Consider the following 1,153,433-nt stretch of genomic DNA (forward strand, 5'->3'; position numbering starts at 1 on the left):
TTAGACCAGACATCTTCAAAAGATTTGTTTGCATACCCACTAAAAGAATTTCGAAAAACTGCTCTTTTAAGATGACATCTAAATTTCATCATATTAAATTTAGATCATTATAAAGGATGTCCCATCTGGCCATTTATGCACTTTCTCTACTTGTGCTTTAGCTATGTTTTCATCAAAATCTCGTTGCAACAGATTTAGGTCATTCGTTTATGGAAAATATCTGCCATTTGACCTAATTGGCTGGGCACTTCTTATTGTCAATTCAATTAGCCAAATCAGACTCACTTTCTGATGGAGAAATCCTAACTTCATTTTCAATTTAAATAAATGAGTTCATATGTGTCCCCACACCAGCTAATCCATTTCTTTATTCTAATTCTAATAGATCCATAGATGAGGAGACAGATGATAGATAGATAGATAGATAGATAGATAGATAGATAGATAGAGATAGGTAAGTACGTAGGTAGGTAAGTAGGTAAGTAGGTAGGTAGAGACAGGCAGGCAGGAAGACAGGCAGGTAGACACGGAGACTTGCCATGAGTTTGTCATGGGATAAAATAATGTTCTGTCTCTTTCAATATTTAACTCCAAAACTTTGTTCTCCTGGGTCTCTCTTAGGAGATTTCTTAGGAGATTTCTCTTAGGAGAAATGCCTTCTGAAATTATCCCATTGTAGTGACCCAGAGCATATTCAACCCTGGGGCAACTCCCCATAGTGAGATTGAGAGAGAGAAGAGGGTACCCTTTAGATTAAAAGTGTGAGAAGAGCAATTGTGGGGAATGGTAGGAAAGGAAAACTAGAGGTGTATTTTCAGGCTCAGTTAGGAAGGAGTGCACAAGGAAGTTGCGCATCTGGAAATCAGTGCTGTTAAAGGGATCTGTATCTGCATACCCCCTGGAAAACCATCAGGTAACCCCAGAAGGATGCATAGCACAGTGCGAAGATGGCTTTCTTCACCAAACTCACAAGATGGGGTACATCTGGGGAAAAGCCTTGAGAAGTCCCTGCTGTACCACCATCTGCCTCTGTCACTCCAGCCGACTTAAGCAAGAGGTGTCACCAAGGACTCCTCATTCATTTATTCATTCAACAAACATCTTCTTTGTAAGAGGCACAGTGCTTTGTATGCTCTCTCAGCATTGTGTCCCAGGGATAATCTTGAATGATAATTGTCAACTAAATTTGGAGACTCCCAACAGCCCTCAATTGTGATAATTTCATAACATAATAAAACCACAGTGTGTGTAGAGAGCAACTAGCTCCTTGGTTAGGAAAAGCTGCCTATTGTATTTCCAGACCCTTGAGGCCTCTAGATTCCAGATCCCAAATAAAATAAAATAAAATAAGTGGGAGGGGTGCTGGAGGAAAGAGGTCATATCCTAAACTCATCGTTAAATTGCCGGAAAGTGTGAGTGATGAAAATGGCCAGAATATATGATCCTTTTGTGAATTGGGGATCTCAATAATGTTTAATTGGGTCTCCTGTGAGACATTTAAATCTATAGGCAGCTATCAAGGGTGAGAATTCTACCACAGTGGTCCCCAAATGATTTCACCTTCACTTTCATTTTAGCAGTGGAGGAAAGACAGGACATTTGCTACAACATTTGAACTGTGGGTATGTGTTTTAAGGTCTGTATGTGTGTGGTAGTCACCACTGAGGAAATTTGGTGTTCGATGATGTCTTTCAGCAGGTCGGTCACCTAAACCCAGGGCAGCCACATGGAGTTCTGGTGCTCTTGTACATGCCCTAGATTTCTCAGTTTCCCAAAACAGAGTTTTTGCCTTGTCTGGTCTACAGCTATTAAGTTAATTCCATCAAAGCCTCCAGATATGATGGACATTTAATGCAGATGGAGAAAGAGTTTGGTGGCCAAAGGCAGATGATGACTTCATCAGTACTTAGGTGACTAAAGGGGGGTTACCCAGCCACCCTAAAGGATTCTGGGCCAAGCAGGGAGATTTTTCAAGAAGTATGGCTTAGAAATGACCACATTTAAAATTTTTTCAAGTATTTACGAACGCCATAAGGCTGAAAGCTTGGTACTCCCAAATAAGCAAAAATAGTTTCAAAGCACTCCATAGCCTCTGTTCTCTCACCCCCTTCAAAACAAACAAACATAATACGCTGTCATTTTCTTTTATATTCTGTCTCATCATTGCAGGTCTGGGGACCTGAGACAAGTAGGAAGATCACTGGGCCAGAAGGCAGGAGACTGAAATTTTAGTCTCTGCTCTGGAAGGTCTAAGGGGGACTCTGGAACAGGACTATGAACCTCAGCCCCATGCTTCCTCGCGGTGTGATCTTGGACAAGTTACTTAACCACCCTGTGCCTCAGTTTCCTCATCTGTGCATGAGAAGCCTCCCTCACAGTGGGTGGTCAAGGATTAATGGGACGATATACAGAGACTGCTTAGCCTAGCACCTGGCACATAGTACTGCTCAACAATGTTTACTAGATTGCTTGTGGCATTGGGCAAGTCACTTAGCCTCTCTGTGCCTCAGTTTTCTCTTCTTCACTGGCCATGTGGGAAAAAAAAAGCCTATTTCATTATTTTTAAAGTGTAATTTTTACTAAAAGGCAAATGGATCAAAATCCAGGTTCTTTCTCCATTAAATCACAAATGTCTTGAGGTCTACAGGATCTTGTTTTGTATTCCACCCCCAGCTCACTGCCCTCTCCACACATGGCAGGAATCAATAAATGTTAATTAACTTGAATTATTCTCTAAGTTTAACTTTATGATATGGGAGTAAATGAGGGAGGAGGTTTTGGTGGGGGTGTTAGAGTGAATCTGGGAGACACTGTTTGAGTGAGGGTAGATGAGTTTATTAGTGATTTAGTGAGGGGCAGGGGGTGACTGCATATGGGTACAAACGTTTCTGTAAGTACTGAGAATGCTCTAATTAGACCCAAAGATTTAACAGGAACATAAATCTCTGGCAGACAGACATACTATCATTTAAAAAGAGAGGGGGGCCACATTGTATCACTAAAATGAATCAGATTTTGAAACTGATCTTCCAAAGATAAGTTTGTAAGGGGAGAAAATGAGTTGCATGTTTTCTGTCTTTGCCTTTTCTTGCCTTTGTTCGTCTAAAATATCACCTGTGAAAAGAAGAGGGCTCTTCTACTTCAAAAAGCCACTAAAATCAACTCTTGCTTCTCCAGGGCCTTCATCCATCCCCATGCTCCTCTGTGAATAATACCAAGTAGAAATGAAATCCTTCAAGACAAGCTTGGGTATCTATCTGATGCTCTACTTTGGAAAGCTAAAATTAAAAACGAATCTTAAAAGTGGATATTAATTTCTTTTATTTTTCTTTTAAAATAAAGGGAAGCAAAAAAAAAAAAAAACAAAAAAAAAAAACACAACCCACCAAGTGTTTTACCTGGCATGTGTGTGTGATGACTCATTTCAAGACTATTCTAGGGGAAAAAACCCACCTCACTTCTACCTCCAGGAAATTCCCTTTTCATGGGAATGAAAATCCCTGCTCCCACACCCTGGTATCTGGAGACCCTGGTGTGGGGAAGTGGGTCTGTCCCCTTGCCTTCAGGCTATAAGCCCCAAGGCAAGCCAATGCTTTTTCTCAACCTAGATCATATTTTTCGATCTGAGAGATTTTATGGTGGGGGTTTAAGTGACTTCCTACCTTCCCGTTGTTGCTTTTAATTTCTTTTGCTTGGAGTGAAACCCCTACAGGGAAGCTGTAAAGAGAATAGAAGATATAAAGGAGAAAGAAAATGTTTCTCTTCTCTTTCCTCCCCAAACCCCCTCATAAACATCCCACCCAATGTCACAAAAGGCATGGCAGCGCTAAGCCCCCGCAGTATTTTGACACGGGGCACAGTCCTTTTTTCCTCCCCTATTCCTTTGAGGTTCATCTTGCAGCCCAGGGCTCTGTTCCCCTGCCAACTTGGTGGGAGTGTTTAGTGACTGGAAGGCTGTGGGCTGCTCTCCCCAGAACTTCACACTTCATTTTTCCATATCCCTGAGAGCAGCAGCAAATATTTCACCAGCCTGGTTTGCCGGCTACTGCCATAAATCAGACTTAGGCCCCAAAAAAATATCCAGGCCTGTCAAGGCATTAAGCTTTTATTTTCTGACTCGATCCAGTGGTAAATGAGAGCTTGTATTTTCCTTTAAAACTGTAAAGGGATTTTTAAGGATTGTCGCTGGATGACTGCCAGCTCTGAAAGATACAATACAGAATGTAACTGGTTAGGAGAGATTTGAGAAAGTCTTAAGTATGAAAAATGGCTTTTCTTAAAGGTTTTTCAATGAAATGAGAAACGGGGCTTAAGTTTCATAAAGGGTTTTTTTTTTTTTTTTTTTTTTTTATTTTTTTTAAAAAAGACCTGAACTATTCACGAGAAAAGCATTAGGAAATGGAAGAGTCACACTCTTCTAGAAATATGAGTTATATCTGTTCTGCGTGCTCTCCCTCTCTCCCCCCTTTCTTCCTCTCTCTTTCTCTGTGTACACAGATACTTGGGCTGGTTCATTAGTCAGTTCCTGCCATCATTACTGACGATATGACAGCAAGAACAAACAGACTGGACAGTTTTATATGCTGTATATTAATTGCTTCATAATTTAGGCCTGCAAACCAGGACAGTGAGGCAAGTCCACTTGGAAAAGCCCCTGCTTAAAATTCTAAACAAATTTGCAAGGTGCAAAATCAGGCCTGGGAGATCATTTTTTACTGTTGCCCCTGCTTGAGTAATTAAATCTTAATCCCTAGATGCTGAAAGCCTCCTTGCAGCCGTAAGAGCAATGGAGTTAAAGCTGGCAGGTATTGCACCAAAGCACCATGTCCAGGAAATCTGGGAAAAGGTGCAAGGAACCAGGCTGAGATCTAGTACCAGGTATAGAAAAACAGTCTGCTTACATTTTGTGACGTGCTGTGTTCTGTTGAGGTACATACTCAATTTCAGTAATTAAATGAGAGTAAATGTCATCATTCCTATACCTAGTCCAGGTCACTGCATGTACTTGCAGCCCAAGGTGTGTAAAGGGGAAGGGAGGAGTCAATAACTAAGGAAATAATGAACTCCCATTTATGAAGATTTCAGAGTAGGATTTAAATCAGGATAAGACTGAACAAGAAAGTAGTAAGGCAATTTAGGCAATCTCTTCTGATTTTATGGTCAGGAGAGTTGAGGATGGGGTGTATGGGCCTAATGGGAACCCAGCAGCTATGGAACTAAGAAGAGGGGATGAGAAGTGTGCAGGAAAGAGTGTCATTATAAAGAGGGTGGGGGAAGACCTCCTGGGCTGAGCTCGCAAGGATCCCATAGATGATCGGCCTTACTTGTGTAGTTATTTATGTCTGCATCTCCTACCTCAGCCTCAAGTTGGTCAGTTGCATTTAAATCTTGGGTATCCCCCAGGTGGAGCATTGTTTTTTTCTTGAATGTTGTTTTTTCTTCTTGAGGAAATTCAGAAGAGAAATTAGCCTTTCTGGCTTAAAGTGGATGGAGCAATGGCTTGAATTTTGGTGCAATCCCAGAACAGATTCATTTCTAAAGTGCATTCCACTGAGCTCACTCCACTACTTCAAGCCTTCAGTAGTGCACAGAGCCAAGCTGTCCCTGGCTGAAGGCTCTCCAGCCACATCCCTCACCTCCTACCTCCCACTCAGCCATCTATGACAACCTTGTGTTGGTTCTTTGAATTTGCTGAGCTTTCTCTTGCATCTGGTCTTTTTCCTCTGCCTGAAACACTACCGCAAGGATTGGCAAACTATGGTATAAGGACCAAATCTGGCCTGCTACCTGTTTTGGTATGGTCCACAAGCTAAGACTGATTTTCACAGTTTTAAATGGTTTTAAAAAGTCAAAGGAATAATAGTTTGTAACATGTGAAAAGTACATGAAATTCAAATTGCAGTGTCCACAAATAAAGTTTTATTGGAACACAGCCACATTAATTCCTTTATGTATTTTCTATGGCTGCTTTCACAGTAGGACAGATTTGAGTAGTTGTGACAGAGACCATATGGCTATAAATATTTACTATTTGGTTCTTTGCAGAAAAAGATGGGTGTTTGTTCTGTGACTCCTTCCTTTACATGCACACACACACACACACACACACACATATACACATACTGAGCCTGGCAAACTCTCCTGTTCCTTCAGATCATCCTTCCAGCGGACCACAAGCTGTCTGATCCTGCCTTCGCTGCCCTGCACCTCTGCATAGCAAATCTTCTGCATGCTGAATCATTTTTAAATGCTGTTTTTTCATTAAAACTGCAAAATGGCAGAACTAGTAGATGAAAAGATAGAGACTCCATCAATCAATCATGTATGTGAACACATACACACATATACTAAAAAAAAAATAACTCTAATTGAAAACCGGAATAACAGACCAAAAATTTGGTAGCCATAAGTAGTGGGATTATGGATGAGTTTAATATCCTTTTGATTGTATTTTCTAAATTTCCCATAATGTACATTTTCTAAATTTTCTCTATAACACACATTTTCTAAATTTCTCTAATGGACATTCTATAGTGTGTCAATGCTATGTTCAGTGGGACTTTTACAAAAAATATAGTTTTGAACACCTTTTACATGCAAAGCACTGAGCTAAGCATCATGGAGAATGTAAAGATACATAAGAAATAGCCACTGGCCTTAAGAAAATATAACACCTGATAATTTAAAAAAGAAAAAGAAATGCATAGTGATAATATGTAGATCTTGCCAATTTTGGTTGAGTATTTGAGACAGCAGCTATTATTTGCTGAGGAAGTGTGCTTAAATATTATGGGATAATGTGTGTGTCTATGTCTGGGACCCCCCCTTTCATTCCCTGCCCCCAGGGCACCTATTTATTTGATATAAGTCCTGGAATATGTCTATATCCTTTTAAAACCAGAGTGTACATGTTTTAATTTACATTAAAGATATTCTGCTATAACAGAATTCTTTTACCGTTAATGTCCTTTGAAAGAGTTTTAAAATTTTCTCTAAAAAAGTTTTAGGCAGCCTTTGAGAGCCTAATTCCCAGATATGTTGTGGGTTTAGCTGTGGGTGGTTATTGCTGGTGCTTTAATGAATCTTGACTATGGCAGCCTTGCTGGGAAGGAAATAATAAGCAAAACCACAGAGGAGCCTCTCACAGACTACGATGCCATAAACTCTGGAGTTTGAGTAACTCTGCACCTGAGACGGAAAGGACTAGAGGCAGGGTTGGGGAGGAAGACCATCTCTATCTGCCACTGCTCAGTGTGTTTCATGTGCTTCGTAACTGAGATCCTGTACGTCTGCTACACGTGCCTGGCGTTTCTGGACACCATGCCACCACCACACTGATAATCCAACCTCACTACAAAAGCATTGGCCTCCAATGGCACATTCTTTCCTTAGAAATCACCAAACTTCCTTGTTTCTTCCCTGCAGAGCCTCACTGAGGCTCTAAGCCCATAATCTCTACAAGAAAGCTATTGTCAAGAAGCAGCACTGGCAGTCTCCTCTTTCTCTGTAAGTGGCATCTGTAGCCTCCAAGCTATCCTGGTAGGTTTAACATGGCCTGCAGCATCCAACAGATAACACTGGGTGGACCTCATTATTCTAGGGCACAGCTACCAGCTCAATAACTCGGAAGAATTCTGGAAGGATTTGAGCACTGTAGGTTTTGGTTCTTGGCTGGTCCCTCCTCTTGCCATGACCACCCAGGCTGAGTCATAACTTCCCAGTTGTCCCAGAGAGTGTCATTTTTTCAGGTATAAAATGATCTGGCCAGTGCGTCTTTTGCCTACGTATGTGAAATGCTGGGAATAAGTGTTGGGGACGATTAAGGTAGCATGTATAAAATCCACCCTCAGCGATGCCGGAGATATGCAACATGACCGTTAGGGCTGATGCAATAGTGGCTTAAGTTGCCCTCAGCCTTCTATGGAAGTGATAGCCGTTCGCGCCTAAGATTCGCGCCTAGAGTGCTAGCTTTACTACCTGCCTTCTACCCCAGCAACAGTAGCCACCAATCCTGTGCTAGCCTTACATCTGCCATCCGCCCTAGCAACAGCAGCAGCCAATCCTAGACCGCCACCCGCCTTTGCAGCCACCAATCCTAGGCCACCACCCGTTCGTACTAGCCACTCCCTCTACCTTAGAGTATATATACCCTGCCTCTTCAATAAAGTTTTGCAGCTTGATCAGAAACCTGTCTTGCTGTCGTTCTTCGTGTCTCTTGTCCCATACCATTCTTCCCTCGCAGGAGCTGGAGCCTCAGTTGATCGTCCCGCGGGCCGGGACAAATAAGCTCTTGAGGGGCTTGTTAAAAGACTCAATGAGACCATCCTCTGCTAACCTTTATGCAGGAATAAGCAACGCTAACTCTCACCATGACCAGGCCCACTTTGCACCAGTGACTTGCCTTCTGAGTGCTGTGAGTCATGCTGATTCTTTCAATACCTAAACCAGTGGTTCTCAATCACCTGCGAGCTTTTAACAAATACCAAAACCTAGGCCCCACCCCAGAAAAACTGAATCAGAATTTCCCCATCAGCTAGGCCAAGAGTCTCATTCTCTGGTCTCTGAGACCAAGTGGGACACTTCTGTGTGAAAGAGGTAGAGGAGTGGGGTTGAGAGCTTGTCCTGTGACCCCACCTCTCTCCAGCCACATCTAAGTGAAAACCACAAAACCAATTAAACAGGCAAGAGAGGGTTGATACAGTGATTGCAAAGAAGGGGGTGTGGTGGGGTGAAGAGGATGGATGAGGAAGGGTGGCCAAATTTCATTAACAGAGACCTCCTCAAGCTCAGAACTCAAGTGCCATGGTTGATGTCATCTTTGAACCCAGTGACAAAGAACCCTGCTGATGCTAGAATGGGAATGACTATGCCTCTCCAGCGCCTGCACCGAGGAGGGCTGGGCCTTGGCTGATGCCAAGCATTGCTTCCCTTGCCTCCCTGCAGCCTCCATGGCCGCCTGGCTGCCTGCTGGCCCTCCACCCTCCCTGCACTTCCCGGATGCCCCATGGGCTCACACGCACTTCATCATCCACTGCTGCTGCTGCTGAGCTTCTTGGGTGTTCCACCCGACTCTGGCCCCCGTGTGAGGGAATTAATTTCTTACAATACCACAGCCTCAGCAGGCCATTTTGGGAGCAGGCAGCAGGGTGGGCCACGCAGCTCAGGAAGATGTGCAAACAACAACTAGGGATGCTGAATACTCATCCGGGGGCATTTGGGGCAGAATTTGCTCACTGGGTATAGTTTTTGAGAAAGGATATCGGTACTCTGAGGCCTTGTCTGACACTTTGACTATAGTTATGAAGAAACAGAAGAAGGATTGCTTCCACCTCCTTTTTTCTTTTAAAATGATTTTTCTTTCCCAGCCCAGGCCCTCTTTGCTTTCTCTCCATAATAATAAGGACCTTTTACTGAATGCCTGCTATGCACCAAGCATTGCACTAAGTGCTTTGCATGTAGATGAAGAAATTGGGGCCCAGGAAATTAAATAGCTTGCCTCAAATCACACGACCAGTAGTGGCAGAGGAAGGTTTGAACTCAGGTCTGCCTGAGACCCCAACCATCACCCATAGCTCCCCTGCCATGCTGTGAGTTTGCAGGCCAGAGACGGTTTGTCAGTCAAGTCAGGGTTGGTGCTCAGGGGCTTGATTGCCATTAACCCAGAGGCACATGGTCAGCTCTTAGGAGAGCTGAATGAGCTGGTGTCTGGAGTACCCACAGGCTTTGGAGTGCAGTACTTAGCTCTCCAAGCTGCAATTTCATCATCTGTAAAACAAGACAATATATCTACTTCAGAGTCATTGAGGGAATAAAATAAAATAATGTATGGAGAATATTGAGTATGGGGCCAGGCATAGCGTAAGAGCTTGATAATGTAGTCATGTTAGTACCAATAGTACTGATAGTAGAAATATAACTTTCAAACACATGTATTCACTCATTCAATGAATGTTTATAGAAGGGCTCTGAACCGAATATAAAACGCTGCTCTCAGTTGATGGTTCATTCTCTCCCCAGCTGGAAAGTTCACTATGGAAAGCAAATCACCATCTGAAAGTTGCCTGGAAATTGTGGAAATATCAGAGAATAATGATGAGTGTCTTTGACTAGTGGGTGCTTCCTTCAAGCATCTTTGAGTCTTGGAACCAGGGCTCAGGAGAGCCTGTCCTTTTGACAGGAGGGCTGTGGAGAGGGGAGAGATTCAGCCTATCCAGCACCTTCCAGTAAGATGCCTATAACTCATGGTCCCGGAAATGCTTTTAGGCAGCACCTGAGATGCTCTCAGGGGGCATGAAGCCATAGCCTTAAATAACACTGAGTCATCAAGTGAGGGAAGGAATAGCACTGTGGTGAAAAACTCCAGCTCTGAGGTCAAATCACTTTTGTTTCCAATGTGTCTACATCTAAACTTGCTTTAAGGAAGTGATTTCTTCTCTCTCAGCCTTGGTTTTCTTGGCTGAAAAAGAGATGGGAATAACAGGAGTACCTATCTCTTCTGATTGTGGAGACATTGGTGGGAATATATTTAAAGAGGGACTCAACAATTTTTACTCATTACTGTTTTTCTCTGTCAATCTTAAAACACCAAGGAGAAAGTCCCGGTTGGGTGTGCTGGTAAGTCACACATTTGCTAATCACCCCTTTTAACAAAAACAGAACAGGCCTCAGGCCCAGAGACTTCCATAGGGAATGGTACTTAGCTGGAACTTAACAACATTGCTTTGTTTTCTGTGTGTGTGTGTGTCACCAGTTCTCACAATCTTCTGATTGTGGCAAGTCATAATGGTTTTTCATTTCTGATGGTGATAGAAAGTTTCCCTTTAAATAAATGTATTTCAATAAAAAGGAAAGCAATTTAAATACAAATATTAAGGAAATAATATGGCAGTTGGATATGGCAAATTTCTTGACTGTGGCATTCAGTTGATTGAAGTTTGGGAAACAATGGCAGAGCATCCCCTCCATGTCAATGCCTTAGGTCTCCAGTTGGAGGTGAGGGTCTTAGGCGTGTAGAGCCAGGCTTTAAACCTAGTTCTATCTCTCTGTATTGCCTCTGTCCTTTCCCAATACATCCTGTTGATAGAAATATGTCTTTTCTTTTGAGCCACCAATTTTCAGACTCCAAAGAGGCCCCTGCCTTTTCGCCATGACCTTTTTCTAATAGGTCACACACCATCGCTGCAATTTCATCCCTGGAGTTGCATTCCAGACCCAGGGGCATGGCCCAGTCCCCTTGGCAGGATCATGTTGCTTCTCAAGTCTTCTTAGAAACACAATTACGAACTGTCTCTAGGTGTGGCACACAGCTAACCTCATTCACAGGGTATCAGTTCCAACTACTTCCTTCCTTAGATAGCAACTGTGGCCCTTTGCTGTAGCCCCTTATGTTCCAACCACACATCAAGGACAGATGAGCATCTTGTCAAGCAGAAGAGGCCAAAGCCACATGAAGTATTCATTCTGTTTCTATTGTGACTCTGATTACTGTTTCTCATGTTAGAGAACTGGTGACTCTGGGCAGAATGTATTGGATAAACAATGTTCTTTAGCACAACTGTAGTGGTGGGTCTTAGAAGTTAGTGATCAAGGAAGGCCAGGAGATATGGGTTAAGAAGAGATGAGAAGCAAGAATCTTAGATGGAGAAGTTCCTTGAAATACACAGTCCAGCTACCCTGCTTTACACACAAGGGGAATGAGGCTGGGAGAGGTTAACTGACATCCCAGTAGAATTCAACCACGCTCTCCTTTTGGCTTCTGAACCCAGTTTGACCCTGGGCTTCATTAAAAATTCTTTCCATATCTTCTTTCTTCAGAGGATAATTTAAAATAGAAATAATAATAAATATAACACCTCATTGTATATGTGTAGCACCTTTCTTCCAATAAATGGTGTTCATTCAGCTTGCCCACCCATGCTGCACAGAATGGAAGTGTTTCCACTGTGGATTATGACTTTGGTTACTGACTGGAGCCTAGCTTCCAGCCCACACACATTCCCCTATCAAAGGTATAGCTCTGGGTACAGGACTCAGTACTGCAGGGAGATCTATAATTATTATTTAAAGATGGTGTCTTGTTTTTTTAAAAAGCTCACACATATAATATACAGGAAGAATATGTCTAGAAAGCTAAAATTTTAACTACTTTAAAATTTAATTCATTTTCCTTTTAACCATCTATTCCTTGACAAATTCTTCATGGAATAGCCAAGCCCTTTTGTGTTGTTGGTGGTAGCTGGAGGAGAAGGAGGCAGAGGAAAAGAAGTACAATAGTAGCAGTAGTAATAGTAACTCCATATTTTATTAAACTCCTACATGGAAGGCATTTATATATGGTATCTTATTTAACCCTCCCCCGAAATCTTAATGATATAGATATTATTCCATCCTGCTAATGAAACAAACTTAAGCTCAGAGAAGTAATTTGTCCAATCTTAATGATATAGATATTATTCCATCCTACTAATGAAACAAACTTAAGCTCCGAGAAGTAATTTGTCCAATATTGCAATGCAAAAAAAGTGTCTTTTTAACAATAGGGTGGATTTAATTTTTAGAGGGTCCCTAAAAGCACTAAGCAAAATATACAAAAAAATTTAAAGTATGACAGAGTTGGCTAGCAAGTGAGCCAATTCCTTAGGCCTCAGAAATGACCAGAAAGCCCAAATCCACAGAAGTCATCAAATGCTCAGGTCAGTATTTCTCACACATTAGGAGTAAGACATGAGGCCCAAGATAAGTAAAAGGTCAGAGCAGAGACACGCACCACAAACAAAGCCAAGATCAATGAAGAGCTACACTCCCAGCGAGCAAACTAGAAAAGCATCTGTCCCTCAGAATAAGATGATAGAGATAAATGCCTGGCTTGGCCTTAGCTCTGGGTGGAGCAGAAAAAAAAAAGAAGGAAAAACTCCTTCCTACAGATCTGAACTTATATGGACCTGAGGCTTGAATATACACAACCAGTGAGGCTGAAAAAATAAAAACTGAAAATTTAGTTTAAATTCAGTCCAAGTTGGTGATACCCTCAGGCACCTGGCAGAAGCAACATCTTCTCTGGAAGAATATGCTTTTAAATTGACCTCAAAGATTTCCCACACATTAAGTTCCAAGGAAAATGAGCTTATAACAAAAAGAAAATCACCAAACACACAAGGAAATAAGCCACCCAGAGTGAGAGTCAGCAGAAATGATAAAGTCTAGAATAGGACCTTCACAGACTACAGATATTAAATTTAATTAAACACAGAATATAAAGTTAAAATGTTTAACATGTTCAAAAAACATGAGAAGGATTGAAAATATAACAAATAAAAAAGAGACTATCATATCTGGACAGATTTGGAAAAGAACCAGATAGAAACTCTAGAAATGAAAAATATGATAAATGAAATCAGAATTTCAACGAATAGGTTATAAGAGAAAATAGATAATGAACTGGAATACTGAAGAGATTACACAGCTTCCAGTAGTAGATAAAAGCAATGGGAAACGTGAAAAATTTTAAGAGACCTAGAGAATGGAGTAAGAATGTTGAATGGGAAACAATAAAGAGAATGGGGAGAAGCAATATTAAAAAGGGATAATGGCTGAAAGACACGGGGCCTTAGATTGAGGAAACCCAGAGAATGCAAAGAAGATAAGCAGAAAGAATCTACTCCTAGGCATACCAAGGTGAAACTGCAGAACAACAAAGCCAAAGAGAAGATCTTAAAAGTAGGCAGAGAGAGAACAGGAAGATTAACTAGAAAAGAATTACAAACTGACAGTTGAATTCTCAAAAGCAGCAAGGAAAAGTAGATGTATTAATATCAACCAACTAATATCAAATAACCAGCAACCTAGAATTCTAAACAAAGAAAGCTATCTTTCAAAGAAAAGCACTAAAGAAACATAATGCCCAACTAACACAAACTGAATTTACTATCAGTACACTCTCACTCTAGGAACTTCTAAAGGACATGCATTTCAGAAAGAAGGAAATGATGCCAGAAGGTAGGTCTGAAATGCAAGAGGATCAGTGAGCAAAGATAAAGGTACTCATGAGAATAAATCTACATAAACACTGTATAAAACAAAAACAATATCTATTGTTTAAACCAACTTATGGGTTTAAAAAAAATTGAGAGAGAATTACAATCCTGGATAATGAAGTCATATAAAAGTTGGAGGTAACAGATTTCAAGAAATCTTTGCTTCTTGTATTGTTCAGCTTAAATATAGTAATTAACTTTCGATTATGTTAAATATGCATATTAAAATTTCTAGTGTGACCACTAAAAGAACTAGACTAGAGGATTAAAAATGGAATAGGGGAAGAGGGTAAAAGGGAACCAATCAATGCAAAAGAAGGACATAAAGGAGAAAAATGAAAAAGAAACAGAAAAAAGCATGATAAATATCACTAGTAAGTACAAAATAAGATGGTAGAAATGAACCCAAATAGTTCAGTTATTACAAGTAATGTATATGGATTAAACGTGCCAGTTAAAAGACAAAGACTGTGAGACTAGAGTCTGCCTTGGAGGGAGTAGTTGGTTCAAGTGGAGAAGAATGGAAATAAGGTCCAGGGGTTAACTCAAGCAGCATTCACTGAAGGCCTTAGTCTAACTGAGACCTTTGACTTTGATCAATCGGCTGTGCTAGTGGGAAGCATGGGACAGGAGACTGTTGTTTTTCATTATTGTTTGAATGAATTTTTGTTTAGTGTATGCATGAATTACACTGATAAAAAAATCACAAATTAACAGAAGAAAAAAATCTCAAAATAAAGAACAACCCTTGGGCTTGAACCTTTATATAAGATATTTTCCTTAAAACACTTCTATATTGTTTGAGTTGGGGAACAATACTGTTTGCTTTTGAATCAGGAGGGACTTGAGAATGGAGTGCTATCTGGGGAGTAGGGTATGAGTTGAATTGAGGGATCAGGAGAAAACAACTACAGTCAGAGAAACAGGTGAGAACAACTAAAAGATTGTCTAGAGTAGCTGATAAATGTGGGACGGAAGGAAAGGATAAACCTAAAAAGAATGAAGACAGAACTTGTTGACCATTCTTGTTACTGTAGGTAAGGAATAGTAAGAGCAATTGAGTGAAGACGCAGGAAAAGGCAAAGATTACTTAATGCTGATAACAATGTCTGGCTCTAGTCTTCTCCTGCAGGAGCATTTATTTAGAAATAAATGCATTTAGAAATAAATAAATAATTCACCTCCAGAGAATCCCTGATTTAGAGAGGAAAAGACTCAGTAAACAGTTTGGACGGTCATACCGAATAGCGACACCCCCGCCTTCCCAATATCATTCCTTGAAGTGGTTTGACACAGCAGGGAATGAAGCACCACTATGATTCTGAGAGCCTCCTAAAACACAAACCAATTTGACTAGAATGAAAAAAAAAAAAAAAAAAAAAAAAAAAAAAACACAGGTGCATGTTCTTCAAGGACCCTTCCCTATCCCAGTCCACAACACTGGAGGATCTGGAATGACCTTGGAATGTCAGATAAATTGTTGGAAGGGATAGGGATGTAGCCCAACCAGGCCATGCATCCCTGCGTGGGACTGTCAAGCACACACTCTATGCCCTAGACCAGGTGCTTCCTGAAGCCACATTATATAGTGGTTAGAAAGGAGATCCTAAATGCCCAAAAGGCAAGGAACCTGTTACCTGAAAATGGAGGCACCTTTGTCATCACTTTTAGTTGTTTCCAAAGTGGTATCCAAACTGGCCATTCCTGGGGCCTTCTAATACTCCACCTGGATGACTTGGACAAGTTATTTAGCTTCTCTGAGCCTTAGTTTCCTCATCTGTAAAATGGGGGTGGCAATAATAGACTTCTGAAGGTATGCTTGGCCAATGTACTAACATAATACTTAGCTTTTGAAATTAATTTTTAAAATATAGAACTTAGAACTTTTCCACTTCTGAAGTACTGGTACTAATGTAAATGAAAGAAGAGAAAGGAAAAACAGAGGAAAGGCAGGATCAATAGGACTGGATAGAGGGAAAGGAAAAGGTGAAATCCTTATGCATTCTGAAAATATAAGCCTGGTCTATCATGACAGTTATGATGATCAAAATAAGGATCCCAGGAGGGGAGGTTTTGTCTCTGCAACAAGATTGTAAGGTCTTTGAGGCAAGAAACTGCTTCTTTCCCACAGCATTGAGCACAGGTTAAAAATTATTTTATTTTAAAAACTAAATGTATTTGTTGAATGAATAAGTGAAAGAGTGAATGAGTAAGGGGAAGAAAGGGTATAGAGAGATAGAAGGGGGGGAGGGGGAAGGAGGGATGGAAAGAAGGGAGAACAAACCCTAATGTGAGGCAGCTGCCCTCTCCTAAGACTAGATTAACAGCTCTTGCATCCCAAGAAGCTGCCATTGTGACATCCTCCGCCAATATTTTATCTGCTCTGAACTAAGATGGAATTCTGAACTTTAAGGCCATTTGTACATTCTTAACCAGAATCCTTTCCAAGTAGCCAACGTTATTCTTGAGCTTCATCCCCTGCCTCTTTAGAGCATTTCCTGAGGCCTGAGTCCTGAAAAATGACCTAAGGGCTAGAGGTGCACTCAATACAACGTGGCCTTCATTCGCTTTGCTGGTTACAAGTGCAGAGGCATGTCCAAGCCTGAAGCTTTTGTGCCTGCCCGGCTCCAGCCCAACCTCCCCGCAAGAGCCTGTCTGCTCCAGGAGCAGGAGCCGACTTCCCGGCTGGCTCTCATCACTGGTGAGTAAAGTGGTATTCAAGAACCTTGTGTATGGAGTCAGGAAGTGGAAGGAGTTATTTATTTCCCCTGAAGATAGTTTGCTCTTTTGATAAACTACAGTTTTGTTTCGTTTCGTTTTATTTTATTTTATTTTATTAATGTCAATAGTGGATTGTGTTTTCTCATGATTAAGCTTTTTTTATTCCCCTCTTTCTAGACTTTGGTTATAAATAGGAGCTTCTTTGTTCTATCTCCCTGGGCAATAACTGCAAACATAAACTGGGGGAGACGCCCTCCTGTCTTTCCGTGTCCCTCGGTTGTTTCTCCACACGTAGGCAGTCGCACAAATAGGCTGCTTTGTTAGTGTTTTCTCTGAAGTTGCAATTTCTTCCACTAAATGTTTATGCATTCCAGCATCTTGAGAACTTCAGGACCAAGATTTATGGTATTTTAATATTCGTTTGAACATGTGCGTTTAATGTGTTAATTGGAGTAATTAGTAGTCTTTTCATTCCAAGGTTGTTGTTGAAATTAAAACAGGGCTGTGATTTCTTTAACGAACTAACTAAAGAATTTTTATTTTGAAAGTGAATCAGGATTGGCCGAAATGAAGCTCTGCCCTGCAATGGAAGAGGAAGGGACTCGGGTTCTGAGAGTCCAGTGGTCTTTTTGGAGAGTTCCCAGCCTCATTTAGTCCCTCCAGATTTTGATCTGTCAGTCATCACAACAAGGTATACCAGATCATCCAAAAGAGAGTGTAAAGGAGCCCCATGACTAATTGCACCAGGACAACATTCCTAAACCAGGGCCGCCTTGGACACACCAGGAGTACAGTCACCCTACCAACACCTCATGTTTGTGCAGCTCTTTACACAAGCCTTTCACTATTTGATCCTATCTGCTCCTCACACTTGACCCTGAGGGAAAGATCATTTCCATTTAACAGATGAAATAACTGAGGCTGAAAAACTAAGTGGCTTTCCTGCCCCAGGCTTCCCAGACAATGGATAAGGCCATGCTCAGCCCCAACTTCTTCCAAGCCTTGTTCTTTGTCCACCACACTGACCCACATTCCTTCTGGTCATCCAGGAATGGCCACGGGGGTGGGGCAGAACTAGAAGATGATAGGAACTGAAGTGTGGCAGAAGGAAGAGCTGTGTTAGAGAGCAGGTAGAAAGTCCTAGCCAGGAAGGCTTAGGGGTAGGGGGTTGAATTTCTGAAAGAGGCCGAGCTTCTCTAGAAGTCCAAAGATGGCTTCTGCCTTTGTGTTCTGGCCCAGTGTCCCACGCCTCAGGCATGGATGTGGCTCAGATGAGCTCCAGGGGTCCTGTGTGGCCAAGGGAGTTCAAATTGTAAAGGTACCAGCTGTCATACAGAATATGCCAGAGGATAACTTTTGACAAATTTCAGGACTGACAGGACTAGCCATACGCAGCCGTGGTCTGTGGGCTATCACGGTTACTCTCTGTGTCTCCCTCATCGGGGACTCATCCACCGGGCAGCAGTGACCCTCTCATTTCTCCCTGTTGCTTCTCTGCACCTCCATTCTCTCTTGCTCTCACTGCTTCTGCTTGGAAAAGGCAAATGTACTCCGCTCTGTTTAAATGATTCCGTCTAATCTTGGCATTCTTTCTTCACAATTTCACATCCCTGTAAAGTTCCCCTTTGTACATTTTCCTGTTCCTGTATTTCCATTATTCAGGTATCATCACTCAATGACCATTTGGCAGCAGTAATGCTTTTCACATGGTAAAAATTGGATTTTTATTGATGGCAAATGTTGTGATGAACTTCCATGCCCATGTGGAGCCAGATGAATTTTTTACTGGGTGAACTGCACTAAGATGTGGCTCCAAGAAATGTCTTTGGAGCATGGACTGAGATGTACTTTTGGGAACAAGTCCTGTGGTGGGGGTAGCAGTGGGAAGAGCCTTTTCCTGGTTTCACATTATCAAAATCTCATCAATCACAATGTATAATAGCAACATTATTAATAGCCCTATAGTTGCACAGCTCTTGGTACTTTTCCAAGCTCTTCCCTTGAATCCTGAAAGGAAGGCAGGCAGATATTATCACTTCCATGTTGCCAGTTAAGCAATATTGTAACAGGCCTGACTGACTCCATGAGTAAGGAGTCAGTTGGTAAGTGGATAAGTGCCCCATGAAGGACACTTTGAAGAGGGCTGAAAAGCCTTCTTTGGGGATCCCGGATATTCTCTGAAGATCAGGAGTCCTTTCAAGGCTAAACTCTTCTCAAGGCCCCCCTTTTCCCAGTCCAAATATAAGCCATCTCATCCAGTCTTGGGTTTCATCTCAAACACATGCCCGCAATGCAATTAAATGTCCTGACACCTAATCCAGGTGCAGTGGGAAACTAGCGATTATTTAGCAATATATGTCATTGATATATGGTGCGGCAGACAAAACGTGAGTGGCACATATTGACAGTGCCCAGAATAGGCTGTAAACAATATGGATAAAGGACATGAGCCACTCTCCACTGGACCTGACAAGAGAACAGCAAACACTGGATAATGTGTCTGCCATCCATATTAGCCAGTTGGCTAGTTTGGACCTTAGTCCACTCCTCAGATGCCAGCTTTGGTGACTGCCTTGGTGAAATAAGAGAATTATGGGACTAGGCAAGAACTTGGACACTATTTAGTGCTGCCACTCTCACCAATTTTTTAATAAGGAAGCTAAGGCCTCAAGGCTGGGAGGTATTTGCCCGAATAGCAAGGTTAACCAGAGCTGAGGGTGCTAAGAACCCAGGACCCTGACGGACAAAGTGACTCCCTTCACTCACCCTCCTACATCAAATTGCGGATTTCTAACTCACCATGATTTCTCTTCTTCCTTAACATTGACTTTCCCTCATTTACTTGTCTGCAGCTAGTACTCTGGGACTCATCAGTCTATTTGAATGAATAAAAAGCTTTTTCCTACACATTCAGCTTCCCCGTGCTTGTTCCCAATTTCTGTTGCATGTTGCATAGTGCAGCAGGTGTCCATACCCTCATTAAGAGGGAGTACCCACCCCCAGAGCAAAGCTCCCTGAGCGGCAGGTTGTGCAAGGATCACTCAGGCTGGTGTGATCCAGCAGGATGTTGCAGCTCAGTATGGGAGGCTAACGCTCAGTATCCACCTGGAATGCCCCAAGGGTTTTGCTGTGGGGTGTGTCCTGATAGCTCAGCCTCAAGTTTGTCCTGGTTCCAACCCAACTGATTATCCAGGAATACGTTGGGAGGAAAGGTGCTTTTGTCTCCAGGCCACTGCATCCATTATTCATGGATGTCCTTCACCAGGTCCACAGCCTTGTTTGTGTTACTAATTGGCTCATAATATAACACTCAGACTCTTTGGAGCTCAGGTCTTTTGTCATTTCAGACCCAACCTTCCTTGGCTCCTGTTTCAAGGGATGTTTTCTGTCTATTCTTTTTTTGGCTTTCTCTAGATCTTCATCTGCTTTTTGTTTTGCTTGGCTTATGAAATGTCAGACTTCACTCTAAGCCAATATGCTGCTCTTCTATCAATCTATTTCATTCAAAGGATATTTATTGGAGAGAGGGCCTAGACCGTGATTAGCTTCTATAGACTCCAAGATTGTAGAAAATTCAATACAATCTATCTACAGCTAAAGAACCATGCTACATGTGGAGTTCTTACTGTATATTTTGCTTGGCAAACAAAGCAACTCACTTTGGGCATCTCTCTTCCTCCTTCATACAATGACATCTCCTCAGAAATCAACCATTGCTACCAGATGGAGCAGTGAGGACTGAAAAGGTCCTGTGCTCATGGAACTAATGGTCTCTCAACTGCTGGGCTTGCCACACTGTTCCATCTTGTCCTCTGTCCTTTCAGCATCTGTTGCTGCCAGGTCTTCTTCATTCCACCTTCTTCAGTTTGGTTTCTCTTAGGCTCTCTTTAGATGTCAATGAGGATTGCTTAAGAGTTGATTTTCTCATACACCCATGGCCCATTGCTCTTTACAAGAATTAAGTAACAGGTACTTTATTCTTATTTTCATACTTCATATACATTACCTCATTTAATCTTCACCATGATTCTACAAGGTAGATATGAAAATCAAGCTTAAAGACAGTAACTTATTTGCCCAAAGTCAATGAACATTTCAAGTCATAGCCACCTAATTCCATAGGCTATGCACGCTCCAATATTGCACCTAGTTTTCTTAGCAAAAGGGTTTTTTATCAGTGACCCTTAGCAGAACTTTCACCATAAACCAAGCTCTCTCCTTTATTTAGCTCATTTATTTTTTACAGCTTGCAGCCAGGGCTCTGCAGTCAAGATCACAGGGACACTGACCATTTATAATAGTGATCGGCATGCTCATCCCAATCAACAGTTATAGCAGCATTACTTCATTTCGTCCTCTGTTTATGACCTCATTTTATCCTCTCAGAAACCCAAGAAGGAGGCATTTATTAGCCCCACTTTAGTGATGAGGAAACTGAGGCTCTAAGAAATGATGGTGGTTAAGAGTTTGGGTTTTAAAATCAGATACGCCTGGGTTTAAATGTGGGCTCTGGAGGCTAGACCTCTGAAATCAAGGTGTTAGCGGAGGCCATGCTTCCTCTGAAGTCTGTAGAAAAGAATCTGCTCCTAGCCTGTCTCCTGGCTGCTGGTTGTGGCTTGCTGGCAATCCATGGCATTCTTTGCCTTTCATCACATGACGTTCTCCCTCGTCTGTCTCTCTGTGTCCAAATTTCCTCTTCTTATAAGGACACCAGTCATATCGGATTAAGGAGCCACCTACTCCACTATGACTTCATTTTAACTTGCCTAATTCCATCTGTAACAACCCTATTCCCAAATAAGGTCACATTCTGAGGTACTAGGGATTAGTACTTCAACATATCTTGTTGGGGAGGTGGGGCTGGAGGGGGGTACAATTCAATCCATAACAGCCCCCTAACTTATGGTGTGACTTTGGTCAAGTTTCTTAACCTCTGGTCTCTGCCTCCTCATCTGTAAAGGAGAGATAATAGTAGTGTCTATCTCATAGAGAATTAGATGAGATCATATATAATAAGAACAGTTAGCAATCATTAGCACTCTTTAGCAGTCATTAGCACTTTCACCACCAAACGTTACCAGCTCTGCACTTCCCAGGCACATGGTAGGCTTATACTTGCCCCACCCATATAAAGCTGGGCATGGTCATGTGACTTACCTCAGCCAATGAAATGTGAAAAGAAATAATGTGTGTCACTTACAGGCAGAAGCTTTAAGAACCAGTTTGTGACTCGACACTTTCTCTTCCCACACTGGAGTGATTATGGAAGAACATGTCTCAAGGAGGCCTCTGTCAGCCTGGGTCCCTGAACAACTGTGATGCACAGGGCACTCCAGTCACCCTGTGTTGGGCATGTAGCAGGAATAGGAAATACACTTCTGTGGCATTGACTCAATAAGGTCTGAAGGTTTGTTACAGCAGCATAAGCTAGTCCATCCTAACTCTACAGGTTATCTAATGTTACATTCCCACTAACGGGACAAATTGACCTTGGGTGCCTCCTGATGTGAAGCAATGGGAAGGGCACAACATCATCTATGAAATATTTTTGTCAAAAATGTCTGACCTGAATTTAATAATGAGAAGATAATCAGACTAATAAAGGATTTGGGACAGTCTAAAACCACTGGTCTAGAATCTTTAAAAATATCAGTGTTATGAAACACAACAAAAATAGAGGACTATTCTAGACTAACAGAAACTAAAGAAGCTGAAAGTAAATGCAATATGTGACCCTTGATTAGATCCAAGAATTTAAGAAAAAAACCTATTAAGAATATCATTGGGACAATTTGAGAAATTAAATATGTTACTATTTAGTATGTTTAATATATAGTTGATAAATTAATATATGATCTTAATATTTAAATAGTAATAGATTATATTATTTTATCAGCATTAAATTTCCTGGGTGTGATCATGGTATTTTGGATATATATGATGAAGTATTTAGGTGTCATGAGATCTGTAGCATATTTTTAAATGGTTGAATATATATATATATTTATACACATAGAGAGTAAATACGGTAAAATGTTGACAATTGGTGAATAATCTAGGTGAAGGGTATTTATTGCACAATTCTTTCAACTTTTCTGAAGGTTTGAAAATGTTCAAAATAAAAACCTGGATTAAAAATAAATAACTAAATACACAAGGAAAGAAAGAAACAAATACATAAAACCTAATGTAGCTCATGCCTTTCACCCACCATCAGCAATGGCTTCCTCAGTCACCTCAGAACAAAACCCAAAATCCTTCCTGGCTTACCAGGCCACCACCATCTGACTCTTGCCACCTCCCTGACCTCATCTTCTACCGCTACCCAACTCCACCGTATTCCAACCATGAGCCTCACCATTGTTTCTAGAGCCAAGCATGGACATTTGAACTGCTGGGACAGACAACACATATATAATAGAATAAAGACTATAAGATTAGTTTGTGTTAGTGAAGAAGAAAAACAAAGCACTTGCCTGCCTCAGAGACTTTGCACTTGTGGCTCAGGTTGCTTGGAAGAGTTTCCCCCAGGTCATGGCTCCCTCCCTCACTTTCTTCAGGTTTCCATTCAAGTATGTCCTCTTCAGAAAGCTCTACCTAAAACTAGCCCCACCCACCCCACTACTCTCCACCCTCTTACCTTGCTTTATGTTTATGCGGTGCGCTTACCATGACCTGAGGTTATGTTATGTACTTTATGATGGGTTTACTGTCTATCGGCCTTTATTATTACCTCCAGTGTCTAAAACAGTGTATGGCACATATTTTTCATTAAATAAATGAGTGAATGAATGAATTACTCTTTATATACTAATTTGACACACATCATGCCCAACTAGGTATTGTTGATTATCTTTCCATGTATATGCATTCTCCAACACCCCTTGTTCTGGTAAATTACTTTCGATTTAATAGTTTTGCCTAAGAATCATTTCTGGCATCAGATACACAAATTCTCCCATGGGGACAGTGTATAGCAAGAGAACTTGTTTTTTGAATCCTGGCTCTACCCATTTACTGTTTATAGACCCTTGGACAAGAGACTTAACCTCTCTGAACCTGTGTTACTTACCCTGTAACAACATTCCCTACCCCCGCTTTGCAAGGCATTGTATTAAATAACGTGAAATACATGAATGCAGTTTGTAAACCACAAGGTACTGCAAAAATATATTATTTTGTCTCTGAGAAACATTTGGAAAAAATAAGTACCCTAAGTTCTATTAAAAGTACTAATAATACTAGCAATAGGCTAGTTATTAAAAAAAATGCAATTCTGCCAACATTTATTTAAGTGGCTCTGTCCAATAGAACTTTCCTCAATAATGGAAATATTCTATACCTGTGCCATCGAATGCAGTAGCCATTAGCCACATATAGCTATTGAACACTTGAAATCTGGTTCTAGTGTGACTAGGAGACTGAGTTTTAAAATTTTTATTAAATTTCATTAATTTTATTTAATTTCCTTTAAATTTAAACAGCCATTTGTGGGCTAGCGGTTACCATATTGGATAGCATAGCTCTAAGGCATTATTTCTTCAAATATATTTCGCAGAAAATGCCTTCTTGGCCCTAACTGTGGCTGGATTAAGTTCTGAAAGCATCAAGCGAGGAACCAGGGTGGCTGAGAGTAAAGCACAAAGGGCAGAAAGGAAGGCAGACTGGAGAGATGGGGAGGAGGGGGAGGCTCCTTGCCCTGTTGCCATGGGGATTCTGAAAAGGCAAACAGAACCTGCCCCTTGGGATTCCAGCATCTAGCTTCTCCTTTCATGTGCTCTGTGACCTTGGAAAGACATTTTATCTCTCTGAGCCCCAGTCTCTTCACTGTCAAATAGGGATCATAACGCCTTCCTCATAGGATTGCAGTGAGGATTAAATGAGGATTAATGTGAGGTTAATGAGGCAGGCAGAGTGCCTACCACAGTGGCCAGCACAAAGCAAGCTCTGAACCTTCTCTTTCTCCCCACCACCCCCACCCTTCTGCTATTCTGGAGGCACAAGGAGATGGGGGCAACACAGTGATTCATGTATCTTGCCCCAGACAGCACATGAGCAGGGCACCGCTGCAGCTCATGTGGCCTCAAAGAAGCCTGGGCTGGTGCACGCCCAGCCGCCCTCCCTCCATTCAGTCCTCCTGAATGCCCTGACCTCACCCAGTGCTTTGCTCTGAAGATCTCTGAGGGCTTCAAAGACTCCTCTTTGGACTCAATACAATGTTCCCTCTGGATATGTACACAGGTGGGGGGAAGGCTGAAGGGTGGGGCCCAGCTACCTCCTCAAAATGAGGCCACAACTCCCACTGCTCAGCTGTTCGGGAGATTTCCCTGTACTGCCGTTTCTCCTGCTGTCTGTGGACAAAGGCAAAATCTAATCCATCCCCACACAGGCTCTTGGGTGAAGGCCATGGTGTCCTCTGGAGGAGCCCCACTCCATTAAAAAACAGGTGTGCTTCCCTTCCTCAGGTGTGGCAAATGGAAATCTGAAGCAAATTGCTTGAAAACCATACTTTCCCCTAAAGATTACCACAGATAGTCCCACTTTTAATCATTCCATCTCCACAACCCTTCAAAGGGCCCCAGACACCCAATACTTCAACATTGAAATCTCATCTCTTAGGTTTCCTCTCACTCCTGGACCAAAATCCTTTGTTAGAAAGCATGGTCACCCTACCTGGTGGTTTAAAAACGTGGCTGCAAATTATTTGACACTCTTCCCATGGGGAGGTTGGGGCCCCTGTCCTTGTGCAGGCTTGTGACCACTTCAATCAACGGCATATGGCAAAAGTCACACTCTGTGACTTCTGAGACTGGGCCACAAAAGGCCAGGTGGCTTCCACACATGTTTTTGCAACCAGAGCCACTACATGAGAAGTCTAACTCCCCTGAGAGCGCCATATTGGTAGGCCCCACGTAGGTGCGTCATCCCAGGTCTGTGAGTGAAGGAGCCTTAGGTGATTCCAGCCCCCAGCCATTTGTGTCTTCCCTGCTGAGGTCCCAGACATTTGGAGTGGGGACAAGACATTCCCCTGTGCCTTATTCAAATTCCTGATCCACAGAATCTGTGAGGAAAAGAAAAGAGGACTTCTCATGTAGTGGCTCTGGTTGCAAATGTTTTGGGGTGATTTGTTGTGTTGTAATAGATAATGGGACCCCAGTACAATGTCTTGTAGAACCCAGGCCCCCTGACTCCCAGCCCATTTGGAAAAGCAAATTCCATACACTGAAATGCCCTGACTCCTTGTCCATGGACCAATGCTACTTGTTGATACAAGGGAGTCAAGGATGGACATGTGCAAAAGTTATCTGGAGTAAAATTGGCAAGAGTTGGGGTGGGAAAAACTGGAAGAAAGATGATATTTTATTTTTTTACTTTACTCTAATTCTGAACTCTGATATCTAAAAAAAATTTTTTAATAAAAAAGAAATTGATAGAAAAAGAAGCAAGGGCTTACTAATGTGATTTAAGTGGATGGCTTTATTCAGTGATTTTCACATTGAAATTTGCTGGTGTTTTAGGATTTTTTGTTTGTTTGATTTTCTGTTTTGTTTTGTTTTGTTTAAGCTAGCATTTTCTCATCTGGTCACCCCATGTTCTTCAGGGTCACATGAAGTACTCTGCCCAAGAAGAAAAGCAGAAAGTTGCCATTATTAGTTGTGTTGTTGCTGAGATGAAAACTTGTTTTATGTCCTTAGTGCAGCTTACACATACATCTATGCAACAGAAAGAAGAGCCCTAGGCCAAGAGGAGGAAACACAGATTCACCAAAGTGTTGTTTACTTTTGGGAAAATCATTTTAATGTAACTGAGTCTAAGTTTATTCATTCATAATTTGGATTCAATGATTTCTAAAATCCCTTCTCTAACATTTTGGAGGAAAAGAGTTAATATTTATTAAGTGCTTACCTTGTGGCAAGCTCCATGCTAGGTCCTAAATATAGATTTTATTTAAGCTTAAGAAAATAATCCTGAGAATCACCATTCCCATTTTGCAAATGAAGAAATCAAGGCCCAGTGAAATGAAGGGTTGAGTAGTTGGTAGGGGGAGGAGGGGAATTCTAGAATCAATATGGCTGCCCCCGGGGAACACTTGCTCACTTTCTACCCCCTACAGTGTTTCCCACACCTTATGCCCAGAGGCTTCCAGAGTCTGGTTCTTCAATCTCTAACCCTCCACAGTTAATACAAAGAAACTACTGCATTCCTTTGTAGTTCCATCAGCTATTTAAAGTGGCAAGAAACAATCGCCTCTTTCTCTGAAAAGTCACCACTCTGCTTTCCTGGAAGGGTGGCTCTTTGGATCCGACTAAGTTGCTGAGTGACAACCACTCCCACCCCAACCAGCCTGGCTGCCCTTAGGTGCCCTGGGCAAGTTAGAGGAGTCTTGCCTCTGGGATCTTTCCTGCAGGTCTTGAGACTGTTATGTGGATGAACTTCTATTTTCCCCTTAACAAGAGTCCTTCAGCTGTAGGTTTTCTGGTATTTACTCAGTCCAACACAGGACTCAAGGACTCCTTTTACAGAAAGTTAGGGACTCATCATTTCTTGACAAACATATACCTTCTCTACCCTCATAATGCCTCTCATTCTTGTGTTAGGATGGAAAGGTATCTGCCTCTGTGGGACTGCTCCATGCTAAAAATCTCTTCTGCTTACATAACTGTTACTTCTGCCTGAATTCTGAAATAATCACTAAATATTTACAAAGTCCCACTGCAGTCGGCACTGAGACGGATTGTTGAAAACTGTAATATCTAAGAGGAATGACTGCAGAGTGGTTAAGATCATGAGCTTCAAAGTCGTATGCTATAGATTTCAATTACATTGTGATAGTTCAAGAATAACCATAAATCCTTTGCCTCTCCTCTTATTGAGAGTTTGCCCCATGACTGGCTTTGACCAACAGAATACTATAGAAGTGGCCCTGTCCATCTCCTCTTCCAAGGCAGACCTTGAAAGCTATGCAGCTTCTTCTTTGTTCTTCTTAGAGGCCAGTGTCATGTATGAATTCTGACTAATCTGGGACCACCATGCCGGAAGGAAGCCCAAGTTAGTCAAATCAGGAGAGAGAAGGACCATGTAGAGGAGCATCAAGAAACTAGGCCCATAAGTGAAGCCTTCTTGGACCTTCCAGCCCAGTCCAGCCCCAGTTGAGTGCAGCCAATTGAATAACCCAGGCTGACTCTACCTGAAGCAGGACTTCCCTGCTGAGCCCTGCCTGGATTCCTAACCCACGGAATCATCAGAAAATAAAATGGCCATTGTTCTAAAGCCCTAAGTTGTGGTGTAGTTTGTTAAGCAGCAATAGGTAACTGAAATAGAGTGTAAGAAAATTAGAGTGCTAAACTCATAGTACACATGCTGTCATTGAGCAGTTGGGTCAGAATGGTAAGCAACATCCTCACAGAGGAGGTGGACCTGAAGGTTTGTAGGAGTGGATGGAGTTGAGCGACTGCAAGGGCAGGGTGTGGGGGGAAGGAATTCTACAAGAGCCAATTACTCCACAGGCCTCTAGGGAAATGCCCGGAACATGGCCAGACTCCTCAGCCACCTAACTGCAGAGATCAAACACTTAACTCTAGGGAATCTGCCTGAGTTTGCCCCAGAATGACCTCCTAAGAATAGAACCCTTCTTCAAAGTCCTGTTTTATCTTTACCATTCCTATGACTTCTGTATTGTAGTCCATAATTTCTTAATCTATGTTTTAATATATAAGTAGTTAAATTACTTACCAGGTAAATTACCTAATTTCACCTCCATCCTACCCTCTGCAAGGAAAATAGATACTCCACAAAGAGGGATCACAGTTAAGCTTAGAATCTGTGTACTCCCAGAACACAAAACACCTTGAGGGGTTAGTCAGCCTCACTCTCCTACTAATGTCAGAGGCTTGGGAATTTTCTTTCAAGGTCTTCTCAAGCATCTTCAGCAGCCAGAAGTGACCTCTGGATCCCCCACTCCTCTCTCTTTCCCAGCTTTAAGCTACACTTAGATACACAAGGGAATCTACTCAAAAGAAGCCACCTGCCATCCTCTCCAGATGCAGATTAAAAACTAAAGTCACTTGACAATCTAGTTCTTATATCTCCAAACCATGCTCCAGGTCTGTCTCGCACAGAGCATTTGAAAAGCAACCTGAGATAATTCCCAGTCTTCCCTGGACTTGCTCAGATGCTCCCCAAACTTCCTTTTTTTTTTTTTCTTTCTTAAACAATTTGCATACACATCTATAGCCTGTGTAGATACATTGACACTTGGAAGCAAAATAGAGAAAACTTTTTATTACTATTTGGCATTTGAAAATTATTATCCGGTGAGATGATGTGTATTGAAGGAGACGACTTGCAGCTAGCATCCCAGGGATAGCTCACTCTCTAGACCTGGGTGAACCTACTACCTCCTGGCTTCTACAGTGAGGACTGGCTGGTGCCAGACTTGGATGGCTGCCAACACAAATTAGAAGTAGGATGCCTCCTAGACGGGGAGACTGGCCTCAGTAGACAGAGAATGCTGAGAATTTCAGAGGGATCATCACCTCAGCAGGAGACCAAAAGTTAGCTTCAGAAAGAGCAGCTACCCCAGCAGACGGTCCTTTCCAGAAAGTCTTTGATTCTGTTACTCTGTGAGTCTAGACCCTGTCTTTTCCATGTCCCATCCCCAATCCCACTCCATGACTCCGGTCCTTTCCCACAAAATAAACCCTCTCTCTCTCTTCCTAGTTCTATACAGAAATACAGTCATGGGTTATTTAACATTTTAAAGCCCTAACTGACACTCTGTAAGAACCAAGCTAACCAGGGCAACTTATATTCAAAAATGGATCTATCAAGAAAGGTAGATCCTGTCAACTAGCACATATTTGACTCTAGATCTCAGTCTCCTTGTTTGCTAATGAGAGCCGTGGAAGAAGAAGCAGTTTTGACATTCTGTGATTGTTTCAATTCGTAGCAGGGCAAGGACTTCAGATGATCTCAGGACAGAGAGAAAATAAGATCAGCAAGCTGCCCAGTAGGCTAAAATTAACTGACTCTCCACACTCTGGATTTGGCAAATAAGTAAACTTCTTTTCTGTTCCTCCTCTGAGAGCTCAAACATATCTTATGAGACTCCTGAGAAGGACCCAGAAACATTATTATAAGACTCAGTGCCAAGTGTGGGGAGCTATACATTTGAATCCTATAACCTCATTCTTTCTCAGCCACCAGCTAGCAGTCTACAATTGGTCCCTACATCAGGCAATGCAGGGTTTTTCTTAATATATGATTTTAATCTACAACAGTCCCTGCCAATTCAAAATAAAGAGAAGAGAGGGTGCTGGGAGCATATTCCCTACAAATGTAAAAGGAAAATGAAAGGGGTCCCATCTTATACTTCAACAGTTGATTTGATACTTGGAAAATGATCCTTTGGGCCAAAGAATATTTTTACACTGTGTGTCTATATAAACATAGTTGTTTTTTTTTTTTTTTTTTTTTTTAATAGAAAGCACATCACTAGTCTCTAAAAACAAACGTGGTTTTGATTGAAGCAGACTTACATTTATATCTGAAGCTCATTTGCTAACAATAGAACCAGCTTTCCCATTTGCCAAGATCAATGTTGACCTGTTTTCACCTAAATTTTATAGATGTCAGAAAAAGAAACTGTTCACTACTCAGTGGCATACCCTGGCCTTTCTCAGCCACACTTGCTTGCATTTTTGCAGCTCCTTTAAATTCCCCTTGTCACAAAAACTAACAATAAGGTCAAGTATTTCAGTAAGAAATATTGAATTATTATCCAACTTTGTCAAGCAGCCAAGAACCTACGAAAGCTAACTACGAACTATAGAAGAGAACAGCTTAACCTCAGGCCTCTCAGCCCTGCTTGCATTGTACAGGGAAAGATTTTTGGCACTGGGGGGCACTGGGAAGGTTGGGGAGGAAGGGGGGTGGGCAGACGTGATGGCTCGCCATCACGTCCAGGCTCCTGTCCCTTAGGAGTGTCTTATTGCGCTCGCTTGCCGCTGCAAAGAGCCAGCTTTGATTTTTCTTGGAGAGGGCTCCAGGCACCCTAACATCTCATCCATGCCAACACCATGAGGCTGCCGAGCTCTCCTGATCCCCTGGCTGTATCCCTGTCCATCAAGGCTAATTTCTGTGACAACATAAACTTCACTGTGTAGCCAATAAACTCAAACCCGATGGAAATTGATGTGGCCAGGAAGGAGAATGACAAACTGGCAAGATGTCAGTGCTGGAAATAGCACTCATTTCACCGGCCAGTGATTTGGGAGGGGTAGAAATGGAATTATGTGTGTGAATGTGTTTTGTTTGTCCTAATAACTCTAATAAAGAGTCCATTAATCAATAAACTAACTCTCACAAAGATAAAAATAAATGCAAGGCATTCAAAGTGAGCTTCAAGTGGAACCATAACTCTCCTTCATTTTCACCTTAACTCTTAAGGGCACAGATCCCCTATTGCCTCAAAGGATCTGGGCAGGGTAATTGGGCAAGAGAGAGAGAAGAGTGAGGGTTGCCTTTCAGCTGGGCAGGGAAAAGAGCAGCCTGCAAGGAGGCAGCAGTCCCAGGATAGGATGTGAGGGATGCCAAGGAAACATCCCAAAGGATTCCTGCCCTTTGAGCAGGTCATGGGGCCTTCCAGGTGAGGTTTTAGTGGTTCCAGAAAACCTCCCTTGAAATGCAAATACACTGACTCCTCAAGGATGCAAGGCAGGACAGGTACATCTTCTAAAAGGGGAAGTCCACAGTACAGGGTTAGTTGGTGCGGGGTTGGGGAGAAGCAGAGTCCACGTGAGGTCCAAAGGATAGGTTTGGAGGTGTGGATAGAGAAGACCCCAAGATTCAGCTTTAAAAGTTTTCTTAGAATCAGTCAGAGGCATAGTTCTTGTAAGCTCTTTGGATGTGTGACCATCCAGAGCATAGACTTAACTCAACCATTTGTGCTTGTCACCCTTCCCTATTGAATGTTGAAGGGTCCTATGTTCCAAAATTATCCCTCACTACCCCATAAAGACTCCAGTTCACCTGGTAGTAAGTGTTAGGCAAGCAATGTGGTAGAATACATCTGCACTCTACACTAAAAATTTGATGCTTTGTCCTGTTGTCTCAACATTTTTAAAATTGATGCCCTCTTGTCAAATATTAAAATCTCAGATTCTTTATTTCATGTGATATATTTTGGTAAAATAGACATTTCTTTGAGGTTATAATTATTAAATTCTAATATTGAATATGATTTTCCAAATTATTATTCCCATCTCACAAAAATTCTAATATTGCTCACACTTCCTCGCCCCCACCACCATACCACTCCAGTCCCTTTGAAAATCCCTTTTGCTCATCTTATCAGTGGAAGTGTGATTTGGCATGCTGAAGCATACCGTAGAGCCTGGGGTTGCTATTTCTCTTTTTCTTTCTGGAGAGCCGTAAATGGGATTTATTCGCAGTTATTGTACTACAGGGTGGATGGGCGGGCTGATACCAGCTCAGCTTCAGACCCAGCTCAAATATCATTTTCCTTCCTTTTCCAAGAGTTTCTGTCTCCTTGGGGCTCCTCTGCCCTTGATTCACATCTCTTTTATGGCACCTGTGGCACTGTATTGCAAATTATAAGTTTATATTTCTGTCTCTATGAGCAGATGGTAAGAGTAGGGATGTGCTCATTCATTTTCATTTCCACCATTTCTAGTAAGTGTTCAATCAATATTATTGAATGAATAGAAATGCAGCCCTTCCCTCAAGATCAGCCAGAGTTGGGGATTGTGAAGCAAGGCAATAACAATTATCCTCTCAAGCAAGGGGGAGGGTGAAGCTACAAATTCTCCCTCCACGCAGCCCTTTACCTCTTTCTGTCCTCTAAATGGCATAGCATTTGTGTCTGATAATCATCTGGTACAATAATAACTGTGACTATCATTAAAAGGGGCCAGGTGATTCACTATGCTCTAAGATTTGTCTAATAACAGTATACCTTATATCTATGTGTGCCATCATTGCCCCAACAGTATGGTATTCCCCTTGCATTTTTAAAATTGAGGAGAGATTGGTTATACTTAAGTCAGTAAGCAGTTAAAAAGTACAATTGAGATGAAGAGTCTATCTTGTTTCAAGATTAGCTGTCATGTTTTCATTTGTTTAGGTGGCTAGGACATGATGCTGATGATGTCAAGAGTATGACCCTGTCTCTACAGCCAAGAACATGTGAACAACAAATAGAAAGACCTTCCCATGTAAGTCTCTACACTTAGTAGCGAGGACAAGGGGCCTGGCTGAGAAAAGTAAAATCAACTTGAAGCATGTTGCCAATGGATCTTTGTCCAGGAAGGAATGGCATGGATGCTCTTAGACTGAATTCCTCACTCACTAAGTCAGGCCTGGTACACTAACTTTATCTATGTTTTTATAAAGTATCATAGAGCAGGTGTGTTTCAGTACAGTTAGCTGGAGCATGATATATGGAATCACTATGTTGAGAATTAATTTATATAAGAAAGTTTTAATAGAATCTCTTTGCCTAAGTTTATAATAAATGGAAAAAGTTTCATGAGAGCTAGAAAACTAAATACATATAAATACTTAATGAAAAGATAATGCAGAAGATGCTACTATTTTTTACAAAGGAAGGAAATTTTCTTCCAGTGAGTGAGTATAGGAATTGCTAGGAAATACATTTCTAACCCTTGATTCCCACTCGTCTATCTACAGGATGATCTTGCATAAGTGATTTGACCTGACCCTCTCTGTGACACCATTTCTTCATCTTCTGCAAAACGGCCATTTTTGCCAATTCTGTGAGAAACTATGGACTGCTTTCTCCCTCATAATGCTAGGGAGACTCTTAAAGTTCTTCATAATTTCTCCATTCTAAAAGCCATTTGAAATCTATAGCTAAGAGTTGCATGGTCCCTCAACAGACCATTAGGCAGGTAATTTATTATTGTCCACATTTAAGAAGAAGGTCAAGAGAGGTTGAGTGGCTTGTTCAAGGTCACATATCGAGTTAGTAAGGGTTAAGGATCTGGAACCCAGATCTTTTTGCCCCCTCCTGCTGTTCCCCTTTCAATACACCAGTGAATCCCTTAATACAGAGTTGGCTGCATGGCTGCTACAACAGGAAAGAGAAAATGAGACAGTAGCTTTCCCCTTGAGTATATGAAAATTACCCATGTTTTAAACACCAAGTGTCCCATATATGGTGGTGGGGGTGACAGGCATGTATGACTAAATTAGACGTCAAGTACCTTACAAATACTTGAGTGTTTTAGGAAATGAGAATTGGGAAGTGAAATTGACTATAAGCAGAAATCAAAACTATCTAAATTCACTCTACAAACTAATTGCTAACTGTTAATCTCAGTTTTTAGCTATTTAAAGCATTTATGAATTTGCTTAAATGAAGAATAGCATGACAAACCACTCATATGGCATGGCTTAAACTGAACAGAGATGTTTTCCAAGATAGTTTTTAGTGATGATGTGCCTTACAGCATATTGCTCTGGCTGCACTAGGTGTTCATTAAATATTTGCAGAAAGAAGAGAGAGAAGAAGGTAGAGAGGATGAGAGGTCATTTCTATTCTCTGGGCTTTGAATTGGGAATTTAATTCCATATAAAGAGGATTTAATGAAATCTTTAAGATACTCGGGGAAAAGCCTACCTATTCATTCAAAGTAATTCGAGTGATCTAGGATAGGGAGCAGCGATGCCCCATTCCTGGTTGCTCCAGGTCCCAGCATGCATGCACCAAGCCTTGCACACATCAGGCATTCCAAATTTCCTCAGGCCTTGGCCTCCCAGATTAGCTCTCTCCACCACCCAGCGCTGCTTCTTAAGGCTGCCAGCTCAGAGGTGGGTGACCCGAATGCTGCCTCTTCATCAGATGACTAGGAGGACCCCACAGCCACTTATGGAAAGGCAAGAGTTGAAGTTCACAGGAATTTCTTGGCTCTGGTCTTTCTCTTGTTAGGCCAACTGGGCCAAATTAAGTTCAGTAATACCTTTTTTCAGTAGCAACATTTACACAAATGTCAACATGCCTAAATGGAAAACCTTGGATGAAACTACAGATTAGGGAATAGGGTCAGGTTAAAGATTTCTGTTTTGAATGTGTCAATATGTTTCATATAGTTATGGTTTATGTGCTGCGATGTCTGAGTTTCTTCAGGGAAGGAGACCACAGTAAGCCAATCGCCTAACTTAACCTTAATGTTCAATAGAAAAGTCATTTATGAAATATACAGAAAATATTACTTTCAAAGAGCAATGTTTTAAAAAATATTAAAATACTTAAAAAATATTTTCCCTTGTGTCTCCAGCTCTATTGTAATTCAAAGTAATTAAAAATTTTATTTCTGCTTTTGTAATAATCATCTTAATTATTATAAATAATAATAATAATAATGAGAGGTTCCATCTATTTTACACCTGTTGTGTGCCAGACACTTCGCTTGCCATTTTCGTATCTCATCAACTCCTTTACTTCCCATAACTTTCATTACGTAGCTTATCAAGGAGACTGTGTCCAAAGTTTTAGCTTAGGGACATGTCTTTAGAATCAGGCAGCTTTAGGCTTGACTCTTAATAGCCATGATATCTTGGGCAAGTCACTAAGCCTCTCGGAACCTCAGTTTCCTCATCAGTAAAATAGAGATAAAAACAGAACCAACTTCTTCACAGTTTTCTGGAAGATTGAAAAAATGCATGTGAACTATTAAGCAAAGTGCCGGGTGCATAGTCAATTGTGCAATGAAAGTTAAATGTTATTAGTAGTATTATTATTTGATTGTGCTACTGGTATCAGACCTGACTTTTCCCCCAAAAGAAATAAGATGACAGCCTTCAGTGCTCTCCTTAGTGGGGAAGGAGGAAAATCGTCTCCATTCCCTTCTCCCCAGGATGTTCATATGCGTGAGATCGGGGCCAAGTGAACTTCAAGGGCATCTTTGGAGAAATAGTGAGAAAAAGGGTAGTGGGCCCTTTCTGTGATGCAGAGGAGGGAGTGGCAGTTGGGGAGAGGAAGGCCCTGGGATGATGACATGAAGTGGAAAGATGTCAAAGGGAACTTTGGGGAATTGGTTATTGCTATGAGTCTGTCCACTTGCTCCTAACACGCCTTCTTTCTCTCGCGCTCATTCTCCTGCAGGCCTTGGGAGTAGAGCCCCAAAACGTAGGCTGGAAGAGAAGTCTGTCCAGGCCCCTCCCACAGGGCACCCCTGCTCTCCAGGAAGCAACTTCTGGGCAGCACTCTGAGACGGCCCGAGCACTGTGCAGCCTGATCACTTTCTGCTTTGCTCAGCCTGCCCCCACGGAACCCCACACTGGCTCTGGTAGCTCTCTGGGAAAGAAGAAAGCAACACTTCTCATGTGTGGCATATTCTAATAATAAAATAATAACTGAGAGATTTGATGGACTCTGACAGGGGAAGAAGGGAGAGAAAAAGATGGAACAAAGATGCCATTTTAAGACTGTTGGCTCATGTTCAGGATTTCACTATTTTCTATGGCAAGGAGCAAGTAAAAAAATCCCCCTATTGATGAGCATTTTTCTACAGTCATTGAAAGCCAAAGGGCTCAGGGCTTCTGACTTTCCTTCTGGGTAACCTGTGACCCTGTCTCCTGGATAACTTAGAATAGGGCAGGGTGGTGAAATCGAGAGACTTAAAGGCCCCCGGCAAGCAGCTCAGACGAGGAAAGGGTACAGGAGGACACACTGTATTTTCAGTTTGGATTCTGTGATCTTTCTGCCAAACAGGGGTTTACAAAGCAAAAACCTCCAGAGCCTTCTCATACTTTCTGGCTTATTCTTCTGGTGTTCATCTTAACAGGAATCAGCTGTTTGCCTTCTCACTTATACAGCATGTTGCCGAGGAGAACTTAGCATCTGGTCTGGCTATTAAAAACAAGAACATCCTGCTCTGTTGGGAGAACAGCACCACTGGCAATAAAAGGACAGAGATCATTTGCATTCAGGATTCTAGAGATGTGTTTTGGTTCAATATCTGCCCCCTCCTCCTTCCTACACGGCTTTCATTTTAATATTGTCTGATGTATCCATCATTTGCATAGTGGTCTCCCTGTTCTGACAAAGAGAGACACAGAGAAAGAGAGCATATACTTTTTCCTTTCACCAGGAGGCAGGAATCAGTGGAGTTGTTCAAACACTGATCTGCTCCTGCAGTGTGATAAAGTGGAACTACCAGAGGATTTTTTTTTTAGAACTGCGGAAATGAAAAAGTAAACAAGACAGAGACTGCATTAGTATTTAGGCTCCAGCTTTTTGTTGTTGTTTTCGTCTTTTTTCTTTTCTTAAGCACTGGGATAGGAGCCTGGAGGAACCATATAATATGAAAAATTCTGAAAGGTTTTATTAGCCAATAAAAAAAACTTAGTTCCTATTAACTACTTCACTCCTTGCTAAAGTTTGGTACTTGCTTCCTTCTTGGATCCCTCTCTCCTTCTCGTGCCTACAAGGAATGAAAGTTGGTCCACCAATCTTTCTCTGCACAACCTGATTCACAGATTATGTTCCAGAAAAGTGTGGCTGAGAATTATATTCCATAAGAATCTCTGCATTTCTCCTCTGATCACCAGTGAGAAACTTTTGATGAGTCATTATTTTCTATGCCCCTAAATTCACATGCAAAGACTCTTTAAGCATCCTCCTAAAAAGGAGGTCAGGTCATTGTGATGTACATGATTTTAAAAATTAAATGAATTTTAGAGAAAACAAAATCAGGTTAAGGCATTACTGGGACAAGTGATGATCCTAAAGGGGACTGCACCTCTTGGTTTGGGGCAGAAGAATAAAGCGAAATGCTCAGAGAAACAGAAAGTGAAACTGGTCAGAGTTATTTCAGTCGCTGTCAGAGATGGATAGAGTTATAAAAAATAAAGAACCTGAATGAGGAAAGAAAGGATGTCAAGGGAAATTTAAATCATAAAACCATTTTAATAGTGCACCCACAATTATATTTTTCACATGATTTTGTTTGTTTTGTGCTCTTATTAATAGAAATTCACATATTTGCTTCAATCCGTCATCCAATTGTGTTTAGGGGGGTTCTTGTTACTCCCTTTCTCAAAAGCACCCTTAAGCTCTGTCACTATATCCCATGTATCTTAATTCCATTAAGCCTACTAAATTCTACCTCCATTTCCCATATTCAGGCTAACTCTAGTACTTTGGGTGCTCCAGGAGAAATTTCCCAAGGCTTAAGGAACACAAAGACATATGAAACCTGGCGGTGAGTTTGACTGTGCTCTGGTCCCATTTAATGTTACTGCTCTAAGAGCTATTCCTTTCCGGATCTATGTAGAAGTTTGCTTGCAACTTATTTTTTTATTTTTAGCATTTTGCTACCTGGTCTTGATTTCTTTATGAGAAATGGCAGGTGGAGGAAAATTCTTCCCTTTCTATTGGATACAAAGTGGGACAGAACGATACTGGAAGAAAAAGTAGTAAACAAGAAGTGAGCTACATTTGCAATGCTAAAACATAAAACAAGTTTTTCAGAAAACTCCACTCAGTGGCCAGACATCATTGCAACAAGATGATGAGAAAATGAATTAAAATAAGTTTTAATAAAAGTGGGTTTCCAGAAACTTGATCCCTTTGCTTTCCAACAGGCTGAGCACATTTGAACAACAGGGCTGGAGTGAGTCACAAGAAGCTTTTGAATAAAAGCTTTACAAAAATTAATAACCACCTCTTCTTGGATGTTAGCTTCACCAGGCTCCCTTAACTGATATCTCAAGGAGCATCCAGTGTCTCCTGTTCCCTCTATGTAACCTGTTTAAGGAAGAGTGCTTTGCCATGTGTGGGATGAAGACCATGTTTTTTTTTGCAGAATTTGTAGGAATTAAACAACAGAGACAAATAAATACTGCATTAAGGAACATGCCTGCATGTGTGTATGTGGAGAGTCTCATCTTTCCCTGAATGGCTGCTCAGGTATCCCTTTGCATCTCTCCTCCCTCTCGTCTTAGAGGTGCACACACACATAGCCTTGGTGTATTACCCTTTGCATCTGCAGTGGATCCTTTCCTTTACTAAATTTTGATTCACTACTTCTTTAAATTTCATTTCTAAAGCCTTGTGACTGAATAGCTACTGCTGAGAACCCCCTGGGAAGTCAAAAAGAGGCTTCCAGGGTACACAGGAATGGTGGGGAGGGAGAAATTCCCTTACCTTGGCCCAGAGGCCATAATTTAAATACAGAGCATCAAGTGTCCATGCACTGGTTCCTGCCTGGCCTTTCTTCAGCAACTTCCCCAGCCCCGAGGAGACAGCCAACAAAGGAAGAGCAGACATGGGTGGGGAAAGAGTTGGAATAAACCTGGCCGGTGCACCACGGTATAGTGACCAGGCCAGACTGTCTTACCGCCTGCATATTCAGTGCTCCAACACCTGGACATCCCTGGCATTGCAGACTTGCACAAGAAAGCGTCCCTTACCCATAAGGAACTGACTTCAGGAGCAAATGCATATGTTTGCCTAGGATTTCACAGGTGACCTAGCCCTCACTCACTAAAACTGAGACAGTTGAGTTGTACTCCACTTCCCTAGAAAAACTTAGAGGATGTGACAAATAGTGTTATCATAAGCCCCTTACTTTGTACATGCCCCCAAACCATTGTTTCCTAGGAATGATCTCTAAAATGATTTTCAAATAGTTGGAACAGAGAGGCTAATAGATTGGATTGTCTACTATAAACCTGAAAATCTAGGTAGGGTTGTTTACTTAAATCAGACAAGCCAGCCCCTCCGTTTCTGCCGTGGCTCTTGGCTATGTAGACTTGTCATTTACTGTTTACCACCCATTTCCAAGTGGGGTTGAAAAATCAATTCATGAAGATCTGTAGGATCTGCCCCCACTGGCTGTGAATGAGTGCTTTCCCTGCCTCCTTCCTTGCCTTTTCAGACTGTTTTCAAAGCCCATCAATAAAAACATGTGGCTCTTCAACCGCATTTGCAGATAATAACTTCAGGGGGCTTCCTGTTTACATGGCAATACCCATTTCCCAGCCAAATAAACTCCGCAACAGAGAGCTGAGGTGTTTATTGGGCCAGTCTCGGCTGGGATTGAGTTAACAGGAAACACCCACTCTCACAGAAATGTCTGATGATTAAATATTTGGGGGGCAGGGAGCATGAGGGGTCAAAAACACTGGTGAAATTGCTTTCTTCTTCTGCCTGTTGTTTCCAGTGAGTAACATTAGCAGCCATGATAAACATGGCTAAGCAGGTCAGACCTCATAATGCCCTCTAGCTTTGCTGTTCACTGGCTGAACCTCCTGTGAAGCCGGGAGGAGGGGGGGAAGAGTAGATGGAAAGCCAGGAACCTCCCACACAATAACACCCAAACCTCAGGGCACCATCAGGTGAAGAAATGAACAGGCCACTTAATCATCCATCATTGGGAAGCCTGTCTGGCTACCCTGTTTTAGGAGCAATATATTCTCACATTGGCTCCATCAGTGAAGCTTGAGCAAAGAGTTTAGAAAGAGCCTTTAGACTAGTGGCTCTCAATCAGGGGAGATTTGGCAATATCTGGAGACATTTTTGGTTGCAGGGGACTGAGGAGATGATACTGGTATCTAGTGGGCAGAGGCCAGGGATGCTGCTAAATATCCTACCCAGGATGGGACAGCACTCCCTACACACACAACAAAGAATTATCTGGTGTGACATGCCGACAGTGCTGAAATCTAGCACAATGCCTTTTCATAGACCAAGAAACCAAGACCCAGAGGGGTAAAGTCACTTGCCCCAAACCACACTGCTGGACAAAGCCAGAGAGGGAAAGAAAGCCATTGTGCCTGTCTCCCATGCAGATGCATTTTAAAGTCACACAGACATTTAATTTTTAAAATAAATAAACACTCTCGAATTTTTGCAAACAAGTTCCCTGTCCAAAGCTCACTCAAGTGCTTTTAGGATGTCTCCTATTCTTAGAAATTAGCTATTTCTAAGATTTCTCAAAAACAGTGCCAAAGGGTTAAGATTGAGCAGATCCTCTTAAAGGAAGCCTCTAATTCTTAGTGTGCTGTGGGCCAACTTGGTCAGTGACTGACCTCTGCACCACGGTTTCCTGGGTCCCTCTTTTAGAACTGTGGTAAGCCAAAGTGTTCCAAGAGCCCAGGACATAAAGAGAGCATCACTCTTCCCCTAGGCCCTCAACTTTATCGCAGAGGAGGGACTTACCAAAATAAACAGTGGCCAAGAAAAAAATTCTCCAAATTATAGTTATGTTCCCTAGTAGAATTTTTCTGAGGCTAGAGCCTTTCAGGCAAACGTCCATTTTTCCTCATCCTTGGGCTTTGGTTGGCTTTCTTTTTAAGAACCCCAAAGAGATGTGGGAAGGAAAAGAGATGAGCCCCTGTGGCTAGGCTGCCTGCGATCTTCTGACTACAGTCAGGTGTTCACTTGCTGGCCCCAGAGATGAGAGTCACGGAACTATTGGGACTGTCTTTATATACTATGACTGGTCCCATAGTTGGAATAAAGGACTATGAGGTGAGCATTCCTTCCTTCAGACACAGGCTGATAAGAAAGTGAATTTACTGCTAGATTGTTCTCCCATCCCTGTCTAGGAGTAGGACAAAACAAGGAGACAGCTCTTACCAAGATTTTTTTTTTCCTCACCAGTAGTATAGGATCTCTGCTCTCACCCAGCCCTGACAAATCCTAAGAACAGTAAGTGCCTAAGTGTAGGAAGGAGCAGGCATCAGAGTATAGAAGAAACCGCGGATGAGAAAAGACCCAATGTACACACATAACAAAACCAAAAAAGCCATTTTATTGAAAATTAAATTCAAACTTCAAATTAATATTACAATCATGAGAAAAATGCCAAATAATTCAATTTACAGTTGCAACATACAATACAAATAGTCCCTCTGAAATTAAGAGTAAACTCATCCACAATCATGATCTGGGCACAAAGCTGAATTTGTACAATATGTGCATGGAAAGCAAATCTCGGGCAACAGCAATTGGAAAAATAAAAATAAAAAGCTTGTATTTACACAAAATGCTACAAATATTTTTGTTCCACAGAAATGTAAGAATGGTAAAGCATATCCAAAAAAATTGAATTTTATTCAGAATACCTAAGAAATTACTGTAAGTTTGGTTTTGGCTGATATATTTTAAAGTATGGCATTAAAAAGCAAACAGTTATTTGTAAACATGAAGTAAACAAACATCTAAAAATTTCTCACACAGAAAATATTTTTAAATGCATTATCATTTTAAGAACAACAAATTCAAGGTGTGGAAGAGTTGCCTTGTATTTTGCTATTTTTATTTTCAATATTGTGGGTATACTCATTGTCTTGGCTAATGCTTTGTGTTTCCCTGTATTATTATCCTAGATTCTGGGTCAGTTCCTTTCCTCAGAATGAAGGGAACTCTTTAAGCCAGCACACACATCTCCTCCCCTCTGAATCTACTGATGGTTCCTAATGGTGTGGATTCTCTGCTCAATTTTTAAGGGCCTTGTGGGTGAGACAGTCTAAAGAGCAAACAATAGTTAATCTGTTTAGCCTCTCAGTTCCAGGCTGGATGTCATTCCACTAATTTAAAATCAAAGCTGTGATATGTGTTCTGGAACTCTGACATGGGTTAAAATTCGTGAGACAACTGAAATGGGTAAAAAATGTGGCTTCACTGGTCACTTCGTCAACTCGAGCAATGGTTGTGCTACCTAAAGAACCATGCTACTTTAACCCCAAGGAAATAGGGTGCTGAGGAGTACATGGTTCCACTGTAGGAATAAGGCTTTGCTTTGGTCTTAAAATCACAAATCATACACATGACCCAGTGCAAATTAAGGGTTTAATTAAATGAAGGGAAGGGAAAGGGAAAGCGAGGGAAAAAGGGAAACAGAAAGGGAAAGGGAAAGAGAAAGGGAGGGAAGGGAAGGGGGAAGGATGGAAGAAGGAAGGAAGAAGAAATTGATCCCCAGGCCAAAAGAAAGGGTAGAATTTAATCTAATAAATGTGAATTACACCGGGGTGGTTGGGGTGGGGAATAGAGGGAAGAAGTGCTTGAATTTTTCCAAAGGAAAAAAACTTTTAAAGTGTTTCTGGGTTGCTGCCTGCAGCCACTATAATAACATTTCAACACAAAAACATCCCTAAAATCACTTAGTATGTGTACTGTAAACTTAAAGAAGCCCATTTAACATTAAAAAAATAATGTACAAATATAGTACCTTTTTTTATTAAATAGGGTGCAGCTGGTACTGGTGGTAACATTTTTATGTCAATTAATTAAAACTGAAATGTTTAACCAGACACTGGCTTTTTTAAGTGCTGCCGAAACAAACACACATATTTTACACTTAACAAAAAAAATGGACAGTGGTATGCTTCAAGCTACCACACACAAACAATAAATAGTATCAATTACTACTCCATCTTACCTAAGTAACAGAAAAGTGGCTTATTTATCTAAGCATACTTGGTATACAACCTTTAGAAGGCAAAGTTTTTTATGTTTTATTTTCTCGTTAATTCTCTTTAGAAGGAGTCAGGATGAATTCCAAGGGAGACTCCAAGGCAAAAAGCACAGGCCCCACAAGGTCTCCTGCAATGCTTGGCAGGCCACAAAGTAGGCTTGAGAATGACCAGAAGGCATGGGGTGGGGACTGGGGCAAATCTCTGCAGAAGGAGCCCTGATCTGTCGGGGCAGAGGCAGGGATTGGCCTTTAATGGTGGTTGCCATTAAATGATCCTGGCTTGGATTAAGGACTCCTACTTGGGGATTTGCCATGTTGCTACTAGGAGGGGTCAAAGTGCATTCTACAGGACAGCTTTAGATCAAATCCATACACAGCACTAAGCACCAAACTCCACATATCCTTGTCCTCCTTTTACCCTCCATTCTGAGAAACAAGAAAGGCTGTATGTAGGTCCTCATAGGCTGTATGTTCTCTCAGATCAGCTACCTGCTGGAACCTGCCTGCTCCCATAGGACAATGACTTATTCTGCTCCTTTAAATGCAAATTCTGTGGCAAGCTGCCAACGGGGCCTTGGGTAAAGGAGATTTGGGTTCCCCTGATTTACTGTTTGGTAAGGCTGGTTGGTTAAGAATCCTTGGTGCAATTTTGTTCTCGTATCCTATGCATATCATGACTGATTCTTTAACCACATGTGTGGCTAAGCTGACTGTATCTTCACTATGAAGCCTGGCGATTTAAAGTTTTGCTTAACTCTGAAACCACAAAACATTTTTCTGCAGTTCAATGATTAACTTGTGCTTGCTTTTTTGATATGACAAGAGTCATAACTATTTGAAAGAAATTAGGAAACTGCATCATTCCAGCATTTTGTGCTGAGAAAGGGAAACATAAGTGATAAAGAGCTAGGAGTTTTTTTTAAATCCCTAATTATTGCTTTAAAAGGCAAAGCCATGTCGGAGGCAATCAAAGATCTGAAAGAACTAAACATAACATTTCCTTCATACATCAAAAAAACAAAAACCACCCACATTTAAAATATTTGGAGATGGAAGTATTTTTTAAAAATCACATTGTGCCTGGAGGAACTGAAATTGCTTAGCAATGTTTCAGATATGGCTCTAGCCCACTGAAGAAATTTGTTACATAGAAAGCACTTTTAGAGACCGAAGTCAACATATCAATACACTAAAAAATGTTTCAAGGGTCCAAATGTCATTAAATAATTATAAATATATCTTTAAAGTTATATGACCATTCACGTTAGCAAGTTACCTCAGATTTTACACATATTCATAATTTAAAAAAAAAAAGAAAACAAATAACAAACAGCCAAACGCAAACACTATCTATACCATTATGGCCATAATAAGATATTGCCATTTTCAGTTTTGCATAAAAGGAAAGAAGAAATTTTAGGGATGGGATTTCTTTTTGGTTGAATGGGAAAAGGGAAAAAAAAGGATTAAAAAGTAAAATAAAATAATCTATCCTGATCAGTATTTTTGAAGTCACTTTCTTCGAGTCAGGGAGAAGAAAAAGAAAAAGAAAAAGAAAAAAACACTGAACCAAACAGTTGAAATGAGTACCTGCGGCAAGTCTGAAAGCAAAGTTTGGAACAGTTATTCTGAATGGATCGTCCTGTAAGGGAGGTGTCCATTCTACCTCTTCCCCCTTTACGCACCGCGACTGGCTTTGTAAGCTGGTCTGCAGAGCGCACTGGTCCGTACACAGTTGCAACCATGAGGGTGTGTGGTTTCAAAGCACAGGGAGGAAGCGGCTTTGCTCTTCTTCCTCCTGAACCTGGAGTCCACCTCTCTGAATTGGCATGTGAACAGATTATTTATAAGAGATCAAACAACAACAGCAACAGAATATCTTTTCCTTGGTTTTGTAAAAATACATTTTAAATAGAAAACAATCTGAAGCCTGATTATGATTGTCTCTCTCGGGCCTTTTGCTTCTCAATATCTACCCTCTTATGGTTGCAAGATCATGACTGAGTGAGTGAAGGAAAAAACTTCTAAAAAATAGGCACTTTGTAGATAGCTAATTGATATACATATATATGCACTCTATATATATGTATATATTGATACACTTGGGGTGTGGCTCCCAGATACCGCTGGGACACTGCTGAGGAATTTCAATATGGTCTCCAGACAGATTCATCCATTCTGCCACTAGAATTCAAAACAGTTGGGGAACTGCTGTGGCTTCCATCAGCGTCAACACCATCATTCTGGTTAGGCAAATTTGGATTTAATAGCGTGCTGCCATTCGAGGTGGTGGTGCATGGCGGAAGCATTCTGGAAGGAGAGCGGTCTCCCCCCGGCACCATGGGGAACTGATAGGATCCTGACGAAGTGCCATAGTAGAGATATGGAGTGCTGCTGGTCTGGAAGGGTCCACTCTGGCTTTGGGAGGAGCCGGGGTAGGGTGGTGGCAGGTAGGTGTGGTAGTGAGTGGTGGCGGACATACCGAGGGACATGCCTGAGGTGACTGGCGGGGTGTAAGTAAAGGTGGCTGGATAGTGCATTCGTGGGTTGGAGAAGCGGCTCTCAGTGAGGGATGAAATGCTTGGGAACTGCCTGGGGTCTGAAAAAGGGCCCAGTTCTGAAGCACCTAAAAATTATAACAGAAGATGGGGGAAAAAAATCTGTAAATATCAGTTAAAATAATGATAGAATTTTTACAAGAAAAAAAGAAAACTTTAGCTCTCCCAAAAAGGAACAAGCCACAAACAGACCTTCAAATGCACCCATTGCTTTACAGTCTTATAGCATTTATCCTTAAGTTCTTCACCCCCAGAGAATCCCAAAGGGTTTTAAAAACCCACATGTGTGCTAGGTCATAAGTGTAAGCCAACCCAACACTCTAATCATAGATGTTCACTCAACAAACTTTAAAATTGAATCTTCATTGATTTTTTTTCCCCTTTTTATTTCTCATTGCACTTCAGATATTTGAAGTGAAATTTTTGCTAAGTCAGAAAAGTTTATTTTTCTCAACCCAGTATAAAGAAACCCCAATATGTCTAGTTATGTAATTGGTATTTTTGGTAGGGCCCCATCATCAATAAAGAAACCTCAAAAAGATGCCCTAACATGTGACTTTACTCCTCCTCAACCATTAAAATAATTCAAAATTTGGTTATATCCTTCATTTTAGTAACATTGAATCAAACCAGATTTCAATGTAAACTGGAACTATTTTCCTTATCTCAGGGTATATAGGCAGAGATTCTACGAAGGGTCATAAACTAAATTATGTGGGTTTCGAAGGTGAGGGGAAAAAGGACTCAGTACTTTAGGAACCATTTCATTTCAAGTCTAACTGGGAGATGAATAACCTGATTTGGGCCAGGTGCAGACAGTAACTTTTTTTAAAAGGCTAACTGCCCACAGAAGGACATAAGGGGATGGAACCTTACCGCCCAACTAACAGGCCCCTGTAACACATCCTACAGAATTAGCTTCAAGTTAATTTGAACCAGTAACCTAGAAGTAAAGATGGTTTTCCTCTAAAACTAAAGTCCTTTTAACTTCTAAAGCTAACAGGAGGCCTCCTGAATATTTTTTGGTGTCTAATGTAATGAAACCGCATTACAAACCATTTCACTTGGAAATTAGTTTTTTGAAATGCCTAAAAACTTACAGCTGTGATCTTTAAAAATTGGGTTAATTATGATTTTTTAGAATTGATAGAATTGTGACAAGTCCTTTTGCATTATCCACGTTCTTGTTAAAATTTTGATTGCTTCTAAAATCTTCCAAATCCTTGTATCTCATATACTTGCTTTTCCTAGAACATTTAGCTATAAGGGAAAGCACTTGGTAAAATTTAAAGGCCTTAGTGAAGAGATACTTCTTCAGCCCCATTTTTATTCAACTTTTGTTCTTGGGTACTACTATATTTCTAATTAAAGGAATTATCCTAATACTTTTCTTTGCTAGTTTTTGTTAAAATGCACACTGCTTGTGATATTCTTAAAATGCTAGGGGTAAGTGCCATGATGTACATCTGTAATAAAATGTGACTATTTAAAAGCAATAGATAGTTAACAAAACTTTTGCTCACAAATCAGACAGTACCAATCAGATAGCCCAGCCCAGCCCAGCCCTGCCCAGCCCAGCAATTGTGAAAAGTCTCACCTGCCTGGCTCTTCTTACTGAGAGTGGAAGGCCAGAGGCAGAAGTCAGAGGTGGCAGTGTCATCATCTGTAAAATGAGGGGGATGAGCTCTAAGTTCCCTTCCAGCTCTAATGTTCTATGACCCTGAATTCCAAGATAGGTGGAGAAGCAAAAGCCTTAGGGGAGGGGTAGACAGAAAGGTTCCCATCCCTCAGCACTTCCCCCAAATTCACAGGCCCATTAGCAGAGGATAAAAAGCTGATGAGCAGCTTCTAATACCAGAAGCAAACTTTCAAGATGACAAACCAAAACTAACACAGTTCAGACAGTTACTCTTTGCTTTTTACAAATTCTTCCATCCTCAACTGCCTCTACCTAAACCACCAGCAGCAACCCCAAATACAAAATTATGATAAGCTTAAGTTTAAAAATGTAGGAATAGGGATTATAACAGAATCAGAAGTGGGAGTAGATGAGAGTTAATGTCTGCCCTGCCTCATGCTTACGCTCTGCCTTATACAATGCAGACACCAGCGAGCCTTTTCATTGCAGAGCATCTAGGTGAACTTGAGTTGGCAGAGCTAATAGTTATAGGCAGGCTACTTCTGTGTACATTAAGTTCAATGCTCTGATCTTATGAAAGAAACCAGAATACATGAGCAATTTTAAAAGGATTCACACTTAAAACGTCACTATTAGCTCCCCAACAAAGCACAGAGTTCACAAAGGCATGCTAATGTAAAAAAATGCTTCTCGTGCATTTGTGCTTAAAATACACTGTAGTAATAATTAAAATTCCATGTGGTTTCATTTATTTTGATGCAGAAGCCTCATTAAAACCCTTTATGTGGGGCCCTGCCTGTTAACTCTAATACGGTTTTGAATTTATCACTACCCTCAACAACTTCTCTATTTTACCTGATACATTTTGCTGATGTTTTTATTACCCATCACATGCCTGGATCACTGTATCTTTTGGGTTTATAGATGTTAGCTAATGCAAATTGACATTCATTTTTCAATAAATGAGCTCTGGTGTGGTTTATAGAAAACAATGCAACAAATTTCCGCTAGGTTACAGTATTTTGACCAATCACTCCTAGTCATTTGAGACTGTAATGTCTTGGGAATTAACCCCTTCTGGGCAAAGAGACTTAATGTGGACTTTAAAGGGATTATAGGGTAATTTTATAACTTACAAACAATACAATTTTCTTAGTCATTTTAAAGTTACCATGTTTCTGAAACATACTACAATGTTTGCTTGAAGAAATATTAACAACTTGCTGTAATATAACACGAGACCCTCTACCTAATAATCTATGAAGGGGAGGTTGTAGGAATCCTTAGCTTGCAAAGGAGGACAGAACCCCTTTCCTAGCCTTCAATGTATAATAATTGTTGCAGAAACAAATAACATAATTAAATTTTCTTTAATTGGATAGTGTTCTGTCTATACTTCTAATCTTTGTTTTGTACATGCACTCAGGTGTTCATTTTACACCCCCTTCTTGGGTTATTCTGACGTTGTGCCCTCAACTATCCACACCTTGTGTCACTAACCACATTATATCCACAAACAAACCAAAAAAATAGAACTGGCTATTACATCAACTAAAGTAAATAAAATGTAAATTTTACTTATTAATATAATCCACAAGATGGAAGACTTGAGAGTTCTAAAAGTACTATTACCCCAATCAAATTTTATAAATATAAAGTCAAAGCTCGGCAACCATCCCAGGGATGTCCCTCGGAGCTCACCAGAGCCGTTTAAAACTCCAGACCTTGACTCTGGGACCCACAGATTAAATAAAGCCATAGGTGGTTTGGGAACTTTTTTTAAAATGGCAAGGACCAACCCTCACAAATCTATTCTTTTCATTGTTATCCTTGTATCCATTTCACGTACAAAATACATTAAGCCTTGCTGAGCCGTGGAAGTCGCTCAGAAGTTGATGGTGCTCCAGTCAACGCTCCATCATCTAGCTCTGAGAGCCTGAGTGTGGCGAGTGCCTACAGTCAGGGCCATGTGGTACACCACCAGGAGTACTTGAAACCCAACCTGGTTTTACTCAACTTGGGGGCAAAGGGTACATCATACAGGAACCATGAATATAATATGGAATAGAACACAACACAGGCAAACCTTTGGACAAACAGATAAACAATGACTTAGACAAAATGTGCACTTGTGAAGCTTTAGGCTATGCCCCCAGATCCCTTTAGGTACCCATTTACTTTCCTCTGTCCAAACCCCTAACTTACTGCTTAAATAATTTTAAAACCCCTGTTTGGCAAATAGGGAAGCTGAGATCCAGAGAAGGGAAGGCTTTTATTCAGTATAACATAATCACATCGCTCAAGAGAGGCACAGCCACGACTGGACAGACATTTTCGACTTCTGACAAAAGATATGCAATCCTAGCCTTAGGAATTTGGTTGATGTGAGCAAAGATAAATATATAGATATTGATATTATATCAACATAGACATATCTGCTATTTTGGAAGGCTATTTGCCCAAATGAAAAATACTGAAGTAGACTCTTACACAGTGTTGCCCCAATGAGAGTTACGGTCTTTGGGACACTAGTAAGTCCTTTATGTCTTGTTGTTGATCCAATCTGCGAAATAATGGGTAATTAGTTCAGGGCATACTGTGAATGAAGCCAAAGTCAAAAGTTTCATCTCTTTAGGACCTGCTGGCTTCCTGCAGATGTGTGTCATGCCAAAGCTGCTGTGTGCACCCCAGGGAACAGGCAGACAGCTTGCAAACCAATGCAGCTGCCATAAAGAGAGCTGCAAGAACCTTTGCTCATTAAAACCGCAGCAGCAGCAGCAGCAGTTTTTCACAATTGAATATACATGGGGAAGAATATATTAATAAAATGCCCATGTAGTGCAAATAAAAATAAAGTCAATGTTAAAAGTAAAAACATCTTTCCCTCCTCCCTGAGGGTCTATGTGGAGAAAGAAAATAGTCTCTCTCTACCCAATCAGGAATTTGGCAAGTGAAAACCGGTGCAAAAGAGTGAATCCAAGGTAAGGAAGAATAAAAGAGAACCTGTGATCTCCTTCCATGTCCTGAAATACCCCCTTAGCATCTTTTGCAAACTGCTTTCTAATTCTGGTTATCTTGGGTCATGTGTGACTCCCAATCAACTAGTGAGCTGTTGACGGCAGAGATCTGTCTAATAGTTGTTTGTCTCCCCTTCAGTGCCTAATAACACTAAAACTTGACATTTGTAGGGCTTTACCAAGCAGTTTGATGTACATTTTCTCATTTAGTAAGCCCCAATAAATAATGGTTGACTGAAAATGGGCAAGGAGATCCTCAGAATGAAAAGAAATGGGAGTTTAAGAACAGACTGGGTACTTGCCACTTAGGGCTGTCACCTGGAAAACATTTTACCAGCATAGCTTCCCCTCTAAATAATGAAATTGACACATCCCAGCTGAAGAGGCAGGGAGGAGAAGAAAAAAGACTAAATCTATGTTGGCATACTCAGAGTCCTCTGCCCTATGTTTTTAAAGCAAGGGCATAAATGTACAGAATGAAAGCCATCATACTTCTCTGCAATGAGGTGTGAACTTCAAAGCTTCATTGGGGCCTTTTAAATGGTAGCAGTTATTGCTTCAACAAATCCCAAATAAAACCCAAGTACTTTTTATTAACCCCCTCATGGCATTCTTTTGGAATATATAACATGCAAGATCTACACAGAACTGCTCTCCTCTGGTAATTAACAATCTTCTTCCCCTTTCACAAAATTTTGGCTGCCCATTCCCAGCTGCTCTATAAGTTCCTATTTCACTCCTGTTCCAACAGCATTTATTTTTCATATCACTCTTTGGGGATTTTAGTCACTGCTTTATTTAATTATTAGCCATTTCTGTACTCTATTTCCTCCAACTATAGAGTAAGCTTTGGATGGTAAGGGTCATGATTTATTTCCTTCTCAAATCCTCCTCAGAACCTAATACACAGTACCCATCAGCTTAGAATGAAAAAAAAAAAATGTAAGTAAATGAATGGATGGAAAAATAAGCTATTAAATGAGTCTAAGGATGAGGAAATCTATATAACAGCTAATGCATTTTTGACACACTAAAAAAACAAAACAGATATAAAAAGCAGCAAATCTTAAATGTAATTCAAAAAACATTCCACACCTATAAACCTTGTAAAACTATCTTCAAAGAGTGTACAAAGCTCTTCCTGAGCATCATTACATCACTTGACCTCACACTGCAGACAGTGACCTGCAAACAGCAGTTGCCACTAGTAGATGGGTGCCTCTGATTTGCAGCCAGTGTTACTCCCACTTCGTTCCCAGCACCTGTCCTGCCTCTGAACCACTATCTGTGTAGATCAACATTAGAGAGCCTTGAGGAGAAGAAACAAAGAAAGAAGATCAGGCCATAAATGCATGGCCTCAGGAAGGTTAGCGCATTTGTCTTCCCTCATGATTCTGGGTTAACCATTGCCACTAAGGTCATGATATTTATTTGGAGTGACTAGTAAAGTTAACACAGGGTAAAACTCACAGCCTATCTTAATTTCTAGAACCATATGTAGGACCAGTAGGCCAGAGTCATCAAGGACCACAGATGACCTTCAGAGATGAAGAAATGGAAGACTGGGAGAATGGAGGATCTGAGTGACAATATGAGATTAAAATTTGGTTCTCCTGTCCCAGTCCAGCGTTCTGCTGCCCTGATAAAGCATTCCAGTGGGAAAATGTAGAGGATATGCCTTGACTTCCCTTAGATCTGCATTCTAAGAAAACACACAGGAAAGGGGAAATGCTTCCTTTTGCATACCACCTTTTTGAGCCACACGTGTGAGTACCTTAAAACCAGAGTGTATCACCCTCTACCCAAGCACAGGTCAGCGACAATTTCACAAAGCATGACTGAGCAACACTGCAACGAAGCAGTGAAAAATAAGGAGGAGGCTGTTGACATATTCAGAGTCCTTTGCCCTAACTTCCAACTTCATTTCCCACTACTCCCATTGTGACGCCTCCTCCTCACGGGATGACATATACTCAAAACCCTCACTGGGGCTTTGCTCACGTCTCCACAGTGCTGACGCTGCCCTTCTTCTCTCTGTGACACCCAGGTAAGCACAGCTCTTACTGCTCACCACAACACAGGGACTTCCCAGGTGTGTGGATCCTTATCACAATCTTTTCTTTACCATACATGCCTCAGATACTCGTTCATAAAAATTTTACCACTCCATGCATTTTAAAGTGTTATAATTGGTTTTAGATAAGTATTTTCATTGTCCAACTAAAGGGAAAGGAAATTAAGAATACAAATCTCATATCCTTCTTTTAGATACTACACAAGACACAGTATGGTGCTGAGGAAAGACTAGGCGCTTATTAAAAATTTGTTTAACAATGAATTGTTAGCATAGTGTCAAGTAGGCAATATGACAGAAGCAGAAATATTATGTAAACATTATCTGAAAGTCAATTTTAGAGTCTTTGTAGAGTATTACTTTGCATTTTCCACACTGAGGTTTTCAGAAATTTTATATAAATTTTCTTAATCTCTTTGAATCCCTTCACATTAAAATGATCAGTTATCTGTAATTAAATTAGTTTCTCTTTTAATTTTATTAGATAATAATTGGGAAAATATACCAGATAGGGAGGAAGTGCAATGGCTCATGCTGAAAAAACAATATATGGAGAATAAATCAGCAAAATGCGAATTTTGAATCAATTTTTTTAAAGATAATGGGAGGTCCAACTAGCAAACTCCATAGTTTTGCAAAAGAGAGGAAAAGTGCCTCAACTATCCAGTATAAATATTTATTTTCCGTGTTGTAATGAATTGTACTTTTCCACTGCATGCTCACAAATTCTGAAAGACCAGCTGATCTTACAGCTAAGAAAGTATGCTATGCTGAAGGAAAGAGAGGGGAAAAAACCTGGCAAATTTCAGAAACGCCAACCATTCTTTAAACCCACCGAAATTTTGAGGATATTGTCAGAATAATATATTTCTTTTTTGTGAAGGGAAAGGAGGTAGGAGATGTGTGTGTGTGTCTGTGTGTGTCTGTGTGTGTGTGTGTATAAAGGAAGGGAGAGTAAGAGAGAAAGAAGGAGCCCAAGGGGGTGAGGTGGGAGGGAAAGGGGATGGAAAAAAAAAGAGAGAGATCTTGCTAGGCCTTGATTAAGAACTTTTTAAAGGCTAGGAAGGGTGGATAGTCTTTGAAACCAGATCTGCCGCAGGAAGGAGGCCAGCACCCAGGACACCGTGTCTTTCAGAAGGGACCACCCACGGTGCCGTGGCAGTCATATGACTGCTCTGTCACATCCTGAAGCCATTTCCAGCCCATGCACACGTCTGTGCTCCCATTTAGAGAGGATGGGATATATTGGGAACACACATATGGAAACACTTTCAGAGAATCAGTTTCCATGAAATTCATAATGAGCCAAGCGGCTTCAGATGTGGTTGCGTTCCTCCGATTAGCCAGGAAAAAAGGAGGAAAAACGGGACAAATCCACCCTTTCAGACCTTATTTCAGTTTCAGAAAAATTAAAAACCACTAATGACTTATGGCTACCAAAACATGGAGCCACAATTAAGAAAGTAGGAACTAGGAAACGAGGGAAAGAGGTTTAAAAGCCATAGTGTTCCCCTCCTAAAAGTAACAGCTTCAGGATCAGTAATCGTATCATAAATAAGGAGGAGGTGTTCCTGGGATGGCATCTGCCTGGAGTGGCATAATTAACTTTCTGACATCCTGACAGCATGTAGTGTGCGCGTACAGAGGAGGGGAGGGCAGCAGAGACAGAGACCAGAGGACCAACTCTGATTCAACAGCATATGTGGTCAATTAAGATTATTTTAAAAATTGCAACTAAATGATAAATTGTTCCTAAGTAAATCTTTCAAAAAAGCCCGAATCCAGAGGGGACTGCCTGGTATTTTCCTGTGTCCTGTGCTAGTAGTAACTTGGACTACATTAAAGCAGAAATTAATGAACTGGTTCAGATGTTATAAAGTGGACACCAATGCTTAGGTGATGAGAAGGCAATACAAGACGGGGACAAATGGAGGGATGATTTTAAAGAGGGAATTTAACTGTTTTAGTAATATACAACATTATGTGATATTAAAACGAAGACAGGCACGTTATAGAGTAGGAAGCAAAATTCACATGAACATTAAGATAAAACAAGAGACTTGCAAATATTTCTCCTTGTGGGGTTGGGGTTGTTTTGGGTTATGCCAACAGACTGGAGAGAACAGGAGCAGCGAAGGAGCCCCTGAGTTTCCTCTGCCCTTTGGGGTACTGCAGTGGAAAATTTTGAGTAGCATTTCTTTCAAGCTTGGTAGCAAGCCTAAACCCACTGTGCAGGAATGCTCTGACTTGAAGTTGCTTGATGACGGGCTGGGAACTAGCACTGACTGTTGTTTAACAGACCAGTCTTTGCTTTTTCCCAACCATATGAATCCTATAAGTGATTTAATACCCACAGTATCCTGTGGTGTTAGCAAAGATTTACTAAGGAAAGAGTGGCTAAACAAATGACTGAGATTCAATGGCTCAGATCTGCATGGCATCTTTACTCTATCGAAGCACTTCTACTTATATTCTGTCATCAGATCCTCAGAACAGCTGTGTGAGGCCAACAATGTCACTGACCCTGCTTTACAGATGATGAACCTAAGCCCAAAGAGGCTGATTTCCTCAATGTGACAGACCAGTAAATGGTGGCCTGGGACCTGGCCCCAGACCTGCAGGCTCTGCTGCTACAGTCTCCTCCAAGGTATAGGGATTCTGTGTCATTTTTAGGCGAATCCCAACAGATTGGTCACGGCTACTTGGAGGGCAACTATGAAAAGGATTTTGATCAATTATCAATGACAGCCCTAGGGATGGAGATGGGGATGGGATGTGGAATGGGGAGGCTGATGTGTGCCCCTTATTTGCCATGCTTGACCAGCCCTGGAATTTTGATATTGTCTTTACTACTGATGTTTTATATTCCTTAGGTTATCTCACCGGATAAGACTCTTAGAAGTGGGAATCGACAAAAGTACCCAGTGAATAGCAAATATCTCAGTCCCAAAATGACTGTCCTTACTGGTACACGTGAACTATTAGGGCCAGAGAAGAAGGAAACTGAAAAGGCTGGGTCCAAGCTAGAAAAGACATAAGTAGAGAAGAAGGGTCATGAAATTCCTGATTAACTTCACACAGCCAGCTCTAGGTCCAACCAAACTCTTCTGAAAAAAAAAAAAAAACATGCCTGAGAAGATAGATTCCTGTTGCCGTACAAGATCTATGAAAGTGAACAATCTTCAGAGACACAATCCACCATCCCTTGAATGCACACACTGTATCTTCAGATAGAACTTCAATTCCTGGCTTCTTTAAGCAGGACTCGATCTGCAACTCTAAATCTAAAACCAGTCTAGTTGCAGACTATCCCTATAACCTAGTCTAGCACTGATCCAGAAGAGAGCCCCAGGAAAAGGAAAAGTTGGCTCCAGGGGGCAGCTGCCCCTGAGGCAGTATCACTCAAAAATCTGGCAAGGCTGGGTCACATATATTTTCCCCAAATACAATCCCCAAGATATTTCTTAAAAGGCTGAGGGCTCTGGGGGTGGTCCAGTAGCCCTGAGGCCACCTTGAATCTTGTGATTCAAACTACTCCATATCCCCAGGCCCAGAACTTGAACCAGGCTACCAAAGCGCTGTTCGATATCTTTAAGTTAGCACCAAGAGGTATAGCTGCCCTAGGCCTAATATAGTCCATATTAATCTAGGATCAAGGCCACAGGCTTTGTGTCAAAGGGTATCTTGTAGGACCTATTTTTATCTTTTCTCTCTCTCCTTCTAGAGCCAGATGCATCTACTTAACCTGTGTCTGAACACAGGCCTGGGCTGATCATGCCCACAGACTGGTTCCTGCCCCAGAAGGAAAGATACAAGAAGCTTCCTGGTTATGACAGAAGGTTGCCTTAGAATCAAGGCCTACTTTTGTTTGCATGTTGTGTCTTCTGCCCAGATGGCTTATCTGGGTTCCTTGTTCATGACTGCCTATCTGTTCTGTGACTTCATATCATGCTTTTTACTCAAATATGTGTACATTTCTAAATCTCTGTATTAGGCACATAAACATTCACTGGAGCAACAATCTTGTCCCAACTTACCTTCCCAGTCTTGTCTCTTGTTTTACTTCTTTGTAAACTCTGCAATCCAGTCAAATTGCACCCTTCTCCACTTTCTGTACTACCCTACATTTCCCCACCTTCATGCTTTGGTTTACATTATTCCCTCAATCCTTAGTGTCCTCACCCCCATTTCAATCCCTTGAAATTCTAAGTAGCCTTCAACATCCAATTCACAATTCCCCTCTGCTTTGAAAACTTCTTTGCATGTTCTTGTTTCAGCCTGTAGTAAACTCTTCTGTCTCTGCCCTTACTTAGCTCTACATCATAGGCATGCAGAAGGAGCAACAATCATGTTATCACCTCTACTAGCCTATAAATTCCTTGAGAACAGGAACTCTATCCTACTTATCTTGAAATACTGTGAACTCCTCTCAGAGTGATGTATATTAAGTATTTAAATATGTGTGTGAGGAAAAAAATGATGACAATATCAGATTTGACCTAAAACCCTTGCCTTGCACTGCAGTTGGTGTGTGTTCATCTGCCTGTCCATCTTCAACCAACTGCCTACCTTGACCTACGTATATACCTGCATTTATCTTGACCCAAAGGTCTCAAGTTAGCAGCAGATCCACAGCTCTGCTCTGACTACCAGATTTGGGTGCATCTCTTGCTCTAACCTGTTCCATGGTTTGTGCTCTTAACCTGTGAACAAAAACTCTTTTTGGCTTCTTCAGTACCAGGAAAGTATCTTATCCCACTCTTGTCCCACACAAACACTGACACTTAGAAATAATAATTAAATAAAACAATAGCAGCTCAAATTTATACACTGCTTTCTAAGTTTTCAGTATTTTTACACCATTTGATTTTACACCTTGACAAAAAGCTTCTGAAGCAGGCATGACAGGTTCCAACTGATAATGAAGTTCAATCAAAGAAAGAGACACCATCTCAAGGACGTTAGAGCTAATTAATGGCAGAGCCAAAATGAAATTGTTGGGTCTCCTAATTTGTGTACCTTTTTTCCCCTAGATTTGCCTCATTAGCATCTACTACTTTTAATCTGAATAAAGTCCTGACAGACAAAAGGAAAGTATATCTTTTAAAATGGGAGACATTCCTGTTGAATTTTTCTTAAAATCCAGTAACATCAGGAACCAAACTACTACCTTTCATTTAACTGAAAAACTGACTTATATTTAAAAGAAATTATCTTTGTTGCTAGGATTTAGCCTAAAACTATGATAGGAGTCTTCATATTATCCTAAGACAATGCTCCTTATGTAACTACTGAATCCAAATGTAGTAACTCGTTCCTCTGACAGTCCCAGAGTTTTTCCACTCAAGCCCTGTACACAGAATTAACTCAAAACTTCTGCAAGAAAAATGTCCCTTTTAGAGTTTGATTTGGCATCAATTTCAAAGAGCTGTTTGTATATTTTAGAATATGTAGAATTTTCCTTTGATTGAAACCTCTCTTTTAACAATGGACAAGAGATGATTTCTCTTTTGAGTGATTTAAACAAAAACAAACACATCTGAGTTACATACAGCCTTGTTCTCAGAGTGGTTTTTCTGAGAAATCAAACCCTACAGATTGTTAAACATTTGGCAAAAACCTTCAAACACCAAAGCCAAATAGTGAAATTTTTCTTGTAGGAGATAAAACAAAGACTAGAGAAAACTAAAGGAAAAATAAATAAATAAATAAACAGGACCGCCTTTCACTTTCTACTCTGCTCAGTAATGGTCCTCTCTCAGCGCGTGCGCGCACACACACACCCATCAGAGGGGTTTCATTGACAATGTTTATTTCTGGTGCTACAGTAATAAACTTGAAACAAATGGACATTTTCAACATCTGTTTGTGGCTGCTCCCAGGCTCCTTGTATTTCTGTGGGACATGAAGCCCTCTGTCTCTCAAGTGTAAACAGACACACTTAATTATGTATTAAGGTGTCTGTGAAAAACTGCTTGTTTTGAAGTCAAGAGAGAGAAAAAAAAAAAAGGAGGGACTGGTCCATTCAGTCTGCTGTGGGACAAGACACACAGTAGTGCACAGTAGTAGCTCCTCAAACAGTGGAAGTTCTCTGCCTGCCAAGAAGACAAAACCCAAGCCCTATTTTTCCCAGCCTGAGAATAACGTCCAAAGTCCACTCCAGATGTGGACCAAAACAGCTGGTGACCATGCACAGTCAAGAGAGATAGGGCCAGCAGCGACCCAGGACAAAATCTGTTCAAACTTTTCATAAGAACCTAAGTTTAAGGTATAATAAGGAAATGAACAAGGAAGGAAATAATTAATGGTTATGTACAGCAATTTAAAACAAAAACAAACATGCCAGCAGCCTTATGAGAAATGCAGCAAGAGGAAATTATTCCAGTGCATTGGAATAACAGGCAGAGATGTGGGTTCTGGTCCTATCACTGCCCCTAACAGGGGAATCATGGTGGAGTCTCATCCCCTCCCTGATCTATACTTTGCTTGCCAGTATAATGAGGAAATCTGACTTAATCATATCCATGGTTTTTCCAGCTTTAAAATTCCAATTCTACTGCCTATTAGATAAACTCAGAGAATTCCAAAAATACCCTCAAACATTCTACTAGAAATACTGTTTCAGTAAGAAAGGTTCCCCCATTTATTAAAAAACAGTACTAGAGTTTTAAAAATGAGATAACAGTACCTATTTTGCAAAAAAAAAAAAAAAAAAAAAGAAAAAGGGTTCTCTCTTTAGATACAAAATGCCAGTTAGAAAATTTAGAATCTTTTCCCACAAAATAAAGAACATAATCATTAACAGCTCACAACAGTGGCCAAAAGAAACTGGGAACATCATTGACTTTTTAAGAAAGGCTTTTATCATTAAATTTAGCAGTAAAGGGGGTTAAAACTAACTTGAGGCTCACACAATCAATGGGAGAGATGTTATGTGAGCTATTTCTCTGTTCTAGATTCTTCAAGTGAATTATTTTGGTCTGAACTATCTGATGTTAAAGTAAATATTTTATATCAATCTTTCCAACTCTTTCTGATCAGGATATATTGTAGTGCATAGTTTAAGTAATTTCTGTAAGTTTCCTAGCCCACATATCACAATATATATTTGAAGTTTTTAAGATTTCATTAATATGGATATTTTTAACTTCTAGGAGAAAATCTAAATTTACAAAATTGAGAAGTAAATTATTTCCACTATTATTTCTGGCTGGGAATTGGTGGGTTTTACTTTTTTTGGGTCCTCTAACCTGCATCAAGTAGGAGTATTAGCTACTTCGTAAGGATTACTGCTGTTATGTCCCCAGGTGTTGCATGGAAAGACCAATATGATAAAAATCCCTCTTAGGATGATACCCAAGAGGTTTTTGCAGCAAAGTCTGTTTCTGATATGGAGACTCATGACAGAGCATAGTGAGAAAAGCACACTATTGGAGCCAAATGACTTAGAGTTGAGTCTTTTCTCTCTCCCTTTCACTATGTGACCCTGGACAAGTCTGAATGTCTCTGAGCCCTAATTTCCTTTTGGCAGAATAGGAACCATAATATTTATACTCTAATGAATTGCGAAGATTAAATGAGATAATGCCTGTGAATGTGTTTTCTGTATATTTAAAGCTCTATGTAAATATTACTGGCATTATTAGGACTCGGTCTTGCTATGCACTTATTTTTACTATACCTGTGGACTCAGTTGCTATCACTTTTTCCCACGTTCTTCTGTACTTAGTCTTAGGCTCTCACATGGTGTTCTTTATCTGGAAACTTTAAGCAATTCCTGCTATCAGAAAAGCCATTATTACAGATGTCCCGAGTGTCCTGACTCTTTTAAACTTCCTCACTCTCTGAAGCAGGGCAGTAGACTTCAAGCTTTCCTCAGATGACTCCATCCTGGTTATGTCTTCATTTTTATCTACAAGCTCTGTTGCACCTGCTTGAGACTCCCCCTCTCTTGGCTAACCCAGCACCTGCTGCCAGAGTCCCCACTTGTCCTCTAACTGCACCAGGCCATGGGCCTCTTTATATCCAATGTGATGCTGCAGGGAATCCAACATTCCCAACTCACAGATTTTATTTGTTCAAATATCTTTATTCTTCCCGTTTCCCTCAAAGCTAACCTGTTTATTTGTTCTATTTGCTTGCATGTTTGCCATGTTTGCCACATTACCTCAATGCGAATGACTCCGGTTTGTCTTCTATATAACCTCAAGTGATAGTGCTTATTTGATTTTTACAAACTTTTAGAAAGATTTCTTTCAAATTTTTAACTAGAAGTTTATTGAAAAGTTCGTGGGAAGAGAGCCTTGGGTGGAGCTCACGTTGGTGAAATAGTTTTTATTTTTTTTATCCTAGGAATAAAAAAGGTACCAAGGAACATCATAAAGAAGAGCAGGGCAAGGCAACTTAGCCATCTGCAGGTACCCACGGCATAAACCGTGGCTTTGCAAGTCCAAAGCTAGCACTTCAAATATTAGCTTGGAAAGTCTGCAAATGGGCTGAAACATAACCATATCTCCAGTTTTCTAGATTGAAGTTCCTTAAAACTAGTTATCTATCTTCTTACCTGCTTTTGCAATGATTTTCAATATTATACTGTAGTGTTATAATGAAAGAGAACAGCACCAAAGCCTTAAGACTGAAGGGGATCTTGAGTGTGAGCAAGTCCAGCCCTCACCTGACAGAGGAAGGGAATTAATTATATACCTGTCTGTACTGTTAGGACTCAAACCTCTTGATCCATGGAAACAACCCTCTTTCCAATAAAGCACACTGTCTTTACATTTTATTCCTTTTAAAAATAATTATTTTTTTCTGTGGCTTATTTATCTGTTGATTCTCACTCCAGTATTGTATCCTCCTCACATTAAAACTTTGACTTCCATTCCTCAGTACTGTACTACCCTAAATGAAAAGGCAGAGAGGACGGTTAAAAGTCAGGTCTGACAGCCAAAGAAACAGTCAACCTGTCATCCAGAGTTCTGCTATGTAGCATTTTCAGAGCACTTGGAATTTTTTTGGATTCCCCATCCTGTGAGATGTTGATACCCTTGAACTGTATCTTCTTTTGAGTCCTTTGGGCTTCTAAAACTTAAAATAAATCCATCAAATACATTTTAAATAGATGGGTCACTGGGGAAATGTGCTCCCCAGACCCAGATTTTACCACTCTCCTTCTTTCCTTTAAAACAAACCAGCCAACCTCTGCACTTGGGGGTTCTAGGGAGAAGAGGAAGCTTATATCACAGGAGAGTAGGGCTCTTGTTCCTTTTCAAACAGGAAATGTAAGAAAAACTGCATATATCTTCATAAGATCTTGACTAATTTCTAGAGCCCCAAATTGAAGGTTTGGGGGAAAGAATCTCTTATTAGAACATGGTTAAAGGATCTAGAAGGGAGTGATAGCTTACTACAACTGCTATGCTGACGGTCTTAGCTATTTAAAACTTTCTCCTTTAACCTTAGCTTGTGCTTAATGAGATTGTGCTTGACAAAGTTTCTTATCCCTTATCAATTCAAGTTCTTCAAGTTTAAAATATGCCCTAATTTTTCAGTCCTCTGTGAAGACGCTGTCCAGGGTTTTGACTCCATGCACAGAAAGGAAGCATTGTGGTGTCCTCCGGCCCAGCTTTACTTTTCTCAAATGCAGGATATTGGCTTCAAGTCTGACCTCAAGGCTAGTCCCTTGCCCAGTGGTCTCCTCACTTCGCAACTGTTGCACCACACTCCCTGCTGTGGTCATTGATCAATGGGCACCTGCATAGTCAGGTTGGTCACACCAGTGCGGTAAGTTTTATTTCATCCCATCTTAAAAGAAATAACAGGTATTGGTGTATATAAAGGCTATGAAAGATACAAAAACACACCACCTGCAATTTAATAGGATGAGTAGACAATATAATGCTGGTTCAGTCTCCAAAATTAATCTCATCATTACACTTCACTGCACTGCAATCTGGAGTTGCGCAGTGCCAAGGAAGGGGAGCTACTGGAAATAATCAGATTAAAGTGTCAATGAAAACAACCAAACATTTCAGCTCACAAACAGGATTACTAGACTGAATTTTTCAGGCTGGCAGTTCTGTTTCAACTAATAAATTAAAAAATCAATTAATTCCTGAGTTACCACTTCACTTCGGGGTACATCAACAGTGTTCAAATATTAACTAAAATTTTATAAGATGTGTTATTATTCATTTTAAAGTACACTAATAATTGGAGGGAAGCATTACTAAACCATTTTAATTATATAGACAAACTACTCTGTTACTTTCTCCAATTCAGAATATCTCCATCCCCATCACCTGCAGGTAAGCCAAAGCCACCCACCTCTCAACAGAGTGACTGCCATGGCCTCACAGCATTCCTTGATTCCTCCTTCACCATCTTACACTGCTTCACCCAACAAACAGAGTGACCTTCTGAAAACAGAAATCAGGTTATATCATGACCTCCCTTATAATCTACCATGGCTTCACACTGCACACAGTGACAAATCCAAACCTCTGACCCTGAGCAGTAGAAGCCCAACAGGACCCTGAATCAGCCTCTCTTGACTTCATCCCATCATCTACACACTCCAGCAACTGGGTCTTTTTCCTCCAAATCCCCAAATTCTTCCCACCTGAGAGCCCTTGCACCAACTTTTCCCACTGCTTAGAATGCCCTTCGTTTCCCCTGATCTTCTCTCAGAGCTAACTCTCTCTTATTTATATCTCAGCATAAATGTTTCCTCCCCATAACATCACCCTTTTTTACTTTCTTCCTAATGCACATGCCTTATTAATATTTTCTTATTTTTGCCTATCCTTCCCCAGTAATAGCTAACATTTATTGAGTGCCAGGCATTATTCTAAGGGATTTACATGCATTGACTATCCTTTAATCTTCATAACAACCTTTTGAGGTTAGTATTCTTATTATATAACCATTTAACAGATGAAGAAACTGAGTTACGACTGGTTAAGCAACCTCCCCAAGATCTCGTAGCTGGTATGTGAAGAAGTCTGAATTTAAAGCCAGAGAGGCCAGCTCCAAGCATTTAAATAATCACTATGCCACACACCAACAGAAAAGGCTCCATGAGCTTTCTGTCACTGTATTCCCAGTGAGTATAACAAGTAATCAGTGAATGAGTGAATTTAATGTTGATAACATATATTTATAAAGCTTTTTATCAGATGGTCATAAAACACTATGACAGCAATATTTCACTAAAAGGAACTTTGTTATTATTCAAATAATATTTTCTCTAAATATATCTAATTTCTTTAATATGAAAAGCCTAGTCCCCTCTTCCATTTATTCTGTTACTAACACAATTCACTTATTCTTTTGTTTCAGTAACACATAGCTTGTAAGATTTTCATTTCTTCAATAAGATAAATGACATTTCAGTGTAATCATTCTCAGATAAAGAGTGTAACAGAGACAAGTTACATAAAATCAAGCAAGGGTATGTAATATGTCAACAAAACAAATTCCTTCATTTTAAATTGAATTGGGGTTTCAAAATCTATCTTACATTATGACTTATTAATAAGCACATATAAAAGACTTCCCCTTAAACAGAAGTTCAGCTGTGGTCAAGTGTCAAGATGTAAATGTAAAGTTCTTTGGCATTAATTGACTTGATCTCAGGTTGCTTCTCATCAGAACCAAATGAAGCATATCAGAATCAAATGAAGCACAAAGTAAAGCTTTTCATGCCATCTAATAGCAGTTCCTGCTAATTTAGTTCATAAATCAAATGCCATACCAGCCTTTATTGTCACTATGGATAATGGTATTTAGTTTTCTGATGTGCTGATAACTAAATCTTTTCTGTGAGAAAACCTACCCATTCAGGCCTCAGTTTAGAATCACAGACCTTCAAAGCTTTATGGTACGTTGGAGACCATCTAGCCCAGAGGAGTTCAGTCATCTGGCGCAAGAACTCAGATCACATCCCAAATTAGAAGACAGTTTCCTTAAGTCCCAGCCAAGTACTATTTCTAACATAGTGCAAACAGTGCTGAGTGTTTAATCACTACACCATATGCCTAGGCCTTGGAAGACATATTTTCCTGATAAAACAGATCAATTTAACACAATGATTGAGCAACCACTATTCTATCAGTTTGCATTCAATCCTGTTGGATGCATGGCCCAATTTAAAATCTTCAACCATTTGCTAGATTACAGAGGTTATCTCAGATTTTGTTAACCCTTCAAAGGGTACTGATACCTGCCCACCTCTAAGATAAGAAACAAGTTTAAATTGTTCTATCAACTACTCAGCATGTCACACTTTCCCTTTTGAAATCTTTTAGGTCAACTCTCCACCACACCTTTAAGCCATACTGAGAATGTAATGTTTTCCTAAGGTGTAGTCTGAGAGCTTATGGATTTGTGTGTTGTTGTTTTTTAAATGATGTGTACCACAGTACTATTATCAGAATTTTCCCTCTTTTCCAAAGCCTGTTTTCATTTCCTTTGTAGTATTTATTTAGAAAGGGCTCTTCTTAAATAATGTATGGCTTTACCATGACCACATAAACGGGTTTATTATTGATTTATTATGAATCACTGCTCTCCTTGGCATAAAGTGAAGGTGTTTATAACCATCATTATATTTGTTATTATTATTCCATTAACTATAACATTATTACTAATTACAACAGGCAGCTGGAACAGTGACGATTTTGGTTGGAGAGAGAGGTGAGCCTTGGATTCAGAAACACTGGTCTTATTCTAAGTCTACCATGCTTGGCTGCATTTCTACGTTGGTCAATTAAGGTCCCAGTCATCCTGGAACAGGTATGACACCTTCCTGATTAAGAAATCCTTTGAGATATTTAGGGACATGTTGCTTGGATAGCATTTGTTTTTTAATTTACATGACTTTCATGGACTTGAGATTCATAAATTTCTTGCAAGTCACAGAAAAACAATAAGTTAGACAGTATAGTCAAATGGGATCCTAGATTTACCTCAGACAAAGTCACTTAAATTCTGACCCAATTTAATAACAAATACCTTCCTGTTCACTTTGTAGGAAAATAAATGAAAAGAAATCCAAACATGACTATGTTCATAATAAAGTGATGTCCAAAAATGACTCTGAACAATTCAAGTTAGTATTGTCATTTGTTCTTTTCATATAGGATTTCTAAAAACTTCACACTTGTTTAGTTACCGTTTTTAACTACATCTTTCTAATTTCTCCTTATAACCATTTATAAGTATTAGCAGTCCTAAAAACTAACTTAAACTAATCACACAGTTTCTCTTTTCCTTTTTTATCAGCGGTGATCAGTTAGTATTTCCAAATCAATGCTCAATGAGGCAACAAAATAATACTAAAACATAGGGGTTGCAGTGGATTTCAAATTTTTCCTGAAAAAGTAATAGACCTATTAAGAATATTTACATGTATATCTTCTCTAAGTGTAGTGAAGAAGTAAATACATGCCTACGTGCATGTATATGTTAAAGCATAGAGCTAACAGTGCTGCTTCACGTTATCAGAGATTTGGCAAATTCCATAATCTATCACACACTAGGACCATATTTGTGTATATGGAATATGAAATTAAAGACAATGGCAACTGCCAATTCCTAATGCCAGTCACAGCATACGTAACTCAGAAGCATGCTGCACTATTGGGTAGGTCTTTCTGCTACATGCTAGTACTTCCACATTAAAGTAGGAAATATAAAGAGAGACAGCAAATGTTTAGAAGGCGAGGCCCTTGGCCTAGGGCACTTTCAATCTACCTGGGAAAAGATCAGCACTTAAACATTTTTGTCATCTTAAGAAAAATTATGAAGCCACACTATTCAACAAATGCAATTTTTTAAAATGCAAAAATGTAATTGTTGAAGTAGTTCAGAGTAGAGGTATAATATGAGCAGAATGGAACTTTTTTTTTTACTTTTCCAAAGAAGGTAGCTGTAAGTTTTTGTGGACACGAATTAATAGGGCAGACAGACAAAAGAGATCTCATTTGTCTAAAATCCAGAACAACCTTTTTATATTTTGGCATCTACATTGTCTGGTATCATGACATTAACTATCACATCTGCATTATATTGTCTCCTAAATGAGACTGAAAGATCCCAAAGGGCAGAGACTATGTCTTTTACTTCTTTTGTATTCACTGCCTTTCTAAGCACATTGAACTATGTACCAAATATTTGGGGGTTGACTTAAAATGATTGAAATAATTGAAGAAAGGCATTCCATGCAAGAAGAAATGCAAGAGGCTACGAATACAAATACACTGGATAACATTAGTACAATCTAAACAGTTCTTGACAGACAGAAACTATTTCCTGAATTTAATAAAGTAAAACCCAACAATAATAACTGTAAAGTACCATAGTTGGATCTAAAAAAACAACTGTAAAAGTGAAAAATGGGGGTGGGCCTGCTCCAATTAAGATGGTGGAGTGAGACGCTTCAAGGTTCTGTTCAGAAGCTTTGAACAACCAGCAAGAAGTGGGAGAAACATCTTTCTAAAAGCTCCAAAAAAACAGTTAAAAGATTTCAGTAACAGGGCAAGAGCTGAATCAAGAAAAACACCACTTAAAAGTGGCAGGATCTTGTGGCACCCTGGCTGGCTGGCCCCTCCACCATCCCCTCACCTGCTTGGTGCAGAGCCAGCCCACACTCCCTCTGTAGATCCCTGGTCCTGATTCTGGAGGGCATAGAGTAACCCCCTGCACATACTGGGAGCATGTATGTCTGGCCCAATCTGTCTGGTGGTGGCCAGACAGACTCACTGTCTCAGAACTTGCCCTGCACATAGAAGACAGCTCACTGAGTTCCTGTACAAAACACTGTGGGAGAGCGGTCAAGTTGTACTGCCTGGGGCAAGGGATTGCTGGCTGTAGGACACACATACAGTAAATTGCTGGGCACTGTGAGGAAACTATTTCCTAGGAAAGAAGGGACATTTGTATCAGTGTAAATGGGGGAATTCCTAGGGCTGTAAGCCCACATGCCCAGACAAGTGGCATGCACAGAAAGGTTCAGGGAGGCCCTTAGGCCTTGGCCTGGAGCTATTCTCCAGACTCATTGTATGGACAAGCCCTGAAGGAAAGTACTCACACAGGTCAAATCTGCAAAGACTGGGAAAGGTGTTTTCTCTTTTTCCTTCCATTTTATTTATTCATTTATTTTTGTTAGCTCCTGGTATTCAAGGAAAGCTCTGTCATAACACTAGCTGGATACAAGCTTAAGGAACAGATGACTTAGAGTCTAAATTCTAATGACAAACACACTAAAATATCAATATCAGGTTTCAACAAAAGATTGCAAAACATATAAAGAAACAGTAGTGATGGCTCAGGCAAAGAAGAAGATTAACACATTAGAAACCGTTTATGAAGAGGACAAGACATGAGATATATCAGAAAAAGACTATATAAAAATAGCCCTAAGTATACTCCCAATGAGCTAAAGGGAAGCATGAAGAAACAATTAAAGAAAATCAGGAAAACAATAGATGAACACAAAGATTATACCAACAGAGAGAAGGAAATCATGAAAAGGAACCAAACAGAAGAACCACAGTAACAGAAATTAAAAATTCCCTAGAGGGGTTCAATAGTAGACTGCAACTGGCAGAAGAAAGAATCAGTGAACTTGAAGATAAGACAACTGAACTCATCCAGTCTGAGGAGGAGAAAGAGGAAAGAATGAAGAAAAATGAACAGAGTCTGAGGAATCTGTGGGACACATCAGGCATACCAATATATGCATTGTGAGTGGGAATACCAGAAGGAGAAGGATCAGAGCACGGGGCAGAGAAAATGTTCGAAGAAATAATGACTGAAAACCCCCCAAATTTAACAAAAGACATGAATGTATACATGCAAGGTGCTCAACAAACTCCAAACAGGATAAGCCAAAAGAGACCCATAACATGACATATTATAATCAAACTGTTGAATACCAAAGAGAAAGAGCGAATTCTGAACTCTGCAAGAGAGAAGCAACATAACATGTACAAGGGAGCTTCAATACGATTAAGTGTCAATTTCTCATCAGAAACCTTGGAGACAAGAAGGCAGTGGGAAGACATATTAAAGGGCTGAAACAAAAAACTTCTAACCAAGAATTCTGTACCTGACAAAACTGTCTTTCAAAAAGGAGAGAGGAATTAAGACATTCCCAGATAAACAAAAGCTGAGGGACTTTGTCACCACTAGACTGGCCCTACAAGAAATGCTAAAGGGAGTTCTGCAGGTTGAAAGGAAAGGACACTACAGTTGACCGAAGCTACATGGAGAAATAAATATCTCCAGTCAAGATGATGATATGGGTAAATATAAATACCAATACTATTGTATTTTTGATTTGTAACTCTGCTTTTACTTCCTACAGGATCTAAAAGTCAAATGCATAAAATATAATATTAAATCAATGGTTTTGGACTCATAAGGAATAAATATGCAATTTGTGACAAGAATGACATAAAGGTGGGGTGGCAGAGGGGTACAGGAATATAGTTTGTGTATAACATTAAAGTTAAGTTGGTACCAAAGCCAATGTGATTGTTATAGACAGGATATTAAATCTAAGCCCCGTTGTAACCACAAAGAAAATGTCACAGAATACGTAAAGTCATAGAGACAGAAAGTAGAGTACAGGTGACAGGGGTGGGAGGCAGGGGCAATGGGGATTTAAAGCAAAATGAGTTTAGGGTTTCTGTTTGGGATAAAGGCAAAGTTATAGTGATAGATGGTGAAGTAGGTACGGCAACCTTGTGAATGTGATTAATTCCACTGAATGGTATGCTTGGGAGGGGCTGGGATGGGAAAATTTATGTTGTGTATATGTCTCCACAATTAAAAAAAAAGAAAGATAAACGAAAAAGATAATGAAAATTGAATTTAATTGTCCATTCCATGATACTGAATGGAATCTAAGAACGGAGAAGAAAAGGCTCAAAAGGATTTATTAAGTAAAAAGAAAACACTGGAATATAGAATGTAAGCTTTATATCAACATTAAATTTCTTGAACATGATAATTGCACTTAAGGTGATTACATAAGTGAATATCCTTGTTGTGTAGGAAATATACATGGAAGTATTATGAGTTCAAGGAATATGATGTGTGCAATCGGCTCTCAAATGTTCAGAAAACAGATAGATAGACAGACAGACAGATAATGGAAGGAAAGAAGGAAGGAAGAAGGGAGGGAGGGAGAAACAGAGGGAGGGAGGAAGGAAAGAAGGAGCTATAACAGTAGCAAAATGTTAAAATTGGTGGATCTGGGTATCTGGTGGTATGGCAGTATGCTGAAGTTCTCTGTATGGGGTTGTAGTATTTTTGCAGCTCTCCTGTAAGTTTGGAAGTATTTTAAAATAAAAAGTTTTCTTAAAGAAAGTAAAGAATGGGAGAAATGCACCTTGAGAGCAAGTCATAAATATGAGAAAACAGTGTAACATGGCTACCAAAAGAACTAAGGCAATTTTAGCTTGCATTAACAGAGGCCATAAATAAAGGGGTTTCTGGGTGCCAGGTATTAAGAGGGATACTGGCAATCTGTAGTGTGTTCAGAGATCACTGACCAGGACAATGAGGTGACATGAATCTGTATCATACAGAAAGGGTGAGAGAGACAGAGAGAGAGAGAGAGAGAGAGAAGAGGGAAGAGAGAGAGAGGAGTAGTATAACACAAATTTATCTTGAAGAAGATAAGACTTTGTGAGACATGAAAGTTGTCAAAAACAGATCTTTTGCTTTGTTTCAGAGGAATATCTTTGCTTCAGTTTACAACTTAGTGAATATAATTTCTTTTATTTTCTCAGAAAAGACTTTGACACTTTATTACATAATGGCTATAATTAATGTCAGACCCTAAATTAGAAATCAAAAATTATATTTGGTCATTTGATTTCATCAAGCTAAATCTAAAGTATGTTTTGGCATTATTACTAACTGTTAGCAGCAAGTTCTGGAAACAGATACAGTCTGATATGGATTCTCAATATGAAACACATTGCAAAAAGACTTGGAGATAAACATATACACTGCTTATGCAGACTCTTACTATGCTATTTCCTGTCCTTATCAGCAATAAAAGCTTCTCTTCTTTTGCCCTCTCTTTGTTATTCCAGGTGAACAAAGACTTCCTTCCTTTCCCCTTTTTTCTTCCACGTGCCTTTCTGCCCCTTTTCTTCCTATCTTCTTTTCCATTAATATTTGTTTCATTAAACATTTACTGAGCACCTACTCTGTGCCAAAAACTGTGCTAGGTTATAAGAATTCAAGAATACATAAGACATAATCACTATCTTTGCGAACATTACAAAAGGAGAAAGGCATGCAAATTATTGTACTAAAGGAAGATGTATACACATTCAAGGTGTGTCTAAACTACAGAGATGGGATACAGATGCGTGTAGATGAGAGAGTGATTCATTTTGAGGAAAGGGGTGGTTGGGGAAGACTTCCCAGAGGAAACGATGCAGAGAAGTGGGCTGGCATGGAAGTGTGAAACAGTACAGCATACTTAGGGAACTATAAATAGTTCCACAGTCCTCCTCAATAAAAAGTGTGCTTTAAATTATAGACACCCCTGCCAGGGGTTCTCAGGAGAAAAGGAGCACCCTTTACCTTGGAAAATCAAATATTCCGGGTGACAGCTAAGTAACCACATAAACGAATTTTTATTTTTAGCTTGGGTCTAGTACACAATTAAATTGATTTGAATGACCACCTAATGGTAAATATTTAGGCATTTGTTTATGGGCAAAACTAAAGGAAAAAAATTAATAAAAATGGATCAACGATACAGAAAACCATAATCTGGACCATTCAGTGATAATTTCAGAGGCAGAGAAAGTGCTTCCCCAGGAAGGAATGCATGAAATGTTTTCTAACAGGAACTATCACTGACAAAGTCAGTGACAAAAGAAAATGGGGAGATGGTATTCCTAGATGCAGAAAACCCTCTTAATGTTTTAAAAATATAACAGCACACTTTTGTTTTTGAAGCTAATTACGCAAAGTAGTTTTTCTGTTAGCATTTATCTAATAAAGCAAATTTTCTTTACTGGAAGTCCTAAACCCAACAAATCCCTGAACAGACATCGTCTTCCTCCTTACAGAATGAGATATGTAGATAGGCAATTTCAAGCAATCTATTTACACAGGACCACTGAGGTACAATAAATTAACTGGCTTACCTGAGAATAGTACAAAGGATCTTTAGTGACAGTGAAACTAAAACTCAGTTTTCCTAAGTTAAACTGCCCCCACCTTCTTTCAGATCCCAGTGCACCATGGAAGCCATTGTGCCATTAGAAAATTAGCTTTAATATTTTTGGTGAATCAAGGCTCAAATTTCCAAATTTTCCACAAAGAAAAGAAGGAGATTGCAAGAAACTCTTTTGTTAAAATTTACAGCCATGTCTCTGCCATCCCTGGATAGGCATGATCCCCTTTCATTACTAAATCTTTTCTTTGTGTGGGGGTGGTTGTACATGTGTTGGAAATAAATCCTCACGGTTGTCACCCAAACAACTGATGAGCACTGGTATGAAATCAGAGACAAATCATGTACAAAGGTTTCATTCTGAGCTTTGGAAATTCAGTCTAGCTACTAATACTAGTAACTAAGAATAGAACCCACTTCTTTGGTCCTGGGTACCTAAAGTCCAGGTATGCCCTGAAGCTGAGCCCTCAGCAACAAAGTAAATATATCACCACTACTAGTGTCAGAAGATGGACTATTTTTAGGGAAAGCAAGATGAATTTCAATTTATAGAATGCAAAGATAACCCACCCAATCACAGTAGATATAATAGGGAAGAATATTGAACACTCAATTGTTAACATAGGGCTTGCCTTTGTTTAGGGTCCATTAAATTTAATAACTTCCCCCTCTGTGGCTTTAAACAGAGAACTTCTTCAAAATAAGAGCAGCTCCTATTAAACTTAATTACTTGCCTGTGGCTGCCATGGCAGAGGTATGTCTACCAAACAGGTGGCTCTTAATAAAGGAATAGTTCTGAAGTGAAAAGTAGATGTTCTAGTGTTTTATTATAGTTGCTTTAACTTTCTGGTTTATTAGCATTAATTGCTGGAGTTTTCCTTTTAACCTTTCTTATGGGGTTGCTCCCTCCTGTGAGTTAAAATATTTACATATACTTGGCACATTACTGAAGCTGCTAGTTTCAAAAATTTCACTCAGGGGGCTTTTTAGAAACTTGGCTATAAAGGGCATTTAAAAAGGAACTATATCAAATACGACTGGGTTTGAAATTACATGAAAAAATCATCCTGAGTGATCAAATGAGTATTTTCCAATGGCAGTTTCTAGATTTTGTGGTAGTGATAAAATAGTTTTTAATAACTTCATTTATTAGACCAATGTCTATTCTGCTTACCTTTGGAAATATCAGAGTTTAGCAACTGAGAGTCATAAAAATGGAGACTTCTTCAATAGCCCTATGCAGTTAAGTAAGTGGAAATTTTTTATATTTAAATATTTAGAAAGAAGAAATTTAAGGGTAAAAAGAATCTTCAGAAAGATTATAGTTCTTAACTCTGTCCCATGCAAAAAAAAAAAAAAAAAAAAAATTCCACAAGCACAGAGAAAAATTCTCCAAACAACTAGTGTGGCCTCCTGCTGAGCAACTGAAGCAGCCATCTATAACCTTTCCTTGTGCATCTCTAATAAATGTATCCTAAAATTCTAGAGACCTCCAAGAAAGCATGAGGGAGATCCAGGGGCACCATGACTTAAATCACAGAAAAATGTGTACATCTTTTCCACTTCATGTATGCAAGAAAGTGGGACATATGGGTGGGGAAGGAGAGGAGTTATTTTCAGTACTCCTGCCCTGAATAAGTATATGGTGGATTCTTTTGGAGGCTGTCAATAGCTCATACTCTGACCCACAAGTCAAAAATTAGATCGAATAAATAGTTGTGCTTCTTTCCATAGGAGGGTAATTAAATAAAATACACTCTGAAGATCAGTAATTATTTACTTATATAATATTTTGTAAAGACCTCCAGAAAAGTAATTAAAATCTTTGTGTCTAACCTTACAAATACTTTGAACAACAAAAATGCCATGGAAGTGATAACATTATTACAAGTATAAAGACACACAACAGTTTGGATTGCATAAGACTTGCCAGTCATCACCCTGCCACTCCCTGCTCTTTAAAACAATCAATGAGAAAGAACTTTGGCTATCTCTGAACAGTGAATACTCTTTTAGGACCATATAAGATGAAATGAGATAATGTATAAAATCACTGAGGGGTGAGGGTCCTACTCAATTACAGATTATTAAATGATAAGGCCATACTTTGGTCGGGGGGGAGAGGGACCAACCTTTACAGGGCACTTTTGCACTGTTACTCACTAGACTAGTTTCTGATTGGTAGTGCTTGGTTTTTATAATTCAGCTGAATTTGATCCAAACTCATTGTAACAAGGTAGAATCTGTATGTCAATTACATGACAATAACTTATTGTTCAGTTATAAGCCTGTAACTGCTATTATTGTTGTTGTTATAATATTTAAGGCTGCCCAAGGTTAAGGAAATATTTTCTGAATCTTGGTATTGAGTTGCACCCATGAACTTCAAGACATCTGGTATCGTATCTTTCTCTGCAGTACAATAAGTATTGTGGGTAGCATACCTTTATCATTTTACTGTATCTTATTTTTTAAAACCTTGCTTCCAAAAAGGGTTTGAGGAAGACTAAAGGAACTAAACAATATAATATCATTTTCTATTAGTGCAATTCATTAAGCTCTAGCATTTATAGCCACACTTGAAAAATTACTCAGAAGAAAGGATGCCAATAGGAGAAGCTGTAAAATTGGATTCTCTGAAGGTCATTAGATAGATTAAATCTTGGTCTTTCTTTGGAATGGTCTCTAAGGATGAAATGGAATTTCTTTAGGAACCATCCTTTCTGAAGGAGCTTTCTGGTGCTTTTATTTCTGTAATCCTCTGGAACAGAATGTTATGATGCCTGGTTACATACAAGTGCAACCCAATAACATTTTCTACTTTCTGACATTATAATTGAATAGTTATTTTCAATTAATATTTTAGTGACATTTTTGTAAGAATGGCTCCCAATACTTTTAGCTCTGTATGTATGTCTTATATCTATAGAATAATAATAATGATGAACATTTATTGAAACTTCTGTGTGTTAGGCACTGTGTTAAGTGTTTCAAGAGTGCAATATGAATACATGTGAGTATTAACTCATTTGAAAATTCAAATATTCCAAGGGTTTTATACGTTAACTATGTTCTATGGTGAGCCACTCTTTATGTCTGGATTTTTGTTTATTTGATTCATTTAAGCCAGGGCTTGACTTCAAATTCTATGCTGATATAAACTACTGTTAGAACAATTTAAGCTTCTTAACATCAGCTACAATCATTTCAGCACATACTGTGTGCCAGGCCTATTCTAAGCATGTTAAATCTAATATCTCACTTGATCCTCCTATAACCTTAAGAAATTAAGTATTATATCCCCATCTTACAAATAATAAAACTAAGTTTCAGAGAAGTAAGAAACTTGCCTGGTAAACATATGAGCTGAGATTCAAACCTGAGTCTGAACCTCCAATTCTACTGCCTAACAGTCAGGAATTTTACTCTTTCACCCACTTTTATGTGAGACTATTTTGCGGATCCTTGTAGATAAGAGACACGAGACTGATTTCTCTACACAGCACATGAAGTGTTCTGAAAAGCATCTCAGGAAGGAACCACAGAACTGCTTGGGGGTAGAGATGGGGGTTAACACTTTAGCTGTCCATATAACTACAGGGAAATGGCATTATTTGGCACAGACAGAACATAATGAAGACTAGAGGTACAGGAATAGACTCAATCCAGAGGGTTTTAGCTACTAGCACACACATACACATCAACAACAACAACAAAAATCCTCATTATTAGGTTTCACTTGGATGGCTGTTTGCCATAGACCCTAGGGACAGCTTTAGATGAGGGGATTAAGACAGTAACAATGCTGCCTGGCACTACAGAACCTATGAGACAAGCTCCTCTCTAAGGAGATTCCAAGGACCTGTCCCCAGGGAAGTGCAAATGGCTCTTACTCCAAATGCCTTGACCCTGCGGGCCCATCAGTGTTGTGTGTGTGCTGCCACAGCCCACACCCAAGGACAAGGTCAGGCAAAGCAGGGCTCCTCCAGTTCCCTGACACTCCACGTCTGTTTGTTTCTTGCTTCTTCCCTACATGCTGACAAGAGGGATTTTCTGTTCTCTTCTCTTTACTGTTTACACAAACGTCCCACCCTGGCACCACATTAGTTTACCAGTAACAACTCACAGAAACATTTGAGGTGGGAGGAAAAAACTGGACTAAAGTCAGTTTTAAACCAGTTTAAAGCAGAAGCTCCTTCCTACCTTTGGCCTCAGATTGATATATGGCTGAATAGAACAACCAGTTTGTGCTCCTACCTCCTCCGCTGTGGAACGGGAAGGGTTTTGTGGCATTTATTTATGGAAATGTTTTAAGTAATCATCAGTAAATTGACTCAAAATAATCTGGCTGGTCTAAATTACCACATGAATGATAATAATGACTACCCATTTATGCAGCAGTTTCCAATGTTTTTTGCTAGGTTCCTTTTATAATGCTTTAGCTAAGTGTCACTAAAGCTACAATCACTCCCTCAGCTTTTTCCTCTAGGTACTGCTAAAGGACAAAAAGCAAAATCTGCTTCAGCCACAGAGGGTTGGGCAGATGGAAGCCCCAGGGGACCCCAAACAGAAGCAAGTTTGTACAAGTCTGTTCTGTCAAGGTGTCATCTTGGCATTATGTAAAACAAAACGGATTTTCAGTATGAAATACGGAAGAAATGACCAGAACTAACTCAACAGCATCTAACACTGTGCCTTTAATCCCACGTCAACCCTCATAATCCCGTGTGCTTCACTTATCCTTTTCTGTGTCTTTAACTGATGTTTGCCTAAAGGAGATAGTGATTCCAATCAAGGAAATGATAACTAAAATTCTATACTCTGCATAATTCCCCAATAAATATCATGTGAATCATAAAAATAATAATAGCAGTCATAAGGAAAAGTGGTAACATGGTTTTACAAAGAATCTTGCAGTTCTCCCTCCACCCCTCTTCTTTCCCTACTCACCCCCACGGTAGTCCATCTGCTGCAGAAAATATGAAGGCACTAGGACCAGAGAGCCCTTTCCTGCTATTTGCTTGAGAAACAAAGCCTTCCCTCCTCCCAAGTTGAAAGAAATAAAGGAGTCTGAACTAATCAAAACCTGCAAGCCTGCTGGTGGAGCTTCAGCTTGTCAGTGATGCAACTCAGCGGAGTGAGTAACGGCTTCGAGCTTTTCAGAAAATGAGAGAGGGAGAAAAACAGAGACAGAGACACAAAGAGAAAGAAAGAAAGGCATTAACCTGGCCAGGAGTCAAACAGGTGCATGGGGCCCGAACGCTGACAAATATGGGATCCAATGGAGTGTGTGTGTGCCTCTGTGGGTCTATGTCTTTATTTCTTAATGGAGGACAATGTTGTAGTTTGCATGTTAGGGACGTAAAGAAGTTTTTATTCACGAGATTCATGTGGTTGGCCGAAGCCCTTTAACTTTTCTCTACTTGTCAGTCTAAAGTCTTTAGGGACACTTTCTGGCTCTCTGTGATGAATTCTCCACGATAGAGAGGGACAGCCAGGTTATTTAGCACACATACTTACACCATGAGACACGGAGTTCTATGGTGTCTTTCAACAGTGGAGGTCGGAGCACTGGGGCCTGCCGTGGTGAGAGTGACAGCGGCATGCTATATATACGTCATGGAAAGGCTATCACTGTCCTGAGTCGACCAGAGGTCACATGTCACCTTTTAGGACTCTTTAAGGCCTCAATGTACTTTAAGTGATCAATTTCTAATAAGGATCTTAAATTTACAGGTGCTGTCTCTTGGAACTGGCTAGCTTGGAATCCTGGGATTTAAAACAATAAGCCTTCAGAAATGGAAGGCTGTGCCATCAATTCGTAATCAGGTTTACAAGCAGAAGTTAGGAAAAGAAAGGAAAACAAGCAGAGGAAGGCCTGGCCTAAGACCCTCAGGAGAAGGCCGTTATGAGAGGTGTCCAGCACAGGGAACACAGTTCAGCATGGCAAAAACTAGTTGGCATAAAATATCCTCTTAAGAAAATTGTGCTATCTTTGGTAGATTTTTAGCGCAACTTAAAATGTTCAATGTTCGATAACCCTGTAATTCAGAAGACCTGGTTTCCCAGTTGTCATACCCTTGCCCACATCCATCTAATGGAGAACTACTCTGGGCATAAATAAGACAGCATTGGCCCATCCCGTTCCCTCCTGGCCCTTGTACGGGAGTGGAAAGGAGTGGGAGTTAGTTAAAGTGCGATCTTTACCTGAAATGCGCCTGGGGACGTCGGTGATGGCAGGAAGCCCAGTGCCTCGTGTGGAAGACAGTGGGGTGGTAGAGTGAATGGATGGGGAAGTCATCTGGCTCAGGTAGGAGGGATAAGACTGGTCATAGGACCACGGCGGGGAAGACTGTGCCTGCCTGGGGTCTAGGAAAAAGAAAAAACAAAAATATTCAGTATACCAGCTGTTGAAGCCTTAGAAATATGCAACCCAAAACTTAGAAAGGTTAAAGCAGAAAAAAATGAGAATTCAAAAGAAATGACTATTTCATTCCTACAACCCCACCCTTCCTGGCCCTGTATAGCACTAAGCTTTCTAGACTTTGAGTCTCAGTGAACACAACAAAATGGATCATGCGTAAGACTATTTGTCTCTCCCTCACATAAATATTTCTATTTGGAAAGTCTAACAGTCATTTAGAAAATGATCTGCTTTGGTTATCTTTACAAAATGGAATTATGTTTTATTTATTTTCTGTATTTTCTAATACCATTCCAACAAACATGTATTACTTTTTTTTTTTTTTTTTTGGTTAAAAAATTTGTTTGAATGATTAACCTGGTAAAAGAACACATAGGCTGTGCCTTTTATTCCTACATGCCCAGATACTAACTTTCAGGTGTGCTTTTTGGTTTCTAAATCACATAATTTCAGTACAGTGCATTTTCTCCCCAGGCAGGTCACTGAAATGGGGCTCTAGCATGAGGGGTGGGGGGTGGGGAGACAGGGATGGGAACAGAAGAAGCAGCAAGTAACAAGAATAGAAAGGAGAGGAGGCTACATTTTTATCATGCTAAAGCTAAACCAGAAACTAAGCTTTCAGAAGAAAAGAATGACTGAATTTTAAAGTCAACTACCATTAAGGACTGAAAAGCTTCAGCATCATTCAGTTTCAGTGGAAGCAAATGAGTTTCTGACAGTAAGAAAAGGACCCAAAACAAGAGAATGGGGAAAGTTTTATAAACCTATTAGAATTTCTTTAAAAGATGTCACCTATATGGAATGTGGCCTAGTGTTACCTACCAGTCACTGTAATAATAAAAATAATGGGCAGCCAACTGATTGAAGTTAATATATCTTTTGATATATTGCTGTGGGGTTTCTTAGAGGTACAAACTTAAGGCCTAGTAGATTTATCAAAAGAACTTCAGTCTGCATAAGGAAAAGGTAAATTTGCTGTATGCTTCCAGAGTGAAAAAGTATGTGTTTCAAACTATTTTGCTCTTATCTGAGGGCTAATCAAACAGAATCATAAGAAAATTTCTCTTAAATGTTTCTATGCTAATTATAAAAGTTTTATGCTACTTTTAAAAATTTCAATTAATAAGACTGTTTCACAAGACAGGCTTGTATACTATTACAATCTGTATGATCTTGAGATTATTACTGGGCAGCTCTGAGCCTCAATTTCCTCATCTGTAAAAGGTAGGGTACGAATACCTGAATCACAGGATTGTGAGAATTACTTTAAAAAACCATGAAGAAGGGTCTAGCACAGAGAAGGCACTCAACAAGTGTTGATTCTTGTCTTTAAAAAAAAAAAAACTCCTGGTGCCACTGGGACAGTTCCATGGTTAAACAAATCTGAATTGTAGTTAATACATTTGGCATGGGTTTTAAATTATTCCCAAATCACCTATCACTCTTTGAAAATGAAAAGCTTAATCCTCTAAAGTATTAACATATTTTAACACCAATTCAGAGTTCTCTCTAAAACTAAAAATGAGTATAATAAGACAAGGGTTTTTCTGAGATAAATCCTGTTTTAAAACTTCTGTTTTCTATATAGTCAAAGCTGCTTAGTTTCAGCTTTTTCTTGTTTATTTGTTCAATTCAGAAACAATTTATTTAAAGACTGTCTAAAAAGGACATACTTCCTTGGGTCAAAATAATTAAATACATCTGGGTATTTATCTGATGTTTATAGACATTCACAGATACATAGAAAACTTTCATCCAATTCAATTTTAAGAACATTTACCTGGGTTTACAATTTGAATAAAAGTGTAGCACTATAAATAGTTAACATAAATGTCTCTTTCAGAAATCTAACAGATATCTGACCATTAAAATAATGAACTTTTGTGCTTTAAAACTTTCAAGGGTTAGATTGTATAGATTGGAAACATTTCAGATCTGAGTGACTAGACCTTGATATATCTGATATTGACATACTTCCTAGCCTTGCACCATTAATGCAATTCACTATTCAGAGAAATGGTAAATGATCTTCAGATGGAAAAAGATTCATTCCTTACAGCACCGGAAAGCAATCTCATGGAGGCAAGGCCTTCTCTCAAGCAACATTTTCAATAGGTAAAAAGGACAAGCACCACTTGGTTAAACAGGACTCAGATTTGGATTTGAGTTCCAATCTGATTTTACCAGATGATTCATGAGCAACTATTTTAATGTATATACCCATTTTCTACTGTAACATATCATTACTAGTAATATGTAATATAGGACTCCCTGCCTAAAAATGAGAAAAAATACAAAGATATAAAAATGATGGAAATAATATGAGTTTAAATATATCGTAAAGGAATTAGGGTACTTCACATGGACATAAGATAACAGATAACAGTACAGAAAGGCAGCCCAGTAGAGTGGGAAATAAATGGGCTTTCTAATGAGGACATCTGAGTTGGAGTCCCAGTTCTGCTCTTTATAAGCTGTGTGACCTCAGCTGAGTTAGCTAACTCTCTGAACCTCAGTTTCCTCATCTGGAAACTATAACATGATAAAGTAAATATAGCAAAGTGGGCAAGCATAGGAATCACAGCTAACCACTATGCTGAGCAAATCACTTAAACTTTTAAGGCCTTAGTGGTTCATGTATAAAATGAAAATAATGATACCTATTAGGGTTTCTGTGAGCATTACATGAACTAGGCCTTATCTGAGAAGGTATCTGATACTGTTAACACATATTAAGTACACAATAAATAGCAGTGTTTATTGTTATCTACAAAACAAATACAACAATAATAATTACCATCATGTTTCCTTGGAAAATTAAATGAGATAATGCAAATGAAAACATTCTGATAACTATAAAGTACTATATTAAAACTATCATTCTCTTTAGGAATGTGCATGGTCAAAGCCCTGTTGTGTGATATGGGGTATGACTCTTAATGTGGCTGAGCTTTAATTTCCTTATCTGTAAAATGGGGCTATTAATACTATCTCAGAGTTGTTGTAAGGATTGAATAATATACAGTGAGTGGCAAATCATCATTATCATTCTTCAGAAAAAATAAAAATCTGGCTCTAAATCATCTAGAACAGCTAGATTATCTAGGGTTATTCTTGAAGATGTCCCAGATTGATGCAACACAATCTAGAATAAAGCCTGGCCTGTGGTAAGGTAGGTGCTCAGTAACAACTACTGAATGAACTTTCCAGTGTGGCTTGAGTGAAATAAAGGAATATCATAATGAAGTAGTAATCAGTCATTCTCTAATTTCCCCATAGGCTATAAAAGAAGAAATGAGTTTAAGTTACATCAGTGAAATTTTAGCTTTTACATAAATGTCCTGACTGCTCAAATATACGTACTACAACAGTCTAGTAAAGAACAGTTTCACTTTTGGTGTAGGTTCTTCCCTGAAGATAGCCAAGATTAGGAAAAATAACTTCCCACTGTCCCTAAATAAGTAAGATCTTTCTTGTTTTCTCTCTCAGAGGACAGACTGCAGTTCAACCAATCTCTTTCAAGGTCTCCATTCTAAGATTCTATGATAGCGACTTACTTAAGAAAGAGAGTTACCAAGAGAGAACTGCCATATGAGAATTAATAGACTGGTATAATTTTTAAAAGAAGACAGCAACCTTAAAAAAAAAAAAAAAAAAGCAAGGTCTCCAAACACTCCAGGCCTTCTCTAATACCCTACCCTGTGGATGAGAAACCAATCCCAGCATCACCATTTCTGGGCTGTGTGATCTTGAACAAGTTACACAGCCTCTCTAAAATTCAAGTTTCTTCATCTCTCTGATGGGGATAAACAAAAATACCTCCTTCATAAAGCTGTCATGAAGATTAAATGAGATACCTGCAGTAAAGAGCTTACCTCTTCACATTTACTGAGAAAAAAGCAGTAAATGTCTGCCAGAGTTAAACCTCTACCTTTACTGAAACTTCATTATGTATTTATGTTTCTAGTCTGTAACCTCTTATTCTGAGTTCAATAATTTTTCTATCTGTGATACAATGGCAGAGGACAATTTTTAGAGAGCTTCCTGTAGCTTTCAAGTCCACAATTAAGAGAATATGTACATGTTAGTCAAATCCAATACCCCCAATGATCGTTTAACCTTAATCATGTTCCTTCTTAGACTTGGTATCTCCCAAACCAAGAAATCCTAGCCTTTTGAGTGTATTTTCAAATACTTTACACTTCAACCTTTTCAATATTTTAGGGGGAAAAAGATGATTGTAAAACGCTTTGTGTGCCTAAATGCTCAATCACCAAGAAAATATAATCCTATCATAAATAAGAGTAGAGTATATTTGCTTTTTTGAAGACAATTGCTAATGTTTATGGCAGAGAAAAGTCACCTTAATGTGATCTCACAAACAATTTCTTAACTCAGCTTCCTGAAGAAACCTGAGACCTCTGAGATTTGCTCCTTACTTGGCTGGGTGAGAGCAGGTGATAGATTTTTAGGCACCACCAATCAATCTTAAGGTTACTAACAGGGAAGGATATAAGACCTAGCTCTGAGACTACCTACTAATTACCCACTAACAAACAAGAAACTGTCTCTATCTTAACCTCAGGTCTCTCAAAACAAGTAAATTCCATTCTTTTTCTCTAGCCCATCCAGAGTTATACTGATTTCTCTTATCTTGTCTGCAGATACCTGAAGGGAAGTACTATGCCCCAGCACTCCAACACAGATAAGATTATCCTTGTTTCCTGTGTCTCTGAGGATAGAGGGGCCAGACATGCCTTGAGGTTAGATCCTGGGTGTCCTGTAACTACCTATAAGCACCCACAAGCTTTCAGAATATAATTGAACAAAAACATTTAAGAAACGAAAACTAGTGTGGAACTTAAAATAGTTTAAGGTGTTTTTAAAAACTATAATTCATTATTTCAATATGGCAATCTTCAGAAACTATAAATATTTTTTTTCTTGCTGTATTACAGAAATTCAAAGGATTGACAAATGTTTATATTGATATAATGATATAAAAACAAAACATTTGATGTTGGCTTTTTTTATGTGCACACATACTCTTCATAGTTTGGAAAATCTGAAATACTAACTATCACATGAATATTTAAATATGATCCCACCCCTCTTGCCCCTCAAACTTCTTTCCTGCCACCTGAAAAAGGGGTGGTAGAGGGAAATTATAATCAAATTTGACCTGCAGCATAAATTTGAAAGAGAAAGTCAAGTCTTCCTTATACAATGAGCCTACTTCACAGGCAGGATGTGACTAATCCAAATGACTAAATGGGAGAGAAGTGAAAAATGCAGAGGACCTAAGTTGCTCCTAGAAGCCCTGGAGATGAAACCCATGAGAAAACAGTTCCCAGTGCTAACTGTCAAATCAAACTAGCAGGCATGTAAGATCAGGCTATTGGACCCCTCGGATCTGTAACTGCATCTTTCCAGAAGAAATCAATGGTTTCCTTTTTGAGAGTAGACCAAATCCAGCTCTTAAGAGTTCAGGTTAAACTTCTCTTTCTTGAAAGGCATAAAATGGAGCTAGTCATTTCACATAAGGAATCCCCTCAGCATTCATTTCAACTGGAGGAAAGTCTGTCATAGATATAGTCACTACCAAACTGCATGGCATCACTCAATAGAGTTTGTATTTTAATCCAGAAGTGTGTCCGGATGCCTGCACACACTTTGGAGATAAACTCTCCAAACTTACTGAATCAAATGTAAGGTTCACCTTTAGCTGTCCCTTTTTCATCTAGCCAGCATAAATGGCCATTACTACCACCTGCTACCTTAGCAGGGTTTTTGAGGTAAAAAGGGAATTTTTACTTGCTGTGCTGGTGAATCAGCAAATTATACATTTTTATTGTGATAAACAACTACTGCATGTCTATGTGCCAGTACAATGGTTTGCAGGATATGTAAGAAATAAAAGACATTTCCTATCTTGAAAAAGCTTACAAGCAATTGGGAAAGTAAGACTAACAGATATAAAACAATAATTTTTAAATGTTCAAAGCATGTGAACAAAGCATTCAATAAAGCATGTGTTTGCATTTTTTAAAAAGCTCTGAAGCTAGAAATGAACCAAGGAGTACCGATGTCAGAGTTTACACTTTAAGTTCTTCTAGGGGATGGTGTTCTTTCAACTTAGGCTTCTTGGAGGGGATTGGTTGTATCTGTTTTGCATTCCATAAACCCCTAAACATAAAAGTACCTAGATGCTCAAAAATGCTAATTGGGGGAGGGATGTCTCAAGTTGTCTTTGCGTCAGGCAAAATGAAAGCAATCATTTATTTAGATCTGTGGATATGAGAAAAGCAAACTCGCTTCTATGAGCTGGACCATAGCTTCCGGGTTTTGATAAGTGGTATGAGGGTAAGGAGGGAGTGGTCTTGCACTTCCTAAAGTGCTATGTAAAGAGTCTTGGTCTTTAAGAGTCTTTATACTTTCCAATGATATTTCATGTCTGCATAGTTGAACTCTAAACACCTGGGGTCAAAATAAGAGAAAACAGAGTAGGGCAGGTGTTTAGAAAAAAGAAACTCTAGGAAAATGAACTGACTCTTGGAAAGCAAGTATAATTCTTCTTTTGTGCATAAGTTTGAGGGCAAGGAAGGAGAGCAGGCAGAAAGCTTTATCAAAGCCCAGTAAAGGGTATGCATGGAAATTCAGCAGTTGCTAATAGCAGGCCTCCTTTCGTAAGAATTGCTCGTGGCAGGGCACACCATGGGCAAGGTTCTGAACTTCACGCAGAGAACGGAGGAAACAAGTCAACAGGGACAAAGCCTGAACCAGCACATGAAGAGCTTCCTGTTAGCGCTGCCAGGCTGGTTTCTGTGAAACATGAAACGTCGACAGCCAGTCATTTCTTCCAAGGCTCAGTGCCTCTGCGTGAGTACCTACTAAGTTTGGGGAGCAGGATACAATTAAAGATCCTCACATTCTCATCCCTTTCTCCTCTACCCATTTCCTCCCTCATTAGTACTCAAATCAGGCTGTGTAAACCTCAAGTATTTTTTTTTTTTAAAAACTGGAGTATTTTAAAGGAATGGAGCCTAATAATGAAGCTTACTTTAAGACTATGCCTCTCAATTCTACCAGGGCCAAATAAAGAAAATCATTGCAACTAGGAAAGGTGCATCATTTATAATTTCCTGTCCTAGACTAATTCTGTCATGTCACTGTCATTCATAATACAAAACATTCATTCATACATAAATAGATTTCCCACTTCAAAACAATTTAAATACTAAACGTTAAATTCTCTTATATGCTCTTAATTTTTGACTAGATTGAAATATTTAGAATGAGCTTTCCCACACACATCTGGTTCTCTTGACTAACAGGAAACATTGTCTTAAAAAAAAACAGCCTCTTCCAGGCATCAGAAGAACCCTGGACAGGAAGCTTTGGTACTGACTGTGTACAGTTGCAGACCAATAACTTTACCTATCTTCTCTGAGTCTCACTGTGTTTGCCTATAAGATGAGGGATTTGGATGGATTATCTATAAGACCTTTCCCAGCTGTAAATGCTCCCATTCTAACCACTCAGAAAACTGGACTCCTATGTTCAGTCTTTTCTGGAGACAGCAGTTGCAAGAGAAATTACTGAAGCCACGAGCAGCTGATTTGCGGCAGCTGCAAAGGTAGCTGACAGGTCCTGACACTTACTATGCCTGCTATCACAGAGCACTTTGGCTCATACCAGCAGAGAAGACCCAAAGGCAGGACTTTGCCTCCCTTCTTGTCCCTACTAGGGGCCTTCTCAAATTGACCAAGGTAGCTACTGAATCATCTCATAGGAAATGGAACCCCCTCATTCAGAGCTCTTTAAACTGATATTTGAGGAAAAAAGCAGCAAACTTTTTGGATGAAACTTGATTCCATGTAGCGTGCATCAGGAATGACAATAGGGATGTACAGTGCAAACAATGGCAGAAGAGGAATTAGAAAATCCTGGGAGATAATAGCAAGGAAGAGAATGAGAAATGATACATGTAGGCATAAAAAAATTGAATTAAGATAAGGGGATGAGAAGTGCCTTCTAAAGACCATTAACTTTGGGCTGTATGGAACTCAACTGTCTTACAGAAAAGGAGGGGCATAGCTTGTTTAAAAGAAAATCTAATAGAAGAAGCATGAGGCTATGGCACATGTTACACCTAACTGAGCCTTTGCCTTGACATATACTGGACAACAATAATGAAACAAGCAGAGAAAAGGAATAAGTTACAGACAAGCAGGACCAGAACTCGAGATATAACTGGGATGTGGTAATGGCATGGAGGAGTGACCCTTAATTCAAATCATAGGATTGAAGAAGGTGTAGTAAACTCAGGTGCAAATCAAGCTGCTGTCAACAACCAGGGGTGAGATATAGCCGTTGGGGTATTACAGAAAGTTCCCAGGCATGGCGATACCTAGTGTGAGATGGGTGATGATATCAATGGTTCTAGGAATTGTCTCCTGGTCATTTATTCATTCAAGAAATATTTATTGTGTGCCTGTTCTGGTATGTGCTATGAATAGTGACACTGGGTAAAGACAGACCTAACCATTGCCCTCATGGAGTTTACAGTTTGGTAGTGGAGACTGACAAACAATCATAGAACTGTGCTAAGTGCTAAAATGGAGATGTCTATGGCACTAAAGGAAGGTACTGTGGGGGACTCCAACCACAGAGGGTCAAGGAATGGTTCTCTAGGGAAGTGATGATCAAGCCAAGACCTGAAAGATAAGCAGAAGTCCAGTAGATGAGGAGGAAAGGTAAGATGGTTTTAGGCAAAGGGAATAACATGTATAAAGTGCCTAGGCAAGAAGCAGTATGGCTGTTTTGAGGAGCTGAGAGAAAGCCAGTGTGTTGGAACACTGACGACAGGTTCGTAATAGTGGGAGATGAGTCTGGAGAGCAGGCAGAGAGAAGCCAGGCTACGCAGTACCTGCTGGGCCATACTAGAGGTTTTGGTCTTTATCTTAAGTGTAATGGAAAGTCACTGAGGTATTTTTCAGTTTGGGGTGACTTAACCGTATATGCATTTTTAAAATCTCCCTCTGACAGCATTTTAATAGAAGCAGGGAAGAAGTCCAGTCTAGGACCAGACACTAAGCAAGGGTATGTAGGGAAATGGCAGATGAAGGGTGGAGTCCAGGACCTGTGCTCAGGACACTGGGACGCATTGAGCCACCTCCAGGCCAGATCAGGATTGGCTCCAGAACAGCAAAGGGAGCCTGGTGTAACGGGCCTCAGGCCTGCAGCTGTGAGTGATCTGGACAGGCTCCACTTCATACACTCTGATTCAGGGATAAAGCCTGGGAATCTGTATTTCTGATGAGCTCCCCAGGTGATGCTAACATACACCAGAGTTTGAGAACCACGGGTATAATTTTTTCTGATCACAATTTGAAAGGAAAATTACTTCACACTATTTTGATTTAATCTTCCCTATCAGGAAGAATGATCTTCGAATAGAAAGAACAGAAAAACATGCTTAAGAGGAAACTAAGGCCCAAGAGAGGTGAGGAGATAAGGGAGAGCAGCTTGCTGCTTTAAATGAATTCAAGTATTCACTTCAAGATAAATTATATCACACAGTATTGCAAGACTTTCTAGGGAATGGTAGGTGAGGAGCTTCTACTTGACTGAGAAGGATCTAAAAGTTTCTTCTATTCATCTTTGTTTTGCTCTTGAGGACTACTCTTCCACATGACAGCCATCAAATTATTTGAAGATAATGCCTTTAAAGTTTACTACATGATAAACAGTAGTTTCACATTCCCTTACCCTATTTACCTTATTCAGAAAATGATATTGCTATTGGTGAAATCTAAGTGTCATCTAGTTTTATGGAGCCGTCATTGGTGTTGACTTGCTTGCAATCCTTTAAAAACACTTAAGTCATTTTAAACAGCCTGAGTCCAAAGAACTTTTCACATTTGATCTTCACGGTGAATATCAGAAAGCAGAATGGGTTCACTAAAAACTTGTTTCACAGGCTTATTAGAACAAAAGATTAAAAGAAAGTTCATCTGTCTATTGTGTATCTTGAGTTCAGCAAGATATATGCTATAACTCTTTAGCCAGTCTTGTGTGCCAGATGACAATATATTTAACGTGCTAGTTGAAAGGCTGTTGATACAGGTTATGATTAGCTTTGAGAGAGGTGTACATATTCAAGGGCATTTTATCCTAGTTCTGTCCAACATCTTCATCAAAGTCTTGAAGGCATAAAAATAATCTTTCCAAGCTTCAAGATGAGACAAAGTTGAGAGGAATAATCAACAAACTGGATGAAGAATCAGAATTATAAAATAACCCTACAAGCTGAAGACATACGGTAAAAGTTACATAATGAAATTGACTAAGAGTAAAAGTAAAGTCCTGCATTTGTTCAACTGCAAGACAGGAGAAGCCTACATTAGAGTAGAGTCTGCATGAACTGCAAGCCAAAGTATGAAGGGATGACAAAAATCAACACACTCTTGGGATATATTGGATAATATTAATAGTTTCTTAGTGCCCTGGTCAGACAAACTAGAGGTGTGTGTTCTCTCAAGGCAGCATCAGAATGAAGCATTTGAAAAGATGGAACAAGATACAGGACCTGCTTAATAATTCTCCTCTATGCTCAACCTTTCTATAAGACACTCCTTTTTCCCATCTGAACTCAAACTTTGGGATTTCCCCAGATGGTAGATACTTCCTCCTTACCCTTTCACTTTTTGGCTGCTCATTCTCCAGGGCCACAAGATGGGATCAACTCCGCCTCTGAAGTTCTTCCACCTTTACTATAATCTACCAGCCTTTGGGACCTTCCCTCACATTGGTAACTGGCTCAACATCTTCCCTGTTAACCTGACTTATACCAAGTCCTAGAGATATCATCACTCACATTGACGATCCACCACCTCATATTCCACTCCTGTTCCCAAACTGCAACTGCTACTGGAAATCGTCACATAGTTGTGTTGACTGGCTTTTCTAGTTAACTGTATCTTCAGCTGCATCCTCAGTGATGCTCATCCAAAGTCATTTTCCTTTCCCACCATTCATCCTGGTGACAGCACCAAACCTTTACCACTCTTATTAACCCTTTCCCCTACACCCTCACCTCTCCTCGACTGTCGAATTTCACCTTCTTGGGACACTGATTTCTAATTTCACCTCTAATTTGACTTCAGAAATCTCCTGGTGACTCGGTTTTCTTATTCACTAAATGTGGTTCATAATATGACTCTCTTTATTTAAATCTGTCTTTTAAAGACTACTAAAACAAACTGCTTTTAAACAATTAAAAAGCAAGCCCTGCAAAAAATAAACAAAGCCCTAGAAAGAATCTAATAGTCATAACTGTAGTGTAATACAATTCCATTCCTAGAATAATTTTGCATATATTAAAATGAAACAAGGGAATGAAAATAACTTTGTAAACTGATAATACCTGTAACATGTTACTATTGCTATTACCACATAGTCAATACATATCACCCTTGTGTTTGAAGCCTCAGATGCCCACACATGATTAAACATGAGTATACACCACCAGAGCATCCACTGTACCAAACCACATGCCTGACTTGCCCTCTCCTGCATTAGCTCTGCAGGTTGAATATTTCATTCAAAGTTAGTCTTCTATTCTGATCCTTGTGTTCACAGTCCATTGCACAAGATAAAAGGGGGCAAGAAAGGTCCCTAGGCAGCTAGTAAAGGGGGAAGGTATATATAAACTATAACTAAAAAGAGATGATGGTGCTTTAGAAAAAATGGGAGAAAGAAACCAAGACTTCCCTGGGCAGAGAACTAAAGTTTGGCTAGTAATAGAAAAGTATTGGTGAAGAATGATGAAGTGAGACATTATGTGGGAGATGATTCTTTTTAAACAGTTTGGTACTAACTATGAATCTTCTATTCCAGTAGAAGAAAATTACAAAGGCATGTTAGTGAAATTTAAGGAATGAGTTCTTCTTAGAACATTACCCCTGTCTATTTTTCTAAAAGTACAGTAGAGCCAGAGCATCTTCAGTTAATCAGGGAATACCAACCAAGAGAAGTCAAAAAAGAGCCCTTTGAGGAAGCTAATCAATGGATGCTGCTCAATAACATGACATGTTGACCCCCAGCCCTTCAAAGGGTTCTACTGAGCTTTATCTTCCTAAAGACCACTCTGGCTGGGCCTGAATTCTGCTCTTCCTCATATGGTGGCTGCCAGGGCTGACTAACTATGAAACAGTGTTTGCACACAGGATTTGTGCTCTTTTATCATAAGTATTGTGACCATCAGCCTCCTCTAAGAAGATTTCCTGCTCACACATGTACACAGCAGCAGCAAATTTACCCGGCTATCCTGGCCAAAGGATCTCAAAGGAAGAAGACAGGGCAAGATTTGCCAATAACTTCAGAAAATAAAACATAGCACCGCCAAAGTAAAAGAAAAGTGCTTCCAATAACCTGTCTTTGAGGGTGGTGATTTCGGTTCCTTAAGTCTCGGGTGCCTCTAGATCACAGTGGTGGGACACGTGAGCCCTCACGCTCCACGCCTGCAGTACTGCTGGCACTGACAGCACCCTACAACCGTCCTTCCTACTCACCAACAGTCACTGAGCCTCTATGGGTTCATCGTCCTCACACAGCCACCACCACCCTGCTCCATGCCCACTACACCTCCCAACTTGTTTCACACTGAAGAATCATGTGGTCACTTGAATAGAACAGTAACTTGAGACACAAGCTAGTCAGCTGTACTTTCCCATTTCTCAAAAGATTATGCTAATAAGTGTTTCAGTGCAAGCACAGTGGACACAGACCTGGGACAGCCAAACATACACAGGCTAATCCCACCTGGCCTAACTGGCCAAGAAACTCTTAATTTTTAAAGAAGCCTTGTTTGCCAAGGGATTATAGAATCAGACCGAAGAAGTTTGGGTGGTAACTATTTAGCTTTGTTGATAAGATTATTATTATCCTATGTGATGTCTGATAAGTTGTTTTTCAAAATATTCCTAAAAATGTTAGCTTTAATATATGCCTCATATAACTGTAATTTAATCATTAAAATGACAATCATATTGCATTTTAAAGTATAATTTAAATATTCCTAATGCATCCCTTTTATGGAAATATTGTCTTTGAGGATCCTAAATAATATCCAATGGGGAGAAGGAAAAGAAACTAGTCCCTTAAGACACATGTCACTTAGCCCGTCAGGAACATGACCACTTAGTTGGGAATAAGGATGACTGTCCTGCTAGGAATCTGGAACTCACAATCAACCGTAATAGTCGAAGAGACCTTCAGCAAATTGTTTCTTGAAGAATTAATTTCTTCCATTTGTAAAATAAGTACTTTTCAGAGCTGATTTAAAACTTTAATAAGAGCTTTGTACAAAACTAGTTTGTACGTGTAAAAAAAAAAATTAAGTACTGAAATGAGGGGAAGCTGAGCCATGATGGAAATATATTTCAGCCTCCCTAAGGCACATGGGATTAAGGGCACAGGCCCTGAAGCCATGTGGACCTGGCTTTAATTCCTGTTTACCTCTTACTAGCTGTGACTGGGACTTTGGGCAAGTTATTTAGTCTCTCTGAGCCTTAGTTTCCACATTTGAAAATGGGCTTAATACTAATCTCACAGAGTCATTATGAGGAGTATATGCCATAAGCTCTTATAACAATGCCTGGCACATAATAAACATTCAACAAACGGTATCTCATAGGAACTCAATCAAATAAGTGCTAGAAAAATAATGGACCACACAAACTGAAGAAGTTAATGACCATTCATTCAGTCATCACCTGACCAATGTCACCAAGCACATTCTATGAAGTAGGTACTTTGTAAGACACTGGGGACACGAAGATAAACAAAACATGGTCCTAGAGGTTGCAAAGCTCAAAGCCAGAGGAGACAGACATGTAAACAACTGTTGCCATGTAGTATGTGATATAATCAAGGTTTGTACAAGGTCGTATAGGAGCCTTACTCAGCTTGGGTAAGTTGGAGGAGGCCTGACAGAGGTGGCAGCATTTGAGCTGAATTTTGAAGAAAGAATAGAATTGTGATTGGAAAATCAATATAAGAAAGGGCGTCCAGAGAGAGCGAAAAGCATGAAATAGCATGACACATTTTAGGACCCAAAAGAAACAGCAGATTGAACTTCAAATGAATTGGTTGTACATTACAAAAGGAGAAAGTCACTGTAAATAACACAATGGACTATCTAACAGTCTATCATAAAGGATCAAGAATCTACTCCTGGGTGAAGGGCCACTGTTAATGGGGATCTGAAGCCAGGACAAACCTTTCTATGTGCTTCCTTCCTGCTTTTACATATAAGGAAAAATAACTTTTACTAAGTGTGTTAAAGAAACAACCAAAAGGAGTATTTTTTAAAGAACTGAGAATCCAGAGCAATCTTTAAAGGAGAAAAGAAATCATTAAAGGGAATCATGCAACCTGGGATGGGACAGAAGGGGAAGCCCCCCTCGGATAGCTTCAAGGGAAGTTTTACGAGCTGTTGTAGGAGCAAGAATGTCAAGTCTTTTTTCCTAGCATCCTCTTCTTTTCTCCACATGACTGCCTTTCTGAGTCCCTCTCCCGCTACAATTTCATCCTCCCTGGGTCTTCTCTATTTCAGTAAATGGCACCACCATCCTCCAGTTGCCCAGGCCCAAAACTCCTGTCTTTCTCTCACCATCAGCAAGAGCTGTGGGATCTCGATTCAAAAAACAAAAACAAAAACATCTAGAATGCTTCCACATCCTTCCAGCTCTATTGCTACCACCATTAATTCTCTCTCTCACTACACTGCAGCAGTTTCCTGAATGATAACCCTGCTTCTACCACTGCTTTCTTTTAATCCATTCTTCATGCAGCCTCTAGAATGATTGTAATTTAACTTAGATAATGTTATGCCCTTGCTCCAAACTCTTCAATAGCTCCCCACTGCAATCAAAACAAAACCCAAGCTCAGACTCTCCATAATGTAACCCCTGCCTATTATTTTCTTTATCATTTTCCTTGTTCACTACATTCCAGCTACACTGACCTTCTCTTCCTGTCCGCAGAACATACCGCATTCATTCCTTCCTGAGTGCCACTGGGTGAGTTTTCCCACTGCCTGAGATGCCATTCCTCAGAAATCTTCAAAGTTCTTCAAAGAACCTTTCCCAACTTTCCAGGCAAAATTAGCACCTCCTCCCACCCAAGTTCCTCCCTACCACATTCCCCATTTCATCTCCCCATTTCATTTTCTCCTAGCTCTTATCATTATCTGAAGTTACCTTGTATGTATGCTTATTTACCCATTTGTTTATTGAATGTATCCCTCACTAAAATGTAAATTTCTTGAGAGCAGAAACTATGTCCATCTTCTTCACTTACATTAATGCCTGGCAGATAGTAAACACCAATAAATATTTTTGAATGAATGAAGAATTGAATAGTAGTACATGATCCTCCCAGAAAGGTTAGATGAATGTCCCAATCCACCAAATGCAAGTGCCTGTATCAGCATCTACTTTTAGGTGTAGCTGACTCCTCTAGAGGTTGCTGAGTTTAAAACAGGGACTACTGTGGGAGATATCTCCTAACATAGTATCCTTACTCCACTGTTATCACCACATTCTAAATCAAAAGAAATGGATGTTTGTGACAGACGAGGTGTCTCCTGGCACCCAGAGACAGGCAGCAGATGTCTGGATGATAAAGAGAGGTACAGAGGAAGCAACTTCCTCAGGAAGCTGTGGGGAGGCCATGGGCCCACAGGCAGTACACCAGTCATTAGAGACTTCAACTCCACGAGAAACCAGCCCTGAGAAGAAGCCAGCCTACACAGGGCAAGAACCTCTGGCCCTAGGAATTGTGAGAGACACTGGAGAAGGCTAATTATGAAACACTAAATTCTTATGACTTCTTCCATTTATATAAATTTATGTAGTGAATTAGAGCGGTTAATTCTAATTTCATTTGGCTCTTCTGGGAGTGGAACTCGCCTTTAATGTTGGCAAGTGGGACTATTAGTGGTGACTAAACAACTGTGATCATTATCGGCAGTTCTGGAGTAAGAGCTTGAGATATTACGAGTGCCAAGCCAATGAGAGGTAACTTGGCACTTCCTGTTACAAACGTCTTTGTCCAAAGGATTACATGAACTAAAATGCAGATGTGGCATATTGCAAAGAAGTTACAAAATCCATTGTAGTCAAGCATCATGTGCAGAATTTAAATTTAATCATGCACTTATGTAGACCCTAAACTTGAATAAATACCAGTGGTTTAACTATATAAGTGTTATACTGAAATGTTATTTCTGCTGTTATTATTCATCACGAGGGAACAATAGCAGCCTGGGACAGTAATTTAGCATGATTAATGCCAATATCAACGGTGTGATATCTCAGCCTTTTTGCACTGATTTCTTCTCATCTGAACCTCCATTCCTTCAACACTTCTTGAGAAGATACCACTGCGCTAAGCACAAAAGAAAAAAAATTCCTGTAACTACTCCCTCAAAGATTTCGCAGTCTAGCTGGGTGGAAAAGGCCAATATACAGACCCTATAAAATAAGAATATCCAGTAAGCAACTTGATAGGCAACTTCTAGATGAAGGTTCTAGGAATTTTTCCTGAAGAAAGTAACACATAGCTTGACTTTGAAGGGTGGGAGGAATCTTGTAAACAGACAGAGATGACCATGGATGGAATAAGTCTAAGTAAAGGGGTCCAGAGAGAAAGCATGGGGTGTTCTCAGTGGACAATAGCATTATAGTCTGGGCACAGTGTACAGAAGTAGGAGGGTCGAGAAGGATACCTGTCTCTTCAATCAGACTTTAACTGGAGGACAGCACTTTTCCTCTCTCCTCCATATTACCTAAGACCCAATTTTCTACATGTGGTAGACCCTAAATTATGTTTATTTAAATAAACAAGAACATTAAACTAGAGATAGATAAATTATGAAATTTTCCTAGTAACCAAATAATTTAGTCATGAAACTGGCAAAATATATGCAAGTCATAAAGGAAATTATTCAATAGATTTAAAAAACATTAAATTTATTCCATTCACTTTAAAGTTGCTGCTGCTACAGGTATTCTTGGGCTTTCCTAATAATTTGGGTCATGAGAGAATAATGCATGTGGTTGGCTATGGGAGGTACATGTTATCTCACTAACAATATGGGAGCATTTAGAGAAAGCTCACACAGGTGGCACAAACATGTGTGTGCATCTGCAAATTTGAGAAAAAGTTTGAAAAAGTCATTGGGTTCAATGCCTTGTGGATGCTTAAAAATTTTAATATAAGAAGAACACATCCACAAAGAAGTTCTACTTCTATAATCCCAAAATGCAGAGCTAATACTCTTGTAATATAAAAATTCTATGACACTATCAGTATTGAGAAATTAATGTGTTTTATATTTTTATTTTTAGAAATATACCCAGTGAATCTGTTTACTGGATATAAAAAATTAACATTTAAATATGATCAGGATGGAATTGCAGCATGGTATTGTATACGAAAAAACATACTGAATTAGAAGTCAAGACACTTAATTCTGCTCTGACACTAACTTGCTGTGCAATTGCAGAAAAAGAGTTTAATATTCCTCATTCTCCTAAATATTCTTATTCTTCAGTCTCCCAAAAGGAGGAGAGTGAAGCGAAGCTGACAACCCAGAGGAGAGCATCTACTCAGATGCTCTTCTGAGATCTACACATCCCTTACCTCCTCAGAGTCTCACTCTCCATACTCTCATCTCGGATGAAGAGGTGGTGCTACAAAATAGACCCTCTTCACAATTTTTAACAGGATTTGGTTCAATAATATCTAAGGATACCTTCTGGTTCTAAAATGTCCTCTGTTATATTTTATGGTCTCATCTTTAGGTTTGCAGACAAAGCCTTGAGAAAAGCATGTTCTTAAGTAAGTCCAGCAACACTTGTTCCAAAGGCCATTTTAGAAGCATTTGTCATTATCATAAAATAATTACTAACCAGTTAAAGATTAGAATATAGAAATACAGAAATCAAACATTTAAAGAACCTGCTGGTTAACAAATCATAGAACATATATTTTGATTTTATGTATTGTAATGAGAAGTTCATTACAATCCATGTATAAACACATTTAAATATGGATACATATATTTCTATACAGACACATACACAGCCTAAGGATTACTATAAAGACAAAAATAACAGTTATTAGGAATCCTAATCAATGAACTAGATCTAAAGTCCACTACCTAAAATGCAATAGCACCTATGGTTACAACCTTAAAATTCACAAGTTAGTCTGAGTTTCACCCCTTCATTTTATCAAAGACATACAACTAGTGAGCACATATAGCCTTTTGAACCCTACAAATCAACACTGAGAATTTTATTTAGGCTAACACATGGCCATTCTTCACATAAAACTAAAGTTCTTCCCTACTACAGATATCTGGTTCTCTTCAATGTTTAGATACTTCATTTTTATAAATCTATATTATTTTTTAAAATATATATTTGTGCATACCCATATAGCCGTACTAGAACACATATACCCAAGAGAGTGAAACTTACTCTAAGTAAACATCCAAGAACATATTTACCTGATATGGGCAGGAGAGGAGAGATAATTTTTGAGTTTATAAACTATTTTGTTTTGAAACCATTAAAGACCCTCAAATCTAACCACCATAAACAAAAAACTAGCCATTAGGAAATAATGTTTTTGTTTTGAGTTATTTTTCCTCTATTCTAGTCCACCTCTGCTACATGATAGCACTTAGATGACATGTAGAGTTCCTTTCAGCTCTCAATACTTGTGATCTGGTAATTAAAGATCTATGATGATTAATACTCTCGTCACCATGACCTAAAAGCAGTCAGACTAGTCCTCAAATAAGATATTTTTGCACAAGTAGGGCAGAAACAAAAGGGGTGGGGATCTTAATACACCAAAATGTGAATTATAAGTCTGTAATGTAATGCTGATGTTAGTTTTTAAGAAGAAAGGTAAAGTAAGCAGCTTACCAGAATATATAGGGATATGTCACATGAAGCACTGAAGCTAAATGTGAATCAGAAGTGAAGTCTGTATGCCTGATGAGCTGCTCAGTGACCTTGCATTACAGCTAACATTCAAGGCTTCCTGTTAGTCCTGGGCAATTTTCAAGCAAACTTAATGAAACAGTTATAACATGCAAGAAATTTAAGCACAAACCTGAGATGCTAACACTAATTTTCTAATAGTAAGGGTGTGATGTTTTGCCCTGTACAACCTGGACACAATAAAGAAACTTATAACAAACATTCTCCCAAAGAACAGTTATTACCATTCCACCAGTGTGCAGACTGGCATTGCTGAACAGTATAGCATTTGTAGAAATTTTCCCACATTTTGATCCCAAAAGTATATAGGAATTTGTTTTTACAAAAAAAGAAGAAATCAGTATCTTCGAGTCTTGATTCTTTAATAATAAGCCATTTCACAGCTCCAGGAGTTTTGAAGTGAACACATCTCATCTGGTAGCCCCTCACCCCCAGCCTGCCAGAGTCTGTGCAAGTGAAACCTATGAGTCTGTCTTACCTGTAATCTGACTCTGTCCTTGTGGATTAAAAGGACTTGGTGCAGAGTTCAGGGAGGGCCGTGGGTTCTGAGGCGGGACACCTACTCTCATACTGGGATGAGGAATGCGCCCTAAATCACTGAGGCGGTCAGAGAACAAACTAGGTTTAGAGTCATCAAGCTTCTGTCTGTGCCCTGGAAACAGCAAATCATAAAATAAAAGCATATTAATTAACTGAACAATTGACCATGCTAAATAGATATGTGAACATACATACTAGGGGTTTAAGCCAAGGAATTATCAATACAGATATTTTTAATAGTGTGTGTATATAATGCCTTCTATTTCAAATTGCTTTATAAGCATTAGCTGGTGGCAAGCAATCCTAATTCTGTTCCACAAACGGAGAAGATGTGGTTCCCAAAGAGTGACTTGAGAGCAGTGGAGAGGTCGGGATGCAAGGGTTTAAGAGGAGCTTTCGGGGAGCCTCCTCTAGCCCTCTGGCCCTCTGAGTGAAAGGGTGGGAAAGGTAAGTGTGTATTGGCGATTGTCTGCTTGTTTCATGAACGAGGAAACCTCTAAAAGTTCAGAGTCTGTGCATGTGAAGCATACGGTCCCACCACTAGGGCAAAAACGGAGACATCTGTAACGTTATGGATCAAATAGTTTGTCAAAGAGAAATTACCACGATGACCATAGTGAATTTTTTTCTTTTTTATGTTGCAACTATACCTTACTGAGAATCTTTTCTAAAAAAAAAATCAAAACTCAAACTTAGAACCCCTTTAAGAGAAAAAAATATATATATTGCCTTTTAATTTTCAGGCAAAGAAAATTCTCACAATTCTCATTGTGACATGCATGCCAAAGCCTGAAAGTGTATGATAAAATAAGTTAAATCTGAGAGAATCTTTTTTATTTTAAATCTAGTACTGTGGTTCTGTAAAAAAAATTGAGAAATATTCTTTGGGTTAATTGTGAATGTGCAAATTCATTATTAAAAAAAAAAACTTTCTCTTCGTTTATTCAAGTCTAAAAATTTAAGGAAATTCTGAATATTAAAGAGATATGTAAATTAAAATATACCCAAGGTATTAAGACTATCTAAAAAATCATTAAATCTTTCTTAACAAAGGACAATAGTATTGTCACAGTGTAAGTATAACAGGAAAACATCTGAATCTCGGTGGGCATTGATTAAGTAAAAATCTGTAGGGTGGTGTTACACGAAGAGAGTGCAATGCCTAATGCAGAAACAGAGATATACTGTGGATTTCTTCCTCCATATTCTGTACCAGTGAGGCCCCAGTATGGAATCCCAACATTTTAATAAAATATTAAGTAATTAAAGCCAATTCAAACAAGAGCCACTAAAATGAAGACTGGGTTTAGAATTTGCCCATTCAAGAAAAGCTAAGGGAATTAGGATTATCTATAAGAGAGAAAAAAAAAAAGAAAACCTTGTAAAAGGATTATTAGAAGCCTTCAAGAAAATGAAGGTACATCTATGGGTAGTGAGAACAACTCATCTTCCACTCAATACAGAATAGGAGGAAATGTACCAGGCTAGGGTTAAGTTGAACATTAGAATTTCCCAACTATAAGCTGTCTTCATAAGACAAATTCCTTATTTTATTTGCCCCAAAATGTATTTTCCTGTCTCCTTTTTCATTGCCTACTCAGCCCAAAGAAAACAGACAGGAAGCCAAGGCTTGGTAATACGAGTGTAGCTGTCTCCACAGCCAAACATGTTCCAACGAGGCCCATTAACTGAAATGCTCCCACCACCCTATTTCCTGCCAGTACAAGCTTTGGGCATCTGCTATATAGTACAGGGACTGGAGAAAAAATGATCTGAAAAATCAGGGAAACTCACTGTTCATTGATGATGGTTTTTCCCCCCACTGTTTATCGATGATTGTTTTCCCCTCCATTTATGACTTTTTATCCAGATTACAAATGGGTTTTAGAACTCTAAAGGACCTTCAGAGATTGCCCCAAGCAGCTTCTAGACCCAGGGCAAGTAAGTTGTTCAGAGATGAAGCAACTGAGGCCCACACAGGTTGACCAACTAAACTGTGGTCCTCAGCTGTTGACTAGCAAAGCCTGGCTTAGGATTTAGACCTAGTCCTACTTGACTGAGCTGTCCACTCATCATGAGGCCTCATCAGTGTTGCAATTCTACATTTCTCTTCTTCTCCTCTCCCAGTTGCTATAGAAGATTGAAAATAACCAGACAGAGTAAGAAGCCTAAGAACTAAGCACAGTGAGGTGCCAAGGCTGGTTTCCTAAGCAAGCAGCAACAGCAGCAAGGAGTCAATTATAAGAGTAATAGCTCACTCATTACCCTGAACAAATGGCTGTAGCCTAACACACCAAACTTCCATCAACACAGCTTGCTGGGCCTAACTAGTTTCATGATTAGGTATTATACAGTACTTGTCAGTTAGATCCATGGAGTCTGTTCCTCACACACACTCAAAAATAGTATTGGTGTGGTGTTGATACAGCTGTAAACATTAACAAGAAAGCTTATGGAATTGTCCCTGGAAGTTATTTTTTTAATAGGCCATATTTTTGGAATGGCAGATTCCCTGAGGGCTAAGGCTCCTAAAGCTTGCATGGTTCCTTTATTCACTGGGGCTGTATATGCGCCATAGGTCACAAGAACATTTAAAAAGCCTTGCCTCTGCTTTCTACAGTCTTTTCATTAGGTTTCATGGAGATCGTATGAGAAGTGACTTCAGTGAGTGAATGTACAAGTACACTTTTATTTTCTCCTAGCCCAGATTTCAGGGAAGAATAGAAGGTTGTAGGCAAGAATAAAGAACTTGGAATAGCACTGGTAAGGTGAAATTTTAAAAGCCTCAGTGACCTTTTGGAAATTATCTTCAAGGTGTGTTATGAGGTATCTACAGACACCCTAGAGGAGCTCAAGGAACATTTACCTACGGGTGCATATACACACACACACACACACACACACACACACACGTTTTTTTCCTTGTAGAAATCTTGCCCTTCACAGCCACAACTACTACAACAACACTCCTATACTACACTCCTATGATACAATGAAGAGCAAAAGCAGAACAGGTTCATCATCTTTCCACTGTGACAAATAACCTCTACCACTAAACCACAACAGGGTAATAATTGAATGATAGGCTTAAAGAAGATGTACTTAAATCCTCGGCACGCAAAAAATCCCTTTGGAAATCAAGAACATGGGCCGCAAAGGGCACACTGACTTAGGTTAGGGACAGGGTGCTCTGCCACGGTGGAGGGAGGACTAAGCTTCATCCAAAGGGCCAAAGAGTGGCATTTCCAAACAGGAGGAAGGTATAAAGAATGGAAACACTTGGGTTATATTTGAGACTCTTTTTATGTAAAGCTTGGTCCTTGGATCCTCTTCCCCAGCTGGACTTTCTCCTAGATCACTGGTTCTCTGACAGTGAACATTACAAAGTTTTGAAAAATGTGGATGCCCAGGCCCTACATCAGGTTAATTAAAGCAGAATCTTTGGGTATGGGTCCTGGGGAAGATATTTTAAAAGCTGACCACATGCTCAAATGTGCAGCCAGGGTTGAGAACCACTGTCCAAGATGACCTCACAGTTCCTTGCATTAAATGCCACCCACTCACACCTACAACTACACTTTTCCAAGTTCAGCCTGGACTTCAGTCCGGAGTTCCAGGCTTGCGTGTCCCACTGCCTATTTGATATCTTCCCTGTGATGTCTCAAAGATATCTTAAGTGCAGTATATTCCAGATAAAATTCTTGATTTTTCTCCCACCCCCAACAAAAACCCTATTCCTCCCTGAAAGGTCCCTCATTTTAGAAAACAGCACTTGTCACTGAGTTGTATAAGCCAAAAAATCTAGGCATTTTCCTTGATTTCTCCTTAGAAATCAAATTTACCACGTCCAATCCATTACTAAGTCTTGTCATTTCTATCTTGGAAATATATCCCAAATCTACTCCATTCTCTCCATTTCCACTGGCACAACTCTTGTCCAGGACACCATTAGTTCTCTCTGGAAATCTGCCATTGTCTCCTTTTCAGTTTTCCCATATTGGAGTCTTACCATATCCCTGAAATGCTTTCCCCTGATTCTTTGTATAGCCCTCTCCTACTCACCCTTCAGATCTCAGGGTGAACACTGTTCCCTCTGAGAGGCCTTGCCTGCCCATCTAACCAAAGTACATTCCCAGCCCTCTTGAGCATCCCTCTGTTTATTTCTTTTATAGCAGTTACCACATCTGTAATTATCTTGTATTTGTCTGTCTCCCTTGCAAAACTCTAAGTCCCATGAGAATGAGTGCTCAGCTGTATCCTCACAATCTAGTTCAGTGTCTGCCATATAGTAGGTGCTCAATAAATGTTTGTGTGATAAGTAGATGAATGTTCACCTCTTTTAGAAAAATGCCTTCATTGAGAGAAAAATTTTATACCCAAGTATGATAATACTACAACACTATCATTTCCACAAAAACACTCCTTATTTTGCAATGTAGTGAAACCAGTGGGCAAAGCTTTCTTTAAAGAACAAGATCGTATTGGTGCTTCCTAAGAAATTTTACTAAACACTCATTTGAGTGAAAGTTTTCTTTCACAGCGCATAGAGGGCTATAAGAGACACTAAATTTTAGAACAACACTCATATTTTATAGATGAGGGCCCTGGGTCCCTGAAAGGGAAGGTAATTTGCCTAAAGTCACATAGTTGGTGGCAGGACTAGAACTCAGGTCTCCTGATTCCTAGTCCGGGGCTCTTTTCCCTCTCATCGCTAGCCAGCTTATTTTAGATCCTAACAGTGTAGCATCAGTCATACATGGAAAAGCATGATCAGAAGTGAATGTAAAATGGAAAATAAAAGTAGTTTTCAGGAAAGATCTCTCTCAAAAAGTTTAGTATGTTTGGCTGAATATGACTTTTGTTGCAATAAACTCCGGGGCACAAGAAGAAAGCATGATCAAAAAGTCACAGCATTCATACATCCTGAGCAACGATTTATGAGGAACTATTAAGAAAGACTAGCCAATCACCCCATTCTTCCCTACACATCTCATTTAGTCCAATGCAACTCTTGATGTTAAAGGTTTTGAAAATAACTAAATGGCACAACCAACTCACAATGAAAGTTAGTAACATTGCCATTATCACCTGCTTTCAAAAATCACACACCTGAAACTCATATATGAAGACCCTGAAAATGTGCTATGCGAGCTATGAACATAAACTTTTGCCTCTGTGATGTGACTCATTTTGCCCATTTTATAAATTGATTGAGAAATGTCTAACAACTTTAGAGAGCTATGTGGCCCCCCAGCCAGAGACTACATTCACAACACAATGCACTGCACCAGCTAGAACACTCCTTCTGAAGGATGCCACAATGCACTTACCAAAAACAAAACAAAACAAAACAAAAAAAACACTACCTTTCACAAATGTCAAGCCTACCCTTGTATGGCATAGCAGGGTCACTGCTGATCACCAGGACATGATGTTTACAACTCATCTTTTTACAATAGTATTTTTAATCTGTTTTAAGCACTCATTTCTTTTATTAGGGAATTACAAGGATACAATTTTTAAATAAAATAATGTTGAAAGATCTTCAATGGAACATCAATAAGGAACCTGTACCATGTTCACATTTGGGTCAGTTAGGCTAGTGCGTACTGGAGATCTACCTGTGAGTAGCACTAGACATTGTAAGTAGGAGGGAATAGAAAAATACATAAGAGAATGTTCTTGACCTTGTCTGCTAGGGGAAAAAAGGCAAGCAATTAAATATAATCAAAGAAAGAGTGTGGTGAGGGCAATAACTAAAACGTTATGGTTTGGGGATCAACTGAGAAATCTTGAATATAGCTGAGTATTTTAAAAATATTAAGGAAGTAGTGCTTTTTTGTGATTATGTAAGAAAACGTCCTTATTTTTTAGAAAGACTAACTGATATAGTAAGTGGTTAAATGACATAATGTCTGGGACTGGCTTTAAAACATTTCAGCAAAATAATGGATGAAACAAATGTGGCAAAATGTTATTAATTATAAAATAAGGTGATGGGATATACATGGAAGTTTATTAAACATAGTCTTGATTTTCAAGTTTGAAAATTTTCACAATAAAAAATTTAAATAATAATAAAGTGTTATAGAACGTAGCAAATGATTTTGACTAGAAGGAAAGAGGAATCCTTCACTGGTGATACCAATATGCCTATCCTTCAAAGCTGAGTAAGATTTTAATAAGCAGAGAAGGAAAAATTTGGAGGGCAAATGACAGAGACATGAAAATAAATGTCTTGTGATACAAGATGATGCTAAACATATATGTGACATCAGTCTAAAAAGAGGCACACCATACTTCAAATCTCTTGATAACCTCTAGTTTTACAACTACACATTAGCTCTATGCAAAGCATATGGGGGTCTGCCCTTTCAAGAAAGATCTTTTTATTCACTGACCAATAACAAGATACTTTGGCAGCTCATGAGCCTCCCTGCCATGCATTCAGGCTTCCTTAGAGGAGTGGGGTGACTGGGGAGACATTTGCTAATTTTGCTGTCACCAAGGATGTGATAGAATGAGAGATCTGGTCCAAAAGTCTATGGTTCAAGTCACAGAATATAACAGTTTAAGAATGCTATGACCATGGTCATAACATCCTTGGAGTAAAAAGGAAGAGAAGAGATGATTTACATCAAAGTTAACATTTTTCAGGGTAAATTACTTATATATCGACAAAGCTGCCATTTCACAGCAGTTCTGGGAAAAGAAAAAAAGAGTTATTCAGTTCTGATCTCTCTATCCTGAAAGTGGGGCATGGAGGAGTCTGTTTGTAGGGAGAGGGTAGGGAACAGGGTTTACTAATTTTAAAGTCAGAGTTCAATTCCAACTGAAATTATTTGGAATTCTACTAAGGATGAACTTTAATATATCTTAAGGAGTTCAGTTTAGATGGTTTCAGCAAAAATAACAGAACGGGAAAGATTACAGACTCAAGTAAATTCTTAGAGAAGACATGCAAAGTTCTGATTACCAAATACTTTGTAGCTTTTGAGGCTCTAGATTAAGAACCTTGATTTTCTGCATTCCTCAATACCTGTGAGAATAGAAAATACAATTGAGAAAACTGAAACTCTCCTCTGTTTGCATTCAGATGACGACATTTCACCGGTGGTTTGTGAAAGTCTAGATATCAAAGACGTACAAATGTACTTTAGCAATGTTTAGTTAAGCACCCTGTCCCTCTCCAACACACACAAACAATCCCAACCAGACTCTCCTCTGATTTACATGTTACCATTAATATCACTATTTTTAATCCCCCCCAGAATAAAAATTCAGCTTAGGTATATATTTCCCACCTCCCTTTTCCAGACCCCATAATCCACACTCCTGTAGTTTCTACAGGATGAACCCCTGCTTTCCATTGCACACTAACCACTCCTACGCTCTCACCTGTGCTAATACACCGAAGGAGCAGCCTGACATGTTAGAAGGGGCTCCAACTACTCGCATGATCACAGGAGGGAATGTAACGAAATTCTCTGGCCTCAGTTTTTTCCCCTCTACCAAAAATGAAGGGTTAGTTTCCGTAAATTCTAAAGTCCTTTCAGTCCCCAAATCTTAACATTCATGTTACTTACCTGACCAAACGTCTCCCTTGTCTTCCACTGTCTACTGAATTAAATAGAGCCTCCTCAGCCTAGCAAACAAGGAAAATATGGTCCCAATGTGCCTCGTCATTCTCATTTCCAATGGCCGCAACTATACCTAGGCGCTGGCTATGCGCTAGTCTCACTGGACTAACCATGGTTCTTCAAGGAGGCTCTGTGCCATCGCCTCTACTTGGAACACCCTCTCCCCATCATCTCCATTTGGTAAAATCCCTTCCCTTTTGTTTCTCGGGCCTTAGTGATCCCTCTGGTTTCTATCTCAGGAAGTTCAGAGCAGCTATAATTTGTTTTTTTTTTTTTTTTTTTTTTCTACTACATGTGGTTGTGCTTAAGTACAGTACGCATTCAGTGTGTATTAACTTACTATAAATTGACAAAATATTTATACAAAAGTTCAAATCCTATTATCTTAGATTCTCCTAGACTTGACTGTGAACCCCTTGGGGACAGATGTCATGTCTTATGTTGAGCATATAACTCAGTGCCTAGGTATAGAGAAGGCACCCAACCAACTGGATGAATTGACAAACAAGAACATGGGTAAATTTAGTATTATCTCTTCTTTTGTCCAGTAAAATACAGAAAGGAGGAAAAAAAAGGCTGGTTATTGGGAAACATTTCCCACAGTAAAATTGATGAGTCTACACTCTTTGCTGGGAAAGGCTGCTGAGTCATCTTTTTCCTAAGAGTATGCTGTCTGTTTCAGGTCAAAAACTATTTCTGGACTAGAATAATGAAGTGGATCAAGAAACTGTCTTCATGTTTAAGGCCTCTGGCTCCTCTGAGCCACTGGAAACTAATAACCAAACAATATGACATGTGAGGGGCCCCAGAGGGCACACAGGATGGCCAGTGTGAGGAGGCAGCCCTCGGGCAATAGTCATGTGTGGCTACAGAGGACCAGAGATCACAAACAAATCTCCTTCCAGGAGATTCTTCTCTGGTGGCATTTCAAAAATGAGCTAGCAGAGCTTCTCTCTAAGGGCCCCTCTTACTATATTAACCAATTTCTAAAGGAAAAAAATCGTAATCACTACCACATATCTTCAAGAGCCTCTTTTCGGCCCTTGAATAATGAGTCAGGCATGTAGGATTCAGTTTATCAAGGAAAAAGAGAGGAAGAACAATTCCACCCAAGAGAGCAGGTCTGCAGCCTTTCCAGTCTCTTGGGTAAAGACATAATTGTGGAAAGAAAAATATAATCTACTCAAGAGACATAATTACATAGTTGAGCCATAGACTCCATAGAAATATTCTAGGAACTCCAGTTCATAGAAAAAATGTTAAAAGCTGAATTTGTTTTCTTTTAATAATAAAAGGCACCAGTTTTAGATCAGTGACTAAAAAGTTCAGTCTCCCAAACTCATATGTAGTCATTTCTTAAACACAATCAGATGGACAAGGGAGATTATTGAAGGCCAGCTCCTGTCTAAATTTATAATTTAAAGGTTAAAGAATTCAAAATCTTTCAATAAATATACAAATAAAAGAATTGTGAAATAATAATTTTCATGTATATAAATGCAACATACTTTATAAGTTTTGGGTTTTAGGCTATGGCAAATCACAAAGATAAAAGAATAAAATATCGGGAAGAAAGTACAGAGCTATCAGCCATGACAATATCAGTCACATGGCAGGCATTAAATTCTAATGAACAAATGCTTAGAGTGTAAGTCCTTTTCTTGACTCAAAAAACTTGAGGCATCTGAAGAAAAAGAAACTCATGGAATGTGAGGATAAAAAAAAGGATAAAAAAAATTTAAGAAAGACCAGATGAAAGCATAATGGAAATCTAAAGAGAAGATACAAGTAATACTTTTTGCAGGCAGGGAAAAAAGAGCTAACAGGGCATCTGGCTGACTTCACCGTAGCCCCTCTCATCTCTCTGTACATCCCTAATCTTACTGTTGCCTCTTTATCTCCAACTTCTCCAACACTTTCTTTCTAGTTCCAATCCTATTATCTTTGAGTTTGTCTGCGTGTTATTTCCAGGAGACCTTCTTTCCCTCCTGACTCCCATTCAAAGTAAAACAATATGAATTAGAATTTCTTAGAGCTAGAAAAGAACATGGATTTCACCAGACTAAGTTCTTCATGTTAGAAAAGTAACTGATGCCCAGAAAATCACTGTGACTTGCTGGAAGTCATGGAACGAGTCAGTGACACTGGAAGCCAGTCCCTTGGCCTGCCTCAGCCCATTTTTGTATACCACAAAAGAAGAAAAAAAAAAAGAAAAGTTGAATAAAAGGTACCTACAAAAAAGAGAGTAAGAAAAAGCAGACTTGCTTAATTGAAAGATTTTATCACATTATTCCTGGTCTTTCTGACTCCATTTTATCACAACACATCCTTTTCTCCTAATTACAACCCAGCCTCCACAACCATCCTGAGTCATATGAATCTTCATCTTTCCCGTCACACATTCTAGTAAATGAACAAAAGATCTCTCTTTCTACATCTAAATTATGCTTACCAAAACTTAGTATAAAAGTTGAGTGTTTTAGTTCTGAAAACATTTCCTTTGCTTTCTTTTACTGTAATATGTTCACACACACCATGATTCCTTGTGTTACTAACACTTATAGATACCCCACTAAGAGAAGTAAAGATTATTTTTGTAGTAATGTTTTTAGCAATGGAAATGATAGTTTTCACAGATGAACAAAAAGCATCATCAGCTGTGTATTTGCCAGTAAGCCAGCTAAACATGGTTGGCATTATCCTTCAAAGAGTCGAACAACAACTAGCCTACAAACAGTCACGCAATTCCTGGATCCTCGCTGAATTTCCTTAGCATGCTTTCTGCTTCTGTTTCATTATTATATTTTGTGCAAGTGTTACGTGAAACAGAGAGAGAGGGAGAGAGAGAGATTGTTAAGCAAAGAGAAAACACTACACAGGGATAATTTAAAAGTGCAAAGGGCTCCTTTCTTGACATCTGCTGCTACAGCAGCAGAACATCTTTCTCAATTTTCCAGTTTCGTGACAGGAAGAAAATGTTAAAAAGTAATAACCAAGGAAAAAGTCAGCCAGCTCCCAGAGCCTGGTCTTGCTGTGCTGAATGGCAGTGAAGATCACAGAGAAAGAAAAAAGAAAAAGACAAAAGAGTAGAAAAAATTTCTTGCTTAAACTGGACTTAGTCCAGCTGGCAAGAAGAGGTGGTTTTCTTAACGCTTGCAAAACCTGACTACTTTTTTAGAGGAATGAAGAAGAAGATGTAAACACAGCCATTAAAATAGATTTAAGGTACTTAGGTTTAATCTAGTTTAAGGCCTTTCCAATCGTATGCCGCTGTACAATTCTCTGCTTGCTAGACATTAATACGGCGCATTTCAGTGCCTTCACAGCAAAGACTGTGGTCTGAGGTCTGTGGTTACCCTCTCAGGTCAGGCATGGAAGGAACAGCAGCTTAAGTAATAATGGATGGATGTCTGTTATGTGTTGTGTCTGTCAGAAGTCTGTTTTATGACATTAAAGGACTATTGTGTTTATATCTACACAACAGGTCTTAAACAGATTGTTTAAACATGATTAAACAAGAGATGTTTTTGAAATAACTGCTTAATAAAATTCAGATGGGTATAAGGAACTGAAAAATGCCATCAACAATATAAAATACAAGATCATTTCTAAGTTACAAGGGTAATAGGATATAAATTCCAAAATAAAACAGTTTTTACAAGTTAAACTCCATGGATTACCTCATACAGCAGCACGCTTTTCTGACTGGAATAGCACTTATCCAACTATCCACCTACCCTTCCTTTAAATGATGTTGCACAATTTACTGTGGTCTTGATAGACAGATGATTGCTTTATTCAGCCATGTGTAATGAACAGAGTCTATTGTGTTAATCCCAGTACTCTTCTGTGAACTCTGGATAAGGAACTAAAATGCTACCTCTTCATTGCAGAACAAATGGAGTTTACTCACATTTGGATCTATTACAGTATTCTCACATTCCACTTTGTCTCTAAAGGTGCCAAGTATTTTGAGTAGGATCAAGCTATTGTTATTTGAAGAGGAATCTAAAATAATGTTAAATGAAGTTAGAACATAGTAAGTTTTACTCTTTTTGACAAGGCACAGCAGATTTTAAAAAGTGCATTATTTTTAAGTCAAAGGAAGTGGGTTGGTGCCTACTTTGTAGCTTTCAACAACAGCCCCTAACCTCAATTTAAAAATACTGTGGAGACACCAGCTCAATACCGTTTTTCCGATAAGAAAAACCCCTTCAAGTGATTAAAAAGAAAGCTTTTTTTTTTGGTTTTTCAAAAGTAAGAATAGTGTTAAGTTTTACAGATTTCTGTCTGCAGGCAGAAATCATTTAATTGGTAAGAACAGTTTGGTGAAACTTTCCTTTTGTCCATGTGAAATGTACAAAGTATTGGCTTTTCCACATATACATACATATAGCTGTAAACTTACCTCATCTCTATTTTACATATAGAGAGAGGGGGGGGGACAGGGAGACAAAGTCCAGTCAGCCAAAGAAATAGCAGCACTATTAACATGAGTTCAGTGTCACTTTCCAGGTAATTAAGTAATTAAGGTTGCTGTCCTCTCAAGAGGCTCAACATTCTTTTATATTCTATTTGCACCATGACACTAAAACCCGTTTGACCCCAGGACATACCTTTCCTTGCAATGGAGACTTTATCCTTCAGCCTAATTAGATGGCTTTGTTTGATTTCAAAATGTACATGCTCAAGAATCAATGAAGCTAACTGGAAGAGAAGTAATGTAATATAGAAAGTAGAAAAGTGGAGTTACCAATGAAAGAGCATCATTTGACTCTCTTCTGGTTCCCATCTCTTTCATGGACCTTATACTGAGAATGTCCACACACAAAAAAAATGATATTCTTTCTGCTCAAAGGACAGGCTCTTCCTGAGAACTAACTGTCCTAATGGCTAAACAAATCCCACTAACAACCCTTGAGATACAACAGTAAAACTCTGCCCTACAGAACCAATTATTACCCAAAGGGTAGTAAGAAAGATAATATATGACTGAAAGTCAGAAGATAGGGATGCTGCCACTACTGGCAAGTTGCAAACTTCTGAGGTACAAAATTTTCTCATGTGTAAAATGGACTATCTAATTTACACACACATACACACATACACAATTAATGAACATAATGGAATACTTAAAAGACCAAATTGGGTGTCTATGACTACACAGGAGAGTCCTGTATCTGAATCTGGGCCTGATTATGCAAAGAGTAGGGAAACTTAGAGTCTATTCCCAGCTTTGCCACTAACTTGGTTGTGAAAATGTAGGCAAATAATCTGTCATCCCTATGACTCAACTTCCTTCTGTAACTCAACTTCCTCATCTATCAAATGAGGATCAAAAAATCTCCATCACAGAGATGTCATCAGGATGTAATGTAACAGAGAAGAAACAGTCCTACACAGGTAGAATCACTATGCAAAGATAATGTTAATTTATCTATTACCATCTTCTAAGCCCTTATTGTGTACCATGAACTATGCTAAACTACAGGCCTCGCAGTATACTGGGGAGGGGGAAGAATCAGAAAAACTAATATTTACAACAATGTAAAAAACAGCAGCATAAAGGTATGAATAGGAAAGCAAAGGGAAACTGAAGAATAAATGCTTAGCTTCTTAGAGTGGTCATGACGGGCACCTAGAAGAGATGACATCTGAATATACTTCAAGGCTAAGTAGAAGTCAATCAAGCAAACACAGAAGAAAACAACATTCCAAGCAAAAGGAACGGCAGAGTTAAGAGAGTGTAGAGTGAAGTCATTGGGCTTGGCTGGAGCTCAGCCACGGGTGTGTGTGGGAAGCAGTCAGGCAGGTCAGACAGTGAGGGCCTTGCCCACTAGGACACAAAGTCTGAACTTCATCCTGTAAATAAAAGGAAGCCACTGAGGTATTTTAAACAAAGATGTTACAGGAGTTGGTTTATCTTTTAGGAAGACCTTTTTACTTCCAGAGGAGGACAGATTTAAAAGGGAGTACACTTAGAGGCAAGAAATCAGTTAGGAAATTACAACGATACACATAACTCAGAAGATACATAGTTTAGAGTGAACTAAGCTAGAGCAGTACTAACGGAGATGATGGAAGGCATTTGAGACATACAATAGAGATAGGCAAGGAAGAAGGAAGGCAGAAAGGATGAATCTCAGGTTTCTGGTTTGGTCAACTGAGTGAATTGTGGGGCACTCAAAACTGAGAAAACTGAAAGAGGTTCATGTTTGGGAAAAGAAGTTTGGTTGAAATGGAGTTGGGGACACCTGAATGTTGTTTTGGACATAAGTTTGAAGTATCCATGGGACATATTCAGGTGGGAATGTCCAGTAAGCAAACTATAAATATAAGTGTGACATTCAGGAGAGGCTAGAGGTACACTTTCAGTAGTTATGGGAACTCGAAGCCATTGGTGTTGATGAGGGCCCTCAGGGAGTGGGTATGGAATAAGTGAACAAGAATGTCTAAAAATAAACCCTAAGAAGCACCAATATTTACAGGGTAGGCAAGGAAGATGAACTGGTAAAGCAAGCTCAGAAGGAGAAGAAGGAGCAAGTGGTGTCCCGGAGACCAAGAGGGAGCAACACTCCCCCCTCCAAGAAGAAGCAGCAAACTGTGAAGTGGCCACTGAAGCTACTGATGCTGACCCTCTGCTGCTTCAGGATCCCAAGGGAGCTTGGCAGGAGAGCAGCATCTCCTTCTATTCCAGGGCCAAGGGCACAAAGTTAATTCAGTCATAATGGTAAAAAGGGTATCTCTCCCGCACTCATTCTATCCCATTCCCTGAGGGACCTTATCAGCACCAATGGCTTCAAGTGCCTGTAACTACCAAAAATGTACCTCTAGCCTCTCCTGAACTTCAGGCTCATATTTCTAGTTGCTTCTTGGGCGTCTTTTTAATAAGAATACCTCTAATGGTGACCATAAGTGATGCATAAGAGTGCCTTCTGAGTTCTATCTTGGTCATATTATTTTGAAGGAATGCCAGAAGTACCTGACCTAAAAGCCCTCCCAAATGCCATGTCAATCAGCCCTTTCTGGACCAAGGCACAAATGAGACCTTGCTTCTGTACCTATCACCTGGACAGGTCAGAGAGTAAGCAAAATTTGTAAACTGGAAACAAGATCAAAGTCAGCATGAAAGGTGAGGGAGAGAAAAAGAAAACACAAAGCAACAGCAAAAACCTCTAAAATTAACCAAACCATTGTCCCCATCACACCTTCTCAGCAAGGTTACTCCTCAAGGGCTCCCTGAATCTCATGGGGCAGTATAATTGTCCAGTTCTCATTCTATCATATACTACTATAACAAGCTTAAGAGAAATATGGAAACTAAATACAACAGACTCCATCCTTCTTCTCTGCCCTCCTACTTTCTGTACTCTCGCTCTGTCGTCTATCAGAAACAAAGAAAGTACATAGGAATGGAAGAAAAGAATCCATCTGTTATGGATGGAGATATGGAAGAGATCCAAAACAAACAGTATGAGTAATATCATTGCATAGAACTGCAAACTTAACTAATAAACACATATGAAAGGACTTTGAAGAGAGTCTTGAGGCACCAAATTGGCCTGAAGATTTTGACTTCTTCCTTTTCCCTATATGAAAACTGAACTCCAGAAGTTGCTAAAATCAAGTGCAATTTAGAATCTCCCTTTGAAACACACAATTATCACCTCTGCTCATTTTGTAATAGGCTTATTTTCTATTAATTCAAAAGTAGGTCCTAAGCTAGCCTAGAATTTTCTGTACCAGTTCACGGTATAAATTTTATTTCTTAACATTAATCTGAAAACAAATCAATATATATAAAAGGAGTTAATTCAATTACCTGATCTGTTTTTATTCAACTGAATTAAGTCCAACTGAATACCTATAATGTGCAAGATATTATCTCATTGTTACTGGTACAGGTCTCAGAGGATATGGTTACAGAACTAAAAAAATAGCAGAATGATTAAAATCCTAGAGGAGGTAGCATATGAACTCAGCCCTGACTGTTGAGTAGTCCTCAAATTAAAAGAGACGACAGTAGAAGACAATTGAGGCAGAACTACCTGAACCAAAGCACTATGGCATGCGATCTTAGATCTCTGTTCTGTAACTTCCATCAATGGATCTGCAAATGGGGATAAGGTGGAGTTTTTTCCCACCATAAAAATGAAAGAAATGTAGTATTATCTTCTGGAAGTTGCTTTCTAACCACCTAGAATTTGATATTCAAAAATTTCTGCCAATAAATTTTAATTTTTGATCAAGCTTCAGCTCAAATGGCTTTTCTTCCATGAACGTTCCCTACTCCCCCAACCCCTTGCCAAACAGAAGCAAAACTGCTTCTTAACTTTCATGTCACTTCAGCTATCCCTTTCTTATGCCCTTTCTCTAATTTTCTAACACTTTCTGTCAAATCATCACAGTCATTAATGTCCGCGCCTTATCTCTGTCATTAGACTGAGCTCCTTTCTGGTTCATATGCATGACTAAGCCTCTCTGAACTCTCACATCATAGGTACCCAGTAAGTAACTGTTGAATAAATGAATTCATCGCTCCAGAATGTGGATCAGTGACTGAAGGAAACTACAAGCTAGCAAACATTCTACCAAGTTAAGAAAGTTTTCACTACAGTAGCACTTAAGGCAACAGAAGAAAAAAAAAACAAGACTTCTCAACTATTCGCAGCCATAGGATATCTTGCCTTCTTCTCCTAGGATATGAAATGAAAAGCTGGGCTTCTTACCTGTTAAGTACTCACTTGGAGTCTTGTACTCACAGAGACATTTTAACTTCCTAGAATTACCAACAGCCAAACTAATCTCCACAGATCCTGATAAGATTCCAGGCTGATTAACAGGAGTGAACAAATATCAATGGTTTGCTTATATTCCTTCCACAGCAAAGACTAAGCAGGAAGACTGCCCCCCTCAAAAAAATATGAATCCACAATGATTCTCACAATGTACCCACTGTATCATATACTTAAATATTTAAATACATATATATAGCAAAAAATATTGTGTTATTTAATAGATTTGCCTAGCTTAGTTCACCCTCAAATATTCCCTAGCCATTATACAAACTGCACTCATACTCACTTCACCTGTCACTCTAATATGACTATCTCTGGGGCACACGAGCACTGTGAGAAGTAAGCAGTTCAGAGGATGTTGGCACTGATGTTGGGCAAAGGAAGAAATTAGCAAAGTCAACTGAATCTGCATTAAGGGCTTGGCAGACACAATGAAATTATCCTGACCTTAAGGTGTGTTTTCAGTGTTGACAAATCACATTTCACTGAATTAAGGGAAAATTTTCTTTTCTCTAAAGAACAAAATCCCTTGGCCCTGCTAATAATTCAGAACATATATACCTGAGACGGCTGTGCTGCTGCAGCTCAACCTGCCTCCTCCCAAGGACTTTACCAGGTGACCATGGTGACATTTGTGAAAAAGGCAAGAAAACATCTGACTTTCACAACTACAACCAAGGAAGAAAACTTGACATTCATTCTCACACATATGTCACTCCTTTTAAGAACTTCTGACTCAAAATTTCAGAGGGAAGTGGCCCTGTAATAACATCTCTTCTGAGAATAGTGCCATATGGTTTTAACAGAGGTTTATTTCCTGAACCCAAAGAGGACTGCTGATTCTCAATCCAATGAAAATAATTATGCAGACAATTTCACTCTATTACTTTCTGTGAAACCCATTCTGTGTGGTCCACACATGCCTGCTGACACCTTCAAAGAGACATTAAGCCATTTTTATGTGCTGTACCCTTAATGGGTGGAATGCAAGGTAAATTTCCTTGAAGATTAGCACCTGCCATCATGCATAAGGTACCCCCACCCCGACCTTTGATTACCACATGTTAATTCCATGACTGGGTCAAGGGAGAGGGGAGAGATGAACTGGACTTCCAAGTTGGGTAACAACTAATTGTCAGATATTAAGACAAATAGGAACACACACACACCAAGAGCCAGAAATACTGCATCTCTAAAACTCAACAGCACTGCTGGAAAATTATTTCAGACACAATTGGCAGGTGGGAAGACTCGCAGGGGGCGGGCAGAGCATTGTGGCAGGGGAATGATGGGGAGCCAAGTCCCTTGCATAAATTCCAACAACATTCAACTGCTAACCTTAAAATAATCAAGAGAATAGGAAAATAAAATCCCTTATTGCAAAAGCTGAACAACACAATTGCTGTAAAAATAAAGATTTAAACCAAAGAATACAACTATTAAATAGTGCTTTCAAAGAAGACCACCCTTTAAGCCTAAGAATATTCCCTTAAGAACAGAATAAGCTGACCCACTGCCAGGCTGCCCCTGAATCTGAATTTTATTACAGTAGCTAGCTATGAAATGAACTAGATCTCCCTTTCAAACTATTAAGATCAAGTTTGAAAATGACCCACAAAAACTGTTTTTTTATTTTGCCAATGGACCTGGTACATTGCAGAAATATCCTCTTTTCCTTCCATAAGGTCTTTGCCTTCCAACACCTACCCACCACCCTTTGAATCAGCAGAGAAACAAACAAAAAAAGTAAACTTTCTTTAGATGTCCACAGGAATCTCACTACATCGCACCAAAATCACAAATACTCTTTAAAAGAGAGAGACTCTAAGGAAAGCAATGTCCAGGCCCACCAGGTCAGGGCAGGAACCAGATACAAGCCAGCACAGTATTAACCACCAGGCAGGCCCAAAGGCTGCTCCAGGACTGTTTTCTTTAGACTGCCTAAAAGTCTTGCCAAGGAACAGACGGATGCTGCTGAAAGAATATCTTCCACAGCTGGGCATCTGGGTTCTATGACCGACAGCCCTGCTCCTGTGTGTGTGGCCTGCAGAACATATCTAAAGCTTGGGAGGGAGTACTTGGCAGAATGGGAGAAAACCTAAGTTCTTTTTGGGAAGAGAGAACTGTAATTCCAACATTATACACATCTGATTGAAGCTTTGCCTTTGTTGCCAACACCCCAGACTTAGATCAAATTTTGTTTCTCACTTTTGCTGTCTGTTTCTGATGTCTCCTCACTGGCTGGGCAGAGAAATCCCTCTGCTCGCTTTCATTTCCAGTAATATTTTTACATTTAGTTTTTGTACCAGCCAAAACTAAGGTTTTTTGTTTCTAACAATCCAGGGGAATGTTTAAATAAAAAACAAACTGAAAATCTCTAAATTCTTAAAAACAGAAACAGCTGGAAATGGCTGGGCCAGGCATAAGAACTATGTTACCAAACAGGTTTTGGGTGAATTTTTTAAATTAAAAAAAATTCTATTTACTTCTTTTATCAGATTTATTTTCATAAAACGCTAGTAGTAGCAAAGTTTAACTCTGATAATACATTGGTTGAAACAATAAAGTAAGATCAGAGCTCTATTAAAGAAAGGAAACCAGCCTCTACCATGTGCCCTCAAAGTAAAAAAATCAGAGCTCCACAGAGAAAAGGGAGGGTAAGGCTTGAAAATTAACCATTAATAAAAAATACCTAGTTTCCAATTTTAATTTATAGGGCCCCATCTTCTTAACTATTCCATTTAATGTAAATAGCTTTGAAGATGCCTGAGGTGAGGTGATTAGGTATTGCCTGAGTTCTGCAGGGGAAAAAACCATACAAAACATAGCCCCTGCTTTTCAGAAATTTAAAATTAGAACAGTTCTCTGATTAATATGCATAAACTTCACCTGAACACTAGTGTTTTGTAAGAAAGCTATACTCTTGCATCTAGAAACTCCTCTGTTCTGGACTTGGTTTTGGATGTAACAAATCTAGTGAATCCAGATAGTGGGACCCACCCTACCAAATTCAAAGGTTGAGGCACTCCTTGCTTAAAAAAAAAGTGGCCGGTGGGGGGGGTTGGGGATGTGGTAATCTCCCAAACTTCCTCTCCCAGTGTCCTTGCTTGATAGGATCAATCCTAGGGTGGTTTACTTCCATCCCTGGCTCTGACAAAACTGAAAAGGTATACCATTATTATTACCACAAAATCATTATTATATAAGTTTTGTTACATCTCAAGTTTTGGGACTTAGATCTACAAAGCCTAAAAAAGTTTCCCTAAGGCAGGGTGGTGGAATAGGTTAAAAATGAATCAGTTTAATTTCTATGGAAACTTTTTGCCCTCCCCAAAGCCACAGTACCCACCAGAGTCTTCAGCTAGTAAATATAAGAGTTACCGAGTTTGGGGCAAGTCTTCAAAGAAGTGTATTACTGAGGGAAATGGGCCTGGGTGAGACATTTTAATGCTCAACCTCAGTGCTTCAGAAGGCAGTTTCTGAGCCCCAAGGCAAGTTCATGGTGACCAAGAGAAGTACACTGGGTACTGGAGAAAGGAAAATCAGATCAAAAGACAATTTTGGACTCAGAGGAAGGCCAGGAAGCTTTTCCTAAGTATCAGGGTCTCCACAATCTCTTCATCCCAAAATCTGTTGTACTCTCGACTATACCACTCATCTGACATTTATCACACACGGTTTTGTAATCTCTGGCAGGTATTTCTAAACTCTCCTGATCTATGTAAGTTCCTTGAAGGCAGAATCATACTTAAGACTCCATTTTGTCTCCCGAACTACAAGAAGAGCTGGTTTTTAATTGATCCCTTCAAAGTCCTGAGCTGTTGTCTAACAAGCTGGGGTCTGGGCAAGGCTCAAATGCATCTGAGGCAAGAGATGGAAAGAAAGCAATGAAAATTAATCGTGTCATTTGGCCATCATTTTCTTAGATAACTTTATTTGGTTTCTACACAGAAAGACAAATAATTTCTACTTCAAACAAGTTATAAACAAAGAGCAGTTAAGATTCTCATTATTCTAAATAGTAACAATATTCTTGTTGATGAGTACCTACAGTTTGACTAATTATTTAATACTTGAAGGCACAACCATCAACACTACACATTGCCAGAGTGCTGCAGCTGGATTGACAGAAAAAATAATTTCTACTTTTCCAGAGGCAATGGTAGTGTGCAGTAGCTTAAATGTGTTTTTCATTGTTGAAGAGGTCTGATTTCCTTCATACGGATATTGTTAGGAGGCTGAGGACTGGTGATGGAGTTAAGATGACAGAAAATGAAGCCATGGCAGGAAAGACTGCACAAATGCTTCATGCTCCCCTAGTCAGGGATGAAAGGTGTGTGGAGTGAACATTGGGCTTTCTTAGCTCATGTCATTGGTGGGGCCACTCAAAAATGTTGAAAGCATTCAGTTCTTGGAAATCTTACTTACTCTTTAGACTGTGTGTGTTAGAAGTAGATCTTGAGGGAATTACCCAGAGTGGTTTTGAGGTTTTGAATAAAGGGGGAAAATAGGGAAATCACACAGGCATCCTTATTGACTTCAAAAGTTGATTTTACCTGTACATTTCAAAAAAGAGTCACTTTATCCACATTTATCCACATTTTCTCTACAACATTTGAATGCTGGTTTAATTCTGTTCCAAATTCTTTCTATGAGTAGAAACTAATTTTATATTTAATAATAATTCCCAACAAATACATATTCATGAATACATATATAGACCAAAGCATAAACTTTTATACGTACTTTTTGGTTATTTGTACTATTAGAAGTTTACGACATGAAGATAAAATGAAAATATCATAAAAACAAAAACAATTTTTAAATTTTAAAATCAGAACTAGCCTTTCCTTTTGCTTTTCTCTACAAATTTTCTTTAAAAACTAGCCATTCATTTGCCAACAGACATTCATTGTGTACCTATTATATACAAGGCACTCTGCTAGAGCATTAGGGTATATATACTCCTATAATATATGTTCTATATCCTCAAGAACCTAACAATCTTACAGGTAAGATAAGACTCTACACAAATGACTAAAACACAAAGCATTATGTTTTAAGAATTGTAAAGTGTCACAGCCAAAGTACTGCAAGATATTAGGTGGGCAGACATCACTTCTGAAGGACAGCTTGATGGAGTATGTACCATTTGAGCTAGAGAGATGTGTATGGGCTTAAGAAGTAGAAATGGAAGACACATATTTAGGCAAAAGGTACAGCATGAAAAGAGATGTGCAACTGAGAAAGGGCAAGGCATGTTCAGGGAACAGGCAAGAAGAATGGTTTGGCTAGAAGAGTAGTTCTCAGCAGAGAAAGTGCAAACCAATGGAGGAGTTTTGGAAATCGGTGGAGGTGGTTTTGACTGGGGGTGGCGCACGACTGTAATTAGGTGAGCAGAGGCTAAGGATGCTAGTTGCTCTGCAATGCATGGATTAGTCCATGGAATGAAAAGATTTTCCACATCCCTCAGAACTTTTGGAAAATCCATCAGACATTCAAGTAGGTGAAAAAATCTGGTTATAATTATTTGAACCTAGACCCTAACTCTATTTAAATATAAACATAGAGTATTTATTCTACAGTTTTACTACAGGAGATTTTCTAGGAATAAAACTCTCTAGCAATCAAGAGAAGAGTATACTTTGTTTTATTAGGAACTTTACCAAGAATTGTTCACCATTTCAGAAAATCCTCACCAACAGTAATGCTGCTCTTGGAATTTAAGTCACTGATACACACCTGCACCAATCTCAATTTGTGGTTATCATATTCAAGGTGATTCTATACATGTTCAAGCATCTGGTTAGTTCATTATGTTTTCTAGCATAATCTTCTCCAATTATTTATTAATATGTAAATACAATTTTGTTTAAATTCCTTTATTTTTCCTTTATACTATAACCATGGCATTATATTGATCCTCTGGAAATGATGTGGATTGATATAAAAAAAATCTATGGATTTCATTTTAGGATAGCAAAGGGGAAATTATTAAATATTTGTTATACAAATACATTTTTATACTAACACATTTGAGAACCACTGGACTAGAATTTGTGTAGGATAGTGACTGGAAATGTAAAGATAAGATGGGGCTAGTCATGGTGGGCTTACAGTAAGAGACTGAGAAACCTGTAACTGATTTGGTAACATCTAGGGCACCACTGAAGTCTTCACAACATGAAACCCTATGTGGATATGATCAAAGCTGAGCCTTAGCAAGACTGAACTACAGCACCATGGAAAGAAAACTTTAAGTGGAAATAGATTAGTGACTGGAGGAATAGTTAGGAGAGTATAGATGTTAATTCTGGCTTGTGACTAGAGTTCTCAATATTAAAGTAAAGGAAGGACAGCTTTTACAGATATATCTTTTAAAGACCAAGAGGAGTTTCAAGGATAAGAGAGATGGAGTAGTTGAGGATAGTTAGGATGACATGTAAAGACTTGGAAGTTGTTCATAAAATCAAGGTGATTGCTCACGTGATATGCTTTAAACAAGCAAGCAAGGAAACAGGAAGAGAATACAAGTTAAGAACTTTTGGTGATGCCCCGTTTTAGGGGAAGGGTAGGGATTTAAAAGATAAAGTGAAAGAGTAGTCAGGCGGGCAAGGGGAAATAAGAATATGATACAGCAGAAGCCACGCACTGAAACAGAGGAGGTAATCAACAGGGTTCCACGCTGCAGAGAGGTCGAGGAAGATGAGGACTGAGACGAAGGCTGCCAGAGTCAGGCTTGGGTCCTTGTTAGAAACCGTCAAGACAGCAGTCTCAGTCAGGTGGAGGCAGCGGAAGCCAGACTGCAGGAGGTTAAGGAACGAGTGGGCGATAAGGAAGTGGAGGCGACAAGTCTACGTGACTCTTTCGAGAAGTTTGGTGGGTGGAGAGAAGCGAAATAAGATATTAGATCAAAGAAGTGGTAAAGAGAATGGATGTTTTAGGAGGGTACATCTGACCAAATAAATAACAAAATATTGCAGAAGTTGTTTGTCCATTTCCTTATCTGTCAAATAAATGAACAGAACCGCAGTGGCCTTTGTTACAACTCTGATGAGCTATTCAGACCTGAAGTTTATATTGGTTTAGAAATCAAGCATTTCTAGCAAAAACCTGATTAATGGGATCAAGACTGAGCTCTTCCAGAGATTTAAGGAGGGAAATAGGTAAACTGACCACTTATAGATTTCTACTACAAACTACAAAGGCTACACTAAGGTCATCCGTGAAGAGATGCCTGAGTCAGACGGCCTGCCCTGAAAGAACACTGGACAGCTACACTGAGAGACACGTTTCCACTGCACAGGTTCAGACGTTTCCACTGCACAGGTTCAGACATCAGTGTTGGACTCAGATCCTGGCTCTGCAACACACTGGGTGTGAGAACTTGGGCAAATTACTTTTTTAAGCCTCTTTCCCTCAAAACTAAAATTGAGATCATACTAAGACCTACCTCATAGTGTTGTCATAAATATTATATAATGGTAGCTATTATTGTCGGTATTCTTATAATACCTCAAGATCAGAGTTACTGCTGCAATCTAACTGATATAGTATTGAGACGTGGAAAGACGAAGTGTCTTTCCTAACTTCCTGCAGATATAAAATGAAAAGCAAGTTTCTATACTAACACAGTGACTGTGTCAACTAGACTAGGCTGCCTTATTAACTAAATAATTCAAACTAGCTCGCATAAGTTAAGTATTTAAGAATTCGTATGCATTTTACAAGGTAAGTGTGCTACTAAAATTAGAGTCCTTGAAGAATAAGACTCATGATCAATAATATTTACCTATTGCTGAATATATCAGGCAAATCCCCAAAATATCATATAGACAACCAAAAACGATGTTCCAGAAGAATATACTAAAATTTGTCATATGTCCATTCCACTCCCCTAAGATGATTTTGCTGGACAATGTCTCTGAAAGATCCCTGGGATCATAATAGGAACTTAGAGCTTTCAGAGTATCTATGGAATGCCCACAAAAAATGGCTTGGCCAAAGCTTATAAATATGTCACAACAGAGGTGACCTTATTTCAAAAGCATATTGCTCTCCCCAGAGCCACTGGATGAGTTAGAAAGAACAATGGTAGAGACAAAAGGAAGAGAGTTACGTATAAATTCTAAAGCATTTTCCCTAGCTTATAAATATTTATCTTACCCAACACAAAAGATGGCAAATATTGTATATTCAAGAATCAACATCACTCCCTGTGGACATCCCTTATGTCTGAAAGCAGTAAAGCAGCCATGCTATAGAGAAGTGTTCCAGAAACTTAAGAGGTTGCCACAATCCCACTGTGAATGAGAAATATTGTGATTCATACCCAGCAGAGGCTTTGTCCAGACAACCGAAAAAGTGTGGATCAGACTAAGACACAGTCAGGTGCCTATGGCTACCAAAATGACAACTTTTGATTTAATTGATAATTTAGGGATATCATTAGAGTAAAATGAGAAAAGTGAATGAACAGGCTACATATCTATTCAATCATATGCAGATAAAGCTGGATTCTGAAGGAGGAAATTCTTCCATTTCCTGTAAGAAAGTAAGCACTGGATAATGTGACACTGGCCTAAGCTGGTTTTTCCAGCTCTGTAAAGATGCAAAAATCTGGTCTCAGACAGCTCATGCCACCCAAGGGCCACTGTAGATAGAGCTTTAGAATGCTGAAAAGTCAAAATAAAATAAAGGATTTATGTTTGATTTTACCTTATCCTCGTGTCATCATCCTAGACCACTAAAGGGAAGAGGAAAAAATCACATTTATATTTAGAGTAGTTCTTGGGTTTAGCAATCACTTGCCATTCATTTACTCATTCAAAAAATTTAATGCCTTCCAGTATACTGAGCTCTACACTCGTACATTAGAATGAGAGTACATGCTGAGAAAACCTAAAAATATTCATTTAGAAGCCCATTTCCATTGTTGTGAACAATTTTCCAGTTTTGAACAGAATCCAATCTTGGAGGGCCCAACTCATCACTTAATTTGTCTTATATGTTTAATATAGATATTAATATTATATTTAATATAGATGAAAACATCCCTATTAATTTACGTATTTACAGGATAAAGTGAAGAGCTGGATGCAAATAATTCATTATACTGTCTCAGAACAATATGATGCAGCTCAAGAAGAATAACAAAAAAATTGAGCTACCCTATTCTTGTCAGGGAAAAGGAAACTGAAAGAAAAGAAGGAACTGATGAGGGAGAACTGACGTTTAAAAAAAAAGCACAACATTTAAATAAATTGGAGCATCACTGTATAGATTTTTTGGTTTACTACCATGAAATTTATGCTGAGAGAATCCATTCAATTTTAATTCTTTTGGTAAGACAAAAGAAAGAAAACCAACATTTACCAAATGAAGTAAAGATGAATATGAGAAAGAATTTCTCTCCTCAACTAGAAAGGAAATATCTCCATCTTTTTGGAATAATAAGGGGACTTAAATGCCTTAATGGTAGCCTTTTAAGCAGATTACTTTAATATTTTATGTCTTAGTCAATTCACTCACTTTTTAATATTCCTCTTGCTGATATAAATGCTTCCTTGTACATACCTTTCCTCTTGCTTCTGTATGGAAAGATTTTATTTCCATTGGAGAGCTATGGTATGCATTTTATTTCTGTTGGAAAGTAGCAGCAAGTATTTTTAGTTCCTGTGCTCATAGGACCAGAAAAAAAGACAGAGAAGTTATCCAAGAACTAAACCATTTGATAAAGACTCCTTCCCTTCAAAAATCTCTGATCAGTATTTGGTGGAAAGAGAAATTAGCTGCAGCATGCTCCTGCTTCGGTTCAGATGCACAAGTGGCTGCTGCTCCGAGAAGCTGCCTGTGTCATCGCGTGCATCCTTCACACGGATCCAGATGGGGATGAGTTCAGCCTCAGACTCTGGCCAGCCGGCACAAGTCTGCAGTTAAACAAGCAACTTACTGCTTTTCTTACAGGAGCACAGAGAGGCAATATTACACTACAGCTCATAAAAGTATGCTAATTGGTGATACTTTCCAGACATCCATGTCAAAATTAACTTGTAGTGGATAGCCACTTGCTTAAGTTTCATTCGAGTTCAAATTATTTGCTCTGAAAGAGAAATGTTTACTTTTGAACATATTTTAGTTTCAACCTCCAAAACCATTGCTAGAAATTAATCTTAACCACTGAATGTCTGCTTCAAAACCCAAACCTATGTCCAACATTTTAATGGCATCGATTACATATATATTGTTTTTTAAAACTCTATTGTGAATAGTGGCATGCCATCCTATATGTTACCATGCAAATCATTAAAACCAGAGTCCTAGGCCTGATGAATTATTCAACAGTTGACAAATTAATGAGCACTCATTACTTTGTGCTTAAAGTTAGTTTTTAGCCAATTCGAGAGCTCATTTTTTTATATACGTGTCTGTTCTTACCTAAATCTCCAGTTACCTTGTTAAGCGGTCTTCCTGCGCATCCCTTCCACAGATCTACATAGGACTGTGAGACCACCAATCAAGGAAAAACAATAGCAGAACTGCCACACCCATGGTGGACCAGACATCCCTCTTCCTATTCCCCTGTTAAGGATCCAACTAACACTTATCACAGGATTAGAAAGAGAAACAGGGGTTCCTTCCCTGATATATAAATAACTCTTCAGTACTCTTCACTGATTTTAAATCCTTTACTGTATTTAAACCAATTTCCTTAGGATAGATAGTCAGAAATAAAATCTTTTTTTCCTTTATTTTTAATCAATGTCTCTTTGTATGTTTTATCTGATTCATCTTAACATTTCTCTTATTTTGGTTGAGTATTTATAGGAGTGTCACATGAATGGCTGGGGGTGTGGATGGATGACAGTACTCTTTATCAGTTGGATGAGCCAAATCTGGTCATGTGCTCTAGCCACAGCTGCTCTGGGAACATTTTTAAGGCTAGTGACATATATTGCCAAATCACATTTAAAAAAAAAAAAATAAACAACTGTAGCAACAGATTAAAATTGCTAATTCATTTAATAAACATTACTAACCCATTTAGCAAATTATGTGACAGGCATAGACGAATATACAAAATTCAGTAAAATATGATTCCTCACAAAACAAAAAGAAAAGAGAAAAAGATACAAGCCTAGTTTTGTCACAGTTTGGCTTCCTCCCACACATTTCCTTCCTGTCATTAAGAGTACTGCAGTCCATACTTAGAACAGAGCTTGGAAGAGTGCCCAGAAAAGAACCCAGCAGTGGCACACAGTAGGTATTCAATAAATACTTCTTGACTGACTGACCCAGAACACTCACTTCATGATTATTTCCCCTTCTTGAGACACTCCTTCCTTCTCCCTGATGCTAACACTGACTTTAATAGCACATAAACTTCCTAGCAATAAGGTTCAATCCTGAGTCTCAACACACTTGGGTTATGGAAATACCTTTCCAGCTGGTGTCTTGATCTCCTGTTTCTTCCTTACCTCTGGTTCTTCTGCCAAACAAAAATGTTCTGGTTTCATCATAACACTGGAGCACTTCTATACTTTGGAAATTGAGGTAAAATTTGCTCCACCCCTGGCAATTCCACAAAATGTAGAAATCCAAAGCCTTCCGCTTTCAACTGTCTTGCTAGAGAACCTTCTGGTCCACCCTACTGCCTGCCCCATCAACTCAGACTCTTTTGAATGGTCTTTGTGGCCCTACATCATTAGCCCAATCCTACCCATCCAACTTGATTTCTCTCTTCTTCCCAACATTCATCCTCTTTCCAATCTGGCCTCTCTCCTTACTTCCTCTTCACATTCAACAGTCTTTTCCATTCCTGTGTCAAATGCCTTCAATCCACCCAAACACTCATATGCATTTTCTTCAACTTAGCTTCCTCAAATTCTTTCAGGCCACAGTAATTGTGCCCTTCTTTTAGAATTTCTGTTATATGTTAATGATAATATTTTATATTTCTGTTGCAGTTCACAAATGAAAACTCTTATGTACATTACCTCCCATAAACACCATTAGCATAGGTTTTATGACCCTCCCATCTGTTGAAGATGCTGACGCCTTGAGAGATAAAGTGACTTGTCAAGTTTCCCTCACTCTTGAAAGGTCAGCACTGGACTCCAGTTTTATAACTCAAAATCAAAATATTCTTTCATTTATGTCACATCCCCTTCCTGTTACTGCCCCATTTCTCTGCTCCCCTTCAGCAGACACTCTGAAAAAGTTACCTAAACTTGTTGTCCCCACCATCTGTTCTCCATTTTCTCTCATCTTTCACCAGACAAGCTTTTGAACCTATCCTTCCATGGACATTTCTTTTGTCAAGGCCACCAATGGCTTCCACATTGCCAAATCCAGCAGCAGTTCTCAGCAGAAATTTACACAACTGGGGACACTCTTCTTGAATACTGCATCCCTTGCTTCCAGGATACCACATTCTTCAGGGTCCTCCCACCCCACTTACTGCTCCTGCTCAGTTTCACTTGCTGGGTTCTCCTCCTAATCCCTATTTTCAAAAGACAGAAATTACTCAGGGCTCTGTCCTTAGCCTTCTTCTCTTTTCTATCTAAAATTATTTCTTCTAGTCCCGTGGACTTTTAATACCACTCCAGCCTTGACCTCTCACCTGAATTCCAGACTCAGGGTCTAGGTCCTACATGATCTGGCCCTCCAGCAGCCCCACCCCCACCCTCAACTACCTCTCTGGCTTCCCTGCATACCACTTTTCCATTCACTCTTTCTTCTACAGCCACGCTGAACTCCTTGCTATTCCATAAACATGCCAACAAACTTCACCTCAATATCATTGCTTTTGACATTCCCATGGCCTGGACCCTTCCCCAGATATCTATAGGTGGTTTACTCCCTCACTTAATTCAGGTCTCTGCTCAAATGTCACCCCATCAGCAAGGCCTGCCTGACCACCCTACATATAAAGAGCACCTACCTCCCCTCCATTATCTCTATCTCCTTACCCTACTTCATTTTTCTTTAAATCACTTACTATTACCTCCATCGTTGCATATTAAACATTTATCTCTTTGCTCATTGTCTCTTCCAATAGAATGCAAGCTCCATGAGGGAGCTTTTATTCAAGGCTATATCCCTTAACTCCTAGAAGAATATCTGGCATATAGTAGGACTCAGTAAATACTTGTGGAAGGAACATGTGTGATAACATCATACAACTGAGTAATTTCCATCTAATTGTTTATTAATTATAGTGCTCTCTCCTGAACCATAGTTTAATTCCTTAAGGGCAGAGCTACATGCCTTATATTCCAAATTTGTGTATAGTTGGCATAGCTGTGGGCACACAGTAGGTACTCAAAAAAAGACTTGTGGCTGTCTGATTTGAGCAATGCAGAGAACAGAGAAAACCAGGATCAGAATTTCAAAGATATTCAACAAGTAGTTACTTTTAGGTAATTCTAGATGTAGAGAATTTTGCAAAGAAAATTAACTGATAAGAGTCCCTGACCTTTTGGCATATAGTTTTATAATATTGAAAGTGTAAAATCATAATGCATGTGAACATAAAAAGGTATACAAATAAATATAAACATGTCAAGCCAGGAACCCAAGCTGAAATGAATTCACCTGAAAGAGAGTGAGGATTGAGAGTAAAGAGAGAATATGCTTTTTTTAACTTAGGAAATCCAGTTAGAAATAAGAACTCAATAATGTTACTGTGCAGAAAGAGAAAGGGGGATTGATCAAGAGAATGGAAAGGAAAAAGGTAAATGGTCCAAAGCTACAGGTTACTGTCAGGTTTTAGAAACAAAGAATCCAGCAACACATCTCTATTGACAAGTTTGTTCTGAGAGGATGGAATATGGACCTTGGAATTCAACATCAGTATTACCCACTACCTCAAACCAGAAACATTAACAAAATAGCAGCAGCTCTGGAATTTCAGAGTGTTGGGAGGTTCTGTCATATTTCCAGATTATCATCTTTAAAACCAATTTCTTTCTCTCTCACCTGCCACAGATTATGACTAATTTTTAAAAAAATGTAATTAATAAGTTTTATTTACAGTATAAATAAGTGAAACTTGACCAGTTCCTGGAGCTAACTGGGAGATTCTATTAGGAATGTGCTGTTCATATACTTTTAATGGAATTTTTTATAACAGAAAGGAGGGAAAATCAACAAATTCTTCTCTGTTGACTTAATTTATTTACATGGCAAAAAGGAATAGAACCTGAAGGAGTTCACATTGTATTTGCCATTTAACACCTTTTTTGGCACTGAATAGATGTTTTATTATTTATTTAAGTTATCAAACTTGATTTCTTAGTGACCCAACATTTCTTCCCAATTTTTCCTTGTTACAAAAGTGACTCTAGGTAGTTGCATCAATAATTTGAGTAACAAATACCTTCCACTGACTATAAGTTAGCCCTATTAGTGTTTTTAATTTCCTATCCCAGAACATGTTGTTGCATTTGTTTAGATTCTATATAATCATTTAAGAACATCTTTATTTGTCCTAGTCTATGCCTACGGGCCTCCATGTCTTATTAATGGGAAAAACGGCCTTTGGAACCATCTTTGCACACTTTCCACAAAGCGTCTGACCACAAGGGTCTCCATCAAAGACCCTCTTCAGCCAAGTCACCATTGATCTTGCTTACTTCTTCTGCATTTTAAGATGCCCTGTTAAAGTGAGGAAGTTATAGTTTTCAGAATTTTCTAAGGATCTTGAATCTATACCCTACCATCTTTCATGTTTTTAGAACTCCAGAAATAGGAAAGGGCATTGTCTGACATTGAGTCTTTCTTCCATTTCCCACTCACTAGAGACCTTACTTCCTATAGAGATGGGCCAAAAGAGAGGAGCTATCCATGATCTGCAGCCTTTTTTCTGTTGGAAAAAGTTAAGCACCACCTTTCTCTTCTATCCCTAGTAATGAATAAGTAGCTACATTGAAGAGGCAATCTTTTTTCCTACATATATTTTATCTCCCTTAATTCCCCTCTTGCTTAATCATCCACCAAAACAAAACAAAATAAAATGCCAATATATAAGCCCCCCAAACTGATTTAAATTATGTCACTTCACTTATACCCAATTGTTACTTACTTTCCAAACAAAAAGCATATAAAATTGGTTAATTTCTAAAGTAATCTGAAGTTATTTTGGTTGTGGGAACTAACTGACACTTCTGCAGTTTTCTTTAAATTCTCACCTGGAACCTTTACTCCTCTTGGAATAGGTTTGAGTTATACTAGCCAATTTTAAAATTTCAGATGTTCAATAGAGACGTATGACTGTGGGCAAGTCCATTAACTTTTCAAGGCTTCTTCCTCACTTATAAAGTGCCGTCTTCTCTGCCTACCTCACAGGATTATCGTGATCTCAAGAGTTGATGCAAACTTTCTAAAATCAAAAGAACTACACAAATATAGAATATAATATTTTTTCAAAGGAAAGACCACAGCACAGGTCTGAGACTATTATACAAAGGCACACAAGGACCTCTCCAAAGGATGTAGATGCATATGTAGATGAAACCTTGAAGAGGTTTGAAGAAAAAGACCCAAGAGACCCTCAAAGCATGATTATGGGGTCCAGCATAGGATATCCTTGGTGGTTTGGCATACCAGATATCATGCAAGCACCTATACAACAGAATGAAGATGAAAATAAAAAAAGAGGAAGGAAAGCAAGGAAAAGAATGTACAATTAATATAAGTTATATTCTGAGGCAAGCAACTGTGTCAGGAAATGACTAATCCCATGGTCTAATAGTTTTAAAGAAATACAAACAGGAAACTTCATTCCAATTTTTGTAAAGTAATTTGCAAAGTGTTCATCTTTAACAAACAGAGGATTTGCCATTTTGAAATTAAGATTTGGGGTGTAGCCCAATTCCTTCTAATTAAAAAATAAAATCAGTTTAAAGATATGAGCAAAATTTTATGAAATAAAAAGTATGTAAGAATATACAGTACATGTAGACAGATACAAATATGCACTTAGGAAAAAATATTAAAAGGAAATACATCAAAGCATTAACTGGGTTTATCTTTATTGCTGAGCTTTCAAGTAACTTTCACTTTCTTCTATATGCTTTCTGAATTTTCTGGAATTTTACAACAAATATTTTTCTTTATGTAATAAAAAATAACAATATATCTTATTTTTAAATGTAATAAGAAACAATTGGCAGCGCTAAACATCAGATGTATGCTTTTATAACTTATCCTACAAATGTTATATTTTCATCAAAAATATTTTTCTACATAATCTAAATTATAAAAAAATTAAAATATTACTATTTCTCTAGAGTAGCAGAGCATTTATCCACAATGACATTAAAGACTGAAAAGTAAATACAAATCCTGTATAGTAGGAGAACATTCCTTATTTATTTCTAAGAATAATTCCATTTTCTCCAAGAAGGAAAAGCAGCTTAATAAAGGTAAGCAAAGCCCCAGAGGAGTCACAAGTTGTATTTCTGATTGTCACAAAAGACTCTCATCAGCCTGTTCCTTTGCCTTGCACCTCAGTCCTTCACAATTCATGCTGCACCAAGGACAAATGCAAGGACTACAAATAATACTGAAGACTCTAAATTATGTGAGATTAGTCTTAACTTCTGATAGGGATGAAGTTCTATATGTTTCCCCCCAAATTATTCACAGATACTCAAAACCTTTGTTACCATGCAGTAGAAAGAGTACTGACCTGAAGTCGGAAAATAGAGCTGACTTTCCTGTTGTGAAGGACTTGGGACAGCTAATGCCCCAGTTTCTTCATTTGTAAAAGAGAAGTCAAAGCATAAAAGCATCCAGCAGAGCCTCGTGCACTAATGGACATTAGTTTTCATCTGCACTCCTCTCCCGAACCACACACACTTCAAATTAGATGAGTGTTTGTTATACTCTATTTAGCCCTGGAAACCCTTTCTTTGAATCCAAATGTACTTGGGAGCCCATTTTATAAGGAAGAGAAGTGCTCCCCTGTCCTGGTGGAAGTAGGTGATACAGAAAGCAAGAAGCTTAAAGGTGCTGGTGAGGAAGTAGGTCTAGGGCCAAACAAAGAAGTAAAGAAAGTAAGAATGGAGTGACGTGATAAACTGAGATAGAGTGGTGAGTTGAGGGTCTGGAGTTTTCCATTAGGGCAGAGAACGAGCAGGTGTAGTGGGACAGGGGGCTGAAAGCTGTAAGGAGATGAGAGTGTGGCCAGAGAACGGACAATTGACAATAAGTATGATTTACTAGTCATAAACATTTATAAGTTATTAGAAGTAAAAGCTGGGAAACCTGTTCGTTTTCCCTACAAATTAAGCCTTTTATGTCCTGATAAATTCAAAATAACATTGAGTACTAATCTTGGCTTTCTTCCTGATTCTGCTGAAACCCTTTCAAGTTAGACTCTCAAAGTTAAGCTATTTCATCAGCACGAAGCATAAAGAGTCTCTGACACAGAGCAGAACATTACGTTTGCTGAATTAATGCAGAAATAAAGGATATCTGTATGATAGTAAGGCTGATTTTCCTTCCTAAGTTTAACTTGTTTTAATTATCAAAGCCACTGAGAACAAAATTGCTACAGGTAACTTGTGTGTAGAGGTCTTAGAATTTAAGCTCCTAATATATAAATAATAATAATTTAAAGCAGCTATTTTAAGTAATTTACAAACCATGAGTCTTCTAACAGCCCGGCTAAATGTGGAAAAGACCAGTGTGACTCCATTTTCCTGATGAGAAAACTATCAAAATACATTCCAGAAACTGGCCAAATAACAGCCAGGATAGATCTAGTAGCAGAACTCAACTGTGGTTCAGCTTCAGGACCTCTTCACAGTAGCAAAAACTGGTTTTTCTTCTGATGGACATTTTGGTGCAACTCATTCCAATTTAGAAAAGAATGAAAGGAGACATTCATAAATTAGCCAGAAGTGCCGTCTATTCCTTCAAGCAGGATGATTTCTCCTCTCAACATAAAAGTCTTTATTTACAACTATGTTTGACTCATCCTGTTGAGTTCCTAGCATAGAAGCACTCAGCAAAAATGGTAATAACCCAGAGGCATCTATCTAGATCATCAGATTTCCTTCCTCTGGTCAGTTTGTGCCACAAATCTCATGCTACAAAAGCTACACTTCATCCTTCAATGTCAGATTTTCCCAATTCAGTTGAAAATGTTTATTTACTTACATTTCAGTTCTCCTAACAAAAGAGAATGAAGTGGTGGCTCCATACCACATACTGGTTTCTCCTGAGCTGTAATGGACATTGGATGGTTGGTCCTCTACTAAAATGGATGCTTAGCGCTGTTGTATCTTGATAAAGTCCCTTTCCATTAGCTAACTTCCATTCAAATGCCACCACTGGGCTAATATGTGACTGTAATCAAATTAACCATAATCAACAGTTTCTTCATCCACCATCCTCAGCATAGCTCCCCAAGAGCTCTGGATGAGAACAAAGGGAAGAGGCATCTCTCCTGTCTGTGTGATTCAGTACCTGGTCTACCAAGGAACTGCTGCTCCAGGTCTCACAATTCATAAAGCCAGTATATATCTATTAAAAAGGGGGCAAGAGTATGCTCTGTAAAAAAATACAAAATGAGCATACATCCTGCATTTCGGACCGTCTACGCTTTCCTAATTATAGAATCCAAAAACTCCTGAATACTAGCCCCAGCAAATTTCCTTGCCATGTGTGATATGTGCCACTAAATATACAGTTCTATAAACACCCAAAGAAAGTCCAGACAGAAATCCTCTAAGAAGGCACCAAAGCACAGGATATTCCACTGACACCCTATCCAACCAAATCACTCACTTTTGTTCCCTTTGAATCCTTGAACTTTCATAAAAACCTCTGTCCTTGTTTGCCCTTTATACATTGTCATGCCAGTGTGTCCAACGTTCTATAATGCCTGGCCACTGGAGGCTCTCACTCTTTCTCCCTCTATCGTGGCTTCTCTTAAGGAAAGTGAGGCTGAGTGAGAAGTCTTAAGCAGAGTCTCTGGGAATACAAGGAGCTCAGGGAAGAACAGACAACCAAACAACTTTTGTGGGTGCATTGATAAGTCTCCTTTTGTTTCAGATAAACCAATATATGATCAGTTTCACAGCTTATTCCTCAGGGAAATACAACCAGCCTCAGTTCATGGTATTTCAAAGGAATTGCAGAAAATAAGGAATGTTAACCTTCCATTGCCCTGTATGTATAATGAAAAGACTTTACCTTTACAAAGTATTCAGGAAGACGGTTCCTCTTTATAGAGATTAACAATAGGAGTAAACCAAACCTCTTTTCAGCTGATTTTCCTTTCCACTCTCAATCCCATGGCTTCAAGAGCAGAAAGGGAGGTCCACTAAAACCCTTTATGTTGCCATTTCCTACAGAAAAGACAACTGTAATTTTCAAGAATTTTTACAAGGGGTTTTGAAAATAAAATTTCTGGGGGTGGGGGAAACCAAATGAATAAATGATCAAAAGAACTAAATAAAGACTAAACGTGCCAAGGCCACTAAGCAAATATTGCAGATGAGAAAGAAAGGCAGGCAGTAAAAGGAAGTGGGTTGTGACTTCTGACACAACCATGGACTGTGGGTGGCTCTCCAATGGTGATGAAGATTTGGAAAGGTAAAGTGTAGTGGCTCAAGGGTCTAAATGTGCTTAATAAATCAAGGAGCCCAGGTTATTTTAGGAGGAAAGAAAAATATGTTTTCTGAGTATTTTTCCTTTCCCTTAGCCTAACACCACACCCACTTAGCCGTCTTTCCAGTCATGTCACCTGCTTTAAAGTCTGTTTCTTTGGTCTCACTGATTTGTTTTTCCTTTAGAGAAAACTGTATCCACTTAGTTAAAAATAACGAACTCATCTGAGAATACCGCATATGTGTGTATGCTGTTTTTCAAAGTTTCATCAATGAACTATCATGCATGCTTAAAGCAAACCATCTGCAGGTGTGCTAATTTATTATTATAACAGTTGTTCAGACAGGTATTTAATAAGCAAAAGAATCAATTAAAGAATAAACAACTTAAAAATAGAAATGCCGATGCTTGGCTTTGCTGCGAAAGGTTAGCCCAAGAAGTAGGGCTATTCACTCCCCTAGCTCCAAAGCCAAAAGGAATAGCGAATTCAGCCAGCTTTTCTCAGGTTTGCTCTGTTCAACTTCTTTACAACTGCCAACTTTCAAATGCATGAGGCTTTCTGTTTTCAAAAAATAAACCCTACCTATTTCCTCTCTCCTTCTTCCTTATGACAATAAATTCCTTGAGGGTCATTTTTGGATTGCATCGCTCAAGTTCCAGGTTATACTAACTTTGGTGTCACCTGGAAATGTTTTTAATGTCTCCCACTAGAGAGTAACAGAGAAAAATGAATCAACTCCATAAAACCCTACTTTCTGTATCTGATATATACAAGTTAAATAAATCTGAGTCTTTCTAACCATAAATAGTCTCACCATCTTCCCACGATTCTTAATAATTGTATCTATTTTGATTATCAGTAACAATTTTTGATCATTTAGCAGATGGTCCTCTTTTTGGTCATATTTTTCCCAACTAAAGATCCTAATGGACATTGAAGCAAAACAAATTACCCTCATCATTTATTTCTACAAACCTCTGTGAATCTGAACTTCATAATTATAATGGGAAACAGAAATCATGCCTTTGATTTTAAAAGTAGAAAGGTGGCATGTTGTTGCACTTCATAAACACACGGAGAATCGCTGGAATGGAAAGAAGCTCCAAAAGTCCTCTGGTCAATCCCTCAACCTTCAGTAGCCTGTTCTATTCAACAATTCTTATAGTCAAGAAGTTCTTTAAATCTAACCTCTATCTATCATGCTTCAGTTAAAATCTATTCTTCTTTTCTGACCACACCAGAAACACAACAGCTGGTCACCATACACAGCTTAATAACGCCTCATAATCCTGAAGTCTGTTATTAAGTCATTTTTCAGTCTTCTTTTCTCAAAGCTAAATAATCCTAAGTCTTTCAACTTACCTTATAGGCTCAATTTCACAATCCTTTAATCATCATCAATGCTCTTAACTAAACATTCTTAAGTTTTCCATGTTGCTCTTATGTTTTGAAACCCAGCTCACCTTTGGAATCGCTTCTCATTGTCCATAAAAACCCAAGACCTCATAGGGCATTAGACACATCCCTAAGAGAATCTATTTGATTAGGCAGCCTACTAATTTACATTATTTTTAGTACAAGCCCAGTGCTATGGCTCTTTCCCTAAAAAAAAATATGTCCTTCAGGACGCAATATTCTTACCAGCACTGGCTACAGAGAAGCCATTCTCCCTCTACCTATTCCCAGTCAGTTTTCCTTACCAGAGCTCCTCAAGGTCTTCTCAACCCACTTTCCCTACCAATTTGGGTCTTTTACAAAATGAGTAGTTACTTAATCTTACCTGACCTTCTTATTTAAATCAAGTTGTTAATAATCAAAGATGGTTTAAAATACATTGTCCTTTGCAGATAACATCTATGAAGGTGTCCTCAAAGCCCTAACTCAATTAAGAATCCAGTCACCTTGGTGAGAATTTGAAAGAGGTGTGCAGCCAGTGGTGTGGGACAAGAGTCCATCTGTGTTCCTCAAATCACACCACACAAGGGCCAGCCTAGAACACAACTGTAACTTTGGGCTGTGTTTCTATTCTACCCCCCTTTTTCAACCTTTCCTGCTTTTCCCACCGACTTCTGGCATTCCTAGTGCCCTCTATTCTATAAAAATTATATCCTAGATTCTAATACTGATCATATTCAGGGCTTTGCATGTGATATCTCTTCCCCCCTGCTCTTCCTAGAGCTGGCATTTTCTCGCCTTTCAAGAACTCCATTCAAATGTTATCTCCTCAGAGAAGTCTTCCTTGGACCACTCTAGAATAGGTGCCTTTCTGCTCCAGGCCACCCCATTATTCTTTATTAGTATATTCAGTTCCCTTCACAGTACTTATCACAATTTACAATTATATATATTTATAGATAAATGTCTATTTACTCATTTCTGGCCCATCTTCCCTATAAAATGTAGGATCCCCAAAGGCTGGGATCGCGTCTGCGTCACTTTATATGCCTGGCACATAGCAGTCTCTCAAAAATAATTTTTTGAATGGATAAATATTCCGACTGCCAGAAATATTTAAATATTTAAATGTACCTCTATTTGTCACCTATTATAAAGGGCATGGTGTTTTTAGTGATGTGACAGGGTGGGGGAGGCAGAAATCCTTCTCAGATTCATCTAGTCTTATATTATTCAGGCAAGAATGGCCTTCTCGAAAATGTTCAGAGATAGATTGTGGTGACGAACGCATAACTATGTTATCATACTGTGGACAGTGGATTGTATACCATGGATGATTGTATGGTATGTGAATGTATTTCAATAAAACTGAAATTAATAATAAAAACAAAAAAAAACACAAAAAACAAAAACAAAAACAAAAATACATAGTTAAGGAAAAAAAAAAAAAAAAAAAAAAGAATGGCCTTCTCCATAACAGAGGCAGCTGCTGCCTCTTCCAAGACATTAACCGGAAACTGCTGTCAGTCCTATTGTCATGCTCCTTATCCTTAGAGCAATTATTCTGGCTTCAAGTTATTCTCTCTCCTTTTGGCTTCAATGTAATAATGCTAATCTGGAACATTCCATCATTGTCCTGATGCTATTTCCCCACTACTATTACCTTCATAAAAGTATACTAGTATTATCATGCAAAAATATTTGGGAAGCTATACATCAAAGAATTAATGGTGGTAATCTTGGGAGATGCAATTAGGGGTGATTTTTATTTCCTTCTTTTGATTGACATTTATTTTCTAATTTTTCTATCATGTACTATGTACATTTTCTGGTTGTGTATGTTTTTAAGCTGATTTTTTTTCCAAATACTTTATTTCTCTGGTATTCAAAGTGAATTCCTACTGAGAGTTAACTTACACAATGTGTTACTTTCATCTCCAAAAATTCAGTGTTTCTAACTCTGTTAAATTTCCATCTTAATGAATTTAATACTCATTCAACAAACATATTATGCCTATATATATATTATATCTATATAACATGCATGCCTACTGTGTGCCAGGTCCTGTACCTTGGGTCTTATTTACTATGTATCAATCTACTGCAACACCAGGCATGCTTCTCAGGTAAAACTACTTAGTAAGATCAACAAAGAGTATCCTGGACTCAACACCAGGAGCTACCATAACTTTAATTACAAAGGCATTGGGGAGTTTTAGTAATGAATAACTGAACTGGAAGAATCCTGGCTCCTTTCTCATCTCCATAAATCATCTGCTAACTCGCCAAATTACAGAGAGCAAATGAGTTTTCAGGTGTCCATGCCTCAGTTTACCTACCTGTAAAATGCATAACGCCTCCCTCAAAGGAATATAAAGAGAACCAGTGAGGTAATGTCTAAGGGTTTGGAACTCCTTGGCAGAAAGGCGCTACATAATTACTATTTGATATTTAAGTTGCCCTTCATGTGTGCCAAATACTTTATGATCATTCTTTAGGAAATATTCCTCCCAGCTACTCTGTGAAGTTATCTTCAGGTCTAGTTCCATTTAAAAGATGAAGAAATTGAACCGGAGAGAAGTTTAGTGATTTGCTTAGGGTCACTCACTAAGTTGGCACTGAGATCTCAAAATAGAAATTTACAAGTCCTCCAATACTCTTAAACCATAAGTGAACCCATACCTTAAATACAAACTACCTTTACAGATGAATTCCCTGTTAAGCTGTTTTGAAATAGCCCTCATGGTGCAAAACAGTGTTACTTGTTTTTGCAGGATGGAATGAATCGTGAGGAATGGAAACAGAATGATATGTCAGTTGAATGAAAGCTAAAGCTCTACAAAGACCAAAGCTCTAGAATTAGTAACCCAGACTTCACAATCACCCTTCTTTTCACACATCTATATTTCTCCTCACTTCCTGTATAACAGCTTGCATTTCATAACCTCTTTGAAGGGCCCATATATTTCTGCTAATAAGTTCCAGGGCCAATCCTAAGGAGGATTTTTACCCAGGAGTCTGAGGGTTGATGCATATGGAGTCTGAGAGATGATGGAAAGGCAGAAAATACCAGCTTGCTTCAGTGTCACCCGACCTCTTCCCCATCAGCCATTTCCTGCACAAGTCCAATGAGAGGTGCAACAGAGCCAACACTGGGGTCACCCCATAGACTGTGCTGTCTAGTCCACACAGCAATTTTCTTCCCTCCACTTCATTCAATAAGTCATTTGCCGAACAAAAAAGGCATCTTTTGGTTCTGAGCCCTACATTCTCACTAAAATGGCAGACAATGTCTGGATAGCAACATCTAAGGAATGCCCCTCAGGTTGTTCAATGAGAAACAGCCAAATGACCACCGAGGATTAAATGTAATGATGGTGAGGCAATGTCAAGCATATATGGCTGGGGAGTTCCTTAATATAAATTTGGATGGAAAGTTCCAAAGCACTTTAGAGCCTGCCCAAGGCAAAACTGTGAAGTAGGGGGTTTAATTTCCTCATCCTATAAGCCCCTTCCTCTGCTTTCTCCTTCTCTCCAGGACCATTCCCATCCCACTTCCTCCCTCATGCTGGCACAGGGCTCTTCAGAGCTCTCCATGATGACAAGCACTGGGATCCTGGCCTTACTCACTTGCCTTCCTCCATCTCCCATAAAAATGCATCTGTCCTGTGTTCCATTCCCTCAAGCACTTCTCCAACTAATCTGCCAATATGACCCGAAGGCCTTAACACAAAGGAATGCCTAATAGTGTGAATCTCAGGCTCTAATTGCATTTATGCTCTAAGCAGGGTGCCTCTCCTATTGCATCATGCTGGCAGCAGCCAATGTGTAGAAGTGCCAACAGGTCAGGCAACCAAAACCCAGAGTTTACCACTAACAGGCTCTCAGTGAAGGGGCTCCTAAAAGATATATGTCAAGTAAAAGGAAACTAAACCCAGGGGGACAAATTGAGGTGCAAGAAGCAATCGTAAACAAATACATCAACAAGCATGTGGGTAAATATAAAATAAGTTTAAATCACTGATGATGACTAATCCAGCAAGTATAAAACAAGAATAAGCTAAAATACCAGACAACAACACTAAAAGAGAGGGAGTACTTTAAAGTACACTAAAGGTTTTATATTATTCAACCGGTAGAGGAGGAATCTAGCATATATCTAAAATAAAACTAGATAAGGACTGTGAAAGGGAAGTATTTACAAAAGGAGGACAAATGGAAATATAGAAATTTAAAGATCTCACTTTAAAATTACCAAATCTGCACCCTGAATAGTACATGACAACTGAAATGCATCAGGATTCCACACTGTCAGGGCTGAGCTACAGCAAAAGTGTGATGGCTGAAGTAGGCAACAACTGCCTTTAAGGCCGGCAGAGGCCCTGGAGGCACAACTTCACTCACTGGTACTTTCAGGTACCCAGGATTTTGCTGATCTCTCTCCTTTTGTCTCCACCAAAACTTGCCCCCAATAAAAGATTTTATATCACCTGTTTTTACCAATATGAAAGTTTGAGTATCTTTTCTAAAGGTGCTTGGATTTAAGCCTTACTCCTAATTTTTAATGAAGGGCTTTTGCCTGGTAGCAGTTGAATATAAGCCAACAACGCACAGTAAGAGAGAAATTTTGAGAGAAAATTCTCAAATTTTCAGAGAAATTCCTCTGCTACTTAAACAGCACATCGCAAACAGTCTACTACTTTGATGCATATGATCTTGAATTAATATTTTAGATCTAAAGGGGTTTTAGTCTCTCTTTATTTCCAAAAATTACTTGAAAAATATGAGCAATTATTTTCCATACCAACCTAAAGAAAAATTTTTGAAATTTTATGTGAAGACCAAAGATGTGCCTTAGCTTACATCATAAATGTATCCTATAAAGATGCTAACTAGGGACAAGTACGAATGTATAAAGCAACACAACAAATCTTTTATTCTCCATTATTTTTAAGTATATCCTATCCTCCTCTGGTCTGGTCCTCCTTTAAAGAAAATGCTATAATACAAATAAAATAGAAATAAAAGGAATACTTCAGTGGTCTATCAGGAATTCTCTTTCTTGGGAAGGAAAAGTCATTTTCAAAAAGAGAAGGAAGGAAGGAAGGAAGGGGAGGGAGGGAAGGAGAGAGGGAGGGAGGTAGACCAAAAGAAACAAAAAAAAAAACAGAAAAACCAACTCTCAAGTCCCTGACACTGTTTTAAGAATGATTTCTGACTTACACCAAACTACAAACTACTGACACATTTGGATCAAGTAAATATGTGTTTTTAGAATACATATCACTTGAAAATCTGCCATGCTATATTTAGTTAAAAGTAAATATATCAACTGGAACACATGCATGTGGAAAGTGTGCTCTGGTTGTGAAAGCTACAGCTCCTTGTTAACACAAGCCCAATACAATGAGAAAGCACATTTAGAACTCGGAAGCCAGGGAAGAGTGCAAAGGAGGGACACGAGCATGTTTTAACGGCTGTGATAATTTGCCATGAAAGGATGTTAAGGCCACAGCTCCTTGCTGCAGCATGCCATGTGCTGCTGAATTAAATTACTGCCATGCAGTCTGCTAGCAAAGGAATGTGTAAACAGGCCATATATCCTTGCATCAGTTCCACAGAATGTTGCACAACACAAAATGCCTCTCGATGTGTCATTTCCTTCTTGGCCATCTTCCCAGCTCCTGACAGTCAGTCAACAAAAAAAAGTACTGAGATTTAAAACTGCTCTTCTCAAGAGCACATTCCATCAACCACCAGACATAACCTCCACCAGTGCTTCTGACCCCTCCCCCTCCATCCTCCTTGAATAAAAGGAAAAGAACAGGTTTGTTTTTTTTTTAACTGTTATTACTCTCTAAAGTCAACGATTTTCAACAATGTTTTATATACTAGTGACCAAATGGTTAAAATCTATGATAATTAAACTTTTTGTATTTGTCAGCTTATAATTACCAAAACATGGCATTTACCCATAACTTCCAACCCTTGGACACTTGACAGACAGTGCAGAAAGCAGGGGGAAGTCTGTAAGTCAAGAAGTTACGGGACTTTCTACTAATGCCTTGTGTTAAGAACTAAAACTCAGGCCTGTGATCAAGAGTGTGGTACAAGGCCTATCAGTGTTTTCTAAAACTGTCTTCACAGGCAGCAAGAAAATGAATGCAAGTCCTGTGTCCAGAGATTATTAAATTAACTTAAAAAATTGTGCTGTCCCTCCAACCAATGCATTTTTACATGTCATCTCCTTTCTTTCACATGTGATCAACCTCTAAACAAGCATCCACCATTGATAAATAAGCAATCAGCCAGCCACCATGGTAAGCCTATTCCTTCACCCAACCAGAATGAAAAGTCATGGAGGATAAAAGTGAGCTGCCATTGACATCTGGAATGAGGAAGAGAAAATACCAAGCCCTCCATACTTTCCACCCTTCATCAGGCTAGAAAATAAACCCAGAACTGGGTAGATTAGCATGAGTTAAAAACGAGAAGATGCCTGCCCAGACCACCCTGGGCAATTTAAAGTCTGCTACCTTAAGTTTGTTAAGGTAAAACTTCTGCAATCTTAAATGCCTCAGTAATACACAGAAATAAAAAGTTCTCTGAAGAATTATAAATATGTTGATGAATTGGGCCCAGAAGAACATGGGCAAGCAGGAAAAAGAAAGCTGCCTTCAGGACTAAGCCTAACAAGCCAGGTGAGTCAGGGTGCTAAGGCAATCCTGGGAATACAAAGATTTCCCTGTACTTCTAGATAACCTCTCACTCACCTAAACCCCAGTGCCTGAAGTCATGCATGAAGCCCAGCCAAAGGACTGCTGCAGCCCAGGTATGTTAAGCCTGCAGGGAAAGGAGCTAGATCACTGGGAAAGAAAAAGCAGAGCCTCTCTTTTCTCCCACCAGGTCAAGACAGGTAGTTGCTCAGCAGTGAACAGTAGTGCCCTGGCAGAAGCGTACAGATGAAGACTTCTGTCTTGTCTCTCCTTGAGAGTAATAAGGGTTTACTTTCCCCAGGGCACAACACAGAAAAACTCTTAGAAAGCCACTCACATGCACCAAGTATCAGGTTTGCAGACATGCCGGCAAGTGAGAATCTTCAAAGCAGGATGATATAAGGTATAAAACTTCCAGGCTTGTTCATTTGATGATTCCTAAAACACTTCTGCTACAGACTTTAGCCATGTTGCCAGGCAGCGCTTATAACATCTTTTTGTTCAAATACCTAATGTTCTTATCTTATATGAGTATTGACCTCGCTCAACTTGATCTCAATTTGCTAATACCAAGCACCACAAGGACCTACCTCTAAATTCATCTGTTATTTGCCAAATTTGTTCAATTCAGAACAAAGCTACTATGATTGAAACTTTGAGTCATCTTGTAGAACTTTAAATTTCCCCTGAATTAAAAAGTTGAGATCTTTCAGAAGATATTACCTTGAAAAAAATTACTTCTCCTGCCTAAGTATTTGTGGGAGTTGATGATACCGGTGGTTCTCACGAACCCCTCTTCCCATTATTCACACTGCTGTGTGGTTCATTCCCCTGTGTCTTGCTTTAACCAATAGAATACAGAGGAAGTAACTCTGTACCAGTTCCAAGCTTAAGCCTTAAGGAGGCCTGACAGCTTTCACTTTTGCGCTTCAGGGATCCTTGAGCTGCCATGTAAGAAGTCAGATACCCTCGTGGAGACAGCTCATGGAGAGGCCATGTGTAGAGGGAAAGTCATGAGGACTACATGGAGAGAAAGAAAGGTCCACCTGTCCCATCGTGACAGCTGAACCCAACCTTCCAGCCATCCCTTCCAAAGCGCCAGACGTGAGTGAAGCCATCTTGGATGTTCCAGCACCAGCCACTATCTGATTATAGCCTTATGAGAGTCTCCAAGAAAGACCAGTGGAAAGACTATCCAGATGAACTCCAGTCAACCCCAGACTTAGGAGAAATAATACATTGCTTGTTGTTGCCATCTACCAACAGATAACTGAAAAAGCAATAAAAGTTCCGATTGTATCTGTACAGTCAATAATACCCTTTGCCATTAGCTCTCTTCCCTAAGTCAGAATCGCAACTTTAGAATATTTCATTGCAAACCAAGTTTTAATCTTCCTGTAAAAATTCTTTAAATGAGACTGGAGTTGGAACCAATGTATAAATGGAATCTAGGATCCTAATAGAAGCTGATGTTTAAAAGGGTTAGGTATCCAAATGCATTACTGTTGCTGCTGCTGCTACACTGACTTCTGCTGGCGAACATACGGCAGTTATTCTTCAGCGCTAACTTGCCAACAGAAGGTCAAAATGCCTAGCCTGAACACAAGACTTACAAATTTGGGATCTTAAGCATGATGTCATGTCTTAAAATGATAAGCTGGCAAAGAAAAGAAATGGCATTTTGTAAAGATGTGCACCATTTTCATGTTTACGCTACTTAAGATGAAGGTTCTAATAAGTCATCGGCTATGTTCCTTTAAAGGGAAGTTTTATAACTGAGATGAATCACGACTGCAAAAGATCAAAGTTAAAAACATCAATGATGCCATGGGGTACTTTTTAATCTTGTAATGAGTGATGATCATGTGCTCTTATGAAGTTAGTCCAACTACCAACGCCAGATGTGTATATTAAGAAAAGAAGCTGTTTGTGATGTGACAGCACTGGTTCAGCTGCCAGAGACAGAAAACACAGAAGGATGAAACCTTTCAGATTTTTGAGTGAAAAGCAAGTCTTGGCAGATGCGTTGATAGGCCAGGCCTCAGAAGGGGGCACTAGCGCCATGCATCCTCTCAGCGACTTCTTTGCTGCAAAGTATGATATGATCATCATCAATTCTGCACAGCTCTCCCTAGGTAGCATGAATACCTGCCCAAGGCACCACTTATAACACTGATTAGTGTCATTTACTAATGAGCAAAAATAAGTAAAGTCATCCCCAGAAAAAAAATACACTAGAGGAAAGAATCTAGATGCTATCCGTTACCCGGAAGCATACAGTAAGCAAAACTTTACACTGAAGGAAATTCATCTAATGCTAACACTTAGCATACACTTTCTACATAATAGGCACTGTGCTACACACTGCATATATGACATCATTGTACATCTTTGCAGCAACTGATTAGGAAGATACTACTATTATTCCGGCTTTAACCAGGCAAAAATAAGTTAAGTAACTTGTCTACTACCATACAGCTAGTAAAGGGTGGAGCTGGGATTTCAATCCAGTAAATCTGATACCAAAGCCTGCATTCCGAACCACTATACAAACTGAATGAAGACCCAACCAGTTAATCCAGGAACCTGTCCTTGTTCAAATAGTTCATCTACCAGAAGTAACATTTTCAATATATGTTCAGACCTTTAGAGGAAGCAATGAAATTCCACTAATAGGAATCTATAGTACAAAATCTTCAACTTCAAATCACTACAGTAACAAACAGAATTATACTATTTCTATGGCAAATAACCACTACTTAAGGAATTATAAATTTGGGGGCAGACGGGATCAAAGCAATTGTACTTTTTTTTCTGCCCTCAGGAAAGTCTTTTACTAAAGCACTTCTCTTTTAAAGGCCCACAAAATGAGCCACTTTGACTTCTAGGACAAGCATCAGCAAACTATGGCTTGCGGACCAAATCTGGCCCACCAATTGTTTTTGTAAATCAAGTTTTATTAGAATACAATCATGTCCATTTGTTTACATGTTGCATGTGGCTGCTTATTTACTATCTGGCACTTTATAGAAAAAGTTTGTCCACCCGTGTTCTAGAACATTCCCCATTTAACATTAGATACACAACCATTCAATCAAAATCTACTATATGCACTGTTGGTAGTCTCAGAATTCAAGAACAATATTGAGAAAAGTGTTATGATACTAATGCTCAATGGCCAGGATGGCCAAGATCAGAAATAATCCAGTCAGGTCATAGGATTAAGATTTTTCTGATACCAGACCCATCTTTATACACAAAAACTGAGTTTGGCAAGTCACTTCATGATGTCAGGAAAATGACACCACATTTTCAAAGATATTTTTGGCTCCCAAGAGATGTCACTCAGGCTGATCTAGGGCAGGTGGTCTGCCACTGACAGATCAGTATCTGCTCCTCCCCAGCTACCCTCAGCACCCTCAGTACCACCCCAAGCCTGAACTCAAGATACCTATGGGTCATCCACCAAACCATCCTTAAGACCAGCAAAGCACTTCTCTGCCTTTACAGGGCAGTGAGCCTATCGACTAACTGATTCTGCCAACAATCTCTTTGAAATGAGGTTAACACTATCCCCACTTGAAACAGAAACAATTTTCCCAAAGCTCCCCTGACTTGTTGCCTTTTGTCACATCTTTCAGAATGGGGCAGCACCTACCTTTCCCAGTGTTCTCTCCCAACTTTGGAACAGCAACCCTTTAGAGTACACACACACACACACACACACACGTACACACACACACGACAATGGTGGTTTTTCCAAGAACTGAGAAAAGCAGTGGAGATCAGCAGGAAACATCTTTAAAAGATAAGTATTACAGGGTACTAAATATTAAAAGACTACTAGCCTGCTTTGTGCACTACTAAAATGGACATCCCCACTTTTTCAGGAACTCGAGGACTAGCTAAAAGTTTAGAAGATGTCTTCCATCATAAGGTATCATCTCCGATTAATGGCAATTCAGAAAAGTCAGGCAAAGCCCCAGACCAGTCAAGACAGCCTGGTCTGTTGTGTTCACCTGCTCTGCATTCTCCTTTAGGATAGCAGACTTGGGGCTCACACAGATGTGTACAGCAACCACCTAACAAGACAGTCCCAAACTGAACAGGTAGGGCCAGCAATGACCCAAAGCTGTGAGCCTGGAAGAATGCCATGCACATGAAAGGAGGAGAAACAAAAATCTAGAAGACTTGCTCTTGAGGCAGGAAACCTCCCTAGTTCAGGCAAGCAGTCAGCCTTTCCGAAAAGAGACTGCGGTCAGAGGAACAGGAGCCACCATGGGTCTGAACACCACTACCAAAAGAGATGCCACCTAGGCAGAGGGACAGCTGTACCATCTCTTTCCTCTCATTTTAGGGGAAGAAAAGACATGCCACTCTCACTGTCCAGGCAGGTGTTTTGCTGGATGACAAACACTTCAGTTGGCTGTACCTCCACAACAAACCAAATCAAACTCTCTAAATGCCATGCATAGGACTCCAAGGTATTCATTCATCAAAGACAGGGTTCTATACAATAGTTTCCATTGGCACAAATTTTATAATGTTTATATATCAAATAATCTTTAATCTCTGAATATATTTAAATACTGCTATGCTGAGTTTGTTCAGATCAGTTTGGGGGGGGTTAGGGAAGCAAACATGTCTCAATTTAGATTTAGGAGGAAAACGCATTTTGACACAAATGGATTATGTGTACTACCTTAAACTGCTGGTTAAATGTTCTGGATGCTCAGACAGACAAATAAACCAAGGTGGATTGACCTGGTTTGACAATATCTGTTAAAAGAAACTATCTATAACAATTACTGAAACATGACCAAACAACAATGTTGTAACAATCAAGCAAGTTATCATTTGCAAATAAATTCTTTGTAATTAAGCAGTGTGCTCTTCATAAAGGGAATTGAGTGGGCGAGCTAAAGAGTTAAAACACATTCTTAGGCCATGGGAAACATACGCAAATGCTTTTTGACTAAGCTCAAGATTTTTAAGCTTTTTGTTTCCTTCCTCAGCTCTCATGGGTCTATTCTACCCTGTCTATTGTGTACAGTGGATGAGCAGAAATTTTTAATAAATAGTTACAGTGACTGAATAATTATTCATTAGTTTCCCAAAGTTACGGAGGCTTTAGTAATCTCATGGCAAAGGTTAAAACTGTTATTTTATTTTCTACTAACTGTGAAGTTCTACCAATTGTGTCTCAGTGAAATTATATGTACATAGCAAACTCTGCAAAGAAACTGTTTATATGAAAGTTATATTAACTCATGGGGTCTCGGCAAACTCTATCATTTCCAGTAGGAAGGAAAGTACTTACTTCTGGGTTCCCGGGGTCCATCCACTGTAACTTTAATTGCTCTGTGATAGGTGGCCACTTGGGGAGGATTTGTGAAGACAGTTATGGTCAAGGTGAAACTCTTGCCTGCAGATGTAAAAGGAAAAAAATCCATAGTGAATATAAAGATATGATATTGATGACGATATAGCAACATAGATGTCCAAATTTCATTTAAGCATCTCTGAGGAGGTAATGAAACAAAGACTCAGGACTCATTCTAATTGGAAACCCTCAGAGCACTTTAGACAGCTACAAAACTTGTTGAGTGATAAGATAATCATCTTCACTGCAGTACTATCACAAAAGGCTCCAATTTCTACCCCCACCGCACCCCTCAAAGTTTCTCAGTAGCAACAGTTGCAATAAAATTTAAAATCCTGGTCCTCTTGAGGAGTATTCTCTTTCTTTCAGTTTTCTCCAACATTAGGAATACATCCAAGCACAATTTTAGGTCTTTATTTAGGATTAGGTCATGACCTCATGAGAGAACAATAGTAAATCACTGTTGATTATATTATTTACTTCACATGGCTTTAGGATTTCATTTGCTTAACTGCATTACAATAAGAAGATGAAAGAGAAAAGTTCTTATGGGAATTATTTTAACAGGAGCCAGTGTCTCCCGTCCTGGGCTTAATGCGCCTGTGGTATGATGATGATTTCATCATTACTGGAACAAAGTTTGTCTCCTCCCTGCTCACCCCTCCCCTAACATACATCCCTGCTGCTAAGTCTTGAAATAACTCCCTGACAGTGACTTATTTTCTGCTAAATGTACATGACATCTCCCAATATAAGTATGAATTTTTACTTTTAACATAGGGTGTGCTTCATTGAAATATTACATCTGACATTTCAAATTAATGAGCTAAAGGAGATGAATGGGGGGAGGGAGAGGAGACAGGGAAAAAAATTTGATAGATTTGGATGTTTGCTTTCACCAGAAGAGACCAGACTCTGTTAAACAGACTCACTGACAGTTGTAATCAGTTAGATTTGCAACGGTTAGTCATGTCAGATAGTCAAAACTGCAAACTGTTACAAGACAGGAAAAGGTGGGCGTGAAACAGTGACTCAATAAAACATTCAGCAATCTCAGGCCAGAGCACTCATTTAGTCTGCTCTTCTAACAGACCTTTAAAAAGCTCATTTTGTTTTGCTTTGTTTTTTGGTCAGAGACTCTTTTTCCCTTTACTGAAAACTGAGAGTATTAAATCAAAACACAAATCTTAGACAACATGTAGCAATACAAAAGTTTAATGCAATCTTTTCAAAGCTTAATACGGAACAGGTTATATACAAGGCTTAATGTAGAACAGGTCTTTGGCTGTCAAGTCTAGTGAATGGGTTTTCTTTTCAACCCAAACCATGGAAGTTCCTAAAATCTGTTTAAGACACACATCATTTGTTACTGAGTATATATAGTTTTAAGTCTCCTTGGCTATACTTTTCCAAGGTCATGAGAAAAAAAAAAAAATAGGGAAAGAAAAGAGAGAAGAGGAGTAAAGGAAAATGAATATTGACTAGAAACCTAGTAAGCGCAAGTCACATCATACACATTCTTTAATTTAATCCTTGCCAGTTAGGTTGATCACTCCAATTTTACAAATGCAGAAATTGAAGCCCAGAGAAGTTTAGTAATTCACTCAAGATCATACCAACAAATAAGGAGCAAAATTAGGATTTGAACCCAGGTCTTTCAGACCCTGGAATTACAGTTTGTTTTGTTTTGTTTTATCTGCCACATTGCCCAAGAACATAAAAAAAAAAAGTTATTTCTAGATGTGTCCCAGTCAGCAATATGAGCCCAAGAAACAGTAAATATAAAATGGACTAATGCAATTAATACCTTGGCCAGGATGGTGAAAGCATCTATTCTTAACATGTCATTGATACATAATGTTTTATCTGTGATATATTGGATATTACATGAATTTAAGTAATTTAATTGTCCAGTTGGAGAACAGAGAATTTATTAGAAACATGAAGATTAACCAGAAGATTAAGAGAGCCAGGAATCTAAACTAGTTACAGAAAACTGAAAATCTAAAGAAATGGAGATTAGAAACCTAAATAGGAGGCCACTGGGTACAGAACAGGTCATCAAAATAATGGAAAATTCTGGAGGAGCCAAATGGTTGAATCCCTAGATTGAAAGTTAATTTATATTAAAACATTAAAAATAAATATTTTTAAAAACCCTACATTCTGGGCAGGATCAGTGGTCCACAGAGACCGGACTGGGTTTCTAACAGTGGCTCCAAAGGCAGTGTTCATAAGGCCACTGTCATCCATGATAATGATGTATATACCCCAATTATCCTTAATGTCTCTAAATAATCTGTTCTAGATACCGTTTATGAATTTATCTAAACTGGCTCTCGGATATTTCCATTTTAAACATTTATAATTTAATTAGGATGTTAAAAGTCACCTATGCTTCCCTTAAACTCAGAGAAACTTCTCATGAAGGAACAAAGGCCAAATATTGTAAAATTCACCCTTCAAAATATAAAGCATCCAAATGTTCAAAGTGGAACCAGTTTTCTATAAAGACATTTTTTTAAAAAGAGGTAGGTTTTTGGGGAAACACGTATTTAAGTATAACTGCAGTCTTCTAAAATTAAATCCTAAAAATCAATATGTACTTTTACAACTAAAACAAAAATCAAGGAGGTTCCTTCCACTTCTTACTGCCCTTTCCGAAGAAACATGTACTTAATGCCGGAGAAACATTCAGAAACTATCACCCAACTCAATAATTAGTTCTCCACCTTATAATAATAATGTCTTTCTTAAGTCAAGTGTTTATGTGGGTATTCGTGATTTCCTTAAATTAAAAAAAAAAATTCCAAACTCCATTTTTATCACTTTACATAAAAAATTAAAAAGCAGGCTCTTAGGGAACTAACACTCACTAGATAACTAATTGCATCATCCATGGCTTCATCTAGGAACTAGTTCTGCAAAATGTCCTCAAGTCATATATTTTCTAATATAAACACAGGGAACTGTCATTGATAGCAATTCCTACTTAGCCTGAGGGTCTGCCAGGAGTAGTGGTGGGGGGCCAGGGTGTATGACCGTAAGCAGGAATCGCATCCAAAATTGACCAAGTGCCATGCCCTCCAAACTGTAAGTGTTTAAAAATGACTATAAATTAAAAGCAGCATGCTTGATATCAAAAGAGAGGAGAGAGGAAGCATACCAAGAAAACGCAGGGACCAAAATCATTTTTAAACACTTTTATATCAAATGAAAAAGAGAAAAAAAGACACTTAAAAACAAAACAAAACATGAGCCACTCTTAATGCAAGCTTCAATGATGCTCTACTTTTATTCCAAAACACTTCTAAAAGTTGTGGTCATCAAACAACACATAAAGCAAGTAGTGACCTGACTCCTTTAAAAGAACATCTAAGAGTATTTTTTAATTTTTGAGAAACATTTGAGGAACTTAGTGTTTTTTATTTTTACTACAATTGTATTGTTGAAAAACATAATACAAGGGTGTTGATGCAGACTTAATAAGTAAGAGAAACGCAGAAAACTGAAAATCAAAAAGGAAGTTGGAAATAGGATGTTAAAAAGCAAGCCAGGTACACAGGCAGGTTAAAGGGTTTCCTGCCCCCGAAAAAGTGACCCATTTTTTTAAGAGTGATATCTCTTATCACAGTTCTCTATCCTTTTTTGCCTCTTTATTTCAGTTTGATATTACTGTTTCCTTTGATACAAAGTAGTAATAAAAAAATCTATTATTAATGATAATTCAATTTTTCTTTCTTTCTCCACCCACTCCCCCAGCCCCCATTTAAGTCTCGAAGACAAGTCTGGACCAATTTCTCCATCCTGCCTCTGGCAGCAGACTGTAGCATTTCAGATCCTCCACCAAGTCCCGGCTGCTTCAAAGGAAAAATCCTACTTTCTTCAGTTAAGATCATAAGAAATATAGGGGGAGGGGGTCAGCTCTGTTTGGACATAATTACACTTCATCAAAAGAAGCTTTCTTCATCTTCCATGCGTGAAAAGTCTGCAAGCAGTTAAGTCTGTCTTTTTTTTTTTAAATATAAAAATTGCTATTTGGGAAACCAGCCAAAACTCAGAAAGCCAATATAGTAAAACACTGCACACCCTTTGTTTCTCTTTGAAGTTGCTTAAATAAATATGTTGAGGGTTTACAAAGTACACTATCACTTTGCCATAGCTTTTACTCAGATTGATCAGAGAAAACTTATGCAGCATCTATATAACACAAAAGCAAGATAAATGAAAACACTAGCTTGAATCTGTTAAGTAAAATAAAGTATAACACCCAATCCTTTAAACGCTAAAATTCATTACTCTGGTTAAAAAGAAAATAAAATAATGTAAGATGGTAGATGCATTTTAGAGCGCACAGGTAAATCACGTTCAAATTCTTATTGATTCTTACTAGAAAGGAAAGAAACTTTAATTGTAATATGGACCTGTACCAGTAACTGAGGGAAAAAAAAGGAATGAATGCATACACGTATGTATATTTCAAATCTAATCAGTCAATAGTGAGATAGGATATGTCATTTTTTCTTTTAATGAAAGCAAACTAAACCGGATGCAGAGATAACCCTAGTTTTGATTCTACCAGAGGCCATAAGCCTCATTTTATTCCAAACAACCTTTCGGTGAAGGTACTTCATTAGCATGTAGCCTTTTTTTTTTTTTTTTCGTTAAAAAGCACAACTTCTTGGCCCCGTTCCTAGAAAGTAAACTAAAACTACTCATCGGAAACAGTCTTGCTTGAATTTCCCTTATCAAGTTTTTACAATGGTAATAATTTGACATCTGATCCAAACTAAAGAGCAATTATTGGACATGGTTTAAAAACTGGTGCTTCTCATTTCCTAATTCAAACCTGGGTTATAGTGATTCCATAGGGCTTTATAATTTTATTCCACTTCGGTCCTAACTACAGTGGTCTATTTTCTCTTTTCTTACTGAAATACTTGAAATGGAAATACTAGATTAAATAAATAAATAAATGTAATACTTCTAATAGATTAGTAACTTATTAAAAATCCCCCTGTAGAATAAGTAAATAAAGACCAAAATATTGGTTTCCTCAGAGATTTTTAAAAACATTAACCCTATTTATGAAGTAGCTGTGAAAACCCTAAAAGGGAATGGTTTCTATTTTATGAACATTCTAAGGATTCCTAGTATTTGAATATGGATTCAGATGGTGGAAACCCCGAAACTGTGTGGAAATTAGAATCCTGATCATCTGTCTGGGCACCTTTATATAAGTGTTCTAACATAAATAATACATTATTCACTTACTCGCATGAAAAAACCTTCCATTAAAAAACATGACTTTTTCATTGATTATTGAGAGTAAATTAAATCATATAGAGGTAATAAATGTGGTAAGTGAAGAGCATTATGTTAGCTGTCCTTGCTATAACTTAGAGCAAAACTGATATGAGGAAATTTGTTCAATGCATTCATTTTTCTTTCTCTTTGCTACTCAACTTATTCAGTTATTTGACTTCCCCTAATTCAGAACTTGATCCTCCACTGTTCTTCCTCTCTATCTTATATACTCACACCCAATGAAATCAGGAACTAGCTCTTTTGAAAATGTTTGAATTTTCAACATCATAAAACAGATGAAAAAGTCTTTATTACTCAGAAGATAAAACATTCAATTTCATCTGGACATACTGAAATAAAACCTTCAGTAATTCTGCTTGGTAAAAGAAGGTGCTGATTTGTATACAGATTAGTCTATATTTCACCAGGGGATCCTAATGTGTTTATTCCATTATCAATATTAAAAATCAGAGACCTACCTCGTCCACTCCGGCCCACAAATCTCAGATCGTTGAACCTTGCTACTTGGTTTTTCATAACAGCAGAGGCATTTCGGAGCTCAGCAGAATAATTTTCATCGTTACCCGCCATGACAGTAACCACAGTGCCATCTGGTACCTCTCCGAGGGCTACCACCTACATTACACAGGAAACACAGCAGCAATAATGGCACATCAGAAAAGCTTAAAAACTGAGAATATATTCTAATTGTAAATGATGTATCTTATCAGGACTTAGTTCTCCAGTCTAGTAACGGCAGACAGGAATGAAACATCTGTATATGGGTTATGATGCCACTTCAAACAAACCAATGTATCAGTGTCCACCCATTACAAAGACAGGCAAAAGTCTCCTTCATTTGCTGTTGGATTTTTCACAGAATACATAAATATTTTTACTAAATCCCCATGTTCAGCTGTCCAAAGAAATTAGGCCACAGAGGGAAAGCTGATACCCACATCTGCAGATTACATTATACATATTAAGGCAATGCCTGTCTGCAGCCTGGAGAGCCCTGAGGTGTGGTCTCATCCAGGTCATAGGCTAGAGAATAGAAAGTCCGGTCAGCTCTATAGGAGACGACTTCTAGGTGAAACCTTGGGAGTTCCAAACTATAAGCAGGCTCAGACATAACTTGGTCTCCAGAACTACCTTCCATTTCCTTACTTTGGGTTAGATATTCAGCTTTAGTCACACCACAAATATTTACTAAATGCCCACTCTGTAGTGAGACACAGTGGAATATCCAAAGCCATCAAGTACTTTAAAGTCTAAGTGTAAAATAAAGATAAATACCAGGCTGAAAAGCAATCAATGACAAATGAGTGGTATAGACAGAAAGAACACCCTTAGCCACACTTCTATTCTGTTCTACTTGTATTCCATCTGCGTCTTGAAATGACACCCTTACTGCCTAATCTTCAACAGTTAGTCTGAGGCAGATTAACTCAGTCAAGTAAAGATCCAGATTATTCAGTCTTTGAAGCTAACAAACATTTTTATTGCTCCAAGGCTAGAGACCACACTTTTAAACTAGGTCAGCTAACTTGCAAATGTGTGCCTCTAATTAACAGGGAACTTGGTAAGGAAATGCTAGTGCAGATCCTTTGATGACATATATAAAGCATACTATTCTTAGTCCATTACCACGATCCTTCCACTGAATGGCATCCCTTTCTCCCAATTCACTTCTAGGATACTATACTCAGATTAGTTCCATCTCTTCTTCATTCAGCTTCTAGAAGTTCCCATGGTAACTAAGCAATGACTCCAGCTACAGTAGCCCACTACTCTGTGTGGCAACACCACCTATGTATGCTTGCCTATCTGGCAAACATCCCACTTACCCTTCTTTCACCTCTAGTGCTACTCCCTCCCCTGTCAAGGTTTTCATAAGGCAGACCTAAGTATTTAATCCCATGCTCCCAGTACATTTTGTACATACATTAAAATGGATTTCTCACAGTGTGATGAAGCAGACATTATAACTATACTTTAGTGCTGAATTTCTCCCCATCTATAAATTCTATCCCAACACCCATCCACTGTACCCTCTGCTCCAATCAGGAAAACAACTAACCAAACAAAAGATTTCTCAATATTTTGTTCACCCTCACCTTTCTCTTAGGCTGCTTCTCAGTTCCCTTCCTTCCTTTGGTACTTTGTTATTCAGTTCAAATTGCAAAGCTTTCCTTAAATTAATCTAAAATCAGTCTAGAACCCACATTCAACAGCATCGCACTGTACTCAAGCAATCCTTTCAATGTGCTTACATTAATGACCTACCTATTCCTCTTGCTAGACTAGCCCAAAGCTGAGGGACTCACTCCCAGGAGTCCAAAAAATATCATAAAACATCTGTCTGGTTCACCAATACATCCCCAGCTCCCAAAACAGTGCCTGGCATTTATATGCTCCTGATAAATATTTGTGAAACAAATAAGTGAAAGCGCTCCATAAAGAGCACTACTTCCCACAGCCAGCAGACCGTGGGGCTATCAGCTACCGCTCTAAGTGAGGGAACCAGTTAAAAGTTGAGTCAGCATCCCTTGCTTAGCAGCGATGTGCTCCTGCTTCAAACTACTTTTCTGAAAACTTTCTCTGTCCCAGAGGAGGGCGAATCATGCTGACTATCCTTTACCTGGAGCATAATTATTCTATTCAATATGAGATGTCTCCTAGGTCAAAGGTAAGTCTCTTGAGAAGAAGACTTCCTCCCAAGAGTCCAACAAGCCCGCATACTTATCTAGTGCTTCGAGTAGGTACGGAAAACAGGTATTGCTCTACCCCTGATGGAGGCAATGTGCTTTCCAATATTTCAAATTCACAATGCTAAAAATGTAAACATTTGGAAGTACTGAAATAATTGACAAAGTTTGCTAGTATTCATCTAAAAGTTGGACATTTTGTTTGCTCAGCATGTTGTGTTTTAACACCCACTGTGTGGCTTTCTATATCAAACTAAATATGTAACCCGTAAGCATATTAATGAAGGCAGAAGAAGAGATGCACTGTTTTAGAAGAGAACGAATGCACCTCTGCCACATATCTGCTACAGCCTCACATGAGTAACTTCATCTCCAGGAATCACAGTTTCCCAATCCATAAATTTTAAATAATAAAAAAGTCTAAAATTAAGAAGATACTTTATAAATACAGAGTGTAATTACAATGAGGTACTTTTTGTAAGAAGAGGAGGCTAACATAATGTTCTGTTGGAAGTCTGATGCGTGTTAAACATAGGCTTTTATTTCTAAGCATCCCAGTAGGGTTCAATTGAATATGTACTTTTTCATTTCATGTCCTGAGATGTTGTTTGGGATAGAGAGATAGAGGATGACTGCTGGAGTTCACTCCAGTCTGGCTAAATTTCAGAAAAAAAGTAAATCTGCCCCAATATAAAAGTTTTTAAGAGCTCTGGGACATTATTATTTTACTGCATATTTTCAACATAATGGATTTTTTCTTTAGTTAGAAGAAAAGGAAAATTGATTCAATATGGGAAAAAATGAAAGAAAAGAGTCTCTAAGAGTGAAATACATAAATCCATTTTACTTTGCTTAAGCAGCATAATAATAGCCATATTAAATATTAGGTTTTACATATTACATTTAATAACAAAACAAATAGATAATTATAAGTTGTGTGAGCCTTCTAAGAGGCTTAGAACTGGGCCTGAAAAAAATGCTAACTAACATGATATAGTGATAACCTTTCCTGTTATAGCTGAACTCTATTTTAATGGCTAAAGACATTGTTTTTTCTGCTGTTCACTCTACCAAATCAGATTACCCAATGTTTTTCTGAACAAAAATAAAGGGGGTGGGAAGTCCTATATTTGACTTTATATCAATGAGAAGCATAATTATATGTTTCAGGGTATAAAAGAAAGTAAATCTCTGAAACTAAAAAATTTGGCTTGGAGATTCTCAACTGTATTTATCTAAAAGAATCAAGAAATTTTACACGTTTCATCTGTACCAAACCCAAGCAAAGGAAAAAACATTTTAAGGGGCAGAGAGCAGTCAAAAATCACTCTTTAACTAGTTAGGAGTAAGCAAGCATTAAAATCTGTTACCATACTATCCAATACAAAAGTTCTACTCTGCAAAGAGTAATTTGTGATAAAATCTTAAGAATTAAATTTGTGTTTTAAAATACTAAATCTACAAATTCAAGAAACTTCATGGGAAAGGGGGAAGTAATTTTCTGTCCTGACACCTCAGAATAAAGAAGTTCCTTTATTTAGCATACCTCACTGTAACTAGCATTTAGAGCACACCATATGAGGCTTGTACAAAATAAAGCGAATGGATATTTAACCCTAGAAATGTTACTGAAATTTTCTATGAGACTGCTTATGAATGAAACTGTGAATTACTGTGAAAGAGAAATAAGGAGAATTAACTCAGACCCTTAAAACTGTTTTTGTGGTCTCAGTATATAGAAATTAAAATTGCTCATGACATTTCCATGGACAGAATTCTAGTCTTAACTAATCAATGACTCCTACAGGCCAACATTATTTGGCACAGCATACTTGTAGAAAAATTAAATTATAATTATTTTTCAAGATAGAATCTGATCAAATCTTTCTTTGTATTAAAAAAAAGGTGAGTCTAACTGCGAAAGGCAAAAATTTATTCCTATGGTAATTATTTAAAGGTAACTTTAAATAAACTATCAATAGTCATTAGTTAATTTTTAGAATTTATCCCAAAATTTAGGAGAAGTCTATTGAATTCCAGAGAAAAAAAGGAAATACAGTAATATACTGTATAATTTCATAATTAAAAAAATAAATGTCAAAGAAATTTTGATGGAAATTATTTCAATTTAAGCCAGGTTTCAAGCTGATTTAGAACATCTAATGACAGAATATTCCAGAATTTTGAAAGGATACAAACAGCAATGACACGGGAAAAAATTACAAATGATATTTTAGAATAGCTGTTTTCAAATGTGAGCGTTCTAAAAATTTTTAAATATTTATTTTCCATCTAAAATTATTTGTTCTGACTGCCTTACCAATAATTTTTATATATTCAATCTTAAAATTTTTAACTGTAAATAATTTTTATTGCAATTAAAGGCACAACACAAGACATAAAACTGTCTTCATCCAACTTGCAATCTATTACAATTTGCATAATTTTGTATAACAATAATAAAGTTTTTACAGGTCTAATAACCAGTTTTCTCTTGTTTAGGTATAATTAGATTTGAGAAGACACAGACATAAAGTTTGATCATTCAACATGAAGGAAAAATACAACTCAATTGCATCAAGTACTTAGTTGCATACTTTTTGAAAAGAGAAAAAGGCCAATGAAGTAGAAAAAAGTATTTTCAAATAGAAATTGTTCAGTCATTTTGAAACCCTTCTTTTGACAAATACTGAAAGGCTATCATTAAAGTTATGGAATTAACTACAAATAATAGGTCATATATCTAAAAATGTGTTTTCTCTCTTTAACACTGCCAGAAACATACGATGCTGGTAAGTATATAGTCCAGTGTTCTCTTAAAACGGCACAATAGGCTTGCACCACTTTTAGTTTTAAAATATACATCTGGACTTCAAATTTCTGCAAAATGTTTTAACTTGAAGCTATTTAAAGCAACTGAGTTATGAACCCTTAACACCAGGCTTCACAGTGGAAATGCTGACAGACCTTTAACTATAAGGGAGCCACTGGCTTAACATGTTCTCTCCACTTTCTACCTGACCATTAACTAATGAGCTGAATTTGCAAGGTACTTTTTTCACTAGAATCATTTAGGACAGAAAGAGCCTGGGATCCTCTAATAGTACATCTTAACTATTTTAAGCTTTCAGTGAGATACCCCGGCAAGAAATGTTAAAAATATTTATTTCCATTTCCTTGACACCTGGGGGACTGAACATTTCAAAACAGACCTTTGTTAAAAATACTGTGCTAATAAACAACTTTACATGTTTTAAAGTATACTAGCTGTTTTTGCAGTTTTACGTGTTGAGTGGGTATAAGTGAATTAAGTATTTTTATACAATCCCAAAACAAGATTAGATTAAAAACACTAATATATTAAGTCCTAATATCTTGTCAAATCATTTTGAAGGACTATTTTAAATTAAGACATCAAAATATACAATCCTTTGAATTCATTTCTGATTCTCTACAGGGACAAACTCAGTGTCACAGACGTAAAATATGAGCTCAAGAAAGAGTTGTTGTATTGATTTGAATGTCAGACTTCTCAACAGTTCTCTGTTTATGTGTGCTTTTAAGTGTGTTTACCTGTCTGCTATCTACCCAACAACAGTACAATTTTATACATAGCTCTAAATATGATAGCCAAATTGCTGTCATCACTTTTAAAACTGAGAGGGCTTTTTATTATTTCTTCATTACAGATGGATTTGATTATGTTGCAAAAATTTAGAAATCTACTCTTCTCAGACTACTATCCAGAAAGTAAAGAGAGGTTGTTTTTACAACACTTAGATTAAAACAATAAAATTTGTAAAAATCTGGATGCTCCAAACACCTGTGCATTTTTTTAGCAGAAAGACAAAACTTCTATACTGAGTGGAGCCCAGTTTTCATCCACTAGTTGAACTCCATTAAACACAGCTGTAGGGGTGGGAGGATATTGAGAATCAGATTTAAGTCAATTTAATTTATTATTCAGTTAATATGAATTAACATATTCAATTTAGTATGGCTACATGTCATGTATGGTTTTATTTATAATTAAAAGTAAAATAACAAAAATGTACTTTGCATAATTAACAATAAGTATGATTTATAGAAAAGAAAGCAATTTGTTTTCAAAATAATTTTAAAAAGGTAGTAGTGAGAAAACCCAAAGATAACCAAATTATCTGAAAATATAATAGCTCAAACTAAATGTATTCTCTCTGTATGCCAAAAAATGCCCTTTACATCCAAAATACTCAAGCTGGATATCAATTCAGCATCCTAAGTGTAAAGGATTACAGACTTAAACACGCTTAGCAGAACAAATAGTATATAGAATATCAAACATCTAAATGATATATTTAAAAATATAGGCACTTACCCTTATATTTCCACATATCCTAATTTGTGGCACTATTTAGACAAAATGTCAACTTATTTGCATTCTTCGCTGTTTTTATTCAGGTGATTTGGGAGGCTATTTTTGAATTTCCATTCTCATTTAAAGCTAATTGGGAAATGCTGGATCCTTAACAATGAATATTGTAAAAGAGACCTCTTCTACGGAAATTTAAATTTCTACAGTTCACATATATTGAGCTTTTCATATTTCAAGGAAAAAAAAACATTAACCTACAAAATGGGCGATTTATAAAAGGAGAAATGTGGCGGTTAAAAAAAATTTCTTTTGCCAACTGCAAAATGAAACTTGCCCCAGAATGCAACATCCCCTTTCCACAACAATTCATTCTGATTTCTGTTCTGATATAAGACCTAGCGAGATAACCAGCTCTAATTGACCTGGACTCCTCTTTTCTTTCCACCCCACCCACACACGGAATCTGAATTGGCGCGTGGGGTGTATGTGTGTGTGATCAACAAGTGGGAACTGCCAGTGGCCCTTGGGAATCTGGTTGGCCCCAGGGTCCACAATGGAGGAACTGGCACGATTCCTCCCTTTTTTTCCTTCCCCAGGGTCTTGATTATTACCCTGCTCTCCACAGACTCCAGAACCCAGGTGACCCGGGCCCAACTTTCTCAAGTTCTGAGGGGTGAGAGGGGCAGAGGCCCTCTGTTTTGGGGAGTGTTTATCTCCCTGTCTGGCTCACTACCCACTCTATCCCTGGCATCTAGTCCAGAGTGTAGACAGCCCAGTAACCCGTTTCCCCACCAACCCTGTGCGCGCTCTCCGCCCTGGGGGCTCCGCGTCTCTGCCTGGCGAGGTTTGCCAAGGGAAAAACCGATCGCATTATGGAGACCCCTAGGGTTACTGCGGGAGGTTCCAAACCAATTCGGTCAACCTGCTTGCCGGCGATTCTAGCTGTTGACACCCGACCTCAAACTAACGGGTCTCGTGGGCGGAGAAGGCCGCGGAGCGTGCGGCGGCCACTCTCCGGTCCCGGAGTCACTCCCTCCGGCGCCCAGGCCATGGGCAGGAACCACACAAGACCTATGGGATTTAAATTCTTAATAATAACAAAACAAAAGTAGTAAGACAAATCCACAAAAGTTCACCTCAGTTTTCAAGTTGGGCGAACCGGTTAAGTTTCACAGGTTTCCCTCATCTGTCCCCGGAGGGCCGAGGCGGACAGGTCGGCCCGGGCTAGAAGAGGTAGTCCGAGCCCCCGCCCCCTCCCCGGGCCAGCGCCTCCCCGAACTCCAGGGTCCAGTGCCCCGAACCCCGGAGCTTTCCAACCTCGGGGTGCGCCGCGGCCCCGGTGGCCCCGCCTTCCTCGCTGGTAACGGGAACTAACGCGGGTCAACGAACCTAGAAAACGCTCCTGTCCTGCCCACTCCCCGATTCCCAAGTCCCCAGATTGACCCGGGACCCTCTAGGACACCAGTAATGAGGGCCGCTCACCGCGGGCCGGCAACCCTCACCCAGCCCCGGGCGCGAACGCTGGGCGCCGGCCCTCTCGTGAACACTGGCCCGAGAGAAGCCGGGAATGCTGGGGCTTAAGCGGGTCAGAGACTGGGGCGCCAAGACTGCCGGAGGGGGGTTCGTAGGGGAGCGGAAAGGAGGAGAGAGGGTGGGAGAGAGCAAGACCCGGGAGAGGGGCGGCGCGAGCAGTCTGCGGTGCCGGCCCAGTAGTGATGTCCGTGGAGGGGGCGCGGGAGTTCCGGGCCAGAGTGCGGGTTATCCTTGCCCCTGGGGAAGGAGACTGGGTGGAGCAAGTCGGGGTGGCGGGCAAAGAGTGGGCACCTGGGGTTCCTAGGAGGAGGGAAAACGGCTCAGGGGGTGGGTTAGAGTGGTGACCCCGAGGTTTGAGAGGTGACGAACGGGTAAGGGGGACAAGGTCTGTGGTCGGGATGGCTGCGGGTACAGGTGGAATGAGAAGCGGCATCGGCGCGGAATGACTGCGGCGCGAGCCCGCCGGGGAAGCCGAAGGCAGAGGGCCAGCTAGGGGTCCCTCGGGTCAGAGCTGCTAAGACAGGAGGCCTTGGAGGCCATCCGGGCCCGGGTCCCGCGGGTGTGGAGACGCCGGCGGGCAGGTCCCGCAGCGCCGGGCCGAGTGCGGGGGGCGGCCGCCACCTCTTACCTTGAAGGCCACGGGCAGCGTCTTGTTACAGCGCCAGTGCGAGGGCAGAACGGAGCACAGGAAGTTGGGGCTGTCGGTGCGGACAAGCTCGGCTGGGTGGTCGGCGATGATCTCCACCATGGTGCGGTTGTCGTGCGGCGGACGCAACCGGGGCACCGCGGCTGCCGCCGCCGCCGCCGCTGCCGCCGCTGCAGCCGCCGCCGCCGCCTCCTGCTGCTGCTGCTGCTGCTGCTGTTGCTGCTGCTGCTGTTGCGCAGCCACCACCGGGCTCACGTCGCTCATCTTGCCGGGTTGCAGGCTGCTGGAGGGGGGGCTGAAGCGCCGGCTGGTGCTCGGATCTACGGGAATACGCATCACAACAGCCACAAGTTAGCGAAGTGGCCGGGGGAGGGGGAGGAGGGTGGAAATGAGGGGCGAGGAGGAAATTGGGGGGGTGGAGGCGAGACGGGGGGAAAGGGGATGGAGGTGATGGGGCCGAGGAGGTGAGAGATCAAATTCGATGGAGCCGACTGCCAGGCGGAGTCTGATGGGGTACAACAGTGGCGATGCGGGGCAGTTGGTTTGGTGGGTAGGGAAGCCCCGGAGACACAGATGTTTGCCGGAGCCTTTGGAGCACCCGGGCGCGAGGGTGTGTTTGGCCCGGGGAGGCGGGGAGCCTGAGTTTGCAGCGTGGAGTAGGGTCCCCTGAGGCACCGCGTCCTGGGTGTGCTGACGACCCCTCCCAGTTCGAGTCCGGCGGTGGAATAGAATGGGTTCAGCAGTCCAGCCCCGCAGCCCGCATAGCCGCTCGTTGCCTGCCACCGCCGCGCCGCGCGCAGCTGCCCAGCTGCAAGCGTCCGCGCCGCCGCCCGCCCGCGCCGCTGCTTCCTCGGAGCCTGCCGCAGCTCCCCCGGCGCCGGCTGCACGCTCAGATTCCTGCCGCGGCGACTGCCAGCCCGGCTCCCTGGCTTGGCTCCTTCCTTTCCCTTCTCTTCTCGCGCTATCACCGCCACCTCCTAGCATCCACTCCCTCTTGCTCTTTGCAACGCTCCCCTGTCCCTCGTGCTTAAAGGTGCCAGGAGGTGAGACGCGGGCAGCGGATCTCTGGACCGCGGAATTAGAGCCTACGAATCGCAGCCGCTGCCGCCGCCCGCCGGCGAAGAGAAAGAGCCCCCCGGATGCTGCGCGCAGCTTCCAAAACCGAGAGTGGCGACCCCAGTCTAGGGGGATATCAGCTCGTCGCGTCCTCTTGCTCCACACTACCAGCAAGACAAGGGACCCTCTCTCGGTCGGACAAGGTTGAAGTTGAGACGCCAGAGGGCCGCAGGCTGATCTGACTGTCGTTATTTTTTGTTGTAACTTCAGGAGAGGAAGGAAAATTCTTGAGCTTCTCTGCTGACTTCTCAGCACGCTTCACCCTCCCCCCCCTCCACCTCAGCCGGGGCGGCTTGTGTGTGGGGGGGGGGGGGGGGGAGAAGATCTTGCAGAGCGATCTTGGGTTGTTTTTTGTTTTTTGTTTTGTTTTGTTTTTGTCTTGAGGGGCACAAAAATGGAGGGGGGACACTTGTCAAAACAGTTTTAGAAACTCAAGTGGCTTGGACAATTCTTTTTTCTTATAATTTCAAACTTGTCATTCCTAGATACTGAGGGTGAGTTTTTTAAAGTACTGGAAAACTGTCAATTTGGTGATTAAAATAAGTTGCAAAATCCCCTTGCAGGGTGAAAAAAAAAAAGCAGTTTTCCATGAATTTCAATCTTTTAAGTCTATTCTGCATCTAAAACTAAGTCTAGCGTTTTAAGCTTTCTTCCCCACCGCTCCTGCGGAGGTGGGGAGATTAAAAATAAATTCGAAATGTTTCAACGACTGTTTATTTGTGTATTTATTTCCCATTATGGGTTTAAAAAGCGACTTTGGATCCCCCAAAAAGTTGTGGTCGAAAAGGATGAAGGAGCGCCGAAAAAAAACACGGCAGTTTTACCTAAAATGTGGTTTTTGGAGGCTGGGATTTCTAATGATTAGGTTTTTGTGGTTTATATAGACATGACTCTGGCGAAGGCGATCATTACGGTGATGAGAGTCAGAAGCACGTGGGTGTCTCCAACCAGCCTCAAACTCGGAGCCTTCAAAACAAATAAAACAATGCGCGGCGCCCGCAGAAGCCGGGAAATCCCGCTTGAGGCTATTACACCCCCAAGAAGGGGACACAGGGCTGTTTTCCGACTGTATTGTCTATCACTAGATTACTTGCTTTTTGTTAAACTCTTTTAACCTTCCAAAGCTTGAAAACGTCATTAGTTGCCAAAATTTTAAAGACTGCTGATAGGTTATCTGATACACCATTACGTGATTTTATAAAGTAATTGAAAAATTATAATGCCTCCCCCTGGGAGTATTGAAGAAAGAGGGTTGAGTCATGATTCACCACCCCCCCCCCCAACTTATTTAAAGTAAGTCACGTATGTCGTTATTGCTCAGCGCAAAAGCCTCCCTCACCCTGGTAACGACCTGTCCCGGCCCTCCCTTGGTTTTTAAAGCCCAATTCAAGCACAAGTTGAACTTGGAGGGCTGTGTTTGCATGACATGGAAAACAGGATTGCCCCTCTGGAGAGATGTGCCTGGCATAGAGGGGCTTCCGGAGGACAGGAGGAGCTGGGCGTGCGCTCCCACTGGGGAAAAGGTAGACGGGGACACTGATCTGTCCTTCCCCTTCGGGGAGTTATTTTTAACCTTCTTTTTCTCCATTCACGGGTCCACAGCCCTCGTCCGTCTTTCAGTTTCCCACTTTTCTTTCCACGTTCCCGCCTCTCCCCGAAATTCCCCCATACACTCACGCCTCTTAGCTTCGCCGCTTCCGCCCCTTTGGCCTTACTTTCCTCGGCCGTCTGCCACCTCCACCCTCGTTGACAACAAGAAGCGATTCTACACCACTCCCTTTGGCAACCCCCTCCCCAACCCCCTCTTGGCCCAGGGCCAACAGGCCTCCTGGCCCGGGGGCTGCCGAGGTGCCAGAACCCAGTTCGACTGAACAAACGTGAAAGCGCAGTGAAGAGTTGAGCTGTCTCGTAAGCGTGCGATTTTTAATTATCTTTTCGGTCACAGGGGAGAGCTCTAACCCCGGGTACTGCCGCGCGGTCTTTGAGCAAAGGGGTTGAGTCTCCCTGAGCCGCAGGCGGCCGGCGAACCCCGGGACTAGAAACCAAGCTTCCCACTCCAAAAAAGTTTTTGGGGGGGAGGGGGGACACCTGCAGCTATTCCTCTCCTACCTTACGCACACACACTCTCAGACATCCACACACAGACGTTCTTTAATTACACATACACAACTCACACATACTCACGGGTGTTTTTTTGTCGTTGTCGTTGTTTGTTTTGCTTTTTTGAGAGAGCAGTTTTATCTGGGGCATGTTCTGCCACCAACAGAGCTCTCTGACTTGTTTTGTTTTTAAGTCGTGGGGGCTGCAGAGGAGGGGAGGAGCTACCGGAAGTCTATTATTTATGTGGTCCTAGGGAAATAGAAATTCAGTAACTACTGTGGTGGGTGATATACCTGTCCCGCTTTCTTTGGGGTTTTCCATCTCTTCCCAAGAAGTCCACAGAAATGGAACTCCCAGGAAATTTTAAGATGCTGAGAAACGCTATCAATATTTCAAAATGGGAGACCAGAGGAACGTGTTTGAATAGGAAATTCTAGGGCAGTTTGAATTTAAGTAATCATCTTGGGGTTTCCTCCCTTTCCCCATCGCTGTTTTGTCCTTTCTTTGTTTCACTTACTGCAATACAAATATTGGAATGGGTAGCAAAATATGCAGGCCTCTTAGGACGGGTACACTGACTGAGGGTTAAGAGCTATTATAATCAATGGAATATTATTTATGGTAATTAATCACATAGGTGATTCAGCTTTATAGCCTTCCTCCTTTTTCTCCCTCCATTTCACATGTCAGTGGAGCTAATATAAGCAGCTCTTGGAAGTTACTACTCTTGGATCCTTTAAAATATCCTGGTTATTTATAATGTGGAAATGAAATTTTCCACTGAATACCCTAACAAAGTTTCAGGTATCTGGCACAGCAAATTTTCAGTCTCCTTTAAAAAATATCCTTTTGCTGAACATTTACACTCTTAACTGGCACTGACTGAGCCTGGATGATGTCTTGGCTCAGAGTATTATATTTAAAGGAAGAAAAAAAAATTTACAGACCCCTAAACTGAACCTCTCCGGTAGTAGTAGACACATAGGAAAGCCATGAAATTTTACATATTTTGTGCTATAGTTTGCATGATCTCACCCTTGAGTTTAGATTTTTTTCTACCCCAAAATGTTTGGAACAAATCATCTAGATTCCTCCTTAGAAATACTGATCTTTTCAATTCTATATTATGTCATAAAAAAGAACATACATTTTTTTTCTGAAAATCTGGCTACTCTGGAAGATATAAGCACAATTTCCCCCTCCATGTGCTTTAACATTTAATATAACTGTTTAGTAACAGCACCTGACAATTCTGACTTTCCAGACAAAGAAAATGAGATGTGAAGGGGTCAAATTATTCACCTAGTCAAAGAATTGAGTCCCCAAAGTGGGAACAGAACTGATGCTTCTTTCATCCAGGTTTCCTGTACTAGCCTTTATACATTGTTTTATATACACTTTCTCATCATGGAAAGTGAAAAATTCACTGCAAAATCTTAAAATATTTTTTAATGGATGGGCTAATAAAGTGGGACAACCTTTCAGATGAACACTGGAAAATAATGGAGATATTGACGATGTCTAAAGCTTTGAATGTGCCATATGCTAAAACTTTATAAACAGAACCATTTGTTTTAGAGGGATCTCCTCTGGACTGTTAGAGTGAAGGTTACTCAGCACTTGAAGAAGCACCATTGCCACTAGACCAAGGGTCTTCAAACTATGACCAATGGGCCAAATCTTAGCCTGGTGCCTTTTTCCAGACAACTCACAAGCTATATTTTTAAATAGTTGGAAAAGATCAAAAGAAGAATAATATGTTTTAGTTTCCTAGTTGCTAAACCAAATATCATACAATGGGTTGGCTTAATAACAGGGATTTATTGGCTCACGGTTTCAGAAGCTAGAAGGTTTGCTTCTTCCCAGGGTCAGTATCTTCTGAATGGCCAGTAATCTTTGGGGTTCCTGACCTTTTTGTCACATGGCAATCAATATTCATGGCAGCATCTTCTCCCTTTTCTTCTGGGTTTCATTGACTTCCATCTTCAGCTGCTCTCTCTGTGGCCCTCTCTGTAAGGCTTCCAGTAACAGGATTAAGACCTATCTTGATTCAGTTGGGCCACACCTTAAGTAACCTCATCAAAGTTCCTATTTACAATGGGTTTGCACCCAAAGGAATGGATTAAGATTAAGAACATGTTTTTTCTGGGGTACACAACTCCAAGCCACCATATATGACACATGAAATTATATGAAATTCAAATTGCAGTGTCCATAAATGAAATCTTAGCGCAACTCAAGCTATGCTCATTAATTTACATATTGTCTATAGCTGCCTTCATGCTAAAACAGCAGAGTTGTTCAGGTGCAACAAAGAATGTACAGCCTGCAAAGCCTAAAATATTTACTATTTAGTTCTTTACACCCCTCCCCCAAAATGAAGTGAAAGGCATGCAGGACCCTGATGGAATGAGACAACAGTAAAGAGTAGAAATTAAAGAGGATATTGGGGTGGAGTGTGTATGAGGTCCAGATTAGTTCTTTAAAAGTGAAAAACCCATCATTTAACTTATTCTTTTCTGTATATGAGGCTAATCAGTTAGACTAATATTTTCTCTCAGTAATCTGGGATGCGCCAAATAGGAGAGAAAGGAATTAGGAGTTAATGATTTATCATGGAATCTTAAGAACGACTGTGCAGACTCCTAAACTGAACCTCTCATTAACTGCATAGATGAGAAAAGAGTGAAGAAACTTTGGTATAGTCTGAACATGAAAAAAACAGCAAAATCTCAATAGGTTTATTCCATCAAGATTGTTTTACAGATAATTACACACACAAAAATGAGCATACTGAGAATTTTCTGGTATACAATATTTTCACAAGTCCTATATACACTTTTAAGACCGTTAGCATAATGATTTAAGTGATCCCAAAGCTTTGTGACCAATTTTTCCATTTTAATTTTATACAGTTAAATACTGTCTGTTTTATTTTAAACTCAGTAATTTTTTTTCCCATTGTCAGTAGACCTATAATAATTTGTATAACTGTAACAAGAGATGAAATGTTTGTAGTGGAGGGCTTAGCATCATAAACCTTTCCTTGCTGTTCTAGTTAGCTTTCTTATGGATAATTTTCAGACACTTATAAGAGAGTACAGGGTTGTCATAAAAAGGCTGACACCCACCATATGACCTTTCAGAACCACGTTTATGGAGCACCTGTTTAACTGCTCTTCAGGAATGGCACTGGCTAAAGAAGTTCAAATTTTTGTTTGACTAAAAAACCAACTTACCAAATGACATCTTAGTTATGTGAAGAGACAATGTAATTTCTAAAAGGGTCTAATTTATTACCCAGGAATAGGAGAAATAAACCTGATCTTTCCAAATCAGCCCTCTGTTATTTTGGTGTACACAATTTTATTGTGGCATTAGTAGCTATCTTTGAGTAGTGGAATGCTTTATATAAAAGTTTACAGAGGTATGTGATGAAACATCTAAGACCACCCTCAAATTAAAGGTTAGCAATAGTAATTCAACTATTCTTTATCGACCAAGGAACCAAGGAAAGTGCCATCCAATACTGATCCCACTGCCCAGGGTTCTATAGTTTCATTGCAGACTTTGAGATGAGGCCTGAACCTTTTGTGCCCTCTCTACACTGCCATGAAGGTGAGAAATATAAATCATAAGACTCTCTGTCCATCTAACAAAGTGCAAAAAAAAATTGGCATTTCTGCAGTGTGAGAAATTTAAATTACAAACTAGATAGGTGGGGAGAATAGAGTTTAAAAAAAATAGAATGGCAAGAGTTCAACTTGGTTTTATTAGCTGCAGTCCTAGGGGAAGCCAATTCTAGGTCACCATATTAAGTGTTTTGATCCTCTGGATTTCATACTCAGAAACTCTTCCATCAATGTTTTTCTTCAGGCTTTCCTGAACTAGATTTTTCTCAGAAAAAGTCTCTGAGATTTTCTCCTTCCCATCTTGCCTTGATCAAGTTCTATAAGCAATGATTCTTTCAGCCTCTCTGCCTTTAAATAATTCCTCTGATTTCTTTGTGTTGGACTGAATTTTTTCCTCAATCACATTCCTATCAGTCATTATTTTCCTTGCAGATCATTTTTCTTCCCTAGGTATGCCAATTATCAACTTATTGCCTCTCAGCTCCAAATTCACCCTTTTTACCTTCTTTGTGGAAATGGATCTGGGCCCTTTAAATATTTTTCTTTACCAGCTGACCCTGAAGTTTTGTTAGTGGGGCTGTTGGATAGTGATTGCAGGAGGAAAGAATTTTGCCTCCTGGTTCCCTTGTGCTCACTCAGCAGGCTTCTTCAGCTTAGGGCATGCATATTCTCCAGCTCCCGGCTCCCACAGTACACACTTTCCCAGGGACCAGCTGCTGCAGCATGGGTGGCTTCTCCCGTGCCAGGCTCCTGCAGTCCACAGCAGTCAGCAGCACCCAGAAGCCAGCAGCTTCCCCCAACACCCACCCCCTTTAGGTAATTTTTTAGCTGAGTGCCTCTGGTGGACACCAATCTGTAAACAGCTTTCCCTAACACTTTAGAGGGCAGATTTCAAGTAGGTTCTGCCAGTGCAACGTTTCTGCCATCTAGTGAGCCAGTGCTATGCCCTCTCCAAAAAAGTCTGGATCTCAGCCCTGGGCAGGGAGAGGTGAGAAGAGCTCCTTCTTGGTTGCTCTATTTTAGCCCTAGGAGTAGTGACTGCTCTTATTCCTATATTCTTTATAGAGTTCTCTTTGCTTCTTCCCAGCCAATTCCTCATTACTTCGATCCCCTGTTATAGTCAATAATTCTTTATATTAAACTTTCCTTGTTTGAATTACTGTATGGTTTCTCTCTCCTCTTTGGACTCAGATTTCAATATTCTGGACCCCAAGATGTTCTTATTTAGGGTCAGTCCATTTTGGGTCATTTTAGGTGAGCATTTCTAAATTACGTCGTATCTATTAAATGACTTATCTCTACCTGTTAGGCATAACAGGGATACATTTAGAAGACATATATTCTTAAGAAAGGAAGTTGTAGACAGAGAGTAGAAATTTTTTAAAGCACAGAGTAAAATCGGTTAATATTTTCTACCCAGTGTCCTCTTGACATCTTCCACGAAATGTGATAGCCCAAACTTCAATTAAGATATTTATACATCAATAAAATCACATGCAAAAATTCCAGACCTGCTCCATGCCTACCTCTGAATAAAAGCCCGAGTCAGGAAATGTGGATAGACATTTTGCAGGATCAGAAGAGCAGAATGCTACCACCAAGGAAAGAAGGGAGGAGGATTAGATGAATGCTGCCTTATTGTACTTAAAAGTGAGAGATTAAAATGAAATTGGGAAATACTTGATTGAATAAAAGAAATAGAAAAGTACAATAGAATTGTACTGCTGATTTTCTCCTGCCTTTAATATGCTATACGCACCTTGAATCTCCCTGAGAAGAACCTAGAATACAGCATTTCGTAAATGTATTTAATTGTTTCTAAAAGGATTTAAATGCCTTTGAAATATTTTTAGAAAATACCAAGTTAAGTCAAAGTGGCAGAAAATTGTGTTGAAATATTAAAGGGATCATCCTGTCTAGAAGGGAATATTGTAATTTCTGGGGAAATATGAAGGCCACTTGTAGCTGGGTCACAGAGGGCCTTGGTACCATGATTCCCACCTTTGTGAACATTTACAAGAGGGAGAATAATCAGGTTGCTTCTAGAAGCCGTGTTCTTTGTTCTTGCCTCACTATCTTTGCCAGTCATTTTCCTTGGTCTGAACAGGAGAAGTAAAAGGGAACTGTGCCCTGCAAGGCTGGGACTAGGGTGAGGCAGATAAGTCATGCAAGCGCTGGGTCATATCCTGTCTTTATTTAAAATTTTATTATTTTGTTCAGCATGGATTTTTTTTTTGGTATTAATTTTGATTTGGAAAGTATTTCATTTAAAATATTATCTTGATTAATGGGACCCCCAGCCTTAAATTTTGCACCCAAGCTCTGTGGGTACACAGAACTTACAGAATGATTCCTGCCCTCCCTGCTTCATCAACAAAATCTTACCTTTATTAATATACTCTTAAAGATGTTGCAAAAATTCTATATACTCCCACAAAAGAACTCATCCTTGTAACTTTCAGTGCCTAAATTTCAATTGCAGATATGACAAATACGTGCAGGTAACTGTATGTATGTGTGCAACACGTGTGTTTACCTGGTTATCACTCTTTTGCGGCAAAAATGCAGATCATCTGCTTTACAATTATGTAATTTAAGAAAGGCAGAAGATGTGCTTCCTTTATTGTTTCTATCCCTTGTAGTAAGAACTGTCTTCAATTTTATTTAAATAAGATACCTTGCAAACACAATGCTTGTCAAGCCTGTTATAATCTTTTAAGTATGTCTTCAATGTTAAATTAATTAGACTCTTTTTAAATAAATTTAATGAATTACATTAATATCTACAAGGATTTTATAAACGACAATCCCCACTAGTGCTACCATAGAAGTAAACTTTCACCAGAGTGGAAAAAAAAAGACAGACATAAAACAAACAAGCAAGCAAACAAACTAACAAAACTCAACTCACTTGACTAATGTTCTTTTTCCGTCAATACAGTTATTTTTCTATATTCACATCTTTGCTTAGAGAATATATTTCTTCCTGTTTCCTACATCTAACCTCCAACTTTCTGTAGTTTTGGATGACCAGGTTTGAGTCCTAACCATGACATGTTGATTGTTTGACTTTTAAAAGTAGGGATTTTTCTCATGCCTTAAAATCAAACTCCTTACTTGACTCCTCATAAATACTAAAGAGTCTTAGTAAGTTTTAACTAGAATTTTGACCTCAACATTTGGGCCAGATTTATATGTACATGGCTAATCAACGAATCTAAAATCCTATTGGATGATATTACTCCCATTGTTTTTTCAAGTAAAAAAATCCAACAGTAAATCATACTGATGAAATGTTCCAGATCTTCATCTGATTTGCTTAGCTTAAAACTTATTCTTCTCCTGCATTATCGAAAAATGTGCATTGCATCTAGTAGTTTCATTGGTTGTAGTCTCTTTTCTGTTTTTGAACTTGCTTCCCTGCTGTTTATCCTTACTGAAGGGTATCCTTACAGTGTAACCATAACTGTAAACATAGATACTAACTGAGATGTTATGTTTTATTTTATATTATTCACAATTTAATCATGTTTTTTTTATGCTAATGGTATTGGGTCATAAAAAACAGTCTGAAAATAATGTTTTCAAAGGTATCTGAGATGAAGTTTTAACTGTGAAAAATAAATGTATAAGGACAGAATTACCAAAAGTATCCTATATAAGAAGCATAACCCATCTTACAGTCAACCTTGAAAATTGAAAGCCTTTCAATTTTCAACTTTGTTTTGCAAGTGTTTACAAACTCAACCAAAAAAATTCCCGCTAGGCAGAGATCTGGCAAAAACATTTCAGTTCAAAGCCAAACTCTCTATAGAATGTTTCTGTCAGTGTGAAAATTATGAAAGTGGAAGAAAAATAGTTGAAAAGTTGCTTTGTGCTTGTCACAGAAAAAAAGAGGGGTTTGATATATATAAATAAAGCCATGTTCCAAACAATCCATCAGTAATTTTTATTAGACATCTATGAAAAGAAAGTAAATAAGTTTTAATTCATTCACCTTATCCTTTATCCTATTCTAAGTGAAAAACCTATGCAACCTTGATAATTTTAATATGAGTTGCTCAGTTTTCTGAAGTTCTCAGTGAGAGAGTATGCAATTTGGGAGCCATTAAAAGAAAAATCTTTCAGAAGGTTTATATGGGAGTGGCAACTTGGTCTCTTCCCTTTGAACTCCCTTCCAAGAGCAAAGCAACAGGACCACATGTGAACTAAATTACTTCTCAGCACATCCCAGAAGAGGGGTAGACCTGCAAAATGGGAAGTGCACTGAGAAACCTTTTTAACTAACTAACTATGAAACCTTGAATAAGAGCTCCAGACCAACATGTTCTATGACCTGATGGAACTTTCCATTTAAAGATTCTATAGACCCCTCAAGTTCAATATGCCCAGTATGCCCAGTTCTGTTTCAGGCAGAAAGAGAGACAAGGGACATTTGTGTTCCCAAGGCCCAGTATCCAGTCTCTCCCAGTTTCCCTCTCCATCTAGGTTAATAGTACCACTGAACACAGGATTGCGACTTCCATAATGGTCTGGACAATGTTTGTGTGGTTCACATATAATCTGAAATCATGCCATTGTAGAAGACCAGGGAACACTATTTCCACTATATTCCATGTGTGTGCAATGTGAAGAGTGTCCCCTGGAGTCATGCAACATGGTGGGCCTAGATCTCCCCTGCAACCCAGCATAGGGCCTGGCATATAGTGTGATTATATATATTAGTTGATTGGATGAATAACTGTATCCCCTTACCCAGAAACTTGGGTATCATAATAGACTAATCTTCTCCATTAATTTCCACATCTATTCTTTCATTTAATTCTATTAATGCTACTTCCTGAATATCATTCTATTCTGTTTTCCTCTTATCTCCATTGCCTCTGCTTTAAGGCAGACCATGATTTTGAATCTCGATTGTAATTGAGTCCTAACTTCTCTCCCTGCCTCCATTCATAACTATCTCTATTTCAATACATTGCCATCAGAGTTTTCTTTTTAGAATACAGTTTCAATCATGTCATTCCACTGCTCAAAACACTTCAGTGGTTCCATATCTTCTATCATACAGGCTAAAACCTCTTTGTGATCTGGCCTTCTGAAGCACAGGGTTTAAAAGATCAGATATAATTTTTATCTCATATGACACAAACCAAATTTGAAAACAACATCTTATGAAAAACCTCAACCGACGCATGTCCTAAATGCTTTGTCTCAACCTCAGTCACATTTTTATCTCTCTTCCTCATTAGTGCCATAGCAACTTCCATTCACTTCCATTATTGCACGTATCACCTGAATTATCTGTTCACATATGTCTCCCAAATAGAGTATACTTAAGTTACTTCAGATCAGGGATTTGTCTTACTTGTTTTTTTATCCTCAGCACTTAGCATAATGCTTAGCCTACAATAAGTGTTCAATAAATGTTTGTTAGGATAAATCAATGAATAAAAAACTTAAAATTCTCTTTTGACCTAATTTTCTGTCCTTTAGAACAGGAACTTTCCATGTTATTTAATTCTATGATTCAGTCTGAAATTATCAAATATTGATAAGGATGTGGAGCAACGAGACATTTTATTTGGGAATTTGAAATGGAGAAAAAATTTGGGATACTACTTCAGCATTATCTAGTAAAGTTGAAGCTGTATATGCTCTATGACTTAGCAATTCTGCATCAAAGTATTACCCTAGTGACAGAACGAATTGAAAATGATAATATTGTTATGTCATATTGGAGTATAAGAAATGAGAGCTTGTTCTTGGAGGCAAGGAGACTGCAACTCTGGCCACCCCAGCCCTAAGGACTCAGGGGATCACTCTTTCAGCACTTGTGCTGTAGTGGTGGTTTTCAAAGTAGGTGTAATATGGTTTGCTGTATTATGTGAAAATATAAATTCTGCTTTAGGAAATAGAACAAATAAGGAGGATAAATGAAACTAAATATAGAAGCAGGTAGCTTGTGAGACATGTTAGACATAAAGGAAATAGAGCATGTGTGAGCCTAACATCAATAGGAGAAGACAGAAGGGCCAAAAGAACCAAATACTTGTGATGCATTAAATGCATATGAGGCACAAAAGGCAGTCGATATTCCTAAGGTCTTAAATTGGCTCCCCACTGATGTCATCCAGTCAAGCTTATGTGTCCCCTGCCAATCAAAACCCATAGCTGCTCATCGGTCTAATTGGGAAGCTACCGCTGTAGCCGAGTGTTCCATAGAGCGAGTTCAGCTTCCTTCTCTTGAGCCCCTTGCTCAGTGCTCAACCCCAGGGGGAAGGCTGATGTATCAGACATTGAGACACGATACATGAACTTTGCAGAATTCAGAATACAGCTCATGTTGTTCTTCCACCCTGCCTGCACCCTATCCTAATTGCATTAATTTATCCCATTTCTATTCTCTTGCTTTTTCCTGTGCCTTTTCAATTAATTCAATAAACTGCATGATTTGACCATCTTAATTTGGTATGTAAGTCTTTTGTTCAGTGATCTCTAGGATATTTTGCGTGTAATGTTCTTAGAGGATACCCTTGCACCAAGATAATTTCCCACATGACCCTCAATTACATGTACCCCTAAAGGACATGAAGACTTTCCATAGACCCAGATAGTTTTAAAGGAATCAATTTCCAAATCCTTAAATTTATATATACTCTTTCCCAGAAGTGATATGCTGAAGAACTCCTCTGTGGTTCCCCTTTACCTCCTATGTATTTTGCTTTTCCACTTTGTAAAAGAAAGGATACTTCCTGTTCACTTTTCCTTACTATTGTGCATTGCCTCAGGGTATAAAAATCTTCTGGCTGCCACATTGAGCCTCCACTAAACAAGGAACCAAAAGTACCACTTCACCCAACTCCCTAAGAGACAAACTTCCAAAAAAAATTTAATTTTCATGTTTAATAATTATACACAATTATAATACATTTATATTGTTTATCAATTATATAATATGACAATAATAAAACTATACTAACTCAAACCAGAAGAAATATTTTAATAATTAGAATTGTATGGACCTAGAAGGCTTAACAATTTGCAATTTTAATTTATGTACCTAAATCTTTGCTATTGAAAAATATGATAACATGATTAACTGAAGACTTTCAAGCATAAAATATATTACATTAAGACTACATTCTGTAGGGGAAGTGGAATAGAAGTGTGATAAAAAGAAACAACATAAAATTTCTGACTGATGAGAATCTTGTTCATGTATTTTTTAAAAGATGAAGGTGGTCTCAAATCACTATGGTATTTAGCTGAATATATGGTATTCCACTGAATATATCTGAAAGAGGGATATATAGGTTTATGTTTAAATATCAATAATTACAATACACTGGAAATGACATCCTTTGCCACTATTTAAACATATAATGAAAAAATGTTGGATGTTTTATCAATCAGAGTCAATCAACAAAATAGAAATATTTCCAGGAATCATTTTAACAGAGAGAATGTAATAAAGGTATATACAGGGTATGGAAGGGCTGAGAAGTCAACAAACAGTCCAGAGATTAGCAATAGCTAGAGTTGCTCCCAATCCAGGACTGCAGGAACAACACAAGTAGGTGCTGTTCCCAGAACTTAGAAAACAGGGGCACCTAGGAGCTACAAGCAGGTGGTGATCCCTCTGGGGATCTGAGAACCACAGAGGGAAGAGTTATTTAGTGCAAGACAGAGCCACAGAGGCAACAAAGCCGCTTCTGGAGGCACCACCTGAAGCAGAGTGAGAAGGGGAGAGATTCTCTGGCTTCCCTCCACCTGTCTTCTAATCTTGTACTAGTGCTTCCATTGGTTGACCCTACCTGGAGGTCAATTTGCAGATGTAAGTCCCTGAAATTCACAGCAGAACTGGGGAAGGGCTGGTGATAGGCCTGAGGGCAGACAGACAAATGACTAGAATATGGGTAAGGAGGGCCCCGCGCAATCAAGATTGCAGAATGAGATGCTTCAGGGCTCCATCCTCTCAAAGAAGGTTGAATAACCAGCAAGACTGACAGAAACATCTTTCTCAAAGCTCCATAAACAGTTAAAGGACTGCAGTAACAAATCAAGAAAATGTCTACCTAAAAGCAGGAAGATCTCACGGTGCCCTGGGTAGGCCCCTCCCTCACCCCTCACCAGCTCAGCACAGAGCTAGCCTACATTCCCAGTGCAGGTTCTGCTACTGGAGGGAGCAGAGTAACCCTCATGTACATCCTGGGAGCTTGTATGTCTGGTACAAACTATATAGTGGTGGTCTGAGGGACTTGCTATCCCTCAGATATTGCATATAGAAGGCAGCTGCACTGGTTTATATATATTATGTCCCCCAGAAAAAGCCATGTTCTATGATGCAATCTTGTGAGGGCGGACATATTAGTGGGGATTAAGTTGGAACGTTTGGATTATATTGTTTCCATGGAAATGTGCCCCACCTAACTGTGGGTGATAACTCTGATTGGATAATTTCCACGGAGGTGTGGCCCTGCGCATTCAGCATGGGCCTTGATTAGTTTACTGGAGCACTATATAAGCTCAGACAGAAGGAGCAGGCTTGCTACAGCCAAGAGGGACATTTTGAAGAATGCACAGAAGCTGAGAGAGTAGCTGCAGATGAGAGGCAGTTTGAAGACGGCCGTTGAAAGCAGACTCTTGCTCTGGAGAAGCTAAGAGAAGACAAACACCCCCAGAGCAATGAAGAGTGACATTTTTTAGGAACTGCAGCCTAGAGAGGAATGTCCTGGGAGAAGGCCATTTTGAAACCAGAACTTTGGAGCAGATGCCAGCCACGTGCCTTTCCAGCAAACAGAGATTTTTCGTACACCATCGGCCATCCTCCAGTGAAGGTATCTTTTGTTTGATGGGCACTTTATGGCCTTAAGACTGTAACTGTGGAACGAAATAAACCCCCTTTTATAAAAGCCAATCCATCTCTGGTGTTTTGCATTCTGGCAGCATTAGCAAACTAGAACAACATCTCATAGAGCTTCCTCAGAGAATGCTGTGGGGAGCAGTCAGGTCATGCTGCCTGAAGCAAGAGATTGCTGGCTGTTTCCTAGGGAAGACGGTGCATTTGTATCTGTGTAAACAGTGGGTGGAGGGAGTTGCCTATGGATTCCTAGAGCCACCTGCATGTGTCAGACAAGATATTGCACAGAAAGATCAGGGAGGCCTCTCTACTTTGGCCTGGAGCTATACTCATTGTGTGGATAAGCCCGAAAGGAGAGCACATACACAAGTTACTATGCAAAGACTCTGAGAGTTGTTTTCTTTTTATTCCCTCTTTTTCTTTTTTTCTTTTTTGTTAGCTCCTGGTATTCAAGGAAAGCTCTGTCATAGCAATAGCTGGATACAAGGTAGAGAACAGATGCCTCAGATTCTAAATTCCAGCAATGACACAGTGAAATATCAAAATGGCAAGCTTTCAACAAAAGATTAAAAACATATGAAGAAAAAGAAAGTGATGACACAGAAAAAGGAGATTAAAGTATTAGAAACCATCAATGAGGAGGACCAGACCTGGGACATACCAGAGAAAGACTTTTAAAAAAATGGTCCTAAAATTACTCAAAGAGCTAAAGGAATATATGAACAAAGAACTAAAGAAAATGAGGAAAACAATAGATGAAAATAAAGGGACTATCAATAAAGAGATGGAAATTGTGAAAAGGAACCAAACAGCCTGAAGACTAAAGTAACAGAAACAAAAAATTCTCTAGAAGGGTTTGATAGCACATTGGAGCTGGCAGAAGAAAGAATCAGTGAACTTAAAGATAAGACATAATGATTCAGTGAACTTGAAATCACCCAGTCTGAAGAGGAGAAAGAGGAAAGAATGAAGAAAAGTAAACAGAGCCTGAGGCACCTTTGGGACACCATCAAGCATACCAATATATGCATTGTGGGAGTTGCAGAAGGAGAAGAATGAAAGAAAGGAGCAGAGAGAATATTAAAATAAATAATGGCTGAAGACTCCCCAAACTTAACAAACGACATGAATAAACACATCCAAGGTGACCAACAAACTCCAAACAAGATAAACACAAGTAGCCCCACACCATGACATATTATAACCAAACTGCTGAATTCCAAAGATAAAGAGAGAATTTTGAAGGAGTTCTGAAGCAAGAGAGAAGGAACATGTTACATACAAGGGAGTCTCAATAAGATTAAGTGCCGATTTCTCATCAGAAACCGTGGAGGCAAGAAGGCAGTGGGATGACATGTTTACAGTGCTGAAAGCAAAAAATTGCCAAATAAGATTTCTCTATCTGGTAGAACTATCTTTTAATAATGAGGGATTAAGACACTGCCAGATAAACAAAAGCTGTGGGAGTTCAACACCACTAGACCAGCCTTATAGGGGATGCTAAAGTGAGTTCTGCAGGTTGCAAGGACAGGAGAATAGACAATAGATCAAAGTCATATGAAGAAATAAAGATCTCTGGGAAGTCCACACATGGTTAAATATAAATGCCAGTACTATTTTATCTTTGTTTGTAACTACCCTTTTTACTTCTTACAGGATCTAAAAAGTAAATGCACATAAAGTAACGATGAATCAGTGTTTGGACTATAGTATATAAGCACACTAATTTGTGACAAGAACTACATAAAAGTGGGAGGGAAGAAGGGGCATAGGATCATAGTTTGTGTATACTAATGAAGTTAAGTTGGTACCAATGCAAATGAGCTTGTTATAGATTTAGGTTGTTGAACTGAAGCCCCATGGTAACTACAAAGAAAATATTGGAGAATATGCAATCTCATAGAGACAGAAAGTAGCATTCAACGTGCTAGGATGGGGGCAGGGGTATAGAGAGTTAATGCATAATGGATTTAAGGTCTCTGGGGAGATGAAAAAGTTTTAGTAATGAAAGATGGTGAGGGTACCACAATATTGTAAATGCAAATAATCCCATTGAATGGTATGCTTGGAGTGGTTGAGTGGAAAGTTTATGTTGTATATATGTTCCCACAATTACATAGAAAAGAAAGAAAGAGTGTTTAAACGCAAATGACAATTAAATGTAACATATGATCCAGGATGAGATCTAATAAGGGAGAAGAAAAGGCTCAGAAAGATATTATTGCAACATATGAAAAAATTGGAATATAGACCATAAGCTTTATATCAGTGTTAAAGTTCTTGAACTTGATATCTGTACTTTAGGTGGTTACATAAGTTAATATCCTTGTTCTTAGGAAATGTACATGGCAGTAAGAAGTGTTCAAGGAGCATGATGTATCAACCTATACTCAGGTGTTCAGAAAATAGATTGGCATATAAATAGAAGAGAGAGACAGAGAGGGAGAGGGAGAGGAAGATGAAGGGAGAGAAAAAGAAAAAAAAAGAAAGAAAAAGGAAGGAAGGAAGGAAGGAAGGAAAGAAGGAAGGAAGGAAGGAAATAGAAAAAGAAAAAGAAAAGGAAAAAGAAACAACATATATGGCAAAATGTTAAAACTGGTAGATCTGAATGTCTGAATGGGTAGGGTTTTGTTGAATTCTCCATATGGGGTTAGTATTATTTTTGTAACTGTCCCATAAGCTTAAAATTATTTCAGAATAACAAGTTTTTAAAATATGGGTGAGGAGCATGCAAAAGGAAAGCTAGACCCCTATTCACACCATATACAAAAATTAACTCAAAATGGATCAGAGGCTTAAATGTAAATGCTAAAACTATAAAACTCTCAGAAGAAAACAGGTCTATATCTCTGTGACCCTGAATTAGGCAATGGTTTCAGATGGGACCCCTAAAGGGTAAGCAACCAAAGAGAAAATAAATGCATTAGACATAATCAAAATTTGAATCTGTTTTGCTTCAAAGGACACTATCAAGAAAGCAAAAAAAAAAAACAAACCAAAAAATGGGAGAAAATATTTGCAAACCATTTACCTGATAAGGGTCTGGCATCCAGAATATATAAAGAACTTCTGCAACTCAACAATAAAAAAACAAATAACCCAATTTAAAAATGGGCAAAGGATTTAAAAGACATTTCTCCTAAGAAGATATAAAAATGCCCACTAGGCATATGAAAAGGTGTTTAACATGATTAGATATTAGGGAAATGCAAATCAAAACCTCAGTGAGCTACCACTTCACACTAGGATGTCTATAATCAAAAGGAATGAAAATAAAAAGTATAGGCAAAGATGTGGAAAATTGGAACCCTTGTATATTGCTGGTGGGAATGTAAAATAGTGCAGCTCCTCTGGAAAAGAATTTGGCAGTTTCCTAAAAAGTTACACCAATTTACCATACAACTCAGCAATTCTATTCCTAGGTATATACCCGAAATAAAAGAAAACATATGTTCACTCATAAAACTTGTACAAGAATATTCATAGCAGCATTATTCATAATTGCCAAAACATGGAAATCACCCAAATGTCTATCAACTGGTAAATGGACAAACAAAATGTGTTATATCCATTCAATGAAACATTATTTAGTCATAAAAAGATATGAAGTATTGATACATGCTACAATATGGATGAACCTTGAGAACAATAGGCTAAGTGAAATAGCCAGACACAAAAGACCATATTGTATGTTTCCATTTATACACAATGTTCAGAATAGACAAATCCAATGAGACGGAAAGCTGAATAGTAGTTGCCAGAGGCTGGAGGGGAGGAAGTAATGGGGAGTGATTGGGTTTTATTTATGTGGTGATTTATAAAAATGTTTGGGATTAGATAATGTGGATGGTTGCTCAATCTTGTGAATATACTTAAAAAAAAAACCCACTGAATTGTACACTTCAATAAGGTGAACTTTATGGTATAGAAATTATATGTCAATTTTTTAAATGAAATTAAAATTTTAAAAAATGGGGGAGTGGGCCCATAGTTTTTAGAACTCTTTTAGGGGGTTCAGAAGCCATAGTACTTCAACTGGGAAGTTATTCCACACAGAAACTGTGCTCATGTGCTCTCAGAAAACATATGTATTCACAGCAGCACTAGAAACCATCAACAGTAAAAGGATAAATACATTGTGGAATATTCATGCATTGGAATACTATTAGTAAAAATGAATGAACCACAGCTTTACCTGATATGATGAATGATTCTCAAGAACCTAATGTGCTAAAACAACAAATTGCTTGAATATGAAGACATGTATGAGCAGTACTCGTAATAACCAAAATGTCCACCAATATTAGAATGGATAAATAAATTGTGATATATTCACACAATGGAATGCTACAAACAGTGAGAATGAATGAACATATGCAACAATATGGATGAATCTCACAAACATAATGTTGAATGAAGAAGCCAGAAGGGAAAGAGTGCATGTTACATGATTCTCTTTATATAAAATTCAAAGAATACTAATTTATGGGGTTAGAAGTCAGCATAGTAGTTACTCTGGTCAGTAAGGAGAGTAATAACTAGAAGGTGGCTGGCAGGAGACTTCTGGGATGCTGGTACTGCTCTATTTCTGTATCTTGGTATAGGAAAAATGGTGTATTCATTTGTGGAAGTTCACCAAGCAGCACACTTATGATTTGTGCACTTTCCATATGTAGGTCATGTTTCAATTAAAAGTTCAAAAAGAAAAGACAACCAATTGCTAAGAATTAATGAAATATGATTCCATTAATACAAAATTGAATAACATGCAAAAGGAAATAACCTGCTGAAGAAACTAACAGTAGGTAAAATTATAAGGAAAATCAAGGGAATGATAATCCCCAAATTCAATCTCTGAAATGGATCAGAGATCAGATTAGGGTTTCACAGGTATCAATAATGTTTTATTTTATATACCAGGTGGTAGGTACACAAGTATTCATTGTATTGCTATTCTTTGCACCCAACAAGATTTTATAAATATTCTTTTCAAACTACTTAATATTTAATGAAAAGCAATTTTTAAAAACTCTATGAGTCCTAATACCTATGTCTATAACTCAAAGCACATGTATTTTCCAGTGCTGGCTTACCCTGGGGATTGGTTTGTGAAATCTAAGTATTTTAATACATTTAAATACTATTAATTATTCTATTGGCCTAGTCATGGTATTAGGGAAGCAAAAGTTTTTGGTTACATCCCAAAGTAAACCAGTTAACTAAGAAAAATCAATCAGCTAGTTTATTTACAAGTATAAACAGGTACCGATTCAGAAGGTTTGCATTCCCCAATTTTGTTTTCAAAGGGATTTGGGAGAATTAGGAATGCTTTTCCCCATAAAACAATATTATAAATATTATTTAAATTCACAGATGGCCCGAAAAGTCTTTTTATTATATAATATAATTGAATTTAATGCTAAGAATTGTATAGTCTTCCATCGATTCCATGGAAAATGGGACCTAATTTCTACTTGAGAAGTCAAGAGGCCAGAACATACCACCTGCTACTTTAGCCATAGCCTCTCAGTTAGTGGTCATTTCTACTGTATCTTGAGAGAGGGATTTCTATCCCATGGTCAGTTTCCTTCATCATAGGGGTAGGTGAAGAGGAGTCTATTGAGGCAGCAAAGGATGTGTAGTGGTGAATTGTGGGAAACAATGGTGCATAAATCAAGTGTGATCACATTGTGGACTTCCTTGAAAGCTTTACAGAAGAGTTGAGATTTTATAACATAGGTGGAGGGATGACTTAATAAAAATTAAGTTATTGGTTATTGAACATTTACTATGTAGTGGGATTTTTCTAAGTAGTTTACATGTATAAATTCATACACTCCTCAAAAAAACTTCAAGAAGTAATTTATTATCTTCACTTTCAGATGAAGAAACCGAGAGGCACAAAAGTATCTAACCAAATGTCATATAAAGGGTAAAGCTAGATTTGAACCCAGGCTCCTGATTTTCAGCATTGTTCAATTTCTGTGGTGTAAATATTCCCATTATGGCTGATTTTAAGGTACAACATGACGTGACCAAACACTGAATTAGAAAGAGATATGCACAATTGGCTCTTATAACCTGGTATAACCAGACTCTAATGCACCATTAAACAAAGATTTATCAAATGCTTACTGTATACAAAAAGTACTATGCTAAGGCAAAAAGAAGTTTAAGCTCCAGTTCTTGCTGTTATGGTAGTGATAGTCTGAATGGAGAGAGAATACTTGCAGTTATGAAATATTACATAACACATGTATGTAACTGTAAAACAGAAATGCTAATTCACATTTAATTGCCAAATGTCATAGATATGACTTTCTGGGTGAAAAAGTTGCAGTGACTTCTAAGGGAAAGTAAGGTTTTGTGGAGTAGCAATGATGAGTTATTAAATCATCGAAGAATTTTCATGGGTGGAGAGGAAGGCATTCCAAACAGTAGTAAGAACATGGGCAAAAAAGTATACTTTAATAAGTGAGGTAATGTTCTTTGAAATCAGTTGTTTGATTCAGAGAAATTGTAGGACTTCTCACAATGAAAATTTTTCCAGTAACTTGAATCAGTACAACACTGATCTGCCAAGAGGCAGAAGGGTGAACCAGATGACATTTTGAAATCTTTTCCAGGTTTGCTGGTTCTTGGTCATAACTCATTAGCCTACCTGATTATGTGCTACTTTTCCAGATATGCATTTATGAAGAGAGTTTTGAAACTCATACATTCAACTTTCAAAATGGGATGTTCTGGTTCTAGAGTGCTGAGAATCTCTAACTAGCTAAAATAGTAATTTTGTATCATTTCTTTGTTAAACTGTGAAGTTTGGCCATCTGGTCTACTTCCCAATAGCAATCAGTTGGTCTGTTCTCTTCATATCTAAAATGTTGTTGAGAGACACCCTGAGAATTGTAAATTCTGTTCAATCACATAGATATGTTTTAGAATCAATTAATAATTGACACTACCGAAATAGACACTACTGAAAAAGAATGATGAGTTACCAGAGGGAAAGGAGCAGAAAGCTATTTCCATGCAGGCTGTTTCCAAAACTAGGAGAAGGAGGAGGTACATGACTGAAGGACAAAGAGGAGGGAGGGTACAGTAGAGAAGAAAGGGGGCTTGGGATGTGGAGACATTTCAGAGGAAATGAGTTTCCAGAAGGTGGGTCCTTTGCATCTGTGGTTCCCTATGCCTGGAATAATTTTCTCCATAGTATCTATCTGGGTCACCCCTTACTCTTGGAAATGTCACCTTCTCAGTGAGGCTTTTCAAGACCATATATGAAATAGCAACTCACCCACTACCAATTCCAGTTGGCTTCCTTATTCCCCTCCCTCTGCTTTTTTTCCATTTCTCCAGTAGTTCACTATTTGATATATATTTACCTGTTTGTTTGTTTATAGTCTGCCTCCTCCCTGTCCCCAACTAACACAGCTCCAGGAGAGCTTGTCTGCTTTGTTTACTGCTGAATCCTTTGCATCTCACAGTCCTTACATATAGTTGGCACCCCATAAACACTTGCTGAATACAAATGAATGAACAAGGGGCAATGATATGCAGTAGAAATGTCCTAGTTCCTTGAATGAATGGCATGTTTAACACTGATCAGGTAGATTAAACATATCTCTATGATCATAAGGAAAATCAAAATGATTAAGTATGGAAGAAAACAGTTTAAGTCCATTGTCAACTGCAGAAGACAAAAAAAGATACCCTTAAATCTTACTTTTGTGTTAATGACACAGTTGATGTAATAAACTCGGACCCTTAAAACATGGTTGTTGTGTTTGTGCTTTGTAGTCTTAAGCAGAAAAATGTACTGTGAGTGTAGGTTACTTTTTTAAACTGTATAAGACTTCCAAAAGTCTTGCTATTTCTGAGTTAATGGTATTTTTTAAATGGCCTACATTTATGCATTTCCAAAAAATGACTATTGTTGATTGTCTTAGCCAAGATTTTAAAAATTGTCATATCACTGATTAATATCTATTGGCATTTTATAAGAAGTGCTACAAAAATTCCTAAAATATGCACTGAGAACTACATAAAATATTAATCTGTATTTAACCAATGTGGGTGAAATCATTCCAAAGCTCTTTAAACATCTTTTTGAATTATTCTTTTTAAATGTTGGTTTCAAATGACTTGCTGTGAAATAAATCCTGATATTAACTGATCTTTCACAGTTCAGTTTGTGGTAAATGACTTTTGCAACTCCAAGCTTGGTATGAGGCAATTTGCAAAATTTGCCAGTTTCTAAGGAGAAAATTGTATTTAAATACCCACTTATATTAGCTTCAACCAAGGAAATAGAAAAGAAGGATAAGGGATGCTTAAATTATTTTCAAAAAAGTGAAGTAATAAAGAAATACTTGAATGGGTAAAGAAAATTTGGAGAGAGGAATATGAATATTCACAGTGAAATACTATTATGTGATCTATGAGATAATTAACCAGCATCCTTTTTGCATTATTTAATTTATTCTCATAGTGTATCAGGATGTTAAGTGGGAGCATTTCTTGATGATCCAGAAGTGGCTATTAGAACCCAAGTCACTCATACCCAAAGCTAAAGACAAAAAGAGTTTGGCTTGACAAGATTGCATGACTTTTGTTTGTGCCAAATGAGCACCGCAGAAAGTAGCAATACTGGAGCCATCTTGACAGCGGCTCCTTTGAGGGGGCTGCCACTAGGGTTGGGAGCTGGGAGTGGGAGAAGAGAGGTGGTTGGAAGAGGTAGGAAAATGTGCTGGCATTTGAATGCCTGTTGCTCATTAGCCAGCAAGTCAGGGACCTCAGTCACACAGCCCAGTCACATAAATAGGTTTTGTCCTGTTTTCATTATCCAATTATTCAGTTATTGGTTATAATCTTAAAAGTCCACATTATCCAATTTAATTCTCCTGGAAGTTACATGAGGTGGGCATTAAAAAAAAATCATACCTCTTTTTCAGTTTAGGAGATGGGGAAATGGACTCAGAGAAGTTATGCAGCTAGTCCAAGGTCACACAGCTAGCAAAATTGCGCTGACTTAAACCAAGTTTTTTGTGCTTCACATCTCCTTCTTATTCCCCTGCGCAACACAGCCTCAAATATGTATTCAGTCTTTATTATGGAAAAAGAACTATTAAATACATTAAAGAGTATACAAATAGGTATAAGATGGTTCATGCTCTTAAAGAACTGCTAAGGAGGTTTTTGTTTAGGAGACGATTTTAAACAGTTTTGTTGACAAGACAAGGGAATGGTTAGTAGGAGATAATGCAACAAAGAAAGCTAAACTTCTCTTAATAGAAATGAATAGAACTTTGGCAGTGGTTCCCCCAGTGGACATAAAACCAAAAATGGGGAAAGAGAAGGATGGATGAACAACTTGGAAGAGAGAGAGTCATGGGAATTTTGTTTTTTGTTTTATTTTCCTCATTTTATTATGAAAATTTTCAAACAGCAAAGTTGAAAGAATTTTTACAGTGAACAGCCATATACTCACCACCAAGCTTTGACATTAATATTTTATTATACTTGCTTTATCACACATCCATTCATCTCTCTAGCTATCCATCAATTCAGCTTTTTTTTCTTTTAAAGCGAATTTTAAAGTAAATTGCAAATGGTACAGCTGAAGTGATTTTTAGGAACAGGGATGCATTATATTCAATTTTAAGTTGTTTATGTTGCTGCACTGTAATTCTTCATCTCTTCATACCTTCAGTAAAGTTCACCACACACAGAGGCCTTGTGAGAGTGGTGTTTTTAAATAATTGAAATCAAGGGAAGTGGCAAAGTTCCAAATGTAAACAGATGCAGGGATTGAGATAAAAGAATATACAAGACTTGGAGGGGAGAACTGAAATTTGGAGAAATCAGGAAGTCAGAGCAAGAGGTAACCAGAAGACTATAAACTCCCAGTAATTTGGAGAAGTCCTGCAGAGGGCATCAGATTTTGCACAGGTGAGACTAGGGATCCAAGCCCATTTTATCTAGATCCTTTTCGGCACAGGCAAATAACACTTGACAAGTGGATTACCACTCCTTTCCCAGGTACCATTTACTGAACTAGAGGCGTTTTCTCACCAGGTGGCAACACCTGTGGTGGAAAGGATGAAGAGGAAGGAGGGGGCAGGAAAGGGAGGAAAGAAAACCCTGACTTGTACCATAAGATCAGCCATTGCCAATGGTCCTTTCCTCTTTTCTCCACCCCCCTCACCTCCATCACTTCATTTCATTTCTTTTCCTTCCTTCTTCCTTTTCTCTTTACTTATCTCTCTCTTCTACCTTTCTATCTTTAAAGGGTGAAAGAAAGAGAAGAACAGGGTGAGATAGGAAAGAGAAAGGAGAAATAGGAAGAAGAAGAAGGAAAAAGGGAAAAGGAAAAGGAAGCCATTCGGGGATCTGGGCACTCGCTTCTGCCCCTAATGCCGATATTGCCTGATTTCTGACCCTGCCTTGAGACCATTTATTATCACAAAGATGAAGAGAGGAGGAAACGAATTGGGGGAGGTGTGGAAAATGGGAGAGAAGAAGAGGAAAACATATTTGGGGTATATCACTAATTTTTCTAAGCGTCATTCCTGTCCACATAAATCCAAATTCAGTGCCGGCAACTCAATCCTCACACCCTGGGGTAGCCCAATGACCTTTTATCCCCAATTAGAAATTTCTTTACAGTTTGCTTTTGTAAACAAAAGCTTCAAACACCTCTTTTGCAAGAGGAGAGATATCTTGTGAGAGTCAGACAGACATTGGATTAAATACAGGGTCTTCATTCACTGACTGTGTGACTTAGGAAAATTATATAACCAACCAGTCCCAATCTCCTTGTGTCTAAAAGGAACCAATAATACCTATGTTCTTGGGTTGTTGTAAGGAATAGAGATAAGGTACATAAGAGCACATGCCACATAGCAAGTGCTCAATAAAAGGTAGCTATTGATATTACCCTAAGTAAATGGTTAGTTGGAACTCCAGATGACAAATTGGTGTGACGGTTAGAGGAGCTCTTTTGGGCAACTGCCTGATTGCAAGATAAAGATTTAAAGTGAGTTAGAAAAATGTATACAAGCTTGGGAATGACACTAAAGTATGGTAAAATAATATTTTTTAATATTTAAGAATTTGTCATAAAGATACCACTTGTATCTAGTTGTCAATTTCTTTAAAATTTTGCTTTTCAAATATCATCTTTTCTTGCTAATGTTTATTTGTATATATCTTATCTGTAATGTGTTAAGTGTATTGTTTTGAAAGATGCTATATATACATATACATTTTTTAAAGGGATAATTAAGGGGAAATACATAGTTAATCTACCTCTCTGTTTATAAGACCTATACCTGAAGTCTGGTTGTTTAGACTCTAACAACCACAATGATAATACCTGATGTTTTTGACACTTATTGTAGCCAGGCACTGTGCTAAGAGCTTTTACATGGATAGCCTCCTCTACTCCTTACTACAATTCTATGAAGCAAGTATAATTAATAGGTGAGGAACCTGTGGTCTAATAAAAGAGGTTAAGCAACTTTCCCACACAATTAAAGAGTAGTGAAGCCAGGCAATCTGACTTTCTATCTTGCATGCTTCACTACCGCATTATACTGCAGTGTCCCATAGCTAATGAGGCAGCTCAATGGAAACTTCATTGGCAAAATTCCAAGGAAGAAAATAACTTCACAAGGTCTGGATTTCCAATCTTGAGTGTAAATCATTTGATGAGCATGTACCTACTGAACACCCAAAATGTTTTATGCACAATGCTAGGTTCAATATTAGGTTCAGGGAATATCAAGATGAGGTAGGGTCAAACTTTTGAGCACCTCAGAAGATCAATATTGATATTTTGTTGTGTTTTTCTTATTTAATGTTACAAGTTCAAAGGCAAATTCTTGCACTACAACTACATTAAATGTATACTTGCAATTCTTGAATAAAAAATCAAATTAATATAAAATATTATGTGACTGACAAAATACTTGAATAGATATTTAATGTAAGAAGATATATGAATGGCAATATGCCATTCTTGAAATATTAACAAGTATCACTTTACCAAGTCTGGAATCATTAGTCATTAGGGAAATGTAAATTCACAATAAGATATTTCACATTACTAAGACGACTATAATCAAACAGGAGATAATAACAAATGTTGGCAAGGATGTGGAGAAACAGAAACCCTCAAAAGTTGCTAGCTGGAATATAAAATGGTGACGCCACTTTGGAAAACAGTTTGGCAGTTTCTTAAAACATTAAATATATAGTTACCATATGGCTCACCAGTTCCAACCCTAGGTTTATACCAATGAGAAGTGAAAACATACATCTACACAAAAAATACGTACATGAATATGTACAAGCATTATTCATAGCAGAATTATTCATAATAGTCCCAACATGGAAACAACCCAAATGTCATTCAGCTGAAAAATAGATAAATGTGGTATAGCCATACAAGGGGACACTATTCAGCAACAAGAAGGAATGAAGTGTTGATACATGCCACAATATGGATGAACCTTGAAAATATGCTAAGCAAAAGCTGCCAGACACAAAAGACCACATATTGTATGATTCCATGTACATGAAATTCAGAATAGGTAAATCTATAGAAGCAGCAAGTAGATTAGAGGCCACCTCGGGTTAGGGGGTGGGAACAGGAATTAACTGTAAATGGTCACAGAGGATCGTATTGTGGTGATGAATACGTTCTAAAGCTGGATTATAGTGATTACAATTTGGTGAACTTACTAAAAGCCATTGAATTGTACAATTAAAATGAGCAAATTTTCTGACATGTATTGTGTACCTCAGTAACAATTTTTAAAACACTAAAAATTATTATGAAAAGTTACAGATATTTTAGTTATTAACATGGAATCTAGTTCTGCTTTATCAAATATTTATTCCAACAAATGTATTCTCCAGTATCTATCAAGGGAAGTTTCTACACTTAAGCTTTATAATTGCCTGTTACCAGGACATACCTAATCAGGTTTAAACTGTCTTAATTTTAAAGCAATTCCTCGATTAAGAAATCTTTTCATAAAGCAAAGAATCTTTTTTGTAATTAATATAGTAGTTTTAAAGGTTGTAATGTAAGGTAAAGAAGCATAGAAATTGCCTCCTCTTTTCATTGAACTTTTGTGACAATTCTTTCTTTTCTAAATGTTTTTCGTACATTCTTATTTTAACTTCCCACTAAGTCTATGATTTAGGAACAAATAGGTATTACTCTCATTTTGCAGATGTGTAAATATCATCTCAGATGGGTTGGGTGATTTAGCTAAAATAACCTACCACCCAGGGAATTTAACAACTAGATCTGAGCATAAAACAGTGTGTCGTTCTACTACTGAAACTAGAGTGGTTTCAACTGATAGATATTAGGATTGAAATAGTCATTAATTGTTACTATATATGAGGTTGGAGCAGGCATGCAAAATATAAAATGTGGGTTTTTTTTTCCTCCAAAATTAACATTCACTTTCTTGTTCTCTGTTCTTTATCTTTTGACTCCCCCACTTAAAGTCTCTCTTGTCTGGGAATTCTTATAGAGGGCTCCAACAACCTAGTTCCCCTTTAAAAAGGAAGACTATATTTTAATATAAACAGTAGAAAATAAAATGTTTTATTAGTTTTATCTCCCCAAATGGACTGCAAATTTCATGAAGGCAGGGATTAGGTATTATATAATTCTGAGAGCCCCTAATACTGCTAATATTGTACAAGCAAATGATATGTATATTGGCTTATCTGATTGAAAACAAGTGTAAAAGCGTAACTGTTACAGCAGTTCACACATTATGACTGGAACTTGGTGAAGAGAATGCCACCAATCAAATGGATTAAATAGTTTTGAAATATCGTTTAAATATTTACAAAGTAAAACTCATTCCCTTTGTGCTCCCATAGTACATTGTACATAAGACCTGCAATGATTGGTTTACCTGTCCTTTCTCCTGTTACACTGTAAACTCCTCTAGGATAAGGATCCCATCTTCCTCTCTGAATCGAGAGAAGCATTTAATTCATAATTGGTAAATGAGTAATGCATATAAAGGTGAGATATACTTGATCAGAGAGAAAAGAGATCTATACTAATAAAGTTATGCATTTGAAACAAGCACCTACATTATATCTCAGAGGGATTTTAAGGCAGTTTCCACCAGGAGAAAATATGTACTCCCTTGCCCCACAAACCCAATCTTCTCAGGGAAATTGACTCCCCACTTAACCCCCTTCTCAACGCCTTTCATACCTCTATTTCCACTGACTCTCTTTTATTCTGATATAGTTTCCTTTTCATGGGAAAACCAAACCAAGCCAAACCGAAGCTCCTCTTTCTATTTACCCAGCTACCGTTTCCACCTTCGTTACTTTAACTGCTAAACTTCTCAAATGAGTAATCAGGTCAATACATTTGACATTGCACCCCATCACACCACTAAGACTAGTTCTATCAATGTTAACCAATTTCTGACTCAACTCAGACGTCATTTCTCAGTTTCTCATCCTCTTTAAGTTCCCTGGGTTTTTAAATCTTTTCATAAAGCAAACAACTTTTTTTTATGAAGGGAATAAGCACATGCTAATTTGTTTCCGGTAGTTCAGAAGAAAAGCAGGTTTCCAAGTTAGTTGGAGTGCTGCCAAAGAGGCCTTGCCTGACTCTCTGAGTGGAGTTCACGTCTGCGGTTTAACCCTCCCCCCCCCCGCCCCTCACTAGCCAACATTATCACTGTCTCAGAGCTGACTCACTCTAACTCATGAGACTGAGCATAATACCCCCAAACACTGAATTATTGAATGGCATTGAGAAAATATAACTGTTGGGTAGAATGAACCTTCCTATCAAGTGATCTTCATATTTATGTGGGAAGCTCTATGGAAGCCAAAATATCTGCAGACTGCATGATCACAATAGAATCAGGATAAGGGGAGTTCAAAGTACTCTATACTTTGAATTTTTAAACGATATTAGGACACTGACAGCCCGGCCCATTTTTCAGTTGCCCACTCACATCCACAGTATTGAAATATGCCATGTCAATTTGTTCTAATTCTACTTTTTCTATGCTTTGTGGCTAAGCAACTTCTTTACACACACTGTTTTAATCAGGTTATAATAAAAGCTTGCTGGATTGGATCTATATCCTACTGTGATCCATTATTTGTTTATTTTATAAATTAACTTTCAAGAGTTAGTCTTATTTCTAAGTTATTGGGGAATATCTCAGGGTCATCTGCTACTTGCACCTTTGGTGTATAAATGTGAATTTCTCACATATTATGACATATTCCTTAAAGCAAGTCATACCTGGATAAATCAGCTTGATTACTCATCCACCTACAAACAAAACATTTCCAAAAGGCCTCTGGCCATTTAAAACCATCACATTCTGTAAAATAAGTCTTTAAAATCCAACTAGACCACGAGTTGGATTTTCTATTGTTTTCGATATTGAAAAGAACACCTCGAGATCCTGAAGGTAGTTCCAAAAGTTAAGTTCCAAATGTTTGAGCAATGACAACATTGCTGCAACAATAGTAAGTGTATGTAATAACAAAGTACAATCATAAATAGGCATTCAATTAACCAGAAACTGTTAGACTAAGCATGATTGGCTAACTTCAAGTTTCCATTAATATTCATATATGATTTGTTCATTTATTTTGTTATCTATTAGCACTTGTTGCAAGACAATCAGTAGCAAGGGCCCAAAGTTTAAGAAAAATTTATGGTAGAATAACTTATAACTGAGAAAATTCAATTCATGGATTTTTCCCCCATGAGCTGAGGAATGATGGCCATTATTTAGTTAGAATGGGAAAATACCAGTACAGGGGCATAATTTAAGAACTAGTACTTTAGGATGAGTCACTGAGCAACAAGTTTATTCTTTTTCTATTATAAATACAGAAATTGAATATTAGAGGCAATTTTTTTTTTAAACAGTATTTGCTTTGTAAAACTTGGAAGAACAGAAAGGAATCCTTTCGTTCAGATTGTTAAATCTTGCGTGACACCCATTTCCAGAGAGAAACCAGCAGGATTTTTTAAATCCTTAAGGGTATTGTTTCAAATAAAGATATTTTACTGTAGTATAGGAAAGATTACTAAAAAATTACTAGAATGTGGTCAAGTAGCATAGTTTGTGTTTTATCATTTGCTTATTAGTTGGGGAGGATCACAGATTCTGTAGAAGCTCTGGTGCAGTGTTTCTCAAACATTAGCATATATCAAAATTACCTGGAGGGCTTATTAACACAGATGTCTGAGCCTGGTCCTCAGAGTTTCTGATACAGTAAGTGTGGGGAGGGGTCCAAATATGCATTTCTAACAAGATGCTAATGCTAGAGCCACAGTTTAAGAATCACTGCTTTATAGTTTTATAGGCTATCTTCAATTTAACAAGCCTCTGGTTATACCTCTCACATTCCCCATATTGGCTCAAAAAAACCTGTCGCCTTTAATGCTTTATACCTGTTTTACCCAATCATCCCCATTTCTCAATAAAACAGTTTCTTTCCTACATTACAGGGAAAATTAGAGTCATTGGGTATGAACTGCCTTTCTTCCAGTATATTTCTGTTTAAGGATCATCCCTACTTTCTGGGCTTTTTATGAAAAGCCTTACCATCTCCACCAGGATATAATTCCATCTTCACATCTCAGCAGTTTTGTCACTGGCCCTCTTCTATCCTGAGTGCTCAATGCCCTTTCCTCTTTACCATCTTGTTCTCCAAAGCCTAGAAACAATCTATCCCACAGCCCTCCATATTTCTGTAGTTACTTTCTTTTTCCTTTATAAGCCAAGCTCTTGAAAATAATCAAACTCAGTTCTGGTCTTAGTGCTAATTAATTTTTCTATTTGAACCTCTCTACTCTCCTGGTTTCTGTGACATGACTACCTTGTCAATGTTCTTTGTAGGCTCTTCTTCTCCCTCTGTCCTTTATATGGATGTTTAGGATCCATTCATTGGCTCACTTCTTTCCATTTCATGATGCACTTTCTTGAGCTCTAATTGTCTCTCTTGGTTTCAGCCATATTCTATATGCTATGGGCTTCTAAATCTAAATGTCCAGCTACATTCCTGAGCTCTAATTCTAGTTTCTATTTTCATGATTTTGTCCAAATATTCCATTTTGCTACTGGTTACACAGACCTAGATTTTGTACAGTGACCACAAAGTAAAAATGTCTAAATTTGTTACTTCTACTAATATTGCTTGTCTTGATGAAATGCACTCAATAAGTCAAGAAACCTTGCAATCATCCTTCTGTTCCCTCTTTGCCTCACTTCCATTCTCGTATCTTATCAGTAACTAAATCCTATAAATTCTACATCCTCAGTGTTTCTCCTGTCTGTCTTCTTTTATCCTTTCCTATTCCATTGACTTAGCTCCAGCCCATCATCTCTTTCCTGAACTGTTAACTCCTTCCAGTCTTCGACCCTTCCAAAGTTTCTTCCACATTATTGCCAACTTGAACTTTCTGACAGGCAAATTTAATCACTTCATTACCTCAAAAACAAAAACAAAAACAAAATTCTTCCAAGGCGCCCCTTTTCTTATTAAAGTCCAAATTCCTTAACAAAATACATGAGACTTTCTTTGATCTTATTTCTGCCAAATTTCTGGCTTCCCTTCTTATAGCCTATGATCCATCATGTTGCATAATTTGCAATTCCGTCTAACACACTGTGACTATGCTCATGCTGCTTTCTTTGTGTAAATTATCTTTCCCATTTTGTTCAACCATTACTCATTTTTCAAGACTGAGTTTTTGAGTCATCTTTTCAATAATGAAACAATAATAATGAAAAACATTTTTTAAGTGCTTATTATATGCCAGGCACTTTACATACATTCTCATTTAATCCTCACAGTAGAACTTTGAAGTTCATATCAATATTCTTTATTTAAATGAGGCAACTGAGGTTCAGAGAAGCTGTCTTTTCTTGACATCTTTTTCTGCATTAGTCAACTCTTAGTGCCTTCAAATAATTTCTATTTCATGTCTCACTTATAATCTATGCATATTTTTATAGGGAGGTGTGCTGGTTTGTGTATATTGTGTCCCCCAGAAAAAGCCATGTTCTTTGATGCAATCTTGTGGGGGCAGACATGTTAGTGGAGATTAAGTTGGAACATCTGGATTAGGTTGTTTCCATGGAAATGTGTCCCACCCAACTGTGGGTGATAACTCTAATTGGATAGTTTCCATGGAGGTGTGGCCACACCCATTCAGCATGGGCCTTGGTTAGTTTGCTGGAGCACTATATAAGCTTAGACAGAAGAAGTGAGTTTGCTACAGCCAAGAGGGACACTTTGAAGAACTCACAGGAGCCGAGAGAGGAGTTGCAGATGAGAGACCATTTGAAGACGGCCGTTGAAAGCAGACTTTTGCTCCAGAGAAGCTAAGAGAGGATAAACGCCCCAAGAGCAACTAAGAGTGACATTGTTGAGGAACTGCAGCCTAGAGAGGAACGTCCTGGAAGAAAGCCATTTTGAAGCCAGAACTCTGGAGCAGAGCCAGCCATGTGACTTCCCAGCTAAACAGAGGTTTTCCAGATGTCATTGGCCATCCTCCAGTGAAGGAACCCAATTGTTGACGTGTTACCTTGGACACTTTATGGCCTTGGGACTGTGGCTATGCGACCAAATAAACCCCCTTTTATGGAAGCCAATTCATTTCTGGTGTTTTGCATTCTGGCAGCATTAGCAAACTAGAACAGGAGGTGAAATAACCTACATTAAAGCTGAGAGTTTTGAAAGACATGGTCTTCAAAAGGTTTTAGAAAATACATTAATAAGCTGCCCTCAAAGATTGGGGCAGCTGGGATCTAAGAAACAAAACTGCCAAACTACTCATCAATAGAAATAAATAGGGATTGGATTGGGGGTGCGGGGTGGGGGAGAGATCAAGAAGAATAGAATAGAAAGAAGAAAGTGGGGGATTGTGGGAAACATGGTGGTGTGGCAGGAGGAAGGCTTATAAGAACAAGAATGTTTAATATTTACTTTTAAGTTGTGTTTCTATAAACCTCTTTATCATCTCACAACCTTAGTAAAACCTGTTGTGCCAACACAGAGTCTTGTGAGAAAGCTTTTGGGAAAAATCTAGGAACAGGGCTATCTCTGAGTGAATACATTGGAATAAGGACAAATGGAAGCTCAACCATGAACTTCATAAATTCAGCATTAGTGGTTCAGAGCCAGAGGGACCATGAGAACATTAACTTCCCAGAAATTTTAAGAAATCATGGGTTGAGCATTTGCCTTGCAAATAAAATCGAATGGAGATTCAAGCCAATCTTAACCTAGAGCTTAAAAGACATGGGGAGAGAGAAAAAAAAAAAGAAAAAAAAGGAAAAAAAGGGAGAGCTCAATTATCTGAGCTACATATTTTCACAGCATGTTTGCTCTTTTGTCCCTCCTAAATTCATCAGTAAGAAGTTAATTCATCTTTATATCCCCAATACCTAACAATGACTGGTACACTTAGTGGTTCCTCAGTAAATGTTAGTTAAAAGAATTATTGTCACATTGACATATATTTATTGAATTAAGAAAAAATAAAACCCTAATACTTGAGATATGCTTTTGTTTAATTTATTTCTATGTCTAATGCCTTAAAAATATGAACATTATAAAAATCACTCATAATAAAAAAACAGGAAATCAACAATTTCAAATTACTGAGCATTTTCAATGTGTCAAGAACTTTCCATTTAATCCTGCTAACAACCCTACCACATAGGTATTATTATCCCTATTTCACAGTGGAGGACACATTTTCAGAGAAGTTGAAAAATTTGTCCCGGGTATTATGGCTAATAAGTGACATCACAGCCCACATTTTTTTTTTGCACTATACCTGACTGGGTTAATGAGGTTGCTTTAAATATATTCTGGAAAGAGAAAAGTCAGTTTATGCTGCATCTATAAAAAGCTAAAAATAAAAACAAAGCAACTTGGTCAAACCTGTTGGTACAGTTTCCTGATAACTAGTTAACAACTGATCTGAACATTACTTAGTCAAAATAGCTTTATTGCACCCAGGGTCAGAAATAGCAGGTTACATTAGCCACACTGTATTTTATTCTACTTATGGCATCATTTAATTTTTGGTCCTGTTAATATTTGTAATTTGAAATAGAAAATGGAGGAAGTTATTCAAGTAACTCACTGAAAAAGATCTAGTTTTACATCTAAATATTTCAATGAAAATACTTTGAGGAACCGAATGTTTCTGCCTATTTGTCCCAAATGAATTTTCCACTTTACTTTCTAGTATTGATAGTAAGCCCTTCCTTTCCCCATCAAAAAAGGTTATTTCTTTTTTCTTTTTTTTAACAAGGGGATTTTAAATTTTCTCACATTTTTTTTAAAACAAAGGTAAAATATTCCTTGACATATATTAGACATATATAGACAGGTATCTAGTATATGAGCAGGATTAGAAATTAATTAAATAATTATTATAAAATGTTAGAAAGCCAAACTTTTCATTCCCATAAAAACTTATCTATGATGGCAAAACATTAAAGATAACACAAGCACTGTAATCGATTACATATTTATGCCCAAAACTGATTCTTGATCTATCCTATCCACCCAACATACTCAGTTGATGGCAAATCGATTTTTCCAGTTTCTCAGAACAGACACTTTAGTCATTCTTGACTCCTCTCTTTCTCTAGAATCTCAAATGCAATCTTTCAGCAAATCATATTTGTCAGCAAAACATATTGGTTTTGAAAATATATCCAGACTCCAACAAGGCCTTAAGGCCTCTACTGTAACCACCCCAGTAAAAGTCACCATCATTTCTTGCCTTGGTTCCTGCAGTAAGATGTGTCATGATATACTATTCTCAACCCTGCAGCCAGAGTGACTTTTTACAGCCTAAATCACATCATGCCAGTTCTCTGCCAACAGCCTTCCAGCTCCCGTCAGAGTAAAACCTAAAAATTCCTTACAGTGGCACACAAGACCTTCTCCATCTGGCCCCCTACTACCTCTCTGAACTCACATCACACTTCTTTCTGGGTCACTCAGTTTCAGCTAAAATGAACCTGTGGCTGTTCTTTCAACTTACCAAGCTTGCTTCCAAATCAGAGCCTTGGCACTAGTTGTTCTTGCTGTTCTTCAGTTATCTGCAGATATTTCCTTCACCTTCTTCAAGTCATTACTCAAATGCCACTTTCCCAGTGAGGCCTACCTTAATTACCCAATTTTTAAATTACACCATCCCCCCTTTTCCCTCATTCCATATTCCTTCCTTGACTTATATTTTCCCCCACAACATTCATGGCCTTCTAACCTACTATATGTTAGGTATTTATTTTGTTTATCATCTAACTCCTTCTAGTAGAATGTGAGTTCCATGACAGCATGGATTTCTGTCTCTTCTGTTCACTGTTTTATTTGCAGCCCCTAGAATAGTGTCAGGCACATGGTAGGCCCTCAGGACCTTGTTGAATGTCTGAAATAATTGGCATCCATCACTCACACTCAACTAACAGCTCTTATGTTCAAGGGAACAAATGTTTGCCACTTTGAATGTATTATGTCCCCCAAAACGCCATTATCTTTGATGTAATCATGTGTGGGCAGACATATTAGTGTTGATTAGTTTGTAATTCTTTGATTGAGTGCTCTCATGGCTATGCAACCCACCCAACTGTGGGTGATAACCCTGATTGGATAATTTCCATGGAGGCGTGGCCCTGCCCATTCAGTTTGGGCCTTGATTAGTTCACTGGAGCCCTATAAAAGCTCAGACAGAAGGAGCAAGCTTGCTACAGCCAAGAGGGAAACTTTGAAGAACACACAGGAGCTAAGAGAGGAGCTGCAACTTAGAGAGACATTTTGAAGATGGCCACTGAAAGCAGACTTTTGCTCCGGAGAAGCTAAGAGAGGACAAAACACTCAAGAGCAACACTTTGAAGAATGCACAGTTGCTGAGAGACAAGCTGGAACACAGTCCGGGATCAGGAGATGCCAGCCACGTGCCTTCCCAGCTAACAGAGGTTTTTGGATGCCATCAGCCATTCTTCAGTGAAGGTGCCCTTTGTTGATGTGTTACCTTGGACACTTTATGGCCTTAAGACTGCAATTGTGTAACCAAATAAACCCCCTTTTATAAAAGCCAATCTATTTCTGGTGCTTTGCAAAAGGGCAACATTAGCAAACCAGAAAAAAATGTAAAAGTTGTTTGTTCACATTACAAGAGGTATTAAATATTGGATTCCATGGGAATGGGAGCAAATAAGTTTCCTTGTGCCTAGAGGGTTCAGGGGCCCTTATTCTATAAACCCCATACTATTTTGAGTCCTGAAAACATGATCATTTCCTCAATAGCCAACCACTATTTTTTTTTTTATTAAATTCAGTTTTATTGAAATACATTCACACACCATACAATCATCCATGATATACAATCCACTGCTCACAGTATGATAACATAGTTATGCGTTCATCACCACAATCTATCTCTGAACATTTTCCTTACATCAGAAAGAACCAGAACAAGAATAAAAAGTAAAAGTGAAAAAAGAACACCCAAATCATCCCCCCATCCCACCCCATTTGTCCTTTAGTTTTTATCCCCATTCCTCTACTCATCCATACACTAGATAAAGGGGGTGTGATCCACAAGGTCTTCACAATCACACTGTCACCCCTTGTAATCTACATTATTATATAATTGTCTTCAGGAGTCCAGACTGCTGGGTTGGAGTTTGGTAGTTTCAGGTATTTACTTCTAGCTATTCCAATACATTAAAGCCTAAGAGGTGTTATCTATATAGTGCATAAGAATGTCCACCAGAGTGACCTCTCGACTCCATTTGGAATCTCTCAGCCACTGAAACTATTTCGTCTCATTTTGTATCCCCCTTTTGGTCAAGAAGATACTCTCAGTCCCATGATGCCGGGTCCACATTCATCCCCGGGAGTCATACTCTGCGTTGCCAGGGAGATTTACACCCCTGGAAGTCGGGTCCCACGTAGGGGGGAGGGCAGTGAGTTCACCTGTCGAGATGGCTCAGTTAGAGAGAGAGAGGGCCACATCTGAGCAACAAAGAGGTACTCAGGGGGAGACTCTTAGGCACCATTACATACAAGTTTAGACTCTCCTTTGTGGTAATGAGCTTCATAAGGGCAAGTCCCTTGCTCGAGGGCTCAGCACATCAAACGGCTAGTCCCAATGTTTGTGACAACATCAACACTAGTCCAGGTGAGGATGTCCAACACATCCGCACCTTCCCCCAGATCCTCGGGGCTGGGGAGGGGGAGGCTGTAAATATATTTTTTTATTATCTGCCCAAATTACTCTAGGATGTGTCACTATTTCACTCCAGCCTATACTAACCTACCGTATCTCACTTCCTATTCAAAGTTCCATGCAATTGTGGTGTTTGAACAAATCGACTGTAGAGTTGTACCGTTTAGAAAATTTAGATCCTGTACCAAATAGATATCTATTCCCTTGGTCTCATATGAAAGTTGAAGTTTTAAAACACAATCAGTTTCAACCTTTACCCTTTGGCCTGGCTTGCCTTGGTCTTAACCAGACCTGCTTCATTCATATCACTAATTGAAGTCTGGGCTCTTTTTCAGCTTTTTTTTTTTTTTTTTTTTTTGACAGTGGCTGTATGCACTAATACTGGCATTCATATCTGCCGAGCTCTAGCTCTGAGTTTCAGGTGTCTCAGAGATATGCATTGTTCCAGAGACCAATCAGGGCCAACCACTATTTTTAAAAGATTCTGGAGTGTTAAGCCTTCAATGAGAAGTCTCTAAGAGGGTGATGATGATTACAACTCTGCAAGCTTCCCAGTATTGCAAGTCAACATTTCTTCTCTTCTCACTTAACCAGTGTTGTTCTTCTTACTTTGAAATACATGAATACAATCTAAATGGAGGGGAAGCTAATTTGATTGCACTGTGAATAATTTTGTGAGCACTCCCTCCAGTGTTATCAGGTTTGATTAATATGTATTGTTTCATGCTAGTCTTTCTCTTGAAATGCATATCATTAGTTGTGCATCTGAGTCTTCCTAAAGCAAGAGCCTTGGATATTCATGTAATTTTTGGTAGCACAAAAGTGAATGGTGAAATTATGCTGTACAACTTTAGAAGCCATCTTTTGTTCATTCTTATTTTAAAGTAGCATAGAATTTTAGGCCTCAAGGATTTTTTGTTTTTGTTTTTGTTTTTTCATTTGGGTCAAATACATCATTTTACAGATACAGAAACTGAGGCCCAAAGATGTTAAGTGACATGCTCAGGTAGCACAGAGGTGAGTAACCTTTTTGGTAGGAACAACCTCTTCTAAAAATAAAATAAGGTACCTTTGAAATTGCAAATTGAAAGAGTTCTCAATGTCAGAAAATTAATTGAACAGAACAACAATTTCTAATATCCAGTTCTACCCAGTTTATTTCCATAGTGACCATTTAAACTTTAGAAGTAAAAGGCCAAGCTTAAAATAATTGATAAAAACAAAAATAAAAAGTCTCCACAAGCATTCTAATAAATAAAGAGTCATGAATCACAAGAGTAAGAATTTTCAGGTCACCTGAAGTGAATTGTCCCTGTGGCAAACATAGGAAGAGAAGAAACCACTTTCCACACAGATGGTTCCATATTGGCTGTGGCTTCTGCTATTCTTTGGGGAATGGGTATTTCTTTTATTAAAGAATCTGTTCATTTTTAAGACACCAAAGGCATTTTTACTTAGATTTGTGTACTTTCTCTTTGCATTAGTGAGTCTATATGAAAGTTATTATGCCAGAGGAATGTAAAAGTGTACAGTAACAATGCTTCATTTTCCTCTAATGACTGCCAGGGGATGGAGACATTTTTGTGGTGATGATTTTGCTTGGTTTCTTGATGCCTTTTCCCACAGGCTGTGGAAATCATTTATTTTTTCTGAGAGGCAGTAGTCATTAACACCTTAATTTCAGCAACAGCTTCACTGTTTCGGCTTTGTTGTAATTAAAAGACACTTCAGTGGCATTAATAGTTTAGGATGCTTGATATTAATCTAATGGATTAACATTTTGACTCTTTATGTACAGCAGTGTTTGTCTCAAACTACAAACAAGGCATAGGTTATACACCAGTAGTCTGAGAGTGAGAAGAGCTGGGTTCTATGAGGTTCTATTCTGAGAAACCATCAAATCTGGCCTCCATCTGATGCAGATGAAGCACTTTTGCCTCAAGGACTACTATGACAACATTTATTGCGATTTTAATTGAAATGATTTGCTTGGGGCTAATTTCTTTAGATGATAACATTTCTCTTAATTCTTCTCTTAACCTATGTTCTTGGGTTTTCAATGATTGCATAAAAGTCTTCCTTTGTAAGGAATTATGACAATTCTTTCCCTCTGTAACTTTCCCCTGTTCTTCACACTTTGTCTTCTGTTGAATTGAGCCCTGAGCTTTCACATCCTAAATATCATCCTTTTGGAAATTTAAGTATTTGGCAAATATTGAAGTGTTAGGGAGATTAAAGACAAAATATGCAACACAAATTAACAGAAGACAACTACAGCCCACACAGGAAATAACCAAGTATTTGCTATTTGCTTATATTGCTATTTAAAGCAATATAAGCAAATAGGAGGAAGGAAGTGATTAAGTCACAACACATATATTCATAGGCAAGAAAATAACTGTTAAGCAGTAATACTTAAAACAAACTGGTGAAAGAGCAGCCTATCTTGATCAAGATGGCAAAAGTGAAAAATATCAGGGCTTCATCCCTCCACAGAAACTTTGACCAACCACAAAGAACTGGCAGAAACATCTTTCTCAAAGTTCCAGGGAAGTTAAAAGATTGCAATTACAGGGTGCGTGCTGACTCAAGAAAAAAGCAACGTAAAAATGGTAGGAGCTTCTGGGTGCCCTGGCTGGCCCCTCCTCCATCCCCTCACTGGTTTAGCAAGGAGACTACCTGTGCTCTCAAAGTGGACACCTGGTCATGGTTCCAGAGAGAGCAGAATAACCCTTGTGCATATTCTGGGAACACGTATGTCTGGCCCAATCTGCATATTGGTAACCTGAGAGACTGAACCAGGACACTCATAGCAGGCTCACCATTCCAGCAGTTGCCCTGTGTGTAAAGGCATCTCACAGAGCTCTCCTAAAGAACTCTGTAGGAGAACAGTTAAGTTGTACATGCATGGGGCAAGGGATGGCTGGCTGTATTACATATAGTACAGTGCCCAGAAACTCGAGGAAACTGGTTCCTAGGGAAGAGAGGGCATTCATATCTACATAAAGGGTGGAGGGGGGGAGGATTCCTAGGGATACATGCACTTGCCCAAGACAAGACAAGATGTGTGAACAGAATCAGGGAAGTCCCCTATGCTTTGGCCTGGAACTATTCTCTAAAACTACTGTATGGATAAGCTCTAAAAGAGAACACTGGGCACAGGTCAGTCTGCAAAGACTGGAAAAGATGTTTTCTTTCTTTTCTTTTTTTTCCCTTCCTTCCTGCCTTCTTTTTTGGGGGGGCGGGGGGGGGTTGCAGGGGGGATTTAGCTACTGGTATTCAAGGAAAGTTGGATACAATCTTAAAGAATAGACAACTCAGAGTCTAAATTCCAGCGATAACACAATGAAATATCAAAATGTTCAGGTTTCAACTAAAGGTCACAAAACATTCAGAGAAACAGGCAATAATGGCCCAAGGAAAGGAGAAGATTGGAGTATTAGAAACCATCAGTGAGGAGGACCAGATCTGGGACATTCCAGACAGAAACTTTAAAAAAAATGATCCTAAATCTGTCCAGAGAGCTAAAGTAAAATATGTACAATGAAGTAAAGGAAATCAAGAGAATGATAAATGAACACAAAGGGAATATCAATGAAGAGATGGAAATTATGAGAAGGAACCCAACTGAGCTGAAGACCCCAGAAACTACAGATTGGAACTGGCAGAAGAATTAGTGAACTTGAAGATAAGACTACTGAAATCATCCAGTCTGAGGAGCAGAAAGGGGAAAGAATGGAGAAAAGTGAAGAAACTGTGGGACACCATCAAGCACACCATTACATGTACCGAGGGAGTCCAGAAGAAGAAGAAAGAGCAGAGAGAACATTCAAAGAAATAATGGCTGAAAACTTCTCAAATTTAGTGAAAGATATGAATATATACACCCAAAAGGCTCAGCATACTGCGAACAGGATAAACCCAAATAGATCCATACTGCAACATATTATAATCAATGTGTTGACTGCCAAAGATAGAGAATTCTGAAAGCTAAAAGAGAGGGTTTTATGTACAAGGGAGCCTTTATGTTGTACATATATGTTCCCATAATTAAAAAAAGAAAGAAAAAGCAACTAAAGAGACAGTGACAATTAAATAAAATACATGATCCAAGATGGGATCTAACAAAGATGGAGAAAAGGCTCATAAGGACTAATATGAAAAAACTGGAATATAGACTAGCTTCATATCAGTATTAATTTCTTGAAGTTGATAACTGTACTTAAGATGCTTACGTAAGTGAATAACCTTGATCTTATAAAATGTATGACAGGATAAGTGTCCAAGGAGCATGATGCATACAAACTACACTCAAATGTTCAGAAAATGGATTGATAGATGAATAAAAAGAATGACCCTGCAAACATGATAAAATTTTTAAATTAGTGGATCTGGGTATCTGAGGGGAATGATAATATGTTGGAGCTCTCTGTATGGGGTTTGCATTATTTTTGTAACTGTCCTGTGAGTTTGATAGTATGTAATTCAAATAAAAAGTAATAAAAACCTGGTGAAGGTTAGTAGATGCTGCATTAACTATAATTTTATATATGACATGGCAGGAGTTACACAAGCATGGGTAATCAGTTGTCTTTCCTAAGCAGCTGAAGAGTATTAAAAATACAAATACGAAGAAGACTCAAGTGACATGAAGAGTGAAAGCAATTAAATCATTGTCTTAAGACTGTATTCTTTAAAGAACCATTTAACGATCGAATGATGTGAGAGATATACAGTTTAAAAGTGAGGGTGCAAGATTTAAAAATAAGAAAGGACAGGCCAAAATCCTAAAGAAAAATAAACTTGAGCAGATTGTCCATAAAAAGCCGTAGAAGAAAAAAGTTTCAATAACAGAAACGTCGTCTTTTAAGGCCTATGCATGATAAAGGATCTGGGGAAAAAAAACTTGCCGACTATTCTTCCCGGCCTAATGATTTGGTTTATGGACAGGGTGGGGATTGGGGTGTGCGAAGGTCAGTGGAAGAACTGGCGATTCACTGTTCCAGAAAGAGTTCACTATCCACACTGGCTCGTTCATTCATTGCGGTCCATTGGGGGGCCGGTTCTGTCTAATCTCTCCATTTCCCTACACCATTCTACAGGAACAACCCGGCTAACTTTCCTGTTCATCCCAATTCCTGAAGAGAAGCTTTCATTGGCCAATCTCTGCCCTGATGTTGAATACACACTTTCAATGTTAGTCACCGAATTCCTCGAAAATCCTACACCTCTGCGCACCATTCCCAAAGAATTCAGTCTGCACACCTTGTGGTTCCCAGGTCAACCCCACTCTCTCCCAGCAGTCCCGCTTTAAGGTCCGCTGCCTAGCCCAGCGCGATCCGCCCGGCGGTACTAGCGCAGTGCACCGTCACCGCGGGAACGCGAACGCCTGTGCGCCCCACGACGCCCCGCCCCTACGGAGCGTGGCGGAAGTAGCCTGCTCTCAGTAAAGGAGGACGCGCACCACCTGGCCGAGCACGCATGCGCCAGCGCTGGCAGTCCTAGTGGTGGGGTCTGTCGCGTGGCTACCCCTTTCTTCTCCCGGGCTCACGCCATCTTGCTCCCCCCGCCCTCCAAGCCGAGTCACCTCTACTCTTTCAACACTCTTTGCCCCTACCCCGCCCGTTTCCTAGAGTATCTTGGGCCGCCGCAGCAGAAACCGCTCCTTCTCTGCCCCCACATTCTCCACGCGGGACCCGCAGCCGTGCCTACAAGTGTTCTAAAAGCAGAGGTTGTAGGGGGCGTGGGGGGCGGTGCGGGAAACGGGCGAGGGAAAGGTCAGGAACCGGGAGGGGTGCAGCGCGGCCAGCCTCGCTTCTCTAGGCCCTCTTCCCCCAGCCCATCGGTCCTTTAGTGGGCCGACCACTCCCGGTCCCGGCCGGGAAGTTTCTGTCCGTGAGTAACTGGCATTTAAGCTGAAGGGCTGAAGAGAGGGCGGTTGTGTGAGACACCGGCTAGGGGCTGCGCCCGGGTTCTGTGGAGTGTGGCGTTGACTCCTGACTCCTCCCAGTCGGCGGGTGGGCGTGGGGCGAGAGGGCCCCGCGGCGAGCCAGAGCTGGTGTTGCTAGGATGTGTTAAGAAACACCTTCCTCCTGTCATCTCGGCTTTGTTTTTTTGGGAAGAATAGTTCCCAAAGAAGGAAAACGATGCTTTAGGGGCAGGGTGGAAGAGGAGCGAGGTAACGGTAGTAGAACTGTGGCATCCCAGAAAAGGAAAAGATCGACTCTATTGTACGTGATTGAGCCCAAATCTTTGAGCCTGGGGAAATTATTTATTTAGCCTGTCTGTGGCTCGGTGTTCTGTTTTGTGAAATGGGGATCGTAGTAGCGTAGCTCAGAATTGTGAGGATTACATGCCATACTACATGTTAACGCTTACAACAGGGCTAGGCACTGTATAATATATTAAAAGTGACTGGACCTTATTTTCTGAATTAAAAATCAGGACACATGTTTGGACAAGTGAGAGTGAATTTGTGAGGTCAGTGGAATATGATATCTGACATTCAGAGGCGATCCTGGGCATATTGTACACGTGGACAAATTAGTATATCTCCATGATGGTGATAGATACTTTAAAGCATTTCCTTTGAAAGAAACGTGTCTGGGAGGAGAGAATTTGGTGTCAATATATGTGAGGGCAGAACCTTGGAAAAGAAGTTAAGTCTGTAAAGATATACTTGAAGACTGCATTGAAGGCAAAAATGGTGGAATTTCTGGTGATTGTTCCAGAGAGGCTGGATTTGATGGGATGTGAAGAACAATTTACTGATCGTTGTACTTTGCAAAAATAAAATGCACCTCATTGTGCTGTTGCAGATTTCTTGTGGAGGTATTCAAGCAGTGTGCCTACCCCTAGAGCAGCACTATCCAGTAGAATTTTGTGCCATCATGGGAATGTTCTATAATCTATGGTGTCCAGTATGGTGTCTGCTAGCCACATGTAGCTGATGAGAATTTGAAATGTGGCTAATATGACTGAGGAACTAAATTTTAAATTTTATTTGATTTTAATTAATTAAAATTTAACTGGCCACATGTGGCTAGTGACACAGCATAGATCCACAGTCTAGGCTACTTTGAAACCCTTCCCATTTTTTTCTTTTTTTTCTTTTTTCTTTTTTTCCCATTTTTTTCTTGATTTGGTCCAGTTTAAATCAGAGAGGCCAGTGCTTGCAACATTTGTTGCCTTAGGGAATTATAATTATGTTCAAATAATGCTTTTCATTTGAATACTGTAGAGTTCAAGTGTGGTCTTTTAGTACTTATTTACAGCTTTACAAATTAAAGCATTCTCTTGACTCCTACGTTGTACAGTTAATGCTATATCCAGTTGGGAAGTCAGAACACTATCCGGTTTTCTTTAATTATTATTTTACTGTATTGTGATCATGAGTTTCCACTACCTTTTATCATTTTGTTAGTTTTCAGTGAAAACTTTTAAAGTCTTTTAGCCCTGATTTTTTTTTCCATTTGAAAGATGGTGCTTTTTCTTTCATTTTAGCCTTTTGTATAATAAAGCAATTTGATAAATGGTATAGTACCATTTGAGCATTGTACTATTTTAGAAATAGTTTTGTGGATATTGGTATTTTTAGATTGTGCTCTTAACTCTGACCTGATATCTGTAAAATGGTGCTCTTGGTTTCAAGACTGAAGCTTATCTTAAACTTAAAGCTCATGAATTAAGTTATATACAGAGAATAACCTGTAACATACAAATCAGAATGGGTTGTTCTTATGTAGGTGATTGTGTGCCTCCATTAATCTGAGACAGTCATGGTTTAATGCCTGTTCGCCCCAGCTTAATTTTTAATAGAACTCATTCCACTATCAAAAATGTCCCAGTTGGGACCATATAATTATGTGGTCACCCTACTTTTAGGTTTGTTGAAATAACATAATATACTATATTACCATAAATGTTAGGAGGATTAACTGTATTGCAGTCTTAGAAATGTAGACTTTTAAGTAGTGACAAGTTACTGCTTTTATGTCTAAGTAATAGATGAGATATCTGAAATAAGCTCACCAAGTGACTTGTCCATTTAAAGCAGCTGTAATTTTAAAAATGTGCTTTTTTCTTTATAATTGGATAGAAATCTTGGGCAGGTTGATTTTTGGTTCTCTAAAACAAAATGATCTTTCGGTGTAGGAGGCTGCAGAGAAAGCTAGGCCATGCCAGTCAAATCAGAAGATGGAGTATTGTTGAAAATAACACCATTTTTATTTTATCGAAAGGTCGAACAGTGGAATCAGTTAGAAATTTGCTTAATATGTATTAGAATATTGAAGAAGGATTTTGCTTATAGTTCAAATAAGTAAAGAGAATTAATTCAGTCACATGCATTATTGTATTAATTAAATTTATACTGTAGTGTTTAAAATATTTAATTGGGAGTCAAACACTTAATTTGAGTCCTCACTCTGCTCCTACCAATCATGAGATTTGGGACAAGTTATTCAACCTTCTATGACATCATCTCTGTTTCCTCACTTATAAAATGAGGATAGTAATAGCACCAACTTCCAGGTTCATGGGGGTTAAAAGAGGTAACCCTTGTAATGTGTTGTCTGCAGCACAGCACATAAGATGTAAGTACTCAGTAAATATTTGCTGCTATAGCCTTATGTTTTCTTGAATAATCAATATGGAAGAGAGTTCTGAGATGCATTGAGGGTAGGTACAAAGAACTCTTAAAATTAATTCTGAAAACCTAGGTTTTGTTCTTTTCTGATATGTTCTCCTTTTGTAATTTTGGTTAAGGAATTTACCTTTTCTGAGTCTCAAATGGAATTAGTACCTGACCTTGTCCCACTTTTTTTTAAACTGTAGTTAAATATGGCAGAATTGTTAGTGGGCAGCAAATGAGGATTGCATGTATAAATTGTTGTCTTATTTTACAAACATTTTCATACTTAGGTAGTTTTGTCTCATCTTGTCTACCTACCATCTCCAGGAAAGACTGACCCTAAACCTACAAAAAATTGTTGTATATTTTAATTTGTAAGATAATGTAGAGTGTAATAGGCACCATTACAGAAGACAGTTCTATCTGACAAATTTTAAGTCATAGTAATGAGCTCTATTGGTCTGGTTATATTTTCTCTACGGATGACAACTCCATACTACAGCCAAGGGACCAACATTTTTTTCTTGATTTGGTCCAGTTTAAATCAGAGAGGCCGGTGCCTTGGGCTTGATCTGTTCCATCCACTGTGCTAAATATTGTATTTCATTGAGTTATCCTAACATGTCATTATGTCATTCTCATTTGACGTGATACTGATGAGGGTCTTAATATCAGGAAATGATTTGTAACCTTTTTTTTTGTACTTATACTACTGTCTGATATTATCTGATAATTCATGGATATTGAAGCTATAATAAGACATAAGATTACGAATATGAAAATAGTATGCTCTCTGGCATCTGGCATATAGTGTGTGGTCAGTGCTGAAAAATGTTATTCACTGAATTCAGGGGACAGTACTTTTAAAGAATTTATGTAAATATGCTTTATGAACTGTAAAATACTATACAAATACATAGCATTTAAAAAATGGTGTACTTTTACTATTTTAAATGCTACAGAGATTTATGACTGAATCCTTGCATGTATCATTTTATTTATATAATTTGTTTCTGAGTCTTTAAAAGAGTACTCCCTTATCATAACATTCCATCTTTGAGAATATAAAGCATATTTAATATAATTCTTTGTGGTATAGTTTCAAGAAGTTATACTTTTGGTTGAATTCGTAATCATCATTGTTGACAGGAACTGAGTGCTTTCTGTGTATCAGGCACTGTCCTAATGCTTTACATACATTATTTTGTGTAGCCTCTGAGAGCAATTTTTTTATTCTCCATTTTAAAGGTGAGGGAACTGAGGCAGGGAGGTGCTGTGACTTGCCTAAGGTCACATGACATGTGAAGTGTTAGTGACTGTATTTGAACTCCAGACCTCAGCTTTTACTTCTGTACTGTGGTTTGACAGAGACACATGGTTCATAACAAAGTTGACTATGACAGAGACATTGTGGAGGTCTTGTAAGTTGATTATGATAAACTTTTATTTGTATGTTCCTCGTAGTGTAGTAGAAAGAACTCTGGACCAGGAGTCAGGGAACCTCAGTTTTAGTCCCAGCTGTATCACTAAATAGTGATGTATCCTTAGGTATACCGTTCAAGAAACCCCTCGGGACTTCAGTTCCTCACCTGAAAAATGAGGGATTTGGATGAAATTAGTGATTTTCAAACTGTAGTTTTGAAGCCTGCTCAGATGTCTTTGGTCCCCCTCCTGCCAATTTACTTAGTTCTACTTTTGTCTGTTTTAGTTGTTTATCTGATGGCTAAGAGTTTCTTTTAAACAGAATTCCTGAGCTTAATGTTTAAAGTTACCAGTCTCCAGGATGATTTAATGACATTATAAGTCCCCTGACTACTATGTGTACAACTCCTCAGTAATTCCACTGAGCACTAAAATGGGAGAGGATTGGTGAATTTTAGTTAAAATAATGTAACTAGATGGACTGAACATTTCAGATTATTAGATACCTGGGATCAGAACCTGCTTTTCATTAGATTCATGACCTTTTTTTTTTAGTGGTATTTTTACTCTTAATTTCTTTATTGGTAGAGGGAAAATACTTGCTTTGTAGGATGATAGTGAAAAAGTGTGAGGTAATTCTGGGGAAAGACTCTTACAAACTATGAATGCTCATACAAAGTCATCTATTTTTCACATGCCTACAATAAATCTTCCATTCTTTTTCTTTTTTAATCATATAAACTTTTTACCTACAGCTGATAATTTATTGAATTGTTTATGTTTAATATGGAATTCTCATAAGGTTTATTATTTCTAGAATGTGAATTTAGACTGGAATAGAACCTTGATCTTTAAGGGACTTTGGAGGGCATTTAGTCCTATATCTTGCTCCTTTTTTGACACCTTTGTCAAATATTCTTAACCTTTAGCATTGGGAGTGTAATTGATTTTGCACATATATGAAAAGTTATAAATGACCATAAGTCACTCAAATATATAATTTTATATTAAAACAACTGTGTTTTAATGTTGGGAAAGTAAGCTTGCCATTTTGTCAGGATGCTATGGATAATCTGGTAGGAATATATATGGATTTTTTTTATTAGAAAAGTTGTAGGTTTACAGAAAGATGCAGAAAATGCAGAGTTCTCATGTACCTGCCCCCATTGTTAACATTTTGCATTAGTGTGTGGTACCTTTGTTATTACAGTTGATGAGATAATATTATTATCGTTGTACTTTCAGTGATAATCCATAGTTTACAGAATTGTTCACTGTGTTGTACAGTCCTGTGGTGTGTTTTTTTTAATTTTTAATTTTTGTTCTAGCAACGTATATACTGCTTAAAATTTCCCCTTTTAACCACATTCAGATGTATAATTCACTGGTTTTAAATGTATTCAAAATGTGTTACCATCACCACTATATGTTACCCAAACTTTTCTATCACCCCAAACAGAAACTCTGCACCACCTGAGAATTAACTCCCCATACCCAAGCCTTGGTAACCTTTTTTCTAGTTTCTGACTCTTATGTTATAGGAATATTTGCATTGTACTTTGGGGACCATTTTTGCAAGAAAGTGTGTGTGTGTGTGTGTGTGTGTGCGCGCACGCATGTATATGTATTTTTAATTCAGTACTTTTGTAAGAGAATACTGGATACCGAAACACATGGAATAAAGACCTACATTAAAATGAGCCTAAAGTAGAAAAAAATATAATAGAAAAAAATTGCAAATAGGATATGTCAATATACAGTTTCTCCCTCTCTTTCTCTCTCAAATTTTCATAGTTTACAAGGTGTTTTGATATTCTTCTCAATTCAAATATATTTTTTGAGTGCCCATTATAGGATAGGTACTGTGTTCTTCATAACATCCCCGTGAGGCAGGCAGAAATTATTCCTGACTTGTAAACAGCTTGAAAGATTAGTTAATCCTTATTAACAGGGTCTACTCTATTTATTAATTATCCTTTTTAAGAAAAACCCTATGGCCCTGACTTTTATTTCACTTTTCTGCCTTACGACATCTGATGTTAAAAGGCTCCTGCAGAATTTCATCTCCTCTTGAATGTCTAATGGATGTCTCAAACTGAACATGGCCCAAACTGAACTTTTGTTTTTCTTTTTCTTTCCAGTCTTCTTGGTCTTAGTAAATGGCTCCATCATTCAACCAATTGCTCAGGCCTCAAACTCCAGTCATCCTTGACTGTTCTCTCATACCCCATGTCTAATCCACCTGCAAGTCAGATCTACCTTCAAAAATATTCTAGAAATCTGACCACTTCTCATCATCTCCACTTGTTACACTAATTCAAACCACTGTCATCTGTTGTCTGGTCAGCTTCCTCAGTTCCTAACTAGTCTCTTTGCGTGCTTACAGTATATACTCATAACGCTGGAGTTATCTTTTTAAAACCTAAAACATTTCAAGACACTTCCCCTTGAAAATCCTCTAATAGTCTGATATTATATTCAACTAAAATTTAACCTCTTATGGCCTACAAGGCCGTATATGATCTGGCCTCTTGCTATCTCTCAGGCCTTATTTTCTACTGCTTGTCTCCTTTGCTCACTTAACTCTAACCACCTTGGCCTCACGATCTTTGTACTTGCTGTTCATTTTGCTTGGAAGCTCTCCTCCAGAGCTCCCTCCTGGACTTTCGTCAGATCTTATATTAAATGTCATCTCCTATTTGAAATCAACTTGTTTCACTTTTTTTTCTGTAGAATTTACCACTACCTGAGGTTAGATTATGTTATGTGTATATCTTATATTGTAATGTATTTTTGTCTGGCTTAGTCACTGCTATATCCCTGACTCTTGGAATACTTTTTAGCCTATTGCAAGTGCTCAGTAATTAGTTATGAATCAATAATCCGAAGCACAGGTGGAACATTGGCTTTAAATAAGAGGGTACTTTTATTATAAGAGGAGAGGGTAAAGAGAAGATACAGTGACTTTGGTAGCGGAGAGTGGAGGGAGTTACTAAATAATGACCTTTTATTTCTCTGTGAAGTAGGAGGTGCCATCATCAATAGAGGGAGGGATTGGGTGCAGGGCAGTAGTATGTTATTAAACTAAATTCATATGCACTAAAATAATTGGTTAATAGTAAACCAAAATAATTAATAAACTAAAATGGTGAGACATCAGAAAAAGGAGAATTCCTTATGGTTGTGTATCTGGGAAGGCTTCTTGGAGATGTTGAGGTTAGGTTGTATACTTCTAGACTTGTGGGATTTGTACGGATGGAGAGGAGACAAAAGATCTTGCAAGCCACAAGACTGTAGGGGTTAAGGTTTAAAAGAGCATGGGGTGATTTGGGACACACTGAGTGTTTCATTTGACTGCTATAGAAAAAGAAGCTGGAAAGGTTAAGTGGGACCGATTTTTAGATAGGTTTGTCCTCCAAGCAGAGGTGAGATATTGGAGGCTTCTGAGAATAGAAGTAACAAGTTTTGGAGGAGTGTTCTGAAGGGTAATATGTAGAAGTAGAAAGCTGGGAGATGGGTTTGAAAGGTATTTATTAAGGTGAGATTAAAAAGAAAGGAATTGATTTGGGATTGCTTTTGTTGAAGAAAAATCGCATGGATCAGAGTGCCTGGATGTAGGTAGGGATGGAGCTGGAGAATCAAAAATGCCCTGAAAGTTTTGATCTTACATGATAGAGGATTAATGTTGCTGTTATAGAGCTGGGGAGGTTGGACAGGGAAGCAGATTTGGTGGGGAGAAATATACCAGGAAATAGTGTAATATATTACAGAGAAGAGTACTTCTGCCTATGAATATGAAGTCCTTTGTAATTGTATCAAAACAGTGGTTTTCTTTCTGTTTACAGTATAGCTAATTTATCATTTCGATCATTAGGTGTTCCTTATGAATAGCTATAGCTTCTTATCCATATTATAAAATTAAACTGTGACTTTGATTAGGAAGTATTTCTTGTAGTTTTTAAGAAAAATAATCACTCAGTGAATGGTAAGGCAGAATATTTCCTTAGATCATATATTACTCTTATGGTGCTTCATAATTTTCAGAGTACTTTCACTTCTGCATATGTTTCATTTGAACAGTATCTCGTAAGATATGGGTAGTTTGAGTTTGCTATTCACTTATCTTGGGTTTGTTTCTGAACTATAGTTAAATATGGCAGCTGTTTATTATTTTTATGGTTTATTTTCAGATTTTAACAAATTTTAAATCTCAGTACAGTTTTTCCATAATAATTGAGTGGATGTGATGGTCCTCCTGTTCTCATGATATCCTGTGCATTTTTTCCAAACTCATTCTTTTGGGTATGTCTGTTAACTGCACTACGCTATGAACTACTAAATGGCAAGGATGTGGCTTTTTTATTCTTGTATTCTTTATTATTCCATTCAGTCATTTGTTCATTCAGCCAAGATTTACTGAGCATCAGCCATGACAGCAGAATATTAGGTGCCAAAATTACAAATAAAACAGTGTCCTGTCCTTAAGGAGTAAGCAGTCCGAAGATAAGCGAAGTTGTAGTCACACTACAGTGTGAAAAGTACTATGACAGATGCGGTTTATTTCCTTGAACTCATTTGGTGTATGGAAAGTGAATAAAAGTGATTTTTTTTAAATAAGTTATGAAAAATACAGGTAGCATTGGTTTCAGATAAATTGCTATTGATTTCAAAATAGATATAAATTATTTGTTAGTCATCTGTTCTTTGGATTATTTATGTTATACTTCTCTTTCAGCAGATACTTGAGTGAGCATTTAAGTTTTATACCTTCCACAGTCCATTGAAATGGGACATATATTAATGTTGTAATTGTCATTCTGTTACCTCAAACACTAGATTTAGATGTTTGAAAACTTTGTGCATTTAATTGTTACTATTTTTTTGTATTCTCAGTGATTGAATGGACATTCTGTATTATATTTCACAGCAGGAGAAATTCAGATGATGATATAATTTGAGTGTTTTTAAAACAAAACTTTATAATAATGTTGACTTAACCATAATTGCTTCCTGCCTTTGGAGTTTTATGAAAATGAAAATATTCTTTTTTTAAAAGTTTATATTTTTATATTATGTGGGATGTTCATGTTTTGAATGATTAGAATTGAGAGACTAGATGTTCAAAATCTGTACATAGATCTGCTGAAGTAGTTTTCCTTGTTAGTGATATAGTAGAAGAAATAATATAGTTTCCTTTTATCTATAGATTTGGTTTTTTTGTTTTATTACTAGGTTAAAAAAAAATCTCCCTAGACATTTTCTTTTTTCAGACATAGACTTAAATATCTTGATTCTTAGTAGTTTAAAAATTGGGAGAATGAAAAAGTATAACGCTGCAGTTTTGTATCTTCTGTGTTTTTTCATTAGAGCATTTGTAGGTTTACAGAAAAATCACACGAAAAGTACAGAGTTTTCAAATATCCCCCTTGCACACACAGTTTTCCTTATTAACGTTATGTGTTAATGTGGTACTTTTGTCACATTGATGAAACAATATTATAATTATGTTATTGACTTTAAAAATCCCATTGTTTTTAAATAAATGGGTAGACAGATAAAATTTCACAATCCAGTTATTTTTTGTTGTTTTGAGGGGTGTAATAGTAATGTTTCTCAACTTTTTGAGGTCTTTTAAGTTAAGGATGTTTCATGGTATTTCTTTGGTCAGTCAGTCACTAAAAATATAAGATATAAATAGAAATTCAGTAGCATGTTCATTGCATTTTTGCTTAGCTTTTTGCGATATGTAACTTTAATACAATTAGAATTTTTTTTTTTTTTGGTAGCAGTGTTTTCTGAGGAAAAGGCTACATTCTTGAAATTTATTGTTTTAAATTATATTACAAATGTAAATGTTTCTTCTTTGGAACAGGATTTTACAAGTGTGACGTATTTTTTTGGCTTACTGATCAGTTTTAAGTAGTGTTAATCAGAAATGAACTTATTCCACAGGTTCACATTTAAACTGTGACATGTTGAAATAATATAGGTCCCAATCTGCACATCTGAATTCATTTTGTAAAATATGGCAAACAGCTGCATTTGGATTGAAAGCTAAAACAACTGCAGGACATTAACCCACTGAGAAGATTACAGTAGGTTTTCAGTTCCATGTTAACTGTATTTATTAGAGAAAATTGACTTGAGTGCTTCTGCTTTTAACCGACTTTTTTTTTTAATGTCTGGAAGAAAGGAAGTAAAGCATTGGAATGATAGGACTTTGATGTGTAAAGAAGTTAATGTCTAAAGAAGTTAATTATCGAAATCAAACAAAATGTTGCCAGGGGAAATAATATTTTAAAGGTCTAATGAGCTATCAGCTCATCATGTCAAGAAAAATGTTATTCGCCTATTTGATTTAAACATTAAATAACTTGACTGTGAAAGGATGATCATGGTTATAATAAGCTAGGATCGGGACCTTTTACCTCTTAACAATAAATAGTCTTGATGTGAAACATTTGCACTAGGGGGACAACTAAAGAAAGCTGTGGCTTTAATATGAATTTACTTTCTAAAATGTCTCCTGTTCAGAGTGAGCTAAAGCAGAGTGACTGGATTTGCAAAATGACAAAGGGGCAGATTGCTCCACCAGTGTCTTAAGACATTTGGCCATAGGATAATCTCATAGCATGGCATGTCTGTCAAACCTGACATGAGTCTACTCAAATCCCAACTGTGTTTTGGGAGGCTGGGGTTAATACATAATCTTTTGAATTTATCATTTTCTCCAGGTTGCCTCTGTCAGTCTTCTTTTGGGACAACAGGGAAAGCATTTTCTGTGGTTTTTGAGAAATCCAAGTTCCTTTTTTAGCACTTTGTCTTGACAGTGTAGGCCTGTTTGTGGAAGTCCTTGGTTTCCTGTCTATTTTCGCCTGGTCTTGGACTGGTGATGTGATTTTTTTTTTAGTCTGAGTTTGAAATTGTAATGTTTCTATTCTTATACCATTTGTAAGGGGGGAAAACATATTCCAAAAGTCTTTGTACAAAAAAAATAGGACAAATTTAGACTTAAAAAATGCAGTGGCCTTTCTTAGCATTAGGTTCTTTAAGTGTTTTAGAATTTTGGTTTTCACACTCAATTTGAGTGGACCTTTTTTCTTTTTCCTTCTATTTCTCTCTGCTCTTGCACTCTCTATCTAGTGGTTTTGGCCTAGCCTTTAGTGCCCTCAGACTAGAGAAAGGACTTGTTGGTATGTAGTTGCTTCTGCCAAAGACAGATATTGGGATATTCCATACATATTATATATCTTGCTGCTTGTCTTAAATCCCTGTTGCCTTCTAGAAAGGTTCTTACAAGGTATTCCAGTTTGCTAATGCTGCCGGAATGCAAAATACCAGAAATGGGTTGGCTTTTATAAAGGGGGTTTATTTGGTTACAGAGTTACAATCTTAAGGCCATAAAAGTGTCCAAGCTAAGGTGTCAACCATAGGGTACCTTCACAGAAGAATGGCCAATGGCGTCCAGAAAACCTCTGTTAGCTCAGAAGGCACTTGGTTGCTCCCAGGTTGTGTTTCAAAATGGCATTCTCCAAAATGTTGCTCTTGGGTGTTTTGTCCTCTGCTAGCTGCAGCTCTGCTTCAAAATGTCACTCTCAGTTACTTTTTACAGTGAGCTCCTTCTGTCTGAGCTTTTATAGGGCTCCAGTGAACTAATCAAGGCCCACACTGAATGGGCGAGGCCACTCCTCTGTGGAAGTTATCTAATCACAGCTATTACCTACAGTTGGGTGGGTCACATCTCAATGGAAACAACCTAATCCAAAGGTTCCAATTTAATCAACACTAATATGTCTGCCTCCACAAGACTACATTAAAGAATATGGCTTTTTCTGGGGGATATAATATATAGAAACCAGTACATTAAGCCTATATTTAAGCAATGGTCTGTACTAGCTTTTTTTTTAGCCTTCTTTCATGGGGTCCAGCCCTTCCATCTTGGTGGGTTATCCTGATTCATGTTCCCTGTATTAATTTTAGCCTCCATTACCTACAGGACTGGTCAGATTAGAGGGAAGTATTAAAAGGATAAATTTTGCAACAATGTGGAGAATGAATTGACATGGGAAGAGAGGATGTAGGTGGAGCTCATAGAGGGCCATAGCAGTAGAGCAAGAGGGGAAGGATGTAAGAACATAAAGTTTCTTAAAATTATAGGTTGCAGAAGAAGGAGTCAAAGATAATGACAGATTTTGAGCTTTGTTGACTAGTACCTGCTAGTAGTGATATTAGTAGTAAAAACTGAACTTATTTTATAAGGAGATTACTTAATATTTGTTCAATTGTATTGAGGTCTTGTGAAAATATTCAAATTATTTAAACTTGTGTGATTATGAAATAAGGTAGCAAGTCTAAATTTATGGTATAAAAGGTTTTAGCATATCAAAAAGGGAAAGTTCTTAAGGTTTTTCTGTTTATAATAATAATAGCTAACCTTTATTGAGCGCTTACTGTGTACCAACTACTGTTCTGAAAGCTTTGTATATGTTGATAAGTTTATTTAATCCTGTTAACAGTCTTAAGAGAGAGAAATGTCATTCCCATTTCACAGGCCAGGAAACTGAGGCATAGAGTTGTTAAGTAACTTGCCCAAAATCCTAATGAAGCAGCAGAGCTGGGATTCAAAACCAGGCTGTCTGACTACAGAATTTGCCCTCTTGATTGGTTTTATATACTTCCTTAAAAGTTCTCTGTACTGCTTTATTTTATCATATATTAATTCTAAATTTGTTATATTCATTTGTAGAATTTGCAAAGTATTTTTATTTTAGGGAGAATTATTGATAGTATTGCAAAGTTTACATGAACATAACTAACATTTCTTGAACATTTGCTGTGTAGTAGTTAAGGCTTTTATCTGCTTTCATAAATTTGTTTTGATGTTATTTTGACTTATTTTTGTTTATAATACTGCCACTAGATTAAATAAAATGGTATACATTAGGATTGGCATCTGGTTTTCCACTGTGCATCAGTTTGCTTTTATTGGGAGATAAAATATCAGGTTTAAATTGAATGAATTATTTATCTATAAAATTATAAAACATCATAGTGCTTGCTTCTCACCTACTGATTAACTTTATTTGTATTATTTGTATTTTTATTTTAGGATTTGGTTCAAATGGGAATTAGATTATGCTGCAGTTTTCTAATTTTCTACCTTACAGCTGTGCATCTCTTACTTTGAATGAAATCTTACTTGGAACCCCAATATATAAAATAGAAAAACCAGAGTTGTTCTGGTATTCTGGATGAAACTGGGCTAGGGTATGCTTGAGGGCCATTGGGACCTCCCTGAAGTATTGCTAGTGAACTGTAGGGCTCCCTGAAACACATTTTGAAAACCACAGAGCTCTATTAAAATATTTCCATGAGTATTTTTCTTCTATTACTTCTGCAAAATAGTTACTGAGTGTTTGTCCCTCAAGTGAGTAATTCTTTGGTATCTTGACCAAGCAGTTTTTTCAACCTTTTTCTTTTTTATAAAGAACATTACGTATGAACAAATCAGATTTACATAAAACAGAATTAATCAGAAATATAAAATGTTCTGTACTTTTTGAAGTAGTTTATAATTGCTTCCTTTTTTATGCATTTATTTATAATTAAAATACATTTTTTAAGCTTTTTTTCTGTTTTCTGTTTAGATGACTAATACTGCATCTAGTCCAATGTCCAACACCGCTTCAAGTAGTGGAAGAAGTGCAGGGAAGTCTATAAGCTTTGCGTTTGAATTACAGAGTATGATGTAAGTATGTCTCTGCATCTCGCTTAGTATTATTTTAAACTTATTGTTATTGAAAAAAGACTATAGAAATAAAATCTGTAAAACTTAATTTGGAAATAATCATTTCAAAATGAAATAATTTCTTATAACATTTTAAATAGAAGAGGCAAATTGGTAAAAAATGCCAAAATCTGTGTTGTGTATAATTTATTACTGTTTTAGTTTTAAAGTTAGAAAATTGAGATTGATTATCTTCCTGAATAATTGAACTGTTTTTACAGAGAAGTTCTTAGTTTTTTTCAAAGTCGTAATTATATGAGCCTCATTTAAATTAGTTTTTAGGTTTGGTAAAACTTGAAATCACTGTATTTTAGAACGTTGGTAAAAAACTTAGAACATTTAAAGACCTATTTCCTTAATCTTTGAGAAATTCCATGTTCAGTTATTAAGGTTTCTTTCCTAAGTGTCTGCTAAACCTGATTTGTGTCTTCTTACATTGACTTAAGACTGAATATCTTGATTTATTGGAAGGTAGCATATTTATTAGAAATGATATTTGCTAGTTCTTATTAGTTTTTTTTGTTGGTTCAAGAGACAATTATCTGCAGAAGGGGAGCCAACACTTCAGGGCCCTTCTTTTCACATAGATATATTTATTCATGACTTACTAGGCAGTTTAAAGAGAACCTTTCCTGTCGAGCCTTAAGTGTCTCTTGTATTAAATGCCTTCATAGTAGATTAATTCCATTATGTGATGATTATTTTTTAAAGATAAAATGAATTTGAGCATATACCTAATATACTTTAAACAACAGTGAAAACATTGGTGTCATAGTTTCTCAAAATTTTTGGTCTCAGGATCCCTTTACACTCGTAATTATTGAGGACTTTAAAGAGCATTTGTGAGTTATGTCTACTAATATGGTTCAGAAATTAAAACAGAGTTAAAATTCTTTATTAGTTCATTTGAAAAAGCATAAACTCATTACATGTTAATATAAATAATGTATTTCTTATAAAAATAATTGTATCTTACTGTACTTTATGCATGATTTTTCTGTAAACCTACAACTTCTCTAATAAAAAATAAAATAATTGTTTTTTAAAATAAAAGAAATTGGTAACTCCTTTTGTTAGATAAGATGGGAATAAATTAAACTCATTCATTTGGGAACTGTATGAAGTGGGCCTTGTTTTAAATTGTGGAAAATTTTTAAGGTTTATACTTATACACATTTGTAGACTAGTTTAAGTTTTTTCTTTATGGATACGTTAGTGACATTACATTAAGAATATTTTATGTGTTGTGTTAATTATGTCTTTTTAAAGCATGTTCTGGAAGGTTTATAGCAATGTGAAGAAATTCATTTTCCTGTAAAGCTCATTCTCTGATCTACCTTTTTTTTTTTTTTTTTTGAACTTTTACTTTGGAAAATTTCAAATTTACAAAATTGTAAGAATAGTACAGTGAACCCCACATATCCATCATCAAGCTTTAACAATAATCATATTTTGCCAATATTGTCTAACCTTTCTCCCTGTTCTCCACTTTTCTTTTTTATGAAGTGTTTTAAAGCAGATTCCAGATACTTTAATTCAAATTTTTTGATATTTAAACAATATATTTGTTAATAGGTGAAAAACATGATCTATAGTGAGCTTTCAGCAAACTATGGCCCTGGGCCCATGGGCTCTGTGCTTGCTTTTGTAAATAAAGTTTTATTGGAACAAATAATGCTCATTCATTTACCTATTGTCTGTGGCTGCTTTCATGCTGCATGTCAAAGTTGAGTGTGACAGAGATCATATGGCTTGCAAAGTGGAAAATATTTACTATTGGGCCGTTTACAGAAAATGTTTGATGACTCCTGATATATAGAAACAGCTCTCTATAAAAAGAAATCTGTAGAGTAGTATTTCCTTTTGTCTGTTATACTTAGGAGAGGCTCTACTTGGTGAATATGATAGACTGCACACCATGTAAGAAAACAGAAAAAATTAAAAAAAAAACCTAAATTCAGCACTTTCTTGTTAAATATTTTTGCAAGTATCTTCCTAACTAATGTGCTTAAGCTGGATCCAGAAAGCAGAAGTTATTGTTGGCTACAGCTCTGGAAGAAATGTACATTTTACTTCCATTTCAGACCTCATAGAGAGGCCAGTCCTAATAGTTACATTCATCATTTAAAGATTGCAGTTATTTTTTCCCCTTATGAATTAATTGCTTCTTAGAATAGGGAACTAGGACCAGAATTGAGAGAATCCTTTTTAATTTATCAATATTTTTTCTTGGTATAAGATTTGCAGAGTTTTGATTGTATAGAATTAGAATCCAGTATATATTTGATCCTTGCTTGTGTGCTTATTTCACATAAGGAAGAAGTGCATAATTAAGCTTCTGTTATTTTGTGTTGCAGGAATTTTATTCTGTGAATTCTGCTTTACTGCTGGTTTTTTACATTCTTCTAAGTCTGTCTATATTGCTGTTTTTCAGTCCTCTACTGCTACTGTCTTCCCCATCCATTCACTACTAATGAGCCATTTTTCTCTTGGCTCCCTGCCCTCTATCAGTATTGTTGCATCATTTCCAGGGAATAGTTTCACTGAAAGGTTGTCACTGCTAGTTGTCAAACAAATGAAATTGTCATGATCTGCTATTAAACATAGAACTGGCAGCCATCTGTTCTACTATTAAAGCTTTGATAGAACTTACACTATTTTAAATTTGGGTGGTAAATATCAGTGAAGCATTCCTTTCAGAAGTGCTTTAAACAAAAGGAGTAGTCATCAAACAATTGAAAGTGGGTTGGGGATGATGACATCTGTCCATTTCATAGCGAAAATTGTTGAACAAATTTGCTGTATGATCCTCTTTGAATAACATGGACTGGAAGGGTCCAGAACCTTTTTCATTTTCAAGTTATTGAACTCAAACAACCTACAAGTAAGAAAAGTAATGTCTTTCAATCCATGTTGCAATAAACTTCTTAATAATTTTAATTTAAATTCACTCTTAAGGAGTCTTCATTGGGCTTGCTTCTTTATTTTAGTCATTTGTATATTTCTTGGCTTGTTCTGTTGTTCTTTTTCAGATATATAGGTCTGAACACAGTACTTTTAATGTGATTGGATTAAAAAAAAGATTTTGTTTATGTGTTAGGTATATATTTTAAGAAATCTTCCAAATGAAAATTTTATCCCAATTTAAAATCAACATTTTTTTTTCAGGATTTTCTTTCCACACAGTAAAATTTACCTTTTGAAGTGTACAGTTCTGCAAGTTTTGCTCTTTTAAAAATCAACATTTATTGAGCCCTTATTATATGGCAGGACTAAATTCCCTCAACAAGCATATAGTGTGGCAAGAAAGAATGGTGTGGAGACACATAATTGCCATGAAATGGGACATGAGAAATTCCAGAGTAGTACAAAGCAGGGTGTGATGAACTCTCCTGAGGGTGAGTTCCCTACCCTTAGATCTGACTTGTGTTTCCTGGACATTGTCATTAAGTATTTCATGAGCATCTCAAACTCAGTTTAGAATGTCTAAAACTGAACTAATCATTTTCTCAGTAAGGGACAAATAGCAGCAACTGTTTATCCATTGCTGAACTAGAATAGGAGACGAGGGCTTGTTGTATATGTAAAATAGTATCATTTGGCTTTTTAGCATTATGATGTTATGAGTTGTGAAAGAATATGTTCCAAGTTTTAACCTCACCTTAACCTGGCTTTAAAGAGAGCTAGTATGTAAATATCTGAATTATTAGTAGATGGTTATTAAACTGACACAGGATTCTTTCAAGTGTTGAGTTTCCTTAGTGCATTAAAGTTTTTTAGGAAACTGGAGGAAAAAAATTCTGTCTATGCTAACATAGATATACTGTAATATTGTAATTTCAGTGATACTTTAATAATACCAGTAATAACAGCAAATGCTTATGTAGAGCATAGTGTGTGCTGGGCACTCTGTCTAGGACTTCTGTATACCATTTCATTGAATCCTTGCAACAACCCTATGAGGTAGATACTGTTATTCCTCTTTTAAAGATGAGGAAATTGAGACACCAAGATTTTAAGACTCAACAAAAATTACCCTGAAAATCAGTGGCAAAACCTGGAATTTAGCCATGAAGTTTGAATCTAGAGTCTGTCTTCTTGACAATTATGCTAAACTGCATTTCAGTCAATAAAATTTATTTTGATTTATACAATTTAGTTTACAAATGAACTTTTACCAGTTTATATATGACTACTGTGTTATAATGAAGTAACAGTGCAAAAGCTAAATAATTGTTCTGTTAATTACATAGGTATTAGTAATGAGGTCTTATTTTTATAAGAATATTAGAGTATGGTGTTATATTCATATTATTATAGCATTTATTTCACTTTCCTGTACATAACCATCAAATCTTTTTAAGCAAGGGCAAATCAGTAGAGAAGTCTAATTTTTCACAGAAGTCATATGCTTATTATATCCTTATTGAATGTCCATATTTGTGATATTTCATAGTTTTGAATATAAACTTGGCCATATTATTGTTGAATATTTAAATGTCCTACTTTTATATTTTATCACTATTAAATAATATTTGATTTTAATTCCTGGTATTAAAATTACACTAAATACAAGGGTAAACGTATCCCTGTGCTTTTTGTGAAATACACTGTTTGGGATATAATATAAAAATTTGAAAAATTTGTAATACAAAATTGATCATAGTCTTTCCTGAAAGAGAATATGTATAAAAGCAAATTGAGAACATAAAATTATTGTGTAACAAAGTTGCCTGTACTTTTATTTCTTTCAAAAATGAAATAAGTAAATGTTTAAGTTGCTAGAATCCATCTAAATTAAGTACCTACAGTGAAAAAATGTGGCATTTTGTATAAATATGGCAAAAAACAATTTTGAATTTGTACTTAAATATCACTAGCAGTTCTTTCATAAAAAGGAAATAACTTGTTTAGGATGTTTTAGGATAGGATTTTCCCCCAGAAGGAAAATCATCTTGTTTACTCTTAGAAATGAATTCTTGAAATCCAGGGAGATAGTCATTTGAGTAACTCTGTGATGAAAATTCTTTGTTATATAGGGAAAAATTGGTAAAAATTGACAGGCTCATCATTCAGAATTGCAGTGTAGTTACACATTATCACACTGAAGAACAGAAATACCTGTTCTGAACCAATTTGATGGCAGAACCTGACCTTAATTAATATTCTGCTATTTACAGTCTTCAGTTTTTCTTAATGTGAATATTCATACATTTCACTGTGTTATCGTAGATCCTCCTGGGGGTGTTACATAGCTTCTGGTTTATGTAGGGCAATAAATGTCTAAAATCTAAAAACTTCTGAATTATGGGAAATACATATTTCATATAGGGGGTTGTAGACTTGTATCTCACTCACAATGTTAATATAAAGATTAAATGAGATGTCTAAAGCTCATAGTATTGTTCCTTGCTCCATGTTAGGTATGATTCTGTTAACTGTTACTGTGTTTTAATGCCTAACGTATTAATTAGGAAGTTTGAAAAAAGTATTTCAAATGCAGGGGGAAATGTTTCTAATTTTATGGGAAGAATTTCATAATGATAGAGAAAAAATGATTTGTCTACATTGCAGCATGCTGTCTAGTAGAACTTTATCAGTGATGGAGCTTTCTGTTTCTGTGCTGTCCAGTGTGATAGCCACTAATCACATGTACCTGTTGAGCAAATGAAATGAAGTAGATGACTTAGAGGCAGAATTTTAGATTTTATTTATTTTTAATTAATGATATTTAATTTAATGGTAGCACATGGCTACCATATTGGAGAGCACAGGAGAAATATAGAAAATATAAATTATACATAGAAGATTTCTTTTCTGGGTCACTTATAGTTTTATGGAAAAATACATTTTATCTGTTATATATATTGGTTTTATATTTCACTTGTAACAAAAGACCTTGACTTGCACTTTTTCTTTTTCCTATTTTTAGTTGTCATTGTCCTACAGTTCCTTAAATGTTTGGTGATGTTAAATTTTGGCTTTTTGGCAGGTCGTATTTGGAGCTTTAATATTATATTCATGTTCTGTTTTGTAGAAAGTATGAAAAAATATTTAAGTTTGTTCAGTTTCTTAGAAATGTTCTTTTGTGAGTATACATAATATCTTCATACTTAATTTTCCTGAATATTCTCTTGTCTATACCCCTGTATATATTGTATTACACTTGATTATCATGCTAGCATGTATAATTGAATATGTAATATTATTGTGAGTTTTGGGTGCTTATTTTGTGTAGCTAAATTTGCAAAATTTCTGGTAGCTGTAAAGTTAAGAATATGTTGTGTAGCATTTTGCCAGTTATTTTTATTTTTATCATACTGTGATTTTGACAACTTGTTAGTTTTAAAAGTACAAAGTTCAAAATTAATCTTTAAAAAAGTACTGGCTAGAAATGTATTCTTCAATACTGGAAATGTATTAGAAAGTGGTTAGTAATTTTGGTAGGAAATTAAAATTTGATATCAAGGATTATGTGTAGTCTTCTTACAATAAAATTCTATTTATAGAGAATGTAAAGAAACTCCCAAAATTAAAAAGGTGTAATTTTAAAAAGAACAGTAGATTGTTAATACAGTTAGGAATACTATTGTTTTTGACTAGTCATTGGTACTGAAGGCCAGTGGCACTTTTTAAGCTTGCTAAGACACAGTTTATTTCTCCCTAGATGTGAGAATGACAGGCAGTTTTACATTCTATCCAATGAAGTAGGCACTGAATTATTCTGTGATTTATTTTAATATAATCTGTTAACATATATATGTATATGTATATGCTTTTTTTTTTTCATTTTTAGAGAAGTTGTGGGTCTACAGAACAATCATACATAAAATACAGGATTCCCATTTACTATCCCATTATTAACATCTTGCATTGATGTGGAACATTTGTTACAGTTGATGATAGCATATTTTTATAACTGTACTATTAACTATAGTCAATGGTTTAACTTAGGATTCACTGTCTGTAGTGGAGTTCCATGTTTTTTTTTATTTTTATTTTTATTATGTTACTATATATACAATCTGACATTTCCCCTTTTAATCACATTCAGATATGTATTTCAGTGTTGTTAATTACATTCACAATGTACATCATGTAAAATATATATTGCTATGAGTATTTATACTATCTTTTGCAAATATGTTTTTTTTTGTACATCTATGCGTAGATATTTTCTTACCTTAGTTAAAACAACATAAGCTTTTTAAAAAAAAGTTGCAATGGTTATTAGAATGTTTTCTAACTGGCATAAATTTTTTTCCCAGGACAGAGTAAATAGAGAGTTCACAAACCACTTTTCTCGTGAAGAATAGTAACAACTAATCCTTAGTCTGTTATCTTTGATTGCTTTCTTCCTCCTTTACTTTTCATAGTTTTCTGTCTTAAAACAACTAGATTATGATCAGATTTTGCCTTTTCTGGGAAAGTGTTGATAGTTTTTTTTTGTGGCTTTCTCCATATTCCTGTGTTACGCTGATTGATAATGTATGTTCAGTAAGGATGGCAGTATATTGATAATATTTCTCTGCCATATTATGAGTTAAATTTTGTGGGCTGGCCTGGAAATCATTAATATTTATTTATTAAATAATTGCAGCATCCTTTCTGCCTGGAATTACTTTCTAAATAACCAGTCTTGGAAGTACAACCCATTTCTAAGTTAAACACTGATAGTATTTTTTATTCTGCCTCTTTCAATCTAGAATTTGAGCTTAACAGTGTCCTTTATACACCTCTAATTCTTTCGAAGGATATGAACAGAGAAAATGTTTGTTTATTCAGTAAAACTCCACTTATCTGGAATTTGTAACAAAATATAAATATTTTAAAGGGCAAATTGATGTAGAAAACAATAATGCCACGTGTAAATGAATGATTAAGGTAGCATGATATGGAGTGGGAAGATCGTGGTGCACTTCTGTATTGGTGGATTTTATATGTTAAGGATGAAAAAAAACAAATGGCCTCCCCCCCAAAACTTGGAAATTTCATGGGTAGGGGATTTATTATATCACAATTTTATTCAAAATTAAATGCCTTTTAATATTTCCTTATTATAGAAGCAGTTTGTTATTTTACGAAAAGAAAAAAATCAGAAAATATAGAAAAATCATAAATAACACCTAAACTCACTAAGTTAAGTCATTAGTGCTTTGGTATTTATCTTTCTGGATCCTTTTCACTGCATATAAAAATTTAAATATACCAAAAGTCCATAATATAATTAGCATTGTGTATGTTGGTTTTTTTTTTTTTTTTTTTTAACCTAATATATATTATTATGAGCCTTTTCCACTTTGGTAAATACTTCTACAGCATTATCTTTAAAGCTGCAATAGCTGACATTCTGTTATGGTGTCTTCAAGCAATCTTGTTAAAATACATTAGGTTGTTTATAATTTTTCGGTGCTTAGGTAGCATTGTAATGGACTTCCTTTATATATAGATCTTTAAACATGTGAATGGACATTTCATTAGGAATGATTCCCAAGACTGCAGAGGGCATGCTTAATTTTTAAGGCTTTTGATGACCTTCCATTAAAGCTTTAATAAGTTAGAATCCCTTTGAGAGTATATGTATGCCTTGCCAACATTGAGTAAAGCAATATGTCTGTATTTTTTGGCATGCAAGAATTGTTTTTAATTTAGTTTTTAATAGGTAATACATTTGCATATTTAAAAATAGGTATACAGTAAAAAAATCCTTCTACCTGTTGCCTGGTTTCTCCCCTTTGAGTAACAACTTTTGTTCTTTCTTGTGCATTCTTCCAGAAGATTTTTATCCATGTATAAGCTAGTATGAATATGTTCTTAATTTTTCCTCTTTATTCACAAAGTGCCATGCTATATACATTCTTTGCATGTTGCTTTTTTAAAGAAAAATTATATTTTTAAAAATAAATTATTTCTCCATAACGACTCATGGGGGGTATGTGTCTATGTCTGTGTGTGTGTGTGTGTGTGTGTGTGTGTTTAAATTTAGTCTTTCTGATGTTTGGTGGTTGAATTACTGTTTAACTTAGGAGGCCTCACTTAACACAAGGAAGCCTTTTATTCAGGGAAACTGAGACAACTTCTAAAGGGCTTACTTCAGTCATAGAAGTAAAAAGATCCTCACACAGATAAGCAAAAAGAAGAAAATAGAAACTGTCTGTAGTCCTCTACCAAGACAGTCATATACACTTCAGGGTGTGTGTAGGTGTTTATATAATATATTGTGAACATCTTTCCATGTCGTTAGACCTTATTGTTTTATTATATGGCTATCTGTCATGTTATTAATCTCATGTTTTGAGCCATTAAGTTATTTTCAGTTTTTCACTAAATGCTTTAATGAAGTCTTGATACCTATTACTTTATATAAAAGTCTCAGATAAGGAATTTTGGAGTCTGAAGACTTTTTTGATACTAATTCTATCATTTTGCCTTTAGGAAAGTTGATGTGATATACATTTCCATCAATATTTATGACAGTTATATCTCCCTCTATGTTTCTCTCTTTGACAATTTAGCAGTAGAAATACTGTGTTGTTTTAGCTTTTCTTTGACTACTGAGCTTGAAAATATTTTGGTCATATGTATTTTTTCTTTTGTGAATATCTATTCATGTTCTTAGTGCATTTTTACTGAGATCTTGTTTTATTCCTATGGTTTATTAAAGGCTTTTAATATATTAAAAGTATTGACTCTGTTGATCATATTTGGCAGTCCTCCCCAGCCCTCCATTTTTTGGTTTTCTTAAGTTTTGTTTAGTTATATTTTTAATATGGGAATTTTCATTTTTATATACTTAAATCAGTCTTTTTGTTTATCACTTCCAGCTTACACAGGAACTCCTATTCCTTAATTACTATGTATATTGTTCTGTACTTTCTTCTATTTCAGACTTTTAATTTTCACAGTTAAATATTTAATACATTATTTTGTTGTATGGTGTGAGGGAGAGTTTTAAGTTAAAATAAAATTATTTCGAATTGGTTTACCAGCAGTCTCACTGGCACAAATTAAATAAACCTTCCTTTCCTCTAAGAACTGAAATGCTACCTTTATCAGATAATAAATTATTTTTGAGTTTTCTGTTTTAATTCATTGAATTGTCTATTCCTTGGCCAGTAGTGCATCATTTTAGTTATTGTTGTTTTTTAATATGTTTTAATATTTGGTATTATAGTTCAAGTCCATCCTAACTCTTCTTTTTAAAACATCTCTTGATTGCCTTCCTATTTTTATTCTTCTAGACCCGATGAGTTTCTAGAAATCATTTTATCAAGTTCCAGTATAAATTCTAAGTGCAAATTTTAAGTAGTTTCAATTTTCTTTCCCTTTTATGCTTTTTGTTGTATACTCAGATTTCGGGCATTGGTCTGTGCAATTATCTTACTTTTAAAGTTGATTAATGAAATTGTTTTACATTTAGAATGTATTCAAAACAATAATGAATAGAAACAGCAAAAATAACTGACTAATAAGTGGGTTGGTTAACTAGTGCTAGTGTACGCTTAGAGGCTCTGAAGAACTTCTCCATTTTCTTTAATATTTGTTTTTTTTGCTTGAATGTAGAATTGTGCTATGCTTGCAGTATGTAAAAATCAGCGAAACTATCCCCTCAATTTTAAATCATTCATTTATTCTCTTATTTTTGAAAGATTGTACATAGCCTGAAACAAAAGACCAGTTTAATTTTTTTATAGATATATAAAATTGTAAAATTGTATTCTGACTAATGGAATTATAGACATGGGTATATATGTGATATAATACATAGATAATAAATATATCTAATATATTTATTTTATAAATAAATGAAGCTTATCTTTTTAAGTGATCAGACTAGTATTATTCTAGTCATTTAAATGAAAATATTTCTACAGTAGGTTATGCACATTTATGACTTCTTATAAATAGAATACCAGGCACAATTTAATCTTTTTTTTGTAAACTAAAGTTTTACTGTAAATATCAAGTGTTGCACTCTGCTTGTACTCTAGTGATGCTCTTAGGGACACTTGAGGCATAAAGTATAGTTTGCTCCTGTAAGTGGTCCTCCTTTGCTATGCTGTTTTGAGTTTTTATATTTATTTGTGTAGTTTTTATGTTTTCTTCCCCCCTTGGCAGCTGCTTATTCTATTGCTGTCATTATGCCCCCTTTTTAAATGCTGCTTCCAGTCTACTATAAACTAGTAATCAAATTTATTAGATTAGTATCTAAATTATGAGTACATAAGCTAGAAAAGCCAGATCTACTTTCTTTTTTTAGAAAATCACTTGATTTCATACACTTGATATCAGTTTTGAGAGTTTAGTTTGCTTATATTTTGGTTCTGATTTTTGGCTGTATTTTCAGTAGCTGAAATTGTCAAGTAGCAGGTTAAAATTTATTTGTAAATCCTTTGTTTAGGGCTGAATCTGTTCTTGCACTGAAACATGGATTTCAGTTAGGTGTACTGGATTAGTTCAGTATGCAAAACTTTTTTTTTTAAACCAATTTTAAAAATATCTGAAATAGTGCTTATTTTCAACTATGCCTAATTATCATTTATACCATTTTGAAGTACGTGACCACTGGCTGGGGGTAGGGAAGCTTGGGATGGGAAGTAGTGAAGCTTGAGGTGAGTGGTGAAGGTTTGTAATGGCAACTGTGGAATGAAGGAGAGAAAACCAACTAGGAATATGCTTGGTATTGCCTAGTGATGTCAAGGACTTAGCTGGGGTTAGTCAGTTTAAAGGCACTAACAGCAAAGCTGTATAATTTTCTGTAGGAGTGCTAAGCTTTGGGGGCATAGGGCTACAATCCAGAGATTACTGGATTGATTTAGGGATTTGAAGGGCAGATGTGGCAAAAAGATATTGAAGTCTGAGATGTTGGAGGGGTTGAATTTAATAGAATGAATAGGAAATTCTGTTCACAGTGGGATAGTATCATTTAGGAGGATAACCTCCATGAAGTTGCTGAAGTTGAGAAGAGGTTGAAAGTCTTCAAAATAGAAGAGGTAGGAAATAGCAGCATGGGTAATCTGTCTTCATACTCTTTATCCATATTAGAAATGTGAATTACTGCTTTATTTTGGCCTTCCCTTGATTTCTTAAGCATATTTACATCATGATTCAGTTTATTTTTCTTCTTTATTGCTAATTTTATAACTAAAATTTTACCAATCCCATTATTCTTTTATCTTTGGTTTCTTCTTCATCTTAGCTGGATGAAAAACATTTTTAAGTGTAAAGTTCTATATTTAGAGTATCTTTGATTTACTTGAAACCTGTCCCCTGCTTCCTTAGAGAATTGTGATATATATGCAATGTCTGGTTGTGGAAGGAAGAATGGTCTGATGGAGTCATGGAAATATGAATGAATCCCATTAGTTCTGTTTTTTGATATTGCTGTAAGACCTTTATTATTTATAAAGTTTGAATAACAATATCCGTCTGTCAAGTTTTTTATGGGGAGTGCATTAGATTATGTATGTAAAACAATTACATATGAGATAGCAGGTGTTTGGTGCAGACTTCTATATAAATTGTCTATGCCTTTTATATTAGTTTAACTTTATAGAATTTCAGGTAGACTTGAACCTCTGCATATTCTTAAAGGACTACTTACTTACCTACCTTCTTTCAGGAACAAAGGAATCTGATTGGGTAGTCTTTAAACATTCTTTAGGCCAACCTTTTTATTCATTCATGACAAAACTGAAGAGCAGAAAGATGAGGTGAATTGCCCTAGGATGTGACTGATTAGAGATTACATACTATATACTTGGTCTTCTAAATATCAGCCCTGTGTCTTTTCCCAGTTTCTCTCTGCTGTAAAAGTTAGTTCCCCCACTTTTGTTTTTTAACTGCTGGCATTTATTAAATTCTTTGTTTTACTTTTATATTTGAGATGTTGCTACAATATTGGACTCACTTTAACGTGGTGAGTATGATATATACTTGAAGTGTTTTCATTAATTCAGAGCATAACTTTGTGTACCTTAATTATTAATATTATAAATCGCTTTGAAAATGTAGTCTTCATTCGTTTAGACACTACTGAGATGTCTAAATTTCTTGATTAGGACCTAGCTTTTAGCTGATAAAAGAGCTTATTCTTGAAAATGTTTGTTGCTCTTAGGTTTCTCAAGCTTCCTTTAAAAGACACAGTGACCAAATTATCACATTTCAGCAGCCAGACATTTTTTTTTTGGCTAATTTTTCTTTGGTAGGAAGTTAGTTTTTTTTCTTTTTTTTTTTCTCATTTCAACTCCTAACATTTAGTCTAAAGCAGTTCTGCTCAGGGTAGCCAGTTGTTTTTGGTCTTCTGGGAGATAAGTAGCTTGAGTCAGAATTCCCTGCTTCCTTCGTTGAAAAAGTTTTGCTATGATAAAAGCTGAAGTAAATGGTGTGCATAGTGATGCAATTGTTTTACATTCTGGTGCAAACTCCTTATCTCATTGTGGGTTTGTAACAAACAGTTCCTAGATTAGCACCTGATGGCAGACCACATTTGATGTAGAGGATTATTGTATGCCAGTGCTTTTCACTCATTCATTCAAGGCTGTAGGATACAGCAATGAATAAAGCAAACAAAAAAATACCTAATCTCATGAGTTTACATTCTAATTCTATTAGAAATACTATTGTTACTTATTTCTCAGGAAAAATTTACTTTTGTTGTAGTAAACTATATTTTGGTAGTTTATGGTCTTGTGCACTAGAAATCTTTGACTTAATTATATGTATCTTTACACTTGGTGGTAATATTTCTTTTAATTACTGTTTAGGCTTAGATCCCCCCCCCCCCAGACTTATAAAACCTTTTGAAAAAGGTTTGAAAAAGTAATTTTCATTTTGAATCACCTTCCAGTTTTATTTGAAATTAGTGTTTCTGAAGCAAAGACTTTTTTTTATCTAGAAGGAGATGTAGGAATTAATTTCCAATAAAAGAGAACAGTGATAACATGAATTAGTTAAGCAACATGTGTGCATGGAGTAATTTAAGCAATCATTTTCTGGTTGCCTTTTTTATATTGCTGACAGCCTGTTTGTCAGACTTAGAGTACTTTAGAGGTTATGCTGAAATATTAGTATTTTAATGAAGAAATTAAAAGACTGGCAAATTAAATTGATGAAAATCATTGAAACAGCCTATGACTTAAAAATGTAAATCACTAGTGCAGTGGTTCTCAAACTTTAGTGTGTGTTAGAATCAACTAATGGCCGTGTTACACCACAGACTGCTAGGCCTTACTCCCAGTCTTTCTGATTCAGTCAGTTTGGGGAGAGCCTTAAGAATTTGCATATCTAATAAATTCCCAGGTGAAGCTGATGCTGCTGGTCCAGGGACTACACTTTAAGAACCAGTGCTCCAATGTTATCTAGCAGTGTCCCCTGCTTTATCAATTAACAACTGATGTAAATTAATCAGAGTTGTAGCAGATAGTGATTTAAAGAAAACTCAGCAGGTAAACTAAAAGCCAAGGAAAAAACTTAACGATTTTTCTTAATCCTTATTTTAGTAGGGTGTTTAATGGAAGATTGAGGGACTAAATGTAGAGAATTACTGTGAGCCCATCTTTGTGATTTTAAACATAAAGTAGACTCAAATACTTGTGATTTTCCCTAAGTGTAGTTGTTCCTGGAAATACTAAATTCAAATTTGGATGCCCCTTGCATATTATAGGTAATAACATTTATAATCAGGAGCCCACTGGTTAAATAGAGGCAAAATTTTATGTTACCAATGGAAAGATATAAACCTCTTTCTGTTCTTAAATTCATTCATTAATAATTTACTGAGTATGTATGGTATGCAATGCACTGTTTATACTTTGTATTTACACAAATAAATAATTATAAATTGCGACAAAGGACTATGAAGGAAAAAGTAGAGGGTACTACATAATAGTGTAATGGAGGAACTTAATTTAGGGAAAGCCTCTCTAAGGAAGTTTATTTAAGTTGAAACCTGAAGGTAAGAGTTTCAGCTACACAAGGAGTTGTGTGAAGAGGAAATATTACCACCATCACTGAATAGGCACAGTACTCTAACATCATATACTATTTCATTTAAAAGCCCTGATAGTTGGATGATATCATACCCAGTTTTGGGTAAAGAAACTGAGGATTAGAGAAATTAAATAACTTTTCCAAAGTCAACCAGCCATTAAGTGGTAGAGCTGGAATTTCGTTTGCTTTTTCTTACTCCAGAGCCATGCTTTTAACTATTGTGTTATATTATGAAGATTTGAGAATATTTTCTTAATTATTAGATAACATGTTACCCTTCTATTTAATTTTTTTCTCATTTTGCATCAAGGCCCTGCTTTCAATGTGAAAACTTACACATTATACATAAAAGTAGGCCAGGTGGGGGGATTCACACATATATACATATACACATACCCACACAAGGACGTATTTATTTATATTTATATAATTTTAAATAACTTTTTTTGATTGTAAAGGTAACGCATGTTTATTTGAGAGGTTTTGTAATCTCTAGAAGATGAAAAGGCGGAACCCAGAGGTAACCGTATCGACATTATATTGACATTTTTTTTTCAGTCCTTCAGTATTTAAGCATTTATTATTTTTCTAAAATTCTAGTTGTATGTTACATACAAATCTGTTTATTATTATAGACATATAGTAGTTGGATGAAATATAAATCTGTTTTTGGAATACTGATCATTTTTTACACTATCTTTCACAGTATATTGACTTTAGTCTTCATGTAGTTAGTGGGAAGGAAGAAGTTTAATATTTCTCATGAAGTCAAATGAAAAGCATTCAGTTACAGTCATTTTTGAAAGTCAGATTTGGAAAATCGTTCTTTAACCTTGCTGTTCTGATAGAACAATGAAGTTTTTATAAGAAATGTCTGTAATCTCATTTCTGTTCTGTTTTTATCATTTTTAAGGATTGTAAATAACTTTAAGTTGACTTGCAGCTTACCTTTACTTCATGACTATTGTGCTGATAGTCACTAGTTTTATTATGCCATTACTTTGCATTTACTAATTTTCAATATCACGGGGAGTTATTTTTGATTTTTTTTTTTTTTTGGATACAGAGAAATAAATCATTTGGATTTCAGCCTTCTATTTGAAAAGACAATCCCACAGGATTATGTTTCTGTTGCTTTTGTAGACAGACTCCAAGGATGCTGGAAGAGATTTAAAATCTATGAACTGTAAGCCTTGCTGCATTTTATGTTTATTAAGTAATTTAAAGAAATATTGAAGATCAGATTTTGTTTTTATCAAACTTACATCTTGCCTTTAATGATATATGCCTATTCCTTTGGGTTCATTATGTGTCATAGTGATTTGTGTTGAGGTATTTCTTTTGTGAACAGCTACCACCAAAAGCTTTTAAATAACAGTTGCAGAACTTTAAATTTGTAACTCGAGAAACAAGGAAACACATCTGAAAAAAAAATCAGTATACTGTTCTGTAACAGTCATACATAAATCAGTGAAACAAAATTCATTTTAAAAGAACATGTTCTTTTATTGTTCACTGTAGCTTAAATTACAGCTTTTTTTCTAAGCTGTTGAATGTAAACTGAGTTTAGATATTAGTCAGATATCACATTGTTAGCACTTACACCTTAATATGATGTGTGCAAATAATTCTTTAGTCTTAAGTTCTTTCTTTGACAGTAAACACACTTATTTGTGAGATATTTTATTGAAATTGTCTCCAATTTTTAATCATATAAAATACCATCTTTCCTTTTTTTCATTTATAGAAAGTTATTTTAAATTATTTTTCCTGTATAGTATTTCATGGGCATGTCTTTTTTTTATGTTATCAAATCCTTTTCTAAATCTTTTTGCTTTTTTTATAGACATCTGTTTGTTCATTCATTCATCCCTCCATTTATTCTTATTCATTCACTCAAGAGATGTTTATTGAATGCCTACTATATGCCAGCATTTGGCAAGATGATGTGGGAAAAAAGTAAGGGGAGTAGATTGGAAATGGGAATTCTTCTGTACCTGTGCTGTTAATACTATGCAGTATGAGTTTTATATGTTTTATCTCCTGCTGTCACCACCACAATGAGAAAAGTTTTACTATTTCCATTTTACATATGAAGATTTAGGTTCAGAGAAAGACCAAGGATTTGCATGGAGAACATAGTTTATAAATGGCAGAGCTAGGATTTGACCCCAGGAATGTCTGATTTTATACAATCTCTATGTAGAAGACAGATAAAGTAGATATACTTTTTGTCTTCTTAGAATGTGTACTTTCATTTGCTGTAGCCCTGTGCTTTATGAAGAAGACTGAGGGGCTGCTCGAGACTACCTTCTCACTTTCAGCCAGAGAGGCCTTTTTAAAATGTTTTATTTATTTGGCTTTCTCTCAGCATTTCTTGTGAAAAATGGATTGTAAAGTTAAAAGAGTCACTGGTCTAGTAGAACAGCAAATGTGTACATATATATATTTATAAGTGTATATATATGTGTGTGTGTGTAGATATGTATTTATAAGTGTGTGTATATATATATATATATTTATGTCGATAGTCTCCTACACAGTAGAAAGTGAGACAGAATGGCAGGTGGTAGATGGTGATAAACATTCTAAAATAGTTAAAGATACGTTACTGTGGGAATACAGAAGTAGGCAAGAGGATTTTCTGTTTGGAGGATGAAAGCTTGTGAAAATCATGCCACTTGAGCTCTGCCTTCAAGGATAAGTATTATTTGGTACTGTAGGAAATGGGAGTAGGGGTAGTGAGGGTAGGGTGGGACCTTGAAACAAAGGAAACAGCATGATCAAAGCCCTAGAGTCAAGGATGAGGCATATGGGGTAAACAGTTCAATTTGTCTGGAGATAAATTTGATTGTAGTAAATACAGATAAAATTGTTGATTGGTAAAAGGATGTGGCAAGCTTTAAATATGGACTAAGGAGTTTAGTCTTTTCCATAGTCAATAGTATACCTTCAAGAAGTGTTCGGAAAGATAATTATGTGTGTTGATACTGATTAAAAAGGATTGATTATAAACAGCATGTAAAATGTATTGGTGATGGGAAGAACTATTGTCTAGGTGAGAGGTAATGGCAGTGGGAATGAAGAATAAGAAACAAATTTTAAGTAATACTGCAAAGACTAGATTGTTAGATTTTGGGGACTGATGGGATTAGTGGATTACACACCAAAGATGACTTCAAGGTTCCTATTCTGGAGGAATGGGAAGCTGATGGTACCATTAAGCTGTGAGTTTGAGTATTGAGTTTTATTATTTATATCTTAGCTGATTCCAAAAAGATTTGAACAGTCTAACATAGTTTTTTGTAATAGAATAGGATAGGAAAAACAAAGGACATCAGGGTGAAGCTTAAAAGGAGTAGGGCTACAAAATTAATCCAGCTGGTAAAACTGCAGAGATAACATGCAATAAAGTCCCTCTCTGGTTGCTGAGATAGAGCCAAAGATTTTTATACTATACTGTCTAAAAATAAACTAGATTCACAGTCCTATGAAATAACACATAGCACTTATTACTTATTAAATCATTTTTGGTACTGAGGCCAGAGAGAATTTTATCCCATGGAACCCATAAAACACTTTATTGTGTAGACAACAGTAACATCAACTTTATCTCTACAATAAATATAATGTTGAGTGTTCAACTGAATCTTATAACATCTTTGACTTGAAACTGAGGAAATAGCACTAGTAAGTAAAAGTAAATTTTTTTAAAAAGAGACCAACGGAAATTCTGATTTCAAGATTAGTTGTTTTCAAATTGTGCTTACTAGAAGCATGGGGTTTTCACCATTGGCCTCCAGACCTCCCTTCTGTTGTTCCCACATTAATCAAAGCAGCTCTACCTTTGCTCTTTTATAGATTGGGTTTGATTTTATAATTTGGTGTTTGATAAGAGAGTTCCACAGCTTAAGAAGGTTTGAAATCACCAATATACAGCAGTGGTTTCCAGAGTGGAGTTCAGGAAGAAAATATTAAGAGTTGTATTTATACATCTTTTTTATACTCTAAAGATTTCTATTTTCCTGAGTAATTTATAAGATAAATTATGTTAGAATGGCAATAGATATATATGTTTTATTAATAAATATATATACAGTGGTGGTAGTTACATGTATTTTTTTTTACTGATGGGGTCCATGATAAAAAGGTGAGACTCACTGAGCTACAAGAAATAAAGTAATTATTAGATTTTTTTTTTTTATATAATATTATTTCACAGAGTTCAGTCTTTGAAACTAGTTGATCTTCAGAAGATTTCAAAGTTTTATTCTCTGGAAAAAAAATGACCAACGGATATCCTGCATTGTCATTTAAAGGGACAACCATATTCTTTTACAATTAAACAGAAGTTTAAACTTTTGTTTTTTAATAGTACTAAATTGTAATAACTTACATTTGATATACTTGATTTTTTTATAAGTGCTTTGACATCTTTTATCTCATTTACATTTAAAACATCCATGTGAGGCAGGGCAGGTGGATAGTTTTCCCACTGTTTCACAGATGAGAAAACTAGGGCATGGGGAGTTGATGTTATTTTTCTCCAACACATGTAGGAACTTTCTCCCGTTCTGTGCCTTTATCACCATCTTGTTACCTCTTATCACTGTCCTGATGGTGCTTTCTTAAAACATGGATAGAATAGATACAGCAGAAACATAAAATTTGAAAAAGCCAGAGGAAGTATTAATATAGTTCAGTAATGGTACGTGATTAAATTGAAGGTCAGAAAAGCTAAGTGTTTTGCCTCCTTATACCATGATAGCTCTGTAACAAAATTTTAGATCTTCTCACTTACAGTTTATTTCTTTAAAAGTCATACCATACCAAAAAGAATGGAGGTAATTTGCAGAGTTTGGAGAAAACCAGGAAAACGAAATGAAGTAAGGGAAAATCAAGAGGAATAATTTATTAAGACTTTGACCTGTGACTAGAATTAATGTCTTTCACTTTGACTTTCTGATTTCCTGGCTATCACATTTTTTATTTTTAAGTTTGTTTCCTTTGTAGAATATCTATTAGATATTTGGGTGCCCGGTGCAGATAGATTTTGGCCATGAGGAACATTTTAACATACAGCCCTTTTTTTTTTTTTTTTTTTTACATAAATCAGTTTACTGGATTCTGATTCTACTGAGAATGGAGCCTTTTTTAAACATACAAGAATGAGAGCTTGACTTTAGAGAACAGTATATTGCAACTACTGAACCATCCTGCTTATATATAGTCCTTTATACTTCAGGCATTTAAAAAAAAAAAAACCTCTACCTTCCATTTGTTTTATTTTCTCCTTTGCCTTAGTTGAGTCTTGGCTAATTGCATTCTTTATTTCTGAATTGGCCTTTCTGTTTCTCTTTGTCTTAAAGGTAGGCTCACCTTTCAAATTCAGATTTCTTTTGCTGAAAACTTAAGAGTGATGTGCTGATTTACACAACTTTTTCTCCAGAAGTTGACATGCTTTTCTTAATTTTTAATGGATTTTAGATTTGTTTAAGCACATATTTCTCTGGGCTCTTAATAGTTATATTGGTGTGCCTATCGTAAAGCAATTATAAAGTGCTTATTTGAGTATTGCACTAAAATAGGTGATTTTCAGAGAAAAATAATCTCCAGGGCTGTCTACTCAAAGCTTAGAACCTAAGGCAGTGCTCATATGGACCATGAATGAAGAGAAGGTTCAGATAGGAGAATGAAAAGAATAAATAAGTGCGTGAATGGACAACAAAGTATATTATTTTCAGCTAAGGGCCAATCTGTTTTAAAGATGCGGAACAAGAATATGTGCATAGGTAAGAGGAAACTTAGGAATGCAAATAAGGGCATTCATAACTATGAGAAATAAAAGAAAGTTGAAAGTTCTGCTTAAAGCAGCCTAAGATCCTTTCAGAAGAGATAAACCTGAAGAAGCTCTATAGTGATCTAACTCTTAGCATACTACTGAATCTGGCAGATGTTCTTTTCCCTTGGTGTATCTACTGCATATCACCTTTCATTTATCTAAATAAGGCAATTGGAAGTATCCTGTTTGGCCTGACAGTTTTCGTATATAGCAGTTGTCTTTCATATTTCCTGTTTTATTTACTCAGAAATCATGGAGAAGATCAAAGGCAAGAATAGGTACCTGTGATTGTGAAATGTTTTACCAGTAAAAAATTAGTATAGAATATCAAGGATGGGAATCCTTGGCAAAAAAAGTCTGTAGACTGTCAACTTACAGCCTCTGCTGGCTATGATTTTAGAATGAGTTAATAAAGGGATGATTTGTGAGCACCTAGAAGGTGATTTCTAGGGACCAAATGGTTTTACTCAGTAGCAGCCATTCTTCACAAACCCTTTGCTGTGACAGGGCTATGAGATAACTGTTTCAGGAATGTGGGGCAGACGTAGGATTTTTAAACACTAGCAGGGTATTTGATAAGTCTGTGATGAGACATCAGTGACAAGATGGAGAAATATAGCTAGTAGCTAGTTAATACAGTTGTTCAGCTTACTAATTTATAGCACCTCAAATTATTGAAGACTTAATGGTTTTACAACAGGGAGTTAGGTACCACAGGACCCTGTCTCTTGTTCAATCCTTGTGATTAAATTGAGGTGTGACATGAGAGCTATCTTTCAGTTAGAAAAGTTGCTGTTTGGAAGTAGATTTAGGTTAGACTCCTCTGTCAGTCTCTTAGGAGTCCCTCAGAATTAGGAATTAGGTGTAAACTACAGGGAAACTGCTCTACATTCAGAATTAGAAAGAACTGTGGAATAGAGATGAAGAGGACAACTTGAGGGAGCTGGTAATAAATACAGAAGTTGTACATCCCCTTAGTTAGGATGTGGTTTTGAGCAGGGCTTTTCAAACTTTGTTTTTCCTGGGGATCTTGTTAAAGTGAAGATTCTTATTTAGAAGGTCTGGAATGGGGTCTGAGATTCTGCATTTTTAACAAGCTTTCAGATGCTGCTGGCTGCTGATCTGTGGACCACATAGCTGGTTTTAGATTCTTAAGAGAATTTAACGATTGGAAAATTGAGAACTGATTTTGTCCAACCTGGTATAGGTACTTTATATGTATTACCTGATTTAATTTTCACAGAAAACTTCAAGGTAGTTGGTAATATTTTTACAGATGAGGAAATTGCAACACAGGAGCTTAAGTAGCTTGCTGAATGTTATATGATACTTGGTGTAACTGGGATTTAAACTTAAAGGGTATCAAAACCTTTGCTATATCTGTCATGTTTCCATGACATTCTATGGTTTTTTGAAAATAATTCTGCCACTTAAAATAGTTTATAGTTGGAGGAATTTGCTCTTTCTTACAGCTTAAACATAAGAAAAAAAATTGTCCCCTGCACCAGATTTGTTGGATGAGTTCAGGGAAAAAAAAGCTTTTTAAACAGAGCGTATTATCAACTAAATTTTAAAAACTGTGATAAGTGTTTATTTTTTTAGTTGAAAAATATTGACAAGTTTAAAAAAATGAAAGAGTCTTCTGTAATCCTACTATCTAAACACAATTATTACCGTTTTGAGTTCCTCACATTTATATAAAACCCCTATTAATTAAAAAATTGAGATTGTTTTAATTTATTATCCTAGCCCCCCGCCCCCAAAGCACAACTTTAATAATGACAGAGACTGAATTCTTTCCATTTACACCCTTTCTCTTGTTCCTCATAAATGTTGGCAACATCACCATTCTTCCTATGCTGCAATCTTATTTTTCTTATTCTTTGCCTATCCCAATTAATTCTACTGCCAAATTCTTCTGTGGGTTTCTTTGTAGTATCTCTTTGCCTTGCCCATGATTTTCATATCCAGGCTTAATGTTTTTAATTAGATTAATGACTACTTTATGGAATCACCATGTTATCTTAAATTTATTCTGTTTTTCATTGGTTGACTGTTCTCACCATGTTTTAGTGGCTTCTCGTGAAACAAGTGTGAACATTTCTGGAGTTTAAAGGCAATAATTATCTTACCCTATTAGCTTTATTTCTAAACAGACCTTTTTCTAAATTCTTGCCTCCGTTCCCAGGTTAGGGTACCAGAATCTGAGAACTTGTAGTCATATCGCAACCATAGGTACACTACATTTTGCCCCTTTCTGTGCTTTCCTTCTTTTACCTTGAGTCTTACCCTGTTGTGTAAGACAACACAATGCAATAGTTTTACCTTACTCCTAAAAAAAGTTTTTCCTCATCTACTAAGTTACCAAGACAAACTTAACGTTCAGTCTTTTTCCCTTTATCTTTTCAATTAAAACTAACATGAAAATTTATATATTGTCTCCTTTTCTAAAATGTGTGATTTTATATTTGCCTATGTATTTGCTCAATTCTAATAGCTTATTCTATTTAGACTTTAAGTTGTTGGCTTGAAGATTAAAACATTACTATCAAATAAATATGGGTGCAGAATGATTGGAGAAGTCTGTTGACATTTGTAGATCCTCAGGCAACTTTTTTCTTTTCCTTAGTTCTTTATTCTTTGCTCCTCAGGGAACAACTCACCTACCCACTATCGCCTGGTTAGGGCCTCTTTTTTTCAGTGGATCCGTGTAGACTGAGAAATATAATCTGACTGCTTGATTCCTGCTCTCTGCCAGAAAAAAAGCAGCTAGAGCTCTGTGGTGGCTCTCTAAGAATTTTTGTTTTGAGTGATAATGGAGAAGTGCTTGTGGAGGAAATTGGGGCAAATATTAATGTGAAAGATTTACTCCTTTGGTAGGCAAAGAAAGAGAAACATACCCTTATTAATGGATTTTTAGGAATATCAGAGGTGAAGAGAATTAGTTTTAAGATATCATTAGAAGTTTAGGCTTAGAAATTGATTGTCTTGGCCACTTAGCATCAGTGTGGCGTATAGACCCTTCTAGGTGGAATGCTGAGACCATGACATAGGCAATCTTACAGATAGTACAGTAAGCAGGATAGGACTCCAGATCTGATACCAAAGCTTATGATTGTAACCACCCCTTTTTTACTTGTATAAGTAAGGAGGATTGTAAATTCTTTTTGTTTAGTTTAAAAGTTTAATTTTTAACTCCTAAAATGAGCTATTTTCATATCACTTAGTTTGTACTGTGTGGTATGAACATTGACTAAAATTGTTGATTATAATGATTGATTAAGCATTATCTAGTTCATTGGAACTTTTGTTTCCTGATCAAATCTGACCTAAATCTTACCCCTTGGTATAATCTAAAGTTTTATTTTATCTTCATCTTTTTGATTCTCACAGATCAGTATTACTTAAGGATAGGCTTTGGGTAAATTTCAAGACTCAAATTATCTCAGTTTAACAAATTTAGAGTAATTATGTTTTTGGGAGCTAACACTTCTACAGTGAAATTGAGGACTAGGAAGTAACTTCATTGAGGCCATGTGTAATACCATAGGGTAAATAAGAGTTAGAAGGCTTGAATTTGAATCCCAGCTCTTCAATAGTGTGACCTTGGGCAAGTTTCCTTACTTCATTCTGAGTTTTCTTGTCTCAAAATAATTAAAATACCCGTTTCATATAAGATGGTTGTGAGGATTAAAGGAGAGACTGTTTATAAAGATTTTAATTAGTGCCTGACACAGTAAACGTGCAAATCAAACACTTAACTCAGATTTTGTTACTGTTTTAAGATATAAAAGAATATACTTTGAAATGTGTGCTAAATGTTGTTAGCTTTAGTAGTAAAATAGTAAGCTCATATGATCATATATTCATCAAACATTTATTGAGTTTTTCTTATATGCCAGACCCTGTGCTAGGCCCTAGAGATAAAAAGGTGAATATGAAACATTCATTCTAGAAAAGTATTCTGGTGGGTAAAGATGTCGTATTTCTGGTAAAACCACCAACACTACCACCAAGAAAAGCTGACATAAAAACAAGTACAGTTTCAATTAAGGTGTACTTCATAAAAATCATGGGGCTATGTTAGGCACACTGATTTTTAAAAATATGTTAATGAGCCTAATTAATTTAAAGTTTAACCTTGCTTTTGGAATAGATTCATTGTGTACTTAGAACAGTATTTGACTAACAGAAAGGTAAAAATATTTTTGTTTGTCTTCATCATATTGATTATCTATGCTTCTGACTTTATTTTCCTTGTTAATATTACTTGTTGGACACATCACCATTCACTAACATCTCTACTAGAAGAAAGGGAAAGAAAGGAAAAAAACTGAAATCTTAATGTTGTATTTTTTGTGAACAAAAGTTACAAAATGTTTAGTGGTGAGAAAATTTGGAAATTAATAGATTCTATATATCCATTTTGGTCTTTTGCTTATTTCTGGGTGTATTAAAAGTTGGTTATCTAATGGCTCCTAAACTTGGCTGATTTACCTGGGGAACTTTGTTTAAAAAAATCCCCAAGCTTGCCCTCTACCCAGCCCCCTTAAGGTGATTCTGTTGATCAGCAAGGTTTGGATACCACTGAATTATAACAAGACATGTATAGCCCTCTGAACTTTTTAATGGAATATACTTGCTCAGTCCTTTTTAAAAGCCTTATGGCCAAGTGATAAGGTCACTAAGTTTACTTTGCAAGATATTTATAGCAAATACAAGGTATACTTTGAAGAAAATATGTAAACTGTTTGTGCCATCTCAGATCTCTTAAAGAGTGATTAGAATATTAAATGAAAATATATTTTTTAATGTTTATTAACATTTAAGTTTGATTGTTTTTTAAAGAAAAATATAAATCAACTAGGCTGTTAAAGCATTCTTTTTCCTTTTTATTTTTCTTATATTGTCATATTTTTGTGTTTTATGATACCCTGCCTACTATATATCTCATTAAATGGTTTATACTGATGTGTCTCAGCAGGATGGGGACTAGATGGGGTCTAAGCAAGTGAGGTGGTTAGGGTGCAAAATACAAGGAGGCACTTACTTTCCGAGTTGGGCAATAGTAAGTACCTCTTTAAATTTTGTGCCCTCAGCACCTCACTTACCTTACCTAGTGCAGGCCCTTGTTCCAGAGAAGCAGGCTGTGTAGAAGTTATTTTGATTTTAATTTAACGCAATTTGATGCATGCTTGAATGTTTTATAAAAAAATTGAAAAGACAGAAATAATGTAGTCAAACCCAAATTTATGATACCCAGTATAAAAAATTACTATTTTTAAAAGGTGGCAGTATGATATTATTCTTGCATGTTCAATAGTGGTCAGATATTCAGAAACGCCAGCCAATTCAGTAGAATCTTATACTGAAAAATGCTCAGTTGTTTTACCTACTGACAGCCACCTGAAATCAATTCTCTTATAGCTATCATAAGTTTCTTATGAAATAATAGAAATTCAGCTCCAAATCTAAATTTATGGATGATAATTGAAGTAATAAGTCATGACTCCAGTTTTATTACATTTTTTATTCATAATTTCAGTATTCTTTGGGGAAGATTTGCCTATGATTTTTTTTTTCTTTTTTTTGAGTTGTACATCTGGAAATGCTCAAAAGTTGTTTGGCTTTTTAAGAGAACAGTCTACAGTGAAAGTATAACTTCTTTAGAGATGAAGTTCAAGTTAACGAATGATGAGCCATAATGTGAGGAAGCATAATGTGAGTTATTGTTTGGCAAGCATAACTGATGCAGGTATTAGCTGCTGATACCTTTTATAAAGTACCACTTACAAAAAGTTAGAGAGATAGGCTACACAGAACTTTCTCTGTTAAGTTCTCAAAATGTAAACTAGAGTACAGCTTTGTTTATTCAGTAAGGACTAAATTCTGTAGGTTTAAGTTTGCTACATTTGTAGGTTCCATGATTAATGTGTAACTAGAATATGAAATGAGCAGAATCTGTTAAAATGTGTAGGTGTGACTTCATTATCTGGTCAGGCATTTTATTTCTTAAAGTTAGGATTTATTTAAATGCTCTTTTTTTTCCAAAATAAATTTTTATTTCATCTTATAGTGGTGCCAAAGTAAGGTTTGCCAAATAGAATTATTTAATGTTTAGGTCTGTTGATAGTGTTTAAAATATGCAAAAATAAATCCATAACGACTAAGGATGGAGGGGTGTCTAGATTTGTTTTTAGCTTTCCTTTTCATGGCTTCTCAGAAGTGTATCATATTATAAATACATTCAAAATGTTTTGCTCTGAGGATGTGTAGCATTCCTATAAAGGTTAAATCAATAAAAATGATTTGGACACATTCCTAAGCATGGCTAGAACAGGTAGCCCGTTGTTTTAGGTGCTCTTGAGTTTCTGGAGCAGATCATTATGGCGTAGCAAGAGAACTTACTAAAAGTTGCTTTCTATGTGTAGATGCATCAATTTAAAAAAAAGTAATACTTTTCTGGCTTTCTAGAAATGAGTATATTTAAAGTAGCCCTGTGTATATTGATTTAATGATGTATTTTATACTTAAAGTTTTGAAGTTTTTTTTTTCCTTTTCTCCGAATGCTGAAGCTACACCATAATTGATAAGGAACAGGTACGTACAGGACAAGATGCAATGGGCAAACCTTTCCAGCCAATTTTGAATAAATTGTAGTCTTATGATTAAAGAAAGTATCACACATTATAATTGCAAAATTAGGAATTAGATGTGATTCTGTTTAGTCTTGCCTAGTTTAGGAGAAAATTCTGTAGTCACTGGAATGTTATTCTGTTCATTTGAACAGTCCAAAAGGGAAGCTTCAATTTGAGCGTTTATTTTAAAAAGCATTTATATATGTTCAGGGGTGACTTCTCAGTATGTTATTGTTGCTGGGTAGGGTTTCATTTTATGCATTTGTTTGCTGTTGTCCTGTTGATTTCATGTTTTAAGTTTATGAGCTTTCATATGTAAGTTTTCAGATCACACTTTTCACAACTGCTTTTCAAAAACTTTTTAATGAATAAGGTGCCTTTTATTAAAGATTCCTTTAAAAAAGTATTGAACATATTGGATGAAGTTAGATCATAGAAACATAATGAATTGACCATATATTTGGCTGAATAAAGTTTAAACCAAAGTAGAAATTTTATGAATTATATATATTAATGTAGTTTTATTAGAAAATCTCTATCTTTTTGTACATATGGTACATATTACTTTGTAAATAAATATTTTATCAAAAGTATGTTATTTGTTGAAGCATATGATTTTGTTTCATAATCAAGAAAATGGTTTGAACATGTCTCAGTAAAATTTTTTTACATACAATAATTTTATTTACTTGTCTCGATACATTTTGATTTAGTAGTATTTTTTAAAAATTAAAAATATGGAACTAGAAATACTTATAATCAACATATAGCTCTAAATTCTCTTTCTAGTGACTTGTGAATGATAATTAAAATATCTTTTCATGTGTTTCCTCAATTAAAATATCTTTTCATGTGTTTTCTCATATTGGTGCACTTAAGTTCTGAAATGTGGTTATGCATATTATAAGGAAATACATTTTTATATGATTCAAGAATTGAATTCTTTGACAATATTGATTGTCCATATCTAGCTTAGATAATAACTTTTCTAAAATGAGATCTCTATTAGTGGTAAAAGGCTTTAAAAATGTTATGAGTTTTCCTACTAAATTATAAAGACAGAGTATATGTGTATGTGTATTTAGTTTTGACAGCTGGGGGAATGTAAAGAATTCTGTGTGAACATCAGAGTTTATAGTAATAAGAAAAAGAGGAGTTTTTAGTATGGAAAGAAGGTTGGATTAATGATTAAAGGTTGGATTATGTTGACATTTATGTTCACATTGCTTTACAAATATACTATGATACATTGTCTTTTAAGTAGTATCTATTTATGGATTATCTTAATATTCCATTTTCTGTTGAACCTTATATCTGTTAGAGTATTAGATGTTTTTTTCTACCTTTTGTCAAAAGCTGAATTACCTAAAGCCTAGGTTAAAATTAATCATACTAGATTTTAGAATTGTTTGTTTAGGTCCTTTGCATGAAATGCTTACATACTTTTATTAGTTTTATGGAAAAGACAATGATTGATATAACGTAGGATCAATAGTCAAAAAAGTTTTGTTTCTGTGATACCATAATGTTGCAGATATCTGTAACCTGATAGAAGTTTAAGAAATAAAATGAAAATCCACTGCTCTCCAAAAAAAGTTTTGAATTTTAAAAAATTGAGCTGTATTCACATGAATACATCTTAAAATTATTATTATTGATTAAAGGAAACTGCAGTGTACCATTTGGATACTCATGCATCTGTTTTCTAAGATCCAGTTACTGTGATACAATAAAAACAAAAGGTTGAAATGTTGATTGTAAAATGTAGCACTTTTTACATGGTGAAATAAGGTAAAAATGATGATCCATTCTTTTCAACTCCAAAGACAATTCACCTTGTTTAGATTTGTTTAAGTAATTTTTAATTGCTTGGTACAAATGATGATATATTTCATAAAGGTTATCCTGAAAATTTGAAGTCTTACATTGGGAACTTCAGTAAAGAAATTTAGTAAGATTAATTATAATTTAGTTTGGAAACTAAATAATCAGGAATTGAAAATAAAAGTGCATAATTTTAGTTTTTTTTTACCCAAGTCATGTGGACTTTGGGTGAATATAGGGAAAATATACCTGTTAACTCCAAGCCAGAGTTGCTTTTAGGTATAACATTCATAAATAGGTGTCTATTAGCAGATTAATTGCATTCATATTTGCCCTTGTAAATGGCAATAATTTATCTTAACTGACATCAGTTTTTAATTAGTTTTATTTATGTTTATAGCTGGAAAATATGACTTGGATTTTGCAAGTATAGTATTTGATTATTTTAGTCTTTAATTTCCTAGTAGGTGCCTAACCTATCTTACTAGTTTTATAGGTTGACATTTCTCTTAGTGGACATGAAAAATAATTGATTTTCCTTCACAAAAGATCAAAAAACAGTCACAAAAGATCTAAAACAGTACCTCAGTTAAATAATTTGTATATTATTCCATGTTCTCTAGTCACTCATATGTTTGCCTTCACACACACATGCATATGTATATGCTGTGTATAAAAATTTTAAGTTGACTGTTAGTCAAAAGAAATTTAATATATATGGCAAGTATTTTGTTTCTATATATAAAATATATCAATGTCCAAATAAAGTTCTATAGAATACCACAACACCATAATTCTAATTTTTCCAAAGAAAGACTATACATATATATGTTTATAAAACTTTACTGATGGTTGTAATTGCAATTTGGTTAGCTTTTTCCTTTTTACTTAATTTTCTTTTACTGAACCACAAAATGGATTTGTTGTAAGATATCTGACCATAAGAGATATGTAAAAAATGGTTTGGTACACTCGTGGGTCTTACAGTTTTAGGGGAACCTATAAGATATTTAAGTTCTTGAATTTTTAACTTAGTTTTTTATGTAAATGTATTTTTATAGTTGGTGCTGTGATAATTCCAGAAGAAATCATTGATGTAAAAAAAATTCAACAATCTAATTGAAAAATAAAATAAAATTAGTTTATTTGACTTTGTGGTAAAAATTATTTGTTTTGCATAGGATGTTTAGTTGTGCCTTATTAGGAATGTCGCTAATTTCATATCTCTTATGTATTATTTATTAAGGGATGACAGTGGAAAGTATAGCGATTAAAGAGTCTTTAAACTAGTTGCCAAAATAATCTTAAGTACATTTCTGAGAATTTATTAATTTGGTAAGTTATAGCATCAGTATAATAATTTTCAATATCGTAAACATTTTTGAAAATTGCCATTCACTAATATGTCTATGTGGTGCAAAATTCCTTGTTTGTAGGCAATTGATTTAAAAGATGAAAATTATTTAATCAACGTAAACTAACATTTGTCATCTTTTTATAAGAGACCAAATCATACTTAGTATGCTTTTATATCCTTCATTATATATTGGGTATTGGATTTACAAATAGTAGCAAGAATATGGAGCATTAACGGGGGGTGTGTAAATAAATTTTTTTTTCACTGCAAGTGTTAAGTGTTTATGTAGCAATTAGCTTTTAAAGAGTCTTTTTAATTCCTCAGATGTTTTACTGGAGATTGTTTTTTTACGTTATATTAAATGATGAAGTTTCCACTTATTAGTAGAAGAAAGCATATTTATTTAAAAAATGCTTTAGAATTCAACTGTTCTTCAACGATAACAACAAAACCCTGAAATGCTCTATATGACTTTGCTTACATCCAACATTGTTCCAAACCCTGACTCCTATATCCTTAATAAATAGTATAAAGGGGAGGAAATTCTTAAGAGTTTGACATAAGGTGAAGATATTGTACATGGTATAATAAACGATCATTTAATCTCAGTTGCTGTATAGATCCTAAAATAGTCCTGTGGAATGTATGGTCTACTTTATGTGTGTTTGCTGTTAAATGGACAAAGGCTTGTAGTCAATTGTGGTTACAAGTGTAAGGAAAACCCTTTAAATACGGTGCCGAATTTCCCCCATTAATTTTTTGAGTTATAACACAATCAAAATACTTATAAAATTATCCTGGGCCCACCGAATTCCATAATCTTTTTGAAATGGCAATAGATTGTACTGATATATATATTTTCATTACATGAGGCTTTCTTTTCTAAGGATTTGTGTTAAAATACTAAACATGTCAGATTTCATGAAGAATTTCCTTATACTATAGGCAGTTAACTTAGAACATTTTATATTTTAGAATATGCTATTACAATTTATTGTTTTCCTTATTGCAGTTTATTTAATGACAGGTTTTTTATTTTTGTTTGGTAGAATTTTATCTTCAGTGGAAGTTACAGGGTTCATTACAGAAAAAAAAGTGCATTAAGGTTACCTTTTGGGACATCTCTGCCTAAATTTACATCGATGCTTCTAGCACCCATTTAATAATAAGTCTTGCATGGTAATGACTAGAAAAAAAATAGTTATGCTTTTATCCACATTTATAATTTTAGTATCTGCAGGATTTTTTCATATTGACTTGATATTTTCTATTTGGTCATATGTATAATGTTTTTAAAAAGACACTGTGGAAGTTGACTGCTACAGTGAACTCTTTATATAAAAATATCTCTGAAGACTTTTGTTAGTTAATAGCATTTGCAATCTTAGCAATTTCGAGGAGCTTTTGCATGACTTCTCTATTGAGTTAGAGTTGTCACATCTTAGTATCCTGGAACAAGAGTTAGAACAGTATGGAAGGTTGGTATTTGTATGCTTTGGAGAGGAATTTGAGATGTTACCCTGTTTTGCCATCCGTTTTCAAGTATGCACGAGTGCACAATTAATCATAGGAAATGCAAAAATAAATAATCCAGTCCCATTGGACTTTTTTATATGAATACTTACCTTTTCCTTTTTTCATATATACAGTTGAGGTATTTAGGTAACCCCTAACCTTTTGCTTCAACAAAGAAGTACAGTATAAAAATATTACCACAGTTTTCATGTGAGCAGCTCTTGAGAGGGGAAAAAAAACCTCTAGATGAATATTTCTTAAAAAAAAAAAAAGTTGTGATACAGAATGTCTTAACTGAGCCCCAATACAGTACTTGAGGACCACCAGTGTATAAAATTGAAAGCACATGAGGTTTGCAGCACTAGAAAAGGTTTGTAATTGATTAGCGCTGCTTGAAAGTATTGAAGTATAGTGAGTTTTGATTTGTGAATGGTTCTATTCAATAAAGATTAATTCTGTTTGATAAAATCTTAGTGCCTTCAATGAGTTAGCTTTTTCTCCCCTCTGCAGTTTATTTAACCATCACATATTTCAGTGTTCTTTTAACAAACTGGAACATTTCTATCTGACTGAATTTAACTTTAGCGTGACTGATTTAAACAAGTCAGACTATCAGTGATTAGCTTGAAGGGTGTAATTGAGTAGATTAATTTTTGTTCTTTTAAAAGGACTAAAATATATCATAATGTAGTCATGTATATTTCATGCCTTTCTTGTAATTTAGAGACTATCAAGAGGTTCACATAAACTAACAAGATCCTTTCTATGATTTCTTTTGTATTTTTAATACATTTAAAAATATTTCTAAAATTTAAAAGTGAATTTTTAATAATTTTCCATGTAAAATTGGGAATATTTATTCTAATTCAAAATAATTGTAATACAAGTCTTTGAGAATTACATTGACATTTTTAGCATTTTATATATGTTAGAATGGTCTTTATGTATATTTTGCCTTTTAATCCTTCTCCCTGGAGTTTGGAATCTGGCTGTCTTATTTTAGAAGCAAACTAGGACACTTTGCCGCTATTAGAGCTTGAAACTGTAAAATTATCATTATATGAACCACACCTATTGTTTTGAAAATTGGTGTTGACATATTATGTAGTCAGTCAGTTACTATGGTCAGTGACAAATGTTTCATCTAGACATTTAATCAGTCAACTGTTATAGTTTCATAAATAAGTTTTTATTTATGAGATGATCCATGAGTCACATCTAAAGTTTTCAACATCGTTTATTTATGATAAAAGATTTTGAATAGTGCAGATTTTGAAAATTTCTTGATTAATTCAAGGTAAATGGTAATCTGAAAGAACAAGGGCACTGAGACAGAATCACTGTCTTTCAAACACACACACACACACACATATTTCACTCATGTTTGAGGGGAGACAGTTGGTTAACATGTGGCTTGTTCCTCGCCTCGGAAAACCTTAAACTTTCTTTTTAACTATTTCACAAATTTGGGGCACATACTTTTGACATTACATTAGATGGTGGTTATAATCATCATTTTAGAATTTAAAGCCTATTTTAGACTTTAAATAGACTATAGAAAATGGAGAAATGTTTGCAATGTGATGATAACCTATACATAATGTCCAGTACCCACCTGTAATTAGTTTGATGTAGTGAGTTCATGTTAAGTTCTCTATTCAGGCTCTAAGGTACTATGGACGGTGTTTGAGGGTTGGGAAGGTGTGAAATCCACTTTTCAGAAGAGGAAGAATTAGTTATAATGTCTAATAAAAAATATAACATGCAATAGAAGGTGATCTTTATCTACTTATTTCACAATTATTCCTTGTTCAAAAACTTGGTCATGTTTCGGAAATCTTAACATAAAAATGGTTATTAAGAACGTCAGGGAAATATAAAACCCCTGATATGATCAAATAAGGAGCATTTTAATATACTGTTTGTGCCAATATTAATAGCTTTACTTTCAATTCTGAAGTATTCTTGAAGCTTGTGTTATTCCTCATCTGGTTAGAAAATGTTTTTTTTCAGAAGAGTAATATTGTTGAATAGTAACTTAACTGCTTGATTTGCCTGTTCAAGTTATCCCTCTGTATGACAATCATTTTAAACAACTTTGTTTTTCTCATCTTTTGGTAGTAATGGCAAAAGTTTCCGTGTATAAGCTATAATTATAATATGGCAGTCTAGTTGTATTTGTTATGCTTTCTTAATTCAGAAATTTTTAGACTAATGTATAATACCCACCATTAAGTTTTTAAAATAATCTGTGATTATTATATTGCACATGTTATAACTGATGGGATTTACTTACTGCTATTGAGGGAGCCACTACAATAATTTAAGATTTTTTTTTGTAAAATACGGAGTACATTTCCTCATCCTTTAAGAGAAACCTTTTTCCCCCTTCAGGTTTAATTGTTTCTCTTTGACCTAAACTAAGACTGATCTTTCAAGTATTAGCCAGTTAAAATGTGTGAAGGAGGAGGAGTAAAGGAAACTCCAATCATTAGTTGTAAGTTACAAAGCAAAGTTAAAATAGGTATACACAGCAAAAGGATATGTTTTAAAGGATAAATAGGATATTTTAAAAACTTGCTTTGTATGTGGAACATGTTGAACATCATGAAGAAAACCTTGTAAGTGTTTAGATGTTTTTACTATGATACCATATGTCAGCTGATGAAGGTTGGAGTAGTTTGCCTATCTATATCAACACTAACTTGAAATTAATTAAGGGACTGTATTATGTCTGTTTTGTTTTAAAAGTCCAGCAGAATTTAATAGGTGTGGCTCTTTTAAATCATGCAGGGTATCCTTATGGAGCTTTATTTTTCATGAGATTAAATGGTATTCATTTGGGTAGGTCCAAGAATGTTATTAAAAGAATCTTAGAGGTTTCAATATTTGTTATGTGTTTACAGCAAGTTCTACATATGGATAATAGTGTAAATGTAAAATTAAAATTAAATAAGAAAATATAGTTGCATGTTAGTTTTTAAAGACTTGTGTGAATTTTTAATATCCTAGGCAACTTTAAAGAGCTTTTAAAAATGGCTATGATATACTTATTGTAATTTTATTTCAGTTGAATGTATGGTTCAGTTATATAAAGTTGTTTAGAAACAAACTTGTGTATGTATCTTATGATGCAGTTTAAAATTATAAATAGATTTCTTTTTAGTTGAGCTGGTTCAAATGCTGACTGTACCGTAGGTTTGTTTCTTTCTCTGTTTTACATGGTAGAGCATAATGTTGGGATAATTCTGTGCTCTGCTGTTTTGTAAAATTGCTCCCTTTTTGAAGTTTTTGCTTAAATATTGGGAATTGCCGGAGTCAATACTTGATAATAGTTTGATGAATTTAGTATTTAATTTTGTTCCAGAGAGAGTTAAAAGAGAATATTAAGCTGTTTCTTTTACTGTTTTAACATTATTTCTATAACCTAGAAAACATTTTGATTAATGCAAAATAATATATTTTTGTCTGTTTTAAGTTATTATTCAGGCAATTAGATAAGTTACAGATGCCAGATACAAATATGTACAGCAATTTCATTTTCAGTTGTTTAATTCAACAAAATAGCATTATTGTTAAGATCTTTAATATACTGTTATCCTAAAAAGCTAGCAATTTATCTGAGAAACATACCTTTATGCTTAACAGGTTCATCTCTTATAGGATTTTAAAAATGATAACACTTACCCCCAAAAGAAGTTTTGCTGACATGGTGTCACTGTGCTGAAGAGGCTGTTTGATGCCATAGTCCCTCCTTTTTTTTTCAGATAGAACTTGTACCCTCTGTTGTAAATACTGCTTGCAGCCTTAAACTGAAAATACAAACCATACCCAAACCTTGTTTTAGTTTTACAGTATGCCTGGAGTACATAGACTTATATTTATTTTTTTCTGTCAAGAAATTATGTAGCTGGTAACATGTGAAAAGCAGGGAAACAAAACAAAAAGAGAATGAGCAAATATTTGAAGGGACCCACTATTACTTGCATAGACTGTGGTTAGAGAGCACTCACTGACTCTGTTGGTCTCGGTGGCTGGTAGTGACCTGCGGAGATTAACCATTAAAAACCAGAGACTTCTTGCTGTCCTCCTGGAGAAAGTTTGCACCGCACTTGTGGTTCTGTGGTTGTTTGTGAGGCGAATGAAGCATTCACACAATCCAAAAAAGCAAAAGCTTTAAAAACTCCTTTTTTTGCAAGCACTATTACTGGAGAGACAGAATCATGTGGTTTGTGACCTCACAGTACTCAAAGTAAAGTGGGACTGCCTACCACTGTGGCTTTTTCCCCCTTGCTCTTGCTCTCTCTCTCTCTCTTTCTCTCCCTGACAAAAGGCTTGTGGTAAGGCTCTTCCTGGCATCCAGAAGGATATAGCTTTTTAATTTTTGTGACTCATGAGGATTTGGATAGCATACAAATGCTGAAGGAGCCCAAACTCCTGAAGGTTAAGCATTTGTAAACAGAAGTCTGCAGTCTTTCCTTCTGTCACCTTCCCCCAACCACCTTTTTTTGTCTCCTCCTTTTAGTTCATTATTGTGTCTATGGAAAAGTGAGCAAAATTGGCTCAAGTGGCTGTGCGAAATCTGAACAACAGTGATGATTTTCAGTAATTTACATCTTTGGATTGTATCACATTCTGGGGTCTGCTTCATATTTACTGGGTGGCTGGGTCCTAGTTTTTCTTTTTCTTGTCTTCTTAAACTTGTGAATCTGTAACTCATTGTAAAAAAGTTTACCTTTCTTAAGGTCTGGTGGCAAACTGCTTGTTGGGCTGGACTGTAATTGGCTGTCATGAAAGTGTTAGTCTGGGGATTCTTTTACAAATATTAAATCATGTCTCTAGTTTATGTATTATCTATATTAGATGGCAGGACCTACTATAAAGCTTGAAAGTAATTTTTATATCTTTTATAGTACATATACTTTTATGTTTTAACTAGTTTGAGGGTCTTACACAAATGAATGGCAAAAATTGTAACATAGTTTATTGGACGTGTTAGTTTTCTTTATGATTGTAATAATTTTTATCTTTCAAGGAAATGTGTTCAGTTGTATAATTCTTTAAACAGTTTATTTGGCCATTAACTTAAACAGAGCCTTTCATAAGAACTTATGTACATATAAAGTAAAATTCTTATGTTGTAAGTTAGATTGTTCAATATTAGATTTTATAAGTTCAGGATGGAGTGGGTTAACAGAAGCTGTATTTTTTGTTTATAATGGAAGCTTTGAAATAAATTACAAAATGCTGCATGTAGTAAGAAATAATGCATAGAGACAGTATGCTAGTGGTCTTGATTTGCTAATTCTGATTCTGAAAAAAAAAAATTGGAAACATCTTTGGGAAACTATCTCCTTTTTTGCCCCTTTGGACATTTATGTGTAGAAGTCATTTTCTTATTAGGATGATTATCATAGGCAGTGAACTTTATATTTATGAATAGAGGCTTCCTGTTTTCATTAGTTGAGAGTGATGGGGTATTTTTCAACAAAAATTATAAAGCCGAACAGTGCAATTTTCTAGACGTTTTTGCCATTTATCCATGCCACTCTAAATTTGCATGTCTTTAGTTATTAAACTTCTTCCTAGTGTGATATTAACTAGGAGTGGCGTGAAGTAAATGACTGGGAGGGTGGGTGGAGACAGTGAGTTACAAAACATTTTTTTAGTGTATAAGGCGGTAAGGACTGGGGAAACACTTTTGAGGGTGTTAAAGCTAAAATATGGTCTTCCTATTACAATTCATTATATGCTGTTTATATTAAAAATAACTGTACAGACATGTTCAAACATTTCTTTATAAAAATTTGATTAATCAAAACACATTGGGAAGACATAGTATTGATTTTAATCCTTAATTATTGAAATGTCCGGAACTTGTTCATAATTAACTTTTAGTGATAAACAGAAATACCTTTTAATGTTTTATTTTAAATGTAGATTTGTCATGTCTTACTGTTTGTATGAACAAATTTTACACTGAAAAGTAAAAAACATTCATTTAACATGCACTTATTTATGCAAAAGGGAGAAAAGAAATTATTCAGTCATTCTGATCATAAATAAGGTGTGGTGGTATGATATACATGTCTCATTGGTATGCAAAGTACGTAAAAGGAGAGTTTTGTCCATGTAATTGGTATAATTTCCAAACATAGTTCCTGACTCTTCTGCACATAAAATAGCAGTAGAATTAGACAACTGAAAAAAATTAAGTATCTGTTGTAGTATAGTAAGTAAATGGTTTCCTTCTCTTAGAATGAGTTTTGTAGGTTTGCATCAGGATTCTCTGACATTCTCACAACCCCAACTTTTTGCTGAATATTCTTAAATTTTTTTTTGAATTATGTATGCTTTGTTCTCCACTCTCCAAATTGACTCTGTAGGAATTTGAGTAATTTTCAACATCTTTGTATCTTCTAACTGCTTGTTCTCTTTTTGCAGGTTACCCTCCTGCATGTAATTCTTTGAGTCAGGATAATCATTCTTATTGCTTAAGAGTTCAGTAGATACTGTGGGGTATACCCTTTCCTTTCTGTCCTTTGTGAGGCCCATCACATTTTGGCAGCAGAAAGATAGTGAAATCATATGCTTTGAAGTCTGCATATTTATTTTCACATGTGTTTTTTTTATTTTTCTAAGTTGGAAATGTATCCTCTTCGGAGCCCAAACATCATGTTGTATTAAAAATTTTAAAATGACAGTGATAAGTGGTGCACATTTAATAATTGACAGTTTGTTTCATTAGAAATAGCTTACTACATGTGATTAAGAGAGACTGGTTCATTAAAGTCCCTGTGCAAATAAAGCTCTTGATTATAGATTTATACCATACTTAGAAATGAAAACTTCTGGTCTTTTTCTTTTAAGACCCTCAAAATTTTCTCCTTTTGGGGATATGTTAGTGCCTGATATGCTAAAGTAAGTAGCAAGTTAAGGTCTACTGTATAAATCATGTACTTTAATGCCACGGAAATGAAATATACCTTTGAACCTGAAGTCAATAGCGAAAAGTCAAGAAGTTAGTATCTTGCTTTCCCATTACCTTGTATTTAATAAATTTTTTTTAGAATGGATTGAACTTTTTAAAATACCCAAACATTTAGAGATGATATAACAGTATAAGCTGTTTTCAGTGCTGCACATATCTTCATTGTTGCCTTTTGAGTTATATTTTATGTTCTGAACTAATGATAGTATTATTAATAGAGTAGTTTTACCTTATCAATATTGTTTTCATGTCTATGTTTTTATTTTGTTTTATTTAGGGTTGTTTTAGAGTTCTGTTTGCTGCTAGCCTGTTTTTCTTTTAATTGTAAACAATAGGAGAATTTGATGTGGGATTATAAACTGTAGAAGTTCTAATTTGGCTTAAAATGTTCTCACAGAGTGTGAGGATTTAACAAAGAACTTTTGTAATTTATTGTTTCCATTTAGTATGTGGAAATTTATTTTTTGAAATTTGATCTGTATGTAGCTGTTCAAGCTTACATAGCATTTATTGGCCTTTATATTAATGACTTAAACTTTTTTTGTAGTAGTAAATATTTATAGTTTCCTTAATATTTTAAATTACGATGATTATGAGAGATTAGTTCAATTTCCTTATTTTGTGTATTTATACACACTACATGCGTATGTATGGCTGTGTGTTATGGTAACAGTTTTTGGTACTTTCTGTAATGAAAGTATTTTTGTATTTTTTTGTTTTTTTGTTTTTTTTTAGTTTTATTCAGTTAAATTATGTGAAAACCCAAAGCAACACCATTTCTTGATTGTTTGAACAATCTGACTTGCTTAGTATAACCAGCTACCTAAATGTGAGTTTATGTGGACTTTGGATGCAAAATAGAAAATAATAAACTCTTTCTATTCCCCCTCCCCCCTCTCCCTCCCTCCCTTCTCCTGTCCCTCCCTCCCTGCCTTGCTTCCTTCCTTGCTCCCTCTCCCTTTCCTTCTCCCTCTCTTTCCACCCCCCCTCACTTACTTCAGGCTTTTTTGGTTTTTCTTTCTCTGTTTGACATTTATAAAATCTCAAAGTAGATTCTTAAAGTTTTAATAGGGGATATTGACATTAATTCTCACTAATGAATACCTAGTAGGTTTGAATCTCGTAACATTCATTGCAAATCCTAGTTATGTTCTGATACATTACACCTTGTTTGTTAGATAGTGTTGGCATCTGGTCACAGAAATTTTCATTCTGTTAATAGTTTTTAGTTGTTCCTTTAACCTTCCTTGATATTAATTTACTTTAACATTGTTTCATATGTCATTAACACTTTATGAGGATTACTTTTTGTCTTTTTTTCTTTGTCTCTTTGGTGTGCAGAGTGATCCATACTTGTTTAATGTAGTTATGTAATTTATGTTTCTTATAATAATTCATCTTCTAATGCTGTCATTTTTATAAGAAGGAAAAATGGGGGGAGAACTTGCAAAAAATATGGGAAACATGCTCATATGACAGCTGAGGATGTGGCTAGGCCAAATCAGGAAACTACTACCCACAATGCAATGTTACATACACTACCACTTAAAATTTATATCAAACATGCTACTGACAAAACCAAAGAAAAATATCCCAACTATGCTAGTTAATGTACTAAATATATCTAGGGGAAATTGAAACTAATCTTTTTAGAACCTTTGTACTTCTAGAATTTAGTAAATGAAACTGTGGGGCGTCATAGTATATTGGAGCCCTGTTGTAACCTTTCCTCAGGGACTTTGCCTGTGGGACTTGGTTGTAGGTGAAACTGTCTTTTAATGAGAACCTTTTGGGAATTAATTTTCATGGGAAAAGGTACAAAAGGGTACTCCCTTTCTTTTTCATTTGAACTGTTTCAGTGTTAAATAGGGTTAGAGGAGGTTGCCATCTTATAGAAAAAACAAATTAAAATTTGAATTATTCATTGTGATTACTAAACTTTTTACATAGCTAGGTATATTTCCTTACATTTTGTTTTAAGCTGTCTTTTATTGCCAGGCTTGTGGTGGGGAGGCAGCTTGAATTGTCCACTGAGGTATGTTTCTTTTCAAAGTAATCATTTTTCTTGCTCTTTTTCTTTATGTTAACCTATCTGTAGCTTTCCCAATCAGTCCATATGCTTTACAGTAGGAAGGTTAATTTAAAACAAAAGTGTGAACTTCTTTTATAATGTAGTTGAAAAAGATATGAAGGTATCTTCTTAAAAGTCAAGTTTTAATAAATATATTTAGGGTTTTCGTTGATAAATCTTAATTTACCATGCTGTTAATTGTCAGACTTCAGTAATTTTAATGAACTTAGTACCTTAATAATTTAGATGAATTAATGGTTTTCTGAGGTTTAAATAAGAGAACATCATAGAATTTTTGACTTGATAAATGTATAGAAATTTTATAAGAGCCAGAATAGAAAAGACTGTAAGTTAGCGTTACTTGTGAAAGATTGCCTCTGAGTTTTCCAGTATATGAATTGTCAATATTTTATCTCAGAGCTGGTACAGTATTTGTCATCTCGTCATTTAAACATGAGTATCATTGTCTGCCTATATCCCTATTAAGGATGATTTACTTAATTGTTTGAAGTATTTTCTCCTTTAGTTAGAGAGTGCTTATCAATAACAGCTGTAGCACTGTGGCTTTTCTGCATGGACTCATGGTGGTCTGTGGAACAACGTTCTTCAGCTTTGACAGGTGAGACAGAGGCTCTCCAGTGCCACTGCTTTTGGATGAATCTAGCTGTGGTTGGAGAAAGTACATCTTGCCAAAATATATGGGTGAGACCACACATGGCCTTTAAAATAGTTATTGTAAGCTTATTTTTAGGAAATACATGTCCTGACAGTTCTTTTATTTGCATGCCAGTTTCATTGCTGTGTATAGATTTTTCATTGGTTTCAGTAAAGACGATTGCTGATTTATGTCTCTATTTGTTAAGGCTTGTGTATGCTTTATGCTACAAAATACTCGAGTTCAGCCACAATTAACAAAATAGAAAATATATTGAAAATGAAGCACTGGAATACCCATCTTTTGTTTTTATAAATTTGACAGTATTCCCTTTGGAAATCTCAATTTCCTAGACAGTTTAGCACTGAAAAATTGCTCCAATTTGAAGTTTAAGGTTAAAGAAGTTGGGAGAGACTGTTACAAATGTTCATATACTTTAATAACATTCATATTAAGAAAAAATTTTGGTTCTTGTCATTTAAAAAGTGTATATTTTTGTAATACTGCTGTATAATAAACTGTTGTTCAAGATATGTTTTATGCTTTAGAAAAGCATAAAAGTCTCTTTATGGGATGATTAAAACTTTATTCAATTTAGGGAACTATTAAATTGACTGCACATTTTCCTAAAAAAGTGTCTTCAGTCTTCTAAAAATGGCTTTTTCAGCAACCAGTAGAGACCACTCTCTAGAATTTAACTATATTGATTGTTTCTTTTTATAAAACGATATATTTAATTTTCATGATCCTTATTAATCCATTAGTGATAACAATATTAAATTGCTTCTTGAGCCCTGGTAGATGATAGTCACAAGGCTTTTCACATGATGGTAAGTGAATATTGCTTAGGTATATTACTTAAAATAAATTGTAGCCAACTCAGATAAGATCATTGTAGATAGTTGCATAGTGAAAACCAAATCGACATAGATAATTGGAACTCCAATTTTCCCTTTACAGGTATCACAGTTCTATTATGTTGCTGTGGTTCTGGCAGAAAAGTAATGGGGATATTGTGTTCCTGCAGCTTTTCCAGAGAACAAATTTATGGGAAGAAAAGAAACTAAGTTTTATAAATAGATTGTTTATTAATAAAGGTTTGATATTTGCCTTTCAGAAATTGGACGTGTAAGTGAACCTTGATTAGATGTTAGAATGAAAAGAAAAACTACAAAAGTGATGTTTAGGATATTTGAAGAAACTTGAATATGGACTGGATATGGATGACACTGGGCTATTTATTAAATTATTTGGGCGTTATAATGGTTATGTAGGGAAATATTCTTAAAGAAGATGCATGATGAATTATTTAGGGATGTAGTATCATAAAATCAGTAACATACTTTCAAATGGTTCAGCAAAAGGAAAAAAAGGTATTGCTGAATCTGGGTGAAGGATATACAGGTGTCCATTTTACTATTCTTTCAACTTAAACAGTGAATTCTGAAATGTGAAGCATTTTTGTAGATAAAGGGGTATAGGAATTTGATTTTAAATTGAAACCAAATAGATAGGAAAAATTAATTTTATGCATAAATGATATGATTTTTAAAATGATTGACTATGAATAACCTGGCCTTTACTTAAAAGTTTATATTTTCATTGGAAGCTTTATTTTTTACATTTCGCATTCACAATAAAATATAACTGATTCTCAGTGGCAAATATAAATTAGAGATGGTAAAATATTTTTATAAATACCAACTTTTTAAATTTAAAGTTTGTATTATGCTAACAGGCTAGACCCATAAGCTAGAGAATTTTAAAGGATCAAACTAATCATCCATTGTTAGCGTGTCATTTGTTTATTCTTTGCTGAATGCTTCTGAAGTATAGAAAAGTGCCTTTCAAAAGTTCTTTCACTTAAACTTTTAACTTTATACTACTAAGTGGTACTCTTTCTACAAGTATTTTAATGAGCAGTAGCCAGCATCTCACTATGCAAATCATTGATTCTGAATTTATATTATACTAGTTAATACCTTACCAGGAGTTGATTCACTTTTTCTATAGAAGGCCAGATGGTAAATATTTTTGACTTCGAGGGTCTCTTTCACAACTGCTCAATTCTGCCATTGTAGTCAGAAAGCAGCCATAGACAGACAGTAAGTAAATGAATGGATGCTGTGGCTGTGTTCCAGTAAACTTTATTTACAAAAACAAGGAGCTGGCCAACTGTAGTTTGTCTACTCCTGCTACCTGTACTATATATATAGAATGTTGTGGGCCAGTGGATATCTTCTCTTTTATAGAACAGGAGAAAATGTTTTGTAGTAGTGATCAAATTCTGTTCTTTACATATTATAATGTAATTATTTATTTCTTAAAGTATCTACAAAATCTGGGATTGTTTTTTAATAGTTTAATGTTTGTATGAAAGACCTTGCCTGTGGTATTTTTGTTGAATTGAAGAGTACAAATTTGTCTTGATTCATGTAGTTATTGCATTGTACATGGTTTTATCAGCCACTCCCAGATCCTTTGAAGAATAAGGTAGGGATCCAAATAAATAGTCTTGATTATAGTCTACCCTCAAATCATCATAAATCTCAATATTTAATTTGTAATATTATTAATTTATTACTAATAAGAAAAATACTGAGATTCCTGTATCCCTCATTCACAGAAATGTTTGATCTTTCAGAATTCACTGGCTTTAATGCCTCAATATAACACATTTAACAGAAATCTTAAGTGATTGTGATGATCTAATATCCCTCTTTTCATCCGTATTTGAATTTCATTCTGTGTAAAAATGAAAATAGTTATTTTTGTTATTACTTACCAGAAACAATCATCGCATTTACCATTGGACATGATATTTCAAGTTAAGTTTCCTGAGAATTCATCTATATTTCGTAGGCTTTGAGTATTACTAATTTGATGATGGTGACAATTGAACAGGAAAATAACCATCTTTATGTATTTTGATTCAAAAAACGTAAAAGAACCCATTCCGATCTGAAATTTCAGACCATTAGTGCATTATTACTTAAGATTTTAAATAAATGATATATATATATATAGATGAAATAGCTTTAAGCAAAAGCTTATGGTTCTTACTAATGTATACTTTATCCATGATCTTTTTTATAAGCAATTCTAATTATTAGAAATATAGCTAGGGATCAGACAGTCAAAAAATAATTATTTTATAAATCACATATGAATTAGTCATGAATGAGAAATCTTCCTGCTTTCTTCTTCCCTGTAAACTCCAGCGATTGGCTGTTTGCTCTCATTTATGATAAGGTTCTAACATGATTGTTTTCACACCCTCCCCCATATTTAGTTATAAAACACACACATAAATCATTGTTAAGAGGGATAGCCTCTCTGGGAGGGAGATATAGGAAAAACTATACACAGAAACTCAAAAAAATATCATCCAGGGTCTTTTATGAGGGCAGATTGCCCTGTCTACCTTAATAGAGTTAAAAAAAAAAACCACTATGTAACAATTTAATAAACTAGTTGACAGGAGGAACATTTTATTAAACAGTTTTGGCATTTAAAGTTATAGTGTTCACTCAGTAGGGTCATTAACTTTTGAGGGATAAACCTTGCCTAACAATAAAATGGTTAAATACAGTTTTATTTTAAACATTTTGGTATATGTAGGTACTGTTTTAAATCTCAAGGAGATTTTTATTTATAATTTTTTTTTGAAAAGATTGACTAAAGATTACATATTTCTGAAAGAAGTTTCAGGTTATTCAATATAATTTATATATACTATATATACTGCCATATTGGCATATAGTTATTTATTGCATGAAATCTTTATAAAGTTTGTTGCTGAAAGTGTCAAAAGAACCTTTTTTTACAGCATTTTTATTTATAGCAGTGCTTGCAATATGGTGCTCAAAAGGTCATTATTCATTCATTTGTTCAATTTTATTGAACACCTACTATGTATTAGGCTCTGTGTCAGTCCTGGGAATAGGACTGACAGAGTTCATAGGTCAAATGAATTCATAGGTCAAATGAATTCATATTTAAGGTCATTATTCATTCATTTGTTCAATTTTATTGAACACCTACTATGTATTAGGCTCTGTGTCAGTTCTAGGACTAGGACTGACACAGAGTTCATAGGTCAAATGAATTCATATTTAAGGAGCTATTTGGAGCATACAAATAATTAAAAAATGAATTTAATACTATAAGGTAAATAGTGTGACAGAAGTACGAACATGGTACTAGGAAAGAGTAGAAAAGGTTAGTTTAAATCAGGCTGAGGGTTCAGTGAAAGTTACTTGGAATTGGTGTAATTTAGCTTAATTTGAAGGGAGAGAGGGAATGCTATGTACAGAGGCAAAACAGAACAACATGTACCATTTTAAGAATTATAGTCAGTTTGAAGATGGCTCCAGAAAAGATTGAATGGGAAGGGGCTAGAAGAGTTTGGAGAGGTAGGTAGGGGCTAATCATGGAGAACATTCCTTTCTTGTTAAACTACGAAATAAACTGAACTTTGTCTTGAAAACTAAGGGGACCCCGTATTGGATTTTAAGGAAGAAGTAACATGCTGTATGCTTTAGAATGATCTGTCTCATAACAGTGTGGAAGATGTATTGGAGGGGTCCAGGAGGCTTTTGTAGTGACAAGTTCTCAGGGCCTGAATGAACTAAAATGGTAGAAAGAAATGGAACTTTGAAAACCATTCCTGGAAGTTGGCGGTCTGTGTGGCATGCAATTCTGGTTATAAACTTGACAGAGCACTTTGTTAAACATTTTAATAGATAATTTAGGTAAATGAATTTGCCTAGCTAATTTACGTAAATGAATTTTCGGAAAATATTTGGTTACCTCTTGAAAAGTTCAAAATGTGACAAATCATGTATGTTTTCTGCCTGTAAGTGCACTGATAAGTCATAAAGGATTGTAGATAGTGAGTGGAAACAGTAAATATTGTAGTTGGTATACAAAGACCATGATAGTCTGTGGTTTTTATAGTTATTTGTAAATATAGGGGGTAAGATGAAATGAAGTATTATGTTTCAGTAATGTGAAAGCTGTTGGTTTGTATTTATAGGTAACAGCTATCCTTTTTTTTTTTTTTTAAATCAAGTAGCCTAGTATTTTTGAAGTATCTAAGAACCATGGTTATCCTATTTTTCAGATTTTTTATGCTTTAAGAAAAACAATGCTTCCATGTCTTTGACTTTTCTCTAAAAAGCAAGCACAAAAATATGAAGAAAAAACCTATCACCCCTCCGTCCCCCCCCCAAAGAAAACTTATCTACCAGTGATTCCTGTTGAAACATACATGTTCAGAAAAAGGTCAAGACAATGGATTTAATAGAAATGGGAATCAGTGCACCTTGTTCTTGGCTGAGTTTCTGTAATCAACTATTTCTAGAAATAAAAATTTGAACCTGTTAATTTCTTCTGCTATGTACTTTTAGAGCGCAAATAGGTTTTAATCCTAAGGACATTATAGACTGGTAGTAATTTTGTATTCTTTTGTTGCTTTAAAGAAAAAAAATGGAAAACAAGGTGTAATGGCATTGTTCATGCATTTTTAAAGACCTTTTGGGCTTTCTTACTAAAATACTGACAAAGGAAGCCATTCTTCTCATTTTATAAAAGTTGTATTTTTCTGCTTTCATTTTGAATGTTATTTCTTTCATTTTCTCACCCTACATTCCTAATTACCTTCTACCTCCTAGGCCTTTCTTGTTAGGAAAGGTTTTTTTTTTTTTACTCTTAGAGGTCTGTTTGCATGACTTTGAAATAGTGTGTGCTAATAGTGTGTTTATGTTTGAGTTTGAGAAAAATGATACTAGCTTTTTAGATCACTGGAATACTTGGCGATAGGAAGAAGTATCATTAGTGCCAAACATGTTAAAATTGTGGAAACATTTACTGTACATTTAATTTTTTGGATTCAGTTTCATTGAAAACTGTCTATTTTTGAGCATAATGATTGAATAATTATTGAGGTAATTTATCTTTCCTTTTGATTATTTAAAATAAATAAAATTCCCCACTATGCTAAATTGTTTTTCAAAATTAGAGCACTTGAATTTGGATGGATCTGCAGCATTTTCCTTTAGGAAACAGTTTTAAATGTCTTTTAATCTATTCTGAGTGAAAAGTAATGATCACATATTGATATGAATACATTTAAATGGATAAAAATGTATTATTTTTCCATTTACAAAATGCCTACTTAATGAGAGTGACTAATCTTTCATCGATCTTGATTTGTGGTGGTCAGTTCCATCTACTAGGATATTTAAGCAGTCTGTCTAAAATATATAGTCAGTCCACTTGAATAAAAGACACTGATAAAATACAGCTAGAAAAATTGTCTTTTCTTTTAGTTCCTTTTTAGTTATATTAAAACAAAGTAGAATTTAATTCAACAGACTTCTATTGACTGCCTCCTGAGTGTCAGATACCAGTAATACGAAGATGAATAAACCCAGTTGATCCTTGCTTTCAAGTACATTATACTTTAAAGAGGACTCTCATAAACATAATCACAATTTAAGGCCTATGAAAAGGATTTTGAGGGAAACAAATGAGAGCGACTACTTCTGCCAGGTGATATGACATGAACTAGGAGTTTGCTAGGGAGGGGATCTGATGGCAAAGGTCAGTAGTGCACAGGAACCCTCCCTTTACCCTCTTGGCACAAAAAACAAATACAAATTGAAAAAAATGCAAAAGTCAACCAGACAAACAGATACCCAAAACCAAAAATAAGGAGAAAAATCATAAAGCTATGAACAATGAAAAATGAACTCACCATTATGGTTTTTTAAAAATAAACTTTTTTAGCACAGTTTTAGATTTAAAGAAAAATTATGAAGATAGTATAGGAATTCCCTTATTCCCCACCACCTAGTTTCCCCTGTTACTAACATCTTGCATTAGTGTGGTACATTTGTCCCAATTAATGTATATCATTGTGTTTTGTAGGTTGAAGCTCTATGCAGAGCTAGAGTGGAAACAAATAGGAGCTGTAAGGTCAAGAGAGTGAGTTTAAAGTTCTAGTTGTACTTTCTGTGTGATCTTAGATAAATCATTCAATTTTCTGAAGCCTCAGTTTCCTCCTTTTAGTTGATGCTGTTGATGCCCCATGAAGATTCTTTTTACCATGGTGGTGTACCGATTTGTCCCTCACCTGTACAGTTGGTGACTCGGATGTAACCTACTCCACAGAATTGCTGGAGCTGCTGGGGCAACTCGGTGATGCCATTTAGATTCCAGAGCTTACTCGGGGATCAGTACAAGGCTAGACTTCATCTGAAACCACAGCTTAGATTCTTTTCCGTCTCCTTGAACTTTTCATTTAACAGCACTTCCTCAATCACTTATAAAAGAATTGTCATCTTAGGCTTTGTTTTTCAGGAACCTGACCTAACACATGCCTCTTTTTTTTTTTTTTCATTTAATTGTCATAAAATATACCTAACATGAAATTGACAGTTTCAACCATTTAAAAGTGTACCATTCAGTGGCATTAAGTATATTCACAATGTTGTGCAGTTCCATAACTCATTCTTCACCCTAAAAGGACACCCTGTACCCATTAAACAACCACTCCCCATTCCTTTCCGCCCCCGCCCCCAGCCTCCAACAACCATTAATCTAATTTTCTGTCTCTATGGATATGTCTATTTTGGATATTTCATATAAAATGGAATGTACTATGTAGCCTTTTGAGATAGCTTCTTTCATATAGCATAATGTTTTCAAGGGTCATCCATTTTGTAGCGTTTATCAGTACTTAATTTCTTTTTTATGACTGAATAATACTTCATTTTATGGATATACCACATTTTGTTTATCCATTCATCAGTTGATAGACGTTTGGGTTGTTTCCACCTATTGGCTGTTGGGAATAGTGCTGCTATGAACGTTTGTGTTCAGGTTTTTGTTTGAACACTTGTTTTCAATTCTTTTGGGTAGATCCCTTGGAGTGGAATTGCTGGTCATATGGTAATTCTATGTTTTACCTATTGAGAAACTGCCAAACTATTTTCCAGAGCACGGCACCATTTTATAATCCCATCAGTAATGTGTGAGGGTTTCAATTTCTCCACATCCTTGCCAATACTCGTTATTTTTGTTTTTTTTCTGTTTTGTACGGCCTATTTAAGTACTAGCCCTCATCTTAAGATTATTGTGGATAAAATGTAAGGCTCAAACAGAGTATTTGGTGTATTACAAAGCACTCTACAGATGCAGTTACTTTTTGTGTTGTGATATATGGTTTGAAGAAAATTTGGTTTAAATGATAGGTCTGTTCTATCTTTTTATAAGATTGCATAGAAAGAAAATCATGAAACTGAATTGTGATATAACATGGGGCAGGCTATTGGAACACTACAGTGTTAGCTTTTGATCATTCCTATTAATTTTTTTTTTTTAATCTTCATTTTATTGAGATACATTCATATACCACGCAGTCATACAAAACAAATCGTACTTTCGATTGTTCACAGTACCATTACATAGTTGTACATTCATCACCCAAATCAATCCCTGACACCTTCATTAGCATACACACAAGAATAACAAGAATAATAATTAGAGTGAAAAAGAGCAATTGAAGTAAAAAAGAACACTGGGTACCTTTGTCTGTTTTTTCCTTCCCCTATTTTTCTACTCATCCATCCATAACTAGACAAAGTGGAGTGTGGTCCTTATGGCTTTCCCAATCCCCTTGTCACCCCTCATAAGCTACATTTTTATACAACTGTCTTCGAGATTCATGGGTTCTGGGTTGTAGTTTGATAGTTTCAGGTATCCACCACCAGCTCCCCCAATTCTTTAGAACCTAAAAAGGGTTGTCTAAAGTGTGCGTAAGAGTGCCCACCAGAGTGACCTCTCGGCTCCTTTTGGATTCTCTCTGCCACTGAAGCTTATTTCATTTCCTTTCACATCCCCCTTTTGGTCAAGAAGATGTTCTCTGTCCCACGATGCCAGGTCTACATTCCTCCCCGGGAGTCATATTCCATGTTGCCAGGGAGATTCACTCCCCTGGGTGTCTGATCCCACGTAGGGGGGAGGGCAGTGATTTCACCTTTCAGTTGGCTTAGCTAGAGAGACAGGGCCACATCTGAGCAACAAAGAGGCATTCGGGAGGAGGCTCTTAGGCACAACCATAGGGAGGCCTAGCCTCTCCTTTGCAGCAACCGTCTTCCCAAGGGTAAAACCTGTGGTAGAGGGCTCAACCCATCAAACCACCAGTCCCCTATGTCTGTGGTCATGTTAGCAACCATGGAGGTGGGGTAGGCGAATAACCCTGCATTCTCCACAGGCTCCTCAAGGGGGCACTGCATCTTTTTTTTTCCCTTGTTTTTTTTTTTTTTTTTTTTTTTTTAACTTTCCCTTCTTTTTAAATCAACTGTATGAAAAAAAGTTAAAAAGAAAACGAACATAAAATAAAAGAACATTTCAAAGAGACCATAACAAGGGAGTAAGAAAAAGACAACTAACCTAAGATAACTGCTTAACTTCCAAAATGTTCCTACTTTACCCCAAGAAAGTTACCTAATATAGCAACATTTCTGTGAACTTGCTCCTACTATATCCATCAGAAATTAACAGACCATAGTCATTCCTGGGCATCCCCAGAACGTTAAATAGCTTATCTGTTCTTCTTGGATTATTGTTCCCCCTTCCTTAATTGCTCTCTATTGCTAGTTCCCCTACATTCTACATTATAAGCCATTTGTTTTATATTTTTCAAAGTTCACATTAGTGGTAGCATATAATATTTCTCTTTTTGTGCCTGGCTTATTTCGCTTAGCGTTATGTCTTCAAGGTTCATCCATGTTGTCATATGTTTCACGAGATCGTTCCTTCTTACTGCCGCGTAGTATTCCATCGTGTGTATATACCACATTTTATTTATCCACTCATCTGTTGAAGGACATTTGGGTTGTTTCCATCTTTTGGCAATTGTGAATAACGCTGCTATGAACATTGGCGTGCAGATATCTGTTCGTGTCACTGCTTTCCGATCTTCCGGGTATATACCGAGAAGTGCAATCGCTGGGTCGAATGGTAACTCTATATCTAGTTTTCTAAGGAACTGCCAGACTGACTTCCAGAGTGGCTGAACCATTATACAGTCTCACCAACAGTGAATAAGAGTTCCAATTTCTCCACATCCCCTCCAGCATTTGTAGTTTCCTGTTTGTTTAATGGCAGCCATTCTAACCGGTGTTAGATGGTATCTCATTGTGGTCTTAATTTGCATCTCTCTAATAGCTAGTGAAGCTGAACATTTTTTCATGTGTTTCTTGGCCATTTGTATTTCCTCTTCAGAGAACTGTCTTTTCATATCTTTTGCCCATTTTATAATTGGGCCGACTGTACTATTGTCATTGAGTTGTAGGATTTCTTTATATATGCAAGATATCAGTCTTTTGTCAGATACATGGTTTCCAAAAATTTTTTCCCATTGAGTTGGCTGCCTCTTTACCTTTTTGAGAAATTCCTTTGAGGTGCAGAAACTTCTAAGCTTGAGGAGTTCCCATTTATCTATTTTCTCTTTTGTTGCTTGTGCTTTGGGTGTAAAGTCTAGGAAGTGGCCGCCTAATACAAGGTCTTGAAGATGTTTTCCTATATTATCTTCTAGGAGTTTTATGGTACTTTCTTTTATATTGAGATCTTTGGTCCATTTTGAGTTAATTTTTGTGTAGGGGGTGAGGTAGGGGTCCTCTTTCATTCCTTTGGATATGGATATCCAACTCTCCCAGCCCCATTTGTTGAAAAGACCATTATGACTCAGTTCAGTGGCTTTGGGGGCCTTATCAAAGATCAGTCGGCCATAGATCTGAGGGTCTGTCTCTGAATTCTCAATTCGATTCCATTGATCTATATGTCTATCTTTGTGCCTGTACCATGCTGTTTTGGCAACTGTGGCTTTATAATAAGCTTCAAAGTCAGGGAGTGTAAGTCCTCCCACTTCGTTTTTCTTTTTTAGAGTGTCTTTAGCAATTCGAGGCATCTTCCCTTTCCAAATAAATTTGATAACTAGCTTTTCCAAGTCTGCAAAGTAGGTTGTTGGAATTTTGATTGGGATTGCATTGAATCTGTAGATGAGTTTGGGTAGAATTGACATCTTAATGACATTTAGTCTTCCTATCCATGAACATGGAATATTTTTCCATCTTTTAAGGTCCCCTTCTATTTCTTTTAGTAGAGTTATGTAGTTTTCTTTGTATAGGTCTTTTACATCTTTGGTTAAGTTTATTCCTAGGTACTTGATTTTTTTAGTTGCTATTGAAAATGGTATCTTTTTCTTGAGTGTCTCTTCAGTTTGTTCATTTCTAGCATATAGAAACATTACTGACTTATGTGCATTAACCTTGTATCCCGCTACTTTGCTAAATTTGTTTCTTAGCTCTAGTAGCTGTATCGTCGATTTCTCAGGGTTTTCTAGATATAAGATCATATCATCTGCAAACAATGACAGTTTTACTTCTTCTTTTCCAATTTGGATGCCTTTTATTTCTTTGTCTTGCCGGATTGCCCTGGCTAGCACTTCCAGCACAATGTTGAATAACAGTGGTGACAGCGGGCATCCTTGTCTTGTTCCTGATCTTAGAGGGAAGGCTTTCAGTCTCTCACCATTGAGTACTATGCTGGCTGTGGGTTTTTCATATATGCTCTTTATCATGTTGAGGAAGTTTCCTTCAATTCCTACCTTTTGAAGTGTTTTTATCAAAAAGGGATGTTGGATTTTGTCAAATGCTTTTTCAGCATCTATTGAGATGATCAATTGATTTTTCCCTTTTGACTTGTTAATGTGTTGTAATACATTGATTGATTTTCTTATGTTGAACCATCCTTGCATGCCTGGAATAAACCCCACTTGGTCATGGTGTATGATTTTTTTAATGTGTCCTTGGATTCGATTTGCAAGTATTTTGTTGAGGATTTTTGCATCTATATTCATTAGGGAGATTGGCCGGTAGTTTTCCTTTTTTGTAACATCTTTGCCTGGTTTTGGTATTAGATTGATGTTAGCTTCATAAAATGAGTTAGGTAGTGTTCCATTTTCTTCAATGTTTTGAAAGCGTTTGAGTAAGATTGGTGTCAGTTCTTTCTGGAAAGTTTGGTAGAATTCCCCTGTGAAGCCATCTGGCCCTGGGCATTTATTTGTGGGAAGATTTTTGATGACTGATTGGATCTCTTTGCTTGTGATGGGTTGGTTGAGGTCTTCTATTTCTTCTCTGGTCAGTCTAGGTTGTTCATATGTTTCCAGGAAATTGTCCATTTCCTCTACATTCTCCAGTTTGTTGCCATACAGTTGTTCATAGTATCCTCTTATAATTTTTTTAATTTCTTCAGGATCTGCAGTTATGTCACCTTTTTCATTCATTATTTTGTTTATATGGGTCTTCTCTCTTTTTGATTTTGTCAGTCTAGCTAGGGGCTTGTCAATCTTGTTGATCTTCTCAAAGAACCAACTTTTGCTGATATTTATCCTCTCTATTTTTTTGTTCTCTATGTCATTTATTTCTGCTTTAATCCTTGTTATTTCTTTTCTTCTACTTGGTTTAGAATTGGTTTGGCGTTCATTTTCTAGCTTCTTCAGTTGATCCATTAGTCCTTTGATTTTGGCTCTTTCTTCGTTTTTAATATATGCGTTTAGTGCTATAAATTTCCCCCTTAGCACTGCTTTTGCTGCATCCCATAGGTTTTGGTATGTTGTGTTCTCATTTTCATTCGTCTCTATATATTTAGCAATTTCTCTTGCTATTTCTTCTTTAACCCACTGATTGTTTAGGAGTGTGTTGTTTAACCTCCAGGTATTTGTGAATTTTCTAAGTCTCTGATGGTTATTGACTTCTAATTGTATTCCATTGTGGTCAGAGAATGTGCTTTGAATAATTTCAATCTTTTTAAATTTATTGAGGCTTGTTTTATGTCCCAGCATATGATCTATTCTGGAGAAAGTTCCGTGAGCACTAGAAAAGTATGTGTATCCTGGTGATTTGGGATATAATGTCCTGTATATGTCTGTTAAATCTAATTCATTTATCAGATTGTTTAGGTTTTCAGTTTCCTTATTGGTCTTCTGTCTGGTTGATCTATCTATAGGAGAGAGTGATGTGTTGAAGTCTCCCACAATTATTGTGGAAACATCAATTGCTTCCTTTAGTTTTGCCAGTGTTTCTCTCATGTATTTTGTGGCACCTTGGTTGGGTGCATAGACATTTACGATTGTTATTTCTTCTTGCCGAATTGCCCCTTTTATTAGTACGTAGTGGCCTTCTTTGTCTCTCAAAACATCCCTGCATTTGAAGTCTATTTTATCTGAGATTAATATTGCTACACCTGCTTTCTTTTGGCTGTAGTTTGCATGAAATATTTTTGTCCATCCTTTCACTTTCAGTTTCTTTGTGTCCCTGTGTCTAAGATGAGTCTCTTGTATGCAACATATTGATGGTTCATTTTTTTTGATCCATTCTGCGAATCTATATCTTTTAATTGGGTAGTTTAATCCATATACATTCAACGTTATAACCGTGAAGGCATTTCTTGAATCGGCCATCGTATCCTTTGGTTTATGTTTGTCATATTTTTCCCCTCTGTCTATTAATATCCTTTATTGTACCCATACCGAATCTCTTTAGTACTGAACCTTTCTCCAAGTCTCTCTGTCCTTTCTTTGTTTCTCTGTCTGTAGGGCTCCCTTTAGTATCTCCAGTAGGGCAGGTCTCTTGTTAGCAAATTCTCTCAGCATTTGTTTGTCTGTGAAAAATTTAAGCTCTCCCTCAAATTTGAAGGAGAGCTTTGCTGGATAAAGTATTCTTGGCTGGAAATTTTTCTCACTCAGAATTTTAAATATATCGTGCCACTGCCTTCTCGCCTCCATGGTGGCTGCTGAGTAGTCACTACTTAGTCTTATGCTGTTTCCTTTGTATGTGGTGAATTGCTTTTCTCTTGCTGCTTTCAGAACTTGATCCTTCTCTTCTGTGTTTGACAGTGTGATCAGTATATGTCTCGGAGTGGGTTTATTTGGATTTGTTCTATTTGGAGTTCGCTGAGCATTTATGATTTGTGTATTTATGTTGTTTAGAAGATTTGGGAAGTTTTCCCCAACAATTTCTTTGAATACTCTTCCTAGACCTTTACCCTTTCCTTCCCCTTCTGGGACACCAATGAGTCTTATATTTGGACGTTTCATATTATCTATCATATCCCTGAGGTCCATTTCGATTTTTTCAATTTTTTTCCCCATTCTTTCTTTTATGCTTTCATTTTCCATTCTGTCATCTTCCAGGTCACTGATTCGTTGTTCAACTTCCTCTAGTCTTGTACTATGAGTGTCCAGAATCTTTTTAATTTGGTCAACAGTTTCTTTAATTTCCATAAGATCATCCATTTTTTTATTTAGTCTTGCAATGTCTTCTTTATGCTCTTCTAGGGTCTTCTTGATTTCCTTTATCTCCCGTACTATGGTCTCATTGTTCATGTTTAGTTCTTTGAGTAGCTGCTCTAGGTGCTGTGTCTCTTCTGGTCTTTTGATTTGGGTGCTTGGGCTTGGGTTATCCATATCGTCTGGTTTTTTCATATGCTTTATAATTTTCTGTTGTTTTTGGCCTCGTGGCATTTGCTGAACTTGATAGGGTTCTTTTAGGATTTGTAGACCAATTGAAGTCCTTATCTCTAATTTATCAGATCTACAGCTTCGTGGAGTACACTTTCTCTAACTAACCAGCAGGTGGCATCCACGAGCCACCTGTTCTCCACAAGCCAGTTCTCCCCTGCTTAGCCTTTTTGGTGAGTGGGGGAGTGAGTCTTGTGGGGTCCAATCGGTGTACCAAGCTTGCGTGTGTAGTTGGTGTTGCCTGCCCTGTATATGGGGCGTGTTTCTGGGCAGTCAGGGAGGGGGGGGGTGGCTCTCACAATCAAATCTCCCTGCTGATCCTAGAGTTTTAAAGCTGCTGCAATAGTCTAATCCTTCAGTTCAGTCCTGCCACAGTTTGTCTCTGCCACTGACCCACAAGTCCTTGGTATTGGCGTATGGCTCCTGAGACTTGCAAGTGGGCCCCTCTTCCAGGCCGTGCACCCCGGGTCCTCTGTTGAGGGATGACTGTGCTATGTCACAGGTGAGTGCCGTCCCCCCAGGGCAGTTCTGGGCTGCTGGGCTGTGTAGGGAGGCTCCCAGTCTGCTGAAATGATGGCTGAATGGGGCTTTGTTAATTCACACTGCTCTACCTTCCCAACTCTGGGACAATCAGCTGAGGTTTCAGGGAAGGCTAATGTCCATGCCCAGTTTTGTGGTGTGTGCCTGTTATTTGAAGCACTTCCGTCACACTGGGTTGTCTGGGGCAGTTCTGGGCTATGGGGCTGGCGATGGGCAGGAGTGTTTCCTGTCCACCAGGATGATGGCTGTGAGCGGACACCCCCCTTTTCTTGGGAAGTTGTGGTGTTTAGTGAATTTTCTCAGCCACTGGATTATTGCCTTTTGTCTCAGAGCTCTCCTAGTTCTGCTCTTGACTTGACCTGCCCAAATTGCAAGTCTTTGAAGCTTTCTGTATTGGTCTTCTTAGAGTAATTGTTTTAGAAAAAGAAAAAAGGATTAAAAAAAATAATAATAAATAAAAAATAAAAAAAGGGCCCTCCTCAGAGATCTAATGGGTTATTGAAATGCTAAGAGACAAAGCCACCAGGGCCATTAAGGAACGGTCCACAGGGCAGAGAGATCAGCTTTTCTTCGGGATTTGCATATGCGCCTCAGGGCCCTTCCCCTTTCTATGTTCACCAGAACTCCAAAAATCCTCCGCTTTTATTTTGGAGTTTTTCGTGTTGTTTTTTTTCTATGCCTGTCTCCTCTCTGCTGGGCTGGCTGCTCTCAGATTCTCTGGTGTCTGGTCTCAGTCTATCTATGGTTGGAGTTTGGATCAGCAGAATGAGTTTCCGATAAGGGCTGCCACTGCAGTTCTCCCTTCTCCTTCCCGGAGCTGACAGCCCCTCCTCCCACGGGACTGAGCCTGGCAGGGAGGGGCGCGGGTCCCCTGGCCGCAAAAACTTACAGATTTCGCTGATCTCAGCAGTTCCACGTTTTCATGAGTGTTGTATGAAGTATGCCCAAAGTCAGATTGCTGTGTGGTGTCCAGTCCACGCAGTTCCTGGCTTTCTACCTACTTTCCTGGAGGAGTAACTAAAATATACAGCTCAGCAGTCTGCCATCTTGCCCCGCTTCTCTCCCTATGTACTTTTAAAAGATGATGTTCTGAATACAGTTTCAGAGTAAGAAAAATCTGTTGGGAGATCTATTTCGTTTTTAATGCTATGTTTATTAGTTAAATGGCCACTTTTGCCAGAATCTGCCATTGTTATGTTTTGTTTTAAATAATGTTTATATACTAATTTGGAAAAATTGCAAAATACTGGATAATACAAAGAACATAAAAATCACCCATAATTCTTTTTTTCTAGAGATAAACATTTTCATTATTGCAGAAAAGAAAGCAAGCCAAAAAAAGGAAACTAAAATCCTGCCATACCCCTTAGCACCACCCCCTCCATTATTGACTCATAGTATCTGTATACTACATAGTATTTGTATAGTGCATTTGAAGAAACAATGTTAAAATACTAACTATAGTATATAGTTTGCAATAGGTATATTTTTTTCCCTATATGCCCCTCTATTATTAACTTCTGGTTATAGTGTCACACATTTGTTCTTGTTCATGAAAGAGATTTCTAATATTTGTACAGTTAGTCAGGGACATATTCCACCACAAGATTCACTGTTCTATACATTCCCATCTTTTAACCTCTAACTTTCCTTCTGGTGACATACGTGACTCTCAGCTTTCCCTTTCCACCACATTGATGCACCGTTCAGCACTGTTATTCTCACAATGTGCTACCCTCATCTCTGTGCATTTCCAAATATTTAAGTTCAACGTAGTTGAACATTCTGCTCATAATAAGCAGCCACTTCCCATTCCTTAGCCTCGTTCTATATCCTGGTAACTTATATTTCATGTCTATGAGTTTACATTTTATAATTAGTTCATATCAGTGAGACCCTGCAATATTTGTCATTATGTGTCTGACTTATTTCACTCAGTATAGTGCCCTCAAGGTTTCTTCATCAAACCATTTTTTTAAAGCCAGTTTTCTTCACACGCCATACATTCTGTCCTAAGTAAACAATCAATGGTTCCCTATATAGTTACGTATTTATGTATTCACCACCATCACCACTATCTATATAAGGACATCTCCATTTCTTCCACAAAGAAGGAGGATAAGTCAAAGAAGGTAGAGAGACAAAAGAAAGAGAAAAAAAAGAAAAAAAACATGACAGCTAGGATGCAACAAAAAGAAAGACAGAATTAAACTAAAGTAAAATAAGGAGTCAGACAACATCACCAATGCCAAGAATCCCATACCCCCTCCCTTATGTCCCCTTCATATATGCATTTAGCTTTGGTATATTGCCTTTGTTATATTAAAGGAAGCGTAATACAATGTTTCTGTTAATTATAGTCTCTATTTTGCATTGATTGTATTTTTTCCCCCAATACCACCCTATTTTTAACACCTTGCAGTGTTGACATTCATTTGTTTTCCCTCATGTAAAAACATACTTGTACATTTTATCTCAGTTGTTGAGCAGTCTAGTTGTCACTGAGTTACACAGTCCCAGTCTTTATTTTTCCTCTTTCCTTCTGGTGTCCCACATGCTCTTAGCCTTCCTCTTTCAACCATATTCATAGTTATCTTTGTTCAGTGTACTTACATTGCTGTGCTACCATCACCGAAAATTGTGTTCCAAACCTCTCACTCCTGTCTTTCCCTGTCTGTCTGTAGTGCTCCCTTTAGTATTTCCTGTAGAGCAGGTATCTTGTTAACAAACTCTGTCATTGTCTGTTTGTCAGAATATTTTAAACTCTCCTTCATATTTGAAGGACAGTTTTGCCAGATATAGGATTCTTGGTTGGTGGTTTTTCTCTTTCAATGTCTTAAATATATCACACCACTTCCTTCTTGCCTCCATGGTTTCTACTGAGAAATCTGTACATAGTCTTATCAAGCTTCCTTTGATATGATGGATCACTTTTCTCTTGCTGCTTTCAGGTTTCTCTCTTTGTCTTTGATGTCTGATAATCTGATTATTAAGTGTCTTGGTGTAGGCCTATTCAGATCTATTCTGTTTGGGGTACGCTGTGCTTCTTGGATCTGTAATTTTATGTCTTTCAGAAGAGATGGGAAATTTTCATTGATTATTTCCTCTATTATTGCTTCTTCCCCTTTTCCCTTCTCTTCTCCTTCTGGGACACCCAGGACACGTACATTCATTCGTTTCATGTTGTCATTCAGTTCCCGGAGTTGTTGCTCATATTTTTCCATTCTTTTTCCTTATCTGTTCTTTTGCTTGTAGGATTTCAGGTGTTTTGTTCTCCAGTTCCTGAGTGTTTTCTTCTGCCTCTTGAGATCTGCTGTTGTATGTCTCCATTGTGTCTTGTGTTGGGCCTTTCATTTCCATGTATTCTGCCAGTTGTTTTTTTGAGCTTTCCACTTCTGCCTTACATATGCCCAGTGTTTTCATTATGTGCTTCATCTCTTTTGCCATATCTTTCCTAAACTTTTTGAATTGATTTAGCATTCGTTGTTTCAATTCCTTTATCTCAGTTGAAGTGTAAGTTTGTTCTTTTGACTGGGCCGTAACTTCATTTTTCATAGTGTAGGTTGTAGTTTTTTGTTGTCTAGGCATCTGTTTTCCTTGGTTAACCCAATCAAGTTTTCCCAGACCAGAACGGGCTCAGGTCCCAGAAGGGGGAATATTCAGTATCAGGTTTCCGTGGGGTGTGTCATAGAAGATTGACACACCCTGTGAGGCCTCAAGTTGCTGTGCTTTTCCTAACCTGCCCAGCAGGTGGCGCCTCTCAGCCTGTAGGTCCTGACCGGTGTAAGGAGGTGTGGCCCGCTTAGTTTCTGTTTTGACTGTTTTCGCCCAGGCTCTGGGGTTTGGTTCGGAATGGAAGGTGGTTAGTAGAGCTTGGCACCACCTCCTTCCTCTTAGGGAACATACACCCTCTAGGGAGTTATCATCTGCATTTAAACAGGTTCTTTGTTTCCCCAACTCTGCTATTTCCACCTTTGTCTGGGTCAGAGTGCTGCAAAGGGAAAATGGCTGAGGCTTTCCCCACTGAGCTGCTTACGTTGAGAGGGAGGACAAGGGACAGAAGGCCCCCTTTCAGGACCAGTCCCCTGCCATGACCCACAGTTTCACCCTTCGGCCAGAAATAGCATCCTGTCCTCTGGGCTCCCCCTCCTGGGATAGAGAAGTCCCCTGGCTCTTCAAGGTCAGTCGTCACTAAGGGCCTCTGTCTGCTTATTCGGGATTTGTAGCTTGACTTGAGCAGTCCACATTTGCTAGTTGAAACCTCACTTGGAGCTGGACTGAGGTATATTCACTTGTTCAGAGAGTGCTGCTCTCTCTCACAGTAAGGCTTTGCAGTTTGGGCTGCCGTGGGAGGAGGGGGCTCCTGGCTCAGGTCCATAGTTTCTCCTCACAGATTACATGCTTCTATCTCAGGCATTCCTCCCAATCCAGGTTGGTGCATGATGTATGGACAGGCACGGTTGTCCCCCAGAAGTTATTCAGGTCAGTTACTAGTTGTGCCTGTTTATTTATTAGTTGCTCCAGTGGGACTAACTAACTTTCACTCTTCTCTATGCCGCCATCTTCTTCCATTTCAATGAATATTGTGAGCATTAAATAAGAATGTTTGCAAAGTACCAAATACAAGTTTTCTGGTGAACATTTTATGTTGAATAGTTCATTCAGTGTTACATGTTAGATGTCTACTATATGCTGGGCTTTGTCTAGGCAATGGACTGCATAAGGAAATAAAATGTTTAAGTGTAAAATTTTTTGTATCATTACTAATTTGAGGAAGGGGAAATATAAAGGCGAAAGAAAGGCCTCTTTTATATTTTTAATAAGTAAGAGCCAGAGATCCTAAGCCTGAGTCTCAGGAAGTACTTCTCCTTCTATGAGTAATAGTGCTACTTACAAGGTTATTTGCAAAATGTTTGAGAACATATCTTTTTTCTTTTTTCTTTTAAATTCGGTTTTATTGAGATACATTCATATACCATTCAGTCATCCATGGTGTACAATCAACTGTTCACAGTACCATCTTAGTATTCGTCACCCCAATCTAGTTTTGAACATTTTCCCTTCACCAGAAAGAATCAGAATAAGAATAAAAAATAAAAATAAAAAAGAACCCCCAAATCACCCCCCCCATCCTACCCTATTTTTCATTTAGTTTTTGTCCCCATTCTTTTACTCATCCACCCGTACACTGGATAAAGGGAGGGAGTGGGATCCACAGGATTTTCACAATCACACTGTCACCCCTTGTAAGCTACATTGTTATACAATTGTCTTCAAGAGTCAAGGCTTCTGGGTTGGAGTTTGGTAGTTTCAGATATTTACTTCTAGCTATTCCAGTATATTAAAACCTAAAAATTGTTGTCTATATATTGCTTAAGAATGTCCACCACAGTGACCTCTTGACTCCATTTGAAATCTCTCAGCCACTGAAGCTTTATTTCGTTTCATTTCGCTTCCCCATTTTGATCAAGGAGATGTGGAGAACTTATCTTTAGAGTCTGTTGGACCTGGGGTTCCTTTGGGATGGTGCCATCTTGGGTAAACCTTTGTGTCTTCGTCTATTAATATATCCCCTTTGTTGTACTTTTATAAGGATTAGATTAGATAACGCATGAAAAGAATTCAGCACGATGTTACCTGCTATTGCTATCATCACCATCATCACCACCATCACCACCACCATCATCATCATCATCATCAGTAAAAGCAGTAGTAAAGTAAAACTCTGAAATAACTTCTCAGCTTATTTTGTGGACACTGTTCTAAGGACTTTATGTGAATTAACTTATTAAGTCCTCACAACAACCCTATGAAGTAGGTACTATTATTTTCCCTTTAAGAGATGAGAAAACAGGGGAGAGAAAAAAGCCCCAGGGAAGCAAGCAAGGACCCACAGGACTCACAGAGGAAGCCTGTGGAACCAAAAGATGAAAGCAGTGAAAACCAGGAGTGAAGGATCAGTAGATGCTCACCATGTACCTTCCCATGTGACACAGGTGTCCCAGATGCCAGCAGTCTGTCTTCAGAGTCCAGATATTATCCTGTTGATACCTTAATTGGGACATATTCATGGCCTAAGGACTGTAAATTACCAACAGTCCTCTTGGTGAGGACAACTGAAAAAGGTGAACAAAGTGTAATAAAACATCCCTTTGAAGGCATCTGAGAGTTAAGAAGTTCCTGAAGAATTATTGAATAAAAATTTTAGAAGAAACAGAAATCTGTAGATGTGAGCTAAGCCTTTTTGGGCCCTTGCCAGTTATTGAAGATGCAGCCAAGAGGCTTTACAGCACTTCTGACTGACTGTAGGGCTAAGAGGACAAAAGTCAGAGCCCAAGACTTGGCAAGGAAGGTAGGTGTCATGTATGGGATCATCCCACAAAGACATGTACAAGTCCTAATCCCAAGTCCTGTGGATGTGAAACCATTTGTAAATAGGATCTTTGAAGATATTTATTAGTTAAGCTGAGGCCAAAGTGAATCAGGATGGATCTTAGTCCAGTATAACTGGAGTCCTTATAGGCAGAGGAGATTTGGACACGGGGAGGAGGGAGGAGACGGAAAGTGTCGAATGGTTGTGTGATGGAGGTAGAGATCGAGTTATGCCGGCCAGCACCCAAGATGCTACAGGCTTCAGGAAAGACAAACTCCTGTGAATATCTTGATTTTGGACCTGTAGCTTCAAAACTGTGAGAAATTCCTATTGTTTTAGCAAAAAGCCATCTGTGGTATTTGTTATGGCAGACCTAGCAAACTATGACAGGATGCCTGGTAAACAACTAAACCTTAGGTTTGCGCCCTGAAGGGCTACTCCTTAGAACTAATGTAGATGAGGCTTCACAGATATAACTCTAGCTTCAAATGATTTCAAGTCTTAAAAATGGGAGAAATCCATTTCCTGGTGTCCACAGATGCCTGGTGACAGCTTCTGCCTCTCTAGAGGATGAAAACACTATTCTAAACTGCAAACAATTTGCAAAAACAGTTTTTGAAAGACAATGTCTAACACAATAAAAAAATTACCATACACACAAAAAATACGACACAAGGATGAGAACACCATCATCATCAACAACAGGTATAACAATAATAAAAAAAATGAACACTAGAAACAGAGTTATGGCGCTCCAGAGATAGGAGTTATCTAATATTTTTAAATAACAGTACATTCAAAGAGATAATAGACAATGTATAGAATTGCAAAAAATTGGAATGTACAGAAAGGGTACGGCAGACTTAAAAAAAATTCAACAACAGGAAAATAAAAAAAAACTGAAATTAGCTCAATAGATGAGTTTAACTGCAGTTTAGATATAACTGAAGAGAAGTTTGGTGAAGTAGAATATAGGTTAAAAATATTAGAATGAAACTCAGATAAAAGATGAAAAATACAGAAGTAAAAATAAGAGACATGGAGGATACAATGAGAAAGTGTAGTATACATTTATTAGGAACCCAGGAAGAGAAGAGATAATAAGATAGAAGCAATATTTGAAGAAGCACTGACTGAGAAATTTCCAAAATTGATGAACTATGTCACAGATTCAAAATTACTATGAATCCCAGGCAGGATGAATAAAGAGAAATCTGCACATAATATCATCATCATAAAACTGCTGAAACCAAAATCCAAAAAACAGTCATAAAAGTGAAGACATTAAAGACAGTTTACCTTCAAAGGAGTCATATTAACATTGATAACTGACTTCTCAAAAGAAATAATGGAAGCTTGAAAATATACTTTCAAAATGCTGAAAGAAAATTACTTCCAATTTTTTTTTCATTTTATGAAAAATTTATTTATAGTACACTTATGATTTGTACACTTTTCAGTATGTTATACTTCATACTGAAGTTTACCCACCCCCCTCTGAAATTTGTTATTGAAGGGGATTCCCTTGGGAATCAAAATGTCTTCCTCATATTTGCATCATAAACTACAGACTTACATTTCAACTACTTATAAAATACTTTCATTCCTTTATACTATAGGCAACTCAAATGAAGATCTCCAAATGGAAAACCTGTTCCTACTCTTTTATGTCCATTCCAATTTGAAATTATATTTCCAATAAAAATATCCTACAAGATTAAAGGTGAAATACAGGCATATTTAGACACTAGACTTAGACACATATTTAGACACCTTAGTCTACATAAGTCCTAAGGAGTAGCTGCTGATGAATTCAGCAGCAGACCCTTGTTAACGAAAATAACAAAGGGTATTTTTCAGGCAGCAGAGAAATGATCCCAGATGGCAGCTCAACATTGCAGGAAGAAATGAAGGGAAAAGAAAGGGGAATGTCAGCCTCTGCCCTGGTGGTCGTCCAGAGGAGAATTTTGTCTTAGGACAAACCACACGTGTAACTGATTTTGATAAGACTTTGTACTTATCTGTTATTACTGAAATGATTTAGGCTTTTGTGATATTGTGATGGAATGAATGTTTTTTGCATATGGAAAGAACATGTCTTTTCGTGGATAGTTTAATAGAATACACAAGCTATGTTCCAATCCCCCTCTTCCCCAACCTTTATGTAGATCTAGTTACAAATTACATGTCTATACCTTATGAGCCCCAAAACACTGATTTATCATTACATTTTATGCATTTACCTTTTATATCCTGTAGGAACTAAAAAGTGGAGTTACAAATCAGAAATGGCGATAGAACTGGCATTTATATTTAACCACATCATTACCTGTGCCGGTTTGTATATATTATGTCCCCCAGAAAAAGTCATATTCTTTGATGCAGTCTTGTGGAGGCAGATTGATTCATCTTTTTGATTAGGGTGTGACCTTTTGATTGGATGTTTTCATGGAGATATGACCCACCCACCTGTGGGTGATGACTTTGGATAATTTCCATGGCGATATTACCCCACCCATTCAGGGTGGGTCTGAAGTAAATCACTGGAGCCATATAAATGAGCTGACAAACAGAAGGCACTCAGAGCCACAGCTGAGACAGGATGGTTGTTGAAAGCAGACTTGCTGATACTTTGCCCCAGAGAAGCTAAGAGAGGACAAATGCCCCAAGAACAGTTAAGAGTGATGCTTTGGAGAGCCTGCTAAAAGTGACATTTTGGAGCTGCACCTAAGAGAGGACAAAATGCCCCAAGAGCAACATTTTGGAGAACACCATTTTGAAACGCAACCTGGGAGCAAGCAGATGCCAGCCACGTGCTTTCCCAGCTAACAGAGGTTTTCCGTATGCCCTTGGCCTTTCTCTAGTGAAGGTACCTTATTATTGATGCCATACCTTGGACACTTTATGGCTTTAAGACTGTAACTTTGTAACCAAATAAACCCCCTTTATAAAAGCCAATCCATTTCTGGTGTTTTGCAAAATGGTAGCATTAGCAAACTGGAACATTACCCTTACTGGAGATCTTTATTTCTTTATATAACTTCAATCTATTATCTATTGTCCTTTCTTTTCAACCTCCACAACTCTCTTTAGCATCCCCTTCAGGGCCAATCCATTGTTGACAAACTCCTTAAGCTTTTGTTTATCTGGGAATGTCCTACTCTCTCCCTCATTTTTGAAAGACAGTTTTGCCAAATATAGATTTTTTGGTTGGCAATTTTTTTTGCTTTCATCACTTTAAATATGCCATTTCACTGTCTTCTTGCCTACATGGTTTCCAATGAGTAATTGGCACTTAATCTTATTGAAGCTACCTTGTATGTGACATGTTCGTATTCTTTTGCAGCTTTCAGAATTCTCTATTTTTCGCATTTGACAGTTTGATTGTAATATATCTCGGTATCAGATTATTTGGGTTTATCTTGTTTGGATTTTGTTGCACGTTTTGGATGTGATACTCATTTTTCGTTAAATTTGGGAAGTTTTCAACTTTTGTTTCTTTGAATATTCTTTCTGTCTCATCCTTCTTCCAAGAGTCTCAAAGCGTGTATATTTGCACACTTGATGGTGTATCACAGTTTCCTCAGTCTGTATTCATTTTTCTTCACACTTTCCTTTCTCTGCTCTTCAGATTGGATGATTTCAGTTTTCTCATCTTCAAGTTCACTGATTCTTTTTCCTTGCAGCTCCAATCTGCTGTTGAATCTCTCTAGGGAAATTTTAATTTCTTTTACTGTGGTCTTCTGCTCTGTTTGGTTCTTTTTCCTAATTTCTGTTTCTCTATTTGTTTTAGTTTGCCAAGCTGCTCAAAGCACATACCATGAAATGGGTTGGCTTTTAGCAGTGGGAATTTATTAGCTTACAAGCTTATAGTTTTCAGGCCAGGAGAATGTCCAAATCAAGGCGTCACCAAGGTGATATCTTCTTCCTGAAGACCAGCTGCCAGTGATCCTTGATTCCTCTGCCATATGGTAAGGCACATGGTGGTGTCTGCTGGTCTCTCTCTTGTCTTCTGTGTTTCCTTACTTTCAGCTTCTTGCTTCCATGGCTTTCTCTCTCTGTCTGAATTCCATTGTCTTATAAGCAACTCCAGTATTAGGATTAAGACCCATCCTGATTGAGCTGGGCCACACCTTGACTGAAGTAACCTAATTGGAAGGTCCTATTTATAATAGGTTTACATCCACAGAAATGGATTAACTTTAAGGACATGGTATTCTGAGGTACATACAGTTCCAAATCACCACACTGCTCTTTGTGTTCATCTGTTGCTTCTCTGGTTTCCTTTAGTTCTTTGTACAGATTTTCTTGTAGCCGTTTGAGCGTATTTAGGATGTTTTTTAAATATGTGCCATATCTGGTCCTCCTCAGTGGTGGTTTTTAACGCTTTAATCTTTTTCTTTGCTTAGGCCATTGCTTCCTGTTTCTTTGTATGTTTTGTAATCTTTCGTTGAAACTAGATATTTTGATATTTTAGTGTTTTATTGCTGGAATTTAGACTCTGAAGTATCTGTTTCTTAAGCTTGTATCCAGCTATTGTTATGGTGGAGCTTTCATTGAATGTCAGAAGGTAACAAAAACAAACAAAAAAATAATGAAGGAAAAAAGGAAATCACCTTTCCCAGTCTTTGCACATTGACCTGTACAAGTGCACTGGTTCTGGGCTTACCCATTAAATAAGTTTAGAAAATAGTTCAAGGTGAATGAGTAGAGGCCTCCCTGATCCTTTCTGGGCATGTGTCTTGTCTTCAGCATGTGCATGTGGCTCTAGGAATACCTCCCCTTTACATGGATACAGATGTTCCCTCTTCTCTAGGAAACAGTTTCCTCATTGTTCAGTGCACTGAACTGGGCCAGCAATCCCTTGCCCCAGGCAGCACTAGTTGACTGCTCTTTGTAGGAGAGCTCTGTCAGATACCTTTTATATGCAGGACAAGTTCTGGGATGGGGACTCCCTCAGATCACCACCTGACAAATTGGGCCAGACATACAAGCTCCCAATTTGTGCACAAGGGTCACTCTGCTCCATCCAGGATCAGGGATTCTCAGTGGGAGTGTGGGCTGACTTCTTACTGTGCTGGGGCATGGTGGAGGAGCGTCAGCCAGCACACAAGTAAATTCTACCACCTTTAAGTAGCCTTTTTCTTGATTTGTCTCTCATCCTGTTACTACAGTGCTTTAATTGTTTTCTGGAGTTTTGAGAAAGATGTTTCTACCAGTTTTTCATTTCTCAAAGCTTCTATTGGATGATGAATCCCTAAAGCATCTCCTGCCCATCCTGATTAGGGCAATGCCATCTGGAAACTTTTTAAAATAATTTTAAGTATTAGGTATTCGCATCCACAAAGAAGGTAAAATTTTAGCCATTCTCAGCCATAGAAAAGATTAAATTTTAGGAAAACAGTATTCAGCAGATCTAGCCCTTAATAATATGTTTTTCTAGTCAATCTTTAAAAAAGTTATAAGATAATACAAGTAGCTAAGTTTGGTAACTTGCCATAAGTAATTACTAGGTCAGTCAGTTAAAGTTGGGAAGCTGAAGCTTAATTTTGGAAATATGAATAAAATTGTTTTAAATTTATTAATGCTCATGTACTCCTAAGTCACAACTTTTTAAGGATCCTCAAAACTAAAACTTAATCTGATATAAATTTCTTAATTTGAAGTGAGTTTTCTCAGCTAATTAGCTACTTGTCCTTTAGAAAACATAGATAATCTAGATCTGGTTACACTGAAGTCCAATTTTCCCATTCCTTTTTATTTTGGTTAGCAATTTTTAATTGTAGTTTAGTTTTTATGGACTCCTAACCATTTTAGGAGGTCATAAACATACTTAGGAAATAAGGCATAAAATAATGTTATACATTAGCCCATATCTTTAATCCCCTCTTGCTACCATTCTATTTTAAACCACTAGGCCTTCCTCAGTTGGTCTCTTCTCATCCACTCTGTGCCCTTTATAACTTGTTGATATTTTAAGGAGATTAGTAAATTGTATTCCTTCTCTCTTCCATATTCAGAATAAATTGGAAATATATGGGAAATAAATGAATGGTGATCAAAATGTCAGCTTTTTTTTTTTCTTTGAAACTGATAAGCTCATTTGAGAATGCAGATCTGTATCTGTAGCCAACATATTTTGCTGCTTATATTCTTGACCTGTCCTCACTCTTTTTAGTTTTTGAGAACTATTTCTGATTTGAGGAAAAAATTGACTCCCAGTAGATAAACTTATCTAGCATTTTTATCTTATGAGAGTTTGAGGATAAGAGGAAAGAAAGAATAAAAATTGTCAGTGCTTATAGCCTCTTGATAGAGTAGTGCCATCCAATCCAGAAACTGTAGTCACCTACTAATCAAGAATATATGAATAAATGGTGGGCCAGAAGGCTTATATTGCTACCTGAAAGGTCTTTTCAGGTGCTAACCCACTTTTTAAGAGCTCTGCTACCCCTTCACCTAGTTTATTTCTCATCCTTCCTATGGCACTTTCTCTAGGGAGAGGGTAGGTAGAGCAAATCAACCCCATGGAGTTTGATTGTCAATGGTTCATTTAGATAGTTTAAGAAATCAAGCAAGGATTATGAACTTCCTTGTGCTTCTGTATATTTCACCATAAAGGTAATATAAACCTATGGTTCTTAAGATGCTGCTAGGAAATGAATGTAATTTTAGAACATATTCTTTCTTTTTAAATTGTAGACTATAATTTAATAGTATAGATGAGGTATCTAAGAGATGTATTTTAGAGTAGCCCCAATCAGCCCTGATAATAAGGTTGCAGTCAGTGTTCCAAGCTGTATTCTAGTCTGAGTCATGCCCAGGGGAATAAGGTAGTTTGTGTTCTAGCTTTACTTGTCCTGTCTCTTTGGCATCTGACTTCCTGTTTATTGGGTCAAGGCTAGTCTGTGTGGCACCTTTCTGTGAATTAGGAAAAGGTGCTCTTCTGGGCCAGTTAATTAGAAGAAGATACCTTCTCTGAGTCAAAGACCCTTGGCTGCACAGACAGTTGAGGAGATGGAACCTTTGAATTTAAAACAAACAAAAAAGGGATACCTTTGCCTTTGTGCACTTTGCCTCTCATCAGGATGCACAGTTAGGTGATTCACCCCTACCTAACTTCTAAGCCAAGTGCCTCTGTGCAATGTACAAATCCTATAACCATGCTTCGTAGCTCTGCTCATTTATATTCTTCCTATATTGGAAACTGTTCTTTGAATCATTTCATCTTTTATTTCATTTGTTCATTCATTCATTATTCTGATTAAGTATACTTAATCAGTATACTTACAGTTAAGTATAATTACTGTGTGATAGACACAGGGTATTAGGTGATAAATGGATGAGCAAAGCAACATTATAAGGATGACAGAGGATGGGTACCCAACAACCTCATGTGTTAACAGTTGGGCCAGACTTGATAATTAAGCAGAATCTTAAGGAAAGTGATAATAATTATAGCTAATAATTAAAGTTTACCTTATGTGACTCATACTCTTTTTAAACTTTATGTATATTAACTCATTTCCATCTCATAACTACCCTATGAGATGGGCACCATTGTTTTACACAGTTTACAGATAAGGAAACTGTGGCACAAAGAAGTATGGAATTTGCCAAGTTGATGCAGGATTTAGTTCAGTTTGGAGTGAGGATTCAAACTCAGGCAGTTTGGCTCCAAAATCTCTGTTCTTAACCACATTTCTACACAGTATCTCAGGACTTCTGGGGGCCAGATTTGGGGATAGGGGAGATTGTTGGAGAAGTGGTGGTAGTTGTGACACCAAGGGAGACAGATTAGAAATTCCAAAGAGATGGAAAATCACATGCAATACTGCAGAGACCTGAGAGATCATGGCCCTTCTGAGAGAACCACAAGTTGTCCACTTGGCTTGGCGATTGGCCAGTATGTGTGGACAGTTGGTGGGAGAGGAGGCTGGGATGTAAATGGGTCTAGGTTATCAAAGACCTTTTATTACCATGCTTGCATCATCCTGAAGTCTTCAGTGGTTTGAGGGCAATAGTCTGTGTATTACTTTTCCATAGTGTACCTTTAAGACATGAAAATTAAACCCCACATTTATCTTCATTAATCTCTGTCCTAATGGAGTAAAAGGGGGTGGAGTAGGGAGTATAGTAAAAGATGAGGTTACAGAATTATTAGGCGCTCCATCATGTAGGACACTGTAGATCATTGTAAGGACTTTGATTTTATTTAGGAAAGTGGGGAGTCATTGCAGTGTTTTAAGCAAAGGTGTGACCTGAGCTGACTTCTGTTTTAAAAGGATCATTCACTGTCACGTTGAAAATTGACTGCAGGGTTGCAAGAGTGAAAGAGAGAGACCTGTTAAGGAAGCAGTTGCAGCAGCCAGTGTGTGAGATGGCTTTGTCTATGTTGTTGTAGTAGTAGTGGTGAGACATGATTAGATTCTGGTTATATTCAAAAGGTAGCATCTAGAGGATTTGCTGAGAATTGATGTGGGATTTGAAAGGAAGAGGAATCAAAATCAAAGATGATCCTAAGTTTCTTGGTCTTAACATTGAAAGCATAGGGATTGCTATTAGATATAAGGAGTGTAAGTGGAACAAGTTTGGATGGTAGATTAGTAGTTGAATTTTGGTTATGTTAAGTTTGAGATCTCTATTAGACATCCAAGTTGAAATATCAAGTAGGTAGTTGGGTATGAGTCTAGAGATAATACTCGTATCACTCTGAAAGCTTTTATATATGTACATGTACACACATACATACACACACACATGCATAAACTATCTGAATGCTTAACCTGATTTTTTTCTTTGAACCTTGTGAACTTTTTATGTTGTCCATGCAATTTAATGCTTAATGGTTACATGGTATTCTGTTGTGCTGATGTACCATTATTTGGTTTAATTGATCATTTTTGGTCAAGAGATATTAGATATTTAAGGTTATTTTAAAACTTTTTAATGACAAGTGATAAGAAACACTGAGAAACAGAACTCCAAGAGAATTTCAACTGGGATAGTTTTTTCCACAGTATTTGGAATCTGAATGTCTTAAATTTCATGAATTATTTAATTTTTTTTTCTAGAAGGAGCATTCAAATTTATTTTATCTGTTTTTCTTTTGAAATAAGTCTGTCGAAAATTGTTATATCAATTAAATGATTTTCATATTGCTTGAAGTTGGAAAAAGCATTTTTGTGTGTACTGTCATTTCATGAATGATTTACAGAGCTCCAAAATATGTCTACTCATCCAAGAATGCTACAGTCAAGTGTTTTTTAACTGATTGTTCTGTCATTCTTTATAACCATCTTTACTGAACAAGTCACAGACTTGTCATTGTACTCTTCTTCAATGTACTTCTTGCTCATAAATTGTAGTGCTTTGAAGAAATCATGCAGTACTTTTGAAATGACATTTAAACTGAGATCAACATTTAGTTGTTAGAAAAAGTAACAGCTGTGACTTTGTAAGCTACTCTTAGTGGCTTTGAAAGCTAGTTGGTTAGCTAGTTGTCATAATGAGGTCATTTTCCAAAAGAAGGTGAAGTCATTTGCCATTTTGTTTTGGTCATAGTGGGCTTTTTCTTTGACCAAAAATTTCAGATTACACATTCCCACCCATTTATTTTCATAATTGCTAGTACTCTCATGGAATAAGATGATAGAACTTTTGAAAGGCAAACAGTTTATACTTAACATGTTCAACATGTGAATTTTATTCTGTAACATAGTTAGACAAGGGGGTCTGTAAACTTGAAGTATTATTAATTTATATTTTCTAAAGGGAGAGCTAAGTAGTATGTAGTAGTCTATATGTAAATCTTAGCCCACATAGTATATGGAATTCTTTCAATAATTGTGTTCTCACGAATCCTGGTAGGGTTATGATCTAATCAGAGCCATGTAATCCCTACTTGCTTAAATAACTTGCTTTACCATAGAATACTCTTCAGTTCTTTCTGGTCTCTGGCCCTCTAAATCCACTAATGTTGGAAAGTTTATGGGTAGTAGAGGTAAGGAGTAAGCATCCCACTGATTACCATCTGTTTTTACCGGCAGTCTGAATTCTCTTTTCCTCTGGATTGTATCCCATTTAAAACTGTACGCTTATTTTATCCTTAGGATTCCAGGCATATTAGAAGGGCTAATGTTGGATACCCTTCTGATGTAAGCCTCCTTATCTTTGTAAAGGAAAAAGAATTAGTACTGTTATCTGATAATATAAAAATAGGTGTGTCTAGCCTTGATTCTTGAAGATGATTGTATAACTTTATAGCTTATACAGTATGACCATGTAACTGTGAAAGCCTTGTGGCTCACACTCCCTTTATTCAGTGTATGGACAGATGAATAGAAAAATGGGGACAAAAATGTAAATGAGTAATGGGGGATATGGGGATAGGGTGTTTTGGGTGTTCCTTTTTATTTTTATTTTTATTTTTATTGGAGTAATGAAAATGTTCAAAAATTGTGGTGATGAATGCACAACTATATGATGATACTGTGAACAACTGATTGTACATTTTGAATGATAGTATAGTTTGTGACTATATCTCAAAATTGCAGGAAAAATAGTTCTATAAATACAAAAAACTATATGAGGAATTATAATTTATCTTATAATAATTAACACAATTTAAGATCAGTGGGTTGAACTGGAGAGTCCTGAAATAGAGTCATTTGCATCTAAGAATTTAATATAAGAATCACAAGACAAGAATAAATAATCATTAAATAATGTTACATTGGATTAAAAAGTTTAATATGATAAAATCATAGAACTTACAGAAAATAGAAATGTGTTTATATTTGGAATACTGTAATTAAAAATAATTTTCTGATGACAACAGTACTGGTGTTCAAAGTAAGAGATGAGTAAACATTTTGTATTAATTTTCTATTGCCACAATAATGCTGTATCACAACTCCAAAACCTCAGTGGCATATAGTAGTGTTTATTATTCAGGTGTCTAGGAGGGTCAGCTACGCAGTTTTGCTGATCTAGAATGGCCTCAGTTGGAATAACTGTGTGACTTGGTTTTACTCTGTTTCTTTGATCATTCAGTAAGTATGTTTTTGTGATAATGGCAGAGGTGTAATAGAGGGCAAAAAATACAATGGATTTTGAAGCCTGATCCTATAGCTGGCACACTAAAACTTCTATGTTAACTTGTTGGCCAAAGTAAATCACAAGGTTAGCTAAGATTCCGGATGTGGGGAATACACGTTATCTCCTTAGTGAAAAGAACTGCAAAGTCACATTGGGAAAGGGCATGGATATAGAGAGGATTGGAAAATTAAGGCCATCATTGTGATCTACTTTACAGCCTGGACAAAAACAAAAACAAATGAACAAATAATGTTTCAGTGGATTGCTTTTTTTCTTTTCATGATATTTGATTATATTGTTTATTTTTGTAGCCAAGGTTTCTATCTTTTTCTTTTTTAAACCTAGTATGACTTTCTTTTCTGTGCCAGTAAATGTATTTCTATATCATAATTTTTAAGAGCTACATAGTATTTTTGACATTGATTTTTGAATGTTAAATGATCTTTGCATTTCTGGAATATTATCCTATTTATATGTCTGCATAGTATGTTGTGTGTGTTTATTCAAACACTGTTGTTTATTCAACTTTTAAATTGTTTTATGTGTGTGTGTGTGTATGTATAAATAGTGAAGCAATAAATATATCCCTATAGCTGAATCTTTAAGTGCATTCCAAGCATAAATTCTGTGACTGAAATTGCTGTATGGAAAAGCTGTTTCTGGGGGGAAAATAATACACATACCTACCCATATATGTATTTGCTTGTATATCTGTAAAAAATTTCTGGAAGGACATATAAAACTTATGATATTAGTTGCCCCAGGTAAGGGAACTGGATAGCTGACAGAAAATAGTAGGAGGGAGAATTTTTAGTCTGTATTCCTTTTTGATTTTTAAACCTATTGAGTGTTGAGCCCTATGAATGTATTACTTATTAACAAGATAATGTTTTTAACTTTTTGTTTCAAAATAATTTTAGCCTTTCTGAAAAGTTTCATAAAAATATGGAGGGTTTATGTATACTCTTCATCCAGCTTACCCCAATGTTAACAACTTACTTAACTAGAGTATAATGATCAAGAACAGGAAATGACATTTTTTTTTGTAATACTGTTAACTAAATTACAGACTTTATTAAAATTTCACCAGTTTTCTCCTAATGGCCTTTTTTTTCTGTTCCAGGAATCAATCCAGCATCTCCATTTGTATTTAGAGGTTCTGACTTCTTAATCTCTTATCTGTGACAGTTCCTCCTTTACTTGTCTTTCAGAACCATCACACTTTTGATTAGAACTGGTCAGTTATTCTGTCGAGTGTCTAATAAGTAATTTTTAAAAAGAGCCTTTATAACAAAAATTTAGAAATATGTTATACTGGTATTTTCCTTTTTCTAAAAATATAATGAAGTAAAACATGCATAGAAAAGAACACAAATCATAAATGTAAACGCTCAATGAATTTTCACAAACTGAGCACACCCCTGAAACCAGCATGCAGATCAAGAAACAGAAGATTGCCTTCACCTTTTAAAAGCCTCACTTGTGCTCCCTTCCAATTACTAATCCCTCCACTTCACCTTACAATTCATTTTATGAAACTAGTGTTACCTTGACGGCAAAACTGGACCAAAGAGATCACAAGAAAAGAAAACTACAGGCCTATCTCTTAGGAATATAAGTGCAAAAATTCTAGACAAAATACTAACAACCTGAGTAAACCATCATATAAGGATTATTCACTAATACCAAATGGTATTTACTCTAGAAATACAAAGTTGGTTCAACATCCAAAAATCAACTAATGAAATATACTATATCGTAAGATTAAAGAACAAAAACTACTTGATCAGTAGATGAAGAAAAAAGCATTTGACAAAGTCACACACACACATACACCCTTTAATAATAACACTCAACAAACCAATAACAGAAGAGAATTTCCTTAGCCTGATAAAGGGCATCTATAAAAACCCTCAACTTACATCATATGTAATGGTGTAAGACTGAAAGTGTTCCATCTAAGAGCAGCAAGAAGACTAGAATGTCCCCTCTTGCCATTTCTATTTAATATTGTACTGGAAGTTCTAGCTTTTAATCAAGAAAAATAAAGTCAACCCAGTTTGGAAAGGAAGAAGGAAAACTCTATTTTCAGATGACAAGATCTTGTATATAGAAAACCCTAAAGACTTCACAAAACAACTATTAGGACTAATAAATGAGTTCTACAAAGTTGTAGGATACAAGGTCAGTATACAAAAATCAAGTGTAGTTCTATACACTTGCAATGAGCAATATGAAAATGTAAGAAATAAATACCGTTCACACTGATATCGAGAAGAATAAAATATTTCTGAGTAAATTGATCCCAAGAACTGTAAGACTTGTACACTAAAAACTACAAAACAACATTGAAAGCACAAAGAACACAATGAAGGTAGTGAAAAGGCAACCCAGAGAATGGGAGAAAATATTTGCAATCATATCTGATAAGGATTTAATATCCAGACTAAAGAACTCCTACAACTCTAAACAACAGACACATAATCCAATTAAAAAATGGACAAAGAACTTGAGTAGACATTCTGCTAAGAAGATATACAAATAACCCATAAGCACATTAAGAGATTCTCAACATCATTGCTCATTAGAGAACTGCACATCAAAGTCATAATGAGATAGCTCTTCACATCTACTAGGATGGCTATAATGTAAAAGAAAAAAAGCAGAAAATAAAAAGTATTGAGGATGCTGGGAAAATGGAATCCTCCTACATTGCTGGTGTGAATGTAAAATAGTGCAACCACTTTGAAAAAATTTTGGCAGTTTCCCAAAAGAGATTTATCATGTGACCTAGAAATTCCACTCCTAGTGAAGTGGAATGAAAAGAAATGAAAACATATGTCCACACAAAAATTTGTACATGAATGTACATAGCAGCATTATTCAGACTAGTAAAAAAGTGGAAACAGTGCAAATGTTCACCAACTGATTAATGAATAAGTAAAATGTTTAATAGCCATACAATAGAAAATTATTTTGCTTAAAAATGAATGAAATACTGATATATACTAAAACATGAATGAAAATTGAAAACATTAAGTGAAAGAAGGCAATCACAAAAGACCATATATTATAGATTTCATCTATATGAAATGTCCAGAATAGGCAAATCTATAGAGAGAGAAAGAAAATTAGTGGTTGCCTAGGGCTGGGAAGTGGGGAGGGTTGGGATAGGAAATGACTGCTCATGGGTATGGAAGTTCTTTCTGGGGTGGTGGTGATGTTCCAAAATAGATTGTGGTGATGGTTACACAAATCTATGAATATACTAAGAACCATTGAATGGTACACTTTAAATTGTATATTATGTGTATTATATCTCAATAAAGCTTTTAACAATAGATCAGTATTCTTTGCCTTTTAATGTCTGTTAAGTGTGGGAGGTAGATATATAAAACAGTTAAATTTTATAATGTGATGAATGCAGTAAATTCAAGATATTGCTAAGCTTAAAGTTTAACTGTTTATCTGGCAGACCATGGAAGAAATTCTTTGTAGATGTTTTTGCTAAGCACACAGGTGTGAAAGGGGATAATGCTTTCAAGAATAAACAGTTCAGTTTAAGTAGGAAATAAAGTACAGGTATAATGCTCAGTAATTAATAGACTCTAATGTTAGCTGTCATAAGTACGATTAGAAAACAATACCGATGACTTACTTTAATGATTAAAATGGTATAGTCTGAGGAACTATTTTTTGTCTACAGTAGGATTTTCCAAAACATGTTCTGCATAAGACATCCCCTCAGTTACCTTTTTGTTGTTGTTGTTTTCTTTTTTTTTTTTTTTTTCATTTTTATTGAGATTGTTCAGATACCATACAAGTATCCAAAGATCCAAAGTGTACAATCACTTGCCCCTGGGTACCCTCATACAGCTGTGCATCCATCACCACACTTAATTTTTGTTCAATTTTTAGAAACTTTTCATTACTCCAGACAAGAAATAAAGTGACAGATGAAAAAAGAAAAAAAGAAAAGGAAACTAATCCTCCCCTATCCCTAACCAACCCGCCTCAATTGTTGACTCGTAGTATTGGTATAGTACATTTGTTACTGTTTATGAAAAAATGTTGAAATACTACTAACTGCAGTATATAGTTTGCAATAGGGATATATTTCTTTCCTATATGCCCCTCTATTATTAACTTCTAATTGTATTGTCATACATTTGTTCTGGTTCATGGAAGTGATTTCTAGTATTTGTACAGTTGATCATGGACATTGCCCACCATAGGATTCAGTTTTTTTTTTTTTTTTTTTTCCATGTGAAACCTGTAACATTTTATTTTTCAAAAATGAACAGCTTCAGAATAGATCTAAATGTAACTTTTCCAAAAAACACCAAAAAGTACAGTGTAAAGCACCTCCTCATTAAATACAAACTTTTGTTTTGTGATGCACTGCATCACTGTTTTGGATACATCTTGATGCAGAGGAAATTTTAAGTTGCAACCTTAAAATTTGTTTGTTTAAAAACATAAAAACAAAAAACTTTAAGAACTAAAAAAGACTACAACCACATTAGCAGCTAAACTTCCAAGAAAGGAAATTTTTCCTCCAACAAAGCATATTCTTTTGTGTATATACAACATATTAGCAGTGTTTTAATTTAGTTGTACCAAAGGCAAAATTTTATATTTAAAAAGAAAATTAAATTACAGATGCACAAAGAACAAAAGTTTAATATACCAAATTTTGTTGTTTGATGCACTTAGTTTAGTGTCAATATTTTGGGCAATTTTTAAGGTTAAAAAAAAGGCATTAATAGCTCTGTACAATTATATTTAACATAACTCAACAGGACAATGGAAAATACCTTCACAGCATATCTTCACAAATTGTTCTAAAGACAGCAAACTCATGTTCAGTTTTATCCTTTGCTTTGAAATAAGCTACCAATAATTCTAACCAGTCTAAAATGTTTTGTTCTTGGACCAAATACAAGCATTCGTACTTGCAAAAATGTTTTGCAATGGTACCTTGGCCTCTACAAAAAACATAAATAGCTAAGTAGAGACCAGAGTTTACTTTCAAATACTGCGACTGATTTCCAAATAATCCCTTCTCAGAAGTATCTGCAAAATACCAGATAATTAGATCAGATTTAATTCTTTGGTATAAGCATGAAACTGTTATTGACAGCTTTCCATGGCCTCTGAATAAACCAAGAAGAAACCCAAGGGGCATGAGTGACAATGAAATCTAGTATATAATGCAAGACAGGCAAGAGTGATAAAGTAATTTTTTTTTTAATAGGAAAAGTAAATACTAATATTATACTCTAGAGAAAATAACACCTATTTAGAGATTTTAATGTTATAGAAAACCAAAAGGTCAAGCTTCATAGTGACCAAAATTATAACTTACAGCTGGAATATTTTGCTGCATTTTGGCATTATACCACAATGTAACTTACAGTATACTATAAGTACTAATGTAACGTTTAGTATACTACAAGTATTACTGTAACTTATAGTATACTATAAGTACTAATGTGACTTATAGTATACAGCTATCTGAGGACTCTTAGATCTTGGCTTAACAGAAAATTCCTCGCACCACCTCAGAAGGGGGAAAAACCAAATTCTTTTCACCCCACAAATGCCTGAACTTTATACCATAAATTAAATCAAAGTGAGAGGTATAAAGCAAGGTTATAATGCAACTCTCATCACTTTTGCCATTTTTTGTTTTTGGAGTTGTATACTGCTTAATTTAGCAAGCTTAAAAGCTTATAGAATCAACTTTTTGATTAAGAAGAAAGTCTAGGACTTAATGGCTATCAATTTTACTACCAAAATATCTAAGGGACTCAATCCATTTTAATAATTATAGCTCCTCTAAATATCATTTGAAAAATTCTTTGTGGACACTAGACCCAAGACTACATTATATCCAAACAGAATACCTATGAGCTGGGTTTTGAAGTTTTTCACTCAGTTACCTGTTCTTCAACCAGCTACTTCCTCTCATGCTTTATTCATTTACTAAACACAAACTGTGAGTTTTTTACTTTGAACCTTCTCCTACAAGGCCCTAGCAGATACGTTTGTAAACATGCATTTACAGTCTTTGAACACCAACATCTTAAACTGAGACTAATGCCTAGAGCCACATTTCTTATTAAAAGTTTGTCACTTAAGATTTACCATTCGGGGGGATTAACCTAACATTATCCGGGGAGGGGGGGGAACTGAGTTACAGATATTCCCATTAATCTTAAAACCCCAAACTGAAATTCTAATGAATTTTTTTTAAACATTTCTACTGAAGAAAAGGCAACTGCACTTATTACATGAACACTATTAAAGTGTAAATAACAGCAACAAAGGGACCTACTCATATTTCCAAAGACCAAGATTTACCATGGCAAAGTCTAAAAAATAGGCAAAGGAGATGAGATGCTAAATACCAGTATCATAAAAATAATCGATTTCTATCTTTGTCTTTCTTCTGCTGCGTGAGAAACTAAAGGAGTCAAATAGAGGATTGTTCTGCTGAGCCAACCATGAAAATTTTAAGGATAGGTATATATACCCTGTTATTCTTTCAGGGCATTATTTTATACACATTAAAAAAAAACTTCAAAAATAAAAATAAAGCGTTATTTAGCCTTGTGAATATTTTGCAATAAAGTTCCTTGAATTTCTATGACAAACTCTTTAAGCAATTCAACTTTTCAAATAGTCGTCACTCAGAAGTCCCTTTGCCATGGGATCTATCCCACGGTTACAAAGCGGCTTCCTCCTTTGGTGAATGTGAGAGTGGCTCTTTGTTCCTTCAGGATCCCAAATCGCTCATTCAAAGTCATCCCTGTCTGTTTTCCAACACTATTTATGTCAAATTGTAGGGGTACACCTTTAGGAACTTTCTTTATATCCGATTGCTCTTGCTTTGCCAAGAATGAGGGTACAGCAGTACGAGTTAATCGTGGTTTCTGAGTTACTGGGCACTGCACTGCTCCAGGATTGTCAATGGATACAGTTAAAATTCCTCCATTTGTGGTGGAAGTCCGCCATTGACGAGTTCTCTTTGCTACTACATCATCTAGCAGTTGTTCTGTGTTCAACTGGGCCTGAACCTTCAGGCCTCTTCTGAAAAGAAAAGTTGCCTGACGAGTGTCTTTCTGATGGCTTAATTTATTTCCACTTCTAGTAAAATTGGCTGGAATGTTATTTTTTTCTGTTTGACTGGTTAGGTCTCTTGAGAACAGCAGCTGGTTTCCTCTGCACTTCATTTTGTCTCAGAAGGTTTGTCTTCCTTTTTAACACTGGAAAATATCGCTCTATATTCTTGTCACTTAGAGGCGGTCTATTCATAGGACTAATTCCTTTTTGAATTCCAGTTGCTTTCTTAGCTGCAAGGCCAGTGATAATCCCATAAGGACGTCTCTTTCCAGGCATGACTCTTCCTCTACGGCTCAGACTATTCTTACCAAAACCAGAATTCTGTTGGATTCCCCATTGTATTCTCATCCTGAATTGCCGGGTACCGCTTTGTTGGAGTCTTCTATTTAGTCTTGGAAAATTCTGCTTTTTTCCTTCCTTTCAATTCAATTTGATTATATCATCCAAAGACATATCGATTTTGTTGAGGTTTTCATTGCTGTGGGTTTTCGGCGGCGGCGCTAGAGCCGCCGTGGCTCCCACCAACCGGGTACCAAACCGGCTCATGACTTAAGGCGTCGCGCTGGAACACTCAGTACAGAAGGCCTAAGTCTGGGGCCTGCCACCTCCCACTCATGCACGCAGACTAGCTCAGGATTCAGTTTTATACATTCCCATCTTTTGACCTCCAACTTTCCTTCTGGTGACGTATATGACTCTGAGCTTTCCCTTTCCACCTCATTCACACACCATTTGGTGCTGTTATTCTCACATCTTGATACCAACACCCCTGTTCATTTCCAAACATTTAAGTTCATCCTAATTGAACATTCTGCTCATACTAAGCAACCACTCCCCATTTTTAAGCCTCGTTCTACATCTTGGTACCTTATATTTCATGTCTATGAGTTTACATATTATAATTAGTTCCTATCAGTGAGACCCTGCAATAATTGTCCTTATGTGTCTGGCTTATTTCACTCAGTATATTGCCCTCGAGGTTTTGTCATCAACCCATTTTTTTTTTTTTTTTTTTAATATGGTTTTGTTCACTCATCATACATTCCATCCCAAGTAAATAGTCAATGGTTCTCTGCATGGTCATACATTTATGTGTTCACCACCTTCACCACTATCTATATAAGGGCATCTACATTTTTTCGATAAGGCAGGAGGGAGAGTCAAAGAAGGTAGAGAGGCAAAAGAAAGAGGAAAAAAAAAATGACAGCTAGGAAGCAGCAAAAGGAAAAATAACCTTAAATCAAAGTAGAATAAAAAATCAGACAATACCACCAATGTCAAGTGTCTAACATGCCTCCCCTATCTCCCCCTCTTATCTGCATTTACTTTGTTATATCACCTTTGTTACATTAAAGGAAGCATAATACAATGATTCTATTGGTTACAGTCTCTAGTTTATGCTGATTGCATCCCTCCCCCAATGCCTCCCCATTTTTAACACCTTGCAAGGTTGACATTTGCTTGTTTTCCCTCGTAAAAGAACATATTTGTACATTTTATCACGATTGTTGAATACTCTAGATTTCACCAAGTTACACAGTCCCAGTCTTTATCTTTCCTCCTTTCTTCTGGTGTCTCACATGCTCCCCACCTTCCTCTCTCAACCGTATTCATAGTTATCTTTGTTCAGTGTACTTACATTGTTGTGCTACCATCTCCCAAAATTGTGTTCCAAACTACGCACTCCTGTCTTCTATCACTCTGTAGTGCTCCCTTTAGTATTTCCTGTAGGGCAGGTGTCTTGTTCACAAAGTCTCTCATTGTCTGTTTGTCAGAAAATATTTTGAGCTCTCCCTCATATTTGAAGGACAGCTTTGCTGGATATAGGATTCTTGGTTAGCAGTTTTTCTCTTTCAGTATCTTAAATATATCACACCACTTCCTTCTTGCCTCCATGGTTTCTGCTGAGAGATCTGCACATAGTCTTATTAAGCTTTCTTTGTATGTAATGGATTGCTTTTCTCTTGCTGCTTTTAGGATTCTCTCTTTGTCTTTGACATTTGATAATCTGATTATTAAGTGTCTTGGCATAGGCCCATTCATATCTCTTCTGTTTGGAGTATGCTGCGCTTCTTGGATCTGTAATTTTATGTCTTTCATAAGAGATGGGAAATTTCATTAATAATTTCCTCTGTTATTGCTTCTTCCCCTTTTCTCTTCTCTCCTCCTTCTGGGACACCAATGATATGTACATTATTGTACTTTGTTTCATCCTTGAGTTCCCGGAGACGTTGCTCATATTTTTTCATTCTTTTCTCCATCTGCTCCTTTGCGTGTAGGCTTTCAGGTGTTTTGTTCTCCAGTTCCTGAGTGTTTTCTTCTGCCTCTTGAGATCTGCTGTTGTATGTTTCCATTGTGTCTTTCATCCCCTGTGTTGTGTCTTTCATTTCCATAGATTCTACTAGTTGTTTTTTTGAACTTCCGATTTCTGCCTTATGTATGCCCAGTGTTTCCTTTACAACCTCTATCTCTTTTGCAATATCTTCTCTAAACTTTTTGAATTGATTTAGCATTAGTTGTTTAAATTCCTCTATCTCAGTTGAAGTGTACGTTTGTTCCTTTGACTGGGCCATAACTTTGTTTTTCTTAGTGTAGGTTGTAATTTTCTGTTGTCTAGGCATGGTTTCCTTGGTTATCCAAATCAGGTTTTCCCAGACCAGAACAGGCTCAGGTCCCAGAGGGAAGAAATGTTCAGTATCTGGTTTCCCTGCGAGTGTGTCTTAGAAAATTGCTCCACCCTGTGATACCTCAGGTCACTGTGCTTTTCTGCCCAGCAGGTGATGCCTGTTAGCCTATAATTCTTGACTGGTGTGAGGAGGTATGGCTGTGTTTCCCCAGGCTCTGGGGTCTGGTTCTGAATGGAAAGGGCCCCACCCCTTTCCTCCTAGTGAAGGCAGACCCCCTAGGGGGAGGTCATTAGCATTTCAGTGGTCTCTCTCTCTCTCTGCTTGTACTGTCTCCACCCTTCCCTGAGTCACAGCTCTGGAAACTGAAAATGACTGGGGCTTTCTCCACTGAGCTGAAAAAGAAACATAGTCCCCTTCAGACCCAGTCCAAGGTTACCCTCTGGCTCTCCAAGGTCAGTCGTCACCCAAAGCCTCTGTCTGTTTTTTGGGGGATTCGTACCTGTAGTGAGCAGTTCACACTCGCTATTTAAAACCCCAGTTGGAGCTCAGCTGAGCTATATTCTCTTGCTGGGAGAGAGCTTCTCTCTGGCACCACAAGGCTTTGCAGCTCAGGCTATGGGGGAGGGGGTCTCGCTACTTGGATCCACAGGTTTTACTTACAGATTTTATGCTGTGTTCTCGGGCATTCCTCCCAATTCAGGTTGGTGTATGATGAGTGGATGGTCTCGTTTGTCCCCCCGCAGTTATTCTGGATTATTTACTAGTTGTTTCTGTTTTTTTTGTAGTTGTTCCAGGGGGACTACTTAGCTTCCACTCCTCTCTATGCTGCCATCTTGCCCCCACCTAGGTTACTTTTTGACAAAATGCTGCTAAAGTTAATTAAGTTTGAGAAATTTGGTATTTTTGCTACTTGATAGTATACATATTGCATTACAGCTCCTGAGTAGTTCTCCAATAAAGAAATTGTTTACTTTTGTTTAACTCAAGGTTTCCCTGAATTAAATTGATCCAGGAAAGGAGCCCTATGTTTTGACTGCACCTATGAATTTGTTTTGCAATTTGCATTCCATGGAACATATTTCTGTAAATGTTGCTCTTTCTTTTCTTGTCTTGTCTTTTTTGTTTGTTTGTTTGTTTGCTTTTGTTTAATCTTATCAGCTATTTGTCATGGGAGTATTATATACTTGGGCTTTATTTATTTGGGTCCTTAGGTGATTGACTTTATATAACAGTACTTTCAGTTATAATGTCCACTTTTCTCTTACATTATGCCCTGCATAGATAGTTGTGATCTAATTTCTAAAAGAATATTATTTCAGGTAATCTAGGCTGGGTTCTGCTTTTCATGCTAGCCTAGGTTAAAAGGAAAGCATTGCGTTATATAGCTCTCATTGTCTTATAAAATGAAGCAGAACAAATCAAATAACTTGTTTCTTAAGTTTGAATTTCAAAGTGATATTATGAGGGCTAGTCAAAGGATAGGTCTTATTTTTTTTTTTCCTGTGATGTGATTACTCTTAGGATTTTATTTATTTTTGCTTATAAGCTTGGGAGTCAAGGTCTTTGACTCTATTGGAAGTGTTTATGTCATTGAGGTTTGAACATTTGCATCAAAGAGAATGAAGTACCTTTAACTTATTTTGCTATTGCAGCATAGCAACTAACCCAAAACTCAGTGGCTTAAACCAACAATTATGTTTTCCCATTTTTTTTCATAGAGAAGTTGTACGTTTACAGAAAAAATCATGCAGAAAGTACAGTGTCCCCGTATACACCCCGCCACACACACACTATAGCCAAAATAATGGTTTTCCCTATGATTAACACTTTGTATTAGTGTGGTATCTTTGTTACAATTTATGAAACAATGTTATTGTAATTATACTATTAACTGTAGTCCATAGTTTACATTAGGGTTCACTCTGTGTTGTACTGTTCTATGATTTTTAAAAATTTTTATTCTAGTTACATATGTGCAACCTAAAATTTCTCCTTTTAGCCACTTTCCAATATACATTTTGATGGTGTTTATTATTTTCACAATGCTGTGCTACCATCACCACCATCCATTACCAAAATGTTTCTATAACCCTAAACAGAAACGCCCTACAAATTAAGCATTAACTCCCCATTCCCTACCACACCCCAGGCCCTGGGAACCTATATTCTAGTTCTAACTCAATGAGTTTGCTTATTCTAGTTATTTTCATATCAGTGAGATTATAGAATATTTGTCCTTTGGTGTTTTGTTTATTTCACTCGGTATGATGTTTTCAGGGTGTATCCATGTTGTAGTATGTATCAGAACTTCATTCCTTTCTATGGCCAAATAATATTCCATTGTATGTATATACCATATTTTGTTTATCTTTTCCTCTGTTGATGGATACTCGGGTTGCTTCCATTGTTTAGCAATTGTGAATAATATTGCTGTGAACATCAGTGTGCAAATATGTGTTCGAGTCCCTGCTGTCATGATTACCATGGGGCTTAAGTTTAATATTCTAAATTTACATCTATCATGTGATTTGATACCAACTTTACTTCAATTACGTATACACACACTTTCCTATACCCCCCATCTTTTTCTTGTACTTCTTAGAAATTATGTCTTTATACACTGTATGTCCAAACCATAGATTTACTGTGACTTTTTATGCATTTGCATTTTAGAATCTGCAAGAAGTAAAAATAGAGTTGCTTACCAAAAAATACACTACAGTAGTACTGGCATTTATAATTACAAATACGGCTACTTTTACTGGAAGTCTGTATTTCTTTATGCTACTTTAAACCACTCTCTAGTGTCCTTTCCTTTCAGTCTGAAGAACTCTCTTTAGCATTGTTTGTAGGGCATGTCTACTGGTAATGAACTCCCAAGGCTTTTGTTTATCTGGGAATGTCTTAAGATCTTTCCCTTATTTTTCAAAGAAAGTCTCACCAGCTGTAAAATTCTTGGTTGCAATTGTTTTCTCTTAGTACTTTAGTATTGCAAACCTGCTGCCTTCTTGCCTCCATGGTTTTTTGATGAGAAATCAGCCCTTAATCTAATTGGTAGTCTCCTGTACATAGCATGTTGCTTTTCTCTTGCTGCTTTCAGAACTCTCTGCTTGTCCTTTGCCATGACAGTTTGCAGTATGTGTTGGGGCATGTTTCTCTTCAAGTTTATCCTGTTTGGGGGTTGTTGGTCTTCTTGAATGTATATCTCCTACAGCATTATTTTTTGTTTTCCTGTTATCCTTTAGTTCTTTCTCTGTAGTTTCCTTCATCTCCTTGAGTATACTGAGGATCATTTTTTTAAAGTCTTTATGCGGTATGCCCACAATCCGGTCGTCTTCATTGATGTTTTCTGGATTTTTATCCTTTTCTTTGGGTGGGTCATCGTTTCCTGCTTCTTTGTTTGTTTTATAATCTTGTTGCATACTGTACATTTTAATATTTTAAAATGTTAGCTCTGGAACTTATTTCTTGAGTTTGTATCCAGCTTGTGATATAACAGATTTTCTTGAGTGTGAGGAGCTAACAGAACAAAGCAAACCTAAGCAAAAAATACCTTTCACAGTCTTTGCAGATTGAAGGAGTCTCCTTCAGAGTTCACCCCTCCTATCAGGAAGGTGAGCCCTAGGTGAATGCAAAGTACATTATCTTTCCTGTCTTTTCTGGCCCTGTGTCTTGTTCTGTGCTTGTGCTTGCTAGTTGCCTTAGGAGTTCCCCTGTTTACAGGAACTTGAATGCTCCTATTACTCCCCAGGAAACAGACCTTGTACTGTGTAATAAGTTTTAAAATCGGCAAGTGTGAGTCCTCTAACTTCATTCTTTGTCAAGCTGATTTTGGCTATTCAGGACCCTGAACCCTTCCACATAAATTTGATGATTGGTTTTCCATTCCTGGAGAGAAAGCTGTTGGAATTTGATTGGGATTGTTTTGAATCTGTAAATTGCTTTGGGTAGAGTAGACATCTTAACAATATTTAGTTTTCCAATCCATGCCCTTCTGTTTGTTTAGTTCTTTGATTTCTTTTAGCAATGTTCTGTAACATTTTGCATATAAGTTCTTTAGTTCCTTGAATAAATTTATTCCTAGATATTTGATTCTTTGAGTTGCTATTCTAAATGGAAGTTTTCCTTTATCCTCTTCCAGTTGTTCATTAATAATGCATAAAGTACAACTGATGTTTGCCGTTAATCTTGTATCCACCACTTTGCTGAATTCAATTATTAGCTCTAGGAGCTTTGTTGTTTTTTTTTTTTTCTGAAATATCTATATACAGGATCATGTCATTTGCAAATAGGAAAAGTTTTACTTCTTCTTTTCCAACTCGAATACCTTTTATTTCTTTTCTTTCTTTTTTTTTGCCTAACTGCTTTGTCAAGAACTTACAGTATAGAGTTGCGTAACAGTGGTGACAGTGGGCATCCTTGTCTTGTTCCTGATCTTAGAGTGAAAGCTTTCACTTAGAGTGAAAACCATTGAATATGATGTTACCTGTGGGTTTTTCATATATGCGCTTTATCATGTTGAGGATTTTCCTTCTGTTTCTAATTTTCTGGATGTTTTTATCAAGATGGGTGCTGGATTTTTTCAAATGCCTTTTCTGCATTGTTTGAGATTTTGTGTTTTTTTTTTTTCCTTTTGTTCTATTAATGTGGTGTATTACATTAATTGATTTTCTTACATTGAATGTCCCTTGCATTCTTGATCATGGTGTATAATCTTTTAATGTGCTGTTTGATTCTGTTTGGTCATAATTTTATTGAGGATTTGTGCATCTGTATTCCTAAGGGATATTGGTCAGTAAATTACTTTTCTTGTGATATATTTATCTGGCTGTGGTTAAGGGTGATGCTAGCCTCATATAATGAGTTAGGAAGTGTTTCCTCCTTTTCAATTTCTTGGAGAAGTGTGAGCAGAATTGGCATTAATTCTTCTTGGAATGTTTGGTAAAATTTACCTGGGAAACCGTCTGGTACTGCTCTTTTCCTTCCTTGCTGGGAGGTTTTTGTTTACTGTTTCAATCTCTTATTACTGGTCTGTTCAGATCATCTATTTCTTTGTGAGTCAGTGTAAGCAGGTTGTGTGTTTCCAGGAATTTATCCATTTCATCTAGGTTATCTAACTTGTTGGTTACAATTCACGGTATCCTCTTGTAATTCTTATTAGTTCTGAGAGGTCAGTAGTAATGTTCCCCCTTTCATTTCTGATTTTAGTTATTTGTATCCTCTCTTTTTTTCTTTGTCAATCTTAAGGTTTATTGATTTTATTAATCATTTCAAAGAACTACATTTTGGTTTTGTTGATACTCTGTTATTTTTTCCTTATTCTCTGTTTCATTTATCTCAGCTCTAATCTTTGTTATTTCCTTTCTTTGCTTGCTCTGCATTTAGTTCGCTAATCTTTTTCTAGATCCTCCAGTTATGAGGTTAGGTCTCTAATTTGGGATCTGTCTTCTTTTTTGGTGTAAGTAGTTAGAGGAATAAGTTGACCTCACAGCACTACCTTTGCTGCATTTTATAGATATTGGTATGTTGTGTTTTTGTTTTCATTTGCCTCAAGATATTTCCTTACTTTCTTTGTGATTTCTTCTTTGACCCATTGGTTGTTTAACAGTGTTTTTTAGTATTTGTTGTTAATTTTCCATTGCCCCCTGTTATTGATTTCTAGCTTTGTTCCATTGTGGTTGGAGAAGATACATTGTATGATTTCAATATTTTTTAATTTATCAAGACTTGCTTTGTGACCAAACTTATAAATGGTCTATAGTAGAGATTTACCCTTGTTCACTAGAAAAGAATGTGTAATTTGTTGTTGTTGAATGAATTTTTCTATATATGCTTGTTATATCTAGTTGGTTTATACTATTGTTCATGTCTTCTATTTCCTTATTGATCTTTTCTAATTATTCTGAAATTATTTTTCTAGTAATTTTTTTAATTATTGAAAGTTCTAATTCTTATTGAAAGTTCTAATTATTATTGAAAGTTCTCTGTCAAAGTCTCCTACTATTAATGTAGAACCATCTATTTCTCCCTTCAAATCTGTCAGTATTTGCTTGAGATATTTAGGTGCTCTGCCATTAGGTGCACATATAGTTACAATTGTTCTGTCTTCCTGAAATGACCCTTTTATTGGTATATGGTGACATTCTTCATCCCTCATAACAGTTTTTTAATTTAAAGTCTATTTTTCCTTATATTAATTAGCTAAGCTACTTCACGTCTGGGGTATATATTTTTAACCTTTCATTTCAACCTACTTGTGTGTTTGAATTTAAAGTTTGTCTCTTTAGACAGCATAGAGTTGGGTCATGCTTTGTTTTTATCCATTCTGCTAATTTCTGCCTTTTGACTGGATTGTTTTCCCTTTTATATTTAAAATAACTGTTGATAATGCAGGACTTTCTTCCACCATTTTGCTGATTAGTCTTTGTAAATCTTACACTGTTTTTGTCTTTCAATTCTTCCATTAGTGCCCAGTTTCATATTTCTTTGAATTTTTTCATTGCATTGCTTTGAGTCCCTTCTCATTTCTTACATTTTCTAATATCCTAAATCTATAGCAGTCACTTTTAATTTGATACCAATTTAACATCAATTGCATGCACATATACTGTTCATATACCTCTCTGTTCCCCTATTTTTCTGTTGTATGTGTTACAGATAGTATCTTTGTACATTGTATGTCCAAAACCATCGATTTATCATTACTTTTTTAGAACCTGCAAGAAGTAAAAGTAGAATTACATACCAATAAATATAATACAATAATATTGGCATTTATAATTACTCCTATGGTTTCTTTTACCAGAGGTCTTTATTTCTTTATGTTGCTTCTATCCACTGCCTTGTATCCTTTCCTTTGTGTCTGAAGAGCTCCCTTTAGCATTGCTTGTAGGACAGATCTGGTGGTGATGAATTCCTTCAGTGTTTGTTACCTGCGAAAGTGTGAATCTCCCCCTTATTTTTGAAATACAGTCTCACTGGATATAAAAATCTTGTTTGACAGTTATTTATTGTAGCACTTTACATCTTTAATCCCACTGCTTTCCTGCCTCTGGTTTCTGATAAGAAACCAGCAGTTACTCTTATTGATATTCCTTTGGACATGTTGCTTTTCTTTTGCAGTTTTCAGAACTCTCTCCTTCTTGGCATTCGACAATTTGGCTACTCTTTCTAGGTGTGGTTCTCTGCTAGTTTATCCTGTTTATGGTTTGTTGGGCTTCTTTAATGTGCATGTTCATGTCTTTTGTTAAATGTGGAAAGTTTTCTGCCATTATTTCTTTGAGATTTCCTTCTGCTCCTATCTGTTTCTTCTTCTGGGTCTCTCATAGTGCTTATATTGGTATGTTTAAATATGTTCCACAGGTCTTTTAGGCTCTGTTGAGTTTTTATAAAATTCTTTTTTCTTTCTACTCCTCAGCTTGAATTATTTCAGTTGTCTTGCACTCAGGGTCACTGGTTCTTTCTTCTGCTAGCTCCAGTCTGCTGTAGAAATCCTCTGGGGAATTTTCCATTTCAGTTATTTTGGTCTTCAAAACCAGTATTCTGTTTGATCCTTTTAAAAATTTCTCTATCTTTATAGAAAATCTCATACTGCTCATTCATCATTTTCTTGATATCCTTTTTCTTTGTGTTTTCTTTCATCTCTTTGAGCATATTGAAGATCATTTTCTTAAAGTCTTTTTCTTGTATGTTTCATGTCTAGTTTCCTTAAGTTTGTATCCTGCTAGTGATATGACAGAGATTTCTTTGGTGACAGGGGCTAATAGTAACCAATGCACTAATGTAAAAAACACCTTTCATAGTCTTTGTAAATTGATTCTGTTGGCTGGTACTCTCCTTCCGAATTTAGCCCTCCTGTCAAGAAGATAAGCTTAAAGCGAAAAATGGAAAGTTCTCTCAGTCTTTTTTGAGCCTATGCCTTGTGCTAGGCTTGTGCTCCTGGGTTTAGGAATCCCCCTCTTTAGAGGAACCTGAGGGTCTGCTTTGTCCTCTATCAAATAGACTTTACCTCCCTCATAGGTTTTCTTTTATGTCTTAAAGGTAGATAATCCTTTGTCCCAGGCCACTTTGATTTAATTGTTCTTTAAACTGTTTTAGCTGTCCGCAAGGTGCTCCTGGCTGCAGGGCCAGTTCTGGGAATGCTAGCCAGAGCTTTGTGTCCTGGGTCAGACTTTCAGGCTGACAACTGGTAGACTGGCATTGACAGACAGCCACTCCAGTTTGTCAGTTTATCATTGGCAAAAGGAATTCACCTCACAAAGTGAAAAATCAAGAGGTAGAGAAATATGCTCCACCCAGAATGAATCCATAGCAGGGTTGTGGAGTAAGTTGTGGATGGACAAATGGAGCCCATAATGTAATTTACCACAGCAGAGAGTTCAAAGGAGATATAAGGCATTAGAAACTGTAGAATGACACTAAGTAAATGAATGTTAATTGACTTCCCCTTTTTCATATCTCGGTTTTTTTCAAATATGTTTTTAGTTGAATATATATTACTTGCCCTGGTGAAAAACAAGTAGTATTGATGTTAACATCATTTTAGAGCTTAAAATAAATATACTGCCATTGTATGCCTGTGAGAGAATGTGGGCATCAGTATATTTGCATATAAATGTGGAGAGACGATTATAGAAAATATTTCCTTTGTTTCCTTTTCATTCTATGTATGGAAAGGAATAGATTGAAGAAATGGGGTATATTAGATATTGTGCCAGTCTGGACATATTATGTCCCCTAAAAAGCCATGTTCTTTAATGCAGTCTTGTGGGGGAAGACTTATTAATCTTTTCATTAGAGTGGAAACTTTTTATTGAGTTTTTCCATGGAGATGTGACTCACCTAACTGTGGGTGAGACATTTTCATTAGATTATTTCCATCGAGGTGTTACCCTGCCCATTTAGGATGGGTCTTGAGTAGATCACTGGAGTCCTTTAAGAGAAGAAGCTGAGAGAGACATTTTGGAGAGAGAAGCTAGGATGTGTGAGCCAAAGTTTTCCCCTTGGAGAAGCTAAGAGCTGACACAGTCCCTGATGCTTGGAGATGCTTGGAGATGCAGACAGAAGAAGTTTGGAGAAACTAAGCTAAGAGACGAAGTCCAGAGTTTGCCCCAGAGATGCTAAGAGAGAATTCCCAGATGCTTACAGAGAAATGTCCTGGGAGAAAGAAGCAAGAGCGCACAGGAGCTGAGAGAGAGGAGTAAAGACAAGCCTAGAGACATTTTGGAGAAAGCCATTTTGAAACACAGTCTGGGAGCAAAGGACCAGCAGATACCAGGGACATGCCTTCCCAGCTGACAGAGCTGTTCTGGATGCCATTGGCCTTTCCTCAGTGAAGGTATCCTCATGTTGATTTCTTAGTTTGCACACCTTTATGGCCTTAGAACTGTAAATTTGTAACCTAATAAATCCCCTTTATAAAAGCCAATCCATTTCTGGTATTTTGCATAATGGCAGCATTAGCAAACCGAAACAGAAATCATTGTAAATTTCTTATTAATGACATGAGTGTTAGATCTTAAAATGCATAGTCTCTAGCCATATTTTATTAAAGTCTGAAATACGCATAGCATAGTTAGCCTTTCATTACTACTACTTTATTAAATATGTCAACATAATTAGTAAAGAGATCTTTTCTTAATGGCTATTTCTGTTCATGGTTGAAAATATACTTTTCATCTTATACTTCTAAGGTGCTCTATATGCCTGAATATAAGCAATTTCCCTGTCAGATAGGAAGATTAAAAAAATGTTTTTACTTACTTGAATGTAAAAACCATTAAGGATATAGATGTCATCACATCTACTTACAATATTTAATTAATTAATTTACATAATTTAAATCACATTCTATAAACAGAATTTGTTAGAAGTATTATTTTCCCATTTAAATTTCTTGACCCTTCAAACATTTTTCATATGCACCTGACTTCAATCTCTTAATAGTATAGTTCTTTTTAAGATATCAAGCGCAATTTTCCAGAGTGTGATTTCTATTCCTTCCTGACTGTTTGAGCTATATCATTGTAATGAAATCATTAGAAATTTTATTGCAAGCCCCGAGTACCCAGCATTATAACTGTTTGATAAGTTTGTTTCCAATGTGTGTTTTTTTTTAAAGTTTGTTTGCAGTAACATCTACCATTTGGAATTTTAAACCAGTTGTTCCACTAAAAATTACTGAAACTTCGCTGAATTTCTTTGTGTCTCTTATTTTTTATTTTTTAATCTCAATTTTGTCAGGTAAGGTGTATAAGCCTCTAAAACAGCTATTGATTGAGGCTGGTTGATTTAGGTTAGTGTCTCTCCCAAATTTTACTTATTGGTCCAATAGGAAATGTCTGTGGGAAGTGCTCTGTAATATGAGACTCTTTGTCAGGTTTCTGCTATGAGAACGTTCTCTTTTTCTGAAAGATGATTTTGTGGAAAAGAAGTTTGACTTATATTTGACCAAAAGGCATAAATAAGTTCACTTTTGATCACCTTTTTGTAGTTAAATTATAACATATTTCCGTCTTTCTAAAATATTTTAGTTTAGTTTTTCAGTGTGGTCTTTTTATCTTCTTTCAAGAGATTAATTGATGAAACATAATATTCTTGTATGCATAATATATTTAGAACCTCTATTCAAAGAAATGATATAATTTTCATTGGATTGCTGCACAGACCACACAAATTTTGTGTGGTTTTTCATGGCCATGTGATATCATTAGTACTTTTTCTGAAGACTTATTTTCAAGAACAAGAGGTGAAAACCCTAATTTGATTTGCTCTTTATATTTAAGGAATTTTCAAAAGTACTCGACTTTAATGTTTTTAAGGGTAATTGGCAGTGTTGTTCAAAGTACTGTTCTTTCTGTGTGTCACGAAGTTGTGACTGCTAACAAGAATTACCTCCTAGGAGGTATAACTGTTAAAATTAAAAAAAATATGTATAATTTAAGTCCTAGTCCTATTAAAATCACAGTAAATATCGCTGCATTGGCCAAAAAAATACTGATAATTGATTGTATTTCATGGGACAGTTCAGTTTCAATCTTCTAAATCCCTGGAGAAGTTCAGAAGAAAATGAGGTTTCTTTTGTAATATAACAAAATAGAATTGAAAGTTGATGCGTGGAAAAAAACAGATACAGGCCTTACTTAAGAAAATCTTTCAATTAAGCCAATCATGTTTAATATGGTTTTATTAAAATTTAGATAATTTATAATAAACTGACAATGTTGGGCATCCTCTTTTGTATTGTATGTATTTAATTCACTTCCAAAGGAATTGAATTTATCAGAAGAATCAAAATTTTCTTGCGGAAATGTACTAGTTTTAAATTAATCATATATATTTCAAAGAAACTTTAATTATAGCTATTATCTTCTCTACCAAACATTTTGTAAGAGGCATTTCAATTCAGATTTAACGAAATTAGGAAGGTGGATTTTTTTCTAATACATGAGTTTATTTTGTTTGTTTATTTTTTTGACATATTTGTTTTTTTTCTCATTTAAAAATAGTTTCTCTGATCTCTTTTTTCCTGATTTCTGTGTTTTCTGTATTTTGCTCATTCTCTCCTCTTTCCCTTCTTCCCTCCCTCTTTTTTCCCTCCCTCCTTTCCTCTTTTCTTCCCTCTCCTTCTGGGTACCAAATTAAGTAAGAATTAGTCTGGTATTACACTTGCAACGAAAACCTGTAAAGCAGTGGCCTAAACAATTAGGTGTTTCATTATTCCTTTGTTCCTCCCTTACTTAACAGGGAGAGCCAGATAGGCAGATCAAGATTGGTCTAAGTTTCAAGACAGCAGATTGCTCCTGTCTTCTTGCTTCATGATGAGATCAAAATCTCCATTAATTCTCTGGACCACCAACCTCCACTGTACTCCCTTCTGCTAAGCTATCATCTCTTTTTTGTTAGAATAGCTTTATTGAGGTATAATTTACATACCATAAAATTCACCCACTCTAAGTATACAATTCATTGATGTATAGATTTGTGCAACCATCACCAAAATCTAGTTTTAGAACATTTTCATCACACCGAAGTATTCCCTTCAGCCAGTTTGTAGTCAATTTCTGCTCCCACCCCAAGTCCCAGGCAACTACTGATGTATTTTCTATCTCTATAAATTTACATTTCTGGACATTTGATATGAATGGAATCATTCAATATGTAGTCTTTTGTGTCTGGTTTCTTTTTCTTTTTAGTCTGTTTTTGGGTTCATGTATATGTGAGAATGTAGCAGTATTCTGTTCTTTTTTGTTGCAGAATAATATTCCATTGTATGCCTGTGTCACATTTTGTTTGTACATTCACCATTTGATAGACATTTAGATTAATAGTTTGGAGCTATTATTAATAATGCTGTTATTAATGTTTATGTACACCTTATAAAATGAATATAGCTACTACAGCTTTCTTTTGATCAATGTTAGAAAGGTATGTATTTTTTCATCTCTTCACTTTTATTGTGACTATTCTTGGTCTTTTGCATTTCTGTATAAAATTAGGATCACATTTAGTCACTTCCTACAAAGGTGTTCTGGGATTTTAACAGGAATTGTTTTGAATCTATAGCGCAATTTGTTGAGAATTGCCATCTTAATAATACTGAGTCTTCCAATCCCTGAACAAGGATGGCAGGTATCTCCATTTATTTAGATATTCTTTAATTTATCTCAGCAATTTTTTAGTTTTCTGTGTAAAATTTTTGTACTTCTTTTGTTAAATTATTTTCTAAATGTTTTATTATTTTTATTGCCATTGTGGTTAGAACTGTTTTCTTCATTTCATTTTCAGTTTGTTCATTTTGAGCATATAGAAATTTCATTGAATTTTGTATTTGGCTATTGTAGCCTACATCCTCACTAACCTGTTTATTAGTTCTAATAGACTATTATAACATCTGTGAATAAAGATAATTTACTTTATCCTTGCCAATTTGAATATCTTTGTTTTTTTCTCCTTACTGCACTTGCTAGACCCCTCAATACAATATTGAATAGAATTGATAAGAGTGGATATGAATTCAGTTTGCTGTTTTCCCCCCCTGCAGCATCACAGATGGAGCCATTTCCCCCATTTTTTTTTCCCTTTTAATGAGAAATTTACAGGTAGGGATTGAATCCTGTACGCAACAAAAGACATGTTCAAGTCTTAATCCATGTTCCTGTGGGTGTGAACCCATTATAAATAGCACCTTTGAAGATGTTTTTATTAGATAACGTGTGGACCCATTTGTGAATAGGGTCTTTGAAGATCTTATTTAGATGAGACCAGGGTGAAACAGACCTTGACTGGAGTCCTTACAAGCAAAGGAACTTTGGATGAAGTCAGTCAGAAGAAGCTGGAAGTCAGTGGAAGTGAGGGGAGCAGATAGAAGAAGAAAGAAATCACCATGTGATGGAGGATTGTGGGAACATTACAGATTCTAGGAGAAAGCAAAACCTGTCAATACATTGACGATAAACTTCTAGTCTCCAAAATGGTGGAACAATAATCCAAAAACTATGTGGCATTTGTCACAGAGCTTAACATGACATAATGTAAAATTTCACATAATGTGAAATTGATCGTTATAAAATTTTTAATTCAGTGTTTAGTGCATTCCCAAGGTTATGCAACCATCATCCCTGTCCAATTCCAGAACATTTACTTCACCTTAAGAAACGCCACATCCATTAACATTTACTTTTCATTATTCTTTCCACCCATTTATTTATAAACCATTGTTATAGATTGAACTGTGTACCGCAAAAAGATATGTTCAAATCCTTGCTCCCAGTTCTGTAAATGTGACCTTATTTGGAAATAGATCTTTCAAGATGTCATGTTAAGATTAGGCTAAAATGGTTTAGAGTTGGCCATAATCCAATACAACTGATGTTCTTATAAGAGGAGGAAATTTGTACATAAGACAGAGACGATGGCCATGTGATGGAGGCAGGGATTGCATTATATCACCAGCGAAAGAAAACCATGGATTGCCGGGAAGCCGCTGCTAGAACCCTACAAACTTCAGAGAAAGTATAGCCCTGTGAACTTCTTGATTTCATACTTCCAGCTTTCAGAATGGTTAGATAACAAATTTCTGTTGTTTTAAGCCTCCCAGTTTGTGGTACTTTGTTTTGGGAGTCCTGGGAAAGTAAGACAACCACTAATCTATTTTCTCTTTCTGTGGATTTGACTATTGTGAATATTTCATATAAATGGAATCATACATTATATGGCCTTTTGAGTCTGGCTTCCTTCACTTAGTATAATGTTTTCAAGGTTCATCCATGTTGTAGCATATACTAGTGGTTCATTCCTTTTTGTGGCTGAATATTTTATTATATGTATGTACCACTAGCACGTTTATCCTTTCATCATTTGATGGCCATTTGGATTGTTTCCATTTTTTGGCTAGTATTAATAATGCTACTGTGAACATGTGTACTAGTTTTTTAGTGGACATGTGTTTTCACTTCTCTTGAGAACATACCTAGGAGTGGAATTGCTTGGTCATATGGTAACTCTATGCTTAACATTTTGAGAAACTGAGAAGCTGTTTTTCATAATGATTGCACCATTTTGCATTCCTACCAGCAATGCATGAGGATTACAGTTTCTCTGCATTCCTGTTAATACTTGTTTTTCTACTTGCTATTCCACCTCCCTTTTTTGATTATAGTTATCCTAACGAGTGGAGGTGACATCTCATTGTGGTTTTGATTTACATTTTTCTAATAACTAATGGTGTTGAGCATCTTTTCATGTTTTTTTGGCCAGTTGTATTTCTTCTTTAGAGAAAAGTCTGTGCTAATCATTGGCAAATTTTAAAGTTTGTCTTTTTATTGTTGAGTTGTAAGTGTTCTTTATATATTCTAAATACAATTACCTAATAGATACATTGCTTGCAAAACTAATTTTCCATTATTTGGGTTGCTGTTTCACTTTCTTGATACTGTCTTTTTTTTTTTCTTTTTTTCTTTTTTTTGTTGAGATTGTTCACATACTATACAATCATCCAAAGATCCAAAATGCACAATCAATTGCCCACAGTACCATCATACAGCTGGGCATCCATCACCACAATTAATTTTTTTTCCAATTTTTAGAACATTTTCATTACTGCAGAAAAGAAATAAAAACAAAAAAGAAAACTTGAATCCTCCCATACTCCTCACCATGCCCCCTCCATTAATGACTCATAGTATTGGTATAGTACCTTTGTTACTATTGATGAAAGAATGTTAAAATACTACTAACTGTAGAACATAGTTTGCAATAGCTATATTTTTTTCCCTATATACCCCTCTATTATTGACTTCTAGTTATAGTATCATACATTTGTTCTAGTTCATGGAAGAGATTTCTGATATTTGTACAGTTAATCACAGAATTGTCCACCACAAGATTCACTGTTTTAAACATTCCCATATTTTAATCTTCAGCTTTCCTTCTGGTGACATACGTGACTCTAAGCTTCCCCTTTCCACCACATTCACACACCATTCAGCACTGTTATTCTCACAATAATGTGCTACCGTCACTACCTTTGTCCATTTCCAAACATTTAAGTTCAATCTAGTTAAACATTCTGCTCATAATAAGCAACCGCTCCACATTCTTTAACCTTGTTGTACATCCTGCTAACTTACATTTCATGTCTATTGAGTTTACATATTCTAGTTAGTTCATATCAGTGAGTCCATACAATATTTGTCCGTATGTGTCTGACTTACTTCACTCAATACTGTGCCCTCAAGGTTTCTTCATCAACCGTTTTTTAATTTTTAATACAGTTTTGTTCACCCACCATACATTCTGAACCAAGTAAACAGTTGATGGTTCCCTGTATAATCACATATTTATGCATTCACCACCATCACCACTATCAGTATAAGGACAACTCCATTTTTTTTTTCCACAAAGAAGGAGGATGAGTCAAAGGAAGGTAGAGAGACAAAAGAAAAATAAAAAGAGAACAAGAGAAGAAAAATGAACAGCTAGGAAGCAACAAAAGGAAAGATAGAATTAAAACTAAAGTAGAATAAAGAGTCAGAACAACATCAACCAATGCCAAGAGTCCCATACCACCCCTCCCATTATGTCCCCCTCTTAAAGGCATTTACCTTTGGTATATTGCCTTTGGTACATTAAAGGAAGCATAATACATGTTCTGTTAATTATAGTCCTCCTAGTTTGCCATTGACTGTGTTTTCCTCTTTCCTCCCCCAATCTCACCCTATTTTTAAACAACCTTGCAAAGGTTGGGGCATTCATTTTTCTCCTCATGGTAAAAACAATATGTTACATTTTGTCGCAATTGTTGAGCACTCAAGGTTTCATGCATTCACTGAGTTATACGCCCCAGTCTTTTGTCTTCTTTCCTTCTGGGTGGTCCACATGCTCCTAATCCTTCCTCTTTCAACCATACTCACAGTCATCTTTTGTTCAGTGTACTTACATTGCTATGCTACCATCACCCAAAATTGTGTTCCAAAACCTCTCACTCCTGTCTTTTTCCCTTCTATCTGTAGTCCCTTAAGTATTTTCCTGTAGAGCAGGTATCTTGTTCAAAAACTCTGTCCATTGTACTGTTTGTCAGAGAATATTTCAAGCTTCCCTCATATTTGAAAGACCATTTTCCCAGCATTATAGGATTCTTGGTTGGCAGTTTTCTCTTTCAGTATCTTAAATATATCACCACATTTCCTTCTTGCCTCCATGGTTTTCTACTGGAAAATCTGCACATGGTCTTAAATGAAGCTTCCTTTGTATGTTATGGATCACTTTTTCTCTTGCTGCTTTCAGGATTCTCTCTTTGTCTTTGACGTTTAATAATCTAATAGTAAGTTGTCTTCGTGTAGACCTGTTTCAGATCTATTCTGTTTGGGGTACACTGCGCTTCTTGGATCTAATTTTATGTCTTTCATAAGAAGATGGGAAATTTTAATTGATTATTTCCTCTATTATTGCTTTACTGCCCCTTTTCCCCTTTCTCTTTCTCCTTACTGGGACACCCATGACATGTAACGTTCTTCTTGTGTTCATGTTGTCATTCAATTCCCTGAATATTTTTTCCATTCTTTTCCCTGTTTCTTTTGTGTATAGGCTTTCCGGTGTTTTTGTTCTTCAGTTCCTGTGTGTTTCCTTCTGCCTCTTGAGATCTGCTTTGTATTGTCTCCATTATGTTTTTCATCTCTTGTGTTGTGCCCTTTCATTTCCATAGATTCATGCCAGTTGTTTTTTGAACTTTCGATTTCTAACCTTAGGTATGCCCAGTGTTTTCATGATATCTTCATCTCTTTTGCTGTATCTTGCCTAAACTTTTTGAATTGATTTAGCATGAGTTTGTTTCAATTCCTATATCTCAGTTGAAGTGTAAGTTTGTTTCCTTTGACTGGGCAATAACTTCATTTTTCTTAGTGTAGGGTTGTAGTTTTCCATTGTCTAGGCATCGGGTTTCCTTGTTTGCCCAGTCAGAGGCTTTCCCAGAAAAGAACGGCCTCAGGTCCCTCAGAAGGGGGAATGTTCAGTTATCAGGTTCCCTGAGGGTATGTCATAGAAAGATTGGCACACCCTGTGAGGCCTGTAAACCACCATGCTTTTCCTAACCTGCCCAGCCAATGGCAATCTGTCAGCCTGTCTCTCCTGACTGGTATAAGGAGTATGGCCCCTTTAGTTTTTGTTTTGGCTGTTTCCTCCCCCCAGCTCTGGGGTCTGGTTCTGAATGTAAGGCGGGTAGTAGCCTTGGCAACCATCTCCTTCTTTTCAGGGAAGTATGCCAGTTAGAAGTGTCTCAGTTTTTGTTTACCTGGGAATGTCTTGATTTCATAATCATTTTAAAGATATTTTGCCAGATGTAGAATATTTCGTTGACAGTTTTTTCTTTTCATCACTTAAAGTCTGTCATCCTACTGTCTTTTGTCTTTCCATGGTTTCTGATGAAAAATCAGCTTGCTATTTCCCGTTGAGGATCCCTTGTATGTAATAAGTCTCTTCTCTCTTGCAGCTTTTGAGTTTCACTGTCTTTGGCCTTCTATTGTTTGATCATGAATTTCTAGGTGTGACGATCTTTCAGTTTATCCTGCTTATACTTTTTGATCTTCATGAAGTGTAGATTAATAATTTTCATCAAATTTGTGTACTTTTTCTTCTTCGATTATGTCTTCAAACATATTTTTCTGCCCCGTTTTTCACTCTTCTTTTCTACACCTCCCATTATCACATGTGGTATGCTTTGATAGTGACTCACACATCCTGAAGTTCTGTTCATTTTTGTTCTTTTTTTTTTCTTTTGATTTTCAGACTGGGAAATCTAAATTGACCTGTCTCCAAGTTTGTTGCTCTTTCCTCTGCCTCCTCGGGGCTTATATGCGAAGCCCTCCAGTGTATCCATGTTTCCCAAAATGATGATTTAAATTCTGGTGTCATGGTATATGAAGTGGGGAAAGTAGAATATAAGATAAAGGTGGATAGATAGATAGGAGGGATATAAATAAGGGCCATGGTACTATAATCGAAGATCTTAGATTTTAGGGGGCACCAACAAGCATTTTTAAGCAGAGGATCGATTTTGTCAGTTTTATGTCTTATGAAGTAACTATTTGGGCAGAATGGAGGTTGAACCAACTAGGGATAAGCTGCAGAGCAATGTGTTTTAGAAGGCTCTTGAAGTGTTAGAAGTGACAGATGAAGTCTGTTTGGTAAAAATCTTGGTCCTCCAAAGAGAGGTCTGGCCTGTTGTTTCCACTCCTGGGCATTAATCTTTTGGAATTTCCTGAAGTGACAGAGGTTTCTTTGTTATTCATGTGTCCCCCCCCCCCCCCCCCCGCCCCACCACACTTTATTGTTTTGCTAAGGAGGTGACTCAGAATGGGGCTGGCCATACCAGTATTCTTAGGGTTGGGCCTGGTAATGCTGGAAAGACCAGCCATGTTTAGAACCTTGGGGCTTTTAACTTATTGGAATAACTGTAATATGCTAATTCATAGAGACAGAAAGTAGATTACAGGTTACCAGGAGTGGTTGTAAGGTAAATGTTTAATGAGTACAGAATTTTAGTTTGAGGTGATGGAGTAGTTTTGGTTATGGATAGTGGTGGTCGTGAAGCAAGTTGCTACAATGGTGAGTGTGGGAACATAGGTTCAGGGCACAACAGAAACTCAGCAAATGGCCTCTTTATTACTTGCACAGCATAAGGAGTCTAGAAGGGCAGATAACCCATTATGGAAACTTTCCCATCACCCAGAGACCCTGCACCCATAATATATTTCTCCTCATTTCTACTTCCACTGTATTTTAGATTCCTAACTGCTAATACATAGCCTGATGGATAAACCTGAAGGTTGAAAGGAAGCAATGAGAACTCCAAACTCCAAAAACAACATTTAAGTTGCAAGTCACTTTGTATTCTTTTCTTTTCCTCACAGTTTTTTTCCTCCAGTCCTCAGAAATGTAATTGGCATGTGCATACTTAATAGCTTTTCACCTCTGTTCTCTCCAAAATGATTCCCACTTTGAAGGATTCTTCTTCCAACATAAAGGTGGTGGTGTAGAGCAAGGCTTAGGAGCTCATATCATTTTTTAGATTGAATAATAGGTGATGGTTTTTATTCATATATATTTAATAATATATAGAACATGCTTATATCATTAAGATATATTTTAATGTATAAATTGATAGCTATTTTTTTGATTTTCAAAAAACCTGGGCTTTCTTCCCTTTTGCTACTTACTTGCTTTGTGAGGCTGTTAGAAGTTCTATTACTTCTTAAACATCAATTTCAATATCTGTAAAATGGTGATAAAAATACTTATTTCATATGTGATTGTATTGAAATAATGTAAATTACACACACACAAACACAATATAATTAACAGTTTCTAGCACATACTAGGTGTATAAAAGTTCTTTTTTTCTTTTCCAAATTGCAGTTTTCTTCCTTCCCTTACTTCATTTCTTCTTTTTTTCCTTGTCTTCCCTCTCTTCATTATCTCCCTTCCTTTCTTCCTCTCTTCCCTTTTTCTCTTAATTGAGTAAACAACCCTAGAGATAGGAAAGTGACTTGTAAATGATGCCTAATTTAGGACAAAATCATGCATAATTCTTTTTTAGAAATAGTTTAGAATTAAAATGTCTGGTTGAATCTATTTTTTTTTTTAAAATACTGTTAATTCTTTACTCTGATTTATATTCAGTTATAAACATTGGTTGACTCATTTTGTGATGCTATGGACCATTTCTTCTGTTCAGATAAGGAACTTATAATAAGGAATTGAACAAGGGTTGTGTGACACAGCCAGGTCAAACGTTTCTCCCACTAATTCTCATTTTGATGACTTCTCCTGCATCTCAGTGAAGGCTTTCACATATTTCTTTACTGGGAGAGCAGATATCTGGTTGGGCTGTGTGACATTTTGTTGGTGATAATTGTTGAGGGCTAATCTTTTATATAGTTAATCCATGTAAGGATATTTGAAAGCTATATTTTTAAAAAATTTACCTTTACTTAAAGTAAGAAGGATTCTTCAAACATCTTTACACTACTGCCCCCCAAGAAATTTACAGAATCTATTAAATATTCTTATGCATTTGAGGTTAATTTGTTGTTTTATTGGTCAAATTAAAATGCATCATGAAATCCCTAAATATTATCAAAATTTGACTTTTCATTAATTTGAATATACTTACAGTTTTGTAATGCAGTTATGATTGCCATTCAATTAACAATGCTGCTGGAAAGCTGTTATTTAACTTGACTTTTTCCTAAATCTGAAAAATTTTTTTAAGGCAAATTGATTTTTGATAGGAGTAAGTTGGTTGTGCAGTGACTATGGCAGCTTTGGCCATGGTTATTTAGTTAAACCACAGCTAATTCTTAACGTGCTGTGGACCCTTTAATACCTACCCAAAGTGAGCAGGTTGTCCATTTGGAAGTCTCCATCTAAAACAAACTGAAAAACTCTACTGTGGTATCCTGCATGGAACAAGTTTGTTTACTAAGAAGGAATCATTGAGTCAACTCATAGGAGATACATTGGTGTTACAAGTCTGATTTTTAAACCATACACCATCTCCCTCTTTTGGTTTATTTTACTTGATAGTAAGTAAATTTTACTGATGAAACCAGGAGAGGTCATTTGAAGATATTTTAGATTTCTTTTCCATGAAGAAAAACAGTGCTTTCATTAGGAAAAACAAATTTTATCATCAAATTCAAAAGCTTTTAGAAGGAATTTAGGTTCTTCATTTAATTTTGTATTAAGACATGAGAAAGGTAGCCATCCACTGTTAATTTATGATTTTTATAAAGGTTAATTTACAATGTTAGTTGTAATGTCCACTGTCACCTTACATCAGATTAAGTAATAGAAATTAGCTTGCCATTTCCACATCTTGACACTGCCTTTAATGGAGGGGATCAGTGTATGCAACATCTAGGTTCCAAGTATGACCGAGGGTAGGCATGAGAATTACTAGTCTTTATATGGTTTGATTAAAACTGAGGAGGTTACTGTACACTGAAATTTTCTGTTTTAAAATGGGCACATTTCCCAGCACAAATATGATACTTCTATACTAATCAGGATGGAGTCTTATCCTGCAATGGGACTCACAGTTTGGATTTTCACCACATCATTGCTGTTTTCTATGTGGTCAAAAATAGATACAGAGTAAACCAACCTCAAAAGTCAATTACAGGGTTTTATAGTGATGTACTGTGAAAAATTTGGTCATGTTTTTCATTATACAGAATGTTCTTTCCAAAGACATAAACAGAAAAAGCACATATGTTTGATTTTAAAAATAACGCTGCTTAGCTCTTTAAAGTACTGGCGACATTTTGTATACTTTCAAATGATCACCTTTTCAATTATATGATAAAATCTCTATCTAAAGGCAGGCTTGGCTTTATTATTATTTATTCAATTGCTACCCACCCATTTGATGAATATTCAAGATCAATACTTTGAAAGTATTTCTGATGCATGTTTGAGTAATCTGGTAAACTCATCTTATTTTCCTATGCCTTACCAAGAAGCAGATGCTAAAATATCACTTTTAGAGTATACATTCTAATTAAGAAATATTAAATTCTACAATTATGCAAAATGAAAAATCATTTATTCATTATGAATTAATACTATGCTTAAAAGAAATTTATGAAATCTAATCGTTAGAACATTTGCTGGAGAAATATAAAATAGTACTTAAATTATTTTACATTAAACTTAAAATTATTAAGGTAAACTTATATAATAGCCTCACAAAAACGTTAAAGTGAATGCAAAGTTTTGTTATAAGGATATTTTATTGGATTATTTTATTTTATTTATCTTGTCTTTTATTAATGATTATTCGTCATTTTTCAGTTTTAAACCCCAGTAATTTGTGTTTTGGTGAATTAGAAAATGTACAAATAAATGCTCCTTATTTTAATGCTTTGCTGCTACAGTCAGCATTCAGTCTTCCGTAGGCAGATTTGAAGCCTGTATCTTTTTTTTCCTTGCAATTTTATTGAGATATAGTCACACACCATACAATCATCAAAGTGTACGATCAGTTCTCAGTTGTACATTCATCACTACAATCAATTTTTGAATATTTTAATTACTCCAAAAAATAATAATAAAAATAAAATAAAAATAAGAATAAAAATTAAAGTAAAAAAGAACAACCAAAACATCCCATACCCCTATCCCTCACTATAATTCATTTACTTTTTGTCCTCATATTTCTACTCATCTTTCCATACACTGGATAAAGGGAGTGGAAGCCACAAGGTTTTCATAATCACCCAGTCACAAATACACTCCTCTTTAGGAATCAAGGCTACTGGGTTGCAGTTCAACAGTGTCAGGTATTTCCTTCTAGTTAATCTAATACACTAAAAACTAAAAAGGAATATCCATATAACCCATGAGAATAATCTCCAGAATGACCTCTTGACTCCATTTGAAATTTCTCAGCCACTGAAACTTTGTTTATTTCTCTTCCCCTTTTTGGTCAAGAAGTCTTTCTCAATCCCATGATGCCGGGTCCAGGCTCATCCCCGTGAGTCATGTCCCGTGTTGCCAGGGAGATTTACACCCCTGGGAGTCATATTCTACATAGCGGGTGGCCAGCGAGTCCATCTGCCAAGTTGGCTTAGAGAGAGAGAGGCCACATTGAACAACAAAAGAGGTTCTCTGGGGGTGACTCCTAGGCACAATTACTTGGCTTAGACTCACCTTTGCAGTAACAGTTTTCATAAGGGCAAGCCCCAAGATCGAGGGCTCAGCCTACTAAATTGGTAGTTCCCAATGTTTGCAAGAATATAAGGAATTTCCCAGGTGGGTAAATTTAGTATTTCCACCTTTTTTTCACCAATCTATCAAGGGGGCTTTTCAAATACTTTTTTATTCTCTGCTCAAATTACTCTTGGAAGTATCAGGGCTTCACACTACCCTGTACAAACAAACCAGATCTCACTCCCTATTCAAGGTTCCATGTAATTATGGTGTTTGAATAACCTGAACATACAAGTTAAATTATATAGTGTGTTTCAGAAAATATTTTCCACCAAACATGCATCTCTACCTTTGGCCTCACAAAGAAGTTGAAGTTTTAAAACACATTATCATCCTTTACCCTTTAGTCTGATTTACCTTAGTCCTAATCAAGGCCATTTCATTCATATCTCTCATTGAAGTTTGATGTCTTTTTCAGCTTCTTTAACATTTGCTGTATGGGGTAATGTTGACATTCATAGCTACCGAACTCTAGCCCTCAGTCTCAGGTGTCATACAGATACCTGAAGTTCCAGGGACTGACCAGGTTATACACAAGAGCTCAGCATCTCAGAATCTAGAAATAACTGTTACAACTCAGGAATAGAGGTAACTGCTGTAAGAGCAAATACATGGAGGCTGAGCATTACACTATTAAACAATTGATCAAGGAAGAAATTAGAAGAGAAATTAGTAAATACCTCAAGGCAAATGATAATGAAAACACAACATATCAAAACTTATGGGATGCAGCAAAGGCGGTGCTGAGAGGGAAATTTATTGCCCTAAATACCTATATTAACAAAGGAGAAAGAGCAAAAATCGAGGAATTAACTGGAATTTACCTGGAAGAAATAGAAAAAGAACAGCAAGCTAACCCCAAAGCAAACAGAAGGAAAGAAATAACAAAGATTAGAGCAGAAACAAATGAAATTGAGAACAAGAAAACAATAGAGTCAACAAGACTTCTAGCTAGTTCTTTGAGAAAATCAATAAAATCGATGGAGCCTTAGTTAGGCTAACAAAAAAAAAAAAAATGCAAATAAATGACATCAGAAATGGTAAAGGGGGCATAACCACTGACCCTGCAGAAATAAAGGAGATAATGAGAGGATACTATGAACAACTATGCGCTAATAAACTAGACAACTTAGACAAAATGTACAACTTCCTAGAGAAGTATGAACAACCAACATTGACCCAAGAAGAAGTAGCCTCAACAAATCAATCACAAGTAAGGAGATTGAATCAGTTATCAAAAAGCTCCCAAAAAGAAAGAAAAGTCCAGGACCAGATGGCTTCACATGGGAATTCTACCAAGCTTTCAAGAAAGAATTAGTACCAGTACTGCTCAAACTCTTCAAAAAAAATTGGAGAAGGCTACGTAATTCATTGTATGAAGCCAACATCGCACTAAACCAAAGTCAGACAAAGATACTTTATTCTTTTTTAATGCAAGGAATTCTACCTATAAATTTCCCTCTCAGCACTGCCTTCGCTGCATTCCATAAATTTTGGTATGCTGTATTTTCATTTTCATTCACCTCCAGTTATTTCCTAATTTTGCTTCTGATTTTCTCTTTAACTCATTGGTTGTTTAAGAATATATTGTTCAATTTCCATATATTTGTGAATTTTCCGTATCATATTTCTAGGATTGTAATTTGTATTTTAACATTTAAATTAAGGTTATAATGTGTTTACTTAGATTAAAGAATTTAAAATAAACTGAGAATTTAGAGCTTCATAGTTTTTAGATTTAGTAGATTCTAAATTTGATTTTTTTAAGTATAATTGTAATAATTTACATTATCATGCAATAATCATGGTAAATGAATTGATAAAGTTAAATATATTTGATAATTTTAGTTTCTATTCATTTGGAATTTGTGGAATTTGATATAGGCTACAAGTTGGTTTTTTTTTATTGTTGTTTTTTTAAAATTCAGTTTTATTGAGATATATTCACATATTATACAAACATCTGTGGTGTACATTCAACTCTTCACAGTACCATCATATAGTTGTGCATTCATCACCCCAATCTATTTTTAAACATTTTCCTTATACCAGAAAAAGTAAAAATAAGAATCAAAAATAAAAGTTTTATAAAAAAGAATAACCAAATCATGCCCTCTCTCCCACCCAATTTTTCATTTACTTTTTGTCCCCATTTTCCTACTCATCCATCCATACACTGAATAAAGGGAGTGTGATCCACAAGGCTTTCACAATCACACTGTCACCATCTTAAAGTCAAGGCTACTGGGTTGCATTTTGACTGTTTCAGGTATTTACTTCTAGCTATTCCAATACATTAAAACCTAAAAAAAGGGTTATCTATATAGTGCGTATCCTAGCCAGCATTTTGTGTTCCCAGTTTTTTTTTAATTAATTTTTTTTTTAAATTTTTACCTTTTTTATAGTTGTGTAGTGATGTCCCATTGTGGTTTTCATTTGGATTTTCCTAATGGCTGATGATGTGGAACATCTTTTCATGTGTTTTTTCCTCATCTGTACATTTTCTCTGGCTAAATGTCTTTATATGTTTTGTATGTAGTATGAGCTTTAGTTAAAGGTTTATATTTTTGCCTATGGTTGTCTAAATGCTCCATCACCATTTGTTGAAACGCCTATGCATCCCCCATTGAATTACATTTATATCTTTGCCAGGATTCAGTTAGGTATTTTTGTATTTTCTGGGCTCTTTATTTTGTTCTACTGATCGATGTGTCTATCCTTCCATCAATTCCATACTGCCTTGATTATTGTAGCTATATAGTAGGTTTTAATATTGGGTAGAGTGAAGCCTCCCACATTCATCTTTTGTAAAGATTTTTTTAGGTATTCGGTAGCTAAAATCTAGAATAAGCTTGTGTTTGTCTACAAAAAATGTTGCTGGGATTTTGATAGGATTTTCATTGAACCAAAAGATGAATTTGGGGAGAATTGACATCTTTACTGTGTTGAGTCTTCTAGTCCGTGAACAGAGTATGTCTTGCTCTTTTATTTAGGCTGTCTTTGGCTTCTTTCATCATCATTTTATACTTTGTAGCATACAGATCCTGTTCATTTTTTTTTTTAAGATTACATTCAAGTTTTTCATTTTGTTTGGTGTGATTATAAATGGTATTTTGTTTTAATGTCTATATCCCTGTGTTCATTGTTAGCACTTAAAAATAGCTTCATTTTTGTGAGCTGGTTTTTTATCCTGCAACCTTACTGAACTTGCTTATTAGTTCTAGTAGGTTTTCATAGAATCCTTGGGACTGTCTATGTATACAATAATATCTGTAAGTAAGGATATTTTTATTTCTTACTTTCCAATCTGTATGCCTCACGTTTCTTTTTCTTGCCTTATTGCAGTACCTAGAACTTCCAGTACTGTGTTGAATAAGAGTGGTGACAGTGAGCATCCTTGCCTTGTTCCTGATCTTAGGGAGAAGGCATTTAGTCTTCTGCCATTAAGTATGATGTTAGTTGTATGTTTTTTCTAGGTGTTCTTTGTCATGTAGAGGAAGTTTCCCTCTGTTTCTAACTTGCTGAGAATTTTTATCATGAAATTATGTTAGATTTTGTCAAATGCATTTCTGCCTCAATAGATAAGATCATATAGTTTTTCTTCTTTAGTCTGCTGATATGGTGGCTTTATTTTTGAATGTTGAACCACCTTTTCATTTTTGGAATAAATCCCACTTGGTTATGGTATATATATATATTTTTATACATAGTTGGATTTGATTTGCTAATTTTTTTTTAGGTATTTTATGTCTATATGAGACAAATTGGTCTGTAGTTATCTTTTCTGGTAGTTTCCTTGTCTGGTTTTTGTATTAGGGTAATACTGCCCTCATAAAATGAGGTGAGAAATCTTGTCTTCTTTTCTATTTTCTAAAAACAGATTGTCTGAGATTGGTATTAATTGTTTTTTAACTGTTTGTTAGAAATCTCCGGTGAAACCAGCTGGGCCTGGAGATTACTATTTTGGGAGCTTTTAATTTATAAATTCAATTTCTATTGTTTTGGAGCTATTCAGTTGTCTGTTTCATCTCTGTTGTGTTTTGGTAGTTGTCATTTTGAAGGAATTGGTTCATTTCTTTTATGTTGTTAAATTTATAAGCTTAAGTTTGTTTGTAGTATTCTTTATGATCCTTTTTAATGCCTGCAGGATCCATAGTGATAATTTCTTTTTCATTCCTAATGGTTTGTGTCTTTTCTTTATTTTTCAGTCTTCCTTGAGGTTATCAATTTTATTTATTTTTTCAAAGAACCAGCCCTTTTGTCTTATTGATTGTCTTTTGTTTTCCTGTTTTCAGTTTCTCTCTCTCTCTCACTCTCTCTCTCTCTCCCCTATTTTCTTCCTTCTGCTTGCTTTTGCTCTATTTTCTCTTCTTTTTTGGTTTCTTGAAGTAAAACTTACTAATTTTGATTTGAGACTATTCTTATTTTCTAATGTACATTTGTAGTGCTGTTTCTGAATTTCTTTAGCTGTGTTAAAGGTACTCTGATATGTTATATTTTTATTTTCAGTCAGTTTTATGTATTTTTAAATTTCCTTTGTGACTTCCTTTTAAACCATGGATTATTTTGAAGTGTGCTGTTTTATTTCCAATTGTGTTTTCTTTCTGTTGTTGATTGCTTGTTGGATTCCATTATGGTTATTTTATGGTTAGATGATACACTTTGTATGGTTTAATTTGTTTTAAGTATGTTGGGATTTGTTTTATGGCCCAGGATATAGTTTATCTATCCATGGGTACTGTTGTTGCGTGGAATGTTCTATATATTTTACTTTTATCAGGTTGGTTGAGTATGTTGTTTATATATATATACATACAGACATATATATACATATATATATGTATATATATCCTTTCTGATTTTCTGACTCATACTTCTATTAGTTGCTGAGAGAGGATTTTGAAGTCCCCAGTTATAATTGTAAATTTATCTCTTCTTTCAGTTTTATTTGGTTTTATGTATTTTGAGACTCTGTTTTTGGGTGCATGACCATTTATTATAGGATCATTATATCTTTCTAGTGAATTGATCCCTTTTATCATTATGTAATATCTCTTTTTGTGTCTAGGAATTTCTTTGCTCTGAAATCTATTTATTACTAGTATAGCCACTCTGGGTTTCTATTGATAAATACTTGCATTGTATATCTTTTTTCATCCTTTTATTTTTAACTTATGTCTTTAATTTGAAGTTATTGTTTTTTGCAAACAGCATTTAGTTGGGCCATGTATTTGGAGACATTCTGGTAAACTCTGCTTTTTAATTGGTGTATTTTGACCATTTCCATTTAAATTAATTATTGCTATGTTATCGTGTAACTATCCCTTATTCTTTTCTCTCTTTTTCTCATTTTTTTGTCTCCTTTTCTTGACTTTCTTTGGGTACTTGAACATTTTTTGGGATTCTATTTTGATTTATTTGTAGTGTTTTTGAGTGTGTTTCTTTGTATAATTTCTATAACAGTTGCTCTGGTTATTACCATGTACATGTGTGACTTACCACAGTCTATTGCTATCAACTTTTTATCCCTTCTAGTGAAGTGTAGAAACCTTAATTCTTTGTAGGATACTTTAATTTCCTCTCCTTTAAATATCATTGCCTTTAGGATCAGATGGTGTTAAAGTTTTTTTCCAGTCATCAAATATGATTTATAAAACCCAGGGGAAGAATATACTATTGTAGGTACCCATCTTCCTGCTCTTCCTGTTTTTTCTTCCTTCCTGATACTCCAAGATTTCCTTTTTCATTTCCTTTCTTTTTGAAGAACTGTCTTTAGCCATTCTTTAAGCATAGATCTGCTAGCAACAAATTATTTTCTTCTTTAATTCCCTTTCATTCCTTAAGGACTGCTTCACTTGTATAGAATTCAGTTAACAGTTCTTTTCTTTTAGCAGTCGAATAATACTGTGTGATTGCCTTCTGGCCTCCATGGTTTCAGAATAGAAATACTCTGTCATTTGAATTAGTGTTCCACCATAGGTAATGTCTCATTTCTTTCTGGCTTCTTTCTAGGTTTTCTGTCTATAAAGTTTTCAAAATTTTAATTATAATGTGTTTTAGAATAGATTTCTCTGGTTTTATCATACTTGGAGTCTCTGAACTTCTTCATTCTGTAGGTGTTGGTTTTATTTTTTTTCCAAATTTAGGAAGTTTTCGGTTATTGGTTTTTTGAATACTTTTTAGCTCAATTCTCTTTCTTCTCTTCTTCTGAAACTCCTGTGGTATGAATGTTGGGTATTTTTCCATTGTTGCTTAGGTCCTTGATGCTTTGTTAGTGTATTTTTTAAAAATATTTTTTCTCTGTTGTTTAGATTGGGTAAATTCTACTGCACTGTTCTCCAATTCACTGATTCTGTCTACTCTGTTATTGTCACTCTTCTATTAACCCATAAAGCGAGTTTTTAATTTGTTATTGTATTTTTCAGTTGTATAATTTTCGTTTGTGTTGCTTCTGGATGCACTCATATGACCAATTCCTGAGACACCAGGGTTTCAAAGAGAAACAGTTTATTGCTAGACATGAAGGGGGAGATCAGATGGCCTATTGGTCCAAAAATCTGTCTAAGGAGTTCAAGGATTTTATGGATTCAAACAAGGATAGATGGAGTATTACCAGTTCAATACAAGTATTAGCAGAAACAATTTACAAATGTAAAGGACAAGGCTGTGCTAGAACCATGTTAATAGTTAGTTCTGAGCTGATTCAAGTTCCTCCATTAGCATTAAGGGGGTTGCCCTTGTGATTACGAGTTTCTAAAGTTAATAAATGGATAAAGGGAGTACAAGTGAGGATCAGCCACCAGGTTTTTTTTTTTTTTTTTTAATTAAATTCAGTTTTATTGAAATATATTCACATACCATACAGTCATCCATGGTGTACAGTCAGCTGTTCACAGTATCATCATATAGTTATGCATTCACCACCCCAATCTATTTTTGAACATTTTCCTTACATCAGGAAGAACCAGAATAAGAATAAAAAATAAAAGTACAAAAGAACACCTAAATCTTATCCCCCATCCTACCCTATTTTTCATTTAGTTTTTGTCCTCATTTTTCTACTCATCCATTCATACACTAGATAAAGGGAGTGCGATCCACAAGGTTTTCACAATCACACTGTCACCCCTTGTGAGCTACATTGTTATACAGCTGTCAAGAGTCCAGACTACTGGATTGCAGTTTGATAGTTTCAGGTATTTACTTCTAGCTATTCCAATACATTAAAACCTAAATGGTATTATCTACATAGTGCATAAGAATGTCCACCAGAGTGACCTCTCTACTCCATTTGAAATCTCTCAGCCACTGAAACTTTATTTTGTTTCCTTTTGCATCCCCCTTTTGGTCAAGAAGATGTTCTCAATCCCATGATGCCGGGTCCAGATTCATCCCTGGGAGTGATATCCTGTGTTGCCAGGGAGATTTCCAACCCTGGGAGTCAGGTCCCATGTAGGGTGGAGGGCAGTGAGTTCACCTGCAGAGGAGCCACCAGGTTTTTACAATCACAAGGACACAAGATGAAAGCTATACAATCATTTTCAGAGATTAAGGCACTGGATTATAGTTCAGAGATTTCAGGTATTTCCCTCTGTTTTATATTCCAGAAAGTAAAAAGGAATATCCATATAATGATTCAGTAATCAAATTCATCCCCTAAATCCTAACTTCTCAGTTATATTTGGTTCCTTTTTGCAACTCTTGTTTGTTTGCGGACATTTTTTAATTTTCTCATTTCTTTCAATAGAATTTGTATTTGCTTGTTGAAGCAATTTTTTGATGGCTGCTTATCATATAAAGCCAATGTCTGATTTACCTTGCTTTTGACATTGTTGATTTTCTTTTTTCATTCAAGTTAATTTTCCTGGTTCTTCGTATCACAGGTGATTTTATGTGGTATCCTGGACATTTTGGTTATTATGTTAATTCACTCTGGGTCCTATTTAAATGTTTCATTTTAGTAGGCAGGCAATCTGTTTAGATTTAGAACACAAGACCTGGCCTCTTTTTTTTGGGCCATTGTTCTGTTTACAGTTTAATTTAGAGACTTTGCAGGGCTTGTTTTCTTTTCCTGGTTTATCTCTTGCTGATGGGTCTCCCACTAGCCACTGCTTGTGCTACCCGAGGGGGTGGAAGTGGTTTCACCATGCCTGGTCACCTGGTGCCTCTAGGATAGGAAGATAGCCTCCAGCTTGTGTTGAGGAAGAATGCTTATTGGGCCAGGTTGCTTGTGTAATTCTCCTTGTATAAGCTCCTCAGTCTCTGGGTGCCTGTGGGTTGGGGAAGGAGAGTCTCAGGTCTGGTCTGGAAGGAGTAGACTTCCCCTGGTCACTTATTTCTGGTGGGGCTCCTGATTCATCCTCCTTTCTGGTGCTGCTGGGTTAGCCTGGTGTTGTAGGTGGGACCTCCCATTCAATCCAAAAATGCTATGGGCCTACTTGGGCCATCTTCTTGTCCTAGATCTGTTGCTAGATCAGGAAATGCTGAGCCTGTGTAAATATTTTCTTTTTGGTGGTGGTTCATTAAATGCCCTGCTGCTTTGTTGTTCCTCAATTCCCTAACCAGTTCACCTACCTATTTCCACCTTTCAGAGTTCTCCTTTGGTTGCTTCTTGCGTTATTTACAGGGTTTGTAGTACTTAGTAGGGAGGAGCAGAGAGAAATGAGTCTATGCCATCTCAATGGACTATTTGTCCCAGTATTTGTTTTGGGCTCCCCTAAGGGTTTAGAAGACCAAGAGGAGAGAGAACATAAAATCAAACAGAAACAGGGAGTTCATCTTCTTCAAGTTTGATATGTTATAACAAATGAAATAGTACTAACAGTCAAAACTGAATACAAATTTTCCTGAAATGAATAGAAATACGAATCTTCAGAATGTAAGGGCTTATCATGTTGCCAACATAATGACAGAAAACATCTATGTTTGTTCTTCTCAAACTGTTTCATTGTACATTCATTCTAGGAAATGTTAAGAAAAAATAGGAATCACTGAATACTCTTTTTTCATTCATGAAATGTTACAGTATACATTGGATTATTTGAAAAATTATACATCGAGGAACCAAATGATTTTGGAAGCACACATTCTTTTTTTCTCCGGTAAACACATTAAAATTCTAGTTTATAGTATTTTGTAGTGACCCCAGTTTTGCAACAATGACTTAGAACTGTCTTGTTATATTTTGAATATTCAAGGATGAATAAAAAATTCTGCAAATGGTGAGATTAAGAAACTAGAAATAACTGTATCAAAATCTGTCATCAACCTAATTATCCCCAAATTATCTGCAAAAGGAATGAACTGATTTCAGACTTTTCCTCAACAACATTAAATTCTAGAGGATAAAAGGGAAATGTCTACACTGATCTGAACATTTTATATAAAATTTTATACTTGGGTATGTTCACATTTATTAAAATAACACAATGATATTTTCAGGCATTCAAGGTGTCAGAAAAAAACCCCATTGTTCACAGGATTAAATATGGTTATAAAATAATGCAAATACCACAAATATTTTTAAAAACACATTGTTGAAAAAAGACATAGAGTGTAAAATCCCATGGTAAACCAACACATTCCAAGAGTGTGGACTGAGTTTTGCAAATCAGTTACAAGTGTGCTTACTTTGCTTTTCTTACATGGGGTAAGCCAGTAGATACAGGTTTATTTCTGATGTTAATAATTAGAGAAATAGTTTTCAGTTGTTTTTTACACATTTAAAATGAACCCACATAAGAATGAAAAGCATTATGTATTTTTCAAATCAATAGTGAAAGAGTAATTCAGTAAACATGGTTGGTATAGAACAAAATAAAATCATGGAAGGAATGGGGTTGCATCCTAAGCAATGTCTGATATATAATGACAGAAATAAATAAACTATTCTCTAAAGACAGAAACTCTCAGTTGGATTAAAAATCAAAATCCAACCATGTATTATCTTTATTGCACATAGCTGAAACTGACAGAAGAAGGTTGACTGTACTATAAGGAAAGATATATTAGGCAAATGTAAACAGAAAGATTCCTGTAAGTGGAAAAGAATCCTGTATGCAGCCAGAAAAAAATTTGGTGAACTGAGTTAACTAATATCAAAGCAAATTCTTTTTCCTAGAATTTTATCATTTTCTTTCAGAGAAAATATTTTGAATCATTTTGTTTATTAAAGACATGTAACTATTTTTGAAGACTTAAAAATTTGTAAGTGTTGAAATGAATATTAAAATGTTTATGTGCCAATAATAGCAGTAAGCATTGAGTATTATTCAGACATGAGTGCAATAACAGATTTACTTTAAAATGTTTCATTAACAAATTCCTCAGTTCATTTTATTACATGATGTAAAGTTTTAAAAGTAACTTTAAATGTGCTATATACTAAAGACATTATATGCCTTCAAATTTTTTTTTTTTTTTTTTTTTTTTTTTTACAGATAGCTGTTTTGTAGTTTATTGGAATGAACAAAATATTGTTTGGCCCTTGGTAATTCCTGTAAGAACATGACTGCTTATACTGTCTAGCTTTGAAGTAAATGATGATAATATAACAATACCACAGAACTAGTTGCCATACTTTTTTATTAATCCCAAATGGAATATAGAACAGAGCAAAAAATTTTGAAGATTGAAGTATTGTAATTAATCTGCAGATTAGTATTTTTATCAGTGCTGATTTCTATAATAATAATAGTATGCTATATTATTATAGACATTTTATAACATTTTCTACCAGTTCATATTATAAGTGAAAGAGAGTAATACTTTTTAATTGGTTGGGCTGTTGAAAATTAATATAGTTTTTAATAAAGGTCTGCCTTGTTTTGACATTTCTCATATCAACAGAAGCTCTGTTACCTTGATAGTATACCTACATAAGGTGACGGCACTTGACATACATGAATTTTGGTCCTTTGAAGAAAAGAAGTAAAGTGAGAGTTGCATAAGCTGTTGGTAGTCTTCTATGTGAGTTTATTTGACTTCTGTTCAGATTGGTAAACAGATACAAAAAGTATCTAATGACTATTCTTAATGTCTTCACAAATACATTTTCCCTGTCTATTCGTAAATGGCTAGAATGGAATATCACTGTCTTTTTTTCTTTTTTAATCTATGCTTTTTGATCCAATTTTAAATCTTTATATATTTTCAATGTCATTAGCAAATTTTTTTTGTATTTATTTCATATGAAGCTGATTTCCTTTCCCCAGCTTTTGCTGTCTTCAGTTTTTTTGAATGCTATCAATCATATGACTTTCCTATTTAGCATAATTTGTATTTATTTCTTCATTTTTAAATCTCTTTCTTTGTTATTTTCACTACTCTCTGCACAGATTGGAACTGTGTGGACAGATATTTAAATTATTTTCTAAGTTGTACAAAAACCGTTTCTTCCTTCTGAGCTGCTATGTACTTGGGTGGTCATTGAATCATTTTATACTATAGCTGTGAGTTATGCTTGCTCATTTATACATTACTTTATTGTTTAAAATCTCTTCCTGGAGTTAATTGCTTTCAGTCTTTTGACTCCCCACCCCCCACCCCCTCAGTTTCACAGTCTCAGAATTCTTTTGAATGCTATTGACATTATTGACATGGTTATTTACTTTTTTCTACTTAGGCATCAACTTTTAAATGGTGAATTATGTGTAATTAAATGAATTTTAGAAATAACTACTTAGTATCACTTTCAAAATTCTCCACAATATATTGACTTCTAAATGAGAATTCAGTAGAGCTTATGGTTTAAATGATATGGATTTGGTAATAAAGACTGTTTTCTTAATTCTGCGCTTTAACAATTTGATAAGATTTAGACTAAAAGCTTAGTGACCTAGGAAGGGTGTTTGCTGAAAGGATTTTGGGTGATTTTTTTTTCTTTTAAGCGTTTCTTTATTATAGGTGTATTTAATATGAGTTGTAGAATTACCTTTATAATCATAAAGATTAATAAAACTTTTTATATTGAAAATAAGGACATAAAACCTCCCTTTTACACCTTTCAATATGTTGTGGACATCTCTTTATATCAGCACTTTTTGTTTTTTTTAATATCAACATAGTTTTGTTATTTATTCTAGGCAGTTTCCTATTGGAGGACATTTATTTTGATTCTAACTTTTCAGTATTTAAACAACACAATGAAATCTTTGTTCTTTATAATTTGCTTGATTGATTATTTTAGGTTATATTCCTAGAAGTGAAATCACTGTTCAATAGGGTTGGGCATTTAAAGTTATGATTAATATTACCAAAAATTGTTTTATGAATGTTCCTGTTCATACTCCCATTAATAGTAGCTATGAATATTGTTTCTCCAACAGCTATACCAACACTGGATTTGATCTGTCTGTTTTATCTTTGACAACGAAGATGATATCTTATTTAATTTACATTTCTCTTAGTTGAACTTAAAAACTTTTTCAAATATTCTGGTAATTTAGATTTGTTCTTTGCATTACAAAGTTCATTTTTCTTTTGGGACATTCCTCCTTTTCATGTAAAAATTTAATGGCTTTTTATATGTTAAACATTTAAACCCTTTTAATATATGTTTGCTGAATTCTTCCTCTAGCAGTTTGCTTTAGCTTCGGTTGAACACCAGATCCCTTGTGTTTAGGAGCCCTCTTGTTTGAAAAATGCATACTCCAACTCTGGAGGCATATTCGGTGTGGTAAGATGATCAAACTAAATGAAACTTGGGGGAGCTGAATGAGAATGCAGCAATAGATTCATTTCTTTCTTCAGGGCATATGCTAATTAGTCCAGTGGCAAACAGAACTGTTTTCTCTTTCTGACTCTTATTTTACAAGATGGGAGGAATGGCATTTATGTAGCTAGACTGGTATATTTTTGTATTTACATTCAAAATTAGTTTCTGCTTTTCTTGTGCTGCCTTTGCTGGGTTTTGGTATTAGAGTTTTGTCATCCTGGGAAGATAATTTGGACTTATCTGGAAACAACTCTGTGTAATATTAGAACCCTTAAAAGCATCCAGGATGGGAGGGGAAATTACATCTACAAAGAATTGAGATTCAAAGTGGTATCATCAATATGAATCCTAAAATATCACTGCCTCAGAGTTTTGAAGGAAAGTAATTTTTACCTAGAATTCCATACCCAACAAGTTATCACTTAGTTGCAGAGACGGAACAAAGGTGTTTTCAGGTATAAAGCATTCAGAGTTATTACATTCTGGATACATTTTGAAAATTTCTTGACGATGTTCTCAAATAAAGCAAGGGAGAAAAAAAAGAAAACTGGAGTCCTAGAACGCAGTGGAAGCTCACACACACACACACACACACACACACACACACACACACACACACATACACACACACACGGGAAGCTTTGAGAGCTGAGGACACAGGAAGAATGGTGTCCAGGAAATTCCTTGTAATATATCAGTATGATTAACAGAATGGAAAAACTTGAGGATTTTGGGATAAATACTTCTTTTTCAACAAGAAAAATGAAAGCCAGTTAAAAATGCCAGCTCAAAAAATAAGAAATTCAGGTTCCCAATATGAAGTAAAGTAAAATGAAACATGATTTTAAGCATTTTAAGGAATTGATGGATTATAAGAAAAGTAAATGTATTTGATCTTGCTGCTGGAAGAATTCTCCTCTAATTGGTCTAGTGAACATGTTATTGGACAAGTAATGAAAGAGGTGTAGCCTAGTCTTCTGTTTGGCTCAGCACAAAGCATAATAATAATAGTCATAATGTTTATTGGTTTCTAGTCTCTAGAGTCATTTTGTGGTCAAAACAAAGGTGACTTCATTGATTTAAGGAATAGAATACAAATGTCAACAACCTTTACAATATGTAATACACAATATTTAGATGAATGAAGAAGGACTCTGAAGGGGCAGGAAAGAGTAAAAGCCTTATTATCCTCATCTTACAAATATGGGTATCAAACGATTGTACAGAATTTTAAGAAATAGAAGTATTCAAATTTACAAAGATTAGGTTTTTCTAACCAATATAAGTGTGTTTGTTTAATTTTTATATTTATCATCATTCTCAGTGAGCATTATTTATGTTGGGAAATTATGACCAATTAAAAATTTTTTTCTTCATTGTATCTGTATAAAAATGCCAAAATAATAAATGGAAAACATTAAATGAATAAATAGTTTTACAAAGGTAACAGATGCAGAAGGGTCAAAAATATAAAATATGAGGTGGGTGGATGGGAAAAGAGGTTTAAAAAATAGGCTAAATTCTCATCTTTTATTTAAGTGGGATGTCAGTAGATTTAATTAATAGTTGATAAATCAAGAAAGCCATGTTAACATTTTATTTTGAGTTATGGAAGTAACCTCCAGAAGAAATATACGCAAAAATAACTTTGATCTCTGGGGAATGGGATTTAGAATTTTAGGGAGTAGTGGAATGGTATGTTGTTATTTTTGTCGTATGCTTTTCTGGTATCATTGTCATGTATCATTTTGATAAAATGTATGGATTTATTGCCTAACGATTATAAAAATGAATGTTATCACAGTTTAAAAGGATTAATATTTTGTTTGTAAATTCAATAACTTCACATCCCTAATTAAGGTGATAAAATTAAAAGAAAAAAAATTAGATTATTTCCTAGTATTTATCTGTAAAACCACTTCAAATCTGGCTTTTTTTTTTTTTTTTGAGGTGCCAATTCTTTGTAACTTTTTCATTTTTTAAAGGTGGTATTACTCTTTTTACATTTTCAGCCTTTTTGTGTATAGTTAATTTATATTTTTCTAGAAAATTTCTCATCTCATTTATCATAAATGGAAATTGTTTAGCTATCAGATTAGAAATTCAGAGTCTTTCACATTCATTCTGAATAGATGTCTGAATTAATTTATTGAGCATAGCAGTAGAACTGAGAGTGTCACTGGCTTTGGAGTTAGAAATAACTGGGGTTGAATCTTGGCATTGCCCCTTATACCACTTTGAGACTGTTGTGTACCCCAGGGAAAACTATGTTCTTTTAATCAACTCTGATGGGTACACACTTACTGTGGGTGGGGTCTTTTGATTAGGTTGTTTCCATGGAGATGTGACCCACCCAAATGTTGGTGGGATCTTTTGATTAGATTATTTCCATGGAGGTGTGGCCCTGCCCTTTCAAGGTGAGTCTTAGTTTACTGGCATCCTCTATGAGGATAAAAGGCAGAGATATTTTGAAGAGAGTTCAGAAAGATACTTAGAAAATGCCCAGAGACATTTTGGAAACAGCTGTTGAAACAAAGTCAACACAGGCCTAGACATTTGGAGATGCTAAGTTATGAGATGAAACCCAAAATTTGCCTTGGAGAAGCTAAATGAAAACCCACAGACGCTTACGGAAAAAGCCACTGGAATCGGAAGCTGAAAGCAAAGCAACCCAGGTGCAAAGGACCAGCAGATGCCAGCCCTGTGCCTTCCCAGCTGACAGAGGTGTTTTGGATGCCATATGCCTTTTCCTCAGAGAAGGTATTTACCTCTTGATGCCTTAATTTGGACATTTTCATAACCTTAGAACTATAAATTTGTGAACTAATAAACTTCCATTATAAAAGCCAATCCATATCTGATATATTGCATTTCTGGCAGCTTTAGCAAACTGGAACACTCCCCAATTTATATATTCTATAGTTGGGTTTGCTGATATTTTATTTTTCACATGTATTCCTAAGTAAGAATACTTAAGAATACTTTTTCTTAATGTACTTTTCCTTTAGTTGGCTAGTTTGCTTTTAGCCACAGAATATTGAGTTGGGTGGTATGGATGAACATGTGTTTTATCTACTAAGTATTGTTCCTCACCTTCTTCCTTAGTAACACAACTGAATTAATTGAGGGTGGAAATAGGTCCTTTTGAAAAAATAGATTTTTCCTCATACTCTCTTGAGGAAGAGTCGGTGAAAGTGAAAGTCACTGGGTAGAGGGGTTCAGTGTGAACAGTATTTAAAAATTGTTTACTCCACTGGAAGCTGACCTTTGTTCTGCTCTCTTTTCTTCCCTTTTCTTTTCTGGAACATGGGACTGGTTGCTAGAGTTATAGCAGCCATCTTGGAACCAGGAGGGAAAGGCCAAAACTACTGAAACACCTAGGCACTGAAATCCTTGAGTCACTGTAGTCGATAGAATATTGCCTCCTAACCTCTAAAGATGTCCGCATCTTAATCCCTGGGACCTGTGAATACGTTACTTTATGTGGCAAGGGGAGCTTTGCAGATGTGATTAAGTTAAGGATCTCGAAATGGGGAGATTTTCCTGGCTTACCAGGGTAGGCCCAGTGGGAACTTACAAGAGGAATGCAGGAGAGTCAGAGTCAGTGAAGGGGATGTGATGATGGAAGCAGAGTAAGAGAGAAGTTTGAAGATGCTATGCTGCTGGCTTTTAAGATGGAGGAAGGGACAATAAGCCAAGGATTAGAGCTGGTTTCTAGAAGTTCGAAAAGGCAAGGGAACAGATTATCACCTCAAGCATCTGGAAGGAAGGTAGGCCTTCTAACACCTTGATTATAGCCTAGTTGACATACATTTCAGACTTCTAACCTCCAGAACTATAGGATAAATTTGTTAAGTCACCTATTTGTGGATTTTTGTTATAGCAGCAGTAGAAAGCTAATAGAGCTACTAAATGAATACCAGCAATCACCTACGTTTGGATTTCTCAGTATAAGAAATGTAACCAACCAAACCCCTTATGTATTGAAACCTCTCTCTTTGGGGCTCTATAATCAGCCATATACAAATCCTAGCTGATAAGACCAATATTCCCCCCCCCTTTTTTTTTAAATTTTGTTTTGAAATAAATTCAAACTTACAGGAACAGTTGCAAAAACAATACAAACCCCATACACAGAACTCCAGCATACCCTGACCCCCCTTCCGCAATATCCCAATCCATCAACTTGATCAACCTATCACACCACCATTTCTTTCTTTCCCTCCCTCCCTCCCTATCATCCATCATCTACTGCTCTGTCTTCTGAACATGTGAGAGCAAGCTGCACACATCCTTGAACAAACAATATAATTCACATATACATTTCCCATGAACAAGAACATTCTTTTATGCACTCCCATTAAGCGCAGCTAAGAAGTTCAAGAAATTCAACATTGATACAAAGCTTACATTCTGTATTTCCTTTTTTTTTTCTTATGTCCCAACTGTGAGCCTCCTCTCCTCCATCGTCAGATCCCATCCAGGATCATCCTTGGCGTTCAATTGTCATTATCTATTTAGACTGTCGTTTTTTGTTTTTTTTTTTCCAATTGTGGAAACATATAGACAGCCTAAATCTTCCCATTCCACCCCCTCCCTGGCATTCCATCAGTGGGATTAATCACATTTAGAATGTTGAAATGCCATCACCTTTCCGCCATCCATTACTAGAAGTTTCCCTTCACCCCAAACAGAAACCCTACACTCATTTCTTAACTTCCCATTGCCCCTTACCCTACTTCTCGTAACCCATGCTCTACTTTTCATCTCTATGGTCGTATTCTCTGATACTTTCTTTGTGTTTACCGTAGGGCTTAAATTTAATGTCTTAAATCTATAACAATCTTGTTTTTCTTTGGTACCAACTTAACTTCAATAGGATACATAAACTATGTTCCTATCCTCCTCTGTTCCCCCACCTTTATGTAGTACTTGTCAAAAATTACATATTTTACATTGAGTCCGAAACCTCTGATTTATGTATTTTAGATCCTGTAGGAAGTAAATAGTGGAAGTACAAATAAAAAATACAGTAGTATTGGTATTTATATTTACCATGTGATCTTTACTGGAAATCTTTATTTCTTCATGTGGTTTCAATCAGTTGTTTAGTGTCCCTTCCTTTCAGCCTGCACAATTCCCTTTAGCGTTTCTTCTAGGACTGATCTACTGGTGATGAAGTCCCTCAGCTTTTGATTATCTGGGAATGTTTTCATCTCCTCCTCATTTTTAACCTCCAGATGTTTGTGAATTTTCTAAGTCTCTGATGGTTATTGACTTCTATTTATATTCCATTGTGGTCAGAGAATGTGCTTTGAATAAATTCAATTTTTAAAAAAATTTATTGAGGCTTGTTTTATGTCCCATCATACAGTCCATTCTGGGGAAATATCCATGATCACTGGAGAAGAATGTATGTCCTGGTGATTTGGGATATAATTTCTATATATGTCTGTTAAATTTCTCTCTCTCTCTCTCTCTCTCTCTCTCTCTCCTTTGTTTCTCTGTCAGTAGGGCTCCCTTTAGTATCTGAAGTAGGGCAAGTCTTTTATTAGCAAAATCTGTCAGCATTTGTTTATCTGTGAAAAATTTAAGCTCTACCTCAAATTTGAAGGAGAGTTTTGCTGGATAAAGTATTCTTGGTTGGAAATTTTTCTCTCTGAGAAGTTTAAATATGTCATGCCACTGCCTTCTCGCCTCCATGGTGGCTGCTGAGTAGTCACTACTTATTCTTATGTTGTTTCCTTTGTATGTGGTAAATTGCTTTTCTCTTGCTGCTTTCAGAACTTGCTCCTTCTCTTCAGTATCTGACAGTCTGATTAGAATATGTCTTGGAGTGGGTTTATTTGGATTTATTCTATTTGGAGTTCGCTGGGCATTTATGCTTTGTGTATTTATATTGTGTAGCAGGTTTGGGAAGTTTTTCCCAACAATTTCTTTGAATACTCTTTCTAGACCTTTACCCTTCTCTTCCCCTTCTGGAACACCAATGAGTCTTAAATTTGGACATTTTATTTTATCTGTCATATCCCTGAGATCCATTTTTATTTTTTTGATTTTTTTCTCCATTCTTTCTTTTGTTCTTTCATTTTCCATTCTGTGGTCCTCGAGGACACTGAGAAGTTGCTCAGCTTCCTCTTGTCTTGTACAATGAGTATCCAGAATCTTTTTAATTTGGTCAACAGTTTCTTTTATTTCCATAAGATCTTCTATTTTTTTATTTACTCTTGCAAGTTCTTCTTTATGCTCTTCTAGGGTCTTCTTCATGTCCTTTATATCCTGTGCCATGCTCTTCTTCATGTCCTTTATATCCTGTGCCAGGCTCTCATTGTTTGTCTTTAGTTCTTTGATTAATTGCTCCAAGTACTGTGTCTCCTCTGATCTTTTGATTTGGGTGTCTGGGTTTGGGTTATCCATATCATCTGGTTTTATCATATGCTGTAAAATTTTCTGTTGTTTTCGGCCTCTTGGCATTTGCTTTACTTGATAGGGTTCTTTTGGAATATGAAAAACACCAATCTCTAATTTTTCAGATCTATAGCTTGGTGGCGTACACTTTCTCTAACTAACCAGCAGATGGTGTCCGCGAGTCACCTGTTCGCCTCAAGTCAGTTCTCCCCAACTTTGTGATGTGTGGGGATCTGATTCTTGTGGGTTTTAATTGGTGCACCATGTTTGGGTGTGTTGTTGGTGCTGTCTGCTCTGAATAAGGGGTGTGTGTCTAATCAGTTAGGGAGGCAGGGCAGCTTTAATAATCAAACCTCCCAGGTGTTCCCGGAGATTTAAGGCTGTTGCAAGAGTCGAAGCCTTCATTTCAGTCTTGCCACAGAGTGTCTCTGCCACTGACCCACAAGTCCTTGGTATTGGCGTAGGGTCCCTGGGATTTCCGAGCAGGTCCCTGTTCTCAGCCGTGCTCTTTCAGGACCTCTGATGAGGGAAGGCTGTGCCACATCACAAGTGTGCGCCGGCCCACCTGGGAAGCCCTGGGCTGCTGGGCTGTGCAGGGGCATTCCCAGCCTGCTGTAAAGATGGATGTATGGGGCCTGTTAATTTCCCCCTTTTCGCACAGCTCTGCCTTCCCAGCTCCAGGACAGTTAGCTGTGGGTGCACTAAAGACCCCTGTCCATGGCTGATACTGTGGTGTGTGCGCGGTGCCATGGGAAACACCCCCCATCACACTGGGACCCATGGCGCAGCTCTGGGCTGTGGCTCTGGCCCCGGGCAGGAGCGTCTCCAGCCTGCCGGGAAGATGGCTGCAAGGGGCACGGTTTCTTTCTCCTTTTGGCTCCCCTCTGCCCTCCTGGCTCTGAGACAGTTAGCAGTGGATGTGGGAAGGGCTATCTTTCCAGATATTGAGGTGTTGGCACAGCCCGTTCCTGCCGTGCTTCACTGCTCGGTTCTCGCTGCCGTATCCAGAGCCACTCCCGGGTTTTTTTTTTTGTTTTTTTTTTTAAGAACCAGTCCATCTCCAAACGCCATCCCACGGTTTCTCCACACTGCAGTGCAGCTGCTAGACTTTCAGCCGGCTCACTCACTCGTTTCAGAATGCAGACTCCTGGTTTCACCAAATTCACGGTCCCTGTGGATTTAGTAGACCTTGTCCAGCTAGTGCATCTCTGGAACTGGTGTTCTGGGTCACTTTCTAGCTTTTATCTAGTATTTTTCACGGAGGTCTTTTTTTGCCCTCTCTCACCTAGCCGCCATCTTAGGTTCTCCCAATGTCCCCTTTTATCTCTTCTCTAGAACAGTTGGTATTTGGTTAATATTATCTCTTAGTAGAATGTTTTATTTAACTCAGCTATAAAACTGTCTGGGCTTATTGGGTGTGTGCATGCATGTAAAAGATGAAGGTATTTTTTAAACACTACAGATCTTAAATGGTTATAGATCTATTCAGGTTTGGTATTTCTTTATTACAACTCTAGGAACTTGTCCAGTTTATCTTGTTTTCATATTAATTCCAATAAAGGTATTTTCTCTGTTTGTGGTAATGTTGCCCTTTCTATTCCTAATACTGTCTTTCTTTTGATGATAGATCTTGTCTAAAGTTGGTTTATTATTATTTTTAAAGAATCTTTTAGTTTTGTTGATTTTTTTTAAAAAAATAATTTTTGAGTTCATTGTTTTCTGCTCTCATAATTACTGTTTCTTTTCTTTTCCTTTCTTTGGAATCCCCCCACCCCACCCCACATCTTGAGTTAAACACCAAGTGCATTGATTTTTATTCTTCTAAAGTATGATTTTATCTTTTGTTGCTTTAGTTGTATCCTGCAAGTTTTAGCGTCTTGAACTTTCATTGTCATTCTATTCTAAATACTCTCTAATTTCTATTGTGATTTCTTCTTTGAGACATTTATTTGGAATTGTATTTTTTATTTTCCCAATATTTGAGAGTTTGGATTATATTTTTGTTACTTATTTCAAATTTAATTGCACTATCATTGGAGAGTGAGGTTGACATCTAATTGGTCAAATTACCTAACTTGTCTGAACTTTACTTTGCCCAATCATGAAAAAGATGAGGATTCCCTTACAGGGTTGAAAGTCTGGTGAGGTTATAACTCTATGAATGGTTGAATAATACATAACTAGTGTTTCGGTTTGCTGAAGCCACCAGAATGCAATATACCAGAAATGGATTGGTTTTTACAATGGGGGTTTATTACTTCACAAGTTTACAATTCTTGGGCCATGTAAATGTCCCAATTAAGGCAGCAACAGGATGATACCTTCACTGAAGAGAGGCTGATAGCATCCAGAACCCTGCTGCCAGCTGGGAATGCAGGTGGCTGGCGTCTGCTGGTACTTTGCTTGTGGCTTGTGTTGCTTTCAGCTTCTCATTCCAGTGGTTTTCTCTTTAAGCATCTGTGGATTCTCATTTAGCTTCTCCAGGGCAAAATCCAGGCTTCATCTCTTAGCTTAGCATCTCCAAGCGTCTTTCTGTCTGCATCTCCAAGCATCTGGGTCTGTGTTGGCTATGGGTTCTCTTTCTCTTTCAGAGCTCTCTTAAGGACTCCAGTAAACTAATTAAGACTTACCTTGAATAGGCTGGGGTCACATCTCCTTGGAAACAACCTAATCAAAAGAGCCCACCCACAGTAAGACTGCCCCCACAAGAGTGAATTAAAAGAGCATGGCTTTTCTGGTCTGTAACAGTTTCAGACTGGCACAAATAAATGTTTTCATTTTCTCTGTGTAGTTATGTTCTCTTTTCATTCCCAATATTTTATATTAATGCTTTTTGGTATTATGGTTAAGTGGAATTATATGAGAGGCAAGAATTTGGTTCTGATTTTTTATTCATTAAATATTTATTAAAATCCTCTTGTGTTGTTGGGAATGAAATATGGTCCTTTTCTCGAATTTACCATTAAATAGGGTAGACATGTACAGCAGACAGATTACAGATTACAGTTTGTAATATATGCCATACAAAGGGCAACATTAGATAACGGGAGTTTTACCTAACCTAGGTCAACTTTTAAGGTTGAATTGGAGTTTGCTCCTCAGACAGCATAAGGAAGGACATTCTTGATGGACGGAAATACATATGCAAAGCTGAGGAGGTATAAGATAGGGAATGGCTAATTTTTCAATGGGGGCTGGATTATATGAAGCAGAAAGAAACAAAACTGGCAAAGTAAGCATAAGCCAAATGTGGAATGACCTTATGAAGCTCAGGCTTTATTTTCCCATCAATGTGCCACAACACCCTGGAGTTGTGAATGAGTAACAGTTGTTCCAGGACACTGGTCAGTTCAGCTCTTAGGGAAATAAGCTGGAAGGCTTTCATGATTGAAAAGCATTGCTAAAAATGATGACAGGAAGTAAGTATTTAAGTATTTTTACCTGGGAAAATGGAATGCTCAGGGTCTGAATTTCTGGAGTAATTGCTCTGGCAGCAACATACAGCTCATGGATTTTGAGGCAAGAAGACCGTTTAGGAGACTATAACCAACAGCTGGGTGAGGCATGCCAAGGGTTTGTGCTAAGCCAGTGTTAAATATAATTCTATATTACAATTTCTCTGTATTATAATATAAAATAATTCTATGTTATTCATAGAATTCTACTGTGCCATGTCTAATGTGCCTCAGCAACTTAGACCATGCATCTTTGCTTTTGTGGTTTAGAAAGTCACAGAGGATGGATGTAGAGCATCCTTCTTGAGTGATTATGAGGTACTTTTGAGAAAACGAAAAAACAAACCTGAGCAAAGAAGGTTTGGGCAAGTTGTGGAAGGAAGCCTTAAAGGCAAAGAGGGTAGTTTGGTTTTGTTATGATAAGAAACTAGAATTCTCCCAAGATTTTTATTATGGAGAAAACAAATATTGTCCATTATAAATGTGTCCAAACTGGGTGTTTTGAGGAAGTGGAGATTGGAGAAAGCCACTTAAGAAACTGCTCTAGTAATTCTAGGAGTGAAAAGGTTCTGAGTTTGTTTCAGGTTAGTAGCAGTGGGAAATGGGAAGAAGGGATGGAAGTGAGAGTGGAGGAATACCAGGATCTGGTGATTGATTAGATGTGGAGAAATCAAGGAGTCAGAGAATTAAGATGATTTCAGCTTTCAGCCTGGGTTACCCAGGGTGATTTCTATCAGTATGTTGGGAGTAAGCAGGAGGAAGGGCTCTTATATGAAATGATGGACTGAAGATCAGGATTTAGGAAGTTATTCAGCATAGAAGCTTTCAGAGCTTTTATTTTCTTTGCAAATGAAATATTATGTGAAGACTCACTGTGTAAAAACACACAGGAAAGCGAAGCTGCTCTGGTAGGAGCAAGGACAGAGAAGATATTTGGAAGATAAGACTGGCATCTTGCTGGCTAGCCCCCCTCCTGTTCTCTGAGGCACGTTTTTGAATCTGAAGGACACCAATGAGGGTAGTAAAATACTAGTACAGTAGATCATCTATAAATGCTTTTCCAGATTGAATATTTGGTGACATGAGAGTCTTTTATAGCTTCTGGGTGACCAGGTCTGAGCTGAAGTGGTTACATCATCTTCCTTGTGTCTTCTTGCCTCATGAGCTAGCTAATATTTGTTTCAGGCTCTTGTCTAGGCTCTCGGGAATGGCAGAATACAGAAGAGATGTAGTGCCAGCCCCAGTTGAATTTATAGTTTATTATAGAAAGCCACCATTTAAAAAATAACCGTAAATGATTAAATAATTGTAGGTATAATCCGTAAGTATTATCTGGGATGGAGAAATACCAGATGCCCTGGGTTTATAGGAATACCTAGCCTATTCTATGGGAGTTGGAAAAAGGGCTGATCAGGGAGGGCTTCATTGGAAAAATTACAATTGAGCTGAGATGTGAATTGAGTAGAAATTGATGGAAGAGGGTTTTCAGGGAGAAGAAATGACCTGAGGGAGGGCCTGGAGATGAGACAGAGTGAGTATGTTGGATCTGAGGAACTGAGAGAAGTGCTTTGTGTTAGGGGCAGAAGGCGTCACATGACATTGGAGAGGTACAAGGTAGAAAATATAATAACGAAAACAATGCATGGCACGTGAAGGATTCTGGGCTTTATTCTGTAATCATTGGTAATCCACTGAAAGGTTTTTAGGGAGGGAAATGAAATGACATTACAGGTATTTATTTCAGAAAGACCAATCTAGCAGCAGAGTGGAGAATGGGTTTCAGATGAGGATGAGGTAGAGATGAGGGCCAGGTGATGAAGGGAGAGTGTCTAGGAAGCCAGGGAAGTAAGTAGTTCAGGTGTGGGAGGTGGTTTGCCTGAACAATGGGTGATGTTAATAGGGATATAGAGATTTGAAGTGATTCAAGATATATTTTGTAGGTAGAATCAACAGGAATTGGTGATTATTTAGCTTTGGAGTATAAGGGAGAGGAATGTATCATTGATGAATCCTCAAATTTAGACTTGACCAATTGTGTAAAAATGTGACATTTCTTAACTTTATGGCATGTACCACTTTTTACTTCCATTGTTTCTCATGTTTTCTTCACATCATTTTCTATTCCCTCAATGCGTTATCATCTCCTCCATGCCTTCCTGTCTCTTAAAATGAGCCTTTTCCCCCTTTCTTTCTTTTTTTCTTTTCTTTCTTTCTTTCTTTTTTTTTTTTTTTCTCTTTTAGTTCAAATTGAACCCTTCCTCCAAACCGTTGTGCAAGATTTCCTTCATGGAATCTACCATCAATAATCTCATCCTTGATTGTTTTCTCTACTAAATACTCTAGAAATATTTGTATTCTTTATCTATCTTGTATTTGATATTGCTTTTAATTGTTCTCGAGCTGTTTTTCTATGTATGTCCATACATTTATAGGCTATCCCCAATTTATATTGTAATCTCCTTCTTTGTTTCTGTAACCCCTAGCACTGCCTAAGAAAAAGAAAGAAGGAAAAAAAACAAGTTGGTTGAATACCTGTACCTGAAAATCAGAGTTAGAAAGAACAAGTACCCCCTCCATTATATTAATTCATTCTTCAGTTTATTAATTAAAGTTTTAGGTTATTAATAAATTTAAGACACATTATTGAGAAGCATTTGTTGCCTCTTTTAGCTAAATACTGTACGTGAATTGGATGACAACAATATTTAAAAATAGGGTTTTTGATGAGAGGAGTGGTTATGGTATATGTTAGATATTAAGAAAGGTATGTATGGATTTAGTTATTAAACATTCTTCCTAAACTGGTCATTTCACTGACAAAGGATCACTGGGTAAAATCAATCTGATTGTTTCCAGTAACTTTTGCAAATGCTTTTGAATTTGCTGTTAGGTAAATAGCTGTCTGATGTTTTAGTTATTGTACATTTTTGCTTTTTAGTTTTCACCAAGAACTACTTATGGTTTTGATTATTTTCCTATCCTCTCCTTTCCTCTTTTTTTCCCTTTTTCCTGTAATTATTTTTAATTCACCCTTGATCTGATATTTCTAACTTATTTCATAGTTTTCTGAAATCTTGTAATTTTGTAGAAATTCCAACAGTGGAATTGTAATTGATTAAAATATTCTTAGGATATATCATATTTTAATAGTGCCCGATTTATTTTTAATTTCTAATTGTTGGATAAGTCAACAGAAGAGTAAAACATTGAAAATTAATAAATCAATTTTGATGTTTGATTTAAAAAACTTGACTACTTAGTTTGGAAGATATATTCAAAGTGAAATTAAAAATGAATTCACCTTAATATTAAAAAGACAAACATATACTATTTATCCCATTTAGGAAGTTGCATGTACATCAGTCAAAAAAAAAAAAAGTCTCAAAAACTTAGGAAATCACTGCTGTAAAATATTGATTAGGAGAGTAGGCATACTATATTTTTTAGCATGTTAACATAATTTATGAGCTTAACTTGTATATTAAAACAAAAAATACTACTACTATATTTAAAAAACTAAGCATACAGCTGTTTGGTAAAGTTAGGAACATAAATGTTTTAGTTGGAACAGATGTGAAAAACATTATTTTAAAGGAAAATGAAGTCTACAGCTATCTGTTAAGAAATGGCTCTCAATTACAGTGGCGTCCACGAATGTTGGATTTGAGTGAAGATTTGGCTAGAACTTCTCTATATCCTATTCTGTATTTCCTTTTGAATAAGGAATAGCATGTGTGAAATACATTTACTATAATCCATTCCATATTGGGTAATAAAAATTCTGTGAAGAATGATTACACAGTATAAAATTATCCTTATTATATGTTCTTTTCACTTTTAGCTAGCTAGTATTTTTAAGTTTATATAAATGTTATAGAGTGTGTTGATACATTAATTTATTTTTCAAAATGGGAATATGAAATAACTAACTCATTATAGATAATAGCATTCCTTTGGTGGTGTAACTTTCCTGTATTTAACCAAATATGAAACACTGTTTGCTGAAAAAGAAATAAAATACTTTCCTTAGTGAGCAATGATCCAAGCAATTACAAATGAATTACTTGCATTTTAAGTTGGGAAATTGCTGAATGAGATTATTTGCATTGACCAATTCTTATTAAACTCTAGAATGGCCTTCAACTTTTTCCAGTTAAGAAAAGGTAACTTTTAGTTCTCATTGAAAGTAAAATGCATGATTACTTTATATTATTATTCATTTAAATGTCAATAAATAAAATGCAATTAAATATATGCATTTAATTATCTTATATAAATTATTAATCATATTTTCTGTTTGATTTTAAGAAATGTAGTTATATTGAAATCCTCATATTGTTCCCACAAGGATGTTACATATATGTGTGTATACGTGCACAATGACTGTTTAATTCAAATTAAGAGTATTCAAACTTTAGAATAGGCAAACATTAATTTGACTTTGCTTCTTTGAATATATAGGGTAATAAATATAGTACAGAATGGTAATGTTTTACAAGTACAATAATTTTATGTAAGGCTTTATGGTATTTATGTATGCTCAAATAAGATTGCTTTATATATTTGATCCAGGCATTTATGTCAGTGAATGTCACATTTTTTCAAATTTTTGTAAGTCATATTTTACTATGATGCTTATAAGGGTAGGTCTTAAGAGGATGGAACCAAACTGCCTGCCACTTAATAACTGTGTGATATCTGGCAACTTATCTAACCCTGTGAGACTCGTTTTCCTCATCTATAAATTGAAGTGTCGTTTTGAGCATTAAGGAGGTTCAAAAGCATTAAGTGTGTACAAACAGTACCTTGCATATAATATTACTATTAGCATATAATATATGTGAGATTATTATACCAGCTACACTTAAATAAATATGTGATCTTTAGGATATTGCAAGTTTGTTAATTTTTTTAAAATGTGAGTTGACATGGGATATGCTTTAACTGTTTTACTAGACATTTTGATTGTGGGTTAATTTTCATTAATTCATTAATATGTACTTATTTTCATTTAAATCGAGTAACTTAAATTTTATTTAATATTAGTAACTTTTCAGAAATAGGTAGACAATAAAATATGTGGGGCAATTATATGAAGAATATTTCAGATGATAAATATTATTAGATAACAAATTTCCAGATGTTGACTATATGGGAGCCCTTGTCATCCCATCAAATATGATGCCTACTTTGTTTTAATATTCACATATTGGGTTTATTAAACATTTGCTGAATTGAATAGATGTTACATAAATGTAATCTGTTTACTTTTAGATTGTATTGTTACTGATTAATTTTTAAAATTATAAATGTTTTATTTCTTCTCCGGTTTGCTTTTCGTTTTTCTCTTGTGTTGCACAGAGTAATAGTTCTTACAGTCTCTGATTTGGTTATCGACAGATATTACATTTGCCTGAGTGCCTGTCCCACAGATGTCTATATGAATTGAAGCTAGATTATGGTATTTAAGGTACAAATTGACTTTCTCTGAATCAGAAAAATATCTTCTCAGTTGAGCCACAGACTCACATAAATAAGGCTTTGGAGTTAAACAATGTTTAATCCTTGAAAATCTGAGTTCAGTGTCATGCATTACAAAAAAGGAAAACATTTCTGAGTTATGAATGTTTTTTTGTGCTGTTGACAGATAAAAGATATTCCTTTTAGAATTCAAGATAGAAAAAATATCCATTGCAAAACAGAAAATGTGTTATAGGTTTAACAGTGGTTTCAAATAATGTGAAAAATTAGGCTACTGTAAACTACTGAAGAATCATCATCTAACTATTGAATTACCTACGAATGTCAATCTTTAATATTTGGGAGGGTTTGTTGCCTGACCACAATGTAGGAAAAATAGTCTTATTGGATTACCAAGTATTTTTGTTATATTCTTTGCTCCAAAACGAGTGATTATTCTCACTATAAGAAGCCCATAATATGATCTGAATGCAGTTAAGGAATGAATGTGCAAAAATAAATTTTTAATAAAATTATTTTATAAGGTGGTGCTTAACCATGAAGATTCATGCTTTTCTTGGTAATTCCTCAGAGGATCTGTTAAGAGTAGGTCTTAGGTTACATTATTGTACGTAAGTTCTGAATGGTGTGGTAAAATTGTTAAAAATTGTGCTGAATTATTGTTTTCTGGCAAGGAAAAACAGATTTAATTCATCCATATTAAAACTGTTTATAAGCTGTGTATATAATGTAATCAACAGCAACAACATGTTAAAATAGCTTTTAAAAAATGGTACTTTTTTAATCTTTGGTATAATAAGTTTGAAGTATAAAATTGTTTCCATTTTAGTTTTAAGGAGACTGCATCCTTAAAAGATGACAATAGCCTGTGCAAGCAGTAGTAGAAGGTGTAATTATTTCTATTCTTAAGATTTTTTAAATGTTACAAATTAACAAAGCACAAATATTTGTAAAGGAAATAGAAGTATGTGAATAAAGTGTTTTAAACTGTTTGTAGCTGTTCTCTTACATTGTTTACAACTGCACTCTCATAATTTAGTTCTTTGTTATTTGGAGCTTAAAATACCAGATATGATTAGAAATTAATGTGTCTGTTAAAAAATAGGTAACTATGTTGTGGAAATAACATAGACATTAGTGTTCCATAGATAATAATTTCAGATAGTGTTACTTAATTCAAAGTAAGTCAAGGAGTATGTATATAGAATTAAAAGTGGTATCATTTTACATAATCAAAGCCATTCACATCAGCTATTATAATCAACTGAGGATCAAAATAATTTTCCTCAGAATCTAATTTGTTTCACCACTCTAAAAATGGAAGTTCTTTTAAGTGCTTCAGTGTTGTTATAGACAGAAATTGATTCATTGTGAATATTCCCAAATTCTGAAATTTGATTTGTTTTCACAAGTGAATTTTGCAGCAAATTACTACAATATATTGGGACTGATTCTTTTCTCTCTCACCATTTTTCTTACAGTTAGTTATGAAAAAAGTATTTTAACCAAAAACTACTATAAGGTATTGTGAGAAAACATTTTAGTTTTAAGTTGTAAGATTTGAGTGTTCCATTAGTTGCTAGTGTTTAATTCTGTAATTCTTTCCATCTCAGAACTTTTGATTATAGCAAATGATGTAGACATTTACACCTTTTTTCTCTTTTTTTCTGCTGTGGGTGAATACAAAATGACACTTGGTTTTTGTTAAACTGATCATATTTCAAATCAGAAAACTGCATCACTTAGGATATATATTCCTGTTTTGAAAAAAGCCATTAAAAGATTGTTTCTTGTTTTCATATTGGTTAGGCCAGCTCTTATTTTAGGAAAATATTATTAGGTATAATTTTAAGTAATAATGAGCATTCAAAGTAGCTGACCTTTTAGATGATAGCTTGTTTAACTGACCAAAAGATAAATTGAGAACTTTGAGAGACTTTTAGACAATCTCTAGAAACACAGTGATGAAGTATTACCAAGTTTGCCTTGTTTAAAACAACATTCAAAGTAGCTGGAAAGTATGTCTGAATACTTTTTTTAAGTTAATAATAAGAATAGTTAAGATGCTAGCTGAAGATGAGAAGAATACATCTATATGTATCTTAATTTATGATGTAATTTGGGTATTTTTTGAGGTGTTATTTGGCATTTAGGCTCCATTTCTAGTTTGTAAGTTCAAAGAGAAGCAATTTATCTGGCAAAATCGAATGCCTGTTAGAAGACATGGGGAAAGAAGCACTGTTTATGTAACATGCATGGGTATTTAATTTTACAAAGCATAATTGATTTTCTTAATCTTTTCAGTAAACTAAAAAATATAATACAACCAGATTATTTTTTTTCAATTTCCTTAGAACATTTGTCTTTCTCATTCAGTTTACCTTAATTTATGTTGCTGTTTTAATCAGGTTTCTTCCTTATATTATATTTCATTAGTTTAAAGAAGTATATGATATAAGCCATATAAAGTATTTATCCAATCCACTAATTCAGTAAATTTTTGAAAATGTTTGTTAATCATGCTTGCCTGAAATGAATGCAAAAAGGAACAACCTTGAACAAATAAGACCACTTAAAAATATCTTGGTAGTTTTATTTTCCTTTCAAGTCATTTAAGTAATGAGATCATAATATGGACTAATTGTTCACCAGTTTTTGAATCATTCATTTTCAGAATCTCATTAAAAGCAAAAATAATCTGAAATGACCAAGTGTCATATTCTCTCAATTCATTTAATAATTTTTTCAGTCAGTGTTAATTTAGCAACTTTTTAATTGAGTATGTCAAAAGATTTAAAAAAAATAATCTTTGAGTATTCCTAGCACTGGCCTCTCACCCTGAGATTCTTAAGAAAAAAACAGCATAAATATGCAGCTGTAGGAATTGTAATAGTGAAATGGGAACTAGGATCTTGGAAGAATTTTTCCTAAAGACAAAACTTTTTTTTTCCATTATGAATTTAATATTAAATACTTTCTCATCTTTTTGTGCCAGTAATGTTTTTCTTCTTCCTCTGCAGAAGCTGAGGGTGTATTATTTTAGATACACCATATCAGGCAAGATATCGCTAAATCCATGTTGTGGCTTTTTACCAATTTTATAAAAAAAGGTTTTTGTTTTTTGTTTTTGTTTGGTTTTTTGTTTTTTAATTTATAGCAACAGAGTAAATCAATCTTCTGTGCTACCCTGGATCACTTTCTTATTCTCGTATTTTAGCAGTAGTTTTCATGAGATTTTTATGGAACCAAGTGCCTACTAATTAAAACACAGACCCATGGTCTTTGAGATCTCATGAAAATACAATTTTTGTGTTTAATGATATCCAGAAAACATAATATTCTGAAAAAATGACCTTCAGTCAATTTAAAATTAAACACTCTAATGCGAAAGGATATCTAAGGTGAAAGATGTTTGTGAAATGCTAAACATAACCAAAGAAACTGTGGTTTTAGCAAAGGTACTATTGCTCTATTTTATCAAGTGCCAGAAGTTGCATAATGAAAGTCTTTCAGTTGGTGAGAATATAAGTAAAAAAAACATAAAAATACCACCCAGCTGGTAGAGATCTTCCTAATTTTTACCTGATTGTATTTCTGAAGAAATATGGCAGGGCTGTCATAAATTTTCAACATGAACTGCATTTTTGTTGCCAATTTCCATATCCTTTAAAAAGTGCTGAAGCATGCATTTGCTATTTATGTTTGCAGTAGACTGAGTACACTTTTACTATTTGTGGTTTTAGAAATTGGAAACAACCAAACAGTGGTGCTATGGTTTAAAAAAATAAATTTTAAACAGCTGCGGGACAGTATTTTTAGAATGGTAAGAGTCCTTCTGAAGCAATCTAACTGGCTTTTTCTTTTTTTTAAGATGGAATATGGTCACAGATATGATTTAAAATTAGGTTTCCATTTTTTTTTTTAAATCTTTGATGGATTAGAGAAATTAAAACTAAAAGTGTTCTTTTGATAGATGTGAAACACACTTTTAACCTCCTAGAGTCAGTTTTCTTCACTTACCTGTGATAATCATTTTATAGGCATTGAATCCTCAGAAAGACCCTTTGTAGATAAGAATTATTATTTTCCCTTTCTTACAAATGAGAAAACTGAGACTTAGAAGATAAATAACTTGTCCAGGGTCAAAGGTTTGTAAGTGAGAGACTTGAGATTCAGGCTAGTTCTCTCTGAGTCCAGACCCAGTAATCTAAGTGTTTTTCAACCTTGTGGTTTGTGCAGAGCACATTTAAAGGGGAAAAGAAATCTTTGTGGGCCCCTGTTTTAACTTAAATCATTTTTATACTAGTGTTCTATTAAAATCTAGATAGCAATTCCTTATTGCTTTTAATTTGATTAAACTATGAATGAAATTAAAACAAATTTAGAAATTAAAAACAAATTCATAATATCAGTAACATTCAAATTAGTCATCTTAATTTAATGTGACAGACTTCCCACTCCTGAATATAAATCCCCTTTCTCAATGTGACATCCTGGTATAAGAGTTTGATATGTTTTCCCAGTGGTTTGCAATCTTTTTCACATCATTGCATAAGTAAAAATCTTTAGTATTCATAGGGCCATTGGATGTAAAAGGATGAGAGTGCTCCTGACGGGAACCAACAGGCCAGGGGTCTCCTGAATGCCTCTGGGACTTGCCAGCCACTCCAAGAGCTGAGAGGGTCTATATCTATACACCTGTACCTGGTTGGTGGCTTTAGTTCCAAGTGACACAGGTTTGAAAACCCTGATCGTTGCCGTTTTCTCCTTATGATAACTGAATTCTTCAAAACTTCTCTGTATTCCAATTATGATGAAACCTTTGTATATTATATCATAGCCATTATGTGTATATTTAGCTAGCCTCCTTCCACATCCCCTTTCACCTCACCCCACCCCCCATAATCTCTCATTATCCTGGTCACAATTAAAGAGGTTTTGGCTGCCAATGTATTGTTTCTTATACAAAATTTAATCATATAAGAAGTATTACAGAAAACTTGCCAACTCCCAAGAATTAGATCTGTAGTCTCTAATAAAGAGATACTTTTCACTGCCATTTATAGTTCCTTTCACAATAGTGTAATGTAAACATTTTAGTAGATGTATCTTTTTTATTTGGTATCCTGGAAATAAATCTATTTGCTAAAATTGTAGTCAACCTCTATTAGAGGAAAAATTCTTAGTGTGGGATTAGATGAATACCACTCAGAATGTGGTTGAGTTTGATTTAAATTGGGCTGATTTAAGTCATTGTAATATGAAAAAAAATCAGAGCAGTCAGATTCAGTTCAATTTTCTTTTATTGCAACTGCATTCTTTCTGTTGCATGCAGCCAAGGTTTATTTTCTCTAGAATCAAAAACATTTTCATATTAGCTTTGATAGTGTATGTATGTGTGTATTTAAAATATATTACTGCATTAATGCATGTACTTACAAAAGCATTATAAACAAAACCATTTTTATTGAATTTAATCATTGAGGGTTGAGTGATAATTTTGCTGTCTAGTTTTTGGTGAAAAACAGTTATCACTGGTAAAATAGGCACTTGTTTGGTTTTCTTTAATTGAAATACTAAGCTAAAGATTTTGGGAATTTGTTTTAAACAAAACAATTAGTTTATACAACAAATGCTTTTGTATTGATAGATGAATATGAGAGGTGTGTGTTTTCCTTATACCACTGATAAGACTTTTAAGTAATGTTTCGAGTGTTGAGTTTTAGTTTCCTGTCAGTCAAGGACATAAAGCAAGCTTCTACTGGAGGTTAGGGGAGCCTGTGTATTGTACACAATATAGTTATCGTAGGTTGATTTGCTTATTTGCAAGAAAGAAAAATGTACATATTTTTGTCATGCAGGCTATAGACAGTAAAGCGTAGCACAATCTTCTTGAGTGGCAAGGCATGTCAGTTGTGAGATACTGACATAGGCCATGTAAAGACATACTGATAATCAGTAAGAACTTGTTTTTAATTTCTAATCAATGAATGAACTAGAAAATGAAGATGAACACCCAAATTCCTAATTTGATGTTTTAAATTTGTAATGTGGAATGAATATATTCTGTTTATCTGTTTAAACAATGACAGATTTCACATATATAAATAAAATAATTAAAATTTCAAAAGCCATGTGTTCAATTATAGAACTAAAGCTAATTATCTTTGATTTTTCTTAAGATCTTTTAGTCTGCATGAGGGTGCATTTTCTCTAAGAATTCTATCTAATAATCTTTGGGAACCAAAGTTATGACCTGGTGTGACCTATTGATAGAACTTTGTTAACAAACATACAAGTATTTATTGAACACCAACTCTTTGCTGGGCTTTAGGATGTAAAAATGAATTTGATACAGTGTCTTTACATTTAATTTGACATTATAAAACCTGTTTTTCACAATATAATCTTAAAATATTAAAACATCTTTAATAAAAATGCCAAATATTCTTAATGAAAAATGTCTGTTTTCAAATTTAGAATGACATTTTAAAACATCGTATCCTATTTAGGTCTTTTAAACTTTGCTGATCATAATCCGTTGTAACCAATGAATTCTATATTAGGAATGAATGTACAAGCTTATATATGTGTATACCTGTGTGTGTGTGTGTGTGTGTGTGTGTGTGTGTGTGTATGGTAGGCACTGATATTTCAAGTTTTAAAAAAGTGATGGCCACACCCTGAAGAATTTGAAAGACATAATCATAGAAGGTTCTTTGAAACTCTAGAAGTGCTGGTTGTTTTTATGTCCTGGTTTCTTTAAGTCCTTCATCAGCCTAGAAAATTTGGGCTGGTCATGACACCACCCTTTTATCTGGTACAAAGAATGAAAGGGTAAGAAACATATTCTTACAATTTTGCACTGTTCATCTCTGTTTTGAATACTAGAAGTCAGAGTTATGGTTTTTGATACTTCAGCCTTATGGTGTTTTCTATTTTTGACTTACCACATATGTTGTAGCTAAAATCTCTGCACTAGAGATCTAGCTTGTTGTGATGTGATAAGTCATAATCAAAAAATTGTTCAGTTTTTTGGTACCTTTTATTCTTGGAACTAACCATTTTGTTTTGATTGGAAATATTAAATCAGAAACACATTGAATGAGTTTTGCTCTCTTGTGTAATAACAGCTTGTATAATATGCTGTTTTTTTTCTTTTCTGAGACCTAAGAGTAAATAGTTTATTAATAAAGTTTAAAGAAAAATACACAATAAACAATAATTATTCATCTTTCTTAGGCTGACTTATTTGAGATGTAGTTAAACATACCTTGTTAAAAAATAAAATTAAAGTCAAATAATTTATACTTATTCTTTGGAAGGAATCAAAGTTCACATGATCTCAACTTCCCATTCTCATTTAAATGCACATAATTCACAGATGTTTAATCACATTTTTATTTTTCAAACAATTTTGTTTTAATAAATTAAAATGTTATGGATATGGCAGATTATTTTCCCTCCTATTCCCTGGTATCTTTTCACAAGGTCAATTTCAGAACTGGGACCTGAATCAGAATCATAGCAGAATTAGAAACTTGACCTTTCTGTTCATAAGATATTTCAGATAACTGCTTGCAAAGGATATTAGGTGTATCCTGGGAACACCAATTTCCAAGAAATTAAATTAAAGGGAATTAGGGAATGGGAGCCCTGGACTAAGAGACAGGAGAACTTATTTCTTGTCATAGCTTTCTAAGTAACTGATGCTCTTTTGGACATAATAGTCTCTCTGGCATCAGTTTACTCCATAAAACATGTGCTATGAGGTGGTTTCAATAGAAATTTAAAAGATGTCAAATGAGGTGTAAAATTTGATGACTTTTCAATTTAAGAACCAAGGTATATTAATATTTTTTGCTTCCATGACCTGAATTGTTTTAAGCCATGGTCCCTTGTTGTACTGGAATGATATCTTCTCTATGTCTGCTAGGTTAGCTGACATAAGGATTTCATAATTGTTTTTAATGTGGAATTGTGAATATTTTCATAAAATAAGAATGTAAAGTTTTTTTCATTTTCTCTTGAAACCCTCACATTTATTTTTAAAATCTTTCCTCACAGTCTATCTAAATTTTTAAAATCCCTTTTTAATTCTGACCTAAAGGGTTCACTTGCAACTCAATTTAATGATCCAAATGAGAATAACCCAAGAAAGTCATCTAACTACTTAAATGAAGTGTTTTTCCACATAAAAGATACAACACAAAGAACTGGCCTGTTTACAGAGTTTAAGTATGTAAAAACATATTGAAAATCCTAATGGCAGATTTGGAAGTCAAGGCATTTGGTAAATAGTGTGTTTGGCTTTGGGTAGCATTGCATTGAACCCATTAATTTCTGTGGGCCAATTAGAAGTCCTTGCCTATTTTAGTTTCTATTTCTAATAACATTTCCCAAACTGTGTTCCATTGAATTTGAATATTTTCAAAAATGTATATAGATTTCTACCCATTAAATTTATATTAGTCACAAATTTTGGGAAATATTCATTATATTAGCTCAGCATTTGGAGAGTCACAATACATATTATAGCTTTAATAAACTTTTATAGTAAAGAAGCCAATTTTGTTTAATCCAGTGATCCCAGACTTCTTTGGGGATGGAACCTTTTCTTTTGGAACATCTATTAACATGCGGAGAATGCCATTATGCAGAACAGTAGTGGGGAAAGTTGTGCCCTAAGGCTGCATGCAGTGGTAAATTCCCTTGGCCTAGTGCTGTAGGGAAGGTAAAAATTTAGAAAGTTTAAATTTTTACTATGAGTATAAAGGAATTTTCTGTGGTAACGTTCAGAAAATTATTCCAATCCCATACTTATTGTAAGTTGCCAGTTGTGTTGTATATAGCTTGGGATAACAAAGAAGATGGAATTGCTACTTAATGGCATTCCAATTAAAATAAAATCATATGCTCTTCTCCTGTAAGGTCTTTGATTTGTCTCACAAATAAATTCCTCTGGAAAGAGTCTTGTTTTCTTTGGTGGTAAGGATTTCCTCTTTGATTTTCTAAGCTTTGACCAGTGAAATGTCTTTGGGTGGTCTTGTAGTCTGGGGGATTGAGACAAAAATCTGACTTTACCTTTTCTGATAAATAGCCACTACAGTTCTCTTTATTTAAACCCCATCTTTTGGTTTCCTCTTTAGTTCTGGCCACATAAGTAGGATTGGCTTGTGAATTTTTTTTTTGAGACTTGCTTTTTAAAAAAGGAACGATATTTCCCTGAAATCTCACATTGGTGTGAACCTTCACATTTTTTAAACTAATTGAACTGAAATGAACAAAAATACATTCACATTACAAGTTATATTTTTCATTGTTTTCAATTTATACTAATATTTCAAAGATTTTGTTTCTGATTTAAGACTCTGAAACTTTAATGCAAGGTTATGTTTATAAACTTTAATGCAAGGTTATATTTATTAACATGGCAAGGAGAAAATAAAAAAGAATATCTTCCTTTTATTTCATTCTTAAAGTGTTTTATACTTTTGAAACATACAGATTAATTTTCTACCTATCTTTGTTTGCATTTCAAGTATTCCTTGAATGCTTTTTTTATATAAATTTTGTCAGTATATACATGACATACTTCATTGTCTTCAAATAATTTGGAGACTATTAAGGGTAGTTTGTGGTTGATTGGCTTTAAAAGTATTATTTTTTCAATTGAAGAAAGGGTTTTGGAAAATGGAGAACTGTGTTTATTTCTAACTAATTCTTGTAAGAAAAAATGAATACAGAATTGTATATAATTCTGTTTTACATTTTAAAGAATTACGTAAGAGAACTGATAGATACAGTGATTGTCAAAAAATAATTTTAGCTTCCTAGTTTTTTAACATACAAAGTTTCCTTTTGCTCATTATGATTTCACTTGTTTAGGAAATAAGACAAATTAGGTGATCGTTCATGTTTACTTTTTAATAGTTTTCTTTTGAAGAAAGTGCTAATGATATAGCCGTTTTAAAAAGGAATATTAGATTTGAATAATTCTCTGTACATGCGCTTAGAACAAAAATACTGAGGTGAGGTAAATTTACATTACTTCTAAGAAGGATAACAGATTTAAGAGTGGTAGCTGCTGAGGTACATAATGTGGTACAGTAGAAAGATATCTGAATTAGAAGGCAAGAAACTTGGTTTTTAGATTCTCAATTACCCCTGGCATACTCCCTCAAAAGGCCTTTACACTTGCTGCTTTCTTCTTCTGGAAGGCTCTCTCTAGCACACTCCTTCCAGTATTTGCATGATCTCTATCATTTTACTCAAGTCTCTCCTAATTTTACCACTTCTGAGACTGCTTGCCAGACTACCTCATCTAAAGTTATATTCATCACTCTATTCCTTTCCTGTTCCAGTTTGCTGAAGCTGCCACCATGGAAATACCAGATTTGGACTGTCTTCTACAAAGGGGACCTATTAGGCCACAAATTCACAGTTCTAAGGCCACAAAAGTGTCCAAACTAAGGCATCAACAAGAGAATACCTACACTGAAGAATGTCTGATGGTGTCTGGAGCACCTCTGTCAGCTGGGAAGGCATGTGCCTAACGTCTCCTGTTCCTTTGCTCCCAGGTTGTCTTTCAAAATGGGTTTCCCCAAAATGTCTCTGAGTCTCTCAGATTCTTAAGCCTCTGTGCATCTAAGCATCAGTGTCCTCTCTTAGCTTCTCCAGAACAAACTTTTGGCTAGCATCTCCAAATGTCTCCAAGCATTTCCAAGTACCAGTGTCAGTGTCAACTATTAGCTTCTCTCCAAATTGTCCCTCTCAGCTACTCTGAGTTCTTTCTGTTTGTGAGCTCTTTTATAGGACTCCAGTGATTAAACCAAGACCCACCCTGAATGGGTGGGGTCTATATATCCATGGAAATAATTTAACCAAACTTTCACCCACAGTTGATTGAGTCACATCTCCATGAAAACAGTCAACCAAAAGATTCCAGCCTAATCCACAGTAATATGTCTGTCTCCCCACAAGATTGCATTAAACAATATGGCTTTGGGAGGTGGGGGGAATATATCCAAACTGGCACACTTCTTTACCCTGTTTTGTTTGGCTTCATTTCATTTATTCCTTCCTGTCATTGTAATATATGGTTTTCACTTTTTCATTTTCTCTGCTAGATTGTAAGTTAAAAGAGTACCAGGGCCATTGCTTTGTTCACTGCTTTATCTGCAAGGGCCTAGAAAGTCACCTGGCATTTAAATAGTTGTTGAGTGATTTAATTAATCATGTAGCTTCTTAGGTTGACGTTTCTAATCTCTAAATTATGTCATCAAGTTCCTCTCCAGCTTTCCATCTCACATATAAAATCTGTTAGACCTCCTGTCTTAACTAATAAAGTATGTTATTTTCCTCTTTCAAACACCATAAACGTTTTTTCTTTATAGCACTAAACAATGTTCTCTTGTATTGTGGTTATATTTACGTCTCTTTTGCTCTAATATATTGTGAGCTTACTTAGCTTCTTATTCTCTTTGGCCTCTGGCACAGAATTTCACATATTGAGCACATATTTTATTTATTACTGATTCCATTAACTGGCAAGATCAAGAAAATAAATATTCTGGTTGAAAGATGTTTCTTACATTGGACATCTAATATTCAAAGAACTACAGTACAATAAGGTGTATTTGGCATTAACCTTAACATGTGCGTGTGCACACTTTTTTTTTTTTTTTAATTGTGGAATATAACATAAATACATAGAAGTGATAACTTTCCAAGTACAATTTAACAAGTAGGGAGCAAATATCAAACCCAGTGTTATCGGTTACAGTTCCACAGTTTCAGTTATTTCCTTATTGTGAAATATAACATACAAGCAAAAAGGTGATAACTTTCAAAGTACAATTTAACAAGTACTTATGTAGGAAATTTCCAAAAATGTTATGCGTTTCAGTACCATAGTTTCAGTTTTTTCCTTATTGTGAAATATAGCATAGAAGCAAAAAGGTAGTGACTTTCAAATTACAATTTAACAAGTAGATATAGATCAAATTTCAAAGAATGTTGTGGGTTATATTCCACCATTTCTGTTCTTTCCTTCTAGCTATTCCAATATTCCAGCAACTAATAAAAAGAAAATTATATAGAGATTCAGTATTCATAATCCTTGTGAAATTCCATCTTGCCTGTTGCCCTTTCTCTAGTTTAATAACTTTCCCAATCTTCAGGGATGCCTGGGGAGTGACCACCCTAACTTGTTGATGTTGAAAAGGAGTTGACATTATGGAAAAAGGGGACACATCTGGTTGATGTTCTTGAAGAGGCCGTTGCCTTATTTTGTTGCCTTTCTTTTCCCCCTTTGGTCAAAACGGCACTCTCAACCCCTTGATACCAGGGTAAGGCTCATCCCCGGAATCCATGTCTCACATCGCCATCATTCATCCGGGGGGTCTTGTCATGTTGGCGGGGGGGGGGGGTGATGAGTTATTTGCAGTGTTGGGCTTAGAGAAAGTCCACATTTGAGCAAAAAAGAGATTCTCTGAAGGTGACTCCTAGGCATAATTATAGGTGGGCTTAGCCTCCCCTTTATGACCATAAGTTTCATAAGAGCAAGCTTCAAGATTGAGGGCTTAGCTTATAAATTAGGGGGTTCCTAAGTTCACATAGCATATGTTCTGTCCATGATAATCCATCCCTATCTCATATTATCATCACCTACTTGTACAATCCTCATCACTCTCCACTTTAAATGATTCTCATGATCCAAAACACCCCATAGCTCTTTTCAGCCCTTAATTATTTGTCCCTAGTATATGGGTGGTACTAGAAAGGTATTCCTATTAATTATTGTCCCTAGTATGCAGCAGATAGATTTTTCATGTATGCCATTCTGTTGTCAACTCTATACTGGTGTCATACCTTAGAACTTCATCATGCAGGCACCTGTCTGTATTTGTAGTGCTGATCCATGGACTATACACCTTTAAACAATACCTTCCTTCCAATTTGCCTTCAATAGAGCTCTGATACTTATATTCCCACTAACAAACAATCGTCATCCCTATCCATTCCCATACCTTTGAATTTACCCTCATTAACATATCTGAGCATATTAGATTATCATTCCTGCATCACTAGCCTCTGTCTATCACTAAATCCCCAAAACCCTACATTATAAGACATTGATTTTATGTTGTTCAGGAAGTTCATAACAGTGAATATAGTGAATAGTTATATGCCTGACTTATTTCACTCAGCATTGTATCTTCAAGGTTCATCCTTGTTGCCAAATGTTTCAGGATCTTGATCCTTATTTCTGCGTAGTATTCACTCGTATGTATATGCCACATTTTGTTTATCCACTAGTCTGTTGAAGGATACTTGGGTTGTTTCCATCTCTTGGCAATTGTGAACAATGCCGCTATGAATATCCATGTACAAATGTCTGTTTGTGTCACTGCTTCTAGATCTTCTGGGTATATACTGAGAAATGAAATTGCCAGTTCATAGGGTAATTTGATATCCAGTTTTCTGAGAAATTGCCAGACTCTCTTCCACAGCAGCTGTACCATTATGTATCCCCACCAATGATGAATAAGAGTTCTAATATTTCCACATCTTCAACAGAACTTATTGTTTCTTATTTGTTTAATGGTAGCCATTCTTATTGGCGTGAGATAGTATCGCATTGTGGTTTTGATTTGCATTTTCCTAATAGCTAGTGAAGATGACCATTTTTTTTCATGTGTTTTTTAGCCATTTGTATTTCTTTGGAAAAATGCGTTTTTATGTTTTATGCCCATTTTATAATTGTGCTGTTTGTACTACTGTTGTTGAATTGTACAATTTCTTTATATATCCAGGATATCAGTCTCCTATCAGATATATGGTTTCCAAATGTCTGCAGTTGTGCTTTGGATGTAAGATCTGAGAAGCTATCTGCTACTACTAGGTAGGTCTTGAAGATATTTCCCTGTGTTATCTTCTAAGAATGTTGTTGTGCTTTTATATTGAGGTCTTTGATCCACTTTCAGTTAATTTTTGCATAGGGTGTGATATATAGGTCCTCTTTCTTTCTTTGGGACATGAATATCCAGTTCTTCCAGCCCCATTTGTTGAAGAGACTGTTCTGTCCCCAGCTCAGTGGGTTTGGGGACCTTTTCAAAAATCAGTCGACCATAGATCTGGGAGTCTATTTCTGAACTCTAAATTTGATTCCATTGGTCAATATGTCTGTCTTTGTGCCAAAACCATGCTGTTTTGCCACTGTGGCTTTATAGTAGGCTTCAAAATCTGGAAGTGTAAGTCCTCCCAAGTCCTTCATTTTTAGAATGTTTTAGGCAATTTGAGTCCCCTTTCCCTTCCAAGTAAATCTGATAACTAGCTTTTCTAAGTCTGCAAATTAGGTTGTTGGAATTTTGATTGGAATTGTGTTGAATCTCTAGATCAGTTCTGGTAGAATTGGCATCTTAATGATATTTAAACTTCCTATCCATGAGCATGGAATATCTTTCCACTTATTTAGGTTCTTATTTCTTTTAATAAAGTTTTGTAATTTTCTGTGTAGAGGTCTTTTACGTCCTTGGTTAGGTTTTTTCCTAGGGACTTCACTTTTGTAGTTGCTATTGTGAATGGAATTTTTTTTTTCTTGATTGCCTTTTCAGTTAGGTCATTACTAGCATATAGGACCATTACTGACTTATGTGCATTAATCTTGTATTTCTCCATTCTGCTGAATTTGTTTATTAGTTCAAATAGCTTTGTCATTGATTTCTCAGGATTTCCCAAATATAAGATAATATATTCTGTAAATAATGACAGTTTTACTTCTTCCTGTTTAATTTGGATCCCTTTTATTTCTTTGTCTTGGAGAATTGCTCTGGCTAGAACTTCTATCACAATGTTGAATAATAGAGGTGACAGTGGACATCCTTGGCTCATTCCCGATCTTAGGGGGGAAAGCTTTCACCATCTCACCGTTGAGTACTATGCTGGCTGTGGGTTTTTCATATATTCCCTTTATCATCTTGAGGAAGTTTCTTTTAATTTCTACCCTTTGAAGTGTTTTTATCAAAAAGGGAAGTTGAATTTTGTCAAATGCTTTTCAGCATCTGTTGAGGTGATCATTTGGTTTTTCCCTTTCTATTTTTTAATGTGTTTCATTGATAGATTTTCTTATATTGAACCATCCTTGCCTGCCAGGAATGAACTCCACTTGGTCTTGGTGTATAATTCTTTTAATGTGCCTTTGGATTTGATTTGCAATTTTGTTGAGAATTTTTGTATCAGTATTCATTTGGGAGTTGGCCTATAGTTTTCCTTTTTTGTGGTATCTTTACTGGTTTTGGTATCAGAGTAATATTACTTTCATAAAATTAGTGTTCTTTTTTCATTAATTTTTTGAAAGAGTTTGAGCAGGAATGGTGTCAGTTCCTTTTGGGAAGTTTGGCAAAATTCCCCTATGAAGCCATCTGGCCCTGTGCTTTTATTTGTAGGTAGATTTTTGATGACTGGTTGTATTTCTTTGCTTGCGATTGGCTTGTTGAGGTCTTCTGTTTCTACTTAGGCCAGTCTAAGTTGTTCATGTGTGTGCTTGTTTGGATATATTATGTCCCCCAAAAGGCCTTTTTTTTTTTTTTCCACATTGATTTTTTTTTTTTATTTTGAAATAAATTCAAAGTTATAGGAACAGTTGCAAATAGTAACGCCATACAAAGAATTCCATCATACCCTGATCCCGCTCCCCCGATAGCTCAATCCACCAACCTTAACATGCTGTCACATCGCTATTTCTTTCCCTCCCTCCCTGTCTATCATCCATCATCTATTGCTCTGTCTTCTGAACATATGAGAGCTAGCTGCACACATCCTTGAACATACACTATAATTCATGTATACACTTCCCATGAACAAGAACATTCTTTTATGCAATCCCATTAAGTGCAGCTGAGAAGTACAACAGGTTCAACAATGATATAAAGCTTACATTCTATATTTCCTTTACCTTATGTCTCAACTGTGTCCCTTTGAGCCACCTGTCCTCTATCCTCTAATTCCACCCAAGTTCATCCTTGGCATTCAATCATCTATTTAGACTGTCTTTTTTTTTTTATAGTTGTGGGAACATATATACAGCCTAAATCTTCCCATTCCACCCCCTCCCTAGCCTTCCATTAGTGGGATTAATCACCTTTAGAATGTTGTAATGCTCTTTCCCACCATCCATTACTAGAAATTTCCCTTCACCTCAAACAGCAACTCCACCCTCATTTCTTAACTCCCCATTGCACCGTCCCCCATTTCTATTAACCCGAACTCTACAATTCATCTCTATGGTTACATTCTCTGATAGTTTCTTTGTGTTTGCTGTGGGGGTTAAAATTAACCTCTTATATCCATAACAATCTTGTTTTTTTTTGATACCACCTACACTTCAATAGGACACATAAACTATGTTCCTATACTCCTCCATTCCCCTACCTTTATATAGTCTGAAATTACATATTTTACATTGAGTTCAAAACCACTGATTTGTCATTAGAGTTTGTGTAATTTATATCATGTAGGAAGTAAATAGTGGAGTTACAGTTCAAAAATTATTGACTTCTATTTGTATTCCATTGTGGTTGGAGAATGTGCTTTGAGTATATTCAATTTTTTTTTTTTTTTTTTAATTTTCTTGAGGCTTGTTTTATGTCCCATCTTATGGTCCCTTCTGGAGAAAGATCTGTGATCACTAGAGAAAAATGAGTGTCCTGGTGCTTCGGGATGTAAGGTACTATATATTTCTGTTAAAATTCTCTGTATCTCTTTCTTCTTTCTGTTGTTTCTCTGTTGATAGGGTTTCCTTTAGAATCTGAAGTAGGGCAGGTCTTTTATTGGCAAAGTCTCTCAGGATTTGTTTGTGAAAAATTTAAGCTCTCCCTCGAATTTGAAGGAGAGTTTTGCTGGATAAAGTATTCTTGGTTGGAAATTTTTCTCTCTCAGTATTTTAAATATGTCATGTCACTGCCTCCTCACCTCCATAGTGGCCACTGAGTAGTCACAACTTAGCCTTATGTTGTTTCCTTTGTATGTGGTGAATTGCTTTTCTCTTGCTGCTTTCAGAACTTGCTCCTTCTCTTCAGTATTTGAGAGTCTGATCAGAATATGTCTCGGGGTGGGTTTATTTGGATTTATTCTTTTTGGAGTTCTCTGGGCATTTATGCTTTGTGTATATTGTTTAGAAGGTTGGGGAAGTTTTCCCCAACAATTCCTTTGAATGCTCTTTCTAGATCTTTGCCCTTCTCTTCCTCTTCTGGGACACCAATGAGTCTTAAGTTTGAAAGTTTTATTTTATCTATCGTTTCCCTGAGATCCATTTCGATTTTTTTTAATTTTTTTCTCCATTCTTTCTTTTGTTCTTTCATTTTCTGTTCTGTGGAATTCTAGGACACTGAGATGTTGTTCAGCTTCCTCTAGTCTTGTATTGTGAGTATCCAGAGTCTTTTTAATTTGGCCAACAGTTTCTTTTATTTCCATAAGATCTTCTATTTTTTAATTTACTCCTGCAATGTCTTCTTTATGCTCTTCTAGGGTCTTCTTTATGTCAGTTATATCCTGGGCCATGGTCTTCTTGATGTTCTTTAAATCCTTTGCCATGTTTTCATTCCTCGATTGTGTTTCTTTGATTAATTCTGCGAAGAACTTCGTTTCTTCTGATAACTTGATTTGTGTGTTTGGAGTTGGATTCTCCATATCGTCTGGTTTTTTCATATGCATTGAGATTTTCTGTTGTTTTTGGCCTCTTGGCATTTGCTCTGCTCAACAGGGTTCTTTTAATTTGTAAAAAAAAAAAAAAAACCTATCTAATTTTTTAGAAACACTGTTTGGGACATACACTTTCTCTAACTAACCAGCAGATGGCGTCTGTAAGTCACCTAAACCTCTGAAGTCAGTTTTCCACCTTGTCCCCACGTTATATGGGGAAACGATTCTTATGGGGTCCAGCTGGAGAACTCAGCCTGGGTGTGCTGCTGGAGCTGTCCGCCCTGAATGCGGGGTGCTTGTACGGGTGGTCGGGGAGGAAGAACAGCCTCAATATTCAAATCCCCCCGGTTCCTGGAGATTCAAGGCCACTGCAAGAGTCCCAGCATTCATTTCATTTCAGCCCCAGGCCCTCTCTCGATGTCCCACAGACCACCGGACTGGAGCAGTGTCTCTGGGATCTCTGATCAGGTCCCCCTGCCCAGCCACGATCCTCCAGGACCTCTGCTGAGGTAATGCTGTGCTACGTCATCAGCGCGTGCCGTCCCTCAAGGGAAGCATCGGGCCACCGGGCCGAGGCGGCTCGCTTTCAGCTTTATGCAAAAATGGCTGAACTGGGTGTCTCCACACCCCCCTCCTCACACAGTTCCTCCTTCCCAGCTCTGAGACAACTGGTGGGGCTCTGGGCTGTGGGCATGGCCGCAGGCAGGAGTTTATCCAGCCCTCCCAGGAGCGAGCTGCTAGCCTCGGGAATTCTTTCAGCTTCTGGCTCTCCGCTCCATTCCCCTGGCCCCAAGGATATCTGCAGTGGGCTATCTTCCAGGCCAGACACTGAGAGACCGGCCCAGCCCCCTCTTGCTGTGTTTTACTGCGTGTTTCCCACGATCGCACCTGCAGCCGATTGCACCTGCAGCCGCTCCTGGCTTTTCTCCTTTTTTATTTTATTTTTTTTTATTAAAAGAGCCCGTTGGTTTCCAGACGCCAAACCCTGGCTTCCCTGGATTGCTGCGCGGCTGCGGGACTTCCAGCCAGCTTACTCACTCATTTCAGAATGCAGACTCTGAGTTTCACCAAGTATACAGCCCCTGGGAACTAGCAGATCTTGTCCAGCTGGCACATCGCTGTAACCGGTATTCTGGGTCACTCTCTGATGCTTATCTAGTGTTTTCTACTGAGGTGTTCCTTAGCCCTGTCTCACCTAGCCGCCATCTTGGTTTCTCTCTAAGGCCATGTTTTTGTTTGTTTGTTTTTTGTTTTTTTATTAAATTCAGTTTTATTGAAATACATTCACACACCATGCAGTCATCCATGATATACAATCCACTGTCCACAGTATGATAACATAGTTATGCGTTCATCACCACAATCTATCTCTGAACATTTTCCTTACATCGGAAAGAACCAGAACAAGAATAAAAAATAAAAGTGAAAAAAGAACACCCAAATCATCCTCCCATCCCACCCCATTTGTCCTTTAGTTTTTATCCCCATTCCTCCACTCATCCATACACTAGATAAAGGGGGTGTGATCCACAAGGTCTTCACAATCACACTGTCACCCCTTGTAATCTACATTATTATATAATTGTCTTCAGGAGTCCAGACTGCTGGGTTGGAGTTTGGTAGTTTCAGGTATTTACGTCTAGCTATTCCAATACATTAAAGCCTAAGAGGTGTTATCTATATAGTGCATAAGAATGTCCACCAGAGTGACCTCTTGACTCCATTTGGAATCTCTCAGCCACTGAAACTATTTCGTCTCATTTTGCATCCCCCTTTTGGTCAAGAAGATACTCTCAGTCCCATGATGCCGGGTCCACATTCATCCCCGGGAGTCATACTCTGCATTGCCAAGGAGATTTACACCCCTGGGAGTCGGGTCCCACGTAGTGGGGAGGGCAGCGAGTTCACCTGTCGAGATGGCTCAGTTGGAGAGAGAGAGGGCCACATCTGAGCAACAAAGAGGTACTCGGGGAGACTCTTAGGCACCATTACATACAAGTTTAGACTCTCCTTTGTGGTAATGCGCTTCATAAGGGCAAGTCCCTTGCTCGAGGGCTCAGCACATCAAACCGCCAGTCCCAATGTTTGTGACAACATCAACACCAGTCCAGGTGAGGATGTCCAACACATCTGCACCTTCCCCCAGATCCTCGGGGCTGGGGAGGGGGAGGCTGTAAATATGTTTTTTATTATCTGCCCAAATTACTCTAGGATGTGTCTCTATTCACTCCAGCAAGGCCATGTTTTTTAATGCAATCTTGTGAGGGCAGATTTACTAGTCTTTTGATTAGGGTGGAAACTTTTGATTGTGTGTTTCCAATGGAGATGTGACTCACCCAGCTGTGGGTGATATTTCTGATTAGATTATTTCCATGGAGGTATGGCACCATCCATTCTTGATTCATTCACTGGAGTATTTAATAGAGAAGCTAAGAGCTGTCTCAGACCCAGATGCTTGCTGTTGCTTAAAGACACTTGGAGATGCACGCAGAAGGATGTTTGTAGATGTTACGAGTGGAAGCCCAGAGTCTGCCCCAGAGAAGCTAAGAGAGCACCCCCAGATGCTTAGAGAGAAATGCCCTGGGAGAAAGAAGCAAGTTCATACGGGAGCTGAGAGAGAGGAGTGAAGACAGAAGCCTAGAGACGTTTTGGAGAAAGCCATTTTGAAGTATAACCTGGGAGCAAAGGACCAGGAGACGCCAGGTACGTGCCTTCCCAGTTGACAGAAGAGCTCCTGATGTCTTTGGCTATTATTCAGTGAAGGTGTCCTCTTGTTGAAGCCTTAGAACTCTTAATTTGTAACTTAATAAATATCCTTTATAAAAGCTAATCCATTTCTGGTATTTTCTAAATGGCAGCTCTAGGAAAACTGCAACAATGTGTTTCAGGAAATTGTCCATTCCTTCTAAATTGTCTAGTTTGTTGGCATACTATTGTTCATAGTTTCCTCCTATGATTTTTGTTTTTTTTAATTTCTTTGATTCCATTGTAATTATTCTGCTCTCATTTCTGATTCTGTTTATTTGGTCTGTTTTCTTTTTGACTTTGTTAGTCTAGCTAAGGGATGGTCAATCTTCTCAAAGAACGAACTTTTGATTTTATTTATTCTGTTTTTTTTTGTTTTCCAGCTCATTTATTTCTGTAATAATCTTTGTTATTTCTTTTCTTCGACTTGCTTTAGGGTTAGTTTGGTGATCATTCTCTAGCCTCTTCAGTTGTTTAGTTAGATCTTTGGTTTTAGCTCTCTTCTGCTTTTTTTAATAAGGGTTTAGAGCTATAAATTTCCCTCTCAGCACCACCTTTGCTGCATCCCATACATTTTGATATGATGTGTTCTTGTTTTCATTCATCTCTAGGTATTTATCTATTTGTCTTGAAATTTCTTCTTTCGCCCACTTGTTTATGTTTGTGTTGTTTAACATCCGTGTATTTGTGAAATATCTGGTTCTTTGGGGGTTATTGGTTTCTGGTTGCATTCCATTATGGTCAGAGATTTGAATAGTTTCAATCTTTTAAAATTTAATTCAGCTTCTTTCGTGCCCCAGCATATGATCTGTCCTGGAGAATGTCCCATGGGCACAAGAGAAGAATGTATACCCTGTTCCTTTGTCATGTAATGGTACATATATGTTTGTTAATTCTAATTTATTTATCATATTGTTTTCAATTTCTTTATTGGTCCTCTGTCTAATTGTTCTGTCTATAAAAGAAAGTGGTATACTGAAGTCTCCTACTATTATTGTAGATATGTTTATTGCTCCCTTCAGTTTAGGCAATGTTTCTCTCATGTACTTTGGAGCTTCTTGATTGTGTGCATAAACATTTATGATTGTTATTTCTTCTTGGTGAATTGTCCCCGCTCTTAATATATAGTGTCCTTCTTTATCTCTTATATTTTCATTGAAATTCTATTTTGTCTAATATTAGGATAACTACATGTGTCAGTTTGGATATATTATGTCCCCCTGAAAAAGCCATATTCTTTAATGCCGTCTTGTGGGGACAGATGTATTAGTGTTGATTAGGTTGGAATCTTTGGATTAGGCAGTTTCCATGGATATATGACCCACCCAAATGTGGGTGACACCTTGGATTAGGTTGTGACATGCTGATTGACTGTTTCCATGGAAATGTGTCCCCACCTATTCAGGGTGGGTGTTGCTTAGGTCAGTGGAGTCCTATAAAAAGAGCTCACAAACAGAGGGACCTCAGAGCAACTGGGAGTGACATTTTAAAAAGGAGCTGCAGCTAAGAGAGGACAAAATGCCCAAGGAGCAATATTTTGGAGAATGTCATTTTGAAATGCATACTGGGAGCAAGTGGATGCCAGCCATGTGCCTTCCCAGCTAATAGACGTTTTCTGGACATCAATGGCCATCAACATGCCCTATTGTTGATGCCTTACCTTGGACACTTAATGGCTTTAAGACTGTAACTTTGTGACCAAATAAACCCCCTGTATAAAAGCCAGTCCTTTTCTGGTGTTTTGCAAAGTGGCAGCATAAGCAAATTGGAACACTACCCCTGCTTTCTTTCAGTTGCATCTTGTGTAGGATAGTTTTTTCCATCCTTTTACTTTCAGACTTTGTGTCGCAGGGTCTAAGATGTGTCTTGTAAACAACATATCGATGAGTCATACTGTTTAGTCTATTCAGCTAGCCTGTATCTTTAAATTTGACAGTTGAATCCACTAACAATCAAAATTATTACTGTGGAGGGAGTTCTTGAAACAGTCATCTTATCCTTTGGTTTTTATGTTTCAGATCTATTTGTTCCCTCTTTTTTTCCTTTAAGTTACCCTTACTAATACTCTTCAGTTCTGTGCCTTTCTCCAGACCTCTCTCTCCTGTCTTTTTTTCTCAGCCATTATAGCTCCTTTTAGTATTTCTTGCAGGGCAAGGCTGTTGTTAACAAATTCTCTGAGCATTTGTTTGTGAAAATTTTTAACTCTCAAGTTGGAAGGAGAACTTTACTGAATAAAGAATTCTTTGCTGGCAATTTTTCTCTTTCAGAATCTTTAATATGTCATATGACTGCATTCTCGTCTCCATGGTGCCTCCTGGGTAGTCAGTACTTAGTCTTATGTTGTTTCCCTTTAATGTGGTGAATTGCTTCTTCCTTGCTGCTTTCAGAACTTTCTCCTCTTCAGCATTTGACATTCTTATCAGAATATGCCTTGGAGTGGGTTTATTTGGATTTATTCTATTTGGAGTTCATTGGGCAGCTCTGATTTGCATATTTATGTCATTTAGAAGGGTTAGGAACTTTTCCCCAACTATATCCTTAATACTCTTCCTAGCCCTTTACTCTTCTCTCCTTCTGTGACACAAATGATTGTCATATTTGTTTGCTTTATGTTCATCATTTTCCTGAGATCCATTTCAAATTTTTCGATTTTTTCAACATTTGTTCTTTTATATGTTCTAATTCAATTGTTTGTCCTCAAATTCACTTATCCTTTCTTCTGCCTCTTCAAATCTGTTATTGTGTGTTCCTAGTATAATTTTTATTTGATCAACAATATCTTTTATTAACATAAGACCTGCTATTTTTTTTTAGTTTAATCTTTCAAATTCTTCTTTATGCCCTTCTAGAGTCTTCTTGATGTCCTTTATATCTTTAGCCATCTCGTTGAAGTTGTTTTGGAGATTTTGTTTGTACCTTTTAAATTAATTTCTCCAAATTTTGTGACACTTTCAGGTTTTTAGTTTGTTTGACTTGTCCATGTCTTCTAGATTCTTCAAGTGTTTTATGATTTTCTGTTTGCCTTGGGGCATTTAATTGTCTTGATAAGGCTATTTTGGGAAATGCAGGATTATTTTAGAATTTATATGTAATTTGGCAGAGCTACAGCTTGCTGGAGTGCAGTTTCCCTATCCTATCAGCAGGTGGCACTATTGAACTGCCTTTTACTCTTAAGCCAGTCTTCCCCAAACTTCTCTTATGCTGTGGGTGGAGTCCAAACCATATGGAGAACCAATCAGTTCACCAGTTCTCCATGTGCACTGGGACTGCCTGCCCTGGGTGTGCGATGTGATCCCTGTGCAATTTGGCGTGGAGTCTGCTTAAATGCACCTTCCAATGAAAATGCGACCTGCTACCTGCCTGCCTTTCTCCCATCAGCCTCTGAGGTGTGGGAGGTGCTCTGGATGTGTCAGTATGGTGCCCTCTTTATCCCTGCTTCTTGCTGGTTTATCCCCCCGGATTCCTGTGGGGATAGAGTAAATGCTGCCTCCCAGCTTCTCTCAGGGTAGCTGCTGGCTATATGGATTTGGTGGATCACCTCCCCAGCTTATTGCCAATGTGGGTGCATGGGAGTGGTAAGCCGCTGCTTACTCCCTTGCCCCATGGCTGTTTCGCTGCTGCCAGCCCCTGGAGGTGGTCCCGTTCCAAAAAAACTTACCCCATGCGACAAGGCACCACCTCTCCATGTTTTTGTCCGCTTCTCCGCCACGTACTGTAGGGTTCCTTCTGTGGCCAGTTATACCCCAAATCTATAGTCCCAGGCATCCCCTGGCTCCTCTCCAGTTTTTTTTTCACAGAGAATACTGCTTTGCCTCACCCACTTTGCCATCTTCTGGGAATCCTTTCCACACATGTTTTTTTTAAGGTATTATGGAGGTTTGCTTTCCTTCTGAGATTTTTGCTACAAAATTTCAGGAATTTTCTGGGACACTGTGTAATGGAGAGAGTAAGGACTTTGGTGTCAGAAATATCTGTGTTTAAATCTGGACCCTATTATGTGATAATGGAGATATTTATATGCTCTTGGCCATCACTTTTCCAGTCTATAAATTGGAGGAATTATCTTTATTCTTATCATTATATAGACCCTTATTAAATATTTCCATGTGTTCAGCTACCATAGTAAGTACTTTCTTGATCATAACCTATTCATCTTTTATAATAATCTATGAGTTATGGGAGTATTATTTCCATTTTACAGTTGAAGAAATTGTCCTATAAAGCGGTTAAACACCTTGTCCATGTCATGCACCTATTAAGTGGTTGTATTAGTTAGGGTTGTCTAGGGAAACAAAATCAACAAGAGATATCTATAAATATAAGATTTTATAAAAGTGTCTCACACAGCTGTGGGGATGCACAAGTCCAAATTCCATAGCCAGGCATTGAATTGGCAACTCCAATGAAGGTGTTCAGTGAACTCCTCAGGAAATGCTTCGCTGGCTACCCGAAGAAGAAGTGAAGATCCTGTCTTTATCACTTAAAAGTCTTCAACTGGTTGGATTAAATCCAGCTGACTGAATTCTCTTTGTGGAAGACAGGCCTTTCATCTATGTAATTGTTAGATCCAGAAGAAAAAACTAACATGTACAAGGAGTTTCTGACCCAAGGGCCCTGCAGCTTATCTCACAGAAAACAGGTGCCCCATAAACTAAAGAATGAAGGCTGTTCAAGGCTGTTCCAACCACAGTGGCGCCTCAAAGGCGGATAAGGCAAGATCGGATATGTCCATAAGATGAAAAAACCAGAAAGGCCTGCTCTCCCTAGATAAATAACTTAGAAAAGCAGCTGCTTTTCTAAGGAGAATACTGTGTCAGAACCCTAGCAACCAATCAGCCCAAAACTTGATAGGCACTTGCCCAATCGAGGGACAGAACACCACAGCAGGCACCTTTCCCAACATGGGTTCCTTTGTTCGTTAAAAAATGCAGCTCCCACTAGGGAGCTCGGAGCCATTTTCTTTCTTTTTGCTGGGTCCCACCTGCTTTCTTCCTCTAATAAATCTTAAATTTTATGCTTAAAGTTTGACTTGCTGCATTGTGTGGATTCTTGAACAGCTCTGAACCTAATAGTAATCAGTCATAGCTACAGTCAATTGACTGATGATTTAATAAACCAGCTGGTTTATTAACAAGCCACAAATATCCTTGCAGTAGCGGTTAGGCCAGTGCTTGCTTGACCAGACGCCTGGACACCATCACCTGACCAAGTTGAAACATGAACATAACCATCACAGTCCACCCCTTTTCAACTTTGCAGTTATACACATCACCTTGAACCATACTTTATTTCTAAGTAGCGAACAATAGCAGACATATATTTCACCTAACAATACTCAACTGTCCTGCGTACAACCAGTAACAAACTAAATTTCTCCAGAATAGGGTGCAATTCCTTGGGTGACATTGACTTTTAAACTTCATTTCCATTAACTTAAATACTGAAAAATGAAGAATACAGCTTATTCATATGCTAATGGGATAAGATAGAAGAAAACAAAGATATTTGCTTTACAGACAAATACATACTCAAAATGAGGAAATATTCATGCCATCACAGTCCTCGTTTCTGTAACTGGTCACATGGTTGTAGTTCATATTTCTGACTACCTTCTTCCCTTTACCCTCAGCAAGCACTTCAGCTGGCAGTGGTTCTTTGCCTGGTGGGCTCACTCAGACTTTCATTTCTGAAGTTTCCCTAACTGGGGAAATAAGCACAGAATGTGTCCGGAGACCCAATGGACACATTATGAGATGGACGTGAGCTAAAACTCCATCGATGACCTGACCTCCATAAGCCCCAACTCTGACTTGTGGACCAGAGTGATGATTTCAGTCTCCTTAAATCAGCATCTCTTCTGAACCAGTTGCTAATAATCCACGAAATATCTGATCATTTCCTTTTCCCCAATACACAGTTACCCTGGTAAAAGCCTGTAGGGGACCCTGGGGAAGGCTGGGAGGAAGATTAACAGTATAAAATTTGGGGCAGTGTAACAGGGTCCTTCCCCAAGGGTACCCGCCTTCTCTTCATTCAGAGGGCTCTGGGTCTGTAAATTGTCTCAAATCTAGGAATTGATTTAGGGGCCATGGCACTCTGTTTTTGTAATTTAAGGTAGACTTTTGTTCACTTGACCTAGAGTTCTGCTTATGGAGATCAAACAAGAATTTAGTACACTGCCCATCTATTTTAACTTCTAGGTACTCCATGATCTACTACCGAAGGCCGTAAGTCTCTGTGAGTCAGATAATTTTGACTGCTGCTTTGAGCCTATTTTCCATTATAGTAGCCCTGCCAACCTTGTGTTTGGCGATTAACCGTGGCCATGTGGCTTCTGCCGACTCAGGATCCCATTATCCCCATCGTGTTTAAGGATTCTAGCTCAGTGACAGCAGTTCCACAGTAATATCTTTCCTGCAGAGAAGGGCGACTACAGAGCTCTTCAAGAGATGATAGAGCTTGTCTCACAATTTTATTCCTCACTGTCCTTGTCAAAGGAGTGTCCTCTGGAGATTCCAGGGATGTGTGGGCAGGTTTTCCATGATAAATCCACTCTAACATTCCAATCTCTAAGCCTTTGAATCCCCTCCTCTACATTATACCAGGGCAGTTCTGGCATTTCAACCTCAGGTAATGTTGGCCACCTTTGATCTGTGTTTCAGTCAACCACCCAAACTGTTAACAGTTTGTAACCTTTGAGCTACAACATTGAGTGTAATCTGTGCTTAGTGGGCCCATGTCAATAAATTCAGCCTGATCCAACTTTATATTCCTTCCACCACTGTTGCCCACCCTAAATATCATTCTCCTGATTTCTGTCTATATAACTTGGAAAACTCATGCAGTTCTTTTGGAGTATAGAGAACTTCCTCATGGGTCACACTTTGTACCTCAGCCTTTGGTGCCTGTTGGGACTTTAGTCTAGTTATAGGTCCTGAAACAAAGACTGATGGTGGGTGTCGGTCATGAAAAGAATAAGTATCTCTCAAGCTATTTACCTCAGAACATTCTGTTGCAGTTTCAAGTTCTGAAACAGGATTAATCTCTCCAAAGGAGTGAGGGCTGCTTACTCAGGGGAGGTTTGATTATAGGTTTAGCAGGCACTGAAGGGTTAATCTCTTTAGGTGGAGGTTGCATGGCAGGCTCTTCAGGGCATACTGGAGGATGGGTAGCTGTCTCCTCAGGGCACACTGGAGGTAGCATGTTTTGTTTAGGCCGAGGATCCATTTTGAGGTAATTTTTATATAAGATGTGAGGTTTACATTGAGGTTCATTTTTTTTTTTTTGGATATGAATGTCCAGTTGCTCCAGTACTGTTTGTTGAATAGGTTATCTGTCCTCCATTGAATAGCATTTGGAACTTAGTCAAAAATCAGCTCAGGATATTTGCATGGATCTATGTTTTGGTTTTTATATTCTGTTTAATTGTTATGTGTTTTTTTTCTCTGTCAGTATCACACTGTATTGATTGCTGTAGCCATATTGTAAGATTCAGTATTTGTTAAGAATGATTACTTATACTTTATTCCTTTTCCTTTTTACTTTATTCCTTTTAAAGATTATTTTAGCTCTTCTAGGGTGTGCCTTTCTATATGAATCTTAGAATAAGACTATATATCTACAAAAATATTTGCTGGGCTCTTGATAGGAATTGCAATTTGGTACAGTTGATATCTTTACTATAGTGAGTCTTCCGGTCTATGAACATGTATGTTTCTCCAATTTATTTGGGTATTAGTTGATTTCTTTCACCAGCATTTTGTAATTCTCAGCATATAGATTGTGTATATGATTTGTTAAAATATCTGAATATTTCATTTCAATTGGAATGGCTGTAAATGGTATTAACATGTAAAAATGTGTTTCTTTTTGTTGTTATGTGTTGATCTTATATCCAGTGGCCTTGCTGGCATCACTTATCAGTTTTAGGAGTTTGTTTTTTGTTTTTTGTTTTTTTTTTTTTGTAGTTTCCTTGGGATTTTCTTTACAGACAATCATGTCATCTGCAAATAGAGATACTTTTTTTCCTCTTCAATTTGTCTTCCTGTTATTTCTTTTTCTTGTCTCATTGCAATGGATAGCTCTTTCATTATTAAATTGAAAGAGTGATGATAGTGGACATCCTTGCCTTGTTCCTTATCTGAGGGGGAAGGAATTCAGTCTTTCACCATTAAGTGTGATGTTTGCTGTGGGATTTTTGTAGATAATACTTTATTACATTAAGAAAATTTTCTCTGTATTCCTAATTTTTTGAGAGCTTTCTTTTCTTTTCTTTTCTTTTCTTTTCTTTCTTTCTTTCTTTCTTTCTTTCTTTCTTTCTTTCTTTCTTTCTTTCTTTCTTTCTTCTTTCTCCCTTTCTTTCTTTCTCTCTTTCTCTCTCTCTTTCTCTCTTTCTCCCGTTCTCTCTTTCTTTCTTTCTTTTTTTCCTTTCTTTCTACCATGAAATGATGTTGGATTATGTCAGATGCTTTTTTGGCATCCATTGATGTGCTCATATGATTTCTCTTCTTTATCTTGTTGATATGCTGGATTACACTAATTTACACATGTTGTATCATCCTTACATACCTGGATTAAATCCCATTGGTTGTGATGTATAATTATGTTTTATATATTGCTAGGTTTGATTTACTAATATTTTGTTGAGAATTTTTACATCTAAGTTCATAAGAGATATTGGTCTGTAGTTTTCTTCTTTTATTTTTGTATTGTGCTTGTCTGGTTTTGTTATCAGTGTAATACTAATCCTAAATTGAGTTGGTAAGTTTTCCCTGCTCTTCCAGCCTGTTTAAAGTTGGTGTTTGTTCATTTTTAATGTTTGCTAGGATTTGCCTGTAAAACCATCTAGGATGGAGATTTCCTATGTCATTTCCACTGTAGCATTGAGCCCACCCAAGGAGTTTTTTATTTTGGTTATTGTATTTTTCAGTTGTATAATTTCTGTTTGGTTTTTTTTTTTTTTTTCAAATTTTATTTCTTTGCTTAAATTTTCTGTTTTATCATTTGTTTTAAGAGAATTTGAAATTGCTGTTTGAAGCATTTCTATGATGGCTGCTTTAAAATCCTTGTCAAATAATTCAAACGTTGGATTCATCTTGGTGTTGGCATCTATTACTTGCAGTTTTCCTGGCTCATGGTTTAAGAGGAGGTATTTATTTGATTTTATCCTAGGTATTATATTAGGAGACTCTGCATCCTATTTAACCTGTTTTTGTTTGTTTGTTTGTTTTAGCAGCCACATCCTTTTTTGAGGTGTGGCATGAGGGCTTGGAGGATGTTTATGTTTAGCTTCCCACTGAGCTTGCCACCACCACCACTGTGGCAGAAGTGGGGCAGTGACTAACATTTCCTCATTGTAGATGGTGTGTGTGTGTGTGTGAGTGCTACTCCCCCTTTAGCGTGCTGACACCATCCCTGCAAAGCACAGCTTAATTGCCTCTGATTTAAGTTGTAAGATCAGTTCCTCAGTGGGCCTGCTGCCACCATGGAGGGTGGAAGCAGAGAGTTGACTCATAAAATTTTGTTGCTGCATGGTGGAGACCAAAGCTCAGCTCCCTGTTGGCCTCTGGTAACATCAGGGGAGGGCTGGGGGTAATTGGTATGCCAACTAACTCTGCCTCCCTCCACTTTGTTCTGCCTCATTAATGCAGGGTGGGGTTTGTGCTCTCCTTTCTCAGGGCACTGACTGACACCAGGAGTGTGGGGAATGGGAGAGCTGACCAGCTTTGCTTTGTACTGCCTGTTCCCTTTTGTTATTGCCAAGTACATCTGGAGGTCAAGATCCCCACTGGGCCTAAGTAAACCTGAGTATGGAGCAAGTAAAGTGCTTACTAGTGCTGGATTAATAGTTAGTGAAAACTTTTCCCATGGAGATTTTCATCGATTTCTGTGTCTTCTGACTATGACTCACTTTTGTTCTTTTTTTCGCAGAATTACAGAATTGTTTTCTTATAAAGTAAAAAGTACCTGTGACTTTTTTATTCAAAGTAAAGTAGGTCATCAGAAAAATAAATACAGCTATCAACCCTATTCTCTAGATAAGATGCTTCATGTTGTTTTCTAGAAGAAATGTTATAGCAATTCCATTTAAAAATGGAAAATTTTATTATATTCAGAAAGAAAGTGGATTTGTTTTCAGCAACTACTGTGTTTGTGATGATACAAATAGCACTTCTTTTCTAAGCATACTTAATCACTCTCATAAGCAGTTTTCTTATACAAAGTATAGCTTTAACCACCAATCTTGGATCGATGTGAAAATCTGATTGAGTTTGCTACTTGTTATGAGATACAGAATATTCAAGATATCCATTAGGGATGAATTTGTGACACCCTCTTCCCAGACTCTTATGTAATTCTGAGGAAATCTACTAGTGTAGCTGTAAGCTAGTTATTTTCACACAAGGCTAATTGGTATCTACAGACAGAAGTCTGACTCATAGATCTGTTTTTCGATGTTTGTTGACTTTCATTACAGTTCAGAAGATTCTGAATATTGTTGCCTAAAAGTAATAAATAAGTTGGCCAATTTATATCACTTATATGTCTTAATACTTCAAAGACTAGCATCATGGTAATCTTGTAGGAGGCACTCAAATATCTGTTGCTTTTTTCAGTGAAGTCATGAGTGCTAACTGCTCAGGATAAGAAGATACGTAATGTTCCAGTTTGCTAATGCTGTTGTTCTGCAAAACACCAGAAATGGATTAGCTTTTATAAGGGGGTTTATTTGGTTACAAAATTACAGTCTTAAGGCCATAAAGTGTCTAAGGGAAGGCTTCAGCAATAGGGTACCTTCACTGAAGGATGGCCACTGGTGTCCAGAAAACCTGTTAGCTCGGAAGGCATGTGTCTGGCGTCTGCTTGTTTCCAAGTTGCGTTTCAAAATGGCATTCTCCAAAATGTTGCTCTTGGGGCATTTTGTCCTCTCTTAGCTGCAGCTCCTCTTTAAAATGTCACTCCCAGTACGTCTCCAAAATGTTATTCTTACCTGCTCTAAGCTCCTTCTGTTTGTTAGATCCTTTATGTGGCTCCAATGATTTAATTCAGACCCGCCCTGAATGGGTGGGGTAACACCTCCATGGAAATTATCCAATCAAACATTTCACTCATAGTTGATTGAGTCACATCTCCATGGAAACACTCAGTCAAAGGATTTCAATCTAATCAACACTAAAATGTCTGCCTCCACAAGATTTCATCAAAGATAATGGCATTTTGGGGGCCATAATACATCTAAAGCCACAAAGAATTTACTCAGAGTTCTTCAGTGTGAAATTAGATGGTTAGCATTTGATTGTTTATATGTACTTTCATTAATACTTGGAACTCAATATGCTTTGTGTTTGTTCGTATTTCTATTATCCCATCTAAAGACCAAAAAGTTTTGATAAAGGAACTTTGTTTCATTGATAATTTTAGATTGCTTCTTTTATCAGTGTTGAAGTGTTTATGTTCAGACCTTTTTGTGGGGGTGGGGGTCATGAGGTCTGTGATACATTGTGTTTGTCATTAATCATAAGAAAATTGTGATCCATGGTTAAGTTTAAAAGCAGAGATGAAGAGGATTATTATAAATATATACAAGGTAACATAAAGATAATAGTTTATATACAATAAAGATAATCAAATATAATTGACCATATTTTATTAGAATCTCATTAAGAAAGCAAATAGATTTTTATGAATATCTTGCCAGGAGGTGATGATTTCAAAGAGCCGTTTACAATTTTTGACAGCTAGGTGTTGGTATTACATTAGATCATGATCTTACTTTTATCAGTCTTGAAGTGACTCATTATTTGAGTTTGGGGCACTGGTTTGAAAGGTCCTGTTCAGTAATAAGCCATAAAAATGTCATAGTGGTTTGGGGTTTTCATTAAAAATAGCATGTGCTGATTTCTGTGTAGGTGTGCTTACCGTATTCGTTTACATTTATTCAATGTTTGTATTTCCTTTTTTTCTAGCAGATATTTTTAAGTGTATTTTTGTCTTGTTTGTGTTTTCAAACACAGAAAAAGCAAAACTAAGGGTATAAATTCATACATTTTATAACATGTCAAATAAGGTATTCTTTTTAAAAAACAGTGTCAGAAAATTTGCCTTTTTTTCTTTGCCTCTTTCTGTATTTTTCTCCTGATAAATTAGTCCTGAGATTAATCAATCCTTGTTGTTTTCATCATGTTAATGCTGATGCTTAAAACTACTATAGATATAAAAAATGAATATTTTTCAGAAATTTAAATTGCTAGAAACATGAACTGTTCTACTGGAGATCTGAACAATCAAGAGTCATAGTCCATTCATACGTGGCAGGCGTGGGCTTAGTTGACTACCTTTGAGATTTGAGGCAAATCTGTAAGAGCCTATTGATAATCTTCACTGGTCAGAGACAAAGGCTCTCACGAATTTGCTTGGGAATATAAATTTAAAAACACCATTAGCTGACATGCATATGATACTTTACTGTTTACAGAGCCATAGGTGTACAAGATGTCATTCTGATCCTTTCATAAGTATGATGAGGGGATGTTTTTTAAGAGAGCTTAATTGACTTACCCATGATCATACAGCTAGTTAGTGACAATGCCAAGATGTTAGGCTCTAGATTCCATGTTCTCTTCTGCATTCTGTCTTGATTTTGAAATTAACCTTCAAGAATATTGACCTAATGATCTCTTAAAATTATTTTATATGATCTTCCATTGCATTTTGGAAAAAAAAAAAAAAAGTATTTAAGCCTGCATTCTTATGTTACTAGTCAGAAATTCTTAAGTTATTAGTCAGAGCCCAACTAGAGGTGCTGGGGAAATGTTAGGCCCTGTGGAAATGAAAGTAACATAGGATCCAAGTTAAGTAAAAGAAAAATATTATATTCATATTCTGAACACAGAGCCAGGTTAGAATTCCTGATTCAGAATTTTAATTTGAAAATAAAACAGAGAAAAGTAACCAAAATACCCTTTCCCCCCTTGTAGCTAGTCATTTAAAAGGTGCACTAATACACATTTTAAAGATTATAATAAACTATGCATATGTACTTGTTTCCCTTAAACTGAATTTCATAGAACTGATTTCACCTACAAGCGAATTGTGGACTTAGTCAACAGTCAATGAACATAAACATTTCATTTGGCTGAAGAGGGCAGAGATTTTTCCATGGAAAAGATGGAAAAAATACTCTGTGTATGGAGACTGGGGAATCTTTCATTTATGGTTTTGTTCTAATCAGACAAAAACTTAAAGCAAAAAGTACCACTTAAAAGTCCTCAATTGCCATTAATTCAGCAGTTTCACATTTGCACTCGATGTAGGATGACTGCTATAGAATTGTTCAAAAAAGAACTTTCCTTCTTCTATCAATCTCAGGAACAATAAATAACATCTCTGTAGCTAATGCAAACATTGCCAGGATGTCTTATAAAATAGTAAATTTCCTACCCATAAGTCATTACCATGAATCTTTTCTCCAAATCACAGCCTTTCCTAAATCAAAGTGAAGCAACTGTTAACTTCCTTTGTTGAAAGGGAGGAGTGAAAAGTATCAAAAGCAAGCTCCAGGAATCTGTTTTCATGTGTAACTATTCCCACCTTCTGGGGATTTGCCCAGTGGTTCTATTTTGAGCTGCCAGATTCAAAGTAAATAATAATTTTATTTAGCGTCTTGTTTATATACTGACTTTCAGCTTAAGTTTGTTAATTAAAAATAAATTACATTGCAAGCAGTGTATCTTTTTTAACTGATTTTTATCACCTTTCATGTACGTGGCTAGAGTCAAATATGTGAAACATGATGAGTCTAATTCATTAAGAAATAAAGTATTTTATGGTGTGACTGTGTAATCATGAAAACCTTGTAACTGAGATTTCCTTTATCCTGTGTATGGACAGATAAGTAAGAAAATAAAGACAAAAAAATGAATAAATAAAAGTGGGGGGTAAGAGGTATGGGATGTTTAGGGTGTTCTTTTTAATTTTATTTATATTCTTTTTTGTTTTCCTTTGGAGTAATGAAAATGTTCAAAAATTGATAATGGTGGTGAATGCACACAGCCATATGATGATACTGTGAACCACTGATTGTTCACTTCAGATGATTATCTGGTATGTGACTATATCGCAATAAAATTGCATTGTTCTAGTTTGCTAATGCTGCCAGAATGCAAAACACCAGAGATGAATTGGCTTTTATAAAAGGGGGTTTATTTGGTTACACAGTTACAGTCTTAAGGCCATAAAGTGTCCAAGGTAACACATCAGCAATTGGGTACCTTCACTGGAGGATGACCGTTGGCATCCAGAAAACCTCTGTTAGCTGGGAAGGCATGTGGCTGGCATCTGCTCCAAAGTTCTGGTTTCAAAATGTCTTTCTCCCAGGGCACTCCTCTCTAGGCTGCAGTTCCTCAAAAATGTCACTCTTAGTTGCACTTGGGGTATTTATCCTCTCTTATCTTCTCCGGAGCAAGAGTCTGCTTTCAACAGCCGTCTTCAAACTGTCTCTCATCTGCAGCTCCTGTGCTTTCTTCAAAGTGTCCCTCTTGGCTGTAGCTCCTCTTCAAAATGTCACTCACAGCTGCACTGCACTAAGTTCCTTCTGTTTGTCAGCCCATTTATATGGCTCCACTGATCAAGGCCCACCCTGAATGTGTGGGACCACACCTCCATGGAAGCCATCCCACCAGAGTTATCACCCACAGTTGGGTGGGGCACATCTCCATGGAAACACTCAAAGAATTCCAATCTAATTAACACCCATAGGTCTACCCACACAATATTACATCAAAGATAATGGCGTTTGGGGGACATAATACATTCAAACTGGCACATGCATAAAAAATAGAAATAAAGTAAAGAGATTTTAAATATATTGCTGTTCTTACTAGAAAAAGAAACTACATCACGGAATCAGTTAGAGTTAGAAAGAATTTTAGAGAGATCACTGATCAAAGAGCCACCTCAGAATAGTCTGAAGAGCTTTTTCACAAATTCCCCTAGATATATAAGCTTCATGGTATCAAGGATCCAGGCTCAGGGATTGTAAATAATTTAAAAGCTTATGCAGTCCTCCCCAAACCATAAATACTTGTAAAATCGTGGGCCCAATGCAAATTCTCAGTTAATAACAAAAAGCATGGGGTCATAAAAGTTGTTAAACATCTGCCCAAAGACAAATTTTAGATATGCAAGGGCAGGTCACAAGTTCTGATCTCTGTAATAACTGTTTCTTCCTAGAACAAAGAAGACACCTGGTTTTCAAAGTTCGAGAGAAGAGCACAGTAAAACTTTCCTATATAACAAGCCAACCCGCTCCCACTCAGCACATGCTTCTCCCTGAAAGATGCCCACGTTATCTCTTTAACATGTCTTTTTCCTCTCTTTCTTAATTCTTTAGTAGACTTTACTACTTATTTCTTAAAAAAAAAAAAAAAAATTCAGTGTACTTGGATGAGGCTGGTGAGGTAGGCAAGAGACAATCAAGCAGAGCCTTGTAGGCCATGGTAAAAATATGAATTTAATTCTAAGAAAAATTAGAAGTCATTAAAGGGTTTATAGCCAAGAAGTGACATGACTTGATTTAAATCTTAAAAATAATCATTCTTACTGTTATAGAAAGAACACATGTCTCTTTGAAGATAAGGTTCAGGTACATAAGGTGTTAAAAAGTGGTTTAATCATTGCTGCAAAGGAGAGGCTAAACCTGCTTGTAATTGCACCTAAGAGTCTACTCCTGAGTACCTCTTTGTTGCTCAGATGTAGTGCTCTCTCTCTAGCTAAGCCAACTCGGCAGGTGAACTCACTGCCTTCCCCCTTACATGGGCCCTGACTCTCAGGGGTGTGAGGCTCCCTGGCAACACAGGATATGACTTCCGGGCATGAGCCTAGACCTGCCATCCTGGGATCAAGAACATCTTAGTGACCAAAAGGGAGATGCAAAATGAAACAAAATCAAGTTTCAGTGGCTGAGAGATTTCAAATGGAGTGGAGAGGTCACTCTGGTGGGCATTCTTATGCACTATATAGATTTCCCTTTTTAGGTTTTAGTGTATTGGAATAGCTAGAAGTATATACCTGAAACTATCAAACTGCAACCCAGTAGCCTTGACTCTTGAAGGTGATTTTATAACTATGTAGTTTACACACTGTGATAGTGTGATTGTGAAAACCTTGTGGCTCACACTCCCTTTGTCCAGTGTATGGATGGATGAGTAGAAAAATGAGGACAAAAACTAAATGAAAAATAGGGTGGGATGGGGGGGGATGATTTGGGTGTTCCTTTTTACTTTTAGTTTTTATTCTTTCTGGTGTAAGGAGAATGTGCAAAAATAGACTGGGGTGATGGATGCACAACTATATGATGGTACTGTAAACAGCTAATTGTATACCATGGATGACTGTATGGTATATGAATACATCTCAATAAAACTGAATTAAAAAAAAAAAAAAGCTTATGCAGTGATGGATCCAGAATTTCACCTAAAGTTTTATTGATTTAATGACAAGGTCTAACAAGCTCCCAGGTGATACCGGTACTGATTGTCTGTGGACCACATTTTGAGAACCTTTGTAAATGATGTCTCCTACAGAGAGCCTTTAGAGGATAACCATCTGAAATTCTTGAGCCCTACCTCTGGCTTACTCAGTCAGAAAATATGGTAGTGGAGCCCAGAAAATCTGTGTTTTTAATAAATCCTTAGGGTGATTCTGATGAATCCTAATGTTGGAGGACCACAGCCATGCACAAGAATATTGTTTACTGCGTCATGTACCATTTTTCCATTCTACTCTGTCTTTAGCCATGTAGAGAAAGAATCGCATTCTTGCTTCACTTGGTCCTCTGTTTCTTCCACATCCTGAAAAATTTTAATACAGTTTAGACTCCTATAAAATATGTCAGATTATTTAACATGTCTTTTTTCTCTTTCTTAATTCTTTAGTAAACTTTACTGCTTATTTAAAAAAAAAAATTATATGAATATTTCCTTTCTTCATTCCTTTTTCCCTCCTTTCTTTCTTCTCTCTCTCTCCCTTGTTTTCTTTCCTCCTTTCTTTCTTCCTTCTCTCCCTCCCTCCTTTCTTCACCCTTCAAACAGTGTTCCAGTTTGCTAATGCTGCCTTTTTGCAAAACACCAGAAATGGATCAGCTTTTATAAAGGGGGTTTATTTGGTTACAAAGTTACAGTTTTAAGGTGATAAAGTGTCCAAGGTAAGTCATCAGCAATCAGGTACCTTCACTGGAGGATGGCCAATGGCATCTGAAAAACCTCTGTTAGCTGGGTAGGCACGTAGCTGGCATCTGCTCCAGAGTTCTTGTTTCAAAATGGCTTTCTCCCAGGACGTTCCTCTCTAGGCTGCAGCTCCTCAAAAATGTCACTCTTACTTGCTCTTGGGGAATTTGTCCTCTCTTAGCTTCTCAGGAGCAAAAGACTGCTTTCAAAGCCATGTGCAAAATGTTTCTGTAAGTTTCAGCTCTTCTCTCAGCTCCTGTGCATTCTTCAAAGTGTCCTTCTTGGCTGTAGCAAGCTCGCTCCTTCTGTCTGAGCTTATATAGTGCTTTAGTAAACTAATCAAGGCCCATGCTGAGTGGGCAGGGCCACACTGCCATGGAAATTATCCAATCAGAGTTATCACCTACAGTTGGGTGGGTCGCATCTCTGTGGAAACAAAGAATTCCAATCTAATCAACAATAATGCATCTGTCCACACAAGATTACATCAAAGATAATGGCATTTTGGGGGACATAATACATTCAAACCGGCACATTCCACCCCCTGAACCCCAAAATGACATGATCTTTCCATATACAAATACATTCATCCCATCACAATATCACAAATACTTAAATCATTTCAGTAACAACAGATAAGTACAAGATCCCATCAGAATCAGTTAAAGGCATGGTGTGTCCCAAGGCGTAATTCCCCTCTAGCTGTGGATCTGTGAAACTTAGAATAAGTTATGTACTGCCAATATACAAAGGAGGGACAGTCATAGGATAAACATTCCCCATGCCATCAGGAGAAACTGAAAGGAATACAGGGTTATCAGGACCAAAACAGTTCCTAAAACCTGCAAGGCAAACTCCATTAGATTTCAAAGTCAGAGTCATTTATTGAATGATGTTCATTTTATCCTTGGGGCTTGAGAGAGTGGGAGTCTAACCCTTTCTAAAGGCCTTTGCGGCAATGCTTTTCTGTCCAAATGCTGGGGTGAGTGCTCCAACATATCCACACACTGGGGAGACCACCTTCTCGGCTCCACCCTCCTCAGACATCAGGGCAGTACCCGGATTCTCTTCCATCTCCAGGGCACACTCTCAACCCCTTCAGAACAATGGGGTGACAGCCAGACTCTCCCCAATTCCCTGGGAATGTGCTCCACCTTCTCTGAGGCCTGGCGTGACAGCACTCCTCCTGAACATTGAGGTGGAAGGCCAATTTCCATGCTTGTGGGCCACTCCACTGTCCCAGCCTGAGACCTCTTGACTCCAGATCTCAATCTCCATGGCTCTGTCTTTGAAGAAATTTTTCCTTCAATTTGTTCCTTGTCTGTCTCCTCCAGTCCAGACCAGAAGTGGCTCTGTCTATAAAGATCTTGCAAAAATTCTGTTGGCTTCCTATGAAGCACACAGGGGTCAAAGCCATCATACAATAGGACTTTCCACAAATCCTTTCTGGATAACTCCATCTCCAATCCTGGCTTGTACTGAAATGGCGGCTGGCTTCCATGTTTGAGTAAATCCTCACATTGGGCTGTAGCTTCTGGGGTCTCACTTTCTGGAAGCCTGAGATTTTCCATATGATCACTTTCTGATTTCTTCATATCCAAGAGTTCAGTTCTTAGATTATCTTTCTCTGCTCGCATTTTACTGTAAGCTGCAAAGAGAAGCCATGCTATACCTACAACTTTTAGTCTTGAAATCTCATCAGCCAGGTATCCCAGCTCATCACTTAGAAATTCTTCCTTCCTTCTGGCACCAGGACTCAATTTTCCCAAGTTCTCTGCCACTTTAAAACAAAGGTTGCCTTTCTTCCAGTTTGCAACATCACATTCATCATTTCTTTTCAAGCCCTCATCAGAAGTATCTTTAGAGTCCATATTTCCACCAACAATCTCTTCAAAGTATTTTAGGCCTTTTCTATCAAGCTCCTCATGATTCTTCCAGAACCTTCCCCTTAACCATTTAAAAAGCTGTTCCAACATGTTTGGTATTTGCAAACTCAGTAGAACCAGCACCCCACTCCTGGTACCAAGTTTTATTAGTTAGGATTCTCTAGGGAAACAGAAGCAACAAGAGATATCTATAAATATAAGATTTATTATAAAAGTGTCTCGCACAACTGTGGGTATGCACGAGTCCAAATTCCATAGGGCAGGCAGCAGACTGGCAACAGTCAATGGACATTTGGATTCTTTCCAGTTTTAGGTTAAGAATAAAGTTGTTGTACACATTAATGTACTGGTCTTTGTATGGATACATGTTTTCATTTCTGTTGGGTAAATATATAGGAGTGGGATTGCTCAGCAAAATCGTATATAAACTATAAAAAACTACCAAAGTGTTTGAGTTTTAGTTCCTTCACATCCTCACTAGTGCTTGGTATCACCATTATTTTGAATTTTTGCCATTCTATTGGGCATGTAATGGAATATAAATGTGGTTTTAGTGACCGCTTATGTTGAACATCTTCTCCTGTGTTTATGAGCCATTCAGAGATCATCTTTTGTAATGTGTCTGTTCAAAGCCTTTGCTTAGTTTTTATTGCTTAAATGATTGATTTTTTGGTCTTATCATTTAGTTGTGTGAGTTCTTTATATATCTGCAATACAAGTCTATCAGATATTTGTTTTATAAATATTTTCTTATAGTTGGTGGCTTATTTCTTCTCCTTCTGAGATTCCAATTATATGTATGTTATACCATTGAATATTTTCCCACAGCTCTTGGAGCTTCTGTTCTCTTTTATTCATTCTTTTTTTTTTTTTTTCTGTTTCTGTTTCTTTGTGTTTCAGTTTGGATAATTTCTGTTCATCTTTCTTCACATTTACTGATTCTTTCTTTAGCTGCATCCTTACTACTGATGAACCCATCTGAGGAATTCTTCATCTCTGATGTTCTGTTTTTAATTTCTGGCATTTCCATTTGACTTTTTGCTTCGGTAGTTTCCATCTCTCTGCTGCAATCCCCTTATGTTCATGCATTTTGTGCCTTTTTCCACTAGAACGTTTAACATATTAATCATAGTTATTCTGAAGTTTCTATATAATATTTCTAATATCTAGTGCATTTCTGATTCTGGACTGGTTGATTGCTTTATCTTTTGATAATTGTGTTGTGTTGGTTTTTTTTTTTTTTTTTTTTGTATGTTTTTCATAATTTCTGATTGAATGCCACATATTTCCTGGAGAAGAACAGTATAGTTGTGCCTAATAGAATTTATTCCTTGAAATAGGCAAACTTCTTCCTCTGTCAGGCATGGGTGGTTGAGTCTATCAGTAGTTTAACTGGGTTTAGATTTTATTGTTGCCACAGTCCCCTTTAATGTACTAGACTACAATTTCCTCCAGTAGTTGGTGTTAACTTGTGTTTAGTGTGGGGTCTCTGGTGCTGAAGGGCTTTTTTCAGTGTTCTTGCCCCTGCCTCAGCTTTCAGCATCCTTGCATGCCTACATCACAGAGAGGGATCTCTCTCCATGCCCTTGTTCTTCCAGCAGCAGTAGAATGCTGTTGCTTGTTACTGGGTTTGAGGGACATGGTGGAGACAGGTTGGAGATTTCTTGGTTCTCCTTGTCCAGCCTTAGTCTTCGGTGGGGCTTGTGCACATGGACCTCAGGGGCATTAATTTCTTTGTGTTCTGCCTTACCTCTCTGTGGCAATCAAACTTTTCCTTTTATCTGTAGGGGTCTTGGACTTGAACAGTCTTCTGTTTTATATGTAGGATCCTGGGCCCATGAACATTTTCTGTTTCTTCCCCAGAGACTTAAGCCTTAAGCCTTTTAGTATGAAAGAATGATCTGGGGAAGTGAATGAGGCTTCATTTGTGTGCCACCAAGGGAGGTGCTCTCTCATGCTGCCCACGTTCTTAATTATGAGAACCCAAGAAGTCCTGTGGAAAAGATCATTCCATTGAGTGTGGATTCCTTTTATATGTTGAAGCTCCTACTTATTTTTAAATGTGACATTAGCCCATGATTTCCCTTTAAAATTTTTTAAGATTTTAGCTGTGTTCTTCTTACCCACTTTTATGGTGGCTACCTCTTCCATGCTCTATCAATGATGAAGCAGTTGGTTCATCCAGTCTATCCTGAGAAGTTTTTATTATTCTTTGGAATTTGTTTACTTATTGTCTTATAACCTCATCTCTCTGATGGTCTCAGGAAATGTTAAGATTTTATAGCTTATCTGGATTTTTCTCATTGTTAAGAGTGGAACACCATTCTCTTTTGGTTTTCTGCATCCTAAAAGAGCAACAGAACTCTCCAATAATTTTTATATAATTTTTAAAATATGGAAAAAATAGGGGTGAATTTTTATGATAAAAACATGGATCTGCAAAGAAATATCTGTTTATGGCAAGATGCTTTGTGGCATAGTCCTCAGACATCTGGCATACATATTCCTTTCTTGTCACATCAGGGGATCATGCATGGAAAGTTTGAAACGTACTGAACCTGAACGCCAAGCAAAAATGCATTGCTGGGTCATCCAGTAATGAAAGTACTTGTAAGTTGGCTAACGTTTACTCCATCCCATATTCCTTCCTTGTCTACCTCAATACAGAGCCTGGAAAAGCTAAATATTTAGTCTTCAGATATTCTTGATAGCTAGGTGTGAGTATATGGCAGAGTTTTGGCTAAGAAGTTACTAAAAGTAAGCTGGTGGGCTTTTGTGTTTCTTGATAAAAGTGCCAGGAGTGAGGGATGCTGTATCTTTCTTTTCTTTCTGATTTGAATATTGATATGAGTTGGAAAGTGCAGCAGTGATCCTCAGACAATGAGGTGACAAGCATGAGGATGAAAAGCAGAGCTATAATGTAGAAAGAGCCTGGCCCTTGGTGGTGATGATGAGCAGCTAAACCCCTGCCTGCAGACTTCATAAGTGAGGAAATTAACCCTGTGCATATTTAAGTGAGTAATTCAGTTTTTGCTTAGGTAGTTTTTTTAAAAAGGGAAAGTAAACTAACATATATTGAGGGTTGATTTTGCATACCACTTTAAATATGTTCTATTTATAAATATAAATGTTCTACTTATATTAATATTTATATTAATAACTGGCTCTATTCATGTCTAGGTTTAAGTAATACATCCTAAGGTTTAGGTAACACATGCTAAATAGCTAAATATACTTTGCCCTAGTGCACTTCTTTTGATAATCACAAACAACAAAGCAATAGTCGTGAAAAGCATTGTACCAACTTGGGCTTTAGCTTTGGTGACGTTATTACGTTGGCTCAATGGTAATGCTGTGCAAAACTTATTAAGTTGTAGTTATAAAGTTCCACTTATGTCTGTAGTTCACCTAGAGAGGTCAGAAGTATAGGGACTACTCCTCAAGAGTTCGGTTTTCTGTTTTAGATAAGGAATCCCCCTATATCTCTCCCAATATGTCTGTTGTTCTGTGATTTCCTAGGTCAGGAAGACATTGAAACAGTTGTTCCTGTTCCCAACCTTGAAGTGGGTATCAAAACAGGAAAACATTTCTCAATTTATACTCTAAGTTCTCTACATATAGAGAGTTTTTGGAATATACCTAGTCTTTCACTCCCTAACTTATTAGATACACTTGTAGTTAAGTGAAATCTCTCCTTTTACTCTTAAATCAGTTTCCCCTGAGTTGACCTTCATTGATTATAAATGATTCATTATTCTTGCCATAAAAATCATTTATATATTATGTCACTATGAACAAGTCTCCTGATTCTCATGAAGAATGAACACTAAGAGACTTGGGGTCTGTTGCTGGCATTGTCCCTTCAACTACCTGGGCAAGTCCTTGGATATATTATGAACACCTTAAGGTCAGGAGGCATATCCTACTCATATTTATATCCTTAGCTACCAGTGCAAGGCCCATTTGTTGAGTCAAATTATCTTTAATTTGGATATAATGTTTCAGTTTTTTAAAAAGAGGGTCTTATTGTTAAGTTATAGCCAAGTTACATAATACGGAGATATTTATGGCAAATTATATGATCATTTGTAAATTTGTATGGCAAAGATCATGCATATTGAATTAGGGCTGGGGAAAATGAAAAATGTCCATGCTCCTTAAAAGCAAATAGTGATATTGCCTTCATCAGTCTCATGTTTTTCTCTGTTTTATATGCACTGAAGAGTTACACACATTCCTATATAATTTCTTGGAATACTGTAGTTGTTTTTAACTCTTTATTGGGTACTTGCTATGTTTAAGTGACTGACTGTTATAGAAAAGGAAGCAAAAGACCTTACTGGTCTTGCAATCTTGTTGAATGAAAAGACTATTGAAGTAAATAGAACATAAAATGTATTTAAATTAAGTAGTATAAAATAAAATGTCTACCTGGGTGATACTGAAAAGAAACTGAAAGTTTAATAGTGTAGTAGGTCTTCAGTAATCAGATGTTTTTTGATTGCCAGCTGTGATCAAGGCACCAAGATAGATTCTCCTGTATTAGGGGTCAGCAGCTATGGGGTAGGAAGGAAGGGTCAAAGTCATGTGAGATACAATTCATGACTCCAGGGAACTCGGACAATGAAGTGCAGAGGCTCATAGCACAATGGTGCTTCTGAATGTTAAAAATGCAGTTTGTGAGGGTCCCACCCTGGGCGTTTGCATTTTTAAAAAACCATAAAGGTGATTTTGAGGCAGGTCCCTGGCTGAGAACTGTAATCCAGATGGCATTTGCACACCTAAGTAGAAAAAAAGTAAAAGTCTTAAGAGGGGTACAATGAAAATGCCAGGGAAGATCAGAAGAGGGTAATAATAATTCTTTTAGCTGGAGGAAAGACTGTATTTGTAGAAAAAGTATAGTGTGGGTCAAGTTTTCGAAAGTCAAGATGATTTTGACAGAGACTGAGGGAAAGGGAGGGAGGGAGGGAGGTCTTTGTAGCAGAAGGGATGTTCTGCCTGGAATTAGGAAAGGCGCGGAATTAGGAAAGCCTGAAGTATTTGGAAATGCAAATTTGTTTTCCTGGAGAATGGGCTGCATGAAAATTAATGGTGGGAAATTCAAGCAAAAGTATTTTTTGTGGAGAAGGGAAAAAGCAGTAGGAGTCCAGACAACTGAGAGACTTTTCTGGTTTCTTTCCTTTTAGAGACTTCTATTCTAGAAAAGTATTGCCCTGCTTAGAGAGCAGGTCTTGTGAGGTGGGCAGAATCAACCCCAAACTTTAAATGTGGCTGTGAACCAGGGTTCCTTTTTCTAGGACCCAAGAGGCACTTTAGAGGTAATGTTTCCTTCTAGATACCGTAATTTATCAGTTAAAATATTACCGTATTTCAGAGGCAGGGAAATTTGTGGGTTAGTTAAAGGATTTTATAGAAGGAGCTTATTATTAAGATCTAGAATAGATCCTTAGGGTCTCTAGAGTTTTTTCTTGACAATAACAAAAGCATTGTATCTGCTACAAATTATACTTTCTTGGCTTCTCTGATTAGTCTCACTATGCTTATTTATTTTTTTCCCTGTTCTTTAATTTCTCATTCTACTTTTCCCATTTCAACATTCAAATTTTATAGATATTTTTGTTGTTTCAATTCAGTATGCATTTCAGGCAGTTAGGAAACTCACCATAATTCACTTACATATAAAAATTGTTTTTGCCAGCTAAAACAATATTTTTAGTTTTAGATTTTGCTGTACTTGCAGAATCTATATATGTTGTGCTCATTCCAATTATGGAAAATCTTTACATCTCTAGACTAGATGTAATACTTATATTTTTGATCATCTTATTTTAGACTAATTTGCAAGAAAACATTTGGTCATGTACTTAAAATGTTTTTTCTTCTACTCAAGCCCTACTGTTGCTATCCCTCCAAATACTTGTCACAGGTCTCTCTTTTTGTAGAGTCCCTTGTAACATTGCAGAAAATTGCTACACACACACACACACACATACACATATTAGAGAAGTTGTAGGTTTACTGAAAAAGCATACTGGAAATAGAATTCCTCTATATCTGCACCCCCTATTATTAATACTTTATGTTAGTGTGGTACCTTTGTTACAATTGATAAAATAATATTATAATTGTACTATTAATTATAGTTCATAGTTTACAGTAGAGTTCACTGTTCATAGTTTACATTAGAGTTCACTGTTTGTGTTGTACATCTATGCTTGTTTGTTTTTTCATCACACTCCAGAAACATTTAACTGACTTGTTTCTAGATCTGCTTCACATTAATGATTTTTCAAAATAAATAATAAGATAGTGAGTTTGTATCTTAATTGACCACAACATAAATGTGAGTCACGCCTCAGTCTGGCAATTCACTGGTTAAGAGAGACACATTGGTATCCTTGTTAATAACCATGGTTTTAACCACATGAAAAGTACATAAGATACTTTATAGTACCTTATAATATGTTATTTTAAAGTTCTGTTTCATTTCTTTGATGACTGTATCATAAATTAATCTTTTGGACCCAAATTTGTTTTTTTAGTTTATATTCCACCATTAATTTTTGGGATGTTAGACCATGTTGCTGGTGTGTGTGTGTGTTTGTGTGTGTGTGTGTGTGTGTGTGTGTTTAACTGTGGCTTTCAGTTTGTACTTTTAAGAAAAAAGTTCAGACCATCTCTTAATTGTTTTTGAAAATTGCTGACATTACTGAACTGAACCGAAATGTATTAATATTTTACTCTTGTATTTTGAAACAAAAATAAAATAATTTAAGAGCAAAGCACAGAAATATCTAGGGAGTTGCTAACTTAATATGGATCTCACTGTTAATAGCTGAACAAAGAAAGGAATTTAAATGCTTTAATTTAAAAATCATGAAGTTTTGATAGTGTTGTAAAGAAAGTAAAAATCTGCAGTCTGTTTAAAATAGATTGGAGAACTGATTGCTTGGTCATGCTGTTCAGTGGGGATTCAAGGATGGAGTTGTAGGGATAGGACTTCCAACACAACTGCATGGCTCTTTTTGACATAATCTGTTATGGATTGTGGAATGCAGCAATAGGGATGGACACTCAATTGAATTGAGGGGCCTATTCCTTGCCACTTGTCTTTCGGGCCCCTTGTCTCTCTCTTATTTCTTTGATCAGCCACCTTTCCCAATGAGCAAGCTCCACTGGGTAGCAGGAACCATTTGCCTCAGGGTGACAAGTGGTGGTAGAGGATCTGCTTTTTTTCCCTGTTATCTACATATGTTCTGGTACCAGGAGTTATAGAACTTGTTAATATCTGGATAGGATCTCTGGTTCTGTACTTCCAGAGCATATATAATACAGGTGAGTTAGCACAGTGGGTGATAGAGATGGCTTCCAGAAATACTCCTGATAGCTAGCAATAATCAGATAAAGAAGTGCTGTTAACCACTAAATATATCCCACTGACCCCAAACTAACAGTATTCCTAATTCATTCTTCCTTTAGTGAGATTTCAAAAATGCCTGAAATCACTCCCAAGTCTCTCAGTGTGAGGGGAAATGTGATGGAGGGAAGTGTCAGTATGGAAAGCAGCTTTCTGTCTCTGACTGCAATGAAAAATATCATGTAAACACATTTAGACCTCTCCGGCCATGGAAAGGGTGGCTAAAAGCGAGGAGACCAGAAGCTTAAGTTTCATCAACTTCATGGTAAATCCACTTGTGTGTGTTTAAGTGCATCTGTGCAAGATGAACTTGAAAATAATTGTAGGACCAAAAACACACAATGGAAGTGGATGAAAAATGTGAGTTAATCACTATTATACTGTGAAATAGTAAAATCTGTTTTCTGGTGTTTACATCAATAATTTGCTGAATAAACTGTGTTAAAAGCTCAGAGCTGACATTTAATTTAAATCGAGTATTTTATGTCTATTCTTTCTTCAGCCTTATGCTGGGTTCTGGTGGTATTATAAAAGAAATCCTTATCTTTTTTGGAATTCACAAGTCTTATTAGGAAAATCAAATAAATTCATGTATAAAAATTAAAGAGTAATTTATGACATTATGATAATTATGTCTAACAACTCTGTGTGTTTATGTGTGTATGTGCATGTGAATAATGCTTTACAACAACTGAATTACCCTGGGAAAAGAGGTCATTTTAATAGATGAGGAAACAAAATCCTAGTAAGTAAAATACTTGGGTGAGTAAAGCAGAAACTTTAGTAACCTAGGACCAGGATCCATGTCTTTTGCTTCCTCCTGACCTTCTTTCTTGTTTTCTGTAAGTTTCTTGTCATTACCCTCTTTGCTAAATGCTGAAACATTTTTTTAGTACTATTTTTACATAAAGTAGAATTATAGCAAGACAGCTTATTATTAGACATATCTCATTTTTCTTTCTGAAATTCTGTTAATGGAGAGGTAAGACAGTTCTGGATTTGGCCACAGAAGCCACATTACTTTAAGCAAGTCATTTAACTTCTTGCATTAAAGATGGGGTAACCCTGTCTTGTCTAACTTGTAGTGTGGCTTTAAAAATTAAATGAGACACTATGTTAAAAAAAATACTACCATTCACTTTATTTGTTAATCGCTCCTCATAGCTGCACTAGTGATGTGCCAGTTTGAATGTATTATGTTCCCCAAAACGCCATTATCTTTGATGCAATCTTGTGTGGGCAGACACATTAATGTTGATTAGATTGTAATTCTTTGATTGAGTGTTTCCATTGAGATGCAATCCACCCAAGTGTAGGGATAACTCTGACTGGATAATTTCCATAGAGTTGTGGCCCTGTGCATTCAGTGTGGGCCTTGATTAGTTTACTAGAGCACTGTATAAGCTCAGACAGAAGGAGCGAGCTTGCTACAGCCAAGAGGAACACTTTGAGGAATGCACAGGAGCTAAGAGAGGAGCTGCAGCTTACAGAGATATTTTGGAGATGGCCTTTGAAAGCAGACTTTTGCTCCAGAGAAGCTAAGAGAATACAAACGCCCCAGAAGCAACAGAGAGTGACATTTTTGAGGAGCTGCGGCATAGAGAGGAACATCCTGGGAGAAAGCCATTTTGAAGCAAGAACTCTGGAGCAGATGACAGCCAAGTGCCTTCACAGCTAACAGAGGTTTTTCGAATGCTATTAGCCATCCTTCAGTGAAGGTACCCAATTGCTGATGTGTTACCTTGGACACTTTATCACCTTATGACTGTAACTTTGTAACCAAATAAACCCCCTTTATAAAAGACAATCCATTTCTGGCAGCTTAATGGCAGCATTAGCAAACTGGAACAAGTGGCAATCTCTTTAGAGATCACACCAGAGCATAGTAACATCTTTAAATCAGCCCATTAGTTTTAATCTGCATCTCCTCAACTTCTTTTGGTTTGAACCACTTCTGAACCTCTTGGTACAGGCTTTGAATAAAATCATATTGGATATCAGATTCACAGAGCTGTGACTTCAAAATTCAGCCGTTCATGTTGTCTAAGCCAGTGTTCAGTTTTCTCTGCCATCCCTTAAAATCTGTTGTGAATGGGATGCCTCCCTTTTTATTAGTTTACCTTTGATGGGGAGTAAGAAAAAAAAGATAAAAGAAGATAAAATTAACTTCTCAAAGTTTTTTTTAGTTTCTTTGTCACCACACACTTGTGTATATGAATTTATCTCTTTTTCCCAAAAGGAAATGGTATATTTAAGCATTAAAAGATTTCCTTATTTTTACCTATGCAATGATGACTTTAATCTGATTTCTTAGTTTTGTTTAGTTGTAAGCCCTCTATAGAACAAACTGTTTTCAGTTGTTTTTACCACAAAGAACAACCTGTGTACAGTCATCAGATAAACAGCCTGGACCAAGGTTTCTAGGTTTTGTTATGTGGTTAACTTTTATCAGTTCTTACATTAGCTTTTTATCTCTGCATAATGAGAAGTTTTTGTTCTCATTTAAAAGCCTGGAACTTGAATATCATTGCTCTTATTAAAAGAAAATACAGAAAATACATATTGTAAAGAATTAAAAACACTAGGTTTAAAAATTGTCCTTTGAGCTATGCAAAGCATAACCCATCAAGTGGATCTGATACAAATCTAATGAGAATTTGTGTCAAACTGAAGAAAATTTATGAGGTTCTTTCCCTGGCCATAATGCTGTGAGTCTATGACTGTACATCTTGTACATGATCTTCTCATGTCTATTATTTGGCTCTTTTTAAAAGTTTTTTTTATTGCAAATGTACTTTTTATGTTGTTATTTCACATCATTTTGAATTTTGGTAGGTTATAGTAATAAATAAATGATGTTTAAGTTAACAGTAAAATAAAGTAAATACAAATTATGCAAGAAAATTTCCACCTTCCCATAATTTGGCCAGATATTGATCCTTCTCTTTATGTCATACAGGAGAAGACTGCATAGTATCCTGAGACACAGTCTTGTGTATAATAAATAGGGCCTCAGAACCTATATAAATTACCAGTGGGTGCATTGGCAAATAACAGTATGCTTGCCTGGTGTTTTGGAATCAGCTTGAGATACAGAGGGGAAAAGGGAAAAAACAAGATCTGCTCACAAACTAAAACTAATTGAGAAAGGAAAAAGAAAATATGGATTCATATGGTATGTACACTGTGGTCTTATAAACAAGGAATTTAAAACAAATTATTGGGACCGTGTTAAAAGAATAAAGTTTTTTTTTTTTCCGTTTTTGGGAGAAATGAAAGACGTAATGGATAGACACAAAGGATTGAACAATATTCAGAAGAATTAATAGATTAGATAAGAGGAGAAGAATGGAATGTACATGGAAAGAAAAGATTTTGAAGAATCTCTCTCTATTCCTGAAAAACTTTTTGAGTAGAAGTTACAAATTAAGTATTGAGGATAAAACTGTGACCTTACTTGATTCTGACAAAGAAAATCAAGGAACTGGATACCACCCTATGTGTGTGAGTCTCTCAGAAGTTCCAGAAGAAGAATGAGGTGATACAGCAGGGAGAAAATTAACTGCAAGGAAGGAGACAGACATTAAGGACAGGGATTTTTTTTTCTTAAACAGGAAGAAAGAGGAGAGGGAGGGCAAGATAGAGGCAAATATAGAAGTATATGAAACATGCAGAAGGAAGGAAATGCAAATAGAAAGAGAGAGAGAATAGAAGAGAAAATCAATAATTTCCAAAGTTGAGAGACAAACTGCCTTCATTGTTTTGTGTTGAGAGTTAAAAATAAATGCTTATTAAATATGGTGTTCCAGTTTGATAATGCTGCTGTTATGCAAAATACCAGAAATGGATTGGCTTTTATAAAGGAGGTTTGTTTGGTTACAAATTTACAGCCTGAAGGCCATGAACATGTCCAAATTAAGGCATCAACATGTGTATACCTTTACTGAAGAAAGGCATTCAGAATAGTTTCCTCCCAGGACATTTCTCTCTAAGCATCTGGGGATGTTCTCTTAGTTTCTCCCAGGCAAACTCTGGTCTAGTAAAAGTCTGCTTTCAGCGGCCATCTCCAGATGTCTCTCTCAGCTGCAGCACTGAGCTCCTTCTGTCTGAGCTGTTGTAGGGCTCCAGTAAACTAATCAAGACCCATGCTGAATGGGCAAGGCCACACCTCCATGGAAATAATCTAATCAAAAGGTATTAACCATAGTTGGGTGTGTCACATCTCCATGGAAACAACCCAATCCAAAGATTCCAACCTAATCAACACTAATACGCCTGCCCCCACAAGATTGCATTAAAGAACATGGCATTTTGGGGGACATAATACATTGAAACTGGCACATACGCTTATTAATGAAGTAACAGTGTTCATACCTCTTGGCATCATCTTTACCACCTTCGGTTTTCCAGTTTAGAGTGTTTTTCTATGATTGAGACAACTTTAGATGACCACGCCTTCCCAAGTGACCTTGTTAAATGTTGCTAGCAAATATTTGCTCACCTAAATTTTTAATGGTTGTTGAGTAGGCTTTTCACAAAAGATAGTCAAGTTCACTCAGACCTTATTGAACTACTTGAGAGGTAGGGACAGTGTTTATATTTAATGGAGATTTCTAAGAGTCCTTCTAAAAATGTTGTATAAAAGTATATTTTATATATAATATTTGGGGACAAATGTACTACAGACAAAGAAGTTCAGGAAAGCCCAGTTTAATGCTACTTATGAGCAACAAAGGTGAAGGAGAACCTCCTATATCAGTCCTCCCTGAGGGTCTTCCCCCACCCTCTCCATCTCTCTGCTGCTTTGAAAGCTCTCATTTCTGTATTAGTGGCATCTCTCTCCTCTTGTCACCTCCATCTTCTGTTGCTGGTACAAGGATCTGACTAAAGTGTGTACAGGATGTGCACTTTTTCAAAGTTGGCTTTAGGTTTGTTTTTAGTTGGGTAGTAGCTGTGGGGACTGTGAAGCAGTTATCTTACTCTGAATGGGAACCACTCTGAATGGGAATGCAGTGATGACAGTCATTTGAAGTTGTGTACTTAGCCTCAAAATGACAGTGTTCCTGTATGTTTAGCTGACTATGTTTTGTTCTTTCTCTCTCTTTGTCTTTCTTGGATGCATCTTCTGTCTTTCTCTATGCCTCTGTCTCTGCCCCATCTTAAATTTCTTTTCATGCCAGTGTTAACCCTGTAAGATGGAAGGCACTAAAAACAATCAAACAAAATCTTAGATTCTAATATGCAGTCAGAACATAACTTCCATTTTCAATCTGTGTTGGTCCAGATAGCTACTAATTAACAGAACTCCAGGTGGGTCTGGAGCTGGTTTAAGTTACCTGGAGGAGAGAGCCAAGAAGATTTTCTTAGCAGGATTTTTAGAGTATCTGATCATCTTGATCATATTAAGAAAACAAGAGAAAAACTATTAGCCAGCCTGGGCATTTGAGGTGTCATTTTTGAATTTAGATATAATTTGTAGAAAGAATGACTTAATAATCATGCACTAATTTAGTTGAGTTTGCTGACCATGAAAACACCTCTTCATGATACAAAAATTAAAACAACACACATAACACGCAGCCTTCTTCCCTGTAGATTCTAATTTATTGGTCCAGGGAAAGGACTTATCTGTGTTTCTAAGAAACCCTCTCCCTCTAGTGATTTACTATCAGGCAAATTCAGGAAGCCTTATGCTAATTGAGACAAAAAGCCATGGCTAATAGGAAAGGACACAGGATTGGGAATGAGGAGACTGAATTTCAGGTCTGCCACTTAATTCATTGTTTCACTTTGACTGAATTTCCTCATTTCTGAATCAGGGGTTTGTACCATTATCTCTGAGTTCCTTACCAGCTATTAAATGCCCTGATTCTATAGCTTGTATTATATAAATTACCACCACTAACCCATTACATCTCTTTGGTTATGGAAAATAAGATCATGGGCTAAGAATTTAAGTAGGATTGCGTTCCACTATAAACTGCAATGTAGAAAGGAAGGAGGAGAATGCCCACCAGCCAAAGGCTGGGGCCATCACACACCAGTTCCTTCACAAAATTATATGCTTTCTTTAATTCATGGGGTACAAACTTGGACTCTGTCTGAGAATTTCCTTGTGATCAGCAGGGAAGGACAGGACCTCATAGCACTTATAACAGGGGCAGGAAGAATGCTAATTTAGAAAGTATTACAGTATTTGTCCATGAAAAATTAAATATCTGAAAGATATTTGTCTAGGGAATAAAATATTAAAGAGCTATAAAAGGGTCATAGCATTTGTTTCCCCAGTGAAATATTAAGCATCTTTTATTTTATTAAGGCTTTAACTTTCTGTAACTATTGATATGTAGTTATGAAGGGTCTTTCCATATATTGTAGGATTAGAGTTATATTACTGAGGAAAGTTTTAGTGGTATTATGACTTAAATGGTTTTGGAAACAATTTTATGTGAATGTTTTAGAACTACTTTAGATATATCAGTGTATGTACTGTATAAAGTGATTGAAAAGGATATTTGGAAGATACCTTGTGCAACGTCATTTATTTGATAAAGGGAGAAAGAAGGTGGTAGATCAGGATTTGGGAGAAAGAGACTGAATTAGAGGTTGAAATTGTGAAATAATTATAATAAAGAGTTTGCAAAAATTATACTTTAAGATATTTAATTTTTAAAATGCTGTTCATTATCTAGAAGAACAGTGATTCTCACCCAAGACTGCACGTTAAAATTACTGAAAAAGGTTTCCAAAAATACTGATGGCTGGTCCCCAACCCAGACCAGTTGATTCAGAATCTCTTAGGAGTAGGTTCTAGTTTTTGGTATGTTTTGCAAGCTTTAGGTGATTCTGATGTGCAGCTGGGATTGAGAATGAGAGATCTAGAATGAAGGGCTGATACATTATAAATGAAATATTAAGTCTCATTTATTTTTGAAGACCAACTTTTAATTACAGCGTTTTAAAATAATGACATTTTAAAGTATAAAAATCATAATCCCTTTTCATTAATCATGGTTGATTTTTAATCCTACCCAATTATTAAGACAATATTGATAGTCCTCTTTTAAATACAACTATTGTATACAAACATAATAAAATTGAATAATATGCTATGAAGTTGAAAGGACAAAGACAATTAAGGAACTGGCTACCAGCTTTGTGTGTGTGTGTAAGCCTCTCAGAACGTCCAGTGGAAGAACATGAAAAGGGAAGGCTTCGCCAGATATGTAACAGGAAAAAATCAAATATTTGCAAATTACATTTTCATTGAAAATTATTGGAAGTTGCATTCTTTGTATTTGTTATTGTTCTTTGATCAAATCAGTATAGATCAGGTATAAGTTGTGGTGTCGTTTTTCGTTACATATGTATCTTGACTAGTTTATCAGAATGCCACTTCTTTTTCACTAGAGCCATTGAAATTATGGTATTACTATACAATGGAATTACTTCTTTATTTCTTTTTATCCAAAACCATTATAAACTATCTTTTAAAAGTTTGTTCTTCCAAAATCTTTCTCATCATTGAAAAAAAAAAAAAAAACTGTTTTCATCATTTGAAAATATTTATTTTTAAGAAAAGACCAAGGTCTTTTTTATTTTACATGTTTTCCCCTCACTGGTTTGTGATTACAATCACAATTGCAGCATTAGAAAAAACAATACTTGTTTCTTGTTTCCTGTAAAATTGTTAATATTTTCTTTGAGCTGACAGATAAATACTGCAGAGCTGGCATTGATTTAAACATTTTTATAAGCAGAGAACCCATAACTTTTTGAAATTATATTTAGTCATATGAGTATCAGAACAGAAAATAAATGAATGAAAAGGAAACTAGTGTTTTGAAGTTTGTGTTAGGCATTGAGCCTATCCCTTTAAATGTAGTGGCAAAAGTTATCCTAAGAAGTGTTTGCATTGAACCTTTTGACCATGGTAGAACTCAGGAAGGATGCAACAGTTTTGTTAGTTAAAAAACGCTATACAAATGTTGAGGATGTCTGCATGACATTAGGGGTTGAAAGCATTTTGTCATCCTGTGATAAGAATGAGACCAGGTGGCTCTAGTCTGTGGCTTAGGATGTGGGTTTCTTTGGTTCTGCTAGTCTCAGACACTGAGGGAAACAAGTTACATATGCAAAATAAGCTGTTCTTTTTAAGCTCCATATAGCTTGGTAACATAACCATTGACCATGTAATGTACTAGGGACCATTTTTATGTCACGCTATTTTCTTTTTTTTTCTTTTTTGTTTTCCCTGTAGTGTAAATGGGTCATGCTGAGGAATTACAAATAAATTGTTTACTCAAAATAGAAGTAATGATTTTGGCTTTATTCTTTTTGTATTTGAATGTCAGGTGTTTTATTTGCTGTAGACAATGCTCCAACATTAGAAATTTACCCATTTGTGGATCAAGTGGCCTATGATGTATATATGTGAGAATTTTTACTGGTGTTCAGCAACAGAATGCCTCATCCCCACCTCTACTTCATTCCATTGCCCTAATCCACAGGGTTTTTTTTCCCTCTATACAAAGACCCTAAAATCTCCATCTTGCCTCTTAGTCCTTTTTTCCGCTCTAACTTTGCTGTGATTCATTCAGACAACATTCTCAGTCAGTTGTTTATAATGCAAAATCTGCTTACTATTTTCTAAGAAAATTTATGGTTCAGCCTATTTTTACTAATAGAAAATTAGAAGGAACCATTTTAATCATAGATTCTAGTCCTCCATTAAATTTATTTTTTTAGTTCCCACTTGTTTCACAGTAATTTTGGTGACTGTTTTTTTAGACCTACCTTCTTTCTTTCTAAGATGACTTGGTTACACTTTCCAAATTGTAGATCAAAACTACCTGCTCCACATAAGTCATATATTGAATGTCCGTATATCAGACACTTTGGAATAAATTTGAATTTCTTAATCCTGATGGGTCTTGTAAGCTTTCTTCACTATGTTTTTCATCCGTTTAGTCATTCATTCATCCAACAAACATTTGCTAAGCATTATCCTGTTTTAGGTACTTTGCTAGGCATCAGGCATCTGCCTTTTAGTCTTTTTGATAGTAGCTGTAAAATGAGTTTCCATAATGTGTCTGTTAAGTAGTCTCATACTTGAGATGAAATTTTGTCTATGATGAAAAGGTCCTCTTTACAGGACTCAGAACTTAGGAAATCAATAGTCTATTTGCAAATGGCTAGGTGGATCATGTCCAAATGCAGCAAAAAAGAATTTAAAAATCATTTATGATCTCTATGAAGGCAGAGACTATGTTGTTCACTATGTTTCTAACACTTCCAAGAATCTTTGATCTATGGTAGGTGTGAAGTAAATATTTTTTGAATGAACGAGGTTCAGGTTACTTGTATTTTGAACCAAGTAGGCAAAGCAAAAGGGGTTGTTGACTTTCAGGCTTTTTCCTTCATCTTAAGGTAAATCAAAGTTAGAAAAGGTCCTCAGGTTAGACCCATTATCCTTCATTATTTTGAATAGACCTATGATTTTTTGTTAGCAGGTGTCTTCACATGGATTGTATCACAGAAAAGGCAGATTTTCAACAATATTATTCCTCTTATTTCAGTATGACCATTCCCTTAATTGTAAGCATCAGTGATTAAGAAGTTTAAAAGCATTTTAGACTTTTACTTTTAGACTTGCTATTGAGTTACTAAACATGATGTCCTTTAACATATTTCAAACCTAATTGCACTGAAAAATACTTACGGCATTTCCCTCAACTTTTAAGCCATTTGATGGTTAACATTAGGCAAAGCCTTTAGTTTGAAAGAAAAAAAAAATGGAGATAAAATTCCTTAAGCCACATATTCCAAACATTAAATGAAAATATTTGAGCCAAATACCTAAAAACAGATCTTGGCTACAGTAAAGTAATAATGATCACATTTGTGATCATTTGAGACATTTTTTTTTCTTTGTAAATACCTTATAGGTCAATTAAATTAAAGTGAATTCTTGATAAAGTCATTAAATATAACCTTTAATTCTTTACATTTCCCTCTCAGTTACCCAAATATACATAGTACTTACCATAATTTGTCTTTTAATTGTGGTATTATACTTTTGCACTTCACTTTGTTTTTGGGCAGAGGCATATTGTATATCTCTTACATATCTTGAAATGTAACCAGGCAAACTGGCTGCAAGGTTAGTTGACCTTGGTACCATCGAGTTAATTGAAATCTAATTTTTATACATAGAAGAATATAGTAAATTATGAATCGTTTTCAGACTTTATAGAGAAAGTGATTCCTTTTTCCAAACTAAATGTCAGGACATGTTTGACAGGTACAATAGAGAGACATATTTGACAATGTACATAGAGTGGGATGTATTGTCACAAAAATGTTTTACCACTGTGATTTTGGCTCTAGCATGCTAAATAAAAACTCACATTTTATATTTCTATAAATTAAAGAACCAAAAATTACTTCTCAACCCTGAAAATGATTTTGTTCAGGAAATAGGATTTGTTTTATAAACCACACACAATGCCTTTATGCAGTTGAATGTATTGTATTTCATCTTCACTATGAAGTGACCAAAGACAGTAAAGTCTTGCAGACATCTTTGTGGTCTTCATTTCCTTGTCTGTTAGATAGGACTTTGACTTGAACAGTCATTTTCCTCTTTGAATTCTGAGGAGCCCTAAGAGTTCCCTAGAGATATACATATTAAATGTTGAATATTAGGGGGATAAACAGTTAGGACTCCATCTTTTTCTAGACCCACTCTTTGACTTCCACTGTTACTGCCAAGATTATCTGTCTCAGTGATTTAAAAATACTTTCCATTTTTTCTCAAGCAGCTGGAATCTTGTTCTTTAATGAAATCTTATAAGAAAGCCTAATATGTAAAATTTAAGTCTCTTCTTTCCCCTCCTTCTCTATTTCTTCAAAATAAAAATTCTGTTATTCTGAGGTGATTCTAAATATTAAAGTAAAATCTAATTGAATTTTCTAGAAATTTAACATCATATAATAGATATACTCTTCCATATTATTTCAACTTAAAACAAGTAGATGTATTATAAAAAGTATTTTTATGTTTACAAGTAACTGTGAGTTCATTTTGTGTGATGAAGGGTGGTTCATGGAAATACATGGTTAGACAGGGTGGGGTTATGGAAAAATCCCCATCTCATGTTAGTAAGAAAAAACTAAACCTAATGGGGTGAATGAACTTTTATAACCTGTTTTAATTATAGAACCATGGGCTTGGCAACTTAAACAATATAGTACTTTGTGAATGTTTAACAATAATATTTGACTTGTCTTTGGTAACACAAACATACACAGTCATTTTCCATTTAATTTTTAATAATATATGATAGTTCCTAAGCAGGTTTGGTCATCACTTAATTTTCATTGTTCCATTATTTTACTTTATTATTGAAAGTTGTTTACGGAACATGAGAAATATATTCTGATGTCTGTTGCTTGTCTTCTATTAAACGAATTTCAGTGGTCCCTGTTAATGTCCCTATTAAGGGAATAACCCATTCAACAAATTTGATTGTGTGCCTACCAGGCTTCAGGCATTTTTCTAGTTATTGGGACTACAATGGTGAACAAGATGATGTATCTGTCTTCATGAAACTTACATTCTAATGACAGAGATAGATAGCAAATAAATAAATACATAATATATCTGATACTGATAAATCCTAAGAAGAAAATTAAATTAGGGTAAGGGAATAGAATATGATGAAAGCTGATTATTTTTAATATGGTGGCCAAGGAAGACCAATCTGAAAAGGTGATATTTGAGCAGAGAGCTGAATGAAGTTATGCCAATATATGGGGAAAGAGCATTCAATTCTGAGGGAATAGCAAGTGTAAGTCTTGTGATGGGAATATATTTGGTGTGTTTGAGTTACAGAAGACTGATTAGAAAGGATAGAAGGAATATGGTAGATGAGGGCAAAGAAGCCAGACCTTTTAGATTTTGGAGAACACATTGAAGAGTTGTGATTTAGAGGATTTTGATTAGGGGAGGAACATGATTAGATTAGATTAGAAAGGGTTGCTCTGGCTTCTGTGTGGAGAAAAGATACTAGGTGGGATGAAGTTGGAAGGAGAGAGACCAAATAGGAAGTTGTTGTTATAGCCCAGGTGAGAGATGTTGCTGGCTTGGACTAGGGCAGTAGCAGTTGGAAATGGTAAAAAGTGGTTGAATTCTGGAAATATTTTGAAGGTAGCTAGGAACATTCGTTATTAGGTCAGATGTGGAACATAAGGAAAAGAAAAAAAAAGTATTGGGTGAATGATGGTGCCAAATAAGATAGTGAAGGAATAAGTTTGAAGAAGAAAATTAGAGTTTGAGTTTGGATATTTGTGAATTTATGTTTGTGATACAAAATTAGCAGTTGGATCAGTCAGGAGTTCTGTGGAAAAGTCTGATACAAGTTTTGAAGTCACTTTATATAAGGTATGTAAAAGGTTGGGACCTTTTAAATACCACAGAGTAGGAAGTTTGTATAAGTTAAGAAGGGAAGTGGGTCTGAAAACTGAGCTCTGAGGCACTTTAAGTTAGTGTTTCAAGAAAAGAAAGAGAACCAAATAAAGAAACTAAGATGCTGCTTTTGAGATAGAAGGAAGAAAACAGCAGAGCATGGTGTCCCAGAAGCCAAATTAAGCAGTGTTTCAGGAAGGAGTGATTGAACTGTATTAATTGCTAAGAGCATCAATCAGTAGGCAACCAGCTAGCCTATTGATAGATAATACCCACCTTGAAAGCAGAAAACCTGATAGGAATTAGTGTTAATTTTTAAAATACTTTAATTTGGAAAACAGTTAAAAATTAACTAGAGGTGTGGATCTAAGATGGCGGCATAGAGAGGAGTGGAAGCTAAGTAGTACCCCTGGAACAACTAAAAAAAAACAGAAACAACTAGTAAATAATCCGGAATAACTGCAGGGGGACAGACGTGACCGTCCACTCATCATACACCAACCTGAATTGGGAGGAATGCCTGAGATCACAGCATAAAATCTGTAAGTAAGAACTGCGGATCCAAATCAGGAGACCCCTCCCCCCACAGCCGGAGCTACATAGCCTCGTGGTGCCAGAGAGAAGCTTTCTCCCAGCAAGCAAATATAGCTCAGCTGAGCTCCAACTGGGGTTTTAATTAGCGAGTGTGAACTGCTCACTAAGAGGTATGAAGCCCTAACAAGTAGGCAGAGGCTTTGGGTGACGACTGACCTTGGAGAGCCGGAGGGTCACCTTGGACTAGCTCTGTTCCCTTTTCGACTCAGTGGAGAAAGCCTCGGCCATTTTTAGTTCCCAGCTCTGTGACCCAGACGAGGGTGTGGCACAGGCAGAGAGAGACCATTGAAATGCTAATGACCTCCCCCTAGGGCACCTATCTACTCTAAGAGGAAAGGGGTGGGGCCCAGCTCTGCTACCTGCCTTCCATTCAGAACTTACACCAGGCAAGAATTATAGGCTAATCTTTGCATCAGGCGGGGAGTGCCCCTGCACGGCCCAGCGGCCCAGGGCTTCCTTTGAGGGACGGTGTGCACTAGTGACGTAGCACAGCCTTCCCTCATCAGAGGTCCTGGAAGATCACAGCTGAGAAGGGAGGCCCACTCAGAAAACCCAGGAATGCTACATCAATGCCGGTGCCGGTGGTTTGTGGGTCAGTGACAGAGAAAAGCTGGGGCAAAACTGAAATGAAGGCTTAGACTCTTGCAACAGCCTTGAATCTCTGGGAACACCTGGGAGGTTTGAATATTAAAGCAGCCCTGCCTCCCTAGCCACCAGGACTCATGCCCCACATTCAGGGCAGTTAACTCCAACAGCAAACCCAAACTGAGTTCACCAGCTGAACCCCACAAAAATCATTTCCCCACACACCACAGAGACAGAGTGGGGAGAACTGACTTGAGGGGTATAGGTGACTCACAGATGCCATCTGCTGGTTAGTTAGAGAAAGTGTATGCCACCAAACTGTGTTTCTGAGAAATTAGATAGGTGTTGTTTTTTTTTTTTTGTTTACAACTTGAAAGAGCCCTGTCGAGCAGAGCAAATGCCAAGAGGCCAAAAACAACAGAAAGTCTTAATGCATATGATAAAACCAGATGATATGGAGAATCCAACTCCAAACACACAAATCAAGTTATCAGAAGAGACAAGGTATCTCGCACAATTAATCAAAGAAATACAATCGAGGAATGAAAACATGGCAAAGGATTTAAAGAACATCAAGAAGACCATGGCCCAGGATATAACTGACATAAAGAAGACCCTAGAAGAGCATAAAGAAGACATTGCAGGAGTAAATTAAAAAATAGAAGATATTATGGAAATAAAAGAAACTGTTGGCCAAATTAAAAAGACTCTGGATATTCAGAATACAAGACTAGAGGAAGGTGAACAACATCTCAGTGTCCTAGAAGTCCACAGAACAGAAAATGAAAGAACAAAAGAAAGAATGGAGAAAAAAATCGAAAAAATCAAAATGGATCTCAGGGGATACGATAGATAAAATAAAACGTCCAAACTTAAGACTCATTGGTGTCCCAGAAGGGGAAGAGAAGGGTAAAGGTCTAGAAAGAGGATTCAAAGAAATTGTTGGGGAAAACTTCCCCAACCTTCTACACAATATAAATACACAAAGCATAAATGCCCAGTGAACTCCACATAGAATAAATCCAAATAAATCCACTCCGAGACATATTCTGATCAGACTCTCAAATACTGAAGAGAAAGAGCAAGTTCTGAAAGCAGCAAGAGAAAAGCAATTCACCACACACAAAGGAAACAACATAAGACTAAGTTGTGACTACTCAGCGGCCACCATGAAGGCGAGAAGGCAGTGGCATAGCATATTTAAAATTCTGAGAGAGAACAATTTCCAACCAAGAATACTTTATCCAGCAAAACTCTCCTTCAAATTTGAGGGAGAGCTTAAATTTTTCACAGACAAACAAATGCTGAGTGACTTTGCCAATAAAAGACCTGCCCTACTTCAGATTGTAAAGGGAGCCCTACCAACAGAGAAACAAAGAAAGGAGAAAGAGATATAGAGAATTTTAACAGACATATATATAGTACCTTACATCCCAAAGCACCAGGACACTCATTTTTCTCTAGTGATCACAGATCTTTCTCCAGAAGGGACCATAAGCTGGGACATAAAACAAGCCTCAAGAAATTAAAAAAATTAAAAAAAAATTAAAAAAATTGAGTATACTCAAAGCACATTCTCCAACCACAATGGAATACAAATAGAAGTCAATAATTTTTGAACTGTAACTCCACTATTTACTTCCTACATGATATAAAATACACAAACTCTAATGACAAATCAGTGGTTTTGAAATCAGTGTAAAATATGTAATTTTAGACAACTATATAAAGGTGGGGGAATGGAGGAGTATAGGAACATAGTTTATGTTTCCTATTGAAGTGAAGGTGGTATCAAAGAAAAACAAGATTGATATGGATTTAAGAGGTTAATTTTAAGCCCCACAGTAAACACAAAGAAATTATCAGAGAATATAACCATAGAGATGAAATGTAGAGTTTGGGTTAAGAGAAATGGGGGAAGGGGCAATGGGGAGTTAAGAAATGAGTGTAGGGTTGCTGTTTGTGGTGAAGGGAAATTTCTAGTAATGGATGGTGGGAAAGAGCATTACAACATTCTAAATGTGATTAATCCCACTAATGGAAGGCTAGGGAGGGGGTGGAATGGGAAGATTTAGGCTGTATATATGTTTCCACAACTGAAAAAAAAAAAAAAAAAAGACAGTCTAAATAGATGATGATTGAATGCCAAGGATGAAGTTGGATGGGATTGGAGGATAGTGGACAGGTGGCTCAAAGGGACACAGTTGAGACATCAGGTAAAGGAAATATAGAATGTAAGCTTTGTATCATTGTTGAACCTGTTGTACTTCTCAGCTGCACTTAATGGGATTGCATAGAAGAATGTTCTTGTTCATATGTGAATTATAGTGTGTGTTCAAGGATGTGTGCAGCTAGCTCTCATATGTTCAGAGGACAGAGCAACAGATGATGGATGATAGATAGGGAGGGAGTGAGGGAGGGAGGGAAAGAAATAGCGATGTGACAGCATGTTGAAGTTGGTGGATTGAGCTATCGGGGGAGGGGGCTCAGGTTATGATGGAATTCTGTGTATGGGGTTAGTATTGTTTTTGCAATTGTTCCTATAGCTTTGGATTTATTTAAAAAAAAATAACATTTGGTCTATCAGTTTGGTAAAAGTGTAAAAGATTGTTATAGTTTTATTAGGTGGAGGAAAAGGTCATGAACCCTCTGGGGAAGTGGAGGGCATTTATACAATATTTACTGAAATTTGCAGTGTACCCACTTTCAACCCAGGGAGTTCACTGTGCCATCATTTGTAATAGCAGAAACTTGGAAAAAAGCAAATTGTCTTTCAGTAGATTATTTGTTTTTCTTATTTCTTTGTTTGGATAGGGTTTATTAATTTTCTTGGGGTATAGTAGGAACATGTTGGAAGCAAAGTAGTTATTTTAGGTTTTCTGTTTTTCTTAATCTTTTGCTTTGTTTTGTTTGAAATGTATGTCTTTTGTTGCTTGTTTTAATTTTTTTATAAATAAACTTTAAAAAATTAAAAAAAATTAACTAGAATTATTGTTTTAACTCTAATAATCACCTTTAAATTTTACTGCCCATTGTTTGAGGAAGGTTTAAAATTTCTAACTTTTTCAAAAACATAATTAAAATGACTACAGTTAACTGTTTCTAAAGTCCTGATTTAAGCTTCTCTTTTAATGGTTCAGTTTATTTTGCAATAATCCAGTTTTTGTGTATGAATCTTAGCATATATATAGGGCTAAATATTTCCAAGAATATAAATTAAGGTAAACAAACTTAATTGCCAATAATCTGAAAATGCTTTTTTCAGTATGAATGCTATATATTGTATTTGGGCTCTCAAACTTCTTGTTTTAATTTGTATTATAGAGGATATTTCATAATACATTTTAGAATAATGTTTGCAGAAGTTAGAGTAGTTCTTTTCAGACTGAATTTTAAATTTTAGGTAAAAATAAAGCTTTACATGTAAGTATGGAAGTTTATTAAGAGTTTAGTTTGAGGTCTGTTCCGGTTTGTATATATTATGTCCCCCAGAAAAAGCCATGTTCTTTGATGCAATCTTGTGGGGGCAGATTGATTAATCTTTTTGATTAGGGTGTGAACTTTTGATTGGATGTTTCCATGGAAATATGACCCACCCAACTGTGGATGATGACTGATTATATTGTTTCCATGGAGGTGCGGCCCCACCCATTCAGCTTGGATCTTGATTAGTTTATCAGAACCCTTTAAAAGCTCAGACAGAAGGAGCTCACTGCTTGGTGCAATTGCAACAGACATTTTGAAGACAGCCATTAAAAGCTGACACCGACATTTTGGAGAACGCCATATTGAAACGCGACATGGGAGCAAGCAGATGCCAGCCACGTGCCTTCCCAGCTAACAGAGGTTTTCTGGATGCCAATAGCCTTTCTCCAGTGAAGGTACTCTATTGTTGGTGCCTTACCTTGGACACTTTATAGCCTTAAGACTGTAATTTTGTAACCAAATAACCCCCCTTTTTAAAAGCCAATCCATTTCTGGTATTTTGCATAACGGCAGCATTAGCAAACCGGTTCAAGGTCATTTAATTTACCTTTTAGACACCCACTTTTTGCCAATAATTCTCTGTCACAGACATTGTGATGGCCTTAAGGTTGGAAAAATAATGATATATGAAATTCTTCTTCTTTTGATTACAGGAGGCTAATTTCTTTGCATCTGTGTCTTTGTCATTGCATTCTTTGAGATTAGATTAGAGATTACAAGAGAATCTTTTCTTAGGTTATATTTAATGCCAAATGTTTAAAGGAAAATGTTCAATTTTGTCATTTTTTGTTACCTTTTCTAATCAGGTGTGTCTGACCAAGAGATTCCTGATGCATTTATATATTCATATGATAGCTCTAGAAAAATAAAAATTTTAGAGAGTGCACATTTGTTTTATCATACATTATTACCATGTCTGTTTGTCTGATGACCTGTTAAGACTTGACGAATAGGGACCCATATGTGGAGCTATATCTGAATGTTACATACATTTTAATAGAATAGAAACAAAACTTTTGAGTTTTTAGTGTTTAAAATGTGTAATTTTTGCATATTGTAAATTATTCTTTTGATTTGAGCACAATTCCTGGAATCAAGAGAAAAAGAAGTTAGCTTCTTTTTTTACAATTATTATTCTAAAGGAATGGTTCGCAACCCTGAGTGCACGCATTTAGAATTATACTGATGCTGGTTCCCCAGCTCCAAAGATTCTGATTCTTTTTATATGAGGTGGAACCTAGACATTGTTCTTCTTTCTTTTTTTTGTAAAGTTTTTTTCTTTTATAAAGTTCTCCGGTTGATGTACCAATATTTTAGCTGTGTGAAGATAAACATATAAATATTTGGAAATTGTTTCTTTAGGGTTTTTTTGCCCAGATGGTTAAGATTTTTCAGATGTTGATTAACATTGGCTAGAGAGTAACTGTCTAGGTATAATCTTTCTTTGATTCCTTAGTTTGAACTAGATTCAGATATATTGTTGTGAGGCTGAGTATCTATCTAAATGTAGATTTTACATGGTTTCAGATTTTCTTCCATTTAATTATGTAAGAGGTAATTTAAAAATCAGTTTCATAACTCACAAATTTATTTCCTCTGAAACGACTTCACAGTGATGATATTCCTTACAGTAAAATAGCTAATAAAGAAATTGTAGAGAATTCTCTTCAGGATTTCCAGTAGGGGATTCCCTTTCCATTATGAACTTTCTACTGCAGACACAGTGAAAATTAGAATTTGAAAGTGTTATGCAATAACATTTGTGCAAGTAAATTCTTGTTCCATATCTTTCTGTTGTTGTTTTGTTTCAGTATTCTTTTCAACTGCCGTTAAGTCACAGGTACCCAAAAGTAGGAATTTGTGGGCAGTTATTGGAATGGGAAATGACAGTTTAAAGCTTTACTTCCACTTTTGACAATGTTTATAATTTGTAACTCATGGCATGGTTATTCTGATGTATAGACAATAGTGTTTATACTACATGCATATTTTTCACAGTGATCTACTATAATCTTTTTAAAACCACAACATAATAGTATGATTTATTAGTCCCAGCAGTTCATATCAAAGAGAACTGGAAGTTTAAGATGTCCCAAAAGACAGTGTGTGGTAACAGTTTGGGATGACTACATAAATAAATTTGGGAGACTATAACTTAAGAGCATGGGATCTGAAATCAGCAATCCTGAATATCACTCCATACTTAACAGTCAATTATGCTATAATATATCTTCTCCTAAAAATCACCATACTATGCAAAATTGTCATAGTATGCAAAATCACACAATGAATACCACAGGATTCATGAGAAAATAGGATTGGGCATACCTCTCAAAAACTTTGTCAGTAACACATTAAAATAAAGATAGAAACCTAATAAAATTTGCCATAGTTTCAAACTTAATAAATATTTAGGAAATAGAATACCACAATAAATATGGCACTTCATTTTGAAAAAGACATGAAGTATCCTTGTGGAAGTGGGCATGGGAAGGGTTGCAGCTTGTGTGAGTTATTGTGCAGTAATGGAAGGAGGATTATCTGAAATAGGAGGAAAGTTGTAATAACAGATGTCAGTGGGTGTGGTTCATAACTTGGTGGACTGAGGTAACTGGTAGCTGTTTGAAGTGTGTGCTTTTTGTGTGTTCCTACATGGCTCAGTTCAGGTAGGTACAGTTATCTGAATTCACTTGTTGCAGATGGAATCACTCATAAGCAAATGCAAAATTTGAGTTAATGCTTAAATTGTTCCCTAGTATATCAGTTGTATTGGAACAAATTTGCATTTTAAAAATAAGCCTTTGCAGGAACAGAACTGACTGTACTATCTATCTAGTGACCTTTGGTATATTACTTAACCTTTCAGAATCTCTATGTCTTCATATACAAATAGGGATAGTAATTTTGGCCTCATTAGCTTTGGAGGAGGTTTAATGAAATGTATACATGTTAAGTATTTAGAATGGGATATGGCATATATTTGTTTAAAATGAAGCATATTTCCTATGACCTCTATTTATAAAATTGCCCATCTGGAGAAGTAAAAAAAATGTGAAAATATGTGTTCTTGTGATTTTTATTTCTCTGGGTATACATAGATGTAATGTATAGATTAAGCTATTTATAGGTGATTTAAGTCTATGCCTGTAATACAGTTAGTTGCTACTAGCAATAGTACCTTGCTTTACCTATGAGAATACATGGTAGAAAGTTAGCATGTAATTATTGCTTACCTTTTGTTTAATGATAAATTTCTTTATTAAAATAGTGTAATTATTTAACTGCTTGCTAATTGACACTCCATCTTTCATCTTCTCTTCTCTTTTCCTTTTATTTCCATTGTCTCTGTTGAGCCATTACTCTTTTACCTTTAGTAGTACCATAATGGAATGAAATTCTTCTGTCTTCTGCCCCTTTCTCTGCCGCTGGTACTAAGCTGTTCGTCTTTCTCCATGGCCCCAATTCATCCGTCCTCCACAACCGCTGCCAAAGAGACAAAGCAATCAGGTGGTTTTCTTGCTAAGAATTCTCACTTCACCTCCCAGCCATGTCTTGCTATGTCATGGTGCACCGCAGTCATCCTGGATGATTTTGCTCTTGCCTGTGCTAGTGGATATGTCTAGAGATGTCTCGTCCAGTCCCATCAACCCTTTCTTTTTGTGTGTATCCCTCTTTTTACAACAGTTACACTTCTGTAATTCTTTTCCAAATTCATGGCATCATTAAAATCTAAACCTCTTCATGTTCAGAGATTTTGTATTTTCCTGTTGTTCATCCTTTGGATCTAGCACTTCTATGTTCTCAATAAGTATTAACTGAATAAATGTAGGAATGAGCAATGAGCCAAATGTAGACTGAGATTTTAGAAAAAAAGAATTCAAAAATTAACTCCAGATTTCCTTTTTTTAAAAAAAAAAAAATCTGAAGAAAATGTTTTTAATATCTTGGCAGTCTTTGGAGCCAGACAACCTTAGTTAGATTCCTGGCTCAGCCACTTACTAGCTTGGTAACCTTAGTCAATTTAGCCAACCTCTCAGTGCCATAGTTTCCTTCTCTGTAAAATGATAGTAATAATAGCATTTCCATCATAGGCTTATCGTGGTGATTAAATGAACTGCTGCTGATAAAATGTTTAGTATTGTAGATGGCACTTGGTAAATAGTAAATGCTAGCTATTTTTATTTTTCTCATTTATTTCTTATGAACTAGTCTATCAACAGATGCTCCTACCTTCCTTAAGAACTTAATGCTTCTGGACATTGGAGTCAGGATATTTTCTGAGCTGTTGGCTTTTCCAAGTCCACAGATTTTTCACATGCTATTGCTTCAGCCAAGGTTTCTGATTGTCTAACTTGCTATTAAGTGTCAAGGACTCTTTCTTTCCCTTAGCTCTAGAGTTTCTTTCCCCTGCCCTTCAAAACCAGAACAGTGGCATGAATGTATTCCGGCCGTGTCAAGATGTCTTGATTTTTGGGCACTATAAAGTCCTTTCCCTGGTTCTTTTTCCCATCAGGAGGAATGCAAATGAAACCAATCAAGTTCCTTTCTCTGCTAACTTATTTCCACACTGATGCTCTGCTGGGCATATTTCTTTGCATAAAAACATAAAGATCACTATTAAATCATTGTGGCTGCCTATCTTTGTGTTCTTTTGGTTCCCCTGTTTGAAGGTTTATACTTCGAAAGGGACAATACACTTTTTTTTTCCTGAGTATTTTTCAAAACAGATGAAGATATGCAGAGTTTTAAACAAAAAGACAAGCATTCTCACACCATTCTCTCCTATTTACTTACGATGTTTCTTCCCAGTTGAATACAGAAAATCTGACCAGATTAAGGTGTCAGTTTGTGATTGGTGTTAATTAAGACTAAATTCAGTTCACTCAATCTTGAAAACTTTAAAGGCAAATCACTTTTTGGGTGTTGACAGTATTATGACTACTTGCATTCTGTACCTAACCTGTTCATCAGTTAGCTGTTTCAGGTACATTAGAAACAAGAAAAACCGTGTTTTTAAACAGAAAGTGACCCTATATTGTTTATTCAAAATTCTTGGCACAAAAGTATAATTGTTTGTTAAATATAAACAAAGCTGTTTTATAAAATTAGAAAAATTTTAATATGTATTTTATTGTAGATTACTTAGATTTTAAGTGTTATTTCCTTATATAAAGATATGTTTTAAAATCATTGCAAACTATCTTTAATATATAATAATAATGTAATAAAAATGGGTGCCTTCATTGGAAAGTTAGGATATAGATTATATTACAAGCTGATTGAAAAGGGGGAGGAGATTTCACATGCATTGTGTTTAGATGTTGTAGATAATTAGGGTTTTTTTTGTTTTTTTTTTTGTTTTCTGGCGGGGGGGGTACTTTCTTCTAAAATTTCAGAAGATAGCAACAGTGCCACCAAATCTTGTTGATTACTAGGAATTGGAGTGTTATTCTCAACTAGAGTTGAACTTAATGTTGCAGTAAAAACTCAATTGACAGTACTTTTTGCATTTTTTCAGCTTTATGGAGATATAATTTATGTAGTATCTAATTCCATCTTGTAAGTATACAATTTAATGATTTTTAGTAAATTTATAGAGTTGTGAAACCATCACTACAGTTTTAATAAAACATTTTCCATCTTCCCCTAAAATTCTTCTGATCCGTTTGTTCTGGATCCTTGCTCCTACACCCAACTCCAGATAAGCATTGCTTTGCTTTCTGTCTCTATAAATTTGTCTTTGATTGGACATTTCATGTAAAGGAAATCATATAATATGTAGTGTTTTCCATCTATTTCTTTCATGTAGCATAGTTTTTTTTGAGGTTGACCTATGACTTTACATGTTTCAGTATTTTCTTAATTTTTATTGTTGAATAGTATTCCATTGTATAGACATATTCCCTTTTGTTTATCCTTTCATGAATTGATGGACATTTGGATTGTATTGACTTTTTGGGTCTTATGAACAAAGCTGCTATCTGTATTTTGTAAGTTTTTGTTTAACTTTTTAAGAAACTACTAAACTGTCTTTCCAAAGTAACTGTACCATTTTACATTCCCACCAGCAATATATGAGGATTACAATTTCTCCGCATCTTAGCAAACACTTCTTATTGTCCATCTTTTTTTATAGCCATCTTAGTAGATAGAAAGTAGTACCTCATTGCGTTTCTTTAATGGCTAATGATATTGAATATCTTTTCATGTACTTACTAATTTTGTATATCTTTTTTAGAGTAATGTCTATTCATGTCATTTTTTCAGTTTTTAATTGGGTTGTGTGGTAGGTTGAGTGATGTACCTCAACAAAGGACATCATCTTAAGCTTAATCCATATTCTTGTGGGTGTGAACTTGTGTAAATAAGACTTTTTGAAGGTATTCTTTTTAGTCAAGATGTGGTCAATAAATGAGGGTGGTTCTGAATCTATATTACTTAGGCCTAACAAAGAGAAGAAATTGGAAGCCAGAGTCAGAGAAAACCACTCAGATAGATGCTGGAAACCAGAAGAGCAGACTCAAGAAGAGACAGTTTGCTATGTGACAGGAGGCAGAGTTGCAAGGTGAAGGACCACAAGGACTGTGACAAGCCAACTCCAGAGCGCTATACACCCCAGGAGGAAGCAGGCCTTTCCTGCACCTTGAAGGTGGACTTCTAGCCTCTGAAACCATGAGGCAATAAATTCCCATTGTTTAATTCAACACATCGTGTGGTATTTATCATAGCAGCCTGGCAAACTAAGGTTGTTTGTCTTCTTATTGTTGAGTTTTAGAATTCTTTAAATTCTGAATACAAGTCCATCAAGTAATCTCTTGTAAATATTATCTCCCTAACCGTGGCTTGCTTGTCTTTTCATTTCCATAATGTTGTCTTTTGAAGTACAAAAGCTTTCAATTTTAATCAAGTCCAGTTTATTATTTGTTTTTCTTTGGTGACTGTGAGTTGGGTGTTGTAGTGGTTTGGAGCTGCATGTACTCCAGGAAAACATGTTCTTAAATTTAATCCATTCCTGTGAACCCACTGTTAACAGGACCTTTTTATGAAGGTACTGCAATTAAGGTATGATCTAACTCAGTCAGGATGGGACTTTATCTTATAACTGGAGTACTGTATAAGAGAATGAAATTCAGATAGAGAGAGAAAGCCACAGAGGTAGCAGCTAGTAGCTGAACATCAGCGGAACTTGAAAGAGAAGGGAGCAACTAGGAGATGCTGCCATGTGCCTTGCCATGTGACAAGCTAAGGAACAAGGATCACTGGTACCCAGCCCCAGAATACCACATCACCTTTATGATGCCTTGATTGAACTTTTCCCTAACCTCACTACCGTGAGCAAATAAATTCCCATTGTTTAACCCAGCCCATTTCATGGTATTTACTTGAGCAGCCCAGAAAACTAAAACAAGTGTGTAGTATGTTCACATTTAATGTAAATATTGATATTGTTAGAGTCACAGCTGCCATTTTGTTGCTTCTTATTTATCTCATCTTTTTTGTTTTGTTTTTTGGCTTTATTTCTCCTTTAGTATTTCCCATTTTCTTTGAAATTTTAATTTCTGTTTATTTTTTCACTATTTTTAAAGTTTTTTTTGTGGTTGCTCTAGAAATTGTAATATGCCTTTTTGCTTTTGATAACTTACTTCAGAATAATACTAATTTAATTTTATCAAAATATAGAAACTGTTCAAATGTATTTCCTTGTCTCTCCTTTCTGTGTTCTCGTTATATATATTGCATTGCTACAAACTTAAAATAGTGTTATAATTAATATTTTTAAAATATTTTGTCTTTAAAAGAAGTTAAAATAATTTGAGAAAAAAATTTGTAAAGTTCTTTATAGTTACCATTTTTAGGACTGTTCTTTTCCTCTGTTGGATTTGAGTTATCCTATCATGTCACTTCCTTTCAAACTGACGGATTGCTTTAGTATTTATACTAAGGTATGTATGCCAGCAACAGATTCAGTTTTCATTTATCTGGAAATACCTTTATTTCTCCTTCAATTGTGGAAAAAAATGATCTTACTAGATTTAGAATTCTTGGTTGGCTTTTTCCCCCCTTTTCTTTCAGCACATTGAATGTCATTTCATTGCCTCATACCTCCAGCATTTTGTATGAGAAGTCACTTGTTAATCTTATTGTGGTTCCATAGTGTGGCTGAGTCTTTTTTTACTATTTTTTTTTTATTTTGCTGCTTTTAAGACTTTTTATTTGTCTGTCGTATATGCTATCTTTAGGTGTAAATCTCTTTTAATTTATCCTCCTTGAAGTTCATTGAACTTGGATATGTAGATTAATGTTTTGTTTTGTTTTGTTTTTTTCTCATTAAATTGGGGCCTTTTTTGTCCTACTCTTTTTTTTTTCTCCTTTACTTTTGGAACATTGTTTACACAAATATTGGTGCACTTTTTGTTCTATGAAACTGTTATGACTGTTAATTTTTTCCAATAATTTTTTTCCTCTGTTTTTCAGAATGGACAATTTCTATTGTTCTGTCTCCAAGTTTAATATTCTTTCTTTGGCACACTCAACTGGTGAATTATTCATTTCAGTTTTTGTACTTTTCAGTATCAGAATTTCTTTTTATTTATTTAGTCTATCTCTTTATTGCTATTCCATGCATTAAATCATTGGCATTTTTCTTTAATTGTTTAAGCATGGCTTCCCTTAGTTCTTCAAACATATTTCTAATAATTGCTTTGAGGTTTTTATCTGTTAAATCCAACATGTGGGGACACTCTGAGACAGTTTTATTGATTCTTTTGTTTCCTGAGTAAAAGTCATACTTCTGTCTCTCTCTTTTTTTAAAATCAGTTTTATTGAGATATATTCACATACCATACAATCATCCATGTTGTATAATCAACTGTTCACAGTGTACCATCATATAGTTGTGCATTCATCACCCCAACCTATTTTTGAACACTTTCCTTATACCAGAAAGAATCAGAATAAGAATAAAAAATAAAAATAAAAAAAGAACACCCAAATCATCCCCCCATCCCACCCTATTTTTCATTTAGTTTTTGTCCCCATTTATCTACTCATCCATCCATACACTGGATAAAGGGAGTGTGATCCACAAAGTTTTCACAATCACATGGTCACCCCTTGTAATCTACATTGTTATACAGTCGTCTTCAAGAGTCAAGTCTATTGGATTGGAGTTTGGTGGTTTCAGGTATTTACCTCTAGCTATTCCAATACAATAAAACCTAAAAAATGTTATCTATATGGTACGTAAGAATGTCCACCAAAGTGACCTCTCGACTCCATTTGAAATCTCTCAGCCACTGAAGCTTTATTTCATTTCATTTCGCATCCCCCTTTTGGTCAAGAAGATCTTGTTTCTTATATGTCTCAAATTTTTTTTGCTGATTGCTGAAATTTTTAGATAATATATTTCTGCAACCTTGGATCCTATTTTTTTTCTTCCTTGAGAGTTGTTATTATTGTTCTGTTTATTTGTTTGGTAGTTGCTTAGACTAAATCTTTCACCTGAATTGTGTGGGTTCTGATGTCTCTGTTTAGAGTTTTTGTTTTTTCCCCTTTGTTTTTTATTTTTAAGATTGGTTTCCTAAGGGTTTCTTCTGTGTAGGCATTGCTTACTGGTCAAACAATGACTGGTTTAGAGACTGTTTTCAGATACCTTGAGCCAGTAAGCCTTCTTCTCTCTGATAATGAATCAGTGTGTGGGCTGGGGGTATCTTCAGCGTTCAGGCTGTTTTTAAGTTTTTCTCTAGTTCTTATTTTCCACTGTATCTAATCTGTGTGTGAGCTCAGATTCTTTTGGCTAGAGGTGTTTGGGTGGTTTGCACCCATTCTGGTTTCTGCCATGCATATATCAACCTTTCACCAACACAGAATATTTGGATAGCTCCTCAAGTCCAATATGGCTGACTTACCTACATATTGCATCTATGGATTTTCTGCCAGTCTGTTGCTTGTCTGAAGAAGGCCCACTACTTCAGGCTATAAGAGGTGCTGGCCATTTCTGTTCACTTGTAATTAAGGCCATCACTTTAACTGACAATACTTTAAATCACATGAGTTCCTTTTTGGTAGTAGCAGCAAAACTTCTGGTTATTCTAACCTGCCTTGTCTTAATTGAACTAGCACATATATTGAGCTGGGAGCTTGACAGCAGCCCCAGGAAAATCTGCCACAGACACCCAAAGTTGAGTGATTTTTATGAATAAACAATTCTCAGTTTGTTGTAAGTCTGTAATCAATTTTCTGTGTGCTTAAATGATTGTTTCTGAAAATTTTGCAAGCTTTATAGTTTGGAGGAATGGGAGAGGTTTTATTGCCCATCATGCCAGGAGTGAATTTGCCTTATTTAGCATTTTAACTAAGTATCTGGGTGTTTTTAGTTTTCTTTGCTTTTTCAAGCAAATACCATACTATGGGTTGGCTTAAACAATGGAAATATGTCATTCATAGTTTTGAGTCTATAAAAAGTCCAAATGAAGGTGTCATTAAGGCAATGCTTTCTTCCCAAAGACTGGCGTTCTGGGGCTGGCTGCTGGTGATCTTTGGTCCTTGGCTCTTCTGTCATGTGGCAATGCACATGGTGGTCTCTCCTGGCCTCCCATTTCTCTTCCAAGTTCTGTTGAATTTCAACTGTTTACTTTCTGTGGCTTTCTGTCTTTCTGTCTGAATTTCATTCCCCTTATAAAGGACTCCAATAATAGGATTAAGACCCATCTTGACTGAGTTGGGACACACCTTAACTGTAGTAACCTTATCAAAAAGTTTTACTTACAGTGGGTTCACACCCACAAGAATGGATTAGGTTGAACATGTCTTTTTCTAGGGTACAAAGCTCCAAACCACCATACCAGGATAGTTTATTTTCTGACTTAAATAATTGAAATATAGCAAATAATCAGAAATTCAAGTTTGCTTTGCTACCCTGTCTCCCTCCTTGAATATTTTAGATCTGAAAGAAAAATATCACTGGAGAAGGAAAGGAGTCCATTTATTCACATTTCAAAACACTTTTTGAGGTTAGGACTGTGGGAGACTGTATATCTGGATTCCAGATCTGAACAAGTGGTATGGGGTTTTAGCAATAAGTAAACAACCTGTGTAGAGTTAGTCATTTCTCAAGTTTAGAATTTTTATACTGCCTCCTTAATCTGTGTGTGGCCTAACCTTCACAAGTAAGTAGGATTGGGAAGAAAATAAGGTCAAGGTTATAACTATAAATTTATGTGTGTGTGCTTACTTTTAAAACATTAAAAGTAATCTTTTAATCACTACATTATTATTCAAATAGCATTTATTAATGGGAGCAATATTTGCACTGATTAAGAGCTCAGGCTGTGGAGTCAGGAGTACCTAGTCAGTAAGACCTTGGATGAATCACCTGACCTCTGCAAGTCTTGGTTTTCTTTTTGTAAAATAGTGATAATAATATCATTTTCATATTTTTCGATGATGAGTGAAATAGATCATTCCTATTGTGGTTTTAGTTCTGTTAGTTTCAAGATCAACACTTCTTTAGGCAGCCAGTGTTGAATCCTTTCTCAATGTAAAGAAAATTTCTGTAAGAAAATAGTCACTTCCTAAATTTACTTTTACAAATTCAAATGGATTATTTTCCATTGGGTTGTTCTAAAGCATAGTGCACCAGCATATATGCATGTTTTCCCAGAAATAATCATCATTAAAAAATAATGAAATGGTAATCTCCTGAGTCTTTTGTAGAATTATTACTGAAAATTTCAATCAAAATTTAACATACCCTATTTCAGATCATTTAAATGCATTGGTGTCAGGAAAGGTCCAATCTTCCAAGAGAAATGTAAGAAAGTGAAAAGAGATTCCTTTCTTTTATTTTATCTTGTCATTTATTTCCTTGACTGGATTTTGGACAGGTATCATATAACAGAGAAAACATTTGAAATCAGGTGAACTCAGTGACTTTTATGGGCTTCTTTGCTTGTGAAATAGATTCAGACTTTGAGATATTTGAAGTCCTCTTCTGCAGCAGCTTTGAGTATGAAAATGGAATTTTAAAATGCCTAACTGTTATCTGTCGGCCTGATTTATGGATAAGAGGCAGTGAAAGGTTTGTGAACAATCGGAAAGAGGTAAACCTTCCCATCCTATAGTTTGGATGGCTTCTACTTCCAGAGAATGCAGAGAACCAATTTTAGAGGATATTTGGAGTTACCAATCTCTGGAGCAGTAAAATAAATCCATTATTTTTCCAACTAGCCTGCAATGTCTGGTCACTGTAATTACAATGAAATAATAATTAATTAAATCTATAATTTCCCTGTTCTCTTCCATTCCAAGTTGATTCTTTGGAATGATATCTATTTTGTATGCTTAACTAGGTCACAGTAGTTAAAAAGGAAAAATTAAAATAATATTGGATTTTATTCATTGCCCATACATATTTTTACATTGACAATTAGATCTTCTGTCAACCTGAAGATATTTTTATCTATGATGTAAGGTAGGGCTCCTCTCCTCTTTCTCCTCCTCCTCCTCCTCCCACATTGCTGTTAAGTTTTTATTACCACTAGTTGAATATTCATTCTTTCCTCATTGACTTGAGATGCCATGTATTATTTTTACAATAAATGTTTATATTTTATTCTATTTTGTTTCATTCTTTTTTTTTTTTTCCATTTATTCTGTAAATGTCTTGAGCACCCACTATGTATCAGGTGATGGGTTAGAAAGTAGGAATAAAATACAATAGAGCAGATGAGGCAGCGATGAAATAAATGGTAAGACATATCGTAGAAAATTTCTACTTTTGTAAATGCTACAAAGAGAGGTGCTTAATGCTATGACAGCTTATTACACAAAGATTTTGTCTATTCCTGAATGTTACAATCTTAAATTTAACATTTTGATATCTCAGAAGACATTATCCTCCTCTTGGTTCCTTTTTCAAAGTTTTTTGACTAGTTACGCACATTTTCTCTCCTGGGTTAGTTTTAAAATTTGTGTTAATTCCTGTCAAGTTTGTATTGAATCCATGGATTAATTTAGTGATGATCATAGTATTTTTAATAATGAATCTTCCTATCCATAAGGATAGTATGTTTTTCCATTTCTGGTATTTTGATTTTGTTATTTTTTTCAGTAAGGTTTTTTCCTGTAGAGATTATACATTTCTTGTGAGGCTTATTCCTAACTAGTTGCTATTGTGAATGAAATTTTTTTTCTATATAATTTCTAATTGTTTATTGACAAGAAAAAGAAAGTTATAGCTTTTGTTCATTGATTATTTATACTTTCTTCTTCCTTCTTATTTTTTTTATGGCTGAGAACTTGTCAGTTGGCCCATATTCTTTCTCTCTTAAGTACAATAATTTATCATATGCAAATATTGACAGCTTTGTCTCTCACCTTTTATTTCTTGTCCTTGTCATATTTCATTGGCTAGACCTATAGTAACAGTGTTGAATAGTAATGGTGATAGCAGCCATAATTGTCTTATTCCTGACTTCAGTGGAAATGCTCCATGTGTTTCACTATTAAATACTATTATAGCTGCATATTTCCTATTATTTATTGATTTTAGGAAGTTTTTGTTATTGTTTTTGTTTTTTTCTTAAATTTAGAATGGATACTGAATTTTATTGTCTATTTTTTTTAACACCTATTAAAATTATGTGTTAGGAATTATTCCATATACCCACTAAACCGCTTTCATTTTCTTCCTTAGTACCCAGCTGAATTTCCCATAATATCCATCTTTTAGATTGGGTCATTTGATTTAATTCTGGTGAATAGAATATGGGTATGATACCACATGAGGTGTCCAGTATGTTATTTCCATAGTTTCTATAATATTTACCTTATCCTCCTATTAAATTCTACATTTTACAATAATAATGTTTCATTTGCTAGACAGTCTTAATACTTAGAAAGCGCTTTCAGTCATCTCATGTGATTTCTCACAAAAATGTTTATATAGGAAGAGGATAAATATTAATGTCTTTTTATTTTTTAGTAATTAAATGATGACCCCTAAAACATCCTTTCCCATCCATCATGCACCCTCTTGTCCTCCGTTTGAAGGCTGGATGGCAACACTTAGGTTGAACTCAGGTGCTACCTGTTGATGTTGGTGAGTCTCTGATTGCCTTGAATTAATGTATCAAGTAGAACTTCTGCCCTACTCCCCCCCCACTCCTAACTGTCACTTGAACAAGACAAACCTAGATTCTGGGATTGCTTGTAATAGCTTCTGTCATTAATTTCCTTACTTACATTCCTGCAGCTTCTTCTATGGCCATCATGTAATTTCTTCTGAAATTAAGGGACTTTGCTGGCAGAATGCTTTTTTTTTTTGCTTTTTTTTTCAAACTGTGTCATAGATAAAAGTCTGTTGTTTGGAATCCATTGAATTCTGTGATATTTTCTTTGTGTCGTTATAGGCATCCAGAGATTACTTAATCATTCTGTACCCTGTATTGTTTAGGCTATACAGAGATTTAAATATCGCCTCAAATCTTCCCTCCCCACTCTACGTGTTTCTTTTTAATATAAGTACCAAAATGAATTTCCAGAGGACCATTTTGAAAAATAAGTAATCATCTGTGTCAGCTATGCTAAGTAGTCTAGGTAGGAAGTCAATTGAGTTACATATTTAAAAAAGAGTATTTTGGAGAAATAAACTTTTTGGTAAGAATATGATTTTTATTCAGTAATGTTTGTCCTCAAACAATGGATGCTTCTTCTGATAATGGTGGAGGTTGTTTGTAAAGCCCTCCACAGGTTACAAAGCAGTTTGAACTTTACATAAGCCCTGTAAGATAGGCAGGATGGGCTGTTTGTTTTTTGATGAGAAAACTAAGGCTTAGTCATTTAATAAATATATTTCATTTACTGATGGAAAACATCTGGAAATGATAATTGAAAGAGCAATACTCTTATTGTCTATCATTAGACAAATTAGCTTGGCTAAGTCACTTTAATGTATCTGAGCTTTAATTACTAAAAAATAAAAGACGTTAATATTTACCCTGTTCCTATATAAACATTTTTGTGAGAAATCACATGAGATGACTGAAAGTGCTTTCTAAGTATTAAGACTGTCTAGCAAATGAAGCATTATTATTAACAGGTAAAATATAGAATTTAATAGGAGGATAAGGTAAATATTATAGAAACTATGGAAATAACATGTTGGTCACCTCATGTGGTATCATAAGCAGAAATTCCATCACACAGTGTGCTTAAGAAACAACACTTTTCCATTTCAATGCAATTGAAATTAAGTGTACTCATTAATAAAACACTTAATCTCCAAACATATTCGTGTTAAACTAACCAGTTCCTGTGACTAGTATGTAGTGATTGAATACCCTATTCGTTTGTTTTAGTTTAGTTCCATGACTCAAATGCTTAGTCTGTTTCTTTCAAGGTTAGCTTTTTTGAAAAAACAGAAAGGTTCTGAAATTGAATAGAACTATTTGTAGTTTTGGCTTACATGTAACAAGTTGACTTTAATGGCTTTTATCAGAACTGACATGTAGGATGTTAATATGTGTGTTTTTATTTTGACCATGTTATTAAAAACCCATGTATAGTTGAGGGCCAGTGGTTACATTTAGGCTTGAAAGTATATTAAGTTATGTTGAAACCTGCATAGGATATTTTATTAGAGAAAGAATAGATTCTTAATTTATTGTTGACTTTATGCTGTGAATCAGAACATTTAGGTAAAAAATAGTGTTTATTTCTCTTGCCTTTGTTCACCACATCTGGATGAGTGAGACATTAACTTTAAGCCGTAATACTTCAGAATATAAACGACCTTCATTATATTTTAGTCCAGTGCCCCTCCCTCATTTACACATGAGGAAACTGAGGTCCTAACAGGGAGAGTGACCTAATCAGGATCATATCGCTGATATTGGTAGCAATGAGAAGAGAGGTCAGGTTTTAATTCTTGATTCTTAGACCATTTCTCTTGACTGGTATTTACAACTTTTTCTTCTTTTTTTAACCTGGCTTTTTCTCATGTAAAGTATGCATCCATTAAATAGACCCTTTCAAGTTGTGAGATTAAGAGACAACCTCAGATTATGTCATGGACCCACCATCACAGCAGCTACAGAACTAGGTTTTAAAATGAATGGGAGTAAACTTGTACACAGTGTTCATGAACATTGTTCAGGTTCATAGCAGCATTATTGCTCATTGCCATCAGCAGTAGACATCTCTTACTGGCATATAATGTTGATTTTCAATTTTTGATCATGACAGAAAATTTCTTTTAAACTAAGTTTATTAAAATAGAAACAATAATTGACTATAAAAAGATAACAAATAACAGCCCAACTAGTACATAAAAACAGTACAAGTTATGGGGTAGTAATCAAGTGAGTGACATTTGGTCCACACTTGTTTAGTATATGGAAAACTCTTAATAAGTGGCCTTTGGTATTTATGTTCTCTCTACTCTAAGGATGAAATTATTGTTTAAATATCTACCAAGGAAATGAAGAATTTGACATGCAAGGTCACAAAGCTAGAAAGTTGCTGAGCAGAGACTTGATACCAGATCTTCAGTATTCTGTACTGTAAGCTTTTTTCATTATTGAACACCATTGTTCAGATTGCCACACTTAACGCTTCTTTACCCTCCAAAGAGCCTGTTTAAAACTATATCAGTAACGAGTAAAACATGTTGCCTTATACCTAGCAGTTTTCCTAACAATGCAAAGACAATGAATTTGAAGGGCTTTGTTCAGTGGAATACCAAGTGTCTGAGCAAAGAATAATTTAAGTGAGCCTTTTTAATGTTTTTGGTCCTGTAAAAATTGTTAATGTGAACTGCAGTGTCCACTTTCAAGTTATTCACACATGTGTAGGAAATGTTCCTCTTTTTTTTTTTTTTATCTTTTGCTTACTAGAGAAGTTTAATGATATATTTCTTGTAAAGATAGAGAAATGTGACAAAGAATCTTTTTTTTAGAAACATCAATATTTTAGTTCTATAGAATGATTCTAAGATAGTTTGTCAAAGCTCTTGAGATATTTTTATAACTTCTTCATTAAGAATACTCATTTGAATTTCTCAAGCATGTAAATTGTCCCATCATTAGGATTGGGCAAGCTGGTATGTTATATTAATATCATACAAAGTAGACTTCAGGATAAGACACTTTTCCAGTGATGAAGAGGGGTATAATGATAAAAGGCTAGTTCTTTAAGAAGAGACAATACTCCTAAATATGTGTGCACCTAATAGGAGAGCTTTAAAATGCACTAAGCAAAACTGATAAAACAGTAGGAAGAAATAAAAAAATCCAGGAATGAACACAACATATCAGAATTTATGAGATGAATCTAAAGCAGTGCTTAGAAGGAAAATTTATAGGTCTCAGTGCTTATATTAGACATTTAAAAAAAGGTTGAAAAACAGTATTCTAAGTCTCTACTGTAAAAAGTTGGAAAAACAAGTGCAAATTAAAACCAAAGTAGAAGAAGAAAATAGTAAACATAAGAATATAAATCAGTGAAATACAAAACAGTAGAGAAAAAATAATGAAAATAAAAGCCAGTTCTTTGAGAACATCAAATAATTGATAAACCCCTAACTAAATGAAGAAAAAAAATGAAATGTACAAATTACCAGAAGAAGGAATGAAAGATAACACATCACTACAGATCCTACAGACATTAAAAAGATAATAACAGTACATTGATCTCTGTAATGGCACTGTGAACCATTGATTGTATACTTCCAATAGATTGTGTGGTATGTTAATATATCTCAAGAAAATTGTATTAAAAGTATTCCTTAAAAATTCCTTAAAAATCACAAATCACCAAAACTGAGGCAAGAAGAAATAGAAAAATCTGAATAGTCCTCTTTCAAATAAAGGCAGAATTACTGATTAAAATCTTTTGCAACATGTAAACTCCAGCCCAGATACTTCTTTTTATGAGACCGGCATTACCCCGATTTCCCACATCAAAGGCATTACAAGAAAAGAAAACTAGGCTACTATCCTTCATGAACATAAGATGTAGATATCCTTAATCAAATATTAGCAAATCTAATCCAGCAGTATATTAAAAAAATAATATATAATGACTAAGAGGAATTTATTGCAGCATTCCATGGTTATTTCAACCTCAGAAAAACCCACCAATGCAATTCTCTCTGTTAACAGAATAGAGGAGAAAACCACATTTCTTTTAGTAGTTGCAGAAAAGGCACTTGATAAAATTCAGTATCTACTCATAATATAAAAATTCACGGAACTGGGAATGGATGGAAACATACTCAAGCTGATTAACAGAACCTACAAAAAACCTACATGTAATATCATCAATTAATGGGAAAACCAAACTCTTTCCCTGTAAGATCGACAAAAAGGCACTTCTTAACCACTTCTGTTCAGTATTATACTGGAAGTCCTAGACAGTGCAGACAAGATAAAGAGATGATAAGCATTCACATTGGAAAGGAAGCAAAATTCTTTTATTCACAAATGACACAATCTTGTGTCAAGAATGTACTAAAGAATGATAATTAAAGGGAAAAACAAAATCAGACCTAATAAAAGAATGTATCAAGGGCATAGAATACACAGTTAATAAGCAAAAATTACATATTTCTATTATAAGCAGTGAAGAATTGGAAAATGAAATTTAAAATAATGCTATTTACAGTAGTCTTAAAAATATAAAATACTTAGTAATAAATTCAACAAATTGGACAAATATACAGTAAAAACTACAAAACATTTCTGAGACAAAGATGACCATAGTAAATGAAGGCATATACCACTTTAATTTATCGTAACTTATTCCCAAATTGATTTATGGATTCAGTGAAATCCCAGTCAAATTCACACTAGGCTTTTTTAAAATAGAAGTTGACATGCTCTGAAATTTAAATGTAAACACAAATAACATAGATTGGCCAAAGCAAATTTTTAAAAGAATAAAGTTGGAGACTTTATACTATCTGATATCAAGACTGTAGTCATCAAGACAGTGTAGTACTGGAACAAGGATAGGCATCTAGATTAATGGAACTCAGGAGAATTGGACCCACGTATATGGTCAAGAAATTATCTACAAGGTAATTTAATGATGAAAGGACACTTTTTTTTTTTTTTTTTTAAACAAATCATGCTATATCAGCTGAATATTCTTATGGGAGACAATAAACAGACATACCATAGTTTGGGAAAAAAATGTTTGCAATATGTATCTGACAAAGAATTTCTGTCCAGATTATCTATATAACTATTGCATTTCAATAACAAAAAAAAAGCAAACCAATAAAAATGGGTAAAAAACTTGATCTGGCACTTCACAGAGAAATTTATATGTGACTAGCCAATAAGGGGATGAAAAAGTATTGCACATCCTTATTTATCAGGAAAATGCAAATTAAAACTATAATTAGATACCATTATACCCATCTCCAACAGTTCAATATTCTTGAAATTCTTTTATTTCTGGTTCTCCTTGTACTTATCGCTTCCTTCTCTGCCTCTATATTTCTTCTCTCCACTGTCCTTTTTTCTGTCTTTTGGCTTTTGCATATTTGGTCTTCTGTTACCTCATTGATGGAGCATACTGCTTTCTCTCTGTGTGTTTCCTTATTTCTGCTGAACCCACTTATTGCCCACTGTGTCAGTTTTCCAAGAGAATAACTATAATCAGGTAATGTCCTCCTGTACGGCAAAGCTGTGATATTGGTCCACTTCATTATCTGCTGGATACTAATAAATAGATGCCTTTAGGGTAAGCATTCATACCTACTCTAATGGGTAGGGGTATTGAGTATTGAGAGGCATTGGATATTTGGTTTTGAGTTTATGAGGGTAAGGTTTTTTTTTCTGTTTCTTTCACTTTTTTTCCCAGGTGCCTAAACCAGTGCTGTCAAAAGAAGATGCACGTTAAGTATTTGTCAAATGAACAAAGTATCTTTGAGGAAGAGGTTGAATGTTGTTGCTTTGCTTGTAAGGGGACATGAATATGTCAAGTTCAGAATATGATCCTTATAAAATGCACTTTCAGGGAGCTACATGAATTCTTGTTCTTTTTGATGCTCTAGAATAGCCTAATACTTTAGAGCACTGATTCTGGAACTGGAGTCTTAGTCTGAATCACAGTAGGCAATTTTACTAGGTTTGTGGTCTTGGGCAAGTTATTTAATCTCTTAGTGCTTTAGTTTTGTTAGCTGTTAATGGAGATAATAACAGTACCTATCTCATAGTCTTCTTATACTGGGGATTAAATGATTTAAAGGTGTCACAGGCCTAGGAACAATGCCTGGCACATAGTGCATGGATGTATTCATAGATTTTTTTTTTAATTATTGATTTTGGAGGGGAAAACAGCATTATTCATGTCGGAATGGAAGTCAGTAATTTCTTTGATCAAAAATTACATTTTTGGGCAATGTACTCCCCACCTTTCTTCAAGAAGGGACTAAATTACAGGGATATTTAAACATGACGAATCACCTTGGAATCTTACAAAAACACTTTGATTTCAATAGAGCGAAAAAAACAAAATCATAAAGATTTGCTCCATGTCGGTTTCATCGTAATTTCATTTTGTGGTAACTACTTTGTATCTTTTATTTTAAATCCCAAGTCCCTCCCTCAGAGGCTAGACATACTCAGTGCCCTTAACCCTCACATCTCTGATGCTGTCATGCATAGTTTTTTGGGGGGAACCTTTAATTACCAATCTCAGAACATCCTATAAATCTTCATTAGAAAATTCCTTCTGAACTTTTGCTGAAAAGTAGTTACTGTGTGTGCACTGTGTGTGTAGCAGCTGTTTACCTAAGTTTAGAAAAAAAGGTTGACCATTTTAATTTGCTTTAAAAATATCCACTGGCAATGGTTCTCATTACAGATGTGTGGTTGTAACATTTCATTTTTTAAATGTGTATCCATCTTTTTTAAGTTCTAAAGGAGTCCAAAGAAACCATCTAAAACCTTAAAAATAACCACTAAACCTACAGTGTTTTTGGTTTTTAAAAATTCTCAAGGGAGGACATTTTTTATCTTGGACTTAAGCTTCATACAGGGTGGCCCATTTAAAAGAGGCCCTGTACACAGCCACATTATTAAATGTGAACTGTTTTAAATGGGCCACCCTGTAAATCAGTCTTTTTTTTCTTCAAATGGATATTTACTTCTTTGTACACTTGTGAGTTTGGTGCAAGTTTTCAATGACCATGCTTGATAAGCACCCTTCAAATTTAAATGTGTGAACCCAGGTGACATTGAAATGCACAAATCTGAGTTCAGAGACATGCAGGAGCTTGTAAGTTCATATTTTAAGAGATCATGTTTGGATCCCTTTGAAAATTTGGCCAACATTCTATGTGAATCTCCTTTTTCAAAACATTTTTTTTTTTAATGGATGAAATACAAATAAACTGAAAATGGAAACTTTTAACATAAACAGTAATACAGCCTTGGACTTTCTTTTACTGGAAATCTTAAAAAACAGGAAAGATGCCTATTATTTTGGAGTAGTTTAGGGTCAGTTGTTCTCAATATTTTTAATCCAGAACTTTCCAAACACAATACTATTCTCTTTCAGTTATCAAAAAATAAATCTGTGATAGAAATGAAATAGACATGCACGTATAATTGAGCCGTTAACCATCTGATCAGGTTTTGCTCAAATGTACCCCCAAATATTTGCAGGGCACAAAGCAAGAATGTATATGGAGGCCCACTTAGAATATGTCATCATACGTACCTGTGAAATCACATATTAGAACAGGAAGAGATCAAGAAAGTGGACGCTTGGCACTATTTAAAAGCGGTACTTTTTAAGGCAAGAATCTTTTGCCTTCATGTTGTCTGAGAGGAGGATTTGAGAACCTAAGCATTTTCACCAGTTAACACCCCCCCCCTCACTCCCCAGAGTAGTGTGCATTGCTATGTCAGTAGTGACAAAACCCACAAACCTTTATGGCATTCTGATCTAGTTGCCTTTTGTTTTGAGAAATGTGAAGATTTTCCCTGGGGCCTGAGTGGTGTTAGTCAAGAGAATGATTGTTTTAGGCCATGGGTCATGCTCTGCTATTGATAAGTTTTGATGGTGTTGTGTTTGTGACATTTGAGCCCCAGACAGAGTTCCCACTTTCCCACTTCTTAAGGTGATAGTGTTAAGGCCGAGGTGTAAGTTTAGTTCATCAGTTATAGAAATCTCAACTTCGGCTTTGAAAAAAAATGGAATCTGTGTTGCCAAATTTGTACTTAATATGCCTCTATTAACTAATTATCAAAGAGGTCTTTTAATACATTTCCGTAAATCTAGGTAATTTTTCCCCAAGCCAGTTTTTCTTATCTTAGAACATTATAATCTTGGGACTATGGCTAATGGTATGGATTTGAACCTGCCGTCTTATTTTAACTCTACACATTATAGAAAGCAGTACTTTGGGGAAAAAGATTAGAAAAGATTCCAGATAATGTATTTGTATAAACGGAAAACTGAGAAGAAAAAAAACAAAACAAAATGAGGAGTTGTGATAGCTAAATATATCCTAGGTCAATGAGCTTCCTTTGAGAGACTGTAAAGAAATTTAAATTAAGGATAAATCCTTTTTAACATTCCTAATAAGCTCAGATTTTCAGAGTTGTGCTATCAAAATAAGAATGAGGTAACAAATATCTTGAGTCCTAACTAAGAGTCTTAAAATACCCTAACTTGTATTAATCATAGTTAAATAAATGATTAATGAATACTCTTAAAATAATAACAACAACAAAAGGCAGTCTAAAAACTCTATAGTATCCTTGAATGTTGCTGACTTACATTATTTCTTACTGAGTGGCTTTGACCCAAGATAATGACCCCATTATCCTTTTTTTAACTAATGAAATGAGGCTGTATTAGTATTTAAACCATTAATAGACCCACTTGATGAAAATGCAATAGCATGACTACTGTAAAAAAGAGCTTTTGGGTAAAGTAGGTAAGCTTGCTATAGGGAAAATATGGTTTCTTTTATCCCTTAATGTGATGCTCCATCATGAAAAAGAAAAAAAAAAATGACATGGCTCTAAATGAATTACTGGTTGCTTATGTTTGGACTGAAGGTGGCCTTAGTAGTCATTACTTGGATAACTCAGGAATGCACTAGGCTTAATAAGCAGAGATACCAAATGGACACTGAGGACAACAGGATCTAGTATTGAAGGCAATCTAATTAAATATTCACCCCCTCATTCAGGAAGTTTTCACCTGACGCCAACAGGCAACAAGATAAGTATGGTTCTGTATTTCCTTCTACCTGTTAGCTGTCTACCCAGCCAAAGAACATCTGGTATGAGGTAAAGAGGAAAGAGACAAGGAATGACTTGTTCAGTAGCCATATTATGCATAGAAAGTCAATTTAATGATAATTACTTTTAATGCACAGTCAATTTTATTTTGGAATTTTAGTGTTTTACTTGTTCATTAAATAATGACATGTTATTTGAATACTGTAGTGATATTCTTAAAAACTGGAAAACATTCCTAATACTTTGGAATGTTTGTTTTTGTATAATTTTAAATATGAATATATATTCAGTAATTCAAAAATTGATAAGCTGTGCAGTACTGCTTAAGCAAGAGCATGGTGGTTTAATTGCTTGTTGTTTTCTACATGCTTTGGCAAAATGTTATATTCAGACAGTGAGACTATCTTTCATACACTAAAATGACAGCTGCAATAAATGAATTCACGTAATCTAAGATCGACTCAAGGCCTAGCTCAAGTACATCTTCAGAGAAGTCTTTCATGATTATCCTAACTTATTTTCTTCTCTCTCTGCTCTGAACATGAGAAGCTATTATAGTTAGTACCTGTTAGAGTCACTCTTAATTCATATATTATTTGTTTTGGTGTTTGATTACACTAGGGGTTGGGAAACTATGGTCCAAGGGACACATCTGGATAGATGCCTCTTTTTGTACAGTCCATTAGCTAAGATTGGTTTTTACATTTTTTGAATGGTTGAAAAAATCAAAAGAAGAATAATGTTTCCTGATTTTTGACAATTATGTGAAATTCAAATTTCAACTGCCATAAATAAAGTTTTACTGGACACAGTCACGCTTATTCATTTATCCATTGTCAGTGGCTGCTTTCGTGCTACAGTGGCATATTCAATAGTTGTGACAGACCTTATGGTCTGCAAAGAGGAAAATATTTACTATCTGACCCTTTACAGAAAAGTTTGCAGACCCCTAGATTGCACAGTTTTTTCCTAACTTGTTATCCTACCTCACACATTAAAATAATTTAAAAAATCAATAAAACTTTATTAGATTGACTAAAAGGGAAAATTGTACTCATTTGTTGGTATGCTCATTTTACCAAGTGTGCTATACTATTTTTAGCATTCACAAGGACTTGATGTTATTATTCATGTTTGTATTCCTCAACCTTTAGAAGAGGTCTTTCATGTTGGTTGATGCTTAATGAATATTGTTAAACCAAATTGAATTTATATTTAATATATGTTTAAATTAAGATGTATATGTATGCGTGTGTTGGGCTTTTCTTCAATGAGAGAATAAGACTAAATTTATTTAGTATTACACTTAGATGCCAACTTTTGGATCTAACCTCTATTAACTAATAGGGCACCTAGAATTTTTAACTGATGTTAACAAATTTGAGGTCAGATGGTCAGATCATAAAAACTGTAATGATAAATCTGCAAATAGAACCTATAGACCTTAAGCTCCCACCTTTTGTGTAAAGTGTATAACACGTAATTAAATAATTGAAAAATTTTCAAATGAATATTACTCTTGTTAATTGATTCTAAGGGTATAGTATTCAGTGTGATTTAAACGTAGGAAATACACATGAAGTCTTCTTCCTTATTAATATGGAAATCCTCTTCAACAATATTCTCAATATGTTTCTTTCTTACAGAAGTAAGAACTCAAAATTATTTCACGGGGATAAGAACAGCCCTCACTATCTTTGCTGCTTTAATCCATGTGTATTTTAATATTAAGGCTTAACTTTGCTAACAAAACATTAGAATAAAGTCAGTTACCAAAATAAAATTAATGATGGTAGGTTTAGTACCTTTTCAGAATCCATTATTTTGTTTTCTTATCAAATAGATGAAAAGAAAAAGAGACATGGATATCTTATAAAAGTCTTTTTCTTTTTCCAAAGATGCTGCCAAATTATTCTTTAATTAAGTTTTCTAGAGAGAAAGTGTATAGGGTTTTAAGTAGAAGTGTGTCTGTGATTTTAAGAAAAATGAGGTTGTTATACTAAATTGGATTAAGACTTTTCTGTTATGTTTTATTTTTATGATGTGTACTAAAAGCTACAGAAAACTTTGTACTCTCTTCACCCACCCCCATCTTCCATCCAACCCCCCATGTCTGAAATATTTTACTGTAGGCTATTGCATTTTTTAAAATTGAGATTGTTCACATACCATACAATTATCCAAAGATCCAAAGTGTACAATCAATTGCCCATGGTACCATCATACAGCCATGCATCCATCAATTTTTAGAACATTTTCATTACTCCAGAAAAGAAATAAACAAAAAAAGAAAACTCAAATCCTCCCGTATACTTAACCACCTGCCCTCCATTATTGATTCGTAGTTTTGGTATAGTACATTTGTTACTGTTGATGAAAGAATGTTAAAATACTACTAACTGTAGTATATAGTTTGTAATAGGTCTATTTTTTCCTGTATGCCCCTCTATTATTGACTTCTAGTTATTTTGTCATACATTTGTTCTAGTTCATGAGAGGGATTTCTAATATTTGTACAGTTAATCACAGACATTGTCCACCACAAGATTCACTGTTTTAGACATTCCCATCTTTTAACCTCCAGCTTTCCTTCTGGTGACATACGTGACTCTGAGCTTAACCTTTCCACTACTTTCACACACCATTCAGCACTGTTAGTTATTCTCACAACATGCTACCATCACCTCTGTCCATTTCCAAACGTTTAAGTTCACCCTAGTTGAACATTCTGCTCATAATAAGCAACTGCTCCCCATTCTTTAGCCTTGTTCTATATCCTGGTAACTTATATTTCATGCCTATGAATTTACATATTATAATTAGTTCATATCAGTGAGACCCTGCAATATTTGTCCTTATGTGTCTGACTTATTTCACTCAGTATAGTGCCCTCAAGGTTTCTTCATCAATCCATTTTTTTTAAGGAAGGTTTTGTTCACACGCCATACATTCCATCCTAAGTAAACAATTGATGGTTTCCTGTATAGTCATGTATTTATGTCTTCACCACCATCGCTTCTATCTATATAAGGACATCTCCATTTCTTCCACAAAGGAGAAAGAGTCAAAGAAGGGAGAGAGACAAAAGAAAAAAAAAAAAGAAAGAAGAAACAAAATGTGACCGCTAGGAAGCAACAAAAGGAAAGGTAGCATTAAACTAAAGTAGTATAAAGAGTCAGACAACATCACCAATGCCAAGAGTCTCATACCCTTCCCCTATGTCTCACTACCTCCCCCCATGATATGCATTTAGCTTTGGTATATTGCCTTTGTTATATTAAAGGAAGCATAATACAATGTTTCTGTTAATTATAGTCTCTAGTTTGCATTGATTGTATTTTCCCCCCAATCCCCCCCTATTTTTAACACCTTGCAATGTTGACATTTGTGCCAGTCTGAATGTATTTTGTCCCCCCAAATGCCTTATCTTTGATGTAATCTTGTGTGGGCAGACCTCTCAGTGTTAATTAGATTGTAATTCTTTGAGTGTTTCCATGGAGATGCGCCCCACCCAACTGTGGGTGATGACTCTGATTGGATAATTTCCATGGAGGTGTTGGCCCACCCATTTGGTGGGTCTGAATTTAATTACTGGTGCACTATAGAAGAGCAGACAAAAAGAGTGAGCTTGCTACAGCCAAGAGGGACGCTTTGAAGAAAGCACAGAAGCTGCAGATGAGAGAGTTTGAAGATGGCTGTTGAAAGGAGACTCTTGCTCCGGAGAAGCTAAGAGAGGACAAATACCCGAAGTGCAATGAAGAGTGACATTTTTGAGGAACTGCAGCCTAGAGAGGAATGTCCTGGGAGAAAGCCATTTTGAAACCAGAACTTTGGAGCAGATGCCAGCCATGTGCCTTTCCAGCTAACAGAGGTTTTCCAGACACCATTGGCCATCCTCCAGTAAAGGTACCCAATTGCTGATGTGTTACCTTGGACACTTTAGGGCCTTAAGACGGTAATTGTGTAACCAAATAAACCCCCTTTTATAAAAGCCAATCCATCTCCGGTTTTTGCATTGTGGCAGCATTAGCAAACTAGAAGAACATTCATTTGTTCTACCTCATATAAAAACATATTTGTACCATTTATCACAATCTTTGAGCATCCTAGGTTTCAATGAGTTATACATTCCCAGTCTTTATCTTTCCTTTTTCCTTCTGTATCCCACATAGTCCTAACCTTCCTCTTTCAACCATACTCACAGTCATCTTTGTTCAGTGTATTTACATTGCTATGCTACCATCACCCAAAATTGTGTTCCAAACCTCTCACTCCTGTCTTTTGCTTTCTGTCTGTATCTTGTTTACAAACTCTGTCATTGTCTGTTTGTCAGAGAATATTTCAAGCTCTCCCTCATATTTGAAAGACAGTTTTCCCAGATATAGGATTCTTGGTTGGCAGTTTTTCTCTTTCAGTATCTTAAATATATCACCACATTTCCTTCTTGCCTCCATGGTTTATACTGAGAAATCCATACATAGTCTTATTAAGTTTCCTTTGTATGTGATGGATTGCTTTTCTCTTCCTGCTTTCAGGATTCTCTCTTTATCTTTGATGTTTGATAATCTGATTATTAAGTGTCTTGGTATAGGCCTATTCAGATCTATTCTATTTGGGGTACCCTGCACTTCTTGGGTCTGTAATTTTATGTCTTTCATAAGAGATGGGAAATTTCCATTGATTATTCTATTATTGCTTCTGCCCCTTTTCCCTTCCCTTCTCCTTCTGGGACACCCGTGACATGTACATTCATGCATTTCATGTTGTCATTCAATTCCTGGAGATGTTGCTCATATTTTTCCTTTCTTTTCGCTATCTGTGCTTTTGTGTGCATGCTTTCAGTTGTCTTGTTCTCCAGTTCCTAAGTGTTTTCTTCTGCCTCTTGAGATCTGCTATTGTATGTCTCCATTGTGTCTTCCATCTCTTGTGTTGTGCCTTTCATTTCCTTAGATTCTGCCAGTTGTTTTTTCGAACTTTCGATTTCTACCTTATGTACGTGCAGTGTTTTCATCATCCGTTTCATCTCTTTTGCCATATCTTCCCTAAACCTTTTGAAATGACATAGCATTAGTTGTTTAAATTCCTATACCTCAGTTGAAGTGTAAGTATGTTTCTTGACTGGGCCATAACTTCGTTTTTCTTAGTGTAGGTTGTAGTTTTCTTTTGTCTAGGCATCTAGTTTCCTTGGTTACCCCAGTCAAGTTTTCCCAGACCAGAACAGGCTCAGGTCTTGGAAGGAGACATTAGTATCCTGTTTCCCTGAGGGTATCTTAGAAGAGTGATACACCCTGTGATGCCTCAAGTCACTGTGGCTTTCTGCCCAACAGGTGGCACTTATCAGCCTGTAGCTCCAGACTGGTGTAAAGAGGTGTGGCCCGTGGCTGTTTTCCCCAGGCTCTGGGGTCTAGTTCTGAATGGAAGGCGGGTAGTAGAACTGAGGCCCCACCTCTTTCCTCTTAGGGAAGATACACCCCCTGGGGAGATATCATTTGAATTTGAATAGTCTCTCTGACTCTGCTATCTCTACTTTTGTCTGGGTCAGAGAGCTGGGAACTGAAAGTGGCTGAGGCTGTCTCCACTGAGCCGAAAAAGGGACAGAAAGCCCCCCTTCAGGCCATTCCACTGCCACCCTCAGTTTCACCAGTTGGCCAGAGATAACACCTGGTTCTCTGGGCTCCCCCTCCCTCCCAGAGATGTCCTCCGGTTCTCCAAGGTTAGACATCACCAAAAGCCTCTGTATGCTGATGGGGGATTCGTAGCTTGTACTGAGCAGTCCACATTTGTTAATTAAAACCTCAGTTGGAGCTGGGCTGAGCTATATTTGCTTGCTCAGAGGTGCTGCTCTCTAGCACCACGAGGCTTTGCAGTTTGTGCTGCCGCTGGGGGGAGAGAGCTCTTAGCTTGGATCCACAGTTTTTACTTACAGATTTTATGCTGTGATCTCAGGCATTCCTCCCAATTCAGGTTGGTGTATGATGAGTGGACAGTCACGTTCCCCCCCCCCACAGTTATTCCAGATTATTTACTAGGTGTTCCTCATTGTTTATTAGTTGTTCCAGGGGGACTAACTAGCTTCCATTTCTCTCTATGCCGCCATCTTCTTCCGCCTCCCTCAGGCTATTGCATTTTAACTGCATAATAAAGATGACACCTATGTGAAAATATAGTATGATAAACAAATTAGTTTTGCAGTTTCTTTTTTAAAGTTAAAACTCATGTATAGAGGAAAATACTTTATTTTCTTCCTTTTTTTTAAATTAATCTTTTTGTCTCTTAAAGTCTTTAGGAACACATCTGTGAGTAGAAATGAGGGTCTCTGAATTTGATGAGGAATTGTATAGTCCAATATAAACCATGCTTTAATTTGTAATGCCACATATTGTTTGAACTCATCCTTGTGAGGATGTGTTTTGACAATCATTTCAACATGATTTCAGAAGTTTTTGGAATTTTTAGGACATAATGGAAGCAGGAGCTTCCTGGAGCTTAGAGAACTCAGTTTCTTTATCTAATATTTTAATTTCTTACCAATACTCAAGGAGGCAAATTGTTTATACTTGTTTAAATCTTGTAAATCTCTGGGTCTCAGGGCACAGGGCATGACACTTTCTCTTTTTCCCTCAGAGTTGCGAAAGGATTCTTTTTGTAAAAGCTAAGGGGAGACACCCCATGGGATTTGAGATATGAAATTTGTTAACAATTAAAAAAGTCCTAGCTGTTACTCTTGTAGGAGCCTGAGGCTATGAAAATCAGAGATTCAATTCCTGGAATCATTTTCGGGTTGATTTTTCTGAAAGTTTTCTCTGTTTATCAAACCCTCTGTGTGTGGTACATGAATGTTTTTTAGTGTCTCTAAGCTGCAAGGAACATTTCACTGTCAGTGTAATTATTATTACATATCTGTAAACTGTTCCCAATCTGTGTGTAATATCTGTATTATAATACATTTAGTTTCATGAAGTTCACCATACGTTTATTGTTCTAGAATTGTGCAGCTAAGAATAATTTTTACCAAGTTTTAACCTTGGGAAATTTCTGTTTTGTTGAATAGAATGATTTCTGAACTTTGTCCCAGAACTGGATGTCTATGTGGTTTATACATAAAGGCTCTATAGATTTTCCCAGATACAAAGTTTTCAAATTTACAGTTAATTCTTGAGTCTTAATGGCAAAGTGAATTTCATGTGTTAAACTCAGCCATTTGAAAGGATAGAGAGGAAGCCATTGATTTACATTTGATTTGAACACTGTTTTTCATTATTCTAGTAGATTTGTTTTTCTGGCTATTGATATAAAAAGCATTCAACGTTATAGTTCTCCGAATTTTTTCTCTTAGTCTTGTAAACTCAATTACTCTAGCCTTTATACATTGTTTTGCGTTTCTGCATGTCTCACACTTGGTTGTCAAAGAATTTTTTGCAGTTTTATCCAGTACCCTTTTGCAGCCACCCTGGTTGAATATATGTTTATATCGTCATTTTTTTATTTTAATTTTATTCTTTATTTTGTTGGAAGTTGAAATAAGTTACATCTGAAGTCTCTGCAGTTTCTGTGAAAGACAGCGTTATAAACTTTTAGAGTTTGGAACCAGAGAGGTAAGAGTTGGAATCCCATTTTTGCCATTTGTTAATTATGAGAATTACTTTGAGTAAACTAGTTAACCTCTTGAAGCCTAAAATTGGAAATAATAATGGTACCTACCTCACAGTGTTTTTCTGACATTTATATCAGTTCAATTACATCTAGAAAATAGTAAATCTTCAGTAGATATTATAAATCTCGTTTGCTGATGGACATTTTCCTTATCATTATTATCATCATTACTAGTAGTATTATATTGATTCTAAATCTTGTTCCTTTCAGATTCATTAATTTGTTTTCTTTTTGTATCTGTGCCTTAATAATAAATATAACTAATAATTAAAGAAATCCAAATAAATATACTAAATCAATTCAAGGAGACAAAGGAATGTATACATAAAGAGTTAAAGGATATTAAGAACACAGTGTGTAAGAATAAAGAAGAACTTGGAAGTATAAACAGAAATTTAACAGAAATTATGGGAATGAAAGGCACACTAGAAGAGATTAAAAATACACTAAAGGTATATAACTGTAGATTTGAAAATGTGGAAAGAAGAAACAGCAAACTAGAAGATGGGACAATTGAAATCATACAGTCAGAAGAACCGATAGAGAAAATAATAGAAAAAATTGAGCAGAGTCTCAGGGAGTTGAGTGACAGCACAACGCATGCAAACATACACATTATGTGTGTCCCAGAAGGAGAAGAGAAAGGAAAAGGGGCAGAAAGAATATTTGAAAAAATAATGGCTGAAAATTTCCCAACTCTTACGAAAGATATTAAATATACACGTCCAAGAAGCACAACGTACTCCAAACAGTATAAATTCTAATAGACCTACTCTGAGACACATACTAATCAGAATGTTAAATGCTAAGGATAAAGAGAAAATTCTGAAAGCAGCAAGAGAAAAATGATTTGTCACATTAAGGGAGACTCAATAAGACTAAGTGCTGATTTCTCATCAGAAAGTACACAGGCAAGAAGGCAGTGGTATGATATATTTAAGATACTGAAAGAAAATCTAGCCAAAAATTCTTTATCTAGCAAAGCTGTCCTTCAGAAATGAGGGAGAGCGTAATATATTCACAGATAAACAGAAATTGAGAGAGTTCATTAAGAAAAGACCTGCCTTACAAGAATTACTAAAGGGAGTTCTGCAAATTGAAAGAAAAAAAGAGGAGAGAATGGCTTGGAGTAGTGTGAAGAAATGAAGATTATCAGTTGAAGAAATGAAGATTATCAGTAAGGGTATATAAAAGGGTAAAATAAGCAAACTCATAGAGTTAGAATCTAGAATATAGGTTATCAGTTGATAGATTGGGGTAAGAGAATAGGGAGTTGATGCTTAGTTTGTACAGAATTTCTATTTAGGTTGATTGTAAAGGGTTAGGAATGGATAGTGGTGATAATAGCACATTATTGTGAATGTAATTGACAGCACTGAATTACATAGGTGAATGGGGTTAAAGGGGGAAGCTTCGGGTTTTATGATAGCAGAATGAAAATTAAATGATAAAACAGAGTGGTATAACACAGTGTGCCGCTTTGGATGTATTATGACCCCCAAAACACTATGTTCTTTAATGTAATCTTGGGGGGGCAGACATATAAGTGTTAATTAGGTTGGAACCTATTGAGTGAGTGTTTCCATGAAGATGTGACTCAATCAACTGTGGGCAAGACCTTTGATTGGATAACTTCCATGGAGATGTTACCCCACCCATTCAGGGTGTGTCTTAATTAAATCACTGGAGCCATATAAAATAGCTGACAAATAGAAGGAGCTCAGAGCTGCAGCTAAGAGAGGAGAAAGCCATTTTGAATCCAGAACCCCAGAGCAGATGCCAGCCATGTGCCTTCCCAGCTAACAGAGGTTTTCTGGACACCAATAGCCTTTCTCCAGTGAAGTAAACTCATGTTTATGCCTTAGCTTGAACACTTTATGGCCTTAAGACTGTAACTTTGTAACCAAATAAACTCTCTTTATAAAAGCCATCCATTTCTGGTATTTTGTATTCTGGCAACATTAGCAAACTGGAACACACAGTGAACCTCATTTTAGATGATGAACTATTGTTAATAGTACAAGTCTAAGGATGCTCTTCATGAATTATAACAAATGTATGACAGTAATATATGGTGTGAATAATAGGGTGGTATATGGGGGAAATACAGCTAATGTAAACTGGAAAATAGTTACTACTACTATTTTAATACTCTTTCATGAATTGTAACAAAGGTAACTACTGTTAAAACTAATAGTACAATTGCAAAAAAGTGCTGTCATAAATTGTAACAAATGTTCCCCATCAATACAAGTTGTTGTTGGTGGGGCAGTGTATGGGAATCCTATATTTTATTCATGATTGTTCTGTAAACCCACAACTTCTCTAATGAAATTTTTTTAACAATAATAAATATACCATTAATCTGTTACCCTTTTGAATAGCTTTTACTTGTCCCCCAAAGCATATCAAGTATAATAAAATTTTCCTTATGCTTTTATTTCATTCAGTAAACATTTATTGTGTTTTCACTACATACTGGGCACAGGGAATATAAAAATGCAAAAGACCAGGTCTCTACCATCACCCAATTACCACTAATGTAGTAATCTTATGTTATAAATTTTGCATGTACAAATTTTTGATTGTATAATTAGTTCTTTTTGGGGTACAGGATAGGAAAATTTCATGGAAGGGAGAAAATTTTGGTCAAGATTTTAAAAGATATGTTATTAGTTAAACAGGTGATGAAAGGTGGCGGCAGCTTGAGGAGGTACATTTAAGCCTTCTAGGCAGAGGGGAAGGCACAGAAGCAATGATATACAGAAAATATGTATGGGATTATGGGAGAAAAAGAGAAATGTGGGCCCTCTCCCTTTGGCATCTTTGCCTATTAACTTGGCATGGGAAAATGTTACTCTTTCTAAGGATATACCCTTTGGTATTTTCTGCATAACCTAATGCCAGCCTAAGTTCTTGGCCAAAAATGCTATGATTATTGGCTCATTCCTCCTAATATTGTGCCCCCAGGTCACATGACTTGTAGATTTTTTTTCCATCTAGTAGACAGCCTTAAGTTTTAAGTGCCTTAATGTTTATATCTGTTCTACCAGTATCTGTTTTGTATGTCTACTGGAGTTGCATACCATGGGGAAGACTCCCTGTGATCTGATATCACAGTGGAATCAGATGGCTGATGAATCCCATCTCGATATCTGTTTTTTTCATCACCTGTATGTCTTTCCTTAAGAGTCCTTTTCCTTTTTAACACTACTCTCCTTTTGCTTCCTCTTTCTCTCACTTGCTCCCTCCTTCAAACATATATTGAGTGCCTACATGAAACTGATATTGTGTTAGGTGCCGAGAATATGGTTAAATAAATCATACTCTCCTCTAAAATCAAGTAGGTAGATGAATAATTCATTATAAAAGTACATGTGATACATGCTGTGATAATGATATGAACAGGGTGTTATGGAAGCCTCTAGAAAACTGGATCTGTTATTTATTGCCACAATAATGATGCATAATAGAAAACCAAAATCCTCAATAGCATGCCACAGGGACATTTATGCTTATATGTCTAGGATAGTATATTAGGCAGCTGCACAAATCTTGACTGAGGGTCAGCCAGCTGTCAGCTCATCTAGGATGCTGCAACTGTGATGACTCATGTGACTCAGCTCTGTTTCATGTGTCTCTAATCTGCCAGTAGATTAGCCTGGGCACATTCTCATGGCAGTGGCTTAGTGCAAGAGCACAAGTTGAAATAGTGCTTCTTAGCCTTGACTTGTTAACATCTGCTAGCATCCCATTGGCTAAAGCATATAACAAGCTTGAGATCAGACTTATGGTGCCAGGGCACTTAAGTTACTTGGCAGAGGGAATAGAGATACTATGAGTTGAAGAGTTAGAGCCATCAATACAACTTACCACAGAGGAGCATCTAAATTAAACAGGGGATTAGAGAAAATTTACCAGTGATGGTTCCCTTTGAACTAAGTTTTGAAGGCATTGTCTGAATGAAAGAGGAAACAAAGGCGTATTTGCCAGTGAGAACATCACGTATAAAGGCCAGAAGGTGTAAGAAATATTACATGGTCAGCCATCTACAGGTAGTTTGAATGTTAGGAACAAAGGGCACTTGCTTGGAAATAAGGCTTGAGCCAAAGACAGAAGCCACAGTTTGGAGACCTTTATATAATAAACAAAGGAGTTTGAAAGTTGTAGTATTCTGTGAAGGTTCTAAGCTTGGGTGTTAACTACCATTGTCACTTTTATTGATATTGTTACTGGTATTTTATTTGCTACCAAGAGCTAGTGCCTATGAAGATACTTAAATCACATACAGGCTGGTGGCTGATAGATACATAGATACATGTTTTTATTAATATTTTTAGTGCATTTAGAAGGCACTATATTGTTCATTTTACATTTCTAGAAGTAGACTAAGCTTTTCATATTAACATGTATAGTTTAAAGATTAATAGGAGTTTCAGTGATATTAATACACTTACGTACTTTTAACTTACCCTTATTTATAAGTATAAAAATTTATAAAAGCTCCTGTTTTACAAATGTCAAAATTTTGAAGTTGTAAACTAAAGTAAAAACAAAAATTACTCAATATATCCTATATTTTAATTCTCAGTTTGACTGTTATATATAATTATATGTTGGCAACTTTTTTCTCGTTTCATCACCTTTTTATCCATGTTCTGGAGAAAAAACTGAAAATCCATTGCATCTGGGCATGCTAAATTCCATTTCTCTTTGAGTAGCATTGTTGAGACTAGAGACAGACTTTTTCTTAGTTTTCTCAGGGCTGGAGTGACTGATCGCTGTCCAGTTTACATACTCTAAAAAGACAGTTGTCTTGTATACTTCCTGATTTGAACTGAAGCCCTTTGTGAAGGAACAAATGGAATGTATTATGTGTTAAAACTGGGATATATTATATATTTCCCTGTGGCAGTCATGAATATTTACACAAATAATTTTTGAGTTGTTTAATGGGTAATATAACAATTTTGAATTATTTTCCATGTTTTTTAATTTACACATTTATATAATCAGTATTATTGAATAGGAGACTAAAACCATTGGTTTGGTGACAGATTAAATCCCTGGAAATACGGTACTTAGGAGAAAGCTTATATACAGCAGTGGTCTTAATTATTGCCAGTTGGTTTATCTAGAATACTATATAAGTAGGTGTAATTAAGTTATAACTTTGGCATGAGTTTGCTCCATTTTATAAAATTGGGGGGGGGGGCGGTAGATTCTAGTCACTACGCCCTTGTGAACATTACATCAATTTCAAGAAAAATCCTGAGGTCTCTAATTAATTGGAGCTTGCATGAGTTCACAATTCGTATAGGAGTAAAACAATTTCCCTTTCAGACAGGGTAATGCCATAACAGTTGAGTACAAAATTTCAGCATGGCATTCAACATCATCCCTCATGATGTTCTTGTGGATGAGATGGGAAATTAGACTAGAAAAAGAATAAAAATAAGAATAAAAAACAAAAGTAAAAAAGAACACTCAAATCATCCCCCCATCCCACGCAATCTTCATTTAGTCCCTGTCCCCGTTTTTCTACTCATCCATCTATACACTTGGTAAAGGGATGGTGATCCACAAGGTTTTCACCATCACATTTATACTGTATCATTTTAAAAACCTGACTTAGGGAATGTCTTTCTTCTTCTTTGAAAGAGTCATATAAAGTTAAAATACCCTGTTATGGGTAAAGGATGATATTTTCTGTATTTTAACACTTCAAATTCTGTGTGAAACCAAAGGAAGAGATGTTTATTAGGTCCAAAATTTAAATTTTCTGTAGCACACTATCTAATTTAACCTGTCTGGTCAGTTTATTTAAACACCCCAAATAGATGGAACCTAGAATATGGAATGAGATCCTATTATTCTGTACAGGTTAATGTAACACCAGGATTCATTCCAGAGTATTTTGGGCAGGAAAAAAAACCAAAAACGACGATTTCCAAAGTCTACATGAGACACTGGGTAAAAATGTGGAAATATTAAATTCCCCACCTGGGGAATTGCTGATATTTTCTCAGGCACTAGGGAACCACAATTGATTAAGCAAAGCCCTTGATCTTGACACTTGCCTTTATGAAACTTTTTTCTGCAGTGGCAAAGCTAGGCCTGCATATAATTATGCCTAAGAGTCACCCCCAAAGAGCCTCTTTTGTTGCGCAGATGTGGCCTCTCTCTTTAAGCCAACTCTGCAGATAGACTCACTCCACTCCCCCCTAACTGGGACATGACTCCCAGGACTATAAGTCTCCCTGGCAATGTGGGACATGACTCCCAGGGTGAGCCTGGCCCTGCCATTGTGGGATTGAGAATGCCTTCTGGACCAAAAGGTGGGGGAAAAAATGGAACAAAATAAAGTTTCATTGGCTAAGAGATTTCAAATAGAGTCAAGAGGTCATTCTAGAGGTTACTCTTAGGCAAGCTGTTGCCAGATATTGCAAACTACCACAGTATGCCAACCCCCAGTCAACAGTATTCCTGAAAATCCTGGGGATTTTTCTTAGTAAGTTTATTTTTTCAGAAACTTAATGCCTCCATGTTGATCCTATGCCAGATAAGCCTTGAACTCTAGAGGTACCAGTCTCTCCAAGAACGTCAACCAGTTTCATGCTTCTATCCCATAAGGTCAACATGCCTTTCCAGCACAAGGAAGTTAAAATGGTCATTGCCCAGATATCCCTGAAGAATGAGAGAAAGGTCAAATGAGAGGGAGGAGGTGTTATTAGAAAAAGGTAACTTGTAAGTTAGTTCCACTCTTCCCACCCCCAAAAACTTTTGATTATTGCTTCTGTTGTCTTCAAGGATTTTTGTTTGTTAAAGGATGTTATCTTTGGTTCATGACTTGTTCAACAGTTAGATTAGAGGTTTTCATTCCTTTTGTTTATTTAAAAGTTTTGGAACATTTTTCTTTCAAATGAAATCTTGTGCAGACCTCAATATATAAACCAAATAAATATTAAACCACTGTGATTCAAGTGAGGACTAAAAATGATGGTAGTTAGGGACGGTATTTCCAAGGATATGCCATTTAAATTGAGATATAAATGATAAGCGGTGGTGGGCTCTTTAGCCTGAAAATACTAAAGGGGGTGCATACTTTCTTCAAGTAGATTAGTGGTTGCTTAGGGATGGGAATTGGGATTAATCATAAGTGGGCATGAGGTCTCTTTTTAGAGTGATAGAAATGTTCTAAAACTGGATTGTGGTGATGGTTGTACAATTCTGTAAATTAACAAAAAATCATTTAATTGTATACTTTTAAAAAGTTATTTTTATGGTGTGTATGATGGTTAAGTACATGTGTCACCTTGGCTAGGTTATGGTTTCCAGTTGTTTGGTCAAAAAGCACTGACCTGATTGTTACTGTGAAGATATTTTGTGTATTTAAATCATCAGCAACTTGACTGTATCTGTGGCTGATTACATCTACAATCAACTAAGGAGATAGCCTTCAACAATGAGAGAAAAGTCTCATCCAATCAGTTGAAGGCTTTAAAGGGAGAATTGATGATTTTAGCAGTCAGAAGGAAGAATTTCCATCTCTACTTCAGCCAGCCAGCTTCTCCTGGGGAATTTATCGAAAACTTTCAGCAGAGTTCTCAGCTTGTGGCCTGCCCTAAGGAATTCAGACTTGCCCATCCCCACAGTTGTGTAACCAATTCCTATAATAAATCTCATAATATTTAAATTATATATATATATATATATATATCCCATCAGTTCCCTTTTCCTGGAGAGCCTTTACTAATACAGATTGTAAATATTATTTCAATAAAGCTGCTTTAAATACATTCCATTTAACAATATATATATAAAGAGAGCAATTATCTTAATTTAATTCATTATATTCCATAGATGCTCAAAACATTCAAATATTTCTCCTTCATATGATTAAACAAAAGCCCTATAAATTAAAATGTGGAGAACACTATATAAAAGAATTCCCCAAAAAATTACATTAGGATCTTTTTTCACCAGTGAGCTTTGCTGGAATGATTTAGCATCAGCCCAAATGCATGTTCTTCCTTGTGATGACCTAAATGTGTAAGTCACAGCAAAAATTAAAATTTTCATCTTTAATAAAATAACTTTTGGACAAAATATATCTTTCCATGATACCAGCACAACAAGTTTTTGGAGTCACATTAAAATACACAGAATTACATTGGTAACTAATATGAATATTTATCTTTTAAAAGCAAGACTTCATCTTTTAAAGACCTGTCATATAAAAGAAAGGTTTGATATTTCATCTAGTTCCAGAGGACAAAACTAAGCCCATTGTGTGGAAGTTAGCAAAGAAGCAGTTCAATATGGGAGGAGTAGACATAGTGATAGTGGGTTATAGAGTCACTAAAGGTTTAAATGACATAATATATGTAAATGTGCCAGCCACATGTAGAGCACTCAATAAATGGTTGCTGTTCATAGAAAAATAGATGTAGATAGTCACATATAGATAGGGAGGTAGAGCAAATGTGCCAAAATGTCAATAATTGGTGACTCTAGATGAAGGATATATAGTTGTTTATTGTACTATTCCTTTGATTTTTGTGTAGTTTTGAAATCCTTCAAAATAAAAAGTTAAGAGGGGAGAAAAGAAAGTAGGGACTAGATTTACAGGTTTGATTGCAGTCCTCATTACTGTGTGAAAGCATATACTGTGAGAACATCATTCAGTATCTCAAATAAAAAGACAAAGCTGAATTTATTGCATACTATAGTAAGGAAGAAGTAGTCTTTTAGCAAGGAAGACGGTGATATGTAGAGTTTTACCGAAGTATGAAGTTCAGGGATTGGTATTCTTCTGGAGGTTGACGTCATCTGTGTAAGAGGTTACTCAGATGACATTCTGTTTTGTTGATTGGATGGCACTCAGAGGTGTGTTTATTGGAGAGAATGTATTCTTTATTGATTGACTTTCAGAATTGAGAAGCTGCCATTGTTCATTGGCAAGTTCATTAATGTGAGTTGTGATCCAGTGAACACAAAGCTGGTTCTGGTGGCTACTTGTTTCCATGGCTACAGAAAAATCACTCATTTCCTTAATATATGAGAATGTTAAAAACTCTCAGCTAGTGCAAAATTCAGTGCCAGACATATAATTTAAATCTCAATTAATGGATGAGTAAATTTTTAAAAATCTCAAATGTATTTATTTCATTGTTTAACTTTTTACAAAAAAAAGGACAAGACAGAAAAAGTTTCTTTTTTCAAGGGAATGATTGAATAATGAACAAATCTTCTATATTTGTTTTCAAACATTACCCTATTATTTCAGTTCTAGCATATGAAGACAGAGAAACAAATACCATATGGGAAAATAGTTGATAGTTTTACGTGCTCTGAGGTTGAGAGTTAAGCTATGAATGTCAGTGGCTGGATAGCTAGCTGGTCAGTTCCCATTCAGGGAAAGAAATAGCACTGAGCTGAATGAGTTGCTGGAGATATGCAGAAAAACGTTCACATGACAAGTATTCAACAAAGAAGATTATAGTAACACAGTTGAAAGTTCCACTGTGCCTGGCCATCAGCTAAAAAGAAGGGGGAGTCAGTAATGATGAAAAGAAATTACACTGGAAGTTAGATGATCTGGTTCTAGTTTCTGCACTGCATTAAGTAGTACTACAGGTAACTTCTCTGCTTACCTAAGTCCATCAACCATAAAAGGAAGGGATTGGATTAGATGATTTTAAAGATGCTTTGGTGGTTTGGAACTGTATGTACCCCAGAAAATAACGTTCTTAAAGCTAATCCATTCTTGTGGATATAAACTTATTGTAAGTGGGACCTTTTGATGAGGCTACTACAGTTAAGGTGTGACCCACTTCATTCAGGATGGGTCTTAATCCTATTATTGGAGTCTTTAGTAAACAGAATGAATATATATAGAGAGAGAACGCCAGGGAAGTAAGAAGCTGAAAGCTGTGAAACACCAAAGGATAACATGGTGCTTTCATTGGGAATATTGTCATAGGATTTTACATTATTCCTTTTTATATTATTCTTTGTCAGTTTATTTAGCAGGGTGCACTGTTGAATACAAAACACCTCTTTTCATGATTTTAAGCCCTGATTTAAGAATAGAAGAAAAGGATCCGATTTTACTTTAAAGAGATTCTGAAAAAGAAGCAAGATGGGGTAGGGGAGGGGTATGTTTGGTAATAATCTGTAACAGAGAGCTTCCTGGACCAGTCACCAAGAATACAAGTCCCACAGGCAGTTTGCTCATAAGACATCAAGGAACCAAACAGAAAAGTGAAGACAAAGAGACGTTTCTTTATTGCAATGTGTGCATCTTCTTGGATGCTGAGTTGCTTTTGGTACTTACCATTGTCTACAAACTCTTAATGTGGTTAAATTATTCTGGATGCCATGGTTAAGTAATTGCTGTGGTCTTGGAAACTCTTTTTTTTAGCTCTAGTTTTTTGGATGTTTTCTGACCTCAGGTAATTGACATTAGTTTGGAATGGACACTGGGTGACTACTACTCAGTTTAAGAAGGCCCTGGGTGACTTTCTAACCCCAAAAGAGAGTCCTTTTTCCCTTCACCACTTATTTGGTTGTATTTTTATAGGCTAGGTATTATTATAAAACCCAGGAATTTCTCTTAACTGGAATTAGAACAACAGTGAGCTAGAGCCCTAACATACACTCTAGGTAAGCTAACCTGGCAATAAACAGTACCTGCAAACACAGACATCACATTGTTTATATCACTCTTACCCAATATTTATTGTAAGTTGTAAAATTGTGTTGAGAGCAATACTAATGATCAAAAAGAGGGAGGAGTAAGGGGTATGGAATGTTTGGGGTCTTCTTTTTTCTTTTTATTTCTTTTTCTGGAGTAATGCAAATGTAAAAAATGATCTTGGTGATGAATATACAAATATGTGATGATATTGTGAACCACTGAGTGTATACTTTTGATGGACTGTGTGGTATGAATATATCTCAATAAAATTATGTTTAAGAAAGAAATGACTGTTCTTTGAATGTTTGGTAGAATATTACAAATGAACAGAGGCTTTTTAAACTGTTGATTTGATTTAAAAATTATAGGACTATCCAGATTTTCTATTTTTTCTTGAGTCAGTTTTGGTCATTTATATTTTTCTTGATACTTATCCATTTCATCACAGTATCCATATTTTTCACATAATACTGATCATAATATTCTGTTATTATCCATGCTGCAATATGGGCAATTTTATGTTGTCCTGAACAGTAGTTCTATTTTTAGATGCACCTAGTCTGCTCTTAAATCATTGTTTTTAGGTTTTTTGTCATAGTTTTCATTTGTATCTCCCTTTGGGGTGTTTTCAAATGTGACTAACCAATTCTGATAGTTTTTTCCCCCAAGTACACTCCCCCCATATATTTTCACTTCAAGTTTTAAAAAAACATGAATCACATAGTTAATATATGTTTATTATATGATTATTCTAATATCTGCAGGTTTTTTTTTTTTTTAGTTTAATTGTTCTTTTTCACTTAATTTTTATTCTTATTATTTGTGTGTGTGTGGTAATGAAAATGTTCAAAAATTAATTTTGGTGATGAACGCACAACTACACAATGGCACCATGAACAACCAAATGCACACCCTGCACGACTGCATGGTATGTGAACATATCCCAACAAAACTGAATTAAAAAAATCCAATTCACCAAGAATTGGTTTGAAACATAAAAAACAAACAAAAAAAACCATGAGTGAGTATACATATGTACACCTGTATACCGATATACATATATACACCTACACGCATATATACCTGTATATGACACAAAGATTGTCACAGTCTCTGCATAGTGGGATAATGTGTCTTTTTTTTTTTTATTAATTTCAGTTTTATTGAAATACATTCACACACCATACAAACACCCATGATATACAATCCACTGTCCACAGTATGTAATATCTGCAGGTTTTGTTGGTCTCATTCTAAAGTTCATTGATTCTGCTCATTCTCACTCAAGAAGATTTGTTTTCTTGTATTCATAGTGAGTTTTTATTGTAAAGTCCTTGATATTTTGTCCATGGGCATTCTTTCAGGTCTTTGTTTAACATATGTTCTTTAAGAGATAATTTGCATTTGTTTGTACCGGGAACCCATAGGGACTATCATCATAGAATCACTTTAATTTTTGCATAGATTTTTTTTTTTTCTTTTAGCCTATGTGGGTAACTAGTGTTCTGACAGCAGTCACGAATGTGAATTTGTGGTTAACAATTCTCAGGGAATAATTTTTTTTCTATTTTTTCCCTCTCTTCTACTCAGGATTGGCTGAGATACACGAAGTTCCTTCTGTTGCCTGGGTATTTTCCTAGTTTGCACAAGGAAGTTATCAACATCACTGGGTGTCAGGTTTCCCAACTTGATATTGGGTTCCTCATGGCTGACCCCTTTACCTTGCTTGGAGTCTCAGCATTCTTTCCTGTATGCTATTTCAAATTCAGGATCTAGGCTGTTACGAATAAGCAGATGCCTTCAGAATAAATTTGAGCTCCAGCGCTCTTACTCTGTAGAATTGAATTTTCTCCTGTTATCTGACATCTGTTTGTCTTCTTATTGCTAGTTAAGGCATGCTTTAAAAATAAGTGTTTTATATATTATAGTCCATTTTCAGATGTTCGTTATCAGGATGGTAAATATTCTCTATAAATAGAGTTGACTATATTGCCAGAAAGGAAAGTTGGGAATAGGACTTTTCAGATCACTTTTGCAATCCATTCTTCATAATTTGCTAGTATGTTGATTACAAATTATAATTTAAATGGCATTTACATAAATTTTTCTTTTAGCAGTTTTCATTTTGATTACTCATGTGCCTTTTATAATTTTATGGCTATTGCCTTGTTCTTGTATTGCTAGTTTGGAATTTATTGCTCATGTAGGAAAGATATATTTTCTTTATATTTCTTTATTAAGCTGATTCTTATATTAAATCTTTCACTTTTTGCCTTTCTTAATTTCACAATCTTTAATATTGGTGTGTTTAATTTTTTTGTAGGTTTTCTTTAGGCGATGCTAGGAGGCCTCTTCATGAAACAGCAGTTTTGGTAGAAGATGTGGTGCACACTCAGTTAATTAATCTGGTAAGAATATACATATTCTTATTTTGTATCTCTCCTCTGCATTCAGATACTTTAAAAAATATTTTTACATCTGGATTCCTTTTTTGTCAGCTTTATTGAGGTATATTTTATATATATAAAAAATTCAACAGTTTAAGTGCATATTTCGATAGTTTGACAACTGAATATAGTTTTGAAACCACAAACACAATCATGATATAGAAAATTTCCGTCATCCAAAAAAGTTCCCTTCTATCCCTTTAGAGTCAGTTCTCTTACCCCACTCCCCGGCCACATATGCTTTTTGTCATTGTATTTTATTCAGAACTTTTAAAAAAACTTTATTTTGAACTAATTTTAGATTAGCAGGAAGAATACACAAATAGTATGGAGAATTCCTATATTCCCTTCACCCAGCTTCCTCTAATGTTAGTATTTATGTAATCATAGTACAGTGATCAAAATCAGAAAATGAACAGTAATATAATAATAATAAGTAAATTACAGATCTTATTTGGGTTTTATCAGTTTTTCCACTTGTTTCCCTTTTCTGTTTCAGCATCCCATCTAGGTTACCATGTTGCATTTAGTTATCTTGTCTTTGTAATCTCTTCCTATCTATGACAATTCCTCAGTCTTTCCTTTTTTATGAACTTGACATTTTTGAAAAGTACTCATTAGTTACTTTGTAGCATGCTCCTTTATTTGGGTTGCTCTGATGTTTTCTTATGATGAAGATGAGGTTAAATGTTTTTAGCAAAATTACCACAGAAGGACCACAGATGCTCTTTCTCATTGCACCATACCAAGGGGTTCATGTTCTTAGGTCTTGTTATCTGTGATATTAACCTTGATAACTTGGTCAGAGTTATGTTTGTTGAATTTTTCCACTATAAAGTTACTATTTTTCATTTTGTGGTTAATAAGTATCTTGGTAGGATACTTTGTGACCATGCAAATATTATTTCCCAATTTTTTTTGCCCATTTTTAGCATCCATCAGATTTTGCCTAAGAAATTTGATACTGTGGTATTTGCTTACTGATAATTTTGTTTTCTTCTTGCCTTTACATTTATTTTTGGAATTCTTCTGTAAGGAAAAGCTGTCCTTTGTTCCCATTTATTTATTCAGTTTTCTATGTATATCTATATTGACTAGTTGATGTTTAAATTTTATTCTTAGGATCATTATCCTATGTATATATATATATCAATTTTTTTTAATGCTCAAATTATTCTATTTTGGCCACTTGGAACATTTGCAGGTTGGTTCCTGTGTCCTATCAACAAGTTCCCTTCCTTTTATGAGCATTTCATTACTTTCTGAAACCATAAGATGCTCTAGACTCATGTTGTATTTCCCCTGTCCCAGCCCTGGAATCGACCATTTCACCACAGAACCCTGTTTCTTTGAATGTTTGTTTTTGTTTTTATCTTTGTTTTTTGGGAATGTGGTATTTAGAAACCAAGATCTGGGTGCTAGGTGTGCTCACTGTTACTATAATGTGTGTATGCTTACTCAGGATACATACATATCTATATTTATTGCTGTATTTCTTTAGGTATGTGTGTGTATATTTGTGTATATAAATATCATGATTTCAAACTGAAACTTCCAACTCTAATCCCGTTCTACAGGGTTAATTCTTGCATTCCCGTAAGCTTTGCTTCTTATTCAGATGGTAAGAAACATAGAGCTCATTATCTGCAATATACTAACCTATGTGTTCTGCCCTAACTTATATGTAAAGTAATTTCAAAATTATTACTCCATATTGCTGAGAAACAAATTTAGCGATGAGAATAATGTTTATGTATGCTTCATTTTGTCTTTAACGTCACAGTATTCAGTCAAAACTGTTTTCCAAAGTTATGTATATTTATTCTGTTCTTCCCCATCCTCTTTAGTGTGGTTGTGTTGTATATATGTTGAAATACAGTTAGGCTCATTTCTTACTATTTATATTCCATTTTGGGTTCCACCTATATTTTTGTTGGTTTTGTTTGTTTATTTTTGGGTATGTGAAACATTACTGTGATTCCAAAAGTCAGAGATATATGAAAAGATATGCTCAGCAAAGTATCAGCCATTCTTTCCCATTCTCCTTTCCTACTACCCCTTTCCTGTAAGTCCACTATAGGTAAACATTCTCTAAAGTTGCAGTTATCTTTATTGTGTTTCTTTTGTACATATGGGGAGATACCTGTGTATTTTGTTTTATCTGTTTCTTTCTTTCATGAAGTATAGCATACTATAGACACTCTTGCATTTTGCTTTTGAACTTAACAGTATGTTCTGCCTGTCACTCCATTTCAGTTCATATAGATCTTCCTCAGTCCTTGTCACAACTGCATTGTACTTCATTTTGTGGAAATACCAAAATAGATTCAACAGCTCTCCTATGTGTGGGAATTTAGTTTGTTTCCAGTATTTTGCAAATATTAACAATGCTGCAGTGAATATATTATGTGAATGTATTTCCATATTGTTCAAAATGTATCATATGGAAAAAATTCTAGAATTGGGATTAAAGTTTTTATAGGTATTGCCACATTCCTTCCTCCCCCGGAAGGGTTCTTTCCAAATGCATTCCCACAAGCAAACTATGAGACTATATATTTTAAATTTTTGCTTGTCTGTTGGTGAGAAATTGTATATACGAGTTTTTTAATTTACCTTTTTCTAATTATGAGTGAATTTAGCATTTTTCATGTGTTTAAGGGCCTTTTTTTGTTAATCTTTCATATATGTGAATTGTCTTTTTATACCCTTTCCCCTTTTTTCTATCAAGGCTTACTTCCCTGTTGCACAATTTTGGTATATGGTACAACTGTATCCTTCCAGTGTGTCAGTTGCCTTTTGTCATTGTTCATGACATTTTTATGCCATGCCGATTTTTAAACTTTAACATAGTCAAATTCATCAGTTCTTCTTTTACTGCATTTAGATTTTGAGTCATAGAAAGCTTTTCCCCATACCAAATTTAAAGAGGATTCACCCATGTTTCTTCTAGTACTGTATCACTTCAGTTTTAAAACACATTTAGATCCCTAATACATTTGTAGTTTATTCTTGTTATTCTGTGAAATATGGATCTAATTTTGTCCTTTTCTAAATGGATACATGGTTATATCATCATTATTTATTAAAAAGTCCATTTTCCCCTAATGATTTGAGATGCCTCCTTTATTGTATACTAAATTGCCATATATAGTGAAGTCTAACTCTGAATTTAATAGTTTATGGATTATTTGTCTATTCATGTGATAGTATGGCATTCTTTAAATTGCATGGGCTTTATAGTATATTTTAATGACTGTCAGGGATAGTGTCCCCCTGTAGGTCTTCTTTTTCTGTGTGTTCCCAGCTATTCTTCTTCTTATTATTATTAGAGAAGTTGTAGGTTTACAGAAAAATCATGCATTAAGATACAGAGTTCCATATACTGTTTGTTCCAGTTTGCTAAAGCTGCCATTATGCAAAATACCAGTAATGGATTGGATTTTATAAAGGGGATCTATTAGGTTACAAATTTACAGTTCTAAGGCCATAAAAGTGTCCAAGCTAAGGCATCAACAAGAGGATACCTTCACTGAACAAAGGCCGACAGCATCCAGAACACCCCTCTGTTAGCTGAGAAGGCACATGGCTGGAATCTGCTGGTCCTTTGCTCCCGAGTTCTGGTTTCAAAATGGCTTTCTCCAAAATGTCTCTGAGGTTCTGCCTCTCTTGACTTCTGTCTCTCAGCTTCTGTGCATCCTTGTTTGTTCTCCCAGGGCATTTCTCTCTAAGTGTCTGGGGCACCTCTCTTAGATTCTCCGGGACAAACTCTGGGCTTCATCTCTTAGCATGGTACCTCCAAGCATCTTTCTGCCTGCATCTCCAAGCATCTCCAAGCATTTTAGTCTGTGTCAGCTCTCAGCTCTCTTAAGGGCTCCAGTGATCTAATTAAGACCCACCCTAAATGGGTAGAGTCATACCTCCATGGAAATAATCTAATCAAAAGATCTTACCCGCAGTTGGATAGGTCACATCTTCATGGAAACAATCTAATCAAAAGGTCCTATCACAGTACAATAACTCTTCATCCATAAGACTGGATTAAAAGAACATGGCCTTTCCTGGGGTACATAACAGTTTCAAACCGGCACAGTATCCTATTATTAGCACCTTGCATTAGTGTGGTACATTTGTTACAATTGATGAAAAAACATTTTTATAATTGTTCTATTAACTATAGCCCACAGTGTACTTTAGAGTTCACTGTTTGTGTTCTACAGTCCTGTGTTTGTTTTTATTTTTTATTCTATTAACATATATATAACCTAAAATTTCCCCTTTTAACCACATTCACCTGTATAACTCAGTGTTCCCAGCTACTCTTTTTTTTAATTCTTGTTCTGTAATTTTTTTTTTTTATTAAATTCAGTTTTATTGAAATACATTCACACACCATACAATCATCCATGGTATACAATCCACTGTCCACAGTATGATCACATAGTTATGCGTTCATCACCACAATCTATCTCTGAACATTTTCCTTACATCAGAAAGAACCAGAACAAGAATAAAAAAATAAAAATGAAAAAAGAACACCCAAATCATCCCCCCCATCCCACCCCATTTGTCCTTTAGTTTTTTTTTGTTTTGTTTTGTTTTTTTCATTTTTATTGAGATTGTTCAGATACCATACAATTATCCAAAGATCTAAAGTGTACAATCACTTGCCCCTGGGTACCCTCATACAGCTGTGCATCCATCACACTTAATTTTTGTTCAATTTTTAGAAACTTTTCATTACTCCAGACAAGAAATAAAGTGAAAGATGAAAAAAGAAAAAAAGAAAAGGAAACTCTAAACCTCCCCTATCCCTAACCAACCCCCCTCAATTGTTGACTCCTAGTATTGATATAGTTACGTTTGTTACTGTTTATGAAAAAATGTTGAAATACTACTAACTGTAGTATATAGTTTGTAATAGGTATATAGTTCTTCCCTATATGCCCCTATATTATTGACTTCTAATTGTATTGTCATACATTTGTTCTGGTTCATGAAGTGATTTCTAGTATTTGTACAGTTGATCATGGACATTGCCCACCATAGGATTCAGTTTTATACATTTCCATCTTTTGACCTCCAACTTTCCTTCTGGTGACATATATGACTCTGAGCTTCCCCTTTCCACCTCATTCACACACCATTCGGCGCTGTTAGTTATTCTCACATCTTGCTACCAACACCCCTGTTCATTTCCAAACATTTAAGTTCATCCTAATTGAACATTCTGCTAATAATAAGCAAGAGCATCTACATTTCTTCCACAAGGCAGGAGGGAGAGTCAAAGAAGGTAGAGAGGCAAAAGAAAGAGGAAACAAAAAAATGACAGCTAGGAAGCAGCAAAAGGAAAAATAACCTTAAATCAAAGTAGAATAAAGAATCAGACAATACCACCAATGTCAAGTGTCTAACATGCCTCCCCTATCTCCCCCTCTTTTTTTTTTTTTTTAATCTTCATTTTATTGAGATATATTCACACACCATGCAGTCATACAAAACAAATCATACTTTCGATTGTTTACAGTACCATTACATAGTGGTACATTCATCACCCAAATCAATCCCTGACACCTTCATTAGCACACACACAAAAATAACAAGAATAATAATTAGAGTGAAAAAGTCCCCCTCTTATCTGGATTCACCTTGGTATATCACCTTTGTTACATTAAAGGAAGCATAATACAATGATTCTATTAGATACAGACTCTAGTTTATGCTGATTGCATCCCTCCCCCAATGCCTTCCCATTTTTAACACCTTGCAAGGTTGACATTTGCTTGTTCTCCCTCGTAAAAGAACATATTTGTACATTTTATCACGATTGTTGAATACTCTAGATTTCACCAAGTTACACAGTCCCAGTCGTTATCTTTCCTCCTTTCTTCTGGTGTCTCACATGCTCCCCACCTTCCTCTCTCAGCCGTATTCATAGTTATCTTTGTTCAGTGTACTTACATTGTTGTGCTACCATCTCCCAAAATTGTGTTCCAAACCACACACTCCTGTCTTCTATCACCCTGTAGTGCTCCCTTTAGTATTTCCTGCAGGGCAGGTGTCTTGTTCACAAAGTCTCTCATTGTCTGTCTGTCAGAAAATATTTTGAGCTCTCCCTCATATTTGAAGGACAGCTTTGCTGGATACAGGATTCTTGGTTGGTGGTTTTTCTCTTTCAGTATCTTAAATATATCACCCCACTTCCTTCTTGCCTCCATGGTTTCTGCTGAGAGATCCGCACATAGTCTTATTAAGCTTCCTTTGTATGTAATGGATTGCTTTTCTCTTGCTGCTTTCAGGATTCTCTCTTTGTCTTTGACATTTGATAATCTGATTATTAAGTGTCTTGGCGTAGGCCTATTCATATCTCTTCTGTTTGGAGTATGCTGCGCTTCTTGGATCTGTAATTTTATGTCTTTCATAAGAGATGGGAAATTTTCATTAATTATTTCCTCTATTATTGCTTCTGCCCCCTTTCCCTTCTCTTCTCCTTCTGGGACACCAATGATACGTACATTATTGTACTTTGTTTCATCCTTGAGTTCCCGGAGACGTTGCTCATATTTTTTCATTCTTTTCTCCATCTGCTCCTTTGCGTGTAGGCTTTCAGGTGTTTTGTTCTCCAGTTCCTGAGTGTTTTCTTCTGCCTCTTGAGATCTGCTGTTGTATGTTTCCATTGTGTCTTTCATCTCTTGTGTTGTACCTTTCATTTCCATAGATTCTACTAGTAGGTTTTTTGAACTTTTGATTTCTGCCGTATTCATGTCCAGTGCTTCCTTTACAGCCTCTATCTCTTTTGCAATATCTTCTCTAAACTTTTTGAATTGATTTAGCATTAGTTGTTTAAATTCCTGTATCTCAGTTGAAGTGTACGTTTGTTCCTCTGACTGGGCCATAACTTTGTTTTTCTTAGTGTAGGTTGTAATTTTCTGTTGTCTAGGCATGGTTTCCTTGGTTATCCAAATCAGGTTTTCTCAGACCAGAACAGGCTCAGGTCCCAGAGGGAAGAAATGTTCAGTATCTGGTTTCCCTGCGAGTGTGTCTTAGAAAATTGCTCCACCCTTTGATGCCTCAGGTCACTGTGCTTTTGTGCAGGTGATGCCTGTTAGCCTATAATTCTTGACTGGTGTGAGGAGGTATGGCCATGTTCCCCCAGGCTCTGGGGTCTGGTTCTGAATGGAAAGGGCCCCACCCCTTTCCTCCTAGAGAAGACAGACCCCTCAGGTGGAGGTCATTAGCATTTCAGTGGTCTCGCTCTCTGCTTGTGGTGTCTTCACCCTTCCCAGAGTCACAGCCCTGGAAACTGAAAATGACTGGGGCTTTCTCCACTGAGCCAAAAAAGAAACAGATAGTCCCCTTCAGACCCAGTCCAAGGCAACCCTCCAGCTCTCCCAGGTCAGTCATCACCCAAAGCCTCTGTCTGTTTTTTGGGGCTGCGTACCTGTAGTGAGCAGTTCACACTCGCTACTTAAAACCCCAGTTGGAGCTCAGCTGAGCTGTATTCACTTGCTGGGAGAGAGCTTCTCTGTGGCACCACGCGGCTCTGCAGCTCGGGCTATGGGGGAGGGGGTCTCCCGACCTGGTTCCACAGGTTTTACTTACAGATTTTATGCTGTGTTCTCGGGCATTCCTCCGAATTCAGGTTGGTGTATGATGAATGGATGGTCTCGTTTGTCCCCCCGCAGTTATTCTGGATTATTTACTAGTTGTTTCTGGTTTTTTGTAGTTGTTCCTGGGGGACTACTTAGCTTCCACTCCTCTCTATGCCGTCATCTTGCCCAAGTCTGTCCTTTAGTTTTTATCCCCATTTTTCTACTCATCCGTACACTAGGTAAAGGGGGTGTGATCCACAAGGTCTTCACAATCACACTGTCACCCCTTGTAATCTACATTATTATATAATTGTCTTCAGGAGTCCAGACTGCTGGGTTGGAGTTTGGTAGTTTCAGGTATTTACTTCTAGCTATTCCAATACATTAAAACCTAAGAGGTGTTATCTATATAGTGCATAAGAATGTCCACCAGAGTGACCTCTCAACTCCATTTGAAATCTCTCAGCCACTGAAACTATTTCTTCTCTATTTGCATCCCCCTTTTGGTCAAGAAGATACTCTCAGTCCCACGATGCCAGGTCCACATTCCTTCCCGGGAGTCATATTCTGCATTGCCAGGGAGATTTACAACCCTGGGAGTCGGGTCCCACGTAGCAGGGAGGGCAGTGAGTTCACCTGTCGAGATGGCTCAGTTAGAGAGAGAGAGAGGGCCACATCTGAGCAACAAAGAGGTACTCAGGGGGAGACTCTTAGGCACAATTACATGCAAGTTTAGACTCTCCTTTGCAGTAACGAGCTTCATAAGGGCAAGTCCCATGATCGAGGGCTCAGCACATCAAACCACCAGTCCCGATGTTTGTGACAACATCAACACCAGTCCAGATGAGGATGTCCAATGCATCTGCACCTTCCCCCAGATCCTCGGGGCTGGGGAGGGGGAGGCTGTAAATATATTTTGTATTATCTGCCAGAATTACTCTGGGATGTGTCACTATTTCACTCCAGCCTATACTAACCTACCGTATCTCACTTCCTATTCAAAGTTCCATGCAATTATGGTGCTTGAACAAATCGACTGTAGAGTTGTACCGTTTAGAAAATTAAGATCCTATACCAAATAGATATGTCTTCCCTTGATCTCATATGGAAGTTGAAGTTTTAAAACACAGTCAGTTTCAACCTTTACCCTTTGGCCTCCCAGCTACTCTTGCATGTTTATTTTTCCATGTAAACTTTATATCAAGTTGCCTAACTCCATAAAATAGCTGGTTCGTATTTTTTATTGCGGTTGCACTAAATTTATAAATTAACATGGGAAAAACTGCATCTTTAGAATTTTGAGTCATTCTATCAAGAATAGAGGATGATGTTACATAAAGCAGTATCTTATTTAATGGAGAATAATTGGAAGTATTTCAACGAAGATCAGAAATAAGGCAGAAATGCCCATTATATTCACTACTTTCCAGCATTGTACTAGAGGTATTGTAGGCAGTGCAATTATGCAAAATAAATTAATGAGAGGAATAAACATGGGTAAAGAAGTAAAACTCTCTATTTGCAGATATAAACTCTCTATTTGCAAGTGTAGCAAACCCCAAAGAAGCTATAATAAAACTAATTCAAACAATAAAAGAATTCAGGAAAGTAGTAAGATATAAAATTAACATACAAAAATAATAGTTTCATTTGTACAAATAATAAATGATGGATGTAATGATAGAGAAACCTGTTTACAATAGCAACAAAGAAAATTACATACTCAGGAATAAATTTAACAAGAAATGTGTGAAGTCTATAAAAAGAAAATATTAAAATATTCTTTCACAGTCTTGAACACAATTGCTAGTATGTGATTGGAAATTATAATTTAACTGAATTTACATAAATTTTTCTTTATGACTGATGTGTGTGTCTGTGTGTATACATGTACACATGAGTATTTTATTATCATGTAAGGAAAATATCCCTCAAGGAGTAGCTGGGAACACTGAATTATACATGTGAATGTGGTTAAAAGGGGAAATTTTAGGTTATATATATGTTAACAGAATATATATATATGTTAATAGATGTATATATGTTAATAGAATAAAAAATAAATACAGGACTGTAGAATAAAACAAAACAAAATAAACCGGATTGTAGAACACAAACAGCTTATTCTATGGATAGAATAAGCATATCCACTTATGTCCCACTTAAATGCAACTATAAAACCTAAATAGAATGAATGGAGCAGCTATTTGAGGATTCTAAGATGTACATAGGTGCAGGTTGATTGGGGCAGAAGGCCAGAATTTGAAATAGCACTGAACCACTATTGAATTTGCTGTTTTTTGCCTTGGATATCCCCTGACTTATAGTAGCGCAGCCTAAAACCCAGAGTAATGTCTGTGTGGACAAATAAAGCACCAGGGACAGCCCTCAGTTCTGGGCTTAGGAGTGGGAAATGGAACTTCTATTTCTTAGACTGAGTGGAATTCCCCTCATTTTTTTCTCCTCCCTCTCCTTCTTTCATACCTTACTCACCAAGTAATCCTTTAGCATCAGGATTGAGACCATAATGGAGCAGAAGTCTGCAGAAACCAGTACTCTGATGGAAGGAATCTTTCTCTCTGAACAGTAGAGCTGTCATTCCAAGAGGGGCTGGTGACAAACCTTCATTGCTTTAAAAAAAAAAAACTCGCTGCCCACCCACACCCTCCCTCACACTATTGCCTAGCCCTAGATGCAGACAAAGTTGTGGAACCATGTGGCTCAGCTAATGTTATGGCTGGTAGATCAAAAAGGGAAGCCCCAGAGAACTGGAAATTACTGACGAGATCATGGAGTGGGGGGAATTTGGGAATATGGCGCCATAAAGTTGTTTAGAAATTTTTGTGTTTGCTGCAGAGCTTGTGATGAGCGGATCTGATACTATTCACCATAAAAAAGACTTTAAGAAGTACAGCAACACATAGTTCAAGCACTCAGATCCCAGATTGACCATTCACCCAGTGACAAATATGAAGGACAGGTCAGAATAATGCTGCAGAGTCTTTAAAAACTGAACCGATATTAAAATCACAGCCCACAGAAGACAGATTGGAACTTGTGGCCTCTGGTTTTCTTATACTATCTAACAGTGTTGATTGCTTTCTAAAACAAAAATATTAGCATTTTTCCATAGAATTTAAACAAGGCTCAGAGGCTTATAACATCATATTAAAACACATAACATCATATATAAATGCCCAGGATGCAATCCAAAATAAAGAAACATGAAAGGAGAGGCGGGGCAAGATGGCGGACTGGTGAGCTGTATGTTTTAGTTACTCCTCCAGGAAAGTAGGTAGAAAGCCAGGAACTGGGTGGACTGGACACCACAGAGCAATCTGACTTTGGGCATACTTCATACAACACTCATGAAAACGTGGAACTGCCGAGATCAGCGAAATCTGTAAGTTTTTGCGGCCAGGGGACCCGCATCCCTCCCTGCCAGGCTCAGTCCCGTGGGAGAAGGGGCTGTCAGCTCCGGGAAGGAGAAGGGAGAACTGCAGTGGCAGCCCTTATCAGAAACTCATTCTACTGATCCAAACTCCAACCATAGATAGACTGAGACCAGACACCAGAGAATCTGAGAGCAGCCAGCCCAGCAGAGAAGAGACAGGCATAGAAAAAAACAACACGAAAAACTCCAAAATAAAAGCAGAGGATTTTTGGAGTTCTGGTGAACATAGAAAGGGGAAGGGCAGAGCTCAGGCCCTGAGGCTCATATGCAAATCCCGAAGAAAAGCTGATCTCTCTGCCCTGTGGACCTTTCCTTAATGGCCCTAATTGCTTTGTCACTTAGCATTTCAATAACCCATTAGATCTCTGAGGAGGGCCCTTTTTTTTTTTTTTTTTTTTTTTAAATCCTTTTTTCTTTTTCTAAAACAATTACTCTAAGAAGCCCAATACAGAAAACTTCAAAGACTTGCAATTTGGGCAGGTCAAGACAAGAGCAGAACTAAGAGAGCTCTGAGACAAAAGGCAATAATCCAGTGGCTGAGAAAATTCACTAAACACCACAACTTCCCAAGAAGAGGGGGGTGTCCGCTCACAGCCATCATCCTGGTGGACAGGAAACACTCCTGCCCATCGCCAGCCCCATAGCCCAGAGCTGCCCCAGACAACCCAGTGTGACGGAAGCGCTTCAAATAACAGGCACACACCACAAAACTGGGCGTGGACTTTAGCCTTCCCTGCAGCCTCAGCTGATTGTCCCAGAGTTGGGAAGGTGGAGCAGTGTGAATTAACAAAGCCCCATTCAGCCATCATTTCAGCAGACTGGGAGCCTCCCTACACAGCCCAGCAGCCCAGAACTGCCCTGGGGGGACAGCACTCACGTGTGACATAGCACAGTCATCCCTCAACAGAGGACCCGGGGTGCACAGCCTGGAAGAGGGGCCCACTTGCAAGTCTCAGGAGCCATACGCCAGTACCAAGGACTTGTGGGTCAGTGGCAGAGACAAACTGGCAGGACTGAACTGAAGGATTGGACTATTGCAGCAGCTTTAAAACTCTAGGATCACCAGGGAGATTGGATTGTTAGAGCCACCCCCCCTCCCTGACTGCCCAGAAACACGCCCCATATACAGGGCAGGCAACACCAACTACACACTCAAGCTTGGTACACCAATTAAACCCCACAAGACTCACTCCCCCACTCACCAAAAAGGGTAAGCAGGGGAGAACTGGCTTGTGGAGAACAGGTGGCTCATGGACGCCACCTGCTGGTTAGTTAGAGAAGGTGTACTCCACGAAGCTGTAGATCTGATAAATTAGAGATAAGGACATCAATTGGTCTACAAATCCTAAAAGTACCCTATCAAGTTCAGCAAATGCCAGGAGGCCAAAAACAACAGAAAATTATAAAGCATATGAAAAAACCAGACGATATGGATAACCCAAGCCCAAGCACCCAAATCAAAAGATCAGAAGAGACACAGCACCTAGCGCAGCTACTCAAAGAACTAAAGATGAACAATGAGACCATAGTACGGGATACAAAGGATATCAAGAAGACCCTAGAAGAGCATAAAGAAGACATTGCAAGACTAAATAAAAAAATGGATGATCCTATGGAAATTAAAGAAACTGTTGACCAAATTAAAAAGATTCTGGACACTCATAGTACAAGACTAGAGGAAGTTGAACAATGAATCAGTGACCTGGAAGATGACAGAATGGAAAATGAAAGCATAAAAGAAAGAATGGGGAAAAAAATTGAAAAAATCGAAATGGACCTCAGGGATATGATAGATAATATGAAACGTCCAAATATAAGACTCATTGGTGTTCCAGAAGGGGAAGAAAAGGGTAAAGGTCTAGGAAGAGTATTCAAAGAAATTGTTGGGGAAAACTTCCCAAATCTTCTAAACAACATAAATACACAAATCATAAATGCTCAGCGAACTCCAAATAGAATAAATCCAAATAAATCCAAATAAACCCACTCCGAGACATATTCTGATCACACTGTCAAACACAGAAGAGAAGGAGCAAGTTCTGAAAGCAGCAAGAGAAAAGCAATTCACCACATACAAAGGAAACAGCAGAAGACTAAGTAGTGACTACTCAGCAGCCACCATGGAGGCGAAAAGGCAGTGGCACGATATATTTAAAATTCTGAGTGAGAAAAATTTCCAACGAAGAATACTTTATCCAGCAAAGCTCTCCTTCAAATTTGAAGGAGAGCTTAAATTTTTCACAGACAAACAAATGCTGAGAGAATTTGCTAACAAGAGACCTGCCCTACTGGAGATACTAAAAGGAGCCCTACAGACAGAGAAACAAAGAAAGGACAGAGAGACTTGGAGAAAGGTTCAGTACTAAAGAGATTCGGTATGGGTACAATAAAGGATATTAATAGAGAGAGGGGAAAAATATGACAAACATAAACCAAAGGATAAGATGGCTGATTCAAGAAATGCTTTCACGGTTATAACGTTCAATGTGAATGGATTAAACTCCCCAATTAAAAGATATAGATTCGCAGAATGGATCAAAAAAAATGAACCATCAATATGTTGCATACAAGAGACTCATCTTAGACACAGGGACACAAAGAAACTGTAAGTGAAAGGATGGAAAAAAATATTTCATGCAAGCTACAGCCAAAAGAAAGCAGGTCTAGCAATATTAATCTCAGATAAAATAGACTTTAAATGCAGGGATGTTTTGAGAGACAAAGAAGGCCACTACATACTAATAAAAGGGGCAATTCAACAAGAAGAAATAACAATCGTAAATGTCTATCCACCCAATCAAGGTGCCACAAAATACATGAGAGAAACACTGGCAAAACTAAAGGAAGCAATTGATGTTTCCACAATAATTGTGGGAGACTTCAACACATCACTCTCTCCTATAGATAGATCAACCAGACAGAAGACCAATAAGGAAATTGAAAACCTAAACAATCTAAGAAATGAATTAGATTTAACAGACATATAAGGACATTACATCCCAAATCACCAGGATACACATACTTTTCTAGTGCTCACGGAACTTTCTCCAGAATAGATCATATGCTGGGACATAAAACAAGCCTCAATAAATTTAAAAAGATTGAAATTATTCAAAGCACATTCTCTGACCACAATGGAATACAATTAGAAGTCAATAACCATCAGAGACTTAGAAAATTCACAAATACCTGGAGGTTAAACAGCACACTCCTAAACAATCAGTGGGTTAATGAAGAAATAGCAAGAGAAATTGCTAAATATATAGAGACGAATGAAAATGAGAACACAACACACCAAAACCTATGGGATGTAGCAAAAGCAGTGCTAAGGGGGAAATTTATAGCACTAAATGCATATATTAAAAAGGAAGAAAGAGCAAAAGTCAAAGAACTAATGGATCAGCTGAAGAAGCTAGAAAATGAACAGCAAACCAATCCTAAACCAAGTACAAGAAAAGAAATAACAAGGATTAAAGCAGAAATAAATGACATAGAGAACAAAAAAACAATAGAGAGGATAAATATCACCAAAAGTTGGTTCTTTGAGAAGATCAACAAGATTGACAAGCCCCTAGCTAGACTGACAAAACCAAAAAGAGAGAAGACCCATATAAAGAAAATAATGAATGAAAAAGGTGACAAAACTGCAGATCCTGAAGAAATTAAAAAAATTATAAGAGGATGCTATGAGCAACTGTATGGCAACAAACTGGATAATGTAGAGGAAATGGACAATTTCCTGGAAACATATGAACACCCTGGACTGACCAGAGAAGAAATAGAAGACCTCAATCAACCCATCACAAGTGAAGAGATCCAATCAGTCATCAAAAATCTTCCCACAAATAAATGCCCAGGGCCAGATGGCTTCACAGGGGAATTCTACCAAACTTTCCAGAAAGAACTGACACCAATCTTACTCAAACTCTTTCAAAACATTGAAGAAAATGGAACACTACCTAACTCATTTTATGAAGCTAACATCAATCTAATACCAAAACCAGGCAAAGATGCTACAAAAAAGGAAAACTACGGGCCAATCTCCCTAATGAATATAGATGCAAAAATCCTCAACAAAATACTTGCAAATCGAATCCAAAGACACATTAAAAAAATCATACACCATGACCAAGTGGGGTTCATTCCAGGCATGCAAGGATGGCTCAACATAAGAAAACCAATCAATTTATTAAAACACATTAAGAAGTCAAAAGGGAAAAATCAATTGATCATCTCAGTAGATGCTGAAAAAGCATTTGACAAAATCCAACATCTGTTTTTGATAAAAACACTTCAAAATGTAGGAATTGAAGGAAACTTCCTCAATATGATAAAGAACATATATGAAAAACCCACAGCCAGCATAGTACTCAATGGTGAGAGACTGAAAGCCTTCCCTCTAAGATCAGGAACAAGACAAGGATGCCCGCTGTCACCACTGTTATTCAACATTGTGCTGGAAGTGCTAGCCAGGGCAATCCGGCAAGACAAAGAAATAAAAGGCATCCAAATTGGAAAAGAAGAAGTAAAACTGTCATTGTTTGCGGATGATGTGATCTTATATCTAGAAAACCCTGAGAAATCGACGATACAGCTACTAAGAGCTAATAAACAAATTTAGCAAAGTAGCGGGATACAGGATTAATGCACATAAGTCAGTAATGTTTCTATATGCTAGAAATGAACAAACTGAAGAGACACTCAAGAAAAAGATACCATTTTCAATAGCAACTAAAAAAATCAAGTACCTAGGAATAAAGTTAACCAAAGATGTAAAAGACCTATACAAAGAAAACTACGTAACTTTACTAAAAGAAATAGAAGAGGACCTTAAAAGATGGAAAAATATTCCATGTTCATGGATAGGAAGGCTAAATGTCATTAAGATGTCAATTCTACCCAAACTCATCTACAGATTCAATGCAATCCCAATCAAAATTCCAACAACCTACTTTGCAGACTTGGAAAAGCTAGTTATCAAATTTATTTGGAAAGGGAAGATGCCTCGAATTGCTAAAGACACTCTAAAAAAGAAAAACGAAGTGGGAGGACTTACACTGCCTGACTTTGAAGCTTATTATAAAGCCACAGTTGTCAAAACAGCATGGTACTGGCACAAAGATAGACATATAGATCAATGGAATCGAATTGAGAATTCAGAGATAGACCCTCAGATCTATGGCCGAGTGATCTTTAATAAGGCCCCCAAAGTCACTGAACTGAGTCATAATGGTCTTTTCAGCAAATGGGGCTGGGAGAGTTGGATATCCATATCCAAAAGAATGAAAGAGGACCCCTACCTCACACCCTACACAAAAATTAACTCAAAATGGATGAAAGATCTCAATATAAAAGAAAGTACCATAAAGCTCCTAGAAGATAATGTAGGAAAACATCTTCAAGACCTTGTATTAGGCGGCCACTTCCTAGACTTTACACCCAAAGCGCAAGCAACAAAAGAAAAAACAGATAAATGGGACCTCCTCAAGCTTAGAAGTTTCTGCACCTCAAAGTAATTTCTCAAAAAGGTAAAGAGGCAGCCAACTCAATGGGAAAAATTTTTGGAAACCATGTATCTGACAAAAGACTGATATCTTGCATATATAAAGAAATCCTACAACTCAATGACAATAGTACAGACAGCCCAATTATAAAATGGGCAAAAGATATGAAAAGACAGTTCTCTGAAGAGGAAATACAAATGGCCAAGAAACACATGAAAAAATGTTCAGCTTCACTAGCTATTAGGGAGATGCAAATTAAGACCACAATGAGATACCATCTAACACCGATTAGAATGGCTGCCATTAAACAAACAGGAAACTACAAATGCTGGAGGGGATGTGGAGAAATTGGAACTCTTATTCATTGTTGGTGGGACTGTATAATGGTTCAGCCACTCTGGAAGTCAGTCTGGCAGTTCCTTAGAAAACTAGATATAGAGTTACCATTCGACCCAGCGATTGCACTTCTCGGTATATACCCGGAAGATCGGAAAGCAGTGACACGAACAGATATCTGCACGCCAATGTTCATAGCAGCATTATTCACAATTGCCAAGAGATGGAAACAACCCAAATGTCCTTCAACAGATGAGTGGATAAATAAAATGTGGTATATACACACGATGGAATACTACGCGGCAGTAAGAAGGAACGATCTGGTGAAACATATGACAACATGGATGAACCTTGAGGACATAATGCTGAGCGAAATAAGCCAGGCACAAAAAGAGAAATATTATATGCTACCACTAATGTGAACTTTGAAAAATGTAAAACAAATGGTTTATAATGTAGAATGTAGGGGAACTAGCAATAGAGAGCAATTAAGGAAGGGGGAACAATAATCCAAGAAGAACAGATAAGCTATTTAACGTTCTGGGGATGCCCAGGAATGACTATGGTCTGTTAATTTCTGATGGATATAGTAGGAACAAGTTCAGAGGAATGTTGCTATATTAGGTAACTTTCTTGGGGTAAAGTAGGAACATGTTGGAAGTTAAGCAGTTATCTTAGGTTAGTTGTCTTTTTCTTACTCCCTTGTTATGGTCTCTTTGAAATGTTCTTTTATTGTATGTTTGTTTTCTTTTTAACTTTTTTTCATACAGTTGATTTAAAAAAGAAGGGAAAGTTAAAAAAAAAAAAAAAGAGAAACAAGGTAAAAAAGATGTAGTGCCCCCTTGAGGAGCCTGTGGAGAATGCAGGGGTATTCTCCTACCCCACCTCGATGGTTGCTAACATGACCACAGACATAGGGGACTGATGGTTTGATGGGTTGAGCCCTCTACCATAGGTTTTACCCTTGGGAAGATGGTTCCTGCAAAAGAGAGGCTAGGCCTCCCTATGGTTGTGCCTAAGAGCCTCCTCCCAAATGCCTCTTTGTTGCTCAGATGTGGCCCTCTCTCTCTGGCTAAGCCAACTTGAAAGGTGAAATCACTGCCCTCCCCCCTACGTGGGATCAGACACCCAGGGGAGTGAATCTCCCTGGCAATGTGGAATATGATTCCCGGGGAGGAATGTAGACCTGGCATCGTGGGACAGAGAAGATCTTCTTGACCAAAAGGGGGATGTGAAAGAAATTGAAATAAGCTTCAGTAGCAGAGAGATTCCAAAAGGAGCCAAGAGTTCACTCTGGTGGGCACTCTTACGCACAATTTAGACAACCCTTTTTAGGTTCTAAAGAATTGGGGTAGCTGGTGGTGGATACCTGAAACTATCAAACTACAACCCAGAACCCATGAATCTCGAAGACAGTTGTATAAAAATGTAGCTTATGAGGGGTGACAATGGGATTGGGAAAGCCATAAGGACCACACTCCACTTTGTCTAGTTTATGGATGGATGAGTAGAAAAATAGGGGAAGGAAACAAACAGACAAAGGTACCCAGTGTTCTCTTTTACTTCAATTGCTCTTTTTCACTCTAATTATTATTCTTGTTATTTTTGTGTGTGTGCTAATGAAGGTGTCAGGGATTGATTTAGGTGATGAATGTACAACTATGTAATGGTACTGTGAACAATCGAAAGTACGATTTGTTTTGTATGACTGTGTGGTATGTGAATATATCTCAATAAAATTAAGATTTAAAAAAAAAAAAAGAAGAAACATGAAAGTTTGATAGATTTGCAGTGGAAAAGACAGTCAGACAAGACTGACATGCTACACATACTGGAATTTTCTGACAGTGACTTTAAAGCAGCGATCATAAAAATTCTCCAGCCAAACAATGCATGTCTCTGAGATACCTGAAACTCAGAGCTAGGGCTTGGCAGATATGAATGTCAGTATTAGTGCATACAGCCACTGTCAAAAAGAAAAAAAGCTGGAACACAGCCCAGACTTCAATTAATGATATGAATGAAGCAGGTCTGTTTAAGACCAGGGCAAGCCAGGCCAAAGGGTAAAGGTTGAAACTGATTGTGTTTTAAAACTTCAACTTCCATATGAGACCAAGGGAAGAGATATCTATTTGGTGCAGGATCTAAATTTTCTAAACGTACAACTCTACGGTTGATTTGTTCAAACACCACAGTTGCATGGAACTTTGAATAGGAAGTGAGATACGGTAGGTTAGTATAGGCTGGAGTGAAATAGTGACACATCCCAGAGTAATTCTGGCAGATAATACAAAATATATTTACAGCCTCCCCCTCCCCAGCCCCGAGGATCTGGGGGAAGGTGCAGATGCGTTGGACATCCTCATCTGGACTGGTGTTGATGTTGTCACAAACATCGGGACTGGTGGTTTGATGTGCTGAGCCCTCGATCATGGGACTTGCCCTTATGAAGCTCGTTACTGCAAAGGAGAGTCTAAACTTGCATGTAATTGTGCCTAAGAGTCTCCCCCTGAGTACCTCTTTGTTGCTCAGATGTGGTCCTCTCTCTGTCTAACTGAGCCATCTCGACAGGTGAACTCACTGCCCTCCCTGCTACGTGGGACCCGACTCCCAGGGTTGTAAATCTCCCTGGCAATGCAGAATATGACTCCCAGGGAGGAATGTGGACCTGGCATCGTGGGACTGAGAGTATCTTCTTGACCAAAAGGGGGATGCAAAATTAGGCGAAATAGTTTCAGTGGCTGAGAGATTTCAAATGGAGTCGAGTTGTCACTCTGGTCGATATTCTTATGCACTATATAGATAACACCTCTTAGGTTTTAATGTATTGGAATAGCTAGAAGTAAATACCTGAAACTACCAAACTCCAACCCAGCAGTCTGGACTCCTGAAGACAATTATATAATAATGTAGATTACAAGGGGTGACAGTGTGATTGTGAAGACCTTGTGGATCACACCCCCTTTACCTAGTGTACAGATGAGTAGAAAAATGGGGATAAAAACTAAAGGACAAATGGGGTGGGATGGGGGATGATTTGGGTGTTCTTTTTTCACTTTTATTTTTTATTCTTGTTCTTGTTCTTTCTGATGTAAGGAAAATGTTCAGAGATAGATTGTGGTGATGAACGCATAACTATGTGATCATACTGTGGACAGTGGATTGTATACTATGGATGATTGTATGGTGTGTGAATGTATTTCAATAAAACTGAATTTAATTAAAAAAAAAAATTCTCCAGCTAGCAGTGTTGTACACTCTTGGAAAAAATGGAAAGTAGAAACCCTCAGTGAAGAAATAGTTGATATAAAGAAGAACCAAATAGATTTTTTAGAACTGATAAATATAATAACTGAAATTAAAAATTGCTCTGAATGTGTTTATTAGAAGATTGGAAATGAAAGAGGAAAGAATCAATGAACTTGAAGATATGTCAATGAAAATTACCCAACAGATTGAAAAATAAAATTAATAGAGCTTCGGGAATATGGGAAGACAGTAAAAGAATGGCTAATGCCCGTGTCCTGAGCACTAAGCACATAATATAAATCTTAAAAGCAGTCAGGAAAAAAAAAAACGTATTACCATAGGGGAACAATGATTTGAAAGAGCAGATTTCTCATCAGAAAACATGAAGACTAGAAGGAAATAATTCAAAAGTATTAAAGTGCTGGAGAAAAATTACTAAAACCAGAATTCTATATCCAGTGAACAGATCCTTCATGAATGAAGATGAACTAAGGATAACTAAGAGAATTCATAGCCAACAGACCTGCTCTAAAAAGAGTAAGTTGATAAAGGAAGATCTTGAGACAGAGTGGAAATAATACCAGAAGGAAATTTGGAACATCAGGACTAAACAACGCTATAACAGAAATATTAAATAAATATTTGAGCTAATATGACAGTCTCTCTTCCTCCTCTTTTGTTCTTTAAATTGTTTTCATGGTTGAAAACAAAATGTGTAAAATTTTCTGATGAGGTCTCTCGATATATGTAGATACAATACTTAAGAGAACTCTAGCATAAGGAGTTAGGATTAAGGGACCTATATGGTAGTAAGGTTTCTTCATTCCAGTTGGAGTTATTAAATAGTGATTCTATGTAGACTATGAAAAGCTAAATATGTATTTTGTGATTATACATTTGGAGAACAACCACTAAAAACTTGTACAAGAATATATTCAAATTCACACAAAAATTTTAAATGTAATAGTAAAAAATATTCAAATTTTCCAAAATAAAGCATGAAAAGGATAAATCAAAGAAAACAGAAAACAAATAATAGAATATTAGACATGAAATCCAGACGTATCTATAATTATATTAAATAGAAATAGGATAATCTTTTCATGAAATAGTGTTGAAACAATTAGGCATCTATCCAAAACATAAGCGTCAGTCTAAACCTCACTTATTAAAAATTTAAATCAAAATATATCATAGCTATAAACATAAAACTATAAAGCTTTCGAACGAAAACATATGAGAAAATCTTTATGACATGCGTTAGTAAACAGTTTTTGCACAAGACATCAAAAAAAACAACCCATAAAAGAAAAATTAGAAAAATTCGATTTCATAAAGTTTAAAAATTTTGCTCTGTGAGAGACACTAACAGAACAAAGAGACAAACTACAGGCTACAATAATGTATTTGCAAAATCACACATCTCCTTTTCTTTTTACCTTTTACTCCCCAGAACCTAAACATTTTGAAGACCACCCTTTTATATCATGCTTGCTTTGAAATTTCCTTCCTGTAATCTTTGTGCCAAGTTCTTTTGTTATATTTTCAAAATCAGAATGAACTTAGTCTTTTAGCCATAGTTGCAGATCAAAACAGGACTGTGTATGAGCTTCCTTCTTCTGTCTTCCCTGCAGTGTTTCTCTGTCTGCTTTTGCTTGCTACAAAGCCTTGTAGCAAGGTGGAATGCAGGAATGTGGTTTGGGAGTAGGAGCATGAAAGATGAAGGCCTGGGATCTAGTGATTTTTCTCATTTTACTCTCATTGTTTTACAGTTTTGACATGCTTTTTCTTCAAATTATGCTGAGGGCATGATTTTGTGCAGAATTTAATTTTCCCTTTTAGTTGTTTTATATCATTTGTGGAGAACATTTTGGGAAATGATTTGCTACAACAGCCATTGTTTATCCTCAGTTACTCCAATCTAACATTCTTGATGCTGACTTTTTAATATACCACCATTGTCTTCAGGTTTGTGAGAAGGTCCTCCTTCTAAGAAGAGTAGGCACTCCTATTTTCAGACACTTAATTATAGCTCTGGAAGAGCTTACTCTCTCAATATATTTCATGGCATTAAAATGCAAGGCAAAGTTATAGAATCAGTGATGTGTGTCTTTGGATTTTGTTTCTTTGGGTTAAATTCAACTTTATTGAGGCATGCTTTATGTGAAATACACTGTACATTCCAGTTGCACAGTTAGATAAATTTTAACAAAGTATATACTAATATAACCACCACCAAGTCAATATACAGAGCATTTCCATCACTCTTTGCAGTCTTCCACCCATCTGTTCTGACCTTACACATCCCCTGGTAAACTTTCCATCACCATAGATTAGTTTGTATTTTCCAGAATTTCATGTAAGTAATAATTATAGTATATTCTTTTGTGTAATGCTAATCTGAGCTTATGGTTTTTGTGACTCATGCATGTTGCTGTATTTATTAGTAGTTCATTCATTTTTATTCAGTAGTATTCCATTGTATGTGTATATCCCAAAGTTGGTTTGTCCATGCACCTGTTGATAGACATTTGCAATGCTTATAGATTTTTCTATTATGAATAAAGTTTCTATGAACATTTGTGTATAGAGCCCTTGGGTAAATACTTAGAAATTTAACATTTTGACTTGTACTTTTAGATCTGTGATCCATTTTGAGTTAATCTTTCATGTTTATTATGAGGTAATCATCAATGTTTTCCCCATCTCCCAAATTGGATATTTCTTTATTCTAGCGCCATTTATTGGAAAGTGTGCCAGTTTGTATATATTATGTCCCTCAGAAAAAGCTATGCTCTTTAATGCAGTCTAGTAGGGGCAGACGTATTAGTGTTGATTAGGTTGGGTCCTACTGAGTGTTTCCTTTGAGATGTGACTCAGTCAACTGTTGGCAAGACCTTTCATTGGACAATTTTCATGGGGTTCTTACCCCACCCATTCAGGGTGGGTCTAAATTAAATCCCTGGAGCCATATAAAAAGCTGACAAACAGAAGGAACTCGGAGCAGCTGTGGGTGACATTTTAGAGAGCAACTGAGAGTGACATTTTGAAGAGGAGCTGCAGCTATGAGAGGACAAAACACCCCAAAAAGCAACATTTTGGAGAATGCCATTTTGAAATGCAACCTGGGAGCAAGCAGATATCAGCCATGTGTCTTTCGAGCTAACAGAGGTTTTCCAGATGCCAGTGGCCATCCTTTATTGAAGGTACCCTAATGTTGATGCCTTACCTTGGACACTTTATGGCCTTAAGACTGTAACTTTGAACCAAATAAACCCCCTTTATAAAAGCCAATCCATTTCTTGTGTTTTGTGCAATGGCAGCATTAGCAAACTAGAATAGGAAGGTTTTCCTTTCTCTTTTGAATCACATTGACATATTTTTCTAATGTTAGTTGACCATATATGAGCATATTTCAAAACTCTCTGTTCTATCCCATTGATTTATATGCTTATCCGTTTGCCAATACCACACTGTCTTGATTATAGATTTCTAATATGTCTTGAAATCAGGTAATGTAAGTCCTCCAGTTTTGTTTTTCTTTTTTCAAAATTGCTTTAGCTCTTCTAAGAATGTCTGTTTTTCCAAATAGGTGTAGAATCATCTTGTAAATTTCTGCAAAACCATGTGCTGGAAGTTTGATTGGAATTGAATGGAATCTCTAGGTCAGTTTGGCGAGGTTAATATCTTTTTTTTTTTTTTTATCTTTTGATCCATTGACATGATATAGCTGTTCATTTATTTAAGTCTTCTTTAATTTCTCTTAGCAGTATTTTATATTTTTCATTATAGAAGTCTTGCACATATTTTGTTAAATTTTCCCAAAGTATTTCAGTTTTGAATGCTGCGTACTAATTTCTAAATTTTATTTTCTCCTTATGTATATTATCTAGTACTTACTGATGCAATCATTTTTAAAAATATTGATCTATATCCTTCAACTTTGCTAAATTTTCTTCTTAGCACTAGTACCTTATTTGTACTCACTTTAAGATTTTCTATGTAAAAACATTCATGTTGTTTGTGAATAAAGACAGTTTTATATCTTCCATTCCAGATTCTATGCCATTTTTTTTCTTCCCCTATTGTAATGGCTAGTACTCTAGTTCAGTTTGGCATAGAAGTTTTAGCGGGTATCTTTGCTTTGTTCTCTACTTAGTGGAAAAGAATTCAATATTTTATCTTTAAATATGATGGTAGTTATTGGTTTATTGTGGGTGTCTTTATCAGTTTGAAGAGGTTCTCTTCTATTCCCAGTTTAGTGAGAGTTCTTGAGTGTGTTTTGAATTGTATGAATTTATGTTTATTGAGATGATTATATGTGTTTTCTCCTTTATTATCTTAATATGGCCAATTGTATTGATTTTCAAAGTTTAAACCAACTTTGCATTACTGGGATAAAATATACCAAATTTTGATATATTATCCTTTTTATGTATTGTTGGATTCAAATTGCTGGAGTTTTCTTATTTAACATCTGTTTTCATGAGTTATAATCCTCTGTGGTTTTCTTGTAGTATCTTTTGTTTTGGTATTAGATTAATATTGGCTTCCTAAAATGAATTTGAAATTATTTTCCACTCCTCTACTTTCAGAACCAGAATAAAACTGCATTTATTTCTTCTTCAAATATTTTATAGAATTCACCTGTGAAGTCATTTGGACTGTTGCTATCTTTGCAGGAAGCTTTTTAATTATTCACTGAATTTACTTACTTGATATGGGACTGCTCAGATTTTCTGTTTCTTCTTGAGTCTGTTTTGGTAATTTATATCTATTCCGGTTTGCTAATGCTGCTGTTATGCAAAATACCAGAAATGAATTGGCTTTTTTAAAGGGGGTTTATTTGGTTATAAATTTACAGTCTGAAGGCCATGAAAATGTCCAAATTAGGGTATCAACACAAGTATACCTTCACTGAAGAATGGCCAATGGTGTCCAGAAAGCCTCTGTTAGCTGGGAAGGCATGTGGCTGGCATCAACTGATTCTTTACTCCAGGGTTCTGGTTTCAAAATGGCTTTCTTCAAAATGTCTCTGGGTCTCTCTTAGCTTCTCGAGGGCAAACTCTGGGTTTCATCTCTTGGCTTAGCATCTTCAAACAGCCTTCTGTCTTCATCTCCAACAGTCTCTAAGTGTCAGCAAGCATCTGGGCCTTGCTTAGCATATCTCACACATTTTCATGTCTCTATTCTCTGTGTGAGATCCCTTTAAAGGACTCCAGTAAACTAACGAAGACCTACCCTGAATGGGCAGGGTCAATCTCCATGGAAACATTCAATCAAGAGGTCACAACCTAATCAGAAAGATTGCATTAAATAATATGGCTTTTGGGGGAACATAATACATCCAAACCAGCATAGTATCTTTCAAGAAATTTGTCCATTTCTTCTAAATTGTTCATCTTTTTTCACATAAACTCATTCAAGACATTTCCTTGTTATTTTTAATAATTGTAGTATCTGTAGTGGTGTCTGATATTGATATTTTTTGCTTTTTAAGTGTGTTTCTTGATCCGCTGGCTAGAGGTTTATTGATTTTGTTGATTCTTTCAAGAATTCAGCTTTCAATTTTGTTTTGTTTTTATTGATGTTCTTTAAAATGTGTCTGATTTCTAATTCATTGATTTAATTTCTTCTCTTTATTATTTCTTCCTTCTACTTGCATTAAGTTTAATTGGCTTTTTTTCCAGGCTTTTTTAGAGTGGAATCTTAGATCATTGATTTGAGATCTTCATTTCTTATATTAGCATGGAGAACTATAACATTCCTTCAAAGCACTGCCTTGGTCCCATCCAATAATGTTTGAGTTGTTTTCATTATCATTCAAAGCAAAACATACTCTAACTTCCTTTGTGTTTTATTTATTTTTATCAAGGATGTTAAAAATGAGTTGTTTAATTTCAGACAGTTGGGGCTTTTCATAATATCAAGTTGTCTAGTTTTATTTGTTATTTTTAGAAAACATACTATTGAGCTGTTTCATAGCCTACCATATGGTCTGTCTTGGAGAAAATACCATGTGCCTTTGGAAAGAATGTACATTCTGCAATTTGGGAGCATGATTTCTATAAATCTCAGTTACATGTTGATCATTTTTTCTATGTCCTTACTGAATTTTTTTTTCTTTTTTTTTTGTAATTATCCCTTCAGTTACTAATGGATGTGTTATAATCTAAAATTGTAGATTGTGGCGATGCCTACTTCTTATAGTATTGTCAGATTTTGTTTCATTCATTCTGAAACTGCATTACTAGGCACATATACATTTGTAATTGTTACATCTATTTGATTTATAGACACTTTTTATTATGGCCTTTCTTCTCTAGTAATACTCTTTGTATTAACATTTTTTTCTGGTATTAATATAGTCATTTCATCCTCCTTAGAATTATTTTTTGCATGATATAGCTTTTCTGTCCTTTTACTGATAACATGTTTTATACTTAAAATGTCTGTTTTCTAGTCAGCATGTCACTGGTTCTTCATTTTTAATTATACAGATTTACAGTCTATAACTTTTGAATGGACTATTTGGTCCTTGTACGCTTAATATTATTATTGATATGGCTGTGTTTATATTTGCCTTTTTTTGGTCTTAACTTTGCTTGTTCCTCTGCTCCCTCTTAACTGCCTCTTTGTTTTTGTTGTTGTTGTTGTTGTTGTTAACTGCATATCTGATAGTGTATTCCATTTTAATTCCCCTATTGGGTCTCTGGCAATTATTTTCATGGTTGCTCTAGTGTTCATTTTATGCACTTTAGTTCATCCCAATACACCCGGAGTTAATATTGAATTATTTCATGTAAAGTTTAGAAATCTTGCAATAGTATATTTCCATTTAGCCCCATCTGTAGTACTATTCTTACCATATGCAATAAATGTTTTATAATCTTCACATTACAATTTATAACTTTTCCTTGAAGAGTCATATGTCTTTTAAAGGAATTAAGAGAAAAAGAAGCATATATAGTCTTTTACACTTATTCATGTATTTACCATTTTCTGTATACTAATCTTTCCTTTCTTCATATCTGAGTTGCCATCTGTGTTATTTTCTTCAACCTGAAGAGCTTCCTCTAACACTGCTAGTAAATAATGTTACTAGTAATGCTGGTGATGAATTCTCTTGTTTCTTTCATAAGACCATATAATTTTTTCCTCTTTATTTTTGAAGTATATGTTTTCCCTACATGGATTTCTAGGTTGTTAATCTTTTCCTTTCAGTACTTTGAATATCTTATTCGAGTACCTTCCAGCCTATTAGTTTCTGATAAGAAGTCAGCTGTAATCATCTATTCCCCTGTTTACAACATGTTGCCTTTCTCTGGCTATTTTCAGGATACTCTCTTTTATCTTTGGCCTTCAGCAATTTGAAGTGTCTAGGAATGGTTTTCCTTGTGATTGACTTGTTTTGAAAGTATCTTCTCTGACCCATAAGTTAATGTTTTCCATGAAATTGTGGAATTTTTTTAGCCACAATTATTTTCTTCCCCTTTTTTTTCTGGTATCTCCATTATATGTTGTTTGGAAAATTTCTTATCATTTTTCATAAGTCTCTGAGGACCTGTTAATTTTTCAAAAAAAATTTTCCCTCTGATTTTATTCGTTTTGTTTGGCTTTTGTTTTGGGCTGGGTACTTCCTATTGATTTATCTTTAAGTTTACTTGTTTTTCTGCCATCTCTGATCTGCTATTGAGTCAGTCTAGTAAATTTTTCATTTTTATTTTAGTACTTTGTATTGTACCATTTGCTGTTTGATAATATATTTTATTGGGTTATAATACCCCTTTTTTGAATTATAGGTACACACTTTCTATTTTTTCCCCATTTTAAATATAGAAGTTGAACATTATCCAAGGATGAGCATTAGCCTAGTATAAGCAAGAAATAGTGTGGTTCTTTACAAGATATGCTTACCTCTCCTAACCCATGTACTTATTTGAAGGAGCATTTGAATCCCTATGTGTGAGATTGACCCTCATCAAATCCAACTAAGTGTAAAGTTGTATGAGAGATGTTGTTAGATGAAGGCCTTACTTTGTATTCTCTACAATATCCAGGTTTGTTACAAAGTTTGAATTCTTCAGAGAAATTAAGAATAAAAGAGAAATGGTTCTTAAAATGTAGGTACTTCTTTACTATAGAATATTATGCAATTATTACTAATTATATCTCTGTGTTTTTTTTAAATACTCTCCATTTCTCATGTAATTCTCTGTTTACCAATTAAAGCCAGAATTTCCTTAAATTCTTTGAACATATTTATAATAGCTTCTTTGAAATCTTTTCTAAATTCCTTATCTGGACCATCTTGAAATCCATTTTTACTAACTGCCATTTTTACACAGTAAATGTTAGCCTATGGTTTCTTTACATGTCTTATAATTTTTGGCTGAAAAGTAGATATTGCTGAAAAAGTACTATAACCACTCTTTTAAATATTTTGTTACTTCTAATCTAGTTAATAGAAAACTTGCCTGGACTTAAAAATGTGAACATTTCTCTCTCATATTTTGCAGCAGTTGATGTTTCTGCTTAGTTCTCATAACTTCCTTTGCTGGCCACTTCCAGTTCTCCCCTGAGCCTGTGTATATTGTCATATGTTAGATTTTGAGTTCTCAGAGGAAAGAAAAAACAATAGGAAGGTGGTTTTTAAAATGCTTTTACTTCCTTTTCATGGAATATCATACTGCCATTAGAAATCCTGTTGATTTAAAATTTTGTGTTAGTTTTATTTTTTGTATTTTACGTTAATTTTTAAAATTTCATGCAATAAAATATTCAGGGTTTTTTTGGTGTTCATATCTATGTGTATTTTCTTTTAATTTGTGTTTATTGAGATATATTCACATACCATGCAGTCATACAAAACAAAGTGTACATTCAATTGTTTACAGTACCATTATATAGTTGTACATTCATCACTAAAACTAATTTTTGACACTTTCATTACCACACATACAAAAAGAATAAGAATAAAAATTAAAGTGAAAAAGAACAATTAAGGTAAAAAAGACACTGGGTACCTTTTTTTTTTTCTTCCCCCATTTTTTTACTCATCCATCCATAAACAAGACAAAGCAGTGTGTGGTCTATATGGCTTTCCCAATCATATTGTCACCCCTCATAAGCTACATTTTTATACAATCATCTTCAAGATTCATGGGTTCTGGGTTGTAGTTTGATAGTTTCAAGTATTTACTGCTAGCTATTCCAGTTCATTAGAACCTAAAAAAGTTGTCTATATTGTGCATAAGAGTGCCCACCAGAGTGACCTCTTGGCTCTTTTTGGAATCTCTCTGCCACTGAAGCTTATTTCATTTCCTTTCACATTCCCCTTTAGGTCAAGATGTTCTCCATCCCACGATGCTGGGTCTAGATTCCTCCCCAGGAGTCATATTCCACGTTGCCAAGGGGATTCACTCCCCTGGGTGTCAAATCCCATGTAGGGGGGAGGGCAGTGATTTCACCTGCCAAGTTGGCTTAGCTAGAGAGAGAGGGCCACATCTGAGCAACAAAGAGGCACTTGGAAGGAGGCTCTTAGGCACAATTATAGGGAGGCCTAGCATCTCCTTTGCAGCAGCAGTCTTCCCAAGGGCAAGTCCTGTGGTAGAGGGCTCAGCCCATCAAACCACCAGTACCCTATGTCTGTGAGCACATCAGCAACAATCAAGATTGGGGAGCCCAACACCCCTGCATTCTCCATCAGCTCCTCAAGGGGACTCTACATACTTTTTTCATTGTTTTTTTTTTTTTTAATTAACTTTTTTTAAAATCAACTGTATCAAAAAATAAAAATAAAAAAAAATACAATAAAGAAAAACATTTCAAACAAAACATAGCAAGGAAGTCCAACATGTTCCTACTCTACCCCAAGAAAATAACCTAATATAGCAACATTTCTGTGGACTTGTTCCTACCATACCCATCAGAAATTAACAAACCATAGTCATTCCTGGGCATTCTCAGAACATTAAATTTACCCACGATAGCTTATCTGTTCTTATTGGGTTATCATTCTCCCTTCATTAATTGCTCTCTATCGCTAGTTCCCCTACATTCTGCATTATGAACCATTTATTTTAGGAGTGTGTTGTTTAACCTTCAGGTATTTGTGAATTTTCTAAGTCTCTGATGGTTATTGACTTCTAATAGTATTCTATTGTGGGTCAGAGAATGTGCTTTGAATCATTTCAATTTCTTTAGATTTATTGAGGCTTGTTTTATATCCCAGCATATGGTCTATTCTGGAGAAACTTCGATGATCACTAGAGAAGAATGTGTATCCTGGCGATTTGGGATGTAATGTCCTATATATGTCTGTTAAATCAAATTCATTTATCCGATTGTTTAGGTTTTCAATTTCCTTATTGGTCTTCTGTCTGGTTGATCTATCTATAGAAGAGAGTGATGTATTAAAGTCTCCCACAATTATTGTGGCAACATCCATTGCTTTCTTTACTTTTGCCAGTGTTTGTCTCGTGTATTTTGTGGTACCATGATTGGGTGCATAAACATTTATGATTGTTATTTCTTCTTGTTGAATTGCCCCTTTTATTAGTATGTACTGGCCTTGTTTGTCTCTCATAACATCCTTGCATTTAAAGTCTATTTTATCTGAGATTAATGTTGCTACTCCTGCTTTCTTTTGGCTATAGCTTGCATGAAATATTTTTTCCATCCTTAAACTTTCAATTTCTTTTTGTTGCTGCATCTAAAATGAGTCTCTTGTATGCAACATATTGATGGTTCATATTTTTGGATCCATTCTGCCAATCTATATCTTTTAATTGGGGAGTTTAATCAATTTACATTCAACATTATTACTGTGAAGGCATTTCTTGAATCAGCCATCCTATCCTTTGGTTTATGTTTGTCAGATATATTTTTTCCCTTTCTCTCTTATTGTCCTTTAATGAACCAATATTGAATCTCTTTAGTACTGAACCTTTCTCCATATCTCTCTCTCCTTTCTTTGTTTCTCTGTCAGTAGGGCTCCCTTTAGTATCTGAAGTAGGGCAGGTCTTTTATTAGCAAAATCTCTCAGGATTTGTTTGTCTGTGAAAAATTTAAGCTCTCCATCAAATTTTGAAGGAGAGTTTTGCTGGATAAAGTATTCTTGGTTGGAAATTGTTCTCTTTCAGAATTTTAAATATGTCATGCCACTGCCTTCTCGCCTCCATGGTGGCCGCTGAGTAGTCACTACTTAGTCTTATGCTGTTTCCTTTGTACGTGGTGAATTGCTTTTCTCTTGCTGCTTTTAGAACTTGCTCCTTCTCCTCAGTATTCGGCAGTCTGATCAGAATATGTCTTGGAGTGGGTTTATTTGGATTTATTCTATTTGGAGTTTGCTGGACATTTATGCTTTATGTATTTATATTGTGTAGAAGGTTTGGGAAGTTTTCCCCAACAATTTCTTTGAATACTCTTTCTAGACCTTTACCCTTCTCTTCCCCTTCTGGGACACCAGTGAGTCTTATATTTGAATATTTTATTTTATCTATCATATCCTTGAGGTCCATTTCAATTTTTTCAATTTTTTTCCCCATTCTTTCTTTTGTTCTTTCATTTCCCATTCTGTGGCCCTTGAGGTCGCTGATTCATTGTTCAGCTTCCTCTAGTCTTGTACTATGAGTATCCAGAATCTTTTTAATTTGTTCAACAGTTTCTTTTATTTCCATAAGATCATCTATTTTTTTTTATTTACTCTTGCAGTTTCTTCTTTATGCTCTTCTAGGGTGTTCTTCATGTCCTTTATATTCTGTGCCATGCTCTTCTTCATGTCCTTTATATCCTGTGCCATGCTCTCATTGTTTGTCTTTAGTTCTTTGATTAAATGCTCCAAGTGCTGTTTCTCCTCTGATCTTTTGATTTGGGTGTTTGGGTTTGGGTTATCCATGTTGTTTGTTTTTTTCATATGCTTTAAAATTTTCTGTTGTTTTTGGCCTCTTGGCATTTGCTTTACTTGATAGGATTCTTTTAGGATATGTAGGATTGTTCAAAGACTAATCTCTGATTTGTCAGATCTACAGCTTGATTTGTTAGATCTACAGATCTAACCAGCAGATGGTGTCCGTGAGCCACCTATTCGCCTCAAATCAGTTCTCCCCAACTTTGTCTTTGTGGTGTGTGGGGGTCTGATTCTTGTGGGGTCCAATTTGTGCACCAAGTTTGTGTGTGTTGTTGGTGCTGTCCGCCCGGAATGTGGGGCATGTGTCTGAGCGGTTAGGGAGGGAGGGCAGCTTTAATAATCAAACCTCCCAGGTGTTCCTGGAGATTTAAAGCTGTTGCAAGAGTCTAAACCTTCATTTCAGTCTCACCAGATTGTCTCTGCCACCGACCCACAGTCCTCGGTATTGGCATATGGTCCCTGGAATTTCCAAGTGGGTTCCTCTTCTAAGCCATGCCCTTCTAGGGCCTCTGCTGAGGGAAGTTTGTGCTACGTCACAAATGTGCGTCATCCTTCAAGGGAAGTTCTGGGCCTTGGGGCCTTGTAGGTGCGTTCCCAGCGTGCTGTAAGGATGGCTGTATAGGGCATGTTGATTTCCCCCTTTTTGCACAGCTCCGCCTTCCCAGCTCCGGGACAATTAGCTGTGAGTGCGTGAAAGGCTATTGTCAATGCCCGATATTGTGGCGTGTGCAAGTGTTGCTGGAAACTCTTCCCCTTGCATTGGGTTTTTTGGTGCAGCTCTGGGCTGTGGCTCTGGCCCTGGGCAGGAGCATTCCCAGCCCGCCAGGAAGATGGCTGCAAGGGGTGTGGTTATTTTCCCCTTTTGGCTCACCTCTGCCTTCCTCTCTCCAAGACGATTAGTACCAGGTGCACAAAAGGCTATCTTCCATGCCAGATATTGAGGCATTCGCACAACCCCTTCCTGCCGCACTTCACTGTGCAGTTCTCGCTGCCATATGTGCAGCCATTTTTGGGTTTTTTAAAAAAGAGCTAGTCTGCCTCCAAACACCAACCCACAGTTTCCCCACACTGCAGTGTGGCTGCCAGATAGTCAGCAGGCTTACTCACTTGTTTCAGAATGCAGATTTCCAATTTCACCAAGTACACGGTCCCTGTGGATTTAGCAGACCTTGCCAGCTGGTGTGTCACTGAAACTGGTGTTCTGGGTCACTTTCTGGCTTTTATCTAGTATTTTTCACAGAGGTGTTTTTTTGCCCTGTCTCTCCTAGCCGCCGTCTTAGGTTCTTCCCATATCTATGTGTTTTGAACAATGCATAGAGTTTTGTAAGCACCAATAAAATTAAGATTCACCACAGTTCCATTACCTCCCCCCAAATTACCTTGTTCTACCCATTTTTATTCAAATCCTTCCCCACCCCAAACTGCTGTCCCAATGGGGCCCTCATTCCTTTGTCTTGGAGCTCTTTTTGTCTGTACTTGGTAAACAGTTCCTGGATTTGTGCTTCCTTTAAGGAATCTAGACTAGGCAGTATGACTGGAAAGTAAAAACCATGAAACTCGCTACATTTTCATAATTTAAGTTCTGGTTTCCTTGACTAGTCTGCCTGCTACCATTTACTTATGAGAATCCTGTAGTAATCACTTCATAAAGTATTTCAAGGATTTTTAGTCACATTCCATGGGAGAGGCAAGGTGGAGTGTGCTTACTCTGTGTTAATGGCTGTTATATTTTCCATATTCTAGACATTGTTGGGTCACTTGATCAATTAATCCAGCTTCTTCTGGTATTTTTCTTTCCTCTATTGTCCCCCCACATCAGAAACAGGATACATTTTTTTTCTTAGCACGTTTATTCCACAGTGTCATCTAAAAATTCCTTTTTCTGATATTGATATCATGTCAAAGTATATTTCTTCCAAGGAGAAATTAATTTACAATTATGTGAAGTTTTTTTTAAATTCAAGATTTAAACTTCTGATTTAAAGTAGAAATTGCCTGTATGGATAACTTTGATGGTAGTCTACTAATACTCTTGAAGCTTATATATGTGTTACTCCTAGTTTAAACACATATTCTCTAATTTTTTTGGTTTTTCATTTTAATTGTATTTACTTATTGTTTCAAATGACCATATTATGGGTTTTTTTTCATTTTTTATTATAGAATATAACATGTATACGTAAAAGTGATAACTTTCAGAGTACGATTAAACAAGTAGAGAGCAAATTACAAAGAATATGTTGGGTTACAGTTCCACAGTTTCAATTATTTCCTTATTGTGAAATACAACATATATACAGAAAGGCGATAACTTTCTATGTACATTTTAACGAGTAGCTATAGAACAAATTTAAAAGAATGTTATGGGTTACAGTCGTACAATTTCAGTTATTTCCTTATTGTGAAATATAAAATATGTACAGAAAGTTGATAATTTTCAAAGTACAATTTAATGATTAGCTGTAGAGCAAATTTCAAAGAATGTTATGGGTTACAGTCCTGCAATTTCAATTATTTCCTTCTTGTGAAATATAACATATATGCAAAGATGATCAATTTCAAAGTATAATTTAACAAGTAGTTATATAGGAAATTTCAAAGAACGTTGTAGGTTACGTTATCATAGTTTCAGTTATTTCCTTATTGTGAAATAATAACATATATACAGAGAGGTGATAACTTTCAAAGCACAATTTAACAAATAGCTATATAGCAAATTTCAAAGAATGTTATAGATTACAGTTCTACCATTTCAGTTCTTTCCTTCTAGCTAGCAGCCATTCTTATCGGTGTGAGATAATATCTCATTGTGGTTTTGATTTGCGTTTCCCTAATAGTTAGTGAAGATGAACATTTTTTCAGGTGTTTTTTAGCCATTTGTATTTCCTTTTTGGAAAAATGTCTTTTGATATCTTTAACCCATTTTATAATTGGACTGTTTGTATTATTGTCATTGAGTTGTAGGATTTCTATATATATGCAGGATATCAGTGTCTTATCGGATACATCATTTCCACATATCTTCTCCCATTGAGTTGGCTGCCTCTTCACCTTTTTGACAAAGCCTTTTGAGTTGCAGAAGCTTTTGATTTTGAGGAGTTGCCATTTATTGATTTTTTTCTTTTGTTGCTTCTGTTTTGGGTGTAAGGTCTATGAAGCTATCTCCTATTACTAGGTCTTGAAGGTGTTTCCCTATATTATTTTATAAAAGTTTTATGGTACTGTCTTTTATATTGAGTTCTTTGATCCACTTTGAGTTAATTTTTGCATAGAGTGTGAGATAAGGGTCCTCTTTCATTCTTTTGGATCTGGATATCCAATTCTCCCAACCCCATTTGTTGAAGAGACTGTTCTGTCCCAGTTGAGTGGTTTTGAGTACCTTATCAGAAATCAGTTGTCCATAGATCTTGGAGTCTATTTCCAAGCTATATTGATTCAATTCCATTGAATCCAACAGCATGGTGTTTCGACCACTGTGGCTTCAACTAGGCTTTAAAGTCTGGAAGTGTAAGTCATTCTTCATTTTAGAATATTTTTGGCTAATTGAGTCCCCTTTCCCTTCCAAATAAAATTGATAACTAGCTTTTCCACGTCTGCAGAAGGTTGTTGGAATTTTGATTGGAACTTCATTGAATCTTTGGATCAGTTTGGGTAGAATTGACATCTTAATGATATTTAGCCTTCCTATCCATGAACACAGAATATCTTTTCACCCAATTAGGTCCTCTTTGATTTTGTTTATTTAATTTTTTATCATTTTTTTATTGTAGAATATAACATATATACATGGAGATAACTTTCCAACTTCAATTTAACAAGTAGTTAGCAAATTTCAAAGAATATTATACGTTACAGTTCCACAGTCTCTGTTATTTCCTTGTTGTGAAATACAACATAAATACAAAAAGGTAGTACCTTTCAAAGTATGATTTAACAAGTAGTTATATAGGAATTCTCCAAAGTTGTTATGAATTATAGTACCATAGTTTCAATTATTTCCTTATTGTAAAATATAACATGTATACAAAAAGGTGATAGCTTTCAAATTACAGCTCAACAAGCACCTATAGAACAAATTTCAAAGGATGCTGTATGTTGCAGTGCCACCATTTCAATCCTTTCCTTCTAGTTTTCTAATACCCTAGCAACTAAGAAAAAGAAAATTATGTAAAAATTCAGTACTCATAATCCTTTGTTATATTCCATCTTGTCTGTTGCTACCCCTTTCTCTAGTTTAATCACTTTCCTGATCTTCAGGGATGTCTGGACAGGGACCACCCTAATTTGTTCATGTTAAAAAGGGGTAAAAACTCTATGAGAAAAGGGAACACATCTAATGGATGTTCATGAAGAGGCTGTTGCCTCTGGGTTTTGGAACCTAGCTAGCATAGGAGTTCTCTGAAGAATTTAAGTTTCTGAAGAATAAATTAGTGAATGAAACCGGATCTGGGTATTCTTTAAGGTTTCTGGGACGATTATTGACTTGGGCTAATCATACTGTGGTTATTTGGCATATTTAGGTGAAGCTTGCATAGGAGTAACCTCCAGGATAGCCTCTTGAATCTATTTGAATTTTCTTAGCCACTGAAACCTTGTGTTACCTTTCTTTTCCCTCTTCTGTTCAAAAAGGCATTCTCAATCCCTCAATACCAGGGTAAAGCTCATTCCTGGAATCTGTGTCCTACATTGCCAGGAAGACTCAGTCATCTGAGGGGTCTATCCCATGTAAGGGGGAGGGTGATGAATTTATTTGCAGAGTCAGGCTTAGAGAGAGAAAGTCCACATTTGAACAACAAAAGAGGTTCTCTGGAGGTGACTCCTAGGCATAATTATAGGTGGGCTTAGCCTCCCCTTTATAACTGTAAGTTTCACCTGAGCAAGCCTCAAGATCGAGGGCTTGACTTATAAAGTAGGGGGTTCTTAAGTTCACTTAGCATATGTTATGTCCATATAATCCATCTGTATCTCACATTATCTTCACTTAGTAGTATAATCCTCATTTCTCTCCATTTTAAACAATTCTTATGACCCAAAACATCTTGTAGCTCTTCTCAGACCTTTATTATTTTTTCCTAGTAATTGTGGAGTGCTAGCATGGTGTTCCTATTAATTATAGTCCCTAGTATGCAATATGTAGATTTTTCCCATATACCCTTCTGTTGTCAGCCCTCTGTGCTAGTGTCATACCTAAAAGGTGTGTCATGCAAGCCCCTATCTATATTTGTGTTTCAGGACCTTGTGCCTTCTTACTGCTGCATAGTATTCCATTGTATATATAAACAACTTTTAGTTTATCCACTCATCTGTTGAAGGACACACGGATTGTTTCCATCTCTTGGCAATTGTGAGCAATGCTGCTATGAACATTGATGTCCAAATGTCTGTTTGTGTCTCTGCTTTCACATCTTCTGGGTGTATTCCAAGAAGAGGAATTGCCAGATCTTAGGGTAATTTGATATCCAGTTTTCTGAGAAACTGCCAAACTGTCATCTTTTAGTAAAGTTTTGTAATTTGTAATTTTCTATGTAGAGGTCTTTTACATCCTTGATTAAGTTTATTCCTAAATACTTGATTTTTTTTAATTTTAGTTTTTAGTTTGCTACTGTGGATGGAATTTTTTTCTTGACTGCCTCTTCAGTTAGGTCATTACTAGTGTAGAGGAACATTACTGACTTATGCACGTTGATCTTGTATCCTGCCACTGCTAAATTTGTTTATTACCTCAAGTAGTGTTGTCAGTTTCTCAGGATTTTCTGAATATAAGATCATATCATCTACAAATAATGACAGTTTTACTTCTTCCTTTCCAATCTGGATACTTTTTATTTCTTTGTCTTGGTGAATTGCTCTGGCTAGAACTTCTAGCACAATGTTAAATAATAATGGTGACAGTGGACATCCTTATCTTTTTCCAGATCTTAGGGAGAAGGCTTTCAGTCTATCACTGTTGAGTACATTGCTTGTTGTGGGTTTTTGTTATCATATTGAGGAAGTTTCAGTTCCTACCTTTTGAAGTGTTTTTATCTAAAAGGGATGCTGAATTTTGTCACATGCTTTTTCAGCACGAATTGAGATGATCATTTGATTTTTCCCTTTTGATTTATTAATATGTTGTTTTATGTTGGTTAGTTTTCTTATATTGAACTACTGTTGCATGCCAGTAATGAATCCCACTTGGTCATGGTGTAGAATTCTTTTTATGTGCCTTTGGATTCAATTTGAAATTATTTTTGTTGAGAATTTTTGCATCTGTATTCATTAGGGAAAATGGCCTGTAGTTTTTCCTTTCTTGTAATATCTTTATCTGTTTTTGGTATTAGAGTGATCTTAGCTTCATAAAATGAGTTAGTGTTCTTTTTTCTTCAATATTTTTGAAAGAGTTTGAGCAGGAATGGTATCAATTCTTTTTTGGAAAGTTTGGTAAAATGCTCTTGTGAAGCAATCTGGTTCTGGGCTTTTATTTGCAGGTAGATTTTTGATGACTGATTGGATTTTTTTTGCTTGTGATTGGTTTTTTGAGGCCTTCTGTTTCTTCTTGAATCAGTTTAGCTTGTTCATATGTTTCCAGGAAATTGTCCATTTCCTCTAGGTTGTCTAGTTTGTTGGCATACAGTTCTTCATAGCATCCTCTTATGATTTTTTTTTTTTTTTATTTCTTTGGTACACCTAGTGATGACCCCCCTCTCATTTCTGATTTTGTTTATTTGGGTCTTCTTTCTTTGATTTTGTCAGTTTAGCTAAGATTCTGTCAATCTTGTTAATCTTCTCAAAGAACCAACTTTTGGTTTTATTTATTCTCTCTATTGCTGTTTTTTTTTTTTTTTGGTTCATTTATTTCTGCTTTAATCTTTGTTATTTCTTTTCTTCTTCTTGCTTTAGAGTTCATTTGCTAGTCATTCTCTAGCCTCTTCAGTTGTTCAGTTAGGTCTTGGTTTTTAGCTCTTTCTTACTTTTGGATGTATGCATTTAGAGTTATAAATTTCCCTCTCAGCACCACATTCATTGCATCCCATAAGTTTTGATATGTTGTGTTCTCATTTCCATTTGTCTGTAGATTTTTACCTAGTTCTCTTCCAATTTCTTCTTTGACCCACTGGTTGTTCAGGAGTATGTTGTTTAACTTCCATATATTTGTGAAAGAACTGGTTCTTTGGTGGTTATTGGTTTGTAGTTATATTCCATTATGGTCAGAGAATGTGTTTTGAATAATTTCAATCTTTTAAAATTTATTAAGACTTTATTTGTGTCTCAGCATATGATCTATCCTGGAGAATGTTCCATGAGTGCTAGAGAAGAATATATATTTTGGTACTTTCAGATGTAATGATTTATAATGTCTGTTAAGTATATTTTTTTTATCACATTGTTGAGGTTGTCAATTTCTTTACTGGTCCTCTATTTTATTCTGTCTATAAAAGAGAATGGTATATTGAAGTCTCCCACTATTATGGTAGAAATGTCTATTGCTTCCTTCAATTTAACCAATGTTTGTCTCATGTGCTTTAGAGCTCCTTGATTGAGTGTATAAACATTTATGATTGTTATTTCTTCTTGGTGAATTATCCCTTTTAATAATATATAGTGTCCTTCTTTGTCTCTTATGACATCTTTGCATTTAAAGTCTATTTTTTCTGATATTTGTGTAACTACCCCAGCTTTCTTTTGGTTGCAGCTTGCATTGATTATTTTTTTCCATCCTTTCACTTTTTCAGTCTGAGTCATAGGGTCTAAGATGAATGTCTTGTAAACAGCATGTTGATGGGCCATACTTCTTAATCCGTTCTACCAGTCTGTATCTTTTAATTTGGGAGTTTAATCCCTTCACATTCAAAGTTATTACTGTAAAGGCAGTTCTTCAATCAGCTATCTTATCCTTTGGTTTTTAATTGTCAGGTCTATTTCCCCCCTCTCTTTTTTCCTTGAAGTTATCCTTGCTAATATTCTTCAGTTCTGTGCCCTTCTCCGGACCTCTGTTTCCTTTATATTTTTCTCAGCCAGTAGAGCTCCCTTTAGTATTCCTTGAACGGCAGGTCTCTTGTTAACAAATTCTCTCAGCATTTGTTTGTCTGTGGAAATTTTAACAACTCCCTCAATTTTGAAGGAGAGCTTTGCTGGATATAGAATTCTTGGCTGGCAGTTTTTCTCTTTTAGAGTCTTAAATGTCATACCACTGCCTTCTCACCTCCATGGTGTCTGCTGAATAGTCATTACTTATTCTTATGTTGTTTCCCTTGTATATTGTGAATTGCTTCTCTGTTGCTGCTTTCAGAACTTTCTTGTTCTTTTCAGCTTTTGACAATGTGATCAGTATATGTCTCTGAGTGGATCTATTTGGATTTATTCTATTTCGAGTTTGTTGGGTATCTTTGATTTCATATTTAAGTCATTTTGAAGGGTTGGGAAGTTTTCCCCAACTATGTCCTCAAATACGCTTCCTAGCCCTTTTCTCTTCTCGTTCTAGGATACCAGTGATTTTTATGTTTGTACACTTCATGTTTTCCTTCATTTCCCTAAGATCTATTTCACATTTTTCAATTTTTTTCATCATTTGTTGTTTTGTGCATTTGCATTCAATTGCCATATCCTCTAATTCCCTTATTCTTTCTTCTATCTCTTCAAATCTGTTGTTATGTGTCTCTAGTATATTTTTAATTTTATCACCAGTATCTTGTATTTCCATAAGATCTCCTGTTTTTCTTAAATTTAGTCTTTGAAATTCTTCTCTAGGCTATTCTAGAGTCTTCTTGATATTCTTTATGTCTTTCGCCAACCCATTGAAGTTGTTTTGGAGATTTGCATGTACTTCTTTTATTAATTGTTCTAGATTCTGTGTATCATCTGGCTTTTTAATTTGGTTGCTTGGCTTGTCCATATCTACTTGTATCTTCATATGCTTTGTGATTTTTAGTTAACTTCAGGTCATTTTGCTTATCTTGATAAGGTTATATTGGGATATGCAGTATTATTTGAGCATTTATGTAGAATTTGGCAAAGCTACAGCTTGCTGGAGTGCACTTTCCCTGTCCTCCCAGAAGATGGTGCTCTTGAGTCATGTTTTACTCTCATGCCAACTCTCCCCCAACTTCACCTATGCACTGTGTGCTGTACAAACCATGTGGATATCCAGTCAGCACACCAGATCTCCATGTGCACTGGTTACTGCCAACACTGAGGGTGGTGATTTGGCCCTGTGCAGCTTGGCAGGGAGTCCACTTAAGGGCTCAGTGAATCTGGTAATTCTTGTGCCTCTGAGTGGACTACTCTTGAGCTGTGGGGCCCTGGACCCTGTCCACCATGTATCCACTAGCCTCTGGGGTTAGGGAATGGTTCCTGATGCTTCTGTGCATCACCTTCTCCTCTCCCCTCCTTTCACCCATGCACACTGCAGGTTTCCATAATGATAGAGTAAATGCAGTCACCAGAAGTCCACTTAATCCTGAGTTTCTTCATTGGAGCTCCCAGCCGTGAGGCTGTGAAGGGTTATCTCTCCAGCCAACTGCTGAAATGGGTGCATGGGGCATAGAAAGGTGCTCCCTCCCACACTTGGCATCCAGCTCCATCCTCCAGTTCACAGTGTGGTTCTATTCAACACAGTCACCCCATCCTTTCAGGCACATTCTCTCTGCCTCTGCATGCAAGTCCCCACCATGCATCATAGAGTTCCCTCTCCAGCTGGTTGCACCTTGGAATCACTGTTCTGGGTGCCCTCTGCCCCTTTTCTAGTCCCTTTCATGGAATAGAAGTTTGCTCTGCCTTTCCTATTCTGCCATCTTCCCAGAAGTCCCATATGATATTTTGATGTCACTTTTTAGTATCTGGTTGCAACTTAAACATGCCTAAAGCTGCTATATATAGAAGAGACTGTAGGAATTGCTATTCATAAAGCTGTGGTGTTCTCCATGTCACGATGTCTTTTCACATACAGCTCTCATAGGATCTCAATGTATTCACCATATATGTATTGTTACTGGTTTGTTTGATATGTGGGACTTTCTGTGTCACTAAACATGACCCACACAGTATCTAAAATAATATGTAAATGGCTCTCTCATATTTTTAAAAAACTGTTCTAGAAACAGAGGTATAAATGAAGCCATCACTTAGTTTTCTGTTTTGAACTGCTTCCTGTTCTTAATGAATCCATAGGCATTTTATATTTCATTTATGTATTCATTTCCTCTCTTCGTTCATTTATTTATTCATAAACTGTTATTGAGTGACACTAATTGGAAGTATGATGCTAGTGAATGACTCTAGTGATGGAAAGATGAATAAAAACTATCTTTACCCTTGAGAAATGTATACTTTCCTCAAGGATGTCAACATATAGGTAATGATTTAAAAACATTGAGTTGGGGTACTTGAGAAGATGTACCTAGCCCAGCCTGAAATTCTTATTTACTTGTCTATTTAAAATCATCTGCTAAGTGACCTCAACAAAATGGTGATAGAAGACATCCCTGAAAAATCTCCCATCAGAATCAACTAATAAAAGTTTAGATCACATTTGCTTGGAACTCTGGAGGAAGATAGAGTCTGAAGAAAAATTTCATAAGCTCTGAATTGGAAAAAAAAGCAAATTTATCTCCAAGATCAGGTAATTTCTGTTTCAGATTTGCTCAGGACAGGTCCCAGAACTGAAAAATGTAAGGAAAAGGCAGCATTGACTGAGGAAGGGAATTGAATTGAAACAAGTCATAGGAGCTGGGGAGAAAATTCTGCACAAGAACCAACAGAACTATCCAAGATTCCCAGAGAAGGAACAGAAGAAAGGAAGCTTTCTCCTCAAGGTGAAATTATTGCACAAAAAAATGCAAACTTAAAATTGTACCACATATCCAGGGCAAGAATCAGATGTAAAGAACTGAGAAAATACGAACAGTTAAATACAGGCTACTCTTCAGGTCCAGAATAAGTTGGACCAACCATGAAAGAAGAGCCTTAACACAAAACCAATCAACAATAAAGCCCTAAACAAGAGGGATAAATTGGCATTCAGAGTTAACACATGAAAATAATCAGGTATCCAGACCTCAGCAAAAATTACAAGCCATATTAAGAAACAGAAAGACATGGCACAGCCAAGAGAACAAATTAAAATTTCAGAGGAGTCACATTTGGAACAAATAATGAAAAATTCACATGTATCTCCTAAACAATTCTAGGAGGTGATGGTAAAAATGGATATAGCACGAAAAGATGTTAAGAAGACAGTGTGTGAGCATAAAGAAGAACTCAAAAGTTTAAAAAGAAACAGCAGAAAGTATGGAAATGAAAGGCACAGTCATGGAGATTAAACATATAGTAGAGGCATACAACAGCATATTTGAACAGGCAGAAGAAAGATTCAGGAAAACAAAGCAGGACAATTGAAATCATGTGATCAGGAGAACAGACAGAAAAAAGAATAGAAAAAATTAAGCAGTATTTCAGGGATTTGAATGAAGTATGAAACATAAAAACTTATGCATCATGGGAGTCCCAGAAGAAGTGAAGGGAAAAGGAGCAGAAAGAATATTTGAGGAAATAATTGCTGAAAATTTCCCATCTCTTATGAAAAAAAAATATACATGTCAAAGAAGTACAACAAACTCCATAAAGAATTAACCCTATCAGTGCTATTCCATGCCACATACTAATCAGAATGTCAGATGCTAAAGCTAAAGAAAGAAACTTGAAAGCAGGAAAAGAAAGCAATTTTTCACATACATGCATACCTCAGACTGAATGCTGAATTCTTATAAGAACCCATGATAGTGATGGGGCAGTGTTATGGCATATTTAAAATATTGCAAGAGAAAAACTGCCAGCCCAAATTCTTTATCCAGCAAAGCTCTCCTTTCAAATATGAGTGATAATTTTAAATGTTCACAGATAAACAGAGAGTTTATCCTATAAGAATTACTAAATGGTGTTCTACAGGTTGAAAGGAAAAGACAGGAGGGAATGAATCAGGATAGTGTGAAGAAATGAATATCTTCAGTAAAAGTAACAAAAAGGGTATGTGCCAAAACTTTTAGTACTGTATCCTTAGAACACAACTGTACTCTTTAATTCCTATAAAAGTCAGAATACAATTGAACAAGAAAAAGTCATAATTCCTGGTAAAGGACATGCAAAATATAAAGACATAATGTGGGACAAAAACAACATAAACAGAGGAAATAGAGGGTTATGGGAGCCAAGAACATGTATGCTTTAGAATGTAAGTTGATATCTTTTCAAATTACTAGGATATAGATGTAGGTTGAGTAATACAAACCCTACGGTAATCACAAAGGAAGTATTTCAAAAACATACAAAAACAGAAATGAGAAAGGGACTGATCCGATACAACACAAAAGATAAACTGTACAGAAAAGGAGGTTGAAATAAAGAAAAGTAGATACAGAATAAAAAGATATGTCTTAAAAACCTAAGGACAATATTGCTGAAGTAAGTACTGTCTTTATAGTAATAACAATAACAAATGTTAATGGATTAAATTCCCCAGTCAAAAGACACTTATTGGGGAATGGATTTAAAAAGAAATAAGCATGATCCAACTATATGTTGTTTACGAAAGAGTCACCTTACACTGAAAGACATAAATAGGTGGAAATTTTAAGGATGATAAAAGATATTCCAAGCAAATTGTAACCAAAAAAGAGCTGGAGTACCTATACCACTATCAGACAAAACAGACTTTAAGTCAAAAGCTATTGCTAGAGACAAAGAGGAAACTATATATTAATAAATGCATCAGTCTACCAAGAAGAAATAATAGTAGTATATATTTATTCACCTTAATCATAGTGCCCCAAAATATATAAGGCAAGCACTGGCAAAACTGAAGGGAGAACTTGACAGCTCTACAATAATTGTTGGGACTTTGGTACACCACTTTCATCAATAGATAGAGCATCTAGACAGAAGATCAATAAGAAAACAGAGAACTTGTGTAATATGATAAAGGAACCAGACCTAACAGACATATACAGAACATTGCACCCAAAACGGAAGGCTATACATTCTTCTCAAGTTCATACGTATCTTTCTCTTGGATAGACCATATGTTGGGGCACAAAACAAGTCTCAATAAATTTTAAAAGACTGAAATTTTACAAACCATCTTCTCTGACAATAACAGATTGAAGCTGGAAATCAATAACAGGCAGAAAACTGGAAAATCCTCTGATATCTGGAAGTTAAATAGGACACTTTTAAACATTCAGTGAATTGAAGAAAATTACAAGGGAAATCTTGAGATGAATGAAAATGAGAACACAACATATCAAAACACATGGGATTCACTGAAAGCTAAGAAGGAAATTTATAGCACTAAATGCTTATATTATTAAAGAAGGAAGAGCTAACATTAAAGACCTAAATACACACCTGGAAGAACTAGATAAACAATATCAAACTAATCCCAAAGCAAACAGAAGGAATGAAATAACAAAGATGAGGGCAGAAATAAGTGAGATTGAGAATAATAAAGCAATAGAGGGCATTACTCAAACCAAGTAATAAATGCATCAGTCTACCAAGAAGAAATTTTGAGTTCTCTCAAAAGATCAATGAAATTTACAAATCCTTAGCTGGACTGGCAAAGGGAAAAAGAGACAAGATAAATAAAATCTGAAATGAGAAGGGAGACATTTCCCCTGACCTCACAGAAATAAAAAGCATCATAAGAGGATATATGAACAACTGTATGCCAGAAAATTAGACAACCTAGATTAAATGGACAAATTCCTAGAAACACATGAACAATCCATATGGTAGAATAAATACAAGAACTCAACAGAACAATTAGAAGCAAAAAGATTGTATCAGTCTTCAAAAACCACCAACAAAGGAAAGCCCAGGAACAGATGGCTTCACAGGTGAATTTTACCAAACATTCCAAGAAGCATTAATACCAGTCTTGCTCAAACTTTTCCAAAAAATTGAACAGGAGAGAACAATTCCTAACTTATTCTGTCAAGCCAAATTCACGCTAATACCAAAGCTAGATAAAGAAACTACAAGCAAAGAACATTTCAGACCTTTTTCTCCTATGAATATAGATGCAACAATCCTCAACAAAATACTTGCAAGTTGAATCCAACAGCATGTCAAAAGAATTGTATACCATTATCAAGTATATTTTATCCCAGGTATGCAGTGGTAGGTGGTTCAACATTAGAAAGTCAATTATGATTTTCAACATAATAAAATAAATTTTCAATGAATGGAAATAAACACATCATCACTTCAGTTGATGCAGAAAAGTCATGTGACAAAATCCAACATCTTTTCTTGATGTTGAAAAATAAGAATTGAAGGAAACTTTCTCAACATGATAAAGGTCGTATAAGAGAAATCCAAAGCCAACATCGTACTTGATGGTGAAAGACTGAAAGGTTGCCCTGTAAGATCTAGAACAAGACAAGGATGCCCACTGTCACCACTATTATTCAAAATTGTTCTGGAAGTTCTAGCAAAGCAGTTAGGAAAGAAAAAGAAATATAAGTCATCCAAATCACAAAGGAAGAAGTAAAACTTTCACTATTTGCAGATGACGTGATCTTCTATATAGAAAGTCCTGAATCTTCAAGAAAGCTACTAGAGTTAATAAATGAATTCAGCAAAGTGTTGTGGTACAGTATCAACCCCTCAAAATCAGTAGTGATTTTATACACTGGTAATGAGCAATCTGAGTAGGAAAGCAAGAAAAAAATTTCCGTTTACAATCTCAACTAAAAGAATCAAACATCTAGGAATAAATTTAACCAAGAATTTATACACAGAAAACAACAAAGCTTTGCTAAAGGAATCAAAGAAGATATAAATAAATGGAAGGATATTCCATGCTCTTGGTTTGGAATACTAAATATTGTTATGATGGCAGTTCTACCCAAAATGATTTACAGATTCAATGCAATCAAAATTTCAACAGCCTACTTTGCTGAAATGGAAAATCCAATTGTGGAATTTATTTGGAAGGGTAAGGGGCCTCCAATAGCCAAAACCTTCTTGAGAAGGAACAAAGTTGGAGAACTCATGCTTCCTGATTTTAAAGCTTGTTACAAAGCTACAGTGATCAAAACTGCATGGTTCCAGCACAAGGACAGATACATACACCAATGGAATAGAATTGAGAGTTCAGAAACAGACCCTCACTTATATAGCTAGTCGATTTTTGACAATGCTGCCAAGTCCACTCAATTGGAAAGAATAGTGTCTTCAACAAATGATGCTGGGAGACCTTGATCTCCATTTGCAATAGAAAGAAGCAGAATGCCTATCTCACACCATATACAAAAAAATAACTCAAAATGGGTCAAAGACCTAAATATTAGAAACAGGTCTACAAAACTTGAAGAAAATGTAGGGAAGCCTGTTCAGGATCCTGTGGTAGGCAATGGTTTCTTAGATTTTGCACCCAGAGTACAAGCAACAAAAGAAAAAGTAGATAAATGGGAACTCATCAAAATTAAAAATGTTTGCACATGAAATGACTTTATTATGAAAGTAGAAACACAACCAACTTAATGGAAGACAATATTTGGAAACCACGTATCTGATAAGGGTTTAATAACTAGAATATATGAAGAAATCCTACAACTCAGCAATAAAAAGACACCAAACTATTAAAAAGTGAGCAAAAGACCTGAATAGACGTTTTTCTAAAGAGGACATACTAAAGGCTAAAAACCACACATAAAGGTGCCCAACATCTTTATCCATTAGGGAATGGCAAATGAAAATCACAGTTTTGCTATTTCGCACCCACTGGAATAGCTACTGTTAAAAAAAAAAAAACACAGAAAATTACAAGTGTTGGAGAGGATGTGGAGAAATAGAACACATCCGTTTTTGATAGCAATGTAAAATGTTGCAGCTGCTTGGCAAGGCAGTTTCACAGTCCCTTAGAAAGCTAAGTATAGAATTATCATATGACCCAGGAATCACGTTGCTAGGTGTATTCCTAAAAGAATTGGAAGTAGGGACTCGAACATAAATTTGCACACCGATGTTTATTACAGCATTATTCACAACTGCCAATCTACCCAATCTACCCAATCTACCCAATCTACCAATAAATGAATAAATAAAATGTGGTAAATAACGGGAAATTTTAGGTAAAATATATGTTGTTAGAATAAAAATTGAGAGAAAACATAGGACTGTACCATATGTGAACCATATTGTACACAAGAACTATAGTTAATAGTACAGTTACAAAAATCTTCTGTCATGAGTTATAACAAATGTACCACACTAACGCAAAGTGCTAATAATAGGGTGGTATATTGGAAAAAAATACACCCTAACATTATCTATAGACTATGGTTAATAGTACAATTACAATATTTCTATCATCAGTTATAACAGAGTTACCACACTAATGCAAAGTGTTAATAAGGGGGTTTGGAGTATGGTGAATGTTTTATTTTTTGCATTATTTTTCTGTGTACCTCCTCCTTGTCTAAAAGAAAATTAATTTAAAAAAACTCTAAAAATCATGCCAATTCTTTTATGAGTTTCAACACATATTTCTAGAATTCAATTTAAGTAAGCATCAGAACTGACCCAAAATTTGGCACAGAACCATGTTTTATTTCAATTGCCTTATTTTTTGAAATTTTTGTTTTGAAATACTTTCAAACTTGTAGGACAACTGCAAAAATCATAAGCAACTCATTCAGAGAGCTCCAGCATGTCTGCTGTTCAGATAATCAGATCCATTAACATTTAACATTTTGCCACATTTGCTGTATCATTCTATCTATTCCTCTAACTATCCATCTATCTATCCACCCCCTCATTTGTCCATCCATCTACCCATCCATTTTTCTATCTATTTTCTAAACGTTGGAGAATGTGACCACTTATTACTTGAACTAAGTACTTAGTACTTGAACATGCTCCTTGAACACAGTTCTTCAATGTACATTGTTTAAAAACAAGGATATTCACTGATGTAATCACATTGAGTATAGTTACCAAGATATCTAACATTGTTAAACACCTTACAATCTGTATTCTAATATTTTCACATGTTGCAGTTATGTCCTTTTTATCATTTGCTACTCCGTTTGTAGACTCATTCTAAGATCTGTTTTTGCATTTATTTTCATTAACTCTTATTGTGGAAACATATATATGACATAAACTTCCCTGTGTCAACCATTCCCAAGCAGAAAGTTCAGTGGTATCAATCACATTTACAATGCTGTTCCATCACTTACCATCCATAACCTCAAGTAGAAAACCTACCCTCATTATACATTAACCTAATACCAGCCACCCCCCAACAACACCTGCCCTATAACTAGTATTCTACTTTCTGTCTCTATGAATTTGTGTATTCTAGCTATCATATAACTGGAATCATATATCTGTCTCTGTATGTAACGTATTTCACTCAACATGATGTCTTCATGGTTCAACCATGTAGTAGCATGTATCAGAACTTCATTGTTTTTAAGACTGAATTATATTCCTGTGTGTGTGTGTGTGTGTGTGTGTGTGTGTGTGTGTGTGTGTATTCTGTGTTTTATTTATTTTAATCTGCTGATGGACATTTTTTTCCTCTACCTTTGGGCTATTGTAAATAATGCTGCTGTGAGCTAAAGTGTACACATATCTGTCTGATTCTCTGATTACAATTCTGTTGGATATATACTTAGAATTGGGATTACGTCTAAGAAGTGTATTTGACTTTTTGAGGACCCATCAAACTGTTTTACACAGTAGCTGTACCATTTTACATTCCTAAAATATACTAAGGTTCCTATTTCTCTGCTTCATTTTCCTTTTCTTTCTTTTCTTTTCTTTTTTTTTTTTTTCTTTTTTTGGAAATGAGTCTGAGGTGATATCTCATTGTGGTTTGATTTGCCTTTCCCAAATGTCTAATGATTTTGAGCATCTTTTCAGGTATTTATTGGCCATTTGCATATCTTCTTTGTAGAAATATCTATTCAAGTCCTTTGCCCATTTTTTAATCAGATGTTTTGTCTTTCTGTTGTTGAATTGTGTGTGTTCTTAATATATTCTAGATATTAAAACCTTATCTAATATATGGTTTCAAATGTTTTCTCTTGTTCCTTAGTCTGTCCTTTCCTATTCTTAATAATGATCTTAGATGCTTAAAAGTTTTTAATTTTGATGAAGTCCTGTTCATCTATTATTTCTTTCAATGCTCATCCTTTTGGTGTAAAGTTCTAAGAATTCCTTGCCTAACACAAGGTTCTGAAGATATTTCCCTATTTTCAAGAGGTTAATCATTTTAGCTCCCATATTTAGGTTGCTAATCCATTTTGGGTTAATTTTTATATGTAGTATGAGGTAGGGGTCCCTATCATTCTTTTGCATGTGGATATCCAGGTTTCTCAGGACCATTTCTTGAAGACACTATTCTTCCCCTGTTGAACTTGGCAAACTTGTCAAAAATCAGTTTGACATATGTTTGGGTTTATTTCTGCATTCTCAATTCTAGTCCATTGGTCTCTATGTTCTTTTTTTTTTTAATTAAATGACTAAATTTATTGAGATATATTCACAGACCATACAATCATCTATGGTGAATCAACTGTACTATCATATAGCTATGCATTCATCACCCCAATCTATTTTTTTATTATTCATTTTATTGAGATATATTCACATACCATGCAGTGATACAAAACAAATCGTACATTTGATTGTTCACAGTACCATTACATAGTTGTACATTCATTACCAAAATCAATCCCCGACACCCTCATTACCACACACACAAAAATAACCAGAAAAATAATTAAAGTGAAAAGGAGCAACTGAAGTAAAAAAGAACACTGGGCGTCCTTGTCTGTTTGTTTGTTTGTTTGTTTCCTTCCCCCACCTTTCCACACATCCATCCACAAACTAGACAAACGGGAGTGTGATTCCTATGGCCCCCCCAATCCCACTGTCCCCCCTCATAAGCCACAATTTTTATACAATTGTCTTCAAGATTCATGGGTTCTGGGTTGTAGTTTGATAGTTTCAGGTATCCACCACCAGCTACCCCAATTCATTAGAACCTAAAAAGGGTTGTCTATATTGTGCGTAAGAGTGCCCACCAGAGTGACCTCTCGGCTCCTTTTGGAATCTCTCTGCTACTGAAGCTTATTTTATTTCCTTTCACATCCCCCTTTTGGTCAAGAAGATGTTCTCCATCCCACGATGTAGATACAATTATCTACAATGTACATTCAGTTGTTCATGGTATCATCATGTAGTTGTACATTTATCACTACAGCCAGCATTTGAACATATTGATTACTATGTAAAAGGTTTTTTGTTTTTTTTTTTGTCAAATAATAAAAAAGATAATAAAAAGAAAAATAAAATGTCATACAATACAATATACTAATAAGGACAGAAAACAACACCACTACCAAGAATCCCATATCCCTCCTTATGCTCTCCTCTCATACACATTTAACTTTAGTATATTACCTTTGTTACATTTAATAGAAGCATATTACATTACTGCCAACCACAGACTCCAGTTTGCTTTGATTATGTTTTTTCCCAAATACCATCCCTTTTTCAATACTTTGCATGGTTGACATTCATTTGTTCTCCCACATGTGAAAACATTTTTATATTGGTACATTTAGTAACGGTCATTGGCCACTCCAGTTTTTGCCAAGTTATATAGTCCCAGTCTTTAACATCTATCTTTACCTCTGGTGTCATACATTCCCCTATCCCACCTCTTTCAGGTTTACTCACAGACATCTTTCTTCAGTGTACCCACAATATTGTGCTACCATCACACAGTATTATGCTATCTATTTATGGATCTATACAATCCATCCTGCTGAACACTCTGTAGTCCTTCAGCATCAAATATCCAATCTCTATCCACTTTCTATCTCCTTGTAGCCTGTGTTATCAGCTTCTAACTCTCAAAGTTTGCTCATTAATGTTAGTACATATTAGTAAGACCATACAGTATTTATCCTTTTGTTTCTGGCTAACTTCACTCAACATAATGTCCTCAAGGTTCATCCATGTTATTATATGCTCCATGTCTTTGTTCTGTCTTAGAGCTGCATAATATTCCATCATGTGTATATGCCACAGTTTGTTTATCCACTGATGGACATTTAGGTTGCTTCCATCTCTTAGCAATCGTGATAATGCTGCAGTAGACATCAGTTTACAAATGTCCATTTGTGTCTTAACTTTCAGTTCCTTTGAGTATATACCTAACAATGGAATAGCTGGGTCATATGGCAGATCTATACTTAGCTTCCTGAGGAACCTCCACACTGTCTTCTAGAGTGGTTTCACCATTCTACATTCCCACCAACAATAAATAAGTGTGCCTCTTTCTCCACATCCTCTCCAGCACTTTAATTTTCTGTTTTTTTGGACAATGGCCATTCTGGTAGGTGTGAGATGATATCTCATTGTGGTTTTGATTTGCATTTCCCTAATAGCAAGTGAAGTTGAACATTTTTTTCATATGTTTTTCAGCCATTTGTATTTCCTCTTCAGAAAAGTGTCCATTTCTTTTGCCCATTTTTTAATTGGGTTGTTTGTCTTTCTGTTGTTGAGTTGTGGGATTGCTTTATTTATTTGGGATATTAAACCCTTATCTGATATGTGGTTTCCAAATATTGTCTCCCATTGTGCAGGCTGCCTTTTTACTTTTCTAACAAAGTCATTTGATGTACAAAATATTCAACTTTGAGGAGAACCCATTTGTCTATTTGTTCTTTGGTTGCTCCCGCTTTGGGTGTATGGTCTAGGAAACCAGCTCCTATGACGAGATCTTAAAGATATTGCCCTCCATTTTTTTCTGAGAGTCTTATGGTCTTAGAACTTATGTTTAGGTCTTTTATCCATTCATGTTAATTTTTGTATAAGGTGTGAGATAGGGGTCCTCTTGCATTTTTTTGGAAATGGATAGCCAGGTCTCCAAACACCATTTATTGAAGAGACTGCTCTGTCCCAGTTGCTTTGGCTTGACTGCCTTATTAAAGATCAAATGTCCATAGATGTAAGAGTCTGTTTTGAAACATTAGTTTGATTCCATTGGTCAGTATCTCTGTCCTTATGCCAGTACCATGCTGTTTTGAGCACTGTATCTTTGTAATATGCTTCAAAATCAGGTAGTGTGAGACCTCCCACTTTGTTCCTCTTTCTCAAGATATTTTTGGCTATTCGAAGCACCTCGCCCTTCCAGATAAATTTGGTTATTGGTTTTTCTCTTTGTGCAAAGTAAGTTGTTGGTGTTTTAATTGGTATTGCATTGAATCTATAAATCAGTTTAGGTAGAGTTGACATCTTAATTCTATTTAGTCTTCTAATCCATGAACATGGTATATTCTTCTGTTTTATAGGTCCTGTTCGATTTCTTTTAGCAGTTTCTTGTAGTTTTTTTTGAATAGGTCCTCTGTGGACTTCATTAAGTTTATTCCTAAATACTTTATTCTTTTGGTTGCTATTGTAAATGAATTTTTTTTTATTTCTTCCTTTTGTTGCACATTACTTTTAATATGTTTTTGAGCCACACTAAAGATTTTTGCATGTTGATCTTGTAGCCTGCCACTTTGCTGTATATATTGGTTAGCTCTAATATCTTTGCTATAGATTTTTCTGGATTTTCTACATATAGAATCATGTCATCTGCAGACAGTGAAAGTTTTACTTCCTCTCCAGTGTGGATGCCTTTTATTTCTTTTTCTTGCCTAATGCTTTAGCTGGAACTTCCAGCACAATGTTGAATAACAATGGTGACAGTGAGCATCCCTGTCTTGTTCCTGATCTTAGAGGGAAAGCTTTCAGTCTCTCCATTGAGTACGATATTAGCTGTGGGTTTTTCATATATTGCCTTTATCATATTGAGAAAATTCCCTTCTGTTCCTATGCTTTGAAGTGTTTTCATTAAGAAAGGATGTTGAATTTTGTTAAATGCCTTTTCTGCATCAATCGAGGTGATTATTTGGTTCTTCTGCTTTGATTTATTGATGTGGTGTATTACATTAATTGATTTTCTTGTGTTGAACCAGCCTTACATACCTGGAATAAATTCCACTTGGTCATGGTGTATAATTCTTTTAATGTGATGCTGGATTTGATTTGCACGTATTTTGTTGAGAATTTTTGCATCTGTATTCATTAAAGAGATTGGTCTATAATTTTGTTTTTTTGTAGTATCTTTGATTTTGGTACTAGGGTGATGGCTTCATAGAATGAGTTGGGTAGCTTTCAATTTTTTTGAAGCTTTTGAGCAGGATTGGTACTAAATCTTTCTTGAATGCTTGGTAGAATTCACATGTGAAGCCATATGGTCCTGGGCTTTTTCTTTTTTAGGAGCTTTTTGGTGACTGACTCAGTTTCTTTACTTGTGATTGGTTTGTTGAGCTTGTCTATTTCTTCTTGGGTCAGTGTTGGTTGTTATGCTTTTCTAGGAAGTTGTCCATTTCGTGTAAGTTGTCTAGTTTATTAGCATATAGTTTCTCATAGTATCTTCTCATTATCTCCTTTATTTCTGCATCGTAAGTAGTTATGTTTCCTTTCCCGTTTCTGATTGCATTTATTTGCATCTGCTCTCATTTTTTTTTTTTTTTTTTTTTTTTTTTTTTTTTTTTTTTTGTTAGCCTAGCTAGGGGTTCATCAATTTTGATGATTTTCTCAAAGAACCAGCCTCTGGTTTTGTTGAGTCTCTCTATTGTTTTCCTGTTCTCCGTTTCATTTATTTCTGCTCTAATCTTTTTATTTCTTTCCTTCTGTTTGCTTTGCAGTTAGTTTGCTGTTGTTTCTATAGTTCCTCCAGGTGGACAGTTAATTCCTCAATTTTTGCTCTCTCTTCTTTTTTAATATAGGCATTTAGGGCAATAAATTTCCCTCTCAGCACCGCCTTTGCTGCATCCCCGTGAGTTTTGGTATGTTTTGTTTTCATTGTCATTTGCCTCGAGGTATTTACTAATTTCTCTTGTAATTTCTTCCTTTACCCACTGGTTCTCTAAGAGTGTGTTGTTTAATCTCCATATTTTGTGAATTTTACAATCTTCTGCCTGTTATTTATTTCCAACTTCATTCTGTTATGATGCAAGAAATTATTTTTTATAATATCAATATTTTTAAATTTGTTGAGATATGTGGTCTATCCTAGAGACTGTTCCATGAGCCCTTGAGAAAAACATGTATCCTGCTGTTGTGGGGTGTAGTGTTCCATAAATGCCTGTGAAGTCTAGTTCATTTATCATGCAATTCAGCATCTCTGTTTCCTTGTTGATCCTCTGTCTAGATATTCTATCCATTGATGAGAGCAGTGTATTAAAGTCGCCAACTATTATTGTGGAGTTATCTACTTCTCCTTTCAGTGTTCTCAGTGTTTGCTTCATGAATTTTGGGGCAATCTGGCTGAGTGCATAAATATTTATGATTGTTGTTTTCTTGATGAATTGGTCCTTTTTTTAATATATAGTGTCCTTCTTTGTCTCTTAATTGTTTTACTTTTGAAGTCTACTTTGTCTAATATTAATATAGCTACTCCTGCTTTTTTCTGGTTGCTGTTTTCATGAAATATCTTTTTCTAACCTTTCACTTTCAGCCTATTTTTGTCCTTGTGTCTCAAGTGAGTTTCTTATAGACAGCATATAGTTGGGTCCTGTTTTTTAATCCATTCTGCCAGTCTGTGTCTTTTTATTGGGGAGTTCAGTCCATTAACATTTTATGTTATTATTGTAAGGGCAGTACTTTCTTCTATCATTTTGTCTTTTGGATTTTATATGTCACATCTTATTTTTTCCTCTCTCTCTTTTTACCCTTCCTGATAATCTTCATTTCTACACTCTTCTCCAAACCTCTGTCTCCTGTCTTTTCCTATCAGCCTGTAGCACTCCCTTTAGTATTTCTTTTAGCACCAGTCTCTTATTCACAAACTCTCTCAGTGTCTGTTTGTCTGAAAATATTTAATCTCTCCCTCATTTTTGAAGGACAGTTTTGCCAGATATGGAATTCTTGGTTGGCAGTTCTTCTCTTTTAGTATCTTAAATATATCACACCACTGTCTTCTCACCTCCATGGTTTCTGTGGAGAAATCTGTGCATAGTTTTATCGAGCTTCCCTTGTATATGATGGATTGCTTTTCTCTTGCTGCTTTCAGAACTCTCTCTTTGTCTTTGATATTGGACGATCTGATCAGTAAGTGTCTTGGAGTAGGTCTATTCTGTTTGGGGTGTGCTTTACTTCTTGAATCTGTAATTTTCTGGCTTTCATAAGAGTTGAGAAAGTTTCATTGACTACTTCTTCTGTTATTCTTACTGCCCCCTTTTCCTTCTCTTCTCCCTCTGGTACACCCATAACACATATATTTATGCACTTCATGTTGTCATTCAGCTCCCTAAGACGCTGCTCATATTTTTCCATTCTTTTCACCATCTGTTCTTTTGTGTGTATGAATTCAAATGTCTCATCTTCCAATTCACTGATCCTTTCTTCTGCCTGTTCAAATATGTTGTATCCCTCTATTGTCTTTTTCATTTCCTCCATTATGCCCTTCATTCCCATAAGTTCTCCTATTTGTTTTTTCAAGTTTATGAATTATTCTTTTTGGTCATCCAGTGTCTTCCTTATATCCTTCATCTCTTTTGCTATATCTTCCCTCAGTTCATTGACTTGATTTTTGAATTGATTTAGGAGATTTGTTTGAACATCTTTAATTAGTTTTTCCTTCAGTTCACTGAATTGATTTAGCATTACTCATCTCAACTCCTGTATCTCGGTTGAATGATTAGTTTGTTCCTCTGGGTGTTCCAAATTTTTGTGTTTCCTAGTATGGCTCATTATTTTGAGCTGTCTAGGCATCTGACTTTCTTGATTAGTTTATTCTGGAACTTGTTTTCTCTCTTTTACCTAGGGTTTTCTTGCTGGTTGGCTTTGTTCTGTAACCTCTAGTGTTTAATTCAGCTTATTCTAGGCCTCTGACTTAGGTTATATTTAGTTGAGTGGAGTTTTTTTACCTCTTGTGTTTCTGTTTCTTGCCCTGCCTCTATGTAGCCTTTTTATGTGAGCGTCTCCTCAGATATAGTCAACCCCAGTCAGGTTTTCCCAGCCCAGAGCGGCCCATGTCTCAGAAGGAACGTATTGAGTTTCCTTGAGAAAGAGACCCTCCTATGAGGCCTCTAGACTCGGTGTTTTTCCTATGCTGTCTTCAGGTGGCGCTTGCCAGCCCTCAGCTCCCCCACCAGTGTAAGGAGGTGTGGTGCCTTTAGTTCTGGTGACCCTGACCCTGTCGTGGGTGTGGCTGACTGAAGCTGGTTTCTGAATTCCAGCCCCTGGGATCTGAGTTTCCGCAAGGAGGGCTACCACTGGAGCTGGGCCACACTCCCCTTTTCTTGGGAAATTATGGTGTTTAGCAAATTTTCTCTGTCACTAGACTTATTGCTTTGTCTCTCAGAGCTATCTTAGTTCTGCTCTTGCCTGGGCCCAAATTGCAAGTCTTTGAGGCTTTCTGTAATGGGCTTCTTAGAATAGTTATTTTAAAAAAAAAGAGAGAAAAAGTTTTTAAAAAAATAAAAAAGCAAAAGAAAGGCCTAGCATGGACTATTTACAGTCCGTGCAGTTCTGATTGTGTATTGAAATGCTAAAAGACAGGGAGTTGACCGGTGCCCATTGTGAGGTGGGCGGGAGGCAGCGTAACTTGCGCAAGCACATTGCAAGGACCCGCCTGATGTCTAGGCAGCTTTTGGAACCTGGGCTGACTCTGTCCTCTCCACAGGTTCTAGCTGCAATGAGTTTTCTTTCCCCAGGTTTCTTAGTGCTGGGATTTCCTGCTGTGTATTGTGCACCTCTTGGTACAGGGATTGCTATTTGGAGAGATGGGAAAGATTCGATAACACTTGATGTTGTGTGTAGCTGATTCTGCACATAGTGTTCAGCAGAGAAGTCTATATATGAAAGTGCATATGAGTGATATGAAGTAGTTCATATGTAACTAGGAGAAAAGAGCGGAATATAAGGAACATAGGAATGTGCAGCAATACACAAGACCCGTAAGAAAATACATAGCCTGAATTAACGGTACAGTTTGTAAGATGAGAAATGTTCTTTAATCAGCTCCATTGAAGATACCACATTATTGCAAACCTGGAACATAATGGAAGCAAAGTAGTTATTTCAGGTCATTTGTTTTTCTTACACTTTGCTTTGTTTTGTTTGTAAGGTGGTGATTTTTGTTGTTTGTGTGTTGCTTTAATTTCTCGATAAAGTTAAAAATGAAATAAAATGAAGGGAACTAAAAATAAAAGTTAATATTAAAAAAAAAAAAAAGACGAGGAGTTGAGGGCGATTAAGGAACAATCAAGAAAGCAGAGAAACCGGCTTTCAGAGAAGAGCCCTGGTCCCCTGGATTTGCATATGTGCTTGATTCTGTTTGAGCCCGGCCCTTGTCTGTATTATTTTCACCCAAGCTCCAAAAAGTGTCTGTTTTTATTTTTTATTTATTTAAGTAATTTTTTCTAATTTTTTTTTTTTGCTGTTTTTGCTTGCCCTATCGCCTCTTCACCAGGCTAACTGCTTCCAGATTCTCCAGTGTCTGGTCTCAGTTTATCTGTGGTTGGAGTTTTTGTTCAGCAGTCTGACTTTGTTAATCAGTGCTGCAACTGCAGTTCTCCCTCCTGGTTCCCAGCACCTGTGGCCCTTCCTCCCTCGGGATTGTGCCTGGCAGGGAGGGGTGCGGGCCCCCTAGCCAGAAGACTTACAGATTTCGCTGATCTCAGCTGCTCAAGCATTCGTGAGTGTTGTATGAAGTATGTCCAAACTCCAATTCCTCTGTGGTTTCCGGTCCACGCAGTTCCTAGTTATCTACCAAATGCTCAGAGGAGTAACTAAAACACACACCTCACCACTCTACCATCTTGCCTCGCCTCTGGTCTTTATGTTCTTTTGCCAGTACCACACTGTTTTGATTTCTGTAGTATTGTAACAAGTTCTCAAATCCAGATTTGTGAGTCCTGCAACTTTATTCTTTGTTTTGTTAGCAGCCTAACTGCAGTAGCATATGCATACTATGTTCCTTACTCCTCCTCTCCCCACATTTATGTGGTTCTTGTCACAATTTACATATTTATACATAATGTTTCAAACCACTGATTTATCATTAATTTTCATGTGTATGCATTTTAGATCCTGTAGGAAATAAAAAGTGATGTTTCACACCACAACTACTGATTAGTACATTTATATTTACCCGTGTTGTTACCTTTGCCAGAGATATTTATTTCTTAATGCAACTTCATTCTTTTGTCTAGTGTCCTGTCCTTTCAACTGGAATGATTCCCTTTAGCATTTCTTTTGGGGCCAATCTAGAGGTGACAACTCCCTAGCTTTTGTTCATCTGGTAAAGTCTTAATCTCTCTCTCATTTTTGACAGACAGTTTTGATAGCTATGGAATTCTTGGTTGACCTCTCTTTTTACTTTCAGCATTTTAAATATGTTCTCTCACTGTCTTTTTCCTTCTATGGTTTCCAATCAGAAATTGGCACTTATCTTATTGAGGATCCAGTCTGCATGACACATTGCTTTCCTCTTGTGGCTTTCAGAATTTTCACCTTATCTGAAGCATTTGACAGTTGATGTAATAAGTCTCGGTATGGTCTATTTGTATTTACCCTGTTTTGAGTTTGTTGAGCTTCTTGGATATATATTCATATCTTTTATGAAATATAGGACATTTTCAGCCATTATTTCTTTGTATACTCTTCCTGCCCCTTTCTGTATTTCTCCTCCTCCTCTGACTCCCAGCATTCATATATTTTTATGGTTGATGGTATCCCACATGTCTCTGTTCACTTTTCTTCATTCTTTTTTCTTTCTGCTCCTCGGACTTAAGAATTTTAATAATCTTATCTTCAAGTTCACTAATTTTTCCACCAGCTCCAATATGCGGTTGAATTCCTCTAGGGGATTTTAAATTTCTGTTTTTTTGGTCTCGAGCTCTGTTTGTTTCCTTTTCATCATTTTTTTCTCTTTATTGATATTCTCTGTGTTCATCTATCATTTTCCTCAGTTCCTTTAGTGATTCTTCCATGTCTTCCTTCAGATCTTTGAGTATTTGGGGACCATTTTTTAGAAAGTCTTTGTCTTATATGTCCAAGTTCTGGTCTTCCTTGATCATGCATTCTACCGCTTTATCCTACTCCTTTGCATGGATGGGCATTTCATGTTTCTTTTCATCTTTTATAGTCTTTTTTTTCTACCTAGATATTTTGATATTTTATTGTTTTGCCCCTGAAATTCAGACACTGAGTTATCTGTTCCTTAAGCTTTTATCTAACTTGTGCTATGACAGAGGTGTCCTTGAATTCCAGGAGCTAACAACAACAACAACAACACAACAAAACAGAAAGAAAGAGAAAACACTTTTCTCAGTCTTTACAGATTGGCCTGTGTGAGTGCTTTTGAAATTTAGGCTGCCTAATAGTGCATCTAAGGCATAGCCCAAGGCAAAAGCATAGGGTCTTTTCTGCACATGTGACTTGCCCTGGGCCTGCTCACTTGGCCATTATCTTTGATGTAATCTTCTGTGGGCAGGCTATCAGTGTTGATTAGATTGTAATTCTTTGAGTGTTTCTGTGGAGATGCGCCCCACGCAACTGTGGGTAATGACTCTGATTGGATAATTTCCATGGAGGTATTACCCTACCCATTCAGGGTGGGTCTAAATTAAATCACTGGAGCCATATAAATGAGCTGACAAACAGAAGGAACTCAGTCAGCTGTGAATGACATTTTGAAGAGCAACTGAGAGTGACATTTTGAAGAGGAGCTACAGCCAAGAGGGACACTTTGAAGAATGCACAGGAACTGAGAGAGGAGCTTCAGCTTACAGAGACATTTTGGAGACAGCCTTTGAAAGCAGACTTTTGCTCCAGAGAAGCTAAGAGAGGACAAATGCCCCAAGAGCAACTAAGAGTGACATTTTTGAGGAATTAAAGCCTAGAGAGGAACGTCCTGGGAGAATGCCAATTTGAAAGCAAAACTCCAGAGCAGACACCAGCCATGTGCCTTCCCAGCTAACATAGGTTTTCCAGACACCATTGGCCATCCTCCAGTGAAGGTACCCGATGGTTGATGGCTTAACTTGGACACTTTATGGCCTTAAGACTGTAATTGTGTAACCAAATAAACCCCCTTGTATAAAAGCCAATTGATTTCTTGTGTTTTGCATTCTGGCAGCATTAGTAAACTAGAACATGTACCACCACTAATTTTTACACAGTCCTTCAAGCAGGCTTACCCTCCATTTTAAGAAATTTCTCCTTCCTCCTCTGGATTCTACTTGTTAGTTTGTGAATGGTTTAGGCCCTCATTAACTCTTCTTTATTGATATTATGCATGTAAATTATAGAACAGGTTAAATAATAAAAATATGTATTTTAAAATCAATATAAAGGTTTTAACTTAATTACCATAAGAACAGATTAAAACAATAAAATCATGTGTTTTAAATAGACTTAATTTTTAGGCTTTAAGTTTACAGAAACCTTCTTTTAGTGGGGGGGAAAAATGTGTAGGTTTACAGAAAATTGTGCCAAAAGTACAGAGTTCCAATATACCCACTCCCCTGCCCCATACTTTCTCATATTATTAACATCTTACATTTGCATGGCACATTTGTTACAATTGATGAAACAATATTGTTACATTATTAACTAAAGTTCATAGTTTACAACCTTTGTGTTGTACAGTTCTATGGATTTTGACAGTTGTGTAATGTCAGTTATCCACCATTACAGTATCTTGTTGAATAGTTTCAGTGCCCTAAAAATCCTCTTGCTTCACCTATTCATCCCTGCTCCACCCTTCTGAACCCTGAACCATGGCAACCACTGGTCTTTTTTCTATCTCTATAGTTTTGCCTTTTCCAGAATATCATGTAGTTGAAAGCATACAGTATGTAGCTTTTTCGGATTAACTTCTTTCTTTTAGAAAAATGCATTTAAGGCTCCTCCATATTTTTTGTAGCTTCAAAGCTTGTTTTTTTTTTTCTTTTTTTAATTGCTAAATAATTCTTTTCATTGATATACCACGGTTTATTTATCCATTCACTTATTGAAGGACATTTTGGTTGCTTCCAATTTGACAATTGTGAATAAAGCTCCTATAAACATTTGTGTGCAGGTATTTGTGTGGTCATTCTTCTTCAGCTTATTTAGATAAATACTTAAGAGCACAATTGCTGGATCTTATGGTAAGCCTATGTTTAGTTTTTTTTGTTTTTTTTGTTTTTAATTGTCACAGTGCTTTCTATTCTTTTAAATTCAATTTTATTGAGATATATTCACATACCATACAGTCATCCAAAGTGTACAATCAGTTGTTCAGTACCATCATATAGTTGTGCATGCATCACCCCAATATATTTTTTGAACATTTTCTTTGCACCAGAAAAAGTGAGAATAAGAATAAAAATTAAAGTTAAAAAAAAAAAAAAAACACCCAAATTACCCCCCCCCCCTCTATTTTTCACTTAGTTTTTTGTCCCCATTTTTCTACTCCTCCATCCATACACTGGATAAAGGGAGTATGATCCATAAGGCTTTCACAATCACACTGTCACCCCATGTAAGTGCTTTCTCTTTTTTTTTTTTCTTTGTCCCACCACCATTTCTTTCTTTCCCTCCCTCTCTCCCTACCTGTCATCCATCATCTATTGCTCTGTCCTCTGAACATATGAGAGCAAGCTGCACATATCTTTGAACAAACAATATAATTCACACGTACCTTTCCCATGGACAAGAACATTCTTTTATGCAATCTCATTAAGCGCAGCTAAGAAGTTCAAGAAATTCAACATTGATATAAAGCTTACATTCTGTATTTCCTTTTTTTTTTCTTGTGTCCCATCTGTGTCCCTTTGAGCCTCGTCTCCTCCATCCTCAGATCCCATCCAGGATCATCCTTGGCATTTAATTATCATCTATTTAGACTGTCTTTTTTTTTTTTTCCCAATTGTGGGAACATATATATAGCCTAAATCTTCCCATTCCACCCCCTCCCTAGCATTCCATTAGTGGGATTAATCACATTTAGAATGTTGCAATGCTATCACCTTGCCACCATCCATTTCAAAAAGTTTCCCTTCACCCCAAACAGAAACCCTACTCTCATTTCTTAACTCCCCATTGCCCCTTCCCCTACTTCTCGGAACCTCTACTCTACTTTTCATCTCTATGGTCATATTCTCTGATAATTTCTTTGTGTTTACCGTGGGGCTTAAATTTAACATCTTAAATCTATAACAATCTTGTTTTTCTTTGATACCAACTTAACTTCAATATGACACATAAACTATGTTTCTATACTCCATCATTCCCCCACCTTTATGTAGTTCTTGTCAAAAATTACATATTTTACATTGAGTCCAAAACCACTGATTTATGATTACAGTTTATGTATTTTAAATCCTGTAGGAAGTAAATAGTGGAGTTACAAATCAAAAATACAGTAGTAGTGGTATTTATATTTACCATGTGATCTTTACGGAAATCTTTATTTCTTTATGTAGTTTCAGTCAGTTGTTTAGTGTCCCTTCCTTTCAGCCTGCTCAACTCCCTTTAGCATTTCTTATAGGACTGATTACTGGTGATGAAGTCCCTCAGCTTTTGATTATCCGGGAATGTTTTCATCTCCCCCTCATTTTTATCCTCCAGGTGTTTGTGAATTCTCCAAGTCTCTGATGGTTATTGACTTCTATTTGTATTCCACTGTGGTCAGAGAATGTGCTTTGAACAAATTCATTTTTTTTTAATTGAGGCTTGTTTTTATTTCCCAGCATACGGTCCATTCTGGAGAAAGTTCCGTGATCACTAGAGAAGAATGTGTGTCCCAGTGACCTGAGATGTAATATTCTATGTATGTCTGTTAAAATTCTCTATATCTCTCTCTCCTTTCTTTGTTTCTCTGTTGGTAGGGCTCCCTTTAGTATCTGAAGTAGGGCAGGTCTTTTATTAGCAAAATCTGTCAGCATTTGTTTGTCTGTGAAAAATTTAAGCTCTCCCTCAAATTTGAAGGAGAGTTTTGCTGGATAAAGTATTCTTGGTTGGAAATTTTTCTCACTCAGAATTTTAAATATGTCATGCCACTGCCTTCTCGCCTCCATCGTGGCCGCTGAGTAGTCACTACTTAGTCTTATGTTGTTTCCTTTGTATGTGGTGAATTGCTTTTCTCTTGCTGCTTTCAGAACTTGCTCCTTCTCTTCAGTATTTGACAGTCTGATCAGAATATGTCTTGGAGTGGGTTTATTTGGATTTATTCTGTTTGGAGTTCACTGGGCATTTATGCTTTATGTATTTATATTGTGTAGAAGGTTTGGGAGTTTTCCCCAACAATTTCTTTGAATACTCTTTCTAGACCTTTACCCTTCTCTTCCCCTTCTGGGACACCAGTGAGTCTTAAATTTGGACATTTTGTTTTATCTATCATATCCCTGAGATCCATTTAGATTTTTTCAATTTTTTTACTCATTCTTTCTTTTGTTCTTTCATTTTCTGTTCTGTGGTCCTCAAGGAGGCTGAGTTGTTGTTCAACTTCCTCTAATCTTGTATTATGAGTATCCAGAGCCTTTTTAATTTGACCTACAGTTTCTTTAATTTCCTTAAGATCTTCTATTTTTTTATTTACTCTTGCAATATCTTCTTTATGGTCTTCTAGGGTCTTCTTTATGTCTTTTATATCCTGTGCCGTGCTCTTCTTCATGTCCTTTATATCCTGTGCCATGCTCTCGTTGCCTGTCTGTAGTTCTTTGATTAATTGTGCCAAGTACTGTGTGTCTTCTGATCTTTTGCTTTGGGTGTTTAGGTTTGGGTTCTCCATATCTTCTGGTTTTATCATCAGCTTTAAGATTTCCTGTTGTTTTTGGCCTCTTGGCATTTGCTTTACTTGACCTTTAATTTCTCAGAATTGCAGCTTGGTGGCCTACACTGTCTCCATCCAACCAGCAGATGGCGTCTGTGAGTCACCAATCCCCTGAAGTCAGCTCTCCCCAACCTTGTCTATGTGGTGTGTAGGGATCTGACCTCCATGGGGTCCACTCGGTGCCATTAATTTGTGTGTGCTGTCGGTGCCTTCCGCCCCGAATGATGGGTGTGCATCTGAGCCGTTAGGGAGGAAGGGCAGCTTTAATAATCAAACCTCCCAGGTGTTCCCAGAGATTTAAGGCTGTTTTCTGCCGCTGACCCAAAAGTTCTTGGTATTGGCATAGGTTCCCTGGGATTTCTGAGTGGTTCCCCCTTCCCTGCTCTGCTCTTCCAGGACCTCTGCTGAGGAAGGGAGGGCCCTGCCGTGTCACAAGTGCACGCTGGCCTCCAGGGAAGCCCTGGGACCCCGGGCTGTGCAGGGCCGTTCCCAGCCCACTTCAAAGATGGTTGAATGAGACACGTTAACTTCCCCCTTCCGCACAGCTCTGCCCTCCCAGCTCTGGGACAATCAACTGTGGGTGTATTCAAGGCCACTGTCCACGGCCAATATTGTGGCATGTGAGCAGTGCTGCAGGAAAGACTCCCTGTCACACTGGGTTTCTTGGCATGGCTCAGTGCTGTGGCTTTAGACCCGGCAGGAGTGCCCCCACCCGCCAGGGAGATTGCTGCAAGTCGTGCATTTTTTTCTCCTTTTTAGCCTGTAATTCTTGACTGGTGTGAGGAGGTATGGCCGTGTTCCCCCAGGCTCTGGGGTCTGGTTCTGAATGGACAGGGCCCCACCCCTTTCCTCTTGGAGGAGATAGACCCCCTAGGGGGAGGTCATTAGCATTTCAGTGGTTTCTCTCTCTGCTTTTGCTGTCTCCACCCTTCTCTGAGTCACAGCACTGGGGACTGAAATTGGCTGGGGCTTTCTCCACTGAGCCAAAAAAGAAACAGATAGTCCCCTTCAAACCTAGTCCAAGGCGACCCTCTGGGTCTCCAAGGTCAGTCGTCACCCAAAGCCTCTATTTTTTGGGGATTCGTACCTGTAGTGAGCAGTTCACACTCGCTACTTAAAACCCCAGTTGGCGCTCAGCTGAGCTATATTCGCTTGCTGGGAGAGAGCTTCTCTCTGGCACTATGAGGCTTTGCAGCTCGGGCTATGTGGGAGGGGGTCTCACGACTTGGATCCACAGGTTTTACTTACAGATTTTATGCTGTGATCTCGGGCATTCCTCCCAATTCAGGTTGGTGTATGATGAGTGGACAGTCTCATTTGCCCCCCCCCACAGTTATTCTGGATCATTCACTAGTTGTTTCTGGTTTTTTTCAGTTGTTCCAGGGGGACTACTTAGCTTCCACTCCTCTCTATGCTGCCATCTTCCCTCTCTCTCCCCTATGTTTAGTTTTAAAAGAAACTTCCAGACTTTCTTCCAAACTGTTTGCACCATTTTGCATTCCCAGTGGTAATAAGTGAGAGTTCATGATTCTCCACATCCTTGCCAGCATTTGGTGTTGTCAGTGTTTTGGATTTTAACTATTTTAATAGTTGTGTAGTGATATCTTGTTTTCATTTGCAATTACATATGACGTTGAATATTTTTTCACATACTTATTTGCCATCTCTACATCTTTTTGCTGTAGTGTCTATTCAGCTTTTTTTTTTCTCACTTTTTAGTTGGGTTGTTTGTTTTCTTATTGTTGAATGTTAACGAGTTTTTATGTATTTTGGATAGAGGTCATTTATTGGGTATATGTTTAGCAAATATTTTCTCCCAGTCTCTTGCTTGTCTTTTCATTCTCTTAACAATGTCTTTCACAATGCAGAAGTTTTTAAATTTATTGAAAAGCCCAATTTACCAATTTTTTCTCTTGAGAATTATGCTCTTGTTTTTGTTTCTAAAAAAGTCATCACATAATCCAAGTTCACCTAGATTTTCTATTCTTTTGCCAATGCTTCTCTGTCCAACTCACTGTAGCTTTAGAATAAGTCATTAGGTTAGGTAGCATTAGTCCTTTGACTTTGCTCATCTTCAGAATTGTGTTGGTTATTGTGGACTTTAGCCCTTCCATGTAAACTTTAGAATCATTTTTTCCTTATCCACAGGTTAATTTTCTGGGATTTTGGTTGGAATTGTTTTGAATCTATAAATAAAATAGGAAAGAACTGACATTTTAATAATTATGTCTTACTGTCCATGAGCATGGGACACCTCTCCATTTATTTAGATTTTTATTTTATTTTAGTCATCAGATTCAGGCTTTGTTTTTTGCTGTAGTTGTAGTTGTCAGAGTAAAATTTCCTCTAGTGTTCTTGTTTTTGTCTCCCCTTTGTCTTTGGATTTCCTTAAAGATTCTTTCATAAATAAGATCTGAGCCTTACAGTGCTCTACATCTTTTGTCCTCTCTTATTATTCAGGAGCCCTGTTATTGTGGTACTAAGATGAGGGAGGGGCGGAAACATTGTATAATACTATGATTATGTGACTTTTTTAATGAGTCTGTCTGTGCCCCTGTGCTGTGACCTTCACAAGTGCTTCTCCTGCTTTTCTCTCCTTATGTGAGAGAGGATGGCTAGAGGGGGCTGGAGTTGGGTATTTCCTTTCTCCCACTTTGATTGGGCCCTGGTAAAATCCACACTGATAAGGTTCCATTTAAATAGTTTCCTTGAGGGCAGTCCTTTGTTAAGGAAAACAGAAATCTTTGGGAACATTTCAAAATGGTTACTTTTCCTCTCTCCTTATTTAAGGGGGATTTTTCTCTGATCTTCACAGTTGTAACCTTGTGGAGCTCCTGGAGTTAAACTCATGAAAGTGTGAGGTCCTCTCAAAGGCTGGTTTCTAGGAGTTTTATTTCTGAGGCTTGCCCACAGTACTTCTCAATAATGACTCCAGTGGCAGTTTCTTCTCCCAAAAGACTGTGATTGCCCACACCTGCCTCTCACTGCAGTTTTGGGGTGGGGGTGGATTGTCCTCTGATTTAAATTCTCTCATGGATTTAAGGAGATTTGTTGATTTTCAGTTTTCAGTTTAATTCTTGTTTGGATAAGAATGATGACTTACAAGCTCTTTACATGTTAGACTATAACAAGAATTCCCTTTACCATTTTTTATTTGTGAAATCATTGGATTTTTAATTTTGAATTGTACTTCAGAAATTAAGCTAACTCTGTGAGTTTGAACTAAACTTATAAGTCATAAATGGTAGAATACTGGCAATTATATATGATTCAATACAATGCAAATTAGATGTTTTCTCTAGAGGGAACCTTCAGACATAAAAATTTCCTTATTTTGTAAAATACTTGCTCTTTACATTGGCTATAAATGGTTGTAAAGATTATAAATAAGGTATATGAGGGACATCATGTCATTCTTAGGACATAGTATTCCTTCTGTAAATTATAGTAATAGTGTAAATTGTTATTATTGTTGTTAAACCTGATAACAGGGCTATTTAATGACATAATTTATATTAGAAATGAATTGAAAAATTCCTAAGGATTTCTTATTTAAGAGAGAGCTGTAAACCTTTCTGTACCCTAAACTTTCTCCTCCTTACTCTAAAGTTTGGCCTACATCAGTTATTCTAAGTAGGTATAGAGTTGTGACAACTGGAAATTGTGGGACTGAGTTGGTATTATGAGGCTGGTATAATGATAATAATATCCTTTCAAGTTCAAAAATTTATGATTTCTGACAGCTTTATAGCTGATTTCTCTATTCATTCAAAGTTAAATATCAGAAAAATCTCTTCATTTTGCATACACTATAATGACCCACCATTTAAAAATCATATTCGCATTCGCCATATGGATCTACTAGACAATAATAAGCTATTCAGTCTATTGTACTATGTTTTCACAACAGAAACAATTTCTCAGGGTTATTCTAATAATCTTGAATTATGAAAATTAATACAGAACACATTTTTATGTGTGAATGTATTTGCTCAATCTCTATTAGCATGCACTGAGTTATCACTGTCTACTACCCCTTCTCCACCAGCCCTGTTCTTAACTTCAAATGCTTTTTAATTTGACTATCTCCCTAGTAGAAGGAAGCAGCCTGTGCATGGAACTGTTCAGTCCTCATCACCAGTACTGTAAGGCTGTCACTTTTGTCAGCTCGGTAATGGTTTTTGGGTACTTTTTAAATGGTAATAAAGTTTCCTATGCAGACCTTCAATTAGAAGGGTTGTCAAAATAGGACAAACTAACATAATTTGTGATTGTACAAAATAAAGGAAGTGGAGGTACCATGGGGGGCTAATGAATCATGGGATAGAAACAATCTTCTTGCTAACTAAAGATTCAGACTTTGTACTAAGTCAAAGCATGTATATGTAACAGTACACCAGAACACATTCTGTGTTTACATGAATGGGATAAAGGAGTCCACAGATACCATATGGGAAAAAATTCTTGGCCTGTTCTATCTGTTCCTACTGTAGAGTAAATTAAGTACCACATAGTTAGCATAAACAGACTAAAACACACCTGCTTTGGGGAAAACACACACATGCATATACACACACAGAGGAGTCCAAGATATAGAACATTGTGCTTCAGTTCAACCTGATTCATAGTCATCATTTTTACTTATAACATCCTCTTCTTATGCATATATTGTGGAAAAATTACTGTTTCTGATTGTTTTTAATATTTTCTATTTAAGTAATTTTGTTTCCTGTTGTATTGCTACCTCATGGCTCAGGAAATGAGTATTGCATCTCATCTTTTTAAAAATTAAGTTTGTATCATTTTTGATGAATTTTTAGTTTTTAATATGACACAAAATGGACATTTTCTAAGGAGAATCCTTCTTTAGCTGTGTTTTCCAAACCAATTGTCCTAGGTAATTTTTTATAGGCATAACTTAGAGGACCTACTAGGAAGGAATTTCTGTCTTTACCCACTCTTTATTTATTTTTTCTTTATTAGAGAAGTTGTAGGTTAACAGAACAATCATACATAAAATACAGGATTCCCATACACCACCACCACCACCAATACGTTGCATTGGTGTGGAACATATGTTACAATTGATGAAAGCACGTTTTTATGATTGTACTATTAACTATAGTCCATGATTTAACTTAGGGTTCACTGTTAACTGTTAAGTTCATTCTGTTTTTTTCTTGATTGCTTTGTCTATTCAGGACCCTTTACCCTTCCATATAAATTTAATGATTGACTTTTCCATTTCTGCAAAGAAGGTTGTTGGAAATTTGATTGGGATTGCATTGAACCTTTAAATTGCTTTGTGGAGGATTGACATCTTAAAGATATTTAGTCTTCCAATCCATGAACGTAGAATGGTCTTCCATCTATTTATGCCTTCTTTGGTTTCTTCTAGCAATGTTTTGTAGTTTTCAGTGTACAAGTCCTTTACATCCTTAATTAGGTTTATTCCTAGATATTTGATTCTTTTAGTTGCTATTGTGAATGGAATTTTTTTCTTGATTTCATCTTCTGATTGTTAATTGCTTGTGTTTATAAGCGTTACTGATTTGTGGGTGTTGATCTTGTACCCTGCCACTTTGCAGAATTCATTTATTAGCTCCAGAAGCTTTGCTGTGGAGTTGTCAGGATTTTTTATATTTAGGATCATGACTTCTGAAAATAGGGACAGTTTTATTTCTTCCTTTCCAATTTGGATGCGTTTGTTTCTTTTTGTTTGCCTAATTGCTCTGGCAAGTTGAATAGTGCGATGTTGAATAGCAGTGGTGACAGTGGGCATCCTTGTCTTGTTCCTGGTCTTAGAAGGAAAGCTTTTAGTCTATTACCATTTAGTAGGATATTAGCTTTCGGCTTGTCATATATGCCCCTTATCATGTTGAGGAAATTTCCTTTTATTCCTAGTGTTCTAAGTGTTTCTAATCAAGGAGGGGTGCTACATTTTGTCAAATACTTTTTCTGTATCAATTGTGATAATGTGGAGTTTTTTTCCTCCACCTATTCTTTAATGTGGTGTATTATATTACTTAAGGTGAGTCTCTTGCACGTATAGCTGGGTCATACTTTTTATCTGTTCTGCCCATATCTGCCTTTTGAGTGGAGAATTTAATCCATTTACATTTAAAGTCACTGCTAATAATGCCAGACTTTCTTCTGCCATTTTTCTTTTTAGCTTTTCTATGTATTATACCTTCTTTGTCCCTCAGTTCTGTTGTTAATGGCTACTTTTATATTTATTTCATTTTTGTTGTTGTTGTTGTTATACTATATTGAGTGCCTTCTCTTTTCTGTCTGGAAGTATTTTTCACCTATGTTCCTTGGGGATACCATGAACATCCCAAAATATACAACAACTAGGTTGAATTTTAATCTGTGGAAATGGACAGAGGTGATAGTAGCACATTATTGTGAGTATAATTAACAGTGCTGAATGGTGTGTGATTGTGGTTGATAGGGGAAGTTTAGAGTGATTTATGTCACCAGAAGGAAAGCCCAAGGTTAAGGCATGGGATTGTATAACACAGTAAATCTTGTGATTGAGGATGACTGTGATTAACAATGCAAGTATAAAAAATTTCTTCCATGAACTAGAACAAAATATGAAATGATTACAAGAAATTAATGATAAAGAGTGGTACATGGGGGAAAAAGCACCTGTTGCAAAATATGGACTATAGTTAACAGTTAACAGTAATATCTTAATATTCTCTCATCAGTAGTAACAAATGTACCACACCAATGTTATGGCTCAATAATAGGAAGGGATAAGGGCTATAGCATGTTTTGGGGTTTCTCACTCTCTTTTTTTTTTTAGAAATTAAAATGTTCTAAGATTGATTGTGGTGATGAATGCACAACTATGTGATGGTATTGTGAGCCATTTATTGTATACTTTGTATGGATTGTGTGTTGTGTGAATATATCTCATTAGGACTGAGATAATTATCGCAACGTGTTTTCTAGCTCTATACATAGATATGTATATAAATAATTTTAAATAAATATCTCACTATGATCATTAAAAAAATGCCTTTTTAAAGGGGTTTTTTTCCTTTTCTATTTAATTCTTCCTTTGCATCCTTAATCCCATGTTACGTTCTAGTTGTCTTTCCTTATTTTCTCCACATTTTAATATTCCTACATAATATGAGAGTTTGATATCACAAACTTTGTCAGCCACTTTGCAGGTATAATTTTTTTTCACTTCAGTAAACTTAAATGCAAAAATGTCAATTAACAGCAAACAGATAATAAATTTGTAAAATAGAAAATGATACAGCAGTGAAAAGGAGGGTACTATAGCTACATACTTCAGCATGAGTGAACTGCATTGACATAATGTTGGGCAAAAATGGTATTTTCATAAAAATACATATACAATATAATTCCATATATGTTAAGATCAAACATATATGGAAATATGTTTAGCCAAACTAAACAACATATTTCTTTAAGGATACATATATAAGAGGTAAAATTATAAACAAAACCAAGGGTACAATTAACTCAGGATAGTGGCTTCCTTTGGGGAAGAAGGAGATGGATGCACTTGGAGAGCAACTTCTAAAGTATTACTGATGTTCTGCTTCTCAACCTGGGTGATGGCAACATGCAGGTTTTTTTTATTATTATCCATTAAACAGTACATATATATGTTACACATTATTCTGTATGTGTTAATTTTCCATATTGAAGTTCTTAAAAATAAGACATCTCAAGTAGAAAATAAAGAATAATATATATAGGAAATTTTAACTTTAAAAAATAATTAATATATCAGTGCAATTTAAAAAACAAAACAAAACTAAGCACGGATGGCAATAGGACTATCAAATCATATATATTCAAGAGAAAAACCTTATGACAAAGCACCAAAAAGAGATAGGAAGATTACAATAGATGAATCCAATTTATGAAAATAAAACTTTGCATATATAATTTAGTATAGACCCTACATCAACTCTGAAATACAGATGTCATTGTGACCATGTGAAAAATGGGGAAACTGAAGGTAAGAGATGTTAATACCTAGGACAGAGTCTCAAGGCCAGTGTCAGATCTAAAATATCAACTAATAACTTTGGATTTATTTAAACTCTTAATAGCATGTAATGTTTATAGAAATTTATCAGAGACTTTAAAAAACTTCATGACAACTATATTAAGCTGCTAATTCTGGCTACATTTTATAAAAAATGGTGAATGTTGATTGGTCAGTGTTTTAGTTTGTTAAAGTTGCCAAAATGCAGTATAGCAGAAATGGGCTGGCTTTTACAATGAGGGTTTATTAACTTACAAGTTAATAGTTCTGAGGCCATGAAAAGGTACACATCAAGGCATCAACAAGAGGATACCTTCTCCCCAAAGATCGGCTACCAGCGTTACATGGCCAGGCACATGGCCAAGTCTGCTGCTCTTTCCCTTCTCTCCCAGGTTTCTTCGCTTCCAGCTTCTGGCTTTAGTGGCTTCCTCTCTAAGCTTCTGTGTATGTCCTTGTCTCTCAGCTTCGCTGGCTTTTCTCTGTGAGCTTCTCTGTCTTTTTACTGTGTGTTCTCTCTGCCTTTTATCTTCTTATAAAAGTCTCCAGTAAGAGGATTAAGACCCACTCTGAATAAGGTGGATCACATGTCAACTTAAGTTAAGATCCCACTCACCAAAAGATCCTACTTACAATGGGTCCACACTCATAAGAATGGATTAACTTTAAGAACATGGTCTTTTCTGGAGTACATGCAGCTTCAAACCAACAAGTCAGCTTAGTAAATTTTACATTTTCAGACAATAGTAGTTTAAATGGGAAAACGGAAAAGTTAGCTGTCTGCTAGCTGTGGGATACAGTGGAAACAGGGAATTATTGTCTGACAGACTTCTACAAATCCCATCTTAGTTGCTTAAATGCTCTGAACTACTGTTTCCTTATCTATAGTATGATACTGTTATCACCTTACCCATAGAATATTTTACAAGGATTAAAAGAACTTCATTTTTTTCTTCCCTGACCTGAGGAACTTATATTCTCTGACCTAGGTGAGGCCCTTCTAGCTATTTGGATCCTGTGCCATGCTTGGATAGCTGGTCTGTGCTGAAAGTTTCAGTCTGGCTGAAACTTCTCAGCAGTGCCTAATCTATAGGTGGCAACAACTTCAGATTTATTAGAGAGATGCAATCTTTTTATAAAACTCCCACTCTTCAGTTAACTTGCATCATTTATTTGAAATAGAGATTTGTGGACAACTCAAATTTATTTGATTGAGTTTGTATTATAATGTGTCAGTACTATCTTTTAGATATTATCCAATTTTGTAGGAAGTTTAAAATCTGTCTTGATTTCTATATAGCAAAAAAATAATTTTTTCATTCTCTTCTCATTTTAACCTTTACTCCCATCATAAATGTGGCCATGTCTTACTTTATTCTATTAAATTATTTTGACTATGGAAGTTTTATAAAATTGTTCTTTTTTTCTAAATATGCAAGCATTTGATTTCATCGATAAGATTAAGGAATGCTATGGGTTCTTTCTCTTTACTAGGAGGTTGATTTTTTTTTTTTTTTTTTTTGCTTTTCCATTTTAAAAAGAAAAATTATAAACTCTTTCTAAATAACTGGAATTCTTTATCATGTTGGTTATAAAATAAAGTATTTTATTTTCATATAAATTAGATATCAGATGGTGATATAGTTAATATTTTCAAATGGCTTTCTTGTGGAAATAAAGAAAATACTGGAATTTAGTTTCCCAGTTCTAATATATCTAATTTATTTGTTCTCTTCTTATGTGAGTCAGGAAATGAAAGTTTCTGGTATGGCAAGAAGGAAGTTATTCATCTCTGTCACTAGTAAAGACCAAATGGCTACTCTCCAAAACAGTGACTGATAATTAATAAATTATCCTTTTATTTACACTTGAGTTTCAAAACCAATTGTTTCTTTGTTTTAACTAAGTCTTTATGCTTAGATAATAAGCTACTTAGTAATCATTAATAACTAAACCTATGTTTGGATTTCAGAATGGATTTGAATGATGTTGTCAAGAGTATTTTTAAAATAGATAAATTGCATAGCTTTTGCATTTCATGCCAAAAAAACAAATTTAGCCATTGTTTTTATATGAAATCACTTCTGATCAAGCCATATGGGTTTCCAATTGGAGTATAAGTAATGTTTCTTTAGTATACTGGAGAAATAGATGAAAAAGAAGCTTGGGATCAAATTTTAAAGGCCTTTCAATTACATACTGGGGAGTTTATATGTACTTCTGTGGAGAGTAGAAGGCAGTTAAAAATTTTAGAGTGGCAGAGTCAGCCCTACTTTCAGGAAAGTGGGAAGAACAACCTAGCTATTTTTTATAAGATGGTGAAAGACTCAAGATGTCACTTCTGGAGAGGTCAATTAGAGGGAGGCTATTGGGGTATTTATGCAAGAGATATGACCAGTTGTAAGTTGCATGGTGGCAGGTTCTGAACTCAGGGAGAAAGGTCGTAAATTAAATAAACAATATGGAGCTTCTGGAAAGAGCAGGATTTCGTGGTTGCAGGATTTCATGACAGGAGGTAAGATCAGGGACAATGAATCAAAATGAAATCAAAGATGATTTCTAAGCAGTTGAGAGAATGGTAGTGCCATGAATTGAAATGGAATGAGCAAGAAGAGGGATGAGGTTGGGAGAAAAATAATAGCTTTAGACACATGAGTTGGAAGCTCTGATGTGAGACTTAGAGTTCAAAAAGAACTTTGGAATAATTGAGAATAGAATTTCAGGAGGATGTTTTGTTGGTCTGCAAAGGGGGGCTATTTGAAAGTGAAGTGGTGGTATCACTCTCATCAAAGGCAGACCCAGAAAACATGGGGAGGGAAAAATTGAGTCCTAATTGTGAGAGGGAGGGATGAAACATAACATGTAGATTAAAATTTAATTTTATTAGAATGAGGCAAAAATTTTCTTCTATTTTCAGAATTCTTACTTTTTATACCTCAAAATGAATAAAATTTTCCTTTTTGTTTTAAGATAGGCTATAAGAAAATGTTGTAGCCTGTTTTTTGGCAAGCCTTTTGCCATAAATAACATATTTCTGGTATGAGTAAACAGAAAGCTAAATTGCATATATATGTTCCAATATTTTCTATTAGTGTGATTTTTGAAGTACTAGAAACATCTTGAAGTACTATATTCAGCTTTCCTTCAGATGAATGCGGCTTCCCCTGCTGAAGGAGGATATTGTGGCAAATTTGTAGAATTAGTATAATTTTTACATATTATCTTCTTTTGTTTCCACTTTAGCTCCTTATCTGTAAACAACATCTGTAAACAATTGTCCATTATGGGTGTAAATTAAATATTGTATCACCAAGAATAAAATAATTCAAAACCATATTACAATCAAATTTATCATGGCAGCTGTCAGTGTTTATCTGAGTGAGAAACTAATAGAGGTACTGAATTGTAGTAGATTTATATTATCTCAGCTAATTTGACATATGCTCATCTACTAATCATGATTCTAAATGCAGCTCCCCCACTTACCTTTGCAAAGCCCCCAATGGTTTATGAATCATCAATTGGGAAATTTTGGTGGAGTAGAAGTCTCCAAGCTCGTAGAGAAAAACAGTCCTGGGTTTAGATTTTGGCTTCATAGCTTGCTAATTTTGCAACTTAAAGCAAATTCCCCAGTATCTCTGAATATCAGTTTCTTTGTAGGAATTTACGTGCCTCATAGACATTATATGAGATAATGGATGTAAATGACTTAGCTTTAACCCACACTATCTACCGTGGAAACATGATTGTAATCGACAGCCAAATCTCCGAACAAAGTGACAAGAGCAAAGACACTCAAGAGCCAGGAAGAGGGCTTGAGGATACGCAGTACATATTTCTGGAGCCACTTTTCTGCTTTAGAATGTCACTATCTCTATTTCTCCTACTTCTACTCCTTATTCCCAATACTCTTAGGTATCTTGAAATTCTCAAATATCAGTTCAGATATTTTACTATGTATGAATTTCCCTATTCTTTCCTTGTCTATTCTCATCTGACTATATCTTTGAGAAGAAATCTACAGACTTTGAGGCTTATCATTCATCAGTACTTTGGCCACATATTTAGAGCTTTAAATTAGTCTAAATTACCTTTGTTAATTTGTTTCAGTTCTGGGTCTTGGAAAGTTTTTCCGAAATTGCATGCCTTCTCATTTTATAACTATCATTGAAATTGAAACAAGGTCACAGTATTGACTACAAGTATTTATTTTTCTCCAGCAAATCCACCTCTTTGAATAATTCTGAATGATTCTTTGAATCCCAGTGTTTTGTATTTTAGTGATGACTGCTATGTATAATTTTGTTCCTTTCCCAAACATGAATGCCTTTCAGAATATTGTATGAAAAAATTTCTCAATATGGTACTGAAAAACGTGAAAACATTTATAAAGTAGATACTGATGTGGAGTTTGAGTGAGAAGGAACAGAGAAATGGATAAATAGGTAAGAGGGTAGATAGAAGTCGTTCAAGCCCCACAAATGACCCTGTGCTAAATGAATATAGATTTATTAAATATCTATATCTCAAGATTTTTAGCCTTACATGAAGTATTTACTATGAAAGCACTTTATAAAATATGACACTATTGTGATGTTAACTTTTCCTTTTATTATTTTTGGGTAATAGTAATTATCTTTTTTTTAAACCTGTGTTTAAAAGTCTTTATCCTGAAAACTCTATAGAGAAGACTTTTTTTTTATCTTCATTTTATTGAGATATATTCACATACCACGCAGTCATACAAAACAAATCGTACTTTCGATTGTTCACAGTACCATTACATAGTTGTACATTCATCACCTAAATCAATCCCTGACATCTTCATTAGCACACACACAAAAATAACAAGAATAATAATTAAAGTGAAAAAGAGCAATTGAAGTAAAAAAGAACACTGGGTACCTTTGTCTGTTTGTTTCCTTCCCCTATTTTTCTACTCATCCATCCATAAACTAGACAAAGTGGAATGTGGTCCTTATGGCTTTCCCAATCCCATTGTCACCCCTCATAAGCTACATTTTTATACAACTGTCTTCGAGATTCATGGGTTCTGGGTTGTAGTTTGATAGTTTCAGGTATCCACCACCAGCTCCCCCAATTCTTTAGAACCTAAAAAGGGTTGTCTAAAGTGTGCGTAAGAGTGCCCACCAGAGTGACCTCTCTGCTCCTTTTGGAATCTCTCTGCTACTGAAGCTTATTTCATTTCCTTTCACATCCCCCTTTTGGTCAAGAAGATGTTCTCCGTCCCACGATGCCAGGTCTACATTCCTCCCCGGGAGTCATATTATAGAGAAGACTTTTTATCTAAAATATTTGTGAAATTAATGGATGGTAATTTTAGTAGTATTATTAGTATTCATATTTTAGAAATAATCTCTAGGTACCAGAGTTTTGGAGGCCAACCATTCTTCTCAAGTTCATGTACTCCTTTGTAAATTAATGTTTTAAGGATTTTACTTCTAATACCTTGAAATTTATTTGGGAGATTTCTATTCTGGGTAAAACTTAAAATCCAGTATCCTTTAATAATCATCCAGCATTACTATTTTGAAAAATAGATCTTATCTACTAAAATTACATGGCATAACACTTGTGGACTTATACATACATTTAACACCATTCTTCAAAATACGTATACTTAAAACTAAAATGAATATTTATGTCACTGAATTCAAAAGAATTGTAACTTCTAATTATCAGCTTAATCTGATGTTAAACTCTTGAGGGGTTTGAAGCAGGAATTTTTGTTTGAAAGACTGACTTGTTAACTGAATTATGCAATTGTAAGTAAATGCAGTCACAGCTGCTTTTGATTTCTTTGTTATACACCTGATTGGAAACAACAGGTTTTTGAGTGTTTTTCCATTTCTTACACTGACACCTAGTGTTCACTCACCCTGATATTTTTAATATTGAATTTTAGTTGCTAACACCTATGGAAATATATTTACATTACACATTGTTTTTTAGCAGTGCACCTGTTCAACAACTTCCATTTTCAACACTGGCCATACATGATTTGTCCATTTGTTTATATAAGTCCATTACAGATCAGTTGCTGAGGCATTTTGAATGCAACAAAACCCAAGAAAGATCAGCATTTTAAAGGTGGAAGAGACTTAAGGGAATTTTTAAAACCATGATCCTTAAAATATCAGTGCTTTCTCATTTCTGTACTTCCTCTAAGTCACAAGTGCAAGTGGATGACTTGGTTTATGCAAGCATGGTCCTTGAATGATGGAGGTAACAAAATCACATTTAAATCATGTGAGCATTAAAGGTTTGATATTATTGGTTGGCCAAGAATAAAGCAATATTGAGTTGTTTCTAATTTTGAATGGATGACCTTGTAATTTTTACCATTCCTATGTAATGATTTAAGTGCCCCAAGTTTTATAGTAATAGTTTCAAGATCTAGACTAAGGTTATCCACAATTAAGTGAAAATACATATATATAATTTGAACAAATGTATTTGAATAATAAGCATTTGTTGTAATAGAAATACATGTTGCTGACACACGTGACAGAATTTGTTTCTTTTTTTATATTTCTCATTAAAATGGGAATGAAATTTTTAATTTAGTTTGGATATTGTTTATGTTTAAGTATTTACAGTATCAATGAAAAAGACTAAATTTCAAGTCTCTCTTTCCTAAAAGAATTGCTACAAACTTTACAAACTTCAAAGTATTTGAGAATATCCAAACATATCATTCAAGGGAGTAGGATTTTTCTCATACCTAAAAATCAAACATTTTAAATATAGCAGACAATAATAATTAAATTAATTTTTTTTAATAGTAATTGTGATGTTTTTAGTTGATCTCAGAGCTCTGAAAGGGGAATCTAGTGCATAAACTATTATTTCATAATTCCTGTTATGCCTTTTTTCCAGATAATCAAAACTTTGTCATCCACCCTTCCAACAAATATCTGTTGAGCGTCTGCTATTTGATAAGACACTATTTTAGATTCAGGAGGGAAAGTGTCAAATTAGGTCTTCATATTATCTGGGTTAGCAGAAAAGATAAGAATAGAAAAATGTATACAAATATAAAAAAAGATATATAGAAATGAATTTTTATTATCATTCCTTCATTTTTAATAATTTCTACTATATTTCTCATTTGATCCTTTTTTTGAGGTTAGGTTTCAGTATATTTATTAATTATGTCTTCAAAATTATCATGTTAACCCAGAATTAGCCAAGTTCTTAGAAAAGAGTTGCCCAGTCTTTTTAATTATATTCCTAGCACAAAGTGACATAAAAGGTCTGAAAGGAACCTCTCAGATATAATAAAATGTTAGTAATAATGTAGTGGATAATAATTTTGGAACACATAGTTTGTCCTTGGCTTAAATGGTTTGAAATTTGTAATTCAGGAAGGTCATATACATTTACGTTGAATAGAAAATTGAAGCAGTAGTAAATAATGTAGGAACAATTATGTACATAAATGTGGTGTTCCTATGTGTGTATAGATACTTCTGTATATTCAAACAATTATTTAAGCCTCCCTGTTAAAAGACAGAATGAAATTACAAATCACTTTTTCCCCTGTCACTTAATAAAATATGTAGAAGTTCCTTTTTTTTTTTTTTTTTTTTTTTTAATTCACAAGTTGACTGGCTTCTGTTTTTTTCAAATTGCATATTTCATTTAGGCACCCAAATAAACTAAAGGAGAGACATCACACTTACATATAACAAGTAAAAGTTCACCTGGCTTTTTTCCCTTTCTGTTCCAGGTGCAAAAATTGGCTGAAACTTCTGGGCAGGCAGTTATTTTAGAATACTTTCTGGTTTAATGTTTTATAAGGCCCAAGAGTAAAATAATATGCTACAACAACTGCAATTTTGTATTTCTACTCTTAAGTCAGAACTCTGTTAGAAATGGTGTTTAAGTATGTGGATTCAGATATGGTATAAGTAAAATCCTGTCTCTTTAATTATTCTGTGTATACAAGTGGTGGAGTTAGATTGAATGATGGTTGTTAGCCACAAAGAGCTTCCGTCATTTCACTCATTCATCAAAGATTTATTGATAAATGTGCCAAGCATTGTTTTAGGCATTTGGGATATAATGGTATAGAAGAAAAAGTCTCTGCCCTCATGAAGTTTATATTTTTGTATGCAATAGAGATAATGAATAAGTAAATGGATAAGTAATTCATTATCAGATAGTATTAAAGGCTATGAAGAAAATAATGCATGCTGAGGAATGGAACTGATAAGTTTATGTTACCTCAGAGGAGATGAGTATTTGAGCAGATTTAAATAATGTGAAGGAGAATGCTATGCATAGATCTAGGGGAAGAGCATTCCAGGGAGTGTAAAGGCCCTGAGACTGGAATGTGCTCCAGAAACAGTGAGAAATATCAGTGTGGCTGGAGTGAAATGAGTGATGTGACAAATGGTGGGAGATGAAAGTTTAAAAGGTAGACAGGGGCCAGAATATGCAGGTATTGCATTTCTGTGTGCTACTTTCAACTCTGTTAGGCTTTCTGTAGGAGAGAAGATTTAAAAGGTTTCGTGTGCATTGATGGGCATACAATGTTAAAGTGGTGAATTTCATTTTAAGTCTGATAGGAAACCTCTAAAATTCTAGACAAGGGAATGACTTGTGCTCTGATTTAAGGTCTTAAAAAGATCACTCTGGCTACTTTGTGGCAATTAGGCTTGTACAGGGTTCAGAGTGGAAGGAGGGAAGTGGCTCTGATAGTGGAACCAGAGCTCACACTGGTGTGGTAGTGGTGATGGTGGTGAGTCTGGCTTATTTTGAAGGGGCAGCAATAGGACTTGCTAGCAGATTGTATTCCAACATTCACAGGTTGGAGAATAGCAGATCCAGACAAGATGATGGAGGGATCTAGGGGAATGTGGTATCCTGGCACCCAGATGAACAGGGTATTTCAAATCCTGTTGAGGTTGACTAAAATGAGGACAGAGATTCACTACTGCATTTAAGATTTAACAAGAGTAGTTCCGGTTTAATAGGGAGTCAAAAAATCTTTTGAGAATTGATCAAAAGAGAATACAGAATGAGATAATAAAGGTAGCCATGATAGTCAATCTTTTAAGGAATTTTTGCTCTAAAAATAAGGTGACCACATGTTGTAGATTGCCCAAGACGGTCTTGGATTATGCCCATCATCCCAGCATAATTATTGTTAATGCCCTTGTTACACCCAAAGATCTGACAGAAGATATGTCAAGGGAGGATTTTATTGAACCTCATATGTCTTATTCTAATGAATCTAGCAATATAATTTTTATGTTGTAGACTTTAAACTCTGGAGATATGAAGAATTCTAAAAGGCAAAATAAAACAAATTTATCCCTATTAAAATACTTTTTTTATGTATTTCCCCTTTCTGAATATGATTGTACATGTACTATTTCAAATGCATATTTTAGCTGCAACACTCCCAGGAATCTGCAGAGTAATAAAGATACTTACTTTTTCCTTGTGTTAGTAAACCTTTTTAGTGTAATAAAAACACAGAAAAGTGGACAAATTATGAGTATATACAACAGGCTGAATTTTCACAAAGTGAGTGGACCTGTGTAACCAGCCTCCAGCTCAGTAAACAATGTATAACCAGGGCCCAGGAGCCCCCATCATGCCTCTTTCTGCTTACCACCTGCTTTCCCAAGTGTGTTAGAGTTCTCCAGAGATACAGAACCAACAGGATGGATGGATGGATGCATGCATGCATGGATAGGTAGTTTGGTATGGGTATGGGTAGGGGTATGGGTATGGGTATGAGTATGAATATAGGTATGTAGATAGATATAGAGTAAATATTAAGAAATGTATTATAGGAATTGGCTCACACAGCCATGGAGATTGGGAAATCCAAATTTTGTAGGACAGCTGCAAGTCGGAAACTTGAAGAAGGTGAAGTTGAATTCCCCAGTTGAAGCCATAAGTTGGAAACCTGGGAAGGTGTTGAATTCCCAAGGAGAAGCTGGGTGACTACAGTAGAGATAGAAAAACTTTCTGAATACTAAAATCCTTGGTTCTTGCTTTAAGATCTCCAACTGATTGGATGAGGAGACTCTCATCATTGCCTTTGTTGATTGTAGATGTAATCACCCATAGATACAATCAACTGACTAATGCTGTCAATCCGTCTACAAAACAACTTCAAAGTAGCAATCAGGCTTGTGCTTCCTTAACCAAACAATTGGACACTGTAATCTAGCCAAGGTGACATGTGAAATTAGCCATCACAGACTATCCCTTGTCAATTTGACACCCATGCACATCTCCTTAAACTGTATTTAATCTCTAAATAAAGATAATAACATAGTCATACCTACACCTAACATAATTCAACTGTCCTGCATATAATTGGAAAAACAATAATACTTTCCGCAGAAGAGAATGCAAGTCCTTGGGTGGTGATATTCACTCTTATTCTTTATATCTTATAACTTAAATACTATGACATAAAGTTAATACAAGTTATGTTATATGATAAATGGGTAAGAGAAGAAAGAAAACAAAGATATTTGCTAAACACACACACATACACATAAACATATAAGAAAACAAGGATACAATACTTACAACCATTGCAGTCTTCATTTCTGCAACTGATCATGTGATTATAGCTCATATTTATAACTATCTTCCTCCACTACCCATTCCATATTCCCTTTACTCTTAGCAAGCTGGTCATGGGACTTTGCCTGGTGGGTTGAACCAAACCTTCATTCATGAAGAGTATGGGCCTTTAGTAATCCTACCTGGATTAGGTTGTTGTAGTTTTCCATTGACTTTAATCACAGGCCATGATAGTACTAAGCAACACCCTGAGGGATCTCCTTTATTCCTCCATTGTGTGATAACAGTCCAATTTGCCTTTGATAGGCAGGATCAATCACTCTAGCCAGTACACTCACTCCCTTCTTTGCCTGTTGATTCAGAAGCATGAGGACCCAAAAGTGGAGAAGTGACAGTCATAACTTCCAGTTCAATGGAATCATTGTTGTTGTTCCTGGTGGGAGCTCTTCCTTTTGAAACTAAGACTCCTGGACCATCAGAGGGTAAAGTCTCTGGGACAGGAAGCAGAAACTTTGCTGGTGGATCACTAAGAGTGATAGTGATGGCGCCACTCCCATTCCCACCCTTTGACTCTTGGACCTATGAATCTTGGCTACAGGAGAAACACCACCATATATTGGACACTGCCTCCTGGCAAACATTGTCCCAGCCTTTCAAGATATTGCCACCCAGTTGGTGCTGTAATTGATTCTTCAACAGCCCATTCTATCAATCCAGCTGTTTCAGGATAATGAGGAACATGATAAGACCAGTGAATTCTGTGAACATGGGCCCACTGCCTCACTTCATTTGCTGCAATGTGGGTTCCTTGATCAGAAGCAATGCCATGTGGAATACCATGACAGTGGATATGGCATTCTCTAAGTCCATAGGTGGTAGTTTTGGCAGAAGCATTACAGGTAGGGAAGGCAAATCCATATCCATAGTAAGTGTCTATTCCAGGAAGAACACAACACTGCCTCTTCCATAATCAGAGGGGTACAATATAATCAACCTGCCACCAGGTAGGAGTCCAATCACCTTGGGGAATGGTGCCATATTGGGTACTGAGTTTTGATCTCTGCTGCTGGCATATTGAGCACTCAGCAGTAGCTGTAGCCATGTTGGCCTTGGTGAATGGAAGTCCATCTTGCTGAGCCCACACATAACCTCCATCCCTACCATCCTGACCACTTTATTAATGAGCCTATGGGCAATGACAGGACTGGCTGGGGAAAGATGCTGGCTGTTATGCACAGATAGGTCTTCTAATCCACTTGATTATTAAAATTCTCCTCTGCTGAGGTTACCCTCTGGTGAGCATTCACATGTGGCTCAAATATCTTCATGATTTTTGCCGATTCAGAAATATCTATCCACATACCTCTCCCCCAGACTTCTTTGTCACCAACTTTCCAATCATGTTCCTTCCAAGTCCCTGACCTCTCAGCCAGACAACTGGCCACAGTCCATGAATCAGTATATAAATGGCACTTCCATCCAGTTCTCCTTCCAAGCAAAATGAACAACCAGGTGCACTGCTCAAAGTTCTGTCTACTGGGAGGGGAAGGTTTTCTTTCACCGGTGTCCTTCAGGGACATCTCAGAAAGGGGAGATAGTGCTGCAGCTGTCCACTTTCAGCTGGTACCTGCATATCATGCAAAACCCTCTGTAAACCAGGCCTGAGTTTTCCCTTCCTCAGTAAACTAATCATAGGGAACTCCCCAACTGTGGGCTGGAAAAGAGAAGATAATGTGGCAGGAGTGAGTACCATGGGCATTTGGGCTACTTTCTCATGAAACTTACTTGTGCCTTCAGGGCCTGCTTGAGCTTGATCTCTCACATACCACTTTCATCTGCTGTGTATGCACAACTTTATGGTTTGGTGTTTCAGACAATACCCAGTTAATGATGTACAACTCAGGTCTCATGGTTAAGCATTCAGTCTTTCTAGGCCCAGTGGCAGGCCAAAGCTGTTTCTCCAACAGAGAGTAGTTAAATCTCGGAGGATGATTGGGCCTTGCTCCAAAATCCTGATGTCCTGCCAGAGGCTCCAGACAGCATCTCCAGTTTCCACTGGCACTTCCAGCACTGTTGGATCTGCTGAATCATAAGGCCTGAGTGATAGAGCAAGTTATATAGCAGCCTGGACCTATTGCACAGCCTCTTCTTGTTCTGGTCTCCATTTAAACACAGCAGCTTTTCTGATCACTTAATACATGGGCTGGAGAAGCACAACTAAATGAGGAATATGTTGCCTCCAAGAGGCCAACTAAGTGTTGTACCTCTTTTGGTTGTAGGAGGGGCTAGGTGCAGCAGCTTATCCTTCACCTTAGAACGTGCTCCATACCACTAGAATCCTAGATACTTCAGCCTCCAGAATTTTTGTTGGATTTATCTCCCACCCTCTGGCATGCAAATTCCTTACCAGTAAGTCTAGGGTAGTTGCTACTTCTTGCTCGCTAGGTCCAATTAGTGTAACGTGTTCAATGGAATGAATCAGTGTGATGTCTTGTGGAAGGAAGAGGCAATCAACTTCCCTACAGACTAGATTATAATATAGAGCTGGGGAGTTGATATACTTTTGAGGTTGGATAGTCAAGGTATATTGCTGGCTGAAAGCAAACAGCTTGATAACAGGTTATCAAGAAAAAAAGCATTGTCAGATCAGTATCTGCATACCAAGGTATATGTTATTCTGCTGAAGTGATGATAGCACCCACATCTGGGACAGCAGTTTCAATTGGAATCACCACCTGATCATGTTTGTGATGATACATTGTCATCCTCCAAGGTCCAACTGTTTTCAGCACAGACACAATAGGCGAATTGAATGGGGACGTCATGGGAATCACCAACACTGTTTCCTTCAAGACCTGGATAATGGCATTGGTCCCTACAGTCTCAACAGGAATGCAGTATTGCTTTTGGTTTAATATTTTGCTAGGTGGAGACAGTTCTGGTGGCTTCTGCTGGGCCTTTCCTACCATAATAAGCCCTTACTCCACAGGTCAGGAATCCAATATTGGGTTTCAGCCCAGTTGCTTGGTTTGTCTATTCCAAGTATTCAGTCCAGAACTGGGGAAATAACCACAGAATGGAATAGGTCTCCTATACAGATCAAGTAAACATTTAGTGGAGTGATCGTCTATTTCCCTTCTAGTACCCCAAGATGAATAGCCAATGCCAGAAGTCAGGCCATTCTGATCACTGCCTTTATTGAGCTGACCATTATAGTAGCTATACCCACCTTCTCTTTGGCAATGTAGTACTGCCACTTGGCTTCTGCCAACCCAGGATCTGATCATCCCATTGTATTTAAGGATCCAGACTCAGTGTCAGCAGTTCCTCCACTAATATCTGACCTACAGAGAAGAGTGACCACAGAGCTCTTCAGGGATGATAGAGCTTTCTAACAAATTTATTCCTCACAGTCATGATGAAAGGTGAGTCTCTGCACCTTCCAAGGGTGGATGAGCAGTTGTTACATGAAAAATCTACTCTAGCATTCCAGCCTTTGCATCCCTTCATCTACATTACACCAGGGTAGTTCTAGCATTTTGACTTCATTTCCTGTAGGCCACCTTTTAGTTCATGTCTCAATCAACCCAGCAAACAAACTATTAGATCCTTTACTAACCCCTTGAGCTACAGCATTGAATCCATTATCTCTGCCTTGTCAGTCCGTATCAATATATTCAGCCTGTTTCAAATTTATGTTCCTTCTACCTTTATCCCACACCCTTAATATCCATTACCATATATATTACCCTGATTTTTTTCTGTAGAAATAAGAAATATCATGCAGTTCTTGGGAGTGTAGTACACCTCTTCATGGGTTACACTTCATACCTTCCCTTTCAGGGCTTATTGGCACTTCCGTCTATTTATACTAGGTCTGGAAGTACAGAGAATTAGTGGGGGGTTGGAGTTATGAGAGGAATTGACAGTGTCTTGCAAGCCAGCTACCTCAGGGCATTCCATTGCAGTTCCATGTAGTGAAATGGAGTTAATCTCTTTGAATGGGAGTATATGGACTGTTTCCTCAGGGGAGGAGGCAATTACAGGTTTATCAAGCAAAGCAGTGTTCATGAACTGAGACCAGAGGGGGCTGACTGATTACTCAGGTTAGATCATTACAAATTTATCCAGAAAAGAAGACTCAACAAAATTTAGGGGTTCCATGTCACCACCATCATCATGTTCAGCCCATGTATCCCCTTTCCAATATTCAGGTTCCCAATCAATTCTTTCACCTTAACAGCAGACACTTTGCAAGGTTGGGAATTCAATTTGCATTACAATTCATCTTCTCACAGGATGAGATGCTGTATCTGGTTTTCAGAAATCTCAAGTCTGCTGCTTCAAGAAACAAGAGTTACCATCAGGGATATGCAGAAGCTTTCATGTCATTCACGTAGTAATTGAGCTGGGAGTTTGAAGTCCTGAGCTCAGCCGTTTCTTTAACTACTTTATACAGTGCATTTAGGAACAACCTAAACAATGCCATTATTCTTTTTAACGTCACAAAATTCTGCTATGGTATTAAATACACTGTTACCTGAAACCTTGCCTCTTATAAACATTGGGATATGAGTATCCATTGGTGATATTTTGGATATCTGTATTACCTATTCATGCCATGGACTCTCAGCACCCTCTTGATCACTGGAAATAGAGTCATTAGTGCCTTTTAATCTAATAATATTAGAGAACCAATTTTAAAAACCCAAGATCCAACTCAGAAATTACATCCTAAATATTCTCCTCCTCAAGAATGACTCCTGGTGCTGAAATCTGTATTAGTCAGGGTTATTAAGAAAAGCAGACGAGCCAGTGTATACACATGCTGCACACAGATATTGAGAGATTTAGTATAGGAATTGGCTCCTGCAACTGTGGGAATTGGCAAGTCCAAATTCCACTGAGCAGGCCATAAGTTGGAAGTTCAATGAAGGTGATGTTGAATTCCCCAGGAGAAGCTGGCTAGCTGTAGTAGAGATAGAAATTCTTCTATTTGACTTCTGAAATACTCAGTTTTCACTTTAAGACCTCCAACTGATTGGATGAGGAGACTTCCCTCATTGCTGAAGGCAACTTGTTAGTTGTAGATGCAATCAGCCTTAGATGAAATCACCTGCTATTGATGTAAATCCATTTGCACAGTATCCTCACAGTAACAATAAAGTCAGTGTTTGCTTAGCCAAATAACTGGACACCATAACCTAGCCAAGTTGACACATGCAATTGACCACCATACCAAGGTTAATCACTGTTATGACTTCTTTTTGATGCTGTTGTTAATTTTTAAATTTTAAATAATTATATATTCATAAGATGTTGTAAAAACAGAGCAGAGAATTCCCATGAACCCTTTACCCAGTTTCTCCCAATAGTAACATCTTAAACAACTAGTAGATGTTATCAAATCCAGGAAATTGACATTGTTATAATACTATAACAAACTATAAACCTTATTCAGATTTCTCCACACTTAAGTATATGTATTATTTGTGTGTATGTGTCTGTGTTTGTGTATGAATTCATGTAAGCCCCACCACAGTAAAGATACAGAACTGCTCCATCACCACAGAAGAAGCTCCCACATGCCACTACTTGATAGTTACACATTTCCCACCAACCCTGGTCCCTGAACCTGGCAACTGCTTATCTGTTCTTCATCTTTATAATTTTATCATTTCAAGAATGTTACTATAAATGGAATCATACAATATGTAAACTTTTGAGGTTGGCTGTTTACATTCAGCATAATATCCTTGAGATCCATCCAAGTTGTTGCAGTTACCAATAATTATTATTTTTGTCTACCTGAGTTGTTTTTCTTTTAATGGATGTTCCTTAGTGTGTTTATCCATTCAACTGTTGAAGGACATTTGAATTGTTTCTATTTGGTTTTATTGCAAAGAAAGCTACTATGAACATTCTGTTACAGATTTTTCATTTTTCTAGGATAAATGCCCTGAAATACATTTGCTGAGTTGTATGGAAAGTGTATTTTAAATTCAGGAGGTATAATGCCTCCTGAATAATTCTATAGGAAACTGCCACTGTTTCCTGGAGAGCTCTGCCACCTTTCATTTTCCCCAGCACTGTATGAAAGATTCAGTTTCTCCATATCCTTGGTATTTCCACTGTTGTTTATTTTATCCTTTCTTATGGTGGTGTAGTACATTTCCTAAATAGCTAATGATCTTATACATCTTTTTATGGCCTTACTTACCAAACATATATCCTCAGCATGAAGTATCTGTTCACGTCTTTTAGCCTTTTGTTGTTGTTGTTGTTGTTGATCTTTTAAAAATTGAGGTGAAATTCATGTAATGAAATTTATCATTTTAAAATAAGCAATTCAGTGGCATTTATTACATTCTCAGTGTTGTGCACCTGTCACCTCTATTTAGTTCTAAAACATATTAATCTCTCCAAAATAAAACCTGGTACTGAACAAGCAGATATTTCCCATCCCCCCAACCCCCATTTTAAACTTTGGGGGGTATATATCTAGGAGTGGAACTGCTTGGTCATATAGTAATTTTGTTCACTGTTTTGAAGAACAGCCAGACTGTCTTCCACGTGGATAAACTATTTTAAATTCTCAACAGCAAGTACAAGGGTTCCAGTTTCTCCACATCCTCACCAACACTTGTAGTTTTTCCATTTTTTTATTATAGCCATCCTCATGGGTGTGAAGAGGTATCTCATTGTGTTTTTTATTTCAATTTCCCTGTTGACTAATGATATTGGGTATCTTTTCTTTTGCTTATTGTCAGACATTTGTTTATTACCTTTGAAGAAATGTCTTCATGTCCATTGCCCATTTTTTACTTGGGCTGCTAGTTTTTTGTGTGTTGACTTTTAAGAGTTTTTTTTAATATAATCTGGATACTAAACTATGTGGGAGGCCTATGTGGGAATACAAGGATATTTGTAAACATGAAGCAAATTTAGACCTGGAAATAAAAGAGATCAAATGAGTTGAAATAGGAAGGAATTAGCAACAAAACTGAAGATAAGGCCACTGTATACCTCCCCCAAAATCATATACCCGAATTTATCAGTCTTTTCATTCTTACTTCTGTATTTCATGTATCTCGTAGGAAGGCCATACCCACTTCAGTAATATTAAAAAAAAAGTTCTCCTGTAGTTTTCTATAGTACATTTAGCACTTTCATTATTTAAACATCTTTATACCACCAGTCTTTTTTTTTTTTTTTTTTTTTTTTTTTGGATATTGTGAGGTAGGGTCATTTGTCCCAAACACTTTATTGACTAATTCATCCTGATTCCCATATGAATTTGCCAGCTTTATCATTTGCTGAATTACTATTAATTTCCAGGTATTCCCACAACAATTCTTCACCTTTTCATGTGTGACATTGTCACAATGTTGTTTAATATCTGTAGTACAAGTCCCCCTTTGCCTATATTCTGCCTTTGTCATTCCTCCTGATGGTGGCACAATAGTCAGAACAGCAATTGCAAGAGTGAGACAGGGATAGGGGACACTATTTTGGAAGCGCCTCTGAACTCTTATGGTTCATTTCTCTGTGCCCCTCTTGAGCTTCCTATTTTCATTATAAAGCTGTTGGAGAAACACACTAGACTTTCATTTTTGTGCAGAACTCAAGTTTAGAAGTAAGATGATAAGCTGACATTTAAGGCTTTTTCATACCTTGCTTCTTTCAACTAAATTTTATTCAGTAATTCAAGTATTATTGAGATCCTTTTATAGACTTGTTATTTTATTCCATAAGGATACTAAATATATGTGAAAGCTGTTTTTAGGTTGATGTGTTTGGTCTCTGTAGGCAGTTTTGTAGCAGAACATCAAAGAATGTCATCAGTTTTCCTAATTTCATTCGTTCAATACATATTTACCTATACATATTTTTAATACAATTATTTTCCCTGTATGTATTTTACCTACTTCTCAATGTCATAAAGGTTTCTTAGGCCTCCTACAGCAGTGCTGGGTACACAAGTGCTAATTAAGTGCTTAGGAATAAATGAATGAATCAGTCAATCAATGAATCAAGATTCATTTGCTACTTTTAGAACATTATTGATCCTTTTAGTAATGTTCTCAATAGTCCTGTATGCTGTGCCTATATCTTCATATTTACATAATTTCCGCAATTATACATTGTGGTTAAACTAATTTTCTTGTACTTGAGCACTGCCTAAAATCTATTTAAATATAATTTTCTAAAGTTAAGGTTTTACTCCATTGATTCACATAATTTATATTATATTTAAATAGTATTGTTACTGTTAAAAAACATACTTATTATCATAAACATTACAATTGTATGAATAATATTTGCTCAATCCACAACAGATTTTTAATGTTTGCAAAGATTTTTACATGCATTACTGTGTTTATAAGTAATACGCATGTGTACATCAGTAATATATTTTCAGTTTGTCAGTTTTTGAATACCAGTTGACAGATATAATGCTCCTTATAATAACTTGTTTTTGAAAATTTTTCTTTTACCAAAGCAGTGTTTCACCACATAACTTCAGCACCTTGTTTAGGGACTCCATTCCTCTTTAGATGCGTGTGCCACTGGAGAAACGACAAGTGTTGATGATGGCCTAGTGCCAGTTGCCAGTATAGCTATGGTATTTCCTTCTCTTTGTTCCACATCTGTCTTTACTAATTTTTTTTTTCCATCACTGCTGTTGGCTCTTATGTGTTTCAAACAGTGACCAGTGTGATCATTGACATATGAAGTCCTGTGTTGTGTGAGAGAACTATTTTTCCTATCATTTCTTTTCATCTTCCCTTCTCATCAGAGCAGATTTCTGCATCGGTGGCAGAAACTGATTGTCTTATTTGCTATGGAAGATCATTGTGAATTCTGAATTTCCCCTACATTCTGTAAAGAAACCAAAATAAGAGTGGAAAAAGTACTTGGTTTGCAGCCATAGCTATTACTATGTAATCCATCAGTTCATGTCTGATACTCCTTTTCTTCTTTGGAACAGCAATCCTGGGGCTGTTTTGAATTTATTGTGAGTTCTAAGTCCTGTTAATATGGAAGTGAGTAAATACTAACCTTTGTATTTAGTTGATCAAATTCATGCCTCTTTTATTTCATCTGGGAAAAAAAGTTTACCCACATTGTAGCTTGTGAGTGAAAGCTGTCCAGTTTCCAAATGATCAGCCCTCCTGCTAATTGGCATATGGAAGTTGCATAAACCCACATAACTGCATGAACTAGGACTTAAAAATAACAAGTGAAGATCAGAGAAAGCCGGAGTCATTGTATGGAAACCCTAAAATTAAAACTGTTAAATTTCATTTAATCTGTATTAGCCTACCAAGCTTTGAACTTAAATGTTTAGTAATTTCTCTGAGACTATTCTACAGCATGATCTCTTTTTCTGAGCTCATCTGACACCTATCTTCCTTCTGTTTTTACTCAATGGAAAGAGATTTTCTTTTAAAATTACATAAACAACATGTTTCTTATAATATGTGTATAACTAGGGAAGAAATTAAAAATCACCTGAATTCCAGCTGTTATCCATTGTTCATTATTATCAATATTTTAATAACAAATATAGGATGTTTGTTATACAAAACATTCTTTTGCACATCTCTTTATGTGCACACATAAAAATTCATCATTTTAAATAAATAGGATTATATCATATATACAGCTTGGGGCCTCTTCATCTTATCCTACCTCTCTTTCCTCCCCCATTCCTTCCTACCAAGTACTACTGTTAACAACCATTCCAAAGCGTTTTCCCTAAATGTACAGGAAAAATCTACAGCTACATAATTCTTGTTTTATTGTTGTTTTACAAATTTTAGGTTTTGTTATTTAATTTGTATATTCTTTTCGGCTGCTTACTTTTCATACTCAAAATCATGTTAATCTCTCATTCTTGTTCATTGTTTTATTATATTGCAGGGTATGGATGTACCACAGTTTGTTCAACCATTCCATTGTTGATGGACATTCACTTCTTTTTTTAAAATTTATTTTATTTTTTATATACATTTTTATTGTGAAATATAACATATATACAGAAAAGTGGTAACTTTCAGAGTATGTTTGTGCCGGTTTGAGTGTATTGTGTCCCCCAAATACCATTATCTTTGTAATCTTGTGGGGCAGACGTTACTTGGAATGTGCCCCACCCAGCTGTGGGTGATGATTTTGATGAGATGTTCCCATGGAGGCATGGCCCCGCCCATTTGGGGTGGGCCTTGATCGGTGAAGCTATATAAATGAGCTGACTCAGAGAGAGGGAACTAACTGAGTGCAGCTGGGAGTGATGTTTTGAAGAGGAGCAAGCTTGCTAGAGAGGAACGTCCTGGGAGAAAGCCGTTTTGAGGCCGGAGCTTTGGAGCAGACGCCAGCTGCCTTCCTAGCTAGCAGAGGTTTTCCAGACGCCATTGGCCGTTCTCCGGTGAAGGTACCCGATTGCTGGGCTGTTACCTTGGACGCTTTGTGGCCTTAAGACTGTAACTGTGTAGTGAAATAAACCCCCGTTTTATAAAAGCCTATACATCTCTGGTGTTTTGCATTCTGCAGCATTAGCAAACTAGGACAATGTTTTAACAGGTAGTTAGAGAGCAAATTTTTTCAGAATGTTATGGTTCCAGTTCCACAATTTCAGTTATTTCCTTATTGTGAAACATAACAGAAAGGTGATAACTTTCGAAGTACAATTTAACAAGTGGTTATATAGGTAATTCCAAAGAAGCACATTCACTTCTACTCCAGTTTTTTGCTACTTCAAACAAACAATGCTGCAGTAGTTATTTTTGTAACACATAACATCTTCTAGCTTCTACCGGATTCTCCAGAGTACAAATGCTGATGATCAAAGGGTATATGTTAATAAATATTACCAGATAGTTCTTCAGAAATACTATTAACAGTTTTTATTTGCACCAGCAGTATTTGCCCTTAGGTGTTATGACTGCCCTGTATTTTGTCTATCTGATGATGGCCTTTAGAGCTGTTTCACAGCTATGTTTATTTGCTTTTCCCTACTACTGTGAGGCAGAAGCACTTTTCATGTCTCTTCAACCACTCAAATTTGTCATTCTATGAATAGCTTATTTATAGCCCACATCCATTTATCTATTGAGTTATTTGTATTTTTGTTATATATTTGTCCTATTATAGTTTATTAGGAAATGGCTTTACTATCTGTTGGGGATTAAATCATGTCCCCCACAAAGGGCATGTTCAGGTCCCAAACCCTATTCCTTATAAATAGGACCCTTGAAGACATTATTAGTTAAGGTGTGCCAGACTGAATGAGGGTGGGCCTTAATACAATATGGCTGAAGTCCTTATGAGCAAAGGAAATTGGGCACAGAAAGAGAAGCCACAGGAGCAGCCAGAAGGTGGAAGTCAACAAAACCTGAAAGAGAAACAAGACCCCACCATGTTTATTGCCACGTGAAAGAAAAGCCAAAACCAAGGATCATGGACAGCCAGCTCCAGAATGTCATTCTTCGGAGAGAAAGCATCGTCTTGGAAACACCTCAAATTTGGACTTCCCCTAGCCTCAAAACCATGAAACAATAAATTTCCATTCTTTAAGCCAATGTATTTATGGTATTTGTTTTAGTAGCCAGGAAATTGAAACACTTATCTCTCCATTTAAAATGACTGTTTGCTGCAGTTTACATTAATCAGTCTTTATTATATTTAAGTAGTTTGCTTTTATTTTGATAGTACTTAGAGGTTTTATTAAAAAGAACTGTTGAATTTTATCAAATTCTTTGTCAGGATCTGTGGATATGATCCTTTTTCCCTCTCATCTTCTTATGTTTCAGACTGATAGATTTTCTGATATTGAAATTTTCTTCCATTCCTGGAACTAATCCTGCTTCAGCGTAGTATGCATTTATTTTGATATAATGCTGGATTATATGTGTCAATATTCTATTGTCTTTTTTTTTTTTTTTGCAGCTTTTCCTGGTTACCATCTTTATCAGATGTTGATTTTTAAGGTTATCCTGGTTTCGTAAAATGAGCTAGGTAGCTTTTCATGGTTTCCTTGAGTCTGGAATAGTTTAATTAAAATTGGAATTATCTGTTCTCTAAAGGTTGGATTGAAATAATATGTGAAAGCTTATGGCACTGGGGCCTTTTTTAATTCTAGGAAAACATTTATTTTTCTTTGGGTTTCCAAATTCTAGTAGTAGCAATTAATATTGCTTATTCCTACATCTACTCTCTTTTTTCTTTCTATAGAGAAAGAGCTTTCATTTTTGGCACAGTCCTGCCCCAAATAAAATACTTCATTTTCTACCTCCCATGTCAGCTTAAAAGGAGCTGCCTTTTCTCGTTCTTTTGATGTTTATCTCATATGTGATGGCTGGAACTCCAGCAGCCACGCTGTTAAGAGATGACTTGAGGATGAAAGCCATCAGCTAGAATGGTGGAGCAGAGGTTTAGGTCGTTGTCATAACAGAACCGGTCTAGCCAGTTTGGGATTTGTTTTGCATGAGAGAAAAAAATTAACTTCCATTTTGTTTAAAATGCTTTAATGGTGGGATATTCTGCAATATACAGTTGAACCTAATCCTAACTAATACAGTCGCCATAGCATTTCATTTAGTTCAAGAGTATCCGTCACTCTCCAAATCAATTCAGTTCCTGAGTTCAGATAATGAGAGGTCAGACAAGGAGTTTTGGTAACTAAGGATACCAATGCTATCAGAATCTGCTTGTTTTTAAGTTTCTAATAGTAAAGCATTTATCAGAAAATTAATCCCAATCGATTTGGTTACTTTGTTCACACTATGCAAGTTTAGAGAAAGAATTATTTTCTTTTCTCCTATACCTGTGGAATGATCATTCCTTATGATGTCTATGTACAATCTCTTTCTTTTATTCTTTAATTAGTCTCCAAAGGAGTTTATAGATTTTGGTAGTCTTCTAAAAGAATCAGCACTTGGATCTATTTTTTATTTCTGCTTTTTTGCCCTTTGTTCTCTTTCATTAATTTCTTCTTTAACTTTAGTCCATCTTCCTGGTTTATTTTGGTTCATTTTACTGGTTTTTTCCCCCCTAATTTCCTAAGATTAGGACTAAATACATTTATGTTTCATCTTTTTACAGTGACTCTATTTATAGCTATGGATTTTATTTACAGCTATAAATTTTCTTCTAAGTAAAGTTTTAACTCTGACCAATAATTTCTTTTTTTCATTGTTGTCCATGTCATTTTCAGTAAGAGGTTTGGTTTCTTCTTTGCTCCATGGAAAGTGTACCAAGTATTTGAATGCTTTTACAGTTATCTTTTATTTCTAATTTTGTTGCAATATGATCAGAGAATATAGCTTTTACATTTTATACATTTAAAATTTGTTCAACTCGTGTGTGTGCATGTGTGTTTGTGTCTTGCCAAACACATGGTCAATTTTTATTAATGTTTTGTGGATGTAAGAAAAAAATGAAGATTTTTCATTCAAGGAATATAAAGATGGACATACATACACAGACACAGTTACATTATTCAATTAATCTATATCCTTCCTTTTTTTTCCTAATAGGTGTGACTCATTTTGAGAGAGTATATTGATGTTTTCTTCAATTGTTTTTTTTTAACTAAACTTTTCTTGAATTTGTAGATTTTTACATCTGTATTAATTGTGACTTCTTTCCTTCCATAATACCATATTTCTGATATCAGTATTGTCACGCTGCTATCTTTTAACTCATATTTACCATCTTTTTATTTATCTCTCTGTTTTAAGAAGGTTTCTTTTAAATAACATGTTCTTTATTTTTTTAACCCAAATCTGACCATCTCTTTCTTAATGAATTAAACTCTCTCAAATTTTATTTAACTTATTTTTTCTTTCCAGTTACTTTATGGCTATTATTAATTTTATTTATAGTTTTCTCATTCTCTTTTCCCTTATTTGCCAGGTTTTTTCTAGCAAATTTCAGTTAATTTTCCTCTACCATTATGTTCCAATAATAGTTGCCTTTCCTTTCTTGGTTCTCACCATTTTTTCTGCCATTTAAATAAACAGAAAATGCTAACTATTGCTCCCATCAAGATGCTTTATTCCTTTCCTACTTCCTGCCTCTCTCCATAAGATAAGACTTTAAGAATGTTTTTATTTCTTTGTTTTGCCTTGCCCTGTGGAACGTTTAGAACACTTTTATTTCCCTTTTATTCCCCTGAATTTCTACATTTTACTGAAATACTTAAGTAGTTTTAATTCCATGATTGCTAGCAGTACATGTCTACTTTAAGAATTTTAATTATCAATTATATTATACCATTCCAGCCTCTCTAGCGCTACCTAATTGGATTTAGTCATATTTAATCAGTTGTAGCAAATTTCAATTTTCACTCCTGTTTTCTCTGTTCTGCTCCACTTCAGAGGTCTCTCTTTTCTGATTAAATGTCTAAATATTTAAAAGTTATAAATCAAGCTAACAAATTGTTATAAAAATATGTTCTGTCCCCTACCTTGACAAGCATCTTCCTAACAACCTGTACTGCATGTTCAAATTTAGAATTCTCTGACTTCACAGAGTTTCATGCTGAGAAGTTGTGGCAGCCTGTAGTCTATCCCTCTTTTCTTCCCAACCCTGGTTCCATGGTAAATTGTCTCTCACACATATGTGTGGATACCTCAGCCTCCCAGGCTAAGGCTTAGGGTACACACACTAGAAGCAAGGTCTGACCTTGAGAGCTTATATTCTGTGAAGAGTTTACTCAGACCTTAGAAGTAGTAGACTTGAGACTGAACAGGAAATTCTGAGGTTCTGGAAATAGGGCACAGCCCCACCCTGACCCAATGGGCTCTACTCTCCATGGATTCCATATTATTCTACTGATGAAAATCCTGATTGTTTTCTAAGTCACTACCTTCATTAATCACCCATTGATTGTCCCAGTGGTCCGCCTTACTCTGTCCTCTTTGAGATGGAGCCTTCCAGGAATTGCTGCTAGCTACCTGGCAGTCCTGTTTCTAATGCTTCGGATGTGGTTTTTTCTCAACTGTCTTCTGTCCATAAGATTCTATTTTATTTCTATCTTTTAGGAATTCCTCAAAGTTTTGACTCACTAATCCCATTTTTTATTTTCCAGTATAAGTTTTTATTTATTCTTTGGTTTTTTCAAAATAAACATGTAAAAAATTTATGAAATTTTAGGTAAAAAGAAAAGTTGAGACGGGCTATCATTTTAATCTATCTTTTTTTACTTTTGTTTATTATCGGATTTTTCTACTGATAATATAAGATTTGATTACACACAAGAAAAATGGTTTTAACATCTACCATTCCACCATTGCACTTGGCCCTGCAGAAATACACTTTTTCTTATTCTTTTAAATATTCCTTAAGCACCAACAGTAAGCAAAAGCCTGGGTACTAGAGAAGATGACTTCTGCCTTAATGGAGAGGTTATAGTCCAGTAGTGGACAAGATATGTTCAAAAATAAATATACTGCTAATAAATATGTGATGCTGTATAAAGTGTCACAGTTGTTCAAAAGAGAGAAATTACTTCTTCCTCTGAGAATCAGGGAAAGTTCAATGAAGGAAATAATATTTATGCTGAACTGAAATGCAGCAGGGACTCTAAAGAGGGTTGAGAAAGTAGAAGGTACAAGTAGGAGAACAGTTCTAGAAAGTGAGTTCAGTTTGAAGAGAATATAGCATACATGAAAGGAAACAGAGAAAAATAGAAAAGCTATCAGACTATATTCAATAGAAATTGAAAGCCATTGAAAGTTTTCAACTTGGTTTTCAGCTGGTGTTTTTAGAAGGTAATCTAATGTCCATACACAAAATATTCTGGGGGCCCTGCTAGAGACTCGGCATATAGATTCCCAGAGCTTGACATAGGTTAAGATGGTTATGCAACATGTGGCAGAAGGGTGGCATATGCAGTAGGAAGGAAGAAAACCTGTTTTTCTAAGCTGATTAAGTAATAAATCATTAATGCAGCAGGCTACAGCTTAAGCATTTTGGCAGGCAAAAGGAACTAACATAAAGTGTCAATTTAATTTCATGAAATGTTTGTGCAAGCTGTGTATGTAAGATTATATTTTATTTTAAAATTCAAAAGCATTTGGTGCTATAGAATCTGTGACTTTTCTAGCCAAAGTTGGGAAATGCCTATCTGTACCACAGAAAATGTCAGGATCTCTGCCTAGGTTGGTTTTTCCTCCCCTCTTACAGCATATTCTTTATGCTATCAGACACAATAACAAGAACATCTCCATCCGGTAATCATTACCTGTAGAATGTGTAGTTTGTATGAGTCTTCTCTAAGTTAACTTTTAATGTTAAACAAAGGAAGCTGATCAAAACCAGCTGTAAAACATTTGCATAGTTCATATTTTATACAGTCAGCATTAGGTTGCCATTCGCATGACTGCATGTCTGAAGGGGTAAAAAAAAAAGGTAAATCTTTTCCTTTTATTAAAATTAGTGTAATCCTGATTTTATAGTTAACACAACTTTAACTGTTTCCTTGTTTGGTAGAAGAATTTAATGCAGTTGACATCACTGTGTATGTATTTTACACACCTTGGAGAAATAATGGCTCATTTATTAACTTTATGTGCCACTATTAATATATTTTGGATGGAGTCAAAATAAAAACAGTAGGTTAGAATATAATTTTCTAATTTAAAATTATGAGGTTAGCAAATGTAGAAACTTGCCAGCTAACCATGTAATAGGCCATTAAATATGTTATGTGAACTAATTATACTAAATATCATATTATATATGCTATTGAAAATTACTCTAGTAATACCCCTTTGACAGAGGGCATTTATTATAATCCCAGGTGCACACATACATAGTAATTAAGCTATTATTATATATGATAAGAAATGACTCATAATTTTAAATCAAGAAGAGTCTCTTCCCTGCCCCCCTGCTTAATTTTGAAAAACTGTGGAATTTGAAGAACTGGGAATCCATTTGGGGCAATGTTTTGCATACTGTCAGTACAGTGTATACATTTAATAATAATAGTTTCTTCTGCCTGGAACTTCCAGTTGTTATATAAATAGCAATTTTGAAATCACAAAGAAACACATGAATTTATAATAACAGATACTTTTGAAAAATTTGCAACACCAATATTGAGGATTTGCTATCATGGGATGGAATTTCATGACCAGAAAATGTGCCAGATAATGTAATGACTCAGGCATAGCTATCTAGGCAGAAGACAGTATTTTTCTCCCGAAGAAATATTTTGAAATACAGTGGTTGTTTTGCAAATGATTAACACTGTTTGTTGGAAATGTTCTAGTCTGGAGAAACCTAAGTATTGCCACAAATGCCACATTGGAGAGAAGCCAAGCACAGTTCTGATCATCCAACTCTAGCATATTATCTAGTGTGACCATATCTGTATTAGTGTCTGCTGTTGCAAAGGTGCTTTTCTCAGGCCTTGGTTAATTATAAAGCTTTAGGAGGGTATTCTAAACTGTAGAAACATACAAATGGAAACTTATTGGTAGCAAACATAAATAATTTTTAAAATAATGTAGTTTTCATTTCTACAATTAGTGGCATATTCTATTTATAGAAGATTTGGGATATCTTAATTTGTAGGCTGAAAAGATACCAAACCATGTTATTGCTTGAGAATTGACAAGTTTTATTCCTGAGGTAAAAGATTTAAAGAGTATTTTACTCTTAATCATGTTAGTATTCATGTTGTAACTTTTAAGTCAATTTAAGACGTTTGTTTCTAACACAAGTAATTTCTAGCACCTAGCAGGTACTAGGAACTCAGCATATGTATATTTATGGAATTACTTTTGGTTCAAAGAACACCTAGTTAATTTAACCCTTTTTCTTTAGACTCTTTATATATGAGACAAAAATTGACACAAAAAATAAACAGTTTTTAGGAGCTCAGTTAGTGAGTTTTCACAATTCTGCACACACGTGTAACCACTACCCCCACAAGGAATAATTAACATTTCCATTACTTTTAAAGTTCTTCCTTTCTAGTCACTACCTCCCATTGCCCTCAGGTGATTTCTGCCATTATAGATTCGTTTGTCTGTTCTTGAATTTCATATAAATGGAATCATATAGTGTACTCTGACTTTTTGGGGTTGTTAGTAGTCTTTTTTATTTTGATTCTTTTAATGGGTAGGTGGTATTATTTCACCATGGTTTTAACTTCTATTTCCCTGATGATGAATGATTTTGAGCCCCTTTTCATGTGTTTATTAGCTGTTCAGATATCTCAGTTTGCCCATTTGTATTTGGTTGATAGTATTTTCCATGTTGTTTCCAAAAAGTCTTTGTATTCCCCAAGGCTTGCTTTCTTGCAGAAGACTAGTGAACTGGTGCTGGCTGCCGGCAATCGTTGGGCCTCCTTGGCTTATATCTCTGCTTCCTGTCTCATGGTGATGGCCTCCCCTTTCTCTTCTGAGTTCTTGTTGAGTTCCAGCTTCTCCCTGTGACCTTCTCTGACCATGGCTTCCATTTTCTTCCCTTTGGAAAGCCTCCAGTAATCCAGATTAAGGCCCACCCTGCTGAACTGGACTGATTAACTAAAAATAACATCTTCAAAATGTCCTATTTCCTGTGGGTTCATACCCACGAGACATGGATTAAGATTAAGAACATGTGCTTGTTAGGAGTACGTAATTTACATACCACAGTCATTAAGATATTCTTATGTTTTTGTTACCACCTATCTTGGCTCCCAAACCAAAAAACATTCCAGACACCGAGTTAGACATTAGTTTAATAGGAGTTACTTACAGGAGTTATGGTTCTGCGGCGGCAGCCAGCTGGGAAAGATGGAAGTTAGTGCTCTGCAAAAGCAAGGGGTGCCAGAGAGTGGTTTATAAGGCAAGGAGGGTATGAGAACCAAGTTTCAGTGGGGTCTTGTTACACAAGGGTGTGGAGATTTGTGAGGAGGGGAGTTTCAGCATTCCGTTTACAATACAGTACATTTTTTCCTCCCTTGAGGAGGTCTCATGACTTTAAGGTCTATCTAGGTAAAGTAGGCAGCCACATGAAATCTCTGTGGTGGAGAGGGTCCCAGGCCTTGGGTCCCCACAGTTTTTCACTAGTATATTTTAGGTTTGTGGATTTTATGCTTAAGCCTATGATCCACCATGAATTAATTTTTATTATGGAATGACATAGGTATTGGAGTTCATTTTTTTCCATCCATTTGTTTCAGCAACATTTGTTACCCATGTTCTTGCAATATTTTTGTGCATGGATAAAGGACCATATGACTTTCAAATTATTTGTACAGTTCATCAACAATTCTATTCTCTTAACTCCTTTGAATTTAATTTGCAATTTGTCCACAAGTGAAATCACTAAAGTGTGTCTGCCATACACACTAGAGCTGCCTCTGCCTAGCAAAGTAGTGAACCAGAAGCAATACCGGATTCCTGGAGGGATTGCAGAGATTAATGCCACTCTTAAGGACTTGAAGGATGCAGGGGTGGTGATTCCCACCACATCCCCATTCAACTCTCCTATTTGGCCTGTGCAGAAAACAGATGGGTCTTGGAGGATGACTGTCTGCCATACATTTCAACACTGTGAGTGAAGGATCTCTGTATGTGGTAGGGCATACATTGAAAAGTCAGGCAGTTTACATGTCTTTGATTTTACTTCCTTACAGTCAGCTATGGATGGATGCACACAGGGATCCATAGTTAGCTAGGGGATCCTTTGGTCTTTCTTGAACTTGCACTTAACCCCAGATATGTGTAAGCCTTCCAAATCTCCAGGAATATGTCAATATTTCAAAACCCTCTATGGGTGTCTTGTTCTGCAGATTTCCATTTAAAATATTTGGCTGGACTTTCGCTTGCTACACTAGGTTTTGTAGGCTCAAACCACTATGATGCTGGCTTTTCCAGTAATTTGCCACGAATTGCCATTCTTTTCAACAATGCCTTGGATTTGAGGCTTTTCCACAGAGCCTTGAAAACAGATCATCCTTCTTCACCAGTGGCAAAGCTGCTGCTGTACCTTGCGGTAGAGCTGGGGGGCGTGATGGGGCATGAGAGCTAATGGCTGCAGACCCAAATTAAAATGTTCTTACCACTCTTTAGCTGTTTTTCTTGAATAAACGTTTTTCAATTTATTGTATGCCTTTGGTTATTTTTCCAGAGTTCTGAAATGGTTGTTTTTTATAATTTTGCCAGCTTTATCATTTCTTCTTTTAGGGGAAAGTATTTGTTGAGGTCCTCAGTCCATCATTCCTCAAATACTGTTAATTGCTTTTAATATTAAGAAATTTTAAGGTCACCTAGAATGCCATGAAAAAGAGTGTTGTGAAACCTTTTAATCCCTAGTTTCACTTTGTATTATAAAAAGCTAATTTAATAAAACTTCCTGGGGAAAATATTAGCAAGTAAGTTCATTTGCAATCAAAGACAGGTATGAGAGAATGGCAGACTCTTTTTTATGGAATTTTTTAAAATGAGCCCTTCTGTCACATATATCATTATGATCTAAAGAGGAATAACTGAAATATTGTTTGTTATATGCTTGATTAAAGGAAAATTGCTCAGAGAGATTTCCTAGTACCTCCTTAAGAAATATGATAAAGGATAACAGAGTACATCAGCAACTAAGCTTTAGTTTGAGTATATAATGCATCCACCCCCCCAAAAGAATGAAATGCATGATCTTTGAAATACTAAATATTGCACACCTAAATTTTTAGGATTCTAGGACATGTGCAAATCTCTTAGTATCTCAATTCAGTGTAAGAAAAGTGGGTTATTGTAATATTGATAACAAAAACTGCTATTCACTTATTTATTCATCCATTCATTCAACAAATATTTGAACACCACTACATACCAAACATGTTCTAGTTCCTTTGATGTATCGCTGCAAACAGAACAAAAATCCTCGTCCTCTTGGAGCTTACATTCTAGTAGCACTAACATTTTTTTGAGAGCTTACTATGTGCCATTTTAGGCATTTTATAAATATGAACTCATTTAATCCACACCACTATCTTGAGGTAGGCACTACCGCATATTTCAAATGAAGGAAAAAAAAATGAGGTAACAAGATATTAACTAATATAGTTTGGGGAGTGGTAAAATTGATGTTTAAACAACCCAGGCAGACTGGCTTCAGCATCCATGTTCTTCCTTACTAATTTATATTGCCACTGGGACAAATTAAAATCATCATATAAACTCACATGTGTATTGAGTCCAGTCAGATAACATAAATAACTGTTGGAACCAGGGGGTTTAAAAACATTGAATAATAGGGACTGTGGCAAATGCTGTTACTCAGCTAAAGTGGATTGTTGCCATGTAGCCCGAGAGTTATCTATCAGTTTTTTGTTTGTTTTCAAGAAATTTTGGAATCCTGGATTTCATATGAATCTCTGGATTTTTAAATATTACCAAATAATGAAAAATTTTGGCAACTCTATACAAGTCAAATAAAATATATTCGTAAGATGGATTTGAAGAAGGGCTGCCATTTTGCATACCCTCCTCCTATTTTTAAACAGCAATTATATTAGGATGGGTCTAAGTGTCTCTCCTTAGCCTCAGATACTTGAGCACCTCAGATATGCATCTGAAACCCACACTCCTTAGGTCATCCCTCAAATTCTTGTTTGCCTGCAAATGTTTTATTTCTCTTGTGGGGACACTGCCTTCCAGTTAATGGAACTAAAAACCAGGAAGTCATCCTTGACTTCTCATTCTCTCCCCCTCCCTGCCTCCCTCGTTCCCTCCCTTCCTCCTCCTCCTCCTCCCTCTCCTTTTCTTCCTCCCTTTCCACCTCCTTCCCCTCCTCCTTCTTCTTCTTCTCTCTCTCTCTCCCCTCTTCCTCTCTGCTTCCCTCTCCTCTCCCCTCCCTCCCTCCTTCTCAGTCATTCACTCGCTCTTACACACATGTACCTTTTTCTTGTCTTCTGCCTTGCTTATGCTACCTTCTGCCAAAATGCCCTTATCTTCCCTCATACTCTTGTCCCCCCATTCCTCCTTTCCTGGTCTGTTCTGCCCATTGAAATATGACCTATCTAAAAGTGAGGACCACATTTTAAGCATTGTTACATTCCCAGCCTCTGATGTAGTGTCCAATACACAGGAGATGCTCTTAAGGAAGTGGGATACAGTATATAATAACTATGGATTTATTTCCTGTGAAAGTAAGGCTCAGGTAGTATCTGTATTTTCCCAGGAGCTGTATTTATGTAGGAGTTTTGTTTTACTATTGCTTTAAATTTGGTTAAATAAGAGTGTCTGAGTCATAGGTGTTTAATTATATTTACAATCATCATCCACTGAGAAATGCAGTCAGTATGAAATTCCACTCTTTGTATCACTGGAATTTTTGCAAAGCTGTTGAATGGTAGTCATGTCATAGTTTGAAAATTGTATTCAGCCCATTCCTAGAGAACCTTTCAAAGAAACTCAGTATGTGTGTATCTGTTTATAACCTTTCATAGCTCTTGTCATCATCTGATAAACAAAAATCCCATGCCCTTATTTATATGAATTTAAATATAGAATGACTTAAATGTCAAACAGAAACAATTCAAAGTAACCTTGTTTCAAATATCCTCTTTCAAACTCCTAACTTCATAATGGCATAGTCCTCTCTTCCCTTTAATTATCCCATTTCAGAAAATATGTTTTAAATCTTCTACTATCATTGCCTCTCCTCAAAGGAGATTTTTTGTCCACCTCTTTGTTAAATAAAATATCATTCCATCAGACAGTAATACCAAATACCTAGGTCATTCTCTCTAATTTCTCACTGTGCTTTTCTCACTAGTCCTGTTATAATTCTTGGTTATTATCATTCTTGGTAATTTCAATAGCCACAAAAATCACCCTTCTAGTACTTTGACCTCTCAGTTTCATTTCCTTTCTTCTAATGATCTTGTCCTCCAGCTTAGTTCAGCCATTAATTCCCTTGTCTTTAACAATTACCTCAACCCCTTCATAACCTCCATCTTAAGTATTCTTCTCTCCAGCTACCACCTCCCATTTTGCCTCACTTAATTTTAGATTTCATGGTCAATTATAACCACTCCCTTGCCTATGTGCTTAATTCCCTTGGCCTCTTTCCCTTTGTCTTAATCACCTGGCAAATACCTAACACAGGTATTTCCACCGGCTTTGAGCCTATACCAATGTAGCTGGTCACTGCTAGAGAAAAGCAGTCTGATCTCTTATTAAATTCATGACCAGTAATTCCAAATGTGTTGTTAATGCTGCTTGTGATACATTTACATATATATATATATTTACATGTATTTTTACATATATATATATATATATATATATATATATATATATATATATCATTCACTCATTCACTCACACTCTCCCAGATAACATGGTATGACTTTTTCTTGTCTTTCAGATCTCTAAATACTTATTTCCCATCCTCATTCTCAACTGACAGTTGTGCTTCTTACTTTCCTGAGAAAATAGCGATTAGAACAGGCTTTCACATGCTGGCACCATACTGCCGTTTTCCTGCATGTATGCCCATATCCTTACCTTCACTTCTGTTACTACTATGGCTTTACTGTCCATTCTCCTAAGGCCTCTACACTTAAGCTTTAGGCCCCATCTCCTCGCACCCAGAAAAGGACTAGCACTCGTCTCTTCTTCTGCCTCATCGATTTCCCACTGTACTGGATTATTCTTACCAGCATTAAAAAATGCTCTTATTTTTCTTGTCTGAAAATTCATTTTCTGTTGACCCTTCTTCTTTCTCTAGCTGCCATCCTTAACAGTAAAACTCCTCAAAAGAGTTGCCTATATGGATGATCTTCATTTCCGCCTTCCCTCACTCTCTTTGTGGTATTTACTAATTTTTTAAAAACAAATTTCAAATCCTCGGGGAAATTTCAGGAATAAAACAATGAATGCTTTTATAAAATTTACCTAGATTCATGTCAGTTGTTAATTTTGCAACATTTACACATACATACACAGACCCATTCACATTCACACATACACATTATATCATTCAGGGCTCTCCAGAGAAACAGAACCAATAGGTTATGCATACAGATATGGAGAGATAGAGAAAAAGAAAGACAGAGTGATTGACTGATTTTTAAGGAATTGACTCTCAGATTTGTAGGGCATCCTGGAAACACAGCCAGAGTTTATGTCACAGTCTTGACGCAAAATTTCTTCTTTTCTGGGAAACCTTAGTTATTGTTCTTACAGCCTTCCACTGATTGCATGAGGCCCACCCAAATTATCAAGAGTAATATCCTTTACGTAAGTCAACTGATTGTAGATATTAACCACATTGACAAAATACTTTCACAGCAATATCTAATTAGTGATATTTGAAAATAGCTGGCTACAAAGTCTAAATTGACACGTTTCGGATTGCTACAGCTGCCATTATACAAAATACCAGAAATGGATTGGCTTTTATAAAGGGGATTTATTAGGTTACAAATTTACAGTTCTAAGGCCATAAACATGTCTAAACTAAGGCATCAGCAAGATACCTTCACTGAAGAAAGGCCGATGGTGTCCGGAACACCCCTCTATCAGCTGGGAAGGCACATGGCTGGCATCTCCTGGTCCTTTGCTCGTGGGTTCTGGTTTCAAAATGGCTTTCTCCAAAATGTCTCTGGACTTCTCTCTCTTAGCTTCTCTCTCTCAGCTCCTGTGTTTCCTTGCTTGTTCTCTCAGGGCATTCTAAGTGTTTGGGGATCCTTTCTTAGCTTCTCCAGGGCAGACTCTGAGCTTCATCTCTTAACTTAGCATCTCCAAGCATCTGGGTCTGTGTCAGCCCCTGAGCTCTCTTAAAGACTCAAGTAAACTAATCAAGACCCACCTTGAATGGGCGGGGTCACACCTCCGCAGAAATAATCTAATCAAAAGGTCTCACCCACAGTTGGTTTCCATGGAAACGACCTACCCAAAAGATCCCATCCATAATAAGTCCGTAAGATGACATTAAAGAACAGAGTCTTTCCTGGGTACATAACAGTTTCAAACAGGCACAACACATAAAATCAATCATCATAGTCTATCCCTTGTCAACTTGGCATGCATACACATCTCCTTAAACTCCAACTAAAGACAGTAACAAAATCATACTTCTGCCTAGCATTATACAACTATCCTGTGTACAACTGAAAATGCACCAACCCTTTCTCCAGAAGTTGAATGAAATTCACTCTTCTCCCTGATGCCCTGTAACTTAAATAACATGATGTAAAGTTAACAATACTTATCTCATTTTATGTTATGTGATACAGGGATATGGGAGGAAAGAAAACAAAGATACACACACAACGTATTTGTAATAAAATAAGGAAAAATACTCGTAACAATTACAGTCCTCATTTCTGTAACTGCTCACATGATTGTAGTTTGTTTGTAACTACCTTCTTCCACTACCTGTTCCATATTTCCTTAGCCCTCAGCAAGTACCTCGGCTGGTCTTGGTTCTTTGCCTGGTAGGGTGACCCAAACCTTCATTCCTGAAGGGTCTGGGTCATTAAAGTCCTGATTGAATTGAGTTATTGTAGTTTTTCATTGACTTAATTAAGGACCTGGTATTACTAATAGATGCCTTAAGGGAACTCCTGTGTAGTAGAATGAATTATATACCATGATTTAGACATTTTCTTGGTCTTCATCCACATCCTTGTAGTTGTAAAGCCATTGTATATATGATCTCTTGAAGATGTTATTTTAGTTAAGGTGTGGTCCAGCTGAATAAAGTTGGACCTTAATCCAGATTACTGGAGTCCTTTATAAGCAGAATGAAATTAAACACAGTGAGATAAAGCTATGGGGAAGAGTCGGAAGCTGGAAATCAATAGAAACCAGAAAAGACAGAAGAGGACATTACCATGTGCCAGGAAAGCCAGAACACTCAAGGATGGCCAACCAGCCAAAATTCTACCAACCCCAGGAGGAAGCAAGTCTTCTAATCTGTGAAACAATAAGCCAATAAATTCCCTTTGTTTAAGCCAACCCATGATGTAGTATTTGTCATAGCATCCTGAAAACTAAGATATCCTGTATTGCAGACATTTTCTTCCTTACCTCTATTGTGTAGTAGCAGCCCTATTTCTCTTTGGTAATCAGGATCATTTTTACCAGTCAGGACAGTAACTCCCTTATTTGTTTGTTGAAGTACAGGCATAAGGAATGCAAAGTGGCAAGGTGGCAGTCTTAACTTCCAGTTCAATGGAATCATGTTGTATCTCCCGGTAGAGGCATTCCTACCTACAGACCAGTGCAGTATAAGACTGCAGGAACAGGAAGCCAAAATTTTGCTGGTGGATAACTAAGGGTAATAGTGAGTGGTGTATTCCCATTTCCTTCTTAATTCTTAGACCCATGGATCTAGCTGTGGAAGAAACAGCCCCATACATAGGACGCAGATTAAGAGCATATACGTACTCCTGGAGAACATTGCGACATCCCCACAAACTATTACCACCTAGTAGTTGCTGTAATAGAGTCTTCAAAAGACCATTCCACCATTCCATCAAGTCAGCTGCTTCAGGATACTGGAAAACATGATAAGACCAGTGAATTCCATGAATATGGGCCCATTGCTGCACTTCATTTGCTATGAAGTGAGTTGCTTGATCAGAAGCAATGTTTTGTGGAATACCATGAGTAATAAAGCATTCTGTGAAGTTACAGATGGTAGTACTAGCAGAAGCATTGCATGCAGGCAAGGCAAATCCATAGTCAGAATAAGTGTCTATTCCAGTAAGAACAAAATGCTCCCCCTTCCATGATGGAAGTGGTCCAATGAAATCTGCCACCAGGTAACTGACTGATCACCCTGGGGACTGGTGCCATATTGGAGACTGAGTGTTAGTCTCTACAGAGGACAGATTGGGCATTCAGCAGTGATGATTGCCACATTGGGTTTGGTGAATGAAAGCCCATCTTGCCAAGTCCATGCATAACCTCCATCCCTACCTCCAAAGCCTCTTTATCCATGAGCTCATTTGGCAATGATAGAAGTGGCTGGGTGAAAGTGGAGAAAGACTGACTGAATCCATAGAATGGGCCATCCTATCCACTTAATTATTAAAATTCTCTTCTGCTGTGGTCACCTTCTGGAGAGTATTCACTTTGGACACAAATATCTTCACGTTTTTAGCCCATTGAGAAAGGTCTATCCAGATACCTCGTTCCCAGACTTCCTTGTCACCAGTTTTCCAGTCATGTACCTTCCATGTCATTGACCATCCAGCCAAACCATTGGCTGCAGACTATGAATTGGCATACACTTTACCTCAGACTATTTCTCCTTCCAAGCAGAATGAACAACCAGGTGTACTGCTTGAACTGCTGCCCAATGGGAAGGTTTCTCTTCACCACTGTCCTTAAGAGACATCCTGGAAAGGTGCTGCAGTGCTATAGCTGTCTACTTTCAAGTGCTCGCATATCATGCATAACCATCTGTAAACCAGGCCTGAGTTTTCTCTTCTTCATTCAGCTGATCATAGGGAACTCCCCATAAGGCCATGGTTATATGCTGGAAGAGAGCAAGTAATATAGCTGGAGTGGATGCCATGGGTATATGGCCACTTTCTCATGTAACTTACTTATGACTTCCAGGCCTGTTCAAGCCCAGTCTGGTATACATCACATCTATTTGATGATGGAGTGCTGCTGAGTTGGTGGATCAGACAACACCTAGTTCACAATGGGCAGTTTAGGTCATGTGGTTCTTGGTGACTCATAGTTATTTTTCAGTTTCTACTAATATCCAGCAGCAAGCCAAAAGCCATTTCTCAACTCTGCAGTTTTTCCAGGAATGCAGTATTGCTTTTTCTTTTGAAGCAGTTTTATTGAGATATATTCACTTACCATACAATCCATCCAAAGTGTATCGCTGACTTTTAATGTAATCACAGAGTTGTGCATTTAGTGTCATCACAGAGTTGTGACCACAGTCAATTTTAGAACATTTTCATTACTACAAAAAAAAAGAAAAAATACTGACCCCTTAGCAGTCATCTTTCAACCTCTCTATGCTTCCCAGCCCTGCATAACCACTAATCTAATTCTGTCTCTATGTTTGTTTATATTTACATTTTATATAAATGGAATCATAACAATATAGTACCTTGTGTCTTGTTTCTTTCACTTTGCATGTTTTTTTAATTATCATTTTTTAATTACAGAAATTGTAGTTTAACAGAAGAGTCATATAAAAATTACGTTACCATATTCCCTCTTATTGTTGACACTCTGCATTAATGTGGTACCTTTGTTACAATTGATAAAAGAATATTAAAATATTACTATAAGTCTATTCCATAGTTTACACTAGGTGTATTTTTCCCATATACTACCCTATTAGTAAGATCATGTAACCATCATACATTTCTTAAAATTCATGAAAGAACATTATTATATTTGTACTATTAACCACAGTCCGTAATCCACAACATGGTTCACTGTTATACAAGCCTATGTTTTGTCTTCTCACTTTCCTTCTAATAACATACAGCACCCAAAACTTCCCCTTTCAACCACAATCACAAACAGAATTCAGTGCTGTTAATTACATTCACAATAATGTGCTACTTTCACCATTATCCATTTTCAAACATTTACAGTCAACCTAAGTAGAAATTCTGCATAAAGTAAATGTCCACTCCCCATTATCTATTCCCATTCTGTCCCCTAGTAACCTATATTCTAGATTCTAACTTTTCAATTCCTTATAATTAGTTCATATCTGTGAGATCATACCATATTTGTCCTTTTGTGTCTGGTTTATTTCACTCAACATAATGTCCTCAAGTTTCATCTATGTTGTCATATGTTCCAGGACTTCATTCCTTTTTACGGCTGAATAATATTCCATCGTTTAGGTATATACCATATTTTGTTTATCCATTCATTGGTTGATGGACACTTGGGTTGCTTTCATCTTTTGGCAATTGTGAATAATGGCACTTTGAACATCAGTGTGCAAATGTATGTTCAATTTCCTGCTTTCAGTTCTTTTGTGTATATACCTTGTAGCAGGAGTGCTGGATCATATGGCAATCCTATACTTAGCTTCCTGAGGAGCCACCAAACTGTCTTCCACAATCGCTGGACCATTTTACATTTCCACCAGCAATGAATGAGTGTCCCTATTTCTCTGCATCCTTTCCAACACTTGTAGTTTTCTGTGTACTAATCCTTTACATCCTTGTTTAAATTCATTCCTAGATATTTGATTCTTTTAGTTGTTATCATAAATGGGATTTTTTTTTCCTCATTTTCTCCTCGGATTGCTCATTATTAGTGTATAGAAACACTACTGATTTTTTTTTTAAATCTTCATTTTATTGAGATATATTCACATACCATGCAGTCATACAAAACAAATCATACATTCAATTGTTCACAGTACCATTACATAGTTGTACATTCATCACCTAAATCAATCCCTGACACCTTCATTAGCACACACACAAAAATAACAAGAATAATAATTAAAGTGAAAAAGAGCAATTAAAGTAAAAAAGAACACTGGGTGCCTTTGTCTGTTTGTTTCCTTCCCCTATTTTTCTACTCATCCATCCATAAACTAGACAAAGGGGAGTATGGTCCTTATGGCTTTCCCAATCCCATTGTCACCCCTCGTAAGCTACATTTTTATACAGTTGTCTTTGAGATTCATGGGTTCTGGGTTGTAGTTTGATAGTTTCAGGTATCCACCACCAGCTACCCCAATTCTTTAGAACCTAAAAAGGGTTGTCTAAATTGTGCGTAAGAGTGCCCACCAGAGTGACCTCTCGGCTCCTTTTGGAATCTCTCTGCCACTGAAGCTTATTTCATTTCCTTTCACATCCCCCTTTTGGTGAAGAAGATGTTCTCCATCCCACAGTGCCGGCTCTACATTCCTCCCCGGGAGTCATATTCCACGTTGCCAGGGAGATTCACTCCCCTGGGTGTGTGATCCCACATAGGGCGGAGGGCAGTGATTTCACCTTTCAAGTTGGCTTAGCTAGAGAGAGAGGGCCACATCTGAGCAACAAAGAGGCATTCAGGAGGATGCTCCTAGGCACAATTATAGGGAGGCCTAGCCTCTCCTTTGCAGCAACTGTCTTCCCAAGGGTAAATCCTGTGGTAGAGAGCTCAGCCCATCAAGCCACCAGTCCCCTATGTCTGTGGTCATGTTAGCAACCATCGAGGCGGGGTAGGCCAATACCCCTGCATTCTCCACAGGCTCCTCAAGGGGGCTGTACATATTTTTTTCCTTGTGTTTTGTTTTGTTTTTTTTAACTTTTTTTTTTTTTAAATCAACTGTATGAAAAATTAAAAAATTTAAAAAAAAACATACAATAAAAGAATATTTCAAAGAGACCATAACAAGGGAGTAAGAAAAAGACAACTAACCTGAGAAAACTACTTTACTTCCAACATGTTCCTACTCTACCCCAAGAAAGTTACCTAATATAGCAACATTTCTGTGAACTTGTTCCTACTATACCCATCAGAAATTAACAGACCATAGTCATTCCTGGGCATTCCCAGAACGTTAAATTTACCCACGATAGCTTATCTGTTCTTCTTGGACTATTGTTCCCCCTTCCTTAATTGATCTCTATTGATAGTTCCCCTACATTCTACATTATAAACCATTTGTTTTACATTTTTCAAAGTTCACATTAGTGGTAGCATATAATATTTCTCTTTCCATGCCTGGCTTATTTCGCTCAGCATTATGTCCTCAAGGTTCATCCATGTTCTCATATTTCACGAGATCATTCCTTCTTACTGCTGTGTAGTATTCCATCGTGTGTATATACCACATTTTATTTATCCATTCATCTGCTGAAGGACATTTGGGTTGTTTCCATCTCTTGGCAATTGTGAATAATGCTGCTATGAACATTGGCGTGCAAATATCTGTTCGTGTCACTGCTTTCCGATCTTCCGGGTATATACCGAGAAGTGCAATCGCTGGGTCGAATGGTAACTCTATATCTAGTTTTCTAAGGAACTGCCAGACTGACTTCCAGAGTGGCTGAACCATTATACAGTCCCACCAACAATGAATAAGAGTTCCAATTTCTCCACGTCCCCTCCAGCATTTGTAGTTTCCTGTTTGATTAATGGCAGCCATTCTAATTGGTGTGAGATGGTATCTCATTGTGGTCTTAATTTGCATCTCCCTAATAGCTAGTGAAGCTGAACATTTTTTCATGTGTTTCTTGGCCATTTGTATTTCCTCTTCAGAGAACTGTCTTTTCATATCCTTTGCCCATTTTATAATTGGGCTGTCTGTACTATTGTCATTGAGTTGTAGGATTTCTTTATATATGCAAGATATCAGTCTTTTGTCAGACACATGGTTTCCAAAAATTTTTTCCCATTGAATTGGCTGCCTCTTTACCTTTTTGACAAATTCCTTTGAGGTACAGAAACTTCTAAGCTTGAGGAGTTCCCATTTATCTATTTATTCTTTTGTTGCTTGTGCTTTGGGTGTAAAGTCTAGGAAGTAGCCGCCTAATACAAGGTCTTGAAGATGTTTTCCTACATTATCTTCTAGGAGTTTTATGTTACTTTCTTTTATATTGAGATCTTTCATCCATTTTGAGTTAATTTTTGTGTAGGGTGTGAGGTAGGGGTCCTCTTTCATTCTTTTGGATATGGATATCCAACTCTCCCAGCCCCATTTGTTGAAAAGACCATTATGACCCAGTTCATTGACTTTGGGGGCCTTATCAAAGATCAGTCGGCCGTAGATCTGGGGGTCTATCTCCGAATTCTCAATTCGATTCTGTTGATCTATATGTCTATCTTTGTGCCAGTACCATGCTGTTTTGGCAACTATGGCTTTATAATAAGCTTCAAAGTCAGGCAGTGTAAGTCCTCCCACTTCGTTTTTCTTTTTTAGAGTGTCTTTAGCAATTCGAGGCATCTTCCCTTTCCAAATAAATTTGATAACTAGCTTTTCCAGGTCTGCAAAGTAGGTTGTTGGAATTTTGATTGGGATTGCATTGAATCTGTAGATGAGTTTGGGTAGAATTGACATCTTAATGACATTTAGCCTTCCTATCCATGAACATGGAATATTTTTCCATCTTTTAAGGTCCCCTTCTATTTCTCTTAGTAGAGTTATGTAGTTTTCTTTGTATAGGTCTTTTACATCTTTGGTTAAGTTTATTCCTAGGTACTTGATTTTTTTAGTTGCTATTGAAAATGGTATCTTTTTCTTGAGTGTCTCTTCAGTTTGTTCATTTCTAGCATATAGAAACATTACTGACTTATGTGCATTAACCTTGTATCCTGCTACTTTGCTAAATTTGTTTATTAGCTCTAGTAGCTGTATCGTCGATTTCTCAGGGTTTTCTAGATATAAGATCATATCATCTGCAAACAATGACAGTTTTACTTCTTCTTTTCCAATTTGGATGCCTTTTATTTCTTTGTCTTGCCGGATTGCCCTGGCTAGCACTTCCAGCACAATGTTGAATAACAGCGGTGATAGCAGGCATCCTTGTCTTGTTCCTGATCTTAGAGAGAAGGCTTTCAGTCTCTCACCATTGAGTACTATGCTGGCTGTGGGTTTTTCATATATGTTCTTTATCATATTGAGGAAGTTTCCTTCAATTCCTACCTTTTGAAGTGTTTTTATCAAAAACGGATGATGGTTTTTGTCAAATTCTTTTGCAGCATCTATTGAGATGATCATTTGATTTTTCCCTTTCGAATTGTTAATGTGTTATAATACATTGATTGATTTTGTTATGTTGAACCATCCTTGCATGCCTGGAATGAACCCCACTTGGTCATGGTGTATGATTTTTTTAATGTGTCTTTGGATTCGATTTGCAAGTATTTTGTTGAGGATTTTTGCATCTATATTCATTAGGGAGATTAGCCAGTTGTTTTCCTTTTTTGTAGCATCTTTGCCTGGTTTTGGTATTAGATTAATGTTAGCTTCATAAAATGAGTTAGGTAGTGTTCCATTTTCTTCAATGTTTTGAAAGAGTTTAATTAAGATTGGTATCAGTTCTTTTTGGGAAGTTTGGTAGAATTCCCCTGTGAAGCCATCTGGCCCTGGGCCTTTATTTGTGGGAAGATTTTTGATGACTGATTGGATCTCTTTGCTTGTGATGGGTTGTTTGAGGACTTCTGTTTCTTCTCTGTTCAGTCTAGGTTGTTCATATGTTTCCAAGAAATTGTCTATTTCCTCTACATTATCCAGTTCGTTGCCATACAGTTGTTCATAGTATCCTCTTATAATTTTTTTAATTTCTTCAGGATCTGCAGTTATGTCACCTTTTTCATTCATTATTTTGTTTATATGGGTCTTCTCTCTTTTTGATTTTGTCAGTCTAGCTAGGGGCTTGTCAAACTTGTTGATCTTCTCAAAGAACCAACTTTTGCTGATATTTATCCTCTCTATTATTTTTTTGTTCTCTATGTCATTTATTTCTGCTTTAATCCTTGTTATTTCTTTTCTTCTACTTGGTTTAGAATTGGTTTGGTGTTCATTTTCTAGCTTCTTCAGTTGATCCATTAGTCCTTTGATTTTGGCTCTTTCTTCGTTTTTAATATATGCATTTAGTGCTATAAATTTCCCCCTCAGTACTGCTTTTGCTGCATCCGATAGGTTTTGGTATATTGTGTTCTCATTTTCATTTGTCTCTGTATATTTAGCAATTTCTATTGCTATTTCTTCTTTAACCCACTGATTGTTTAGGAGTGTGTTGTTTCACCTCCAGGTATTTGTGAATTTTCTATGTCTCTGATGGTTATTGACTTCTAATTGTATTCCATTGTGGTCAGAGAATGTGCTTTGAATAATTTCAATCTTTTTAAATTTATTGGGCCTTGTTTTATGTTCCAGCATATGATCTATTCTGGAGAAAGTTCTGTGAACACTAGAGAAGTATGTGTATCCTCGTGATTTGGGATGTAATGTTCTATATATGTCTGTTAAATCCAATTCATTTATCAGATTGTTTAGGTTTTCAATTTCCTTATTGGTCTTCTGTCTGGTTGATCTATCTATAGGAGAGAGTGATGTGTTGAAGTCTCCCAGAATTATTGTGGAAATATCAATTGCTTCCTTTAGTTTTGCCAGTGTTTGTCTCTTGTATTTTGTGGCACCTTGATTGGGTGCATAGACATTTACGATTGTTATTTCTTCTTGTTGAATTGCCCCTTTTTTTAGTATGTAGTGGCCTTCTTTGTCTCTCAAAACATCCCTGCATTTAAAGTCTATTTTATCTGAGATTAATATTGCTAGACCTGCTTTCTTTTGGCTGTAGCTTGCATGAAATATTTTTTTCCATCCTTTCACTTTCAATTTCTTTGTGTCCCTGTGTCTAAGATGAGTCTCTTGTATGCAACATGTTGATGGTTCATTTTTTTAATCCATTCTGCGAATCTATATCTTTTAATTGGAGACTTTAATCCGTTTACGTTCAATGTTATAACCATGAAGGCATTTCTTGAATCGGCCATCTTATCCTTTGGTTTATGTTTGTCGTATATATTTTTCCCCTCTCTATTAATATCCTTTAATGTACCCATACTGAATCTCTTTAGTACTGAACCTTTCTCCAAGTCTCTCTGTCCTTTCTTTGTTTCTCTGTCTGTAGGGTTCCCTTTAGTATCTCCAGTAGGGCAGGTGTCTTGTTAGCAAATTCTCTCAGCATTTGTTTGTCTGTGAAAAATTTAAGCTCTCCCTCAAATTTGAAGGAGAGCTTTGCTGGATAAAGTATTCTTCGTTGGAAATTTTTCTCACTCAGAATTTTAAATATATCGTGCCACTGCCTTCTCGCCTCCATGGTGGCTGCTGAGTAGTCACTACTTAGGCTTATGCTGTTTCCTTTGTATGTGGTGAATTGCTTTTCTCTTGCTGCTTTCAGAACTTGCTCCTTCTCTTCCGTGTTTGACAGTGTGATCAGAATATGTCTTGGAGTGGGTTTATTTGGATTTATTCTATTTGGAGTTCGCTGGGCATTTATGATTTGTGTATTTATAGTGTTTAGAAGATTTGGGAAGTTTTCCCCAACAATTCCTAGACCTTTACCCTTTTCTTCCCCTTCTGGAACACCAATGAGTCTTATATTCGGACTTTTTATATTATCTATCATATCCCTGAGGTCCATTTCGATTTTTTTTATTTTTTTCCCCATTCTTTCTTTTGTGCTTTCATTTTCCATTCTGTCATCTTCCAGGTCACTGATTCGTTGTTCAGCTTCCTCTAGTCTTGTACTATGAGTATCCAGAATCTTTTTAATTTGGTCAACAGTTTCTTTAATTTCCATAAGATCAACTGTTTTTTTATTTAGTCTTACAATGTCTTCTTTATGCTCTTCTAGGGTCTTCTTGACATCCTTTGTATCCCGTACTATGGTCTCATTGTTCATCTTTAGTTCCTTGATTAGATGCTCTAGGGACTGTATCTCTTCTGATCTTTTGATTTGGGTGTTTGGGCTTGGGTTATGCATATCATCTGCTTTTTTCATATGCTTTAGAATTTTCTGTTGTTTTTGGCCTCTTGGCATTTGCTTAACTTGATAGGGTTCTTTTAGGATTTGTAGACCAATTGAAGCCCTTATCTCTAATTTATCAGATCTACAGCTTCGTGGCGTACACTTTAACTAACCAGCAGGTGGCGTCCAGGAGCCACCTGTTCTCCACAAGCCAGTTCTCTCCTGCTTTGCCTTTGTTGTGAGTGGGGGAGTGAGTCTTGTGGGGTCCAGTTGTTGTACCAAGCTTGCGTGTGTAGTTGGTGTTGCCCACCCCAGGGAGGGGGTGTGACTTTAACAATCAAATCTCCCTGGTGTTCCTGGAGTTTTAAAGCTGCTGCAGTAGTCTAATCCTTCAGTTCAGTCCTGCCACAGTTTGTCTCTGCCACTGACCCACAAGTCCTTGGTATTGGCGTATGGCCCCTGAGACTTGCGAGTGGGTCCCTCTTCCAGGCCGTGCATTCCCTGGTCCTCTGTTGACGGATGACTGTGCTATGTCACAGGTGAATGATGTTCCCCAGGGCGGTTCTGGTCTGCTGGGCTGTGTAGGGAGGCTCCCAGTCTGCTGAAATGATGGGCTGAATGGGGCTTTGTTAATTCACACTGCTCCACCTTCCTAACTCTGGGACAACCAGCTGAGGGTACAGGGAAGGCTAATGTCCATGCCCAGTTTTGTGGTGTGTGCGTGTTATTTGACACACTTCCGTCACACTGGGTTGTCTGGGGCAGCTCTGGGCTGTGGGGCTGGCGACGGACAGGAGTGTTTCCTGTCCACCAGGATGATGGCTGTGAGCGGACACCCCCCTTTTTCTTGGGAAGTTGTGGTGTTTAGTGAATTTTCTCAGCCACTGGATTATTGCCTTTTGTCTCAGGGCTCTCTTAGTTCTGCTCTTGTCTTGACCTGCCCAAATTGCAAGTCTTTGAGGCTTTCTGTATTGGGCTTCTTAGAGTAATTGTTTTAGAAACAGAAAAAAAAAAAGATTAAAAAAAAAAGCTTCCTCCTCGCAGATCTAATGGGTTATTGAAATGCTAAGAGACAAAGCAATTAGGGCCATTACAGAAAGATCCAGGGGGCAGAGAGATCAGTTTTTCTTCGGGATTTCCATATGAGCCTCAGGGCCTGAGCTCTGCCCTTCCCCTTTCGATGTTCACCAGAACTCCAAAAAAGCCTCCGCTTTTGTTTTGGAGTTTTTCTTGCTGTTTTTTGCTATGCCTGTCTCCTCTCTGCTGGGCTGGCTGCTCTCAGATTCTTTGGTGTCTGGTCTCAGTCTATCTATGGTTGGAGTTTGGATCAGTAGAATGAGTTTCCAATAAGAGCTGCCGCTGCAGTTCTCCCTTCTCCTTTCCAGCGCTCATGGCCCCTCCTCCCACTGGACTGATCCTGGCAGGGAGGGGCGCAGGTCCCCTGGCCGCAAAAACTTACAGATTTCGCTGATCTCAGCAGTTCGACGTGTTCATGAGTGTTGTATGAAGTATGCCCAAAGTCAAATTGCTCTGCGGTGTCCAGTCCATGCAGTTCCTGGCTTTCTACCTACTTTCTTGGAGGAGTAACTAAAACATACAGCTCACTAATCTGCCATCTTGCCCTGCCTTCCACACTACTGATTTTTGCGTGTTGATCTTGTATCCTGCCACTTCACTGAACTTGTTTATTAGCTCTAGTAGCTTTGTTGTAGATTTGTCAGAACTTTCTAAATATAAGATCATGTCCTCTGCAAACAGTGAAAGTTTTACTTCCTCCTTTGCAATTTGGATGCCTTTGATTTCTTTTCCTTTCCTAGTTGCTCTAGCTAGAACTTCCAGCACAGTATTGAATAACAATGGTGACAGTGGGCAACCTTGTCTTGTTCCAGATCTGAGAGGGAAAGCTTAGTCTCTCACCAGTGAGTACAATGTTAGCTGTAGAGTTTTCGTATATGCCCTTTACCTTGTTGAGGAAATTTCCTTTCATTCCTATCTTTCAAAGTGTTTTTATCAAGAAAGGATGCTGGATTTTGTCAAATGTCTTCTCTGTGTTAATCAAGATGATCATGTGGTTTTTTCCCCTTCAATTTGTTAATGGGGTATATTACATTAATTGATCTGTTGGCCTACAGTTGTTCATAGTATCCTGTTATGATCCCTTTTTATCTCTGTGGAGTCAGTAGTAATGCTCCCTTCTCATTTCTGATTTTTTTTATTTGCATCTTCTCTTTTTTGTGTGTGAGTCTAGCTAAGTGTTTTTCAATGTTATTGGTCTTCTCAAAGAACCAAATTTCACTTTTGATAATTCTCTCTTTTATTCTCAATTTCATTTATTTTTGCTTTAATCTTTGTTATTTCCTTCCTTCACCTTGCTGTGGGATTAGTTTGCTGTTCTTTTTCTAGTTCCTCCAGGTGTTCAGTTGGATCTTTGCTTTAGCTCTTTCTTCTTTAGTAATGTAAGCATTTAGGACTATAAATTTCCCTCTAAGCATTGACTTCTCTGCACCTCATTAATTTTGATATGTTGTGTTCTTGTTTTCATTCTTGAGATATTTACTGATTTCTCTTGCAGTTTTTTCTTTGACCCATTGATTGTTAGAGTGTTTTGTTTAATAACTTCCATATATTTATGAATTTTCCAGTTCTCTGTTATTGATTTCCAGCTTCATTCCACTATGATCAAATAAAGTGCTTTGCATAATTTCAGTCTTTTTAAATATATTGAGACTTGTTTTTGACCCAACATGTCTATCCTGGAGAATGGTACAAGAGCACTGAGAAGAATGTATATTCTGTTGTCTACGGGTGCAAATTTCTGTGTATGTCTGTTAGGTCTAGTTCCTTTATAATATTATTCAAGTTCTCTGTTTCCTTATTGGCCCTCTGTCCAAATGGTCTATTGATGAGAATGGTGTAATGAAGTCTCCAAGTATTATTGTAAAGATTTATTTCTCCCTTTAGTTTTGCCAATGTTTTCCTCATGTATTTGGTGGCACCATGGTTAGGTGCATAAATAATTATGATTGTTATTTCTTCTTGTTGGATTGCCCCTTTTATTAATATATAGAGTCCTTCTTTGTATCTTAGAACAGTTTACATTCAAAGTCTATTTTGTCTGGTATTAGTATGGCTATCCCAGCTCTTTTTTGGTTACTATTTGTGTGGAATATCTTTGGCCAACCGTTCACTTTCAACCTATTTGTGTCTTTATGTCTAATTTGAGTCTCTTGTGGACTGGATATTGTTGGGTCATACTTCTTTATCCATTCTGCAAATCAGTGTCTTTTGATGAGGAAGTTTAATCCATTAACATTCAATATTATTACTGTAAAGGCAGCACTTACTTTATTCATTACTGTAAGGGCAGCACTTACTTCAACCATTTTATCCTTTGGTATTTATGTGTCATATCCTTTTTTTGTCTCTCTTTTTACCCATTTAGTTGCCCTTACTGATAATCTTCATTTCTACACTCTACTCCAAGTCTCCCTCTACTGTCTTTCCCTTTCACCCTACAGAACTCACTTTAGTATTTCTTGTAGGGCTGGTCTCTTGTTGATTCTCTCAGTTTCTGTTCATCTGTGAATATTTTAAACTCTCCCTCATTTTTGAAGGACAGTTTTTCTGGATAAAGAATTTTGGCTAGTAGTTTTTCTCTTTCAGTACGTTAAACATATCAGACTACTGTCTTCTTCTCTCTACAGTTTCTGATGAGAAATTGGCACTTAAAGCTTATTGTGGTTTCCTTGAATGTAATGAATTGTTCTTCTCTTGCTGTTTTCAGTATTCTCTCTTTACCTTTGACATTTGACATTCTGATTACTATGTGTCTGTAAGTAGGTGTATTAGTACTTATTCTGTTTGGAGTACTTTACACTTCTTGGACATGTATATTTTTATCTTTCATAAGAGTTTGGAATTTTTCAGCCATGAGTTCCTCAAATATTCTTTCTGCCCTTTCCCTTTCTCTTCTGTATCTAGGATACCCATGATGCATAGGTTTGTGCATTCTGTGCTGTCATTCAAATCCCCAAGTCGATGACCAAGTTTTTTCATTCTTTTCTCTTTTCTATTCTTCTGTCTGTAAAATTTCATTTGTTCTGTCTTCTAGTTCATTTATTCTTTCTTCTGCCTGTTCAGATCTGTTTTATGCCTCTAGTGTATTTTTAATCTCTTTATTGTGCTTTGCATTCCCATAATTTCTGTTATGTTTCTTTATAGTTACAAATTCTTCCTTATGCTCATCCAGTGTCCTCTTAATATTCTTTATCTCCTTAACCATGTTTGCCTTCGTCTCGTTGAATTGGATTAGATTTGTTTGAACATCTTTGATTAGTTGTTTCAAATTCTGTATCTCGTCTTATGTTTCATTTGTTCCTTTCTGGGCCATATTTTCCTGTTTCTTAGTATGTCTTGTAAATTTTTTTTGCTGATATCTAAGCATCTGAGTATCTTGATGAGTTTATTCTGAACATCAGTTTCTCTCTCTTGCCTAGGGTTTTATTGTGAGCCTGACCTGAGCTTTATGTTAAGGCTTCTTGTTGACACTTGGTTCAACTAATTGTAGACCTTTAGAATTGCCTGTTTTTAACTGATAAAAGTTTCTCAGCTCTTTTTCATTTGATTCTTTTCCTGGATTTGTGGTACATTTTTTAAGATTGTACTATTTGTGCAATTGTTTCATCCCCAAGAGAAAATTTCCTTTCCTCTGTGTCTTCTCTGGAAATCTTGATCTATTCTGTTTGTTTCTGTTTTGTCTCTGTAGTTTTTTTTACACTCTTTTCATTGCCTCTAGCTTCTTTTGCATGGAGGACAAATTCTGGGAAGTGGGTAACCCCAGAGAGGACTTTGCCAAGGCAGTACTTCCCAGTCAAAACAGGACCAGGGACCCACGAAGTGGGCGCAGACCCAATCCAGAGAGCCCTGGGGAGAGAGTCAGGAAAGATACCAAAAGCCTTTTTGACGCCTCCCCAAAGCTTTGCTTTTCTGGTCTGCCTGGCAGATATTGCTCTTCAATAAGCTGTTCCTCACAACCCTAAGGAGGTACTAGTCCTTAAACCTTCACTGGCTATATACCCCTGTTGGGAGCAGGGTTGAAACAAAGGCCAGGGCTGTCCTCAAGTGCATCGCAGAGCCTGGACCCAGTAATCCAAACTCAACAATCAAAAGCCATAATCAATACTATGCCATGCCCTACCCCACTCCCACCTAGCTGTTCTTGAGATAGAGAATGTCCACATCGCTCTCTATCCACAGCAGCCAGTCAAGAACTGGACCCAAAGTGGCTAACCTCCAGAGTGGGGGATGGGCACTGGCTGCTACCATGCAGGGAGCTACTCACAGTTCTTTACCAAATTTTCTCAGCCTCTTTCTCCCACTCTTTCCTGGTGTCTGTACAGTGCTCCCCTGGGCTCTGGAGCCCCAGAACAGTTGTTTCAGACAGTTCCTGCCCATCAACTAGCTGTTTTGGGTGGAATGAGTCCTGGAACTCCCTATGCTGCCATCTTCCCCCAAAGTATTATTTTTGATTTACTATTTCCTTAAATAGACTTACCAGATCCACTATGAGCCTGACCTGAGCTAAAACTCCATTGATTTCTTGACTTTCATACACCCCTACTCTGATTCATTGACCACAGTGACATTTTGGTTCTCCTGAAATGAGTATCAGTTCAGAACCAGGTCTAGTAATCTCCAAAAAAGTCTGATTATTTCCTTTTCTGCACTGTATATTCATCCTGTAAAAGGCCATAGGTCTCTTTGGGGATGGTTTGAAAATGATTAGCTGTATAAAATTTTGGTAGTGTTGAACGGTCCTTCCTCAAGGGAACCTGGCCTCCCCTTCATTCAAGGGATCCTGTGTCTATAAAGTGGCTTGAGTCTGGGAACTGTAAGGGGCTGTGACTCTGTTTAGTGATCAAGTTATACTTCTTTTCACTTGACTTAGAACTCTTCTACTTATGTAGATCAAGTAAGAATTCAGTAGTGTACCTATCGATTTCTCTTTAAGGGGCACTATGATAAACTAGCCAAATACTAGGACAAATACTGTATGGTCTCACTAATATGAACTAAGTATAATGAGCAAACTCTGAAAGTTCAAGTTAAGAACACAGGTTATCAGGAGGTAGAAAGAGGGTAGAGATTGGGCATTTCCAGGTATATGCTTGGAAGAACTGAAAGTAGGAACATGAATAGACATTTATACACTAGTGCTTATGGTAGCAGTATTCACGATTTGCAATGAATGGAGGCAGCCTAAAGATACATCACTGGGTGAAAGGAAGGACAAAATATGGTATATACCATATTTGAATGACTGCAAGAAGGAATGAAGTTGTGAGGCACGCAAGTAGGTGAATGAATCTTGAGGACATTATGCTAAGTGAAAGAAGCCAGAAACAAAGGACAAAAATTGTAAGTCTTCACTATATAAACTTATTATAATGAGCAAATGCTGAGAATTGAATTCAAGAGCATAGGAACCAGAGGATAAAGTGTGGACAAAGAGTGGGCAGTCAACAATTCAGAAGTGCAGCATGTTCAGTGAGGCTTGTTGTAAATGTTTGTGTATTGTAAGCTCTTCTAGCAAGCACATCTCTTCCTGAGCTTTGACCATTATTTAAGAGATGTTTATTTGGTACAAATTATATTCTCTGTAGCATGCTTCCTGATACAACCCATGTGGAACCTAGAATGGGGAATGAGATCTTGTTATTCTGTACAGGGTAATATGATACCCCAGTGTACCCCGGAGTACTTTGTTCAGGAAATAAAACATCATTTGCAAAGTCCCCATGAGGGACTGGGAAAAAATGTCAAAATATTAAACTTCCTCACCTGGGGAATTCCTGATATTCCCACAAGCATTAGGGAATCCCAATTTAATAAATCAAGCCCTTAATCTTGGGGCTTGCCCTTATGAAACTTATTCTTGCAAAGGAGAAGCTAAGCCTACTTATAATTATGCCCGAGTCAATCCCAGAGTACCTCTTTTGTTGCTCAGATGTGATCTCTTTCTCTCAGCCAACTTTGCAAATTAACTCTGAAAATTACCTTCCCCCACTACGTGGGACATGACTCCCAGGGGTGTAAGTCTCCCGGACAACGAGGGACATGACTCCTAGGGATGAGCTGGCTCTGGCATCATGGGATTGAGAATGCCATCTTGTCCAAAAGGGGGAAAAGAATTAAACAAAGGGTCAGTAGCTGAGGGATCTCAAATAGAGTTGAGAGGTCAATCTGGAGGTTATTCTTAGGCATTGTATAGATATTCCTTTTTAATTTCTAGTGTATTAGAATAGCTAGAAGGAAGTACCTGAATATATTGAATGGTAATCCAGTAGACTTGATTCTTAATGATTATTGTATAGCTATATAGCTTTTATTGTGTGTCTGTGTGATAGTGAAAACCTGGTGACTGACACTCCCTTTAACCAGTGTATGAGCAGATGAGTAATAAAATGATGAAAAAAGTATGAATAATAGGGGTGATAAGGAGTATGGTATGGTTTGGGTGTTCTTTTTTTATTTTTTATACATTTTTTCTTTATTTTGGAGTAATGAAAATGCTCAAAAATTGATTGTGGCAATGAATGCACAACTATATGATGATACTGTGGGCTACTGATTATATACTTTGGATGGATTATATGGTGTGTGAGTATATCTCAATAAAATTGCATTTTAAAAACCTATGTAAAATAAAGGATAGGAAACATTAAAAAAAATTGTAGCCATATTCCTCCTTCCCAGAGGCACCCTTATTACCGCCTGACATGTTTCTGTCTCTTCCTTATTTATTTATTTCTCTCTTCTTAGTAGAATCAAAGTTCCAAGATGGTAAAGATAATTTTAAACTGTATTCCTTTCCTTTTTCTTCCCACTGCTATATCCTCAGCACTGCGAATACTTCCTGACACATAGCCAGTGATAAATAAATCTTTGGGTTCTTACTGGAAAGCATCACCCTCTTCAGTGGCTCACAAACTGATTGAGATGGCAATTTTAAGGTGCTTTGTGATGATAGCATTATATACATAAGACTATAACCATCTAGACATACTGGTTTTATTTAGATATTGACATTGGCTATAAAATTCATTTATTTAACGTAAGATTTTAAAGAAGGAAAATAACAAATTCTGTTCCTGAATGGCTGGTGGGTCCACTGTTTAAAACGAAAGAAGTGAATGAAAAAAATTAAATAACAGGTGTGTTTATGTGTACATATCCTTTACAGATACACTTACTCATACATTTTGGGAGTTCATTACCTTACAAAGTACAACTACATGACTCTAGTCCATAAACAAGGTGGTTTGAGGTTATGATAATGGTTTAGAAGAATTGAGAGGTCTTAATACTTCGATGTTTTTGGCTTAGAAGGACAGTGTGCTCCCCAACAAATAGATGGAGTTCCTGAGTTACTGAGGAGGAAGCAGTTTCATTTCATAGAACAGTGATTCTCAAAGTGTGGTCCCCACAGACCACAATGGTCTGTTAGAACTCTCTTGGTGGTCTGCTGACTAGTTTCTTGAAGTACTATGGTTTATAATATGGCAGTGTCTATATTCTGTTTTATTGCATGAATTAGTATGACATTTCTCAAGTAATTTCTCAGATGCCAGTCCTCCCCTCGAGTAATAGTGAGGTTTCTTTTCAGTGGCAAGTGGGTGTAGGTGCATTTGGTGGTCCACTCATTTTTTTTTTTTTGGTCCCTCATGAAATAATTCATAGTTTGAAATTGTTTAAAACTGCTACCTTATATAAAATTATTTATATGGTTATCAAAGCCTTGAGAAGTCCTTCACTGGCACTTTGAAGCACTAAAATAATACTTTGTTATCTATGTATTTATTTATAACTGAAATCAGAGTTTGTATGCTTTAAATGGACTCTTCAAGGCTAGTAGATGATGACTCAATTTTCATACTGGAAGAGAGCACATCTAAAAACCTAAGACCTAAGAACCAAGAGCCTAAGATAATACTTTTAGTTGATGGCATAATGTCACCTGGTCTGAAAGCCAGCGGGCCTGGCTTTGTCCCTCACTCTGTCACCTAGCAGCTACAAGAACTTGATCAAGTTATTTTCCATCTCTGTAGTTGTTCTTATCATTAAAATGTGAAAGTCTCATTATAATATATGTAAATTCCTAGAACAGTGCCTGACACATTCATTCATACAGCAAGCAATATATGGAATGTCTAATACTAAGTGCTGGGGATACAGAATAGGAAAAGAAGTAATCCCTGATCGCAAGTAATTTAGCAGGTAAAGGATGGAAATAGAAAAGGAAATCTACCCTTATGGTGCTGCACCGTCATTTTCTGAGTAGTGCTCTGGACACTGTGAGAACCAAGGGATTAGGGAAGGTTTCCCAGAGGACATGCAGTCTGAGATTGAGTAGGAGTTAGCTAGACCAAATTGGGCAGATTATTCTAGACTGATGAAACAATAGATTCAAAGGTATAGCAGGAGGACATGTGTAGGGAGCTTTCAGTCTGGTAAGAATGAGCAATACCTAGGGGGAGTTGGTAGGAGATGGAGCTAGAGATTTGGACAGGGACTTAAGAGGTCAATGAATGAAAACCACTATTACCACTACTACTGCCCCTGCTGCTACTACTATTTTGCTGTTATTAGTATCATTTTAGATGGTAATTGAGTAAGAGGGAACTGCAGCAGTTCAACTGAATGAAATGACTTAACTCACTTTATTACAAGTACAGATACAGGGGGAAAAGCTCTTGTTCTTGACTTATATATCTAAAATTAATAAATTCTGTTCCTATGTTGTATATTTCTAACCTTCTCATTTTTAGAAAGGCAGTGAGTGGTTCTTGAAAGCCTTTCCCACTTTGGAAGACTGAATTGTTGCTTCAGTACATTTAGTAAGTCAGTTTTCATAGTTAGTAAAAGCTGAATTTCAATCCAGAATGTCCCAAGAATTACAAATTTGATTAGTGAAAACTAAATTAATGTGACTTTATCAGATAGTAGTTATGCATAGCTATAATCAAATCATAATTGGTTTTGAATTTCCATAATTTTGTTTTTCAGCCTTTGAGGTTTGTATAGTCTCCCACATTGAGATAGGCTCCTTGAAGGCAGATCAGGACTTTTTTGCTTTCCATTTATTTAACCCCTTTATTTTTCTTTTGTTTGTAACTCTAACATGTTTTAGCCATGGGATATGAGCATTTTAGTGGTTTTGCCATGTATTTCAAATTATTTTCTAAAAGGGTTCTACCCACAATGTCATTAACAATGTATAGGTATATCCATTTCCTTGCAACCCAGCCAGCATTGGCTTTTACCAGAGATCTTTTTAGAATTCCTTTTTATCTTACTTATTTTCTGTTTAATTTTTTGCATCATGTAATTAGTTGAGCAAAGTTTCTATAGTACTATTGCTGTTTAGTATATTTCTATTTTCTATTATACTATGGTTTATTAAGAAGTTATTAAGATGGTGCTGTTAATAACCTCTTCATTAATTTAAAAAAAAAAAAAGAGTGCTTCAGTCATCCTCATCTTAGTGAATACTATAGGAAATCCTTTTACTGAAATTCTAATAAATCTCTATAGGACTTAAAGCCCTTGAAAATAGACACATTAAGAATAAAAGCAAAAAGGTAAAATGTTTATGAAGTAAACTTCTGTGTGATTCCATAAAGAAGCAATGAACTCTAAAAATGATCTATTAACTAAGCTAAACTATTTTAGTTTAGGATAATCATTTCATTATTTATATTATCAAATCTCACTTTAAGAACACCAAGTATGCAGAATTCTGAATTTTAAATAGTAGAAATTATCTAGATTATTAACACTCACAAAGAACCCTTTTAGTGGACTTGTTTATTCATTAAAGTTCAGTTTCCTAAGAGAAGTTTTGAAAACAGTTTTCAAAACTGATATACCTTCAAAAAAAATAGTAAAATCCTGGTTTTTTAGAGCTGGATAGGTTATTAGAAATCATGTTTTTATACAACTCCCCTCTCCTTTTTTAACAGGTAAGGGAATTGAAGTTTAGAGGGGTTAAATAACTTGATTGAAGTCACACAGCTTAGTAATAGTGGAGCCAGAAGTTGAACTCAGGTCTTGTTTCCTCAGTCCATTATATTTTATCACCATCCCACACTGCCCTTTCTTGTGCCTCCATCCAACATGAATTTGAAGCCTTCAATTTTAAAATCAAAAATGGAAGTTGATTCATAAAATGATTCTGTCTGTCACAGATCTCCTTTATTCATCATTATAGTTTTCGTTTGTCATTCGTTACCCAGTTATTGTTTCATTCTGTTGTGACTAACCAACTCCAAAATCCTATTGCAGATTAAAAACCTGAAAACCTTTACTTTTATTTCCATAACAGTTACACTCAATTTGGAACATCTTGTAAATTTTATTCAAGCATGGCAAAACTAAAGCCTACTTGTCTAATAATTGTTTAATTTTTTTTTAGCTGTGCATAGGTAAGAGTTTTGTTGTCTGTTGTTTTGTGTGGGGGGGGGGTTCTTTTGTTTTACTAAACTGATGGAAGCAGATTGCAGAGCAAACATTAAAGTAAGTTCTTTAATATTACAGCAAAATACTTATAAACCAATCCTCACAGTTTCTTCTTTATTCCTTCAATTTTTAAAACTATATTGAAATAATTTCAAATTTAAGGACAGTGGCAAAAATAATACAAACCAAACAGAGAACTCCAGCGTACTCTCACCCCAAAATACCCAGATGCACTTATTTTAATATTTTGCCACCTTTGTCAAATCAATCAATTATCTATCTATCCATCCATCTCTTTTCTGAACATTTGAGAGCAGACTGCACACACCATACTCCTTTATATGTAATACTTTCATGTACATTACCTACAAGCAAGGATATTCACCTATGTAATCACCTTAAGTGCATTTATCAAATTTAAGAAACTTAGCATTAATATAAAACTTCCAGTCTATCTATATTCTGATTTTTTCTTATGATCCAACAATGTCCTTCTGAGCCCTTCCTCTCCGTTTTTAGATCCCACTCATTATCATGTATTGCATTTAATTGTCATTATCATTATCTCTTTTGTTTCTCTTTCTTTTTTTCTAATTGTGGAAACATATGACAACGTAAATCTTTCCATCCCAACACCTCCCAAGCGTACCATTCACTGGGATTAGTCTTTCCAGGACACTCACCACCGTCCATTACTATAACTTTCCCTTCACCCCAAACAGAAACTCTATACTTAGTTTGAATTAACTCCCCATTGTTCCTGTCCCCAATCTCTGGTAAACTGTACTCTACTTTCTGTCTCTGTAATTTTGCATATTCTCTGTTATTTTCTTCATTCTGACCATGGGGGTTAAACTCAACATCCCAAATCTATAACAGTCTCATTTGCTTTGATACCAACTTTACAACTTCAATAGTATACATAAACTATGTTCCTCTGTCCCTCCAACTCCCACTGTTATGTAGTTATTGTCACTATTACATATGTATGCATTATGAGTCCAAAAAATGATTTATCATTCCATTTTATGCATTTGTCTTTCAGAGCCTATAGGAGGTAAACAAATGGAACTATAAACCAAAAATATAATAGTATACTGGAACTCGTATTTATACATGTCATTATCCTTATCAGAAATCTTTGTTTCTTCATGTGGCTTCAGTCAGTTGTCTAGTGCACTTTCCTTACAACTTCCACAGAACTCTCTAGCATTTCTTCTAGGGCTGGTCTAGAGATGAAAAAGTTCCTCACCTTTTGTTTATCTGGGAGTATCTTAATTACTCCCTCATTTTTGAAGGGCATTGTTGCTGGATGCAGAACTTTTGATTGGCAGTTTTTTGCTTTAGCCCTTTAAATATGTCATCCCACTGCCTTGTTGCCTCCATGGTTTCCAATGAGAAAGTAGAACTTAATCTTATTGAGACTCCCTTGTACATGATATGTTGCCTCTCTCTTATGGCTTTCAGAATTTCAGAATTCTTTGTCATTGGCATTTGACAGTGTGCTTATAACATTGCATGGGGTGGGTCTATTTGGGTTTATCTTGTTTGGATCTCATTGAGCATCTTGGATGTATGTATTCATGCCTTGCATTCAATTTACGGTTTTCATCCATTATTTCTTTGAATATTCTCTCTACCGCTTTCTTTCTTTCTTCTCCTTCTGGGACTCACTTAATGCATATATTGGTACTCTTGATAATGTCCCACAGTTTCATCAGGCTCTGTCACTTATCTCACTCTTTATTCTTTCTGCTTCTCAGGATGGATGATTGCACCACTCTTATTTTTAAGTTCTGATTCTTTCTTCTGCCATCTCCAATCTGCTGTTGAACCCCTTTAGAGAACTTTGAATTTCTGTTACTATGGTCTTCAGCTCTGTTTGATTCTTTTCCATAAATCTACCTCTCTATTAATATTCTCTTTGTTTTCATCTATTACGTTCCTGATTTCCTTTAGTTCTTTGTCCGTGTTTTCCTACGCTTTTTGAGCATAGTTAAGACCAATTTTTAAGTCTTTTTCTGGTGTGTCCGAGACATAGTCTTTCTCATAGATGGTTTTTAATGATTTAATCTTCTTCTTTGTCTGGGCCATTCTTCCTGTTTCTTTGTATGTTTTGTAATTTTTTGTTGAAACCTGGACATTGTGATGTTTTAGTGTCTTACCACTGGAATTTAGACTCTGAGGTATCTGTTCCTTAAGCTTATATCCAGCTAGTGTAGGCACTATTCATGAATGCCAGGAGCTAACCAAAAAAAGGCGGGGGGGAGGGAGGGGAGGCGGGAGGAGAAAGCACCTTTCCTAGTCTTTGTAGATTGACCTGTAGCAAGTGCTTTCCTTAGTATTTATCCATATAATGAGTTTGGAGAATAGATCCAAGCCAAACTATAGGGGCCTCCCCAATCCTTTCTGCGTGTGTCTTATCTTGGGCATGTGCTTGTAACTGTACGAATTCTCCATTTACACAGATAGAATGTGACCTCTTCCCTAGCAAATAGTTTCCCCACAGTCCCAGGCTCTGCACTGTATGTCCTACAGTAAGCAATCCCTTGCCCAAGCAGTGCAACTTTATTTCTCTCTTACAATGTTCTCTAGGAGAGTTCCGTGAACTACCTTCTATATGCTGGGCAAATTATGGAATGACAAGTCCCTCAGGCTGACAGATTGGGCCAGACATACAGGCTACCAGTAAGTGTACAGTGGTTACTCTGCTCTTTTGGGAACCAGGACCAGGGATCTTCACTGAAAGTACAGGCAGGCAAGGGGATCAGGGAAAGGCCAGCCAGGCTGCCAGGTGATCCTACCACTTTTAAGTGGCCTTTTTCATGATTCCACCATCACCTTATTACTGCAGTCTTTTTTTTTTTTCCTTTTTATGCAACTTTATTGAAATGTAATCACATGACATGCAATCATTCAAAGTGTACAATAAGTTGCTCACAGTATCATCATACAGTTGTGCTTTCACCACCACAAAGTCTGAACATTTTCATTACTCCAAAAAAAAATTAAAATAAAAATAAAAAAGAACACCCAAACATCCCATTCCCCACCTTTCCCCACTGTTCATTTACTTTTTTTTTTCATGGTATACAATCAACTGTCCACAGTATGATCACATAGTTATGCGTTCATCACCACAATCTATCTCCGAACATTTTCCTTACTTCAGAAGGAATCAGAACAAGAATAAAAAGTAAAAGTGAAAAAAGAACACCCAAACCATCCCCCCATCCCACCCCATTTGTCCTTTAGTTTTTATCCCCATTTTTCTACTCATCCGTACACTAGATAAAGGGGATGTGATCCACAAGGTCTTCACAATCACACTGTCACCCCTTGTAATCTACATTATTATATAATTGTCTTCAGGAGTCCAGACTGCTGGGTTGGAGTTTGGTAGTTTCAGGTATTTACTTCTAGCTATTCCAATACATTAAAACCTAAGAGGTGTTATCTATATAGTGCATAAGAATGTCCACCAGAGTGACCTCTCAACTCCATTTGAAATCTCTCAGCCACTGAAACTATTTTGTCAAGAAGATACTCTCAGTCCCACGATGCCAGGTCCAGATTCATCCCCGGGAGTCATACTCTGCGTTGCCAGGGAGATTTACACCCCTGGGAGTTGGGTCCCACGTAGAGGGGAGGGCAGCGAGTTCACCTGTCAAGATGGCTCAGTTAGAGAGAGAGAGGGCCACATCTGAGCAACAAAGAGGTACTCAGGCGGAAACTCTTAGGCACAATTACATGCAAGTTTAGACTCTCCTTTGCAATTACTGCAGTCTTTACTACTTGTTGGAGCTTTGAGAAAGTTGTTCCTGCTAGTTCTTTCTGGTTGTTCAGAGCTTCTGTTGGGAGACGGAACTCTGAAGTATCGCTGCCATCTTGATCATGCAATTCCTTCAATTTTGACATTTGCTGTTTTTTGTTGATTTTTGTATAAAGCTTTTCACACCTTAATAAAGCATTTTTCGAATATTTGAATACCCATTCACATTCAGAGGAAGTGGAGTTTATTCTTAAATGCATTTTTCCTCCTGTCTCTTAATCCAATATGATTAAATAACAGATTTTATTTCATAACTTTTCAGAAGCAATAAAGAGGAAACTATGCTCACCAGACTTGTTTTTTTCTATGTCCTTCTAAAGTTTAAATAGGATTCTTTCTCTCTGCACTAAAGGGAAGTGAAATACCTCTTTTAAATCAATGTTATTTGGAAATGAATGTTAATTAAAAATATATACTTTAAAGAACAGAAACCTAATTTTTCCCTGAAAGTATGTGGTTACTAAATCTAAAGTTAGACGTTACTTTGAAAATAATGCTAATATTTTAATAACAATCATTTAAAAATCAGTGCCATGAAATATATTGAGTGAATATAATTTAACTAGTTGCCAATTTAGTCCTTATCAGAATAAGTTTTAGTTTTTATACCAAGAGAAATATGTGTTTAAAACTTCTAAAAAATCATGTCTTATCTTCAAATTTTATTTGTATATTTATTCCCTTATATTGTTTATTTAAGGAGTAGTTTTTTCCTAGTATTATGAATAAAAATTGCAGAGTTAAAATAAAGATGTTCTGGTGCTTCAAATAAAATAACAACCAGGGTATCTTTTCATATTCGTATAGAATTGGATAGCTATTTGTTTGTATTTAAAGCCAAAAAAATAGACTCAACCACTTACCCAACCAATATTATTCAATGCTTTAGATACAATGAAGAGGAAGTGATTAAATTTTGATGGGTCTTGTCCTTATTTCTTTACTGTGAAATATTCTCTTCTTTTTATTATGAAAATTGTTGTGGAGACAAAAATGCAGTCTCTTAATATGAATAACTGCTCTATCATTGGGCATTTCATTTTATTAGCACTTCCCATCCCCATCCATGAGTGAGCTACTCTGTTTCATTTTGGTTTTAAAGTCTATAAAACTGATATATTTTTAACATGCTAAGTATATAGGAGAAAGTACTTAGAATATTTTCTTTGGGGAAGTGACTCATGAAGAATTCATCTGAGTACCCTCTGAACAAGCTATCCAGTAGTTTCTCTGTTAAGTCTAGGGAGACTAATTTTAAACTGTTTACATAAAACTCCAGTAGGTTTTATAAAATAACTTTTGGATATTTTTAATCAGGGTATTTTTATTTTTTAAATTTTATTTTTCCTTGATCTGTCATGGATATCTATGAGAATCTGATGGAACCTGCAGGTTCCTTCCCATCCACACAACACTTTACATTTCAGAAAATCCCTGAGTGCCAGATTAAATATCATCAGGGAAAAATATTTACCAAATTAAGGAGTCATTTATCCTTTAAACCTGAAGACAGTTTAAAAATATTAAGTACATTTCTTTTAAGTTTGAATAGGAAGTGAAATATGGCAGGTCTGTATAGGTTAGAGTGAAATAGCAACACATCCCAAAGTAATTTGGAAGAAAAATAAAAATATATATTTGGTGCCCCCCTTAGGAGCTGAGGGGGATGCGGAGATGTTGGACTTCCTCACCTGGATTGTTGCTGATGTTCCCACAAACACTGAGGACTGACGGCTTGACATGCTGAGCCCTCTGTCTTGGGGCTTGCCCCTATGAAGCTTGTTACTGCAAAGGAGAGGCTAAACCTGCTTATAATTGTGCCTAAGAGTCTCCACATGAGTGCCTCTTTGTTGCTCAGATGTGGCCCTCTCTCTCTCTAGCTAAGCCAACTGGGCAGATATATCTCCTATTAATAGAAGTTTGTCTTTCCATTGTTTCACTGTTTTAAGTAATGTTCAAATTAACATCCATATTTATACATTATTGTCAGTATCTCTGATTATTTTCTAAGATAGGCCCCTGTAAATCAAATTATGGGGTCAAAGCGTATTAATTTCTTTAGTACAGTTTTGAAATTGTCCTCCAGATGATTATAGCCCACTAACAGTGAATGTGATTGCCTTTTGATTTTACCTCTGCCTGCAGAGCATCAGCGTTTTAAAATTCTGTTAATATAAAAGGTATAAAGTCATAATTTACAGATGTTTTAATTTGTATTTTTGATCACTGCTGATAAACATTTTCTTTTATGATTATTAGCCACCTATATTCTCCTTTTTTCTTTAATAGAGAAGTTACGGGTTTACCGAACAATCATGCATAAAATGCAGGATTCCCACGTACCACCCTATTATTAACACCTTGCATTGGTGTGGAACATTTGTTACAATTGATGATAGCACATTTTTATAATTGTACTATTAACTGTAGTCCATGGTTTAACTTAGGGTTCACTGTGTAGTGTAGTTCCATGGATTTTTTTTTTAATTTTATTCTGTTACTGTTCCGTTTTACATAATTTTGCTGTTATTCAAAATACCAGAAATGGATTGGCTTTTATAAAGGGGATTTATTTAATTACAAATTTACAGTCTTAAAGCCATGAAAGTGTCCAAACTAAGGCATCAACAAAAGGATACCTTCACTGAGGAATGGCCAATGGCATCTGGAACACCTCTGTTATCTGGGAAGGCACATGACTGGTGTCTGCTGGTCCTTCGCCGCTCTCAGGTGGCATTGCTTTCAGCTCCTGATTCCAGTGGCTCCCGGGTTGTGTTTCTGCTCCTCTCTTTGAGTTCCTGTGCATCCTTGCTTCTTTCTCCCAAGGCGTTTCTCTCTAAGCATCTGGGGGTCCTCTCTTAGCTTCTCCAGGGCAAACTCGGGTTCATCTCTTAGCTTAGCTTCTCCAAATGTCCTTCTGTCCACATCTCCAAGCATCTCTAAGCATCAATGTCAGCACCTGTGTTGGCTCTTGAGCTCTCCTAAATATTCCAGTGAACCAGTCAAGACCCACCCTGAATGGGTGGGGTCCGCAACTCCATGGAATTAACTCAATCAAAAGTTCTACCCTAATCAACAGACTAATAAGTAATAAGATTACATCAAAGAACTTGGCTTTTCTGAGTGACACAATATATCCAAACCAGCACATGCCCTTTATCATATTGAGGAAGTTTCCTTCTATTCCTATCTTTCAAGGTATGTTTAATCAAAGAAGGGTGCTGGATTTTTTCAGATGCCTGTTCTGCATCAATTGCAATGACCATGTGGTTTTTCCCCGTCATTCTGTTAATGTGGTGTATACATTAATTGATTTTCTTATGTTGATCCACTTGATGGTGTATAATTCTTTTAATTTGCTGTTGGATTAGGTTTCCTTGTATTAAGTTGAGGATTTTTGTATCCATATCATAAGCAATATTGTTTTCTTTTCTCATGATATCTTTATCTGGCTTTGGTCTCATGGTGATGCTGGCCTCATAGAATGAATTAGGGAGTGTTCCCTCTTTTCCAATTTTTTGAATATTTTCAGCAGAATTGGGGTTAAGTCTTCTTGTAATGTTTGGTAGAATTCTCCCGTCAAGCCATTTGGTATTGGGCTTTTCTTTGTTGGTAGGTGTTTGACTACTGATTCGATCTCTCTACTAGTAATTGATTTGTTGAGATCTTCTATTTCTTCTTTAGTCAGTGTAGGTAGCTTTTGTGTTTCTAAAAATTTATCCATTTCGTCTAGGTTATCTAATTTATTGGTATACAGTTGTTCATAGTATCCTTTTATAGTACTTTATTTTTCAGCAGGGTCAGTAGTAATGTCCCCCATTTCATTTCTTATTTTCATTATTTGCATCCTGTCTCTTTTTTTCTTTGTCAGTCTAGCCAAAAGTTTTTCAATTTTATTGACCTTTACAAAGAAACAACTTTCAGTTTTGTTGATTCTCTGTAACTTTTTTTTTTTGTTTTCTATTTCTTTATCGCCTCTGTAATCTTTGCTATTTCCTTCTTTCTGTTTGCTTTGGGTCTAGGTTGTTCTTTTTCTAGTGCTCCCAATTTTGAGGTTAGGGCCCTGATGTGAAGTCTTTCTTCTTTTTTAGTGTAAGCATTTAGAATTATACATTTCCCTCTCAACACTTCCTTCCCTAAATTCCATTATATTTGGTATGTTGTATTTTCATTTCTGTACACCACAAGATATTTCTGAATTTTGCTTGTGATATCCTCTTTAACCCATTTGTTTCAGATGGTGTTTAATTTCACGTATTTGTGAATTATCTGTTTCTCCCTCTTTTACTGATTTTTGACTTCATTCTTTTGTTTTCAGAGTATATACATTGCATGATTTCAATATTTTTTAATTTATGGACACTTGTTTTATGACTTAACAAATGGTCTATCCTGGGGAATGACCCATGTTCATTAGAGAAGAATGTGTATTCTGTTTTTGGTGAGATAAGTATTCTATATATATTTGTTACATCTAGTTGGTTTAGAGTATCATTCAAGTCTTGTATTTCCTTATTGATCTTCTGACTAAGTGTTCTATCCATTATTGAAAGTGGTGTATTAATGCCTCCTTCTATTAATGTAGAACCATTAGTTTCTCCCTTCAAATCTGTCTGTATCTGTTTCACATATTTTGGGACTCTGCTGTTAGGTACATATATATTTATAATTGTTACATATTGCTACTGAACTGTCCCTTTTATCAGTATAAAGTTACCATCTTTGTCCCTAAAAACTATTTTTGACTTAAAGTCTATTTTATTTGATGTTAGTATAGCTACCCCAGAGTGCAGAATTTAATCAATTTACATTTAAAGTCACTGCTGATAATGCAAGACTTTCCTCTGCCATTTTTCTATTTAACTTTCATATGTCTTATGTCTTTTTTACTCCTCAATTCTTCTGTTAATGCCTACTTTTATATTTATTTGATTTTGTGTGTGTTGTGCAATATCAAGTGCCTTCTCTTTTCTATCAGGATGTATTTTTCATCTGTTTTGCTTGTGGTTACCATAGCATTAAAATTTAGCATCTAAATATATAACAATTATATTTGGTTTGACACCAAGTTTCAACTTCAATAGCATACTCATATATTTTTAGTATACCCCTTTGTCCCCCCTACTTCTTTTTGTACCTGTTACCACTTATATCTTTGTACACTGTATGTCTGAAACCATAGACTCATATAATGTTGGAGTTAGGGAACCTCAGAGAGGCCTTGGCATTTCACTTGTATTTTTGAAGGATACAGGAATCACAAGGCACATTATCTTCTCTATGATGTTTGCTTTCTCAGAATGTGACTGTGTGATTGTTGTTGGACTATTGTACAACTTTATCCTGATGTGAATGAATCTTTTCAGAATATCCTGATTTGGGTTTTAGTAGCCAGAGGTAAAACATTTTCTCAGCCTACCGAATTATCTATGGACATTCTTTTCCTTTTCTATATACTTGTTTTTTAACCTAATCCCTAGTTAAGAAGGTATCATCTAAGTGATGTCATATTCTTGTATGTCCTTAATAGTTCCCCAAGTGCTTTATTTTGTCTGATTGTCACAATGGCCTGAGTGTTATAAGATCTGTACTGTATCATCTCTTTAATGCCTTTTTAATAACCTGAGAGTTGAATATGATACTGACATGTGAGCCTAGGAAACTGACTTCATTTAGTTTTTACATGTACTACATATATTGGTTTTCCTGTGCAAGCAACTTGGATACAAAATGTCACTAAGGACTAAGTTTTCGGACAGCCTGAGAAACCTGTCAAATTATCACTTTTAATCATATTATAAAAGCATAGGGTAGATTGGAAATAAAGACCAATGTCTTTTACACAATTATTGCTATAATTCCACTTTGCTATAATCCCATTTGACTTTCAAATGTTTCTGGAACTATTTTGTAGGGTGCTGAAATATTTAACTATATCACCTGCTGATTTGTGAACTATGGTAAACATTATGGTAAAATATATCATTAATACTAAATGATAATCCAAACCCATACTTCCTTCCATACGCATGCAGTTAATTGGGTTGGTTGCTATTTCTACTGAGATGACTAAGAGAGTTTCACTTTGAAACTTCACTCCCAGTTTACCTCAACAAGTTGCACTGTTTCTTTTTGTACTTCTTCTCCTCTTCCCCCCACCCTTTTCTTGTTGATGCAACTGCTCAGTTATGGAGCCAAGAGTAAACGGTACCCAGGGTTAAATACTAGAATCATAGAAAGCAAAAGCCAAAAGGATCTTTGGCCCCTACCTCCTTTCTTTCGTTTCCACTTAACTGCTCTGAACCCCCGAAAGATTAGCTATTCTGTTAACTACAGCTACAAAAATGGATGCTTAAACTGTATGCCAACAAACCAGACAACTTAGATGAATTGTAAAACTTCCTAGAAACACATGTACAACCTACACTGACTCTAGAAGAAATAGAGGACCTCAACAAACCAACCACAAAAGATTGAATCAGTCATCAAAAATCTCCCAACAAAGAAAAGCCCAGAACCAGACTGCTTCACAGGTGAATTCTACCAAGCACTCCAAGAAGAATTAATAAATAGAAAATAATTAATAAATAGAAAACCAATCATCAAATTTATTTGCTCAAACTCTTCCAAAAAATTGAAGAGGAGAGAACTCTACCTAATTCATTCTATAAGTCCAATACCACCTGAATACCAAGGCCAGATAAAAATAATACAAGAAACAAAAATTAAAGATCAATTTCTCTAATGATTGTAGATACAAAAATCCTCAAATACACATTTGTAAATCAAATCCAATAGCACATTAAAAGACTACACTGGGGGAGCTAAGATGGCGGCATAGAGAGGAGTGGAAGACTGTTAGTCCCCCATGGAACAATTCATAAATGACCAAAAAACTCGTAAATAACCTGGAATAACTGTGGGGAAACAAACATGATTGTCCACTCATCATCCACCAACCTGAATTGGGAGGAATGCCCGAGATCGCAGCATAAAATCTGTAAGTAAAAACTGCGGACCCGCACTGAGAGCTGAGAGCCGAGAGCCCCTCCCTCACGGAAGCTTCATGATGCTAGAGAGCAGCACTCTCCAAACAAGCTAGTGGACCTCAGCCCAGCTCCAACTGGGATTTTAATGTTAACTGCTCAATACAAACAGTGATTTCCCAACAAGTAGCCAGAGGCTTTTGGTGACAACTGACCTTGGGAAAGTTAGGGAACATACCTTTCTCAGGATGGGGAGCCCAGAGGATCGGGTGCTATCTCTGGCTGACGGGTGAATCTGGGAGCTTTCTGTCCCTTTCTCTATGGAGAAAACCTCAGCCATTTTCAGTTCACAGCGCTTTGCAGTAAAGAAAGCCTCAGCCATTTTAAAATCAAAACACTTTGATCAGCAGAATCAGAGAAACAAAGAACTTATTGATATACAGTGACCTCTCTGGAGGGGCAAAGCTTCCCAAGAGGAAAGGGAGGGGCCCAGCTCTACTGCCTGCCTTACCAGAACCAGACCCCAAAGCCTGGGGGAGGAGAGCCACAGGCCACACCATCTTACACCAGCCGGTAACAGGCTGACAGGTGCACCTACTGGGCAGAAAAGCACAGGTGTGTCAATCCTCTAAGAAAAACCATCAGGGAAACCAGATACTGAATATTTCCTCCTCCTGTGACCTGAGCCTGTTCTCATCTGGGAAAACCTAACTGGGGTGGCTTAGGAGGTCAGATGCCTAGACAACAGAAAACTACAACCTACACTAAGAAAAACGAAGTTATGGCCCAGTCAAAGAAACAAACGTACACTTCAACTGAGATACAGGAATTTAAACAACTAATGCTAAATCAATTCAAAAAGTTTAGAGAAGATTTCGCAAAAGAGATAGAGGCTGTAAAGAAAACACTGGGCATACATAAGGCAGAAATCGAAAGTTCAAAAAAACAACTAGTAGAATCTATGGAAATGAAAGGCACAACACAAGAGACGAAGGACACAATGGAAACATAGAATAGCAGATCTCAAGAGGCAGAAGAAAATACCCAGGAACTGGAGAACAAAACACCTGAAAACCTACATGCAAAGGAGAAGATGGAGAAAAGAATGAAAAAATATGAGCAACGTCTCCGGGAACTTAAGGATGAGACAAAGTACAAGAATGTACATATCATTGGTATCCCAGAAGGAGAAGAGGAGGGAAAAGGGGCAGAAGCAATAATAGAGGAGATAATCAATGAAAATGTCCCTTCTCTTATGAAAGCCATAAAATTGCAGATCCAAGAAGCACAGCATACTCCAAACAGAACAGATCTGAATAGGCCTACCCCAAGACACCTAATAATCAGAATATCAAATGTCAAAGACAAAGAGAGAATCTTGAAAGCAACAAGAGAAAAGCAATCCATTACACACAAAGGAAGCTTAATAAGACTATGTGCAGATCTCTCAGCAGAAACCATGGAGGCAAGAAGGAAGTGGTGTGATATATTTAAGATACTGAAAGAGAAAAACCACCAACCAAGAATCCTATATCCAGCAAAGCTGTCCTTCAAATATGAGGGAGAGCTCAAAATATTTTCCGACAAACAATGAGAGACTTTGTGAACAAGACACCCGCCCTACAGGAAATACAAAAGGGAGCACTACAGAGTGATAGGAGAAGACAGGAGTGCATGGTTTGGCACACAATTTTGGGGGATGGTAGCACAGCATCTGTGCATCTGAACAAAGATAACTATGAATACAGTTGAGAGATGAAGGTTGGGAGCATGTGAGACACCAGAAGAAAGGAGGAAAGATAAAGACTGAAACTGTGTAACTTGGTGAAATCTAGAGTGTTCAACAATTGTAACAAAATGTAGAAATATGTTCTTTTACACTGGAGAACAAGCAAATGTCAACCTTGCAAGGTGTTAAAAATGGGGAGGCATTGGGGGAGGGATGCAATCAACGTAAACGAGAGACTGTAACTAACAGAATCATTGTATTATGCTTCCTTTAATGTAATAAAGGCAATATACCAAGGTAAATGCAGATGGGGGGGGGATAGGGGAGGCATGTTAGACACTTAACATTGGTGGTGTTGTCTGACTCTTTACTCTACTTTGATTTAAGGTTATTTTTCCTTTTGCTGCTTCCTAGCTGTCATTTTTTTCCTCTTTCTTTTGCCTCTCTACCTTCTTTGACTCTCCCTCCTTCCTTGTGGAAGAAATATAGATGCCCTTATATAGATAGTGGTGAAGGTGGTGAACACATAAATATGTGACCATACGGAGAACCATCAATTGTTTACTTAGGATGGAATGTATGGTGTGTGAACAAAACCATCTTAAAAAAAAAAAAAAATGGATTGATGACAAAACCTCAGGGGCAATATACTGAGTGAAATAAGCCAGACACGTAAGGACAAATATTGCAGGGTCTCACTGATAGGAACTAATTATAATATGTAAACTCATAGACATGAAATATAAGGTACCAAGATATAGGACAAGGCTTAAGAATGGAGAGCGGTTGCTTAGTATGAGCAGAATGTTCAACTAGGATGAACTTAAATGTTTCGAAATGAACAGAGGTGTCGGTAGCACGATGTAAGAATAACTAACAGTGCTGAATGGTGCATGAATGAGGTGGAAAGGGGAAGCTCAGAGTCATATATGTCACCAGAAGGAAAGTTGGAGGTCAAAAGATGGGAATGTATAAAACTGAATCCTATGGTGGGCAATGTCCATGATTAACTGTACAAATATTAGAAGTCTCTTCCATGAACCAAAACAAACGTATGACAATACAATTAGAAGTTAATAATAGAGGGGCATATAGGGATGTTCTAGCTTGCTAATGTTGCTGGAATGCAAAACACCAGAAATGGATTGGCTTTTGTAAAAGGAGGTTTATTTGGTTACACAGTTACAGCTTTAAGGCCATTAAGTATCCAAGGTAACACATCAGCAATTAGGTACCTTCACTAGAGGATGGCCAGTGGTGTCTGGAAAACCTCTTTTAGCTGGGAAGGCACGTGGCTGGTGTCTGCTCCAAAGTTCTGGTTTCAAAATGGCTTTCTCCCAGAACATTCCTCACCAGGCTGCAGTTCCTCAAAAATGTCACTCTTAGTTGCACTTGGGATATTTGTCCTCTCTCAGCTTCTCTGGAGCAAGAGTCTGCTTTCAACGGCTGTCTTCAAACTATTTCTCATCTGCAGCTCCTTTGCTTTCTTCAAGTGTCCCTCTTGGCTGTAGCTCCTCTTCAAAATGTCACTCACAGCATGCAAACAACCTAATCCAAACATTCCAACTTAATCCCCACTAATATGTTTGCCCCACAACATTGCATCAAAGAAAATGGCTTTTTCTGGGGGACATAATACATTCAAACAAGCACAAGGGAAGAAATACATACCTATTGCAAACTGTATACTATAGTTAGTAGTATTTCAACGTTCTTTCATAGTAACAAATGTACTATACCAACACTACGAGTCAACAATTGAGGGAGTTTGGTTAGGGATATGGGAGGATTCGAGTTTCCGTTTCTTTTCTTTTCTTTTTTTTTTCATCTTGTCTGGAGTAATGAAAAGGTTCTAAAAATTGAACAAAAATTAAGTGTGATGATGATGCAGAGCTGTGTGAGGATGCCAGGGGCAACTGATTGTGCACTTTGGATCTTTGGATGATTGTATAGTATCTGAACAATCCCCCAAAAAATTAAAAAGGGAAAAAAAAAAAAAGACTACACACTATGATCAAGTGGGTTTTATCCTAGGTATATGAGAGTGGTTCAAAACAAGAAAATCAATTAATTTAACACACCCCATTAACAAATCAGAGAAAAACTAATACACCCCATTAAAAAAATCAAAGGAGAAAAACCACATCATCATTTTGATTGACAAAGAAAAGGCATCTGGCAAAATCCAGCATCATTTCTTGATAAAAGCATTTCAAAAGACAGAAACAGAAGGAAACTTCCTCAACATGATAAAAGCCATTCATGAAAAACCCACAGCTAACATCATACTCAGTGGGGAAAGATTGAAAGCCTTGCCTCTTAGAACTGGAAAAAAAACAAGGATACCCACTGTTACCATTGTTATGCAACATTGTGCTAGAAGTTCTAGCTAGAGTAACTAGGCAAGAAAAAGAAATAAAAGGCATCCAAAATGGAAAGGAAGAAGTAAATCTGTCACTGTTTGCAGATGACATGATCCTGTATTTAGAAAGTCCTGACAAATCTACAACACAGCTATTAGAGCTCATAAACAAGTTCAGCAAAGTGGGGGGACACACAATCAAAATGCAAAAATCAGTAGTGTTTCTATACACTAGTCAGAAGCAATCTGAGGAGGAAATCAAGAAAACAATTCCATTTACAATAGCAACCAAAAGAATCAAATATCTAGGAATAAATGTAAAGGACTGGTATACAGAAAACTACAAGACAATGCTAAAATAAATCAAGGAAGACCTTAATAGATGGAAGGACATATGATGTTCACGGATTAGAAGACTCTTAAGAAGTCAGTTCTACCCAAATTCATTTGCAGTTTCAATGCAATACCAATCAAAATCCCAACAGCCTACTTTCAAGAAAGAGAAAAACCAATAATCAAATTTATTTGGAAGAGCAAGGTGCCCCAAATAGCTAAAAACATCTTGAAAAGGAAAACTGAAATTGGAGGACTCACACTTCCTGACTTCAAAGCATATTCCAAAGCTACAGTGGTCAAAACAGCATTGTACTGGCTTAAGAATAGATATGATATACCAATGGAATCAGATTGAGAGTACAGAATTAGACTCTTTCATCTATGGCCAATTGATTTTTGACAAGGCAGCCAAGTCCACTCAACTGGGACAGAACAGCCTCTTCAACAGATAGTCCTGGGAGAATTGGGATATCTGTATCCAAAAGAATGAAAGAGCATCCCTAACTCACACCTTGCACTAAGATAAATTTAAAATGGATCAAATACCTAAACATTAGAGTTAGGACCATAAAACTCTTAGAAGAAATTATAGGGAAGCACTGTAAAGATCTTGTGGTAGGAGGTGGTTTCTTAGACCTTACATCCAAAGCACAAGCAATGAAAGAAGAAGTAGATAAATAGGATCTCCTTAAAACTGAATACTTTCCTGTATCAAGGGACTTTGTCAAGAAAGTAATCTGTTCAATGGGAGAAAATATTGAGAAACCACATATCCAATAAGGGTTTAATATTCAGAATGTGTAAATAAATCCTACAACTCAAAAGACAAAAATGAACAACCCATTTTAAAAATGGGCAAAAGACATGGATAGATACTTTTCCAAAGAAATACAGATGATTAAAAAGCATATGAAAAGATGCTCAACTTCGCTAGCTATTAGGGAAATGCAAATCAAAACCACAGCGGATACCGTTTCACACCCTTGGGAAGACGGTTACTGTAAAGGAGAGGCTAGGCCTCCCTATAATTGTGCCTAAGAGCCTCCTCCCAAATGCCTCTTTGTTGCTCAGATGTGGCCCTCTCTCTCTAGCTAAGCCAACTTGAAAGGTGAAATCATTGCCCTCCCCCCTACGTGGGATCAGACACCCAGGGGAGTGAATCTCCCTGGCAACGTGGAATATGACTCCCGGGGAGGAATGTAGACCTAGCATCGTGGGACGGAGAACATCTTCTTGACCAAAAGGGGGATGTGAAAGGAAATGAAATAAGCTTGAGTGGCAGAGAGATTCCAAAAGGAGCTGAGAGGTCACTCTGGTGGGCACTCTTACGCACAATTTAGACAACCCTTTTTAGGTTCTAAAGAATTAGGGTAGCTGGTGGTGGATACCTGAAACTATCAAACTACAACCCAGAACCCATGAATCTCAAAGACAATTGTATAAAAATGTAGCTTATGAGGGGTGACAATGGGATTGGGAAAGCCATAAGGACCACACTCCACTTTGTCTAGTTTATGGATGGATGAGTAGAAAAATAGGGGAAGGAAACAAACAAACAGACAGACAAAGGCACCCAGTGTTCTTTTTTACTTTAATTGCTCTTTTTCACTTTAATTATTATTCTTGTTATTTTTGTGTATGTGCTAATGAAGGTGTCAGGGATTGATTTAGGTGATGAATGTACAACTATGTAATGGTACTGTGAACAATCGAATGTACTATTTGTTTTGTATGACTGCGTGGTATGTGAATATATGTCAATAAAATGAAGATTAAAAAAAAAAGCATATGAAAAAATGCTCAACTTCGCTAGCTATTAGGGAAATGCAAATCAAAACCACAGCGGATACCGTTTCACACCAACTAGAATGTCCTTATCAAAAAAAAACAAAAACAAAAACAAACAGAAAACTACAAGTTCTAGAGGGGATGTGGAGAAATAGGTACACATATTCACTGTTGGTGGGAATGTGGAATGGTGCAGCTGCTCTAGAAGGCAGTTTGGCAGTTCTGCAGGAAGCTGAGTATAGAATTGCCATATGATCCAGCAATCCTGTTACTAGGTATATACCCAGAAGAACTGAAAGCAGGGTCACTTACAGACATTTGCACACTGATGTTCATAGCAGATTTATTCACAATTGCCAATAGATGGAAACAGTTCAAATGTCCATCAACTGATGAGTGGATAAACAAACTGTGGTATATACATACGATAGAATATTATGCAGCTGTAGGAAGGAATAAAGTCATGACACATGCAACAACATGGATAATACTTAAGGGCATTATGTTGCATGAAATAAGCCGCAAACAAAAGGACAAATATTGTATCATCTCACTAATATAAACTAATTACAACGAGCAAACTCAGGGAGTTAATTCAAGAACATAGGTTATCAGTAGATAGAAAGAGGGTAGAGATTGGGTAAATGACACTTAAGGAGTACAGAATGTTTCAATAATTTTAATTGTAAATGTTTGGAAATGGATAGCACAATGCTGTGTGGTGTAACACAATATTGTAAGTGTAATTAACAATGCTGAGTTTGAGTATGGTTGAAAGAAAAAGGCTAGGGTCATGTGTGTCTACAGAAGGAAAGCTACAGGATAAAACCTGGGACTGTATAACTTAGCAAAGTAGACAATGACTGGTTAATTGTACATATATAAGAAAGTTACATGAACTAGAACAAACATATGTCACTATTACAAGGTGTTAATAATAGAGAAGTATATGGGAAAAAATACAGTTAATGTAAACTAAGGTCTATAGTTAACAATAACATTGTAATATTCTCTTATTAATTGTAACAAAGGCACTCCACCAAAGCTGAAGGTCAACAATAGGGAGGTGTAAGGGGTATGGGTTTTTCGTTTTTTGTTTTTTGTTTTTTTCAGAAGAAAAGAGAATGTTTTCATATTGATTGTGGTGGTGAGTGCATAACTGTGTGATTATACCAAGAGCCATTGATTGTACACTTAGGATAGATTGTATGGTGTGGAACAAAACTGTTAAAAAACAAAACAAAACAAAAAAAAAATGTATGCTCACTAAGGTGTACTTTATATTTCATGTTGAGGTGATACTACATGAAAATTATTACAGGAGCAGTTAGTTCTCTATCAAAAGAAGCCCACAGAATTCTTTTCCTTTATTTTAAGTTTAGGTAACAGTTCCTTTCTTACAACCTGTAAGAAAGTGATTCTAGTGATACCCACACACACTACAATATATAATTAAGGCTAAAAACAATCAAAAAAAGTACAAATATTATTGACATTTATCTACACAAATTATTTACTATCTAAATTTCTTTATGGTAAAATAAGTCATTAATGCTAAATAGTAGTCTAATAGTAGCCTTTAATCCTTGTGAATATTAAAAGTTATAAAGTTTCTTATGATGACCCCAAACTTTTAATTTCTCATTTCTGAATAATTATAGATAACATGTATTCAGGGCTCATTATATGCTACACCCAGTGTTAACTGCATGGCATTATCTCAGTCAAACATCATATCATAGGCATTTAAAAAATATTTATGAGGGAAAAAAATCAAGATGGTTTCAGGAACTTTTCTTGAAGTAATAATTTTTAAAGCTTTCTAATTAAACTACTTGTGAAATCAATTTGTATTGTGCAATAGAATGGAGACAATGTGCTGAGTCAGACCTTAAGATGGAAGTAATAATCTAAATGTGATGGAACATTCTTAAGAGTACACAGTATGGACAGCAGAAACCACACCTTAACTGAGTTTCATAGCAGACCCCTTGCCTTCCTTGTGCAAGGATCAGTTTTTAAGATGCAGTATCAGAAGCTGCATTTCTTAAATTCTAAAGTTCACACCTTCTCCATTTATTTTCTAGACAAAAAGAGAAAATTATGAACTTGTTTTTGCCCAATATGGTGATAGTAATAGGGATAAAATTAGGTATCATTTTTTTTTCACCTTCCATAATTATTCTTTTTTTTTTCCATTTTGTAACTTTTCTAATCATTACATTTGTCTGTGTGAGTTCTAGTGTAATTGAGTGCTTTTTATACTCTGATCTAACAATGAAGATTTACTACAAGACCTGTGTTTATTCCTAAATATTATAGGGTGAAATGTAATCAAGCTATCAAGTGAAAAATTAGACAGAGTTCTGAAAAAAAATAATTAATTCAGTCTTTTATCTGTCAGATTTTTGTCCTTTGAGGAAACAAGTATTGGCTACAGTTCTTTCCATGAATGCCTTTTTGGAAGTGTGAAGGGAGGCTAAGAAGAGGGCAAGTGCCAAGAAATAAACAAAGAAAGAGGAAACATTATTAAGTGTAGACAAGGAAAGCACAGATTTTATAGGCTATCAAGAATTTTTAGGGTTCTAAAATTTTAAGAAATGCAAAAAAAAAGTGTACATTCTTCAACTTTTAAAATACATCACTTTTCAGCTATTGAGTAACCAAAAGATAGCTGTGCATTATGTTGAAGAGTCAAGATGTATACCCTTTTTTCTGAAATAATTTTTATTTTACTTTAAGTAGTTAATTACCATCTAGTTTATTACTTTAATTACAACTTTTAAAATGTTCCAAAATATCCTTTCTCTTACATCAAAATTTAGATGTATTTAAAGTTAACAGTTGCTTATGAATAGCTTATATGCAAAATAAGTTTAAAGAAAGCATTCAGATGAGTATTGTTTGTTGTTCTCCTAATTTCATATTTAAATAAAAGTAACTGAAAAATTACTTCCATATCAAGGCTGCTGTCCTCATACAATAAGTATGTAGTCAGTGTTTATAGGACTTTTTGTAAGCTTTGTAGGCTTGTGGTCTTGTAATTCTTTTAAAAATATGTATAAATAAAAAAGAATTCTTTGAACCATGAGATACTGATAATTATAGCCTTATCATATTTTGTAAAACCTGACTTAACTGTGTTTGATTTACTATTCTAAAAAGAATAGTTAAAATGAAACTGTAAGAAGTTGGGAACATCTTTTATCAATTTATGTACTTGTTTATGTTTAAAATCTCTAAGACAGTAGAAGATCAGTCACCAACAAAGAATAAGGAGATCATATGATAGGAAAATACTAAGCCACATATCTTACATTTATAGTATTCTAAATGTTAACTGTATTTAGTTACAAATGGGTTTCCTTTCAAACACTCAGTCTTTAGACTATGTCTGCATGAAGCCACTGGTTTGAATGTTTTGATCCAAACCAAATTTTTTGGCAGCCATTGATTTGACAGCAACAAACATTTTCAAAGACAAGTAAATGTTTTTGTGGATCACCTATTCAATGTCATGCCATGATTTAGTAATCTCACTTTGCTCTCTTTTGAAATAGAAATTAACCTTTAAGAGAACATAAATGGCTTGATGTTAAACAATATTTAGTACCTGTTTTGTATGTCTGGACTAATCTCATAAGGTTGTTATGAGGAGTAAATTAAATTGCATTAAGAATAGGACCTAGTACATTCGATAAATGTTAGCATAAAAAAATGGAGGAATCAACTTCTAGTTAAATATGGATGATCCATGGACTTATCTCTAAACCTTCTCAAAACTCCACTAAATAACATCAAAATAATTTTAAATGGCATAAACCTACAAAGACAAAGAAAATTGGAAGGGATTAAATAGCAGACAAGAGCAGTCAAAAAATTTTAAGGTTTGGCAGACCTAAGAAAAATGAAATCTTGGACCCTGGAAAAGTTCAGGATTGTAGGTACTTCTTTGGGAAGAAGTCTTAGGTGGGGCTAAAAACAGGAGGATTGGTAGAAAGTCCAGGAGCAATTTTATCCTCTGTTCCCTATCCAAACAATATACAGCAGTAAGTTACTCCTTTGCCATTCTGGCACAATTTTACTCTCTGGAAAAGTTGAATGAAACATTCTGGATGGATTGTATGCTATGTAAATAAAACTTAAAAAAAAAAAAGAAAAAAGGAACTCTGGCTTTAGAGACCAGGGGCACAAGAGCAAACAATATTCAATTCATAGATATTTTATAAAGAACCCTGAAAACACTTGGAGAGAAATTGTCAAAATAATCCAAGAAAATTTCCCACTAGTGAAAGACAAAAATGTATAAGTTGAAATTTCCCTGCAAGTACCCAGCAAAACATATGTGATATGGAGAAGACCCTCACCAAGGTACAACATAATGAAATTTCATAATTACAAGTATAAAGAGAAAAATATTTAAGCTTCTGAGAGGGATTTAAAAAAACGAGTCACATAAAAGCTTGAGAATCAAAATACAACTGACGATCAGATATCTAGGAATAAATCTAATCAAGGATGTAAAGGACTTGTATAAAAACCATTGCTAAAAGAAATAAAAAAAGACCTAAATAAATGGAAGGACATTCCATGTTCATGGATTGGAAGACTAAAATATTGTTAAGATGTCAGTTCTACCCAAAGCAATTTACAGAGTCAATGCAATCCCAGTCAAAATTCTAACACCCCTTCTTTGCAGACATGGAAAAGCCAACCATCAAATTTATAAGGAAGGGTATGGGGCTCCAAATAGCCAAAGCTATCTTGAAACAGGAGACTGCAGTTGGAGGACTCACACTTTTTTTTTTCTCCCAGAGAATGCTGCATGCACCATGACCTATAGACACGGACACACAGTGACATACATCCACTACACAGGTTCCCCTACTCCCACCTTTACAGGCCATGGACCTCCACCCACAGAATCCCATGTTCCAAAATCCCCATGCACAGTGAAGTCTACCCCTCCCCCATCTCCCTTATCCCCACTGCCCATCTACACCACTGTCTCCCAAATCCACCCTGTGCATCTCTACCTCTTCCCACCACTCCTCCCCATGCTCCCAGCATTTCCCGGCCCCTATCCCCAAGTCTTTTTTTTTTTTTTTGGAAAGGCATTTAATTTTATTTTTTAAGGAAAGAGCCATGATTATCTTAAATGTGAAAACCACATCCAATAAACTGACATTAATTTCAGGAAGAGGGTACATATTATTGCTACTATAGTCATTTCACAAGGAATCTTAAAATGTATTACAAAGCCATAACAATCAAAACAGCATGGTACTGGCACAAGGACAGACATACAGACCAATGGACTCAAATTAGCAGTTCAGAAACCAACCCTCACATTTACTGCTAAGTCCACTCAATTGGGAAAGAATAGTCATAGTCTGTTCAAGAAATGGTGCTGGGAAAACTGAATGTTCATAAGCAAGAGAATGAAGGTAGAAACCCTACCTTACACCTTATACAAAAATCAACTCAAACATGGATCAAAGACCTAAATATATGGACCAGAACTATCAAACTCCTAGGATAAAACATAGGGAAGCATCTTCAGGACCCGGTGTTAGGCAATGGTTTCTTAGATTTTATACCCAAAGCACAATTAACAAAAGAAAAAATAGATAAATACTACCTTATTAAAATTTAAAATTTTTGTGCAAAGGAAGAACATTATCATGGAAGTAAAAAAGGTACCCTACACAATGTTAGAAACTATTTGAAAACCATATATCCGATAAAAGAGTTTAATATCTGGAATATATAAAGAAATCTTACAACTCAACAACAAAAACAGGAGTGGGTAAAAGACTTGAATAGATCTTTTTCCAAAGAAGGTATAAAAATGCCAAAAGGCACATAAAAAAATGCTCAACATAATTAGCCCTTAGGGAAATGCAAATCAAGACTACAATGAGTTATCATTTCACACCGGCTAGAATGGCTACTATTTTAAAAATGGAAAATTATAAGTTTCAGAGAGGATGTGGAGAAATAGGAACATTCATTCATTGTTGGTGGAAATGTAAAATGGTGCAACTGCTATGGCAGACAGTTTGCAGTTCCTCATCAAGTTAAGTATAGAATTACTATATGACCCAGCAATCCCACTTCTAGACATTTACCAAAAAAAATCAAAAGCAAGGACTCAAACAGATATTTGCACATTAATGTTCATAGCAGCATTATTCACAATTACCTAAAGATGGAAGCAACCCAAGTGTCATCAGTTAGTGAATGGATAAACGAAATGTGGTATATACATACAATGGAATATTATTCAGCTATAAAAAGGGATGAAGTCCTGATATGTGAAACAACATGAACTAACATTGAAGTCATTGTGTTGAGTGAAAAAAGCCAGAGACCAAAGAACAAATATTGTATAATCTCACTGATATGAAATAATTAGAAAAGCAAATTCTTGGGTTAAAAACTAGAATATAGGTTACCAGGGGCAAGGATGGGGTAGGTAATGGGGAGGTAATGTTTAAACTGTACAGTGTTTCTATTTTGGTTGATGGAAAAATTTTGGTAATGATGGTTGTGATGGTCACACAACATTGTGAACATAATTAACAGCACTGAATTATATATTTGACTGTAGTTACAAGGGGAAATTTTAGGTTACATATGTGTTACAATAACCCTAATGTAAACCATGGACAATAGTTAATAGTGCAGTTATAAAAATGTTCTTTCACCAAGTGTACCACAGTAATGCAAGGTGTTAACAATATGGGTACATGGGAACTCTGTATTTTATGAATGATTTTTCTGTAAACCTTCAACTTTGCTAATAAAAAATTAATATTTGCTAAAAATAAAAAGAAAAATATACAACTTACTTCTCAATAGCAGCATTTAAGGTAGAAGACAATGGAACAATGCCCTTAAAATTCTGAGGAAGAATTATTTTTAATCTAGACTAATATACCCAGCCAGATTATCAGTTGAATATGAGATTGTCATAAATATGTATCAGACAAACAAGATCTTTAAAAGTTGTTTCCCATGCACTGTTTCTAAGGAAACGATCACAGTTTCTATCTGGTAGATATCTAACTATCCATCTATCAGCTGCAGCCCACCACAGGAAGGGAGATCAATGCTGCAGTTTAAGTTCATTCTAGTTAACTGCCTGGTAAATGAAAAATAATAAAAATTCTTCAAAGGAATCTATCAGAATCCAGTTTTTACATTATATCATTCACAGTATCTCAGATAAAATTCAAAACTAATCAAATTCTGAAGTAATAGGAAAACATGACCCATACCTAAGAGAAAAGGCAATAGAACCTGACCTCAGAATGACCCAGATGTTGCGATTAGCAGACAAAGAATTTTAAAGCAGCTATTATAACTATGCTTAAAAACTAAAAAGGAAACTACCAGAGGATGTGCTCTGCCAAAAAACAAACCAACAAAGAAAAAAACAAAACAAACAAACAAACAAAAAAACTGAGTAAATTAAGAAAGAGGAAGAAATGGGATCAAGAAAACAGGATTTAACACAGAGTAAAGTTGAAGGGCATCTGGAGGGCTCTAGATAGAATATTGTCTATAAAAAAAATAATGAAACTGAAAGAAATCTGATGTTTCAGATCTTTCAAAGAGTTTGGAATGGAACAGTGGTAGGTTCATTTAAAAAAAAAAGTAAAGTAGAAAACAAAACAAATTATTGTTAAACTATAAGGAAAACAAGCAAACAAAATAAATTTTTGAAAAGAATTGTGAGCATAGTGGCCAAACTGTGAATAAAGTTTATATAGTCATAATATGAACAATAGATATTAATTTAACAAAAAATTTATACTATTATAGGTGAGATCAAGATGGGAAGAAAGAGGGGATTAAATTTGGGGAATCTGGAATAATAAATCATCTTTTCTTCCACTCTAAAAAGTCAATTGATAATATTTAAAGCTGAAAAATAAAATAAGCATTATAAGCATATTTCAAATATGGAGATAAAAGAACAAACTAGAAAAGTTGAAAGTAGTTGCCTCTAGAAGCAGGAATACTGATTGGAAAGATATATGGCAGAGTATTCCTATCCATCATTATAAAACATAGTATTCTTTGACTTTTAATGCTATGTGCATTTTAACTTTGAAAAAAATAAAAAATTAAAACTCAGTATTTGTAAAACACATAGCACAGTGCCTGGTACAAATTAGGTATTCAATATTTGGTGTCTATTATTACTAAAATTATTTTTTCCTATTAGTCTTAAAGTCAGTTCAACTAAAAATTTAAACATATATACCTACAAATCTAGAAAAGTTATTTGATGTGTCTAAAGTTACATAGTTATTTAGTGGCAGAACTAGAATTGGAGTCCAGATTTGCTAACTCCTCTTTCTTTCATCACATCATGGAGGATTGGGAGAGGACCTTTAAAATTATCTATGGCTGCCAGGTATGGTTGCAAATAGAGCTGTCCTTTCTTAGCCTAACCTAGAATCTGTCCTGGTAAATAGTGCATGAGGGAGAGACTGATGGATTGAAAGACAGACAATTTTTGTCCATGTCAGTCTGGCCTCATATTCTGCCTCTTAATGACATTAGCTCTCCACAACTCCTGCCTTTTACTGTTTATCCTCAAAGTGGAAACACCCAGAAACTTTTACCCAAAGGAAAGATGCAGCAGAAAGAAAGTGTGGTTAAAATGAAATATTTCAGTATCTTAATGATTATGGAATAGTCAACTTAATTTTGCTGTACTTTTAAGACCATTTGGAACTTTTGAGAAATCTTTTTGCTGAGTTTATGTGGGCCCTGCTCAAATGCACGAAAAAAAAAAAAAGAAAGCAAAGGAATGGAGGGTTAAAGAGAACACTTAATCTCTAAAAACCTGATTTCATTCCCAGTTATTTTGCTCAGATCTATATCACAAGCACATGAAGTTATGATAAAGATGTATAGAGTTTTGCAGCTTAGCTTGGCTGCACTGAGTGCTAAACATCCCTGTCATAGAATTAGAAGGACCATATAGCATTTGATCCATGCTCTTTGACTTAGAATTCTCAAATTTGTGCCATTGATGTGAGACAGGTAATCATTTTGTTTCTAAGTTCTCTGAGGATGAAGATGCCTTGGATTCCTAGCATTTCATTATCCAGTGAGTTAAGTGGAAAAAACATCCTCACTTGCCTGCAGTTTAAACCAATTTTTCTTTTTCCTCTCTTCATAAATAGGAGACAGGCCTAGACATATTAAGGATGTACCTTTATTTGTTTATATATCTGATGTTTGGAGATTCTGGTTTTGACGGAGTTTAAGAACCCTGATTTCATTGTTTAAACAGACCATTTTCTAACAGTTCCAATAATGCAGTTATACCCATGTTGCATAAAAAAGGAAATATCCACATATTTCATTATTTTTGAAATATATTCATATATGACATTTTATACTATTAAGGCTTTATGGATCAACTTTAAAGGCTGTATTTAATATTCTTTCACAACTGACCTTAATTTTTTAATCCAAATCACTACTGAAACTATAAAATATAGACTATACATGGGGAGACATCCCAGTTAGAAAACAGATCTTTATACTGTTCTAGGAAAAAAAAAAAAAAATCTCCTGGAAAAGAACAAAGCTAGGACCTTGGTCATGCTGAAAACAGTTTGCTTTATAACAGAAATAACTTTGCCGTTATATGATTCTGTGTGTTAAAAGGCAAACTTCAGGAAGTATCCCCAGAGCATAGAACCTATAAAGGTTCTCAATAAGTGTTTGTAAAATATTGGCAATCCATTTTCCTCTCCCTAATTTTCATTTTCCCCTCTATGATATAAATTAATTGAGCTTAATGAAGTCTATGATCCCTTCTGGTATAAAAATATATGAATCCAAAAGATATAATGGAGCTCTGTGCCAAAATTACAAATTGTACTTCATATTTTGAAAGTTCTCCATACTCAGTTCTTGGAAATTTATGTGCATATCTACAAAATACCAAAAATTGTTGTCATAAAATGGAGTATATAGGTATTTATGAAAAAATGTTATTAATGTCTAAATGATTTCCCTCATTCACACATACATGTACCTTTCCTGTTGGCTTACGGCCACTGAATGGAGCTATTCTTAGGGCAGTTTTCCAGATCAGGGTCCCAAAGTCCAGTAATCTGTTGCTTGAAATGCTTCCAGTCAGATCCAGTAGGCAACTACAGTAATCTCGATTGACTCATCTACGATCCAGGCTTAAATGCTAACTATATTCTTTATACTATCTAAAAAATGGACAGTGCATATGATCAGATTTGAACTAAGCTCTTGAAACCACTTGTTTTTTAATAGTTCCAGCCATAATCCTTAATAATTATATGGTTAATTCTTATTGACTTATAGATGTTTAAAATAAGTGAAGATAAATATTTAATTAATTCAATTTAAGTTTTTTGTTTTAAAAGATCCTATTTTGAGCTCACATATTTTTTAAAATTCAGTTTTATTGAAATATAATCACATACCGTACAATCATCCATGGTGTACAATCATCCATTCACAGTACAATCAAATAGCTATGCATTCATCACCACAATCTATTTCTGAACATTTTCCTTACATCAGAAAGAATCAAAATAAAAATAAAAAATAAAAGTAAAAAAGAACATCCAAATCATCCCCCCCATCCCACCCTATTTTTCATTTAGTTTTTGTCCCTCTTTTTCTACTCATCCATCCATACACTAGATGAAGGGAGTGTGATCCACAAGGTTTTCTCAATCATAGTGTCACCCCTTATAATCTACATTGTTATACAGTCATCTTCAGGAGTCCAGACTACTGGATTGGAGTTTGGTAGTTTCAGGTATTTACTTCTATCTATTCCAGTACATTAAAACCTAAGAGGTGTTATCTATATAGTGCATGAGAATGTCCACCAGAGTGACCTCGACTCCATTTGAAATCTCTCAGCCACTGAAACTATTTCATCTCATTTTGCATCCCCCTTCAGATCAAGAAGATATTCTCAGTCCCACCATGCCAAGTCCAGATTCATCCCCGGGAGTCATATCCTGTGTTGCCAGGGAGATTTACACCCCTGGGAGTTGGGTTCCACGTGAGGGGGGGGGGGGGGGCAGGTGCAGTAAGTTCACCTGCCGAGGTGGCTCAGAGAGAGGGGGCCACATCTGAGCAACAAAGACGTACTTGGGGAGACCTTAGGCACAATTACATGCAAGTTTAGCCTCTCTTTTGCAATAACGAGCTTCATAAGGGCAAGTCCCATGATAGGGGGCTCAGCACAACGAACCACCAGTCCCAATGTTTGTGAGTTCACATTTTTAACAGCATTTGTTTTACTACTCTTTGCAGATTCTAGAACTACTACATAATATTGTTTTAACACAAGGAAGATCGGTTATTTCTGCTTTAAATTGCCTGTATTCTAGATCAGGGATAGCAAAATTTGGCCCACAGACCAAATCTGGCCTGCTAACTGCTTTTCTCAATAAAATTTAATTGGAAAATAGCCATGCCCATTTATTTATGTATTATCTATGGCTACTTTCGTGCTACAACAGTAAAGTTGAGTAGTTGCAACAGAGAGCATATGGACTGCAAATTCTAAAATATTTGCTACCTGGACCTTTACAGAAAAATGTTTGCTGACCCCTGCATTAGATCAACACTGTTCAGTAGCACTTCCTGCAATGATGAAGATGTTTTTTTAATGCATTTTTTATTGTGAACTTTAACATATATAAATAACAGTGATAACTTTCAGTGTACAATTTAACAAATAGCAAATTTCAAAGACTGTCATGGATCACAGTTCCACAACTTCAGCCATTTCCATTATTGTAAAGTATAACATACATACAGAAAGGTGTTAACATTCAATGTAAGCTCAACAAGCAGTTATATAGGTAATTTAAAAAAATTTTATGGGTTACAGTACCACAGTTTCAGTTCTTTACTTATCATGCAATATATGGTATATACAGAAAGATGAATACTTTCAAAGCACAATTAAACGAGTAACTACAGAGCAAATTTCAAAGGATGTTATAGGTTACAGTTCCACCATGTCATTTACCTCTTTCCAGCAATTCCAACAGCCCAGCATCTAAAAATATATTTATATAAAGTTTCAGTATTCATAGACCTATCTTAAATCTTATCTTGTTCCTTACTATTCCTTCCTTTCACTTAATCTCATTCTCCATCTTCAGGGGTGTCTAGGCAGTGAGCACCCAAACTTGTTCATATTGAAAGGGGTGTTGACAGTATGAGGAAGGGGGGCTGCATCTGATTGTTGATCTTAAAGAGGCTGTTGCCTGGCATAGGAACACTTTGGTGGATTTAAGTTTCTGAGAGATAAAACTTAGTGAGTGAATCTTTTATAGAATCTCAGGGGCCTAGGTATTTGGGGACTACTTTTGGTAAGGGCATGGCATACTGTGGCCATTTGGACCAGGCTCTTTCCTAGGAGTCATGTCCCTCGTGGGGAGGGGGGCAGTTAATGAATTTATTTGCCAAATTGGGCTTAGAGAGAGAAAGGCCACATCTAAGCAACAAAAGAGGTTCCCTGGAGGTGCCTCTTAGGCATAATTATAGGAGAGCTAAGCTTTCCATTTACAACCTTAAGTTTTACAAGAGCAAGGTTCAAGTCGAGTGCTTGATTTATTAAGTAGTGGGTTCCTAATTTCACTTAATAAATATTCTGTCCCAAGCTAAACAGTTTCTTACATTATCTTCACTGAGTTGTACAATCATCACTCTGAACTTTAGCAATTATTAAAGCCTAATATATCTCAGAGCTTTTACCACCTGCTAATTATTCATCCCTAGTTTAAGTGTAGTGTTGGTAAGATATTCCTATTAAATGTAGTCTTTGATATGTAATAGGTAGTTTTTCCATATACCACTCTGTTGTTAAACCTGTGCACCACTGTTAACCATATAAGTATATCATGCTAACACTTATTTAGGTTTGTGATGCAACTCTGTGGATTACATGCCTTTAAATGACCATTTACTAACATGTTTGCCTTCAATGTGTCACTGATACTTATAATTCCATTAACGAACCATAGTCACACCTGACCATCCCCATACTATTCAGTTCATCCTCATTATCATATCTCTACATATTAGATTATCATTCCGCCTTCACTAGCTTCTGTCTGTCTCTGCATCCCCTATTTTCTACATTGTAAGACACTTATTTTTCATTTTTCATGGATTTCACATTAGTGGTAACATACAGTATCTCATTTTGTGTCTGACTTATTTCACTGAGCATTATGTCTTCAGGGTTCATCCATGCTCTCATATGTTTAACAACCTCAGTACTCCTTACTGCTCCATAGTATTCTATCATATGTATATCTGACATTTTGTTATGCACTCATCTGCTGAATGACATTTGGATTGTTTCCATCACTTGGCAATTGTGAACAAAGCCGTTGTGAACATCAGTGTGCAAATATCTGCTCGTGTCACTTCTTTCAGATCTTCTGGGTATATACCGAGAAGTGAAATTGCTGGATTGTGGGATAATTCAATATCTAGTTTTCTGAGGAACTGCCAAACTGTCTTCCAGGGTAGCTGTACCATTAAACAGTCCCACCAGCAATGAATAAGAGTTCCAGTTTCTCCACATCCTCTCCAGCATTTGTAGTTTCCTGTTTGTTTAATAGCAGCCATTCTTATTGGTGTGAGATGATATCTCACTGGGGTCTTGATTTGCATCTCCCTAATAACTAGTGAAGATGAACATTTTTTTCATGTGTATTTAAGCCATTTGTATTTCCTCCTTGGAGAAATGTCTTTTCATATCTTTTGCCCATTTTATAATTGGGCTGTTTGTACTATTGTCATTGAATTGTAGGATTTCTTTATTATGCAAGATATCAGTCTCTTATCAGACACATGTTTCCAAATATTGTCTCCCATTGCATTGGCTGCCTCTTCACCTTTTTGACAAATTCCATTGATGTACAGAAGCTTTTGATTTTGAGGAGTTCCCATTTATCTGTTTTTTCTTTTGTTGCTTATGCTTTGATTGTAAGGTCTAAGACGTGACCTCCTAAAACTAGGTCTTGAAGATGTTTCCCTACCTTATCTTCTAGGAGTTTTATGGTACTGTCTCCTATATTGAGGTCTTTGATCCACTTTGAGTTAATTTTTGTATAGGGTGTGAGGTAGGGGTCCTCTTTCATTCTTTTGGATCTGGATATCCAGTTCTCCCAGCCCCATTTGTTGAAGAGACTGTTTTTTCCTGGTTCTCTGGATTTGGGGTCCTTATCAAAAATCAGTCGACCATCAATCTGGGGGTCTATTTCTGAATTCTCAATTTGATTCTCTTGAACAATATGTCTGTCTTTGTGCCGATACCATGCTGTTTTGACTACTGTGGCTTTATAGTCCTCTTCGATGTCAGGAAGTATAAGTACTTTCACTTTGTTTTTCTTTTTTAGAATGTTTTTAGCAATCCAAGGCCACTTTCCCCTCCAAATAAATTTGATAACTACCTTTTCCAAGTCTGCAAAGTAGGTTGTTGGAATTTTTATTGGAATTGCATTGAATCTATAGGTCAGTTTCGGTAGGATTAACATCTTAACAACTTCTAGCCTTCCTGTCCATGAATATGGAATATCTTTCCATCTCTTTAGGTTTCCCTTTATTTCTTTTAGGTAAGCTATAAAATTTTCTGTGTAGAGGTCTTTTACATCTTTGACTAAGTTTATTCCTAGGTACTTGATTTTTTTAGTTGCTATTGTGAATGGAATCTTTTTCTTAAGTGTCTCTTCAGTTAGGTCATTTCTAGTGTATAGGGACACTAACTTATGTGCGTTAATCTTGTATCCTGCCACTTTGCTGAATTTGTTTATTAGCTCAAGTAGCTATGTCATCAGTTTCTCAGGGTTTTCCAAATATATGATTATATCACCAGCAAATAATGACAGTTTTACTTCTTTCTTTCCAATTTGGATGCCTTTTATTTCTTTGTCTTGCTGGATTGTTCTGGCTGGAACTTCCAGTGCAGTGTTGAATAATAGTGGTGACAGTGGGCATCCTTGTCTCATTTCGTGTCTTAGAGGGAATGCATTCAGTCTCTCACCATTGATTTCTGTGCTGGCTGTGGGTTCTTTATATATACCCTTTATTATACTGAGGAAATTTCCTTCACTTCCTACCTTTTGAAGTGTTTTCATCAAAAAAGGATGTTGAGTTTTGTCAAATGCTTTTTCAACTTCCATTGAGATGATTTTTCCCTTTTGATTTGTTAATTTGTTGTATTGCATTGATTGATTGATTCTTATGTTGAACCTCCCTTGCATGCCTGGGATGAACCCCACTTGGTCATGGTGTATGATTTTTTTTAATTTGTCTTTGGATTTGATTTGGAAGTATTTTGTTGAGAATTTTTGCATCTGTATTCATGAGGGAGATTGGCCTGTAGTTTTCCTTTCATGTAGCATGTTTATCCTGTTTTGGTATTAGGATGATATTGGCTTCTTTCAATGAGTTAGATAGTGTTCCATTTTCTTCAGTTTTTTGAAAGAGTTTTCTTTTTTGGAAAGTTAGCTAAAATTCTACTATGAAGCCTGTGGGCTTTTATTCATAGGAAGCTTTTTGATGACTGACTGGATCTCTTTACTTTTCATTGGTTTGTTGAAGTCTTCCATTTCTTCTCTGGTCAATCTAGGTTGTTCATGTGTTTCCGAGAAATTATCCATTTCCTCTAAATTGTCGAATTTGTTGGCATACACGTATTCATAACATCCTCTTATGATTTTTTTAAATTTCTTCAGGATCCACAGTAATGCCCCCCCTCTCATTTATTATCTTGTTTATTTGGGTCTTCTCTCTTTTTTGAGTTTGTCAGTCTAGCTAAGGGTTTGTCAATCTTGTTAATCTTCTCAAAGAACCAACTTTTGGTTTTATTATTCTCTCTAGTGTTTTTTGGTTCTCCAAATCATTTATTTCTGCTTTAATCCTTTTTATTTCTTTTCTTCTACTTGCTTTAGGATTAGTTTGCTGATCATTTTCTAGCTTCTTCAGTTATTCTATTAGTTCTTTGATTTTGGCTCTTTATTCCTCTATAATGTATGCATTTAGAGCTATGAATTTCCCCCTGAATACCACCTTTGCTGCATCCCATAAGTTTTGATATGTTGTGTTCTTGTTTTCATTCATCTCTAGATACTTAGCAATTTCTCTTGCAATTTCTTCTTTGCCCCACAGATTGTTTAGGAGTGTGTTGTTTAACCTCCAGATATTTATGAATGTTCGAGATTTTTGATGGTCATTGACTTCTAGTTACATTCCATTGTGGTTAAAGATTGTGCTTTGAATAATTTCAATCTTTTTAAAATTATTGAGGTTTCTTTTATGCCTCAGCATAAAATCTATCCTGGACAAAGTTCCATGAGCAGTTGAGAAGAATGTATATCCTGGTAATTTGGGATATAATGCTCTATATATGTCTGTTAAGTCTAATTCATTTATCACATTTTTAGGTTCTCAGTTTCCTTATTGTTTGTCTGTGTGGTTGATCTATCTATCAGACAGATTGGTGTATTGAAGTCTCCCATGATTATTGTGGAAACATCTATTGCTTCCTTCAGTTTTGTCAATGTTTGTCTCATGTATGTTGGAGCACCTTAATTGGGTGCATATAAATTTATGATTGTTATTTCTGCTTGGTGTACTGTCCCTTTTATTAGTATATAGTGTCCTTTTTTGTCTCTTATGACATCCTTGCATTTAAAGTCTATTTTATCTGAAACTACTATCACTACCTCTTTCTTTTGGCTGCAGCTTGCATGGATTTTTTTTTTTCCATCCTTTCACTTTCAATGTCTTTGTGTCACTGGATCTAAATGAGTCTCTTGTAAACAGCATATTGATGGTTCATATTTTTTAATACATTCTGCTGATCTATATCTTTTAATTGGGGAGTTTAATCCATTCACATTCATTGTTATTACTGTAAAGGCATTTCTTGAACCAGCCATCTTATCCTTTGGTTTTTATTTGTCATGTCTATTTTTTTCCCTTTCTCTCTTTATTTCCTTTAAGTTACTCTTAACAAATATTCTTCAGTTCTGTACTGGTCTCCAGGCCTCTCTATCCTGTCTTTTTCTTCAGCTGGTGGAGCTCCCCTTAGTATTTGTTGTAGGGAAGTTCTCTTATTAACAAATTCTCTCAGCATTTTTTTTGTCTGTGAAAATTTTCACCTCCCCCTCAATTTTGAAGGAGAGCTTTGCGGGATAAAAAATTCTTGGCTGAAATATTTCTTCCTCTTCAATTGAAAAGAATTGGTATTATTTCTTCCTTAAATGTTTGGTAGAATTCCAAGTCCTATGAAGATACCTGGGCCTGGAATTTTATTTCTGGGAAAGTTTCTAAATACACATTCAAGTTCCTTAATAGATATAGAGGTATTCAGGTTATCTACTGGTTCTTGAATTAACTTTGGTAATTTGCATCTTTCAATGTGTTTGTGCATCTTGTCTAGGTTGTCAGGTTTATTGGCATAAAGTTGTTCTTAATATTGCCTTGTGGTCCTTTTAGTATCCGTAGAATCTACAGTGATATAATTTCTTTAGCATGTTCTCTCTTTTTCTCTTGATCATTCTGGCTAGAGGTTTGTCAATTTTATTGCTATTCTAAAAGAACTAGTTTTAGGTTTCAGTGATTTTCTCTATTGTTTTTCTGTTGTCTATTTATGATTTCTGCACTGGTCTTTAATTCTTTTCTTCTGTTTATTTGGGGTCTCACTGATTGATTTTTTTTTAATTAAATTCAGTTTTATTGAAATATATTCACATACCATACAATCATCCATGGTGTATAATCAACTGTTCACAATACCATCATATAGTGCACTCATCACCCCAATCTAAAAGGAAAAAAAAAAAAAATTTCTTGGCTGACAATTTTTCTGTTTCAGAATTTTCAATATGTCATACCACTGCTTTCTCACCTCCGTGGTGCCCACTGAGTAGTCAGTACTTAGTCTTAGGTTGTTTCGCTTGTATGTGGTGAATCCCTTCTCCCTTGCTGCTTTCAGAGCTTTCTCCTTCTCTTCTGCATTTGACAATCTGATCAGAATATGTCTCGCAGTGGGTTTATTTTGATTTCTTCTATTTGGAGTTTGTTGCACGTCTTTGGTTTGCATATTTATGTCATTTAGAAGAATTAGGAAGTTTTCCCCACCAGTGTCTTCGAATACTCTTCCTAGCCCTTTACTCTTCTCGTAACCTTCTGGAACACCACTGATTCTTATCTTTGTGCACTTCATGCTGCCCATCATTTCCCTGAGCTCCTTTTCAAATTTTTTTATTTTTTTCACCATTCATTCTTTTGTGCTTTTGCATTCCATCACCCTGTCCTCGACTTCACTAATTAGTTCCTCTGCCTCTTCAAATCTGCTGTTAAGTGTTTCAAGAATCTTTTTAATTTGATCAACAGTATCTTTTATTTCAATAAGATCTATTCTTTTTCTTAATCTTGCAAATTATTCTTTATCCTTTTCTAGGGTCTTCATGTCCTTTATATCCTGAGCCATGACATTGATATTCTGTGTACTTCTTTGATTAATTGCTCCAAGTTCTGTGTCTCCTCTGGCTTTTTAATTTGTATGTTTTGGTCATCCATATCTTCTGGTTTCTTCATATGCTTTATAGTTTTCTGTTGTTTTTGGCCTCTTGGCATTTGCTCATCTTGATGGGATTCTTTTTGGATTTGCAGGATTATTTGAACATTTATCTATGATTTGGTAGAGCTACAGTTTGGTGGAGTGCACTTTCCCTGACCTACAAGCTGGTGGTGGCTCTTGAGCCACCTCTTACCCTCAAGCCAGTTCCCAAACTTCAGCTATGCACTATGTGGGGGTCCAAACCATGTGGAGGTCCAATCAGTGCACCAATTTTCCATGTGCACCGGATACTGCCAGCTCTGTGGGTAGGGGTTGTGCCCTGTGCTGTTTGGCAGATAGTCAGCTCCAGAACACATTGGACCTGGCCATTCCCGGGACTGCAGGTGGAGTACTCTGGGGATGCAGAGCTGTGCATCTCATCTTCCAGCTCAGATGCCCCACAGTCCGTATCTGCCATCCACCCACAAGTCCCTGAGATTGAGGGACAGCTCCTGGCACTTCCTTGTGGTGCCCTTGCCTCTAGGTTGTGAACACCGCGGGCTTCTGTGGAGGAAGCGTGGATGCTGTTACTAGCCCACCACATCCAGAATTCCCTCCAGGAAGCTCTCGGCTACGGGGCTGCAAAGGGTCATCTCAGCCAACTGCAAATGCAGCTGCACGGGGCATGGAAATCTGCCCACCCTCTGCACTCATCTGCCTGTTCCAATTGCCAGTGCCTGGCACAGGGGCTCTCAGTCACTGGTCTGTGAAGAGTTATCATCCAAGCCAAGTGCTGAAGACGGTGCCTGGGGCGTGGAAGGTTGCTCCCCTCCATGCTCGTCAGGTGGCTCCAACCTCCCATTCTCCAGCGGCATTCCAGGCTGAACAGTCACCACTCTTAAACTCAGTGTCTCAGTTTCTCCAAGTACATACTCTGGGTGTAGAGTTCCCTGCCCAGCTGGTCGACCCCTGAACTGCTGTTCTGGAGCACTTTCTGTCCTTTACCTAGTGTTTTTCACAGAGGAGAATTTTGCTGTGTCTCTCCTAATCCACCATCTTCCATTCTTTCTCTTGGACTGTTTAAAAGCAAGCAAATCACAGACAGCTGTTGGTGGCCAGAACCCCAGCACGGCCCCCAAGACCCAGATCGAGGGCGTGAAGTGTGTGTGTGTGTGTGTGTGTGTGTGTAGCGTGAGGAGATAGTCTGGCATGCCTCCACTACTGCCTTCCTTGCCAGCTGGCCAAGCTCAGTGAGGGGAAGTTGACCACAGTGCTGAGGGCTGAGGAACCAAGGGCAGAGGGAGAAGCATGGAGCCCAGTTAGTGGCTTATACCCAGAGGGCTTGAGACAAATGCAATTGTGCGGCAGGGATGGTGTTTAAGGTGTAGGTGGCAGCAGCGGCACCTCCCAATGGGCCCCTCCACCTCACACCACCTCTGGGTCACTGACACACACTTGAAAATGTTCTATGTATGCCCTATTCAATACAATAGTCATTATCCAGATATGGCTGTGCTAACACTGAAAATGTGGATAGAATATCTAAGGAATTGACATTTGTATTTAATTTAATTTTAATTCATTTTAATTTTAAATAGACTCATGTAGATAGTGGCTACCAGATTCAACAGCACAGCTCTAGAAGGGGAAAACAAATGCAGAAGCAACACACAAATGTGAGCTCCTTATATTGAGACTTAAGTAACAGCTGGACAGAAGTGGCATATTAAACTAGGACTTGAAGTTCAACCAAGCAGATGTAAATCAGACAATCAAGGAATCAGGTCTCAGGGTAATCAGCACTAGAAAGAATAGGTAGGCATTTACTCCAGATTGGAGTTAAGTACACTATGGTATCAGCTAAGAAGGGTCAGACTGGTCATCTAAGTGTAGACAGGCAGGTCTGGAGTTGCAGAGGTCATGGACATCATGCAGTTACGGCCATGGACAAAACTTTATGATAATGTGAGTCTTTGCCCTAGCACAGAAACCTCTTTGCTTCTTTTTTTTATAAGCTGCCCATTCGGGTTTGGTAGTCCTGTATGTAGAGGAATTATTCCAAACAATGCTGGAAGGCCAGGGGTGTTGGGAAAGTGTTTGAAGCACATAAAGAAGGAACTTGCTTACAAGTACAGTTAAAACATCGTAAATTGAACATTTAATTCCATGGCTACATTAGGTGATAATCACTGAGAAAGTTTCCTTAAGAAAGTTATTTTGAAGCCTATATTTTAAAAAAGAAAGTGCTGCATACTAAAAGGAATCAAGACGTCTGATAATTTTTTAGTATAGTACACAAAGTCATAAAGATAAAACCTAAATTATTAGAGCTCTGAAGTAGAATCATATGAGAGAAAAACCAAAAGTGTAGTAAGAATGAAGGTATAGGGAAGAATAAGTCAGCTGGGCTTTGAAGAACACATTGAAGTTCGATAATACAGAATTATTATAGATCCTGGAACAAGAATTGTGGACATTATATTTAAGGAACATCATTTGAGCAGTTAAATATAGGACAGATCACAATTGGAGACACTGAAATTTAGAAACCAGTAAGCAAAAAGCCTGGATTAGGATGAACATTGTGTAAGCAGAGAGTTAATTCAAGACCATGAGTGTAATAAAACAATAAAATTGGTACAAGTTGGTGAAAATATATTAAAGGGAAAAAAATGACTTTGAGTGTTAGTGTCATTAATAGCAATGAGAAATCAGGAAGAGATTCATTTGTGGAACCAAAGATGAGACATTTGAGATGACGTGTAATGTTTAAAGTGCTCATTAAAATGCTCAGTCTCCAAATAAAGTATCATAAAATGCTTAAAATGCAAAAACATGATGAATTTTAATATGTTAGGGAAAGTTTTCACTTGTAAACATTTTTGATAAGTGTTATATATAGTTTGCTTTGAATAATAGAAATAATATTGATAACCTGAAATACTATAACTGAGTCACTGTTGTAGTAGAATAACAGCAATACCTTTCAGCAAAATGTTTTACCAAGTTGCAAAAATTAAAAAAAACTACATGGTTACTATTACCATCCCTTTAACATATAGTTAAGAAAAGTAACTACCTATACCCATCAAACTAGTGATGATGCATAAAGTATTTCTTCATCATTTCTTATATATTTACAATATGATTAAATGTATACTACTTTCTTTGTAATATAAGAAAATGTACAGTGTACCATTATTTCATGTTTTTCTAAATACTGCTAGACATATTTGACTTGTTTTAGTGAATAATGTATTAGAACATCTATTTATTCTCAGAGATTAAGAAATTAAAGGATTTCTTAGAATATAGTAGCAACCTTTTTTTTTTTAACATTTGAAAGTTTTAGAAATATTTTTTGATATTTGTTTCCTGGTTCTAGTATTGTTTTCACATTAAATCTACTAATCCTGAACTCAGCTCCCTTGTGGAACTGGACTGCCAAACTGCTAATCTGTTTTTTAAGCACGTGTTGTTAAAGAGGCATTTCTTCACCCTTTCTGATAGAAGTAGGCAAAATTTTCTAGGAGAAGTAAGCCAATGGGTAATTACTTTAATTAGCTAATAAGATTGCTTTCCTTGCCAGGACAAGAAAGTCAGAATTTGGAAGAGGTCATTTGGAGCATGGGATACATCAGGGCTGGGCAGGCCTTAGTGAGTGTTATAGTTTACTAATGCTGCCAGAATGCAAAACACCAGAAATGGATTGGTTTTTATAAAAGGGGGTTTATTTGGTTACACAGTTACAGTCTTAAGTCCATAAAGTATCTAAGGTACATCAGCAATCGGGTATCTTAACTGGAGGATGGCCAATGGTGTCTGGAAAACCTCTGTTAGCTGGGAAGGCAAGTGGCTAGTATCTGCTCTGGAGTTCTGGTTTTAAAATGGCTTTCTCCCAGGACATTCCCCTCTAGGCCACAGCTCCTCTTCAGAATGTCACTCAGTTGCTCTTGGGTGTGTTCTAGTTTGCTAACACTGCCAGAATGCAAAACACCAGAGATGAATTGGCTTTTATAAAAGGGGGTTTATGTGGTTACACAGTTACAGTCTTAAGGCCATATAGTGTCCAAGGTAACACATCAGCAATCAGGTACCTGCACTGGAGGATGGCCAACTGTGTCCAGAAAACCTCTGTTAGCTGGGAAGGCACATGGCTGGCATCTGCTCCAAAGTTCTGGTTTCAACATGGCTTTCTCCCAGGACATTCCTCTCTAGGCTGCAGTTCCTCAAAAATGTCACTCTTAGTTGCTCTTGGGGTTTTTGTCCTCTCTTAGCTTCTCCGGAGCAAGAGTCTACTTTCAACAGCCGTCTTCAAACTGTCTCTCATCTGCAGCTACTCTCTCAAGCTTCTGTGCATTCTTCAAAGTGTCCCTCTTGGCTGTAGCTCCTCTTCAGAATGTCACTCTCAGCTGCACTGAGTTCCTTCTGCTTGTCGGCTCATTTATATGGCTCCAGGATTTAATTTAGACCCACCCTGAATGGGTAGGGTAACACCTCCATGGAAATTATCCAATCAGAGTCATCACCCACAGTTGGGTGGGGCGCATCTCCACAGAAACACTCAAAGGATTCCAAAATCTAATCAACACTGACGTGTCTGCCCACACAAGGTTACATCAAAGATAATGGCGTTTTGGGGGACATAATACATTCAAACCAGTATAGGATGTTTGTCCTCTCTGAGCTTCTACAGAGCAAGAGTCTGCTTTCAACAGCTGTCTTCAAACTGTTTCTCATCTGCAGCTACTCTCTCAGCTTCTATGCATTCTTCAAAGTGTCCCTCTTGGCTATAGCAAACTTGCTCCTTCTGTCTGAGCTTATATAGTGCTACAGTAATTTAATTCAGACCCACCCTGAATGGATGGGGCAGCACCGCCATGGAAATCATCCAATCAGAGTTATCACCTACAGTTGGGTTGGTCACATCTCCATGGAAACACTCAATCAAAGGTCACACCCTAATCAAAAAGATTAATCAGTCTGCCCCACAAGATTGCATCAAAGATAATGGCGTTTTGGGAGACCTAATACATTCAAACTGGCACAGTGAGGTAATACAATGATACTTCAGTCCCAGAGGACTCAGAGCATGGGTGTCTGAGGCATACCAGGCAGTGTTGGTATTGCTGGTAAGGGTACAGGCTTAGATGAGAGAAATTAGAAAACCAGGTTAATGAAAATCAAAGGGAAAGTTTTCCTACGAAATATGATATAACGATGACATAAATGCCAAATCTTTACGATTTTCATGTACTGATTTTGAAAAATGATTAAAATGTCTAATTCTTTTATCTTTATGTTCCATTTTCTTTCTTTTCCTGGCTAATGTGTTTGTAAACATTGTGAAAAGTGTTATAATACAGATTTTATATCTATCTATCTATCTTTATATATAGTGTAGATAAAACATTGATTAATTGGTAAAACTCTTTAGGGATTCATATTTATCCTGATCCTATCTTAACATGAGTAAAATTACATGTATTTGTAGAGTGCATTACAGTTTTCAAATCATTACCATTCTTCATTTAAGAAGATAAAAAGTTATCTGACAATGCTACCTCCAGGTTCTATCTCTGTATGTATACAGAAAAATGAATATGTAGCCCGTATTATTCTCCACACTGATTTCATGTACTTTAGACTATGATTGAAATTTTTTTACCTGAAAAATCTTGTGTACACGTATTTCCCTGACACTGTTCCAGATTTTGGAAAATATGTTCATGCCTGCTAAACATTTTAAATTTCTTTCTGGGTACATACGTCTTTTAACCACCACTCCCACCCACCCCAAGATTTCTTTTAAATGGTTCACAGTTAAATTTGAATTTCTATATTTAGGTAGAATTATGTTTATATGCCGACCGCGGGTATCCAGGAAATTCAGTGGTAAGGCTGACACATAGGGAGTTTATAGTCTATTCTGTGTCTGTGTATTTAAAGGTTTGAAGCTTAGCAAAATCGCTTAAACATTCAAGGAGAATTTCTTTAGCACAAATATACTGTTTGATTTCATATAATTGTTAAGATAACAGTGTGTCACTTTTAAAGATTAATTTTCAGGAATGTGTCTTAGATTTATTGCTTTCAAAGAAGGATGCATCAGGAACAACTTTTATATGTATATATTTTTACAATATTTCAGATTGGATAGAGTTGGTTTTGTGCAATCAGCATGGTTTGATCAAATTTGGAAGAAGTTAAGGGCACATTTTTGTGTGTTTTTTCTAGCATCTTTATTTTTTTCAGATGGATGTATATTATGTTCCTTCCAAGTAATCAGAATAAGAAACTGATTTTGCCTGTGCCAAAAAAATAGAACTATCATTTTTCACATTCTTTTATTTTCTGAGTCATTTTCAAGTAAGATTGTGTTTCTAGGACTTCTGAATTCCTGAAAACTCTTGACTTCGTAGACATAAGAGCCCAGATGAGCATTTCAGGGGGAATCTAACTTTTCATGCAGTATGTTTTGTGTTGTGCATTCCAGATACAGTTAACTTTTTGTGTGCATATGATTAGTGTGGAAAGAAATTAATGCAGTCCAGCATTATGATTTATGGACTGAATTCTTTACCCACTGAAGACTTGCCAAAACTAAAAGTATTTTTTTCCTTTGGATATTAGAAACAGCTACTGTTTTTGTTGATCTTTTAAAGTTCTGAATGGGCCTATTTCAAATCATACCAGCATGGGAGCTCAGATTAATAATACACTTATTCAGCTAGTGATACTGAGTAAAACCATTGTTCACATGGGTATGAAGGATAAAATTTCATGAAATTATTTTCAGGTGCATTAATTCATTTCTGGAAGCTATGCATGAGTTTTCTTTTGCATGAAAGAAATCAAGGATTTCTGTTTATTGTATCAGTTACAGGTGGGCTCATACTTTAATTGCATTTTTTATATCCTAAAACATAACACATTTTGCTTTTAAAAGTAGTAATGTGATTGCTGAGTTATTCCCAAAGGTTTTTAATTCTTAATATATTCATCTCTCTTAAGACATCATGACTGTAGAGTATTTAATTTATAGCTTTGAGAAAATTTTCTGAATTTCCTTTGTTGTTAGTTACAGCACGCTGCTGAAATTTCTCAGCTACGTGGAGCAAGAGTAATCTCTGCTGAAGATCTTCTGTTTTTGATGCGCAAAGATAAGGTAATATAAAACAATTTTCTGGTATTAAAATGCCATGCTTAGTGTTCAATTAAACTTATAAAGGAAACTATGTATCTTTGCTAGATAGCTTTTATATCTGAATTGTGAACTATTGAACTGACGCTGTAGTTGCCATAGTTTGCACAACAAAATGGGTTTACTGTAAGAGAATATTTATTTTTATGTGGACATGAGTAGTTATATAAGAACTGTGTAACTAATCCTCACCGTGTCAGGGTTTTCTAGAGAAAGAGAACTAACCAGCAGGATATGTATCTATGGATAAACAGATATATAGAATAGATATAGATTGGATATAGATATAGATGATGTAGATATAAAGAGATTTATTATAAGGAATTTACTCACATGACTAAGGGGGCTAACAAGTCTGAACTCCACAGGGCATGCCGCAAGCTGGAAACTCCAGTAAAGGTGATGCTGAAGTCCTTAGTTTGAATTCCTCAGGGCAAGCCAGCTGCCTGGAAATTCTAGCAAAAGCCAATGCTAAAATTCTTCTGACCTCTGAATTCCTCAGTTGTGGCTCTTAAGACCTCCAACTGATTAAATGAGAAAAATCCCCACATTGCTGAGGGCATTCCCTTTTGTTGATTGTAGATGCAATCAAGTGACCATAAGTATAAACCCAATCTTTGGAATACCCTCACAATAATAAGTAGGCCAGTGTTTGACCAGACAACAGAACACTATAACCTGGCCAAGATGGCACATGAAATTAACCATCACACTCATTTATCCTTAGATGTCTGCTTAGTCATCTAACTACATAATTTTCATTGCTACATAATATTCACTAAATATTGACTGTGTGCTGTGTTCACACAGTATGTAACTGAGGTATGTTTATTTTCCTATAATTTTATACACTAATATTTCAGCATTACAAGCTTCCACAGAACAATTTTTAAGTTTAAATACAAAATGTATTCTGTGACATCAGCTTATGGAATAAAGCAAATCAATTAAAATGAATGTCCTTTTTGCATAAGTATATGCCATCATTTCTATTTATTTTAAAGTTAAATATCTACCTTTCTTATTTTTTGAACTCTGGTATTAAAATTTTAAGCTTGTCTAATTTTGTCAACTATGTTCCATGAGCAGCTAATTGAAAATATTCTGTAATATGTTACATGTTTTTAATAAAGTTTTATTTCAAAATCACTTACATGTAAAAAATTATTACTTAATAACCATAGTGTGCTATAGTAGATGCTATCCCAAGTGAGTAAGCAGTGCTAATGTTCCATCTTGCATTTCTCCCTTGTTTTTCCCTGGCCTTCTAATTCTAATTCTACTTGCTCATTTCCCTTCCACCACTTTGGTGTGATTGTGGCTCTAGTTTTGTTTTTTTTAAACCAAGGAACCCCATCTGCCCTTTTGGATGACCTTGTTAACATCCTTTCTAACATACAGTTCCTAGATTTCCTTTGTAAAACCTTTCATTATGATTGACTGAATGTTGAAAATACCTGGACTTACAGATCAAATATTTTCTGTTCCTTATGTAATGAGATATAATGAGACTCAAAGTCCTACAAACTGCACCTTGACCAGTTTACCCTTCAATTTTTTAAATACTCAGCCACTGTTAGATGGTATGAAGAATATAAAGGAAGAGAAAAAGAAATGTCTTCACAATCAAGAAGATTATGGTCTAGTTTAGGAAATCTGTGTGATTTTAGTTGAAGAAACCTTTAAAGATGCAGACTTAAAATTTGTATAATTAGGTAGGAGAGGCTGTAGGACTTGTTGAAGTAGAGGTTTCTGCATGGAGTGAGGCTCAGACAATATAGCAGTCATAAGTAGAAAGGACCAAATACATAGAAATTAACAATGATGCCGGTTCAGTAATCAAGGCAAAATATGATTAGGATGTTGGCTTTGGAAATGAAAAGGAATGAAGAATTCTAAGAGATAGTGAAGAGTAATAATTTGCAGGATTTTGTGACTTCATTATATTGGGAAGACTAAGACAAAATAGGCATCAAATACTGTACAATAATGGTGCTTTGAGGAAGGAACGACGGTGCTGTTGGCATAAATGAGGATCTCAAGCAAAGATTCTTTATAAAGGCAGCTGGAGAACAATGGAGTTAACAACATTAGTACTTTACAGACTATATCTAGTCTTTTTTTTTTTTTAACTGACACAAATAAACTTCTTTACAGGTTAAGCATGTAAAATAGTCCACACCGACACTTTTTTTCTTTGGAGGGGTGTTTAAAATCATATTGAAACTTCAAGAACATAACACCACTTGACCCTGGTCTTCTAATACCGAGAGGGACTCATGAACCAGATCTTCACAGCAACAGAGAACATAGTTGTAATATACCAGTTGCTATTTTTCTCATCTTTCTGCTTAAAATTATAATAATTGTATTTATATGCTGACATGTTCCAAAAAGAATTTAAGGTAACTTATATAGGTATAATATAAGGCAAAACATTTTAAAGTACTGAACTGTATTAGGGTGAGGAGAAAAGAAGAGTAGCAAAAGACAGCTGTATGTTTTTCCTTTTAAAAATTCAAGTTTATATTCAACCAGTAGTTATTGACTACCTACCATGTTTTACATATTGCACTAAGCAGCTTTACTCATTCTCTCATTTATTCTTCACAGTAGGCCTATGAAGTAGGGACTCTTCTTACTTTATAAGTGAATAAACCAAGGTTCAAAGGGTTATATTCTACTTCTGGCCTTGGTAAGTTCTAGCTGCAAGACCATTCTTAACCTTGGTTTCTCTATATAGAGAAAGGAGATAATGCTTGTCTTTCTCAAAGAGTTGTTAAAAACATCAAATGATATGCATGTAAATGTGATTTATAAAATGCAGTATGTTTCAGATATTAGAAATCTTAAATCTGAAGGTCAGGAACCAATGATAATATTAAATGTATACACACAAAAATCTACGAAGTATTATCAGTTGCTTTTGAAGTTAAGCAGTTTTGTGGTCTTATACTAACTCTTAAGAAGGCCATCATTAAGACCCAACTATTATTCATTAGCTCTGAGTTTCAGAAAAAAAATACATTGCTCAGATTATGGCATGTTTTCCAGAAATATTGTACATAAAACAACTCTTCTATCTAAATGAAGAGATTTTCAGAGAATAGGAAATAATAAAAAGGAGACTCTTTAGCTTTTTAAAGCAGTTGTTACAAACTCATTGTCTAGATGTGTGTAAGAATTTTTAAAATAAGTTTTTGTCTTGAATGTATGCAAAATTCCATAACACCAGTGTAGTCAGCTTGAGAAGGGGAGCATGATATTTTTCACAATATTTGAAAGAATTTAAAATGTTTTATAAAGTAAATTACAAAAGCAATTATTGTGATTCTGGAGCATCTGGATGCTTGCTAATGAAGAGTGCTTTTAAAATACTTGTGTTTTAGCTTTTATGTGTAATTTGATGACTACTTTTTCTTTTATAGTATTATGCTAAGGATTGCTATATTTTCACTGATGATTTTGGGACATAAGTTTGTTAAATTTAGTTATCTTTGTAGTCTTCATCAGTAAGATGAATATAGTTATAAATTTTATTTATTTCATTTTTTTGATAGAAAAAACTCAGAAGACTACTAAAATATATGTTTTTCCGAGACTACAAATCAAAGATTGTCAAAGGAATAGATGAAGATGATCTTCTGGAAGGTAACCAAAACAAAACAATAAGCTGAAAATAATGGCTTATGCCACATATCTGCTGAAAAACACGTTAAGCACTGTCAATGAAGATATTATCAACAGGGGATATACTTACAGTTTAGAGATTATCTAAATATATACTTAGTTAGCAATTTAATCTTGTGATTTTCTATTTTTGTGACTTCATATTAATCCAGTATTTCAGTTCTTTTCATTCAAGAAAGTGTCCTACTTTATATGAGTATTATGAAACAAAGAAATTTGAGTTGTTTCAAAACAACTGATTTTAGCAACCGTAATTTTTCTGTTGTGGATGTAAGGAGCCAAAACTATTAAATATCTTTAGAATTGACATGTGAGTTTTTGTTAATCCATTATGAAAAGTATCTGATTTTTTTTTTTAATGAAGTAAAGTTACCTCATTCTGATATGTTATTTCTGTGTAGTTCAAAATCTAATGAAAAGCATAACATAGGCTGGTGAAAAATGGGGAATATTAAACTTCTCCACCTGGGGGAATTCCAGCTATTCTCTTAAGCAATAGATGCTCCCAAGTTAATAAGCCAAACCCTCAACCTAGAGGCTTGCCCTTATGAAACCTCTCTCCAATGGCAAAAAGCAGCCTACTTATAACTATGCCTGAGTCACCCCCAGAAAACCTCTTTTGTTGCTCAGATGTGGCCTGTATCTCTAAGCCAACTCTCCAGGTTAACTCACTACCCTACCCCTATGTGGGACATGACTCCCAGGGCTATAAGTCTCCCTGGCAATGTGGGACTTGAATCCCATGGATGAGCCTGGCCCTGGCATCTTAGGATTGAGAATGTCTTCTTGACCAAAAGGGAGAAAAGAAATGTAACAAAATAAAGTTTCAGTGGTTAAGAGATTTCAAATAGAGTCAGGAGGTTATTCTAGAGGTTATTCTTATGCATTATATAGTGATTTCTTTTTAGTGTCTAGCTGTGCCGGTTTGAATGTATTGTGTCCCCCAAATGCCATTATCTTTGTGGGGCAGACATTTTGGTACTGGTTAGATTTGCTTGGAATGTGCCCCACCCAGCTGTGGGTAATGATTCTGATGAGATGTTCCCATGGAGGTGTGGCCCCGCCCATTCGGGGTGGGCCTTGATCAGTGGAGCTATATAAATGAGCTGACTCAAAGAGAGGGAACTGAGTGCAGCTGGGAGTGATGTTTTGAAGAGGAGCAAGCTTGCTAGAGAGGAATGTCCTGGGAGAAAGCCATTTTGAGGCCAGAGCTTTGGAGCAGACGCCAGCTGCCTTCCTAGCTAGCAGAGGTTTTCCGGACGCCATTGGCCATCCTCCGGTGAAGGTACCCGATTGCTGGGGTGTTACCTTGGACGCTTTGTGGCCTTAAGACTGTAACTGTGTAGCGAAATAAACCCCCGTTTTATAAAAGCCTATCCATCTCTGATGTTTTGCATTCTGCAGCATTAGCAAACTAGAATACTAGCATTAGAATAGCTAGAAGGAAGTACCTGAAACTTGGAATTGTAATGCAGTAGCCCTGATTCTCAATGATGATGGTATAACTATATAGCTTTTATTGTGTGACTGTGTGATTACCTTGTGACTGACACTCCCTTTAGCCAGTATATGGACAGACCAGTAATAAAATAAAGATTAAAAAATATATATAAATAATAGAGGGATGTAAGGGGTATGGGATGTTTTGGGTGGTTTTTTTTTGTTTATTTTTATTTTTATTATTTTTGGGGAAGTAATGAACGTGTTCTTAAATTGATTATAGTGAATATACAACTATATGACACTGTGAGCCATTAATTGTATACTTCAGAGGATTGTATGGTATGTGAATATATCTCAATAAAATTGCATAAAAACAAACAAAAAGCATAACACAGAGTAGAAAATTTTCCTTATCTAATCTACCAGCTCAATTCCCCATTTTAGAATATATAGAAAAAAAATTAATGGTGTAAAATCAAATAGTGCAAGCCAAAAATAAGTATGTACTAAATAATACTTATTAAATCAAGATAAATATGTGTGTGTTTTCTACGAAATAACAGTCATTGTATGATGGCATCCTTTGCTAAAAGGTACATTGATAACTAAAGGAGCTAAATCAATTCCACTAGATTAAGGAGGATCACAGAAAGCTATTCAGAACAAACTGAAGAGTCAAAAAACTTTGAAAGGGATCTACTTGCTTTCATTTATCCTCAATAAATCAGCAAGTGAAATAGCTTTGTGAAAGAAAGGTTTCTGATCAAATGTATTACACAATGACACCTATTTAATATTTCTGCAATTTTCATAGAATTTAATGCCTGGAGAATAGGTCTCCAGATGAATTTAAATGATTCATTATTCTCAAGCACACATAGAACATACTCTGGGATAGACCATATGCTAAGTCATAAAATAAACCTCAATTAATGTAATATTATTGAATTCATAAAATGTGTTCTCTAACTACAAAGGAATTCAATTTGAAATCATTGCACAAGGAAATTAACAAATATGCAAAAATAAAATAACACATTCCTAAATAAACATTGTATCAAAGAAAAAAATCACAAGCAAAATTAGAATATATTTTGAGATGAATGAAAATTAAAACATTACATAAAAAAATTAGGGGATGCAGCTTAGAGGGAAATGTATAGCTCTGAAATAGAGAATTAAAAAATAATAGAGAAAATCAATGAAACCAAAAGTTGATCCTTTGAAAGGATTGACAAAATTGAAAAACCTTTAGCTAGACTGACCGAGAGAAAAGAAGTGTTTTAGTTTCTTTGTTGCTAAAGCAAATACCATGCATTGGGTTGGCTTAAACAACAAGAATTTATTGGCTCCCAGCTTAGAGGATAGAAGTCCAAAATCAAGATGTCATCAAGCTGATGCTTTTTTCCAGAAGACTGTGGCATTCTGGGGCTCCTTAGTCCTTGGCTTTTCTGTCACATGACTCCCTCTCCCTCTCCTTCTCCCCATCCCCCTCCCCCTCCCTCTCTCCCTCCCTCTCTGACATCCCCTAAGAGGCCCTCAATAATAGGATTAAGGCCCATCCTGAGTCAGTTGGGCCACACCCTACCTGAAATAACCTCACCAAAAGGTCCTGTTTACAGTGGATTCACTCCCACAACAAAGGATTAAGTTTAAGAACATCTTTTTCTAGGGTGCTCATAGCTCCAAGCCATCACAAGACACTTTACCAAAATTTGGGGTGAAAGGGGACATCACTACCAACCTTACAGAAATAAAATGGACTATAAGGGAATAGCACAAACAACTGAATGCAAACTGATAGTATAATTTAGATGAAATGGATGAATTTCTAGAAAGACACAAACTACCAAAACTGATTCAAGAAGAAATAGACAATCTGAATAGACCTATAACAAGTACAGAGCTTCAATTAGTAATTTTTAAACTTCCCACAAAGAAAACTCCAGGCCCAGATGCCTTCACTATCTTCACTGGCTTCACTGATAAATTTTATCAAATATTTAAAGAAGAATTCATACCAATCCTTCTCAGAATTTTCCAAAAAATAGAAGAGGAGTCACTTCCCAACTTATTCTTTGAGGCCAGTATTACCCTGATATGAAAAACAAACAGAGAAATCACGATTAAAGAAAACTGCAGACTAATATCTTATGAATATGGACAAAAAGCTCCTCAACAGAATGCTGGTAAACCAAACCCAGCAACATATGAAAAGGATTATACGCCATGACAAAATGGAACTTCTCTTGGAAAAGGAAGGTTGGTTTAAAATCATAAAACAATTAATGTAATATACCATATTAAGATAAAATGCAATAACTGTATCAAAGTACACAGCAAAGTTTAAAGATATGGAAGTTATGAGGGAAAAGGTAAGAGACATAGAGGATAAATCCAGATAACATACATATGATAGTGATTCAGAAAGAAAAAAAATGAAGAGATTGAGCAGAGGCAATTAGTAAATAAGGAATAACTATAAGAAAACCTAAGGCTGCAGAGTGAAAGAATTAATTAAGTTCTAGGCTTTTTTGATGAGTAAAAATACACATCTGGATTATCCTAGTAAAATTCCCTATCTGTAAGCATAATGATAAAAATCTAACAACAGCCTGGTTCCATCTCTTAGCCTGCTACCCCATAAAAAGGATGATCAATTGAATCATATTGTCGTTGGTCTACCTATTTGCATCACTGGAATAGTATCTGTTGGTTCATGAGAGAAAAATACTGCAACCTGAGAACTCTACACCTGGCCAAGGTGAGATATCTAACTATCAGAGCAAAAGAAAATTATTTAACAATATGGGAAAATGCAAAAAGTAAAGCCTCCATGTATTTCCTATGGAGACTTCAAAGTTAGAAAAGAGGAAGAAGAGGAAAGGGAACATCTGTTGAATACTAATCTTGCTTGGATTTTCTCAGTATTTGGTCATTATAATATAATATCTGAGTGCTCAATTTCTTGAAATACTGTCAGTGAAATTCTCATAATAGTCTAGAAATAATACACTGTTTAATCAAAAGCCAAGAGCTTAGGGGTGGAGGGCAAAGGGTGAAGTAAAAAACTCTCAAAGATCTGTTGCTGGAGAGAGGAGAGAGAGGAAATGAAAGTGTTCTGAAGGTCTTCTATTATTGAAATGGAAGAAAGATCAGAAGAAAAAGTTACCTTGTTGGGGAAAAGTCATCTCTTGGAGTGAGTATAATTGAAACCTTGTTTTAAATATTTTAAACTATTATTTGAAATATGTCCAACCAAAAAGGGAGAAGGTAAGCATTAATAAAAAAGAGAAAAAGGGTGGTAAACATGGAATGGAAAAGCGTATTACAATTTCAGATTAACAGAGAGAAATAGGATTAGCAACATGATCAAAGGAAGAGAAGAAAGCAAGAATATAAAATAAATACTAAAGATTAAATGCTTCCATTAAAAGACAACAAGACTAAAACGTAAAGAAAGGTTGAAAATAATAGAATGGCCAAACAAGTATTAGATAAATGCATATACAAATGCAAAGAAAGCAGAAGTGGCAATGTTAACATCAGGCAAGTTATGTTTAATATTAAAAGCACCAACCAGGATAAGGAGAAATATTATAGAAAGCACTATTAATAAACCTATAAGAACTAAACAATAAAGGAGCAATATATCAAGATATGCCTAGAACTTTATTTCACTGCAATACAGTGTCTGTATTTTTTTCAATATGTCCACAGAATATTTAGAAAAATTAATCATAAAATTGGCCACAAAGTAGACCTTTACAAATTAAAATAAGAATTATATCTGTGGATCTGATTCACTGATCTTAATTCAATTAAACTATAAATAATAAAAGCATAACCCAAAAATCTTAACTATGTGAAAATTAAGAAACACACCATGTTCTGGTTTGCTAATGCTGCCATTATGTAAAACACCAGAAATGGATTGGCTTTTATACAGGTGGTTTATTTGGTTACAAAGTTACAGTCTTAAGGCCATGAAGTGTCCAACGTAAGACATCAACAATAGGGTACCTTCACTGAAGGATGGCCATTGGTGTCTGGAAAAACCTCTGTTAGCTGGGAAGGCATGTGGCTGGCATCTGCTTGCTCCCAGGTTGCATTTCAAAATGGTGTTCTCCAAAATGTTGTTCTTGGGGCATTTTGTCCTCTCTTAGCTGCAGCTCCTCTTCAAAATGTCATTCTCAGTTGCTCACTGGTCCTTCTGTCTGTAAATTGCTTTATACAACTCCAGTGATACAATTAACACCCACCCTGAATGGGTGGGATAACACCTCCATGGAAATTATCCAATCAAACGTTTCACTCACAGTTGATGGAGTCACATCTCCATGGAAACACAGTCAAAGGATTCCAATCTAATCAACACTAATACGTCTGTCCCCACAAAATTGCATCAAAAACAACAGCGCTTTGGAGGACATTATACATCCAAACTGGCACACACCCCTAAAAATCCTAGGATCAAAATTAATATACAAAAAAAGAAGAAAAAATACTTTGTACAAACATCTATAGGAGTCAATGACAACAGTCCCAGAAGTAGAAATGGGGGAGAATTTTTCTTAACTTTGGCTATCAAAACTATTATAATTAGGAATATATATATATATATAATAGGAAAAGAAAGTCTAATTGAAACATATTAAATATCTGACAAAATTGAAAGACATGTTGGACAGAAGACAAAACCACAAATATAAGTTCAACCAAAATTAATAAATAAAATTGATGCTGCTTTAGATATGGTCTCAATGAGGTTTTCTTAGAATTGTATAAAAAGGTCTTAACATTTCTTTGGGGGAATAAATGCCCATGTGTAGCTAGGAAAAGTATGAAAAAAAGAGTAGGAATATACTATAAAGCCTATGATGTCATGTAGAAGTAGACATGAGGATCAGCAAAATACCCAACAATAAAACCTGACATATATAAGAATCTATAGTATGATAAAAGTTCATTTCACTAAGGTTCACTAAATAATGCTGGTCATCCATTTGTAAGAAAAAACAAGTTAACTTAAAAATATACTATATACAAAATAAATTCCAGATGGATTAAAGATGTAAAATAAAATAAAAAAACAAAATAATAAAAATCTGAATGTGGGAGTGGAAAGACATCATCTCAAACAAGAAATTATAAAACATATTTAATCATATAAAATTTTTTAATTCTCCTATGGCAAAAGATGCCCTAAAATCAATAGACAAATGATAGATAGGAAAAATATTTTTAATTCAGATGGCAGAGTTAATATAAAAGACGTCTTTTAAGTTGACAAAATGACAAACAGCCACATTGAAATGGGTAAAGAGTATAAATGGGCAAGGATAAAAATTGATAGTTAAACAGAAGGCTTATCCAGGTAGCTGGCAATATATGAGAAAATTTCATAAATTCATGGGTAGTTAGGGATATTAAATATTTCAGTTACAATGGTTTCTCACTTTTTACCCATCAGACTTTTCTCCTGTGGGAAATATCAAACCCTCATTGCTGTTACAAATGTGAAAGATTTATGCCTTGGAAGGCAATCTCATAACTTCTATTAAAATTTTAATTGTTTGTGCCCCTTTGCCCAGTAGTCCTACTCATGAGATTCTGTGCCATAAAAATAAAGCCACAAGTCCAAAAGACTATATGAATGGGGATGCTTATTACAGCCTGACCCCCAGTGTCAAAAACCAGACCCAAAATATATGCCCATCATTAGGGGCTTGATTGGAAAGCTGTGATACGTACATACCATAAAATATTATAAAACTCTTACTAAGAGTGAATTATATTGGAATAGCTAGCAGTAAATACCTGAAACTATCAAACTACAACCCAGAACCCTTGAATCTTGAAGACAGTTGTATAAAAATGTAGCTTATGATGGGTGACAATGTGATTGGGAAAGCTATATGGACCACACTCCCCTTTGTCCAGTGTATGGATGGATGAGTAGAAAAATGGGGGGGGGGGGGGGTACCCAGTGTTCCTTTTTACTTTAATTGTTCTTCTTCACTTTCATTTTTATTCTTATTATTTTTGTGTGTGTGGTAATGAAAATGTTCAAAAATTAATTTTGGTGAATGCACAACTATGTAATGGTACTGTGAACAACTGAATGTATGCTTTGTATGACTGCATGGTATGTAAATATATCTCAATAAAATTGAATTATAAAAAAAAAGAGTGAATTATGGCTATACCAGTTGACTTGGAGAAGGTTTTCTCTCTCATCAACTGAGAAAAGTGAGATACAAAGAAAAAAAGTATACCATAAGAACACATTTCTAAAAGGCAAAAAATGAATAAAACACTCTTATAACTCTTATAAATGAGTGTATACATGTTATATTTAGGCATATATTTTTATATGATCATGGAAAAATATATGGGTGGATGCACATGATGTGGTTAATATGAGTTATGTCTGGGGTTGGAGATGGGCTGATAACAAAAATGGGAAGATGGGAAATGGCAATCAAGTGGAAGCTAGTATATATGATATCATTTCATGCATTTCAATTATAACCCAAAATTATAGTACCTATTAGAGATATCTGTAAAAAAAACTTTTTAGAATAAAATTTAAAATAAAAATGAAGAAAAATATTTATGGACCTGTGAGAATATTGTAGTTTTGCGTATCTATATAGGCATTAAAGGATTTCTTTTTAATTCTTCTATAAACTTACCTTAAATTATGAAATTTTGAAAGAAAAATATCCTAATATCTCACACTGATTGTGTGTGTGTGTGTGTTTTTTGTTTTTTGGTTTTTGGTTTTTTTTTATTGTTTTCCTTTGCTACTTGTTTTCCTTTGCTACTATCTTTGGTGCATAAAAGTTTATCTTCCTTGTAGATTGAATCCTTTATTATCAGTTAATATTCCATACTGTCTCATTTATTACTTTTGATATTGAACTATATTTTCTAACATTAATATTACCAGTCCTGCTTTCTTTGTTTGCATTGCCTAGTATATTTACTATACAAATCCTTTTTTCTATTTTCATTTTGTTTAAGATGTGTCTATCATAAATACTTCATTGCCAGATCCATTTTCCAAATCCTGGCACCCCCTTTTTTGTTGTTGTTGGTGGTAAACATTTTCAGCCCTTTCACACTTACTGTGGAATTGAGAATTTGGTTTTATTCTTTCAGTTTTATTTGACATGAATAAATGAATGATTTAAATACCAGGTAAGTTAAACTTTTTTTTTTTTTTTTGATAGAACTCTCCTTTTAAAGATTATTTTGAGAGAAACCGAAATTTAATTTCATATGCATTACTCACTAGGTGTAATGATTGGTACTGATGTAAACCTGTTGAGCACATTTCTTTTTCCTTTCCTTGTCTCCATTAAGATAAACTGGGTGGCAGCAGTAACACAAACAAAAGGCAAAAAATTGCTCAAGACTTTCTCAACTCTATTGACCAGACAGGAGAACTGTTGGCGATGTTTGAAGATGATGAAATTGATGAAATTAAACAAGAGAGAATGGAGGTAGAGTACATTCTTCCCCTTTTACAGTGATAGAATAACCATTGCAGTGCCTATGCTATTTGCTTCTATTCTAGTGTTCTTCAGATGCTGTCTGAACCACCAAGTTTTGGTTTTATGTATGAAAGCAGCATAATGCATTGGAATAAGCCCTGGTGAGGGAGTCAAGCTCTGCCTTAGGGGTCAATTTTGGTAAATGACTTCAGCTCATCGTTTCTCTGTTTCCTCCTTTGAAAATGAGTATGTTTCGCTAAGTCTCTTGATCTTAGATTTAGTGTTATTTCATAAAAGCTAATTTATAATTAAATATTTATTGATTTTTCTTGTTGTTGTTCTAAACCACCCAGTTTTGTGGTGGGCAAAGGTATTTCTTCCTGCTTTTCTTAGGTATATAGCATGAAGAGCTATTTTTCAGGCTGTAGTTACAAACTTAAGATTGGATGCACTAGCTAGGGTAATATCCAGGCCAATTACATGCTTTATATCACTGTAACACAAAGTGAGTGACACATATTTGGAGTCCCTGGATATGTTTCAACAATGAATAAGAAAATTGTGTGCCTTCCACTTACCTTAGCTATCTATACATGACATTAATATTTCTTTAAATACTTTAGGAAATAAATGATTGATTTGATTTGAGTGACTACTTTAGGAAATAAATGATTGATTTGATTTGAGTGGCTTCCAAAATACAAGGCAATATGTTTATCATTCTTATTACTACTTTTATACTTCTGCATGTAAGAAATCTCTATACTCACCTTCTCTTTAAATTAGACAAGAAGGTAATTCCAGAACTCCTAAAGATTGTTCTGAGTGCCTACTTTATCATAGCCTGTATGCATGCTAAAATATAATTATTTCATGTTAGATTTTGGAGGAAGTCCAATAGACATACATGTTTTATAAACTTTAACAACCTTTAAAGAATTAGTGTGCTTAGATCATGAACTATGATCTAAAAGCAATGCTCTTTTTAGGTATCAATTACCTAAGAAATGTGTGGTTATCTTGGTTTTGGGCAACTGCAAATGGTTTTAGTTCGATGTTGCCTTGGGCCAAAAACATACTAAGTTGTCCAAAGCAGATGACATACATATATTTCTGATGTCATTATGGCCTCCTAAACAGGATATGATTATTTAGTGGCATGGTTTCACTTATGACGCATTACACAGAAAGCAAATATTGTTTATTCTTTATTTTAAAAACATTTTATATTATAAATATGGGCATTAAGAAAGGTTTGTTAAGGAAGAAGTCTACATGAAGCCTTAGCAAAATTGAACAATTAGCTTTTCAGTTTTGATGGGAAAATCTCTGTCAACCCAACTTGTTGCCCAGAAGGGCATTCCACAGTCAAGGAGAAGAGAAGAAATGGCGCATTTTAACGCTAAGCACATAATAGCAGTCTACTGTAGATCTGGAAAAATTGATGAATCAGTAAGATACAAGTAAAAGTCAATAAGTTATCTGGAAATACAGGATAGAAAAAGCTTGGACACTTATGAAATCTGTATATGTTCCCCTCCATAGTTATATTGTATATTACAAAGTGGTAATGAGGATAATAAAATATCAATAGTAAAAGAAAAAAATAGAATGAAAGCTTCATCCATGCAACAAAATTTAGATTGGCAGTTTCATCAACCTTTATATCATAACTAAAATCTTTTCTAACCAGGATAACGAAGAGTGGTTTTGAGATTCTACTCATCCAAATAGCAGAGTCTAACTGGATAAAAAATGCTGAACTTGTAGATATAACTTAAATGTAGACAGTAGAAAGTGGAACCGTTAAGGGCAGAGGCCTTGACTGCTTCTAATTTGACAGGTTATAGTTTCAGCATAAACTACAACTGTGGCAGTCCATATGAAACCACTTTGGACTCACAGACTGCAATCTCTTGCTTTTAAAGGGCAGTAAAATAATCATTTCTGGCATCACTCAGTGATTCAGTTTTCCTTTAAGCATCACTTATGGTTGCAGAAATTTTGTTTACTACCTTCTCCCTAGAATATATGAAATGGTATAGACCTACCAACAAAGCTTATTTTTGTTTTCATTCTTTTTTCTTTACTTAAATGTAATTTAGAATAGAAAAATTTTTATGGACAGGCACTCACTAGGGACCCTAGCTTTTTCTTACAACATTGAGCAAGCATATAAAAAGCAGATAGTTCTTTCCTCATTTTCAGATGATTTCTTTGTGTGCCTGGCTTTGTGTTTCACTCAAAATTTATTTCATTAGTATCTCATATTATGTGACTTAAAATATTTGAAAAATGTCTGAAGTTTTACATCCATTTCTTCTTGCTATTCCATCATCATGATAGCTAACTTTTACGCTACTTGTTCTCCAATACCAAATTTCTGACACTTGGGTATAACTATAGTAGAAGGGATCCATGATCTCTAAAAATAGTTTTAAATTAGAAAATAATGGTTAAATAATGTTTACAATTGTTTTAATGTATTTTAGAGACTGGAAGAGAAAAGTAGCCAGGGAAATGGTAACCATTATATCACACATACAGACTCACAGTTATCACCCTCCAATCATTCCTTGCCTCCACCCACTCCTACTGTAGAATGAGGAAAGTATGTTTGATACTAGTTCTTTCATTCTAATTTTTTGAAAGCTAATCATCTAAATGTGCCTACGTCAACCAAATGCCAAGAAAGAGTCACTTAAAAGCAAGTAGCAAATGGGTTTGGATTTTCCTAACAGGAGAAACTGTGGTCACTCATAGAATACCCTTCCTAGGGCCCAGCCTCTTTGTTTGCAGAGGAATCAGATCAGGTTTATCATTAATCAAGAAAAATATATGGTCAGTAATCCACTAGGTTTGTGAGGGGGGATATGAACAATGGATGCTTAAAGAAAAATGGTAAACTATACCTTCAGACTAATCTTCAAATTGATAAAAGTAAGCAAGGGAGCAAGGATTCAATCTCACCAGAGGGTGTGGTCTTTAAACAGGTTATGGTGCTGAGAATCCCCAGTAACTGTTTATCTTGTGTTTAAAAAAAAAAAAAAAAAAAAAAAAAAGAAAAAATTGTTTACTTGAAATACTTTCAAACATACAGGCTGTTATAAAAGTAATACAGACCCCATACAGAGAACTCTAGCTTACCCCTAACCTCCCCAATCCCCATTAACAGATGCACCCATGTTCACATTTTACGCATTTCTATTATTCTATCTTATATCAATCTATCTGTATATCTGTCTGTCAGTCGAAGTATCAATCCATTTATCCTGCCATTTATATTTCCCAAGGGCAAGTATATTCCTTATATTACCACCTTAAGTCATTTATCAAGTTCCAGAAATTTAACATTGATATAAAGCTTACAGTCTATATTCCAAATTTTTTACATGTCCCAATAAATGTACCTTTGAGCCTCTTCTCCTTTGCTAGATCTCATCCAGGATCATGTATTGCTTTTGTATGTCATTGTCTCTTTAGTTGCTCTTTTTTTTTTTTTTTTTTGTAATTGTGAGAACATGTGTGCAACATAAACTTTCTCATTCCAACATTCCCAAGCATACCATTTCTTTTGGTTTGCTAAAGCTGGTGGAATGCAATATACCAGAAATGGATTGGCTTTTAAACTGGGGATTTATTAGTTTACAAATATTCAGTTCTAAGGACATGAAAATGTCCCAATAAAGGCATCAGAAGAATGATACCTTCTCTGAAGAAAGACCAATGGCATCCGGGGTTCCTCTGTCAAATGGGAAGGCACATGATTGGCATCTGCTGATCCTTCTTTCCCAGGTTTCGTTGCTTTCAGGTTCTGGCTCTTTCAGCTTTTATGGCTCCTTGCTTGCTTCTCCCAGGGCTTTACTCTCCAGGCTCTCTGGGTATTTCTCTCTGTGTCCTCATAAAGTACTCCAGTAAAGGATTAAGACCCACCTTGAATTGAATAGTCATATCTCAATGGAAACAACCTAATCAGGGGTTCCACCTACAATAGGTCTGCCCCCACAGGAATGGATTTAAAGAACATGGCGTTTTCTGGAGTACATAACAGCTTTTTCAAACCAGCACACCATTCAGTGTGATTAATCACATTCGCATATTGTGGTTCTCTCACCACTTTCCCTTACTAACACTTTCCCATCTCCCCAAACAGAAACCCTACGCCCATTTATGCATTAACTTCCCCTTCCCCCCAAATACCTACACTTGACAACCTGTACTCAAATTACTTTCTTTATGAGCTCCTGTATTTGCTGATATTTTCTTTGTAGTTACCCTGTGACTTAAATTCAATATTCTAGATCTATGATAATCTGGTTTGCTTTGGTACAATTTAAAGACTTCAATATTATGCACAAACCATGTTCCTATACCCCTGTGTCCCCCCACTTTTATGTAGTTCTTGTCATAAATAACATGTTTATATATTATGAGCCCAAAACCACTAATTTATCATTACATTTTATTCATTTGTCTTCTAGATCCTGTAGGAAGTAAGAAGTAGTACTGGCATTTATATTTCCCCATGTCATGACCCTCTACAGAGATCTTTATTTTTTCACATAGCTTCAACCTATTGTCTACTGCCCTTTCCTTTCAACCTGGAAGACTCTCTTTAGCATCTCTTGTACAGCCAGTCTAGTGGTGGTGAGCTCCCTCAAGTTTTGTTTTTCTGGGAATGTCTTAATCCCTCTCTCATTTTTTAAACACAAATTTGCCAGATATAGAATTCTTGGTTGGCATTTTTTTTTGCTTTCAACACTTTATATAATCATCCCACTGCCTTCTTGCCTCTATGGTTTCTGGTAAGAAATAGGAACTTAATCTTACTATGGCCCCCTTGTATGTGACACTTTCCTTCCCTTTGGCAGCTTTCAGAATGCTCTCTTTATTTTTGGCACTCAACAGTTTGATACAGTGTGCTGCAGCATGGTCTGTTTGCACTTACCCTGTTTTGAGTTCATTGAGCATCCCAGATGTGTATATTCATAGCTTTTGTTAAACTTGGGAAGTTTTCAGCCATCACTTCTTTGAATATTCTCTCTGTCCCTTTCTCTCTTCTCCTTCTGGGACTTCCACAATATGTATTTTGGTACATTTGATGGTGTTCCAGTTTTATCATGCTCTGTTAACTTCTCTTTGCACTTTATGCTTTCTGCTCCTCAGACTGGATGATTTCAGTTGTAATACTTCTAAGTTCTCTGATACATTCTTCTGCCAACTCCAAACTGCTGTTGATATTTTAATGTTATTACTGAAATTTAGACTCTGAGTCATCTGTTTGTTCCTTAGCCTTCTATCCAGTTAGTATTATGACAGAGTTTTCCTTGATTGACTGAAGCAAAAAAAGTGGGGGAGGGGTGGGCATAAGCAAATACGTTTTCCTGTCTTTGCAGATTAATCTGTGCCAGTGCTCTCCTTCAGGGCTTATCTGTATAGTCGGTTATAGAATATATAGAATAGCTCCAGGCTTGATCCTTTCTGCATATGCCTCTTATCTTGGACATGTACATTTGGCCCTAGTTATTTCTCCATTTACATGGGTCTGAATGTCTCCTCTTCCCTAGGAAACAGTTTTTTCAGGGTTCCAGGCTCTGCCCTGTATATCCTACAGTCAGCAATCCCTTGCCCAGCAGCACAAGTTGATTTCACCCCCCTAGGGTTCTGCAGGAGTGCTCTGTGCCTTCTATGCACTGGACAAGTTCTGGGAGAGCAAGTCCTTCAGGCCACATACATACTGAGCCAAACATACATGCTCCCAGTACATGCATGAGGGTTGCTCTACTCCCTCAGGAACCAAGACCAGGGATTCTGCATTGGGAGCACAGGCCAGCTCTGCACTGAGCCAGTGAGGCTTGGGGGAGCCAGGAAATCCTAATACTTTTAAGTAGCCTTTTTGTTGATTTTGCCTTTGCCCTGTTACTGTAGTCATTTATCTGTTTTCTGGAGCTTTGACAAAGATGTTTCTGCCAGTTCTTGCTTGTTGTTCAAAACTTCTCTTGAGGTACAGACCCAAGTATCTCACTCTGCCATCTTGAATGATGCAGGGTCCAGAAAGCTATCTTGTGCCTGTAAGTTGAAGACCTAATTCTGGAATCTAGAGAGAAAACAAAATGAAGTAGATAATACTTGAGGCAGGTAAACAATGTTTTAATAAGCTTTAAATTGAATAAGATTCCCAGGGGCCATCTAATTTTTTTGTTTAACCTGAAATAAACTGGCCATAGATTTTAAAACACAGAGTTTCTTATAAAGGCCAAATGATAAGACAAATTCAATCATGCCCCAAGTGTAATGAGTTTTCACTCCCAGAGTTACAGATTTTGGAGGTAAGTGAACTGGGAAACACATTGAAGAAGCCAGAGAGGTACGTTGCTGTAGAGGTTCTCGTTTTGAAATGTGTTTTTTTTTACTTTTCCCATTTCTTCCTATCATGATTTTTTAAAAATTATAAAGGAAAATAAATTAAAATGCCGGTAAGATTGAGTTAGCTAAGTTTTAATATAAACGATAAAAGACTAATCCCCAAAAGATGAAAGTTTATAGATACCAAAACTACAAAAGGTTTAGTTAAAACATTGAACCTTCACCAAAAGTTAAAAATTTAAATGTATTTGCAGTTAAGAAATACAGAATTTTCATACTGGGAAGGTATAGACAGGTAATATACATAGATAATGCATAGATGCAGATAATGTACATAGATAATCTAAACATATATGCATATACATTTATATAGGTATACATACATACAAATACAAATCCCATGTTTATATGCTATGAGAATAGATAAATAATTTTACCAGATTTTTCAAAAATTAAAAGTAAAAGAACAATCAGAGGTATATATAAGACAGTACTCAAATACTGGTAGTAGCACCAATAAGAGAAAGGAGAATTCAAGGGGAAAAGCTTTAAAATGGAACAAAGGCAGTAACTTTATATTACTGAAAGATGATACCTATAATGAAATGTAGTATATATAAAATATTAATCATCAAATTTCAAAGCATTGAAACATACTAAGCAAAAGCTTCTGGCTTTGTATAAGGAGACAGTCACAGAAATGCATTTGTTTTGAAGACTTGAACATACCATTCTCAGTCTATAACAGTTTGAGTTGGGAAAAATATTTCAATAAAAAAATCAATTCTAGGACAATGCTATATTAATATATTTATAAATCTTGATACATCAGTGTTTTTATACAAAAATTTAAGTGATTAAGTTTTATTTAACAGGAAGTAGACAATCTGGATAGTTCAGTAAACACAGAAGAAATGCTAAAAACTTTGTAAATAATTATATTCTGAAAACTCACTGAGTCCAAATCAGTTTATAGGAGAGATCTTTTAAGCATTCATAAAACAGTTAGTTACCATGCTCTCTATCTCAGAGCATAGGAAAAAATGGAAAACATCTCATGAAATTTTACAAAGCTAGCATAACTTTGGACAAAGCTTAAAAGAAGGAAAAATATCATAGTATAATCTCATTTATGAATATGGATGCAGAAATCTTAACATTTTTATTGGGGGTTATATATAATGAGGAATGTACCATGACCAAATAGGATTCATTTCATGAGTTCAAGTATGCTCAAATGGTAGAAAATCTATTACTGTTATATACCAACTAACTATCTAAGAGAATAATTTCCATATGATTGTTTTAATAGATGATAAAAAGACGTTTGACAAAAATCAACTCCCAATATTTTTAAAAGTCTCAATAAACTAAAAATAAAAGAATATGTCCATATCATGATATCTCACTCAAAGGAAGAGAAATCATCATAATTTTTAAAATATTAATAGTTCCACTGACTTTTAGAATGCCCACATTTACCACTTTTATTCAGCAGGGCTCAGAGAGTACTAGCCAGTGCAATAAAAGCCATAGCTATTGGCATGAGACAAAATTATAATTATACACAGGTAGTATAATTTTTTAATTTAGGTAATTTAATTTAGGTAACTCTTGCAAGACAAAAATTTTTTCAACAAATAAACAACTTCAATCAGATAAATACAAAATAAACAAAAAATCAGTAGTTTCCGCCATATGTCAGTAAGAGACAATAAATAAAAATAATGAAGAGAAAGACAATCAAAATAATACAAGAATACAAGAAAAAAGTTACCTGGAGATAAAGTTCATATTAACAAGAAATGTGAGAGAAATATCTAAGTAATATTTAATTATTTGTTGAGACGTGAGGATCCTTATAAATAAACACTATGTTCCTGGATAGAAAGACTGAATATGGTAAATATGTCAGTTGTTTCCAAATCAAATTATTGGTTTAATGCAATGTCAACCAAAATCTTAGCAGATTAAAATGATATTAAAATTTATTTGAAGCTATAGAGAGGTAATATAGCCAAGAAATTTTCATTTAGGAAGAGTACAGGGCAGAGTTCAATTTATGCTACAAGATATTTTAACATTCATTCCATGAAGCTACTATAATTGAAATAGTGTGGTACTAGTGCACTATAGGTTGAATTATGTAATCCAAAAAGATATGTTGAAATCCCAACCCCTAGTAACTCACAATTTGACTCTATTTGTAAATAGGGTCCTTGCAGATACAATTAGTCAAGATGAGGTCATACTGGAATAGGGTGGACCTTTAATCCAGTCCAACTGTTGTCCTTATAAGAGAACACACATGGAGACAGAGAAACACAGGAGAGAGTCACATGAAGGTGAAGCAGAGACTGGAGTTATGTAGCTACAAGCAAGGGAACCCCAAGGATTGCTGGTCACCATGAGAAGCTAGGAAGAGGCATGGAAAGGGTCCTTTCCTAGGGCCTTCAGAGGGAGCTTGACCTTGATTTTGTACTTCTGGCCTCCAGAACTATGAAAATAGATTTCTCTTCCTTTAAACCACTGAGATAGTGGTACTTTGTTACAGCAGCCCTCAGAAACTGATATACCATGTAAGACTCAACAGGCATATCAATAAGAAAGTAAATGACAGAATTAAGTATAGAGAATAATTTAATCACAATAAAGGTAGCATTAGAGATCAGTGGGAGAGAGATGCTGGATAACTATTTAGAAAGAAAAAGATAAAGCTATTTCCTAACCTTATACTTCACTTCAAAGTCTAACGTAGATTAAAGAATTAAATACATTATTAAAAGGAAAGTGAATTTTTTTTAACTAGAAATAAGGCATAAATATCAATTTGGGGATGTGGACAGCCCTTCTAGGCTTTTGTTTTCCTTACAAGTTTTTTGAAAAATTTTGCTCCTCAAGATGTTAACATTTGCACTGTGAAGGGTTGTGGGGGAGTGATCTGTATTCAAATAAGTTTGTGGAATGCTAAGTTAAAAAATATTGAGGTTTCTTTTAGAACTTCTGAGCAGCTTTTGTATGCTATATACATTGTGAATTCTTCAAGAGAGGAACAGAATCTATTAAAATCTTCTGAAAGACTACTCAGAACCTAGTTAGGAAAACGTTCTACATATGAGATCAATGAAAAAAAATTCACAATGGAAAAGACAATATTTATGATATAAGAGATACATAACTTCTGTATGTCAAAAAACACCAAAATTATAAAGCAATTTAGTATAAAAATATGACAAAGTAATCAGTAAGAAAATCTTAGCAATATGAGAGTGGTTCAACATGGGAGAAAGATAAATGATCATCTCAACTGATACAGAAAAAGCATTTGACAAAGACTTTTACCATGTGACCTAACAATTCCACTCATAGGTATATAACCAAAAGAATTGAAAGCAGGTTTTCAAACATGTATCATATATGAATATCCATAGCAAAATTATTCACAATAGCCAAAAGGTGGAAACAACTCAAGCATCTATCATCAGATGAATGGATAAACAAAATGTGGGGTTTGTGTGTAATGGAATATTATTCAGCCATAAAAAGGAATGAAGTTCTGATACATGCTACCACTGCATTAACCCTATACTGAATGAAACAAGCCAGACAAAAGAGGACAAATATTGTGTGATTTGACTTGTATGAAATATCTGAAATATACAAATTCATAGAGACTGAAAGCAGGTTAGAGGTTACCAGGGCTGGGGGCAGGGGAATTGGTATTTATTGCTTATTGAGCATGGAGTTTCTGTTTGGGTTCATGAAAAAATTTGGAAATAGTGGTGATGGTTGCACAACATTGTGAGTTTAATGAATGCCATTGAATTGTTCACTTAAAAATGGTTAAAGTGCAGCACTGAAATATATATCTGAATATGATTAAAAGGGGAAATGTTAGATTGTACGTATGGTAACAAAATAAAATTTTTAAAAAAAATCAATGGAACTACATTACAGAAACAGTGAACCCTAAGTTAAACCATGGACTTTAATAACACAATTATAAAAATGAGCTATCATCAATTGTAACAAATGTGCCACACCAATGCAAGGTGTTGGTGGTGCAATGGTGTATGGAAAGCCTGTATTTTATTCGTGATTTTTCTGTAAGTCCACAGCTTCTCTAATAAAGAAAAAAAAATGGTTAAAATGGCAAATTTTGTTATATATGTTTTACCACAATAAAAATTCAATAAGAAAACATTCCAGTAGGAAATTCACAAAGGAGAAGAATAAAAATGACTAATACATATATAAAATATCTGCTTTCTTATCAAAGCAATGCCAGTTTTGGCAATAAAATGATCAGTATTATGGTGAGATAGGGCACACATTAACCATTGGGGGAGATATAGATTACTAAAAAACAGAAAGTATTTTATAATGTCAATTAGAAAATGCATTTTGGTCTGCTGAAGAGAGTACAAAATAACACAAAACTGAAGTAGGGTGTATTTTTAATCATAAAACAGTGGAATATGTCTAGTTCCTGAAAGAAATTTATCAGACGAACGTATTAGTTTGTTTATCCTTTTAAAAGTAATTTTCTGTTCAGATAATTTTTAAATACCTTATGAATTTATTCTTCACGGACTATTAGTAGAAATACGTCTGGCAATTTTTGGTAAATCTAACTACACAGAGCAGAATTAATACAATTTAGTACATGTTTTACTGGCTGAGAAACTGCAAAACAGGAGTCTGATTTGACTTTAGAAGAACCCAGAGGTAGGTAATATGTGGCTCTGAAACTGATTTCCATTAGTGATTTCCTAAAAGCTATCACATTTATTTTTCATCCACACTTAGCTGTCCTTGATTATATATGATAAAGATCTATGTATTTTTTGTCATAAAAGCTTGTCTGAACTTGGAAAAGTTGTGTTCTAGAAAAGGCATTTTTCAATTACTAACATGAAAAATGAATTGCAAGTCATATGAAAATGGAACATTACCTAACTCTTACCCAGGTCCTTGTCATTCTATAGCACAGTACGGTAAAATTGACAGATATTTCTCAAGGGATTCTTTTAGGTTTCTCTTAACCACATGAACCATGAGCTCTAATTGAGAGAAGTCAGCTTTTGGCTTTGATTAGAGCACTCCACGTACGAGATGTGAAACTCGAAGTGGTGGTTTTTTTGTTTTGTTTTGTTTTTTAAAATCATTCTCTAACATTTCTGGATTTATAATCTCTTGGGTTATTGCTTTGAGGTAGAAAAATTTCAAAGCAAGATTAATCAGTGGTCATCTTTTTGATAAAAATTTTAGTGCCACTCCTATTTGTCTTCCACCCTCACACCTATTTAGAATTCTTTACAATTTGTCTTGGGTGAAATCGAAAAGGATTTCTCTCCTTGCCCCTTCTCCTTGTCTGCTGGGCAGCAAAATATAGGGTGGTAGCGTTGAAACTATCTTCATTGTAATCATATTTTCCCTCATCCAAATCATGACTTATGATCTGAGGTGCACAAGTATCTTTTGTTACCCTGGAGACAGAATATTTTAAGTCGAAATAGGTAGTAAAATACAGGAACAATGATTACCATTCATTTCTACCTTCTACACTTCAAGGAGTTTCAGCTTTAGTAAAGCAGAGAATCATTTCTTAAGATAAAGATACACATCGGCATTGCAAACGGTAAAAATTCGTGTCCACTGATGGTAATGCATATGTGTGCAGGCGTTGCCGGGCTGGTGTGTTTAGTCTTGTCAATGAATATTTGACTAATCCATGCTGATTATACTGTTCAATTAAGTTTTTCTTTAGAATCAATCAGTATTTTCTTTCTCAAATAATTTCAATCTGTTCTTTTCAAAATGTAATCCTTCTCTTTTAAAAGATACATTTCTAGGGTTTTCTTAGACATCAGTCCACCAACTTGTTTATAAAACACCTTGGCAGAGAAGAGTTTTCAAATATCATCGAATTTAAGAACACCACAGGATTTACCACTAATTTACATTTAATGTTTATAGTTCTCAAATTGTGGTTGTTGTAATAACCAAAATATTTTTGCCCTGAATATTTTGTGGATTATGTTTCCCTATTCTATCCCCTTGACCCACATTCCCCACAGTAGGTGGGCAGATTGTTGTTACATAGTTTGACTTTTATTTATCTTTATTGGTTTAATCTCAACAAGTTGGTATTTCTAAATATGAAAATAAGTGTAATTCTTTGGCAAGATTTTTGCCTTTTTAATGCTTCAGTTTATTTAGTGGAATTAACAGGTAATTGCTTGTTTTGTATAGAAGATTTTGCTCTCTTCCTTTATTTGCATTTATGCTGAGGAAATCCCTTTAGTTCAGTTTTTATTGTTGCCACTGCTTTATGGTAAATTGTGCATATCAAGCTGTTCAATGCAATGTGACTTCTAAATCATTGTATTTCTCATTTAAAATTAGGAATTCTGTATTAAGCCATAAATATTTAGTAGATCAATGTACTCCATTGTATTTGAATGTCTGTTTGGAACTACCCTTTTCATAGCATCAGCCAAAAGGCACATCACATCCTATTAGGCTTCTTTTCATGATTCCGTTTTCTACAGAAGAGTTTTAACTCCTTAGTATATTATTAATACATCTTTCATAATCTGACCCCAACCAGTCTTTCCATCTTTATCTCTCATCATTCCCTGTATTGCTCCTTTCCCATCTTCCTTCCCAAAACATGTGTGCACACACTCAATAATTTAGGAACCCCACTGGACTTGCAAAGGGAGACAGAGACAGAGAGTGATTGATTGATGAAGAATTAAAGCCATTTTTTTCCGAAAAATTAGCTGTGTGTAAAGTTTCGATTATCCATCTTGCTTCAATGGGGAGGATATTTTAATCTTGGAAGGTTTGTTCCTTGTGACCCAACAATGAGTTCATTATAATCAGTAGAATAAAATAGGCTATAATGAGACAATTATCACTTGCACTGCAGAAGAAAAAGAAAATAGAGTGAAATTTTTATTCAGTAGTTTTGGATTTTGGTTTTTGGGTTTTTTGTTTTGTTTTGTTTTTTGTTTTTCATCATTTTAAGCAATTCTTGTTGATAAACCCATCATATAGATTTGAAGTAGAAAACATAGTACCTTAAGTGTATAAATTTAAATACTGCTTAAATTTTTCCTGTGAACCCTAGAAACTCATCCTGAAGGCCTAATTTTTTTTTATTTATTTGCAATATCAGTCCTCTTAGGACTCATCAAATCTTCTAACTACTTTTTCTACTAGTATCACATAGTATTATTTTAAATCATTCCACCCACATGGGTGGAATTGGGTACTTTCACACATAAGGATGATAGGCCATCTGTATATATTTGGTTGCTATTCTGAGACGAGACGTCTATGGGAAAATTTATAAATCATTTGTAACATTTTAATAATACTGGATCTCATTTTCTCTCTCTGAAAACTAAACCAAAGCTTCAAAAAGACATCACATTTTACTTAAGCTGGAAAATGTATTCTGCTTAAAATGGACCTTAACTTATCCAAGTTTTCTTGGGTGTGGAGAGGTAGATAACCTCATATATTAGTGGAAGCATAAATTGATACAGTTTTCTGGAGACATGTTTGGCAATATCTATCAAAGACATTTTTTAAAGTCTGTAAGTCCTTTGGCCCAGAAATTTCATTTCTAAGTATTCTTCTAAGGAAATAATTGAACAAATGCTAAACAAAAGTTTATTCAAATATTTTCATTCCATTGGTTCTATCTTGTTTCTTGTTTAATGATGGAAATATTAAAGTTGTAAACTTTTTTTAGTATAGTTTTTGATATAGCTCATAGGTTTAAAAATATGTAATATTCTTATGATTTAAGTATTATTTTGTAAATATTCTTTAATTGTACTTTTGATTTGCCCTTTGGCCTAATTTAGTTAGAATATTTAAAATATTTAGATACACGTTTTCCAAATGACTGGGTGTTTGGTTTGTTTCTACCTTTATTAGGTGTTTTACTATTGTTTAATTGCATAGTAGTCAGACTGTTGGCTATATTATTTTCAGTGTTAGGAATTTATTAGAATTTTCTTGGCTAGCTAATATGTGGTTATATGGTGACTTTTTGAAAATGTTCCATGGATAGGGTAGGGAGATTTATATGTATCAATTAGATCATCATTATTAATCCTTTTCATCATTATAATGGCCAAACTTTTTTTAATCATGGACCCTCATTTGGGAGCTCACATTCATACTGCTTAAATCCAACCTGCTTAAATCCAATTCTTTGCCTATTTTATAGCTTCATTATGTCTATTCCTCAATAGCAGAACACAGTCACATCCATTAGTCTTACTTCAACTTTGTAACCATGAACGTCAAATAGACCAGCAGTTCTTAATACATACTCTAATGCATCCATTCTCCCGCTTGCCTTAATGTTTGCTTACACCTTCTCTTCTGTCCTTGAGCCTCTAACACTTCCTCCCTTCTCCTCACTAGCTGATACCTCGCTCCCTGTTTCAGTCAGAAAAGAGAAGCAGTCAGAAGAAAACTTCCGTAAGTTCCTACCACAATACTGATAAACCTTCTTGCTTCTGTACCTTCTCTTTTATTATTGTAAGATCTTAAACCTATTCCTCTGTGTTCTAGATTCCATTACTCCAACAATTATCCCTACTTTCTTCTGTGTTATGTTTTCCTCCTTTACTGATTCATTTCCATTAGCACACAAAATTGCTATAACTTCACCTCTTTTCAAGCAAACAAAAAGCCTCCCAGCTACCTTTTTTCTGTTCCCCTTTACAGTAGAACTTTTAAGAGATTGCATTTCCTCTCCTCCCGCTCTCTTTAGAACCTACTTGAATCGGGCTTAATCTCCACACTCTATTGAAATTGTTCTTGTTATGCTCACTAATGACCTACATTGTTGCCGAATACATTGGTAAATTCTCCATCTTCAACTTTCTCCAGATATCAGCTCTCAGTGTCCCTGAACTGGAAAAGAATATTGCCACTTTGAGACTTTTGCACTTACTGTTCTAGCTCTCTCACTTTCCTCAGACCTCTGCTCAAATATCACTTCAGAGAGAATTTTTCCCAAACATGCCATAGAAATGAAAAGAAAACCTCCAACATCCCAATCCGTCTCTGTCACCTTACTCCTCCATGTTATTGTTCATAGCACTTAACATCCTTGATCTTTTACATACGTCTTTGTTTATTGTCTATCTCCCCCTACTAGAATATTATCTCCAGAAGGGGAGGGGCTTTGTCTAGACATATAGGCATTCAAAAACTGTGTTACGAGAACAAATAAAAAATATGTTGCATGGACAAATAAAATAATAATAATGAAACATTTCCAAACATCTGTAGATGATAGGTGTTTCATCTTTTAGAAAGCACTTATTTTCCCACCACTTTTCCTTGAAAAAGTTATGTAAACTGTGTTTATTTTGTCAAAAATATCTATTAGTAGCATCCAATGGTCATCACAGAAAACTTCATCAAATTTGTTACACTTATTTTTTAAACAGGAAAAATATTCGTTTGTCTTTAAGTTCTGTAACTCTTTTAATTAGTTTGTCTTGAAATAACCTGTATACCTTTGGGTAGTATAAAAGGTTTTTATATTAATTCTACATCTCAATTCCAAGTATTACAAAGATTTTACTATGATGGTCTTTTTGTTGTTGTTTTCATTGACCACAGCAAAAACATCCTCCTATACCAAGAAAAGTGCAAGGAATTGCGGTATCCCCAAAGTGAACAAATGCATGACTGTGCCAGCATCTACCCCTCCATTTGCAAGCACTAGTCTCCATGTTGCTTCACTTTCCTCATGTGACTATTGGACATAGGGGCTGATTGAGGACAGCAATGTAAATCCAATGCCAACTTTAATTTTTAGATTAAAAAATAAATATAAATTGGTGTTCTATTTCTTTTACATTCCAGTAGGTAATTTGGAGCATCCTCATTTTTTTACCTACCTAATCAGACAGAAATATTAAAAGTAAATCTTCCTTTGCTCTGATGTTTCTGTAATATCTCCTTTAATTTCCAACCATTTTTGCCTCATATATAGTCCAGTGCTCCTACGTTAGAAGGGAGAAGTTTAAGAGTTTTTCTGTACTGTGGATGAACCCTACATCTGTAAAACTAGCCCTCTTTTTCTGATTAATACCTGGACTTGTTATAGCTTTGCATTTTGCCCCAATCTGAAAATCTTATCTTGAAGTGATAAGATTATCCTTTTTACCTTTATTGATGTATAGCAGATATGTTTGAACATATTTTTTCATCTTACTCTATTTCTGTTTTTAATGCTTCCCTGCCTACTTCTTTATCTTTTCTCTTGTAATTTCAGAAGCAGAGATCCTGCTTTTATATCTTCTAGCAGTTATTCTTAAATTCTGAAGGAACTTAAACCTGTATGTTTCAAGTTTTCAACTTTCAAACTGAATTTGTGTTTTATTTTGTTTAATAAATATGCTTTGAGCACCCATTAGGTGCCATCTACTGTATTAGATATTGGGAATATAAAGTAGTGTTCACAATATAATTACTTCCTTCACAGAATTAATAATCGATAAGAGAAATAGACATAGTAGTAGTAATAGCTGAGTCCTCTGTAATGCTTGCTACATGCCAGACACTATTTTAAACCCAAAGACATGTATTATTGCCTAAGTTTATTCCTAACAGCCTACCCATGAGGTACATTCTTTTACTATCCCCACTTGACAGATGAGGACACTGATGCACAGATTTAGTAACTTGCCTAGCATCACAGTTACAAAGTAGACAGTGCTAGGAAGGAAAAGCCAAATTCACAATTTTTCAAAGCCATAATTGACAAGAGATTACTGTATTTTCTTTCACAAATTTTAATGATATCTGAAGGAACAAGAATACTGTTATTTACATATTGGTGTGAATAAGATTTCTTACCTCTCAGTCTTTAAAGAATTTGGGCTGGCAAAGAGTAGAGTTAAGGTAGTTTTGAATCTTAGAGAAATTTGAAGAGTAGAGAACATTAAGTAATGTGTCATATTGTGTATTTGTGGGAAAGAGAAAATTAGGCAGAAGGATGCCAGGAGGTTAAGAGGATTTCAGAAATAAAGTGAGAAGGTAACAAAGACAAACTTAATATTTTTTAGAAATTTGTCTAATACTGGCCTGCATGGAAAGAGGACAAAAGTCTCTTAATTAATTATGCCTCTTCTGATTCCTACATAAATTCAATATATGGTCCAGGTACATATGGATGAAACAGATTTCTGTGAATTACTTGGGAATTTAACCACCATTGCAGACAGCATTTCTATAGTAAGATGTATTCAAAATTTAAAACTAACTTTTAGGGTACAACATATTTATAAATTGGGTTATTCTGAGTTTTAGTTATAAATGTGAATTCTATGTTCACAAACTTTCAGTGAAACATAACTGCTTGTCATTTCTATAGACTCTTGTCAAGCTTGTTTTCTCTGGTAAAATAGTAGACACCTCCACCTGATTTCTTATAGATTATATGGGAAGATCATATTTCCTACAGAGTAAAGGACTTAGTGGTAGTTTTTAGACCTCTATATAATTTATGTTCAAATTTCTAGCAATGTCCTGATGGAAAGTTAAAGATGGATTTTGATTATATTTTCTGCTAAATAAAAGAAGTGTTGCTTACATGTAGGAAGGAGGTCAGTTTTTTAGGATAAGGGAAGCAAAGTTGTCGTGGGATTTGTATTCAGTAGGAGTTATCACTGTTCTTATGATTTGTTTAGAGAGTGTACAAAGATCATGGATTCATACAGATATTCAGTTTGATATATTTTTTAGAAAAATAGTGAACTCTACATATAGACAGACTTCTCATATCTTTAAGTGTATCTTCCAAGCAACCCTCGAATAAGAATACAGCTGGGCCTCACGACCTACAGCTCAGATACTGATGAAATCAGTTTTGGTAACTCTTTCTGATCTCTGCTGCTTTCTCTTTCTCTCCCTGCTGAACCACTTTCTCTACTTGGAGGATGACATGCCACCAGCAGCTCCCAAGTGAGTTTCATCACCTAGAGAAAGAGGCAGGCCCAACTCTCTGAATTACCAATCTCAAATCTCAGAAAGTGGCCTCTGATTGAGACACCTTGTGTCAAGTGCCCAGTCCTGCACTTGGTGGTGTGACTAGGAAGCACGGTCATATTGTACCATCCTAAGGTGGAAGCATTTAGGGTAACCATGCAGAGATGGAGGCAACAAGAATAGCAGACAGTGCCTTACCTGCTTACAACAATCAGACCTTCCATTTATGGAAGGCATAAAGAAAATTGATGCAGTAGATAAATCAGCTGTCTCATTGCTACATTTATAACTTGGCTACATATGTAATAGGGTTAGTCTTGACAGTGTTGATAGTTTACTTCAAAAATGATTTTTGTAATATAAATCTAATTTCTTTTAAAAGCCACAGGGGATACTAAACAGTTATCTTCAACTTAAAGGAAAATGCCTAGAGTAAAATATAAAGATCCCACTAAAGTTCTCAGAATGACAAAGGAGAAAGTAAAATGTGCTTCCAGTCAAGGTCTCTCTTAAGAAATATCCTTACTAAAACTTCAAAACATTTCAACAAAAACGTTTCTTCAAATATGTTATTTTAAACACTATACTACTTAAGAAAATATTTAAATACTATATTAGTTTCTCTGCATACTTGACTTGAATTTAATTCTCCCTGTCTGCCAAGAATGTTGAAACCCCAAATCCATTTTCATTTGCCAGGTTAAATGTTTATTTTGTTTTCCCACATAATATGCTCTTTAAAAGTGTCATAAGCATACCAAATATGATTTCTTTTTAATAGGGATATAGCAGATTTTTTTCTTTCTCCAGTTAATAGGAGAGGATATGCTTCTCTCAAGAAATATGTAAAGGTATGTTCACATTCCATCCCTACTGAAGGTACCTGCTACCTTCATTAGCTGTTGGAAAATAGACAACTTTCTTACAGGAAGTTTTAAACTTGTCCACTAAATTTACATGCATTTTTGAAGCCTTACTATTATTTCCTTATAAGGAGAATACCAAAGACTTTTCTTGTACTGTAGAATGCTTAGTTTTATTTAACAAGTGACTCTACATGGATTGGTACAATGAAAACATGTGAGCCTATGGTGATTTACAAATAGCTGACATTATTTGATTATGGGATTCCCTTTTTCTTCTGTTCATCCATGTACTTATGACTCGTGCATCCATTGAAATTTTTGTTTTTACTTATTTTCAAAGAGTATTTATATGCATTTGAGTTCTATCGTTTCTCAGATATATTATTTTAAAAACTACTATGTGCTAATGGTTTTCAACCTATATCTTATTTATTTTAAAAAGGCATTAAATATTTAGCCTTTCTATATAAATTGCATTTTGGTATCTTTTGCAGTGTTCTTAGTCAAACTTCTTAAGTTTCTTGTATTGGACCTCTTGAAGAATCATTTCAAGCTATAATCATGGTGATCTATTCTTTAACTTTTCCTGAAAAAGTACCCAGAATTCCTCTTTCATTCTCCATCTGTTATAAAAGTACAGATTCTTATGAATGCCACAGTCTCTATTCCATTATCAATATCACATTAGTGGGAGGCACGTACATTTGCAAAGTCCCTCCATGTACAAGTAACTGTCACATACTTAACATGTACCACATGAGGTACACATTGTACATATTAATATAAGTAAAATAATATACCATCTTCAATTGCATCAAACTTTGCATGAATTATCTTATTTTTCATTTTAATTCTGACAAGAACGTAATAAAATAGGTGGGGAAGGTACTATTCCCATTTACAGAGGTAAAAACATATTGTTCAAAGCCACATAAAAAATTAGTAAAAGATCTAAAACTAGGACCCAGACCTCCTTATTTCCTAAATCAAGTGCCCTTGAGTGTGAGAGATGGACGGCATAAAGAAAATTGATGCAATAGATAAATCAGCTGTCTCATTGCTACAGTTGAAGTGATTCTAGCACACACTTACTGTTTTGAACATCTGGGTGTTGCCCAGAAGTTAGAAGTCTCTTGACTCCCTCAGTAATATGTCTTCTCTATGAAAATCTTTGCAAACAGCCTGAGACTATTCCATTGCAGATTTGAACAGGTTATCTGGTTTCTTAAATCTTCAGACATAGGGCCCTGAGATATAAAATACACACAGACCCACAGAATGTCAGAGCTGTATTACACTAGAGAGACTTAGTTACAGTGAGATGAAGAGACTGAACCTAGAAATTCCCATTGTGGGTTAGAGGCAAAACCAAGACCTAGAGCCCGGGTCTCCCCTCTCCCAGCTCAGCATTCTCCTCACCACTCACTCCAATCTTTCTTTAATGGTGTAGAATATCTCTCAGTATTATATAAGAATATTTCCGAGCATTTAGAGATTTAAAATGCAGCTGTCATTGTTCAGCACTACTGATTTAGAATATATGGGGAGTGGGTTGGCACTGTATTAATATGTACCCTATCTGTTCCTTTTCAAATAAGGGAACACATTGGGCATCTTGAATGCCATCTTATTTACTTGTTGTTTGTATCTTTTTCATTATAATCATATGGTGCATAAATGCAGAATCTCCTGAGAAGTATGCAAGGTTGTTTTTGTTTTTTGTTTTTTTTAAGCATTCTATTAAAAAGTAAAGCAGTATTTTTCAGGTGTTAGGATTTTTTCATTAAAATCCACCTTACGTTTATTTATATCCAATTCTGAAGATATTCTCTGTTACTTTCAAGTTCATTGTTCTTGGGATCATTTCAGCTCCACACCCCCTAGTTTGCTTCAACCATCTTTTTCTCTCTTAGGGGAATTTTGAGATTGATTGCTTTTTACTGGCTATATCTAGGTCGCTAGTAAAGGCTTAGAATAGAACAAGTCAAAAGTAATCTCCATCTCGTCAATCAGCCGTTATAAAACACATAAATAAAAAAATGGCAAGGCATTTAAGCACCCATTGGAGGGAATCATTTGTCATGCCCCTTTTCTTATCACCTTCCTTCAGTTATCATGTTAACCCTAAGGTACAAATAGATTAACTATGGCTAAATCCATTTCTTCCTAGACTAGTGCTTCTCAATCTTTTTGTAGTTAGGGCAATATTAATAGATATTTGTTTGATTTAATGCTCTCCTTTCCTTATCCCCTGAAAGCACTCCATGAAGTTTAAAATTACATAAATTAATGTTTTGAAATTTTGGGTGAGTGATGTGATGCGAGAAAATCCCTATTTTTACACTTATTTGAGGCCCCTATGACTTTTAAAAATCAGATCTGGAAATGAGTCTACTAGACCACCTACATGTAATGAATTTTATACCCCAACCATTTATGCTGCCATGGTAGAGACAGCTACTTGCCACCCAATATTCATTCTTCCCTTCTTCCTTTGTAACAAAACTCTGATTTATAGCTGGGTATGTTGCCATCCAGGCAGAACGCACACTTCTGTTCTTACCTTGCAGCTACGTTTGGTCATAAGAATTGGTCCTAGTTAGTGAAATGTAAATATAAATATTCTGTAGAACTTCCTAGTCGTTTTCCTAAAAGGGAAGGAGTGTACCATTTTCTTCCCTTTTACATTTGGATACTTTCCTTCATGTGATGGCTGGAGCTGTAGAAGCCATTCTGAATCATGAAGATGAAGATGGGCCACAGCCTCAAAATGTCAGAGCAGTTGCTGGAAGGGGACTGGGGCCCTGGTGACTTCAGGGAATAGTTATACCAAGCCTAAACTCCTATCTACAGAATTCATTTATGTGAGAAAAAAATAAACTTCTATCTTATTTAAACTACTTTAATTTTGGGTTAGATTGTAGGTGAATAAGCCCCCCTGGGTTGATAAAGTTAAGACTTCTAGAAAGAATTAGCGTTTTAAGGTAGACCTAGTGTAATATAATAGTTATTTTTAGTTACCAAGCTGGTAAATGATAGGCATTTGCTAGTTCAATCTGTTTGACAGTAATTGGATTCTATTTTGCCTGATGCTAGTTGAAGGCCTGGTTCTTTCATACAATCTATTTATTTCTAATTTGTGCCCATGAAATGGACTCAGGAGCTATGATACAAACTTATGTGCCACATCATGGTAACAGATAATTCTTAGCTGTCATGTGAACTCATTATCTTTTGATGTGCCAAGGAAGCTTTAGAGATGGCTTATTCTATCCCTCTAACACAAGCTTCTGTGTGGATCACAGTCAGTTCCTACTGTGTCTTAGTCTTTTTCCTAGGACATTGATTTTTCCCCCTTGTTAATTATTTCCCAGATAATTGATAAATTAAGTCTGTTTTTTATAGTCAAAGGTATTTTGTCATGCGTTGTGACTGTCAAGGAGCAATCATGCTCACAGGATAAGTATGGATGTTATAATGGATTTCTGCCTAAGACACATGAATTTAAAGAGGTTTTGTTCATCAAAACTTATCAACATCAAAAGATTGTAGGAATCATTCAGTAATTATTAGTATGTTTCCTGTCTCTTAAATTCCAGTGGAAAATAGAGAAAAAGGATTTTTTTGAGACTTGTTTTTGTTGTTGTTAATCAAAATATCCATCCTGCTATTTAAGAAATTAGACTACTGTGCCATACAAAACAAGTACCATCTGGGCTTCTGGGCTATGTGTTTTTCTGTTTCCTCTAAAGAACACTGTGCCAAGCAGGGCATGCTTCATTTAACTATACTTAGGGAATACTGTCATGGTACAATAGTAGTATTACTTAAAAGTTATGTATAAATCAAATTGTAGTTCATTTTGTCATATTGTCAATGTTCCAGGAAAGCTTCAATATAAAAGAATTCTAAGAGTATTGCTTTTGTGCTACGAAAATTCTAATTTATCAATTTGGCGAGGTCGTATTTTCATTATGTAGATTTCAATTTAAAAAAAAATTTTTTTTAATTTCTATTTTTTTTTAACCCACCAGTTGATTAACCCCTGCTCTCTCCACCTTCTCACCTCTCACCCTGCTCTTCCTGCATGCAGCCATCTAGTTGTTGCTTACTTGGTAGAAGAGAGTAACCATCCCATGCTTATGGTACACAGTGTGTTCCCACTTAAAACCTATAAACTAAATACCTCCCCCAACATGCACACCCATTACACATATTCTCAGAGTGTTTACCCAATATATTTATTCCTTGGCATCATTTTCCCAATCAAGGCTGTCATCACAAAAGACAGACTATAAAGTCTTTACTTTAGAATGACAGAATTTTTAATCTTTTGCCAAACTGTTTGTGGCATACCTGCCTTCTGTCTAGTGTTCTTTTTAGCCTGCAGACCATAGCCAGACTATGGGCTTTATGGTCAGACAGACCTAGGTATTCAAATCCCTGTATGTCACTTGTCCAAGGTGTTTGACTCAGGACAAGTTGCTTAATGTTTCTGAATCTCAGATTCCTCATCTGTATCTTCATCTTACAACTGTTGGGAAGGATTTGGGTAACATGTGTAATGTAGCTAGCTCAATGACCAGCATGTTTGTTTAAGAAATGGTAGCTATCATTGACCTTCTTTATAGAAATGTACAATACGGCTGAATTCCCATGGATATACATACAAATGGAATTTAGTTTAGAAACACCTTTCTTTCATAGCGACTAGAATCAGAAACAAAGAATTTATCACATATATAATAAGATGAAGTTAATGGAATTTCAAACATCAAGTGCTGTCTCCCAGTAAAATGACTCAGAAATATAGTCTGGATCATCAGGTAATTCCATAATATTTGTCTGCCTATATTTTACTAAATAGTCTATTATTTTAGAATGCATTTCTAGATATTCTTATCAAAATTGTACATAGTTCAAGTTTTAGAGTTTTCACTTCTGTAAAAATTAAAATAGTTTCTTACCAGGGCTGCTAATGAACATTTCAGATAGAATTTTTTAGATTCTTGCAAATCTTATAGGTCTTGAGTTGTAACTGTCATAGTAATATCCAGTGAACTCTGTATAATTTTACTTGATCTGATAGAGTAAGGAGTTTTGTTACAGGAGTCACTGGAAGGAACACTGGTTTTGGAGTAGGAATCTTAGATCTTTCTAGCAGTATGTCTTATTTAGAAACTCTCAACCAAGTGCTAAACAGACCTAACCCTGCTTAGCTTCTGAAATTGGAATGTTTGGGGTGGTGAGGCTGGGTGAAGAGTATATAGGAACTCTGTGTACTATTGTTGCAAATTTTCTCTAAATTTATATTATTTCAAAATTAAAAGTTTTTTAAAAGTTACCAAAAATGAGCCACAGTTTCTTCATCTGTAAAATGGAGCTGATGATAATACCTGATCTTGGTACCACACAGTTGTTAAAAGGATCAAATAAGATGATACACATGAAACTCAAAAATACTGCTATTCTGTGCTGTGATTCTTCCTCACTTGACTTCATCCATCTTACTTCACCTGATCTTAACTTCCTCTTGCTAACAAAGTTGTCCTTTATTCCTTTAAAGCTTTTGTGATTACTTTTTTTGAGGTGAAACACTGCTTCACATCACCTCATTACTAAAACAATCCTCCTTTCTTCATCTTTCTTAGTAATCCATTCCATGCCTTCTATGGCATGCCTCCTTTAAAACTTCTTACTTAAAAACTGGGCCTAACGGCCACTGACATTCAGTCAAATAACAGTCATAATACATTTTCTCATGAGTAAAGGCTGATTAAAATTTGGGCACTGACATCTAAGAGGAGGGAAATTCCCATCATCAACTATTTTAACAGAAACCATTTTGTTAAATAATCACACTTATAGGTTTTACATTTATGATTCTAGGGGATTTTGCTATTCCTCATTGTCTGAAGCCCAAGAGGCAACCATCGTTTTCAGGCCTCTTGAAATTCCTATACCAAATCTAAGTAGGCTAGGGCTTCTTCAAGAGATAAGTCCCTGTAGGACTTTATCATTTAAGGGCTTTGAATCCATGAGTATTGTAAAGATGATTTCTGTTTTGTGGAGTTGGGTGTGGGTAGTGGTTAATTAGACTTTTTTAAATAAGAAATGAAAATAGACATCAATTTTCTGAACGTGTGGCTATTTCTACTTTTTCCTGTTAGGTATTTAGGAATTTTCGTTTATTACATTTGAATTGAAAACCATTTTGATTGCTTTAATTACTCTTGTATTCTCATGTTTATACTTGATCAAGTCTATCTGGCTGTGGTTTTTTTTTTTCAGTGACTAAATCTTGACAAAGTCAGGAAATCTTTTTGTTCCTTTTGTTTTGTGTTAACTCGTGCTTTCAGCTAGATCAGTCTCTGGCAGATTTCTGTTGATGAACTTGCTCATTTCTGACTCATGAAAACAACTCAACCAATTATAAGAAAAGAAACTTCAGCTCTAAAATGATTAAGAGCATTCTCTTTAGAGGATAAAACAATTTAATTTGGTTTGGTTTGTTTCTAATCTTAACTCAGATGGTGTACAGTTATAAAGCCTATTTTTCCTCTATAATCTATTCTCTTGAGAAATTTTCCTAGACTGTTGACTTCATTTTTTCACTGATACATATTGTAAAAGAATTCATTATTCATCTTTTCATAGTTTCATCTTTTCTTCTTTTTGAATTTTTAAAGCATGTGTGATTCAGAATTACTGTTGAACATGTTTTTTGATATCTCATTTTTTCAAAGCTTATTTACAGCAGTATTTTCTTTCATTTGAAGACTCCTAAATGAATAATTTAACTGTCTTATTAAGATATTTCCTGGTTACTATACAGAGTTTAATTTTTAAAATATTCTAAAAACTGAGAGTGTGAAATTATCAACATAACTTATAGATAGTTAAGGCTATAAACTAATCATTTTGATCTCATTAAGCCAGTAATCTCTGTTATTCCTTAGCATTTCAGGCACCAATGGATAGCTTTCAGATAGGGTGTAGGTCTCTGATCAGAAGTGAGGGGAGGTCCTATTATATTGGCTCAGGAGACTTAAAAGTACTGACCAACATTTGTTCTGGTCTGTACAAATCGCTGATATTTATAAATGTGGAGTGGGATATGGTCTCTTGGGACCATATGGAATAGGGTGAACTGAAGGGATTTCCTCAAATAAATAAATAACAATTCCAAATGTAATACAAAAATACAAACAGAACATTTATTATAATCCACAGAAAAAGTAAATGAGTGTGGACATGCATATATTTCAAAAATCCAAGGGATTTAAAAATTCTACAGCTAACTTTGAAAGTTAAAATGTTCAGCATCAACCCCCAGATTAAAAAGTAAGTTCTAAGTAAATTTCTGTATCCATGTTCCAGTGGAATGAAGTATGCCTGAACTAATAAATAGACATGTAAGTATGGATTACACTAAAAGTAATTATTATTGACCTAATATTGTAAAAAAGAAAAAAAAAAAAAAAACTAGTAGAGGAATTCTAGAGGGTTAGCACTTGTGACATATCAGAAGTAAATGATGGTTGTGGTATTAAAATGGCTATAGAAACCAACACTCATCAGGAGCCTACCTAATAGGGCTGAAAGAGTAAATGAGATAACAAACAGATAAGCCTGTCTTTTTGCAACAGATAGTAATGTCAGAACCAAAGAGGGTTTGATAGACATAACATGCCATGTTTAACATTTTTTAAAGATCACTCTGACTGATGTGTAGGGATTAGTTCCCTTAGTATCATGGTCGTCTTGTAAGTCTCACATGTGAAATGGCCTCTATTTTGAAACTAGATATAGGCACCTTACTCCTACTATGTATCAAGCTCTGTATATGCTTTGTGACTTTTGCAATGAATAAAATGGACATAGCCTCTGCTGTCAGGGAGTTTATATTCTAGTTGGGGAGAGAAAGAGACAATAAACAAATAAATATATATAATGTTCTTATGACATTGGTGGCAAGAACTAGGGAGAAAAACAAAGCAGAGTAAGGATAGGGAGTGACCTGGGAAAAGTTGCTCTTTTACATAGAGTGGTCATAGAGAGCCTTTCTGGTAGGTGTTCTTTGAACAGAGACCTGAAGGAAGCGAGGAGGCAAGCCACCAGTCATGTAGGGTAAGATAGTCCAGAGGCAAAGGCCCTGAGGCAGGACTGTCTTTAGCATTTTCAAGAAACAACAGAGAAGTCAGTGTGACTGAGAGAGTGGTAAGGTTAGAGAAACAGTAGGGAGCCAGATTTTGTAGGAATTTACAGGACTTAGAATGGACTGGCTTTTAAGTGTGATGAGAAACTATTGAGGTTTTTGAAACATGATCAGATTTTCATCTTTTAAAGATTCACCTCTAACTGTTGTATGGCAAATCGGTGGGGGGGAAAGGGGTAGGAGAGGAGGAAGAATGGAAACAGGAAGTCCTATTAGGAAACTATTGGAATAGTCCAGAAGAGAAATGATGATGGCTTGGACCAGAATAGTAACAGCGAAGGTGGAAACTGATGAAGTGGTTCATTCCGGATATATTATAACAGTAGAGCTGATGGGACTTACTCCAGAAGGAAATAATCAATGAATTACTCTAAGATAAAAATTTTATTTTCACATGTAAAAAATAACCTGACTGAAAAAATTCAGATATATTGCATAGTGGCAACACAAAATAAATTCAAAGTAGCACCTTCTCTTGTTCTGTAAAGAGTTCCACATATCCATGAGGAGGATGTTGAGAGCCACCCATGGTCCACTGACAGACTTCCCTCTTTACATTATTTCATTTTAAAGGTGCCAGAATTTCAGAATATGTAAATGAAGCCAGATTCCATTGGGTATGCATGTTTAACTGCTTGAGAACTTGATCTTGACTAAATCAAAATGGAAAAGGTGCCAGTTCTAAGTCATTAAAGAGAAATTTTGCACAATAATGGTTTTATATACATATTGTCCAGACAGTGTCCTAAGTTTTACCCTGAAGGTCCAAAATATTTAACTGTATTCTTATATGTTTTGCTGTACTAGGAAGCCATGTCCGCTGATCTTATCTGAATATTATATAAACCTTTGAGAATTTTTTGAAATGCTGTTCAGAATACTTATCTTAGCCCAGTATGTTTACTTTTTGATATAAAACCAAATAAAAAACCATAGCAAAGAATTGCAGCATCCTCTATCATGAAAATAAAAGTCGATCTTCTACTATTACTTTAAATGAACTAGGTTGGGCACAGTGTACATAGTTTTTTGTATTATTTGCCAACTTAGTTATTCTAGAGCATGTTTACAGCTTTAGGAAAACACTAGTAAAAATTAGTACTAACGTGGATTTACAACTAAACATAGAATAATTAGGTTATATGGTTTTAGGTCATTGAAAAAAATAATTTTCTTTAGAGAGCACGTATTTTATCCCAGGGAATAGTTTGTCTCCACTACTAGCTTAGTAAATTTAGATTTTAAAAATTTAAAAGGATATGAAACCATTTTAAAGTGCACTGTTTTAATTTAAATAACTCTGTTTTTCATTGTATAAACAATTCATGCCATTCCTGATAACTACAATATATAGAAAAGAAAAAACTCCTTTATTCACATTAATTAATATAGTTATATCCATAGGGTATAGAAAAAAATGAATCCAATATTTTGAAACAACTCTATTAAGAACTAATTTCACAGATATCCCTTTGTGTATTTCTCAATCACTGATGCTTTGTTCTTGCCAGGAATTACTCACTTATTTTCAGCACAAAATTCCTTTAAAATCCCTTGTAATATTCTCTTAGAGACTACAGCTATTTCTTTAGGAAACTTCATATGATTTCTGTAATATATTCTGAATTTCTTGGGCATTGATATATTATGAAAGCCATTTTGGGAGAACAAATTGGCACCAATGAAAACTTTATTTTTCAGACTGAATGAAATAGAAATATGCTATATTTTTATTTGATTTTATAATTCAGGGAAAACTCGAGATCAAACTTAAGTGGACTGCTGATTTTAAGACTACATCAATCAAGATTCTGAGTTGACTGCCTAAATACTCTGTCTCTCTCTGTTTTGTTTTTTTTTTTGTTTTTTTTTTTTTTTAAACATATTGAGGCCTATGCTGTTATTTTCTGCCTTGGAGTAACTCCTTTGATTCTGTGTATGTGTGTGTGTGCATGTGTGAACATTTAATGACTGCCTGTGAGGCAAGCCAAATTAGCCCAAGAGGAAAGAATTACTTTATTCATTCATTTACTGAAAAATATTGTCTGTCATGTATTACATGCCCAGTACAGTATTTTAGAGGAATTACAAAAGAACATAAAATAGGATCCTTCTCCTCAAAGGACTGGATAGTTTTAGGTGGTCTCCTTTGTTTAGTTGGTTGGTTGATTTGGCTTGGATTTCTCTACTTTTTCAGATCTTTTTAATTTTTCTGATTGTAACTCACAGTAAGAAAATATTATAACATTACTGAAATGTATCACTGAAAAGCAAAAGTTCTGTATAATCCCACCCCAAAGATAAATACTATTAAAGGTGTTTTGTGCTTCCAGACGTTTTTCCTGTGTTCATGTACACATGTGTATGTGCTTAAACATAAATGGAATCACCTTACGTACCTTCCAGTTTACACCTTGCTTTTTTTTTTTCAGTTTGTAATACATTCCCCAAGCATTTATAATCTTTGAGAGGAGACAAAAGTAGCCCACATAGAAAAGTGCAAGAGTATAATACTATCCAGAAAAACAATATCTTTCAAAAGGGAAATATCAGGGTGAGCTTGGGTCTTCAGGAAAATGTCCTGTAGGAGGTGGGGTCCTATGCTAGGCCTTGAAGAAAGGGAAAGATTTAAATTGCCATGAGTTTAGGGAAGGGGTGGGCAACACTTTGAGGGCGGGGGGGGGGTCCATCAAAACATGGCAGGTGAGACAAAGAGTGACCTTATTTAAGCAAAAAATATTTTGTTAGATTGTAGTGAAAACAATGGATACCTAGGGTGAATGGACCAGATTATGGCTGTGTTTGGAAGCCAGGCATTTGAGCTTGAATTTGATCAATGATCATCTGACAGCCATTTGTTTTAAGTTTAAGAGGCAGAGGAAGAACAGTGGTCTGAGGATGGAGGAGGCCTCCTATGGTGAAGTCTTACCATGTGCAGAGCCTTTTCTATGTTTCTCTTTAAAGTAATTGTACCAGGGTGGTTTGGGAGAGGAGATGTAGATGGAAGAAACAGCCAGGAATCTGTTGCAGTAGTCCAGGCCCAAAATGATGGCCTTTACAGTGGGGTGGAAAGGAAAGGGAAATCTAACAGGTGTTTTTTTAGATAGGCTCTTTTCACTCTGAGTAAGGAAACCTGCTAAATTGCAAAACTGACCTCAGCAAGCAGAATGAGTACTCACTGGGGTGCCGGGTGTTATCTCTGCAACTGTCCACTCAGGTAAATCTTTAACCTCTTCTGTACCTCATCTTCCTTACCATCAGTGTGTCAGAATGGTTTCTTAGTTTTCTTCCCATTCTGTGGGTTTTACTGATCGGTTAGTAGGTACTCTTCTGCAAAAGGACCACAGCAAACATACATAAACCTGCATTAACATTCCATAATTCACATGTTGTCATGTTGCTGGATGCTGCCACCAACCACTCCATTTGATTTTCAAGTTTTTAAGTTCAGCAACCAATTCCTGTCTAACATGAGGAAGTCCATGATTAACTGTTGGCATTGTGCCTTTTACATGCAGAAAGGACTTTACATTTCAATTGTAAGACCTATAAGAGTAATTTAAAAAAAAAAAAAGCCAAGGTGAAAGTGAGAGCAGATAAGCTTTCATCTTGGTTTGGAAGTTAGTCCTGTGATTCTGTGTTGCTGAAGAATGAATGTCATGTGTCTTAATAAGCTGCCAAGAGATATGTCAGCACATAGCTTCTATAGTCTTTAAGTATGCTTCAGTGAAAGCATTCAGAGAATAAATGAAACAACATGCTGCATACAGAATTCAGCATCATACTTCAAAATGGTAGAAGCAGGGGCAAATAGTGATTGTCATTGTTGAACGTATTTTTCAAAGACGCATGTCAACTAGAGTCAAAACTTTTCACTGAAAATTCTATTTAATAAATATATACTGAGAGTCGGTTGTATTCAAGATACTGAACAGACAACAAATGGATTATACCAGGTATTACATCTGCAGGGATTTTTTGCTTCCCTGCTTTCATTTTAGTAAGACCCAGAAAATAAGTTCATCTGGCATAGAATTCTGCCTTCTAAGTTTGTTTTACAGGAAAAAGCTGCAGCTGCAACTTCTTGGTAGAGAGATGTGTGACTAGTAGCATAACTGTTCTCTTTTACCTTTTTTTTAAAGCTATTCCAGTTGTATTTTAAAATACTGTTGGGTATTTAGAAAATTTTCAGAACAAATTTTTCAAAAGTAATTTTTCTATGTATGCTCCTATACTTTAATACTTTACTTGCTAATAAGTTCAATTTGAGAAAACTCTCTGAGTATGTTGTATATTTTTATGAGTGTTCAAGAGCACTGTTGTTGATGCCTAAAGAAACCAAGGAGTGGGTAGAATTGACAGATTAAGCACAAGATGAGCTGGACTTGGCAGATACAAGAGCATGGACTAATGTGAAGATGACCTTACATCCATGTGGCAATCAGAGAACAAGAGAGCTTTGCACAATTTGAGAATGTTCAGTAAGAAGAAAAACTATGATAAACTTGTAATGATAGTTCAGTCATTTTTATTTCAGCATTTAGTGTTTTCAATGTTTGTCTATGTGCCTTTTTTATTCCAGTTTTTTTGTTCCAAATTTTGCTTCTAGCTTTTGCTATTATTACCTATATGCTTTTAAATTATTTCACTTTTCTAAGGTCTCAATACCCTCAACTGTAAAATGAAGCTATTAAAACTGTTTATCTAAAGATTATTATGAGAATCAAATGATTCACATTATTTATGAAGAACCTTTGTAAATTATGCTGCTCTATGTAATAGTAAGCGTTGTTATATCTAATTGTGCTGATTTACTAGGTTTATAATTTTTCCCTGCATATTTTTCCAGCTATTTCTTTAGTACCAGAAATAGAAAAGGACCACAAATGTGCCTTTAAGTATGGATTGGAGCAAGTAATCTGAATGGAGTCATCACAGAAAAATTGTTGCTAAATTTATTTACTATTCAGAGCCATGTCTTGTTGTTTTATGGGTCTTTGGCCTTTAAAACAGCCTACTTTCTTTATAATTCATATAATTTGATTACAAATTTTACAGTTCTTGGTCTTAGTTCAGCCAGTCAGGAGTGTTAGGTTAAAAGGATTTCTTCTGCCTTAATTCATCCATCCTTGTGTCCAGTCACGCAACAGCCAGCAGACGTTGATTGAGGCCCAAGCAAATCTAAGCTAAGCATTGGTCTGGCACTGAAATTTTAAGAGTGAAACATAACTCCTATCTTTAAAGAACAGGTAGTCCATGAAGGTTAGATGTTTACTGCCTTTTTCAGCAGTTAAGATGACAGTTTAAAGACAGAAGGTAATATAATCAGATACTGTGAATGATTTAGATCCTTTAATAAGGCCAAATTTTGTCCCTTTCTTGTGGCTTTTGAAATAATTCATGGGGAAGGAAGAGGGAGGGGTAAACAAAAACTGGCGTGATGAGCATATCTAAGTCATCCTTAAATTCTAATTAGTGTAAGTAGCTCAAAAAATAATCTCTGATTCAGTGTTGGGCTTAGTTGACCATGCAGTGAATAGTGTGTACACACGGTATCATTGATATTCAAGGGCATTATTATTAGTACAAGTGCTTCCCAACCTTTTCCATGTCACAGCACATATAGAAAATTATAATTTTTTTATGGTAGATTGAGATAAATGGCCAAAGCAACTCATAGCTAGATATCAGCCTGTAGGTTTTGCAGCCTCATCCTTCCCTGGCATATGAGGGCTGAGGGAAATCAGATCTCTATACACCTGTGACATTTGCAGCATACCAGTGCACTACCAGATGCAATACAGTTTGTAAACTCTGCACTGATTATCTCCAGATTGTGTCTTTTTTGCTGATTCAGAGCCTTGCTAATTTCTTTTCTCAAGAATGTTTTGGGCATGTAAATTGTAGTACCTACATGATACTTTTTGGTAAGATGTATGAAATTCAGAGGATCCCAAAGGAAAACATTGGAATAAAAAAAATTTACTACAGGTTGAAGATAGCTTTTTATAATGAAAATAGGCTGACTCTAGGAATTTGGAGTCATGAGCTTCAGTCCTAGCTTAGTCACCTTCAGCAGATATCTTCTCTCTGAACTTTAATTTCCTTATCTTTAAAATGAGGGCGATTAGACAAGGTGAACTTTAATCTATCCTCCAGCTTTAATAACTGTCTATAAATCTTTGTTATTGAGTCAACAACTTTATACTGAATGTTTGTTGGATGCAAGTTTCTGGATAAGTGGCTTCCAATGCACACCCTTGGCTAGTTTCGTGGGGCTTCTTTGATCAGTTACTGCCTAAATACTGAGGGAATTTAACACAAACTAAGATGCATAATGAAGAAAATGGAATAGGCACTGGAGAGGGTGTGTGAAAGAAATGAAGCTAGCTGGTAATGATTGACAGTCCTTCAGATATATATGGATGGGTAACTTTGAAATAGATAATAGGCTTTGCAGCTCAAAATCTTCAACTAGCTAAACACTCCATTTAGTTAAAGTTAACTAGTTGTACTGGTTTGGATGTATTATGGCCTCCAAAACACTGTTATCTCTGATGCAGTCTTGTGGAGGCAGATGTATCAGTGTTGATTAGGTTGGAATTCTTAGATTGAATGGTTCCATGGAGATGTGACTCAATCAACTGTGAGTGAAACATTTGATTGGATAATTTTCATGGAGGTGTTACCCCGCCCATTCTGGGTGGGTGTTAATTGGATCACTGGAACCATTTAAAGAGTTCACAGACAGAAGGAGCTCATAGCAACTGAGAGTGACATTTTGAAGAGCAGCTGCAGCTAAGAGAGGACAAAACACCCCAAGAGCAACACTTTGGAGAACGCCATTTTGAAACACAACCTGGAATCAAGCAGACACCAGCCACGTGCCTTCCCAGCTAAAAGAGGTTTTCTGGATGCCAATGGCCTTTCTCCAGTGAAGGTACCCTTTGTTGGTGCCTTGCCTTGGACACTTTATGGTCTTAAGAGTGTAACTTTGTAACCAAATAAACCCCCTTTATAAAAGCCAATCCATTTCTGGTGTTTTACAAAATGGCGGCATTAGCAAACCGAACACCAATAAAGTTAACTTAGGTAAAGTAACGCTGGTAACCTTAACCTCTTAGGATGTTTCCCTAACTTTCATTTCCAGAAAGACTTATTTTCAACAAGACTGCCAAGTACATTAAATGGGAGAAAGAACAAATAATGCTGGGAAAACTGGATCCACATGTAAAAAATGAAGTTGGACCCCTAATTCATATCATATACAAAAATTAATGTGAAACGGATGAAGTTCCTGACCATAAAAGCCAAAACCATATAACCCGTAGAGGAAAACATGAGAGAAAACCTTCATGTCCTTGGATTTGAAAATGATTTCTTAGACATGATATCAAAAAGCACAAGCAATAAGTGGAAAAACAAAAGATAAGCTGGACTTCATCAAAAGTTAAAAACCTTCATGTATCAAAGGATGTTATTGAGAAAGTAAAAAGAAAACCTAAAGAATGGGAGAAGAGAATTGCAAATCATACGTGTGTGTGTGTGTGTGTGTGTGTGTGTGTGTGTGTGTGTGTGTGTATGTATGTATGGGTTTAATAACCAGAATATTTAAAGAACTGCTACAATTAAAAAACAAAAAGACAGCACAATTAAAAATAGGCAAAGAACTTAAATAGAGATTTCTCCTGAGAAGATACACAAACGGCCAACAACCACATGAAAATATGCTCAACATCATTAGTCATCATTAAAATGCATATCAAAACCTCTGAGCTGCGACTTCACAAGACAAAAAAAGAAAAGAAAATAGCACGTGTTGGCCAGGATGTGGAGAAATTGAAATCCTTATACTTTGTTGGTGGGAATGTAAAATGGTGCAGCCACTGTGAAAAAATTTGGCAGTTTCTCACATAATTAAATGGAATTACCACATGATCTGGCAATTCCACTTCTGAGCATATACCAAAAGAACTGAAAACAGGAGCACAAACAGATACTTGTACGCCAGTGTTCATAACATTATCCACAATAGCCAAAAGGTGGAAACAGCCCAATTGCCCATCAGCAGATATGTGGATAAACAAAATGGGTATTATTCACACAATGGAATATTATTCAACCATAAAAAGTAATGAAGTTCTGATACATGCTACTACATGAGTGAGACTTGAAATCATTATGTTGAATGAAATAAGGCAGACAGAAAAAGGCAAATATTGTATGGTTCCACTTATAGGAAATATATAGATAAGCAAATTCATGGAGACAATAAGTAGATTCATGGTTACCAGGGGCCAGAACGGAGAGTTACTGCTTAATAGGTACAGAGTTTCAGTTTGAGGTCATGAAAAAGTCTTGGTAATGGCTTGTGATGATGATAGCACAACACTGTGAATTAATACTACTGGAGTATGCAGTTAAAATTATGTATATGTGTTATGTATATGTTACTAGAATTAAAAAAAAAAAAAAAAAGAATCCCTTTAGAAATTTTATCTTTTCTGTAGTTATATAAATCCTCTCTACCTACTATGTGTTGGGTGTATGAAGAGGCAGTCTAGAGGGAGGGTAGCACAGAAACCTGATGTAATACAGTGATAATCAAGGACCGGCTGAATTATGGTGATCGCTATTTGCCCAGCTCAGAATAAAGCAATAGCATTCGTCCATTCAACAAATGTTTATTGTTTTTTTTTTACCATATGTCAGATATTTTTCTAGGAACTGGAAATTCAAATTTGAGAGGTTTCTGCTACAGTCTGGTATATTTGTGAGTGTATACATACATACAAATATATATGAATGACAGTGTTATCAGTCTTAGAGTTTTTTAGTAAACATATTAGTAACTGATTTGTTATGTCCAAAACACATAAATTCTCGCTTCCTTGTTTCCTACTTTCCATCAGCAAATATTTATTGAGTCATGTCAGGTACATTAAGAAGGACAAAACTAAATCATGCACTCATATATCAAAAAATACATCCAAGTACATAAAAATTCACCCAATAAAATACCCTACAGGAAACATAGTATTTCTGATACATGCACAAGAGGGTACATATGCATGTACATATATATATAATGTTTGCTTGTACATGCTCCAAAAGGATACATGAACCTGGAATGTAAATAAGCAAGAGAAGTCTGGTTTTGTGTTTGCCTTTGCTTATGTGTATTTCTGTAAGTATGTGTATGTGGGAGAGAACGAAGGAAAGAAAGATGAAAGGGAGGAAGGGAGGGAAGGAAAGAACAGTCAGTGGTCTTAGAAAGAACCACCATAGTAATTTTGACCTGAACTCCCACCACCCCACATATCTTTTCTGTATTGATAAGCAGCTGTTCCACCATTATTCATTCTGTCAACTGACATATCATTGAATTTAAGTTGTCCACTCACCCAAATCAAACAAAAAAAGAATTCTTTCAGTTAAAAAAATTACACAAACTTCCACAGAAGTTAGAAAAAGTGGTATTTATATGCTCCAACTATAGTAAAGATAATTTGTTGAATGTCCTTCCAAAGCAGAAAAAATTTTAAATCTCAGGGTTATTTTTTTCTTTACTGGCCAGAAACTCATTCCAAGAAGTACCAGCCTGTCTCATTTCAAAATGCCTCCCTTGCCAAGGAAGCGGAAGCGGTCATAATCTTTCCCACCAAACTATGAGTGAATTATAATTATCCTACCTCTTGTGGGACAATGAAGCAGCAAACATCTGCTATACTGATTCAAAAACCATGAATGAAATGATACCAAACTGTGAATCATACCTGGACTCAGATTAAAGGATTTGTGTTATGTTTACCTTTTTCTTTCTTTTCTCTGCAATTTAAAATAGGGATTTGTTAACTCTGGCTCTATATTCTAAGTGGAAATATATGGATTCCACTGGCTAACTCCTGCTTTAACATTGAAATGTCACAGCTGGAAAGCAGATAGGCAATAGTAATAACAATGTTTCTCTTTGGTTTGTTATTATCCTGGCCTGGTTTTCTTTTTCTTTAAAAGGATGGTACAGGTAAGAGAATTTAGAAGTACATAATCTAAGAAATAAGGTACTTTATTTTTCTTTTCCAAATAATGACAATAGAGGCGCAGGAAATGGTATTTGAAACTTTATTTCTAAAGAAGCAAGCTTCACATCCACTATTACTTACGATTTTATGCATCATGGTCGTTACGGTAATACTAAACTGTTCACCTGGAGTCCAGAAAAGAAAATGGTGCTTCATATCTAAAATTTAGCTGTGAAAATATACGTAGTAGTCATCTTGCTCTAAAAAAAATGTCTTTTTATTTTTGTCGGTTAGAGAGCAGAAAGACAAACACGAATGATGGATTCAGCTCAGTATGCAGAATTTAGTGAAAGTCGACAATTAAGTTTTTGTAAGTAAGCATTTAATTCTGCTTAAATTGTATGCATGAGAGATGTGTGTTACAGATGTACTAGAATATTACCTGATCTCTATTCCTTAGAAATTGTTGGAGTAAACATATGCATGGTTATGACTGGTACAGAAACAATCTCTGTATTATGGAGGAGCCTAGAAAAAATTTTGCCTCATTCTGCTGTTTTGCAATTAGTAGTGTAAAAGGTTATAAAGAGTGCTAGTAATAAAAAAAGAGCCCCACGTTAATTATTCACATTGCTTTTAGACAGAAAAAAAATCCATTTTTCTTAATATTCCCATTTTAATTTCTTTTCCAGTTTTAGTCATATTTACACTACTATTGCTGATTGTACATGACCCATAATGAACTTTAATAGTCATGACATTTAAAAGCCCCCATATTAATTAATGAATACCCAAATTTCCCTTTATTTAGGCATACTCATATTCCCACAAAGGAACATATCAATAGTCATTTCCATTTTTGTCTGTAACCTCCTGCTGTGTTATGCATTCAATGTTAGCCAAATTTATTATCCCATGCTCTTGTAATACTAATAATATAGTGGCAAAATTACTGCTTTCCTAACATTGCATGCCCGCTTACTAAAAGCACATAAAGTTTCATGATAAATAGTGGGCTAGATCGTGTAACAAAACAACCCTATGGCAACAGTTCTGTGATGACTAAGGCTCTTGGGGTAAAGGCCAAAGAATGTGATAAAAGTCCAGTTAAAAATATGACAAAATAGCACATGACCCTGGGCTGAGGGATTATACAGACAATGGTGTCTTTAAATGAAAAGCCATTATGTGGTCACAATATAACGTATTTGATTTGGAAAAAGAAAATGAGAGCTTCGTTTATAAATAATAAAGTGCAAATAAATGATACATTTCAAATAGTGTCTCATGTAAATGTCAGTAAAATATAGGAAAACATGTTTTGGAAGATTTTTTTCTAACTAAGTATATTTTTCAATGTGACTAACAATTTGGCATCATGCATCTGGGAAGCATTAAATAAATGACACTTCAGATCATGGCAATTTCAGCAAATGAGAGGTTTTTGTATTGTAATTTTTATGTTTAAAATGGCATTCAAGTCTTTTATAAATACAAATCTTGAATTATGAAGTAACATTAAACGATATTAAGATTTTTTTAAAAAATCATATTTTTAAGTTAATTCACTTAGAGGAATAAAAGTGCTCTTTCACAGTAAAACTAGTAGTCATCAAAATCTCCTAATATGTTTTTTATTTGAAAGTCAGATTTTTAGTAACTGTTAAGATATTATTTTTAACTCAATAATAAACTATAGTAGATTAAAATGAGTGATTTCCCTTTCTAAATAATTGTAGTATAAACAGTATATTATCCTTTTTTTTCTTCAAGGGGGATGGATTTAGTCATTTAAAAATATTAGTGTATGGTGCTGATAGGTGCTTCATTATGAAACCTTAATGGGAGAATCTGTTTTATATGCCAAAATGCTGTGGTTGGGAATGCTACAATTCTAGTGGGTCAGCTAATTCAGAAACTGTTCCCACACTGGTCAGAGTGTTAGGCTCTTTTCTTTCCTCTCATTTTGATAAACTTGAATATAGGAATTATGATCCATCCATATATCAAAGCATTCACTGATTGGGTTTACTGCTACATGTTTAAATAGTCTCTGACTTTATAGGCTGAGGATAAGCTGCTCACATTTACCAGTCTTCTGTTTTTATATTTATATGTCAGATGGTCATTTCCCTTAAATTCTTTTTTAACATGATACTTATATTACTTCACCAGTTTTCATTGAATGAAAACTGGTGAAGCAATATTTAATCTTCCTCCAATCCTTTGCTTTCAACCTTTTGTTTTGTATGTGGCTTTTCTAAACAACTAATTGTATGTGGCTTTTCTAAACAACTAATATTTTACTGACATTTACATGAGACACTATTTGAAATGTATCATTTATTTGCACTTTATTATTTATAAACGAAGCTCTCATTTTCTTTTTCCAAATCAAATACGTTTTCTTTATAACCAATCTGATAGAATCTGTATATTTGAACTGATGAATTCAGTCAATTTGTATTTATTTAATTACTGATACATTTGGGTTTATGTATGCTGTCTTATTTTGTATTTTCAATTTGCTGTGCTTTTTTATGTACTTTTTCTTTGTTCTCCTTTTCTATATTATATTGAATTGATTGGGTTTTTGTTCATCATTTCATTTTTCTTCTGTAAGTTCAGATAATATATATTCTATTTCTATTCTTTTTATTGCTTCCCTTAATTTTTTAAAATATGCATCCCTGACTTAAAATTTTTAAGGTTAATGTTTTAGTTCCCTAGGCTGCTCAAAACAAAATCCATGAAAAGGTTCAGCTTAAAAATGGGAATTTATTCATTCATGTTTTTGAGGCTGGGAAGATGTCCAAATCAAGACATCATCAAGGCGGTGCTTTCTTACCAAAGATCGGCTACCAGCAATCCTTGACTTCTTTGTCATGTGGCAAGACACATGGCAGTATCTGCTGGTCTCTCCCTTCTCTTCTGGGTTTTGATGCTTTCAGCTTCTTGCTTCCATGCTTTCTCTCTCTGTCTCTGTCTGCATTTCATTCTCTTATAAAGAACTCCAGAAATAGGATTAAGACTCATCCTGTTGAGGTGGGACACACCTTAACTGAGGTAACCTTATCAAAAGGTCCTACTTACAATGGGTTCACATCTACAGGAATGGATTAGATTTAAGAACATGTCTTTTGGAGGTTCATACAGCTTCAAACCACCACAGTTAATAAATATCTAAACTTTCCTTCTCAACCCAATTCTGTTTTTCCTGAGGATCTTTAAGTGCTTAAAGCACCTATTGTTCTCAGAAAACGGCCTTATTTTGCTCTCATGTTTGAATGATAGTTTAGCTGGGTAGGAAATTTTAGGCTGACAAAACATTATTCCACTGTCTGTTAGCCTCTGCTGTTGGTAAGAAGTCTGCTGTCAGTCTATTTGTTGTTCTGTATTTTTCCCTCTGGGTGAAACTATGAATGAAGATAGTGCCTCTAGGCCCTCTAGTAGATGGGGTATGAAGGAATTAACAGGATGGCAACAATAGCTGCCTAATAACTATGTATAGAAAGAAGTGAAGAAGGAACCTCTATTACAGAAGGCTTCAGGGAAAACCATGTCCTCTGAGGAAGGCTGTTTTCAATTAAGGCAAATTGAAGAGGCTGAAGTTACAGAAGAATTTCTTCGAAGTGGAATAAGTATTACAGAGGATTCTAAGGGAAGGATTGAGAGTGGAAAGAAAGATGAGAAAGGATGGGGTAGAAATCATAAAATAGTATAAAAGAGTGAGAGATAGGAATATTGAGACGAACTTAAATTTTACTGGTAATCATCAATAAGAAAGATAAAATTATGGTGAGAATTAAAAAAATACTTAAAGTTCCATATAAAATTGTTACATAAAGTTGTTTTAATTCCCGCACAGGCTTAAAACCAAGGCAGTGCCACAAAGCTGATAATTCAGGTGCTTTTGGCCTTAGTTCAGGGATCTAAAAAGCTAACTTGTTGGTCAATTTCCAAATTACCCTTTCTCCTGATATGTTGAGAAGAAGGAGGATGGAGAAGGAAGTAGTTCATTCTGAGATCCCCTCACCTCTTGATGAAAACAAACTGTCGTGACTAGGTTATCTGTGCTTCTTGTGCTGGAACCAACAATACCCTATAAGGGTCAATCTCTAAGCAATCTTTCTCCCAGTGATGGGGAGGTGTATTTATGGTCCTTGTCCCTGGTCTCTCGGTGCTTACCAGTCTAGCTGAGGAAACTGAATCTGTTGGTTAGGTGGAAAGATCTGATTGAATACTAATAATTATCCATTTCCTCACTTTTAAAATAAAGTGTTTAGAACATAGTCACAAAGTGTCTGTTTCTGGTTCCTAAAAATCTGTCAAAGGGAGAAGTGAATTAGGTGTATTTTATTGATCTTGTCAAATTGCTGCCTATTAACTTTAACTTCAGAAGTATTCCACAGATGTTAAACAAGTGTTTGTGAGCCATTGCAGCTTACTAGTTAGATGGAATGTTACATGTCAGAGATTATTTGGAAGATTGGTTACTTTAGGGAGATATCTTTGAAGGGAATTATCATAATTCTGTCACATTTGACAGCTTGGGATATGCGCTTCGAGAACAGGACGTAATGTCATCTGTGATTTATTTAAAAGAAAACTCTTCTGTATGTGGAATTCATGAAGTCTGCATCTATAAGGATCAAAACATCATGTTTTGAGTTACTGTTAAGTGTTTTATAGACCTATGGGATCAGATTGATCAAAAGAATAATCAGTGGGTTTTTGAAAAGATGATAATCTTACACATTTCATAAAATCTTCACTATCAATCTTTTACCTCTAGGTTACTAGCTAAATTAGTAATGTCTAATGAATGTCCTATAGCAAATTAGACTCTGCTTAGCACTGTGGCAGTTTAGAGATTTTTAACTGGATGTTCTACATGTGTTTGATTCCAATGTGCTTGGTGTCATTAGGTATGCAGAGACATGAGGCATGGTCTTTGCCCACAAAAAATTTAAAATATGGTTTAAGAAATTATAAGCAAGTATGAAAAGCTATTTGATGATATAAGTATCCAATGAAGGGTTAGAGAGGGGAGGTATCCCACTGGCCTGTGTGGTCAGAATTCATGTGTAGAATAGTGATGGGAAAACATTCTATGGAGGGAAAAAAGTAGGGATGAACACAGAGAGGATAATACTTGGGCCAGGTAACAGTTTAATAGAGGAGTAATGGGTTAGAATCAGTTTAGATGGTTTTGACAGTCAGGCTTAAGAATTTGGACATCTTTGTAATTAGGAAATGTAACTGAAGGCTTAGATCAGGCCAAATGTCAGTTTATTTAATTCTAAATCCCCCTCTTGAGCAAATTCTAGTAATAGACACATATTGAAAGATATTAAAAATGCATTTTCAGTATGTTCATCTTCACATCTTAGGTTCTTTCTTGCATAATTTTCTTTCCACAAGAATAAATTAAAATTATATCAAGCAAAGTAATCCTTCTGACCATTGTTGTAATGTAAACTATGGCTGATGGTAACTTATTCTGAAGCAGTGTGAAAAACGCTAAACATCAGGTGGTTTAGTAAACTACATCTGATAGCATGAATGCAAAATTAAAGTACCGAAATACATAAGGGATTTCTTCAAAGCAACTGTTATGTTGCTTTCTAACTAGGGGTTAAAATTTGGATTTCTTGGGGCTGGAATATATAGACATTAATAAAACTTTGAAAACATTGCATTTTATATGCATTATTTTTCATAGGCAATTTTCAGGAAACTTAGTTTACATTTTATGACAGTAATATACAGTATTAAAACACTATTTTAAAAATTAAATTTTCTCTGCTTGTTTTTTTAATGGCTAGCCAAAAAAGCCTCCAAATTTCGAGACTGGTTGGACTGCAACAGTATGGAAATAAAACCTAATGCCATTGCTATGGAAATTTTAGCATATTTAGCATATGAAACTGTGGCACAGGTAAGAATTCTAATCTGTCATATTAGGCTGCACGTGGCCATTAAAAGTTCAAAAGTTCGGCTGATTTCTTGCAATTCCTGTCTATAATCAATTCCTCTTCCACTTGCTGTTCTACCAGAAATGAGAACCTGCCATAGGTTCTCTCCAGTGACTGTCTTATTTTCTGGAATTTAGTTCAGTTATGTTTCTTTGCATTCTCATTTCTGATGGGTGTTAGGGTAAAAGTAACTGTCTCTTGCAACTTTATCCTAACCAGAAATGAAATCCCTGCATACTTTTTCTTGACGTTAAACTCTAGGTCCACATTTGCTTTGTTTAAAGATTATTTTTTTGAACTTTATAAAATACCTTTCTGGTATATGAGATCTTCTGAGTGCTTACCAAAATCTGGTCTGGAATCACTGCCCTCCAAAAGAGTTTCTCAGAGTGAGGTCCTTATGCCACAAGCATCAGCATCTCCTTGGTTCTTGTTTAAAATGCAAATTCCTGGGCTATACCCCTTAGCAAACCTACCTAATTGGAATCTTTGAGCCTGGAAATAAATCTGTGTTTTAAAATGCTCCCCTAGTTTTCTGAAAATAAAGTTTGAGAACCAGTTCCCTAGAAAGTCAGAGTATATCATTTGTATTCATGTACAGAAGGTAAGACAGATCCATTCACCATTCAATGAAAGCATATTCTCATATACAAAATGTAGATTTTTAATGAGAAAGTATTATAATAACATTTAGAAAATATTGCTTCTCATTTTACCACTTCAGTGACCTTCATGATTATTCATGCTGCACAACCTTATTTTTATTTTCCTGATCTCCTAGTTGGTGGATCTGGCTCTTCTTGTGAGGCAGGACATGGTAACTAAAGCAGGGGACCCTTTCAGCCACGTCATTTCTGCAACTTTCATACAGTATCACAACTCTGCTGAAGTAAGTATAGAAAATCCATCTTCTTTGACAAATCTGTGGTTTTGTTCACATGTCTGGTATTTACATCAATACTTCTTTGAAAAAGATTATGTTGGAATATATGGTCTTCAGTCAAAGAATCTTAATGCATTCAACATTCCAACCAGATATTTATGGAGACCTACTATGTGCCAGGCCCTGACAATCCACTTAACATACTGATTTTTTTTCACCCTTTCCTGACTTACTTAGCTTTCCCTGCCCTTCAGTGAAAGATGAATAGTTGCAGAGAACTTCTCGTTTCCATGGGAGATGAACAACTGGTTTAGATAATTGAATAATGTTAGGAAATGTAATTTATTTCTTTGTGCCTCAAGAGACGAGAGGTTCGCTATTTTTCATATAGTATTTCCTAATGTTTATTGGTAATTTTCAATTTCAATTATTGATCCATTTCTAAACATGATTTTTAAGATGCATGACCCACTTCATCCTGAGTTTTTAAATTGGCCCTATCATGTGAAGATGACATCTTTTTCTTATCTGGTTTATGCTGTTGGGATCCCAACCTATAGGGATTATAAAGTCTTTTTGCCAACTTTAAGCCTTTTTATAATAGCTGTGTACCACTTTTGCCATAAAATATTATACTCTGTAAACAACATGTATCTAAAAACCAGAAATGTAATATAATATGTTGAAAAAGTTTGCTAATATTTTACCATTTTTTATTAACAAAAGTAGTAGTTCATATAATTCAGTCTAATAACCTTAGAGATGCAGCAGGAAGATTAGGTTAACATCTGCATATATAAATGTGAAGTGAGCTTTAGATAAGTTGGATGAAACATAAAACTTGACAGTGCCTAAGCCCCACTTTGTATCTATACCTTATCACAAATATCTACTCTCTGATAATATCCGTAGGTGGGAATGGTGGCTTAAATAATCTTAAATAGTCTTTAAGGAGTATAACTTTTTTTAGGTCACATATCCCTTTTAGAATCTGATAAAAACTGTAAACCCTTTTTCCATAAACACGTTCACAAATTTTGCATGCAACTTCAGAAATACTTTGAAGCTATTCCATGAATCTAAGAGATTTGTGAACCTAATTGTATACCAAGTTTAAATATCTTTGCTCTAGGGTACTTAGAAAATATATAAAGATATATGCCTTTATAGCATCTTATTACAAGCCAGAAGTCATTTTGACATCTTTTTATGCCCCTGGAGAATCAGATTAGATTGGAATCCAAGTAGGGTTTAAAATGCTTATGTGCATTAAAAAATCCATTTTTTTCCTTGTAAAAGGTCATACATCATTAGTCAACATACTTTAAAACTCCCTAAAGTTTGTGCAGTTGATTAAACAGTATTTGTTTTCTTTATGTTACAAACCCAAATTATGATGTCAAAGAACACCCTTTAAAATATGTTTGTTTCATATTCACTTTATGAATATGTGTATATATGTATGCTCTTCATTAGCATCAGACAAATTTGTTGTAACATTCTAACTGAAGAAATTTCCAGTGAATATAACACCCTAAAGTAGGAATCTTACTCATCAACATCACAAATCAACAATCAACATTTTCAAGGGCCTGCTTTAAAGATGCTACGAAATTGGATACAGAGGAGGACTTTGGAGACTGATATGATCTGTGTTCAGGGTGACAGAATGTTTTTTAAAATAAGTAAATAAAAAGAAAAGTAAGTAAATAAGCAAGCATATGAGTGAACAAAGATACCAGCAAACAAGAAAACAAACAATTCAAGATAGCATATACTAATTTCCAAATAAACTGCACAGACAGCAAGTGAAAAAATAAACTCCCTGGTTACAGTCAAAAGGATTTCAGAGAGGAATTAGGACTTAAGCTAGGCATTGAAGGAAAGATAGGCCTTTGATGAACAGCTAGAAGTGGACTGCAGAGGCAGCATAAGTACAATTTATGGAAAAAAAGAATTCTGGTTAAAATATTCAAGCAAAGGATTCATTGAATAAAAGTAGTAGGAAGTTAGATTAGAATATTAAGGTCTGAGTTTTGGAGGATTTTAGACTCCTAGCGTTATTAAGGAACAGTTGAAGGTTTCTTGACTGAAGGGTGATTAAGTTCAAAAAAGTGTTTTAACAAGATCCAAATGGTGGTTCTATGTACTGTAGATTGGAATGAGAAACTCAGGATATGGAGTTAATATACAGTGCATTGTATTTTAACAATATCTTTCTTGAGAACTAACTATATAAAGGACTGAGCTAGTAAAACTTGACTATCATACCATAACCCAGAGTAAACTATGGGTTACTCATAGACTAGCAGGTTTAATATTAATTCAAGTTAATTTTCTAGTTTTGTTTTGTTTTTTAACATATGGTTTATGCACAGGAAGCAGTGATCCTTAAGACTTACCTTGTTTTTCCAAGAATGAGTCATGCCTGATTATTCTCATTTCCTCATGTTGGGTAGTGTTTCTCAGTAGGTCAAATAACTTTAGAAACCAATGTCTGAATTGCAACAAAGCATTTTGCAAAGTCTGGCATAATTTTTTTTATACATTATAGAGAATTATGGCCAGTTGATAGTATGGTTAGTATGGTTGATAGGCTAGAATGACAAAAATGTAGGTTAATAATAGCATACATGAAAAAGACTGAATAGACTTATTTTCCTATAAACTTTTTAGAAGTCAATATTGAAATTTGACTGAGGAGGAAAAATATTGGCTTTTGTTTTGGTTCTTAAGCACTCTCCTTTAGGGTGAACATTGACACAGTAGAGAACCTGGAACAGGTCTCATGAGAAGTGGTTGAAGGAACTTGAGTTGTTTGACCTATAAAGAAGAGGCTGTGAAATATAGCAGTTTTCCAGTATTTGGAGTGCTTTTTCCACATGGAAAAGAGAACAGACTTGTAGTCATAGCCAAAGAAACCAGAAAGATGTGAGGGATATTAGAAAGGAAGGCATGAACTAGATGTGAGAAGATATGGAAGATTCTATAATGACCCTAAGACACTGAGTTTGACTTTCTGGGAGAATACTGGTCACTGTTGACACAAATAATGTCTGGAAAGGCATCTTGTTTGCAGGGGTGAGGTGTAGTTTTGAGACATGTAAATTTGAAATGAGACTGGCAAAACTTCTAGTGTAAATGTCTGTAACTAACAAAATGAGCAAAAGTTTTAGAGGTGTATATGAATCCTGATTTTGTCTAAATGATACGACAGATTAAAATTTAACATGTTTAAGAAGGCGGGGCAAGGTGGCAGTGTAGGGAGGTGTGGCATTTCATTCATCCTTTAAAGCACCTGGTAAATCCAGTACAGAACTGTAAGTCAGTCTCAATCTGTAGAGGCTGGTGCCCTTCCCCCACTAACATGGCAAGCTAGTCTGGAATCACTTCCCCATGGGAAAAAGAAGTAGTCTGTGCTAGGAGCAATGGAAGGTAGCTCAACCAAGCTCCAATTGCAGATTTAGTTAACAAATTTGAACTACTGGATACAAGTTCCAAGCATAGATAAGCCTGGAGAAAGCATGAAAGGAATCCGGATCTCTCTCCACAGCACAGAAGAGGAGGGGCGAAAAACCCACACAAAAGAAACATGCGTTTGGAGTTGGCTAGATGCAAAATAATAGAAAGAAGGTTGTGTCCCAAGAAAAAAGTCACATAGAACTGGGTACCAACTCCAGCTCTTGATTGGCGAACTGTGGGGCTGAAGACCATTCTGAAAAGGATTTTTTTTTTTTTAACTTTTAAGCATAAAGAAAGCAGCAGACCTTTCAGTTGTCAATACTGCCCCAGGCAAGGGCAGAGTTAAGGAATATCTTAGAGACAAAGTAACTAGTCAGGTGACATAGATAATTCCCTGAAGTGTGTCTGTTCCTCAAAAAAGTTTGGGGAGGATCAGGGCCCAGCACAAATGGCAGCTCTCATTCAGAGAATTCAGGCCCCAGACCTACCTCAGCCTCTGTCTCAACCACAGCCATTTCAGTGTGACAGGGTTTGCTGAGAATTAAAGGCATCGTACTGTTTTATGCCAGCTGGGAGCTATGGGGAGACAAGTGCCACCTGAGGGGCAGGATAGGAAAAGCACAGAATCAAAAGGCTTCACAGGAAAAACTGGCACCCTGCTGGGTCTCATCCCCAGGGAACTTGATACTGATTACACCCTCTTCCTGAGTCTTAGGCATTTCTTGTCCGGGAAAATCTGATTGGGGTTGATCCTATCTGGGGAGACCCTCCTGACAAAAAATCTTCCATATAAGCAGGATAAGAATCAGAAAAACAAGAGCTAAAAAGTTCTGATGAGTTAAACAGAAGCTATACTGGAAGTCTAGAATAAGTTGAGCTGAATATCAAAGAATAGTTAGAAAACAAAGCCAGCCAATAAGAAAACCCTAGGTAAAAGAGAGAAAATGACCTCCAGAATAAACAAATCAAGGAAATCAGATGCCAAAACACCAGCAAAAAATCATGAGTCATACCAGGAAGCACAAAGATATGGCTCAGTCAGAGGAACAAACTAAAACTCCAAATGAGATAAAGTTGAAACAACTAATTAAAGATGTTCAAACAAATCTTCTAAATCAAATCAACAAGTTGAAGGAAAATGTGACAAAAGAGATGAAGAATGTAAAGAAGACACTGAGTGACCTAAGAAGAACTAAAAAGCTTGAAAAAACAAATGGCATAACTTGTGAGGATGAAAGGCACAATAGAAAAGATGAAAAACACAATGGAGACATACAACAGCAGATTTGAAGAGGCAGAAGAAAGGATTAGTGAACTAAAGGACATGACATCTGAAATCCTATGCACAAAAGAACAGATAAGGAAAAGAACAGGAAAAATATGGAAGGGTCTCAGGGAATTGAATGGCAACATGAAGTGCACAAATATATGTGTTATGGTTGTCCCAGAAGGAAAAGAGAAGAGAAAAAGGACAGAAAGAAATAATCACTGAAAATTTCCCAACTCTTACGAAAGACATAAAATTACAGATCCAGAAAGCACAGTGCACCCCAAACAGAATAGACCTTAACAGACCTACTCCAAGACACATACTAATCAGAGCAAATGTCAAAGGCCAAGAATTCTGAAAGCAGCAAGAGGAAAGTGATCCATCGCATACAAGGGAAGCTCAAAAAGACTGTGCAGATTTCTCAGCAGAAACCTTGGAGGCAAGAAGACAGTGGTACTATATATTTAAGATACTGAAATAGAAAAACTGCCAACCAAGAATTCTACCATGAAGGAAAGTTTAAAATATTTTCAGACAAACAGACACTGAGACAGTTTGTGAATAAGAGACCAGCTCTACAAGAAATTCCAAAGGGAGTGCTACAGGCTGATAGCAAAAGACAGGAGAGAGAGGTTTGGAGAAGAGTATAGACATAGAGATTATCAGTAAGGGTTAAAAGAGAGGGTAAAAAAAAAAAAGATATGACATAAAATCCAAAAGACAAAGTGGTAGAAGAAAGTACTACCTTTACAGTAATAACATTAAATGTTACTGGATTAAACTCCCTGATCAAAAGACATAGACTGGCAGAAAGGATTAAAAACCAAAACCTATGCATATGCTGTATACAAGAGATACACTTTAAACCCAAGGACAAAAATAGGTTGAAAGTGAAAGGCTGGTAAAAGATATTTCATGCAAACAACAACCAGAAAAGAGAGGGAGTGGCTATAGTAATATCAGACAAATTGGATTTCAAATGTAAAACAATTAAGAGAGACAAAGAAGGACACTGAGTATTAATAAAAGGGACAATTCATCAAGAAGACATAACAATCATAAATATTTACGCTCTAAACCAGAGTCCCCCAAAACACATGAGACAAACACTGGCAACCCTGAAGGGAGAAGTAGACACCTCTAGAATAATAGTTGGAGACTTCAATACACTACTCTCATCAGTAGATAGAACATCTAGAGAGAATCAATAAGGAAACAGGGATTTTAAATAGTGTGAACTAGACTTAACAGACATTTACAGAACACTGCATCCAAAAACAGTAAACACATTTTTCTCAAATCCTCATGGATCATTCTCAGGTTTAGACCACATGTTGGAACACAAAGCAAGTCTCAATAAATTTAAAAATATTGAAATTATACAAAACCTTTTCTTGTGCCATAACGGAATGAAGCTGGAAATCAATAGCAGGCAGAAGGCTGGAAAATTCACAGATGTATAGAGGCTAAACAACACACTCGAGAGGCGGGGCAAGATGGCAGACTGGTGAGCTGTAAGTTTTAGTTACTCCTCCAGGAAAGTAGGTAAAAAGCCAGGAACTGCGTGGACTGGACACCACAGAGCAATCTGTCTTTGGGCATACTTCATACAACACTCATGAAAATGTCGAACTGCTGAGATCAGCGAAATCTGTAAGTTTTTGCGGCCAGGGGACCCGCGCCCCTCCCTGCCAGGCTCAGTCCCGTGGGAGGAGGGGCTGCCAGCTCCGGGAAGGAGAAGGGAGAACTGCAGTGGTAGCCCTTCTCGGAAACTCATTCTACTGATCCATACTCCAACCATAGATAGACTGAGACCAGACACCAGAGAATCTGAGAGCTGCCAGCCCAGCAGAGAGGAGACAGGCATAGAAAAAAAAAATAATAATAACACGAAAAACTCCAAAATAAAAGCAGAGGATTTTTGGAGTTCTGGTGAACACAGAAAGGGGAAGGGCGGAGCTCAGGCCTTGAGGCGCATATGCAAATCCCAAAGAAAAGCTGATCTCTCTGCCCTGTGGACCGTTCCTTAATGGCCCTGGTTGCTTTGTCTATTAGCATTTCAATAACCCATTAGATCTCTGAGGAGGGCCCTTTTTTTTTTTTTTTTTTAATCCTTTTTTCTTTTTCTAAAACAATTACTCTAAGAAGCCCAATACAGAAAGCTTCAAAGAATTGCAATTTGGGCACGTCAAGTCAAGAGCACAACTAAGAGAGCTCTGAGACAAAAGGCAATAATCCAGTGGCTGAGAAAATTCACTAAACACCACAACTTCCCAAGAAAAGGGGGGTGTCCGCTCACAGCCATCATCCTGGTGGACAGGAAACACTCCTGCCCATCACTAGCCCCATAGCCCAGAGCTGCCCCAGACAACCCAGTGTGACGGAAGTGCTTCAAATAACAGGCACACACCACAAAACTAGGCGTGGACATTAGCCTTCCCTGGAACCTCAGCTGATTGTCCCAGAGCTGGGAAGGTGGAGCAGTGTGAATTAACAAAGCCCCATTCAGCCATCATTTGAGCAGACTGGGAGCCTCCCTACACAGCCCAGCAGCCCAGAACCGCCCTGGGGGGACGGCACTCACCTGTGACATAGCACAGTCATCACTCAACAGAGGACCCGGGGTGCACAGCCTGGAAGAGGGGCCCACTTGCAAGTCTCAGGAGCCATACGCCAATACCAAAGACTTGTGGGTCAGTGGCAGAGACAAACTGTGGCAGGACTGAACTGAAGGATTAGACTATTGCAGCAGCTTTAAAACTCTAGGATCATCAGGGAGATTTGATTGTTAGGGCCACCCGCCCTCCCCGACTGCCCAGAAACACGCCCCACATACAGGGCAGGCAACACCAACTACACACGCAAGCTTGGTACACCAATTGGGCCCCACAGGACTCACTCCCCAACTCACCAAAAAGGGTAAGCAGGGGAGAACTGGCTTGTGGAGAACAGGTGGCTCGTGGACGCCACCTGCTGGTTAGTTAGAGAAAGTGTACTCCACGAAGCTGTAGATCTGATAAATTAGAGATAAGGACTTCAATAGGTCTACAAACCCTAAAAGAACCCTATCAAGTTCAGCAAATGCCACGAGGCCAAAAACAACAGAAAATTATAAAGCATATGAAAAAACCAGACGATATGGATAACCCAAGCCCAAGCACCCAAATCAAAAGACCAGAAGAGACACAGCACCTAGAGCAGCTACTCAAAGAACTAAAGATGAACAATGAGACCATAGTACGGGATATGAAGGAAATCAAGAAGACTCTAGAAGAGCATAAAGAAGACATTGCAAGACTAAATAAAAAAATGGATGATCTTATGGAAATTAAAGAAACTGTTGACCAAATTAAAAAGATTCTGGACACTCATAGTACGAGACTAGAGGAAGTTGAACAATGAATCAGTGACCTGGAAGATGACAGAATGGAAAATGAAAGCATAAAAGAAATAATGGGGAAAAAAATTGAAAAAATCTAAATGGACCTCAGGGATATGATAGATAATATGAAACGTCCAAATATAAGACTCATTGGTGTCCCAGAAGGGGAAGAAAAGGGTAAAGGTCTAGGAAGAGTATTCAAAGAAATTGTTGGGGAAAACTTCCCAAATCTTCAAAACAACATAAATACACAAATCATAAATGCTCAGCGAACTCCAAATAGAATAAATCCAAATAAACCCACTCCGAGACATATACTGATCACACTGTCAAACACAGAAGAGAAGGAGCAAGTTCTGAAAGCAGCAAGAGAAAAGCAATTCACCACATACAAAGGAAACAACATAAGACTCAGTACAGCAGCCACCATGGAGGCAAGAAGGCAGTGGCACGATATATTTAAAATTCTGAGTGAGAAAAATTTCCAAGAATACTTTATCCAGCAAAGCTCTCCTTCAAATTTGAGGGAGAGCTTAAATTTTTCACAGACAAACAAATGCTGAGAGAATTTGCTAACAAGAGACCTGCCCTACTGGAGATACTAAAGGGAGTCCTACAGACAGAGAAACAAAGACAGGACAGAGAGACTTGGAGAAAGGTTCAGTACTAAAGAGATTCGGTATGGGTACAATAAACGATATTAATAGAGAGAGGGAAAAATATGGCAAACATAAACCAAAGGATAAGATGGCCGATTCAAAAAATGCCTTCACGGTTTTAACGTTGAATGTAAATGGAGTACACTCCCCAATTAAAAGATATAGATTCGCAGAATGGATCAAAAAAAATGAACCATCAATATGTTGCATACAAGAGACTCATCTTAGACACAGGGACACAAAGAAACTGAAAGTGAAAGGATGGAAAAAAATATTTCATGCAAGCTACAGCCAAAAGAAAGCAGGTCTAGCAATATTAATCTCAGATAAAATAGACTTCAAATGCAGGGATGTTTTGAGAGACAAAGAAGGCCACTACATACTAATAAAAGTGGCAATTCAGCAAGAAGAAATAACAATCATAAATGTCTGTGCACCCAATCAAGGTGCCACAAAATACATGAGAGAAACACTGGCAAAACTAAAGGAAGCAATTGATGTTTCCACAATAATTGTGGGAGACTTCAACACATCACTCTCTCCTATAGATAGATCAACCAGACAGAAGACCAATAAGGAAATTGAAAACCTAAACAATCTGATAAATGAATTAGATTTAACAGACATCTACAGGACATTACATCCCAAATCACCAGGATACACATACTTTTCTAGTGCTCATGGAACTTTCTCCAGAATAGATCATATGCTGGGACATAAAACAAGCCTCAATAAATTTAAAAAGTTTGAAATTATTCAAAGCACATTCTCTGACCACAATGGAATACAATTAGAAGTCAATAACCATCAGAGACTTAGAAAATTCACAAATACCTGGAGGTTAAACAACACACTCCTAAACAATCAGTGGGTTAAAGAAGAAATAGCAAGAGAAATTGCTAAATATATAGAGACGAATGAAAATGAGAACACAACATACCAAAACCTATGGGATGCAGCAAAAGCAGTGCTAAGGGGGAAATTTATAGCACTAAACGCATATATTAAAAAGGAAGAAAGAGCCAAAATCAAAGAACTAATGGATCAACTGAAGAAGCTAGAAAATGAACAGCAAACCAATCCTAAACCAAGTAGAAGAAAAGAAATAACAAGGATTAAAGCAGAAATAAATGACATAGAGAAAAAACAATAGAGAGGATAAATATCACCAAAAGTTGGTTCTTTGAGAAGATCAACAAGATTGACAAGCCCCTAGCTAGACTGACAAAATCAAAAAGAGAGAAGACCCATATAAACAAAATAATGAATCAAAAAGGTGACATAACTGCAGATCCTGAAGAAATTAAAAAAATTATAAGAGGATATTATGAACAACTGTATGGCAACAAACTGGATAATGTAGAAGAAATGGACAATTTCCTGGAAACATATGAACAACCTAGATTGACCAGAGAAGAAATAGAAGACCTCAACCAACCCATCACAAGCAAAGAGATCCAGTCAGTCATCAAAAATCTTCCCACAAATAAATGCCCAGGGCCAGATGGCTTCACAGGGGAATTCTACCAAACTTTCCAGAAAGAACTGACACCAATCTTACTCAAACTCTTTCAAAACATTGAAAAAAATGGAACACTACCTAACTCATTTTATGAAGCTGACATCAATCTAATACCAAAACCAGGCAAAGATGCTACAAAAAAGGAAAACTAACGGCCAATCTCCCTAATGAATATAGATGCAAAAATCCTCAACAAAATACTTGCAAATCGAATCCAAAGACACATTAAAAAAATCATACACCATGACCAAGTGGCGTTCATTCCAGGCATGCAAGGATGGTTCAACATAAGAAAAACAATCAATGTATTACAACACATTAAATACTCGAAAGGGAAAAATCAATTGGTCATCTCAATAGATGCTGAAAAAGCATTTGACAAAATCCAACATCCCTTTTTGATAAAAACACTTCAAAAGGTAGGAATTGAAGGAAACTTCCTCAACATGATAAAGAGCATATATGAAAAACCCACAGCCAGCATAGTACTCAATGGTGAGAGACTGAAAGCCTTCCCTCTAAGATCAGGAACAAGACAAGGATGCCCGCTGTCACCACTGTTATTCAACATTGTGCTGGAAGTGCTAGCCAGGGCAATCCGGCAAGACAAAGAAATAAAAGGCATCCAAATTGGAAAAGAAGAAGTAAAACTGTCATTGTTTGCAGATGATATGATCTTATATCTAGAAAACCCTGAGAAATCAACGATACACCTACTAGAGCTAATAAACAAATTTAGCAAAGTAGCAGGATACAAGATTAATGCGCATAAGTCAGTAATGTTTCTATATGCTAGAAATGAACAAACTAAAGAGACACTCAAGAAAAAGATACCATTTTCAATAGCAACTAAAAAAATCAAGTACCTAGGAATAAACTTAACCAAAGATGTAAAAGACCTATAAAAAGAAAACTACATAACTCTACTAAAAGAAGTAGAAGGGGACCTTAAAAGATGGAAAAATATTCCATGTTCATGGATAGGAAGACTAAATGTCATTAAGATGTCAATTCTACCCAAACTCATCTACAGATTCAATGCAATCCCAATCAAAATTCCAACAACCTACTTTGCAGACTTGGAAAAGCTAGTTATCAAATTTATTTGGAAAGGGAAGATGCCTCGAATTGCTAAAGACACTCTAAAAAAGAAAAACGAAGTGGGAGGACTTACACTCCCTGAGTTTGAAGCTTATTATAAAGCCACAGTTGCCAAAACAGCATGGTACTGGCACAAAGATAGACATATAGATCAATGGAATCGAATTGAGAATTCAGAGATAGACCCTCAGATCTATGGCCGACTGATCTTTGATAAGGCCCCCAAAGTCACTGAACTGAGCCATAATGGTCTTTTCAACAAATGGGGCTGGGAGAGTTGGATATCCATATCCAAAAGAATGAAAGAGGACCCCTACCTCACCCCCTACACAAAAATTAACTCAAAATGGACCAAAGATCTCAATATAAAAGAAAGTACCATAAAACTCCTAGAAGATAATGTAGGAAAACATCTTCAAGACCTTGTATTAGGCGGCCACTTCCTAGACTTTACACCCAAAGCACAAGCAACAAAAGAGAAAATAGATAAATGGGAACTCCTCAAGCTTAGAAGTTTCTGCACCTCAAAGGAATTTCTCAAAAAGGTAAAGAGGCAGCCAACTCAATGGGAAAAATTTTTTGGAAACCATGTATCTGACAAAAGACTGATATCTTGCATATACAAAGAAATCCTACAACTCAATGACAATAGTACAGACAGCCCAATTATAAAATGGGCAAAAGATATGAAAAGACAGTTCTCTGAAGAGGAAATACAAATGGCCAAGAAACACATGAAAAAATGTTCAGCTTCACTAGCTATTAGAGAGATGCAAATTAAGACCACAATGAGATACCATCTAACACCGGTTAGAATGGCTGCCATTAAACAAACAGGAAACTACAAATGCTGGAGGGGATGTGGAGAAATTGGAACTCTTATTCATTGTTGGTGGGACTGTATAATGGTTCAGCCACTCTGGAAGTCAGTCTGGCAGTTCCTTAGAAAACTAGATATAGAGCTACCATTCAATCCAGCGATTGCACTTCTCGGTATATACCCGGAAGATCAGAAAGCAGTGACACGAACAGATATCTGCACGCCAATGTTCATAGCAGCATTATTCACAATTGCCAAGAGATGGAAACAACCCAAATGTCCTTCAGCAGATGAGTGGATAAATAAAATGTGGTAGATACACACGATGGAATACTACATGGCAGTAAGAAGGAACGATCTGGTGAAACATATGACAACATGGATGAACCTTGAGGACATAATGCTGAGCGAAATAAGCCAGGCAGAAAAAGAGAAATATTATATGCTACCACTAATGTGAGCTTTGAAAAATGTAAAACAAATGGTTTATAATGTAGAATGTAGGGGAACTAGCAGTAGAGAGCAATTAAGGAAGGTGGAACAATAATCCAAGAACAGATAAGCTATTTAACGTTCTGGGGATGCCCAGAAATGACTATGGTCTGTTAATTTCTGATGGATATAGTAGGAACAAGTTCACAGAAATGTTGCTATATTATGTAACTTTCTTGGGGTAAAGTAGGAACAGGTTGGAAGTTAAGCAGTTATCTTAGGTTAGTTGTCTTTTTCTTACTCCCTTGTTATGGTCTCTTTGAAATGTTCTTTTATTGTATGTTTGTTTTCTTTTTAACTTTTTTTTTTTCATACAGTTGATTTAAAAAAGAAGGGAAAGTTAAAAAAAAAAAAAAAAGAAAAACAAGGGAAAAAAAAAAAGATGTAGTGCCCCCTTGAGGAGCCTGTGGAGAATGCAGGGGTATTCGCCTACCCCACCTCCATGGTTGCTAACATAACCACAGACATAGGGGACTGGTGGTTTGATGGGTTGAGCCCTCTACCACAGGTTTTACCCTTGGGAAGACGGTTGCTGCAAAGGAGAGGCTAGGCCTCCCTATATTTGTGCCTAAGAGTCTCCTCCTGAATGCCTCTTTGTTGTTCAGATGTGGCCCTCTCTCTCTGGCTAAGCCAACTTGAAAGGTGAAATCACTGCCCTCCCCCCTACGTGGGATCAGACACCCAGGGGAGTGAATCTCCCTGGCAACGTGGAATATGACTCCCGGGGAGGAATGTAGACCCGGCATCGTGGGACGGAGAACATCTTCTTGACCAAAAGGGGGATGTGAAAGGAAATGAAATAAGCTTCAGTGGCAGAGAGATTCCAAAATGAGCCGAGAGATCACTCTGGTGGGCACTCTTACGCATACTTTAGACAACCCTTTTTAGGTTCTAAAGAATTGGGGTAGCTGGTGGTGGATACCTGAAACTATCAAACTACAACCCAGAACCCATGAATCTCAAAGACAGTTGTATAAAAATGTAGCTTATGAGGGGTGACAATGGGATTGGGAAAGCCATAAGGACCAAACTCCACTTTGTCTAGTTTATGGATGGATGTGTAGAAAAGTAGGGGAAGGAAACAAACAGACAAAGGTACCCAGTGTTCTTTTTTACTTCAATTGCTCTTTTTCACTCTAATTATTATTCTTGTTATTTTTGTGTGTGTGCTAATGAAGGTGTCAGGGATTGATTTAGGTGATGAATGTACAACTATGTAATGGTACTGTAAACAATCGAAAGTACAATTTGTTTTGTATGACTGCGTGGTATGTGAATATATCTCAATAAAATGATGATTAAAAAAAAATAAATAAATAAATAAACAACACACTCTTAAGCAACCAGTGGGTCAAGGAAGAAAAGACAAAATCAGTAAATATACCGAGGCAAATTAAAATGAAAACACATGGCAAAACTTATGGGATGCAGCAAAGGCAATGTTGAGAGGAAATTTATTGCCTTAAACACCTACATTAGCAAAGAAGAAAGAGCCAAAATGGAGAACATAACTGCTCACCTGGAGGAACTAGAGAAAGAACAGCAAACTAACCCCAAAGCAAACAGAAGGAAAGAAATAATGAAGATTAGAGCAGAAATAAATGAAATTCAGAAGATGAAAACAATAGAGAGAGTCAACAAAACCAGAAGTTGGTTCTCTGAGAAAATCAATAAAATCTGTGGACCCTTAGCTAGTCTGACAACAACAAAAAAAAGAGAAAGGATGCAAATAAATAAAATCAGAAATGGGAGGGGGGACATAACCACTGACCCTGAAGAGATAAAGGAGATAATGAAAGGATATTATGAGCAACTATATGTTAACAAACTAGACAACTTAGATGAAGTGCACAACTTTCTAGAAAAGCATGAAAAACTAACATTGACTCAAGAAGAAATAGAAGACCTCAATAAACCAATCAGAAATCAAGAGATTGAATCAGCCATCAAAAAATTCCCAAAAAAGAGAAGTCCAGGACCAGATGGCTTGACGTGTGAATTCTACGAAGAATTCAAGAAAGAATTAGTATTCTGCTTCAATATCTTCAAAAATATTGAAGAGGAAGGAAAGCTACCTAACTTATTGTATGAAGCCAACATCACCCTAATAGCAAAGCCAGACAAAGATACTACATGAAAAGAGAATTAACAGAACAATCCCTTTAGTGAATATTGAAGCAAAAATCCTCAACAAAATACCTGCAAATTGAATCCAGCAGCACATTAAAAGAATTATACACCATGACCAAATGGGTTTTATTCCCGGTATGCAAGGTTGGTTCAACATAAGGAAATCAATTAATGTAATATACCACATCAATAAATCAAAGGGGGGAAACCACAGGATCATCTTGATTGATGCAGAAAAGGCATTTGACAAAATTCAAAATCCTTTCTTGATGAAAACACTTCAAAGGCTAGGAACAGAAGGAAACTTCAACATGTTAAAGGGAATATATGAAAAACCCACAGCTAACATCATACTCAATGGAGAAGGACCAGAAACTTTCCCTCTAAGATCAGGAACAAGTCAAGGATGCCCACTGTCACCATGAATTCAGCAAAGTGGCAGGGTACAAGATCAAAGCACAAAAATCAGTAGTGTTTTATAGATACTAATAAGGTGCAATCCAATGAGGAAATCAAGAAAAAAAATCCGTTTACAATAGCAACCAAAAGAATCAAATATTTAGGAATAAATTTAACCAGCACATAAAAGACCTGTATCCAGAAAACTACAAAAAAATTGCTAAAAGAAATCAAGGAAGACCTGTGTAAATGGAAGGACATACCATGTTCATGGATTGGAAGACTAAATATAGTTAAGATATCAGTTCTACCCAAATTGAGTTATAAATCCAATGCAATACCAATTAAAATCCCCACAACTTATTTCCAGACATAGAAAAACCAATAACTACATTTATTTGGAAGGGCAGTGTGCCCCAAATAGCTATAAATATCTTGAGAAAGAAAAATGAAGTAAGAGGTCTAAAGCATTTTACAAAGCCACAGTGTTCAAAACAGCATGGTCCTGGATAAAGATAGGTATACTGACCAATGGAATTGAGTTGAATGTTCAGAAATAGACCTTCTCATTTAAGAACAATTGATCTTTGATAAGGTGGTCAAGTCAACTCAACTGGGACAGAGCAGCCTCTTCAACAAACGGTGCTGGGTGAATTGGATATCCATATCCAGAAGAATGAAAGAGGAATGAAAGGTGTATCTCACACCTTATACAAAAATTAACTCAAAATGGATCAAAGACCTAAAAATTAGAGTTAAGACCATAAAATATTTAGAAGAAAATGTAGGGAAATATCTCAAAGATTTTGTGATAGGAGGTAGTCTCCTAGACCTTACACCCAAAGGACAAGCAATAAAAGAAGAAAGGATAAATGGGATCTCCTCAAAATTGAAAAATTTTATTTGTCAAAGGACTTTGTCAGGAAAGTAAAAAGGTAGCCTATGCAATGGGAGACGATATTTGGAGACCACATATCAGATAATATGTTAATATTCAGAATATATAAAGAGATCCTACAACTCAACAACAAAAAAGACAAACAACCCAATTCAAAAATGGGCAAAAGACATTAACAGACACTTCCGAAGAGGAAATACAAATAGTTTAAAAACATATGAAAAGATGCTCAACTTCACTTGTTATTAGGGAAGTACAAATCAAAACGACAATGAGATATCATCTCACACCTACTATAATGGCCATTATCAAAAAAAAAAAAAAACAGAAAATTACAAGGGCTGGAGAAGATGTGTAAAAGGGGGTACATTTATTCCATTCACTTTGGATAGATTTTATGGGGTGTGAATAAATTTCAATAAAATTTCATTCAAAAATTTAACATACATTCTCAGAGGCAGATAGGGTATCATTTCTATGAATTGGATAAGAATAAATTGTGATTTTATGTTTGTAAGTTTCAAATAGTATTATATTCATGATTTATTAAGCAAAATCTTTTAGTGGAAGCCCTGGTCACTTGAATACAAAGCCATGTCTCTTTGAGCAGGGTTCTTGCATGAAGTCTAACTCAGACTCCCCTGAGAACACACCTCCTCCTACACCAACAGCTCCATCATCCGGATCACAGCACTCAGGAAAAGCCACATCAGGATCCCTAGGGAATGGGAGTGCTGGACAAGACTCGGCTAAAACCAAGCAAAGGAAAAGAAAAAAGGTTAGTGATAATTTTTATTTTTTTCTGGCGGTGGGAGTGAGAGGTGGGGAGGGTCTCCTTGAGTTCTTTTCAGATATATGGAAAATGTGCTGTTTTCCTGATAGTTCAAATTTGGGGGATCATCCAATTTTATACTTAAGCATGCTTTATTAATTTACTCAAACTTTTTTAACAGCTTTCTTCTGGGTAAAGTAAGATACTGATTTTTCTTAACATTTATTTCTCAATATTTCAAACATACAGAAAAGTGAAAAGAATTATGGAGTGTACATTCTGTCTGCCATCTAGAGTCTACAATTAACATTTTGCCGTATTTCTTTATCACATATCCATCCATCAAACTGTCCCTCTGTCTATCAATCAGTTCATCTTTTTTTAAAAATATGCATTGCAAAGTAAGATTTAGACATCATAGACATCATTACATTTCATGCCTAAGTACATCATTGTGTATATTTGTTTATGGTTCCTGTTTTGAGGGGGAGAGGTCAAATTTACACACAGTGAACCACTCAACACTTAAGTATTTGATTTGGTGGGTTTTAACAAATGCATAAACCTGTTTTGTTTCAAAACCGTATCAAAATATAGAACATTACCATCATACCATAAGCCCAGAAAGTTCTTTTGTGCTCGCTTCCAGTTAATTCCTGCCATAGTCCTCAGAGAGGCAGCCACTGTTCTCATTTTCTCATCAAAGATTAGTTTTTTATGTTCCAGAATGTCATATAAATGGAATCATATAGTATGTACTCTTTTGTGTGACATTTCTTTTACTCAGGGTGTTCTTGAATTTCATGTTTTTTTGGTATCAGTGTAATTTATTCCCCTTTATTGCTGAGGAATATTTCAGTGTATAACTATATATTCATTCACAGGTTGATAGACATCTAGGCTCTTTCTAGTTTTGAGGTATTATGTATAAACCTGATTTGAACATTCTTATACAAGTCTTTGCTGACAAATGCCTTCATTACTCTTAGTTATTACCTTGGAATGACATTGTTGAGTCATAGGGTGGGCATGTGTTTGTATTTTTAAGAAAATACTAAACTTTTTTCCAAAATGATATGAGATTTTATATTCCCTCTGGCAATATATAAGAGTTCCAATTGCTTCATATCCTCACCAACAAATTAATTCTAAAATTACATAGAAATGCAAAGGACACAGTCTATTCATAATTTATACTTTTACCATTCTAATGAATATTTAGTGGTAACTCATTATAATTTCAGTTTGCATTTTCCTGATTTCTAATGATGCTGAGCAATTTTTCATGTACTTATTGGCCATTCATATATCTTCCTTTGTGAAGTGTCTCTTCAAATCTTTTACCCATTTCTTTTCAAATTGTGTTGTCTTTTATTACCAGTTTCTCAGTGTTCTTTATAAGTCCTACATAATAATCATTGGTCAAATATGTTTTTCACATATGTTTTCCCAGTTTGTGGCTTACCTATTCATTGTCTTAATGGTATCTTTTGGCAAGCAGAAGTTTTAAATTTTGATGAAGTCTAATTTCTGAAATTTTTCCTTTTTGTTCATTACATTTTATATACTATCTAAGAAAGCTTTGCTACTCTCAAACTATGATTATACTCTCCTGTGTTTTCTTATGGAAGCTTTATAGCTTTAGCTTTGATGTTTGGTTTTATTAATCAAATCAGATTAACTTTTGTATATGGTATCGGTTGAGGCCGAATTCACTTTTTTTCCATATGGCTATTTAGTTATTCCAGCACCTTTCATTGAAAAGACTGTCTTTTCTCCATAGGATTGCTTTGGTACCCTTGTTGAAAATCAAATGACTATATATCCATGTTGGCTTATTTCTGGAATTATAGTTTTCTTTCATTGATGTATCTGCCAGTTCTTTTGAAAGTACCACCTTGTCTTGATTGCTGTACCTTTATACCTTACTTTATAGTAGGTCTTAAGGTCAGGTAGTGTAAAGTCCTCAAACTTTGTTATTTTTCAAGCTTGATACAGATAGACTGTGTCCTTTGCATTTCTATGTAAATTTTAGAATTAGTTTGTTAGTTTCTACAAAGAAGAAAAAAGAAAAGAAAAAGCAAGGCTGGATGGGATTTTGAAAGTGTTTGGGCTGAATGTCTACATCAGTTTGGGGATATAAATGTCTTGACATATCAAGTCTTTCACTCCATGAGCATGATATACCTGTCTGTTTGTTTAACTTTTAAAAATTTCTCTTGGCAGTATTTTATAATATTCAGTGTTGAGGTCTTACATATATTTAGTTAAATTGATTCTAAATGTTTGGTTCTTTGATGCTAGTATTAATTGAATTGTTTTTTTGAATTTGATTTTCCCAGTTTTTACTGCTAGTATATAAGAATACCATTGATATTTATGACTTAACCTTGCATTTTGAGACTTATTCTTGAAGTGGTTTTATGCATTCCTTAGGATTTTCTATAAAAAGGGATGTGTTATTTGAAAATGCACACACATTTACTTCTTCCTTTCTGATATATATGCCTTTGATTTCTTTTTCTTGCCTTATTGCACTGGCTAGGGCTTTACTGTAATGATGAATAAAAGTGGTGAGAGCAGATACCCCTGCCTTGTTCTCAAATTTCAAAGAAAGCATTCAGTATTTCATCATATGAAATATGTCATATGATGATCGTGGCATCATGTATGATGTCAGCTGTGGGTTTTTTGTAGATGCCTTTTATCAAATTGAGGAAATGTTCTTACTATTCCTGTTTTGCTGAAAATAGGGGTATTTTTTAATTAAAAAAGGGTAATTAAATTTTGTCAAATGTTTTTGTATTTATTAAAATGATTATATATTTTTTCTTCTTTATTCTGTTAATATGGTGAACTGAATGACTGATTTTCAAATGTTAAACCAACCTTGCATTCCCAGAGTAAATGTTATTCATTCTCCATAATCCTGGATTTGACTTTCCAATATTGGTAAATATCTTTACACCTATATTCATGGCGGATAATGGTCTTTAATTTTCTAATTTTATTTCCTTCTTTCCTTCCTTCCTTCCTTCTTTCTTTCTTTCTTTTTTCCTTTGTTTTGTAATGTTTTTATTAGATTTGGGTATTAGGATTATTTTGGTCTCCTCTGTTTTTCTTTATTGACAGCAAATGTATAAGGTTGGTATTATTTTTTCCTCAAATGATTGATAAGAATTTACCTATGAAACCATCTTTCTCTGCTGTTTTCTTCATGGGAAAAATCTTTAATAACAAATTCAATGTCTTTAAAAACTGTAGGACTGTTCAGCTTTTTCTCTTTAGTGTTGTGTCAATTATGGTGAGTTGTGTCTTTCTGGATGTTTTCAAGATTTTATTTTTATTTTATTTCATATCCATAGATATGGTTTTCTTTGTATGACCCTGCTGGGGGTTCACTAAGGGTCTTGACTGTGTAAATTTATGTCTTTTCACCAAATTTGGGAAATTTTTAGAATTATTTCTTCAGATTGTTTTCTGTCTCATTCACTCTGTCCTCCACTGCTGTGACTCCAAGTGCACATACGTTAATTACTTTGATATTAGTCCACAGGTACCAAAGGTTCTATTTAATTTTTCTTTTAATCTTTTCATTCTGTTATTCAGATTGGACAATTTCTATTGATCTATCTTTATGTTCTTCTGTCTGCTGTAATGTTCTGTTGTACTATCTAGAATTTTTCTCATTTCTGACATTGTATCTTACAGCTTTAGGGTTCTATTTGATTTCTTTTATAATTTCTATTTATCTTCTTATGTTTGTATTCATTTATTACAAGTATATTTTTTTTCATATCCTTGAGCACATAGTTATAATAGCTGCTTTAAAAACTTTACTGCTTGGAGGAAGGGCAAGATGGCAGAGTGATGAAGTCTAGGTTGTAGTTACTCCTCCTGGGAAGTTGGTAGAAAGCCAGGAACTGCACGGACCCTACATCACACAGGAATTTGGGATTGGATAAAACTTCATACAACAATCGTGAACATGTGGAACAGCTGAGATCAGCGAAATCTGTATGTTCTTGCTTCCAGAGGGCCCACGCCCCTTCCTGCCAAGCACAAACCCAAGGGAGGAGGGGCCATCCTACTGAAAACCAGGAGGGAGAACAAAAGCTGCAACCATAGATAAACTGAGAGCAGACACCAGAAAATCTGGGAGCAGTCAGCCCAGCGGAGAGGAGATAGGGCTAGCAAAACAGCAACAAAAAGAAAACAAAATAAAAAGAGAGACTTTTTGGAGTCAGGTGAACATAATACGGGAAGGTCAGGGTTCAAACAGAATCAGACCCTTATGCAAATCCAGGGAAGGAGAGCATTTGTCTGAAAAGCCAGCTTCTCTGCTTTCTTGATTGCTCCTTAATCACCCTCAACTCCTGGCCTTTTAGCATTTCAATAGCCCATTAGATCTACAAAGACTGTAAATAGTCCATACTGGGCCGTTCCTTTTTTTTTTTTTTTTTTTTTTTTTTTTTTTTTTTTTTTTTTTTAATTTTTTTCTCTTTTTCTAAAACAATCTTAGAAGCCCACTACAGAAAGCCTCAAAGACTTGCAGTTTGGACCCAGGCAAGAGCAGAGCTAAGATAGCTCTGAGAGACAAAGCAGTAAGACTAGTTGCAGAGAAAATTCGCGAAACACCATAACTTCCCAGCCCTTTTGGGAACTCAGATCCCAGGGTTTGGAATTCATTAAGTAGCTTCAGTCAGCCATGTCCGGACTGGATTAGGGTCACCTGGAGAACTAAAGGCTCCCCGCCTCCTTACACTGGTGGGAGAACTGCGGGCTGGCAAGCGCCACCTGCTGGACAGCATAAGAGAAGCACAGAGTCTAAATGCCTCACAGGAGGGTCTCATTTTCAAGGAAACACCATACCCTCCTCCCAAGACCTGGGGCTCTCTGGACTAGGAAAATCTGACTGGGACTGACAATATCTGAGGAGATCACCACACAAAAAGGCTATATAGAGTCAGGGCAAGAAACAGAAAAACAAGAGGTGAAAAACTCTGACCAACTAAACAGAATATACATTAAAGGTCTAGAATAAGCTGAACTAAACACCAAAAGGTTAGAGAACAAAGCCAACCAACAAGAAAATCCTAGGTAAAAGAGTGAAAACAAGCCCAGAATAATCAAGAAAGCCAGATGCCTAGACAGCTTAAGATAATGAGCCGTACTAGGATACATGAAAATGTGGATCAGCCAAAGGAACAAACTAATAGTTCAACTGAGATACAGGAGTTGAAGCAAATATTGCTAAGTCAATTCAAGGAGCTGAAGGAAGAACTAATTGGAGATGTTCAAATAAATTAAATCAATTCAAAATCAAGTCAATGAACTGAGGGAAGATATCGCAAAAGAGATGAAGGATATAAGGAAGACACTGGATGACCATAAGGAAGAATTCATAAACTTGAAAAAACAAATGACAGAACTCATGGGAATGAAGGGCATAATAGAGGAGATGAAGAAGACAATGGAGGGATACAACAGTAGATTTGAACAGGCAGAAGAAGGGATCAGTGAACTGGAAGATCAGACATCTGAATTCACACACATGAAAGAACAGATGGTGAAAAGAACGGAAAAAAATGAGCAGGGTCTTAGGAAGCTGAGTGACAACATAAAACACACAAACGTATGTGTTATGGGTGTTCCACAGGGAGAAGAGAAGGGAAAAGGAGCATAAAGAATAATAGAAGAAATAATCACTGAAAATTTCCCAACTCTTATGAAAGACAGAAAATTAGAGATTCAAGAAGTACAGTGTACCCCAAGCAGAATAGACCCCAACAGATGTACTCCAAGACACTTACTGATCAGATTGTCCAATGTCAAAGACAAAGAGAGAATTCTGAAAGCAGCAAGAGAAAAGCAATCCATCACATACAAGGGAAGCTCGATAAGTCTGTGCACAGATTTCTCCGCAAGAACCATGGAGGCGAGAAGACAGTGGTATGATTTATTTAACATACTGAAAGAGAAGAACTACCAACCAAGAATTCTATATCCAGCAAAAGTGTCCTTCAAAAATGAGGGAAAGGTTAAAATATTTTCAGACAAACAGACACTGAGCGAGTTCATGAATACGAGACCAGCGCTACAGGAAATACTAAAGGGAGTGCTACACGCTGATAGGAAAAGACAAGAGAAAGAGGTTTGGAGAATAGTGTAGCAGTGAAGATTATCAGGAAGGGTGAAAAGAGAGAGAGGGAAAAATAAGACATGACATATAAAATCCAAAGACAAAATGATAGAAGAAACTACTGCCCTTACAGTAATAACATTAAACGTTAATGGATTAAACTCCCCAATAAAAAGACACAAACTGGCAGAATGGATTAAAAAACAGGACCCATCTATAAGCTGTCTACAAGAAAGTCACCTTAGACACAAAAACAAAAATAGGCTGAAAGTGAAAGGTTGGAAAAAGATATTTCATGCAAACAGCAACCAGAAAAAAAGCAGGAGTAACTATATTAATATCAGACAAAGTAGACTTCAAAAGTAAAACAATTAAAAGAGACAAAGAAGGACACTATATATTAATAAAAGGGTCAATTCATCAAGAAAACATAACAATCATAACATGTATGCACCAAGCCAGAGTGTCCCAAAACTCATGAGGCAGACACTGAGAACACTGAAAGGAGAAGTAGATAACTCCACAATAATAATTGGAGACTTCAATACACTGCTCTCATCAATGGATAGAACATGTAGACAGAAGATCAACAAGGAAACGGAGATGTTAAATTATATGATAAATGAACTAGACTTGACAGACATTTATAGAACACTATATCCCACAACAGCAGGATACACATTCTTCTTGAGTGCTCATGGAACATTTTCTAGGATAGACCACATGCTGGGTCACAAAGCAAGCCTCAACAAATTTGAAAATATTGATATTATAAAAAACACTATCTCAGATCATAACAGAATGAAGTTGGAAATAAATAACAAGCAGAAGATTGAAAAATTCACAAATATGGAGACTAAACAACAAACTCTTAGAAAACCAGTAGGTAAAGGAAGAAACTACAAGACAAATTAGTAAATACCTCGAGGCAAATGACAATGAAAACACAACGTATCAAAACTTATGGGATGCGGCAAAGGTGGTGCTGAGAGGGAAATTTATTGCCTTAAATGCCTATATTAATAGAGAAAAGAGAGCAAAAATTGAGGAGTTAACTGTCCACCTGGAAGAACTACAGAAAGAACAGCAAATAAACCCCAAAGCAAACAGAAGGAAAGAAATAACAAAGATCAGAGCAGAAATAAGTGAAACTAGAACAGGAAAGCAGTAGAGAGAATCAACAAAACCAGAAGCTTGTTCTTCAAGATAATCAACAAAATTGATGGACCCCGAGCTAGGCTAACAAAAAAAAAAGAGAGAGAGAGAGCAGATGCAAATAAATGCAATCAGAAACAGGAAAGGAAGCATAATGCAGAAATAAAGGAAATAATGAGAAGATACTATGAGCAACTATACGCTAATAAGCTGGACAACTTACACGAAATGGACAACTTCTTAGAAAAGCATAAGCAACCAACATTGACCTAAGAATAAATAGAGGACCTCAACAAAACAGTCACAAGTAAAGAGATTGAGTCAGCCATCAAAAAGCTCCCAAAAAAAGAAAAGCCCAGGGCAAGATGGTTTCACATGTGAATTCTACCAAGCATTCAAGAAAGAATTAATACCAACCCTGCTCAAACTCTTTAAAAAAATTGAAGAGTAAGGAAAACTACCCAACTCATTCTATGAAGCCAACATCACCCTAATACCAAAATCAGACAAAGATACTACAAAAAAAGAAAATTATAGACTAATCTCTTTAATGAATATAGATGCAAAAACACTCAACAAAATACTTGCAAATCAAATCCAGCAGCACGTTAAAAGAACTATACACCACGACCAAGTGGGGTTTATTCCAGGTATGCAAGGCTGGTTCAACGTAAGAAAATCAATTAATTTAATACACCACATCAATAAATCAAAGCAAAATAACCACATGATAATCTCGATCGATGCAGAAAAAGCATTTGACAAAATTCAACATCCTTTCTTGATGAAAACACTTCAAAGGATAGGAATAGAAGGGAATTTTCTCAATATGATAGAGGCAATATATGAAAAACCCACAGCTAACATTGTGCTCAATGGGGAGAGACTGAAAGCTTTCCCTCTAAGATCTGGAACAAGACAAGTGTGCTGGTTTAAATGTATTATGTCCTCCAGAAAAAGCCATATTCTTTGGTTCAATCTTGTGAGGCAGACATATTGGTGGGGATTGGGTTAGAACATTTGGATTAGGTTGTTTGCATGGAAACGCACTCCACCATGATGGAGTGGGTGGGTGATGATTCTGGTTGGATCATTTCCATGGAGGTGTTACCCCGCCCATTCAGGGTGGGTCTAAATTAAATCACTGGAGCCATATAAATGAACTGACAAACATGAAGGAACTCAGTGCAGCTGAGGGTGGCATTTTGAAGAGGAGCTACAGCCAAGAGGGACACTTTGAAGAAAGCACAGGAGCTGCAGATAAGAGACAGTTTGAAGATGGCCATTGAAGGCAGATTTTTGCTCCAGAGAAGCTAAGAGAGGACAAACACCCCAAGTGCAGCTAAGAGTGACATTTTTGAGGAACTGTAGCCTAGAGAGGAATGTCCCGCAAGAAGGCCATTTTGAAACCAGAACTTTGGAGCAGATGTCAGCCATGTGCCTTCCCAGCTAACAGACGTTTTCCGGACACCATTGGCCATCCTCCAGTGAAGGTACCCGATTGCTGAGGTGTTACCTTGGACACTTTATGGCCTTAAGACTGTAACTGTGTACCAAATAAACCCCCTTTTATAAAAGCCAATCCATCTCCAGTGTTTTACATTCTGGCAGCATTAGCAAACTAGAACAACAGGGACGCCCACTATCACCATTGTTATTCAACATTGTGCTGGAAGTTCTAGCTAGAGCAGTCAGGCAAGAAAAAGAAATAAAAGGCATCCAAATTGGAGAGGAAGAAGTAAAACTTTCACTGTTTGCAGATGATATGATTCTATATGTAGAAAATCCAGAAAAATCTACAGCAAAGCTGTTATAGCTAATCAATGAACACAGCAAAGTGGCATGCTACAAGATCAGCATGCAAAAATCTGTAGTGTTCTTATACACAAGTAATGTGCAACAAGAGGAAGAAATTTAAAAAAAAATTCCATTTACAATAGCAACCAAAAGAATCAAGTATTTAGGAATGAACTTAACAAAGGCCACAAAAGACCTATACAAAGAAAATTACAAGAAACTGCTAAAAGAAATCGAACAGGACCTAAAAAATTGGAAGAACATACCATGTTCATGGATTGGAAGACAAAATATAATTAAGATGTCAACTCTACCTAAACTGATTTATAGATTCAATGCAATATCAGTTAAAATCACAACAACTTACTTTGCAGAAATAGAAAAACCAATAACCAAATTTATTTGGAAGGGCAAGTTGCCCCAAATAGGCAAAAATGTCTTGAGAAAGAGGAATGAAGTGAGAGGTCTCACTCTACCTGACTTTGAAGCATATTACAAAGCTACAGTGCCCAAAACAGCATGGTACTGGCATAAGGACAGAGATGCCGACCAATGGAATTGAATTGAGTGTTCAGAAATAGACTCTCGCATCTACTGACAATTGATCTTTGATAAGGCAGTCAAGCCAAATCAATTGGGGCAGAGCAGCCTCTTCAATAAATGGTGTTTGGAGAACTGGATATCCATTTCCAAAAGAATGAAAGAGGACTCCTACATCACATGCTATACAAAAATTAACTCTAATTGGATCAAAGACCTAAACATAAGTGCTAAGACCATAAGACTCTTAAAAGAATATTTAGGGCACTATCTTAAAGATCTTGTGATAGGAAGCGGTTTCCTAGACCTTACACCCAAAGTGCGAGCAACCAAAGAACAAATAGAAAAATGGGATCTCCTCAAAATCAAACACTTTTGCACATCAGAGGACTTTGTTAGAAAAGCAAAAAGGCAGCCTACACAATGGGAGACAATATTTGGAAACCACATATCAGATAAGCGTTTAATATCCCAAATATATAAAGCAATCCTACAACTCAATAACAGAAAGACAATCAGCCCAATTAAAAAATGGGCAAAAGACATGGACAGACACTTTTCTGAAGAGGAAATACAAATGGCTCAAAAACATATGAAAAAATGCTCAACTTCACTGATTATCAGGGAAATGCAAGTCAAAACCACAATGAGATACCATCTCACACCTACCAGAATAGCCATTATCCAAAAAACAGAAAATGACAAGTGCTGGAGAGAATGTGGAGAAAGAGGCACACTTATTCATTGTTGGTGAGAATGTAAAATGGTGCAACCACTCTGGAAGACAGTGTGGAGGTTCCTCAGGAAGCCAAGTATAGGGTTGCCATATGACCCAGCTATTCCATTGCTAGGTATATACTCAAAGGAACTGAAAACTAAGACACAAATGGACATTTATAAACCAATGTTTATTGCAACATTATTCACAATTGCCAAGAAATGGAAGCAGCCCAAATGTCCATCAATGGACGAGTGGATAAACAAACTGTGGTATATACACATGATGGAATATTATGCAGCTGTAAGACAGAACAAAGACATGGAAAATATAATAATGTGACCGAACCTTGAGAACATTATGTTGAGTGAAGTTAGCCAGAAACTAAAGGACAAATACTGTATGGTCTCAATATGAAATAATGCTAATAAGCAAACTTTGAGAGTTAAAAGCTGATAACATGGGCTACCAGGAGATAGAAAGAGGGTAGAGATCAGGCATTTGATGCTGAAGGACTACAGAAATGTTCAGCAGGAATCATTGTATAGATCCAGAAATGGATAGCATAATACTGTGTGATGGTAGCACAATATTGTAAGTATGTGGAACAAAGATATCTGTGAGTAAAGCTGAAAGAGGTGGGATAGGAAAATGTGTGGCACCAGAGGTAAAGATAAATAATGAAGACTCGGACTGTATAACTTGGCAAAAACTGGAGTGGCCAATGACTGTTGCTAAGTGTACAAATATAAAAATGTTCTCACATGTGGGAGAACAAATAAATGTCAATCATCCAGAGTTTTGAAAAAAAGGGATGGTATTTGGGAAAAAACATGATCAAAGCAAACTGGAGTCTATGGTCAACAGTAACATTCCAATATGCTTCCATTAAATGGTAACAAAGGCAATATACCAAAGTTGAATGTGTGTTAGAGGGGGATATAAGGGAGGGATATGGGATTCTTGGTAATGGTATTGTTCTTTGTCCTTATTATTATATTGTATGACATTTTTATTTTTCTTTTTATTATCTTTTTTACTATTCACCAAAAAAAAAAAAAACACTTTTTCATAAGAATCAATATGTTCAAGGGCTGACTATGATGATAAATGTACAACTGTGTGATGATGCCATGAACAACTGATTGTACACTGTGGATGGTATGGTATGTACATATACCTCTATAAGATTGTAGGATAAAATATAAATAGAGGTAAAAGTTCTGGAGAAAACATGGAGAGAGGGATGTACCTATTTACTGTTGATGAGGAGGCAGAGTGGTGTAGCCTTTCTGGAGGTCACTGTGGTGGCTCCACATGAAGCTGAGTACGTGGGGCCATGGGGTCCTGCGACCTCTTTGTGGGGTGTGTATTTGGAGGATCTGGGAGTGGAGAAATAGGTGGACATTTGCACACTGGTGTTTGTGGAGGCAGTGTTCATGATTTGCAATGGGTGGAGGTGGCCTAAGGGTACACTGACTGAGGAACGGAGTGGTGAACTGTGGTGTTTGCATACAATGGAATATTGAGCAACTATGAGAAGGAATGAAGCTGTGAGACACGCAATGAGGTGAATGGATCCTGTAGACAGCATGTTGAGTGAAGTATGCCAGAAACCAAGGCAAACACTATAATGCCTCACCAATATGAACTAACTACAATGTGTAAACTCAGAATTAAATCTTAGAGCACAGCCTAACAGGGAAATAATTATTGTAATGGTCCCTAGATTGTAAGCTCTTACAGCAGTCAAATCTATTCCTGAATTGTAATGGCTATCTCCAAACTCTGAGATGTTGATCCCTTAATGTATAACCTCATTGGTCTCTGGAACATTGGGTATCTGTGTTACACCTGGAACTCAGAGCTAGAGCTCGGCAGTTATGAATATCAGTATTTACGCATAAAGCAACTGCTAAAAAAAAAAAAAGCTGAAACAGAGCCCAGACTTCAATTCCTGATGTGAATAAAGCAGATCTGGTTAAGACTAGAGCAAATCAAGCCAAAGGGTAAAGGTTGAAACTGACTGTGTTCAAACTTCAACTTCCATGTGAGACCAAGGGAAGAGATGTTTATTTGGTGTAGAATCTATATTTTCTATACAATATAACTTCTGCAGTCAGTTTGTTCAAACACTATAATCACATGGAACTTTGAATAGAAAGTGAGCTATGGTAGGTCAGTATAGATTAGAATGAAATAGCAACATATCCTGAAGTAATTTGGGTGGAGAATAAAAATGTTTATTAGGGGCCCCCCTGAAGAGCTGGGGGAGGATGCAGAGGTGTTGGACTTCCTCACGTGGATTGTTGCTGATGTTCTCACAAACATTGGGGACTGACGGCTTGATGTGCTGAGCCTTCTGTCTTGGGGCTTGCCCCTGTGAAGCTTGTTGCTGCAAGGAGAGGCTAACCCTGCTTATAATTGTGCCTAAGAGTCTCCCCCTGAGTGCCTCTTTGTTGCTCAGATGTCGCGCGCTCTCTCTAACTAAGCCACCTTGGCGGGTGACCTCACTGCCCTCCCCCCACGTGGGACCTGACTCCCAGGGATATAAATCTCCCTGGCAATGCAGGATATGACTCCCAGGAATGAATCTGGACCTGGCATCGTGGGATTGAGAACATCTTCTTGACCAAAAGGGGGATGTGAAATGAAACCAAATAAAGCTTCAGTGGCTGAGAGATTTCAAATGGAGTCAAGAGGTCACTCTGGTGGACATTCTTACACACTATATAGGTAACACTTTTTAGATTTTAATATATTGGAATAGCTAGAAGTAAATACCTGTAACTACCAAACTCCAACCCAGTAACCTTGACTTTTGGAGACAATTGTATAACAATGTAGCTTACAAGGGGTGACAGTGTGATTCTGAAAACCCTGTGCATCCCACTCCCTTTATCCAGTGTATGGATGGATGAGTAGAAAAATGGGGACAAAACCTAGATGAAAAATAGGGTGGGACGGTAGGTGGGTGGTGATTTGGGTGTTCTTTTTTATTTTTGTTTTTTTATTATGATTGATTCTTTCTGGTGTAAGGAAAATGTTCAAAACTAGATTGGGGTGATGAATGCACTACTATAAGAGGTACTGTGAACAGTTGATCGTACACCATGGATGATTGCATGGTATGTGAATATTCCTCAAAAAAACTGAATTTAAAAAAAAAAAACTTTACTGCTCATTTCAATATCTGGGTTATCTTAGTCTCCACTGAGTATAGGTCACTTTTTCCTCTATTTCTGCAAGTCTAGTAAGTTAGGATTATATCTTGGACATTGTGAGTAATATGTTACAGATAATTGGTATTCTTTTATATTCTTATGAAGAGAGTTGTTGCTGTTTTCTTGTGTGTGTATGTATATGTGTTAACCAAGCAATTTACTTAACTGGACTCAAACTCTAAACTTCGAATTCACAGTCTCCAGCCATGGGCAACAACTACAGTCTCTCTTCACTTCTTTTAGCTTTAGCTTGAATGCTTTAATTCAGTGTCATGCAGCAATTGTTAAGGGGTTAGTTGAAGATTGGAGTAAGGTTTACACACATTTATTCACTGCATTTGAGGCTTTCCCTTTCTGATTCTGCCCTTTTCAGCATTTCTGTCCTCATTTTCCAGCTACCATGGTTACCCCAAACTCCAGCCTCTAGTTTTTTAAGCATTTAAGGTTGTGTTTTAACCACCCATGTGCCCATTGACGTCTTCCCTTAGACAGTAAAAACAGGAAACTAAACCCATTGCCATTTGCCTCTTCTAAGTGTAGTTACTCCCCTTCCAGTTTTCGCCTGGTGTTGATCATTCTTCATTGCTTTCAGATAGTTGTTTTTTATAAATTGTCCAAAGTTTATAGTTTTATCTACAAAGGAGTTGGTACAATAGGAGTTATTCGTCATTACCAGGATAAGAGCCATGCCAAGATATAATTTTATAATTGATGGTAAGTAAATTTAACTTCAGTATTCATTTCTAGTTTTCCTTTTCATTTACAAAATGGCAAAACTCTCTGCTTTCTTATTAAGGGAATATCTGAACTATAGTAAACTTCTGTGTTATAAAGTAGTTTTTAAGAATTTCAGCTATAGCCTTCTCCAACTCATTCAATAACTAAAACTCTTGTAACAAAATGTCACCTAAAAGAGCTCTTCAGTGATCTTGTTTTACAGAACACATAAGAAAGGAGTTGTAATTAACCTACTAATTATTCATATGTAAATTAATTCTTTATAAGGTTTTGAAAATTCTTGAAATGTTTTCTCATAAATGTTTAGATATTTCTCTCCTAATCTAGTTTAAAGCTGTTAAATTTGAGTTATTTTATAGCAAAAATTTCCTGAATGAAGTTTTAGCCCTGTCCATGTCTAACTTCTCCTAAATTCTAAATTGGTGGCATCAGAAATAATAATCTCCCACTTCAAAGCCATTAATTATTTCTCTATTTTATTCTTCCACATCTTTCTACATTCACACTCTTAATATATTTTGATTTTCACGCACTGGAAACTTCAGCTGTAGAAGTAACATGTTATAATTCATTCTACATAAAATAATTAAAGCCTCTACTATATGCAAGCTTTGCGAAGTAGAAATCATTGTAACCTTGGTCAAGTCATTCATTGTCTCTCATTTATAAAATGGAGTAGGAGTTGGGAAAATTTAGACTAGATTATGTCTTGAGTTCCAGCCAGTTTAATGGTGTTTGAATATTTGAATTCAGTGATTCTCTCGTCTTCTTGTTAAATAACTTTTGTAGTTTTGATTTTCTTAAAGAAAAGCTTTTCCTAGTTATATAGAACTACAGTTTTGATAATTAAGGTCTCAATTTAACTTTGATATTCAAAAATTAACTTAATCACATCTTGTACCCTTTGGCCAAAGAATGGCCCACCTTCATCCAAAAGGAAATATTCTATGAGCCTGAAGCTCTGGGGGTGGCTAAATGTTCAACAATGAAGAGAAAGACGATACATGCCTGTCTAGTCAGATTATGTATCAATCTTTGTGGTCAGTGAGTGACAGGTATTGCACTAACCTTTAGTTTTTTCTAGTCTGATATATGTGTTCCTCCTCTGTAAGATTTAAGATTCCAAGTTTAGCAGAAGATCCAGTCTACCATTAAAGATGTGGAAGGAATAAGAGCCAACTGCCTGAAATTCCAGATCCTTCTTAAACATTGGGTTCTCTGGCCTCCCAGCTTTGCAGAGGGGAAGGATGGGGCACTCTTACCCTGCCAAGTATGTTTAAGTTGGGAAGAAAAGAGTCAGGACAGGTACAGGCATTTGTAAGTGATCCAGCGGCAGCAGAAGTTTCAACGTTAGTTGCTTGTGCTACAGTTGAGAGTTCAAACCACTGAGAGTTTTTATTTACGTAAACCAGCAAAGACAAGCAGAGGGACAAAAACTCAAATCTCAGAAATGTGTAGGACTGCATATGATAACTTCAGCTTCTACTACCCAACACCAGTTTCTGCTAAAGATACAAAAATGAAGACAAATGGAAGAATACCAGAATGGAATATGAATGCAGCTATGAGGAAGAGAAGCTGACATATGAAGAAGAGATTTACTAAGTGTCTAATACTTAAGGAAATACAGAGTTTAGTCCCCACAGAGATTTCTGCAAACATTCTATAAACAACAGGACTCAGAATTTTGTCAAATGAATGGGTTAGTTTTTGAAAATTTTAAAACTATCCTACAATGTGGATATAATCAGGATGAGAAAGATGAATTGATGTATGAATCAAATACTCTTTCCATAAGTTTACAGCAGATATAAGATCCCTTAATAGCAGAGGCCAGATATGTAAATTTAATGTTAATTCTTCTGAAACACTTTGAAGAATATTACAAAAATATTAGAGTCCCTGCTAAATTTAAAATCCTAAACTTGGGATGGATTTTTACTTTGAACAGATTACAAGCATCTTGGGTGAGAAACTGGATGTTGACAGAAGACAGTAGTGTTGACAGCAGTGTGAAGATATTTGCTGAGATGAAATCAATACTGGCAATACCACGTTTTAGATTTAAAGGCTCCTTTCAAAGAACCCCATGGATAAATCAAGAAAGTGTAGAAGCACACATGGTAACCTCATTCACACTGATGTTGGTAGTTACTTAATTATAGCAGACAAACATGAAATAGGCAAAATGGAAAATCTAATGACATTTTTCACAATTTTTGAGTATTTTTATGTAAGTTAACTTCACCTTTTTGGCAAAGATAGGATTCAACCTGACTGACTTACTTGTTTCCATCTTACAAAAAGGAATCACAAGGTACTTTCTAACTTATGCCTCCTGCTTCAGTGTTCCCAAATCCTATTTGATTGCCATGCGAGAGGTTCTGAGAGATTTTGACCACAATGTTCTATGCCAAAATCAATTTTATTTAAGAAAGTAGAGGAAGAGTAGAATCTCTATTGCCCATGGAGAGAAGAAATGAGAAATGAATCCAATTTGGGGGAAGAAAGGAGTAACTTTAGTTGAAACCATAGAGGAGCACACAGAAAGAACTTCCCTCTCTACTTAATGTAGAAGATACTGACCCTTTAGATGTCTCACCTTCTTCTGTGTTTACACCTCGGTTGCCATTTGAAGGCTTCACACTAAAGTATTCCAAATCTATCTAAATATTTGCATGCATTTCCACAAAGGGATAGAAGGCCTCAGCCTACTTCATAAACATCTATTATACCTAGCAGTGAATGAGTCTGTATTAGTCATATATGAAAATGGAACAGAAGGGACCCAGAGAAGTCTTTACCCTCATCTGGGTCATGATGATTACATTTATTCTAATATATTCCAACCCAAGCAAAGTATTGGAAATGAAAATGAGAAAACTCTCAAAGAAACCCTGTGCACTTTTATACTAGTGCCAAAGTGAGGAGTTAGAATAATTTAATCCTTGTTATTGTGGGCACAGCAGATATGTTATTTGGGGTATTGTTGGAATATATTAGAATAATTCTAATAAGTCTAATATATTACCTAAAGTAAATTCATGTTCAGCTTATTTCAGATCTTATTAAAATAATCAAGATCTGTTTTGTTTTATATTTTGTCTTATTTCAGATTCAGCTTGGATAATTAGCAGATATGTTTGCTTTGGGAGAATTTGTTAATTATCTTACTAGTATGTAATAGGAAGGCATGCATGAACACTAAAAGTATATTCAAAAAGAACAGAATGGTATACAGTGAAAAGTAAGTCTCCTTCTGACCCCTGTCCTCTAACCGTCTATTCACCCTCCAAGAGATGAGCAGTGTTCTGGGTTTTGGAATGTCCTTACAGAGATAGTCTATGTTTAAATAGGTTTATAATGTTCAGCTTTAAAAAAAAAAAAAAAAAAAAGATGGTAACATTGCCACACAATGGGTACTTTGTTTTTTTCCTATGTAATATATCTTAGAGATAGCTCCAGAGAAGCATATATGGAATTGCCTCATTCATCTTAGTGGCTCCTGTGGTTTCTGTTTAACTGAATGAATGTATAATAATTTATTTAACCAGTCCTTCATTGATGAACATTTTAGTTCATCAATCCAAACAGTGTTGCAGTGAATATCCTTGTATATATGTTATTTTGTACCGGTGTAATAAAGCTTTAGGATAAATTCTTAGAAGTGAAATTGTTGGTCAAAGGGGTTGTACTTTTTTATTTTGATAAGATTTTGTCAAGTAACTGTCCATAGAGTTCATGCTGGTTGTACCCCTATCAGAAATTTTGAGTGATAATTGTAATAATTAGCATAAAAAATCTTAATTATATAACTAAAAATGACCTTCCACAGTATACACAAGCCACTATTTCTTTCTTTCGATTCTTTAAGATTGATGACCAGGCATCTGGTACCTATTGTACTTTAAAACTAATTATCTTACCGTTTCAAGAATATATGGATTCCGTTTTTAATCCTTAATTTAAATAATAGCCTAATACTATTAATAGCTAACATGTGTCAGGTACTGTTCTAAGTGATTTACATATATCAACTCATTTAATTTTCACAACAATCCTATAAAACAGCCATAGTTATTATCTCAGTTTTACAGATGAGGAAACTGAGGCCCAGAAATATTACATAACTCGATGGAGCTGATGACTGACAGGTCTGGGATCTGGACTCAGGTACTAGGAAGCCAGAGCCTGCAACTGAACCATGAGACTATAATGCCCTTATTGAGTGTTTCAACTTTGAGTGAAATCATGTTTTTAAACACTTATGCACACACATCTTTGATTTCTTAAATGGTATCCGTACTCTCAATGCAAATAATCTTTTTTTCTTGTATCTTTTTGTGCTTTCAAACCTGCCTTTTACAGATGAGACACATTAAAATAGAAAGTTTTTTGTTTTTGCACTTTTCTTTCCCTGAGGACACCTAGAAAATATGAACCAAGTTGAAATGGTATTTTAGGATCACCCCCTAGTATTATAAATAAATATATAGCAATTTTACATTGTTCAGTTTAAAATTGATGGCCCTTCACTTACTTCAGAAATATATCCAAGAAGCTCCCAAGAAATATTTATAATAATAAATGTTTAAAATGGTTTTTTAAAAAAATAGCTTCCTATGGTTCTTTCAGTAAGTCTCCGTGACACTTTTCATCTGCATGCAAGTGACTCTGTTTTCCTGTACTTTGACATGCAAACCTGGGTGAAATATTGTGCACATAAAAATTGCATTTAGTAGTTCTGCTAGGTAGGGGTCATGTAAAAGTCATCTTTGATTTGATGATGGAACCTTTTTTTAGATTTAGTATATGGTGGTAGTGATATGTGTCCTAAGGGAAAAAATGGTCCATTTTATAGAAGTTTATTTTCCTATTTTATACACTGTAGTTCTGTTGTGTGTTTTTGATTTAGTAACAATCTGTGTGTTTTTCTGTCACAGAGCACTGTGGCCTGTGGTGTTGAGGCTCACAGCGATGCCATCCAGCCCTGCCACATCAGAGAGGCCATTCGACGCTACGGCCACAAGATTGGCCCCCTGTCCCCATTCACAGTATGTAATAACAGAGTTATAAAAAGTTATATTTATAATCTAAAAGAATTTTGATTTTCAAGTGGTCAAATGAAGAAGCAATGGAATTGTTGAAAGCAATTTGTGGTCTCTGTAATTTCGTTGTATAAAAGTGGTATAATTCTCTTGGGAAATAAAAGTTAGTCATTTTTGTCTCTTTTTGGAAGGACAAGTTTTTTTTCAAAATATTATTTCTTTCAATTACAAATTATGCTTTTTTTGTTGGGCTTGTATTTTCTAATTTTCAAAGCTTAGGTTTATAAACCTTTTTTGTCAAATTATATGTATCCAAATATTGCTAGAAGCACTTTATATTCTAAAATTGGTTAGATTGGCATTACCACTTCTATCAGAAGTTCTGCCCCAAACATACTTTGAGTTGGAAGAAGAAATGACTTCTTTACAAGGCTTTGAAGTAGGCTAAAATGCAGTCTTTCACATCTTCAAATGATTTGAAAGCTTGTAATCAGACTTTTTTTTTACCTTGAGATTAAAGATTTGATAGTTCACCAGCCTAAAGAAAGTGTATATATGTATATGTGTGTATGTTTTAATTAAGTGACCATCTTGTGGCCCTTTTTTTAAATCTTCATGTTAATAGGAGTTTCTCCAAGTCCTCTGTTTATAAGGAATTGGTTTGAGTTTCAAAAAGTGAGGTTTGATTTACATAACCATGAATGGTAGAATTTAGTCTTTTTTGACATTCACTTCTTTCTTGACATATCAAAGCAGAATATATATATGTGTGTGTAACATATTATTCATACATATATAAAAATGTATAATATAGCATGCTTTCTTTTCTGAATAGATTTTACTGTTACCTGTTCATAGAACTAATGATTTCTTCTAATTTATATTATCTCCTTTTTACCTGTCTGTAGTTAAAAGGAAAAGCTTTCTTTCCATTCTTTACTCTTATGCATTATTGTTAATTACATGGTGACATGTAATTAATTCTCAGTGTGACAGCAAGAATGTGCTTTCATATATGTCTTCAGAAGCTTTCTGGAAAGGTGACTATTATTTTTACCTTGGTTTAATATTTTTAAAATGTCTTGTAGAAAAAAACTTGTAAGAACAAGATTTTAATACTTTTGATTATAGCTACCTATCATTTTGCATGAGTATTTGTAGTTTCTTACAATTGGAAAGAAAGAATGAAATCATATATCCCTGTTTTATTTTTTTTCCACATGATAGGTGAGGCTCTTGTAAGCAGATATGCCAAAAGGCATATGAGGTTTAGAAAAATGAGATGATTGGAAATAAGAATTTAAAAACCAACTGAAATAGAAAGAACTGACTTAGAAGGAAGGATTAAACATTTCAAACCCATAGATTATGCCAGATAATAATAGGTTGAGGCAATGGAGTGGAGAAAGAAGAAAAAGGTAATTCTGATAGTAATCTAGAAGTAATTGAAGGGTAGCAAGGAGAAACAGGATTTTTTGAGAAATAACTAAGATGGTAATTAAAAGTAATGGATAAAATTACATAAAGGAAAATGTACCTAATACAGGGGGAAAACTTCACAATCATGGAGTCTGCAATATTTTCTTAATAGCTGCTTCATACATCAAGTTTTTTTGCTTTTAAATAGACTGGAATTATCACTTGAAACCCATTGTGGTTGAAGACAATATACGTTACATATATGCATATGTGTACATGTTCGTGTATGTGTATATTTTTACCTTTTCTAATCTGGTACTCTGTTGTTCATGTATTGTTGCTTTTACAATCTAAGATTGTAGAATATAGTCAAAAAGTGTACTTGAAACTAGGTTCAAATATAGCATAAGCTAATTTTTATCTCATGAGCATATAACTAAGCTGCTTCTTATGACTACCAGTACAGTTAAAGAGCAGTTCATTTGAATATATCTGGAAGATAGAACAAATAAACAATGACATGGAAAGCTCACTTAACCTCTTCCAGAGCAGGTGGGTAAAAACAAAGGCAAATGGTCCTCAGAGGGATACTGAAGTATTATCACTCTTCATAAAGGCCTAGCCTTGAAAGTTTTGCTCGGTGCCCTGAAACTATGTGAGTTTGCCCAGACTAGAGGGTAAAGTTAGTGCAATCCTGAATGTGTTTACTCCAGTTTATATCACAAGTAACATGACCAGGGAGACAGTTTCATGGTATATATTACAGAATATAAATCTGCCTTTTAAAATTAGAAATTCTCTCTTTAAAGTGGGATAGATTTCCGGACTATGTATATCAACAGTGTAGCCCCCTGTCCTGGCTCCCACATGCCTTCAGCTGTTAAAAGGAGAGGTTCATGGTAGAACGCTCCTGATGTTGGAGGATGCTGATGTTCATTTCTCCAATCCCCACCCCCCAAAATGGTACTTGAAGCTTCAGTAGGGACACTTTGGTACCTGGCCTTTGAGCTTCAACTCCTAAGAGGAAAGGAGGAATGTGGGCTAATCTCTATTGTAACCATAGGTAGAGACCTAAATTTTAGTATAAAAAGGCTGAGCTGACCTACCTCCAAGGTAAAATTTCCTTTGTAAACTAAAATGTCAATATACCACTAGTTTATATTTATGAAGCAAATATATTTTTATCATATTTTTTATTGTAGAATATAACATATATACATAGAAGTGATAACTCTCTAAGTGAAATTTAACAAGTAGAGAACAAATTTCAAAGACTATTACAGGTTACAACTTCACAGTTTCAGTTATTTCCTTATTGTGAAATATAACATGCATACAAAAAAAGGTAATATTTTTCAAAGTATGCTTTAAAAAGTAGTTATATGGGAAACTTCCCAAGTCATTATGAGTTCTAGTACCATATTTTCAGTTATTTCCTTATTGTGAAATACAACATGTATACAAAAAGGTGATAGCTTTTAAATTACAACTCAACAAGTACCTATAGAACAAATTTCAAAGGATGCTGTATGTTACAGTTCCACCATTTCAATCCTTTCCTTCTAGCTATTCTAATACCCCAGCAACTAAGACAAAGAAAATTATATAAAGATTCAGTATTCATAATCCCTTGTTAAATTCCATCTTGTTTGTTGCTACCCCTTCCTCTAGTTTAATCACTTTACTGATCTTCAGGGATGTCTAGACAGGGACCACCCTAAGTTGTTCATGTTAAAAAGGGGTGTCAACTTTATGAGAAAAGGGAACACATCTAGTTGATGTTCTTGAAGAGGCTATCGCCTCTGGGTTTTGGGACTTAGCTGGCATAGGAGTTCTCTGAAGAATTTAAGTTTCTGAAGAATAAACTTAGTGAGTGAAACCTTTATAGAGTCTCAGATAGGAATTCAGTTATTCTTGACTTGGGCTTAACATACTGTGGTCATTTGGCATATCTAGATGAAGCTTGCATAGGAGTAACCTCCAGGACAGCCTCTTGACTCTATTTGAATTCTCTTAGCCACTGAAACCTTATTTTGTTGACTTTTCCCCCTTTTTGTCATAAAAGTATTCTCAATCCCTCAATGCCAGGGTCACGCATATAGATTTTGTCTTTGCAGCATGGCATTCTGAATCCGGAGTTTGTCTGATATTCATATAAATGAGATATTTCATTTGGAATAGCCATACCTTGATGCATATATATTCAACTGCCAATAATTTGAAATTGATTTGGAGAATTAAAATAAGCAGTAGGTTACATGGAAACTTAATTTCAACATAAGTCAGATGGACTAAAAAATCTGCTTTTAGTGAGGTATCATTCTGTCTTCTATAAGACCTCCCAAGTCACTTCATACAAAATTATAGCATGATCTATTTCAAGAATACAATTAATTATGTAAAGAATTGTGCATTCATCTTGGAAATTACTTGAATGATATGAAAAAGGAATGATTAAAGCCATATGAGGCAGAGGAAAGGAAAAAAAGGAGTATGAAAAGAATGCTCTGCACTGCAGTAGCTGCTAGGGTGGAAAGGGAGAGAATGGCCTGAAGATCAATGGCCACTCACCTGTGAACATTGCGTTCATATAAACCATCCATCCCCTCTATGCCAATTATAACCATAGTCTTTGCATAGTCATTTTAATTGGTGATTTCTTTCTCCTCTTTGTTCTCATATATTATTCTTAACCCTATGCAAAAGATAGAAAAGAAGATATACCTGGAAGACTTAAGTAAATTCCCTGGGATTAAGCTATTAATTAGATTGAATGATGAGCCAGAGCAAAAATTCAGGCCTTCCAACTGCCGGGTCCAAAATCTTTCTCCTAGAACACAACTGTCCCCACTCCTATATACATGATCTTCTTCTGCACCCACACTTTAAAGAACCTTTAAAGAAGGTAATTTTATATTTGGTTCCTGTTTGCTTTACAAAATCTGAATATCACTTTAGAGTCTGATTTTTAATAGCTATTTTTGAGTGCTCATCCAACATAGAAGATCCTAGGTGATTTTGATGCTTGCTATCTCTTATGGTCCTTTTTCCTTTAATTGTTGATATTATGTGAGGTTATATTGTGTGCTAATTAAGAATGTTGATCCTGGAGCCAAATGGCCAAGGTCCAGAACCCAGCCCTGTCACCTACTAGCTGAGTAGCCTTAAGCAAGTTGCTTAACTTCTCTATGGCTGAGTTTCCTCATCTGTTAAATGGGGATAATAATAGAACATACCTCATGATAGGATTTAAGGATTACTATGAGCTTGATATATAATAAGCTCTCAATAAATTATATTAATAATAATGGAAGGAGTAGTAGTAGTAGCTGTAATATACTTTCTAAAAGATACCACCGAATTCTACAGACTAAAGTAGAAACCATTCCCCTTACAATCACATACACACAAGCATACACACACACATATAAGCACAGACACACATAGAAGCCAAGGCACAGACACACACAGATGCCATTTAGCCTCACTTTGTGTTCCCAAAACAAACAACTTTAGTAATGTGATTTCCTTACAGACTAATAGTTATACCATTAAAGTTTAAATACCATTTAAAGATTATTTTTCTTGAGAATAAATGTCCATTTTTACCTTTTGGATTAATAATGATTGAAAGCATTAATGGTTTTTTTAATCACTGAAATCATAAAAAATAAAATGTCAGAATCGAAAGTACATAGTTGTCATTGATTTTTGCATTCTAGCCAGATTTTAATTTTCTCCTATGGAACTGAAATCTAAACAGATGAGATAGCTTCAAGTTTACAAAGCTTCTTCAATTTCACTTTATCTGAGGTTACATATTTGTATAAGAATGTTTAAATAAATGAGGTTTTTAGAGACCGATAAATATATTGAAATTGGCAATAATTTTTTAAATAAATTAGGTAGCCTCATTTTCCTCGGTTTTTAAAGTTTCTTTATTTTACTAATTATAAAAGAAGGGCTAGTATTTTAGAAAATTAAGATAATATACAAATGTAAAGAAGGAAATAGAACTTGTCAAGATAACTACTGTTATCTTGTCTTTTCACCCTGTTTTCTGTGTATATGCATATTAATATAAGTAAAATTGAAATTATTGTAAATACTACTTTTCTTACTTATCTTATGGTACACATCTTCCCATGCCTTATATGTGCCTTAAAAACATGGTTTTTAATAGCTGCGTAACATACCTTATGTATCTAAGTGTACCTTAATTTACTTAACCATTCCCTCTTGGTTGGCCATTTAGGTTATAAATAGTATTTACATACATGCTCATATGTAAATCTTCATCCATCTGTACAGTTGTTTCCTTAGGATAAATTACTAGAAGTGAAATTCCTCAATCAAAAGATGGGTCCTTTAAAATTTTCTGATAATTTTGCCAAAATAATTTCTAGAAAGGTGGAGCCAACTTCTGGTCTTTAAAAATGGAGAATATAAACTCTCATCAGCATTGAGTATTATTGTTTTTGTTTTTCTCAGTATCATAGCCAAAACTAATGTAGCAATAACAGCAACTAATATTTACTGAGCACTTATGGATCATGCAGTATTCTCCCTTGACTTTCACAGCAACCTTAAGTAGGAACTGTTATTCTCATTTTATGGATGAAAAAACTAACAGTTTAAGTAAATTTCCCAAGTTCACATACAGCTAATGACTATTACATTCTTGCTTTAATTTGTATTTGGTTACCAATAATATTGAACATTTTTGTATATTTGTTGGTAATTTGAATTTTGATTGTGTCTTTGCCATTTTTTCTGTTAGAGCATCAGGAGATTTATCTGCATTAATTTTTAGTCATCCATAGATTACATTAGGATTCACTGTTTATGTTGTGCAGGTTGTTTTTGTTTGTTTTTAATGCGATTCTGTGATATATTCACATACCAGATAATCATCCAAGTATCATATATAGTTGTGCACTCATCACCACAATCACTTTTTGAACATTTTCATTACTCCAAAAAAGAACAAAAATTAAAAAGAACACCCAAAACATCCCATACCCTGTACCCCCCTATTATTTTTGTTTTTTGTTTGTTTTTTTTTTTGTCTTTATTTTCTTACTCATCTGTCCTTACACCAGATAAAGGGAGTGTCAGCCACAAGGCTTTCACAATTATACAGTCATGCCCTAAAAGCCATATACTTATACAATCATCTTCAAGAATCAAGGCTCCTGGATTATAGTTCAACAGTTTCAGGTATTTCCTTCTAGCTATTCTAATAAACTAAAATGGGATATCTATATATTGCATAAGAATAACCTCCAGAATGACCTCTTAACTCTTGTTTGAAATCTCTCAGCCACTGAAACCTTATCTTGTTTCATTTCTCTTCCCATTTTGGTCCAAGAAGGCTTTTTCAATCCCATGATGCCTGGGCCAGGCTCATCCCCGGGAGTCACGTCCCACATTGCCAGGAAGATTTACACCCCTAGGAGTCATGTCCCATTTGGCGGCCGGGGTGGAGGGAGGTGGGGGGCAGTGAGTTTACCTGCAGAGTTGGCTTAGAGAGAGAGGCCACATCTGAGCAGCAAAAGAGGTTCTCTAGGGGTGACTCTTGGGTATAATTATAAGTGGGCTTAGCTTCTCCTTTGCAGGAATAATTTTCATAAGGGCAAGCCCCAAGGTTGACTGCTTGGCCTATTACATTGGTAGTCCTCAATTGGTTGCTTGCAACTCACAAATTAGTTGCTTTCAAGAATATCGGGAATACCCCAGATGGGCAAGTTTAGTATTTCCACATTTTCCCCCAGTCCCTCAAAGGGGCTTTGCAAATCCTTTTTTATTCTCTGCCCAAATTACTCTGGGATGTATCGGGGCACCACCCTAACCTTATACAGTTTTGTTTTGTTTTGTTTTTAAGTTTTATTCTAGTAGCATATATGCAACCTAAAATTTACCCTTTTAACTGCATTCATGTTTAATTCAGAGGTGTTAATTACATTCACAATGTTGTGCTACCATTACCGCCATCCATTACCAAAACTTTTGCATCACTCCAAATAGAAACTCTGTACCAATTAAACATTAACACCAATTCCATACTCCAACCCCAGCCTCTGGTAACCTGTATTCTAGTTTCTGATTCTATGAATTTGCTTACCCTAATTATTTCATGTCAGTGAGATCACACAATATTTGTCCTTTTGTGTCTGGCTTATTTCACACAACATGATCTCTTAAAGTTTCATCCACGTAATATCACATGTACCAGAACTTCATTCCTTTTTTTTTCCTCTCCCAGGATGATGTGTGTTTTATTTTGTCTTGTCTGGATAGAGATTTCATTTGTTCTCAAATGTTCCAGGATGGAGTTAGACTAAGAAAAAGCATAGGCTGTAGAGGTTTATTTGGTGTAATCTTCCCCCATGTTTTCATCTTCACCATCAACTGAGAGAGCAGCATACTTGCTTTCAGAACTGAATTTAAGGGCTGGATTTTCTTCATTTTCTGTGGCTCAGGTGCAGATCCAGAGTCTTGATCCTTTTTACCATCTTTCTTCTCAGACCCCTTCCAGTGGTCTTTGCTCCCTCCATCTCCTGAACCACAGATGTAGTTCCCACTTTGACACTCACCCATCTACTTTGTTTTCATCTTTCCTTGCTGAGCTGAAGCTATTTTTCCCCCACTTATAGGAGATTGCTGCTCTGTGTCTGAGCTCAGATCAAACAGGAGGATTAGAACTTCACTTCAACAAAGCATTCTCCTCTGGTGCAGAGGCTGACAATACCTTTAGAGGCTGATCATATTTGGGGGATTTCGAAGTTGTAGGGACCGTCGTCTTCCTTATACCGAGTGTTTCATTTTCCAGGGATTTCTCACCCTTTTGCCTTCGTGCATTTCTGCCACATGTGGCAGAGTTCCCAGTCTGCAATGACTCACTCATGTCCTGGACTGTTTCTGTTCCTGAGTTTCTTCACTTCACCAACTTGAGTGTCTTTCCTGGGGCTCATTCAGCGGATGCTGCAGTTTCTCCTGTTCCTTCTGTAGCCCTTCTACTTCCCAGTCTCTAGCAGCTGTGTCAACAGGCTTTGCCCCTCCAAAGACTGAGAAGTGCTAGCAGAGAAATCATCTTCCTTGGGAGTACTCCAAATCTTTAGATTCAGTTTGGGTCTTTTGGGGGACCTCTATCGTTCCTGTATCATCTCGAGAGGAATCATCTCTGGAGCTCCATAACCTATTATCCCATCTGTCGTATGGATCTTCATAGCAGTTGTGCCTCCTCTGTAGTCATCATCCCTGCAGTACCCACTACCGAATGCTCTTCTGCCTCTGCCTAACCCAGAGGTGTAGTATCTATCTTAGTCTCTGCTGCCTTGGTCATCATAGCAATTGGCTCCCATATCGGTCCATATCCTGGCATGGGCCATCACAATATCATCATCATGATACTGGTCTGAATCGTAACAATTGTCTCCAAAGCTATCATCACTCTTCTTAGCAGGTAGTCATCAAAGCTGTCTGTGGCAGGATGGGCCCTCCAATCTGTATGTTTTGTTAGAATCCTGATTTCTTTCTTGGCCAAAAGAATGATCATCCCTGTCTTTATCCTGTGCTTGATCAACAACATCCACTCAAATTCTCTTGTGACCTAGAAACTCTTCCTTGAGGCTCAGGGCACTGAACAGGGAATCCAGGTCCTCAAACTCAGCATAACCGAAACCTTTCAACCTCTCTGGATTGCTGCGTTCATGTGGTAAACACACTGCACTGATCCTCTAAAGAATTCCTTAATGGAGTCTTCTATCACATCAGTGGGGTGTAAAAAAGCAGTGTGGGGTGGCAGTTTGAGAAGACAGCTCCAGCTGATATTAGGTTCCTGAGCAGCTCAGGGAGCAGTGGGAAGGATGGAATGGTTAGTTGGAGGTGCCCTAGAAACATCATCATCATTACTGTGCCAAGTGGTTGAAACATCTCCTTGTAAGTCATCTGTTTCATCAGTCCAGGTGACTGATTTGGGAACATAGGTGCTTCCTTCATCAGTCCTTCCATCCTTAGCAAGGAAATCTGTTAGGAAGATGGTCTTTCCCTTCTTATTCTTCTTTTTTGCTGAAGCTGCCATGTTGGGAGAGGAAGCACTTCATTCCTTTTTATGGCTGAATAATATTCTATTGTAAGTCTGCATCCATATCCCAAGTTCTGGCCTCTTGCCTTACTCCCCAGACAACATGAGCTTCACAGTCTGCTCCACCACCTTCTCCACCAACTACTGATCCCTGGGCTCGGTCCAGTTGCCCAGCCACCGGGTCTGGACGGCCAGCAGCACGGCCAGCATCTATGTGGGCACCAGGGGCTCAGGCTCCCGGTTCTCCGTGTCCCACTCCTCTAGCTCCCGGGGTGGCTGGGGCTCCAGGGGCCTGGCTGGCAGGGTGGCTAGGGGTCTGGCGGGAATGGGGGGCATCCAGGGCAAGAAGGAGACCATGCAAGCCCTGAACGACCACCTAGCCTCCTACCTGGACAGGGTGAAGAGCCTGGAGACTGAGAATCGGAGACTGGAGGGCAAAAGTCAGGAACACCTGGAGAAGAAGGGATGCCAGGTCAGGGACTGGAGCCACTACTTCAAGATCATTGAGGAACTGAGGGCTCAGATCTTTGAAATTTCTGTGGACAATGCCCGCATCATTCTGCAGATTGGCAATGCCCGGCTGGCTGCTGGTGACTTCAGAGTCAAGTATGAGACTGAGCTGGCCATGCACCAGTCTGTGGAGAGTGGCATGCATGGGCTCCGCAAGATCATTGATGAAACCAACGTCACTCGGCTGCAGCTGGAGACTGAGATCAAGGCTCTCAAGGAGGAGCTGCTCTTCATGAAGAACCATGAGGAGAAAGTAAAGGGCCTACAAGCTCAGATTGCCAGCTCTTGGCTGACCATGGAGGTGGATGCATCCGAGTCTCAGGACCTCAGCAAGATCGTGGCAGACAGCCGAGCCCAGTATGATGAGTTGGCTCAGAAGAAATGAGAGGAACTGGACAAGTACTGGTCTCAGCAGATTGAAGAGAGCACCACAGTGGTCACCTCTCAGTCCACTGAGATAGGAGCTGCTGAGATGACACTCACAGAGCTGAGACATACTGTCCAGTCCTTGGAAATTGACCTGGACTCCACGAGAAACCTGAAAGCCAGCCTGGAGAACAGCCTGCAGGAGGTGGAAGCTTGCTATGCCCTGCAGATGGAGCAGCTCAACGGGGTCCTGCTGCGTCTGGAGTTGGAGCTGGCACAGACCCGGGCAGAGGGGCAGCGCCAGGCCTAGGAGTACAAGGCCCTGCTGAACATCAAGGTCAAGCTGGAGACCAAGATTGCCACCTATCGCCACCTGCTAGAAGACTGAGAGGACTTCAGTCTCAGCAAAGCCCTAGGCAGCAGCAACTCCATGCAAACCATCCACAAGACCACCACCCGCAGAACCATGGATGGCAAAGTGGTATCTGAGACCAATGACACCAAAGTTCTGAGGCACTGAGGCAGCAGAAGCAGGGTCCCCTTTGGGGAACCAGTGACCAATAAGAACTTCTGCATCTTCAAAAAAAAAAAAAAAAACTATTCCATTGTATGTATATGCCATGTTTTGCATAACCCTTCATCTGCTGATGGGCACTTGGGATGCTTCTATCATTTGGCAATTATGAATAATGCCTCTGTGAACATCAGTGTACAAATATCTGTTCAAGTCCCTGCTTTTAATCCTTTTGGGTATATTCCTAGAAGTGGGATTGTGAGATCATATGATCATTCTGTAATTTTCTGAGGAACTGACAAAATGTTTTCCCCAGTGGCTGCCCCATTTTACATTCCCATCAAAAATGAATGAGTGTTCCTATACTCCACATTCTCTCCAACACTTGTTATATTCAGTTTTTAATAGTAGCCATTCTAGTGGTTGTGAAATGGTATCTCATTGTGATTTTTATTTGCATGTCTCTAATGGCTAATGATGTTGAGGATCTTTTCATTTGCTTGTTGGCTATTTGTATATCTTCTTTGGAGAAATGTCTGTTCAAGACCTCTCCCCATTTTAAAATTGGGTTGTTTGTCTTTTTGTGGTTGAGTTGTAATTTTTCTTTATGTATTCTGGATATTAAACCCTTATTGGATATGTGTTTCCAAATATTTTCTCCCTTGTGTAGGTTGTCTTTTTATTTCCATATGAAGGGATGCACAAAGTTTTTAATTTTGATGAAGTCCTATTTCTCTTTTTTTTTTTCTGTTACTTGCATTTTTGGTGTAAAATCTAAGAAACCATAGCCTAATACAAGGTCCTGAAGATGCTTCCCTATTTCCTTCTAGGATTATTATAGTTTTGATTCTTATAGTTAGGTATTTGATCCATTTTGAGTAATTTTTCTATAAGGTTTGAGATAGGGGCCCACCTTCATCCTTTGCATATGGATATCCAGTTTTCCCAGCACCATTTGTTGAAGAAACTATTCCTTCCCCATTGAATGAACCTACCACTCTTGACAAAAAACAATTGGCCATAGAGGTGAGAGTTTAAGTCTGAACTCTCAATTTGATTCCATTGGCCTTTATATCTGTTCTTATACCAGTTCCATGCTGTTTTGATTACCATAGCTTTGTTTTAATAAGTTTAAAAAAAAAAATTTATACATTTTTTTTTGTGAACTTTTAACGTAGATACATAACAGTAATAACTTTCAAATATGATTTAACAAGTAGTTAGGGAGCAAATTTCAAAGAATGTTATGGGTTACAGTTTGATAATTTCAGGTATTTCCATTATTGTAAAATATAACATACATACAGAAAGGTGTTAACTTTCAAAGTATAGCTCAATAAGCAGTTATATAGGTAATTTGAAAAAAATGTTACAGTTCCATAGTTTCATTTCTTTCCTTATTGTGAAATATAGGATATGTACAGAAAGGTGCTAACTTTCAAAGCACAATTCAATGAAGAGCTATAGAGCACATTTCAAAGAATGTTATAGGTGCTGGTGCAGCCAGTAAGCTCACTCCCCACTCTCCTCACTTATCTCTGTGATATAAATGTTCCACCATTTCAGTTATTTCCTTCTAGCTATTCTAATACCCTAGCATCTAAATATATATATATAAATGTGTTTTATAAGTTTCAGTATTCATAATCCTTTGTTAAATCCTATCTTGCCTGTTGCTACTCTTTCCTCTTGTTTAATCTCTTTCTTGATCTTTAGGGGTATCTAAGCAGTGACCACTCTGACTTGTTCATATTGAAAGGGGATGTCAACAGTATGGGGAAGGGGGCTGCATCTGATTGTTATTCTTAAAGAGGCTGTTGCCTCTGGGTTTTAGGACTTGTCTGGCATAGGAACACTGGTGGATTTAAGTTTTTGAGAGATAAAACTTAGTGAGAGAATCTTTTATAGAATCTCAAATAGGGACCTAGGTATTTTGGAACTACTGTTGGTAAGGGCATGGCATATTGTGGCCATTTGTGATATTTAGCTGGAGCTTGCATAAGAGAAACCTCCAGGATTGCCTCTCAACTCTATTTGAGATCTCTGTAACCTTGTTTTGTACCTTTCTTTTCCCCCTTTTAGTCAAGGTGGCATTTTCAGTCCCTCGATGCCAGGGCCAGGTTCATTCCTTGGGAGTTGTGTCCCATGTCGCCAGGGAGATTCATTCCCCTGGGAGGCATGTCCCACTTGGGGAGGAGGTTAATGAATTTATTTGCCAAGTTGGGCTTAGAGAAAGGCCTCATCTGAGTAACAAAAGAGGTTCTCTGGAGGTGCCTCTTAGGCATAATTATAGGAAGGCTTAGCCTCCATTTTCAGCCCTAAGTTTCACAAGAGCAGGCCTCAACTTGAAGGCCTGATTTATTAAGTAGTGGGTTCCTAATTTCATATAACATATATACTTTCCCAAGATAAACAAATAAATTTTATCTCACATTATCATCACTTAGTTGTACAATCATCTTCACTCTCAACTTTAAACAATTATCATAGCATAGAACATCCCAGAGCTCTTATCAGCCACTAATTACTCATCCCTAGTATTAGTGTAGTGCTGGTAAGATATTCCTATTAAATATGGTCTATAATATGTAATGGGTAGTTTTTTTCTTATACAACTGTATTGTTAACTCTTTGTACCAGTGTCATGCCTTATAAGTATATCATGCTAACACTTATTTAGGTTTGTAGTGCTACTCTGTGGGTTACATGCCTTTAAACAACCACTTTCGAACCTGTTCACCTTCATTGTGGCACTGATACTTATAATTCCATTAATGAACCATAAACATACCTGTCCATTCCCATACCATTAAGTTCACCCTCATTATCATGTGCGTACACATTAGATTATCATTCCCCCTTCACTAGCTTCTGTCTATCTCTAGGTCTCCTATACTCTACATCATAAGACACTTATTTTTCACATTGTTCACAGAGTTCATGTTAGTGGTAACATACAATATCTCTCCTTTTGTATCTAGCTTATTCACTCAGCATGTTTAACAAGTATTAAAATCAGGAAGTGTGAATCTTCCAACTTCATTCTTCTTTTCCAAGATGGTTTTGGCTGTTCAGGGCCCCTTACCCTTCCGTATAAATGTGATGATTGCCTTTTCCATTTCTGCAAAGAAGGCTATCAGAATTTTTATTGAGATTTCATTGAATCTTAAATTGCTTTGGATAGAATTGACACCTTAATGTTTTGTCTTCCAATCCATGAACATGGAATGTCCTTCTATTTATTTAGGTCCTCTATGATTTCTTTTAGCAGTTGTTTGTACTTTTCCATGTATAAGTCCTTTACATCCTAAATTTATTCCTAGATATTTGATTCCTTCCATTGTTATTATAAATTTTTCCTTGATTTCTTCTTTAAATTGTTAATTACTAGTGTATAAAAACACTACTGATTTTTGCATGTTGATCTTGTAACCTGCCACTTTGCTGAATTTATTAATTCTAATAGCTTTGTTGTAGATTTTTCAGGATTTTGTATATACAAGACCATGTCATCTACAAATACAGAAGTTTTACTTCTTCTTCTCCAATTTGGATGCCTTTTATTTCTTTTTCTTGCCTAATTGCTCTGGCTAGAACTTCCAGTGCAAAATGTTGAATAGCAGTTATGACAGTGGGTATCCTTGTCTTATTCCTGATCTTAGAGGGAAAGTTTCCAATTTTTTGCCATTAAGTATTACGTGAGTTGTCGGCTTTGCATATATGCCTTTCTCATGTTGAGGAAGTTTCCTTCTATTTCTAGTGTTCTTAGTGTTTTTATCAAGAATGGGTTCTGGATTTGTTAAATGCCTTTCTGTATCAATTGAAATGAAAATGTGTATGTGATTATGTGTGTTTTCCTCTATTCTATTAATGTGGTATATTATATTAACTGATTTTCTTATGTTGCATACCTTGGGTAAATCCCACTTGACCATGGTGTATAATTCTTTTAATGTCCTGTTGGAGTAGGTGAGCTAGTATTTTGTAGAGGATTTTTGTATCTGTATTTATAAGAGATGTCAGTCTGTAATTTTCTTTTCTTGTGCTGTCTTTATCTGGCCTTGGTGTTAGGGTAATGTTTGCCTCATAGAATGAGTTAGAAAGAGTTCCCTCTCTTCAGTGTTTTGGAAGTCTTTGAGCAGGAGTGATGTTAATTCTTGGAATGCCTGGTAAAATTCACCACTGAAGCCATTTGGTCCTGGGCTTTTCTTTGTTGGGAAGTTTTTGATTACTGATTCATCTCTTTTCTTGTTATTGGTCTGTTGAAATGTTCTGTTTCTTTTTAAGGCAGTGTAGGTAGTTGGTGTGTTTCTAGGAATCTGTCCATTTCATCTAGGCTGTCTAATTTGTTGCATGCAATTGTCTAAAGTATCCTGTTAAAATCCTTTTTATTTCTGTGGGGTCAGTAGTAATGTTCCTCCTTTCTATTTCAAATGTTAGTTATTTGCATACTCTCTTTTATCCTTTGTCAGTCTATCTAAAGGTTTGGCAATTTTATTGCTCTTTTCAAAAACGAACTTTTGGTTATGTTGATTCTATCTGTTTTGTTTTTTTTTTTTTTATTCTCTATTTCATTTATTTCTACTCTAATTTTTGTTATTTCCTTCCTTCTGCTCTAGTTGAGTTTAGTTTGATCTTGTTTTTCTAGGTCTTCCAGTTGTAAGGGTAGGTCTCTGATTTGAGATTTCTTCTTTTTTAATGTAAGCATTTAGCTGTAATTTTCCCTCTCAACACTGCCTTTATTACAACCCATAAATTTCATTATGATGTGTTTTCATTTTCATTCACCTCAAGATGTTTCTTAATTTCCCTTAGTTTGTCTTCTTTGACCACTGGTTGTATAAGAGTATGTTGTTTGATTTCCATGTAGTTATGAATTTTCCATTTCTCCCTATTTTATTGATTTCTAGCTTCATTCTATTGTTGTTGGAGAAGATATTTTTAAATATATTGAGACTTGTTTTGTGACCTAACTTATGGTCTATCCTGGAAAATAACCGATGTGCACTAGGGAAGAATATGTACTCTTCAGTTGGGTGGAGTATTCTATATATGTCTGTTAGGTCTATTTGATTTAAAGTATTGTTTGTCTTCTATTTCCTTATTGAGCTTCTGCTTAGGTGTTCTCTCCAATATTATAAAGTGGTGTATTGAAGCCTCCTACTATTAATGTAGAACCGCCTATTTCTCCCTTCAAGTCTGTCAATTTTTGCTTCAAGTATTTTGTCTGGCATAGGTACATATATATATACTTATAGTTGTTATGTCTTCTTGTTGAATTGACCTCCTTTATTAGTATTAGTGATCTTCTTTGTCCCTCATAATAGTTTTTAATTTGAGGTCTATTTTATCTGCTATTAGTATGGCTACCCAGACTCCCTTTTGGTTACTATTTGCATGGTGTATATTTTTCCATCCTTTCAGTTTCAACCTGCTTGTGTCTTTGAACTTAAGATGAGTCTCTTGTAAGCAACATATAGTTGGGTCATGCCTTTTTTAATTCATTCTGCCACTCTCTGCCTTTTGACTTAATTTTCTCTTACACTGCTTTAGCTGTCAGCAAACTGCTTCTGACTGCAGGACAAGTTCTGTGAGGGCATTCAGAGATGAGTTTCCTGGTTAATTATTTCAGGTTGCCACCCTATAGATTGGCACTAACATATAAGCACACCAGTATACCTTAGGGGTTACTCTGCTCCCTGTGGAACAAGACCAAAGACCCACAGTGGGAGCACAGGTTGGCTCCGCAATGCCCCAGGGAGGGGTTGGGAAATGGGCCAGCACGGGCACCATGACCTTCTCCTAACATCTGCGTTTTCTTAACCTGGTACTCACCCAGTTACCACAACCCTTTAACTGTTTCCTGGAGTTTGGGGGAAGATGGCTCAGTTCATTTTTACTATTTGTGCAAAGGTTCTTTGGGAAAATAACACCCTGAATTGTCTTATGCCACCATCTTAGTCAACCAGAAGTTTTATTAATGTTAAAGGCGTTTATAATTTATGGACGTTAAAATGTTTTCTTAGATTTGTTTTTCAATATTTTTTCCAGTTCTTTCTTACCTTACTTTTTAATCTTTTTCTAGCTTGATTTTTTTCAATATACTAGATTTTATGTAGATACACCAGTATTTTCCTTTATAATTTTGTATTGTTTTATGATTAAAAATCTTTTCACAACCTGAGATTAGTAAAATATACATCCATATTTTTAATTTTTAAAAAATTATTTCATTTTTTGCATTTAACTCTAATTCTACATTTGGCTCTAATATATAGTATGAGAGGTTATACAGTGTGAGAACTAAATATCAAAATTCCCCACCTAATTAAATGAATGATGCATCATGTTCCTATGTGTTGGCCATATTTTATTTATCTATTAAATTATTATATATTTGTTTATCTCAAGTATTTCTGTTTTCTATTCTGTATCATTTTCCAAAAATATTTGTATTATCATGTTATTACTCAAATATATTAAGAAAAAAATATAGGAGGGCATCAGGGCCCAAAAAAAAGATGTAGGAAGAGCTTTAATTAAATTGTCCTATTAGAAAATTAATTAGCATTTTATTTTTGAAGAATATTTTCCTTTCCTAGCTTAGTGTTCATTTAAAATTCATATATGATTGCCAATTTTTTAAAATATTCTTAAAATTTTCTCTGTAGGTTTAGAAATAAAGAGCTATTAAACTTTTATGAATGATGCAGACTTTTGTAGTTTATTTTTCTCTCTCAGAAAATACCCCAAAGGGAAACCCACTGTACTAGCTTTCTGTCATATAGAAGATTGTCAAATATATGCTTTATCTAGGTGCTTGATATTTATAAACTGTAGGTGGATTCCATGGTTACCCTCACTGAAGCTCAATCCCAGCTCTCAATAGGAAGTGCTGTAAATGGTTTGTTATAAAACCAGGAGTATAATTTTGAAAGCTTGAGAAAGGAAACTGTTCCGGAGTAAAATGGTGTTATTCCAGTAGTATCTAAATCTATTTTAGTTTCTCCTGTTTGATATTCACAGTAGAAAAATATGTTAACCCTTGAGCATGCATATTAGCAGGCAGCTTTCTATTGAACTAGTATAGTGAGGCAATAAAATTGCTCATTTAACCTATGTGACATCTTAAGTGCTTCCCTAGAAGCAAGTCTTTTCAGTATCCACTCAGTTGGCTTCAATTCGAAGAGAGAGAATCCAAAGCATTTAAAAGTTCCGAGGACTTGAGAGAGACAGTTAATCTTAATCTCAGATAAGTTTTGTGTTCTGCCCAAATGTACCTTGCAAGTGAATGACAGACCTGACTCTGGAACCCATCCTCCTGACTCTGTTTACTCTTTCCACTATTGCCATTTGCTTTGATGTGTATCTGTCTATTAGGAATGCTAGGAATGCTCTTATGTTATTAATTATTCAGTAATGTCTACATTAGACAACTGGGGATCAAAAAAAAATGAAATTTCCTTTAAAATTCCTCACATTAAACTTTTTCTTTCCTTTGCAAAACAAAAGCGACGTACAAATTGCTTTGACTATTTTGATCTAGAATTTCACATTCATTAATAATTATTTTTATGAGAACATTAGATCTCTGCATTTTATGTATTCAACCTTGAAAATTAAATATCACAGAATATTAGAATAATTTTCAAATGTAAATACTGAGTATAAACTGCATGAGAATTCTTAAATATTTGTAATTTTACTGGAAATTATCTCAACAAATTTTTCAGAGCTCTAAATATATCATTATAGATTGGTGCCAAGTACCTTTTTATAATTGTGATTCTCAGGAAAAAAATTAACACATGGCATATCTGTCATATAAAAATAACCTAAAAGTGGATACTCTCTAGAAAAAGATGAAACTTTTAATTTCGTTGTTTTGAGTTTTAAAATAGCATATGTGTAAAACTTTATTGTTATGAAATATGTTAGATCAAATCATATGAAAGTACCATATTTCTTGGACCAAAACAATTGAATATCAGAAATTTTATATGATTCTATTAATGGAGAAATAAAGCAGTTGGAAGAGAGAGCAGTTGGGGAGAGATCATTAGAAACTGAGACAAGTGTTGGTTGATCAAATAATAGTGTAAACTATATAATACTTTAAAGGTACCTTTCACCTGCATTATCTTATTTCATCCTCACAACAGCACATCAGGTAGTGTTACTATCCCAATTTATATTCAACCCTAGGCCTGCTCTGACTCTAACTTCAGGGCTGGCTGTTTTTTATGAACAGGAGCTAAATACTTGGTGGCCCACTGGAACCCTAGGTTCAGTGAATTCTTACTAATCCTACTCATTAAACTTCCTCTTTGCAGCCTGATCTCTGTTCATTAAGAGATCTTATGTGAGATAGTATTTCCTAACCTACATTGTATAAAAGACAAGTATTCCAAGAGGCAGTAAAAGTTGTTTCAGAAGAAAAGGGTTTCTTTATCAAGTATTTCAGAAAACCTGTATGTTGTGTCTAGACGATTCACTTCTAAAATCTCATTCAGTAAGAACAGTAAAGATGTTTTGGAATCAGTGTTATGGATGAGAGTTGCAAATATTATATCTATCACAGCATCTACTTTATTTCCATATTTTATTTTATTTACACAGTATTGAAAGAAATTTGACTCACAAATATGACAGTTTTAAATAATTTTCTGCACAGGCCTCGATATTCTGGCTCAAAAGAGAAATAGTAAGAAATTTTCATTTCAGAGTCCTGCCACTACAATATCCAACAAGTACTCACGTTTCTAAACTAATGTGTAGAGGGGACCAATAGATGGATTTCTTATCCAGCCTAGTTCTTCAAGGTTTTCTGGAAAATATTTTTTGAATGTATATTAAAACATTATAAACCAATCAAAGAAGTCACAGAGATAATCTCACTCACCTGAGGACCCTTCTCTGACAGATATTTGCTTCAAGTTTCAAGGTCAAATTTATTTTACTTTGCCAGTTGAATCCAAACTTGGGTATAAGGAAAGAGGGGTAACTAAAACCAAGAGAAACTTTTTGAGCAGAATACTATAAAAGAACTAAATCTTGAAATTTAAGTGCATTATTCAAGGTTATAGAGATTTGCAATTTTCTGAGGGAATGTAAGATAGAATGGAGAAATCTTTTAAATGACTCCCAGAAGAAAATTATCTCTTCTTCTTTTAAAAGTGATGATTCTTTTTTTTTGTTAATTTCTTTTTTTTTTATTAAATTCAGTTTTATTGAAATACATTCACACACCATACAATCATCCATGACATATAATCCACTGTCCACAGTATGATAACATAGTTATGTGTTCATCACCACAATCTGTCTCTGAACATTTTCCTTACATCAGAAAGAACCAGAACAAGAATAAAAAATAAAAGTAAAAAAAAACACCCAAATCATCCCCCCATCCCACCCCATTTGTCCTTTAGTTTTTATCCCCATTCCTCCACTCATCCATACACTAGATAAAGGGGGTGTGATCCACAAGGTCTTCACAATCACACTGTCACCCCTTGTAATCTACATTATTATATAATTGTCTTCAGGAGTCCAGACTGCTGGGTTGGAGTTTGGTAGTTTCAGGTATTTACTTCTAGCTATTCCAATACATTAAAGCCTAAGAGGTGTTATCTATATAGTGCATAAGAATGTCCACCAGAGTGACCTCTCGACTCCATTTGGAATCTCTCAGCCACTGAAACTATTCCGTCTCATTTTGCATCCCCCTTTTGGTCAAGAAGATACTCTCAGTCCCACGATGCCGGGTCCACATTCATCCCCGGGAGTCATACTCTGCGTTGCCAGGGAGATTTACACCTCTGGGAGTCGGGTCCCACGTAGGCAGGAGGGCAGCGAGTTCACCTGTCGAGATGGCTCAGTTAGAGAGAGAGAGGGCCACATCTGAGCAACAAAGAGGTACTCAGGGGGAGACTCTTAGGCACCATTACATACAAGTTTCGACTCTCCTTTGTGGTAATGAGCTTCATAAGGGCAAGTCCCATGCTCGGGCTCAGCACATCAAACCGCCAGTCCCAATGTTTGTGACAACATATGCTAGGGGATCAGCATCTCAAAGTTTAGAGATAGGCCTTACACTTCAGGGATAGAGTTAACTGCTGTAAGAGCTTACAATCTAGGGACTATTACAATTATTGTGTCCACGTTAGGCTATGTTCTAAGATTCAATTCTGAGTTTACACATTGTAGTTAGTCCATATTGGTGAGGCATCATCCCTCTCACCATGTTTTCTCCAACACTTTTACTCCTATATATATATTTTCCTACAATTTTATAGAGTTATATTCACATACCATACATTTATCCACAGTGTACAATCAGTTGTTCATGGCATCATCATAAAGTTGTACACTTATCACCACAATCAGCATTTGAACATACTTATTACTACAAGAAAAATTGTTTTTTTTGTTTTTTGTTTTTTGTTTTAGCAATAAGAAAAAATGATAAAAAGAAAAATAACATGTCATACAATACAATATACTACTAAGGACAGCAAATAACACCACTACCAAGAATGCCATATTACTCCCCTATATCCCCTTCTCATATACATTTAGCATTGGCGTATTGCCTTTGTTACATTTAATGGAGGTATATTACAATGTTACTGTTGACCATAGACTCCAGTTTGCTTTGATTATGTTTTTTCCTGAATACCATCCCTTTTTCAAATTTCTACATGGTTGACATTCATTTGCTTTCCCACATGCAAAAACATTTTTATATTTGTATATTTAGTAACAGTCATTGGCCACTCCAGTTTTTGCCACGTTATACAGTCCCAGTCTTTATCATCTATCTTTACCTCTGGTGTCATACATTCTCCTATCCCACCTCTTTCAGCTTTACTCACAGACAAGTGATGATTCTTTTAATTCAGAACTTTATGAAACTAGTAAAAGAATTAGTTTAGAGAAAGTAAACTAAGTTTAGATATTTCTAAATTTTAAAATTGCACTCTAAAAATGAGAAAAAAGAGAAATTTATCTTGTTTATGAATAAGCAAGAAGGTCATAAATTTTGAGCTAGACGTACAACTCAATCAGTATATTAAATTGCTCATGTTGATCTAGTAAAAATGTTCTTTAAACTTTTCAGTTGTTTTAGTTTCCTGGCTGCTAAAACAAATACTGTATAATGGATTGGCTTAACAGCAGGAATTTATTGGCTCACTAATGAGTACAAGGCTTGCTTCCTCCTGGGATCAGTATCTGCTGGCTGGCTGGCATTCTTTGGGGTTCCTGGCTTTTCTGTCACATGGCAATGCCTATAGCAGCGTCTTCTTCTTTCTCTTCTGAGTACATTGACTTCCAGTTATGGCAGCTTCCCATGGCTTCTCTCTCTGTGGCCCTCTCTGTAAGACCTCCAGTAATAGGATTAAGACTCATCCTGATTCAGTTGGGCCACACCTTAAATGAACCTCATCAAAAGGTTCTATTTACAATGTTCAAACTCACAGGAATGGATTAAGATTCAGAACATGTTTTGGGAGTTACATAACACCAAGCTAATGTATCAATATTTTATGTCTAAATTGGGTTGGAAAAGAACATGTTATATTTATTTATATTTACTTATTTATTTACCATTGCAGGAAACATCTAACATTAATAAACATGTTTTGTTTAAGTGAAACATTTGTATACTATTTTTATTGAAAATATGACAGAAACCCCCTCCAAACACCCACGATTAGCATCTGTTCAACTAGAGATGATTTACTTTTTGGTGATTTCTTAAATAGTGTTATATACTTTAGTTACGCGGATATAATCATTGAATCATCATTTACAACTGTAAAGTTGATCCCAGAACATAATAAGTGTATTGTTTTGAATGGAAAATTTACACCTTCGGAATATGAAATTGATACCACTCTCTAAACTGTGGCAACATGTATTTAAGGTAAGAAAAATGTGCAGGAAAATAAATATTAGGCTTTGTTTTCCTGACTGGTGTTATAATTATGATCTGAATTAAACCAAATTCCCTTGGCTATGTATGTGCAGATCAAATGTTCCACCCCAACAGTGCCTCTGCATGACCCCACGCTGTGAGAAGAGAAAATTCATAGCCCATATGTCAGTCAGATGTTAGTTCTTACCCTGGCACCTGTATAGGCTCTCCCACCTGATTAGAGTACACTTGTATTTCTGGGCATATGCCCAAAATGTGGAGTAGGCGCTCCATATCTGAAAATGTTTTGGCTTATTAGTCAGCAGAGGTCATGGGGCCAGAGCCAAATGTCAGGCTCTGAATTGCCCAGGTGTGTTGAAGGTGACAGCTGGGCAGCTGTGTCTCTGGTGTAAATACCAAGGAGGGAGTATTTGAGCTGACTTTCTAGCTCCAGAAGTTAACAGCGTGGCCTGCAGGTTCTGTCAATTCCAATTCAAACACTTGTGCAGATTTTACAGTTTCCAGGAAAGATGTTAAAGACTACATTTCTGGTTCTGATTTAACTCTGCATTCCTGATCTAACTTGAAACACCCATTCCTGTATTCAAGATTATTTGGTTAAGAGCCTAACAAGTAAATATGTTAGAGTAGACAAGCATTCTTCATCCAAGCAGACTTTCAGTCTTCTAAAAGAAAAGGAAAGTAAAGAAAAGAAAATACCTGGGCTCTATGCTGTGCTTTTCTCTGGAGCCACTGTCTAAAGATGACATTATTGATCTTCAGCTGAGTGAACTAACTTCACTTGAGTTTTTCGTGGCAAGCAATATCTTTCACCCACACAACCAGCTCATAAATGGTTAAAATAAAAAATTAATAAGGAGGCAAGACAAGACTGTATACTGCTAGGAGTCAATCTGTCACCCACCGCCACTAGAAAAACAATTCAAAGCACATGCCTTCCTGATAGAATGAAAGCATTCTTCACATTCAAAGGACAGAACTGGATGTCTGAGCATGGACTAGGTAATAACAGTCCATTTGGCAGAAACCATATTTGTACAACTGAACTACATATGATTTAGAAATGGGTGGACCGGTGCTAACATCTCTGTGGGTCCTGAGAACCTTGTAGCTCTGATATCTATAATTATTAATACAGTAAACATTTGCCAAACATTGTGTTAGAAATATGTTAGAATGGGGTGTGCAATATGGAGGTATATAGCTGGTTGTTCCAATATGGCAAAGGCGATGAACATATAAGCAGTGTCATGTGATTGGTGCTATAATTAAATAGTGAGCAAGAAGCTGACTGTACAGAGAAAAGAGGGCTCAGTCTGCCTGAGGAAGTCGTGGGAGCTTTGTAGGGTAATCGTCATTTGAACAAAGAGCATGAGCCAGAGTGTGAGGGGGAAAAGTAAGGATTTTTAAAAGATAAAGCAGGAATAAAACGAGAGAGAGAAAAAAAAGATCAATGTGTAAAAGTAGGATTGACTGTTCAGGCAAAGGTGGGGAACTGGATCTGGGGTACGTTGAGAGATGAAGCATCAAAGGTAGTTGATGCCATTTTGAAGAGGATTTTGAATTCCAAGCCAGTTTACTAGACTTATAATGTAAGAAGCCAGCAAAGGAGAAATCTCAAGTTATTTTACGGAGATTCTGCAAATCATAAAATGTTCTCTCTAAACAGTACAGATCTAAATTTTAATCTCTGATGCATATTGGGGTTCACAGTAAGATACTGTGGTCATCAAGGACCTATTTAGATTTTGAGCAAGGGGTAGAAAAAAACAGTTTTATATTGTAGAAAAATCACCTAAGTGGCAGTGTGGAGGAGAGACTAGAGTGGAGAGATGTAAGAGTCAGAGAGACCAGTTAGGTGGCACTGCAATATTCCAGGCAAGAGTCCAGAAGAGTCTTTGCTGAGGCAATGGCAGTAAGCACAGAGAAGAGAAAACGTTTTCAGGAGATATTTGGCATATAGAATAAGTAGAGTAGACCCAGAATGAGAGTCGAATAAAAGATGGCAAGTTGATAATTTTAGTCAATGCATAGAATAGACAACTAAAATGCAGTGCTCAGATACTTGCACCAAGACAGCATGAAGTTTAAAGATTCAAATGAGGATAAAAAACTTCAAGAGTTTCCCAGTTAGAGTGGGAGCGAGGAGGGAACGCTTAATGTAACGATCCCCCAAACTGTAAAAAAAAAAAAAAAAAGACTTTCTACCTTTCTATGTTTGAACTTCTGGGAATATTTGTCTTTATGACCAGAAAGTCCCACATATTACTATGAGATGTAATGAACAAATTGACTTCTAAGTCGTTAATGAATTTGGTCATGCATTCCTGAAAGATGTCTATAATCTAACCAGATTTTGAAAATGTCTTCATCGTTAAAGCCATGCCTGCAATAGCTTTGTGCAGTGTAAGTTCCAAAGCATCATTTCTCTAACCTTTGATTAGCAGCTTTCATCTCTGTGTGAACCCATCATCTCTACCACCATGTTTCCCCACCTCAGAAAGAAAACAAATATGAAGGAAAGTATAGAGAGAAACTCTGACTCAGACACCAGATTTTATAGGACTTATAGATTGACATGTTGTTAGCATTTTTTTTTTTTTTGGTTTAATAGAAAGCCAGTCTTACTGATTGTAGTGTTCTTTCTAAATGGAGGCACACTGTGTACAGTTCACTGTTATCCATACATTTATTCCACCTCAGCAAGCACTTAAAGTTTGTAGGAAGCTCAATCTCAATTTGAGACTTTTTGCCCTTCCCTACTAAGTGTCTCTCCTTCAAATTTATAAGGAAAAAAAAAAAAAGAAACATTTCTTTTTGTGAAAGGTTTTTGTACACTCGCATCTGGAAGTGTTTATTTCAGTGGCATGTAAGCTATCTGTGGATTTAGTTAGCACCAGACCCCCTTTTGTGTACTCCTGCCTTAAAAATTTTATAAATGATCTTATTGAATTTGTGCCAGTGTGCACATGGTTTGGCTGATTGCTGCATATATCCTTTACCTGCCAGTCACCTTTGATTTATGTTTCTTCTGCTAAGCTTTTGCCTTCCAGAAATGGTGCCACTGAACTGTCCTCTAAATCATCCTATTGATTAAATTACTCCAAGATGAGTTGGTATGCTTTTAGTTGCCTACAGACAGATGAATTTATATTTTTTCTGCCCTCACCCACTTCTAGTAAAACCACTTACAGAGGAGGATTGGACAAGTTATGTCATCGATCTCTTTTTTCCAAATGAATACCATCTGAAACACTGTGCCAAGTCAAGACTAAAGTGATAAAGAAGTATTCTTTGGCATCTACCTCTGTTTGAGTCCTTCTTTTGTGATTAAGTTTATGTCTTGAACTGTATCTGATGTGGTGACTTTTTCTTTTCAATTTTGAGAAAAAAGGGAAATAAAGTCTCTCAAACAAAATAAGTAGAATTATCAGAAAGATAAAGATTTTCTAGGCTTTAGAAAGTTTTACTGACTTTAAAGTTTTTTGATGCTTCCAAGAAAAAAGCAGGTGGCTTGGCAGTTATTTAAAAGGTTAGCTATTTGTGATAGTAGTCTCAAGGGTTTTCATATTCCTAAAGAGAGATCCTAAAGAGAGAATTCTTAAAGAGTGTCTGACAAAATTATGCTTCATTTTGAACTAATTTTCCAGGAGATCAATGGTCATTGAACATGCCATGTAACTTGATGTTGTGGTTTACTGGCTATTGCCACTGTGGGTAACCTTAATGCTTAAAGTGAATTTGCTAATGAGGAAGCCAATGTTGTGCTGAGAAAACCTGGCATTACTGATATTTTTAAAGTAGGTTTTAGATACTCAGAAATATCACTTAAGTAAGCTTTGTAAAGAACTGCTCTTTTTCTGTTCTACATGATGGTAAGGGAGTATTTTTTAATTTTCATTGTTGCACTTGAAATGGTGTGGAAGCATTTAAAATTCTTGGATTACACAGATCTCAGTATCATAGTTCACAAACTGTTGTAAGCAAAGGATCCAACTTTTAGGCTGCTTGTTTGTGATCCCACCAAGTCTGGAGGAATTTATGCCAGAAGACTCATGTGGCTTCATTTATACTGCTAAAAATTTATGTGGAACTCCTTGTGCCCTACCAAGGTGAAAGCTGTCTCAGAAGTGTATCACTTGTATTTACACAGTTTAGTCAGTTGTAGTACTGACATGCTTTTCAGAGAAGCCTCACATATAGGACTAAGTCTCACATATAGGACTGAGCTTATATGTCTGAGCCTCAGTTTCATTATTTATAAAAATTAGCAGTTTTTAGTAATATTAGCTAATAACAATTGAAAGCTGCAGCACAGTAGCTAAGATATAGAATATGCTCAAGAACTGCTAGCTGTTATTTTTAACTATTGGGAACAGAGTCTTTTAAAATCATTATCATCCTAAAGCAATTTGAGTTTGCCTATAGTGCCCTTCTGAGAGTTGCCAAGAGAGGCCGAGCCTGACGTCTGAGCATGAGACAGAGGCCTGGACTTACTGATTGACCTTCTTTGTAGCCTTTAGAAAATTCCCTCATGGTTATGTATCCAATTTTACGTGAATAAAATGAGTAATAATGTGATTTTTGTGGCAGAAAGTTAGTGTCTTGAGATCCGTGAACACTGGTCTCCTTCCCTGCCCCATATATCTGCCCTTATGTGAGCAAACAGGCCCATACTGATGACCATTTTACTTCCTGTGGTGATGGCATTACTGACCACATATGGGAAGGAGACTCAGATGCAGAAAAGGTATAGTAAAAAGATGATAAGCTACTAAAATTGTGGGTTCCAAAAAGAAACTGCCAAAAAACTTTTCCAGGAATGAGAATTTAGAGAAGTTGGAAAGTTTAGATTGAAAGGGAAAAATGAAAGATTAAGAACTGGTCTTAATCATAAGTTTCCAACTTGAGAAGTGGAGAAGGACCCTTATCCAGAAATAAGTTCCTTCTCTTACTTTCACTGCTTCCTAAATTTCTGCTAGCAGAGAGTCATTGTCCCCTCTCAAAATATATGTTGTACACATGGGAAAGTTTAATGTTTCAGACATTTAGGTGAAAGAATTCACAATTCAATAAAACGGTTTGGTGATGATTCTTTAAGTTAGTAGCTGTCATAATTTTTGGTCCATTCCCTTAGTCTATTTCAGCAGGACCTTACTTAATATTCAAGACAACTGAAAATTTATACTGTTTTCAAAAATCTCCTAAGAATATAATTGTGAAATTTCTATCCTCGGGTTATTCCAACATCTCATAGTCAGATACTTTTGCTTCAACCTAAGTTGAAATTTTTCTTTCTTTCTCCTCAGTGGAGAGAATTACACTGTTATGTGATATGAACAAACTCTCTGAGACCCTTCCTAATTTTGGTAACAGTATTTCTCATGTACTTGTTTGGAAGAATATAGCCACTGTCTCCATTTGAATCTCAAGGCAGCTTCTGGGCACCCATACTTCTTTCACGGGTCAGGGTGTAGAGAAGGAACCATTTTTAGATTTGGATATATCTGGGCACAGAGAATTCCTGGTGTTGCAGGGCATGTTGGGAAGAGTCCAGATGCTATCTCTTTCTTTTTCTCCTTGACTTTCTCTGAACTGTTTTCTCCTTTTGAATCCAGTCTTAAACTTTGGCCCACTTCCACCAAAATACATTATATTTCTATTATATTTCCTAGTGTGATTCAAACCTGATAAGGACCTATTGCAGCTACCCTTAAAGGACTGCATCTTAATCACTTTGATATCTCCCTAAAATGCAATGCTTTTTGTTCATTTGGAGCTCAACATAAAAGATAAATGTTGTTCAGGTGGTCTGAAGAGAAAAAACCTTCCAATGAACAAAGTCCAGCATTAATCCCTGTAATCAGTTTTAGATTCCCAAAATCCATTTACCCGATATAAAATGGATACTCTATCAACTATGATTAAACAGTTTATAGAATAACTGCAGGGCAGCAAAAAGAATAATATGGTTGTTTCAGCATTATTATTCAGAATTGATCATTGATTCCTCAGGAAATTAAGGGAAAATAATGCCAGTCTACCTCATGGGAAATATCTGTTTAAAAACAAATATGTTATGTATGAAACATACTGAAAAATCCTAAGCATGCTGGAGAAAGTATGAATGTCTCCTAGCATCATGCTGTAACCATAACTGGAGCTTACAAATAATTATTTCATTGATTGACCTTTACACTCACTCAGCACATCAGTCAGCACTGAGGAACAAAGCTCCACAAACTCTTAGCAATGAGAAGGAACTTTGCTATCCATTATGAGGGTCCAAGGATTGTCTTTTAACATCACTGAAGAGACTATTCAGTCATTCTGAGAGTGTTGTTTATGAAATGAGACAATATGTATAAAGCATTCAATCCTATGGTTATTTTATCATGGAAACTGATCTTTTTTATTAATTGCTCTTAATAGCAATTTTATGTATATATCCAAGCAATCTCCAATTATTGGGATCTGGAAGTAGTCTTGTTATAGAAAAGTATTTTTTGTAATGGTACTTGGTAAAGCTTTTATTTGCATGACTCTTATGAGATATTAAACTGAAAACATTTAATGAGGACTATAGTTGCTATTTAATAAACATGTTAATAAAATGACAATAGTAATAAAAATGAAATTATAATATGATAGAGGTGGGAATGAATCATCACCATTCATTCAGGAAGCTTTTGTCTGAAAAATTTTAGACACCAGAAATAACCATGTAGAAAACATGATTTGAAGAACCCAAAATAGCAGAATGATTTAGATATTATGACACATCTATTTGTTGAGATGATTTTGTGTTCTCACAGACATAACCTAATTCTTCTGATAAAAATGCCTTTGTTAATAGTATGTTCCTGTACAGTTTCAGATGCATTTTTATACCTTTTTATGCATGGCCATCAATTAGGAAAAGAGTCTAGACACCTTGTTTGCGAATTTGGAAGATCTGTTCTCTTCTTGAATAACAACCTCACATGCTACTGTGAAATATGTCAGGTTTCCACACAGACTGTAGTTATCTCATGCTTAGTGAGGAGCTTTTCTCTCACCCCATTAAGAAATAAATTTTCAACATTTAATATTTTGTGCTGTATGGTTAAATATAAGAACTGGACAGCTTCAGGTTGAAGATGGAGCTTCACCAGAGGAGACTTCATCTCTCGTTTTGTGCCAGCCAAAAGCAGACACTCACAGGGATGCTGTAACTTTACTTTCCATGGGAAAAATAGAATTTTCAGGATTGTAACAAAGGAAAAATAGTGCAAAGAAACGTGTCCTTGTTTAAATTGTCAGCTGAAAGGATAGTAATTCTACTCCAAAGGCAGTTGGAGATAAAACTTGGAAGAGAAAGGGGGAAGAAATCTCGTCTTCCAGTTATGATTAGAAAACCCAATTCTCTAAGCCTCCATTTTTTCCTGTGGGCTATACTTGGTTTGCTCCTTGTCACTGATCAAGGTAGAGTTCCCCTGTTGGGCAAGGAAGAATAAGCGTCATGAATAATTCGCACATTTTCCAATCATTCAGAATACATTTTTCCAATCATTCAGGATTAGTTTTGAGTTTCAGGTGTGTGGTGAGTGCCATGTTAGACACTGGAGAAGAGAAGGAGGGAAAAAGCAAACATCTACTGAGGGCTATTGCCTACCCCAGTAACTGGCACACTGATTCTCTCTTAACCACCAATCCCAATACCTAGGAACAAAGAGGGCACTTGAGGGCAACAGTAACTCTTTTTGTAAATAAATGCTAAACGTTGCTTCATTGATCACAGGTGCTTTAGGAATTCAGGGAAGACGTAAAAAACAACAGCTATAATAATCAAGACTCGCCACCAGTGATTCTTGTGGGGCAGCAGTACTGCTCTTAGAAACAAGCAAGGAGGGCTCTCGCCCTGGGCCTGACACTCCAGAGAGCACCTCCTATCCCTGTTCAGAACCCAGGATCCCTGTTCTCCACATCTCTTACACTAAGTCCTGAAACAAAAAGTAACTGCTGCCAAATGCCGAGAAGGTCTGTGGATTGTGCTGCTGCCAGTGTTGTGGACAGACTCTGCTTCCAGAAGGAGGGGAAGATTTGAGCTGCAAGAGGTCTTAAGTAAAAGAAAAGACAAATTAATCTAGCAAATCCTTACTCTCAGATAGCAAGAATGCAGTAGATTCATTGTGTCCCAGTGGTGCCAAGCATCCATTTTCTTGCTTCTCTTCATATTCTAATGCAAAATTCAGAATTCCACAAATTAATTCAGGTTCATAACAGTTACACATGATGACTAAAGAACAGTAGCAATTCACCTATTCCTAAATTTGTATATACAAGGTGTAGATTTAATGTGCATGAAGCTAGTCATTCTTTGTGTTGGCAACAGATGGGCGTTAAACATTAGAATTTGGAATATTTTTTTCCAATTTTTTTTTTAATTAGAGAGGTTGTGGGTTTCCAGAACAATCATGCATAAAGTACAGGATGCCCACACACCACACCACCATCAACACCCTGCATTGGTGAGAATTTGGAATACTTTTGTTTTTTATAAAAATATTTAATAAGATTCCATTAAATGTTCAAAAAATTAAAATTTTCAGTTTTATTTAAATAATTTAAATCCAACTCAAGGGCAAGATTATCATAATGGTACTATACATGCCAGAATTTTGGCAAAACTTTTTGAAGCATTTTTTATGCCTTGAATAGTGCATAGTCTTTGAATTTGTTAATAGGAGTGGTAGTCATAAGTCTGCCAATAACGATGACATTCTTTGGAACAATTTGAAGGTTATTTATGATATTTTCTGAATTTTCCCAAAGAAAGAACATCTTGATGAAATAGATATAACGTTCGACCTTGCAGCCACTATCAAACACAGATTGGGAATGCAGACTAAAAATAAAGTGATTAGATTTAATTTTGACAAGATACAGGATGCATGAAAAAAAGTTAGGACAACAGAAGATTCTCAAAGAGTAAACCAAGGTCTTTAAAAGAAAGTAAAATCAATTTTGAATTGTGCTGTCCAAAATTAGTTGACATGAACCATCGTTTGCTACTAATAATGTTAGCAAAAGCTTACCGAAAACAAAACAAAACAAAAATTATATCTGTTTGGCTATTTCACTTATAAATAAAATTAACATTTGCATAATTATTAAGGAGAAGACTCACAAACCATCTGAAAACTAATTTCTTTAGAAAAAAATGTGCTCTTTATAGATCAAGGTATAGTTTGATTAAAGAGAAATTTGAACAAACTGAGTAATATTATGGTATTTTTAAATTTCTTTATAATGTCCAGCACTGAAATTATAAAAAAGAATTTAACAAATTTGGGTGGATAAAGATATTCCTTTCAGACAATGTGAAAAATTCCAATATATATGATAGCAATCTATATGAGGAAAGTAAAATAATTTGTGAGAGTTTTTGCAATAACTGTAATTTATCATGTGGTTACATTAGTACATTTGAGCATGATTTGTAACATTTATTATTCAATTCTGAATGTAAGTATTGCCATAAGAATTTCATTGATAATTTCAGTTGCTACTGCCTCAGCAGAATGATTTTTCTCCAAATTGTACTTAATATAAAGCTAAATAAGAACTGCAGTGACTCAAAAAAATGATTACCTGAGATGAATAGAAATGTTGTCTATTTTGAAAACAAATTTTATGAAAAATCTTAGTTATAATAGTAATTTTGCAGAAATGAAGGCAAAAATATTTTGTTGAATAAATATATACTATTTTATGAAATTTGTATTTTATTATTTATTATTAATAATATCTATATTTTATTTTTACTATAATTTATTATTACTCATTCAGACTTACAAGCCCATCAACAGAATACGCAAACATACAATAGTCTCAAAGTCATCTTTATATTTGCTTATTCTTCAGTCATTTAAAAACCATGGCTTCACAGATAGGTTCTGTATTTGTCAAGATGGGAGTATGAAACATTTTATTTAACATTAAATTGGCTTGATTTATAACTTTTAAATATTTAGACACGTGGTTTGTGGGCCTCCATTGTACTCTTGCCCCAGGCTCTGTAAACATTAGTTGCTCAACTGTGGGATAGAATTAGGCAGAAGAGGGGTATTACTTTGAGAAAACCATTTCAGTGACGCTCATCTTTTTGTTGTTGTTTCTGGCAAAGATACTTAAATTCTTTGGGATGAGTGAGGGGATATATATTGTTTGGAAAAGGTTATTCAATTTTATTACTTAAATTTACTTTTGGAAGGTGAAGATGATCCTTATTAATTTTTAAATATAAACCATTATAAGTAAAGTAAACAGTAGTCTCCGCCAGCAGGATATGCAGAAAAGAAACTCTGGGAGAAGGTACCAGACTGGAAAGGTAGCAGTGACATGTAAGAATCAGAAGCATATGCAAGGTTATGAAACAGGGGTGGTGTGGCTTCAGGTTCTAAGGGAAAAGGGAAGGAGGGAGAAGGGAAGAGCTTCAGATGGGGAGAGAGATGAATGAGCTTACAGGCACTCAGAAGCCAGTGAGGAAACAGGCTCAACTGGAACAAAGGATGCAAGTCAGTGAGTGGAAGGAAGCACAGGCTGCAGCCCGGATATCTCCGCACAGTTATTTTCTTCCCCTAAAACATGTTAAGACCTTTGGCATGTATTGCCAAAGGGCTTTTTAAAAGGGTTGTACCAGTTTACTCTGCCAGCAATTGTGAGAGTTCAAATTTCACTGTATTCATGTCAGTAATATTAAGTTTTAAACTTGGTTAAAAATTTGATAATTTGATATCCTACCAACATTTCTAAAATGGAGATTGCAGAAAAACTAAAACTATTCCTGTTTTTAAAATCGTTCTTGGAGCCTCACAGTGCCCTCTGCCTTTGGTATAGTGAGAAGAGTCCTGAGACAGGTGTCAGAGCCCTTGCCTCCTGCCCTGGGACAAACCTATGAACCTCTCTCTCCATCTTCAAGTGAAAGTAATAATGTATGCTCTGCTTAGTCCTAAAGTGGTTAAGAAGATTAAAGGAGATGATATAAATGCACATTCTTCATTAACAGTAAAATTACTAGATAAATGTAAAGTTTAAGATAATTTGTGTATATTATTTTGGTATAGCATATGGTTAAGAACTATGAGTACCTACTTCATGGAATTGTGTGAGACTCAGATAAAGATGCATTACTACTTCTGATCCCAAAATCAAAATTGGTGAGCTATATAGGTGATTCTAAAGTTTACATAGAAAATCAAATATAGAAAAAGAGACAGGAAATTCTCAAAAATTATAATCAGGGGATACTAACTAGCCAGACCAAATGTAAGACATTACAAAGGTCTAATAATTCCAAGTTTGTTGTTGGTACCTAAACAGATTGATTGAACAACCCAGAAAGACCAGAAGTACACCCAAATACAAATGGTGAATTTCACATATGATAAAGAGACAAAAAAGAATCTCTGAAATATATTAGCAAACAAAACAACAACAGAAAACATGCCAAGGTGTAGAACAGCAAAAAGTTATGTTGTGCTATTATTTATATTAAGAGGGGTGATCAAGGAGGAGATCTGTTTATAGACATATATCTATATATCTATGTGTATATGCTGGTATATGCCTAGAATTCTCTGAATGAGCCTATATAAAGCTAGTAAAAGTGTTGCTGTGGAGATGAATGAGTTCAGAGGTAATGAGTTCAGAGGTAAGAGGTAGGCTTACTATTCAGTACATACTCTGCAATAGTATTTCAAATATTACCTATTTTTAAAAAAAATTTAAGAAAATATTAGCTCATATTAAGATTGAGCCAGTAGGTAGTCCTACAGACCAAATATCTAGCTGATTTTTTAAACTTTTCACTCAGATGTTTTAGTGTCCAGATGTCTCTAATATGCTAGGAGTTGTATAAACCCACCCTTCTGCAGTTCTTTGCATGGTTCTGGGCACAGAATTAGCATGCAGCAAAGATTTTCTGGAATGTGAAGGTAATTTTCCTTTACTACAGAATGGGTCTCATTTAGGAAGCAGGATTACATAGTTGGCGGTCCTCTTAAATACCTTCCCCATAGTACCAGTGTGAAATATCAAACTTCTGGCAGCAAGGCAAGTTTCATAAATTCATGTATGATGTTTCTTTTCTATTTAGAATTGAGATCTAATGCCCAGTGCCTACCTTTTAAAAGTTATCTTTCTAAAAATCTTGCTACCTTTTGTGCTGGTTGAAATGAAGCTCTTTGGACATGTGGGGAGTTGTTAAGATTTCCTCCTTTGGAAAGTCACTGAAATGGATTTCAGAAGAGGTTTGTTTCTTGCTGCTCTTTCAGATTCTCTTTGTTGTTTTGGCCCTCCACAGTTCCTCACTTCACTATAGGCAGAGCCACAACATTCAGAAAACAAACTAAGCATGTTTTCCTTTCTTTTCGTTTCTTTTAATTTAACATTGGGGAAAGTATAGATAAACATCTATTACCAATAATTTTAGCAAAACAGGAATTTTTCAAGTCTATAACGTCAGCATCTCACAAAATAGTTAACCATGTTGTATATATTGGAGGCACATGTGAGGCACTGGTGGTTAAGCAGTATGATTCTCTTAAAAAGATCACCTCCTAAAACAATTATGCCTAAAATAACCAAATATAAATTAAAATATGATGATTTGACTTTTGGCCTGTTGATCCACTGTGATAATTAGTAATGATTTGGCCTGTAATAGCTGATGGAATGATAGTGATTCATTATTATAAAAGAATCATGTTAAGCTGTTGCATACTCTCAAGGTTGGCAACTCCATTCATTATCTCTTGTTTTGTATCTATTAGATCTGTAAACAAATACCCCAGAACTTACTATCTTAAAACATCAGTAATCATTTATTATCTTTCCTGATTGATGTGGGCTAGGAATTTGGTAGCAACTTGGCTAGGCAGTTCTGGCTTGGGGTTTCCCATGAGGTTACAGTCAAATGTCAGCCAGGGCAGAAGTCATCTAAAGCCTTGACTGAGGCTGGAAGTTTTACTTCTAAGGTGGCTCACTTAAAAGACTGACAGGTTAGTGCTGACGCTTGGCTGGGGGCCTCAGTTCCTCTCCACTGGATGGTTAAGTGTCTTCTTTGTACGCCATCTGGCTTACCCCAGAGCAAGCAATCCAAGAAAGCAAGGTGGAAACCACAATGCCTTCTGTCACCCAGCCCCAAAGATCACATACTGTTACTTTTACCAACACGATTTAATGTAGGCGGGAACTACCCAAGGTCATGAATACTTGTAAGAATTATTGGAGGCCAACTTGGAAACTAACTACCACAGTTGCTCAAGCAGGATATACTCTTTAGGAAAAAAACAATTTGGCCTGTGAATTAACAAAGGACCTCAAAGAATCATTAGATACAAAGTGTCAGTCACTTATTTCTCAAAATTGTGTAGTCAAGTTTGTTCTGGAATTACAATTCACATAAGCGACAGTTGGAAGGTTGTAAGATTTTTGTGGGGTAGAGTGGTTGTTGGTCTCTTTGGGTTTTTGTTTGTTTGATTTGTTTTGTTTTTGAATGTCTTAACATTTGGGTGTAACAAGGAAAATGTAATATACTGACCTAAAAATTTTTCATCTAAAATTCTTTTTTAAAAAGTTGGCAGAATGACAGTGGATGGGGCTGAGGGCTCCACAGAGAGAGAGGTTGGAAGAGCCAGAAAAAAAGCATACAAAGATATCATTGAGTGGGGAAGATGAAACAGTAAGCTGCACTTGAATTCCACAAAGGCAGGGCTCACGATTGGTATCTCCAGGACCCGATACATGCTTGGCACAAGTAGGTGTTCAGTAAATATTTTTTGACAGAATGACACTGGGAGTGGGAGCTAGGGTTTCTGGGTTATGGAGAGAGTGTGCAGGGAGTTGAAAGATAGAGGAATGGGCCTTTGCTGTAGGGTTCCATGATATTGCTTGAAGTGATGCCCCAGCACATCACGTTATCAATAAAAAACGTGATGCAAAGAGCCTCATCTCTTCTCCATAAATACAAATGCTGAAGGTTAGGCTGTATTGCATACAGTAATTGGTGATTTTGAAAGAGGAAATTTCTGTTGAATAAAGGATCACAGCCAAATACTGTTGAATAGAGTTCAGGTTATTTTTTCCCACTAAATTCTAAGTGAACACTTTCTAACATTAGATTTATGCAGGATGACTAATGGACTATAGGGTAATTTAGCCATTGTTTTTTAAAATCCGTTTTAGCAAGTAAACCTGAGATTGTGCTGAAAGAGTTGAGGTTAACCCCAGCTCTTTCAAAAGTACTATGGGGCCTGCGTGTTTCCTCACTGTAGAGGGAAGGCTTTCGTTCCGTTATCTAGCCCAAAGCCCACATTAAGTAATCTGCCTGGCCTTCAGTTTATCCTCTTTAGTAGGACCTTGGGCTGAGTCAACACAACTGGAATTTAGAATCTTGACTCCAGAAAGTCTGTGTTTTGTAAACCTCAAGCTTAGCCATTCTCTGATTTTAACAACTATTAATATTTTAAGTCATGTACTCAATGGTAGATTCAGCATTAAATGAGATAATGTGCATAAGATGCTTTGGCCAGGGCGCCATAAATGAAATGGAAGCACAGCCGTCCTCATCATGTCATCATCATCACGATCATGTAGTTGACCATGATATCTGCCCAGCTGTACTACATGCTGGCTTTGAAGTATCCTGAGTTTCTAATCTGTAAAAAAAAAAAAAGAAAAAAGAAATGACAATTCTTACCTACTTTTCTCCCCTAGAGAAATTTTATACATACCATTTTATACCTACAAAAATAATGTATGAAGACTACTTAGAGAAAAGCAAAATAGGGAAGAGGTGCTTTTTAAAGTCCATTGGGATAAGAACTAGAAGACCTGGGCTCCAGGATGATGTCTGCAATTAACCAGCTCTTTTGTGAACTTTACATGCTTCATATTTACTGTTAGAATTTAGACTGGATGATCTCAAAGATCTCTTCCATTACTAATCACCCTATTTATTTTGTGTTTGATCTCACAACAACCCTGTAGAGTAAGTTTTATTATCTTTAAGTTGCTTAATTTCTCTGTGACTCAGTTTCCTCATATAAAAAATGTGACCAATAATAGCGCCTTCTCGTGGGATTGTTACGAATTAAATGAGTAAAAACATGTAAAGCCATTATAACAGTTCCTGGTATATATTAAACCCTCTATAAGTATTAGTGATGAGGAGGAGGTGGTGGAAGAAGTGGAAGCAGAAGCAGAAGGAGGAGAAAGAGAAAAGAAGATTTTGCGGATGAGGAAGCTGAGATTCATGAAAGTTAATTTTCCTGACATAATGCAGTAGAGAGCTGAAAACTGAATTCATGTCTTATGAATTCCATTGAACCACATCGTTTGCACATAACCTCTCCAACTTTGTTATCTGTCTATTTTTGAAACATATGCTTGATTATCACAGCATATAAAATGGATGGAACCCCAGCTTTTTTATAGATTGTTTTACAGTAAAGGGTAAGGAACAAGAAGTTGTCCAAGTGACATAGGACAATGCCTCCTTCAAAACTAAGAAGGCCTACCACCGTATCATCACCTAGGAAGGTGGAGGAGAATTCTACTCATTTCCCAAGAATTATTTGTGACCAACTCAGTTCTGATGACAGTGCTGTCAATATAATCACTCATTTTCCCTACCTTAGTTCTGGCTCTACATGTTTCTCACTTATTTAGATAAAGAGATTGAATTTCACTTTACATTGTATAGCCTATTAAAGCAGTGAAATAAAGATTTTGTTTTCAAATGGATTGTTCATTCTCCAATCTTTTCCTCCAATTGTGGTTCTGCTTTGTATGAATGCATAAAAATAAAATCTCATCCCCTTAAATACAGTTACTCCATTAGGCTGGATCAGGGCCCCAGACAATGTAAACATTGTTTTGCCATCTTAAAAGACAGGTGAATCTATTAAGTAATTTGACTAGTTTTGTTGTTCTTTGTGTTTAGTTTCATTTTGTTTTCAAATACAAGCAGAGCATTTTATCTCAGAGACTGTCTCTAAAAACAAAGTGTCCTTGAATCTCTACAATCCTAATCAGTGCTGCTTTTGACCAAAACATTTTTGAAGCTACTTTTTAATAATTATCTTTAGAGCTTGCAGTATGTTCTTTGGAAAAGACTCAGTGGTGACAAATCAATCACATTACTTTGTTATCATACTATAATTTTAGAATCAAACTACTACTGACCTAATGATAAAAAGGAAGTAGAAGTTATGGAATGGACCATCTTCTGGTTTAGTTCAGTGGCCATGTATATAAATCTAAATTGAGGGACAAAAGTAAAGAAATATTAAAGAAAATTTTTGATGTATTGAATGATAATAATAGACTATTACTATTTCTGGATGTCATTGACACATTTCCATTGTGTCAACATCATTATGAGTATTTATCTTCATACCCTCTAAGTTTACCTAGTGGAAAAGTGAAATTAAAAGTTCTGTAGGAACTTTTTTTTTTTTTTACAAAATAATGTTCAAGTTTTGTATTTTATATTATTTTTAAATGTCATAAAATGTCATAAAATGGATTATTTTATTGCCCCATAAAACTCACATGCTTATTAACCTGATTTTCTTGGTCTATTTATAAGGATGTTTTATCAAAATGGATATTTTAAATGTTATAAAGATGCACTACTTTGCTAAATTATACTATAAATGATTAATTTGGAAAACAAATACATTTTTATTATTTTTCTGCCTTTATATTTAATAATAGGCAATGATTAGGAAGTAAGATGCCCTCTATGTGCATATATGCTGTCTTTGGGTACACAGGCCTCTACTGTCAATTAATAATTGAGTCAACATTCATCCAAATTTAAATGTTAGGTTTTGGTTGGTTTTTTTGTTTGTTTGTTTGTTTGTTTTTTAATTGACCCTACATAGGATTCAGAAACAGAAGACTTCTCTACAGTTTTTCTCCTGTATGGGTAAATTGGCTTGTGGTAAAAAAGAGAGAAAAGTACAGCATCAGAAAATTGGAGATGAATTCCTGAAAGATATTTTAGTAAAAGGAAGGAAATCAGATTTTGGCTGTGTAGTGTGGTAGAAAGATCAGAAGTCTAGAGGCCTGGGCTGAAGTGCTTGGCTCTGCCACTAATCTCTCTGAAGGACCTCAAGACAAATCACTTGACCTCTGTGGGGTTGTTTCCCTAGCTGTAAAATGAGAGGTTTGACTTCATGGTGGCTAAAACCCCTTCCAGATATAACATTCTGTCATTCTAATTCTGTATGTCCTGATCTTCTTTTCCCTCCATAATATTTGTATGCAGACTATCTAAACACCCACAGATGTTAACTTCCAGACTTGTTCTTCTAGATATTTCACTCAAGACTCTTTCTTCATCCCACTACCCTTTTTTCTTAAGTTTAAGAAGAAAAAAAAATCCTAAAATATCATGAGCTTCCAAAATTAAACAGAGAAGTAATAAATATAGTATCAACCAATAAGAAATAGAACTGGAAATGGCACTTTGATCAAACTTTTTTCCAATATTTTATTATGAAAACATTGCCACATACAGGAAAATTGATTAAAAAAAAAATTACAGTGAACATACTTTACCATTACCTGTATCCACAATTAATATTTTACTCTTCTTGTTTTGTTGCAAATATACTTATCCATCCTTTATCCATCCATCAACTTTCTTTTTTTAAAATGCATTTCAAAGCAAGTTCAATACTTAACGCATATAATTAACTAAAGTTCAGTATTTCTACTTTTTCCTTGAAGATAAGATTTTCACACAATGAAAAAGTGCACCATTTTGGTGAAACTTTTTGATCTCCATCTTAAGTCTTGGTATATTCTATATACATGTTAATTGAAAGAGTTATGTTTAGCAGGAACTGTTTATAATGTATGTTACTTGTTGAAAGGACCATTATTTGCCAGACTGACATTAAGGTGATATAAAGGGCAGAGCTGGGAAGTGGGAGAATGAAGAGAAATTCTGAAATCCTTTAAAAAAAAAAACAAAAAAAAGCAAAATTGTCAGATGATTGATGAATGATTGTAAGCATTTTGGTACTTTGTACATGCTTGCTTATGTAATTTTTTTCTACCTTTACTATGTAAATTTGAGGACAGGGAAATGAACAGAGATGCCGTTTCTCTTCTCCACTTTCCTATCTCCCTGCAAATTCTTTCTCATCTAACAGAGAGACCTTCACATGGTTCCTGAAACAGGGTTGACACCTTGTTAAAGCCTGATAAGTGAGTGAATGAATGAGTGAAAGAATGAATGTCTATCCTTAGCAATCAGAGGGTCCTTTCTAGGGTCTCCCTAACTGATGCTTATGTGATATATCCTCAAATGGATTCTGATACCATGCTCTACAAAAGTATTAGAGCAAGGAATTCAGGCAGGTTAGGAAAGGGCTTTCTCATTTATGGGTATGCTTAATTGGCTTAGATTTCTTTGCATTTATATATACATATACATTTGTAACTATAAAACATAATTATATAATTGTACATACTATATATACATGTTTATAGATACAATCATACTATAGTTGTCGAGCATATTGGGAATATTTGCCAACATGGCTATCCTACCAGCCCCTGAATTTAGTTGTAGATTTCTCAGAACAGTTGCAGTATAAGGTCTGTCGTCTACTGGGTCCTTGTTGATCTTAGTGGTTTATGTCTCAGCTCTTTGAGAGTTGACCACTGTCTCAATGAGTCATCCCAGCATTTAGCAACATTCATGGCTATCGTTCTTCAGACTCTCTTGAAGTAAATTCCCAGGCACCAGAAAGCATTGTTTGTACATGAGACAGTTGGCGTAGAAGGGTTTTTTTTGGTATTTCCACAGTCCTTGGAGTGTGATATGCTATTTGTCTTTCCAAGAAGGCCCCCTTGCAGGGGGTAAAAAAGCAAAGCAACCTATTCTTGATGTTGGGAATTGCTTACTTTTGATATTTGGACAAGATCTGGCACTGCTAAAAATGTTCTCTTTTTTATGCACTGCTCATGCCATCCATGAGGACACAGAGTCTCCTTAGCACTCCCATACTACTGCTGATGGTCTCGTGCTAGGGAAATGAGTAACAGAAACACCAGTGAGATTTGGCCCTTTTATTCAGCGCAATCCAGAGCAGCAGGAAGGAGCCAGAATGAGCAGTAGATTCACCATCAGGGGCAGTAGAGATACCAAGACAATTGTTATCACAGAAGCCCAGCCTAGGGGCAAAAGCAAAAGTTTAGGCATTGCAGTTGTGGGTATGCAGCTGTGGGCTTCAGCCAAGAGGCAGCACTGGGAGTCCAGGAAGAGGTGACAAGGAATCTATCCTCATCAGGAGGTTGGGGCAAACACCAGGAAATTCAGGAAGTGGTTGCTGTGATAAAGTCCAAGAACACAGGCAGCGCCAAGGAGCTCCTAAAAGGCGGAGACAGTCAGGAATCCATAGCTATAGGAACATCCATGGGAAGAAACGACACCTGGAAGAATCCCAGCAGCAAGGTCCTAGAGGGAGTGGTGGAGCAAGGTGGGTGGCCCAGCAGCTGGCCTGAGTCAGTGGAATGACCAGTACAGGGCAGGTCTAAGCAGAGAAAGCCACCCACTCACAGATGACTTCCTTGTCACCCTCCTATACTGAAGCTTCCTAGACTGTGAAGACGCAGCCTCATCCAGGCAGGCAGCTCGTGACATCATCCTTAAAAGGCTGAAATGGATGGCTCCATCCTATGGTTTTTTTCTTTAAAAAGTATAATTATTGGGGCAAGAAAAACTGTTTTGAACTTGGGTTTGAATCTTACTTTACATTTTTCTGGGGTTTAGTTCTGTTTGCTTCCAACAAGATCCAAATACCTACTTCAAAGCAAACGTTCTAACAAGAACTTGTTAAAAGGAAGGGAAACCAGCTCCTGTGGCTTCTTGTACACCCGCTATGGAGGCACTCACAGAACCACGTTTGTGAGTTGAGTGTAAATGAATCCGAAACCTACAAATTAGATTTCCCTTGAAATACACATGGGTTTCAAACCTTAACGGGAAAAGAACTTGGCAAATCAAATCTGACCATATTCAGTAAAACCTCACTAATTTGCACTAATGACCAAGAGACCCACTGAGAATTACTGAATTTTTGTGAGTGTGTTAGCATGGGAACAAATACCAAAACAGGGAGGTGGGGGGAGGTTGAGTAAGCAGGGACAGAAGTGGTTGGGAAGGCAGCAAGAGAGGGAGGGGGAAAATCAAAGTTCCAGCATCAAACAAACATACTTTATGGTACAATGAAGAATGTATTTGAACGGTTACTGGAATGAAACCCAATAGCTTAATGAGTGCTTTGCTGTGGTGTGCCTGCCCACTGGGGAGGTGGCCATGTCGTACAGCCTGCCTAAGCCAGCAGCTAATGTGCACTTAGGTAAAAAGGCCTTTGCTTTATTGAAAATTGGGGGGTTGCGGGTTTTGCCAGGGGTGTGAACCAATGAGATTCTATCATGTGTTATGCACATTTGTTATGAACTTGCACATGCAGGCTGTAATTGTAAATCAGCATTGGAGGTAAGATAGCTTACCACCTCTTGAAAAAAAGGAGGCGACTTGCTAGGAGAGATAGCAAGGGAGGTTGGAATTTTGTCTAGCTGAGTCTTCCTTAGGTGTTAGTGAGTCATACTTGTAGTAGAAGCTATTTAATTTACAGCATTTTGAATTGAAGACTGAATATTTGGTAACCCTTTATTGTGGAATGAATTTCATTAAAAATAAAAGGTGCACCTTCGCTTATAAGCAGCTGTCTAAAAAGTTCCTTAAAGACTTAAGTATTCAAGGCCCACATTTCAGTAATCATAGTAGGTGGTTTTAATTCATTTCATTTGAAAAATAAAATACTTTTTTCCATTTGTTCCTATTTTAACATGTGCTATTAAAGTATGGTAATACTTCCTTTCATTCCCCTTTCCGTAACATCTTAGAATATCTAGAGTCTGGATATTTTTTATAACTGTGGAATATGTATTGATTAAATGGGCTATTCCTCTAAATTAAGAACAGTCATGTTCTTAACGTTCTTGTGTTTGTACTGATTTCATTCCCTCCTTCAGACGTTCTTTACTGTGAACTAATATTTTACCAGCTGAAGAATAATTTAGAACTTCCACCCAAGCAGCCACTGAAGACTTTAGGAAATAATATGTGTAGCCAGAGCTTTCTCTGGGAAAGTTGATGTGAATGGTTTCAGGTCTTGTGGTGCTGTCTCGGGACCAGAAAAAGAATTCTCACAGAAAAAGACAGAACCTAATTCAACACACACTAGAACTTTTTGCTTTCATCATTTTCAGTCTTTCTTCCCTACCCCCCTAATTAAGCAATAAAACAAGATTCATGCAGACCTTTCGTGCTATCTCCCCTTCATGTCAGGGGCAGGGAAATAAAGAAATTTGAGAAACTTGCTCATTAGTATTCCCATGGGAACTATATAAACCTCTCCACTCTTCCTGTGACACCCAGGCAGGTGATCTGCCTTGATAATCAATCAGTCAACCAATTCAGACCAACATAGCCTCTCTAAATTATTTTCTTCTTCACCTCAAAATTTCTGTAGCTTAATTCCTTTTTTCCTCTATTAGACCTTTTTTCTGAGGCAGAATTACCCATTGCTTTGTTAAGTGGAGCCCTTGAAGCCCCTCTTCTTCAGTCACACTCTCTCACTCTTCTCTGTCTTTCATGTGAACACACTCAGGTCTCCTCCATCTTGAGTCCTTTCGTTGACACTTAAGATTATTATTCTTTCTCCTGCCCTTTTAGAACAGAACCTCTTAGAAAGTTGGAGAAAATTCTGCATAATATGTTTGATGTACTCTAAATCTTTACCTTTAAGGCCCTGTATATCTTGTCGCTGGTAGCCTCTCTTGGCTCATCTCTCACTGTCCACGCTCTTGCTCATTCTGCTGCAAGCCGCACTGGCCTCCCTCCTGTTCCTCAGACATTCCGCTTTGTTCCCGCCTCAGTGCCTTTCCACTTTCAGTTCTTCCTACCTAGATTGTTCTTGTGGCAGATATCTGCACAGCTTACTTAGTCCCTTATTTCCTATAGGTCTCTCTGATCAGATGTTACCTTCCCTGACCCTTTATATAAATAACTCCATCTTGTCTCTAGGACTCCCAGTGCCTTTTCCAGCTTAACTTTTTCCCATAGCACTTGTCACCCCCTACCATATAGTATGTATGTATTTATTTGTTTGTTGTAAATATTTCTCCCACTATAATAGAAGTTCTAGAGGTCATGAACTTTGCCTGTTTTGTTCACAGATGTATTCCCAGCACCTAGAAGAGTGACTGGTAAATAATGGGAACTCAATAAATAATGAATGGTTGGATGAAGGATATAATATAGATACATGTAAGCATTCTGCAAATATATACTGATCCTTTCTCTGGTTAACTATTATTCTGTTTTGTTTTTCATTAATGGCTTTTCAGTTTCTTTTTCAAGGGAAGTTTTTTATCACAGTTAAATGGAGTCTCACACTCTCTTCCTAAACCCTCTTACTGGTTCTAACAGAGTTATCAAACATTCAAATCCTTGACACTCATTTCTTAATTTAACTTGGAAATAAGATGTTCACAATAAAAGAATAAGCCCTCAAAGAGATAAGCTGTGAAGCAAGAAGGATATTTTCAGAATTTTTGAAATTAAGTTTTTCAGTCAAGTTCAAGAGGCAGTAGTAGAATTATATCATTTCATCATAATGTATTATTACTTCAATAATCCTCTACTGGATGAAATGGGAGCAAGTTGAGTATGCTTCATCCAGTTCCAGGGTTCAGAGAAAGGCTTCATAGAGGAAGGATTGCCTGAGTTGAATTTTGAAGGATAGGAAGGCTTAGCCAAGCTAAGAGGGGGGAGATACAGAGGAACATAAGCAAAAGTAGAATTCAAAGATGTGTGAAATGGCATTGCAAGGTCAGGAAATTACCAATATTGTAAAATTACTAAAGCATGAAGCTTGGTGGGGAATGGGTGGAGACAAGAAGAAAAGGAGAGATATGGGGGCTAGCATGTGAAGAATGCTGTACTTTGGAGTTGGACTTAATCTTTGATAGGATATCCTGAGGAGGCTTTTTTTTTTTTTTTCATTAGAAAAGTTGTGGGCATAAAATACAGGATTCCCATATACCACCCTACTGTTAAAACCTTGCATTGGTGTGATACATTTGTTACAATTAATAAAAACATATTTTTATAATTATACTAGTAACTGGAGTCCATTGCATAACTTAGAGTTCATTGTGTAGTGCAGGTCCATGTATTTTTTTTTTAATTTTTATTTTATTACCATGTATACAACCTAACATTTCCCCTTTTAACCCCATTCAGATACATATTTGAGTGATGTTAATTACATTCATCTAGAAGGGCTTTTAAGCTGACAATTGAACAGAATTATAAGGGATGTTATATTAGTTATCATATTTTCCATGGTTTTAAAACTTTAGTCACAGAGCTTGTTCTTTAGCCAAGATGTTCTGTATTAGCTTAATATCAGAATTAGATCAAAATAGAAATATCCAGTTGAGGTTGGGGTGAAAAACTCAGAACTTCCTAGCTTGGCCTCCCCTTCACTCTTCTCCTAAACCCTTTTTTCAGCTCCTAGGACTCCTTCACAGAACTTCAAGGGCTCTTCAGAGCACACTTTCTTAAAAAAAACCCTTCATTTATAGATTAGAAAACTGACTGAGAAAGTGAGGATAGGTTTAGTGAATTAGTGGTAAAGCCCAAATTCCCAGTCTAGTGGGTTTTTTTTTTTTTCCAATGGAGAAAAAAATGTGTATTTCATACAAACACAAATTCCTGGTCCTATTATGCAGATGCAATAAATAAGATAAAAAGAAAGATTGTCCAAGTTGGAGTATATTTTCAACATTTAGTACATGCTCATAAGCTAATCTTAAGGCTTTTCTTTTTAACAATAATAGATTCTTTTGGAATTGGATTGTTGTTCATACGAAGCATCATCCTTTCCCTTGCCTTTTTCATGCTAGTTGAGAGAGCACCAAGTTATGATCCCTCAACTTGAATTTTTAGGAATTAGGTATGGGGGAGTGTTTTGTTATGGCCTCATTGTTAATGGAATCTCTTCCCTTTAGTCTTGATAGCCTTGGTTTACTGACCTTGTCTAAATAGTATGTCATGGCTGAAACCTTTGTAATGGCAAAAGCAATGGAATAGGAGTCAGGAGACCTTGTTCTACGCCTAGTCTTGCAATTAAGTGTCTGAATAACATTTGGAAAAGTCACTTAAGCCCCACTGGACAGTGAGAAGATTGAACTAAATTACCTCCAAGGCCCTTTCCAGCTCCTACAGTCTGATTCTAATTACAGCACATCTTGTGTTTTATCTGCAAGACTGGTCATGTTTTACAGACTGCTATCAGCTGGCATTTTTGGTGGTCCTCATGACTCAGGACGTTGGGTGCTAGAAGCAGCTGATTGTGATATCTCTAAGGAGGAGCAGAAGTGGGCAACTCCTCATCATGACAGCGGATACATGCTAATGAAATGTGTTCTCTTGCAATTATATTTGCAACCTGAGAATTTGAATAGCCTTCACTGAATTCTGGTTATAACATTCCTCATGACCCTATCGGTGGACAGTTCAGACTTGAACAACCTACTTAGCAGTTAGGAGGATGTTTATGAAGAGCTCTGCTTATCTCAGTGGGAATCATGGTATATAAGAATTGTAGGAGTCGTTCAGTCTTTTTCTCAACTGCTCATTCTGTATTTGATTCCTAGTCTCATTTTACTGCAGAAGTGCTTTCTCAATGTGCTATTTAAAGTCTTTTACATCCCATTACCTTAAGAATAAGTGTGATATAACAAACAATGGCATTATTATATTGTAAGGACAAGAAGTAGGGGTAAGTCATAAAGCAGAACATTTTTATTTACACAGCAGTGTTTACTTTAATAACCAGCAAAATTTGGACGAGAACTAGAAAAATAGTTAAAGATAAATGCACTTATGTTTCAATGTTATGATTTTTCACATACACTAACGTTCGTTTTTACTTTTTTTAAATCCTTGAAATTCAGACATGACACTGGGAGAGTTGTTGGCATCCTTTGGTCAACACATTTGTCAGGTATTTTCTTTTTTCAGTGTCTTTCTATGGTTCTACTAAGCAATAACCTCATTAGCAACCCATTCTGAGAGGTATAGTATGATAGCTTTACTACAAAGGCGTTCTGTATTTCAGTTGCCAGGATATAGCACTCTTATGACAGGGGGAGAAAAGAAACTTACTATGAAGGGGAAGCTTAGACATTATTGACTCTAAATATTGGAGCTTTCCATTTGAAAGTTTACCGAGGCCAAAGAATTGTTGAATTTGGAGATTTCAAAACAAAAATCTCCAGCAAACTCTAAAAATGTTTCCACCTTGAAAGTAAGTCCTATTCCCTCCTGTGAGCATTTGCCTTACATAGCTTTGGATTAGTCTTTAAGTTATTTTCATCACAAATACCTTTCACTAAGAGACACAGTATCACCCACTTCTCAAGTGAAACAAATAAAACCTTCTGGTCTTAGGGCTGGGCAACATGAAAACAGACTGTCAAGTGTGCAATTAGGGGGACTCTTTTTACCTCTTTATATCAAGCCTATTTTTTAGGTTACATCAGGTAGAGCGGTGCAGACTCCAAAAGGCCCAAATACAAATTAGCCCTGGAAGATTCCAGAAGTGCTGAGAACTGGCAGATTTAAATCATTTTCAACTCCAAACCTTTTTTTTTTTTCTTTTTACTTTGGGCTTTATGTCATCATATATGAATTAAAACTATGAAAAAACATGTTATTACTTATTTTACCTTTTCTGGGACCTTGACTTGGTCTTCACAAGCAGAATGCATTACAACCAATGTCAGTGCTCAGAGAAGGGTGATATGTAACAAAGATATTGGTAAGTCTCAGGCAACCATAGAAACAATAGCATGACAGTATATAGGAGTGTGCTTTTTTTTAACAGTTGTGAGTAGATGGCATAGTGAACAGGGGTGAATACTAAGCTGTATCTGAACTCAGTATATGAGATCAAACAACATGAAATTGCCATATGTGTAAGTCAAAACCAGTTGAGTATTTACAATTTCATGTGGTTCTACCTAATAGTTATTTTGATCTCTTATCAATTGCAGTCACCTTCAATTCACCTTTGTTCCCAGCATATAAACTAAATTCACCTAAATTGACAAGCCACTAGCAAAACAAAATGACTCCCAGAAAGATGCAGAAGTTTCTCTGTAATTCATTTTCTTCTTGTGTAAAATGGGCATAGTAATGGTACCTGCCCTTGTAGGGTTGTTTTAAAAGATTTTTTTAAAAGGGCTTAGAATAGTGCTTGTCACATAATAAGCACCCACCAGATTTAGCCTTAGCAGCATTATCATAATTATCAGCATGTTACTAATTTGTATAACAAATACTTTTGACATCCAACTACCTGACAGGCCTAAGTATTAGGTGCTTGGAGCACACTTGTGAACAGACTATATTCTCTACCTCAAGTAGCTTACAGGCAAGTATATGCCACAACTATAACATAGCATAATAAGTACTACTGTAGGGTCAACAGGTGTTGTGATGCACAGAGGTGAGGCCTAACTTTTCTTAATGATCATAGAAGGTGCTTTGTGTTGGATAAGGTATTAAAGGTGATGCCCTATATTTCTTTTGTATTTTCAGAACACCTGGATTAAAAGATTGAAAAGGTAAACAATGTGGGAGAAGTAAAACATAAACAATGAAAAAGAAAATGTGCCAGTTAATATCAATATTAACTGAATTAAATTCAGAATTGAAGATTCTAATTTCTATAAAGGAATTTATTTTGTTGAATAAAAAATGCCTGCTACTGTTCAGCCAAAATGTTTTGGATTAGTTTATGATATAGAAAATTGATTGAATTGAAATGTATATCTTTCTCCCATATAACAACATACCAAATTGTGTACTCATGAATGCTAAAGTCCGCACAATTTCTTTATTACAGATTTTATTCTCATTTATGAGTTTCCATGTTAAACTGTTAAATCAACAGATCATCACCTTGGCCTTAAATTAGCATAGCACATCATTAGGGAATGCAGTGCTATACATTTAATTGCTGTTTTTAAAAGTTATGTCATGTTGTCATGCCCTACATTTATGTTCATATGTTACCATGTTTAATTTATAAGGAGTTTGTTTAATTTACAGGCTTCTGGGCTGCTTCCTGTTGGGTCATTAGCTTCCTCAAAGCCCAACTATGTGGGTAATAGCTGCTTGTTATTGCTATAGGAATATTTGAAATATAGTGAAACTCAAATGATATAGGATAAGAGGGCAAATGTTAGAGAATTGGAAAAATAGAAAAACAGTGCAGTATGAAATGTCAAACCACATTTTAGGGCACTTTTACTATATTTCCATAAATGCATGAGGGGAATTATGTTGCAAATACTTGAAACTGTTTATTTCATTTTGGCCTGATTTTCTAGCATTGAAGAAACCATGTCTAATGATCTTGAGTATTCTTAAAGATAAAGAAATTGTATTTTACATAATGGCTTGCATGTGTGAGTTCCGTTCTGGCAGATGCACTATAATTAGTGTGTCCTCTCTCAGAGAGGAGACTGTCTTAAAGATGCATTGGCCATATTTGTCTGCTAGAGCTGAGTGTAGAACATTATGATTTGGTTAAAAGATACAAACACCATCCCTTTCCACTTACGCATCCTCTCTCCTTCCTGCTTTTTTTGGCTTCAGCGGGAAGAAGCAAAGGACGGCTGAGTCCCAAACATTTTCTTCCTTCCTCATTCAACAAACCATGGAGAAAGATCTTGGCTTCTTGACATTAATAACTTTGCTTCAGTTCCACTTGGAACTATCTGGGCAGCTTTTTAAAAATATGAAAGGTACAATAAAAGAGGACTCAACTTCCTGTTTCACTCATAAAGTAGCAGATTCAGCTCCTCTGAGAATGGCCATATTCTTCCCTGGATACCAAGATTATGGAGTATTATTTCCTTCAAACTTTCATTGAAACTATTAAAAGACAATCAACTTGAGTAGGCATAGTGGCAGGCAGTATGAAGCTTTCCAATCTTGCTATTAAAGAAGAATAATGATGGTGTGAATGCTTAGCTGCCTTTTAGACAGTCAGAAATGTCCCTGATCAGAGGAAGGAGGAAAAAAACCTAAAGGCTATCCTTGAACCAAAATAGGAAAAAAAAAAAAAATGTGAACACATATATAATGGTGTGTATGATGTATAAAGGTTTCTGATATCTATCTACATTCTACGTTCTCTGATATCTATCTACATTCTACATTCTCACAAATCCATGCGCACACTGTCTCTGTCACAGTAGTTTTGATGTATGTTAACTCTTGATTCTCTGCAGTATTTGAGGAATTGGAATTGACTGAGGGTCAAATATGGCACATTTCAGGTCAGTATATGTGGCTGCACAGTAGGAGTAATGAAAAAATATGAAGAAACTATATGCCATATAAAGATGACAATTTCATTAGGAGAGCAAAATAAGAAAAACTGTGTCTTCTGATTCTGTTTTGCATTAGTTTACATTCATTTCTGAGTGTACTAGAGACAGGATGTCTGCTACCCTTATCTGTTTCAGTGTGGGCCTTAAAGCCTGGGAGATGAAAAACCGCTGCCTCATTAGAAGCATCTGCCAATCAAAGCTAGTCAGTCCCAGCGCTGGGGCACAAGCCCATCAGCACTAACCTCCTCCACAGGAGTCTCAGCAGGCGGGGCAGAGTTAAAGGTGCAGCTTTACATGACCCTTTTTAGAAAGTGCAACAGGTTTATACACAGTTGCGTGTGGAGAGAGGCTAAGCTTTGAAATCGGACCTGTGATTACCTCAATCAATTCCAACTGTTCCTTGATAACCCAAGAACTCCAAGTTGCACAACTGCATGGAGAAGAATGCCCTCTATGGTGGTTTTCACTGTAACGTGTACCTCATTAAGAATACATTTTTGCTTCCTCCTTTTTGTTTTTATCATTGGGATAAGGAAATACTGTTTTATCTCTGGCTGTTTACTTAGGATAGAAAGATTTTCTTGGAATGGGTAGATTTTCTGGAGGTTTCTTAAGGGATAGAGCTAATCATGTTTAATGATCGACCTTGAAGTAAAGACAGCTATCATATTTCCAGATTCTGTTAGAAATCTTTGGTTTAAAATAATTTTCTAAATGGTCAGTAAGTTTCTACTTATCTTTTGCATGAACAATAACTTTATAATCACATTTTAGATATATTGAAAGTGCTTGCATTTTTGCTTTAGTGTGTTTTTGTTACGTGCAGAGATAAGAACAGAGGGTGCTGGATCTTCAAGACAACAAAGAATTCTGGTGGGGGGGGTTTGTGGGGGAGGGGAAAGGAAACTCAGGAGAGGGTGGCTGTTTGGCAATGTTGACCCCACTAAGCTGTCCCACTTCCAAATCATGTGGAACAGAGGAGCAGAATGACTCACAGTCTCTACTGTTTGGTATTGGTTTTTCCTGACTGGCTGGGTTGCTCCTTTTCAAAGTGGATGATGAAGGATCACTCTGGGAAGAGAGTATCCTTTAGTCAGAAGAGAAGCAAGGAGACCAGTTGGGGAGTTGCTCCCAGAGTCTATACAGAGATGATAGTGCAGTATGTTTTGTTGGGGAGTTGATTTTGGCCAGTCTTTCTTGCTTGTTATCATCATTCCCATGTTCAGTTTTGCCCAGTTTTATTCCCCTGTTTGAGGACCGCCTTTGTTTCTATTTTGTTTCTACCTTTATAATTTGCCCTGTATGCATTTCCAAGCCCCAAGCATAATGTAACTATTTGTTTAAAATATTTGTTTGATTCTTTAAGTGACTGAATGCCATGCTGGTGGGGCCTGCATTTGTCTTGTTCATTCTTCTATCCCAATGCAGAGCTCAACGTTAAGCATAGAGCAAGTACTCAGCATGAATTTATTAAATGAATGTTTCCTGTGATGATTTTTAAGCCTCCGGTGGGTGTCACTGATTCCAAGGCCAGTACGATGTAGTGGTTCAGAACATAGGCTCTGGAGCAACAAAACTGTCCAGGTTCACAGCCTGACTCCACCACTTAGTAGCTGTGTGACCATGGGCAAGTTATATGACATTCCTGATAGTACCCACCTCAGGGGGTTGTTGTAAGGGTTAAATGAATTAATACAAATGGTGTATAGGACTGTGCCTGACACAGTATAAACACAGTTTGTTAGCTTTTATTATTATCATCAAAAACAAAAGCCTAGCTCTCTTTAATCTCTGGAAGATCAAGGCAGCAATTAGATAAAATACTTTCTACAGCCACTGGGCATTGTTTAGAAATGTTCAAGATATCAATATCATTTCTTGAACTTTTTAGCTGCACTTAATGGGAATGCATAAAAGAATGTTCTTGTTCATGGGAAATGTATATGTGAATTATATTGTTTGTTCAAGGATGTGTGCAGCTTGCTCTCGTATGTTCAGAAGACAGAGCAATAGATGATGGATGATAGATAGGGAGGGAGGGAGGGAGGGAGCGAGGGAAGGAAAGAAATAGTGGTGTGACAAGATGTTAAAGTCGGTGGATCGGGGTATCGGGGGTGGGGGGTCGGGTTATGCTGGAGTTCTGTGTATGGGGTTTGTATTGTTTTTGCAACTGTTCCTGTAAGTTTGAATTTATTTCAAAATAAAATTTAAAAAAAAAAAAAAAGATATCAATGTCTAACACTCAATTTAGAATTCAATTCAGTTTTGCCAGGCAGTAGAATGGAACTACCTAAAGACAAAGTGTAAAACCAAGTTGCTGTATAATGGATAATATTTTAATACACCTTCCCTCCACTTGCTGAATTATTAATTCTAATAGCTTTGTTGTAGATTTTTCAGGATTTTGTATATACAAGACCATGTCATCTACAAATACAGAAGTTTTACTTCTTCTTCTCCAATTTGGATGCCTTTTATTTCTTTTCTTGCCTAATTGCTCTGGCTAGAACTTCCAGTGCAAAATGTTGAATAGCAGTTATGACAGTGGGTATCCTTGTCTTATTCCTGATCTTAGAGGGAAAGTTTCCAATTTTTTGCCATTAAGTATTACGTGAGTTGTCGGCTTTGCATATATGCCTTTCTCATGTTGAGGAAGTTTCCTTCTATTTCTAGTGTTCTTAGTGTTTTATCAAGAATGGGTTCTGGATTTGTTAAATGCCTTTCTGTATCAATTGAAATGAAAATGTGTATGTGATTATGTGTGTTTTCCTCTATTCTATTAATGTGGTATATTTATTAACTGATTTCTTATGTTGCATACCTTGGGTAAATCCCACTTGACCATGGTGTATAATTCTTTTAATGTCCTGTTGGAGTAGGTGAGCTAGTATTTTGTAGAGGATTTTTGTATCTGTATTTATAAGAGATGTCAGTCTGTAATTTTCTTTTCTTGTGCTGTCTTTATCTGGCCTTGGTGTTAGGGTAATGTTTGCCTCATAGAATGAGTTAGAAAGAGTTCCCTCTCTTCAGTGTTTTGGAAGTCTTTGAGCAGGAGTGATGTTAATTCTTGGAATGCCTGGTAAAATTCACCACTGAAGCCATTTGGTCCTGGGCTTTTCTTTGTTGGGAAGTTTTTGATTACTGATTCATCTTTTCTTGTTATTGGTCTGTTGAAATGTTCTGTTTTTTTTAAGGCAGTGTAGGTAGTTGGTGTGTTTCTAGGAATCTGTCCATTTCATCTAGGCTGTCTAATTGTTGCATGCAATTGTCTAAAGTATCCTGTTAAAATCCTTTTTATTTCTGTGGGGTCAGTAGTAATGTTCCTCCTTTCTATTTCAAATGTTAGTTATTTGCATACTCTCTTTTATCCTTTGTCAGTCTATCTAAAGGTTTGGCAATTTTATTGCTCTTTTCAAAAACGAACTTTTGGTTATGTTGATTCTATCTGTTTTGTTTTTTTTTTTTTATTCTCTATTTCATTTATTTCTACTCTAATTTTTGTTATTTCCTTCCTTCTGCTCTAGTTGAGTTTAGTTTGATCTTGTTTTTCTAGGTCTTCCAGTTGTAAGGGTAGGTCTCTGATTTGAGATTTCTTCTTTTTTAATGTAAGCATTTAGCTGTAATTTTCCCTCTCAACACTGCCTTTATTACAACCCATAAATTTCATTATGATGTGTTTTCATTTTCATTCACCTCAAGATGTTTCTTAATTTCCCTTAGTTTGTCTTCTTTGACCACTGGTTGATAAGAGTATGTTGTTTGATTTCCATGTAGTTATGAATTTTCCATTTCTCCCTATTTATTGATTTCTAGCTTCATTCTATTGTTGTTGGAGAAGATATTTTTAAATATATTGAGACTTGTTTTGTGACCTAACTTATGGTCTATCCTGGAAAATAACCGATGTGCACTAGGGAAGAATATGTACTCTTCAGTTGGGTGGAGTATTCTATATATGTCTGTTAGGTCTATTTGATTTAAAGTATTGTTTGTCTTCTATTTCCTTATTGAGCTTCTGCTTAGGTGTTCTCTCCAATATTATAAAGTGGTGTATTGAAGCCTCCTACTATTAATGTAGAACCGCCTATTTCTCCCTTCAAGTCTGTCAATTTTTGCTTCAAGTATTTTGTCTGGCATAGGTACATATATATACTTATAGTTGTTATGTCTTCTTGTTGAATTGACCTCCTTTATTAGTATTAGTGATCTTCTTTGTCCCTCATAATAGTTTTTAATTTGAGGTCTATTTTATCTGCTATTAGTATGGCTACCCAGACTCCCTTTTGGTTACTATTTGCATGGTGTAATTTTTCCATCCTTTCAGTTTCAACCTGCTTGTGTCTTTGAACTTAAGATGAGTCTCTTGTAAGCAACATATAGTTGGGTCATGCCTTTTTTAATTCATTCTGCCACTCTCTGCCTTTTGACTTAATTTTCTCTTACACTGCTTTAGCTGTCAGCAAACTGCTTCTGACTGCAGGACAAGTTCTGTGAGGGCATTCAGAGATGAGTTTCCTGGTTAATTATTTCAGGTTGCCACCCTATAGATTGGCACTAACATATAAGCACACCAGTATACCTTAGGGGTTACTCTGCTCCCTGTGGAACAAGACCAAAGACCCACAGTGGGAGCACAGGTTGGCTCCGCAATGCCCCAGGGAGGGGTTGGGAAATGGGCCAGCACGGGCACCATGACCTTCTCCTAACATCTGCGTTTTCTTAACCTGGTACTCACCCAGTTACCACAACCCTTTAACTGTTTCCTGGAGTTTGGGGGAAGATGGCTCAGTTCATTTTTACTATTTGTGCAAAGGTTCTTTGGGAAAATAACACCCTGAATTGTCTTATGCCACCGTCTTAGTCAACCAGAAGTTTTATTAATGTTAAAGGCGTTTATAATTTATGGACGTTAAAATGTTTTCTTAGATTTGTTTTCAATATTTTTTCCAGTTCTTTCTTACCTTACTTTTTAATCTTTTTCTAGCTTGATTTTTTTCAATATACTAGATTTTATGTAGATACACCAGTATTTTCCTTTATAATTTTGTATTGTTTTATGATTAAAAATCTTTTCACAACCTGAGATTAGTAAAATATACATCCATATTTTTAATTTTTAAAAAATTATTTCATTTTTTGCATTTAACTCTAATTCTACATTTGGCTCTAATATATAGTATGAGAGGTTATACAGTGTGAGAACTAAATATCAAAATTCCCCACCTAATTAAATGAATGATGCATCATGTTCCTATGTGTTGGCCATATTTTTTTATCTATTAAATTATTATATATTTGTTTATCTCAAGTATTTCTGTTTTCTATTCTGTATCATTTTCCAAAATATTTGTATTATCATGTTATTACTCAAATATATTAAGAAAAAAATATAGGAGGGCATCAGGGCCCAAAAAAAAGATGTAGGAAGAGCTTTAATTAAATTGTCCTATTAGAAAATTAATTAGCATTTTATTTTTGAAGAATATTTTCCTTTCCTAGCTTAGTGTTCATTTAAAATTCATATATGATTGCCAATTTTTTAAAATATTCTTAAAATTTTCTCTGTAGGTTTAGAAATAAAGAGCTATTAAACTTTTATGAATGATGCAGACTTTTGTAGTTTATTTTTCTCTCTCAGAAAATACCCCAAAGGGAAACCCACTGTACTAGCTTTCTGTCATATAGAAGATTGTCAAATATATGCTTTATCTAGGTGCTTGATATTTATAAACTGTAGGTGGATTCCATGGTTACCCTCACTGAAGCTCAATCCCAGCTCTCAATAGGAAGTGCTGTAAATGGTTTGTTATAAAACCAGGAGTATAATTTTGAAAGCTTGAGAAAGGAAACTGTTCCGGAGTAAAATGGTGTTATTCCAGTAGTATCTAAATCTATTTTAGGGCAACACCAACTACACACGCAAGCTTGGTACACCAATTGGACCCCACAAGACTCACTCCCCCACTCACCACAAAGGCACAGCAGGGGAGAACTGGCTTGTGGAGAACAGGTGGCTCGTGGACGCCACCTGCTGGTTAGTTAGAGAAAGTGTACTCCACGAAGCTGTAGATCTGATAAATTAGAGATAAGGACTTCAGTTGGTCTACACATCCTAAAAGAACCCTATCAAATTCAGCAAATGCCAAGAGGCCAAAAACAACAGAAAACTATAAAGCATATGAAAAAACCAGACAATATGGATAACCCAAGCCCAAGCACCCAAATCAAAAGATCAGAAGAGACACAGCACCTAGAGCAGCTACTCAAAGAACAAAAGATGAACAATGAGACCATAGTACAGAATACAAAGGATATCAAGAAGACCCTAGAAGAGCATAAAGAAGACATTGCAAGACTAAATAAAAAAATAGACGATCTTATGGAAATTAAAGAAACTGTTGACCAAATTAAAAAGATTCTGGACACTCCTAGTACAAGACTAGAGGAAGCTGAACAACGAATCAGTGACCTGGAAGATGACAGAATGGAAAATGAAAGCATAAAAGAAAGAATGGGGAAAAAAATTGAAAAAATCGAAACGGACCTCAGGGATATGATAGATAATATAAAACGTCCTAATATAAGACTCATTGGTGTTCCAGAAGGGGAAGAAAAGGGTAAAGGTCTAGGAAGAGTATTCAAAGAAATTGTTGGGGAAAACTTCCCAAATCTTCTAAACAACATAAATACACAAATCGTAAATGCCCAGCGAACTCCAAACAGAATAAATCCAAATAAACCCACTCCAAGACATATTCTGATCACACTGTCAAACACGGAAGAGAAGGAGCAAGTTCTGAAAGCAGCAAGAGAAAAGCAATTCACCACATACAAAGGAAACAGCATAAGACTAAGTAGTGACTACTCAGCAGCCACCATGGAGGCGAGAAGGCAGTGGCACGATATATTTAAAATTCTGAGCGAGAAAAATTTCCAGCCAAGAATACTTTATCCAGCAAAGCTCTCCTTCAAATTTGAGGGAGAGCTTAAATTTTTCACAGACAAACAAATGCTGAGAGAATTTGCTAACAAGAGACCTGCCCTACTGGAGATACTAAAGGGAGCCCTACAGACAGAGAAACAAAGACAGGACAGAGAGACTTGGAGAAAAGTTCAGTACTAAAGAGATTCGGTATGGGTACAATAAAGGATATTAATAGAGGGGAAAAATATATATGACAAACATAAACCAAAGGATAAGATGGCTGATTCAAGAAATGCTTTCACGGTTATAACGTTGAATGTAAATGGATTAAACTCCCCAATTAAAAGATATAGATTCACAGAATGGATCAAAAAAAATGAACCATCAATATGTTGCATACAAGAGACTCATCTTAGACACAGGGACACAAAGAAATTGAAAGTGAAAGGATGGAAAAAAATATTTCATGCAAGCTACAGCCAAAAGAAAGCACGTCTAGCAATATTAATCTCAGATAAAATAGACTTCAAATGCAGGGATGTTTTGAGAGACAAAGAAGGCCACTACATACTAATAAAAGGGGCAATTCAGCAAGAAGAAATAACAATCATAAATGTCTATGCACCCAATCAAGGTGCCACAAAATACATGAGAGAAACACTGGCAAAACTAAAGGAAGCAATTGATGTTTCCACAATAATTGTGGGAGACTTCAACACATCACTTTCTCCTATAGATAGATCAACCAGACAGAAGACCAATAAGGAAATTGAAAACCTAAACAATCTGATAAATGAATTAGATTTAACAGACATATACAGGACATTACATCCCAAATCACCAGGATACACATACTTTTCTAGTGCTCATGGAACTTTCTCCAGAATAGATCATATGCTGGGACATAAAACAAGCCTCAATAAATTTAAAAAGATTGAAATTATTCAAAGCACATTCTCTGACCACAATGGAATACAATTAGAAGTCAATAACCATCAGAGACTTAGAAAATTCACAAATACCTGGAGGTTAAACAACACACTCCTAAACAATCAGTGGGTTAAAGAAGAAATAGCAAGAGAAATTGCTAAATATATAGAGACGAATGAAAATGAGAACACAACATACCAAAACCTATGGGATGCAGCAAAAGCAGTGCTAAGGGGGAAATTTATAGCACTAAACACATATATTAAAAAGGAAGAAAGAGCCAAAATCAAAGAACTAATGGATCAACTGAAGAAGCTAGAAAATGAACAGCAAACCAATCCTAAACCAAGTACAAGAAAAGAAATAACAAGGATTAAAGCAGAAATAAATGACATAAAGAACAAAAAAACAATAGAGAGGATAACTATCAACAAAAGTTGGTTCTTTGAGAAGATCAACAAGATTGACAAGCCCCTAGCTAGACTGACAAAATCAAAAAGAGAGAAGACCCATATAAACAAAATAATGAATGAAAAAGGTGACATAACTGCAGATCCTGAAGAAATTAAAAAAATTATAAGAGGATACTATGAACAACTGTACGGCAACAAACTGGATAATGTAGAGGAAATGGACAATTTCCTGGAAACATGTGAACAACCTAGACTGACTAGAGAAGAAACAGAAGACCTCAATCAACCCATCACAAGCAAAGAGATCCAATCAGTCATCAAAAATCTTCCCACAAATAAATGCCCAGGGCCAGATGGCTTCACAGGGGAATTCTACCAAACTTTCCAGAAAGAACTGACACCAATCTTACTCAAACTCTTCCAAAACATTGAAGAAAATGGAACACTACCTAACTCATTTTATGAACCTAACATGAATCTAATACCAAATCCAGGCAAAGATGCTACAAAAAAGGAAAACTAATGGCCAATCTCCCTAATGAATATAGATGCAAAAATCCTCAACAAAATACTTGCAAATAGAATCCAAAGACACATTAAAAAAATCATACACCATGACCAAGTGGGGTTCATTCCAGGCATGCAAGAATGGTTCAACATAAGAAAATCAATCAATGTATTACAACACATTAAAAATTCAAAAGGGAAAAATCAAATGATCATCTCAATAGATGCTGAAAAAGCATTTGACAAAATCCAACATCCGTTTTTGATAAAAACACTTCAAAAGGTAGGAATTGAAGGAAACTTCCTCAATATGATAAAGAACATATATGAAAAACCCACAGCCAGCATAGTACTCAATGGTGAGAGACTGAAAGCCTTCCCTCTAAGATCAGGAACAAGACAAGGATGCCCGCTGTCACCACTGTTATTCAACATTGTGCTGGAAGTGCTAGCCAGGGCAATCCGGCAAGACAAAGAAATAAAAGGCATCCAAATTGGAAAAGAAGAAGTAAAACTGTCATTGTTTGCAGATGATATGATCTCATATCTGGAAAACCCTGAGAAATCGACAATACAGCTACTAGAGCTAATAAACAAATTTAGCAAAGTAGCAGGATACAAGAGTAATGCACATAAGTCAGTAATGTTTCTATATGCTAGAAATGAACAAACTGAAGAGACACTCAAGAAAAAGATACCATTTTCAATAGCAACTAAAAAAATCAAGTACCTAGGAATAAACTTAACCAAAGATGTAAAAGACCTATACAAAGAAAACTACATAACTCTACTAAAAGAAATAGAAGGGGACCTTAAAAGATGGAAAAATATTCCATGTTCATGGTTAGGAAGGCTAAATGTCATTAAGATGTCAATTCTACCCAAACTCATCTACAGATTCAATGCAATCCCAATCAAAATTCCAACAACCTACTTTGCAGACTTGGAAAAGCTAGTTGTCAAATTTATTTGGAAAGGGAAGATGCCTCGAATTGCTAAAGACACTCTAAAAAAGAAAAACGAAGTGGGAGGACTTACACTCCCTGAGTTTGAAGCTTATTATAAAGCCACAGTTGTCAAAACAGCATGGTACTGGCACAAAGATAGACATATAGATCAATGGAATCGAATTGAGAATTCAGAGATAGTCCCTCAGATCTATGGCCGACTGATCTTTGATAAGGCCCCCAAAGTCACTGAACTGAGCCATAATGGTCTTTTCAACAAATGGGGCTGGGAGAGTTGGATATCCATATCCAAAAGAATGAAAGAGGACCCCTACCTCACACCCTACACAAAAATTAACTCAAAATGGACCAAAGATCTCAATATAAAAGAAAGTACCATAAAACTCCTAGAAGATAATGTAGAGAAACATCTTCAAGGCCTTGTATTAGGCGGCCACTTCCTAGACTTTACACCCAAAGCACAAGCAACAAAAGAGAAAATAGATAAATGGAAACTCCTCAAGCTTAGAAGTTTCTGCACCTCAAAGGAATTTCTCAAAAAGGTAAAGAGGCAGCCAACTCAATGGGAAAAAAATTTTTGGAAACCATGTATCTGACAAAAGACTGATATCTTGCATATATAAAGAAATCCTACAACTCAATGACAATAGTACAGACAGCCCAATTATAAAATGGGCAAAGGATATGAAAAGACAGTTCTCTGAAGAGGAAATACAAATGGCCAAGAAACACATGAAAAAATGTTCAGCTTCACTAGCTATTAGAGAGATGCAAATTAAGACCTCAATGAGAGGAGGCGGGGCAAGATGGCAGACTGGTGAGCTGTATGTTTTAGTTACTCCTCCAGGAAAGTAGGTAAAAAGCCAGGAACTGCGTGGACTGGACACCACAGAGCAATCTGTCTTTGGGCATACTTCATACAACACTCATGAAAACGTGGAACTGCTGAGATCAGCGAAATCTGTAAGTTTTTGCGGCCAGGGGACCCGCGCCCCTCCCTGCCAGGCTCAGTCCCGGGGGAGGAGGGGCTGTCAGCTCCAGGAAGGAGAAGGGAGAATTGCAGTGGCTGCTCTTACCGGAAACTCATTCTACTGATTCAAACTCCAACCATAGATAGACTGAGGCCAGACACCAGAGACTCTGAGAGCAGCCAGCCCAGCAGAGAGGAGACAGGCATAGAAAAAAAACAACACGAAAAACTCCAAAATAAAAGCAGAGGATTTTTGGAGTTCTGGTGAACACAGAAAGGGGAAGGGCGGAGATCAGGCCTTGAGGCGCATATGCAAATCCTGAAGCAAGGCTGATCTCTCTGCCCTGGGCACTTTTCCTTAATGGCCCTGGTTGCTTTCTCTATTAGCATTTCAATAACCCATTAGATCTCTGAGGAGGGCCGTTTTTTTTTTTTTTTTTTTTTTTTTTTAAATCCTTTTTGCTTTTTCTAAAACAATTACTCTAAGAAGCTCAATACAGAAAGCTTCAAAGAATTGAAATTTGGGCACGTCAAGTCAAGAGCAGAACTAAGAGAGCTCTGAGACAAAAGGCAATAATCCAGTGGCTGAGAAAATTCACTAAACAACACAACTTCCCAAGAAAAGGGGGGTGTCCGCTCACAGCCACCATCCTGGTGGACAGGAAACACTCCTGCCCATCGCCAGCCCCATAGCCCAGAGCTGCCCCAGACAACCCAGTGTGACGGAAGTGCTTCAAATAACAGGCACACACCACAAAACTGGACGTGGACATTAGCCTTCCCTGCAACCTCAGCTGAATGTCCCAGAGCTGGGAAGGGGGAGCAGTGTGAATTAACAGAGCCCCATTCAGCCATCATTTGAGCAGACTGGGAGCCTCCCAACACAGCCCAGCAGCCCAGAACTGCCCTGGGGGGACGGCACTCACCTGCGACATAGCACAGTCATCCCTCAACAGAGGACCCGGGGTGCACAGCCTGGAAGAGGGGCCCACTTGCAAGTCTCAGGAGCCATACGCCAATACCAAAGACTTGTGGGTCAGTGGCAGAGACAAACTGTGGCAGGACTGAACTGAAGGATTAGACTATTGCAGTAGCTTTAAAACTCTAGGATCATCAGGGAGATTTGATTGTTAGGGCCACCCCCCCTCCCCGACTGCCCAGAAACACGCCCCACATACAGGGCAGGCAACACCAACTACACACGCAAGCTTGGGACACCAATTGGGCCCCACAAGACTCACTCCCCCACTCACCAAAAAGGCTAAGCAGGGGAGATCTGGCTTGTGGAGAACAGGTGGCTCGTGGACGCCACCTGCTGGTTAGTTAGAGAAAGTGTACTCCACGAAGCTGTAGATCTGATAAATTAGAGATAAGGACTTCAACTGGTCTACAAACCCTAAAAGAACCCTATCAAGGTCAGCAAATGCCACGAGGCCAAAAACAACAGAAAATTATAAAGCATATGAAAAAACCAGACGATATGGATAACCCAAGCCCAAGCACCCAAATCAAAAGACCAGAAGAGACACACCTAGAGCAGCTACTCAAAGAACTAAAGATGAACAATGAGACCCTAGTACGGGATATGAAGGAAATCAAGAAGACCCTAGAAGAGCATAAAGAAGACATTGCAAGACTAAATAAAAAAATGGATGATCTTATGGAAATTAAAGAAACTGTTGACCAAATTAAAAAGATTCTGGACACTCATAGTACAAGACTAGAGGAAGTTGAACAACGAATCAGTGACCTGGAAGATGACAGAATGGAAAATGAAAACATAAAAGAAAGAATGGGGAAAAAAATTGAAAAACTCGAAATGGACCTCAGGGATATGATAGATAATATGAAGCGTCCGAATATAAGACTCATTGGTGTCCCAGAAGGGGAAGAAAAGGGTAAAGGTCTAGGAAGAGTATTCAAAGAAATTGTTGGGGAAAACTTCCCAAATCTTCTAAACAACATAAATACACAAATCATAAATGCTCAGCGAACTCCAAATAGAATAAATCCAAAAAAACCCACTCCGAGACATATACTGATCACACTGTCAAACATAGAAGAGAAGGAGCAAGTTCTGAAAGCAGCAAGAGAAAAGCAATTCACCACATACAAAGGAAACAGCAGAAGACTAAGTAGTGACTACTCAGCAGCCACCATGGAGGCGAGAAGGCAGTGGCACGATATATTTAAAATTCTGAGTGAGAGGAATTTCCAGCCAAGAATACTTTATCCAGCAAAGCTCTCCTTCAAATTTGAGGGAGAGCTTAAATTTTTCACAGACAAACAAATGCTGAGAGAATTTGCTAACAAGAGACCTGCCCTACTGGAGATACTAAAGGGAGCCCTACAGACAGAGAAACAAAGACAGGACAGAGAGACTTGGAGAAAGGTTCAGTACTAAAGAGATTCGGTATGGGTACAATAAAGGATATTAATAGAGAGAGGGAAAAATATGGCAAACATAATCCAAAGGATAAGATGGCCGATTCAAGAAATGCCTTCACGGTTTTAACGTTGAATGTAAATGGATTAAACTCCCCAATTAAAAGATATAGATTCGCAGAATGGATCAAAAAAAATGAACCATCAATATGTTGCATACAAGAGACTCATCTTAGACACAGGGACACAAAGAAACTGAAAGTGAAAGGATGGAAAAAAATATTTCATGCAAGCTACAGCCAAAAGAAAGCAGGTGTAGCAATATTAATCTCAGATAAAATAGACTTCAAATGCAGGGATGTTTTGAGAGACAAAGAAGGCCACTACATACTAATAAAAGGGGCAATTCAGCAAGAAGAAATAACAATCGTAAATGTCTATGCACCCAATCAAGGTGCCACAAAATACATGAGAGAAACACTGGCAAAACTAAAGGAAGCAATTGATGTTTCCACAATAATTGTGGGAGACTTCAACACATCACTTTCTCCTATAGATAGATCAACCAGACAGAAGACCAATAAGGAAATTGAAAACCTAAACAATCTGATAAATGAATTAGATTTAACAGACATCTACAGGACATTACATCCCAAATCACCAGGATACACATACTTTTCTAGTGCTCACGGAACTTTCTCCAGAATAGATCATATGCTGGGACATAAAACAAGCCTCAATAAATTTAAAAAGATTGAAATTATTCAAAGCACATTCTCTGACCACAATGGAATACAATTAGAAGTCAATAACCATCAGAGACTTAGAAAATTCACAAATACCTGGAGGTTAAACAACACACTCCTAAACAATCAGTGGGTTAAAGAAGAAATAGCAAGAGAAATTGCTAAATATATAGAGACGAATGAAAATGAGAACACAACATACCAAAACCTATGGGATGCAGCAAAAGCAGTGCTAAGGGGGAAATTTATAGCACGAAACGCATATATTAAAAAGGAAGAAAGAGCCAAAATCAAAGAACTAATGGATCAACTGAAGAAGCTAGAAAATGAACAGCAAACCAATCCTAAACCAAGTACAAGAAAAGAAATAACAAGGATTAAAGCAGAAATAAATGACATAGAGAACAAAAAAAACAATAGAAAGGATAAATATCACCAAAAGTTGGTTCTTTGAGAAGATCAACAAGATTGACAAGCCCCTAGCTAGACTGACAAAATCAAAAAGAGAGAAGACCCATATAAACAAAATAATGAATGAAAAAGGTGACATAACTGCAGATCCTGAAGAAATTAAAAAAATTATAAGAGGATATTATGAACAACTGTATGGCAACAAACTGGATAATGTAGAAGAAATGGACAATTTCCTGGAAACATATGAACAACCTAGACTGACCAGAGAAGAAATAGAAGACCTCAACCAACCCATCACAAGCAAAGAGATCCAATCAGTCATCAAAAATCTTCCCACAAATAAATGCCCAGGGCCAGATGGCTTCACAGGGGAATTCTACCAAACTTTCCAGAAAGAACTGACACCAATCTTACTCAAACTCTTTCAAAACATTGAAAAAAATGGAACACTACCTAATTCATTTTATGAAGCTAACATCAATCTAATACCAAAACCAGGCAAAGATGCTACAAAAAAGGAAAACTACCGGCCAATCTCCCTAATGAATATAGATGCAAAAATCCTCAACAAAATACTTGCAAATCGAATCCAAAGACACATTAAAAAAATCATACACCATGACCAAGTGGGGTTCATTCCAGGCATGCAAGGATGGTTCAACATAAGAAAAACAATCAATGTATTACAACACATTAAAAACTCGAAAGGGAAAAATCAATTGATCATCTCAATAGATGCTGAAAAAGCATTTGACAAAATCCAACATCCGTTTTTGATAAAAACACTTCAAAAGGTAGGAATTGAAGGAAACTTCCTCAACATGATAAAGAGCATATATGAAAAACCCACAGCCAGCATAGTACTCAATGGTGAGAGACTGAAAGCCTTCCCTCTAAGATCAGGAACAAGACAAGGATGCCCGCTGTCACCATTGTTATTCAACATTGTGCTGGAAGTGCTAGCCAGGGCAATCCGGCAAGACAAAGAAATAAAAGGCATCCAAATTGGAAAAGAAGAAGTAAAACTGTCATTGTTTGCAGATGATATGATCTTATATCTAGAAAACCCTGAGAAATCAACGATACACCTACTAGAGCTAATAAACAAATTTAGCAAAGTAGCGGGATACAAGATTAATGCACATAAGTCAGTAATGTTTCTATATGCTAGAAATGAACAAACTGAAGAGACACTCAAGAAAAAGATACCATTTTCAATAGCAACTAAAAAAATCAAGTACCTAGGAATAAACTTAACCAAAGATGTAAAAGACCTATACAAAGAAAACTACATAACTCTACTAAAAGAAATAGAAGGGGACCTTAAAAGATGGAAAAATATTCCATGTTCATGGATAGGAAGGCTAAATGTCATTAAGATGTCAATTCTACCCAAACTCATCTACAGATTCAATGCAATCCCAATCAAAATTCCAACAACCTACTTTGCAGACTTGGAAAAGCTAGTTATCAAATTTATTTGGAAAGGGAAGGTGCCTCGAATTGCTAAAGACACTCTAAAAAAGAAAAACGAAGTGGGAGGACTTACACTCCCTGACTTTGAAGCTTATTATAAAGCCACAGTTGCCAAAACAGCATGGTACTGGCACAAAGATAGACATATAGATCAATGGAATCGAATTGAGAATTCAGAGATAGACCCTCAGATCTATGGCCGACTGATCTTTGATAAGGCCCCCAAAGTCACCGAACTGAGCCATAATGGTCTTTTCAACAAATGGGGCTGGGAGAGTTGGATATCCATATCCAAAAGAATGAAAGAGGACCCCTACCTCACCCCCTACACAAAAATTAACTCAAAATGGACCAAAGATCTCAATATAAAAGAAAGTACCATTAAACTCCTAGAAGATAATGTAGGAAAACATCTTCAAGACCTTGTATTAGGAGGCCACTTCCTAGACTTTACACCCAAAGCACAAGCAACAAAAGAGAAAATAGATAAATAGGAACTCCTCAAGCTTAGAAGTTTCTGCACCTCAAAGGAATTTCTCAAAAAGGTAAAGAGGCAGCCAACTCAATGGGAAAAAATTTTTGGAAACCATGTATCTGACAAAAGACTGATATCTTGCATATACAAAGAAATCCTACAACTCAATGACAATAGTACAGACAGCCCAATTATAAAATGGGCAAAAGATATGAAAAGACAGTTCTCTGAAGAGGAAATACAAATGGCCAAGAAACACATGAAAAAATGTTCAGCTTCACTAGCTATTAGAGAGATGCAAATTAAGACCACAATGAGATACCATCTAACACCGGTTAGAATGGCTGCCATTAAACAAACAGGAAACTACAAATGCTGGAGGGGATGTGGAGAAATTGGAACTCTTATTCATTGTTGGTGGGACTGTATAATGGTTCAGCCACTCTGGAAGTCAGTCTGGCAGTTCCTTAGAAAACTAGAGATAGAGCTACCATTCGATCCAGCGATTGCACTTCTCGGGATATACCCGGAAGATCGGAAAGCAGTGACACGAACAGATATCTGCACGCCAATGTTCATAGCAGCATTATTCACAATTGCCAAGAGATGGAAACAACCCAAATGTCCATCAACAGATGAGTGGATAAATAAAATGTGGTATATACACACGATGGAATACTACGCGGCAGTAAGAAGGAATGATCTGGTGAAACATATGACAACATGGATGAACCTTGAAGACATAATGCTGAGCGAAATAAGCCAGGCACAAAAAGAGAAATATTATATGCTACCACTAATGTGAACTTTGAAAAATGTAAAACAAATGGTTTATAATGTAGAATGTAGGGGAACTAGCAGTAGAGAGCAATTAAGGAAGGGGGAACAATAATCCAAGAAGAACAGATAAGCTATTTAACGTTCTGGGGATGCCCAGTAATGACTATGGTCTGTTAATTTCTGATGGATGTAGTAGGAACAAGTTCACTGAAATGTTGCTATATTATGTAACTTTCTTGGGGTAAAGTAGGAACAGGTTGGAAGTTAAGCAGTTATCTTAGGTTAGTTGTCTTTTTCTTACTCCCTTGCTATGGTCTCTTTGAAATGTTCTTTTATTGTATGTTTGTTTTCTTTTTAACTTTTTTTTTCATACAGTTGATTTGAAAAAAGAAGGGAAAGTTAAAAAAAAAAAAAAAAGAAAAAAGACAAACAAGGAAAAAAAAAAAAAAAAAAAAACGATGTAGTGCCCCCTTGAGGAGCCTGTGGAGAATGCAGGGGTATTCGCCTACCCCACCTCCATGGTTGCTAACATGACCACAGACATAGGGGACTGGTGGTTTGATGGGTTGAGCCCTCTACCATAAGTTTTACCCTTGGGAAGACGGTTGCTGCAAAGGAGAGGCTAGGCCTCCCTGTATTTGTGCCTAAGAGTCTCCTCCGGAATGCCTCTTTGTTGCTCAGATGTGGCCCTCTCTCTCTGGCTAAGCCAACTTGAAAGGTGAAATCACTGCCCTCCCCCCTACGTGGGATCAGACACCCAGGGAAGTGAATCTCCCTGGCAATGTGGAATATGACTCCCGGGGAGGAATGTAGACCCGGCATCGTGGGATGGAGAACATCTTCTTGACCAAAAGGGGGATGTGAAAGGAAATGAAATAAGCTTCAGTGGCAGAGAGATTCCAAAACGAGCCGAGAGATCACTCTGGTGGGCACTCTTACGCACACTTTAGACAACCTTTTTTAGGTTCTAAAGAATTGGGGTAGCTGGTGGTGGATACCTGAAACTATTAAACTACAACCCAGAACCCATGAATCTCGAAGACAGTTGTATAAAAATGTAGCTTATGAGGGGTGACAGTGGGATTGGGAATGCCATAAGGACCAAACTCCACTTTGTCTAGTTTATGGATCGATGTGTAGAAAAGTAGGGGAAGCAAACAAACAGACAAAGGTACCTAGTGTTCTTTTTTACTTCAATTGCTCTTTTTCACTCTAATTATTATTCTTGTTATTTTTGTGTGTGTGCTAATGAAGGTGTCAGGGATTGATTTAGGTGATGAATGTACAACTATGTAATGGTACTGTAAACAATCGAAAGTACAATTTGTTTTGTATGACTGCGTGGTATGTGAATATATCTCAATAAAATGATGATTAAAAAAAAAAAAAAATTAAAAAAAAAAAAAAAAAAAAAAAAAAAAAAAAAAGACCTCAATGAGATACCATCTAACACCTATTAGAGTGGCTGCCATTAAACAAACAGGAAACTACAAATGCTGGAGGGGATGTGGAGAAATTGGAACTCTTATTCATTGTTGGTGGGACTGTATAATGGTTCAGCCACTCTGGATGTCAGTCTGGCAGTTCCTTAGAAAACTAGAAATAGAGTTACCATTCGATCCAGCGATTGCAGTTCTCGGTATATACCCGGAAGATCGGAAAGCAGTGACACGAACAGATATCTGCACGCCAATGTTCATAGCAGCATTATTCACAATTGCCAAGAGATGGAAACAACCCAAATGTCCTTCAACAGATGAGTGGATAAATAAAATGTGGTATATACACACGATGGAATACTACACGGCAGTAAGAAGGAACGACCTCGTGAAACATATGACAACATGGATGAACCTTGAAGACATAATGCTGAGCGAAATAAGGCAGGCACGGAAAGAGAAATATTATATGCTACCACTAATGTGAACTTTGAAAAATGTAAAACGAATGGTTTATAATGTCGAATGTAGAGGAACTAGCAATAGAGAGCAATTAAGGAAGGGGGAACAGTAATCCAAGAAGAACAGATATGCTATTTAACGTTCTGGGGATGCCCAGGAATGACTATGGTCTGTTAATTTCTGATGGATATAGTAGGAGCAAGTTCACAGAAATGTTGCTATATTATGTAACTTTCTTGGGGTAAAGTAGGAACAGGTTGGAAGTAAAGCACTTATCTTAGGTTAGTTGTCTTTTTCTTACTCCCTTGTTATGGTCTCTTTGAAATGTTCTTTTATTGTATGTTTTTCTTTTTTTTTTTTTTTTTTTTTCATACAGTTGATTTAAAAAGTAAAAAAAGGTTAAAAAAAAAAAAGGAAAAAAATATGTAGTGCCCCCTTGAGGAGCTGTGGAGAATGCAGGGGTATTGGCCTACCCCACCTCAATGGTTGCTAACATGACCACAGACATAGGGAACTGGTGGTTTGATGGATTGAGCCCTCTACCGTAGGTTTTACCCTTGGGAAGACGGTTGCTGCAAAGGAGAGGCTAGGCCTCCCTATAATTGTGCCTAAGAGCCTCCTCCCGAATGCCTCTTTGTTGCTCAGATGTGGCCCTCTCTCTCTAGCTAAGCCAACTTGAAAGGTGAAATCACTGCCCTCCCCCCATGTGGGATCAGACACCCAGGGGAGTGAATCTCCCTGGCAACGTGGAATATGACTCCCGGGGAGGAATGTAGACCTGGCATCGTGGGAGGAGGGTGTCTTCTTGACCAAAAGGGGGATGTGAAAGGAAATGAAATAAGCTTCAGTAGCAGAGAGATTCCAAGGGGAGCCGAGAGGTCACTCTGGTGGGCACTCTTACGCACAATTTAGACAACCCTCTTTAGGTTCTAAAGAATTGGGGTAGATGGTGGATACCTGAAACTATCAAACTACAACCCAGAACCCATGAATCTCGAAGACAATTGTATAAAAATGTAGCTTATGAGGGGTGACAATGGGATTGGGAAAGCCATAAGGACCACATTCCACTTTGTCTAGTTTATGGATGGATGAGTAGAAAAATAGGGGAAGGAAACAAACAAACAAACATACAAAGGTACCCAGTGTTCTTTTTTACTTCAATTGCTCTTTTTCACTTTAATTATTATTCTTATTATTTGTGTGTGTGTGCTAATGAAGGTGTCAGGGATTGATTTAGGTGATGAATGTACAACTATGTAATGGTACTGTGAACAATCAAAAGTACGATTTGTTTTGTATGACTGCGTGGTATGTGAATATATCTCAATAAAATGAAGATAAAAAAAATAAATAACTAAAAAAAAAAAAAAAATGAAGCCTTACTGAAAATTGGTCTCTAAAGCTTTTTTGAGGTTAGTGCCATATTACTATTTTCCCTGCTCAGTAACATGGCTTTCAGTACAATTAACCAAGATTACTTATGTCTGAAGATGTCACGGGCAAGTATAATGCATAATTAGGAGGACATTTTAAAAATGGAATTAGTTGAAAGGTGAAAGAAAGCAAAATGGAAAAGGTGACTATAGTGGGGTGTTTGTCTTGTGCCAACAATAATTTCTTTTCCTCAGGTGCACATTGCCTAATTTTGGCTAAACTACTCTTAAATATTTGCTTCTGAGCCTCCTCCTTCCTCATTAAAATGCATTGAAAATTAGAAGCAAGTCTTTTAAGTTTCCCCAAGACTGGGAAAGAGACGATATGGTATCATTACCATGAACTGTCCTTTAATGTCTAAGGATGGTGCACTTTCCATTGCATTTGGCACCCAGATTTGTAGGAAATGCCACTGGGAACCCTCTTCTTTAAACAGGAAGTCAATCTTCATCTTTTTGGTAGGTCAAGTTCCTGGAAAAGGCCTGACAAATCACGATGTTCTGAATCAATTTTTCATTTTCCCATGGAAACAGTGTTCAGTGGGAGTTTATACTCTTGACCAAGGGCTTGATGCCCAGATTTTTATAGAAATAACTCCAGGCGCCAGATTTCATCAACCAAGTCAATTAGAAAGGCCTCCAGTACTTCATAACACAAGACTTTTATGAATTTTTAACTATAAGGTCATAGTAAATCATACGGAATCCTTTTTTAAACATTTTCTGTCACATTTTTATCTTATGAGACCAGAAGGTGACAACATATCTACCTTAGTATGGGAATATAAAGGCTATTTGGAAAACATTTTGACAAGTTTCTTCAAGGAGACCTAGGGCCACTCAATTTTGCCTCTTTGATAAAGGAATCACACTTTATGTTATTGCTATTTCCACTATAGTCAACATAGGTTTTAGAAGATGAGTATTTTGGTAGATCAATTGGATTCATTTCCTCATAATTGCCTGATTAGTCTGTCTGTGCTGCCAGCCATAATTGTGGTGGATACTAAGACAATTGTGGTCCTCGCTGTGAGTCAGATCAGTGTCCCTCCAAGGACCAATTAACCAATGAGAGAAAACCACCTGTATTTTCACTTTCAACTCATCCCAGCTAATTTGGGGGATTCTTTTTATTCCTTAGTGTATGGCTTTATTTTACTCCCATATTTAGGTAAATTTTATATACAAATACTTCAAAAATGTATTTTAAAAGCCTCATTGAAAGGTATGCAGAATTATTGGAAGCTTTCCAATGAGGAATGCTGAAAACTATTCCCTTTCTGTGGTCTCTGCACGTGGAAAAATACTCTTAAGACCTTGATCCTTATATATGGAACTCCATTCCGTGAACTAAATTCAGTATCTAGGTACAATATCTGTCAGTGGTCACAGCCACATCATTAGATCTGGAATTCTCAAAAAAGAAAGAACTTGGTCTACAAGTATGGTTCCTACACTAACAAATCTGGAACGTAATCTGAATCTGTACTTCCATCAAAATCAGTAGCCTATCGTGAATATAAATGTGACAGTGCAAGAGGCAACTGAAAGTCATGATAAGAGGTGACTTCACAGCATCTATATGTGTTTTATACACACACAGATGGAAACATTCATAAATACAGAAAGTATATTAAGAAGAATAACAAAATAATCCCAGCTTCCCCAGACTCTGACCAAGAGCAAAATGATTGAAAAAAGAAAGCTCAGCATTTCAGTCATAAACTTCCAAGATTCATTTCTATTTGAGAGTGTTTTTGTCTTGCTAACCACAGAGAACAGTTGGAGCAAGTGGATCATTTTATTTCAATTGCTTCTCCAGCACTGGCCCTGAGAGACAGACTTGATGATCTCATAGGTCTTTTCCATCTCTAATATCTGTAATTTTGGCTATTCTGTGGCAGCTTCTTATTGCTTTAAATAAGCCATCTTAATTCACAAAACATACATCTGGATTTGACCTACCTAATATATGTCAAGAAGTGTGTATCCCTTCAAAGCCCCACTCAAGACTCCAAGAGACTGAAGATGCTGAAAGGAAGCAGAAAAAAGGGGTGAGGAGGAAGGGTGGGGGAAGACAAGAAGTCAAACCGTTTTCTGTTTATTTTGTTTAAGTTCTTATTTTTAAATAATGAGATTGTCCCTCAGGCATCTTTAAATCATTTTTTAGTTAAAATTTAATCTGAGCATTAAATTCTTACTTTAGTGATTTTTAAAAAATTGTTGATTCTGTTTCTTGGAAGTTGTCCTACCATTAACTAGCATTTTGTTTCGCAGATTTTAGTCATCATCTGTGACAATTCTTGGCCTCATATCCACTCTGCAACTTCCCAGACTTGAATGTCTGAAGAGGAAGTAGTATCTGTGCATTGCTCCAGATGTCAACCAGTGGTGGTCCTCAGGCCAGGTGTTTGGGGAGCATTATTACAAGTACACAATAACTATCTTCTCCCACAGCTAAATACATCACCAACACTATGAATTCACTTTTATTAATGTATAAATATGTAGTCTCTACAGTCATACTTCAGGTCATACATCTGGTAGATCTGCTGGAATAACTATCCTTTATTCTTCCTGCCCATTGATTTTAATTCAATATGTAGGTCTTGTAAGTTGCTTTCAGTTAATATTTTCTCCTGCATGCATTTTGTTACTTCCTGAGATTATTCTTCCAGACAGGAAGAAGAAAGGACAGTGCCTGTGTGACTTACTGTCTATCAGTCTGTCCCTCTCTTCCTCCAACACTAATTCAGCCTGAATGTTGAGTTACTGTTTCTGATTCTTCTCCAGCTCTTTAGAATTATAGGCAGAACAAACCAGGGTAAACATTAGAATTAATTTGTAGTGCTTATCTCTACAGCTGTGCCCTGTGGCAGGGTTACATAAGTTGCCACAAATAAGTGGAGTTTTGTACATTTATTCATTCAGCGATTATTTGTTAACCATATACATCTATTCCAAGCACCTCACTAAATTACATTAAACTGATCCCATATATGGTACCCAGTGGCTCAGATATAACCTAGTCTCTAATGTCACATTTGAATTGAAATTAAAGCTGTAATATTTGTTTCATTAGTTTAGTTATTTAGACTAATATGCCTTTTAAAAGACGGTCACCTCCAACTCTCCTGTTCTCCTTCAAAGGAACATCGGGTGAAATGAAGTAGTGGTACATGTGCAAGGTTGGGTGTCAGATGTCCTAGCTGTGAGTCCTAGCTCTGTCACTGAACTGTGAGATTTAGGCAAGTCATTTAACTTCCTTGAACCACAGTTTTCTTATCTAAAACTGTGATAGTAATCCCACCTGCTTTCCATAATACTGGTGAGGTTCATGTGAGATTATGCTTGCAGAAGTAACTTGTTAACCACAAAGCCCTATGTAAGCATGCACATAAAACTATTGTTATTGATGCCAGCTGAAACTAAATGATGAAGAAAAATCAGGTAAAATGTCTCAAGAGCTGGCAGTTTGGACTTATTATCTATCAGTCTCTGATAGAAATGGCTTACTTATAAACTAACTGTCAGGAAAACCCTGATTAGAAAGGGACATTTCAGAGATGTGCACAAAAAATAAACACAGAATACTACTGTAATAGTTTTCTTATTACAAGGGATTAAGACATCAAGGAATTAAAACTGGTAATAAACCTGAAAGACAAATGAAGACTTGATATTTTTTTGCTAGATCAGTGGTTCTCCACCCAGGCTGAGCATTGGATTACCTGGGAGCTTAACAATGATGCCTAGACCCCACCTCCAGAAATTAATTGGTCTAGGGTGCAGTCTGGGCCTCCAGATTTGTAAAAGCTCCCCAGGTAATTCTCAAGGCAGCCAGCGAAAAAACTCTCTGTACTAAAGAGATCCTCCCACCCCCCCAAAAAAACCTCCAAAAGACTAGTTATAAAGATAAAATTTATAGACAGGAAGAGTTAACCATCAACACTAGAAGAATATATTTGTCTAATGACTGGCAGAAAAAATTAGTGGAACTCATAGGTTTCCAACAATAGTCAATAGTAGCTTATGCAGTCATCTGACAATGTGGAAAATGAGAGCAGGAGAAGGAAAGGCAGGGAGTTACAAAAATCTTCCCATAATTGTTTAAGTTTCCATTTGAAAATTAGTGTCCATCCAGTAATGTGATAGCGATAGAGTGAGTCAAGTGGCCACAGGTATATGTAAACATGAGTGTTATTTTCATATTTCTTGTCCCCTGTAATAAATATTTATGTAACAGCTAATCTGAATTGTTATAACCAATGATGGCTAATTCCCTTTAATGTTCAGACACGTTGATTGTGGCCAGACTTGTAGTCCTAGATCATTTACAAAAATTCAAAAAAATAAAAAAGTCTCTCCACAAGAAAGTGGCATTTTATGCCTAGCAAATAACTGTATTAGTAATTGAAAAACTATGTAGTAATTAGCAAAGTCCCAAAATGTAATGCAAGAAACAAAGTGTTAGCCTCGCATTGTGGTACTCAGTGTCCAGTTCCCAGAGCACTGTCCTGATTTATGCCCAAGGATTCAATCTGATCCTTAATGGCAGTTACCAGGAAAAAGTCACATTTATGTGTTTTCTAGTTCTGTTTTAAAACACAAAAAAAGCCAAGATAGTCAAAGAAACTGTAGGGCCAAAAACTCTGTTTCTAATGTGGAAAGTTATTTTTTACTCTTCAAAAAATATTTTCAATTGGGAAAAGACAAAGTTCAGAAAGGTCAAACCTCCCATGTTCTCTCCGAAGACCCCTCTCAGCTTCCCTAACCATAGACACATCAGCCCCATCCAGTCTTACCTTGTTTTCCCCAACCTCCCCTCCTAAAAGCAATCTTTTGTTTCTTTTGTAGTCTGCTCCACAAGGTTTATTGGAGGACTCTGAAGTTCTTCTCAAGGTTGTCTGGTGTCTGTACTACTTTTGAGCCTCTGTTCACTATTTCTGTGGTTATCTCATTGAGATATTTAGAAGTCTAGCTCTTAAAGAGAACTGAATCCAACTGCTTGTATGCTTACCTAGTCTTTTACATTAAGTGGAGCAAAGTTCATGATTGTCAAGTCTAAAGTTATAGTGTAGAAAGGGAGCAAAGTTGGAAAGCAAAGTGATGAAAGGGGCCAAGGGTTGGAGATGGTCCCAAAAACAATTTTTCGAAGACTGATACTTCATACACCCTTATCAAGGGATATTGTTCTCCAGAATTATTTTGATAAGCTTTCAGTCACTCCATACAGAAATGCTGTTTCAAAACTGTCTGGTGATTGGTATTCACTTCCATTGATGGCATACGATTGGATGGCTTAGAACCACTACATTGTGAGACCCTGGATACCTTCATGCCTCAGATACCTGTGGTATCTGAGTGCTTAGTGCAGCACCTGGTACATGTGCCTAGTACATGGTAGGCATGCAAAAGCTGTTTGCCAAATCAAATTCAATTAATTTTATAGATATATCCACTGTTTGCCTTGGTCTTAACAAAATAACTATAGCTATATAAATTTTCTATTCAACTGGACCTTTCTAATGAAAACTTGGTATGCTACCAGGTAGAAAATCAGCAAGTTGGAGACTTACTAAGTGTTGTTTTTCATTTCCTAGCACTATAGAAGATCAAATATTCATCCTGTCTGTGAAATGCAAATCCTAGCCATACCCAGAAAAGCATTGTTTTATTTTGTTTTACTAAGGTATCATTGACATACAATAAAATTCACCCTTTTAAAGCTTGATGTGTTTTGACAAGTGTATATAATTATATAATCACAATCATAATTAAGATATGAAGTACTTACCGCTCCAAAAAATGTCCTCTTGCCCCTTTGTAGTCAATCTTCTCCATTCCCACCTCATCCCCAGCTCTTGTCAACTGCTGATTTGTTTTCTGTCCCTTTAATTTTGCCTTTTCTAGAATGTCATATTAATGGAATCATACACATGTACCCTTTGAGTCTGACTTCTTTCATTTAGCATAAAGCATTTGAAATTCATCTATGTTGTTTCATGTATTAGTAGTCCATTCCTTTTTTATTGCCAACTAATGTTCCATTGTATGGGCGTATCACGTTGTATCTATGTAGTGGACATTTGGGCTATTTCCAGTCTGGGCAATTAGTGAATAAATGTGCTGTAAACATTCACATATAAGTCTCTATGTAGACCTACATTTCTCTTAATTTTGTAATTTTGAAGAAGTCAATTTTGTCAGTTTCTTCTTTGTGTATATATGTGTTACTAATAAATCTTTGCTTATCCTAAAGTCACAAAGATTTTCTTCTGTTTTCTTTTGGAAGTTTTATGGTTTCGGTCAGTGATTCATTTCTAAATATAAGGAACAAAGGGGTTCTTTTTTTTTTTCCCCTGCATATGGAGGTCCATTTGTTCCTGCACTCATTGAATTATCTTGGCACGTTTGCTGAAAATAAATTCACCATATAAGTTGTGGGTCTATTTTTGTACTCTCTTATCTGTTTTGTTGATCTATATATCTCTGTCTGGATGCCAGTACTACACTAACTTGAGTACTTTAATTATAAGTTTTAAATCAAGTGGTATAAGTCCTCCAGGTTTGTTCATCTTTTTCAAAGTTTTTTTTTGGCTGTTCAAGGTCCTTTATGTTTTCATTTAGTATCAGCTTGTCACTTTATCCATGAGAGCCTGGTGGGATTTGGAAAGGAGTTGCACTGAATCTATAGATAACTTTGGGGAGAATTGACATCTTAATGGTATGTCTTCTGATCCTTGAACGGAGTACATCTCTCTACTTATTTAGATCTTTCAAAATTTTCTCAACAATGTTTTGAAGTTTTCATCACATAGGCTTCTCCGTATTTTGTTAAAATGTTCCCTAAGTATATCACATTTTTTCATGTTTTCATAAATGGTATTACTTTCTTAAGTTCAATTTTCACTTGTTAATTGTTAGTACACAAAATACAGTTGTGTTTTGTTTTATGTATCCTTGTATCCCACAACCATGCTAAACTCATTAGTTGTAGTAACTTTTTTGTAGATTCTTTGGTATTTTCTATGTAGACAAACATGTTGTCTGTGAATAAAGGCAGCTTTATTTCAGCATTTCTAATCTGTTTGCCTTTTGGTATTGATGGCAAATAGTAGTGCTTAGAGTAGACATCCCTGCCTTATTCTCAGTCTTCTGGGGAAAGCATTCCATCTTTCACCATTAAGATTGATGTTAGCTGACGGTTTTTCATAGTTGCCCTTTATCAGATTGAGGAGCACCATTGCTTTTGGTCTATCTGTTTTTGTGTATGTGTTTCTACCTTGTTTTGGAATTTCTAATACTTCTTCATGTATTTCACTTAGGGCATTAATATAAAACAACTTAACATAATAATTTGCTGCCTGAGAAGACCTTTTGTTAGCACACCAAACTATCTGTCTTGAAACTAGGTTTTTCTTTTTTAATAATTCTGAGATTTCTTTCTATATAGGATACTTTCTCATCCAATCCTGTTTGTCAGTCAGGTCGTCACAGTGTACCCAGGTAATAAATTGACTTCTACACAACACGTCGACTTTTCAAAAGTCAGTGAACATGGTCTTTTTCATTGAGCAATGTCTCATTGCTCCCACCAAAGCAAGTGACATCATTGAGCATTCAAAATGATTCATTCTGATGTGAGCATTTATTCATAGCCACCACCATAACTCAGTGCTGCCATATGGTAATGTGATAAATGGTCCCCTCCTGTCTCACAGGACATTGGATAAACAGGCCTTTCTGTCACCAGAAAGTAATCATGTTCCCCTTGTGTCAAAACACAGACTATCAAACTGCTCTTACATCATTGGCATCTAAAAAAATTTTTTTTCTTATCTTTATGTATCATCTAAGTATTTATTGTATATATATACACACAAACATATTAATGCGTATATGGCTGCGTGAAAAGCCTTTGAATGATTTATAGCTGATAATGTCCCTCTCACTCTCTCTTTCCATTCATTTCCTTATACTGAAATCTGAAGGCAATTGTGCGACACTGACCAGCCTCATGATCTCATGCCCTGACAGGTCTATCATTACACGATACCATTTACCTTTTTTTGTAGAGGAAGCAGAACTTTCGCATTTATTTTTAAACCCACGCTACTTTAGATGAAACTTTAAATACCCATGATCCAGTGTTCTCAACAGTTACTAAAATATCCCCAGTGACTTCTGTTGAAAGAATTCGTACTAGTTTCCATGGCTAAATGATCTTTCTATAAGACCTCAAAAGTAAGGAGGTAGCAGGTCACATACAACATATGATGTACTTTGAGATCCTTTATTGCAAGTAACTGCCCCAAATATACAGCATCTCTTCCCAGATGACTTTCCAGTAATGAACAAGGTCAGCATACTTTCCCTTATGGCATGTAGATGTTCACACACGGTTAAGGGACTTTGTGAGGGAAATGTATCACTGAAGTCTAACCTTTTCTGAGGAAAGATAGTTCAATTCTTTGAATCATATTTAGAGATTTTAAAAAAGGAAACTGAAAAATTAGTTGGAAGATGGTTTCTTAATGTATGTCGTTAGAGCTCACACTTTCAGTCCTTGCCAGTGACAGCAGTAGCACAGACCACTGGAAATCAGTTATTCTCCTATTTTGGTCCAAAGCCATGGAGCTGAACTTCACATGGGACAGAAAAGGATGTCTTTGATAGCTTGATGTGTGCGTGAGTACGCGTGTGTGCGCACACGCACACACACACACACCCCTAAGAAACTTTTTCCCCTTCTCTACCCTGGCCCAAAATGTGACTCCTCTGTAACAAGAACCATGACTGTTTCACTGGCTCCTCACAACCTACCATTTCACACACAGGATGTTCTGTGTTCCTATCATGTTAGTAAGGTTTTCCTTGTAAATGTGATTTCAGTTATGCCCCCACACTCTGCTGTTAGGTTACACAGGGGATCCGCACTTCAGTGTCTCTGCACAGCTCCCTCCCTCACTTCATTCAGGCCTTGGAATGTCACCTTAACACAGGGAACACCCCCCTCATCTCTCTCTGTCCCCTCACCCTGCCTTATTTGTGTCCATAGTACTTATCACCACTCTAGTATTGTATATTTGTTTCTTTATTGGCTGTCTCACTCCACTAGAAAGTAGAATTTAGTCTGGTCACTGATACATCCCCAGCACTTAGAACAGTGCATGGCATGTAATAGCCACTCAAAAGTACCCATGAATGAATAAGTGAATAAATGAATCAACAAATGTAAGCCTGAGAGGCAATGCCACACCTGGGGCCTCAGTTCCCTGAGGTCCTCGTAGTTAAGAGTGGGACATCCCCAACCCCCAAAGGCACATTAAACATTGCCTGTAAAGGTAATAACTGATATGTCTTAATATGGTTTTCAACTATATGTAGATACTATTGTGATTCATAAAATTTTTTTAAACACATCATTGAATGCTTTTGAGCATTACATATTTTCTCAGTCAGCAGTTACCAGAAGTACAATAACTCCTTAAAATTTGGGGTGTCCTTAAAAATTTTTTTATATTTCTACATAAGCAAATTTTTCACCATTAAATCTGTTTTTAATATTCCCTTATAGAGATAGGAAGTACTGATCCTAGGGTTCTCTAGGCCAAAAGTAAAACAACTTGATCTTAGTAATTTAGATTAGCTTTAAAGAAGAAAGATCACAGTGTGATGGCCATTATCAGGAACTTAACTTTTAAAACATCTCAGACCTCTTTCTTTAGGGGCCAGTGCTTGATACTCTATTTTCTTATGCTTTCACACAATGTTTTAGATGAAATTATCACATTCTTGAGCATATCACTTAAGTTTTTTCACCTACTAGATTTTGCATTTAGGAAAGCCTTACTAAAAGGGCATTTGGGGACTAGTCTTTGTTTCAAGTGACTGTGGCACCCCTGTACCTGCTGTAAAAGCCAGAAGGAAGGAGATCCTGACTGAGACTCCATGAGATATGCTAAGTGTGAAGGTAAAACTAATCTCATTTTGACCCTCTAGTCCCAGAAAATTAGTGATCTCACCAGAGTAAAGCAGCATTTCTACTTCCTCGAATGATTTAGGTTTTTGAAGACTCATAAGTGGCCTTAACTTCCAGGTTATCTCAAAACTGGATGGATGGAAGAAGCACATGCTTCTTCCACACCATGCATATCTATATGAGAAAATAGTACAGGTAGGTGGGCTACCGTCTAATTACCATTACATCAGGATGTTAACTGTAAATGAAATTAGCCCCAGCATACAACCATAGAAATTGCTTTGTTGATTTCATTATACTGAAGCAAATTACTATAAAAAGAAAAAATTCAACACGCACATTAAAGTGATGGGGTAAACAAATTTGGTATCCTTATCTCTATATTATTAATAAGGGTTTTCAATGTTTTTAAAGAATATTAATTACAACCTGACTCTGAAATACTGAAGTGCGAGAATACCTCCCCTCCACCCACTCATTTATAGTAGAGGTTGGCTTGTCTTCATAAGCAGCACTGATCCTGAGAAAAACTGCGGGCGCTCAGGGAAGCTGGCCTTGGTATACTGTCATCTTTCTGCACCCAGTACAAAGAACTCTCAGTTGACCTTTGATCTGAGACTCCACATTGGAACTTTAAGAAGCATGGCACTCAGCACCAACTCCCAGGTTCCTTCTGCCCACGTCCGGACCTTTCCAGTAATGCCTGATAATCCCTGCTGTACCTTCATGGCCCACCAGTGCTATGGGGCAAGGCCAATGATGCCCAATTATTTTGAGTATGAGGACCCCATTTCACATAAATATATTTTGTGGATACGTCCACCACTCCCCCTCCCAAGAGAGCAGTTGTGTAAACCTTAAATTAAGAGAAGCTACTCTGCATTATTTTGTTTTATTAAGCATAAATATATTTAAAAATAATAATACATATGTTTGAAAAATAAAAATTCTCAGTCTATGAAATAAAAAAATCATTTTGCAAATATAGGTGTTTATATATTGGTTTCTTTAAACGGGTTCTACCCAAACTAGCATAGTCTTTTATTCATTCACCAAACATTTGTTGAGCTCTAAATGTAAGGCATTATGGGAGCTATGAAAATCAGGTTTAAAAGGTTGACTTTATTAATTTAGTTAATAATATTAACATTTGCAAATAGAAATAAGCATTATTAGAGAATTATAACTTAAGTGCTTCTGGAGTAAAGAATATGCATTTCAATGAGCATACCTTTGCCAAAATTTAAAATTTTCCAAGCATATGATTTAATTATGTTGTTACATTTATAACTGGATTGAAAATAGGTATTGATACAAATACAAACACCATAGTCTTATTCAGAACTTTGCATTTTACTGAGTACCTTCGTGTCCATTATCATAGCCAGACTCCCAAATATCTCTTCTCCAAAGTTAGATTACATCATGTTTTAAGGTATTACAACTTTACATGACTTTCTTTCATTAAAAGTTTGACTCTTTAATATCACCATATAATTGTGTTTACATGAAGAACTGGAAAGAAAGCGTAGAGTCTCCATATGTTCATTTCGGCCTGGGTGGCTCAATGGCTTATAACAGTCAATGCATGAAAATGGCCTAGATTGAATAAATTAGCAAAATCACAAAAGGAAACCACTGTAGGAAATAGTTTTACACATGTAATTGCTGAAATCCTCTAGTGAATGTGTCAATCTGCACTAACTAAATAAATTTGTTTATAGAAATGTCCTGTATTAGCTTCCACTCTTTCACAGCCCCTTGCCAAACAAAATCCCACTAGAAGTAGGATGTTCACACCCGAGTAGGAGTTTCTTGGATAAATATTTTTACTATATGGAGACCAAAACCACTTCTACAAATTTCAGACTTTGATTGAAGTACTATATTTCTTTAGCTTTTTTCCTCCCATCTCTTCTCCTGACAGCCATGCATGCATTAGCTTACCTCCTCTCACCTTCCACTGCTCTGGTGAGTAGGAGGTTGGCTTTATGCACAGGGGGTCACTTGGCCCTGAGAGTGGTAGGACCAGACTACCCAATCACTGCCACCACCAAATGGACTGGAGAGGCAGAGAAATATCCATTTGCAAAATAGCTTTCTTCCTGTCTCCTAAAACCTAGCTGCAGTGATTCACTGAATTAATGTCAATGTAGAGGTTATATATCCCGAGGCTGTATTTTGTAGAATACCTGCCTACATTTCATTTAAGTGCTACATGAGTAGAATACATGAAAGTAGAATTTATCCAGCCCTTCCTCAAGAAATAGTTGTAAGAGTTACTGAAAATTTAACATCGCGTTGTTTCCTAAGGATGACTCTGATCTCAAGTTTTGCCAACCGGTTTGGAACTGGAATCTTGCTAACTCTCAACTAACTTCTTAATTCTGTAGTCTAGAATTGATGCTGTTTTTCATAGACTTTCTAAAGATCTACTTTTTAATTTGGCTGGTGACTAATAAAATACTTTAAAAAGTATTTTTATTAGTAATAACCTCTGTTAAAAGTGAAACTAAGAATGTTTCTTTTTGATGTGCTAAGCTTAAACCTTCTCACAGTTTTTTAGACAGTATGGCCAGTAAACAACTGTAGGCTTAGACAGTAGTGTGAGGGAGTGTCATGGGACGGTGCAGTATAGTAAAAGGCTAGGACCCAAATAGCCTGCCTTTTAGGGTTGATTAGAATAACAACCAATAAAATGAGCAGTGTCACTACTACATAAGTCATATATCTGATCTTGGATGGTTCCATACATCAGGAGATTTAGTCATTTAATATGATAGCTCTGTTCAAGTGATCTTTCACACCAGAGGAGACACTTTGGTCATTTCTGTTATTAGAAGGCAAATTTTCAAAATGGATGAGGTAGATTGGAAATGTCCATGGAAAATTGGAAAATTCTACCAAAATTATACTCTGTTATAGAAATATAGACGTATAATATGTACAAGGTAAAGGAATATGTCATAGTACCTCAAGAATGCCCAACTCTGGGGAACAAGATGCACAATGTGGAGGAGACAGACTCATAAGACATTGTTACTTCTCTACTCACATGCTCTTCCATTGTCAGTCTATAACAGTTCAGTTTTGAAATAAATGCCAAGAGATAATATTCCAACTTAATGTAAAGAATGTATAGTTTATATGAGGCCCTAAAGTAGCAATTCAAAAGAATCATAGAATGCATATTATAACATGAGTATTTCTTACCTGTATTTTGATGAACTCTTCAGTGGTAGGTAGCCTGTGGTGGTATCTTGCATTTAGTATTTATTGACAGGCTCAACCTATAGACTAGGATTTGAGAACAAGATAGGTGTAGCTCTGTCTCCTTTGGGTCTTGCCTAGAACACTCTTCTGTCCCCTACCCACCCTCCTCCCATCCCTAACTCAGGTCCTTCAAGAATCATCTTTGATCACTACCCCCCACCTCTACTGCCCTCTTGTATGGCCCTATTATAGTCTCTTCTCATTTTTTAACTCTCATCACTCTTATCATTTCTCACTCAATATATGTCTGTTCACCACGGAGGGCAGGAACCACATCTGTTTTAATTACTGCTGTATCTGTAACACCTTGTATTCTGTATTTGTTGATGAATGAATAAATGAAAGACAGTAGGTTCATATAGATATATACTTTCAAGGGTGGTTACCATATATGATTGATGTTAACTACTGTTCCCTGATTGTTGTATTTCATAATTTTTAATATTCATTGTCTTCAAAGAATTCTTGGGAACCTTAATAATTATTTATTTACTATCCCAAACCGGTATTTTGACTATGGGCAAAACAGCTGTTGCTACCCATGCTCTTCATTCTTGTAGTGTGATTTTTGATGTGGCAGAAGGTAGTGTTTCTTTTCATTTTTATCTTGTGTCATTATTGTCTAAGGCCTTGAAAATACAAGTGAATAATATTATCATAAAACCAAGATTGTAAAAAATATATTTTATATTATCTACTATAAATTTACTATTCATTATAATTTTCAGGAGCAGTATTTGAATTTAAAATATTTAGACTCCACAAAACAATTTGACAGACTTGTTTTAGATGACTTGGATACTCTTTTTCTGGCACACAAAGGCAATTGGCTTGATTGAGGCAAAAGTTTTTATTCTTGACACATAATCTAGAAGAAGCCCAGAAATGATCCCAGTGGGAACTCAGAACTAACATCAGAGTGTTTGCTTTGCCGCGTTGCTAATGGTTGGGTTATCAAGGTTATTGATTTATTTTTCTTTAACAGTTGCTGCTGATGGTTATCTTGTGAGATGATAAGTGTGTGGTCTAAGCCTAATTTTTAGGCACTGGAAATATCCCAGCCCCTGCTCTCATAGTAAACACATGTTAGCATTTTTCATTGTCCAGAGGAAACTAAGCTACTCTCTAGTCAAATTCATTCATTCATGAGATGATTGTTTATTGAGTTACCTACTTATTTGCAGGGAATTGGGTTACACCTCGGAAGTAAGAGATAAGTAAAACAGCAAAGTCTCTGTCTTCTTGATTTTTGGGGTCAATCAAGAGAAATGACAACTCTTGTTAGAACTGAGCCCCCCAATTTGTCACTTTTCACATATTTATTTATATGTGTTTGTAGCTTGGAATAATTTCAGACATCTGTGTTTTGATTGTTTATAATATAAAGAGCTGAGGAAAAGTTTAACTTTATTGTCCTAAAATTATTATTAACCATAAATGTATTTAAGCACATTCAATGTCATGGAAAGAATAATTTATACATAGAAATGCTACAATTTTGGTCCCTTGTATAAAGTTGCTAAAGATAACATTCACCAGAAAAGTCTTTTTTCCTAAAATCCAGTGTTGTTTGTATCAGCCACTTAATTAGTTTACTCAGCAACAACAATAAAAACATCTCTTGCATGATTTGACTGAAATTACTTGGATAAAGAAAGGGTAATTTTTTAAAACTAAATTTTAATTTAGAGATTTTTGTATTCACAATGCTAAAACAACTTGGTAATAACCCAAGAATTTATAAAATCCCAACATTAATTTTCTTTAATAAAATGAAGAGAATCTGACAGAGTTCGAAAAAGGCATATATATAATAGTAAGTTCCTCAAGTTTATAGACTCCAGGTTACTTGGAATAGAATGAGAGTTAATGCTACATCTTTTTTTCCCACTCTACCAGCCAGAGAAGACCTCTTATTTAAAGGGCAGGGCTCCCTTCACTGTTCTTAAATAAAGGCTTTTCTGTCTGACAAACTGCCCTGGGTGATTTTCACAGGATATTTATAACATTGGGGAAGTATACAAAAAGGAAAATGTTTAATGAAGAGTTTTGCATGTTACAGTGCTATAAATCATCTGGTTCAATTTAGATTCTCTGAAATATCAGAGTTAGAATGAAATTATCAAAGGGGGAAAAGTCACATGGCAATGGTACAAACAAGATGTGCCTATTTGTATTTATGTTTGCTAATGAAATTCAGCCATGATTCCCACTTTGATTTTAAGAGCCTTAGACCAACCATTCAGCTTTATTCATTAAAATTAAATCTCTTGCCCACACACAGACACAAGGGCAGCAAAGAAGGGGCATATTTTATCTTTTCAAAAGCTATTGCATAGCTTTGATACGAAGCTCCAAAGCTTCAGAGATTTATGGTATTAAAGCAAAGCAATATGCCTGTCAGAGCACAGTCACCTCTGTAGGCAAATAGAGGGGCCAGAAGCAGGCTCCAACTTTGAATCCAATGATCCCACAGAGGGAAGGGCTGAACTCGGATATATAGGGACAGTGGAATTTGAGATAACTTAGTGTAGTCTCCAATTTTGCTGGCAGAAGAGAGGTAGAAAAGGCCAGTTAAAGTACAACTGGATTTTACTACAAAGTTTGAAGGTAGAGTGGAGTAGATAGGAAGGCAAATTTAGCTGATTTTGTGAGACAGCATTTATACATGAAATTCAGAGATGTACCTATCTGCCCACCCCCAGCTCAACTGAGTATACTAATAAACCAAACAGTTATGTTAACTTAACAAGTAAGGACTCTAGTGAAAGCCTGTTGCTTCTAGTTTACCCCACTACCCCCCTACCTTTTCCTCCCAGCAAAGCCATTGGCTGTGGAACCTCTGCCTTCTGTGCCCTCATCAATCCTGGGGAGTGGAGAAGAACTTTCAGGAAACCACCAGGCTTTTAGTAACCAGGGCGGCCCCTGTGGCATGCAGATCATCCAAAATGCAGAGTCTACCCTACTCTTAGTTAATTGGAAGTTAAGGGTAGTTTGGGAGAGGATGAGTGTATGCTCCAAATCTTTTTCTTTTCCTTTTTACCACTAGATTTAACCCAAATTGTCCAACTCCAGACACATCCAAGCAGGCCACATTATTTGCTCAGTACTAAATCAGACACTGAGCACTGAGCACAGCCTTAGTAAGACTTCAGCAGAAACACATAGTGTGTCACCCCCTTGAAGATCCTAAAGATGTGTACTTTTGCCACAGGACCTTTCAGCCAGGTTTATCTTAATTATTTTGATCTTTTGTCCAGTATTCAAAATGATTATTTTGGGCACTCAGGCACAGATAGCAGAAAAGCCAGAAGTAGAACTAAAAGCTAATAATGCTCTGACTTGTTCTAACTACTCAGCTATACTGTTTTGGACATCATTGTGCCTCCCTCCCCAGGCCCTTCACTTTTGTTCTGCTCCCGAATGCTCTTAATCCAGAAGAACAGTTTCTTTCCCTACATCTGTTTTCCCCGTTAAGGTCGGGGAAGCACAACAGAGCTTTGGGCAGAATCGGGACCGTCCGTAAAGAGCCCTAGACTGAGGCAGGAATCCTGGGTTCTCACTGCATAACCATAGACAGGCCACTCTCTCTGGGCATTCATTTTTTCATCTTTTAAATTAGAGATTGGACAAGAGGAGCTCACAATGATCCCTTCCAATTTCAAAGTTCTGTTGTTCCTTGAATCTAAATGCTAGCAAAAGGTTTATTCAGTCTGTTTTAGCTTAGTTTTCAAATTCCTTTTTCATTATCTTATTAAACTTGGTGTGGCCGTCAGACAGGCTATGTTCCTTAGAAGTGGCATTCAGCATCTACGAAGGAACAAAATCAAAGACTATTTTACAGGCGGCTCACAAGTAGAAAGTGAGAAATATGGGTAATCTGTATACTCTCTGGGTAAAAGGCATGGTCTGAAAACCTTAATTTCTATCTCTTCTGCATTAAATGTATTAAATGTGAATATTAGGGTTTCCATTTAGAAATACTATTTCCTGCACAATTATGACAGGGTTCCAGTTATTAACAAGACCATTTTTGAGTCCTATCACAGTATGTGCATCTTCTCTCCCACCTTTTCAGCCTTCACTATGCATCCAAAACACCTGGGGTGATTTTAAAACATTACAAAACATGAACTCCACTCAGACCAATTGACTCCAAAAAAGTGGGGTCCAAGTATCTGTACTTTTAAAAGCTCCTCAAGTGATTTTAATGCAGAATGTTCTGTACTGTATATTATTCTTAAAGTTATTTAGAAAATAAGTACTAGTTGAGAAATGCCTCCAAGGTGAAGATGGTTTAGATTCAAGTCCCAAAGGCTGATCAGTTTAGATTTGAAGTAAAATTTTAATTTACCCTTTAAGTAATGTTTACCAAGAATTGAGTTTGTTAGGATTGGGAAATACGTGTGTCTGTAGAAACCTGGGTGCAATAAATTATACCAGATTTCAGGAGGGTTTTTTTTGTTTGTTTGTTTGTTTTAATGTAAGATAATATGGTATAATGAAAAGAATACAGGACCTGGGATTTGAATCCTAAATCTACCACTTACAAGTCATGTCACTTAAAAAGGAGAATAATACGGCCTTATTTACTAGTTGTGGTAAAGCTCAAATTAGATATCGACATGTAAGTACTTCATAAACCACAAAACCATGTTTTTCAGCATTTTTTAATCTTTGCCTCTCGCTGCTTTGAGAAATATACAGATCTGATGCCTTTTTAAGACACTATTTGAAATTAAATATTGTGATTAAAATAATAAAAAAAAAGCACAGAAAGGCTGTTTTGTTTTCTCCCTTCTTACCCTTGAGAGTCACCTCTCAACGCATTTTACTGTGGTAGTTAAAACGTTAACGTTAAATTAGAAGCTTAGTGAGGGTAAGAACTGTCTTATCTTTGTGTCCTTTGCACCACCACACACACAGGGTAAGAACTCAATAAAGATTTGCTGAAATCAAATTAAGCAATAGAGTCAAAAATCCTTTTTCTTAGGCCTTTGAGAAATGAAGTGTTTGTAAGTGAATTGGGATCAGCTACAGTGACATTCTTACGTTATTTTAAGTATGAGAAAGCAGAAAAGAATCAGGAAAGGTAGTAATGAGAATAAATATTCCTGACCTGGGGAGAAGGGGTGATTTTTGCTATAGTTAACTCTTTATTAATTAAGCTAATGGCACAAATAGCACAAACACACAATCCTGTTTAACATTTTATCTTCTTTTGCTTAAGATAAACTTTAACATTTTGCTTCTTAATATTAATTTGTATTCCTTAAAATGTACCAATTGCTGATGACCCATAAGAAAGCAGAAGTAAGCCAATTTGGTGTTTAAATGTTTCTCTAGCTTATCCATATGCAGATAAGCAAAAAATATATATTCTAATTTTAAAACCACATGCTTATGAATTAATTTCTCTACAAATGTCCAGTGCAGTGAGTAGAATCTGTGTCTGCTTATCTGGGTGGACTGACCTTCTGGTAAGAGGTCATATTTTGGAGCTGAATGAATATCAAAAATTGGGAAATAGCTTAGTCCTTAAAAGAAAAAAAAAAAAAGCTAATAACTTTGAGTGTTGCTAAAATGCCTGAGCTTTTAAAAAAACTCACATGGGAATAACACGTAGTAGAGAACAGAACTTTATTAAATAAGAAATAAAGCTTAAGTTGTATATAGCCAAGTAAAAGTTGGTTTGTTGGGGAAGTCTGATTTTCTTACTGATTAATTTACAATTTTCAACAGTTGGTATAGGTTCTGGTTCTTTCTGGTCAAGTTCTGGATTTTACTAACTAGGAGTATCTGTTAAGATATGGAACTGGGAATCATTCATAGGCTCTGACAGAGGAGGGTGAGTAGATCCAAAGTGTTTCATGGGAATGTGGCCTCTGGAAGGTCCTCACACCAAGCAGTGTTTAAATTTAGTTTCATCATTCACAACAAAAATAGAGAGAAATTCACAGTTGGCACAAAAATGGGCTGTCTTCATTCATCTTCATTTAAAGTTGCTTACTCTGGAAAGATTGCCAAATTTGGGATGTTCTCATAATTGCCTTACATAGACAGCATACATTCTTTATACACCAAAAGGAAAAAGTGTGACTCAGGATGGAGGACCCTGGGGGACTGTTTGCTGAAATTGCTTTTTACTAATTACACACGCTTGTTTGTTCCTTCTTTATTTTAGGATTGTAATAGGAAGAACTCATACCAAAAATCTAGGTCAGCTCTAAACTTTGGTTCTCTCATTAGACTTGGCTACTTGAGAATATATGTTATTAAATAAACCTTTAATCTTTAGTTGATTGCAGAGAATGGTGATAAATCATCTGTGGAGGAGAATTGATCTTTGAAAAGTGACTTTTATACTAGAGAGCACCATTTCATATTGCCCAGATTGAAAAGTTTAAACTTGGTTATTTCTCAGGTGAGCCCAGCCAAAATTCAGTCTTCCACGGAGCCAAAACCTCTTTCCCAAGCAGGGCACGCTTCAACCATTTACCTTTAAGAGGAATCCAGTTTTACTCCCAGGTCCATTTATCTCCATGTAAACCATCCCTGCGCTTGAAATATTATGTTATGTTAAAGGTTGTCACAGTGGTTGTAAATTTTAAATATCAGGGTCAAGAAGTTGAAAATATTACTTTGGCATAAGCCTCTCTAAGGCAGCCATGGTGGTAGGGGCTGGTTCAAGGCCTGAGGCTCCCCTGCCTGTGGTTGTGGGAAGACACTCTATCCATTCCTGCAAGTTATTTGTGGCTCTCTGAGGAACTCATTTAACACTGTTCTCTAGTGCTGCAGTCTTAGGAGAGTTAAGTTGGAAGTTTCTTGTCCTTATTAGAATGTTTGCTTCAATCCACAAGTGTTCTATAGCATAAAAAGTCCAATGGTAAGGAACAAGCACTGAGGTATGAAACTTGAAATGTGCCACTGTTTCCTTGATATATTGATCAGGAGTCAGCTGTGTAGTGGCATAACCAACGGCGGAAAATTCAGCCAGGATTCCAAAGCCTGACAACCATAGTAAATTCTCTGTAAGCCTCAGGATATTTGGAGAGAAAGTTCTCAAGATAATTGATTTTATGGTTAGCTGAAGGTTATCCAGAAAACTGTTTGTGTTTCACCTCCTGTTGATAGTAGTCTTTCTAAAAAACTTGGGTCTACTTTCCTTTTTTTAGTATAATTACAATGTAATTTAATCTCTTTATTATGAGTAAGACTTTTCAGTGCCTCCTTAGCATTATCTTGGTCATAAAAGCCTATTCTATATTTCCCATAACATGGGAAGGTAAAATTAATAGGTTGAGAGTGTACAGACTCGAGAATAGGCCCAGTGTTATTATTATGAGATTTTCTTATCATTTTTTCCGTTTTTCAGAAAACGGATTATAGAAAATTCCATCTAATTGAGGGTTATGAATTCTCTCAGCATGACTGTTATTACTTTAAATAATGAAAAATATGGTGGGAAAATTGTTTTTTTATTCCTAAGACCTGGGTTTTAATTTTGCTTTACTCTGGGTCACACTGTGAGATTCAGGACAAGTCACAGAGGCCCCATGTGGTCCAGCTCTTCCAACTCTGAAATGCAAAATATATCTCTTGGATGAAAACATAAAATTTTACTTTCTTTATTGGAACATATTGTGCTATTGCATACTAGTATCCAGTTTCCCATTTTCTTTTGTGGGAATACTTTATCCCACCATGCATATCCCTATATACATTCATATATACATGTATTTTTGTAAAATTACATAAGTTCCAAGTTTTCTGTAATGTCTGTAATGTGCAGAACCCCTTTGAGGTCACCCTTTAGGAGAGAGTAAAGGCTCTTTTAAGTCTTTTCCCATAGTTTTTCACTCATATGATAAATTAGGCCTGGAAAGGCTATAATGAGTCAATAATTTATAGACTATTAATATACTTAGTTAGAAGTGATGTTTTTAGCATGTCAAATAGAGAACACATGTTTATAAAGGACAAACAGATTCGACACAACATCTCTTTGGCCTAACCAAGCCCAAACAATTAACACAGGGGATGTCTTATTTTGTACATCTCCTGCTCCCCCAAAATAGAATCACTAACCGCTTGTTAACCACACTGACTTTTTAAATAGAGAGAGTGGTTGCTATAGCTGTGCCACCAGAAGTATTCAGATTAAGCACCCTATTAGATCGTAACCAGCAGAGTCTACAAAACAGGGGAAAGTTCTGTTGATTTTTTGCCTCCTTTCCTTGTTTGACTTGATGTGATAATTCATTACAGATTTCTTTTTCTTTGACAGAGTGCCTACCGCAGAAATGGGATGGCTTTTCTAGCCTGCTGATGTGACAGTGACTACAACAACAGGAGAGGCAATGTTATATTAAGATGATTTCTTTTCCCCATCTTGGACAAAATAAAATACAAGTTTAACTTCTCTGTGTCCTAAATAGTGGGCTGGTTTGTTGTGACTGTCAACTGACTGACTCCAGCTCTTTTCCAGCCCCCTCAGTGCTTAGTTTTGTTTACTAGATGGGCCATTTAGCTAATTAACGGCAGGATGTTTGGGATGGTATGTAGGTGGACAAGAATGCAGATCACACAATTTTGAAATTTTAATTTGGAATGGATTTACTGCTATCGGCTCACACATCTTAAAACTAGTATCTTTTTTTTTTTTTTTTTTTTTTTTTTTTTTTGGTGTTTTTTTTTTTTTTTTTTTATTTTTTTTAATATAGGTTTGGGACAAAGGAAACAATAGGACAGTCAGTTTTCTACTCCCACTGTCCCACCATCTTTGCTTTCCAACATTTGTTGAGTATATCTACATGTATTTTAGTCAAATATCCATTTTTTAAACTCACACTAATCAAAGACCTAATGATGAATTGCATGGTCCCATTTTTTTCTTTCCTTTACCCCACTTATATATATCATTTTTCATGTCTTCTTCCCAACTTCCTGCATATTCTTCTATCGTGTGTGTTTTTCCTCACATGCGGCTTCTTCCTTCCTCTTCATTTCCCTCCTTTCCCTGCTCCTTCAATCCCCAGGCCTACCACTACCACACATGCCATACCCATTTAAAAGCAAAGGAATCAGAATCAACAGAAGGCAGCAAGCAGAGTGATTTGTTTTTTCCCTTTAAAGAGCTACCCCACCTAGACTGAAAATGTGGACTGGGTGATTTCTAGCTGGTTGCGGCTAAGCTACCCTTCTGGCATCTATACTTCCTCCATCCAATATATGTGGAACTGTTAACTCTTGGGAACAAACCAGAAAAAGGTTGTTTCTTTAATTCTATAAGAGTTTTGTGTAATTTTACTTTTATCATGGTTTTTACATATACTGAAAGTCTTTGTAAAGAATTAATAAAAACAGAAATGAAAAACATGAAAGATTTTCTTCCTGTGACCAAACCATTGTGAGTCCCAGTAAATATGATTGTGCCATATTATTCACATTTGTTAACTGTCATTTACCTGTCCTATGTAGTCCTTCTGGAAAAAATCTGCATGTCAAGAACAAAAACACAGATATATAATATCAAAAAATTGCCAAAGGGTTTTGATGTTCCATCTGTGCTTGTTGAAATGTATGATTAAATTTTTCTTTTTATCATCAGTCTTATTTCTCTTGGCATCCCTAATCATGGAAAATTATAACCTTGCAATAAACATCCCAGCTTTTAAAATGACAGCATTTATTGTATTTGGTTTCAATCTGCCAGGCTTATAGATGGTATAAAATTTTCAGGGGCAAGCTCTTCACATCAAAATTCCTTCCCTCCCACATTATACATTTTAAAGTATGCACAAGGCAGAAAATATAGGAGTTAGTTTTTTCCCCTTCATTTTATTCTACCTGATCTCCCTATAGTCCCAGAGAAGGAAGACTCAATGTACATTTCTCTCGGAAATATGACAGGTCTGTGTTTTTGTTGGTCTGGTGTATGTTTGTCTATCTTGAACAGTCTGACAGGTAATTATTTATAAAATCTGGTTTTGCCCAGTAAGTCCATATAATAACCCTTCACTTTTCATCATAAGCCAGTGAGCTGAATTTAGAATAAAACAAGGTCATTCATATCTATCCTGAACCAGTCTAGATGTCCCCATAATTGCACAATATTAATTTTTTAAAATTCTTTTTTTCCCTTCAACACTTAGGTTCCTTCTCCGACTCTTTCCACATCACTAAATTTGAAGTGAAATAAAATTTCCTTAAATAGTGAGTATAGAGAAAAAAGAAAATTTGTAGAAGGGAAATTTCCGGAAATGTGTCTTAAATGAATTGCTCTCTCAATGTTATGTAGAATCAGATAATGTTAGAGCAGAAGATGGTCTTAGAGATTATTTAGAACAACCACTTATTTTACAGATAAAAGAAACATAGCCTAGAGAGGTAAAGTGACTTTCCCGAGATTACCATAAACCAGAATCCAGGGTCCCTAATTCTCAGTTTAGTATTATACCCCACCATACTAAATTTGCATAAGAATATTACCAGTACACATCAGAGTTTTATGGACTGTTTCTCCTAGACAATAACCTACATTTATAAACAATATTTTAATCCTAAAGCATAACTAATATAAATTAAAATCTCATTCAAAGGGACAGTGGTATTAAATGATCTGTGTCCTCTTACTCATTAGGCTCAACTCGAAATCAAATGTGAATACCCAAAACTAGTTTCTATTTTTGTAGCCTGTGCTTTGGAAAGCAAATAAATAAAAAATAAACAAATAAATAAATAAATAAAGCCCCTCACAAGGGAAATTAATATTGTCCCCTAGATTAGAAGGTAAGGAAATGGAAATCTCTCCCTTTACCTAAATTTTGAAAGTGTGATTTTCTGAATATGCCAATTTGAGTCTATGTCATTAATCTTCCTGCCTTCACATACTGCAAGAGTTGAGATTCAAAAATAATGTTTCAATTTTAGAATCAAGAGTTTTTATTTGAGAACTATCAGAAGTGCAAATATTTTCTGAATGCTGTATATAATTCTTGTATCTGGGGAGAACTCTTCATTTATTACTATTCTTTGTTTCTACAAAATAATAAACAAGCCACTTTTAATGCTTTTACCACATAGAAGGCAAATAAACATAGCTGGTGACTCTTGGTCTGAAAGGAAATAAGTTTACTTGTCTGGAAATTATAAAGTTTAATTTTATGGAATTTTTTTCATATAGCCCCCAAATCAGGCATTTCTTTCCAGTTCATGTAACTCCTTGTATAAAACTGAATCACTACAGAGAATATATTCTCTCATCTACCCTCCTGGAATTTTGATAGAACCTTCCCAGGTTGCATTTAAAATTCTACTATCAACCGTGCATACATCTCATAAAATATTTTACAGTTTCCTGTATGCTCTGGCTGAACATTTCATAGTACATAAACACTTCTGCATATAATATAAGGACATCAAGTTGAATATGTCACAGCAGTGGCTCCCACAAAAAGCTAATTCTCTAGCAGTTTGTTTTCTTTTTTTTATTCTTCATATTTTAAATCCAAGACTAAACTTTTTGTGCTTTTGTTGTGTAGTGAAGGGTGAGCAGGAGACTAGCAGTTTTAGCGGACTTGTGTTCATTAAAGCAAACAAAGGCTTTCAGCAGAGCGCATCAAGCCAAAGCTTAAACAACAAAACTATGCCTTCAGGAATTGGATGTAAATGTGATGGTTAAATAAAGGCCAGATGCCTTTAAAAAATCAAATATTAAAAAGTCATATCTCTTCAAGTAAATCTCCAGTGTTACGTGTTAGGATAGAGAGAGCATGGCGCTTAAAAAAAGAAACAAAGAAAGAGGCTCGCATTTGTTTCGTAGAACAAAATATCAAATATTCAAGATGTCATAGGTCATGGAAATTTTAGCAATTGAAGCATATTTTAAAACAATAAAGTCTTACAAAGTCAAGAGAATCCTACATACAATATTTCATTGTTGGAAACCACTGCGATTCTGTATAAAGCATTATATTCGTGATCCCTCTTCCGCTCATCACCACCCAATATTCACTTTTCACATTTCTTTCAGAGGAAAGTAAAAATAGAAAACAATGTAGGAAAAAGGAACAGTCAAGATAATCAAAACATAGTTTTGCTTATAATGGGTAACACTTTATTTGCTATGAAAAATGATGATATATTATATCTAGCATTGTATTAGTAATTTTGACATACAGTTCTAGCTCACTATGTACCAAGCACATGTGCTAAGCACTGTTTGTGATTATCTCATTTAATGGTCACAACCCCAATATGAGATATGCACTGTTATTCTCCCTTCTGTCCTTAGGCAGGAGAAAGGAAACCGAACAGAAGATTAGGTACCTTAGGCAAAGTTAACCAAGATGGAACTGGTGTTTGTACCCAGAACTTTGACCCTAAAGTTCATGCTCTTAACCACTGATACACATAGTGAACTGTTCTAGAGTAAAAGATTTCTAGTAACACATTCACGAGAATTGCTGCCTGCCCCTGAACCTAGAAACACTGTCAGTACCAAAAAACTTGATTATAAGAAAATTTCATTTTAACTTACCATTCCTTCTCTAGTGCCAAAAATTACATATATAGTAGAATATCATAGAATGTCTAATAGAATATAATTATACTGAATAATGCCAATTACTGTATAATGTCTTAAATCTTAAAATGAATACTTATGATTAATGTACATACTGAGAATCCCTATACAAATTATGAGAAAAAACTTCCTCAAAGATCCATGCGTACAAAGTCTCTCCTTTCTGAAGACCAAATTTCTCCAGGAGGCTCTAATTACGCCAGCTGCGATTTTATGCTTCCATGCAAGGTATTTATCCAATGATATAGAACAATCCTTATCTTGTTTACATGGCAGATATACAAGTACATGTGGCAATGCCCTGAAACTTTGTATGAATGCCCCTTTTAAGTGTTTGCTCTTTAATTATGACATAATCATGTTTTTCTAGCCCAGGATGCTTGTGTATTCTGGGGGAGATGGGAAGGCAGTGGCAGTGGGCAAGATGAAGAAAGTCAGAAGACAGTGAGTGGCAGGGCACAATTTGAATCAGAAACCAAAGCACCCCATGCGAATTTGGCCAGTTTCTTATGGCCTTCGTGAATAGTCATTGTGACTTAAGTCATATTTGAAGTGTTTAATGATCTTGTAAGCAGAGAGAACCTCAAACATTTTTGCACTATTAGAGACCCAAGAACTTTTTTTGTCCCTCCTGAATTTGTGCAAACTAAAAAAAGATTTATAGACTTGACTGTCTTATTTTTGTATATAGTACCATCTTTGAAAAACCACTAGTTCTCCCTCTAATTTACTGTAAAGACAATGAGCCATTTTAGGACAAGATTTGCCTAAAGATAATAGGAATAATAGGTCCAGTGAACTTGCAACAAATATGAAGATCTATTTAGACTGAAAATAATGAGATTCTTCTGAACTGGAAGCAACAGTTTATCACCTAAGAGTAGCATGTAATTAAAATGTCTGTTTTCTTCAGCACCGTGGGATTGAGAACATCTTCTTGACCAAAAAGGGGACACGAAATGAAACAAAATAAAGTTTCAGTGGCTAAGAGACTTCAAATGGCGTCTAGAGGTCACTCTGATGGGCATTCTTATATAGATATCCCTTTTTAGGTTTTAATGTATTGCAATAGCTAGAAGTAAATACCTGAAACTATCCAACTCCAGCCCAGTAGCCTTGACTCTTGAAAACAATTGTACAACTATGTAGCTTACAACGTTTGACAGTGTGATTGTGAAAACCTTGTGGATCACACTCCCTTTATTCAGTGTATGGATGGATGAGTAGAAACATGGGGACAAAAATTAAATGAAAAATAGGGTGGGATGGGGGGTGGTGTAGGTGTTCTTTTTTACTTGTAAGTTTTATTCTCATTTTTATTCTTTTTGGTGTAAGGAAAATGTTCAAAAATAGATTTAGGTGATGAATGCACAACTATATGATAGTACTATGAACAGTTGATTGTACACTATGGATGACTGTATGGTATGTGAATATATCTCAATAAAACTGAATTTTAAAAAAAAAAATTTGTTTCCTTTATCTCTGTTGATTCGCCCAATCATTCAAAAAAAAAAAAAAAAAAAAAAAAATTAGCACCCCGTGAAAGCCAAGCAGTCGATATGAAGTCTGCAATTCCCAAGCAATGAGTCAAGGACCTGTGAGGAACCATGGGTGTGCCAGTTTGAATGTATTATGTCCCCCAAAACGCCATTATCTTTGATGCAATCTTGTGTGGGCAGACATATTAGTGTTGATTAGATTGTAATTCTTTGAGTGTTTCCATGGAGATGCGACCCACCCAACTGTGGGTGACAACTCTGATTAGATGATTTCCATGGAGGTGTGTCCCCACCCATTCAGTATGGACCTTGATTAGTTTACTGGGGCACTATATAAGCTCAGACAGAAGGAGCGAGCTTGCTACAGCCAAGAGGGACACTGAAGAACGCACAGAAGCTGAGGGAGTAGTTGCAGATGAGAGACTGTTTGAAGACAGCCTTTGAAAGCAGACTCTTGCTCTGGAGAAGCTAAGAGAGGACAAACACTCCAAGAGAAACTGAGAGTGACAATTTGAAGAGGAGCTGCAGCCTCAAGAGGAACGTCCTGGGAGAAAGCCAATTTGAAGCCAGAACTTGGAGCAGATGCCAGCCACGTGCCTTCCCAGCTAACAGAGGTTTTCTGGACACCATTGGTCATCCTCCAGTGAAGGTACCGTATTGTTGATGTGTTACCTTGGACACTTTATGACCTTAAGACTGTAACTGTGTAACCAATTAAACCCCCTTTATAAAAGCCAATCCGTTTCTGGTGTTTTGCATTGCGGCAGCATTAGCAAACTAGAACAGTGGGGTTATAGAAAGGGAGTCACAAGACCACCTAGAATTGTCCGTAGATTAAATATATGTGTATTTTAAATATATGCCTGTGTGCCATTGTGATTTATAAACTATAAATTCATTTAAAAGTGATACTGAAATCCTGGTAGCTTTTTTACTTTTTTTTTTTTTCTCATTCAAAAGATAGTAAAAGTACAAGTTATATTCAGGGATCAGTGAATTTGTTTATGTTAAAAACTGATTCTCAAACTCCAAGAAAAAAGGTAACCATTGCTTTTTGTATTTTTACAGTTGCTCTCACTGGCTTCTCAGTTCTTCACTGGTGAGTATTTTATGCCTTCTGAAGGTTTGGAGCTGCCTTAGCTTAGATTTAAGGGCATTTTTTTTGTTTGACATAAAGTAGCACCTGAACATTTTTTGTGTGTCTTATTTTGGGAAAAATTTATGGTCTTTTTAACATTAGGAAGTTTTGCTTTTCCTAACATTTTATTGCTTGGAGTATTTGAAACATTTCAATCCCAGACAATAAAACCTTGTGATTATTGTTTTCATATGGATAGCTATTTCCTCCCATTTTTTTTCTAACCCCCTTTCCCAACTAATAATACTCAAAAATCTATTAATACTAGAACTGTGCCATTCAGTTTTCCCAGAATCATGTAGAATGAAAACTGAAAGAGGGACAGGTTTGAGAGAGGAGGGTAGCAGTAGTTAAAAATAAATTGAGGCGTGTGGTTTTCATTCATTTGTATTTCAAGTTTCTCTTGTTCATTTGAAATGAAGATTATATTAATTCTGTAAATCATTTTTATAAACTGTCATAACCAGTTATCATATTAAGTGATATCTTATGTTATTATTGTGGAAGCTGAATGGGTCACCACATAGCAGATGGACCTACTTGAGTACAATGTTTAAAAGCATCTACTTATAAAAGCTTGTCTCATGGTTCCCTCACCTTCTTCTCTAACTAACCTTTTAAAAATTGAAACTCCACCCTCTGCCCTGGCACACCATATCCCCCTTCACTGCTTTATTTTTTCATTCTGACACTCCCCTCCTCCTAGAATACCATTTCAAAATACATTTACTTATTTTATTGATTGTCGCCTCCCTCTAGAATGTAAAATGGTGAGGTCAAGGATTATGGTCTATTTTGTCCACTGCTGTATCCCAGAACAGTGCTTGGCACAGAGTAAATGTTCAGTCAATATGTGCTAAATGAATGAATTGTTGATCAGCCCTGAACTATACCCATATCACTATACTCTGTCTCTTCTCCAGTGTTTCACTGTTTCTTCCCACTTCTGCCCTGGCTCATCAACTTGCTTTGTGCCTCAACAGTGAGCTTTCCCTTGACTTCCCAAAGTCCTCTGAGCTGCTTCTACTGTGTTTCTCAACATAACTCTTTTTTTTTAACATTTTCACATTTTAAGACTCCTTAAATCACAATGGATCTTCAGCAGACTGAGAAATTTGGTTACCAACAGCAGGAGTTAGTTCTGATTCATTAGGCTTTAATTAATTTATATCAAACTTTATTTTGACATTTCTGTTTTACTACTTTTCCTGTTCAAATTTTCTTTTTTCCTATTTTTTTTTTTTTACTAATTTCCAGGCTAGCAATTTCTTTTATTTTAGTGCATTTATTGAACACTTCACATGTTATAGTAGTTTTTTCAGACAGAGCACACAGATTATATATCTTTTTTTAAATTAGGTTTATTACAATACAGTTTAGCTTTGTGCACATAGATGTACAGTACAGTTCAGTAACTTTTGACAAATGAATGCAGTTGTATAACCACTTTCACAATCAAGATACAGACACCCTAAAAGTTCCCTCATGTCCCTTAGTAATTTGTAATCCCTTTCCCCACCCCAACTTCTAGCAATCACTCATCTGATTTCTGTTCCTATAGTTTTACCTTTTCCAGAATAGCATTCAGTATGAAACCTTTTGTGTCTGACTTCTTTCACTTAGCATAATGCTTTTGAGATTCTTTCATGTTGTTGTGTGTACCAGGAATTCATTTCCTTTTATTACTGAGTATTATTCCATTGTTTGGAGGTAACACAATTCATTTATCCATTCACTGTTGAGTGGGCAGTTTGGGGCTATTAAGAATAAAGTTGCTATGAACATTGTTGGATAGGTCTTTGTATGGATGTTTTCCTTTATATTGTATAAACATACAGGAGTGGGATTACTGGGTCATATGATAAGTAAATATTTAATTTTATAAGAAACTATCAAAGTGTTTACCAAAATGGCTGTACAATTTGGCACTCCCTCCAGAAATATGAGATTTCTAGTTGTGCCCTATCTTCCCCAGCACTTGATATGATCCATTTTGTTGTTTGTTTTCCTATTTGTTTTGTTTTGTTTTAATTTTAGCCATTCTCGGTGAATAGTGGTATCTCATTGTTTTAGTTTGCATTTCCCTGATGACTAATGATGTGTATCTCTTCCTGTGCTTATTTTCCATCTGTGTTTCTTCTTTGGTGAAGTGTTTGTACAAATCCTTTGCCCATTTTTAAAAATTGGTTATTTGTCTTCTTATTGCAATATGAGTTCTTAATATATTCTAGATATAGAACTTTTCTCAGAAATGCATTTTGCAAATGTTTTCTCCTAGTCTGGAACTTATCTTTTCATTTTCTTAAAGTGTCTTTGGAAGAGCAGAAATTTTTAATTTGGAAGCAATCCAATGTGTTTTCTTTCTTTCTTTTATGGTTCATGTTTTTTATGTTTTATCTAAGAAATCTTTGCCTAACTCAGGCTCACAAAGGTTTTTTGCTTTGTTTTCTTTTTGATGTTTCAAATTTAAACTTTTACATTTAAGTGTATTTATTTTTATATATGGTGCATGGTAAAGGTTGATGTTTTTTGGATTTTGGTTTTTGGTTTTTTTGCATATGGATATCTTGATTGTTCCAGCAGCATTCATTGAAAAGACTGTCTGAATTATTTTAGCACCTTTATCGAAAATCAATTGACCATATATGTGTGAATCTATTTTTGGATTTCGTTCTGTTCCATTAATCTATATGTATAGCCGACGCCAGTACCGCACTCTCTTGATTACTGTAGCTTTATACTAAGTAATGAAATCAGGTCTTATAAGTCTCTCAATTCTATTCCTGTTTCAAAATTGTTTTGATTATTCAAGGTCCTTTGCTTTTCCATATTTCTACAAAAAGCTTTCTGAGATTTTTATTGGGATTGCTTTTAAGTCTATAGAGCAGTTTGGGGAGAATTGACACCTTAACTGTATTAAGTCTTCCAATCAATGAAAATATTATATAATATCTCTCCATTCATTTTGGTCCTCTCTAATTTCTTGCACTAATGTGTTATCATTTTCAGAATACAAGTCTTATAATTATTTTGTTCAGTTTATCCATGGGTATTTCATTTTGATACTATAATAAAGATTCTTTAATTTTCAATTTTCAGTTTTTTGTTGCTAATATATAGAAATAAAATTTAGTTTTGAATATTGGCCTTTTTGTCCTGAAACTTTGCTAAACTCAGTTATTAGGGATGATAACTTTTTTTGATAGCTCCTTTGGAGTTTTCTACATACATGATTGTATCATTTTTTTTAAAAAATACAGTTTTATCTCTTTTTTTCTAATCTTTGTACTTTTTATTTCTTCTTGCCTTATTACACTGACTAGGCTCTCCAGTGCACTTTTGAATAGAAGCAGTGATGGTGCACATACTTTTTTCTGATTTTCTGGGGAAAGAAATCAGTCTTTCGCCTTTAAATATATTAGCATAAGATTTTTCTTAGATGCTCTTTATCATGTTGAGGAAGTTCCCTTTTATTCCTAGTTTCTTTAGTGTTTTTGTAATTAATGGATATTGAATTTATCACATGATTTTTTTCTACATCCCTGGAGGCAATCATATAGTTTTCCTTTTTTTAGTGTTAAATTACATTGATTGGTTTTTGAATGTTGAACCAACCTTGCATTCCTGGGATAAACCCCACTTGGTCATAATGTATTAACTTTCTTATATATTGCTGGATTTTATTTGCTAATATTTTGTTAAGTATTTTTGCATCTGTGTTCATGAGGGATAACAATCTGGAGTTTCTTCTATTGTCTTTCTCTGGTATTTATATTAGGTAATCCTGGCCTCATAAAATGATTAGGGAAGAACCGCTTTCTCTTCTAATTTCTGGAAGAGTTTCTGTTGAATTAGTATTTTTACTTTCTTAAAAGTTCAGTAGAATTCACAAGTGAGGCTATCTGGGCCTGAAATTTTCTTTCAGGGAAGGATTTTACCCATAAATAGCCTTAGATGTAAGGCTAATCAAATTATCTATTTCTTCTTGAGAGAGTTTTGGTAGTTTATGCCCTTTATCTAACTTAAAAAATTAATTAACATAGAGTGGTTCATAAAATTCCCTTAGTATCCTTTAACAGTCTTTTGGAGCTGTAGTGGTGTTCATTTCTTTAATTCCTGATATGGGCAATTTGTTTCTCCTTCCTTTTCTTCTAAATCTGTCTGGATAGACTTGAAGTATTTTATTAATTTTTCAAAGAATCAGCCTTTGGTTTCATTGTTCTCTATTGTTTCTCTATGTTCAATTTTGTTAATATCTGATTTTATTTTTATTATTTCCTTCCTTCTGCTTGCTTTGGGTTTAATTTGTTCTCCTTTTTCTTTTATTTGATACCTTTCTTCTTTTCTAGAAGCATTTTAATGCTATCAATTTCCATCCAAGCCCTGCTTTTGCTGCATCTGCAAGTTTTGATGTGTTGTTGTTTTCATTTTTATTCAAGTCAGAGTATTTTCTAAGTTTCTTTCTGATTTTCTCTTTGACCCATGGGTTAATTAGAAATGTGTTGATTAATTTTCAAATATTCAAGAATCTTTCTGATATCTTATTAATTTTTATTTTAACTACTTAAAATGAACATTATTTTTATGGTTGCAATTATTTTAGGTTTGTTAAAGTTGTTTTATGTCCCAGAATATGTCATGTGCACTTGAAAAAATGTGTATTCTATTGATGTTTATATAGTGTTTTATAAATGTCAATTAGGTCAAGTTGGATGATAGTGTTGTTCAATTCTTCTATATACTTACAGACTTTATACTTGTTTTATCAATTACTGAGAAGAGTGTTGAAGTCTCCAACTAAAATTGCAGATTTGTCTATTTTCTTTTAAGTTTTATCAGTTTTTGCTTAGTTTATTTTGAAGTTCTATTCTTAGTTGCATACACATTTAGGAATGATATGTCTTCTTGATTAATTGTCCCTTTAGCATTATATAATGTCTCTCTTTATTTATGGCAATATTTCATGTTCTGAAGTCTACTTTGATATTAATAAATTTACTCCGTCTTTCTTTAGTGTTGTCATGGTATATATTCTACCATTCTTTAACTTTTTCTTTGCATTTTTTATTGTGAACTTTAACATACATACCTAACAGTGATAACTTTCAAAGTACGACATAACAAGTAGTTAGAGAGCAAATTTCAAAGAATGGTATGTTAACTTTTAACTTATCTATTTCTTTAATTTTGAAGTGTGTTTCTCATTTGGTCTTGCTTTTTCACGTAGTTTGAAATTGTTGAATAATTATTGAATAATTTAATGTAATTATTGATAAGCTTGAATTTAAATCTACAACCTTGTCCTCATCATAACTTTTAACATGCTAATTTGTATTTCTTGTTTTTAACTTATTTTTTCTCATTTTTAACTCTTTGAACTTATTCTTTATAGCCCTTTTTTAACTACCAAAAAAGTACACATTTGTTGCAAACAAAGAAGCAAACAAAACCTAGAAGATGCAGAAAACACAAATAATATGAATTAAATTACCTTTAACATTGAGACTAAATGTTATTGACATTTTAATACACTCACACACAATATTTTCATTCAGTACATACTTCTTTGTAGCCTATATTAACACTTTCCTATGCTATTGACTATTTTTGTATAATTTTTTATGACTGCCAAGTATTTCCTACTACACTGATTCATCAACTTAATTGTACACTATAATTGTATATTTGGATTTCCCCCAAAACTCCTGTCATTATTACAGAATGTGCATAATGTACCTATTATCAGATTATTTCCTTCGTCTTTTTTGTTTTTATCATTTTGATTGTCAGCCTTATTGTTGACCCTGTGAAAGTAATATCTGCTTTTCTGTGGCTGCCTTTAAGATTTTTTTTTATTTATTTTGCTTTATAGCAATCATACTATGATGCGCCTACCTGTAGTTTTCTCTGTATTTACCTTGCGTGAAGTTTGTAGAACTTCTTGAATCTGTGGTTTGATGTCTTTCATCAATTTTGAAAAATTCTCATCTACCTTTCTTCAAGTATTCACTCTCATCTTCTAGGACTCTGTTCTGGTTTGCTAGTGCTGCCAGAATGCAAAACACCAGAAATGGATTGGTTTTTATAAAGGGGGTTTATTTGGTTACAAAGTTACAGTCTTAAGGCCATAAAGTGTCCAAGGTAATGCATCAACAATTGGGTAACTTCACTGGAGGATGGCCAATGGCGTCCGGAAAACCTCTGTTAGCTGGGAAAGCACATGGCTGGCGTCTGCTCCAAGTTCTCTGGTTTCAAAATGGCTTTCTCCCAGGACATTCCTCTCTAGGCTTCAGCTCCTCAAAATTGTCACTCTTAGTTGCTCTTGGGGCGTTTGTCCTCTCTTAGCTTCTCCAGAGCAAAAGTCTGCTTTCAAAGGCCGTCTCCAAAATATCTCTGCAAGCTGAAGCTCCTCTCTCAGTTCCAGTGCATTCTTCAAAGTGTCCCTCTTGGCTGTAGCAAGCTCGCTCCTTCTGTCTGAGCTTATATACTGCCCAAGGCCCACGCTGAATGGGTGGGGCCACACCTCCATGGAAATTATCTCATCAGAGTTATCACCTACAGTTGGGTGGGGCACATCTCCATGGAAACACTCAAAGAATTCCAATCTAATCAGCACTAAAATGTCTGCCCGACAAGATTGCATCAAAGAATATGGCTTTTTCTGGGGGACATAATACATTCAAACTGGCACAGACTCTAATTGCATGGATGACCATATATCATATGTCTCTTATGTCTTCTTCCTGTAGTTTCTTTCCTTTTCCTCTCTGCTTCAATCTGGATGTTTTCTACTGATGAGTCTTTTTTTGTTGTTGAGCTTTTCTTCTGCCACATATAAAATTCTATTAAGTGGTATCATTATCTAATTTTGTTGTCAGTCTTCTAGCAACCTGATAAAATGAGTTGGTAAAATCTCCATATTTGACTACACCCTGGAAATTAGCGACACCCTGGAAGGTTTGGCAGAAATCACCTATAATAAACTCGTCTATTAAAACAACTCATCTCATAAACCACCTGAACTTGATGTCTTTGCAGAGAGTGGACTTAACTTTTTCAACGTTTTCTCTCTCTTCAGGTTTTCTATCTCCTCGTGAATCAGTTTTGGTAATTTATACCTTCTGAGAAAATAAATGAATTTATTCTTTATTAGTATAAAGTTGTAAATTTACTTAGTTTGTAATTATGTCCCTTTTATCATTCAGAATGTCATTTATCAATAAGTTTTAGATTTAATGAAGACAACTATTTTCTTAACTCAAAAAAAAAAATTCTATTAAGCCCATCTATTATGTTCTGAATTTAAGTTTGGTATTTTTCAGTTATACAGTCACCATTTGATACTTTTTAAAAAATCCAGTTCTTTCTCTTTTCCTCTATTTTTTTTTTTCGATGAGTATATTAATCACAGTTATGGTGAGTCCCTGCTTGATTACACCAATATCTGGATTGCTGGATCTGTTTCTATTTTCTGGTTTTTTTTTCCTTTTTAGTTTTCAGTTTAGTCCCTGCTCTGCCTAGGAGTTTTTATTGAATGGTAGACATTATACATGGAAAGCAGAGAATCTCTGGATGATGACTTCTTCCAGAGAGGATTTAATTTTCTGACAGACTAATGGGGTATGTTCAGATCAAGGTTGATCTATTTCTGCTTTGCTCTTACTCAGAGATAGTATTCCTATGGTTTCAGCTCGGTTCCTGCAGTATTTACCAGACCCCATCGACCTTGATGAGCCCTGAAATCCAGCCTCTGATTTCCCTGGGCTATAAGATTGATGAAATCCCTGCTCACCTCAGCTGCTGCTCTCACCCCTCACATGTGCAGCTCTGGAGTTGACATATGCTTCAAGGGAAAATGCAGAATGCAGAATAATGGGTTCACATCTATGCTTTTTCCTCTTCTTTGGGGTTTTGGTCCCTCAGCTACCTTGGCAGCCTCAGATTCCAACCTCTGTGTCTCCAATGAGGCTTCCACAAGCCCAATACCACTGCTTCCTGCTTGGCCAAATTCCCTAAGAGAGAAAGGAACTTTCCCTAAAATCCTGGATACTTTGTTTTTGTTTTCTGATGCCTCAAACAATTTTGGGCCCCCTCCAAAGATGACCATGTTCTAATATGGTCACATTACATGACATTAAGAGTGTGAATATGTTATATTACATGACGAAGGGAATTAAGGATATAGATGGAATTAAGGTTGCTAATCAGCTGACTTTAATTTAGAGAAATTATCCTAGGTTTCTGAGCCCAGTCTAATCACATGGCCTCTTAAAAGCGGAAGAGATAGGTAGGCGGGGCAAGATGGCAGACTGGTGAGCTGTATGTTTTAGTTACTCCTCCAGGAAAGTAGGTAGAAAGCCAGGAACTGCGTGGACTCGACACCACAGAGCAATCTGACTTTGGGCATACTTCATACAACACTCATGAAAACGTGGAACTGCTGAGATCAGCGAAATCTGTAAGTTTTTGCGGCCAGGGGACCCGCGCCCCTCCCTGCCAGGCTCAGTCCTGTGGGAGGAGGGGCTGTCAGCTCCGGGAAGGAGAAGGGAGAACTGCAGTGGCAGCCCTTATCGGAAACTCATTCTACTGATCCAAACTCCAACCATAGATAGACTGAGACCAGACACCAGAGAATCTGAGAGCAGCCAGCCCAGCAGAGAGGAGACAGGCATAGAAAAAAAACAACACGAAAAACTCCAAAATAAAAGCAGAGGATTTCTGGAGTTCTGGTGAACATAGAAAGGGGAAGGGCCCTGAGGCGCATATGCAAATCCCGAAGAAAAGCTGATCTCTCTGCCCTGTGGACCTTTCCTTAATGGACCTGGTGGCTTTGTCTCTTAGCATTTCAATAACCCATTAGATCTCTGAGGAGGGCCCTTTTTTTTTTTAATCCTTTTTTCTTTTTCTAAAACAATTACTCTAAGAAGCCCAATACAGAAAGCTTCAAAGAATTGCAATTTGGGCAGGTCAAGTCAAGAGCAGAACTAGGAGAGCTCTGAGACAAAACGCAATAATTCAGTGGCTGAGAAAATTCACTAAACACCACAACTTCCCAAGAAAAGGGGGGTGTCCGCTCACAGCCATCATCCTGGTGGACAGGAAACACTCCTGCCCATCACCAGCCCCATAGCCCAGAACTGCCCCAGACAACCCAGTGTGACGGAAGTGCTTCAAATAACAGGCACACACCACAAAACTGGGCATGGACATTAGCCTTCCCTGCAACCTCAGCTGATTGTCCCAGAGTTGGGAAGGTGGAGCAGTGTGATTTAACAAAGCCCCATTCAGCCATCATTTCAGCAGACTGGGAGCCTCCCTACACAGCCCAGCAGCCCAGAACTGCCCTGGGGGGACGGCACTCACCTGTGACATAGCACAGTCATCCCTCAACAGAGGACCCGGGGTGCACGGCCTGGAAGAGGGGCCCACTTGCAAGTCTCAGGAGCCATACGCCAATACCAAGGACTTGTGGGTCAGTGGCAGAGACAAACTGTGGCAGGACTGAACTGAAGGATTAGACTATTGCAGCAGCTTTAAAACTCTAGGATCACCAGGGAGATTTGATTGTTAGGGCCACCCCCCCTCCCCGACTGCCCAGAAACACGCCCCATATACAGGGCAAGCAACACCAACTACACACGCAAGCTTGGTACACCAATTGGACCCCACAAGACTCACTCCCCCACTCACCAAAAAGGCTAAGCAGGGGAGAACTGGCTTGTGGAGAACAGGTGGCTCGTGGACGCCACCTGCTGGTTAGTTAGAGAAAGTGTACTCCACGAAGCTGTAGATATGATAAATTAGAGATAAGGACTTCAATTGGTCTACAAATCCTAAAAGAACCCTATCAAGTTCAGCAAATGCCACGAGGCCAAAAACAACAGAAAATTATAAAGCATATGAAAAAAACAGACGATATGGATAACCCAAGCCCAAGCACCCAAATCAAAAGATCAGAAGAGACACAGCACCTAGAGCAGCTACTCAAAGAACTAAAGATGAACAATGAGACCATAGTACGGGAGACAAAGGAAATCAAGAAGACCCTAGAAGAGCATAAAGAAGACATTGCAAGACAAAATAAAAAAATGGATGATCTTATGGAAATTAAAGAAACTGTTGACCAAATTAAAAAGATTCTGGACACTCATAGTACAAGACTAGAGGAAGTTGAACAACGAATCAGTGACCTCGAAGATGACAGAATGGAAAATGAAAGCATAAAAGAAAGAATGGGGAAAAAAATTGAAAAAATCGAAATGGACCTCAGGGATATGATAGATAATATGAAACGTCCAAATATAAGACTCATTGGTGTCCCAGAAGGGGAAGAAAAGGGTAAAGGTCTAGGAAGAGTATTCAAAGAAATTGTTGGGGAAAACTTCCCAAATCTTCTAAACAACATAAATACACAAATCATAAATGCTCAGCGAACTCGAAATAGAATAAATCCAAATAAACCCACTCTGAGACATATACTGATCACACTGTCAAACACAGAAGAGAAGGAGCAAGTTCTGAAAGCAGCAAGAGAAAAGCAATTTACCACATACAAAGGAAACAGCAGAAGACTAAGTAGTGACTACTCAGCAGCCACCATGGAGGCGAGAAGGCAGTGGCACGATATATTTAAAATTCTGAGTGAGAAAGATTTCCAGCCAAGAATACTTTATCCAGCAAAGCTCTCCTTCAAATTTGAGGGAGAGCTTAAATTTTTCACAGACAAACAAATGCTGAGAGAATTTGCTAACAAGAGACCTGCCCTACTGGAGATACTAAAGGGAACCCTACAGACAGAGAAACAAAGAAAGGACAGAGAGACTTGGAGAAAGGTTCAGTACTAAAGAGATTCAGTATGGGTACAATGAAGGATATTAATAGACAGAGCGGAAAAATATGACAAACATAAACCAAAGGATAAGATGGCTGATTCAAGAAATGCCTTCACGGTTATAACGTTGAATGTAAATGGATTAAACTCCCCAATTAAAAGATATAGATTCGCAGAATGGATCAAAAAAAATGAACCATCAATATGTTGCATACAAGAGACTCATTTTAGACACAGGGACACAAAGAAACTGAAAGTGAAAGGATGGAAAAAAATATTTCATGCAAGCTACAGCCAAAAGAAAGCAGGTGTAGCAATATTAATCTCAGATAAAATAGACTTCAAATGCAGGGATGTTTTGAGAGACAAAGAAGGCCACTACGTACTAATAAAAGGGGCAATTCAGCAGGAAGAAATAACAATCGTAAATGTCTGTGCACCCAATCAAGGTGCCACAAAATACATGCGAGAAACACTGGCAAAACTAAAGGAAGCAATTGATGTTTCCACAATAATTGTGGGAGACTTCAACACATCACTTTCTCCTATAGATAGATCAACCAGACAGAAGACCAATAAGGAAATTGAAAACCTAAACAATCTGATAAATGAATTAGATTTAACAGACATATACAGGACATTACATCCCAAATCACCAGGATACACATACTTTTCTAGTGCTCATGGAACTTTCTCCAGAATAGATCATATGCTGGGACATAAAACAAGCCTCAATAAATTTAAAAAGATTGAAATTATTCAAAGCACATTCTCTGACCACAGTGGAATACAATTAGAAGTCAATAACCATCAGAGACTTAGAAAATTCACAAATACCTGGAGGTTAAACAACACACTCCTAAACAATCAGTGGGTTAAAGAAGAAATAGCAAGAGAAATTGCTAAATATATAGAGACGAATGAAAATGAGAACACAACATACCAAAACCTATGGGATGCAGCAAAAGCAGTGCTAAGGGGGAAATTTATAACACTAAACGCATAAATTAAAAAGGAAGAAAGAGCCAAAATCAAAGAACTAATGGATCAACTGAAGAAGCTAGAAAATGAACAGCAAACCAATCCTAAACCAAGTACAAGAAAAGAAATAACAAGGATTAAAGCAGAAATAAATGACATAGAGAACAAAAAAACAATAGAGAGGATAAATATCACCAAAAGTTGGTTCTTTGAGAAGATCAACAAGATTGACAAGCCCCTAGCTAGACTGACAAAATCAAAAAGAGAGAAGACCCATATAAACAAAATAATGAATGAAAAAGGTGACATAACTACAGATCCTGAAGAAATTAAAAAAATTATAAGAGGATACTATGAACAACTGTATGGCAACAAACTGGAGAATGTAGAGGAAATGGACAATTTCCTGGAAACATATGAACAACCTAGACTGACCAGAGAAGAAATAGAAGACCTCAACCAACCCATCACAAGCAAAGAGATCCAATCAGTCATCAAAAATCTTCCCACAAATAAATGCCCAGGGCCAGATGGCTTCACAGGGGAATTCTACCAAACTTTCCAGAAAGAACTGACACCAATCTTACTCAAACTCTTTCAAAACATTGAAGAAAATGGAACACTACCTAACTCATTTTATGAACCTAACATCAATCTAATACCAAAACCAGGCAAAGATGCTACAAAAAAGGAAAACTACCGGCCAATCTCCCTAATGAATATAGATGCAAAAATCCTCAACAAAATACTTGCAAATCGAATCCAAAGACACATTAAAAAAATCATACACCATGACCAAGTGGGGTTTATTCCAGGCATGCAAGGATGGTTCAACATAAGAAAATCAATCAATGTATTACAACACATTAACAAGTCAAAAGGGAAAAATCAATTGATCATCTCAATAGATGCTGAAAAAGCATTTGACAAAATCCAACATCCCTTTTTGATAAAAACACTTCAAAAGGTAGGAATTGAAGGAAACTTCCTCAACATGATAAAGAGCATATATGAAAAACCCACAGCCAGCATAGTACTCAATGGTGAGAGACTGAAAGCCTTCCCTCTAAGATCAGGAACAAGACAAGGATGCCCGCTGTCACCACTGTTATTCAACATTGTGCTGGAAGTGCTAGCCAGGGCAATCCGGCAAGACAAAGAAATAAAAGGCATCCAAATTGGAAAAGAAGAAGTAAAACTGTCATTGTTTGCAGATGATATGATCTTATATCTAGAAAACCCTGAGAAATCAACGATACAGCTACTAGAGCTAATAAACAAATTTAGCAAAGTAGCGGGATACAAGGTTAATGCACATAAGTCAGTAATGTTTCTATATGCTAGAAATGAACAAACTGAAGAGACACTCAAGAAAAAGATACCATTTTCGATAGCAACTAAAAAAATCAAGTACCTAGGAATAAACTTAACCAAAGATGTAAAAGACCTATACAAAGAAAACTACATAACTCTACTAAAAGAAATAGAAGGGGACCTTAAAAGATGGAAAAATATTCCATGTTCATGGATAGGAAGACTAAATGTCATTAAGATGTCAATTCTACCCAAACTCATCTACAGATTCAATGCAATCCCAATCAAAATTCCAACAACCTACTTTGCAGACTTGGAAAAGCTAGTTATCAAATTTATTTGGAAAGGGAAGATGCCTCGAATTGCTAAAGACACTCTAAAAAAGAAAAACGAAGTGGGAGGACTTACACTCCCTGACTTTGAAGCTTATTATAAAGCCACAGTTGCCAAAACAGCATGGTACTGGCACAAAGACAGACATATAGATCAATGGAATCGAATTGAGAATTCGGAGATAGACCCTCAGATCTATGGCCGACTGATCTTTGATAAGGCCCCCAAAGTCACTGAACTGAGTCATAATGGTCTTTTCAACAAACGGGGCTGGGAGAGTTGGATATCCATATCCAAAAGAATGAAAGAGGACCCCTACCTCACCCCCTACACAAAAATTAACTCAAAATGGACCAAAGATCTCAATATAAAAGAAAGTACCATAAAACTCCTAGAAGATAATGTAGGAAAACATCTTCAAGACCTTGTATTAGGCGGCCACTTCCTAGACTTTACACCCAAAGCACAAGCAACAAAAGAGAAAATAGATAAATGGGAACTCCTCAAGCTTAGAAGTTTCTGCACCTCAAAGGAATTTCTCAAAAAGGTAAAGAGGCAGCCAACTCAATGGGAAAAAATTTTTGGAAACCATGTATCTGACAAAAGACTGATATCTTGCATATATAAAGAAATCCTACAACTCAATGACAGTAGTACAGTCGGCCCAATTATAAAATGGGTAAAAGATATGAAAAGACAGTTCTCTGAAGAGGAAATACAAATGGCCAAGAAACACATGAAAAAATGTTCAGCTTCACTAGCTATTAGAGAGATGCAAATTAAGACCACAATGAGATACCATCTAACACCGGTTAGAATGGCTGCCATTAAACAAACAGGAAACTACAAATGCTGGAGGGGATGTGGAGAAATTGGAACTCTTATTCACTGTTGGTGGGACTGTATAATGGTTCAGCCACTCTGGAAGTCAGTCTGGCAGTTCCTTAGAAAACTAGATATAGAGTTACCATTCAATCCAGCGATTGCACTTCTCGGTATATACCCGGAAGATCGGAAAGCAGTGACACGAAGAGATATCGGCACGCCAATGTTCATAGCAGCATTATTCACAATTGCCAAGAGATGGAAACAACCCAAATGTCCTTCAACAGATGAGTGGATAAATAAAATGTGGTATATACACACGATGGAATACTACGCGGCAGTAAGAAGGAACGATCTCGTGAAACATATGACAACATGGATGAACCTTGAAGACATAATGCTGAGCGAAATAAGCCAGGCACAAAAAGAGAAATATTATATGCTACCACTAATGTGAACTTTGAAAAATGTAAAACAAATGGCTTATAATGTAGAATGTAGGGGAACTAGCAATAGAGAGCAATTAAGGAAGGGGGAACAATAATCCAAGAAGAACAGATAAGCTATTTAACGTTCTGGGGATGCCCAGGAATGACTATGGTCTGTTAATTTCTGATGGATATAGTAGGAGCAAGTTCACAGAAATGTTGCTATATTAGGTAACTTTCTTGGGGTAAAGTAGGAACATGTTGGAAGTTAAGCAGTTATCTTAGGTTAGTTGTCTTTTTCTTACTCCCTTGTTATGGTCTCTTTGAAATGTTCATTTATTGTATGTTTGTTTTCTTTTTAACTTTTTTTTCATACAGTTGATTTAAAAAAGAAGGGAAAGTTTAAAAAAAAAAAAAAAAAGAAAAACAAGGAAAAAAAAATATGTAGTGCCCCCTTGAGGAGCCTGTGGAGAATGCAGGGGTATTCGCCTACCCCACCTCCATGGTTGCTAACATGACCACAGACATAGGGGACTGGTGGTTTGATGGGTTGAGCCCTGTACCACAGGTTTTACCCTTGGGAAGACGGTAGCTGCAAAGGAGAGGCTAGGCCTCCCTATGGTTGTGCCTAAGAGCCTCCTCCCGAATGCCTCTTTGTTGCTCAGATGTGGCCCTGTCTCTCTAGCTAAGCCAACTTGAAAGGTGAAATCACTGCCCTCCCCCCTACGTGGGATCAGACACCCAGGGGAGTGAATCTCCCTGGCAACGTGGAATATGACTCCTGGGGAGGAATGTAGACCTGGCATCGTGGGACGGAGAACATCTTCTTGACCAAAAGGGGGATGTGAAAGGAAATGAAATAAGCTTCAGTGGCAGAGAGAATCCAAAAGGAGCCGAGAGGTCACTCTGGTGGGCACTCTTATGCACACTTTAGACAACCCTTTTTAGGTTCTAAAGAATTGGGGTAGCTGGTGGTGGATACCTGAAACTATCAAACTACAACCCAGAACCCATGAATCTCAAAGACAGTTGTATAAAAATGTAGCTTATGAGGGGTGACAATGGGATTGGGAAAGCCATAAGGACCACACTCCACTTTGTCTAGTTTATGGATGGATGAGTAGAAAAATAGGGGAAGGAAACAAACAGACAAAGGTACCCAGTGTTCTTTTTTACTTCAATTGCTCTTTTTCACTCTAATTATTATTCTTGTTATTTTTGTGTGTGTGCTAATGAAGGTGTCAGGGATTGATTTGGGTGATGAATGTACCACTATGTAATGGTACTGTAAACAATCGAAAGTACGATTTGTTTTGTATGACTGCATGGTATGTGAATATATCTCAATAAAATGAAGATTTAAAAAAAAAAAAAAAAGCGGAAGAGAGAGGCAGAAGAGTGGTCAGAGAGAGGCAATGTAAGAAGAATTTGACATTGGCTGGCTTTGAAGATGGAGTAAGCAAGCCATGAACCGAGGAATACCAGCCCTGAGCTTACAGCCAGCAAGAAAGTGAATTATGCCAACAACCTAAATGAGAAGGAAATATATTCTCCCCTACAGCCTCCAGAAAGGAATGAAGCTCACCAACATCTTGATTTTAGTTCAGAAAGTCCCATACCAGATTTCTGTTTACAGAAATATAAGACAATAAATTTATGTTAAGATGCTAAGTGTATGGCAATTTGTTTCAAAGCATAGAAAACTAATACACAGTTGTTTTTGGATTTTGTCCAGCTTTTATAATTACTCTTAGTTCAAGGACTAATCTCTGATAGCTAGATGTATCAATCAAGGCCTAATACAAAATCAAAATCACTGTGAGTTATGGATATGAATTTCATTATAGGAATCAGCAATCAGGAAAAAGAACTGGATATAGAGTGGAAGAGAGTGAAGACAAAGTGGAACTTGCCAACACCTCTGTCTGTAACTGCATCTAACCACAGTGAACTACAGAGATCAATAGCTGCTTCACTTCCACTTTCCAAATCTTGCTCAAATTCTTCTTTTGGCCAAATCTAACTCAGAGCCATATAGGGAAGGGGATTTTGGAAAAGTAGTGTCAGGTTCACCAAATTGACATAGTACCATCCACTGCAGTTTATCCCCTGTCAACTTGGCACCTAAACATATCTCTTTTAGGCTTATTTAACTTCCAAGTAAAGATAATAGCAAAATCATGCTTCTGCCTAACATGATGCATGCTAACGCTGTCCTCCAAAAAGATTACAAATTTCTTTGTGGTCTTCCTCCCCCAAATCCATAACCCCAGCCTAATCATGAGAAAAATATCTGACAAATCCCAATTGAGGGACATTCTGCAAAATACCTAACTAGTACTCCTCAAAATTATCAAGATCATCAAAAACAGTCTGAGAAACTTTCGGCCAAGAGGAGCCTAAGGAGACAACATAAATGCAGCATGGTATCCTGGATGGGATTCTGGGACAGAAAAGGGACATTAGGTAAAACCAAAGAAATCTAAAGTGTGGGCTTAAGTTAATAACCATGGATCGATATTGGTTCACTAATTGTGACAAATGTACCATACTAATGTAAGAGAACAACAGAGGAAACTGGGTGTGGGGTAGATAGGAACTTCCTATACCATCATCACAATTTTTCTGTACATCTAAAACTGTTCTAAAATTAAAATTTTATTTTTTAAAGGGGGGGGTGTAAAGTCCCATATGTCACTTTATCCATTTGGGTGTGATGTTTGTTCCTCTTCTTGCTAAGTTCCACTCCCCCTTTGATATCTGTAACTTAAATACCAAGAAGTGTGACTAACCGTATTTACTACATCTTATGTTAGCAAGTAGGGCAATGGGAGAGGAGGAAAATGAAGAAAAAAAAATTGTTTAATATGTAAACAAATACACTGTATTCATATCAAAGGAAAAAAATACTCATAACTACTATTGTCATCATTTCTGTAACTACTCCAGGGGTTGTAGCTAGTATTTATAACTTCCTTCTTCTACTACCCGGTCCATATTCCCTCTGCCCTCAGGAAACACCTCCATTGGTTTTGGTTCTTGCTTGATGGGGTGAATCTGCCTCTTCCTATTTCAGTTATCTTTTGCTGTGCAATAAACCACCCCCAAAACTAAGTGGCTTAAGCCAACAATGATTTATTATTTCTCATGATTCCAAGGGTCAGGAATTCAAGCAGGCCTTGACTAGGCAGTTCTTCTGTTCCATGTGGCATCTTCTGTTCATTACTCAGCTGCATTTAGTGGGCACAGAGCTGGGCTGGAAGATCAAGAGGGCCTCACTCACAAGCATGGAGCCTTGTTGCTCCCACACATGACCTCTCTCTTTGCATATGAACAGCTTTGGCTGCCTCATAGCGTGGTGGTCTCCACATAGTTGGATTTATAAGACAACTGGCTTCCAAGAGGAAGAAAATGGAAGCCCTCAGTTCTCTTAAAGCTTGGCTCATAAGTTCTACAATATTACTTCTGTTACACTTTGGGGTCAAAGCTAGTCACAAGACCAGCCCAGATTAAAAAGAAAGAGATATAAACTCTACCTCTTCATAAGAAAAATAGCAAAGAATTTGTGGCTATCTTTTATCCACCACACTAGATGCAGAAATCCCCACTAGTTTCCTTTAGTGAAAATTCCTAGAATTGGAATTGCTGCATCAAAGGTATTCCCCATTTTATAAACTTGAAACGTATCCAAATGGCCCTCCATTCAGCTGTACCAATTTGCCTTCTCATTGGCAATGTTGGAAAATGTGAAGTTCTCTGTGCCTTTACCAGACTAGGTATTTTAATTCTTTATAATTTTTTCCAATTTATTGGCAGGGAAGAATTCATCATTGTATTTCATTTGCATTTTAATACCATTGAAGTTGAACACTTTTTCATGTGTTTATCAACTGTGTGTAGATGGTGTTTGTTTTAATTGCCTAATCGTGTACTTTGCCCATTCTTCTCTTGAACCATTTCTTGTTTGAGTGTTAATGTTGGTTTGATATCTGGGTTATTAAAGTTAAATTGACCTCATACAACCCTACTAGATTTTTAAATAATATGAATTACTCTCACCCCAAATAATCTATCTTTACTCCCATTACTTGATTCTTTATTTCCCTGTATTGTATTACCATTTTCAGACCTTTCTGTTCTCAAATTCCCAATGAAAGAACTGAAAATCACCTAATTTTTCAATTGAGGTATCATTTGAGGTTATTGACACCAAAAGAGGGAAAGGGTCCTGTTCAGATATTATGAAGGAGGGGGAGTCTACTCAATTTGGACCCATTGGACCAGTTTGGCTTCTGGTCAAAATAAAACCAAAAACACAATTGGCTTCTTCACAACAAGGTCATTCTTGGGTCTGGCATTAAGAAATCCAGTCTACCCATAACTCTTGCCTAATGACAAATTTGGATCCTAAATTCTCCCTGCCCCTAACTAGCTATGTGACATTTGATAAATTGCTTTAACTTCGGAGTCTTGAGTTCCCATCTAGTAAGTGGGAGCATTGAACTTCTGCTAGAAGATTTTAAGCACAGTTTTTACTCTTGAAGTCTGTTATTTAAGAGGGGTGTTTATAGAGTATGTATTAGGCAGAAATCAGAAGTGGAAGTCAGACCTTTAAGGAATGTATTTCAACCTAGAGTACCTATTTTTGAAGGCACTCTAATCAAAACTTTTTTAAAATAGTTTTTAATTATAGGTTTGCAACTGTGTGTTATTTGTAATACCTTTTTAGAAGCATGAACATAGCATTTCTCTCTGAACCAACTTTGTGCTTTTCCATTTGGTAAACACTGATTTTATTTCTCTCTGTGTGTAGGAGTAAGCCAAGCCAGCTCAGTGCTTCCTGTTTACTTCCTTGTCATACGTATTGTAGATGGTAGCAAGCATGCTCTCAAAATAAGTTTCCTTGGTTAATTCTGCATTTTATGGTTAGGCAACCAGCCTGTCAACACTTGAACAATGAAACAATTTGGCTACTGAAGCCTTGTCTCTGACATTCCCCCTTCAAATTTTTAGTGGAAAGGAAAGTCAATTAATTAATGGTAGGAGTAGTTTGTAAATGGAAACGTCACATAGTAAGCAACTTTCAACTGGGAATTTCAAAACATTTTCAACTCTTAAACTTAATTCTGTGCGACATAGGTGAACACAAGGATAGTAAATCACCTGATTTCCTCTGGAGACCCTCAGTGCTCTAAATAATCTGGGTTTTTTTAAGTAAGAAAACTGAGCTTCATGTGTATTGAGTGACTAAAGTGTAAGCTTAGAAATATTTTATGCTTCCATCACAGTTTATTCTGCTTAGCATAAATCCTCAGAGCCAACTGTAACTTACCATTAGCTAGAGCTTTTTCAGAGTCAGTTGTATTGCACTCGTGTCAGGCACACCTTTGTACAAGTCCAGGTCAATAGTTTAGAAATTCTGCCTCTCCTGTCCCCTTCCCCACTCAACACTATGGAAGTATCTGCTAATTGCAACAGCAGCAGCCTACCCAACTAACAGGATTAGACCATTCTTAATACAAGATTAATGAGAAAGAGATTTAGGAAAAAAATAACATTTCTCAAGTAGGTAGAGTAGATGCAAAGTAAAAGCCAACAACCCTCCTTGATCAGTCAGATCCGAGCTTTGCTTTCCTTTGACTTCACTCAAAGCAATTAAAGAAGGAGAAAATCCTGTAGGCCCAGCTTTGCTCCAGCCACCATTGCCACCCTTCTGACTCAGTGTAGCTGGCTCTCCGTCTTCCCTGAAGCCTCGACTCAGCAGTCACCATCGTGGAAAACAAGACCACAGACTCAAGGTTTAGAATAAGACTCACACACTGTTTACTAAGGTGGCATGCAATACAGCAAAGGCACAAACACATCTCAGGTGAACTTCATTCATGTCTGGTCTTTGTAGGTGTGTGTAATATATCCACACAAGAGGGGATTCAGATGCAGTGCATATGGGAAGTCACAGATACTGACAGGAAGTTAAGTTTGTGATATTAATTAAACCATGGGTTTAGTAGGCATTAAGAACTATCAGGAGAGATGTTAACATATTTTCAAAAAAGGATTAGAGAACAGTATTTGCTTAGAGGGGTAAAGCATAAGGATCTTACTGATTTGCTGAGACTAACTGACATCCCGCGTGACATTATCTGTATTGTTGGGGAAGGGGAGCCAATTTCCTCTTACGTTTCCAGCTCTTTCAGGATCCAGAGGCAGCCTTCAACTCTGGCACATGGCTAGCTCTTTACAAGCACTCTAGATTCTTCCAAAACTGGCCTCACACTTTTAAAAAGCGATGCTCTTTCGTACCTAACACCCATATGTTAGTTTTGTAAATTTCACTTTCCACTGCTATCAGGGCTTCTTGGAGAAATGGCTGATTCCAGGACCAAGACAGGGAAAGATGCCTGGAAAAATGAGCCTGGAATATCTTATTGTACCAGAAAGTTAGGAATTACTCAGAGAACCATGGGGAGATGTCAGAAATGGGAGCTTGAAGCAGCTGCCACTGGCCACATCTGGAACAATATAAGCATCAAAATAAGTAATGAAAGTAGTGGGTATCAACCATAGAGTAAAAGAAATATCCATGTGTCCATATAAAATAAATAACTAAATAAGTGGAGGAGAAGGGGAAAGCTCTTTTTACAGAAAAATGCCAGCTAAGAAAGTAGAAGGAAACATGGCTGTAAGGAGTAGTGGATAGTTACATAGTCTCAGTGTCTCCCCACAAATTATGTATTATTACAAAGGAAAAATAGTAACAAAAAAATCCTGGCACTCTGTCAACTATTTATTAATTATACATATTGTTAATTAAAATATGGTTTTATTGTTTTGGGTCACAAATGGTAAAGTAATTCCTTTGCTTAAATATTGCCTTTCTGGAGGCCATGCCATTAGATAAGAAACACAGATGGGGAGATATTAATTTAGCTCAAAGAAAATCTTCAGTGATGGCAGTTCTTTTGATAAAATATACTTTGGTCAAATCCCTAAGACAGCTCCTTTTGTTCATTTAGTTCAAACTCCATCTGGAAATTGTTCTTCCCCTACCTCCAAAGCCAGAACAGGCTCACGTGCCACCCAGCAGGATATACAGCAGCAGAACTCCAAGCTCTTGGGTTAATGAGACATGGAGAGCCACCATGTTCTGCGGGCAGAAGGTGGCTGTTGTAGGATGGCACCTGAACTCTGTTCATTACCTTCCCTAGTGAGGACTCAGACATTCTTTATTTCCTTTTGTTGTCTATATAAGACAGCAACAACAAAACCATACCAAAAAAAAGCTGTTTTCAGTTCTAGTGATGTTAGGCATCTGAAGCAGACAGGAGCCCCGAGAGGGCAGAGCAGGTAAACAGGACTCCTGGCTAGTGCTGGCTCAGCTGGGCCCAGGGCCACCTGGTTATGTGATGAGCCACTCCAGCACTCCAGGGAGACCCGACAGGCACCCCGAAGACTGCATGCAGACACTAAAATACACACACACAAAACAGCCAGCCCAGACCTCTGATCATACTTTATGGCCAAACTATAATTACATTACAGCAATTACTTGAATATTACATTTTTATTGCGGTTATGTCATTATGTCTACTAGGAAAAAAAAATATGCCCACTTTAGCAAGTAAAAATCTTAATGACTCACTTAAGCTGTGTCTACATGAAATCCCTGACTTAATCATTTTGGTCAAAATAATTTTTAGGGCCTGGGGCAGGAAGAGGGTTAATATATATATTTTTGGTTGCCACAGGCAGCAAGAAGACTTCTATTTGTAGGTGTACCTCTGGAGGTTAAAAGGTTCCAGCCAAGGCCAATCAGAAAGTTATGGTGGTTACGTTTAAGAGCTGTATTTATAAAGCCATCAATTCTTTATTATCTGTTGATCGGTTCCAGCTACTAACAAAAAGTAGAGCTAGGAACATAGGAAATATCCATGTCCCCCATCCTCCAAACACATGTAGGCATATCTTATACGCTTCCAAAATGTCAAGTAGGCCCGACTACGGAAAGATTCTTTAGAGGCCAACTAGGCCAGTTTCCACCCTTTCTCTGGAAGCCAGTGATTATTCAGAACTCACTAAGAACTCTCTCCAAATACAGGTACTGATGTGTCGCACTCATGTTTTTAATCATTTTAGTTAAATTTGACTTCATTACCTCTCTTTAGAGTCTCATTCTCTGTAGGCCAGTGGCCTATAGCACTTACCTTGATGGAAAAAAAAATCCAGGCTGTCAGATTCAGTGCAGTTTCCCTGCAGGGGGACCTCTGACCCTAACCACCTCCCAGCTCGGCCTAAATCATTTCCTTTCCTAAGCAGTGCAAGCCCAGACAAGCGTATAGGATGCTGCCTGTCTCAGAAATAATTCTATACTTCAGAAGCCAGAATTCAGACCCTTGGATTTGAGGAATTTACCATATGAGCTGTCTGAGTCAAAATATCCAGATTTATTCCCTTGGGAAGGATGTTTCTTTTTTTTTTCAGATATATATTTTTACAAGTGCATTTTTACCCCAAATATTCTATGCATTAAACAAACACTTTCCTATGCTTAAATGAAGTGGCTAACAGGTTTTGGTTCCCCTATGTAAACTAAGCTCAAGGCTTGGTTTTGTTTCATTTTCTAAAAATCCTTTTGGCAAATACATATATTCTGTATTACTATGTAAAATTCAGTGCTTAATTCTAAAGTTATGTGCATCTGCTGGACATACATGCTGTTTAACATTCATGACTGCCTACAAATGTGAAAAGTATTACCAGGTCTATTTTTAACATTGTTTTGGCAAGGCCATTGCTATGGAAAAAAAATTCCTATAGAATCTTAATGAGAAAACTGAATGATTCTTTGAAATGTGGTTGTGATTCCCTGACTTATTAAGTGGTGATGTCACTGGTGCTGAGAAGCAAGAAACAGTAGAATCACTCATTTGCCAACATGCTCTAGAGATACAGCAGAAGGGAAATGAAACGCATCTTGAATGCGGTTTGCACTGAGCTGTGCCTGCCCCCACCACTCTGAAGGTCACACATGTCCCTGCACAGGACATGTCTCACACACGTGGTTTGTCATCTCTGTGAGCCTGCAAAATGGAAGGGTGCACTGTTTGCATGTGTTTTTTATAGAACTTGATCTGCTAGCTGGCTTTCTTTCCTGTGAATTAACCACATTTGTCTTATAGAAAAGAACCACTTTCTCTCAGCTGTTGGAGACACGGGTCTCCTCCAGCTCACCTGAGTCCCCTCAGCCACTTAATTAGCACTTGCAAGAAGTTCAAAGAAGGATGGGAGAGTGTTCTTACGACTTATGAGTGAGGCCTTTCTTCATGTTTTCCCCTAAGCCCTCTCCCTTCCCCACCCCAACTCTCTTCAGACCTCCTCATCACCCCATTTGAATCCTACTTGTCCTATCCTTAGTGGGCACAGGTCCTAACAGGCACAAGATGTGAGGTTGTTTGAGGTGGGACTGGACAGGGTTGTCCAGACTGTGCCCTGCCTAAGGCACCAGGCCAGGGGGACGCATGTGGCGGCTAAAGTGCCACTTGGGTTTCACTCGCCAAACCTTGTGTCTTGGCATGGGAGCTGTGCCCGCTCACTCAGAGGGAACGTCATTTGCTAATTTCTCTACCTAGCAAAGGGGGCAGCTTTGTAATTCTTCTGCCCTCGGAGAGCACAATTTTCTGGTTTGTAGAAGCCACTGTATGTGCTTACAGAGGCCCGGAGACTGGCCCTGGGGGAATCAGGACACGGCATACAGAAGGAGCAGAGTTCTGCAGCTCAGATGCTGGCTGGGTCAGCAGAGAATAGAAAGGATATCATTGCTTCTAAGGAAAAAGAGCTACAAAGTGCTACAGAATAAGTGCTTTCATCCTAGACAGCTAGTCTGGCACATTTTAAAGTTCCAAAACTAGCTGTAGTTTCAGGTGGAACAATTCTAGTTCAGCCAGAAGCCTGCAGAGTTGATATCTACAGAGAAAGCCATGTATTCCAAGGCTTAGTTGGTTCTGCCTTGGGAGAAATGGAAGATGAGGGGTGACTTAACTGTTCTCCTTAGATCTGCCATAAAATCATGAAATCACTGAAGTTTAGAGCAGGAAGAAGCCTTGGGCCCTCTAAGACCCATTAACAACTTTCTGAAATGGTCACAGGAACTTGAGACACTGCCCTTCACTGCCCCAAAAGCAACATCTTCCTCAGCCTTGGGAGTCTGCCTCTCCCTCCACATCAATTCTGTGCCCATCCTGATGCACCAGATCTTTTGGGAAGGGGATTCTCACTCCTGGGCATGGACCCACTGGTGCTCCATTTCCCTGCGCACATCCTTTGCCATGGCTCAAATCCTCTTCACTGACTGCCCATGATGGCCACAGCCTTCCAAAGGAAACAAGAGCCATCACCTGTAGTCTTAGCTCAGCCCTGTCCCTGCCCAAGCCCCAGCCCCAACCAAGCCCAGCTCAACACCCAGTGGCAGGGGAGTCTGCATTGCTACTTTGAATTCTTGGAGATTCTTTCCAGTCCACTGGGATGATACAGGGACCGATCTTGTCACTCCCCCCGCCCTCCCTCCAGGACACTCTTGTTTCCTGCCCCTTTACCCTCTGGCTGAAATCCAGCTTCAGCTTGGTGGGGAACGCTCCCTTGAAGTCAGCCTCCTGACTATTGCCTCTGCAGAGACTCCTGGTGGGCCCCACTGAGCAGCCCCGTAGGTTGGATGGTGATTTGGACTGATGCCAAGCTTCCATGGAAACAGCTCTATACTCCATTTAGTTCCCAAACCCATCACCACAAATCCCTTGATCACTTCCTTCTCCTCATCAACACCCCACTGAAATCCCAGCCTGCCTCAGCGCTCAGGCTACAGGGGAGATGATGCATGGCATCTGGGCCCACTCTTGGAAATTTCTTTGTGTCTTGTTTACATGAAGGATGTTAATTTGGCAGGTTAATATGGTAAATCTATAAATCAAGAATGGGGACTCTGACTTCAAACTATTACATTTTCAATGCCACATACTGTTTTAGCAGATTCCACAGAAAGAATTCACTCATTGTTACAATAAATTATGTTTTTCTGAACCTCAAATCAACATTAGCTCTCCTTTCAGAGACTGCATATCACGCATAAGTATTACTATTCAGAACCCCAAGTCCACCTAGGGCCTAAGCAAGACATCATCTTACCCCAGAGCGTGGCCAGGGAGATTTCCTCTCTGTGACCCTTGCACGTGCCTCTGTTGTCTCCATAGCAGAGGATATCTGCCTCACCCTTGATTATTAGTTCTGACTGTTTAATTTTTGGCAAAATCCTCCACAGGCTCTGTATTGGTTAGCTATTGCCACAAAGCAAACGCCCCTGAATCAGCGGCTTAAACTAATAAGCATTATTATTGCTCAGAATTCCACGTCCCTGTAGTCTCAGCGGGTTTACTCATGTATCTGGTCAAGTAGGCTGCTCTGCTGATGTCGGCTAGTCTCTGTCACCTGTTTGGGGTTGGGCAGCTGTAGCTGGTTTAGGATGGCCTTGGCTAAGACAAATGGGTGCTTCTCCATGTGGTCTCTCCTCCCACCTGGGCTTGTTCCCATGGAGGTGACAGGATTCCACGAGAGAGGGGAAACACACGCACGATCTCGAGCCCTGAGCTCAGAACTCGTATAATGTCATTTCTGCCATATTGTATTGGCCAAAACAAATCACAAGGCCTGCCCAGATACAAGGGGTGGAAAAATAGGCTCCACCTGTCTTAGTTTGCCAGCACTGTTATCACAAATACCACAAACTGGTTTTGGCTTTTCACAAATACCACAAACTGGTTTTGGCTTAACAGGAATTGATTGTCTCACAGTCTTGGAAGCTTGAAGTCCAAAGTCAAGGTGTCCAGCAAGGCCTTGCTTTCTCCAGGAAGTCTGTGATCGCCTGGTGCTGGCTGCTGGCAATCCTTGGAATGCCCTGGCTTTCCCATCATATGCCAATGTCCTCTCCTTTCCTACCCACTGATGACCAGCTTCTCCCTGTGGCCTTCTCTGACCTTGGCTTGCTGCTTCTCTTCTAGGGCCTCCAGTAACCTGGATTTAGGAACACCATGCTTCAGTTGGCCACACCTTAACTAAAATTAAGATCTTCAAGAGTTCCTATTTACAAGGATTCACACTCATGAAGATGCAGATTAAGATTAAGAACATGTCTAAATTGGCGTACATAGTTCTATCTGCCATACCACCTCTTTATGAGAGGAACTTAAAGCAACATTACAAGGGGTGTGGATATGGAGAAGGGTGACAAATTGTGGATATTTTTGCAATCACTCTACCAAGGCTCTATTAATGGCTTTTATTTTCCTCATTGTTCATTCTAACTCCAAGTGACTAATTGTCTTTATAATTTAAAAGCTCTTCTCCTGCATTACTTTATTTAATATGCTCAACCCATGTGTTTTCCAGATGAGGAAACCAGAGTTTCCAAGAGGTTAAATTGTTTGCCCAGAGTAGTAAGCAGCAGCCTCGGGACTAAAATCCTGGTCTTCTGATATCAAGTTCAGAGCCATTTCCAATATGCCACGCTCAGATGATCCCCTTTGGGCTAATAGTGTGCACTTGAAAATGGTTTAACCAGAGGAGGAGCTATCTGTGGCCATGTGATGGGGGCTAGGGTGGATTTGTGATCCAGATGCAACCTGAGCCTCTGCCCAAGGTCTCCTTATCTCCTCAGCACAGTGCTGGAACACTCTGAGTCCAATAACTCCAGCAAAGTTACTATACCTTGCAAACCCTCAGACACTTACTTCACTCCACACTAAGTGTTATCATGGTCCTTGGTCATTTTAATTCTTTTATGTCTGTTAAATCCAATCTCCCAGCTGGCCCTACCTTGGCACTCTTGTCTATTTCCACTGTCACACTGGAGTCTCTGACTATGTATCCCAACCTCAGACCTATTGCTTTACCTTGAATCTGTTTCTTCCTCTTCTCCTGATATCTTCGTACCCTCTCAAGATTGTTGTTTTCTTCCCCAGAGCTGTAGCCCTCATCCAGTTTTTACAGGACCAGCTGGTGACCTCATACACCCCTTGATTGGGCTGTGATCCACTTAAACGCAACCAACAGCCTCCGAGTTTTAATAAGAAACTTAACCTGGGGAGCTCCTGGTTCTGTGGCAAGTTGGTGGCAGCTCTGTACCTGCTAAAGTGTTGCTTCCCCTCTGGCCTCACAGAAGGATTGTAAAAGGTTTGAGCAGAGGCTGCTGCACACAGGCTCCTGGGCCCTGAGAGGACTGTGTTTCATAAGCCAGGCTTTTGTTCTCCTGACATCCCCTTCACGAAAGCCTGCATGCTCAAGACAAGCAGCAGCACAACAAGGGAGGCCAAGTATGGTGTGAAGAGAAGAGGTGAAGAGGCTGTGCATCACTCAGAAGTTGCCTTTAACCGCATTCTTCACCTCATACAGATGCTGCCCGACTGCCCAGCTCCACCCTGGAGACCTGAGGGATGGCCACAGGCAGACTGAGGCTGGCTCAGAAATTCCCCCTTTGCACTTGTTTTGCCAAAAACAGACCATGGGTAGCAGAACTTTATCTTTCAGAGAGTCTCTCTGGAAACTGCTGTGTCTTCTGCTTCTAACAGTGGACTTATGTATATGTCCCCTTGTAACAGGAAACATGAATCTTCAAGATTTGCCCAAGACTGAATAATGACACTTGGCAAGTCTGAAAGGAAGAATTCTTAGCTGCTCACTCGCTGCTCTCCGACTCTCTCCCCATAGATATGTAGTGGTGAGGACAGGGTGAGGGAGTGAGAACTGCTTGTTTATTTGGAGTTTCCTCAGGGGTTATAAAAAAAAAAAAAACCAAACAAACAAACAAAAAAAGTTTGACACTCAATAAATAAACCATTTGCAGTAACCTGAGATGAAATGTTCCTCGGAGCTTCTGTGGCCCTTCTGTTTGTTGCTTTTCCCCAATTAACTGAGAATGCCTACAGATTGTGCTAACGCAGCACTAAGCCCCCATGCCAAACACCTTCTCAGGTTTTTCCCCTCTGCATTTTGCTAATCCCTGGATGAAACATAATCGCAGAGAAATGTTCAAGGTTGGACACAGAAGGGAGGAACTCAGCATTGGCTCCCACCCAGGAGAAATAACAGGCCATTGGAATCGGCAAGGCAGAAATAAGGATGTTAAACAAATACACTTTCTCTCCAACCCTCCCTAGCAATAGCTTGTTGCTCTCTGCAGAAGCCCTGAATTTCCTCAAGTTGTTCATTCTACTCCAAAGTTTCACTGCCTGAGATATGTTTTATAAGACATAAATAGGCAGGGAAGTCAATGAGCAAAAATTGCAATCAGGAAAAGAATGGAAAGAGAATTAAGTCATTTATTCCCCTCCAGGGCAAAATAAATGTAGCAAAAGTATTTATATATAATAAATATATAATTACATGTAATAATTAAACTCCAGCAACTTACAGTCATCATTCTTTTTCACTTTCTCTCAAGCCAGAGGAGAACATTTCTCCCGAAAGTGGTTTCAAGTTAAGATTTCTGAATTAGAAGTTCCAAGTTTTGACTAATTTCTGTCATGTGTGCATGTGTGTGTTGATGCTTATATGGGAAAGAAAATCAGAGAATGGGACAGAATTTTGTGTATTGAAAAGAAATTGAGAAAAAACAAAGCTGTCTGAAAGTACTTACAATATGTATATTATCTAAAATACATACACATATACACATATATGTATAGCTCATTTAATCCTTACAACAGCCCTAAGAGATCACTACTATTATTATTCCTATTTTACTGATGAAAATCTGAGGTGCAGAGGGGTTTATGCAAGCCCACTCAGATTGAAACTTGGAGTGAACTGGAGATTCCCAAGTGGTGTTCCTAGACCGAAAAGAGGGCTAAGAACAGTGTAGGAGAGGCAACATTAAAGGTTAAAAACAGTGACAGCAGCAAATCTCCATGCTTTCAGATGGCTAAAAAGGAAATACGTAATAGAATTTGGCCAAAGTTCTAGGCCTTTTCCTAAGGAGCTTAGTATGTGCTCAGTGGTGAACTTGTATCCCTGTCTCCTGGTCACCAAGGCCTTGCATTATAGGTTTGCCTGCAGGCTTGTCATAAATATATGCTGTAGCCAAACCTGGGACCAGGTCTCCCCACTCCTGTTGTCCCAGCTCTGATGAGAGAGGATGTGTTGGAACCAGGAGGAGTATTAGCATTTTTACCTGGTGCTGAGATGAAGGTAAAATGGCAGTCTTTGTTACTGCCCTTCCCCAAGTCAATCCCTGTGGTCCACTGCTCTCTGACCCTGAGGCCAGGAAGCTGAACATGCCAACTGGTCCCTAGCACTGCTCCCATGGCCGTTAAAAGTGGCTACAAACATGGCTATTGCTCCCTTTTGCTACGGATCATCTGAGACTCTCTGTGAACTAGCCTCTCTCTCCACTCACTATTAAGTGAGCCCCCTAGCCTCCAAGCACTGTGCCAGCCACCAACAACAAAGGAGGATGTAGGTTACACTGTGTTTCCTCTATCATAGATTTACCGTTATATGTGTAACTCTCCCCATCCTTACTCCCTAACTGAGTTTGCTGAATTCCCTGCACTTGGAGGCAAACTGCAGTGAGGAGAACCACATGGGCTTTGAGTTCTGGTTCTGGTACGTTCCAGTAGTCTGCTCTTGGGCATGTTATTGACCTCTGGGAGCTTCAGTTTGCCATCCATGAAATGGAGATGATAATTCCTATCTAGCAAGACCGGAGATCATGCAAGTAATGCACAGGGTAGGCAGCCAATGAGGATCCATCGTTACAGTACATTCAGTTCTCATCAGCACATCTCCAACTCTAGTGTTTATTCTGAAGCTTTCATTATTTTTTTCCTTCCAAAATAAGTAGCCACCAAAAGCCAGATGTTCCATCCACTCCGTTTCTTTCCCTTTCTTTCTTTCTTTCTTTCCTCCTTCCTTCCTTCCTTTCCTTTCGTTTCTTTCCTTTCCTTCTTTCTTTCCTTCTCCCCCCCCCCCTTTTTTTGTTTGTTTTTTGGGTTTTTTTTTTTTTTTGGTCTGATGATCTCTTTCAGAAAAGTACTTTGCCTCCTGGGCAAGTGTATTCCTGGCCATCTTTGTTGAAAGCCTTTGACATAGGGGAACACACTTCTGATAAAATGCCATCAGAAAAGATAGTGGAAGGAGGAACAATAACAGTGCTTTCTGTCTATAGAGCCTTTTACTAGCACAAAGTTCTTCAATATCTGCTGCCTCAGTTCACAATAACCCTGAGAAGTTATCAGAGCTGAGATTTTACAAATGAGGAAACTGAGGTTCAAAAAGATTGTGTGGCTTGCCTTGAGGTGTACACCCAGTAGATGGTGAAGCCAGATCTCTACAGCAGGTGAAGGCTCCTTCAACCACAGGGACCCTCTTTGGGAGAAGGCCTTTTCCTTGTTGCAGGTCAAAAGCAGGGAGGTTTTTGACTATGGCCTAAGTGTGTGGGTGGCAGGGTGATCTGCCTGCCTTGCTTCCCACATTTGCTGGTAGGCTCTCACTATGGCTTCATTTTCCAGGAACACAGGGAGTTAGGGCCTCTGTTTCCAGACTCAGGAGTGAAATTAATTCAAATCTAGAATCATTGGAAATAACATGTCACTCTTGATGGGTTCTGGTCTCAGCCCTCTAATCTCAGGCTGTGCCACAAAATCACCCTCCAGTCCTCTCCTCTAAAGCTTCTCTTTCTCCCCTCCCTCTCTACTCCCCCACCCCTTTTCATTATGGAAAACTTCAAGCATAAATGTAGACAGAATAGTATAATGAACCTCAAAGTACCCATATCCCAGCTGTTCCAGTTTGCTAATGCTGCCATTATGCAAAATACCAGAAGTGGATTGGCTTTTATAAAGGGGGTTTATTTGGTTACAAAGTTACAGTCTTAAGGCCATAAAAGTGTCCAAGCTAAGGTGTCAACAACAGGGTACCTTCACTGAAGAATGGCCAATGGCATCTGGAACACTTCTGTTGTCTGGGATGGCTTGTGGCTGGCATCTTCTTCCTTTGCTCCCAGGCTGTGTTTCAAAATGGCTTTCTCCTAGGACGTTTCTCTCTAGGCATCTGGGGGTATTCTCTTAGTTTCTCCCAGGCAAACTCCTGAGTAGCAAAAGTCTTTCAATGGCCATCTTCAAAATGTTTCTCTTGGCTGCAGCTGCTCTCCAAAATGTCACTCTTAGCTGCTCTGAGGTCCTTCTGTTTGTGAGTTTTTTTATAGCACTCCAGCAATTAAATCAAAACCCACCCTGTATGGGCGGGGTCCATATCTCCATGGAAGTAATCCAAATGAATGTTTCACTTACAGTTGATTGAGTCACATCTCCATGGAAACACTCAATCAAAGGATTCCAAACCTAATCAATACTAATACCTCGGCCCCCACAAGACTGAAGCAAAAAACATAGCATTTTGGGGTTCATAATACATCCAAACCAGCACACCAGCTTCAGCAATTATTGATATTTTTCCATCCAAAATGACACACAGACTGAGTGTAGTATGGAAGTGAAAGACCCCCAGCTCCTTCCATTGCATGGAACTAAATGGAGCCAGCCTAAGATCTTCTCCTAAACAAGGACAGTGGTGAAACACTGCCTTCTTACACCTAGCATGCCAATGGCCACTCCAGACCCTGTGTCACTTATCCATCGGCTGGAGTCACTGAATCTCAAGTCCTCAGTCCTAGGATAGCTGATCCTTTTGGCCCAGCTTAGGTGAAGAGTCTACTCTTGTACCTCTCACCTGTGGTCAGAGGATGACAGGAGTACATGCTCCAATTCCTCCCAATGCCAAAAGCCGCTCTTCTCCAAGTCTTCCCCATCTCTTGTCAAGGTCATCACTGACCGCCACACTGCCAAATCCAGGTGTCATTTCTCTCTTCTTTCTTACCCTCTCAGCAGCATTTGGCACAGTTGACCACTTCCTCCTTTTTCATATGCTCTTCCCCTGACTTCAGTGATACATCATTGCCTGGTTTTCCTCCTACCTCACTTACTGTTCCTTCCCACTCTCCTTCGCTGGCTTTTCGCCCTCTGTTCAAATATTTAAGGTTGAAATGCCCAAAGCACAGCCCTGGTCATCTACTCCTTTTCTATCCACCATCTCTCCCTGGAGGATCCCATCCTGTCTTAACAACTTTGAATACTATTGCTTTGACAGTGACTCCCACATTTATATTCCTAGATCTGACTGCGCTGAGCATCAGACTGATTATATCCAACTGTTTACATGACCTCTTCATTTGGATATCTAATAGGTATGTCAAACTCTACATGGCCAAAAGATAACTCTTCATCTTCTGCCAGAAATTTGTTCTTCCCCATTTATTAAATAGCCCCAACATATATTGAGGGAATCAACCTCAAAATGTAAGGAATCATCCTTAATTATCCACTTTTCCCCAAGCCCCATATCCAATTCATCAAGCCAAAATATGGTCCTTATTCATCCAATCTCTCCATCTCCACAGCTACAACCCTAATCCAAGATCCCATTACTTGTGACCTGAGCTACTGGAGTCATCTTCTCTTTAACTTCATACTGCCATGCTTACCTCCTAAAGTCCATTCTCCCCATGGTAGCTAAGGGACTTCTTAAAAAATCTCCAATGGTTTCACACTGCCCTTAGAAGGAAACCCAAACTCTTCCCCTTGACCTACAAGGCCCCACAGAAGCTACTGGTCTCATCTCTGGCTGCATATTCCATCCCTGTCCCACACTCACTGTACCCAGGCCCATGGCCTTCCTCCTCGCTGCCTCGAGAACTTCACCCTGGAAGGTCCCTCTCTTCGGCATGGCCGGCTCCCTTCTGTCATTCACATCTCAGCTTGATGTCACCTCCTCAGGGAGGCCTTCGCTGACCTCAGTAGCTCCCCTCCACTGACCCAATCCATCTCTATCATGTCACACTATTTTACTATCTTTGTGGAACTTATCCTTCAACATTATCTTATTAATTTGCTTGATTATTTTCTCTCTCCCCTCACCAGAATGTAAATTCTAAAAGAGTAGGGACCTTCCTTCCCAAATACCTAGCACAATGCTTGGCATTCAATAAATATTTATTAAATGAATGAATCCACAAAGTTGTATGTAGTTGGGGACAGTCTTTCTGTTCTATGCAAGACAAAGTTAAATGTGGTTTAGAAGTAGAGAACAAGAGTGGGTAGAGGACAGAGGGAATCATTTGTCCAGGCTAAATAAGAAAACTGTCTAGGGAATAAAAACTAGATTTCAAGATCTGGGATAGAAGACAAAAAATAGCAGTGCCTTCCATTTTATAGAACTTACACAGGTATTACCTGATTTGATTTTCAAAAAATTCCCTCCATGGGGAGAACAAGCATTATTGTTCTTAGTGTTTTCACTGATGAGCGAATCGGGGAGTAGAAGTGATTTCCCAAGGTCGCAAAGCTAGTTCATAAGATTTGGTTCTGGTGCCCATATCTCCAGACTCCTGGGTCAGTGCTCCCTCCTGCCCACAGACCACGTGTGGCCATGAGTGGTGAGAGTTCTGCCCTTCACAGCCTGGACCGCCCCCAGTTTGAGGACCTGGGCAGGCTCAGGTAGGTTCCAGCCAGGCCTCTGTGCTGACCTAACTTTCCTCGGTCCCATTGACACTTGCTCAGGAAGCTCACTGTATAATCATCCTCAGGCTGCCTTTCAGATCTCTGAGCCCCAAAAGGGATGTTAGACGATCGAATCCAGATGTCTCACTCCGCAGATGAGGAAACTGAGGCCCAAAGAGGATGTCACTGGCCCAGAGGCACACAGTGAATTAGTGACAGAGCCTGGGTAGAACCAGGCCTCCTGACTCCCAGCTTAATATTCCTTTCTGTTGTTGTTAAATTATGAAAGATTTCAAGCATACAGAAAAGTATAGTGAATAATACACCGACTCCAAGCTCTGTCAAAATTTTTCATTTTGTAAAAGTTGGCTACAATTTTTGTTTTTAAATAAACATTATGCTAGAGTTGAAGATCCCTGTGTACCCTTCCCCACTTCCATTCCTCTCACCTCCTCCCCAGAGGTCCCTACTGCCTGGATTTGGGGTATATCATTCCTCTGTGTTTTTATTCTTTCACAACATACATAGGCATCTCTAAAAACAGAACTTAGAATCATTTGGTATGTTTTAAAACGTTAATCATATGGCAATATACTATACAAGTCCTTCTGCAATTTTCACCACGTTTATAAATGAAAGGCGGGTTCATTCATTTTCACTACTCAGATACTAGAACTTATTTATCTTTTTATTGATGGAAATTTAAGTTCTTTCCAAGTGTTTCACTGTTACAAATAATGTTGCAATAAGCATTTGGGGGACACAATGTTATCTGTCCTGCCATTTATGAACCATTGTCCCCCTGCAAATTTTTACTCTCTCCAACAATGCTGCAATGTCTCCCAGACACATGCTCCAGAGTTCCTCCAGGTAATTTGCCTAGGAGAGGAACTGCTGGGCTGCAGGACACGCACGACTTCGGCTTTACTAGATATTGCCAATTTGCTCTCCAAAAGTGGCTGTACCAATTTACACTCCCACCCAGTTCAGTAATCTTCCCATTATGCCAAGCTGCTGCCTTATTCTGCTTTCAATTCTTTCTAATTTACGAAAGGAAAATATAAAAGAGGTGCTATTACCGTATTAAAAAATCCAGCTTCCTTTCCCTGCAGAAAGGAGAGGAGAAAAGAAGGGCAATTGCATATTGGATTAGGGCCTGGCATGCATTCATCAACTTTATAGTAGCGCCGGCTCGGAATTCAGGTCTCCTGAGGGAGGGGAGGGGGCCCTGGAAACAAGAGACACTTTCAGCACAGCCTTCTCCAGGAACGCAGATATAATTTACTCTAAGGTACAAAAACGTTTGCACTTACAGCCGCCCTGGTTCCAATCAGGACATGAAGGGAAAGTGCCAACACACCAGAGAATAAGCCAGTTCTCATAAACTTTCCAGCCAAGTCCTGCAAGCTCTGGAAGGTGGACTTGGGGCTGGTAATGAACTTGAGCGTTTAGGCCAGGTCAGCTCGGCGCTCCTTGGCGTGGTGACTGGCGGGTGCCCTCACCCCTCCCCGCGCACCACCCTGCCGGCCGGCCCCACCCTCCACCTCCATGCGATGCGCCCACCCCAGGCTGGGCACCCTCTTCCCCTGCAGCTTTGTTCAAAAGAAACACATCCTCCTAAAGGCCTGTAGGAGTCCGTTGCTCTTCAAGTCTCCCCGGAAATCCTTCTGGCTCCCCAGTCCGGACTCATCCCGCTCTGTTCTGCAGGCTCCGGGACCTTGCACTCATCACTGCACATCAGGGAATTTAGTCCTCCTGCTGTGACCCCTTGTCCCCCGAGAACAGGGATTATGTCTCCAGGCCCTTGGTGCCCTGCATGGCGCACGGCCACCATTTTGGTCTAGGAGTCAAAAAAAAAAAAAAAAGAGAGAAGACAAATGAGAACAAATCAAAGCAGTTGATCAGACCCCCTCTCGAGCTCTCCCTGTCCCTCTCCCTCGTCTGCTGCCACCCTCATCACTCCTTATTGTCCTTATTTGCTGTCCCCCTCCTTCCCTACAAGGCTGTGTGGTCCCAGAGGGGCCGGGCCATGGCCTCACCCTGTGGTTGCTGAATGGGACACACTAGGTGTGGATTGAATAGGGCAGCACTGAAGTTTGATTTGGGGTTTCAGATTTGACCCCGTATCTCTTGTCTGCTTAGCTACAGGTATCTCATTCTTGGTGAAAAGAGGATGGGAGACTCAGCTCATTAGAATTGGGGGTGGAAGGAAAAAATAAGAACCTTGTTGGCTCCCTGAATGAATACTGAAGACAAGGGAAAGCCTGAGGAGAGGAAGAAAGAGAACGGTTTTAATTGGAAAGCTTTTTTTTTTCCTTCCCCTTTTCTTCTTCTTCTTGTTTTTAAGTTCTAGTCTTGGATCCTAGAAATTACAGGCTCCTTCAGCATCGCCTCTGCGGTTGGAAAAAATGCTCATTTCACTTTTTAAAACAAACAATGGAAAGTTCCTTTTAAAGGAAAAATCTTATTAGCCCAAGTCCACGGAAATCTGCTGAAAATTTCAGTCAGATCTGCAAGGATGGCCCAGGGGGCATCAGGGAGGGAGGGTCTGTCTGAAGCCCCCCCACCAAGGGCACCCCTTCTCAGGAGAGGAGCCCACCCCTCCCTGCAGAGCCCAGACGTGCAGGAGACCTCACAGGGAACACACACAGGAGGAAACCACTCAGACATGAAAGGGAGGAGAATATCCTTTACCCAAATAAACACCCAGAGGAAGATGCAGAGGGAAGCAAGACCCAACAGACAAAGCCACAAATTAAGATCACAAGAGACTGGGCTTGGGATTTGGGCTGTGTCTTTAAAACATCTTCCAGGAAGCTGCCCCTGGGGCAACACTGTCATCATGCCGGTCCCTCTGTCAATGTCAGGCCATGAGTGGCCCTACAGTGGGCATGTGGTGGGTAAGCAGAGTGACACTGGGGAGATGGAGGGAGCCTGGCTGGGTTGGGGATGGGGGGGATAAGAAACAATCATTTATGGTCAATGATGTGAAAGGGTCACAAGATCTTGGGTGGCACCAGACAAGAGAAAAGAGCTCTGGCGCCAGAGCAAGCCCTCCTTTCCCAACAGAGTCCTCTCCACCCACAAGCAAGGCTTCAAATCCTACACACAAACTTGTATGTGGCTGCACATAAAATTTTTTACAAAATTTTAGTTGGCCCAGCAGGTTCTTCTCACTGTTAAGCTGCTCTTCCTGTTCACCTTCATGTCCCTTGACATGCGGTAATGAGTGAGCCAGTCTCAGGAGCATCTCGCCTGAGATGCCAGCTCTACTTGTGTAGTGGGGCATTTGTTTGCCACTGGAAGGCCCACCTGGCCTTTGGTCCCAATGCTGCATATGATGTGACAGGAAGTTCTGAGAGTATAAACTGGTGCAGCTGCCCTGGAAACCAATCTGGCAGTATTAAGGAAGTGCTTCCCCAAGCCTAGCAATAATTTTTACACAGCTCAGTAAGGGGATAGGTACAAGAAGGCTCTTTGTGGCATACTTTAGTGATGAGAGTTAACATTAAGGTATATGAAATGCTTGTCTGTAGGTGAATGAGGTAAATGCATACTCTGGATACTATACAGTTACTCAGAACTGATAGATGCAGCTAATGAGGTATTTAGAGGGAGATTCATAGCTTTATATTTTAAATTAGGAAATAAGAAAGGCTCAAAATTATGGAGCTAGCTATCAACTTAAGAAGTCAAATAAAGAATGTAATAAACCCAAAGAAAGTAGAAAGAGGAATAAAAAAAGTTAAGGAAGAAAATAATGAAACATACAATATAATAGAGAGAATCAACAAAGTCAAAAGTTGGTCCTTTGAAAAGACAAACTTCTGGCAAGATTAATCAGGAGAAAAAGAGAAAAAGCACTAAAACAATTTTAGGAATGAAAAAGGACACATATCTACATATCCGGCAGAGACTATGCAGATAATAAGAGGACATCATGAACAACTTTACATCAATAAATTTTTAAATATAGATAAAATGAAATGAATAAATTCTTTCAGAAAAATACAACTTGCCAAAAGTGGCTCATGCAGAAATAAAGAATCTGAATAATCCTGTGTATTAGTTAGGGTTCTCTAGGGAAACAGAATCAATGAGAGGTGTCTCTGATTATCAAACTGTAAAAGTGACTCACACAACTGTGGGTATGCACGAGTCCAAATTCCATAGAGCCGTCAACAAACTGTCAACTCCAAGGAAGATGTCCAATGAACTCCTCAGGAAATGAACCAGCAACTTCGACGAACTCCTCAGGAAATGAACTGGGATCTTCGACGAACGTGTTCGATGAACTCCTCAGGAAACGAACCAGCAACTTCAACGAACTCCTCAGGAAATGCTTCACTGGGCAGCCGAAAAAGAAGTGAAGGTCCTCCATCTGTCTTGCTTATAAGTCTTCAGCTGATTAATTGGATCAAATCCAGCCAATTGCATTCTCTCATTGTGGAAGGCACGCCCTTTGGTGAGTCATCAGTCACAGCTGCAGTCAATTGACTGATGATCCAATAAACCAGCCTGTTGGTTTATCAACCAGCCTCAAACGTCCTCACAGCAATTGTTAGGCCAGTGTTTGTTTGACCAGACAGCTGGGTCACCTGGCCAAGTTGACACATGAACCTAACCATCACATCCTGTAACTATTAAATAAATTGAATCACTAATCAAAAATAGTTTTAAAAGGAAAACATCAGGCCAGAAGGCTTTCCAGTGAGTTCTATAAATCATTTAAAAAATTGCTAATTCTGATATAAACCAAGGAATAGAAAAGAGGAAAGGTTCCCAATTTATTTAGGAGGCTTGGAAAATACCAAAGCCAGATAAGATAGTACAAAAAAGGTAAATTACAGGACGATCTCACTCCTGAACATAGATGCATAGATCTTTAACAAAAGATTAGCAAATTAAAGCAGAAATATATTTTAATAGATAGTACCTCTTAGCCAAATTAGAACCTTTTAATTATGTAATTATGTTAACAAAATAAAGGAGAAAATCTCTTATGATCATCTCAATGCTTTTTAAAGCAATGAATAGTTATAAATTATTAGATAGAATTCATAAATTCATAATGGGAAAACAAAAGCTCTTTGAAAATTAGGAATAGAAGAGTACTTCTTGAATCTGACTTTTTTTTAAAAATCTACCACAAACCTGCAGTAAATGTTAATTTGAAATCCCAGAAGCCCTCCCTTTAAGATCAGAGAAATAGGACGTCCACTCTCACTACGCCTATTCAACTTTGTCCCAGCCATCTCCACAGGATAAGAAAAGGAAATGAAATGTCAGGGTTGGAAAGAAACAAAATTATCATTATTTTAAGATGATTTCATCTCCCATGTAGAAAACCCCAAATAATCTAGAGATAAATTATAATTCATAAAATAGAATTTAAAAGTGATATATAGAAAAATAGGGGAAGGAAACAAACAAACAAACATACAAAGGTACCCAGTGTTCTTTTTTACTTCAATTGCTCTTTTTCACTTTATTTATTATTCTTATTATTTTTGTGTGTGTGCTAATGAAGGTGTCAGGGATTGATTTAGGTAATGAATGTACAACTATGTAATGGTACTGTGAACAATCGAATGTACGATTTGTTTCGTATGACTGCGTGGTATGTGAATATATCTCAATAAAATGAAGATTAAAAAAAAGTGATATATAAATCAATTCTATTTCTATACATCAGGAACAGAGAATGTAATAAAAATAATTCACAATAGCAACAAAATAACATTATTTTTATATGTTATAATATATTATCATTATTATATTTTCTAGCATATTATAATATAAAAATATAATATGCTCAGAAATCCATGAAAATTTACAAGTTTGAAAATTTCCTTTGCAAAGTTATACACATGTATTAAGAGATACTAAAGAAGATCCAACTAAATTAAGAGTATATGTACTTGGATAGGAGATTCTGTACCCTAAAGATGTCAGTTTTCTCTCAAAATTTGATGTATAGAATCATTGCAATTCCAGACAAAATCCCATAGGATGTGTGTCCAGACAGGGCTGGGAAAATTAGGGCTCAATAAGCTGATTCTGGAATTTGTGTGAAAGAACAAAGGGTCAAAAATAATTTGAAGAAGAACAAGGTGGGGTAGGGTTTCCTACCAAATCTCAAAACTCATTTAAAAAAGCTATAAAAACTAAGACAGTGTGGTATTGGCACAAGAAGAGGCAAATACAGCATTGGCACAAAATAGTAAGCCTAGGACAGACCCAGAACAAAGCAGGTATTCCAGATAAACTAACCAATATAATGAAGACAATTTATTATACATGAGGGGAAACAGCAAAATTAGATCCCTGCCTCACACCCTACCTCACACCCTGCATAAAAAGGTGTTTCTTTCCCCCCAAAAGATTAAAAACTTGTGAAAGGCAAAATTTTATAATTCTCAGAAGAAAACGGAGGAAGATATCTTTATGACTTCAGAGTAGGGAAGGAATTCTTTAACAAGGCATGTAAGTGCAAACCAAAAAGGATAATATTGACAAAGTCACTACATCAAATTAGGATACCACAAAGAGAGCAGACATTATGCAACAGTAAGAAGCAATGAAATAAATGTATAATACAACCACATGGATACTTCTCAAAACATAGAGTGGAGTGGAAAAATGTGAAACAATAAAAATGATAGTATATTCTGCTTATGTAAATTAAAAGCATATCTACACAAAATTCTACATGTATTACAAGTATACAAACAAATATAAGTGTCCATCCAATAGATTAGAGGAGCTCTTATGGGGAATAAGTGAGAATGAATAAATTAGAATGGGATAAGGGCCTTGCGCAGACAGGTAAGACATTGCACTATGGACTGAGGAATAAAGGGAAACAAAACAAACAAAATAATCAAGAGCTGTCAATGTTACCTCAACCAGAAGCCACTGAACTTGAGATTTAAGGCTGTTTTATCCATCTTGTTCCTTGGATCCATGATGACTTCAGAAAATGTTCCATAGTCCCATAATGAAATGAATGTATCTTGAAGGAGCACTGCTTTGTAATTACTAAGCAGCTTAGTTTGAGTTTCCTAGAAGTAGAGACTGAGAGAGAGAGTGAAGAAAGCAGAGCAAAAGAAATGAATTCAAGTGACATCTAGCCTCAGTCTGATCCCACAGAGAGCTCTGGAGTATGAACGAGTACCAAAAAGTTATCCTATTTTTAGGCAAGAAGATCAGCCTTTTGCATTTCATTTTAAATCAGAGGTGCTGCCAGCCACTCCTGAAGCATCTGTCACCTCCCAGGCATTTCCAGGCAAGGTGACTCTGAGTAAGGGCCATATGTGAAGCTGGTTACCATGGTCTGCCCTCTAGCACTCAATGATTCACAAGCAAAATACACCCACCCTCTCCCAAGTCCCCAAAGTTTCATCCCGTTACAGCATCAGTTCAAAGTTCAGAACCTCGTCATCTAAATCAGGTCTAGGTGAAAAGGAGGGAGCGCCTTGATTGTAGTCCCTTAGGTAAGCTCCTGAGATACAGTTTCTCTGGATTTTAAGACCTCCACACTAGAGATGCAAGGGGTCTTCCCACACACACCCTGCATACAATAAATGCTCTCGGCATTCTGGTTCAAAAGGAGGGAAAATGGGAGGCACAGAAGACATCATTGCCCATAGAAGTTCTAAAATCCTGTGATGCAAATTTTGGTGGTTCTTTGATTAGGACTCAGTTCTACGCCTGCCAAGGAATAATCTTCCATGGCTCTTAACTCTGCCTTCCAGGTGCTTAGTTCCACCCTTGGAGGCTCTTGGTTCCATCTCCTGAGCCATTCTTTCTTTTCCACGTAATTTTCTCAGGCTGCTTCCTGCCAGTGGAATTTGGGAAGTACTAAGTCTTCCATTTATTTTGTACTGTCGCTGTCCCTTCCAGTCCAACCTGGAGGTGTTTCTGTAGATATAATGAGCTTACAAGTTTATGATTTTTCATGAATCTGATTGGAGTTCTTTCCTTTTGACAAAAGCTATACCCACACATCTCTTTGAGACAAACCCTTCTCTACCTTGGGCTTCTGCTATGATGAGTGAGACAAGGACCGTGAGCCTCTTGGAAACCCTGATGCTTGATTGACAGGATCTGCAAGGTGCATCCTTAAGCAATTGAGAGCACCTTTTGTCAAGCTGATGCTACTCTGGGCACCACCTTAGATCTTTCTGAGGTCTTAACAAAGGATTTTACAACTACGTTCCCAGCTTCATTTTTGAACCATGTTTTCCTGGCAGCGTCCCTGATTTGATCTTTAAGGACGTTTCTTAATTTTAGCATCATTTGGCATCTAAAGATGCTGGGAAGCTTCTAAACCAGCAGTCCTGGCTCCTTTGTGTTTAATAGTCTTCCCTTCAGCTGATCTTTCTTTTGCTGCATTTTACTGTAAGTAGCAAGAAGAAACCAGGCAGAATCTCTAACACTTGAGCTGGAAATATCCTTCTCTAGATCACCCAGTACATTAGGTGCATTTTTGGCTTCCCACATAACTTCAGGTGTTCCTTATTTCCTTTAAGCCCCCCACCCCACCCCAGCAGCCTCCTCAACAGCTCGACACCTACTGACATTCTGTCCAGTGCAGTGTAGGCTTTCACTAACACTCTCCTGGATGTCCTTCCAGCATCCCCTCACTCTCCAGTTCCAAGGCCACACCCAGATTTTTAGGTATTTCTTAAGACAGCACCCCACTTCCAGGTACCAAAAATCCCAGGTACCAAAAATCAATTTTGTGGTAACAAATTACCCCCAAATATTTATCATCACCCAGTTTCCGTGGCTCAGGAACCCAGGAACAGTTGAGCCAGGAGGTTCTGGCTCAGGGCCATTCACGCAGCTGTCCTACCCAAGGCGTTGGCAGGGGCCGCAGTCATCGGAAGGTTTGTCGGGCCTCCCAGGTGGCTCCCCATTGGTTGTAGGGGGGGGCCTCCCCTTGGCCGCCTCTGTTTCCTCATCACATAGAGGCAAACGTCCTCCAGGGCATATGATCGAAGAGCCTGAGGTAAAACTTTACTCGGTTCACTAAGGATCACTCTGACTCTGTGTGGAAAATAGACTGCAGGAGGCTGAGGGTAGAAAGAGGGAGCCTATTAAGAAGCTAATAAAAGAATAAGGGTGAGAGGAGAGGTGGTGGTGGCTTGGAGCCAGAGAGGAAGCGTTGGAGATGGTGAGAAGTGGTCAGATCCTGGACATATTTTGATCTTTTGACAGCAAAGCTGACGAGGTTTGTTAATGGATTTAAGGAGTCTGAGGGAAGGAGAAGGGTCCAGAAGAGGTACAAGGTTTTTGGCCTGAGCAAATTAGAGGAGTGGAATTACCATGTACCAAGATAACCACCCTGCCTATGGTTTAGGAATCTTTATTATCCACATTTTAAAAGTGAGGACAGCGGGATTTTGAGGGCCCAAGTTCTCCCATATATTAAATGCTATAGCTGGTTCTTAACTATCATATGTTATCATCCATTGAACAAGGAACATTGCTAGATGGAATCACTTGTCAACATACGTCATGAAAAGCAGCTGGCAGGTGCCTGTGTCACCTGCAGATGGCTGGCTCAGCGAAGTGGCAGAGGGGAGAGCTTCTGCATGGGAAATAAGCACGCGGCCACGCACTCACTGCCTGTGCCCTACCACCCTGGGACCCAGGCAGGGACAGGTGCTGGATGTGAGTCAGGCTGATGTGGGAGCTTCCAAACATGCACCCAGTGCTCCAGAGAGAAGGCAAAGTCCAGAGGAAACCTGCTCCCCACATGCCACCAGGCTGCCTGCTTTATGGCCAAAGGATGCTAGCAACCACTTTAAGATTTCACTGGCAGGGCCAGCTCTGTCGTGTAAACACTGCTACTGGCTTTTGATGTTATGGGGCAGGAGTCTGAAACATGAGGCCAGGGCCCGGGGCAGCTATTTCTGCAGCTGTCCACATCCGGACTGTCAGCGGAGTACTGTTCAGCTGTTTCTGCAGCCTGCGTTCCTTTATAGAAAACTTGGCTGTTTTCTTTCTTGTCTAACTCACCTCCTAAGCTACATTCCAGTTCCTGATGAGGAGGAAAATTCCAAGTGGCTTCCCTGGGGATGAAGGGATCTCATTTCTAAGCTGGTCCCCACTCACTCTATCCTTGCTTGACACTCTATCACAGCAAATGATAAAGAGCTCAGAGAATCCTTTATGGTTTCAGGGAGTGAGAATGTTTTCTTTTTCTTTTTCTTGTCTTTCTCCTTCTCTATAGGAGACTATGTTAAGGATGCTTATATACACCTGGTGAAACTAGTGGATAAGCTCCAAAAGAAACAGTGAATTCTTTCATCTTATATTAATAAGAAAAAACCTCTCCGGGGGAAGCAAAGAACATTCAGTGGTTTCACTTGGGGCCTTATTAAGGGAGAGTTTCCTTGGGTGACCTGGAAGGAGAGGTGTCTGGGATTTCACTACTTTTCTCCTTCCAAACAGAAAACACAGACAGGGACCCAAAGGGAGATTCCAAGTGGGAACCATGGTCTGTGGGCTCCTGAGACTCAAAGAGCCTGAGGGAAAATGCCCAGCCTCACTCAGAATGGAAGAAATGCAAGTTAAAACAAGTCACTGTTTTTCAACTGTCACATCAGTGAAGAATTTTTTTGAAATGATAAACCCCACACTGGTGAGGTTGTAGTAGGACAATTGTTTCCACAGGTAGGTGAGAGGATAAACAGGTACAAACTCTCGGTGGACAGTTTGACAGTTGGAACCAGCAATTCCTCAACTACAGGTTTACCATAAAGAACTATGTCTGGATGCACCCAAGGCTTTGGCTAAAACGATGCTTGCAGCAGCTTTGCTTAGTCGAGAGAAAAGTTAGAAACAATGAAAGGAAACTGGTTCAATAAATCGGCATACATCCAAATGCCGACATTAAAACTCGTGTTGTTAAACAATATTTAATGATAGAGGAACATAGGCATCTTATACTGTCAAATAAGAAGCAAAATACAATAAAGGATTATTTATAAGATATATATATAACACATACACACATGCATATATGCAAAAATATAACAAAAAACAGCACAGCAAAATGATAAAGAGCTCCAACTCAATATTCCGATAACCTGGGGAACTTAATTTATTCTCTCGAAGCCTCAGTTCCTCACCTGTGCAATGGGGATAAAAGGACCTTCTTTATGAAGATGCTGTGAGGATGAAACGTGAAGCTGGCAGCGCAGCGCCTTCGCCTGGTAAGTGCTCAGCCAAGGTAGCAGGGCTGCATCTTTCCACCAAAGAGTGACGAGTGGAATCTCTGGACAATGGTTTGATGGGTTATTTTTTTTTTTTCCAGTTTTATTCTTTGTGATTTTCTGTGTTGTCTAAAGTTTGTACCTGAAACATGTATTAATTACTTCTGCAATCAATAACTCTTACTAACTTCAGGCCCAGGGCTGTGGCAGGAGGGGCCGTGAGGATGCCAGGAAGCTCCAGGTTGGGAAGGGCCCTTCCAGAAGGTTCAGGCATGCCCAGCCCACTGGGCCCTGGCTTTAGTCAGCTCTGGGTCAGGAAGGCACGGCCCCTTGCTCCCTGTCCTCACTCCGCAGTGTCCTGGCCATGTCTCCCTGCACGCAGCATTAATTCAGCCAGTCCGGGAACTCTCCCCACCAAGCTCCGTTGCTTAGAGGTGGTGATGGCAAGTGCCCACCGGAGCCAAAGTTCCCACCTTACTAGGGACCACCAAGGTCCCTGACCCTGGTGGGCTCACCTGACTGCCCAGATCCTCTTAGCCCTTCCAGGCCCTGCTCAAGCCTCACCTCCTTCGTTTCCTTGAGCTGCCTTAGGCTCCTGGGTCTCCTTGTACCCTGAACCCTTGCAGCTCAGCTGAGCTCACTGGGCATGACCCACCCCTACCTTGGGACACTTTCCAACTCCCCAGCCCTCAACCCAATCAATAAACCTGGCTCCTTGTGCCCTGTGGTGAGGGACCCAATCTCTCTGGGCTCCCAGTTCTCATCTGTGAAATGGGACAGTCATTCTGCCCGGCCAGGTCACGGTAGGCAGGAGAAATAAAACATGCAAAGCGGGGACCACCTGTGGTGACAATGGTGGGCACTCAGGAAATGGTAGACGTTGTTATTAAAAGCTAAGTCCGTGTCATTTTTCTTTTTAATTCACTCTCCATGTTTACGGAGAGTGCAGGCTGTGAATGGAGGCCTGGGGCTCACAGCTGTGAGCAAAGCACGTGATCTTTAGTACATGGGCTTCTGGGAGGCTCCGCGGATTTTCTGCTTCTCTCCTGGTTCTCAGCTGAGGGCAGGGGAGGGGTTTCCCAGCTTGTTGCCTGTCTTAACCATTTTACTCGGGTTCCAGTTCCCTTGTGAGAAAGGGTATTTCACATCCAATGCCACGTGCCCTGAATTTGAGTAAAACTTGCCAGTACTTTCCAGGTTTTGAGAAAACTGCCCTATGACACAATTTCTGACCTTGGGTGAGTCAGTTGGGGAAGTGGCGTTGGCAAAGACCACCTGTATTTCAGGCACAAATAAGGGTCCCGAATGTGTCTCCCAAAGGGCTCACCAAGGAGACCAGATGTGCCAACAATCTTCTAACCACCATCAGGAATGGGCAGAGGCCACTCCAGGGGAGGCTGTTGGGGAAAATTCCAAGGTCAGGGCTTGAATGACACCAGGAATAGAGGCTTGAGCTAGGAGAGTAGCCTGAGAGTCACTTGGAGGCCTAAGGAAGCTGGGTGTGGCCATGTCTGAAGTTTCCCCAACAGAATTTCATTCCATTGGGTTCCTTTCTGTCTGTAAACACAAGCATGCCCTGATTAGGGGTATGTGCCTACTTACACTAAAATGTTGCTGAAAAAGACCAACCCAATAGAAAAATGGCCAGAGGAGCGAGTTCACAAAAAAAGAATATAAATAAACCCAAACATGTGAAGTAATGCTCAATCTCACTCGTAATAACAGAAATGCATGTTAAAACTCCATTGAGATACCATTTCTCACCTATGAGATTATTACATTATTGGTTTTAAGCTCCAAATCCACCTTCTCTGCTTGGCCAGCTGCTCCCTTTTAGACTCTGCCAGTAGGGGAGCTAGGAGAACACAGGCATGAAGGGAGGTGATACTTGCTCCTTCCTATTTTGCTTCCAGTGTGCCTTCTGCTCGTGTCTTGTTCTTGGGAGGATCGCCCTTGCCCCTCACTGAGAATACTGGCAAAACTGGTGAAAGCACAAAACAATACAACCCTTATGTAGGGCAATTTAACAATATCTAACTAAATTACAAATTCAATTACCATTTGGCACAGAATTCCCTCTTCATTCTAAATGTTACATGTTCAGAACCGTCTATCACAGCATCGTTTGAAAAAGCAAAAAGTGTCCATCTATACCCAACCCGGTACATCCATACATTGGATTCCCTGCAGCAGTAAAAACAGAATGAGAAAAACTCAAATTGTTAAGGAAAAAAAAAAAGCAAAGTACATAACAATGTTCTACTCTTATGTAACAAAGAGGGTAAAATTAAAACACATATTCATTTTTGCTTGTAGTTGAACATCAGAAAACTGGAAGGCTACACAAGACAGTTACTTAGATGAGTAGGTACATGGGTTTTGGGAGACAAATTTCTGCTGTCTTCTGAGCAGAGGCCCTGACAGCATTTGTCCTAGATGATCTTTTCAAGGATGTTTATATAGAAACAGCCTTAGAAGATGGAGACAGTATCTCTCCCTGGAGCAGAGGACTGGTTTGTTATAAAGATAAAGCCTCCCTCCAGGGCAAAGATTGGTAGGTTTGTTCTCAGCCCAATCTAAGAGGCTGGGGTTTACTAAGCTCAGGATTCCTTGGCCGTGACGCAAACCTACTGCACATGCAGCACCCGCTTGGACCACTCACTCCACGTTGCCTCCCTGGAACGTGGGGAGCACAGGGGACCCATGGGAACATCGCATTCATGCCAACTGCTGCACCCTGAGTAACGAAGTCCTTTGTCTCTGATCTAATTGTCTTGTGTATTCTGCTGGCACCCATGAAACAGCTGCAGGGTAGCTTGTTAGCTTGCAAGAAGCATAAGATCTTAGACCCTTCACAGTTCTTGCAGGGAAGGGGGCAACAGGAGGATGGGGACAGAATAGAATGAGACTTCTTACTGATGTATTTTTATATTATCATGAGTTTTCAATCACACGGTTGTATTACCATTCAATCATGAATAATATTCAATTTGAAATTAAAATGTGACTTTCATATGTGAGTCACAAAAGTTTAGAGGGCTAGACCTAGCCAGGGTATCAGAGGGCAGAGGAGACCAAGGCCGAGGTTCGTGGACTGACATAACCAGCTAGGTACTGGTGGGTCCTGGATGAACTCGGGGCTCCTGGCCCCTGGCCCTGTGCTCTTTCCAGTGTCCAGGCCAGATAAGACGAGACCATGAGGCATAGGTGGAGACAAGGATGTTGAAAAAATAGAATTGAAGACCTGACTTTGACCTCACAGTTTAGCCCTGCCTCAGATTCTATCCAGAAGCAATAAAACATTTTAAAATGCATGCTTATATGCCAGTAGAGCCTAAAATACTTATCCCCCCTATATAAGCAACTATGTAGAGAAGGCAAGTTCAACTGTCCCTGGAATTACCCCCAAATTCCTTATTAAACAGTGGCAGCATAAAGTGGAAGAGAAAAATGTAGGGGACAAGGTTTTGGGTTATGGGGGCTCTTGTAGGAAGGCATTTAGAGGCCAAAAATTAGCTCTATCTGTTCAAGGATCTTATCTGATCATTCAAAGACAGGGTAGCTACAGTATGTGCTTAATAAAGGTATGTGAAATGAATAAGTGAGAGAAGTATGTACTACTGCTATCACTCAAGTAAATTTCTAGAATCAAAAATAGGTTTGCTCATCCCTGAGAGCCAGAGAAAGATCAGACTGCTGTTCCTATGGCCATGAAGCTTGACATGGTATAGACAAAGGGTAGAGGATGGGCCCTGAAAAGGTGCTTCTTTAGCCAGACCATCTCCACCTGATTACATCTATCCATCGTTCCACCCACCCACCCATCCATCCATCCATCCAACTATACATTCAAACATCATCAAAACAATCCCTGTACTCTGGGGACTTTGAGTCTAGATGGAGGGGAGTTGTGCAGATATCACTAAAGCACAGTCAGGGAGGTGACAAAGAGTGCTAATATCTCTCGCAGATATGTGTGAAGAGGAAGGGTAATGGAAAATTTTGTTTGCCTGTCTGTCTCCCTCACCAAATAGTGAGCTCTTCAAAGGAAGCGAACTGTGCTTTATTCATTTCTGAATCCTTGGGGCTTGGGACTGCCCACAGTAAGTCAGCACATGTTAAATGAAAGAATGAGCACATGTGATGGAAAGTATGTCAGGATATACAAGGTTGTGCTGTGGTTTAGAACAGACAATCAAGCTACAGGTTTATTTCTTGCTCATGAATCATGTCCGACAGGGTTGGCTGAGAGCTGCACTCTGAATTGTCACCATTCTGGACTTGGGCTGATGGACCAGCCACCGCCTGGAACAGTGCTGGCCATCATGGCAGAGGGAAAGACAGAGAGTGGCAAATCGTTCAATGTCCAGAAGTAACTCCATCACCTCCATTCATGTTTCATTGAGCAAAGCAGGTGACATGACTGTACTCCAAAAGAAGGGAAGAACAAACCCTGGTGCCTAGGATGAAAACCAGATATATTTGTGGTTGAACAGTGCTAATATCTACCACAGTCTGCTCTTCTATTCACAAAGTATTTGCTTCGCTCTCCTTACCCCAGGAAAAATCAAGTCTCTGTCCCTGGGAAAGGCAATCCTAAAGTCCACTCGGTCCCATCCAGACTGCAGCTGGAGCTCCAGAATCTCTGGGTGATGCCCAACATTGCCGTCACCAGGTCCAGGTGTGGCTTTTCCTGATCTAGATGCCTATGGACACATTGTCTGCCCCCACCCCAAAGGTACACAGGGGCACAGGCAGAAGAGCACTCCCATCCAGAAAGGGGGAAGAGGGAGAGCACAACAGACATTGAAGCACAGGGCAAACATTTTGAGGACACCTGTCCTAGGGATGGGGATTGTGTCTTGATTAGGCTCTGATTTCTGATTTCACGCTCTAGGAGATGCTCCCATTGGTCATTGTTCTCTGTGGCCCCTGGATCAGCCCTCTGGGATGTTCTTTCTCTGTCATTATTCTTTTTGGCCAAGTCAGAGGTGGGCTTTGGAGACTATGTCCCCTCTGGAGGCTGAGCAGCTTTCTGGAGCATCCACTCTCTGCTACATTGCTGGCTTTCATGGCAGAGGGAAAGCACAGGCGCGGAAAATCACACATTGGCTCTTAATGCTTCTACCCAGAAGTGACACATGCCACTTTCGTTCACATTTCATTGGCAGAGCAGGTGGCTTGGCCATACTTAGCTCCAAGGGGGCAGGGAGGTATAATCCTCTCAGGTGCCTGGAAAAAGAACTGGAACTGTGGGGTGAAGGACATTTGCAGTGAGTGAGCTTCCGCCAGCTCTGGAGCATTCCCCTTTGCAAAGGTCAGCAGGTCAGGTCGGACCTCCAGAACAAACAGCCTTTGATTAATGTGAAGAAAGTGCAGCCAAGGGCGGCTCTCACCAAGAGGAAGCAGAAGGGCAAGGAAGCCTGAATATGGGACCCACTCGCTCACACCACCAGACAGAGACTGTGAGGCAAAGAGAATTGAGACCTAAAACTGGAAAGGGTGAGATCCAAGGAGAATGGACCTAGAACCTGGGTCCTCACCCCTCGTGAGTCTAAAATGAAAGATTCTGCTGTATGAGGCTGCAGAGTTGAGTTCTGACAAATAAAAGAAAGGGGGTTTCCTCAGTGAGAAAGTGTGGACCCTATGTACCCAGCGGGGGAGCTCAGGATGCACCTACGTCATTTCTTGGGTGACATGTTTGAGGCCTGTGACTCATGAAGCTATAGATGTTCAGAAATGTCCCTGACCTTATCTCCCAGCCAGATTCCCCTCACCTTGCCCCTGGTGCAGAAAATCAGAGGGGGGACATGGGGCTGATCTGGATGGCAGTTCTCAATTCTTATGAGCCCGTTTCATGTCAACTGACTGGAAGTACGTGGAATTTATAAAAACTCTCAATTACAGATCTTAAAGCAAGCAAACACTGTTTTTCCTGAAATGCAGTTTTATTCCTTTTGAGGACAAACGGTAACCTGAACTGCTATTGGCAAGCAGAGAGCTTTAGTGCTTTCCTTTGGTGCAACAATGAAGAATGAGGTGGAATTAGCACATCAGTTGGCTACATGTAAACGACACGTCTAAAGTGCTTAAAAGCTATTTGTTCTCTTAAGTGGGTTAAACAGCCGCTCCTCCATCTTTTTCCCCCCCCCCCCCCCCCCCCCCCCCCCCCCCCCCCTTCTATTTAGATCTTTTCTGCAGTCAGTAAAAAAGGCGAGCTCTGGCCTGGGCCCTGGACCGATTAAAGCCAGTTCCCCTGTTGTGGATTCTCACCAGCTGAGGTTTTACCCTACTAATAAGCACCATTTTCTCTGGGCTGGCTTTTGCACCTTGCCCAGAACTGTCTTAAATCATAGGCTACTTCTGTAATCGGCAACACACACAGATGTCTGAGTCCTCTGGTCTTGATTTTCAGAAAATGTAAAGCATCACATCCATGTGGAGGAAACCCTTCCTGTTGGGAAAGGCAGCAGGGAGTGGGGCCTTTCTGGAGAGAGGCAATGCTGTGAACAGCTGCTGCGTGCAGGGGAAGGAGCTGAGGAAGGAAACTGGGGACCTGGCTTTGGGGGACCTTCCCTGAGCCCCAGGTTCACAGAGCTGTGCCCCCAAAAGTCCAGGGAAAAGCCTGTGTGCCAACACAAACTTGCACTAACCCCCCTTCATCTGAGCTGTTGGAAGTGATTTATGCCGAGACTATGGCAGGATAATTCATTGAGATTTTTATTTATGCTGCATTTTTCCCTTTCTGTTCTGGATAAAACGCTTTTGTGTTATTGCCTCTTTGGGAAGGCTCAAGGGCAGGTTGGATGTATAGGCAACTTGGACACAACCCACCTTCCTGGCTTTTGTCCTCCAGAAGCCAGAGCAGCCTGGGGGGCATAGTGCAGGGGGCAGAGGGCAGAGGTGAGATAGGAGGGTCCTCCTCTCAGAGGAGCCTGTGGAGCTCCCCTAGGGAGTAGGAACTGAAGCCCCCCATGGAGGTGACAGGGTCTGCGACGGACCTGACCACCGGGTGAGCCTGGGGGAGGCCTGGGGGGGTACAGACCCACCAGCCAGGTTTACCCAGATCTGAGGGATTCTCTGGACAGTGGACTTCTGGTGTTCAAACTGGGACAAGTTGGCCATCCTCCGTGGGGGCAGGACATCCCAGCTGCCAGCAGTGCTTTCAGCCATGACCAAGAGGAGCTGAAGGTGAGCCTGCACCTGGGTTCTGCCCCACAACCTCCAGATCCTTGTGCCATCTCAGGAAAGGGGCCTCCCAATAAGGACCAAGCAGCAATGGCGCCTTAGGGTCAGGCATTTCATATGATGCTTCTTCTCTGCCAAGCCTCACACACATTATATGACCCCATCTTGCCACCCCTCCCTCCAGCTGTCCCTTTATCTCTTTCTGCCTCTATGTCATGCTTTCCTCTTCTCTCCTGTGTCTCAGGTTTAGTCCAAATGAGATCTCCTGGTGGCTCAGTGACCACCAAAATGACCAAGGACAGGTCTGAGCACCTGGCTCCCCTCACAGTCCCAAACTAGAATTTGGATTTGGGGGTCTAAGAAGAGCCTCACTCCCCTCTTCCTCCTAGCATCCCCCCTCAAAGGGCACACCCCACACAGCAGTTAGGGGGAAGGGGACTCTGTGCGGGCTCGAGAGCTGCCTGCATCCCTCACCCCTCTGTGGGGCCCTGCCTCACACACATTCACACAGGAGGGAATTCTTTGGCAGCCCTGCCTTGCTCAAATGACCAGCGGGCTCCGGAGAGCATGCCAGCACTCAGAGCAGACATGAGCAGAAATCGCTTCAGCGTGTGCTGTTTATTTTCTGAGGCTTTGTCTGACACTCACAGGCTACAGCGGGGGCACTGAGCTGTCAGAAGGCATTAAAGAATGTGCCAGGCATCCCCACACTCTGCAGAAGCTGCCCCCCCATCCCAGCTCCCCAGCAGGACACACAGAGCAAATCGCCAGAACCCACCCTCCAGCCAATGCCAGGTGGGGCAGATCACCAAGGGGCTCAGACCCCTGAACGGGAGCTGGAGGCATGTCTCTGAATACGTCCTCTGAAGGAGACCTTAAATACAAATCCCTACAGATGCCATTGCATCCACCCCAAAGACATGCCTGCCCCCCTGCCTAGGATGCCCAGTGCCCACCCCAAGATTTCCAGGCATTCTAGGAGATTCATGTTTCTTCGGGCTTCCTCTGGTTCTGTTTTCTGGCTTCTGCTGAATTGTCCTTCTCTGCATCTTGTGGCTCTTCCTTTGACTTCCCCCCAGCCCTGACCCAGAAGTGGGATGACCCTCGTCCCTGATCCTCCAGGCCTGTGCATCCAGTCGGGCAGGGAAGGTGGATGTAGAAATCTTCTGAGGATTCAGAGACAATAGCAAAAGGCATGCATCTCACGCCAAGCTACAGAGAACATAAAAAGTGGACTTGGAAACTTGGGCTCAGACAAGCTAAGTAATCAGTCAAGGTCACAGAGCCAGTAAGAAGCAGAAGAGGGATTCCCCTTGGATCTGTCTTCATGCAAAGGAGCTTTTCCTCCTGGGCAGACTCTGGGCTTGGCCAAGGCCTTGGCCTGTGGGGTGGGGGGCAGGCAGCAGGAGCAGGAGAGAGCTGACTGGGCTGCGGATCTGAGACGGGGTCTACCTGACTCAGGCAGGAAGCAAGGGAGCCACAGCCCCTAGTTCCCGAAACAGTGTCACCTACAGTCCTGAGAGAACAGGCAAGCCTGTGTTCTCGAGGCCCCAAGGCCAGCAGCATCTTCAGAGAGCCTGTGTCAGGTGGAAGGATCAAGACCACAGACTTGGGTGTGGGCTCAGGGGCTGACACAGGTCCACACCCAACAGGCAGGGGAGGCCTTAGCACTAACACAGTAGCTACCAGTCCCTGGGCACCAGGAGTTGTGTTAAGTCCTTTACATCCATCATTTCCAATCCACACAAGGCTGAGAGGTAGTTATCCTCCCAATTTACAGATAAGGAAACTGAGGTTCAGAGTGGTTGCATGACTGGTTCAAAGCCCACCACTTGCAAACAGCCAACCACAATCCAAATTTGGTGTGTCTGTCTCCAAAGTTAATGATTTTTCCTCTTTCTGCATAGCCTGAGCCAAACAGAAGCGAGGGGCCTTGGGCTTGGTCCTGTGACAGATAGACCCCAAGTTGCAGAGGCCGCTGACTCCCCGCCTGGGGTGGGCTTCTGCTGCCTACCAATGTCCAGTGTCTGCCATGTTGGTCTGTCTGTTCCCTGAGCTTTGCCCTGCTCTGGAATGCTCTAGATTCCAACATGGCTGGCCCCTTCCTGTCTTCGGGCCTTGGTTCAGATGGCACCACCTTGGAGAAGCCTCCCTGACCTCCCAATCTAAAGGAGCCCCCAGGGCCTCTCCATCTCCTCACCGTGCTGTATTGTCTTCATGGCACTTACCTGAAATGTCCTCACTCATTTATTATTTAGTGCCTGCCCCCTCCCGAAAGTAGGTTGTGAACAGCTTGAGAATGGACAGCGTCCACCCTGCTCTCCCGAATCCCCACGCCTCCATCGGCGTCCCCACAGCAGGTGCTCGCCAGATACTGGGTGCAGGAGTGTATGAGGGTGCAGAGCTGAACATCAGCAAAACTGTCTCTCGCCCACCACGACATCCCTCTCTGCAGCCACAGCCCCCTCAGCAGTGGCTTTTCTGTTCCGTTTCCCTTTGGAAAATGCAGGAGAAATCATCTCTTGACCACAGGTCACCCGACAGGAGTCCAAGAGGGAGCCCACAGCCCTGCCCGGTGGCCTCCAATCCAGCTGACCAGCCGTGGCCCCCACCCCCACCCCATGAGAGGGCCTTCACCCCCAACCCTGCCCAGGAATTCCTGCCCCTCCTTTTCACCCCATCTTCAGCTCACCAACTTTGAGGCCTCAGGGAAGCAAATCTAGCTGTGCCCCATGAAATCATCAGGGCTCTGGTTCCTGGTGGCCAAACTCTTGGCATGAAGCTGAAGGAATGCCGGGCCCCAGAGTGGGACCCACCGCCAGGAGGCTGGAGGACAAGCCCCAAAGCCCTGAACTGGACGCCGGGCTCCTGGGTCCATGTGCAACCGCTCAGATTACTGGGCCATGGTCAAAGTCTTCTATCAAACGGATTCAGCAAGCCGTTCCCTTTAACTGCCCTGCAGGGAGGCCAGGGGCCCAATAGAATATGCCATCAGAAGCGTGTTTGCTTCTCAGATGGAAAGCCCCGCGTTTGGGGAGAGATTCACAGACATATTGCTCTCCACGTGGGTAGGGTTGCTTTGTCTGGGAGATTTGTGTGTGGACATGAGGTTTAGGTTTTAAAGAAGAAAGACAGCTCGTTTCAGAGTGATGAGAGGATTTTCTCTGAAGAAACAGTCTCTGCACAGCCCTGAAATGTTGAGGCTCAGGGACTTTCTCCAGAAAAGCTGGCCAGAGTGTACATCGAGCATGCTGCCCCCTGGGCGTCCCGCTGCCCCCGTGGCGGCCGAGGGCAGGCCCAGCGCCACCCTGCCCGGGGCACCAGCCGCACAAGCTGGTTATGAGTCCCGCCTGCCTTCCCGCTCCCGTCTGGGAAAATGGGATGATGAATTCATTTCCATCACCACACTGCCCATAAGTCACGTCTTGAAGTGCCTTTTTTTTTTGTTTCAGTTCCCAATGACAAAGATTTCATTATGCAAAGCAATAATTTTTAACTAGAGCAATGCAAGATTTCACTCCACCTGAATTAGGCCCATATGTGAGAGGGAAGGCCTGAGAAGGCACGCCAGTGTCTGGAGGCGCACAGGAGGATGGGGAGGGGGTTCGGTCTCCTTCTGTGTTCTTGCCCCTCTCCCCACCGTCCATTCTTTTTCTTTTTCTCTGCATGGGTGTTCACTTTCTTTGTTCTGTCTCCCTTCTCCTGAGCAGATCCATCTCTTTGTCTCTTGGCAGCCCCACGATCCTCTCCCCAGGGTGTACCCCCTCTTCCAGTACAGCTAGTGTGTTGACTTTCTGTCCATTCCGTCTGTCTGTCCTCCTGCCCCCAGCCCCCGCCACCCACATCAGAGCCAGAGGGCCACCAGCTGCCTGCCTTAGCCCTCTGCTCACGGGGCAAATTGTCAGCATTATTTTCAGATGGAAATCAAAGGGCTTCCCTTCTAAATGGAAAAGCAATTTCAAAACCGCTGAAAGACAGACTATATCCAGGGGGCAGCTCATTCTAAAACTCTGGAAGTGCCCCCTTCTGCCAGGCCCCATCCTCCTCTCGGGTAGTTTTATGCTGAGGCCTTATTTCCCCAAACCCAAAGCCGGAAGTCATAGGTAGCGTAGAGGAGAATCTGGAGAGGGAAATATGGGGGGCCTCTACAGCAGCTCAGGGAGAACTGTAACAGTGCCTTTGGCTCTCAGCCTTCCTGGAAAATAGCATTTTTCTTTTGGGGGCTGGCCTGGCCTGGCATTGCCAAGAAGGGCTTACCGTGGAGTGGGATTGGAGGGCCTCAGGTGTCCCCCACTGTCCTCATGCCCCACCCCCCTGGGGGGGCCTCCCTGCTCCACCTTCCTCATCCCGGCCCTGCTGGCGAATGCTTTCCCTGCTAAGAATGCTGCCCCAGCAGTCCAGGCCAGGTCAAATCGCCCATGCCAAGCCAGGATGAAACCTCAGGGGCTGGGTTTGAGGGAGCTGTGCCAGCAGGCCTGTATTTGAGTGGCAACTCTTACTGAGTATTGACCAAGTGCCAAATGTAAAATAAATGCCTAAGATGCAATTCACTTCCTTATAGTGCAAATGCAAAGTATGGCTGATATTGGATTTTTTGAACCACCATGATGGCAGTTTCCTAGGAGTGACCTCCATCTCCACGTGGGGAGCATACACTGAGGGAGAGGCCCAGACAGTTGCTTCAGGAGCTCAGGGAGGGACGGAGGGAAAACTGAGGCTTGGGGGTGGGGGCAGGGGGTCCTTGTGGAAGATGTGTGCCCAGGTCACTGGAGACAGAGCACCGTCCCCTGGGGCCACCAGGAGAGCCTGGGTGTAGAGGAGGTGACAGCATCGAAGGGTTCAAGAGAGGCAGCCCTTCCCCTCGGGTGGGGGTGGGACGTGATGCTGGGCACTAATGGGATCCAATCAGAGATTTCGGTTCTCACCATAGTTCCCAGTCGGTTCTCACCATAGTTCCCAGTCACTCACAAAGGGTATACCTCGAGGCCTTCCCCATTCTCCACATTCTCAGCTACCATGATTATATATTAACTCATCCCACAAAGCACAGGAAAATACTTCTTGAGTGTGACAATGTGCACGAGAACCAGGAGAGAGGAGGTGGTGGTGGGGGACCTCTGGATATGGCAGCCTCGTGGCCCCAGCCCCTTGGCAGGCCAGTTCCCGAATTCTTGCCTAGAAAACCTCACCAGTCACCTCCGGGCCTGAATCTGGAGTTCTGGGTGAGCAGTTGGAGACATGGATGGTATGTGTGGACACCACAGTGCTGCTAGTGAGGCAATAGGCAAGGTTTTTATTTTACTTGTTTAATGTTTAAGGTTTTTTGTGTTTTTTTTATAGAGGTGAAATTCACATAACATAAAGTGAGCCATTTTAAAGTGTGTGATTTGGGGGCATTTAGTACATTCACCATATTGTACAACTGTCGTGTCTAGCTAGTTTCAAAATATTTTCATCATCCCCCAAAGAAACTGCATGTCTTTCAGCAGCAACTGGTTCCTCCCTGCCCCCAGCCCCTGACAACCACCAAACTGCTTTCTGTCTCTATAGATTTATCTATTCTGGATGTTTCATACAAATGGAATCATACAATATGTGTCCTTCAGTGTCTGGCTTATTTCACTTAACATGTTTTCAAGGTTCATCCACGTTGTAGCATGTGTTGGTGCTTCATTCCTTTTAAAGGATAAATAACATTCCATCGTATGTACACATCACATTTTGTTTAGCCATTCATCTGTTGATGGACACTTGGGTTGCCTCCACCTTCAGGCTTTTGTGAGTAACACTGCTGTGAATCTCTGTGTACAAAATATTTGCTTGAACACTTGTTTTCGATTCTTGTGGATATATACCAAAGAACGGAATTGCTGGGTCATATGGTAATTCTGTGTTTAATTTTTGAGGAAAGACCAAACTTGTCCACAGGGGCTGCACCATTACATTCCCACCAATGGGAAAGGTTCTGAGAATTCTTAGACCTAAAGCAGTGCTATGTGAGGAGTCAGCTGAGGTCGGGGCTGGGAGAAGCTGGGAGAAGGGGCCTGGGACAGTGTGTGGCTCTGAGCAGACACTCAGAGACTGCGGTGTGATGGGAGGGAGGAGGGAGAGCAGGAGGGCCACAGGGGCGTGAGCTGGAAAGGGGGTCCTGATAATAGTTCTGGGATACAGAATCCAGATACACGCATGGCAAAGCCACACTGAAATGCCAGGTAAAAGCCCAGCACATCCATTTGAAAATCCAAAACACTCAGGGGCTGCGTAGGCTTCCCCCACTCGGCTCCTCTCCAGGCTGCGGAGCCGGATTCCTCTGCAGATCCCATTACTGAAGACTGGGTTGCAACATGAAATGATGAAACTGCAAAACATGAGGGAACATGCTGTAAATCACTTATTGGCAGCTCGCTCACCCCCCAACCACGCCCGATCCGAGGGAAACACTGCAGCCGCTCAGGATTTCCTCGCCGGCCTGGACCAGGCTTTCCCCGCAGGCGCCAAGATCCTGACCCGAGAACTGAAACCATGTGAGAAAAACACCTCGGGGCTTGACTCACCCTGATCTCCAGCGCCAAGAGCATCACCCTGGAGCCTTCGTCCTCCCATCGAGCCCGCCAGCCCCCAGGCCTTGGGAAAATCCCTCTGTCCATCTGTGCTTGCATTTCCCTGACTTGTGAAATGATGACACCTCAGCTTGAAAAGCCTCCCAAGCGTAGTCCAGATGTATCTTTGATTCACGGAACTCTCTGTATTCCTGGCTCTCCTAATCCGGTCCCAGTATGGAAATTGAGAAACAGAGAAAATAAGTGACCTGTTCGGCAAGGCCCCAGGGCCAGTGTCAGCGCCAGGTCCCCTGAGGCCAATCGCCGGCCCTGTGCGGGGGTCCCCCATCCGGCCTGCAGTTCCAGGTGGGACGGGTGGGAAATGGGGACTGCACAGGAGTGTGAGGGATTCCAAGCACAGTTGGCGTTCCAGCGAACATAGGATACAGGGTTTGCCTCCCTGTGAGCAAAACCCAGATCGAAAGTCAATCTAAGAAAGTGAAACGATGGACTGGCTGTTGGCTTTCCCAAAGCGCCGACCCTAGGACACCTCTGAAAGCTTTGTTGTAAGTGGGATGCACCGCCACACACTTCTGCAGTTTCCCCGTGAGTATGATCTGAAGTGGAGGGTAGCCTGCATGGCCTTGCTTCAGCTGGATGGACGTTCTCAGGTCCTGTTTGACGCAATCCCCTTCCGGGCCAGTGTGGTTTGGCCACCAAAACCAGCCGTGAGCAGGGAGGTGTGGGCAGGAAGAGAGTGAGCGTGGGAACTGAGGGCTGAGAGGCCCTTGGACTATCCCTGAGCCCTAGCCAGCACGAACGCCAGTGACGGAGGGGTAAGAAACCCTGTGTGCCCTCCCACGGGTCCTTCTCATCCCTGGCCTCAGTTTCCTCCTCTCTACAGGGAGGACATCAGCGTGCATAACTTCTCCAGCTCTGATGGTCTAGAATTTAGGTCTGCGTGGAACAGCTTCATAAATTACCATGAAGCTCTGAGCAGGCCAGTCCCAGACCCAAGCACATACCCCCCACTCACAAACCCCACGCAGCTGAGCTGACATTTCAATTCCCATCTCATCTTTCCTTTTTGCTCCAAGGATCCCTGCAATTGGTCCCCTTTTAAGTACATGGAGAATGAAATGTTATCCTGCCACCTGGATGATGAAGTAAAAATATCAATGTATCCAACCATTCTATCCCTGTTAATCAAATACATAGGCTACAACAGCTTTGCTGTGAAGTAAATTGTCAGGGGCTGTGTTGGGGAATCAGCTGTCTTTCCTTGCTAGTGCAACAAGTTCAGCATATAATCCTTTGGTTTTATTGAGGGTAGTAGTCTCATCTCCCCAGATTCACACTGCTTAATCGGGGTGCTCTCATGTTGCCAAGGACAGGACCAGATATGCAGTGGGTGCATAATATATGTGTGCAAGCTGACCCAGTAAAGGAAAGCCAGTATTTCAGCTATCTGTGGCTGCAAAACAAACCACCCACCGCTTAGTGGCTTAAAACGACGACATATTATTTTTCTTAAATCTGTGGGTTGACTGGGCTCAGCTGAGCAGTTTGGCTGGGTTCACTCAGCAGCTTTGCTCATCTGGGAGCTTGTTTAGGGTTGGAATGTCCAAGATGTCCTCTTACTCTCCAGAGCCTCTCTTCCATGTTTTCTCATATTCAGTGGTCTAGCCTGGACTTCCTTATAGCCTGGTGGATGGGCTCCAAGAGGGACCTTCTTGGAAGGACAAGCCCAATGCACAAGCACTTATCAAGCCTCTTGCTTGCATTACACTTGCTAATGTCCCACTGGCCAAAGCAAGTCACATAGCCAATCCCAGAGTCAATGTGGGAGGGAACTAAGCAAAGATATGGACACTAGGATCCATTGGAAGTCCCCAAGGCAATCGTCTGTGTCAACTGGTGATTCCTCCATGGCGGGTACACAGCCGTGACACTCTGAGCCATCCTCCATTCTCCCAGGGAGCTGGAAGAAAGGGCAGGTTCTCAGAAGTCAGCCCCCTTTTCCAGAGGAGGCAAGGGGACCACCCCCCATTCTCAAGGTGGGGAGAAAGTTGCTCTAGGCTTTATAACAAGCATACTGGGATTTCTTTTCAGATCCCGGGGGACAAGAGAGACCTGTCACTTCCATTATTCATTCATTCATTTACTCATTCATTCATTCACAAAGCATGGTGCATGAGCGTGGCACTCAAAGGATCAAGGTGCGTCAAGCAACCCCTGCCCCCCACAGGAGCTGACCTGCCAGCAGGAGAGCAGCACGTGCATTTCCTCCCCGGCCTTGTCAACCCTGGGGATCGCCTTTTTCTTACTGGAGAGTGGTTAAGAGCAGGGACTCTGCTGGCAGGTGACTTGGCTTCAGGCTCCACCCCTGCCACACACCAGCTTTGTGAACCTGGGCATCTTGCCCAACCTTCCTGAGCCACGGCTCTCTCGTCTGAATCCTCACGAGGCTTAGCACTCAGAACAGTGCCTGGCATGAAATAAACCAGGAAAGCATTGGCTAATATTAGTAATGATGAATTCTTACCAAAAAAAAAAAAAAAAAAAACCTTCTTTTTGAATTACAAAAAAAACTATATATACTTGGTAATGAAAACAACAAAAATAACTTTGCAATATCTGAAAAAGAAAAACGGGAGAAATATCACCCTCACAATCCCCCATCCACGGAAAATCCTACTAACTGCTTAGAGTATGCATTCTCATTGTTTCTCTGTGAAAATGCACACAAATCAATCTTTTCTTTACAAAAATTGTCTCAGGCTATTCATAGTGTTTGTAGGTTGTCAATCATGATTTAACAGTATGTCAAAAATGTCTGCTATAAATATTATTCTACAATTTGGTTTTATTGGCTGATCCCTTATTGTGGACATTTACATGATTTGTAAATTTTTCACTCTTACAAATAGCCTGTGATGAATATCCTTATACATATCTCTGATTATGTCTTCAGAATAAATTTCTAGAAGAGGAAATGCTGGGTTCAAAGGGAATGCCCAGCTTTAGGATTTTTTAAATTAAAAAAATTTTAAATTATTTGAATTTTAAATTGTTGGACAGAATATTGAGTCTGCCTGGAGGGTGTAATTTTTATCAGGAACGTGGGCAGGCAGGGATGAGGCCCCTGGGTTGGTGGGGTGTATCTTCTCCCTACCCCAACACACGCCCACCATCATTTCCAGCCCCTTGTTGCTCTCCAACTGCCAAACTCCTTTACCCACTATCACTGACCCTTGCCGGCAGTGAATGGTCCCTCCGAGCCCCCCACCATTACCCTGACCTCCTGTATCTACCTTTTCTCCTCCACCTCCTCTCCCCCTTCATTCCACCGGTAGACGTGCTAACCCATCAAGGTCCCTGAAGGCTCAGATAGCCTAGAACGGTTGCTCCCTTGTAAAAAATGAAAAAAATAAGGCCAGCGTGCTAATTTTTCATAATGTTTAACCTATTTAAATTTGTGTTCTGTGGTCAAATGCTTCCTCTTATTTTGGTTTTTGTTCTCTTTATTGAATGCTGGTGACAGTGGAGGGTTGTACTGATCATTTAGGGTGGTAACGAGCACCTCTCAAATCTCAGTGCCTTTCAACATCAAGTTTCTGTGTCACTCACATTGGGTGAGGACTGAGGGTTGACTGCAGGGCTATTTCCCCCGGCTTCTCATTCTAGGACCACAGAGAAGGTTCTCATAGCCCAAGAGACCGAGTCGACCACATGATCACATTTAAAGCTTCTGCTTGGACGTGCTATAGGCCAAGTCTCCTCACATGTCATTGACCAAAACAAGTTATTGGCTGAGCCCAAGAGGGAAGAGTATTCTGCCTCCAAAAGACATGGTGAGCCACATGCCAAAGGGTGGGATGTACAGTCCTGTTCCAGGGGATGAGGCTGGGAGCTGAGGACAGTAGAGCGCAATCCATCACAGCGCTATGGCTTGAATGTCCTTACGTGGTGAAGTATAAAGTTGGTGTGGTAGGTTGAATTACGTATCCCAACGAAGGACATGTCCTCAGTCTTAATCTGCGTTCCTGTGGGTGTGAGCTTGTTTACAAACATGACCTTTTGCAGATGTTAATTTTAGTTAAGGTGTGGCCCAACTGAATCAGGGTGGGCCCTAATCCAGGTCACTGGAGTCCTTTATAAGCAGAAGAAATTCCTGGCTTCAATATCTACCCTCCAGCAGGTGAGCCCAAACCCACCCATCTGCTCTGACACCTGTCTCCACCCATTACCTGGACCTGTATCCTTGCCTGACTGTCCAGGGGGTCCTCAAACTCAGCTCAGCCTAAACCAACCTCCCTGCCTCTCCCACAACTTGCTCCTGTAAGGTATTTGAGCAGGTGCACAGACTTGGGGGAGGGAGGGCTCACAGCCTGGGTTTGACTCCCGGCTCTGCCATTTACCAGCTGTGTGCCTTTGAGCCAGTGACTCAGTCTCCCTGAGCTGCAGTTTTTCTCAGCTGCAAATGAGGGTTGCAATTCCTGCCTCTCTGGGCTGTGAGGATTCAGTGGGGGATACATCAGGTCCTGGCATAGAGCAAATGCTTAATAAGTGGTAACAAGAGCGTTATTTATCACATGCTCAAATCGGAAACCTCCTAGATTGCTAAGAATCCTCCCTCTTCCTCCTCCCAGGGCCTTTGCTCCTCCACAAACCCAGGAACTGAATCTCAGATATGGCCCCTGAAGCCCCCCCCACCAATTGCCCTGCTCATCAAGGGGTCTCCCTGCTGCCCCCTCCCTCTCCTACTCACAGGCCAGCACACAGCAGACACCCAACAGCTGCTTGAGTGAAAAGTGTGCTGGTCCCAGCTCGACCGAGGCGAATCACTTCCTCTCTCTGGACCCCATTTCCTTGTCTGTAAAACTATCTCTGAGGGCCTTGGCAGCTGGGAATCACTACACCTCCCCATCGCGGGGAGCCCTGCTGCCTCACCTAAACAAGTCAGATTCCAAGTGGGAGAGGAGCAGGATGATGGCTGCACAGATATCTCCTCTTTTTATGTCCTAAACCATCAGACCCTCCCCCAGACTTCTGGACTACTGTCCCTTGGCTGGCTCCCAAATTTATTAGCTCTACCAATATTTTCTTTCTTAGTTCTGTAAAGCAAGCTCAAACTCGGCGAGCACAGCCTGTGCAAAGACCTTAAACCACATGTTTATTTTCCTAAGCTATAAAAAGTTTATAAGGGGAGCTGGACTTGTCCAGCACCCTGCTCAGAATCGCTACAGCATTCCACAGGAAGACAGAGGGCTCTGTGTCAGCCCGGGGCTGGGGGGCGGAAAAGGAGGTGGAGTACAACTGTCCAGCCCCCAGTGGAAAGGACATGGGGCATGGGGCATGGGGCATGGGGCAAGGAAGTTGCAAATTTCACGGGAGGGGGTGGGGGTGGGAGGAGGCCCCGGTGTGGCGGCAGCTCGGATGTGGTCAGAATGCCAAAAGTGTGGTTGGAGCCAGCCTTCTGCTCCTTGGGGTCCAGGCTGCTGTGAGGACACTGAGCCAGCAGGAGCAAGGGGCTGGCACTGGCTGAAGCCTACCTGCACAGTTCCTTTAGCCTAAATATGGAGTCAGAGAAGCTTGATCTGGAATAAACTACCGAGAGACACCTTCACCTGGTTACCCTCTAGTTTTACTACTGTTTTCTCATTTCCAGGTAGCCCAGTGCTTCATGAGAATCAGATGTCCACATGCCAGTCAGAATCTGAGCCCCAGGGCGTGTTTGGAGACAAGGTGAGCTTATCCTTCCATTTGGCACTTTGGGGATCCCTAGTCCCAGACTGAGCCTCTGAGAGTATTTCCACTTGGAATGGGGGTCCAGGTTCTCCACCAAGCTAGAGCTGTAGATGTTAAGTGGATGACATCTTGAGGGGCTCTTGGACCCCAGCACCTACAATGCCTGCTGCCGAGACCCCAGAAGGCTCTCTGAGTCTGGGGTCCTGGGCCTCCAGCCCATTTTCCCATTGTGCCCTTCCTGGCACCCCCCCCTCGCCCCCCGCCTGGGGTCACGCCACGGGAGGAAGGAAGCAGGTGGAGGTATGTGCAATCCCTGGGTCCTCACTCAAATTTCATGCCATTCAAGCACAGCATGGGGTGTGGAGGGGCCGGGTGCCTCAAGGTCCCTTCCCACTCTAAATCCCATGAATCTGAGGGTAAAAAAGGAACTGCCATTGGCTCAGAGAGTGATTCTCAACCTTCTCAGATGCATCTCTTTTCTATTACAAATATCTCAAAATTCCCCTTTGCTATCCTGAAATGACAGTAAAAGGTTCTGTAATGTATCCACACACATACTTGAAAAATACCAACATCTTAAATAAATAAAATAAACAAAGCAACTTATGGTAGTTAACATGCATTGCGATATGCAAATGCCCAGCCTGCCATCTCTGGAAGCTGCAAGGAAGAGTCGGGGCTGCTCCTCTGCAGGCTCCTTGTGCCGACGGCACCGGACGCAGTGGGACGCAGGGGAGCCTTGCAGCAGGTGGGCTTTGCAGCAGGCCCTCCTTCAGCATTGCTCTTGGGACAAGTTTTTCCTAAACTGTGAACACTGGTGAAGTACAATCTTATCTGAATGTGCGTACTAATTGCATTCCTGGAAAATCCAATGTGTTCTAAACTGTGCAAAAAATAATTCGTATTGGGTTCTAGTATAAAGCAATAATAGGTTTTCCAGCTTTAGGAATGACGTTTGGCAGCTGTGCAGGGCATGGGACAATTCCTCATCTTGTAGGACAGTCCCAGGAACAGCAGGTGTCTGGAATCCTATGAATCGCCTCCTAAATGCCCGTTGTAGCACCTCACCCCGTTTCGAATAGCTGAATTAGAGCCTCCTCTCAGCCGGAGCCACGGGAGCTGGGAGTGGGATCCTGAGCATCACAGGTTTGTGGAATTGCCAAGGAATCACCCAGATGCCTCCCGCAGGGTGTGCGGTGACATCACTCAGGTTTTTGGAGCAGACATGGTGGTAGCTGTGTCAGATCACTGATGATTTCCCCTAACCGCCTCCCCAGCTCCAGCTGTGTCCCTCACATGGTCTTCAACCTCTACTCCAGGCCCAACGGCCCAGATCCTATTCAGCTTCAGGCTCATTTCTAACCCAGGTAGCCCCGGGGTCCCAGGAGCGCCTTCTCTCACCTGGGATGCTTTCAGAAGATCACAGACATCCTAACTTTGGGATGGGAACTGCCTGTATGGCATTTTTCTAGTGGCTGTTCTTTTTCCTCTTACCCCAATCTAACTACGGAGCTTTTTACAATCAGAAAATTGAACAGCAAAAAAAGAGAGAAAGGTTTTGTGACCTGGGCAAATTGCTTAACCATTCCTCAGTTTCCACATCTGTAAAATGGGAATAATATTATGGGATAATACTAACCTCATCAGGTTTTTAAGAGAATTAAATTAGATAATGTTCATGAAAGCTTTCTTCAAACTCGAAAACACAAATGTGGTATGTTACTCCCCTGTTTATTTTGTATTAATATTAGAGACACTAGCTCCCCGAGGCCTCCATGGCAACTGGACAGCAAACAATGACAAGGAGATGATGACACAACTTTTATATGGCTTCACAAGGTACAAAGACGTTAATTCTGTTTCCTCTTTCAATTACCACTACAACCGTCTTGGGGAGGCCCCAGGCAGATATAAAATCAGATCCATTTTACTCAAGAATAAAACTGAGGAGTTAAATGACTTATCACACCCCAGGAGAGGGCCCAGCCCTGACCCCCTATCCAGGGCTCTGAGGACTAATAGTGCTTCTCCCAGGGAAATTCTGGGTTACTGCCATGACCCACGGACCTGACACCAAAGTAGGAATCCGAGTGGGTGCTGCCGCGTGAGCAGGCAGCTGTTCCCAGATGCTCCCGACCTCTTAGCCCTTCCAGAGGCAGGGCCGGGCTCGGGACACTCACTCCAGGGCAAGGGACTCCAGGAGTCCGCCCCCCAGTGCAGGGGAATGCAGAGAGCGGGAGGGGAGGCAGAGAGAAACGAGACTGAAGAAGCAAGCTGGGACCAGATCAGCAAGGGCCCGAGAGTCCTAAAGAGAGGAGGAGAGAAGAGGACCCAGCTATTTAATTTGCATTCATGCCCTGAGTGTCCCTATGTGGTTCTCATTTTCAGGGCCTGAGCCACTCACTGTCCCCAGGCACGCAGCTGGCTCAAGACCGGCTCTGACTGTGCTCTCCCTTCCCCACACCTTCTGACCTTCCCCGGTGGCCTGGCCTCGTCCCAACGCTGCTGCCTTTCCTGGGCCCCTGACCGCCCTCCGGGGGCTGCACTGCAGATGGGTCTGGTGCAAACCGCCAGGAGGGTCTTCAGTGTGCAGGTGCCAGCTGGTCAGGGCAGCGCCCCCGGGCTCTGCAGCGGGTTTAGGCGTCTCTGAATCCTGCCTCTCTGGCCTCCATTAGGGTGCGGCGGCCTCCGCAGTCAGGGCTCTCTGGCTGGCAGAGCTGCTCTCATTGGGTTCTGCCTCTCCAGGCGCAGATGGGGCGGCTGGGCCTGGGCTCTATGACATTTCCACCCATGTCTGCTGTGGCTGTTGTCAGCCCATTCAGATTTGTCATCAGATTGGAGGCACTTGAGAGGAGGCAGCCAGAAAGGACTGAGGACACCCGAGTGCAGGCTGAGGGAAGACTGAAAGGGAAATGTGGGCTCGTGCACCCACGCCTCTCTCCCCAAACCAGGGCAGGGGTGGAATAGCGGAGAAGGAAATTGGCACCAGGCCATGGCATCACCCAGGAGAGTGGGTACAAGATGGAAAAGAACTTGGTTCTTTTTTGAAATTAAATTGCATTGAGTCCCTTCTAGAAACTCAGTGTTTTGTGTACTTCATGAGGTAGATACGGGAATCTCTGTTTTACACATGGGAAAATGGAGACCTGAGCAGTAAGTGGTGTGCCCAAATCCCACAGTTAGTAACGGGCAGAGCTCAGATTGGAACCCAAGTTTATCTCCTGTGAAAACTTTTCCTCTTTCAACCACTCCACCTGACCTTCCTAATTTAAAGGGAGAGGACTGTAAAGAGGGAATTCTGAGGCCTTCCTCCTCAGCAGCACTCGACTGGCATTTTCAGGCGGTATGTGGGTCCCTTTCAGTCCACGCGTCTCCAATTTTCCAGCAGCACAGTCTCCTTAACACACGGGATGTGAGGTGTGTGCCCCCAAGTGCAGGGAGCCTATCCACACAACCAGCCACACACACACAAATGCTTCTCACATTTCACGTGTTAATCCTAAACATCCCTATACAGTTTGCTTTCCACTCCATAACACATGCCTGTCTCCTTTCATGTAAAATGTCTGAAAAGTGTAAAACTTGATTGAAATTCATTTTCCAGGGAGTCGTCCTTGTTTATCCAGGCCCACAGTGCTGTGTCCCCCAGCCAGTTTGGGGAGCAGAGCCGTGGATCTGGGGTTCTTAAGTCTGTGTGCCATGGGCTCTCTGGCCACCTGGTGACACCCAGGGACCCCTTCCTAGAATAACTTTTCAAATGTATAAAATAAAACTCATAAGATTACAAAGAAAACCAGCTCTATCAAAATACAATTTTAAAAAAATTGCGATAAAGTTTTATATGTGCTTTTTTGAAAGACCTTAAATAACAAGATTTAGTGTTGTGTCTAATGTCTACCATAATATCAAAGTAGCGATGTACATAAATAATATTTCAAGATATATGCAATGTAATATGAAAGTGTCTTTGATTTCTGCTGGTAATAAAGGCTGCATTTGAAGGGAATGTTAAATTTGAGATTGAGGTGAGTGAAAACAAAGATGTTGTTTTTTTCCACCCAAATTCATGGAAACCTGCCCTGCAACATCCCCTGGGAAAGAGCCTAGAAACGTGGCAGGTTGATGCTAAGGAAAAAGGCCTGATGGATTTGAGGGCAGAAAAGTGAGAAGACCGTGGGCTGAGCCCATCTCACCTCATCGCTGCCCTGGTGACGTGACAGGGTGACCTGGTGGGCAAATGTCCTTCCCTTGACTCCGTGACCCTCCTTGGCTATTGCTGAAGTCACGTCATGGCGAGGGTCACTGAGCAGCCTACCCAGACCCACCGTGTCTGTCCACTCTGTCCTCGCTGCCCTCTGCCCCCGTCACAGCCCTGCCCCTGCTTCTCTTGCCCTACACGTCATCTGGAGAAGGTCATCCTCCTGGGTCACAGGTCTCTGCTGGGAGCCCCTCTCTGCAGAGGAGGTGAGGGTCACTGCCCGTGTAGGGCACTGACTGTGGGCACCACCCCACAGGGAGAAAGGCGGCTGAGAGCGGCAAGGGCCTTGCAAAGCCCCAGAAGTCAAGCGCCCTGGCCCTCCCAGCCACATCTTGAAGCATTTTTACTATCAAGAAGGATCTGCATGCAAATTTCAAAATCTGTCTGACAGTTCTCTTTGCAAAGGGTGTTGGGACAGTGGCATGAAAGGAAATCCAGAGAGACAGGGTAATGGGCGTGGACGACGGCTGACCGGACCTTGGAGTCCCCGGGCTGTCAGTCCTGTCTCCCTCAAGCACACATTTGGAGCTCGAGTTTGACAAGGTGGAGGTGTGTTCTGATTTGTTGATTTCTGAAAAGAAGAAAATCACTCTTCTTTTGGAGCCTTTGGCTTTTTTTTAGAAAAATCAATATTTTAACTATTCATATATTCAGTGAAGGCAAGGACTTATTTTCAAACAGCAGGTTGGGAGGATGTTATGACAATTTTACTCACATGCTAAAAATTATTTCTTTGCATTCTGCTGCACGGAGTATGTATTTGGAAATAGCAACTGAGCTTGTGGACAGGAGAATACTTCTTTACAAATTATGTTACTGTTCAATTTTTCCTCTTCAAGATGCGCTATCTACTTTTTAAAAGAAAATAGAACTAAAAATTGTAACAAGAATACAATTTGGGGAAGCCTGACTTTACAGTTTAGGAGTCAAAAAGTAACCACTCAGAATTGTCTCAAGGGTGATGCTTGAGGCTCCAGCATGTCCAAGTTGAGTCTCTCGCTCAACCCCTCCCTCCAGTCACCTTCTCTTCTCCTCTGTCGATGATGCCCATCTGGCTGCTCTCAACAGAACCCAGAGTCTCTCTGCTTGTAGCTAATGCCTTAGTGCAGGAAGCACCGTAATAACAAATGTGGACCCTGCACTCAAGTCACCACCTCTCCACTGGTTTTATTGCAGGAGGCTCTTTGCCCTCTCATGCCCCTAGACTATGGTTTGGGCTTTGGATTCACCCTCCCTGGTGTCCATAGCTTGAAATCCCTGGGAGAAGAGGCCTCAGTCTATATTCTCCCAGAATGCCCCTTACTGCTTGTTCTGGTTTGCTGATGCTGCTGGGATGCAAAACACCAGAGATGGATTGGCTTTTATAAAGGGGGGTTTATTTGGTTACACAGTTAGTCTTAAGGCCATACAGTGTCCAAGGTAACACATCAACAATCAGGTACCTTCACTGGAGGATGGCCAATGGCGTCCAGAAAATCTCTGTTAGCTGGGAAGGCACGTGGCTGGCGTCTGCTCCAGAGTTCTGGTTTCAAAATGGCTTTCTCCCAGGACATTCCTCCCTAGGCTTTAGCTCCTCAAAAATGTCACTCTTAGTCGCTCTTGGGGAGTTTGTCCTCTCTTAGCTTCTCCAGAGCAAAAGTCTGCTTTCAAAGGCCATCTCTAAAATGTCTCTGTAAGCTGAAGCTACTCTCTCAGCTCCTGTGCATTCTTCAAAGTGTCCCTCTTGGCTGTAGTAAGCTCGCTCTTTCTGTCTGAGCTTATATAGTGCTCTAGTAAACTAATCAAGGCCCATGCTGAATGGCCGAGGCCACACCTCCATGGAAATTATTCAATCAGAGTCATCACTACAGTTGGGTGGGTCACATCTCCATGGAAACAACCTAATCAGAAGGTTCCAATATAATCAACACTATTATGTCTGCCCACACAAGATTGCATCAAAGATAATGGCATTTTGGGGGATACAATACATTCAAACTGGCACACAGTTGTATGCAAAATTTGCCCACGTCTTTGCCACATCTTCCCAGTAAGTTTGAAGTCAATCATATGCAAGCTTCCAGAGGAAGTAAACTGCAACAGAAAGTGTAGCCGTTACTCATTGCTATGTAACAAGCATGGGATTACAAAGGAAACCAACTCTATCAAAATACAGTTAGAAAAAAGTGATATAGTTTTATTTGTGCTTCTTTTTTAAGCTTAGTAACTTAAAACAAGAACCATTTATTCACGTGTGATTCTGCAATCTGGGGACTCAGCTGGGGTTGAATAAATCAAGAAAGCCTCACCCATGCCTGGTCCTTCAGCAGGGGCAGCTGGAACAGTGGGGAGCTGACAGAGCCTCTCTAGCAGGGTAGCTGAACTTATTTGCATGGCAGCTCAGGGCTCCAAGAGAGCAGAAGCTGCTAGGTCTCTTAAAGCCTGGGCTCAGAAGCTCCAGAAGTCATCTCCACAAGGTCAATCCAGATTCCAGAGGAAGGAAAAGAGATCATACCTCTTGGTGCCAGCAAGGGATGGGAACAATTGTTGGCTATATCTGCAAACAATCAACCCCAGTTAGAATAAGTCTTAGCCCTGGACAGTTTGCCAGAAATGACAACTGCACCCCAAACTGGCATGCTGTTGGCAGAGCCCCTCACTGCCTCACCTGGGGCAGGAGCTGACCTCTGCCTGTTCGTGTCTGTGGCAGCGCCAGACGTGGCTTCAGGAGCTTGCTCCCAGGTTTGTCCCAGGGAAGGACACAGGGACAACCGTGGGGCAAGGTAGGGCCAGGGGAGCACACCACGTTTGTTCTGAAAGACAGGGTCCCTGGAGCCTCTGCTCACTCCACCTCCCACAAGCTAGCTTCAGAGATTGGCTTCAGGAAGCCTCAGCAAGACTAGAACTGGAAAAAAGAAAAAAATCCTCAAAGACCATAGAAGCCATTTTGTGCAATGAGAATTATTAACTTTATAAGTAGTTAAGAGAAACATGACTTTGCTTAGTGGATAATCCAGCCTGATCAAAGGCAGTAGTGAGCCACAGATCCCCTGAACTCTCCCCAAATCAGGGCTGCAGTGAAATGGGAAACATCGGCAAACAGGTTGTGTGGCAAACTGATTTTTGGCAAATTGATCTGTTTCATCCGCAGGGAGCTTTGTGGTTTACAATGCATTGCTCATTGCTTTTGGTAATTTAAGGTGGCTGATTTAAAGTCATAAATTCATAAACCGATAGCTTGAGCTCTAAGTTCATAATTTCAGTTACCCTATTCACCTTAGTGAAGACAAGCAGAGGAGGCCTAGGTTAGAATTTGGACCTGTCTGGGTGCGTCTGGGGAGCTTGTGGGGAGGGTCCCTGGAAGTACATGTGACCAAAAGAACACGGAGGCCCTGGAAAAACAGAGCCCGGGAGAGGCAGCCACAAGTGTCCAACAAGACCCAGTTAAAAAAAAAGAAAACCCACTGGGATCAGCAGGAAGCCACAGTTCTGAAAAGAGTTTGAGTTTGAAATCTGTCATTCTGGGTTGTCACCTCTGAACTGCATGAGGAATTTCTGGGATGCGGGGAGACAGAAGGCCAAGGGTAAATAGGAAGGACACTGCTCTAACAAACTGTCAGCAGCAGCGGTGGGAGCCTATGACAGGACCACACAACAAAGGGTGGGTGGGTGCGCAGGGTGTTTCTCGACAGACTGTGGGCTATGTCCAAGGGGACACCTCCCAGAATCATCCTGGGGAGAATCTGTGGGTGCTGAAGTTCCCTCTAAGCACATGGGGGTGATGTCAGGGAAATGTGGGTTCTCACCATCAGCAGGGCCTCTGTGCTCACAGCTGGCTGGCACCTGGGGAAACCAGGGTCCCACAAATTAATGATTAGCCTTGAAAGAGCAATCTAAATAAAATCACAGCACATGCATTTACTAATTGTCCTTCTCTGAGGTGGACCTGAATCTCTGCTCCTTCTCTGAGATAACAAGGAAAGTGAGAATTGCCCTATCCATTTGATGATGGCACCTTGGACATCCCAGGGAATTAGGGCATCCCATTAAGTAATGGGTTCGCCTCCTGAAGATGAGGCAAGTCTGGAGGTCAGAGCAGGACAGCAGATGTCAGGAGCCCTGGGGTGTTTCTGGTGCCATCACTGTGTCCTCATTCACCTCTCTGGCTCAAAGTGAGTGGGAGAATGTAAATGAAAGGAACATTATGGTGGATGACTCCACCGTTCTCTGCAAATTCAGTGGCTCTGAAATAATGTGAGGGAGAAGTTAGAAATTTGTCAATGGACCTGGACTTAGAGCAACCAGCCTCTGAACTTTCAGGTCTGACCTGGCTCTGCCGCAGGCTCTTCCAGGGGGCTGTGGGTGTCTCCAGTCGAGCCTGCTGATGAAAGAGACTGTCTCCACCATGGCCCTGCGATGTAAGCCACATGGTTGTCAGCCTGTAACACTGTCGTGTCTATGAAGATTGTGAGCCACGATTGTCAGGTAACTTTTGATCACAGAGCTTGGGCCCAGCACCTGGCAGGATTTGCACATGTGCTTATCACCAGGTGCTGCTGCTCTCCCCAACCCCGCACGCCCTGATGAGCAGCAGAAAAGGAGAATCAAACTCCCAGGACCAGGTTTTGAACCGAGCCAAACTGTGCCCCCCAAACCAGCCCAAGCTGCGCTCTTCAGTAGAAAGTCAAAACCCAACCCAAATGCAAGTTTTCAAACTTTTCCCAAAGTCCAGCAAACCCAGGTTGGAAAAGTAACTGAAAGTGCATAAATTTTTAAAAAATAAAAACTGGAACTGGAACAAAAACAAAACATAAAAGTGCTCTCAAAACTGAACAGCTATTTTACTTGGTTCAAGTGGCTGGTGAATATAAGGTCATAATCTGAATTAAGCTGTAGAATTCAGCCAGAAAAAGCCTGGTTCTTATAATAACAGCTCTCTTCCAGGCAGTTATATGGCTTGTCATGTGTTGATTCATTTAATCCTGCCAATACCTGTGAGAGAGTTTCTGCTGCTGCCCCATTTTACAGAGGAGGAAACTGAGGCACAGAGAGGTGAAGCAGCTTATGCTTGACACGCTAAACTGCCGGAGGCGGGATCAGACCCCTACTCTGTCCCTCCCTGTGAGACTGCAGTGGGGCTATTACAGAGGAAGAGGCTCCTTTGCAGAAACATTGGCAACGAGGCGGCTTTCATCAAATGTGGACTATGAAATGATAGTTTAATTACCAAATCATTGATGCGGGTTTTAAAATTAGGCAGCTCAGGAAATGGCAGCTTATAATTTTGTAGCACATGTTTAAACAGATTTGGCACCCTGGGAGACCCCTTACCTCCCATGAGTGCAACCACAGGCCCTCCTCTGGTGCTCCTGGGAATCTCCAGGATGTGCCTCCACCTCTGCTCTGTCCTGCGTCTTCCACCCACTATCTCCAGCTGCTCACGACCACCCACCACCCTGCATCTCAGGACAGAGGTTTCAGAAGGACTATCTGTTTGGTCATCCTTGCCTTTGCATGGGATGATACCATTCAGATCTGCCCAGCTCCATCCTGCAGTCTACGGGTCCTTTCTAGGCCCAGGAAACCCCTCCCAGGGGATAACTCAGGAGAGGGCCAAGCCCCTTGGCCAGGAGGAGTCTCTGACAATATCTGTCATTCAGGAACTCAAAACACATACCCAACTTTGTCTACTCAAAGCCATATCCCTAGGTGGTTGATGCCACTGTGCTTCATTCACCTTGCAGATGGAAACAGGATCCCTTGATGAGGCAGTCCAGGTGAAGGAAGATGAGCAGAACAGTTCCTGGGTGCACACAAATTCAGGACCCCCAGAAATACCTGGGCAAGGGGGATGAGGTCCTGCACTTATTCGGGAAGGGATCTGGAGCCATCAAAAGGCTTTATTTGTTAGGGTGGGCTAAGCTGTTGCAACAAATAGACCCGAACTGTAATGTCACAACACAAAGCAAGTTCATCTCTTGCACACATAATAGTTCTGGACAGGTGTTGAGAAAGGCTGTGATTCTTCTCCATGTCAATTCAAAGACCCAGGCTCCTTTCATCTCATGGCTCTGTCATCCTCTAGAGTGTTGTGCCTCCAGTTGCTGGAAGGAGAAAAATATGGAGGACCACATGCCAGAGACTTTGTGCCGGGTCTGGAGATGGGATGCCTCATTTCCTCTCACACTCCATTGGCCTAAATTCAATCACATGACACATCTAACTGCAAGGGAAGCTGGGAAACGGAGTCTAGCCATCTGCCAGGGCAAAGAGGAAAAGGATTTTGGTGAGCAGCTCATCTCCATCACAACCCACAGGTAGGTGAGAACTCCTGCAAACATTCAGATTTTACTGCAAAGTGAATCTAAGGAAAAACTAAAGGAGATCAAGAGAGAAAGGAACAAGATAGAAAAATGGCTACTTTGCTGACTACAATGAACTAAATATGAAGTCATATGTTAGGTATGACTGGCCCAACCTAAAGAATCCATCCAATCTATCCTGAGAAAGTCATCCTAAGTCTTTTATACAAAAATTAATGTTACTCCCCACTCTATGTGTAATAATTGACTTTTCAAGATAACACAAATCCCTCTTCACAGGGGAAAGATAAACCGAATCTTGGGTATATCTACTCCTATAAGAATGGTCCCTAAAAATGCTTAGGTTACAATGTTAAATGGAAAAAGCTGGACAGAAAGTTGCATATACTTTATGATGGCTGCTATGTAACACTAAAAACAGCTTTCAAACTGCATAGAGAAAAGGCAGGAAGAAAGGTATCAAAATACTGACAATAGTTGTCTTTGGATAAGGAAATCCTAGGAGATTTGTTCCCCCTACATCCTCAATTTTCTGTAATGCTTAAAAGTTTCCAAGAGAGCATGTATTGCCCTGGAATAAGGATAGGTGTTGGAGGAATCAGATGCCCCAAGAGGCACCCCTTCCCTTGTCAGGCCTCCCTCCCACGCAACCTGTCTTCCCATCACACTCCAGAGGGTCAGTCTGGGTTAGACATCACTGTCCTGTCCCCCAGAAAAGAGCAGGCAGTCAAAGGAGCTGGCAGAGGGTGCAATGGGATGCTCCCTCTTCCCCATCCACTCTCCACTGACCGGTGGGTATCCCAGCATTCAGGGGAGGGGGCCCTTCCTCACAGGACCCCCAGAGCAGGGCTTTCTGGGCTGTGCCCATCCACAGTCATGAGAGACTTTTTCATTGTGAAGATTTGCTCCTGAGCCCCAGCTCTGCTCCCATCACCCCCTCTTCACCAGTGCCTGCCTTGCCAAAGTCAGATAAATGAGTGTTAATAGGTGGGGATGTGTGTGCACATACACACACGTGCATCTTCCTGCTAACAATTGTCAAAGGCTAAACAGAAATAAAGATCTGCAGCCAGAAAACCCTGCTGTTTTCTACTCCAATCAGTGTCTGCTTTACATTAAGGTCTCCAGGCTGTGGGATCGTCATTATCACCTCTGAACAAATAGGAGGAGACACAAGCTGAGATGGGCATCATGAGAAGCAGCCAGTGAAGAGCTGCAGAGAGAGGTTTCTCAACACGTGTGTGTGAGGGGCTTGAGGTGGCCAGGGCGTGTGGGAGGAGGGTGGGAGCTGGACCCCGGGGTGTGGAGGGGAAGGTGAGTTCATTGCGGGGAGCAGGCTTGGATCACACAGGATCTTGAAGGGCGCAGTGAGAGGTTTGGATTTAATTCTAAGTACACTGGGAAGTTGCTAAACAATTTTAAGCAGAAAAATGACATGATCTGAATGATATTTGGAGAAGAAAAATGGTCCCTGGGGCAGCTATGTGGAGAATAACCCGGTGGAGAGACAGGCAGAGCAGTGAGTGGAGATGGTGGAGGCCATCTGGAGGTGACTGGGGCTGTCCAGGCAGAAGACGCCGGTGGCCTGGGTGGACGGGGGCAGGGGTAGTGTTGGTTTTCAAAACATATTCTGGGTCTGGGAGTTACATTTCCAGGGCTTCCTGTTGGAGTGGATATGAAGAACCAGAGGGAGCAGGAGGAGAAAAGTCTGAGATTTCCAGCTTGAGTAGATGACGGAGTCACCGGCTGAAATGGGGAATACCTGGCAGTGAGAGAAACAAGACGTTCCATTTTTGATGTAAGAGTGAATTAATAAATTAATGAATGCTTTTGATTTTCTAGGAAGAACCACTGTTAGGTCTGTGATGGAGTGTCTAAAAATATTCAGGAAAATATTAAATTCAGAACAGGCTCTGAGTGATACCCTGTCATTTCATATTTTGGTGTCATTTGCAAAATGTCACGTCCCACAATGGAAAGCAGCCTCCTCCTTTGAACATCGATGATAGCTGCGTGGTGGTGGTTGAGGCTGTCACAGAATTTGGGAGGGGAGACTCACACCACAGGCAGCCTGGAGAACCTCACTAACCCTGCAGAACCCCCTGCAGACGTGCATCGGCACAGGCCGTGGGGTGTGAAGGGCACCGGGGTCGCCCAAGGGGCCACCGCTGGGGCCTCTCGTCGTCTCCACCTCCGTCCCCATAGTTTCAGCTCAGCAAAACCCCATGCATTTGGGCCTCAACCTCCCTTTTTTCTGCATGGAAGCCCCTACATATTTCAGGAAAATCTGTAACCGATTTGTGAACAATCTGCTACCCTGGAGCAACTTTGTCACAAAATATAGTATTTGTGCATTCTTGCTAAAACCACTGATGCATCCACTCCCGCCGGCCCGGCACACTCCCGCCCCGCCAATCAGGCCTAACTGTGGCAGAAGGGATGCCAAACCCAGCAAACGGTTATCTCCAAAATAATTTCCATCTTCCATGGGGCCATGTGCTCCAGGGGAGTAGTTAGGGGAAGGTACACCATGAATTAGAACAGCTTATTTTCAGAAGCCATGTTTTAGAAACTTGATAGCGACTCCTGTTCTTGATAACTTGGCTGCTTGGAAGTGCTGCACCGTCGTCTCAGTGAACGCAGGACGGGGGGTGCCCAGATGAGCCGGTTGGAGCCGTCAAATGGCTCAAGCCCTGTTCCCTGTATGTTGAGCTCATGGAAACCCTGAATGCTTTTTGTTTTCTCTCCATCCCACTGCCCCTTCCCGCTGGGTTGAAATTCTGTGTTTCAGAGAAATTTTATCCATCTGTTTCTGATTCATTTACCCCAACTCATCAACATATTTGGTTTGCAAGAGACAGCCAACAAGTAAAAAGTTACCTTCAAGTTCTTTGTAGACAAAGACTTGTCTTCTCGTGTGCAAAGAGACCATCTTCTCTTGTATGTGTTCCTGAATCCCTAAAATACAGTCAGTAAAGAAGGCAAGTTGGCGAGAATAAAAGCTCAGAATCTGGCTACATGCTCAACCCCCGTTTCTGCTAAATCCCAGTAGCTGAGGGGTCAGGAGAGGCATGACCATGTGACATTCCAGGCTTTGTTCCTGGGTTGGGGGAGCCTGCAAAGGAGGAAGAGGAGGAGGGAAAAAGGAGCTGCTGCCCAGTGACCGCCCCTGGAATCACAATCAAGTGCTGCTTCCTGAGTTGAAGGACACACATGCAGAGGTGCTGGGGGTGGCGACACAGGGTGACGAGACTCCCAGCAGATGGCACAGCGATGCCAGCCGAGGCCATCCGTGGACACCCCCAACCCCCGACCTCACAGGAGCCAAGATGCTATGGGACGGTTACTTTAACTATGGCGGACATCGGCCAGCCTCATCTCAGAAGGGATTTGAGGCTACTTATAAGAATCAGTCCAGCATACCTGTGGGGCATTGGAAGCACAAAGCCCTTCTCCTGAGTTAGGAAAGTCTCTCTGCCCGGCCGGGCTCCTTGCTCGGTGGCAGGACACACCCATGCCCACGAGCCTGGCAGTGAACACAGTTGAGGAAGGCGATCCTGCGAGGAAGGAGGCACCCAAGGCCCCAGTGGCCCCCAGTTCTAGAGTCTCAGCCAGATGCCCTGGGAGTTTGGATAACACTCTGGGCCACACACAGCTCGAGAGGGCTTGGGGTGGCCCATCGTTTCCATGAGGCTTCTGGGGTCCCATGGCTGTCTGCCCCCCGCCGACGGGCCCAACCTCCAGCTGCCCCCCAGCATCTGGCTGCAGCCCCAGCCAAGGGGCCGAGGGTCCAGCTCCCATCACCGCCGGCATGTCTGGCAGGCCGGGGGCAGGCGCGCAGGAAAACGCCGGAGCCGAGGCAGGGGCAGGGGCAGCACCATCTGGGAACGATTAGTTACAGGCTGACTTTTATCCGGAGGCCTCCATAAACCATCCATCAGGGAGGCAAGGAGAAAAAAACACAACCTTCTCTCCCTTTTTATTTATTTATTCTCTGTTTTGTTTATAGTGACAGTGGTTGCAGTTTCCCTGAAAGGAAATCACTGAAAATTACAGGGTGTTTGCTTGGGCTTTTTAAAAATTAATTTCCTCTATTTTTGCATGAATTCGATTTGCTCTCGTTCCCTTCCACTAACTCATGCAGAGTGAAAAATCTCTTTTGATTTGTTCTTAATGTGGAAAACGTTGGCAGTTCAACCCGGTGATTGGAAAAAGTCCAAGGTGCCCAAACCAGGTAGCTCCTCCTGACGGTGTCCAGGGCTGAGGAGGACGATCTTTTCCAACGAAGTGCCCAGGAAGTCCTGGGTGCAAAGCCCCCTTCTCTGCTCACATCCCAGTTTTCCTCCAGTCAGGCCCATCATCCAAGCATTTGTTTTGTTTCTTTTGCCTCTTCACAGCTCCCTTCTTTTTCTCTTTCTAGTCAAATTATCTTTCTAAAAGAATATCCCCATGAAAGACCCACCTCTCTTCCAGGGTCTCTACCGTTGGCCCCAAATTTGAAATTCTCTCTCCCCAAGTTGACATAAGATGCTGCCTCCTGAGCGGGGACTCTGAGAAGGCTACAGTCAGGTCTTCAGGATGCAAAATGCGTCCTGCCTCTCGGTTCTTCACGAAAACAAAACTCCTTTACTCCAGGCATCTCAGCAGGCAGTGACACCAACAGAAAGTGCCAGGAGGTCTCACGGCGAGCCCCTGTCACACATACAGAGACCCCCAGACCCGCTGGGGCAAGAGCTCTGGAGGGAGATCAGAAAACCCAGGTCCAGACCCAGCCCTGCTGTTCACCAGGCGTGTGGCCTTGGACAGGCCACGTCACCCTCCAGCGTCTCAGTTTCCCTATGGGACATAATCATCTTCATTACCCTTGTTGTGCCTTCTACGTAGAGAGGCCTCCCCCACACGTACTGTGTGCTGAGCTCCGCTTACCTGGCCTTACTTCATCCTCATGACTACCCCAGGGGCAGCCTTTTTTTTTCTTTTTTTTAATTGGAGAAGTTGTCAATTTATGGAAAATCATTCATAAAATACAGACTTCTCATACACTACCCTATTATTAACACCTTGCATTAGTGTAGTACATTTGTCACATTCATAAAAGAACATCTTTATAATTGTACTATTAACTATAGTCCGTTGTTTACAGTATGGTTCACTGTATTGTACAGCCCTATATTTTGTTTTAATATTAATTAAATATATATGCAACCTAAAATTTCCCCTTTTTAACCACATTCCAATATATAATTCAATGCTGTTAATTACATTCACAATGTTGTGCCACCCATTACAAAAACTTTACAACCAACCCAAACAGAAACTCCGTACAATTTAAGCTTCAACTCCCCACTCCTCACCACACCCCAGCACCTGGGAACCTATAATCCAGACTCTGACTCTAGGAGTTTGCTTATTCTAATTATTTCATATCAGTGAGATCACGCAATATCTTTCCTGCTGAGGGGTAGGCCTTTTTATCCCTATTTTGCAGATGAGGAAACTGAGGCTCTGAGAAACTTAATTGTTTTTCGAGGATTAGCCAGCCAGTGAGAGATAGTCCTGGGATTCAAATCCAGACTGGCTGATTCTAAAGCAAGTGTTCACAGCCACCACTGTTTTATTCTGCACACATTCCAATGTAACAGGCATTTGTATTAATCCTGCAGACAGTAATTATCTAGGCATTATGATACAGGCAGTATTTCTTGAGCATTTACACCTCTCTGAGTGTCTTGTGTCGTTGAAGTCGTCCAGCCCTCACAGAGCCCCTTCAGGAGAGACAGGACCAGGCCTGGGTCTGGGCAGGGACCCCAGAGTGCACACTCCAACACCAAGCCTTGCTGAGAGGTGCTGGACATGGAGGTGCATGTTTTCCCCGTATTGTTATTTTGAAAACAAAGATTGCCTGTCCTGAGCAGCACCCAAGGGGCCTAGGGTCTAATTCTTAGGACCCAATGGGCCTCATCAAAGGTGGATCTGCAGAGAGCAATTTAGGCAAAATGCCCCACGAGCCAGGTTCTCAACTCCCTGGTGGAATCTCCCTCCTTGGCACCCGGCCCTCAGGGCCAGACTGAGCAGGTTTTTGTGTTACCTTACTCATTTCCTTCAACTGCCTCTCCAGCAATAGCTGAACTCTTGTGGAAAGGAGCTGAGGGAGAGCCACAGCAGGTGCCGCCTGGCCCTGGGTGGCTCAGCAGGCACTGCCCCCTCCCCGGGCAGAGCAGCCAGCTCCATGGCTCTGGCCCAAACCGAGGGCCTCACCACCCAGCTGCCTGCTGCTGCTGCAGGTTCCACTTGCAGGGTCCAGCCTCATCAGGACAGCACTCTTCTTATGTCACCCAAAGAAAGACAGGCTTTGGTCTGTTCTCTCCAGTTTTTCTGGCCATTTCCTGAGGCCAGGCATGATTTGGGGAGGTACTGGGGCCTGGTACAGACACCCCAGGCAAACCTGGGACCTGGAACAGATTCTCTCCCTGGGCTGGGGCAATGCTGGATGGGGGTCGGTGGAGGTGTGTGTTACTGTCCCACTGGCCGCTGCTGCTGTCTGCTCTGGCCTCAGAGGGTGTGACAACATTCAGGCACACATAGTCCAGGTGTACAGTGCCTTTCATGGTGGAGGAGGACAAATGCACTCCAACTTTGTAGCCACACAGTGCCGGGCCCAATCTACTTGCTGTGTGACCTCAAACAAGTTGCTGACCCTCTCTATGGCTTCAGTTTCCTCACCTGTGACATGGGGCTAATAAGAACTACCTTCTGTTTAGTGTGTTCATTGTGCTAACTTGGTGCTGGGCACTGTTCTCCACACTTTACATACAGTCACTCATTTAGCCTCACGTCAGCCCCAGGAGGTGGTTGAAGCCCTGGTGTCAGCTGAACACAGCATCCCACTGTCCAACCACCAGTTTCTTGGGTGCTGAGGAGCAATACTGGGGATGGTGACTGCTTCCTGATCTGGTTTCCTGATTCCTGGTCCAGTTCCTAAGGTGGTTCCTGAACTCAATGGCTCTCCATGCCCCCCACCTTCCTGATTGGCAGGTCATGTCTACAGTGTCCTGGGAGCCATGGCTGGTAGTCCAGCCAAGAGCCCACCCCTCCAAGCCTTCCAATTATTTCTTAAGTAACAAATTCATGGTACTAAGACCTGTTCTGCTTCAAATACAGAGGGGTTTCTGTTCCCTACACTGAACCCTGAATACTAGACTATAATGTCAAAAATAGGTCTCTTTACAAACACAGTTAAGTTCAAATACCTTTCAGCATATAGCAATAGAAAGAGCTGGTGTTTGGAGCTAGCCAGCCAGATCTGAGTTAAATCCTTCTCCTCCACTTTCTGGCTTTGTGTCCCTGGGAAAATAACTCATCTCTTAGCTTCAGATTTTTTTCTTCCATAAAGTGGGGTTACAATATTTCATTCACAGTTTCGTTAGAGAGTGAAATAAATTAATATATGAATTATTTCTGGCCCACTGAGGAGACCAACAAGTTTTAACTATGTCTTGAAACAAGATTTCTTCAGAGCAAAATTTTAAGATGAATAAAATTTTTAAAATACAAATTTGTCACAATCCTTACCTCTATCCCTTGGGTTTTTCCACTCCCCCTCTGTTCAGTGATCTTTAAAGTGAGGCCTTCTAGTTCTTTCTCTAGTTTAGCTGGTTGGTGTTAAAACTGCTCAAAACAATCAACTCTTGCTATAAATATTCATACTTAGCAAAGCATTGTCTTCTACCAACTCCCAAACTACCGTGGGTCCCAGTTCTCTAAGACATAATGGAAACAAGCAAGATGCCGGAATATAGTTAACCTCGGCCAGCGTTCTCAGATCTAATGGGCTAAATCACATTAGACTCACCAAAATCTCTTTAGGAGAAAACATCACTTCAAATTTGTTTTTCGCAATCTCAAAATAGATGCCAAGCATAGAAATTTCTTTTAAACACAATGAATTCCTCTTCTTGTCTTACCTGTATGTATTTGGTAGGCAAATCTCTTCTCTTTGTTCCTCTTTTATTGACACAATTCCTGGTGAACTTCTATGTCTCCATATAAACTTCAGAATAAATTGATTGAGTTTCTCAAAAAATGCAACAGACTTTTAATATTGAATTTGTAGGTGTTTTAGGGGAAATATTTGATCCTTCTAATGTTATGTCATCCTTCTATATGTATGGAGTATCTTTTCCAGCTATTTAAATTTTTTTTTAGTATCTCCTAGTAGAACTTGAACATTTTTCCATGGTAGCCTTGAATATTCTTTAAATTAAATTCCAGAAGCTTTTAGTTTTTGTTGTTTTTGTTATTCTCTATTAACTTGTTAGTTGTCTATTACAAGTCTAGGGAAAAAACCACTATTGATTGATGTTTTGTAGATAAACTTGTAGCTAGCAACCTTGCTAAGCATGCTTATCAGTTCGTTGAATTTGCTGGTTTGTTTTTTTCTTTTCTTATTTGAGGTAAGGACGGCTATTGCTTCCCTTACAATTTTTATGCCTTTGTTGTTGCTGTTGTCTCATTCCATGTGGGGTTTTGGAGGGAGGAAGCTTGTAGTTTTTACCAGGACTATTACTCTGAATAGGTTGCAGCAGTGATATTGGGATCTCACTTTTTCCGATATCCACGTGGATGTTGTCTCCTGAAGTTCTCTGTTCAGTTCGATGTCTGCTGCTGCAGCTCCTTGGTATGTGACCTTTCTCAGGTTGAGGAAGTGCCCACCCATTTCTAGTTTGTAAAGAGGCTTTTATGTTTTTTGTTCATGTGTAAGTGTTGAACTTTAGAAAAAGCTCCTTCTGCATCTAGATTGAAGTGAGAATGTGATGTTTTTGTCTTTAGTCTATAAAAGTGGGGAATTACAGTGATGGGTTTTCTGGTGTTGAACTATCTCTACATAATTGGAATAAACTCTACATAATTGGAATGGGTGTATTTGTGTGTGTGTCTGTGTGTGTGTATGGTTAATATAAGTTGTTGCATTTCGTTGGCTAATATTTTAGTTAAGATTTTTGAAATTTAACCTCCTTGCCGAACATATTCTTAGAGAGTCCACACTGGAAATAGGGTTTCAAATCACAGAACTGTACATCATGGTTCTTGTTCAATTTTTAGAAATCTTAGAAATCTTAGATGAGGATCTGGCAGAGATTTAAGAATAGTAAAGGATATCAGTGTTATCGTAAACCAAATAAATTTATTATATATATTGGATGTGGTGTTCTCTTTGAAAGAGAAAAGCTAACGAGAAAAGCTGATGAGAGGAAAGGATAAAAATCTATAAATTAATCAATTTTGCTTTTTCCAACTATGCCTTTAAATCACATCTCATGTTTAGCTAACACCCATTTCTTTCCATTTTAGTGCTTCATGTTTTTCATCTTAAAGATCAGACGAGGTTGAGAAGTTGTTCCAACTTCTGCCACATGCTCCAGAAAACAGGGGTTCTGGTTAGGCAGAGAGACAAACTGCTCATTCCCAGGTGGTCTGCACCCATGTCTGCCACCCACCCAGCCTCTGAGGCTCCTCAGAACTGCCGGCCCCCTCTGGGTCAGAGGTCAGAGGTCAGAGAATGGCAGCAGAGGCAAAAACCTGCCCCTTCCTCCCTTGTGAAAGCAAGGCTTCCGCTGGAGGAGGGCTGCCCTCCCTGGCCATCAAAGGCTGCTCCGTGCGGCTTGTCCTGTGCACCACGATGGAGACCCACAAACTGCTCTGCCGCATGGGCCAAGGCCCTCGAGCAGTAGGTGAGTACATTATCTTGCACATCAACTCTGCTCTAAAGAAAAAGAAGGACCATAATTTAAAGGTTTTATTTTCATTCAAAGAAATGGAATTTCTTGGGGGGGGATAACAGATCTATTTTTCCTAGATTTCTCTGGTATCCTCTGTGTCCCCCGGCTTCCCCAGGGCTAGGTCCCCCCAGCCCCACTGAGTGTACCTCTTGGAAATGGCTGGAAGCACTTGGGGCGAGGGAGGAGGGTACTGCATGATCATCGACTTTTGGCACGTCTCTCCCCAGGTGGGGAATTGGGAGACTGTCCCTCAACAAATGACCAGATATTATTACAGTAATAACAGGTGCTCCCAGCACTGTCTAGGGGCCACTTCTAAGAGTCAGGCACCATGCAAGGAGCTGGAAGCCATTATCTCATTTAATTACTTTGAGCAAGTAGATCTTATTATACCCATTTATCAGATGGAAAGACTATAGCTCAGCCAGGTTAAATAACTCGCCCCAGGCCACACAGCTGGTACGTGTTGGAGCCTGGATTTAAACCTGGGTCTGCAGGTCTGTTTTACTGCCTCCTTCAGTTTGAAACAACATTCTTGAATTGTGCAGACATCCTATAAGAAAGAGCACCCAAAAGGAATCCAGGAGACCTGGGGTCTCATCCACCTCTGCCCCAGCTAGCTAGGGAACTCTCTCTGAGCCTCAGTTTCATCACCTCTCATGTCAGGCATGCAGACAGGGCTCTTCTAGCTGTGGTTCTAGGGGCCAAAGAACCTCATGCGCTGTTTCACACCAAATCCCGCTAAATTCCTCAAGCCCGGAACCAAGGGGCCCACATGAAGCAGCCCCCAATTAACAGCTCCGTGAGGCTGGGTTGTGGACTAACGACTTCGCAGGGCAAACAAGCCAAAACCATCTCCACAGGCAAAGACCACCGACATGCTCTCCAAACTTGCGTTCTGAGTGGCTGGCCATGATGGAAATCTGCAATTAGCTGTTTTAATCCCTAAAATAGCTTGCTACTGTTGTTTGCAGTCATATAGGAAAAGAGAAAACCTGTGGCCACCACAGCAAGGTCATGGGGGAGGGAGGTAGTTGGAAATTCAGGGCTCCAGGCTCCAACCTTCTATTTGAGTTGTGTGTGGTTGCAGATAATGCTCTGATTTTCACCGAGCTGACAGCTTGGATGAACGGCTGCTTAACCTGATTAGATATGCCTCAGCCACAGACTTGGGGGCCACAGACAGCTGCTCATTTGAGATGCATGCCACTGGCACCCAGCTCAGAGAAGAAAGGGCCAGCCTCAAACAGACAACATATTCTTGGATGCAAACCTTATGGTTTCTACACAGCAAAAAAAGGTTTATAACCGCCTGGGGTTCGTTTTCACTGAATATTCTTTGTTGGAGAACAACTTGTAACTTTAGCACTTAGCTGTAATTGCAGCTTGTCATTTAGGACCCAGTGGTCTGTGCAGAACCCAGAGGGCAGGGGGGACCCAAGAGCTACTGAGCTCCAGAGTTGAATTGGCTCTGTCTCCAGTCATACCCTGGAGGACAGCTCCTGTCTGTTCCAATCAGGACCCCCTTGTAGCCAAGATGACAGAGCACCTAGTGTGCCACCAGCTGGGGTCACTGCCCAGGGCCCACAGCCAAGGATGGCGCCCTGTTGAGGCACCAGGTGGGGCCCTGCCCTGCCATGGCTCTCAGCCACAGTTCTCAGCACAGCAAGGCTGCACCGAGCGTTTCCAGGGATCCCTGTCCATGCCGTTGCAGGGTCTGGGTGGCCCAATAGGAGGACAGTTTATGGAGGGTCACAGGGATTCTGCCAGATACCCACTGCCCTCTGTCGTCTAAAATGCTAGAGATCCTTGGCCTCAGTGAGCCTCAAGTTATTTCATTAATCCTGGGGGCGGGTTGTTCTTAGGGTTTCTTTAAGATGCTTTTAAATGTAAAGCACAAGTATGAGCACACCATGGCTTCTTCTGTTGGCCTGGGGTTGAGAACCATGCCTCTTTTGAGTCCCCTCCTGGAGGACGGTCTTTCAGGGAAGTGCGTGACCTTCTGTCCTTCTGTCCGTGTGTAAAATGGAGATGCACGTTGCAGCCCCAGGAGCCGCTGTGAGTCGATTCCTTCACAATCTGCACGTTGGAACCAAGGGCATGTATTAAGTCTATCAGTCATCCCCATAAACTTTTAATTTTTTTTTCGAACATCGGAAACTACTCAAATACTAACTATAAACTCTGAATCCTAAATCCTTGTATTTGTTTCTTTCCAAAACATAGATTTTGTGAAAGCATTTTAATAGGCCTCCCTGCCTTCCCTCTTGCCACAGCCACAAAGAGCGTGGACCTGAGTTCGAATCCTAGCTCAGTCTGAGTCTGTTTCCTCGTCGATTAATTGAGAATAATATGAGGAACTTCTCACGGGGTTGTCCCGAGATTAAATGAGGTACGGTGTGGCAAGCACTTAGCACGGCAGCTGGCTCATTCAGGGCTCATAATAATAACATTGTCATCATCATTGTTGATGATCCATCCTCCACCCAGTCATAAACTTTCACTTTGCCTGAGTCCCTGGTTGATCACTTTCCAGGTTCAGGTTTTCCCCCTGGAGGCGTTATGCTGCCCTGCATTACACTTGCCTGGACACTTGGTCATTCCGACCGTCAGAGGAATAAGAGCCTTGGTGCCAGGAGTTTGTTCTAATTCCCGGTGTTTTCTGTGCAAAGCCTCTCACGTGGAGCGTGCTCGTTACCTGGCTGCCCTCTCTCTGGAGCCTGCTAAGTCCAGGCTCTTCACGTGACACCTGAGGCTCTTTGCCCTGGTCCAGGCCACCAGCCTCCCTATTAACTCTTACAGTGTTCCCAACATGCATTGAGTCCTGTCATCCCACACATTTTCTCATGCTGCTCACATTCCCTAGAATCCCCTTCCCACCTCCCCCCTTTGACTCTGTATTTGTCCTTCAAAGCTCAGCTTAAACCACACTTTCTCAATGACACGTCTCCAAACACAGCAGTCAGATGGGCTTCTTTCTGCTCTCATCCCTTATAAAAAGTGACTTTAGTCCTAGGGTCAGCAAACTCTTCTGTAAAAAGCCAGACAGTAAATATTTTTGGCTTTGTGGGCCACATGGTCTTTGTCACAATTCCACAGCTCTGCAAAAGCAGCTGTAGACGATGTGTAAACAAATGGACATGGCCGTGTTCCAATAAAACTTTATTTACAAAAACAGGTGGTGGGCCAGATTTGGTCTGGGCTTGCCAACCCCTGCTCTGGTCTCGTATGGCAATCATCACATGCTGCCTTCAGGTGGTGGTTATTTGAGGTCAATTCTCATCTCCACTTTGAAGAAAAGTTTCTTGGGGGGAGGAGGGGGCAGGGACAACATTTTTTCTGTTGCCATCACAGAAAAATAGGTAATGGGCACATACCTATTACTCGATAGGTATTTGAAGAAAGACTTGAAGAATGACATGGGTGAGAGGGCTGGTGGTGGGGGCAGGAGAGACTTACAGAGAGACACATACACAGAGGAGACAGAGAGAGAGTCAGAAAGACCAATACGGAGCTGGAAACCAAGACAGACTAGACAAGTAAACAGGCAGAACATACCTGCAGACGTGTAGAGACTAAGAACAGAGCACGGCCAATTAAAAAAACAGAGAAGGAAGACCCTGGTAAATGCTAATGATTTCAAATACCTTGTCTGTTATGTCTCAAAAACTACAGGTTTCTGCAGACATCAGAGTTTTATTCTGTCATAGGGTGAGGGTAGGGATGGATTCAGTTTCCAAATACTGGGTTTCAAGTTTGTAGCTTCAGGCTTGCATTTCTAATATCATCAAATCCTGATGATTCGGACAAGTGCTGTCCTGCCAGTTGCCCCACAGTTTTCCAGAAACATTTCTTACAGGTCCACTCAAACATAATCACCTAAATACCTGCCATTTCTCATGGACTTTTGGAGGGTTTTGTTTGCTCTGCAGAGTTTAAGGAAAACATTTGATTTTTCTCCCCTTGTACAAACTGCAGTTGGGAGGAATAATTTTATTTTCCCCACCAGGTTTATTTTATTTAGCTAAAGCTGTTAGAAATAACTTCAGTTTTGCATTTTTCTTCAGTCTGCTTGCAAAGTGTGCTGACACAGTGGTTGAATTTCAATGGCTTGGATTGTTTTGAATGACTTCTGTGTTTTTATTCCCCATTCCTCAAATACTGGTTGCCATCTAAGTCACCATGTAAATCAGTTAAATATTAAATAGGCATTTTCACTAAGTATAGGTTTAAATGTGTACATTGAGTTGAAAAACTGATGTTCCCATACATGCGAGGTCAACTTGTGCAACAAGGGACCCAGAGACAAAGTGACTCTGAGACATCTCAAAGTCAAGACTTTGGGGAAAATGCTGTGGCCTCCATCCCTGGAAAGCTCGTCCTCTGCTAGGTAAATAACCAGAACCACCTGGAAGGGTCTAACAGTCATACCTCCCTGGAACCTGTCTTCTGGCAAGTGGTGCAATAGGAAGTTTCCACTCAGCTAGTATAATTTTCATATGCTTATACCAGATTTCGGACTTCGTTATATTTTCCTAACAACCCTGTTGAGTTAGGAGCAGTTATCGTTCTCATCATCCCCATTGTACAGATAAGGAAACTGAGGGTTGCCTTATCTTTCAGTTACCTTTGGGACCATGCCTTGCCAACATGCCTTGTTGGTGAAGTCTCCCTGACTAAACCAGCAGAGCCCTGCGTGGTGGGCCAGCTGCTGAGGAGGGCCGTGTCCTGAAGACAGGGTACAGGAAACAGTCGTTAGGATTGATCCTTAAGAGGAAGGTAAATCCTGAAGGACAGTAGTCAAGACCCAGAGATGCAGAGACCCCAACCAGGAGGGTCTCCCCTTTTGCTTGTTTTGGGGTAACTGGGGCTCCATCTGATTGAAGAAGCCAAACATTTATATGCACACATCAAATGAAGAGAAACGCCCCTGCCTTAGAGGCATTCTGAATCAGGACTTCCTTGGCAGGGCCGTTCTCTTACCAACGTGGAAAGCTGTGCTTTCCAGACGACCCTTTGCAGAGAATCAGCGGATATTCACAGTCCCTCGTCTGGCCTGGGACTGACACAGCAGGGGGCTGCGGCCCCTCCCCCGGCCCACCTTCACACCTGCAGGTCCCTGATTTAATGAAGGCTGTCAGGGATTATCAAGTCATGAATTTACTTGCATCCGCCAGGCTCTCGTGAATGAGGCATTTTGTTCAGCTCCCTCTCGTTTTGTGTTTTTTGGAGCTGACGCCAAGGGAAAACGCAGTAAGTAAGCAGCTATTTTGGGGCCAGGGTCTAATATTTGAGTATTACATGATGAAATAGTGGGCCCATCAAGTCTGTTATTTTTGTAACTTTATTTTCTCTCACTCTTCCTCCCACCTCAGCTCACCCCACTGCCACCCCCACCCTGGCTGCAAAGCCCTGCTGTGTCCTTTTTGGGGGGTCGGCTATGGTTACTCCACACTCAGTGAGTCACAACAGCTCAGTAATCGAAACAGAAAATAGCTGCTGCTGCAAATCCCCCGATGAACGGTCACCGGAAATTGGGCCTGTGAAGCAGGGGTTGTTGGCCAAGACTTGCACTCCCTGAGCTGGGCAGATTTAGAGTCCGGCTCAGCCTGAATCCTTCTTGATCCAAGTTAATTTTCTGAAGGCAAGTCAACAAGGAAAGGCCTTATGATCTAGTGGTGTTTTGAGCTTAAAAAACATTGGACAATTTTAAAAAGTGGGTGTTCCATTGTTTTCAGATGACAAAATTTTTATCATGGAGGAGTCAGAAATATCCAATGTGCGGCCCTGCCACCTGGGAGAACTGGGAGCTCAGCTGGGCCAGCCAGTGCCCTCCAGGCAGGGCTCTCTTCATTTCAACAATAAGAACTGCTGTAAATTATTCTCTGACTCTTTTTCTAGCTATCACGCCAGAGAAAACCAAAGTCTTTGACTGTGGTTGGAGAACACTGCGATAGTTTGCAATATCTTCTAACACTCCTTACAGCCAGCCTTGAGAAGTCTTGATTAGGACTTTTACAGTTCATAGGGCTCTTTCACACATATTGTAGACAGAGAAAAATTCTATCTAGGTTTAACATTGTCTCCAGTGTTTATATTATTTGTCTATCCACACTACAAGGAAATATTTCCTTCTCAAAATATACCAGCATCTGGACCCTCTGAAAGAAGCCATTGGCTGAAAGGCAGATGGAAGATGGAAAGCAAAAGGTAAGTCTGCCTGGTGGGTCACAGGTGAGAGGTTTAGAAGAGGAGGAAAGAATTCATTGTTGAGTTGGTTACCATTAAAATAGGGTGGTGGGGGTAAGACAGCTGGCAACAAAGTAGCTCTTTGTGGCTATAAAAAATTACTCTGGACAAAGTCCACCCCAAACCACAAGAACCTTCAACTTAGAGGCTCTCCGAAGGATTAAAGGACAAACACTGAACTCGGACATACCCTGGCAGCCAGTGGCCGTTGGCTACAGTGAACATGATGCCTGGCCCTGGGAGGCGGAAGGAGGTGCATCCCTACTCTCCAGTCTGGGTCTTGTCACTTGATTCCATAGTTGGTGCCCTACGTTCCGGGGTAAGGACAAGTGTGGCCATTTGTAACTGGTCTTGTGGCTTAGGTTTCTTGTGATTGCTATGGATGAAGTTGAGTTTGCTGTAGTGTCACATAACCAGGATTGGTCGGCAGTCCTGGAAATTGGAGAGTAAAAATAGCTGCAGAACCGCCAACCCCTGGCCTTTGGTGCCACCACCGCAGAGAAGAATGGCGGGGTGGAAAGTGCTGAGTTTCATTATCTTTTCTTCCTTCCGGTGGTGGGAGGTTCCCAGAATGAGAAGATCTGGGCTTTGGATTTCCCCCAAAGGTTTTCTTGGTGCTTCCCAGGCTTGCTGAGTCAGTGTAATTGGGTTTGGGTGAGCTTTCAAGGAGAACTGCTGGTTTTTGAGAGACGGGGTGATGGGGGAGAGCCAATGTGGGCTCAGAGGTCAGGGGTGGTCACCACGGAGAGGGCTCATAGGTTGCCCGCTTCCCTTGGCCCCACGTTCTGTCATGGAGGACTCATGGCCTACCAGCCACATCCCAAAGTAGTGATGCCTCAGGGCCAGAGTCTCATGAGTTCATCTTTCTTGCCTCTGGCCCTCTCTGCCTCCAAACCCGGCCACCCTTTGACTAACACCTTCACTCCAGAGTCTTCCTCTTGTCTCTCCAGGAAATCTGGTTAAATGTCAGCTCATTGACTCAGTTTCCCTCCCTTTGGTACCGTCCCATTTGATATGAACTCCAAATCTCTCTCTACCATGTTTTCCACACTTTTCTGGTAAATGTTCATTGCAGAAATGCTCTGGGACCCCCTGAGAAATGAAAAACATAATCTTTCTACATATGGCCCCCGGAGAAGCTGCACTAATTTGGACTGATTTGGAAAGATGCATTTGAATTGGATGCACATCTAAATGTCTCTAAAAGGAGAAACCTTTACTCTTTTCATGCTCTCCTATTAGCTTCAACTCAACTGATAAAAAGTGAGGTGGTATCAGCCCTTTGATAACCTGCTTAACCTGCTTTAATAATTTGATGAGAATAATCTTAATTAGTCTATCAATCTTTCAAATAAAAGGTACTTCTGAAGGGAGTAAGTCTCTGAAAAGAGTTGGTTGACTCTCAGGCTTTCCCAGGCCCTGCCACACCCAATTCATCTCTTCCTTAACTGTATTCATGCCGAATTTAATTTTTTTAATTAAAAAGAATTATTATTTGGTGTGTGTGAGAGCACTTACTTGGCATGATTCTAGGCTGGCCCTTCGAGAGTGACAAGTTTCTTTTGATTCTGTATCTTCAGCACCCAGTAAGTGCTTAAGAAATGTTTGTAGAGTTGGACAGGATTTCATGGATTAAAGATTCTTCTGGGAAATCTTGTGTACATTATTAATTTGCTTGACAAGTTGTTTCTTTCTAGAGAGCAATAAGACACACTCCATTTCCAGCCTTTATCCAAATTTAAAACTCCACCTTCTTGAGGCGCCGTCATCTTTCAGTGAGTCTGTGGCTGGATGTCTCCAATTGGGTCTTTATTTCTTCCCAAAGTGTTCCAGAGGGATTCCAGCCTGCACCTGGCTCTGTGGCCTGGAGCAGGGAGCCGGTGTGACCAGGCCCACAGGCCTGTGGTCCACAGAAGCCCAGGGGCCCCACCGTGCTCTCTCAGCCCAAGCTGGCCATCGTGCACTTGGTCCCAGCCAGCAGTGCAGTTGGAGAGGTGGCTTCTCTGGAAACCCATGGAGGGGGCAGTGTTTTGTCCAACACGGGCTTTGGCACCAGACCCACCTGGTTCAAATCCCAGCCCCAGTACTTTCTAAGCATGTGGCTTTGCTCAATTCAGTTAATCACACTGAGGCTCAGTTTCCTTTTCTGTAAAATGAAGAAAATATTACCTTACCTGTAAAGGTGCTGAAAGAATTGGAAATAAAGTAGGCAAAATGCTTATGGCAGTGCCTAGTAGCTGTTCACCAGAGGAAAAACACTGAAGGATGTGCCTTCCAGGCCATGGGGGAGTCACCTCATCTTCACAAAGGTTAGCACTATTAGTTTCAAAGATTCATAGGCCAAGAAGCTGCTGAAGAGACCAGGAACCAGGACTTGTTTGCAGCTGGGGGTCTCTGGCCCAAGAAGAAATCTTGGAAGGCTGGTAGCAGTAGCGAGTGTGTCTTGAGTTCTCACTATGTACCAAGCACTAGGCCAAGTGCCTTACACGGAGTATTTTATTAAATCCTCACTACTCCCATTTTACAGATGAAAAATCTAAAGCTCAAAGAAGCTAAGTAACGTGTCCAGGTTCGCCCAATTAGCTTCAGTCAGGCATAGCACAAGGGTGGGCTCCTGTGAAGGACAGCCTCGCTGCCTCAGCGGGAACCCCCCACCCCCTAAGGTTGCACCTTCCCTGGGTCCCCTAGTTGGGGTCCAGCACACGGTCAAAGAGAAAAACAAGCCACCAAGTGGGGATCGACTAACCCCTGCTTTGGTACTGTCCCATGTGTTCTCCATTTGATATGAACTCCAAATCCCTCTGTACCATGTTTAGAGGGAACCAGCCCACTTTCCTAAACCCTTCGCATCCTCATCCTGACTCATGCCTAACACGCTTGCGGGGTGGGGGTGGGCAGAGGAAAACTGACAAAGCCAGTGATAAAAAAATTGGATTGGAACATTTTAGCTTCCATCAGGAACAACTTTAAACCGCGTCTCTGCCTGCCAAGCCCTAATCGTCATCCGATGGCGGAGTCCCTTCTTAGTCACTGTCTGCCCCACCAGAGGGGCTTGTAAAACAATTACAAGAATCTAGTGATAATCCCTTCCTATTTACATCCTTCAGTTTTTATTTCCTGGATTTTCCAGAATCTGCCCTCATTAACTATCCAAACCCATGCTTCCCTTAGCACTGAGCCCAATCCAGCCAAAAAAGCTTTTCAGCATATGTTACTGCCTCCCTCTGCCTGGTTCTATTATGTGGATCAAAGTCCTATTGCAGGGTCCTGGGGTTTTGCATCAACTTCAGAAAGATCAAAGGAGAGAAAGATGAGACCCTTGGAATTAACAGCCATGAGTTGCTGCGAGCTGAGCTGCACTCCTCGCTCGGTGGCATTTGCGTGTGGGAGCCGGAGGTGGAAGGCCCACACCGAGGGTGGATCGCTTGCTTGGGTGGAGGGGACCTACACCCCAGGAGGCATATCCTAGTGATGGGGTGGGGGTGGGGGGAAATAGCCAATCTGATGAGAGCGTCATAGTCCACCACAGCTGGACAGTGGGCACAGTGCAGATGGGAAGTTAGAGCCTGCCTTCCAGGTGAGTGGCTGGTGTAAATTCTCAACCCTGGCCCTCTATCCATCCCCCACCACACACACACACTCTCTGGGGGTGGGGGGAGTAAAGGGAAGACTTGGAAGCTCCTGGTCAGCAAGGAGTCCTGGGATGGTGGGAGCTAAAGCTGTAGGGGGCTCATGCTCTCAGCACTGCTTCTTTGAAGGCTGCTCTATCATTCGGAGTCTAGAACTTGGTTGGACCTGAGTGTGAGTGGCTGGCGATATGGGTCCTAGAGTGCCCACCAGACCCCCTTAGTGTCTGAGAGCACCCCTGAGAAGCTTCCTCCTCTGCTGGTGTCCCCTACCACGCCTCCCCTTCTACGCCCGAGCCTGGATCCTCAAAGGTTGGATCCTGGGGGACAGGACTCTAATTTTCATTCTTGTGTTCCACACCCCCCACCCTCTTATTGTTTTTAGCAAAATACACCCTCTCCTAAGAGTGATTGCAATCGAGGAGTAAACCCCAGTCTGACATGGTAGCTGAGTATAGGCTAAACTGCCATAGCAGAGACCCCGATCAGACTGAAGTGTTTCTCTCTCACATGACAGTCTGGAGACACGTGGCTCAGGCTGGCAGGGAAACTCTGCTCCATGTGGTCTCTCGGCCTCCAGGTTTCTTCCATCCTGTTGCTCCACCACCTCTAGAGGGTTGTCCTAATCCACACAGTCAAAGCTGGGTCACCAGCATCTCAGCATTCCTGTTCTGGGAATCAAGACAGAGCTGAGAAAGAAGTGGAGCAGAAATATTCATTTAAGCAACTGACACGGAAGTGACACACCTCAGTTCTGCTCATATTCCATTGGTGAGAACCTGTTCACCTGGCCATGCCAGGCTGCAAGGGTGGCTGAGCAAAGTGGTTTCTAGGAAGGTGAATGTCAAGAGCAAAAGTTTTTGTATGAAAGTATAAATGTGGGGTCCCCTTTTAGAGCATTATACAATGAGAACTCAGAATAATGACTCTGAGACACTACTAGATCCACATCTGTCTATCTATTGATTGATTCATCTACTGAGTATATGGTGGAAAGATGGATAGGAAGATAGACTCAAGAATAAAACATCAAGTAAACTGACTATTTTTTCATTCATTCATTTATTGAGCTCCACCTATGAGCAAGGTGCTGTGGAGATACACAGATGTGAAAGTCATGTTCCATGACTGAATAATCCAGTCTGTGCTTTCCAAATTTTCCAATCCACTCTTACTCCCAGAGAGACAGAGATGAACCTATTTTTAAACAGACCTCAAATGATGCTCCTTAGCCATCTTTGTGTAATTGATGGGTGTCCTAAGGTCGCAAACTAATTAAAAACCATTACCTTCGGTAGCTACATGTCTTCTGTATGACCTAAAGCAACAACAACAAATGCAGAGATAAATAGAATGCTGATGTTGTTATGATTATAACTGTCACCCCAACCCAAAATTGAAATTTTGGAGTCCATCACTGTGCTCCTTTATGGACATTATAATAACTCAATGTTTCAAATGAACTTTTAAAAACACCAGTTATGGCAATTTCATTTTCTTTTGACTAAACTACTAAAAAGGCTTGAAGACGAGTGGACTCAACTTTCTCTGAGGTTCCTCCATCATAGAAGACCTGTGGCTCCCTGATTCTCTGTGTTGCCCTGTGGGGTTGGGATATAATGTGGGACCACTGAGAGGCAAAGAAGCACAACATCAGGGAAGCAGACCCAAAAGATGGGCTTAGTTTGGCCGTTTGTTGAGGACAGTCACAGCTGAGAGCTGCAGGGCCTAGGAATGGCTAAATCAGAAGTCTTCCCATCCTGTCATCTTTGGTGCAGAGTCACACTGGACAGGAATTGAAAATCTGGTAGGAATTAGAAAACCCCAGGGCCAGGGTTCCACATCTCCCGCAGCTGCCAGACTTGTGTTAAAGGAAAATGATTTTCCTTTCAAATATGTGCTTGCAACCCCACAAGCCGCCTTGCACGTGGGCTGTAGCCATAGCGCAAGCAGCCTCTGACTCAGCCTGCACCCCCTAGGCACCCCCAGGCTGAACCGCCAAGAATCTGGCTTAAAGGAGCCAACTGGTTCATTGTCAACAGATTGTCACTCTCCAAAACATCTAGAGCTGGAGTGAATTTGCTGCGTTTCAAAGTCATTAGCGTCTGTTCACAGTCATTAGTGTCTGTTCAGAGTCATCAACACTTAACTCCTGGAAAGACTTGCCAAATTACCTAGTACAACTGCTGGGTTTATAGTTGAGGAAAGAAGGCACCTAGCATCGCGCAGTAGCAATGCCCACCTTAAAACCCAAGATTCCAACCTCCCGTCCCATGTTCTTTCCAACATTACAATGGTCTTAGTTGACACAAATGTGTGTGTGGTTTAAGGAGCAGTAACATTAGCAGTAACAGCCTCTATTGCCAAAGCACCATTAGCTCTCCAAACCATTTTAATTGTGCCTATCTAATGCCGCAGTCCCTGCCGACAACCCAACAGGAGAGATGAGCCGCTCAACTTCAGGCGAGGCAGGACTGGACCACTGAGAGCGTACAAGCCTTGGCACCAGCACATGCTGTTGGTAACGTAACCATGATTTGAGCCAGGTCTACTGGCCCTGGCCGGTGCGCTCCCCTCTCCACTTTTCAGCTTCCCCATTGGCAAGTTGCCACCTCTTCAGGACTTGGTTTGCTCTTTTGCTAAAAAAAATGCCAATAGGAGAAAAAATGAAACAAAATGAAACAGTGTCTCCAAAGACATCTGCAGCCATAGAGTTCTTAACCAGGGCTGGGTGGTCCAGCACTGTCCCCCAGCGCCAGGTACAAGTCTCCACTCGTCGCCGGGCTGTCTAGGGAGTCTCTTGCCACATCTTTGCAGAGAACTCGCCGGATGCTGGGTGCTGTGAGGAAAGCACAAATCAAGGTCCCTACCTGCGAGGAGGGGACAGAGAACAGAGAAAGAAGAGTTAGAGCAGTTGCCTAGTGTGGGAAGCCCCTGACGAGTATTAATTCATTAATTCTGACAACTGTGCTCTAGGGTGAGGATAAATGTCCCCCTTTTGCAGATGAGAAATCTGAGGCTCAGAGATTACACAACACCTGAGGTCACGCAACTAGTAAGTGGCCAAACTGGAATTTGGACCTTGGTCTGTGTGAATTCACGAGCTTTCCAGGCTTCATCCTGGGCCTAGTAAATGGATGGTCAACAAATGCCTTGAGTAAGTGGGTGCGCAGGTGACGTGAGACCCGGCTGAGGGGAGAGCATGACTTTAGGCTCACAGCGCATCATCACCAACATAGCAGCTTATCCTGTGGGAAAGGAAACCGTGGTGCTGGGTAGACCGTGGGGGGTGACTTACCGCAACCACCCAAGGAAGGCCAGCTCTTCCCTGCCTGGGAGAATAGGCCTCTCTGCTCCAGGCCCGTCCTCCACACCCACTGGCTGCATGTTCGTGGGCGTCACTAGGAGTGGGCGGTTGGCTGCCTGGTCCACAGCCCCAGCGTCCCCTCACCTGACACAGAGAAGCCCTGACTTGTCTGGCAGAGCCACGTCCCGGAACCCACAGTTCTCACCTCCATGGAGCCAGCCCTGCTCTCCCTGGCGGCTTCTATCTGTCTTTCTATAGATGATGCAAGAATTAGCAACCTGAAAAGAGGAGCCCCAGAGGCCCTGGTTCCACCTTCCAAGGCGGCTCGACGGCAGCCCAGGGTCGGGCGCCGACAGCCGGCTCAGCCGAGAGACACAGCTCCAAACCACCGGCTTCAGCCGCGGTAGCGTGAACTGTCTCTGAGCCTCCTCTTGGGGCAGCCAGGTCTGGGCTGTGGTTCCTAAATGGCTGACAGATTATTCTGTGTGCTTGGGAGAGTCACAAGGGGATTATAACTGTCCGTCCCATCCTATGACCCCCTCCAGCTGCCTCTGCCCCAGGAGAACCCCTTCCCATTATGTAAGGATGTCATCACAGCCACATTAAAATATTTATAAATGACATTTTCAAAACTCAAGCATGACTGATGTGTATGTGTGTGTGTGTGTGTGTATGAGGGAGGGGGGGCAGTGTGTGTGTGTGTGTGTGTGTGTGTGTGTGTGTGTGTGTGTGTGTATCTTTAAGCCATGAATATATCAAATAGCTCTCCCCTGTCTCCTAGGGTGGGTTTCCCACCTCTTGTCCCTGGCAGCTGTGAGCTTTTTCTCCCTCAGAATCCCCTGCCCAGAATCCCCAGCATGAAGGGAATCCATGGTCCAGAGGCCCACACTGGGAAAGGCGCATCTGGAGACCAGTATTCCAGATGGTTCTGCTGGTGCCGTGGCCCCAAGTCCAGCACAGTGTCAGGCTGGCAACGTCAGGGAGCGTGCCCTGCCCACCAACCCTGCCGCACACCCCAGAATGCAGCCCTTCCTGCGTCGCACCTCTCTGCCCATCCCACCCCTCCGAGTCAGAAGCCCTCCCTCGCTCGGACACTCCGTTAGACCTGCCAGCTGCTGCCTCACTGAGCCGCGTGCGGAATTGCTGCCAGCACACTCTGGGTGCAGGCTCCAGGGAGGCTTGTGGGGCTCACTTGTCATGTTGGTCTCACTCCAGGATCGTGGGGTTCCCCCCGTGAGATCAGCTTGACTGCCAGCAAGAGCTCCACAAGCCGGAGGACGATTCCTCTCTGAAGAGAGCGGGTTGCATCCTGGTGGGCAGATGACCAGTTCCCCAAACGTGTTAACACCACTGCATCAGCAGAGCTGTAACACCTGAGGAAGGGCCTGGACCCCTGGGAGCTGGATCTCCAAGGAGGAGTGAGATGGTGAAGCAGATTATCACCAATTTTAGAGCCATTTTCTTTCCTGGAGACCGAGGGAGCAGACGAGGAATGCTCTCCCTCGGTCCTCTCCCGCCATGCCCATCCCATCACCCTGCTCTCCTCAAAGTAGTGTACCACTGAAGTCAGGGGTCTGTCTTCATTCCCAACTGTAGGAAATCTGGAACAAATGTCTGTCTCCTCTGGCCTATCCCAGGGAAGGTGATCTGCAACAGTCTGGAAAAATCACAGCTCCTGCTCCCTTGAACATTTTGTTAAGTTTTTCACACCCTGTGATTATGGTCCAATATAAGGCCATGACTGAAAGAAATCTGAATATTGCTTCATTAAGAGAAAAAAGTCAAAAAGGCAAGATTGCATTGCTTTTATTTGACTTCCCCCTTCCATGAACTGTTTTCTGCCATCTATTGTACACAATTCCTATCAGGAGCACAAGCTCTTACGCCGGCTCTGCTGCCATTGGAGATGGCATATGGCATGGCCACTCTAAAAGATAAACAACCACCGGAATGGCAATAAATTAAAATATCAATCAAAGTATAAATTACAAATTTAAAAACATATCTTTTTTTCCTAAGTAAACCATACTTTAAATAAGCGAAGCTATTTACTAAGTTACAGAAGTTGTACTGTCAATCAACAAGCCAAAAACACAAATCATTGTGGAGTTTTAAAAAATTGTTGGTAGTCTTTTCTTTCTTTTCTTACATTGCTGTCATTAACAAATGATGGCATAACTACCTATTTTTTGATATATGGACTGTATCAAACTCTTCATCTTGATAGGAAGAGAATTTCTCTTAACATCATTTATCTTGTTCATGGTGCTGAATCCTCTCTTGGTTTCTTCTGGACTCCTAGCAACCTATTAACAATTTTTTTAGCCCTTGTAACACTTTTACATATGCCACCTCTTTATTATTGAAGGAATCACACGAAATTATTTTTCTGTGTATTAATTTTCTGGTGCTGCTGCAAAAAGTGAGCACAACCTGGGGATGGCTTAAAAACAACAGAAATTTATTCTCTCAGATTTCTGGAAGCAGGCACCAAAACCAGAGCCCCTCCAAAGTCTCCATGGGGGGCTCCTTCCTTTCCTCTCCCGGCTTCTGGTGGTCCAGGGTGCTCCTCAGTCATCTCTGCCTGCTCCTGCCCTCGTGGCCTTCCTCTCCGTCCCTCTGGGTCCTCTCCCCTTCTTAGAAGGACACCCCTCATCGGATTAGGGCCCACCATGAATCCAGGATGATTTCATCTCAACATCTTTAACCAATTGCATCTGCAAAGACCCTATTTCCAAATAAGGTCTGAAATTGTAGGTAAACATCATTTTCGTTCATCTTCAACCCATGCTTCAGGATTCAGTAACTGCCAGAACTTAAACATTCATTATATTTTTCATTATTTGTTACCAAACAATAAATATGTCTTCTTTCTTTCTTTTTTCTACAACCTAATCATTTTTCTCTTGGAATAGATATTTGATTTTTTTGTTTGTTTCAAGTGTGATGTAAATCAGTCAGGGTCCCAGCAGAAACAGGTGACACATTCAATTTGGGTGATTTGAGGAGTTGGTGCCATACCCCAGGGCTACCAAGAGTAAGGAGCTCTCTTTGTTTCCTGGGGCTGTCGTAGCAGAGTATCACAAACCCGGTGGCTTAAAAAAAGAGAAGTTTATTGTCTCACAGCTCTGGAGGCTGGAACTCTGAAATCTAGGTGTCGGCAGAGCCGTGCTCCTTCGGAAGCCCTGAGGGCTACGGCGACGGCTTGCTGGCAATCAGTGGCGTTCTCTGCCTCTGTCACGTGGCTGCCCTCTCTTTGTCTGTGTCCAAATTCTCTCCCTTTAAAAGGACATCAGTCCTATTGGATTAGGACCCACTTAATACGGTTTGGCCTCATCTTAACTAATAACATCTTCAAAGACCCTATTTCCAAATGGGGTCACATTGATGAATCCCGGGCTTAGTGGCTGTCAGGGCTACAACATTCGGTCCTCGGATCCTTCCCTCCCTCAAGTTCCTTGCAGTGCTCTGCTTGGCCAAGCCCACCTGGCAGGCCGAGGGCACGGGGGGCCCACTGATTAGCCCCTGCAAGCAAGTCATTCCTGTCGAGACCGAGAGCAGAAAGGGAGAAGAGCTGGAGGGGCCAATGGAAGAGGCATATTTCTTTGTCGCAATAACATCTTCTGCTTCTTTTACATGGTTTCATTATTGTCCCCAAATTAACCACCAGAGAAACTTTTCCTTCTTGTGAAGTTGAAGAAAGAATCGATGTTTTTGTTGGGATGTCATTTATTAAAACCAAATCTCTTAAAAACAATTTCATTTTCAAAATGTTTCAACTACTGCCATTTCATAATTTTTGTTAAAACAAACAAATATCCAACCCTTTACACAATTTCCAAACTGCTTTTTGCAGCTCTCACACTGTGGAGTGCTTGTTGAAGTCTGAATATTCTTCCAGTTTTCATTATTTAAATTCCAGGCTTTTCAAATACATTATTTAATCCCAGTAATGTTTTATTTGGAGATGGTGGTAAATAGAAAATTTATGGAGGAAAGATTTAAAGTGATTTACTTTATTTACCTCTTTTATTACATCTTCCAAAGATAACTGAACACAGCGACTTAGACTGTACCAATGAAAACTTCTAGAATATTTTCTAAAATTTTGGTTGAAAGCTCAGGTTTTCTCCATAGCATTACACTGGTGCTCTCTGTGCAAAATCCCATGAGATTTTCATGTAGATATTTCCCATTAAAAATCGTTTTTCTCAAGCATCAATGATAAACTTAGGTTTTCAGATACTGCTACTTCCAACTCCAAAAGATCAACAAAATCTGTTAAACTGTCTTCAAAGTCTTAAATTTCACATTTTAGTAAATTATTGACAATACTTTAATGTGAAACAGTTGAAGCTTTGTCAATAATTGACACTGTATTGCCTTGATGTATGTTTTACAAAAAGCAATTTTTATGTTTAGTACATAAGTGCTATGTACTAAGCAATACCATAAATCTAGATTGTAGTAATATGCCCATACTGTTTTTTGAAACCCTGTTAAATATTTCATAGCTGAAAATGTTCACTTATTTTTAACTAAACACTTGACAGAGTTACAAAGTCTAATAGTATTTCCAAAATGTTTTGTATATCTTTATTGACAGTAGGTAAACTTTTTTTTTTTCAGAAATTTTAATGATTTCAAATTGTTAGGTAGAATTACTTCATGGTAATCTTTTACATTTTCTCTCACTGATGATTGCAAGCCTACTTTATTTGGACCATGAGCTTCACCAGAAGAGAATTGCCATTCTGATAAAATATTTAAGTGTTTTTAGCACTTTCAATTTTTAATGATAACGTTTTGAGCAGAATTTGCAGCCAATATGTTCATTCTAGCAAAAATATCTTAAATCAACATTAAGTAACAAATCAAAGGATCTCATTCCTAGAGGACTGGATAATCCCAAATGGGCCTGCTAGACTCTGTGTAGCACTGAAAGGACATGCAAGAATCCCTTTGTCTCTTCCCAAGGTTTGGATAACTTTTTGGGATAGTCCTCTCTTGTGTCATAATCTTGAAATCTCCAAGTATTATTTTTATTCACATCATGTTTTGGCCTGGGTCATTTATATACATGCAGGAAGAAGTGCTAAATAACACACACTGGTATCCAATCTGGAGTCATATGGTGTGAAGCACTAAGGTGGCCAGAAAATCAACTTCTATCTGAAGATCTTGTAAGGAATTGTATTTTCAATTACCTCAATTATCCCAGAATTTTAAAAATTGCTCTTATTTGCTCTACTCTTCAAAGTTAGGAAACCAAATCCAAGAAGTTTGTTACTGCCTATTGTGACTTCAGTATTTATAAATGTGACCTTCTTGAGGTCCTCCAAATCTACTCAAGTTCCTAGACTTCCAGAAAGTGACCTTTTTATAAGCTACAGAAAACATCCAGACCAATTTCCTGGGAGGGCTTGTGGGTGTTGGTTCCACGTATGAAGTACAACTCTTGTTCCTTAACGGTGGATTTTCATACCTGATTAAGTGAGATAAACTCTGGTATATCTTTGGTTGCACAATCAAATTGTTTAACTATATCCTGGTGAGAGAATAAGTCAAATTCTTGTATTTATACAAATTACTATATTGCCATTAAAAGTAAAGAGGCTCAGTAAATTAAACTTGTCCCTGAATTTTTAGGGGTCAGTAAAAACAAGGTAGCATTAGACTACTAACCTAAAAGTTGGTGGCCATTGGAAGGTTCTTCATGATAATGACCATTTTGTTGTGTGCACCTGGAGTGATGGACCATGATGTACCAACTTATCAGAGTTGCTTTGTCCAAACTTTGATATGCACCTGGTTTCTTGGGGATCCTGAATTTAGGTTGTCCTTGTTGGTGACATAGGCTTTTTATGGAGGATGTGACCACTCCTCCATAAAAAGCCTTGGAATCTGTGGTGGTTTGGAACTGTATGTACCTCAGAAAAATATGTTCTTACATTTAATCCATTCCTGTGGGTGTGAGCCCATTGTAAATAGGACATTTTGATGAGGTTACTTTAGTTAAGATGTGACCCACCTCAATCAGGATGGGTCTTAATCCTATTACTGGAGTCCTTTAAAAATGGAATGAATTCAGACATGAGAAAGCAAAGCCACAGAAGCAAGAAGCAGAAGTCAATGAAACCCAGAAGAGAAGGGAGAGCCCAGCAGATGCTGCCATGTGATAGAGGAGCCAAGGATCACCAGCAGCCAGCCCCAGAATGCCACAATCTCAGGGAAGAAAGCATCACCTTGATGAGGCCTTGATTTGGACATTTTCCTGGTTTCAAAACATGAGCAAATAAATTCCCATTGTTTAACCTGACCTATTTCATAATATTTGCTTTGAGCAGCCTAGGAAACCATAACAGCACCTGAGACTCAAATGGGCTTTGCTAGGCAGAGGCTCTTCACACAGGTCCGTGCAGAGATAAACCACATCCTGTGTGATCTCAGATGGGGAGGAGCTCAGAAGCCTGTGCCTGACCTCTCTGGACTCTGCCCAATGCTTGTCTTTTCCCTGTTGTTCTGTGTCCTTTTGCTGTCATAAACCTTAGCTATGACTATAACCTCCCATTCTGTCTTGTGAATCCTTCTAGCAAATCAGAAAACTTGAAGGTGGTCTTGAGATCCTGGAAAGAATCCTTTTAAAGTAACTTAGCTCTTTTAAAAGTGAGGAAATTTTGTAGTTTATTTTGTTAAAAATAATCAAGGGCAGAATAAAATTAGCCCAAAGCACAGACAGTCATTCTGAAGTTTGGAATCTCTGCTTCTGGACGGATTATATGAAAGGTAAAGACAAATTTTACCACCACTTGTGAAGAGTGGACTGAATACTTTATGATCAATTTGTCACTTTAACAAAGAGAAAACTAAATTCTTATTTGTGCAGTAAATGATTCACAATTTCATTCTTTAAAAATGTCATTAAAAAAAACCCATATAAGTGAGCCAGCTTTGGAAAAAAATTGATACAAGTGATGGCTTTCTTTAAGACTCATTATTTGCAGGTATTTATTTGAGATACAACTACTTTTGCCTTACCTTAATAAGCAAAAACAGCTCTCACTACCTTGCATAAACAGACATACCTGTCTGCCACTACTACTCCCAGTATAGTCTCAATCACCCATGTTAGTTATAACTTTTTCCAAAGTAGGGCAGTTCTGTTCCACAGTGAGAACTGGGAGATAAGTCGTCTGTCATGTGCAGCATTATAGCATACCAGCTGAGCTCTTGAATACACATGCCACCACCCACAACAGCCACAAATTTAGGGGCTCCCTCCCATCTGCAGAATCTGGGGCTGGTGAAGGACACAGCAGAGGAAAGACCATCAAGAAGGTACATTTTTTCTGCCCATCCGTGTAAATCTGTGACCCTGGATCACATGTAATATATTATTGTGATTGTTGTGGAGGCCTTATAGAGATGGGCTACATTTTAGAGTTGAGTCTGTTCAATTAAGAGATTCTAGATAAATCCCACACATACTTTGATGCCAGAAGGCTTGTCCAAGATGTGTATATCCAGCTGATGCAGACATGCCTGGACATGCTTGGAAGCTATTGGAGCAGCTGGACAGAGCTATGTTCACGGGAGAAGCCAAGGAGCCCCTGGAAGGAATTCTTTACACAGAAGAGGTCTGCAGCCTGTTTTGAAGAGCTGTGGCTCAGTAGGACAACGATCCCCAGAGAGGTGAGGTAAATGGGTGGATGAGCATCTCTACCAGATCAGTTAGGGTTGGTTTGGGTTATATATAACGGAAAGCATGACCAAACAAAGGTTAAATAAATTAGGAGTTTTACTTTTCTTTTCTCTCAAAGCAAGAATACCAGAAGAGGCAATTCCTAGTGTTAGTTCAGGGTTTAAGGATTTTAGGGCTGAAAGCTCTGCAATTTCCTTGGCCTTTTCCTCATGGTCCCAATATAGCTATTGAACTTCCATCCACTAGGTCCTAAGTTCAAGTTCCAGGTAGAAGTAGAAAGAAGGAGGAAAGAGGAAGAAACAACAGGAAGAAGGAGAAATATCTGTGTCAGAAAAGTGAAACATATCCCCCAAATCTGTCATTGACTTGTGCTTATGGTTTATTGGTCAGAATAGTGACATTTGGACATTTTAGCTGGGAAAATGTCTGCCCTGCTAAAATCAGGGCTCTATTCATAAGGAAGACATATGGATATTAGCTATGTGTACCAAGCAGAAAAGCAGAACCTATTTTGGGAGTCGATACAGGAAATTGGGTGCTTATAAAACTGTTGCAAGTGCTAAAGGAAGGAAGGTCAGAAAAGGTCAGAGAAGGCTGGTGCTAAGTCTAGTCAAAAATTCACTGCTAGATTTTAGGACATTAGGAAGTTACTACCTCAGGAACCACCACCAATGACAAGAGCCACCTGCAGCACGGAGGCAGGTGATTCACAGGGGAAAACCAGAGGAAGCTGCAAAACCTCTGTGTGTCAAACCCCCCACTGCTAGAGGGGAAAATGGCCTGAGTTTCCCTTATGCCTTGCAATTCCCAGATGAGTGCCTCTCATTGGAGCATCTAAACCAGAAGCCTGCTGACAGAGGATTCTGGGAAATGTAGTTCCCAGGCTTCCTGCCCTGCATTGCAGAGGAGGCGAGAGCTCACATGGTGGTGAGCACTGACAGGCAATCTGGCACAGCCAGCAACTAGGAGTGTTTACTACATCCATGTAGAGTGGAGGCATCAGAATCTCTGTGTGTGGGGCAGGGGGAGGGTCGGAAATCACAAGCCCCCTTCCCCCTCAGCAGGAGTTCCTAATACAGTGTCACCTTTGAGAATTAGGATTCTAAGAGAGAGAGTGCAAGTGCATATATTTGATGCATGGACATTGGATCACCTCCAGAGGGGCAAGGAAATTTTGAAAATAATTTTCAGTGTGTGCTACTTGGAGCACCCTCTCCTTTTGCATGTCTCTATGCCCAATGCTCTCAAACATAAGTTACATGGATCTGGGCCAGAGTTACCAAGAAAGGAGTTAGAGAGAGAATAGGCTGACTTTGGGTCATCAGCCCTCAGAACAGAGACAGGGCTGTGAGTGTGCTGGAAGCAGCAGCAGCACACGGGCCAATGTCAGGAGCAGAAGAAAACCTCAGTTAAGGAGCCACTGAGTCACTGTATCCTCCGCCTGGAGCAGCAGCCTTAAAGCCCGAGATCTCCATGGCCAAGACACAAGAGGACATCATTGAATGGCCAAGACGACTGTCACTGAGGAACCAGGGATCTGGGGTAAGGTGGTCACAATTCTGAATACTGTTTTGTTTCTGTTAGTGTAGACTTACTGGCCTCTCCCAAAGATAGGAATCAAAACTCATCAGCCTAGAACCTATCACACCAACAGTGATGAGCTGCTCCTGCCAGAAAACTAGACCCCGAAGGAGGGTGAGGCTGGGCGGGGAAGCAGGTGGCATAAGTAGTGGGTGATGAGCCCCTCCTCTTTGCTCCTGATATGTCCTGCCAGCAGCTGAACTTTACTGTTGCTTTCCATGTTTTGAAAATGTTAACATATTTAAAGGGGATTTGAAAAGTACTTGGTTGGCGGTTGCAGGGATTTCCGCAGAAGAGCTCCAAGGAGCCAAAAGTATCACACCGTTGCAATGGCTGCTACACGAGCTGCAGTTGACCTCAGAGGATGGGGAGGATTGCAGAGTATAAGGAGCTCTTTTTAGATAATATGGAGCAAGTAAGCCCAGTGGCTTTGGAGCCAAACCCTAAAGTGGATGTGAGCTCGTCAGAGGCGCCAAAAAGGAGGTTTTCAGAACAAGGGTGATGTCATGACTGACTGGAGTTCAGCTCAGTTACATGGTCATCTGGTCACAATTCTGAGTTATGGCTGGAATACTGCCTTGGCTTCGTGAGCCAGAGAGGGAGAGGGAGGAAGGGAGGGGAAAATCGAGGGAGGGGAGAGCAGCAGCTATGGGAAAGAAAAGGAGGGACCAGAGGTGACAGCCCAGGAGCCTGCCAGAGCCCCGTTGGTGTCGTGGCGTCCATCCCTGGGGCTGACTGCTGAGGGCTTCGAGGGGTGACATCTGAATCCTGGGGAAGGGAGCCAGATCTGACATGAGTTCTGAGTCTGTGCGCCAGGGTCCATCCAGGAGCTTCTGGTGATCGTCTCCCCAGGATGGACAGAGCCAGCAGTTGCCAGTGGAGCATAAGGAACGGGGCTGTCTCTACTGACAGCTCCCCTTTCCCTTATGGGTAAATTAGGGGCTGCTGGGACCTAGTGGATTCTTCTCAGAAGGGCATGGAGAACTCAAGCGGATCTGGATCTGCTGGCCCAGGTTTCCTCTCCCAAGTCAACCTACTGCCTAACAAAATAGCTAAATTGCAGCAGAAAACAGAAAAGGAGAGGGGACCCCTTCAATACTGGACACCTTGGTGTATGTGCAGTGAGGGGTGGTCCTAATTGGAAGAAAGAGTCAGAGCTCTGCAATGAGCCAAGGTACAGTTGGGACCCCTGCCCGGCACTTCTCCTTGAGCCCCCTCGCCGGCGGCATTCAGATTCCAGTTGAGAACATTCAGAGTGGTTCAGGGTTGACCTTCAGCAAACCACGGGGTGACCCAGTGACCGCAGGGCTGAAATCGGAGAGCAGGGATAAGTTGGGACAGAAAATTTGCATATACTTAAGCAGCGGCTTGTCACAGGGGGGCTACACTTGATGGGTCAGGCCAGGGGTCAAGTGGCAGGGTGTAAATCGCAGCTGAGGACACCGTGGAGCCGCTTGGGTGGGTGGGGGGCAAAGCAAAATCCGGGGGAGAATGAGTAACAGTAACAGGACCAGCTGAATGCACTACTGCAGCAGAGGGAGGGGGGCCGGGGAAAGGCTGTAAAAACAAAATAAATAACCGCTCCCTGACCGCTGGACATACCACAGTTGGTCTCTCTAGTCAACAAATATTAAGCACCAACAATGTGCAGGGCCTGGCCTGGATGTTGGGAAAACAGCAATGAACAAATCAGAACAGGTCTCAGAGTGGGATAGAGACAATAAGCACAAGAATAAACAGCATCCTATGGATGCCTACTGGGTGCCCGCTACATGCTCTCGGCTGCTCTCTCATTTATCATCACATCCCACCCTTGAGGTGGGCTTTACTGTCTTCATTTTAAGGATGAGAAAACTGAGGCTCAGAGAGATTAGAATAATATACCCAAGTCACACACAACCAGGAGGGTTGTGCTTGACCTTGAAGACTGTGCTTTGGTTGAACAACTCCATGCTGTTCCCTTTCCAGCTCACACTGGAGAGGAAAGTAAAATCAGGCTTGTGCTGCCCTTTGTTCTCCTTTTCCTCCTCCTCCTTTCTAGAACTCATTCTTAACACCTTTTACAATAATTGATTAAGCATTTGGGTCATGTCTCCAAATGCCTTGCCTCAAATTAGCTTTTTTAGCAGTCAAGAAGGAGGAGGAAGTGGAGGAGGGAGAGAAGAAGAGCTCTCTGAACCAAAGGAGCTTATAGTCTATTGGCGATGCTGACTGCACACCTGTGAAGTTAACTGAGGCTGGTTACAAAGCAACAAATCCCACAGGTGGAAAATGAAAAGCACACCTGCTAGATGGCACTAAATAATGGATCATCAAGGTGGAATTGGGTTAATCAACATAGGCTTCCAGGAGGTGAGTTTTAAAGGAAATTTTAGAGGACGTAATATATCCTGATTGTTGAAGACACGAGAAGCCTGCATTCTTAGAAAGTGCGAGCTAGTCACAAAAACCGGGAAGGATCTGCAGAACAGGGTTGTACTGGAGGGAGGAGGTTGAGCAGGGAAGAAAGTTGATTTGGGTTATTTTGAGCAGATGGGCCACAGAGGAGAGTAACCAGGCATGGGCTTGAAGTGACTGTGCAACTGTACCTGGAGTAGAGCTGTACAGGTTGCCCAGGGGATAGCTGGCAAATGTTCCCATCTCTCCCAGAAAAAGAAGCCCTGATTGGCATTAGTTGCCCATTTCTGTAGTGTAAATACTCCTGCCATGGTTTGTTTCAAGTCACCACTTGAAGCCACAGACTGCAGAATTAGAAAGAGACCTGCACCATTGGCTCTTGCAGGCTAGTTCCAGCCACAACTCACCGCTGCCTTGGCCCTTCCCCCAGACCTGGTCAGCTCCCACCTCTCCCTCTACTCTGGCCTTTTCTGATCTGATCACTCTCCAACTCCATCCCAGACCCGGTCAGAATCGCTCAGAGGCTGCAGCAACTCTGTACATGTGCTTCTTAGCATCTGTCACGATGCATGATGGTACATTTATTTGTGTGATTCTGTTATCATCCCTCTCCCCACTAGATTATAAGCTTCATGAAGACAGGGCTCTGTCTGTCTGTTCCCCAGCCCAGTGCCTGACAGACAAGACTAATTCGTGTCCCTGCTCTCAGATCTTCCAAATATATACCCCATAATGAGTCATTGCTAAAGGAAGGAACAAATGAATGGAAGAATTCAGGAATCATAAACATCTTTTCTATGTTTTTAGTACAAGTTTCACTTATTTACAGGGTCATCTTCACTCCTGCCTCTGGGACCGCTAACCCATTGCATGACCATATTTACTCTCAGGGGAGCCACCAAGGAGATGTGGGCTAATAGGGATGCACAGAAACCAGAGTGGGAGAGGTGAAACAAGTAAGGACAGGTAGAAAAGACACACTGACTCTCCTTGGCAAATGAGTCAGGCTTCTCAAATCTTGGCTTGGAGCTTTTTTCATGGGATTAAGAGATCAAGGAATTCCTAGAAAAGCAGGAACAACTAACATTGACTCAAGGAGAAACAGACAACCTCAACAAACCAATCACAAGTAACAAGATTGAGTCAATCATTAAAAAGCTCCCCAAAAAGAAAGCCCAAACCACATGGCTTCACATGTGAATTGTACCAAGTATTCGAGAAAGAATTAATACCAATCCTGCTCAAACCCTTCAAAAAAATTGAAGATGAGGGAAAGCTACCTAACAAAGATACTATGAAAAAAGAAAATTATAGACCAATCTCTTTAATGAATATAGATGTAAAACTCCTCAACAAAATACTCACAAGTTAAATCCGGCAGCACATTAAAAGAATTATACACCATGAGCAAGTCGGGTTTATTCCAGGTATGTAATAGAAAGACGAACAAGAAAATCAATTACTGTAATATACCACATCAATAAATCAAAGCAGAAGAACCACATGATCATCTTGATCAATGCAGAAAAGGCATTTGACAAAATTCAACATCCTTTCTTGATGAAAACATTTCAAAGGATAGGAATAGAGGGGAACTTTCTCAATATGATAAAGGCAATATATGAAACACCCACAACTAACACCGTACTCGACGGGGAGAAACTGAAAGCTTTCCCTCTAAGATCAGGAACAAGACAGGGATGCCCACTGTCACCATTGTTATTCAACATTGTGCTGGAAGTTCTAGCTAGAGCAATTAGGCAAGAAAAGAAATAAAAGGCATCCAAGTTGGAGAGGAAGAAGTAAAACTTTGCAGGTGACATGATCCTATATATAGAATATCCAGAAAAATCTACAACAAAGTTACTAGAGCTAATCAATGAATACAGCAAAGTGGCAGGCTACAAAATCAGCACACAAAAATTATAGTGTTCCTATACACAAAGTAATAAGCAACAGGAGGAGGAAATCAAGAAAAAAATTCCATTTACAATAGCAAGCAAAAGAATCAAGTATTTAGGAATAAACTTAATCAAGGCCACAAAAGACCTATACACAGAAAACTACATGAAACTGCTAAAAGAAGTCAAACAAGACCTGAAAAAATGGAAGAGCATACCATGTTCATGGATTGGAAGACTAAATATAGTTAAGATGTCAATCCTACCTAAACTAATTTATAGATTCAATGTAATATCAATTAAAATTCCAACAACTTACTTTGCAGAAATAGAAAAACCAATAACCAAATTTGTTTGAAAGGGCAGGTGCCCCAAATAGCCAAAAATATTTTGAGAAAGAGGAATGAAGTGGGAGGTCTCACACTACCTGACTTTGAAGCATACTACAAAGCTACAGTGGTCAAAACAGCATGGTACTGGCATAAAGACAGATATAATGACCAATGGAATTGAATTGAGTGTTCAGAAATAGATCCTCTCATCTACAGACAGTAGATCTTTGATAAGGCAGTCAAGCCAATGCAACTGAGACAGAGCAGCCTCTTCAATAAATGGTGTTTGGAGAACTGGATATCCATTTCCAAAAGAATGAAAGAGGACTCCTACCTCACACCTTATACAAAAATTAACTCAAAGTGGATCAAAGACCTAAACATTAGTGCTAAGACCATAAGGCTTTTAGAAGAAAGTGTAGGGAAATAGCTTAAGAATCTTGTGATAGGAGGTGACTCCTAGATCTTACACCCAAAGTGTGAGCAAAGAAGAAATAGACAAATGGGATCTCCTCAAAATTAAACACTTTTATACATCAAAGGACTTTATCAGGAAAGTAAAAAGGCAACCTAAGCAATTGGAGACAATATTTTGAAACCATATATCAGATAAGGGTTTAATATCCGGAATACATAAAGAGATCCTACAACTCAACAATAGAAAGACAAACAACCTAATCAAAAAATGGGCAAAAAATGGATAGACACTTTTCTGAAGAGGAAATACAAATGGCATTTGATGCTGAAGGAGTATAGAATGTTAAAGAGGATTGACTGTATAGTTCCAGAAATAGATAGCATAATGCTGTGTGATGGTAGCAAAATATTGTAAGTACACTGAACAAAGATGTCTGCAAGTAAAGCTGAAAGAGGAGGGCTAGAGGCATGTATGACACCAGAAGTAAAGATAGATGATAGAGACTGGGACTGTATCACTTAGTGAAACCTAGAGTGGTCAATGATCATGACTAAATGTACAAATATAAAAATGTTTTTACATGTGGGAGAATAAATGATGTCACCCTTGAAAGGTGTAGAAAAAGGGATGGTATTGGGGAAAAATATAATCAATGCAAACCGGAGTCTATGGTTAACAGTAATATTGTAATATGCTTCCATTAAATGTAACAAAGGCAGTATAACAAAGGTAAATATCTATGAGAGGGGGATGTAAGGGAGAGGTATGCAATTCTTGGTAGTGGTGTTGTTGTCTGACCTTATTATTGTATTGTATTGTATTGTATTTTTTTATCTTTTTTTATTATTCTTTTTTTTTAAATTTTTTTGGAGTAATGAATATGTTCCAGTGCTGATTGTGGCGATGAATACACAACTATATGATGATACTGTGAACAATTGTACACTGTGGATGACTGTATGATATGTGAAGAGATCTCTATAAAATTGAGGAAGAAATATAATCAGAGGGACACAAATGCTGGACAAAACATGGAGAGAGGGGTGGGGAAGTAGAATAGTGAGAAGTAGAATGGTGTAGCCAATCTGGAGGACAGTGTGGTGTTTCCACAAGAAGCTAAGCATATGGGTGCCATAAAGTCCTGCAACCTCATTATGGGGTTTATACTTTGAAGATCTGAGAGCAGGGACCCGAATGGACATTTGCAAACTGGTGTTTATGGCAGCATTATTCATGATTTGCAATGAATGGAGGTGGCCTGAGTGTACATTGACTGATGAACAGAATAGTGAACTGTGGTGTATCCATACAATAGAATACTGAGCAGCTGCAAGAAGGAATGAAGCTGTGAGACACGCAACTAGGTGAATGGATCTTGAGGACAGCATTTTGAGTGAAGTATGCCAGAAACAAAAAGGTAAACATTATAATGCCTCACTAATATGAACTAACTATAATGTACAAACTCTGAGAATTGAATCTTAGAGTAGAGCTTATCAGGGGAATGCTTATTGTAATGGTCCCTAGATTGTAAGCTCTTACATCAGTCACATCTATTCCTGAGTTGTAATGGCTATCTCCAAATCCAGAGATGCTGAGCTCTTTGTGTATAACCTGGTAGCTCTCTGGAACTTTGGGTATCTGTGTGACACCTGAGACTCAGAGCTAGAGCTCAGCAGCTATGACTGTCAGTATTACCCCATACAGCAACTGTCAAAAAAACTGAAAAAGAGTTCAGACTTCAATTAGAGATATGAGTGAAGCGGATCTGGTAGGACTAAGGCAAATTAGGCCAAAGGGTAAAGGACATTATTGAGCATCTTTTAAAACTTCAACTTCTGTGGGAGACCAAGGGAAAGATGTTTATTTGGTGCATGGTCTTTATTTTCTACAGCACACTGAATAATTTAACTTGTATGGTCAGTTTATGCAAACACCCTAATTACATGGAACTTTGAATAGGAAGTGAGATCTGGTGGGTTTATACAGGTTGGTGCGAAATCCTGATACATCCCAGATTAATTTGGGCAGAGAATAAAAACATATTTGCAGGTCCCCCTTGAGGAATTGGGGAAAAATACAGAAATGTTGGACTTCCCCAGCTGGGTTATTACTGATATTCTCACAAACATTAAGGGCTAACAATTTAGAAGGCTGAGCCCTCAATTTTGCGGCTTGCCCTTGTGAAGCTTGTTACTGCAAAAGAGAGGCTAAGCCTACTTATAATTGTGCCTAAGAGTCTTCCCCAGAGAACCTTTCTGTTGCTCAGATGTGGCTCTCTCTCTAAGCCCACATGAGAGTTGAACTCATTGCTCTCCCCACTATGTTGGACATGACTCCCAGGCATGTAAAACTCCCTGGCAATATGGGACATAACTCCTGGGGATGAGCCTAGACCTGGCATCATGGGATTGAGAAAATCTTGATCAAAAGGGGGAAGCAAAATGAAACAAAATAAAGTTTCAAGGGCTGAGAGATTTCAAATAGAGTCAAGAGGTCATTCTGGAGGGCATTCTTATGTGCTATATAGATATCCCTTTTTAGTTTTTAGTGTATTGGAATAGCTTGAAGAAAATGCCTGATACTGTGGAAATGCCACCCAGTAGCTTTTATTGTTTTTTTAAATTCAATTTTATGGAGATATATTCACAAACCATACAGTCATCCACGGTGTATAATCAGTTGTTCACAGTACCATTATATAGTTGTACATTCATCACCACATTCAATTTTTTAACATTTTCATTACCACACACACAAAAAATAAGAATAAAAATTAAAGTAAAAAAAAACACCCAACATTCCATATCCCATCCTCTCCTTTGCAGTAATGAGCTTCGTAAGGGCAAGCCCCAAGATCGAGGGCTTGGCCTTCTAAATTGGTAGTCCCCAATGCTTGTGAAAATATCAGTAATTCCCCAGGTGGGGAAGTTGAATATTTCCACATTTCCCTGCAGTCCCTCAAGAGGACTTTGCAAATACATTTTTTATTCTCTGCCCAAATTACTCCAAGGTATATTGGGGCTTCACACTAACCTTTACAAACCAAGCAGATTTCACTACCAGATTTCAAAGTTCCATGAATTATGGTGTTTGAATAAACTGACCATACAAGTTAAATCATATAGTGTGTTACCAAAAAAAAAATATTTTAACCTAATAAAAATCTCTTCCTTTGGTCTCACACAGAAGTTGAAGTTTTAAAACACCATCAATATTGTCCTTTTCCCTTTACTCTGATTTACCTTAGCCCTAACCAAGACCATTTCATTCATATTGCTAATTGAAGTCTGATCTCTTTTTTAGACTCTTTAACATTCTCTGTCTGGGGTAATGCTGACATTCATAGCTACTTCCCCACCAACAGTGATTAGGTATATCCCTTTTTCCACATTTTCTCTAGCACTTGTATCCCTCTGTTTATTTTTTAGACAGATTTATTCACACACTATACATTCCCTCCTAAGTAAGCAATCAATGGTTCCCTGTATAATCACATAGCTATGCATTCACCACCACTATAGCAGACTTGATTGTTGAAGACAATTGTATAACTATGTAGTTTACACGGTGTGACCATGTGATTGTGAAAACCTTGTGGCTCATACTCCCAGTGTATGGACAGATGAGTAGAAAAATGGGGACAGAAACTAAATGAAAGATGGGGTGGGATGGGGGGGAGGAATGCTTTGGGTGTTCTTTTTTACTTTTATTTTTATTCTTATTTTTATTTATTTATTTTTTTTGGAGTAAGAAAAATGTTCAAAAATTGATTGAGGTGATGAATGCACAACTATATGATGGTCCTGTGAACAGCTGATTGTACACTGTGGATGATTGTATGGCATGTGAATATATTTCAGTAAAACAATTTTTTTAAAAAAGAGATCAAGGAAGAGTTATATTTTGTGTTGTAACCATCAGTCTTGGTGGTCTCGGCTCAGCAGGCAATCAGAGACTACTTTATATGGGAAACAAGCTTCTCTTTGTCTTTGAAAAAAGAAAGAAACCATGTGAACAAAATACACTAAGCCCTTCTGTCTGCCTTCAGGGCCGAGGTGTGAGGATATGGTGTGTGGAGCTGTGGCCGCCATCTTGTGAAACATGGGAACCAGTGCAGGGAGGCGGCGGCTAGCAGAGTGGTGTGGTGACGACACCAAGAGCGACCAAGCCTGGGACCACCTATCTCTGGGCTTCTTGTTCTGTGAGGTAATCGATTGTCTTTACGGTTTAAGCCTCCTTTAAGTTGGGTATCCTGCTATTTACATCAGGTCCGTGCCTCACTGACTGATCCCATTAAGTGGGATCGAATGTCTCCATCACTTATTAGACCGCCAGCAAGTAGCGAGAAAGTTCCCTCCAGGGTAACACTGGGTCAGTCACGGCACCCCCTTGAATATAGTTGTTCAACCAGTTACTCTCCTACCTGGTTGTTTTGGCACATGGGGCATAGTTCTCTGTCTTACACAGAATCAAAATGTCTACTGTCTTTTCCTGATATGCTAGTCCTGTAACCCTGTCAAGGAAGGCAAAGTGGATGAGCTGATGACTCTGTTCCTGGCACATCAAGCTCCTCTCCAGGAGGTGCTATCGGTAGAGGCAGTCGAGTGCAGTGGTTAGGGTCTGCAGCCAGGCCGCCTCAGTCTGAATCCTGGCCCTGCCCCTTGCTGGCTGTATGGCACACGCTACGCTGCATACCCAGTCTCTGCCTCAGTACCTCATCCACAGGGTGGAGGTGAAAATGGTACCCAGTTCCTAAGGTGGTTATGAGGATTGAATGAGCTGTAGTATGTATATATATATATATAGATAGATAGATAGATAGATAGATATCTCAATTGTTAGCTACTTTTATTACTGCTGGCTTTTCTAGGTGTTAACAAACCCTCACCTTAATAATCCATTCCAGATCCTGTCCACAGAACTTACACTGATGGTCATGATCTTCTTTAGCCCAATAATCCAGGCATATCCCATGCATTCCTGCTGGGTGGCTGTCGTTATACTCAAGGGATGTTCTGCTTATTTAAAACATAAAAATGAACCTTCTCTCTGAGGACACATCTGGGCAACAAGCCCAAGTTTTCAAACCTTGGGTAGAGAAAAGGCTGTTTGGTTCCAACTTACTAAAATGAAAACTCCAGGCAGGGTGTGATCTTGCCCCTCTGGCTCTCTCTAGTCTCCCCAGTACCTGTCACACTGCCTAGCACACACTGAGTGCTCAGTTCACCTTTGCTGAATGAATGAATGAATGGATGAATGAATGAATGAACAAACAAATGAACAGAAAAATTGTGCAGAATAAATAACAAAGTGTTTTGCAATCTTTTGTTGGAAAGCCTACATCCTACTGTTATTCTTTTGCAAAATTGAATTTATTGGTAAAACCCGGCTCTGATCTGTTGGGGCTTTCTTTTTCAGAGATGCCAGAATGCAGGCCATTTTAGAAATATCATCCATTGGGTTATCTAGTGATAAGAAGGTCCCTCACCTTCAGGCACCACTCTTAGGCTTGGGGCTGCTTCTCCATAACCAAGCTTTGGAAAGAAAAATGTCAAGAGGTCCCAGCCTTCCCCCGGGAGAGGGTGGCCTGTCTGCCTGGGTCCAGGGCCATGGTCCATCCTCAAACTTTGGGGTTGAGAAGGAGGGCAGTTGAATTGTGGGAGCCCATTGCCCTCAGAGGTGCCAACTCCACCCTGGGTAATTTTTTGAGTGGAACTGGATTTGGAAGTGGAAGAGACATCTGTGACTAATGGATCCCAGGTGAAGGGTGGAAAGGAGATTTGCATACAGGTAGGGTGTGTCTCTGTGGGTTGGATTAAGCCTATTTAGAAGTCTAATAGTAGGTTTTCCAACAAGTAGACTTCTAAGCCTGTCCAGACTTCTGGTGCCTGGGGTTGACTCATCTTTCCAGTGTCTCAGGCAGGTTTCCAGAAAAGCACCTTCCTTGGGAAGCTCAAATGCTGAGGTTTGCTATCACCCATGGGCTAGGATGACTGCTCTACTTTGAGGCTCCCAGCGCAGCTCATGACAAAGATCCTGATCCCATTGAGATCATAGCATCTTTCTGAGCCAGAACAGTTGAGCTGGGGTTCCGCCACAGAGTCCCTTTATTCTACCCCCACTTCTCTGCTTATCCTTCATTGCTCAGCTCTTGCAGCTGCTGAGAAAACTCTGTGTCCAAATGCCCATAAAGGCCTGCAGAGATTTTTGTTAGGAAATTTGGAGCAAATGGGTTCTTCCTCCTGGCTTCCCCCTTTCAGAAAAAATAACCAGCCTCCATTCAGTCCCTCCCTTCCCCCACTCCTATTCTTGACAATGCTTGAATTTGTCCTTCCTCTCCATTTTTCTTGCCACTCTAGTCCAAGCCATAAACACTTCTTTCCCATAAAACCTCATCAAGGACTCCTTGCTTCCGTACTTGCTCCTTGTATCTCATAAGGGGAAAATCACACAGTTCCTAAATGGCAGCACTGGGATTTGGATCAGTGTTATCTGATTCCAAAGCCCATGCTAGTCCCCTGAAGCCCAACCCCAATGTTCAAGGTCAAGATCATTCTTTCATTTCTTCCTAGAATCCTAAACTTTTTAATTTAAAATTACTTTATATATAAATAAAAAACATTTCCAAACAAAACCAAGCAAAGCAATGAGAAAACCAAAGATCCTGAAATAACTTCCTTCCTTCCAATATACTCCTACCATACCAAAAGAAAATTAAAGAGCCATAGTCACACCTGAGCATTCTCATATCATTAAGATCAGCCTCAATATCTTGTAGGTTCTCATTCGATTATCTTTCCCCTTCCCTAGCTGCTGTCTATCTCTAGGTCTTCTATAATCTACAATAAGACACTTATTTTACATTGGTTCATGGAGTTCACATTAGTGGTAACATACAATATCTCTCCTTTTGTGTCTGGCTTATTTCACTCAGCATTATGTCTTCGAGATTCATCCATGTTGTCATATGTTTCACAACATTGTTCCTTCTTACTGCCGTGTAGTATTCCATTGTATGTATACACCACATTTTGTTTATCCACCCATCTGTTGAAGGGCATTTGGATAGTTTCCCTCTCTTGGCAATTGTGAACAATGCCTCTATGATTCTTCCTAATCTTACTTGGTACTTCAGAAGCGTCATACCTGCCAGTTCTGGTGTCGCCATGAACAGCCCCTCCCCAAAGCAGGGATCAGCTGAATCTCCCTGGGCCTGTGTCTGGCAGCCAGAGAGCTAGAGAAAAGGCTTAGCAGCTCAGCCAAGGCTTCTGTATTGGCCTCTGACTCAGATTGCAAATCAAAGGGCGGGGGGTGAAGACTCCTGAGCTTTGCAGTTTAAAAATGATCATCTCATAGTTATCACTCCCCCTATCAGTTGCTCATGGCGTACGGACATCATGGAGACTCTTCTGCATCCATTGCTTCCCTAGAAGGCAGGTAGAATGATCCTCATTTTTGAGGCTCATTGAGGTAAAGTAACTTGTTCAAGCATCCTTAACCTGCAAGTGGCAGACCTGGCCCATGCTAAGATACCCTGTGCCTCAGATTGCATCTGAGACCAAAGACCAGCTCGTTCAGGGGAATTAGTGCCTCTCCCAGCTCCATACACCATCAGTGCCGTCTCACCCCCTCGCCACAGCAGTGCTTTTGTCAGGGAAGGGCAGGAACTCAGGCTGAAGCCAATGGGTATACAACCCTTGCCTCCTTCCCAGGCTGGCCCTATCAGGGGGAAGGGCAGGGCTCTTGTTAATTTTTTTTATTGGCATGGGGGAGTCTCTCTCTGTCTCTTGCTCTGAATGTGGATGTGAGGCCTGGAACCACTGCAATTGTTTTGCCACCACCTGGGAAATCAGGCTGAGAATGAAGTGTGACCACAAAAATAGGCAGAGCCAAGAGGTTCATATCCCTGATCAAACCATGCCTGACCTTTAGTTATATTTTCTTCCCACTGTTCAGACCAGTTTTGAGTTGGGTTTTCTACTAATTTCAGTACAGACCATCACACCAGAATCCATGATATGTTAACCTGGATTTGTTTTCTCCAAACCCAGCCTCTATTAGAAGCAGCTAATTGCAGGGGTGGAGAAGTAGCTGCATGGAAGGCCCAAGATTCAGGGAAGCAAAAGGAGAGGGGTGTGAGCAGTTGAAGGAGGTGAGGGAGGTGAAGGGTAAAGGGTAGTGGGGCTTAAGAGTGAAGGGCATGAGGGAAGAGGGCTGAGGGGGCTGAAACAGGGGGTTGAAGAGTGAGGAAGGCAAGGGGTGAGAGACAGAGTGAGGGAGGGAGGTGAAGACGATGAAGGGGCAAGCGGGGAGCGAGGGAGTGAAGTGGGTGAGGAAACGAAGTAGATAAGGAAGTCAGAGGTGAGGAAGTGAGAGAGGCGAGGGGTGAGGGGCTGCCTCCCTGGGCTGCCCCAGGCCTCCTGGCTGCTCCTCAGTCCCAGCCTGCTGGGCAGGGAGGGGTAGGTGGCCATCAGGGGCCCTGGGAAGAACCAGGAGTGAGAGCCCTGAACCTGTTGACGTAAATCTTTGCCATTGCTGCTTTCAGTTCCTTGTTGCTTAATTAGAGGAAGAAAGCCCTGGGTTTTCGAGATCCTTGTTCCAGAGAACTAGACATAAGAATTCACTTGCTTTGAGGAGAGGGAAAATGCTTGGAATTAAAACGCTCCCGTACTTCTTGCCTCCGCCCTTTGTCCAGAGTACCTCTGGGAAATCGTGAGTAGGGCTCTTGAATTAGAAAAGATAGCTCAGGAGGACATGTCATTACAAAAGGCTTCTTCCTGAGACAAAAAGAGGTTTTCTAGTAGCCCTATAATAGAGGGCTCTTAAGTACTTAAAATCGATCTCAATTTACAGAAGTCTGATCCCATTTTACAGAAATCATCACTGTTGGTAAGCAAGCCACACCCAAAGATAGAGCACACCTCACGACTTCTCCAGAACAGCCTAAATCAGCCTTCCCACCAGTCCCTCACCTCAGTCACTGCAAGTAATCCTTCCTAAGGTCACACATCCCACGCCCCTCAAAACACCCAGCTGGCGTGCTGACCTCCTCCCTCCAAAATACACACATGCCTTTGTCCCTTCACTAGTCCATCCTTCACCAGAACTGTCCTAAAAATGTCAGGTTATGGAAAAGTGACAGGAAAATAAAGGATCATGTCCAAATCAAGCTATGTGACCTGAATTATGTTTCTTAACCTCTCTGAGCTCCAGTTTGTTCTTCTCTAAGTGGGTATAATATCTATATCACAAGGCAGTTGCGAGTAATAAATAAGGAAACTGTACATCAAAGCACAAATCCTGACCCATAGTGGATGATGAACAAATTGTTTAAAGAAAAGATCTGTACAGTGAATGGAAGGATGAATGGACCAGTGTGCTTAGTTGCAGACAAGAGTCCCCTCTGGCTAGTTTACATGAAAAGGGATTTATTATTGAGTATTAGGGATCTTGTAGGATTTCCTGGAGGGTCAGGGGACAAGCCAGGATGCTACACAGCCAGAAACAAGGCAGCCTGGAGAAATATCCAAACATAACACAAGACAATTTCAGCTGAAACGCTGCACCTGTGATGTTGGGTACCAGTTAGATGATTCCAGAAGAACCAAATGAATCACCCAGGTGTTCTGATGTCCCCAAACCCAGCCACTCACCATGCCTCATGTGGGTGCACCCCTTGATGGAAACTGGGCTGTTGGCAAAACTCTGGCAGCCAGGGTCAGCCCCTAGAATTCAGGAAAGCCCAGAGAAAGGTGGTTGGGGGAGATGTTTCATGAGCCAGCCTGCAGGGTTTGCCCCCTTAGGGCCTTTTGGAACCTCCAGGCAGCCAGGTCCAGGTCAAAAGAGGCAGCGGCCACCATGCTGTGGGGGCCCATGCTGCCCCCACCACTGGTCTGTGGCCAGCAGCTCCAGCTCTCCATCTCTACCCTGTACCAAAAGCCTCCCGGAATCGGCCCTACCAACCTCCTTGGCCTTGCCTTTCATCCCTTCCTTACGGGAATCCTCCCACTGCTCTCTGCCTCCCGAGAAGCTGCGAGGCATGCCTTGATTTCCATTTCCAACTCTGTTGTTTGCTAGTTGTATGACTCAGACACATTATTTCCCTCTGGGCCTTAAATTCCTCATCTACCATCAGTTGATCATCATCACAGCTGCACTGATGGGGACCCCAGTAGAGGAACAGGTGTGGACACTACTTGGTACAGGATAGCATGATCGTATTGCCACTCACAGCGTCCCCATCCACCCCGGCTCGGCGGTCACAGACCACCCTGCAAAACCCGCCTGCGTCTCAATGCTTCTGGAATTGTCCTCAGAGTCTGCTCAGAATTCTTGGAAATGTCCTTCAAAGTTTGCTAGTTCTCATCATTTGAGGGTTGGTCTGATCTTTAGAAGCAATTAAAAGCCATTTGAAGCCAATCCCAGGGAATTGGGTGAATAATCAGACTGAGTAACAGAATTTTTTGGTCAACAATGAGGTGGGATCCAGTGGTTTATTTTTTTTTCCACAAATGGGCTCTGAAGGCAATTCCAAAAGAGATGCCCAAGATTTACTTGAGTAATGGCAGCCTCACTGGAATAAGGATGGAGCTTTCCAATGGAATGTCTTTGGAGTCCTAGTATGTTTGCTGAAAAAACAGAGTCATTATTTTATAATCACATCTTGCATAAACATCAGCTTCTCTCTCCTGGCTCTGTAACTGGCATACATAAACAATGTTCCCTCAATTTATTTTGAGCAAATGGCCATACTCAACAAACAAGAATCTATAAAGAATTCTATAAAGATGTGTGTAGAATTTTAGTGCCATAATGAAATGAAACTTACAACAAACTCAATCTGATACATATTTAATCGTCTGCATGGTTCTTGCTATGTAGCTCGGTAATGAGGCATAAATGCACTTCGTGTAATTTTGGCACAACAAATTCAAGCATTTTGGACGTCAGCTGGGGTGGCTAGAGGTGGGGAATGAGGGGGCAGGATTTTTGTCTCCCGTCCCTCTGCATTTCTGATCCTAGGATGGGAACCTGCCCAGGCTTAAGCTAAGATGCACTCCCAATTTCGAGCCTGTGGGCCAGGGCTCTGAGAAGCCCAGCGGACTCTGCCAGTTCTGTCTTCAGGAAGGAGAAAAATGAGTTAGAGCTTGGGAAGAAGCTTCTGGCCCCGGAGGCAGGCAGCTCCTGCCCTGCAGGCTGGCTTCGTCTCTCTCTGGGTGTGTGGCCTTGAGCGGCCTTTTAACCACCCCAGCCTCAGCAGCCTCCTGGAGTAAATGGCAGGGTTCTGTGGGGCTTCTGTGTAACTTTGGGTGCGTGGTAGATAAATTAAGTAAAATAAGACCGTGGTCTCCCCAGGGGAGTGGGAGGTCAAGGAAGCCCTGCGAGTGAAGGCAGGGGGCTGGGCGGGGAGGAGGTGCGGGATGTGGTTTGTCCGTCTGTCAGGTCTTGGGGAGGCTCGGTGGAGGTGTCCCGTATGGAGCTCTTCCTTCTTTTATCAGACTCATTCTTAAGGTGAGAGTTAAGGGAATAGGTGTTTCAACAGGGATGGAGGAAAGAAGGGATGCTCTCCGGAAGTGTTGATGACTGTTAATCACTTCTGAAATTCTCTGAGGCTGTTATATCTGAGGGAAGGAGTCAGGCTTGTTAGACCTGGGAGAAGGGGGCCCCAGTGGGGTGGGCCCTCAAGGTGCAGGAGAGGAAGGGACCCACCTGGAGACAGACAAAAGGCAAGGTGCCGAAAGCTAAATGCAGGGTCCTCTGGGCTTTCTAGAAGCTGAGAGCATGGTCGGGGTAGGGGTGAGAGGCCGGGGCTCCAACCAGGCCCCGGGGCAGGGAGGCACAGGGTCGGGGTTGCCCTCAAGATTGTTCACTGTCTGAAGGTCACAAGAGCTCGGCCCACACCTCCCTGTAACTTGGCTGGGGCTTACTGAAGGTGGGCGGTCTAGTCCTAGGAGAAGGGGGGTGGGGGAGGAGGAGAAAGGCGTCCAAGTCGTGCTCCTTATTAATGGGAAAGAGCCCTTCTCTGGAGACAGAGAGAGAGAGAAAGAGAAAAACAGCAGCAGGCCTGAGCAGTCAAAGAAGCCAGAGAAAATGATATTGTCAGATCCCCAGCCCTCCTTTATTCCCCCTTCTGGAGGCATTTTACAGGCCTAAAGATGACTGTGACTCATTCATTAATTTGAAGAGAAAACAGGGGAAGAACACAACAGAATCGTCCAGACATGAGCATTCTTCTAATGCCTTCCATTCCCCAAACACACATTTCAAACCAAATTCCTTTGGTTTCCCAGAATGTCTTAATTTTATGCTTTCATGAGTCATTAGAGAGAGGAATACTGAACCCTATAGAAGGAACAGCCATCAACACAGTTATTGATTCTTAAGGATGGAAGTACTGAGACAGGAGTGGGAGGCCAGGCCTGGGGACCCCAGCTCATGCCAGCCCGACCCCGTTGGCACCTGAGGGCCCCTAGGCCAGGACACTGGCCCACAGGCATGCTTCTTTCCCTCCTCCTCCATCCTCCCTGCCCCCCAATTCCCCTTTACCTCCCTTCCTTTCCTCTTTCTTCCTTCTCTTCCTCCCTCTGCACATGGTTGAGTAAAGCCTTTATCTCTGGGTGGCCTTAGGTCACCAGGACACTGCCCCTTCCCTTGTCCTACAAAACTCTGGTTCACAAAAATTCCACCTATGCCAAGAGGACCAACCTCTGTCCCATCTCCTTTGCACTCAGAACAGACTTACCTAGTCTTGTGCACGGCTTACCCAATTACATTTTAAAAAAACAGCCAACTTGAAACACTGTTTTTCTTTGAGAACTTTCCTTTCTTGCATTTTCTTTTTCCTTTTTTACCAACATTTTCTGGTACTGTCCCCTGCCCCTTCTGTGCCTCTCCTCCCCCAAATGCTTGCTTTGGCTTGGGGGAGAGGTTTTCAATATCTGACACCTCTTGAAAGTGTAGTTTGGCAAATGAGAATTGAAATCCACTCCATCCAACCAGGCTTGCACTGGGGGCTGCAGAAAAACACCTGGGCACCTCCTTGGGCCCGATGAAAACCAGGCCTCCTGTCTACTAAAAACAGCATCCTGCCCTTTCCCCCATTCTGCCCCTTGCTCTTTGAAAACTGAAATAACTTTAAAACCCCAGTATTTTAAAAACAGGTGGTGGAAGCAGGCAGGAGGAAGCCTGGGTGGATTGGGAGCATCTTGTAAGAGAGGACATATGGGAAAAGTTTGAGGACTGGCTTGTTCCCTGCCCCTCTCCCTCCTCCTTGACCCACCTCCCACCTTTTGCAGCCCCCTTTCCCCCACCAGCCCAACCCCATATACCCTGCCACACCATCCTCAAAGGCTTGCAGATGTTCAAACTGACTGGAGACATTGCTGGCAATGAAGGGGAAGTGGTCAAGGTGTCTTTAGCAGGCCTCACCCAAGAAGGCCCCCCAACACCTCAGGAAGGCCATTGCAGTTGGTGCACCTCCCTCTCCCCAGGAACCAAAACTATTTTCCAAGGCCTAGATGTGGGCTGGATTTCAATTGCCCCACATAAAACACAAACACCCTGTCTAAAGAAAACAGTTTTTAAGGTGCAGTAGAACACCTCATAATGCAGAAAACTGTGGAAGGGCAGGCCATGGCGGGGCAACTGGAGAACCGGGCTACAAGTGTGAACTGTTAAACCAACAGAATGGTTAACACATAATAGTGCTGGGCAAAAGGGGGACCCCTCTCTATACAGACCAACACACAGAGTTGTTCCGATTGCGTTCCCGTGTGCACACATCTGCACCTTTCCACACACGTAATCACACACACTCATGCAACAGTGGCAGTGAAAGAGTTTTGCATCATGCAATTCACTATTAAATATTAGAAAACTAATATTTAAAAAAAAAATTCCTCTAGGTATAAATTTCTAGGGAAAAAAGGAAAATGAATCCCAGTCTCTCTCATAGAAGAGTCAACATGGCTGTGAATCATTTTTTACTGCCCCAGTCCTATTTACAAGGCCCATCTTCCTGCAGAGCAGAGCTGGATCCTGCAAAGGGCCCTACCTGGGGGCGAGATGCCTGCATTCTTTCTTAACATCCCCAGGAGCCAGCCAGGTGTCCTTAAGCAAGCCCCTTCCCTCTGGACCTCAATTTGCTACTCTGCAGGGAAGTGAATGAGTGAGATCTGATAGTCTCTCCCCACTTTGAAGTTTTAGAATCATTAAAATGCAAGCTTTGATTATTTAGCAATTTACCCTGTGGCCCCTACTTGCTGCTTTTGCTTATTAGTCTTGAAGCAGTTAGGTTGGGGCCGCAGGTGAGCCTTCCTCTAGGGAGATCTGCCCTCGGGGCTTTAGGAGGGACTGGGAGGAGGGCAGCTGGGCAGCCTCCGAGGCGTGCCGCCGTCTATGTGAGGGCCACGCTGGGCCAGCCTGCAAAGCCCCTCAGTGTCCCCGGGGCCACTGGGCAGGCACAGGCTCCCGAGGATCAGAGTCCCAGGCACCACGTCTCCACCACCCATCTGAATGGCTGCAAGACAGGGCCTGGAGGCTGTGCCCGAGATCTCTCGTTTATCTCACGAGAGGAGCTCCACACGCAGGGCCAGGGGTGGGGGGGGGGGGGGGTGGGGGGGGTGGGGGTGCTGTGAGCTCAGTCCCTCTCTGGCTAAGCACTTAACTTTTCTCTGGCTCCAGACACTGGCTCAAATACGGGAGCTTACGTATAGACGTATCTATTTGCAGATAATTTGTCTGAGCCCTTATTATCCTGTAATTGGGTTAAATACTGCTGTGTAGGCAGCAGCATACCAAAACTATTGCCGAATCCTCTCAAGGCATCAGAACTCTCTCCCCCCTCCCCTTTTCCTTCTGCAGGCCTATTGGAAGAAAAAGGTAGAAACATAAATTAAGGCAAGGAGAGCATATTTCTTGGAATGAGCTATTTAAAGAACAAGCCAGATGGTGCAAAGAGACATTTTCCCCTGCTTTTTATATTTTAAAAGACTGTGTGCGTGTTTGTGAGAGAGTAAGGTGGGGGGAGGAATGAGAGGGGGAAGGCTAAAACATATTCTTCTCTGCCCATGGAGAGCGTGGCTCTGTTGCTAGATCAGTGGTCACTGGGTTTTGCCCAGCAAGCCCCTTGCCCATAGCCGCAGAGCCTGGGTCTGGGCTCCCCACAAAGGCCACCCACACTATCTTTCTTTCCCAAAGGCTTTTCACCTTTCCAAAGGTCTCCAGGTCAGACACTGCCCTTCTATGGGAACAGCCACCCTGCACTGATGTCCCCCAGGAATGCCGGGGCCTCTCGGGGAGACTGTGTTCCCAGTGGCTGCATTGTCAGCTTTTACAGTCCCCCTTTAGCATTATACCAAACACAGTCTTCGTGAGTTGACAGGCTTTCTCGCAGTGAAGGCACCCTTTGAAGATTTCATCATTTTAGGGAAACTCAGGCTTTCCTGCCTTAAAATATTGCATATCCCGTTGAGCTTGATTTAACCTGAAGACACAAAATGGAGCAAAATGAAGGGTGACCCTGCCAGCCTGGAGCAAGTGTGGAGCTGGGATCAGAGCCGGGTTCAAATCCAGCCTGCAGCACTTACCACCCAGGACATCGGCGGCTGCAGGAGTCTGTCCTCTCACAAAAAGTGATTGTTTTGAGCCCATGGGAGTGTAGGGAGGATCATGAGAGATAATCCTGTCATCCCTTTCCCTTCTTTTTTGCCTCCACTGCTGTCAGGCCCGCTCTCCCTGGCTGGCCTGGGTTACCGCCAACCACTAACTAAGCCTCCACTTTTGACCTATTCTTTTGCCCTCCCTGGCACTTTCAGCCAGAACAATCTTTCCAAAATGTAAATCACATTATGTCTCTGCCCTGCCTGTAATCTTCAGAACTTCCTGTGGCCCTGAGAACAAATTTGATGAGCTTAGTTGGCGGCACAGAGCACCCTGCCCAGCCCCTGCCCCCTTCCACCTGCTCCAGGGCCTGCGTCGCTCTCCTTGCAGTTTGGAGCAGCTCTGTCTCTTCTTTCCTGCTCTCTTAAGGCTCAGCTCAACCCTTGACTCCTCCAGGGAGCTTTCCCTCAGTCATAGAATTCACCTCACTGCTAAAATCCTTCCTGTCTGCCCACATTAGCCTCTGAAAGCTTGGAGTTGTGTCTTTTTCCCCCAATGCTCTCCAGTGTGAGCAGTGGGTAAGGAACACTGAGCTCCTAGTCCTTTAGGCTCCACCTCCCCTCCTCTCTTGTTCCCAAGGACTTAGATGTGGCGCCCTCAGCACTGATGCTGGTTATTGTAATTACAGCTCCAGGGGATACTGAGTTGAGTAAGGCTGCTTATCTCCACCCTAAATAGGCCCAGACCACTGGGGTTTTAAAAACAGTCCATCTGTTTGTTCTTCTGCTGTCAAGTCTCACCTCTCACTGCTGACTGGGTGTCTTTCTTGATGCGCAATTATTGGGTGAGAACCTCTCCTGACTTAAAAATTAAGGCAGGGCTCTGAGTTGTTCTCCTCACCAAGCTGAAGCCTTGTTCTCTACTTTCACCTCAGTGACCTTGCCCTCAATTGCTGTGAGGGCAGGAATGTGGCTTCTGGACAAGTGGTGGGGACGCTGTGTGACGAGCGTGTGAGACGGTTCACATAGGTTAGAGCGGTGTGTATGGACAGCATGCCAACTCCAGAAACAAGAGCTTCTGGGTTATTTCAAAGGCTAATTTGAGATGCCCCATGTGTGAGAGGCCCTGGCACAGGGTCCGCCTTGTGAAATGGGGGGCAACCCAACCTCCACATTACAGAAGGGCAGGGGTTCCCAGGAACGTGCACACCACAGGGAATCAAGGAGCAAAATCCACAGCACAGGGAATGCCACATGACCTTCAGAAACTCTGGCTTCTTCAACAAATAAATTGCAAGAAAGAGAGAGAAAGAGTGAGATGGAGGTGGAACCTCCAGATCAGGGTTGCTCAACCTCTGCACTACTGGCATTTGGGGTGGACAGTCCTTTGCTGTGGGGCTGCCCTGTGCAATGAGGGTGTTTGGCAGCATCCCTGGGCTCTACCCAGGAGATGCCAGCAGCACCACCCCCTGTCGGGACAACCAAAAATGTTGCCAGGCAATGTCAAGTGTTCCCTGAGGGACAAAATGGTCCCCAGTTAAGAACCACTGCCAGAGATTAAAAGAGGCTTAGAAAACATATCAACAAATCACAATGCATGGACTTTACTTGGAAACTGAATTGTACAAATAAGCTGATTAAAAATTTAAAGGAAACATTCATGAGACAATCACAGAACTGGATATTTGATGATATTAAGGAATTATTGTTAATTTTTAGAGGCATAATGGTATTATGAGTATCTTTTTAAAATGCTTTGTCTTTTAGAGATACACATATCGACCCATATAAATAGAATAATATGATCTCTGGGCTTTGCCTAAAAATAACCCAGAGTGGGCAGCAGAGTGAACAAGACTGGTCATGAATTAAAGATAGTGGGGTAGGTGATGGGGCCTTGGGGTTCATCACCTCTCTCTACTTTTGTATACATTTAAAATTTTTCACATAAAAATATCTGAAAGGAAACAAAAAGAATGAAAGAAGGGAAGTAGTAGCTAGGATTCTGAAGCTGGAGACATGCTTTCCCTCAAAAGAAAGTGCCGTCACCTTTTCTCCCCAGCTTTTCCAAATCTGCCCTTTAATCAGATCCCTCTGGAACCCTGTGTCACTGCGCTTAACACCCTAAAAAGCATTGAGCTGCGCAAAGAAAAGTTACATTCAGTGGATTCCTTGCTCCATAGAGTGGCAATAGTCAATGTCATCTGCAAGATATGTCTTGCCTGAGCAGTTCCTTCCATAATGAGTTCTGGCTGTACAAGGTAGGGACTCAACAAACAGTTTTTGTGAGCAGATATACATGAATGAATGAACTAATGAATGGACATAGTTCAAGGTAGTCTGTGGGAGAGATGTGATTGTAAATAAGTTATGGCCCCTGCCCTTGAAGACTTCACCATCTACTGGGGACTAGCGATGTTTAAACCACTTACGCTGAAATAATTCAGAGCGAAGTCAACGCTAAGCAGAATCTAAACAATGTGATAGGGCACAGCCAATTTTAAGGAAGGAAGAGAGCCAAGTCCCAGCCATAACCCTGGGGATTGATCTCAGAAAGAGCAGCACGAATTCTTACGGCATCCAGTTGGTTTTTTCAGTTCTTTTGGTTGTGAAGCTATAAAAGCCTCCCTGCTCTAACAGATTCACTTGGGGTGGGGGTGGGGGGCACTCAGCTGGCTACAAAGCGGAAAGTCTGTTTACATTTAAAAAAAAAAAGAAAAATGTTCAACTACTGGAAGAAAACCAAAAATCAGAAAAAGCTGTCAATAGCTTAATACGCTCTTTAGTGGCTTCAGAAGATCTGAGTCATGCTTTTTCCTAATGAGTCTTCCCGTGTCAAAATCCACCACCTCAAAGGGAAGCGGAAGATGGTCTTAAGGAGACCTCGCTCAAGACAGCCGCATGTGAGTGGTGCCAGTGTGTTAGCTCATAGCCTGGAGCGCAAAGTCCTTTTAGGAAATTGATTTTCCTTGGATAAAGTCACTTCCCCTCCCTGCACCTCAGCCTCTTCCACTGTAAGATGAAGCAGTTGGATGAGATCAGGCATGGCAAATTTGTGGCACACTCGCCACTCCTAACCACTCATGCCCACAGCAGCCTTTGCTAATAGACCTAGCACCCTTCCCTGCTGGGCCCAGACATACTGGGGTCCAAAACGGAGGGCTCCAGGCAGCCACAACCCCTCAGAGAGAACTGATGCTTGCCTCAAACCTACTTATCATCTCTGGATTTGAATTTTCCAGAATTCTAAGTGAGCAAAAATGCCCTGACAAAGAGTACATCAATGGGGAGAAAACCCAAGCATACAATTGCTCCACACCATTGTAATCAACCACCAAAACGTGGTGGAGAACCTCCCGCTCGCTGAGTGTAGTGATGGGAGCTGAGATACGGGCAGAAGACATGGCTTGCCTCCTCCCATGACCTACAGGGTTATGATTTGGGTAGGGAGAGAGGAATTAAGGAGGGACCACCAAAGTGCAGCCCAACGGCAAGGTGAGTGACCACAGACAACTGGGCTGCGGGAGTGGGAGGTGGAGGTGATGTGGGGGGAGAGGGCAGTTGGGACAGGTTTCCAGGGAGGGGAGACTTGAGTTGAGCCTTGAAGGTCATGCAGAGTAGACAAAACAGCCAGACGAGCCAATGTCACCCCAAAATCGGGCCCTTGTTTGGCTCTCCCCCAGCCCTGACTCATGACAAGAGTCTCTTCTCCTTCTAGGCTTTGTTTTCTTTGAACAGGCTCCATGCCTAACCCAATTCCGCGATGATGTAGCATCCACAGGGATTTTAGGTGGTGAGGTCTTCCCGACAGCATCCAGTAATGGGAAAGGAAGTCAAACGAGAAATCTACAGTCAGAGGCATCTTTTCTCCCCTCAAAGGAAATGCCTGAAAGAAGTTTACTGGTGTGTGTGCATTTTACCCATTTCCCCATAGATGAGCTATGCTTAGCACAGAGGATGGAAATGAGAGGATTGGGGAGATGCCTAATCTGAACTGCATAAACACAAGAGCTATGAAGTCTGGGTATCTGTACACTGCATTTCTTTTACCTGGATCTTTATTTTCAAAGCTGCTGCCCAAGTTTTCATCCCAGAAATAGGGCTGGCCAAGAGAGAATCTGCAGATTAAAAACTCTGCATTAGCTGAGTGGGTAATGGGTCAATGTAAGGCAATGTAACATCACAAGGTATTTAATGTATGTAAAGTGAAATATATTTTGATCTGTTATTGATTTCTAGAGAGGACTAATTTAAGAACGTGCCACTGTCAAACTGCAAAGGGATGTATTGGAGGCCTCCTGCTGTGTTTTTCTCCTGAGTATGAGCACAGTTCAGTTGGGCAGCAGACCTGAAGGCACATCCCATCTCCACAGTGGCCAGGTTTTGGCACAAGCTGGCGCTTACCAAGTCTGGGCACTGTGAGCCCTGGGTGAACCCAGGTTGATAACAAACCACCTTGAGCAGCGGGAGCCCCAGACCACCGATTAGCCAATCAATCAGACCTTCTCCTTGTTGTGTGTCCAGCTCTCTGTCCCTTTGCATGATGCAGATTACAGGGGAAGGGATGGTCAGGAGGTGGGCATTGAGATGTGCCCTTGTGGGCAGGGGAAGCAGCTGTCCACTGGGGGGGGCGAGGAGCAGTACAGGGAAATGGGGCACCGAACCTCGGAAGCTTGTCTGAGCTTCTCCGACTTTATGACCCTTTATCCATAAAGCTTCCGGATTTATTTAGAGAGAGAGCACTCAAAGGTGTGTGTTTCTTTCTCAACACCATTTTGCTTCTACTCTGCTTTTCTTTTCCATGCCTCAAAACATAATCTGTCTGAACCATTAAGAACCTCAGGGCCACCTAATCCAATTCCCCTTATCCACCTACCCATGTCCCCAATCCTTCTATTTTGATTATTTTAATATTCTATTGTCTGAGAAATCAGCACACCAGCCTTGTTGGACTTGTATGTCAATTGAAAATACACAGTTTGAAAGCTGGAAATAACCCAAATATCTATCAACAGTTGAATGGATATATAAATTCTGGAATATTCTGGCAATGGAATACTATATGGTCATGAAAATGAACAAACTACAACCACATACAACAGGACAGAACAAGTAAAAGTAATCCATGAAACAGAAGCCAAGAGAGTGGTTCCTTCTGGGGGGTAGGGCTGGGAGGTAGAATAAGGGGGCTCCAGCTGCTGGTAACATTCTGGTTCTTGATTGGGGTGCCGGTTACCTTGGTGTGGTCTGTTTATGGAAATAGATTGAGCTGCACAGATAAGATTTGTGCCCTTCACTGTATATGTATTATACATCAATGAAATGTTTTAAAATACATATCTTACCCAAGAGGTCACATATTGTGTGATTCCATTTTCATGAGATCTCCAGAACAGCTACATCCATAGAAATAGAAAGCAGACTAGTGGGTGCAGGGACTGGGAGGAGGGGGGGGTGGGGGGAGATGGCCCAGTGGGTATGAGGCTTCCTTTGGGGTGAGGCTTTGGAACCAGACAGAGGTGACGCTGCACAGCACTGTGAGTGTACCCAGTGCCCCTGAGCTGTACACATGAAAATGATTGATGGTTAATTTTATGCTATGTGAATTTATCTCCATGGGAAAAAAAACCCTACATCTTGGATGGGCCTCTCTGAAAGCCAGAGCTTTGGCAAACCATCTTTGTTGCTATTATTCCTGCAGCGCAACAGCTTTGCCTTCCCTCTTGGATAAGGGTGTTCTGATTCCAGAGACCTGGGGAGTTCCAGGGCAATGCCCATTGCACTGCTACAGGGAAGTGGCCTCATAATACGCCCTTCTGGGGTCCTGGATGGCAAAGTCTGCACCTACCGAGCACCAAGCTTCAGCCCCCTGCCTCGTCAACCCCGCCCCAGACTGGAGGTTTCCCGGGCCTCTGGCTTGTCCTCACCCCTGTCCTGGGCAGAGCAGCGTCTGGAACGTTTGCCTTCAGCCCCGAGAGGAAACTGGCATAAGCAGCAGTGTGTGAGCCCCAGCTAGAGAGTGATGGCCGCTCACACTGTTATCCCTTTCTTAGCAATGATGTTTAGGTTTGGGAAAGAGTTCCAAGATATATATAATGCCTCATGCTGAGTAAGGGCTCCAGCCCTCGCTCCGCTGCTGCACGGCTACTGCTCTCTCCAGGAATGTTGTTGTTACACCAGCCGCTGGCCCGGCCTGGCACCCAGGGGTCTCTCAATGTCCTCATTATGGGCTCTGTATTTTTCAAGTCATGTAATTCAGCTGTAAAAATTTGCCCATGGCTGCACCTGGCATAGGAGTTACACCGAGTGGTGTGTTTATTTTTTAAGGTACTGTTAAAAATAAATTTAATAAGAGAAAGAGAGGAAGATAGGGTGAGAGACTGAGGCTGCGTTTAACAGATTTGAACAATGGAGGGTGAGACGTGAAGAAAAGGACTGCAGTCCTTGGATGTGTGTGTGTTCACTTGTGTGTTCACGTGTGTGTGTTCCTGTGTGTGTGTGTGTGTGTGTGTGTGTGTGTCAGAGAGCACGGTCGAGTACACGTTTCTCCTGTGTAACTCAAAGCCAGCTTTGTTTATTAAACAGATTTTCCAGATCATTAGGCTGTGATGTGGCTTGAGTTTATACTGTGAAATATCCCATTTTAAACACATGCAGGTACATAAGTGAAAACCAACTGAGCTACTCAATTAGGAAGAGTATGGGCAGCAATTAACTTTAAATGAACATTTTCATGAGTTTATTTTCCCTCTTCCCTCCCTTGGCCATGTAATTAATGAGCCTCTGAATGGACCCAGGCCCTGTCTATGGGACTAAAAGATTTGGGCTCTGGAATCCAGGACATATAAATGGAGAGAATGTAAGGCCTCCAGGCTGAAAGCTTAAGCAGTAGGTGGCCGCCTTTCCTTGTCGGCACTCCATGGGTGAAGGGCCATCTCCCCTTCCCCAGGCCCCAGGAAGGTAAAATGTACCGTGGGTGATCTCAGTATACAAACCCAAACCCAGAACATTTAGCCCAACAGAGGATTTCTGCACCATTTCTAGCTGAGAGAAGCTGTTTGGGAGAAGTCATATTGAACATTGGGCTTTCTAGACTATTTCCAGTGATTTATGAGAAAAATTGGATTGTTTGAAAGTGTCATGTCCTGGAAGGACAGAGAGATCCCCATAATTAAGAGGCAGGGACAGGAAAGGAGTGATTTTTTTACTTGAGCTACACTGCCTGCGTTTTTGGCATGTCCGTGTCCCCTGGAACCTAAACATCCATGTTTTAACTCAAACATTCTGCCACATTAAAAAGAAAAATCAAGGCTCAGTTAACAATGGGAGAGGAAATGGGGCCACAAATAGGGGGGGCTAATGTTAGACCCAATGTCAGAAAGTCTTCTCCTTCCTACCCACTGAAATAGGAAGCTTTGATGTCTAACAAGCGCCCCTCCTACATACTCCTACACATGCGCTGGTGTCCACCCAAGCACGCCCTCCAGGGCAATGCGAGGGAGCTGAGAAGGGCTGAGGGGGGCCTCTCTGAGGGAACGCTGGAAAGAAGTACTCTTAGATGAACAGAAGGAGAACTTCCCACCTCACACTTTCCATTCCCCCACCCTCTGCCCCGCTCCCTCCTCCACGGCAGGACCCTCCACCTACACTGACACCCTGCCTTGGTCACCCTGCAGTGTACGGAAGGAACAAGGCCACAGGCAGCTTAGCGTTTAGACAGGGTGCCCCAACCAAAATGCCACCTGGCCATACCTAGGACACCCCCCTTTCACTCAGGCACCTTAACCTGCTCTATTTGAGTTGGTTGGAGCCGTTTCCCCTCAGAAATCAGCCCGCTGTGAAACTCAGTATTTGGCCTTACTCGAGCGCCACCTGGTGTCCACGAGGGTTACGAAGGGTGGTTTGGGCCTAACCAAAAGAGACCGGGTTTTGACATTGTCCTTATTTGCCCCGCTCTTCTTTTAGACCCAGAAAGGCTGGGTGGTGAAAGGTGGGTCTGTCTCGATTATGCAGCCAAAGAGACACAAGTGGACTTGGGACGCTCCCTGCTTCCCAGCCTGCTCTAAAGGCCAGGGCCAGTTTTCGCAAGATGGTAAGAAGTTCTTAAAGATCCTCAGTCAGTATTTCAGCGTTTTTGTTTTGCTTTTGAGAGAGGGAGAAACAGGGTTGGGAGTGCGAGAAGATTTGGGGATAGTGGATTGAGGAGGCAGGCTGGGTTTCTGTCCTATCCCAGCCTTCCCTTGGCCCAGGAGGAAACTGGTGTAAGCAGCAATATGCGAGCCCCAACTAGAGAGCGATGGCCACTCACACTGTTATCATGGGCGAGTTACTTTAATCTCTCTGATCCTCAGTTTCTGATCTGTAAAATAGGGATGCAATGCCCACTTCAGAGGGTTACCTGAGATTTAAAGTGAGATTACTCCTGTCAAGTTCCTGACAACTGGGGGTGTTCGATAAACGTTAGTTCCTTCTTTTCTCAGCAAACGTGGGGAGACCTAGACAACCTTACAGGTAATAAAGTTTAATTACACAGTGAATGTAATATTTGCTTTTCTTGGCCTGTAGGGGGAGGGGAAGAGCAATCGAGGGCTGAGAACTTCTCTATTCCTGCTTTTTCCAAACCCCTCCGGGGTTTTGCATGGTGAGGAAGGGAAGCCCGGACTGACTGCTGCTCTGGCCGCTGACCTGGGCACAGCTTCATCCAAGGGGCTGCTGGCAGCTGCCCCTGCACACCCCCCACAGCTGATCAGAAGAAGGCAGGCCGCTGCTGGCTGAGCTTGCTTGGAAAGACCCAATGCGCCCAGTGCAGGTCCACGTTCAGCTATGAGGCTCGTTGTCCTTTATTGAGCACCTACTAAAGGAGAGGCACACTCAGGTACAGTCGATTCTTATTATTCGTGGTAGTTAGAGTCTATAAAGCCCTTGGGATCATTGTAGTAGTGAGTACTGACCCATCGCCTTGAGGGGAAATGAAGGGTTAGGTTCCTGTCAACCTCTAGTCACAACATTTCCATCAACCTGTCAATACACAACTTTGTTTTATGTGTGTTTCTGTTTAAAAGCAACTTATTTAAAATATATTGTCAATTCAGCCCACTGCCCAAAGCTCTATACCTCATACCTGAACAAAGTGTATCTAACACACATATTTTGTCTGTAAGGCGCATTACCACCTTCTTGCTCTTAGGATGGGAGCCAAATTAAATAGCAAAATCACCAACAAAAAGCACAAAAATGGGGGAAATGTGGCACTAAATATAACACAAAAAGTGCACTTCTTTACAGTATGAGAGGTGAAGCAAGAAGGCAGTGTGCTGCATCATTCAATGACAGCTGGGAACGTATGCCTCAGGTGACTCAAAATTCTCAACTCTCTGTGCATGTCTGCAAATGCCTGCAAAATCACCACAAGAAGTGATTTAGGGGTGACAAATAAATTTCAGGGAGTAGGCTAATTCACAAATACAGAATCCACGAATAATGAGGCCTAACAGTATTGTGCAAATTGCCTTAATAATCCTTGTAAGAACCACTCGAGATCAGCGTTACTATTCCCATTTCCTAGATGAGGAAACTAGGGCCTAGGGTGATCAGGCCACACATCTCAGAGGCAGTGAGGTAGCCACAGTTCCAAATCCAGCCTGCCCTCTTCCTGCTTCTCCCACCTGCCCCTCAGAGCTGCCTCCTCGGGGTCTTCTGGAGTGACAGCTGTCCCTGAACCAACTGGAAATAGCTTTCTCCACCAGCACCAGCCCCCAGCATAAATCAAGGCTCAGCTTCCGCCCATGGGTCATTCAGTCAGCCTCCCAGCTGTCTTCCGGGTCGTTCTTGGCTTTGGGGAATATTGAGAATGTCAACTGTAGTATTAGCACTCAAGGGAGAAGAAGTACTCCTCAAGAGTCTAATGTCAGGTACAGCCAAGGGTCATAAATCAATGTCAATAAATTTATAAACAGTTCATAAACATAAGTGCTTTTTACAAGGCTGTTTGTTATTGTGTCAGGCCGAGGCGGGGCGGGGATGGGGTGCAGAGAGAAGCGTGGAGTCTATTCCATCTGCCAATCGGAGCCGCTCAGACAGCCCCAGCAGCAGGAGGATCAAGGGGACGGGACCAGCCCTGGGCTAAATAATGACATCCAGGGGTTATGTCCTGACAGGCCCTCGTGTGCAGGTGAGACGGGCCAGCCTGGATGGCAGGCGGGCTGAGCCTGAACCTGAACCGAGTCTTTGAGGACATACACAAAAACGGCAATAATAACAACTGAAAGATTCCCCAGCTTCCCTTTTTTACTTTTCTAAGTATTCTGCTGCCTGGAGCTCTGATGCATGCTGGGCTGAGGGAAGTCAGAAAAAGGGAATAGTACAAAACAGAGAACCAAATTCCTGGCACCAGTTCCCAACCTGCTCTAATGCCGCTCCCCTCCCCACACCGCAGCTTCACTTGGCTCCAGGTCTGGCCCAGCCCAGATGTTCTGTGGAACTTGCACCTTGACGCACGCTGGCCAGGCAGCTGGCTGGCAAGGGCGGAGGGTGCCAGGTATTGGCCCATGAGTCTCAACCACCCACTCCCAAGCCCTGGCCCTCAGCCCCCGAGCTAAGTCAGGTTTGTTCAGCCCGGAATGTTCATGAGGACCTGGAGGCTCAACCAAAGCAAATTTCGCTATAATACTTTCCAAAGTCAAGGCCCATGAATCTTTCTGGAATGGCGTATAAGGACAGTAGACGCTAAGATAAGTTGACTTCTGGAAGTTTCTCCCACCCCAATGCTGAGACACATACATTTCTAAGTGTGAGTGACTACACCCCTGCAAACAAAGCAGCTCTTCTTTTAATGAGATTTTTTTAAAACGCATTTGCCCATTTATTATAAAAGTTGTTCTGTTACTCTATAACCTTGTCCCCCAATTTCTTGGAGGCCCAGGTCACTGCACACTCTTTGAGAGGCTGCAGGGTTTAAAAGAGCTGCCTTGCACAGGCAGAATTGCCCGTGAAAAATTTCTTAACCAACTGCACCTTTCCAGGCCAGCACTAAACAGGGATTTCATTTATTTGAAAAGTAAGTATTAAATATGTCAGATATAGGAAGTTAAATGTAATGGGCCCAATTCCACACTCAGTTCCATATGCGTAAATCCCACTGATGGAGAACAGAGAGGGGCTGGAGCAGCAAAAACGAGGTCCGGAGGCTGCAGGAGGAAATTGCACTCATGATGGATCCTAGCTGACATTCTAATGGACATCGAATCAAGACTGCCAAAGCTGGAAGGAGCTCTGAAGTTCCCCACCACTTCTTTTTTTTTTAAGCTTTAGGAGTTGTTGCATTCTTCCTGCTTTATTCATTGGCTTTGCTTTAAACTCCCAGTAAGCATTTGTCATTTCCACTACGAGCTTGTGTTTCAGTTCAAGTGTACTTACGATGAATGTTCCAAGGGGTGCCTGGGTGCTTGGCCAAAGAACGAGCAAGCGTATCAAAGCCCAAATTTGGGAAACAGCTTGAAAGACCCCAGCCACTGAGAAAACACTGAAAGTTTTGCTGCTCAAAGTGTGGTCCCCAGACCTGCAGAATCAGCATCCCCTGGTAGCATGTTAGAAATGGATTATATTAAAATGCAGATTTGGATTCAGTGAGTCTGGAGTGCATCTGCATTTTAACACAATCCAAGCTAATTCATGTGTACATTACAGCTTGAGAAGCAGGGGTCAGAGAGTAGAAACTGGATGTGATCCTTTCTTTGACACAAATTGATCAGCAGGCACTATCTTAAGAACTGCTTGAATTTGCTTCAGATGGTTATAACTCTCCAGTGGTAACTCAGTAGCCCAGTGGTTCTCTTCCTTGGCTGCACCTTAAAATCACCTAGAATCATTTTTTTTTTTTTCGTGTCAACATGTAGACCCAACCCAAGAGATTGCAATTCAACCAGTCTGGGAAGGGACTCAGAATTGGTATTTCTTTGGAGTCCCCCAGGTGATTCTACTGTGCAACCATGGCTGAGAGCCCCTAGGATAAAATATGACTTCGAGGAGTTGGTCTTCTTTAGGAATGGCAGTAATGTAACCTGCCTAGCATGCCGGGCCCTGTGGATGACACAGAAATGGAGACGGCTGCTCCCCAGGAGCCTGAAGGTTAGGTGAGGGAAAATGATGTACTGGTAGGGTGAGGTGAAATGCATAACATGAGCTGCCAAAGAGCGTGGTTTGGAGAAGTGCCCGTGTTGTGTGAGGAGACTGGGGGTGGGGGTCCACAGCAGGGAGGGCTGGAAACAGGAACGAGCATAGAAAGCTTGGAAATTCCAGATCCAAGAAGAGAGGAAGGAAGGCCATGCATATATCAGAACAGGAAGGGATCCTGGAAATCTTCTGGTTTTACCATAGGATACCATAGAGCAAAGTTTCCCAACTGCGGCACTATTGACATTTTGGGCCGAATAATTCTTTCCTGTGAGGGCTGTCCTGGGTATTGTAGGATGTTTAGCAGCATCCCTTGCCTCTACCCACCATATACCAGTAGCATCCTCCCTGTGTGACAACCAAAAATGTCTCCAGACATTGCCAAATGTCCCCTGGGGGGGCAAAATCGCCCTGACTTGAGAAGCCCTGCCCTGGAGCATTTAAGAAAGAAGTTGGTAGGTCTGAGAACCTGGCATGGAAGGTGCTGCAAGGTGGGTTAAGAACAAAAAGTAAGTTGCACAAAAACATGAATGCTAATCCAAGTGTCTTTTAAAAGGTTGTGCATGTGTGTGTGCGTATGTGTGTATGCACATAAATGTGCAGAAAGGGGCTGGAAGGATTGTGCCCAAACTGTGGAACTGGTGCTTCCTCTCTAGGTGGTTGGCGTAATGTTTAAAGCATGATTACCTGGGTTCTGAGCCCAGCTTGGCCACTTACCACCCACCCCAGACAAGGCCCTTAGTCTCCAAATGCCTCAGTTTCTCCACTTGTAAACTGGGACTACCAGCGCCTACCTCAATGGGTTGTTATGAAAATTAAGGGCAACCACTCGATTTAGGTAAAGCATTTATGGCAAAGCCTGACACAGAGAAAGCAGTTGACAGGTTTGAATCACAGTTAATATTGTTATAACTGTGAGGAGGCGAGTGGAAGGTGGGGGTGAAGGAGAGAAGGGAGGCTTGCAGATTTTGTTCTGTGAATGTCTGGTTGTTTGAATCCTGTACAAGGAGATGGCATTTTTATCTTCACTGCATACAAAAGAAAGAAATGTCCCAGTTTAACCTACCTCGTCTTTTTAAATGAACTTTGTATTTTGGGGATAATTTTAGATTTACAAAAAAGTTGCACAGATAATACAGAGAGCTCCCATATACCCCTCACCTAGTTTGTTTCCCCTAATGTTATTGTCCCACATTTCCGTGGTGCATTTGTCCAAATGTAGAAACCAGCATGGCCACATTGCTTATTAACACACTCCAGGCTTTATTTGGATTTCACCAGTTTTCTCATTAGTGTTCCTTTTTGGTTCCAGGAGACCACATTGCATTTAGTCATCGTGTCTCCTTGGGCTCCTCCAGACAGTGACAGTTTCTCAACCTTTCCTTGTTTTTCATGACTTGGACACTTCTGAAGAGTACTGGCCAGGTATTTTGTAGAATGTCCTTCAATTTGGGGTTGTCTGTTGTTTTCTTATGATTGGACTAGGTTGAGGGTTTGGGGAAGGCGAGAGAGCTGACATGTCCTTCTCATTGCCTGATGTCAATGTGATTTGTCAGTGGTGATGTTAACCTTGATCACCTGGCCAAGGTAGCGTTTGCAGGTTTCTCTGCTGTAAAGCTATTTCCTTCCTCCCCACCTTTCCGCACTGCATCCTCTGGAATAAAGACACTGGGTGCCATCCATACTTGGGGAGAGGGGAGGGTGAGAAGAATTAGGCTCCTTCTCCTGGAGAGGGAACCATCTACACATTATTTGAAATTCTTCTGCCTCTTCTCCCCCACTTACTTGCTCAATCATTTATCTATGTCCATGAATAGACACATGAATATTTTACACTATAGTTTATAAGCAAATTCCAGGATATTTATTTTATTGCTCAAATACCCACCTCATTTTAAATTTGTGTTTTGTACAGTGGAGAAGCCCTGGAGCGGGGCAGGGTGGGTAGGTGTGAGTTGTGACTCAGGGGCTCCAACAGGGAGAACAATCTCAGGCTGCCCATCCAGCTCGGGGTCCTTAGTTGGTGTCTGTGGAAGGCTCCCGCCCAGCCCACCCACAGGAAGCCCAGTGTCGGCCTCAGCAGGAGGCAAAGGAGACAAAGGCTGCGTGGCCCAAAGATGCAGAGAAAAGAAATTCCTGTGAGCAGACCAAACAAGAGGGCCTGACCTCTCACGGGCCCAGTGGCCTCTCCGAGCACAGCTCCTGGTGGCATAAGGTGTGCAGGCTCCTCCCCGCCTTGGCTCACATCACCCAACGCCTCTTACACTACCCGGATCCTACACATATTCCTCCAGGAGCAGGGAGTCATGGGGTGAGGGAAGGATACCCATCCTTCCACAGATGCTCCTTAAACATCACAATATTACTTTCTATTGGGAGAACGAAAGACCACCTATTGTTTCCATAAACTGAGAGACACAAAGGAAAGCTCTACAAAACCTTCTTGGCTAGCAGGCATGTGCCTAGATGGAGTCTGTCAACAAAATTAACTGAGGCAACAGATGCAAAACAATTATGATTCATAATTGGAATCATTCAGAGTATCCTTTGGTGGCAGGGAAGGAGGTCATGGAGTTCATGGATGTATCAGAAGGCTAACAGCAGGGAAGTGAGGGCTTAGTTCAATCCGCTGTTTGGGCAGGAGAAGGGACAGACCAGGGCGTCTTGGCCAAGGTCTCTTCCAGAGTCCTCCTGAGGTGTCCTCCAGCTCACTGGAAGCTGTGGGCCCCTCCATGACTTCTCCCCTTGTTGTCTGGCTGGTCAAGGCAAGAATAACTCACACTGGAAGAAGAGGTGAGTCAAAGAGAATTAGAGTCCAGGAGTGGGGAGAGCAGACAGCCCGACCACAGGCAGGCCCCGTGGGTCAGCTTCAGACTCCCACACACTACTGGGAGAGCCTTCCTGGAAGCCAGAACACTTTGGCTAGGAAATTAAAAAAAAATGAACCACATCTGGGTCCTGGGAGTTAGACCATCAAAGAGGAAGAGGAGGAGGAGGGGTGAGAAAGGACAAGAAGAGGCTGTGATGCAAATGCACTGTCCGCAGAGCAGCTCCCGGAAACCACAGCCCATGTCCTGATGGCCATGACATGTTGCTGGGAGGAGACTCCCAAGTGCAAGAGAGGGGCCTTAGCCGGACTCCGCCAAACCTTGGCTCCTCTCCTGACCAGCTCCCTGCAGGAGAGAACACAGCCTGGTCACCCCCCACTGAGAAGCACTTACTCTGTCCAGCTGTCCTGTTGGGAGAAGGAGCAGGAAGAGCCTTGGGTTTCTGTGCTAGGCAAAAGAGGCCACAGGTCATCTTCTCTGGCAGGACATCATAAGCAGGTACTCAGGAAATGCTTGTGGACTGATGCTGCACAGCATCTGTAGTCCTTTCCAGGAGCTTCGTGGGACACGGAAGACACAGTCCTGCCCTCAAGGGACTGACCATCTCATTGAGAAGACAAGCCTGGGGGTCCAAGGATGTGAACTAGAGCCTCAGTTTAGGGGTGCTAACACCTATGGAAAAGACATCTCATCATTGCCGTCACCATATTATAGATTAAGAAACAGACAAAGAGAGATCCAAGATTGGCCAGACTTGAGGGATGGAAAAAGGACAAAGGAACATCACAAATAATTTTTCAGATGGACTACAGAGGCCAGCTCTCCATTGACACAAATCTGGTTATGAAGTGAATGAGTCCTCCTGAAAAGCAAATGGCTATCATTGCTAGTTTGGGACACACTCCAATAGTCCCATCAGGTTTAGAGCAGATGTCCTGGCAGTTGCATTCACTCTTACTTTTCAGGCCATGGGCACCCTGAGGATGTCGCCCATCAGGGTTAGGGTGGGAAACCTGATTGTCCGTGGAAGCCTGCAGTCTCTGCAGTGTCCTTCCTTGGTAAGTTGCCCCAAGGCTGAATCTGTCATGGAGCCCACAGCTTCAGCAGCGAGTGGGAGCAGGGCTCTGCTGTGATTCCTTCCTCCGCTTCTGTCCCAGGGAGAAGGCTGCATGTGGACAGGACCAGTCCTGCTCAGGGTCTGCAGCTCCTGCTCAGCTTCTCATCCATCTTCTCCTGACCCCAGGAAGCCTGGCTTGGAAGTTCCAGGGTGACCCCGCCACAGGAACCCAGCCCCCAGACTCTGGCCAGAGAAGAAAATGGTCTTCACAATCCCCCCAGTGAGAAATGTGCAGGAAGCCCAGGAGGACCTGTGAGGAGCAGGCCTTGACAGAAATATCTTCACAAATACCTCCTGGTGGGTTTGACTTGACGTGGCTGCACCAATCCTGGAATCCACAAAGGCCTTAAAGACAGACGCACGGGACAATCTATAAGAGAGACAGCCAGGGGAAAACCGTTTCCCATGTTTCTGCCCAACTCCATCTTTTTATTCCTTGTTCTTAATTTTTGACTCTGGCCGTGGTAGAAGTCTATGGTAGAATTCTCTAACAATAATAACCATATCAACGATCACAGCTACCACTTATTAAGCACCCCCCTATATGAACCGAGTCCTGGGCTGGGCACTCTGCAGGGATCATTTCTAATCCTTACAAGAACCACACAAAATAAGGGAACATTAGCCCCATTTTACAGATGTGGAAATTGAGTCCAAGAGACGCTAAAAAACTGGATCAAACTCATACAGGAAGTTGACGACTGAGCAGAAATATGAACTAAGTCTATCTGACCCCAAATTCTTAATTTTTTCACTAAATCATATTGACAGCCTCAACCAAGTCCTATGGTACAGCCGTTCCCCCTTAGGACCTCGCAACCTTTTTCACATCGTGGCACACGTAGGTAAGGGTAATGTGTGTTATGGCACAGGGAGGCAAATAGACAAGGCTGCTCGACAAGGTAGTGACATGCCTGGGGACCCCGGCTCCCCCACGCCCGGCTCAGCAGTGAAGGTTGAGTGGACCAAGATCTCCGCAGCCCAGACTGATAACAAAACAGAACATATAAAAGAGATTACAAGCCATGGAGGATAACATAAGAAGATCTAAGGAATGTCTCATTGGTTTCAAAAGGTGAGAAAAGAGAAATTGGAGCAGAGGCCATTTGAAGGCATGATGCCTGAGAATCTCCCAGACCTACCACTGACACCAAGCCCCAGCTTCAGAATTTGCACTGTCAGGGAGATAGAAAGGGGTGGCAGTTCGGGGGTGCAGAGATAGGCCTGTGAGCAGCGGTGTGACTGCAGAGCATGCTGGTGAGGCCAGGACCCCAGGAACTGGCTTTCTGTGACTGACTGGAAGTCCAAAACCTTGAGGGGCCTGGGGGAGAGTGTGACCAGCACAGACCTGAGCCATTTCTGCTGGTGGAGAAAGTTCCAATGGAAAACATTGGAAAACTCCAAGAAGAAACATTGGCAAGTACGGCAGGGTGGCTCTGAGAAAGAGAGAGGTGTTATTAACAGGCCCATTGTATGGACTAGGGAATTAAAGCACAGAGAATAAATAGAAAAAGAGATGAAGTGGCAGCACCCGTATCAGAGCTCCTTCTGTTGATCCCTGGGTCAGGCGCTCTGGGTAATAAGCACAGATATTCTGATTTATGAATTTGGCACATCAGCCCCAGTAAGGGATGGAGCTACTGGTTTCATTTTCAGGCACGATGGGAACTTATAAAACTAAGGCAAACCACAAAAGGACATCGTTGTGCAATAGTCATCCTTCCTAGGCCAGGCCCAGATCTGCATTCCTCCCACAAGCAAAGTCCTAATTACCTATGACTGTCTACACCTGATGACTTGGCCCCCATGGGTGCAGTGTTGGGACATCTACGTGAGTGATGTGCACATGAGTAAACATGGGAATAATAGCTGCCACTGGGAACTGAAAATGGCTCTGACACATTTTCTTCTACGCACAATGTGGTGAAACAACAGACAATAGCACATCGGTGCCATATTGTCTGTGTGTGTCCAGGCCCCACCCACCACCCCAACCTCTGCCTTCTCCTTGGTAACTCCAGGATGACTTTGTCTGGAGACAGGAGACAGCTCATGTGAACTCACATTGCAGATCTATGACTTTCACAAGCTATTTAACCTCTAAGCCTCAGTTTTCTTACCTGTTCAATGGGATCTGTACTACCTCTTGGGAATTTCATGAGGGTTTAATGAGATTACATATGTTTTGGCACATTTATCAATAAGTGGTAAATATAATTATCAGGCTTATTTCTAGCATTCCCATATTAAGACTGAATTACATAGGCCAAAGGATTCAACTTCCCTCTGATTAGACACAGTTTCTTTTGGCCTAAGGTTTTGAAAGAAGATTAGAAAATTATAATAGAATTTCAAAAAGAAGTAGCAAGAATGTCCAAAGAAAAAGTAAAAATGCCTGAGGGGAAAAAATAAATGAGTTAGGGGTTTCACTTTCTTTAGATCTGTTTGACAGTGATTCTTAACTGGGGCAGCCTGATGTTTTTCTGGGTCACCAAGTCACCCTTCCTATTTTGCTACATTCTGGATTTCCTTACTCCACTCTGCTAATGTTGGCTTAGGGGTTGAAGGTTGAGAGGGGGACCCTGAGAGAAGGGAAGTGAGTGGTGGTGTTCATTGCATGTACAGGTGATAGAGAATCTAAGGTGTGGGTAGATCAAGCTGGACCTAGATAGAGTGTGTCCAAATCTGAGAGCTAAAACCCCACTGCCCCCATGTGCCACCTTCTGCACCACCACAGCCATGCCATGCCTGCTGACAATCCAAAGTGTGTCATAGACCAAAGAATGTTGGGAAATTCTGGTCTACACTTTGGAAAAGCAGGCACAGTGGGTGGTCCAAAGGTATCCAGCAAGAACATGACAGTAGGAAAAGAAGGAAAAGAAAAATTAGAGTAATAAAAGGAAAAATATATATATATATTTCAAATGGTGGGTTCATTCTGTTTGGCTGCAGAATAACCTCTCTGGGGAACATGGCAGAACTTGAGTCATTTGAACCTTGGCTGGAAAAAGTCATGGAGGATGTCCAATAGACAAAGCTGGAGTTTGGATTAGTCTGGTGGTGGGATCAGGAGACCCAATAGGTGATTTTAATCTCCACTGCTCTGATTCACCAGACATTCCCCCCTGCTGTCAGTTTTCTACTAAGAGTTTTCTACTAAGCCCTGGGAGGTCTTGACGCATGTGAACGAATGAGTGTATAAATGGAGGCATTTTCCAAGTAGCCATTGCCTCTGTGCCTCAGACTGACTGGATGTTTGAAAAGTTAGAATGCTCACTCACATAATCAATTTCACATTTCTTGAGGGGAGTTTGTTTTATGGAAAAAAAAATAGAAGCAGAGGAAGGATATTCTATTTGAGTTTGCAGGAAATAATCTTTTTAATTAGAAATCTGCCACACATTTCAAATTTTCCTATAGTGCTTCAAGCTCACAGCAGTCACATGTATGTGTGTTTTTTGCAGAAGTATGCTACTATTGATTGTTTTTCCTAGAAAGTACAGGCCAAGGTGTGATTTCTGTGAAATTAGGCCATATTTTGTTATCGTTGGGATCAATATTTGGTTAAATGGCATTTTCTGGGTGGTTTGGTTTATGAAGTTCATAGAGATATTTGAAGCCAGGAACTTGGCACAAACCAAGCTTTTACTTCGAGTGTCATCCATACCTAGCATGAAACTGGGTAAACAAAAAGTGCTAAGTAACTGCATGGTGACTGATTGATTTGGGAGGTTGCTCAAAGTAAGAAATCTTCCAGGGACTATGCAGAGAGCATAGTGATTACATCCAAGCCATTTTTTCAAAACTAGTTTGTCTTCCATTTCAGAAGCACACAAGGCACGTTTCCCTAAGAAGGAAGAAACAAATAAAAAAAAAATCTAGATTTTCCATTAAGCGACCTGAAGAACAGCCTTCTCACAACTCGTACAGAGACTTAAGCAGTATCCCTCCAGTCCACCCTGCCTCGGTTTCTGAATCTATGCAAAGGGGGAGATGGTCTCCACAGTCCCCTCCTGACCATGCCAAGCGTGGCTCTGCCCAGCGGCAGCCAGAGCCAAGCTGCACGCTCACGTGACCCTGTGCACAACCTCCAGGGGCCAATGATGCGGAACACTGCTGCCCTTCGAGGAAAGAGGAAGTGAGGATTTTCACAAAGAAGAGGATGGGTTACCCAGGGAGTTTGCGTCAATGCAGCAGAGTGGGGAGAAATCAGGATAAGGACACTGGGGTTCTGGTTCCAGTTCCGTTTTCGCACCGACTTGCTCTATGATCTTTGAAAATCCTTCAACGAGTAAGTCTGGACGAAAGTTATACAAACGTAAAGGGACGTTGTTACAGTTGTCATTAGCAGTAATTCATTAAGGGTGTGTTTTCTGCTTGTTTGTTTGGCTACCGCAGCCGTCTTGTTCCTTTTAGGGACTTGGAGTCTGTGGTCATTTTAAAACATATCCACAAATTCTTTACTCTCCTCCCATAAAAAGGTGATGTCTGACTCCCTTTCCTTTGAATGTGGCCAACCTTAACGACTCACTTCTAACTAACCCACACACAGGGTGCGGTGGAAGTGATATGGCATGGCTTCAAGGCCAGGATGTGCACCCTGAGCCACCCTGCATGCACCCACATAAGGAGGGGGGCAGAAGGGGGTGCCCCAGGAGTCCCAGTCCAGGTCCCAGACATGCTAGTGCAGAAGCCTTCAAGATGGCCCCAGAGCCAGCTGCCATCTGACTGCAGCCTCATGAGACGCACCCAACTACAGTGCCCAGCTGAGCTGCTCCCAAATTCCTGACACAGAGAAACCGTGAATACATGATTAGTGCTGTTTTAAGCCACAGAGTTTGTTAAGCCACAATAGACAACCTATAGATGGTCTTCCCATCATCTCTCTCCGAGGAACCCCCTGAAGACGTAGTGCTATTCAGGAGGTTCTCATGTGGCAGTCCCATTGGACTCTTCTATCCAAGACTGAACCCACAACCTATTGTTTTTCAGAAACAGACATGGGCAACGGTGGACCAGCAATTCCTAGCTTTAATACTGATCTTGGGCAAATCACTTCAGTTCCTTGGGAGCTCAGTTTACTTCCTGTAAATAGGAAAAGACCCTTTCTCCTATCTTTATACTCCTCAGGAGTATAAATTATGAAATCTGGAACTCTCAGGTAGATGAAGTATTTTGAACTTCTCAGAGGGCCCTGTTTAAATTAAAGTTATGCCACTATGCATCTTCCACATATCAGTACCCTACATGGGGCTCAGCCCTCTCCCGGGAGGCAACCTTTGTAAGGGAAGACTTGTTCCATTCTCCTGGTCACACTGCCTCTAGTTTTGGCCACGGACCTCACCTTCCCTGTAAAATGGGTAGATTGGCCTACATGCCCTCGATCCCTTTCTGGTTGCCACAAAACAATGAAGCTAGGGTGTGGAAAAGACATCCTAAGGAAAAGATAGGATTCCTGCCCCCGGAGTGCTTTCCACCCAGTGAGAAGGCAGAGCCAACCACAGCAAACACCAGAGAGCATTAGGCTGACTCAGGTCTGGGGCATGAGAAAATGTGCACAGCCACGGAATTTGGAGGCCCCAGAGCAGGGTGACAGAAAAGTCATTTCTTCAGCTACAGTTGAAAGATGGTGTACTAGTCACAATTCTTAATTGCAAACAACAGAATTCATTCTGGTTCGTTTAAGGGGAAAAAAAAAAGGAATTTAGTAAAGACAATTAGAGAGCCTATAAAATGTCCTGGAGAGCCACACTCTGAAGCCATCAGCCATAACCAGTGACCACCACAACAAGGGTTTGTTTCTTAGAGAAAGCTCCACAGCCACATGGTTTCCTCAGCCCTGGAAACCAACTGCATCTCTTTTACATCCTCAGGATCTGGACGCCCCTGTTACCACTTACCAGACAATTGATTCCATCACCTCAAACCCAACTCTCCTGCAGACACGTTGCATATAACACATGGCAAAGGAGTCCAGAGGTGTGAGTTTTGTTAATGTGGGAATTTACCAAAATGTAGAGAGGAGGAGGGTATGCAGAGCTGGGCCCCCAAGTGACAAATGCCCACCTAAGTTGGGTATAGTGTGAATAAGCAGAGGACAGAGAAGAAGCCCTTTCAGATGAGGGGGGCAGCCTGAGTGAGGGAGGGGCTGGGGCAAGAAAGGATTCAGCGAGCAGAAGCAAGCCTCCCCCAGCTGGTGCAGGAAGCCAGGCTGACTGACACCCCTGCCTTCTGAGGTGCCTGCCGCCTCGCTGTCTGCACCCCTTCCTCCTCACTCATGCCAGCCCCGCTTTGCCATTTGGAAGCAGCAGTTCTTCACAGAACTGGCGTTTCACAGTTGGCAGGGAGCACCCTGCTTTCTCTCAACAGCCGTCCGTCTTCTCATCTTCCCCTCTCCAACAGGGTGAATATATTTCTCCTCTGCTGAGCATGCCAACATACCTCGAATTTGCTGGCAACAGGCACTTCTCATGTATTGGTTTTGGAACGCTCTTGGAGTTTGTCCGATTTCTCTTCCATCTGGGCTAGAAACATGCCAACCAGGATTTCTCTGGAATTTTTCTTCACCCTGGCTGCAACCCAAGAGACTGTGTCCAGACTCCCGGTGTCTCGGGCTCTATCGCAGCCTCACACACCCCTCCGGCTCCGCACCTCTGCTAGGCAGCCAGGCCATCAAGGCCCCTCTGGGTGGAAACCCGCTTCACAGTCCCCTCCCCGAACTCAGTGTTCAGATGCTGGGTTGTTACAAATGGACACTTGAGCTCCCCCTGGAAATTGGTAATATATATTCTTGGCAGCAATGAGGACAGGCTGTGAAAATTCTTTTAATCTTGGCCTTGTTTTAAGGAGTGGAGTTTCATTGGCGCACCCTCACAGGCAGCGGAAGTCGGTAGGGGGTGTGTAATGGGGAAACCAGGCTGGAGCTGGGAAAGTCAGAACCTGGCAGGTGGTGCCCTGCGTGCGGTGTCCGGGGAACATCAGGGGCTGCTACATGGATGGCTGGATAAAATGTCAGAGAAAGCAGTGCACGGAGACATTTTTACTCCACTTTCTTAGGCCCATTCATCACATCAAGTCCACCTCCTTAGGCTTCCTTGCACATTACTCCTGCTCTCTCCCCTTTTGCAGCACCTGTAATTCCTGCCCTTGACCCAACTCCCTCTCTGGTCTCCAGCTTTCAGCCCTGGGCCTCTCTAGTCCATTCTGCACATGACAGCCACGGTTTATCTTTCTAGAAAGCAAATCTGCTAAATGTGGGGCCATTGATTAGATCCTAGTACAGTAAAAGGAAGTTAGTGGAAAAAGTGGTGAAATCCAAATAAAGTCTGGAGTCTAGTTAATAGTAAAATGTCAGTATTAATCTCTTAGTTTTGAGAAACGTACCATGGTTAGGTAGTGTTAACATGAGGGGAAACTGGATGAAGGGTAGATGGAATCTCTCTGTAGTATCTTTGCAACTTTTCTCTGAATCTACTACTATTCCACAATAAAATGTTCATTTTAAAGTAAGAGCAGATCTGACCATATGATCTGCTTAAAACTAGGGTGACCAACTGTGGTGGGTTGAATCACGTCTGCCAAGAAGATATGTTGACGTCATATCCCCTGGTATCTGCAAACGTGACCTCACTTGGAAATAGGGTCTTTGCGGATGTAACCAAATTAAGATGAGGCCAGACTGGGTTTCAGTGGGCCCTAAATCCTATGTCTGTGTCCTTATAAGAAGAGGGAGATTTGGAGACACCAGGGAGCCATGTGAAGATGGAGGCAGAGGTTGAAGTTCTGCTGCCACAAGCCAAGGAACCCCAGGAGCCACCAGAAGCTGGAAGAGGCAAAGAACCCTCTCCTAGAGCCTTGGGAGGATGCACGGCCCCTCTGACACCTTGAGTTCAGACTTCTGGCCCCCAAAACAGTGAGAGAATGAATTTCTGGCATTTTAAACCATCCTGTTTGTGGTACTTTTGTTACAACAGCCAACAAAGGCCCTGAGCAAACTGGGATGGTGACCCTAACCCTACAATGGCTGCTCATCGGGGAAAGGGTGAAGTCCAAGTTCCTTAGGCTGGCTGGACAAGACCTTCCATGGCCTGTGCCCATCTGTGCCTCTAGCTGCACAGCCCCATAAGCAGGTGTCTCCAGGTTCCCTCTGCCCTAAGGCTGCTCCCACCACTTTCGCAATGCCCGTTTTCCAGGCCACTGCTTATTCGACGTCTCTGCAAAACTGGATGCTTTTGGCCTGCCTCTCCAAGCTACTTCTGTGATAAGGCAATGGTGAAACAGTGTGTGTTTGGGAGTGTCCTACTCACTGATACTCAGTCCTGGGACAGAGGATGAGAGTATGGACCACCCACTTCTCATAAGGCAGCAGCCCATCTCTATGGACAAAGAGTAAACCTGGAAAAAGCCCCAGATTGCCCCAGAAATCCTCCCTATTTGTTTGCCTTCTCAGGATTTATCAACGTTTGAAGAGTGCACGTCCTTTGACCCTTTCACCCAACAATTCCAATTCTAGAGTTCTCCAAGAAATACACAAGGGCATACAGATGTATGTACAATCTGTTACAGTGAAATACTGGGAATAACCTACATGTGCATCAATAAGGCAATGGTTATATAAATTGAGGTAAATCCATACACTGGAAAACTGGGAAGATATTAAAACTATGAGGTGAGGCGGGGCAAGATGGCAGACTGGTGAGCTGTAAGTTTTAGTTACTCCTCCAGGAAAGTAGGTAAAAAGCCAGGAACTGCGTGGACTGGACACCACAGAGCAATCTGTCTTTGGGCATACTTCATACAACACTCATGAAAACGTGGAACTGCTGAGATCAGCGAAATCTGTAAGTTTTTGCGGCCAGGGGACCCGCGCCCCTCCCTGCCAGGCTCAGTCCCGGGGGAGGAGGGGCTGTCAGCTCCGGGAAGGAGAAGGGAGAACTGCAGTGGCTGCTCTTATCGGAAACTCATTCTACTGATTCAAACTCCAACCATAGATAGACTGAGACCAGACACCAGAGACTCTGAGAGCAGCCAGCCCAGCAGAGAGGAGACAGGCATAGAAAAAAAACAACACGAAAAACTCCAAAATAAAAGCAGAGGATTTTTGGAGTTCTGGTGAACACAGAAAGGGGAAGGGCGGAGCTCAGGCCTTGAGGCGCATATGCAAATCCCGAAGCAAAGCTGATCTCTCTGCCCTGTGGACCTTTCCTTAATGGCCCTGGTTGCTTTGTCTATTAGCATTTCAATAACCCATTAGATCTCTGAGGAGGGCCGTTTTTTTTTTTTGTTTTTTTTTTTTTTTTAAATCCTTTTTTCTTTTTCTAAAACAATTACTCTAAGAAGCCCAATACAGAAAGCTTCAAAGAATTGCAATTTGGGCACGTCAAGTCAAGAGCAGAACTAAGAGAGCTCTGAGACAAAAGGCAATAATCCAGTGGCTGAGAAAATTCACTAAACAACACAACTTCCCAAGAAAAGGGGGGTGTCCGCTCACAGCCACCATCCTGGTAGACAGGAAACACTCCTGCCCATCGCCAGCCCCATAGCCCAGAGCTGCCCCAGACAACCCAGTGTGACGGAAGTGCTTCAAATAACAGGCACACACCACAAAACTGGGCGTGGACATTAGCCTTCCCTGCAACCTCAGCTGAATGTCCCAGAGCTGGGAAGGTGGAGCAGTGTGAATTAACAAAGCCCCATTCAGCCATCATTTGAGCAGACTGGGAGCCTCCCTACACAGCCCAGCAGCCCAGAACTGCCCTGGGGGGACGGCACTCACTTGTGACATAGCACAGTCATCCCTCAACAGAGGACCCGGGGTGCACAGCCTGGAAGAGGGGCCCACTTGCAAGTCTCAGGAGCCATACGCCAATACCAAAGACTTGTGGGTCAGTGGCAGAGACAAACTGTGGCAGGACTGAACTGAAGGATTAGACTATTGCAGCAGCTTTAAAACTCTAGGATCATCAGGGAGATTTGATTGTTAGGGCCACCCCCCCTCCCCGACTGCCCAGAAACACGCCCCACATACAGGGCAGGCAACACCAACTACACACGCAAGCTTGGTACACCAATTGGGCCCCACAAGACTCACTCCCCCACTCACCAAAAAGTCTAAGCAGGGGAGAACTGGCTTGTGGAGAACAGGTGGCTCGTGGACGCCACCTGCTGGTTAGTTAGAGAAAGTGTACTCCACGAAGCTGTAGATCTGATAAATTAGAGATAAGGACTTCAATAGGTCTACAAACCCTAAAAGAACCCTATCAAGTTCAGCAAATGCCACGAGGCCAAAAACAACAGAAAATTATAAAGCATATGAAAAAACCAGACGATATGGATAACCCAAGCCCAAGCACCCAAATCAAAAGACCAGAAGAGACACAGCACCTAGAGCAGCTACTCAAAGAACTAAAGATGAACAATGAGACCATAGTACGGGATATGAAGGAAATCAAGAAGACCCTAGAAGAGCATAAAGAAGACATTGCAAGACTAAATAAAAAAATGGATGATCTTATGGAAATTAAAGAAACTGTTGGCCAAATTAAAAAGATTCTGGACACTCATAGTACAAGACTAGAGGAAGTTGAACAACGAATCAGTGACCTGGAAGATGACAGAATGGAAAATGAAAGCATAAAAGAAAGAATGGGGAAAAAAATTGAAAAAATCGAAATGGACCTCAGGGATATGATAGATAATATGAAACGTCCGAATATAAGACTCATTGGTGTCCCAGAAGGGGAAGAAAAGGGTAAAGGTCTCGGAAGAGTATTCAAAGAAATTGTTGGGGAAAACTTCCCAAATCTTCTAAACAACATAAATACACAAATCATAAATGCTCAGCGAACTCCAAATAGAATAAATCCAAAAAAACCCACTCCGAGACATATACTGATCACACTGTCAAACATAGAAGAGAAGGAGCAAGTTCTGAAAGCAGCAAGAGAAAAGCAATTCACCACATACAAAGGAAACAGCATAAGACTAAGTAGTGACTACTCAGCAGCCACCATGGAGGCAAGAAGGCAGTGGCACGATATATTTAAAATTCTGAGTGAGAGGAATTTCCAGCCAAGAATACTTTATCCAGCAAAGCTCTCCTTCAAATTTGAGGGAGAGCTTAAATTTTTCACAGACAAAGAAATGCTGAGAGAATTTGCTAACAAGAGACCTGCCCTACTGGAGATACTAAAGGGAGCCCTACAGACAGAGAAACAAAGACAGGACAGAGAGACTTGGAGAAAGGTTCAGTACTAAAGAGATTCGGTATGGGTACAATAAAGGATATTAATAGAGAGAGGGAAAAATATGGCAAACATAAACCAAAGGATAAGATGGCCGATTCAAGAAATGCTTTCACGGTTTTAACGTTGAATGTAAATGGATTAAACTCCCCAATTAAAAGATATAGATTCGCAGAATGGATCAAAAAAAAATGAACCATCAATATGTTGCATACAAGAGACTCATCTTAGACACAGGGACACAAAGAAACTGAAAGTGAAAGGATGGAAAAAAATATTTCATGCAAGCTACAGCCAAAAGAAAGCAGGTGTAGCAATATTAATCTCAGATAAAATAGACTTCAAATGCAGGGATGTTTTGAGAGACAAAGAAGGCCACTACATACTAATAAAAGGGGCAATTCAGCAAGAAGAAATAACAATCGTAAATGTCTATGCACCCAATCAAGGTGCCACGAAATACATGAGAGAAACACTGGCAAAACTAAAGGAAGCAATTGATGTTTCCACAATAATTGTGGGAGACTTCAACACATCACTCTCTCCTATAGATAGATCAACCAGACAGAAGACCAATAAGGAAATTGAAAACCTAAACAATCTGATAAATGAATTAGATTTAACAGACATCTACAGGACATTACATCCCAAATCACCAGGATACACATACTTTTCTAGTGCTCACGGAACTTTCTCCAGAATAGATCATATGCTGGGACATAAAACAAGCCTCAATAAATTTAAAAAGATTGAAATTATTCAAAGCACATTCTCTGACCACAATGGAATACAATTAGAAGTCAATGACCATCAGAGACTTAGAAAATTCACAAATACCTGGAGGTTAAACAACACACTCCTAAACAATCAGTGGGTTAAAGAAGAAATAGCAAGAGAAATTGCTAAATATATAGAGACGAATGAAAATGAGAACACAACATACCAAAACCTATGGGATGCAGCAAAAGCAGTGCTAAGGGGGAAATTTATAGCACTAAACGCATATATTAAAAAGGAAGAAAGAGCCAAAATCAAAGAACTAATGGATCAACTGAAGAAGCTAGAAAATGAACAGCAAACCAATCCTAAACCAAGTAGAAGAAAAGAAATAACAAGGATTAAAGCAGAAATAAATGACATAGAGAACAAAAAAACAATAGAGAGGATAAATATCACCAAAAGTTGGTTCTTTGAGAAGATCAACAAGATTGACAAGCCCCTAGCTAGACTGACAAAATCAAAAAGAGAGAAGACCCATATAAACAAAATAATGAATGAAAAAGGTGACATAACTGCAGACCCTGAAGAAATTAAAAAAATTATAAGAGGATATTATGAACAACTGTATGGCAACAAACTGGATAATGTAGAAGAAATGGACAATTTCCTGGAAACATATGAACAACCTAGACTGACCAGAGAAGAAATAGAAGACCTCAACCAACCCATCACAAGCAAAGAGATCCAATCAGTCATCAAAAATCTTCCCACAAATAAATGCCCAGGGCCAGATGGCTTCACAGGGGAATTCTACCAAACTTTCCAGAAAGAACTGACACCAATCTTACTCAAACTCTTTCAAAACATTGAAAAAAATGGAACACTACCTAACTCATTTTATGAAGCTAACATCAATCTAATACCAAAACCAGGCAAAGATGCTACAAAAAAGGAAAACTACCGGCCAATCTCCCTAATGAATATAGATGCAAAAATCCTCAACAAAATACTTGCAAATCGAATCCAAAGACACATTAAAAAAATCATACACCATGACCAAGTGGGGTTCATTCCAGGCATGCAAGGATGGTTCAACATAAGAAAAACAATCAATGTATTACAACACATTAAAAACTCGAAAGGGAAAAATCAATTGATCATCTCAATAGATGCTGAAAAAGCATTTGACAAAATCCAACATCCCTTTTTGATAAAAACACTTCAAAAGGTAGGAATTGAAGGAAACTTCCTCAACATGATAAAGAGCATATATGAAAAACCCACAGCCAGCATAGTACTCAATGGTGAGAGACTGAAAGCCTTCCCTCTAAGATCAGGAACAAGACAAGGATGCCCGCTGTCACCACTGTTATTCAACATTGTGCTGGAAGTGCTAGCCAGGGCAATCCGGCAAGACAAAGAAATAAAAGGCATCCAAATTGGAAAAGAAGAAGTAAAACTGTCATTGTTTGCAGATGATATGATCTTATATCTAGAAAACCCTGAGAAATCAACGATACACCTACTAGAGCTAATAAACAAATTTAGCAAAGTAGCGGGATACAAGATTAATGCACATAAGTCAGTAATGTTTCTATATGCTAGAAATGAACAAACTGAAGAGACACTCAAGAAAAAGATACCATTTTCAATAGCAACTAAAAAAATCAAGTACCTAGGAATCAACTTAACCAAAGATGTAAAAGACCTATACAAAGAAAACTACATAACTCTACTAAAAGAAATAAAAGGGGACCTTAAAAGATGGAAAAATATTCCATGTTCATGGATAGGAAGGCTAAATGTCATTAAGATGTCAATTCTACCCAAACTCATCTACAGATTCAATGCAATCCCAATCAAAATTCCAACAACCTACTTTGCAGACTTGGAAAAGCTAGTTATCAAATTTATTTGGAAAGGGAAGATGCCTCGAATTGCTAAAGACACTCTAAAAAAGAAAAACGAAGTGGGAGGACTTACACTCCCTGACTTTGAAGCTTATTATAAAGCCACAGTTGCCAAAACAGCATGGTACTGGCACAAAGATAGACATATAGATCAATGGAATCGAATTGAGAATTCAGAGATAGACCCTCAGATCTATGGCCGACTGATCTTTGATAAGGCCCCCAAAGTCACCGAACTGAGCCATAATGGTCTTTTCAACAAATGGGGCTGGGAGAGTTGGATATCCATATCCAAAAGAATGAAAGAGGACCCCTACCTCACCCCCTACACAAAAATTAACTCAAAATGGACCAAAGATCTCAATATAAAAGAAAGTACCATAAAACTCCTAGAAGATAATGTAGGAAAACATCTTCAAGACCTTGTATTAGGCGGCCACTTCCTAGACTTTACACCCAAAGCACAAGCAACAAAAGAGAAAATAGATAAATGGGAACTCCTCAAGCTTAGAAGTTTCTGCACCTCAAAGGAATTTCTCAAAAAGGTAAAGAGGCAGCCAACTCAATGGGAAAAAATTTTTGGAAACCATGTATCTGACAAAAGACTGATATCTTGCATATACAAAGAAATCCTACAACTCAATGACAATAGTACAGACAGCCCAATTATAAAATGGGCAAAAGATATGAAAAGACAGTTCTCTGAAGAGGAAATACAAATGGCCAAGAAACACATGAAAAAATGTTCAGCTTCACTAGCTATTAGAGAGATGCAAATTAAGACCACAATGAGATACCATCTAACACCGGTTAGAATGGCTGCCATTAAACAAACAGGAAACTACAAATGCTGGAGGGGATGTGGAGAAATTGGAACTCTTATTCATTGTTGGTGGGACTGTATAATGGTTCAGCCACTCTGGAAGTCAGTCTGGCGGTTCCTTAGAAAACTAGATATAGAGCTACCATTTGATCCAGCGATTGCACTTCTCGGTATATACCCGGAAGATCGGAAAGCAGTGAGACGAACAGATATCTGCACGCCAATGTTCATAGCAGCATTATTCACAATTGCCAAGAGATGGAAACAACCCAAATGTCCTTCAACAGATGAGTGGATAAATAAAATGTGGTATATACACACGATGGAATACTACGCGGCAGTAAGAAGGAACGATCTCGTGAAACATATGACAACATGGATGAACCTTGAAGACATAATGCTGAGCGAAATAAGCCAGGCACAAAAAGAGAAATACTATATGCTACCACTAATGTGAACTTTGAAAAATGTAAAACAAATGGTTTATAATGTAGAATGTAGGGGAACTAGCAGTAGAGAGCAATTAAGGAAGGGGGAACAATAATCCAAGAAGAACAGATAAGCTATTTAACGTTCTGGGGATGCCCAGAAATGACTATGGTCTGTTAATTTCTGATGGATGTAGTAGGAACAAGTTCACTGAAATGTTGCTATATTATGAAACTTTCTTGGGGTAAAGTAGGAACATGTTGGAAGTTAAGCAGTTATCTTAGGTTAGTTGTCTTTTTCTTACTCCCTTGTTATGGTCTCTTTGAAATGTTATTTTATTGTATGTTTGTTTTCTTTTTAACTTTTTTTTTCATACAGTTGATTTAAAAAAGAAGGGAAAGTTAAAAAAAAAAAGAAAAAAGAAAAAAGACAAACAAGGAAAAAAAAAAAAAAAGATGTAGTGCCCCCTTGAAGAGCCTGTGGAGAATGCAGGGGTATTCGCCTACCCCACCTCCATGGTTGCTAACATGACCACAGACATAGGGGACTGGTGGTTTGATGGGTTGAGCCCTCTACCATAAGTTTTACCCTTGGGAAGACGGTTGCTGCAAAGGAGAGGCTAGGCCTCCCTGTATTTGTGCCTAAGAGTCTCCTCCTGAATGCCTCTTTGTTGCTCAGATGTGGCCCTCTCTCTCTGGCTAAGCCAACTTGAAAGGTGAAATCACTGCCCTCCCCCCTACGTGGGATCAGACACCCAGGGAAGTGAATCTCCCTGGCAACGTGGAATATGACTCCCGGGGAGGAATGTAGACCCGGCATCGTGGGATGGAGAACATCTTCTTGACCAAAAGGGGGATGTGAAAGGAAATGAAATAAGCTTCAGTGGCAGAGAGATTCCAAAACGAGCCGAGAGATCACTCTGGTGGGCACTCTTACGCACACTTTAGACAACCTTTTTTAGGTTCTAAAGAATTGGGGTAGCTGGTGGTGGATACCTGAAACTATTAAACTACAACCCAGAACCCATGAATCTCGAAGACAGTTGTATAAAAATGTAGCTTATGAGGGGTGACAATGGGATTGGGAAAGCCATAAGGACCACACTCCCCTTTGTCTAGTTTATGAATGAATGTGTAGAAAAGTAGGGGAAGGAAACAAACAGACAAAAGTACCCAGTGTTCTTTTTTACTTCAACTGCTCTTTTTCACTCTAATTATTATTCTTGTTATTTTTGTGTGTGTGCTAATGAAGGTGTCAGGGATTGATTTAGGTGATGAATGTACAACTATGTAATGGTACTGTAAACAATCGAAAGTACAATTTGTTTTGTATGACTGCGTGGTATGTGAATATATCTCAATAAAATGATGATAAAAAAAAAAAAAAAAAACAAACTATGAGGTGCATCTGTGTGTATTAACAGGAAGAAATTTCCGAGATATAATCTAAGGAGTCGGCAATAAGTCCCATAAACCAAATCCAGTCTACTGCCTGTTTTTGTATAGCCCACAAGCAAAGAAAGGTTTACAAGTTTTTATACGGTTGAAATAAAATCAAAACAAGAATACTTTGTGACACAAAATGATATGAAATTCAGATTTCAGCATCCATAAATAAAGTTTTATTGGCACATGGCCATGCCCATTTGTTTGCTTATTGTCTGTGGTTACTTTTCTGCTACAACAGCAGAGTCGAGTCGTTGTGACACAGACCGTGTGGTTCACAAAGCCAAAAAGACTTACTATCTGGCCTTTTCCAGAAAGAGTTTGCTTTCTTTTAAAAATGGAGGCATGGAATACTCCCACAAAAATTATGTACATGTATTAATGTTTAGGGAAGGAAATTATTAGGAAATGGTGTGGAAGGATAAACCCAAACTGTTAACAGAGGTTTCCTATGAGAGAGGAGTAGGACTGGAGAGAGGAAGATAAATAAAAGGGGATTATCTGTTTTGTTATTTATACCAATATTCCTTTAATTTTTCTACTGAGTATATATGTATGTATGTCTGTATGTATGTAATAAATAGTCATGCATTGTTTCTACCAAATCAATTAAAAATATGTTTAGTGTTTGCCCTTGGCTCAGCATTGCCCTAAAGTCTATCTCTGGGTAGCATGGAGAGGGTCTCTAACCTCATGGGCAGACATGGTGAGAATGTTCATTTTGCATCAGTGAGCCAACCTTTCAACAGAACCTCCAGTAGAGCAAAGACATTGACAAAGCTCGGAACACGCCAAGACACCCTCATGGCTGCTTTCTACCGTTGAATGTTTGACATCCGCTAGACCTCTGGGATCAGCAGCCTGGTGGGGACCTGCAAGGCCGTGTGACGATCACGAGGCAACAGATGCTGGCAACACACTGGCGGCCCAGCCGACAGGCATGGTGAAGAATTTGCCTCCCCTCCCCTTGGCCTCCATTTCTTCACTGGCTCATTCATTCACTCACACCGTTCATCCATGAAGCCCTTGCATTTCACTCTCTTCTTGCATCCATGGCAGGTTGAGAAGGATGGTATCTTGTTCTGTTTTGTTCTTTCCTTCCTTGTCACTGCAGCTTCCAGGTGGAGTAAAGACCACAGTTGGGTCAGTTTGATGGGAATGAATTCCTGACTGGGCCCTGTCTCGCCATTTCACAGGAATCCCCTGCAATGGGGTGAGATGCTGGGTGGTGGACACCGTGAGCTCTCTCACTCCAGCTTCCAACCCAGCAGGCCCACCGAGCAGCCTGACATGGAAAGGGAGCCTGGGGGACTGCTAGGCAGAGGGTTACACAGACAGGTAATATTGTTTCCAGGTGGAAAAGCCACTTCAAACTCTCCTAAAGTGAAAAATATGAATTCGGCACCACACACTAAATTATATAGACCCGTCTGTTGTCTAACAAGACTTTAAATATCCTAGACTTGTCTTCCCGCTGGCTTTTTAGAGTCCTGTGAGTGGAAACGTGTCCCCTTGCCACCCATCCCCATGCTCCCCAGTCCTTACAGAGTCGTATAAAAAGGACTCAGGAAAAGTGTTCAAGAAGTGCGTATTAGAACCGTGTTCAACAAGGCAATAAAACAGGAAGGAGAGACATACCCAGGTCCATACTAATTCACAGCCTGATCTTAAGATTCTGAAAGATGACTCAGACCATCAGGGTTGAGGGTGTGAGGTTGGTCCTCACAGAGGGGAACCCCCACCCCACCCCAGCCACCCCCACCGCGGGCTCATACAACACTTTGTCGCCATCTTGTGGCCAGCAGAGGGGAGCCTCTGCACCCTGGCTGACTGCTCCAGGCCCTTCCTGGGGTGCACGCTCCTGCAGCTTGTCAGTGCTCCTGCAGGCTTGCCAGTGCTCCATGAGGCGGAGTCTGTCCCTAGGGCTTCAGCCACCAAGCATCTCCCCTGGGAGGGGGGCAGAGGACAAGGCCCTGGGCCTGGCACGCTCAGTGACTGGTTGTGTGGCCCAAGGAGGGTCCTCTCTGGGCTGTGGACCCTCCTCTATAAAACTTCAGGCCGTCCTGGCATCACCCCTCACAGCTCTAAGACCCCTTCCAGTTCTTGCTGTTTGGTGGGAGACACAGAAAACTACAGGGGCCCCTTCTGGCCCTCAAAGCACTCAGCATCATAAGGGGTTGCCGAGATACTGAGTCCTGGGGGGCCCCGCAACAGGGAGAGCCTCTGTTGCTCTTCAGTCTTCCTTCAAGAAATTCGGCAGCCAGTTCCCCTTCATAAGCAAGGGGACCTGAAGAGGGAAATTATATGTGTATGTGTGTGTGTGTGTGTGTGTGTGTGTGTGTGTCTGTGTCTGTGTCTTTGTCTGCCTTTCCATACAAAGAAGGAATACAATTTCTCTACATATGGTCTCTACATATGGTGGCAGAAGGACCGAGCAGGTAAGACCTGGGAAAGGGGGATGAAGGGGATGTGTGTGTGTATGTGTGTGTGTTTCAGTATCTCTTTCCTTACAAGACGAGACAGGCTTGGGGCAAGGCCAGAGGGAGAGGGAGGGGGTCAGAGGAGCCCCTGGGCCTGTTGCATCTGGAGAAACTGAAGTTCTGGCTTTCCTTCCATGGAAAGTGAGGCTGGGCCTGGGGAAATGATCGATGCCTCTCTCCAGGGCCTGCCTCGGGACCTGGAACCTGCAGCCTTCATGGCCGTCATGGCATTGCCTGTGACGGCAGGAGCAGAGTGTCCTGCTGCAAGCCACCTGCCACAGAGGAAGCACAGCCACGTCTTCCTGATGCTCCGCACCCCACCCCCGCAGATCCTGCTGTTTCTAGACCATCCCTCCTCCCTCCTTCTCTCACCAGCACTGCTCCACCCTGGGAACCCCATCCCAGTCCTTACCACCTGAGGCTCTCAGCCAGGCTAAACCCTGTTCAGCCACCTCAGAGCCACTGGAGAGGCCTGGAACTCAAGTTTGGGGTAGGTTCCACCAATTTTGGATCCAAGAGGCCCAGCACCCGGTGTGTCCCACTTCAGCAGGCACAATGCACAACTCCAGGGCAGTTTGCTTTCCCCCTTTCCAGAGGGGACATTGCCAACACCGGCCTGGATTGGGGCAGGATGGAGAGACAGGGACAGAGCACCAAGGGGCCGGAATTGTCACCTTTGCCCAGTTGTAGATAGCCAGGCAGGAATCTGGGAGACCTGGAAATAATACATGAAGCTCCTATTTCACCAATCCCCTGAACCAAACGTCTCACACCCTTTGCCAAGGATAAGTCAGTTGTGATGGGAGAGGGAATGGAGGTTGGATGCCGCTCATTGGTGAAGCACGTGGCTTCAATAGTTACACTATTACATGCAAATATTTTATACTTTACATTGTATTTGTACACAGTATTTACATCTATTTCACATTTTTACCTTTTCCTCATCTTTTTTGGTCTCCCAAAAGCTCTATGAGGCAGAAAGTCCATATTGCCAATCTCTCAGGCCACAACAAAACTTGGCTAGAACAAGGTTTTGCATTTCCGGTTAGGAACACTGCTGGTTGCTTAACCACTGTCATCTCCAACCCACAGTCCTCTGTCTTCCTTCCGGAGCCCCATTTGGTTCAGGCCACCCCCCTTCTGCAAGGCCTGTGTATTAGGAGAAGCCGACACCAGTAGACCTGATGACTCAAACACCCTGGCATGTGTTTGGTTCAGAACGCCAGGTGTAGGCCAATCAGCCCAGGATGTAGCTAGTGGCTGCTATTAGTTGAGGTGGTGCCTTAAATTGACCCACTCAGACTGAAGGAGAAAGTATTTCCTCTTTCCCCTGGACATGATCATATAAGGAAGGGCCAAGGGCCAAGGTTGCTGCTGGCAGCTGTTTTGCAGCCATGAGAAAAGAAGAGGGCCAAGCAGGGTAGACCACAGGAATACAGAGTCAGAGCCTTGATCATGCCTGACCTGAAGTTCTGGCTCTGTGCTACTCGTTAGATGTTATTATAAGCTCCATATTGTTTAATTTGGTTTGCATTGACTTTTCTGTTCTTTGTATCCAAGTACATCCTACTGGGTACTTCTGGATGGCCACACTTCCCCCACATCTGCCGCTTGACTTCTCCTTGTCTTCGTCCTGCCCCATATCAGAGCCAAGTCAGCACACATTGAAAGATCCAGGGCAGACTACATGAGTTTTCTGGGCACCACAGATGTCTCTTGTGGTATCTTTAAGACTTTAAAAACTGTGCAGGGAGTTGCGGCCTAGCTCAGTCCTGCTTCCCATTAGGATAAACACATCCCTTCTGTGCAGGAACCCATGCACATCTCCAGAAATAGCCTGCCCACCAGAGAAAGCGCACTTCATTTGACAGGCTTCCCACAGCCATATCATTATCATATCATCTCTTTTATCCACCCCTTTTCCCCCGCCTGGAACTCAAATTGCATCTTTAAAATATCTACATAGCAGTTTGGTGATCTTCCGTGATGCTATGCTTGATTCTGAGTTGGGAAAATCAACATCAAAAGTCCAACTTCAGAGAAGTCTGGGTGCGGGATGGAAGGGACGTTTTACATTAAATTATTTTTCTATGAAGAAAGGTGGGTTGAAAATACTTGACAATGGACTATCTTTCAATGTCTGAAGTTCCAGCTTTCAACTTCCAAACCCATAGCCTCGACCCACAGACCTCACCTGAGGTGGACAAAGTTCTACCCCTAATCCTGGGTGGCGATTACTATTTCTGGCTCCTCCTTGCAGGGCCAGGGCATGGGTGTAGCTGCCCCAGGGGCTCCAAAAAAAATCAGGCAAAATGTTAAGGTGCTGCCCCAGGAAAGTATCTAAAAATGCCCCCTGTCAAGGGACAGCATCAGAACTATTCCCGTGGGAGCTGCTCCAGGTAGTCAAAGACAGTATCAGAGTAAAGCAAGGTGAGCTCTCCAGAGGGAAGTGTGAGTCTGCGCACAGGGCTGCTGAGGGCTGGAAGGTTCTGAGCTGGCTATTTTGGAGATGGGTAAGCTCCTCTTATTCCGGGTTGGCTCTGAGCAAAACTGGGAAGCAGGGGAGGGTTTGTCTTCTGTGCCGCACCTGCCACCTCCTTCCGCAGTACCCCACATGGGTAGCAGAGCCTCCACCCTTCCTTCTTCCCCCTACCAAAAACCTGCTCCAGATCCTTCCTGAGCCTGAGTGACAGATTCCAGCTCCAAGTGCTAAGGAGAGGGGTGGGAGAGAGGCCAGGGGATAGGGGCTGTGGACAGGGGGTTCGGCTCTCTGAAAGGGCACAAAGCCTTCCTCCCGCCAAGTCCTCCTGCCTTCTGACAGTGGACCAGGGGAGGGCTTGGTGGGAGAAGAGAGCACGGGGTGTCCAATCCCTTGAGCACCCACTCCATGCCCTACTGTGCTTACACTATCTCCTTGCAACTTCACAAGAGCCAGAGGATAGAACCGCGGCTGGATGGAGTCAAGGAACTTTCCGGATGCTAGTAAAGTGACCAGTCAGGAGACAAGTCTCGATCTTTCTGCCACATGAGGCCTGGTTTGTTCCACCACTGCTTGAATAAGGTGGGCTCTGACTTTATGTGGGGATTTAGCTTCCTTGTTGCCTCTTAAACTGATCTGGGGGAGCAAATAACAAAAAGCCTCATGCTTTTCCCCTTGCTGAAGCCCGCAAAACACAGATTGGGCTGGGGTGGGTGATGGCAGGCCTAAAATATTAAGTTTCCCTCTTTCTGCAAGTTCCTCTCGCATCAATGTTGGGAAGCATTGGCCATTCCAGGAGAAAGGGCAATGTAGAACTTTCTAGAAAAGCACTAAATCCCAAGGGGTGGTTGGAGCATCCCAAATTCCCACACTTCATCTCCTGTCATTGTTTCTCTTGTAGGGTGGCAGCCACTACTTCCTCACACCTTCCCTCAAACCCCCACATTTCTCCTCGTCAAGAGGGAGCGAAGAAGCAATCAGTTCCTTTTGAGGCTGAAATATATGTTTAGTCATATTTTCTTCTAGATTTCTCGAGTACTAAAGAAAAAAAAGTCATTATCCCTACACTTTTGGTTGAGGAAAATTTCAATCACCAGAATGAAGTAACAGAGAAGCAGAGAGCAGATCTGTTTCTAATGAAGGTTTGGGGAAAGGCGGCTTTTCTGTGGGCACGCGTGTGTCCCGGGCCGTTTACATTTGTGTGCGTGTGATGGGTGGGGTGCTCGCCCTGCCTGAGTGTGTGCCCCCGTGTGGGTTGTGTGCCTGAGCCTGTGTGCCAAAAGATCCAGAAGCACAAGAGCCCCGCATCCAGTCAGAATCAGGCAGCAGAAAGTCTGCATCTAATTGCAAATGCTGTAAAAATAATCAACAGAAGACCAAACTAGCATTGAAACTATGCCTCCTTTGACTTACTCCCTGAGTGTGGGACATCTTTCTACTGAAATGCTTATAAAGTTGTAAACTATAAGTCAAAATTTCTTCAAGACCATGTCTTCTCTTGTTAGGATGATTTTACTTCTGAGGGTGTTACCAGCCTTTTCCAGGAAAAGGGATGGGGGGCAGGGCTCTTGGGGGGTTCGTAGGGTGACAGAGGGGGACAGGGAGGCCGCCTTAGATCTGTCTTAAAGATGTCTTTGTTTTTAATTATCCGTGTCTTGGAATCCAGTGAAATCAGCCTCCCTCCAGAGTTTAGACTCAGATAAAATGCTCTGTGTTGCGGCCTTCCCTCTACCTCCCAGACGGCTGCCTTTCCCCATTTGAAGATTATTTATTGCTTCTCAACCACCTTTCATGCCGCTAAATGATTCTCCATGCTTAGTGAAGAAAACAGCCCAGGGGGATTTTATTTTATTTCCAGGCTGAGCTGACTGCTGCCCCCACCCCCTGCTTCCCAGGGAGCACTTTGGAGACAACAGCTGGTCCCACTCGCTTTTCCCCTGCTTGGCTCAGCTCTGTGTTGTTAGCCTCTCCGGGGAAAGGCGAGTCCCCTTTCACAGGGGTGCGTCCGTCCTTTCAAAAGATGGGAAAAATAAACTCCTAGAAGCTTGCTGAGAAGGAGCTCAGTCCGAGATGTTTCCCACCACCAATCCCCAGGATATCCAGTATGTGGCCACTCCTGGTGGACTTTAAAATGCACAATTAGGCTAAGTGGGTTGATGCCAACCGCTCCCCACTCCCCACCCAGGTCCAAAATAAATTCACACCTCCTCATTTCTGTCCTATTAATCAAGTCAGTTGGGGAAAAACAAGCCAGCCAACTCTGGCCAGTTGGACAGGGACACGGAATACATGTTTTCAGATCCTTTAAAATTAATTCTATTTCCTGCTCATGGTTTTAATTTTGCTTCCGTTACCAGAATGCAACTGTGCTGTACCTCTCATAAGGAAAATTGTAAATTTCATAATTAGACTTTTTTTCTCCAAAAAAGTTGAAGGCTAAAGACTTTGCACTGCTCTACCTCCTAGGTTGTGACGCTGGGGAGAGGGTGCTCCCCGGGGCCCTCCTCCTTCAGGATCTAATTTGCAGCTCCTCCATCCCATCTCCCACCTGCACCCCAATCCCCCAAATGTTTAAAAGAAACTAAAAATATTCTCTCTTATAGCTAGAACATAAAAATAGCAAACACCCACTAGAGTTTACTAAATGCCAGCACTGTCCTAAGCACTTTACATATATGAATTATAATAATCCTGACAGCCCTGGGAGGGATACTATTATTATCCCATTTTACAGGGGTCTGAGGATAAGCAACCACCCCAATGGCCTCCACATAGGAAGTCGGAGCGTGGAGTTTTGAACACAGGCATCTCCTAATATTATATTATTCTACCTCTCAAATGAGAAATTTTCTTTAATGGGAGAAAAGTTGCTTTTATCATTTTCACTAGTACAATAGTATTTCATTTATCAAGAGGTCAATTATTTAACAATTTCAGCTATTCAAATCTCATCCAAGAACTGAAAATTTTATGTAGAGGGGCTTTTGAGAGACCCAAGTAGATGTCACAAAATTCAAATCCAAAAGCTCCTGAGGAAAGCCCCTCAGGCCTGTGTGTATTTTACAAACAGTTCTAACAGGCCTGCGAGGTGGTTTCCTCAGTCACAGCCTATTAGCAACAACAAATCAGAAAAAAAGTGAACATCAACCACAAAAGGATGCTAAGTTAAATGACAGTATCATGCCCAGCCATATTTGCAGCCAATACAATGTTTGTAATGAACTTATAATTAGCATAGGGAAATGCTTGTGTTAAAATGATAACTAAAATAAGCAAGATGCAAAGTTATGTCACCAGTATGACTACAACCATATAAATAAATAAACAAAATTCAAAGCATGCATATGAAAAGATACTGTGAGAATATATGAAAATGCATTTATCTCTGGATACGGTGGTGATATTTTTTTCCTTTTTCTTTCTACTTTTTTGTTGTTGGGTAGTTACTGTTTTTTCAAATCTTTTACAATGAGTGTGTATTCCTTTTATAATGGAAAGTTCCCAGTAGACTTTAAAAAGAGAAGTGAGCAAAGTGAGAAATGGAGAGAAAGAAGGGAAGGAAGGAGGGAGGGAAGGAGGGAGGGAGGGAGGAAGGGAGGGGGGACCAACAAAGTCAAGTGCAAGCCCAGCAACCGATAATGAGGGAGAGGAAGAGAAACTATTTAATTCATGCCCAAGGATTCAAATAGCCTGACACTTCAGAAGCCATTTCCTAGAAGGGCAAATTGCTCTACATAAATCAACCACCTCTGAATAACTCACCAGATAATCAACTGACAATTATAATAATAATCATGATTAAACATTTGCCTCTTTCCAGGCAAGCCAGTCTCATAGGGACCATGTGAGAGAGGTACGATTTCTGTCAATTTACCCCTGAAAACCTGAGACACAGCAAGTACTATTCTCTATGTTGAAAGTTTGATTCTGTGCATGATACCCAGCTGAGAAGGCCAAGAAGCAAAAAACAAAAAGTGGGCATATTTCATTTAAAATGGTTAAGTTGAATGAAAACATTTTATTATTTAAAAGGGCATGTTTCAGGTATGAGAAAAGTTTACTCACCTAGCACATCATACTCCTGGAGTAGGGACTAAATGAGGAAACTCCACCTTAAGTTCCTTAGAACTTCTCCAGCCCCTACACCTGCAGATACCACAGCGGGGGCGCTCGGACGGCTGGTTGGGTCCTGCCTGCTGACACCTTCTGGAACATAAAGCTCTGGGGCGAGGATTACGCCTACCATTGCCCTCTTTTGTCCGCCATAGCAGGTAACCCATGACTTCAGGCAAAAAACCAAAAGACATAAGACATAGGGGTCTATGGAAATGAAGGAGGAAGGGAGGAAGGGAGAAAGGGAGGGAAGGGGGGGGGCGGTTGAAGGAAGGGAGGAGAGGGGAGGAAAGCTCTGTGAACCGTGAGCCCACAATTCTACACCACTACCTCAGTTACCAACAGGGCTTCTATTAAAAGATAAATGGTATGGAGGAAGGCTACTTAAGCTATTCAGTTTGCTCTGTAACAAGTATTAAGGGAGTGAAACATAAAGGAAGAACTGAGTGTGCAGCTGGAGAAGGCAGGCTGTCTTTTCCTTAGAAGCATAGTTAACTTAAAAAAATAATTTGTTTATATAGCATCATAACTGTTTAGCTCTGGAAGCTACCTTAGCCATGAAATAGATTCTAGTCCACTTCCCTTATTTTACAGATAAGAAAACTGAGCCCCCAAGAAGGGAATTTATTTACCTGGGGTCACATTGCAAGGCTGTGGCAGAGCTTGAATCAGAAATCTCTGTCCTAAATTCTTGCTAGGTCAAAATCATTTTGAAACCTGGGACGCTAAAGCCATGCTGCAGAAAATGAAGCCCAGTTCATCTTCTAAGTACTGCTTGATGCTGCTGTTCAGGAGAGAACACACTGTTTTCTGATCACTTGTTGAAAATTCTCCACAGAGTGAGTTTCCAAGCAACATCCCTCTGCCCTTTCCATCTGGGATGGGTTGAGATAAGGTTTTGAAAATGACCACCCTGTAAAACCCAAACCAGAACGCACCTGGTTCTGACCACACTGACCTAACCCTAACCTGCGCCCAACCCAAATCCCAATTTTTTTTTTCATGAAACCACCAAAGGAAATAAAGTCTTTCAGAAAAATTCCCAGTGAAACATTTATGAACCAGAACTAAATGGATATGCTTTCCTCACAGCTGAAGGAAAACAGGGTCCTGCATATCAAAATGTTCTCTGACCCCGACCCCAGAAGTTTCAGCTGTTAGCCATTAGCATGGTGTGCTAACAAAGAGAGGGAATGGGGAAGGGGAAGAAGACACGCTCCCGGTAGAGCACAAATGAAAGTCAGTGGTAGCTCACCCCGGGACATGCACTTCTCCATTCAGAGCCCTATTAGGGCTGCCCAGTCTCCAGTTTATGGCCTCGGGTGAACGAGAAAGCTGAGTTATGCCTGACCCATGCTCAAGACACTGAGACACCAGCGGGTCTCTTATGACAAAGGTGAAGACTGAAGACAGGCAGAATGTCCATTTCTTCTGCATTTTGTGTGAGTGGTTGCTCTGCTCTTTGTGGTGTAGAGAAGGTATTTGCTGGGGACGACACAGGCACCTGATCAGCAGCCATCTCTCTGGAACTGGCCTTCCCCTATCTCCTTTTCTATTGTGTGCAGATGTTTTAGTCTATTTCCATTCCACAGCCCAGGGGAGATGTTAGGTCTAATAAGAAGGCCCAACTCTACCTAAAACCCAGAAACTGGAAACATCAGCCCCAGATACTTCTCAGGGCAGGAACTCTCAGTGGCGGGGCCCTCCCCTTGGGGTGTACAAATACTCAACACTCAAACAGCACAGGGTCTCTCCTCTCCAGTGCAAAGTGGAACATGCAGAGTTGCCATCTACCAGCTCTGGCCCCAGCACTTGGCCTCTCCAGGAGACTGAAACCACAATGGGGTCTCTTCCCCTGCTCTTTGAGACCTTCTGTGCTGTGTAAGAAATAAAGCAGTCATTTGCTGAAAGTTTCTGTTGTGCCTGAGCCTGTGTTCCATGATGCACCATGTAGCACCTTGTTCCACAGATTTTGGCACAGTGAGCAGGGTACGTGGGAAAGTATGAAGCGAGTTGAAGTTTTGGTCTTTCTTTTGTCTCTCTTGTGCTTCTTTTGACAGGAGTGCCTTTGGCAACGCAGGATTCATGGCTTTGTGGGCTAAATTGAGGAGTCGCCCATGTGCTACCAGTCTGGGTAGAGATACCGACCCATTGCTGGGGGACTTAGGCGTGCTGTCTCTTACCTTATGGGGGAAGAGCACCAATACATGGGTCTTTGAGAATCCCCCCATAAATTGCAGGGAGTTGGCTAGCCTGTTCCATGCTGAGATCAGTGAGGTTGAGACTCCACCACCCAGCATACACTCCCCTGGCTCATGGCTTCTTATATCTGTTCTCACTCTGGAACCAGGCACACACAGTGCATTCAGACTGATCGGGCCACTCAGACTGAGCTTGCGATTAGTGTGAGTCTGGTCTTATTCAGAAGACTATTAGAAATGAAGATGGGACCCAGAGGTGAAAACAAAAGTACGAGATTTTATAGAGAAGAGATACGGGATATGAAAGACAGGTATGGACAGCAGCCTACAGGGGATCCCCTCTCCTGGCTGGCCCAACTTGACCCTGAGCAACCAGGCTGAATGGAGGCGTCTTGGCCAGCTCCCATTCAACCTTATCCTCTAACAAACTCTTTGCCAGGTGCAGTTAAGGAGGAGGAGGCGGGAGGTGGGAAGGGAGCACCATGGCCAAAGCCTGTTTGACTGAGTCCCTCAGGGAGTCAGATAAGCATATCCCACTCTGGGTGACCTCCCCCAAATTCCAACTAAACCTTGGAGTAACGAGGAGGAAGATGTGGTCACACTGCAACAACTGGGTAGTGGCACATAGATATTCCAACCCCAATGGAGGGATTTAGATTCCCATTTCATGGCAGGACATTGATGATTTTATTAAAAAGGGCCCTCCTGGGTGGGACAACAAGCTGGTTCTGCTCCTCACCCCAGGGTTTCCCCTGGGAGACGTGATTGAGCAAGTTTATTGTACACTCCCGGCTTGGGGCAAGGGCTCCCATACCAGGAAAGAGGCTGCTGTGATAACTGACAAAGGAGCCAGGCTGGCGGGCACTAGGTGCATGCCTGTTAACCCAGCAAACCCTGGGACCCCACAATGGGTCAGCAGCCGCCCCTTCTTCTTGTGCCCCCACTTGCCAAGCTATGCTCTTGTGGCTACTAGAGCAAGGATTCTCCAATAGAGAACTTTGAGAAAAAATATAAACTAGATGGAGGGCCACGGGTGCTGGACAGGAACAATCTGCCCCTGCCTGACCCCCTCCCCACAATCCCCGGATACGGGCAGGAGAGGAGGAGGAGGATTCTGCAGATCTCCCACCTCTCTTTTTGTCCCCAACTGAGGGGTCTGACAACCAGGATGGGCCTCTTTACCTAGATTGACTAAACTGAAAATGGCCGAGGGGTGGGGGCAAGGTACCCCCCACCCTGGAGACCAATGGTCATACACCCCAGTATGTGTGCAATTTATGGAACTTCTGAATACAGATGCCAAGGTCACTAACATTCTGGGAGACACAGAGGGGAGGGGGTGACTAATAGCACTGGAAGGTGTTGGGCATTCCACCCGGGTATGGGGATGTGTGGTTACTGCTACCCTGTGGGTTGGTCCTTTTGGCTGCCCCTGTGATTGTGTTTCCTGCCAGGGAATACATTATAGGAATTGATCTAGTCTTTTGATTAGGGTGGAACCTTTGGATTGAATGTTTTCATGGAGATATGACTCACCCAACTGTGGATGATACTTTTGATTAGATTCTTTCCATGGAGGTGTGGATCCCACTCATTCAATGTGGTCTTGATTAGTTCACTGGAGTATTTAAGAGAGAAGCTAAGAGCCAAAACAGACCTAGACACTTGCAGATACTTGGAGATACAGACAGAAGGATGTTTGGAGATGCTAAGATAAGAGATGAAGCCCGGAGTTTGCCCCAGAGAAGCTTAAGAGAGGACCCCCAGACACTTAGAGAGAAATGCCCTGGGAGAAAGAAGAAAGGATGCACAGGAGCTGAGAGAGAGGAGTAAAGACAGAAGCCCAGAGACATTTTGGAGAAAGCCATTTTGAAACACAATCTGGGAGAAAAGGACCAGCAGACACCAACCACATGGCTTCCCAGCTGACAGAGGTGTTCCAGATGCCATTGACCATTCTTCAGTGAAGGTATCCTCTTGTTGATGCCTTAGTTTGGACACTTTTATGCCCTTAGAACTATAAATTTATAACAGAATAAATCCCCTTTATAAAAGCCAATCCATTTCTGATGTTTCACATAACAGCAGCATTAGAAAACCAGAACAAGGACCAATTTGCTTTCCAGTGGCAAGGCCTACAGTATACCTTCACTGCACTCCCCCACCATCTGCCACCAGTGAGTGGGACAGGATTTGAGTCAGGGACCCCTGCCCGATGGACTCCAGGTGTGCCACTGTATTGATGACATTGTGTTGGTAGGTCAGAGCAAGAAAGCACTCGATCCAAAGGGGACGCTATTCTTGACCGATTGCATATTGCCCAGCACATGGCTTGATTCTCATCAACTTTTCTCAGATTTTGCAAACTGTTTCTTTTTTCCCCTTTTAAGTTGTTTTATTGATGATAGAAACATTGCATAATTACGGACTTGATGAGGAACCTGCAAAACAATAAAGATGGCCAGCACAATACATTTATTCCATGTCCTTTAGACATAGAAATAACAAATTCTTCACACCAGATGGTTCATGTGTAACCAAGTCACTTTAGAATATCGAATCATGCTTTGACAAAACCTTCAAAGAAGAATGAGGTAGTTTGTAAACTACTTCTTATTCAAACCTCTGTTCTCTAGAGGTTTGCAATTTCTTATTTATTTGTTTACTCTCAGGAAATGATTAACCAAATCAGAACGCCAAGGTTCTGGAAATCGGGTTGCAAAGCACCTTCTCCCAGTTTCTAGCATTACCACTGAGCAACCTGCAAGCCTTTCCTGAGACCCAAAATATACTGGACCCTGGGGGAGGCTCCCTGAGTTGAGCCCGGCCCCGAGGAGTCTACAGTCCAGCCAAGGAGCAAGGCCCAAGTAATAATAACAGACAATGGTGCAGGGGAAGTTGCCACCACAGCCAAAGGGGAGAGGGAGTTTGGAAAGTCAGAAAGATAACAACTTACAAATTAAAATGGACAGTAGCTTGAAATTCAGGCTTTGTCCAAGTCAAGGGGAACTTGAAACTCAAGTTCGCCTCTAAATTTAGAGCTGGCGTTTTAAGTGGGTTTGAACCATAGCCAAAGTGCCCATGTCTCAGGTTCAATTCTCTTGGTAAGCTTGATATATTTGAAGCCACATACACAGCCTTTCAAAACAGAGGACCCAGAAGCCAGAGGAAATCAGCTAGCTGGGGTTCCAAGATTTTTATTAATGTCTCCAAGCCCCGAAGGAACAAGTCCTGCCCCCAGTATGGGTGAAAGACTGGGCCCGTTGTGCTTTGCAGGGGTTTCCCGTTCTGTTTTCATTCCCATCTAGGAGCAGGGACTTGCCGTGTACCAGGCCCTGGTCTACCTTCATGAGGGCTGCCTGTGGGGCCTGTGCCATTACGGGCCCTGGCCTAGCCTTGGGACTTAGCCCAGGGACTGGGTTGTGAATGAGAGAAAGGTAAAAGGGACAACATCTGCCAGGTGGAGCCACAGAATGGGTGGACACAGATCCAGAAGCAGAAGCTACCAGAAGCATTAAGTCCTGCACTTCATCTTCACTCACAATTGTCAATCACCCACAAATCGATTAATTCTTTAATAGTTAAAAGTGAAATCTTGCAATTGAGGAAATAGCCTTTGAAGGTTTCTGCTACCTCCGACATCCTATTTCTCAGTCCTTGAGGCACCTGCAGACAAACTAATATGAAGTTGTGGCATGGGGAAGTGATGGCTGTGATTGCAGCCCTGGCTGTAGGGAGATTGTTCTGAGATCTCAGAGGGGCAATGAGCGTTTGTGTGCATTTATGTGTGATGTGGCAGGTGAAATCTTCCACCAGGACATCTCTGGCCCGCAGAAGTGATGCCTCTGTGATATAAAACACAGGGCATTCTCCAGGGGGTCCACCTAGGCTGGCCTGGGTATTTCCTACTCCCTGGGGTGAAGTAAAACCGAGCAAAGCTGGAAAATCGTCCCTAGAGGAACCAAGTGGATAAAGTTCTGGGAAATGGGCTGAAAGCCCTTGACCCACTCCTGCTATGGCTAAAAGAAGCTGGGGGCATTGCAGGCCGCTTCCTAGGGGAGCCCCCAAGCTCCGAGCGACACAGGTTCACACTCTGTCACTCACGAGGGGAACACGGATCATGGGGAATCAGGTCATAACCACTAACTCGCAGGAGGGGTGAAAGGTAATGCCAGCATGCCCTTGACATGGCAGAGTGGGGGCACAGTCATTTCTTCCCAGCAGGAAGATCCACTCTGGAAATCAAATCCCAACAGAGGTTGTTGAGTGAGCAGAGAGTAAAGGAAGTAAATTGGTTGCTGCCATTCTTTGGATTCCATTTTCTTTATCCATAAAATAATTGGATTTGATGGTCTCTAGGGCCTTCTCCATCCCTAAATTTCTATTCTAAGGAAGACAGTATCTTTCTCTAGAACCAGAAACTGGTTCACTGGGTACTACAGCTCATGCCCAACTCCTCAAATTCTGTGTGTAAGGAGGACGGTACATATAAAATTAAGTAGCAGGATATGAAATGGGCCAACTTTGTCAAGGTACTTACAGGAAAGAGCTCCATTCTCTTCACTGCTTTTACTGCAATCAGAGACTCGTGGATCTGACTTTTCCAATCCTGAGTGACAAGTTTTTTCTTCCCTTTCCTCAGTGTAATAGTCTCATTTCTAATTGTTAAAAAGGCCAGTACCACCTAAATTAAAACTTCATCCTCTCATCAGTTCAACTTTCTGTCATCCCTTCCTTCTTTGGGACCTCGGTAGAAACTCAAAGACAACAGGGTCAGCACCATCTAGCACCTTCTTAAGTATCCAGGAAACACAATTGTTTCTGTGTTGTGTTTCTCTTAGCACAGAGACTTAAAGCAAAAAGGTTTAGTTCTTACTCAATATCATGTGCCTGTAGGTGTAGCTCTGCTCCTCAGGATTTTATTCCAGGACTCAAGCTGAAGGAACAGCCCCCATCTGGAACATGCCATTTGTGTGACAGGGGAAAGTCACCATGGCCAGACAAGGCATTGTCTTTAAAATCTTCCTTTCCGGTGTGGTATACAGCATTTCTTACTCATATCCCATCGGCCAAAGCAAGTGCTAAGGCCATGCTTAGCAACGATGGGGCTGGGAAGTACACTCCTTCCAAACGGGGCACTGTGAGTCACATGACAATAGATTGGGATGCCCAGTCCTCTATAGGCAAGCAGCAGATAACTACAAACAATAAGATCATCTACCACAAGTAACCTTTATTAATTTTGAAAAAAAATCCATTTCATTTGAGGCTATTTAATTAATATGAGATAAATTACAGCTTATCCTGCAATCATTACATTTTAGATTGCTGCCTTCCTTCAAGATTCTAAGGTGGTCCCAATTCCTGATTTATATCTTAGGGTGGACAGTTTTCTGAGAAATGTTTCTCAAGGTGGGCAGTCACCTACATTTCATTCTGGTTTCTCTTTCCAAAAGATACGTTTTTCTCATCTTGTCCCCAAATTCTTGTACCCCTAGGACATTCAACTCTGATTGACCGATAGTTCAGGAAAGAAAAGGTAAGGAGAAACAATTTAAAATTGCTGCCTTACACACTGCCTGGCTCATAGTAGGTGCTCAACTGCTGAATGAATGGCCTGTGGCAACTGTTGACCATGTCCCAGGAGGACCAGATGAGAAGGATCAGGCTTTGATTTCAGCAGGAAGAAAACAGCATTCAGTGTTTGAATAAGCTTCCCGGTTTGAAGGGGTTTCGGGGATAGGGGGGAACAGACTCTCCAGGTGGCCTACCTGGTGTCTGCCCTCCTGGTGTTCATGTCCTTGTGTGACCCCTACCCCTTGAGTGTGGGACCTGTGATGCTTCCAACCAATGGAGTATGGCAAATGTGACAGGTACTAGTGATTATGTGTACGTGATTATAGGATTACACGCGACTGTAACACCTGTCTTGGTGGAGACTCTCACGTCCTCGCTGGCCTTGAAAAGTCAGCTGCCAGGCTGTAGGCTGCCTGTGTTGGGAGCTCCATACAGCAAGGAGCTGAGGGTGGCCTCCAGGAGCTGAGGATGCAGACAGGCAGCAAGAAACTGAAGCCCTCAGTCTGATAACTGCAAGGAACCAAATCTTCCCAACAGCAGTGGTCCTACTCAAGATGCGCCTCAGTTGACACCTTGATTGCAGCCATGTGAGACCCTAAACAGAAGGCCCTAGCTAAGCCACGCCAACTTCTGGCCCACAGAATCTGTGAGATACTAAATGTGTGTTGCTTTAAGCCCCTAAGGGTGTGGTAATTTGTTATGCCATAACGGAAAACTAATACGGCTCTTGAGCCGCACGAGATCCTCCCCAAAGCATCATGAAAAAGATATTATCCTCACTGTACACCAGAAAACTGATCTCAGGGGGCAGAATGACTTACCAAGGCTACACAATTTTCAGGTGTCAAAGTCAGGATGAGAACTCACCCTCATCACCTTCTTCCTCAATAAATTAAAGAACATGGAAGATGTTCTCTGTCGGTGGTGGTGTGAGTCCATTTCTATGCTAAGGATTCTGGGATTTTATAATCAAGGACTGGTCACCCAGCAGGTGGAAACTTTAGCTAGTCTCTCTAGCCCGCTGTGCCCTGGAAACAGAAGATCCCATCTAAAACTACCTCAAGTCCAAAGCCCTTCCCCTTCCTCAGACCTAGGAGGAAAGTGGGGAACTACTAATTAGCCATTCCCCAGGGTGCAGATTAATTGCCCATGGGGCTTCACGGTCAGCAGCTGAGCAGCTTTGCGCTGCCACACGCTTCTTAATCATCCCAACAGGTAAACCACAAATCACTCAGGGTGACCAGATGACTTCATTCAAACCTCCCTTCTAGAAAGCTGTGAGACTGTGTGGGTATTTGGGGGCTTGTGGGAGCAGCCTGCAAAGAGAAAAGGCATGTGCCACAGGGTCACCAGGAAAGAACCCAGGATTGCTGGAAAACCTGTGTTTTTCTGAACAGCTATTGGCTGTGGGGGCAAAGGGGCTAATACGAGTTTAGGCCACCCCCTGAGAAGCAGGGGATCCCAGCTTTCAAGTAGGAAGACCCATTTTTGAATGTAGAAGTTGCTGATAGAGAGTATCCCTAAAGACAAAAAGCTACTAAAAATTCAATTAAATATTTCAATTAATTTGCATTTGGTTCCTCACACATATGTGCAATATCAGCATTATCCAATCTATGCAAGGTACATTGGCTTACTTACTACTTGCAGTCATTTAGCTTGTTAGCACTACTTTGTAGCTTTCATCAACTTGAAGTTTGGTGGAAACAAAAGATTCAAACTTAAATCTGGTTACACTTCCAGGTTGTCTTGGGATTTTAATTTTGGTGTCAGAACCTTCAAAAACAGCGCATTTTATAATGGGAAGCCTAGTAATAGCTCGGAAATGCCAAGAATTAAAACTGCAAATGGCACAGAACAGGTGAGGGATATCATTACAGAAAAAAGAGAAAAGTCATCACTTCATTTCTGGGAAAAAAAAAAATGTTTCTATTAGGCATCAATGAAGTACTACTAATAATGAAAATAACCCCAAGTCTATTGTTTATGCCTGTCATTTGGAAAGCAGTAGAGTGTAATGGTTAAAAACCCAAATTGGAAGGAAAACCTTAGTTTGGACCCTAACCCTGCCACTTATTATCTCTCTGACCTTGACAGGTTTCTCAGAGTCTCGGAACATCAGTATTCTCAGATTGTATTCGTTTTCTTTTGCTGCATAACAGATTACCACAAACAGCAGCCTGAAATCCTATCCATTTATTATCTCACAGTTTCTATAGGTCAGAAGTCCAGGCAAGGCTCTCTGTTCAGGGACTCGCTCACAAGGCTGAAACCACAGTGCCAGCCAGACTGTGTTCTCACCTGGAGACCTGGGGGATCTCTGCCTCCAAGCTCAGTCAGGTTGCTGGCAGAATTCAGCTCCTTGCAGCTGTGTGAGGTCCTGCCCAACCTCAAAAGAAGGGAAATATACAGGACATGTACATCTTGGAGCCATCTTAGAATCTTGCCTACCACAAGAAGATAATAGTTAGACATTAGGTTTGTTGTGGAATTAAATAAGACACTGTATAAAAAGTGCTTAGTTTGATGCCAACAGTAAGCCTCAATAAATGGTAGCCATCACTGCCACCATGAATATGTTATACGTTTTACCAGGGCTAAAGAAAAAATTTTAATAACAGCACTCAGGTGTATGTTGATTTGCTGACCATTTATAAAAGGTGGCTGAGAAACTCTCCCAAAGGGGAGTGACACATCTTGCAGAGAAAAGTAGAGAAACTGGAGCTGAAAAGGCAGTGGTGATATGAGAACAGAGTGGGAGGAATGGAATGGTTGTAGCTAAATATCTGCTGAGCCGGCTATCTTTTAGAAGAGGACTTAGGAACATGTAGGTCCCGAGAGAAGATCTACTGGGTGGGAGCTAGTGGAACTCAGCTCTCAACTCAGTATGAGGAATTCTTGCTGGCAATTGATGATTACATCAGTTAGGAACAGGTGCAGCTATGGATAACAGAGACCACACTAATAGTGGCTTAAAGAAGAGAGACGTGTCTTTCTCTCATGGTAAATGCTTTCTGGAGGTGAGCAGTCAGGGCTGGTTTGATGTCTCCATGATGTCACAGTTCCAGGCCCCTTCTCCCTTGATATGCCACCTCCCCTAGTTTGATGCTCTTACCCAAAAGGATTCAACATCACATCCACTTTCTGGGCAGTAGGAAGGAAGAAGTGACAGAAAAGGACACAGCCTTTAAGTTCACATCCCAGAAGTTGCACACTTCATTTTTGCTCTCGTCCCAATGACCAGAACTTAATCATATGCCCTCACCTGGCTGCAAAGGAAACTGGGAAATGTCATCTTTACTCTAGGTAGCCGTGTGACCTAAAAATTGGAGGTTCTATTACATGGGAGAGAAGGGGAGAACTGATATTGGGGGAGCAGCCGGCAGGATCTGCCACAGTGATGACTGTGTTATTGGGGAGGTAGGGATTTTCCTCTCTGTGTTGCACCCTCACTGTTTTGGCACCCCAGTAGCACCCTGATTTACATTTGGGGATTAACCTCTCTGTCACGGAACTGCCTGATGGGACTATTAACAGAGGTGCCACTCTCCCACAGCCAACAGCCCCACTACTCGTCCCACCATCAGCTTCGAGAAGAGACTATTGACCGATGCCTGGTACCCTCTGTTTTAGCTTCCTGGCTGCTAAATCAAATACCATGCAATGGGTTGGCTTAAACAATGGGAATTTAATGGCTCACAGTTTTATGGCCAGAAGAAGTTCAAAATCAAGGTGTCATCGAGGCGATGCTTTCTCCCAGAAGACTGTGACGTTCTGAGGCTGACTGCAGCAATCCTTGGTCCTTGGCTTTTCTGTCACATGGCAAAGCACATGGTAACCTCTCCTGGCTTCTCGCTTCTTTTCTGGGTTTCGAGCTTCTGGCTGCTCCTTCTGGCCTTGTCTCTCTCTTGGTGACCTTCCCTATAAGGCCTTCAGTCATAGGATTAAGACCCATCCTGATTCAGCTGGGTCACACCTTAACTGAAGTAGCCTTATCAAAAGGTCCTATTTGCAAGATGCACACCAACAGAAATGGGTTAAGTTTAAGAATATGTGTTTTTTGGGGTACATAGCACCAAACCACTACCCCTCCTTGAACTGCCTAGTTCCTGCCCTTTCTCAGTTTTTGAACCTTTCCTTGTCTGTCCAAAAATGTCCTTTTGGCTTTAATCAACTTGGGGGGAGGGTGATTTCTGTTGTTTGCAATCTAAGAATCCCCCCTCCCCTCAAGGATACACCCTCACCTGAGTCTTCAAGCAGACACTTGCTCCCTCTTGGGGGAGCCAGAAGCAATCCTATTGTGGGGCAGTGCATCTGCCTTTTAGTGCTACATTTCAGAACCAGAAAGAAAATACCCACTAAATTAAATGATATAAACAAGTGTTTATATTGTCATCAACAAGATACTCAGAGATAAGCAGTCTGGTTTTAGTGCAGGACACAGTGATCCCATGAAGCAGGGGTTGGCAAATTTTATCTGTGAAGATGCAAGTAGTAAATACTTTAGGCTCTGCTGCCCATGTGGTCTGAGTCACAACCACCCAACTCCACCTTTGTAGCACAAATGCAGCCATAGACCACATGAAAATGAACAGGCATTGCTGTGTTCCAATAAAACTTTATTTACAAAAACAGGCAGCTAATCAGATTTGGCCCTCCTTGTCTCTCTTCCTGCTGTGCATCAGCGTATGCCTTTTGTTATCACACTTGTCCTGTCCTTGTCACAGACAGCTCCTGCACCTCTGGTCAGCACCTCCTTCTAAAGAGTCTTCCTGGATCCCATCCATCGACTTCCACCAAATTTCACTGACCCAAACCATGATGCAGTCCAAAAATAAAAAATAAAAAAATAAAATAAAATAAAATAAAATTGAGACACGTAGCTTTTAGAGGAGTCCTTTGCTACCCTGAATAAAATCAGGGTTCATCGTGAGAGGGCGATGGGCTAAGGCGCAGGCAGTGAGCATGTCTCAGTCATTCAGGTGTTCCCAGCACAGTGTGGGCACAAAACAAGGAGGAGGAGGAGGAGGAGGAAGAAGAGGATGGCCACCACTCTTGAAGGCTTCACAATGAGCCAGGGGCTAGGTTAATCAATTTTGATTCATTTGTTCATTTATTCCTAAAAACAACCCTGCGGCACTGGAACCATTGTTTCCCCAGTTTTGCGGGTGTGGAGAGTGAAGCTTAGGGGAGAGAAGCACCTCGCCCACGTGAGGACGTGGTGCAGCTGGGACTCCAGCCTGCAGAGCCAGCGCTCAAGGCCACTGGACAGCCAGGGCGTGCTGATGGAAAGACTGAGACTAAACCAGACGACCTTGCTGGGCTCTCCCACCCTGACAGGCTGTGATGGCTACTGTTGCTTAAACAAACTGAAACAAAGCCTCTCTGTGGTTTCCATCTCACGTCCAGGACTAGGCTCCAATTACTGTCCCTTCCAATTTCTGTCTCCCCAGTTATGGTGACCATATTTTCTGAAACAAATATCAGGATGCACTTGTCCAGCACCAGTCTGACACGTGGCCTCCCAACATGGCAGGCTGTTTGAAATCGAGACTTTCCTGGAAATGCTGGAACACAGAGTTGCTGTCCCAAGGTCCCTGTGAATCGGGGAAGCAGGCCCCACCAGCCGGCCACGAGCAGGAACACAAGTCCATTCGGGACTGGGAAGAGGGAGGATGGCCGTGGGTATTTTGGAAATTATGGAACATGGATTTTCCTGCCTTAGGAAACAACACTGACAATTAGAACTGCCTGGAAATTTTGCGTTATGGACCTCAACTCTAGAGTATAAGGTTTGCTTCACTGAAGCAAAGATTCTCAGAAAATCGGAAAAAGTGTCACAGTTATCACACAGGTTCAAGTTCGTCTGCCCAACTCAGAGTTCTCTTTAGTGAGCCAGGAAGGAAACCCACAGAGACCAGAGTTCAAACAGTAGCTAGTAGTGTGGACTAGCTGGTTTGGCCCCACTCTGCTTGTTGACCAGGTGTAGGAGTCAGGAGGGAGCTGTGACTGCCTGCTTCTCTTCACCAGCATCTTCTTCCCCACTGAAAACAAGCCCTATCCTGCCCAAGGTGCCCAGCCTCCTCCTGGAAGCTACCTGGACACAGTGCCTGTCTCCCAACGAGCCCCTACCCTCCCCACCAAACACAGGTACTTCTAGTCTTACACTTACACCTGCTTTCCAGCTGGGAGAACAGTCCCTAGAGACAGCGTGACGTCCCACCATAGCCCAGAGGAGGGACTGGAACACCCCCCTCTCCCAGAGGACTGCTGGTCTCCCTGACCCCACCCTAAAAGCAGACCCAGAGGAAATGAAAAGGCTCTTGTAGCCAGGACAGGGGTTTCCGAGGTTCTGCTGTGAGAATGGTGTGGGAACTAATAATGGAATCTCTACAGCCCTCCCATGCTTGGGCTGAGCAAAGAGAGGGTGGTCAAGGCCTCGTCTCTCCCCAAGTCCTCCTCTCCTCATGCCCCAACTGTGGAGACATCTGCAGATTCCCCAAAGAGCTGTGATGTCTCAGAGCTTCTGCTGCTACTGCTCCCTCTGCCTGGAACATTCTCCCCCAGAAAACAGGGCCCTGGAGAAAGGGAGAAATGTTGAGTGATCCAAAGAGTGCTATTTCCCATGTGTAAATTGGGAAGGGATAACCACCCTCCCAGAGTTGCCAGGGAGAGTCAATGACAAGATACCACCAGGGTGCCTTCAGCCCCTCCAGGCACACAGGGGCCCTCACTAACAGTAACCACGTACACAGCTTCTGTTGCTGAGGAATGAACAGGTGCAGAAGTCTACAGGTTCTGGGTGAGCGTGAAAAGAAAGGGACATCCCAGGAAGGCAAGACAGGGATCTCCAAGGCAAACTGTGCCAGTATCACAAGTTTTACTAGGGCAAAGGAGGATAGAGTTTATATCCAGCCTCAATGTAAATTTTACCTATGAAGAGAGGCAATATGACAGGGTGGTTTAGAGTATAGACTCCTGGGTTCAAATCCCAGCTCCACCTCATGCTAACAACATATTGAACCACTTTGCACTCTATTGAGCCACACTGGATGTCAGTCTTCCCATCCATGAAATGAAGCTAATGGTATTAAATGAGCTACGGAGTGTACGTTGCTTAGAAGGACCAGGCACCTGGTAAGCCCTGGGTGTGCATTTACTATTATTACTAACAGTAGTAACAGTCATCATTTTTTGAGTGTCAGCAATGTGACAGGGGCACAGCCAGGTACATGCATTATCATCCATCGTCACACGACCCATCATTTGATAGCTGAGGAAGCCACAGATCAGGGAGATGACTTGTTCAGGGCCATCCGGCCGGAAAGGACCAGGCTGGGATTGGAACCTCCAATTGTCTGGCTCAAGAGCTGACACCAGGGCACATGATTTTATGGTCACTTTTGGGAGGCACGTTAAGGGGAACCAAAATCCCTCCATCCTCATTCATCACTTTCACCATCTGTTTCTTGCCTCCCTACTTGCAAAATGGTATAGAACAAACAGAAACAATTCTCAGGGTGCTTTGGAAATCAAAACAGTCAATTTCTTAAAAGCTGACCCAAAGTCAGGACTGGTTCTTAGTTCTCTGGGGCTTCCGAAAACCTCATCCTCAGAGCTGGGGAGAGGAGCTATGGCCTCCTGGACAGACCTCTCCCGTCATCAGGGGGTCTGGCCTACTGTGACTTTGTGCCGTCCGGGACACCCCACATCTCCTCTGCCTGCTGTGTGTCCTGCTCTGCCCCTACTGTGTGAATTTGTGGCTCAACTTGAGCAGAGTTTGGGGATGTGGGCCCACGTCATCAAATTCCACTCATCCCTGTGTGAGGATCCTCCCTCTCTTAGTATCCCCAGGACCTTTCCTGGAATCGTATTTGCTCACACTCTGCCTTGCCCTCCTTCCTTCTTTTAACTATCCTTGCCTCCCAGCTACACACTTCTCTTTCTAGATCCATTAAGGACCCTTGTCAGCCCCAAGCTTAACAAGGCCTGGTGCTGACGCCAAGTCTGGGGATGGCACTCCCTGACGTCTGTCCTCTTGCTGGCCCCTGACACCTCTGGAGAGGCCCGAGATGAGGACATTTTAATCAGGTGGTGGTGGCCTTTAGCAGGGCTTTGAAGGGAGAGTCTTATTTGGCTCCTTCCCTGTGCTCAGCCACCCTTTTCCCCAAAGAGACGCTCATCCCCTCTCATTAGCAACTCCCAGAATTGCAACCTGCCCCCCAGCAGGAGCCCCAGATAGCTGGGGTTTATTCTCTAAACCCAGATTTAGCACCTCTGCAGAGGACCCAGCAAATGGGAGTCATAAAACCACAGGCTACTGGAATCATCCAATGGGGAACTGGCCTTTTAGAGGTTCTGACCTCCCCATTACCAAAGGGTCTCTGGGTCCAGGAGAGGAGAAGCCTGTGCTTCCAATTTCAGAACACACATCAAAATCCCACACTGCCCAGGCCCCTCCACAGAGATATTAACAGTCTACAGCATGCAAGGCTCAGGCACATGAATTATTTTGATGTCTCTCAAATCACAGTTGAGAGCCATTGGGTCAGACCATCACTCTTCCTTAAAGACCTTTGAGGGGTTCGTGTTAGGGGTTGATGGTTAAATGCAGCTCAGTTCAACCCACAGTTACTGGAGGACTGTCCTGTTGCATAAAATCGTGTGAAGCCACATAAAGGCATGACCATTTCCCACAGGGTGCTCGCAGGCTCACTCCTGGTAGTGAACAACTGGAATAAATAATGACCTCTTGGTCCCTTCCAAACTCTAGACCTAAGGTGCAGGATCACACAACTCCAGGGGGCACCCTTCACACTGTGGACTTTACGGGTGTCTCCAGAGGTTGCCACCAAGATGCATATCAATCCCGCCCTGTAGTCGTGCCACGTGGAACTCCTGCTGGGAATACCCATTTACACTAGAGGAACCTAAACGCCATCAGAGCAGAGCCCTGGCCCATACTTTGGAAATGCATGGATTCCAATAAGCCACACCCTAACTGCCGTCCAGCTTTATCTCACTTCACTCATCCCACACACGTGAGCTGCTTATTTTTTCCAACTAGATTGTGAGTGCCTGGAGAACATGTTTTATACTGAGGATGAACTTATAATTTATCATCCATAGCCGGACACTCCTGGGATTCAAAGGATTAAAAATTCTATTAAGATTCTATTAATAATCCCATTAATAATGTATAATTCTATTAAGAATTACACTAGGACAACAGGTGTAAGTCAGGACTGCCTTTGGCAAATGGAGCATGTGGCCCCCCAACTTATATTCCTTCTGTATCCCCCTCAATTCCTAGCACAGCATTTTGCAAAAAGAAATATGAAGAAGTATTTTTATTGTCTGATGGATTTACTTCCCTCATCAGCCAAACCAAATACAGAGACAACCTTCATTTTGAAAATGTCCTATTTTACAGAACCAAGAAGGAAGTAGCCTCCTTAGAGGCTCCCTGCATCGAGTTAATTTCCGTGGTAGACAGGGCATCAACCAGAGAGCATAAAGAAACAGCATGCCTCTGATTCACCCCAGCCCCTGACGAATGTCCAAGCCAGAAAAGCCATCCTCCAGCCCCTCCAACTTGGAGAGTTTCTAGAAGATTCTTCCTGATGTTCCAGTTGGATTGGGAGAGATGGGAGCAAGATTTTCACTTCCCTTAGAACATAGTAAAATGATAAGAGACCACTGGCAGAATCATTAATGAATTTTTAGTTCAGTGAAATTTTGAACAAATGCATATCTCTGAATCCACAGTCAGTCCTGGGCAAGATCATAAAGTCAGTGAAATCAGGGCCTATTGCCTCCCTGCACTTCTCTACAATTTCTGTAGCAGTCCCCAGGCTGCCCCTCCATCTAGAAACTTCCTCCCCTGTGACCCCTCCCAGGCAAAGCCCTAGGTATTTTCCTGTACCCTCCTCCATGTCTATCGAAAGGTGCCCATTCTATGTTACATGCCTTTGGCCATGAACCACCACCACCCACACACACACACACACACACTAAAGCTTGCATGGCATCAGTGCCAGCTAATAGGTAAAGCAGGTTGCCCATATCTGATTAGATATTTCTTTTTGACAGGGGCCTTCTTGAGATGAAGGCGCATTTCCTATGAAGAGAATTTCTATTTCAGGCCAAGAGGTAGTTGGGCATTTTGAAGCTCTTAAAATTATATCCTCCCTAAGTGGACACTTCTCTGCTGACCCACAAAAACAGTGATGACAGAGGCCAAACCCATCGGTAGCTGAAAAGTGGCGCTGTGGGGCTCAGGGTGTGCTCTTCGTTTTTTTGGTTTTGTTTTTTTTTCTTGCTCACAGCCCAATCTCATGAAAATAGACGCTGTCAGTCCCTGCGGCTTCTGTGTGACTGGTCCCGCCACAGAGTCCGTCTGAAATGACAGACACCATTATAGAACAGAAGCAGGATGGCACCCATCGGGATCCTGGAGGGTTTCTGCAGGGGGAGAGGGGTGGGGGGCAGGGGGCAGAGGGAGAGGGGACGGTGGTCTTGGAACACATGCCAGTTTGCAGGTATCAAATTCCCTGGCAAGTCCAAAAAATGAAGGCGGAGAGGGACAGCAACTGAGATGGCCAAGGGTCTCCTAAAGCTGCAAGGTTAAAAGACAGGGATGAGGGCTCTCCTCTTGTCTTTTTCATTGGCCCTCTTCACAGCTGGTTTTATTTTTCCAAATGTACAGGAATTAAACTGCTGATTAGAATTAGCCTCAGTTTGAGGCTTCAAACAGGACTTTCTCTCTCTCTAATTAGGGAACTGCATCTCATCAGCTCCTCAGCAAGAAACACATGGTTCCCACTTGCCCCAGCTGCAGATGGGACAGGATGAGCCCCCTCTGCACCCTCCCCCTCTGTAAGTGCTTCCAGGGACCAGGCAACAACTGTCCCCCTGCACCTCCCAGAGCCCTGATTCCCTGAAGCATTCAGGATCTCCCTGTCACCCCTAATATGAGACACCGTCAGCCCATCTCTCAGAGCCTCTTCTTTCCCGTCGCGGCGCCCTGCCCCAGATACCCAGGACCACCCCTCAGCATGGCACCCCTCCTTCCTGGACACTGCCCCATCCGCAGACCTTTCTCAGGAGAAAAAACATTTGTTGAGCACCTCAATGTTCCTGGTAGTGTGCTAAGCAACTTGCATTCACCTTCATATTTAATCCCCACCACTCAGACATAAAGAGACAAGTAACTTTGTGGTTTGTTGGAGCTAAAATTTGAAATAATTTCTGTAACTCCAAGGTCCATGCTGATCTCAAATTCCTTCTTCCCTACTTACCCACATTCAACACTTAACTTTTAAACCCTGTGTGTTTTGCTCTGTAACAACTAAAAAGCCAATAAACTAATAAGTGTTAAATCATTAATAGTTGATAATTTAAAATGGTTGCACCTGGTATGTGGGCTACAGATTCTTGGTGTCCTTCAAGTTATAAATATCTACAAATCGATTTGTGTAGCAGGAAGTGCAGATACATTGCACAATTGAACATAAAATGAACACAACTTGAGGCCTTGTCCTCTTTTGTTCCTGACTGGTGAAGCCTGGATGCCCAATTTTTCACATGCATTTAAATTAATAAAATACAAATCCGTTTAAAAGCACTATGTACTTTCAAAGTACAGCTACTGTCATATAAGCATTTATGAAATTTTTCAGCTTAAAAGAGGCCCTCCTACACAAAAAAAGTTGGGAATTGTGGATTAAAATATTATACAACCCCCATCCCAACCCCAGCATCCTCAGGTTATAGACATTGAGTTAATTCAACAAATAAATATCAAGCATCCACCAAATATATGTCAGGCACTTTTCTAGGTACTAAAGTTGTGATGGTAAACATAGAGACAAAAATCTCTGCCTTCTGGGAGGAGGAGACAAAATAATAAATAAGCAAAGTGTATTGTATGTTAGCAGGTGGAAAGTGTGATACAAACAAAACACAGCAGGATAAGGGGAATTAAAAGTTTCGAGTGACAGAGCTACAATTTTCAATATGGGGGTCAGGGTAGAGCTCACTGAGATGTGGCTGTGAGCATGGGAATGATTTATTACAGGCCCTCTAGAAAATTAGCAAGTCAAGGACTTCACTTGTGGTGGCCATTTTAAGATTTCATAAGGGCGATGGAAGAGATTTGGGGGGTTGGGGAAGCTTTTTGCACCCTGCAAAGATTCCTCACAGCATACCACATGGGTACAGTCCATCGTGCCTGGCCACGTGGAAATATGATGGCACTGGATGACTTTGAGCTTTCCATTTCCTAAATATAAACTACAAAATTCCTTCTTAAACACCCTAGCGTGTGAAAGCATAAGCCCCTGTCGTTTCCTCATGGCTCCTTTAAGCCAAGAGGGCAGACCCTGCACCGTGGAGCCAGCACACACGAGAGCAGGCTGCCACCCCAGTCACATGCTGGGTCCAGAACCGTCCGCCCTGCTCCACTTCACCCTCGGCGTCCTGTCAGCTGTCTGTCTCCATTGCCTTGCCCTCGACCTGGGCCTGGCACTGCTTCTAGCTTCACTGCTCCCTCCCAGACTGTGCCCTGGCCTGGGGCATGTCCTGTTTTGTCCTGACAGGGGAAGTACAGATGCCCTTGACATTCACAAACTCCCAAACCCCAAAAGGTGACAGTGTCTTTACAGGCCCCAGGCATTGAGTTTTCTGAGTCTATCTCTACACTCCAAGTTAAACCACCTTTTTGACCATCAGCAAAATTTTCTCCGTGGAAGATCTGTTTGCACCAAGAAAGAAAAAGGTACTGAGCAGCCCCCTCACAGGAGAGCAGCATGATGAGATGTGCAACACATGACTCCCTCCTCCAAGCCCTTCCCTCCTTGCCCTCCCCAGGGTAAAGCCATGCAAACTCTAGCCTCAACAGTTCCCTGCTGACCTCCCCAGCCACTGATCAAACTTTGAAACTCCATAGCTCCATGCAAATGGAGGCCTCTTGCATTGTACCCTTCATGTCTGCCCATCTGCCAGTAGTCCTACTGGCTCAGGGCGGGACCCCAATGTATGGGGAGACCCTCAGATTTCTTCCCTTGGGGAAGGCAGCTAAGGCATGGAGGAAATTAGGGATCAGTAGCTGAAAACAAAATGTCATGGTATAGAAAGGAAGGTTCTAGGCCCTGGACAAGAGGAGAAAGTGCCCTGAGAGAGCCGAGAGAGGAATGACTCAGAGAGCGCTGTAGAAGAGGGAGACCAGTAGCACCAAGAGTCCAAAGTCCATATTCTAGATTTCCCTAATAGAGTCCCGGGGACCCACTGGGCTTCACTGCCTGGCCTTGGGGCTGGGAGAGTCCCCATCCCCCACCCCTTACTTGGGCTAGTGTAAGTGGGTTTCTGTTCCTTGAATCTAAAATAATCATGCACTGGGGCCCCACCCAGGCCCTGAACGTGTGTGAAGCAAGCCACCGCCACTGGCTGTCGGGGCTGGGATTGGTCGCCTGCTCTGAGCCCGGCCCTGGAGGGGCCACATCCTCACGGAGCAGCAGCCTTCCCCCTCCCCACCCCACTCCAGAGGCCCAGTCTGCAGGTCTGCGGTTTTGCTTGCTCTCTGATTTGCCCTCCAGGTCTCCCATCTTGGCTGGGGTTCCAGCTCCTTTTCTAGCACACTTTGGTCCTGGTTTTGAATTTGTCGGCATGTTTTTTTCTTTATCATAGTAGTAATTGTCTTCTGATCATAAGGCCAGGACAATGGGAGATGTCAGTGAGGCTCTTCTGGGGTGCCAGTGAATGTTTCCTCTTCTGACCTGATGGCGATTGAACAACAGTTGACTTCATAACCACCCAGTTGAAACAGTGTGCATATGCGTCATGCATTTTTATGTATGTTCTTTATTACAACAAAAAAGTAATTTCAAAACTGAGGCCACTGCCTGGGCCCTGGAGGAGACTGCAGTCTCCACAGGAGCAGGAGATGACGTGGGAAGGAAAGACCGCGTTGAAAGGCCAGTCCCCGCTGCTCCTCCCACCTGTCCTTCCTGCTGCAGCTGCATCTGCTCCCCGGGCCTGGGAGCAATGCGCTCCTATGAGAATCCTCTCCTTCCCCCTCCTCAGCCACACTGTGCTCCTGGCCCTTCTGCTTTCCCTTCCGCCTCGCCTTCCTGCAGAGCTCGCTGGTAACCCGCAGTCCTCCACGCCTGCCCCATTCTCTCTGTCGGTGCCTGAAATTGCCGACTTTCAGTTCTGGGTGCCCAGATGGCGTTCGCCCTCCCCACCTCCAAAGGCCACTCCCTCGTCCCTTTTTCTATTGGTGGCCAAGCCCCAACCCCAGCAGCACACGAGAGAGGCCGCTGAGCATCCGCTCGAAGGGAGACGCTTGGGGACCCAGCGGGGCCCTTGGTTAGTTCTGTCATCATGAATAGCTTCAACTTACTTGTGGATTTGGAAATATTTCTATCTTCCATCTTTTAATAGCCAGACCAGGGATGACAGGGAAGTACGAGAGAAGACCTGAACAAATGGAAAGTCACACCACAGCCTTGGATAGAAGATTCAATGTAAAAAAAAAAAAAAAAAAAAAAAAGATTACAATCCTTTCTAAATTAATATTTTAATTTCATGAAATTCCAATAAAGATAATAACATATACTTTTTAATTAGATAGTCTGTTTCTAAATCAGAAGAATGAACAAATAACAATAGCCCAACTAACTCTGAAAAAGAAGAGAAAAGAGGCACTCTAACCCACCAGATACTAAAACATATTTAATGTTTTAAAGCAATGTGGTACCAGCACATGAATACATGAATAGATAAACCAATGGAACAGAATAGGAAGACCAAAAATAGGCCCAAATAATATGGGATTTTGGTATCATTAAGGTGGCATTCAAATCACTGGTGTAAAAAATAGGTTATTCAATTAATAATATTGGACTGTCTTGGGGCAAGCTGTATAAATATAAACTTGGATCTACACAATATGAAAAATTCAAAATTGATCAAATTGAAAAAAATGGAAATAGAATATCCAGATTATAAAAGGAAAGATTGATTTGACTATGTGAAAATCAAAAGTTCCTACATGGAAAAAAAAAAAAAAAGCCAAACTAAGAAATACATGCAACTCGGCTCATTGACAAAGAGCTGAACTCCCTAATAAAAAAAAGAGCTCCTACAAATTAATAAGAAAAAGATTAACAACAAAATACACATGACCTCACTTACGATAAGAGAAATGTAAACCAAAATTATCCCACTTTTCTCCTATCAGAATAGCAAAAATCTAAAAGTTTGAACAGTCTGTTGGTGAAACTGTAAAAAATGGCACGTTTATACACTACTGGTTGGAGTAAAAATTAGTACAATTCCTATACGGGGCAATCTGATATCTGCCAAAATTTAAAATGCATGTACTGTTTGACCCAGCAATTCCACATTTAGGAATTTATCCTACAGAAATATTTGGATATATGCAAAATGACATGTGGGGAAGATGTTCATTGCAGTATTTTTTTGTAATAGTGAAATGTTGGAAACAACCTAAATTTCTCTCAACGGGGAACTGGTTAAATAAATCATGGTAAGTCCCTATAAGGGAGTACTATGAATCTTTGTGAAAAGAGAAAGAGACATCTTTATGCTCTTTATTATTGTATGGAAAGATCTCCAAGATGCATTAAGTGGAAAAAAGCAGGGTACAGTATAGTGTAACACTAACCATGAGAAAAGCAAGAATAAAGTAATTCATATCACAATTTCTTGCAAATTTAAAATAAAATCTGACTGGAAATAGTAAACTAGTAACACTGGTTAGCTGTTGGGTGAAATGGGAACTGAAAATATAGGAGGCAAAGTTGGAACAGAGTCTTTTTACTATATACATTTAAATATGGTTTTTTTTTGTTTTTTTTTTTTAGTGTTTGAAAACCATGTGTATATATTATCTCGTCAAAAAATAAATTTAAAACAATACAGAAAGAGAAAAACAGAAGCAGCACCTAAGTGGCTTAACTATAAAGGATGTGGCTAGTAAACAGGCACATCCTAAAGAGGAGCCCCAAAGCATGTTGAGCAATGATGGCCTGGTTAGACCAGGGGGCAGCTTTAGGGCAGAGAGCTCGTGTGGATATATCCATTCTGCCATGTTTCATTTTGTACAAACCCCCAATGTTTTTGTCACCATACATTCCTATCCAGAGCACACATAGACACATAGAGCACACAGGAATGAGGGTCACCAAAGACGTGTTTCCTTGGTTCTCCTTCCTGGGGTTGGGCACCTCACTCAAGGCACCTCCTCACCTCCGAAGTTTTGAGTCCCAAACCTGCTATGAGGCTAAAGATATGGAGGGAAGAAGGGGGTGAGATTCTCCTTGGAGAACTCCCTTCTCTCTTCCTTCTATCTCCATCTTGACTTGGCCTCCTACTTGGCTCTTTATACCAAGTGGGGCAACCTCTTCATTTCACTCTTATTGCCATCACCGTATTTCTGCTTAACTTTCAACAGTCCCATCTGCTTATTTTCTAGCTGTATGACCTGGGGCAAGTCACTGCTACAGTTTCCTCCTCTAGGAAATGGCGAGAATGCAAACAATTTCCTGAGGTTGTTACGCAAAGCCAGTGATGTTATATAACTGACCAGGTTATGATGATGTAAGTGGTTGTAATAATCAAAGTAATTAATGTTCCCTGCAACACTAAACTTCCCATGCTCAGTGACTTAGCATAATAAAGGCTTATTTGTCACTCTGGATAAGTCCCATGCAGATTGGGCAGCCTTGCTCCATGGAGTGCTTAAGCCAACTAGAACATGTGGTCTTCAAGGCTGCCGTAGCAGGAGAGGAGCCGGGTGGGAAAGACACACTGGCTTGTAACTGCCTCGGCTCAGAGGCCAGCACTAGTCACCTGGCCTCACCTTCACCATAGAAGAGGCTGGAAAATGTATGGGGAAGGTATGGGGAGCAGTTGGAATATTTGGGGAGCACTGTTTCTGCCCTGGGCTTCTACCATCACCCTCATCCTACCTCCTCCACCAGGCCTCATACTCTGTCACCCAGAAAATGCTTACCTAAGTCTTCTGTCCTGAGACCTGGGCAGCAATCATGAGAAAATGAAATGCTTATAATGGGAAAGTCCAAAGAAATCTCATCCTTGCTGACCTGCAGGACAATCAACTCCTTCCAGGCCTCGTCCTCCCACCCCTCCCACACAGGAGACCCCAGCAAGAAGGCAGGGGCAGAGTGAAGACTCAGGCCTTCGTGTGGGGGCTGGCGAACCTTTTACTTTGCTCTATCTGGACTAAGGTGCTGCCTGGGAGGAGAGCCAGGTGGACAGGTGTGTGGCACCAAGAACCAGATCAGCGGGGACAGCACTGGGAACCAGAGTGAAGTAGAGCAGCTGGGATCTCTTTGGCTCTGACCTCCCATTTCCTTGTCCGCAGTGGCTGCAGTCTGCCCTGGCTTCTGGGCCATTTGTGATACCTTGACACACAGCATTTGTGTAGGACCACGTGGTCCACAAGGCACTGTGACTTTATCTCACTCGCTTTTCTCAGAATTGAAGGGAGTCCCATTAGGTATGGGCTCTGGCAGGCTTTAGTGAGAACCCAGCCAGAGAAGCCTCCTGTGTGTTGGGCCCAGATGTTTTAGGAGAGGGGCGACCTTTCTACAGGGTATCCCTGCCTGTCTTGGTCAAGGTCATTTTTCCATTTGGAGACTAACATGGCAATAGGAAAACAGGATATCAGGGAGATAAAGTGGAGAAAACGAATGCAAACTCTGCCCCACTCTAGTGCCCGTCACCACACCCCCTCCTTCCCAGAATAGCCTTGAGAGGAGGAAAAAAAGGGTAGAGAAGGGAGTCTCTCTCTCCTCCCCAGGGTTCTCTGCAGCTGCTTGCAGCCCCCAGAACGGCCAGCTGTGAGGGGCTGCTTCCTCTCCTGTGGGTACGTCCTCCCTCAGGCTTCCTGGGAGGGTGGTGGTTTCTGTCAGCCCCGTGGGGGAGGAACGCTTTCCCTCCACATCCTAGATCACCCTCTCCGGCCTCCTGTAGCCTAGACCACCAGGCCCTGCAACCCTCTGGGAACCCCTATCCTTTACTAACCAAAAGAAGGGGCTTGGGTCTCATCCCCAATGAATGTGGGAAACTCTGCTCTATTCCCAAGACCCAGAGACTCCTGGGAGGTGTCCATTCTCAGGGTCACCCCTCCAGGCACTGCTGTCTCTTTCTGTGACCCCCTTGCCCCCCACCATGGCCCCCACGGCCTCTCCTCCATTCCTCAGAGTACCATGAATCTATACCTACTGTGTGCAGTGGATGAAGGTGAGAAGGTAACAGGCAGGATGCAACTGGAACCAAAACAGCATCCAGTGTGAAACCTCACTGCTCCAGGGGGCCTCTGTCTCCCTCCCACCCAACACACACACACACATACTCAAAGATGCCTCCCATGGGCTGTCCTCCCCAGGCCTGACTGCATCTTGGTCTCTCTTTTATCAGAGTTCTGCCTCCATAACCTGGCATAAGCCTCTAGAATTTCCACATGTTCCAATCGTACTCATCTTTCAGACCCAATACAGACACCACCCATCTACAAACCCTTCCCTGATAGGAGACAATAGAAACTCTCTTGCCTCCTAGTGTCTCTGTTTGAGTGATTATAACTTTCTGGTATATGCCAAGCTTCCGTGCCTGCCTTCATCTCTACATTCTGTGTTGATATCAGCAAATCACTCCTTGGTGACCCTGTATGCAAACAGGGCTAATAATATCTTCTAGTTTAAGAGGAACTTTGAATTCCATGGGCAAAAGCCAATCCATGCCCAGGACCCTGCTTGAAAAGGACCATCAGCAACTTCTACATGGCTTTGCCTAATAAAGTTATCACAAATGCAAAGCATTTTACATTATTTCTCAAAGTAACCTTACATCCATACTCTCATCTTAACAACCCTATGAAGAAGATAGAGTAGGGGTTACTATCCCTCTTTATCAGATAAGAAAACTAAGAACCAGAAACATTCAAATTCAACTCATACTTATTGTGCACACTCTACATGACAGGCATTGAACTCAGCCCAATCACATGACATTTTCTCAGGAACCCTTTGAGATACATGCTATTCATCCCCATTTTCCAGATGAGGAAAGCAAGTATCTTAGAGAGGGAAAGTCACTTCCCAAGGTCACTCAGCTAGTTAGCACCAACATTGGGACTTGCACCAGGTCTTCTGGCTTCCAGAGTAAGGGCCTTCCCATGATCCACATTTCTACCAGGAGAGTCAAATGGTGATTTTGAGTGAGAATGGGGAGTGACTCTGCTTCTGAGTCAAATTTACTTAGGCAAGTTGCTTTCTGTGATTCCATTTCTCTGTCTCTGAAATAGAAACACTTGTAGAAATACCTGGAGAACACTGTCTTCCATGGGGATGAATGGCAACCTGGTTAATTGGCATGCTTGGCATGGGGTGTCTGGACCCAAAGACAAAGGGTGTGAAAGTGTTTCGTAGACTGGAAGGAGCTCAGTAACTGAAAGCTCTAGTTTCAATTACTACTTAAGTCCTCCAGTTAATAGAAATATCACATACCACCTTCCACTTTTTAAAATAATCAGAATCTACAACATTAAATCTATTTTACGTGTGGAAGAAAAGTCACAAAACCGAGGTTTGAAAATGACCCACAGTGGGTAGATCCATAGGCAAGTCCTTGTACCTCAGTTGTCTTATTGATGAAAGGAATTTAATGCTGGCTCTCTTACAGGCATTTTTCAATTACTTGGAGGCCTACGATCTTGGAATTGTTTATTATGGGCAGCGGGACTGCAATTGCCCGAGACCAGCACAGACCGGGGAGAAGAAAAGTAGGGACGGGAAACCTAAGCTATCACTTCATCTTGGTCACTTACTACCTGCGTGACTGTGGGCAAGTCGGTTTTCTCACCTATAAAATGGAGATTTGATCTCTCCTATTCGTCTCACAGGGCACTGGGTTGCAGAGAAGAAGAAATGACCCCATCTCTGTAACAATGACATTAACAAAAAAATAGACAAGGGACACCCATCGTTACAACCTCACATGCTCTACTCTGCTGCTGGGTGTTGAAAATGCTTCATACGAAGGCTTCAAGAGTCCAGAGTCCTCAGACAGCACAAAGGGCAGGAACTGGTGCACAGGTCCTGGAGGGAGGTCACCTCAGTGGAGAGGTGAGGCTTGCGTGTGGCTTTGGTTTCAAAAAGTTTACAGCAGAGGAGAGGATCCTTGCGAATGCAGTGGCCTCACCAAAGGCTTAAGGGGCAGGATGCAGTGAGATGAGATGGAATTCAGCATTCTTGAAGTTCTGAAGCCTGACCATTTTTATGTTTTAAATCCTCTCCCTTATTTCCTGTTGCCCTATTCTTCCTGACTGTAATCTTACCTATTAACTCAGGAGCAACATGATTTAAAGGGGACTCAGAATTTCAAATAGCTTCAAGGTGCTCAGAGTTTTAAACAAACCACTCAATCCCCCACCCCTTTTTTTCCTTTTTGCAGCCCAGAAAAAATTTAGGTTTGTTTTTTTTTTTTCCTTCCCTTTCAGCACTCTTTGATTAAAGTCAGATTGGCAGAGTTGTTTTGTTCCATTTTATTTTGCTTTGTTTGTAATAACCTTTTAAAAGACAGACTACTCACTTCCTATATTTTATGCAGAATAATATAGATTTAACTTTATTTTTCCAAGGATAATATATAAGACTATTTCCAATGTTTAATGGTCACAGCCATCATTTAATGTTTGCAGGCAATAATTGTACTCGACATTTGTTAAGCACTTTCACATTCATTATCTCAATTATTTTTCACAACCACATTAGGCTCACTTTACAGACAAGGAAACTAAGGCTCAGAGCCCAGGTTCATATAGTTTGTAAGTGGTAGAGCCAGATCTCAAACTCTAAATTGCAGTTCAGAGGCAACGCTCAATCCCAAGTTTTTCAAGGTCTGCCCTTGGAATTGTATTTCCGGACTGTGGGTGACAGCCAAACAAGGCTGGAGAAGGAAAGAGGAGTGTGCCAATGAGACAGGTAAGGCCTACAGCCTGGGCTGGAAGATCATGAAGTAAAAAGTGCAAACCGAGGAAGTCAGCTGACATGAGTGGAGCTGGGCCTAGGCCATGCAAGGGCTTGGAGAGAGAGAACAATGCACCCTGCCCCAGTGCACTCATGTGTCTCCTAAGAGGTCATGTCTGTAAGATTCAGGGTAACATGCAATTTGGGAGCATGGAGTAATGGGCCTGTATTGATCAGGTATTCATTGAGCACTTACTCTATCAAACACTGAGCCAAGTGCTATGGAAATATAGATGGTACACAAGACAGGAGAACACACTGTCCTTAAGATGCTTCCAGTCTAGTCAAGGAAACAAGACTCAACCATGAAATGGCAGGGAAAAAAACAGTCTGTACTCAAATTCATAGCTTAAACTAGAAGTTGTGTAGCATTACAGAGCAGGGAAAGACCAATGGGGACCAGAGGCAGTTTAGAAACAAGGAAGATAGAATGAGGAGGCCTGACATACATCTAATCAGAGTCCCACAAGGAAAGAAAAAAGAAGATGGAGAAGAGGCAATAGTCAAGGAGATAATGACTGCTCTTTCTCTAGAACTGATGAAAGACCTGAATCTATTTGTACAGAAAGCACAAAATATACCAAGCAGTATAAAAAAAATGCACGCCTGGGTATACAATAGTGAAACTATAAAGCACCAAAAATAAAGAGAAGATATAAAAGCAGCCAGAGAAAGAAAAGACAGATCATCCAAGAAAGCCATAATTAGAAACCATAATTTTCAAAGCAAATATGGGACTCATCTTCCAAATGCTCAGAGAAAATAAGTGTCTACCTAGATTTGTGTGTATCTGGAAAAATTATATTTTAGAACAAGGGTGAAATGAAGACATTTTCAAATATAAAACTTTAAGAGCAACACCAATAAGCCTTAAGTTAAAAAACAAAAATATTTTAAAAAAAATACTTTTAAAGAATATACTTTGGGAGGAAGAAGAAAAATGATCCCTGGAAGATCTAAGATGCAAGAAGATTAATGAACAAAGAGATTAATAAACATACATATAAATCTAAACAAACATTATATAAAATTACAATAATATCTACTTCAGGGGGTATTAAAAAAAGGCAGAACTAAATACTGGCCATAAAAGCATGCAAAATCTTACAATATTATTGTATTATCTGGGAGGAGGGTTAAGCTATTGATTCATTTAGACTTCATTAAATATGCATGGTCAATTTTCAATGAAAGAATAGAAGGCATTTATAACATCCAAATGGGGGGGGGGGAGGCGATAAGAAAACAAACAATCCACAAAAGGGAAGCAGGAAAGGAGAAAAAAGAATCACAGGAAAAAAACAGGACAAATAGAAAGCACAAAGAAGTGAAATGACAGAAACAAGTCCAAATGTATCTGTGATCACAATAAATATAAAACAAAAAGACTAAACTCATTACTGAAAAGGTAGGGATTGTCATCTTGGGATTTTTTTTTTTAATCAACTATATGCTGCTTATAAAAGACACACCTAAAACGTAAGGACACAGAAGGTCAAAAGGAAAAAGAATGGAAAAAGATACATTAGTCAGAGAATAATCAAAAAAAGCTGGTATGGCAAACCTATCCGACAAAACAGACTTGAGGTCTTGAAGAGCCCAGGTCAGCCCCTAGAGAGATGGGACTTACACTGGACTGAAAGGACCTGCTGAGCATTCAGATGAGCAGAGAGGCCAGTCTGAATGGGAAGAACTCAGTAGGGCTGTGCCACAGGCAGAAGTCTGGACAGTAGTATGGCACATTTGAGCTCTTCCCGCCACACATAACCAATGGAGCTCATTCATCCCTTAACAGCACAGCAGATCAAAGTAATGTACCACCTGCCATAAAACACATGAAGCCAGAGCTCACTTACATGAGGCCAAATCCCCTGTGCCTGTTGGAGAAATTGAAGCCCAGCTTTGTTTAGTGCCCGATTCATGGGCAGCATGCCCCTCCTCGCCAATGACAGTGCTTGTGACCAGGGCCTGTAGAGCACTGGATGGGTTGTGAGGGCCCCATTTTACATGATTTCTCTAAAGTAGGTTATTTTCAATGGGTGTTATGGGTTCAGAAGGAGAGTGTAGTCTATTCAGCTGAAAACCTCCTGAAACGCAACATTCCATAACATCACCAAAAATGGGATGTCAGGGAGAGAGCTATGGCAGAGAAGGCTTTCAAAAGACTGGCTGAGTTGATCAGTGCCTTTGTAAGACTACTCTTAGCCATAGCTAAACCTGACTTGTGCCCATGTTTCCATTTTAACTGCAAAGCACTTCAAATTCCTTCTACTTCCACTCATTCCAACTTCTTCAGTATAGTAAAACTTCAGATAACCAGAACTGGAGATCACACATCTACACTCTCAGAGTGAAATTGTTAGCATTTCCTTTAAAATCTAGGGCTCCTTAGTAAACCCTGAGATCAGTTCACTTTCAGCCCAAATTCAACAATTCTTGGTGATGACTTTTGTTCAGAATTCTGTCACCAAGTAACTGTTAATAAGCAAAGAATTAATTGTGCTCACCATCAGAGGCCACACTCTTCACAAGGCAAATAAGACATCTGAGCAGAGGCCTCCTAGACTTCAGGTCTCTATAAATACCACCCAGCTTTCCTGGCTCAGGAAGGGGGACCACTCAGCCATTGTGTCCATCAGAAAGGGCAGATTATGGAGTCTACACAATGAGAATATCCTTATGTCTTTCTTTTTTCAAAAGGATACATTGAGTTTTGAGGAACATTCAAGTTCAGACTCCATTGAACCAGACTTTTTAGCTATCACTTGAACAATTAAAAACTTCTCTATACTACATAAAATATAAATTAAACACAACCTTACTTTCCTTCTGGAGCTGTTACCCCATATGCTGGTTTGAATGTATTATGTCCCCAAAACACCATGTTCTTTGATGCAGTCTTGTGAGGGCAGACATATTAGTGTTGCTTAGGCTGGAATCCTTTGATTGAGTGTTTCCATGGAGATGTGACTCAATCAACTGTGGGCAAGAACTTTGATTTGATAATTTCCATGGAGGTGTTACCCTACCCATTCAGAGTTGGTATTAACTGAATCACTGGAGTCCTATCAAAGAGTTCACAGACAGAAAGAGGTGCTGCAGCCAAGAGAGATGCTTGAAGAACGCACAGGAGCTGAGAGTGGAACTGGAATACAAGCTGGAATCAGCAGATGCCAGCCACATGCCTTCCCAGCTAACAGAAGTATACTTATGAAGGTATACTTGTGTTGATGCCTTCATTTGGACATTTTCATGGCCTTCAGATTGTAACTTTGTAACCAAATAAACCTCCTTTATAAAAGCCAATCCATTTCTGGTATTTTGCATAACGGCAGCATTAGCACACCAGAATACCTCAGAATGCAAACTGTCTTGAATATGCATGGCTGACTGGCTTTTGCCCCATTGAGTCACAACCAGATTTCAGCAAATCCAGATTCAGCAGGTTCTGCCCTCCCAGTGTTCACACCCCACATCCCAGCCGTGAAAACTAATCCAGAACAAAGCTAGAGCAGAAGTTGGTGTAGCATTTAGAAGCAACGTGGCTCAACTGAAAAAGTGAATTGCTTATGGCTGGTGACTAATGATAAAGCAATAAATTTCTACCTTTTACAAAAATGTCTAGAAGTAGTAGAGAAGATGACAACAGCAGACATTTATAAACAAGGTTACGTGCAAAGAGACAAGAAATGAATTCCAGAGAGGGCCAAGGGCTTTGTACCTGATTTCTGTCTGAGGCCTGGCTGCTTCCAGAGTGGCCGCTGTTCCTTACACTCTTTTTATGGACAGAGGGACCAGTTCTGGCACATTCTCTCAGGATTCTCAGCCCTAAGATTTTAAACAAAAAGGGCTCTCTCAGTCAACCAGTTACTCAGAAAATTCAATTCAACACAATTTCCTTAAAATTGCATGAAAGATACTACACAGTTAGGTCTATATGATTAGGTCTTTAAGCAAGAAGGAAAAAAACTCCAAGGACATGGAAGTAGACATGGGTTTTGGTATTGCTGGCGAGAGGAAACAGAGTTCCATGCCCCCCACTGCTATGCCTATGCAAGACTCCCAATCTGATTTCTTGCCCCACCATAAATGTTACCTGTGCTGTGGCTGGTTCCTTCAGGGTTCCCTTCTCTTCTGGGTGACGGGTATGATTGACCTCGATCCAAGCATTAACAATGGGTGTTAAAGTCTTATTCCTTCCAGGAAACACTGGTCGGGGGCCTCTCTTCATAAGTAAATCCTGTTTGTTCCACTTTAGACCTGTCTTGCCCTACAGGAGGGAATAGTAGAGCAGACCTAGAGAGAGAAAGTAGAGATCATGGAAATCATGCTGCCACGTGGCTCCCCCATGACCGTGCCTGTGCTCCTCACCTCCCTTCTTTGGGGGACCTGCCACTTCTCTCTCTCCCTCAGACTTACTTGGCCCATGCCCCTGGCTGTGGTTATTTGCCAAGCTCAGCCAATCACAGTCCCCCACCCTCCAGGCCTCAGCCATTGGCCCACAGGGTACCACATGACCAAAGCCCTTTCCTGGGGCTTTTTTTTTTTTCAAAATCACTTTTTATTATGAAAATGCTCACCCATACCCCAAGTACAGAGAACAGTGTTACAAGCCCCCCCCCCCTCCCCAGGTACCTGTCACCTAGCTGCTACAATTCTCAACATTTGGCCAATCTTGGTTTATCTCTTCCTCTCTGACCCACCTCCCCACATACACAATAACCACCACCATCACCCCCCAGCAAGCTGGTTATTTTAAAGCAAATCCAAGACATCACAACATTTCATCCATAAACATTATAGCATTTATGTGTATGAGAGATCTCACCAAGGGAGAAGAGCTCTCTCTTTTTTAACATAGGAACTCCCCTTATCACACCAAAATAATTAACAATAATTCCTTGATATCAAATATACATCTGCTTATCTCTTTTTTTTAATTCAGTTTTATTGAGATATATTCACATACCATGCAGGCATACAAAGCATACGATTATTCACAGTACCATTATATAGTTATGCATTCATCACCAGAATTAATTTTTTTTAATTTTTTTTAAATTTTATTTTGAAATAAATTCAAAGTTACAGGAACAGTTGCAAAACAATACAAACCCCATACACAGCATACCCTGACCTCCCTCCCCCGATACCCCGATCCATCAACTTTAACATGCTGTCACATGTTAAAGTTGTCCCTTCCTCCCTCCCTCCCTATGTATCATCCATCATCTATTGCTCTGTCTTCTGAACATATGAGAGCAAGCTGTGCACATCCTTGAACAAACACTATAATTCACATATACAATTCCCATGAACAAGAACATTCTTTTATGCAATCCCATTAAGCGCAGCTAAGAAGTTCAAGAAATTCAACATTGATACAAAGCTTACATTCTATATTTCCTTTTTTTTTTTTCCTTATGTCCCAACTGTGTCCCTTTGAGCCTCCTGTCCTCCATCCTCAGATCCCATCCAGGATCATCCTTGGCATTCAATTGTCATCTATATAGACTATCTTTTTTTTTTTTTTTTTTTCAATTGTGGAAACATATATAAAGCCTAAATCTTCCCATTCCACCCCCTCCCTAGCATTATATTAGTGGGATTAATCACATTTAGAATGTTGCAATGCTATCACCTTCCCACTATCCATTACTAGAAATTTCCCTTCACCTCAAACAGCATCTCTACACTCATTTCTTAACTCCCCATTGCCCCTTCCTGCACTTCTCATAACCCATACTCTACTTTTCATCTCTATGGTCATATTCTCTGATAATTTCTTTGTGTTTACTGTGGGGCTTAAATTTAACCTCTTAAATCCATAACAATCTTGGTTTTCTTTGATACCAACTTAACTTCAATAGGACCTGTAAACTATATTCCTATACTCCTCCATTCCCCCACCTTTATATAGTTCTTGCCAAAAATTACATACTTTACATTGAGTCCAAAACCACTGATTTTTCATTAGAGTTTATGTATTTTATATCCTGTAGGAAGTAAATAGTGGAGTTACAAATCAAAAATCATTGATTTCTATTTGTATTCCATTGTGGTCAGAGAATGCGCTTTGAATATATTCAATTTTTTTTTTTTTTTTAATTTAGGCTTGTTTTATGTCCCAGCATATTGTCTATTCTGGAGAAAGATCTGTGATCACTAGAGAAAAATGTGTGTCCTGGTGATTTGGGATGTAAGGGTCTATATATGTCTCTTAAAATTCTCTATATCTCTCTCTTCTTTTTTTCTTTCTCTGTCAGCAGAGCTCCCTTTAGTATCTGAAGTAGGGCAGGTCTTTTATTGGCAAAATCTCTCAGCATTTGTTTTTCTGTGAAAAATTTAAGCTCTCCCTCAAATTTGAAGGAGAATTTTGCTGGATAAAGTATTTGTGGCTGGAAATTTTTCTCTCTGAGAATTTTAAATATGTCATGCTACTGCTTTCTCACCTCCATGGTGGCCACTGAGTAGTCACTACTTAGTCTTACGTTGTTTCCTTTGTATGTGATAAATTGCTTTTTTCTTGCTGCTTTCAGAACTTGCTCCTTCTCTTCAGTATTTGACAGTCTGATCAGAATATGTCTTGGAGTGGGTTTATTTGGATTTATTCTATTTGGAGTTCACTGGGCATTTATGCTTTGTGTATTTATATTGTGTAGAAGGTTAGGGAAGTTTTCCCCAACAATTTCTTTGAATCCTCTTTCTAGACCTTTACCCTTCTCTTCCCCTTCTGGGACACCAATGAGTCTTAAATTTGGACGTTTTATTTTATCTATCATATCCCTGAGATCCATTTCAATTTTTTCAATTTTTTTCTCCATTCTTTCTTTCATTCTTTCATTTTCTGTTCTGTGGTCCTCTAGGACACTGCGTTGTTGTTCAACTTCCTCTAATCTTGTATTATGAGTATCCAGAGTCTTTTTGATTTGGCCAACAGTTTCTTTAATTTCCATAAGATCTTCTATTTTTTTATTTACTCTTGCAATTTCTTCTTTATGCTCTTCTAGGGTCTACTTTGTGTCCTTTATATCCTGTGCCATGTTCTTCTTCATGTCTTTTATATCCTGTGCCATGCTCTCACTTTTTGATTGTAGTCCTTTGATTAATTGCACCAAATACTGTGTCTCTTCTGATCGTCTGATTTGGGTGTTTGGGATTGGGTTCTCCATAACGTCTGGTTTTATCAAATGCTTTAGGATTTTCTGTTGTTTTTGGCCTCTTGGCATTTGCTTTGCTTGATAGCTGTGATCTTCCAGGACCTCTGCTGACGGAAGGCTGTGCTACGTCACAAGTGTGCGCCGTCCCTCAAGGGAGGCCCCGAGCTGCTGGGCCGTGCAGGAGCACTCCCAGCCTGATGCAAAAATGGCTGAATGGGGCATCTCAACCCCTCCCTTTTCGCACAGCTCCGCCTTCCCAGCTCCGGGACAACTAGCCGAGGGTGCACCCAAGGCCACTGTCCACGGCCGATATTGTGGTGTGCGCGTGGTGCCGTGGGATACACTCACAGTCAGACTGGGTTTCCTGGTGTGGCTCTGGGCTGTGGGTCCAGCCTGGGCAGGAGTATCGCCAGCACGCTGGGAAGCTGGCTGCAAGGGGCGCGGTTTCTTTCTCCTTTTGGCTCTCCCCTCTGTTCCTCTGGCCCTGGGACAATCAGCAGTGGGTGTGGGGAGGGCTATCCTCCATGCCAGACACCGAGGCGTTGGCTACAGCCTGCTCCTGCAGTGCTTCACTGCGCAGTTCTCACTGCTTTATCTGCAGCCATCCCGTTGTTTTTTTTTTGGTTTTTGTTTTTTTTTTAAATCTAGTACATCTCCAAATGCCAACCTGCAGGTTCCCCACACCGCAGCATGGCCACAGGACTTTCAGCTGGCTTACTCACTCGTTTCAAAATGCAGACTCCCAGTTTCACCGAGTGCACAGTCCCTGTGGTTTTAGCAGACCTTGTCTAGCTGGTGCATCACTGGAAGTGGTGTTCTGGGTCACTTTCTGGTTTTTAGCTAGTATTTTTCACAGAGGTGTTTTTTTGCCCTGTCTCACCTAGCTGCCGTCTTAGGTTCGCCCCCCAAAATTAATTTTTGAACATTTTCATTACCACACACACAAAAATAATAAGAATAAAATTAAAGTGAAAAAGAACAATTAAAGTGAAGAAGAACACTGGGTGCCTTTTTTTTTTTTTGCCCCTGTTTTTCTACTCATCCATCCATACACTGGACAAAGGGGAATGTGGTCCATATGGCTTTCCCAATCACATTGTCACCCCTCATAAGCTAAATTGTTATATAATCATCTTCAAGATTCAAGGGTTCTGGGTTGTAGTTTGATAGTTTCAGGTATTTACTGCTAGCTATTCCAATTCATTAGAACCTTAAAAGGGTTATCTATATTGTACATAAGAGTGCCCACCAGAGTGACCTCTCGGCTCCTTTTGGAATCTCTCAGCCACTGAAACTTATTTCATTTCATTTCACATCCCCCTTTTGGTCAGGAAGATGTTCTCCATCCCACAATGCCAGGTCTAGATTACTCCCTGGGAGTCTTATTCCACATTACCAGGGAGATTTATACCCCTGGGTGTCAGATCCCACATGGGGGGAGGGCAGTGATTTCACCTGCCAAGTTGCTTAGCTGGAGAGAGAGAGGGCCACATCTGAGCAACAAAGACGCATTCAGGAGAAGACACTTAGGAACAATTATAAGCAGGCCTAGCCTCTCCTTTGCAGTAACAGTCTTCCCAGGGGCAAGTCCCCTGATAGAGGGCTCAGCCCATCAGACCGTCAGTCCTCAATGTCTGTGAGCACATCAGCAACCATCAAGGTGGGGAAGTCCAACACCCCTGCATTCTCCCCCAGCTCCTCAGGGGGTCTCTGCATATTTTTTCATTTTTTTTTAATTAACTATTAACTATATAAAAAAATTTTTTAAACATACAATAAAAAAACATTCCAAACAAGCCAAAACAAGGGAATAAGAAAAAGACAACTAACCTAAAATAACTACTTTACTTCCAACATGTTCCTAACTCTACCCCCAGAAAATAACCTAATATAGCAACATTTCTGTGAACTTGTTCCTACCATACCCACCAGAAATTAACAAACCATAGTCATTCCTGGGCATTCCCAGAATGTTAAATTTACCCGCAATAGCTTATCTGTTCTTTTTAAGCCATAGCTAAAGAGAGAAGCCCTTTCCTTTTCAATGATGGATCTGGGAAATGTGAATCCAGAACAGGCAGCAGCCATGGTCCCTGCTGTGTGGAGAAAGTCAATCAGAAGGAGGAGAAAGTGAGCCGAGCCACAGAGAGACTTCTGGTGACTTTGCTGTATTTGCTACTTTCCCCAGCCACACTCCGGCCTTTCCATATTACATGAGAAAAAAAAAAAAAATGTCCCTGTTTGTCAAGGCTAGTTCCAGTTGGGTTTCTGACACTTGCATTCTGGAGTCCTGACTAGTACAGGAAGTGGCCCAGGGTCACCCAAGTTAGAAAGGTGAGGCTACTGGGAGCTCTGAGACAGACTGACATGGATCAAGTGTACATAAAAACAAATGTTTTGGATTACAAAATGTGTCACCCCAAACTTGTAGAGAATCAGATGATCCACATTGAGAAGAGCCAACAGTAGTGGTTCAAAGTAGAGTGACCAGATACAGCAGGGGCTTCCAGGCCTTCATTATGCAGATACTTTGTGAACAGAATGAAATAAGTGAGACAGCAGCTGAAGGCTGGAAACTCCTGTGACTTGGGGATTTCCGCTCTTACTGGCATGGGTGACGGCAGAGGCTGAATGATTCTGGGTCAGCAGGAGGAAAGCAGCTTCCATATTGGTTCAGTTCTGCAGCGTGGTTCTGAGAGTGTTTCTGGAAGCTTAGGGTTGAGTATTTCTCCAGCCCTCCCAACAAGTCTAGAAGTTAGCCAATATCTCTTAACATTCCTTATCTGCCAAAGTAGATTCTGTTGCTTGCAACTGCAAATCATATATGCTTGTCCATATAGTTGAATGGAGCGTCCCCATATGGGAAAGTACTAACCACATGCCAGGAACTGTAGATGGTGCAAACAGGGTCTTGTGTATCATCTCCTATGGATCCCATGAGAGAGACACTGTTACCTTCACTGTACAAATGGTACAGATGACAGAATCTAAAGTTGGAGAAGATAGGAAGCCTGCCCAAAGTCACCCAGCAATTAGCAGAACCTGGATTCAAACTCAAGTCTGAATCACAAAACTATGCTCTTCTCTCTGCTCCAGATATCCCTCGTGTGTGTTCAATAATTCACTTCATTAAAAGGCCAATTTTCGTGGTGTATAAACCTACCTTGAGATTCAGTCTGATAGATCCAAGAAATATCCAAGGGATGTCCCAACTCCACATGGCCTCCCTCAGCCAATGGACCATGTCTCTCTGTGTTCCAATTCCCTCAGAACTCTGGGTAAGCAATTGACCTGTCAGGTCACCCAGACCCTGCACAACTGACTCATGCCTGCCTTTCTATTCTTGTCACATGTCACTCTTCCCTCCCACTTTCATTGCTTCTCATGCTGGCCTTCTTTCATCTCCTAGACCATTCCAAGCTCTATAATATTGGCTCAGCCTTAATATCTCCAGGGCCAGAACAGAGCCTGACATTAAGTACTCAATAATTATTTAGTGAATTAATGAATAGGTGATTCCTCCAAGGGGGTTGCTGTGTTGAGGGTCTTATTATACAGCAGAGGGAGTTTAGAAGAGCTTAAGTTCTACTCCCTAGGGCCCCATGGCTAAAGTTCTGTGACTTTTTCCCTTAGTGTAAGGGGAAGAGATGGGGGGATGCAAAAAGCAAAGACCTTCTGAGACTTTTCCAAAGTTTCTCAATGATCCTATCCATTGGGTTAATTCCTTTCCACTCTCAAGTAACCTTGAGCTGAGGGTATGTTTGGGGAAGTTGTTCTTGCCAGGAAAGGGGAGTCCCAAGACACACTCGTGAAGTAAATCTATTAGTATACCATTCACTTCTCTCTAACAATTTTGTATACACATATGTGCATGTGACTGTGTGGCTATAGACAATAAATAGTTTAACCACAAATCTCATGGGTGGATGACAACCCTTCAGGAAAGAGGAGGAGAGATGATCAGGTGGAGAACTTAATTGCTGGCAACATTAGTAAAATCTCCACAGCATTTCCGAAGGGGACTTTGATGGAGCTGTGTCCTCAGCCAGCAAATGTGTGTGTCTGGTCCCAGAGACCTTGTCTGAGTATCTCAGGGGTGGCCTCTCTGAATCCATCCTCATCCCTTTTCTCTCCCACACATTCTGGTGATGGTGTTGTGAAGCAAGCAACATCATAATTGCATAACTCCTCCTGGTTCTTTTGTGGTCACTTTACCTAAAAACCACAGTCTCTCTGGAGGTGAACCAATGATGTATTTTCATTCTTATTAAGTAACAGAATAAATAAATCAGTCTAAAATTTGCAAAATACCTTAGAGACCACCTAATGTGATCCCTCTTTATTTTAAAGGTTGAGGAAACTGTATCCCAAAGAATGGAAATCATTTGCCCTTAGTCCTACTGATGGCAGAAGCAAGCCTCAAACCTGGGTCTCCAGCACCCTGTCCAGGTCTCTCGTCACAGCACCACACATCCAGCCACCCAGGACTACAAGCTTGATTTACTCCACAACTGATGGGCTTTTACAGTCTCCAACTTGTGTTCCCCACCACACTGCAGGGTCTGGATGTGTCCCTTACCTCACACGTTGACTTCAGCAACACCACCCGATTGGTTGCTCTGCCATAGAGCCCAAGTCTCCCATTGTTAATCATATTTTAAAAGAGTTTAACATCTGCTGCACGGAAATTTACTGGCCTCAAGTTACGGGCTATAATTTTGGTCATTTGGGGGAAATAATGATGCCTATAGTCATCACTTTCCAAATGTTGCAGGAACCTGACCCAAATCAAGAAACCTCTCAATAAATCAGCTCAAAAAATGGCATCAATTTCTAGTCTCATTCTTTAGAATGTTGCAGCTCTGAAGCAGTGTCTGGGTTGCAGAAAGCACCCAACTCAAAGCCTCTAGATTTGAATAATAGCCGCCATTGTTCGAGGATGGATTCTGAACTCGCAATGGATTCCAGCCAAAAATCTTGAGTCAGACTTTGTATTTATGTATGTTTGGATGTACTAAGTGCTCTACAGGTTTTATGAGTGGCTCTTTCATGTGGAAGTTATCAAATCTCCAAGCCATGGCCCTGCTTGTGGACATCACCCAGGACCAAGCCCTCCCTGCTAACAAGCGTTTATGTCTTCTTTGGCCCTTGATTTATATTCAGATGGCCAAGATCATTGGACATCATGAAATAGGTCATTAGTAATATAACAGCTAACCCTTTTGGAGTGCTTGCTCTGTGCAAGGAACCCCTCTATTAATTAATCTAACCCTATGAGGCAGATACTACTATTATCTTCATTCTACATATGAGGAAACTGAGGCACAGAGTGGGTAAATGAGTAGCCCAAGATCATACAGATAGGAATCAGAAGTGCTGAGGTTTGAACTTAAGCAGTCTGGCTTCAAAGTGCTCTCTTTCTCTCTCTCTCTCTCTCTCTTCCTCTCTCTCAACAGCTTTACTGAGATATTCATATAGCATAAAATTCACTAACATGGACAATTCAGTGATTTTTAGTATATTCACAGAGTTGTGCAACCATCACCACCTAATGATCATCACCTAATTCCAGAACATTTTCATCACTCCCCCCAAACAACACTATATCCATTAGTAGTGACTTCCCATTCCCTCCTGTTCCCAGACCCCAGCAATCTCTAAACTAATGTCTGTCTGTATGGATTTGCCTTTTCTCAACATTTCATGTCAATCAAATAATACAATAGGTGGCATTTTTTGACTGACTCTTTTTAGTTGCATAACGTTTTCAAGGTTCATCCATGATGTAGCATGCATAAGTATTTCATTCCTTTTTGTGGCTGAAAAATATTCTTTTGTATGGAATACCACGTTTTGTTTATCCATTCATCAGCTGATGGACATTTGGGTTGTTTCTACTTTTTGACTCTTAAGACTAATGCTGCTGTGCATATTCGTATACAAGTTTTTAGGTGGACATATTTTTCAATTCTCTTCATATATACCTAGGAATTGAATTACTGGGTCATATGGTAACTCTATGTTTAATCTTTGAGGAACTGACAAACTCTTTTCCAAAGTGGCTGCACCGTTTTACATTCCCACCAGCAATGTATGAGGGTTCCAATTTCTCCACGTCCTTACCAACACTTGTTACTGTCCGTCATTTTTATTATGACCTTCCTAGTGGGTGTGAAATGGTATTTTATTGTGGGGGGGGGGTTCAGCAACTTAAAATAACAAATATTTACTTTATCACAGCTTTTAAACTTGGGTATTTGGCAGTGGCTTAGCCAAGTGGTTCTGTTTGAGGGTCTCTCATGAGGGTGCTGTCAAGATGTTGGCCATGGCTGCAGTCATCTGAAGGTCTAAGACTGGAGGTTCTGCTTCCAGCATGGCTCCCTCACATAACCATTGGCCAGATACTTCATTTCCTTGCTGATTTATGGCAGGAGGCTTCAATTCCTCACCATAGGTCTCTCCATGGGGTTGTTTGAGTGTCCTCATGACATGGCAGCAGCTGGTTTCCCCCAGAGCCAGTGATCTGCACAACTTCCTTCTAGGCATTGGGAAGGGGAAGCCCAAGTGCATCCTCTACCCTTTTAAGCCGCCACATCTGCTCATTGCATTTCCCTATCTTTTTGCATCTCCCAAGTGACTAAAGATGTTGAGCATCTTTTCACGTGCTTATTGACTATTTGTGTATCTTTAGAGAAATGTCTATTCAAATCCCTTGCTCATTTTTTAATTGGGTTGTTTTTGTTTTTTATTGTTGAGTTATAAGCATTGTTAATACATTCTGGATACAAGTTCTTTATCAGATATAAGTATTTGCACATATTTTCTCCCATTTTCCGATCAGCTTTTCACTTTCTTGATAGTATCCTTCAAAGAGCAAATTTTTTAATTTTGATGAGGTCCAATTTATCTGTTTTTTTTCTTTTGCTTCCTGTGATTTTGGCATCATACCTAAGAAATCATTGCCTAATCCAAGGTCAGGTAGATACTCTTCTGTGTTTTCTTCTGAGAGTTATATAGTTTTAGATCTTACATTTAGGTCTTTGATCATAAAGTAGGGGTCTAATTTTACTCTTTTGTGTCTAGATACCCAGTAGTCCCAGCACCATTTGTTGAAAAGACTAATCTTAACCAATATTGAATTGTCTTGGCATCTGTTCTGGTTTGCTAATGCTGCCAGATTGCAAAACACCGGAAAATGGATTGGCTTTTATAAAGGGGGGTTATTTGGTTACAAAGTTATAGTCTTAAGGCCATAAAGTGTCCAAGGTAAGTCATCAACAATCAGGTACCTTCACTGGAGGTTGGCCAATGGCGTCCGGAAAACCTGTTAGCTGGGAAGGCACATGGCTGGCATCTGCTCCAAGTTCTGGTTCCAAAACGGCTTTCTCCCAGGACATTCCTCTCTAGGCCGCAGCTCCTCTTCAAAATGTCACTCTCAGTTGCTCTGAGGGCATTTGTCCTCTCTTAGCTTCTCCGAAGCAAGAGTCTGCTTTCAATGGCCATCTTCAAAATGTTGCTCTGTAAGCTACAGCATCTCTCTCAGCTCCTGTACATTCTTCAAAGTGTCCCTCTTGGCTGTAGCAAGCTCACTCCTTCCGTCTGAGCTTTTATAGAGCTCCAGTGAACTAATCAAGGCCCATGCTGAATGGGTGGGACCATACCTCCATGGAAATTATCTAATCAGAGTTATCACCTATAGCTGGGTGGATCGTATCTCCATGGAAACACTCAATCAAAGAATTACAGTCTAATCAACACTAATACATCTGCCCACACAAGATTGCATCAAAGATAATGGCGTTCTGGGGGACAAAATACATTCAAACTGGCACAGCATCCCAGAGGCGTTCTCCTGACTACTGCACTCAACTACCTATCCTGAAAGCTTTTGGGGTGTGTGTGGGGTGTGTGTGTGTGTGTGTGTGTGTGTGTGTGTGTGTGCGTGTGTTACAAAAAGAAGTTGAAACAAACCAAAACATTGAAATAAAATGTTGGCCCTACCTGAACCTAAGTCACCAAATGTCTGAAAGTCTCTAAAGGGTAAAGATGATGGTCAGCCAAGCCAGCTTTCAAACGTGAAATAAGATCAAGGTCACATTGCCTATCTGACCTCTGAAGGCTGAGATATCCCACTAGAAAAGAGATAGAGTCATAGTAAATGTTTGAAAAATTAAATTCCCCCAAAGACAAAGGAAACAAGACAATTTCATGTAGAAAAGATGCCACCTAAACTCAAAGACATCCTCCAGTCACCTAGTGTTCTCTGCCCAAGACACATCTGAATGGTTACATAGAGTCAGCTGGAGTCAGTCAATGGTGAGATTGGAGTTTCAGATCTGTGATGATTTCTATCAGTCTTCCCCCTGAGGTCTTAGGGTTATTCCCTTCCTTGTCACAACTATTACAATAACTTCCTACCCATTATGCCAGATTCTTCCCCATCGTCCCCACCTCCTAGCTACTCCTAGAGTTGAAAGATCATGATTTAATGTCATGCTCCTTTCATAAACACTTCTTCAACCTCAGAAGCACTCCTATCATTATCTAGTTAGCAATTTATTTCCTCTTTTACAAAGGCAGCACCCCACACAGGAGGGGTGCTCAGGTAACTTGGAAGGCCATGACTTTCAGACATGATTCCTTGGGTATGGGGCAATATCATACTGAGGATGACACCATACTAAGTGGGACTTATTTTAGACATGGTCAAGCCCCAATAATTCTGCCTTGAAGAACCCCTGTAAGGTCTGCTTTCCTCTCCTCTATCTTCATCAGGAGCCATTTCTTCCCTCTCCACAGGGCTTGTATAAGTCAGGGTAAGTAATATTAGCTGCTGTAACAAACTCCAAAATTACAATGGCTTAACAAAATTACAGGTCATTTCTCTCTACCACAGAGTCCAATGCAAATATTCCTAGCCATGGACAGACTTCCATGTGGCCACTCTGTGACCCAGAGGCATTTCCATCTTGTCTCTGCCATATTTTTAGGACTCTAAATCCTCTGTGGATCTTTTCGATCCAGCCAGCACTCAGTTGGTGACTATAAGCCAGACCCGAAGTGATGTGAGTTAGCTACATTCCACTGGTGAACAGGTTTCACTAGGAGGCATGCAGACACGAATAAAAATCATAAACACGTCCAACCAACCATAGAGAATTCCTAGAAACTCATTCTCAGAACCTGTGGTTTCCAGTGAGTTAGAAACCCAGTACCAAGGGATATTAAAAGTTGATAAAGGAGAAGGGTTTAAGAGTGGGAAACACTGAATTAAATAGAATGAAACAGATTTCTTCACAGCAAAACTTCTCAGAACCTTTAATAGATTAATATGTGTTGAGCATCTCCAAGAAGGTAGGCAGCATTTCCCAAAATTTTTGGACCCAGGAGCCATTTTACATGAAGCATCTTGCAGACTTCATGTGTTAAGGAGCAGTATTCAGGAAATGCCGGTCTAGACAGATGCTGGATGGTGCAGGTAGGGGAGGGAAGATGGGATGTTATCCAGCCTTCAACATGGGTTTGGAGGGATACATCGCATGCAGTCACGTAACTAATATTCGCATGAGCTACCTGCATTGTTCTTTGCAGATTTGTGTCCATTCACTGCTCCCTTGCCCAGCCCTTTGGATGAAAGCTTCAGTTGGAGAATCTTCTGGGCTCTCAATTCTGGCTTCTCTTTCAGGTGCCACAGAAGACTCTTTAACAAGACAGATTTTAGGACATCAATTATTTCCTCTTCCTAAACAAGGAAGAGGGGTCCTGCAATGGCTCAGAGATCCCTGAAGACACGTGCCATGTAACAAGTCTGTCCTGAGACTAGAACACAGGGGTATTGGAGACCAGGGCTGATGCAAAGATTCATCTTCCCAAACACATGGGCCTTCACAAGAACAGTTCTGGGGTACTTTCTCAATCTGGTGGCAACTCCTTCCAGAGGCCAGGGAGGCACATATTAGGAGAACTCCAAGAAGACTAACAGCAAAAGTAGCATTTCAAATGAATCCTCAAACAGCAATTCTTCTTGCCTGAGATGCTGGCTTACTAGGGTGGGATTTACAAGATGATATCAGAATTTCCTTTGTCCCCAAGACTTATTAATATCGCAGCCTTCTTTCTGTGAAAAGGTTTGGAAAAACTGAACTGAGACTGGGCTGGAGGAAGCTCTCCTGAGCCATGTCCCAAGGCCAGGCCTGTAAGGAAGTGAGAGAGGGAACAGCCAGTACCAGCTCTTCCTCCTCCTGCTGCTGCCATGGCTCCTGTTCTCTCTGCCACCTCCAGCAGTTCTTCCTTTCAGCTGTGGCTCGGGTGAGAAATTATGGGGTTGCTATTATTACCCCAGCCCAGCATCCAGGGCTTGGTGGCCGCTGTCCTGGCAGCTCCTGCCCAGAGGGGAGCCAACTGCAATGACAATAAAACAAAGTCCTTGGCAACTGAGGGCCTCTCCTCTGCATGTGGGGCCTGACAAGCAGGATGTGCGGCCAGCCCTGACTCTGGCTCCTTGGGAAGTCTTGGAGCTGGTCCATCACCTCTCTAGCATCTGAATCCAAAGGCATTTTTCATCCCAGCTCAGAAGGCTGTGACAATCTCAACAAGGCTTGCTTTATTGACCCTGAGAAATGAGAGTCTCCAAGCCTTGGCCGTCTGTCCAGAGCATCTTCTGCAGGAGGAGATAGGTCTGCTCTAATTTGGCTAGTTTTATCAATCAAGCAATAAGACAACAAAACAACCAGCATTTAGAGAGCCCCACTACATGCCAGGCCATTGCTCAACATTCATTCACAGTAAACGAGAAGGCCACGAAGTGCCATGGGGAAAGTGAGAGCAGAGTTAGAGGATTTGGAGTATAGGAGAAGATGCAGTTTTAATTGGGTGGTCAGGGAAGGCCTCACTGAGAAGGCGACAACTGAGCCAAGACTTGAAGGAAGCAAAGGATCAAAACACAAACCCCAAAATGAACTACCTTCTAGCAGTTTACTGTCTGGGGGAGAGCAGATCTGTTCACAGATGACTATAATAGCAGATGCCTCATGAGGTCCCAGGCTGAGTGTGGAGGGAATTCAGAGGAGGAAATGGCCTTCACCCACCCGAACTGTAAGGGAGGAGAATAACTGCCCCCTTGTCATGGTTCCCTAAGAGCACTTCCTTGCTTGAAACTAGAGTGAGATGCCTCAGACAGGTGAAATTATAGCTGGAGTGTGTCCAGAAATATGGGTAAGCGGGGCACAAGAAAACAAAGTAGGGAAAGTCCAGGGGAAATGGCAAGGCTGGAAGCCATTCCAGGGGGGAGAGCAGTCCAGAGGAGGGCAACACCTGGGGTCTTAGCAGGCTGAGTCCGCGGGAAATCTCTTCTTCCCACTCAGCATACTACTGAGAAATTTTCATATCTGTTGATTATTCTCCCAAGACCAAACCCTCCAGACAAAAAAGGATCTCAAACTAGCCTGACAATCAGGCTTACCTGATTTTTTAATAATACAGCTTCCTGAGCCCCATTCTAGACCCATAAATCAGGATTTGTGTTTTTTTAAAAACTTTCCAGATAGTTCCAAAGATGAATCAGGCACGAGGTCCACTGTTCTGACCCTATACTGTCGCACTTTTACTGATGGACTCATTTCAGAAACAGCTCATGAGGTAGGAAAAGCATATTAAAGGCCTTATCAACTGAGTGGGGAGGACATCTTTTTGTGCCAACCTCTGCTATGAGACTGTGAGCCCCCTGAGGGCAGGGACTATCTCTTACTTTTCTGTAGGAAAACTCAGGCCCTGAAACATATGAGGCATTGATAAAACAGAACTGAACTGAGGTAAAACCTGGCTGTGCAGGCACTAGCCATCTGAATATGGTCATGATCTAGGACCTCTCTGGGCCTGCATCTATAAAATGGATATGATGATTCCTGACCTTCTCATCTCACAGGGTTGCTGAGAGGCCCAAAATAAGGCAATTTAATAAAGGCTCTTTTTCTACTTGCAAGTTTCTTTAGGAATTCCCATGGAGGGGAAGCTTAGCACAGATGATCCAAATAGCAAATAATCTTAAATCTTTGCTTGACCTTAGAATCCATCATATGAGTAAGTTTACCTTCCTGAATTTTTCTTTTGCTTTAAATAAAACTCACTCAATTGACAGAACAGAGAATTAAATAAGAATTTTCTGTATGCCAGGCACCAGATTTGGCAAGGGGAATCCATAAATGAATGACATAGTCTTGATTGTCACAAGGTACACAGTCAAACTAGAAGAAGCAAACATATTGACCAAGAATGATGACATAAGCAAGTGGAAGGTAGGGTTATGGTCAGTCTTCACTACTTGGTCTGAAATAATGAACAGAAGAAAATCTCTATGAGTTCAAGGCAGAGAGAGCATGATGGCCAAAGACAATAAGATAGAAAATTAATAGCTTTTAAAGGACCAGCAAGCCAGGTGACATTATCAGAGTGAGGGGTGGGTATGGAAGACACAGAAAAGGAGTGGAAGTGGTAGGCAGCCTCAGAAATGGCCCTCAGTGATCCTGGAATTCATGCCTTTCCATAATCCCCTCCCCTTGATTGCAGACTGGACCTGATAACTTGCTTCCAACAAATAGAATTTGGGAAAGTGAGGCAATGTTCATTCCAAGATTAGGTTGCAAAAACCATGACTTCCTTCTTAAGTGCTCTCTCAGTTGCTCACTCTGAAGGAAACCAGCTGCCATGTTGCAAGCTGACTTAGGAAAAGAACCATATGGCAAGAAACTGGTATCTCCAGTCAACAGACATTGAGGACCTGAGACCTCCAGTACAACAGCTTGTGAGGAACTGAATCCTGCCAACAACCACCTGAGTGAGGCTGGAAGCAGATCCTCCCCTAGTCAGGCTTTCAGATGAGACCACAGTCCATCTGCCACCTTGAATGCAGCCTTATGTGACCCTGAGACAGAAGTCCCAGCTAAGCTGCACCCAGATTCCTGACCCACAGGACTGTGAAATAATAAACATTTGTCATTTTAAGCTGCTACATTTGGAGACAATTTATTACAGCATTAGATAACTAATACAGGTGGCCAACAGAGTTTTCAAGGATGAGAGTGAAATAATGGAACCTATTATTTAATGATTGGTTTGATAGGCAATGAGGGGCCTCTCCAGGAACCCCAGCAAGGAGTTATGGGAGCTTGAACAAGCAAGTGGGTACACTTGACAGGGTTCCAGGAGGCCAACTTACCCATTCACCTGGTTACTCAAGCCAAAATCCTCAAAGTTGCCATTGATTCCTCTTTTTCTCACACCCCACATTCAATCCACAGCTAATTCCATCTTACCCTCCTACATTTTCCTCCATCCCTCCACCCTGCCCACCACCACCAAGGACTACTCTCCACACGGCAGCCAGACCATGCCACTTCCCTACTCAAAGCTCAGCAATGACTTCTAACCACATTTAGCATCAAATCCAAAGTCTTTCCATGGCCTACAAGGCCCTGTGTAATCTGGTCTCTGGCCACCCTCTAACCTCATGCCTTCTTTCTCCACACACTCACCCCAGACAAAAAGCCCCTGACTGACCCCTCACCTGGAAGCTCTTCCTGCAGGTGCTGTGCTTGCAGGGCTCACTCCTTCAGTCCCTTCAGGTCTGCACAAATGTCACCTCTTGAGAGACCTTCTATGCCCACTCTGTTCACAAGAGTGCCCCACCCTTGAAGGCATGCTACAATCATTTGCTTAAATGTTAATTCCCTGTTTCCCCATGGGATTGTAACTCCTGGGGCCGGGGGTTTAGTTTTGTTCACTGCTCCATCTCCGGTACCTAACAGACCCTCACTATTCTAAATGCTTAATAAAGAAATGTTGGATGCATGAAGAGGAACTGGAAAAGGCAGTATAAAGGGAGGAGTATAAAGTGAGGGAGAGGAGTTAAAAATGGAAGCTTCCAGTTCAAAATCCTGGCTATATGATAAAGCCAGTAACTGAGATGGACCATTACAGAAGTAGGATGGCTTTTCAGAGGGAAGTTTAGTGAGCTCTCTTTGGGTGCTGTTCCAGTTTGATAATGCTATCATTATGCAAAATACCAGAAATAGATTGGCTTTTACAAAGGGGGTTTAGTTGGTTACACAGTTACAGTCCTAAGGTCATAAAGTGTCCAAGGTAAGGCATCAACACTCAGGTATTTTCACTGGAGGATGGCCATTGTTGTCCATAAAACCTCTGTTAGCTCAGAAGGCATGTGGCTGGCATCTGCTCTGGAGTTCTGGTTTCAAAACAGCTTTCTCTCATGACGTTCCTCTCTAGGTATCTGCTTGCTTCTGGGTTGCATTCTCCAAAACGTCTCTGCAAGTTGCAGCTCCTCCAAATTGTCACTCTCAGTTGCTCTGAGTTCCTTCTGTTAGTCAGCTTTTTATATGGCTCCAGTGATTTAATTCAGACCCACCCTGAATGGGTAGGGTAACACCTCCATGGAAATTATCCAATCAGAGATCTTGCTCACAGTTAATCGAGTCACATCTCCATGGAAATACACAATCAAAGAATTACAAGCTAATCAACACTAATACCTCTGCCCCCACAAGACTGCATCAGAGAACATGGCGTTTTGGGGGACATAAGACATTCAACCTGGCACAGGTACCTACACAAGGGGCAGTTAAAATGGGTTTGCATTCTCTGAGCACAAAGGGATGGAATGAGGTGAGGAGACTGAAGTAGGTGGTGGGGAGGGGAGGGGACCCCCAATGGACACACATGCACTGGCTACCCAAGGGGTCAATTTCTGTTTTTCATTCATTTATTTGTTCCTTCAACAAAAATCCATTGAACCCCTATTATGCAATGGGCACCTTGCTGGTGCTGAGGATACAGAAGCAAACAAGTCAGACATTTCCCTGTCATCAACGTCCCTGTCCTCACTTAAACAGGCCATAAAATAAAGGGTTCAACCAGTAAACATCCTACCACAAGGCAAGTTGTTAAATGCTTGAAGTAGTTCCGTACTGGCTGATAACTAGCCCTTCTACCAAGGCCCCTAAGAGTCCTCTCCCACCGTTCAACACACCCAATCCCTCCCCAAGGTCTCCCTCGACTTCTTTAGATCCAGCAACCAGCGGGGCACCCAGGACCTGCTCCACTCGCTGGCTATTGACTGCTGTGACCAGACTGTGTCAGTACTTTCCTGGCTGATAAACATGCTGACCATCACCCCTGGGTGGTGATGAAGAGGCAAGTGCAGGGTGTCGTGGGACAGAACCTAAAGTAGGGGTCAGAAATAGCTTCCTGGTGAGGAGGCATTTAGGCTGAAATGCTAAAGCAAAACCATGGAACTTGCTGCCCTGGATGGCTTAGGAAAATTGCCCGCATTCCTTTAGTCACAGCGCCTGGGGCAAGATTAGTTGTATTGGGCACAGGGAAAGCTTTCCTACGTGATGCTAGCACTGAAGTCATGACACACGTGCAACACCTTGGTAACAGCCCCTCACACCTGTCATAGCATCTTTAACTTCCACAGCCCCTTCCCAGCCACCACCCAGCTTATTCCTCCCAGCAAGCCTGTGGGAAATACGTCCAGATGCTGTTTTCACTACTGACTGGAAAGTTGGGGCAACAGAAGCACAGGGAGGTAAAGGGACTTGTCCCACAGTTTCTTGATTCCCAGTTCAGGGTTGCACCTTATCATCCTTGAGTCTTCCAAACAATGAGAGCTGGACAAGAAAATCTAAATAATTTTAATAAGGAAACAAGTGATGTGCAGAAAGAGCTTTTTCAATTGCTATTCATTTAATAACTCTTTTCTCCTGATGTGTTGGGGTTTGAAGCAAGCAGTCGTTAAGCCAGGCTTCACGGGTCACCTACCAGCCAGGTGATCAGCCGCTGTGCTCAGCAGTAGTGATCCACTCCGAGGGCCCTGTACACACAGGACGTGGCCCGTGGGGCTCAGGGAGGCACCACTCAGTTGCTCAGTTGGCTGGGCCAGGGCAAGGAGGCCTGGAGGCAGCAGGACTTCTGGGCCAGTAGCCTGGACCTGGTGAGGACCACTTCTTCATCGTCAGCTAGGGGAAGGGTCTTCACGGCCCTCAGCAGAGTTGCAGCCCTCCATCCACTCATGCAGCCAGCATCGCCCTGGGCCCCCAGGAGGCCTCCTGTGTAGCGCTGGACACAGCCAGCTGGCAGCGAGTCCCCGGCAAGTGCAGTGACCCTCTGTGGCAGCAGGCAGGGACAACGTGGTGACGTGAAATGGCTCCATGGAGCGACCTGGGCTGCCCCCTCTCCCGACTGCTGTAACACGTCACCTCCTTCCAGGCCACCCACACTGCCCTAGAAATGCCAGCTCTTCTATTTCCACCTTTTCCCTGCAGACAGAAGACAAGGAGTTGGAAAAGCAAAGAAGCCAGGTAGTGCAGCCCGGCGGCAGCAATGCAAGAGCCAGACAGGGTTGTAGCTGACCTGCCAGAAGCCGCCTCCCGGCAGAGGGCCTCAGGGACAAGGGGCTTGGAGAACATGAGGACGGCAGGCCCAACCCCCGAGCTGAAATGAGTCCTTCAGGCCCTTGGCCAGAGCTGGAAGGGCCTTAAACTACATCTCGCCCAACCTCGGTTTCAAGTCAACTGATGTCCAGAAGGGTGAGCTGAGTTGCCTGTGTTCAGAATTAAGCCAGACTTGTTCCAGCCTCGGGAATGGAAGAGAAAGTTGAAAAAATAGTTACCTTGGACAGAAAGTCTGCATTCCCTTTTGAGGCATTCACCCATACCACGACACCTAATCATTTACCTGTGATGGCTCTATGCCTGGTTTCCTCCAGGCGAGTCTAAGTTCCTTAGGGCAGGGGCTTTTTCAGAGATTCCTCCCCTGTCATGAATGCTCAGGACAATGTTGGCAGAAATTCGGTGAAAAGAACAAAGGAGAGCAGATGACCCAAGTCAATGAACTGAGTAAATGATAAGCAAAGAGACACCTCCTAAATTGCCTCCTTTTAAAATCCAACATTTATAAGCAGTGTGGTCTAGTGGAAAAGCACCAAATCCTAGATAATTTACAATAATAACATTAACAATATCAAGATGCATACTTCATGTTGCATACTATGTCTTCACAGCGCCTCTCTATCATGGCCAAGGACTGATGACCGGGGCAGGCCCAGAGTCCCACTGACCCCATCCGACCCCAAAAGTCTCATGGTGGAAGGAGGAGTCCTAAGGAGATGAGCAAAGCCCAGACAAAGCCCAAGAAACTCAATTTCCACACCTACCTTGAATGAAAAATAGCATCTTGCAGCCCCTGCTTTGTGCTTATCGGACTGTCCAGGGCATGTGAGATTGGGAAAAAAGCATGATCTAAAATTACTATTGATTGTTTTCTCAGTCACTATTTCAATTAATTTAAAACTTCATAAAAGGCACGAGATTTTTTTTTATGTTCATTGGAAGGAGGCACGAGTCGGAATGGCTGAGAAACGACACACGTTTGCATCTGCACAGGACATGCTCCCCACTCTCATGTGTCCTCACAAAGAGCATAGAAGGGGGTGAGCCGGGCTTTCCTTTTCTTACCCTCCTCCTCGCGTGGGTAAAAAGTAGTCCTTCGTATTTACTAGGGAATTGCTTTCATCCTCCTCGTTTATTTGCTCCTTGCAATATCCCTGTGAGCTGGGTAGAACAGGAGCAAAACGTAATTCAACACGTATTCAGAAGAGAAGCCTGCAGTGAACAAGGCAGGGCACTCAACAGACAAGGAAACTGGCCCACGATGACTGAATGTAGAGCTAGAAGAGGAGATTGAATGGCTTCTCCTTGCCTAGATGAGGAAAATGAGGCTCACAGAGAAGGAGTTCTTCTGTTGCCAGAACAAGACTTGAACCCAGGCCCCCCAGTCTTCACAATCCAATTCTCTGCCCACCATATCACACAGCCCTTTGGTTGTCCTCTGCCTTAGAGAGGAAAGAAGGAAGAGGAAAAGGAAAGGGAACTAACATTTATTGAGCACATGTATCTGCCAGCACCATGCTAGGCCTTTGCTCCCCTTTGCACTTTTATTGGAGATGGTTTTCAACAATTGTCTTCTGTACTTGCACTTTCATATCCATGAGGCATTTTCACCCCCACCTTCCAAGCATAACCCCTTCATGCCTCAGTCTCTTCATCTGTAAAATGGTGATATCAGCCCATGCTACCCGAGGGTGCTGAGGGGATTGGGAGATCAGGGTCTTCCAGTGCCAGTGCCATCATGGGTCCACCCTTTCCTGGTGGGTGACGAGAGGTCTACGAGAGGCCCTTTTTGGCTTCTGAACCGCAGATGCGACTTGCCCGTCTACTGGTGGCAGTAAGGCCCCTGACTCCCAGCCGAGGGTCCTTACCCTGGACCTGCCATGGCACCAGCTTGCAAAAGAGCTCAATTTTTCCTTCATAGGGGCACAGGGGAATTCTAACAAGAAACAGAGCCCCCTACCCCAGTTCCCCTATACAAAACAACTTAGAAAACAACAATCCCATCAGATTAGGTCAAGTGTTTTATTTCTAAAACCCAGATATTATTTGTGAGGCTTGCTTCTCCACGAGATCTGTCTTATGCACTTCCAATGGCTCTTGGGGTTTGGAAAGTCCTGCAGGGACAGCAGAATAACAATTGTGATCAAGCCACTTGTTTACACAGCAGCCTGGGCTCTGGCACCAGCTGACAATCCGGTGCCATTTCTCACACATGCACCAGAACATTCACTTGCTTTGGATATTCACACAGGTCGTTCTGCTTCCAGCGATGGTCCCACAGGCTGCAAGTCTGGGTGGGTTTGCTCACCAGCGGTTGGTGATGATGACCGGCAGTCCAGAAAACCCCCCTCTATGCCCAGCATCCTCTAGTAGCAAGTGGAGTAATTGTTATCTTTTCTAACTCTTTGAAAACTAGTAAACGCCATATAATATACATGGGAAGTTTCTAGTTAGTAAAATACAAAATTTTTAACTTGATGAAGCTCATGCTCCACCCTCACTGATATCAAAATGTACCCCAGCTTGCTGGACTTGGGGTTCATTTTGTTCCTTTTTTTAAACAACCCTTTCCATGGTTCCGGGTAGGTCTATTGGGTGGAGACTTGGAGAAATTTATCACAAACAGAAAGCTTCCAGACTTCAGGAAAATCTTCTCACTTCACTATCTTCTTAGAATATGGGGGGGGTGGGGGTGGGGAGGGGGTCCAGGTGACTGAAGAGGGCAGCTGGGTGGTATCGTGGGAAAAGCACGGCCAGAAGTCAGGCCATTGGGCTCCAGTCCCAGCCTTGCCACTTGGCATTGTGCCCTTGGGCAAGTTACTTCTCTGGGCCTCCTTTCCTCATGTGCAGAACAACCCTCTTGCTGGAGATGAAATCCAGGTACCCTGTCTGCTTAGAGTTCATATGTCTCGAGGGGACCTGAGGGAGTGACTGAGGGCCTGGGCTCAGACCCACTAGCTGCTGTGAGATCTTGGGCAACTCACTTAAATTTTCAGTGCCTGAGCATCATTGAGATGACGATAGTAAAATACCAGCTGCTTTGGGTTTTGTGAGGAGTAAATGAATGAATACATGCAAATAGCTTAGATTGGCGCCTGGCACACAGCAAGCAATCGATAAGTATTAGCTCTTGTAATTGTCACTTCGACAGCACAAAATGGAACCTCTTTGAGGCAAAGATTGTGTCTTACTCATCTTTGAATCCTCATCCCTTAATGGGGGAACCTGGCCCCTGCTGGCTGAAAGCAGAGTGAACAAACATCTAGCTATGAACCAAGTATAAGAAGGGGGAGCGGGAGGTTAAAGGGAGTTGGGCAGCTATTCCAGGAGTGACAAATATATTCCCTGGCCCCAGCCCTTTGAGGTGTGTGCACTGGTGGTGGGGGGGCAGGGGGGGGTGAATACCTTCACCCCTCCCCTACCTGCCCCCTGGCTTCTGCTGCTTCTAGAGCTTGAGGAAAGCATGTCCTCCCAGATTCCCGGTCTGCGTTCTCCCCGCACAGCCCCTGCACCCAACGCAGCCCATCTCAATTGCACCCCGGTCTTCTTTCATCCCATAGTTCATCTTCAAATTCGAGGGAAACAGTAGTCAAAAAAGAAACAGCCCTCCACCGCCCCTCAGCCCCTGGCCAGTAATCTGAGCTGCAGAAGGAAAGGGGCAATTATGGTTTGGGGTTTCTACCCCCGTCCTTTTCCAGCTTCTCGACTCACTTTTCATCTTTCTCCTGCCTTCTGAGAGCGCAACACTGAGCTCCCCGGGGCCGCATTCCGGTGGTGGCTGGAGGTGGGGGTGCAGCAAAGCCCTCCACTTCCTCCTGAGAACGGTCAGGGCGGGAGAGCAGCAGCCCCCGGGGGCCCTAATGCCCCTCTGCTAAGCCGCAGGCCGCCGACTCTCGCCGAGCGCCTGGCAGGCTCGCCCCTCTCGGCAGAAGGGAATTTATTAGCAGAGGCTGCGGCAAGGGCTGGGGTTACCGAGACTTCATTACTCTTACAAAATATACTGTGGGACGTTTACTAGTGTCCCGTGAAGTGTGACCATAAATCAGGGGCTCCGCGGCGTCTGTCAGAAGAAATGAGGAAAGTGTGTTAGCGCGCGCAGGCCGGGCCACCGCCCCTCGGGCACCCTCCTGGCCCCCCGCCGGGCCCGGGCCTGTGCCAGGCTGCACGTTCTGAATGCAAATGCCATCCAATTGCAAGTCCACACGTATCACACATTGAGTCTCACCTTGAAATAATATTTCCTCTGCCAATTTTATTCTCCCCACCCTAGGGACCTACAAAACTTCTGTGCCACGTGGTCCTGTTCTATTATTTATATATACCCAAAAGTTAAGTTAACGGTGACCCTCTCTGGATAGAATGATTGCAGGTGATTTTTATTTACTTCCTAAACTTTCCTGGACTAGATTTTCCACATCTTTTTAAAAAATTATAATGTGTTATTTTTATAATCCGAAAAAGGTTCCTTTTTTAAAAAAAGAAAAATCAAGAACCAATCATAGGGAAATATGAATATGTTCTTGTTATTTATAAAAGTGTCAAACTGGAAACAACCTAAATGTGTAATAATTATTTCACATTTACAGGGCAGAATAACTTGCAGCCATTTAAGTACTAATTATGAAGAGGTGGGAAAATGCTTGTGATTTAATCCTTAGCAAAAAAAAAAAAAGGTGAAAATCAGGCCATTTGTGTATGCATATGCTGTACTAGTATATAAAAATCATACATAAGTAAAACACCTAGAAAGAAATATTATTGTTGTATGATGGTACAGGCTTCTGGAATATTTTCCTTTTCTCTTCTCTGTTTTCCAATTTTTGTGGAATGTGGTTATAGTTCTTTTGTAATTTTTAAGTACTTGAAAAGAGAAAGGAAAGCGCAAAGACCTGGTCTTGGGCTCCCGCTCCTCCCATTCCACCCCCCACCCCCCTTCACCAAGTACCACACACGTATTCTCCCCCCACATTAAAACACGAGGCCCGGGGTGCCAGGGTGGGTTCAGTTCCGTTGGGACAATCTGGAACAATCAGCTCCACCAATGAACTTTTTATGGAGTCTCTGACTTTGAAGCTGAGTAATGAGACTTGGCCGCAGACCAGGACTCGAATGTTCAAAGTGGCCTCCCCCCACCAATTAGCTAATCCGTGGAGTCCCCGCAGCAGGTCGGAAGGCAGGCGGCAGAGGCCCTGGTTTGCCAAGTAGGGCAGAGAGGTGGGTGCCCTTGCCTGAGCCAGGGAAAGAGCTTGAGGACCCCCTCCCGCCACAGCCGGGCCCAGGAGGCTGCTGAAGGAACCCCTCCCCCCCACTTGGCGGCCTGTCTGACAATTGGGAGGGCACCGAGGAGGGAGGAGGGTGAAGAGTGTTTGGAATTCTGGGGGCTCTGTGCTGGTCCCTCATCCTGTCAGAGGGCTGCTCTGCTCTTTTAGAAGGAGACAGGCCTGGTCTGGAGCATCCTTGGCTGGCCAGGATGCCCGCTGCTGCAAACCACCCCACCCCTACGCCTTAGCACAGGCAAGAGGTGCCCATGCTGGTCTCACTGCAGAGAAAGTCCCTGGGGGTTTTCTAGATGCTGAGTACAAAGGAACTGTCCCTTGTTCCCACTGCAAGAATTTTTAAATAAAATGATCTTCCTCAGTGAAGGGATCCTTAACCCCAGGAGAGAGGCGTGTTTTGCTGGGTTGGCTGTCAGGGGTTTGGTGGGCTTTCTCCCCTTATTTTTGGTAAGAAGTCCCTCTCTCCAGACCCAGGGATTGAGGGGAGGGGGTGGCAGGTGAACCTCTGGCCCGCCCTGGATTATCGCCCTTCATTCCACATTTTGAATGGGTCGTACAGCATTTGGATTTCAGTGGCATTTGGTTTTGATTTTTAAAGGGAAAAAAAAAAGAAAACTTTTTGCCTTGAAGCCATGAGGAGCTCTCTTGGCAGCTCTGGGAGCCTGGCAATGTTGGGACCTTTACTGGCAGGGCTCAGAAGATGAGCTGAGTCGGCTGTGGTGTGTTTAGAAGTTGAAAACAGTAAAAAGACCGAGAGAGGGCTTGCGGGAGGGGGGTGGCCTGGGCCTGAGTGGGGGGAGAACTTCCAGATCTGTTCTCCTCTCTACTGTAAATTACAAGCCTGCTTTTTAAAATTTCCTTTCCCAGAACAATGTTATTCATTCAATTCCAAAGTAAACATTGGGCTTAGATACGCAACAGTTTGGGAGAACAAACTGTCCTCATTGTTAGGGTCTTTACCTGTCAGGGCCTGATTAAACCCATATATCTTCATGGCAGCCATCGGCAGCCACTGGGGGCCCTGAGGAATGACCAGGTAGAGGCCCCCGCGTTTCCACCCCACGGAGGGCAGCCCCTCCGCGCCAGCCGTGGGTCTTGCTGGGCTGCCCCTCTCACCAGCCGACCCACAGGTCAGGGCTCTGGGTCAAAGGGGCAGAGCATAGGAAACACCAAGGGCCCAGAGGGCACCAGGAAAGGGGGAGGAGAGGGGGAAGGTGGAGTGTGAGCCACCTTCAAAGTGATAGATGGTTGTTGTGGAGGGGAGTCGATGTGGGGAGAAACACAGGCCCTGGGTAGTAAATCATGCAATCCGATGTCGGTGCTAAGAATATGGAAGCCCATTTCCTTTCTCCTAGGGGAAGGCCTCTTAATTAAGAGATCTCCGGGTACTCAACTTTCCTCATAAATTTTAGAGGGCTGTAAAACTCAACTCAGTGCATGTGTGCATGTGTGTGTCTGTACACACATGGTGGATGTGGAAGCACACATTCAGAGCTCTGTTCAGTGTGGCCGCAGATGACTGCCCACCTCAGCCCTTTTGTGCCTCAGTTTCCCCATACTGGGAATGGCAATAAGAGACTGCCTCTTGCATCCCAGCTTGCAGGTAAATATTAAGATGCCAGTTAGAAAAGCACAAGGCACCCTGACTGTTGAGGGAATGGAAGGGGGCCTGGGTGCCCCAAGGGAGAGGAAGGGAAGGAAGTCTTTAATGGCGATTTTATGTGTTTGGGTGGTGGTTGGACACCGAACCCAGACCCCAGGCCCCAGATGACAGCTGCAGATGTCAGGAGCAACAGCTCCCATCCTTTCCAGCCCTTACCCCAGGGATGCCCAAGTTTCTCTGGTGAGCTTTCCTTGGAAACCTGTGGCTGGAATCTTATGTTTCCTGCTCTCCTTTAAGGAATATTTGATTTCCCCAAAAACATTCTGCTTCTCTTCCAGAAGAACTCATTTCTCCTCCTGGTTTATCTGATTGTGGGTATCTCAGGGAGCAACTTGTCACCTATCGTTTTCTACAGAAGTGAACATTAGCAGGTGGGGAGCTGGGAGGAGGTCCCCTGTGATGCCAGGACTGGAGGGGAAAATGCACACTAGAAACAGGAGGCAAAGAAAGGAGAAAGCACTCTATCCTAAAATACACATGCTAAGTCAAGTTTTTGCTTACTTAGAAAAAAAATAATCTTATGTGCTGTTTTCCTTTGATAACACACTTGAAATCTCTTTAAGGTTTGGGTCCTACGACATGCCAGTGAATGGGTAAGAGGCCAGGGCAATGTTCCCCGTGTTGCAGAAGGGAAGACTGAGCCAAGGAAATGTAAAGTGGCCTGTCGTAGGTTCCACTGACAGAGATTGGTAAAACCAGCCCCTGAACCACTTCTGCCTGGTTCCAGACCAGGTTCTCTTTATGTGCTGGGTCAGTCAAGTGTAAGCATTACACGTACAGAGCTAACCCGCTTATCAGGGTTGGGATGATGGTTTTGATTCAATTTAGGACTGCTCGTTAGGCACTTGTCTTAGCTTCCTGTTAAATGGCTTTAAAAACAGAAATTTATCACCTCACAGTTCTGAAAGCTGGAAGCCTGAAACCAAGGTGTTGGCAGGGCCATGCCCCCTCTTTACCTGCAGGGGAGAATCCTTCCTCTCCTCTTCTAGCCTCTAGTGTTTGCCAGCCATCTTCGGTGTTCCTTGATTGTAGATGAAGCCCTCCAGTCTCTGACTGTCCTCATCTGACTTCTCCCCTTGTGTCTTTTCCCTTCTTATAAGGACACCAGTCACACTGGCTTAGGACCCACCCTCATTCAGTAGGACCTCATCTTAACTTGAATATACTTTCAAAGACCCTGTTTCCAAATAAGGTCACATTCACAAGTACCAGGGGTTAGGATTTCAACATACCTTTTTGGGAGACACAATTCAGCTCCTAACAGCACTGTAAGACATTATGTGACAAACGTACATCGGTTACTCTGACTTCTGGAGCTCCAGTGCCCATCATCTAGGGCAGATCCATGCAGGTGATTTCCAGGGCCTGGGATGGGCTGGGTGCACTCTCAACTCAAGGCAGGGGGCTGAACCAGACAACCTGCTTTGTTCTTTTAACCCCTGAGTTTGCAGGCTGCTTTGGCAAATACCACACAATGGTGTTGTTTAAGGGTTGACTTAAACAACAAGTATTTGTTTTGTCACAGTTTCAGAGGCTAGAAATCCAAAATCAAGACGTCAGCAAAGCTAGGCTTTCTCCCCAAAGTCTGTTGCATGCTGGTGCTGGCTTGCCATAATCTTTGGGGTTCCTTGGCTTGCATCTCTGCCTCCCATCACATGGCGATCTCTCCTAGTGACTGCTCTGGATTTATGCTGAGTTCCAGCTTCTGGCTGGGTGGCCTTCTCTTACTCCTGGCTGATATTTTTTTTTTCTCTTTGTAAGGCCTCCAGTAATATGAATTAAAATCCTTGCTCATTTACGTAGATCACACCTTAACTAAAAATAACATCCTCAAAAGGTCCTATTTACAAATATGTTCACACCCACATGAATGCAGGTCTTTCGTTGGGGTACATAATTCGATCTACCATAGCCCTTGATTCCATTTGGTGGCGAGAGCTACTGAGGACAATGTCTGTGAATTTGTTGGGCATGGAGCAGCTTCTACTGATGTACTGGTTTCATTCTTCCAGAAAATGGGAATGTGCATTTGGATTAAACAGCTGGCATGCTGCAGCTCTACCCCAAGCTGTACTTGTTGAGGAAACAAGATTAAAGGCCATGACCAGATTTGCTCATGGTGATCCTTCCTTCAAAGATAAGATTGCCAAGGATACAGAGAATGGAGATGAGGACGCAGAGTGAGGTCTAGTGCTGCAGCAGGGGAGCAGAGGGTTCCAAAACACACCGTCTCCTAAGTATGCTCTCCTGAGGCCCAGGGTTCCATGACACCATTGCCCTTCCTTCCTCTGATCCCAGTGAAAACAACTTGATCACATAAAAAGGCTTTTTTTTTTCTGGTTGAAGTGTAATTTTTTTTCATTCATTTTTATTGAGATATATTTACATACCATGCAGTCATACAAAACAAAGCATACATTCAGTTGTTTACAGTACCATTATATAGTTGTGCATTCATCACCAAAATTAATTTTTGACATTTTCATTACCACACACACAAAAATAATAAGAATAAAAACCAAAGTGAAAAAGAACAACTGAAGTAAAAAAGAACACTGGGTGCCTTCCTTTTTATTTTTTTCTCCACCCCCCCACCCCCCTATTTTTCTACTCCTCCATCCATAAACTGGACAAAGGGGAGTGTGGTCCATATGGCTTTCCCAATCACATTGTCACCCCTCATATACTACATTTTCTTGCCAAGGGCAAGTCCCATGGTAGAGGGCTCAGCCCATCAAACCACCAGTCCCCTATGTCTGTGAGCACATCAGCAACTGTCGGGGTGTGGAACCCCAACACCCCTGCATTGTCCACCAGCTCCTCAAGGGGGCTCTGCATATTTTTTTCATTGTTTTGTTTTGTTTTTTTAATTAAAATTAAATTTTTTAATTTAATTAACTATATCAAAAAAAATTTTTTAAAGATATACAATAAAAAAACATTTCAAACAAACCATAACAAGGAAATAAAGAAGACGACAACTAACCTAAAATAACTACTTTACTTCCAACATGTTCCTACTCTACACCAAGAAAATAACCTAATACAGCAACATTTCTGTGAACTTGTTCCTACCATACCCATCAGAAATTAACAAACCATAGTCATTCCTGGGCATTCCCAGAAGGTTAAATTTACCCATGATAGCTTATCTGTTCTTATTGGGTTATCGGTCCCCCTTCATTAATTGCTCTCTATCGCTAGTTCCCCTACTTTCTACATTATAAACCATTTATTTTAAGAGTGTGTTGTTTAACCTCCAGGTGTTTGTGAATTTTCTAAGTCTCTGATGGTTATTGACTTCTAATTGTATTCCATTGTGGTCAGAGAATGTGCTTTGAATAATTTCAATTTTTTTTTTAATTTATTGAGGCTTGTTTTATGTCACAGCATATGGTCTATTCTGGAGAAAGTTCTGTGATCACTAGAGAAGAATGCGTATCCTGGTGATTTGGGATGTAATGTTCTATATATGTCTGTTAAATCAAATTCATTTATCAGATTGTTTAGGTTTTCAGTTTCCTTGTTGGTCTTCTGTCTGGTTGATCTATCTATAGGAGAGAATGATGTATTGAAGTCTTCCACGATTATTATGGAAACATCCATTGCTTCCTTTAGTTTTGTCAGTGTTTGTCTCATGTATTTTGTGGCACCATGATTGGGTGCATAAACATTTATGATTGTTATTTCTTCTTGTTGAATTGCCCCTTTTATTAGTATGTAGTGGCCTTCTATGTCTCTCATGACATCCTTGCATTTTAAGTCTATTTTAGCTGAGATTAATATTGCTTTCTTTTGGCTGTAGCTTGCATGAAATATTTTTTCCATCCTTTCACTTTCAATTTCTTTGTGACCCTGTGTCTAAGATGAGTCTCTTGCGTGCAACATATTGATGGTTCATATTTTTCGGTCCCTTCTGCCAATCTATGTCTTTTAACTGGGGAGTTTAATCCATTCACATTCAATGTTATTACTGTGAAGGCATTTCTTGATTCAGCCATCCTATCCTTTGGTTTATGTTTGTCAGTCATATTTTTTCCCTCTCTCTCTTATTGTCCTTTAATGAACCAATATTGAATCTCTTTAGTACTGAACCTTTCTCTCTCTCTCTCTCTCCTTTCCTTGTTTCTCTGTCAGTAGGGCTCTCTTTAGTATCTGAAGTAGGACAGGTCTTTTATTAGCAAAATCTCTCAGCATTTGTTTGTCTGTGAAAAATTTAAGCTCTCCCTCAAATTTGAAGGAGAGCTTTGCTGGATAAAATATTCTTGGTTGGAAATTCTTCTCTCTGAGAATTTTAAATATGTCGTGCCACTGCCTTCTCGCCTCCATGGTGGCTGCTGAGTAGTCACTGCTGAGTCTTATGTTGTTTCCTTTGTATGTGGTGAATTGCTTTTCTCTTGCTGCTTTCAGAACTTGCTCCTTCTCTTCAGTGTTTGACAGTCTGATCAGAATATGTCTTGGAGTGGGTTTATTTAGATTTATTCTATTTGGAGTTAGCTGGGCATTTATGCTTTGGGTATTTATATTGTGTAGAAGGTTTGGGAAGTTTTCCCCAACAATTTCTTTGAATACTCTTTCTAGACTTTTACCCTTCTCTTCTCCTTGTGGGACACCAATGAGTCTTATATTTGGACGTTTTATTTTATCTATCATATCCCTGAGGTCCATTTTTATTTTTTTTTCCCCCATTCTTTCTTTTGTTCTTTCATTTTCTGTTCTGTGGTCCTTGAGGTTGCTGATTCATTGTTCAGCTTCCTCTCTAGCCTTGTACTATGAGTACCCAGAATCTTTTTAATTTGGTCAACAGTTTCATTTATTTCCATAAGATCATCTATTTTTTTATTTACTCTTGCAATTTCTTCTTTATGCTCTTCTAGGGTCTTCTTCATGTCCTTTATATCCTGTGCCATGCTCTCGTTTGTCTTTAGTTCTTTAATTGCTCCAAGTACTGTGTCTCCTCTGATCTTTTGATTTGGGTGTTTAGGTTTGGGTTATCCATATTGTCTGGTTTTTCATATGCTTGAAAATTTTCTGTTGTTTTTGTCCTCTTGGCATTTGCTTTACTTGATAGGGTTCTTTTAGGATATGTAGGATTATTCAAAGACTAATCTCTGATTTGTCAGATCTACAGCTTGGTGGCATACACTTTCTCTAACTAACCAGCAGATGACATCCATGAGTCATCTATTCCCCTCAAGTTAGTAATCCCCAACTTTGTCTTTGTGGTGTGTGGGGGTCTGATTCTTGTGGGGTCCAATTGGTGCACCAAGTTTGTGTGTGCTGTTGGTGCTGTCCACCGTGAATGTGGGGCTTGTGTCTGAGTGGTTGGGGGGGGGCAGCTTTAATAATCAAACCTCCCAGGTGTTCCTGGAGATTTAAGGCTGTTGCAAGAGTCTAAAGCTTTATTTCAGTCTCACCACAGATTGTCTCTGCCGCTGACCCACAAGTCCTTGGTATTGGCGTGTGGTACCTGGGATTTCCGAGTGGGTCCCTCGGAAGCCGTGCCCTTCTAGGGCCTCTGCTGAGGGAAGGTTGTGCTATGTCACAAGTGTGTGCCATCCCTCAAGGGACGTTCTGAGCTGCTGGGCCGTGTAGGTGAGTTCCCAGCCTGCTGTAAGGATGGCTGTATGGGGCATGTTAATTTCCCTCTTTTCACACAGCTCCACCTTCCCAGCTCTGGGACAATTAACTGTCAATGCGTGAAAGGCTATTGTCCACGCCCAATACTGTGCCGTGTGTGTGTTGCTGGAAACACTTTCTGCCACACTGGGTTTTTTGGTATGGCTCTGAGCTGTGGCACCGGCACCGGGCAGGAGTGTTCCCAGCCTGCCGGGAAGATGGCTGCAAGGGGCGTGGTTATTTTCCCCTTTTGGCTCACCTCTGCCTTCCTGGCTCAGACACAATTAGCAGCAGATGTGTAAAAGGCTATCTTCCACACCAGATATCGAGGCATTCGCACAGCCCGTTTCTGCTATGCTTCACTGTGCGGTTCTCGCTGCTGTATCTGCAGCTGCTTTTGGGTTTTTTAAAAAAGAACTAGTTTGCCTCCAAATGCCAACCCACGGTTTCCCCACATTGCAGTGTGGCTGCTGGATATTCAGCAGGCTTACTCACTCATTTCAGAATGCAGATTCCCGGTTTCACCAAGTACACGGTCCCTGTGGATTTAGCAGACCTTGTCCAACTGATGCATCTCTGGAATTGGTGTTCTGGGTCACTTTCTGGCTTTTATCTAGTATTTTTCATGGAAGTGTTTTTTGTCCTGTCTCTCCTAGCTGCCATCTTAGGTTCTCCTCTAAAAAGGCTTTTAAAGGAGATCTAAGGCTCCATGTGGGCCCAGCCATTTCCCCAGAGGTCAGCTAGGCAGTTGACTTCCCATGGCCAAATTTCCCAGGGTCCAGCCTGGTATATGCCTTTTGACCCCACATAATTATTAGCACTGCCTCCTTTCACACTCAAAAGTGACCCAGATTGGAAGATATTTACATAGCCTTCCACCTATGAGGCAGAGTGGACTTCCCAGGAACAAGAGTTTGAATCAACCCCTAACAACTTCATGTGTACAGCACTCTCTAGGCTAAAAAATGAGGATTATCACAGAGGTTGGTTCATCTGGCTTACCCCACCTAATGCATAGCTGTCCAATCTGAAGCCATGTTTTGTATCCTTCCTAGTGATCAGTATCCCTCAAATTTACCTGTCCCTCCAACCAGTCGTCCTCAAAGTACAGTCCCAAGACCAGAAGCTTCCACATCACCTAGAGAAATGCTAATTATCCACCAGCCCTACTAGACCCAATACAGCAGAAACTCTGAGGGTGGAGCCCCACCCTCTGTGTTTAACAAACCCTCCCAGGAATGCTGGTGCCCGCTCAAGACTGAAAACCACTGCCCTAGGCTATCGCAATGTTACAGCTGACCTAGCGATTCTCTAGGCCCATGGCTCCTCTACCTCCAACACTGTACCCTGAAGTCACACAGAAATGATCCCTGCACCCCCACTCAACAAAACACTTTCTCCTCTGGGCCTCAGTTGCCTTATTGGTGCAATGGAGGGATTTTCTTAGCAGATCTTTAAGGCTTCTTCTGGGTCTGACATTTTCATTTCCATGGGGGCCTCAGTGACTTAACGGGAAAGAGCTCAGACAGTGACAAGATGATTACAGATAATATGTCAAGGCAGAGGGCCTTCTTGTGACCCTCAACTCCATCTTAGAATCAGACTCTGAAAATTGAAAGAGGCTTTAGGGCAGGTTTCTCAGCCTTGGCACTGTTGATACTTGAGGCTGGATAATTCTTTGTGGCAGGAAAGAGGACAGGAGTGACTGTCTGGTACACTGTAGGATGATCAGTGGCTTCCTTGGCCTCTGTCCACTAATAGCCCCCTCTCCCCAGTTGTGGCAACAAAATATACCCAGACAGGGCCAAATGTCCCCTGCAAAAGCACCCCTCACTAAGATCCACTGCTCTAGAGAATCTCTGGGCAAGCACTTCTACACTCCCACCGGGGATTTTTTCCTGGTCCTCTCTCTGGGGCAGGACTGTCCACTGCTGGCTCAGCTTACAGGGTCTCAGTGCTACCTCCACTCCTGCCCCCAACCCACACGAGAACTGTCCTCCAATCCAGTTCATTACCAAGGGTTGAATTATCCTGCTTGCACCACTTCCAAATTTTGTGACCTTGGACAAGTTGCTCAACCACTCAGAGCCTCACTTTTCTCAACTCTAAAGCAGGAATAATAATTCCTGCCTGATTGGAGTTATCATAGGGCTTAGGGGTAGACACATGGAGCACCTGCCCAGGTGCCACGCAGCAATAGCAGTGTTACTATGATAATAAACAGGAGGCAGATGCCCTGTAGTACTATGCCTCTCTTTTCTTCTGTCTGCAAATTAGAACTTCATCTTTACTCCACAAAAGTAGAATTGCTCATGGAGAAGGGAGCCCCAGGAGAGGTGTTGTTTGCTTGGACTTTCTTCTCCAGGGAACAAAGCTGCCTGCTGCCACAGGTTTCAGGTAAGGCTAGAAGAATACTTCTGAGTGGACTTCGGGGTTGAAGAGATCTTAGTTATGTAGATCTATGCCTGGCCAGGCCTGAGGAAACAGAGGAATCCAGACACAAACTCAGGGGCTCAGGGCCAGACAGGGCATGAGAAGAGGCCCCCAAGTAGAATGGAAGGACCCAGAGACCTGGGCAGAGCCAGGGCCTCCTCTTTACAGGGAGCTGCCTCCATTCAGCTCCAGACTCTTGTTCCGCTTGGGAATGGGCACATAGAGTTGCCATGGTTTCCAGTCACAAGAACCTGAAAATCTGGATTCTGATAGGAAATAAAAAATCTGAAAATCTGGATTTTGGTAGGAAATTTCCAGATTTTTTACAAGTGTGTCAATTTGAAACCTTTGCTAGAGAAAAACCTTAAAATAACTAATAACTTAATATTTGTGCAAAACAATCCTATAAAATAGGTTCTGTGATTATCCTAATTTTATAATGAGGAAACTGAGGCACAGAAAGATTAAATAACTGGCCCACAGAGACACAGGCAGAAGAGGGGGGTGGGGAATCCAGCACAGGAAGGGTTAAAGAAGGAACTAGAGGGACTTGTGTCGAATAAAAAGAGACAGAACCAATTTTTCTACCATAATAGTAAATTGGCCCCAAATTAGGCCAATACCCGGTTCTTATTGCTTCTGCAAAGAATTAATAAACCATGACATCTTCTGAAATGGGGGAAGGCCAGCTGCTCAGAGAGATGTCAGAAAGCTCTTTACAGGGTTGGAGATGCTCAGCCTTAGTGAATAAAATGATCATGCCACAAACATGCAGAGAGGGAAAAACAGCCGAGGCTGCCCTTGCCCGTGCCCGCTGCTGGCTTGGCTCAGAAGTGCGGCCACCACGAAGAGACCAGGCTCTGCAGTAGCCAGCTTTTGGGGCGTTAATGGCTGTGGCCTCCCAGAGAACACTCTGGAATATTTTAGGTTTATATTTTGCAGATGGTGTGCCAAGTCATTCCCTCATTCTGCCTATTAGATGGTTAGTTTCCGTTTACTAGTTAAAGGATTAACTAGAATTATTAGTAATCATGAGTTTCCCCCCAAGGACAGGTCAAAGGAAATTAAGGGAAACTGCAGCAATAGAGACATGGGTTAGCTCCACAAAAAGAATTTCTGATTGGGAGAATTTATCCCTGGTGTGGGTTTCTAGGGAGCGGAATTAGAACCCATCAATAAATCCAGACAGAGCTGGAAATTCCTACAGGCCTTGGCTCAGGGTAGAGGTTAGAGGCAATAAGGAAAGAGAGGGAGGGAGGCTGGTTAAATACTTCACTGCGAAAAATTCCACTCACAGCTGATGGGGGCCTTTGAAATATTTCAGCCTGACATCTTAATTTACAGATTAAAAAAAAAAAAAACTGGGATCCACAGCTAGGCAGTGACTTGCTAAGGGTCACACAACTAAGTAACGGCAAATCTGGGACTTGGGACCTGGGCTGTAGCTTCCTAACTTTGATCTGGTCACTACAGACGGGACTACAGATTTCTCAGGTTCCCAGTTGTGGAGCATTGGGCTTAGCGCACCATATTGCAAGTGTCTGTTTGCACACCTAGGCTGAGGACAAATGCTCTGGGGACGGGAGCAATGACTTCCTCATCTTTGTCACCAGGTGCCTTCCACAGAGTAGGCCCTCGGTAAATGTTGAGGGGTTGAGCGAGTTGTCAACTTTGACGCTCCCGAGGCTTAGCTCTTATGGGTACAATCTCTGTGATGTGCTGGGTAAGATGTCCCTGTACCACAAGCCATAGTCAGAGCCGATGAGAAACCTGGGTTCTGGGAGGCTACGTCAGATATGGCACCTGTGAATTAATAAATCTGGGTAGTGGGTATAAGAACATTCGTTACGCTATTAATTATATTCCAAAGTATTCATTAAACTTTTCTGTTAATTTAACATTTTCATAACAAATCATCAAAGTTTGTAATAGCATGACTTCTCTGCGTATCTAGAAACGCACACCCTCATGAAGCTTGGATCTGGGGAATGGCTTCAAGGATATGTGTCTTTGAGTAAATAGAAAAACACCAGATTTGGAGTCAGACGACAACTGGATTCAAATCTGGACTCGACCACTTACTGGAGGTGCTTGGCAAGGGCCTTAGCCTTCGCTCATGTAAGGATTTAACAAGATCATGCAGATGGAGTATCCAGCAGAACCTGGAATAGAGCAGATGATCAGCAAATGCTTCTTCACCCTCCCACCTCTGCCCCCTGCAAGGACAGCTGGACACGGTCACGCACACAAAGAAGAGGAGGGGCACCTGCCCAGTTGTCTGACTCAGACACCCAAACCATCTTCTGTCGGTTTTCACTTTGGGCCCTGTGAGATAACCATTTTTCAAGTGGAGGCACAGTCTCAGGCAAATAGCCAGTGAGGCCGCTGGGTGCGAACACCCTCTGAGTTAATCTGGGCTCCTCCAGAGGCCAACCCGGAACAAGGATTCAGTATGTAGAGTTCATCTGGGAGGTGACCCCGGGGGGAAGTGAGACAGGGAAGAGGAGACCAAAACAGGGAATGTCGATATGCAGGTTATGACCGTGGGCAACGGGGGCTCAAGCCCGCCGGAGAATCTGGGGAGACTGTGCAACACACGCCTCAGAGCTACCCAGCTGAGGGGCGAGGGAGCTGAGGCATTTATCCTCACCTCCCATCTACCATGGCTGAGGATCGCTCCTGGGCATACGAACACCTGGGAATTTTTCAAACTGCTGCAGAGATAGGCTAAGAAAAAGCCTCAGGGCCTCAGCTGTAGGTTCTTGTAACAGAAAGCAGTAGAATGCTCTCGGTGCCTACTGAAGGCTGAGAGGTACAGATAAGGAACCAACAGACCTGCCATATTCTTTTTCAGGGAATTCCTTCCCATCACAGTTATTTTAGTTTGGGATTTGAGTGACTTTGGGCCTCTTTATTTACATGAAGTTCCCTTTTATATTTCCTCATAGTCTTCTAAAATATTTCAGCTCCAAATGAGTATGTAGTATGACCTACTAAGACAGGCATAACATGGATTCAGACTGTAAAATCATTTAGAGCATCACCTTTTCTTACATTTATCTTTTACTGTGACTTTGGGCAAGTGACTGCCGTCTCTGGTGTGGCTTCTTCCTTTGTAATATCAGGAGCATTTCTTTGGTGGCCTCAGCATTCCCCACACTGTGATTTTTATGCTGCAGACACCATGCCGAGCCCCGGGTGCCATGTGGAGCACATGGCAGGCAGAGGCTCTTTCCACTCTCCGACTGGTGGAGTAAGAGACCCTTCTAGAGAAATAGTGAGGACTGGAGGGTTGGCTGAGCAAGACGGCAGCCAGCAGACACTGAGCAGAGGAGATCAAGTTCCAAGAAAAGACACTAAGGGCAGAAATGGCAAAGTCCAATTTGTGTGGAGAGAATGTCCAGAGATCACAAAGTCCATTCCACTGCCTTTTGGCAAAACCATGCTTTAGCCCTTTCAGATGAGAACACAGGCTACTTTTAAAGGCTGGCAAAGGCCTGGACAACCCCTGGCCCACCCACTCTAAACTAACCATGCTGTCATGATATGTCAAACATACACACGCAAACACACACAGACATGGAAGTAGTTTCAAGCCAAAATATCCAACCCTCGGCTAAACAGACAGTTCAGGTGCATGCGGGAGTGGGTTTCCACCCAGACCTCCAGGAACTGCCTGTTCTCCACCAGGTAGGGCCAGAAGGAGAGCCATTGCCCCCACTCGCTGTCTCCTTCCTCTTGCTCCGGGCTCGCTGGAGATCGTGAACAGCTGTTTGCTATTTGGAGAGGAGGAGCCTTTCATATACTTGAGATGTGGTAAATCATCTCTTAATGACGGCTAGGCAGACTTCTTGTTACAGCTACCGTGGATATAAAATGATGATGCATGCTGCACTGGTGTTAAATTCATGCGGGCTGCGGACCTGCAGGCACAAGGTAGAAAATAAACAAGTAGAATAGACTTGTTTTTAACACTTTACCTACATTGCTTTAGAAGACTAAAACATTAGCAACAGTTTAGTTCTAGGTGGTGGAACAGTAGGTGAATTTTATTTCTATATATTTTCTAAATTATCTAAGTGAACATGAATAGCTATGAAAAAATAAATGATGTACACTTACAAACGTGGGTTTTTAAACAGGTTGTCTAAGTTTACACCTGTTTACATTTGTACCTGCTGAGACGTTAATGTCGGGCTGTTTCTCAGATGGTGGCAAGACTGAAGAAGTAGAGAAGTTAAAGGAGAAAAGTCCAGAAGGAGCAGTAAAAGAGATTTTTCATAACAAGCCACCTAACACATAATCAGCACTTGATAAAGATTTGGGAAAGCACTGTTACTTGCCCAATATCCCTTAAACTCAAAGAGTTTCACTTTATCTCACAGAAATTGTAGTTGGCAGGTAGACACAGCATCTCCTAAGGAAACTTTAGAAACAGCAGTGTAGTGTTAGAGCACTGTCAATTCTTACCACCAAGTTAAAAAGTGGCTTTGGTTTTTGCAGTTGGACTGACATTTGAAGGGGATGCCCACATTTGCACAAGACAGAAGGAATTCCTCAAACATGAAGGCACACACCAAAAAGCATGAATAAAATATTAAACAACAAAAATCCCATAAAGTACTATATATACGATAAGCATATATATGAAAAAAATGTATACATAAATATAAGGGCTCAAAAAATCAAAATAATTGCTGTGTTTGGGGTAGTTGAATTATAGGTAAGCTTTAAAACAATATTAATGTAACCATTGTTCAGGTTTTTAAATCCATATTTTATTATGAAAATGTTCAAATACATAACAAAGTTGATAAAATTTTACAGTGACCACATTTTTACAGTGGTACATTTCACTTTTACAGTGACCACTTATTTAGATTATATCTTTAATTGCTGTGCAGTTTTTAAACTATTTTAAAGTGTTTTAAACTTTATTTCCTATTAAATAATACTTAGAACATACAAAAGAACATATACAACCTGTGTAAATTATAAAACCTATTTATAAAATGAACACCTGTGAACCTGTCAGCCAATTTAAGAACCAGAGCATCACCTTCTCTCTTGCATCTTTCACACCTAGTGCTCTTTCACACTTGCAGCCCACTTGCCTTTCCCCAGGAGCAACCATATCCTGACTGGTGGGTTTTTCATTATCTTCCTTTCCTTTCTTATAGCTTTTATGTATTGGTCAGAACAAGCCAGGTCATGCTGCAGTAACAAAACACTCTCAAATCGCAACTGCTTAACACATCAAAGGTTTGTTTCCCATGCACACAAAATCTACTGCAGGTCCTGGTGACTCTCTAGGACAACTGTCATACAGGTGATGATTCCACAATCCAGGTTGCTTCAATTCTGCGGGGTCACTAGATAAATATGAAGCCCCCCCAAGATCACCTCAAAAACAATTAAATGCTTCTATCACTCACAGCTCATTGGCCAGGACTACTCATGTGGCCAAGTCAGCAGCAAAAGGGCAGGGAAGTTGGGGTCTCACCTGTCTCAGGAAGAGAGGAGAACAGGAGGTGAACATGGGAAAACTCTTCCATAGTATGCCCAAGCAACATATCACTTAGTTTTTACTTGGGTTCTTTTATTTTTTGAGCTTTATTTTTTTAAAAGAATCATGCATGTAGCCCTCTGCAACATGCTTTTTCTCATTTGCTGTCATGTCTCTAAGATTTATCCATGCTTTTGTAGATAGTTGTATTTTCATTCATTTTCACTATTGCATAATAATCCATTGTGCAAATAAGATGCCTCAATTTTTTTATCCATTTTCCTCTGGAGGGACAGCGGAGTTTCCCATTTTGTTTTGTATTTTTTACCATGATGAATAATAATTGTTATGCACAGTTCTCCCGGTGCAGAGGTGCAGGAATTTCTCTAGGGCAGAGGTTGTTCAGGTCTTTTATTATTAAATTTTTTAATAAGAGAGAAAAGAAAAAGAAGAAGCAAATGATGGGAGGTGTTGGCACTTTTCTATTTTTCAAGGGAAGGCTGGGACACAGGATCTTAAAAACAGGCAAATGAAAGAAGGCGAATGTCAGGGAACAGAAAGATCAAAGCTTTATATTCTCTCCTTCAACAAGATATATGTTGAACTGAGGAAGAATAAGCCAGAGATTAAATAAATGTCTTTGCATAAAACTGCAAATTTACAAAGAAGAAACAACAATGAACCTGCGGAGTTGTTTCTTTTAGATAATTTGGAATGTCTAAGGTGGCATTTCTCAATGCCAAGATGTTAACCATTTCAAGAGACAACCTGAATTTCAGAAGATTTTAACACAGAGTTCATTTTAATTTTCTTCCATTTTGAAACTAAATAAATGTCATACTGTGATCTTTTTTCCCTTTTTTGCTAGAGGGAAACACTTCTTGGAATCAAAGAAATAATGGCAAAGTATTTCAACTCCCCAAAGATTGTAATCAGCAGCATATGGTTCTGGAAGGAAATGAATGAAGCAAGGGAAGTAAGGCTATTGGTGGCAGATTTTGACATCAGCTAACAAAGGAATAATGTTAATCATATAATTCATCCTACGCAATTCCTGGCGCAACTGTCATATTACCTTTGACCACAAGCAAGAAACAGTGACCTTGATGAAATCTGTTTGTTTTATTTTCAATTTCTTGGGGGCCACAGAGGGAGGCTGATGATCCACCTCTTGGCAAATCAAGAGAGAAATTGAGAGATGGTCCTGAATAGCTTTGGAGTAGATGATCCGTGGGCAAACTGATGAGATGCTGGACCTAGTCTGGGAACTTGTTGCACTTAGTCTGGCTGACAAGAAAGAAGAGTGGGACGGCTCTTCGCACTGACTGTAGAGGACCAGCACGAGACCAAGGACAGAGGAAAAACACCCAGGAGCTGGGGCTCCTGACTCAGGAATGTAACGATGACCAGCTGCCCATGTTAGTAGGGGCCACAGCTGTGATTCCGCGACCAAACAATGAGGCCTTATCAATTTGAAACAGAAGTAGACACATTGTTCATTTGTGCAGCCATTTATGGGGCATTTTTAAGTGCCAGCCTGCATGCCCATGCCAGCTAAGTAGGTGGAGTTATCACCCAGGATTTTTGGTAGCAAGTAACAGAAATCAACTCTGGGTGATTTCAGTAGAAAAGGAATTAACCAAAAGGATATTGGGTTACTCAGAAAGTACTAGGACTGTTCAGAAAATGGGCAGGAGCCAGAGGAAGCCAGGCGCCGAGTTCAAGTCATGAATTAACATCATCACCAGACACTGTATATGGCTAGTGCTGCTGCTGCTAAGCAAATTCTCCACCATCCCGAGGCTCTGCATCATTGCCACAGATTCAAAACCCTGGGTGGTGGGGTTGGCGTAGATGAGCCTGGGTACACTCCAAGGCCCTGGCACAGCAGGTGAGGCTGGGGGTTGGTGGCAGAGCAGGGAGAAGCAAATGTCTACCTTTTAGGCTTTCTTACAATGAAGGAGCCCTGCTCACAGCCAACACCTAGATGGAGAAAAATTCCTCATTTGGAGGAAGGACCTTCAAATGCTGGACAAAGGCAAAAAAAAAAAAAAAATTGGCCAATGTCCCCAATGGTCAAAATTATCATTATCCCCAATTACAGATGAGGTGATGTGATATTTCCCTTCCCAGCAGCTAAGTACACCATGATCACTGTGATGCCACATGGTTTATATCTGCGTTAGGATGACTCTGGCAAGGAAGAACTACGACGCCCCAGAATTAAAATGAGGCAGCATGTGAACTGTGCTGGCTAATACTGTGTGGTGCTTTACAAAGTGCAATAACCTATTCGTTTCACTTAATCGTTACCAAATACATCCTTACACAGGAACTGATGGGTGGGGAGGTCAGGCATTCTTCTCCTCCCGTTTCACCTATCAAAACCAAGGCCAGGAGAACTCAATGACTCGCCTACGGGCACAGGCTAAAACCTAGATATGTTGACCATGGTTTTCATGCTGTATCATGTCATTGTTTAAGTACTTGACTGATTTTTACTTGGCAAATACTCCACTTCGTGTTCATAAAAGTATTTAGAACAATGTTCCTCAAACTTTAATGTGCACACAAGTCACCTGGGATGGGAGTCTTTTTAAAAATAAAGATTCTGACTCATTAAACCAAGGCCAGGAGAACTCAATGACTCGCCTACGGGCACAGGCTAAAACCTAGATATGTTGACCATGGTTTTCATGCTGTATCATGTCATTGTTTAAGTACTTGACTGATTTTTACTTGGCAAATACTCCACTTCGTGTTCATAAAAGTATTTAGAACAATGTTCCTCAAACTTTAATGTGCACACAAGTCACCTGGGATGGGAGTCTTTTTAAAAATAAAGATTCTGACTCATTAAGTCAGGGGTGGGCCCAAATCTGCATTTCTTATCAAATCCCAGGTGACACTTATACTGCTGATCCAGGAACCACACTTTGAGTAGCAAAGATGTAGAGGGTTAATGATAAAGGTTAGTATCATAGAACTGCAATATTTTAATAACGTGGTGAAGAATTATGACAGTTGAGAATTTTTATTTTTCATAGAACTTCTTAATTAAGTTAGGAGATGTGAGCAAAACTGACAGTTGTTTTGACCATTTGTGCTCTTTCTTAGGTTTAAAGAAGGAGGTTTGAGGGAGTGGTCTTGCACAGATGAAATGGTTCTTGCTTCATTTTTGTTTTGCTCTAGAAAGAGGCACTGCAGAGGGCGACATAACAGCTCAAGGAGAGGACCAAGTTTGGAAACACGGCTTTCCTGCTCAGAAATCTGCCAGTCATTAGAGCAGGAATTTCACAGATAATGTATCTCAGCACGCAGCCTGAGACATTCAGAAGCAATTCTCTCATTTCAAAAGTAAGCTCTCCTGAAAAGTTTATAAACACCCAATATTGCATGGAGAAACACAAATAGAAGAAAGAAAAGAAAAAGAAAAACTTCATAACAAGAAATGGAAGCCACACAGTTCTGAGGGCCCCAGTCAAGCTTGAAGAAGCCCCTGAGTCAAGTCATGCCATGAGGTCACTGGACTCGAGTGGAAATAAACAACGCCCGACGTGCCTTATCGGAAGCAGGTCATGGCACAGCAGAATAGAAGGGAAGTGAACAAACAAGGACAGTTCAACAGAAGACTAAAGCAACTGAAACACCTAAAGAAAACAAAGGAGGGGTTAATAAAAACAACTGTCTCCTTGTGAACATAAACAAAGGCAATGTGAAAAATAAGCAGCAAAAAGAAACCAGATGCAAGGTTTGCCTTAAACCCCAGCCATGGTGGCAGAGCAGGGGCAGACGAAACCTGCAGCCATCAGCCGCCAGCCAGAGGAAGGGAGTAAATACAAAGTGGGGGAGCATCAGATGGGAGGGCAGGAGAGAGGGCACCACGGGCTTGGAGTTTTGATTAGCGAAGGGGAGGGGGCACCGGCCAGCCCTCGACAGACATATTTGGGGACAATTATTAGAAAGCCACTTTTGTGGTTTCCTTTGTCTCTCTGAGCCACGAGCTGAAGCTGCCCAGATGTTAATCTATTTTGGAGCCAGGAACCCTCCCATGACCCCTGTCCCTACAGCTGTCTCCCTTCTGTACACCCTAGAGCAGGGGTCAGCAAACCACTGCCCACAGGCCAAATCTGGTCTGCCAACTGTTTTGTAAATAAAGTTTTATTGGAACAAAGCCATGGTCATTCACTTACGTATCTTCTTTGGCTGCTTTCATGCCGCGATGACAGAATTGAGTAGTTGCAACAGAGACCTAGGGCCCACAAAGACCAAAATGTTTTCCATCTGGCCTTTATGGAAAGAGTTTGCCGACCCCTGCTATAGAATATCTTTTATCCCAGTTTAACACTTATCATTTTGTGCCTTTCTATGCTATTTATCTCACTTCTCCAATAAACATTTGAGAACCTCAAGAGCAGGGACTGAGTATTTCATACGTTCTGTTGTTTCTCTCTCCCCTTAGCACTTAGTGCTACTAATAACAATTGTGTATCAATTATTACATAGCTCTGTCAGAATGCGTTCCTCCTCAGATAATAGAAATTCACGCTCAGACTTGCTTAAATAATAGGGACATTTGTCATCTCACCAAACAGAAAATCCCTAGGTAGAGCAGAGGTCAGCGTTGGTGGGTTCAGCCACTCAACCCAGTTTTTTGCCATCTCTCTGCTCTGGCTTCACCCTAATGCGACTTCCCCTCATGGTTTCAAGATGGCTGCAGCAGGGCCTGGAACATGCTTCCTTGCTCGCATCCAGCAAGGTGGGAGGAGACAAGCAGGTGGCATTGGATTCTCCACCCAGAAGCCCTGAGCAAGCCTCCCCCTGATGGTCCAGTGGGCTTCCACCTGCCCGGCCCGAAGCCAATTGCTGGCAGGAAGAGGGAAATAACCTAATGGACTTAAGCTAGTTTGTCACCTGGGGTGCAACAGATGCTGGGGAGTTGACCACAATGTTCCTACAACTGAAACTTATGAAAATCATCTTATCACATTGTCAGCTCCCAGGATACTATGAAACATCTGAAAACAAAAGCCAAGTTAGAATTTAATCACTAAGAACGGCATGCATCTCGTGTGCCACCGGTTCTCTGTGGCATTTCTGAAAGTCCTGCAAACATTTGCCTAGTGCTGCCATCCCAGACTTACACAGGCTCTGACCTCCAGGAATTACACCTAAGAAGACCCCAAAACATATATTCTCCATATAGTACACATCTCTATTCCAAACTAAAAACACCCAATCCCAATATATTCCAGAACTTTTAATTTACTAAACTACAGAACTTTCCCCCAAGACTTCATTTCCAGAACTTCGGAACAGCACCTTTCTCCCCTACAGCCCAACTAATTGGAATTCCAAAGGACCCTGACAACCATTTAAAAGTCACTTATGTCTACGAATGAAATGTTCATCCCGCTTTAACATTCTACCTGATCAGCTCAGTTTTTTCCCCAAGGTTAATGAACGTTATTTCATTCCTATAGGAAAAGAAAGAACAAAACACAAAATAAAGCAAATAATTCCTTCCAGAAAAAAACAAAAAGAGCAACCCCACTGCCATTTTGCCCCATTGCATAATGTCATGGAGAAACACAGGGACATGCGTGGCTTTAATTAAACTGCCGCTGTGATTTCAGATTCGTGTGGAAAAAGCTGCAGGTAATCTGAACGCTCTGTCCCCTACAAAGGTGGGTGAGGCTCTGACCAAGGAACAAGAAGGGGCCGCAAACAGCAAGCCTGGGATGAGAAAACGGTGTCCTCGCCAGCACGCGGCACATGCACCCAGCCGCCGCTCGAGTTACCAGCTTTAGGGGGCAGGTGCTGCCCTGGAAAAGACCGAGGCTGAGTCCTGCCGGAAAGAGCCAGCTTGTATTTCCTCCTTCAAATCGGGTGGAGCTGAAGCATGCGGGAACAGGGAGCAGAGCAGTGCCAGTGTATATGGTAACAACCCGTCGGTGGCCGCGCCTCTATGAATTATAGGTGGGGGACCTGACAGGGGTCTTCTTACAGGGAGAGGGAGTCTTTCTCTAAGGTCACTCCCTTCCTCCCAGAGTAGCCATCTGCCTGCCTCCAGTGAGGCCCTGTTTCAATGACGGAGAAGAGAGATATTAAATTATGTCATTTTGATATAAGGGCCTCCCATCTAAGAATTCAGCATTGAATCATAGTGTGCTTGGCTCAAACAATGTTGAGGTGGGCTGCCTGCCTCCCGAGGGTAGGTCAGTCCAGCTCTGGACTCCTATGCAATGATGACATTTCTGCTGACATAAATAATACAAGTAATTTATGTGTAAAACTCATATTCCAGGCAGAAGTGGTTTATGGGGCTGGCTACTTGCAAATTGCAAAGCGGCAAGTTTATGGCGCTGATTTATGGAAAAGATGAAGGGCCGCCTTTCTACATAGAAGACAACTCTGCCTCCTAAGGCAAGGCTTGTTCTTATCAGGCCGGCCTTCCTCTCACAAAGCCTGCCTTGTCTGAAGGAAAAGGAGAGCGAGGAGGGCATGGAATCCCTGCAGGGCCTTGGTGCACACCATTCACCATGCTTCCCCCAACGCTGATGCCCGTATCACAACCTGTGACATCACCATTGCCGCCACCATCACCCACTGCAGCCCTGCTGTTGCTGCCCCTGTCACCCGCTGTTACATCCTTGTCTCCATCAGCATTGTCCTCACCTTCACCGTGACCCTGTCACTGCCATTACCATCTCTACCATTAGCCCATCGTGACCATCTTCAATACCACTGCCGCCGCCAGCAAAACCTCTATCAGCAGCGTCACCATTGCCTTCACAATGCCCTCCATCCCTCTGGGGGGTCATAAACCATTTCACTTTCTCCAGCATGTCTGAGAACGGACCATCCTAAAGAGAAACAGCTTAGAAGAAGCAAACACAAGTGTTTCCGCCTCATTTCTTAATAGACCCACCAGCCCTCACATGTTATCCACACACTTACCATCCAGGAATCCTGTGGTCATAGAAATCATATTCTTTTTATTACATATAAGCCAACAGAGGCTCCAAGAAACAATAGTGCAACCCTCAGTAGGTCTCCCATGTCACCAAGGTCTTCAGTCACTCTGGGCCCACTAACCTCCCCGGGTTGTACATTTCTGAACTTTTCAGTTACAATCTTCTTGCTCCCAGTCCAGACCATTAATTCTGGGAAGCCTAAGAATATTATTAATGTACAGAAGGTCTGTCTGAGTTGCAAGCTCCTTCTCCTTCAGGAATTAATAGAGTTATACCAAACTGTGCACCCTCATTGGCAATGTCCTTATCACCAGTGTCACCACCATAACCATGGCCTTATCCTTATCTTCACCATCATCACCATCAATATTGACATGCTCCTGATCACAAGCATTGACAAGAAAGATTAAGTATGAAACTGCACAAGGCACTATGCTAGACACTCCACAGAAAACTTCAGAGTACTAGTTTCTGGAAGAATGGTCTCCAAAGAGTATTATTCAGAAAATAATCCCAGAATAGATATCATATTTGGGTAGAGGATAGCAATGTTGTGAACAATTGACTTTGGAAGGCGATGCATACTAACAATGTATTTTAGCACATTAAAAGCTCTGAGAAGTCCTGCAAGGAAGAAATTTGTTTCAGGTTGTCTGACCCTATATATGTCCCAGCTATATATTACCATGAAATCACTTTTCCACCTAACTTCTATTAACATCACAGTGAGCCCCAGTTCCCCAAACATACTTTGAGAAGTGCTGCTCTGAAAGCTTAAAACTGCACCAGAGAGGCAGGGCAAGATGGCAGACTGGTGAGCTGTAAGTTTTAGTTACTCCTCCAGGAAAGTAGGTAAAAAGCCAGGAACTGCGTGGACTAGACACCACAGAGCAATCTGTCTTTGGGCATACTTCATACAACACTCATGAAAATGTCGAACTGCTGAGATCAGCTAAATCTGTAAGTTTTTGCGGCCAGGGGACCCGCGCCCCTCCCTGCCAGGCTCAGTCCCGTGGGAGGAGGGGCTGTCAGCTCCGGGAAGGAGAAGGGAGAACTGCAGTGGTAGCCCTTCTCGAAAACTCATTCTACTGATCCATACTCCAACCATAGATAGACTGAGACCAGACACCAGAGAATCTGAGAGCTGCCAGCCCAGCAGAGAGGAGACAGGCATAGAAAAAAAAAAATAACACAAAAAACTCCAAAATAAAAGCAGAGGATTTTTGGAGTTCTGGTGAACACAGAAAGGGGAAGGGCGGAGATCAGGCCTTGAGGCGCATATGCAAATCCCGAAGAAAAGCTGATCTCTCTGCCCTGTGGACCTTTCCTTAATGGCCCTGGTTGCTTTGTCTATTAGCATTTCAATAACCCATTAGATCTCTGAGGAGGGCCCTTTTTTTTTTTTTTTTTTTTTTTTAATCCTTTTTTCTTTTTCTAAAACAATTACTCTAAGAAGCCCAATACAGAAAGCTTCAAAGAATTGCAATTTGGGCACATCAAGTCAAGAGCAGAACTAAGAGAGCTCTGAGACAAAAGGCAATAATCCAGTGGCTGAGAAAATTCACTAAACACCACAACTTCCCAAGAAAAGGGGGGTGTCCGCTCATAGCCACCATCCTCGTGGACAGGAAACACTCCTGCCCATCGCCAGCCCCATAGCCCAGAGCTGCCCCAGACAACCCAGTGTGACGGAAGTGCTTCAAATAACAGGCACACACCACAAAACTGGGCGTGGACATTAGCCTTCCCTGCAACCTCAGCTGATTGTCCCAGAGCTGGGAAGGTGGAGCAGTGTGAATTAACAAAGCCCCATTCAGCCATCATTTGAGCAGACTGGGAGCCTCCCTACACAGCCCAGCAGCCCAGAACTACCCTGGGGGGACGGCACTCACCTGTGACATAGCACAGTCATCCCTCAACAGAGGACCCGGGGTGCACAGCCTGGAAGAGGGGCCCACTTGCAAGTCTCAGGAGCCATACGCCAATACCAAAGACTTGTGGGTCAGTGGCAGAGACAAACTGTGGCAGGACTGAACTGAAGGATTAGACTATTGCAGCAGCTTTAAAACTCTAGGATCATCAGGGAGATTTGATTGTTAGGGCCACCCCCCCTCCCTGACTGCCCAGAAACACGCCCCACATACAGGGCAGGCAACACCAACTACACACGCAAGCTTGGGACACCAATTGGGCCCCACAGGACTCACTCCCCCACTCACCAAAAAGGCTAAGCAGGGGAGAACTGGCTTGTGGAGAACAGGTGGCTCGTGGACGCCACCTGCTGGTTAGTTAGAGAAAGTGTACTCCACGAAGCTGTAGATCTGATAAATTAGAGATAAGGACTTCAATAGGTCTACAAACCCTAAAAGAACCCTATCAAGTTCAGCAAATGCCACGAGGCCAAAAACAACAGAAAATTATAAAGCATATGAAAAAACCAGACGATATGGATAACCCAAGCCCAAGCACCCAAATCAAAAGACCAGAAGAGACACAGCACCTAGAGCAGCTACTCAAAGAACTAAAGATGAACAATGAGACCATAGTACGGGATATGAAGGAAATCAAGAAGACTCTAGAAGAGCATAAAGAAGACATTGCAAGACTAAATAAAAAAATGGATGATCTTATGGAAATTAAAGAAACTGTTGACCAAATTAAAAAGATTCTGGACACTCATAGTACAAGACTAGAGGAAGTTGAACAACGAATCAGTGACCTGGAAGATGACAGAATGGAAAATGAAAGCATAAAAGAAAGAATGGGGAAAAAAATTGAAAAAATCGAAATGGACCTCAGGGATATGATAGATAATATGAAACGTCCAAATATAAGACTCATTGGTGTCCCAGAAGGGGAAGAAAAGGGTAAAGGTCTAGGAAGAGTATTCAAAGAAATTGTTGGGGAAAACTTCCCAAATCTTCTAAACAACATAAATACACAAATCATAAATGCTCAGAGAACTCCAAATAGAATAAATCCAAATAAACCCACTCTGAGACATATACTAATCACACTGTCAAACACAGAAGAGAAGGAGCAAGTTCTGAAAGCAGCAAGAGAAAAGCAATTCACCACATACAAAGGAAACAGCATAAGACTAAGTAGTGACTACTCAGCAGCCACCATGGAGGCGAGAAAGCAGTGGCACGATATATTTAAAATTCTGAGTGAGAAAAATTTCCAGCCAAGAATACTTTATCCAGCAAAGCTCTCCTTCAAATTTGAGGGAGAGCTTAAATTTTTCACAGACAAACAAATGCTGAGAGAATTTGCTAACAAGAGACCTGCCCTACTGGAGATACTAAAGGGAGCCCTACAGACAGAGAAACAAAGACAGGACAGAGAGACTTGGAGAAAGGTTCAGTACTAAAGAGATTCGGTATGGGTACAATAAAGGATATTAATAGAGAGAGGGAAAAATATGGCAAACATAAACCAAAGGATAAGATGGCCGATTCAAGAAATGCCTTCACGGTTTTAACGTTGAATGTAAATGGAGTAAACTCCCCAATTAAAAGATACAGATTCGCAGAATGGATCAAAAAAAATGAACCATCAATATGTTGCATACAAGAGACTCAGACACAGGGACACAAAGAAACTGAAAGTGAAAGGATGGAAAAAAATATTTCATGCAAGCCACAGCCAAAAGAAAGCAGGTGTAGCAATATTAATCTCAGATAAAATAGACTTCAAATGCAGGAATGTTTTGAGAGACAAAGAAGGCCACTACATACTAATAAAAGGGGCAATTCAGCAAGAAGAAATAACAATCGTAAATGTCTATGCACCCAATCAAGGTGCCACAAAATACATGAGAGAAACACTGGCAAAACTAAAGGAAGCAATTGATGTTTCCACAATAATTGTGGGAGACTTCAACACATCACTCTCTCCTATAGATAGATCAACCAGACAGAAGACCAATAAGGAAATTGAAAACCTAAACAATCTGATAAATGAATTAGATTTAACAGACATATACAGGACATTACATCCCAAATTACCAGGATACACATACTTTTCTAGTGCTCATGGAACTTTCTCCAGAATAGATCATATGCTGGGACATAAAACAAGCCTCAATAAATTTAAAAAGATTGAAATTATTCAAAGCACATTCTCTGACCACAATGGAATACAATTAGAAGTCAATAACCATCAGAGACTTAGAAAATTCACAAATACCAGGAGGTTAAACAAAACACTCCTAAACAATCAGTGGGTTAAAGAAGAAATAGCAAGAGAAATTGCTAAATATATAGAGACGAATGAAAATGAGAACACAACATACCAAAACCTATGGGATGCAGCAAAAGCAGTGCTAAGGGGGAAATTTATAGCACTAAACGCATATATTAAAAAGGAAGAAAGAGCCAAAATCAAAGAACTAATGGATCAACTGAAGAAGCTAGAAAATGAACAGCAAACCAATCCTTAACTAAGTACAAGAAAAGAAATAACAAGGATTAAAGCAGAAATAAATGACATAGAGAACAAAAAAACAATAGAGAGGATAAATATCACCAAAAGTTGGTTCTTTGAGAAGATCAACAAGATTGACAAGCCCCTAGCTAGACTGACAAAATCAAAAAGAGAGAAGACCCATATAAACAAAATAATGAATGAAAAAGGTGACATAACTGCAGATCCTGAAGAAATTAAAAAAATTATAAGAGGATATTATGAACAACTGTATGGCAACAAACTGGATAATGTAGAAGAAATGGACAATTTCCTGGAAACATATGAACAACCTAGACTGACCAGAGAAGAAATAGAAGACCTCAACCAACCCATCACAAGCAAAGAGATCCAATCAGTCATCAAAAATCTTCCCACAAATAAATGCCCAGGGCCAGATGGCTACACAGGGGAATTCTACCAAACTTTCCAGAAAGAACTGACACCAATCTTACTCAAACTCTTTCAAAACATTGAAGAAAATGGAACACTACCTAACTCATTTTATGAAGCTAACATCAATCTAATACCAAAACCAGGCAAAGATGCTACAAAAAAGGAAAACTAACGGCCAATCCCCTAATGAATATAGATGCAAAAATCCTCAACAAAATACTTGCAAATCGAATCCAAAGACACATTAAAAAAATCATACACCATGACCAAGTGGGGTTCATTCCAGGCATGCAAGGATGGTTCAACATAAGAAAAACAATCAATGTATTACAACACATTAAAAACTCGAAAGGGAAAAATCAATTGATCATCTCAATAGATGCTGAAAAAGCATTTGACAAAATCCAACATCCCTTTTTGATAAAAACACTTCAAAAGGTAGGAATTGAAGGAAACTTCCTCAACATGATAAAGAGCATATATGAAAAACCCACAGCCAGCATAGTACTCAATGGTGAGAGACTGAAAGCCTTCCCTCTAAGATCAGGAACAAGACAAGGATGCCCGCTGTCACCACTGTTATTCAACATTGTGCTGGAAGTGCTAGCCAGGGCAATCCGGCAAGACAAAGAAATAAAAGGCATCCAGATTGGAAAAGAAGAAGTAAAACTGTCATTGTTTGCAGATGATATGATCTTATATCTAGAAAACCCTGAGAAATCAACGATACACCTACTAGAGCTAATAAACAAATTTAGCAAAGTAGCGGGATACAAGATTAATGCACATAAGTCAGTAATGTTTCTATATGCTAGAAATGAACAAACTGAAGAGACACTCAAGAAAAAGATACCATTTTCAATAGCAACTAAAAAAATCAAGTACCTAGGAATCAACTTAACCAAAGATGTAAAAGACCTATACAAAGAAAACTACATAACTCTACTAAAAGAAATAGAAGGGGACCTTAAAAGATGGAAAAATATTCCATGTTCATGGATAGGAAGGCTAAATGTCATTAAGATGTCAATTCTACCCAAACTCATCTACAGATTCAATGCAATCCCAATCAAAATTCCAACAACCTACTTTGCAGACTTGGAAAAGCTAGTTATCAAATTTATTTGGAAAGGGAAGATGCCTCGAATTGCTAAAGACACTCTAAAAAAGAAAAACGAAGTGGGAGGACTTACACTCCCTGACTTTGAAGCTAATTATAAAGCCACAGTTGCCAAAACAGCATGGTACTGGCACAAAGATAGACATATAGATCAATGGAATCGAATTGAGAATTCAGAGATAGACCCTCGGATCTATGGCCGACTGATCTTTGATAAGGCCCCCAAAGTCACTGAACTGAGCCATAATGGTCTTTTCAACAAATGGGGCTGGGAGAGTTGGATATCCATATCCAAAAGAATGAAAGAGGACCCCTACCTCACCCCCTACACAAAAATTAACTCAAAATGGACCAAAGATCTCAATATAAAAGAAAGTACCATAAAACTCCTAGAAGATAATGTAGGAAAACATCTTCAAGACCTTGTATTAGGCGGCCACTTCCTAGACTTTACACCCAAAGCACAAGCAACAAAAGAGAAAATAGATAAATGGGAACTCCTCAAGCTTAGAAGTTTCTGCACCTCAAAGGAATTTCTCAAAAAGGTAAAGAGGCAGCCAACTCAATGGGAAAAAATTTTTGGAAACCATGTATCTGACAAAAGACTGATATCTTGCATATACAAAGAAATCCTACAACTCAATGACAATAGTACAGACAGCCCAATTATAAAATGGGCAAAAGATATGAAAAGACAGTTCTCTGAAGAGGAAATACAAATGGCCAAGAAACACATGAAAAAATGTTCAGCTTCACTAGCTATTAGAGAGATGCAAATTAAGACCACAATGAGATACCATCTAACACCGGTTAGAATGGCTGCCATTAAACAAACAGGAAACTACAAATGCTGGAGGGGATGTGGAGAAATTGGAACTCTTATTCATTGTTGGTGGGACTGTATAATGGTTCAGCCACTCTGGAAGTCAGTCTGGCAGTTCCTTAGAAAACTAGATATAGAGCTACCATTCGATCCAGCGATTGCACTTCTCGGTATATACCCGGAAGATCGGAAAGCAGTGACACGAACAGATATCTGCACGCCAATGTTCATAGCAGCATTATTCACAATTGCCAAGAGATGGAAACAACCCAAATGTCCTTCAACAGATGAGTGGATAAATAAAATGTGGTATATACACACGATGGAATACTACGCGGCAGTAAGAAGGAACGATCTGGTGAAACATATGACAACATGGATGAACCTTGAAGACATAATGCTGAGCGAAATAAGCCAGGCACAAAAAGAGAAATATTATATGCTACCACTAATGTGAACTTTGAAAAATGTAAAACAAATGGTTTATAATGTAGAATGTAGGGGAACTAGCAGTAGAGAGCAATTAAGGAAGGAGGAACAATAATCCAAGAAGAACAGATAAGCTAACGTTCTGGGGATGCCCAGAAATGACTATGGTCTGTTAATTTCTGATGGATATAGTAGGAACAAGTTCACAGAAACATTGCTATATTATGTAACTTTCTTGGGGTAAAGTAGGAACATGTTGGAAGTTAAGCAGTTATCTTAGGTTAGTTGTCTTTTTCTTACCCCCTTGTTATGGTCTCTTTGAAATGTTCTTTTATTGTATGTTTGTTTTCTTTTTAACTTTTTTTTTTCATACAGTTGATTTAAAAAAGAAGGGAAAGTTAAAAAAAAAAAAAAGAAAAAGAAAAACAAGTTAAAAAAAAAAAAAAAAGATGTAGTGCCCCCTTGAGGAGCCTGTGGAGAATGCAGGGGTATTCGCCTACCCCACCTCCATGGTTGCTAACATGACCACAGACATGGGGACTGGTGGTTTGATGGGTTGAGCCCTCTACCATAAGTTTTACCCTTGGGAAGACGGTTGCTGCAAAGGAGAGGCTAGGCCTCCCTATATTTGTGCCTAAGAGTCTCCTCCTGAATGCCTCTTTGTTGCTCAGATGTGGCCCTGTCTCTCTGGCTAAGCCAACTTGAAAGGTGAAATCACTGCCCTCCCCCCTACGTGGGATCAGACACCCAGGGGAGTGAATCTCCCTGGCAACGTGGAATATGACTCCCGGGGAGGAATGTAGACCTGGCATCGTGGGACGGAGAACATCTTCTTGACCAAAAGGGGGATGTGAAAGGAAATGAAATAAGCTTCAGTGGCAGAGAGATTCCTAAACGAGCCAAGAGATCACTCTGGTGGGCACTCTTACGCACACTTTAGACAACCCTTTTTAGGTTCTAAAGAATTGGGGTAGCTGGTGGTGGATACCTGAAACTATTAAACTACAACCCAGAACCCATGAATCTCGAAGACAGTTGTATAAAAATGTAGCTTATGAGGGGTGACAGTGGGATTGGGAATGCCATAAGGACCAAACTCCACTTTGTCTAGTTTATGGATCAATGTGTAGAAAAGTAGGGGAAGCAAACAAACAGACAAAGGTACCTAGTGTTCTTTTTTACTTCAATTGCTCTTTTTCACTCTAATTATTATTCTTGTTATTTTTGTGTGTGTGCTAATGAAGGTGTCAGGGATTGATTTAGGTGATGAATGTACAACTATGTAATGGTACTGTAAACAATCGAAAGTACAATTTGTTTTGTATGACTGCGTGGTATGTGAATATATCTCAATAAAATGATGATTAAAAAAAAAGATATACTTAAAAAATAAAAAAAAATAAAAAAATAAAAAAAAAAAAAAAAGAAAAGTAGGGGAAGGAAACAAACAGACAAAGGTACCCAGTGTTCTTTTTTACTTCAATTGCTCTTTTTCACTCTAATTATTATTCTTGTTATTTTTGTGTGTGTGCTAATGAAGGTGTCAGGGATTGATTTAGGTGATGAACGTACAACTATGCAATGGTACTGTAAACAATCGAAAGTACAATTTGTTTTGTATGACTGCGTGGTATGTGAATATATCTCAATAAAATGATGATTAAAAAAAAATAAAATAAATAAAGGTGCTTTTCTCCTTTGAAAAAAAAAAAAAAAACTGCACCAGAACAGTGGCTCAGACACAGACATGCTCACGGGCCACCACTTTGAATCCTTCTCAGGCACACATTCTAGTCTCAATCTCAAAACCTATTCTTTGATCCGATTTCAAAGGGGTCAACCCTCCCCAAGACCCTAGGAGAGGGAGCTTGTCACATCTCAGTCTCCACAATACATCCTGAGTATCTCTGGAGGACCTGATGGATACAGCCTTATTCACAGTGTCCTCTGTACCCCGGATTTCCCCTCCCCTGGTTTGGGGACATCCCATGGCTCTGGGTGTGCATTTTCCACGGCAAAAGGTAACTAATGACCATCTCACTGACCCCTAAGCCCTCATAAGCGCAGATAATGGTGATATTAGATGGTGGGTTTTTTCCTAATGTCCTTACTGGGCAAAATAAAATGTTGGCAACCATAGCCAAGTCAAGCTATTGGTTTGTTTCCTTTCATTTGTTTTATTTTTGTTGGTTTACAGGTTGGTAAAATCCCGCCACACAGAAGACTCAGAAAAAGAGCATTTTCTGCAGCACCCCTCTCCCCCACCTTGCCTGGCTGGCCCCCCAGGTCTCACCCTAAAGACCTCTGAGTATTAGCAGGCCCTCCCCTTTCTGCAGGCAAGTAAAGGGGGCTAGAGCCCTACCCCACCCCCACCCCTGGCCAGGCACTTTCCCTGAAGGGAGGAAGGGGCTCTACTGACCCAGGCAAGGGCCACCCCTCCAGTCTTCCCGCAGTCACCCTCCCCTCTCCCCACCACCGCTAGCTTGGGCCTCCTGCTTGCAATTGCAAAGCACTGAGGGCAGATTGATGCGTGAAGCTTTGTCCACCAGGTGAGGGAGAGAGCCCTTCTGTTCACGGCATGCATGTTCAGGGCCTTGAGAGCTCCTCAAGGATGGGGATCACGTTCCTTTCCTCCCCAGGCCCCATGCCTAGCCCCCGTGGCTGCACCTAGTGAGTGCCCAAGAAAAGCTTGTGGACTTGACTAGAGTGAAAATGAATTTTATATTCCCCATCTGCATTTCAAACCCAGCCACTCTGCTCACTTTCCCCTCTAAGGGCCTTGTCAAATCTAACTTCCATTCCATTCCTCCACTTGGGCAAATCCCAGGCACATTTCAAAGATCAATTTAGTGGCTGCCTCCTCCACGACTGTGGCAGCCTCCTGAGTTGGAAAGCTCAGTCCTACACTGGCTGTTATCTGCTTATCAGGACGCATTTTCTTTCTCCTTTCATTTTGCTTGCTACACAAAAGCATACTAACAAAACAAAATCTAAAAAGAAATCTTATATGTCACTATATTCTCCTTAGTCCTCCCACAGCCTATGGCACCATATCATGGGAAAAGTGTCAGGTTTGGCTTCAGACAGCCCTGGGTTCAAGCCCAGACTCTTCTACTTACTAGTGACCTTGGACAATTGTCATTCCCTCTATGAGCCTCATCTGTAAAATAAGGATAGTAAGACCACCTTATGTATGGTAGACATGAAGATGCACTACCCAGATCCCCCTTCAAGGACGCATCGCTGCCCCAGGTTCTGGGGTACAGTCAGCAGACGGCCTCCAGCTTTTGGGATCTGCCTCACCTGCGGAGAGCCACCTTATCTAAAGTCATGCCCTCTCTGGGGCAGCCTGTGTCTGTAACAAAGTCACATGAGCGTATAAGGGCCCAGGATTTTGGACCAACACTGCATACTCTGGTGGGCAGTTCATGCTCTGAGCACCCCACAGGGTTAGCCGAGGCTTTATCAGGCCAGAGTCATAGTTAACTTCTTCATCTGCACATCCTGCTTTCTCCCCCATCCCTGTTTTCACAGGTGTTAATCCCTAATAAATATCTTATGCCCCAAACTCCATCCTGGCAACTGTTTCTGAGAAACCAACCTGTTGCAGAGGCTGTGAGAATTAAAACTTATGATGCAAAAGTGCCCAGAAGCATGCTACTGACACATAGTCACTGCTCCAAAGACATCACTCCCCTTCTTGCCTCCCAATAAGGAATGAGTGGAAGGCTCTGTGGAGGCAGCTTGAGCTGAATCTCTCCAGTGAAGTGGGAGAGCCTCAAGAATTCCCATGCACCAAGCTCCTGGAGAGGCCTGGCTGGAGGGGCCCAAATGCAGGGCCCTGTGATTAAAGAGACAGAAGTGGATTCAGATGGCCAGGAAATATTGAAACTCACCACTGCAAGTAGTAGCCAGGGATGAGTGGAAATCTATACGTGGAGTTAATTTTTTCCAGCTCCTTCGGCCACTGCTACCCTGCAGACTTCTGCTGTCTGCCCAGGAGTGGAGGGCAGTGAGGATTTCTTTTCCTACAAAAATAGCCCATTGGCTATTATTCTTTGCAGTGTGAAGTGGAAAATTACCTGGGATGAGGTTTCATGTGAAACAGCAAGTTGCAGAGAGCTGGAGGAACTTCTGAGCTGAGCACAAGATATGAAGCAAATTCTTGGAGAAGAAGAACAAAAGGGAAGATAGAAGGAAAAGAGGAGGAGGAAAAGAAGAGTATGGGTCTGATCCCAGGGGTCTGGAGGCCCAAGTCTCCTTGGCATGGGATGCTGAGGCTTGGTCATCAACAAGCCCCTCCGCCTACATTTTAAGATCCCTTCATCTGCCCTTGCTCCAACTCTCCAACCGAACAACCTGTAGGGTGGTTTCTGTTAAGGACAAAATGGAGTATGCGTGACCCAGGGAGAAAGCACAGCAGATATAAGCACAGTCTTCAGAGCCAGGCAACTCCAATCTAGCCTCAGCTCTGCCACTTCTTAGCTGTGTGACTTTAAGCAAGTCTCTTAACCTCTCTGAACCTCATTTAGCTATTACTGTCTTTCTTATCATGTTATTTCTGTCATGAAAAGTTACAAACTCCAGGCAAAAGGGTGAACATGACTTGAAACAAAAGCACTTTGTGTGTTCTGCCCAGAGCCCAGTATGGGCTGGGCAGGAGCATTCAAAGTGGACGTTGTGCATGAGGTAGAATTCGAGTGGGACCTTGAAGGGTAGGCTTTGGATGGGCAGGGGAAAGAGAAGGAGCAGAGGACATAAAATGTATGGATGACGTTACAAAGTCAGGTACAGGATGTTTATGGAACAGAGAGGAGCCAGGGGGACCACATGTATGCAGCATCTGCTGTGCTGGCCTAAGGGTCCACAGGTGAGTAATACACAGTCTGGAGGTGGGGGGGTCAGGGGAGAGAAATGAATGGACAAGGTGAACCAGGGAACAATCAGGGAAACAGAGACCCTCAGAGATCACTGAGGCATCTCACATTAGCAACATCTGTGAGCTACAGCCACCCAGTGAGAGCTGAGACCACCGAGAAAATGCAGACTCTGCCAAAGGCTCCACCGGTAGAGGGTAAGAAATACTCTCCAGCCTCCTGCCATTGCCGCACACTGATGGAACCTAACCAGAAGCCATAACAGGCAGGGCAAGGGAGCCTGGGAAACGTAGTTTGCAGAGGTCAGGCCTCTGCAATATGGAGCTGAGCAACAAAGGACATGTTCAAATCTTAATCCACGTTTCTGTGGATATAAACTCATTTGCAAGTAGGGTCTTTTGAAGACGTCATTGTTAGTGAACTTGTGGCCAAATTGAATCAAGGGTGGGTCTTGACTCGTATTACTGGAGGCCTCATAAAGAGAGGAAATTAGGACAGTCTGGCAGTAGAAACCAGAATAGGCCAGAAGATGTAGAAGTCAGAAGTAAGAGAAAGTCACAAGAAGCCAGATGCCGGAGGAAGCCAGAAGAGCAGACACAAAGAGAGAGAGGGATCGCCAGATGACAAAGGATTTCCACCCCCAAGAAAGCTACAGACTCCAGGAGAAAGCAAGACCTTGCCAATATCTAAATTTTGAACTTTGAGCCTCCAAACAATTCTTGTTGTTTAAGCCAATCCATTGCTTGTTATTTGTCATAGCAGCCTTGACAAACTAAGACGTGGACCAGTGGTGAAATGTGCAGGATTCGGGGGGGCAGGGGAGAGGAGTTGTCATGGAAAAGACCATTCACACTACATTCAAGGAACCTGATAGGAAAGCAGTGGGAAATAGGGCTGGGTGAGTGGGCTGCCTGCTAGATACACTTAGATTCTGCTGAATAGACTGAGAACCCCTGAGGGTCCTTGGCTCCTGCAGCTGTTTGCTCCTGAGGCTAAGAGAGCCTCAGGGATCTCATCCCTCAGTGTAGGGCTCGGCTCTGCCTACCGTGGTTTGCCTTCAGAATGACCGCAGAGTGTGGGTGAGAAAACTGGGGGTAAGGGAGTGTTCTCTCATGCACTGGCCAGGGCACTCTGCCCATATGCACCGTGACACTTTTGAATGCCTGTGGCTCAAGGAACAAATACCAGACTATAGTTACTTAAATAATAGGATGTGTCTAGAGACAGGTGGCTCCCCAGTTAGGTGGGCTGTTCTCTCAGTGATGTCAAGGCTTTTTTGTGGTAAATCTCTCAGCTTTTCTTCAAGGTCACAGGATGGCTGTCACAACCCAAACATGACATTTTACACGAGGTGAAGTCCGGCTGGAAGGAAGAAGGATATTTCTTCTCTCCTCTTCTTACCAGGAAGGAGTGGGATACAAACCCCCTTACATTCTGTTAGCCAGAACTGGCTACATGTCCGTCACCAACACACTCACTCTCAGAGGGAAATGGTATGGACCCACGTTCTTCTCCTGCAGCTGGGGAGGGGCCACCCCATTCATGAAGGACATTAGGGTTTTTGTAGCAGAGGAGGAAGTTGGGTGTGACCAACAGGGTCTGCCATTCTCTGACTTCAAAAGCCCTTGAGGGGGCGGGGCAAGATGGCAGACTGGTGAGCTGTATGTTTTAGTTACTCCTCCAGGAAAGTAGGTAAAAAGCCAGGAACTGCGTGGACTGGACACCACAGAGCAATCTGTCTTTGGGCATACTTCATACAACACTCATGAAAACGTGGAACTGCTGAGATCAGCGAAATCTGTAAGTTTTTGCGGCCAGGGGACCCGCGACCCTCCCTGCCAGGCTCAGTCCCGGGGGAGGAGGGGCTGTCAGCTCCAGGAAGGAGAAGGGAGAATTGCAGTGGCTGCTCTTATCGGAAACTCATTCTACTGATTCAAACTCCAACCATAGATAGACTGAGACCAGACACCAGAGACTCTGAGAGCAGCCAGCCCAGCAGAGAGGAGACAGGCATAGAAAAAAAACAACACGAAAAACTCCAAAATAAAAGCAGAGGATTTTTGGAGTTCTGGTGAACACAGAAAGGGGAAGGGCGGAGATCAGGCCTTGAGGCGCATATGCAAATCCCGAAGCAAGGCTGATCTCTCTGCCCTGTGCACCTTTCCTTAATGGCCCTGGTTGCTTTGTCTATTAGCATTTCAATAACCCATTAGATCTCTGAGGAGGGCCGTTTTTTTTTTTTTTGTTTTTTTTTTTTTAAATCCTTTTTGCTTCTTCTAAAACAATTACTCTAAGAAGCTCAATACAGAAAGCTTCAAAGAATTGAAATTTGGGCACGTCAAGTCAAGAGCAGAACTAAGAGAGCTCTGAGACAAAAGGCAATAATCCAGTGGCTGAGAAAATTCACTAAACAACACAACTTCCCAAGAAAAGGGGGGTGTCCACTCACAGCCACCATCCTGGTGGACAGGAAACACTCCTGCCCATCGCCAGCCCCATAGCCCAGAGCTGCCCCAGACAACCCAGTGTGACGGAAGTGCTTCAAATAACAGGCACACACCACAAAACTGGGCGTGGACATTAGTCTTCCCTGCAACCTCAGCTGAATGTCCCAGAGCTGGGAAGGGGGAGCAGTGTGAATTAACAGAGCCCCATTCAGCCATCATTTGAGCAGACTGGGAGCCTCCCAACACAGCCCAGCAGCCCAGAACTGCCCTGGGGGGACGGCACTCACCTGTGACATAGCACAGTCATCCCTCAACAGAGGACCCGGGGTGCACAGCCTGGAAGAGGGGCCCACTTGCAAGTCTCAGGAGCCATACGCCAATACCAAAGACTTGTGGGTCAGTGGCAGAGACAAACTGTGGCAGGACTGAACTGAAGGATTAGACTATTGCAGTAGCTTTAAAACTCTAGGATCATCAGGGAGATTTGACTGTTAGGGCCACCCCCCCTCCCCGACTGCCCAGAAACACGCCCCACATACAGGGCAGGCAACACCAACTACACACGCAAGCTTGGGACACCAATTGGGCCCCACAAGACTCACTCCCCCACTCACCAAAAAGGCTAAGCAGGGGAGATCTGGCTTGTGGAGAACAGGTGGCTCGTGGACGCCACCTGCTGGTTAGTTAGAGAAAGTGTACTCCACGAAGCTGTAGATCTGATAAATTAGAGATAAGGACTTCAATAGGTCTACAAACCCTAAAAGAACCCTATCAAGTTCAGCAAATGCCACGAGGCCAAAAACAACAGAAAATTATAAAGCATATGAAAAAACCAGACGATATGGATAACCCAAACCCAAGCACCCAAATCAAAAGACCAGAAGAGACACACCTAGAGCAGCTACTCAAAGAACTAAAGATGAACAATGAGACCATAGTACGGGATATGAAGGAAATCAAGAAGACCCTAGAAGAGCATAAAGAAGACATTGCAAGACTAAATAAAAAAATGGATGATCTTATGGAAATTAAAGAAACTGTTGACCAAATTAAAAAGATTCTGGACACTCATAGTACAAGACTAGAGGAAGTTGAACAACGAATCAGTGACCTGGAAGATGACAGAATGGAAAATGAAAGCATAAAAGAAAGAATGGGGAAAAAAATTGAAAAACTCGAAATGGACCTCAGGGATATGATAGATAATATGAAACGTCCGAATATAAGACTCATTGGTGTCCCAGAAGGGGAAGAAAAGGGTAAAGGTCTAGGAAGAGTATTCAAAGAAATTGTTGGGGAAAACTTCCCAAATCTTCTAAACAACATAAATACACAAATCATAAATGCTCAGCGAACTCCAAATAGAATAAATCCAAAAAAACCCACTCCGAGACATATACTGATCACACTGTCAAACATAGAAGAGAAGGAGCAAGTTCTGAAAGCAGCAAGAGAAAAGCAATTCACCACATACAAAGGAAACAGCATAAGACTAAGTAGTGACTACTCAGCAGCCACCATGGAGGCGAGAAGGCAGTGGCACGATATATTTAAAATTCTGAGTGAGAGGAATTTCCAGCCAAGAATACTTATCCAGCAAAGCTCTCCTTCAAATTTGAGGGAGAGCTTAAATTTTCACAGACAAAGAAATGCTGAGAGAATTTGCTAACAAGAGACCTGCCCTACTGGAGATACTAAAGGGAGCCCTACAGACAGAGAAACAAAGACAGGACAGAGAGACTTTGAGAAAGGTTCAGTACTAAAGAGATTCGGTATGGGTACAATAAAGGATATTAATAGAGAGAGGGAAAAATATGGCAAACATAATCCAAAGGATAAGATGGCCGATTCAAGAAATGCCTTCACGGTTTTAACGTTGAATGTAAATGGATTAAACTCCCCAATTAAAAGATATAGATTCGCAGAATGGATCAAAAAAAATGAACCATCAATATGTTGCATACAAGAGACTCATCTTAGACACAGGGACACAAAGAAACTGAAAGTGAAAGGATGGAAAAAAATATTTCATGCAAGCCACAGCCAAAAGAAAGCAGGTGTAGCAATATTAATCTCAGATAAAATAGACTTCAAATGCAGGGATGTTTTGAGAGACAAAGAAGGCCACTACATACTAATAAAAGGGGCAATTCAGCAAGAAGAAATAACAATCGTAAATGTCTATGCACCCAATCAAGGTGCCCACAAAATACATGAGAGAAACATTGGCAAAACTAAAGGAAGCAATTGATGTTTCCACAATAATTGTGGGAGACTTCAACACATCACTCTCTCCTATAGATAGATCAACCAGACAGAAGACCAATAAGGAAATTGAAAACCTAAACAATCTGATAAATGAATTAGATTTAACAGACATCTACAGGACATTACATCCCAAATCACCAGGATACACATACTTTTCTAGTGCTCACGGAACTTTCTCCAGAATAGATCATATGCTGGGACATAAAACAAGCCTCAATAAATTTAAAAAGATTGAAATTATTCAAAGCACATTCTCTGACCACAATGGAATACAATTAGAAGTCAATAACCATCAGAGACTTAGAAAATTCACAAATACCTGGAGGTTAAACAACACACTCTTAAACAATCAGTGGGTTAAAGAAGAAATAGCAAGAGAAATTGCTAAATATATAGAGACGAATGAAAATGAGAACACAACATACCAAAACCTATGGGATGCAGCAAAAGCAGTGCTAAGGGGGAAATTTATAGCACTAAACGCATATATTAAAAAGGAAGAAAGAGCCAAAATCAAAGAACTAATGGATCAACTGAAGAAGCTAGAAAATGAACAGCAAACCAATCCTAAACCAAGTACAAGAAAAGAAATAACAAGGATTAAAGCAGAAATAAATGACATAGAGAACAAAAAAACAATAGAAAGGATAAATATCACCAAAAGTTGGTTCTTTGAGAAGATCAACAAGATTGACAAGCCCCTAGCTAGACTGACAAAATCAAAAAGAGAGAAGACCCATATAAACAAAATAATGAATGAAAAAGGTGACATAACTGCAGATCCTGAAGAAATTAAAAAAATTATAAGAGGATATTATGAACAACTGTATGGCAACAAACTGGATAATGTAGAAGAAATGGACAATTTCCTGGAAACATATGAACAACCTAGACTGACCAGAGAAGAAATAGAAGACATCAACCAACCCATCACAAGCAAAGAGATCCAATCAGTCATCAAAAATCTTCCCACAAATAAATGCCCAGGGCCAGATGGCTTCACAGGGGAATTCTACCAAACTTTCCAGAAAGAACTGACACCAATCTTACTCAAACTCTTTCAAAACATTGAAAAAAATGGAACACTACCTAACTCATTTTATGAAGCTAACATCAATCTAATACCAAAACCAGGCAAAGATGTTACAAAAAAGGAAAACTACCGGCCAATCTCCCTAATGAATATAGATGCAAAAATCCTCAACAAAATACTTGCAAATCGAATCCAAAGACACATTAAAAAAATCATACACCATGACCAAGTGGGGTTCATTCCAGGCATGCAAGGATGGTTCAACATAAGAAAAACAATCAATGTATTACAACACATTAAAAACTCGAAAGGGAAAAATCAATTGATCATCTCAATAGATGCTGAAAAAGCATTTGACAAAATCCAACATCCCTTTTTGATAAAACACTTCAAAGGTAGGAATTGAAGGAAACTTCCTCAACATGATAAAGAGCATATATGAAAAACCCACAGCCAGCATAGTACTCAATGGTGAGAGACTGAAAGCCTTCCCTCTAAGATCAGGAACAAGACAAGGATGCCCGCTGTCACCACTGTTATTCAACATTGTGCTGGAAGTGCTAGCCAGGGCAATCCGGCAAGACAAAGAAATAAAAGGCATCCAGATTGGAAAAGAAGAAGTAAAACTGTCATTGTTTGCAGATGATATGATCTTATATCTAGAAAACCCTGAGAAATCAACGATACACCTACTAGAGCTAATAAACAAATTTAGCAAAGTAGCGGGATACAAGATTAATGCACATAAGTCAGTAATGTTTCTATATGCTAGAAATGAACAAACTGAAGAGACACTCAAGAAAAAGATACCATTTTCAATAGCAACTAAAAAAATCAAGTACCTAGGAATCAACTTAACCAAAGATGTAAAAGACCTATACAAAGAAAACTACATAACTCTACTAAAAGAAATAGAAGGGGACCTTAAAAGATGGAAAAATATTCCATGTTCATGGATAGGAAGGCTAAATGTCATTAAGATGTCAATTCTACCCAAACTCATCTACAGATTCAATGCAATCCCAATCAAAATTCCAACAACCTACTTTGCAGACTTGGAAAAGCTAGTTATCAAATTTATTTGGAAAGGGAAGATGCCTCGAATTGCTAAAGACACTCTAAAAAAGAAAAACCAAGTGGGAGGACTTACACTCCCTGACTTTGAAGCTTATTATAAAGCCACAGTTGCCAAAACAGCATGGTACTGGCACAAAGATAGACATATAGATCAATGGAATCGAATTGAGAATTCAGAGATAGACCCTCAGATCTATGGCCGACTGATCTTTGATAAGGCCCCTAAAGTCACCGAACTGAGCCATAATGGTCTTTTCAACAAATGGGGCTGGGAGAGTTGGATATCCATATCCAAAAGAATGAAAGAGGACCCCTACCTCACCCCCTACACAAAAATTAACTCAAAATGGACCAAAGATCTCAATATAAAAGAAAGTACCATAAAACTCCTAGAAGATAATGTAGGAAAACATCTTCAAGACCTTGTATTAGGAGGCCACTTCCTAGACTTTACACCCAAAGCACAAGCAACAAAAGAGAAAATAGATAAATGGGAACTCCTCAAGCTTAGAAGTTTCTGCACCTCAAAGGAATTTCTCAAAAAGGTAAAGAGGCAGCCAACTCAATGGGAAAAAATGTTTGGAAACCATGTATCTGACAAAAGACTGATATCTTGCATATACAAAGAAATCCTACAACTCAATGACAATAGTACAGACAGCCCAATTATAAAATGGGCAAAAGATATGAAAAGACAGTTCTCTGAAGAGGAAATACAAATGGCCAAGAAACACATGAAAAAATGTTCAGCTTCACTAGCTATTAGAGAGATGCAAATTAAGACCACAATGAGATACCATCTAACACCGGTTAGAATGGCTGCCATTAAACAAACAGGAAACTACAAATGCTGGAGGGGATGTGGAGAAATTGGAACTCTTATTCATTGTTGGTGGGACTGTATAATGGTTCAGCCACTCTGGAAGTCAGTCTGGCAGTTCCTTAGAAAACTAGATATAGAGCTACCATTCGATCCAGCGATTGCACTTCTCGGTATATACCCGGAAGATCGGAAAGCAGTGACACGAACAGATATCTGCACGCCAATGTTCATAGCAGCATTATTCACAATTGCCAAGAGATGGAAACAACCCAAATGTCCTTCAACAGATGAGTGGATAAATAAAATGTGGTATATACACACGATGGAATACTACGCGGGCAGTAAGAAGGAACGATCTGGTGAAACATATGACAACATGGATGAACCTTGAAGACATAATGCTGAGCGAAATAAGCCAGGCACAAAAAGAGAAATATTATATGCTACCACTAATGTGAACTTTGAAAAATGTAAAACAAATGGTTTATAATGTAGAATGTAGGGGAACTAGCAGTAGAGAGCAATTAAGGAAGGGGGGAACAATAATCCAAGAAGAACAGATAAGCTATTTAACGTTCTGGGGATGCCCAGAAATGACTATGGTCTGTTAATTTCTGATGGATGTAGTAGGAACAAGTTCACTGAAATGTTGCTATATTATGTAACTTTCTTGGGGTAAAGTAGGAACATGTTGGAAGTTAAGCAGTTATCTTAGGTTAGTTGTCTTTTTCTTACTCCCTTGCTATGGTCTCTTTGAAATGTTTTTTTATTGTATGTTTGTTTTCTTTTTAACTTTTTTTTTCATACAGTTGATTTGAAAAAAGAAGGGAAAGTTAAAAAAAAAAAAAAAAAAGAAAAGAAAAAAGACAAACAAGGAAAAAAAAAAAAAAAAGATGTAGTGCCCCCTTGAGGAGCCTGTGGAGAATGCAGGGGTATTCGCCTACCCCACCTCCATGGTTGCTAACATGACCACAGACATAGGGGACTGGTGGTTTGATGGGTTGAGCCCTCTACCATAAGTTTTACCCTTGGGAAGACGGTTGCTGCAAAGGAGAGGCTAGGCCTCCCTGTATTTGTGCCTAAGAGTCTCCTCCTGAATGCCTCTTTGTTGCTCAGATGTGGCCCTCTCTCTCTGGCTAAGCCAACTTGAAAGGTGAAATCACTGCCCTCCCCCCTACGTGGGATCAGACACCCAGGGAAGTGAATCTCCCTGGCAACGTGGAATATGACTCCCGGGGAGGAATGTAGACCCGGCATCGTGGGATGGAGAACATCTTCTTGACCAAAAGGGGGATGTGAAAGGAAATGAAATAAGCTTCAGTGGCAGAGAGATTCCAAAACGAGCCGAGAGATCACTCTGGTGGGCACTCTTACGCACACTTTAGACAACCTTTTTTAGGTTCTAAAGAATTGGGGTAGCTGGTGGTGGATACCTGAAACTATTAAACTACAACCCAGAACCCATGAATCTCGAAGACAGTTGTATAAAAATGTAGCTTATGAGGGGTGACAGTGGGATTGGGAATGCCATAAGGACCAAACTCCACTTTGTCTAGTTTATGGATGGATGTGTAGAAAAGTAGGGGAAGCAAACAAACAGACAAAGGTACCTAGTGTTCTTTTTTACTTCAATTGCTCTTTTTCACTCTAATTATTATTCTTGTTATTTTTGTGTGTGTGCTAATGAAGGTGTCAGGGATTGATTTAGGTGATGAATGTACAACTATGTAATGGTACTGTAAACAATCGAAAGTACAATTTGTTTTGTATGACTGCGTGGTATGTGAATATATCTCAATAAAATGATGATTAAAAAAAAATAATAAAAAAAAATAAAAAAAATTAAAAAAAAAAAAAAAAAAAAAAAAAAGCCCTTGAACCGGGGTTTGCGTGTAGAGACCTGTTCAAGCCGAGTCAGGGATGAAATTAAAACATCTCCCAATACTTGTCTTTCCATGGTGCTCAGTGTCCCTCCTCTTCTCCTCTTCCTCTTTCAAAACCTGCTCTTGGTAAGACCCTAACAAACTCAGTCACCAAGGTGTAAACAAAAATCAATGTTAATTTGTTACCCCAGACAGGGAATTTGCATTTAAACAGAAAACAAGCAACTTGAATCCAGAGATTTCCAACTAAACTTTCAGGAGGGCCATAATGGGTCATCATTTCATTATTTCCAAAACCATGAAGACACTATATGTTTATCTGTGGTAAGTCATACAGGTAAAGTCAAACTAGAGCGTTCCTCTGCTCTGCCTACACATGCACCGCAATACCTCTCATCATCTCTTCTGATCCGAAGCTCTAAGTGACAGCCACATGGGTTTCTGAATAACAAAGAGGAAAAAATAAATAAATGCAGTTTGTTTGAAAGATGAAATCTACCCAAAACCCCCATGGCCTATGGGGGAGAAAATAATAAAAGTTTCTTTGGTGCTTTAATGCCAACAGCACGTACCATGGAATCACAGGCAGCCACAGTCTGGGGACCCCAGGAAGATCCTGCAGGCCCCCCTGCAACCTCAGGCTCTTTCTCCCACCACTCCAAGGTCAGACCTGTTGCCTGGAGTGTGCCTACGACATCCCACATGCTTGTCAGCCTGCAGCCCTTGCAGCAGAGGGCTGACTCCATGCCTCAGTTCCACTTTCAGAAATCCCAGGGAAAGACTCTGATTGGTTCAGCTTGGGTCAGACACCTACCCCTTAACCAATCAACACTGACAGGGGAATCTGGTGTGAGAACGTGACAGCTCCCGGCAGAGCTGGGCATACAAAATGGGCAATCTCCAGAAAGTGAGTGCGCAGCAACCAAAAGGGAGGGGTGTGGGTGAGGCCACAAAACAGTAAAACACACTTCAGTTTCATCCACAGTGAGTGGAAGAGTCTGAATTTATGCCCAGATCTGTTGATCTTCAAAGCCTACCCTCATTCTCTGATGCACGTTGCCTCTCTGAGAATCTAGATGTCTGTTCCGATATTAGAAATCAGAGTTGGTCAGTCAGTCTCTCCAGAAAGTTAAAGCAAGTCTACTGTCTCGGCAGTAATATCCAGGAATACTTCCAGCATCAGAAGCCAGATGAAGGGCTGCACGAGGCTGGGAGCCGTGTATTCCATCTTCTACATCATAGACATTGTCTTCCCTACCTCCATCACTACCATCTGTTCATCATCTTAGTAAGCTCCATCCTGGCTAAAAAGTAGGGTTTTATGGCTTATAGAGAATTTCTTTAGATATTACATTTGGATCACCAATTTTGTAAGCATTAAAATCATAATGCTAAAAGAAGATCTCAAAACTATTAAAAATTTCCATGCTTCTCATTTGACTGATGAGGACATGATGACCAGGGAGGGAGAGCAGCGTTCCCACAGCCAGTGGATGGAGAGCTGGCCCACCATCCAGTTCTCTTCTACAGGTCCAGGGTTCAGCCCCTCCCCACACTGCCTTTTCTGGAACACATGCAGTACAGTTCATGCTGAAATTGTTCCAAATATAATTTGGGTACAAAATTTTGTTTTTATTTTTAATAATTCAATGAGCACTTCTGTATTTTGGTGGGTAGGAACAAACTCTCTAAATTCTTAACTCCCTCACAGAACATATCCTTCACCTCCTGGTTCTACCTAAAACCCTGATGGCCCCTGAGGACACTACTTCCTTTGAACCCTGTCAAGTAAAAAACCATTCATCCTCACCCCCAGTGGACCTGGGGCTTGAAAGCATTTGGAGACAGTTCCCCATGGGTTCCTCACGTTTCTGCACATCTTGCCAGGAGAGGCACTGACAACATTTGTTCCGGACTTCCTTTTCTAGGTGTTTGTGTAGCGACCAGCTTTGGAAGACAGAGATAGTGTTTCCCTCGGGAGCAAACAGTAGACATGTTTACTGACCAATATAATAAAGTTAATGTCTCCCTCTGGAGGAAGTGCAGGCAGACTTATTGCCTGTTAGAAAAGATTCAGATTCCCTAATCTTGAGGTTCCCTTCCTGAAATGCAGCTCACTTGGTATGCAGGTTGACCCTCTTTGCATCATCCTGAATTGGGGCCCAAAGAATCGATCCAAATGCTGCTATTCTGGCTACTGCTGAAGTTGCAAGTAAATTCTCTTTGTTTCTGACCAGGAGTCTCAATTCTGCCAGCATCTGTGAAACTGCGGCAGGCTAACCTGTCAACTTACAAGTAGGGTGAAATCCCAGCCCTTCACAGTTCCTGACAGAAGGTGGGACCTATCCTCCTTACTCCCTAATGCCCCTTCCAGGCCTCGTCATTCCCACTCCTATTAGAATTCCTTGCTCCTTTAAATTTCGATCCCACTTGAGAAGACTACTCTGTATCTCATCTCTGTCATCTGCTTAACTTCCTCTCACCTGGTGATGTCCTTGACCACTGCCTCCCCATCCCAGGCACTGCCATAATTCTGGATGACTTCATAAGTCACATGAACAACCTGCCCAACCCTCTTACCTCCCGTTCCTTCACTGCTTCAACTCCTATGAACCACTCCTCCACTAGACCGGAGACACAAGCTCCCACTGGCCACACTCTGGACTGTGTCACCCAGTAACTGATATACCTCTGAAAAGCTCAAAAACCAAAAAGATCATTCTCTATTTTGATTACTGCATTTTTAACTCTGAGTTCTATTTGATTTTCAAATCTGCTATGTCATTTTTTATACTTTCCAATTTCCTGCAGATATTTTTATGCTTAATAATAATAATAATAATAATCTGTGTCTGAATACCAATATCTTAAATCTTTGTACAGCTGCTACATCTGTGGGTCCCTCAGATTCTCACTCATGGTATCTTATTTCTATTATGTATTTAATTATCTTTGTGTGCTGATCAGTATATTTTAAAATTCATCTATAAAGGATATGCATCTAGGAACCTTATCCTAGAACCCACCTTAATACAAAATCAAGACTTGAGTTTCCCTGGAGCACCCAGGTGGTATAAATCTGAGCTGCAAGACTGTGTAAGAGTCTTGACAGGAGTCTCAAGTCCTGCCAGTTCAACCTACTGTAAGGAAAAAGCCCACTTAGCCTGGCATTTGACTTTGATTTCGGGCCACACCACCCCACGAGATAGACAAAACAAAACTTGCATTTGTTGAGATGTCAAATTCCCTCAGGGAAAAAGTAGATTCTGTGTTCACTTACTTCTCTGGCTTCTCCTCTTCCCTTCAATGCTGGCTTGGTAATTCCTTACAATGTTGTCTGTGCTTGTTACTCTCAAGACGCTTTTGTATTTTATCCAGAATTCTTAGTTGTTTTCAGTAGGAGTGCTAGTCCAAATAAGCTAACTCATCATTACCTGGAACCAAAGTTCTAATAGTCTATTATCTAGCAAAGACCACCTGTCTTCCCAGCACTTTTCCACCACCAATCCCACAGCATCTGTTTTTGTCTTTATTGTAACGTAACTCCCCTTTCCCCTCCTCCCATCTCCTAGTTACGTTTAATCTTCTTTCTGTGTCTCTGAGTTTGCTATTTCTAGGTATGTTTTATAAGTGACATCACACAGCATCTGTTTTAACCTTATTTAGATCTCCATATTATTGGCATCTCCATTTCCCCCAATCTATCACCACTCCCTTTTCTATATCCTGTGATCCATCACATCAATCTCTATCTTACAAAAACTCTTAAGCCCTTAGCCCCATTTTTCTTCCCTTATATCTACCTGGAAAAAATAACCCTAGATTGAGACAGCCTTCTCTGCTCCTCTAATCATGCCATTGGATACTGCTGGGGAAACTCACCCAACCACTTATTTGGGTGCTACTCTTCTTTGTTCCCTGACAACAGCTGGGCCCCATTACCATCCAGGAGACATCCTGATCAAATCAGCCCCTGTGCCAGTTCTACCAAGCATTAAACTTCCCCCCTCATGAAGCCCCTCACCTCTTCACCATCCCCAACGCTCTCAACAGATGCTCACACCCACTAGTTCACCCAAAGCTGCCTCACCTTCCCATTTCTCCACCTCCGGTCCCTTGTCTACCATCGAATCCACACCTGTGTCCACCTTGCCTCTTCTCATCTGTTTCATAGGCAGAGTTCTCCTTCCTCATAAGGCTCATCCCACTACATGGGTGTTGGCTCCATCCCTTCTACCTTCTTAGGAACCTCAAACCAATAATTGACCTCAGTCCCTCTTTTCATCCTCTCTCTGCCTGCTGGCTCCTTCCCATCATCTCATAAACACACTCAATTTTCTTCTATTTTAAAAAGGAATTCTCTCCTTCAACTATCCAGTCCTTCCAAGGACTCTTCCTGACCCTGCTCCTCCAATATGGGACAGCTGCTCCACATACATGTTTCCACTGAACCCCAAGCTTACACCCGTTCTCCTTGGACTGTAATCCTCCCTTCCCCCAAAAGACAATGAGCTCCTTGAGAGCTGGGACTTTGTCTCAGTTACTGCTGAATCCCCAACACCTGGCATAGAATTTATAGAAGGAATAAAAGAATGAGTCCTGGGGTCATTGTTAGATCCAGCAGCCCCCACTGATCTCTGTGTGCTGGTTACCAAGGAATTCTGCTTTGATGGGAGGCCAACTGGTAGAGTTTTAACTTTAGAATATTACTGGACTATGCAATTCTTTGTCTATGGAAATTCTGGTTTTATTCAGTTGGCTGCTAATTTGCGGGTTAATAAGTCTTTCTCTGAAGGTCTTGGTGCACAGCACAGGGCTAAGAACACCTTTCTCAGACTCCCTTGAGGTTTAGGGTGGAGGGATGAGTGTGTTTTGAGACACTGACTCCCTGCATAACTTACAGGATTTCAGTCTGGGTGTATTACTCATTAGGATTTATTTACCTTTTGTGGTGGCCTAGAAAAAGCCAAACTTAATTAAGTGGTTACCAAAAGGCTTTAACATCATATTTTCCACAGAGTTCATAAAAATATTGACAGTGGACTTAACTGCCACAATGCATCTTTCAAAGAGATGAACAAAAATAATATTAAGCATATTGATTTGTTTTTTTATAAAGACTTCATAGCAAGAATCCTGGAGTGCTCTCAGTCTCCACAGCAGCAAGCAGGACCTTACCATGGACGATGGGTAAGTTGGCCACCTAGCCTTAGATACAACACTGCTCCTCTCTGGGCCTCAACTATAAAATAACAAGCTTGGAAGAAAGGAGCTCTAAGGTTTGTGCCTGCTTCAGAATAGAATAGTGCTATGCTTTCTAAATTCACTCCCAGGACAGCACACTGTCTTTGCTTTAAAGGGAGGGACAGTGGGGAGTATTATTTTTATCTCTGATATAATCAGCATAGATGGTCATAAAATTGAGGTAAATGGTGATGGTCCTCAGGGCACAATCTACATGTTCTCATTAGGTTTTCTTGGTTCCAGCCACAAGTGCTATAAACCTATGGAGGAGAAAGAGAAAGAGGAGGAAAAGGAGAAAGAGGTGAAGAAGATCATGTCGGTGATGATGCTGATGATGGAAGAGGAGGAGAAGATGATGTCAGTTATTATAATGATGTTGATGATATTCATGATGACAAAGATGATGTCCGAGTAATGAATATTACGATGATTATGATATGGATAATGAAGATGATGATGATGATATGATGGTGGTGGTGGTGGTGGTGATGAGGATGATGATGATGATGTGACAAAGACAAAGAAATGATGAAAGCCAACAATTATTGGACATTCACCATGTACCAGGCACAGTCACAAACATCTCACGCCCATTTGACTGCAGAAACTGGAAATGGTAAGTACTGAACTGGACTCAGACCCAGGTCTGCCTGACTCAACAGCCCATAAGAGCTTCACAGTTTTGTGGACTGGGAGCCTGAGAGACTTGTCTCAACCCCCTCCACATATCAGAATCACCCAAGGAGCTTTTTTTAAAATTACTGAGGCCTGAGCCCCAGCCCTAGAGATTCAGATTCAATTGGTCTGAGGTGGAGCTTGGTATCAGGGTATTTTATTCAGGTGATTTCGTGAACCACTGCCCGGGTGAGCACAAACTTTTTACCCGGCACTGATATTATAGGTATCTCCCATTATCCTCTCTTCTCCCTACCAGGGAGCCTGTGGGGAAAATCTAGCCGAAGACCATAGCAAGAATTGAAGAGAGCTGGAAAGGTGCAAGCCAGTCAAGCCCTGGGGCAAACCAGGCTATGACTCATCAATACTTCCCCTTCAAAACTCAAAACATTTCATTGTCTTAGTAAAATGCTAGCTTGACTGAGCCTTGCAGTTGTGTAGAATAAGGATCACTGACTGACAAGTATAGATTTGGGGGACATCAAAAAGTACCTACTGTCTCCAAATATGTCCTCCATTGTCCTTTCACATGGCCTGAAATCCCACCATCAGAGATTACCTCCCTTGGTCTTGGAAAATGGTAGTACTTGCAGTGCTTCCGGCTCATACTTGGGTACTTGAGCAATGAAAAGATGGCAGGAGGAGAGGGGAGACCCAGAGTTGAAAAATTTCACTTACTTTTCCATCTTGACACAGGCCATCTGCCCTGATGAGACCCATTAAGAGGCCAGGAAGGCCACCATGAGGAGGTCACATTTAAACCAAGACCGGGATGATGGGGAGGAATTAGGCAAAGATCGGAGTAGGGAAGTATGTTCCAGGCACAGGTAAAGGCTCTGAAGCATAAGTTTCACTTATTTTAGGAACCCAAAGAAACTTAGGGAGAAAGGGAGAAAGCTGAGGGCTGGAGCAGGGTAAATTACCCCTTACCCTGCAGGCCAAGGTTAAGTTTAGCTTTTGTCCCAAGTGCAGCAGGAATCCACTGATGGATTTAACAGGGTAGCAACAGCTAACCCTTGGGTAGAGAGAAGAGGTGGCCTTGTGGGAGAAGGCAACGGTTGTCATGGAAGAAAAGAAAAAGCTGAAAGGCCAGGGAGACCACCCTTGGGGACTCTGAATACTAACCAAGGAGTTACCCATGACAATACTGAAACCTTCCAAAGGGCACAGGAACTGCAATGATTGGGCTATTTTAAAGCTCTCCCTCTATTCCAGAAAAATCCTTGGAAATTTTAAGCACTAATAGAAAGGATGCTGAGGAATTTTAGGAGACTCCAAACAGCTTACACAATTAAAAACCACCCTCAAATCCAACACCCACACGTCTCTGATAAATGTCAGCTGGAAACCAATTCATATTGAAGCCATAATCAGGTCGGGGCAGCAGGGGGCAGTTTAGCTTGGTGTGGCCATCCAGGAATATCCTGACATGGCAAGTGACAGGGGCTGGTCGCCCAGAGAGTATTACAGGATGATAAATGCCTTTCCCCATCAAACAAGAAGGCAAAATTCTCAACCTCAATGCTCATGCAAAGTTCAGTGAGAGTTTGAAGATATTAGATCAGGATTTCTGGAAGCCAAGTAAAAACGTCCTTGAAAATAAACCACATGTTGCTGCTAATTAATCTTAGTTCCTGGCTCTTTCCAATCAGACCCTGAACTATAATCCATCTTCATTACACTTCTTTTAAAGCAAAAATGGTGCGTTTCCGCAAGTCTAATTAAGGAAGGAACACTACAAGACCTTGGGTCATAACTTTCTTTCTGTCACATGTGCACACCCATTAGACAAAACACACCCACACAGACTCACATGCTCTGATTATTTGCAACTAGTGGGCAGTTCACAAGGAAGCCCAGGGATGGATGAAATGACTCTTGGTCAGTGGCCCTCCCCACTCAAATGACCCTACCCTTGCATACATCCACCCACCATATTGCTGTACACACATCCTGGAGGGCAGTGACGGGCTCAGGGAAGGACTGCCTGTACCCCAGCCCCAGGGGATGGAGCATGATTAGTCTAAGCCAGGCATGGCAACAGATTGGTCTTGACAATGGTTGGTTTTAGGATGGCATTTGACCCACTTCTTACCAACTAGATAAAAAGAGAAGTCTGTTGAGGGTTTCTGGGAAAGATTCTCTTCCATGATAAAAGCAACAAGCATGACGGAAAGGCCTGCTTTCAGCCTACCCCTTCTTCCCACCCTGTATGTGGTTGTCTGAGGGTGACATGCTTATCTCTGCAGCAGCCAAACAGTGGAAAACTAATGACCACAGGGAGAAAAGTTACTTCTGTAGAATTGTCAAAGACATAGCTTGAATTTGGGGGAACTTGGGGAGAAAGGGTTGGGAAGAAGCTGCATTATCTCTGGGGACTTGTCTGGTTGTCATGGCCTCACTCATGACTCTGGATCAAGAGGAAAGTTTGGAACGGGTTCAGGACCCACATCTGAGTTTGACTTCACACTGTGAGTGAGGACCAAGTTGGGGTCATATTGGAGAGTCTGGTGATAGATGTTTCCCAGCTTGGGATGGGTCCTTACCATGGATACATTCCTCACCCCCACCCCCATCACCACCTCCACCACCCTACATGAATCATAAAGTGGATTTGAGTGTTTTCAATTGTTGATGATTGGTGCCTTCCACTGATTTCATTCATCTAACTCCATGAAACTATTGACACCTAAGGGGCTTCTGTGAGATTTACTGAAGTCTCTCCCTCTCTTGTTAATTCTCTCATTCACTCATGTGCTCTCTGACCCCCATCACCCACCCCCACACCCCCACTTATTGCTGCAGTTCCTATCAGTCAAAACCTGGAAGGACCTCTAATTCCAGTTGTTAACTACATTAGACACTGTGGGAAGAAATACACCAGCCCTGGAATTTCCTGCTTGGAAATTTTAACAATCCATCCAGATGATTCCCATTCATTACATAACCAGCTCAGCCCAGAGGTAATGGTCTTGACCAACCCCTCCCCATTAAAATGACATCGCCATTGCAGTTTAGAAGGTGCCTGAGTACCCGGCAGTGGGTGGTTCCCTCTTAGAGACTATCTTCCCACACATAGGCTTGTTATGTATTCCCAGTCACACGTGAGATACAGCCAGGGCATCTTTCATACTGGGCAAGGAGAGGAGGACATTGAGCTGCTACAGCCAGTTGATTACAGTAGAGCTCCAAGAGACCTTAAAGATCAGATCTGACTCCCTCACTCTACAGATGAGAAGCTACATCTCAAGATGGAAAAGGGCTTAACCCGAGTCCCAAGGCTGTGAGCTTAAAATAAGTGAAGACACATGAGTTAATGAAGGCATTAGGGAAGCTGGTTTCCTGTATAGTGAAATGGTGGTAGAGACTTTGTACACTACACAAGGTTAAGATTTACTGGTGTGGTGGAAGTTCACAGGGTACTGTAGTCACCTCTTGGGTGGCTGCCCAGCTCACTGAAATTCTCCACTGGATGGTAGACACAAACAGACATTTTGAATTGGGCCCCAACGACCATGTCTCTGCCACATGATCCTGCCAACGGCCACAGCTGACCGACCACAGGACCACACATGGCCCGGGCTGGGTCAGGCATATTCTACTTCCCAGGAATTTGACATATAAATCCACACACACAGCAGGACCCCAGCAAGGAGATCAAAACATGCAACTACCAAGATGCATGAAAAGGAAGATAAATTCTGTGTTTCAGTGCTAGGAAGCAAGAGGGCTGGGGAAGAGGGGCGAGAGATGAGGCAGGAGAAGCAGGTGGGACCAAACTTCATGGAGCCCACACACTGGATGCCTGGCTGCCTGGGTTCCAATCTCAGCTCCCCACTCACTGGCTGGGCAGGCGACCCTGGGCAAGTCAACCTGACAACACTGCAAGCCTCAGTTTCCTAGTCTATGAAATGAAAATAAGAAACAGCACCAACATCTCAGAGTGATGTGAGGATCGAATGAGTTAAAATAGGTAAAAAGCTTGGGCGAGTGAGTGGCATAAAGTGTCTGTAGGGCCGACAAAGGAATTTATTTTATCCTTGGTTTCAAGGAAAGTTTCTTTGGAAAAGTCCAAGCTCTCTAGGCTGTGCTGTGGAGGAAACAGAAACAGTTTTGTTCCCCATGCCTATGTCTAGAGTGCAAAAGAGGCCAGTTGGCAGTGATTCACGGTGCTCTTATTTGGGGAAGCCCAAGGGGAGGGAATAGGGGACAAAGACAGCTCAGGCAGTTACCTCCTGCTCCTCCTTTGCCCCCAGAGGGCTTGGTGACCTCCTGGGGATTGGCTTCTCACTGCTTCAAGCTGTTTCATCAAAGAGAAAGCACCAGCCCAAACCAAGTATGGCCCCCAACATCCAAGAAGAGGAATTCTGACGTGCTCTGCTGCTACTTGGAGAGCAGAAGAAGACCTTCCAGGAGGACAAACAGCCCAGAGTTCTCTTCATTCATCTGCTTAGATTTCCTGCTTGCACTTGGCCAAACCTGAAAGGCGTGGATATTTTATTAGCTTTGGGTATTTTTCTTGCACTGGGTGAAACAATCCTGCCACTGAGGGGTGGAGGGGTGGAGGAAGGCAGCACCCTGCTCCATGAAGCAGAAAGAGCAAGGCCCTTGGGGCCAAAAGAACTCAGGTTCCAATCCCAGCTTTCCTTATAAAAAAATAATGAGGGAGCCTGCACTGTAAGCCAAGTTAAGACACTGTCATGTAAACTCTCAGAAACCCCACCTCCATAAAAGGAGGGTAGGTAATGGGGCTTCACAGGTTCTTGTTTGGGATAGGAGGAGATAATGTCGGTGGCATGTGATCAGGGAAGGGGGGCTTTCCCTCAGCACCCAGCGGGATTATCCAGTTCCTCGGGGAAGGGAGCTGCACCTGAGCAGGCCTTCTGGGTGGGTTTCTGGTCCCCTGTTGGATGGGGAATCAGACTCCCACCCACCTGCCCCCAACAGGTCAGCCTAGCCAGATGCAGCCTAAATGGCCATTTCCAGAATGGGCTGGCCCAAATGGACACAGGGGAGTGGGAGAAGGGAGTAATCAGAGCCACAGGGGTTCTGTACACCACAACACTAACTTGCCCACAGGGCACACAAATCCACCCACTGCTATTGAGTGCCAGCTCCAGCACTTTTCAGAGAGACCCTCTCCAGCTTGTTGCAGGGTAGGACAGGACACAGCCCCTGAGAAACTCTATAACCACCCTGTTTCACTCCATTACCAAGTTTTACAGCGAGAGAGCAGGATTTCCACGTGTATGTTCTCCCCAGTGAGCAATAAAACGCCTCTACACAAGCAGGAGTCAGATATGCCATGTTAGGAGTTTTCTGTCCTCCCCCAGACTCTGAATATCCGCCAAGCCCCATAAATTAGGCAAACATCTCTGAGCTCACTAGCCCTGCAGAAGGAGTATCACTTGCAACCAGAGCAAGAGTCCAGAGAACTGAAAGAATAAATGCCACACGGGCCTGGCCTTGGGGAGGGAAGTTCCTAATCCCTGAATTTCCCTGCGCAGCCCTCAAGAGAGTTTTGTGCATTTGCAATCCTCCAGGGTAGCGGCTTTCAAAGTGGTCCCTAAACCAGCAGTAGCAGCGTCACCTGGGAACTTGCTAGAAATGCAAATTATTGGACCCCACACCAGACCCACTGAAACAGTGACTCGAGGCTGGGACTGGCCATGCACGTTTTAACAACCCTCCAGGTAATTACGAAGCTGGAAGCTCGCTGAAGTGTGAGAACCATTGACTTAAAGGTCTTTTTGTTTAAAGGAAATCAACAATGCACAGGCTCACAAGCGCGGGGGCGGGCCGGGAGTAGGGTGAGGCTAGAGAGGCCCCTTGGGTGCCCACTTAGAGGTGGTGCTCCTTTTCCAGGCTGCCCCTGCCCCTGCAGGCCCCTGAGAGTGAGAGCTTCCTGGTACCTGCCCAGCATGGAGCTCATGAGCATAGCTGCCATTTATTGATGGGGAAGGATTGTAGGGCTTGGAAGATGGAGGCACATTTAGGGGAGGCCCTCATTGAGGGAGTTCAGGGCCCGTGGGTAGTAGTGATGACCGGAACTACACTCCACTGTGCTGACTGAGCGGGAAGGTTAACACAGCAGGGGCGGCTGCAGGCAGCAGGCCTCGGTGACAGAGGGGGTGGCTGGTAAGCACTGCCATGGGGTGCACCTGTGCCCGCACTTCAGGTGCATTCTCCCCGCTGAGGTTCCGGCACTGCCACCCCCCTAGCCAAGGAGGAATCTGAGGCCCTCAGAGGGGCTTAGTTGCCTCCTCAAAGTCATCCAGCTAGTAAGTGGCATCGCTGAGGTTGAAACCAAGCTCTCCAGCAGGGTCCTTGCCATCATGCCTGCTGGGAAGGAGAAGAGATGAAAGATGGAAAGGGGGAATCTGGGAACCTGCAGGGCTGTCGTTCCATGCTCCCTCCAGGGCCTTCCCTTGATGGTTTTCTTTTTTCCAAGCACCCCACCAGCAAATCTCAAGTTTTGGCTTTCACAAGTATGCTTTTTGAAGTCAAAACCCTGCACAGCCACTACTTCTTTTCCTTTTGCTTCCTGCTCAATCAACCCTCATCCCTCAAGGCCATGTGGATGCTGCTGACTCACAGGGAGGGTCCCAGTAAGAAGCCAGGGGAGGGAAGCGTAGAGCAGGATGTCAAAAGATCATATATGGCAAAAATCTACCTATTGCATAATAGGGGCTATAATTAATGGGAATTACATACTAGTACCACACAAATACTAGGGACAAATAATTAAGGGCCAGAAAGAGCAATGGAGTGCTTTGGGTCATAAGAATTGTTTAAAATGGAGAGTGATGAGGATTGTACAATTAAGTGATGGTAATGTGAGATGTGGATGGATTATCATGGACGGAACATATGCCATGTGAACTTAGGAACCCCCTACTTTATACGTCAAGCCCTTGATCTTGAGGCTTGCTCTGGTGAAACTTCTGGCTGTAAAAGGAAGGCTAAGGCTACTTTTAATTATGCCTAAAAGGCACCTCCAGAAAACCTCTTTTGTTGCTCAAATGTGGGCTTTCTCTCTCTAAGCCCAACTCTGCAAATAAATTCATCACCCTCCCCCCAACATGACAAGACCCCCCAGATGAATGAGTCTCCCTGGCGACGTGGGATATGGATTCCGGGAATGAGCCTGACTCTGGTATTGAGGGGTTGAGAGTGCCTTTTTGACCAAAAGAGGGAAAAGAAAGGCAACAAAATAAGGTTTCAGTGGCTAAGAGAATTCAAATAGAGTCAAGAACCTGTCTGGAGGTTACTCCTATGCAAGCTTCAACTAGATATGAATGACCACAGTATGATAAGCCCAAGTCAACAGAAGTCTCAAACCCTACAGAATACCCAGATCCCTATATGAGACTCTATAAAAGTTTCACTCACTAAGTTTATTCTTCAGAACTTAAATCCTCCAGAGAACTCCTATGCCAGCTAACTCCCCAAACCCTGAGACAACAGCCTCTTCAAGAACATCAACTAGATGTGTCCCCTTTCCCCACAGTGTCGACACCCCTTTTCTACATGAACGAGTTAGGGTGGTCACTGCCTAGACATCCCTGAAGATTGGGAAAGTGATTACATTAGAGGAAAGCATGGCAACAGACAAGATGGAATTTAACAAAGGATTATGAATACTGAATCTCTATATAATTTTCTTTTTCTTAGTTGCTAGGGTATTAGAATAGCTAGAAAGAACTGAAATGGTGAAACTGTAACCCATAGCATCCTTTGAAATTTGTTCTATAGCTACTTGTTAAATTGTAATTTGAAAGGTATCACCTTTTTGCATATATGTTATATTTTACAATAAGGAAATAACTGAAACTATGGTACTGCAACTCATAACATTTTTGGAAATTTCTACATAATCACTTGTTAAAACGTACTTTGAAAGATATTACCTTTTTGCATACGTGTTATTGTGCCAGTTTGGATATATTATGTCCCCCACAAAAGCCATGTTTTAATCCAATCTTGTGGGTTATTTAGATAGGTTTCCATGAAGATGTGACTCACCCAACTGTAGATGAAATATTTTGATTAGATTAATTTCCACAGAGGTGTGGCCCCACCCTTCAGGGGGGTCTTAATCAGACCACTGGAGTCCTTCAAGAGGAATAGGAAAAAAAACAGAAAGAGGAACAGGAGCTGGAGCCGACATTGATGCTTAGAGATGTTTGGAGATGCAGACAGAAGGACATTTGGAGATGCTAAGAGATGAAGCCCAGAGTTTGCCCCGGAGAAGCTAACTAAGGATCCCCAGATGCTTAAAGAGAAAGCCATTGGAATAAGAAGCTGAAAGCAACGCAACCCAGGAGAAAAGGACCAGCAGATGCCAGCCACGTGCCTTCCCAGCTGACAGAGGTGTTCCAGACACTAACAACCTTTCTTCAGTGAAGGTATCTGTTGGGCAAAACTGCCCATCCCCAACACATACACAACACACCCTTAGAAGCTCTCCCACAACAGACATGACTGTTTACATCCCACTCTTAGCTAAAGTAGCAGTCTGAGCAAGAACATAAACAAAAATTTTCCTCTGACTTCTGGTTGGGTTCAGCCAACGGGAGGCACAGGCAAAAGACCAGAGGAGAGGAGAGCGAGAAGTTTGACTCTCTATATGAGTCTCTTCCCAGGCACCGTCCTTGGGTCTAGAAGTGGTAGCAAAGCTCACCTGTACTAGCCCTTAGGGTTCCCGTACACCCCAACTTTGTACCTAGAACCTCCTCTGAGTACCCTTTTGTTAGCAGCAGTCAGTTTTTTTTTTTTTTGGAATGTAGGGAAAGGCCACTGATGTTAAAGGCAGATCAAAGAACGGATCTCCCAGATTGGGGGTGGGGATTGGGGGGGGAAGAAGACAGGAGACAAGAGAAGGGCCTACAAAGCCAAAAATGGATGATCTTGGGGGTCACAGACTCACTGCCCAGATCCTGGAACATGAAATCAGGGGAAATGCTCCTATGAGCAGATGACAGGTCTGTAACAAATATGAGGTAGTCCCATGGAGATGACACATCATGGGGTCCCTGCCCCACCCAAGTCCCCTCCTCTGGGAATTGCTCCCACCATAGCCCCTTCTGAGACAAGCTAAGAGGGCATGTTGGTGCTATGTGACCCCCACCCCCACCACCGCTACCACCCACCCACCCAGGAGTGACAACAGACACAGACTGAACCACAGATTCTGCTTCATCTAGAATTACAACTAAGAGACCCAGCCGCTGAGTCAGACAATGGCAGATGCTGAACCTAAAAGATCTGATAAAACACACTCTTATCACTAGAATTATAAACTTACAAATGTGGTTACTTAAGCTAGGTGATAAAGACCAAAAATGTAATGTGAGACAAAGCAAATTTAGATATGTTCATGGATCATTCAGTACAGTTTGGATTTTACCATCACTCATTTTAAATATATATACACACACATACATATATAGAATTTATAAAATAGTACACACTTACCATAGAAGACTTAGAAAGAAAATTTTTAAAAAGAAAATATTCACTGATGAGCCCATCAGCCAGAAACAATCACAGTCACCATCTTCGAGTCTTTCCTTCCGAACTTTTCAGAACAGATAAGGCAGCCAGCTCACCGGAAGGGAGTAGGGGTGTGGCAAAGGGGCCCACCGAGCACTGGTCCAAACCAGGCTCAGTGCCAAGTGTTGGATGTAAACTGTGTTTAGTCCTTACAACCCCCTGAAAGCAACCACAATTTCCCTCATTTTGGAGTTAAGAAACTGAGACTCAGAAAAGTTAGGTCCATGCATCAGGCAAATGTTTTATGAACTCCTACTGTGGACTTGCACTGTTCTAGGCTCTGGGGACACATCTGTGAACAAAACAGACCACAGTCCCTGCCCTCGTGGAGCCAACACTCTAGAGGATCAGACAGACGAAATAACTGGAACATGTGGCCCATCGGTCGACAAATGCTATAGAAAACAAAAGGCATTTGGAAAAGCAGGGAGGGTGGGAAGGAATGCATATGGCGGGAGCGGGGAGAAGGCAAGGGAACGGCTTCACTGAGGAGGCAGAGAGCAGGAGCCAGGCAGCCATCGGGGGAAGAGTGTTCCAGGCCAAAGGAGCAGTAACCGCAAGGACCAAGGCTGTGCTGAGGAAGAACAGGGAGACAGGCGCACCGGAAGGGAGAGGGCAAAGGGCAGCGAAACAGGAAGTGACGTCAGAGAGGTCACAGAGGTCGAGAATGCGGGGGCTGAGCAAAGTGGAAGTCCCTGGAGGGTTCTGGGCAAAGGAGCGACCTGGTCTGACTGAGGATCTGACAGGATCCCTCAGGGCCAAGGGTGAAAGCAGGAGGCCAGTTAGGGGGTTATTGCAACAATCCAGGGGAGAAACCCGGGTGGCAGCTTGGATTCGAGAGGTGGCAGTGGAAGTAAGGAGAAGTGGATGGATCTAGACACAGTTTGAAGACAAATCCAAGAGGATTTGCATGCAGATTGGATGTGGGTGTGAGAGAAAACGAAAAGTCAAGAATGACTCCAAGGTTTTTGGCCTGGCATCTGGGAAGATGCGTTTCGATAATCTATTGCTGAGTAACAAATTATCCCAGTACTTAGAGGCTTAAAACAACCATTATTTTGTTCATGATTTTGTGGGTCAGGAATTAGGAAAAAGCTTAGTTGTGTGCAGTTTGTCTCTGCCCTGTGTGGTGGCAGCTGGGGTAGAGGATCCAGTTCCAAGGTGGCTTCTTCATTCATATTTGGCACCTCAGTCTCTTCTCTTTCCCTCCCTCCCTCCTTCTCTTCTCTCCCTCTGTCTCCTCTCTCCCTCCCTCCCTCCCCCCTCCTCTCTCCACCTCCCTCAATCTCTCTCTCCCTCCTTCAGTCCCTCCCTTTCTGGTGGTTTGGTGGTCTCATAGCAAAGTGGTCCCTGAGCCATAGTGCTTCTTACCATGGTGACTGGCTTCCAAGAGGCAAGAAGTAGAAGCTGCTGGGCTAGTTAAGAGCTATGCCCCAAACTGGCACAGCCTTACTTCCATCATATTCTATTAGTCACAGCAGTCACAGGGCCTGTCCTATTTCACAGAGGTACAAAATTAGCTCTACCTCTCGACGGAGGAGTGGCAAGTTCATGTTGCAGAAGAGCAGTTGGATGGAGATATGGTTCTGGCCATCTTGGGAAATACACGCTGGTACAGATGGAGTTAGCGTTTTCTAAGATGGGGAGGACAGTAAGAGGAATTACTTTGGTGGGGGGAGATCAGAGCTCAGTTTTGGGCATGTTATATTTGAGGTGCCCATTAGCTATTCTAGCAGAGATGGGGGATCAGGCATGGAAACCCCCATTCATCCACCCGCTCGTCCATCTGCCATTCTCTTACACAACAGCCAGGACCTCTATAGTTGGCCTTTCAGTGGCTGAATAGTTTCAGAGAATTTTTATAGCTTTCTGCCGGGGAGGACAGGAGAAAGGAGATAAGGATGGAGATTAAGACGGCTTCCTCCCAGGCCATGTCAGGCCATTTGTAGCTATAATAAACCCTTCTCCTGGCTCCATTCAAGTCCCCGGCACCAAGGTGTTGTAAAAAAAAAAGGCTCTGAGTCAATGCGAGACAGCTGGTTGAAGTGTTTCCCAGTTTTTCATATGACTCATAAATTTGTTACATGGTGAGGAAATTCCCTGAAAGCTTTTTGGCAGACTCATCCAGTCTGACCAGTAGCTAAGAAACACATAACCTTCCAGTTAAGAAAAGGAAAGAAAACACACAAGGCTTTGACTCAGAGCTTAAATGGAGGGTCACTTTAAAAGCTTTCCTTCCACTGAATTCACAACAGCTTTCCAGGAGAGGTCAGGGATCTATTAGAAGGTTTGCAGTAGCAACCAGCCTTTAATCTGTAGCTAATTCATAGGGGTGTGTGTGTGTGCACATGCATGCACCTAAGACCAAGCCCCTGGCTGGGGCAGATAAAGACAGACTGATTGCTGAAACATGCATAGCTCTCTCCCCAGACACATGTACATCCACACCTACACCAGCTAGGGCTAGGATGCAGAAGAATTGTGAAGCTAGCCCCATATCTCTCTTCACTTCCCTCACAAGAACTCTGTCCACCATTGGGGCTCACATTACAAGATGGGGTAGTAGAAAAGGCACTTGTCCCTTTACTTATAGTGTAACTTCAGGAAAACTGCCTCACCTTTTTATTAGAAGCCAGGATGATGGTTACCTTTGGGGAGAAGGGTGGGGTGGTGCCTGGGAGGAGCACAGGGGTCATTTCTGGGGCACTGGAGATGTTCTGCTTCTTGTTGTTGGTAGTGACCAACAGATGTGTTCACCTAGTGATAATCCATCAAGTTTTTCCCATGTGATGTGCATACCTCTCTGTATTTATGCTATATTTCAATTTAAAAATTTATTTTAAAAAATTAACTCTATTATCTGAGCCTCACTTTCATCATCTGTAAAATAGAAACAGTAATATATGCTTCACAAACTTATGGTAAGAATTAGAGACATTAAATGGAAATTGTCCAGCATTATTCCATCACACAGTAGACACCCAGCACCTGCTGGGACTAAACATGACAAAAGGAATACACATATGGATCTCTTGTGATTTAACAGGATGTCACAATAAACCACAGCTTCTCCTTCCCTGCCCTCCCCTCTACTCCCAACCATCAGCCCCAAGTTGACTGTTAGGCATTTGGCATTTGTATTATTTCATAGATGAGATTTTCAACTTAGAATTACAAGTCAAAGGATAAAGAAAAGCTTTAAGGGTTTGAATATATTGATAACTTATAGTGCATTTAAAAACAGAAATCCTTGAAGACCCAATGAATATTGCTAATGTTGAATAAGAAGCAATGACAACATTCTAGCAGAGAAACTTCTTGTACAAAGGCTTGGAGGTACAGAGGCAAGGAAGGCTGGAAATGCACACAAACAGTGGGAGAAGAACATTGGTGAGAGCAAAGGTGGTAAGACACAAGGGTGAAGAGGCAAGCTTACATTGAAGGCAGAAGGGAAGATTCTCAGGGCTGGAGCTGCATTTCAGGAAAAAAAAAAAAAAAACACAGTGTGGAGGGTGGGAACTAAACTGAGAAGAGGGTCCAGAATCAGGAAATATTTAGATCAGTTTGATAGGACTCATTGACCTACTGGGTGCGGGGCTGAGGAGGAGATGGGAGAGAGGGATAACCCCAAGTTTTAGGGTTAGAAAACTGGTTAGGTAGTGGTGCCATGAACCACTTTGGGATATATAGGATACTTCAGTTTTTCCATATATATCATAAGAAACCACCCCAAAAGTTGGTGGCTTAAAACCACAAAGAGTTATTATTGCTCATGATTTGGAGGTGATTTCTCTGGTGGCTTTACCTGCTCTCATTCATTCAGCTGCAGGATCAGCTGGACTAGAAAGTCCAAGATGGTCTTGCTCACAAGTGTGGCAGGGCTGTCAGCTGGGGCACTCAGTTCTCCTCCTCTCATCCTCCAACAGGCCAGACCACCGTCCTTACACAGCAGCTGGCTTCTCTGAAGCCCTGGGCTTCAGAAGTCTTACATTGTCATTTCTACTATATTCTATTGATCAAAGCAAGCCAGAAGGCCAGCCCAGATTCAGAGCTGACCATATTTAATCTACTTCATAAAAGGAGGACTAGGTTTAGAGGAGAAAAGAATGAGTTTAGGGGGAGACACGGCAAGATGGCAGCATAGGGAGGTGTGGAAACTCATTTCTCCTCTAGGGCAGCAAGTAAATAGCCAGGAACTGTCTAGAACAACTGTTGGGAGTAAATCTGTGACCAGACACACATCATACACCAGTCTGGAATGGGTGGAAGGGACTAAATCCAGCTCAGAACTGCAAGTCAGTCTCCATCTGTGGAGGCTGGCACCCCTCCCCCACTAGCATGGCAGGCTGGTCTGGAATCACTACCCCATGGGAAAAAGAAGCAGTCCCTATTAGGAGCAAGGGAAGGTAGCTCAAACAAGCTCCAATTGCAGATTTAATTAACAAATTTTGGGCTGCTGAATACAAGCTCCAAGCACAGATAAACTTGGAGAAAGCAAGAAAGGAACTCAAATGTCTGTCCCTGGCAGAGAGGCATTTGGAGTTGGCTGCATACAGAAACTAGAAAAAGTTTGTGCCCCAAGAATAAGGGCACAGAGAACCTGGTACCAGCTCTGGTTCTTGTTCAGTGAACCGTGGGGCTGGGGACCAGGTCTGAAAAGGATTTTTTTTTTTTTACTTTTTAGCATACATAAAGCAGCAGGCTTTTCAGTTGTTAGTGTTGTCCCAGGCAAGTGCAGAGTTAAAGAATATCTGAAATACAAGTAACTAGTCAGGTGAAGGAGATAATCCCCTGAATGGTGTATCTTCCTTCAAGAAAGGGGTGGGGTGGGGAGCAGGGCCCAGCACAAGTGTCAGCTCTCATTCAGAGAATTCAGACCCCAGGGGCTGAAAAACAGAAAGAGTTAAAGACCTCCCTCTGCCTCAGCCTCTGCCTCAACCATGCCCCTGGCAGGAACAGGATCTGCTGAGACCATTTTGCCCTGGTGGAGAACTGTGGACAGGCAAGTGCCACCTGCTGGGCAGGTTAGAAAAAGCACAGAATCAAGAGGATTCACAGGAAAGACTGGCACCCTGCAGGGTCTCATCCCCAGGGAAACTTGATATGATTACACCCTCATTCTGAGTCCTAGGCCTGTCTTGTCTGGGAAAATATGATCCTCTCTGGGGCAACCCTCCTCAAAATTACTTCCATATAGGCAGGACAAAAACCACAAAAGCAAGAGCTAAAAATATTCTACTCAGTTAAACAGAAGCTCTGCAAGAGTTCTAGAATAAGTTGAACTGAATGTCAAATAATAGAAAACAAAGTCAACTGACAAGAAAACCCTAGGTAAAAGAAGAAAATGACCTCCAGAATAAACAAATAAAGAAAATCAGATGCCAAGACACCAGCAAAAAATCACAAGTCATACCAGGAAGCATGAAGATATGGCTCAGTCAAAGGAACAAACTAACACTCCAAATGAGATACAGGAGTTGAAACAATAATTAAAGATGTTCAAACAAATCTTCTAAATCAAATCAATGAATTGAAAGAAAATGTGGCAAAAGAGATGGGGGATATAAAGAAGACACTGAGTGATCATAGAGAAGAACATGAAAGCTTGAAAAACTTATGGAAATGAAAAAGCACAATAGAAGGGATTAAAAACACAATGGAGACATACAGCAGATTTGAAGAGGAAGAAGAAAGGATGAGTGAACTAGAGGACACAACATCTGAAATCCTACACACAAAAGAACAGATAAGGAAAAGAACAGAAAAATATGAACAGGGTCTCAGGGAATTGAATGACAACATGAAGTGCATAAATATATGTGTTATCAATGTCCCAGAAGGAGAAAAGAAGGGAAAGGGGGCAGAAAAAATAATGGAGGAAATAATCACTGAAAATTTCCCAACTCTTATGAAAGACATAAAATTACAGATCCAAGAAATGCAGCATACCCCAAACAGAATAGATCTGAATAGACTTACTCCAAGACCCTTACTAATCAGATTGTCAAATGTCAAAAAAAAAAGAGAAAGAGAGAATTCTGAAAGCAGCAAGAGAAAAGTGATCCATCACATACAAAGGAAGCTCAATAAGACTACGCATGGATTTCTGAGCAGAAACCATGGAGGTGAGGAGGCAGTGGCATGTCATATTTAAGATACCAAAATAGAAAACTGCCAACCAAGAATTCTATATCCAACAAAACTAACCTTCAAAAATGAGGAAGAGGATTTGGATAACCAAGGAAACCATGCCTAGACAACAGAAAATTAAAACCTACACTAAGAAAAACAAAGTTATGGCCCAGTCAAAGGAACAAACTTACACTTCAACTGAGATACAGGAATTTAAACAACTAATGCTAAATCAATTCAAAAAGTTTAGAGAAGATATTGCAAAAGAGATAGAGGCTGTAAAGGAAGCACTGGGCATGTATACAGCAGAAATCAAAAGTTCAAAAAAACAACTAGAAGAATCTATGGAAATGAAAGGCACAACACAAGAGATGAAAGACACAATGGAAACATACAACAGCAGAACTCAAGAGGCAGAAGAAAACACCCAGGAACTGGAGAACAAAACACCTGAAAGCCTACATGCAAAGGAGCAGATGGAGAAAAGAATGAAAAAATATGAGCAACATCTCCAGAAACTCAAGGATGAAACAAAGTACAATAATGTACGTATCATTGGTGTCCCAGAAGGAGAAGAGAAGGGAAAGGGGGCAGAAGCAATAATAGAGGAAATAATTAATGAAAATTTCCCATCTCTTATGAAAGACATAAAATTATAGATCCAAGAAGCACAGCGTACTCCAAACAGAAGAGATATACTCCAAACAGAAGGCCTATGCCAAGACACTTAATAATCAGATTATCAAATGTCAAAGACAAAGAGAGAATCCTGAAAGCAGCAAGAGAAAAGCGATCCATTACATACAAAGGAAGCTTAATAAGACTATGTGCAGATCTCTCAGCAGAAACCATGGAGGCAAGAAGGAAGTGGTGTGATATATTTAAGATACTGAAAGAGAAAAACCGCCAACCAAGAATCCTGTATCCAGCAAAGCTGTCCTTCAAATATGAGGAAGAGCTCAAAATATTTTCTGACAAACAGACAATGAGAGACTTTGTGAACAAGACACCTGTCCTACAGGAAATACTAAAGGGAGCACTACAGGGTGATAGAAGACAGGAGTGCGTGGTTTGGAACACAATTTTGGGAGAAGGTAGCACAACAATGTAAGTACACTGAACAAAGGTAACTATGAATACGGTTGAGAGAGGAAGGTGGGGAGCATGTGAGACACCACAAGAAAGGAGGAAAGATAAAGACTGGGACTGTGTAACTGGGTGAAATCTAGAGTATTCAACAATTGTGATAAAATGTACAATATGTTCTTTTACGAGGGAGAACAAGCAAATGTCAACCTTGCAAGGTGTTAAAAATGGGGAGGCATTGGGGGAGGGATGCAATCAGCATAAACTAGAGACTGTAACTAATAGAATCATTGTATTATGCTTCCTTTAATGTAACAAAGGTGATATACCAAGGTGAATGCAGATAAGAGCGGGGGATAGGGGAGGCATGTTAGACACTTGACATTGGTGGTATTGTCTGATTCTTTATTCTACTTTGATTTAAGGTTATTTTTCCTTTTGCTGCTTCCTAGCTGTCATTTTTTTTTCCTCTTTCTTTTGCCTCTCTACCTTCTTTGACTCTCCGTCCTGCCTTGTGGAAGAAATGTAGATGCTCTTATATAGATAGTGGTTAAGGTGGTGAACACATAAATGTATGACCATGCAGAAAACCATCGATTATTTACTTGGGATGGAATGTATGGTGAGTGAACAAAACCACATTAAAAAAAAAAATGGGTTGATGACAAAACCTCGAGGGCAATATACTGAGTGAAATAAGCCAGACACATTAGGACAATTATTACAGGGTCTCACTGACAGGAACTAATTATAATATGTAAACTCATAGACATGAAATATGAGGTACCAAGATATAGGATGAGGCTTAAGAATTGTGAGTGGTTGCTTAATATGAGGAGAATGTTGAATTAGGATGAACTCAAATGTTTGGAAATGAACAGGGGTGTTGGTAGCAAGATGTGAGAATAACTAACAGTGCCGAATGGTGTGTGAATGAGGTGGAAAGGGGAAGCTCAGAGTCATATATGTCACCAGAAGGAAAGTTGGAGGTCAAAAGATGGGATTGTATAAAACTGAATCCTATGGTGGGCAATGTCCATGATCAACTGTACAAATACTAGAAATCACTTCCATGAACCAGAACAAATGTATGGCAATACAATTAGAAGTTAATAATAGAGGGGCATATAGGGAAGAACTATATAGCTATTACAAAATATATACTACAGTTAGTAGTATTTCAACATTTTTTCATAAACAGTAACAAATGTACTATATCAATACTACGAGTCAACAATTGAGGGGGGTTGGTTAGGGATAGTGGAGGATTAGAGTTTCCTTTTCTTTTTTTCTTTTTTCATCTTTCACTTTATTTCTTGTCTGGAGTAATGAAAAGTTTCTAAAAATTGAACAAAAATTAAGTGTGATGGATGCACAGCTGTATGAGGGTACCCAGGGGCAAGTGATTGTACACTTTGGGTCTTTGGATAATTGTATGGTATCTGAACAATCTCAATAAAAATGAAAAAAAAAAGGTAAAACCAAAAAAAAAAAAAAAAAAAAAAAAAGTTGTTTTACCGAACCAAAAAAAAAAAAAATGAGGAAGAATTTAAAATATTTTCAGAATAACAAACACTCAGAGAGCTTGTGAACAAGAGACCGGCTGTACAAGAAGTTCTAAAGGGAGCACTACAGGTAGATAGGAAAAGACAGGAGAGAGAGGTTTGAAAAAGAATGTAGAAATAAAAATTATCAGTAAGGGTAAAAAGAGAGGGAAAAAAATAAGTTATGATATATAAAATCCAAAAGACAAAATGGTAGAAGAAAGTACTGCTTTTACAGTAATAACATTAAATGTTAATGGATTAAACTCCCCAATCAAAAGATACAGGCTGGCAGAATGGATTAAAAAACAGGACCCATCATCTATATGCTGTCTCCAAGAGACACACTTTAAACCTAAGGACAATCCAAGTGGGTCAAGGAAGAAATTACAAGAGAAATCAGTAAATATCTTGAGGCAAATGAAAATGAGAACACAATATATCAAAACTTATAGGAAGCAGCAAAGGCAGTGCTGAGAGGGAAATTTATTGCCCTAAACACCTATATTAAAAAAGAAGAAAGAGCAAACATAGAGCCTTAACAGCTAACCTGGAGGAACTAGAGAAAGAAAAGCAAACTAACCCCAAAACAAACAGAAGGAAAGAAATAACAAAGTTTAGAGCAGAAATAAGTAAAATTGAAAACATGAAAACAATACAGAGGATCAACAAAACCAGAAGGTGGTTCATGGAGAAAATCAATAAAATCAATGGACCTTTAGCTAGGCTGACAAAGAAAAAAAGAGAGGATGCAAATAAATAAAATCAGAAATGGGAGGGGGAACATAACTACTGACCCCAAAGAGACAAAGGAGATAATGAGAGGATACTATGAGCAACCATAGGCTAACAAACTAGATAACTTAGATGAAATGGACACCTTCCTAGAACAGCATGAACAACCAACATTGACTCAAGAAGAAATGGAAGACCTCAACAAACCAATAACAAGTAAAGAGATTTAATCAGTCATCAAAAACCACCCAGAAAACACAAGTCCAGGACCAGATGGCTTCACATATGAATTTTACCAAGCATTCAAGAAAGAATTAGTACCAATCCTGTTGAAACTCCTCAAAAAAATTGAAGAGGAGGGAAAGCTATCTAACTCATTCTATGAAGGCAACATCACCCTAATACCAAAGCCAGACAAAGATACTATAAGAAAATTATAGAACAATCTCTTTAATGAATATAGATGCAAAAATCCTCAACAAAAATACTTGCAAATTAAATCCAGCAGCACATTAAAAGAATTATACACCATGAAAGTGGGTTTTACTCCAGGTATGCAAGGGTGCTTCAACACAAGAAAATCAATTAATGTAGTACACCACATCAATAAATCAAGGGAGAAAAACCACACTATCATCTTGATTGATGCAGAAAAGGCATTTGACAAAATTCAACACCTTTTCTTGATGAGACCACTTCAAAGGATAGTAATGAAAGGAAACTTCCTCAACACGATAAAGGGAATATATGAAAACCCACAGCTAACCTCATACTCAATGGGGAAAGACTGAAATATTTCCCTCCAAGATCAGGAACAAGACAAGGGTGCCTACTGTCACTACTGTTATTCAACATTGTGCTGGAAATTCTAGTTAGAGCAATTAGGCAAGAAAAAGAAATAACATGCATCCAAATTGGAAAGGAAGAAGTAAAACTTCCACTGTTTGCAGATGACATGATCCTAGATGTACAAAATCCTGAAAAATCTACAGCAAAGCTACAACAGCTAATAAATGAATTCAGCAAAGTGGTAGGATAGAAGATCAACACACAAAAATCAACAGTGTTGTTATACACTAGTAAGCAGCAATGTGAGGAGGAGATCAAGAAAAAAATCCATTTACAATGGCAACCAAAACAATCAAATATTTAGGAATAAATTTAACCTGCAATACAAAAAAAAGCTATACTCAGAAAACTACAAAATATGGCTAAAAGATATCAAGGAAGACCTTAATAAATGGAAGGACATAATGTGTTCATAGATTGGAAGACTAAATGTAGTTAAAATGTCAATTCTACCCTAACTGATTTATAGATTCAATGCAATACCAATTAAAATCCCAACTTACTTTGCAGAAATAGAAAAACCAACAGTAAAATTTATTTGGAAGGGCAGGGTGCCCCAAATAGCTAAAAATATCTTGAGAAAGAAAAATGAAGTAGGAGGTCTCACACTACCTGCCTTTAGAGCATATTACAAAACTACAGTGGTTGAAACAGCATAGTACTGGCATAAAGATAGGTATACTGACCAATGGAATTGAATTGAGTGTTCAGAAATAGACCCTCTCATCTATGGACAATTGATCTTTGATAAAGAGAGCAGCTTCTTCAACAAATGTTGCTTGGATAACTGAATATCCATATCCAGAAAAATGAAAGAGGAATGAAAGGTGTAACTCACACCTTATACAAAAATTAACTCAAAATGGATCAAAGACCTAAATATTAGAGCTAAGGCCATAAAACTTTCAGAAGAAAATGAAGGGAAATATCTTAAAGATCTTTTGATAGGAGATGGTTTCCTAGACCTTACACCCAAAGTGCAAACAATGAAAGAAGAAATGGATAAATGAGATTGCCTCAAAATTGAAAACTTTTGTGCACAAAAGGACTTTGTCAGGAAAGTAAAAAGGCAGCCTATGCAATGGGAGACAATATTTAGAAACCACGTATCAGATAAGGGTTTAATATCCAGAATACCTAAAGAGATCCTACAACTCAATAACAAAAAGACAGACAACCCAATTTAAAAATGGACAAAAGACATAGACAGACACTTTTCCAAGGAGGAAATACAAATGGCTCAAAACTCTGAGAAGATGCTCAACTTCATTATTAGGGAAATGCAAATCAAAACCACAATTAAATACAATCTCACACCTACTAGAATGGCCATTATCAAAAAAAAAAAAAAAACAGAAAACTACAAGTGTTAGAGAAGATGTGGTGAAAGCGGTACGCTTATTCACTGTTGGTAAGAATGTAAAATGGTGCAGCTGCTCTGGAAGGCAGTTTGGCTGTTCCTCGGGAAGCTAAGTATAGAATTGCCATATGATCCAGCAATCCCATTACTAGGTATATACTCAGAGGAACTGAAAGCTAGGACATGAATGGACATTGGTACACTGACGTTTATAGCAGCATTATTCACAATTGCCAAGAAATGGGAACAGCCCAAATGTCCATCAACAGAAGAGTGGATAAACAAACTGTGGTACATACATACAATGGAATATTGTGCAGCTATAAGACAGAATAAAGTGACACACGCAACAACATGGATGAAACTTGAAGACATTATGTTGAGCGAAATGAGCCAGAAACAAAAGGACAAACACTGTATGGTCTCACTAGTATGAGCTAACTATAATGAGCAAACTCTGAGAGTTAAAGTTAAGAACACAGTTTATCAGGAGGTAGAAAAAGGGTAGAGATTGGGCATTTGATACTGAAGGAGTACAGAATGTTCAACAGAATTGATTATAAAGATCCAGAAATGAATAGCACAATACTGTATGATGGTAGCACAATATTGTAAGTATAATGAACAAAGCTGAGTGTGAGTATGGTTGAAAGGGGAAGGCTAGGGGCATGTATGACACCAGAAAGAAAGAGAGGCTAAAAACCAGGACTGTACAATTTAGTGAAACCTAGAGTCAACAATGATTATGATTAAATGTAGAAAGATAAGAAAGTTTTTACATGAGTGAGAGCAAGTGAATGGCAACATTGCAAGGCATTGAAAATGGGATGGTATATGGGAAAAAATGCAATCAATGCAGACTAGGGTCTACAGTTAACAGTAACATTGTAATATTCTTCCATTAATTGTAGCAAAGGCAGTATACCAAAACTAAATGTCAATAGAGAGGGATATAAGGGAAGGGTAAGGGATTCTTGTTGTTAGTGGTGGTGTTTCTCCTTTTTTATTTTTTTATTCTTTATAAATGGAAATGTTCTCATATAGATTGCGGTGGTGACTGTATAGTTATGTGATTATACCAGGAGCTATTGATGTTCTCTTAGGATGGATTATATGGTATATGAATAAAACTGTTTAAAAAATAAATAGAAAGATACAAGTACTGGAGAAGATGTGGAGAGAGATTCACTGTTGGTCAGGAAGTAGAATGGTGCAGCCCCTCTGGAGGACACTTTTGTGGTTCTACAGGAGTTAAGTATAGGTTGCCATATGATCCTGCAACCCTATTATTTGCTATATATGTGGAAGAACTGAAAGCAGGAACACGAATAGGCATTTGCACACTGGTGTTTATGGGGGCAGTAGTCACAATTTGCAATGGTTGGAGGTGGCCTAAGGGTACATCGATGGATGAATGGAGCAAACTGAGATGTAGGCATACAACGGAATATTGAGTGGCTGCAAGAAAACTGAAGTCATGAGGCATGCAACGAGGTGCATGAATCTTGAAAATATTATGTTGCGTAAAATAAGCCAAAAATGAAGGGACAAATATTGTAAGGCCTCACCAATATAAACTAACTATAATGAGCAAATGCCGAGAATTATATTTGAGAACGTAAGTTATCTAGGGATAGAACAGGGCAGAGACTGGGCAACTGATGATTAAGGAGTACAGAATGGTCAACAAGGCTTACTGTAAAGGTTCCTAGATTGTAAGTTCTCACAGAAATCACAACTATTCCTGAGTTTTCACTGTTATTTCAGAGATGTTTATTTGGTACAAGAATATGTAGCACACTGTCTAATTTAACCTGTACAGTAAATTCATTTAAACATTGTAATTATATGGACTCTAGAATAGGGAATGAGATCTTGTTATCCTGTACAGGTTAATGTAATACCCAGAAACATCCCAGAGTATCTTGGGCAGAAAATAAAAAAGTATTTGCAAAGTCCCCTTGAGGGAGTGGGGGAAAATGTGGAAATTTTAAAATTCCCCACCTGGGGAATTCCTGATATTCTTGCAAGCATTAGGGACTCCCAATTTAATAAGGCAAGCCCTTGATCTTGGGGCTTGCCCTTATGAAACTTATTCCTAAGAAGGAGAAGCTAAGCCTACCTATAATTATGCCTAAGAGTCACCCTCAGATAACCTCTTTTGTTGCTCAGATGTAGCCCTTCTCTCCCAGAGAACTCTGCAAATAAACTCACTACCCTCCCCCTTACCTGGGACATGACTTCCAAAGGTTTAAGTTTTCCTGGAAATGTGGAACATGACTCTCAGAGATGAGCCTGGCCCTGACATTGTGGGATTGAGAATGCCTTCTTGACCAAAAGGGGGAAAAGAAGTGAAACAAAATAAAATTTCAGTGACTAAGAGATTTCAGTAGAGTCGAGAGGTCATTCTGGAGGTTGTTCTTATGCATTATATAGAAATTCCATCTTAGCTTCTGGTGTTATTAGAACAGCTAGAAGGTAATAACTGAATCTGTTGAACTGTAATCCACTGGACTTGATTCTTGATGATGATTGTATAACGATATAGCTTTTATCATGTGACCATGTGATTGTGAAAACCCTGTGAATGACACTCCCTTTATCCAGTGTATGGTCAGATGAGTAATAAAATAAAGGCAAAAAATATATAAGTAACAATGGGGGATAAGGGGTATGGGATAATTTGGGGTGTTCTCTTTTGTTTTTATTTTTTTTCTTTATTTTGGAGTAATGAAAATGTTCTAAAATTGATTGTGGTGATGAATGCACAACTCAGTGATGATACTGTGAGCCATTGATTTATACTTTTGATGGATTATATGGTATATGAATATATCTCAATAAAATTGCATTTAAAAATAAAAGAATGAGTTTATGGTCAAAGATGTAGAAGAGAAAGCTGAAATCAACTCAAGGGAAAAGATTTCACAACACAAAGGGAACAATAATAATCAAAGAAATTTAAAGGATAGGTGGAAGAGATGGACCAAAAGAGCCTGAGATGAGAGAGAAAGAAAACCAGGAGAAATTTATGTCCTAGAAAGTAAGAGAAGTGAGTGGGTGACAGAATCACATGCTGCCAAAATGTCGAGTAGAGTGCAACTTGCCTAAAATCAGAAAAAGGAATCATTAGATATGGTGATTGAAATTCCCCTAACTATCTTGAGGAATTTGGGTAGAATGCAAGAACAGTCACTGAACTGCTCCAGATGGTGAGTCCAAAGGAACTGAATATATCCTGGTATACCCAAGATGTATCATATTAGCAAATGGGGATGCTTGAGGAACAGCCTGGTGATAAGAGGACTAATCTTCCTTACTCTAGTAACATCAGGCTTAACCTTTGGCCAACAGAATGTCAACAGAAGTGATGTGTGCCACATCCAAGCATCAGCTTTGAGAAGCACCACGTGGATCCACCATTGTTCTTTTTCTCCCTCCACCTTGAGAGTGGCATGTCCTAGATGGGGGCTGCTCCTTCAGCCTGGATCCCAGAATAAACAAGCAGTAGCATCACCAGCCTGAAGCTGACTTGTAAAGCTATTTTGTAAACCACCAAGATGTCAGGGTTTTGTGTTGACACATCCTAACCTAGCAAAAGCTGACTGATATGGTACTCAATGGACATTTGTTGAATTATATCAACTAGACACAAAACAATGGGAGCCCAGAAGTGGGAGGGCTCACTTCTGACTGAGGTGATGATTAGAGAGAGACCCCAGGGAAGGGACCATTTAAGCAAGACCTTGAAGGGTGGCCAAGATTCAAAGAGAGGGCAACTGGGGAGGTGATGTGATCATGTCCTAAAAATCAAGACCATGGAGTCTTGGATTCTTTTCTTATGTCATAAATCCTGTATATAACTAAGCAGAATTAGGAATTCTAGTTCCTAAGAGTATTTGTTTAATAGTAGGCTTTGTTTCCCTTTTGAAACAAGCTTCAAAAGTAATGGCAGACGGGGGCTGCATATTAATGACTTGGCCCAACTTACACCTAGGATGTCCAAAAAATTGGCCTTTCAGAGTGAAGAAAATAAAGAGGGATCTGAAATGGGCCCCAAATTCTTGCCTGGAAAAAACTCATCTCTTTTTAAGAGACAGGCCTCTGATGCCCAGGAGAAGTGCATCTGCAGAAGCTGAGATCCCTTCGGAATGTGGACTATTGGGCCTGGCAGGAACAGTGGTGGGTTGACAGGGCTGGAAAGGACCCCACTAACGGCTTCTCTTTCCTTTCAGTTTCCCTTTCTTTTCTCTCCCCACCTCCAATTCCCTTCTCAGGGCCTAGCTGGCTTCAAATTGCAGCAGGAAAAGGCATGCTGTGAACAGGTTGGGAATGTAAACCCTCTGGAATTCGGAAACTGTACCAAACCCTTGAAAGGATGTGTTCCAGGACCTTGGGTGAGCAGATTTGGTGAGGGTGGCTGTGTGTGTTGTGAGTGTGTGTGCGCACACATGCACACGCACGTTCAATTTAGCAGAGGAAGTCAAGGCAAATAGTTTAATCACAACCATCCCTTGGGGCAATTTGGAATAATTTTCTCATTAGAGGATATAATGTGCAGCATGACTAATGTTCAATCAGACGGTAGCTTCCAGTCCCCTCGCTCACCGCCGTTACGCGGCCTCCACGCTGATTAACGAGGAAGGGGCGTCTATCTTCCTCTTCAGGGCTGGTGGCTAGAGTCCAGTGATGGGGAGAGCGGGGGGGCAGGGAGGAAAGGGAAGATCTTTTTTCAAATATAAACATGAGAAATAAAATAACAGGCTCCTCAGGGCTTGGGGCAGACCTGATTAAAGCTGGAAGCAGCATCATCTCCCGGGGGCCCACGATGCTCAGGCAGGCTGCAGGCTGTACACTCTGGCCCTCAACTGCAGCAGGGCCGGGGGGCTCCGTTTCTGCTTTCACTTGCCCTTCCTCTCTCCCCACACCATGGTCCATGGTCTCCCCATCTGTCTTCCTCCTACTTCCTGGGTCTCACGTCTGTCTCTCCACCCCCAGGTTCCCCCTTGCTGTCTTTCTCCTACACTCCACAGCCCTCAATGTGTCTGCTCTTCTTGACAAAGAGCCCACTGTCTGTTTTTCTGTCCATTCTGCCTGTCTTCCCTGGTGTGATGCACATGTGAGACTTCTGGACACAAGAGCTGTTTCTTTTAGGAAGGCTTTAAACGTGAGGAACCCAGCTTCTAAATGCCCACCTCGAAACCGTGGTCCAGGATGTCCTCATTGAAAGGGCCTTCAGAGATTTTCTAGAGCTTTGCTACTCCAAATGGGGTATGTAGACCACAGCTGACATCCCCTGGGAGCTGGTTAGCGAGGCAGAATCTCCGGCCCCTCCCCAGATCTACTGAGTCAGAACCTGCATTTTAGAGTCAGAATCTGCATTTTATCAAGATTGCCAGGAGATCCACATGCACAATGAAGTCTGGGACATGCTGACAAATCTACTGCCTCATTTCAGACAAGGTACCTGAGACCCCAAGTGATACAACTCACCCCGAGTTAGACATCGTCAAAGAACCAAACCCAGGATCCCTGATCCACTATAGTCCATGCCTGCCTCCCCCACCACCACCACCAATAAGAAATTATTGTGGAGGTGCCTTTCATTTTATGATAGCCAGTTTTCAAACATCTCCTACAGAGATCAGTCTACAGAAAGGGTACACTTCCCAATACAAAAGGATATGTTCCTTTGCAAGAACACCTCCTCCCTATTGGATACAGTGAGGGAGACCCATAGAAAAATCAGAACTTGGTTCTTACCCACAAGAAACATTCATTCCCCAAAAGTCAAGGGCTGTGGCCTGCTCCACATACAACATTGATTCAAACTCAACCCAAGTCATGGTGGAGGGCTCCCCAGGTGCCACACACACTTGTATGCATAATTATACCCATGAGCACACACATGCACATACACACAGGAACTAAATAAATCAAATCATTGAACCAGAGTTGAATGGCTGGGACCAGATACACAATTAATCAGATCAGACTTCCCTAGAGCTGGAATTTCTCAAAACTCTCCTGGAAGTTGCTCTGGGGCAAATCATCTTCTCCAGTGCCTCAGTTTTCCAAAATGCAAAAAGACCACTGCATGGGCAGCAGCAGGGACTCACAGTTGTAGTGTCCTCTTTTTTTCCCTCTTAGAAGACTGAGGTCTAATGAAGCAAAAAATGGTGACATGGGAGCAGAGAAAGAGAAAGGTGAACGTGGGAGCATTCTTCCAACGTCTAACCTAAATCCTGCAGATTTAACCAAAGTGGAAGGAGCAGAGCTATGGGGCCAGGAAGACCTGTTCAATCCCAGAGTGCCTCTTATAGGTGTGTGAACTTGGGTGCATTCCTTGACCTCTCTCAGCCTTGGTTTCCTCACCTATTAAATGGGAGCATTAAGTAGATGAAGTCTTAAAGGCCTTGGTAGTATGTGTGAATACAGTAGGTGCTCAACAAGAGCTAATTGAGCAACAGTTGAGGGAAGAGGGGGAAGCCCTGGTTTGTTTTCAAAGTCTAAGTATTTTAGAGACCCTCACTCCTCCAGATCACCCCCAGGCGCCGGGCACACAGGCACTGAGTAAACCTGAGTGAGGTGAATACTGATTTTCATTAAAAAGTGGTGAGGCCTCCAAGATCTGCTGGGCCTGCCTTCCCTGCAGGGAGCAGGAGCCGACTGGGTTACACGGGAACCCACCTCACAGCTTACAGAGCCAGGGCATGGGAGCCCATCTGGATGCAGTTGGCAGCACCACCTCCAGCTCCCGCAGACGTTTTGGGGGAGGAGGGGTATTAATGCCAAGGAAACCATTCAGCCCCCTGTTGGCTCCTCCCAAAGCAGCCGGCCAGCCCCACACATTCACACCTGGGTGCAAAGCTGGCAGGAGTCCCTGTGATGAGGGCGGTTTTGGTGCCCTCCCATCCCTTCGCCATGTTCACCCCTTTTAGGGATGCTCCACCCCCTGCCTCACAGACACCCTTTAAGCAGCCTCCTTCCTCCCGTACCCCCATCCTGAATCCTCATGCTCCCCAATTTCCCAGACACACACCTTGACCTTAAAGGGACTCTCGGTAGCCCTCAAAAAAATCACTGACTTTATTGGAACAACCATCAGCTTAGTGAGGGGTTGACCTTTTAACTTGTTCATTCAAGATAATTATGCCAAAGTCATAACTTTAAAAAAAAAAATAGTTCTACCCTAAATTTGAGAGGAGTCAGTGCATGAAAGACCAGCCAGAGAGCTCTGCAGAGCTCAGGGCCAAGGAGGGACCTGCAAGTTCCACCACTGGAGGTCCCCTATTCAGTCTCTGATTGGGTGTCAAATGCTCCCCAGGGAGAAGTGGACTCTGGCGTCAGCTCTGCCACCAGCTTGCAGTATGACTTTGGGCAAATATCTTCTCCATTCTGAGCTTCAGGCTCCTTTCCTGCACATACGGGACTAACAGATCTCTAAAAGCCCTTTGTATCTGCCAGCTCCGAATTCCTTGAGTCCTGAATCACCTGGACTGTGGGCCTCCCCCATGATGAACCTGCCACACCCCATCGTCCCTCCTCCCTCTGAGGTTCCAGAGCCATTTACTGCCTTCAGCATCTCCCCTCCCAGAACCAACCCCCAGGAAACCACAAGGGGTGAGTGCCACCTGCCTGGGGCCTCTAGAGGGAGGTGACTTGGCTCATCCACTATCTCTCCCAAAGGTCCAATCCTCTATTTTAAAGACTAAATGAGCATGATTTGGAAACTGGGAAATTAGAGCTATTTGTCTTGTCTTATATCCCCTTTTGAGGGCAAGGACCCAGATTCATTCACCTTTGAATCACCCCCACCCCCAACCCCCACCCACAGCATCTAGGGCATTCCTGGCACATGGTGGGTCAACAGACATTTGTTGAGTGGATGAACGAATGAATGAATATCTGGGAGGATGCATCAGGCATGCCAGCAGGCAGGGGATAAAGGAGTGGCTGCTGAGCCCTGTGAGTGGCCAGACCTCCTGAGGATGGACCAAGCCAGAAGATTTAAAGCCCAGGGGAGCATCTCTGTGCACAAACAGGAGCGTGTCCCAACATCATCCCTGTCCAGGACCCCAGCCTTAATTCCTGGTCAGCTTTTCAAAACAATCTCTGCAATCACAACAGTAAGACATAGGAAGAAGGAACTTGGATAAGCAGCGGGCTTCCAGACCCAGACCCAGCAGCCACTCACCTCCTGCGCTAGCCAGTCCCCAGCATCCCTGGGCCTGCCCACGTGGGTCCACCATGTGCAAAGAGCTGGGTGGGGTCAGAGTCGTGGCATCAGGCTCAGCTCGAGCTTTCGGAGGCCATGGGCAAGTCAGCCTCCTCTCTGGGCCTCGGTTTTCTGGATTAGCTGCTCTCTTGGGGCCCTTCTAGCTCTAACGCTGGGTGGTGCTGTGGGTACTTCTAGTCTTTGGTGTTTGCTGTATTGACTGCCCATGCACCCACTGGATTGGAGGTCAATGAAGGCACACACATCACAAGCATCTCCCCTAGGCGTCCCCCCACCCAGCCCTTTAAAAGCCTCTGGACACCTGTGATTTTATCTAAACTAAAGCCTCACTACTCAATGTATGGTCCAGACCAGCAGCATTGGTATCATCTGGGAGTCTGTAAAAAATGCAGAGGCTCAGGTTCCACCCCAGACTTCCCACATCGGTCTCTGCATTTTAACAAGCTCCTCAGGTGGTTCCTGTGCATGTTAAAGTATAAAAAACGCTGGCCTAAAGCACTCTGTTCCCTGAAGAAGGAGGCCGTGAGGAAGTGGAGAGGGCCTAGGCCTGGGACTGGGCCTCCAAAGCAGGCCAGCTGTGCTCCTTACTGTTTGGCATCAGGAAGTTTTTGCCCGCCTGTGCTCCGTTTTTGCATCTGAAAAGTGGATGTATAATGCTTGTCCTACACACATCAAATACCAGATGGGAATGAGTTTCCCTGAGTTAACTGGAAACAATTAGGTACCTGCTAGCACTGGAGTGTTCACTACACCACTTATTACAGCAGAAAAATGGGATAAATTAAAGTGTCAGTCAGTAAGAGAATTCTGTAAGAACAATGCACTACAGAGCAACCAAGAAGAATAAAAAAGAATTGTGTGATCATGCTCTATTGCTGAGTGGAAAAACTGGATTACATAACATGTGTAATGTGATACCATTACAAAAATAATAATAATAATAATAATCACACTTACATGGAAAAGTCTAGAAAGATATAACCCAAACTGCTAATAGCAGCCAACTGGGGGGGTAGGAAAGTTCTGAATGGGGGCGCGGGGCAGAACTCCCCTTTGCTTCCACTTTTGCAATTTGTTTTAAATCTTAAAATTAATTAGGTTTGTTTAGCAGCTCCTTTTGACTTTCCAATCTCCAATACCTTTTGAACCCATTCTTTTTATTAAATTCTCTCTGTTGAAATAAAAAGAAAATTAATTAGAAAAATTAAATGTGCTATATAAATTTAAGGTATTTTTACATGAATACTCATAGAGTGGAAATAATAGCTCCAGTGACTTTATCCAGGAGAGATAGCACATCCAGAAAGCTGTGCCTCTCTCCTATGTGTGACTAACCACCATGAAACCAAGACACTGCAGCCACAGGAATAGGCTAAAGCTCAGGAAGGTCTCAAACTCAGCTCCAAAGAGGTCCCAGAGGCTAGAACATCTTCAAATGTAAGTGCTCCCCTCCTATCTGTTTGTCTCTACTAAACTACCACTGATCTATAGTATACTATAGGTTAAAATGGCATGCAATTAAGAACAAAATTATATCATGCTCCATCATTTTGAGTAGCATGTATCTGTATCTCATGGGGTTGTGCAAAGTACTGATGGCCACGGATTGGAGGGCAGCTGGTGGCGGGCGTGCGAGGGGTGGGAGGTCACTCAAGGGCCAGAGGCACCGCAGGAGAGCACCATGCCCTGGCAGCCAGGAGGTAGCCCAGGAGAGAAGGGTACCCTTGGCCGACCCTTCCACCCACTTCCCGGCGATGCCCAGGAGGGCCAGCTCAGTGTGGTTCATCAAAGAAGGGGAGACATGGGCAGGGGTAGCTGGGGCTTCCAGAATCACATCACCAGTGCTGCCCTCTTCCACCCGCGTGAAAGACTGAGCCTGGGGGAGCAGAGGAGCCCAAGGAGAGGCTAGATGGGTCTGTCCCCATGGGGAGGGCAAGGTCTTTGGAGGAACTCACCCCTTGCCCAGGGCCTCTGCAGCAGGCTACCTGAGGACAAGTATTTTACACCAAGGACTTAAGCCAGAGAAGCTTTACCAAATATACTGCCAGATGAGGCAAGGATTGGGGTGCAGGCTGAGGAAAGGGAGCCGAGGAATGGGAGGTCAGTAAGTTAGGAGCAGGGTTAGGACCAATAAGCAAGAGGGTAAACATGGAGATGGGTGCATTTGCCAATGGTCTGGCACACAGAACGTGCTCAGTAAACAGCAGAGCATCCTCCTCACCACCCCTGCTCTGGGGACTCCTCCCTCCCGACACTTGTCAGCCTGTCAGCACCTAAAGGGCTGTTGCAAAGAGCCCTGATCTCCCCTAAAGGAAGGAGCCCTCTCATCCGAAAGGAAGGGGCCCGCTGGGGCCATCCTGCAAGGGCTCATTCAATGTCACCTTCACATGTTCCATCTCAAGAGAATTGCCCGATAAAATACACATCAAATAGTACTAAAGTATTGGCTGTTTATCTGAAATTCATATTTAAGTGGGGCTCTTGTTTTTGTTGTTTTGTTCGTTTCTTTGTTTATTTGTTGCTAAATCTGGGTAACCTAATCTCAGAACAGTCTTATAAGAAGACAGTGAAGATACTATCATCCCTCCACTGCAAAGAGGAGCGTAAGGTCCAGAAATTTTCCACTGTGTTCACTTTTCCAGAGTAGGTGAGTAATGGGGCAGGGAAAGGATCTCAGGGAAAGGGTTGTCTGCTTCCCAAGCTGCTCTTTTCTCCACACCAGTTCCCAATCTGACCATACAGCAGGACCACCACAGAAGCTTCTTAAAAATAAAACTGAGACTGAAGAGAAAGCTGTGCGAAGATATGCCCCAAAGTGATGGTCGCTCAGGGGGATGGGCTCAGACGGAGAAACCAAAGGACTGCTTGCTTTTGATTTAAACACCCTTACAGTGTTTGACTTGTTCTTCTTGAGCATGCAATGCTTTTGTGACTTTAATAAAACAAAGAAGCAAATGCTCCAGGGGTGGGGGTTGGGGGTTTGGGGGCAATGCGTTGGGGGAGTGGAACCCAGCAGAAGGAAATGAGCTAAGCTAAGTACTTAAAATTCTACCCTAGACCTCTCTCACACACCCAGGAACTCATCGTGAAGAAATAATCAGCAATGCAGACAAAGAGTCCTTTATGTGCAGTCTGTACAAACCATGCTTCCAAAAAATATTGAATATCATGGGAAAATACTCATGGTGCATAAAAGGAAAGGACACCGGTCCGAGTGCATAGAACTGATCTAAATATAAATGTATGTACAATGATAAAAACTAGAAGGAGATGTGCAAAAATATTCGACATGGGGAGGAACGATTATGGTCTATACTTTAATTATCTAAATTTTCTGAATGAACATACATACTTAAGGACTTTTTTTAAATAAAAATAAAAATGCTTGAATCCCAGCTCAGAGGGACAGCACCAGAATCTCCTAAGGCTGTGAATCCTAAATCTGTATTTTCAAAACACCAGGGACTCCCCTATGCCTGCATCATGCCAATGCTTTGTAACTAACCACTGGGAATCAAAGGCTGGAAAAGGTCTGGCTTCTGCCTATGCCACACTCTGTCCATCCGAGTCATTTTGCCTCTCCAGGTGGTTCTAAGGGAGGAAATGGCTTGGGGTTAGGGGAGCCCACGGTTGAGGAAGGGCACGTCTCAGGCAAATGCCACTGGCAGGTGTCTTCCTCTGATTTGGAAGAAAACAGAGCTCTGTGGCTCCATGGAAATGACTTTACAAATGAAATGGAAAACAGGGCCTTGGAGACGGCCAAACCCACAACACACACAGAGAGTCCCTTGCTTGGAAACACAGTTATAGCCAAACAGGTGGCCCCACCAGGTGTAATTCAGTCAGGGTTGTATCTATGAGCTGGCGAAGTATTAAAAACATTTCACACATCACTCTGCTGTGGGGCCACCATTTTGGAATTCAGAGTCCAGGAGGTCCTTGTGCTACCCAAGAAGAAAGGTATCTGGGCGTACTCAATCCTAGTCAATTAGGGGTCTTTAATTGCTTTAGCCACAGGTTTAGTGGAGCCTTGACAGAATGGGGGCCGCAATAGGTGAGCTTTGATAGCTGAGAGCAAACTAACTCCTCTACTTGGGGTCTCTTCTCCTTCAAACCACACACACACACACACACACACACACACACACACACACATTCCAAAGTGCCCAGAACCCAAAAGCCCTACTACAGGTTCCACCAAGCCCAGCCCCACTTAGGGTCCTGTTTAGCCAAAGTTCCTCTCTCTTAATGTTTTCACCCAAACTGTTAACCATTCAATGGGCAGGACCTGACTACATATAAAAAGAAAGAAAAATGATCAGTTTCATTCACAATAGGAGGTGATTGGCCAGTGAGCTGACTCCTGTCGGCCACAGAGAATCGGCAAGCCAGAAGGAGCATCCCGGCTCCCGGCGCCCATCTGCCTCCGTGACTCCCAAGTCTCCCTGAAAGGTTTGGAAGAGATCTAGGCTCTTCTGGATAACTTCAGCCCTCTAGAAAGGACGCTCCTCCCTGGGCCTCCTCAGTGAACATCAGCAGGCCCAAAGCCCGCGGAGAGACTCGTGGGGCAATTACATCAGCACAGGACGCCTTTGTTTTGAGCTGAGGCTGATTTTCCCACAAGCGACTGAAATAAATTAGAGCGTTTTCAACGAGGGCGGTTGAAAGCGGCACTCTTGGAAAAATCTCAGCAGCTGCTCTTTATTGGATTATAACTAGGAGCCAAACACCCCAAACCACACAATCGCCTGTAAAGGGGGGGAAGAAATCAAATCAAATACAACATTGTTGTAGGCTCTGGAAAATGTTTCCCCAGGAAACCCAGCTGGGGAACCTGGTCAACGTTCTCTTGCTCCACTGCTTGGGGATCAAATAGTTTGTCTACACAGAGGCTGCCAGAGACGCGGACAGACAGCCACACACAGGCTGGAGACAGGGGACGGGCGTCCCAGCCCTGCCTGCCACCGGAGGGACACGCAGAGGCCCAAGGAGAAGGTCCTGCCACGGGAACCAGACAAGCCGGGCCCCCTTTGCTGAAAGGTCTTTTAAAATAAATGAAAATACCCTGCCTCTGGGATGAGCAAATCCCACGGTGCCCTGGATGCCAGAAGTGGAATACATTCCCATTGTCAGTATCCACAGGGGCTGATGGCTTGCGATGGAAAGAGGGCACCCCAGGCTGGGAACCAGAATCCTGGGTGGTTCTAACTCGGCCACTACTTAGCCCTGCAAGCTCAAGTAAGCCACTTGTATTTCTCTGAGCCTCAGTTCTCTCATCCACAGAATGGATCTCATCATATTTACCCTCCCTCTTTCCTGGAGGGCATGGAGGTGGGTGTTAATATGCCACAAATAAAAAAGCAAAAGGGGACAGAAATCAGCACACTGGCTACTGGATGAAGGCAGGGAAAGGCTGGGAAGGGGCATGAGGGAATTCTCTGAGCTGATAGAAATGCACCATATCTGGACTGGGGAGCCAATTACCCATGTATACATGTTGGTGAAAATGGATCAAGCTGTACATAAATGTAAATTATCCACCAATTTTTTTTAAATGAGGAACAAAGTTAAAGTGCTCAACAAATGAAAGATAACTCCTATAGTAAAGGAGGCTTTATTGGCCTTCTGTGAATAGGACACACTCAAGTCAATAAAGTCTCACTTTGGCCTCAGATAGGAGATTATTTTGAAGTTCAGGTTCAATAGTTTCAGAAAACACATATGTTTGTGTCTAGTTCAAATTGGTCTGGTAGGTATATAAGAAGAAACATTAGTTCAATTCAGTGTTCAGTCAAAAACTGATAATATTTGGACTCAGTTTGGGTTCAGCGAATCAGGGCGGTGTTTGCTGATCCGGGGGTCATGGTTCGGTGCAGTTCAATTTCTTGTCAGAGCAGCCCTGCTGGGGGTTGGCTCCCAGGACGCGGCCAGCCTGGCCCAGCAACCACTGTCTGCACACTTTCATCCCCTCCTGATCAGCAGCAGTCAAGGAAACCTTTTCCAGCCACTTTTTTGTGCCTTCTTACAGGAGAAACCAGAAGTTACGAGAGAGGAAAACAGTTCAATTCTTTTGCTATATAAAATCAAACCTATGCCCACACTCTTGCACATGGGGGAGCGAGGCAGGAGCTGGTCCCCGAGGTGCTGCCACTCACCAGGAAGGAGAGGAAAGAGCTGTGACATTCAGGCAGTTGATGCCCTGGCCAATGGGTGGGTGGGGCCGCTGTGCCCCTTTGCAGTGGCAACACCAAGAGCACAACTTACCCAGGGTGACTAGGTCAGCAGAGCTGAGCATGCTCACACCCAGCTCTGCACAAGCAGTGGGCAGGGCACACTCACCCCAGGGCCCCTCGAGAAGTCCCTTGGGCATTGAATCACATCCCCCACAAAAGACAAGTTCAAGTCCTGTGGGTGTGAACCCATTTGTAAACAGAACCTTTGAAGATATTATCAGTTAAGGTGTGGACTCATTTATGAACAGGATATTTGAAGATGCTATTTAGATGAGGACAAAGGGTGGCCCTTAATCCATATGACTGGTGTCCTTATAAGGCAGAAGAAAGCCCGGGGCAGCCAGTCAGTAGAGGCCAGAAGTCAGCGGAAATCAGAGGAACAGACAAAAGGAGAGAGAAGCAGCCACGTGACTGAGGATTGCTGGAAAGCAAGTCCTGCCAGTACCTCCAAGTTAGACTTCTAGCCTAACAAATCCCTGTTCTTTAATTCAACCCATTGTGTGGTATCCGTTAGAGCAACCGTGACAAACTAAGACGTCCTCCCAAACCGCTCCAAGCAAACGGCCTTACCCCTTCCGAGCCCCTTGCACTCTCTGTCCCCCGTTAGACTCAGCAAGCACATGTGTGAAGTCACAACTTTCGTCTTCAGCTTTGGCATTTCTCCTTGAGAGAAGGACTCCCAACTTCCATTTCCAAGATTCCCAGCAGCATCTGGCAATATGGGCAGAAGACACAGCTCAGAACTCTTGACAGATGTTTCCGAAACTATCATTTATGTAGCATGGGAACAAACATCTCAGGGAGTCAACAGAAAAGAGGAGTTACCTCCCTTACTGCCCTCTTTGTTCCAGCCTGGCTCATCCTGTCCTGGGCTCAACTACAGAACAACCTGCAGAAGCCCAGGCCTCTACTCTGGGGCCCTGCCCGCCTCTTCTCCCACTGTCCTTACCTCACAGCCTCCTCTCCAGTCAACCTAGAGGTTCTATGCCTCTGTTCCTTTGCACATATTATTCCTTCTACCCAACAGGACCTTCCTCCTCCTGTCTTCCTGAATAACTCCTCCTGGAAACTTCCTAGGCAGAGGTGACCACTTTATGCACAGAGGGACCAGGTGAGGAGAGCGCCACCTGGGTTTCAGACACCTCCAGCTTCACTCCTGCCCACACTCACACCCAGCACTCTCCTCCTTTCTGATGAATTATCTCCCAAAGGGTTCCTCATTCCTTGACACAAACAGGCCTCTGTTGGCAAGACTGCCATGTACAGTTGTGCAGGTTATTCACTGCACAGAGGTGCCCAGCTGAGGGGACTAATGGGGACTGAACTCGGCTTATCAAGAATGCTCCCGGGGGCTGCATCTATCCAGAAGGATACCTTTCCCTAACTCTCTCCTGTGACGGTAATAGCAATCCTCCCCATCAGGCCTCTCCCAGCAAGCACACAAAGATCCAGGATTGGACAGTTGGCACCTTGAACAGCCATCAGGATAAGCTTGTCATGCATCCTGGTTGCAGTGACTTGCTGAGGAGTCTGCTGCTGGACTGGCAGCTCATGCAGGCAGGTCCTGGAGAGCTGGGGCTTGTTTCTGTAACAGTAGCCCTGAGCACAGCACCCGGCCTGGGCTCTTGCCCAGCTAAGAGTTGGTTTCACTGAATGAATCTAGGAACATGTGAATCACCTCATATTGGTTTCCATGTTCAGGTTAAGTATTTTTCTAGCTTCGCTGTCAGAACCTGACACCATTTAATGACGAGCTGTGGAAATAGCCCATGTTTTCCCTACCCACCTCACAAGGGAAACCATAGTGACCTTCTATCAGGTTCTGCTTTCTTCCTGCCCCCCAGCCCCTGCCCCCACTTCAGCCAGATACCCTCTTCCCTGTGTTCCCACACCAGGTCCCGAGCTCACCAGGCTTGAGGAATTGTTTTGGTCCTAAAAGATATTTTAGATAAATGCCTGGGCTTTGGAGGAGGTAGATGTGACTGGTGAGACCTCTTGCTGGTGTGGCCTCTCACCCCCCAGCTAGTGTTGTCACCCCCTCTAGGCCCTAATTACCCAGACGTGCCACCTTTAACTTGGCCCAATGTCCTCCTTCCTGCTACCCTGGTTCACACAAGCCCCATCTCCCAACATGCTGCCTCCCTCAGAACTTCAAGCCCTCAAGGAGCTCCTGGGCTGCTGACCCAGCTCAGGCGACCACACCAGCACCCTTCACAACTGTCCATGCCCACGACCCACAGCTGCCCACCATTTTGGTCTCACACATTTGTTGGCAAAAGCAACTTAGCTCTTGACCTCAGAGGCATCCAGGAGACAGCTGAGTACAGCAGAAAGAACATGAGTTTGGGAGTCAGGGAGACCTGGATTCAAATGTCAGCTCTTCTCTTCCCTCCCCATCCTGAGGCTTTGGGCAGCTTGTTTAGCCTCTTTGACCCTCAGTTTCTTCTTCTGATGTGTATTAAAAGAGATAATGCCTGAAAAGTGACAAGAACCCAATTAGGGTGACCAACACGTCCAGGTTTGCCCAGGACTTTCCCAGTTTTAGCACCAAAGTACCGTGTCCAGGAATTCCTCAGTCCTGGGTTGCCTAGAGGCCCAACTGCTGAATGATCCCACAGCTACCCGCAGGCCAATCAGGGAGGGCACAGCCTAGCAAAACTCCATGGAGTCCTCTTCCCACCTGCACCTTCCCAGCCTCTTACGAGAAGAAGGAAAGGGATTTCAGTCCTTTTATTAAGGCATGTTTCTAGCGCTGTAACTTTTCAAATGTAAGCCCCCATCAAGCCGGAACAAAGCGGTCCGTGCGCCCCGCTCGGCCTGGGCGGCGGCGTCTTTAGCTGATGCAGCAGCGACGCCTGCTGGCAGGGGCCAGGCCCGGCTGCGCGCTCGCTCGGGCCGCTCGCCGCCCCGCTCCGGATTTCCTGGGGAGACCCCACTATTTGCTGCCTAATGAGACTGCCCAGGCCCCCGCTGGCTGCCGAGGAGAGGCCGCGCCTCCGGACCCTCCACCCCGAGCCGGGAGCGGGAGGCCTCGCAGGCCCCGAGGCGAAGACGAAGGCGGCCGTGGCCGGGCGGGTCGGGCTGGGCTGGCGGTGCCCGCCGAGCGCAGCCTCTGGGCGCTTGGGGAGGGCAGGACGAGCGGCCGCAGCGCGGCTCTCTCAGGAGCGTGGCTCCCTCGCAGCCTTCGGGAACCAGGAGGCAGAGGGACCCGGACAGTGCTGAGGGGCCTCGTGCAGCTGGACACAGGGGTCCCCGGCCTAATCACCTCTTTCCTCTTCAACACTCCCCAAATGCCCCAAGAAGACATCATTTCCCCCACAAAACTTACTAATTCCGACTAAGAATCATCACTTTCTCGGAACACTTCATTTTCTCTTTGTTTCAATCCTAGTACTAATAGCTGGCTTTCTCTTCAGGGCTTCCTCAGGAAAGAAATATTTTGGCAGCTCATGAGCGTGATGGGGACATGCCCATGAGCGCGGAACCACGAAAGCATGTCGATGTGAGGACACCGGGCGTCAGCTGCCTGCCTGGCAGCTAAGTGACCACTGCCCACACTCCAGCCTCACAACAGGGGCTTGTCAAAAATGAAGCCTCAGCAAAATCACAGGCCACAACATGCCTGAAGGGCCAATGATCTACACAGTCTGCTGTTCCCATTTGACAGATGGGGAAACCGAGGCTCAGAGAGGTACATTGACTTGCCCACGGTCTCACAGCTGGCCTCCGGGGTTGGGCTGATCCTGCGGGCTTTCCACTGCTCTATGCCACACTTCAGACTCCTGGAAGAGTCAATACATGTTTGGGAATGCCATGGCATCAAAGAGAAAAGCTGAACACAACCTTAAATGTTTATCAGTAGGGGAACTGATTATATCAATAATGAATAGCCACACAATGGAATATTGTGTGACCTCAAAAAAAAGGAGAAATTCTATATATGTGTGTGAATGTGTGTAAATGGATGAATGTATATGTACATGTGTGTAAATATGGATGTATATTTGTGTATGTGCACACATACAAATACATTTGCAGATTACAAAATTGTTTGATATGTGCTTATTATCAGTCAAGATCCTGGCAAACCTGAAGTGGAGTGATTTGAGGAGGATTTTTTTACTAAATAAAAAAATTCATTTTATAGGGTTTAAGGAAACCAGCAAGGGATGGTGAAGCACACAGAGGCCAGTAACCATCCCTAGGGCTGGAGAGTAAAGGGAGGAGGCAGAATATAGGGTCCAGAGGTGTAAGCTGTAGGGAGGGGTCACCCAACAAGAGCTGTGGCCTCCAGCAGAGCCCTGCAGCCAGGAGCTGACCTGGCAGGGAGGGAACCCCGGGGGAATAACCATCCCAGCCAGCCACACTTCACCTCTCCTACCACAGGCAGAGCCTGTTGATGTGGTCCACGTGTGGCAGCTTCCAGGGCAGGGGACAGGGTGGGAGAGGATGGGGAGTGGATCTAGAGAAGGGTCCCAGGGAGGAGAGCCACCCCGCTGAATTCATGTGCAAATTACTAGTTAGGAATTGCCAGGAGTGGGGGAATGACACTTTGACCTTCCACATCCTTTACTCCATATTGTGACTTTATAGCACCTAGCAGATACAGTTTATAATCACTATAATAAGCAGAATATTCCATCAGGGGAGCAGTACTTAGAATTCAGTATGCTCTAGTGGAAAGAGCCCTCTGGGGGAGGGTCAGCAGTCTTGAGCGGAGTTCTCACTTCGTTCACATCCTGCCCACCATCCCACTCCAACCCACCCTCATGTCTCCTGGCTCAGAGCTCTGCGTAGACTCCATGTTGGAGGATGTTCTAGTTTGCTAATGCTGCCGGGTTGCAAAACACCAGAAATGGATTGGCTTTTATAAAAGGGGGTTTATTTGGCTACACAGTTACAGTCTTAAGGCCATAAAGTGCCCAAGGTAACACATCAGCAATCAGGTACCTTCACTGGAGGATGGGCAGTGGTGTCCAGAAAACCCCTGTTAGCTGGGAAGGCACGTGGCTGGTGTCTGCTCCACAGTTCTGGCTTCAAAATGGCTTTCTCCCGGGATGCTCCTCTCTAGGCTGTAGTTCCTCAAAAATGTCTCTCAGTTGATCTTGGGACATTTGTCCTCTCTTAGCTTCTCCGGAGCAAGAGTCTGCTTTCAACAGCTGTCTTCAAACTGTCTCTCGTCTGCAGCTCCTCTCTTAGCTCCTGGGTGTTCTTCAAAGTGTCTCTCTTGGCTGTAGCTCCTCTTCAAAATGTCACTCTCAACTGCACTGAGTTCCTTCTGTTTGTCAGCTCATTTATATGGCTCCACTGATCAAGGCCCACCCTGAATGGGTGGGGCCACACCTCCATGGAAATTATCTCATCAGAGTTATCACCTACAGTTGGGTGGGGCGCATTTCCATGCAAACAACCTAACCCAAACGTTCCAACTTAATCCTCACTAATATGTCTGCTCCACAAGATTGCATCAAAGAATGTGGCTTTTTCTGGGGGACATAATACATTCAAACCGGCACAGAGGGCTAGAGCCCACGTTGGACCCTACTGTACTGTCCCACTTGAACAAGGCATGTGCATCCACAGCTGGACAGTGTCCACCTCGGGTCCTTGCCAGCAGCCCAGCAGTGGGCACAAAGTGGGTGCCCAGTCGCTCCATGGTCATGACAGGCTGATTTAATGCACCAGCTCCACCTCTGACCAGCAGGAGGTCCTGCAGCCAGAACTCATTTAACTTCAGTGTCCTCATCTCAGGTGGAGAGATTGATGGTGGCCTTGCTCACCTCCCAGGGTTGCTGTGATTTGGAAACTTTCTGAAAAGGCTAAAGCACTTGCAAAATCAATGTGTCAGGAGTAACACACTTGGACTGGTACACCTTTGCAAATGCTTTTCTTTTCATTATTAAAAAAAAAAATTGTGTTTAAGAAGAGTGATCACTTCTCTTCATTTCCTGCCCTCTCGCCTTTGTAGGGGCATGAGACATTTAATTCAGGGTCGCAGATTCTGTTTCCATCTGGGGGAGGCAGGCCTCAGGGGAATGGCCCCCTTTAGGAATTTATACTGGCTGGGAAATATAATCCAGTGTTTCCCAGCCATCATTTAGCAAAGAGTTGTCATCAGAATGGTTTCCTCCCGCCCGGCACTGCCTCCCACCTTCCCCACCCCTCACCCCCAAGCCCCCCAAGGACTGACTTGGTGACTCTCTTCGTAGTTATGTACAAGCAAATCTGCAAAAACTTAGGAGGCCTCAGCTGAACCGAAACATTTTTCAAAGAAACACTTTCCAGCCCAAGAAAGGTAATATCCTGGAGGGCTGCCCGCCTTCCTGCAATTAACTAGAATACCACCCAACAGCGCTTTTGTTGGCTACCGTTTCCCATGGAAATACCTCAAATGCTTTTCCTCCTGGTGGTTCAGCAACTAGAGACATGGAAACAGACAGCAGCCCTGAAATGGGACCTTTGTCTCTTTCTTGTTCAAGCTACAGAAGGGCAGCCAGGACCCGCGGGCCCTTCCTCCAGCCCCCCCCACACACCCCCAGGCACCGCAGGTGAGGGCAGGGATCCCCTGAGGATGGGGGAAGGGGTGCTGTTTGAGGAGGGACCCAGGGGCTGAGACTCTACCAGATGTGCATTTGCACCCAGCCCCACCAATTAGTAGTTCTGTGACCTTGATCACATGACTTCACCCGTCAAACCTCCACTTCCCCATCTGTTAAATGGGGGAAATAAACTTTGCACGGTTGTTGTGGAGATTAAATGAAGTAACATTTGTGAAAATGCCTGACACACAGCAGGAAAATTCCTGACACACAGCAGGGTAGTTTTAATTGTATACCTTGGGTTGAAGCACTTCCCTGTCCTGCTACAACACTTCTCCTTTTAAAATCTAAACCCTCCAGGAAGGGATAACCTTGGAGGGTTTCTAGGAGCCTATCAGGAGGAGGAAAGGAGGTGTTCTGGGAGCAGGCAGAGGGAGGTTAAGGAGAGGTGTTGGCAAAACTGAGCTGCAAAGCAGCCCATCCATCACATCAGGACCAGTGGGCACCTGAGCCCCCTGCACCATAAAAATGCCCCCTCTGATGCAAGAGCCACCTCCATCCCCACTCCAGTTGTCTGCACCATGTCATCAGTGGCAAGGGTGCTCAGATTCCCCCTCTAGCAGGGTCCAGAAAGGGAACTGGCTTGCCGGGCCCTCTCCCCCAGCCTCAGGCCTGCATGTACTTCCAGGAGCTCAGCACATGCCCACTGCCCTTCCTCCCAGACTTCCCCTCTCTTCCTCACAGGAGGCTATGGGGACTGAGCTTCTCATTTCCACAAGGCAGGCAGTTGTCACCCTAGTGCGGCTGTCAACCCCAGGGAAGACCCTGCCCCAAACAATCTATTCCAGCTGCACAGCATCTGTGTCTGAAACTAGCCACTGTCTTAGTTTCCCAGCTGCTAAAGCAAATACCCATATGATAGGTTGGCTTAAACAACAGGGATTTACTGGCTCATGGTTTTAAGGCTTGAAGTCCAAAATCAAGTCGTCAGCAAGGTGATGCTTTCTCCCCGACCGTGGTGTTCTGGGGCTGGCTGCTGGTAAGCCTTGATCCTTAGCTTTTCTGTCACCGGGCAATGTCTTCTCCTTTCTCCTCCAGGTTCTGCTGACTCCTGACTTCTTCTGTGGCTTTCTCTCTGGGCCCTCTCTAAGGCCCCCAGTAACAGGATTAAGAGCCAACCTGATTCAGTTGGGCCACAGCTTAACTAAAATAACATCTTCAAAAGGTCCTGTTTATAGTGGGCTCACACCCACAAAAATGGATTAAGATTAGGAACATGTTTCTGGAGTACATAATTCAATCTGTCATAGCCATGTATTTCTATCAACAGGAAATGTACAATTTTGGAATTTTTCAAATCAAAGAAGAGATAGGACAAAGAGTAAGAGGAAAAAAAAGAGGTGAGGAAAAGGGGGTTCGCTGTTTTTTGCAGGGAGCTTGGAGATAGCAGTAAAATAAGTGTGTTATTTTATAACTCTAGTTTGTGTTTTATTTTGCCCATTCAATCATCTCGCTTGTTATTATACCTGATCCATTTTGGAATAAGGCAATATATAAATTTATTATTTAGTACAAGGTGGATGTATTAAATTTAAATGTGTAATTTGGTCAGAGAATATTAACAAATTTACTAATAGAATTTCATTTTTAACTTTTTAATGTTTGGGTTAAAAACAAAGCTATAAGCTATTAACCCTTCATAAATCTTTTCACTTTTGTGAGTTTCTGAGAAACTGTTAAATTATAATAAAAGAAGAAATCATTGCTAAAGGAGAACAAGACTTTGGATATTCAGATTGGGTCCAGTTTGCTGATGCTGCCAGAATGCAAAATACCAGAAATGGACTGGCTTTTATAAAGAGGGTTTATTTGATTACACAGTTACAGTCTTAAGGCCATAAAGCGTCCAATGTAAGGCATCTACAATAGGGTACCCTCACTGAAGGATGGCTGATGGCATCCGAAAACCTCTGGAAGGCATGTGGCTGGCATCTGCTTGCTCCCAGGTTACATTTCAAAATGGCGTTCTCCCAAATGTCTGTGTCAGCTTCCAACGGCCGTCTTCAAAATGTATCTCTCAGCTGTAGCTAGCTATGAGCTCCTTCTGTCTGAGCTTTTATAGGGCTCCAGTGAACTAATCAAGACCCACGCTGAATG

General features: G+C 38.8%; 2 protein-coding genes and 3 pseudogenes across 15 annotated transcripts; 2 read left to right on the plus strand and 3 right to left on the minus strand.

Moving 5' to 3' along the window:
• Positions 1 to 26,344: 26,344 nt before the first annotated feature.
• On the minus strand, positions 26,345 to 256,640 carry RUNX2 (RUNX family transcription factor 2). Of its 8 annotated transcripts, XM_037843140.1 has the most exons (8): positions 256,569 to 256,640; positions 161,856 to 162,194; positions 153,112 to 153,268; positions 147,263 to 147,367; positions 97,708 to 97,881; positions 77,928 to 78,089; positions 47,378 to 47,443; positions 41,537 to 45,848 (listed from the first exon to the last, which is right to left on the minus strand). In XM_037843140.1, exons 1-8 carry the CDS (start codon positions 256,623 to 256,625, stop codon positions 45,370 to 45,372), a joined length of 1,539 nt encoding a protein of 512 aa, XP_037699068.1. In that variant the 5' UTR covers positions 256,626 to 256,640; the 3' UTR covers positions 41,537 to 45,369. The 8 variants fall into 8 exon arrangements, with proteins under 8 accessions (XP_037699067.1, XP_037699068.1, XP_037699069.1 ...); XM_037843141.1 differs by lacking the exon at positions 47,378 to 47,443; XM_037843133.1 differs by lacking the exon at positions 256,569 to 256,640 and having other exon boundaries at positions 161,856 to 163,181.
• On the plus strand, positions 206,367 to 824,705 carry SUPT3H (SPT3 homolog, SAGA and STAGA complex component). 7 transcript variants are annotated; one of them, XM_037843148.1, is made up of 13 exons: positions 206,367 to 206,602; positions 220,573 to 220,673; positions 236,770 to 236,889; positions 464,337 to 464,421; positions 637,673 to 637,759; positions 641,356 to 641,446; positions 650,300 to 650,439; positions 688,233 to 688,308; positions 693,767 to 693,879; positions 694,698 to 694,805; positions 711,545 to 711,712; positions 730,964 to 731,074; positions 824,305 to 824,703. In XM_037843148.1, exons 2-13 carry the CDS (start codon positions 220,573 to 220,575, stop codon positions 824,368 to 824,370), a joined length of 1,266 nt encoding a protein of 421 aa, XP_037699076.1. In that variant the 5' UTR covers positions 206,367 to 206,602; the 3' UTR covers positions 824,371 to 824,703. The 7 variants fall into 7 exon arrangements, 6 of the variants coding, with proteins under 6 accessions (XP_037699076.1, XP_037699071.1, XP_037699073.1 ...); XM_037843143.1 differs by having other exon boundaries at positions 206,470 to 206,602; positions 824,324 to 824,702; XM_037843145.1 differs by lacking the exon at positions 824,305 to 824,703 and adding an exon at positions 779,003 to 779,043 and having other exon boundaries at positions 206,470 to 206,602.
• On the minus strand, positions 301,919 to 302,873 carry LOC119539501 (annotated as a pseudogene).
• LOC119539497 lies at positions 738,855 to 740,570 on the minus strand (annotated as a pseudogene).
• Positions 740,677 to 742,005, plus strand: LOC119539499 (annotated as a pseudogene).
• Positions 824,706 to 1,153,433: the final 328,728 nt, after the last annotated feature.

This window comes from Choloepus didactylus, chromosome 7 (genome assembly GCF_015220235.1).
Source record: "Choloepus didactylus isolate mChoDid1 chromosome 7, mChoDid1.pri, whole genome shotgun sequence".
Classification (NCBI taxonomy): domain Eukaryota; kingdom Metazoa; phylum Chordata; class Mammalia; order Pilosa; family Megalonychidae; genus Choloepus; species Choloepus didactylus.

What these genes read in the sequence shown, in the direction of transcription:
- SUPT3H (XM_037843148.1), top strand. Translation starts at nt 220,573, where the DNA reads ATGACTAATACTGCATCTAGTCCAATGTCCAACACCGCTTCAAGTAGT. An exon ending in TTTGAATTACAGAGTATGAT is followed by an intron (nt 220,674 to 236,769) that starts GTAAGTATGTCT and finishes TTTTGGATACAG; the next exon opens with AGAAATAAATCATTTGGATT. An exon ending in CATATGAAACTGTGGCACAG is followed by an intron (nt 693,880 to 694,697) that starts GTAAGAATTCTA and finishes CTGATCTCCTAG; the next exon opens with TTGGTGGATCTGGCTCTTCT.
- RUNX2 (XM_037843140.1), bottom strand. Translation starts at nt 256,625, where the DNA reads ATGGCATCAAACAGCCTCTTCAGCACAGTGACACCATGTCAGCAAAAC. An exon ending in TGTGGGCCGGAGTGGACGAG is followed by an intron (nt 147,368 to 153,111) that starts GTAGGTCTCTGA and finishes TTACATCTGCAG; the next exon opens with GCAAGAGTTTCACCTTGACC. An exon ending in TGGACCCCGGGAACCCAGAA is followed by an intron (nt 97,882 to 147,262) that starts GTAAGTACTTTC and finishes TGCTGTTTCCAG; the next exon opens with GGCACAGACAGAAGCTTGAT.